The 1,110,454-nt window shown below is 37.8% G+C and overlaps 17 protein-coding genes, 2 long non-coding RNA genes and 2 other non-coding genes across 43 annotated transcripts; 10 read left to right on the plus strand and 11 right to left on the minus strand.

The window, feature by feature from the left end:
• The first annotated feature begins 28,085 nt into the window (after nucleotides 1-28,085).
• Nucleotides 28,086-35,973, plus strand: Gcat (Glycine C-acetyltransferase). The gene is made up of 5 exons (XM_067778172.1): nucleotides 28,086-28,242; nucleotides 31,196-31,440; nucleotides 34,640-34,949; nucleotides 35,026-35,577; nucleotides 35,632-35,973. The coding sequence occupies exons 1-5, from the start codon at nucleotides 28,209-28,211 to the stop codon at nucleotides 35,787-35,789; spliced, it is 1,299 nt and encodes a 432-aa protein (XP_067634273.1). The 5' UTR covers nucleotides 28,086-28,208; the 3' UTR covers nucleotides 35,790-35,973.
• Nucleotides 35,974-45,045: 9,072 nt separating this feature from the next.
• On the plus strand, nucleotides 45,046-47,363 carry LOC137247101 (serine protease inhibitor 42Dd-like). Its single transcript, XM_067778173.1, has 4 exons — nucleotides 45,046-45,239; nucleotides 45,319-46,202; nucleotides 46,888-47,032; nucleotides 47,102-47,363. Exons 1-4 carry the CDS (start codon nucleotides 45,224-45,226, stop codon nucleotides 47,224-47,226), a joined length of 1,170 nt encoding a protein of 389 aa, XP_067634274.1. The 5' UTR covers nucleotides 45,046-45,223; the 3' UTR covers nucleotides 47,227-47,363.
• A 12,081-nt stretch (nucleotides 47,364-59,444) lies between these two features.
• On the plus strand, nucleotides 59,445-660,939 carry pk (prickle). Of its 10 annotated transcripts, XM_067776087.1 has the most exons (8): nucleotides 392,628-392,691; nucleotides 397,150-397,742; nucleotides 485,425-487,312; nucleotides 604,177-604,954; nucleotides 627,022-627,135; nucleotides 642,868-642,996; nucleotides 653,365-653,568; nucleotides 657,465-660,939. In XM_067776087.1, the coding sequence occupies exons 3-8, from the start codon at nucleotides 486,009-486,011 to the stop codon at nucleotides 659,388-659,390; spliced, it is 4,455 nt and encodes a 1,484-aa protein (XP_067632188.1). In that variant the 5' UTR covers nucleotides 392,628-392,691; nucleotides 397,150-397,742; nucleotides 485,425-486,008; the 3' UTR covers nucleotides 659,391-660,939. The 10 variants fall into 10 exon arrangements, with proteins under 10 accessions (XP_067632189.1, XP_067632191.1, XP_067632192.1 ...); XM_067776088.1 differs by lacking the exons at nucleotides 392,628-392,691; nucleotides 397,150-397,742; nucleotides 485,425-487,312 and adding exons at nucleotides 59,445-60,283; nucleotides 67,606-68,997; XM_067776090.1 differs by lacking the exons at nucleotides 392,628-392,691; nucleotides 397,150-397,742; nucleotides 485,425-487,312 and adding exons at nucleotides 59,445-60,202; nucleotides 67,606-68,997.
• On the minus strand, nucleotides 80,437-82,055 carry Spn43Ab (Serpin 43Ab). Its single transcript, XM_067776085.1, has 4 exons — nucleotides 81,957-82,055; nucleotides 80,969-81,897; nucleotides 80,748-80,892; nucleotides 80,437-80,681 (listed from the first exon to the last, which is right to left on the minus strand). Exons 1-4 carry the CDS (start codon nucleotides 81,970-81,972, stop codon nucleotides 80,557-80,559), a joined length of 1,215 nt encoding a protein of 404 aa, XP_067632186.1. The 5' UTR covers nucleotides 81,973-82,055; the 3' UTR covers nucleotides 80,437-80,556.
• Nucleotides 95,728-97,554, minus strand: Spn43Ad (Serpin 43Ad). Its single transcript, XM_067776086.1, has 4 exons — nucleotides 97,239-97,554; nucleotides 96,210-97,120; nucleotides 95,968-96,121; nucleotides 95,728-95,890 (listed from the first exon to the last, which is right to left on the minus strand). Exons 1-4 carry the CDS (start codon nucleotides 97,252-97,254, stop codon nucleotides 95,778-95,780), a joined length of 1,194 nt encoding a protein of 397 aa, XP_067632187.1. The 5' UTR covers nucleotides 97,255-97,554; the 3' UTR covers nucleotides 95,728-95,777.
• Nucleotides 99,254-110,489, minus strand: LOC137245427 (serine protease inhibitor 42Dd-like). Of its 9 annotated transcripts, none has more exons than XM_067776080.1 (5): nucleotides 110,137-110,489; nucleotides 107,200-107,277; nucleotides 105,878-107,094; nucleotides 103,516-103,654; nucleotides 99,254-103,432 (listed from the first exon to the last, which is right to left on the minus strand). In XM_067776080.1, exons 3-5 carry the CDS (start codon nucleotides 107,036-107,038, stop codon nucleotides 103,302-103,304), a joined length of 1,431 nt encoding a protein of 476 aa, XP_067632181.1. In that variant the 5' UTR covers nucleotides 107,039-107,094; nucleotides 107,200-107,277; nucleotides 110,137-110,489; the 3' UTR covers nucleotides 99,254-103,301. The 9 variants fall into 9 exon arrangements, with proteins under 9 accessions (XP_067632181.1, XP_067632178.1, XP_067632184.1 ...); XM_067776077.1 differs by having other exon boundaries at nucleotides 105,878-107,097; XM_067776083.1 differs by having other exon boundaries at nucleotides 110,324-110,488.
• On the minus strand, nucleotides 348,898-351,642 carry LOC137243700 (uncharacterized). Its single transcript, XM_067771669.1, has 4 exons — nucleotides 351,562-351,642; nucleotides 351,336-351,491; nucleotides 349,141-349,308; nucleotides 348,898-349,050 (listed from the first exon to the last, which is right to left on the minus strand). Exons 1-4 carry the CDS (start codon nucleotides 351,640-351,642, stop codon nucleotides 348,898-348,900), a joined length of 558 nt encoding a protein of 185 aa, XP_067627770.1.
• Nucleotides 660,940-775,387: 114,448 nt separating the features above from the next.
• Nucleotides 775,388-795,478, plus strand: Or43a (Odorant receptor 43a). The gene is made up of 8 exons (XM_067778174.1): nucleotides 775,388-775,461; nucleotides 782,293-782,627; nucleotides 782,772-782,910; nucleotides 788,012-788,288; nucleotides 788,351-788,450; nucleotides 791,729-791,830; nucleotides 791,889-791,996; nucleotides 795,374-795,478. Exons 2-8 carry the CDS (start codon nucleotides 782,325-782,327, stop codon nucleotides 795,476-795,478), a joined length of 1,134 nt encoding a protein of 377 aa, XP_067634275.1. The 5' UTR covers nucleotides 775,388-775,461; nucleotides 782,293-782,324.
• An 11,336-nt stretch (nucleotides 795,479-806,814) lies between these two features.
• Adk3 (Adenosine kinase 3) lies at nucleotides 806,815-825,461 on the minus strand. Of its 2 annotated transcripts, none has more exons than XM_067776100.1 (4): nucleotides 825,321-825,461; nucleotides 824,699-824,860; nucleotides 823,415-823,570; nucleotides 806,815-813,309 (listed from the first exon to the last, which is right to left on the minus strand). In XM_067776100.1, the coding sequence occupies exons 1-4, from the start codon at nucleotides 825,401-825,403 to the stop codon at nucleotides 812,592-812,594; spliced, it is 1,119 nt and encodes a 372-aa protein (XP_067632201.1). In that variant the 5' UTR covers nucleotides 825,404-825,461; the 3' UTR covers nucleotides 806,815-812,591. The 2 variants fall into 2 exon arrangements, with proteins under 2 accessions (XP_067632201.1, XP_067632199.1); XM_067776098.1 differs by lacking the exon at nucleotides 825,321-825,461 and adding an exon at nucleotides 824,973-825,223.
• A 1,468-nt stretch (nucleotides 825,462-826,929) lies between these two features.
• Nucleotides 826,930-890,422, minus strand: LOC137247105 (uncharacterized). Of its 2 annotated transcripts, XM_067778179.1 has the most exons (5): nucleotides 890,346-890,394; nucleotides 853,309-853,381; nucleotides 829,572-829,796; nucleotides 829,348-829,510; nucleotides 826,930-829,187 (listed from the first exon to the last, which is right to left on the minus strand). In XM_067778179.1, exons 3-5 carry the CDS (start codon nucleotides 829,723-829,725, stop codon nucleotides 828,761-828,763), a joined length of 744 nt encoding a protein of 247 aa, XP_067634280.1. In that variant the 5' UTR covers nucleotides 829,726-829,796; nucleotides 853,309-853,381; nucleotides 890,346-890,394; the 3' UTR covers nucleotides 826,930-828,760. The 2 variants fall into 2 exon arrangements, with proteins under 2 accessions (XP_067634280.1, XP_067634278.1); XM_067778177.1 differs by lacking the exon at nucleotides 853,309-853,381 and having other exon boundaries at nucleotides 829,572-829,970; nucleotides 890,346-890,422.
• LOC137247104 (electron transfer flavoprotein beta subunit lysine methyltransferase-like) lies at nucleotides 827,192-1,001,882 on the plus strand. Of its 2 annotated transcripts, none has more exons than XM_067778175.1 (5): nucleotides 827,192-827,374; nucleotides 945,304-945,452; nucleotides 999,488-999,691; nucleotides 1,001,095-1,001,225; nucleotides 1,001,468-1,001,882. In XM_067778175.1, exons 2-5 carry the CDS (start codon nucleotides 945,331-945,333, stop codon nucleotides 1,001,827-1,001,829), a joined length of 819 nt encoding a protein of 272 aa, XP_067634276.1. In that variant the 5' UTR covers nucleotides 827,192-827,374; nucleotides 945,304-945,330; the 3' UTR covers nucleotides 1,001,830-1,001,882. The 2 variants fall into 2 exon arrangements, with proteins under 2 accessions (XP_067634276.1, XP_067634277.1); XM_067778176.1 differs by having other exon boundaries at nucleotides 827,200-827,298.
• LOC137246133 (uncharacterized) lies at nucleotides 861,988-863,816 on the plus strand. The gene is made up of 2 exons (XM_067777224.1): nucleotides 861,988-862,924; nucleotides 863,016-863,816. The coding sequence occupies exons 1-2, from the start codon at nucleotides 862,082-862,084 to the stop codon at nucleotides 863,814-863,816; spliced, it is 1,644 nt and encodes a 547-aa protein (XP_067633325.1). The 5' UTR covers nucleotides 861,988-862,081.
• Nucleotides 873,867-876,832, plus strand: Gadd45 (Growth arrest and DNA damage-inducible 45). The gene has a single exon (XM_067776101.1). It carries the CDS (start codon nucleotides 874,519-874,521, stop codon nucleotides 875,065-875,067), a length of 549 nt encoding a protein of 182 aa, XP_067632202.1. The 5' UTR covers nucleotides 873,867-874,518; the 3' UTR covers nucleotides 875,068-876,832.
• Nucleotides 960,895-963,920, minus strand: LOC137243704 (uncharacterized abhydrolase domain-containing protein DDB_G0269086). Its single transcript, XM_067771677.1, has 2 exons — nucleotides 963,025-963,920; nucleotides 960,895-962,352 (listed from the first exon to the last, which is right to left on the minus strand). Exons 1-2 carry the CDS (start codon nucleotides 963,808-963,810, stop codon nucleotides 960,895-960,897), a joined length of 2,244 nt encoding a protein of 747 aa, XP_067627778.1. The 5' UTR covers nucleotides 963,811-963,920.
• On the minus strand, nucleotides 1,001,287-1,001,358 carry TRNAA-UGC (transfer RNA alanine (anticodon UGC)). Its single transcript has one exon. It is a non-coding gene; the product is annotated as a tRNA-Ala (tRNA).
• A 146-nt stretch (nucleotides 1,001,883-1,002,028) lies between the features above and the next one.
• TRNAA-UGC (transfer RNA alanine (anticodon UGC)) lies at nucleotides 1,002,029-1,002,100 on the minus strand. Its single transcript has one exon. It is a non-coding gene; the product is annotated as a tRNA-Ala (tRNA).
• A 10,999-nt stretch (nucleotides 1,002,101-1,013,099) lies between these two features.
• Br140 (bromodomain-containing protein 140) lies at nucleotides 1,013,100-1,034,248 on the minus strand. Of its 2 annotated transcripts, none has more exons than XM_067776103.1 (5): nucleotides 1,033,016-1,034,248; nucleotides 1,031,922-1,032,446; nucleotides 1,026,492-1,027,216; nucleotides 1,026,091-1,026,413; nucleotides 1,013,100-1,019,115 (listed from the first exon to the last, which is right to left on the minus strand). In XM_067776103.1, exons 1-5 carry the CDS (start codon nucleotides 1,034,100-1,034,102, stop codon nucleotides 1,017,267-1,017,269), a joined length of 4,509 nt encoding a protein of 1,502 aa, XP_067632204.1. In that variant the 5' UTR covers nucleotides 1,034,103-1,034,248; the 3' UTR covers nucleotides 1,013,100-1,017,266. The 2 variants fall into 2 exon arrangements, with proteins under 2 accessions (XP_067632204.1, XP_067632203.1); XM_067776102.1 differs by having other exon boundaries at nucleotides 1,031,913-1,032,446.
• Nucleotides 1,034,249-1,039,157: 4,909 nt separating this feature from the next.
• On the minus strand, nucleotides 1,039,158-1,043,751 carry Sec6 (Exocyst complex component Sec6). Its single transcript, XM_067776104.1, has 3 exons — nucleotides 1,042,659-1,043,751; nucleotides 1,041,210-1,041,974; nucleotides 1,039,158-1,039,693 (listed from the first exon to the last, which is right to left on the minus strand). Exons 1-3 carry the CDS (start codon nucleotides 1,043,628-1,043,630, stop codon nucleotides 1,039,214-1,039,216), a joined length of 2,217 nt encoding a protein of 738 aa, XP_067632205.1. The 5' UTR covers nucleotides 1,043,631-1,043,751; the 3' UTR covers nucleotides 1,039,158-1,039,213.
• Nucleotides 1,043,752-1,044,305: 554 nt separating this feature from the next.
• On the plus strand, nucleotides 1,044,306-1,045,969 carry LOC137245435 (uncharacterized). The gene is made up of 2 exons (XR_010951325.1): nucleotides 1,044,306-1,045,229; nucleotides 1,045,289-1,045,969. It is a non-coding gene; the product is annotated as an uncharacterized lncRNA (long non-coding RNA).
• Nucleotides 1,045,970-1,054,482: 8,513 nt separating this feature from the next.
• On the plus strand, nucleotides 1,054,483-1,057,597 carry LOC137245436 (uncharacterized). Its single transcript, XR_010951326.1, has 2 exons — nucleotides 1,054,483-1,055,653; nucleotides 1,055,719-1,057,597. It is a non-coding gene; the product is annotated as an uncharacterized lncRNA (long non-coding RNA).
• A 4,844-nt stretch (nucleotides 1,057,598-1,062,441) lies between these two features.
• Nucleotides 1,062,442-1,104,686, plus strand: LOC137245437 (SET and MYND domain-containing protein 4-like). 2 transcript variants are annotated; one of them, XM_067776106.1, is made up of 6 exons: nucleotides 1,062,442-1,063,302; nucleotides 1,063,411-1,063,858; nucleotides 1,063,931-1,064,000; nucleotides 1,096,551-1,096,996; nucleotides 1,102,287-1,102,623; nucleotides 1,104,237-1,104,686. In XM_067776106.1, exons 1-6 carry the CDS (start codon nucleotides 1,062,617-1,062,619, stop codon nucleotides 1,104,500-1,104,502), a joined length of 2,253 nt encoding a protein of 750 aa, XP_067632207.1. In that variant the 5' UTR covers nucleotides 1,062,442-1,062,616; the 3' UTR covers nucleotides 1,104,503-1,104,686. The 2 variants fall into 2 exon arrangements, with proteins under 2 accessions (XP_067632207.1, XP_067632206.1); XM_067776105.1 differs by having other exon boundaries at nucleotides 1,063,411-1,064,000.
• Nucleotides 1,104,687-1,110,454: the final 5,768 nt, after the last annotated feature.

Genomic DNA, 1,110,454 nt, shown 5'->3' on the forward strand with positions numbered 1-1,110,454 from the left:
GTAATAACTTAATCAGCGTAGTGAGTACAGAACAAGTAGAAAAGGGAATTTTAAATGAGACCCGTTTTCTACGGAGCTCAATAAGCTCATAGCACATAAGTTCTTTTTTATAAAAGTCACCTACTGATTATTTATTCGTAGTTATCTCAAATTTACATATATGCAAATACATAATATTGAAAACAAGTGTAATACAATTTATTGCTGTTATTTTTACAAATTTATATATTAATTGCTGTCCAAGTTGTCTAATTGGCATGGCGAGTCAGTAATGTAAAACTTTGTGGGCGTTGCAGTCGACTAAAATTGAAATTCATATAATCAAACATAAATTTCTATAAACTTAAGGCGTGGACAGGCGACAACATTTAATCCTGATTAACTAAGCATGTAATCCGTTCCGAATTTTATGAATATAAAATAAAAAATGTTGGAAAAACCTAAAGTAAGTTTAATACTGCTTATGTATTTTAGTGTTCTACATGTCAATTCGAAGTCTGTCTGGGTTCAAACTCGGATGATACCTACAGAGTGGATATGGGAAGCGCTCTTTATTAGCGTTACATAAAACCTTTTAAATTTTTTGTCTGTTTACATAATTTTTTAACGCAAAGTACAGAGAATTAGCAAATAATTCGTGCTGCAACTGCTTTCAATACATTTTACAAACCAATAACTACATAGTTAAAAGAAAATAATGAAAATAAAACCCAAAACAAGAAATCTAAGAAAACTGAAATATTTAAAAACATAATTAAAAAAAAACAATGTTTCTAATTCTTCTGCTACACATATAGTTCATTATGGGATTATAATAAAAAAATTGTTAGTAAATTTTTCATAACTTCTTCACAACATTCAGTTTCCCTGACGTGTGGAAGGTTGCAGTCCGTGTGGCAAAAAAAATATGTGTGTATAAACCAACTATTTGAGAAGGCTGTTCGTGAAATTTCTAGAGTCTAGTAGAAATAGGCGAACGAGGCAATTGAGCGCGAGCGTAAAAGCAGAGCAAGCTGAGGAAAATACAATCAGTGTGATATTAACACGCAATACATGAAGTACGCGAGTCAATTTTGCTATGCTGAATATTTGAGTTATTTATTCGACAGTTCAGCGGTTCGAACTATAACAGAAGGTGCAGAATAATCAGAGTTTCCTAAAATTCGTAACAATACATACACATATATAAATTAAAGCTCAGATTTGCTCCTTAAATTCTTTTTATACTAAAAGCAATATGGACTTAACTTATGTATACTTTCAAATGTTATTCTTTTTATGTTCATGAACGTTAATTTATTAAGTTTCTTTATCATTTCTTTATTTTTTTACCTGACATTTCTTTTTTAGCAAATTGTACTGGTTTGTTTTCTGGTTAAATGTTGTGCTATAAAAAACATAATAAGGGAATTCAGAATTTTGTGCATTTGACGTTGGAAACGTTGATATAGCAATTATAAGCTACTGTAGCATTATCCATTATACTCTTCTATGCCAATGCATATATAAATATCGACCTCGCACATTCATATTACAATATCGACCCACATAAATTATGTTCACCCCAACACAGCGGAATTTCAACATCACATACAAATGCCTACAGCAAGACCCATATCTGGTTACGTTTAACTGGCACATTGACCAATTCGTTAATAGCGTGACTGAACGTCAATAACAGTTTGTCAATATGCCTGCTAAATTATTTACATAATAACAAATATCTAAAATTAGGTCAAACTAATATGCTGACACAGAATGTATGTATTAGGAATGTAGATACCCTTAGTGTGTAAGCATTAGTGTAATTACGTATGTGTAAAATAGGAAATTTTTTATAAAAAGGAAGGCATTTCTTCAATAACGACAATCAAATACTCATCAGCGTTCCTCTTTCATTTATTTCAAGATTTACACTACGAATCGTGTGCAACTTTTTCATTTTAAACTTTTTCTTTCTATTTTTTGTTTTGTTTTGACAGTAGATGATTTGCTATTCAATATTGAAAAAATAAACTACGGTTTTTGATGTTGCGTTTTTGCCATGACGTAGCAAATGCATAGCCGTATAATTTTTTGGCGTTTTGTGTAAAAATACTACACCCAGTTTGCAAATACAATGATGTTAGACCATTTGCACAAAATTCTGTGTAAACTAATTTATTAATACTCAGTGCATATCCTGCTTGGTAATTGAGCTATATGCGTGTGTATGTGTGAGTAACAACTTCGGCTGATGACAACATGTGTGTATGTGAGATATATCTTGTACATGAGTGTTGCTAGCTTGTAATGTACATGTACATAACAGTGGCTGCTTCATATTTTTGTTGTTGTGTGATTATTTACTAACAGCATAGTCATGTCAACATTTGCCACACTATGTTAAATAAGTATGAAATATTTACGATCGTCTTTCCTTCTGTTCCTTTATACCATTGCAAGCCTCGTCTTACGTTTAAAAATAATACACCATGTAAAAAATTCAGAACCAGTATCTAATTATAAATTAACGTGCCATCTGTCAAGGCTATATTATATCATAGACATTTGCGTAATATATCCAATAATTTATGTTTGATGTAAGATTTTGTAGAATATAAAACTTAAACCACCTTGAAGTGTCCTAGGAAAATTTATCGCATAACAGAGCTGTGAAATAATTCGAATTAGAGTAATAACTGCCATGTAAAGCAATTAAAATCAGTTTATTATGAGCATTAATGTTAGCCTTATTTATATTTTACTGTGAGAAATTAGCTATGTGCCTTATAACCAAAAGATCTGAAAAATTAAGGCGTACGAAATTCGCGGATAAGTTTTTTTAGTGTTCATTCCTTGGTTTACCTTGAGAATAAAGAGGTAGTTTCTATAATACGGGGACTGCTAAAAAGTTTACAGTTGTTTAGTCTCCATAAGTTTAGTCCAAGTACGTTTGTCTCTCTGGGTAGCTTACGTAACTCATCTTTAGTGCCCGTGTGTTTTGATTTATGCGAGTTATTAAATACTAGTTAGCTAGAAGGAAAAAATTGTGGAAACGCGAGTAATGTGGCGAAGAGAAAATCGATGATGTCGGCGATATAGACACCCGTGTCTTTGACTTTGTTTTAGCTTTCACTTAACCGAGAGCCATGCTGGTTTTAAACAGTAATTCATTCAATCTATAGCCGTAACCCTAACACTGACTCCGATCTAGGGCTTTGGATTGTTTATTGATTGCAGTGGTGATTAGCTTTAATTGTATCTTGGGGATAAGGGAAAAATAGTTCTTATTTAACTTTTTGGACGATATTCTGCGCTTTCTTGAGATAAGTCTGTGATAAAATTTTTTTTTAAGGGAAAGTGATCTGATCTCTTGCCCACAAGTGCTTCTTTGGAGTTAGTAGGTAATTGATAAATAAAATCCTCCCTCTACGAACAAAAATCACGCGCTAGAAGTTGCCCATCATACCTGTCCTAATTTTTGGCTCGGAATCATGGACGATGTAGAAAGAATATGAGGTGGCTCTTGGAGTGTTAGAGAGAAAAGTTCTTCGGAAGCTCTCCCGTCCGTGATGCCGACGGCGCTTATCGAAGGAGGTATAATTATGAGCTGTATGAGCTGAAAGGCTTCGCTGGCGTGGTCATTAAGGGGGAGACCTCCACTGAGTTGGGAGAGTCAGGTAGAGGAAGACTTGAACTGCTTTGGTGCTCCTAATTCGCGTCAGCTATCGCGAAACAGAGATAGATGACCTTTTTCCGTAAGTATCGATGAAGAAGCGACTATCGAGTTGTGCCCAAGTAGCATAAATTAAGTTAGATTGGCTGGCTTAAGCCTGTTTAGCTTTGGCCCCTTTGTAAGCGCACGTGCAATGTGTCTTATTCCGTTCATTTCTCTGTCCAGAAGAATAAGAACGAGTGTCTGCCGTGGGCTTCGTGACGGGGACATAAGCTTGTTAAATACGGGCATTTCTACATTTTGACCGAGTACAATTTCAATCCTGAAACAATAGATTACTGTTCATTCACCCTTTATCTACCCTCAAAGGAGAAATGCAGCAAGCAATTTATATGGGACGGGAGTCTAGTGAACAAGCATATGGTTCTCGGCGGAGCGGGAGGTTTGGGGGTGATGTATTCTGCCATGCGCGCGTTGGTATCCGGAAAGTAAGGCTGTCCGATCACTGCAGTCTTTTACGCAGAGGTCATCACTGTCAAGAGTGCTCTGTAGATGGGATGCTATCCGCCGTTATAACTTTTGTGAATTTAACATTTAGTCTCATAGTCTGGCGACTACCAAAGTGCTCAGCTCTGTCACGGTGAGGTTGGGCATGTGAGGGATTGATTGAGCTCCCTTGTGGCGGCATCTAAATCCTTTTTGATACAAATTATCCGGGTGCCAAGACATAAAGATATCCTCGCATATGTTAGCCTTTTTTTTGGCCTGGATTAGCATTGGAGAACTGAGTGTGTTTGACAGTAGAAGCTTAAGAAATTCGCGGATCCCTTGCTCTCTGCTTATGCACAGGTGGGCCTTGCACCAGGTAAGCAAACGTTGTGCTGATAACACCAATACGAACGCGCGGCTACCAAGGTTTACTAAAGCTTATCTTACCATGGTTATTGGATGATTTAACAGTGCGCAGCGCAATGGGAGTCCCTGATGTGCGCCTTAATATACTTAAATCTAGTAACATAAGGGAATTTAAACACAAATTGTACAATTACTGTAGAACACTGTGTAAGGTGGGCAAATTTTCGAATCACCAATAGCATTGCAAACATCCCGAGTACTCTAGCTCATACTGTAATGCATCACTCAACATAATAAGTTCATCGCCGTTCAGATGTTGCCTTCGCACTTTAAATACGTTAACAGCGTCAGATACAACTGGTACAATCCTTGCGTTGGTGTCATTCGTCTGCTACCTATCTCTCCCTCCATTCGGGCAGTCAATAGAATCATATAAATAACTTAAATTAGATTATATATTTGCTATATGCAGGTATAAGCTAGGCTTAGTATAAGCTGTAAGAAGAAATAAATAAATAAATCTTCCCAGATGTATTAGCTGTATGGAGGACGACGAGGAGGAATTATCCAGACACTTAATACTAAGCAGCCCACCCTTCGCGACGACGATGCTAAAATATCTCGGCCGGGGCGTGCTTTCAGTAAGAAATTTCGAAGAACGATATGTGTCTTGTTTGTAGATTTATCATTGCCACGCGGCCATTCGCTAAATAACTATAACATACCCTACAGCGAATTAGAGACAGTCATGCAATGCACCAGTTTAAAACTACAGGTTTAATGACTGCCACCGAACTGTTGCTAATCGGATGAGGGGCCATATCAAAATGTAAAAATGCCAGTTAAAAGCACTGCAAGGGGGCACAGTTAGCACTATTGCCGGCTTTTAATGAGGTGGTTCTGCGTCAGTTCAGAACCAGTATGATTCGCTACAGGGCAGTTTCAACGTAAGGATATGTGGTAGCACAATGGACCAACATAAAAGTGTACAAGTGAGCTGTTGCTTAAATAGACAGCTTCCAGCAAACCTTGCCTAAACTATTTCCTAAAAGAAGCTTAAAAAAGTGCACCAATGTCCGTTGTACTTTAGCCCGTGCTAGCGATTAGACCACAGTCGTCGGTCGGACAGTGTAAAATGCTCCCTTAAAGGAAGATAATCAGCTTGGGATTCTTACTATCGGCCAAATACTTTGCTTCGTCAGGAAGGTGAACGTTTTTCTTTAATTGCATAAAACTTATTGACATGTTAAAATATAGCTCTCATCTGTTTCTTCATATTTTTTCTACTGTGCAATTTAATATTTTTCTCAACACCTCTTTAGCGGTAATAACTTTTATTTATGTGCATTGGAGCGCATGTGCCACCGTGACGCCTATTCCCAGGTTAAGAGCGCTGCGCTGCGAGGCGGTGCACAAAACCTGTCATCACTGCCTAGAGCAACTTTACTTGTCATTTTTGTTTTTAAATGCCTTGTCGTCTCTTTTCAACTATGCAAATGCAGACAGGTTGTTACAGTTCGCTTTAATCATGATTGTAATTATTTAAAGGAGCCGGGGTGGGACCGTGTGTAGAAGTCCACGAAAGTGGGGAAAGCTTCTGACCGTCATTCACCTGGGAATGGTCAGAGCGATTCTTTTGCATGCGGTTCAAGCAGCTCACTACTGCCGGTCGCGTGCGGCCAAGTATCCTCTGGGTAGCCGCAAAACACCCGTTTAGCGGTGAGCTAATGTGAGAAGGCGACAACCTGGCTAGGCCACTCTGACATAATCGGTTTAAGGGCTAGCCGGGGGAGATTTCATCGGCAGCGTCTGTACACCTCTAGGTGCGACTGCAAGCGGGCGTCTGTATTGGAGCAAGCGGCTCGCTATATAAACGTGCCAAGTAATATTTTCACCCCCGCTGAGCGGGTTGTGCGCTGGGCTTGGGACCTGCCACGTAAAACCATACTCCAATGGAATATAACAACAAGCCTCGGATAAATACACTCTCTATTGATGACGACCATGGCAAACGTTTGAAGGACAATGAATTGAGGGCATGCACCTGGAACGTCCGCTCCCTGAATGGGATTGGTGCAGATGCCCGGCTGGTTGATGTCCTCGTCAAAGCAAAATCTGACATCACCGCCATCCAAGAAATGCGTTGGACGAAGCAAGGAAGAAAGAAGATCAAAAATTGTGACATATATTGGAGTGGCCATGCGAATAAGCGCAGTTTCGGCGTCGGATTCGTGGTGGGAGAGAGACTTTGTCGCCAAGTGCTGGCGTTCACGCCTGTGGACGAGCGTCTCGCCGCTATTCGAATAAAAGCAAAATTTTTTAATATATCATTCATCTGCGCCCATACGCCGACAGAGGAGAAAGACGATGAGGTGAAAGACACTTTTTATGAACAATTAGAACGCACATACGAGCGCTGCCCCCGTCATGATATAAAAGTCGTGCTTGGCGACTTTAACGCCAGGGTGGGCAAAGAAAGTGTTTTTGGCCCTACAGTCGGAAAGTTCAGCCTACACAATGAACCTTCTCCTAACGGACTGAGGCTGATTGACTTTGCGGGTGCTCGAAACATGGTCATATCAAGCACGAGGTTCATGCATATAAAGATACATCAAGCTACATGGCTGTCTCCTGATCGAAATACTCGCAATCAGATCGATCACGTTGTGATAGACGGACGGCATGCCTCCAGTGTTTTAGATGTGCGAACGATCCGAGGACCTAACATCGATTCGGACCATTATCTCGTTGCAGCCAAAATACGCACCCGCCTCAACGCGGCTAAAAACAAGGAACAAAAAACACAAGGAAAGCTAGACGTCGAAAAGCTTCAATCACAACAGACTGCCAATGATTTCGCAACTCGACTCTCACACCTGCTCTCTGAGGGCACAACTGAAGGAATACACGAGCAGTGGGAGCATATTATAGTGTTAACTACTTTGTACTCTTTACTTTAATTTTTAAAATAATTTTAATTGAGTTTTCGTGTTAACTTAAAATTTTGAATAACTTCAAAAAAAGAAAATTCTAATTAGTTAGAAAATATCTAAACTCAAAAATAATATTATATACTTCAAATAAATAACATAATATTTTTAAAAATATATATTTAAATATTTGGTTAACCACCAGATATACATATCTCCAAAGTACTTCATACTGCCGCCGAGGAAAAAATTGGTTACCGGCGGCCACGAAAAAACAACTGGTATGATGAAGAATGCCGCGTTGCAACCGAAAGAAAAGACGCTGCCTACAGGGCTACGTTAAAAGCGAGCGCGACAAGAGGAGTGTGTGAACGCTATCGTGAGTTGAAAAGGGAAGCGAGACGCCTTTTCAGGAAGAAAAAAGCAGAAGCAGAAAGGCGTGAGTGCGAGGAGCTTGAGCTGCTAGCCACCAGGAATAACGCCCGAAAATTCTACCAAAAAATACGGCGACAGACGGAAGGTTTTAAGACCGGGGCAAACTCCTGTAGGAATGAAAACGGCGACCTTGTAACTGATGTCCATAGAGTGCTTAGATTATGGAGGGAACACTTCTCTGCTCTCCTAAATGGAGGCAGCAATTCACCGCGCAGAGATGAAGAACCCGATCCCGCAATCGATGATGATGGAATATATGTCCCCCCGCCCGATTATGATGAAGTTAGAATAGCAATAACCAGATTGAAAAACAACAAGGCCGTGGGCGCTGATGGATTGCCTGCGGAGCTATTCAAGTTCGGCGGCGAGGAGTTGGTAAGGCGCATGCAGCAGCTTCTTTGCAAAATATGGGCGGACGAAAGCATGCCCGATGGTTGGAATCTAAGTGTTCTTTGCCCAGTCCACAAGAAGGGGGATACTGCAAAATGCACCAACTATCGTGGAATCAGCCTTCTTAATATCGCATATATGGTCCTTTCAAGTGTATTGTGCGAAAGATTGAAGCCCACCGTGAACCGGCTGATTGGACCTTATCAGTGCGGCTTCAGACCTGGTAAATCTACCATCGACCAGATTTTCAGAATGCGCCAAATCTTGGAAAAAACCCGTGAAAAGAGAATCGACACACATCACCTCTTCGTCGACTTTAAAGCCGCCTTCGACAGCACGAAAAGGAGCTGCCTATATGCCGCTATGTCTGAATTTGGTTTCCCCGCAAAACTTATACGGCTGTGCAAAATGACGTTGAGCAACACCATCAGCTCAGTCAGAATTGGGAAGGACCTCTCCGAGCCGTTCGAAACTAAACGAGGTTTCAAACAGGGTGACCCCCTATCGTGCTATTTCTTTAATTTGATGCTGGAGAAAATTATACTAGCTGCAGAACTTAACCGCACTGGAACAATATACTATAAAAGCGTGCAATTACTGGCATATGCTGATGACATTGATATCATCGGCCTAAACACCCGCGCTGTTAGTTCTGCTTACTCCAAGCTGGAAAAAGAAGCGGTAAAGATGGGTTTGATGGTGAATGAGGACAAAACGAAGTACCTGCTGTAATCGAGCAAAGAGTCAGCGCATATGCGCCTTGGCAACCACGCTACTGTTGGCAGCCATAATTTCGAAATAGTAAAAGACTTCGTTTATTTGGGAACCAGCATCAACACTAGCAACAACATCAGCACTGAAATCCAGCGAAGAATCAATCTTGCCAATAAATGCTACTTTGGACTAGGTAGGCAATTGAAAAGTAAAGTCCTCTCTCGGCGAACGAAAATCATACTCTACAAGTCACTTATCGTACCCGTCCTGCTATATGGGGCAGAAGCATGGGCCATGACAACAGCAGATGAAGCGGTTTTGGGAGTGTTCGAGAGAAAAGTTCTTCGAAAGATTTATGGACCTCTACGCGTTGGCGATGGCGAGTACCGAAGAAGATTTAATGATGAGCTGTACGAGCTATATGCAGACATCAACATAGTCCAGCGAATTAAAACGCAGCGGCTGCGCTGGCTAGGCCATGTTATGCGAATGAAAGATGATGCTCCGGCCAAGAAAGTGTTTCTATCGGAACCCGCCTATGGAAGCAGAGGTAGAGGGCGGCCCCTACTCCGTTGGAATGACCAGATGGAAAACGATTTAAACTCCCTTGGTGTGACCAATTGGCGCCGGTTGGCGGAGCGAAGGAGCGACTGGCGCGCTTTGTTGGACGGCCATAACCGTTTAGACGGTTAAGCGCCAATTAAGTAAGTAAGTAAGTAAGTAATTATTTAAATGGCTTTGCGATTTGTTATCATTCACTCAGCGTGACTACTATTGTAAAATTTTTGTTGGTGTAATTTTATTTGTAATTGTACACAAGGGTATAATAACTTTGATTGGACAATGGTTTTCCGAACCCGCCTACGGAAGCAAAGGAAGAGGGCGGCCCCACTCCGCTGGAAGTACCAGATAAAGGATTTAAGTTCCATTGGTGTTACTAATTGGCTCCAGTTAGGCCAACGAAGAAACGACTGGCGCAAGTTGTTGGCTGGCCAAGACCGTTGAAACGGTTAAGCGTCAATATCTCAATATATCTATACACATAACGTAATGAAACTTGATACATTGCGTCGAGTTTATGACAAAACCTGAAATTCGGTAAAAATTTGAAAAATGGGCGTGTCATCGCCCACATTGTAAAGAAGACAAATTTAAAGTTTTGGAAGCCATCAGTCAATAGAACATATCATGCTGAAATTCGACATGGCGTATGTCCTTGTTGACGATGAGTAACACCATCAGATCAGTCAGAATTGGGAAGCACCTCTCCGAGCAGTTGCCCCCTGTCATGCGATTTTTATACTCAGCTGAGCAGAGCGCACAGAGTGTATTAACTTTGTTCGCATTACGGTAATCCGTAACGGCATAAATTAATCGAGATAGATATAGACTTATATATATATATAATGATCTAGGCGAACAAAAATTCATTTAGCCATGACCTTACGGACGGACGATAACTTGAGTAAATTTTGAGGTATCTTGATGAAATTTGGTACGTAGGTTCCTGGGCGCTCATCTCAGGTCGCTATTTAAAATGAACGAAATCGGACAACAACCACGCCCACTTTTCGATATCGAAAATTTCGAAAAACCGGAAAAGTGCGATAATTCATTACCAAAGACGGATAAAGCAGTGAAACTTGGTATGACGCAAAATAGAAAAGGTAAGAGAAAGAAGGTAAAGGTAACGAAAGAAGGTAATTTAAAAGTTTTGCAAGCTTTGATTTGGCACTCGTTGAAGATATCATGATGAAATTTGGCAGGCACGTTACTACTATTACTATATATGCGCTAAATAAAAATAAGCAAAATCGGATGACGAACACGCCTTCTTTAAAAAAAAAAAAATTTAAGTCAAATTTTAACAAAAAATTTAATATTTTTACAGTATATAAGTAAATTATGTCAACATTTAACTCCAGTAATGATATGGTGCAACAAAATACAAAAAAAAGAAAATTTCAAAATGGGCGTGGCTCCGCCCTTTTTCATTCAATTCGTCTAGAATACTTTTAATGCCATAAGTCGACCAAAAATTTACCAATCCTTGTGAAATTTGGTGGGGACATAGATTCTATGACGATAACTTTTTTCTGTGAAAATGGGCGAAATCGGTTGAAGCCATGCCCAGTTTTTATACACAGTCGACCGTCTGTCCTTCCACTCGGCCTTTAACACGATAACTTGAGCAAAAATCGATATATCTTTACTAAACTTAGTTCACGTACTTATCTGAACTCGCTTTATCTTGGTATAAAAAATGGCCGAAATCCGACTATGACCACGCCCACTTTTCCGATATCGAAAATTACGAAAAATGAAAAAAATTCCATAATTCTATACCAAATATGAAAAATGAAATGAAACATGGTAATTGGATACGTTTGTTGACGCAAAATATAACTTTAGAAAAAACTTTGTGAAATGGGTGTTACACCTACCATATTAAGTAGAAGGAAATGAAAAAGTTCTGCAGGGCGAAATCAAAAGCCCTTGGAATCTTGGCCGGAATACTGTTCGTGGTATTATACATATAAATAAATTAGCGGTATCCAACAGATGATGTTCTGGGTCACCCTGGTCCACATTTTCATCGATATCTCGAAAACGCCTTCACATATACAACTAAGGGCCACTCCCTTTTAAAACCCTCATTAACACCTTTCATTTGATACCCATATCGAACAAACAAATTGTAGAGTCACCCTTGGTCCACCTTTATGGCGATATCTCGAAAAGGCGTCCACCTATAGAACTATGGCCCACTCTCTTTTAAAATACTCTTTAATACCTTCCATTTGAAACCCATGTCATACAAACACATTCCAGGGTTACCCTAGGTTCATTTTGCTAAATGGTGATTTTCCATTATTTTGTCTCCAAAGCTCTCAGCTGAGTATGTAATTTTCGGCTACACCCGAACTTATCCTTCCTTACTTGTTTACTTTGATGTTTGAGAAAATTATACAAGCTGCAGAAATTAACCGCTCTGGAACAATACTCGTATTCTAAAATAAATAAGGGAAAATCACCACGTAGGAAAATGAAGCTAGGGTAACCCTGGAATGTGTTTGTATGACATGGGTATCAAATGGAAGGTATTAAAGGATATTTTAAAAGGGAGTGGGCCATAGTTCTATAGGTGGACGCCTTTTCGAGATATCGGCATACATGTGGACCAGGGGCGACTCTAGAATGTGTTTGTACGACATGGGTATCAAATTAAAGGTATTAATGAGCGTTTTAAAAGTGACTGGCCCTTAGTTGTATATGTGAAGGCGTTTTCGAGATATCGACCAAAATGTGGACCAGGGTGACCCAGAACATCATCTGTTTGATACCGCTAATTTATTTATATATGTAATACCCCGAACAGTATTCCTACCAAGATTCACACCCATTTACCAAAGTTTTTTCTAAAGTTATATTTTGCGTCAATAAACCAATCAAATTACCATGTTTCATGTTTTTTCTTATTTGGTATAGAATTATGGCATTTTTTTCATTTTTCGTAATTTTCGATATCAAAAAAGTGAGCGGGGTTATAGCGGATTTCGGCCATTTTTTATACCAAGGTAAAGATAGTTCAGATAAATACGTGGACTAAGTTTATTAAACATATATCGGTTTTTCCTCAAGTTATCGTGTTAACGGCCGAGCGAAAGGACAGACGGTCGACTGTGTATAAAAACTAGGCGTGGCTTCAACCGATTTCGCCCATTTTCACAGTTACCGTCTTAGAATCTATGCCGCTACCAAATTTCACAAGGATTGGTAAATTTTCGTTCGACTTATGGCATTAAAAGTATTCTAGACAAATTAAATGAAAAAGTTCGGAGCCGCGCCCATTTTGAAATTTTCTTTTACTTTTTATTTTGTTGCACCATATCATTACTGGAGTTAAATGTTGACATAATTTACTTATATACTCTAAAAATATTCAATTTTTTGTTAAAATTTGACTTAAAAATTTTTTTTTTAAAAGTGGGCGTTATCTTCATCCGATTTTGCTAAGTTTTATTTAGCACATATCAGGGTTGAGTCATTTTGAAATGAAACAAATCAAAATAAAAAATAGAAAATTATTCATCATTTTAAATTTTCTAATTGATGAATAAAAAGTTATTTTTAATTTTTTGATTTTGGGGAGTATTCGCTGGTTTTTTGGGGACCGTTTGGGGGTAATTTCTGGGACACCCTGGGGATCCTCCCGGGGTCTATTGGGGTCCATTCCAGGGGCTCCCTCGCGATCCTTCTAGGGTTTTGGGGTCATTTCGGGATGACTTTTGCGACTCCCTCGGGGTCTTTTGGAGGTCATTCCGTGACATTTTTGGGACTCCCTCGGGGTCATTTGGGGGTCATTCCGGGATGGTTTTGGGGACTCGCTCGGGGTCATTTCGGGGTCATTTGGGGGTCATTTCGGGATGGTTTTGGGGACTCCCTCGGGGTCCCATATTTTGTAAATAATGAATAATAACTCAACTCTTTATTCAAAATTTGCAAAAATAAGAATGGGCGTGTATCATCAATTAGAATATTTTGAATAACGAGAAAATGTTATTCATTATTCAAGAAATACTTGAATAAAAAATAACATGTTATTCATCACTCAAGTTTTCTTGAATAATGAATAAAATTTATTTTTTATTTTTTCGTCAATGGTTATTCAAATTTGTTGATAACGCCCATCCTTCCACATATATAGTAATAGTAGTAACGTTCCTGCCAAATTTCATCGTGATATCTTCAACGAGTGCCAAATTACAGCTTGCAAAACTTTTAAATTACCTTATTTTAAAAGTGGGCGGTGCCACGCCCATTGTCCAACATTTTACTAATTTTCTATTCTGCGTCATAAGGTCAACCCACCTACCAAGTTTCATCGCTTTATCCGTCTTTGGCAATGAACTATCGCATTTTTTCGGCTTTTCGAAATTTTCGATATCGAATCAGTGGACGTGCTTATAGTCCGATATCGTTCATTTTAAATAGCGATCTGAGATGAGCGCCCAGGAATCTACATACCAAATTTCATCAAGATACCTCAAAATTTACTCAAGTTATCGTGTTAACGGAAAGACGGACAGGCGGACAGGCGGACGGGCATGGCTCAATCAAATTTTTTTTTTCGATACTGATGATTTTGATATATGGAAGTCTATATCTATCTCGATTCCTTTATACCTGTACAACCAACCGTTATCCAATCAAAGTTAATATACTCTGTACTAAAAGCACGCTGAGTATAAAAATCGGCAAAGATTGGTTTAATGGTGAATGAGGACAAAACGAACTACCTGCTGTCATCGAGCAAAGAGTCAGCTCATATGCGCCTTGGCAACCAGGCTACTGTTGGCAGCCATAATTTCGAAATAGTAAAAGGCTTCGTTTATTTGGGAAACAGCATTAACTCTAAAAACTACTTCAGCCGTACCGTACCGAAGAAAATTTAATGATGAGCTGTGTGAGCTATACGCATACATCAACATAGTCCAGAGAATTAAAACTCACCGGCTGCGGTGGCTAGGCCATATTATGGGAATGAAAGGCGACGCTCCGGCTAAGAAAGTTTTTTTTTGTCATAAGCCTATGGAAGCAGAGGAAGAGGACGGCCCCCACACCGCTATAACGACCAAGGGGAAACGATTTAAACTCCCTTTGTGTGACCAATTGGCGCCAGTTGGCAGAGCGGAGAAGCGACTGGTGCGCACCTTGTTAGACGATCATAACCGTTTAAACGGTTAAGCGCCCATTAAGTAAGTAAGTATGTTTGTCCTTGTATATATTCTGTGAAAATTTAACAAAATGGGTTAACACCTACGCCGACTTAAAAAATTTTGTTTCAAAGTAAAAAAAAAAATTTATTTTTGATGGTAACTATATAAGATTATACTGATATTTCACCTGAGTAGTGGTATAGTGTAGCAAAGTACGACAGTATAAAACAGTTGTAAAAGCGGCGCGGATCAGCCCCTTTTCGGGTAATATCTTTTTAATATTATTAATTCATGCCATAAATTGATCAATAATAACGAAATTTCGTATAACGATAGTTTTTGAACAAGAATCATTATAGAAATTTGGTTTATATTTTGGTAAATGTAAATTTTGAATATAGTTAAATTTTTTAAAACGGGTGTGGCAACCTTCAAATTTAGAAGAAACAAGTAAGGAAGGTTAAGTTCGGGTGTAACCGAACATTACATACTCAGTTGAGAGCTATGGTGACAACATAAGGGAAAATAACCATGTAGGAAAATGAACCGAGGGAAACCCTGAAATGTGTTTGTATGACATGCGTATCAAATGAAAGGCATTAAAGAGTATTTTATGAGGGAGTGAGCCCTAGTTCTACAGGTGGACGCCATTTAGGGATATAGCCATAAAGGTGGATCAGGGTTGACTCTAGAATGCGTTTGAACGATATGGGTATCAAATGAAAGGTGTTAATGAGTATTTTAAAAGGGAGTAAACCTTAGTTCCATAGGTGGACGCCGTTTCGAGATATCGCCATAAAGGTGGACCAGGGGTGACCCTAGAATTTGTTTGTACAATATGGGCATCAAACGAAAGGTGTTAATGAATATTTTAAAAGGGAGTAATCCTTAGTTCCATAGGTGGACGCCGTTTCGAGATATCGCCATAAAGGTGGGCCAGGGATGACCCTAGAATTTGTTTGTACAATATGGGCATCAAACGAATGGTGTTAATGAGTATCTTAAAAGGGAGTGGGCCTTAGTTCTATAGGTGGATGCCGTTTCGAAATATCGCCATAAAAGTGGACCAGGGGTGACTCTAGAATGTGTTTGTACGATACCGGTATCAAATTAAAGGTATTAATGAGGGTTTTAAAAGGGAGCGGTGGTTGTTGTATAGGTGGTCACCTTTTCGAAATATCGCCATAAAGGTGGACCAAGGGTGACTCTAGAATTTGTTTGTACGATATGGGTATCAAATGAAAGGTGTTAATGAGTATTTTAAAAGGGAGTAATCCTTAGTTCCATAGGTGGACGCCGTTTCGAGATATCGCCATAAAGGTGGACCAGGGGTGACCCTAGAATTTGTTTGTACAATATGGGTATCAAAAGAAAGGTGTTAATGAGTATTTTAAAAGGGAGTAATCCTTAGTTCCATAGGTGGACGCCGTTTCGAGATATCGCCATAAAGGTGGACCAGGGGTGACCCTAGAATTTGTTTGTACAATATGGGTATCAAAAGAAAGGTGTTAATGAGTATTTTAAAAGGGAGTAATCCTTAGTTCCATAGGTGGACGCCGTTTCGTGATATCGCCATAAAGGTGGGCCAGGGGTCACTCTAGAATTCGTTTGTGCAATATGGGTATCAAACGAAAGGAGTTAATGAGTATTTTAAAAGGGAGTGGGCCTTAGTTCTATAGGTGGACGCCTTTTCGAGGTATCGCAATAAAGGTGGACCAAGGGTGATTCTAGACTTTGTTTGTGCGATATGGGTATCAAATGAAAGGTGTCAATGAGTATTTTTAAAAGGGAGTGGGCCTTCGTTCTATAGGTGTTCGCCTTTTCGAGATATTGCCATAAAGGTGGACCAGGGGTGACTTTAGAATATGTTTGTACGATATGGGTATCAAATGAAAGGTGTTAATGAGTATTTTAAAAGGGCGTGGGGCTTAGTTCTATAGGTGGACGCCTTTTCGAGATATCGCCATAAAGGTGGACCAGGGGTGACTCTAGAATGAGTTTGTACGATATGGGTATCAAATTAAAGGTATTAATGGGAGTTTTAAAAGGGAGTGGTGGTAGTTGTATATGTGAAGGCGTTTTCCAGATATCGACCAAAATGTGGACCAGGGTGACCCAGAACATTATCTGTTGGATACCGCTAATTTATTTATATATGTAATACCTGCCAAGATTTTAAGGATTTTTTATTTCGCCCTGCAGAACTTTTTCATTTTCTTCTACTTAATATGGTAGGAGTTCAAGTAAGCACGTGAACTAAGTTCATTAAAGATATGTCGATTTTTGCTGAAGTTATCGTGTTAAAGGCCATGCGGAAGGACAGACGGACGACTGTGTATAAAAACTGGGCTTGGCATCAACCGATTCCGCCCATTTTCACAGAAAGCAGTTAGGGTCATAAAGTCTATGACCCTACCAAATTTCAAAAGGATTGGTTAATTTTTGTTCGACTTATGGCATTAAAAGTATCCTAGACAAATTAAATGAAAAAGGGCGGAGCCACGCCCATTTTGGAATTTTCTTTTATTTTTGTATTTTGTTGCACCACATCATTACTGGAGTTGAATGTTGACATAATTTACTTATATACTGTAAAGATATTAAATTTTTTGTTAAAATTTTACTTTAAAAAAATTTTTTTTTAAAAGTGGGCGTGTTCCTTCTCCGATTTTGCTAATTTTTATTAAGCGTACATATAGTAATATGAGTAACGTTCCTGCCAAATTTCATTGTGCTATCTTCAACGACTGCCAAATTAGAGCATGCAAAATTTTAAATGACCTTCTTTTAAAAGTGGGCGGTGCCACGCCCATTGTCCAAAATTTTACTAATTTTCTATTTTGCGTCATAAGTTCAACTCATCTACAAAGTTTCGTCGCTTTATCTGTCTTTTGTAATGAATTATCGCACTTTTTCGGTTTTTCGAAATTTCCGATATCGAAAAAGTGGGCGTGGTTATAGTCCGATTTCGTTCATTTTCAATAGCAATCTGAGATGAGTGCTCAGGAACCTACATACCAAATTTCATCAAGATACCTCAAAATTTACTCAAGTTATCGTGTTAACGGACGGACGGACGGACGGACGGACGGACATGGCTCAATCAAATTTTTTTTCGATCCTGATTATTTTGATATATGGAAGTCTATATCTATCTCGATTCCTTTATATATGTACAACCAGCCGTTATCCAATCAAACTTAATATACACTGTGAGCTCTGCTCAACTGAGTATAAAAATTTGAATGTTTTGCAAACCGTAAATCAGAACCTGTTAGTACCACTGTGCAATTTTGCAGAATTTCTGTTCTTGGTACTATATAGTGATCTAAAGAAAAATCTTTAATGAATACACCCACTTTTTTTGTTTTAAACTAGCTTAAAGTTTTTCCCTCTACAAAATTGGCAATATATTAATGGTACGCACCTACATTGCCATTATAGTTTTGTTAATACATAAAATAAATAATTGTAAGGCGCGATAACCTTCGAAGATATTTAAGGCCGAGCTTCTCTTCCAATTTGCGTCCTGACTCTTTTTATTTTTTCCTACAAATTGGCGGGACGCGACCTACTGAACGGCATCTGCAAGGCAGAAGAATTTTAACTGATACTTTTCATTGCAGAAATACATTCGGAGTGCTTGCCAAACACCAGGGGCGACTCCGCTTAGTAACATTTTCTTCTGATTGAAAAAAACATATTTCTAAAATTTTGATGTTGCTTTTCCCGGGGCGTAATCCCGGGATCTTCGGTATGGTAGGAGGAGCACCCTACCATCAGACCACGGCGGTCGCCAAGGTAAAATCCAAACAGCTCCTGCCTTGCGCGTCCTGATGTGACGCTAATTAAACTTTTCCCAAATTGTTTAAAAAAATAAACCGATGCTACAAATTTTAACGGTAGTTAGTTATGTATTAGTAGTATATTTCCGCTTTCATATAATTTAATGTTCGTGACATTTCTCTTTAAATGTACCATTAATATAAATATGAGAGAGCTATTTATCAGTACAAGTTCAACTCAGTTTGTCAGTTAAACTACGCTTAAACTTATTCTGCAGTTTTTCACTCTACTTTAAATGAAATTTAAGCCGATCTAGCAGGGTTAAACTCTAGTAAACCTATCGGTGATTTGCGTACGTTCGAAATGGCGTCGTATATACCCAAAAATCATCTGGGCTTGAGTACCATTAGAGCTCATGGTGATAACTAGTATACCTTTATAATCTCAAGAGTTGATAGAAAAAGTGGCTCAACTTGAGAATCATAGTGTACTCAGCAAAAGAAGGAATTTTTTATAGAACGAAAAATGCTATGACTTAAGTTGAAAAATGATAGTTCCCAACTTGTGGTTCTTTGACTAGACTCAAGTGTAAGATTCCAGTACTACAGTATTTTCACGAAAATAAAATAAACAAGTAAGGAAGGCTAAGATCGGATGTAACCGTATATTACATACTCAGCTGAGAGCTTAGCTGCGTTGGTTTCGTAGGGTTTAGTAGATGGTTTATAAGGGGTTTTTAATTCCATATATCATATATACCATATCACATACCTTTGGGAAATATCGACCAAATTGTAGACCAAGGGTGACGTTTTTTGTAACGATTTTCCTTCATCATTTGTCAAATAAGGGAAACCACCATGTAGGGAAATGAACCTAGGGTACCCCTGGAATGTGATTGTATGAAATGGGTATCATATCAAAGGTGTTAATGATTATTTTAAAAGGGAATGGGCCTTAGTTCTATAGGTGGACGCCTTTTCGAGATATCGCCATAAAGATGGACCAGGGGTGACTCTATAATATGCTTGTGCGATATGGGTATCAAATTAAAGGTATTAATGAGGGTTTTAAAAGGGAGTGGCCCTTAGTTGTATTTGTGAAGGCATTTTCGAGATATCGACCAAAGTGTGAACCAGGGTAACCCAGAACATCATCTGTCGGGTACCGCTAATTTATTTATATATGTAATACCACGAACCGTGTTCTTGCCATTTTTCCAAGGGCTTTTGATTACGCCCTGCAGAACTTTTTCTTTTTCTTCTACTAAATGTGGTAGATGTCACACCCATTTTAGAAAATTTCTTCTAAAGTTATATTTTGCGTCAAAAACCAATCCAATCGCCATTTTTCATCCGTTTTTTCGTATTTCGTATAGAATTATTGAATTTTTTAATTTTTCGAAATTTTCGATATCGAAAAAGTGGGCGCATTTCGGCCATTTTTAATACGAAGATAAGTACGTAAACTAAGTTTAGTAAAGATATATCGATTTTGCTCAAGTTATCGTGTTAACGGCCGAGCGGCAGGACAGACGGTCGACTGTGTATAAAAACTGGTCGTGGCTTCAACCGATTTCGCCCAGAAATCATTTATCGCCATAGAAGCTATGCCCTTACCAAATTTCACAAGGATTGGTAAAGTTTTGTTCGACTAATGGCATTAAAAGGTATTCAATTAATTGAAAAAGGGAGGAGCCACGCCCGTTTTGGAATTTTCTTTTATTTTTGTATTTTGTTGCACCATATTATTACTGGAGTTGAATGTTGACATAATTTACTTATATACTGTAAAGACTTCAATTTTTTGTTAAAATTTTACATAAAATTTTTTTTTCAAGTGTGCGTGTTCGTCATCCGATTGCTCGTGATATCTTCAACGAGTGCCAAATTACAGATTGCAAAACTTTAAATTACTTTTTTTTTTAAAGTGGGCGGACTGGAGAAACGTGTTAAAAATATTCATTTGACAACTGTACATTTCTCAAAACAACCAAAGGTTGGATAATAATTTGAAACTGCTAATGACGTTGGAGATCAACTCGAGAACTCTACATTTGGTGTTTAAATTTGACTAAAGTTTAAGCAAACTTAGTTTACGCTTAGCTTAACTAGCCAGATACTGAAAACCCGGCCCTTATTGGACACGCCCACTTTTTCGATATCAAAAATTTCGAAAAATGAAAAAATTCAATAATTCTATACCAAATACGAAAAAACGGATGAAAACTGGCGATTGGATTGGATTTGTCCTACTGGGTAAGCACTTTATCCAAAACGTGACTTATGTACAAAGTATATATGGGGTATTCCATCCCATTTCGACCAATTTGAACCCGACCCCTTTAGAATTGGCTGAAAGTTTTTCTTCTTTTTCTAGCTTACGAAAGACGTGTTTCAGAAGTTTTTCAAATTTTTTCATCCAACTCAAAAAAAGATATGAATTTAAAAAAAAAACACCGTTTTTGTTTTCAAAATGCTATAACTTTTTCAAAAATTCACAGTTTGGGATCTTTTTTTCTTTACAAAATTTGTTTTTAAATGTACTTTTCGGAAAAAATTCAAAAAAATAAAAAAAAATTTTTTTTTTAATTTTTCAGTTTTTCGAGATTTTTCGAATTTCGCCCTTGTTTTTCTCATAAAAAACTTCAATCAGATCTGAAATCATCCCCACTAATCCCGGAGTGGGCCGAGAAATTTTTTTTTTTTTAAATGATCCCAAACGGTACATTTTTGAAAAAGTTATAGCATTTTGAAAAAAACACCGTTTTCCAACTCAAAATAAAATTTAAATATTTTGAAAAAACGGTGTTTTCTTCAAAATGCTATAACTTTTTCAAAAATTTACCGTTTAGGATCATTTTTTTTTTAAATATGTTTTTAAATGTACTTTCCGGAAAAAATACAAAAAAAATTTTAAAGTTTTTTTTTAAATTAAATAACAAAAAAAAAAAAAACAAAAATTCTCGGTCCACTCCGGGATTAGTGGGGTTGGGTGCAGAATTGATTGAAGTTTTTTATGAGAAAAAAAGGGCGGAATTCGAAAAATCTCAAAAAACTGAAAAAGTACAAAAAAAAAACTTTAAATTTTTTTTGAATTTTTTCCGAAAAGTACATTTAAAAACAAATTTTCTTAAAGAAAAAAGATCCCAAATGGTCAATTTTTGAAAGAGTTATAGCATTTTGAAAACAAAAAAGGTGTTTTTTTAAAAATTCATAACTTTTTTTGAGTTGGATGAAAAAATTTGAAAAACGTCTTTCGTAAGCTAGAAAAAGAAGAAAAACTTTCAGCCAATTCTAAAGGGGTCGGGTTCAAAATTGGTCGAAATGGGATGGAATACCCCATATGTATAATAGTGCAACATATAAATTGACATTCATATAAAATTCGCTTTCGTCCGCGCATTTGTATATAGATAAATTAATATTGTTTCGGCAGCTGTGCGGTAGTAGAAGACACAACGTTTATTAAATAAATTAAAAGCGGACAGAGAGGCCTGCGAATAATAGAGTTGCTCTACATGATTTTTGTATAATAAACAGCCGCACTACTGTATGTTTTCGGTATAATATTACAAACTTTTGGAGACTATTTCCAGACCATGTTGAGATCAAATTGTAGGATTTTATTTTATATTTCAATTTTGTATTATCGTCCATACGATTCCCAGGTTAAGACCCACATTTAAAATATATAAATACATACAGTTGATTCTTGCCGACTATTAGCTATCTGCAGGCCAAATTTTATCTAATTTTGTTATCCAAACTTTAATGCTACATATAGATTTTCGTCTAAACAACTTGGGAAAAGTAGACAGTTTTCGGGATATGGTAATTAACATCCAGCTCAACGACATTCAATGTTCTTAGTTGAATCCCCACCAAACTGTTTATCTAGATTTTCCAAAACTTTGCAAAAAAGCTAAAAAAAAAATTAAGAAAACGCCCAAAAAAACTTTAAAGCTAAATCGCTGTTTTTCAAGCTAAACGGAGAAAAAAGCTAAATCTAGCTTGAAAAAAGCTAAAATGGCAACACTGGTCTTGAGGCCTGCATCCAATTGTATACGTATGGCTGCACTTACAGTGGTACCACATTTTTTCGCTTGATCATTGTGTGACAATCCTACATTTTTATACTCAGTTAAGCACAGCTCACAGAGTATATTAACTTTGATTGGATAACGGTTGGTTGTACAGGTATAAAGGAGTCGAAATAGATATAGAGTTCCATATATCAAAATCATCAGTATCGAAAAAAAAAATTGATTGAGCCATATCCGTCCGTCCGTCTGTCCGTTAACACGATAACTTAAGTAAATTTTGAGGTATCTTGATGAAATTTGGTATGTAGGTTCCTGTGCACTCATCTCAGATCGCTATGTAAAATGAACGAAATCGGACTACAACCACGCAACCACACAATGGGCGTGGCACCGCCCACTTTTAAAAGAAGGTAATTTAAAAGTTTTGCAAGCTGTAATTTGGCAGTCGTTGAAGATATCATGATGAAATTTTGCAGGAATGTTACTCCTATTACTATATGTGACCTAAATAAAAATTAGCAAAATTGGATGACGAACACGCCCACTTTTTAAAAAAAAATGTTTTCAAGTCAAATTTTAACAAAAAATTTAATATCTTTACAGTATATAAGTAAATTATGTTAACATTCAACTCCAGTAATGATATGGTGCAACAAAATACAAAAATAAAAGAAAATTTCAAAATGGGCGTGGCTCCGAACTTTTTCATTTAATATGTCTAGAATACTTTTAATGCCATAAGTGGAACAAAAATTTACCACTCCTCGTGAAATTTGGTAGGGACATAGATTCTGTGACGATAACTGTTTTCTGTGAAAATGGGCGAAATCGGTTGAAGCCACGCCCAGTTCTTATACAGGCAGGAATACTGTTCGTGGTAGTACATATGTATATAAATAAATTAGCGGTACCCGACAGATGATGTTCTTGGTCACCCTGGTCCACATTTTGGTCGATATCTCGAAAACGCCTTCACATTTACAACTAAGGGCCACTCCCTTTTAAAACCCTTATTAATACCTTTAATTTGATACCCATATCGTACACACGCATTCTAGACTCACTCCTGGTCCACCTTTATGGCGATATCCCGAAATGGCGTCCACCTATAGAACTATGGCCCAATCCCTTTTAAAATACTCTTTAATACCTTCAATTTGATACCCATGTCATACAAACACATTCCAGGGTTACCCTATGTTAATTTTCCTACTGGGTGATTTTCCCTTATTTTGTCTCCAAAGCTCTCAGCTGAGTATGTAATGTTCGGTTACACCCGAACTTAGCCTTCCTTACTTGTTCTTAATGGAGATGAGTATTTTCTTCAATTGTTCTCGGTCCCGATTCTTCTACGCTTATTGTTCTTTTGTAATGCTTTATCACACTACATACCTACTATTGTTATGGATGATTTCAAGGTTTTTGCGATTTTTGAACGCGACCAAGTAGGGTATACTACAAATTTGTTCAGATATAATTAACTATTTTCGTATTCCATTGCTAGTCCAAACTCTAACTGATGAGCAATCAAACTGAAAACCGGAACTCATAACTTTGATCAACTCCGAAGCCATGGGTACTACGTTCATTGGGAACTTTTTACTAGTAGCTGTATAACGGCCCATGCAGTGTGTACAAATTTAGAGTGAACGATGCTTTATAAAGTCAATCAGCTGTTGATATCAAGGCATAGGTCTGTATTCACATATACATAGGTATGTACATTAGACAGGGTCGAAAAAAAAAAGTTTCTAATGTCCGCCCCTAAATTTGAAGATTATGTTGAGAGGGTTTCGGAAAATTTTTTTTTTAATTTTTTTGATCCTTCGAAATACAGCCGAAACGGGTTTATCGTTGTAACTTGGTTATTTGGCGTCCGATTTTTAAAATTGATATGTCATTATTTTGGACTTGAGAAGCTTCACATTTCCGTTTAATGCCCTTTTAAGCTATGCAGTTGTTTTCACATGATTAGGTCAGCTAACAAAATTTTACCCCCTTAATGTAAGTACTTAAAAATTCAAGAAAATGTTGCTTTGAAACCATATTACTAAAATAATAAACAAAGAAGTTATAGCACTTTCAATATTTATTGCAACTGTTATTTTACCTGATTCTTATTATACTTAGGCCTGAAACTCATTATAATTTTGGAGGAAAAATTGCAGGGTTTGCATTGAAAAGTTAATAAAGATATGCCAAATATCATGAATAGGGGAAGTCAAAATAAATGAGTTAAACCTGTTGTTTCGTATTTATAATAATAACACTATGCGACAAAATCAACTTTTTTCTGGGTATTGGACAAAACCCACTTTTTCGTAGAGATTGAGTCTGAGAATTGAGACTTCTGAATACAGTCAGACTCTGACTTTCACCTCGTATAACAGCTGTTATACTAAATTTCTCAAAAAAAGAATCCAGCCCTTCTAATAAGGGAAAAGAGCGGACAACGCCCACATTTTTACTTTTTCAATTTGCTGAACGCGTTAACAAAAAAATAAAATAAAATTTCGAAATGTACACTCAGAGAAAAAATCGTTCTAAAACGAACGAAACAAGTTCAAAATTAAGAACCTTCGTTGACAAAAGTCTGTTTATTACGTTTTTTCTTAATTCGTGACCGATGGGCTTGTTTTAAGACCAGTTTTCCAAGCACACCGTTCGTATTTTATGACTAATTTGGGTATTGATGTGTGAACCTTCTGTGCTCATTTCAAGCACTATTTGTGCTTATAATAAGATTTTTCGTTCTCACGCTTCGAGAACGACTTGTGGTCGATTTAACAGTTTTCGTTCTCAATTCAAGAACGGTTTGGGCTTGATCATTGATAGGAGGGGAAAGTATTTGTTTCAAAAGGTACCCATTTATGTTTTTATTAATAATATTTTTCTCGTCATATGTAAATAAAAAATATTTATAACAAAAAAATGTTTATTATAGTCCCAAAATTTTAGAAAAAATGCATAATATGCATTTTTTTCTATGTTTCTCTTATTGAGAAATTATTCTTATTTAAAGATGTATACTTAAGACATTTCATAACAAGTTTGAGAATTATCTGTACATAAGTGAATGGAAAAAAAACACAGGCCGACAAAATGAGACCGATTTTTTTGACCATAAACCAGACCATACTTTCCTAAAGGTTTTCGATGCGCTGAATTCAAATCTGGACGCAGAACCTAAATGTGCAAAAAACACCGTTTTTGCATATTTTTGAGGTTATATATAAACGACAGATTTTTTTTTTTTAAAGCACACATAGCATCTTAAAGAAGAAGTCTTTCTCTTACGAATGGCGTTGAGTTTGCTCAAATATCTTTTTTTCGCTAAGATACAGCAATTTAAAGTTTATAAATTTGCTAATTTTCCTATAGCTGAAAAGCCACTGAATTCACGTAGGTATGATGCAGTAGAACACATACCTCTTACGATAAGTCTACAAATTTCAAGCTTACACATCTTAAGTCCAAATAACTCGACCCACAAACCCCAAGCTCACAGACGCCAATCCCAAATACTCCAAACCCAAAAACCTCTAACCGGCAATTTTAAATCTATAAACCTAATGCTTAAACACCACAAGCCCACAAAACACAATCCAACAAACTATTAGCACATAAACCCCAAGCCCGCAAACCCCAATGCCAAAACCCCAAGCCCAAAAACCGTAATGCCCGAAACCCCAAGCTTATATACCCGTAGCCCACAAAGCCAAGCCTTCACCTCAAGTTCACAAACCTCGAAGAATTTTTTTTTTCTTTGTCTTTTATATTTTTGATTGTATTTGAACTTTTTGTGGTTTATTGATGATTTTAGGTGATGACTGCATGTTTTTTTTTGTTTTTGTTTTTTTTTTGTTTTTTTTTTTTTTGTGTTTTTTGTGTTCTACTGCATCATACCTACGTTAATTGAGTGGTATTTCAGCTATAGGAAAATTAGCAAATTTATAAATTTTAAATTGCTCTATCTTAGCGAAAAAAAAGATATTTGAGCAAACTGAACGCCATTCGTAAGAGAAAGACTTCTTCTTTAAGATGATATGTGTGCTTTTTAAAAAAAAAAATCTGTCGTTTATATATAGCGTCACAAATATGCAAAAACGATTTTTTTTGCACATTTAGGTTAGGATATCTCAAAATCCTGACGTGATAGAGGAATTCTGCGTCCAGATTTGAATTCAGCGCATCGAAAACCTTTAGGAAAGTATGGTCTGGTTTATGGTCAAATTTCTTGTTGGCCTGTGTAATTGAACGAAAAATAAAGGTTAAAACATTGCTTTAAAAAATTTTATAGTTTGACCGTGATCAAACTCGCGCCACGCGATCGCAATCACAACATCATAACCGCTGGGCCACTACGACTGCTTGATAGCTTGCGCCAAATGTTGTATTTAACATTGTAGTACACACGAATTTTACCGTTTCTTTTTACTTGAACTTAATTTAAGAACATTGTTCTTAATTTAAGAACATTGTTCTCATTAATAGAACATTTGTTCATATTTTAGACCAGCCGTTCTCTTTTCAAGAAAATGGTTGTCAGTTCGAGAACAAGGTTGTTGTTTTGAGAACAGGTCGGTCGTGTTTCAAGAACAAAAAAGTAAGAACATGAAAATCTTGAATTGAGTCCGGTGGTGCTGGATTTTAGAACGGCGTGTTTCTCTGAGTGTAGAATTTCGAACTTCGAACTTCGTAAGCCTATATCTATTTTTTGGAGGCTATGTTCGAAAAACGGAGATAGTACTTTGTTTACTTAAGCCTCCATCTCTACGAAAAAGTGGGTTTTGTCCAATACCCAGAAAAAAAGTTGATTTTGTCGCATAGTGTTATTATTATAAATACGAAACAACAGGTTTGACTCACTTATTTACTTTGACTTCCCCTATTCATGATATTTGGCATGTCTTTATTAACTTTTCAATGCAAACCCTGCAATTTTTTCCTCCAAAAATATCATGAGTTTCAGGTCTAAGTATAATAAGAATCAGGTAGAATAACAGTTGCAATAAATATTGAAAGTGCTATAACTTCTTTGTTTATTATTTTAGTAATATGCTTTCAAAGCAACATTTTCTTGAATTTTTAAGTACTTACATTAGGGAGGTAAAATTTTGTTAGCTGACCTAATCATGTGAAAACGACTTCATAGCTTAAATGGACATTAAACGGAAATGTGAAGCTTCTCAAGGCCAAAATAATGACATATCAATTTTAAAAATCGGACGTCAAATAACCAAGTTACAACGAAAAAGCCGTTTCGGCTGTATTTCGAGGGATCAAAAAAAATTTAAAAAAATTTTCCCGAAACCCTCTCAACATAATCTTCAAATTTAGGGGCGGACATTAGCAACTTTTTTTTTTTTGTATGGGGGCCAACCCAGGCTAATGTACATGATTTAAATGCATACATATGAAAATACCCTGTGTTTACTTGTATTGTTATTGAATAAGCGAGTGGACTGGTAAATTGCTTATTTTCACTTTTCCACCCCGCCATGGGCACCATCAGACTGAGACGTTTGTCGTCTGACACTATGGAATTGCTGCATTGCCAGTGCTTCAGTTGAGTAACGAAACTAGTCGTGGGTATGTCGCATAGAATTTTATTAAGAAAACAGAAAGAAAAACTTATATTTAATTTTCATTAATAGAAAGTGGAAACAGAGAAAATGCCACATTTCTCAAAATATGTGCTACTGAGAGGTGAGAATTTTATGTGATTTCTCATAAAACTCGAAGAAATTATATTTGTATTAAGTTCATAAGAAAAAATTTGTAAACGTACATAAGTTTGCTTGTAACATGTGTAAATGTGCATTAGTGTGGGTGGAGTGCTGCTTATAAAATGCAAATTAGTTTTTAAGTTTACTATCTGCGGGGGTCAATAATGTGCAATAAAATAAAATAAAAAAAAAAAACATCTACAAAACTTAGAATTGTGCTCCATTAAGCTCCTTCTGGGAAATAGTGTAGAACAGGGGTCGACTGCTAACACGCGTCCAAAAATATCGGGAGAGGTGTCAAACGACGCGCCCTGATATTAGTATAAATAATACGAAGGCAGAAAGAAAACTTTAACTCGTTCAGAAAAATCGTAAAAAAAATCCGAAGAATTACCCTGGGTTCCTCCGAAATCGCGGGTGGGATCCATAGCATTTTTACGCGGAACATTTTTCAGCGTTGGCGGCCTTCAGCGGCGATTATATAAAGTTACCCTGGTCGGTCCACCAATGGCATGGGATCAAAATTATATCCGTGCCAAATCTCTTTGTACACACAATTTTTTTCAGTGCGCAACAACATTACAACAACCACATGAAAATTGCGAACTTCAACTACAAATATCACCGGTTTTCGAAGTCATTGCGCGTCTTTCGACACCTCTCCCAATATTTTTTTACTCAAATTAGCAGTCGACTCCTGTTCTTGACTTTTACCTCCTTCTGTACCAGATTCTTTAAATCAGTACTATTCAAAGATCTTAGATGAGTAGAAATAGCCGATGTGTAAGGCCCCACATAAAAGTTAGTTCTACCAAACTAAAGGAATCTTTCAAGACGCAATACCTATGCTGTCAAATAACTCTGTCCTTTTAGCAAATAAAAAAAAGTTGGTGCGATCAATCTCGCCGGCGGGATCAGGGATAAGCTTATATTCCAATTTGCATCGTACTTTTGTTTAATTTTTCCTACCAATAGCCGGGACCCACGTTTTTTTATGCCAGCTCCGAACGGCAGCTTCAAGGCAGTTACGTTTTCACTAATAAGCTTTTCAACGGGCCGACAACGTTTGGAAAAACTTTTTTCAAAATTTTTCTCATTGCTTTACCAGGACTTGAACCCATGACCTACTCCATAGTAGGCGGAGCACGCTACCACTACACCACAGTAGCCGCCTTTTCGCAAATACAATAAGTTTTTAATGACTTCCTCTCCTTGCTGCTACTACATCAAAAAAATGTGCCACTCTACAGACCTTAAAACTACAAAAAAGGACTAAAATCGCCCCGAAAAAAATCCTCTTGGGATGATAACCGCCGCCAATCTAAAACGTTTGCGGGAACTGTCAAGTTTAATTAGGTATCGTTGGCTGTGTGGACACGACCCTAGAACCTTGGCATCAGCAAACAATATGTACATTCATTTATAGAAAAAAATTGTTTCTTGCTCATGTTCACCACCAGCTGCTTTGCTCTTAATCAGTGTAGCCCTTTGGGCTACGTACTTTTCTCTGATGGCGATTACGGTGGTTTGTAGTATAGAGAAATGTGCTCTTTTTGTTCGGTGACATCGTTAGCGTCTTTTTCATTAGGTCGACTATTGCTTTCAGTAAACAGAATTGGGAGCCGAATGGAGAAACCATGACCTATATTTTCCGTGAGCAGCTTTTCTTATATGAGAACGAAAATCAACACTGATGATGGCACAGCGCCAAAACCAGTTTTTCTCGAAACCAAATTTGACAAGAGAAGACGGAAAATCATTCCAATATACATCAATTATCCACCCTGTAGGAAAATCAACAAAACAAAATAAGCATTTCTTTCCTTGTGTCACTAATCCATGTTGTTCAAATTCTGTATTTCTATTTTGAAGCATAGGTTAAGATGAAGGTTATGTTGAAGAGCATAGCTTTGATGCAAATCACTGCGAGAGGAGCGTTTACAGGCGTTTATGGTATTACATAACTTGCAAAGTACCTAGACAACACTACGAATTCATAAAGTCTATTTTTGGCTTTCACGGACCGGCCAGTTTAACCTAAAGTACCTAGATAGCTCGTATTTTCCATAGCCCGCAAACAAGGACGTACGAGTCAGGATTAAGTAATGCCGCTCGATTCTCCAGTGATGTAAGGAGACCCCATAGCACACCTTTAAAGCTATTTACCTTCTCGAAACTCTGGCGATTTTTGTTATCAACTTTCCGACTACTATGGCAAAAGTTTATCAACGATGATGAGGCCTTTGTTGAGCGCTTTACTAATTATTTGAAAACAACTGAATCTGGATTAAAAATAATTTTATTCATTTTGAACAATACCTCCGAATTTCGTACTGGGTGTGTTTCTACACATGTTTGTATGTATGCATAAACACAAGTACTTCGCTTCCAAGTTAATTTTTATGGCTACACAGAAGCCCAACAATAAATTTGAATTGATTCCAACAACTGCTAACAAACAAAAGAAACGCTCTTGAAGCATAGAAATAGTAAATGCCAGGCGCGATAACCTGCGAAGAGATTTTAGGCCAAGGTTCTTTTCCATTACTATACCTACATGATTTACGCCGACTCCGAACGGCATCTGCAACGCAGAAGAGTTTTCACTGAGAAGCTTTAAATGACAGAAATACACTCGGAGTGCTTGCTGAGGGTGGCCCCGCTTAGAACAACTTTTTTCTAATTAAAAAAACTTGTTTTTAAATTTTTGGCGCTGCTTTGCCCGTGGCTTGAACCCAGGATATTCGGTGTGGTAGGCGGAGCACGCTACCACCACACCACGGCGGCCGTCATTAAAATTCGCATACATATATATTATATAGAATTTATTTATCATTATAAATATATGTATGTATGTATTTATGTAAATATGTACGTATTTCTCAACTTTTGTAAGCAATCAATTAATTTAAATGTCATCAATTGATTTTCAGCCGCTGATAGTATTCGGCGTCAGGGTCAACGTTTCTTCGCTTTGTCCAATGTCAAAGCCCCAACGTCAAGTCCTGCTCTTACTCAGTTCCGTGATATATTAAACACGCAGATAACGGGCATTAAAGATGCAGGGACATATAAAATGGAACGCATAATCACTTCGTCACAGAGCACCGAGATCACTGTGGAGGGTACACATAAAAGGATATTGAACTTTTGTGCTAACAATTATCTCGGTTTAGCGGTATGTGAAATGCTTATGTAGATGAAGAAGTAATCGTATTTATTATTTATAAATAGTAAATAAGACTTCTTAGATAACGGACGGGTTATTGGGTGGGATAGTTCAGGAAGATAAGAGTTGGTACAGTGGTACCCGAAAAACAAACTGAACAGTATTTTCAACCATTGTGGAGAAAGGCATACTTTCAAGGGAGACTCACTTAAGTCTGGCTTAAATTAGATTTTGACAGCTCAATAGGTTAAACTCTTACATTTCCAGTGTTGTTCCCGACAAACGTGGTGTATGTTCTACCTCAACCACCAACTTCTCTATGGTCCAATCCTGTTGAAACTGCTAGTTTCCTTCAACATCCGTTAGTGGATTTTGATGACAATTCAGAGTGGTCGTGGCCATTGAACGCTTGAAAGCAATGTTATATATACCCATTGAGCGGTTAAAGGTTGTGTTGGATATCATACCCCGAAAGGAGGAACCATTCAATAACATGTGCAGTGGAACAACACAATCAGTTACCTTGTACTCCATGATATGAAACCTAACGGTAAATACATTTTTTCTACAATTAGAAAGGGATGACTGTCAGTATGCCTGACTGGATTGACTCCCACTTATGCCTAATCAATAGCTTTAATGGCAAGCAGAAAGAACATTTGAACATTTGAACAGAGCTTTTGCATACCGCATTTAACCTCGCGAAAGATTCGTGACATGAAGCGACCTTACTGGGAATACTATTAAAACCAAAAGTGTTCTTTCACAAAATGGTCTGAAACCTTTTGAGTTTAAGTCTTTAAAATTGAGTTCAGCTCAAACTTTTAAAAAATAAATAAATGTAAGGCGCGATAACCTCCGAAGAGATCTAAGGCCGAGCTTCTCTTCCAATTTGCGTCGCGATCCTCTTGATTTTCCCTACAAATTGGCCGGAAGGGACCTACATGTTTTATGCCGACTCCGAAAGGCATCTGCAAGGCATATGAGTTTTCACTGAGAGCTTTCCATAGCAGAAATACACCCGGAGCGCTTGCCAAACACTGCTGAGGGGCGAACCCGCTTAGAAAAATTGTTTTCTTATTTAAAAACCTTATTTCTAAAATTTGGATGTTGCTTTGCCCGGGGTGCGAACCCAGGGCATACGGTGTAGTAGGCGGAGCACGCTACCATCACACCACGGTGGCCGCCAAATTTTTATCGAAGAATAAATACCTTGTCGTCAATTTAGATTGTAAAATCTCTGACTTCTTCTCTAGAAATCAAGTTATCCACGCATTCTATAGCGGGTGTCCACAATTCCATAGCACAATTGAGCTATCATTGCGTATGCGAAAGTACATTCACTTCCATTTTTTGGCCTTCCTTGGTCTATGACTATCTCCATGAAAAGCTCCAGCCTAGATGGAGAAGTGGGCACTGGAATATATATGAAAGTTATAGCACACTCTTTAAATATAAAACGACCCAGCTGTCATAGCTTCTTTCAGCTATAATGAGGAGAGCTCTTCAGTACAGAGTATTCCATCGAAAGGTAAAAATCGAATGCAGGCGATCACTAATAGAGTTTAACTCGTGGTGTAAGCGGTAAATCCGTTTATAGCGCTGCCGACAACGCATTGAAGAAGACCTATCAGACCGAGATGAATCAGCTAAGGTATTCAGATGACATCATGTTTTATATACCACAACGGCACGACCGAGTGTTGATATTTCAGTATAACGCTTTATAGCCTATCATGTCCCATCTATGAAGTGGCATGACGACCAAGTAGGGTGAAACATTGCTAAATAACCATCTCCTGCTACTTAGATATGTATTAGTACCGGTTTGGGAGTATTTAACCTGTGAGAACCACTCCCAGATGGGCGGTGGTTTCCACGTAACAGGCGTTCAGAGCTGAACCGTGCTTAAAGCAAGGTCATCTTGACCTACAGTAGACAAATGGAATGCTTCAACTTCTCGCACCTCTAAGGGACCAAATCTGATCGATTTTGTTTTGTAAGTTTTCTGCCAAGGTGAATAACCGATATATCTGTAGCTAAGAAGTAAACCGTCGTATGTCCATAAAAGAACATTTTGAGAAATTAGCAGAGCAAGTAAATTCTCTGCCTCAATGATATTTGGAGATAGAAAATTTTCAAATTTAAAAGTATAGGCAACCAACAAAATTTGAATTACGATCTTTTGAAGACAGAGTAAAGCTTTAAAATGATATCAACTTCGTTTGGGGAAAAACTGGAGTTACGACTATTTACCTCTCACCTACCGATATACGATTTCTTCTTCCCTTGTCAAATTTAGAGATAACCCGGTTTTATTCCAGTATGGGCAGGGTGGCCTTAGAATGCCTTCTATGTTAAGAAGTAGCCACGCTTACATAACCTAAGCTGTAATCTTCCTTCTAGAACTATAGCTCGGGGCTATCGAGGCTTAAATATCGACCGCCAGTATCGACAATAGGACAAACGCCTTCTTGAATAGGCTGGCTGTTCTTTGCAGAGACATCAACAAAAATATCGACTTTGATAACTCATTGTAAAGAGAGACCTGTGAACCTGGCTAGTCAAAAAAGCATTAATAGGTGTGAAGAGCTAGCTCAGGATGGATTGTTTTTGTTTTCACGGGAACGAGGCTTATTACAGATGCAGGTTATTGCGGCCTTATATAGTCATTGAGATTATATGGCTTTTATACTGAGCAAAACGATTTTCATAAAGTCTTAATAGGAATATTAAGGATAATTTTGGTTTAGTTATGGTACTCACCGACCACTGGATTATTAAGGCTCATGTGGTATAAGTGACTGAAAGATAACAATCATGTCGCTCGTGCTATCTTCGGGGCTTGGAGGAAACTGCAGGGAACCTACTGCAAGATTATCCAGCACATTTGCTAAGTGGTAAGAAACCCCTTTCTCGTATCTAAAACTTCCCATTCGACGGGATGGAAAAAGTGGGACAGGCCTTCCACTGGGTTTTTTAATAACCCATCGAAAGTCTATTTACTAAGTGGAACGACAGAACTCATCACATTAAGCAGCCTAGCTAAGAGGACATCATTTGGCACTCAGCTATTCTATCGGCCCTCGTAAATAGTTCAAACAAACGTATTTCCGTAGCTTTAACTCCGAAGAAACTTATTTGGAAGTTATTTTTATCCTAATATTTTAATCTTTTATTCAACTAAATATTTACCATTTGATTTTAGAACAATCCCGAAGTGGTTTGCTACAGCAAAGACATTTTGGAACAGTATGGTGCCGGTCTTAGCTCAGTACGCTTCATTTGCGGCACACAGTCGATACATAAAGAGCTCGAAAAAAAGATCGCACAATTTCATGGACGGGAGGATGCAATTCTCTATGCGTCCTGCTTCGATGCAAATGCCGGTATATTCGAATCAATACTCACACCAGATGATGCGGTCTTTTCGGATGAGTTGAATCATGCTTCCATCATTGATGGGATACGCTTGTGTAAGGCGCAAAAACAACGATACCTACATCGTGATATGATTGGTAAGAAGGTTGGATTGAACGAGTAAATAAAATTAAATTTTAATTCTTTTCTTCTTCTTCTGCATCCGCAATACAGACTTGGAGAAACAACTGCAATCATCGACGGCGCGTATTAAACTGATTGTTACCGATGGTGTTTTCTCTATGGATGGTAATATTGCGCCATTACCTAAAATTGTTGATCTGGCAGCAAAATACGACGCCTTAGTTTTTCTGGACGAATGTCATGCCACCGGATTTTTTGGCGCCACCGGGCGTGGTACTGAGGAATACTACGACCTAATGGGACGTGTTGATATTATAAATTCTACTTTGGGCAAAGCATTGGGTGGCGCTGCTGGCGGTTATACAACTGGTCCCAAAGAATTAATCAAACTTTTACGTCAAAAATCTCGTCCTTACCTCTTCTCGAACTCTTTGCCACCGCCAGTAGTTGCGACTGGCATTAAGGTATTGGACATACTAATGCACTCCGATCAGTTGTCACAACGCGTACAAAGCAATACAAAACGTTTTCGTGATGCAATGACAAAAGCTGGCTTCACCATTGGCGGTGAGAATCATCCGATTTGTCCGGTGATGTTGGGTGATGCTCGGCTTGCGTCGATATTTGCTGATCAAATGCTTTGTGAGTAGCCTTAAGTGGAAATATTGTGCAATTTTAATTTATTTCTTTTACCAGCTCGTGGCATTTATGTTATTGGCTTCAGTTATCCAGTGGTGCCCAAGGGCAAAGCTCGCATTCGTGTGCAAATATCAGCTGCTCATACAACGGACGATATTGATCATGCCGTGGCAGCCTTCATTGATGTTGGTAAATCGTTGAAGGTTATCAAATGAACACAAATAGACTATCTTTTGCTTGATAAGCAATAATTTGCATTTATTATATTCAGAAGGCAGACAGGATCGCAATTTTGTGTATTCCTGTAGATCTAGATAGAAATAAAACCGTGAAAAATATTTAAATATTATTTCATTTTAACAGTGACAGTAAATGACTACAACGTGATCCCAGCCAGCATTTTTTGAAAATTTTGATCAAAAAATATTTAAATATCATATCCCATGATGAAATTAATATTCAGGTGTTCTCATCCCGTTGACGTTTTCCCTTATTCTGACAAGTTCGGCATGCATAATTTAAAGGGTTGTCTATCATACAGAACTGCCTTTGAGTTCTACGATCTTAGTAGATTTTACTATACGTTTACAAATATTATAACTATATAAGCCGTTATTAGAATTGTTTAGCCAAAAAGATTAACGTAACTTTGTATTCTCTAACAGAATATAGAAAAAATTTTTCAGAAAACTTATTTATTTGAAGAATTTCTACGAAAAGTTAAGCAATCCAAATTTATTACTTTTGAAATGCACGAGCTGCCGAAAAAGTGAGGTTATGTTGTTGAAATCACCTTTATTATTACATCATGATCATACCCCAAGATGCTTAAAGACGTTCAAATTTAAAAGCATTTTCTGTTCGAAAATTAACGTATCGTCGGTAGAAAAATTTACCATAAATTTGTTTATTCTGGAATAATCATTTATGATTTATATTTCTAAATATTTTTTATTCATTTATGTTATCATATTTGATATCATTAGAGGATCGAACTGTAGGAACGAAAACGGCGACCTTGTAACTGATCTCCAGAGAGTGCTTAGATTATGGAGGGAACACTTCTCTGCCCTCCTAAATGGAGGCAGCAATTTACCGTGCAGAGATGAAGAACCCGATCCCGCAATCGATGATGATGGAATATATGTCCCCGCGCCCGATTATGGCGAAGTTAGAGTAGCAATAACCAGATTGAAAAACAACAAAGCCGTGGGCGCTGATGGATTGCCTGCGGAGGTATTCAAGTACGGAGGCGAAGAGTTGGTAAGGCGCATTCAGCAGCTTCTTAGCAAAATATGGGCGGACGAGTGCATGCCCGACGGTTGGAATCTAAGTGTTCTTTGCCCAGTCCACAAGAAGGGGATACTGCAAAATGCACCAACTATCGTCGAATCAGCCTTCTTAATATCGCATATAAACTCCTTTCAAATGTATTGTGCGAAAGATTGAAGCCCACCGTGAACCGGCGGATTGCACTTTATCAGTGCGGCTTCAGACCTAGTAAATCTACCATCGACCAGATTTTCACAATGCGCCAAATCTTGGAAAAAACCCGTGAAAAGAGAATCGACACATATCACCTCTTCGTCGACTTTAAAGCCGCCTTCGACAGCACGAAAAGGAGCTGCCTATATGCCGCTATGTCTGAATTTGGTTTCCTCGCAAAACTTATACGGCTATGCAAAATGACGTTGAGCAACACCATCAGCTCAGTGAGAATTGGGAAGGACCTCTCCGAGCCGTTCGAAACTAAACGAGGTTTCAGACAAGGTGACCCCCTATCGTGCGATTTCTTTAATTTGATGCTGGAGAAAATTATACTAACTGCAGAACTTAACCGCACTGGAACAATATACTATATAAGGTGCTATTACTGGCATATGCTGATGACATTGATATCATCGGCCTAAACACCCGCGCTGTTAGTTCTGCTTACTCCAAACTGGAAAAAGAAGCGGTAAAGATGGGTTTTATGGTGAATGAGGACAAAACGAAGTACCTGCTGTCATCGAGCAAAGAGTCAGCGCATATGCGCCTTGGCAACCACGCTACTGTTGGCAGCCATAATTTCGAAATAGTAAAAGACTTCGTTTATTTGGGAACCAGCATCAACACTAGCAACAACATCAGCACTGAAATCCAGCGAAGAATCAATCTTGCCAATAAATGCTACTTTGGACTAGGTAGGCAATTGGAAAGTAAAGTCCTCTCTCGGCGAACGAAAATCATACTCTACAAGTCACTTATCGTACCCGTCCTGCTATATGGGGCAGAAGCATGGACCATGACAACAGCAGATGAAGCGGCTTTGGGAGTGTTCGAGAGAAAAGTTCTTCGAAAGATTTATGGGCCTCTACGCGTTGGCGATGGCAGGTACCGAAGAAGATTTAATGATGAGCTGTACGAGCTATATGCAGACATCAACATAGTCCAGCGAATTAAAACGCAGCGGCTGCGCTGGCTAGGCCATGTTATGCGAATGAAAGATGATGCTCCGGCCAAGAAAGTGTTTCTATCGGAACCCGCCTATGGAAGCAGAGGCAGAGGGCGGCCTCCACTCCGTTGGAAGGACCAGGTGGAAAACGATTTAAACTCCCTTGGTGTGACCAATTGGCGCCGGTTGGCGGAGCGAAGCAGCGACTGGCGCGCCTTGTTGGACGGTCATAACCGTTTAGACGGTTAAGCGCCAATTAAGTAAGTAAGTAAGAGGATCGAACTTTCCTTTTTTGGAATTAACATTTGTTAAATTTTCACAAACATTTTCTGATCATATTTAATACTATATGATCATTATTCGTTTTTTTTTTTTTCATAAACACTTTTTAATTATTATTTTGATCACATTTGATATAATTTTATATTCCAAAGAATGAATTTTTATGATCAACTATTAATCTTTTTTCTACTAGTTTTTGTATTTTATTTCAATCATATTGGGTATCAATTTATAAATGCCGTAAACCAGTTGTAATGAAGATTTTTTGAATTATTCTAAGATACATTTGTATCTATTTTTCTGATCATATTTAGAATCATTTTATGGTCATCATATATGCCTTTTAATAGTAGAATTTTAAAATATATTCCGTGTTTTTTGATCATATTTGGTATTCCTTTGTGATTCCTATAATGGTTTCTCCTTATCCTTTTTAGAAGTAAAAACTCAAAATTTTTTGTTGTATGTAATTTAAAATGTTTAGTTATATTTATAAATATCAAAGTTATTTCTATACATTATATTTATATACTAATTCTATTTATTCATTTATAAATTCACAGAAAAATTAACAAATATTAATAATTAATATAAAATATTAGCAACAATTTAAAATGTATTGTGGTTTTGTCGATTTAAATTCCAATGAAGGATAATAATAAATGTATGTAAATATATTCAGTATTTATTTATTTATTTTATTTATTCTTTAAAACAAGTTTCTTTCCCCGTCTTTTCCTTTTCAATACACGCTCTTTTGCATGTGCAAAGTGCTTTTGCAGCACTCCGTTCATGTCCTTCTCATCCTTTTGAAATTTTAAATGGCAAATGCCTGTAAATAAAGACAAATATTTTGCATTTTATTAATTGAAGCCAGGGCAATTTCCCTGGGGCCCGGAAGGTTTTTGGGGGCCCGGCTGTACTCTATCAGTACTCTATAGGGTTTCATAGATACATACATATTTTGTTGCTATAAAAAATTGTTTTAAAAATGAAAATCACTAAACTAAAGTCATATGCAGCCAATCAAATACTATGGAGCATAGTCATAGTCGAACTAAAATGTGATTTTAAGTTAGATAAACGTTTTTGACACAATTTTATAAGCGCTATCTGTCCAAAATGATTCAACTAAAGCGCCAAATACACGACACGAACATTTCCGAGAACATTCCGCAATCTTGTTCGCAGCTTTGGCCATACACCATACAAACATTTGGCCGAACATTAGTTCTCTTTCAGACAGCGATGAATAGGGAGAACAATTGTGCTGCAGCAATATTTCTCGCTGTGGCAATTAAGCGTAAAAAAAGAGATAATCTTTGCTTTTTACTTGCCACAATGATGGCAAAGATTTATACATTTCAATAAATTCACTTAGAAATTGTTTATTGTCCATTTTACTTTTCCGCGCACGTCTGTTCCGTTCAGAAATTACTACGATTATGAGCTATTTCGCCATACACGCACGAACAGTTCGCGCAAATGTTCGCCAAAAATTAAAATATGTTGATTTTTGGCGAACATTTGCGCGAACTGGCAAACACCACCATACACGACAGAAAAGGTCGCAGAAACATGACATAACGGGAATATTCGCGGAAATGTTCGTGTCGTGTATTTGGCGCTTAACTTAAAATCACATTTTATTTCGACTATAACTACGCCCCTATCGGTTTGGTCGTATTGCTTTTTCATTTTTGTAAAGCCAGCGACATCTGTAAATACAGGCTGATAATAAACTAGAGCGTTAATTTGAAAAAATTAGTACACTTGACTTGTTTTGCGAAGCACAAATTTGTGCAAACATATGAGTATGCCGTGGATAAGCTTACATAGGTCAGTTTCGCGTTAACTGTTGCAAGCTTCGTATTTCTTTTGTCAGTGGTGCAATTATTGGTAAATTTTTTAATGTGCAGAAGTCATCAAATTTTTCGGTATTATGCAGAAATTGTATAATATCTTTAGCGCAAGCCCTCAGAGATGGGAAATTCTCAAGGAAAAACTAATTGCTCCTTGCACAGCATGTAACAAACACGATGGTCTGCTCGTGTGGATAGTGTGAAACCTTTCGCAATTCACATTCCCCAAATACTGAAAGCCATTGACGAAATCAAGCTTTTGAATCTGAGTTCAGAAACAGTAACGGATTTGAAAGGTATTGAAGCATATATGGAGAAATTTGACTGTATCCTCTTAGCCTCCATTTGGCTCAAAGCGTTGACGGTAATCAACCATCTAAATCTGGTACTGCAAGCTAGAAATGCCACTCTGGACGTGGAAACAGAAAATATACGTAGCCTGATTGATGAGTTGAAGAAGTTCAGGGATCAATGGTCGATCATACTTCAAGAATGTAAGGTTCTGGCAGGGAGTATAGGAGGTCTGAATACCTTCGCAGAGAAAGAAGGAAGATAAGAAAGCGCCAGTTCGATGAATTACCTGGCGAATCACCTAAGTGTGACTCCGAAACTCAATTCAAACAGCAAGTTTTTACGTTCTTTTGGACTGCTTGATTGGTAACATGACAAGACGTTTCGAAGCCGAAATGACATTGCGATTAAATGCACGATTTATGGCATCGATATTTCTACGGATATAATAGATGAAATCATTCATCTCAAAGCCATCCACTTAGCAAATTTGGGATGTGATTCGCTGCCACCATTTCAAATTCTGAAGAAATTTCATGACTTGAAGATGGAAGTATTATTTCCTAACATCTGCATGGCATTAAGAATATTTTGCACACTTCCAGTCAGTATGGCTGTAGGGGAGCGTCCTTTAGTCTATTGTCTCGCGTGAAACATTTTTTACGTTCTACTATGAGCCAAAATCGCTTGACAAGCCTTAGAACATTGGCGTTGGAGTCCAGCCTTGCTGGCAGCATTAGCTTTGAATCGGTAAATTCCATATTCACAGACCAAAAAGCACGGAAGATTTTCCTTGGCTGATTCAAGCTCTTAAAATGTACATATTTAGAAAAAGTTAATGTAAGCAAATCAAACAATGAAATCTAACATTTCATTTATGTAAGTGCTCCAGTAAATCTTATTTTATATGAAATAAAACTGACTATGTGAATTGAAAAATTTATGTATGTTATGTTATTTTTTTTACTGGATTGAGTTTATTTTTAAGGGGGCCCATAAACGCGAACTGTCCCAGGCGCCCGGCTCGGCTCTCTTTGGTCCTGACAAACTTACTTTTAATAATAGATATAATACGATAATTTTAATTGAACTTTAGGCCAGATTATTGAATAAAACTTCTTTTTTTAGTAGTATTCAAAATATATTTATTTGTTCGATATTTCGACTTCAACCTGAAGTCATCATAAAGAATCTACGAAAAGAAAACAATTAACATTTTTAAACATACATTTCAATAGCAAAAATACGACTTACACATATGGATATGTATGATCGACTAAACAGAAATTATGACAAGATAGTTGTAGTAGAAACAAAAGAGCGAAAAATATAAATAAAGATAAATCAAAAACTCCGGCGAATATAAACAATTTCATGTACCGCAAGTGTAAACAAAAGTCATATCAATCAACAAAAGTTAAAAAAAAATATGTATATATATATGTATGTATGTATGTACGTATTTAATGTATGTTATGCTCTCAGCATTGCTAGAGTTATTGTTCCAGCTTAAGTTTATTGAGTGTGCTTAACTGACAGCAGCGTGATGTTGTTGTTTTAAGACCAAATTTCTGTAGGTTTGTGAACAGTGGTCTACATCTGATTTAAAATTCATTTTTATATCATTAGGGGTGTTCAAAATGTGTAAGGTTTCCAAAATGAAGCGCTTATTATAATGTTTTTCATGTTCCAGAATGGTTACGTTTTCAAAATCTGGATAGTGTCCCGTGTGTTTGCAGTGCGCAGCCAATGCTGTCTTGTTTTCTGGATTGTTATATAAAACAACATATCCATATGTGTAAGTCGTATTTTTGCTACGGAAATGTATGTTTAACAAGTAAGGAAGGCTAAGTTCGGGTGTAACCGATAATTACATACTCAGTTGAGAGCTATGGGGACAAAATAAGGGAAAATCACCAGGTAGGAAAATGAACCTAGGATAACCCTGGTGTGTTTGTGTGACATGGTTATCAAATGGATGGTATTAAAGAGTATTTTAAGAGGGAGTGGGCCATAGTTCTATAGGTGGACGCCATTTGGGGATATCGCCATAGAGGTGGACCAGGGCTGACTCCAGAATTTGTTTGTACGATATGGGTATCAAATGTAAGGTGTTAATGAGTATTTTAAAAGGGAGTGGGCCTTAGTTCTATAGGTGGACGCCTTTTCGAGGTATCGCCATAAAGGTGGACCAGGGCTGACTCCAGAATATGTTTGTACGATATGGGTATCAAATGAAAGGTGTTAATGAGTATTTTAAAAGGGAGTGGGCCTTAGTTCTATGGGTGGACGCCTTTTCGAGATATCGCCATAAAGGTGGACCAGGGGTGACTCTAGAATTTGTTTGTACGATATGGGTATCAAATGAAAGGTGTTAATGAGTATTTTAAAAGGGAGTGGGCCTTAGTTCTATGGGTGGACGCCTTTTCGAGATATCGCCATAAAGGTGGACCAGGGGTGGCTCTAGAATTTGTGTGTACGATATGGGTATCAAATGAAAGGTGTTAATGAGTATTTTAAAAGGGAGTGGGCCTTAGTTCTATGGGTGGACGCCTTTTCGAGATATCGCCATAAAGGTGGACCAGTGGTGATTCTATAATGTGTTTGTACGATATGGGTATCAAATTAAAGGTATTAATGAGGGTTTCAAAAGAGAGTGGTGGTAGATGTATATGTGAAGGCGGTTTCGAGATATCGACCAAAATGTGGACCAGGGTGACCCAGAACATCTTCTGTCGGGTACCGCTAATTTATTTATATATATCATACCACGAACAGTATTCCTGCCAAGATTCCAAGGGCTTTTGATTTCGCCCTGCAGAACTTTTTCATTTTCTTCTACTTAAAATGTTAGGTGGCACACCCATTTTACAAAGTTTGTTTCTAAAGTTATATTTTGCGTCAATGAACCAATCCAATTACCATGTTTCATCTCTTTTTTCATATTTGGTACAGAATCATGGCATTTTTTTCATTTTTCGTAATTTCCGATATCGAAAAAGTGGGCGTGGTCATAGTCGGATTTCGGCCATTTTTTACACCAATACAAAGTGAGTTCAGATAAGTACGTGAACTGAGTTAAGTAAAGATATATCGATTTTTGCTCAAGTTATCGTGTTAAAGGCCGAGCGGAAGGACAGACGGTCGACTGTGTATAAAAACTGGGCGTGGCTTCAACCGATTTCGCCCTTTTTCACAGAAAACAGTTATCGTCCTAGAATCTAAGCCCTACCAAATTTTACAAGGATTGGTAAATTTTTGTTCGACTTATGGCATTAAAAGTATCCTAGACAAATTAAATGAAAAAGGGCGGAGCCACGCCAATTTTGAAATTTTCTTTCATTTTTGTATTTTATTGCACCATATCATGTCTGGAGTTGAAAGTTGACATAATTTACTTATATACTGTAAAGATATAAAATTTTTTGTTAAAATTTGACTTAAAAAAAAATTTTTTTTTTTAAGTGGGCGTGGTCGTTCTCCCATTTTGCTAATTTTTATTAAGCGTATATATAGTAATAGTAGTAACCTTCCTGCCTATTCCATCATAATATCTTCAACGCCTGCCAAATTACAGCTTGCAAAATTTTAAATTACCTTCTTTTAAAAGTGGGCGGTGCCACGCCCATTGCCCAAAATTTTACTAATTTTATATTCTGCGTCATAAGTTCAACTCACCTACCAAGTTTTATCGCTCTATCCGTCTTTGGTAATGAATTATCGCACTTTTTCTGTTTTTCGAAATTTTCGATATCAAAATTATTGGGCGTGGTTATAGTCCGATATCGTTCATTTTAAATAGCGATCTGAGATGAGTGCTCAGGAGCCTACATACCAAATTATATTAAGATACCTCAAAATTTACTCAAGTTATCGTGTTAACGGACGGACGGACGGACATGGCTCAATCAAATTTTTTTCGATACTGATGATTTTGATATATGGAAGTATATATCTATCTCGATTCCTTTATACCTGTAAAACCAACCGTTATCCAATCAAAGTTAATATACTCTGTGAGTTCTGCGCAACTGAGTTCAATATTGCGAAGCCTGTGAGAGACAGATGGATTTTGCTACTTTGTTATATCTTTTAACTGACGCGTAGCCTCTACTCTCTTGTAGCGACTAAACAAAATAGCGGTTATGTCAGAGTTGAATTGAAGATAACGTAATATAGTGGGAACAATTAGTTTCGCTTAGGCTCTCTTCGCTTTCTTATTGAGTGCCAGCTGTGCAATTTTCTTGATACTCTCACTCAACAACAAAAAAACTGTTCTTGCCTTTACAACGCTGCGCGTCCAAAGAAGATGGTTGATGATCAGTGAACGTGAGCTGCTCTTAACACCTGTTCGCCGTCCATACCTTTCTTGTAACTCTGCTACGCTTCCACATTGTTCTCGACTCACGTTTGTTGGTTACTCAATTTGTTGGTTGGCTTTGATTTGCCTCTTTTACAACTTTGTTCATTTTCTTTCTTTATGCTTTTGGCTATGATCACGTCTTTTGCGTTGCGGCTTGGGATTGTTTCTCTGTTACGCACACGTACACAGCCAACTATTATGCTAATCGGCTTTCTTTCGACGCTGTTCTTTAGGTCTTTATTTTATAGCTTTTGGTATTTTATTTGCCATCTTTATTACTTGCGCGTCTGCAAGGTGAATTTAGTATAAATTGAACGTATCCCGGCATTCCCAGTTTTAGTCTTACAGCGTATCTTGTTTTTGAAAGTACAAAAGTTGTATAGTTTCCGGCTTATATTGAAGTGTCGCACAGTCAGCATGAAGTGGTGCAGTGGTGGGTGAATAATAGTGTGCATATTTTTTTGTATTTTTATGTCGTATGGTAAAAACCTTTATTTGTTTTTCACTTGCAGTTCTACTATTTTCACTAAACACCTGTCTGTTTGGTAATGTCGCTGCTAATGCCATACAGGATCGCAATCTTTTTGCTACCGAACTATTTCAAACGATCGCCACCGATAAACAGAATGAGAATGTGATTATCTCGCCGGTGGCCATACAGACCGCGCTCGGTTTAGCTTACTATGGCGCCGATGGTAAAACGGCTAAAGAGCTACAACGTACTTTGCATGCACAGTCGCAAAGCCGCAATGGTATTGCCAAGAGTTATTACAAGCTATTGCATTCTTTTGTTAAGCCAAAGACTACGTTAGAGATCGCTAATAAGATTTATGCCAAAGATGCACTTGTGATTGAGCAAGAATTTCGTGATGCAGCACAAAAATATTTCGACTCCGATGCAGAGCAATTGGATTTCACAGATGAACCTAAAGCTGTGGAATTGATCAATAAATGGCTGGCCGAGAAGACTAATGGCAAGATTACAAATGTTTTGGATAACATAGAGCCCGATATAAATGTAGCACTTGTGAATGCTATCTATTTCAAAGCTAAATGGGCACGCCCTTTCATGGATGATGAGACATCGGATCGTGATTTTTGGATTAACGAAAATGTGACAGTTAAGGTGCCAACAATGTTCGCCGATAATTGGTACAACTATGCGGACTATGCAGATTTGGATGCGAAGGCCATAGAGTTGTTCTTTGAGAATACCGATTTGCGTATGTGGTTCATATTGCCGAATAAGCGTGGTGGTCTGCACGAGTTGGAGCAAAAATTGAAGAGTGTTGATTTTAATGCATTCGAAGATCGCTGGCAATGGAGTAGCGTAACTGTGAATTTACCGAAATTTAAATTCGAATTTGATACTGATTTGAAGCCGTATTTATTGAAGGTAAGGTTGGGGCTTAATAGGTCTATAAATGTATATAAAAATCGGGAGAGGGTGTGAGAGTGAGAGTGGGTGAGGGAGTGGTAGCAGAAGTGGGAGTGGTGGAGGTATGTTTGGGACTTTACTGATCTTTATATATAAAATGTGAAGGTGGGAGTGGCACTGGCAGGGGGAATGGTAGTAGGATTCCTTTTAATTGGGAATGGGAGTATGGTGGGAGAGCATCTGGGAGGGGGCGTTTAAGTGGGAATGAGTTTGGGGGTCGGAGTGGAAGTGGTAATGGTAGTGAGTGGGATTATGGTGGCAGAGGAACTGGGAGGGGAGAAAGAGTGAGAGCGGGAATGGGAATGAGTTTGGGAGTGGCAGTTGCAGTAGTAGTGGTTGTGGAGTTGGAGCGGTAGTGGTAGTATGTGTGGCAGAGGAACTGGGAAGGGGAGGGGGAGTGAGAGTCGGAATGGGTTTTAGAGTGGGAGGGAGATAACTGTAATATGGGATGGACAATAACAAGAAGACCATTGGAAGATAACGTCGAAGATAAGGCAATGAAAAGTGAAGAGGGGGAGAGTGGTTCGGTTGTTAAATGAAGGAAAATCAATTTTCGCGCTGGACAACATATGCCGGTTGGGCTAGTATTTGCATACATATTTATATAAACTCAAAAACATCGTATGCTTTTCATCCCCTCCAGCTCGGCATCAAGACAATGTTTACCGATGAAGCTGATTTTAGTAATATTTTCCATGAGTCGCCGATTAGCACGCGCGTCTCCCGTGTTCAACACAAAGCTTTTATTGATGTGAATGAAATTGGTTGTGAGGCAGCTGCTGCCAGTGGTAAGTGCGCGTGAGCTGTGTATCCTTTTTAGAAATTTTAGCTATTATTTTCTTTCATTTTCTCTACAGTTGCTGTGGGTGTTCCAATGTCCTTACCTTGGGATCCTAAAAGTTTCATTGCCGATCATCCATTCGTATTCGTCATAAGAGATCCACATGCTATATACTTTACTGGTCATATTGCCAAATTTTAAATTTGAGTTATTGGCGCTCATATATTTTATATCATATGACATACAATTATTATTATTAAGATAAAGTTATAAGTTAAACGTCAGATGTATGAATTGGTATTTGATTCCTCAATAAATTATTGTATTACTTTTTGAAATTATCATATTTTCACTCATCGCAAATATACTACCAGAATCAGAAAGATCACTGTTCTGGAAGGCACTCGAAATAGTAGGGCTCTTGTCTGGTTCGTCCTAACAAGTCCTGCCATTTCCATTCCTCCTTCATTTGAGACTCATTCCAATAGAGCGACCTCCTACGGGCAATCCTTGACTGTCTCCTCTACTTTTACTTTGTGTTAGGATAAACTGGAAGAAGTAATCATTCTACCACAACTCCTACCATGACGTATACTTCCGTTTCTGTGTAAAGTACGTAAACTAGTGAGGCCATAGTGTTATCGAAAATTGGTTAACGACCAAACTGGAAACCCCTAGTAATAAAATTACGTCGTCTTATTGGCAAATACTGTAAGCTTTTTAGAGCCTTTGCTACTTCTAGATCAGAACATGCTCAACCAGGAAACTCCAATCGGCACTTTATACGCATGCTATCGCTGACTAGGGTCAGAATACCCTTTACCTTTTCAATGATAATCGTAGCTTTGTTAATCTAAGGTTGTGGACATGAACTTTGACACTTTGGAGCCCAGCTTTCCTGCTTGGTTGATCATGTGCAAACCTCGTCATCTTTCATTCTCGTCCAATCGAAAACCTCCGGTAGATCCGCTACTACTAAGTGTGTGAATGCTACCGCGATTTGAAAAGGAAGAGGGACGTCTTTACAGGAAAAACAAAAACAGAGACAGAAAGGCGCAAGTTGGAGTAGCTTGAGCTATGTATGAGTTCCAGCCAAACCTCTCCGAGCCGTTCGAAACTAAACGAGGTCTCAGACAAGGCACCCCTATTGTGCGATTTCTTTATTTTAATGCTGGAGAAAATAATACCGGTTCATTTTCCAGTTTGGACCAGCCTTGGGCGAATCTATACAAAGTGATGGCAAAGGAAATTCAACTAATTCGCCGAGCAGAAGAATGTCAAGCAAGACGAATTTATACCAGGTGGTAGCAAAGCAAATTCAACCAATTCGCCGTTCAGACGGATGTCAAGTCAAAAGAAAATTTCGATTAACTGACATACTAAAGTACAAGGCGCTGTATGGAAAATAATCAAGAAGAAGCGATCAGCTGTTTGTATAACAACACCTTGTACTGAGTTCGCCTTGATGTCAAGTCACCTTAAAGCTGTGTTTTTTTTTAATGAATTTTTTTTAATTCGTTATTTATTCAATAATAGCAAGCGCGTGTTCAAATTACTGTAAGAGTAAATAATAAGTGTGACTTGAATGTAAATTAAAACGAGAGTGCCTTAAGTTTTAAAAAATAAAAATTATTGTTGTTTTCAACGACTGTTTTCAACCGAAACAGAACTGAATTTACCAAGAAAAGAAATTTTTTTTTATTTTTTTCCTTTTGGTTGACCCACAAATTATACAGTTTTGTTTTGACAGCTAAATTGTTTACGGATTTTTTACTTGTGTTTTCTTGTTTAACGTTTAAATGAGCAAATAAAAATCGATAAAATATTTAATACGTTGCACACCTGTCACAATGGCACGCATGCCTGTGCCGGCGCTTTTCACGCTTTACATAAAAAAAAAAAAACAAAAAACAACAGAAATTATAAATATAAAGAAATAAAAACCAACCAAAGAAATTCAAAAGTTACGAGTTGGAAATGGTAAACAAAAAAATTTATTCTTAGACATGTTTTTATGTTGAGAGTGCGCGCATGCGCTCTGTATACAAGTCTTTATAATTGAATCAACTCCAGAACTTCGCATCTACTCAATATGAAACTGTACCCATTATACGAGAACGTAAAAATTTATAACCACAAATGAGAAAGATAGCAAAATCATGTACGTACATATTTATATTTATACAGATATTGTATCTATATAGCTTTTGCTGGAGTGAATAATAAAAACCGGTATTTGTTCAAAGAACGTCTGAGATGTTCCATTTTTGTTCGCTCAGTAGTTCAATGTAAGTTAAACGATATACAACCAAGGTACTTCACAGAGGCAGGAAGTGGTAGCGGCTTTCTTACCAAGAGCTCGCTGCATGGTGAAGGGACTGCAACAACTGATCCTGTAACAATTCTAAAATGGCTTCGAAAAAGTTTCGAATTGATTCCAAAAAAGTCCCGAAATGATGCCAGAACTGACAAAAACTGTCCAGGAACAATTGTCAAGTATTTCGAAATTATTCCGGCAATAAACCCAAAGTGATCCTGTAACAGTCGTAAAGTGGTAAAGCAATATTCTCAAAATAATACAGACGTTGTCCGAAGTGTTGCCTAAAATATTGAAGAAGTGACCCTGAAACTGCTCCGAATCGGTCCCAAAATAGTCTCGAAATGATTGCGAAAATATTTCTGTAATGATCCTGCAACAGTTCTAAAATGACTAAGAAAAAGTCTCGAAGTGATTCCACAAGCAGTCCCGAAATGTTGCCAAAACGGAGCCGAAATTATTATGGAAGAAACCTGAAGTGATCCTGTAATAGTCCTAAATGCTTTAGCACGAGTTTCGAAACAATCCAAAAGTTGTCTAGACTGTTGCTTAAAAGAATGGCGAAGTGACTCTGAAACTTCTCTAAGTCGATCTCGAAATATTACCGATATGATTTCGAAAATAGTCCTACAGTGATCATGTGACGGTTCTAAAATGGTTTCGAAATAGTCAGGAAATAATGCAGAAGTTTTTCAAAAATGATGCAACGTTCCTAATTGGTTCCGAAATAGTTTCGAAATAATGCCAAAGCAATCCTCTAATACTCCCGAAATGGTTTCGAAAAGATAACGAATCGTTAAATCGTTCCCTAAATAGTGTCGATATGATTCCGAAAATAATCTAGAAGTGATCGTTAAGCTGCTCCAAAACTGCACTTAATTAGTTTCGAAAAAGTCGTGACGTGTTCCTGAATTCATCCCGAAATGATTTCGAAGCAGACCTGAAATGGTCGCAACAACTACATCCCCTTCAAAATTAATTACAAAGATGTACTTACCTTCATACTAGTTGATATGCATGTGCAGAGTTCCAAAAATAACGCTACCGAAGTGGTCCTAACATTGCCCAAAAACTGCTACCAAATAAATTCGAAGCTTTCCTGAAGTCAACCCGAAATTCTCACGAAAATGTCCCGAAATAGTCCCAAAACAGTCCGTTTGGCATGGACAAAGGTGGCACTTAGCTCCATAATAGTTGATATACATGTGCATCCTCCATTAATTGAATGATCTGGCATGTCTTCTCCTTATCGAAAAAAAAGATGAATCCCCTTTTAATGCAGGAATCGATATTTCCTCATTTTAGTTTTCAAAAAAATGCGATACGTCCCGTTTTCACTGACCTTTTTTTCTCATACCACACTTTTAAGGATATGTTTATAATTCTCGTTTTGTCCACTCTTAATGTTAATCCTGTTTTTATTGCCGACCGTTCAGAACTATGGTGTGGTGTGTTGTGATATGTCGTGGGTCTTTTCCAGGAAGACCTAGACGATAGTAGATTGACTAGGTTTATAGCCGCATCGATAACGTGTAATCACTTTGGCTAATACCGGCTTCAGTCTGTCATTATACTCTTGACGGAAAGCATTAGCAGACCGCTGATGATGTAGATGACACGGTTGAAAAGGTCGAGGTTTTTATAGCGTGGGCAGAGCCAACTCCATTCCTGTATGAAAGCAGGCAATATTCTGCATAAGCACCGACGAGTCCTTTATATCAATTCTGTACTTACATTTGTGAAAAGTTCGTAATTTCCCGGTGCTTCATTATTTCTCGCCATTCTCATTTCGTCATAGGCCAGCCATGACAATTTGTTATGTTCCCTCCACAAATAAAGTACGTTCCATATGACGAATTTTCACGCTCTCGCGTCTTCCTACTTCAAGTTTCTCTTTCTAACTACATATCTCTCTCCCATCTCTGCGTTGCGATGACGCTGTGTGTTACGTTTTCATGCGGCTTCTTATTTTTCATAAAAACCATCATTCCTTTCGGCAAGTGCAAAACCAGCTTCCACTGCTCGAATTGACCGAAGATCCCTCTAAAAGAGTGAGACAGAGGCCGATTAGAAAACTCATAAGCTATGTATTTCTCAACTGCAGATTTACTGCTATACTGGGAGAATCTTTTTCGTTGCACATGGGCGTGTGCGTATCATGGCTGACAATATATGACGATCGGAGTTAATACATTGAAAGATGCTACATTGTTAGGGCAGAATTTTCCGAATATAGTATTAAAGATTACTTCTTTGCCTGCTCTGGTGTTAAACTCGCCTACAACGATTTTGATGTCATGTCCAAGGTGGGATCATGGACAATTTTCTATGCACGTAGTTTTTCTTCTTCTCTTCAACTGCAGCGATTATAATGAAACTTGGTACATACATTTCAGCTAACCTAAAAAGTCATCAAGTAAAATTTCGTAGAGATCGAGCCTTAAACACGCCCACAAAGATAAAAATGTTTTGGGACAAAGTGGATAATGCAATCTTTTAAAACGAAGTCTCATTCACGTTCTTATTCGGCTTCAATATGCATGTTACTAACATTTATCCTGCCCTCGATTGCAAATAAAACATGAACTAGTAGATAATAATTTTTGTTTGTGGTTCTATTTAGAAATTAAACAATACCTTTAATATATTTAAATTCAATTTTGCCTTTTGTGACAAGCTTATACAAAATTAAAACATTTCATATTATCGCAACTTAGCGCACATTCTCACTAGTCTTAATTTTGAGCTAACATTACTTGTGACAATATATCCAAAAATTGTGATGGCGTTAGGATGAGTTTTTTTTTATTCTCTTCTAAACTTTTAACTTCGAATAAAAATTCACTTAATTTTTCCCACTTATAAAAAGTAACGGTATTCATCACCTGATCGATGAATAAATAAAAAAGGTAGGGTTGCCATATATGGAACACTTCCAAATATAATAAAAAACTCATTTGAGATATTTACATCTGAATTTAAGTTTGTTTCAGTGACCTTTTTCATAAAAAACCGTGGGCAAAATTATCAATTAACAAAATTCCAGGTTTAAAGAAATCCCGATAAAAGCGCGCAAGTATATTATTAAAAATTCGGTTATAGTCTAGTTGAGGGGTGGACTGTTAATACGCTACCAAAAATATCGAGAGAGGTTCGAAATGATTTAATGGATGTATTCCCCATCGTTTGTCAAAGTTTTATAAAAATATCGATGACATTTTTTGACTTTTGGCCGCTTCGCGACACTGTGCGCAGTGACCATGTTATGAGATTCCGCAATTCCTTATTGACCTCATACCTCAATCCGCACATCACATTTCCAGTGGATTGAGGTATCATCAACATCGAAGATCCGACTAGCAGTATATTCATCATTTTGATTTCGAATAAACGTTCAATGAATTCGCTAGCTAAGTATTCCTATCGACACCCGCCCGACCATGACATATAGGCTGATCACATTCAACACGGCTTCTACAGACCACAACAGCAATAAAGCAAGGCTTGACGACAATCGTAGCCAAGCATTCGCTTCTTGATTACTTTGAAAGCGGCAGCCACCAATATAAATTACAACAAACAGTAGCGAAAAATTTTGAAAAAAATATTAATTATGTTTTAAAAACGCCTAAAAGAATGATTTTCACTTTTATTATCTCTATTTTAGTTTTTATTGACAAAATAAAAAGGACGCCACTCACTGTCGCTTCCCAAAAGTAGAATTAGGTTTAAAGCCTTCCGCGATTTACAACCAGATTGACTGAATTTTTGTATGTGTGCGTGTCGGGTATTTGACGCTTGCCCCGCGACTATCAAATAAAAAGCCATCAATCAACATTTGCATTAAGATACCGTAGCGTTCGGACGTGAATATGATGACTTTTTTTTAATTGCAACTACAGCAGTTTTATTAAACAATAAAAAAATTAATAAAAATTTTATTGAATAATAATAAAAGCTTTACATTCCATAAAGCTGGTAAACATTGATAATTTTCAATAAATTTTAATATAAATTGCTGTTCTTCCGCGCACTTTTTCATTTTGAATGTCGACACAAACTAAATACAACACTGCGTTTTGTCAATCACACCCCGCGACTATCAAATAAGCTAGCGTCAAATGAAAAAATCAAAAATTTTTGATTTTCATCAACGTGTAGCCGACAACAAATATGTGTGTCACGAACCCACCCGACTGCACTAACACACACAAAATTCAGTCAATCTGGTTGTAAATCGCGGAAGGCTTTTAATCTGGCTACAACAGCTGTCGTGATTGATTGTCGTGATGCTCTGTCGCGCCGAAAATAGCGACGCTCACCGCCGTCGTGAATGTGATCAGCCCTATAAGCGAAAGGAGAGAATCCCTCTCAATTGAGAAAACAGCTGAAATATGACTTTTCAGCCATTGGCGGCAAAAGTCACTGATGGCCAGGCATGCTTAACGAACGAAACGATATCATTTCGTTACGATAATCAACGTTAATAAACGAAACGAAGTGGCGTTCTTAACGTTAATAAACGAAACGAAATGACTTCGTTTCGTTTATTAACGTTGATTATCGTAACGAAATGATATCGTTTCGTTCGTTAAGCATGCCTGCTGATGGCAAAAGTAGTCCAGACGGTTTAAGCGCGAATTAATGATGATATTAGTATCGAAATGACGTTATCTTATTTATTAATTCATAGACCTGTTCTTTTGTTATCTAATTACAATTAATATAAAAATACACGTATACGCACATTTGGACATATTACAAAAAATGTCTCTTAATCCAAACAACAGGTATAACAATCATTATCATTATAACTATCATAATCATTATCCCTGTCCTTGTCGCAAATAAAGCCCAAGCACGAACTTAATAAGCAGATTGCAGCGTCAACGTCTTCTTCTGGCTCTGCCATCTCAAAAATATTCCTAGTGATTGCCAACCCAATATTGGATTCGGTATTATTAATGGTATGACCCTGTTTCTCCTTATTGGGTTTCGACTGCTCATCGACTGAATTTTGATCCATTATATTTCGTAGTTCGAAACCAAATTTGTGTACGCACAGCATGGAATTCGAAATATTTCTGAGCAACACCCAACAAAAAGTTTGAGTGAGAGTAACGCATCTAACTCTCTCCAAAATAAAAAGAAGACGGAATATCGCTAAAACAGGAATTTTTCAAATTTGCATGAAAGCTTTAACAATAAGGGTCGTATAAAAAATGTTGACGCTCGGGCAATGTGATTTATGGGGCCGCCGCTGTGATATGGAGATACCATACCAGAGCCCTAGGATCAAGTCCGAATCTTAAATGCGGTCGGCTCGACTGCCACAACATTTTGAAAGGTTGAAATTATTAAAAATTTGTAAAGAGAGAGCGATCTGCGATTGAGCTTTTTTGTTTACAGTTTGGTTGGTTGTGTTGGGATTGGTCAGTCTGATATTTATGTAACCGAATTGGTTAAAATAACAATGAAATTAAATTCAAACGAATAACTAAAAAAAATGCGAATGCCCCTTACCGAGGCTAAAATTCTAGCACCCTGTTAGTTTGGGTTGAACTGACCCGTCAACGAAGACTTCACATAGATTGAATGTGTCTATAAAAAAAAAAATGTAAGGCGAGATATCCTCCGAAGAGATTTTAGGCCGAGCTTCTCTTCCAATTTGCGTCGTGCTCCTTTTTAATTTTTCCTACAAATTGGCGGGACGGGATCTACTGGTTTTATGCCGACTCCGAACGGCATCTGCGAAATAGATGAGTTTTCACTGAGAGCTTTTCATGGCAGAAATACACTCGGAGTGCTTGCCAAACACTGCCGAGGGGCGGCCCCGCTTAGAAAAATTTTCTTCTAATTGAAAAACCTTATTTCTAAAATTTTGATGTTGCTTTGCCCGGGGTGTGAACCCAGGCCATTCGGTGTGGTAGGTGGAGCACGCTACCATCACACCACGGTGACCGCCGAATGTGTCCATAGCGTTACTAAAATATGCTTGCCGACCAAACGCATAAACCCTAATTAGGCACCAGGATTTATTTCATGAATAACTCCTTCCTCTTAGTAAATACCCGGCTTAATTGTTGCCCCGAGACCTGGAAACTCTACCGCCGCTAGTAGCTGCCGCCATGACCTCGCAAGTGCAGCACACGAGCACAGAACTTGGGGTAAGGGGGCTTAGACTATACCCGCGATAGGTATGCCTGTCGTAAGAGGCGACTAAAATACCAAATTTATTCAAAGGGGTTGTGTAGTGCAACCCTTTCAAGGAATTGCCTACTTCTCCAGCCCAATTTTCAACCTCACCTACCCGTGGCGAATCCTTTCTTTAACAGGCTCTGGCGACCCAAAGTTCCTCATGGATTTAGGGGGTGGGATAGCGTTATGGCCTAGAAGGATTCATGTGGTCATACCAAATCGTTCCCGAGATGGTCGGGCTAGTACCTTAATGGTGCTTGTTATCGGAACTGTATCCGGCAAAGGACCTTCAACATCGATAACACTCCGCAGGGTCTTTGGGGAGTGTCTCTATCGCTACAACAACAACAACAACAGAGAATCCAAGGCGTTCATTCCACGCCGTAATTGAATAGATGATTGGTGTCATGTGGGGACACGATACAAGTATAACATACGTTTGGTATACCGGGGTTGGTTTTGGATAAGTAAGAAACTAACTACAGCATTCAGATCGAAGTTGAACTGGAGTAACGCCCGTCTCCCTGGAGAGGTGGCTTTCCGCAACTGCTAATTCAGGTTATTTATCTTTAAGAACGACGTTCACGGGGAAATCTCCAGCATAGTAGTCCGAGGATTTTTTGTGGATATCTCTGGGGCCTTTTAATGCTTCTTTTCTTCATACGAATGAATTCTTCAGTGCCGGATTTCTTCATATTGTTTACGGATATGACTTTCTAAGTTTCGGAGAGGTGAGACCTCTTCAATCAGATATATGTTGATTTTATTTGTCTCCTTTATAAGGAGTACTCTCGCTGCACTGTGAAGATGAAGTTATAGGTTACATAAGAGGACATCGCGTGGCAGTACTGAGCGCGGTTTTCTGGCAGTATCTTTTAGGCTTGGGACGCGTAGCATGCAAGCGGTCGGCCAATTGTTTTATAGTTGGTTATATAGGCTCAGTTGTGTTTATTTCAAGTGCTGCCGGCAAGAGACTTGAGGTACTTGAGAGGGAGCTTCGATAGGTGAAAATTAAACAAAAGTGGGAATATGGCACCACCTGTGGAATCCCTTGTTTAATTTTCCTGCAACCATGCCAACCGACCACACAGATAAGTTTCAGTGAACCTCTTAAGAGGGCTACAGTTAAAGTTGATGTTGTAGCGTTAAGCACACTGCCTGAAGGTTTTGGGGAGTGTTATCGATTTTGATGGTTCTTTTCCGGATATAGATTCGGTAGTTCCTCTAACAAGCATCATTTCTAGTTCCACGAGGAACTTTGCATCGTCAGAACCTCACCTGCTAAATATGTGTATGATACATGCATATTTGTAACAGTATTCGCCTTTCCTAGGAGAGCGTGACAACTTGAACCTAGAGTAACCCTGTTTGTATGACATGTGTATCAAACGGAAGGTATTAAAGAGTATTTTAAGACGGAGTGGGCCTTAGTTCTATAGGTGGACGCCTTTTCGAGATATTGCCATAAAGGTGGACCAAGGGTTACTCTAGAATTTGTTTGTACGATATGGGTATCAAATGAAAGGTGTTAATGAGTATTTTAAAAGGGCGTGGGGCTTAGTTCTATAGATGGATGCCTTTTTCAGATATCAACATAAAGGTGGGCCAGGGGTGATTCTAAAATGCGTTTGTACAATATGGATATCAAACGAAATGTGTTAATGAGTATTTTAAAAGGGAGTGGGCCTTGGTTCTATAGGTGGACGCCTTTTCGAGATATCGCCATAAAGGTGAACCAGGGGTGACTCTAGAATGCGTTTGTAAGATATGGGTATCAATTGGAAGGTGTTAATGAGTATTTTAAAAGGGCGTGGGCCTTAGTTCTATAGGTGGACGCCTTTTCTAGATATCGCCATAAAGGTGGACCAGGGGTGACTCTAGGATGCGTTTGTAAGATATGGGTATCAATTGGAAGGTGTTAATGAGTATTTTAAAAGGGAGTAATCCTTAGTTCCATAGGTGGACGCCGTTTCGAGATATCGTCATAAAGGTGGGCCAGGGGTGACTCTAGAATTCGTTTGAGCAATATGGGTATAAAACGAAAGGAGTAAATGAGTATTTTAAAAGGGAGTGGGCCTTAGTTGTATAGGTGGACGCCTTTTCGAGATATCGCCTTAAAGGTGGGTCAGGGGTGACTCTAGAATGAGTTTGTACGATATGGGTATCAAATTAAAGGTATTAATGAGAGTTTTAAAAGGGAGTGGTGGTAGTTGTACATGTGAAGGCGTTTTCCAGATATCGACCAAAATGTGGACCAGGGTGACCCAGAACATCATCTGTTGGATACCGCTAATTTATTTATATATGTAATACCTGCCAAGATTTTAAGGGTTTTTGATTTCGCCCTGCAGAACTTTTTCATTTTCTTCTACTTAATATGGTAGGTGTCACAACCATTTTATAAAGTTTTTTCTAAAGTTATATTTCGCTTCAATAAAACAATCCAATTACCTTACCATGTTTCATCCCTTTTTTCGTATTTGGTATAGAATTATGGCATTTTTTTCATTTTTCGTAATTTTCGATATCGAAAAAGTGGGCGTGGTCATAATCCGATTTCGTTCATTTTGCATACCAAGATAAAGTGTGTTCAAGTAAGCACGTGAACTAAGTTCATTAAAGATATGTCGATTTTTGCTCAAGTTATCGTGTTAACGGCCATGCGGAAGGACGGACGGACAACTGTGTATAAAAACTAGGCGTGGCATCAACCGATTTCGCCCATTTTCACAGAAAAGAGTTAACGTCATAAAATCTATGCTCCTACCAAATTTCAAAAGGATTGGTTAATTTTTGTTCGACTTATGGCGTTAAAAGTACCCTAGACAAATTAAATGAAAAAGGGCGGAGCCACGCCCATTTTGAAATTTTCTTTTATTTTTGTATTTTGTTGCACCATATCATTGCTGGAGTTGAATGTTGACATAATTTACTTTTATACTGTAAAGATATTAAATTTTTTGTTAAAATTTTACTTTAAAAAAATATTTTTTTTAAAAGTGGGCATGGTCCTTCCCCGATTTTGCTAATTTTTATTAAGCGTACACATAGTAATAGGAGTAACGTTCCTGCCAAATTTCATCATGATATCTTTAACCACTGCGAAATTACAGCGTGCAAAATTTTAAATTACCTTCTTTTAAAAGTGGGCGGTGCCACGCCGATTGTCCAAAATTTTACTAATTTTCTATTCTGCGTCATAAGCTCAACTCATCTACCAAGTTACGTCGCTTTATCTGTCTTTTGTAATGAATTATCGCACTTTTTCGGATTTTCGAAATTTTCGATATCGAAAAAGTGGGCGTGGTTATAGTCCGATATCGTTCATTTTAAATAGCGATCTGAGATGAGTGCTCAGGAACCTACATACCAAATTTCATCAAGATACCTCAAAATTTACTCAAGTTATCGTGTTAACGGACGGACGGACATGGCTCAATAAAATTTTTTCGATCCTGATTGTTTTGATATATGGAAGTCTATATCTATCTCTATTCCTTTATATATGTACAACCAACCGTTATCCAATCAAACTTAATATACTCTGTGAGCTCTGCTCAACTGAGTATAAAAATATGTTCTTGTAACCTTAGCGCCTTAAAAAAAACCATCTCGCAACACAAAAAAAAATAAAAACAAGCAAAACGATAGATACACAACATTAAATGTGCTCACGGCGCTCGTTGCAATTGCTGCTCTCGAATGAGCGCTGCTGCAAAATGTGGGGAAAAATATAAAATACAAAAAACCCTATCCCCATACCGGTTCAGTGATCAACAAAAAACTTTGCGCTCTCCACCAAACTAACACAAGCAAACGCGCTCATTTTTAAATTGGGTAAAAACGCCGCTCAGTTGCTCCACTTGCTCTATGCGGTTAACTCCACGAATGCTCCCAACTCAAATTGAATGTAATTCGTTTCTTTGTGTGCGCGAGTTGTGCTTTTGGTTAGTTTGTTGACGCGTTCATCGCGTGACGTAGACTTCATCGCAAATTCATTTCGATCATAGCTGCAACGACAATGAAGAACGACCACCTCATAGCAGCGCATCCAACAACAGTTCAAGAGTTGATGTTGCACATTAAACAACAACATCGCGTCAACGACGGTTGAGTTGCGCCGATTTTTTGTGAAAATATAAATTTTAATTTGAATTGTAACTTTTGTTCAACGGTTTTTCGTAAATTTTTGATTTTGATTGAAGTGCAGTTTGTACAAGTGGCACAACAGGTTTGGGTTGGTTTACTTATACACATACATACATTTAATCAAAAGTGCAAAATAGTTTGAAGCGCGCTCACGTGTATGCCGCCTGCAGCGAAGGTAGCAGAGCAAAGCGCAACGGTGAAGGTGTACTTCGGTCACGCGCAAGCAAAAATGTTGTCAACAACGCGCTCGTGTTTTTAGTTGGGCGCGGATTGTGAATGTTAGCTGTGAACAAAGTGGAGCATAATTTTGCATTGAAAATTTATGAATGAAATAAGAATATGCAAAACAAAGTCATCGATTAAATGTGAAAAGTGATTAAAAAATATGAAAATGTGAGGAATATAACAAAGTGGGACAAAGTGTAAGCGCACCTGTGTAATCTCTATCAAGCGTTGTGTTGTTGCCATCAGCCATTTCTTGTGAATTCAAAGAATAACCAAATTAACCTCCAGGTTGCTTCCTTTTTCTTTTATTATGGGTAAAAGTCTAGATCAGCTGTGTGGAGAGGTGTCAAAAGACGCGCCTTGACATCGGTAACTATAATCCGAAGGCAGCAAGGAATCATGGCGGGACCATACAAGGTGGCGGAGGTGCGAAACTAATTTTTTAATTCGTTGGACTAATATTTAGATCGTACTGCGTCGGAAGTTGAAGTGTCTAAATCATTTTAAAAATACCAATCACCTGATTTCCGGCCGTTATCTGTTTGGTTCCGCCAAATAAGAGGTATTTACAAGGATATGTTCATGTTTTTGAAATTGTCAAGATTTTGTTGTCCTACACAGAAAAAATGTATGAAAACAGGTTTTGCGCGAATATAATTATGATCTCCAAACTGGTGCTGACCCCACCTAGTGTAATTTTTCGAAAACGCACTCGAAGGCCGCCAATGCAGAAAAGTGTTCTGTGCAAAAACACGATGTATCGCGCCCCTGGGTTCAAAGCGGCTGGGCCATTTATTGATGTCTGTGAATATCTCTTGATAGAAGCAAAATTTGTTTATATTTCACCAATCCATATATTTTTGGGCGTTTATTAGCAGCCGATCGCTGTTCTAGACTAATACACGCCATGATTGTGACAATGCCTCGGCGCGCTGTTGACCAAACGAGATCTTTCGATTTGCCGCAGAAATCTATGAAAAGAGCTATATTTTATATATACAGGGTGACGCAAATATTTGCGATTTCATTTATGGGGCTAACTCGCGCTTGCCCAGCTCTTAAAGACCTTGGTCAGAGTTTCTGGCTCTTTTTATATGAATATCATCATTTAGTTTTGGTTGCAGCAGCATTAATCTTGATTTTACGATATCTTCCATACATAAAGCCGATATCTTTCATGGTCAGGCCAAGAAACATTTATTTAAGTTGAAGTTATGACATCGTCGGTCCAATACCCAAGTCACGAATGTGCATATTTGACGTTTTGAGAAAAACGCGTAAGACATTGTTAAAAATAGAGATTTAATTAATACAAACAAAACAAAATTTAATTAACACAAACAAACCACCGCTGTATAGCTAAATGGTTAGCGCAGCGTGCCTAAAGCGTACTGATGATGAAGGCTTAGCACCCTTCGAAATGGATCCATCTGCGCAGCTATGGCAGGTTGTCTGAAAAATTGTCTACTTACTATTCCAAACATAAAATACAATTTTTCAATTATAGCAAAATTAAAAAAACAATAATCATTAAAAAAAAATTATTGTTCTGGCCTTGAGCTCGTTTCGTACCTTGAATCCTTTATCAATAGGCCGATAAAACAAAAACGATTTAATTAATGGAGATTTAATTTTGGATTTTTCAACCACTATTGAAATGTTTACTTTTGTAAACCACTAAGTTATGTTAATTGAAAAATGATTTTTTAATTTTTTTTTCAAAAATATGCACATTTGTTGTTTTGGCTTTGCAAAATTTGACATATATAATATTTTGTTTAAACAAAAATGGCACATTTGTGACTTTGATATTGTACCGACGATATTGTAACCGCAGTCTTATGCGCAAATAGAGTTAATATTCCGCAAGAGCTGGTGAGTATGATTGGATGGTTGCTGTGCTGCCCGGCAGCAACAAGAAGCAACAGTCCTTCTCTATTCCTTGCAGCTGTGCTTGAAATATACTTCCCGAGTTTGGAAGACGGAATGAGGAGTGCGATATCTAGATTTCCGGAGAAGACCCCTGCACCAATGTCGCAGTCTGTATTTAAACCGTTAATCTGCAGTTTGTCAAAGTTCAATGTTGGCGAAAGATCTGTTGTAGAGTCTTCATCGGGTAGTGGCCATACTGCTTCCAGCAACTAGACCTCCGCTCTGTATACTCTAATACAGGAATTTTCTGATTATCTGAGCAAAGTTATCCCTGACTGAAGGTGCATGTCGGGAAGGTTTCCAGTGACAGCAGACATAGGCTATGAATCAAGTACACCCGGGCTTAACAATTTTTGAGTTGTTGTGTTTATTGAATAAGGTGAAGTACTGTTACAACAGAAGCAACATCAAAGGCTACATTGGCTATTGTACGATAAAGTGCAAAGTTTCTCATTCCCGGGTGCAAAACATTTTGCTTGGTAAGATTGCCGCCTATATGAAAGTTCGCTTTCATTATTTACTTCCAGTTAATCCAAAGACCAATCTTAGAAGCAATTAGCAAGCGAGTGGTGCTGTGGCTTGAGTTGTTGAACAAACCTGCCCTTGTAATGGACTAATTGCAGTGCACCCGTGAAATTTTAAGTTCCACCAAAGGATTATGTGTCGGTGTCTCAGAATAGTGTCGCACATGATTGATTATGATAAGCTGAAAGCTGTGCTAAGCGTAATACGACTGAGCACTTAATTGTGCAATTATCATCACCTTTTTGGAAATTTGGAGAAGCTTGCGTACAAAAGCGCATCGAGGCCTCAAAGTGGTATTCAAGCGGTTGTTAAACGCAATAAAAAGCTTTATAGCTACACAGCTTCCCCAAACCAATTGTTCACCTCACCTAACGAAGGCGGCGTGGCTCTGCCGACCCCTAGTTCCTTATCGATCTTGGTAGCGGTATAACCTAAAAGGTTCAATGTAGTCATATTAAATCGGTACCGTCATGTTACGTGCTTGTTACTGGAACATAGCCAATCAATAGCACGCAAAGGACCATCAATAATAATTGCACTCCGCAAAACTTTCGGGGAGTGTTTGAAGAAGAAAGCTTCAAAGTTGTTTTTTCATGCACGGTCTCTCTAAGTTGAGTTTGGAAATAAGTTTGCATTATTTGCCAAGGCTCGCTTTTGTGCACCACCCTTTTTATACACACAAATATCCTTCCTATGTATGCACGCTACTAAAGTTTGCGCTTGCGTGTTGCGCTCCTGCAACAAAATATTAAAAGGCAAAAATGCCACCGTTTTTGCGAAGTCTTAACTGCAAGCATTAAAACATTCAGCAGGCAGCGAAGTCTGCAACTGGCAAACTTCTATGAGGAACGATCAACCGTAGGGAGGTGCAAAGGAACGGCAACGCAAGCTACTTAAAAAGCAACAGCCTGCCTCATTATTAGCTTGAAGCGCTGAAGTGGCAAGATAAAAAATTTTAAGCAAGCAAAAACGAACAGCGAAAAGCTTAAAATAAAACAGAATTGTAGCGCTAAAAAGAAATGTTAAAAAAAAGGTCTAAAACAAAAGCAAGAAAATAAAGAATAATAAGACAAATTTTTTTCCTCTACTTCAAGTGCAGTTGCAACCTAACTTGGTCATGTTTTGTGTTGCGCTTTTAATTTTCGTAGAAACCAATGATGGAAAATGAGCAGCTAATTAAAATTGTACTTTGGGTAGAGATCGTTTCAACTTTTTTTTTTTGTTAACTTCATCTTATCTGAAGTATGCATGATTAGAGCTAAAACGGACTCCAGAGCTATTATTTATATTATCATGTTCGTCGTGTATCCTAACCTTGAGCTGTGTGTCCTTTCTGAGTGAGCAAAACCTATGTTTAGTTTGTATGTAGTAGTTAGTGGACAAGCTGCTCACATAGACTAGATATATTCGTAAAGTTACCAGAAGTTCAACGACCAAACTGAAACAATCACCAAGAACCAGGCTTTATATTATAAATCTACTTTGTCCTCTTGGCAAATATCAAAAAATTGTCTAGTACCTACAATAAGTGTTGCTGCACTGAAAGAAAAAAGCCGAACTACAGGCCAATTCAGCAAAATTTCTGTAAATTTTTATCTAACGCAAAAAGTTGTTGAACCAACTTCACACAAATTGATGATTCAGAGTTGACCCTTTCAACATTCAAATCATCAAGAAAATTTCATGATATCTGACCATGCCTCTGTTAGCTGAACAACTATTACTGTCACCAAAGGAACATCAATGAAAAATGTTAAAATAACAGATTTCGTTCAGCATTAGAGTAACAGTAGCCTTCACTAGCTTATGGCACAATGGCAATAAAAACAAACTAGTGAGCGCCGTGAGCGTAAGTTTCTCTTTACACTTAATTGATGCATCTGCATAATAATATTATTAATATAGACAGTTTTTCGCTGTTAAAATTACCAAAGGAGTCAGTTGATTCAACAGAAAGGGCAGTTAGATTGATTACAAATCTGTTGAAATGACTAAACAAATTGGTATCTTGAAAAAAGATCGGTTGAAATAAGCATAATGCGTTCAGATTTACCCCGAATGTTTGTAAACGCAAAAACAACAAACCCGATTTTTGGTTTTACTAGCATAATTTGTTTGGGTGTGCGAGATCTGTAAACTGTGCCATGCCTGACAACTATAGCCTGAATCCGTCGAACACAGGATATCAAGACAATTTATTATATGCCGACCCCAAACGAGAGATTGAAGAATATTCGCTGAAAAGCTTTTCATGGGTAGATATACACGCGGTGTGCTTGTCAAAAGTCTGTCGAGGGCGGGACCGCTCTAAAAAGCTGTTTCTAAAGTATTATGATTTTTTCCTGCTTTAAACACGGAACCCTCAGAGTTGGAGAGGAGCGTGCCACCATCGCACTACTACGGTCGTTTTATATGCCATTATTTGGGTAGTGTCGTCTACTAAACTGGTTTTAGCCCTTAAAGTATGCTTCTCATTTCAGCAAACCACGAAACAAAAGCTATATGAAAACGAATGCAGAGCTCAAAAGGACGATAGGGCAGTTGTAAAGAGTAGTTTCGACTTCCGATATCGACCCTGGATAAGTTCTTCGTAGGACCTAGTGAGCTGATACCGAATCCCTTCAGCCATCCACATTCGGTTCAGATGTACACATGCGAATTAGGAGCTCCGCGTGACAATTTCCAGGGATATTGCTATAGTTCGGGACTTTGATGACCTTAATCCTTAAATAGTTCGACACTAACGAGTGCAGGAATTCCCATAACAGCTTAAAACTCTGCACCGCAGCTGAACTTAGGTCTTTAATAGCCGTTTCGCTATCGGAGTAGATGGTGAATTCTTTAACTTTAGTAGCATGCATCTACCGCATCTTGAATAGCAGCAACTTTCGCTTGGAAGTCACTAGTGATCGGGAAACTTAGGCTAGTAGCTTACAACAAGCTGCTGACAGCAAACCTCTCCTCTAACCTTCCCATCCAAATTGGACCCATGCGTGTACCAGTTATCCAAATCACTACCGAACAACTATTACATTCCCAACTCTTCTCTCAAAGGTAAGGAAGTCCATAGCCCATGTCGCGAAGCCTTAACAGCGACCGAGGCGCAGCTCTCTTGCTCCAAATATCCACCGGATGTATATTCAGCATGATGTTTCATGAAAATATAGATGATTTTCAAAGAACGCCACTTATTGTCATCAATGTCCTTTTCCTGTTTCCACAGGGTTGGGCCAGAGATATAGGGTTGTTAGAGCTGTTGTTTCGACATTGCAATTGAAAAGATGGTTGGTGCCATTTGGAAACACATTTCAAGCAGGACTTACATTGCGTATATCAGGGTTGATTCTTCATAAGTAAGAGCTTAACCTATTAGAATATTCAGATCGAAGTTGAGCTTTTTTTTACGAGGAGGTAGCATCGAAAGCCTCAAACTAAGTATGGGACTTTAACCGCACTAAACTCCCAACCGTCTGAGGACCATTTACCGCCCTGTACTACCTTCAAGTATTCCGCCTATTGGTAGGTTGAGCACTAAGCTCTACGTCTGTCGATGTCACGCTGTTATACTTACGTCGTTATTTCTATGATTTGAAAGGCCTTCTGTCCAATCCGTAGGTGTGATATTACGTTTTCTTTCCTTATTTTGCGAGTGTATCTAAACTGCTTCTGATCACACGTTTGGGGAGGCCTTGTCTCCAACTTTCGACTGAATTGCTATTATCCTTCTTATATTCCAGCATTTTGCTATTTTATCATTCTGACGCCGCTAATTATTTGGAGGCATTGTATCCAGTACTTGCTCAGCTCAGTCTCCCCCACCTTTGTAGTTAGTTCTGCACACGCAAAACTGGACTATTGAATGCTGGCTGTTACTTAGGAACCTTTCGAGACTTCGACAACTTCATTGTTTCGGCTAGGTTTTCCTGGGGAGGTGGCTTTCCTCAACTGCTAGTTTAGGGTATTTGTATTCAAGAACGGAGTTCATCAGACGATCCCTGGTATAGTGGTCCGACGCCCTTTTATGGATATTTCTGAGGGCCTTGTTATGTTCCTCTCTTTCAAACGGCTGAGTTCTTAAGTGCAGGATTTTTTCATAGTGCTTGCGGTGATGAGTTCTTAAGTCCCTCGGGCCTTTTCAGTCATATGTTTGTTGGAATGCCTAGGTTTTTGGGTATTTAAATGGAATTGGATGTTAAGCATTTCATTTTTCTCCTTAATGGGAAGTATTCTCGCCTCTCTGTTTAGGTAATGTTCTGGGGACATAAAAAGACATCCCGTAGCAGTTCTGAGCGCGGTGTTTTTACAGGCCTGAAATTTCCTCCAGTGTGTTCTCCTGTATTTTTGGATGTAAGACAGTCGGTGGCGTAATGCCATCGACGTACACTGAAAGAAATGGTGCTAGTAAAATCAACAAATCGGTTCTGTTGTTCTTGACTTAACGGAGATTCGGTGAAATTGATCGAATTATGGTTAATTCGACCGAGTTCTTTGCCAAGCGAACAAATTAGTTTAGTTATTTCAACAGAAGAGAAATTGTCGGACTTAAGTTAACAAAATTCTGTAAAATTAACAGATTCCTAATCAATCTAACTGATTTTTTTGTTAGCACAACTGATCTCACTGGTCATTTCAACAGGGATCAACAGTTAATACATGATCAAATTTCAGCGAGAATTTTACGCTCACTGCGCTCTCTACTTTGTACTTACGTATGCTGTGTACTATATGTATGCACATATTTACGTATGTACATGGTGACCGCCGTGGTGTGATGGTAGCGTGCTCCGCCTACCATACCGAAGACCCTGAGTTCACACCACGGACAAAGCAATATAAAAATTTTAGAAATAAGGTTTTTCAATTAGAAGAAAATTTTCCTTAGCGGGGTCGCTCACCGGCACTGTTCGGCAAGCACTCCGAGTGTATTTCTGCCATGAAAATATCTCAGTGAAAACTCATCTGCCTTGCAAATGCCGTAACATAGGTACTTTCGTACAAAACTGTCGCAACAACCATATTTTTTCATTTCATTTGACTACTAAAACGGTTAATTACGAATCAACGATTTGTGCGCAGTTGATTCAACATCTTGTAGCGATGGATAAAAATTGACTGAAATTTCGGTTGAATTGACCCGTATTTCGGTTGATTTTACCAGTCTTTTTCTTTCAGTGTATATGTCCAATATGGTCGACGTTTGCTTTCAGTTTATTATTTATTCATTTTAAATTTAGATAACTTCGATGACATAAAACAGAGAAACAGCGAAGTCCTAAACCATAGTAAAAATGAAACGTACTAATAAAATTTAAAAGAAAAATTATGAAAAATTCAAATGTGAAAACCCAACTCAATGACTCCTAGAGTATGTAGATCAAAAACCTGTGTAACAGCAAATTTATTGCATGAAGTCAAACTTCTATTGCCAGAAGAGAGCATTTTAACAACAGTCAACAGTGTGTCACAAAACCACAACAAACTGCATGTGCATAAATAAAAAAAAAACGAAAATAATGATAATAAAAAATATTTATAACGCAAAGCAAAGTACCTACATTCAATAAAAAGTAACGGCAATCATAAATAACAAAGTTAGAAGTAAACAATTCGACACAGTTCGTCGACGGTCCGTGTCCTATTACCGTCATGCCAATAACGGCGAAGCTGGTCAAAATAAAATAATGCCGCTGCTGCTGCACCGACGGCAACTGAAGCTGTTGATGATGAGAAAGGTGATTGTGATTGCTGACTGGTGGGAACAATGTGCGTCGGTTTTAGCGCGCTGTGCGCATAATTTGTGATTTACGGCAGTTGATTATAGTCGACAATAAGCGCAAAAAACAATCATAAATTAGAAAAAGTTAATGTGAAAAAATCCTACCAATAAATTGCCGATTTTGTTTACACGAATGTGCAAAAAATAAAATGATTCAACTGGAGCAGCTAAATCTTAATTAGTGCAAAAAAACAAAAAAAAAAAAAAAAAAAAATGGTGTAAGAAAAAAAATTTTGTTAAAGAAAAATATACGAAATGATCAAAAATGTATACAAATATTTGATTGTGTGTAATGAAATGATTCAAGTGATTAATCGTTATAAATTCCGTGTTTGTGTCAAAAATAATAGTTATGGCTCACAAAATGACTACCTGCCTGCCCACAAAGGCAATTTCAAGTCACTGCTGCTGAAATTCATTAGTCTGGCTTATGGCGTTCATACATATATTTCAGTTATAAATATGTTAAAGTATATATGCATGTATGTGCACACAATTATGCTTTAAAAATATCGATTTTGTGACATAATTTTGCATATTAAATCTTATGAATTATCAAATTATGTAGATCAAAAGAATTTAAAGGCAAAAATTAATAAAAAAAAAAACTTAATATTTAGTGATTTCTTGTTAGTGTAGTGAACTAATTGAAGCACACTGTGGGAAATAAATTAAACCCGTTAAATAACTAAGCAGTTTGCGTTTTAAATACTAATGTGCTTAAAATTACATATAGTTAAGTGGCAAATTTTATGTACTCGTACTTATTTCAACAACAACACTCTTCTCGGAAATTAAAACGAATTCGGACAATGGAGAATAGACCACAACAAACTGTGGAGCTTGAAAGGTAAGTTATTTTTAATTATGACAAGTGAAGTGCTTAGAAGAAGTAATTAACAAAAAAAAAAAAAAAACAAATGAAAATTATGACACTTTTTTATATTCTTAAATTTATATGTTCGTTTTATTTGTTAAGGCTGAAATTCTCTGTAATAACACTAGCTGTCTTTTTTTACATCTATAGACGTTTACCCTTAAACTGAAATGGACTGCTAAGCGTCAAGCTTTATCTACTCTTCTGAAATTGCCGCGCATAAAATTAGTACTACTACAATACGCATTATACTCAGATTCAACTTAAATATGTGTCTATGTTTCACCTCTACACTAATTCTATGTATCAGCTCTTAAAATGGTGCGTGTCCACAATTCAAAGCAACTGATTCAGCAATATGTTATACACTATGGCCATCATAGGGTTGTGTCTCCGCTTTTCGGTACAACCTGTGCTGTAGCTAGTTATTTAACCACTGCCGCTCTATGGGTCTTATAAGCATTATCTAACGTTAAGAACAGAGTGGGCGCTGAAAGCCGAGCCGAGATTGTCAGTGCGATAAAGATTCTCAGTGCAATAGAACTGATTACGCACAAGTCAATACAAATAAGCTTGCGCATAACACAGTGAACGCCGACAAGAGCAGAGCGCAAAGCAGATGAGTGCGAGAAAATAGTTTCAAAGCATTTGCGCGCTTGTTTGCATTGTTGATGTTTGCTTTTTGGCGTGCAGTCGTGTTTTTTAATGGTTTAAAAATAAAAAAATGGATATCGATCAAATAATAAGTGAAATCGATCAAATAATAAGTGAAAGTTTTGTCTAGTGAAATTGGATTTTTCCAAATTCTTTTGTGTTAATAATTGCATTAATTTCACTAGGAGAAGCAAAATACTCTTCATCGGATGAATCCATTACCGTGTATAGCAATTTTAGAAACACAAATGAACAACAATACTAAATGACATAAAAGCAAAACACATGGAATAAACAGAACTTCAGCGCTGATTCCCGCATTCACTGTGTTATATACAAATTTTCTTCTCGCAGGAAAATAAGCTCGGCTCGGCTCCGTTCGGCATCAGCGCTCACTCTGTTCGTACCCTAAGCGAGGATAAGCGTTTTTTTACGCGCAAACGTAAACGTATACGCGTTAAAAACAAAAACACGGCTACTGTTTACCAGCAATTTTGCACACAAACTAATAGCGATAGTTTTCTTTTAATTTGCGTTTGAAGAACACACCGTTATATCAATTCATTAGCATATTAAACGAACGGCTGTTGATTCTCTACTCACACCATTGCACACCTTTCCATTACAGCTCTTAATTTGAATTCATTCGTAGCAATGCTGTAAAGCTTGCTTCTTGAATATTTCAGGATGAGCTAATTTTTATTTTAAGCAGCTATCCGTTTAGAGCATAATGTAAAAATTTTTTTTGAAAAATCTACATCCGAATCTGTTTGGTAGTGTTCAGCAAAAATGATCTGCACAATGAAAGAAATGAAGCAAGTAAAACCAGCAGTTATTCTGTAAAATCGATCGCATTATTGTTAGTTTAACTGATATTTTTGTCAAGAAAACAAGTTTGTATCGGTCATTTCAACAGAAGAGAAACTGTTGACCTCAAGTTAAAAATTTTCTGAAAAATTGAATTAATTCAATTAATCTAACTGATTTTTCTGTTGAAATTGAAATCCCTGTAATAAAATAACAGTGGATGTTTTACTTTAACAGTTGTAATTCGTATTTTTAGAGTGACATTTGTCGTCTTTCAGTGAGTTTTACAGCTCCAGATCACGCTCAATTCTCACGGGAATGCTCTGGGTCATTGAGAGAATTGAGAAGCAGATGTCGTGGCATTTTCGCACACGTGAAATGTGATAGGCAGATGTCGCCGCTGTTTTTCATTTAACTCATACGGCGAAAGGCTAAGCAGCGACATCTATTTTTGAAAAAGTAGGTATATTAAAGGCCGCGTTGCCAACCTAAAAAGAAGTAATTAACAAATTATCTGGCTCACTAATTGAAGCAGACTTCTATCTGGGTTTATCTGGCTCAAATCGTTGCTGTTGCATTTACATGCAAAATTATTTATCTGGCTCAGGATTTTGCTACCGAATGATAGCTATTGGGCGCTTTCAGCGAACATAATATTTGTTGGTACGTTGCAAACATGTTTCCGTCAGTTGAGTGATAGAAATTTGTTTTATGGACGGCGAATTGAGCGAATTAGAGCTGGATTCGATTCAATTTTTTTAAGAATCGATTTTTTCGATTCGATTCTTGAAAAAAATCGATTTAATCGGTTAAATCGAACCAAACAAAGTATATTCTTTGTAACAGTGTACTTGCTGACGTACTTAACCATTTACACGATTTTTCCCGACAAATAAAGCTGGACAGTTTCTCTCTCGTTTCGTTGCCTGCCGACAAAATTGGAAGCATCAAGGAATGCCACATAGGTCTTCACTTGATCCTTTCATCGGAGTGAGATAATTAGTATAGTCCTTACCGAAACATCATACTTTTTGAGGTTTTTTGAATCTTTTATTTCAAAATATAGCGAAATCAATCTTGGGAACATTAACCAAGTCACTTTCTTCTTTAATACTTACAATATGTATACTGCTCTCGCTTCGTCTACGGCATTAGAATCTATCTATGTTCAACGTCATATGAAAATGAAGTATTTATTACATACGTAAGGTAACATGTTCTCAGTATACGTTTTGCAGCTTTTTAATCAATGAGGTATGCGAAACTTTCAATTGACAACATACGGCAATTTGTGTCATGGTTTGCGTAGATTCAGTTAAAAACTTTATGGAAGTATTTTCTTAGCTTATTGAGAATAAAAAGGAATAAGGAATTTAATTGACGAAATTTCATAAAAATTGCCACTTCTGTTTTCGTGTTTGCTGCTGTCTATGTCATAAAAAGTATTGATTTTATATGGTGACGAATATTACCATCTCTAAGGTTATTAAATAAAGGCACAACAACAGAAACATTAACCGAGCTACAGAAACACATTAATCATCATTTACCCTCACTTATATATAAGGCACGAAGAGATATTACGCGCACACACGTGTTGTCATCAGCTGAAGAGTTGCTACACATACATACGCATATGATTAAGAGAAACGCATAAACTACAAATATACATGTATATAGCTAAGTAGGAGATATATACAGCAGTTCTAGCAGGCGAAACGTCTAGACTGTAGTAGAAATATGCGAATGAAACAACAGAGAGTATAAAAGAGCGCAAGCTGAGTAGTCAAAAATCAGTTTGATTTAAGCACGCTATCAGTTACGAAGTGAAGTTTAATTGCGATGTACTTTCAAAGTAGTATAATAAAGACCATTTTGTAATACAGAATATTGGAGTGTTTTATTCAACAGTTTAGCGATACGAACGGCAGAAGATTGCAAATAGGCGGAATTTCCCTAAATTCTTTACAATATATTTGTTAAAAGTGTGTTTCTTATTGTTACTCGTGAAGGCAAAACGTACCGAGGATGCAAGCATTGTGTAAAAGATCTGAATCCGTTATCTTCGACAATCCTAAAGGGTTGCATATATGTGGCAATCATTCTTATCAAAGCACAATCCAGTTGTTTTTTTCGCTCATCTACAGACTGAGACTTCCTTATTTTGTTGATATTAGGTTCAAAAAAAGATTCTATAAGAGCTGTTCATGAAGACATTTCCATCAACGTTGGATGTGGCCGCTTCAAGTGATTTAAGACATTGGTTGTATTTCTAACTGTCACTTTCAATTGGCTTACTAGAATCTAAAAATATGCTATTAATTAGTTTTCATTTCGTACTGAACACAATATCATACCATAAAATAGATAAACACATGTTCATTATATTGCTTGCCAGAAGTGCGAAGAAATTTCTTCATCTTTCTCTCGAAGCCACTAAAAAAATAAAGCTAAATTTATAAAAGCAAAAATAACAGAATATGTTTTTCCTCAAGCATCCGTAAAGTATATAGTGATGAAAACTTCGATGCCTAAGAATCGAACGATTTTTTTGAAAAAATCGATTCTACATTTCTAAAAAAAGATCGATTAAATCGATTAAGAATCGAATCGAAACCCAACTCTAGAGTCAATGATCATCCTTAAATTTTAAAGAAAAAAATACTTTAAGCATAAATGCTTAATATTCACTATATTAAGAAAAAAATTTGTATTCATACACTACACTTTGAAATGTCAAAGAACTGTTAGACAACCGAATAAATAAGTTGACCTAAAGTAGCGAGTGATGGTAGCGTGCTACGCCTACCATATCGAAAATCCTGGGATTAAGTGGAAAAAGTAACTTCAAAATCTTTGGAAAAAAGTTATATAATTTTATTTTAACAAAGTTTACATTTTATGAACGTTTTTTTGTTGATTTTAATGCTGAAACAGTTAATTTAGAACCAACAATTTGTGCGAAGTTGATGCAACAGCCATTTGCGATCGATACAAATTGACAGAAAAATCGGTTCAATTGACCCGTAATTCGGTTAATTTTACTAGTATTCTAAAAGCTGTGTCGCCTGTTCATTTCCTCTTCCAAACTCCCACGTCCCTTTTATATACGAAAAGTGTCATTTATTCACCTTCTAGGCGTTTTAATTTGAGTTCGACTTCCGTCACCACTCTTTTCACTGTAATTCACTGTCATGCTTTCCTCTAGCAATGATAACTGTGTTGTCTGCGTACCCCTGACAAGAATTTTTATGCTGGAACGTATTTGCAATGTTTCATTTGCACATGGCTCCACAAGGCTCCTAAATTGTGACAAGTGGTTTAAAAATCACACATAGAGAGCAAAATCTTCCTTGAGCGAAATAGAGCTTTCAGCAATTTTCGGGTAAGCGATGGCATCCGTTCTTTCAATTTTCGACTAACGCAATTGTAACAAGTAAGGAAGGCTAAGTTCGGGTGTAACCGAACATAACATACTCAGTTGAGAGCTATGGAGACAAAATAAGGAAAATCAATCTGGGGTAACCCTGGAATGTGGTTGTATAACATGTGTATCAAATGAAAGGTATTAAAGAGTATTTTAAGAGAGAATAGGCCATAGTTCTATGGATGAACGCCATTTAGGGATATCGCCATAAAGGTAGACCAGGGCTGACTCTAGAATTTGTTTGTACGATATGGGTATCAAATGAAAGGTGTTACTGAGCATTTTAAGAGGGAGTGGGCCTTAGGTCTATCGGTGGACGCCTTTTCGAGATGTCCCCATTAAGGTGGACCAGGGGTGATTCTATAATGTGTTTGTACGATATGGGTATCAAATGAAAGCTGTTAATGAGTATTTTGAAAAGGAGTGATCCTTAGTTCCATAGGTGGACGCCGTTTCGAGATATCGCCATAAAGGTGGACCAGGGGTGTCTCTAGAATGTGTTTGTACGATATGGGAATCAAATGAAAGGTGTTACTGAGCATTTTAAGAGGGAGTGGGCATTAGGTCTATAGGTGGACGCCTTTTCGAGATATCGCCATTAGGGTGGGCCAGGGGTGACTCTAGAATGTTTGTACGGTATGGGTATCAAACGAAAGGTGTTACTGAGCATTTTAAGAGGGAGTGGGCATGAGGTCTATAGGTGGACGCCTTTTCGAGATATCGTCATTAGGGTGGGCCAGGGGTGACTCTAGAATGTGTTTGTACGATATGTGCATCAAACAAAAGGTGTTACTGAGCATTTTAAGAGGGAGTGGGCATTAGGTCTATAGGTGGACGCCCTTTCGAGATATCGCCATTAGGGTGGGCCAGGGGTGACTCTAGAATGTTTGTACGATATGGGTATCAAACGAAAGGTGTTACTGAGCATTTTAAGAGGGAGTGGGCATTAGGTCTATAGGTGGACGCCTTTTCGAGATATCGCCATTAGGGTGGGCCAGGGGTGACTCTAGAATGTGTTTGTACGATATGGGTATCAAATGAAAGGTGGTAAGGAGTATTTTAAAAGGGAGTAATCCTTAGTTCTATAGGTGGACGCCTTTTCGAGATATCGCCATAAAGGTGGACCAAGGGTGACTCTAGAAAGTTTGTACGATATGGGTATCAAACGAAAGGTGTTACTGAGCATTTTAAGAGGGAGTGGGCATTAGGTCTATAGGTGGACGCCTTTTCGAGATATCGCCATTAGGGTGGGCCAGGGTGACTCTAGAATGTGTTTGTACGATATGGGTATCAAATGAAAGGTGGTAATGAGTATTTTAAAAGGGAGTAATCCTTAGTTCTATAGGTGGACGCCTTTTCGAGATGTCGCCATAAAGCTGGACCAAGGGTGACTCTAGAATGTTTGTACGGTATGGGTATCAAACGAAAGTTGTTACTGAGCATTTTAAGAGGGAGTGGGCATTAGGTCTATAGGTGGACGCCTTTTCGAGATATCGCCATTAGGGTGGACCAGGGTGACTCTAGAATGTGTTTGTACGATATGGGTATCAAATGAAAGGTGGTAATGAGTATTTTAAAAGGGAGTAATCCTTAGTTCTATAGGTGGACGCCTTTTCGAGATATCGCCATTAGGGTGGGCCAGGTGTGACTCTAGAATGTTTGTACGATATGGGTATCAAACGAAAGGTGTTACTGAGCATTTTAAGAGGGAGTGGGCATTAGGTCTATAGGTGGACGCCTTTTCGAGATATCGCCATTATGGTGGGACAGGGGTGACTCTAGAATGTTTGTACGATATGGGTATCAAACGAAAGGTGTTACTGAGCATTTTAAGAGGGAGTGTACATTAGGTCTATAGGTGGACGCCTTTTCGAGATATCGCCATTAGGGTGGGCCAGGGGTGACTCTAGAATGTTTGTACGATATGGGTATCAAACGAAAGGTGTTACTGAGCATTTTAAGAGGGAGTGGACATTAGGTCTATAGGTGGACGCCTTTTCGAGATATCGCCATTAGGGTGGGCCAGGGTGACTCTAGAATGTGTTTGTACGATATGGGTATCAAATGAAAGGTGGTAATGAGTATTTTAAAGTTCTATAGGTGGACGCCTTTTCGAAATATCGCCATTAGGGTGGGCCAGGTGTGACTCTAGAATGTTTGTACGATATGGGTATCAAACGAAAGCTGTTACTGAGCATTTTAAGAGGGAGTGGGCATTAGGTCTATAGGTGGACGCCTTTTCGAGATATTGCCATTAGGGTGGGCCAGGGGTGACTCTAGAATGTTTGTACGATATGGGTATCAAACGAAAGGTGTTACTGAGCATTTTAAGAGGGAGTGGACACTAGGTCTATAGGTGGACGCCTTTTCGAGATATCGCCATTAGGGTGGGCCAGGGGTGACTCTGGTATGTTTATGTACGATATGGATATCAAATTAAAGGTATTAATGAGGGTTTTAAAAGCGAGTGGCCCTTAGATGTATATGTGAAGGCGTTCTCGTGATATCCACCAAAATGTGGACCAGGTGATCCAGAAAATCATCTGTCGGGTACTGCTAATTTATTTATATATGCAATACCACTAACAGTATTCCTGCCAAGATTCCAAGGGCTGTTGATTTCGCCTTGTAGAACTTTTTCATTTTCTTCTACTTAATATGGTAGGTGTCACACCCATTTTACAAAGATTTTTCCAAAGTTATATTTTGCGTCAACAAACCAATCCAGTTACCATGTTTCATCCCTTTTTTCGTAGTTGGTATAGAATTATGGCATTTTTTTCATTTTTCGTAATTTTCGATATCGATAAAGTGGGCGTGGTTATGGTCAGATTTCGCCCATTTTTTATACCAAGAAAAAGTGAGCTCAGGTAAGTACGTGGGCTAAGTTTAGTAAAGATATATCGGATTTTGCTCAAGTTATTGTGTTAATGGCCGAGCGGAAGGACAGACGGTGGACTGTGTATAAAAACTGGGCGTGGCTTCCACCAATTTCGCCCATTTTCACAGAGAACAGTTACCGTCATAGAATCTATGCTCCTACCAAATTTGAGAAGGATTGGTAAATTTTTGTTCGACTTATGGCAATAAAAGTATTCTAGACATACTAAATGAAAATGGGCGGAGCCACGCCCATTTTGAAATTTTCTTTTATTTTTGTATTTTGTTGCATCATATCATTACTGGAGTTGAATTTTGACTTAATTTACTTATATACAGTAAAGATATTAAATTTTTTGTTAAAATTTTAATTTAAAAAAATTTTTTTTTAAAAAGTGGGCGTGTTCTTAATCCAATTTTGCTAATTTTTATTTAGCACATATAGAGTAATAGTAGTAACGTTCCTGCCAAATTTCATCATGATATCTTCAACGACTGCCAAATTACAGCTTGCAAAACTTTTAAATTACCTTCTTGTAAAAGTGGGCGGGGCCACGCCCATTGTCCAAAATCTTACTAATTTTCTATTCTGCGTCATAACGTCAACCTATCTACCAAGTTTCGTCGCTTTATCTGTCTTTTGTAATAAGTTATCGGACTTTTTCGGTTTTTCGAAATTTTCGATATCGAAAAAGTGGGCGTGGTTATAGTCCGATATCGTTCATTTTAAATAGCGATCTGAGATGAGCGCTCAGGAACCTACATACCAAATTTCATCAAGATACCTCAAAATTTACTCAAGTTATCGTGTTAACGGACGGACGGACGGACGGACGGACGGACGGACGGACGGACGGACGGACGGACATGGCTCAATCAAATTTTTTTTCGATCCTGATTATTTTGATATATGGAAGTCTATATCTATCTCGATTCCTTTATATATGTACAACCAACCGTTATCCAATCAAACTTAATATACTCTGTGAGCTCTGCTCAACTGAGTATAAAAATTGTCAAAAGCTTCCATTTTGTCAAAGGAGTCGAAAACTACTAACCTTCCGCATTTGAAAGAAATCTCATCTCTATGCTTAGATTTAAGGATCAGATCGATAATTATTTGATCGAATGCTCTATAATATTTCCTTTTGTTTTCAAAACAGTAGATGTTGAAGTACTAGTTCCTCGTTCTGTTTCAGAAATGCTTTATAAATGATACCTATTCCTGAATATTTGTACCACCCCAAGGAGAGTTTTATTGGGTTTACATGAAAAAAAAAACTGAAACGTAAAAGTTGTATTAGAATAGCAGTATACAAATTATTTTATAATCATTCAGTCAACTCTGACCCCCATCGTTCGGTGATCTCTGAAATAATCTAGTAATCCTTATCCGGACACTGAAAAATTTTCCCCTTACGTCGTCGGTGTAAAAGTCAGATCTTTAGCTCCATCATGTTGGGGGAAATATCTGATAAACGGGCGGCGTTTACAGTTTCTTTCCTTGTTTCTTAATTATTATTCCATCCTTGGTTGTGCTAAATGAAGAAGTGGATGCTATGCTCTCCCTGAAGGTTTAAAGCTTAAATTTTATGAAAACTGGATTAAATTCGTCTTCTTTTGCCTCCTCTTTTAAAACACAACGATGAATGCGGAGTGTCACATTTTCAAAACAAACAACGTTCGAATCCTCTTCTTATTGAATCATGGGTCCTTATGAAATACCATATGGCGATTTCTGCGCTAGGAAATTCCATACAAATTTACGAAGTTAAGGATAGCATTTAAATAAGCAGCTTTCAATCTATGGTGACTTTTTTTGAATAGAAAAAAGATAAATAGCGGAATAAAAGAACGGCAGTTGATTTTCCACTCACACCATTGCACATATTTCTATTACAGTACTGAGTGTGAATTAAAAAATAAATAAATACAAGGCCCGTTAACCTCCGAAGAAATTTTCAGGCCGAGCTTCGCTTCCAATTTGAGTCGTACAAATTGGCGGGATGGGACTAACATCTTTTGCGCCGACTTCGAACCGCATCTGCAAGACATTCGTTGATAGTGATGTTACAAGGCTTGCTTCTTAAATACTTCAGGAGATAATAAACTAATTTTCATTTCTACAAGCTATCCTCTTAGAGCTAAATATAAGAATCTATGTACGTACAAATCAGTCGTAAGATTCCCCCTTTGCTTATTATTATACAAATTTTCAAAATATTTCCAAATATCCCGACCCCTGCCACATCTAGTAGAAATTGTTTTTGTTAAGTATTGTATTTTCATAGAATTTACAAGGTTTAAGCTTGCCGGGAAGTTACTTTAAATTCGACTAAAAAATTCCCAAACTCGGACGACATGCTTGGGTTCCTTGGGACTTACCCACTCTTTCTTAGTGTTCCATCTATCCAATTATTGATACTTCTTCTTCATACGTCATTTTCTTTGAAGCTTTCCTGCAGAAAAATTGCCATTTCGTAGAACATCACTTTGCTGAATGGCATTTGATAGCACTGCGAGGTGCAATGTATGAACTAGTACTATATCTATATGACATAATTCTACGCAAGTTCGGAGTTAGTGCAACTCGATGCTGAGTTCTTTGTTGAAAAATACAAGACTGGACACACATTGGGAGTTGCTCGGCGCACTCACCGTCAGGAATAGTTTTTTAAATGTTTTTAGCTCCGAGTCTACTTATTTCACAGAAACAAATAATATTTGGGGGAAACAGCCTTTTATAACACAGAATCAATTTTACATATACCAAGGCCTTAGGCCCGTTTTCACCATCACTACTTAAGTTGAAATTTAACTGGAGGACAGCAATCATACCGATTCATTTGAGATTTTCGCTTTGACCCACACAGTGTGACCGGATGCTGGTTAAATCAATAGTTGTGAATATTTTGCAGGTTAGGGTGAACTGATCAGTCTCTGAGGACCTCACATAGACTGAATGAGTTCATAGTGTTACCAGAACTTCTCTCAACGATCACACTAAAACCCCACTCAGAAATTACTTCCTATGTTATATAATAACGCAGTCCTTTTGGCAAATTCGAGAAGCTTTCTAGACCTATACTACTTGCTGCTTCTAGGCAAAGTGCTCGATCGTTTCCCCCTTCCACCCGCACTTCCAACATCCGTTATCACAGACTATGCCTAACTTAAAAGGCATGCCCAGTCAGAATAAATATTATGAGCCTTCCCTCTTTTCAATGATAAGAGTAACTTTGTTAGTCTAAGGTTGTAAGTCCTGCATATGATCTTCGACATTTTGCAGTCCCACGCTTGGTTGCACGCATTTACTTATTGTTCTATCATGTGCAACTCTCGACTTCTTTTCACATCTTCCAATATAGTTGGGACGTCTACGATGCAGGCACAGGGCACATTCCCCGAATCCTAGCTACCTCATCCGCTTTTTCCTTTCCATCTATTCCCATAAAGATATTGTGTAGAACAAATCGAAAAAATCTATTGTGAATACACAGAATAACAAAACAGCTGACTTTTGTTTACACGTTTGACTTGTACTCTACTGACAGTCGATGCTTCAGTTAGCATGGTGAAATCGAGAATTTCGATAACTTATAGATAAGTCTAACTGAAAATGGTGGAAACGGAATTTGAAACTTATTGAAACCATTTTTTGTTGCAAATAAATTATATTAAGCAAACCAAATTACAAAGTGACAAAAGCTCAAAAATGTAAAATATCAGCATTCCAGTTGCCACCTGCCTCATATTAAACATCTTCATACATTAAATGTGACATGACCGAGGAAAATTATTGAGTGCTCATGTTTTATAGCAAACACAAATGGATGATCTACTTCAATCGATTTCGGACGAGAAAATGACAAAAGGCTCTTTAGACGACCTAAAAATAAAAGTTTTTTTTTTTTTTCAGCAGACTAACCATGACAGTTAATTTTATAAAACATACCTCCTGACTCCAGCGATGGCACTGAACCCTCTTCATTTACCTCCACATAAGCCTTGTGGTTAGCGCTATTTATATAATGGCTAACAAACATGCGATACATATTACCGAAATCGCCATGGCGTGTAAACATTGTTGTTATGCCGAGCTGGATGTAAGTAGAAATAAAATTGTAAGAAATCACTTCTTATTTGATATCTAAGTTAATATGTGTGCTTATTCACCTTACGGAAAGGCTGCTCCAAACTAACACCAAATTCAAAACCAAACTTCGGCAAACGCACCTCGATTTTCTGCGTGCTCAAATGGCTCTCTACCAGACCAACTAAATTCTTGCCCACCAAACGTTGTACCAAATTGGCTAAACCATTCATTTGATTCGGCAACAAAACCAACATTGCATATTCGCTATTTTGATAGGGCAACTCGATAACTTTTGCGTCCAATTCGCTCACTTCAGCGTATCTGAAATTATTCACAGTCCACATCATATCCACATTGACCGTCTGACGACCACCTGATGAAAATTCACGTTTTTCCGTTTTATCAACCTTGAATGCGTTCAACCAGGGGGCACTGTACGCAACACCAATCACCATTACACCCTCGGTTAGATCATTCAATTGTTGTGGTTGCAAAATGTTGGTGACTTTATTCAAAGTTTTTTGTTCGACTTCTTTGCTGATGCGATCAGCTGTACGTTTGTTGTAGGGTGGATGAAAATCAGCTGTTTCTAAATCCGAATCAAAACTACGCCGTGCGGCATCACGAAAATTAGCCTTGAATTCCAAATTCTCATTTATATAGATTTTATTGAATAAACGTAAGTTGTTGCTGCGTGTAAAAGCTGTTTGATAGGTGCTAAAACGGCGCACAACTTCGTCTGAATTGGCTGAGCCGAGACGTGCGCCCGCCTGGATTTCATTTGCTGTGCGACCTTTGGCACCAAAGAAAGCCAAGGCCATTGCGGTTTGTATCGCCGCTGGTGAGATTACTACATTCTCAGTTAAATGATCGACAGCTACGGCTTGATAGATATCGGCAGCAAAAAGATTATGTTCGGTAGCTTCACCTTGACCACCGCCAGCACCACCTACAGTGGCGGCAAGAGCTGGTAGGCCGGCGCTCATCAAAAGTAATGATGTAGTAAAAACTGTATAAGATTGATTATTTTATTTATGTTTTGTTTTGTTTTATTTCTTTTAGACTTACGTAATATCGCTCTCATTGTATGTGTGTGTGTGTTCCTAAGACCCGCTTCAGTGAGATCTGTACTGTTAAAAGGCCAAACAGCGACTAAATGGACAGCATATATTTTTTAATTTCCTAAAGAATTAGAGTGCCGTCGATTACGTTTTAGCATAAGAAATTTCTACACTGTAAAAAATTATGTAAGAGTTGTCTAGCTGGATGAAATAAAGATGATCTTCTTATGAAATAAGGAATAAAGCTTTTCACTCAATCTAGACAGCAGGGTCAGGTGGGATTCAATGGGTTGTTAGGCGCGATACAAAGCTTTGTAGCTTTACAGCTTCCGCAACCCAATTGTCAACCTCACTTAGCAGGCGATACTCTGGCGTCTCCAAAATCCGCATAGAACTAGAGGGTGGGGGGCTGGATGATCAAGAAGGTTCAGTGTGGTCTTATTGAATAGTATATAGGCTAGTACCTTAATGGATCTGATTGTATCTCCGGCTGAGAACCATCAATATTTATAAAACACCCCAAAAAATTTTGGGAAATGTCTTTATGGATACAAAAAGAATAAGAATAGAGTGAATGAGGTGAAAAATACCTAAACCCAATAAGTTTCCCTTATTGAACAAACCAGAAAGCCTAATGAAGCACAGCAGATCTTTAATTTGTTGTAAGCTCACTTTAACTATCTAGAAAGGGTCGATTAAAAAAAGCGCGCTATCCCCTTACCTTTGTTGTCGTTTTTTATGTAGCCACAAAAACACTGCCCCAGATTGGGAAGATTTTGAGGATGAGCAGATTTCTTTGCCGGATATTATTCTGGTACCAACATTTTTTGTTACTGGCCGCGACTGCCTCTGGAGTGATTTTTTTTACCCCTCTAGCGTCCGAGTGTGTGCATTTTAGCCGCCTCTTATGAAAGTTTTCTCTTCGCCTTTGCCGCTGTGAAGTAGAGGCCTAGAAGTTCTGGTACAAAACGCCCGGATTTAGTCCTCAACCCTTTTACTTCACACATTATGGCAAAGTGTTCAGCGAAACGGCCTTGTTTCTCTGACCATACATTTCTCGTGGAACAGCGGACGCTAAGAGCAGCATCAAACGAAAACTCATAGTCTCCATCTCAGTCACTTCGCCGGTATGTTTTTTATACAGTTCACCTTATTTCTATGTGATGGGTGGGCCCTTAATGCCCAGTTTTTAATTGACTAGCCATTTCGAATATGTTCAACACCGTCACTCCTGGCTTAAGTCAGCTGTTCCGGCATTTAATGTGCCAATCTAGGTGGATTGACTGCACATTTCCATCGCTGTCAACCACACGGTTTTAGTCAAGGAAGGTTGCGGTAGTTAGTTGCAGTTCTTTGGAAATCGCCCCTTCAAAGGAGAAAGACAAAGTTTCTATAATTACTTCATTTGCAACCGATGCCCTCCTGGCTACCCAAGGTTCTCAACGAAAGGACTGTTTGAATGACCTAGATGGTTCAGCGGTGTCGAAACGGATCGAAATCTGGCAAAGGACCACATACCCCCCAAAGAGAGTCGTCTTATACCTGAAAGAAGAAGAAGAAGAATCACATAACATGCTCTACCGTTTCCGCCTGCAATTAGCATGTGACGCGGGAAGGCAGTGACCAGTCAGAATACCCATCATTAGCCTTTAGTCCCCTATTTTTAGTGATACAAGTAACTTTGTTAGTCTAAGATCGTAGGACTTGCACATGCACCCCGAAACCCCATAATTAGTTTTACGCCTTACCTGCTTGGTCGATCATGCTGCTTGGCTGTCAATATAAAAGTTGACTCGGCTACAATTTAAGATGTTTCCCCCCACAGTTTCTATGCCTTTAGCCACGGTTATTTTTTCTGCCTGAAGGACACTACAGTTATATTCCAGCTTGTGGGATCAGCTAATTTCATTATAAGCACAGTACATTTTCTACCCCACCCATACCATAAGTTTGCTACCAACGGCGAACACTTGCTTCGCCTCGTTCAACACTTCTCCGCCATTGAGGCAACCTTCCGCTTCTATTGTTGCTCTAAGATACCTATTAAAGTCCAGGTTTGAGATTAGGTAGCTGCCCCAACACATTGCGTCACTTCGAATATGAAGGGAAATAATTTTCTCAAGGATATGATTGTACCTTATGAGCACCAACTTTTTTTGCCAGTGCAGTCACTCTCAGTGGTCACATGAATTTGTTTATTTACAAAATTAATTATCAACTTACCGAAGCGCAAAGAAGAGCTTACGTATGTATAGAAGGTATACATATATACAAATGGGGAACTCCATGCAAACTCATTCTGTTGATTGATTTTCCATCACTGATTTCGCTTAAGGTAGAACATCTTTTTTAACTTTATGGTATAGGGTTTCTATGACTATTTAAGACCTTTGTATTAGCTTCACTTGTATGCTTTTATGAAGGTATGCAAGCCCTGCAAAAATCGCGAGTACTCCATGCATGCATGTATGGAGTACTCGCTATGGACCAAGCGAGTGCTCCAAAATTAACCACAATTCATACAAAAAATATGGTCCAATTAACATTGCGATGTCCTAGGACTGGACCATATACTCCAGCTCCGAATTACATCAGAGTAATCCATGGAGTACCCACAGTCCAATAAACATCGTGTAGTGATTAAATAAAAAAAAAAAAAAAATGTAAGGCGCGATAACCTCCGAAGAGATCTAAGGCCGAGCTTCTCTTCCAATTTGTGTCGTGCTCCTCTTGATTTTCCCTACAAATTGGCCGGACGGGACCTACATGTTTTATGCCGACTCCGAACGGCATCTGCAATGCAGATGAGTTTTCACTGAGAGCTTTTCATGGCAGAAATACACCCGGAGCGCTTGCCAAACACTGCCGAGGGGCGACCCCGCTTAGAAAAATTTTCTTCTAAGTGATTACAATCGTTAAAAACGAGCAATGATCGGCTTACAATATGTTCGTGTAGAAACATGAGTTGGTCCATTGCTGCATTACTGTGGAGTATAAATGTAAGTACTCCAGTGGACCACATAATCCAACGATTTTTGGAGGGAGGTTACTCTTTTATACCAAATGATGAAAAATAATGTTACGTATACGCACAGGTGCTACGGATATGTCTGGATGTAAATGATGAGTTTTCACAAAACTATGCGCATATTTTGAATATTTTCTTCTTTTATTTTAATTTGCGGATTTACCTTTTCTTTTAAACAATGTTACTAAAGAAACAAGAAATTTAAAAAAAATCATAGATATCTTTTCGAAGGTATAAAAAAATATGTTCAATTTTGAACAAAGTCGGTGGTTCAACTTTCATTGTTAGGACGGGTTGACATGGAAAGCCCCATCTCAGTATATTCCGACTATAATGACGACGTGTCGGTACTTTGTCTATGATTAGTATGTTTTTCTCTAAAGGCATATGCAATAAAACCAATAAAATATTTTGCTTGTAAAGAAATCTATTCAACCGCCCTCTAGACCTATACAACGTACATACATACATTTTTATACAAGTAAAAGCGAATGTTAATTATTCTCATAAGTTCTAAAAAGACACTGAAAAATCCATATGTTAGTAATTCCACTGTGCTCTGAGTAAACTAAGCTGTGTGTAGCCTATTGACCTCATTTCTTATTAAGACTGATAAAACCTAAATATGAAGTGAGATGTATATTTTTACATTAGACTGCATCATATTTGTTTGAAAAACATTTTTTGTTGAATTATAAAGCAGGTCCGTCCATATTAATGGTCGCTTTAAAGATACTATTCCTTTACAGTTTGACCAAGTATTTCTAAAACTCTATAACAAATGGAAATTTTAACCCCCCTTATTCGTAACCATTGTGCTTTGCACACAGAGTATATGAACTTAGGTAACATAACGGTTCATCGTAACGGTATGAACGAATCGAGATAAATATAGACTTCCATTTATCAAAATTATCCGGATGAAAAAAGTATTGATTTAGCCATATTTTATTGAAATTTGGTATATGGATTCCTTGGAACTCATCTCCCATCGCTATTAAAAATGAGTGAAATCGGACAATAACCACGTCCACTTTTTATATATATGACATATTACAGTCGTTGATTAATAAAATAAGCTATATCTTTGCAAAAAAGAGCTTTATATCAATGACGTTTCATTCCCCAAGTGGATTTTTCTGTTTTTTTTTTTGTTTTTTTTTTTAGATATTTATTTATTTAACAACAAATAGCGGTTGTACATGTAAAGCAACAGTCTTTTAAAAGTTCATAAACTAACATTAATTAACATAATAAAATTAAATTAAATGCATTAAACTTAAATTTAATTGAACTTATATCTAAATATAAGGACATTATAAACGAATCGTTTGATAGTCGCATTGTTCCCAGCTGCTGGAAGATATCCACAATAATACCAGTGGCAAAAGTAAAAAATACAATGAAACCTGACGAGCTGCGTCCGATTAATACCCTACCTATTGATGAAAAAATTATGGAAACAGTGGTGAAAAAGCAACTAGTAACATACTTAGACGATCATAATATTATCATACCAGAGCTTCAGGAAAGGCCACTCATGCAAAACAGCATTGAACATGGTAATTGCAGAGTGGAAAGAGGCTGTTGCTGATAAAAAGGTAGTAGTATCTTGCTTCTTAGACTTAAAGAGGGCGTTTGAAAAAATCGATCGAAATGAATTGCTGAAGTTAATGGGTAAAATTGGGATCAAGGGAAAAGCTTTGGAATGGTTTCGTAGTTACCTGAGTAACAGAAAGCAGAGGACGGTAATTGGAGACGCAGGTTCATCGGTGTTGTTTTTAACATTGGGCTGCCACAAGGCTCAGTACTTGCTCCAATATTGTTTATAATTTACATCAATGATATAAAAATTTGTTTGAGAAATAAGTCTTTGTAAAATAAGTCTTTTTGCGGATGATGCATTAGTTAGCATTATTGACAAAAATGTAGATTGCGCTGTAATGAAAATACAAGAAGACTCAAATAATTTATATAAGTGGCTGTGCAGCAGAAAGCTAAAACTTAATATTGATAAAACTAAGTATATGATATTTCACAAGAACCATAATAACTTAATCCAATCTAGTCTGAAAATAACAACCAATGCAATTGAAAGAGTAGATCAAATGAAGTACCTAGGTGTAATAATTGATGAGAAACTAAGTTTCACAGAACATATGAATCATTTAGAGAAGAAAATTGCACAGAAACTAGGTTTTATGTATCGAACATGTAAGCATGTTAGCCAACATCACAAAATATTAGTTTATAGATCAATTGTAGAACCACATTTTATTTACTGCCCAAGAATACTACTAGTAACAAATGATACGTTAATTAATAAGCTCCAAATACAGCAAAACAGTTTGGTACTAAAATGCTCTTATAGAACATCAAAAAGTATTATGCTTCCTATGTTAAATTGGCTTAGTATTAAACAATTAATATGTTATTACTCTTTGAAGTTTATACATTACATAACACAGGGAATGTTACCAAATTATCTGAGTGATAGGATACAGTACAATCATGAGATCCATAACTATGGAACTAGGAGTAGCAGAAATTTAAGATTGCCCAAAGTAAGAACCGAGTTCGCAAAAAAGACCTTAGAATACGTAGGCTATAAAATCTATAATCAACTATCAGCAGAGATAAAAGACTGTGAAAACGTTGTTAAGTTTAAAGAAAAACTATTTCTATATTGTAAAAATTTAAATATGTAATACTGGCTAAACAATGAATTTACTCATTTCTTTTTAATGAAATAGTTTTAAGAAACAATTATAAATTTATAAATTCAACTATACAATGAATTAGGCTTTTCTGGCCGTAATAAATAAAATAATAGTAATAATAATAATAGAAAAATCAATGGAAAAGAGAAGAAAAAAAAAAAAACAAAAAGACGAAAAAGACAGAGTGTAGACCGATAGTAGGAAGTAGTTATATACAATCGCACTCATTAACTCGATTTAAAGTAGTTATATATAATTTCCTTGTAGCTATTCCTGTTCAGCACGGATTTAACAGACTCTGGGATGTTGTTCCAGAGCCTCAGAGCGTTGATGAGGAACAGTCTGGATGATGTCAGGTAGTTGTATTTCGGTATAACCAGATTATGAACCCTAACGGATTTTGTTGAATTTAACTTTTCATACAAATAGTTTGGGGACTTCCATTCTAGTAATTTGAATATGAACATACAGTTTCTAGCAGCAAAATAGTCATGAATACTGCAACCCAGAATATCGTTCCTCCATTGGGATATGTGATCGAATTTCTTTAGACCATAAATATAACGGGTAACATTAAATAGGACATTTTGTGAGCGGAAATTGAATCAAGCTTGCTGTAGACAAGTTCAGCATACGTTAGGTGGGGAATGATAAACTGTTTAGTTAATTTTTGCCTAGTTTCCAAAGGCGTGAACGACGCAGACATCTCAACCAATCCGACTAGCATATGCATGTACATTAACATATTTACAAACTGAGAACACATCATTCAAAAATAAACTAAACAAAAGAAGTCCTAGGACAGACCCTTGCGGAACGCCCGCTGACACACCCTTAAAACTGAAATACGACTCCATTGACTTCACCTTTTGTACCCTGCACTTAAGATAGCTCATCATAAGTTTCAAGGAATTGTTCGAAAATCCAAAATAATGCTTAAGCTTGGTGTGTAAAATATTATGATCACCATGTCAAAGGCTTTAGAAAAATCCAGGAGGCATAGAAGTGTTAAGGATCCATCATCAAAATGTATCCTTATATCATCAGTTACTTTCAACATGGCAGTAGAACAACTATGCTTTTGCTTAAAGTCAGATTGTAGAGGGGATAATAAATTGTAGCGCTGAACACGTGATGAAATTTGCGCAGTCATTAACGACTCGCATACCTCCGCCAATGTTGGTAATATACTTATGGGCCTATAGTCACTAGCAGTTGTAGGTGTACTTTTCTTAGCTACTGGTAGAATGACGGCTTTTTCCCACTCCTCTGGAAAGCAATGGTTTATTATGTGGAAAATAGTGCCCAGAATAAATGGCAGCACAAGCTTAACGAAATGCCATCGTCACCAACAGCGTCATATTTGATATTCAGTATTGCTTGTATGACATCAAAAATACACTCGGAGTGCTTGCCAAACACTGCCGAGGGGCAACCCTCCTTAGAAAAATTTTCTTCTAATTGAAAGGACGTGTTTCTAAAATTTTGATATTGCTTTATCCTGGGCGTGAACCGACTATGTGTGGTAGGTGGAGCACGCTACCATCACACCACGGCGGCTAGCGGTATTACGGTATCGGTTACAGACGACGCCCACTTTCATATAAAGCAAATTCTATATAGAAAAAAGAGTAATAAGATATATATTAACGAAAAATAGATTTGTATTAACAATATTTCACTTACCAAGTTTTACGGTAAGCGGAATTTAGGAGTCATTTTTTTAAATGGGCGGTGCCATACCTCTATTTCGATTAAGCATTACAAAACATTTCTAGAGCCTCAAAAAAATAGATCCATCGTAAGAAAATTGGAAAAAGGAATTTATCTGAAATGAACTGTACAATTGAAACTCATCATGAGTATATAATATTCGATTACACCCGAACTAAGAAACGCTTTCTTGTTTAAATTACGTCAGAAAAACTAATATTTTTAAGTCAACTAGAGGTCTCCCAAAGGTTGAACGTGAACTGTAAGACGTAACTGTACTATAAACAAATAAATTATTCTTCTTATCTGTAACAACCGATATCGATAAGTTATTGTTTCATGACTAGCTTATTATCACTAGCGAATTTTATTGACTTGTTATTGCCGAGTAATCGGCTTTTTACAGACGCGTCATCGATTTTATAATGAACCAGCTTATTCCCGTGGGTTCCACCCCACGTTTCTATAAAAATATGCAAAATAAATAACACAAATTTTAAAGTTATTTTAAGGGTGTTTATTTGCGAATTTAGGCACTGCCGAAACCATAGGATATACAATATTTTTTGTAAATTATTTGGAGTATAAATAAAAAGATTTTTTGATGAGCCAACTCTGGAGTAGGCTACCTATAATTGGCCATGGGTGAAACATGATTTGGTAAGATTGACTCCTACTACAGCTAATGACTGTCCTTGAGCTTTATTGATAGACATTGCGAAAGCCAACCTAATAGGAAATTTGAGGCGTTTGAAATATAAAGGCATATCTGTCGGTATTAATTGAATCCTTGGTATGAAAACTTTGTTGTTTTCGAAATTTCCCGATCAAATCATTGCTTCAATGACATTGGAAGTTTTGTGATGATAATCCTTGTCGCATTGCATAAGCGCGGAGGATCCAAATTACGAAACATAATATTATGGACCCTTTTTAAGGATCAATCGATGAGGAGGAATTCCTGGTGGCTCCAAGGAGTTAAGAAACTCAACTGGACAATGCACAGCTTGCGATTCTTCCACGACTGTGTCAATGGATTGATAAGTAGTATCGTTTGTTTGAATTTTATATAGATATAAAAGTTGTAGACAGACTGAAATTAACAAAAAAATTTAACGGCGGCAGATTACCAAAAGGAATAACAGCCAAACTCAAGTCTGTAGTTAAACTTTAGCTGTTAAAATTACCTAAGTTTGTACGGCAGCCATAGTTCTCAAAAATCCCATTTGTAGGGAAGTTGCCACGCCTGCTTTTCCATAATTCCACATTTTACTGGAGGTGTTAGGACTTAACGTCATATAGCTCCTTACCAATTTTTATTATCCTACCATTACTACATCCAGAGATATAAGGTATGATATATTCCATTTGTATGGGAGGTGCCACTCCCCCTTCTCCCTTACCTCACATTTTCTTGGTGGTGTGAGGAATTGACCTCATATAACTCCTTACTGAATTTCAATGTTCTAGCATGAATACCTTCGGAGCTATGCAGTATCAAAAATTCCATTTGTATGACAGGTGCCACGCCCCTTTTATATATCGAAATTATTTTTAGCCTATGACCATCCCTGGAAGGTTTCAAGTGGGTTGTGCAAATTTGGTTGTGATCGGTCGATCCGTTTAGGACGCAACCCGATCTATACCTACATACATAATTTGAATTTTATATATATAGATTTAAATCGGTATATGTTTCATAACAAATCGCTAACACACCGATAACAAATCGCCAACACTCCGAAAAGAAATCTATAACTTTTCGGCAACAAATTCTCGAATAATTTTGGATAACAAATTGACCACTTTTCTATAACAATAGATAAGACATCGATAATTTTTCAATAACATTTTAGTAACTGTTTGCTAGCAAATCGATAGCTTTTTGATAATAGATCGGTAATATTTCGATAACCTATCGTAAATAAATCGATAACTTTTCGATATTTAACTGATAATTTCTTGATAACATACCGATGGCTCTTAGATAACATATCGATAAAGGTTTAACATTAAATCGGTAGCTTTTCCATGACATATTGATTATAAATCAATAAATAAACTGTTTCAAAATTTGTTATCAATTGATACGTTTTCGATAACATGTCAAACACTGTTTCACAACAAATCGATATTAATACGTAAATTTTCTATAAAAACCCGATAACTCGTCAATCAATAACTCATCGAAAACATTTGGTTCCATATTTCAAAGATGGTTGATATAATGTTGGGATACGTTACACGCGGGACATACATTGAGTATGTCAAGGTTGAATCTACATAAATAAGAGTTTAACCCCTTACAATATCCAGATCACAGCTGAGTTAGCGTGACGCGCGTCTCCCTGGGTATTCTGATTTCGTCAACTTCGACTTTAGGGTATTTGTGTTGAAGAAAGGGGCTCACCGGGCGATCCCTGACATACTGGCGCATGTTTATGAGGGCCCTGTTATGTTCCTCTTTTTCAAACGGCTGAATTCTTAAGTGTCGGATTTCTTCATAGTGCTTACGGAGATGACTTCTTAAGTTCCTGGGAGGGCCTCTTCAATGAGATAACTCGCCTTTACCTACAATGGTTGTTGTTACCAATATTATGCTCCAAACTAAGAACACATTTTCCATGTTCCATTTATATAAACGAAGTGTTTAAATTTCTTTTACCATCTTTTTATTTCAAACATTTTCCTGTTTTTTTTTACCTTATGACCGACAGTGCTGTGATCTTTATCAAAACGGGGGAAAAAACTTCGAGTGCATAAGTAAATACTTTCATTCAGCTGAAATGCTTTCAACAAAATAAATAACACATGACTAATAATTCGACGTAAAATGTGTATTTGTAATGTTGATATATGTATACCAAATCCTTTATGCCGTTTCACACGCGCAGACATCTTTGCAGACAACTTATGTTTGTTAGACCAATTTAAGGTAAGGCAGAGACGAATAAGCGACGTTTTAGTATAATCATAATAACGTAGACTTTCTCAGCACTATTTACATAGGTAGGTCGAAGAGGTAGAGGATTGCCCAATTTTTAGAATGTTGGCAGCATGCCAATTTTCGGCTAGAACTGTCTGCTGTATTGGCTAGTTCCTGTTATATTTATTTGCCGGCAATATAGTAGATATACTGGCGCCATTGTGTTCAACGCATGGCGTGAAACCGCAGATTTGTATGCGAACACGGCAGTGTTTGCTGATTTTTATATAGAAGTAAATAAACTGCAGGAGTGTGCGGACACAAATTAAAAACACGGTTTGACGAAATATCATGGATCAACAAGCAAACGAAGCGCAGTCAAAGTCCGCTAACGAGAAGAAAAACCGCCCAATTAATAATACTGAATCAAGTTTTGTTTATGGAGTAACAACGGCTATGTGCGAAGTGGCAGAGGCAGAAGAGGACGTTGATGCTGCGATATGCTTATTTAGTTCGTGTTTGGGCTGCACTGGCACCAACGACAGTGATGATGATAATGATTGTTGTGCTGGCTGTTTTGATTAAGCAAATATTTATATACTTTGTAGATGTATTTTTAGATTTATGGTACTTAAATAAAAATATAAAGACTTTTAAAAATAAGAAAAGATGTTGCTCCTCCAAACTGTACGATATCTCGACATCCAATTATATTGGCCACACGACCTCAACTGTGCAAAGAGAAAACCCCAGGATGGGCTTCTCTCCCCACTATAGTGGGTTGTAGATCTGAAGGAGATACTACTCGAACTCGATAACAATTGAGTAGGTTATGCTAGGTTGACAGGGCGTGTATCGAAATTTCTACTATGAAAAATGTGTGTCCATTATGTATACCCTAAGTGAGTGCCGGGTGGCAGCTCATTCATCCAACCAGATAACTTCCTAGTAGTCCTCAACGAACAACTTAGTTATTCTAATGAACTTAAGTATGAGCGAAATATCCACTTTTCCCTACCTCTGCCAGATTTTCGAAAATCCGACCGAAATTGAGACCTCGTTATCAACCCGGTGTATCATAGAAAGTCCTTTGCCCTACGAAGCTGTCTTCATCTCTTATGTTCATTTCGAACATTCCTTGGCCATCCCATCTACAAATTCACTCCCTTCAATTGCGCTGAATCCATGAACCCAGAATAGAAAATTATTAAGATACCTTATGGACGTCAGCGAGGCTCGACACCTACGCACAAAATTCGACTTTAACAGGTTGGATTCTTATGCTGTAAGTTAAAGGAAGAAGTTTTGTTTTTTTGCGTGAGCAGGATAGGTTCCGTTTCTCTTGGACTTACCCGTTTTGCCCTGTCCATAGCGATATGCTGGAGTAGAGGTGATAGGATATGCAGAAGACGTTGTTATCGCAGTGATCACAGGAAGGTGGCAACAACTGGCCATTGAGGAGACAGGCAGAAAGAAGCGGCCTGAAGGCTGGCAAGAAGCGGCCTCTCACTACTTCTTCAAGCAGCAAGTAGTATAGGTTTTAGAAAGCTTCTGGTATTTGGAAAGACGATGGAGCTATTTTTTAACATGGGTTTTTGACACGGTTTTTCAGTTTGTTTGTTGAGTAAACTTCTGGTACGGTTCTCAGGGGCCAGCTAGCTCAACACAACCTAACTACCTCTGCAAGTGCTTAGGTCTGTATAAGACTCACAATGCTGTGCTTGTTTCAGGCACCTAAACTCAAGGGCGTATCAAATTGACAGTAAGTTTATTTCGCAAATCAAATAAAATGCTTCGCTATAGGGTAAGTGCTCATAAACGGTTACTCGAGCGCTATTTGACTCCCTACTTGTTGTTGTTATTGTGGCGATAAGGACACTCGCCCAAGGTTCTGGGTATTACTATCGAAGTTAATGGTCCATTGCTGGATATGGATCCCGCGCATTCCGGTAACAAAGCACCATTCAGGTACAAGCGCGACCAATTCGGAAACGATTTAGTATGACTACATTGTGTCGTCTATGCCATCTCGCCCCTCCTCCTAGTTCCATGAGAAACTCGGGATCGCCAGAGCCTGGCGTGTTAAATATACAGTATTCGCCACGGGTAGGCAATTGTGTTGGCAACCCCTTGAAAGGGTTAAAAAACCCCTTGAATCCCTGGTTCGCTCCTTCTAACTTGGCGGAACAGCACCCAACATGCAGGTTTGGATCCGTCAGTTATAATTTTAATTCCTCGTTCATCAATTTTCCCATAATCTCCTTGTAGTAAAGATATTCTCTATAGTTTTCACCGAGTTTCTGCTTTATTATAGGAGTTGGTGCTTGAAAGGACTTTGGCCAAGGGTGAGCTCTTTGCGATACCCTAAATGGTCTCTAACCCTTACGGTACCAGTTAAGTTGTGTCGACTCGTTTCATGGAACCAATAAAATGAGATATCTTCTTTGTTTCTAGTTTGAATATTGAAGAACGGCTGGCGGACAGAAGGTAACCGGTGAGAAAAATTACAAAGTGCGATAGCTTTGAGGTATTGAGTGTTAAAAGTGCGTTTGTGTATTCTTTATCATAGGAAGGAGTATTTTTATCTCGCATGTGAAGAGAGGTGATCAGAGTACATTTGCCATTGTTGTTGTTATTGTAGCAACACCCCCCGATGTTGATAGTCCTTTGCTGGATATTGATCTGGTACGTTCCGGTAAAAAGCAGCATTAAAGTACTAGCCCGGCCATATCGGGAACGATTTAATATTCGACATTGAATCCTTCCATTAGGATCTTGGGGTCGCCAGAGCTGCGCCTGCTAAATGTTATATTCATATTTGTAACAGAATTCGCCTCACGTAGGGGATGTTGACATTGGGGTTGCGAAAGCTGTGAATTGCGCTAATGAACCCATTGAATTCCAGCACATTTGCCCCGTTTGTAGTTTTTAAGCTTGCACTGAGCTTCAAAGAAGCCTCAGATGTGCATACCTACTGACACATTTTTTTAAATGGTATGGGCGATCTTACTCCTGCTGGCCTGCTCATCAGCCCTTCAATAAGGCTTATACTGAAGGGTCCTCTCACTGGGATAACTGCGGCATCAATTATTGACATGAGTCCAAGGCCCGTAATGCAGACTGAATGTCTGAGATAATAAATACTCGTGTCTCATATTAACGCTTAAGCTCCATGACTTATTGCATCTCGCATTGATAAGATTTCCGCTTGAAATACACTACGGCGGTCTGGAGAGCGGAAGGAGGTTTCTAATCCCGAGTGGGGTTAAATATAGCATACCTGTGAGCGCCTTCATTGGAGTGGAGACATGAGTGTCTCTAATTCAGTCCGTGCTTCGTTCTTCAGAATTCTCACGCGAAATTCCACAATGAAATGAAGATTAACTTGTGGTTTATTAGAGTCTCAGCTTTGTATTAAATTTATTTATTTATTAAATTCACTTAAACATTCACAATATGCCCAGCCAACAAAACCTCTACATCGGATTTGATCAAAAAATAAAATGGATGATTCACCACCAACTGCATGGGGTGTCTAAAAAGCCCACCGAAAGCTAAAAAAAAATGGAAGAAAAAACAAATAAATTAGCAGTCAAAAACTTTTGCTACAAATATGCCACACCAAACTTACAAAATTGATCTACGCTCGCACTACCGCCTGCTTCATGTACGCGCCAAAACGCCTTATGTGGCACATTTGTCACAGTTGGAGAGCGCGAATTGAAGAAGGAACTGAACATATGCGGGAATTTTGTTTCACCGTTGAATATGCGTGCGAAACCGAGCTATGTGTGAAGAGAAAAGAAATTAGAAAAAATAAATAAAATAAAGCTAAGTAAGAGGATTAGTGAAAATTTAAAATTGCAACCTTACCGCACTCAAGGCCTCTTTGAGATCCACGCTATATTGTGCACGAAATTTTGGCAACGTAAGCACCATTTTTTGTTCATTCAATAATTTTTCAAGCTCTAATAAATTTTCATGCTGCAATTTCGCTTCCATATTCAATAAACCATCCAACTCGTTGGGCAGTAATAGCCATAGTTTCAATGATGTATTATTCGCGTATGGCAACTCTACCAACTTCGCATCCAAATGCGTCAATTCGGCATAACGAAACTTATGTGTCACAAACATGCTCTCGACCAATTTATGATGCACGCGATCAGTAAAAAAATTCAATTTCTCTGTCTCCTTCACATTGAAACCCACCGCCCATGGCGCATGAAAAACTGCTGCAGTAGCTAAGACGAAGCGCTCTTGCAATGCAGCCAACTCGAGATTAAGCACTTCACCGCAAGTGTAATTGGATTCTTTTAGGAAATAATAATTTAATTCATCAATAGTTTTTCGTTTGAAATCCACCATTTCGACAGGGGTTTCAAAATGTTTAGCCATATCGAGAAATTCTTCATGAAATTTAAACATCATATGTTCCTGCACATAGATTCCGCTAAGCAGGTGCGCTCCGCGTTGAGCGCGCGCTTTTGCTGCGCTCAGCAATTGTGCCATATTCAATGTAGCGATTTGTTTACGCTCTGGTTGTGGCAAATAAAGCGCAGCGTGGAGTGTAGCAGCCTCCTCATCGTTGGCGCCATAGGAGAGCAATGTCAAAATGGCTTGCACTAGTAGAGGGGAAATTATTATGTTTTGCGCCGGTGATTGCACACCAAGCGCACTGGTGAGTGTCAAGGCAAAGCGCTCGCTCGCACTTTTGGCGCTAAGCACTGGCGCTTGAGCGGTGATCGTTTGGAGCCAGAAAATGCGGCTGAGCGCAACAAAAACTGTGGCGGTGTGGTGTTGCGGTTGAGAAGATGCATTCGCCGAGACGGTGATGCAGCGTGAGGGGGAAAAAGTAGAATTGTTTATAATATCTATTTAGCTATATGTTTATTTACGTACATGATCTGAAATTCATAGTTGTTTGCAGATTACTATCACTTGCCACTGCAGCTTTCGCGCACCCGTTTTCGGTAATGTGACTGCCTTATCAGCTCCTTTTCAACTGAACTGATTGTGAGAAAGCGCTATTTCGCTAAGCTTGAATTGCATCTATACAAATTTATGCGAGAAAATTGCGAATAATGAGTCGAGTATGTATTATGCTTTTATTTCCAAGTTCCCAAGCTCTTAATCCACGCTCGCTATATCCGTATACCTTCATCTGATAACAGACGTTCGGGCAGCCTCCGATTGAGTTACATTCATCACAAACGTTTTTCACAGGGGGGAAGTAGAACTAGACATAAAATGGTTGAGCTTTGTAGCATTCAGAAAAAGGTTGCAGCTAGATAGTATGAGTGAAGCTCGGCCTTTAATACGTCACACATGAATTTGCTCCAAATTGATAAGCATACAAAATCTTACTTATCGCGAATGGAAAAAAACCCATACTATGTTTGGCTTTAAAAAATAAAGTCAACTCAAGACAACACCCAAAATTTCTGGAAAAAGACAAACGGAAAAACCGCACGCTTAGTCAACGGCATTCGGGGCCGATAGAATTTATTCAAGTGTGTTCCACATAGCTTTGGCTTGTGAATAATACCTTGAAGCGATAAATCTCAACCGAATAGGTCAAGAGCAGTAAACTACCCAAGTTTCTGCGAAAACGTGGAGAGGTATTGCCTGCCCTCGAGGCTCAGGTTAACTTTCTCGAAGAACCCTCCTTCATTCGGGTACATGATAGATGTAAATAGAACGATTCGATGAACGGTGAAGAATCCCTTTCTAACGGCCACTCATTTTCCTGGTGTTCCAATTGCGCAGTAACCTACTTCGCTGGTGGCAATAGCCAGCCTAAGAAGCTTGCCGTCCATGCTTCTTGAAAAAAAAAAACAACTTGATTGAGTTATTAACTATTTAAAGTTGTACAATTCTCTGAACGCGATGGAATAATTCCTGAGCAACTTCAGAGATCTTTGGAGGCTTATCGCAGCTGACTGGCTCCCACTAACGCCAACTGTCTGTGGTCAGGCTATGTTCGCATGTTTTGGAATACAGTCAAACTCACCTTCATTACAAAAATGGAGAAAAACTCTCACTTCTTTCCGAAAGACTTTAAACCAATCAGCCTATACTTCCTTCTTTCAAAAACGCTGCAAGGGGAATGTTTCCTCGATAGTGATTTCGAGCAAGGGCAGTTCTGCGGAAACAGGTCTTCATAATATTGTCAAACTGATAGAGGCCCGGGCAGGCAAGGGCGAATTGAAGGTGCCTGTTTGGAGAATTTATTATTTACTTGCTTTCTGCTCCTGGACAGTTGGACCTCGAGCCAGCTTAGCAAACGCTGGGCTTACACCTCTTCCTGCTGTGTGTAGAGTTCTTTCTGGTCCGTTGTTAGCTCCACGCGATCGGTGGAGTTCTAAGGGTTTACAAAAGCTCATCTATTCATGGCCATTGGAGTGTTACAAGGCTTTTGCCAATGAGGGTCCATGCGGTACTCCTTACTATACGACCCAGCTGTGCTAGCTATATGGAGGACGCCGAGGTGTCCTTTTATGCTCAAATGTCCGGTTTTTGCTAGGACCAGCCATTACCATCTCGGTTGAGACTACTTCGATTCTCCGGAGGAAATTTCCACGTTCAATGTGTGCCTTATCCGTAGCTTTATCGTCGTGATTGCTAAATAACTGGAAGCCATTTTCATCGTTACAGTATGTGGGAACACAATATAAAAGTGTCCGGGTGAGCTGCAGTTAAAGTTGCCACACAACCTAACTCAAAAGATTTGTGGCGTGCTTCTTTTCAGTTTTTCCTTAAAATTGGTGGGACCAAGATGTTTAATGTCGACTCCGAAAAGCACATACTCAAAGCAAACGATAACTTTTGTGTAGAAAAATTGAATTAAGCCAAAATTCTTGAGTTGTGGAAGTTTTGAGACCAATTGTTTTGTATTCCGTAATATGAAAGGCAAATTATTTTATTTTCATAAAAATTTTATTTATTTGTAGCATCGATTTTTTCTCAGTTGAGTATTTCAATTTAACCTAAATTTTTCATTTAAAAAATTAATTAATGTCATATATTCCATTTTCACATTAACTTAAATAAAAAAGAGAGAAAAAACAAGTAAGGAAGGCTAAGTTCGGGAGTAACCGAACATTACATACTCAGCTGAGAACTTTGGAGACAAAATAAGGGAAAATCACCATCTAGGAGAATGAGCCTAGGGTAATCCTGGAATGTGTTTGTATGGCATGGGTATCAAATGAAAGGTGTTAGTGAGTATTTTAAACGGGAGTGGGCCTTAGTTCTATAGGTGGACGCCCTTTCGACATATCGCCATAAAGGTGGACCAGGGGTGACTCTAGAATGTGTTTGTACGATATGGGTATGAAATGAATGGTGTTAAGGAGTATTTTAAAAGGGAGTGGGCCTTAGTTCTATAGGTGGACGCCTTTTCCAGATATCGCCATAAAGGTGGACCAGGGGTGACTCTATAATGTGTTTGTACGATATGGGTATCAAATTAAAGATATTAATGAGAGTTTTAAAAGGAAGGGGCCCTTAGTTGCATATGTGAAGGCGTTTTCGAGATATCGACCAAGATGTGGACCAGGGTGACCCAGAACATCATCTGTCGGGTACCGCTAATTTATTTATATATGTAATACCACGCACAGTATTCCTGCAAAGATTCCAAAAGCTTTTGATTTCGCCCTGCAGAACTTTTTCATTTTCTTCTACTTAATATGGTAGGTGTCACACCTATTTTACAAAGTTTTTTCTAAAGTTATATTTTGGGTCAATAAACCAATCCAATTATCATGTTTCATCCCTTTTTTCGTATTTGGTATAGAATTACGGCATTTTTTCACTTTTCGCAATTTTCGATATCGAAAAAGTAGGCGTGGTCATAGTCACATAGCCATTTTTTATACCAATATATAGTTAGTTCAGATAAGTACGTGAACTAAGTTTAGTGAAGATATATCGATTTTTGCTCAAGTTATCGTGTTAACGGCCGAGCGGAAGGACAGATGGTCGACCGATTTCGCCCATTTTCACAGAAAACAGTTATCGTCATAGAATCTATGCTAGAGGTTTACGCCGATCACCTTAGCGGCGCGCCGGTCTACGCCGGCGTTTTTACTTTAAAAAGCTTAATTTGTCTATTTAAAAAAATAATATTCAAAAATTTTCAGGAGTACCTCCTTGCTGAGAGATTGTCCCTCGTTCGCTTACTCCAGAGAGGCTTCGAACCTAACTCCGGTCTTTGGAATTGGTACTGCTGCGTCTGCTGAAAAGAAATGAGATACATAAATATAGTCACACTTTTGTCTGTATTTCTCGTGCAAAGCGTAGTTTCACCTAGGGTTAACTCCTAATAATCGTCGCGAACACAATTCCTTTAAATCATTTGTGGCTCCTTGGCGGCCACGCACAAAGGCGACTTACGGTTGCTATTAATGGTGTTTTAATACTCATTACTCTCTTGGTACAGGGCGCCTCCAGTTGTTTCGGCTGTTTTTAAGAGCTATTCCCGATATGCGAACAGTAGCAATCTCGACCACCAGTCTCTACCACGCCTCCTGACCCTCACACCATATACCAGCACAGAAACTATAGGACTGCGACTTCGAACTCATACCTTCGTTGACGTCACTTTCCTAGAAGCTCTAGTTGTAGCTCCAAAGACTTTCCAACGGATGCTTTTGTCGCGCTATGCTGCCGAGCTACACCAGAGAAACACCTTGAAACGTTAGGGAGTGACTATTCAGCCAAAGATGCCGCCCTCGAAATCATAAGCAGTCTAAGTGGATGTCATTGCGTAATGGGTGAAAATCGTATAATCTTCGGTGCATCTACATAATTAAAATTTTACAAGGACCCTGGATAAAATTTTTAGAATGTAGACCAAAGTTTGCAGACGTTTGTGTTCAAAACATTGATTTCAATATTCTTCGTTAAATCAAAAAGATATTTTAGAATGAAAGTCGACCGATTTTAAGTTGAAAGGTGTTAACTTCTGTTTTCCGGCCTTATGATATAAGAGCTCATTATGAATGACCGCGTAGCTTCAGTTTTCAGACTAGTTCGACTGTACACTACGTTAGGGTAGTAGAACACGCGGTCCTTAGTTCGACTGTCTTGGGAAAGCTTTTCCTTCACCACTTTGCGTGTTCTTGCGAAGGACAAAGCCTCACCTGGTAAATATATGTGCCTACATATTCACAATTGTAAAAGGAGCCGTAACGTGTAGGTGATATTTAAACTTGGTTGATAGGCTATAATCAATGTCATTCACTCCAAGGGACTAGTTTTGGATAGGGCCGCCAAATTTAGGAAATCTTAAACCGGGAGACTTGGGTGTTGAAGGGCTAAGTGTGAAAATCAAAATTAACATTTCAGACGCTATTGTATAGTTTCGCAAATAAACAACAGATGTTTGAATGTAAGCCCAAGTGATTTTTCAAACCCTTATACGTACATATATCCTCAACTTAAGTATGAGGTAATAATCATTTCAAAGGAGTGTGTATGCCCCTAGAACCTACTAAAGGATTTTGCGTCACTGATTTCGCTTATTCTTTTAGCCAATCGCAATATAAATTTTTTTTTAAATCGGCACCTTTTTTGGTTAATTTGCTTTCTTTAACAACTTGGGGACAATTTGAAAGCATGTTCGCCTTGAGTCATTTTATTTGAATTCATTGTTCATTATTAATTTTTTGAAAAAAAAAATATTCAAAGTGAGCATACAAATTTATTAGACATATAACTTTTCTATTAGTGTTTTGTTTTAATAACTTGGTGAATTGGGTGAGGCAAAGTCCGTGTTAAGCTTACATCGAAAGCGCCAGTTTTTTTAAAATAACTTTTGAACAGTTAGAAAGAGTTAAATTTCGCAATTAGTTTGTTATAACTGGCAGTGATGCGCATCCGTTGACACCACTTTCGACCATATCCGACCAATTTTCGACACGAACAATAAATGGCGTAAACAGTCTTAAACTAGTAGAAAATACAGTAACGAGCCACACGCCGCCGCCGCGGCCGCCGCCGATATTTTTGACATTTGGCGGCGGCGTGCGAAAAACGACCCTAATCAGCGGCGGTGGCGGCGTTTATCGGCGGCGTATATCTCTAATCTATGCCCCTACCAAATTTCACAAGGATTTGTAAATTTTTGTTCGACTTATGGCATTAAAAGTTTTCTAGACAAATTAAATGGAAATGGTCGGAGCCACGCCCATTTTGAAATTTTCTTTTATTTTTGTATTTTGTTGCACCATATCATTACTGGAGTTGAATGTTGACATAACTTACTTTTATACTGTAAAGATATTAAATTTTTTGTTAAAATTTGACTTTTAATTTTTTTTTAAGTGGGCGTGTTCTTCATCCGATTTTGCTAATTTTTATTTAGCACATATACAGTAATAGTAGTAATTTTCCTGCCAAATTTCATCATGATATCTTCAACGAATGCCAAATTACAGCTTGCAAAACTTTTAAATTACCTTCTTTTAAAAGTGGGCGGTGCCACGCCCATTGTCCAAAGTTGTATTAATTTTGTATTCTGCGTCATAGGATCAACCCACCTACCAAGTTTCATCGCCGTACCCGCCTTGGGTAATGAATTATCGCATTTTTTCGGTTTTTAGAAATTTTCGATATCGAAAAAGTGGGCGTGGTTATAGTCCGATAGCGTTCATTTTAAATAGCGATCTGAGATGAGTGCCCAGGAACCTACATGCCAAATTTCATCAAGATACCTCAAAATTTACTCAAGTTATCGTGTTAACGGACGGCCGGACGGACGGACATGGCTCAATCAAATTTTTTTTCGATCTTGATGATTTTGATATATGGAAGTCTATATCTATCTCAATTCCTTTATACCTGTACAACCAACCGATATCCAATCAAAGTGAATATACTTTGTGTGCAAAGCACGCTGAGTATAATAATAAATTTAATTAAGTCTTAAAATCGTTCAAAAAAAATTAAATACATTTTTTATGATTGTATGTTAACGACATGTCCAATGAAGTACACGGCCTGCGGACTACGAATAGCGAAAACAAATGGATGATTTACCGTAAATTCAACGACTCTGCTGGGTAGAGAGAGCGGAATAAGTTGAATAACTGTTAAGAAAAATTTTAAAAGAATGAAATAATGATTAAGTAAGCTGCCCTCTCCGTTACTTGCTTCTGTGACAATCACTTACATGATGCAGCCGCCGCTTCCGAACCAGTTTCATTGACATCTATAAAAGCTTTGTGTTTCATTTGTGACACAGCAGCCGACTGTGAGCGAAAGAAACCTCGCAATTCAGCATGGTCAGTGAAGAGATCTGTGATGCCAAGCTTTAAGTGGAATAATAGAAATTCAAATAAGTACGTTTAATTTTGATGCAATTTTTTCAGCTTTCTTTTTTTGTTTTGAAAATAATCAGGAGAAACTCGCAAAGTCGCCGGCGTTGTATATGAAGGAATCTAAATTTATAATGCTTCTTTCTTCTCCTGCACTCCTTCCTTCCCATCATCCTCCTCGCTTATTTTATTCAAACGTTTTTATCTCTACCTTCACATCTCACACTTTGTTCACTCCCTTCATTACCTCCCTTTCTGACCATATCCCCATATAGTGATTTATATATCACATCTTATTGCTGTCCATATCTCCCACCCATTGCATTTCAACCGCATTTCTCTCTTGACGCTCCACCTCCCATCCAACTATTATTCTCTTAATCAGTTTCCTTCCCTTTTTCTGCATATTTTTTCGCCTTTGCTCTCTTCAGTTCGCCTCCTCTACTGTTTATGAGTATGAAAAGATATTCCGATACCGGATATATTATCAGTTCTTAGAGAATTCAACTAACGACGCCTTGCTAATTGTGCAGAATTACAAGCGGTTGATTCTCTCGGCCAGGTTATCTTGTCTTCGTCGTCTTTCTGGTCAATGGCACGTTACCCGCTCCTTTTTATTATACTGACGGAATCATCCATTCACCTTTAGCTCAGTTGTATAACAGGTCTGTGGAGAAAACCTCTAAAGATCCATGTATGCCCTATCGGTAGCTTCATATTAACCATGTGAAATTAGAAAAAAAAAAACTGGCTAGTTTCACTGCTAGCGTATGTAGTAGGACAAAGCACCAAATGAAAGTGTCCAAGTGAGCTGTCCTTTCATAGTACAGTTGCCATAGAGGCAAAAAGCGGATTGATTTGCTGACGTAGCGCGTAACGGGAGCGTTATCGGCATTTAATCGACGCGTTTATCGCTTGACCTAAGCAACCCCATTGTGCAACCTTTTCTATTACTCTCCTCTCAACTTAAAAAAGATTCTGATGCAACAGCGTCTAGTTTACAACAGACTGTTTTTTTGTTCGAGTATAAAAAAGGCTAAACTTAGGTAACGACGCATTTAACACACACAACTTCAGCACTACAAATTGTCATTTTTTCTAGCTACCACTACACACGCTCCCACTGTCCCACTGTAAACGCGTTTAGCAAGCGAAAGAAAGGCGGATGGGCAATGCAAGTGATCATTTGCAAGCATTTCATTCGTGACACATTCGCTTACCGTGAGGCCATTAACTTCTCAAATTGTTTATCCTACCTTAGATTTAAGTGCTAGGTTAGGTTAGGTTAAACTGGCCGGTCCATGAGGATTGCACATAAACTGAATGATTCCGTAGTATTACCATAAGTTTGCTTAACGATCAAACTGAAAAACACTATCAAAAGCCAGGACTTAAGGCCACATTATGTCAAAATGAAATGGAAACAAGCAAATGGCATCTAAAAATGCAAACGTCACTTAGAACTTACATAGAAAATCAAAATTCAACAGACTTCTAAGTCAAGTTAAGTTTTGCTAAGTTTTGAGTGATCAGTAACATGCAATGTTCATTTAACAGAAATGTACGTGACAGTTCTCAAGCCAAGTCAAGTCTATGCTAAGTATCAGTAATGGAGCCTTTATGTTATAAAATAACTCCGTCGTCTTGGAAAATACTACAAGCTTTCTAGGACCTATGCCACTGGCTGCTTCTAGATCTGACAGCGGTTTCACGATTAAAGGGCTTATATTGGCACTTAACAAGGGTCTCAAAAGAAGATGGAATCATCCCTTAATATGTCCACATTTAATCTTACACAACCCTTTGCTTTTAATAGTTTGGTTTGTGACTTTGGCTGCCAACTACTTTTAGTGTATACGGAGACTGGGTGTGAATAAATTTGTTTTATACCTTCATTATCTCCACCAAACTGGTATGCCTCTTGCCAAAGTACGTATGGTGAAAGTTTGTCGATTGTTCGATGGCTCTTTTGGGAAAATAACTGTTTCATTATAAGTGACGCCAATTTGCAGCATCAAGCGGGTTCAAGTCTTTATTTTGTTATCCCTCCCAACTGAGCAGGGGTTTCCCCCTTTCACTGCTTTCAAATACGAGTGTCTTTAGCAATAATTTCAGAGCCTGAGCCTCTTCTTTCATTCTCATAACATGCCCTCCCTACCCAAAGAAGCATTTTCCCTAAATATACTAAAATTCTTTACACTACTAAAAAATACTTACTTTTCCCAATGATTCACGCATATCCAACTCAAAATCTATATTAAATCTCGGCAAACGTAACTCTACCGACTCCATGTTCATGCGCGCCGTCAAACTTCCCAAGTCGACGCCTTGTAAACGTTCCTCCATCGCCGGCAAGCCGTTCCCTTTATTTGGCAACAATAACAACATTGAAATATTCGCATTCTCATATGGAATTTCCAAACCAGTAGCATCCAGCTCCGGAAATTCACCATAACGGTACATATCATCATTATACATCATACTGACATTCACAGCCCTCTGCGAGCTCACATAAAATTTTGTTTGTTCCGTATCAGATACAGAAAATTCTTTCTCCCACTTAGCCTTAAAATGTATAGCGCTGAGGAGGATGGCTTGAGTTTGCGCATCCAGTTGTTCAGGTGTCAACAATTCACGTATTATATTTTGCGTCTTTTTTGCAATCCAATCGTTAATCGTCGCTGTGGCATGACGGCGCCTATCAAAGTCGATTGCTTCAACTTCGCTATTAAAGTAGCGTGCGCTTCGTTCTATATCTGGTTGTACCGTTAGTTTGCGATTGTGATACATTTTATTTGCCATCACTAGATGTGTATGCGCGTTTTCTACGTTTGTTTTCAGTAAATTGGCGAAGAGATTTTCGGTTTCTAGGCGTGTGACGGGCAATGAGAGTGCGCGTTGTAATTGCAGCGCAGTTTGCCCGCTGGCGCCAATGTAAACAAATGCCAACAACAATTGCAAAGAGATTGGCGAGTAAACAATATTGCGTTGTGGCATTGCGCTGGTGATTGCTTGGAAGAGATCAGCGTTAAAGTTGTTATGGGAATTAGGTAGTACTGGAGCTCTCGCGGCGGTGGCTTTCGTATCATTGGTCTTAGGAATGGCAGGAGCAGCTTCTGCATCCAGCATCGTGTTGAACCTATCGTTGTTGATTGGCTTGCTTATATGCCATTTTGGTTTATTATCTGCATATGGTGTTTGTGTTGCTGAAGGATGTGGATACGCTTGCATTGAAACCGTTGAAAGTAGCGGTCTTACGGTTGGATCTACTAGAACGTCTCTGTAGCTTGGGTATATGTAGGCTGTCTCCTGTGGCTCCTCACTTCCTCGTTGGTGGGATGTATATGGCCTAAATTTTTCCCATTTCTGCTGATACATCACGTCCCTTTGTATGTCATGTATCTGATCTGCTGTCTCATGTCCAACTATAAAGGCTACTATAAATTATGGAATAGAAGTAGAGGATTTACAAAGGTGTTAGCTGAATGGTTTCCAAAATTAAAAACTTCAGGACTGGTAGTAATTTTTCGAAAACTAACCTCAACCAAGAATTTCAAAATAAATTCATGCTGCTCGCCTTAGATCTCCGCATAGTGAGAACTTAAAACGTCTTGGACCTACATTAAAATTATAAAAAAAAGACAACTTTTAAGGACTTCGCTTCAGGGCTTTTATCCATAAGCCACTTTCCATTCACTCCAAAAAATAAGGATTGGATCTACCACTGTTGAGAATCTTCAGTCAAGTAGCAACCAAATGTATAAACTGCAGAACAATGCGCTTGCAATTAACCTTCTATGGCCAGGACAACTTTGGAGTGCCTGAACAAGTACTACATTGACTCTTAATTCAGCCTAAGCTATGCTTAAATTGAGTACAGCAGGTGGTACTACATTAGACGGACGAGGGTTGAGCTCTGTCCTCCATACCACGGATCAATCGCCCTATATGTACCTCTCAGTAAAGATGAGGCACTTGTACGCGATCAAGAGTCACACACCTCACATCGACGCTTATGCGATTCTGATCGTCTCGCAGCAGTGTACGCCAATGAGTTCTTCCAAGTAATAACTTATGTCAATTAGGTGCGCAAAAGGAGATTAAGACTACTTCCAAGTGCTTCTGCCTACTCAGTGTAGGTATCGCCTTTTTTCTGCTGCTAAATTCGTAAGAAGTAAGGAATACTTTCTGGCCCGGCATGTCTTTATCAATTGACATAATATCACCTAGCCAGCGAAGACTTTTAACTGATGTTCGTTACACTCCATTCACTTCCTTCGACAGCAGAGCCGTGTTTTCCTCGAATACTCCAAAACCATCCTATCTTTTTCGACAACGTCTATAATTCCGAGACATATATCTGGACAGTGAGAGGAAGTTACTCGATCAGTGTTGTTTCTATTCGCCGAGAGACAACAATTAATGTACAAAGCTTTATATTAGGCCAAGATCTGTTATAACCTCAACATGAACAAAACTGTTTGGAAAGTCATTTTACATTGGTAAAACATCAACAAAGACCTCGTACGCATTCATATCTTTCATTATCATCATTAATTGGTGCTAAGCCACTTAAGCGATTTTGATCGCTTCATAATAAATCACGCCAACTGTACCTGTTTTGCGATAAATGACACCAATTGAGAACAGCAAGAGAGGTAGGGGCTTCCTTCAAATGCTTCTCCCAACTTGGTGAAGGTCTCCCTCTTCCTCTGCTTCGAAGCTTTGGTACAGACTGGACAAATTTTTGGCTGAAGCGCCTTCGTCCACTCGCATAACAATACCTAGTAAGTCAAGCATTTGGACTTTTATTCACGCAACTATCTTCATATCTGCGTAAAGCTCGTACAGTTCACCATTATACCTGCTTCGACACTCGCTGTCGGTATCCCGAACAGGAAAATTTATCTGCCGGAGAACTCTTCTCTCGAACTATCAAAGAGCAATCTCATCTTGTCTCGACACCTTCTTGATTCAGAGTCAAGAAAGGTCTGATGAGCGACATGCGTGGTATCTCTGCGGATAAAACTAAACACTTTACGCTTACAAAACGTTCTGAAATTCATGGACTTAGCAAAGTCAAATATAGTCATTAAGAACTTCATTAGTGTTTTAAAAGCATTTTTCTGTAGTCTGAAACTGAAGGATTGGACTTGAACCTTATTTGTTGTCAGCACAATGGTGGTACATGGATCGTCTACAATTTCGGCAATGCTAATGATCCACCTAAAAAATAAACAGCTACAGGTCTACCAAACATCGCTCTCAACCTAATGGGGAAACCCTGATCCTTGGAGTTAAATACCACATTGATATGCCATCTAGCAAATCCTTCTAGGCTGCGACCCTAGACAAATTATGATGCCAAAAACCTAGCAGATAGCACTTAGGCTTCGATCACGGAGCCGGTAGTGCTGAGCTTGATGGCCGATACCAAGATCGAATGTGCAGTGACGACTTTCCTTAAGTTTTATTTGCCAAGTCCAAAGTCAAATGTGGATGAAAAACTGTTCTCTACAACACCAGAGGCAGGTCGGTAGACATGGCCATGCATAGGGTGGCTATAAACATAGATAAATCCTTGTAATAAAATGAGTACGCCTTTGAAGTCTTCTTAGACATTGACCATTGATCATGGATGGTCTTAATTATATTGAAGTACATCAACCCTTAACCTGTTGGATCGGCTGCATACAAGAGGTGACGGAAATTCAAATATGACATGTCCTAGCTTACAATCCCATCTGTTACTCCTACCTCAGGAGGAAAGAAAAGCACACACTGAGGAAGCCATTAGTAATTGGGAAACAAAGAAGTTCGGTCAGCACTGGCTTGAATGTCCAGGGCGAAAACAGGCCAAATTGTTTATACTCTCTGCAACGAGAGTATCAGCTTATCTCATAACTCTAAGCGAAGAGGACCTACGAACTCTCACTGGGTACTATAGGGGACACAAAAGTCTACGATATCACCTAAGTAAATTAAATCCCTCCGAAACGAAAATCTCTTGTTTTTGTGAGCTGGACGTTGAAACGCCGGTTCACATTCTCTGCGAATGCGTGGCTCTGGCAGGGCAGCGACTCTCCCATCTAGGTAATGTAACCCTTAATACCCTCATGATATGGATTTTAAGGCTTGAAGAGGTTCCTGAATACATTCCACATATAGTAATAGGCTCAAAGGTCAAGCACAATAGAACTAAATAAAGGCCGCATTACATCGGGGCCTTCTACCACGTAGTAGTTAGTTTTCTGTCGTGTCGATTTGGGCTTTCTCTAACAGGAAAAATATATAAAAAACTAAGTAAAATCATAATACCCAAAAATCTGACTTTTGAATATCTGAAAACAAAGCACTAATTGAATCACCCTTTGGATGCTCTGGCACAAAAATCTGATGAATATGAATGGGTAAATTGCTTACGAAAAATCCCCAGCATTTGAATGATTGGAATTCTCTCCATTTTATATGCTCACAAGTTTTCTCTTTTCAAAACTTATATCCACTTTACGCATTGTTCGATTTGCCGCCTATACCACAATTGATCAGAACGAGTTTCGAAATCTTCGTTAGTAAATCTTGCCCGTATGGCTCGCGTATTCGAACTCTTACGCCGTAATTAATTACACAATCTTATTTAAACACATGCACGTAGGTATATACCTCTCTTAATTTCTTTTATTTAAATTTGCATTTTTATTTCCTTGAAATTAAGAATTTTTGCTAATTATAAGCGCACCAGATTTCATTTATTGTTGAAAGCAAATTTGTGCGCTTAACCCGATTTCGTTCCTTCGTTGCAACTACTTCTGTTGACAAAATCGCACTAACCGCTCTTCCATAAGCTCGTATTTATAAATATGTTTATTTACGTAGTTTTGCCTAGCTTTGCTTTGAAGTTCGCACAGAGAAATCGATGACGATCTAGCGCACAGTGGCGTATTTTGGAGGGTCTTGGCTGGAAATCTCATATTTTAGAATTTTTTTGTAAAGATACTTATTCTAGTGCTAGAATAGTCTTTAAAAATTGGGGTTCATGCTTTTGATGTGAGTTTAACCAACCATAAGACCAATACTTACTTGTACAGCTGCCACTCGATCTAATCCCATGTAATGGTTATGCAAAGACACTCAGAAATCCCAACAGGCCACTGTTTGACGTAGCTCCTACTCCCGTGTTAATGAGAGATGGTCTCTGAAATCACTATGATGAGATTCGCCACTATATAAAGCAGCCAATGGGTTGTAAGAAAACTTGTTTGTCACCCGACCCCGTTATACCCGATGTGTGTATGTCCTAAATGAGAGCTATCTCCATATAACACAAATCATCTTTTTTATTATTCAACCTTGTTTAAACGGCCAGTTTCCATGGAATTCCGATAGATGTTTCTGATGAAATTGCATTAAGTTGATTAGGACGAAGTATTTTCACTCAAAAAATAACAACAGAAATAAGACTAACTAGAAAATCGTTTGATGCTGCTGCAACTCCTAGCCAGCTAGCTCCGATATGATCATAAAAACAGTTCCGAGACCGTCCAATAAATAATCTTAAAAGAGTTTCAAAAAGATCCCGAACGCAACCAGTTGTAAAATATTGCCGATATAAACCAGAAATAAGCCGTAGAAAGATCCAAAATGATCGCAAAACATCCGAATAAACCGGTTATGGTCACAAAGATTTCCGTATATAATACAAAAATTACTCCAAAAATAGACGCGAAACACTAGGATTCTAAAAAATCCAAAGAAAGTTAAAAAACTATCTTGTAATTAATCCGAAAACCACCTACTCTTCGAAAATTGTTTACACGAAATGAAATATTAATATGTATAAATATATGTCTGGTTGTTTGCTTTTGTGGCTAAATTTCAAGTTTGTTTACAGATAGCGAATAGTCTGAATATGTATACATATATGCTATATAAAGGACAAGTTTTTTGGTGGGACCCAATTGTTCCTGGGAACACTTTTTTTACGGAACGATCCGTAACTGATCTTAAAGTAGTTGCGAAACCAATCTCAAAATGATCCGGCGATATTTGAAAAATATTCCGAAGCAATCTTTTCGATATGATTTTTAAACAGTTTTCGTTTTCGAAACAGTCCAAAGCAGTCTCAAAATGATCTCGAAAATAATGCGGAGATTATGTGGAGACAAACCCGAAATGGTCACGAAACAGGCTTGGTGATATTATTACAAAGCAATCAAGAAACTAATCCGAAACAAGTCCGAAATATCCCGATCACAAACGCTTAACGTTCCCGAAACAGTCTAAACATATATTTAAATAGCTTCGGTAAGGTCCCTTAAACATTGTCGAAACGGTCTTCAAATAGTGCTGAAAATATCGTGAAATAGTCACGAAATGACTTCCAACACCATTCCGAAATATTTCTGAAATATTCTAAAAATTATTCCGGGCAGATTACTGAAATAGCCCCAAAATTTACTCCGCATATTACCAAATAATAATAATCCCGTGAGCAATACCGAAATAGTCCTCAACCCAGTTTCGAAAATATCCCGAAATTGCCCGAAGAAAATTCCGAAATAGTAAAGAAATAGAACAATATCTGATTTGATCTCAAAATTTGTGGGCTTCGTATGGGCTAAAAGTAATCCTTAATTCAATTCAATTCTCTTTATTAAGTCTATGAATACATAAATCTTACAGACTAGTAATTATAATTTATTGTTTACAAAGAAATATATTCCAATATATTTATGAAGATTAAGTATAATATGATTCTACTTTAGTACCAAAACATGATCTCGTGAGTGCGAAGTCTAGATCAAGAGTAGAGAAAATCTTGTTAAACTCCGCGAGAGCTCTTGAAATAGGGTCATAATTAAAATAGTTGGCTCTGATTACTTTGACGTGAAATGGATATTGCGTACGAAGCGTTCTGCAGGGAACATTGAAGGTAATTTTCCCCAGAAGTTCCGGGCAGTCAACCAAACCACAAACTAAATCATAAATAAACATGAGGGATTGGCTAGACCGTCTAGACACAAGTGACTTCATGCTTATGAAGGCGCATCGAGCACTATACGAAGGTATAGGATCAGAAAAATTAAGGGATTGAAGAGCAAATCGAACGAATCTCTTCTGTACTCTTTCCAGTCTTAGTGAATGAACAGAATGAATTGGATTCCAAATAATATAGGCATATTCCAATTTTGAACGCACCAATGAATTATATAAAGTTTTTCTTGTGTATGGATCTGAAAATCTCTGCCATAGCGCCGTACGAAGGCCAGATTCGAATATGCCTTGGGCAAGATGTAGCTGATGTGATTAGCAAAAGTAAAGCCCGAATCGAACATTACACCAAGATCAAAAAATTCGCTTACGGTAGAAAGGCTATCACCAAAAAAGGGTGTACGTGGCCTCAATTGTATAAAGGTTCTTCGAAAGTGTCATATGAAAGCACTTCTTTATATTCAGTCGTAGGTTGTTTTTAATGCTCCAACTAGTTAGATTATTGAGATCGTTTTGTAAAAGAATTACGTCAGACACACTCGCAATGATTTTGAAAACTTTCAAGTCATCTGCGTAAAGCAGATACTGTGAGTTCCTGAAACAGGTACCTATATCATTAATAAAAAAAAAGAAAGAGAGTCGGTCCAAGAATACTTCCTTGTGGAACGCCAGACGTAGCTTCAAAGAACCAAGACTTGGCATTCTCAATTTCTACAAAAGAAATTCTATTAGAGAGATATGATCTAATTCAGCACAAAAATTTAGAATGGAAACCCATCAATTCTAGCTTACGCAATAATATATTATGAGAAACAGTGTCAAACGCTTTTGCGAAATCGGTGTAAACAACGTCTACTTGATTACCAATCTCAAATGCATTGACGCAAAATTGGGAGAATGAGACGAGGTTCGTAACAGTGGAGCGCCCACTGAGAAAACCATGTTGGTATTCATCAATGGTGCCCTTTATTGCAAAGGCAAGTTTTTCTTTAATGACTTTCTCAAAGAGTTTCGAGCAAGTAGACAGTTTAGAGATGGCGCTATAGTTTGTCACATCATTTTTATTGCCTGACTTAAATATTGGGGAAATGGAAGCTATTTTTCATTTGTCAATAAACTCACCACTTGATAGGGAAAGATTGAAAATATAGTTTAATGGAATACAGAGAGACGAACTGCATTTCTTTAAAATAAATGAGGACAGACCATCAATATCACTTTTTAAAGAAGATTGTAGAGCGGTGATACCTTTAATTACATCTAATTCAGTAATGAACAAAGATCCAAAGTCGTTTGGGCAATATCAGCGTGATTATAGCTACACGTAAAGCTAGTGTCAGTTAAAAAATTTGATTTGAAGTAATCAGCGAAAAGGTTAAGAAAATCCAACAAGCAATCCGAGGCTTTATGAAGAAACGACATACAAGTAGGAATATTTGAGCAACCTTTTTTCGAGCGTATATAAGTCCAAAAAGCTTTTGGGTTTACTTTCAACTCATCTTCATATCGAGTAATATACTCCTTATATAAAAATTTATCTAGCGTATTGAAGTTTGTCATATAATAAGTATATTTACCTTTATGAAAGCTATCTTTGGATGCCTTATACAATTTAAAATGTTTGTTCCTAAGATTTTTTAGCCTTTTTAAATTTTTTGTATACCATGGGAGTTTATGTATACGCGCTGGAAGTAAAGAAAGGTTATGAGAAAATATGTCATGCGTGCTATACAGAAAGGCATCATAGCACTCACCAACACTTTTTGAGCTAAAAATTGACACCCACTCCAACTTGGAAAATTGCGGTTTAGGGAGTCAAAGTCAGTTTCGCGAAAATTGAAACTCACATTGGAGCTGTCACTTGCACCAGGAATAAAATCAAGGAATTCTAGGGAAAGAGAAAGCGGAACATGATGTTTATAAGACTTTGAGATCGAGAAAGTGGATTCCGATATTTGAAATATTAAATTTTCAATTTTTGTTGTTATATCGGCCTACTGATTTGTAATATCGCGAGTTAATATCGAGCTCAAGGCCTAACAATAATTATTTTATCATTATTATTGTTATAATATATTTTTTCTTAATTGAAAAATTTTAAATTAGAATAGAAGAAAGAAAAAATTTAGACAACTGCCAAAGCTCGTTGTATAGATCCATTTCGGGAACTGCTAAATTCCTTCATCGGCAACGTTTATGCTCCGCTGCTATAACCATTCAGCCATCACAGCGGTTTTTTGTTTGTCTTCATTATTTCTACTTCAATTCTGGCTCGATATTAACTCGCGATATTACAAATCAGTAGGCCGATATAACAACAAAAATTGTTAATACATCCCAGAGCACGGGGAAAAAGTGTCAATAAAATATGACACTATGGCATCATCGCCATAAACAAAGTCCAATTTTCACAACTATTCTGTAACAGATGTCGCAGTGCTGTGAATATCAATTGGCAAGAACCATTCTAATTTAAAATTTTTTCAATTAAGAAAAAATATATTATAACATTAATAATGATAAAATAATTATTGTTAGGCCTTGAGCTCGATATTAACTCGCGATAATATTAAATTTTCGTCAACGAAAACAAGGTCTAAAATATTATGTAACTGATTAAAAAACGAATTGATTTGAATAAGATTAATACTAAAGAGGCTATCTATGAAGTTTATTTCATGGGAACTATTAACATTAGTTGGAGTTAGGATACCATTCTTTAGAAAATCTGACCACGTTATTTTACTCAAATTAAAGTCACCCAAGATACAAAAATGACACTCGTCATTGCTTTCATATAAATTGGTAATATTATTTATATGAGCAGCGTATATAGATTAAGGCTGGCAGGTGGTATGTAAGAAGCACAAACAAATAATTTGCTTAAATTTCCGTATATGCACACACCAATTTTTAAGTTAAATACATTCAGAGTTATGGCGATTTATAAAAAGTTCCTGGGGGCTTGGTGTGTTAGAGATAGGAGCGTGCCGTTATCCACATTTCCAAAAGTGCTCTTATCCGTATACCAAATATTATTAGTCTAGGACGAACTATTGTAGGGTTGTCACGATTTGTAAACACTTATAAAGGGGGTGGTGGTAAAAAAGAGTGTGAACAATTTAGTAGTTCTGTACTATAAAGTTGGAGCGGGGGGAGTCTCTGAATGCTTTGCCGAAATTGCTAGACCTCAATAAAGCCCGAAGACTTATATTATCAAAGTCAATATATTCAAAGTTATAACGCCTAAAAATAATTAATAAGATTCTGCCCCCCTTGGTGAAAGAATGACATCGGGCAGAACATATTTAAATGTTCCGCTGCTACTTTGGTGTTACATCTACAATAAGAACACGCTTGTGGTTGTGATATAAATAAATTTGAATTTTTTTTTCAATTTCCCACAAATCTGCGTTGCCAATATATTTAATATTGCGTAATGTTTTTTTCAAAATATCCGACTGTGCCACTTTGAGGTTTTTATTCTTGCATTGCACATTTGATGACATGCCTCCGGTCGTGCCGTTGTTTTCTCCAGTTCATTTGTATATTTTGTTTACTTTATTGTTGTGAGTCCCCAAGCCAATATCAATTACTATCGCAAATTTTGCTTATTAACTACATAGGTATTCTCATTATCCGTATTTCATAATAATGATGCATAAGATGTAGTTATTGTTTTTCAAATTTTTAGCTCTCTGGGATCTTATTCATATGCTATATATATCATGTCGCTGTAATAACTGAGTACTAGAAAGGCGGAATGCGAAAAGCTCATGATGTTACAGACTTCGCTAACGCCAAACCAGTTGACGAGGCGACGCGCACGGAAACATAGTCCCGTGGAGGAACATTGATTTTACCAAACTTCAGAAGAGGCTCTAAATATTTTAATACTTAAACTTTAATTTTGAATTGTATAATGAGTTTGATTCCATGTTTGTAAGTACCACAAGAAAAAAAAAATAGACCGAAATGATCGACGAGCTGATTCCATTTAGCCATGCCTACTGTCTGACTGTTGGAATGGAAACTACTATCTGTATAAAGCCTCGGCTTCTTTATCAGAGCCCCGTCGATTTCAAGATTCCAAATTTCACTTGAGTTTTTAATAGCTCGTATCGAACGTCACCTAGCTGAGTTTGTCCCGTCAAAATGAATTGTCGCCGAGTACTGACCTACTTATATTCTAAATTTCAAGTATTTGGCATGTTAACTAAAATCAGATCATACGATTTGAACGGTTTCGGAAGAATTTTCCAAATGGCGCGATGTGTGCGCAACCTAACGAGTTGTTTTTTTACCTCATTGTGTCGGTCCTTAATTAAGTTCTAAGTTACTTTAAACAATGCGTTTTTAACGCAATTTTAAGTATATTCATCACGACATCCGACTCTTTGGTAAGTTACGCAAAAATATAACTTAAGATTTCAAATTTCAATGGAGTTTCTTTAATATCTTGTGCCAACGCCATATACAGGAATTTTTTTCGTTAAGTTTCTTTATAAACGGATTCTGACCTACATACGATATGTTTTAGATCTCAAGCTCAAAGTAACTTCATAAAAATTTATTGGAAGAATCTCCACTTTTGTAAAGAAAGCTGGCGGGTACACTAGAAAAAGACCTACACAAAGGTTGTAATAACAAGTAAGAAAGTCTAAGTTCGGGTGAAACCGAATATTACCTAACCAGCAGTGCACTTGAAACGTTGTTGTTGTTTGCTTTGTGTGACAATAATACATATATGGACCTTCAGGAAAAGTGGGCGTGGTCTTTGACCGATTTTGATTAACTTCTCTCAGTCTATAAAATTTGGCAAGCGTAGTGTCTCTGCCAAATTTCCATGTAATATCTTTATTGGCTCTTGATTTACGGTTTGTTAAACTTCAAAATTGTCTACTTTTTAATGCGGGTGGTTCCACTCCCATATTCCAAATTTTGTTGGAGCTTATGTTTTGCATCATAAAACCAATCCACCTACCAAATTTCATTAGCTTAGCGGTGTTCCTTTGTGAATTATATAATTTGTTCGATTTCTCTAGATTTTCGAAATCGAAAAAGTGGGCGTCCGATTTCGCTCATTTTCAATACCAATCTATTCTGGATCCAGATAAGCCAGTATACCGAATTTGGTGAAGATATCTCAATATTTGCTCAAGTTATCGTGTTAACGGACGGACAGATGGACGAACAGACGGAGGACATGGCATAATCACATTTTTTTTCGATACTGATGATTTTGCTATATGCAAGTCTATTACTATTTTCACACAGACGGCTTATTGAATAATAAAGGCAGTTTTCTTCATTAAGACGCTTATTGAGCTTAATCTTCCCTACAAAATTCAAATCTATTATTATTTCATTAGTAGCTAATCGAATGCCTAATGAAGTCAAAAGCACAATGCAACTCTCTTGGCAGCGTTCCACTTCCGTTTCCGCTTCTTAGTTTTCAAATCAAATGTCATTGCTGCATGGCGGAACTATACAAGGTGGCCGCATCGAACAGCTGATTATAACCTTTTTTATTTGATTTGATACATCAACTACCGCCGCAGTACGATTTTGACATTTGTCCATCGAATTTACAAGTACATGGAATTTTTTTGTTTGTAGGTATGTCACCATGCTCCCACCTTGTATCGTTCCGCCATGATTGTCTGTCTCATCCTTCATACTAATCGAGCAGTTACTTCTGTGTGAAAGCAAAAAATTTACGATTTCATTAGCAGGTGAAATGAGATCATTAAGTTTCTGTGTGAAAACAGTATATATCTACCTCGATTTCTTTATACTTGTACAACCAACCGTTGTACAATCAAAGTTATAATACCCTGAGAAAAAGTACAGCTGCGTATTAAAAAAAAAAAAAAAAACCACTAAAATAGCAAAAGTTATTCGCGGCATCTCTGCATATTGAATCAGAAGCTAATTTATTGGTGCTTTTATTAAAATTTTCAGAATAAGACAAATTATGGTATTAACATACTTACATATATTAATATGCAAATAAAGCGAGTCAAGAGATAAGAAGAAATAAGAAACCTTTTCATCTCAAACAAATTATTATTATTATGTTTCTTGGAAGCTTATAATGCGAAAACAGTTCCAGGAATAATAAATTTCAAAAGTAACTTAATATTGATAATAATATAAATATTTAGCTACCTGCTGTTTTACTTGTACGAAAATATGTTGTTGTTGTTGTAGCGATTAAGACACTCCCCGAAGTTTTTGAGGAGTGGAATCGATGTTGATAGTCTTTTGCCGGATACACATCCGGTACGTTGAATCTTCTAGGCCATGCCGAGGGACGAGTGGCACAGGGTCAATGAGGTCAATGAAAGGCTCCGACGACAGTCCAAAAAAAAAATGTGAATAGAATTCGTTCGAATGGATCGGTCTGTGGTCCACTTCTTGGAGAGAATTTTTCTCTCCATAAGAGTCAACCTCGTACTTCAAGGAATATCCTAAAAAAAGAAATAGGTAAATCGGTCCAACCATTCTCGAGTTTTGCGCTTAGCAACGACTCATTTTACTACCTTTATATTAAGTCCCTTTCATGTTTGTCCCTTCATTCTCATACGAATTTTTGACCCAGGGAAAAGTCTTTTTCGGTAACTTCTCGTTGAGCTAGACACTTGATACTTAGAACATAGTTCAGATCTGGGGCACATTACAATGCAAGTGAAAAAAAAATCCGCTAGGATGCGCACGGATCGAGATATACAGAAAATTAATTTTAAAATGTAAATTTTGCGATCGACTTTTAACTTACTTCTCGGTGATCCAGAGACTTGAAACTTAGCACAAAGTTTGCGAGTCGATGGCACTACAATTCGTGGAAACAAAATGCCGCCAGGTGGGAGACGAATCGAGATAAACGAAAATCCCTGAAAAAACGCAGGGAATCTTGCGGTAGATTTTTAAGTAACTTCCCGGTGAGCTAGAGACTTGAAACTTGGGCCGTGAGTCAGAACCCGGTGATAATGCAATATTTGATCCAAAAAAATTCGCTAGGTGGTGCAAGTATCGAGATATTAGGAAAATTAATTTTAATTTGGGAATTTTTCAATCCATTTTTAACTAACTTTCCGGTTACATAGACACTTGTAACTTGGCACACAGTTCGAGGCTTGGTGACAATACAATTTACATAAAACAAAATTCCGCTAGGTGGCCCACTAAGTGAGATAACTATAAATCCTTGAAAACGAGGGGAATTTTGCAATCGATTTTTGAGTAACTTCCCGGTGAGCTGGAGATATGAAACTTGAGCCGTAAGTCAGAACCCGGTGACAATGCAATATTTTATCAAAAAATTCCGCTAGGTGGCGCATGGATCGAGATATTATGAAAATTAATTTTAATTTGGGAATCTTTCAATCCATTTTATCTAACTTCCCGGTTACCTAGAGACTTGTAACTTAGCACATAGTTCGACACCCGGCGACAATACAATTTGTAGCAAACAAAGTTCCGCTAGGTGGCGTGCTAATTGAGATAACTACAAGACCCTGAAAAACGAGGGGAATTTTACGATCGATTTTTGAGTAACTTGCCGGTGAGCTAGAGACTTGAAACTTGTGCCGTAAATCAGAACCCGGTGACAATGCAATATTTGATCCAAAAAAATTCGCTGGGTGGTGCATGTATCGAGATATTAGGAAAATTAATTTTAATTTGGGAATTTTTCAATCCATTTTTAACTAACTTCCCGGTTACGTAGAGACTTGAAACTTGGCACTTGGTTAGAGGCCTGGTGACAATACAACTTATAGAAAATAAAGTTCCGCTAGGTGGCACGCTAGTCAAGATAACTGCAAATCCTTTAAAAAGGGGTGAATCTTGCGATCTATTTTCGAGTAACTTCCCGATGAGCTAGAGACATGAAACTTGGGCCGTAAGTCTTAACCCGGCGACAATGAAATATTTTATCAAAAAAGTTCCGATAGGTGGCGCATGGATCGAGATATTGAGAAAACTAGTTTTAAATTGGGAGTCTCGCAATCTTTTAACTAACTTCCTTGATATCTAGAGACTTAAAAACTGAAATATATTTTAAAACTCGGTGACAGTGCAATGTTTGATCAAAAAATTTGAACTACGTAACGCACAAGTCGAACTATTTAGAAGATTAGGCCATACCTTCATGACTAGCCTCCTGAGTGCTGCAGGCGTTGTAGAATTCCATCTCGTTGAAGGCCCAACTCAATGCACGTCCTTGCATACTTTTCACTAGGAATTTCTTCAATTACTAATCAAAGTTGCAATTGCCTTTTTGTAGGCAGTACTAAAAAATTGAAAATAAAAAAAGACCTTTATATAAATGGACCAAAAAATATATAAAACAATTTTTCCTTTAATACAGAGAGAGTCTTGTTGAATTTTGACTAAATAACATTAATAATAGCTCTTGTAAAAGAATTTTGGGATTTAAAATTATAAAAGTAGAGCGCGTGTTTAAATTTTAAATAATCAATTAGTTCATCCCAAGTACAAGGTTTGCCTTAAATTGAAAGATTGCGCTCCACCTTTGTAGTTTTAAATCCCAAAATTCTTTTACAAGAGCTATTGTTAAAGTTTTTTAGTCAAAATTCAACAAGACTATGTCTGTAATAAAGGAAAAATTGCCTTCTACTTTTTTGGTCCATTTATATAAAGGTAGTCCTTAAAAATTTTTATCATATTTTTATTTATATTATGGACTAACAGACCCGGCAGACGTTGTTCTACTCTAACTTTGATCTATTTGCATAACTTTTAGGAAGATTTTATTCGTACTCTCCTTCCCCATCCCCCTCCAGTCTATCTATCTATCCCTATCTGTATATCAGACGTTGGCAAAATGAAAATGCATATGTGTTAATGACAGCGAACAACCGCACGCACTGCATATTTTGGTAAAAATGTTACTTTGCTTTAAACAATTTTGCTGATATAAGAAAGGAATCAAATATTTTATTTTTTATGCATAACGAAAGTAAATATCTCAAAGTTTTATTGCAAAAAAGAAATATTCCAATCGATCCATCCGTTTTGAATTTGCAGCCATGTAAATAAAAATTTTGATTTTTACCACAAAAGTGGAGTTTTAAGCTTTTTTTAGGCAATTTTTCTTTCCGTAAAAATAATCCTCGTAACTCAAAGAATATTCTAAAAAAAGAATTAGTGAAATCGGTACCACCCGTTCTCGAGATTCGCGTTTACAACGCAATACAGCGACTTATTTTTATATTATAGAACAAGATATCAGTGCGCCCACGTTAAACAAATTTTGGTTAGGTGGAACATAACAGCATGAACATTAGGGTGGTCTTTAGCTGAACAGAATAGAGAATACGCCAATAGCACAAGAATGAATATATATAAATTATTATGCCAATAAAAAAAGATTAAGAGTTTGCGCGAGCAGCTTGAAACGCTGAAAAAGGGCGACTATTATTATTTTATATTTCAAGTGTCCATATTCCTTAACCCTAGCATCTTTTACTTCTTTCCAATACAATTTAAATATCTTTATTTCCTTGCCTCTTTTAAAATGTGTACAATCGGTCTATTAATAACAGAGTTACAGACTAAAATATCTTCACACAATTTTCACAGTAGATACACCGCCCCAAATTCTAGCTCTCGCCACCGCTAAAAATCCATTGCCAAAAATACCTAAAACAGTATTAAGTGCGTAGAAAAAGCAAGCAACATATAGTTCATATGGTCGCCAGGAACAACAGCCTAACTCCTATACTTTTACATAGGACGATAAAAATTTGGTCGGGGGTGGTAGGGGGAGTGGAAGTGAAAGTGGGGGAAGAAGTGAGAATGGAAGAAGAGAAGTGGGAGTGGGACAAAAACTTAAAATAGTTATATCTCCGGAATTATTTGAAAGTATTATCTTGGTATTTAAAATCTACATAAGTATGAGGTAAGTGAGCTAAAAGGAGTGACAGTGGGTGTGAGAGTCGAAGTGGGAATGAGAATAGGTGTGGGAGTGAAAATACAATTTAAATTCGCTCAATAAAAAGCTTCGTCGGCTTCTTATCGGCAACAACCCATAACGAGAAGTCATTGTTTTATTATCAACTTATAATCGAAATTATCGTCATCGCCTTTTGTTGTTATCTTATCGGCTTGTTATCGACGGGTTACAGATGTGTCATCGATGTTTTACTGTATTAAAATGAAGTACTCATGTTGTTCTCTTTTATGTTCCCTTATTCAAAGGGCATTGAATGGTTTGAACGCAATATTTACATAGTAGATATATATCTATATGTATTTTATGTGTAGATATGTATGGCTTTGATCTAATTTAACTTTTTAATGCAGCTGCATTCACTTAAATATGTAAATTAGGGTGGTCCTTATAATTCAAATCATTGATTTCTTTCAGTCTCGCCCCTCCAGGTGATAATTAATACATAGGTAAAAAATATCACATATTATTATTATTATTATTTATTTATCTCAAAGTACATTAAGACTTGGAGTCTTTTCATATAAGTCTAAGTCCTGATTGGAGACGAATAAAGGTGTCGCACAGGGGTCGAAGTTAAAATGTTTCAAAAAACTTACATAAATTAAATTTTTTTATTTCCAATACGCATGCGGGACTATGTCAAATTTTTGATTTATGTGTTATTATCTGAAGGGATGAGAAGGGAAGCGAAAGTCATTCGATTGATTTAAAAGAACCAACCATTTTTCTTAGCCGTTTAACTCGTACAAGTACTTTTCTAGGAATCAAGTACCTGGACACAGTATCGAGGTATCGGTTTTTCCTTTCAACTTTACCCTCAATCATTGGTGACACCGCACGGCAAGTTTTTTGACACGATTGCGTATAAAAATATCAATCGCAATTTTTTTTAGCAAATTCCATCAATTATATTCTTCTTTTTTATTTTCGATAATTAAGAAAGAAATATTCTCGATTGTGTAATTGAAACTAGGCAAAGCAATCTCAAACAATTTCGAAAAAACTTCGAAATCCGAAAAGTTTTCAAGAAAATTTGGTTTTTTATTTATTTAGATTTTTCAAATATTTGTTGAGTATGTAGCTTTGAAGACCAATCAATTTTAGTCTAACAAAATACAAGTCATAAGTCACTGAAAATTTGCTTGAGCGCCCGAAAATTTACAACACTACCCAACTTAATTTGTGTTAATGCTTAACATATGGCTGCTTAATGGTAAATAAACTCTATGAACAACAGCTCCATGTACAACTAGGCTCATCAATTAAATTTGTTTACTTATGAATTTGCTCTCATTATCAAAGTTATAGCATGTTTGCCCCCAATTCTAGGAATGCTGTCTTTAAAAAAATTGAAAAATTTCTGGTTAATAGATTTATTAAAAAAAAGTCTCTGAATTGTGAAATTGCGTTCTCAATTCAAGCGCATACTTTTTTCGCTCTCCCTCAAACTAATTCTTTGATTACACAGTATTACAAAAAAATAAAAATTGAAAATATCTACCTGGAAAGTGAAAAAATTTTTATACTCAGCGGAGCAGAGCTCACAGAGTATATTAACTTTGTTCGCATAACGGTAATCCGTAACGGCATAAAATAATCGAGATAGATATACACTTCTATATATCAAAATGATCTGGGCGAAAAAAGAAATTCATTTAGCCATGTCCGTCCGTCCGTAAACACGATAACTTGAGTAAATTTTGAGATATCCTGATGAAATTTGGTAAGTATGTTCCTGGGCGCTCATCTCAGATCGCTATTTAAAATAAATGAAATCGGACTACAACCACGCACACTTTTTCGATATCGAAAATTTCGAAAAAACGAAAAAGTGCGATAATTCATTACCAAGGACGGATAAAACGATGAAACTTGGTAGGTGCGTTGAACTTATGACGCAAAATAGAAAACTAGTAAAATTTTGGGCAATAGGCGTGGCACCGCCCACTTTTAAAACAAGGTAATTTAAAAGTTTTGCAAGCTGTAAATTGGCAGTCTTTGAAGATATCATGATGAAATTTGGCAGGAACGTTACTCCTATTAATGTATGTGTGCTAAATAAAAATTAGCAATATCGGTTGACGAACACGCCCACTTTAAAAAAAAAATTTTTTTTAAGTCAAATTTGAACAAAAATTTAATATCTTTAAAGTATATAAGTAAATTATGTCAACATTCAACTCCAGTAATGATATGGTGTAATAAAATACAAAAATAAAAGAAAATTTCAAAATGGGCGTGGCTCCGCCCTTTTTTATTTAATTCGTCTAGAATACGATAATGCCATAAGTCGAACAAAAATTTACCAATCCTTTTAAAATTGCGTAAGGGCATAGCTTCTATGACGACAACTGTTTTCTGTGAAAATGGGCGAAATCGGTTAAAGTAGCGCCCAGTTTTTATACACAGTCGACCGTCTGTCCTTCCGCTCGGCCGTTGACACGATAACTTGAGCAAAAATCGATATATCTTTACTAAACTTAGTTCACGTACTTATCTGAACTCACTTTATCTTGGTATAAAAAATGGCCCTAATCCGACTGTGACCACGCCTACTTTTTCGATATCGAAAAATGAAAAAATGCCATAATTCTAAACCAAATATGGAAAAAGAGATAAAACATGGTAAATGGATTGGTTTATTGCCGCAAACTATAACTTTAGAAAAAACTTTGTAAAATGGGTGTGACACCTACCATATTAAGTAGAAGAAAATGATAAAGTTCTGCAGGGCGAAATCAAAAGCCCTTGGAATCTTGGCAGGAATACTGTTCGTGGTATTAGATATATAAACAAATTAGCGGTACCCAATAGATGATGTTCTGGGTCACCCTGGTCCACATTTTGTGCAATATCTCGAAAACGCCTTCACATATCCAACTAAGAGCCACTCCCTTTTAAAACCCTCATTAATACCTTTAGTTTGATACCCATATCGTACAAACACATTCTAGAGTCACACCTGGTCCACCTTTATGGCGATATCTCGAAAAGGCGTCCACCTATAGAGCTTAGGCCCACTCCCTTAAAATACTCATTAGCACCTTTCATTTGATACCCATATCGTACAAACACATTCTAGAGTCACCCCTGGTCCACTTTTATGGCGATATCTCGAAAAGGCGTCCACCTATAGAACTAAGGCCCACTCCCTTTTAAAAGACTCATTAACACCTTTCATTTGATACCCATATCGTACAAACACCTTCTAGAGTCACCCCTGGTCCACCTTTATGGCGATATCTCGAAAAGGCGTCCACCTATAGAACTAAGGCCCACTCCCTTTTAAAATACTCATTAACACCTTTCATTTGATATCCATAACGTACAAACACCTTCTAGAGTTACCCCTGGTCCACCTTTATGGCGATATCCCGAAATGGCGTCCACCTATAGAACTATGGCCCACTCCCTTTTAAAATACTCTTTAATACCTTCCATTTGAAGCCCATGTCATACAAACACATTCCAGGGTTACCCTAGGTTCATTTTGCTAAATGGGGATTTTCCCTTATTTTGTCTCCAAAGCTCTCAGCTGAGTATGTAATGTTCGGTTACACCCGAAGTTAGCCTTCCTTACTTGTTTTAGTAGGTCTTGAAGATCTAAGAAAGACTGCATATCATATTTTCCCCGAACACCACCACAAGTCTTGAGGAACGGGCAAAAAAACGATTTTGGTACCTTTGGACTCTTACGAGCCAATAGCTCCCCTAACTTTGTCCTAGCTGCATAACTTTTAAAAATTTTTGGCTTTAGCGCTCCCTCCCCTCTCTCACCCTTTTCGTTATCCTCTTACTCACTCCTCTCTCTGCGTCTCTTTCACCCTATCTATCTTTTACATTCCTTCTTTTCTCTTTAGCTCCCTCCCCTTCTCCCTCCCCCGATCCATCTATCCTTATCTCTCTATCTTCGTTCAACACTAACTCTATCTCTTTCTCAGTCTCCTTCCCTCGTTTTTATTGTATCTACTGCTTTGTACTTCTCCATCTCTTATTTCTAGTCCCAGTCCCAGTCCCAGTCTTAGTCTCAGTCTCAGACTCAGACTCAGTCTCAGTCTCAGTCCCAGTCCCAGTCCCAGTCTCAGCCCTAGTTCCAGACGGTTTTTAGTATTTTTGAATGCTGATTCATAAAAAAATAAAAACAAAAAATGTTTTCAAATAAAAATGCATGTGCCTTACCAAGTTCTCGCCGCCGTATTGGAATAGCTCCGCAGCTAATCCATCAGTTCCCTTGGCCTTGTTGTTTTTTAATCTGGTTAGTGCTTCTGAGCTCTAGCTCCTAGCATTGACGTCTTGCTGTCTCTGCTTTTCTTTGAAAGTCGAGCCGCGAAGCAAAGTTACTTAGTTGAAAATATCCTTTTGCGTATCTTGGCTCCCACAAGAACTGTGTGACAGGATAATGGTCCGATTTGATTTTTGGAAATAACAGTAAACGTTAACAATCAAATTGTGTCACTTTGACTTGCCAAGTTGTCATTAAATCATTGACTCAATCAGACCAACAAACTGTAAACAACTTTTTAGTTTGATCGATTGCACAAGATCGCATGCGAGAATGGCGTGCGATCGGTTGAGAGCGAGACAATCTTACCTACAAATATGAAGGATATGAATTTTTAATTTTTTGATTTCCTTTGATTTGTTTTTGTTCAAAATGTATGTTTTTTACCTTATGTTACCATAATATTTTGTAATATTTACTTGTTTCTATATCTGAATCAAATTTTTTCATTAACACATTTTAATTAAGTTAAACGTAAAAGCTCATTATGGCAATTAAATTACTTGTTTGTATAGCAACAAAAGGCCTTAGAAAAACCGGAATTATATTTGAAGAGTTGAGGGGTAGTCTCGAGCAAAATAAATATCATGACACAATTGTTTATTTGTTGTAAAATATCGCGGCGCCGTTGAAACATGAAAGGTGTTTCTTGTCGGTGCGTACGATTTACACAAGCAACGAATCGATCACCGCAAGCTCCCTCCCTGCATACCATATATGTGTATGTAGGTGAATATGTACACATGTTTCAATGTGTAGTTCGATCATTGATCGCAACATGAAAAACGCATTAAATGTGCAGCTTGTCGATAATTGTGGCAATAAATCATGAATTTGCAATTTAATATCAAAATATTTGCCTTTTCAATATCTACGAGCTCAGGAGTTGTATAGTTTTGTATTTGTTTTTCTAAGATCAATGCATTGCGTCAATTATTAGATAAGGCCAAATTTTAGGAGTAGTTTTGGACAAACCTTTTTTTTTTTTTAACTGAAAGGACAACGCCAATCAGCGACAAAAGAAAGCGTACATTGCATTTTATACGCGTAAGAGAGCATTGGCGAAAAATGGGGACTGACCACCAACATATGCAGATGGATTTTTACCGTGATTATCCGACTCATACTGCTGTACGGGATAGTCGTAGCAACGCCAGCCTTGAGCAACGCGTCAAACCTAAACTTGTTGGGAAAAATTCACAGATCCAGCACGATCAGCATAAGCGGTGTTTTAAAAACAACGCCTAGCGGGGGTCTTTAGGTCGTTCTTGACATCCCTTCATTCGATCTAGCTGGTTATCCAGCGGCGGCAACGTCAGCACTGCGCATAAGTTAGTTCTCGTGTTGGAACAATAAGACCACAGGATACTCTAGTATTCTAAACAAATATAGTTTTCTTCCTCCTAGCACGGATCGCTGTGCGATCACAATAGTTGCGGAAGCCAACTTTAAGATAAACGGTCCCAGTAGGGATGACTGGTAACAAGGCTAGAGTGTCCGCGGTCAGAAAGTCTATATCCCATATCACGAAGCCTGACCAACGACCTTGCCGCGGCCGCCTTTCCCGCAATATCTACTGGGTATATGTTCAGCATGACGTTCAGTGCCAAGGTAGGCGTTGTTCTGAGAGCGCCACTGATACCGATCAGCGCCGTCCGTTGCACTGACACTAACATTTTAGAGGTGCTCGCCGTGTCCAGTGCTTTCCACCAGACCAGCACCCCATATAGCAGAATCGGTTTGACCACCATCTCATAAAGCCAGTGTACTATTCTTGGCGAGAGTCCCCATCTCTTTCCGATAGCTCCTCTGCAGCAGTACAAGGCAATGGCGGCCTTCCTGGCCCGATCTTCCACATTGGGTCTCCAGGACAGTTTCTTGTCCAAAACAATCCCCAAATATTTAACCCTATCAGAAAGTACCAACGGTACCCCTCCAATCGAGGGAGTTCTGAATCGGGCACTGGACGGAGTCGCATAGGTGCCTTGCTATTGACAGCAGCATTTTCATATACACGGCCGGCTCCAAGCTAAACGGTATAGTTGGAGGTGGAGTATATTCAAGAAACCTTGACCTCCAGCTCTCCTTCAGACTACCCGACCACTGCAGTGTATTCCAGGCAGAAGTTTCAGCAATAGTGGAAGCCGCAGCTAGGATAAGGACACACAATTTCGGCAAAGAAATCTCTATTTTCAGCTACAGCCACGCTGTCATAAAATCTCTTGGCTCCTACTCGTTCAATCTTCTGAACTAGCACTAAACTTTCGCCGATCACTTCAAGAGATGGTCCAACAGAACATTGTATACCTCACATGGGTCCCTGGACGTAGGGAAACTGCATTGCAGATGAACTCGCTAGGCAGGGTACAACCATGCAGATTCTTCCCGGCCAAGAACGCTTAGACAGGGGCATAGTCCACATGCACGCTAAAAGAACAATACGCCGTCAAGCCGACGAAAGATGGCTACAAACACCGGGGTGTCGAATATCGAAGGAAACCTGGCCAAAATGGGATCCTAAAAGATCCCGTCACGTGTACAACCTAAGTAGGGAAAAAATGTCCACACTTGTGCGAGCACTAACAGGTCATTGCCTTATAGGTAGACATGCAGAAAGGTTGGGAGCGCCTTATCGTCGATGCTGCAGGTTGTCTAGAGGATGCGGAGGAGGAAACAGTGGTTCACCTCATCTGCAACTTCCCGGCACTAAGCGGAGCGCGGCAGCGCTTTCTGGGTGCTCCATTTCTAGATAATCTGATCAAGATTGTGGAGCATGACGTCAAGGACCTGGTAGCTTTTATCAGGTCCCCAAAATGGTTCGAAGAGGAAAGGTAGTGGTGTATTTTGGTGGTATCATAAAGGGCCTAATATTACTGGCCTAAGTGTGCCCTCGGGCAGTCACCTCAACTTAACCACCTAACCTTGCAGGACCATTTCAGAGGATTTGATAATTGACGTACAGACCTTTCTAACGCTCTTTCGTTTGTGGCCTCTTTGGAGGCTGCGTTATGTATGGTGTCGAACGCTTACGATTGCTCAGTCTCAGACGTGTCCCAAGTATCCAGAGATGTATGTTGTTGGCATGCTCTGTACTGTATTCACAGATGCAACGCAAGTTTGTTTACAGTTAAGTTTTAATTAAATGGCAAGCTCGGTGGGAAAATAGTAGTAAGGGTAAGGTCTCGTTTAAGTTCATTCGGGACGTTTCGTTTGTGGTGGACAAGTCAGACTTCAAATCTAATCTGAGTCTCCTAGTGCATTGTTGCAAAGATAACCCTGAGCGAAACAGGGCGTGTGAGTGTTCTAGGCGTTTTGCGAAGATCGGTTGCATGCGTTGTTTGTATGTCCGAAGTACTGGGAACTTGGGATGTAAATATTTGCAGAATATTTGCTAGAAATACAGTGTTTGATGTAGAGGTCACTCCATCAGCCAGTCCGTTAAATTGCTGAATTTGTATGTTTTTGTTGTGTTAAGACGATGGAGGCCGAATTTGGCTGCTGCAGAGTGGTTAGGGTGTTTGGTGTTTTAACTCCACCTTATTATATCTTTCATGAAAATGAAATGGTATATTAAGTTTGTTACGAATCTGAAAATTGTAAGTCCTTAAAAAGTAGAGATAGACCCACCAATAAGTATACCGAATTGATCAGGATGAAGTTTGTCTATCTGTCTATCTATCTGTTTAAACGCAAACTAGTCCCTCAATTTTTGAGATATCTTGATACAATTAAGTAAGCGAGTATGCTTGGGTGTCCGATTAGACATTTGTCGGAATCGGCCGGATCGGACCACTATAGGGATAAGGTTATTGTTCAGCCCCATTCATTAAAGGGATGAAGCTTCGGTACAGCCGAAGACAGTACCGTCCTTATTTGTTTTTCTTTTTATTTATTTTTTATTTTTTAAGTCCGCCGTTCGGGAGTAAGTGGATATTCAACCGACATTACCTACGGCAACGAAAATCTGACCAATGAATTTAAATTTGGTACCACTTGGAGCAGATAACTCCTTGGAGCTTGCTGCCATCGTTCCATGGCTCATAGATTTAAAGAGGTGCGAGATAGGCCTCCAGCCCCACGAAGGCATTGGAGTGTCTACTCTAATCATCAATTGGTACTAAGGTTACCGAGTCTTAGCCGCTGGCAAACATTGCTTTGACTCGTGTGCATTGGTGCATCGTGAGGTTAGATCGATGACGGCAGATACTTACGTTAAATCAATAATTATCATTATTTCCTCCATTGTACTTTTATTGCTAAATATCAGGGAAGATGACGATCTTAGCATACAGAAGTGAGACCGACAGAATTTCTACAAAACTGAATAACTTTTTAAGCACCCTGTAATGAAGCATATATCGTATGCAGAAATGAAGCGTTTTTATGCTGTACAATGTAATTTCCATAATTTTCTATGCTTAAATGGGGCGTTGGTGTTGTAAGCTCTGTATGATTATTGCATTTAATGGGCGTCACTTTCAAAATTGTTCATACTTAGGTAAATATGTTTCAGAAAAATACTTGCACATATTCAGGCTAAATTTGAAAGCGTGCAATATCTTTGCCAGTGATTTTTTCAGCAAGTAAAAGGGAAATTTTGTAGTTCAATAGAATATCGGTCACGTAAAATAAAGAAGTCTTTTCTACTTGCAGAAAGTAAAGTTTTTAAATAAGGAATGGGTTTTGGCAAGAGAAACGTTTTGCTTAAAACGATTGAGTACTTAGGAAAACAGTGGAAAACTTTATACCATAGCTGGGCATATTTTCACATACTTACTTACTTACTTAACTGGCGCTTTACCGCTTCTTCGCTCCTCTAACTGGCGCAGCACCAAGGAAATTTAAATATTATTCTACCTGGTCCACCAGCGGACTGGGGGCCGCCGTCTTCCTCTGTTTCCATAGGTGGGTTCCGACAAAAACACTTTCTAAGCTGGAGCATAGTCTTTCAATAGCATAACATGGCTTAGCCAGCGTAGCCGCTGCCTTTTAATTCGCTGGACTATGTTGGAATCTGCATAAAGCTCGTACAGCTCATCATTGATTCTTCTGCGCTTCTCTCCGTTGCCAACGCTTAGAGGTCCGTAAATATTTCGAATAACTTTTCTTACGAACACTCCCAGAGCTGACTCATTTGATGTTGTTATTGTTCATGCTTCTGCAACATAGAGAAGGACGGGTACGATAAGTGACTTGTAGAGCATGTTTGTCGTATGCCGAGAGAGGACTTTACTTTTCAATCGCCTAACTAATCCAAAGTAGCGTTTATTGGCAAGAGTGATTCTTCGCTGGATTTCAAAGCTGATATTGGTTTTTGTGTTAATGCTGGTTCCCAAGCTAACGAAGACTTTTACCATTTCGTAATTATGTCTGCCAACAGTGGCGTGGTTACCAAGTCGGAAATGCGCTGACTCTTTGCTTAATGATAACCAAGTACTTCTTGTTGTCCTCACTCACCATCGATCCCATCTCTTCCGCTTCTTTTTATACTCAGCTGAGCAGAGCTCACAGAGTATATTAATTTTGTACGCATAACGGTACCCTGTAAAGGCATACACTAATCTAGATAGATATAGACTACTACATATCAAAATGATCTGGGCGTAAAAAGAAATTCATTTAGTCATGTCCGTCCATCTGTCCGTAAACACGATAACTTGAGTAAATATTGAGGTATCTTGATGAAATTTGGTATGGTACTTTTTCGAGATATCGCCATAAAGGTTGACCAGGGGTGACTCTAGAATGTGTTTGTACGACACGGGTACCAGATGAAAGGTGTTAATGAGTATTTTAAAAGGGAGTGGGCCTTAGTTCTATAGGTGGACGCCTCTTAGAGATATCACCATAAAAGTGGACCAGGGGTGACTCTAGAATGTTTTCGTACGATATGGGTATCAAATTAAAGTTATTAATAAGGGTTTTAAAAGGGAGTAGCCCTCAGTTGTATATGTGAAGGCGTGACCCAGAACATCATCTGTCGGGTATCGCTAATTTATTTATATACTAGCTTTACCCGCGGCCCCGTCCGCAATGAGAATATAAAATATATGTGCTGTTCAAGTTAGCCTGCTTATCAAGTTATCTGTTTAAAATTTTTTTTGTCTAACGTATTTTATTTTTGTAATAGAGTAAAAAAAAGGAACTAAATGAGAAGATAAGCTGAAAGGCACGCTTTCATGAATAGTACAATATAATCTTTTCGAATTAAAAAAAAAATACATTTTGCTTTTAAATTAAATTAACTGATATGAGAGGGGTGAAAGAATTACTACTCATAGAACAATGGAGTGAAACTACAATTAGCTAATACCAAAGAGAATTTTTATACTCAGTTGAGCAGAGCTCACAGAGTATATTAACTTTGATTGGATAACGGTTGGTTGTACAGGTAAAAAGGAATCGAGATAGATATAGACTTCCATATATCTAAATCATCAGGATCGAAAAAAAATTTGATTGAGCCATGTCCGTCCGTCCGTCCGTACTTCCGTCCGTTAACACGATAACTTGAGTCAATTTTGAGGTATCTTGATGAAATTTGGTATGTAAGTTCCTCGGTACACATCTCAGATCGCTATTTAAAATGAACGAAATCGGACTATAACTACGCCCACTTTTTCGATATCGAAAATTTTGAAAAACCGAAAATGTGCGATAATTCATTACCAAAGACGGTTAATGCGATGAAACTTGGTAGGTGGGTTGACCTTGTGACGCAGAATAGAAAATTAGTAAAATTTTGGACAATGGGTGTGGCTCCTCCCACTTTTAAAACAAGGTAATTTAAAAGTTTTGCAAGCTGTAATTTGGCAGCTGAGTATGTAATGTTCGGTTACACCCGAACTTAGCCTTCCTTACTTATTTTTATCAGTTTGGAGTAAGCAGAACTTACAGCGCGGGTGTTGAGGCTGATGATATCAATGTCATCAGCATACGCCAGTAATTGAATGCTTTTATAGAATATTGTTCCAGAGCGGTTAAGTTCTGCAGCTTGTATTACTTTCTTCAGCATCAAATAGGGGGTCGCACCCCTGTCTAAAACCTCATTTAGTTTCGAACGGCTCGGAAAGGTCCTTTCCAATTCTGACTGATTTGATGGTTTTGCTCAACATCATTTTGCACGAACGTAATAGTTTTTTGGGGCTACCAAATTCAGACATAGCGGTATATAGGCAGCTCTATTTCGTGCTGTCGAAGGCGGCTTTAAAATCGACGGAGAGGTGCTGTGTGTCAGTTATTTTTTCACAGGTCTAATATTTGGAGCATAGTGAAAAACTGGTTGATGGTAGATTAACCCGATCTGAAGCCGTACTGATAAGGTCCAATCACGGCAGGCTTCATTCCTTCGCATAATACGCTTGAAAGGATCTTATATGTGTTACTAAGAAGGCTAATTCTGCGATAGTTGGCGCAGTTTGAGGAATCCGCCTTCTTGTAGATTGGACAAAGAACACTTAGATTCCAATCGTCTGGTACGCGATCTTCCGGCCATATTTTGCAAAAAAGCGTTTGCATGCGCCTTACCAACTCCTCGTCACCGTATTTAAATAACTCCGCAGATAATCCATCACCGCCCGCGGCCTTGCTGTTTTTTAACCTAGTTATTGCTATTCTGACTTAGTCGTAATCGGGTGGGGGCACGTTAATTCCATCATCATCGATTGCGTGTTCGGGCTCATCGTCCCTGTGCGGTATATCGCTGGCTTCATTTAGCAGAGCAGAGAAATGTTCCCTGCATAATCTAAGTTCTCTTTGGACATCGGTTGCAAGGTCGCCGTTTTCGTTCTTACAGGAGTTTGCCCCGGACTTAAAACCTTAAAAATTCGAAAACCTTATGTATTTTAGTACGAAGTTTCCAACCTATTTAACTCCTTAATATATCTGCTAGACATCTAAAAATGAAGAGATGAATCGACTTCATATGCACGTTTAATGGATTTTATTACATTCATTTAAATTTCATAGTAAATAAGTACCTGCGGCAACTTCAATGAAGTTGCCCTCCCTGAATACGTGCGGAGGCATCTGAATTTCGATCGCAGTCACGCTTAGAAATAATTGCAATCACAGTACCAATACCAGTTATTGTCACAGGGAAATCAATAACAATATAATAGCCATCATCCCGTCGCAAAGATCCTGAGCCAGATAAATAATTTTACATGTAAATGCAACAACAACGATAAAATAAACGAACTGTCGAGATAAATGCAGATAGATTTCTGGTTTAATTTGTGAGTCAGATAATTTGTTAATTTCTTGTCTTTAGTTTGGCAACGCTGCCTTTAATAAACCTACTTTTTCAAAAATAGACTTCGCTGCTCGATCTTTAGCCGGATGAGTTAAATGAAACACAGCGGCGACATCTGCCTGTGTTCAAAAGTATCACGAACTCTGCTTCTCAAGTCTCTCAATGATCCAGAGCATTCCCGTGAGAATTGAGCGCGATACGGAGCTAGAAAACTCACTGGATCATGGCTTATGTAGTGAAAGATAAATCAACCATTCACGAATTCTTTCATTCATTTGTCGCAGGCAAATGTTCTGCTGGGAGCCGAGCTGTTATTTTCTCTGTGATTGCAATGATTCTTAAGTTGCATTGTGAACTCCGACTTAGAAAATATTGATATTGTATTAATCTTTAGTCATAGCCACGGATAAAAAATCACTGTAACAGAGAAGTCACAGTCACACATAATGTTGTTCCTAAAAAATCGCGGGATCTATCACCTCTATATACAATTTTGTTAGTGGTGATGCGTTGAGACACATTCATGGAGTGTTCATTCTAAGCAGGCGTCGTTGAAGTTTAATTTATTTTATTAACTAATCTATTTATTTATCCACGCACAGCCTGGTTCTAGATATGAATTTCTTTTTTCTTCCATGAGGCCATATTTTAAGCTTAATTACATATATGACTTGTAGCACAACCCACCAGCTTTAATTGCTAATTGCCACTCACTTAATTTTTCAAAGTAGTAGAACAAATTTGTCTCACTTGCGACGATACTTCATTACTTCATCACTCAGTTGATTAATGAGCAACACTTTTCTGGTTTTCACACGAAACATTTTTGAAATCAACCGCTTATAGCGCGGAAAAGTGGTCTAGCGAGATGGCTACTGATAACAGTTTTTATCTGCAAGCATAAAAATGCATACACGCAACCCATTTGTGGGACGCTTGGGTTGAACAACAGGAAACCCAAGATACACTGAAAGGACGCAAGGTTTTAAAACAAATATTTGCTTCTATTTAAACTAGAATTATTTAAAGCTGTCTGAGTGTATAGAAGATAGTAAAAATGTATTTGAAAAAAGAAAGAAAGAAAGCACATGAAAGCTAGCCCCTGTGGCGCATGCGTGTCTACTTGCCTCTAGTGAAGATTATCACGCCTTAAGGCAAAACTGGTATTCTGTTGTTGTTCAGATTTAGCCTTCAAGATTCACATTGTATATGTGTGTATGAAAGTCTTAATGTAGACAAAAGCATTTAATCTACAACGGTACTTTGTTAACGCTAAGACAAATTAATAAACCCACTTTTCTGTTCAATTTAATGACTATGAGTGATGCAAACCGTGAAGGTGAAGATGTTGCTATATTTGTTGGTGTTATTTTGGTAATATATTTTATGGTAATAATCTGACGCTTATGTACTTCAAGATGCAATTACAAGCGCGGTGAGTTCGAGATGCATGTAAAATTAGAAAATCTTAGATATACAACGTTGGTTCAATAGCAGACCAACACATTACACTCATCGCGTGGAGGACTAACACATTTCAGACACTTCATGAAAGGCTAACATAAGCTTCATAGCTTCCGGTAGATATCTTGTTGTTGTGATTTGTCGAAATGCAGAGGCTCTTTGCTGTTGGCCATGCCATTAAAGAGCTTGTTTAGGATGCTAATATTCATCTCATTCGGTCCGTTGATGAATTTCTATTAGCCTCTTGATTTCTAATTTGATGTTCGTCATTCAAAGGTTACCGAATTTGTGCTTTCACTTCATCTAGAGTTTACTAAAATTAGTGTTATAGTGATTATGTCACAAAACTAGTGTTGTTTTTGTAGCAGTGTTTCGCCCTATCAAAAAGGTGCGAACACTCGGCAATTGTCACCAAAATCCTCCAATGGGAGTATGATGAAACTTGCAGTTTTAACAGGGTTGGTCCACAGAGATAAAGACAAACGGAATATTCGTGGGGTATGTCGGGGTTGATTAGTACGTTAGAGTTTAACCTATTACAGTATCCTGATCTAAGTTGAGCTAGAGAACTAAATGGGAGGGATGCAACAAACTAAATGGGGCTACACTGAAATGACAGTCCTTAGTCGGGAAAAAATCCCGAGTTGCACCGGAACATAGAACCGGCTGTCGTGGGAAGCGACTTCAGCAACTTATTTGTAATGTATTACCCGGAAAGATCGCAGAGATAGTTGACTACATGAATAATATCCGTATAGCCGCAATTTAAGAAACAAAGCTAACTGCCAGATCGGACCTCCGAACTTTCGATGGCTACAAAATTCATAGGAAAGATCGCACAAGGGGTAATGGTGGTGGCCTTGCCTTTATCACCCATCACACCGTGCAATATAATATATTTCAACCTAACATCAGTCGCAGGGATAATACCTAAAAAGTCAAGGCATAGCCATTCGGTCAGGCGATGTTGACCTAGAAATAATTTCCATATATATATATATATATATATATATATATTCCTGCAGCCACCTGTTGTCCAAGTGGCTATCGCCCTGATTCCAGTACGCTACTCTGTGGCGAAAATGGCCTTATCCTTGGCGATTTCAACGCTCACTAGAATATCTGGCATTCCAGCTTGCCAGTCGACAGCAGAGGTAGGCAGTTAGCAGAGCAAATAGACCATACGACTTTCTGCACGATAAACGGCGAGGCCTATACCAGAATTGTAAGGTAATTGTCACAGCTCTCCTGACATCTCAACCGTCAGTGCAGGGCTCATAAACTGCGTTGAATAGCAGACGATGCTAACGACCAGCCAATTTCATCACTTCTGAAAAGCGAACTCTTATTAATTTTAAAAAAGCTAACTGGGAAGGCTACACAACCTTCCCAAATCAAATTTTCGCTGCTCTCACCTTCCCGACTGATGTGCGGCAAGGCGAGCGTGTCTTCAGCAAGGTCATCGATTCAGCTTCTGCACGCTTTATTCCGGCCAGTAGAATACCTGAAATTATACCGCATTTCACGGCTGAAACTGCAAACTTAGCAAGAGAACATGACTTGCCGAGCCATCTCGACCCTAGAGACCCCCATATTAGTAGTCTCAGCTAGGATATTATGCAGATGGTAATTGAGCATAACGTACCAAATGGGAGGAGCATATAAGAGCTGCCACCTCTCTGCAAGTGTTGGTAATTTGTGGTCATCACCACCGCGCTAAATGCCGCTCAGTTTAATTACGGACAGAATTGGGAAAAAATCATCATGGTTCGGTGCTCGTGGCACTTGACCTGTTAAAAGTTTTAACACAGTCAACCACGGCACGTTACTCCAAGACATAAAAGGCACGCTCCTTCCCTTGGCCTAAAAAGATGGATCTCAAATATTCTGAAACGTCGGTTCAATTTAGAAGCGAAATCTCAAAACCTAGGAAAATTACACAAGGTGTGCCACAGGGTAGTCTCCTATCCCCGGTTCTGTTTAATGTCTACATATCAAAACTTTTCTCCATCATTGCTGCTTCTATTTATTCTGTGCTGTCCTGTGAAGCAATATTGCGAACTGCTATCTAGATCATATTGATCTTCGAAGAGTTCTCAGTCACAATCACCGATAAAAACCACTGCGGCTGCGAACACAGAGTCACAGGTCACGTTGTTTCTGAAATATCGCGGGACTTATCAGCTCTTCTTGATCGTGTTCTCTTTCTTATGCATCTGCTGTGACGGGGAAATATGGACCGACCTTTGATATTTTGTATACCGTAAAATTGAGCCGACTTGGGCTCGATATTCTTGCAAAACTCTGTATACATACCTAGGTATGGAATGTCGGGTTAACCACAAACGCAGAGAAGACAGATGTGGTCTTATTTACTAAGAGGTATAAGGTCTCGAATCAGGCTTTCCCAACGCTAAGAGGGATGACCCTGCAGTAGAAATGTTGTACAAAACAACTAAGAATCACTGAAAAGGAGAGCAGCTGGAACACAGAACATACGGCCATAGTAATAATACGGCATAAAGTTTTACACGAAGCGCTGGCATGGGATCAGATAGTCTATCCGGTTTGCCGGCCACTGCCAAGGGGCGACCTCTATTACAAACCGTTTCTCAGGCTTGCTCACACTAATAGTTCCAATTCGGTGTTGGACACATACAAGGTCGCATATGAGGCAAGAACACTATCTACTTCAATATCAGAAAGGCATTGAAGTCATTAGTATGGGCTTTATTAGACGCATACATAATAAATGTTATTGGCACTTAATAAGACATTTTTTTATTCTTCGTTCCCTTATATGAAAAATTATTTTTTAGTTTCACATTTGCATATTCAGCTCCATAGCGTAGAAAAATGTAATTAAGCACACATTTTGTGCAGTTTTTCTGTCATCGTGGCTTACAATCAAAGTTTAATTTTTATTGTTGTTCATATAGCACTTGCCAGCTCCGAGAGATCCATTAACGTCAATGGTCGCTTTGATCATTTTTTCAAATGCCACTGGCCAAGTGTGCACATAAAATCTCTGCAGGGTACATTTTCATTACATAAGAACTTGCAGTTACAAAATTTTTTGGTTACTGCTAATATGAAAGCAAAACGTATTAAATACTTAAAGTTGTAAGCATGTTGTAAACTTGGTGGTTATGTCTGCGATATTCTGAAGTAAATAAGTAATTAAAAATTGATTGAATTTTACAAAAATAAAAATTTTTTGAGGAATTGGTAAATATCATGAACCAATAAACAGATCCCGCATTAAAAAATGAGAGAGCAAAAAAATCATAGTTGGCTGGGAAATAAATTTTTCGGCGTGACGTCACGCTTTTGACAACATGTTTTATTGCTGACGCAGTGTTCAGACTTTATACAAATCGGAGTATTTTGCTCCGCTCTTACCTCCTACTACATTTTTTATCTTAAAGGTTTATTTGGGTCGAGTTGAAAGCTAAATAGTATTACTACCTAATATCTTTTGGTTGAAGTTTTCAATGCATATGTACGTATGAAAAGCCGATTGTTTACAAGTGACGATTGGACGAAATGATTGTTTGTGTCTTAAGACATGTTTGTTCACATTTTTCGTATGGAATCAGAATAGAAGGAGTAAAATGCAAGCAAAAAATGTGTCCGGACGCGATCTGTAAATCCTGCCTAAATTTAACATACTGGTCTTCTTGAAGTTTTATATAAAAATGAAGTACATTGAGTCAGTGAGGTCAGCTAACCCTGTTTTTCGATAACAGTCGCCAATTGGGAGCGCCAAGCGAGGTCAAAGCTTCCTCCAACTGTCTTTCCAAACTCAGTGAAGGTTTTCTCTTTCCTTTGTTTACAAACTGCCGGAGCGTATTCGTTCATCCGCATAACATGACCTAGCTAGCGAAGCTTTCTGTTTTTATTGGCTACACTATCGTCATATCTGCGAAAAGCTCACAAAGCCCATCATTATACCTCCTTCGATACTCGCTGTCCACATCACGGATAGGACTATAAATCCTCCGGAGAACTTTTCTCTCGAATACTCCAAGAGCCATCTCACTATCTCTCGACACATTCCATCATTCCGAGCCATGACTTATAGAGCGAGAATTTTGTTTGTCGAGACAGGACTTTACTTTTCAATTGCTTAAAGAAGCACTTGTTGGCAAGAGTTATTCTCCGTTTGATATCTAGGCCGACATTGTTTCTGCTTTTAATGCTGCTTCCCAAATAGACGAAATCCCTTCACAGTGGCTACAAATGCCACGATGACAGCAAGTACTTCGTCTTGTCCACATTTGCTGCAAGGCCGACTTTTTTTGCTTCTTTATCTTTTACCAGCTCTTCGCCTCCATGTTTGAACAGCCCGACGGGTATCCAGTCATTACTTGGCACCTTGTGATTTTTTAGCCGTAATATTGCCATTCCCACATTGCCAAAGTTGGATGCCGAAGCGTGTTTTTCATCATCGGCAATCGGGGTATCGGGTTCGTCTTCCCCCACACTCTGTACGTCAGTTACCAGGTCGCCATTATTATTCCTACAGAAATCTTCCCCGGTCTTGAAACCTTCTGTATGATAAACCAAAAATAATAATAATATTTTTCGCGATATATATTCGGGGAGATAGAGCCCACTTTTCTTCCAGAATGTTGTGTGCTAATGGGAGCATTATTTGGTAATCCTACACGTTTTAGGCCGACTCCATGTGCATTTGATAAGGCAGATAACTTTTTTGCTGAGAAACTTTTCATGCCAAGCCACCAAATCAATTTGATGTTAGTTGTTCGCCCGCTTTCAAAAAGGAAAAAAATATACTCCGAAAATTTTATTTTTACTCCGCTGTATTCGTTTACTCAGGTAACAGTTTTAAATACTCCGAACACTGGTAGCGAAATATGATAGAAATGTAATATATCGAAAAACTTCTAAAGCGCTACGTCATCAAACTTTTTCTTCAAACTCGATTACAAATACAACAATTCCGGAATACGGGATATTTGCTGATTTGTTTATGGGTAAATGTGGTAATATTTTTTTGAGGTTTTAAAACATCTGGTTTTTATTTTCGTAACTTATAAACTTAGATTTCAAACCGTAGCTATTTAATAGTTATACTTTGAAGAAGTGGGGATTATTATTAAAATTATACCCCGATACACTGCGACCTTCAGCTTTTTACCGTATGTGGAGGCTTTTAATGTGGAGCTGGCTTTTTGCTCCTTATCACGAAGGCACTAAGAGTTACGCCATCTAGGCGGCAGAGTGACTGCTCCGTACTCCGACCTTATTTCAGATCTCGCATTCGCAGTGAATATGAACCTGCGTTTCATCCTCCAGCTCACAAAAGTGACAGATTTGTGTGTCAGATAGATTTAACCTACTTAGGTGATATCGTAGAGCACAGTACCCAGTAAGAGTTCGTTGTTGTTGTTGTACCAGTGCTTCGCCTCATCCAATAGGTGTGAACACTCACAGATATCATCAATATCCCCTAACGGGAGTACAAGGAAACTTCCACTTTTAACAGTGTTGGACTAGAGTAAGAGTATTGCAATAAAAAAGATGGTCATGTGGGGACACGTTGCAAGCAGAACATACATTTTGCATGTCGGGGTTGTTTCTAGATAGATAAGAATCTAACCTGTTACAGTATACAGATCGAAGTTCAGCTAGAGACGCGCGTTTCCCTAGAGAGATTGTTTTCCTTTTCTGTGAGTTCAAGGTATTTAGGTAATCTTTGGTAAATTAATATGTTTGGCTGATATTCTTGTTCCTGGAAATATAAACAATTTGGCCTCTATTTGACCTAGGCATGGAGATTTCCATTCTCTCCGCTTGAGGTTCAAATGGCCTGTGCCTGGTAATAGTGGATGTGATCCTAAATATTTATTTCCTATACATAACCAGAGAATCTGTTCTTCTCTGGTTTTAGTCAGGCTTTCGTGCTTGGTGATTTTGCAGGTACCCGAAGAGTACCAATTGCGAATTGCAGTTTCTCTTGAGATTGTTAAGAATGTCACTTTTTATTGATGAAAGTGGCCGATGCACCATGACTACCTTTGAGTTATCTTACGATGCACCGGCCTTTGTCATTTCATGCGCGTCGTCATTGACTTCAATGTTCTTGTGGCCGACTACCAAAGTGAGCGTGAGAGGTGCAAGGTTTGCTACTTCGTGTAACGCCGTCTTATAGTTACCGGCGGCCCCTTTTGCCTAGCACGCGACTTTATTCCAGGACCTTCGATGTGGTGGGCGGAGCATGATACCACAGAACCAATGCGGCCGCCGTTAATGGAAATTAATGAAAATTTTGTTATCGATAACTAAGGTTGCTATCGAAAAGTTGTTTATTTGCTATCAATATGCAATCAAAAAGTTATCGAACAATTTCGATGTATTATGCATTTGTTATCGGCGCGTTATAGGTTTGTTGTCGAAAGGTTTTTGAAGTTTAATCGATTTTTTAACAAAAATTTTTGGGGCCGCCATAAGAAAGTTATCGTTTTGTTATCGAAGTGTTTCTAAATCGTTATCGGTAAGCCATCGATTTGTAATATACGGTACATCGGTTTGTTATGAAACCGATACCGATAAGACGTCAATACTACATATGTATGTCTATGAATATTTCGCTATTGATGATAAGTCGACAATAAAACAATAACTCTTCGGCCAAAGAAGCTCTTTTCATCGTAGGGGCGAGCTTTAGTGAATTTTAAAGCATAACTTTTCGACCCATATAGCGGCAAGTTTACACATCGAGCTTCACGAGCCCTTGGATCTACTTGAATTGGAAGCAACAGTTTAGGGTAGCACGAATGAGAATTTTTAAAACATAAACAAGTTTATAATAGTTCTTCTACAAAATACTGTTTGATGTCGTTTTTGTAGCGATAAGGACACTCCCCGAAGGTTTCGGGGAGTGTTGACGGTCCTTTGCCGGATAAAGATCCGATACATTCTGGTAACAAGCGCAATAAAGCTACTAGCCCGACCATCTCGGGAACGATTTTATATGACCACATTGAACCTTCTGGGCCATCCCGCCCCAGCTCCTGGTTCCCTAAGGAAACTGGGGCCGCCGTAGCCACACCTGCTAAATATGTGAATAAGACATGCATTTTAGTAACAGGTTTCGCCTCGCGTAGATGAGGTTGACAATTGGATTGCAGAAGCTGTGAATTGTTCTTATCAATCCCTTGAATCCCTCAAAATACTGGTAGTGGGGAACAGCTTAATTGCATTTGAGGGAGAGTTGAATGCGGTGCATTTCATTTCTGGCGGGATGTCAGTCGCCATTCTATTCTCGTCTCTTTCATTCATGTCAAATCAATTAATATTGTGTTCGTATCACAGTTCATTGATTAACTTGCTCAGCTTGCAATATTATTGAAGGCAATTTATCGCAATTGCTGATAGACAAGCAATTTTGTCGTGAGCAGGATAACATCAATAAGAAACAACAAGATGCAAATAAGTATATCAGCAACGATCAATTGCTCTAATAAATTTGGAAAATTTGTACCACCGCATCGCATTTATGCATTTACAATGGGAAAAAAGCTATGTGACGCACTTACAACTGACTGAGTGCTCAAAAAAGGCATTTGAATCGATGGCATGCAAAAACAAGGTATAGCAAGAAGTTCATTTCTGTACCACCCCAGTTCGCACGCCGAGGTTTGAGCGTTTTGTTTTCAGTTGCTACATAGGGTTGAAGTGTCTGCCGAAGAGGGACACATAGGCTAACGTCAAGACGCCTGTTGTACCACAAAAGGGCAACATTACCTCTGCACTTCGAACCACTTCGTGAAACTGATAAAGGTTATCAAATACTTGAATTCGTTCTCCACGACCTGGCATAGAGGTCTCTTAAGCTAGCCCAACCTTTTCAGCCCAGTCAAAAAACGAGACCGTACTAAATTGCACAACATTTATTACTAATTTAGTACCGGTTAATTAAATTTATTACCCTTGTATTTTAAAAAATATCGAGGGTTGGGCTAGCTTAAATTTAAGCCAGCCCAACCCATATGCACAATCAAAACACGAGACCGTACTATACTGCACAACTTAAGTTTAAGCCAACCCAACCCATATGCACAATCAAAAAACGTGACCGTACTAAACTGCGAAACATTTATTACTAATTTAGTACCGGTTAATGAAATTTATTACCCTTGTAGTTTAAAAATATCGAGGTTTGGGCTAACTTAAATTTAAGCCAACCAAACCCATATACAGAATCAAAAAACGAGACCGTACTAAACTGCAAAACATTTATTACTAATTTAGTACCGGTTAATGAAATTTATTACCCTTGTAGTTTTAAAAATATCGAGGGTTGGGCTAGTATAAGTTTAAGCCAGCCCAACCCATATGCAGAATCAAAAAACGAGACCGTACTAAACTGCAAAACATTTATTACTAATTTAGTACCGGTTAATGAAATTTATTACCCTTGTAGTTTAAAAAATATCGTGATTTGGGCTAACTTAAGTTTAAGCCAACCCAACCCACATGCACAATCAAAAAACGAGACCGTACTAAACTGCGAAACATTTATTAATAATTTAGTACCGGTTAATGAAATTTATTACCCTTGTAGTTTTAAAAATATCGAGGGTTGGGCTAGCTTAAGTTTAAGCCAGCCCAACCCATATGCAGAATCAAAAAACGAGACCGTACTAAACTGCAAAACATTTATTACTAATTTAGTACCGGTTAATGAAATTTATTACCCTTGTAGTTTAAAAAGTATCAAGGGTTGGGCTAACTTAAGTTTAAGCCAACCCAACCCATATGCACAATCAAAAAACGAGACCGTACTAAACTGCGAAGCATTTATTACTAATTTAGTACCGATTAATGAAATTTATTACCCTTGTAGTTTAAAAATATCGAGGTTTGGGCTAACTTAAATTTAAGCCAACCAAACCCATATGCAGAATCAAAAAACGAGACCGTACTAAACTGCAAAACATTTATTACTAATTTAGTACCGGTTAATGAAATTTATTACCCTTGTAGTTTAAAAAATATCGAGGTTTGGGCTAACTTAAGTTTAAGCCAACCCAACCCATATGCACAATCAAAAAACGAGACCGTACTAAACTGCGAAGCATTTATTACTAATTTAGTACCGGTTAATGAAATTTATTACCCTTGTAGTTTAAAAATATCGAGGTTTGGGCTAACTTAAATTTAAGCCAACCAAACCCATATGCAGAATCAAAAAACGAGACCGTACTAAACTGCAAAACATTTATTACTAATTTAGTACCGGTTAATGAAATTTATTACCCTTGTAGTTTAAAAAATATCGAGATTTGGGCTAACTTAAGTTTAAGCCAACCCAACCCATATGCACAATCAAAAAACGAGACCGTACTAAACTGCGAAACATTTATTACTAATTTAGTACCGGTTAATGAAATTTATTACCCTTGTAGTTTTAAAAATATCGAGGGTTGGGCTAGTATAAGTTTAAGCCAGCCCAACCCATATGCAGAATCAAAAAACGAGACCGTACTAAACTGCAAAACATTTATTACTAATTTAGTACCGGTTAATGAAATTTATTACCCTTGTAGTTTAAAAAATATCGAGGTTTGGGCTAACTTAAGTTTAAGCCAGCCCAACCCATATGCACAATCAAAAAACGAGACCGTACTAAACTGCGAAGCATTTATTACTAATTTAGTACCGGTTAAAGAAATTTATTACCCTTGTAGTTTTAAAAATATCGAGGGTTGGACTAGCTTAAGTTTAAGCCAGCCCAACCCATATGCATAATCAAAAAACGAGACCGTACTAAACTGCAAAACATTTATTACTAATTTAGTACCGGTTAATGAAATTTATTACCCTTGTAGTTTAAAAAATATCGAGATTTGGGCTAACTTAAGTTTAAGCCAACCCAACCCACATGCACAATCAAAAAACGAGACCGTACTAAACTGCGAAACATTTATTACTAATTTAGTACCGGTTAATGAAATTTATTACCCTTGTAGTTTTAAAAATATCGAGGGTTGGGCTAGTATAAGTTTAAGCCAGCCCAACCCATATGCAGAATCAAAAAACGAGACCGTACTAAACTGCAAAACATTTATTACTAATTTAGTACCGGTTAATGAAATTTATTACCCTTGTAGTTTTAAAAATATCGAGGGTTGGGCTAGTATAAGTTTAAGCCAGCCCAACCCATATGCAGAATCAAAAAACGAGACCGTACTAAACTGCAAAACATTTATTACTAATTTAGTACCGGTTAATGAAATTTATTACCCTTGTAGTTTTAAAAATATCGAGGGTTGGGCTAGTATAAGTTTAAGCCAGCCCAACCCATATGCAGAATCAAAAAACGAGACCGTACTAAACTGCGAAACATTTATTACTAATTTAGTACCGGTTAATGAAATTTATTACCCTTGTAGTTTTAAAAATATCGAGGGTTGGGCTAGTATAAGTTTAAGCCAGCCCAACCCATATGCAGAATCAAAAAACGAGACCGTACTAAACTGCGAAACATTTATTACTAATTTAGTACCGGTTAATGAAATTTATTACCCTTGTAGTTTTAAAAATATCGAGGGTTGGGCTAGTATAAGTTTAAGCCAGCCCAACCCATATGCAGAATAAAAAAACGAGACCGTACTAAACTGCAAAACATTTATTACTAATTTAGTACCGGTTAATGAAATTTATTACCCTTGTAGTTTTAAAAATATCGAGGGTTGGGCTAGTATAAGTTTAAGCCAGCCCAACCCATATGCAGAATCAAAAAACGAGACCGTACTAAACTGCAAAACATTTATTACTAATTTAGTACCGGTTAATGAAATTTATTACCCTTGCAGTTTAAAAAATATCGAGGTTTGGGCTAACTTAAGTTTAAGCCAGCCCAACCCATATGCACAATCAAAAAACGAGACCGTACTAAACTGCGAAGCATTTATTACTAATTTAGTACCGGTTAATGAAATTTATTACCCTTGTAGTTTTAAAAATATCGAGGGTTGGACTAGCTTAAGTTTAAGCCAGCCCAACCCATATGCATAATCAAAAAACGAGACCGTACTAAACTGCAAAACATTTATTACTAATTTAGTACCGGTTAATGAAATTTATTACCCTTGTAGTTTAAAAAATATCGAGATTTGGGCTAACTTAAGTTTAAGCCAACCCAACCCACATGCACAATCAAAAAACGAGACCGTACTAAACTGCGAAACATTTATTACTAATTTAGTACCGGTTAATGAAATTTATTACCCTTGTAGTTTTAAAAATATCGAGGGTTGGGCTAGTATAAGTTTAAGCCAGCCCAACCCATATGCAGAATCAAAAAACGAGACCGTACTAAACTGCAAAACATTTATTACTAATTTAGTACCGGTTAATGAAATTTATTACCCTTGTAGTTTAAAAAATATCGAGGTTTGAGCTAACTTAAGTTTAAGCCAGCCCAACCCATATGCACAATCAAAAAACGAGACCGTACTAAACTGCGAAGCATTTATTACTAATTTAGTACCGGTTAATGAAATTTATTACCCTTGTAGTTTAAAAAATATCGAGATTTGGGCTAACTTAAGTTTAAGCCAACCCAACCCACATGCACAATCAAAAAACGAGACCGTACTAAACTGCGAAACATTTATTACTAATTTAGTACCGGTTAATGAAATTTATTACCCTTGTAGTTTTAAAAATATCGAGGGTTGGACTAGCTTAAGTTTAAGCCAGCCCAACCCATATGCATAATCAAAAAACGAGACCGTACTAAACTGCAAAACATTTATTACTAATTTAGTACCGATTAATGAAATTTATTTAGTACGGTCTCGTTTTTTGATTGTGCATATGGGTTGGGTTGGCTTAAACTTAAGCTAGCACAACCCTCGATATTTTTTAAAATAAAAGAGTAATACATTTAATTAACCGGTACTAAATTAGTAATAAATGTTGTGCAGTTTAGTACGGTCTGGTTTTTTTATTCGGCTGAAAAGGTTAGGCTAGCTTAAGAGACCTCTGGCATAGATTATATCGAAAATTACCTCCCGGCAGTGCTTTCTGGCGCTACCAAACGGCGAGTAGTTGTACATAAGGTGTTCTACCGATTGATGTAAACGTCAGGAGATCTCTTAAGATCCCGTTCTGGGCCAGGTTCTCTTAGAGGTCCTACGTCCTAGGGTTTATAGCTATCCACCGTTGGTTTGACGAAAGATATACTGTTTTAGCATAAACTTGTATGTGGCAAAGGGTATATGTTTTTTGTCTGCTTAGCAAGTTCGCCTTCAATACAGTCCCTTCAGTCTTCCGAAACAAATGTGAGGTGTACAAGGTTCTCTTGAACCATCGCCTGTAGGGATTGACAACAATATTCTGTTTTCCTATCCAAACCGTGGCTTCCGGGATAAATGCCACCTCTGGCGAGAAGATACCACAATGATCACATAAGCTGAAAGCGATTTGGTGGTTTCGGCTTTTTGAATAAACCCCTGCTCCAGCCTTACCGTTAAACTTAGAACCGTCAATGTATATGGAAATCCCATCATCAGCAACAAAGCAGCAATACGACTCCAACTAATTAGCACGGCTGGGAATGTTTACAATAAAGTTGGTGTTCACAATTGTTGTAGTCGTTCGAGGAAGAAAATTATAATTGTTTAGTATGTTGGAGTGCCCTATGGTTTTAGTAACCCAACTGGACAAATCTCTTAAAAGCAAGGCTGGCGTTACCGCTGTTAACTGCTCTGCAACATCCAAGACTGAAATATCAAAAATTATGTGAAATGTTCGCATGGCGTTGTCCTTAGAGCACCATTTATGCTGATCATATTTGATCTGTGAACTTTTCCCCAGAAAATTTAGTTTTGACGCCTTCCTAAGGGCAGGCGTACATGGTTGGTTCCAGATAAGTACGATTTTAACAGTATTTAGATCGAAGTTGAGCTAGAGTGACGTGTCTCCCTGGGCAGGAAGTACCAGATTGCTTCATAGTGCTCATGCAGATGTCTTCTTAAGGTCCTAGGAGGCAAGGTCTCGTCAACAAGATGTCTGGTGTAATGCCAAGATATCTGGATATTTAGCAGGAAATGTTTGTTAAGTGTTTCATTTCTCTCTTTTATGGGAAGTATTTTCGCCACTGTTGTGGATGATGGTCTGAAGACATAAGAGGCCATCTCGCGTCAGTTCTAAGCTAGGTGTTTTGACAGACCTACAGTTTCCTCCAGTGTGTTTCGTTTAGGCTCGGCGGACGCGTAGCATACAAGCGGCCCATCACTTTTTAAATGATTACGAGCATTTTTTGTCCTTGCCCCAAGTGGTGGCGGCAAGATATTTGAGGATTTCGTTACGGCTATGGTTCTATTGCGGCTGCATGCTCGTCAAAATGTAAGTTATGATCGAACATCTCACCCAGTACTCTTGGGTTTATGACAGTCGTAAGACAAGCTTCATGGTATAAGACAAGCTTAAAGTTTTGATCATTTGTATAGCTTTTGTGTCACCCTGTATTTGTTATTAACTTGTGCACATATAAAAAAACAATAAAATCAAGTTGCATAACGCATGTGTCACATTACATAGCAGTCGAGAGTAGTGGACGAGAAGAAAAATTGTAAAGTACAGAGCTTGTGGTATGATCCATGATCCATGATGCATGTATTAGGAATATGACATGTTCACTTTCAACTGCACGTCCTAAGGCTTTTAATATGCTTTTTTGTTTGCAGTAATGCATTTGACTTAGATGAATGCAAAATTCAGTACAGTAATGGAAAATTTTTAGAAAAAAAAAAAATATTTCCTTTATGAAGCTGTGCTACACAGAATCAGGAAAAAAGTAGAATGGGTAAGCTGCGAACTACAAACATGCGCCTCGTTCTCGTTCTATGGCTTTAGTGCTAAACACAAACAGCGATGTGGGCACTCCTCACATAGACACACAGTCCATGTTCATATGTTTCATGGCCCAACCTAGCGCATGGGCGCCCAAATGTTATTGCGATAACTTGACCTCTGCCTCTTTTGTTTGTGTGAAGGTGCAATCAGCTTTTACTTGTAGCAATTTGTGCGCTGACGCACGTAGCATGACCACGTTGTATGTCAGAACGTTTATATGCTTACTATTTTGTTGTTGTTTTGGTTACATTAGATTTTAAGTTAAGTTCCTCGCTATGTATTGTTGTTGCTGTTAGTGCCCTTTTTGAGGGCATTGCCAGTTGAGATAAACACCAGATTTGCCAATCGTTTGGGCCATTATGGCGCCTAAAATGCAAGTTTAGGCAACGAAAAATTGAGGATCGTTTTAAACATAATAGGTACATGTGTATGTATGTATGTTTGAATGTTAGGGCTTGCATATTTTTTGATTTTCAATTGGCTTGCATACCCTACAAAAATGCGATCAGTCTAGTACAGGGATGGAGCTATTTTCGGCTCCTAAATCAGTTTCAGTGCCAGCGAGTGCATGGTGAAACGTTTGTGTGTTTTGGGGTGTTAGGGGATATAAAACTCTGGATTTTTACCCTATCGGTATATTCCACAGGTGCGTCCGCATTCGCTAAATGTGCCAACGTTTCACCATCCGACGCAAACTCCTGCAATGTTTCACCAGGCCTCTGGAAGCGGTTCAGTAACTCCATTTGGTATAACTGTCTCCTATGCTCAGTTCCGTATCGTCTCTCTAGAGCGCCCATCAATGCCTCATAATAGTTCGCCCTCTGGAATGGTTTGTAAAATCTCAGTTGCAGGCCCTTTCAATGCCATGAACAATGCAGCAACTTTATCTTCCGCATTCCAGTTGTTTACTGCTGACGTCTTCTCAAATTGAAGCTTAAATACCTGGAAAGAAACAGAGCTGTCAAAAGGTGGAGTTTTTACCTTCGGATTGTTTGCTGAAGCAGCCGGGCGATTAAGTTGAATTTCCTGTATACGACCTCTCAAAGCATCCAACTCTGCCTCGAATTTTTCTCCAAATTGCATTATTTTTGTATCTTGTGCCTCCAGCTTCGATGATACCCTTATCTCCTGCGCCTCCAGCTGCGAGGATATGCGAGCCTCTTGTGCTTTCAACCGTTAAGCCAACTGAGATGTCATATATGTCTTCTGTTCTTCCAGTTGAATTTCCATCTTTGAAGTTATGCGTGTCTCCTTCGATTCCAGTTGCGATGTTATATTTCTCTTTTGTTACTCGAACTGTGCTGACATATTCGTGATGACATTTTTGATATTTGTGCCGATATTGCAGCCAATATTGTGTTCAGGTCTGTGTTCGCCGTTGTCTGCGGTGCTTCATTTTTCTCCTCCAATTTTGTTGTCTCATCGCCATCAAGTTGAAAGACATACTCTTCCACGTTAATTCCTTCTAATTCCATTTCCCCTCGCAGTCGTGCCTGAAGTTCGAGTTTGCTGCCGGTTGTATTCAATCCACGGCTCTCCAACTCCTTCTTCAGTTGCTAGATCTTCAATTCACTCCACTTTGACATGTCCTTGTTGTATTGAAAATCTTCGGAATTTATTCAACAATTCCTCTTCTGACACCAATTGTAACGAATTTACTGCAACTCCTCTTATTTGCAACCTTCTTCTAACGTTCGAATCACTAAACTGTTGAATAAATAACTCCACTATTCAATAATGCAAAATGGCCTTTATTAAAGTACTTCACAATAACACTTCTACTTCTCAACAGATAGCGTGCCTAAATCAAACTGATTGCTGATTCTCAGCTTTACCTCCTTTAATACTCTGTGATTTCCTCATTCGCATACTTCTAGGCGTTTCTATTTCTAGAATTTACTACTCGTTTACCAGCTATAAATTTCTCAGCTATGACTACAGGTGCATGATGATTATAGCTTCTCGCATAGCCCATGCGCGTGTATATGTGAGTGATACTTCCACAGATGATTGCCTACTTTTGGGAGTATCTCAGATATAGCATGTGTTTGTGCTGTTCTCTCCGCTGCTTGTATGGACATATGTATACACATAATGATTAATTTGTTTACGTACATACAAGTGTAGCAGCTTGCTTTATTATTGTTGTGGCTTTATTTACTTATTTTAAGATTAGTGATGTGAGTATGCATCACTTATTGTCACTAATATTCGTCACACTATATTGAAAGAAAAATTGCTCAGAAAATAAGATTCATGTACAGAACATGTAAACATATTAGCCAATGTCATAAAATTTTGGTGTATCGTTCAATTATTGAACCACATTTTATCTACTGTCCTACAATCCTACTGTTAGCGAATGAAATGCAAACTAAACAAGTAAGGAAGGCTAAGTTCGGGTGTAACCGAACATTACATACTCAGTTGAGAGCTATGGAGACAAAATAAGGAAAATCACCATGTAGGAAAATGAACCTAGGGTAACCCTGGAATGTGGATGTATGACATGTGTATCAAATGGAAGGTATTAAAGAGTATTTTAAGAGAGAGTAGGCCATAGTTCCATGGATGAACGCCATTTAGGGATATCGCCATAAAGGTGGACCAGGGCTGACTCTAGAATTTGTTTGTACGATATGGGTATCAAATGAAAGGTGTTACTGAGTATTTTAAGAGGAAGTGGGCCTTAGGTCTATCGGTGGACGCCTTTTCGAGATATCGCCATTAAGGTGGACCAGGGGTGACTCTAGAATGTGTTTGTACGATATGGGTATCAAATGAAAGGTGGTAATGAGTATTTTAAAAGGGAACGGGCTTTAGTTCTATAGGTGAACGCCTTTTCGAGAAATCGCCATAAAGGTGGACCAGGGGTGACTCTATAATATGTTTGTACGATTTGGGTATCAAATGAAAGCTGTTAATGAGTATTTTGAAAAGGAGTGATCCGTTTCAAGATATCGCCATAAAGGTGGACCAGGGGTGTCTCTAGAATGTGTTTGTACGATATGGGAATCTAATAAAAGGTGTTACTGAGCATTTTAAGAGGGAGTGGGCATTAGGTCTATAGGTGGACGCCTTTTCGAGATATCGCCATTAGGGTGGGCCAGGGTGACTCTAGAATGTGTTTGTACGATATGGGTATCAAATGAAAGGTGGTAATGAGTATTTTAAAAGGGAGTAATCCTTAGTTCTATAGGTGGACGCCTTTTCGAGATATCGCCATAAAGGTGGACCAAGGGTGACTCTAGAATGTTTGTACGATATGGGTATCAAACGAAAGGTGTTACTGAGCATTTTAAGAGGGAGTGGGCATTAGGTCTATAAGTGGACGCCTTTTCGAGATATCGCCATTAGGGCGGGCCAGGGGTGACTCTAGAATGTTTGTACGATATGGGTATCAAACGAAAGGTGTTACTGAGCATTTTAAGAGGGAGTGGACATTAGGTATATAGGTGGACGCCTTTTCGAGATATCGCCATTAGGGTGGGCCACGGGTGACTCTAGAATGTTTGTACGATATGGGTATCAAACGAAAGGTGTTACTGAGCATTTTAAGAGGGAGTGGGCATTAGGTCTATAGGTGGACGCCTTTTCGAGATATCGCCATTAGGGTGGGCCAGGGGTAACTCTAGAATGTGTTTGTACGATATGGATATCAAATTAAAGGTATTAATGAGGGTTTTAAAAGCGAGTGGCCCTTAGACATATATGTGAAGGCGTTCTCGCGATATCGACCAAAATGTGGACCAGGTGATCCAGAAAATCATCTGTCGGGTACTGCTAATTTATTTATATATGCAATACCACTAACAGTATTCCTGCCAAGATTCCAAGGGCTATTGATTTCGCCTTGTAGCACTTTTTCATTTTCTTCTACTTAATATGGTAGGTGTCACACCCATTTTACAAAGTTGTTTCCAAAGTTATATTTTGCGTTAATAAACCAATCCAGTTACAATGTTTCATCCCTTTTTTCGTATTTGGTATAGAATTATGGCATTTTTTGCATTTTTTGCATTTTTCGTAATTTTCGATATCGATAAAAGTGCGCCATAACGTCAACCCATCTACCAAGTTTCATCGGTTTAAACGCCTTTGGCAATGAATTATCGCATTTTTTCGGTTTTTCGAAATTTTCGATATCGAATAAGTGGGCGTGGTTATGGTCGGATTTCGGCCATTTTTTATACCAAGATAAAGTGAGTTCAGATAAGTACGTGGGCTAAGTTTAGTAAAGATATATCGGTTTTTGCTCAAGTTATTGTGTTAACGGCCGAGCGGAAGGACAGACGGTGGACTGTGTATAAAAACTGGGCGTGGCTTCCACCGATTTCGCCCATTTTCACAGAGAACAGTTACCGTCATAGGATCTATGTCCCTACCAAATTTGAGAAGGATTGGTAAATTTTTGTTCGACTTATGGCATTAAAAGTATTCTAGACAAACTAAATGAAAATGGGCGGAGCTTTAACCGCCTTTGGCAATGAATTATCGCATTTTTCCGGTTTTTCGAAATTTTCGATATCGAATAAGTAGGCGTGGTTATAGTCCGATATCGTTCATTTTAAATAGCGATCTGAGATGAGTGCTCAGGAATCTACATACCAAGTTTCATCAAGATACCTCAAAATTTACTCAAGTTATCGTGTTAACGGACAGACGGACGGACGAACAGACGGACGGACGGACATGGCTCAATCAAATTTTTTTTCGATACTGATGATTTTGATATATGTAAGTCTATATCTATCTCGATTCCTTTATACCTGTACAACCAACCGTTATCCAATCAAAGTTAATATACTCTGTGAGCTCTGCTCAACTGAGTATAAAAACTGCAAATAGAATAACAAAATTTATAATGCTGAATATGTTGAATTGGCTCAGTATAAAACAGTCAATTACTTAGTATACTCAGCTGAGCAGAGCTCATAGAGTATATTAATTTTGTTCCTATAGCGGTACCCTGTAACGGCATAAACTAATCGAGATAGATATAGACTTCTGTATATCAAAATGATCTGGGCGAAAAAAGGAATTCATTTAGCCATGTCCGTCCGCCCGTAAACACGATAACTTGAGTAAATTTTGAGCTATCTTGATGAAATTTGGTATGTATGTTCCTGGGCACTCACCTCAGATCGCTATTTAAAATTAACGAAATCGGACAATAACCACGCCCACTTTTTCGATATCGAATATTTCGAAAAACCGAAAAACTGTGATAATTCATTACCAAGGACGGATAAAGCGATGAAACTTCGAAGGTGGGTTAACCTTATGACGCAGAATAGAAAATTAGTATAATTTTGGACAATGGGTGTGGCACCGCGCACTTTTAAAAGAAGGTAATTTAAAAGTTTTGCAAGCTGAAATTTTGCAGTTGTTGAAGATATCATGATGAAATTTGGCAGGAACGTTACTCATATTACTATATGTGTCCTAAAAAAAATTAGCAAAATCGGATTACCAACACGCCCACCTTTTAAAAAAAATTGTTTAAGTCAAATTTCAACAAAAAATGTAATATCTTTACAGTATATAAGTAAATTATGTCAACATTCAACTCCAGTAATGATGTGGTTCAACAAAATACAAATATAAAAGGAAATTCCAAAATGGGCGTGGCTTCGCCCTTTTTCATTTAATTTTTCTAGAATAATTTTAATGCCATAAGTCGAACAAAAATTTACCAATCCTTGTGAAATTTTGGTAAGGGCATAGCTTCTATGACGATAACAGTTTTCTGTGAAAATGGGCGAAATCGGTTTGAAGCCACGCCCAGTTTTTATACACAGTCGACTTTCTGTCCTTCCGCTCCGCCGTTAACACAATAACTTGAGCGAAAACTGATATATCTTTAATAAACTTAGCTCACGTACTTATATTAACTCAATTTATCTTGGTATTGAAAATGGGAGAAATTCCACTATGACCTCGCCTACTTTTTCGATATCGAAGTTTTCGAAAAATTTAAAAAATGCCATAACTCTATACCAAATACGAAAAAAGGGCTGAAACATGGTGATTGGATTGGTTTTTTTATTCAAAATATAACTTTAGAAAAAACTTGGAAAAATGGGTGTGGCACCTACCATATTAAGTAGAATAAAAAGAAAAAGTTCAGCAGGGCGAAATTAAAAGCCCTTGCAATCATGGCAGGAATATTGTTCGTGGTATTACATATATAAAAAAATTAGCGGTACCCGACAGATGATGATCTGGGTTACCCTGATCCACATTTTGGTCGATATCTCGAAAACGCCTTCACATATACAACTAAAGGCCAATCCCTTTTAAAACCCTCATTAATACATTTAATTTGATACCCATATCGTACACCGCTGGTCCACCTTTATTGCGATATCTCGAAAAGGCGTCCACCTATAGAACTAGGGCCCACTCCCTTTTAACATAATCATTAACACCTTTCATTTGATACCCATATCATTCAAACACATTCTAGAGTCACTCCTGGTCCACCTTTATGGCGATATCTCGAAAAGGCGTTCATCTATAGAACTAAGGCACACTCACTTTTAAAACACACTTTAATACCTTTCATTTGATACCCATATCGTACAAACACATTCTAGAGTCACCCCTGGTCCACCTTTATGGCGATATTTCGAAAAGGCGTCCACCTATAGAACTAAGACCCACTACGTTTTAAATAATCATTAACACCTTTCATTTGATACCCATGCCATAGAAAAACATTCCAGGGTTACCCTAGGCTCATTTTCCTACATTGTGATTTTCCCTTATTTTGTCTCCAAAGCTCTCAGCTGAGTATGTTATGTTCAGTTACACCCGAACTTAGCCTTCCTTACTTGTTTTACACTGAAGTTTATACACCATGCAAGATTGGGAATCTTACCGAGCTACCTTAGTAATAAACCAAAATATAATCATGAGACCCATAACTATGGAACTAGGTACTGCAAAAATATAAGACTGCCTAAAATAAGAACTGAGTTCGCAAAGAAGACCCTAGAATACATAGGGTATAAAATGTATAGTGAATTACCTACTGCGATAAAAGACTGTGAAAATATTGAGAAGTTTAAAGAAAAATTATTTATATATTGTAAAACACTTAACATGTAATGAAACAAATTTTATTGATATTAGAGAAAAATTGTAGGGTTTTTACAAACGGCGATGGTTAGTAGGGCATGTTTCTGAATTTCACTTCGTCATCAGCAAGCTTTTCGGGAACTGAGCATTGAACTCAAATCTGCAACATTCATACCAGTGCTAAGGCAGATGCCTTTAGCTGGAAAAACTTTACAACAACTAAGGCATGACGTAGCTGAATGCCTTTGTAACCATTTCAACTATCGTAGGAGTGCGGGTTCGAATCCCACTCCCGGGAGAAAAGGATTTGAAGAGATTTACAAGGTATAATCGAAACAGCTGTCGCCTTGTCCGTCCTGATGTCACGTTGTTTAAAATTTTCCCAAATTATTAAATAAATTATAAAAATAAAAATTGCTTGAAATAAATGTTTTCATACATTCAAAAAAGCAATAAGGGCAATCCCCGTTTAACTCATACATAACAGACAACATTTGGTTAATTCGTTGTAGTTCTATAAATAGAACAAAAATAGCGACAATACCAAGTTTCTCTGAAACCACCTTACAAACATGCATAACTTCAACACATAGCTACATACGAAGTATGTGATGTGTAGAAGATTAGTATATGCAAAAGAAGGTAGTTGGGACAACTTTACAACAACTAAGGCATGACGTAGCTGAATGCGTTTGTAACCATCTCAACTATCGTAGGAGTGCGTGTTCGAATCCCACTCCCGGGAGAAAAGGCTTTGAAGAGGGACATACAGTCCATTTGGCATTTTAGGATCGGTGTAGGTTTCCAAATTTTTCATTAAAAATTCGTTTCAATTCCCTTTCTTCAAAGTGGTTATAGGAGCTTCCAACTCACTAACCACATCTATACCCGAAAGAGACTAGAGGGGATCAATTATGCCCCAATGCAGACTAGAGACTTAGAGACTAATCGCATTATTTTTTTGGGAGATATGTGCAGGAAAAATGTATGTTCGGCATAGGAACGTTTATGTTGTTATTATTCGCATTGTAGATTTGGCATTGGTTTCCATTGTACTTTTTGGGTTTTGTATGTGGAATTTGCAAGATGATTACATCACGAGTAACAAATTTAGTCAGAAATTACCTGTACCACTATATCATTCATTCTACCTTAAACACGAACCGTAAGAGGTATAGTTTTAAATATATGAATGGTTGACCCGAAAAACGTTGTAAGCGTCAAAGTGAAAAGTTTTCAGATGGGAGGGAAAACGTTTCTAGCGACACCCTTAAGTAAATTTTATTACGTTTTTTGATAGATGTCAGAGTAGGATTATTGAACAAACATTTCGGTAAATTATCTTTATAAGTTAGGTAAGGTTGAGTTGGCCGGTAGGTGAGAGCCTCATATTGTTTGAAGACCAAACTGAAAAACACTGTCGAAAAAAGCGCCTATGTTATAACAAAACTCCGTCCTCTTGGCAAGTATTAGAAGGTTTCTAAGACCTATGCCACCTGCGGCTTCTTGATCTGATGGCTACATCACTTCTAGTAGCTGGAGTCTTAGCCTGGCGAGCGCAGGGCACGAGCTCAAAACCGCACTTCCTACATATGCTATCACTGACAGGTCCTAATTTAAAAGCATGTGTGAAGCCTGTGTCCAGTCAGAATACCCATCATGAGCCTACAGTCCACACTTTTCAATGATAAGAGTATCTTTGTTAGTCTTAGGTGGTAAGACCTGCACATGATTTTTGGCACTTTGCAGCCCGCGCTTGATCCCACGCCTTTCCTGCTTGGTTGATCATGTGCAACTATCGCTAGGTCATCCGTTTTTTAATTCCAATCAGTTCCCATATGCCCTACGATCCAATATAGATGTATACTTTTGCCTGTCTCGTTTCTTTCTAGGAACTGCTTACACTCTAAAACATATTTAGTTGTTATTCAATTAGAGATTAAGCCTTAATTACTGCTTGGATACCCATATAAAAGTTTGACGAATTTAACTCCTTTTACTGCATTTAGGTACAGCGATCTGTCAGCTGTGAGATATCTGTTTATTTTATTTCCCGACCGACACAGTATACCGCAGACCCTACTCCTTCCACTAATTTGGAACCGTCGGTGTACACGTGTATCGCCTCGTCCGCCATTTGGGCACCCTTGCGTCAACCAATCACCTCTATTATGTCTCTAACAGCCATAGTTAGTCTGTTCGCCCTCAGACGCTCGGCCTCGTTGCAGTTTATAACGCTATGTTCTTTGCCACCAGATCTAAAGGTGAATGACCTACTGTGCTAAGGTGTTAAACATTGTTAGCCTGCGGCTGTCCACCAGCAAGGAATCCATAGTATGGGATAAGCTTTACAATCGCTGTAATTACCCCATACATCCCAGAATTCTTTTAGAAGCATAAAGCGTCGTCGAGGCTTTCTACACTCTTTTTTCACGTTGAGCTTCCAGCAAAACTTACTGTCTAAAATGATTCCTAGTTATTTTGTGCAACATTACTCCGGCAGAGTCACCAGTTTGGGACCTTTTATCTCTTAGCAATCAAGAGCGTGTCTGTTTTCTCCACATTGGCGGTTAACGCGACTCTATCGCGAAGCGCCCGATCCATCAAAAAGCTTATTGTTGGACAACAATACATTTAAACATAAGAAGAAACATTTCCGCTAAGTGGCGGACAAGTCAAGATACATAATTAGGAAATTAAAAGGCTCTTCGGAATATTTCAAGTAAGTTTGCGATGAGCTACAGTTTTGAAATTTAAAACATGATCCATAGGTATATTGCAGTTTAACTCATTTGAGAAAAAATTTCGCTAGGTGTCGCACGGATCTAGATATTTAGAAAAATTTAAAGGTTAGGATGGCATAAATAGTTCAGAGGACCCGGGATAATGCAACAAAAGAAGAGAAAATTTAACTAATTTGCGCATTAGTCGATGTAATTAGGAAAAACATACGAGATTTAGAACATTTCGATCAATTTTTATGTAACTTCCTGGTAAATTAAAGTTTTGAAATTTAATACGAATAGGCCAGAGTACAATACATATCACAGAAAGTTCGGCTACAGGCCGCATGGAGTTATTTAGAAAATTCTTGCGGAAGGAGGGAATCTTGCGATCGTGCTGGGAGTGTCAGTGAGAGTGGTGGTGATGGTGGGAGTGGTAGTGGGTGAGAGAGCGGGAGTGGGAGGTGGGTGAGAGTGGTAATGGCTTCATGTATCACAGAAAGTTCCCCTAGAGGGCGCATGAAGTCATTTAGATAATTCGTGCGGAAGGAGGGAATCTTGCGTTTGTGTTGGGAGTGTGAGTGGGAGTGAAGGTGGGAGTTGGAGTAGTAGAGGGAGTATGAGTGGGTGTGAGAGTGGGAGTGGGAGGCGGGTGAGATTGGTAATGGCTTCATGTATCACAGAAAGTTCCGCTAAGGGCCGCATGAAGTCATTTAGAAAATTCGTGTGGAAGAAAAGAATCTTGCGATTGTATTGGGAGTGTGAGTGAGAGTGGGAATGGGTGTGAGAGTGGGAGGCTGTTGAGGGTGATAATAGCTTCATTTATTTTTTTATTCTTTGTTCAATGGGCTACAAGTTTTGGTGAAGATCGGATGTGCTGACAGTTCCTTATCTGAAATAAATCCCGTACGCCCGGCTACTCGACCAACTGTCTTGCGAAAAGTAAAGGCTGGTACTAGTTATAGAGTTGTACCCGCGAAATCACCTCTTCTTTCACCTTGCACAGTTATAGAGAACTTAGAGATTTACTTCTCTAAAGGCCGTGACACAATGACATTTTTCATAAAGATGCGCTTAACACAAGCTTATGCATTCCAATAACATCGCCCCAATCAACCAAGATATTGCGTTTGTAAATATGAAAGAACTTCAGACTTGGCAATTGCATGGTATTTCGCCTTGCCCATTCACATACAAAATTTCGCGAAGCACTCTTGTAAACATTCTCACTGTACAAGAAAAATACTTGCTAACATAGTTTGTGTCGCATTCGATTGTTATATTGCAGTTTTTACTTGCGGAAAATGTTAGAAAATTTACCAACCAGTGGGAAAAATAATTTCACTTGCAAAGTGCGCCACGCCTTAGCCAAAGCAAATGTCAAATTCTTCTTCTTATGATTTGCTTGGAACAAAATTGGGGAGTTGGCTAGTTTTCAATATCAGATGGCGCTAGTGTCGCTCATTTTAGCATTCTCCATAAAAATACAAGCAATCTACTCATAAGGCATAAGCATGTGTTAAACTCATCTATATGAAAAATTGCTTATGTGTCGGAGCTGTAACCTTTAGCAACTTTATTTACAAAATCATGTTATTGTATAGCTTGAAATTAATATACATACATATACATACATACCAATAATAATGATGAAGTGCAAAATTATACCAACACGTTACAATGTCCGTATGTATGTAAACATGATTAATTCAAAGAAAATTACAAAAGTGGCAGCCTAGAATTTAATTTGGAGCACAGCAAAATCATAGAAGCAAACGGCTCCAACCAACACCAACGCTCAATATATTAATATGTATTCTCCACCTAAAAAGCTCTGTAACTTCGCCTCCGCAAATGCCACACGCTTTAGCAACATTTGAGCCAAATAATTTCTTCTGCAAAAGCTGTGAGCGCAGCTTGGTCGTTTGCCTTGGTCTCGCTGGCCATGCTCCAAGTGACGCATCGACAACATGAAATTGTGCTTTGATGAAGATTTATTTAAATTGTACGTTTTTCAGCCGGTGCAGTCAATTGCAGGTAATGATTGGTGTGGTTTTTGTTATAGCAGGCAACTAAATATTGAAGGTTGTGTGTATGTTTGTATTTTGAAAGTTATGTTGCACGTTGATTGTAATAGATTGAATGAAACCCACATTAGCACACGCTGCATTCTGGCTTTGAACTTGAAGAAGGCTGCCAGTCAAACCAGCTTTAAACAATTCTCTAGCGCATACATTGGTTTATATGTATGTATGTTTATTTGTATGTAATGGCCTAGTCTAGTAGCTATTTGACAATTTCTACCGGCGTTCCTAGTTTTCATAATGCAATAAAATAATCTACAAGCGCAAACAACAATAATAATAATACTGCCAATAATAATCATGGTAATAAAATAAAGTTGCGCATGCGCATTGGCATTTCGGTTAGTTTCCAATTTTTATTACTGTTAGTCCCATTATAGGAGTAGCTGTTGCCGTTGTCGACTTATGCTGATGAGTTGCGTGTTCATTACGAAAAACGGCATTGGCTGTGGCATGCAACAGTTGCTACCTACCATACCCTTGCCAGAGCTTTATTGCTTTTGCTCACAGCTCTATTGCTTTCTTCTGCTCAAAAGCAATATATTGTAGTTGTATGTAAGTTCATATTTACAGCTATTTGGTAACATATTTTCATTCAATTTATACATACATATATGGGGCTATGAACATACTTGAGAACCTGTATAAACTAGAACCTGGTCGAAATCTGACATTTTGGCGGAAGGCGATTAACGAAGTCGAAACCGATAATTTTAACACAATTACTTCGTGCTCGCAAAAAACTTTCAGTTCATTCTTCCTTACAATTGTCAATGCCAATAATGAGTGTAATCAATTTGTTATCAAAGTATTAGCGGTATGTTATCGATGAGTTATCAGTTTCTTATAGGAATGTTAGGTTACAAAGAAGCTATTCCGAAGCTATGTAAAATAAACCTATTATAAAGTTACAGCTAAGAATAGGACAAAGCTCTTCCCAAAAGTCAGTCCCTCATACCAGCCCATGAGCTCCCGCCCGAAACGTTTAAGTGCCAATGAAGTAAGTGAAGGTGTCGATAAAAATACCTTCTAGGGACATTTAAAATACAATCGAAACCCAAACTGGCTCTGCCAAAAATGGAGGAGCAATCGAGCGACTAGAAAGAGGGCTCGCTGTGATCGCTGCGAAGAACCTGTAGCGCGACGGCAGCTCAATCGTCGGGGAATCATTCTGGTTGGAGTAGGCTAGGATGGTTTTGAGTAGCGCCAAAAAATTTGCAGAGCATTGTACCTCCGAGGCATTACAAATACAGAGAAGGCTAAAAGAGGCAAACATCTCGCGAGGGAGCACTAGCAAATTTTTAGCAAAATCGCTAGGCGTGCCAAGTCCATCACTCTGGGTTTTGGACAGAGTCATTGAAGAGAGGGACATCTCAGGAGAAGAATGACAGTGGATGTCATTCGAAATCCCTGCGGTACATATAGTGATAGAGTTGGGTCGTTTCGTTCTGAACTTGTTCAATTGACCGGATCTCTCAACTGAACAAGCGAACTAGATCTTCGATTTCGGTTCTATTTTTTCTTTTATTTCATTTGTTCTTTTAGTTCATTTTATCTAATGTTATTCTTTCTCTTTTCTCGTTCGCGAACATCGTAAATTCATACATACATATGCAGAAATTCACAGTGAGCACGAATGTCGATGATGCCACTTACACTAAAGATATGTGTGGTCATCTTTGTGTGTGGCACTGCTACAACAATATATGTATGGACTATTTATGAAAAACATGTTTTGTAAAAAACTAATTATTACATTTATTAAACTTGAAAAGTTCATATTTACAATTTGTGTCTGTACTCTTTCAATTTCCTGGATCTTCCGAAATTTGTAACTTTTTTTGAAGTTAATTATACATATATATATTAACTTATTTATTCATAACACACTTAAATATACCTGCACAAAGCATTGCTGCATACACACCCTCATCTATACTTGTTGGCTTTTTTCGCGGTAGCGAGGAGCAGTGAACAAATTTGCTTGAAAAAAAAAAAGAACAAATGAACAAAAAGAACAACTTGTTCGTTCATCAGAAAAAACGAAAAATTCGAATCTCTGAAATGAACGAAAAAGCACAATTCTATATAGTGACAATGAACGAGTTCCCTTTTTCTCCTTTCAGGAGAATTCACCGTTTGGTTAAGATTTGTTAGGGAAACTTTCTTCCCTTACTCTGCTTCCATAGGGGGGTGCCGAAAAGAATAGGACATGAAAAATTCAGATTTTTTTTTTCAATTTAAATAAAATTTTACTAAGCAAAATCGCGCATCGGTAGTGGTCTGGCGAACGTTCCAAATCTATTTCAGTCATAAAAATTTTCACAGTAAAAATTCATCTTTCGTTCCGCTGATTTGTAGCTTAAATGAAAAACTAGCACAACACAAATTGGAAGATAAGCTGGGCCATAAGCTCCTCGGACCTAAATCGCGTCAAGTATAAATTTTGTTATACGTTGATATTGGAACCTCATAGAGTCTCCAGAACGTTGTAAATATGCTTTAATTTAGTTAGGTTACTAGGTGGTTAGATTTTTGCTATAACTAGCTATATACGACCATTTCTGGTACTAGACAATTTGCAACTCTCTATTTTCCTCTCACCTTCCTCTCCCCCGCCAGCGCCCTCTTCCTCGCTTCCTATCTCTCCCTACCTTCCGCTCTTTCTTCCCCCCTAGTTCTACCTCTTCCCTCTTCTATTCCTCTAACATATCGTTTGTTTATTTTCTACAAGCAAAAACAATTGCATGGCAAGCGTTTAGATAATGCTTGGCCCTGATGTTAAGTTAAAAAACAATTAAACATGCACCTTTCAAAACTAATTTTGAAAAATACCCCTATGTAAATCTAAGATAGACATATATAATTATATGAATAGGAGCTCCTCAGTAGTGTAATTATGCAGCATATATGAATGCAGCTGCAGCTCCTCACCATGACTACAGCTCGCTCCCGTCCTTCCGTAAGTAAACGCCAAATCCGCGCGCGCTGAGTCCAGCAACATTTCCTCCCGATCAGAGCGACGGCTCCTAGATCAGCGCCACGTGAAACGAACCCTCCTCAAGGGTTAGGAAGAGTTCGCTCGATGCAACTTTACTGTCTTGGAGGTTTATGTGTAAGACTCGCCGCACCTTTGGGCTGTTTGACCCCCTCCGGCACCTTCTTCGTGGCGTTTTCGTCCTCCCCTTTCCCTTTTGGTTTAGAGTTTTCGCTGTCCCCTTCAGCCTCTCGTAAATCGGCCCAGTAGATCTGCTCTTTTGCTGTCAGCAAGTCAGGATCTTTAATTTTATATGCATATACTAAAGTTTAACGATAGAAGTAAAGCGAATCCGAAAGCTCGCTCGGTCGGTAATATTAAAAACTTCAATATTCCTATAAGCATTTTTAACGGTTGCCAACCGGCAAGCCTTTCCCCTCAGACGTTTAAGCATAAAATTTCAATTGATGCAACAGCTATTGTTGTTGCTAGTTTTATTGCGTCTTTAAAAAAAAAAAATAATTTAATTTTTATGTACTGAATTATTTATGTCATCATTTTCTTCATCGCCAGCTCGAGCAAGGTTAATGGGTCAACTAGTGTAGGCAATTTGTTGACAATACCTGCTGGTTTTTGGTTGCAAGTTCAATGAACGTTCGTCTTCTTGTTTCCAAGTCTGTAAAAGACCTATTTACATATATATGAACATAGCAATGTCACTGGGCTTGTAGTCAAACAGGTTAATGTTGCATTCATTAGAAATGTTTATAAGTGCCTTTTTGGTGTTTAGTTTCAAGATTAATACATAAATGTAAATAAAAAGACATTAGTGTAATAAAAAATCACACTTTAATGACAGCTGAGAATAAATTATTTCCCATTTGGTTTAAAATTGAGGTGTAGCGTCGTCAGAGATCTGCCTTTGAAAACTTAACAGTACTTCAGCATGTGTGAAGCTAATTAAATTAAAACAAATATGTTTTCTCTTTGGAACTGAATCTTATAGCTTATAGCTTCAGAAATCAACTTTCATAGTTACGAAGACGTTGTAAGTCTCCACTAAGTCGTACTCGGAAAATCACTACGGCTATTACCAGATCGTAAAATGCCTGATGAAGGCAAAGGTTAAGTTGTTTTCATTTATTACCAAAGAAAGCAGCTTCATGCCCATCAACATGATGCCATTATTTCTGAAAAGCCTGGAGGAACTGTTGAGCTTCGCATTTGAAAGAAGATATTAACATGTTTGTGTTAGTAGTACTTCACCAAATTCACCAAAGTTGCGTTTGACCATGCAAGAAAAGCTGACGAAAGCTTTCTAATGGAACACCAGATGCAACCAGATTCGATTAGGCCAGGTGAGGCTAGGTTTAACTGGCCGATCAATAAATACTTCGCATAAACTGAATGTTTCCATAGTGCTGCCGAATTTGTTTGGTGACCATACGAAGAAACCCAAATTAGGTATCAGGATTTATGGTATAGGATAACTCCATGCTTTTGGAAAATATAAGATTTTTCAACTGTATTTGAGAAAACGAAAAATGTATTTAAGAAAAGGCGAAAATATGTTGAAGAAATAGGCAAATGAATTTGAGAAGAGGGCTTATGTATTTACATTTGCCTATTTATCAAATATAGTTGTAAAGGGTGTATAAGTCTTCTAGAAAATATTGTAATGAATTTTGGGGAATTCCGCTTATTTGAAACTTGCTGCTAACGTTCGAATCGCTAAACTGTTGAACAAATCACTCCACTATATAGTATTGCAAACTGGTCTTTATTTAGATTCCTTCAAGAGTAGTACTTCATAATTATACTGCACAACCAACAGCGTGTTTAAATCAAAACTGATTACTGATTACTGAGCTTTCGCTGTTTTTATACTCTCTGTTGTCTCCTCCACCCATTTCTCCTAAGGTCTATTAACTTCGCGAATTTCATGCTTGGTTACCAGCCATATATGTACATCTATATTTGTATACACAGAGAAAAAACAATTGTAAATCGAAAAAAGTTCTCCCAAGGTCTAGTAATTTCATGCTTGGTTCCATGACCTCGCAAGCGCAGGATACGAATGCAGAACTTGCTCGACCTTTTCTTCTTGCATTCCGTACTTGCTACGTCTGATGTTACTGGCAAGGTCAAATTTAAAAGTATGTGACGCCAGAAAGCAGTGTCCTGTTAGTACGCCCATCATGAGCCTTAAGTCCCTCTTTTTAGAGATATAAGCAACTTTACGCAGCCCCGCGCTTCGAACTATACCTTGGCTGCTGGATTGATCATAAGCAACTCTTGTCTCCTTTAAATTTCTTCCAAACAGATTTGTACGTCTACTGCATATTCATCAAAGGCTGCATTCTCCCTTACAAACTCATTGTACTTTTGGTTACATTCTATACCCTTATGACCGGGAACCAAGTGTAGATGTATGGTCCGGTCTGACCGAAGTTTCTCTAATGCTTGTTTGCATTCCAGGACTCTTTTTGATGGAGTACTATGTGGGAAGCTCTCGGATTAAAGCATGCATATCGGGTTGAGACCCACATCAACGAAAAAACACTTAACATGCCTCGGATAAGCTCCCTATTTCCTATGACGTAAGCACACATTTTAAGAACTATAAGACTCCTGTACAAGAAGGTACAGCTGCCTAGTTTTTTTATATCCTGGCGAAGGGGAAGGTTGAAACCGCAGCCGTACAGGAGGAATGATGGAGGTGGCAAGACAAAAGAGCAGGAGGAACTTACGATGAATGTATCATACACATGTTTAGCAGGCGAGGCTCTGGCGACCCTAAGTTACTCATGGGACTAGGGGGTGAGGAGGGATGTCCTGGAAGGTTAAATGTGGTGATATTAATGGTTCCAGATGATCGGACAGTGCTTTTATGGTGCTTTGTTACCGGAAAGTACAGGCTCTGTATCCAGCAAAGCACCAACAACATCGAACAACAACAACAGGAACTTACGACTTAGCCATGTGCTGTTTTAGGGTGAGACACACTTCAACTCCAAGTACTGTCGTTCCATGAGGTCCCACGATGACTTCTACCTAAACATCAACATCATGCATGTCGCATTTAAAGCCTTTGGTTCTTTATTAAAAAAAGAATTCAGCCTTCCAACGTCTTGATGTCGATATAGACCAAATTGAGCACGACGTGACTGGCGGTACCTATGTATCACCAGTCTGATTGATCTGCGCACGCTATGAGGTCCAAATATCGGCTCAGACCACTATCTTGTGGCAGCCAAGCCACGAACTCTGTACAGCGAAAGCAAAGTTTGTTGCCACTTATGAAACAAAAAGCTGATTGTTACCTTACTGATACCAGTCTCCGGCCTGAAAATGTAAACGAGCGGAGGAAGCACACATCTTAGACAATGCGTACAGTAGCTTCGGACACCATAGGCTTCCAGCGAGAAGGGAAAAACAACTGACTCGACGAGAAATACCGCCATACTGCGTATGGGTGCAGCAACGCGCGTTGTATGGAAGCGTTAGTATGACGTGAAAACGAGAGACGGACGCCTTCATAGTAGAAGAACCACCGTGTTGTGTGAGTCGTGTGAGTGCTATAAGTTTCATATGCTGACTGCAGTGAAACTCTTCCAGAAAATGTGGCTAATAGCTGTGATTAAAAACAGAACAGCGGTTTAGATAGCCAGAACAGTAGGTTAGATTGGGGCGTTTACACACATTCTGAAAATTTAATTTATATTTATAAAAACCCTCAGCAAGCGCAGGATGAAAGCAGATATTTACCACATAGGCGCTATAAATAAAGCAATCTATCTGAGTGGGAGTAAGAGCCGAATCCAATCTTCCATTACCTAATACAGATTATCGAAAGAACAAACCTACAACAAATGTGAGTCGGTTCGCCTGCAGTTTCAAAAATCGACAACAGAAGTGATTAACAGACGCGCATTCCTTATTATCCATACAGCTCTAAAAGAGGTGACTTGATTGAATATGCCATTGTCGGATTATCGGTGAGATATCGCAGAGTCCGAGGGCGTCATCATTATACGTCGGATTAGAATAAAGGAAATACTAAGGGTTTTAAGTCGTTGAAGAGATCCGATTTAGGACTCAGTAAACTCTCGTATGAGACGAACATCGCTCGCAATGGAACATTATGCCCTTAGAATGGTAATCTGTAGCAGTTGTAAAATGAATTTACTTTAAAGTTCCCAGTCCATAAACAAAAGAGCTCCTACGCCACTCTGTCAGAATTTTCATATTCAATGTGTCAGCGCTGCAGCTGCGAGCGTAAACTTTGACATTTGAATTTCAAATGCAAAACTACAACTCATATTAAGCGAGTAATAATTTGAAAAGCAAAAATATTAAGCTCAAACCATTCATCGCCAAACAACGTCGCAAAAAAACAATTCCAAAATAACACAGCTGCCTACTTTAAGTTAGAGATGTGCAGAATTGAGGCACCGGATTTGTTAATTCATCGAGCGTAGCACTCCTTTTCAAACCAAACAAAGGCATGAGTACAAAGTACGTGAAGTTCGATGTGTAAACATGGATATAATTTTGGCTTCTTTGAGATGAGATTCGTCGGCTTCGTACCGGTGACGATTAGTTATTGTTTCATTATCGACTTATAACAGATAGCCATGTATTATCGTCGAGTTATCGGCTGGTTGTTGCTGAGACCTCAGCTGTTTATTGAATTCGTATGCGCTTGTTATCGAAGGGTTAAAAAATGTGTGCGATTTGATATTAACTTTTTATTTGCGTCTCAATCGATAAGTTTTCGATAATAATTGTTAGAACTGCCGTAGCAGATCGTAAACTTTTCGTAAGAAATTGATAATTCCTGATAGCATAGCTATAATTTTTAGATAAATATTCGTTAGCTGTTCGATAACATTCTGTTTAAGTGACTTAAACTATGAGCATGCTTCTTTCGTTTGTTTCGTTAGCAATTGAGTGGCTTGTAATTCTCAACTGGTTAGTGAAATATTCTAAAGACATAGTTTGAAATTTATATCCCAAAGCGGGGTTTTTCAAATCAAAATAAGGTGGCTCAACCCGCAGCCTATACCTTAGAGCCCCCAGTACTCGCCCCCAATGACTATATACAAGGTGTAACAGGTACATAGCGACCTCTCTCTCTAAAATAACACACAGTCAACTTAAATAACAAATAATCTAATATATAAAATTCTTCTGTCACGGTTTTAGAGGCTGAACTCCTCCGAAACGGCTGAACCGATTCTCATGAAATTTTGTGAGCATATTGGGTAGGTTTGAGAATCGGCCAACGTCTACCTTTTTTTCGCTACGTGCCTAGGGTCTTGAGATCAAAACGTGGACCCGGGTACCCCTAGAATGTGTTTATACAATATGGATATCAAATCAAAGCTGTTGATGAGCGCTATAGTACAGGATAATTTTCATACTCCTGGGTGACTAGGGTCTCGAGATATAGGCCAAAACGTGGACCCGGGTACCCCTAGAATGTGTTTATACAATATGGATATCAAATGAAAGCTGTTGATGAGTGCTATAGTACAGGATAATTTTCATACAAATGGGAGGCTAGGGTCTCGAGATATAGCCCAAAACGTGGACCCGGTTACCCCTAGAATGTGTTTATATAATATGGGTATCAAATGAAATCTGTTGATGAGTGCTATAGTACAGGATAATTTTCATGCAACTGGGATGCTAGGGTCTCGAGATATAGCCCAAAACGTGGACCCGGATACACCTAGAATGTGTTTTTATATTATGGGTATCAAATTGAAGCTGTTGATGTGTGCTATAATACAGAGTAAGTTTTATGCCGCTGGGTGACTAGGGTCTCGAGATATAGGCCAAAACATGGACTCGGATACACCCAGAATGTTTTTCTATATTATGGATATCAAATTGAAGCTGTTGATGTGTGCTATAATAGAGAGTAAGTTTTACGCCGCTGGGTGACTAGGGTCTCGAGATATAGGCCAAAACATGGACTCGGATACACCCAGAATGTTTTTCTATATTATGGGTATCAAATTGAAGCTGTTGATGTATGCTTTAGTACAGAGTAAGTTTTACACCGCTGGGTGACTACTGTCTCGAGATATAGGCCAAAACATGGACCCGGATACACCTAGAATATGTTTTTATATTATGGGTATCAAATTGAAGCTGTTGATGTGTGCTATAATACAGAGTAAGTTTTACGCCGCTGGGTGACTAGGGTCTCGAGATATAGGCCAAAACATGGACTCGGATACACCCAGAATGTTTTTCTATATTATGGGTATCAAATTGAAGCTGTTGATGTGTGCTATAATACATAGTCAGTTTTACGCCGCTACGTGACTAGGGTCTCGAGATATAGGCCAAACCAATATGGATATCAAATACCCCTAGAATGTGTGTGTATTATGGATATCAAATGAAAGCTGTTGCTGAGTGCTCTAAAGTTCATTGTGATATTCGATTTAGTCGCATCAACCAGGCAAAACTGATAAATATGCATGCGAAGCCGAAATAAAGACAAGAATTAATAATACCCACATACCTATTTACATACGTCTTATTCGATTTGCCTGAAATTTCTTATATAAATTTGCCTATATTAGTATTTACGATGCTTTTTTCCGGGAAGTATACCAGAGGCGGACTGGGACTGGGATTAGGACTAGGACTGGGACTGAGACTGAGACTCGGGGTGGGACTGGGACTGAGACTCGGAATGGGACTGGAACAAAATACATACCACCCTCTGGGACTCGCAATAAGAGATGAAGAAGAAGGAGAAAACCTTGAGAGAAGAGAAAAGAGAGAAGGAGACTGAAAAAGAGATAGAATGAGACGAAGATGGATATGACGGAGGGAGAAGTGAATAAAAAGATTAGGAAAAAGTGTAGAGGGGTCGGGCAGATAGGCCAAATTTAGGGCAGAACAACGTCTGCGGGTCTGCTAGTATAACTATAAAAAAAAGTATTCGCCCGTAGAATCACCAAAGCTTAGACATATTGGTTGATGACTTTTTGATAATAAGTCGATTACTTTTCAATAACAAATCGATAATTTTTCAATAAAAATTTGATATCAAGTCGGAAACTTGTTGACAACAAGTCGATAGATTTTCGATAGCAATTTGATAGCTGTTCGATAACATATCGATAATTTTTTGCAAACAAATCTAACTTAAAGGGCATTGCATATTTTATTAGCTCAACAGGAGCGGAGTTTAAGTGGTCGCCTATGCTGACGACATCTAGTCGAAGTCGAAGTGCTGATATTTGGTCTGAAATCTGGCGGGCTCATACAAGAAGGCGAAAAAGAGTAAGCTATGTAGATATATGGACGCCTTTAGGCTCAGCGTGAGTCCTTCGAAAACCAAACTAGCGATTTTGGCTGCTACGACTAAAGCCACAAGTATCAAGTTTTCCTCCTTTCATTATTTTAACTTAACGAGATTTATGGAGAACTCTATGCAATTTCCCCATTCATTCCCCTTACTTTTTTTTAAATTGAGTCACGAGTTGTGGTATCAAAACGGCGTACAAATCTACTAACCAATCGCTAAGGATCCTTTAGCATCGACCACAGCCTGTTTCGCTTCTATATTTCGCCTGCCTAACAAATCAAAACCATATCATGACTTACCTACCCGACAAATATTAGCATCACGTGGACGTAAAGAAAGAGCGGGACTTGGGAGAGGCTGAGTGATATTCCAACTTTTAATGACATCTATCAGGCAAGAAAACCAAGAATATTCACAATTTAACATTCATTGCGAAAAACTGAGTTTGACGCTATTGCAACTTAGTTTCAGTCACCTGCTACCTTCAAAACCCGACGATTTTTGCGAGTCTTGTCCATCTGCTTGCAGAACTGCAAAAAATTATCTGCCCGAAGGATATTCAGTAAAGTTATCGGTGTGACAGCCTTTTGCTGAATATGAATGCAGCACCTTCGGTTATTTGCTCATTCAGGTAGAGCTTATGATTACTTCTCAAACACAAGTGATAGTTTCGATACTCGAGAAATCGAGAACTCACCGATGCTCGCGAGGAATTTCTTGTCGAGCGAATTCGAAAAAGCGTGAGCTCTACATTCACATACTAGCACGACTATGAAGCGCCTATCCATCGATGAGATATGCTATAAAATCAATGGCTATCTCCCTAGTCTTTCCAGTTTTTTCACCTAACGAAATCTGGATATCTACGTCGATGGCATTACGCTACCGACTGTCTTACATCTAAAAATACATAGCTCGATGTTCGATCGGAATCTAAATTTTGACGAGCATGTAGCCGCAATTGTACCTAACGTCTAGAGCCACAATAAGGTCATCAGATCTAATGCCGGCAGCATTTGTGGCAAAGATAAAGAAACGCTCGTCACCGAGCGTTCCCAATATGGTCGCCGAGTCTTAAAGAAAAACCATGAAGGAAAATTCAGGCCTGTCCAAACACCGCGCTTAGAACTGTCACGGAAAGTCTCCTTAGCTACCCAGAACATCACCTACACAGTGAGGCGAGAGTACTCCCCATAAAGGAGATAAGTTAAATGCTGTATAAAGAGTTTCAGCTGAATACCAGGTTATCCCAACAGATATTTAATTGAAGAGGTCCCACATTCAGGAACTTAAGATATCATCTCCGTAATCACTGTGAAGCGATCCGGAACTTAACAATTCAGATTTATCATGAAAAGCAGTATGAGAAGGCTCTCAGAGACATCGACAAAAAATCTTGGGACTACTATACAGTTTTTAAAAGTAAAAACCTCAAATTTGCAGTTAAGGAAAGCAACCTCGCCAGGGAGACGCGTTTCACTCTAGCTCAACTTTGTATAAGTTAAAGTCTTATTTATCCAGAATCAACCCCGACATACCCAGCCATTTTTTCAATTGCAATGTAAAACTACCCCCCTAACACCCTTATCTCTCGGGTACAACCCTGTTTCCTGGGACTGCCGTTGAATGACATTGTTCACAATTATTGAATAGTCGCACCTGTTGGATGGGGCGAAGCACTGATACAACAACAGCAACAACAATTGTGGAGCATCTGATTTGATTGGAACACGTCAAACTTTCTAGACCATACCACCGGTTCTCGACGGCTCGACCGAATGGGTGCTTAGTGACTTCTCGCTCATCGCTACCTTAATATTTGCGCTGTTGCCTTTCGAATCTCATAAATTGGTCACCTAAAGCAAAACGAGTATAAGTACTACATACATATGTATCAAACCACCTCATAACTATGATACCAAGTTGCAATGGATGAACACACCTTAAAGAACTGCCAATCTTGAAATGAAATTAAGCGAACAATTTCAAAATCTCCAGTATGTCGAAAAAGTAAACAGCAAAAAATAAAACATTAAAGCAAAAGCAAAATGAGCATGTCAACAAAACTAAGCCACAAAATGCATTAGGCTACTGCAAGATCCACCCAATCAAGCTTTAATCGAGTTAGACGAGATCAGCAATGAACGTACAATACGAATACCAATATATAACAGTTAAAGTGGCAAAATAGCATAATAAAAAGCCAAAAAACTGTGCGAAGCTCATGCCGGACGACCGACTCATGCTTGGTTGGCTGAGAAGGTGGTGCCGTGCCTCAATGGCAGGCACACAAGTCCATTTGACATTTGCCGATATGAAAATTCAAACAAAAACAAAAACCAATTTAACTTAGCCTCAGCCAATTTAGAGCTTCAGGGATTGAAACTAAAGCATAACTGTATCAAAGCAGCTGTCAAAGAGGAACCGGAAGATGAGGAGTTGAAGGTGGCAGAGACGAAAAATGTGTAGTGGTGTTGCTTGCCGTAGCAGCAGCTGTTTTTAGATGGAGAGCAATTGACAAAACAATCGACGCTGCCAACGTTCAAGATGTGGCAATTGTTAGCTGAGTGCTCGTGTTTAGTGCTCGCTAGCCTCGTGTTGTTCACGTTTGTTAACTGTCTGCCGTCTACAATTTGTTAGCGAACGGGACCGCACCTAAATCTGTTAGATTCTCGCATTTAGTTGTGCGGCTGTGGGGTTTTGTGCTCCATTTCGTGTTTATCAAATAACTCACCGTGGTGTGATGGTAGCGTGCTCCGCCTACCACACCGGATGCCCTGGGTTCAAACCCCGGACAAAGCAACATCAAAATTTTTAGAAATAAGGTTTTTCAATTAGAAGAAAATTTTTCTAAGCGGGGTCGCCCCTCGGCAGTGTTTGGCAAGCGCTCCGGGTGTATTTCTGCATGAAAAGCTCTAGTGAAAACTCATCTGCCTTGCAGATGCCGTTCGGAGACGGAAAAAAATCATGTAGGTCCCATCCGGCCAATTTGTAGGGAAAATCAAGAGGAGCGCGACGCAAATTGGAAGAGAGGCTCGGCCTTAGATCTCTTCGGAGGTTATTGCGCCTTACATTTATTTATTATTTAAATAACTCAAAGCCTTAGAAGTAATATTTAGGAGTACACATGGGCTCAAAACTAACTTTTAAGGAGCATTTCATAGCGGTGGGAGTGAAATTTTCTAAAGATATATATGCGAAGGATGGATGCCCTACTTCGGTGGCCCAAGCGAAGCTATCCGTCAGTTATTGTCTGACGAATATTAGCAACACTAAGGGATACTATCATCTCTAAGCCTATGCTAAGCAGTGACTTGTATGCACATCAATATGTACGTACATACATACACGTGCATCTATAGTTATAATTATATAGCAGTAACTAAGTAAATTCTGGAAAAGCCTAGAAGTATGCAAACGAGAAATCACAAAGTATAAAAGGCAGCAACAGTAGAGGCACGACAATCAGTTTGATTTAAGACGCTATCTAGCGAGCAATAAAATAAATAAATAAAAATAAATAAAATCTAAACTAACCCAGCTACTAAAAATATACTACAACTACTGCTATCCCAGCAGGAAGTACATATCGGACGGTGTCCGACGACGCTATCTGTGACTTATCTTGGAAAATCGCAGTAGATTTTGTGTCAAGTGAGATCGCCGAACTGTATTTCATTGGAATCGTGCGACCATCTGAAGATGGCAAGAAAAGCGCAAGGTCGCGATCAACGGTTAAGTAGAAGGGACGGCGATGTGAATTCAGGAAAGACTGTTAGACCTTTACGCTAGTTCGGGATAAAGCAGAATGTTATGAGTGGAAGCATGTCAAACTAAATTACTACTTCACGCAGATATTGAGTGGCTACGGTGATTTGAAGGAGTATTTAAGTTAGCGTAACATAGAGGTGGATCTTTTCCATACACACTGTCCTGCAGAATTTGAAAACTCAGAACACTTAACGTTTCATTTCCCTCGTGTTTTCGGTGAAAGACTCAATGTACACAATCATGGGTCAGACCCAAACCATTTTCTCAAGACCTAGTCAAAAATTCTTCGAGCTGTCTATCACATTTGAGCTTGTAATGATTTCTCATGTATTACCCAAATTTTACAACTCCTAGCCCAGTGTACGCTGCTTATTCAAAATTTGTTTAGCGTAAGCTGTTTTTCGTGGATTTCTTATTGGAAATTGGCAATTGAGCTAAAATTACGCGCGCCATCGTGAAACTGCCCATAAGCCATTTCGCTATTCAACTGCTAATAAATGCAAGTCCATGCACCGTTCGAAGCCCTGTCGAAGCTAGTTCGATCGGCCAGCTAGCCTTACTCAATATGTTGGCTTTCTGATTCTGTGTACTATTTTACGTTATTGACTAATACAAACGGCGGTCATTGTGGTTAAAAAGGCATCCGCATAACCGTTAACAGATGCCAATAATTTAAGCCATTCACCGAAAAGTGTTTACTCCTTTTTTACAACAACAAAATCAACTTTTTTTTTTTTGCCTCAGTTACGTTTTCATGAACTCGTGCGCTTTTGGTATTTCGCCTCGTAGTGCATTTGCGGTGCTAATATTGCTGTATATGTATATGTGTTTGAGTGAATGTATGTAAACTTACCGGTGAATATTTGGCAAATTGACAGCTCCCGGGCGCATGCGCTACCGATTAACTTTTGTGAAATTGATGAATATCCACTGCAATCGCCACCGCCCACACATCAAACCGGCCTAAGCTAAGGCTAAGTTTTATGCATAAATTTTGTCTATGCAAATTGTAATTTATTCTAATCAGCGCTGAAAATGCCTATTGGAGGTGGAGGTGGGAGTGAATTGGAAAATGGTATTAGGATTACGTGATAGACAATCTGGCACATGTAGGTGCGATGGTATTTTTTAACTCGTTTGATCCTTAAGTTGTTTGGAGCTCTGATGCAGTGAAAGTGAAATGCTTTAAAGTTAATATATCCGAGACTCTAAGTTAGTATAAATGGACAAATATTTGATCCTCATCTATACTCTAAGGCATTTGTAAGTTTGGTTCATGGCTCCAACCAAAATAGCGATTTTGCAAAGTTATGTAAGAGACATGACAAGGATTCCAGGGGTTGATAACCGACTCACAGCCCAATTGTCAACTTCAATTACGCGAGGCGAATCCTGTACCAAATATGAATATACCATACACACATTTGACAGGCGAGGCAACCCGAACTTCCTCGTGGAATCGGGAGGTCGGGCGGGATGCCTTAGAATGTTCAATTTAGTCATATAAAATCATTTCCCAGATGGTCGGTGCTTGTGAGCGGAACGTACCGGGTCTACATCCGGCAAAGGACCATCAACATCGAAAACACTCCGCATAAATTCGGAGAGTGTCTTTATCGCTACAACAACAGATACACGTGAGATCGTTAGTTTTTGATAATACTTCCAGAGACATTATGATCTTAAGCCAATCACCAAAGGCATCATACACATACAAATAAGAGATGTATATTTAGGTGGCTTGAGTTAGGTTAGGTTAGGTTAGGTGATAGCTGCTCTGATAAGCTCCCTTGGACAACATGAAGGTCCGTTGTGATACCACATACAATAAAATAACGGTGACGTAGATATAGCTACTTAGATAATCGTTGGATAGCAACGATAAAGTTCCGAATGATACCGAACTTAACCTTGGATAAATGCTCGGGAGATCCAAGTGAGTCGCGACGGAAGTACTTTTCCCTAGTTCCGTCAAAAGCTGGGCAATCAAGCATAAAGTGATTTGATGATTCCACCTCATCATCCTCCATACAACAGCAGCATGATGGAGTTTCCAGTGGTGGCTTAGCTACGATCGGAATTTCTAGGCCGTTAATAACTAGAATGTGATTGACTGATATCGAAAGTGTTACTTTTTTCTCTTTAGGCTTAGATTCTATCCAGATATCACTTCTGCTATTGTGAGATGCCTATGAATCTGGCATCAGTGTAGGAACCATTTCTTTCCTGTATCCTTTAAGGAATTTCGATGAAATTCTTTCTGTAAGTTTAAGGAGATTTTAAAATGGATTGGATTTGGTCCATTTCTTTTATATATAAGTGAGCGAAGGATATGTACTGGAATTAATTGTAGGCATGGTTCGATAAGGAGAACAAGTATGTGGGACGGGGGGATTGAAGAGGAATATAGGGAGTTAGACGGGATATAGGGATAGTGAGAGGAAGGAAAAGGTAGATGTACATGGTTGGGAAGGATACATGGAAATTCATCAACAGAGGAGGAGACACAATAAAAGGCAAAGGCAGAAGGCGTCGCGTGAAGGGGGGGGGGGGGGGGGGGAATTGGAATTGACAAAGAGAAGTTCAGCGGAAGAAGAGAACTGATATATGAAATTAGTAGTTTATATGCGCTAGCAACACGCCAGAATATAGTTTAACACTCTGAACGTGATCCTTTAATCCGTTAATAAAACTTCGATTTGTACGACTGTTGGAGCTCAATTCTTCTTAAGTTGAGAAGATGTGATCAGGAGGTGGGCAATCTCAACTCATACCGACGTTTCCAAATTTACTGTATCGTATGTGCGAAGCTTTTTATCCGAGCAACTTAAGGTTTAGCCTCAAGTCCGTTTTCCTGACTGTAATAGTATTATCTTAGTGGAAGTACAGTTTAAAAAGAGGACTTGTGAACTCTTGCTTGGTCAAAGCGCAAGAGTACTCCTTATAACAACGATGACAAAAAACGACTGTTGCTGCTTTATTAACTTAAACGGCTGTCCAACAAGGCGCGCCAGTCTCTTCTTCGCTCCGCCAACTGGCGCCAATTGGTCACGACAAAGCCGTATAAATACTTTTTCTACCTTGTTTTTGAAGCCATCTTCCTCTGCTTTCATATAAAAATATTTTTTTGACCGGAGCGTCATCTTTCATTCGCATAACATGGCCTAGCCAGCGTAGCCGCTGACTGGTGCTACAGGTAACAATATTAGCAAGCACATCTTTGTTCCTCATTCCGGTAAAACTGAGGGCAAAGAGCACTTAGACGAGAAGTTAGACAAATTTGCAAAGATAGAGACATTGCTAGATTCCGGACATGATGTATCATTCTCTCGCATCAATCCAAGGACACATATGTAAGTAGCAATCTTCAGTTAAAGCCTCCTGAAAGATAAGCAAGCAAAGAAAGTCACGGTTCTAGGACACTGACCACTAAGTCCTATACGAGAGTTTGGTGCTGACGCCCGGGCTTTTCCCGGTACTCCCAAGGTATTCCCCAGGTATTCCATTCAAAATAGACGACTTTCGGTAATAAGTAATCAACTGCGTTTGCGTTTACAAGTACACTAATGTGTAGATATGTGCGCCTATATTTGGATGCGCATTTATGTTTCTATGAACATCTATATAAGTCTGTGCGAAGGTAAAACAATGACCCCTCTGCTCATTGGCTACAACAGCTTTGTTATATTTCAGTTACCTTCAATTGAAGTGTTGCTACTTAAGTAAGAAATAGATAATTTTAAGCTAGATCCGAACAATAAGCAAACAAAAGTAACAACAATAGCAAAACAACAACAACAACTAGATTATATCAGGTAGTAGCAGCTGGTGTTGGTAGGCAAAAGAAACGAAAAAAAGTCAACAATCAACGGGAAACATGACAACATGAAATGACAGACGGACGTATCGCCCAACTGACGTATGGCCAAAGTACGCCACTTGAAAGAATGAATAAAAAAAACCGAAGAGTTTTAGTTAAACTCTGTATATTGAACAAAAAATAAATAAAATGGCTACACAAAGTAGAAGAAAAGTTGTTATACACTATGAAAATATGACTAGAAACACAACAAAGGCAAGAAAACCAGTACCTACAACAACAACAAAATCAGCAAACGTCATGCTTAAATTACAATATTTTTTTGAGATAAGAAACAAACAAAACTCGAAAAAACGCCAGTATCAAAGAGGCAAAAAAACGGGTAATTTAAAAGGCAAACTTGCGCTTCAACCACCCGGCGTTTGTGGGCAACGCTCGAGCCTTCAACTACTCAAACATACTGCTAGTAAATCAAGTAACCAGCTATACATCTATCCATATAGCCATCCATCCATCTATCGCATCATTCTTCCATTCATTTTTATTCAGCTCATCCATCGTAGAGAAATTTTTTTCGACCAACATATAAACGGAGTGGTCATCAATCCATCCAACAGCTTCTATGACTATTCAGCATCTCAAGTAATGCTAAAACGCTGACATGCAAAGCCCACGCTTTCCAAGAAGCTCACTTGCACTCAAAGTACTGAATATTTACTTACGCACGAATACTCATACAAAAAATTTTTTGTTGATCTTTTCTACTTTTAAGATTATTCATTATTTGTTCAGCTGCCAGTATTATGTAGAGATGGACATTTGTGGTATTGGGATTAATGGTAGCAAAGTTGCGTAGGTAGGGTTTTTAAAGATATCCTGGTTTAGTTCTGTTCCTTGCTATTTAAGCTCATATACGCAACCTTCCAATAAAAACATGGCATTCGCATGCTCCCCGCAATTGATCGGATAGCCAACTACGTCACCGCGGAATTCAGCGAAGGTTAACATGATTGTCGATACTGCTTCACCGAATCTTCCAGCCGCGACAGCGTACATTTCGGAAGCCCTAAGTGCGAAAGTCAAGATATTGATATATCAAGATAAATGAGCGAAGCGAGAAACACCTTAATACCAGCAACTTATGTGCTGATGTCTGCAAGTAGCGTTAAAAGTCGAATCTTTTTAACTGAACGAAATATAATCAGAATGCATCAGTGGAACCCTCAATTAGGAACCAGGAGTTATGTTATAAAATAACTCCGTCCTCTAAGCAAATATAAGAAATTCTATAGGTACTTGTTTAACGGCTGCCTGGAGACCTGGCAACTCTGCTGCTCCCAGGAGCTGGAGCTTTGACTTCGCGAGCGCGAGACGCGAAGAAAGAACGTACTCAACCTCTTTTTCCTGCAACCCGCATTTCATAAATCTGCTGTTGCCGACAAAGCCTAATAGGCATGTGTTGGCAGTGTCCAGTTAGTACGCCTCTCATGAGCCTTAAGACTTCTCTGTGCAGTCAAATATGGTGAGATTTGTACATGTTCTTAAAAAAATTGTAACTAGTGGTTATCTCCATGCCTCACGCTTTAAGGATCCTATGCAACTCCTGTCTCCTTTTGATTTATCCCAATCGAATTGGGACTTATACCACATATTCATTGAGTGCTGCATCTCCTATTCCAACTCATCGGCCTTTCTTTACCGTCCATCCCTTTACGACCGGTTATCCAGTATAGATGTATAATGACCTGAGCGAAGTGTCTCCAACGCTTGTTTGCGTTACAGGACACTTCTTGATGAAGTGCTGTGAGAGATTAATGTATTAATCGCCGCCTGACTATTAAGAACGCTTCTTCCAGCGCTACTGCTACTTCTTCACGGCTACAATTTTTATCTCAAAGACACTATGATGAACTTACAGGCTGTAGGATCTATTTGTTTCTGTATCGACACAGTTAACAGGGCACCGATCCTTGCCACTAATTTCGAACCATCAGTATACACGTGTATAGTATGCTCGGCCAATGCCGCACCCTAGCGCTAATCCTCTGTCTCTATGTGTGTTCTAGTTCTGATTGGAAGCTCAGCCACGGCACCATATAGTTCTCAAGGTATCAATGCGAATATATTCCTTCCATTAATCAGCGCTTTACCAGATCATCCGTCATCCCGTTTCTCGATATCAGACGATGCTTCGGCTTTAACTTTAAGGGAACGCTATGTTGAGTCGCCAGTTTCATAGCCCACTCTCTGCAATGCCCAACCGTGAAAATATTGTTATTACCTGCACTATTCGTCAAGACTATGTCCCTCATTCATAAAAAGCAAGCATCTGCTCATACTCGCTTGATTTAGTTAAAGATCCGTAATTCGCAAAAACAAAGAAGCCACCGTTGGAGCTGTATAGATATGGGCATAATGAGGATTATTGCAGAGGTTCCGGTTTACTCAAAAGTAATTTTTGAATCCGTTTATTAAATGGTCGAGTCTCTAAGCGAGTATATTTAATCAAATAATTTGGATCGAATGCTGTCATAAGACCATTGTAGTTCACGCTCGTATGTTATATCCTTCCATTTGTTGCATACTACTTGCCCCTCACACCTGTGATCTCCACATTCATCACGTTGCACTAAGCTGAAAATGATATTTATGTATATGTATCTCACCTCAACTGCTCTCCCTCACCGTTTTTTAAAGCTATGCAATACATTTTCGTCCTAGTAGTGTAGAACTCTACTACCTCGTGTCTGTTACGGAATCCCCGCTAAGCACCAAGGTCTCCGACTTGCTTATTCAATTAAATGGCGCTTAACCGTTTAAGCGCTTATGACCGTCCACCAAAGCGCGTCAGTCGCTTCTTCGCCATGCTAACTGGCGGCAATTAGTAGCTCCACGGAAAATTCAAATCGTTTTCCGAGTGGTCCTTCCAGTGAAGTGGGGTCCGCGCTGTGCGGCCCTTTCAGGCGGTTTGCAATAAGAATTCTTTCTTAGCCAGAGCATCTTCTTGCATTCGCATAAAATAGCCCATCCAACGAAGCCCCTGTGCCCTAACTCGCTGGACTATGTTGATGTTATCCCAAAGCTCTTAAAGCCCCCGAATCCCAGAAATATACTTTTACATAGGGCTTAGGCGTTTAATCCTTATGACCATATGGTTCTAAATATTGCATAGTTTTCTGCGTACTTGATACTGTTTTAGAATTTTTGACGATGGAGTTTCAACGTTAGCGAATGTTGGAATTTGGGTGCAGCTCATAATTAAATCGTCTTCGGTATTTGCCGTCGCCAATGCGAAGAGTTACGAAAGTTCCCAGAGCGTGATATGTTATTAGTGTCCATGCTTCTGCACCATATATCAGGACGGGTACAATAAGTGACTTGTAGGTCTCCAACTATGTGAGTTTTGTTTCCGCGATGGACGGTTTCGGGACTTGAAAAACGATCGGTACAAAATCTCTAGTTTCAAGCGACCGACCGCTGCGTATATTTATTTCTAGCTCAAAAGGGCTTTGACTAACTGTTGCCATAGACGCGCAGCTGCTTTTGGCTCGTCGCGCAGTCGCTTTCATTACAGAAATCAATCAGTCAGTGACATGGCTGTAATGCAGCTTCGTCCCTTGCTGTGGTATGCAAATTCAAGTGGAGAAGGCTTTATATACGTATGTAAGTGAATAAATGTATAAAGACCCCCATACATTCTTATGTTTGTATGAACAATTGTACAATAAATAAATGAGAATTACAAATAAAATGAGCAGTTTGATTAAAACAAAATGAAGTTATGGCAGCAGACCTACAATGAATCTTGGAATTGCAAAAAGAACGGTGCTTTGATTGTGATGAATTTGCATTTTATGCTCAATCCAGTTATTGTTGTTGGTTTAGGAAGTAATTTCAGGAAACATGTGTACATACATAATTATCACAAAGTTGATTGAAATATGAAATTAACACGGCATTTCTCAATTGACTACAACTGTGCCTACCAATATGGATGTGGTTTCATGGTTATAAAAATCAGTTATGTTGAAGGTAGAAGGATTTACATATATGATTGATTGTTTGAACAGCGAGATCCCGTATGAGATGTTTACTGCTTGAAGCACAAGCTAAAACTGATTGACTGCTTTTTTACTGAATCTCTGTGTCTGCACCCTTCCGCTAAGCACATGCTCATAAGTGTACCCATCGAAAAAAATGGGTGCTCGTACTGTTCCAAACTTAACTAACTATTATAGCTTCAACGTCCCTTGCTCCAAAGCTTTTACTTAAGGTTCCCTGACTTAGAAAATGTATACCCGTCCGCTTTGCTAAGGGTACTTTTTTCCCGGGAACTGGACCAGGGACCGATCCTTTCGAACAATTTTGCCTGGTATACTAGGCGCTCTTTTCCTAGATTAGTAATTACCACACTTTTTCCGGGAAATGGTGCAGGGACCGACTGAGACTGGTACTGAGACTAGGAATGGAATAGGGACTTGAACTGGAATTTGAGCTTAAGTTGGGACAGTTACTGGAATTGGAACTGGGACTCGGAGTAAGGGATGAAGAAGAATAAGAAGAACTAGAAAAAAGAGGGAAGGAGAACGAGACCGAGAAAGAGATAGAGTTAGACGAAGATAAAAAGATAGGGATAGATGCAGCGGAAAAGGAGTGAGGGAAAACATGGAGAGGGAGAAACAGATGCAGAGAAAGAGAAAGGCAGAGAGAGGAGTGAATAAAAAAAGTTAATGCAGGGTCTGCTAGTTTTATTAATAAATTATTCGGTAAAATTTCCCTCGCTTCTAGTTTAAAACTCCCAACGGCGTGCTCAAATTTTTTATAACATTTACTCAAAAGAATTCTCCAACCACTAAAGAGATGAAAGGCAGATTTTGGAATATTCTTCTCCAATGTTTTGTTGGTATCTCTACTGGGAGTTGAATCTGGAATTTTTAATGTGGATTTCAGCATATCATCACAATACTACAGCGGCTCGAGGTCGGGATCAGGAGTTGATTGTACTAAATGAAGCTGATTGGCTGTGGCTGTTAGGGACGGGAGTTTCTAGCATTTTAGAGACGATATTCAAACAATTAATATTGATTGGTATTTTATGCTTCCAATTCAAGTCCACTTTTTTTTTGTAAAAACTTTAACTAAATTAAAAAAAATTTTTTTTTATTTTCAGGTAAGTTGTAATCAAATATGAAGGCGAGTCTCTACGATAGACGAAAATGCTTGGAATGTTACCCCCTAAAGAGGGTAGAGAAGGGAGGAACCTTTACAAACCCTTGATCAACAAACTGGACTAAATTCCAGAAACAGGTAGAAACGAAACTGGGACAACCGAAAGAGGTTGCTAATGTAGAGGAACTGGAGGAGTCGAATGAATTCCTAACAAGGACGCTTATGACTGCGTATAACAAAGCTTGCCCTCTAAGAAGATTCAGAGGAAAAGCAAAGCCGCCATGGTGGAGCAATGAGCTGAGTCTTGTAAGAAGACAGGTAAAAGAAATGTTTAAGCTAGCCAAGACCACGGAAAGCGAAGCGTGTCGGGACGAGTACAGGGATCTACTGAGGATCTACAAGCGTGAAATTTCCAGGGCGAAGAGAATTTCATGGAAGAGTTTCTGTACGGACATAGAGTGCTCCAGCGAAACAGCACGGTTGAGAAAAGTCCTAGCAAGGGGAAATATGGTCCAGGGATTAATAGAGAAAGAGAACGCATTTCCCATCGGGAGACGGTTTAGAAGAGCCAGCAGACATCACCCACACTTCGATCATGGAGCGGGTAGTGCCGGGAATGGTGACCGATACCAAGATCGAGTGGGCAGTGAAGACGTTTTCTAAGTTTAACTCGCCGGGCCCAGAAGGTGTATTCCCGGCCATGCTACAAGTTTCAAGTAGGGCGGTCGTGGAATGGCTTAAAATAATATTCGATGGATGCATAATACTGAATCATGTACTGCACTCTTGGTGAACTGCTCGTGTAGCTTTCCTACCAAAGGCGGGGAAGATTGGTCACATGTATCCCAAAGATTATAGACCCATTAGCTTAACATCATTTCAGCTCAAAACCTTTGAGAGGCTAATAGATGTGTACATAAAGTCCAACGTGGATGAAAAGCTGCTCTCCACAACACAACATGCGTACACCAAAGGCAAGTCGGTAGAAACCGCATTGCATAGAGTGGTAATAAGCGTAGAGCAAGCCCTAATTACATTAAAGTACATCCAGCCTTAACGAGATGAATCGGCTGCATGTTAAACTGCAGGAAGATTACATCACAATGATTGTACGAAGCCATGCTGGTCATCAACCAACTGCTCAGGCGATTTGATGAGGACCCGTAAAACTTACGGCTTACGCGGATGACGTTGCAATTGTCATAAGTGGAAAGTGCCTTCCAACGATTAGCTCTTTGTGGGATCTGGCGCTTCGGGATATTCATACCTGGGCATCAAATGTCGGGTTGAAAGTCAACGCGGATAAGACGGATATAGTCTTGTTTACAAAGATATACAAGGTCCCAAATTGGATCAGGCCCAAGTTAGGAGGGGTGAACCTACAGGAGAAACCTTACACAAAGTATCTAGGAATCATCCTAGACAGTAAGCTATCATGGAAGCTCAACGTGGAGGAGAGGGTGAAGAAGGCTTCAACGGCACTTTATGCATGTAAAATAATGTTGGGGCGTACGTGGGGCTTTTCTCATTGGGGTTTTACAGCGATTGTAAGCCCTATCTTATGCTATGGAGCTCTTGTTTGGTGGAAAGCCACACAAAAAGCAACCTACCTCAAAAAATTTGAGGGGTTATGTAGACTATCAATGCTTAGCATTACGGGAGCCCTGAAAACAATCCCGACAGCTGCACTGTATGCCATTATGCACATTCGACCTGTAGACCTGGTAGCAAAGAACATAGCGTTAACAACTGCAACCAGGCTCGGTGCCTCGGGGCAGCTTGAGCGCCGACCATACGGCCATAGTAGTATACCGTCATCAATCACAAGACAAACATACTATCTGATTCCCTACCTGCGCTTCGAGGGAGAACTTAAGGCCACAATAGAGGTGGACGGTTGGCGCAAGGGTGCTCAAATGGCGGACGAGGCGATACATGTGTACACAAATTGTTTCAAAGTAGTGGAAGGAGTAGGGTCTGCGGAATACTGTGCTGATCCGGAAATAAACAGTTCCTACAGGCTGCCGGATTACTGTAGCGTTTTCCAAGCGGAAATATTAGCCGTACCCAAAGCAGCAAAAACCCTGGAAGAAAATAGCCCAAGCTGCAATCATGTTAACTTTTATATTGACAGTCAAGCAGCAATTAAGGCAAAATTATCTCGCATAGCACACATCATCTAAATGCGTGTTAGAGTGTAAGCAGGCTCTGGAGAGAATCGGGACAGGGAGCAGCATACATCTATATTGGGTGCCAGGGCATATGGGAATAGATGACAATGAAAAAGCGGATGAACTAGCTAAAAAGGGCGCATCCCTTGAGGCTTGCTCCGTAGACGTCCCAACTAGAATGGGTGAAATTAAGCGAAAGCGAGAGGTGCACATGATCGACCAAGCAGGAAGGGGCCAGAACTGCAATTGTTTCTAAACCGGGCGCCCCTCTGCAATGATTTGGAAAAAACAATCTGAGAGCATTTCTGCCATGAAAAGCTTCTTAGTGAAAACTCATCTGCCTTGCAGATGCCGTTCGGAGTCGGCATAAAACATGTTGGTAACGTCCCGCAATTTGTAGAAAAAATTAAAAGAAGCACGACGCAAATTGGAAGAGAAGCTCGGCCTAAAATCTTTTCAGAGGTTACTAAATAATAGTGACTTGGCTTATGCATAGTGGTATAGCGTCATCAATTACGGAACGCACAGACTACTTGACTCCCTATCTGCGCTTCGTGGGATGGTTGGCACAAAGGTGCTCAAATGGCGGATGAGGCGATACATATGTACACAGATGGTTCCAAAGTAGTGGAAGGAGTAAAGACTGCGCTGGTTCGGAAATAAACACATTCTAAATGCTGCCAGATCACTTTAGTGTTTTCTAAATGGAAGTATTAGCAGTAACCAAAGCAGTAGAAATACTGGAAGAGAATAGCTTAAACTGCAACCGTGTTAACTTTTATATTGACAGCCAAGCAGAAATTAAGACAATAATCTCGCAAAGGACAGCATCTAAAAGTGCATCTAAAAGAGTGTAAGCAGTCTATGGAACGAGTCCTGACAGGGAGAAACATACATCCATATTGGGCCCCAGTGCATATGGGAATAGATGGGAATAGAAAAGCAGATGAACCATCAAAAAAGGGTGTATCCCCTGAAGCTTGCTCCTCAGACGTCCCAATTGGATTGGGTGGGATTAAGAGTAGGCGGGAGGTGCACGTGTTCGACCAAGCGGGAAAGGCGTGGGTTCAAGTGCGGAGCTGTAAAATGTCCAAGGTTATGTGTAGGTCTTACAACCTTAGACTAACAAATTTGCTTCTATCAGTAAAATTAAAGAAAAAAAAACTTTTTTAAAAATAAGCTTTTATTATTTTGGTTAATAAAATTAACTAAAAAGTAAACAATAAATTGACTCTAAAGAAATATAACACTTTATAAGTTCATTGTAAGCTTAAACGATAATTAGGCTTTTTCGTCTGCGACAAAAAAATTCTATATTGTACACAATTATATATTTTTAACATTAAAACTTTACACTTAAATTATTAAATCTTACATTTTATATCACAGTCCTAATTGTTCTAATTCTTGAGCTTAAGTTAGCTGTTATGCCAATATTTTTCAGCCAGCTTTTTTCAAATAGGTAATTTTTCCAAAAGCAAAATAAATTACAGAAAATATTACAGAGTTAAACAGCCTAAAATTCAGCTATGTTGGTTATACACAGAAATACAACAGAGGGTTGTGTCTCCGCTTTTCGTAAGCGTTGAGATTCACCACGCGTGACACGCGTGATTCACCACGTCCAAATATCACAATCCACGGATAGGTACCGGCGGGTTTGTATGGGACTTAGGCTGTTATGCCAAAGTAAATACAAATCTTTACCGATAACTGTGTTATCGATTAATTTATCGAATTCTAACAAAGTAATATGACATTGTCATCGGAGTTATACATGTGTGCACAATTTCAGCTCAATCAGACACCGGGAAGTGTATCAAATTTAACTTGCAAGATTCCATTACAGACAACAAAAGTGAAACTAAATAAAAGCTTATAATAAAAAGAGAGGACTGTAGACTCATTACGGGTATTCTGACTGGACACTGCATTCTGGCGTCACGTGCCTTTAAATTAGGCTTGGTCAGTGATAGCAGATGTAAGAAGTGCGGGTTGGAGGTGGAAACGATCGAGCACGATTTGTGCTCGTGTCCTGAGCTTGCCAGGCTAAGACTCCAGCTATTAAAAGTGATACAGCTCTCAGATATAGAAGCAGCAAGTGGCTTACGTCCTAGAAGGCTTCTAGTATTTGCCAAGAGGACGGAGTTATTTTATAACATAGGTCCTGGTTTTTGATAGGGTTTTTCAGTTTGGTCGTTAAAACAAACTTCTGGTAACACTATGGACTCATTCAGTCTATGTGAGGTCCTCATGGACCGGTAAGTTCAACCTAACCTAACCTGGCTTATGCTTGCACTCTGTATTCCCTCATACTTCCCGCACTTCGCGGGGTCCTCATGGACCGGTAAGTTCAACCTAACCTAACCTGGCTTATGCTTGCACTCTGTATTCCCTTATACTTCCCGCACTTCGCCTACATTTACATTCTTTATTTCCTTATATGGACTGCACCAACGCTCACATAACGCTTACGCATACATTCTGGATCCCCCATATATTTAACAAAGATACTTATACATCGAAAAGGCAAAAGCCCCGCTGAACTCAATCCACTTTTCTCAAATATACCAATCACGAAGTTAGAATTCTTCACAATCTCTATCATCAATCCTCTTACGTTGACTGTCCTTAAACGCATAGCTTAGTTATCTTTGTGAATAGTTTATCTTGCAATAATTTTGACGAGTGTCAAGCGCTTAGACACTCATGCAATCATCATTAAATCGCAGCAATAATTTTCTAAACCATTTAGATTGTCACACAATTTACAATCAACATTGACCCCGCACGCCGATGCCAATTTTGTAACCAACTTCTGTTGGTAGCAGCAACAACTTATGGCCAACAAATAAACAGAGAGAGAGAAAGACGTATGTCCGATGCACGCGTTAAGATTGCTTACAAAAAGCATTTGACAAGTGAGTGAGTGTGTGTGTATTTCTGCACAGTTAGTGAGCTCGCTATAACGCAACTCCTTTCCTGGTAGCACCGTCGTTGGTAATTCAGAAAATTTATGGCCGCCTAAAAATTATTTTCCTGTTCATTGCTTGCTGCACGTTTGTGTGCTTTTGCGCCATTGTACAAAAAAAAGTCTTGATTGCTCTGCTTTGCTCAGGATGTCAGCTCGGTTCTGGCTTAAAAGTGTCGCTTTCTATGGAGCTTAGCACTTGCAAAAATAACAACAATAATGACCATTTGAGCCCAACAACAAAGTTTCTTAACATTTCTTTTTGTCTTTTGCAGCACTTAAGCTTCATAGCGGCTTCTTTGCTCATCCATCTTTGTTGTTGTAGTGGCAGTTGTGTGCACATGCGCAATTGCTTCTCGTGATTTGAGCCAGTTTGAAGCCGCGACAAATTTAGGTACATAAAAGCAACTTTAAACTTGTTTTATTTATGCTGCAATGTCAATGGGCTCGGTTACCCACGTTTGAAATCATATAAAAGTGACAGCAAAGAAATTATGATATTTAATGGGGTGCCGTTAGTTAAGACTTAAAGTCAAAATTCTTATAGACTAAATTTGACAAGAATTTGTTTTAAAAAAGTGAGATTGAATTGATTATAGCAAAACTAGTTACCTATACAGAGGTCCTGCATTAGCATTGGCAACGATTGCGGATAGGGCAGACAGCGATCACTGACATTTTCTGCGCAGAGTTCGATACGACCAAACCGAAATCCTGCTTTTGGGAGCACAGCCGGGTGTAAAGTGACTGGATGCTTATATCTCGTCGTCCTTCATACAACAGTCACAGCTGGGGCTGTCCATGCCACTAAGATGCACCTCATAGACTACCAACGGATCGTGCGCTAGGAGTCATGAAGTAGCTTTGGTTCCGATGATTAATCATACTGTTCTCGGATTTGTTTCAGCAGAGAATTTGCTGAGTATTGCTGACTGCAGCCAAGAAGCATCGTTGTGGGTCATCCATACAACTTCTTTTCGTCTTGTTTGTATGACATGCGTATCGAATGGCAGGTATTAAAGAGTATTTTAAGAGGGAGTGGGCCATAGTTCTATAGGTGGACACCTTTTCGAGATATCGCCATAAAGGTGGACCAGGGCTGACTCTAGAATTTGTTTGTACGATATGGGTATCAAATGAAAGGTGTTAATGAGTATTTTAAAACGGAGTGGGCCTTAGGTATATCGTTATAAAGGTGGACATGGGGTGACTCTAGAATGCGTTTGTACAATAAGGGTATCAAACGAAAGGTGTTAATGAGTGTTTTAAAAGGGAGTGGGCCTTAGTTCTATGGGTTGACGCCTTTTCGAGATATTGCCATAAAGGTGGACTAGGGGTGACTCTAGAATTTGTTTGTACGATATGGGTATCAAACGAAAGGTGTTCATGAGTATTTTAAAAGGGAGTGGGCCTTAGTTCTATAGGTGGACGCCTTTTCGAGATATCGCCATAAAGGTGGACCAGGGGTGACTCTAGAATTAATTTGTACGATATGGGTATCAAATGAAAGGTGTTAATGAATATTTTAAAAGGGAGTGGGCTTTAGTTCTATAGGTGGACGCCTTTAAGGATATATCGCCATAAAGGAGGACCAGGGTTGACTCTAGAATGCGTTTATACATTATGGGTATCAAACGAAAGGCGATAATGAGTACTTTAAAAGGGAGTGGGCCTTAGTTCTATAGGTGGACGCTTTTTCGATATATCGCCATAAAGGTGGACCAGGGGTGACTCTATAATGTGTTTGTACAATATGGGTGTCAAATTAAAGGTATTAATAAGAATTTTAAAAGGGAGTGGTGGTAGTTGTATATGTGAAGGCGTTTTCAAGATATTGACCAAAATGTGGACCAGGGTGACCCAGAACATCATCTGTCGGGTACCGCTAATTTATTTATATATGTAATACCACGCACAGTAATCCTGCCATGATTCCGAGAGCTTTTGATTTCGCCCTGCAGAACTTTTTCATTTTCTTTTACTTAATATGGTAGGTGTCACACCTATTTTACAAAGTTTTTTCTAAAGTTATATTTTGCGTCAATAAACCAATCCAATTGCCATGTTTCAACCCTTTTTTCGTAGTTGGTATAGAATTATGGCACTTTTTTTATTTTTCGTAATATTCGATATCGAAAAAGTGGGCGTGGTCATAGTCAGATTTCGGCCATCTTTTATACCAATAGAAAGTGAGTTCAGGTAATTATGTGAACTGAGTTTAGTAAAGATATATCTATTTTTGCTCAAGTTATCGTGTTAATGGCCGAGCGGAAGGACAGGCGGTCGGCTGTGTATAAAAACTGGGCGTGGCTTCAACCGATTTCGCCCTTTTTCACAGAAAACAGTTATTGTCCTAGAATCTAAGCCGCTACCAAATTTCACAAGGATTGGTAAATTTTTGTTCGACTTATGGCATTAAATGTATCCTAGACAAATCAAATGAAAAAGGGCGGAGCCACGCCCATTTTGAAATTTTCTTTTATTTTTGTATTTTGTTGCACCATATCATTACTGGAGTTGAATGTTGACATAATTTACTTATATACTGTAAATATATTAAATTTTTTTTAAAAATTTCACTTAAAAAAAAATTTTTTTTAAAGTGGGCGTGGTAGTTCTCCGATTTTGCTAATTTTTTTTAAGCATACATATAGTAATAGGAGTAACGTTCCTGCCAAATTTCATCATTTTATCTTCAACGACTGCCAAATTACAGCTTGCAAAACTTCTAAATTACCTTCTTTTAAAAGTGGGCGGCGCCACGCCCATTGTCCAAAATTTTACTTATTTTCAATTCTGCATCATAAGTTCAACGCACGTACCAAGTTTTATTGCTCTATCCCTCTTTTGTAATGAATTATCGCAATTTTTCGATTTTTCGAAATTTTCGATATCGAAAAAGTGGGCGTGGTTATAGTCCGATATCGTTCATTTTAAATAGCGATCTGAGATGAGCGCCCAGGAATCTACAAACCAAATTTCGTCAAGGTATCTCAAAATTTACTCAAGTTATCGTGTTAATGGACGGACGGACGGACGGACATGGCTCAATCAAATTTTTTTTCGATCCTGATGATTTTGATATATGGAAGTCTATATCTATCTCGATTCCTTTATATCTGTACAACCAACCGTTATCCAATCAAAGTTAATATACTCTGTGAGCTCTGCTCAACTGAGTATAAAAATCATGTATGCTAACCAAGCAGCTATTTTATGACTTAGCACAATTTCCTCACTCAAAACAAATTTTTTCTCCTGACTTTGGACTTTTTACTCAATATGTTTCCCCATCACTCCTCCCCTTTAATGATTGAAATATAACACTAAAACTATATATTTCACAAAAAATACAATTTAGTTGTGAAGCTATTTCTAACTATTGGCGACCACCGTGGTGTGATGATAGCGTGCTTCGCCTACCACACCGAATGCTCTGGGTTCACCACCCGGGCAAAGAAACATCAAAATTTTAGAAATACGGTTTTTCAATTAGAAGAAAATTTTTCTAAGCGGGGTCGCACCTCGGCAGTGTTTGGCAAGCACTCCGAGTGTATTTCTGCGATGAAAAGCTCTCAGTGAAAACTCATCTGCCTCGCAGATGCCGTTCGGAGTCGGCATAAAACAAGTAGGTCCCGTCCCGCCAATTTGTAGGAGAAATTAAAAAAAAGGAGCACGACGTAAATTGGAAGAGAAGCTCGGCCTAAAATCTCTTCGGAGGTTATCGCGCCGTATATTTATTTATTTATTTTATTTCTAACGTTTCTCACAACGCAGGCAATAACTTATTTTTAAATTCAAACAAATGCTGTGTTGTGTCTTATTCCATTAAGACAACTTTATCTACAAATTAAATGCTAAATCTCTTAATCGCTGTCAAGAGAGTAAAGACTTGGTTGTAATTTTTGATTCCAAACTCTCTTTTTCTAGTCACATTGATTTCGTTGTTTCAAATTTTGTTGCAATTGTTGGGTTCAGTAGACGTAACACCAGTGACTTTAAGGACCCTATGACGTTGAAGGCACTTTATATATCCTTGATCAGAAGTGGTATTGAATATTGCTCAAAAATATGGAATCATTTCTATGAATCTAACTCCTATAAAATTGAGAAAGTTCAAAAATTTTTTACAAAAATTGCTTTACGTATGCTTCACTGGCCAGATGGCCTCCCATCACATATCAGCACTCACAACTTGCTTGGTCTTCAGGCTTTGCATGGCAAAAGAACTTTTATCTCACTCATGCTTGCCTATAATGTAATAAACTTTAGCACGAATTGCTCTGATTTATCTGATATGTTCATTTCACATATTCCGCTGCGTGATCTTCGGCATAAAAGATTATTTATCGAAATAACTCATAAAACGAATTTTGCTATGAATGAACCTATAGCTAGGACTATACATCTAGCAAATCGATTCAGTAGTGTTATTAATTTTAATAACAGCTTATATAAGTTTAAGCTTGAATTGTATATAAGAATTGAAGTAGATCATAGTCAGCGCAAAGCATTTATCATACACCAAAGGCATGTCTCAATTGGGTAAATCCAATTTCAAGGGGTTGCCAGCACAATATATAGCTTCTCCAACCCAGTTTTCAACTCACCTAACCGTGGCGAATCCTGCTTCATTGACAGCCGAGGCTCTGGCGACCCCAAGTTCCTCATGGAACTAGGGGGTGGGGTGGGTGGGATGGCCTGGAAGGTTTAATGTAGTCATATAAATCGTTCTCGAGATGGTGGAGCTAGTAGTACCTTTAAAGTGCTTTTTACCCGAACGGATCTATATCCGGCAAAGGGCCATCAACATCGGTAACACTCCCCAAAGCCTTCGGGGAGTGTCTTTATCGTTAATACAACAACAACAACAACAAATCATTTACTTTTAGACTGAATGAATTAAATAAATAAATAAAATGCGCGCAGAAAGAAATGACTAGTAATTCAGATTGATATCATTTACAGGTTGACTTAGCATATTTACACATCATTGCCCACAGCACGTAAACATGAAAAATTTAAATATTTTTTTTTTTTGTGATCGATGTCTTTTGAGTTTAGTTTTAAAACTGCATTAAAATACAATTTTTCAAAAAAAGTGACATAGCACATTTTCACATTAAGCTAACGATATTTCTTTTTCTTTTCGGTTACTACTTAGCTCGTAAGTCATGCCTTTTATGTCCACGCCGCCATGATAAAGACAGAGCAAAAGATTTGAATCAACTTCATCAAGTTTTTTTTTTAACTGGAAAGCTGAACCAATCTACTCTTCAGATTTACGTGAGCTCCTTCCCTATAGATTTCGTGAGCTACACAGTTGAATGGTCTTGCGGTAGGCTCAAAGTCAACAGTTCTCATCAATTGGAATCGCCAGATTCAGGGTGATCGCTCCATAACGGGCACCTTGCTCTACCTATTATTCTGCCATCAAATTTGTACAACCTAAGAGAGAAATCTGGTCCGACTGCCCGCTGCTATTACAGAGGACCATATTTCTATCTGGGGCAAACTTAATAATTTTGTTGCGAAATTTGATATCGTGAATGCACTATGACCCAAAACTACTTTTTGCCCGTCCTAGTGTTAAAGTCTCCAATCATGAATCTGCTGTCTGACTACGCCTTTTCACGTATTGTATACACGAGCACATAAACGAACCGGAAAGCGATGCTTTCACTTAAGAGAGAATTCGCACATTCCACGTGCATATCTTCTAAACAAAGTCTTTCATAAGATTGCCATGACCCCATGATCGTCATCACCACAGAAATTTCACTTCCGAAGAACTCATTATTTTTCATTGGAAATGATTTCTACGCGTCGGGTGCCAAGCGCAGCCAATAGCGACAGTCCTGCACTTCCCTGCAAAAATCGCGAGTACTCCAAAAATATGGTCCAATTAACATTGCGATGTCCTAGGGCTGGACCATATACTCCAGCTCCGCATTACATCAGAGTAATCCATGGAGTACCCACAGTCCAATAAACATCGTGTAGTGATTACAATCGTTAAAAACGAGCACTGATCGGCTTACAATATGATCGTGTAGAAACATGAGTTGGTCCATTGCTGCATTACAGTGGAGTATTATTGTAAGTACTCCAGTGGACCACATTATCCAACGATTTTAGCAGGGTTATACTTACTTACTTAATTGGCTCTTAACCGTTTAAATGGTTATGGCGGTCCAACAAGACGCGCCGGTCGCTCCTTCTCTCTGCCAACCGGCGCCAATTGGTCACACAAAGGAAGTTTAAATCGTTTTCCACCTGGTCCTTCCAGCGGAGAGTGGGGGCCGGAGCGTCATCTTTCATTCGCATAACATGGCCTAGCCAGCGCAGCCACTGCGTTTTACTTCACTGGACTATGTTGATGTCTGCGTAGAGCTCGTACAGCTCACCGTTGAATCTTCTTCGGTACTCGCCACTACCAAAGTTAAATAATAAATAAATGTAAGGCGCCTTACATTTATTTATTTTTTTTAAGGCGCGATAACCTCCGAAGAGATCTAAGGCCGAGCTTCTCTTCCAATTTGCATCGTGCTCCTCTTGATTTTCCCTACAAATCGGCCGGACGGGATCTACATGTTTTATGCCGATTCCGAACGGCATCTGCAAGGCAGATGAGTTTTCACTGAGAGCTTTTCATCGCAGAAATACACCCGGAGTGCTTGCCAAACACTGCCGAGGGGCGACCCCGCTCAGAAAAATTTTCTTCTAATTGAAAAACCTTATTTCTAAAATTTTGATGTTGCTTTGCCCAGGGTGTGAACCCAGGGCATACGGTGTGGTAGGCGGAGCACGCTACCATCACACCACGGTGGCCGCTAGCAAAGTTAGTGAGACCTAAAACCAAAGTGCCTGACCGAATTTCTAATGCACAACTCTATACCTGACGTTGCCTAGGGTGAAGAAATTATGATGCAAGACTCCAAGGTTAAATAATGCCGCGAGACTGAGTCTACTTGCCCACCCGTACAACCACTTAATATTCCGTCCTAACATTGGTTCACCTGCCATAAAACTTGAATGATTATGCAGAAGACGGGCCTTCCACTCCCTCCCACATTTATTTTTCCTAAACTTTTCCCTCTCTGTTTCACATTCCAGACAATGTTCCCTTTCTCGCTCTCTTTTCTCTTCCATGTTACCTGTACCGTTACCTTTAACATTAATTTTACCTTTATAACTTTACCGTTACCCTTAACTTTAACTTTACCTTTATACCTTTACCTTTACCTTTACCTTTACCTTTATCTTTACCTTTACCTTTACCTTTACCTTTACCTTTACCTTTACCTTTACCTTTACCTTTACCTTTACCTTTACCTTTACCTTTACCTTTACCTTTACCTTTACCTTTACCTTTACCTTTACCTTTACCTTTACCTTTACCTTTACCTTATCTTTACCTTTACCTTTACCTTTACCTTTACCTTTACATTTACCTTTACCTTTACCTTTACCTTAACCTTTACCTTTACCTTTACTTTTACCTTTACCTTTACCTTTACCTTTACCTTTACCTTTACCTTTACCTTTACCTTTACCTTTACCTTTACCTTTACCTTTACCTTTACCTTTACCTTTACCTTTACCTTTACCTTTACCTTTACCTTTACCTTTACCTTTACCTTTACCTTTACCTTTACCTTTACCTTTACCTTTACCTATACCTTTACCTTTACCTTTACCTTCACCTTTACCTTTACCTTTACCTTTACCTTTACCTTTACCTTTACCTTTACCTTTACCTTTACCTTTACCTTTACCTTTACCTTTACCTTTACCTTTACCTTTACCTTTACCTTTACCTTTACCTTTACCTTTACCTTTACCTTTACCTTTACCTTTACCTTTACCTTTACCTTTACCTTTACCTTTACCTTTACCTTTACCTTTACCTTTACCTTTACCTTTACCTTTACCTTTACCTTTACCTTTACCTTTACCTTTACCTTTACCTTTACCTTTACCTTTACCTTTACCTTTACCTTTACCTTTACCTTTACCTTTACCTTCACCTTTACCTTTACCTTTACCTTTACCTTTACCTTTAGCTTTAGCTTTATCTTTATCTTTACCTTTACCTTTACCTTTACCTTTACCTTTACCTTTACCTTTACCTTTACCTTTACCTTTACCTTTACCTTTACCTTCACCTTTACCTTTACCTTTACCTTTACCTTTACCTTTACCTTTACCTTAACTTTTACCTTTACTTTTACCTTTACCTTTACCTTTACCTTTACCTTTACCTTTACCTTTACCTTTACCTTTACCTTTATCTTTACCTTTACCTTTACCTTTACCTTTACCTTTACCTTTACCTTTACCTTTACCTTTACCTTAACCTTAACCTTTACCTTTACCTTTACCTTTACCTTAACTTTTACTTTTACTTTTACCTTTACTTTTACCTTTACCTTTAACTTTACCTTTACCTTTACCTTTACCTTTACCTTTACCTTTACCTTTACCTTTACCATTACCTTTACCTTTACCTTTATCTTTACCTTTACCTTCACCTTTACCTTAACTTTTACCTTTACTTTCACCTTTACCTTTACCTTTACCTTTATCTTTACCTTTACCTTTACCTTTACCTTTACTTTATCTTTACCTTTACCTTTGCCTTTACCTTTACCTTTACCTTTACCTTTACCTTTACTTTTACCCTTACCTTTACCTTTACCTTTACCTTTACCTTTACCTTGACCTTGACCTTTACCTTTACCATTACCTTTACCTTTACCTTTACCTTTACCTTTATCTTTACCTTTACCTTTACCTTTACCTTTACCTTGACATTTACTTTTACCTTTACCTTTACATTTACCTTCACCTTTACATTTACCTTTACCTTTACTTCTATCTTAAATTTGACCTTTATCTTTACTTTGGCCTTTAGATACTTTTATCTTAACCTCATTATCATATCTGTATTGCTTTAGGCATAAGTAATTTTAGGACAATTTCGGGATCAGCATTCGGTAGCATTATTTACATTTTGAGAATTGGATCCGAAACAATGCTAGAAAAGTTCCAAAACGGTCCCAAAATAAGTAGTCTCGAAATAATTTCAAAAATAGTTCCGTAGTTAGCGCGAAACGATGAAAAACTGTCCCGAAGCAATCTCGATATGATTTTGAAATTTTCCCGAAATGTTACCTAAAATAATTTGGGTTAGATCCTGTAACAGTGCAAAAGTGCTGTCGAAATAGCCTCAAAATGATCCTAATTTGTTACAAAAAAACTAGAAATAGTTCCTAAGTGATCCAGAAATGATCCTGAAATTGAAATGATTCTGAAACTAGTCCAGTAGTATTGCATAATTTGCCCCAAAATTGCACCGCAGTAGTCACGAAATGATCCCTAAAGCAATACTGTAGTGTTGCTGAAGTCATCCCGAAATCTTCACGAAGCAATACCGAAGTAGTACCACATTTAATTGAATGATCTGGTATGTCTTCTTATGAAAAAAAAAAAAAACGATAAATCCTATGTATGTTTATATGTTTCGAAGGGATGCTATAATTGACTCAAGATTGTACAGAAAGAGTTTGAATGATTCTGAAATTTTCTCAAAATCTTACCTAAAATAGTTCCGAAATAATTCTGTAATGGTTATAAAATGGTTTTTTTATAGTCTCGAAATGAACCTAAAATACTTAACCCATGCGAAGTAGTCCTAGAATTCATCCAAATTGGCTCCGAAAAAGTTTTTCATTAATTTCTAAGTGATCCTGAAATAATCCAGTAACTGTCACGAAATGTTTTCGAAATAGTCTCGCAATGATTATGGAGTTGTCCCGAAGTAATAGTCAAAATAGTCTCGAAGTGATCCCGAAATTATACCTAGATTTCTTTAAAATTGAGACAATAGAAGCACTTGAAAGAAGTGATGTACAGAAACACCCATCCATGCAGGTGAAATCATTAAAGTAGGCCGCAGAGGTGAAATCACTTTAAGCATGTTTTATTTGCAAGTTAAGTAAGTCTAGAATAGTTTATAAACTCTTTATCTACTTTTTCTTATTTGTTTCCATATGACACTATCCAACCGCATATCCTTCCAGCACCAACAGTTGGGTTGGGGAGAAACGTATATCGATCGACGCCACCGATCAACCAGTTTTATCATAACGTCTCATCTGGCAGCCAGCAAGCGTGCAAAATTGTACGATCACAAGATCTTATGGTGATCCCATGTGATTTACTATAAATAGATTGACAGTCCGGAGCGAGTGATTGTGAGGAAAACGAAGGCGTTCGTTCACCTTCATATTGTATCTACACAGTGGCAAGTTGGTTGCTTCCTTCACATATCCTGCACTTTTGGCGTATTGAGTTTCTTCTTACTTCATCTTGATCGCTTGTGCTGTATTAAATTTTTGTTGTTAAAAAAATTTTTTTTTTTATAATATAAAAACTTACAAAACGTGCAGTCGCCTCGTAAAATAAATAGCTGGAAACATAAAATTACTGGATGTTGGTGGTGATGATGCTGGAGCAAAGCCACTGCACATGTTGTTGCACTTGAAGCGGTGATGTTATGTACAACAACAACAAACATAAACATAACGAAACAAAGCAATGTGCTGGTTAATGTTTGATGGCTGATTGTCTGAAATGAACGTAAACAAATCGAGCAAATCGAGATGGATTGATGGGCAAATTGGCGATCGAAGTGCTGTTTTGAATGTATGCTTTTTGATGCATGTTTTGTTGTGGTTGTTTGTTACATTCAGTACGAGTAAGAGTAAGAATGCTCGAGCTGTTGATGATAATGATGCGAACGCATGAAAAAACGAATAAAAACCACAAATCGTTCGTTGGTTCGATGGCTGAGGCTGCGCAATTGAGATGGTTGGATGGATGTTTGGAACCAGCAAAAGACAGTGGTAGCTCGTTGTGCTTGGTGTCTTTGAGGTGTATCATAGCAGTAGGTAGGGTGTGCTGGGGTTGGCGCTGCGCTTATTTCGGCTAGTCAGTGGTAGACTGGGCGTGTGAGAGTCGCTTTGAGGCGTGCAGTCTACATGTTTCCACTAGCAGTATGTGGCTTGTTTTTTTCTTTTATGAGATTTCTTTCATTTTTATTTCTTCTTTTTATGGATGCTTTTTCTTCGTATGATCGTTTGTTTTTATCACATTTTTTGGTTTCGTATGCGATAACAGAATTACGACATGCTCTGGCATTGTGTTGCAATACTCAAAAACCGTAATTTTACTTAAATGACTTTAATGAACGCATATTTAATATAACAACAAAGAAATACAACAAAAACTGTATTAAAAGGAATAAGAATTTCATGTATTAACATGTTAGAAAGGTAGCAAAAGACTGATGGTACAGTATAAACGACTTAGAGTACGATTAACCCAGCGAACGAGTCAAATAAGCTGTTGAGCTACTTTTAGTCAAGTCTCACTATGAGATGTGTTAGCCTTGTAGAGCATTAAATTTTATAGGTTAGATTTGATTGCATTAGGGTGTTTCGTATTTTTCGGAATACATTTCTTAAGCTGTGCCATTGTACTTTCCGGTAAGCTTCTACACTGGACCATATCCGCTAGCGACTTTTTGGCCCTATTCGAGGAGAGGGAACAGCGTGATACAATCCGAAATGCTAAAGCCAGAAGCCCAAAGCTTCGACTGCTAAATAAGTAGCATTCGCCAGGGATGGGTGAGATTAACAACTGGGTTCGAGAAGCTATGAACTACGATGGAAACACCTGGAGGGAGTAGCGCTACACAACCCCTTGAATTCTGGGGTAGTCTGTCAGTCTGCCTCGAAACTTCATGCATCTTTCAGTATTTGGTTTCGCTGACTGGCAGCCATTTACGCGAATTCTTCCTACCTAGCTTATATACTGAAGAATTTGAAGTGCATGAATAGCATACGAATTTTGGTTCTCACAAGAAAAAAGGACTCGCTACGTTATACATAATTTGCCCCTAAATCTACGTTTATCACAAACGCAGGCAAAGGCTCTCACGTACTTTGTGTAGGCAAATGGATGATATCTGAACAAGGGACAACTGTGGTTGGTATGAGCTGTGCTTTTAACACAAAATGTAACTTTGCACTGAAGCCAAAAGGCTTTGATCCTGCAATCGAAAGCTTATTCGTGCACATGAAGAATTGAGGGCAGACGATAGACATGCGCCACTTCGTTTATGGATCCAAGTTTCAGTATAAGGTATAATACCAAGAAAAACTATCACATTGCTTTTTGCTGCAGATCTCAGAACTTTCCTCTCGTGGTCACTTAGCTGATTCCCAATCAACAACCACACCCACTTTTGATACAAATTAGGAGGATAGATGTAACCCAGTTATGTTAGTGTAGTTCGAATACACCGCAATTGAGGAAACAGAAAGAACTTGCCTTTTTAGAATAGAGGTAAATAAGAGCCAAAGGTGGTGGGTGAATGACGAACGATTTCCAAACCTTGGCGAGCTTCTCCTTCAACTTGCGTCGTGTTCTTTTTTATTTCTACTACAATTTTGAGGGATAAGGCCTACATGTTTTATGTCGACTCCGAAAGGTGTCTGCAAGCAGAAAGGCGTCTGACATTTCGTTTAGAAGGGTTGCGTGGTGGAAATACACTTGGGGTGTGTGCCAAACCACTGCTGAGGGGCGACTCCGCTCGGAAAATTTTGTTTCTTACTTAGCAAACCTTGTTTTAAAGATTTTTATATTGCTTTTCCGAAGCCTTGATCTCAATAAGTTCGGTGTGGTAGACGCGCACGCTATCTCCATGCGACAGTGGCCGCCACTTGGGCTATTAAAAAAATGGAAAACGGAATGCATCTGCTCTAATTCAAAAATTTATTCCAATTCTGTCCGAGATATTCCTAAAAACCTAAATTTCCTAATGTGACAAATTTATGTACATAAATATACGATAAAAGAGCTTGTGAGCACGGTTGCCACTTCAGTCCATACGGAGCAGATTTCCAACCCTATTTGGTCCGCTGGTCCATTTTTTTTTTTTTTTTAATTTTCGTCCTTTTTAGGTTGTAATCAAGATTTTGTTACGTTTGTTTTTAAACGTTTTTATTTAGCTTGACTTGATTGGTTGGTTGGATGGCTGGTTGGCTGGTTGGCACGAATTTTGTAATAGAAATTTAAGTAACTTGCCGATAAGCTACAAGGTTGAAACTTGGAATATTGTTCAGAACCCGATGACAATGCATTAACAAGAAAAAAATCGCCGCTAGGTGGCGCAAGGATCGAGATATTCACAAAAATCGTATTTGTGATCCGATTCGGCTCATATTTGGAACAAATAATAAATAGAAGAATAGAAAGCGACTAATGAAAAAAAATCGCCGCTAGGTGTCGCAAGGATCGAGATATTCACCAAATCCGTATTTGCGGTCCGATCTGGCTCATATTTGGAACACATAATACATACAAGAATAGAAAGCGACCTATGAAAAAAAATCACCGCTAGGTGGCGCAAGGATCGAGATATTCACAAAAATCGTATTTGTGGTCCGATTTGGCTCATATTTGGAACACATAATACATACATGAATAGAAATCGACACATGAAGAAAATCGCCGCTAGTTGTCGCAAGGATCGAGATATTCACCAAATCCTTATTTGCGGTCCGATCTGGCTCATATTTGGAACACGTAATACATACAGAAATAGAAAGCGACCTATAAAAAAACGCCGCTAGGTGGCGCAAGGATAGAGATATTCACAAAAATCGTATTTGTGGTCCGATTTGGCTCATATTTGGAACACATAATACATACAAGAATAGAATGCGCTGCTTAACATAAAGTCGACTTCAGTCTATGGTTATTCCGTTTTTCGTATTTCTTGCCAAAAACTGTATGTTTTTGTTTTCATATTATTGCAACGCAGTTTGGAAATTGGTTTTCGAGGTTGAGAGAGAATATTTTCTTTTCACAAACGTCTCATCTAGCACTCGCTGGCACTGAAACTGATTTAGGAGCCGAAAAAAGGCCCATCCCTGCCCTAGATTGATGAGGAATGTGATGACTAGTACCTAGGGCCTACCTAATTATTTTCTAGCTTTTAGTATTATTATTACTTCAGGTAAGTATTGTTTTCAATAAAACTGTTTAACCTAAACATTTTTTTTTTTAAATTATTTTAGTTTTTCACTACGGTAAAAATGTTCAACACTGAACACAAAATTTTCCACACCTTCATTAACCCTCATATAATTTTTAATTTAACTCAATGCCAATCCACCTAGCAGATAGTTTAGAAAAGTGTTGGATCTTGAAGCAAACCAATTTTCGTTAATTGTTGATGAAACAAGCGGCCAATCCGAAAATATTGTTTTGGGGCCTAGATATTTCGATAGGTTATCAAATATTTTTCGTCATAGATTTTTGTCACTTCTTGAGATTAAAAAGAAGTTGTTGCAAATGCACATTCACCTCAAAGAAATTTGACGGAGTTTGCCACTGACGAAGCCATTCTTAAATTGAAAACTAAATCAAAGCATGAAACTAATTTATTTTATATAGTGCAAGCATTTCGATAGGTATTGAGAGTTAGTGAAACAATACATATATTGACATGCCAAGAAAAAGTGACCCAAAAAAAATTTGTACAAAGAAATTATATGCAAAAATTTTGAAAGTGCTACTTTTCGGTTGGGATGTCGATATTTAAATTTTTCTTACACATCCCAAAACAAATTGATGAGTTTAAGAAATTCCAAGGCTATTGTGGAAAGTGGCTTTTTGCGCCCACCTCAAACTGCGATACGTCTATATTTTCTATATTTGTGTCTGGAAGTTAATGGCGTTTCTGCTATACACCTCTCATATTTAATATCACTCACAGCATTAAAAGTTTATATTTATTTCCGGCCTGCGCTAAAGACTTCAATCAGAAAAAGTTTGTCTGTCGATATTATACCATCAATATGAAGCACATTTAGAGTAATTTTAGGTACAATGATTATATCCAAGTAAGGAAGTAAGTAAGATTATATCCAAATTTGGATATTTAAAAAATTTCAGTGTACATAATTTAGAATACTAAGCATCTTAACCCAAGTAATGCTTTTATTGGAAGTTAGGCAGAAATATTTTTTGAAAGCGATAACTTTACAAATGCTCAACGTAGATCTGATATAAACGCTTTGTGCCAAATTATTCGCGTTAGATAGCAGAACTCCAGAAACTTAATAATAACATTGTTAACTAATTTTTCCGGCCACCGTGGTGTGATGGTAGCGTGCTCCGCCTACCACACCGGATGCCCTGGATTCAAACCCCGGGCAAAGCAACATCAAAATTTTTAGAAATAAGGTTTTTCAATTAGAAGAAAATTTTTCTAAGCGGGGTCGCCCCTCGGCAGTGTTTGGCAAGCGCTCCGGGTGTATTTCTGCCATGAAAAGTTCTCAGTGAAAACTCATCTGCCTTGCAGATGCCGTTCGGAGTCGGCATAAAATCATGTAGGCCCCATCCGGCCAATTTGTAGGGAAAATCAAGAGGAGCACGACGCAAATTGGAAGAGAAGCTCGGCCTTAGATCTCTTCGGAGGTTATCGCGCCTTACATTTATTTATTTAACTAATTTCTCATACCTAGAAAAATCTGATAAAAACTTCAATACTACACAGTTGACACTGTTAACACTTCTCAGTGGTTAATCGGAGGACTGTGGCAAGATTATATAAATGTGAGAAATGTATATTTTCCTCGAGCAAAAATTATATGGAATAAAGTGTACAATTCAAAACTCGCACTTACTGAATCTAAGCCATAGATGAGAAAACTGAAGCGCAAGGGTACATTGGTAAACGGCAGAGTAAACAATTGGATAAAAAAAAAAAAAAAATTGGAACACCCAGCCATTGGAAACAATTTTTTTTCTTAACTTTTAGGAGCGTTTTTATTATAAATTGATACAACCGCGCTCTGGAGAAATTTATTTTAAAAATACGATTTTTATGTAAATAAAACAGAACTTGTTCGGCTTGTGGCATGGGCTTTCCTCAAAATTTTTTCGTTAAAACATTTATTTATACTAGCCTTTACCCGCGGCCCGTCCGTAAATAGAAACTCAAATATATGGGCTGTTCACGCTAGCCTGCTTATCAAGTTATCTGTTTAAAAAATGTTTTCTGTCTAATATATTTTATTTTTACATACTTTCGAAAATACTTTGAAGTCGAAAGCTTACATTTTGGTATTATTAAGCGCTGTACGAAAATCAAAAGCAAACATTCAAGAAAAATCTTGCATTTTTCTTGAGCATGAAAATAGCAGTAGGCACAAAGTTTTGGCATTTCACGATGCATGGCAATTTATACATGAATACAGCTTTTATAAAAATAAAAAAAACCACAAGGAAACCAAAAAAGAAATGTTCACGTTATTGAAGAAAAATGATTTTCCCGAAAATCTTATAAAGACATTAATAAGAAATATAAATAACAGCAATCAACAAAACGGAACAAAAAAACCTACAAATTTCAAGTCTGCAACCTACGTTCCCAATCTTTCAGAGCGTTTAGCAAAGTCTGACTGCTACAATAACAAGTAAGGAAGGTTAAGTTCGGGTGTAACCGAACATTACATACTCAGTTGAGAGCTATGGTGACAACATAAGGGAAAATAACCATGTAGGAAAATGAACCGAGGGAAACCCTGGAATGTGTTTGTATGACATGTGTATCAAATGAAAGGCATTAAAGAGTATTTTATGAGGGAGTGGGCCATAGTTCTATAGGTGGACGCCATTTAGGGATATAGCCATAAAGGTGGATCAGGGTTGACCCTAGAATGCGTTTGTACGATATGGGTATCAAATGAAAGGTGTTAATGAGTATTTTAAAAGGGCGTGGACCTAAGTTCTATAGATGGACGCCTTTTCGAGATATCGCCGTAAAGATGGACCAGGGGTGACTCTAGAATGCGTGTGCACAATATGGGCATCAAACGAAAGGTGTTAATGAGTATTTTAAAAGGGAGTGGGCCTTAGTTCTATAGGTGGACGCCGTTTCGAGATATCGTCATAAAGGTGGACCAGGGGTGACTCTAGAATGCGTTTGTACGATATGGGTATCAAATGAAAGGTGTTAATGAGTATTTTAAAAGGGAGTAATCCTTGGTTCCATAGGTGGACGCCGTTTCGAGATATAGCCATAAAGGTGGACCAGGGGTGACCCTAGAATTTGTTTGTACAATATGGGCATCAAACGAATGGTGTTAATGAGTATTTTAAAAGGGAGTGGGCCTTAGTTCTATAGGTGGTCGCCTTTTCGAAATATCGCCATAAATGTGGACCAGGGGTGACTCTAGAATGCGTTTGTACGATATGGATATCAAATTAAAGGTATTAATGAGTATTTTAAAAGGGAGTAATCCTTAGTTCCATAGGTGGACGCCGTTTCGAGATATCGCCATAAAGGTGGACCAGGGGTGACCCTAGAATTTGTTTGTACGATATGGGTATCAAAAGAAAGGTGTTAATGAGTATTTTAAAAGGGAGTAATCCTTAGTTCCATAGGTGGACGCCTTTTCGAGATATCGCCGTAAAGATGGACCAGGGGTGACTCTAAAATATGTTTGTACGATATGAGTATCAAATGAAAGGTGTTAATTATTATTTTAAAAGGGAGTGGGCCTTAGTTCTATAGGTGGACGCCGTTTCGAGATATCGTCATAAAGGTGGACCAGGGGTGACTCTAGAATGCGTTTGTACGATATGGGTATCAAATGAAAGGTGTTAATGAGTATTTTAAAAGGGAGTAATCCTTAGTTCCATAGGTGGACTCCTTTTCGAGATATCGCCGTAAAGATGGACCAGGGGTGACTCTAGAATGCGTTTGCACAATATGGGCATCAAACGAAAGGTGTTAATGAGTATTTTAAAAGGGAGTGGGCCTTAGTTCTATAGGTGGACGCCGTTTCGAGATATCGTCATAAAGGTGGACCAGGGGTGACTCTAGAATGCGTTTGTACGATATGGGTATCAAATGAAAGGTGTTAATGAGTATTTTAAAAGGGAGTAATCCTTAGTTCCATAGGTGGACGCCGTTTCGAGATATCGCCATAAAGGTGGACCAAGTGTGACCCTAGAATTTGTTTGGACAATATGGGTATCAAAAGAAAGGTGTTAATGAGTATTTTAAAAGGGTGTGGGGCTTAGTTCTATAGGTGGACACCTTTTCGGAATATCGCCACAAAGGTGGACCAGGGGTGACTCTAGAATGTGTTTGTACGATATGGGTATCAAATTAAAGGTATTAATGAGGGTTTTAAAAGGGAGTGGTGGTTGTTGTATAGGTGGTCGCATTTTCGAGATATCGCCATAAAGGTGGACCAGGGGTGACCCTAGAATTTGTTTGTACAATATGGGCATCAAAAGAAAGGTGATAATGAGTATTTTAAAAGGGAGTATTCCTTAGTTCCATAGGTGGACGCCGTTTCGAGATATCGCCATAAAGGTGGAGCAGGGGTGACCCTAGAATTTGTTTGTACAATATGGGTATCAAAAGAAAGGTGTTAATGAGTATTTTAAAAGGGTGTGGGGCTTAGTTCTATAGGTGGACGCATTTTCGAGATATCGCCATAAAGGTGGACCAGGGGTGACTCTAGAATGAGTTTGTACGATTTGGGTATCAAATTAAGGTATTAATGAGAGTTTTAAAAGGGAGTGGTGGTAGTTGTATATGTGAAGGCGTTTTCCAGATATCGACCAAAATGTGGACTAGGGTGACCCAGAACATTATCGGTTGGATACCGTTAATTTATTTATATATGTAATACCTGGCAAGATTTTAAGGGTGTTTTATTTCGCCCTGCAGAACTTTTTCATTTTCTTCTACTTAATATGGTAGGTGTCACAACCATTTTATAAAGTTTTTTCTAAAGTTATATTTCGCGTCCATAAAACAATCCAATTACCTTACCATGTTTCATCCCTTTTTTCGTATTTGGTATAGAATTATGGCATTTTTTTCATTTTTCGCAATTTTCGATATCGAAAAAGTGGGCGTGGTCATAGTCGGATTTCGTTCATTTTTCATACCAAGGTAAAGTGGGTTCAGATAAGTACGCGAACTGAGTTTAGTAAAGATATATCGATTTTTGCTCAAGTTATCGTGTTAACGGCCATGCGGAAGGACAGAGGGACGACTGTGTATAAAAACTGGGCGTGGCATCAACCGATTTCGCCCATTTTCACAGAAAACAGTTAGCGCCATAAAATCTATGCCCCTACCAAATTTCAAAAGGATTGGTTAATTTTTGTTCGATTTATGGCATTAAAAGTATCCTAGACAAATTAAATGAAAAAGGGCGGAGCCACGCCCATTTTTAAATTTTCTTTTATTTTTGTATTTTGTTGCATCATATCATTACTGGAGTTGAATCTTGACATAATTTACTTATATACTGTAAAGATATTAAATTTTTTGTTAAAATTTTACTTTAAAAAAATTTTTTTTTTAAAAGTGGGCGTGGTCCTTCTCCGATTTTTATAATTTTTATTAAGCGTACATGCAGTAATAAGAGTAACGTTCCTGCCAAATTGCATCATGATATCTTCAACGACTGCCAAATTACAGCTTGCAAAATTTTAAATTACCTTCTTTAAAAAGTGGGCGGTGCCACGCCCATTGTCCAAAATTTTACTAATTTTATATTTTGCGTCATAAGTTCAACTCATCTACCAAGTTTCGTCGCTTTATCGGTCTTTTGTAATGAATTATCGCACTTTTTCGGTTTTTCGAAATTTTCGATATCGAAAAAGTGGGCGTGGTTATAGTCCGATATCGTTCATTTTAAATAGCGATCTGAGATGAGTGCTCAGGAACCTACATACCAAATTTCATCAAGATACCTCAAAATTTACTCAAGTTATCGTGTTAACGGACGGACGGACGGACGGACGGACGGACGGACGGACGGACGGACGGACGGACGGACGGACATGGCTCAATCAAATTTTTTTTCGATCCTGATTATTTTGATATATGGAAGTCTATATCTATCTCGATTCCTTTATATATGTACAACCAACCGTTATCCAATCAAACTTAATATACTCTGTGAGCTCTGCTCAACTGAGTATAAAAATACATATAAAATAGCTCATAAACCGAAAAATACATTAAAACATATTTTTAACAATACGAAAACTAAAATACCTCACACGGAAAAGAGCAATGTGGTGTATAAAATACCATGTAATGGCAAGGAAGGTGAATCATGTGATCGCGTCTACGTAGGGACGACGAAGTCAAAATTAAAAACAAGACTAGCACAGCACAAATCAGACTTTAAACAAAATCCACAGTCAAATACTTATAAAACAGCTTTAATGGCCCACTGTGCGAGTAGCGGCCACTCTCCCAATTTAAACAATGCAACTATTCTCCAGCAAGAGTCAAACTATAGCAAGCGCCTCACATTGGAAATGCTGCATATAATTAACACACCACCTAACATACGACTAAATTACAAAACAGATGTTGACGGCTCCGCCCACATATTTAGACATTTATTAACTAACAAATCGACAGTAGAAAGCTCCGCGTCAAACAGAACGGACGTGTAAAACAAAATGTATGTTATTATTTTATTGTCAATAGTTTAAGTTGATATTATATATAATGTTATATTTGTTATAGTTCCCTTGAAGATGATTACCGAAGGTTGTAATCGAAATATATCGGAACACAAAATTAAAACTTTGTTGTTTTTATAATAAAATCAACATTTGACCTCGAGCCGGTAAAACCATCTCTGAGTTAAAAAAAAATTTATGAAACTTTTTGATACCAGAGGTGGGCATTTCGTGCAATAAGAGTATGTTGTTTGCTTGCACCCTTTCATTTTACAACGAAATGCATTGCTTCGATGTCGTTTACTTGCATTTTGAGAACATTGAGGGTATGTGCATGATATTTTGAAAATAGTTTAAAACAATCTTTTTCTGAAAGCCAATAAATCCATTTGATTGAAGCAACAAAACCAAGTTTGTTTAATTTACAATTAAATTTCAGTGGAGGACCTCTGCTACTCAACAAAATCATAGGCATTCCACTTTTTTAGTATCTATATACTGCTTTATTCCCAGGCGCCCTTTAAATGGTATGATCTGTTCATCAACACAAAGGATTTCCTCCACCTCTTGCTCCAATAATCGTTTCCGAATAGAATCCATTATAGGTCTTACGCTATATAATTTATCTTGGGTTTGTGGGGGTTGACTAGTATCCACTAAATGCAAATGTGTTCACAGCCCATAAGAACGATTACGTGTCATATTGTTAGCAAATAATGGTAATCTGAACTTCCGAATTTTCTCTGAACTATTTGGTCGAAAGTTTGATTCTTTCTGCACACCATAAAGATTAGTGAAGTTGGATTCATCTTCAAAAAATTGAGTCGGCAAGTAGTTTTGGATATACTCGTACTCACTTTTGACTCTTTTAGGCATCTGCACAGGTGGGTAAAATTGAAATCAGCAATTCGGTCATTACTGCGGGAGTTCCTCCATTGAATGTCCCATTTCTGAGTTATATATGCCCAATCAAAATATTGATTTCCCGTTTCCGCTGCTACTTATTTTTCTAGTAGAAAACTGTAACTTAACGCAATACTCTCACGGAAAAATACTCATTTTGTGGAGTATTCCCTCCTCTCCTTATTGAGGATAGTGTCGAAAAAGATGATTTTCAAATGCTGGACTGAGCTCTCGTTCCATTTCACTTTCCTCACAACTCGTATCGTCACATCCCACCTCTTCAACTCCTTCATAACGTTTCCCAGTTAGCGCTGTGGAATCAATTTTATCATTATTCGAATCATTGTCGAAATTTGAGAAATTATTTAGAACGTCAAACATTTCGTTTTCTGTCAACACTTTGTGCCTAGTCATTATAACTTTTACCTACAAAGTAATATTATCTTCCCTTAACTCACAACTCTTGACAACTCATGTCCATTATAAAGGACATAAGGTTTTATCTCTCTAGAAAACTCACCTGAATTCCAATCATCTCCCACTTACAACCGTTCAAAGAGAAAATTTCGAGCTAAAAAATATCGCTGATACAAGTAAACATAAAAACTTTGTATGATGAAGAATTCAACAACAAAGATATCAAATATAATATTTCAACCTTCCTTCACAAAAGCCTGCACAATACCGACAAAATTTTAAAGCAATTAGCGGGAATATTATTTTTATACTCGCAATAAACCGCTAGGACCGTGTCCACCGAAAATAAGGCTTAAAAGTTTTAAATTCAAAATAACTGTCACTTCAAAGTCATGTCCACTGCAGTGGACATCAGTAGCGAAAGGGTTAATGCGAAAGTTTGGATGTTTAGATGTCCAGACGTTTTTCTTTGTGACTAAATCACACAAGAACGGCTTAACGGATTTAGATGAAATTTGGCACACATATAGCCAATGGTCTAGCAGGATATGCTATCTATATTTTTTTGAAAGGCGGGAGCTCCCCGCCTCCTAGGAACAATTATAATTTAATAATTGTATTTTTTCGTCTTTGTAATTGAATCATGCCAGAACGGCTACAGGGACTTTACGTTTACTGACCTTCACAAATATTACAAACACAATAGGTCAAATACAAATGATCAGTGATATCCCTCCCGAAAACCATCCAGAAATAATACCGGAAGGATCACCAAATAATCCCGGAATAGTCCCGCAAATAGCAATCCCGACGGGAGGCCGGACGAATCCCGAAAACCATCCAGAAATGATCCTGTAAAAGTCCCGAAATGACCCTGACTTAGTCCAGAAAAAGTCCCGAAATTACACTGACGGGATGGCGGACGGATCACGAAAACTACCCCGAAATGATCCCGGAAGGTCTCGATATGACTCCGACGGGATCCTTCCTGTACGGATCCCGAAAAACATACAGAATTGATCTCTGAAGGGTACGCAAATGATCCCGTAATAGTCCAGAAAAGTTCCCGAAATTGCCCCGACAGTCCCGGAATGACACTGACGGGATCCCGGCCGGATCCCGAAAACCATCCAGAAATGTGCCAAAAGGGTCCCCAAATGATCCCGAAATTCGCTTTTTAAGTATAAAGTACACCAAGATCGCTTTTGTGGACGCTCTTTATACATAATTGGCTCGTGTGAATGAGAAATAAATAAAAATTGATTCCAGGAATTTGAACATATTGCATTTTGATTAAACCAATTTAATCCCCAGTATACTTTCGGTTAGAAGTGCCTAATTAAAATTTCAATGCCCTTAATGATGAAAAATACAAAATATTTATTTATACAGCTTATTGAAATAACATTTCTATAGAAACTAAAATTTGATTGTAGCGACCTTTTTACTTTGACTTTATCAAATTGTGATTTTTGCCGGCTCAAGGTCCAATGTAATAAAACACTTTTTTAAATATTTCCCAATATATTTCAATCTCCTTCGGAGATCGTCTTCAGGGGCTATAACAATAACAAACAAATATTCACATATAAAACTGAATACAATTGGGATACAATTTTCCATACATACATACATTAATTATCTTGTCCGATACACGACACTTGTTAATTCGCCATGCAGTTTAGAACTAATTTATTTTTTTGTTCTTTTGTGAGTCAAGTAAGTGTCTATAAATATGTGAGCAATTTTCTGTGTCCGTTTTGTAATTTAGTCTCTTGCTTGGTGATGTATTTGCTATGTGTAGCATTTCTAACGTAAACCTTTTGCTATAATTTGTCTCCTGCTCTAGTATGCTCACCGCTTTAAAATCTGGTTGGTGTCCGTTCTCTGTACAGTGGGCCGTAAGTGCTGTTTTATGAATGTTGCCAGATGATCTACATTTAATTTCCGATCTGTGTCCTGCTATTCTTGTTTTTAATTTGTTCTTTGTTGTACCCACATATTCTTTTCCACAGTTATTATTTTCACTTCCCGCACATGTAATCTTATATATTACATTATGTTTGTCTGAATTTGTTATTTCTATAGAAATTTCTTATTATAGCTATATGTTTTTTCCGCAAGTAGAAAATAAATTATATGCGTTATTCACGTTAGCCTGCTTATCAAGTTATCTGTTTAAATATTATTTCTGTCTAGTGTATTTTATTTTTGTAATAGAGTAAAAAAATAATAAAAAAATTTTTTAAGTTAAACGGTTTTATTGAAAACAATACTTACGTCAAGTAATAATAATACTAAAAGGTAGGAAATAATTAGGGCCTAGGTACTAGTCATCACACTCCTCATCAGTCTAGGGCGTTAATCAGACAATTAAATAAAAGCGTTGAACGCGTCAAATTTCTATTGATAGTCATAAGTAAGACCAACTGAACCTTAATCAGCTTATGCTACGCCTAACATATTAGCAGTTCTAAAACAGATAGAACTAATTAAGTGTGCCTTTGTAATTTTCTCTATTTATTCATTAAAAATACAGTTATTGTGCACATATCACATAATCATTCTCAAATTAAAAAATCTATTCAATTGTTAATATGCTTACGTATTTAAAAATAAACAACTACCACGAAATTTTCTTTAGTTATTTTGATAGAACAAAAACTGTTTTGTTCAATTTTTATTATACTTGGAATTTTATCAAAAACTTCCTCAGCTGTGTACAAAGGGCCAACTGAATAAACAGTAATTAGCATTTACTTCAATTCATTTAACCTTGGTTAAAAGCCATTCTTATTCCGGCTTTTGTTTGTTTTTCATCCAGACAACAAAATTTTGTATAAATAGCGCCTAGAAAATTTAACATGCTCCACTTTAAACTTAACAATTAACGGAGAGTCTTAAATTAAAATGCATTTCCGCAGTTCTTTCGCGATCCTGATTTTCGTCCTTCTCTACATTTTGACTATTGCGAATTCGCAATATCGCATCGTTGGTGGCATTGATTCGAGTATACAGCGTAACCCACATTTGGTATCAATAAATGATACCTGCGGATATGCTTGTGTGGGCTCTTTAATAACTCTGCAGCTGGTAGTAACAGCTGCGCATTGCTTTAGTGGTTTAAGGGCTAATACTGTCATCCGTGTTGCAGCTGGTGTAACCGATATACGTGATTTACCAGCAAATGGACAAGTACGCGATGCACAGCATATATATGTTGCACCTGGTTTTAGTTACGCAACATTGCATATGGATATAGCTGTAATTAAAGTGCGTGAGCCCTTTTACGAGTGTAGTACAATAAAAACAATACCACTTTGCGAAGCTACATTAGACCCGTGCACAGAAATTGAGGTTAATGGATGGGGTTGCACAATTCCGGACAGTAGGAACTTATCGCCTATACTCCAATATACTCACATGTATATAATAGATGACAACGAATGTGCGGCTCTTTTACAGACGGAAAGGAAAGCTTTAACGGAATCAATGTATTGTGCTAGAAATGAGGTAACTGAAACGTGTCGGGGAGATTCTGGTGCCCCGGCCGTTGTGAATGGAAAACTTTGTGGTTTGGTATCAGGTGGGGTAGCCCGTAACCCATATTTTCCGACTACATTTACAAAAATAACTAATGCAAATGTTCACGCTTTTATAAATTCGGTGCTACGAAATAACTTGCAGGGTGTGCAGAATCGAAATGTTATCTTAAAATAAATGTTTATAATTGCGATTTAAAAAAAAAAAAAATTGGTTGTATTCAATTAAAGTGTGACGCATGCATAGCCTTAGGTTGTGAGATCAAACTTTAGTCTTAGCTTTCTAAAAATGTGAGGCGTATCATAAGCTGATTAAGGTTCAGTTGGTCTTACTTATGACTATCAGTAAAAATTTTACGCGTCCAACGCTTTTATTTAATTGTCTGATCAACACCCTAGATTGATGAGGAGTGTGATGACTAGTACCTAGGACCTACCTTATCATTTTCTAGTTTTAGTAGTATTATTACATCAGGTAAGCATTTTTTTCAATAAAATCGTTTAACTTAAAAGTTTTTTTTTTAATTACTTTATTTTCAAGTTTTTAGACTTATTTAATTGCCTGTTATTTCTCATTATATTTAGTTCATTTCGTTATTACAAGGACTCTTTCTTGACAATTTGTTGCAATTTGAGTCCTCAATGCATAATCCTTCCAAAGACTTCACTTGACTCTGCACCACGCATGCTTGTTCCCCCTTGAGCTCGATAATATTTTGATGTCACTTATACCGGACTGTATATAATATTTGTTCCAAATATGAGCCAAATCGGACATCATAGGTCGCTTTCTGTTCATGTATGTATTATGTGCTCCAAATATGGACCAAATCGGACCATAAGTAAGATTTTTTTAATATCTCGATCCTTGCGCCACCTAGCAGCGAGTTTTTTCATAGGTCGCTTTCTATTCATGTGTGTATTATGAGTTCCAAATATGAGCCAAATCGGACCACAAATACGATTTTTTTGAATATCTGGATCCTCTCAAAAAGGTTCCCGAAATGACACTGACGGATCCCGAAAACCATCCAGAAATTCTCCCGGCAAGGTCTCCAAAAGGTCCCGGAATAGTACCAAAAAAGTTCCGAAATGAGAACGATGCGATTCTATACTTATCCAGAGTACCACACAGAACTTATTAATGAAGGGTACCCAAAGGATTCCGAAAAAGTTCCGAGATAACCTGACATACTCCCGGACGGATCCAAAACACCATTCAGAATATATCCCGGAAGGTTCCCTGAATTATTCTGACATAGTCCAGAAAAAGTCCCGAAATTACCCAAACGGGATCCCGGACGGATCCGGAAAACCATCCAGAAATGATGCCTGATGAGCACCAAATGATCCCGGAATACCCCCGGAAAAAGTCCTGAAATAAACCGGGCGGGATCCCGGAATAGAGCCAAAAATGTTCCGAAATGACCCTGACGGGATCCCGGACGTATCCTGAAATGATCTCTGAAGGGTCCTGAAATGATCTTGAAATAGTCTAGGAAAAGTCACGAAATGACCGCGACGAGATCCCGGATGGATTCCGAAAACCGTCCAGAAATTATGCCTGATGAGCACCAATGATCCCGGAATACCCCCGGAAAAAGTCCTGAAATAACCCTGACGGGATCCCGGAACAGAGCCAAAAATGTTCCGAAATGACCCTGACGGGATCCCGGACGTATCCTGAAATGATCTCTGAAGGGTCCTGAAATGATCTTGAAATGGTCTAGGAAAAGTCACGAAATGACCGCGACGAGATCCCGGACGAATTCCGAAAACCATCCAGAAATTATCCCCAAAGGGTCCTTCCATCCATTATTAATGCCGGAAGGCTCCCCAAATGAAACCGAAATAATCTACAAAAAGTCACGAAATGACCCTGACGGAGTTCCGTCAACCGTCCAGAAAGGATCCCTGAGGGGTCCCCAAATGATCCCCATATTGGATGGATTCCGAAATCCATCCAGTAATGATCCCGGAAAGATACCCAAATGATCCCGAAATGGCGCTGACGGGATCCCGAAAGCCATCCAGAAATGATACCAGAAGGATGCCCAAAAAATCCCGGAATAGTCCCAAAAATAGCCCCAGATATTATCTCGTGCGGGTCCCAAAATGATCCCGAAATAAGCCCAAAAAGATCCCGACGAGATGCCGAACTAATCTCGAAAACCATCCAGAAATGATCGCGTAAAAGTCCCGAAATGGCCCGAAATAGTCCAGAATAATTCCCAAAATTACCCCGACAGGACCCCGGACGAAATGATCCTGACGGGATCCAGAAAACTATCCAGAAATGATCCCGGAAGGAGCCCCAAATGATCCCGGAATAGTCCCAAAATAACCCCGACGGGATCCCAGACGGATCCCGAAAACTATACAGAAATTATCCCGGAAGAGTCCCAAATTGATCCCGAAATAGTCCCCTACTCACTTTGTATTTGACCTTTTGACTTTGTAATATTGGTGAAGGTCCGTATACGTAAAGTTATAATGTGTAAAGATTATTAAAAAGTAGGATAGATCTACTAGCTATATATTTTTCAAAAGGGGGGAGGTCCCCGCCCCCTAGGCACAGTTATAATTTAATTATTATATATTTTCGTGTTTGTGACTGAATCACGCCAGAACGGCTACACGGATTTTGATGAAATTTGGGACACAGACAATAGTCTACTAGCGAAATTTTTTTCGAACAAGGAAAGGGGGGTGGGGTCACACGACCCCTTCAAAAAATTACTTTTTAATAATTTTTACACATTATAACTTTACCTTTAATGATCTTCACCAATATTACAACTCAATAGGTCAAATAGTTCGAGGGCTATACAATTTTCGAAAAACGTTCGGTGGTGCTCTCCGGCTCCTCCCACCATTCGCCCTCCTTCAATTGTTTTTATACTCAGTTGAGCAGAGCTCACAGAGTATATTAAATTTGATTGGATATCGGTTGGTTGTACAGGTATAAAGGACTCGAGATAGATATAGACTTCCATATATCAAAATCATCAGGATCGAAAAAAAATTTGATTGAGCCATGTCCGTCCGTGAGTCCGTCCGTTAACACGTTAACTTGAGTAAATTTTGAGATATGATGAAATTTGCTATGAAGTTCCTGAGCACTCATCTCAGATCGCTATTTAAAATGGACGATATCGGACTATAACCACGCCCACTTTTTCGATATCGAAAATTTCGAAAAACCGAAAAAGTGCGATAATTCATTACCAAAGACAGATAAAGCGATGAAACTTGGTAGGTGGGTTGAACTTATGACGCAAAATAGAAAATTAGTAAAACTTTGGACAATGGGCGTGGCGCCACCTACTTTTAAAAGAAGATAATTTAAAAGTTTTGCAAGCTGTAATTTGGCAGTCGTTGAAGATATCATGATAAAATTTGGCAGGAATGTTACTCCTATTACTGTATGTACGCCTAAGAAAAATTAGCAAAATCGGAGAAGGACAACGCCCACTTTTAAAAAAAAATTTTTTTAAAGTAAAATTTTAACAAAAAATTTAATATCTTTACAGTATATAAGTAAATTATATCAACATTCAACTCCAGTAATGATATGGTACAACAAAATACAAAAACAAAAGAAAATTTCAAAATGGGCGTGGTTCCGCCCTTTTTCATTTAATTTATCTAGGATACTTTTAATGCCATAAGTCGAACAAAAATTTACCAATCCTTTTGAAATTTGGTAGTGGCATAGATTTTATGACGCTAACTGTTTTCTGCGAGAATGGGCGAAATCGGTTGAAGCCACGCCCAGTTTTTATACACAGTCGTCCGTCTGTCCTTCCGCATGGCCCTTAACACGATAACTTGAGCAAAAATCGACATATCTTTACTGAACTTAGTTCACGTACTTATCTGAACTCACTTTATCTTGGTATAAAAAATGAACGAAATCCGACTATGACCACGCCCACTTTTTCGATATCGAAAATTACGAAAAATGAAAAAATGCCATAATTCTATAATAAATACTAAAAAAGGGATGAAACATGGTAATTGGATTGGTTTATTGACGAGAAATATAACCTTAGAAAAACTTTGTAAAATGGTTGTGACACCTACCATATTAAGTAGAAGAAAATGAAAAAGTTCTGCAGTGCGAAATAAAAAACCCTTGAAATCTTGGCAGGTATTACATATATAAATAAATTAGCGGTATCCAACAGACGATGTTCTGGGTCACCCTGGTCCACATTTTGGTCGATATCTGGAAAACGCCTTCACATATACAACTAAGGGCCACTCCTTTTTAAAACCCTCATAAATACCTTTAATTTGATACCCATATCGTACAAACTCATTCTAGAGTCACCCCTGGTCCACCTTTATGGCGATATCTCGAAAAGGCGTCCACCTATAAAACTAAGCCCCACGCCCTTTTAAAATACTCATTAACACCTTTCATTTGATACCCATATCGTACAAACATATTCTAGAGTCACCCCTGGTCCACCTTTATGGCGATATCTCGAAAAAGTGACCACCTATAGAACGAAGACCCACTCCCTTTTAAAAATACTCATTAACACCTTTCGTTTGATACCCACATCGTACAAAAAAAGTCTAAGTTGCGATACCTCGAAAAGGCGTCCACCTATAGAACGAAGACCCACTTCCTGTTAAAAATACTCATTAACACCTTTCGTTTGATACCCACATCGTACAAACAAAGTCTAAGTTGCGATATCTCGAAACGGCTTCCACCTATAGAACTAAGGCCCATTAGGTTTTAAAATACTCATTAACACCTTTCGTTTGATACCCATATTGTACAAACAAATTCTAGGGTCACCCCTGGTCCACCTTTATGGCGATATCTCGAAAAGGCGACCACCTATACCACTACCACCACTCCCTTTTAAAACCCTCATTAATACCCTTAATGTGATACCCATATCGTACAAACACATTCTAGAATCACCCCTCGTCCACCTTTATGGCGATATTTCGAAACGGCTTCCACCTATAGAACTAAGGCCCACTCCGTTTTAAAATACTCATTAACACCTTTCGTTTGATACCCATATTGTACAAACAAATTCTAGGGTCACCCCTGGTCCACCTTTATGGCGATATCTCGAAACGGCGTCCACCTATGGAACTAAGGATTACTCCCTTTTAAAATACTCATTAACACCTTTCATTTGATACCCATATCGTGCAAGCAAATTCTATAGTCAACCCTGATCCACCTTTATGGCGATATCCCTAAATCTCCCCTCACTCTCTCATAAAATACTCTTTAGTGCCTTTCATTTGAAACACATGTCATACAAACACATTCCAGGGTTTTCCTCGGTTCATTTTCCTACATGGTTATTTTCCCTTATGTTGTCACCATAGCTCTCAACTGAGTATGTAATGTTCGGTTACACCCGAACTTAACCTTCTTTACTTGTTATTAGCACGCTTTTTATAAGCTTTTATTTAGTTTCACTTTTGTTGTATGTAATTGAATCTTGCAAGTTAAATTTGATACACTTCCCGGTGTCCGATTGAGCTGAAATTTTGCACACATGTATAACTCCGATGAGAATGCAATATTACTTTGCGAGAATTCGATAAATTAATCGATACCACAGTTATCGGTAAAGATTTGTGTTTACTTTTGCATAACAGCCTAAGTCCCATACAAACCTGCCGGTACCTAACCGTGGATTTTGAGACTTAGACGTGGTGAATCACGCGTGTCACAAGTGGTGAATCTCACGCTTGCGAAAAGCGTAGACACAACCCTCTGTTATATATCTGTGTATAACCGACATAGTTGAATTTTTAACGCTGTTTAACTCTGTAATCTTGTCTGTAATTTATTTTGCTTTTGGAAAAATTACCTATTTGAAAAAAGCTGGCTGAAAAATATTGGCATAACAGCTTAAAGTTAAATCAAGAATGGAAAATCTTGGAAAATTTGAGCAGATGTGACAATTTCGCGCGTCCGTTGAACGAAATATTGACAATATATTGATCATCGCTAGGAAATTAGCGACATTCCATCAACTTAGCAGCACGTTAGCAATACTACTGTTATTATTTGGCCGCTCAAACACACCCATATTAATTGTGCATTAAATCTAAAATATACAACTCAAAAATGACTACGGTTGTTATGTCCGCAGCATTTATTTGGTGCATAAACACCATAATAATTTACACGGCCAAAGCCATAATAATTTGCACGGGTCATCACTTCTTTCTCTGATTCAAAAGCTGAACTACCAGCGCTACCGGCATCAGCTCAGTGTCATCATTGCCAGTAGCACCAATAACACCAAACTCGTGCCTGACACACAAAAGTCGTTTCACTCAATAGCGCAAGTGAAATGTACTACGTACTCACTACTAAGTACCGTCAAAAATTCGCTTGAAGTCATTTCGTCAATGAGCTACCATTGAGCTGGCCCCGCATTGGCGCTGGCGCCATGCAATTTACATCACTAAAATTGCGCGAATGCCCAGGCTCATGACTTCGTTAATCCAGATGTCATTTTCAAAGTGTAAAAATCTGTGATACAATGAACGCTAACGCGGTTAGGCTGTTATCGGTAAGCGTTGCATACTTTTATGCGCACTTGATTTTGTTTTACAGATTTTTGGCGATGGAATTGTAGCTAAGCGAAAGTTGGAATTTTATTTTAAAACAGATTTAAGCCACAGATCAGAGATCTGCAATAAGTAGTTGTAAACTGAACGCGACATAGGCTAAGTTAAGTTAGTTAACACTGTTTGACACAATTTTATATGTGCTCTCTGTCAAAAACGCTTCAACTAACTTAGTAACATTTTATTTCGATTATGAATATGCTCCAATATATTCGGATCATGATATAACAAGTAAGGAAGGCTAAGTTCGGGTGTAACCGAACATAACATACTCAGTTGAGAGCTATGGAGACAAAATAAGGAAAATCAATCTGGGGTAACCCTGGAATGTGGTTGTATAACATGTGTATCAAATGAAAGGTATTAAAGAGTATTTTAAGAGAGAGTAGGCCATAGTTCTATGGATGAACGCCATTTAGGGATATCGCCATAAAGGTAGACCAGGGCTGACTCTAGAATTTGTTTGTACGATATGGGTATCAAATGAAAGGTGTTACTGAGCATTTTAAGAGGGAGTGGGCCTTAGGTCTATCGGTGGACGCCTTTTCGAGATGTCCCCATTAAGGTGGACCAGGGGTGATTCTATAATGTGTTTGTACGATATGGGTATCAAATGAAAGCTGTTAATGACTATTTTGAAAAGGAGTGATCCTTAGTTCCATAGGGGGTGTTCCACCAGGGGTGTCTGTACGATATGTGCATCAAACGAAAGGTGTTACTGAGCATTTTAAGAGGGAGTGGGCATTAGGTCTATAGGTGGACGCCCTTTCGAGATATCGCCATTAGGGTGGGCCAGGGGTGACTCTAGAATGTTTGTACGATATGGGTATCAAACGAAAGGTGTTACTGAGCATTTTAAGAGGGAGTGGGCATTAGGTCTATAGGTGGACGCCTTTTCGAGATATCGCCATTAGGGTGGGCCAGGGGTGACTCTAGAATGTGTTTGTACGATATGGGTATCAAATGAAAGGTGGTAATGAGTATTTTAAAAGGGAGTAATCCTTAGTTCTATAGGTGGACGCCTTTTCGAGATATCGCCATAAAGCTGGACCAAGGGTGACTCTAGAATGTTTGTACGGTATGGGTATCAAACGAAAGGTGTTACTGAGCATTTTAAGAGGGAGTGGGCATTAGGTCTATAGGTGGACGCCTTTTCGAGATATCGCCATTAGGGTGGGCCAGGGTGACTCTAGAATGTGTTTGTACGATATGGGTATCAAATGAAAGGTGGTAATGAGTATTTTAAAAGGGAGTAATCCTTAGTTCTATAGGTGGACGCCTTTTCGAGATATCGCCATTAGGGTGGGCCAGGTGTGACTCTAGAATGTTTGTACGATATGGGTATCAAACGAAAGGTGTTACTGAGCATTTTAAGAGGGAGTGGGCATTAGGTCTATAGGTGGACGCCTTTTCGAGATATCGCCATTAGGGTGGGACAGGGGTGACTCTAGAATGTTTGTACGATATGGGTATCAAACGAAAGGTGTTACTGAGCATTTTAAGAGGGACTGGACATTAGGTCTATAGGTGGACGCCTTTTCGAGATATCGCCATTAGGGTGGGCCAGGGGTGACTCTAGAATGTTTGTACGATATGGGTATCAAACGAAAGGTGTTACTGAGCATTTTAAGAGGGAGTGGACATTAGGTCTATAGGTGGACGCCTTTTCGAGATATCGCCATTAGGGTGGGCCAGGGTGACTCTAGAATGTGTTTGTACGATATGGGTATCAAATGAAAGGTGGTAATGAGTATTTTAAAAGGGAGTAATCCTTAGTTCTATAGGTGGACGCCTTTTCGAAATATCGCCATTAGGGTGGGCCAGGTGTGACTCTAGAATGTTTGTACGATATGGGTATCAAACGAAAGCTGTTACTGAGCATTTTAAGAGGGAGTGGGCATTAGGTCTATAGGTGGACGCCTTTTCGAGATATCGCCATTAGGGTGGGCCAGGGGTGACTCTAGAATGTTTGTACGATATGGGTATCAAACGAAAGGTGTTACTGAGCATTTTAAGAGGGAGTGGACACTAGGTCTATAGGTGGACGCCTTTTCGAGATATCGCCATTAGGGTGGGCCAGGGGTGACTCTAGAATGTTTGTACGATATGGGTATCAAACGAAAGGTGTTACTGAGCATTTTAAGAGGGAGGGGGCATTAGGTCTATAGGTGGACGCCTTTTCGAGATATCGCCATTAGGGTGGGACAGGGGTGACTCTGGTATGTTTTTGTACGATATGGATATCAAATTAAAGGTATTAATGAGGGTTTTAAAAGCGAGTGGCCCTTAGATGTATATGTGAAGGCGTTCTCGCGATATCGACCAAAATGTGGACCAGGTGATCCAGAAAATCATCTGTCGGGTACTGCTAATTTATTTATATATGCAATACCACTAACAGTATTCCTGCCAAGATTCCAAGGGCTGTTGATTTCGCCTTGTAGAACTTTTTCATTTTCTTCTACTTAATATGGTAGGTGTCACACCCATTTTACAAAGGTTTTTCCAAAGTTATATTTTGCGTCAATAAACCAATCCAGTTACCATGTTTCATCCCTTTTTTCGTGTTTGGTATAGAATTATGGCATTTTTTTCATTTTTCGTAATTTTCGATATCGATAAAGTGGGCGTGGTTATGGTCAGATTTCGCCCATTTTTTATACCAAGAAAAAGTGAGCTCAGGTAAGTACGTGGGATAAGTTTAGTAAAGATATATCGGATTTTGCTCAAGTTATTGTGTTAATGGCCGAGCGGAAGGACAGACGGTGGACTGTGTATAAAAACTGGGCGTGGCTTCCACCGATTTCGCCCATTTTCACAGAGAACAGTTACCGTCATAGAATCTATGCTCCTACCAAATTTGAGAAGGATTGGTAAATTTTTGTTCGACTTATGGCAATAAAAGTATTCTAGACAAACTAAATGAAAATGGGCGGAGCCACGCCCATTTTGAAATTTTCTTTTATTTTTGTATTTTGTTGCATCATATCATTACTGGAGTTGAATTTTGACTTAATTTACTTATATACAGTAAAGATATTAAATTTTTTGTTAAAATTTGAATTTAAAAAAATTTTTTTTTAAAAAGTGGGCGTGTTCTTCATCCAATTTTGCTAATTTTTATTTAGCACATATAGAGTAATAGTAGTAACGTTCCTGCCAAATTTCATCATGGTATCTTCAACGACTGCCAAATTACAGCTTGCAAAACTTTTAAATTACCTTCTTGTAAAAGTGGGCGGTGCCACGCCCATTGTCCAAAATCTTACTAATTTTCTATTCTGCGTCATAAGTTCAACCCATCTACCAAGTTTCGTCGCTTTATCTGTCTTTTGTAATGAGTTATCGCACTTTTTCGGTTTTTCGAAATTTTCGATATCGAAAAAGTGGGCGTGGTTATAGTCCGATATCGTTCATTTTAAATAGCGATCTGAGATGAGTGCTCAGGAACCTACATACCAAATTTCATCAAGATACCTCAAAATTTACTCAAGTTATCGTGTTAACGGACGGACGGACGGACGGACGGACGGACGGACGGACGGACGGACGGACGGACGGACGGACATGGCTCAATCAAATTTTTTTTCGATCCTGATTATTTTGATATATGGAAGTCTATATCTATCTCGATTCCTTTATATATGTACAACCAACCGTTATCCAATCAAACTTAATATACTCTGTGAGCTCTGCTCAACTGAGTATAAAAAATCGTGTGCTCATACTCAGTCAGGGTTATTCAAACGTAGCGATCTCAACGTTTTTATCGATGGGTTGTTGACAGTTGGCTCAACGTATCGTTTGAAAAGCACAATTTCTTTCACTCAGCTGATAACTGATTAGCTGAGCTAGTAGCTGCGCTTTGAAATTCAATTAAAATTTCATACGAAAGACCAAACACGAGAATAGTTCGTGAGAGACCGATGTAGCTTGTATCCATCCAGCATCATAGATTATACTTGCACATCAATTTTTGTATGTAAACGAATAGATCAGGGTAGCTGTGCTTGGTTGCTTTATACGTACTCATACTCAAATTGCTGCGGATATATTAGAGTATCAAAAAGGTTACCTGATACCGATCTCTGCCACAGAGAAAATTTGTTGGTTATGAATGTGGATTTTTTCTGATTTATTATTAGTATTTATGACACAATGCCAAGGTGAGCACGTGCCGAAGGCTGAATGATATGAGGGTGTATTAAAATTTCATATCGCTAATTTTGCGCCTCAGGGTACCAGGGCGAACCTCGTTGTACTGAAGCCCTTATCCCTCTACAATGGACCTCTGGGGGATGGACCGTTTTTGTCCTACACTCGTGGGAACAAAATGAACAAAAATTAAATTAAAGAAAAAAAAACTTTTTTAAAAATAACCAATAATAATAAAATTAACTAAAAAGTAAGTTGATGCATTAAAAGAAATGGATAGAATGAGAAACGTTACATATAACTAAGTAAATATTACGTAACTAATTTGAACAATATTTTACTCTACTAAAAATTAAAAAAAATTCATATTTAAATTAAATTAAAGAAAAAGGCTTTTCTAAGAACAAGCTTATATTACTTGTTAATAAAGCGAACTGAAAATTTAAAAATAAAATTAAAGAAAAAAAACTTTTTTAAAAATAAGCTTTTATTATTGGTTAATAAAATTAATTAAAAAATAAACAATAAATTGACTCTAAAGAAATATAACACTTTATAAGTTCATTGTAAGCTTTAACGATAATTAGGTTTTTCGTCTGCGACAAAAAAATTCTATATTGTACATAATTATATATTTTTAACATTAAAACTTAACACCTAAATTATTAAAGCTTACAGTTTATATCACAGTCCTGATTCTTCGAATAAAAGCGTGTTACATTGCGATAGCAAGAAAATGAGATCCTAAATGTTCTTAATTATACCATCAAAATTTAACATGCTTTTATTAGAACAATTAGGACCGTGATATAAACTGTAAGCTTCAATAATTTAGGTGTCAAGTTTTAATGTTAAAAATATATAATTATGAGGGGATCATTTGAGGACCTTTCCGGCTTCATTTCTGGATAGTTTTCGGGATCTGTATGGGAACCCATCGGGGTAATTTCGGGACTTTTTCGGGACTATTTCGAGATCATTTGTGGTATTTTCCGGCATCATTTCTAGATGGTTTTCGGGATACGTCCGGGATCCCGTCAGGGTCGTTTCGGAACTATTAGGGCATTATTTGGGGACCTTTCCGGCATCATTTCTGGATAGTTTTCGGGATTCGTCCGTAATCCCGTCGGGGTCATTTCGGGATCATTTTGGGGTACCTTCCGACATCATTTCTAGATGGTTTTCGGGAGCCGTCCTGGATCCCGTCGGGGTCATTTCGGGACTTTTTCTCGACTGGTACGGGATCATTTGGGGACCCTTTTACCATCATTTCTGGATGGTTTTCGGGATCCGTCCGGGAACCCGTTAGGGTCTTTTCGGGACTATTAGGGGATCATTTGAGGACTTTTCCGGCATCATTTCTGGATAGTTTTCGGGATCTGTACGGGAACCCATCCTGGTGATTTCGGAACTTTTTCGCGACTATTTCGGGATCATTTGGGGTATTTTCCGGCATAATTTCTAGATGGTTTTCGGGATCTGTCTGGGATCCCATCAGGGTCATTTCGGGACTATTTTGGGATCATTTGGGGTACCTTCCGGCATCATTTCTAGATGGTTTTCGGGATCCTTCCGGGATCCCGTCGGGGTCATTTCGGGACTTTTTCTCGACTGATAGGGGATCATTTGGGAACTCTTTCGGCATCATTTCTGGATGGTTTTCGGGATCCGTCCGGGTTCCCGTCAGGGTCATTTCGGTACTATTAGGGGGGTCGTTTGAGGACCTTTCCCGCATCATTTCTGGATAGTTTTCGGGATCTGTACGGGAACCCATCGGGGTAATTTCGGGACTATTTCGTGATCATTTGGGGACCCTTTAGGGGTCATTTCATGACTTTTTCTGTATTATTTCGGGATCATTTGGGGACCCTTCCGGCATCATTTCATTCATGGTTTGCCGGATCCATCAGGGTCATTTCGGGTCCATTTTGGGATCATTTGGGGACCCTTCCGAGGTAATTTTTGGATGCGTCCGTGATGCCGTAGGAGTAATTTCAAGATCTTTTTGTTATTTTTTCGGGATAGTTTTGGGACCCTTCTGGGATCATTTCTGGCTCCTTGCGGGATCACATCGGGGTAATTTCCGGACAATATCGAGACCATTTTGGGACCCTTCTGGAATCATTTCTGTGTAGTTCTCTGGCTTAGTCTAGAATCGTGTCGTTGGCATTTCGGGTTTTGTGGGACTATTCCGGGAACTTTTGGAGACCCTCCCAGGGCATTTCTGGATGGTTTTCGGAATCCGTCTGCGATATCGTCGGGGTCGCTTCGTGGCTTTTAATGGATCATTTCGGGATCAATTGGGGATCCTATCAGGTTATCGGCTCATTTAAATTTTTTTTTTTACTCAATTACAAAGTAAAATGCATTAGGCAGAAAAATTTTTTTAAACAGATAGGTAACTTGATAAGAAGGCTAACGTGAATAGCCCATATATTTCATTTTCTTCTTGCGGACGGGGCCGCGGGTAAAGGCTAGTTGGCTATATGTGTGCCAAATTTCATCCAAATCCGTCCAGCCGTTCTTGCGTGATTGAGTTACAAAGACAAACGCTTGGACATCCAAACATCCAAACTTTCCCATTTATAAATTATCAAGATTAAGATTAAAATTAATATCAGGCTTTTTGATAAAATGAACGTGTATAGGACATTGTGTGATATTTACCACAACCTCAAATTAAAGATTTTACAACGAATTCGTCATATTTGTGAATTACCGAAGCCAATTAAAGAATACAAAAATTTGGTCTGTTTCTTTTAGATTTGGTCCTTTTTGCAATGAATTTTGGTTCCAAATGAAAACATGGTGTGGCAACCGTGCTTGTAAGTTATAAAAGAATCAGGGTTTTGTGGACCAAACAATATTTCCGTGCTTTGCACACAGAGTGCAGTAGTAGTAGTGATTTATTTATTTTCCTTCCACCAGTAAATACAAAAGTGAAGCAAAATGAATTAAAACTATAAATATATAAAAACAAATAAAGATTCCAGATAATAACAATAAATGTTGTGTGTCTTAATATCAATTATAACTAAACAACTCATTAAACAAAGAGTGAGTTATAGTTATAACCCTTAAGGATATTTACCACCTTCTGCAGATCTAAAACTTTCTCACCAAAACAATTAAACCGTATGTCTTTATATATAGGGCATATCCCAATGAAGTGATGGGTGTCTTCAGCTACACATAAATTGCACATAGAACAGTTTTTGGAATAAACATTTTTAAAACATCGAGCATTAAGATTTAGCAACCCACCCCTTGCTCGGAAAATCAGACTTATGGCGTACGCAGAATACTCATCGTTAAAATAGGTAGAGTACATAGGGAGCAAGTCGGAGTAAAGATCATGTGACGACTGAAAAGAACTATCGGTATAGTCTGCAAACTCTTTTTGAATCAATTTCTCTAGTAAAATTGGTATGCTCATATTAAGCGATGCAGAAGAAAAATCCGACAGGGGCACCATGTCGACACTTTCATAAACGTTTCTCCACTTTTTGACCCAGTACGACCCTCGTTTCACTGTCTCCTCTGCTACAAGTCGAGGTAGTCTTTTTGCTGCCAAACTCAAACAGCGCGCAATATAAAGCATGTGAATGCGTAAGGTGTGACTGAATAGCGACGATAAATCTGATTCAAGGTATAACATATAGTTTGGTGTATTAGCTGGTAAAAAAATTAACTTTTTTAAAAAGAAGCGAAGAAGTTTCTCTACGCATTCAAACTTATCAACACCTCAGACTTGCGAACCATAAAACATAATGGACCTACATGCTGCCTCGAAAATGTTCATCTTATTTGAGATACAAATACGAGGATACACAGAGTATATTAACTTTGATTAGATAACGGTTGGTTGTGCAGAAATAAAGGAATCCAGATAGATATAGACTTCTATATATCAAAATCATAACTATCGAAAAAAATTTTTTTTTACTTAAGTAAATATTGAGATATTTTCACCAAATTTGGAACACGAACTTATTTTGACCCAGAATAGATTGGTATTGAAAATGAGCGAAATCGGATGATAACCACGCCCACTTTTTATATATATAACATTTTGGAAAACACAAAAAAACTGATAATTGGCAATAATGCACCTAGAATGTTGATATTTGACATTTTTTTAAATGGGCGTGGCACCACCCGCTTGTGATAAAATCAGTTTTACAAATATTAGTAATCATAAATCAAAAATCCTTAAACCTATCGTAACAAAATTCGGCAGAGAGGTTGCCTTTACTATAAGGAATGCTTTGAAGAAGAATTGACGAAATCGATTAAGGATCACGCCCATTTTTATATAAAAGGTTTTTAAAAGGGTCGTGGACGAATAAAATTAGGTATATCTTTGCAAAAAAGAGCTTTATATCAATGGTATTTCATTTCCCAAGTGGATTTATAACAATAAATAGGAAAAACTTCAATTTTTAAAAAATTGGCGTGGCAACGCCCCTTTTATGACTAAGCAATTTTCTATGTTTCGGGAGCAATAACTCGAAGAAAAGTTATCGGATCGTAATAAAAGGGGGTACACAAATTTTCCCTATAGCAGGAAATATTTCTAGTAAAAATGGCCGGAATCGGTTAAAGACCACGGCAACTTAGATATAAAACAAGTTTAAAAGGGTCGTAGACTAGAATAGTTAGCTTAGAATAATAAGCAAAAAATTGTTTTGAATCAATGATATTTCACTTATCAAGTTGTATTGTAAGAGGAACTGGGGAGATATTTTTTTTTTAACGGGCGGTGCCACGTGTTATGTAGGAAAGTAATTTATCTGAAATGAAATGTACAATTGAAGCTCACGCTGAGTATATAATGTTCGGTTACACCCGAACTTAGACATCTTTACTTGTTTTATGTTATTCTAATTTGGTTTATTTCTTGGTATTAACAGTTGTAGGTACTTTTTAATATATTTTATTCTTTATATATTTTTATACTCAGCTGAGCAGAGCTCACAGAATATATTAATTTTGTTCGCATAACGGTAATTCGTAACGGCATAAACTAATGGAGATAGCTATAGACTTCTAAATATCAAAATGATCTGGGCGAAAAAAGAAATTCATTTAGCCATGTCCGTCAGTCTGTCCGTTAACATGATAACTTGAGTAAATTTTGAGGTATCTTAATGAAATTTGGTATGTAGGTTCCTGGACATAGACATGATAGAAATCGGATTATAACCACGCCCACTTACGAAAAACCGACAATGTGCGATAATTCATTACCAAAGTCGGATAAAGCGATGAAACTTGGTAGGTGTGTTGACCTTATGACGCAAAATAGAAAATTAGTAAAATTTTGGACCATGGGCGTGGCACCGCCCACTTTTGAAAGAAGGTAATTTAAAAGTTTTGCAAGCTGTAATTTGACAGTCGTTGAAGATATCATGATGAAATTCACAGAAACGTTACTGCTATTACTATATGTGTGCTTAATAAAAATTAGCAAAATCGACTATGATTATGCACCAATATCTTTACAGTATATAAGTAAATTATGTCAAAATTCAACTACGTTAATGATATAAAATAAAAAATAACCTCCGAAGAGATCTAAGGCCGAGCTTCTCTTCCAATTTGCGTCGTGCTCCTCTTGATTTTCCCTAGAAATCGGCCGGACGGGACCTACATGTTTTATGCCGACTCCGAACGGCATCTGCAAGGCAGATGAATTTTCACTGAGAGCTTTTCATCGCAGAAATACACCCGTAGCGCTTGCCAAACACTGCCGAGGGGCGACCCCGCTTAGAAAAATTTTCTTCTAATTGAAAAACCTTATTTCTAAAATTTTGATGTTGCTTTGCCCGGGGTGTGAACTCAGGGCATACGGTGTGGTAGGCGGAACACTACCATCACACCACGGTGGCCGCCGGTAATGATATGGTGCAACAAAATACAAAAAAAAAAAAAGAAAATTTCAAAATGGGCGTGGCTCCACCCTTTTTCATTTAATTTGTCTAGAATACTTTTAATGCCATAAGTCGAACAAAAATTCACCAATCCTTGTGAAATTTGGTAGGGTCATAGATTATTATATGACGATAACTGCAGAAAGGGGCGAAATCGGTTGAAGTCACGCCCAGTTTTTATACACAGTCGACCGTCTGTCCTTCCGTTCGGCCTTTAATACGATAACTTGAGCAAAAATCGATATATCTTTACTAAGCCTAGTTCGCGTACTTATCTGAACTCACTTTATCTTTTTATAAAAAATGGCCGAAATCCGACTATGACCACGCCCACTTTTTCGAAAAGCGAAAATGACGAGAAATAAAAAACATGCCACAATTCTATACCAAATATGAAAAAAGGGATGAAACATTGTAATTGGATTTGGTTTATTGCCGCAAAATATAACTTTAGAAAAAACTTTGTAAAATGGGTGTGACACCTACCATATTAAGTAGAAGAAAATGAAAAAGTTCTGAAGGCGCAATCAGAAGCCCCTGGAATCTTGGCAGGAATACTGTACGTGGTATTACATATATAAATAAATTAGCGATACTCGACAGATAATTTCTGGGTCACCCTGGTCCACATTTTGGTCGATATCTCGTAAAGGCGTCCACCTATAAAACTGAGGCCCACTTTCTTTTAAAATACACATTAACACCTTTCATCTGATACCCAAATCGTACAAACGCATTCTAGAGTCACCCCTGGTCCACCTTTATGGCGATATCCCGAAAAGGCGTCCACCTATAGAACTACGGCCCACTCCCTTTTAAAATACTCTTTAATACCTTCCATGGCGGCCACCGTGGTGTGATGGTAGCGTGCTCCGCCTACCACACCGTATGCCCTGGGTTCGAACCCCGGGCAAAGCAACATCAAAATTTTAGAAATAAGGTTTTCAAATTAGAAGAAAATTTTTCTAAGCGGGGTCGCCCCTCGGCAGTGTTTGGCAAGCGCTCCGGGTGTATTTCTGCCATGAAAAGCTCTCAGTGAAAACTCATCTGCCTTGCAGATGCCGTTCGGAGTCGGCATAAAATATGTAGGTCCCGTCCGGCCAATTTGTAGGGAAAATCAAGAGGGAGCACGACGCAAATTGGAAGAGAAGCTCGGCCTTAGATCTCTTCGGAGGTTATCGCGCCTTACATTTATTTATTTTTTTTTTTAATTCCTTCCATTTGATACCCGTGTCATACAAACACATTCCAGGGTTACCCTAGGTTCATTTTCCTACATGAATTTCCCTTATTTTGTCTCCAAAGCTCTCAGCTGAGTATGTAATGTTCGGTTACACCCGAACTTAGCCGTCCTTACTTGTTTGTTATTATAATAAATTTTTATTTTTATTATTTGTTAACACAAATCATACATTAACCTGCAACTAAGGTGTTGATCTTGTTTGTTGTTGCTCTTAAGTAAAGCTGGCAACCTGCTTGGCCTACGTATTCTGTCCAACTTTTTCAACTTGTTTATTTTTATTTGAATTTCGCTTTCAATAGCTACAACTCTTCAACTTTTTTCATATTTTTTCTGCGTTATTCAAGCTGTAATGTTTTTTCCATTCTCTTACAGATATGTTATTATTATTAACTTTTGCTACTTCCGCACGCAAACCTCTCTACAATTACTTTCATGTCTTCTGATTGCGAAGCAATCCTTGGCATTCTCAAAACGTGTCGAATTTGTTGCCATTAACGGCATATTGTCCGTAAGGCCTTGGAGTGATGTTGTAAGGGAGTCAGTGGAAATCATCGTGTAAAGAAAAGAAAAAAAACAAGATGAATCTGCTTGCGAAAATGCCAAAGAGTATGAAACTATGATGGCCAGGACTAACATGGTTTTTATACACAGCTCTACGCCTTTTCCAATTTAAGTTCAGAAATTTACAATTCAAGTTCAGAAATTCCAATTTAAATTCAGAAAAGTACAATTCCAGTTCAGAAAATTACAATTCAAGTTCAGAATTTTCATTTCGAGTTCATAAAATTACAATGCAATCTCAGAAAATTACATTTCAAGTTCGGAAAATTACAGTTCGAATTCAGAAATTTATAAGTAGGGTGTTAATTTTCAAAAGTTATTTTAATTAATTAATTTTATCCTTATATGTTACTTGCGGAAGCGTTGATGCTTCGTTGACCATGTTGCCAAAATGGTGGCTTGGGTATAGTGTACTCCAAGTTTTCTTCAAGCTGTGTACATCCCGAACCTTTAAATCAAATGGAGGATAATTCTTTCCAACAAGTGCGTAATGACGCTACGGCCAAGTAAGTACTTCAGTCGAAACAGCAGTTTGGAAGCAGTGGAAGGGAGAGACCTCCACAGAGTTGCGAAGGTGGAGGAAGACTTGGCCTCTCATGGTACTCCCAATCGCCGTCAGTTACCTCGAAACAGGGAAAGCTGGCATGATTTGTTATGAAACTACCAAATCGCGAGTAAGTGCCAATTCATGATGAGTGATGATGATGGCGTATAAGTTCAGATATTTTGACATATGGCGCCAGATCTATGCAGACAGTACCTATACGTTACTTCCGGGAGTGTGTACGCTCCGGTGACTGTTTAAGTGGTCATATCTTCGTCATCACTGCTTTCATACTCAGTGCAGATCAATGGTTGTGACGCTAAGAATATAGCTGGATGGCAATTCAATTGCTTCTTATGAGGGAGAGTTTTTTCTTTGCTATCTCGCAAAATTGATTTAAACGAGTTAAGATGTCCAATGCTTCCTTAACACATAGATACCATCTTACACACATTTATTTCAACGAATTGTAATTTTCTGAACTTGAGTTGCGACTTTCTGAATTTAAATTGTAATTTTCTGCACTTGAATTGGAAATTTCTGAATTTAAATTGTAATTTCTGAAATTGAATTGTAATTTTCTGAATTTGAATTTTAAATTTCTGAATTTAAATTGGAATTTCTGAACTTAAATTGTAATTTTCTGAACTTGAATTAAAAATTCTGAACTTGAGTTGTAAATTTCTGAACTTGAATTGTAAATTTCTGAATTTAAATTGGAAATTCTGAACTTGAATTGTAATTTTCTGAACTTAAACTGGAAAACGTGTACTTGTACACAGGGTATTATAACTTTGATTTGATATGTAGGTATAAATCGAGATACATGTATACTTCCACATATCAAAATCATAAGTATTGAAAACAATTGCGATTAGGCCATGTCCGCCCGACCGTCCGTTAACACGACAACTTGAGCAAATATTGAGATATCTTCACCAAATTCGTTATACGGGCTTATCTGGACGCCAAATGGATTTGCATCGAAATAGAGCGAAATTGGACGTAACCACAGCCAATTTCTCGATATCGAAAATTTAGAAAAAATTCAAAAACGAATACCCCTAAACTTAGGAGGATTGGCTTTATGACGCAAAACATAAATTCCAAGAAAATTTGGAAGTTTAACAAGCCGTACGTATTACATTGAAATTTGACAGATACACTATCCTTGCCATATATGTAATACTGTTTTCACACAGAAACTTAATGATCTCATTTCACCTTCTAATGAAATCGTAAATTTTTTGCTTTCACACAGAAGTTACTGCTCGATTAGTATGAAGGATGAAATGTCAAGCGAATAAAATGACAATGCTATATGACGGACAATCATGGCGGACCGATACAAGGTGGCAGCATGGTGACATACCTACAAACAAAAAAATGCCATGTACTTGTAAATTCGATGGACAAATGTCAAAATCGTACTGCGCCGGTAGTTGATGTATCAAATCAAATAAAAAAGGTTATAATCAGCTGTTCGATGCGGCCACCTTGTATCGTTCCGCCATGCAGACAATGACATTTACTTTGACAAATGATATTTTTAAGCACTGAACACACCAAAAACTAAGAAGCGGCACGCGGCCAACAGATTCGAATTTTGTAGGGAAGATTGAGCTCAATAAGTGTCTTAATGTAGAAAACTGCCTTTATTATTCAATAAGCCGTCTGTGTGAAAATAGTATAATACTCCTATATTGCTAATAGAAAATTCTCCCAATGTGTTTTGAATTCGAAATCAAAACAAGACAGCCTATAAAATTTTTGTGATTATAGCAGCATAAGTGTGACAAGAAAAAATATAAATTTAGGTACATTCGATTATTGAATACAAAAACAAAAACGTCTAAACAGCAATATATCGGCACTCTGATGTTTGGGAATGTACCTAGCCTTTTGTAGCAATATAGGAGTATTACATATGTGATCCTTGCCTCGCCTACTTTTTCTAAAGGTCTTATAACACTATTAACCACACAAAGCAAACAACAACAGCGTTTCAAGTGCACAACTGCCTTGATCGGCTTCACCCGATCTTATACTTTATAAGTTGTTATATTTCAGTATTGCTCTAGTTCACAAACGATTGTTCACTATACAAGATAACAATAGTTCGTAAACTAATATTCCCTAGAAGAGGTTTTCACTGAGCTCACACCTTACTGGGATTACTTTGTTACCCCACTAATGGGCCTAGTATAAGAAGGTATTAGTTTCGGTGCATAACTGATTTATATCTGAAGAATTGCTCACATTCGTAACAGTCCACTTCAACTTCGGCAAGAATTTGCTTTGCTGGAACAACAATGAAAATCGTAAAATAACTTACTTCTTACTTAATTGGGAACTGACCGTTTAAACTGTTATGGCCGTCCAACAAGTCGCACCAGTCGCTTCTGCGTTGGGCTAACTGGCGCCAATTGGTACGGCAAGGAAGTATACATCACTTTCCAATTTTCAATCAAGTATACATCAATGCCCTCTTCCTCTGCTTCCTTAGCTGGGTTCCGATAAGAACACTTTTTTGGTCACATCATCATCTATCATTCGCTTAACATGACCTGGCCAGATTAGCAGCTGCGTTTTAATTCTCTGGACTATGTTGGTGTCTGCATAAGGCTCGTAAAGCTCATAATTAAGTCTACTTAGAGGCTCACAAATTTTTCGAAGAATTTTTCTCTCGAACACTATAGCACTACAGCTATATAGAGCAGGACGGTTACGATAAGTGACTTGTAGAGCATGATTTTTAATTGCCGAGAGAGGACTTTTCAATTGCCGAGCTAGTCTAAAGTAGCATTTATTGGCAAGAATTATACTTCGCTGGATTTCAGAGCTGATTTTGTTGTTTGTGTTGATGCTTGTTACCAAATAAACGATTTCTTTGACTATTTCGAAATTATGGTTGTCGACAGTGGTGTGTTGCCAAGGGGCAAATGCACTAACTCTTTGCTCGATGATAGCAGGTACTTCGTTTTGTCCTCATTGATTTCAAACCCATCATTACCGCTTCTTTTTCCGGTTTGGAGTAAGCAGAATTAACGGCGTGGGTGTTCAGGCCGATGATATCAATGTCGTCAGCATACTCCAGTAATTGCACTCTCTTATAACTAGAATATTGTTTCAGAATGTTTAAGTTCTGCAGCTACTTAGTATTAATTTCTCCTGCGTAAAATTTATGAAATCGGACGATAGCGGATCACCCTGTCTGAAACCTCGTTTAGTTTCAAATGGTTCGGAGAGGTTCTTCCCAATTATGACTGAGCTGATGGCGTTGATCAATTTTGACAAGCCGTATAAGTTTTTTAGGGAAACCAAACATAGACATACCTACATATTGGCAGCTCCTTTACGTACTGTCGAAGGTGGCTTTAAAATCGACGAAGAAGTGTCGTGTTCGTTCTGTCTTCTTTGCTTCCTTAACAGATAGTAGGCCTTCATATCCTTGTATCAGATTATTAGCGCTAACATTTACCATCTTACATATTTTAGTTGCCATTGCATGAAAGAAAAAATTACTGACAAACTTTCTGAACTTGAATTGTAATTTTCTGAACTTCAATCGTAATTTTCTGAACTAGAAATGTGTTTTTCTGAACTTGAATTGTAATTTTCTGAACTTAAATTGGAATTTTTGAACTTGAGCTGCAACTTTCTGAATTTAAATTTTAAATTTCTGAATTTAGATTGGAATTTCTTAACTTGAATTGCTATTTTCTGAACTTGAGTTGGAATCTCTGAACTTGAATTGCAAATTTCTGAATTTAAATTGGAAATTCTGAACTTGAATTGTTTTTTCTGAACTTGAATTGTAATTTTCTGAACTTAAACTGGAAAAGGGTAGTGTTTTTTCTGTTTTTAAATCAGCTCCCGTGTGAACTATCCCTTGTATGTGTCCTAAATCTTCCTGAAAGTGAAGCGGGCAAAACTGAAGTGGTTTTTTTAAATAAATTTTAACCTCTTGATAGGTGGAGGAGGCACATACATAAACTGTTATCCAAAATTAGGGAAAACGTCACAAATATTGATAGAGCGTCCTCTCTTTGCGGAGATGATTATATTTTGCTCTAACTTATTATGAAATTAACCAAGTCTTCGGTATAGCACCTAACCAAGGTTATTGTCAAATGTGTCCGTTCTTAAACTAATCAGTTAACCCGTACTATTCTTACTGGGATAGTTAACGTGCATAACGCAAATGGGGGCACACGTGAATCAAGCTAATGCAACAGCGGCAACAGCCCAATGTAAAAATTGTTTGTCCTCACAAGGTGCATTGTGAGCAAAGATCGTAAGCAAATTCTTATACACTAGCAGCAATGCCAACGATGTTCCAATCAGTGCACGGACTTTACCACTTTATTGGTAGATCTACCAACTTTTTAGCCCATTTTCATTTTTTACCACTTCTATCACCAAAGCCCAGAAATCTACCAGCCTTTGCCTTTGTAAGGAATTTAAGAAACTATTCAATTTCGAAGACGAAAAGTTACACCTTTTGGAAAATTTTGATGAGGAAATATTCATGCTAGTCAAATGGCAACGATTGTTCCCTTACTTAAAGCTTTTTCATTTCACAAGACTTCCATGGAAATTCGTAACAACGAATGGCGATCAGTGATGTTATATGATAAGGAAATAATAGAAAAGATATTTTCCGACGATATTCTTAAAGGATGTATAAAATTGGGAGCTGGAAAGAGTCTTCTAGAAGAAATTTTTAGTGAATAAATGTGCTCCATAGCAATATTACCTCACAGTACTGCAGCCGCAGAAAGGTAGTTCTCTATAATGAACGACATAAGGACATAATGGATTAAAAATTTCAAGCATTTCCAATAAAATATTAATAAAAGAGTATTGTATCGGACGGACTTTATTTCAGCATCCAATTAAGTTAATAAGATTTTATAAAAAATTTTACTTTGTAGAAGGTGATTTTGTTCCTTGTATTTAATAACACCCAAATGGAGCTAGATTTTTCTTTTGTTTTTTTTCTGACAATTTTTTTGTTGTTGAAAATTCGTTTTGTGCACAAATTCAAACAAGGAATAAATTTGTTTATGAAAGAAATGTAGTAAATGAGCTCGCAAATATTTTCCTGCGATATTTTCATCAGTTTTTTATGAATAATTTTGAACGAAAATAAAAAAAGTTTTAAGTAAACGATAACATGCCAAATTCGGTTATCTTGTGGCAGAAAAATACTGGTACATTGGAAAATTGTCATAGTAATGAGAAATATCGGTAAAGTTTCCTCAGTATTTCAAACTCAAAATACAGGAAAAAGCAAGTATGATATAGGCATAAGCTATGTATGTATATACAAATTTACATGAATTTTTTGTTTTGTTTAGATGTTTTTTTAAGTGTTATTTCCGTGAAATGTGGTTTACTTGTTTTACAATAAAATATGAATTGTTTTGTACAAATATAAAATGTCGCTATTGTTTTCTTGAAAAAAAAAAAAAAAATCTACCAACTTCTACCACTATTTCAATTTTTCGTCTACCAACATTCTCTTTTTAAAAGTCCGTGTACTGGTTCCTATGAACCTTAACTCAACCGATACAACAACAATATGTATTACTATTGAGAATAGTAATATATACATGATGTGCAACAATTTATTTATTTTTAGCTACCGCAATGTTTTAAGTATCGTAGAGCAATGTCTGATCGCAATATGCAGCATGTGGCATGTGGCATGTGGCAAAGGTAAATCGTGAAGTACAATAAAGGTTGTATCATATTTGTACCCGTCATCAACAGCAGCAATTGCAACGGTAGTGAAAATGGCAGCAGCGATAAAAAAAAACTGTCTGATGATGGTCATAAACCAAACATTCGGAATGCACTTTTTAATTTTTTTTATTTACATAACTTCAATAAAACGGAAATAGAACAAATATACACAGACGAAATCTGACTCATTGAAAAGGGGAAAATGTTGAAGGAAGATGTACGAGTATGTACAAAACAATCGAACACAATGAATAAACAATAACAGGAAAACATATATGTATGTAGAACCGTAGTACCAACAACGAAGAAAACAAGAAAAATAGTTTTAAGTCTATTGAAATTTAACATTATATACCCACTCTCACATAGGTCACAAATTTTGTAATTAAATGGTACATATACATACATACATAGATCAATAGTTTTATAGCGATATTTTAAGGGATGGAGTATTCGAATCTTAGTATCATAGTGCCGAAATTTCTCTCAAGGCATACTGCTGCAGCACTCCTATCCTAAGTATTTACAAACCTTTACTACAAAACTTAAGATGTATGTACATCTTTGATATATGCCCACAGTATGGGAGAAATCCAGAAAGTAAGCGTAGTCTTAGTCTTTGGAAGAGATATGCCGAGGGAGGGAAACCAGAATGTAAGCGTAAGTGTAATCACTACACAGTAGGGTAAAGTGGGAACAATCAACCTGGAAGATTTGAAATGAGCGAAATCAGACGGAAAATTAAGGCAAGGCAAGGAAAGGAAAGGAATGGAACCTACTAGCTTCTAAAACCTGAAAACACGTCCTTATCTCAACAAACTGTTGTATGGGATATATGCCATATATGCAAGCATTTTGTGAAATTTGAAGCTTCTAAATCTTAAAATGCGGCAGAAATAACGACAGCCAGGTTGCATGGGATATCTCAATATATAAAAAACACGTGTCACAACATTTTTGGCCGCGATGGACTCCTAAACTACTGAACCGATTTTGAATTTGTTTTGCACCCCGTGTGTAGTTTGATCTAACTTCAGAGATAGGATACGTTATATCTCCGTTTATAGTCGCGATATTATTTTATTGCAAATGTTTTTATTTGTTTATACGTAATAATAAAATGTTGCGTATACGCAGTGGCACTCATATTTTCAGGTGGTGCGGATATACTTCCGTGTAATTTGTTGGTGTTTAATTAAACAACCTGCTTATCAAAAAAAAAATATTATAGCGAATGATATCAAGTATAACACATCACCAGGCCCGCCGAGAGGGTGGGGTGTTCTGAGGGGGCCCGTGATGTAGAGGTACTCTGACATTTTTTTTTAATTGAGGAGAGTCTTTAGTTGTGTAGAGGGTAATTTTCATACCTCTGGGTGACTAGGGTCACAGAGAACGATACGTGTCATAAATGAAAGCAACTGGTGATATTCGAAGCTTCTATCTGATAATTTGAGGAAGATATGACAAAAAGCCTATTTTCTAAAAAAATCGGTCGCTATATATGCTATAGTGGTCCGATCTGTTTGTTCCGAAAAATGTCTAATCGGAGACCAGAATGGTAGCGTGCTCCGCCTATTATACCGAAGATTCTGTGTTCACGCCCCGGGCATAGCAACATTAAAATTTTAGAAACCAGTTTTTTCAATTTGATGAATATTTTTCTAAGCGGGGTCGCCCATGGGGAGTGTTTGGCAAGCACTCTAAGTATAATTCTGCATTAAAAAGTTCTCAGTGAAAACTCATCTGCCGTTTGGAGTTGGCATTAAACAGGTGGGTCCTGAACCCGGCAATTTGTAGGAAAAATTAAAAGGAGCTCTACCCAAATTGGAAGAGAAGCACGGCCTAAAATCTCTTCGGAGCTTAACGCCTAAAATTTATTTTTTTTATCTCAAAAACTGAGGGACTAGTTTGCGTTCAAACAGACAGACAAGCAGCTATATAAACTCAGCTCGTCATTAAGATTCGCAGCAAACTAAGTATACCATTTCATTTTCATGAGAGATATTAATAGAAAATGAGCTGAGAGGAAAGGAAAGATTTTAAGTCAAAGCTCAAGCCGGCACCAAAACCGTAAGGCGTGTTATCAATTTGTTATCGAAGTATTGACGGTATGTCATCGGTTTTTTGATAAATTGTTATAAATTTTCTATCGATAAAAATATTATCAAAAATTTTCAGATTTCTTATCGTTTGCTATCGAAAACCTATAGGCATATTTTCAAAAACTTATCGATTTGTTATCGATTTCTTATAAAAAGATATCAATTTTTTGTCAAGAAGTTATCAATATTTTATCGATTTATTATAGAAAAGTTATAGATTTTTTAATCGAAAAGCCGAAATGTTATCAATTTCTAAAACGAGTGTTACTTATTTGTTATCGATTTGTTATCGAGTACTCATCGGTTTATTATGAAAGAGATATCGCTAAACCTTCAATATTAAATTAATGACAAACCTGTACCCCATCGATAATAAGCCGATAAGAAACCAATAAAAAGTCGATGACTCGCGATCACATGCCAATAGCTCGACGATAATAATTCGTTATCGGTGATAGGCCGATAATAAAACAATAACTTGACGGTAGCGGTTTTTACTAATAAGAAGTCGACGAAGCTCTTATCAAAAAGCGCCAAATTATTCGTTTCTGGTAAAGTAACCTCTGTTGTGGTTTAACTTCAACCACTGGTCGAGCTCTATTTAATCATTTTTTTTAAACCAGTTAACAAGCTCACTTGACTTAGCTTTGACTGAGAAGTATATGGGTAGATAAAAAAGTGATTTTCCAATTCAATTGGTGTTTATGACGAAACGAAAAATGGCACTGTAGACGGCACAGCGCCAAAACCGGTTTGGCTCCACATTAAAATCGACGTGGGATGATCGCAAATGATTCCAAGATAATTGGACGCTAAAGGCACGTTAACTAGAAAATTTGTATTTCCTGTATGTTTTTTTATATTCTGTTCTATTGATTGAGATCTCAAAACTGCGGGCTGGTCATCATATTATTGTTTTGTCGGCAACTGCAGGAAAGGAGAGGGATTTGAAACGGGAACGGAAAAGTTAAAAGTAAATGGAGGAACGTTTTTACAAGCCGTAAGAAATATAAAATAATGGGAGGAGTATCAATATCAAAAAAGAGGGGCAGAAATAGAGATGAAAAAGGAGTAGATGAGAAGTGGAAAGATAGCGAGGGATCAAAAGAGCTGAAAAGCGCCTGCGACTGTAGGGAAGGGGAATGATAGCTAACGGAAAGAAAAGGTCAAAATTAAATGGAGGAAAGGAGTGTAAAAACAAGCCGAAAGAGATATAAGGGATAGAAACAGAAAGGAAAAAAGAGCTGAAAAAGGAGTGAAGACCGCAGAGTAGAAGAAATAGGAAGATGGACACGATAAATATAGGGGAAAAAGGAAAACCCTATCCTCTGGAATGGTATTCGTGGGAAAAATTGAGTAAAGAGATACAGCAAGTGAGAAATAGGAGAATAGTCGAAGGTGGATAGCTGAATTCTGAGAGTAGACTGAAGAGAGACGGTCAGTAAAAAGGGAAATAAGAAGATAAGTACGAGGAAGAAAAGTTAAAGAAAAAGGAGTAGTAAAGATCAGAGGTAAGACCAGAGAAAATAAGCTGGCTGCTAAGGTGATTTATAACAGTAATGGGTCTTATTGCCATTCTAATGAGAACCTCTCCTCTTTGGAGAAAACCAGCTCGCATAAGAAACTAAGTATTTAAAGCCCTCCAGCCACGGATACTGGCTGAATGGCGATATTCTTATGCAACTTCTGGGATCTTTGGGGGTTTCCTGTATCTAGTTATGAAAGGGTGGTCTTCTAGCTCTAATCGTCTATGTAATGGATTGAGGGGACACACAAGACCAAAAATTTTCTATTGGGTGCCTTTCTTAACAACGAAAGAGTCTTTGGTAAAGTCATGCTAGCCGACCCTCTTTAGTTACAACGGGTTTAAGTTGACTCTAGAAAAATTCATTAATAGGCTGCTTATAAGCAGGGCGGTCACGGTGGGTTGGGGTGCTAACGGCTGCGAAGAGAGGTAAGTAAGGGTACAGGATGGTGCTCTTTATCTTATAATTTGGGTCGTGGTAGAGATTAACCTACTTTGGTACAAAGTGGGGCTAGCGACCTGGAAATCCTTGTCAGGGGAAAATATCAGAATACCCTGAGGGAGCTTTACACTGTTTATTGTGTGTTGGCTGGAGAGAGTACGGCTTATACTGTGTGACAGTGCTACGTACATTGGTATTATTCTTAATAGCAAACTGTCATGGAAGTTTTAGATAGAGTACATGGCTAAGAAGGCTTCGGTTTCTTTGCACGGTTCGTGAGGAGAAATTGGCAAACGCTATTCAGCCAGAAACTCGTCATAATATTACATTTACAATGTATATTCTATTATACATATATTTACTTATCTAGTCAGGCACCTATCTGCCACTCAGGATTCTCAAAGATTGCTTGACCGTGTACCGAGTGGCAATATACTTTTTAATAAAAAGTATCTGGGTACCAGATGTCATGGCCCAAGCAGACACCTCCGAACCGAAAGTGGCTGCCGTTATCACTAGAGAATTTTGCTGCTCACTTCCTTCCTTCGAGGCAGCTAGGTAAGTGCACACGGCGAAGCTATACGGATGTACCAAACATCATCTATCCATGACGAGTGGAGTGTTATCAGGCTACTGCCCCACCCATCATACAATGGTTAAGAATTCACTACATAATAACGTTATCATTGCGTACAACCGGGTATAAAGAAAAAAAAAAAAAATGAGATGAGAACGTGGTACGTGCGGCTAGCAAACAAACGTGCCACAACCGCCACACATGTGCCACAAGCAAACAATCAACCCAAACTTCAGCGGAACATCATTGCATAGCCGGCAGTTGGTGCCGACGAAAACAACAACAACATAAATTTTCAGCTACCTAAGCTTTCTATTGCCACTCGAAGGTGGCACATTTTCTTTGCCGACATTTTTTCATTGTTTTTTCTTTGATTTTCCACAAGTTGCTAAAACAATAAAATTTTGCTGTTCTGCATGGCGTGGAAATGCTGTAAACTTCAAATATAAAATTTGTGTCTGCATAAATGCAGCTGCCAATGCGCAGTGTGCAATAGTGCAATATTTCAATAGACAAACTTGTATGTATATATGCAGCTATCGGAAGGGTGGCTCATAATTTGGTTTGTCAGAAACCAATAACTTCTGGCTATTTAAGAAGAACTTCCACAGTTTTTTTATCAGAATCAACCGATACCGATAGGTTTTCGTTTCACTATTGGCTATTTCTATGTAGGAAGAGATAGTATCGTCGAGTTTTCGGTGTCATTGACTTGTTATTGATTTCGTATCCGCTTGTTATCGACGGGCTACAGATATGTCATCGACTTTATACTGAAGTTTTATTGATAGTTGTTTCATAACAAACCAATGAATAAAAGATCGAAAACATGCCGATAAGAAATTGGTGACACTCCAATAAAAAACTGATAACTTTCTGATAACAAATCTATAAATATTCGATAGCAAATCGATGATAATCCCATAGCAACACTATAACTTTTTAATAACGTATTCAATACTTTTAGATGAATAGTAGATAGAAAAACGATACTAAACCGATAAATTTTTGATAGTAAGTCGAGAAGTTTCCGATTAGAAATCGATAACACTCATAATGATTCGATCAGTGTTCTATGAGAAATTGATAACTTTTCGATAAAAATCTATAACTTTGGGTTAAAAAACAGATAACTTGTCGATAATAAATCTATTACAAGTTGACACCATTAATAAGGATTCAATAACAAACAAAAAGAGAACTTTCTGATAACATATCGATAACTTTTCCACTTTATTATCGGCATTGCTATTGTACTGCACTTCTTCTTCCTCCCTTTCTTCTGTTTCGCCGTCTTTACATTTACTACTTTTCCTTTGTCGTCTTACTTTCGCTTGGCTTCCTTAATTAACACTGACTTATTTCCTGTCTGATTTGGCTCATATCAACTTTACACTTACGCTTACATTCTGCATGCCATCATACATCACACCACTTCCAAAGCCCACGCTTACGCTTACATTCTGACATTCACCATACCGCGAGCAAAGATTAATTAAGGAGAGTGTAAGTGTAAATTTAAGCGAAATGCTGTATGGAAGAATACAGAATGGAACTCTGAGGTAATTGTGGACGTAAAGTGTGGAAGTGGCAGGAGGAAGGGTGAGGAAAGGAAAGCGGAGAGACCAAAACTGTCACCTAAGCCGAAACCGAATGGTGTGTTGTCGATTTGGTATGGTAATGCTAACGGTTTATTATTAATTATAACCGGTATCGCCGAGATACGGGTTTGCCATCCTTTTTTATTTTTTGATAGTTATCAGCGTGCTATCGTCGAGTCGTTGGAGAGTTATCGATTTGTTATCGATAACAAATATTATCGATGAGTGTCGCTTTTTAAACAAAAATTTATCGAAAACTATCGATTTTTAACAAAATTGATCGATTGCTTATAGAAAATGTAGCTGTGTGCTATTGATTTGTTAAAGAAAATGTATCGATTTGTTATCGAAACAATATTTGATTTGCTATCGAAACACTATCGATTTCTTTTGTGACTGTGACCGATTTTTTTTTCACGAGTTATCAGTTTGTTGTTGCAAAGCTTTGGACGTACGTCTGTATGTTTACGTATTGAATTTAAAGTGTACTTAATAATGGCGCTTTTTTTCAACATTCCAATTTTTATGAGCCACCCTGTAAAGGGTTTTCTTGACCACCTTCCTGCTTTCTTTTCCACAGCAATTATTGCTTATTTCTATTTCCACTGGCAGTGACTGTTGATATTTATGGCAGGAAGCAACTGTGCAAAGATGAAGTACCGCCTCAGTGAACGGAAATATTATTAAACAAGCATATTTCTCCCATTTCGATCCATATAGCTATACATACATACACATTAGACTGGGTTGATCCACATACAAAAAAAAAAAGTTGCTAATGTCCGCCCTTAAATTTGAAGATTATGTTGAGAGGGTTTCGGAAAAATTAAAAAAAATTTTTTTTTTTTATCCTTCGAAATACAGCCGAAAATGTTTTTTCGTTGTAACTTGGTTATTTGACGTCCGATTTTTAAAATTGATATGTCATTATTTTGGCCTTGGGAAGCTTCACATTTCCGTTTAATGTCCTTTTAAGCTATGAAGTCGTTTTCACATGATTACGTCAGCTAACAAAATTTTACCCCTCTAATGTATGTTTATTTCCTTACCAAACGAAAGTACTTAAAAACTCAAGAAAATGTTGCTTTGAAACCATATTACTAAAATAATAAACAAAGAAGTTATAGCACTTTCAATATTTATTGCAACTGTTATTTTACCTGATTCTTATTATACTTAGACCTGAAACTCATTATAATTTTGGAGGAAAAATTGCAGGGTTTGCATTGAAAAGTTAATAAAGATATACCAGATATCATGAATAGGGGAAGTCAAAGTAAATAAGTGAGTCAAACCTGTTGTTTCGTATTTATTATAATAACGCTATGCGACAAAATCAAATTTTTTTCTGGGTATTGGACAAAACCCACTTTTTTGTAGAGATTGAGGCTTAAGTAAACAAAGTACTCTCTCCGTTTTTCGAACTTAGCCTCCCAAAAATAGATATCGGCTTACAAAGTTCGAAGTTCGAAATTCTACATTTTGAAATTTTATTTTTTGTTAACGCGTTCAGCTAGTTTTAAATATCGGACGTCAAATAACCAAGTTCCAACGAAAAAACATTTTCGGCTATATTTCGAAGGATCAAAAAAAAAATTAAAAAAATTTTTTCCGAAACCACCTCATCATAATCTTCAAATTTAGGGGTGGACATTGGCAACTTTTTTTTCGACCCAGTCTAATACACATTAAGCTATGAGTATAAAAATCTCCACTTTCATGGTAAAATGCCACTAACCCTGTCTGGACTGGATGCATAAGGATGTGGAAAGAATTTCAAGAAAATATAAAAATTATTTCTTGACATTTTTTTCTACACATCCATGATTTAAATTTGGTGCAATTAAGTAAACTGGATTTCCAAAACCCCCATCTGTGGTGCTTAAATGGTCAAGAGATGATGTCATCTTTTACCAAAGCTACACCTGCACTTGCTTATATTCAAACTTTGCGGCATAAGAGACTCTCCCGTCTTATGTCACATTTCCCCTCACTAGGGTGGGCCCCTTATCATTGGTTTGAGGGCTACGCTGAACTCCATAGCGCCCCACTATGAGGTGGATCGGTTTAGGACTGGCATCTACGCCGTTTCGCCTCATAGGAAGGCGGCGGAATGTCGGTGAACTGCCAACTCCATACTCCAGGGTGTTATGCGGACCGTGCCTATTGAACGATATTCGCTGTATTCGAGTGGAGTCTTCTCGATACCGGGCCAACTCGGGAAGTATTGATGGCCTTACCACAGTAAGGGGCGCTGCTTTGGCGTACGGTTCTTTCCCCTTATATAATACTGGACCGCTGTGGCCGCCATTTCGGGCCTACGACCAAGATCAACGACTCAATACCTAATTTTAATAGGGACGATGATAAGGGGAGGACAGAGTCGCAAGCCAAGGACGACAAAAACGCATTAAGCGATGTGGCGGACTCGGTGAGCGAGAGTAGTGCTGATTCTATGAACTTCGTGTTGGAGAAGCATACAAATGAATACGGAGTAGTAGAATGGAGAAGGGTGCGTAGCAGAGGAAGTAATAGAGCTCTGTCGCAGTACCATGCGGCACTAAAAATTGGAATGGGTTCATGCGGTGGTAGAAGTAGGTAGAAGGCAGTTCAAAAGGTTTGCTACGAGAAACCCTCGGTACTGCAACCGGTACTGGGATGAAGAAGCGTCGATTGGCAGAATAAAGAGGCAACGTTCGGCAGAAGACGATAAGCCGCATATATATAGTTTTGTGAATATGATACCGTGCGACAAATACGCGAGATTGTGGTGGCTGGAAGAAGTGGTTCCAAACCTCTAAAGGCAAGGCAGGAATGCGCGATGAGGTGGTGGATAACCGAAAATCCTCCCAGTAGCAAAAGTTTAAGTATGGATGCCATGCGTGATGAAGTCGGAGGATACGCTGCGACTTTTGCAGATTCACAATCCGAATATACCGACACAGGATTGGAAGGTACTTACTGTATCTCGGCCTACGGAGGAAGGTCAGTTCTACATCTTCCAAATAAACAAGCAGGCGGAGCATATATAGTACACCCAGCTTGGAAAAATGTACTGGGGTACAACCAAAATTTACATGCGACTCAGGAAAAGAAGTCCCGAGGATAAAAATCCTAACACGCTAGAAGTGGGCGACGTCGAAAGGGCCTCAAAAGCCTTACCGAAAAGGGACAGGTGGAGGACGCAGACGTCACCACGAAGGTGTTAGAGGGGGACCAACAGCCAAATGTTACTGCGAGTCGCACACAGGACCACCCAGCACAACATCTACCACCCGGGAAAAGAAGTCCCGAGGATAACAATAGTAATTTACAAGAAGTGGAAGAGGCTGAAGAGAGCCGCGAAAGCCTTAAATAAAAAGGTCTAGGGGAGGGCGAAGACGTCACTACAATGGTGCTGGAGGGAGACAAACAGCTCAATGGTGCTGCGAGTCTGACAGGTAAACCTCAAACACAATAAAGTGGCGTCGAGCGAACTCCTAACACTTGAGGAGCGTTCGTTTTTTGATATCGTCGACCCAAAACCGGTACAGAAATCCAGCGATGAATCACTCTTGCCCATAAATTCTAATTTAAACTAGGTCGGCATTCAAGTTTTCTAGCGGCAAAGAAAAATTTTTTGAAAGACTGCATGCACGTACGACTGTACGAGTTTACGCAGGCATCATCATAGCCCAGCGAATTAAAACACAGCAGCGACGATGGCTAGGCAATGTTATGCGAATGAAAGATGACATTCAGGCTAAGAAAGTATCTTTACCGGAACCCGCCTACGGAAACAGGGGAAGAAGTACCAGGTGGAAAACGATTTAAGTTCCCGCGGTGTGATCAATAGGCGTCGGTTAACCCAGTGCTATAAGCGTTTAATCGTAAAATAGGCATGCCTGTCGTAATATGTGATCTACAGACTCGAAGATTCGAGGGACCATAAACAATAGTTCGCTAGGCACTTGACTTTTATTCGACTTTGACTTAACTTCGACTCGAATTATCTTTGACATAAACTTAACTTTCTCTCAACTTTGAATTGAATTAGACTTAATTTTGAATCGACTTTGCCGTGACGTTGACTTAACTTTGACTGGACTTTGATTAACATTTCCTTGTTTTTGTCTTGCCATTGATTTGACTTTGCCTTGACTTTGACTTAACTTTTACTCGACTTTTGCTTGACCTAGACTTAACCTTCTTTTAACTTTGACTTGAATTAGACTTAATTTTGAATCGACTTTGCCGAGACGTTGACTTAACTTTGACTGGACTTCGACTAGACATTTTCTTGCTTTTGCCTCGTGTTTGATTTGACTTTGCCTTACTTTGATTCGACTTTGATTTGACTTTGACTTAACTTTGATCTTTCTTTGACCTAACTTTTACTCAACTTTGATTTAACTTTGCCTTGAATTTGACTAGACTTGCATACAGGCTTGACTTAAGATCTACTGTGACTCTACGTTGAACTGACTTTGACTTGACTTTGACTTAACTTTGACGTGGTTTTAACTTGACTTTGACTTCACTTTCAATTGATATTGACGTGACTTTGACTTATCTTTGACCTGGCTTTGATTAAACTTTGATTTGACTCTGACTCGACCTTGACTTCGCTTTGGCTTAGCTTTTACTCAACACTCACTTTATCATTACCAAAATTTAACTCGATTTTGCTTTGACTTTAACTTAAGTTTGACTCGACTTTGAATTAATGTGGCCTTGACTTTGATTTGAATAGACGCTTTTGTTTACACTACGCTTCCGCTTAAATTCTTGATTCCACATACCGTGCACAAAGAAGTTTACACATCAGTAACATTTAACTCTACACATGGCCTTAAAACCATTTAAAGATGTTCGTTTGCACATGTTTTGGCCCCACATATTCTAGGTCTTTGCTTTTTTTTTGCTTGGCGTTCTGATTGGGTCCCTACACAATGCAGCCTTGTAGATTGTTTTCATTCGCTCTGAAGTTACGCAGTATTCCTCATTGTTACTGTTATTTTTCCGATCTAAATGGTCTTATTTTATATCTTGAACGGTATTACATAACAAATTATAGATATATTCACTACACACTGAAGTTTCTCATCATTCTTGTTCCGCTTTTCGTTGGAGGAACATTTTATCTATTCTAAATATTTACTTTTTCAAGCGACACCTATCTATCATTTAATTAATTGCGGTAAAAATAATAGAACTCTGGAAAACTGGGCCAAATGCACTCACACGCTAATAAATATGGAATACAAACAATGAAATAATGTAATTAAATACCTAGAAATATTAAATTAAGTGCATCGCTATCACAAAGACAATGGGACAGACTAATGAGCACCACACATTTCCCCTTCACCGGCATCAAACTTGCTAACGACATGATTCCACATGTAAGAGCGCGTTCTTAAAACAAGAAGAGGAAATTAAAAAAAGTTCATTCACAAATAAAGAAATTCATTACTCGGATTGATGGTAAATTGGTAAATTGAGGCGCTTACAACGAGAACTCAACAAACCACAACTTCGAATCATTGCGCATGCACCAAACGAGTTGAATGACAACTCGCGCAATTTGACTTCACACCTGACAACAAAACACAAACCGCTGACACTTGTAACTACAACAAACACATTAAGTGGTGCCAAAGTTGACAATGCGGAAAAAATTATGTTGATTATGGTAAAGAAAATGTTGATAAAAAACGAAGCAAAAGACAGAAAACTATTATTGAATTAAATAAATTACCCACAACGGCTGAGAAAAAAAAGGTTTGGAGAGTTAATGAGAGGTAGATTGAAGAAATTATTAACTTAGTCAATTGAGAGCAGAGTTGGGCATAGTGCATCAAAGTTTTAGTGCGGAACATATTTTCAAAGTGTTTGTTTAGAAAAAGGAAGTACTCCCCATTAGGGAGAGGAAAAAAATGCTAAACAAACAGTTTTTGTTGAATATCCAGAAGCCTGGGCATCCCAACAGGCATCTGATAGGTAAGGCTACACCTCCCAGTGGCTTAAGGGGTCATCTCCGCAAGCATTATGAGGAAATACAGCACCTGAGAACACATTCGTATGAAGCAAGAAAGCACAAGTAGGTCCTCAGTGATATCCACAAACACGCGTCGGACCTCTATGCCAGGAATTTCCCGGCGAATCCAGTACTTGGTACCCAGAACTAGCAGAAGAGGAACACACTCTGCCTAGAGAAATGCGCGTCACTCTAGCTCAACTTCGACCTGGGTAGTGTAACAGGTTAAACTTTTACCTATCCAGAATCAACCCCTACATACAAAATGTATGTCCTGCTTGCAATGTGTTTCCACATGACACCAATCATCTCTTTAATTGTAATGTGAAACCAACACCTCTAACACCCCTCTCGGTATAGTCCACCCCTGCTGAAACAGCAAGTTTCCTTGGACTCCTGCTAGAAAACATTGATGACAATTTGTGACTGGTCACACCTTCTTGATGGGGCGAAGCACTGCTACAACAACAACAACAACGGGAAGTTCGAGAAAAGTTTTAACATAAAGCAATACATTTCGGCCCATGTATTTCTGAGACCAACACGAATAAAAATTCAGTTTCATTAAGTTTCAAGCAACTTTTTCCAATTTTTTGTCACGTATCACAGATCGGTGGATATATATATATATGTAAGGCGCGATAACCTCCGAAGAGATCTAAGGCCGAGCTTCTCTTCCAATTTGCATCGTGCTCCTCTTGATTTTTCCCTACAAATTGGCCGGACGGGACCTACATGTTTTATGCCGACTCTGAACGGCATCTGCAAGGCAGATGAGTTTTCACTGAGAGCTTTTCATGGCAGAAATACAATCGGAGCGCTTGCCAGACACTGCCGAGGGGCGACCCCGCTTAGAAAAATTTTCTTCTAATTGAAAAATCTTATTTCTAAAATTTTGATGTTGCTTTGCCCGGGAGTTGAACCCAGGGCATACGGTGTGATAGGCGGAGCACGCTACCATCACACCACGGTGGCCACAATCGGTGGATAGCGAAAGTATTTTTCATAGTAGAAACATTAGGTATGGTATATTGGAAAGTTATGGACTTCCCGTTTCTTTCTGATGCTACAAGTAATCGCCATGACTACAAAAAAAATTCCAAAAATTCGAAAAAATTGTCGACGAAAAGTTACCCAGGCGTTATCGATATGTTTTTGAAAAAATATCGGTTTATCATTGAAAATTTATCGATTTATTTTCCAAAAGTTACCGAAAAAAATTTTTTGTTATTGAAAAGTTGTGTGTACATTTTCGACAGCCAATCGATAGCTTTTCGAAAATAAATCGTTGGCTTTTCGGTAAAATATTGATTATTATTCGATAAAAAGCTGATAATATTTCGACAACTTTTCGAAAAGAAATCGATAACTTTTCGATAATACTTTATTATTTTCGATAACTCTTCGATAACAAATCGATGTTATTTCGATAACAAATCGATTAATTTTGAAGGAAATATTTTTATTTCTATCTATATTCTATCATGTCGTCGGTTGCACCTATCTCATGGGCCGTTTCTGCTAGATTCGCTGCCTCTCCGGGGATGGTCGGAAAATGAGAACCTATAACGATGTTCGCTTATACATCCTTAAATACTCGTTGCTTAAAAAGCTGACATTGCTTTCACTGTTAATGCTGCATTTCAGATGAACGAAGTCTTTCACAGTCTCGAATGTATGCCCATCAACAGCGATGTAGCTAGCCGCGTGGCACGAGTTTGTCGAATCCCTTTTGGTTGACAACAAGTACGTCGTCTTGTTCTCATTTTCTGCATGACTGATTTTGTTGCTCTTTGTCTAGGTCAAGTTAAAGAAGTCGCCTCGACAGAGAGCCGCCTTGTGAAAAGCTCTCCAACGAACCCAGAACTCGTGATGTTGCTCAGCGTAATTTGACAAAGTCCTATAAGCTTTGCATGGAACTCAAACTAAGACATAGCAGTATACAAGCAACTTCTATGGTGGCGTGTTGCGAAGACCTGGTCGATAGTACATTGGAACTCGCACTGAGAAGTTTCAATAACTATGTTTACTATGGGCTTCAGCCTTTGCACAGTAGTTTTTGTGATTGTCTTTCTTGTTAATTGGACGAAGCACACCTAAATTCGTGTCGCGAAACATGCGCTCGTTCGACCATATATAGAATAGGAGTTGTTACACGCTTTTTGCCAGCTCTTAGCTTTCGCGTTTGAATAGCTCGGCGGATAGTTCTGTGTTACTCAGCGTCTTAGTCGGGATAAGTTACAGCAGTAACCAGGTCTTCGTAATCATTACTCTAAGTATCTGCCCCAGTCTTGAAACATTCCGTCATCCGCCAAATTTTTTTTATAGAGTTTTCGGGCACTATGCTAAAACAGCCAGTATCTGAAGCTTCGCACTCTCGCCGTTCTACCTCAGGTTTTCTTTATTTCTAGTTAGTCGTCTCTTCTCGTTCTTCGCATCACGGTATTTCCGTATTACACCGATCGTTGCTGCGTTCGTTCTACGCGTGGCCCTATAAGCAATATCTTTTCTCTCTGACGCCGCTCGACTTTCTCCGTCATACCTGTTGATTTATCGGGTACAACGAGGCTCGCGCACACCCTTAAACGATAGAATTTGGTGCCTAAGTCTCTTTTCAACCACAAAACCAAGAAATTGGCTCTTTGTTGTGCGTCTGCGTGATTTGGGGTTTTTGACAGCAGCGATACTCACCGCGGATATATTTTAAGCCCCCAGCTTGCAGGGGTCTTTTTTCTACAGCACCTATTACAAACTATCCTCTCGATTAGATTCGAAATGTTTGTTTTGGATTTCTATTCGGCGTGATTTATCGCATTCCCCCAATCTATATCAAAACGGGTCCAACGATGTACAGACAGGGAGACATTTTTCGACATTTCCAAGTTCTTTGCTAAAAAACCCTGGGCATCAGTCGCTATTTTGCTACTAACGAGTATACAAATAGTATATGCTAAAGAGAGACTTTTCATACACTAAAATATATCACCGATCCCACATAGAGTCATCCTCTTTTCTCCTGGCGGGCCAGTGGAGAGGTGCGTGTCGATCGGGAGCCATGCACGTCGAGAAAATAGCAGCAGAGTCGTAAGTACTGCTATCAGGTGCAAAGAGTATTCCTAACAAAGATATAAGCTCTAATTTTATCTTCTCGATGTTTAACACAGGTTATATCTTCTGGTCCCTAAGCTGTTTCTGCTGGAAAATTTTACTTTGGCCTCGCTGACGTTGAACCCTAACATATTTCCCTTTTGCAAGAGTGCCCTCAGTGACTCATTACACATCAGCAAATGCGCGTATTGCCTGGTCCCTTGGTGTTCCTCGATCTCAACTGTACATATATTCGTCCCCAGTGGAGCTTCACATTGCCCGAACTTGCATTCCTTTATTATTCCCAGCATATACAAAGGCAACCTGATCTCTGCCCTTCTCGCTAAAGCACTGCTTTGCCAATGCTTGACCACTCTTGGAAGGGTCCTGATTCTGCTTGCTGCTATCCTTCTTGGCATTGCGTTCATTGGCGCGATAAGTCCGATTCCGTTTTTTCGACTGCTGTGGTCGTGGCTGTGTTACGCTTGTAAGCAAGGACGGTATCTCCTTAAATACGTAGGCCACACCAGTCTTATCTTTGTTGGACATATTTTAAGAGATAGCTTGTAACGTAGCGTTACAATAACATCACCCCCCTGTATTTCCTTATTCACTTAAACCTGAACCTCCCTGTATTATTTTCTATAGCATAGCCAACAATGGTAAATAACCATACGCTACCAACGACTGATAGCAAACCAATGGTGTGTTCCGTCAACACAAGAAAATCACAACCAGTTTGCGGCACCACCCATATAAACAACGAATTTGCATTTTTGCAATTCAGTCCTCGCAGATGAGCCAGCAGGAAGTGTTGTCTTTTTAAAGACAAAATTGCCAATCCGGCTAGCTAGCTGAGTGGAAGGGGGCGCTGTCATGGTGCGGGTCACCCTCCACCAGAGCTGGACGACGCGAGTGGTGTCTTCGGACTATCCTTCCCTCCGTCGCCCACCCTGGTGTTGAGCGGCCCGCCGCCTCAATGACCAAATACCCCCTTCCCCGCGGCTCGGACTGAGCGGAAGGGGGCGCTGTCATGGCGCGAGTCACCCTTCACCTGGGCTGGACGACGCGAGTGGTGTCTTCGGACTATCCTTCCGTCCGTCGCCCAGCTCGGTGTTGAGCGGCCCGCTGCCTTAATGACCAAATAACCCCCCTCCCCATCAGCTCTGGTTTTAGTAGGCTGGCCGTAGCGGAGGGACCACTCCCTCTAGTTAGCTGGGGAGAAGAGGGTGCAGCCGTGGCGCGAGTCACCCCCTGCTGCACCAAAACGACGCGAGTGGTGTCTTCGGACTACCCTTCCCTCCGTCGTCCTGGTCTGGTAAGGAATGACTCGCCGCCCGAACGACCGCACGACCCCCTCTCCTCAGCTCTGGTTTCGCCCGTGAGCCGATGCGTGCGCACAAGGGGATACCGCTGTGCCGTTAAGGTGCACTTCCCCTCCGCCACGGGTCGACCCGTCTCGGCTGGTACAACCCGCCCCCCTTACGCACCTTCTACTAGTGTGCAAGTAGGGAGGCGGGGGTGTTCAGCGGTAAAACCAGCACTAACCCGAGTCCTCGCAGTCTCCTCCCCATGTGACCGACCCCGCTGACTACCGATCCTGCCGAAGAATACCGATCAATCCGACCCCGCCCGGAACGAGCCGCCGCTGTCCAGGTAAACACCATCTCCAGACTACTTCCCCTCTATTGCTACGGCCCTGGTACGCGCTCCGCCGCTGCGTCGCATCGTCGCCCCTCTCCACACTACCGCCGTGCCCATCCCGCCTCGCTGGTGCCTCCGCTGCCACACCAGCCACTGGTCGCTTGCCATCCTACCGCCGTTAAGCCTCTGCATCCGTCATGCCGCTGCTACGAAGACCGTTGGCGACCGCCATTAAACCGCTGCATCCGTCCCGCCGCTGCTACGACGACCGTTGGCCGTCCGCCATGCTACTGCCGTTAAGCCGCTGCTTTTATCCCGCCGCTGCTTCCGTACCGCCGTACCAATCCATCCGTTACCCGACCGTGCAACCGCCCTACCGAACCTCCTCTACTCCAACGATCGTTAGCCGCCGCTCCGCCCCCTCGCCATCTTGCGACGGAAAGCTGCTGCCCGTCTAATATCAACAGCCGTGTGTGCATGTGTTCGTAACACATAAATATTGTGTATTTATTCAGTAGGGGTTTGTGGGACCTTTACTCGACTCTGGATTGACTGAGCGTTACCCCAGCCTTAGACAAAACCCACCTCATAAGCTTAGGTACCTACATTTATGTAGGGCTCCTTCGAGTTTTGTTGTGAGCGCCAATATGACTCCTGCACTTACTCGAGTATTGTGTATCGATTGGCCTTGAAGGGCAGAGTTACCATGCTGATAATAATCCTTTGACTTGAGGTTCTGGTTTTCAGGGTATAAGAGACATTCTTTGCAAAAAAAAGATAGTTATTTTCATTTTACGTAGTATTGTAAAGGATGTAACTTTTGAACGGATTGAAGCAGTTCCCTATGTGGCTGAGTTCGAGTAGGAATAACTTCAACAGCTGTGAAAATCCCGTGACAGTCTTGAGAAGGCTGGTCTGAAAGAACAGCTTTGACTTTGCGCACTGCGACTTTGTTTTAATCCTGGTTTACTTATGGCCTGTCTAGTCAAACAGAGTATCCCTATATCTCCTCGAGTAATGCCGGCGAGGGACTTTAGGATTTTGTTACTACTCAATATATCCACTTACGGTAAAAAAGACTGATTTGTATTATTTATATTATTTAAGAGAAAGGCTCGACCATGCATTTTAGTAATGTTAGCTTCGTGATTAATTACACCAACAACAAGCGAAAAGTATAAACCCACTCTAACTCTTGGCAATACGACTGATAAACAAGAGAAACAAGGGAAAGAAATGAAAGAAAGACATTTTTTATGTATGTATGTATGTATGTAGTATATATGTATCGGACGTAGATAATTGCCATAATTGGACAAATGCCAGCAAAACAAGGAGAATGTGCAAATGCAGCATAAGAAACAAGTAAGGAAGGTTAAGTTCGGGTGTAACCGAACATTACATACTCAGCTGAGAGCTTTGGAGACAAAATAAGGGGAAATCACGATTTATCAAAATGAACCTAGGGTAACCCTGGAATGTGTTTGTATGACATGGGTTTCAAATGGTATTAAAGAGTAAAAAGCGAGTGCGCCATAGTTCTATAGGTGGACGCAATTTCAGGACATCGCCATAAAGGTAGACCACGGGTGACTCTGGAATGTGTGTTGTACGATATCGGTATAAAATTAAAGGTATTAATGAGGAGTTTAAAAGGAAGTGGGCCTTAGTTGTACATAAAGCGTTTTCGAGATATCGACCATGGACCAGGGTGACCCAGAACATCTTCTGTCGGGTACCGCTAATTTATTTATATATGTCATACCACGAACAGTATTCCTGCCAAGATTCCAAGGGCTTTTGATTTCGCCCTGCAGAACTTTTTCATTTTCTTCGACTTAATATGGTAGGTGTCACACCCATTTTACAAAGTTTTTTTCTAAAGTTATATTTCGCGTCAATAAACCAATCCAATTATCATGTTTCATCCCTTTTTTCGCATTTGGTATAGAATTATGGCATTTTTTTCATTTTTCGTCATTTTCGATATCGAAAAAGTGGGCGTGGTCATAGTCGGATTTCGGCCATTTTTTATACCAAGATAAAGTGAGTTCAGACAAATAAGTACGTGAACTAAGTTTAGTAAAGATATATCGATTTTTGCTCAAGTTATCTTGTTAACGGCCGAGCGGAAGGACAGACGGTCGACTGTGTATGAAAACTGGGCGTGGCTTCAACCGATTTCACCCATTTTCACAGAAAACAGTTATCGTCATAGAAGCTATCTACCTACCAAATTTCACAAGGATTGGTAAATTTTTGTTTGACTTATGGTATTAAAAGTATTCTAGAGAAATAAAATGAAAAAGGGCGGAGTCACGCCCATTTTGAAATTTTGTTTTATTTTTGTATTTTGTTGTACCATATCATTACTGGAGTTGAATGTTGACATAATTTACTTATATACTGTAAAGATATTAAATTTTTTGTTATAATTTGACTTAACAAAAAAAAAAATTTTTTAAAGTGGGCGTGTTCGTCATCCGATTTTGCAAATTTTTATTTAGCACACATATAGTAATAGGAGTAACGTGCCTGCTAAATTTCATCATGATATCTTCAACGACTGCGAAATTACAGCTTGCAAAACTTTTAAATTACCTTCTTTTAAAAGTGGGCGGTGCCACGCCCATTGTCCCAAAATTTTACTAATTTTCTATTTTGCGTCATACGGTCAACGCACCTACCAAATTTCATCGCTTTATCCGTCTTTGTTAATGAATTATCGCACTTTTTCGGTTTTTCGAAATTTTCGATATCAAAAAAGTGGGCGTGGTTGTAGTCCGATTTCGTTCATTTTATATAGCGATGTGAGATGAGGAACCTACATACCAAATTTATCAAAAAAATAAAAAAATCAAGATACCTCAAAATTTACTCAAGTTATCGTGTTTACGGACGGACGGACATGGCTAAATGAATTTCTTTTTTCGCCCAGATCATTTTGATATATGGAAGTCTATATCTATCTCGATTAGTTTTTGCCGTTACAGATTACCGTTATGCGAACAAAGTTAATATACTCTGTGAGCTCTGCTCAGCTGAGTATAAAAATAATAAGAAGGCGCAAAAAAGCAGAAAAGCTAAAAACGTGCCGCCAACTCTCAAAGGTTGTAACAACGTCATTGCCACCTTTTCAGCAACGACCACTAGTGATACTAGAATCGGGGAAAAGAACGCGAAAACCCGTATGCACAAAAGAGATGCGCGTCACTGTGGCTGAAATTCGATCTGGATACTGTAATAGATTAAAATCCTACTTACCCCGAATGAAGCGCGACATACCCAATGTATGTTCCGCTTGTAATATTTCGCCACATGACACCAATCAGCTTTTCAATTGCAATGTGGAACCAACGTCTCTAACACACTTATCTCTCGTTCCAACCCTGTTGAAATTGTAAGTTTCCTCCGACTCCCCTTAGAGGATATCGATGACAATTAGTTGTAGCACTTATTGGATGGGGCGACGCACTGCTACAACAACAATAACAGGGTGAGCCCACAGAAGTTTATTCCTACGTTCCTGATCTCTGTTGAGCACTCCAACATGCATCAGACCTGACTTCTTGATGTATGGTCTTTGGACTATTTGAGAGAAAAGTCACCCGGAAGATACCTGTTCCTTGCAGCGATGCCAATGGTGTTTTACGAATAATTTAATAATAAGCGGAGACTGTGGAATAAGGCATAAGAGGAAGAGGTGGGTCCCCACTGATTTGGTAGTAACAATTGGAGAACATTTCTACTTCTTCCTAAGGTACCAGCCCAACCATCTCGGGAATTATTTAATATAACCACATTGAAACTTATAGGTCTTGCTGCCACCATCCCCAGAGCCCCTAGTTCCATGAGAAACTTGGAGTCGCCAGAGCACCGCCTGTTAAATACATGAATGATATATTCATATTTGTAAGAGGATTCGCCTCGGGTAGTTGAGGTTGAGCACTGGGTTGGGGAAGCGGTGAAGCTAAAAACTTTGTATTGCCCTGAACAACCCCGTCGTATCCTGAGAAGATTTTTTCTCCCTTGGTGGTTTTAATTGGTGACCGTTTACGCTAGGACCCAATGAGTGACGTTGTAGCCTAATGAGCAGCTCACTTGAAATCTTTTACGCATTGACAAAAGTCAGCACTGACTTCCATCTGAAATCACTAAGTGAACCCTAAAAATTTCACCGGGCGCTTGAGAGCAGAAAATACACGCCCGAAATCATGTTAATTGTCCTGTTACTAGAACCTGGTCAAATTCCATGGCGTCCATAATTGGTGTTATCGCTATGAAGAGGCATGCAAGACAATAGTGGTTACGGAAAGTGCAGATAAAATCTGGCAACTCTTGGGGATCTCGGGTCAGCTATAAAAACTATAAACATGGTTAGGTATTGTAGGGAGTGGACCATCCACTTGGTAAGCCGCCAAATCCTTTCTTTAGTTTTGGCACCGGTACATCGTAATGTTCAGACAAAGAAGATGGCTCGGTGTGGACAAGTGAAAGTAAAGATTGAAGATCCCCAAAAACCTACTGGGAACGCAACTGGGGTATCCGTTTGGTAACCGGAAAAGTTAAAATGGCAGCTCCGCTTATGGAGAGGTAGCATTTATCTATGCCTTAGCCAATAAACTAAGTTGTTGTTATTGTGTGAACAGTGTTTCGTCAATACAAAGGGTTGGACCACTCACAAATTGTCATCGAAATCCTCTAACGAGAGTCCAAGGAAATAAGGAATTTCGACAGGTGTATATTGGAACGATTTTCCGTCATCCCTTGTCAAATTGGGTTTCGAGACAACCCGGTTTCGGCGCTGTGCCATCATCGGTGTCGAATTTCGTTCTACAAGGGTAGACCGAAGTAAGTTTCTATTAGAAGTGTAGGTTGCACATCACAATTGAAAAGATGGGTGTCATCTCATTAAAATTAAGCATGTCGGGCCTGATTCTGAACAAGCAAGTGTTTAACTTGTTACAGCATCCATAACGAAGTTGGGCCAGGGTGGCTCGTGTCTCCGTTAGTAGTATGCTTTCTTCTTCTGCAAGGGTAAGATAGTGTATAGTGGTAACGGGGTTATCTATATCAAACGGCTGTGTAGGCATGTGCCGGATATCATCATAGTGCTTACAGAAATGTTTCCTTATTGAAGGCGGGGCTAGATCAAGTAGTTGTTTGTAAGGGTGTCCTGGTGTCTTTTACCTCACTATGTGGTTAATGTTCAGGGAGCATTAGAAGACATTCCATGGTAGTTTTGAGTGCAGCAGGCCTGCAACTTTTTCCACTGCAACTTCCTGCAACTTTTTCCACTGCGTTTTAAAAGCCAGGCGACCAAACTTGTTATGGGTAGGACATGAGTTGCCGGCCAATTGCTTTGTTCGTAGCTAGAAGCGTTTATTTATCTTTTGCCCATGTGCTGCCGGAAAGCTTCTTTTGGATTTTGTTGCCTCTTTGTACTTAAGATACAATTTCAGCGTCATGCGCCTTCAAGGTGAGAGTATTATCGAACGTTACCCCTAAGATCTTTGTGTGACTGATTGCCGCTAGCTTTGAAACATCGACGTGAAATTCTAATATTTGCGTAATCTGTTCTTTCCACGTCGCAAGCTGAGTGGCCGCGGCCACCACACTGTGGTACCCCCTGCTTAATTCTCCTGTGTTTTAAGGTTTCATTATTAAAGTGAACCGACCATTCAAATAAATTACAGTCCATTCTTTTAGATAAGGGGGAAAGGTTCACCCCTTCTATGTCTTGGAGTAGCGTGTGGCTAATCGAAGATTCGCAGTGAAATGAGGTAGCAGGATGGTTTCCAGTGTCTGCGCTACTGACGAAAGAAGTGATATCGGTCGATATAACTCGCCTTCGTTAGCCGGTTTCCTAGGGCTTAGTAGTGGAACTATCCTTGCCATTTTCTATTAATAGGGAGCCACAAAGGACTGCAACGAAAAGTTGAAAACGTGCGTCAGGCAGCTTTCACCCCCATCGTAAAGGTGTTTTAAGCATTTAAATGGCTATACCGTCTGGGCCTATCGATTAAGAAACCTTGGCTTTTCTAATGATTTCTTCAGCCCCTGTGGGTGGTGATAATGGGTGACATTCCTGTTTGCATTTATGCGCTCGTCTTTTTGCACGAAGTCTGGTCGCACATTTCTTCGATTCAGTCAAAGTTTTATCACCAAATGCAATGGATAATTGAACATTGTGTTTTGTCAAGCAAGACAAAAATTTAACGGTTGACCACAATTTCCCGACACTTGCAGAGGGGTTGCAGTTCTTTAGATATTCTTCCCTTGCTATGCTTGCAACTTCAGACGGGAAATGAGGTATGATTTCAGGTATTCGACCGGCTAAAATAAAACGTGTCGAAGCTGAAGCGATGACTTTGCGGAAGGGCCACATCCGTACAACGGGGGAAACTCTGCAGTACCGATTCCTAAAATACTCGGAACCGCACATCACTATAAGCCATTGAGATGAATAACAAAAAGCGCTTCTAAAAAACTGTAAGACTTTTGTTTTGCTTTTGTTGGAAATTTTGTCTTTTTCCAATTCTTAGCTGGTAGTAGATGCTGCAATTGTCGTAATTGGCGATCACGACGCATATTGATGGCGGCAAAAGCTAAAAAGGAAAGGAAGTAAACCAACAACAAGTAATGCAGGGAATATCATGGTCCGAATGAAAGATGGAGCGAAGCCAAAAAAAAAGTTAATACATTTAAGTAAATGACAGAAAAGCCGCCAATATTACATAACAAACAACAAGCCGAGGCAAATGTAGAAGGCGCGAAAGTCAAGCAACACCGCGAAATACATCAACAGCAACAACACATATGCATTCATACAAAAATTCTCCTTTCCAATGCAATTTTTCATTGTTGCTTATTACCACCTCTCTAGGCTTCCCTTAGCTCAGCTGGCCTCAACGCACAGATATGGTTAGTCCACAAATCAATCGTGCGACTTCGATGTGTGGTAATTATGCCGTTACTTCTCGACAACTGACATTTTACTGACAATTGGCAACACGTTGTTGTCTGTTTAACTGTCTGTTTGAATGTCTGATTAGCCATTAAATACTTATGTAGCTGACCCAACCAGTTCAGTGAAATATGTTACGTATTTACACACGAATACTCAGCTTAAATTGTGAAAGTAGTGAGAAAAGATGCTTCATAAGGAACTAATTAAATGTATATAATTTTCGTATTTTATATGTCGGTATATTACACACTTGTAAATACTTACATATAAAGGCTCATCTGCTTATTTGAGCAATTACATATCTTGGAAACGGCAATTTACGAAGTGCGAATTGTTAACAACTGTGGATTCCTTCTATCAGAGCTTAGATCAAGCTTACCATAGCTACCAAGATATCACGACATTAATATCAATTCTATGCGACATTACGGTAACCAGTTGCGATTGGCCGCACCATAAATTATTAAGGCCCAGTTTTTTAGTTGTTGATTAAGCTAAGCTTAAACTGACTTTGCTTAAACTCTAGTCAAATTTAAACGACAACAGCTGGATTTTGCTTACCCAAAAAAATATTTAAAAGGTATTTCTCCAGCGAAATATATATCTAGTTCCGGAGGTGATATCCAACATCACTATCTAGTTATTGCTAAAGCAGATAGTTCTCAAGTTGATATACAACCTCATTCTCTAATCAATATCCAACCTTTGAGAAATTTTGTTAAATTTATGGTTCTCGAGTTGATCTCCAACGTCATTAGCATTTTCAAATTATTATCCAACCTTTGAGAGATTTTGAGAAATGTACAATTCTCAAATGAATATTCAACACATTTCTCCAGTTGATATTATACATTGGATATCCAGTGGAGGTGAAGTTGAAAAATATTCTCTAAGGTGGTACCACCAAAACCAACAGCTGCTTATTGTGAGAAATAAACACCTTGTTGATAGCAGTAATGAAGCGTAATTAATCAAAAACAAGTAAGAACGGGGCTGTGCCGAAGACTTCATACCTTTCATGAATGGGGCTGAACAATAATCTTATCCCGTTCGTAATATCCGAATAATCGGATGTATAAGATAAGAAATATATAGTGAACAGATCTACATACCTAAACGATTTTTAAGATAAATATAAAATGAAAAACAGGTATGTACTTTGTGTGAGGATGCAAAGTTTCAGGTTTTTTGTGGTCTGCGTGTAAACACTATGACTACGAATCACGTATTTCAACAATATATGACGTAAACGTAACTATTTGATGAAATTTGATGAATTTTGAAGCTTCTAGCCGTAAAAAAGGGTCAAAAATGACAGTTTGTATGAAGTGTATAATATATATACCACCGATCTCTATAATTTTTTCAGACAACAATATATCCTATACACGTAAGCATTTGGTGAAATTTGAAGCTTCTAGCTGTTAAAATGGGGCAGAGATTGCGCAAAGTTTATTATCTGAACAATCGGTTGTATGAGATATATACTATATATACCTCCAATCTCAATGATTTTTTCAGACAACAATATATGCTATATACGTAAGTATTTTATGAAATTTGAAGCTTCTAGCTGTTAAAATGGGGCCGAAATCGCAAAAAAAAAAATATATATACTATATATATATTATATATACCATCATATATATATTATATATATCACCGATCTCTATGATTTTTTGACACAACAATGTATACTATATACGTAAGCAATCGGTGAAATTTGAAGCTTATAGCTGTTAAAATGGGATAGAAATTGCGAAAAGTTTCTTATCTGAACAATCGGTTGTATGAGATATATACTATATATACAACCGATCTCTATGATTTTTTTAGACAACAATATATGCTATATACGTAAGAATTCGGTGAAATTTGAAGCTTCTAGCTGTTACAATGGGGCTAAAATTGCGAAAATATGTGTATATACTATATATATATACTATATATACCACCATATATATACTATATATACCACCGATCTTTATGATTTTTCAGACAACAATATATGCTATATACGTAAGCATTCGTTGAAATTTGAAGCCTCTAGCTCTTAAAATAGGGCAGTAATTACGAAAAGTTTCTTATCTGAACAATCGGTTGTGGGGGATATATATTATATATACGACCGATCTCATCAATTTCTTCAGGCAACAATATGTGCAATATACGAAATTATATGATGAAGTTTGAAGCTTCAATCTGTTAAATTGACTAAGATATGACAAAAATCCTAACCACAAATTAGGAATTATATGTTTTTAATTCAAGTAATAGCATTTTATGCTTTATAGAAAAATCCCTCTTTTGCTGAGTACGCTGTGGTTTTCGAGTTGAGCGACTGTTTCGAAACAACTCTTGATATTTCAGATGTATGCCTACTTATCAACATGAGCTCTAATGGTTGGTACTCAAGCCCAAATGCTTGTTGGGTATATTCGACGCCATTTCGAACGAATGCAAATAACTGAGAGGTTAACTTGAGTTTAATCCTGCTAGATCGTCCGTTTAAGCTCAACTTAAACTTCAGTTAAGGTATACTGAAAATCTGCAGAATAAGTTTAAGCGTAGTCTAATTGGCAAACTGAGTTGAACTTATACTGAAAAACCGGGCCTGATACAAACTTTGCAACATATAGGATATTAGCCTTTACTCGCGGTCCATTCCGCACGAAGCCTAGGTTGAAATGGCTGGTGAGTGAAAAGCTCACATAGACTAAATAAGTCCATAGCATCGCAAGAAGTTTGCTTAATGACCAAACTGAAAAATCCTATCAGAAATCATGACTTATGTTATAAAATACTAAATACTCTCTAGAACCTATACTACTTGCTTCTAATTCTGATAGCTGTGCCACTTCTAATAGCTGGTGTCTTAGCCTTGCGAATGCAGTGCACGAGCACAAGACGTGCTCGATTGTTTTCCTCCTGCAACCCGCATTTCTTATATCTGCTGTCACTGGCAAGGCCTTATTTAAAAGCATAAGACGCCAGAAGGCAGTGTCTACGCAGAATTTGCTACTCTCGCCTTATTTTAATCTCGCGCAATCTGATTGCAACGTCTACGTTAAAAATTTAGAGCGATGCTTCATTTCTATCTATTCCCATATGCCCATGTACCCAATTTAGATGTATATTTCTCCCCATACCTTTTGTGCTTTATGGAGTGCTTACACTCTAACACACTTTTCGATGTTTTGCTATGAGAGATTAGAGATTGAGCCCTAATTTCTGCGCCCTAATTTGACGCGTCTGCAGTTTAAGCTTTTTTCCTCCAGTGTTTCTACTGCTTTAGTTACGTCTGCTACTTCCGCATAAAAAAACTCTGCAGTTTTCTAGCAGCTTCTGGGATCTGTTTATTTCCGGATCAGCACAGTAAACCACAGACGCTACTCCTTTTCTTACTTTTGAACCATCGGTGTCACCTAGTCTTCGATTTTAGCGTCCTTGCGCTAACCTTTCACTTCTATCGTGGCTCTAAGGGACCTATCGAAGAGCAGGTAGGGAGCTGCGTAGGCTCTCCGTCCAATATTTGTTGACGCTATACAACTATGGCCCTATGGTTTGCGCTCAAGCTGCTCCGAGGCATTGAGTGTCGTTGCAGTTGTTAACGTTATGTTCTCCGTCACCAGTTTTGTAGGTGGAATAAGTAGAATGGCATACAGTGTAGCAGCCGGGGTTATTTCCAAAGCTCCCGTTATTCTTGCGTTGATAGCCTACATACCTCCCGTAATTCCTTGAGGTATGGCGTGGCTATATAGTAAAGGGTTAGCTTTACAATTGCTGTAAATATCTAATGAGAGATGGACCTCACATTCACTTCAGCATCCTTTTTCATGCATAAAGTGCCGTCGAGGCCTTCTTCACTCTCTCCTCCACGTTGAGCTTCCAGATATAAGGTTTCTCCTGCAGGGTCATACCTCCGAGCTTAGACCAAGACCAATCCGGGACCTTAAACCGCCTAGTAGACAAGATCATATCTGTCTTCTCCGCATTTGCGCCTAGCCCGACATTAGATGCCCGGCTGTGTACATATATCCCGAAGCGCCCTATCCATCAAAGAGCAAATTGTTGGAAGGCACTTTCCACTTATCACAACCGCAACGTCGTTTGCGTACGCCGAAAGTTTGACGGGTCCCACATCGAACTGAACATTAAAGAATCTCCCCTGTGTTATCACTCTAATAATCTCTTCGCATTTCATACTACGAATAAAGAAAAAAAAGAAGCTCGCATCTAGAGAATGAGTCTCCAAAAATTTAAAGTGATACCCCCTTAGGACGTAGGGTCCAACCCCTAGATAAAATGCTGCATTTTTCTATACTGGGTTCCCGGTCATAAAGGGATAGAAGGTAACGAAAAGGCCGATGTGTTGGCAAAGGAAGGTGCAACACACGCTGAAACGACGATAGATGTCCAATCAATTTGAGAGAAATCAAAAGGAGACAGGAGCTGCGAAAGGTCTAAGACCATGTGCTTACGAGTTAGACCTTGTCAGTAGCAGCAGGCGGAGGAAGTGCGAGCTGTATGAAGAAACGGCTGAGAATATTTCGTGTTCGTGTCCTGCCCTCGCCAGGTCGAGGCTCCAGCTATTAGGGGCGGCAGAGTTGCTGGATCTCGAGGCAGCAATTAAGCTAGGTCCTAGAAAACTTTTAGTATTTGCAAAGAGGACGGAGTTATTCCATAAAATTAGTCGCAGCACCTGACTGGTGTTCGTCCGTTTGGTCACCGAACAAATTTTGGTAACACTATGTACACATTTGGTCTATTTGAGGTCTTTATGGACCAGCCAGTTCAACTTAACCTAACCCCTTTGACATACGCAATGAGCGTACAATTGTACAATGGAATGCGGACCCCTTATCTTGAGCTGCATCAGACTTTGCAAAGAAAGCTCCTAGCAAAGCACTAACCAGTCATTTTTTGAAGACTGGCAGCTAACTTCCAGCGCTGGTGGAAGTCTGCTAGCTATCTCAGGTCTTTATAGCATGTCAGTTTGCTTGACAACAAAAAATTTATTAATTTAATTGCTTGAATTTGAAACGAAGGTTGATGTTCCCATACATTTCCTAGTAAATTCATTTATAATCTTAAAGCTCTATCAAACCCAACATTCTGAATTAAGTTTACTCTTCACAAACAGACCCATTCAAAATTTTTGTGTATCCTTTACAAATATTTATGAAAGCCTTAGGCTGTACTTAGTTATGTCTAAACACTGAAATACAACAACCAAACCGTAAGCCAGGGCTCACAAGCCATCAACTCCCCCACCATCAAAAGAAACAAAAATACAAATCACTAAGATTATTAAAAATAACTTAACAATAGCCGAGAGCAAAGAGCCAATGCAAATAGAACATAAAAGGAGTCGAGTAACATAAGAACAAAATTTCAATCACAATATAAATTACAAATACAAAAACAATGGCAGAAAAGCCTATAAATGAATATTTTAAAATGCAGTTAAAATTAGATGACTGGAATGATGCAACACTGGCAAAGTGTATACAAAATGTAAAAACGTATTAGCACCCACTTTTGCTTGGCTCATGGGAATCGAAGGTAAGGTAGAATGACAATGTTTGTGCAGGCCTGCGCATACTAGTGAGTGTTTATTGTTAGAAATAAGGACATTTCAAACCACTAGCAATTGATTTCCCTTACAATTTTTCCAGGCTTTGATGCTCATGGGTATGCCAAGTTGTCCGAGAGCATTGATATGAGGATGCAAGTGTCTCACTAACCATTGAGTGATAAACAGCAGTCGGTATATACGTAAAGCGCGATAACCTCCGAGGAGATCTAAGGCCGAGCTTTTCTTCCAATTTGCGTCGTGCTCCTCTTGATTTTTCCCTACAAATTGGCCGGACGGGACCTACATGTTTTATGCCGACTCCGAACGGCATCTGCAAGGCAGATGAGTTTTCACTGAGAGCTTTTCATGGCAGAAATACAATCGGAGCGCTTGCCAGACACTGCCGAGGGGCGACCCCGCTTAGAAAAATTTTCTTCTAATTGAAAAATCTTATTTCTAAAATTTTGATGTTGCTTTGCCCGGGAGTTGAACCCAGGGCATACGGTGTGATAGGCGGAGCACGATACCATCGCACCACGGTGGCCGCCGCTCGGTATATACAGCGGACATTAAAAATGGGAACAAATGTCTCAAGACGCAAATTTATCTAACCACAAACATGACCTAACTTTAAGAATTTAGTAACTAGAACTATTAGAATTCCAGCACAATAACGGCCACAGGCCCAGGCCCAAAGGTCGATGAGCTATGCAATAAAATAAACGGCTACCTCCCTGACCTCTCCAGTTTTTTCGCCTCGCGAAACCTGTCATTATCACCGACTAAATCTTCTGTGACCTTATTTACAACATGGACGTCCCAAATGTCGACCATTTTGAACATCCACGTCGATGGCACTACGCTACCGACTGTCCTACACCCCAAAATCTTGGGTGTGACGTTTGATCAGGGTCTACATTTTGGTGAGCACGCAGCCGCAATTGTTCCGAGAATTCAGAGCCGTAACAAAATCCTCAAATCTTTCGCTGGCAGTACCTGTGGAAAAGATAAAGAAACGGTCATGACTACATACAAAGCAATTAGCCAGCCGATTACGTGCTACGCGTCACCCATATGGGCGCCAAGCCTAAAAATTACCCACTGGAAGAAGCTACAGGCCTGCCAAAATACTGCTCTCAGAATTGCCACGGGCTGTCTTCTTATGTCCCCAGAACACCATCTGCATAATGAGGCGAGAATACTCCCCATCAGGGATAGAAATGAGATGCTGACCAAACAGTTCCTGTTGAATACCCAGAAACCTGGGCATCCCAACAGACATCTGATTGATGAACCAGCACCGCCTAGGGGCTTAAGGAGTCATCTCCGTAAGCATTTTGAGAAAATACGGCACCTGAGAACCCAGCCGTATGAAGTGAAAAAACACAAGCAGGTCCTTGGTGAATTCCATAAACAGGCGTCGGACTTTTATGCCGGGAATTGCCCGGTGAATCCAGTACTTAACGAAAATTATCCAAAACTTGCGGAAGAGGAACGCATACTCCCCAGGGAAACGCGTGTCACTCTTGCTCAACTTCGTTCTGGATACTGTAACAGGTTAAACTCTTACCTATCCAGAATCAACCCCGACATACCAAATGTATGCCCCGCCTGCAATGTGTCCCCACATGACACCAACCATCTCTTTAATTGTAATGTGGAACCAACGCCTCTAACACCCCTTTCCTTATGGTACACCCCTGTTGAAACAGCAAGTTTCCTTGGACTCCCGTTAGAGGGTATTGATGACAATTTGTGATCGGTCGCGGCTGTTAGGTGGGGCGAAGCATTGCTACAACAACAAATTTGGAATTCTAGCCGCCAAATTCCAAACTTCGCTAACGCTTAAACTCCATCGTCAAAAATACCTAAAACAGTATAAAATGCGCAGAAAAGTATGCAACATTTAATAACATATCTTACGACCTGGAATTTGGGCGCTGTATCGCAACAAATATTCCACCACCGCTTTCCCATATACTTACAATTGTTCCTTCTGGTAACAGGACACCCCCAAAAGAGATTTAATTTTAAATTCGACAAAACTGTCAGCTCTTCGCTATTTCTTATTGCATACATTTAGGCGTGCGGCATAATTTCTTATGACAATGCAATGACAATTTGTGAAGGTGTATAATTTGTAAATACCTATAGAGTTTGGTAAATAATCACTAATGCATGAGGGTTGCACTGCATGCCGGCAAAGCTTGCAGGCAATATGCAAATTTACAAAATTGACTTGAATTTCAGCTTGATTTGATTTTATTCAATTTGCCCGTGATTGTTGGGTGAAGGCGGAGAATGCCAGAGGATTATAGAGATCTTTTATATGCGACGCATAAATTTAATAAAAACAATACGTTTATGCAAGTTGAAGGAAGAGGCCAGCATTCTTGATGTATGTAGAAATGACAGCTAACGAGTGAAGTGAATAATTCGTTAAGAGCAAGAATGACAGCTGTTATGGGTATGAATGAGATTGCTTAGATATATGCGCGCAACATTTTATGTGTTTAGCAACATGTTGCTACAGAGTTATGTAGAGAGGAAAGTTATTTTTTTGATGTAAGATAAACCAATCTATAGTCGAAAATGATTTCACTTATCCCAGTTGAAATAGCTTGAGCTATCTACATGTTGATAATTAATCTAATTTTGTTTCGGGTGCTTACTTTGTTCGTAACGATAACCTGCAGTCCATTACAGCAGAAATATTCTTCTTACCCAGTCATGAACAAACGCTTGAGTGTCTTTTCAGATACATGGTGGGAATATTTAAGCTCCCACCACTAAATTTTATTCTGCTATAGAGATGTTTTTCGAGAGTAAGCCAAACATATTATATTTTAGTTTTCCCTTGCGCTCAGTCGTCCAAAAGCAACGATGTTATGTACTCGGGCTTTCACATAATTTGTCTGTTTGACCATATTTAAATTCTAGTTCTTTTGAGTGCACAGGCAAGCGTGGATGCCACCCGTTAGCAGCGCACTCAGGCCTATTGGAAAAAGCAGCTAGAAAGACGAATGTTACGCTGTAAACCCTTGACGCCAGTATTTGTAAGCAGACCTAACCATTCTAGAAGTAGAGCATTAAACTTGAAGTTCTGTGCTTTTCGTCGACTTTTAAACTTCTAAAGTGTTGCCGGGTTCTTTCCGTGTGCCTTTCTGTGTGCTTCTTCCAAGGCGGAGCCCAGTTGAAAGCAGTACAATGGTAGATACTTCGTTCCTCATTACGATCCTAGGTCGGCTAAACTGAGTTGACATTTAGAAGATTTGGCTTCTTCGTACCTTGCTTTGTCAATTAATTTGCCATACAGTCTACCGATAACCCAGAAGAGATGATGTTTCTTATCTTAACAACCGCTTGTGTGAGATATACATATACTATATATACCACCGATCTATACAATTTTTTCAGACAACAATTAATGCTATATATGTACCTAAGCATTCGGTGAAATTTGAAGCCTCTAGCAGCAATTACGAAAAGTTCCTTATCTGAACATTCGGTTGTGGGGGATATATGCTGTATTATCCATTTTTTACACAATAATATTTACAATATATGAAAGCACATGGTGAAGTTTGAAGCTTCAGTCTGATAAATTGAGGACGATATGGGGGATATATGCTATAGTAGTCCGATCCGGCCGGTTCCGACAAATGTCTAATCGAACACCTAAATATACCCGCTCACCAAATTTTATCAAGATATCTCAAAAATTGAGGGACTAGTATGCATGCAAACAGACATAGGGCTAAATGAACTCAGCTCTTCATCCTGATCATTTCGGCATACTTATTGGTGGGTTCTGTTCTCCTTTAAGGACTTACAATTTTGAGATTCATCTCGAAGTTAATATACCATTTGATTTTCATGAAAGGTATAAAAAATAAACCCTCGAGAAATCGCGGAGTTTTTTGGCGGGTCATTTGCGGGTAATTTATCGGATACCTTGGGGATACTTCCGGGGTCCTTTGGGATAAATTTTTGTGGTTTTTCGCGATCCTCCTGGGGTTTTTCGGGGTCATTTCTGGATGGTTTTTGAGACTCCCTCGGGGTCCTCCCGGGGTCATTTGGTGGTCATTTCGGGATGGTTTTGGGGACTCATTCGTGGTCATTTGGGGGTCATTCCGGGATGGTTTTGTGAACTCCCTCTGGGTCCTTCCATGGTCATTTGGGGTCGTTCCGGTATATTTTTGGATACTCTCTCGGACTCACTTGGGGGCATTCCAGGATGGCTTTGGGGACTCCCATGGGGTCCTCCCGGGGCATTTGGGCGTCATTCCGGGATGGTTTTCATTTCGTGATAATTTAGGGACTCCCCCATAATCATTTTGGGATAATTTCGGGATCTGCTCGGAACCCTTACGGGATCCTGGAACCCACGCGAAATTTCTATGGACCCTTTAGGAGATCGTCAAGATGTATATTTCGAAAACTCAGAAAAGGAGAGACCGCGGTGATGGGCCCTTAACTTCTTACGTTCTTCGTTTTTTTTTTTTTTAATTTTAGAAACCAATTTTTTCTCAGAAAAGCCTTATATGTATGTATTTATAAATGGGATCTATAATTCATGTATTATTTAAAAAAAATTTATGTACAGATACTAACGGTTTACTATATCGGTGGCGTCGGCAGCGCGCCGGTTTATGCCGGTGTTCTTACTTTAAAAACCTTGATTTTTCTATTTAAAAAAATTATATTTAGGAAAGATCTTGTTTGTATGAATGAGAAGAAATCAACGTTTTGGCCATTTCGGAAAGATGCGGGGTTTTTGCCTCAAAGTATCGAGGACCGTTCAAAAATTGCAAGGGAAGCTCTTTGCGGAGGGACTGTCCTGCATTCACTTAATCCAGGAAGGCTTCGAACCTATTCGAGGTTAACTGGTACTTCTGCGTCTGCCTTAAAAAAATTTAATACTTAAAATGGTTAAGGTTTAGTTTTTATGTCTCGCACAAAGCGTAGTTTCGCAGAAGGAGATGTTCTGGTATAACTCTTAATACTCGGTGTAGACACGATTTCTCTAAATTATTTGTGGCCCCTTGCTGGTCACACACAAAGCTTTGACACTTACGTTTGCTATTAATGGCGGTTTAATACTCATGGCTCACAGTTTTAACGACTAAAACCAACTCTGGCCTATTGTTGATCGCGGCAAAAGGCGTCTTTAGTTTTTTCGGGTGTTTTAAGAGCTATGATTCCCGATTTGCGAACAGTAGTAATCCTGTCCACAACCAGTCACTACCACGCCTCCTTGCCCTCACACCACATGCCTGCTCAGAAGCTGTAGGACTGCCACTCCGAACTCATACCTTCGTGGACGTCACTTTCCTATAAGCACTAGGCGTAACTCCGAAGGCTTTCTGATTGATTTTTTTTTGTCGCCCTTTATGGGAATAAGTTCAAACCATTTTTACAAGAAATTGGGCGCCCTATTTATTATTACCCGTTTACCCCTGTGACCCTGGGAAGGAGCCCGAGTGAGTCCCCAAAAACATCCAGGAATGACCACGGGAGCATTTCGAGGGTGTCCTCAAAACCATCCAGGAATGACTCCAAAATTACCCCGAAGGAGTCCCCAAAATCATTCAGGAATGAAACCAAAATGACCCCGAGGGAGTCCAAAAAAATCCAGGACCCCACATAACTTCGGGAGGACAGCGAGGAATCCTCAAAACCATCCCGGAATGACCCCCAAAAGACGCTGAGAGAGCCCCAAAAACTTCCCGGAATGACCCCCAAATGACCCCGAAGGAGGCCCCTAAATCTTCCAGTAATGACCCCAAGTGCCCCGTGGGTGTCCTAAAAAGATCCCAGAACGAACCCCAAGTGACCCCGGCGGACTCCGAGATAGTCCCCAAATTAGCCCGCGGGAGTACCCAAAAAGATCTCGGAACGACCCCCAAATGACCCTGAGGGAGTCCCAAAAAAGATCCCGAAAGGACCCCCAAATGACCCCGGTAGGACCCAGAGAGAGCCCCCAAAACCATCCCGTAATGAACCCCAATTGACCCCGAGAACCACAAGAACCACAGGAGGATCGCTAAGGGGCCCCTGGAATGGACCTCAAAAGAACCCGGGAGGATCCCCAGGGTGTCCCAGAAACTACCTCCAAATGATTTCCAAAAAGCCCCACGAATACTACCCAAAATTATATCAATATTACCCTCCGAAGCTACAGAGCTACACGGGTACTGGTTACGCATATGGGTATATTTTCAGGGCATCTCGAGGGTTTATTTTTGTTTTTTTTTTTTTGAATAATTAAATAAAAATTCAAATTTTATTAGTATTCCATATTTTTTAAATAATGAATAGTAACTCAACTCTTTATTCAAAATTTACAAAAATAAGAATGACCGATTATCATCACTCAGAATATTTTAAATAATGATAAAATGTTATTCATTATTCAAGAAATGCTTGAATAAAAGATAATTTGTTATCATCATTCAAGTTTTCTTGAATCGTCTATCGTTATTCAAATTTGTTGATAACGCCCATCCCTGTTTGGGACACATATTACATACATGAATAGAAAGCGACATATGAAAAATCGCCGCCAGGTGGCGCAAAGATCGAGATATTATAAATACTCGTTGTTTAAGCGACTTAAACTATGAACATTTTTCGTTCGTTTGTTTCAGTAGCCATTGAGTGTGCTTGTAATTCTCAACTGGTTAGTGAAATATTCTAAAGACATAGTTTGAGTTTTTTAATTAAAATCGAGGTTCTTCGGATGGTGTGCTAATACATCAGAGCCCAGTGCTCGCCTCCATATCACACTTTGAACGGGTTCTTCAAATAGAAGATGAGGTGGCTCATTAGAGCGAAACCTCAGAGTGCCCAACGCTCGCCCCAAATTAAATAAATAGAGGTTTTTCTTGTAGAAAATGGGGTGCCAATACCTCAGAGCCGTCCCGTGCTCGCCTCCATATCACATTTTAAAGGGTTCTTCAAATAGAGGATGAGGTGGCTCAGTAGAGCGAAGCCTCAGAGCCCCCAGTGCTCGCCCCCAAATTAAATAAATAAAAGGTGTACTGATGCTATGCATCCTCCCATGACTTAAACACACCAATAACATTAAAACTACCCAACTTAATAAACTGAATCCCTTAAAATAAACACAAATAAATAAATAAAGGTGTACTGATGCTATGCATCCTCCCATGACTTAAATACACCAATAACACTAAAACTACCCAACTCAATAAATGGAATACATTAAATCAAAAACCCCATAAACTCAATACAGTCCATTAATAATAATAATTTATAAATTAAAAAAAAGGAATGCTTGGTGGGAGTTGAACCCGCAACCCCGGGCGTTTGGTCGGGTACGTCAGCCACTGTGCCACGACTCATACGCTTACAAGCACATAAAATTACTCATTTATAATTCTTATTAAACTGCTTGCCCTCAATTGCCCAAAGCTTAGACACTCGTATTTGTGGTCCGATTTGGAACAAATATTACATACAGTCCGGTAGAAGTGACATCAAAATACTTTGGAGTTTGAGGATGTACAAGCATACGTGGCGCTGGGTCGAGTAAAGTCTTTGGAAGGATTATGTATTGAGGACTTCGATTGTAACAAATTTTCAGGAAAGAGTCCTTGTAATAATGATTCACTAAATGAACTAAATCCAATGAAAAACAAGTAAGGAAGGCTAAGTTCGGGTGTAACCGAACATTTTATACACAGATGAGAGCTTTGGAGACAAAATAAGGGAAAATCACCATTTAGCAAAATGAACCTAGGGTAACCCTGGAATGTGTTTGTATGACATGTGTATCAAATGAAAGGTGTTAATGATTATTTAAAACGTAGTGGGCCTTAGTTCTATAGGTGGACGCCTTTTCGAGATATCGCAATAAGGGTGGCCTAGGGGTGGCTCTAGAATGTGTTTGTACGATATGGGTATCAAATTAAAAGTATTAATGAGGGTTTTAAAAGGGAGTAGCCCTTAGTTGTATATGTGAAGGCGTTTTCGAGATATCGACCAAAATGTGGACCAGGGTGACCCAGAACATCTTCTGTCGGGTACCGCTAATTTATTTATATATTTCATACCTCGAAGAGTATTCCTGCCAAGATTCCAACGGCTTTTGATTTCGCTCTGCAGAACTTTTTCATTGTCTTCTACTCAATATTGTCACGGATATTAGCATCACTAAGCTATACCATAACTAAGGCGATGCTAAGGCCATGGTAAGCGGTATTTACGTCAATAATCAAATCATGTATACACACATATAAGCAGCCGAGAGATGTCACACACCGATGCATTTACTTATACGCCTATGTGTGTGCGAGAGACTGTAAACTACAAACTCACATACATCTGAGAGACGATGAAAAGTAGAAAATTGTAAACAAGTAGAAACTATATGAGAACTATAAACACTCGAAATAGTTGGTAAGTTCTGGAAATAGAAGAGCCTAGATGTATGCAGCGTAAACTATAAAAGTGGCGCAAGCGAGTAAAAAGTAATTCAGTTTGAGCTATCAATCAGTTTGATTAAGCACGCGATCTGGCGGCAAATAGTAGATTTTCATTTGAGTTATCAGTCAGTTTGGTTATTAAGCCAGCGAGTAGCAAAGTATAAGTGTTATTGTGAAGTACTTTAATAAAGGCCATTTTTCTATTATTCAATATTGGAGTTATTTATTCAACAGTTTAGTGATTCGAACTTAGCAGAGGATTGCAAATAGGAGGATTTGCAAGTAAATTCTTTACAATATGGTAGGTGTCACACCCATTTTACAAAGTTTTTTCTAAAGTTATATTTTGCGTCAATAAACCAATCCAATTACCATGTTTCATCTCGTTTTTCATATTTGGTATATAACTATGGCATTTCATAGTCGGATTTCGGCCATTTTTCACACCAATACAAAGTGAGTTCAGATAAGTACGTGAACTGAGTTTAGTAAAGGACAGACGGTCGACCGTGTATAAAAACAGGGCGTGGCTTCAACCGATTTCGCCCTTTTTCATAGAAATAAGTTACCGTCCTAGAATCTAAACCCCTACCAAATTTCACAAGGATTGGTAAATTTTTGTTCGACTTATGGCATTAAAAGTATCCTAGACAAATTAAATGAAAAAGGGCGGAGCCACGTCCATTTTTAAAAATTTTCTTTTATTTTTGTATTTTGTTGCACCATATCATTACTGGAGTCGAATGTTGACATAATTTACTTTTATACTGTAAAGATATTAAATTTTTTGTTAAAATTTGACTTAAAAAAAAATTTTTTTAAAAGTGGGCGTGTTCGTCAACCGATATTGCTAATTTTTATTTAGCACACATACAGTAATAGGAGTAACGTGCCTACCAAATTTCATCATGATATCTACAACAACTGCCAAATTACAGCTTGCAAAACTTTTAAATTACCTTCTTTTAAAAGTGGGCGGTGCCACGCCCATTGTCCAAAATTTTTCTAATTTTCTATTTTGCGTCATAAGGTCAACGCACCTACCAAGTTTCATCGCTTTATCCATCTTTGGTAATGAATTATTGCACTTTTTCGGTTTTTAGAAATTTTCGATATCGAAAAAGTGGGCGTGGTTGTAGTCCGATTTCGTTCATTTTAAATGGCGATCTGAGGGGAGCACCCAGGCAATACATACCAAATTTCATCAAGATACCTCAAAATTTACTCAAGTTATCGTGTTAACAGACGGACGGACGGACGGACATGGCTAAATGAATTTCTTTTTTCACCCAGATCATTTTGATATATAGAAGTCTATATCTATATCGATTAGTATATGCCGTTACACGGATTACCGTTATGCGAATAAAGTTTATATACTCTGTGAGATCTGCCCAGCTGAGTATAATAATAGGGAATTAAATAAAGACTTAAAACTTGAAAATAAAATAATTAACAAAAAAAATTTATGTTGAACAGTTTTATTGAAAACAATACTTACATCAAGTAATAATAATACTAATAAGGCAGGTCTATCGCGTTGATCAGACAATTAAATAAAAGCGTTCAACGCGTCAAATATCTATAGATAGTCATAAGTAAGACCAACTGAACCTTAATCAGCTTATGCTACGCCTTACATTTTTAGAAAGCTATGATTTAAGTTTGATCTCACAGCCTAAGGCATATGCATGCGTCACACTTTAATTGAATACAACAAATTTTTTTTTTTAAATCGCAATTATAAACATTTATTTATAGATAACATTTCAATTCTGGGGCATTGAATTTCGTAGCACTAAATTTATAAAAGCGCGAACATTTGCATTAGTTATTTTTGTAAATGTAGTCGGAAAATAGGGGTAACGGGCTACCCCACCTGATACCACACCACAAAGTTTTCCATTCACAACAGCCGGGGCACCAGAATCTCCCCGACACGTATCAGCTTCCTCATTTCTAGCACAATACATTGATTCTGTTAAATCATGCCCTTCCGTCTGTAAAAGAGCCGCACATTCGTTGTCTTCTATTATATACATGACAGTAGATTGGAGTATAGGCGAAATGTCGCTGCTGTCCGGAATTGTGCAACCCCATCCACTAACTTCAATTTCTGTGCGCGGGTCTAATGTAGCTTCGAAAATTGGTATTGTTTTTATTGTACTACGCTCGTAAAAGGGCTCACACACTTTAATGACAGCTAAATCGTTATGCAATGTTTCGTAACTAAAACCAGGTGCAACATATATATCCTCTCCAACGCGTACTTGTCCAGTTTCTTGTGCATCACGTATATCGGTTACTCCAGCTGCAACACGGAGGAGATCAGCCCTTAAACCACTAAAGGAATGCGCAGCTGTTACGACCAGCTGCAGAGTGATTAAAGAACCCATGCAAGCATATCCGAAGGTATCATTTATTGATACCAAATGTGGGTTACGCTGTATACTCGAATCAATGCCACCAACGATGCGATACTGCGAATTCGCAATAGTCAAAATGTAGAGAAGGACGAAAATCAAGATAGCGAAAGAACTGCGGAAATACATTTCAGTTTAAGACTCCGTCAATTGTTAAGTTTAAAGTGAAGCATGTTAAATTTTCTAGGCGCTATTTATACAAAATTTTGTTGTCTGAATAAAAAACCAACAAAAGCCGGAATAAGAACAGTTTTTAATCAAGGTTAAATGAATTGAAGTAAATGCTAATTAGTTTATTCCGTTGGCCATTTGTGCACAGCTGAGAAAGTTTTTGATAAAATTTCAAGTATAATAAAAATAGAACAAACAGCTTTTGTTCTATCAAACTAACTAAAGAAAATTTCGTGGTAGTTGTTGATTTTTAAATACGTAAGCATATTAACAATTGAATAGATTTATTAATTGAGAACGATTATGCGATATGTGTACAATAACTGTATTTTTAATGAATAAATAAAGAAAAGTACAAAGGCACACTTAATTAGTTCTGTTTTCAAACTGCTAATACGTTAGGCGTAGCATAACCTTATTAAGGTTCAGTTGGTCTTACTTATGACCAGGGCCGTAGAGAGAAAATCCGGGGCCGGCACTAAACAATTTACGGACCCCCTATAAAAAATCCACTAATACATTTGATTAACTTGAATTAATGACGTCTCATTCGTGAATTATTATTGATGGATTACTTCAAACAAATTTTTGCCACATCAACTATATAATTTTTGGACTGTATTTGTATGACGTGGGTTTCAAATGGAAGGTATTAAAGAATATTTTAAAAGGGAGTGCGCCCTAGTTCTATACGTGGACGCCATTTCGGGATATCGCCATAAATGTGGAACAGGAGTGACTCTAGAATTTGTTTGTACGATATGGAATTCAAATGAAAGGTGTTAATGATTATTTGAAATGGGAGTCGAGATATCGACCATAATGTGGACCAGGCTGACCCAGAACATCATCTGTCGGGTACCGCTAATTTATTTATATATGCCATACCACGAACAGTATTCCTGCCAAGATTCCAAGAGCTTTTGATTTAGCCCTGCAGAACTTTTTCATTTTCTTCTACTTAATATGGTAGGTGTCACACCCATTTTCCAAAGTATTTTCTAAAGTTATATTTTGCGTCAATAAACCAATCCAATTACATTGTTTCATCCCTTTTTTCATATTTGGTATAGAATTATGGCATTTTTTTTTTCATTTTTCGTAATTTTCGATATCGAAAAGTGGTCGTGGTCATAGTCGGATTTCGGCCATTTTTTATACCAATATAAAGTGAGTACAGATAAGTACGTGAACTAAGTTTAGTAAAGATATATCGAGTTTTGCTCAAGTTATCGTGTTAACGGCAGAGCGGAAGGACAGACCGTCGACTGTGTATGAAAACTGGGCGTGGCTTCAACCGGATTTCATTTTATCGTCATAGAGCCTATCTGCCTACCAAATTTCACAACGATTGGTAAATTTTTGTTCGACTTATGGCATTAAAAATATCCTACACAAATTAAATGAAAAAGGGCGGAACCACGCCCATTTAGAAATTTTCTTTTATTTTTGTATTTTGTTGCACCATGTCATTACTGGAGTTGAATGTTGACATAATTTACTTATATGCTGTAAAGATATTAAATATTTTGTTAAAATTTGACTTTTTAAAAAAATTTTTTTTTAAAAGTGGGCGTGTTCGTCATGCGATTTTGCTAATTTTTATTTGGCACACATATAGTAATAGGAGTAACGTGCCTGCCACAATTCATCATGATATCTTCAACAACTGCCAAATTACAGCTTGAAAAACTTTTAAATTTCCTGATTTTAAAAGTGGGCGTTTCCACGCCCATTGTCCAAAATTTTACTAATTTTCTATTTTGCGTCATAAGGTCAACGCAACTACCAAGTTTCATCGCTTTATTCTTTTTTCGCCCAGATCATTTTGATATATAGAAGTCTATATCTATCTCGATTAGTTTATGCCGTTACGGATTACTGTTATGCGAACAAAGTGAATATACTCTGTGAGCTCTGCTCAGCTGAGTACAATTAACACAGAATATTTACTATTTATACTGTTTTATTGTAACGTAGAAATAAAATTCTCTTTTAACAGCCACATATTGTTCCAAATAATCTTTTCTAGTAATTTGGTAACATTTTAATACATTTCTGATAAATATAATGATGATTATAAATTTCAATTATTCCATATAGAAGGTTCGGATATCAAAGAGTGGCTTTTCTTGCTTTTTTCCAAAATTTGTATAATAATATCAAAATTTAACTGTCTTGCCAAAACGAATTAAACACAAGGCTTGGCAAGTCCTAAAACTCGCTCTTGAGATGAACACGATCTATGAAAGGTTTTGGTTCTTGCAAGGACGCTGAAGGAACGTTGTGCACTAGCTCCAGTGACAGGTATAGTGCAAAATATACGTAAAACAACACAAATGTTGGGGAAAATTGTATACAGATTTTGAACATAGATGGCATTTAGCAATTCCAACGGTGGCAGACCTTTATCAAAATTTGCTTCGTAAATTTGTTTCAAGTGAATTATTTCGCATTCTAAGCGTTGAGAAATATCCGACTTGTATTTTTCGACAAATTTTGCTGCGCTCGCCCGAACCGTAGTTTCATCCATGTCTTCAAATTGCCACAAAAAGGAAAACGTCTCGCTCAAATTTCTCATAGCTGCAAATCGTTCAGTAATGCCAGTGATTGCCGAATCACGATCACCAGGAATGTATTGTTTTTCAAAACAGACTGTGAATCATCCATAATTATCGCATTTAAATTATCTTCAGAACGTCTTTTGGGTTTTCTCTTTCGAATGTATGGAAACTTTGGCGAGATGTTCAACTGAATAGCAACTGTTTTGCATTCGTTTCAAATTCTTTCCCATTGGTTCCTGATTAAATTCAAATCAGCTAATAAGGCATCTGGATGTCAGACCTGAATATCTATGGTGGCGTTTCTAGCTTGGAGCACCATGTTTCTTTCATTAATGGTAGTCAGTATTTTGAACCAAATTGAGGACAGCAAGATACATTCGAACTTGTTGATGTACTTGAGAATGCCGCTAGCATCTCCGTATGCTTGCGCAGTCAAATTTGGCTTTTGTCTGAAACCCTATGAAGAGAGCTCGGTACATTTTTTTGAGGATGTCCCATCGTTGTGAAGTGCTGCTGGAAATAGTAAAAGATTTTTGTACAACTCCAAAGAAAGTAATTACAGCCGTACAACATTCTGCAGCATCAACACCACATAAACTGAGACTGTGGGTTGCACAAGGCGAGTAATCAGCATTCGAGTTTTTGTCGAGAATGTGACGTTGTGCTCCGCTGTAAGCTCCTTTCATATTGGCGTCGTTATCGTACCCTTGTGCACGACAACCTTTTAATGGGATTTCGTGTTTACCTAGAGTATGGCAAATTAGATCAGCGATTTTCTGAGCAGTTTTTGGTTACAATTCACGAAAGCCAAAAACCGTTCTTGAATTGTAAAATTTGTTGCTTTCGAATTGAGATGGAGTTAGCGCAAAATGAACATAGTTAACGTGACTAGCATCAGGCATAGCATCAACGATAATAGCAAAATACTTGGCTTTGTTTCCTTGATCTATTATAGTTTCCCTCAAGTGCTTTGCACAAATTTCTATAAATTCGTTCCGAATGTCTGGGGAAAGATAGTGAACTTGTAAACGGTTGTGCTGCTGTTGTGAAATCCTAACTTTCTCCAAATGATCTCTAAGTATCGGATCATAATGGCTTATGAGATTTTAGATGCCCAAAAAATTTCCATTGTTTCGTTCACCAAGATATATACTTTCGCCGTTAAAAGCTAGGCCTCTTTCACCCAAAAATAAAATAGTGTCCAAAATTCTATATAAAATTTCTTTCCATTTTTGAGTTTCAGTGATTAGCTGTTCATTGATAACTGTATCAATTGCAGCCTCCTTTTGAATTAACTTTTGTAAAGATCGCCATTGAATATAACATTTAATGTGATCTTGAGTATTTTCGTGTGATGGCAGTTTATCGTATAGCTTCTTCCATACCTGGAATTTCGAATATCCGGCAGGACAACAAATTCTAGGTCGATTTAAAGTATTGGTGCTTAACAGACGACATGGTAAGCAATAAAAAGCATTGCTAATGGCACCATACACCAACCAGTCACGCTTCACTTTCTCTCCATTTGGCAAGATTCTGTTTAATAACGAGGCAGGAAATGCCTCCTCATGACAATCACGTGTAAAAATACCAGGACTCTTGATAACCTAGACAAATTATTTCGTTGATTTCTTCAGATCGCAAAAACTCATTATTCACGGTACCAATATCGAAGTCGTTTAAATAATCAGGACTTTGATACAGAGTTGGTGGTATTGTTGGAAGACTTTTTGTCTCGTTCGCATACTTCTAGGCGTTTCTATCTTCTAGAATTTACTACTTCTTTACCTTAACTCATCAGCTATAACTACAGATGCACGTTTATAGCTTCTCGCATAGCCATATGCGCGTGTATATGTGAGTGATACTTCCACCGATGATTGCCTACTTTTGGGAGTATCTCAGATATATGCATGTATTTGTGCGTTTCTCTCCGCTGCTTGTATGGACATATGTGTAGACATAATGATCAATTTATTTACGTACATACAAGTGTGGCAGCTTCCTTTATTGTTGTTGTTGCTTTATTTACCTAGTATCAGAGTAGTGATGTGAGTATCACTTAGTGTCACTAATATTCGTCACAGTATTATTATTACTTAATGTAAGCAGATATTATTTTCAATAAAACTGTTTAACTAAAAAAATTTTAAATGATCTTATTAAACGGTTTTATTTAGCTTGACTTGACGGGCCGGCCGTTGTGAACGAAATTTGTAATTAAAATTTAAGTAACTTTACGATAAGCTACAAGCTTAACGCTTGGAATATAGTTCAGAACCCGATGACAATGCACTGCGCATGGATCGAAATATTTCATAAAATCGTATTTATGGTCCGATTTCGAACACATATTACATATATGAATAGAGAGCGACATATGACAAAAATCGCCGCCAGGTGGCGCAAGGATCGAGATATTAAAAAAAATCGTAATTGTGGTCCGATTTGGCTCAGATTTGGAACAAATATTACATATAGTCCGGTAGAAGTGACATCAAAATACTTAGGAGTTCGGGGATGGCAAGCATACGTGGCACTGAGTCGAGTAAAGTCTTTGGAAGGATTATGTATTGAAGAGTTAGATTGTAACAAATTGTCAGGAAATAGTCCTAGTAATAACGAATCACTATATGAACTAAATAGAATGAGAAATGGTAGGAAATTAAATAAAGACTTAAAACTTGAAAATAAAGTAATTTAAAAAAATTTAAATTGAACGGTTTTATTGAAAACAATACTTATATCAAGTAATAATAATACTAAAAGGTAGAAAATAATTAGGTAGGTACTAGTCATCACTTACTTACTTACTTAATGGGCGCTTAACCATCTAAACGGTTATGGCCGTCCAACAAGGCGCGCCAGTCGCTCCTTCTCTCCGCCAACTGGCGCCAATTAGTCACACCAAGGGAGTTTAAATCGTTTTCCACCTGCTCCTTCCAACGGAGTGGGGACCGCCATCTACCCCTGCTTCCATAGACGGGTTCCGATAGAAACACTTTCTTGGCCGGAGCATCATCTAGTAATCACACTCCTCATCAATCTAGGGTGTTGATCAGACAATAAATTAAAAACTTTGGGCGCGTGTATAAAAACAAACAAAAGTCGTTTCCTCTAAATCTGAGGTATAAGAATAGATTTTAATCAAGGTTAAATGAATTGAAGTAAATGCTAATTAGTTTATTCCGTTGGCCATTTGTGCACAGCTGAGAAAGTTTTTGATAAAATTTCAAGTATAATAAAAATTGAACAAACAGCTTTTGTTCTATCAAACTAACTAAAGAAAATTTCGTGGTAGTTGTTTATTTTTAAATACGTAAGCATTTTACAATTGAATAGATTCATTAATTTGAGAACGATTATGCAATATGTGTACAATAACTGTATTTTTAATGAATAAATAGAGAAAATTACAAAGGCACACTTAATTAGTTCTATCTGTTTTCAAAGTGCTAATATGTGAGGCGTTGCATAACCTGATTAAGGTTCAGTTGGTCTTACTTAGGACTATCAATAGAAATTTGTCGCGTTCAACGCTTTTATTTAATGGTCTGATCAACGCCCTAGACTGATGAGGAGTGTGATGACTAGTACCTAGGACCTACCTTATTATTTTGTAGCTTTGGTATTATTATTACTTGATGTAAGTATTGTTTTCAATAAATCCGTTAACTTAAGATTTTCTTTTTTAATTACTTTATTGTACATCGCACTTTACGAGTACTTGGTACTCACGCCAAAAATTCCTTCAACTTATAACGAACATCTTCCTCTCCACCTATTATCGGACAAATGCTAACGAGTATCTCTTACCAACCGCACTTTATTTCCGTTGATTGTAACCCATGCGACTTGTTACCATTAACAAGATATCTCTTTAAGGCCAGACGAATTTCATGTTTCCCCCCCAATTGTAGTAATGAAATACTAAAATAAATCCAATAAATTACAATACACACGTCAAAAATGTAATAAACCCACACACACGCTAAAAACGCCATGCCGAATCCAAATATTCAACCCTCTCAAATGATACATTCAATACCATAAAAATATTAACCCAAAAAACTCTAATCGTAAAACACAGAGATGGAGATATTCGGCTCAAACAGAAACAACCCACCGATTTAGAAGATATCGTCAACACATTTTTGGCAAAAATAGAATTAGGTATTCCTACAAATATGCAACAAATCGAGTTAAAGCTATACATTAGAGAAGTGCGGGCAGGTCGAGTGTAGCTACATAGCTTTTTATTTCAAAAGCAATTGGGGAGTCAGCTTTAGAGGAAAGCTTGATGCACAACCACGTACTTGCTTCGACAGGTAATTAGGGATGATGCGAATGTTCGCACTCGTATTCACAATAATTAAAGCGGAACTTTGTGAAGTTACAGCATTCGGTGAACTTTTCACTCTTACCTCTATCGTAAAAAACGACAGTGGGGTATACATTTAAGGATGAACGGAAGAAGAATAAACTGTGCGGAATGTGACCCCACCCAGAGCATTCACAATGAAATGTAAATCGCTGCATATAATAAATGTACAGATTAACCAGATTACTTCCTAGTGGAACGAACCATATGTGCTTTCTGATGAAGCTGAGTATGATTGAAAGATCCAATTTCTCAACCTCTGTCGAAAAATCGCCAGACCAGAAATCTGATTCGTCTTGTTTGCAGTCATGGACATCGGCAGACAAAGTTGTGAATCGAGACATCTTCCCTCCTCATCCTGAGAACTTATGCAGCGGGAGCTTCTTGGTGTGCGCCAGCATTGGAGCATTGGTGCCATAGCGCAATGCGCTATGATAACACCACTGTTTATTCTCACTGCAGATTTGTTTAGCTTTCGAAGGAAGCTAGTTCTTCTCTAAAGATAAATAAACGGAAAATGCGCTTCACATCCTTGTTTCTTAAAAGAAATATCCTCGATCGAAAAGGATTGCTGTCTTGTGGCCCTCATAGACATTGAAGGAGCGTTGAGCAATATGAGCCCAGACGCCAATAACAACTCGCTAACGAATCTGGGTGTAAACAAGTTCCCAGAGGGACTGATTTATCAACCACTCAAAGGAAAGAAAAAAATGTCATTTTTGGGGAAGTCTGATAAAAAGTCAGAAGGGGTATAGCTCAGTGAAGTCTAGCTGCTGTAGAAATTGTAAAAGAAGATGAAGGGGACGAATTATTGGATCATTTCATTTGCAGCTGCACGGCGTTAAGTAGTGCCAGGCAGCTGAGATCTTCCTTTTTGTATAATCTAAGCCAGGTCGTAGAGTATGCGATAAAGGATTTCTATCCACCAGGTCCTCGAAATGGATAGAAAATGAGAGGTAATGGTGTATTTTTATGATAACACAATGGGCCGCCAGACAGTAGCCCGCGTTACTTATAAGATTGGTAGTCAAATACAATTTCGAGTGCATAATATCAGACCACAACCCATAGAAAAGCAATGACTATTATTTCAGAAATTAAATGGATCACGCCTAGTGAGAGCTCTTTGTATTATCTGCCAGGACCTGAATCCAAACCGAACTACACACCCACAACTACTACCGAAGCGTTAGTTTGATATCCGGCTCGGAATCTGCCGGTGCAAGTTATCACACATTCGCATTCGTTGATGTCTAATATTTCCCATTCGTAATATCCCAACTAGTTATTTAGGCAAGTTGCATGCGATGTTGTTGTTTTCCAATAATCGTTGCTTTCATTGTTTTGACAGTCTACAAGGACGTTTGCTTATTTAATTGTTGTTGTTTTTCGAGTGTCTGGTTGTTTGGAAACTGTGCGGTTTCCCTGCTTTTCCGGCTGTTTAGTGAATTTTACAAATGAAATTTTCTGCCTTCGATTTACCCCACGAGTGCAAAAACAAACAATCAAATTTCGGCAAGGGTGGAATTCGTTTTGAAATTTCACGTAATTATTTTATGCTGTTTGTGTCGATTTGGTTTTTATTCTATATACATATATATATATATATATATATATATATATATATATTTTTTTTTTTTTGAAGAACCTTTACATGTGTTTGCTATTTTGAGTGGGTGGTTGTTTTTTTTTATAATTTTGCATCTGCTGGGCTCTGTATTTATTTAAGTCGCTCTCAATTTGAGGGTGGATTTTTTTGGGCTCTAGATATGTATCTGAAAAGTGAAAGCCCGACACCTTAAAGACGCATTAAACTGCTACAAATAGCGCAAATTTTCTTTGGAAAAGAATATTTAAAATTTTTTATTGTTAAGTGATACTTTAGTAACGGGGAAATAGAGATGCCGGGTCTCTTGCGCCGCCAATTTCATTATAAAAAGAGATTTCTGCTTCGCCAAAAAAATACGGTAATGCAACGAGGTCAGACCAAAGAGTATGAACACACAACTCAGCGAACAGTCAAAGTAACGAACATAACTAATCATTAAATAGTTTGCCAGATCCCTGCAAAAATTGTTGGACCATGTGGTCCACTGGAGTACTTACCATTCTGCTCCACTGTAATGCAGCGATGGATCAACTCATGTTTCTACACGAACATGTTGTAAGCCGATTATTGCTCGTTTTTAACGATTGTAATCACTACACGATGTTTATTGGACTGTGGGTACTCCATGGATTACTCTGATGTAATGCGGAGCTTGAGTATATGGTCTGGTCCTAGGACATCGCAATGTTAATTGGACCATATTTTTTGTATGAATTGTGGTTAATTTTGGAGCACTCGCTTGGTCCATAGCGAGTACTCCATACATGCATGCATGGAGTACTCGCGATTTTTGCAGGGGATGTCATAATGTCATCTGAAAGCATCTCTGGGCCAAAAAAGGGGGAACAGTCTGAAACTTCACTTTCTGGGATCATCAAATTCGTAGTAGTGCTTAAGGCAGACAGAAGCAAATTCACTCGAATATGTCGAGATTGCTGCTATCGACACACACGCACATATCTGCTTGAAAATCTAGGCCGCAAAGTTCTTTTAAGTGTGCTAACGCTGTCATTGTGTGAGTTATCTCAAGAGAGAAGAGACTTGAGGCAAGGTACTGTTGTCTTAGTTGTGTTGGCAGTGCTTGGCCCCATTCACTCATCAAAGTTCTCTAGCGGAAGTCCATGAAACTAACAGTTTCAACAGGGTTGGACCTTAGGAATGTTGCTGTTAGGGGCGTAAGTTCAAAATTACATCTGAAAACATGTTTTGTGTCATGTACGGACACATAGCATTAAGGGCATATATTACGTATATCCGGATTGATTCTATACAAGTAAGAGTTTAACCTATTATAGTATGTAGACCGAAGTTGTGCCAGAGTGACTTGTGTCTCCTTTGGTAGTCTGCTTTCTTCTTCTGCAAAGGTTGGATACTGTATAATGATAAATGGGTTTAGCGGAAGCGACCTATCAAAAGTGTTTATCGATTCTGTGAGGTTTAGGCCCTTATGCGTATATGGATCAAATGGCGGGTTTCGCGTATTTTTGTTGTTGTTGTAGCGATAAGGAAACCCCTTAAAAGGGTTGCCCAAACAACCCGTTGAATCAATTTGGTATTGTAGTCGCCTCTTACACCAGGCACAGCTGCCGCGGATATATCTTAAGTCCCTTAACCTGTTGGGTGAGCTGGTGCCGGATCTTATCATGGTGTTTACGGAGATGTTTCTGTATCCCTTTTGGAGGCGTGGATAGATCAAGCAATTGTTTACTAGGGTGTCTATATTTGTTAAAGTTTAGCGAAAACTCTCTGTTCAGCATTCGTTTATGCTCTTTTATGTCGAGCTCTTTTGCCTCACTATGTAGATGATGTTCAGGGGACAGAAAACTACATCCCGTGGCAGTTTTGAGTGAAGATTTCTGGCTGACCTGCAGCCTTTTCCAGTGTGTGTTTTTTATACCAAGCTACCAGACTAGTGACGCGTGGCATACAAGCGACCTTTGTAAGTGGTTGGCAATACTTGTTTATGTTTTCCCCAAGTGCTGCAAATTACTTGAGGTTTTATTTTTGTGGTTTTGTACTTTAGATACAATTTTAGAGGCATGCGCTTGCAGATAAGAGTGTTAACGAACGTTACCTCTAAGATCTTTGGGTGACTGGCAGTCGGTAGCTTAGTGTCATTGACGTAAATGTCCAATATTTTCGTAATCTGTTCCTTCCACATTGTAAACAGAGTGGCCTTGCATTTTGTCGGTGATAGTGAACCAAAAAGAATGAGGATATATCTATTTATTTTAAAAACTGACTCGTCTATTTAAGGTTCAGTTCCTGTTGCCACAAAACATTCGACGGTACACGAAATAACAGTAACTTCTTTTGGTGGGGAAGGCAGCTTTGATATGTAGGAATTAAACAGAAGTGGGGATAAGCACACGGTGTTAAATTTTCGTAGCTTTTGTGCTTTCGTTCCGCGCGGTGGTAATGGATGGGTGGCTAGGCAAACATTAGCAATAAAATGAGGGAGCAAGGCGGATTCAAATGTCTTTCGTGTGCTGCCCTCGTGATATCAAGGCTCCGGCCACTTACGGCAGCAGAGTTGACATGTGTGGAGGCAAAAATTAAGCGGGATCCTAAGAATTTTCTGCTGATGTTTAACAAAATAATTTAGGTAAGACCTTGTACTGAACTGAGATTTTCCATTTGCTCGTTAAACAAATTGAGGTTCTTTTTTTTTACCGAAGAGTTCAACATAACCTTCCATACTTTGTGGCAAGGACAAACTATTGACGAAGCAAAGCAATTCGAATTAAACGGGATAGCACAGAATACCTAGAAACCATGGCATCCCAACAGACATCTGATTGAAGATGTCCGACTCGACATGAACTTAAAAAGTCATCTCCGTAAGCCCAATGAAGAAATTCGGCACTCAAGAAATCAGTCGTATTAAGAAAAGGAGCACAAAACGGGCCTTAAGGGACATCCCTGAAGAGACGTTGGATTACTTTGCTGTCAATTTCACAGTGAACGCCTTTCTCATAGGCAAATACTCTGAATTCGCAGTGGAGGAAAGCAACCTCCCCGGGGTGACGTGCGTAACTGTAGCTCAACTTAGAATTGCATACTGTAATAGGTTAAAGTCTTACTTATACAATATGAACCCCGATATTCACAATGCAAAACTTTAAATTTACTTGGTCTTTCGTTAGAGGATATCGATGACTATTTGTGAGTGAACACACCAATTGGATAGGGCGAGGCACTGCTACAAGATTTAGAAGAAGAAGAGCAAAGTAATGGAAAGGAATGAGAAACGGGGCAGAAGGCCCCACCTTCTGTTCAATTTGGCTTTCTCAGCTGAGTTTATTCGTCTGTTGACCATACCACTGTGAACGTGGGATTCTTATGTGTCAAGTTTAACGTTAGTCAAGTTTGATATTGCCGCTTGCTCTTGGATAAGTGTTTTATTATTTAAATGGAACTGCAAATTTACAAAATTGAATGAAATTTCACTAGAAAAATAAAAAATGACTTGTCGAAATTGACAGTTGTCGAAAACTGACAGGTGTCACAAGTGACAAATAAAAATTGACAGTTCCTAGTAAAAATTCCAACACACCCTGTGATAATGGGTGGTTGAATAGAATAGAAATTGAAGTTTAGTTAAAGGTCAAACTACCGCTGATTTGCCTACTTCTCCCTTATCCGACATATCCGATTTACTCCTACCTACTCCATTAACCCTTTGCCAGAAAGAGTCCATTAAAGCAACAATTTCACCAGTAACCTCACAACACATTCGCTTTTTAATCTCTATTTACCTCCCACCTTGACTTAACATATTTATGCAAATGAACAATAAATGCATACAAAAGCTTTTCAGCACCCCTTTTCGAAATGGAAATTTATTTAATGTTACACATACGAAAACGATTAAAACACTCCAATCGAAATAAAAATTAAAACAAAAACATGTATTAAAACGAATTCCCAAAAGAAGGGGGACCAATACAAAACAACTCAAACTCTGCTACAACACTCGAGATTTCCGTTTACATTGCAATCGAGTGCAGTGGCAGTCATCAAGTGGCAACTACCACAGCAGAGAGTTTATGGAGCGCAGAGGAGTAGTGTACAAGTAACGGTGTTACGCGAACTCATTAAATGTGTCTAACGCATATACAAGTAGTGAAATACTCACGGATGTCCTGTCGAATGCTGTTGATGTTGTGGTCCTTCAAGTAAGCAGCCTCCAAACGCCAACGGCATCACTCAACGCTACAACAACAGTTATTAAAGCAATGTCATACCAATGAGTCTCTTCCTTTAGCTACGCTCCATCACTCAGCGAAGCATAAAGGTACAGGGTTGATTTGCAAAAATATTGCAATGCGCAATTTGTTTCGTGTAATGTGCAGAACACGTGTTATGTTACGATAACATACATACACACAAGCAAATATCTGCCTACTTACCGGCTTTTAGGTGTATTGGTTTGAATTTGAATTTGTTTGTGATCCAACAATGTGCAAAGAAAGTTAAAGCTTCAGCACCATGTGGCGCCATTTAATCGGCAAACAAATTTCATTTTACATTCGAAGGTCGTCTACAACCTTTTTGTGGCGCTACCCGAGTTGTGTGTACCCCCAAAGGTCTCGTAAGCGTTGTTAACATTTACCGACAGCGTTAAAGTATTGAATGAACGCTTTGGGGGTTGTTTGACTTTTAGAAAACATTCATACGTTTGTTGTTGTTAGGGTTGAAATTTGCTGCTGATGTTATTGGAATGTTTACAGATACATGTTGCAAGGGATTTGATAACAAATCGCTTATTCAACCGTAGCCTTCCTTCTTTCGTAAGTGGCATGCTCCTAAGAAAGGTGAAGAAAAATAGAGGGTATCGCAACATGATATGAAGCGAACATTAGTTCGCTCTATGATGTGTATCTAAGCCCGAATGAGACTGCGGAGTTCTTAGTCGGGAGGTCTCCATTTATCAATTTCCAAGCACTAAGGTGACTTCAGCACTATCTGTTTCGTTCATAGAAATCATGTTCAGAAGCTTATAGCTAAAACCGAGTCTGCAGGCTGTATGTTCGTCCAATTTAATGTGACGAAAAACATTCCCTGTATTAATGGATATGAGGCAGTGCATCTTCAACGAGACAGTGTACCCAAGATTTGTAGAGAGACGACGATTTGAGCAGGGTTCGCGAACATTTAAACAGGACTTCACAACGATAGTTTTGGGAATGGTTGATCAGAATCTCGATTTCCAAGACTTTATAATAATAAAACTTTGGGGCGTCATATCTGCGAGGATCTTTAGCACGAACTTCGTCTTAAATTTACTATGTAATAAATAAAATAAATAAATGTAAGGCGCGATAACCTCCGAGGAGATCTAAGGCCGAGCTTCTCTTCCAATTTGCGTCGTGCTCCTCTTGATTTTCCCTACAATTTGGCCGTTTTATGCCGACTCCGAACGGCATCTGCAAGGCAGATGAGTTTTCACCCGGAGCGCTTGCCAAACACTGCCAAGGGGCGACCCCGCTTAGAAAAAATTTCTTCTAATTTAAAAACCTTATTTCTAAGATTTTTGATGTTGCTTTGCCCGGGGTGCGAACCCAGGGCATACGGTGTTGTAGGCGGAGCACGCTACAATCACACCACGGTGGCCGCCACATTTACTATGTAATACTTTTTTTTTCCTACACAAAATTTGTGGATCTAAAGTTTGCATGCCGATTCCGAAACTCTTGTACCAGAGCAGATGTTTTGTAATACAGAAATATAAATAAAGTTTAGGCTAACTTACTGTCAAGCTGACTCCGTTTTGAACATTTTTTTTTAACAATTTCATATTTTACTGGTCCCATAATACGAGGCTGGCAGCTTCGGTATGGATGGTTTGGAAATGCAAGCACATATTTCTGGATTGCCAAGGCTACCCTTTTGAATTCCACAATGATAAGAACAATCTAACAATAAGAACTTAAGACGTCTGTTGACCTCTTTAAGTCTAATCGCTGGCTTAGGTCAGCTAGGTAAGCTTTAGGGCGGAATCAACTTTTTCCAAGCGGACAGATATTTCTGGTAAAATACTCAGGCCAAGTGCCCTTTGGCTGAACAACCTTAGTCCATTAACACTAAACATAAGAGTACATAAATGAATGTTTATGGTACCCAGGGGAGACTTTCTTCATCAGCATATTCTTACTCAACCTAGGTTGAGATAGATGCTATGTGAGCTCTAACTTCGATCTTATCGACAATTAAAGCAATGGTTTGTGCCTTTCCATAGGCTCTACCACTTTCTATGGAAAATTATCAAACCAGAGGTCATATGTCATCCCTCCATAGAAATTATTGCACTATAACCTATATCTAAGTGCTCTTTGCAGATGCCACTTTTAGTTGTCCTTGATTTTATATGACGGAGACAACGCCCCTTTTTGCCGCATTTGCCTTATTGGTCTGCAAAGAGCTTTTAAATCTACCGAGCAGCTTGATTAGTGTAGGTTGAACTGGCCGGTCAGTAAAGACATAGACTGAGTGTGTCCATAGTGTTACCAGAATTTGTTTGACGACCAAACGGAAGAACCCTAGTCAGGTGTCAGAACTTATGTTATAGAATAACTCCATCCTCTTGGCAAATACTAGAAATTTTCTAGGACCTAGCTTAATTGCTGCCTCGATACTTGTAAACTCTGCCGCCCCTAATAGCTGGAGCCTTGACCTGGCAGAGGACACGAACACAGCACGTGCTCAACCGTTTCTTCCTGCAGATCGCACTTGCTACACCTGCTGTTACTGGCGCGGCCTAACTTGTAACCATGTGGCGTCAGATACCAGTGTCCAGTTAGTATGCCTATCGTGAGCCTTAAATCTTCTCTTCAGAGATATGAGCCAGTCTAATATCGTAGGCTTTGCACATGATCTTAGAAAGTTTGCAGCCCCGCGCTTTTGTCCACGGTTTTCCTGTTTGATGGATGAAACTCCTGTCTCCTTTTGGTTTCTCCTAAATGGATTGGGACGTCTATTGTTGTTTCAGCGAGTGTTGCACCCTCCATTGCCAACACATCGGCATTTGACCGGGAATCCAGAATAGATGTATGGTTCGGCTTGATTAAAATTCCCAGAAAGTCAACTGTTATTTGATCGCGAACTCAAAGAGGAACATTTGCAAACCAATTGGTTAAATTAACACTGACTGTTCGCAAATCGAGGATGGATCTAAGATGGGTTGAAGGATGAATGGAGGCGATTTGATGCTAGCAACACAACTTTAACTTTACCTTTTGGTTTCAGGATAACTTTAGTGACTTTCCATAGTACATGTCGGCCTTGGTAGAAAATTTCGTCGGAACGTCGCTGTTGCTACAGTGACCAACGCTTTCGTCGGACTTTAAGGTGGACCTAGAACCTTTGGCGTTGTCAAAGCGTCAGAGAGAAGCAGCTTGGCGAAAGCGGTTATGTAATTCCGCCTTTAGTAAGGATGATGTTAGTTTTTTGATAAGTCATGCGAAAATGTAGCTTTTATTGTTGGGGGCTTAGAGGCGGGTCCCTCGAATAAGCTCAGGTTTCTTTATTGCAATATTTGGTGATTGAGCTTCTATTGCCGAACGGAAATTTAAATTTCAACTAGCAGATCTCTCAAAGTGTTTAACTAAGGCAAAGGTTCTTATTCATTTGTTGGTAGGTTGGTTCCTGTTCTATAGTTTTAGTACACATTCTCTGTAATCAACCTTTGTGACGCTCTTATTCCTTGACCAACGTCAAGTTCAAACCATTTGGTTTGGACAATGGACAATGAACGTGTTGGCCTATCAGTAAAAAATTTGTGCTGAAAAAAGCTTGCTTATTCTTTGTTCTATGCCTATCGTTGTTGCGACATATGTCTCTTGTAACTGGTCTTAAGTTCTCATTTGCATGTTTTGACTTGACCTCGTGACTATTTCAGTAGAACCCAACGCAGCCCCAGCCCTTGCATTATGGGATTCCTCGTTATGCTAAACACCTCTGTGGCCAAAAATCCTTAAGAGTTTGATAGCGGGCTAACCTCAAATGTTGGAGCGACGTAGGATATTCCTAGAATAGGCCTGCCTCTCTAGTAAAAATAATCGCTCGGGAGGCAGTTGGGCTTCCAGAACCATTTCGGTATTATTTTCGTATTGTTTTGGTATCTTAAGTATCTTGTTTGGATAATTTCAAGACTGTTTCGTGTACAATTCGTTACTACTCCAAGATCATTTTAAAATAATTTTGGGAGTAGTTTCGAAGTCTTTTATTAACTATGTCGGGGTTGGTCATTATGCATTCAATCATTTCATGACTTATGTGGGATAATTTTTTAGCATAGTTCCAGCATTATTTCCGTAGAATTTTTCGGTATTGTTTTCAGATTATTTTCGGCATATTTAAGGGTCTATTTGGGTAAGCTTGACGGTATTTTCGAAGTAGTAATTGCTGAGCTACTTTGGATCATATCGGCATTGTATTAATGATTGTTTCGGTATCTTCTAGGGATAACTTCAAAGCTTTATCGAGAAAAGTTTGGGATTATTCGAGGATATTTTAATTTTTTCTATTTCAATTATTTTCAGGTGCAGTTGTGTCCTGTTCCAGGACATTTTCGGAATCAGTTCATCATTACGAGACTGCTTCGGAATTGTATTTGCAGCCATATAAGCAAGATTTGTATATAGTTTCGGTATTTGTTTTGGGGCAAGTTTGGGACTATTTCGGGAAGCTTAACAGAGTTCTACCGTACCTTTTATTTTACCACAACTTTTATAATGTAAATGAAATAAGTTTTTAAGTTTCTTAGACAAATTTTATACATTTAAACAATTCACAAAAGTGTCGTATTTGTCGTAAAGTCTTAAAATTTTAGTTGTTTGAAAGGTTCTTAATAAAAAATTTGAATAAAACCTAGTTCGTTTGACCTAATAGAAGGCCTTTTAAACTTCCTTATTTTAAGCTGGGACCCTTTTTAGCGGTTGCACTTTTCACCATTCGCCCATGTCCAACCAATGACAACTTGTAAAGCATCTGTTGGACAGAACGAAAATGCTCTTGTTATGGCCTGGCTGCACGTTCAACTTAATTAAGTTTTGTAATGATATGTTGCTTGCCCAGGGCAGGCTTCCAAGTCATCGTCCAGTACGATAGTTAGGATCTACCCGTTGTTGTTGTTGTTGTTGTTGTAGCAATGCTCGCCCCACCTAAATAGCCGCGACCGATCACAAATTGTCATCAATATCCTCTAACGGGAGTCCAAGGAAACTTGCCGTTTCAACAGGGGTGGACCATAAGGAAAGGGGTGTTAGAGGCGTTGGTTCCACATTACAATTAAAGAGATGGTTGGTGTCATGTGGGGACACATTGCAAGCAGGGCATACATTTTGTATCTCGGGGTTGATTCTGGATAGGTAAGAGTTTAACCTGTTACAGTATCCAGAACGAAGTTGAGCAAGAGTGACACGCGTTTCCCTGGGGAGTATGCGTTCCTCTTCTGCGAGTTCTGGATATTTTTCTTCAAGTACTGGATTCACCGGGCAATTCCCGACATAAAGGTCCGACGCCTGTCTATGGAGTTCACCAAGGACCTGCTTGTGTTTTTCCGCTTCATACGGCTGGGTTCTCAGGTGCCGTATTTCCTCAAAATGCTTACGGAGATGACTCCTTAGGCCCCTAGGCGGTGCTGGTTCGTCAATCAGATGTCTGTTGGGATGCCCAGGTTTCTGGGTATTCAACAGAAACTGTTTGGTCAGCATCTCATTTCTCTCCCTGATGGGGAGTATTCTCGCCTCATTATGCAGATGGTGTTCTGGGGACATAAGAAGACAGCCCGTGGCGATTCTGAGAGCAGTATTTTGGCAGGCCTGTAGTTTCTTCCAGTGGGTGGTTTTTAGGCTTGGCGACCATATGGGTGACGCGTAGCACGTAATCGGCTGGCTAATTGCTTTGTATGTGGTCAAGAGCGTTTCTTTATCTTTTCCCCAGGTACTGCCAGCAAGGGATTTGAGGATTTTATTACGGCTCTGAATTCTTGGAACAATTGCGGTTGCGTGCGCACCAAAATGTAGATCCTGATCAAACGTCACACCCAAGATTTTGGGGTGTAGGACAGTCGGTAGCGTAGTGCCATCGACGTGGATGTTCAATATGGTCGACATTTGGGGCGTCCATGTTGTAAATAAGGTCGCGGAAGATTTAGTCGGTGACAATGCCAGGTTTCGCGAGGCGAAAAAACTGGAGAGATCAGGGAGATAGCCGTTTATTTTATTGCATAGCTCATCGATCTTTGGGCCTGGGCCTGTGGCCATTATTGTGCAGTCATCGGCGTAGGAAACGATTGTGACTCCTTCCGGTGGTGAAGGTAGCTTAGATATGTAGAAATTAAACAAAAGCGGGGATAGGACACCACCCTGTGGCACCCCTTGTTTAATTCTCCTTTGTTTTGATGTTTCGTTTCTGAATTGCACCGATGCCTGCCGACCACCCAGATAATTTGCGGTCCACCTTTTAAGACATGGGGGAAGGGTGGACCCTTCTAGGTCTTGCAGTAACGAGCCATGGTTGACCGTATCAAAAGCTTTTGATAGGTCTAACGCTACGAGTACTGTTCTATGGTGGGGATATTGATTCAAACCGCAATTTATCTGTGTGCTAATGACATTTAGCGCGGAGGTAGTGCTATGGAGTTTTCTGAAGTCATGCTGATGAGGGGCTAGCTGCAAATGTGCTTGGAAATAAGGGAGCAAAATGGCTTCAAGCGTCTTTGCCACTGGCGATAGGAGAGATATCGGACGATATGACTCACCTACATTAGCTGGTTTCCCAGGCTTTAGTAGCGGGACCACCTTGGCCATTTTCCATTTCTCGGGTATGACAAAGGTGGAAAGAGACAGGTTGAAGACATGCGCTAAATATTTGAAACCCTCTTTCCCAAGGTTTTTAAGCATCGGCATGGCTATGCCGTCTGGGCCCACTGCTTTGGATGGTTTAGCGCGACCAATGGCGTCCTCAAGCTCTCTAGCGGTGATGGTAATTGGTGACGCGCTGAGTTTGTGTTTATGTGCGTGTCTATTGGCTCTCCGTCTATCTTTGTCGACCGTAGGATGCATTATATATTGTCGGCAGAAAGCGCTCGCGCATTTTTTCGCATCCGACAGCACCTTATCGCCAAAGGCGATGGAAACTTTGTCTTTGTGCTTAGTTGGATTCGATAGGGACTTTACGGTGGACCAAAGTTTACCCACACCGGTAGAGAGGTTACAACCTCTTAGGTACTCTTCCCATTTCGCCCGCTTGTGTTCGTCCACAAGCAATCTGATGCGTTGGTTTATATCCCTTATTTGGGGGTCGCCTGGATCAAGCTGTCTTATAAGGTCGCGTTCCCTCGCTAAGCTCGCGGCCTCCGCCGGGAAGTGGGCCGGATTTCGGGAATTCTCCCGGCGGGAATGAAATGTGCCGAGGCGGATTCAATGACCTTACGGAAGGCACGCTCCCCTTGGCGGGCATCAGTCGGGATAGGGAGGGCAGCAAAGCTGCTGTCTGTTGCAGATTTATATTCTTCCCACTTTCCTTTTTTGAAGTTTATGAAAGTGCGTTTTTCGGTGATCTACCCGTCTTTCAATGCTGTATCAATCAAGTATGCCTTGCTCCCAGGATACTACACTTTGGCGGAAAGCCAGATGTTAGTGCCACTGAGAAAGGACTGTAGGCAACGCGTTCTATTGGATTTGTTACCTTATGCTCCTGCTTTTATATCGAGTCGGCCACATGTTGCTAAATTTGTAGCAACATGTCATATTTTGTATCTTAAGCTAACATATGTACATACGTACATTTATAGGTATGTAAGAATATTTTCTGTTTTTGATAGATTGCTGTTCCTCATTTGTATTTTCATTTGTATTTTCAACCCCAATATTAATTTACATTTTCTATCCGAAAACAAATCCAAATATACACATTTATAGTCAAATCCAAGTAATGCGTAGGTACAGATCCCTTCACGAGATATGTAGAAAGTCATAAAATTTAACGATCACAAAAGCTCAACAGAATACGCACAAAACAACAAATCATACACAAACAAACAACCAAAGCAAAGCCGGTCAAACTATATTCAATATTTACCACCTTTAACATCACTTCTACCACGACCAGGACCACCACCACCTATTCCACCTTCTAACGTCGTCACGTTAATGTTCTCGAACCACCCTCTTTTTGCAGCGCTTACTTTGCCTGTGCTCTCGTGCCAATGCACTGTCATCTACGACGCTACCCACACTCCCGCCATATGCATTCCCTTCATACCCAACCTAATTTGTATCCTGCAGACGCATTTTTATGGCTACAGTAACGAAACGTGTTCTCGCTAAAGTCGTAGCTCGCTCAAACGCATACCTCAAGAGCGCGCTCTCTTCAAGTTGAACTGTAAATGCAATGCAAAAACTTTTTATTTTACGCATTACAACAACAGTAGCAAAAATGCGAAAGAAAAGCGAAACTGACAGCAAAGGATATTCTATTTTGTAAAAGTGTCTTTGTGTGCGAGTCTGTTTGCCTGTGTACGTACCTCTGCTGCACGTGGTTAAATTACCGTGAAGCAGATTAGGGATGAAAGTACATATTTCGCTCGGCATACCGTTAACACTTTGAACTGAGTGAATTAAGTCTCGCGCACAACCGTACCAGGACTACACAAAATCTAGAGATAAATTTTTGTTTGGCATATGACAGCAAAAAAAAAAAAAAATAACAGTAGGGAAATAAATGCATATTATAAATCCCGCAGATACTCGCTTTAGCGTACATATCATGCAGGGTAGCACCAAACTATTACATAACCAGAATTTTCTGACGGATTTCATGCTCGTCCGAAAATGATCGAACTTCTGCGACAAACCCTAAGTGGAAGCTTAAAAACTCTTATTATAGCTTTTACGGCTATAAAGCAACATCGGCGCGATAACCTTCCGTGGAGTATTTTTCTACTATGGCCTGCAAGAATTGCATTATCTTCACTAATTATCAATAAACTAGGGCTCAAATAAATTTTGAAATTAGCCCATAGTTTGATTTTTGGTAAAGAGACTGCTAGTTGAATAGTTTTATCGTGAATCCATACTGAGGTAGTTTACAACTACTTTGTTTGATCGCTGGGTACATACACTCCTATAAATAAATGGGTAATCGACAGTGTACTCTCTTACATATGGGTATAATGACACTACAGAAAACTTCGAATAATGCACAGTGGGCTAATATGGTTAAAACTTTGCTTTGAGAATGCATGCCCTGCCAAACCCAAATCATGATAATCAAGCCACACCACTTGTTGGCGAGAATGATTCTCCGTTGCTTTCTAAGTTCACATTGCCTGCTGGTTCGCAGGTAGAGGAAATTTCTCATAGGCTCGTACTTATGTCCATCATCAGCAGCGTGGCTATCAAGGCACGAATACGCCGACATTTTCTTTGCCTTGCCCTCATTCACCACTTTATTTGCTTTTTCATAGAATCCAAGGAATGCAGAACTAACGGCGCGTTTGTTAAGGTCAATGATATGAAAATTATTAAATCATCAAGGATAAATGAGCTTCATTGTACAGAGTGCGGTCGAATGAGCTCCTATCAGTCCATTCTGGCTAGAAAGTTTTCGTCATTCAGCAAGGAATAGTCTAAGCCCACCGTTCGTCAATTTGACTGAAAGCCAAACATTTCCGGTGCAGAAGTGCAAATGGGGATGTTTCTTGGGATCCGCTTAATATAGAGAGCTTGGTAAGATGATCTTAGACCTAGCTGTTGAGCTCACAGTCCTAACTGCTATTTAGATATGTGAGCAAATACCGAATTCCCATGAGTGCCCATGGTCCACTATCCTTTAGCCCACCAAGCCAAATTAGACCCACGCAGTGTTCGTTTCGCCTCTAATGTGCGCAGGATATATCTTTATTACAAACAAAGGAAACGGCTTTTCATTCGGTTGTCCAACTGATAGAGGGCTTCTTCGAGATCAGAGAATAAATGTTGATTAATAAAAATGGGGCCTTCAACGGGGGACCTTTCTTCGACACCTACACTAGTACTAAACGCAATGCTGAATCTGTACCCGACTGACATTGTAGGAAAAATCGCCGCTGACCGCGTCAGAATATAGCTTTGTGATGCGGAATAAGTGAAATACGCTCCTGTTGTCACATCCACCACTCATATTTTCTCAAGGGAGGAATGGAGTGGGAAATTAATATGAGTCGGGATGGATGCAGGCTGGACGAGAGGGCTGGGGTGGAGTGTTTTGACATGAGTTTGGTGTCAGCCAGAAATTTAGACTGCCCATTCCCTGAAGCGTCTTTCAGGCAGAGGTCGCCGCTGTAAAAGATATGGTTAGATGGGTACCCATCATCCACCTTAACTATTTGAAAATTTAACATCTAGGTACTCAGATAGTCAGCGCCGTAAGGTCGGCAACTGTACGGAACTGACAGTGAAGACTTTGGGATTCCTCTGGCTAATTAATATATGCTCCTGGACTGGTGGGTCTTGAGCCAGTTAAGCAAACGCTGGGATGACACCAAGTCTTGCCGTAGTTCGAGATCTTTCTGGCCCTTTGTTGTCTTTAAGGGCTTGGCTACGCTATCAGCTTACAAAATCTCATATATCTATGTTTGTTGTAATTATAACAGGGTGCGAGACTTGTTGAACTCTATGGAAAAAATTTCCAAGGCCGATGTATATCTTAGTTGTAGCTTAGTCCTTGCCACAAAGCCATTCGCTAAATAACTAGAAGCCAGTTTCACTGTTAAAGTTAATGGGAGCACAATGGGCCAAAATAAAATTCTCGAGGTGTTCCTTAATTGGACAGCTGCCAGCCAACGTCACCTACAACCAATATTAAGGGGACTGATTTTCTGAGAAGTTCGCTGATTCTAAACATACGTTTCCATTATGTAAATTCCAACATTTTAACAGTGCGAGCCATATTCAGGCCATGCTACCAGACAAAATCTCCCATAAACTCGTTTAAGTTTTATCAGAATTTCTCACAGTCATTTAACAACTCTTTGCTAGAGCCCTCAGCTCTTTCTGATAACCTATCTGCAGCAGTATAAACTTTTCTACCCTTTTCATCCAAATAATGCTCTTAGGATTCTATTCATTAAACCAACACCAATTCCCAAATCTAGGACAGCAAAAAGGAATATTCCCATTTTTGTAAGGTTTTTTTGCCAGTCTGGATGACTTCTGGATGACCCTAAAACTGGTTTTGTAGTATAAAGGCTAAGCAGCGCGAGGTACTGTTACAATGACAACAACTCTCTCCACCCAGCTAACCCCCGAAAGGCGATTTCAAATGCGATATATTGTAGCAAGAGTTATACCTGTAACAAAAAAAGTTAAGTCATCTTCGCAGCCAAAGAATACGCATCCACTGGTTGCGATACCGCGATAAGCTCGCTAAGCACACAAAATATAGGCGAAACTTGTCGAGTGCACTTTGAAAATTAAGGAATACGAGCCGAACTGGTACGCATATTGTGCGACAAACATAAAAGCGTCATATCACATAACAACAGAAATCAGCTGTTCTATCAATCAAATATCTATACCCATACATGCGCTTGCGCTGCCATCTGGCGAATGTTAGCAACTGCCGGTAATGCAGTGTTAGTTCTGATCAAATATTCACAATAGTGCCATAGTACAAAGAGATTTCTTTGTGTGCTCACAATCGTTTATTTTTAACAAATTATTTTAATAAAATATAGCTAAACAAAACTATTACGACTAATAATGCCCAAAGCTCGCTAATAGCACGAATCCCTATCTTTACAACCAAAACTATATTTATAGATTTGGGTTCCAAATAACAGCGAAAAAGGGGCCCGTACATAAAAACAGCAATTAGAAATAATATATAAGATTTATATGGGGCCTCATTTCAAAGGGACTAAAAATTAGAATAACAATGAAAAATGTCTTTATTTATATTTTCGAAAGCTTTTCAAATCAGTTCTACTGTGCAATTCGGTTGAAAAAATATGTTTATCGGCAAACCTGAAAATATGTACTAAGTTAATCACCGGCAGTGTGTTACTGTATGCGAAAATGAAGCAACATAATTTCAACAATATGCGAGTGATGTGTAACAACAACGAAAACAACAATGAAGATTATACTCGCAAAGTTAACAGTGAATGAACCCCAAAAAATAGCAGACGGAAAAACATTAAATTTCGAACCCTTATTTAACACATTAAAAAACATACAAACGTCACAATTATATATGTATGTATTAGGGCGGGTCGATTTAAAAATCGCTCATTGCTCTGTGAAAATCGTATTCTAGGGATCAAAATAAGAAACTTTGCCGAAGGAACCATACCCCTAAAACGACCTTTGGGTCGAACTTTTGGGTAGGGGCAATTTCAATTCTACCTGCTGTGTCTTGTGGTGGCTTAAAAAAAACAACACAAGCAATTTTACGATCTGCAATTGTGTCACGGTTTTTAAAACGGTTGAATAAAAAACCCACACAACTATGTTTACGACATGCAAATGCATCACAGTGATGCCTTGGTCTTAAAAGGGGGTTGTAAAAACGCTAATTTCTAATAATTTTTTTTAATTTCTTTTCTATTACTAACTTAAATTCATTTTTTCATTTACATATGTTCTGACTAAATAAATTTCTAAAGAGAAAAATAAACTCCAAAAAGAAAAAACATAGACATTTCAAAGTGGGATTTTTCAAAATTTGCAAGTTCGACCCAAAGGGGGGGGACAACAGAATTCGTTTTAGATATATGGTTCCTTCTGCAAAGTTTCTTATTTCCCTAGAATATGATTTTCACAGAGCAATGGGCGATTTTTTTGCCTCCCCACAAATCGACCCGGCCTAGTATGTATGTATGTGAATAACATGCACACACATTAACAACTACAAATGCAGTATGTGGCCATTGAATAAACAACAAACAAAGGATCAGCAGGAGCATGCCGTCAGGACTAACCACGGACAATGAACGCGCGTCGTGACGCTTCGCTGGACGCTCTTTGTTGTTTTTTTTTTTTTTTGCTGGGTGTTTTGTTGCTGATGGGGTGGTGGTAAGAGCCGTATCCCATAAGAGCAGAGCATAACCGGCAATTTACCCTCTCGCAATCAGGCGCCTAGCTGTCCTCATTTATATGAGTTTATGTGTGTGTGTGTGTGTGTATGTGCACACACGTGCTTGTGAGGTGTGCACTGCATTGGCAAATGTAATTTACTTTGCTTTCGGTTTGCTGTGCTTTGACTTTGCTTGATTTTGCTGCTGCGTCTGAGAAGCCAAAACAAATGCCATGAAAATTTTCTGTGATTAGATACAATTCAATTGTAAACGCGCGCGAGCGAGCGAGTGTACTACGTACAGCAAGGATATATGTACAGGGATTCACAGGATACTGCGTGTGTTCGTCATTAACGAATTGTTATTGTGTTTTGTGAAGATTTCGAAAAAATTATTAAATTTTTAATCAAAAATATCAGCAAAAGTGGAAGTGCAAATATTTAATGAAAGAAGAATGAAAAAAAAGTGCAAGTGATTATGTAAAATTTCTATTAAAAGAAAAAGTCATTGTGAAACGTGCCATATCAAGCAGCGTGTTGTTGTTGTTTACTACTGCCTCTAGCAGCTAATAGCCCAGTGCGCAGCTTCTTTGTTTACCAATGCCTTTGTGTTAGTCTGCTTCTTCGTCAATCGAAGTCTTCTTCCTACATTCTAGCTCAAGTTTTTTTAGTGTTTTTCTGTTTGTGTGTGCGTATTACGCTCTTTCCTCTTTTCCTTTTGTGCTGGCGTCATTGCTGTCAAACAAATGTTAAATTCTATAAAAAAAAATCGTTTCAAAATAAACGCAATCATAATTGCGCGTAAAATCGCCAACGCTTCCCATAAACCATCACGAAAGCCATGGATGAACAGGATGACAATTTAAATTTAGCCGCAGGCAACGCATCAAACAATAGTCATAACAATAACAATGGCGATGAGTCAGATGAGGAAGTTATTGAGGGCATGGAATTGCTTGAGGGCAACTATCAGGTATTGCGTCAATGGGTACCACCAGCACCAAATTATTGGGATGCACCACCAAAAGCGATCATTAAGTCGGCGGAAGTGAGGTGAGTTATAGAAAGTTTTTGGAGGAGGGGTATTATGAGTTAAAAATAAAAATGGAATGTGAAAGAAGTAGCCGCCGAAACTAGTTTACTTCTATTTTGAATCAAATTATACCTAAAGGGTCCAACTCTTTATGGCTGCAAGCCTTCTAGGATCTTCATATTTGTTTCAAATGGTTCTCGCCACATCGACTTTGACTGTAAAAACCTACAGCTTTTTAGAATCTCAGTTTCTGATACTTGACATTAAATTTACACTAAAGATTGTTAACAGCTTAGACAACTGTCTATATTTAAATCTCCAGAGCAGGGTGGAGTTCCCCAGTAAAACCCCAACGTAACTTTTTGTATCGAAGGCAAGCGTCCCTTATGTATATTATCAATTGGCAGGGCTTGTCTTGATGCAGGCTTCCATGACGGAATACCCGCCGAGCTGTTCATACATGTAGGCGAAAAGTTGGTAAAGAGCACGCATCAACTCCTATGCAGAATATGTTCGTATGAGCGCATGCCTTCAGTTTGGAACTTAAGGGTACTCTGTCCACAACAAAGACCCGAAGGACAAAGATCCCGAAAAACGCGCCAATAGTCGCGGAGTCAGCCTGATTAATATCAAATAGAAGGTTCAACCTATCCTACTGTACTTTATGAAAGACTGTGGCCATAGTCAACAAACTGATGGAACCTTACCAGTGCGGCTTTAAAACTCATTAATATACTATCAACCATATGTACACGATGCGCCATATCCTGGAGAAGACTCCCGATAGGAGAATCAACACTCACCATCTTTTCGTCGACTTTAAAGTAGCAATTTGAAGCGCGAAAAGAAGATGCTTGTATGCTGCTTAGTCTGAATTTAAATTCTCTGCAAAGTTAATAAGGCTCTGGAAAATGACATTGCGTAAAACCACCAGCTCCGAAGGGATTGGCAAAGACCTCTCCGAGCCATACGAAACCAAACGAAGCTTCCCTTTTGTGCGATTTCTTCACGATAACGCTGGAGAAGATAACTCTAGCAGCAGAACTAAACCGCGATGATACAATCTATTATAAGAGCGCACAATTACTGGCGTATGCTCATGATATTGATATTATTGGCCTGAACAAACGCTTCGTGAATTATGCCTTCATAGTTGCTTCAATCATTAAAAAGAGAAGACTTTAGACTCATGACGGATATTCTGACTGGCCTTCTGGCGTCACATGCCTTTAAATTAGGCTTGGTCAGTGATAGCGGTAACCAAAGCAGTAGAAACCCTGGAAGATAATAGCTTAAGCTGCAACCGTGTTAACTTTTATATTGACAGTCAAGCAGTAATTAAGGCAATAATCTCGCATAGCACAGCATCTAAATGAGTGTTAGAGTGTAATCAATCTCTGGAGAGAATCGGGACAGGGAGAAGCATACATCTATATTGAGTCCCAGGGCATATGGGAATATATGGGAATGAAAGAGCGGACGAACTAGCTAAAAAGGGCGTATTCCTTGAAGCTTGCTCCTTCCCAATTAGACTGGGCGAGAGGTGCACATGATTGGCCAAGCGGGAAAGGCGTGGGTTCAAGCACGGTGTTGTAAAGTGTCGAAGATTATGTGTAGGTCTTACAACCTTAGACTAGCAAAGTTGCTTCTATCATTAAAAAGAGAGGACTGTAGACTCAAGACGGGTATTCTGACTGGCCTTCTGCCGTTACATGCCTTTAAATTAGGCTTGGTCAGTGATAGCAGATCTAGGAAGTGCGGGTTGGAGGAGGAAACGATCGGGCACGTTCTGTGCTTGTGCCCTGCACTTGCCAGGCTAAGGCTCCAGCTATTAAGAGTGATACAGCTGTCAGATCTAGAAGCAGCAAGTGGCTTAAGTCCTAGGTAGCTTCTAGTATTTGCCAAGAGGACCGAGTTATTTTATAACATAGGTCCTGGTTTTTGATAAGGTTTTTCAGTTTGGTCGTTAAAACAAACTTCTGGTAACACTTCGGGCTCAATCAGTCTATGTAAGGTCCTCACGGACCGGCCAGTTCAACCTAACCTAACCTTCTACTTGCGGACGGGGCCGTTGGTGAAGGCTAGAAAAAACATATAGCTAATATAATAAGAAATTTCTATAGAAATGTCATTTCAAAAAGCTGTATATGTAAATATTTTGTACTTTTCATTATTCAAGGCATTGAAATTTTAATTAGGCACTTCTAACCAAAAACTTAATGAAGGTTAAATTGGTTTAATCAAAATGGAAATTGTTCAAATTCCCGGAATCTATTTTTATTTATTTTTCATTCACACGAGCCAACTATGTATAAATAGGGTCAAAAAAATTGATGTTGGTGTACTTTATACCTAAAAAGAGAATTTCGGGATCATTTGGGCACCCTTTTGGCAACAATTCTGGATGGTTTTCGGGATCTGTCCGGGATCCCGTCAGGGTCATTCCCGGACTGTTTCGGAATCAATTGGGGATCCTTCAGGGATCATTTCCGGATGGTTTTCGTGATCCCATCGGGGTCATTTCGCAACTTTTTATGGAATATTTCGGAATAATTTGGAGATACTTCCGGCATCATTTCTGGATGGTTTTCGGTTACCGTCCGGGATCCCATCAGTGTCATTTCAGGAATTTTTCGGGATCATTTGGGGACCCTTCAGGGATAATTTCGGGATGGTTTCCGGGAGTCATTTTTGGTGTAATTTTTGGTGTCGTCTCGTGACTTTTTCTGGATTATTGGGAACCATTTGAAAACCCTTCCTAGATCATTTCACCTCATTGCTTTTTCTGGATAATTTCGGGATAATTTGGGAGTCCTTTCAGGTTATCAGCCATTTATTTCTTTTTTTTTACTCTATTACAAAAGTAAAATACATTTGACAGAAGTAATTTTTAAACAGATAACTTGATAAACAGGCTAACGTGAACAGCCCATATTTTTTATTTTCTACTTGTGGACGGGCCGCTGGTAAAGGCTAGAAAAAACATATAACTATAATAAGACATTTCTATAGAAATGTCATTTTAAAAAGCTGTATAAATATTTTGTATTTTTCATCATTAACGGCATTGAAATTTTAATTAGGCACTTCTAACAAAAAGTATGCTGAGGGTTAAATTGGTTTAATCAAAATTCAAATAGTTCAAATTCCTGGAATCTATTTTTATTTATTTCTCATTCACACGTGCCAATTATGTATAAATAAGGTCGACAAAATTGATCTTGGTGTACTTTATACTTAAAAAGCGAATTTCGGGATCATTTGGGGACCCTTTCGGTATCAATTCTGGATGGCTTCCGGGATCCGTCCGGGATCCCATCAGGGTCATTCCGGGACCATTCCGGGATCATTTGGGGACTTTTAAGGAATAATTTCTGGAAGGTTTCCGGGATCCTTCGCGATCCCGTCGGGATAATTTCGTGACTTTTTCTGGATTTTTTTTCGGGATCATTTGGGGACCCTTCCGGCATCATACCGATCCGTCCGGGATCCCATTAGGATCATTTCGGGACTTTCCGGATCCATTTGACGACCCTTCATGGGTCATTTCGGGAACCATCTGTGGTCCCATTGGGGTCATTTCGTAACTTTTGATGGATTATTCCGGGACAATTTGGAAAGCCTTCCGGGAACATTTCTAGATGGTTTTCGGGATCCGCCAGGATTGCGTTGGGGTCATTTCGCGTTTTTTTTTGGTTAAATTCGGGATCATTTGGGGACCATATCAGGTTATCAGCTCATTTATTTCTTTATTTTACTCTATTACAAAAATAAAATATATTAGACAGAAATAATATTTAAACAGATAACTTGATAAGCAGGCTAGCGTGAATAGCCCATATATTTTATTTTCTACTTGCGGACAGGGCTGCGGGTGAGGGCTAGAAAAAACATGTAGCTAATATAATAAGAAATACCTATAGAAATATCATTTTAAAAAGCTGTATATTTAAATATTTTGTATTTTTCATCATTAAAGGCATTGAAATTTTAATTAGGTTTTTCTAACCAAAATTTTACTCAAGGTGTTAAATGGATTTAATGAGAAAAAACATTTCGTTTCTATAAACAGCTTTAATTCAAATCTAGAAGTGTTTTTATTGTTCAAATTCCTGGAATCTGTTTTTATTTATTTTTCATTCGCACGAGCCAATTATGTATAAATAGCGTCGACAAAATTGATCTTGGTGTACTTTATACTTAAAAAGCGAATTTCGGAATCATTTGCGGACCCTTTCGGCATCCTTTCTGGATGGTTTCCGGGATCCCGTCGGGGTAATTTCGTGACTTTTTATGGATTATTTCGCGATAATTTGAAGATCCTTCAGGCATCATTTCTGGATGGTTTTCGGTATCCGTCCAAGGTCACATCAGGGTCATTTCAGGACTTTTTCGGAACCATTTCGGGATCATTTGGGGACCTTTCAGGGATAATTTCTGGATGGTTGTCGGGTTCCCGTCGGGATCATTTCGTGATTATCTCGAGAACGGATAGAAAGATTGCCATGAAATTTTTAGGATAACTTAGTAGGAGCCCGGAGAGTGTTTGTGAAAAGTTTTTTTCCGGGAAGTGGACCAGGAACCGATTTATTCTAAACTATCGTATATATGGCTCGATTTGCCTGAAATTTGGTATGTAGGTAGCGTTTCATGTAGAATAAAATGTAGGATAATTTTTCTTCCGGGAAGTGGATCAAGGACCGATTTATTCTAAACTATCGTATATATCGCTCGATTTGCTTGAAATTTGATATGTAAGTAGCGTTATGCCTGGATTAAAATAACAATAATTTTTCTTCCGGGAACTGGACCGAGACCGGGACCGACCTATTCTAAACAATAATTATACCCTTCATGAAAATGAAATGGTATATTAATTTCGTCACGAAACCGAAAATTGTAAGTCCTTAAAGGAAAATAGATAGACCCACCATTAAGTATACCGAAATAATCAGGTTGAAAAGCTGAGTTGATTTAGCCATGTCCGTCTGTCTGTTTGTATGCAAACTAGTCCCTCAATTTTTGAGATATCTTGATAAAATTTGGTGAGCGGGTGTATTTGGGTGTCCGATTAGACATTTGTCGGAACCGACCGGATCGGACCACTATAGCATATATCCTCCAGACAACCGATTTTTCAGAAAAAGAGGATTTTTGTTATATCTTACCCAATTTAACAGATTGAAGCTTCAAACTTCACCATATACTTTCGTATATTGCACATATTGTTGCCTGAAAAAATTGATGAGATCGGTCGTATATATAGTATATATCCCCCACAACCGATTGTTCAGATAAGGAACTTTTCGTAATTACTGCCCTATTTTAATAGCTAGAGACTTCAAATTTCAACGAATGCTTACGTATATAGCATATATTGTTGTCTGAAAAAATCATAGAGATCGGTTGCATATATAGTATATATCTCATACAACCGATTGTTCAGATAAGAAACTTTTAGCAATTTCTACCCCATTTCAACAGCTATAAGCTTAAAATTTCACCAATTGCTTACGTAATAGCATATATTGTTGTCTGAAAAAATCATAGAGATCGGTTGTATATATAGTATATATCTCATACAACCGATTGTTCAGATAAGAAACTTTTCGCAATTTCTACCCCATTTTAACAGCTATAAGCTTCAAATTTCACCGATTGCTTACGTATATAGCATATATTGTTGTCTGAAAAAATCATAGAGATCAGTTGTATATATAGTATATATCTCATACAACCGATTGTTCAGATAAGAAACTTTTCGCAATTTCTACCCCATTTTAACAGCTATAAGCTTCAAATTTCACCAATTGCTTACGTATAGAGCATATATTGTTGTCTGAAAAAATCATAGAGATCGGTTGTATATATAGTATATATCTCATACAACCGATTGTTCAGATAAGAAACTTTTCGCAATTTCTACCCCATTTTAACAGCTATAAGCTTCAAATTTCACCGATTGCTTACGTATATAGCATATACTGTTGTCTGAAAAAATCATAGAGATCGGTTGTATATATAGTATATATCTCATACAACCGATTGTTCAGATAAGAAACTTTTCGCAATTTCTACCCCATTTTAACAGCTATAAGCTTCAAATTTCACCGATTGCTTACGTATATAGCATATATTGTTGTCTGAAAAAATCATAGAGATCAATTGTATATATAGTATATATGTCATACAACCGATTGTTCAGATAAGAAACTTTTCGCAATTTCTACCCCATTTTAACAGCTATAAGCTTCAAATTTCACCGATTTCTTACGTATATAGTATGTATTGTTGTATCAAAAAATCATAGAGATCGGTGATATATATAATATATATATGATGGTATATATAGTATATATATATAGTATATATATATATTTATACCTTTCATGAAAATGAAATGGTATATTAATTTCGTCAAGAAAACGAAAATTGTAAGTACTTAAAGGAAAATAGATAGACCCACCATTAAGTATACCGAAATAATCAGGTTGAAGAGCTGAGTTGATTTAGCCATGTCCGTCTGTCCGTCTGTCCGTCTGTCTGTTTGTATGCAAACTAGTCCCTCAATTTTTGAGCTATCTTGATAAAATTTGGTGAGCGGGTGTATTTGGGTGTCCGATTAGACATTTGTCGGAACCGACCGGATCGGACCACTATAGCATATATCCTCCATACAACCGATTTTTCAGAAAAAGAGGATTTTTGTAATATCTTACCCAATTTAAGAGATTGAAGCTTCAAACTTCACCATATACTTTCGTATATTGCACATATTGTTGCCTGAAAAAATTTATGAGATCGGTCGTATATATAGTATATATCCCCCACAACCGATTGTTCAGATAAGGAACTTTTCGTAATTACTGCCCTATTTTAAGAGCTAGAGGCTTCAAATTTCAACGAATGCTTACGTATATAGCATGTATTGTTGTCTGAAAAAATCATAAAGATCGGTGGTATATATAGTATATATATGGTGGTATATATATATTTTCGCAAATTTTAGCCTCATTTTAACAGCTATAAGCTTCAAATTTCACCGAATACTTACGTATATAGCATATATTGTTTTCTGAAAAAATCATAGAGATCGGTTGTATATATAGTATATATCTCATGCAACCGATTGTTCAGATAAGAAACTTTTCGCAATTTCTACCCCATTTTAATAGCTATAAGCTTCAAATTTCACCGATTGCTTACGTATATAGCATATATTATTGTCTGAAAAAATCATAGAGATCGGTTGTATATATAGTATATATCTCATACAACGGATTGTGCAGATAAGAAACTTTTCGCAATTTCTACCCCATTTTAACAGCTATAAGCTTCAAATTTCATCGATTGCTTACGTATATAGCATATATTGTTGTCTGAAAAAATCATAGAGAACGGTTGTATATATAGTATATATCTCATACAACGGATTGTTCAGATAAGAAACTTTTCGCAATTTCTACCCCATTTTAACAGCTATAAGCTTCAAATTTCACCGATTGCTTACGTATATAGCATATATTGTTGTCTGAAAAAATCATAGAGAACGGTTGTATATATAGTATATATCTCATACAACAGATTCTTCAGATAAGAAACTTTTCGCAATTTCTACCCCATTTTAATAGCTATAATCTTCAAATTTCAGCGATTGCTTACGTATATAGTATGTATTGTTGTGTCAAAAAATCATAGAGATCGGTGATATATATAATATATATATGATGGTATATATAGTATATATATATTTTTTTTGCGACTTTGGCCCCATTTTAACAGCTAGAAGCTTCAAATTTCACCAAATGCTTACGTATATAGCATATATTGTCTGAAAAATCATAGAGATCGGTGGTATATATATTATATACTTCATATAAACTGTCATTTTTGCCCCTTTTTTACGGCTAGAAGCTTCAAAATTCATCAAATTTCATCAAATAGTTACGTTTACGTCATATTTTTTGAAATACGTGATTCGTAGTCATAGTTTTTGCATGCAGACCACAAAAAACGTGAAGCTTTGCAACCTCACACAAAGAACCTACCTATTTTTTATTTTATATTTATCTTAAAAATCGTTTAGGTATGTAGATCTGTTCACTATATATTTCTTATCTTATACTTTCGATTATTCGGAGATTACGAACGGGATAAGATTATTGTTCAGCCCCATTCATGAAAGGTATGAAGTCTTCGGCACAGCCGAAGACAGTCCCGTCCTTACTTGTTTTTCTTCTGGGAAGTGAACCAAAAACCGGTTTATTCTAAAATATAATATTCGTAATGCGATTTAGTTGAGTTTTGTAAATTAGTAGCATTTTGTCTTAATTAAAATATAGCATAATTTTTATAGAATAGAGGTCCTAACAAATGTATACTAACTATTGTTTTTCGCACATATACCTATGCCTGTAGTTTTTACTCCAGAATGCATAATTTGCTTCTCCTATCTTCTATATATATAAAAAGAAGTGTACATTTTGATTGTCACTCCATAACTCGAGAACGGCTCGAAAGATTGCCTTGAAATTTTTAGGAAAGATACAGGAAGGAGAGATGATGGTTATTCAAGACACATTGCCAGGTGCAGTGACATCATATAAATCTGTTGATAGCGCAATGAATGCAGATCATGTAGTGAATTATCCAATTGAATTTTTGAATTCATTGGAACCACCTGGTATGCCATCGCATTATTTGAATTTAAAGGTTGGCTCATCAATTATTTTACTGCGGAATTTAAATGCACCAAAACTGTGCAATGGCACAAGATTAGTAGTAAAAAAATTGATGGCGAATTTAATTGAAGCGACAATATTGACCGGAACAGCGAAAAATGAAATTGTACTCATACCACATATTCCACTGATTCGAGCAGACATGACATTTGAATTTAAGCGTTTGCAATTCCCAGTGCGTCTATCATTTGTCATGTCCATCAATAAGGCACAAGGACAAACGTTTCAAATATGCGGATCAAATTTGGAGGATCCGTGCTTTTCACATGGACAGCTATACGTGGCCTGCTCAAGAGTTGGAACTGCAAATTATTTGTTTGTGCTCGCTTCCAATGGGCAAACTAAAACTATTGTATATCCAAATGTTTTGGATTGACATTAATAATTTTGAAATAAAATACATTCATTTCATAAAAAATATATATAATCTTTCATTTCTTTTTTTGGTTGGTTGCTATATATATATAATGTATTTTTATATTTTTAAACGATCCTTATTGTTACCATCATACCTAATTCAAAATAATATTTTTCCTTTTCAGGTACGTTGCAAAAAAATCTTGGATGGCTCAGCGTTGACTATGTATGTATGATGTATAATCTGGTGCTAATCTTAGCTTATTAATGTGTAAGAATGCCAAAGAAAATGCTATGGAATGTAAGTAGTCTGACTGCCATATTTTCTACAAATATCTCACTTCATGGCAACAAGTATGTCACATGGTACCTTTTTATTATCCAGCAGCGCTCAATACGTTAGAATCACCAAAAACGTTCTCCAAAACCGTTGCTAAATGTTATGCGTATCAGCAAACATTAGACCTATCAGACTCACTTGTATATACGGTAACAAAAACATTGACAGCAGTTAAAAAGCGGATGAACTGTCAAAGGCCGGTGCATCGTTGAACACCTCTGAGGCAATAACGATGCGCTGACCACTTCCATCAATTAAGAGTTTCTTTCTTACTACTCTGAAGGAGCTCACACGCCGTCATTGGTACTCGTCATATATTTGCAAAAGCACAGAGCAAACATGGCTTGACTTTAACCAGATAATAATAGGGTTTCTTCTCAAGGGGTTCGTGGAAGAGATCACATTCACTATTACAGGCCACTGGCCATTGGCCTACACGCGGGAAGAAGCGGAAATATTACCTCCATCGACATATTCAGGAGCTGTAGTAGGACAGTTGTAAGGAGACAGTCACCATTTCGCTTTCAAGTGGCCACCTTAGCGAAAATGAGATTCCGAAATCAAAGCAGTTTTGTGCTGCCCGAACCACGGACGTTGTCGAAATGCTCCTTAAAGGAATCAATACGTTTATTTATCTAACTAAATGGTTTGAGTAAGCACACAGTTTCCTGGAAAATGTGCATCAAAATAGCGCAGAGAGTGTCACTTGGGATCTTGGCTGGGTATCACAGCAAACAACCAACCCAACGTTGACACGGAAGCCAAAACTTTGCCGTCTAGTAAATGTAGAAAGGGACTATTCATCTTTTACTTTGCAACGTTTGACAACAATAAGTGACACCAAATCAAGCTCTATTGATAATGATGAATTATGATGATGCCCTACCTATCCTACAGCTAGTTGGCATAACGTCGAAATCCATAGATCTTTCGGAGAACTTTTTTCTCTTAGACTTTGGAAGTCTGTCACCCCCCAATTGAAATAGTTGGCCATATCTGATGTATATTGTGCCGATCCAAATAATCAGATCCTGCAACCACCCAAATTACTGTAGTCTCTTTCAGGGCCGAATTGTAAACACGACAAAGGAACACTTGGATATACTTACCTCCGAGAAGACTAAGGCCAAGTTTCGCTTCCACATGTCATCATGCTCTAAATATATTTCTCGAACAAATTGGCGGGAAGGGACCTACATCTTTTACGCCGAGAAGCTTTTCGTAGCCGAAATACACTCAGAGTGTTTGCCAAACCACTGCCGAGGGACGATACCACTTAGAAAAACTTGGTCTTTTAGAATTTTTTGAATTAAAAATTTAGAAAAAGATGTTTCAATAAGAAAAAAGTTTTCCAAGAACTTCGTTGAGTTAGGCGCAGCACCCTACAATTACACCACGGCGTCCGCTTAGCAACAGAAAAACTAGAAAAAGTGCGCTTACTGGACGGAGGTTAACGTGAAGTCCATGAGTTGCCAAAGAGGCTCAGCACTCGCTACTTACATGGTAGACGTCCCAATATGTTTGGTAGCTACAAGGAGGTTTCATAATTTGCATATAATTAATGAAGCATAAATGGTGTGGGTTTAAGGGAGGCGGCTTCTAATTTCTACTATCATGTGAAAGTCTTACGATATTAACTCATTAAATTGCTCAACCCTCAAAAGAGAGAACAGTAAGCTTCGTCAGCAACAGCAGATATCGGAAGTACTGGTCGCAGAAGGAAACGGTTTGATCACGTTTTATATGTCTTGCGCTCGCGTGCTCAAGGATCCGCATATAGGAGCGGCTGTATTATCTAATATATAAAATTCTTATGTCACGGTGTTAGAGGCTTAACTGCTCCGAAACGGCTGAACCGATTCTCATGAAATTTTGTGAACATATTGCGTAGGTCTCATAATCGGCCAACGTCTACCTTTTTTTCGCTACGTGCCTAGGGTCTTGAGATCAAAACGTGGACCCGGGTACCCCTAGAATATGTTTATACAATATGGTTATCAAATGAAAGCTGTTGATGAGTGCTATAGTACAGAATAATTTTCATACCCCTGGGAGGCTAGGGTCTCGATATATAGCCCAAAACGTGGACCTGGGTACCCCCAGAAAGTGTCTGTACAATATGGATAACAAATAAAAGCTGTTCATGAGTGCTTTAGTACAGGGTAGTTTTCATACAACTGGGAGGCTAGGGTCTCGAGATATAGGCTAAAACGTGGACCAGGATACACCTAGAATATGTTTTTACATTATGGGTATCAAATTGAAGCTGTTGATGTATGCTTTAGTACAGAGGAAGTTTTACACCGCTGGGTGACTACGGTCTCGAGATATAGGGCAAAACATGGACCCGGATACCCCTAGAATGTGTGTGTATTATGGATATCAAATGAAAGCTGTTGCTGAAAGCTCTAAAGTTCATTGTGATATTCGATTTAGTCCCATCAACCAGGCAAACATGATAAATATGCATGCGAAGCCGAAATAAAGACAAGAATTAATAATACCCACATACCTATTTACATACGTCCTTTTCGATTTGCCTAAAATTTCGTATATAAATTTGCCTATATTAGTATTTACGATGCGTTTTTTCGGGAAGTATACCAGAGACGGACTGGGACTGGGGTTAGGACTAGGACTGGGACTGAGACTGAGACTCGGAATGGGACTTGAACAAAATACATACCACCCTCTGGGACTGGCAGTAAGAGATGAAGAAGAATGAGAAAAAATTGGGAGAAGAGAAAAGAGAGAAGGAGACCCTTAAAGAGATAGAATAAGACGAAGATGGAGTAGATGAAGCGAAAAAGACGGAGGGAGGAGTGAATAAAAAGATTAGGAAAAAGTGTAGAGGGGTAGGGCAGAGTTAGACGGAAAAAGCTTATTAAAATGTATGCAGATAGACCAAATTTAGGGCTGAACAACGTCTGCCGGGTCTGCTAGTCATATCTAAATGAAGCAGATTTGTTTGGTACAATGAAATAAATTGTAATGAAATAAAATTTAAAAAAATAAATAATAAAATAATATAAAAAAAAACATAATAAAATAAAAAAAAGAAACACAATAAAATGAAAAAAAAGAATCAATTAACTCTAAATTACAAAAACAAATACAAAAACAAAAAATTTAATTAGACTAACGTAAATTAATTAAAAATTAATTATATAAAATAACAAGTAAGGAAGGTTAAGTTCGGGTGTAACCGAACATTACATACTCAGTTGAGAGCTATGGTGACAACATAAGGGAAAATAACCATGTAGGAAAATGAACCGAGGGAAACCCTGGAATGTGTTTGTATGACATGTGTATCAAATGAAAGGCATTAAAGAGTATTTTATGAGGGAGTGCGCCATAGTTCTATAGGTGGACGCCATTTAGGGATATAGCCATAAAGGTGGGTCAGGGTTGACCCTAGAATTTGTTTGTACAATATGGGCATCAAACGAGTGGTGTTAATGAGTATTTTAAAAGGGAGTGGGCCTTAGTTCTATAGGTGGTCGCCTTTTCGAAATATCGCCATAAATGTGGACCAGGGGTGACTCTAGAATGCGTTTGTACGATATGGGTATCAAATGAAAGGTGTTAATGAGTATTTTAAAAGGGAGTAATCCTTAGTTCCATAGGTGGACGCCGTTTCGAGATATCGCCATAAAGGTGGACCAGGGGTGACCCTAGAATTTGTTTGTACAATATGGGCATCAAACGAGTGGTGTTAATGAGTATTTTAAAAGGGAGTGGGCCTTAGTTCTATAGGTGGTCGCCTTTTCGAAATATCGCCATAAATGTGGACCAGGGGTGACTCTAGAATGCGTTTGTACGATATGGATATCAAATTAAAGGTATTAATGAGTATTTTAAAAGGGAGTAATCCTTAGTTCCATAGGTGGACGCCGTTTCGAGATATCGCCATAAAGGTGGACCAGGGGTGACCCTAGAATTTTTTTGTACAATATGGGTATCAAAAGAAAGTTGTTAATGAGTATTTTAAAAGGGTGTGGGGCTTAGTTCTATAGGTGGACACCTTTTCGGAATATCGCCACAAAGGTGGACCAGGGGTGACTCTAGAATGTGTTTGTACGATATTGTTATCAAATTAAAGGTATTAATGAGGGTTTTAAAAGGGAGTGGTGGTTGTTGTATAGGTGGTCGCATTTTCGAGATATCGCCATAAAGGTGGACCAGGGGTGACCCTAGAATTTGTTTGTACAATATGGACATCAAAAGAAAGGTGATAATGAGTATTTTAAAAGGGTGTGGGGCTTAGTTCTATAGGTGGACGCCTTTTCGAGATATCGCCATAAAGGTGGACCAGGGGTGACTCTAGAATGAGTTTGTACGATATGGGTATCAAATTAAAGGTATTAATGAGAGTTTTAAAAGGGAGTGGTGGTAGTTGTATATGTGAAGGCGTTTTCCAGATATCGACCAAAATGTGGACTAGGGTGACCCAGAACATTATCGGTTGGATACCGCTAATTTATTTATATATGTAATACCTGGCAAGATTTTAAGGGTGTTTTATTTCGCCCTGCAGAACTTTTTCATTTTCTTCTACTTAATATGGTAGGTGTCACAACCATTTTATAAAGTTTTTTCTAAAGTTATATTTCGCGTCAATAAAACAATCCAATTACCTTACCATGTTTCATCCCTTTTTTCGTATTTGGTATAGAATTATGGCATTTTTTTCATTTTTCGCAATTTTCGATATCGAAAAAGTGGGCGTGGTCATAGTCGGATTTCGTTCATTTTTCATACCAAGGTAAGGTGGGTTCAGATAAGTACGTGAACTGAGTTTAGTAAAGATATATCGATTTTTGCTCAAGTTATCGTGTTAACGGCCATGCGGAAGGACAGACGGACGACTGTGTATAAAAACTGGGCGTGGCATCAACCGATTTCGCCCATTTTCACAGAAAACAGTTATCGCCATAAAATCTATGCCCCTACCAAATTTCAAAAGGATTGGTTAATTTTTGTTCGATTTATGGCATTAAAAGTATCCTAGACAAATTAAATGAAAAAGGGCGGAGCCACGCCCATTTTTAAATTTTCTTTTATTTTTGTATTTTGTTGCACCATGTCATTACTGGAGTTGAATCTTGACATAATTTACTTATATACTGTAAAGATATTAAATTTTTTGTTAAAATTTTACTTTAAAAATTTTTTTTTTTTTAAAGTGGGCGTGGTCCTTCTCCGATTTTGCAAATTTTTATTAAGCGTACATGCAGTAATAAGAGTAACGTTCCTGCCAAATTTCATCATGATATCTTCAACGACTGCCAAATTACAGCTTGCAAAAGTTTTAAATTACCTTCTTTAAAAAGTGGGCGGTGCCACGCCCATTGTCCAAAATTTTACTAATTTTATATTTTGCGTCATAAGTTCAACTCATCTACCAAGTTTCGTCGCTTTATCGGTCTTTTGTAATGAATTATCGCACTTTTTCGGTTTTTCGAAATTTTCGATATCGAAAAAGTGGGCGTGGTTATAGTCCGATATCGTTCATTTTAAATAGCGATCTGAGATGAGTGCTCAGGAACCTACATACCAAATTTCATCAAGATACCTCAAAATTTACTCAAGTTATCGTGTTAACGGACGGACGGACGGACGGACATGGCTCAATCAAATTTTTTTTCGATCCTGATTATTTTGATATATGGAAGTCTATATCTATCTCGATTCCTTTATATATGTACAACCAACCGTTATCCAATCAAACTTAATATACTCTGTGAGGTCTGCTCAACTGAGTATAAAAAAAGTCTATGTTCACATCGTTTCTGCAACAGAAGTCGCAGCGCTGTGAAAATCAATTGGCAAGGCACAGAATAGAAATAGAAATAATGAAGACAAACAACCGCTGTGATTGCTGAATAGTTATAGCAGCTGCGCCTATGAAGGAATTTAGCAGTTCCCGAAATGGATCTATACAACGAGCTATCGCAGCTGTGTAACATTTTTCTTCTATACTTATTTATAAAAAATTTTAAATTAAGAAAAAAATCATCGTAACAATAATATTGATAAAACAATTATTGTTAGGCCTTAAGCACGGTCGAACCCGCAATCCTAAAATAAAATAAATTAAACAAATTTAATTATATATAATTTAATTTAAAATAAATTTAATTATAGAAAACTTAAATAATAATATACACTTTAATTTAATTAAATTAAATTTATTTTTAATTTTTTTTTTATTTTATTTTATACTTAACTTGAAATGATTCTATTTTATTTTATTGTATTTAATTTTATTTTGTCTTATTTTATTTTATCTTATTTTATTTTATTTTACATTACTTTATTATATTTTATTTATTTTAAATATTATTATGTTTTACATTTTATTTTATTTTGCTTTATTTTATTTTGTTTTGATATATTTTATTTTATTTTTCTTAATTTTCTTTTTTAAAAAAATTATTGTTAGGCCTTAAGCACGGTCGAACCCGCAATCCTAAAATAAAATAAATTAAACAAATTTAATTATATAAAATTTAATTTAAAATAAATTTAATTATAGAAAACTTAAATAATAATATACACTTTAATTTAATTAAATTAAATTTATTTTTAATTTTTTTTTATTTTATTTTATACTTAACTTGAAATGATTCTATTTTATTTTATTGTATTTAATTTTATTTTGTATTATTTTATTTTATCTTATTTTATTTTATTTTACATTACTTTATTATATTTTATTTATTTTAAATTTTATTATGTTTTACATTTTATTTTATTTTGCTTTATTTTATTTTGTTTTGATTTATTTTATTTTATTTTTCTTTATTTTATTTTATTTTATTTTTATTAAGTTTTTTTATTTTTTCTTTTATTTATTTTATTTTATTCAATTTTTTTATTTATTTTATTTTATTTTATTTTGGTCTATTTTATTTTTATTTCTTTTACTTTTTTCTGTTTGTTTTTTAACTTTATTTTATTTTATTTTGTTTTGTTTTAATTTATTTTATTTTATTTTATTTTATTTTATTTTATTTTATTTTAAATTTTATTATGTTTTATATTTTATTTTTTTTTTGTTTTTTAAACTTTATTTTATTTTGTTTTATTTTATTTTATTTCACTAATTTATTTGAATTTTAAGTTTGTTTAAATTTATTTTATTTTGCTTCTATTTATTTTATATTATTTTATTTTATTTTACTTTGTTTTATTTTATTTTATTTTATTTTATTTCTTTTTAATATTTTAATTTTTTTAATTTCTATAATTTAATATTATTAAGGTTATTTGTATTTATTTAAATTTAATTTAATTTTTTTCTTTTCCTTTAATTTTATTCTATTTTATTTTGTTTTTGTTTTTTTAACTCTATTTTTTTATAATATGTTATTTTATCTTACATTATTTAATTTAATTAAATTTTATTTTGTTTTATTTCTTTGTATAATTTTGTCAAATTTGTTTGTCATAATATTGTCATACTAAAATGAACAAAAACCTAAGAACATAAACCTGAATACTTTATCACGTGCTTTGTTGTTTATCAGCAAAAAAATAGACATTTGATGTTTGCTACCTCTGCCTCCATATTTCCTTCAAACTGCGAACATGCTCTTACCAACACAGCGTCATGGCGTATGCATATTGGTAAAAATGTTAAATATATTTGTATTTTGTTAATAGCCTTATAAGTGTATGTTAACTGTTTGGCTAATTATTGAGCTCAAGGCCGCAAGGTGTGGTATTATAATTATATAATTGTTTGATATTTCGGTTTCAATCTGAAACCATCCTCAGGAACAAATGAATGATCGATCCTGAGGATGGTTTCAGATTGACACCGAAATATCGAACAATTATATAATTATAATTTCACAAAATATATGGTGTTTTATTTATACGGCCTTGAGCTCAATAATTAACCAAAAAGTTAAAATTTTGAATACATACATATGCTCATGGCGACAAAATTTTATAAACTAGACAACACCTTATGATTAACTTAAGTGACAGTTGCATTCGATGACATCCATAATTTTTACTCATTAAATGCACTTAATATGTCAACACATTTGGAAAACCGCAATACAAATATAGAATTATGAGGAACATTGTAACTGTATTATTAAAACCAACAATAACAGCAATAAACAATTGCCGAGATCGAGGCTTACACATTTTTCCAATAAATCATCACATTTGGGATTATTCCGTGCGGAGTTGTTATTTTTGCACTTAATTGCCGGCAAACAAGCTACTGAGTTTTGTTATTAGACGCACGACTGCAATGTGAAAACGTTAAAAAGTGCGCATGTGCAAACGCTCTTTGCCGTACTTGTACATACATAGTACTTTGTTAGAATTTTCTTTCTAAGGCCAATTTATTACCTTGAAAAAGTGTGGAATTTGAATAAATAATTACTTAGATGTAGGCCGACGCTTAGCTGTTGAGTTCATGTGAGCTTTGTTTGGAGAGTTTGTGTTTTTTTTTTGTTTTGTTCTGTTGTGACTGCAGTTTTAATTATACACATGTAATACGAAGCCATATTTGTGCGTTAAATGAATTCACTTTTATTGGCAACAAAAACAGACTTAATGAATGACCAAATGTGGTTGGCTGCCGTCGCTGCAGATAATGCAACAATTGTTTTGAATTGTTTTTAGTGCAATAATTGTTGCAACAATGCAAGTGAATTCATTAGACGGCAGGATACAGTTGCATTCAGGTGCGCCTGAGTTTTGTTGTGACGGATGTGCGGCTGGTTGATTAAAAAGAACAGTTGTGGAAGGGAAAGAAGAATTAATGCTCAGTGTTTTTTGTTACAAACCAATAACGAAATAGCAAATGTACACTGCCAAGTAATATGAAACAAGTGTACAATCATGGTATAAGAATATGAGGTAAAATGACTCTTTTACGTAGGCAGCCATCTTAACCATTTGACTTTAGCGGGAATAATGACATTTCATGCCACCAGAGTGAATATCAATATCAATTCATTTTGGTTCGGAAACAAATGCTCGTGGCAGAAAAAAAAAAAATAATTATTGTTAAATTTAATTCAAACAAAAATGTATTTTTCAAGTTTCCCACAATCCCTTTTACGGGCAGTCGGTGATTAAAAGCTTGCGAAAAATGAGGACGGCTTCAAGTGTGTTGGCCACTGGTTTCCCAGGCTCTAGTGGCGGTACGACGCATCCCATTATCCATTTTACAGGGATCCTAAAGATATACAGGGATAATTTGAAAACAAGAGCTAAGTAACTGCGTACCTCATTGCCCAGTTTTTTTTTAGCATCGGCAAGGCAGTCCCTTCCGAAAGTATTGATTTTAATGGCTAAGCGTGAATTTCTTTATCGGGATGGTACTAGGAAACGCGCCGTGTTTATGTGTATTAGCCATCCATCTAGATTTTGCAACCGTATTGTCGGTAGAAGGCACACTCGCATTTGTTGCCATTCGACAGCACATTATAATCAAAGACGATAGATATTGTAAGAGGCGACTAAAATACCAGATTCAAGGGGCTGTGTAGCGCAACCCCTCAGGTTGCCAGCGCAATATACAGTTTCTCCAAAACCAATTTTCAACCTCACCTATCTGCGGCGAATCCTGTTTCACTAACAGACGAGGCTTTGGCGACCCCAAGCTCCTCATGGAACTTGGTGGTGGGGAGGGAGGGATGGCCTGAAGGTTTAATGTGGCCATATAAATCGTTACCGAGATGGTCGGGCTAGCACCTTAATGGTGTTGTGTTACCGGAGCGTACCGAATCTGTATCCGGCAAAGGACCATCACATCGATAACACTCCCCAAAGCCTTCGGGGAGCGACTTTATCGCTACAACAACAACAACAACGATAGATATTTTATAACTGTGCTTCGTCGGGTTTGAGGGGTACTTTACTTACCAACATCGGTAGAGAGGTTACAGTTCTTTAGATGGTCCTCCCATTTTCCGGTCTGTGTTTTTCCAGAGGTTTTCCGGTGCGCGACATCAATTTCTCTCGCCAACATTTGCAGCATTCGGATGGATGAAATCGGCCTACCGTTCCAGTAAGAGGATTATAGTAAGACAGCTGTCAACTGGTGCACTTGGGTCCTTCGCTGAATTTTCGAATATCTGTCTAGCTATAACAATTTCCTTCCGCTCACTGTGCGGACCGTCCTGCCGTCTATTAGTTCTGGCAAAATTTCTTCCCTGCTGTGATCTTGCAGGCTGGAATGCCGCATTTTATGATCTGCATTTAAAACGCCTAAACTAATGCGGTTTTGGTTATGAGTAGAGAAGGGAGCGAGCCACCGGAACGGCAAGTAACAAGGGGCTGTAGTTTTTTATTATTTCAAAATATGCATCACCCCATCGGGGGATTATAGTCCAGAACATCGAGGAAAGTAGCATCGCCCGAGACAGGGAAGATTGCGCAAACCTTTATATTCTGCATTGGCAACGGTGCACATAGTGACCTGTCCTCGTGTACTGGTGCCGGAAAGAGGAGAGGGAGAAGGGGCTGGTGCGTGGCATAACCTTCGTAGATAGTAGTGATGGGGGCGGCCGTGTGAGGTAGAAACGGATTCTATAGATGCTGTGGTATAGCTCAGAACATCCCTTTCGATGCATTCATTCATTTTGCACTTGACACACTGACCGTCTTAAATGTATTATTTTACGGCAAACTCAACAAAATCACTTCTCTTAGCTGCCGTATTTGGCTTATTTATCAAACAACCCATTTAATAAAATAATTTAAAAAAATTTTAAGTAAAACAGTTTTATTGAAAACAATACTTACATGAAGTTATAATAATACTAAAAGCTAGAAAATAATTAGGTAGGTCGTAGGTACTAGTCATCACACTACTCATCAATCTAGGGCGTTGATCAGACAATTAAACAAAAGCATTGGGCGCGTGAAATTTTAAAAAATGCGAGGCGTAGCATAACCTTATTAAGGTTCAGTTGGTCTTACATATGACTATCAATAGAAAATTTGATGCGTCCAACGCTTTTATTTAATTGTCTGATCAACGCCCTAGATTGATGAGTAGTGTGATGACTAGTACCTACGACCTACCTAATTATTTTCTAGCTTTTAGTATTATTATAACTTCATGTAAGTATTGTTTTCAATAAAACCGTTTAACTTAAAAATATTTTTTAATTATATTATTTTCAAGTTTGTAGTTTTTATTTAATTGCCTATTATTTCTCATTCTATTTAGTTCATGTAGTGACTCATTATTACAAGGACTCATTCCTCACAATTTGTTACGATCTAAGTCCTCAATACATAGTCCTTCCAAAGTCTTTACTCGACTCTGCGCCACGTATGATTGTCCCTCCTCGAACTCCAAAATATTTTGATGTCACTTCTACTGGACTGTATGCAATATTTGTTCCAAATGTTAGCCAAATCGGACATCATAGGTCGCTTTCTATTCATGTATGTATTATGTGTTCCAAATATGGACCAAATCGGACCACAAATACGATTTTTTGAATATCTCGATCCTTGCGCCACCTGGCGGCGATTTTGTTTCATATGTCGCTTTCTATTCATGTACGTAATATGTGTTCCAAATATGAGCCTAATCGGAAGACAAAATACGATTTTTTTAAATATTTCGATCCATGCGCCACCTGGCGGCGATTTTTTTATATTCCTGTATGTATTATATGTTCCAAATATGTACCAAATCGGATCACAGAATAAAATTTTGTTAGTATTTCGATCCATGCGCCACCTGGCGGCGATTTTTTTTCATATGTCGCTTTCTACTCATGTACGTAAAATGTGTTCCAAATATGAGCCAAATCGGACCACAAATACGATTTTTTGAAATATTTCGATCCATGAGCCACCTATCGGAGTTTTCATGTTATTGCATTGTCATCGGGTTCTGAACTATATTCCAAGTTTCAAGTTTGTAGCTTATCGGGGAGTTACTTAAACTTTAATTACCAAATTCGTTCACAACGGCCGTGCAGCCGGCCTGTCAAGTCAAGATTATAATCGTGGGTTAACGGTGTGTTATCGGCTTGTTATACCCCCATCATCGGCTTATTACTAGTTTCTTATTGACCTGTTATCGCAGAGTCACAATTGTGTTATCGTTTACCGTCTTATCGTTACCTATTTCATAACGAACCTATGAGTCATCGCTAAGAAATCGATAATATGTCGATAACAATTTAGTAACGATTCGTTAATAAATCCATAACTTCGATATTAAATCGATAATTTATCAATAAAAAGTCGATAACTTTTCCATATATACTATATCATTTTGGATAAATAATGGACAACTTTTAAATCTTTAACTTTTTTGTACATTTGCAAAAAAATCTTTTACTTTTCGATATGAAACCGATAACTCCTCGATTTAATTCGGTCTCCTATTTACAACCTTTATAATCGATATAAAATTTATAACACTTCGATAATAAATCGATAATATCGTGCTACAATAAAGTGACGCCTACACCCTGCATTTCCCTAGACGGCATACCGCTTCCCAAGGTGTGCATTATAATGATTGTGCACATTTGAATTAGTTTCATAATATACCTCCGAAATATATTTCTTTCAAACGCATAGGAAAAAGAGAGACAGTTGACCGACAAGTTGGCTTGGGATTAAAGAGTTAGCTCCTAAATAGTTGGTTTGACTGCATATTAGCTACACACACAGCGGTGGACATTGGCAGAGAAAGTGGTAGGTCGCCTCCTCTTCCTCCTCATCCTGAAAGCTTCTGCAGAGGGAGTTTGTTGGTATTCGCCACCGTCGGAGCATTGGTGCATTAGCACAATGACCTGTGATGACACCCGCAATTTCCTTCACCGCATATTTGTTTAGTTCGAGAAGGAAAGGTGTCTTTCCTATCCAAGCATGGAAGTAAGGACCTTGAGACTTCGCAGTTAACCCTTTTGTTCCATTGCAAGTCCGTTGCCCTATTCTAATATTCATTGATTCTCCCCTGGAGATAACTCAGCGGAGGTCGGACGGAGCTGTCCACCTCATTTATGTGCAAATCGGAACCTTTCCTAGCCATATCATTTGCGAGTTCATTCCTTTCAATACCACTGTGCCGAGGGACCCATCAAAGGGAGACATTGAGATGACTTATAAAAGGCAGAGAGGCTCTACACCTCCGCACGATATCCGATTTTGTCATGTTGGACTCTAATGCTCTTAAGGCGGCTTGGCTGTCAACAAATATTGTTACTTAGGTGTCGGAGACCATACTATCTTGAAGCAGCTTTGCTTCTCTGTCTATGGCATAGACCTCGGCCTGGAATACACTGCATGCGTCAGGAAGTCGAAATGATTGGATTAACTGTAGATGTGTTGAGTACATCCCAGCTCCAGTTCTTTTTCCAGCCGTCGATGTAGATTGTAAAGCCCCTGCCACTGTCTACGCCTTCCTCCCATTCCTCCCTTGAAGGATATCTGAACCTGGAGGTCCAAAACTGCTGTGATGTGGTCGGTTTTCGATGTTAGGTCGGTTATTATTCCGTTTAATTGTCCCTACGTCATATAGTCCGGAATCGTCGCGTGTCCGTGCTTAGCTCATTTCCACATGTTGGATTCTTTTAGTCCTCTTGCGGCTAATCCCTGCACGAACCCTCGGGATAATTCGCCATGTATATTTTCTATCGTCCTTGGATGCTGAGCGAAGGTTTTGCATTATATGCAGGTCTGGTGTTCAACCTTACCTATCATGTTGAGATCTTTACAGAAGTAACCATGTCTGGTAAAAAAAAATTGGGTGAAGTAAAATTCGACCTCTCAATGTGGTCGCTTCAGCCAAGGGTTAAATTCAGGGACTAGTTCCCTGACACTCAACTTTTGTTGCCACTGTCGGATCAATTTTTCTCGCGCCTGTATGGCAAAAGCATCTCTCATCACTTTTGCTCGGCTGTCGAATATTGCGCTTCTTTCTTCAGCGAGAAGATATATCGGTATGGTTCCTGCAACGACCAGGACAGCGTCTGCCGAGATCGTGCGGTAAACCGAAGCTACTCGCAAAAGCGCTCAGAATTGGCCCGAGTTGAGGGCGATTCGGTACTTCCTGTGTTTCGTTGCGTACGCCCAGATTTCTGCGCCGTATAAGAGTACAGAATCCCAGGCTCATGCCGGCGGCTTCTTTGAACATGGGTTTATAAATCCTGTGAATGCCATTAATCGACTCAGGTTCGATATTGTGTGCGCAGCTTTTTCGCAGGCTCCTCGGTTATGCTCTGAGAAGGTAATCTTACTGATTAGCTGCATTGCCAGATATTTTGTTTAAGTGCATGTTTCTATTTGCTTGCCCCTGACCGACATGTTAATGATAGTGAGGATCCATCTTTTCGTAAGGATGACGATCTCCCTTTATCTGCTGCCGTTTGTAGACCGTGATCAGTCATTCATCTATTCACGCTGCGCATGATCTGGTTTAGTATAAGCTGTACCACTTCCTGGCCTCGTGATGCTGGGTATCCTGAAATAACGCAAACTATCTTTTCAAATGCAATGTAGACCCAACTCTGACACCAACTGATTTTTAGCTCAACCGTGTTGAAACTGTTTTTTTTTAGTTTAGAGGACATTTATGGAAATTTCCTGCAAGAAGCCTCCTCATATGCTTCATTGTAACAAATATTTTTTGGAGTTGTGGTAGTAAAATTACTTCATCGGTGTCTCTCATATATTCCACTGGTTTTAATTACGTTGTTTGAGAGAAGGTGTGCAAAGTTGCTAGGTCATTGGCTATCGGTAGCTGTTTGGCATCTGGCTTTCTATGTTGTTTTGAAAGAAAGCTTTATGAGGCAGTGAGTATTGACTTCTATGAGATGATGGTTCGAAGTGGAAGTTTGGAAGCATGTCGTCCCATTATCGCAAAGAGTTCAATACGGTTGTACATACATTGCTTTATATCTAAACTTTATATCTAAACCTGGCGCTGAAAGGTAAGACTCGTCATGGAGGCTAAACTTATCAATTATGGGACCAGGAGTACCTCTGTTATCCACCCCGATGTTGAAATAGTCATTTAGTTCTTCTATTTCATGGCGAGAACAGTGCGTTGCGCGAAACTTGCGATGGTGTTCAAAAGCTGCCTATAAAATCACCCAGCAAACTCTTGAACTGATTATGATGGAGAGGATACTTAGACCTGATATATCACTTCTTCGGCCAATACGTAGAAATCTATGAAATGCGTAATTGATATTTGGTGCAGAAGAGATATTTAAAAAAGAACATTTGAAGGATCCTGTTAGCAATTAAACATTAAAGTACCTTAGCACTGTATGCGATGAAACCTACGAGAAAGATTGGCGAGATAATGCACTTGGCGACAACCGCCATCACCAATTGGACAAATCTTGGGTATTAAAATAGAGCTGCTAAACGATTTCAAACTCTTTCAAGTCATGTATGCTATCAGCCGATGCTGTAAAGCATCGGTTTTTAAGGTTTGGTAAAGTTCTGGTTCTTTTGAAACTAAGTCCCAGATGGCTTGTAGCAATGTCAAAAATCATAGCAAAACTCAAAGATATCAACAAAGGCTGCGCAAGTATTTCCCATTTTTATTATTCGCGTTTTATCCCTCCATTGCGTTTTATCCCTCCATTAACATTATCTTCAACATTTCATACTCTTCCTTTTTGTGCTTCTTATTTTGTTATATCCGTTTTTGTTATCTACAATTTGGTTGCATACAAATGGTGCAACTAGCGTGCTGAATGGGAATTGCAACGCAAGTTTTGGGGGTGTTCAACAAAAGGGAGAAATATGTTTTCAACTAAAGTTAAATTTTTTTGTTAATAATTTCATGTTCCTGCTAATTGTCTTGTTCTTTTTCATCTTCTGCAACATATGCACTCCCTACCTCATTCCCTTTGTTGGTATTTAGGTCATCTAAGATGTTCGGGTGATTAAAATGTTTTGCATATTCTCTGGATGAGGCATGCGACAGTCGATAAGTGCTTACAGGAGTCCCTGTCTTCGTAGACCTACCTCCGGTGTAAAACACAGATCAATGTCCGTTGATCTTCGGCCCAACAAGTTGGTACCAATCGGTGAGCTGGGGTGTTCAAGTCAACCAGCCTTGGTTTGGCCGAGGAGGACTATCCATCCTCCCCTTCCATTTTCGGGTAATGGCACCCGGTTGCACAGCAACTCCACCGCGAGTTCCGTGCTTGTCTCAGTGTCCCTCTTTCATTGATTTTGATATCTCTATTGAGATATTGTGTTTTGTCGCAATTTAGGAATGTGACCAACCTTTTCTGTCCTGCAGTGTTACAACAATGTATAATACATTGTTGACGACGGAGCTGGTTTTGCTTAGATATTGCTTAAGGGCCGCACTACGTTGACAAACAGAGTGACCTTGGCACCCATTATGCTCCGTATTAAACTCCATCACAATTAATATCAAGGGATGTGACCAACCTTTTCCGCACACAGACCTGTGAGTGCCGAGTGCCCGCCTCAGCAATGTCTCTCGACATCGCTTAAGACCACACTCGTTGACAAACATTGCGCGCCATATTGTGCTACATTTGGCTTCCATATTTGCTACTATTATTTCATTCCAATTTCCACTCAATTACGCAACAATTATGCTCCATTTTACACTCCAAACTACACTCCTACCACAATTAAAGGGATGTGTCCAACCTTTTCGTCGGCCACACTGCAGTGATTTGACAACATCAAATCTTGCCACATTTTTGGATGTGGCCATCCATTCCGCGAACGCCTCCTATTCGCTACGCAGTCTAAGGCAGCCTCAAACATCTCAAAAGACGAGATGAGCACCGGTCCACTCGTACAATTATCGATTGTTTTTCGGCTGGCAATAGACATTCGTTTCTTCTTCACCATCTTTCATCCGTGTATCAGCATGTATTACCGGTATCTCCGGTTGCCACAATTATGGGATGTGGCCAACCTTTCATCTGCCCCTCAGGGTCAGCTTCTTAATGAATTTGGGTATACTGTGACAAGCAAGAGACCGAATTCCCTTGGTTTTGCACGCCCCAAAGGAAAACAAGTCTACCCAGAGCATGTCATAAAGTGAACTCTTATTTGAAACCACAACCACCGCGATGCTCCCACAAGGGGGCCATCCCAGGACAGGAGGTGAGACCTGAATACAAAGCATCGTTCGATGCAGTGCATCAGATCACACTGGCTTCTCCTGCTCCCGCGGTAGCAGTATTTATAAAGACCTTGCCTAGGGTCCCACAGGGTGGGTACCACCCTGCTACCTTTCGAGTAAAACACCTTACTCATGGTATTATGGTCGCCTTTTTCGACCGGTATACCTACCGTGGGCATATTCTAACCCCTAACCCACAGGGGGATGAGGCATGCGACAATGGGACTAAAATCTACACAACCGAAATCGCTAGGGCTAAGAAAGAAATGTGGCAGTCGGGCTAGTAGTCGGGTGGGAGCGAGCGCCGGATAAATATCCAGTTGCAACAATGGAAATAATAGGATCGTCGTACAATTAAATAAAATAAAAATAAAAAAAAAAATAAATGTAAGGCGCAATAACCTCCGAAGAGATCTAAGGCCGAGCTTCTCTTCCAATTTGCGTCGTGCTCCTCTTGATTTTCCCTACAAATTGGCCGGACGGGACCTACATGTTTTATGCCGACTCCGAACGGCATCTGCAAGGCAGATGAGTTTTCACTGAGAGCTTTTCATGGCAGAAATACACCCGCAGCGCTTGCCAAACACTGCCGAGGGGCGACCCCGCTTAGAAAAATTTTCTTATAATTGAAAAACATTATTTCTAAAATTTTGATGTTGCTTTGCCCGGGAGTTGAACCCAGGGCATACGGTGTGATAGGCGGAGCACGCTACCATCACACCACGGTGGTACAATTAAATGCTTGGAGCTCTATTGGGACCTTCATCTAGGAAACGTTTGCAAAGTCGAGTTGATTTCAAGTAGTTAAATGAGAAGAAAGTAATATTTTTTGCTCGAAGCTTGAATAATTGATCAAGGCTACCCAAAAATTGATCTATTTGCTCTCTATGGCTCACAACAAGAACACTTTGGCTCCCAACAACAAATAAGTCGATTTCAACAGAATAACTCATAGTAACAAATCATGCTTTATGCACCCTTGCTATATATAATTATACTTGAGGTTTGTTGTTCTCTATAAATCTCACTCATCTGATATATTTTACGCGACTTTTATGGCAGCACTGAGGACAGCACTTGCACCCATGTTTGTTTTCCTTATGATGCTACAACATTTTAGTTTTCCTATTTATTTTTAATTTCATGTCATGTAAAGCGTTGACTTCAACGCGCAATGAGGTCATCATTGGATTGTTTGTAGATCTGGTAGAACTTAGATTCAACCTGCTATCCAATCGGGCTTTCTAGAGGAACTGGGAACTGTCTTAGCATATCATCTATGGTATGTACAACAAAGTAATTCCACCGATACTAATGTATTGAGCTCCTGTCTGGTGGAAGCCGCTAGACAAAAAGAGCAGTCAACAGAGAGCTGAGATAGCACGTCTGGTTTTCTAAGGCGTAGTGAACATCACACTTCAGGAAGAGGTAAATGTAGTTTTTACTTGGTATATCTACAAGTATTCACACAACATGTATAAATCAACTAAATAAAAGACGATATAAGATGACGAGGCATGGGGACAACTAAACGGGATCATAACTGACCAAACATTCCACAAGGACCGAATCACGGTCGTTGCAGACTTCCATGTGCAGAACATATGATATCCTTCGAGACAGAAATGACAGGATGGCTTAGACTGTAATAGGGGTAGGTGACGGTTTAAGAGTAGAAAAGGAAACTGGAGCTAGACTGTACTCAAGACATCCACAGGTAATCCATCTAATCGACTTTCTGACTCTTACAGTGTCCTCTAAGCGTAGATCTACGCTATATAAAGAGCAACTAGACTGTTCAAAGACAGCACGTTCTCAGTCATCAATACAACTATCTTTGTCGACAGCAAAACCGCACTAAAGGCGTTATATTCCAAGTTGCTAAAATGAGATATCGTGCGGAGGTATAGCATTGCCTGGTCCTCGAGCAATGCAATACTGAACAAATGAATTTGTAGTTGAGGAGGCGAGGAAAAGTACGGTTGAGTTCTTTCCTGAAAAATCGAGGAATATAAGATTTGACCAACGGACTTGCTGCGGTTCAAACGGGATGATTTCGAAATATCAAGGTCATAATGACCATGGTACCAGCTTCCTGCCCAAGCTTAACAAATTTGCAGCGAGAGTACCTAAGGATGCAGTAACAGGTCATTGCACTATTGCACCGATGGTCTGACGGTGGGGCATACCAATAACCGTTCTCTGCAGAAGCTCTGCCAATATACTGGACTTCAGACAAGACGACTCAGATTTCTGGGCGCACAGTTTCTCGACAGACTGGCAGAAGTTGAGAAGGTAGATTTGTTGATTTTACTTATTTTCATCAGAGAAAGCAACGGCTTGGTAAAGAACTACTTTCTTAGTCATCTGATTGTACGAGTGTGCCGCTATTGGCACTCACCTGTGGCACGCCATCTCAACCTAACCCAACTTTTTATAAATAAATAACTTTTTATAGCTAGCCGTTTTTTTTAGGACAACTCGCGCTTTCTAACCAACAGATGTACCTTAAGCTCAATATGTAGTATCGACTCTGAAGACTACTATTTTTCTGCCAAGTTCGATGCTTTAACTCGCTTGGGTTACCGTATCACGTCTTGGGTTGATGACGGTATAAGGAATGCACGAAAACAGACCTTTAAGTCCAAGTTATTCACGTTTACTTTTCGAAATACATATAGTAAATCCCACCCACTATGCGAACTTCCATAAACTGCCCTCTTTTTGTAACGTATGTAGGAATATTTGCTGTGGCTCTTCTGCAAAAACAACAAAGTATTGACTAGCAGTTTGAGCGCCTTTGATGCGACATTTTTTAACGATTTACAGCAGAAATTGTGCGTGCAAGACCATCCAAACATATTTGCAATCACACACTGACATACCCTTAACCACCGATCTGTCGGCACATAAGAGTTGTCAACATACTTGTCAAGTACGACGGGCGACTGTCAAAGGCATTCAACAAGAACATAGTTCTTGGCTCCTTTCAGGTAGTGTTCTTACTAAATACGTGTTGTTATTGTAGTTCTTGCAAATAGAATTTTCTGCCATTGTTGCACGTGATGTTGCTTTGATTATTGTTGCTGCTTTTATTGCTATTTTTATTAACGTGTACACAGTCCAAGTGTCTTCACTTCTTTCGTATCCTCTACTCGTCCCAGTATGCGGCTCCTGCAATATCCAATTCACCATTTGCGATTCAAAAATTCTTGAGAAATCAAAAAAAAAACAACAAACAATTTTTTCCTATAACCATAAAAATGCAAAAACTTTCACTAAACGCTGCTGTCGTGACTCCTTTTTTGTGCACTTTTCTAAGGAATGTTGTATGACAATCTTAGAAAAATTCAAGATAAGATTAGAATGTAAAGATCGAGAGAATGCGAAGTGTAGCGGTATAGTCGGTCATAGACGAACGGATGAAACTTGTATAGGTACTAAACTGGGATTGCACGCAAAAAAATCTGAAATGGGTATATCTCTTTGTAATGTTCATTGACTACTGCAAGAAATATTAAAATTTAGCTTTTGTTTTCAAATCCATGTGGACTGAGCAGCGATTCATGTTGACATAGAGAACACCTGCTATGTTTGATGAGCTTGCTCACAGAGCTAACTAAAGGGCAGTCGCAAACCGATCTTCTGTTAAGCACGCAGATGACTGTATAATATGTGCAATTTATATCGTAACGAATTGTGGTAAATTTCTGATAATTACGCACCTTCTGTTAACGTGCGAATCGCTGAACTGTAGAATAAATAACTCCAATATTCAGTATTGCTAAATGGTCTTTATTTAGACTACTTAGAGAGTAGTACAATTATACTTCAATATCACGTACTTCACAAAAGCGTGTTTTAATCAAACGGAGTACAGATTCCTCAGCTTACGCTGCTTTTATACTCTCGGTTCTCTCGTTCACCCATTCTCCTAAGGTCCAGTCGTTTCACGATCATGTGATCTAGAATAGCTGCACCTCATGCTTGGTTACCCAGCTATATATATGTATATATATTGGTAGTTTATGCTTTTCTTCTAGCCATATGCATGTGTATGTATGAGTAACTACTTCTTCTCTGAGCTAAGGCTACATATGTGTATGTGAGGTATTCTTCGTCGCCTTCTATGCACGCAAGTGTTGCTTGCCTTAATGTGCACATGTACATACATAAGAGTGGTTGCTTGCTGTATTTGTTGCTGTAATTATTTACTAACAGCATAGTGATGCTAATATTCGCCACAATATGTTCCTACCTCAGAGCTTGACTTGGATTAGAGTTCCAAGTCGGAGACTTAAATTAGAATGGTATTGCAACTTGCCATGGAGTTGTCGTTTAACCAGATGTCATTATTCATAACATGGAAAAGGGTTTAGATAGAGTTTGTATCTTACCAAGGTAAGACCTTTTAATTGTTCACCCAATCACAAGCTAATTTACTACCAACGATTGTTGGAGCTTTTCGTTGGGTTGCTTATAACGCAAGTTAAATTCGTAACACCGTGAGTTTGAGCTATCTGGCTTGCCTATTCTAAGCACTAAATTATCCCTTTGTAATTTTTTAACCTATTGATTCACATATTATCAGCTTTAATGAATTCAATTCCCTCAACAGGTTCGAAATTTTAAAAGTTTAAAAATTCTTTATGGTACTATGTTTCCATCAAATCCAAACTCTTTGTTGGCAAATGTCTCCTGATAGAGAAAATATTTTTTATTTTTTTCGTTTACCTACTGGTGCAGAGTTAAAAATGTGTTTTTGATGCCTCTGACGACATTCTAGGGCGTGTTTAAATGTGATATATTCAAATCAAATACTTTGTGGACTATTTAGGCAATTGAAAATTTAAGTCCTCTCGAAAAACGAAAATCACGCTTTACAAGTCACTTATCGTACCCTTCATGCTATATTGTTTAGAAGCATGGACCATGACAACATCACATGAAGCGGCTCTGGAAGTGTTCGAGAGAAATTTACGAACCTCTACGCGTTGGCGACGGCGAGTACCGAAGAACATTTAATGATGAGCTGTGCGATCTTTATACAGACATTAACATAGTCCAGCGAATTAAAACGCAGCTGCTACGCTGCCTAGGCCTTATTATGCGAATGAAAGATAACGCTCCGGCTAATAAAGTTTTTTATCGGAACCCGCCTATAGAAACAGAGGAAGCGGGCGGCCCCCACTTCTCTGAAAGAAGCAGGTGGAAAACTTAAATTCCCTTGGTGTGAACAACTGGCGCCAGTTCGCTGAGCGTAGAAGTGATTGACACATCCTGTTGAACGCCCATAACCGCTTAAACCGTTAAGCGCCAATTAAGTAAGTAACTATCCCTCCAGCCGAAGAAGAATGATTTTGTTCCTAGCGCGGCAGTGAAAAGATATGACAGCAAGGTAAAAGCCGTACGTTGCTCAATACGATCTAGGGGGGTAATCATTTCCAAATAGAAGCACGTTCCACTCTTTATGTAAAATAAAATTTCTGCCGTTCCAAGTTGTCTCAAACGCCGTCTGTAGGGCTTAGTTCTGTTATTCAACCAAAACTTCAAGTGTGTCTAGCAGGTTCGTGTATTTTACAATAAAATTTTCATAACAGCTCAGCATGCACCAATCGTACTCTCATAGTCAGTTGAGTGTGAAAACAATTCAATTTCGAGCACAAACTTTGTTGCACCTGAACCAGAAAAACCGTTGCAATCACAAATCCCCACACTTCGCAACAACTATTTCAGTTATTATTTTTATTCTTAAGTGTTTTTTTTTTATTTGTATTTTAAATGCATTTGAGGTTCCTGCATTTGCTACTTTTTTGTTGTCATTGCTTGTTAACTGTCATCATTTTCTTGCATTTTTATATTTTTACAGTTTTTTAGCTAAAATTGTTATTTTTCAACACGTCTGCCACTTAAGATGCTCGTAAACACGTTTTACACTCTCGGCAGTGTCACGGTTCACCAAAACTTTTGTTGCATTTTTTTTTCACATCCAATTTCAACTGTCACTTGTGATTTTCCCTCATGCAGTCTAATAGAAAACACTTTGTTCGAAAGAAATACTAAAACTGTATATGTTGCGGAATTTTTCACCGAAGATTTAAAAATTCGTCCCATTCGCGTTGCAAGTTGATTGGTTACAAATGTTCTATTTTTGATTGACGGTAATAAAAATCATAATTGACTTTTGAAAATGTAAGACTCTGGTGGCATTGATGTGGCATGTAATGTGTGATGGGCACAGCGGGTTTGAGTAGTAAATTCCATAACAATGTCGTAACAGCTTGCTACAGAGGTGAAGCTCTATTCGAGAAAATGTAACTTTCAATTTTACATATCAGTGTCCTAAAAGTATTCACCAGTCATATAAATAACTGTTCTACTAAATCTCATTTAGATTGAAAGTAGAGTTCAACTCGAGCCTAGGAGAATTTGCGAACATGTAATCATCATATTATCACGCTATGGTCCCTAAACTAAGAATCTCACGAAATTTTGAGAAACCTATTGCCGAAAAAACACTTTCGGAAACGGAAAATGCATGTACTGGCCCTCAATCAGGGATCTGGTTCACGGATATCTATGAGCCGAACTTCAAGAAATCGATACTAATACAAATACGATGCTGCCCACTATTTTTCAGGCAAAATTCCATGAAATAGAAGTTTTCGTTCGAGAACGTCCAGGGATAGGCTTACTCTCGAGTAGTATCCTTATTATGTCAGAAAGCCAGGAGCCTTGCGTGTCCTACAGTCTTACACAACTACTTTTAGCTAGTTGATGATTGCATTGGAGTTATAAATGAACTGGGCACCAAAGATAAGATTTTATTAAGATGGCTTCCCGGGCACCAAGGACATGAAGGTAATAACCAGGCAGATTACCTAGCCATGTAGGGTACTAAAGCAGCATCAATTGTTCAGAGCACTTCTGTAGACTCACTAAGACACACACTAGGGAAACCACTAGTAACTGGAAAAGGAATCAGTGCAGACAACACTGAATTGAATGCTCAGACCAGAGAGGACCTGCGAACTATAACTGGGTACTATACGGGACACTATAGTAAGTTAAATCTACCCTAAATAAATATGCCGCGCTTGTGAGCTTCAGAATGAGGGCAGAATAAAATAAATAAATATTTAGAGCGACTGACTTCAGAGTAGATTTAAGCAGAGCTTCGTCGAGCTTCTTTTAAGTTTTAAATACGAATTGGCGACGGAACCTACGTGCAAGTAGGGTAGGTTCTAGAACTCGCCAAGAGCACGTAGTTATTTTATAGCATAATTTCTGCTTTTTGATAGGGTGTTTCGGTTCACATAGACTTCTGGTAACACTACAGACAAAGTCAGCCCACGGGAGGTCCTTACGGATCGACAAATTCAACCTATGATCTACGGCTTAGCAGGTATTCATATCGGCTTTCGAATTATGAGACCTCCTCTCATCAGATTAAGGGGCTTAGAATAAGTAAACCTGTCGTAAGAGGCAACTCAAATACCCAAATGATTTAACGGGTTGTGTAACGCAACCCTTTCAAGGGGTTGCGCAATTTGTAGTTTCTCCAACCCAATTGTCAACCTTACCAACGACCCCAAGTTCTTCATGGAAGTAGGAGGTGGGACACGTGATGAGCTATAAGGTTCAATGTGGTCATAATGAATCATTCTCAAGATGATCGGGCTGTTACCTAAATGGTAGTTCTTGCCAGAACGTACGGGATCTATATCCGGTAAAGTACCATCAACATCTAGCACCCCCCGAATAAAGGAAAGGAAAAAGGGGAAGGAAAGGAAATGAAAGAAAGGAAAAGAAAAGAAAAGGAAAGAAAAGAAAAGGAAAGGGAAGGAAAGGGAAGGAATGGAAAGGAAAGGAAAAGAAAGGAAAGAAAAGGAAATGAAAGAAAAGAAAAGAAAAGATTTTTATCAAAAAATATCTATTTTTTATCGCTTTTATTATAAATATTTTTCGAAATTCTATCAAAATGCGACCCATTTGCAACCGAGTAGTTATCTATTTGTTATCGGACTGTTGCCAGTTTTATAGAGAGGTGTTATCGAAATGCCATCTATTTGTTAATGAAAATTTATCGATTTATTCTCGAAAAGTTACCGATTTTTTATTGATAATGATAAGTAATCCTTTTGCTATGAAACAGAAATCAATAAAAGTTCAATATAAATTTGATGACACATCTGTAACCCGTCCAGGGATGCACCTTAACGTTAAGCTAATCGTTTATCAAAAAATTTCCACCGATTCCGTTGAAACACTTCGAAATATTATCGATAAAGAAATTATCAAGATATATTGTATCTCGTTTTTAACCGAAACGAAAAGCTTTCGTTAGCGTTAAAAACGTTAACAAAAACGTGATACTTTATGTTTGAATTGTGCTGGCAATGCTATAGCCATGGTGAAGCCGTAAGATGGTAACAGCGAGCGGACATACACTCAAACTTCATGTAATTTGTTTGTGTAATTCGTTGGTGGTAATGTCAAAAATACTCTGAGAAATGTTCGTACTGTCAATATTCATGACCAAAGTTGCAATCAGCTTGCCTAATGCTTTCACCTTTAATGACTCCGCCATCAATTAGCTTTGCCAGCATAGTTTGAAATTAATAATCAACATAAACGATTTGATTTCGTTTTGATATGGCAGAAAACGAAACAAAATCATTTCGTTAATTTGACGTTCTTAACGTTAATAAACGAAAGGAAATGACTTTGTTTCGTTCATTAACGTTAATTATCGTAACGAAGTGATATCGGTTCGTTGGTTAAGCATGCCTGAACCCGTCAATAAAAAGCCGATAAGAAACGAATAAGAATCCGATTGTTCGGCGATAACATGCCGATCATGAAACAATTACTTATTGAAATCGGTTGTTACCCACCTGTATGTTTACACGTCGAACCTCTCGAGTACGTGGTACTCATGCCTTTTTAATTTACTGTCAGTAATCGCTTGCAAATATTCTCCAACACTTCAGAGTGCAACCAATTTTTGCTGCCATGTCAAGTTCGTATATATGTATGTGAAGACTGTCTTCAAGTTGTATACTGCATCTAAAATGAACGTATTATGTTATACACCGTCATTAGCGTAGACTGTTTTAATTACATATGTACATGTCATAAAATTGATATGAAAAAGTTGATTTTTGGTAAACCGCTAATGTGGGAAACAACAACACAATTTTTGTACTTACTAACATGGCTATATTGATACATGAATTTTACTACCCCTGGTCACCTCAAAAATGCATTTGTTGCGAAAAAACAAAATTAGCTGCCACCAGTTAAATGCCTAACGCCTAACGACAAACTAAATGCCGTTGATTGCAATCACTGAATAGCAAAAGCTCATAAATGCACAGGCGCACACCTACAAGCACACTTACATACTTACGTTACGTTATGTACGTTATGTAGGTGCATAACATGACAAACATGCTATTGCTATTTCGATTAATTAGTTTTGCACTTGTTGCATTTAATTCGTTGCTACACACCCGAAATGGTTAAATCAGTAATAAAATATTGTACTCTATGATCAGATGGAAATGGATATTTAAATGGATATTTATGTCCGAAATAATGTACATAACTTAACTTGAGGCAAACTTTGGTGTGTGTGCTTCTGTGGATGAGTGTTGCATATACGGGAGCTGTCTCCAAGATGTTGCATGGAACCGTTTTTGGAAGAATTATATACAAAAATTGGAAAACTATAAAGAACGCATATCCCCTTTGATTCCCTTTATATGTTGTTGTAGCAACAGTACTGCGCTCTAAGAGTTTGAGAGCCATGTCGAAACTTCTAGGCTAGTGTTATGAAGTATTTGAAAGGTTTGGTATGCTGAGTCAATTCAGAGTCGGGTGTATGTCTCACTTTCCCCAACAGATAAGTAAACAGCAAATTAATGTATTGATTTTTTTACTCACAGAACACGGCTCTCTAACCAGAATCCCCACAACCTTAAGTCCAGAAGCGAGAGCGAGAAAGGGAAAGGGAAAGAGGGAAAGAGAAGGAGGGTGGCTTGTCGTAGGTAATTTTACCGAGTATGTAACGATCCAAGAACGGTTACTGTTCTCTACGAGGAGTGACCTAGTACTAGAAAACGGCGGCTTTCACTAGATGGTGATAATGGCAGTATGCATTGGTAATGGTCACGCTCCTATATTAACGTTGTGAAGGCCCCTTCACCAGAAAGTGACTACGGTGGAATTAGTACGGGTGGCGATCGGAGAGGGCGCTAACGGCATAAACTCTCACCAGAAAGTGATGATGACGGAATTGGTAACGGCGAGGATGCTAACAGCGTAAGCTCTATCTAAAGAGTAACGACGAAGGAAGTAGTAGCGGTAGATGCAGATCCGGTACGTTCCGGTACCAAGCCCGACGACCTCGGGAACGATTTGATATGACCACGTGAAACCTTCTAGGCCATCACGCCCTCCCACCCCCTAGATCCATCAGGAGTTCGGCGTCGCCAGAACCTCGGCTGTTAATGGAACAGGATTCGCAATAGGAGGACCGGTCTTTTGCCAATGGCGGCTTGCTAAACAGTCCCTCTTCCTGTGCGGAACGCTTGCGCTTTCGTCTCTTCGAAACAACAGGGGAAACTGGTTGTCCGAATCAGTTTGGTAAACAGCCCGCTCACACATGCATTGCGGCGTGTGCCTTCCACATCCGAGCAAAATGCACGTGCATTACCTGCCTTCTGAGTAGTAGGGGAGGCAAATACCTTCTTACTCAGAAGAAATGTGGACAAAAGTAGAGTTTCCCTATGGTAAGCAAGGAAGACCTGTCTGACAGAGCAGACGTGTTAAACAACCAATCTCTGACCCAAAATAATGCCTTGCTAGTCATCACAGCAGCTGGGAGATATATTGCTCAGCTACGAGGAGGTGTCCCCATTGCGTGAATGAAATTTCAGACCTGTTCCTTGTGCATGATTGCCATAATGCACAGCGGATGCACGGTGGTTGTTGTAGGTGGATATGTGTATATATATCTATACATATGTGTGTCGGTATGTATGCACGGCGGTTAGTAGTCAATGCATACATATGTATGTAAATCAGACATCGGCAAAATGAAAATGGAACTGTGTTAGTGAGAGTGCAATGGTCGCGCAAATCACTTGATGCACATTTTGTGTTGTTCATTCGCTAAGGGATGGGTATGTGAATATTGTCGCATAGCATTCGTTACGTCGGAGCATTTAAAACAAAATAACTTTTAAATAAACACTTTTTGACATTTGTAACCATTGTAAGTCAAAATCAAATCAATCAAATAGTTCTATATTCCCATTTATATACATAAATTCGTGCAAATCATCGAAATATGAATTGTTTGACACAAACACGTCAACTCAAAAGTAATACGTCTGACAAATAACACACGCGAAAAGGCAATAATAAAGAAAACCACAAAGCCAAATAAGTCAAATAAGCCATTAACAACATTCATAACTCAGCAGTGCCAAGTTTACTTTTTGAAAAAATAATGACGACTTGTCACACAATGCTCAAAAACGTAAATATCAAAGAGCCCACGCACTAAATTGTATTACAGGCATCCATATAGGAGGAACACTAAAATAATATGGTAACTCTGAATTCTGTCAATAATTATCTGGGCTCCAAATTAACAATAATAATAACAACAGTTTGGCACCAAATGCCTTCGAAGAAATTAAGGTCTAGGATCTCTTCCATTCTTCCATTTTGAAGATACCCTGCTTTTTATTTTTTCTAAAAACTATCTGAGTTACTATCCAAACTGTATTTGCTAATGTAGCTAAGTTTTTCTGCTCGGTGGTTGGCTCCTTGCAATCGTCCTCACTACAGCTCTTACGCCTTAACATCTCTTTATGAAAAGTCGGTCCTTTTCTGTTTGATGTCAGGCCAAGTTTGCTTGGTAATTTAAATGGTGTCCATACAAATTGCGAACTGTGGTTTTCTTAAGATTGATAACAATGTTACTCTTTACTGATGCCTTAGAGATGTCTAACGATGATTTTTAGAGTATTTGCTTTTTCATTGCCATCAATGTTAATGTCCCGCGCACACGATTGTGTTGGGCGCAAACTTTGCAGCTTGGCCTAGCGCCCTCTTACATTTATCGAAGGCCTTGGAAAACGTGCATGATGAACCTGTCACTTTGAGTGCTGCTTGGCTGTCCGAGTATATGCATATCTCACCGCCGCACACATGATTACAGGCCCTCTACAATACCTAGTAGCTCAGATTGGAAGTAGCGGCTGAGTTTGGAAGGCGGATGGATATTGCAACTTTCAGCTGTTCGGAGAAATTCAGCGTACTAACACGAGCCCATTTAGGACTAGTCAGTGCAGAATGATCAATGCCACGGCTGACCAACTCGTTCTTGGGGGAAACCTAACGTTGAAATTCCTATAATGGTTCAATGTTCTCGAAATTATTGCGAAAATAATTAAGAAGTGATCCCAAAATTGCTCTATATATGATGTCAAATTTCACCGAATTAGTTCCAAAATGATCCTTAAAATAATTCTGAAGTTTTCCGGAAGTCATCTGAAATGTTCGCGTAATATTCTTAAAATGGTCCAGGATTACCGATTCAATTGCATCAGCTTCCAAAATTGATCTAAGTGCGTAAATTCGCTACGCATGGACACTTAGCGCCATGTAAGTCAGTCGATATGCACACGCATACCCCTCCGCTTTACTAAACGTCTTGATGAATTTGCCCTTAATTGAAAGATTTGGCATGTCCTCTTCTTATGTAAAAGAACGATGGATGCCTCATTTGTTGTATCACCAATGTTTCCCAGTTTTAAGGGTAATAAAGGAGAATTCCCATTTTTACCACTGACAGTTCGTATAAAAACTGCTTACTCGAAATGTCGAACACACCCTCAGAACCTTTACTAGTTAGGGTGCCGAAAATCCCTGATTTGACAGGGCTCCTCCGATCGTAGTATGAGAGGCACCATGAAACAAAAGTGCTCTCTCTGTATGTAACTGCACACATATCTGCATATTAGGGTGGTACTTTTAAAAAACAGAAAGGACTTGGCGCGATCTACCTCCAACAAGGAAGAAGACACTCTTTAGCCTTTGCCAGTCGGGAGCAAAATTTACATGTGATGATTTTGGCTAAGGTACTACCGTTTGAAGGGGTGACACTGGATTAAATCGTTTATATGATTTACGAGGACCACCCTAATATACATACGAAGGAAAAACGATTTTTTTAAGTATTTTCCAGAGTTGTAAAGGAATGCATTCCATTTGAAATAATTATTCTGTAATTGCAACTGCAGAGGATTGCAGTACTTTTCCTGAAATAACAAATTTTAGTTATTATTCGCTTTTGAATTCTGGAGTAATTATTCCTTTTTTTATTCCATGGATTGCATTCATTGGACGGCAATACTAGGAAGAATACATTCCACAATCTTTTGCATTCCTTTTGCTTTCAATTTGTACTCTTGCGGAATGCTTTTGAATTTTGTTATTTCACATGAGAAATACAACAAAAAAATTAATTAGTTCGGACTCACAAAAAGGAATAATGACTAAAAAAATGTCATGAATTATTGCAAAAAAGAAATAAAGGCTGCAATCCAAAAATGTTAGGCCAGGAATGGGAATGTATGTATTGCACTCCGAGGTGATTGCAATAATATCCGCATGTTGTTGTTGTTGTTGTAGCGATAAGGACACTACCCGAAGGCCTTGGGGAGTGTTATCGATATTGATGGTCCTTTTTCGGATGCAGATCCGCTACGTTCCGGTAACAAGCACCATAAAGGTACTAGCCCGACCATCTCGGAAACGATTTGGTATGACCACATGAAACCTTCTAGGCCATATCACCCTCGCACCCCCTAGATCCATCAGGAGTTCGGGGTCGCCAGAGCCTAGGTTGTTAATGAAACAGGATTCGCCACGGGTAGGTGAGGTTGACAGTTGCGTTGAAGAAGCTATATATTGCGGTGGAAACCCTTTGAGAGGGTTGCGCTACACAACCCCTTGAATCAGTTTGGTATATTAGTCGCCTCTTACGACAGGCATACCTACCGCGGGTATATTCTAAGCCCCCTAACCCGCTGGGGAATAATATTTCTTTTATATATCGCAATATGAAAATATTTTTAATCAAATTCTTTCGCCATTTTTTACATATCAATTGAACTTTTGCACGAAGCATTAACACGAGTCCATAATTGTCCGTTCACACGCCAAACGGTGTCTAGAGCATATTCTCCAATGGGAAAGGGTAGTTTAACTAAATCTTTGGTAAGGTGAAATTTGTTCACAATCAAGTCTTGCTGGAATAAAAAAGTTTTATTGCATATTCATACATATACATATATATATATTCTATGTATCCAAATTATTATAAACTTTTTTCTACTCACATTATATGGACAAGTGTGATTTATATTGCTGAACTCTTTCAATATGCTGTAGAAAAATGAGACCACTGAGTTGGCTTTGGGATTTCTCATAAATTTACATCCATCAATATTCACATTATATAAAAATGGTTTCCAACCATTTGCGCGCCTCAGTAATCGAATGGATATCTAAAAATTCAAATTAACGTAAGAGTTAAAAAAATATTTAATCATATACTTCAGTTTTTGAGTTATCGTCTTTGAAAACCGATAAAAAGCCTACATAATCAGAAAACTGTTCCAGGCATATTTTCAAAAACTACATGCAGGTTCATTATCGACAGTCGCCTAAATACAAAATACCGTAGTCTTGTCTACTGAATGGAATGAGAATGGCCGACCTTCAGCTTTTCGTTAGAATTCTTTCAAGTTCGGCCCATCGTCATAAAGAGCCCAACTTCGGTCGCACATTTCTAGGGTTATAAAGTGTCTATAAGAAGGCACAAATTAATTTCTTTCCTTTCCTTTGGTTAGCTAGAGGAGTTGGGCAATAACCATATTTTTAGATAGCAAGATAACTTTTCGAGACTACAGGTCTTAATTGAAGATGGCTAGAGTGGTAATAGTCATGCTTAGGAGAGATATTTCCAATTCAGGAGTAAATGCACACAATTCTAGTGTGAATTTCATCCCAAAGAAGTGATAAAAAAGCCATTCTAAACATAGAGTTTAAATTATAATAACAAAAAATAAGATAATTAAAAAAAATTATTAAGTTAAACGGTTTTACTGAAAACAATACTTACATGAAGTAACATAATACTAAAAGTTAGAAAATATTTCTAGGTACTTGTCATCACACTCCTCATCAATCTAGGGCGTTGATCAGACAATTAAATAAAAGCGTTGGATGCGTCAAATGTCTATTGATAGTCATATATAAGACCAACTGAACCCTAATCACATTTTTAGAAATTTCAGGTGTCCAACGCTTTTATTTAATTGTGTGATCAACGCCCTAGATTGATAAGGAGTGCGATGGCCAGTACCTAGGACCTACCTAATTATTTTCTAGCTTTTAGTATTATTATAATTTCATTTAAGTATTGTTTTCAATAAAACCGTTTAACTTAAAATTTTTTTTAATTATTTTATATTTACATAAAAATCTTATTAACAATTTTTGTTGTTATATCGGCCTACTGATTTGTAAGATCGCGGGTTTGAATCGAGCTTAAGGCCTAACAATAATTATTTTAGCATTATTATTGTTATGATATATTTTTTCTTAATTGAAAATTTTTAAGTTAGAATAGAAAATTTTTTTTTTTTTTTAAATTAAGAAAAAGTGTATCATACCAATAATAATGATAAAATAATTATTGTTAGGCCCTGAGCTCGATTCAAACTCGCGATCTTAAAAATCTTGTTTTTAAACAAAATTTCTTCAGAGCTCGGTTTATCAATTTTATCATAAAATCAGTCATAAAAGTTAAACAAAATAATAGTTTCCAATAGCTGGGTGTTCCAATTTTTTTTTAAATTTAATTCTTTACTCTTCCGTTTACCAGTGCACGCTTAAATTGTGCCATCTCCAAACTCCGTAAAATTTCTTTTATATATAATAGGGCACCATGCATAATTCTACAGTGCACATCCATTTGCAACAACTTTTTTTAAGCTCAAATAGTGAAAAAATTCTATCACAAAAAGTGTTTCATAACCGATCGAAATATCTATCATCAACAATTAACGAAAATTGGTTTGCTTCAAGATCCAACACTTTACTAAACTATCTGCTATGTGAAGTGCCATTTTATTTATATATTAATGACAGCAATTTTTTCATTAGTGTTAAAAATTTTTTCTGCAGTGAAAAAAGAGTACCTAAATGTTGGGTACAGCCTAAAAAGAACCAAAATTGAAAAAATGGACCAGTGGATCAAATGTGGTTGGAAAGAACCATTTTGGCCCAAATGGACCATAGATTGTTTGAGAATTTGTAATTTTTACAAAATATTTTTAACTTGAAACCAACAGTTTTTCTGCTGTTGAAATAAATGAAAAAATTTGTTTTATAGACAAAAAACTTAGTTGTATTTACCTTAATGCAACCAATTTTACTGAACCTGCATTTCTTTCGGTGTAAGCTATAAACCTACTCTGGGTTTTCATGCAGCATTGAATAAAATAAATAATAGTAGATACAAGCTTACATTTGCTTCTCTTGCTTCTTCCCTCATAACCGCATGAATCGTGGCATAACCATCTTCACCACGTTCCGGTATTAAGTGACAGGCCTTGTAAAATATTTTCGTTTCGTCGTAGGAGTGACACCTTATGTTTGTAAATTTGCAAAATGAATCACAATTCTACAAAAGAGACAAGAAAAAGTAAGATAACAACACAATCTTATCAAAACTCAGTACATCCAAAGCTCACAGTATAGCCCCGAAATAGAATTAACGTTAATGTTATGCAACTCCAAATCTGCATAGAGCTTAGCAATCTTGTGTGTGTCATTGTGGCACGCACATACAGCAATGAGTTAATTTTTCATCAAATTATTTTATGCACCGCTAATTCCGTCTGCAAGTTTTATTCACTTCAATTGCCAATTAAAAAATGATAAACTGACTTAGCAATTGATTTGAATGGCTCGTATTTGCCACTAGCATAATGAGTTTTTAATCACTTCATAGTTAGTAACAAATTTTTGTTTAATTATGTACATACATATTCAAAATTAGCTATTTCTAATTTAATAATTGCATTGCTTGATGTTTTTTTTTTTACTTTTTGGATTATGATTGATTTGCGAAATCAAAATGTGCAATCAAAAGCGTTGAAATGCGGCACGTGCTCTAGGCTCTTATACTATTTTCATACACACGGCTTATTGAATAATAAAGGCAGTTTTCTACATTAAGGCGCTTATTGAGCTCAAGCTTCCCTACAAAATTCGAAACTATAATTATTTCATTAGTGCCTAATCGAATGCCTAATGAAATCAAAAGCCCAATGCAACTCTGTTGGCCGCGTTCAGTTTCTTAGTTTTTGGTGTGTTCAGTGCTTAAAAATGTCATTTGTCAAAGTAAATGTCATTGTCTGTCATATAGCATTGTCATTTTAGTCGCATTTCATCCTTCATACTAATCGAGCAACTACTTCTGTGTGAAAGCAAAAAATTTACGATTTCATTAGAAGGTGAAATGAGATCATTAAGTTTCTGTGTGAAAACAGTATTACGTTAGGCTAGATTGAACTAGTCGGTCAATAAAGACATCACATAGACTGAATGTATTCATAGCGTTACCAGAATTTGTTTGACGGTCAAACGGAAAATCAGGTACTTATGTTAAAAAAGAACTCCGCCCATTTGGCAAATACTAGAAGTTTTCTACATTCTTTTCAACTCAGAAAGTTGCGATTGAAGTTCAGAAAGCTATAATTGAAGTTCAGAAAGCTACACTGAAAGAAAAAGACTGGAAAAATCAGCCGAAATACAGGTCAATTCAACCGAAATTTCTGTAAATTTTTATCCATCGCAACAAGATGTTGAATCAACTACGCACAAATCGTTGATTCATAATTGACCGTTTTAGTAGTCAAATGAACAAAAAACGTGGTTGCGACAGGTTTGTATGAAAGTACCTATGTTCCCATATAAATAAACAAATGTAAGGCGCGATAACCTCCGAAGAGATTTTAGGTCGAACTTCTCTTCCAATTTGCGTCGTGCTCCTTTTTAATTTTTCTTACAAAATGGACGGGACGCGACCTACTTGTTTTATGCCGACTCCGAACGGCATTTTCAAGGCATACGAGTTTTCACTGAGAGCATTTCATCGCAGAAATACACTCGGAGTGCTTGCCGAACACTAATTGAAAAAGCTTGTTTCTAAAATGTTGATGTTGCTTTTCCCAGGGTGTGAACCCATGGTCTTCGGTGTGGTAGGCGGAGGACGCTATAGTCACACCACGGCGGCCGCCATATAATTACGTAAATATGGGAATACATAAATACGCATGCTTGCTACATATACATACATATGAATATAGAAATGAAAATAGTAGTCACAAAACTGATTCTCAATTCTTTCAGTTGCATCTCAGCTCATTCTCAATTTCTTCTCTCGCATGTAGTTGCCACACTTGATTGTTTCGAACAAAACATGTAGTATAAATGTTTGACGTTTGACATTTTAAAAAAAAGAACTTGTGAGTTATAGAAAAGTAAAGAATCAAATCGCAGGAAGGTAATTCACCACTGAAGTAACTTTACATGTAATTCGTCAAGTTTAATTTTCGTAACACTTTAAGTTGAAACGACTCCAAAACAACTCAAACTTTTATGTTGTCGGAAACATCAACATTAAAAGAGGATGTTTTTTATTATCTTATTAAATTCGTTCGCGTGGGTGAAAATTCGTAAAAACTTGAACAAAATGTTGCTAACTTTGGAAAAATCCTGTTCATCCAAGCAAAACTTTTGCAACAAGAGGGCGCAATTTTGCATTTCGCTTGGACGAGAAGTTGCAAAATTGTACCCGATAAATAGGTGTCCCGGTATCTCATAATTTTTTGTACAGTAAATTCAAAAAAGGGTTTTTTCGTTTTGTATTGATAACTGAAAAACTAGTTTTTTATTGTTTTCCCATTCTGTGTGTTTTTTCGATTTGATGGTTTTCTTATTTTGGTGTTTTTTTTAACAAGTGGCACCATCGTCATAAGTACAAAGCAGAGAGCGCAGTGAGCGTAAATTTTCTTTGAAATTTGCTCATGTATTGACAGTTAATCGCCGTTGAAATGACCTGTAAGATCAGTTGTGTTAACAGAAAATCAGTTAGGTTGATTAGGAATCTGTCAATTTTACAAAATTTTGTTAACTTGAGAGCGACAATTTCTCTTCTGTTGAAATGACTAAACTAATTTGTTCGCTTGACAAAGAACTCGGTCGAATTAACCATAATTCGATCAATTGCACCGAATCTCCGTTAAGTCAAGAACAACAGAACCGATTTGTTTATTTTACTAGCACCATTTCTTTCAGTGTATAATTGAAATTCAGAAAGCTACTAGTTTTCTTTTCTTCTTCTATCTGGACTTCAATTGCAATTTTCTGAACTACAAATTGAAATTCTGAACTTCATTGTAAATTTCTGAACTTAAATTGAAAATTCTGAGCTTCAATTGTAACTTTCTCAAACTTCGATTGCAACTTTCTGAACTAAACCTCAAAAAGGTGTAGAAGCTTAATTTCTGCCTTAAAATTTGGCAACCCTGCTAGCTGGAGCTTTGACCTCGCGTGAGCAGGACATGATCACAGAACGTGCTCAACAGCTTCTTCCAGCAGCTTGACTTCAAATGAAATAGGACGTCTATCGTCGATTCATCGAACCGTTAGACAGTAATTAGAGGTGGCTTCCTGTCCGGAGACTTCAATTGAGCTAGGTCCTCGAAACTTCTATACAAGTTGTAAATGGGAAAATGTGACTTGAAAATAAGAATACGCAATTGTAAATCAGAAACCGTCATACCGAAATGAGAAGAGCTACTAATAAATGAGAAAGCGTGAGCTGTAAATGAGATTATTAAATTGTAAGTTAGAAAGCGTCAAATTTATGGACCTGCATCGCTTATGCTGGTGAGGTATGGTTCACTGGTAAGGCTCCAGATTAAGCCCACCCTGTTCCGATTTTCTCCAGAGACTGCTTACACTCTAACATGCATTTAGATGCTGTGCTATGCGAGATTATTGCCTTAATTGCTGCTTGACTGTCAATATAAAAGTTAACACGGTTGTAGCTTAAGCTATTCTCTTCCAGGGTTTCTACTGCTTTGGTTACGGCTAATATTTCCGCTTGGAAAACGCTACAGTAATCCGGCAGCCTATAGGATCTGTTTATTTCCCGATCAGCGCAGTATACAGCAGACCCTACTCCTTCCACTACTTTGGAACCATAGGTGTACACATTTATCGCCTCGTACGCCATTTGCGCACCCTTGCGCCAACCATCCACCTCTATTGTGGCCTTAAAATCTCCCTCGAAGCGCAGATAGGGAATCATGTAGTCTGTTCGTCTTGTGATTGATGACGCTATACTACTATGGCCATATGGTCGGCGCTCAAGCTGCCCGAAGCACCGAGCCTGGTTGCGGTTGTTAACGCTTTGTTCTTTGCTACCAGGTCTACAGGTGGAATGTGCAGAATGGCATACAGTGCAGCCGTCCGGGTTGTTTTCAGGGCTCCCGTAATGCCAAGCATCGATAGTCTGCATACCACCTCTAATTTTTTGAGGTATGTTGTTTTTTGTGTGACTTTCCACCAAACAAGAACTCCATAGTATAGAATAGGGCTTACAATCGCTGTAAAAACCCAATGAGAAAGAGAGGGCGATAGGACCCACGTACACCCCAGCATTCTTTTACATATATAGAGTGCCGTTGAGGCCTTCTTGACCCTCTCCTCCACTTTGAGCTTCCATGACAGCTTACTGTCTAGGATGATTCCTAGATATTTTGTGCAAGGTTTCTCTAGTAAGGTCACCCCTCCTAACTTAGGCCTGGTCCAGTTTGGGACCTCGTACCTCTTTGTAACCAAGACGATATCCGTCTTCTCCGCATTGACTTTCAACCCGACATTAGATGCCCAGGTATGAATATCCCGAAGCACCCGATCCATCAAAGAACTAATCGTTGGAAGGCACTTTCCACTTATGACAATTGCAACGTCATCTGCGTAAGCCGTAAGTTTTACGGGTCCCTCACCGAATTGCCTGAGCAGTTGGTTGATGACCAGCGTCCACAGGAGAGGTGATAGTACCTCTCCCTGCGGCGTGCCCCTGTCCACTTATTTCGTGGCCTCGTAAAATCCCCATTGTGATGTAATCTTTCTGCAATTTAACATACAGCCCATCCATCTGATAAAGGCAGGATGTACTTTAATGTAATTAAGACCATCCATAATCGCCCATTTTGCAACATTATTGAAAGCCCCGGCAATGTCAAAGAAGACTCCTAGAGCATACTCCTTATATTCCAGGGATTTCTCTATGCTTATTACCACCCTATGCAATGCGACTTGCCTTTGGTGTACGCATGCTGTGTTGTGGAGAGCAGATTTTCATCCACATTGGACTTTATGTACACATCTGTCAGCCTCTCGAAGGTTTTGAGCAGAAATGATGTTAAGCTAAAGGGTCTATAGTCTTTGTGATACACGTGACCGATCTTTCCCGCCTTTGGTAGAAAAGCTACACGAGCAGTTCTCCAAGAGTGCGGTACATGATGCAGTCTTATGCACCCATCGAATATTATTTTAAGCCATTCCACGACCGCCCTACTTGAGACTTGTAGCATGGCCGGGAATATACCATCTGGGCCCGGCGATTTAAACTTAGAAAACGTCTTCACTGCCCACTCGATCTTGGTATCGGTCACCAAGCCCGGCACTACTATCTCCGTGATCGAAGTGTGAGTGATGTCTGCTGGCTCTGCTAAACCGTCTCCCGATGGGAAATGTGTATCGAGAAGCACCTCAAGGGATTCCTCACTCTTACGTGACCATTCCCCGTTCTCTTTCTTTATTAGTCCCTGGGCTATGTTTCCCTTTGGCGGCCACCGTGGTGTGATGGTAGCGTGCTCCGCCTACCACACCGTATGCCCTGGATTCACACCCCGGGCAAAGCAACATCAAAATTTTAGAAATAAGGTTTTTCAATTAGAAGAAAGTGTTTCTAAGCGGGGTCGCCCCTCGGCAGTGTTTGGCAAGCGCTCCGAGTGCATTTCTGCCATGAAAAGCTCTCAGTGAAAACTCATCTGCCTTGCAGATGCCGTTCGGAGTCGGCATAAAACATGTAGGTCCCGTCCGGCCAATTTGTAGCGAAAGTCAAGAGGAGCACGACGCAAATTGGAAGAGAAGCTCTGCCTTAGATCTCTTCGAAGGTTTTCGCGCCTAACATTTTTTTTTTATTTATTTATGTTTCCATTTGCTAGGACTTTTCTCAACCGTGCTGTTTCGCTGGAGCACTCTATGTCCGTACAGAAACTTTTCCATGACCTTCTCTTCGCCCTGGTAATTTTACGCTTGTAGATCCTCAGTAGATCCCTGTACTCGTCTCGACACGCTTCGCTGTCTTTGCGAGCTTAAACATTTATTTTGGCTGTCTTCTTAGAAGACTCAGCTCATTGCTCCACCATGGCGGCTTTGCTTTTCCTCTGAATCTTCCTAGAGGGCAAGCTTTGTTATACGCAGTCATAAGCGTCCTTGTTAGGAATTCATTCGACTCCTCCAGTTCTTCTACATTAGCAATATGCTCTTGTAAATTCTACAGGACTTCAAACGCTTCCACATACTGTTAGCCCAGATACGCTGGCTGCTGATGAGCTGTACGAGCTATACGCAGACAGCCACATAGTCGAGGGAAATAAAGCGCAGCGGCTGCACTAGCTAGGCCATGTTATGCGAATGAAAGATGATGCTCCGGCCAAGAAAGTGTTTCTATCGGAACCCGCCTATGGATGCAGATGTAGAGGGCGGCCCCCACTCCGTTGGAAGGACCAGGTGGAAAACGATTTAAACTCCCTTGGTGTGACCAATTGGCGGTAGTTGGCGGAGCGAAGGAGCGACTGGCGCGCCTTGTTGAACGGTCACAACCGTTTAGACGGTTAAGCGCCAATTAAGGAAGTAAATAAGATATGCTGGCTAATACATTTGTAGATGAGCGGTGCTGAGCCTACGGTGCAGATCCATGACCCACTCCCAACACTGATCAACCGGACTTGATGTTATCGTTACTGAGCTCTACAAGATGCCTACCGTGTTACTTATACTATTTTACTGTTTGTGTCTAGTAAAGTTTTACTTGCCTTCTGGATAACGGAAATCTCGGATCTCGTTGTGTCCGTAAGTGTTGCAAAGACTTCTGCTCCCACTCCGCAAGCCATTTTGAATACGTCCGTAAAATCTCAAATGTCGAATATTTAACTGAGCTCCCAATCTTTCTAATACTTTCTTATAGAAAAGAGGATCGCATAGTTTGTAACGCAGACCAGTGCTTCGTACCTTAGGATCGGTTCAGTAACCGCCTTGTACAGCCACACTGTGGGTTTGGCCTCAGGCTCTTCTTTTTGCCTAGCATTATTTTGCGGTCTTTTTTATGTAGTTTTATTTAGTGTTACATATGCCGCTTAAAGTTGTTGGTATTGTATTGGCCAGAAAGGTCTCCTGGTAGGATAAAGTTGCCCTGTTGTTGTTGTTATAGCGATAAGGTTGCTCCCTGAAGGCTTTAGGGAGTGTTATCGATATGATTGTCCTTTGCCGGATACATACCCGGTAAGCTCCGGTAACACAGCACCATTAAGGTGCTAGCCCGACCATCTCGGGAACGATTTATATGGCCACATTAAACCTTCAGGCCATCCCTCCCTCCCCACCACCAAGTTCCATGAAGAGCTTGGGGTCGCCAGAGCCTCGTCTGTTGGTGAAACAGGATTCGCCGCGGATAGGTGAGGTAGACAATTGGGTTTAGAGAAGCTGTATATTGTGCTGGGAACCTGAAGGGTTGCGCTACACAGCACCTTGAATCTGCTATTTTAGTCACCTCCTACGACAGGCATACCTACCAATAAAGTTGCCCTCGCCAAGGGTTGTAAACTATTCCAGCGGAAAACGCCGAATCCAATGCAAGACAGATAAGTATACAATGTCAAATCCAGAGGCACGAAATAATATTCCTATGAGTACAAGAAGTTCACTTGAAGCTGAGAACAGGAACATATAATTGCAGTATCATGCTTTACTGAGAAGCTCGCGATTAACTTCACCCGTATTTAAAAGCATAGGAAGTTCAAGACCTTCACTGAACTTCGAGAGAAAGATGGAGGAATACTTTATCTCCATAGCTGTTCCCAATCAGCGCCAGTACTCGCAAAACAGGTATATCGGGAAGGACTAGTTTCGAAACTGTCAAAATCGAGCAGGTGATTGAGCGCCATTGGAGTTGTTATACTCGACTTGGCTGTTTTCGGTAATGTTAAGTTCCTCATCTGCGTTAATGAAATAAAGCTCGCAATTTTCTAAATTGTTTTTCTATGAATAATTTCTTAGAACATTTTACTTTTTCATAAAAACTGATTGTTTGAGAGTTAAGCATTTACATAGATGTCACACTCAGACTTAAAATGGATGCACTAGGACCTGTATATTGCATATATGGCTCAATTCAATGTGAGATACAAATGGAAATGGAAATCATTTATAGAATCTCAGTAAAAAGCCAATTAGAACTCCAATCAATCCTTTGGTATAATTATTCAGCCATTAATAAGGACATCTTAGGCTAGAAAGCAAAAGTGATGGAAATAGGCCTTCCTACTTTCATACTTAATGCCGGAGTTAAGATTCGTTGAAATTCTTGTTCAAGTAATTTCTTCTGGTTGCAGTAAAAGTTGGGTTTACTACAAATTAAAAAGGGGCTGAAAACAAAGAAGCTACGAATCGTATTAAGTACACTCATGAATGCCAAGGACCCTTAACGAAGGCATGTTGTTTTGCTTGAATAGGGATTTATGTTGAATTATTTTTACAAAAACATGCCAATGGAAACCTACATTCCCTTTTGTAAATAAACACATCTCTTTGGTACAGCTAAAAAAGAGTATTTGGCCATATGAAGTATCTTTATACTCGTATATAGAAAATCCATGCGAACTGTGCGAATCAGGGTTCCAGAATAATACTTTAAGCAACACAAGTAAAACAATTTTGATATCTCCCTGGAAGAAAGTCTTATTCTCCTTAACAAAATTTATTGGAAATATTTACTGGAGATATTAGTCGTGTTTTTTTACACGTATAAACGTCTACGTTTGCGGGTAAAAAAAAAGCGCTTATCCTCACTTAGATAATCAGCCCTATTCTGCATTTCGAATTGGATTGGAATTTTTTCGATTTGGCAATTTTGGTATTCTGTGTTCCAATCTCTTTCGATCCAACTTCGAATCGTTCGATTTTTTGTATTCTGCATTTCGATCGTAGTTCCGTTTTTCTAAGTTGCGAATTAGTTTGCGGAAAAATATTTTCTTTTTATTTTTTGTTAATTTATAACAGAATTTTAACAAAAATGTAAGTAAAACTTTTTAAGAAACGTAGAAGGCTTGATGATGATTGTTTTTTTTATATGTTTCCAGGTCAAAAACAACTGTCGATGTCGAAGTCCTTGGACGTATTTGCCCAGCAAAAGTATCTCACATATACTTGTAAGCATCCTTGTTAAGTCGAAAATTCTTTTTGAACCTAAATAAGAAAATAAGTCATTAAACTTTACCACTTTTAAGTTCAATTTCTTACAATTCGTCACTCATTTCAAATGGATTACACAAATCTCGCAATATTTGCCTTTCCATTGTCGCCTGGGAATTTTCGTATGCGTTGCTTTCCAACTCCATAAATAATGCCGCGGCTATTGATTCCATTATAATTGGCAGTATAATTTGTGTCTGTTCGTTGGGTCCAGTTATTTGCCAAAGCAATCTGCCGGCGTAGAGGAAGGTAAAGCGAAAACGTAAACAATCCTTGCGGAATGAATAAATAAACCTTTATAAAGTATTTTAGGCCAGTGCAATGAAATTACCATCCTTAAAATTCAGAAAATGTGAACTATATTCGTGCAGGAATCCGTTTTAACAAAACTTGGTGGCCACGGCAGGGAATTGGCCAAAAGAACGACAAAAACACACACAATTATGAAAGCACTTCACTCAAAAAAATATAACACTGCGGCAATATATTCTATTGCTTTTTTTTTGTACAAAATGTCGTGGATAATAAAATATAAACGTTTTTCAGTGTTTTTTACAAATTTTCTTTAATTTATTTTGTTCCAATGTTCACACATTCCGTACCAACAGCTGATTTCGAAAAATCATTTGATCTTCGTCTTCTCTTTACGATTCCGTCGTAATGCAGAATACCAAACTTCGATTGAAGCGGAGCGTAGAACGGGAACGTAATCGAAATGCAGAATAGGGGTGAATGTTTAGGAGACTCATCTAGCGGCAGTGGTTAAACAACTAGATACAGAACATGTTGTAGCGAAAAGCGGAGACACACACCTCTGCTGGTCATAGTGTATAACCTATAGCTGAGTCGGTTGCTGTGAATAGAGGACACACACCATTTGTAGAGGTAATACATAGAGGTCGGGTAGAGGTAAAACATAGACACACATTTCAGTTTCATCTGAGTATAATGCGTATTGAAATTTAAGAAAACTAATTTTCTGCGCAGCAATTTTAGAAGAGTAGATAAAGCTTAACGCTTAGTAGTCCACATAAAGTTTAAGCGCATATGTACATAGATGTAAAAAAACGCAGCTATTGTGTGAGTCAACACATTAATCTCTTGAATAAATCTGCGTACTGATATACTTATTAAGAAATACACAGGTTTGAATCTCAGTTTATGGCATATAGTATAAAACAACTATGAACTTTCTCAGTCTACTAGCTGTATGAAATGGTGGCCGATACAAATAATACAATAAAAGAGAGTGACATAATTTTACTTATCGCAACTAATTAGCGCCTAATCCGCACCAAATACCAGCTAAGTTGCATTGCGAGCAGTTAAACGCAAGTTGGGGAAAAAAACCACTTAGAAAAGCAGGACAAGTTTTTTCTCCTCGCAGCTAATTAGCGAACAATTTCCGACAAAATACCGACCTAATAATTTTGAAACCTCCAAGGTGCTTCGCTAACTTCACGACCAAAAAATAGGGACCCAAATCTCACAGTGATGTCAATACTAAAACGGTGCTAAGATAATATTTTTTGATAAGATTACCGCAGTGGGGGTAGCTATTAGGCTTCGAGATGTGTGCAGGAATTTTGTTATAAACTTGAGAACCAAATAAACGACAATGTTCCCGCAAGCCCCCGCTTCATTTCCATGAAAATAATCCGCCCTATACTGCCTTATTTACTGCATTTATAAGTTGAGGGGGAAGAGAGGGCTGCAAAACAATCAGGAACAGTGTTTACAAATAGCTAGTGCCTGATCGGTTTATATCAAGTTCATCATTCTTTGGAACTTAGCCGCCCAGCTAAATCGGGCAAGTCGAAGTAGGACACTCATCCCTTTTAGAAATTACTGATACGCCAATTTCAACTTCACAACTTAGTGACCGTAACCCCACCTAAGCTGCCTAAATGGTGTGTAGATAAGATTACCTTTGTGTCTGCACCATTAATAATACGATCTTTTCAGCGAAACCATTGGATTCTTATTTTCTCTATTAATATCATATCTCAGGCCTTTGGTATCATAGGAAGGCCACAGATATTTTTATTGTTGTAGCTGCAGAATATACTCTCCGAATGATATGAGTCCGGTACTCTTCGGTGTTAGCACCATGTAGTACTAGCCCGACTATGGCTGAAACGAGTTGATTACTCGAACTTTCGGTATGTCGAACGATTTTGTTGAGCGCTCGTACTCTCGGTCTGTGGATATGAGTCGCTTTTTTCGAAAGGCCTGCCTTTCCGTGTGAATATTTTAAGTTTCTTACTCCGCCGGCCGCGGCCAGTGTGGTGTGGTTGCAACGCGATCTGCCTACCAAACCGCAGATCCTGACAAAGCAACATCAAAATTTGAGAAACAAATTTTTTCAATTAGAAAAAAAATGTTTCTAAGCGGGGCCGAACCTCGGTAATGATTTGGCAAGCACTTCTGCCTTGAATAGCTTCTCAATGAAAACTCATCTGCTTTGAAGATGCCGTTCGGTATCGACATTAAACACCTAGGCCCCGTTGCGCCAATTTGTGGGAAAAATGAAGAGGAGCACGACGCAAATTGGAAGAAAAGCTCGGCCTTAAACCTATTCGGAGGTAATCGCGCTTTTATTGACTCCTCCAAGGAAAGGAGCGCACGGGAAAAACATTTTTCATTTGAATAATGTAAGAGCACGTGCGAATCGAGCTTGGCTGTATCCCGACTGTAGAATTTCGTTGGTCACTCTTAGAACCCGGGTCATTTGAAAGGATACTGGGCCAGATGCGGATATATTTCTGGCTAACTTATGGTTTTAGTGTTGACAAGGCATTGGCTTATGAGATTTCATGCTATACAGCTAAATTTTTTGGGCATTCCCAATTAATCAGGATATAATAAGATCTTCGGAGGACACATTTGAAAGCTACAGGTACCACAGTGTTTATCCATGTAGTTGCTACTTAACGAACTAACCTCTTTTAAGACTATGGGTTTTTTATTGCATTTTTCTTAAAGTTGATTTATTTTTGATCACTTCATCACAATCCTTTTTCGCCGAGAGTAAAATGTTAACACTTGGTTTGTGACCAAAATGTACATAAGTCTGTCTTTAATTGTGTTAATAATCAATTGATTAAGTGTTATTCGTGAGCGCAGCGTGTTTGGAATATACTAGAAACATTTTTTAATCAAAGCACAATCCCCCAATTATACTTATGTGTAGAAAGAATTCTCACACTTCCTTGACAATTCTTAAAAATGAGAAAAATGTTCGCCTCATTCTTTGTTTATTAAAATGTTGCTAAAACGACTGATATTATACGTACTACCTCAGCATCATATTGAGCTACCAACCGCTCATCATTTCTTTTTTGTTTTCCTCATAGCCAACACCACAATTTCCATAAACATTTACACACATCGTCATTGTCAACACCAAACAATCAACCAACCAACCAGCAAACCCTGAAACCGAACAACTATATTAGCAATGACGACACCAGCGCACAGCATCAACAACAACAGCATTGCAATCATTGTCCTCATCATCATCATCAACATTTATGAGTAATCGTCAGTGCTGTTGGCATGTTGCTAACGCTCCGCGATATGCAGGAAACCTTTACAAAGCAACCCCCAATTAAAATTGTAACATAAATTAAAAAAAAAAACAAGTAAGCAAGGCTAAGTTCGGGTGTAACCGAACATTACATACTCAGCTGAGAGCTTTGAAGACAAAATAAGGGAAAATCACCATTTAGCAAAATGAACCTAGGGTAACCGTGGAATGTGTTTGTATGACATGGGTATCAAATAGAAGGTATTAAAGAGTATTTTTGAAGGGTGTGGGCCTTAGTTCTATATGTGGAAGCCATTTCGAAATATCGCCATAAAGGTGGACCTGGGTGACCCAGAACATCATTTGCCGGGTACAGCTAATTTATTTATATATGTAATACCACGAACAGTATTCCTGCCAAGATTCCAAGGGCTTTTGATTTCGGCTTTTCACTTTCTTCTACTTAATATGGTAGGTGTCACACCCATTTTACAAAGCTTTTTCTAAAGTTATATTTTGCGTCAATAAACCAATCCAATTACCATGTTTCATCCCTTTTTTCGTATTTGGTACAGAATTATGGCATTTTTTTCATTGTTCGTAATTTTCGATATCGCAAAAGTGGGCGTGGTCATAGTTGGATTTCGGCCATATTTTATACAAAGATAAAGTGAGTTCAGATAAGTAAGTGAACTAAGTTGAGTAAAGCTATATCAGTTTTTGTCAAGTTCTCGTGTTAACGGCCGAGCGAAAGGACAGACGGTCGACTGTGTATAAAAACTGGGCATGGCTTCAACCGATTTCGCCCATTTTCGCAGAAAACAGTTATCGTCATAGAATCTATGCCCCCCACGAAATTTCACATGGATTGGTAAATTTTTGTTCGACTTATGGCATTAAAAGTATTCTAGACAAATTAAATGAAAAAGGGCGAAGCCACGCCCCTTTTGAAATTTTCTTTTATTTTTGTTTTTTTGTTACTGGAGTTGAATGTTGACATAATTTACTCATATACTGTAAAGATATTCAATTTTTTGTTAAAACTTGACTTTTAAAAAGTTTTTTTTTACAAAGTGGGCGTGTTCGTCATCCGATTTTGCTAATTTTTATGTGTTACACATATAGTAATAGGAGTAATGTTGCTGCCATATTTCATCATGATATCCTTAACGACTGCCAAATTACAGCATGCAAAACTTTTAAATTAACTTCTTTTAAAGTGGGCGGTGCCACTCCCATTGTGCAAAATTTTACTAACTTTCTATTCTGCGTCATAAGGTCAACCCACCTACGAAGTTTGATCGCTCTATCCATTTTTGATTATCGCACTTTTTCGGTTTTTCGAAATTTTCGATATCGAAAAAGTGGGCGTGGATATAGTCCGATTTCGTTCATTTTAAATAGCGATCTGACATGAGTGCCCGGGAACCTACATACCAAATTTTATCAAGATACCTCAAAATTTACTCAAGTTATCGTGTTAACGGACAGACGGACGGACGGACGGACATGGCTAAATGAATTTCTTTTTTCGCCCAGATCATTTTGATATATAGAAGTCTATATCTATCTCGATTAGTTTATTTCGTTACGGATTGCCGTTATGCGACCAAAATTAATATACTCTGTGAACTCTGCTCAGCTGAGTATAAAAAGAAAAATACACGCATGCGTTTATTTTTATTGTTATACGATGCCGCTTGTATTGTTGTTGTTGTTGTTGTTGTTGTATCGTCATTGCGTTTGGTTTAATTAAAAATCCTCTATACGACACATCATCTTCCATATCTTTGCTGTTGCTATTTCCCGCCTTCTTTCAAAAGCTGTTGCCCTTCTACCACATATTTACTGCGCAGCGTCTCTTCAATGACATATCCGAAGTCCCCACCTCCCATTTATCTTATAAAGCAGCGTCCTTTATTTAACCAGGGGTTGTTACATTCAAATTTTTTTAGCGGCTCAGCTGATGAAAACTTCAGTTGTTTGGTATTTATATTTTCTAACGAGTTTTATTTTAACCAAAAGGGGATAACTTCGAATGTCCTTGTATTACTGAACTTCCAGCTTATAAGTAAATTATGATTAAACCAAAGTTGGTTATTGCATTATATTACTATTTTAAACATCACTGGTTAATTTGAATCGATTTTGGGGTGATCGACGCTATGAGAATGTGAAGAGTAGCGACACCGCTTCTGCAAAATCTAATCCGCCTGCGTTAGTTGATTTGGGATGTAAGGTAAATAATATAATCGTCCGAGCACTTGGGGAGTGGTTCGGCTATGGGCAGTGGCTTGATTCGGTACTACCACCTTCGGGAATCAGCTCGACTGCTTCATGAACGATGTTTCTGAGCCCTTGAGTTTTCGCATGTGCGGAATTTAGTTGCCTCTTACTACGAACATGCCTCACTGCGAATATATTGAAACCCCCTAAATCCGATTGGGCGAATATTCGTCTTCGATGGGCCAGCGTTGCATAAAGCACGAAAGAGTGAGATCTTGTTCTTTCAAATCGCTTGATATCAGCTAGAGGGAAAAGTACTTACATAGAAAGCAGATGTGTAAAGACACGCCACAAGGTATGGTACTCTCACCTCTGCTGTGGCTCATTACTATAAATGATATCCTAGTGAATCTCAGCACAAGTGGAGTAAAGCTTGGGTGTCTTTTTTGCCCACGTGTGAATCTAAGTAGGTGGGTGCAGGAAAATACTAGCAATTATCACCATCCTCCTACATTGCAGCTTAAGCGCCTATTATATTTTGTCCGTTGTGTAAAAAGTCATCCCAATTATCTTCGTTTTATTACTCCTCTACTCAAAGAGACCTTTCATCGACACCGTCCATGATTTCTGAGAAGTATGAGGAGAACTACATTGAGCGTAATTTTTATTCACCGGGAGAGGATGTTACTTTTCAATTGCGTCCTACCTAGTCCAAAGCCGCACTTTTTGCAAACGCAAAGGATATTCGATCTGCGCCTAGAGTTATGTTCTGCAGTATCAGGTTAAAGAAATTGGACGGTAGGGAAGAGGCTAAGAATATAGGTCGGTCAATAAAGATCTCGCATATATTGAATTGGTTTAACGACCAAAAGGAAGAACACCAATTAGGTGCTAGGGTGGTGAAAAACCCCGTCCTCTTGAAAAATATTAGAAGTTTTATAGAACCTAGCCCGGTTTCTGCCTCGAGATTTGGCAACTCTTCCGCCCCTAATAGCTGGAGCCTTGACCCGGAGAGTGCAGGACACGAAGACAAAACGTAGTCAATCTTTTCTTCATGCAGCTCGCACTTTCTCCATCTGCTCTTGCTGACGGAAGGCGGTGTGCAGTTAGTATGCTCATCGTAAGCTCTAAGTCCTCTTTCTTCAGATATAACAGAAACTTTGGGAGTCTCTTATCGTATGATTTTCACATGTTCTTATAAATTTTGCAGCCCAGTGTTTCTGTCCTTGCGTTTACTTCTTGATTGATCATATGCAATTCCTGTGTCCTTTTGTTTTCTCTGAAATTAATTGGGACGCCTGCCGCCGGTTGAGCGAATGCTGCACCATCCTTTGTCAACTCATCGGCCTTTTCGTTACCTTCTATACCGTTAGAACCTAGAACCCTGTATAGATGTATGGTCCGGCCTGAGTTAAGTTTTTCCAATACTTGTTTGCATTACATTATACCTCTTGATGAAGTACTGTGTAAGATTATTGCCTTAATCGCAGCCTGACTAACAATATATAAATTGACGCGACTGCAGCTTAAGCACGCTTCCTGCAGAACTTCTGCTGCTTATAATTTCCGCCTGAAAAACGCTGCAGTAATTTGGCAGCCTGTAGCCAACCCTCCGGCTCTATTATGGGCCAATGATCTCTTTCGAAGATCAAGTGCGGAATCATGTAGTCCATTCCCCCTATATTTAATGGCGCTATAGTGTTGCCGATGCTTGACCTTCTCGAACATTTGTTGAAGGCCCCGGAAATATAAAGATAAACACCTAGAACATATTCCTGGTATTCCAGCGCTTTCTCCACCCTTATGACCACTCTATACAATCAGTATCAACTCACTTGCCTTTGGTGTAAGCATGTTGTGCTGAAGAGAATTATGCTTCATTCATATTCGATTTTATGTATACATCTAACAATCTCTCTAGGGTTTTGAGCAGAAAAGATGTCAAGCTAACTGGGCTGTTGTCCTGCGTGTACGGATGACTGCTTCTTCTCGCTTTCGGTATGAAGACTACCAAAGCAGTTTTCCACTATTGCTGGACGTGGCTCTGCTTTATAAAACTCTCAAAGATTGTTCCAAGCTATTTTATAATCGTTTCAACTGCTATCTGCAACATAGCAGGGTTTATCCCATCTGGACCTAGTGATTTGAACTAGGCAAAAGTTTTTGTCGCCAATTCAATCCTGGTACCTCTCGCTCCATATTAGGAGTGCAGACTTTCTAACATAATTCTTCAGCATCATCCCCGGATGGGAAGTGCTTACTAAGTAGCGCCTCAAGGGACTCTTAACTACTGCGTGAGCATTCCCGTTTTCTTTTTTTCATCAGTCCCTGAACTGTATCTCCCATATATAGAACTTTCCTCAGTTTTGCCATTTCGCTGGGGCATTCTATATCCACACAGAAAGTTTTCCATGAAGCCCTTTTTGACCTGCTGATTTCATGTTTATATATCCTCAGCAGATCTCTGTATTCATCCCAGCACTTTTCGCTTTACGCAACTTTGCCAGCTTAAAAACAACCTTTACCTGCCCTCGAAAAATTCAACTCTTTACTTCATAATTCGTAGTACCTACTTTCATTAAAAATTATTGTAACTGACTAACAAAAAAAATGTATCACCCAGCTTGAGAGACTAAGCGCTTTCAGCAAACACAATCATTGGTCAGTTGTTCCTGTACGCACCGTTGAGTGCTTCTTAACCGCTTAACGTTTGGGATTTGACGTCAAATTACTGAGCATAATTTTTATACTCAGCTGAGCAGAGCTCAAAGAGTATATTAACTTTGTTCGCATAACGGTAATCCATAACGGCATAAACTAATCGATATAGATATAGACTTCTATATATCAAAATGATCTGGGTGAAAAAAGAAATTCATTTAGCCATGTCCGTCCGTCCGTCTGTCCGTCCATCTTTAAACACGATAATTTTAGTAAATTTTGAGGTATCTTGATGAAATTTGGTATGTAGGTTCCTGGGCGCTCATCTCAGATCGCTATTTAAAATGAACGAAATCGGACTACAACCACGCCCACTTTTTCGATATCGAAATTTCGAAAAACCGAAAAAGTGCGATAATACATTACCAAAGACGGATAAAGCGATGAAACTTGGTAGGTGCGTTGATCTTATGACGCAAAATAGAAAATTAGAAAAATGTTGGACAATGGGCGTGGCACCGACCACTTTTAAAAGAAGGTAATTTAAAAGTTTTGCAAGCTGTAATTTGGCAGTCGTTGAAGATATCATGATGAAGTTTGGTAGTCACGTTACTCCTATTACTATATGTGTGCTAAATAAAAATTAGCGAAATCGGATGACGAACACGCCCACATTAAAAAAATTTTTTTTTTTTTAAGTCAAATTTTTTATATCTTTACAGTATAAAAGTAATATCTTTACAGTATAAAAGTAAATTATGTCAAAATTCGACTCCAGTAATGATATGGTGCAACAAAATGCAAAGATAAAAGAAAATTTCAAAATGGGCGTAACTCCGCCCCTTTTCATTTAATTCGTCAAGAATACTTTTAACATAAGTCGAACAAAAATTTACCAATCCTTGTGAAATTTTGTAGGGACATAGATTCTATGACGATAACTGTTTTCTGTGAAAATGGGCGAAATCGGTTGAAGCCACGCCCAGTTTTTATACACAGTCTACCTTCTGTCCTTCCGCTCGGCCGTTAACACGATAACTTGCGCAAAAAACGATATATCTTAACTAAACTAAGTTCACGTACTTTTCTGAAGTCACTTTATCTTTGTATAAAATATGGCCGAAATCCGACTATGACCACGCCCACTTTTTTGCTATCGAAAATTACGAAAAATGAAAAAAAAAAATGCCATTATTCTGTACCAAATATGAAAAAAGAGATGAAACATGGTAATTGGATTGGTTTATTGACGCAAAATATATCTTTAGAAAAAACTTTGTAAAATGGGTGTTACACCTACCATATTAAGTAGAAGGAAATGAAAAAGTTTTGCAGGACGAAATCAAAAGCCCTTGGAATCTTGGCAGGAATACTCTTCGTGGTATGACATATATAAATAAATTAGCGGTACCCGACAGAAGATGTTCTGGGTCACTCTTGTCCACATTTTGGTCGATATCTCGAAAACGCATTCACATATACAACTAAGGGCTACTCCCTTTTAAAACCCTCATTAATACTTTTAATTTGATACCCATATCGTACAAACACATTCTAGAGTCACCCCTGGTCCACCCTTATTGCGATATCTCGAAAAGGCGTCCACCTATAGAACTAAGGCCCACTCCGTTTTAAAATACTCCCTCATTTGATATCCATATCGTACAAAAACATTCTAAAGTCGCCCCTGGTCCACCTTTATGGCGATATCTCCACCTATAGAACTAAGGCCCACATGTTCATTAACACCTTTCATTTGATACCCATATCGTACAAACACATTCTATAGTGACCTCTGGTCCACCTTTATGGCGATATCCCGAAATGGCGTCCACCTATAGAACTATGGTCACTCCCTTTTAAAATACTCTTTAATACTTTCCATTTGAAACCCATGTCATACAAACACATTCCAGGGTTACCCTAGGTTCATTTTGCTAAATGGTGATTTTTCCTTATTTTGTCTCCAAAGCTCTCAGCTGAGTATATAATGTTCGGTTACACCCGAACTTAGCCTTCCTTACTTGTTTTTGCTAGATTCACTCAACGTGCTTATTCGGTAGTCTGGCAGTCCTTTGACATTACAAAGTGTTGGCTATGAATAAAATTTTGCCTTTTTAAATTACAGTGGACCCTCGGTTAATGAACGCCCCGCATAACGAACATTTCGCATAACGAATACATTTTTTTGGGAAAAAAGTTTCGCTTTACGAACGAAGTCTCGCATAACAACCTAAACAGGGGAAACCCCGAATTCACATTATTGGGCTGTCTGCGTTTAGCTTTTGCTTCATAGTTCAGAATTTTGTTTTATTTTAGTGCAGAATTGTTCGTAAAATTAACAAGACGTGTTGAAACATACAAATTTTTTATTTTTAATTTTGCTTTTATAAAAATTGCAAAATAACTAACATAAAATGCCCTCAAAAAAAAATTCGGAAAAGGAGAAAAATACAAGGACCAAAATAACTATTGAAATGAAACTCAAGATCATTCAAAAACATAAAGGAGGTTTGGGTGTGGCTGATTTAGGACGTGCGTTCAACTTGTCGAAATCAACGATTTCTACTATCCTCAAGAATCAGGACAAGCTTGAGGTGCTAAACGCTTCAAAGGGAGTATCAAGAGTTTCTTCGCAACGACCACAAATTCTCGATGATGTTGAAAGATTGCTTTTGATATGGATTAACGAAAAGCAAATGCAAGCTGACGCAATTTCGCAGAATATAATTTGTGAGAAGGCTAAAACGATATTCACTACTCTGATTGAAAAGTCGCCAGGAACATCAACAGCAAGAAGGGAAGACTTCAAAGCAAGTAAGGGGTGGTTCGAGAATTTCAAAAAACGTACTGGTATTCATAGCGTTATAAGGCATGGTGAAGCAGCAAGCTCAGACGCTAAGGCTGCCGAGAGTTATGTAGGCGAATTCAAGAAGCTTGTGGATACTGAGGGTTACTTGCCCCAGCAGGTGTTTAATTGCGACGAAACGGGTCTTTTTTGGAAAAAGATGCCCAAGCGAACTTACATAACAGTAGAGGAGAAAGCAATGCCCGGCCATAAGCCAATGAAAGACCGCCTTACTCTGCTTTTTTGTTCCAATGCAAGTGGCGACTTGAAAATAAAACCGCTACTTGTCTATCATTCAGAGAATCCACGTGCCTTCAAAAAGCATAATGTTAACAAGAGTAAGCTAAATGTCATGTGGAAGTCGAACAGTAAAGCTTGGGTGACACGTGTTCTTTTTACTGAGTGGATCAATAATGTTTTTGGCCCCTCTGTGCTGAAATATTTGATTGAGATCGATTTGCCTCTTCGTGTCCTACTTATTATGGATAACGCTCCTTCACATCCACCAAGTTTACAAGATGAACTCATTGAAGAGTTTAAATTCATCAAAATTCACTTTTTGCCACCTAATACAACCCCATTGCTTCAGCCCATGGATCAGCAAGTGATTTCTAACTTCAAGAAGCTTTACACAAAAGAACTTTTCCAGCATTGCTTTGACGTGACTGAAAAAACAAATCTTACTCTAAAAGAGTTTTGGAAAGATCACTTCCACATTGTTGCCTGTCTCAAAATTATTGATAAGGCATGGAAAGGCGTTACTAAGAGAACACTCGAATCTTCCTGGAAAAATCTTTGGCCCGACCGCTTTGCCGAATGCACATTTGAAGGACTCGACGCAGTATCTACGGATCCAATAACCAACGAAATAATATTTTTGGCTGACCGTATTGGGCTAGATGTGGATGGAAATGACATCGCTGAACTTGTGGCAGAGCACAGTGAAGATCTGACTACCGACGAGCTTATAGAATTGCAATGTGATTTACAACAAGATGTTAAGAAGCAAACTTTATCAGACGAGGAGATAACCGAAGAACAGCAACCGTCTAGTGCAATCAGAGAAATGCTCAAAGCATGGGAGTTTGTGGCATCATACGTTAAAAAGCATCACCCCAGTCAGACAGCGGCAGTACGTGCAACAGAATTATTCAACGATAATGCTGTGTCCCATTTTGAACAAATTTTGAAGGGACGTCAGAAACAAACGACTCTAGACAGTTTTTTGCTTAATGTAGATTAATAATGCTAGGTACTAGGTTTCTTTCAATAAAAATTCAAATTGAAACATATAAGACTGTATTTTTTTCGACCTGGAACGCATTATTTTAGTTTACATTGATTCTTATAGGAATAATGGTTTTGCTTAACGAACGTTTTGCATAACGAGCAAGATGCTAGAACCAATTGTGTACGTTAACCGAGGGTCCACTGTAAAGTGAAATGTGAAAAAAAAACTGAAGAAGTCTTTTTCCTTCAAATTTAAAAATAATTATTTCATTTGGCAGTTGACTTAACTTATCTTTCATAAAACACAATTTCCAACGCTCAAATGCCGGAAACATTTTTGCAACGTATCAATAAAAAATTGTGTTCACTAAAAGCGACCGATGTCATCATAAACAAACAAGCAGACTATGAATGTGTTATACTATTTTTATTTGTGTATCTATTGTGAATTGTGGATGCGGCACATTAGCAAAGTTTCTCACCAAAATCCACTTTAATTCGAATCTATTACATTTTGTAGAATGAGCGCGCCTGCGCATATGCAATGATGATTTCTATAACAGTTCGGAGATTTCTATGTTAACAATTTTAAGAAATGTTAAGTAACAGATGCAACAACAGAGCCTAACGAACTATTCCAGTTTACAGAATTGCATTTAAATTTATTCACATTCGAAATGCTAGCAGCAGTTTGGCCAATTCAGCAGCCAAGAAGACACTACGTACCTACCTGTTAAATACTAAAATGCCTACACGTGTATATTTTATTTGAATCTGTGCAAGTAGTGGTTTTGTTATTTTTATAATATTATCCGACCTTTGAAACTTATTTACAGTTTATGCGTTTCTTTGGAATATCTCAGTTCCTTTTGTTTAAGATTTTTGGCCTAAAATAAGACTTCTAATTTTTTCATTCAAACTTATGTGAAATTTCTAAAATCTTAGAAGACTTCAATATATGTATACATGTAGGTGTACGTCTGGAAAATGTCCCTGCAAAAAATGCGACTAGTTTAAGATGTATCCGGAGTGATTCGCAAAGGAGTGTGCGACTATAGCCAGTTCTGTCTTTTGTTTGAGCATGTCCTATGGAGATACCAATTGTACTTGTTTATGCCTAACGGGTAGTGTCGGACTGGTCCTCTTTATACCCCTACGGGTACTGTAGGACAGATCATTTCTGTAGTGTTCGACACTTCCTCTTTGTACCCCTTTGTATCCGTACGGGTAGTGTCTGACGTACTATCTTCTCACTCACTTCCTCTGCTTCCATAGGCGGGTTCCGATAACAATACGTCTTAGCCGGAGCATCATATTTCATCGCATAACATTACATAACCAGCAAAGCTGCTGCTTCTTAATTCGCTGAATTATGTAAAGCTCGTACAGCTCATTATTAAATTTTCTTCGGTATTCACCGTCTCCGTTTCGAAGAACTTTTCCCTGGAACTCTCCCAGAGGCGCCTTATTTGATGTTGTCATGTTCCATGCTTCTGCACCCGATAGCAGGGTACGATAAACTTGTCTTGTAGGGCATGAGTATCGTTTGCTGAGAGAGGGCTTTACTTTTCAATTTCCTGCATAGTATCAAGTAGTATTTATTGACCCTCCGAGGTAACTTTACAAGAAACAAATAATTTTTGATTTTTGGAAAGAGCTTCGTCCGCTAATTTTCGGCAATGATCGAAACCGAAAAGATATTGTTTTATTATCGGCATATTGTATATAGAATTTAGATGAGTCACCGATAATACGCCAATAGCAAATTGGTAACACTCCGATAAGAAGCGGATAACTTTTCGATATCAAACCTACATATATGTAACTGTGTGGTAACAAAACGATAACACACCGATAAGAAATTGGTAAAACTTCAAACAAGTCGATTATCTTTCGATAACAAACCGATATTCTTTTGATAACATATTGTTAAGTTTTCGATAAATAATAAATCTATAGCTTTTCGGTGGTTGTGCTTTTACTATAACAAGTCGGCAACTTTTTGATAATAAACCGAGAAAAAATCTATTACTCTTGCAATATTACTCAAGCTGAGGCAACAGTAATAAGTTCAATTTAAACACGGTATTAATTGTGAAGTGAAGTAAAATTGTGGAGTACTACTCCCAAAGTAGTCTAATAAAGACCATTTTATAATACTGAATATTGCAGTTATTTATTCGACAGTTCAGAGAATTTAGCAGAAGGTGTAAAAAAAGCTGAACATTTTACATATGTTTACTTTATTTTCTTTTAATCCAAATTGTTTGGAATATTTACAGGAGGGCTTCAACAGCGTAATAGCTTTGGATTTTTAGCAGTGCCTTATGATAATGGATTCCCACATACTGTGGGCAAAGATTTTTACACATCGAACACTTAAGATGTTGCCATTTTCCGACAGTTGAACCCAGGACATTTAGTGTGTGGTTGACTAGAAAATCCGGGAAATCTGCAGCAGACAACAGACTTCCAAAACTCCTCCTCTGACATCCATTATTCCTATGTCTTCCCCTTATGTGATTATGTAACACATCATTGAATCTAGTTCATCTCAAACTTCGCCAAAAAAAGCGTCTTTCTAACGACTTCAAATCAATTTTCATTGGCCGCAAAAGTGCCGCAACTGCAATTTTAATTTATCAGAAAATCAATTTGGCTAATTGCGAACATTATGGGATCGTTTACCAACGCATTGGCAACAATCACTTACATCGCACACACATACACACATGCATGAGTGCGACGCTCATTATTAACGGTGGCATGTGGCAAGCAAATTTTGTGGCACGCATTTAGGGCGCTGGACTTCTAGCAACCAGCAGCAACCGAACAAGCGAGTGGGACGATGGGCAGCGCAGTCAACCTGTACACGAATACGAGGACAAATTCACACATTCAAACATGCAAAAAGGCAGTCAAGCGCTCCATCAACTATTTATTCAGTCATTCAATAGTGTCGTCAAATCAATGCCGAGAAAATATAAAAGTCCAAATGGCCGAAAACAATGCGATCGAAAGCTAAAAGCAAACAAATGAAAACAAAATAAATTACTATATAAATACCAAAGGGGTCAAAAACAAAAACAAAAAGCTCTAAAAAATTGAAAAAATATATATATATTTGTAGTTATATGCATGTGGAGAAAGGGAAATAACTAAAAGCAAATGGCCAACAAACTAGAAATCGTTATAATCACAAGTTACCCACTTTGTAGCTGCTGCCCAAAGGTCTTCGTGTCGCTTAAATGATCTAATAAAATTTTATTTCCTGCCCAAATGGACAATTTACCTATTTGTATGCTTATTTTGTCCCTTTTGGCGTGAAAATTATATTGAAATGCGACTAAATGGCCAACTGATGGCCATTTGGAACTTAGCAGTTGATGCTTCGTATTAAACTTTCAGTTTTGTTCATTTTTCCACTTATTTTGAGTCTTAGTTTATATATTTATTTAACTTTTTTTCTACAGAAATTATGCACCAAAGTTGCAGGTGTGGTTATTGGCACAAATTTATTTACTTTTTCTGGTTGTTTTTCTTTTTTTATTAGAATAACAGATATATTTTTTGTTGAATTTTGTTTACCTATACCAAATCGATAGTGAATATTTTAACTTCTTTTACATAGTCGATATGGTCTTGTTTACTAGGAAGTATAAGTCCCCGAATTGATCTAGGTCTAAACTAGCAGTGTGAATCTGCAGACGAAGGCCGCCGTGCTGTGATGGTAGCGTGCTCCGCCAACCACACTGAAGATCCTGGGTTTACGCCCCGGAAAAAGCAACATCAAAACTTTAGAAACAAGTTTTTTCAATTAGAAGAAAGTTTTTCTAAGCGTGGTTGCCCCTCGGCAGTGTTTGGCAAGCACTCCGAATGTATTTCTGCCATGAAAAGCTCTCAGTGAAAACTAATCTGAAGCTCGGCTTAAAATCTTTTCGGAGGTTATCGCGCCTTACATTTATTTATTTATTTAAGCTGTCGTGGAAGCTCGACGTAAAGAAAAGATTTGAATAGGTCTTGACTGCACTTTAAGTATTTAAAAATATGCTGGGGTGTAAGTGGGGCACCCTCCCCTCTCTCTCAATGTATATTTACAGTAATTACAAAACTTATATTATACTATGAAGTAATTGTTTGGTAGGCAGCCACACAAAAAAGGACGTACCTAAAAAAATAAGAGCATGCACTGTATGACATTCTGCACATCCCACTTGCAGACCTGATGGCGAAGAAAATAGCTGTAAATACGAGACACAGCGACTCCATCGGATTTAGCGCGACTAAAAGAAGGCGAGAGATGCGCACGCAGGAGAGGCGTAAAACCAAGCGCAGGGCTGTGAAGTGTGGAAGATCATATGCAGGTCTTTTAAACTTCGATTAACAAAGTTACTCTTATCATTGAAAATAGGAGACTGTAGGCTAATGACGGGTATTCTAACTGGGCACTGTCTTCTGCCGTCACATATTTTTATACTCAGCTGAGCAAAGCTCCCAGAGTATATTAATTTTGTTCGCGTAACAGTAACCCCTAACCGCATAAAGTAATCGAGATTCATATAGACTTCTATATATCAAAATGATCTGGGCGAAAAAAGAAATTCATTTAGCTATGTCCGCCCGTCCGTCCGTCTGTCCTTAAGCACGATAACTTGATTAAATTTTGAGTTATTTTAATGAAATTTGGTATGCTGGTTCCTGGACACTCATCTCAGATCGCTATTTAAAATGAACAAAATCGGACTATAACCACGCCCACTTTTTCGATATCGTAAATTTCGAAAAACCGAAAAAGTGCGAAAACTCATTTGCAACGACGGATAAAGAGATGCAACTTGGTAGGTGGGTTGACCTTATGACGCAGAATAGAAAATTAGTAAAATTTTGCACAACGGGCGTGGCACCACCCACTTTCAAAAGAAGGTAATTTAAAAGTTTTGCAAGCTGTAATTTGGCAGGTGAGTATGCAATGTTCGGTTACCCCCGAACTTAGCGTTAGTGTTTGTGTTTTCTTAATATTTACTTCTTTTTGTTTGTCGTTTCACTTTTTTTGTTTAGATGTCATCGACTCGCTTTTCTGCATTTTTTTAATTTCCATTAAGTGATTTGTTGTTGTAACTGCTTCATATTTTTTAGTGTAAATTTGTTTTTGGTTTCGGGTTTACAGTCCAATGAATTATAAAAACGGCTTTTTTATTTTTCGCCAACATTTCGACCTTTTATTTTGGTCTTCTACAGGGCCTAATGACAAAAAAACATAAAACTTAGTATATAAGGCCTTGCATTACAATAGGGGGTTAATAATAATTACATATACAAACAAAAGTACATATATAATACAATTATTGAAATCACAGATTCTTACTCAAAATTACTGCGTTCTTCCTTGTCAGTTGTTTTGTATAAATAATATGTTTTCTGCATTGTGCAGAAATGGTCATATATAAAAATTTTAAATTATATGTCTTTGGGATTAGTTTTTTAGATTTGAATGAAATTGAAAAAGAAATAAGTAATAAGATGAACTATATACATATATACGTATTTGGCGTTTGTTGATACTCAGCCGGTTCGTGCTTGATGGACTATGTAGAGCAGCTGATGATTGTTGACATCGTTAGAAAATACAAGTTTAGATGTCGCTGATGTTTTTAGCTTTTACGCTTCTTTCACTAACGCAGTTTTTTGGGCCGTTCCATTGGTTTATCGAGCTCTGGCTCTGGCTCAAATCTCATCGGAACGATCTGGATCAACTTTATGAGAGCTGGCAGCACTAATATAAAACATCTGTTTTGTAGAAAATAAGAAGAAACGTAAAAAAATTTTTAAGATACTGATAGAATTATTAACATTTAAATAGTTTCGCACGTAAGCAAACTATTTATTTTCCTTACATCGTCTTCAAGTTGTTTACTCTTTCACTGTTTTTGCTTTTAAACATGGCGAGATCTTTTATGTATACATAAATGTACACGTATTTAGTTCAGTGCTACAATGGCTCAACTATATGGTTGGCTCATCTCACCAGCTGATTTTATTTTTTTCATTTCACTGGTGTAGGGATTGTCAGAAGGAGATGGCAAACTTAAAAAGAAACCAACGAATTTTCTTACTACTTACAAATTCTGCTAAGTTTTATGTTTTCATTCCATTCCATTCGTCTAACACCAACACGCTAATTTTGGCAATGTGAACAAAGGTATGTTATTGCTGTAGAGATGAGCCAACCATATAGTTGATCTATGAGTGCTACCAACTCAAAAGTGGTTAGCTGTCAAAAAATCTACTACAGAAAACGAAACGAACAGAACTGCTATACGGATCAGAAATTGAACCAGATAAATATCAGGATCACAACGTTGTTGTTGCATTTGCATGTTAAATTTCTATCCGTCTCTCGCTCAAGTCTCAATGGAACGTAACTTTTATCAGCTTTAATAAATATTTCTTCTAATTATTTTTCCCCAACTTTCTCTCTGGCTAATACTTTGGTTCCTTCGAAATCAAATCTATGTCCAAAGGTAATATTGTAATGCAAGGCCTTATATACTAAGTGTTATGTTTTTTTGTAATTAGGCCCTGAAAAAAATAAAAAAGGCGTTTTTCTAATTTATTGCATTGCAAACACGAAACCAAAAACAAATTTGCAATAAATACAGAAAAAAGTCGGTAGTACAAAAAAAAAAAACCAATTTTTAGTGTTTTATTTTTCGCTTCTTTTGAGACTTTGGAAAAAAGGGTATAAGTGGGAGCAAGTTAGCTTTCGCCTTTTTGAAGTCATGGGTCCTTAGGAAATTAAGCTCAAGAAAAGTGAGATCGTATTATAATTGCTTTGAGCACAATGTTGTATTTGTTACTACATAGATTATACTTATTTCAGATATATAAACAATATGTTTTATTTATTTCATTCCAGGTGAGTTTTCCACATCATTTAATACAATAAGCAAAAACTAGAAAAACGTAAGTCATTAAAATTAAAACGATTTTAGTTACTAGAAAAAAAGTACATTAAATTTTTAAATTTGTGCAATATTGTGTGTCTAGTCCTAAGTAATTTGCACAGCTAAAAAAGCATCTTAATTACCAACAAAAGCGCCATAACACACATTGCAATAAATAATCTGCAGATGCAAGTATACACGGTAAAGTTGTACCACAATGAAATATTGCTTGCAGCCAACCCGTAGCAACTTGGCTAGATGAGTGACAACAACTAAGAAACTATGTTGTCAAAGCTGCACCTGCAATTGACCTTGAACTTCAGACACTTTGCTAGCGGTCAATATATTAACATCATCACACAGACCTACATGAAACAAGTAAGTAAGGCTAAGTTCGGGTGTAACCGAACATTACATACTCAGCTGCCAAATTACAGCTTGCAAAACTTTTAAATTACATTCTCTTAAAAGTGGGCGGTGCCACGCCCATTGTCCAAAATTTTACTAACTTTCTATTCTGTGTCTTAAGATCAATCCACCTACCAAATTTCATCGCCTTATCCGTATTTGGTAATGAATTGTCGCACTTTTTCGGTTTTTCGAAAAAGTGGGCGTGGCCGATTTCGTTCATTTTAAATACTGATCTGATATGAGTGACTAGGATCTTACATACGAAATTTCATTAAGATACCCCAAAATTTACTCAATTTATAGTGTTTACAGACAGACGGACGGACTGACATGGCTAAATAAATTTATTTTTTCGACCAGATCATTTTGATATATAGAAATCTATATCTATCTCGATTAGTTTATGCCGTTACGGCGTACCTTTATAATAATAATAATAAACCCAACGGATAAATACCCTCCAAAGCCCGCCCAACCGACACGAGGGGCGCATCCGCATGACGCACGGATTTTCTTTTTGCCGAGTTGTTGATAGGCGGAGGTTTGTTAAGTGTTGAGGTCTAAAACTGCTCAGCTACAGAATAAATATCTTCAGCTGAGTATTATACAAAGCAGTTGAAAATAATACATATACTACATAGTTAAATAAGTGAACATTTTATATAAAGATTTATTTTTATTATTTTTATTATTTGTTACGAGTTAAGACAGGATAGGACAGTTTTCTTTATAGTAAAAAGTGAATCTGTTATACAAACGAGTTCGAATAAGAGTTAAAATCATAACACAGACACCGAAAAGTTTCTTTTAATTCGAAGTTAGTTCTGCACTGCCTCAAAAGAAGAGGTTTGTAATGTCTTGATGCTCGTGATGAGACATTGAAGTTTACTTCGTTCAAAATAAAGGGGCTAGAAATCAGTCCATTCAGTAGTTTAGCCATGAATAAACACCTAGCATTTCTCTACGACTTGCGAGATTTGGAAGATTGATAAGCTTTAACCGACTAGTATAAGGTGGAAGATTACACCCAGAGTCCCAATGAAAATTCCTTAAAGAAAAAAGTAAAAATTGCTTGTGTATTGACTCTAGTCTATCTGCATGATCTTGATATCGCGGATTCCAGACTATTGATCCGTATTCTAGTATCGGTCTAACTAATGTGGTAAAAAGGGCTTTGGTTACATAAGGGTCACTAAATTGTTTAGACCATCGTTTCACGAATGATAGCACACCTCTAGCCTTATTGACAGTAGTCATAATATGAGGGGAAACTAAGTTTAGCATCCATGGTGACTCCTAAGTCAACAAAATAATTTATTAATGCAAGACAAAAAATATTAATTACGTAAGAGGCTGCTGGCAAAGACCTTCGAGAGAGGCACATGAATTTACATTTATTGAGATTCAGCGGCATTGAGTTTGCGTTGCACCAAGCAACTAAGCAGTTTAAATCCGCTTTAAGCAAGGGACGTTCATCATAGCATAGGAACTAAAAAGTTTTACATCATCAGCTGCATTAAAATTTTGGAATATTTTATAGTGGTACAGATATCATTAATAAATAGCAAGAACAGAATTGGAACGAGATGACTACCCTGTTGGACGCCAGAGGTAATATTAATAACATTTGAAAGAGTATTTTTAAAAATTACTTTTTGCGTTCTACCGCAGAGATACGAAGAGATCCACTGCGTGAGACCAGGTTGGAAGCCAAGTCGATCAAACTTGTGGATAAGCAAGGAGTGGGAGACTTTATTAAATGCTTTACTGAAATCAGTGTATATAACATCGGTGTAAAGATTTTCTCTAAATCCATTAGAAACATGAGTTGTGTATTCAAGTAGATTAGTAATGGTAGATTTGCCTTTACAGAACACGTGTTGTGAATCTGCAATCAACGTAGAAATGCAAACAAAATTAATATATTATGTAAGCTCTGCTCAGCTGAGTATAAAAATACAAGCAAGAACTAAGTTACATACTTAAATAGCAAACACAACAATGTTGGTGCATATGGTTTGAGTCATTATACTCGGCAGCTAAGCAGATTAACGCTGCAACATTTTGCTTTTGTTGTTAGCTGGCTACAGATTGTAGGTTTATATATTGTTGCACATTCAATTGCAGACGCATTAGCTGTCACTCGTATGGTTGATGTCTGTTGAATTTTAGTTTTTTTATACCCAGCTGTACTTATACACAGGGTGTTAAACCTTTGATTGGATAACGGTTGGTTGTACAGGTATAAAGGAATCGAGATAGGTATAAACTTCCATATATCAAAATCATCAGTATCTGTCCGTTAGCACGATAACTTGAGTAAATATCTTCACCAAATTTGGTACACGAGGTTACACAGAATAGATTGGTAATGAAAATGAGCGAAATCGGGATGATAACCACGCCCACTTTTTATATATCTAACATTTTGGAAAACACAAAAAACCTGATTATTTAGTAAATAATACACCTAAAATGTTGAAATTTGACATGTGGAATGACACTGAGACTCTTGATAAAAATATGAAAAAAAATTTTAAATGGGCGCGGCACCGCCCACTTGTGATAAAATCAATTTTACAAATATTATTAATCATAAATCAAAAAGCGTTAAACCTATTGTAACAAAACTCGGCAGAAAGCTTGCCTGTACTATAAGGAATGCTTTGAAGAAAAATTAACAAAATCGGTTAAGGACCACGCCCACTTTTATTTAAAGGATTTTTAAAAGGGTCGTGGACGAATAAAATAAGCTATATCTTAGCGAAAAAGAGCTTTATATCAATGGTATTTCATTTCCCAAGTGGTTTTAAACAATAAATAGGAAAAACTTCAAATTTTAAAAAATGGGCGTGGTACCGCCCCTTTTATGACTAAGCAATTCTCTATGTCTCGGGAGCCATAACTCGAAGAAAAACTAACGGATCGTAATAAAATTGGGTACACAAATTTTCCCTAAAGCAGGAAATATTTCTAGAAAAAATGGACAAGATCGGTTAAAGACCACGCCCACTTTTATATAAAAGATATTTAAAAGGGTCGTAGACGAAAATAATAAGCTATATCTTAGCGAAAAAGAGCTTTGTATCAATAGAATTTTACTTTCTAAATTGAATTATAACACTAAATTGGTAGACAATAAAATTTTAAAAAATGGGGGTGGCACCGCCCCTTTTTTGTCTAAGCAATTTTCAATGTTTTGGGAGCCATAGCTCGAAGAAAAATTAGTTCATAATAGAATCATATGTATATGTATTATTGCGCAGCCTTATAACACTATTAAGCATACAAAACAAACAACAGCTGGGTACGTAATGTTCGTTTTCACCCGAACTTAAACTTCCTTACTTGTTTGGCTTATTTTTAAATTTTTTTCTGCTTTTTTCCATTGGTGCTTAAAACCTTTATGCTTTCTAAGCGCGTTTATCATTTTGAAATGACACAACTTTGCTAAACCTTATGTAGGTAGGTACTTGGGCATGCAGGTATCATGCCTGGTATAAGGGCTCAGCAAACGGAAACGAAATAGTGTAATGTAGTTGTTTTTATTTGTATCAAAGTTCTTTACATATTTTATGGTAATATAGGTGATAATGTGTCAGCATTAGAATGATTAATTTGAACTTTAATACCAATTCTTCAGTGGCGGGAGAACACATCAAAGTACTTGTATGCATCTTTTATATAATAGACATGTTGAAGTTTTTGCGCCCCTTTTAGGGCCAAACTACAGGTCTATGTGGTATATAGCTGTTCTATTGAAAGTATAGCTTAGGATCAGCAAGTATGAGTAAATGTGCGATTTTCATTGCTGATTTTCAAAGTGTTTACAAAATCAAACGAGAATACTCAAGTTGTTGTTGTTATCGCTACAACAACAAAAACAGGAGAATATTCAAATTGGAGTATTTATTTTTTTTGTTGTTGGAAACAATGTTGTGTTCTATATAAAGTAAAATAAAGTAAAATAAAATAAAATAAAATAAAATAAAATGAAATGAAATAAAGTAAAATACAAGAAAATAAAATAAAATAAAATAAAATAAAATAAAAGAAAATAAAATAAAATAAAATAAAATAAAACAAAATAAAATAAAATAAAACAAAATAAAATAAAATTAATTAAATTAAAAAAATAAAAAAAATAAATTAAATAAAACGAAATAGATAAAATGAAATTAAGGTTAAAAAATAAGAAGAATTCATTTCAATGAAATGAAAAATTTAAATAAATAAATATAAAAAAAGTAAAATAAAATAAAACAAAACTCACTGAAATGAGACGAAATAATAAAATAAATAAAGGAAAGGAAAGGAAGGACAAAAGGAAAATGGGGAAAGGGAAGGAAAAGAAATACTAACTCTAGTTATGTAAAAAGCATTATGTTCTTATATCGTATAATATTTAATTTGTTTTGTCTTCGTATACACCGGGATACCATTGGATAAGCCAGATCATAGGGACTTCCATTCGTTTGGCGTGTACTCCCAACAGACCCAATGCCCAGTCCTTATCTCTATTGTAGACCTAAGTAGAGGCAATTAGGACAAGAATGTCTGAGCACATTACATGTGCACGCAGCTAGACGAGGAGTAACGACACTTAGCTGCTTTAAATTGGGCTGTTCAGTAGTTTTTGTTGCTGATGCAGTTTTAACAGGGGGGAACCAGGGAGAAAGGGCTGTTTGAGGCGTTGGTTCCACATTGCAATTGAAGAGATGACTGGTGCCGTCTGCGGGCACGCTAAAAGTAGCACTTACATTATGTTTGGTGGGATTTGTTATGGAAAGGTAAGAGTTTAACCTGTTACAGTTTATAGATCGCAGTTGAGCTAGATTGACGCGCGTCTCACTGGGGAGGTTGCTTTTCTCTACTGCGATTTCAGAGTATTTGATTTTAAGAACAGGTTTCACCGGAATTTTCCTGGCATAGATGTCCTACGACTTTTTGTGCATATCACGCTTTATAATGCTTTTCTTCAACATACGGCTGATCTCTAAAGTGCCATATTTCCTCATAATGCTGGCGGAGATGACTCCTAAGGTCCCTCTTTCTTCAGATGTCTGTTTGGCTTCCGGGTATTCAACAGAAACTGCTTGTTCAGCATTTCATTTCTCTTCCTTATGAGGAATACTCTGCACACTATGTGTTCTGGGGACATAAAAAGATGTTTGTCAGTGACCTTCCTCGCCAGTTCGTAGGCAGCGCAGTTCCCAGGTGCACATAGAGACCAGTTCGTTTAGCGAACGCCTGTAGTCAATTGTGACCTTCGATGATGGGTTTATGCCTATGGACGGCTTCGAAAGATACTATAAGAGCTCAACATCCATATACTAAAATAAAGTGAAAAATCTTCTTTTTGTATTCCACTGGACAGTCTGCCAATAAGCTTTCAAGCTATCCGTAAAGACGACCGTGTACTGATGGCCTTAAGTAGAGATATCATCCCATGCCTCCCGGCGGTTCTAATGTAGGACTTTTTGTCTTTAATGAGACTCAGTGTAGCATAATCTAGTTAAGATATGCTTTAGCCCGGAGTGTTCTTGGAGAAAGTTGCTTGGAAGATTTGTGATCATGTCCGTGATGTCGACGGCGAGCATGGAAATAGGTCTAACGATGATCTGCATTGGGCTTACGCAGATATGAATATAGAACAACTAGTTAAGTTCAAAGGCTTCGCTGGGTAGGTTATCATATACGAATGGACTTAAAGAAACCCCCGGGAAGATACTTTCATCGACACCCGTATTTGGAGGTAAAAAAAAGACGGAGATCTTCAAAGAGTAAGAAGAGGCGTTGGCAAAAAACTTGGTCTCGCTTGAAGCTCCAAATCGGCCTCAATTACACCGAAACAGGTATTACCAGCTTAACTTGTCATGCAACGTCTAAATTGGTATAGGCTGTTAAGCGCCAATTAATGACGATGATACTTAAATTCCACATTTAATAAACGGTGCTATAGAAGTGTAGACAACAGTTACTCCAACAATGGCCGCCTAGCCGCAAAGAAAGTGAAGGGTCGATTACGGCTAGCGAATAAACGTTGCTCAAAGAATACCTATGTCAAGTAAGACTACTGTAGTCAAACCCATGAAGGTGATATCCTACTACTTCTTCTTAAAGCGATAAGGAGGCTTGCCGAAGGTTTTGGGGAATTTAATCGTTGATGATGTTCCTTTGCCGGATATTGCTCAGGTCCGTTGCAGAAAAGAGCATGATTATGATACAAGCCCGAACATCCAGGGAATGATTTTGATACAACCAAGTTGAACTCTCTAGGCTATCAAGCCTCGTCCTTCCCTTAAGAACTTGATGTCGCCAAAGACTCGCTTGCAACTCGATACGTTTCCTTAAACTTTTACAAATATGTAAGTTAGATATAGTCAAATCATAATTCTTAAAGCGTTTAACCAGGTCGTCATCAAAAGAGAGAGAGAGAGTTCTCTTTGCATTGGATGCATTGGAAGAAAATGTTAATAAACAGCGCTGACAATATTGACCACCACTAGAAGTAATTAACAAACTCGAAACCACTTCATCTTCATAATAAAGGACTTAGGACCAAAATACAAATAAAAGAAAAATATTTTGTTAAACAAAGTTCTGCGCACACCTTCATCAATAAGTCATTGAGGTGGCGTAAGAATGGCTGCATTCTATAGCTAAAACAATAAGTTGCCAACTTCTTTAACTTGGCCAAGCAAGGAGCAGTAGAAGGCGAAACGCAATTACTTAATTACATACAAGTCAAAAGTGCACGTGTTGTTGTGGTGTAACCAAATGGCGCAAGGCACTCACGAGTACAATTAAGACGAATACACACTCACCTCCACCGCACCGAAAAGATAAATAGAGAAATGAGTTTTAAATAATAATTTGCTATGAACTAAATAGATGAAAAGAAAACAAAATCGCCAAGCTAAAGCCAAAAGCAGCCCAACAAACAAATTGCCTTCAATCATAATTTTCAGCAAATAACAACAACCAATGAATGTAAACAGCAAAATATGTAAGCGAAACAAAGTGGATAGTTTGAAGGTTAAACAAGTAAGGAAAGCTAAGTTCGGGTGTATCTGAACATTACATACTCGCTGAGAGCTTTGGAGATAAAATAAGGGAAAATCACCATTTAGCAAAATGAACCTAGGGTAACCGTGGAATGTGTTTGTATGACATGGGTTTCAAATGGAAGGTGTTAAAGAGTATTTTAAAAGGGAGTGGGCCTTAGTTCTATAGGTGGTCACCTTTTCGAGATATCGCCATTAAGGTGGACTAGGGGTGACTCTAGAATATGTTTGTACGATATGAGTATCAAACGAAAGGTGTTAATATGAGGGTTTTAAAAGGGAGTGGTGGTAGTTGTATACGTGAAGGCGTTTTCCAGATATCGACTAAAATCTGGACCAGGGTGACCCAGAACATCTTCTGTCGGGTACCGCTGATTTATTTATATATGCCATACCACGAACAGTATCCCTGCCAAGATTCCAAGGGCTTTTGATTTCGCCCTGCAGAACTTTTTCATTTTCTTCTACTTCATATGGTAGGTGTAAATTTTTTTTCTAAAGTTATATTTTGCGTCAATAAACCAATCCAATTACCATGTTTCATCCATTTTTTCATATTTGGTATAGAATTATGGCATTTTTTTCATTTTTCGTAATATTCGTTACCGGAAAAGTGGGCGTGGTCATAGTCGGATTTCAGCCATATTTTATACCAAGATAAAGTGAGTTCAGATAAGTACATGAACTAAGTTTAGTTAAGATATGTCGATTTTTGCTCAAGTTATCGTGTTAAAAGCCGAGCCGTAGGACAGACGGTCGACTGTGTATAAAAACTGGGCGTGGCTTCAACCGATTTCGCCCATTTTCACAGAAAACGTTATCGTCATAGAATCTATGCACCTACCAAATTTCACAAGGATTGGTAAATTTTTGTTCGACTTATGGCCTTCAAAGTATTAAACGAATTAAATGAAAAAGGGCGGAGCCACGCCCATTTTGAATTTTCTTTTATTTTTGTATTTTGTTGCACCATATCGTTACTGGAGTTGAATGTTGGCATAATTTACTTATATACTGTAAAGATTTTAAATTTTTTGTTCCAATTTGACTTTAAAAAAAAATTTTTTAAAGTGGGGGTGTTCGTCATCCGATTTTGCTAATTTTTCCTTAGCACACATATATTAATAGGAGTAACGTGCCTGCCAAATTGCATCATGATATCTTCAACGACTGCGAAATTACAGCTTTGCAAAACTTTTAAATTACCTTCTTTTAAAGATGGGCGGTGCCACGCCCATTGTGCAAAAATTACTTATTTTCTATTTTGCGCCATAAGGTCAACGCGCCTACCAAGTTTCATCGCTTTATCCGTCTTTGGTAATGAATTATCGCACTTTTTCGGTTTTTCGAAATTTTCGATATCGAAAAAGTGGGCGTGGTTGTAGTCCGATTTCGTTCATTCTAAATAGCGATCTGAGATGAGCGCCCAAGAACTTACATACAGGATTTCATTAAGATACCTCAAAATTTACTCAAGTTATCGTGTTTACGGACGGACGGACAGACGGACGGACGGACATGGCTAAATGAATTTCTTTTTTCACCCAGATCATTTTGATATATAGCAGTCTATATCTATCTCGATTAGTTTATACCGTTACGGGCTACCGTTATGCGAACAAAGTTAATATACTCTGTGAGCTCTGCTCAGCTGAGTATAAAAAAGTGTAACCCAGACTCAAAATTAAGCAAATCATTAATGTAACGTTGATCATGGCAAGTCTGAGTTACAAATCTTTAGTTTGAGCCATACAAGCTTGGTTGCAAACGAAGCGAGCAGAGTTGCCATTTCTTGGTGTAGGATGAGTAGTTCTAATATTGGTAATTTTTTTCAAAGTCTAAATATCGACTGCCGAGTTTGGCATCAGAAGAAAAAGTTGGCCTTCTATAAGTTGAAAAAAGCAGGTGTAGGAAGTCTTGATTTTTCCTGATGTTCTCAACGAGCGACAGCCAACGCTAAAATGAAATAAGTTACATAATTTGCTGGAGCCCACGAGCCGCACAAGTAGCGCTCTAGCCGAAATTTTTATAGGAAGCGAGACGTCTATGGAATCAGAGGAAGAGGGTGGATCCCTAGAAGGACCAGGTGGAAAACGATTTTAATTCCCTTGGTGTAACCAATTGGCACCAGGCAACCCAGATAAGAAGCAACTGGCACGCCTTGTTGGACGGTCATAAATGTTTAAAAGCTTAAGCGACAGTTAAGTAAGTAAGCATACTAAGCTTGCTTTTACTCGAACAATTTGGTTAGATCAATAAACCGTTTGGTGTTACCTATAGAGCATTTGAATGCCGCTTTTTGATTGGACATCATGAAACCCCCTAGAGTTCGATATCTGATATTCGCCAGGGCTGGACATTGTCAGAGGATATGGGTGACCCTTTCATACGAAACTCTTTTGCAACTCCTACAGTTATCCCAGTTTTTCTTTGCCTGACAGTTTTAGTACATCTTCTGTTCTTTTTTGATTGTAATCTCGCCAAATTGGTTTGGTGATCATACCTGACTGCCTCACTGATGTCTTCCAATGCCTTTGTAAGATCATCTGATTTTTCATTGCCCTCAATATTCTTGTGACACAGTACTAAGGTGAGTGTATTGGCTGCTTAGTTCGCTGCATCGCGCAGTACCTTCTTGCACTAATCAACGGCCTTGGGGGACACAAATAGCAAATCCAACGCCATGAGCACTGCTTGGCCGTTGGAGTACATCATACCTCCCGACTACTAAAAGATTTCTCCAACAGAAAGCTACACGCTCCCTATTTTCCCAGTAGATCTGCTTGAATGATAATATCTGAGTTTGAAAAGCGCATATAGAGTTCTACTTCTAGCTGTTTGCAGAAGACCCCTGCACTAACGATGCAGTCCATTTTAGTCCGGCCAATATAGAGGTCGTCGTAGCAGAGGAGGTATCGGCAGGACGGTTGAACGGTGGTCGGGTAACGGATGGATTGGTACGGCGGTATGTAAGCAGCGGCCTAACGGCGGTAGGATGGCGAACGGCCAACGGTCGTCGTACCAGCGGCTTAACGGTGGTAGGATGGCGAATGGCCAACTGTCGTCGTAGCAGCGGCGGCTGAATGGCGATAGGATGGCGAACGGCCAGTGGTTGGTGTTGCAGCGGCGGCAACAGCACATGGTAGTATGGCGGACGGCCATCGGTCGGTGTAGCACCGGCGGAATGGAAGCAGCTGCGGCACCAGAGGGGCGACGATGGGCTACGGAGCGCGTACCAGGGCCGTGGTGAGGGGGGAAGTAGACTGGCGTTGGTGTTTATCTGGAAAGCGGCGGCTCTTTCCGTGCGGGGTCGGTTGACGGTATCGACGGGATGGGATTGATCGGTGCGAGGACTCATTAGTGCCGGCTTCACCGCTGGACACCCCCGCCTCCCTACTTGCACGCTAGATAGAAGGTGCTTAAAGGGGCGTAGCTGTACCAGCTGGGACACCGCGGATCTATCCGTGGGCGGAGGGGAAGTGCACCTTAACGGCACAGCGGTAGCCCCTTGGGCGCACGCATCGGTCCACGGCCGAAGCCAGAGCTGAGGGGGAGGGTGATATTGTCATTAAGGCGTCGGGCCACGGGTGGCAATAGGACAAAGGCATCCGCCCCGCTCGTCTCTACCTGAGTCAAGGGTGACCCGCGCCATGACAGAGCCCCTTCCACTCAGCTGGCTAGCAGGAGTGGCAATTTTGTCTTTAAAAAACAAGCACCCCCGCTGCCTCACCTGCGAGGACTGAATTGCAAAATACAAATTCTCTGTTTTTATACGAGTGGTGCCGCAAACTGCTTGAGAAATTAATACACCACTATTGTGATTGTCTCGTGTGATGATCTTGTTGACGAAACACACCATTGGTTTGCCATAAGTTGTTGGTAGCGTTTGGTTATTTACCATGTTGTTGTTGTTGTTGTTGTAGCGATTAGGTTACTCCCCGAAGGCTTTGGGGAGTATTATCGATGTGATGGTCCTTTGTCGGATACAGATCCGATACGCTCCGGTAACACAACACCATTAAGGTGCTGGCCCGACCATCTCGGGAACGATTTATATGGCCACATTGAACCTTCAGGCCATCCCTCCCTCCCCACCCCCAAGTTCCATGAGGAGCTTGGGGTCGCCAGAGCCTCGTCTGTTAGTGAAACGGGATTCGCCGCTCGAAGGTGAGGTTGACAATTGGGTTGGAGAAGCTATATATTGCGCTACACAACCCCTTGAATCCCGGTTATTTACCATAGTGGTTGTTGGCTATGCTATAGAAAAAATAAGTACAGGGGGGTTCTGCTATAGAAAAAGAAGTACAGGGAGTTCAGGCTTAAGTGAAGAAAAGGAAGTACAGGGGGGTTATGTTATTATAACGCTACGCGTTACAAAGCGCTAAATTCAAGTATACAAGTGCTCTGTCGAAATGAAAGCTCCGTAGCGTTGAGGTGAATAATTAGAGCTGGAACCGAATTTGCTCAGTAAGTACTTCGTTCAACAGTGCCAAAATACCAGGATGTTAAGCACCCATTTAAAGAAGGCAAATAAAAATAAAGAGTAATATTTTTAATAGGGATCTAATTTTTTTACAGAGTCCTTTTTATTTGCAGCAGATGATCGAAAAAGCCCTTATGGATAATTATATATTTGTAATATGTTCCAACAGTTTTTCGATAGAAGCGATTACTATCTATGTTACTCCATTGAATTAGGGTAGTATCCTTTTCAACCAACCGTCCAGCTCAAAAGCAGTTCAGATATAATTTAGCATTATTAGAAATTATTCGTAACGGCGTGAAATGGAGAAAAAATACAAAAGAGAGTTTATTCGATACTTTAACTTAATCTCTACGAAGGAGTGTGCCCCTTACACCACCCGTTTTTTCCATAAAGCAAAAACACTATACAAAAATGCCATATTTACTACAAAAAAATTGTTCATTTGTTACACTTAAAATACAAATTTTCACATTCAACGGCAACCTTAATCTGACTTACATTCAAATCAAGAGGAATGCGTTGGTAAACGAAACGGATATCAAACAAGAAAGCGCCAAAGTTGCTTATAAACTTTGGAGTGGCAAAAGAAGAAAATTGTGCAAGGTGAGAGAACGTGCGCAATACGAATGAGTTTAGTGTCGTTCGAACAAGATCGCTGTTAAACCGGAGCCGGCTTTAAGCTGCTTAACTTTATTCATACTTTGCTTTGGTTGCTTGCTTTGGCTCTCAAACACCAGTTGAACGCCACTCTGCTTTAGTTTGAGTAAAAACGTGCCGGCGTGAAGTAGCACCTGTCGGTTTGTAACGCTTAAAAGGTTAAAATTTGTTTTAAAGTGCGATTGGACTCGGAAAGCGACTTAAAAATGTATGTTAGTCAATACGTAAATAAAGCACAATTCAGAAGGGTCAATGTCAGGTGGACATTAGTATGGCTTTTTCTCAATATGAAATTAATCGTTCTACTAATAAGTGGATAAAAAGTGCGTGAACAAAGAATAAAAAACATAATGTGAAACTGGAAACGGTTTGCAATCGATTTTTTAAGTCTGTGTTTCAAAATAAATTAATAAAAAACATGAAGTAATACGTTCGAGGATCAATACCTATCTAAAAAAGGTTACTTATTAAATAAGGTGTACATATTTGTTTGTGTGACGACTTTGTGCCTTGATAATAAAACAAAAAAAATTAAATTGTGAAACTAGTGGTTACGATATAACCCGTCCAGCCTGAAAGCTTTAATCTTTTACCATAATTCAACGTTTTGCGCTTCCTATAAACATAGTCCTTTGGAGGGCATGGTTTCCCAGCGCTACCGGAGAGCAACTATTTAATCTAATGCGGTAGGGTCTAAGCACTAGAACGACTTGCTCTCATAGACTTAAAATAATTGTCACCGGAATAGTGCTGAAATCCAGCCGCCGTAAGCGATAGAGTGTCGACGCGGTATTCATTTCTTTGATTTGAATGAAATGTAAACCTTTATGAAGCTGTAAGAGCTGCTGATCTATAGCTAGGCAGCCTGAATTCGCAGAGGTTTTCGACTGTTTCAATCAAAACAAGTAAGAAAGGTTAAGTTCGGGTGTAACCGAACATTACATACTCAGTTGAGAGCTATGGTGACAACATAAGGGAAAATAACCATGGAGGAAAATGAACCGAGGGAAACCCTGGAATGTGTTTGTATGACATGTCTATCAAATGAAAGGCACTAAAGAGTATTTTATGAGGGAGTGGGCCATAGTTCTATAGGTGGACGCCATTTAGGGATATCGCCATAAAGGTGGATCAGGGGTGACTCTAGAATGCGTTTGTACAATATGGGTATCAAAAGAAAGTTGTTAATGAGTATTTTAAAAGGGAGTGGGCCTTAGTTCTATAGGTGGACGCCTTTTCGAGATATCGCCATAAAGGTGGACCAGGGGCGACTCTAGAATGTGTTTGTATGATATTGGTATCAAATTAAATGTATTAATGAGAGTTTTAAAAGGGATTGGTGGTAGCTGTATATGTGAAGGCGTTTTCCATATGTCGACCAAAATGTGGACCAGGTTGACCCAGAACATCATCTGTTGGATACCGCTAATTTATTTATATATTTAATACCTGCCAAGATTTCAAGGGTTTTTTATTTCGCACCGCAGAAGTTTTTCATTTTCTTCTACTTAATATGGTAGGTGCCACAACCATTTTAAAAGTTTTTTCTAAAGTTATATTTCGCGTCAATAAAACAATCCAATTATCACATTTCATCCCTTTTTTCGTATTTGGTATAGAATTATGGCATTTTTTTCATTTTTCGTAATTTTCGATATCGAAAAAGTGGGCGTGGTCATAGTGGGATATCGTTCATTTTAAATAGCGATCTGAGATGAGTGCTCAGGAACCTACATACCAAATTTCATCAAGATACCTCAAAATTTACTCAAGTTATCGTGTTATCGGACGGACGGACGGACGAACGGACGGACATGGTTCCATCAAATTTTCTTTCGATCCTGATGATTTTGATATATGGAAGTCTATATCTATCTCGATTCCTTTATATCTATACAACCAACCGTTATCCAATCAAACTTAATATACTCTGTGTGCTCTGCTCAACTGATTATAAAAATCGCCGCTAACTGACGCAAGGATCGAGATATTCCAAAAAAATCGTATTTGTGGTCCGATTTGGTTTCTATTGATAGTCATAAGTCAGACCAACTGAACCTTAAATAAGGTTATGCTGCGCCTCACATTTTTAGATATTTCACGCGCCCAACGCTTTTATTTAATTGTCTGATCAACGCCCTAGATTGATGAGGAGTGTGATGTTTAGTACCTAAAATCTACCTAATTACTGTCTACCTTTTAGTGTTATTATTACTTAGTGTAAGTATTGTTTTCAATAAAACCGTTTAACTCGCACATTTTTTTTTTAATTATTTTATTTACTTTGTTGTTGTTGTGGCTATACAATCCGTGTAATCTATGCAATCCGTGCATGGTTTGCAAAACAACGCGAATCCCTCTATAATGTAATTAACTCAAAGCAGTGAAGTGGTCGCGCCTCTCTTTCCCGCGCTACTCTGGTTGGTTTACACCGCAACTGCGACCGCGTATGTTATTCACACGTCAATTTTAAAATGCAATATGAACATCAGTGATTAAACACAAATCTATAGTCGATTATTGACCTCTTTCATATAACTAACACCATTCACAATATTAAAGCGCTGTTAAGTGTGAAAGGTCATTTCAATTTAATGGATACACTACATGCATTGTCGGCGTGAGCATTTTTTTGTGAAATTCGTCCATCAAGAATTATAACAACGAAAATACGATTCTTATAAAAAATAACTTTCTTCAGAGTTCATATATAAAGCTCGTACAAACGCAAATATTTCATAGTGCAATCCATATTACGTTCAAATCTATCGTGCGTCTAGCATATTTTTCACTTGCTAAATGATAAAATGAGATACAAACAAGTAAAGGTGTCTAAGTTCGGGTGTAACCGAACATTATATACTCAGCGTGAGCTTCAGTTGCACATTTCATTTCAGATAAATTACTTTTCTACATAACACGTGACACCGCCCGTTTGTCTCCCTTTTTTCTCTTACAATAAAACTTGATAAGTGAAATATCATTGATTCAAAACAATTTTTTGCTAAGTTGTAGCTTATTATTCTAGTCTACGCCCCTTTAAAACTTGTTTTATATCTAAGTTGCCGTGGTCTTTTTTATCAGAAATATTTTCTACTATAGGGACAATTTTGTACCCAATTTTAATACGATCCATTCATTTTTCTGCGAGTTATGGCTCCCGAAACATAGAAAATTGCATAATCATAAAAGGGACGGTGCCACGCCCATTTTTTAAAATTTGAAATTTTTCCTATTTATGGTTATAAATCCACTTGGGAAATGAAATACCATTGATTCAAAGCTCTTTTTTGCTTAAAGTAAAGTCAACCTTTCTGCCGAATTTTTTTACGATAGGTTTAACGATTTTTGATTTATGATTAATAACATTTGTAAAATTGATTTTATCACAAGTGGGCTGTGCCACGCCCATTTAAACAATTTTTTCGAATTTTTATCAAAAGTCTCAATATCAGTCCACACGTCAAATTGCAACATTATAGGTTTATTGTTTACTAAATAATCAGTTTTTTTTATTTTCAAAAATATTTTATATATAAAATGTGGGCGTGGTTATCATCCGATTTCGCTCATTTTCAATACCAACCTATTCTGGGTCCAGATAAGCTCGTGTACTAAATTTGTTGAATATATTTCAATATTTACTGAAGTTTTCGTGTCAACGGGCAGACGGACGGATGGACGGACGGACGGACGGACATGGCTCAATCAAATTTTTTTTCGATACTGATGATTTTGATATATGGAAGTCTATGTCTATCTCGATTCCTTTATACCTGTACAACAAACCGTTATCCAATCAAAGTTAATATATTCTGTGTGCAAAGCACGCTGAGTATAAAAATCGTAAAGAAAAGTAGCACAAATAGTTTCGATCTTTAGGAAGTTTTTCTCTTATATATTAACAAAAGTTTGCGTTGTGATGTTAAAATTAATATGAGAACACTAAAAATGGTGAATGGAGTAAACTGGACGGCATTATTGACAATGCTTAATTGGAAAAGAATCTTATATCCCAAGTTTACTTTGTAGGAAACCGAAATAGTACTCATCAACACCTAGGGGCTTAATGACAAAGTCAAGTAACCGCTAGTAATTCTCTAGAATGACAGTATGGCATACGAGCAAAAGAGGCAAGAACTTCGCGAGTTTCTTCGAAAGGAGCACTTTGTGTAAGTAAGTCAAGTAACCGCTAGTAATTCTCTAGAATGACAGTATGGCATACGAGCAAAAGAGACAAGAACTTCGCGAGTTTCTTCGAAAGGAGCACTTTGTGTAACTCTAAGCTTATCTCTCAAAGCAGTATACTGGACCTATGTAGTCATTGTACGCCCTACTTAAAACCTTAGAGCTTTGGTTTGGTGTATAGGTCATTTGCAAAAATTCGAAGGAAATCAGCAAAACGCCTTACGATATAACGCCTACCACCGTTTGAATTGCTAACGAAGGTAGCAGCCTGGTTAACTGATCTGCGAATTAGAGTAATTGATGTTTCGATGCTCAGGACGACCATAAACATGTTTACTATACCATGTAGCTTAATCAGTGTCTGGGAAGGGCAATTTTACCCGTCTGGTTTATTGCATCATGGGGATTTATAATCGTATCGAAATAAGGAAAAAAAGTAGAAATGAGTTCCAAAAAAATAATAATACGATGCATCAAGGTAAAAAAACCTCATTTACTGGTCGAGTAAAAATCTGTTAAGCTTCCACTGTGCCACGAGTACCAAAATAAGAAAGTGAAAAACAACAAAAGGGTGAAAATTCTGCCAAATGTTTTACCAGCAACAAACAACCAACGCTAAAAATTCCCCAATATGAATTTCGGATTATCTGTAAAGGATTAAGACAATTGCAACTTATAAAAGGCATAATAACAACAGAGTGGGACAACATACAACAATACGGAAACAAAAAACATCGTTAGTGTAAAGAGCCTTCGGTTATTGCTAGAAAAACGCAGCAAGCAGGAAAACTAAGAACTAAAAGCTAAAAATAAAAATGTGACAAAAAAAATAAATCAAAGCGAAACGCATTGAAAATAACAAAAAAAAAAGAAAGTTGTCGACACTTCATAGCCGCATTTGTCTTAAGCATTACATTGTTGTTGTCATTTGTGTTGTAGCAGCATGTCTGCAGCATTCCCCATTTTGGTTAAAAGTGTTAAAGGTGCGTGTATCAAAGTGTTGCTGTGCAACATAAACACAAGACATGCCATATACACATAAATACAAATCAGCAGCGCATATTGTTCAAAGTAAGTATCTGTAAATATATTTATACATTGCTTATATGCATATTTACCGTGAATTGTTGTCACATTATAGAGTTTTGGTTGCTGCTTCTACACAGAAAAAAAAAAATAATTCTCTGATTTTTATCGCGCCACAACACAAAAACGTTTGCTTCAATTGAATTTTATTTATCAACGCAATACAGCGGTAAAAGGCATGAATTATTATGCAAAAGAAAATTCTTGTAAATAAATAAATTTTTTTACAAAACATAAAACACCAAAAGAAGAAAAAAATTTGTTGAAAATAAAAAAAAAAAATATATATAAAATTATGCATAAAAATATATTTATATTGTATATTGAGGAAAATGCATTGCTAAGCTCGGCTTAGCTTGGCTTAAGTTGTCTCTAAGGTTTGCATAGCTTCCATAGCTCACAACAAGAGTTCGATGCATTTGCCATGCTGGCTGACTGCTTTAAAAATGCCTTCATTTGGTATTCCGTTTGTCGACGCACGCTTACAATTTCTGTAATTTTTTATAGGCTTTTAATTTTTTCTGCTATTTTTCTGTTTATATTTTTCCAGTGATTTGTAGCATGATTTTATGCGTATTATTTGTGTTCTTTGTTGTTGTTTTTAGTTTTTTTTTTTTTTGTGTTTAACATATTAACATTAAAATGCATAAGGTGTCATCATATAAGAGCCTTGACGCGCATGCAATTGAGTAAAATATATTGTTGCAGTTTTTTTTTTTAATATTTACTTATTGTCGTTGTTGTTATAGCAGTTCCTCGCCCACTCCAATTGGTGCGACCACTAATTGTTATCAATGTCCTCTAACGAGAGTCCAAGGAAACTTTCAGTTTAAACAGGGTTGGACCAAAAAGATAATGGTGTTTCAGGCGTTGGCTCCACATTGTAATTGAAAAGATGCCTGGCGTTATGTGAGAACACATTAAAAGCCCGATATATATACATTGAGTATCCCTTAGTAGATTCTAGATAAATAAGAGTTCAACCTATAACAGTATCTAGATCGCAGTTGAGCTAAGGTGACGCGCGTCTCCCTGGGGTGGTTGCTTTCTTCAGCTGCGAGCGATGAATATTTGTTTTTAAGAACAGGGTTCACCGGGAAATCCTTGACGTAATAGTCCGATGCCTTTTAATACCAAATTTTTAAAGCGCCTTTTCCTGCTCCTCTTTTTCCTACGGCTAAGCTTCAAGTCTCGGAACTAACAGAGAAATCTAATCGATTTTTTTGTTTTTTTGATTAGTTTTGATTAGATATGCTAATCGTCACTAATCGCGATTAGATATTTGATTAGTTCTAATCTAATCAATAAGTAATCGATTTGTATAGCCAACTAATCCTAATTAATCAATTATTCTGCAAAATAAAAGTTTCTAATCCGATTACTAATCATTAGGATTACTAATCATTATTCCCCAGCTATGCTTACAAGTACTTATGTGTAGCCCATGTAGATAGAGGAAATTTATTGGGATTTGGAAGCACATTTTCCATTCCCCTTTTTATGTTATTATTCAGAAAATTCGTATTAATTGTTGTGCAATTAGCAGAGTTTTAAAATGATTGCAATCACTAAGTAAAATAAATAGTGCACTCGCAATCGATTTTTATCATCTATGATTGTCCTTTTAATGATTGTAAAAAATCTACAATCATTTCTGCGTATTTTATTGCAATCATGTTTTGATTCCAATCGTTGATTGCACAATAGGGCGGGTCGATTTGTGGGGAGGCAAAAAAATCGCCCATTGCTCTGTGAAAATCATATTCTAGGGATCAAAATAAGAAACTTTGCCGAAGGAACCATACCTCTAAAACGAATTCTGATGTCTGAGCGATTTTTAAATCAACCCGCCCTATTGCACGATCATCGTTTTATGGTCTACAATCATTTGCCTGTATGTGATAACAGTCACGTGTCTGTTTGAACCGTTGATTGTATAAAAATTGTGTTGAAACCAATCTAAAAGAAAAAAATAATTTTTATTTATTCTTGTTAAATTTATTTTAATGAACACTGTACCAGAATGGTAGTTAGCTATCCCTTGATATCCACGATGTCTTTACTTTCGGGATAAGCACTGACACTCTACTTGCCTCGTTTACAGCCTCATTCCTTTACTACTCTATAGAAATAGCTTCGTCTATCGTAATTAACAATGAGATATACTCTTGGAAGTATAAATTTCTTAATCGTAAGTATTGTAACGAACTTTGGGAATTTTCGATTATTCTGCACCTTCTGTTATAGTTCGAGTCTCTCAAATTTCGAATAAATAGTTCAAATATTCATTATAGAAAAATGTTCTTTATATACAAAACCACTATAGTAGTAGCTCTTCATACTTAATTTACTCACGTACTTCACTTATGTCGCATTAAAATCAAACTGATTGACTTTTCCTCAGCTTGCGCTGCTTTTATGCTCTCAGTTGCCATGTTCGCCTTTTTCTCCTAGGGTCTAGACTTTTCTCCTGTATCTTATATTCACATTTCTCCTCTAGTTATATGCGTGTATATGTGTGAGTAATATCTTCTGATCATAGGTGCTGATGACGTGATATGTGAATCTTTACGTTTCTTCTTCGCTCTAAGCTGCTGACTACTTGTACATGCATATGCGAAATATTCTCTTCGCTCTTAGCTTCGCTGTTTACATGTGTGTGTGGCTGCTTGGTTGCTGTTGTTGTGCACTTACTTACCAGTAGCGTAGTGATGTCTCGCAATGCTAATCTTTGCCACAGCATGCATATACGTACAAACTCAGAGGTGCAAATGATGTATCCAAGTTCAGAATGATTGCAAAAAGAATTTTAGTCGAGTTGATTGCAAACAAAGATTGTATTTTTAACAGTTATTAGATTGTAAATTAATAGGAGATTATAAATATTACAGTCACAAAAGTGACGATCAAATTTGATTATAATCAAATAAGAAGAGCAAATTTTACAGATCTAACAATTATTAACTATACTGTTGAAATGGACGTGATTTCGAATAAAAACCAATTATGGTTGCGTCGCATGAGAGGTTGGGAAAATCGTGTTTCTAAATCACCCATCTAAAAAGCTCATTAGTAAACAATGAAAATCAAATAGAATCTTGCGGCGCAACAGACTCAACGTTCATAGAGCATGATAGGCAGTCCTTAAGGATCACCTCTTGTGTTGATAACTTGAGCAAAAAAGTGCTTAAGCGTCTTTGGAATTTTACAGTCCTTACAACTACGCTAATCTTTAATTCCAGACAATAAAGTCTATTTGGTTACACAATGAATCCTTGTAGTCCAAAATCACACCCAAGTCATTGATTTTATATGGCTTACTTACTTAATTGGCGGTTAACCCTTTGTACAGATTTGGCCGTCCGACACCAGTTGCTAACACCAATGGCATTTAAATCGTTTTTCAACTGGTCCTACCAGCGGAGTGGGGGAACACTCTCGTGCCCTATTTCTGCTTGCGGTTTCTGATAAGTATACCTTCTTGGCCGAAGCAGCATTTTTCACTATCATAACATGGCGGCCACCGTGGTGTGATGGTAGCGTGCTCCGCCTACCACACCGTATGCCCTGGGTTCACACCCCGGGCAAACCAACATCAAAATTTTAGAAATAAGGTTTTTCAATTAGAAGAAAATTTTTCTAAGCGGGGTCGCCCCTCGGCAGTGTTTGGCAAGCACTCCGAGTGTATTTCTGCCATGAAAAGCTCTCAGTGAAAACTCATCTGCCTCGCAGATGCCGTTCTGAGTCGGCATAAAACATGTAGGTCCCATGCGGCCAATTTGTAGGGAAAATCAAGAGGAGCACGACGAAAATTGGAAGAAAAGCTCGACCTTAGATCTCTTCGGAGGTTATCGCGCCTTACATTTATTTATTTTTTAACATGGCTTAGGCAGCGTAGCAGCTGTGTTTTAATAAGTTGGACTATGTTGATGTCTGCATTAACCTTGTACAGCTCATCAATGTAGTTTTTTTTCGTATTGTATAAGGGGCTTTAAAGTCGACGAAGATGTCGTGTGCGTCAATTATTTTTTCACGGGTTTTTTCAAGATTTGACGCATATTGAACAATGCGAATGCCAGGACCTTATAAGCAATATCAAAAAGGCTTGTTCCGCGATAGTTGATGCAGTTTGCACCAACTCGCCGACATATTTGATTAACTCGGCAAGCAATCCATCAGCATTCGCGGCATATATTTAGCTATATAAAAACCTTCAAAAAAGTTCCAGGTTCAAGTCACGGGACAAATCACATAAAAAACATTTTACAAATTTTTTTGAGGAGAAACTCGGCCTTTACATTATTTAAAATGAGTAAATTTAAAAATTATTATATAAGCACAGAAACACATAAGACTTTATACTTCAATATGGCACTCTATATCTGTCTACATATGCATCAGCAAATTACGCCCACCAAGTTCGTGTCTTAAGTCTTTTGTCTCATTACTGTCTGGCTGCGCTTGGGTGTGTGAAGCACTTAATTTTTAAGTAATCCAAACAAATAACTGGTTTATGAGATATTGTATTTTGACACGAAACTGCGTTAAGTCAAAACAACAATAACAATAATAATAAAAAATGCAACAAAGATAAAACATTAAAAATGAGGTTACACCTAAAAAATTAATAATCATAAAAAATTAAGTGTTGGTTAGTAGATTGTTGCATTGAATTTGGAATGCAAAGAGAAACAGGAAGAAAAAACTAAAATAAAACAAAGTGTGCATGCAAAATTTTGCATATTTTGTTATTTTTAAATGGTACTTGCTTTGATGACGCTACATTAAAAAAAAAAATGCATATGCTAGTCTTAGATCTAATAACATAATCTAGTCATATGCAATTTCAACATAACTGAACCTGAGCAATATGTTTGTTTTCTTTTTTGTGGTTTGGGAGGGAAAATGCTTATAGCACAATAATTACTAACGTCGCAGCAACCGCGTGTCCCTAGACTAAAAACCACCCCATATGTAACTGTCGCCCACGCCGGGACCGCTTTCGTATCTTAAGACCCTTCTGTTGTTCCCGTGTCGACGTCCCGCTTTTTTGCTCTGAGTGTGGTTTCTACAAAGTAACTTATTTGTTGTCGTTCTTCTGCGTCACTCAGTATTTTTGCTGTTGTATTATCGACAGAGATTTGGTGGACTCTTTCCTCTGGTATTTTTCAGTTCTGGCTCCATTGCGAGTATTCTAATAAAGTGTGCTTATCATCGTTTTCGTCATCGTTTCAGCCTTGATTGCATTTGGATATAGTAGTAATTTACCTCGCCGAAGCTTCTGGGACTACATGCTCCAACATCTGCTATTAGTTTCGCTGTACATCTGACTCGCTGTTCATTATCCCAATCTAAAGGTTTGTTTCCTGCTCCCTTTGCTAGTAAGTCCCATGAGGTTTTAATCCGTTTGCTTTTTTGTTTCCCATGCCTTTCTTCTTCCTAGCGCTAATAGGTCGATGGGAATAGTTGCGCTTATCTCTTGTACGACTGGAGGCTATTCTAATAGCTGATGTTCACTGTACAGCTGCTGGAAGCCTACAACGATTTCGCATTTTGAATTTGCGCTAAATATGTTGGGCGGGAGTCTAACCTTACTCCTAAATAGTTGTCTACCTTCTTTGATGTGATATTTCCTAAGAAGGTTTTAAAGCTAACACCTTGTTGTTGTATATTCTTTTTTTGTTTTTTTTTTTTTTTTTGTTAGCAATATTTCTCCACTTTTTTCCACTGCCAACTGGAGTGCGCGAGTCTAGCCACTGCTTTGTGCGTATCATGATAGTAACTCAGCCTGTTTTTTCTTTGTTTTGGGTTGTAGGGAGTGCCAAGCAACGTCATGTGCGTATCAAATTAGAAATGAATCATCAGGCATTTCATGAACGAAATTTTTATCGTAACTGGCGTTCCACAACTCAGAACCAAGATATGATACCTGTGCTGCTCCGCATGTGACTTTGTTGATACGTGTAGCATATGAGGTTTGATATATAAAGCTCACTGAGATAGCTTCTGATGAGGGGCTGAAGCTAGTAAAGTATTTGGAATCGCTGCTCTAATGCGTTCAGTAAGTCCACGCATCTCGCGTCTTCGAAAGCCTCTCCTCGCTTCGATTCAGAATCAACTCGCTCTGCTACTTCTACGATTGTAAAGACGTCTGCAAATGCGCCTAATGTGCATTTTCTGGCCCCCAAGTCATGCTGCCTTGGTGATAGTTCTTGTTGTTGTTGTTGTTGTAGCGATAAGGTTGCTCCCCGAAGGCTTTGGGTAGTGTTATAGATGTGATGGTCCTTTGCCGGATACAGATACGGTACGCTCCGGTACCATATCACCATTAAGGTGCTAGCCCGACCATCTCGGGAACGATTTATGTGGCCACATTAAACCTTCATGCCATTCCCTCCCTCCCCAGAACCTCGTCCGTTAGTGAAACAGGATTCGCCGCCGATAGGTGAGGTTGACAATTGGGTTTGGAGAAGCTATATATTGCGCTGGCAACCTGACGGGTTGCGCTACACAGCCCCTTGAATCTGGTATTTTAGTCGCCTCTTACGACAGGCATACCTACCGCTGGTATATTCTGATCCCCTAACCCACTGGGTTGTGATAGTTCTTCTGATTGGTCTATGGCGCCTGCGATACGTGGTTTTAGAAGCCTTTCAAAAAGTTATCCGTCTGTGTTGAGCATGCATAACAGCCGGTATGCTGATAGTGAATTCGGTTCTCTCTTGCCTGTACCACATAATCAAAGCTGCTTCTTTTACAATGCTCGTGGAACAATCCGTCCTTTTAGTCATGCTGTTAAATATGTTTACACCTCAAATCTTTTTTTTTTGTATATCAAATAGCTAATTTTTTTTCTAATTTTTTCTGAAAGCCAACTTATCTCAAACGACAATTTAACACCTGTTAGTGATAATTTTGATAACGAAAACGCATTTCATTAATACAAATGTAAAATGAAACGGGCATTCAACCAGCCAACCTTTAAATATGTAAAACTCAAATTTTTGCTGCAGCACCATTTGGCAAAATTCGAAAATTTATTTGCATGACACCATACAGAAAAAAAAATAATGAAAAATCACCAAAACATGTTTACAAATCGTCGCACACTTATCAGCAGCGCATAAGCATATAAATAAAATACAAATTAGATTTGTTTATTTCTGCATATTTTTTCAGTAACACGATTTGTGTGCTTTTGTCTGACTCTTAAGCTTATCCATATTTGATTGCAGCTGACTTTCGTACCACCACCATACGCGCTGTCTCGGGTATTTTTTTAGGTTTATTTGTTTTTCTTTTTTTACAAACCTTTTTATTTGAGAAATAAATTGTCAACTGGTTTTGTTGGTTTTAATCTATGGTTTAACATCGACAATCGCTTAATTGACTAATGTTCAGTTGATGCAAATATGAGAGTTGGAAAAAAAAATGTTTAATAGCTTTGTTTAAACGTTTAAATGCAGCTTAAGCGATGATTGCCAGTACGACGGGTGGTAATTCCAGTAGCTTAAATTAATTTTGTATAGATTGTAGTGATTACTAAATGCTAACAAGATTGTGTTAAGGGGGAGGATATACGTCTTTTGACTATGGAAGGCTTGCCTTTTTATTGCTAAAAAAAGAAGCGTAAGTACCATATGCTCGTGAAGTTTGGGGTATGCCTAGAAAGTAATGTATTTAAATTTTCTAGAGCTCGGCAAAGCATTGATGCTTAACAACAACAGAAACAGCTTTGCTATAAACAAATAGTTGCGTGCTTTATGAGAAAAACTTGGTAGCCTTCTTATCGTTAACAAGCGATATCACCAATTTATTGTTCTACTATCGGCTTATTGTTTACAGCGAACTATTATTATCGACTTATCGGTTTGTTATCGGCTTGTTATCGCCAAGTCATCGTTTTCTAGTCCTTTCATAGTTGGGGTCGAATTTATAGTTGCTTTTTATCGTTCCACATTTCATAACAAGCCGATGAATCATCGATACTGGGCCGGTAACAAATTGATTACACTTTCCATATCAAATATATAACTTTTTGTTAAAAAGTCGATAACACGCCCATAACGAATTGGTAACACTCCAAAAAAATCGATAAGTTTTCGAAAAATAATAAATCGATAACTTTAACAATAACAAATCGGTAACTTTTTGTTAATAAACCCAGAAAAAATCGTACATTTTCGATAACAAGTCGATAACACGCCGCCACCTGAAAAAAGAACGCTGTCTACAGTGATACATATGTATGTGAGCGTTGTTGTGTATCGGAAGTGTGAGGAGAGAAGCAAATTGCAACGTAAAAAAAAAATAAAGATTACCAGCGTGAGGGCGAAATGTTCAGAGCCTGAATAAGAGGAGTAATGGTCAAAAAATCTGCCAGAAAATTCGGCGAATGTCAGGGAGTTTCAAAACCTGAACAAAACCTTGAAGAACCGACAGTAGCAATCTTGTAACAAACATACAAGAAATACTTGAGTTATGATGATGAACGCCTCTACTCATTGGTATATAGAAAGAAGATGATAAACTCAATATCACAATCCCCGACTACAGAATATATATTCCGACATCCAATTATGATAAAGTGAGAAAGAAATATCATAGCTAAAATATGACAAGGTGCTGGTTAACGACGGACCACCCGCCGAGCTATTGAAATACAGAGGCGAAGAGCTGGTAAGGTGAAACATTCCTATGTAAAATATGGTCTCAAGAGCGTATTCCTCTGCTCAAGACACAAGAAAGTCAATCCCGTAATCGACGGTAATTTTCGCGCAGTCAGTCTGTTTCATAACGCATATAAGGTTCTATTTGGCAGCTGGGGCGAAAGGCAAAAGTCAATGAGCTGATTGGTTCCTGTGCGACCTATGTAAATTACTACAGACCGATTCTTTACGATACGCCAAATCCTGGAGACGATTAATGTTGAGACAACTGTTGACTTCAAGTGCAGGACCTCTCTAAGCAATTCGAAATTCAACCAAGCTTCAAACAAGACGCTCTTTCGTGCGAGTTTCTTTAGAATGTCACAATAAATATGTTGTTGCAGAAAATCTATTTAATTCCATGTCCATAATGGCTCCATAAATTTCCAAGTTTTTGTGTATAATTAGTTCATCTGGTATCTTAACTATCATACCCTATCCTTCAGAATCAGCAGCCGGCTTTAAGTGTACGCTATTTGATCTATGCAGAAATGCATACTATGTAAATGATCAATCCAGTTTAGAAAGATGCAGACTTTGTTTGTACTTAACTTGTAACCACTTTTTATATAACATACTTTTCTAATCCAATCACGTAATAAAGTATATTTACGCCAATTATAATATTTTTCCCCCATATTGCCATATTATTTATATAAATTTTATAAATATTCATTGAATATCTTGTTAGTCAAGTGAGAGTGCGAAATATTTTGTCGTAAGCGTCCATTTAACGCGCAAAATCAATAACAACCAAACCAATGACCAACGGGAGCATTGCGGTTCAAGAAAAAGCAATCAGATGCGTCTTAACTCATCCGACACGCCACCGCAGCAACAGCAAGTAATTTCTAATTGCCTCGAAGCGCACAACAAGTCAAATATAGTTTTGTTGCTATACAAGTCATTCTTTTTGTTTCTTGTAATTACACATTTTTTTCTTACTATCTTTTTAATTAAATTTCCAGTTACAAGTAAGGCAACGACTGATGTTGTAGTTGTGTTTTGTTGCAGCTCCAGTTTTTTGTCTGTTTGCTTGCTCTTCATAGGCAACCGTTTTGTTTATTACAGGCGCTGTAACTCCATATTTCCCCCTCTTTTATATAAAACCAGGTTAATTGCGAGCTTCCAGTAAAGCATGGCACAACGGCCTAACTAAAAGTACATAAATAGTTGCTATATCTAACACCGTTGCCGTGAATCATTTCAGAGGTATGTGGTATGTGTAGGTGAAATTAAAGCAACAACAACGAATGTTTCATCTACTTACGGCGACTCTTTCACTTTATATGTGTGTTGTATGCATGAAGATATAATCATATATGAACAAGTACACATTAGGCAGGGGCGTATGTACATTAGGGTGTACTTTATTTTACAATTTAGGCTACCGAAGTACGCCTTAATCTACGAATAGTCGTTTGGCTACTTAAAGCCTAGTATTGAGCTTTCAGCTAAAGTCGCTGAGAAAAGCAACATTCAACTAACTATCATTGACTTTGAGTTATTATGCAATTTATAAATTTTCGGCGTAAAAGTTTTCCTCCTCCCAATGAGGAAGACCCCAATGCATATCGAAATCTATATTGCTTTTGGCTTGAAAAATACACAAAATATTTTCATATTTTAGGAGTCAATTTCTCTTCCTCGTAGTTACAAGAATACTAGCAAAACGAAGAACAGTAAGGAAAAACAGAAAACCGAGCTGATATGATCAAAAGAGAAAGATGGTAACTAAAGAGAAAAGGAAACACGAAAAAGTACAAAAGAAGGACAAGAAAAATATGAAAACGGACGACGAAATAAAAGAGAATGATAAAAGTAAAGATACGGATAATAGAAAAGATAGAGACAAAAATAAGAACAAAGATAGAGAGCAGAATCAAAGCAAGAGAAAATGCAAGTGGAAATTAATGAACAAAACAAAGGAAAATCAACATAAAGAAAAGAAGAACGGGGAGTAAAAAGTAAAAATGAGAGAAAAAAGTGGATACAAAGTGTTAAAATAATAGGAAGAGAAAGAGAAAGCGAGAGCTAAGTTGAAAGAGAAGAGTAAGCTAAAATTAAAGATAAAGAGAAACAGAAAAAGAAACAGATTGATTATGAGAAAGATAATGACACAAACTAGGATTTAGGGAAGCAGGAATAGAACGAAAATAAGAGAAAAAAAGAAGATATGGAGAGGATGATGGAGAGAAAAATAGGAGAAAGAACAGAAACAGAAAAAAAGAGGCGAAAAGCATAGGGAAAAAACAAGAGAAATGAGAAATGAGAAAAAAAAACTTAAAAAAATAGAATGAGAAGAAAAGGAAGAAGAGTTTTTTTTATCTTAAAGGGAAATCAAGGAAAAGATAAAGAGAAATTAAAAAAGGGAAAATACACATATGAAATGGAAATGCAAACGAAAGGGTTTTAAAAGAAAGAGACAAATTTAAATAGAGAAAAAGAAATGGAAATCAAAGGAAAACTGAAATAGAGAGCGAAAGCGAAGGAAAATGTACAAAAAATAAACGTATAGGGAAGAAAAAGCAGAATACAAGGAAGGTAGTGGCAATTGACAACGATGACTATCAAGCCAACCTAATAAAACCGCACTGCGTTTTTTAGCGCTCGCAAACAACCAGCGTTTTTTGCTCTAAGCGAAATAAGTATGCGTTACGATAATGTAAAGCATGTATGCAAACGTCAAATCTAAATGTCACGCAGAACAAAAATTGTAAATCGAGTTAGGTTTTCACGCAGCAAATTCAATTTCGGTTTCTATCATACAAGTTGTATGTGCATGAGACATTTTTGACAGAAAATGACTTGCGCGCGTTTATATTAGGTTGGCATGTATGATAGACTGGATCGATTTATTAACCTATATCGCGCCATCGATTTTTCGATAGGATTTGGACTCAGGAAAAAAAGTTCCACTACGCATACCCAAAAAAATAATTTTCGAGCCTGCAAAAAAAAAATGGCGAAAGGGTAAATTTTTCGACCAAAACCCAAAAAATATTTTTTTTCTCCAAAAAGCTGTTATCGCCAACGTTTTTACAACAGTTTTTGAAACAAAAAAAAATAAATATTTTTTGGGTTTTGGGGAGTGTTTTGGTCGAAAAATTTACCCTTTCGCCATTTTCTTTTTGCAGGCTCGAAAATTATTTTTTTGGGTATGCGTAGTGGAACTTTTTTTCCTGAGCCCAAATCCTATCGAAAAATCGATGGCGCGATATAGGTTAACTTTCGTCAATACAAATCGACCCAGGTTAATGTATGATAATGATGATGGTTATGAGATAATGTTAATGATGGTGGAACAGCTAACTCACATTAAATCGAAATTGTGTGGATTGTTATTGAGATATCGATTAAATGCAGAATATTATTCAAATGCTTTGATTTACAGCTTGCAAAGTATTTCAATTTTCTTCTTTCAACCTTCCTATACTCGCGCCAATTATTGTAACATCTATACTAGTGTACATTCTCACAGACCGATAGTTCATAGCCCCTACAATATATTTCTTTACATACCTTTTTTTTAAATATTATAATTATTTAAAAATGTAGGGTATAGTGAAACAAAATAGTGTGCATAGTACTTCATTTATTAATTTTTTTACAGACTTTCTGTCTATCACAAATCTGTCTTCAAAAATAAAATCTGAACTTCTTCTTAAAAACAAAATTAACTTCTTAATAATAATAAAAAGATGATAAAAAAATTTTTAAGGACTACCTTTATATAAATGGACCAAAAAATAGAAGGCAATTTTTCCTTTAATACAGACATATTCTTGTTGAATTTTGACTAAAAAACTTTAACAATAGCTCTTGTAAGAATTTTCGGATTTAAAACTATAAAGGTGGAGCGCAATCTTTCAATTTAAGGCAAACCATGTACTTGGGATTAACTAATTGATTATTTAAAATTTAAACACGCGCTCTACCTTTTTAATTTTAAATCCAAAAATTCTTTTAAAAGAGCTATTGTTAAAGTTGTTTAGTCAAAACTCAACAAAACTAGGACTATCTACTAAGATTGTCTGTATTAAAGGAAAAATTGTCTTCTATTTTTTGGTCTATTTATATAAAGGTAGTCCTTAAAATTTATTTTATCATCTTTTTATTTTCAAATTTTAGTACTGCCTACAAAAAGGCAATTGCAATTTTCATTATTAATTTAAGTAATTCCTAAGTGAACATTCTTATCTTTATTTATTTGTTCAAAATAGCTACCCGTTCTTTGGCGTTACTCGGACGTACTACGTCTATATCTATATTCGGCTTAGGTGACTCTAGAAAGATGTATGTGTGCTACATATAAATCGGTGAATTATTATAGCTGTTCGATGTTCTTGATATAAGTGGAGCGGGTGATTCGCACAAAGAGGATGAATGTGCTGAATGATTCTTGTTGGCGATTATTCTCATAATTGGCGAAGCTGGATAGTGCAACGAGGTGGAATTCTACAATGCCTGCAACACTCAGCAGGCTAGCCATGAAGTTATGGCCTAATCTTCTAAGTAGATCGACTTATGCGTTACGCAGCTCAAAGTTTTTGGTCAAACATTGCACTGTCACAGAGTTTTAAACTATATTTCAGGTTTCAAGTCTCTAGATATCCAGGAATTTAGTTAAAAATCGATTTCAAACTTCCCAATTTAAAGCTTGTTTTCTCTGACTTACGGCCCAAGTTTCATGTCTCTAGCTCATCGGGAAGTTACTCGAAAGCCGATCGCAAGATTCCCCCCGTTTCTAAAGGATTTGCAGTTATATTGACTAGCGCGCCGCCTAGCGGAACTTTGTTTTCGATAAGTTGTATTGTCACCGGGCCTTTAACTAAGTGCAAGTTTCAAGTCTCTAGGTAACCGCGAAGTTAGTTAAAAATGGATTGAAAATTCCCAAATTAAAATTTGTTTTCTTACTATCTTGATACGCGTGCCACCTAGCGAATTTTTTTTGATCGAATGTTGCATTGTCACCGGATTCTGACCCACGGCCTAAGTTTCAAGTCTCTAGCTCACCGGCAAGTTACTCAAAATCGATAGCAAGATTCCCCTCGTTTTTCAGGGATTTGTAGTTATCTCAATTAGAACGCCACCTAGCGGAACTTTGTTTTCTATAAATTGTATTGTCACCGGGTCTCGAACTATGTGCTTAGTTGCAAGTCCATAGGTAACCGGGAAGTTGGTTAAAAATGGATTGAAAGATTCCCAAATTAAAATTAATTTTCCTAATATCTCGATCCATGCGCCACCTAGTGGAATTTTTTTGATAAAATACGGCATTGTCACCGGGTTCTGACTTACGGCTCAAGTTTCATATCTTCAGCCACCGAGAAGTTACTCAAAAATCGATTGCAAGATTCACCTTGTTTCTTATTTCACTTAGCGCGCCACCTAGCGGACTTTTTTTTTTGTAAACTGTATTCTCACCAAGCCTCGAACTGTGTGCCAAGTTTCAAGTCTCTAGGTCACCGGGAAGTTAGTTAAAAATGGATTGAAAGATTCCCAAATAAAAAATAATTTTCTAATATCTCAATCTATGTGCTACCTAGTGAAATTTCTTGGATTAAATATTTCATTGTCACCGTGTTCTGACTTACGGCTCAAGTTTCATATCTCCGGGAAGTTACTCAAAAATCGATTGCAAGATTCCACTCGTTTTTCAAGGATTTGTAGTTATCTCAATTAGCACTTCACCTAGCGGAATTTTGTTTTCTGTAAATTGTATCGCCACCAAGCCTCGAATCAAGTGCCAAGTTTCAAGTCTCTATGTCACCGGGAAGTTAGTTAAAAATGGATTAAAATATTTCGAAATTAAAATTTGTTTCCTTACAATCTCGATCCGGGTGCCACCTAGCAAATTTTTTTTTGATCAAGTGTTGCATTGTCGCCGGGTTCTGATCCACTGCCCAAGTTTCAAGTCTCTACCTCACCGCCAAGTTACTCAAAATTCGATCGCAAGATTCCCCTCCATTTTCAGGGATACTCGATCCATGCGCCACCTAGCGGAATTTTTTTGATAAAATATTGAATTGTCACCGGCTTCTGACTTACGGCTCAATTTTCATATCTCCAGCTCACCGGGAAGTTACTCAAAAATCGATCGCAAGATTTGTAGTTATCTCACTTAGCGCGCCACCTACCGGAATTGTGTTTTTTTGTAAATTGCATTGGCACCAAGCCTCGAACTGTGCGCCAAGTTTCAAGTCTCTAGGTCACCGGGAAGTTTAGAAATGGATTGACAGATTCCCAAATAAAAACTAATTTTCTTAATATCTCGATCCATGCGCCACCTAGCGAATTTTTTTTGATGAAATATTGCATTGTCACCGGGTCTGACTCATGGCTCAAGTTTCACGTCTCTAGTTCACCGGGAAGTAACTTAAAAATCGATTGCAAGATTCCCTGCGTTTTTTCAGAGATTTTCGTTTATCTCGATTCGTCTACCACTTGGCGGCATTTTGTGTTCCACGAATTGTAGTGCCATCGACTCGCAGAATATGTGCTAAGTTTCAAGTCTCTGGATCGCCGAGAAGTTAGTTAAAAGTCGATCACAAAATTTCCATTTTAAAATTAATTTTCTATATTTCTCGATCCGTGCGCCACTTAGCGAATTTTTTTTCTTTACTTGCATTGTAATGTCTCCCATATCAGAACTACGTTCTAAGTATCAAGTGTCTAGCTCAGCGGGAAGTTACCGAAAAAGACTTTTCCGTGGGTCAAAAATTCGTATGGAAATGAGGTGACAAACATGAAAGGGACTTAATATAAAGGTATAAAAAAATACATATCAAAGTATATATTTATCTATGTTTGGCTTAGTTTTGAGCATCACCATAACAACCAGGGCATACTCGCGTCGGTCTCACGGACCGATTGGCGCCGAATGCTACAACACCTACGCTTCGCACGAACGCACAGCATGCACTAAAACGAAGTAAGCCACAAGGCCGACAGCTATCATAGAGCACTGCTTCTCCAGAATTTGGTGCGTAAAAATTATTACGAAAATGTGTTTCGTAGATCTCAGAGACAAATGCGCGAGTATAAGAAGGTTAAATCTGTGTGATGCCACGCGCATTTGCCAAAATTTAATAAATTTCTTAAATCAACCCACGAAGAGCATGTACATTATGTCGGACAGTCAGGCGGCCTTACATGCGTGCCTTACAATTCTACACAGTTACATCTAAGCTAGTGGATGACTGCATTGATATTCTTAATTTCCTGGGAGCCAAAAACAAGGTGTTGTTGGGATGAGTTCCCGGACATCAGGGACATGAAAATACTATAGCAGCATTTTATGGTCCAGAGGCCTTTTGTGGACTCACAACCATAAGTAACGGGGAAACAAAACAATTCAGACGTCCCTGGATTGACTGCGCAGGGCAAAGACAAGCCGAGCTGTTTATACTTCCGGCAACGAAAGTATCAGCCAAACTCATTAATCTAAGCAGGGAGGACCTAGCAACTCCCACTGGGTAACTGCGGTATGTGATATCACCTCAGTAAGTTAAATATATCTGATACTAACATTTGTCGTTTCACACTCTCTTCGAATGCCTCGCTCTGGTAAGGCAGAAACTCTCCCATCTAGGTAGTGTGACTCTTAATTCCTATGCGATATGGAGTAAAAATCCTGAAGAGGTACTCAAATACATCAAAAGCATTCACATACAAAATTAGGCTGAAAGGTCATGCACAATAGATCTTCACAAAGGTTGCAGTGCTTCCAGGCCTAATAATAATAATAAATCAACCTACTCATCAAGTTCATCATTTCATTAGTATACGGCAATGAATTACCGCATTTTTCCAATTTTTCGAAATTTTCGATATCCTATTTTTCAATACCAATCTATTCTGCATCCAGACAAGCCAGTATTCTAAATGTCGTAATAGTATCTTAATTTTAATAAAATGTTTCGTATTGATGAAGGGACAAACGCATATGGATCAAGCAGAACCCCTTTCAATGCTGATAATTTTTATATAAGGAAGTCCACATCCATCTTGTTTATCCAACCAAAGTTATGTACCCAGCCTTTGTAAAATAAGAGTAAGAGTAGCAGTAGGAGTAAGAGTAGGAGTTAGAAATAGAGAAAGTGCAAGAATAAAACTAATAGTGAGAGTAAAAGAACGAGAAAGCTAAAATATGAGAAAGTTAAATGAAAAAGAAAGAAAAAAGAAATGGGAAGGGGAAGGAAAACATTGAAAGAGAAAGCGAAAAAAAACAATGAAAAGCAAGAAAAATATAAAGGGAAAGGAAAAATAAATAAAGAATTTTAAAAAGAAAAAGGAAAAAATAATAAAAGCAAAATAAAAAGAAACATAAAGTAAAAGAAAGAGGTATGAAAAGTGAACAAGATAATAATAATAGTAGGATAAAGAAAAGGAACTGAATAGAAATAGAAGGGAAAATCCCAAATAAAGGCGAATATAAAAAGAAAATTGAGAGCAAAGCGAAAAAATACACACCAGCAATACCTAAAAACAGTGAACTTTATTTATCACTTACTATAGCAACACAATTGTAACACTTAACTGTACTTCACAGCACATTATTTACAACGGAATAATATCAAACTTACCATCATGTGTTGGTGTAACGCCTCTTATGTCGCGCCGGAGTGTACTAAAGTTTCACATTTGCCCGCTTCTCCGAGTATCGCATATCGCGCTATCGAATACTTCTCTGGTGCATCAGGCGCTCCCATTTTACTTCTGGTTATTGCCCCCATAACCGGAAGACTTACATTTTCTGCGTATATTTTTGAACGTAGCTAACTTTGTCGTTATTGTTGTAGCAACTTTCGCGTTACTTGACAACGTTTGTCAAAGTTTTTACCTTTTTTTTTCAAATATTTATTGACAATTTTTTTTATTTGGTCACAACAATCTTTGTTACGTTATACACGCGCGGGGCACGAGCACAGAACGAGCTCGATCGTTTCCTCCTCCAACCGCACTTCCTACATCTGCTATCACTGACCAAGCCTAATTTAAAGCATGCGACGCCAGAAGGCAGTGTCTAGTCAGAATACCTGTCATGAGTCTACAGTCCTCTCTTTTTAATGACTAGAAGCAACTTTGTTAGTCTAAGGTTGTAAGACGTGCACATAATCTTCGACACTTTACAGCCCCGCGCTTGAACCCACGCCTTTCCTGCTTGGTCGATCATGTGCACCTCTCGCCTTCGTTTAATCTCGCCCAATCTAATTGGGACGTCTACGAAGCAAGCTTCAAGGGATGTGCCCTTTTTAGCTAGTTCATCCGCTTTTTCATTCCCATCTATTCCCATATGCCTTGGGACCCAATATAGATGTATGCTTCTCCCTGTCCCGATTCACTCCAGGGACTGCTTACACTCCAATACGCATTTAGATGCTGTGGTATGTGAGATTGTTGCCTTAATTGCTGCTTGACTGTCAATATAAAAGCTAGCATGATTGCAGCTTGGGCTATTTTCTTCCAGGGTTTCTACTGCTTTGGTTACGGCTACTATTTCCGCTTGGAAAACGCTACAGTAATCCGACAGCCTGTAGGATCTGTTTATTTCTGGATCAGCACAGTATACCGTAGACCCTACTCCTTCCACTACTTTGGAACCATCTGTGTACACATGTATCGCCACGTTCGCCATTTGAGCACCCTTCCGCCAACCGTCCACCTCTATTGTGGCCTTAAGATCGCCCTCGAAGCGCAGATAGGGAATCAGGTAGCTTAGACTAAGTTTGCTTAAACTCTAGTCAAATTTAAACTCAAGTTAAACTACTGAGCAGTTTCATAGCCACAGTTAAGACCGCCTTTTGGGGTAGGCTTTGTTGTGCGGCAACATTGGTTTTTTATTATACATTGAAAAAAAATTCTCCAGCGAAATATATATCTAATTCCGGAGGTGATATCCAACATCATTATTTAATTCTTTTTCAACCGAATAGTTCTCGAGTTGATAGCCAACTTCATTCTCCAATCACTATCCAACCATTGAGAAATTTTGTAAAATTTAGAGTTCTCGAGTTGATCTCCAACGCTATTATCATTATTATCCAACCTTTGAGAGCTTTTGGGAAATTTACAGTTCTCAAATTAATATCCAACCCATTTCTCCAGTTGATACATTGGATATAGAGTTGAGGTGGAGTCGAAAAAAAATTTCCAAGGTGTTACCACCAAAACCAACAGCTGTTATTATGAGAAACAAACACTAGATTGTTGGCAGTAATGATACGTAATTAATCAAAAATAAATTATACATATTTTATTTTATTTTAGTGAAAATACTGTAGTATGGAATTTTACATTTGAGTCCAGTTAGAGAACCACAAGTGGTTAATTAAATTTTTTCAACTTAAGTAATAGCATTTTTTGCTTTATAAAACATTCCCTCTTTTGCTGAGTAGGCTATGATTTTCGAGTTGAGCCACTGTTTCGAAACAACTCTTGAGATTTTAGAAGAATGCCTAGTTGTTAACATGAGCTCTAATGATACTCAAACGCAAATGCTTTTAAGGTATGTTCGACGCCATTTCGAACGCACGCAAATAACTGATAGGTTAACTAGAGTTTAACCCTGCAGGATCGGCCGCTTAACCTCAGCTTAAACTTCAGTTAAAGTAGACTGAAAAATGCATAATAAGTTTAGTTTAATAGACAAACTGAAATGAACTTGTACTGAAAAACCGGGCCTAAGTTTTTTGTTTAAAATATTTTTTCTTTGGTTTAAATTTTTTATATATTTTTTTGTTCACATTTTGTATGTAAAACCTGTTCCGCGATTAGACTTTATTTGCGCCATCATCGAATAATTTCATTTAACCAATTTGTGGTAAACACAATATTCATAGCGATGGCCACTAATTGGCGGCAAATGGCGAGAGAGAAAAATGCCAAAGTAGTTTAATAGTTTTATTTTGCTATTGTTGTAGTTGTTTGTAAGTAGCAGCAAGCTGCAGCATCATTGTAGGAAGTATTTAGTAGCTGTAGCTTGCTGCGATATCCTTTAATGACTGTTTAGTATATTTCGCTTTTTCTGTTAACTTCTACCCGCCCTGCAACTTAATTTTGCATTCTTAAGCGCGCTAAATGCGTGCATGTAAAAAATTTACATTTTAATTATCTTATCAGTTTGACTAATTTATTGGTCAAGTGGGCTTGCGGGTTATGCGCGTTTAGTCTTTACGTTCGATGGCTTCCAAATGGCTTAGGGAAAGACATGAATGCATTAAGTGTTTTAAGCGTGCACTTGCGTGCGCCTACGTATTAATGGTGTAAATCTTAAGAATGTTTGTTAAAAATAAAAACTTTTTTGCTTTCCAAATAAATCGCAGAAAAAGAATGCTTACACACATTTTGCATTTTAATTAGCTTTTCTTTGCACACACATGCACACACACACACTTGCAACAAAATTGCACACCAGCTTGCACAGATTAGCACCTTTCTTTTCTGCTTTCATATGTTTTCTTCCTTTTGTTATTTACTAAGCTTTGTGAAAAAGATGCTGCTGATGTTGCTAAGTAAAAAAATGCATTGCTTCAAGTGCTATTAAAGCGCTAATTGATATTTTAAACGGCTATTCACACTTAAGCTTTTTGCGTTACACTCCAAAAGCTATTTTAAAACTAGTGGTCGCTGTCGCATAATCTGCATGCATACACAGACTTCACCGACACCATATTTAGTTGACTATTGTTGTGTTATTGTTATTGTTGTTCTTTTTTTCATTCATGTTTATGTTTGTGGGTCAATAACCGTTTTGTGCTAATATTATGTGATGTTGCTGATGTTATTTTTATTGCTTGTTGGTGTTATTTTAGTCACACTATGTTGCATGTCTAAATCCATTGTTTCAAGTTGGTTAACTTTTGACTCACAAGGATTGAGGTGAGAGTGCGTATATGTGACACATTTGTTTCCCCGTTTTTGCACAATTTTATTGTTGAAAATACTTCACACTTATCATATCCTTTTTTAACTGAGTTTTAAAAAATATGTATCATGCCATGAAATTTCTTCTAAAGTCTCAAATAATTATTAAAAAAAAATTATTTCGAAAACGCCCCACCTCAGAATTCGGTTTATGTCAAAATGCAATCACGGTGGCCGTAGTGTGGTGGTAGCGTGCTCTGCCTACCACGCCGTAGATCGTGGGTTTAACGTGGCTCAAAGCAACATCGAAAACTTAGAAACAAAAATTTTTCAAAAAAAAAAAAAAAAAAAGAACATTCTAAGCCGGTTGCCCCTCTGTAGGGATTTGGTAAACAGTCCAAGTGTATTTCTGACATGAAAAGCTTCTCAGTGAAAATTCATCTGCCTTGCAGATGCCGTTCGGAGTCGGCATAAACATTTTGGTCCCGTCCCGCCAATTTTGGGAAAAATTAAAAAGGAGCACGACGAAATTCGAAGTTAAGCTCGACCAAAATTTTTTTCGGAGGTTACTACGCCTTACACATATTTTGATTTTTTTCAAGGCCGCCTGAGCAGCAAGCATCACACCGACAGTCAACTTTCAACCGCTTGTTCTAATCAATTTGTCTCGGTGTTGCGCAAATTCGTAAGCTTTTAAAAGGTGAGCATTTGCTGCTAGCTCTGTTTTCGTAAGAATTGATTGTCTTATTATTTTGCTGTAAGGAGGGAACGGGTGTTCAGTCATTTTCCATCTGATCAAGTGGTGGAAGGGATATGATATACATGTGGTGGCAATCGGCTACTTAAATAAACCCTCCAACCTCTTGCCCCCGCGATACTTTCTGCTGTTACTACGCACTTCATCCACCACTTAATAAACAGCCTTTAGGTGCTGTCTATACAATACGGTCCCGATCCTCACTGCTGCTTACTGCGGACTGTGGTTTCTCTAACCTTTTTCTACAACCAATCATCCGACCATGGGCGCTATTTCCAACACCTTCCGCCCTCATTTATTTTATTCTCATTTTCTCGATTTCCATCCTTTGGTACGGAAATTTGTTGCCTTACAACGCAGCCGACGTGTGCATGTTCGATCTAAGCACGTTGACTTTTTGGACTTCTACCAGCCTCTGATACCTAATTTTTGGCAAAGCTCAGGTCATAAATTATATACCAGGTAAAAATACCACCGTGGTGTGATGGCAGCGTGCTCCGCCTACCACACAGTATGCCCTGGGTTCGCACCCCGGGTAAAGCAACATCAAAATTTTAAAAATTAGGTTATTCAATTAGAAGAAAATTTTTGTAAGCGGGGTCGCCTCGGCAGTGTTTGGCAAACGCTCCGAGTGTATTTCTGTCATGGAAAGCTCTCAGTGAAAACTCATCTGCCTTGCAGATGCCGTTCGAAGTCGGCATAAAACATGTAGGTCCCGTCCGGCCAATTTGTAGGGAAAATCAAGGGGAGCACGACGCAAATTGGAAGAGAAGCTCGGCCTTAGATCTCTTCGGAGGTTATCGCGCCTTACATTTATTTATTTTTTTTTTTAAATACCAATTTATCTTATGCAGTTACATTAATAATATGAAACTTATGAAGACAGAGGCATGCTAGAAAGTTCGGAGCTACTTTCTAGATATTCCGAGATTGCGATTAAAAAAAAAAACATTGAAATAAAGCGGGCAGTTTAAAGGAAAAAATTTATAAACTGATTCAGGAAATTTTTATTTTTTTTTCATCTTAATTATGAAAAGCAATAACAGAATTTCTTTATTCAAATCAGTATTTTGGCAACGTTTCACTGGAATCAAGATCTAGTCTTAAAGATAAAGATCTAGTATTAAAATTTGAATAAAATTGCGTAAAAAGTTGCATAAAATTAAAATTTTATAATAATGCTTTTTGCATAAATAGTTTTTGAAAATTTCGTAGCCATTGTCTAGCTACTGAAATGCTGTTTATTATAACTTAAGCGGATATTTGCATAAAAATTAACTCATCAAAAAGCCCAATGAATTGTTTCGTATTATAAGTTAACTATACAAAAACGACCAAAGTAGCACAAAATTGCATAAAATTCCAATGAAAATAAGCTTATTGCCAAAAATACTTATAAATCGACTAAACCAAATCGACAAACAATAAAAATAATTACGGGAATTTCTTTTAAAATATACTACATCAGCATATCATCATTAACATATTTGCCATAAATGTGTTTGAATTAGTAAACATTTCTTTTTAACCTCTCACTGTTCGCTTAATCTTGTTTTTTTGTTTTTATAAATAAAGCATATTTTAAGATATTTATTGCGCCACTTATCTGCATTCTTTTGTTTTGCTATACAACAAAAAAGTGCGCTTCAAATACCGTTACGCAGCTGGCGATTAACAATTAACACTTCAAGTTAAAGCGTTGAGTGTTGTACAAAAGACTTAAGACACAAACTTGCACGCTATGGTAGACCATTAAAATGAGTGATGATTTTGTATGTTGCTTATAGGCGAAAAATCTGAAAAAGCCGAAGAGAAAGTGAGTATCTAAATATAGGAAAACGATTTTCTTTTGTTTAATTGAAATTGAAAATCATAGATATCTCTATAACTTTAAGCGGTACTCATAGAAAAACTTTTAATTGAATCTAAAATAAAGTCAGTTACACCTATATAGAAGAACTAACAACAGAATAAATTAATGAATATGTAAAATGTCACACACTACATTGATTTATTATATCACTTGTTTTTAGAAGCGCTAACCATTAAATAATGTTACAACAAAAAAGAGTTAAACGTGCCGTCATGAAAAAGCGTTTTCAGACTCACCAAAAAACTGTATCCGACACATTTTCTAAATATCTTTGTTGTACACGAGTTCAGTTTCATCTTATCCTCTTATTCAGAGTAGCTGTCGTCGCCTAAAGCTATTCCGCTTGCGCATTATGCTAAAAGTTGAATTAATACACCGGAAAGATTAGCATCAAAATTGCGCAAGAAAACTTTTCAAAAATTTAGTAAACTCTCCCAGTTTACATCGCCAATAAGAATACTTTCAATGAAATTGTCCGACCTGATTTCGGCATAAAAATTGTATATATCATCAAAACGCCAAGGATAAAAGTAGCATATCGCGAATTGATAAAGAAATTCGGCCCAAAATATAATTTTTCCTTCTAATAAAGGGCGTCATTGTTTTATTCGCGTTTGTCCCTCCAATGTAGTGAGCAAACCAACACCCTTTAATTCTGTGGGTAATGTCGTAGGCGTCCATCAATAATAGCATGGTCTTATTTAATATTAATATTAGGTTATTTACTCCACATTAAAGCGAAATAAACTGGTAGGTAATCCTGTGTAAGGCCGTGTTAAGATAAGGTTGAACTAGCTGGTCAATAAAGACCTCACACAGACGCAACGTGTCCATAGCGTTACCAAAATTTGTTAGACGACCAAACGTAATAACCCCATTTAGATACCAGGATTTATGTTATAGAATACCTCCGTCATCTTGGCATATACAACAAGTTTTATAGGACTTATGTTATAGAATACCTCCGTCATCTTGGCATATACAATAAGTTTTATAGGACCCAGCTAAATTGCTGCCTCGAGACCTGGCAACTCAACTTATGCAGCTCGCACCTCCTACATCTGCTGTTACTGACGAGGCCAAACTTACAAGCATATGACGCTAGAAGGTGGTGTCCTGCTGGTATGCCCATCTTCAGCCTTATGCCTTCACTCATCTGAGATACGAGAGTTCTATCCATTTATGACTGGCAACCCAGTAAAGATGTATGGTCCGGCGGGAGCAAAGTTTTTCCAAGGCTTATTTGCATTTTAATATGCTCTTTGCCTTAATCGCCGCCTGACTATGTATATATATACTATATATATTGACGCGACTATAGCTCAAGCACGCTTCCTCCAGAATTTCTGCTGCCTTCTTTAGGCAGCCTGTATAATCTACTTATTTCTGGATAGACACAAAAAAGCAGACCCGTATGTTCTGCCATTTCTGCAGCCTAGCGTCGACCCCCATTTTAATTGTTGCCCCAAGATCTCTGTCGAAGCTCAGGCAAGGGACCATATACTCCGTTTGCCCGATATTTTATGGCACTATACTGATACGGCCATACGGCCTGTACTTAAGTTGCCCGAGGTCTTAAGTTTTGTTTCGGTAGTTCACGCGATAGTTTTGGCCGTAAATACCCAATGAGAGAGTTTGGGCTCCACGTACAAACTAGCGTTCTCTTACATGCATGTAGTGCTGCGGAGGCTTTCTTCGCTCTCCCGTCCATATGAAGCTTTCACAAGTTACTACTGAGTATAACTTCTATATATTTTGTGCTATATTTTCATATAGGATTACCCCTCGAAGCCTGGGCTTAGTCCAATTAGGACCTTATTTATGTCCTAAAAAATTATACCAGCTCCGTTTTTTCCGCGTAGGCACTCAGCACGACTCGAGATGCTATATTGTGTTATATTTGTATATAGGATTACCCCTCCAGGCTTGGGATTAGTCCAATTAGGACCTTATTTATGTCCTAAAAAATTATACCAGCTCCGTTTTTCCGCTAAGGCGCTCAGCACGACTCGAGATGCCCAGGCAAGCACATCCTGAAGCACCTGAAAGCTGATTATTGCTAGGTGTCTGCCACTTGCGATGACTTAAAAGTCATCTGCATATGCCATACATTTGACTACTCCTTCGTCGAACCACTTAAGTAATTTATTGACCACTAGCGTCTTCAGTAGGCAAATAAAACCCTAGTCTGGGGCGTTTCTCTGTTTACAGGTTTTGTTGCCTCGCATAGATCTCATAGCGACGTGATCATTCTGCAGGCTTACATGGAGCCAATCCAATTTCTTAAGACCTTAAGAACTTTAGTCGAGTTGATGCTGTCCCTGATTGCGAGACACTGTTAAAAGCCCCGTCAACATTCAGAAAAACATCTATGACATATTCCTGCTGTTCCAAGGCTTTATCTATACTCATGACCACCCTATGCAATGCAGCATCGACTGAATTGCCTTGGTGTAAGCAAGTTTTGTTGTTTGTACTCGAGATCAAAGTTTAGCACCCGTAAAGCAGGTGAAGAAGTGAAATGTAGAAACTTGTCCTAGTAACTATTGCTGTATCCTAAATTTGAATTTGCTCTAACATCAATAACAAAAACATCACCAAATCGTGCTGCCGGCTATGGTTTATAGTATGATTTGCAACCCAGTTATACAAAATCCTTAGCACTGGCAGTATGTTATATTCTAGTATCTCTAATTACTACAGAGTTGTCACTGTAGTTAGCACAAGCTTTGACAGAAGGAATCCTTTTCTCAATATCATGATTTTATTGGTATTCCACGGAGGCGATTTGCTATTGCTTTCTGATTTGGTTTTTAGCTATACTACAAGCCTGTAATTTTTTCAAACGTTTTGACATACCATATTAGCCATCCCATTAAGCTCTGCCATTAACAAATAAAGGTTTTCCCATAAAATTAATTTGCATACAGTGCACATTTAATATGATAACTGCGATGTCACAAACAAATACAGAACGAATTAAAAGCGGGTACAACCAAACATCCCGAGAAAAAAAAATTAAAAAAAAAAACAAAACTGAACAAGTGACAGCTGACCGCTGCGCACAAACATAGCAATTTAATGAAATGCTAACGAGGTCAAACATAATATCTCTTGCTCTTCTTGCGATGAGAAAGACTTGTCGTGAGAATGCCGATTCTGTGTTGTTAGCATTCAGCATCACACAATTACCATTTAACTAATTGACTCACTGACCCAGCGCATTTAACTAAAATGCTGCTTAGTAGCGTACTTAGTTAAAGAAAACTTCATAATTAAAGAAACAAACAACAAAGCGATTCCCAACGCTTTACTGCTGCTGTCACGCATCTTTGACAAAGGACTGGGGCTTACAAAAATCTAATTTTACACTTAACATCAATAAAGGCGCTGACTTTTTTGTTCACCTAAATATGCTTAACTGATCAGAAATGGTGCTAGTAAAATCAACAAATCGGTGCTGTTGTTCTTGACTTAACGGAGATTCGGTGAAATTGATCGAATTATGGTAATTTTATTTTTTTTTTATGGTTAATTCGACAGAGTTCTTTGTCAAGCGAACAAATTAGTTTAGTTATTTCAACATCAATCAATCTAACTGATTTTTCTGTTAGACAAATGATCTTACAGGTCATTTCAACGGCGATCAACTGCCAATACATGAGCAAATTTCAAAGAGAATTTTACGCTCACTGCGCTCTCTTCTTTGTACTTATGACGATGGTGCCACTTGTTAAAAAAAAAAAACGCTAAAATAAGAAATCCATCAAATCGAAAAAACACACAAAATGAGAAAACAATAAAAAACTAGTTTTTCAGTTATCAATACAAAACGAAAAACCCTTTTTTGAATTTACTGTGCAAAAAATTATGAGATACCGGGACACCTATTTATCGCGTACAATTTTGCAACTTCTCGTCCAAGCTAAATGCAAAATTGCGCCCTCTTGCTGCAAAGGTTTTGCTTGAACGAACAGGATTTTTCCAAAGTTGGTAACATTTTGTTCAAGGTTTTATGAATTTTCACTCACGAGAACGAATCTAATAAGATAATAAAAACATCCTTTTTTTAATGGTGATGTTTCCGACAAAATAAAAGTTTGAGTTGTTTTGGAATCGTTTCAACTTAAAGTCTTACGAAAATTTAACTTGCCGAATTACATGTGAAGTTACTGCAGTGATGAATTACCGTCCTGCGATTAGATTCTTTACTTTTCTATAACTTACAAGTTCTCTTTTTTAAATGTTACGTCAAACATTTATACTACAAGTTTTGTTCGAAACAATCAAGTGTGGCAACTACATGCGAGAGAAGAAATTGAGAATGAGCTGAGATGCAACTGAAAGAATTGAGAATCAGTTTTGTGACTACTATTTTCATTTCTATATTCATACGTATGTATATGTAGCAAGCATGCGTATTTATGTATTCACATATTTACGTATTCATATGGTGGCAGCCGTGGTGTGATGGTAGCGTGCTCCGCCTACCACACCGAAGATCCTGGGTTCACACCCCGGGAAAAACAACATCAAAATTTTAGAAACAAGCTTTTCAATTAGAAGAAAAATTTTCTAAGCGGAGTCGCCCCTAGGCAGTGTTCGGCAAGCACTCGAGCGGATTTCTACCATGAAATGCTCTCAGTGAAAACTCATATGCATTGCAGATGCAGTTCGGAGTCGGCATAAAACAAGCAGGTCGCGTCCCGCCAATTTGTAAGAAAAATTAAAAAGGAGCACGACGCAAATTGGAAGAGAAGTTCGGCCTAAAATCTCTTCGGAAGTTATTGCACTATATTATACATTTATTATTTATATGGCAACATAGGTACTTTCATACAAAGCTGTCGCAACAACTTTTTTTGTTCATTTTACTACTAAAACGGTCAATTACGAATTAACGATTTGTGCGCAGTTGATTCAACATCTTGTTGCGATGGATAAAAATTGGCAGAAATTTCGGTTAAATTGACCCGTATTTCGGTTGATTTTACCAGTTTTTTTTCTTTCAGTGTATACGCTAATTGAACCTACATACGAAAGTTACAACTCTGCAAAAAATGCCACTAGTCTAAGATGAATCCGGGACGAGTCGCAAAGGAGTATGCGACCAACGCCAGTTTTGATCTCTTTGTATGAGTTGAACGGTTCCCTTTGGTTTGAGCATGTCCTATGAAGAGACTAATTGTACCCATTTATACTCGAAACGAATCGATAGGACCCATCCCCTTTGTACCCATATTGGAACGTATGAGGCATAGTCCCTTTTCGGTTCAATAAGAGCTCAAATATTGAACAGTCGCATTTTTCATGGCAAAAACACAATCGAAGGGTTTGCAAAGCCACCAAATCTATTTGATGTAAGTGGTTTGCACGCTTTTAAAAAAGGAATAGAAAATATTCTCCGAAAACTTAATCCTAACTTGGGCGAAGTCGTTCAGTCCTAGTAATTTAGGTTCGGTATAGGGCTCCGCACTTTTCTTAACTAATTCGATTCAATCACCTGTATTCTTTTTATTTTACTCATTTCGTTGCCGTTTTTATACCCAGCTGTACTTGTTCACAGGGTATTATAACTTTGATTGGATAACGGTTGGTTGTACAGGTATAAAGGAATCGAGATAGATATAGACTTCCATATATCAAAATCATCAGTATCGAAAAAAAATTTGATTGAGCCATGTACGTCCGTCTGTCCGTTAACACGATAATTTGAGTAAATATTGATATGTCTTCACCAAATCTGGTACACGAGCTTATCTGGACCCAGAATAGATTGGTATTGAAAATGAGCGAAATCGGATGATAACCACGCCCACTTTTTATCTATATAACATTTTATAAAACACAAAAAACCTGATTATTGAGTAAATAATATACCTAGAATGTTGAAATTTGACGTGTGGATTGATATTGAGACCCTTGATAAAAATTTGAAAAAAAAATATTAAAATGGGCATGGTACCGCCCACTTGTAATAAAATCAATTTTACATATATTATTAATCATAAATCAAAAATAGTTAAACCTATCGTAACAAAATTCGGCAGAGGGGTTGCTTTACCATAAGGAATGCTTTGAAGAAAAATTAACGAAATCGGTTAAGGACCACGCCCACTTTTATATAAAAGATTTTTAAAAGGGTCGTTGACGTATAAAATAAGCTGCATCTTTGCAAAAAAGAGCTTTATATCAATGGTATTTCATTTCCCAATTGGATTTATAGCAATAAATAGGAAAACCTTCAAATTTAAAAAAATGGGCGTGGCACCGCCCCTTTTATGACTAAGCTATTTTCTATGTTTCTGGAGCCATAACTCGAAGAAAAATTTGTTCAGAATAGAACTATTTGTATAGTATTATTGCGCAGCCTTGTAGCACTATTCAGCATACAAAACAAATAACAATATCATTTCAAGTGTACAGCTGGGTATGTAATGTTCGGTTTGACCCTAACTTAAACTTCCTTACTTGTTTTTTAATATTTCTTAAAATGGGCTACATAGATTCCAAACTGACTAATCCCAACTGGACCCGAAAGGGCTAAAGGGGATCAATTATGCCCAAATATAGACAAAAGAGATGAATCTGAGACCAATCTCTTTAGGGATTAATCGCAGGATTTTTTACAGGGAAGTGTCAATATGTTTTTGTATATGTGTGTGCGTGTGGGAAAAATTTCATATTTATATATGCGCTTTTTATTATACTCAGCTGAGCAGAGCTCACAGAGTATATTAACTTTGATTGGATAACGGTTGGTTGTACAGGTATAAAGATAGATATAGACTTCCATATATCAAAATCATCAGTATCGAAAAAAAATTTGATTGAGCCATGTCCGTCCGTCCGTCCGTCCGTCCGTTAACACGATAACTTGAGTAAATTTAGAGGTATCTTGACGAAATTTGGTATGTAGGTTCCTGGTCACTCATCTCAGATCGCTATTTAAAATTAACGATATCGGACTATAACCACGCCCACTTTTTCGATATCGAAAATTTCGAAAAATCGAAAAAGTGCGATAATTCATTACCAAAGACGGATAAAGCGATGAAACTTGGTAGGTGGGTTGAACTTATGACGCAGAATATAAAATAAGTTACATTTTGGACAATGGGCGTGGCGCCGCCCACTTTTAAAAGAAGGTAATTTAGAAGGTTTGCACGCTGTAATTTGGCAGTCGTTGAAGATATCATGATGAAATTTGGCAGGAAAGTTACTTATATTACTATATGTATGCTTAATAAAAATTAGCAAAATCGGAGAACGACCACGCCCACTTTAAAAAAAATTTTTTTATAGTGAAATTTTTACAAAAAATTTAATATCTTTACAGTATATAAGTAAATTATGTCAACATTCAACTCCAGTAATGATATGGCGCTATAAAATACAAAAACAAAATAAAATTTCAAAATGGGCGTGGCTCCGCCCTTTTTCATTTGATTTGTCTAGGATACATTTAATGCCATAAGTCGCACAAATATTTACCAATCCTTGTGAAATTTGAAATTAGGCGCTTAGATTCTAGGATGATAACTGTTTTCTGTGAAAAAGGGCGAAATCGGTTGAAGCCACGCCCAGTTTTTATACACAGTAGATCGTCTGTCCTTCCGCTCGGCCGTTAACACGATTAACTTGAGCAAAAATCGATATATCATTACTAAACTCAGTTCACATAATTATCTGAATATACTTTGTACTGGTATAAAAAATGGCCGAAATCCGACTATGACCACGCCCACTTTTTCGATTTCGAAATTTACGAAAAATGAAAAAAATGCCATAATTCTATACCAAATACGAAAAAAGGGATGAAACATGGTAATTGCATTGATTTATTGACGCAAAATATAACTTTAGAAAAAAACTTTTTAAAATGGGTGTGACGGCTACCATATTAAGTAGAAGAAAATGAAAAAGTTCTGCAGGGCGAAATCGAAAGCTCTTGGAATCATGGCAGGAATACTGTTCGTGGTATTACATATATAAATAAATTAGCGGTATACGACCGATGATATTCTGGGTCACCCTGGTCCACATTTTGGTCGAAATCTCGAAAACGCCTTCAGATATACAACTACCACAACTCCCTTTTAAAATTCTTATTAATACCTTTAATTTGACACCCATATTGTACAAACAAATTCTAGAGTCACCGCTGGTCCACCTTTATGGCGATATCTCGAAAAGGCGTCCACCTATAGAACTAAGGCCCACTCCATTTTAGAATATTCATTAACACATTTCATTTGATACCCATATCGTACAAACAACACATGCCAGGGTTACCCTAGGTTCATTTTCTTACATGGTGATTTTCCCTTATTTTGTATCCATAGCTCTCAACTGAGTATGTAATGTTCGGTTACACCCGAACTTAGCCTTCCTTACTTGTTTTATGATTTATTAATAGCACATTTTGCAAATTATCCAAACAGGTAAGGCAAAACATCAAAAATTTTGTTGTTGTGTTGTTAGTCTTTGTGGTAACATCAAAACAGTTAGCTAATTTCAATGTGAAATTTTTGTTGCATATCTACCATTGTTGTAAGTTAAGTAAGCGTGAAAGCTTGAGATAAATTGTTAGTAAGTAGTTGGCATGAAGCTAATCAACGTAAGGGGGAATACTTCTTTTCCGCTTGTGTGTAAAAAATTATAATAACGGTGGGTTGAGTTATGCTCGTCGAAGTTAAGCTTGCTTATTAATAGTTAATTTTCAGGTGAACTGCAATATTTATTACAAGCACTAAAAGTTTAACTGCAAAGTAAAAATTCGAATTGTATAATGATTGTTTTTATTTAATTGTGGGAAATATTAAAGGAAACATCCTCCGAAGAAAGGTTTTTCGAACTCTCCATACTAATTTCTTTTGATGCTCGCAAACGCTTATGGTGCTCTGTCTTTTATTGGGAAGAACAACCTGGCAGAACATTCACTAGTGACACCATTCACCATTTATCACAATCTTGATTCATCATTAGTTGACGCTTAACCGCCTATGCAATTTTGCCATTTCGTCGTGCAAGCTATTCCTGTTTTGCGATACCTGACGCCAATTGGAAGCACCAGCGGAAATCGAGTCTTCTTGTACCTGCTTCTTTCATCTCAATGAAATACTACCCTTCCTCTGCTCCCAAACTATGGTGTCAACTGAAATACTTGCTTGGCCGAAGCGTCTGCGTCCATTCGAATAACATGACCTAGTCAGCGAAGCCTTTGGGTTTTTATGCTCTACGATATCGAAACATCTGCGTAAAGCTCATCATTATACCTCCTTCGGAATCACGGACAAGTCCATAAGTCTTCCGGGGAACTTTCCTCTCGCACACTCCAAGAGCCATGTCATCTTCTCTCGACAAAGTTCATGACTGCGAGTCATATACGAGTATCAAGGCAGAAATGATGAGAGCCCTTTAGAGCGTAATTTTTGTTCGCGTGAAAGAAATTTACTTCTTAATTGTCTACTCAATCCAAGTAGCACTTGTTGGCAAGAGTTAAGCATACGCCAGTAATTGTACGCTCTTATTATAGATTGCACCTTCATGGTTTAGTTCTGCAGCTGGAGCAATCTTCCGCAGCATTGAGTTAAGGAAATCGAACGAAAGTCACCTTGCCTCAGGCCTCTTTTGGCTTCGAATGGTTCGGATAGGTCCGTAATAATCCCAGTCCTAACAGAGCTGGTGGTGTTGCTCAACTTTATTTGGCAGAGCCTTATTAACTTTGCAGGGAACTTAAATTCAGACAGCAGCTTACAAGCAACTTCCTTTTGCGCTGTCAAATGCTGCTTTGAAGTCGGCGAAAAAATGGTGAGTGTCGACTTTCTTATCGTGGGTCTTTTCCAAGGTCTGGAGCATCGTGAAGATCTGGTCGATAGGAGATTTACCAGGCCTGAAGCCGCATGGGCAAAGTCCAATCAGTTTGTAGCTTTAGCATTTCGCACAAAACGCTAGATGGAACCATACAATCGGTAAAAAGTTGAGGATTATCATCATAGGTAGTACACTACCGATTTTGTCTCACTGAACATACATTTATTCGATATTGCTGGTAAGACGGATTTCGCTTTTATTTCACAATATTTTGCAAAGTATGAAATTTGTTTGAAACGAAATATAGCGAAACTGGTAACACTTGGTTCCTATCAAACAAGATTCTTCATTATCCAAGAAAAATGTATTTTATGTAGACCGCTTTTAAAATTGTGTTCGCTAATACAGTTAAATTTTCATAAAAATTGTTTAAAACAGAAAAATTTGGAAATCAATGTTTTACAGTGTTTGTATAGTAAAGTAAAAAGTTCTTTATTAAGATTACTTTGGGAGTAATACTTCAGAATTATTGCGTACTTCACTAATAGCGTATTTAAATCAAACTAATTTCTAAATCCTCAGCTTGCGCTGCTTTTATACTCTCGATTGGCCTCGTTCGCCCATTTCTGCTAAGTCCTAGACAATTCACGAACATGCCTTGTAGAACCGATGAAATGCTTTGGCAATACTGCTCGTCACTGCTGCTGAAATACGCGTTCAAAAGTTCATTTAGACCGAAGCAAAATCAGAGCAGAAGACATTTTCAAAAGAGAAAATAAATAAATCCAATGCTCGACTTTTGTACCTTCAACTTCATTAAGTCTGATCACAAAGTTGATCATCATATCGGTTCTCTACGTATTTCACATAATTACGTAGTTCAAAGCATGCTTCAAGCAAATTAAACTTAGTTGATTTTAAGTGCACACATACATATGTGCTTACATATGTATTTATTACGCCTGTGTGGTATGATTTTATATAAATTTTATCATTTCTTTTACTTCCCTATAATAATCTGCAGTTGCTTTTTGCTCAGCTTACAATTTATCTAGCTCATAAAAAGTTAACTGCCTTGTTTATGTCAAACATAAATTGCTTTAGCACTACTCTACACTTCTATGTATGTGCAGTAGCATACAAACATAATTATCCGCAACTGCGAGTTCTGTTATTATAACACACGTACATTCTGCGTTGCCAGAGAAAATAGTCAAGTCTTAATTTTTTTAAGAAAAAGATCTTTATTAATATGGTTAGATAATTAAGAAGTATAAATTAAATAAATACAAGGCGTGAGGCAATTAAGGCCAGACTTCTCATACAATTATTAAATCCTGAACGGTGCTCGTCTTTAAAGAGTGGTTGTGCCTACTTTTTAATTTTAACAATCTAAGTATCATTAGCTCTTTCTTCACGACAGCATCGAATTCGATCTCATCCTCGCAAAACCGACAGATTCTAAATATTAGGTCATGTGCCTAGTTTTTGCATGTGGGTTTCTGCCTACAGCGATCTGTGAGTATGTCTGTTAAAATATTAAGGCTGAGGAGTAGGATGCAAATTGGAAGCGAAGCTCGGCCCAAAATCTCTTCGGAGGTTATCGCGCCTTACATTTATTTATTTATTTTTATTCATGGCTTAATGTCTCTTTGTGTTGTACTCTCCTATTAGATCCTTCGAAAGGTATCCTGTGCATTCAGAAAGCGAGCTGAGTGGAATCTGATTGGTTTTATATCATGTACTCGACCACTTCATTTTTGTTGTCGACTGTAAATAAATAAAGAAATAAATAACAAGTGCGGAAGTCTAAGTTCGGGTGAAATGCTGTTGTTGTTTGTTTTGTGTGCTGAATAGTTTTACAAGGCTGCGCAATAATACATATACACAAGGTTCTATTCTGAACTTATTTTTGTTCGAGTTATGGCTCCCGAAAACTTAAAAATTGCTTAGCCATAAACGGGCGGTGCCACACCCATTATTTTAAATTTGAAGTTTTTCCTATTTATTGTTATAAATCCACATGTGAAGTGAGACACCATTGATATAAAGCTCTTTTTTGCAAAGATAAAGCTTATTTTTTCGTCCACGACCCTTTTTAAAATCTTTTATATAAAAGTGGGCGTGGTCCTTAACCGATTTCGTTAAAGACACTCTCTGCCGCATTTCGTTACGATAGGTTTAACGATTTTTGATTTATAATTAATAATATTTGTAAAATTGATCTTATCACAAGTAGGCCACGCCCATTTTAAAATTTCAATATGAGTTCACACGTCAAATTTCAACATTCTAGGTGTATTAGTTACTAAGTAATCAATTTCGCTTCTTTTCAATACCACTCTATTCTGGGTCCAGATAAGCTCGTGTACAAAATTTGGTGAAGAATATTTACTCAAGTTATCGTGTTAAGGGACAGACGTACGGACGGACAGACGGACGGACGTACGAACGGACGGACGGACGAACGGACGAACATGGCTCAATCAAATGTTTTTTCGATACTGATGATTTTAATATATGGAAGCTATATCTATCTCGATTCCTTTATACCTATCCAATCAAAGTTATAATACCCTGTGTACAAGTACAGCTGGGTATAAAAAAAAAATTTCAAATGAGAATCTGTCAAAGTGGCTTATAGCGACATCCTGACAACGATCGTATACTCTGCGATTGGTACGTAATTTTGGTTCTGGAGCCGAAGATCCCCTCCTCGATGCCCTCTGGTGTCATCAAACCATCGGTTTACGGTATGACAGTGTGAACATGGTGGAGCGCTCCTAGTCTGAAAATGTCACACTTGCCTTTGTTTCCAGTTCTATTCCAAATCGCTTTTCTAAATTTAATCAGCTTCCTGGTGCTATACATGGGAAACTTTGTTTCTTTTAGTGTCTTCATATTTCGAGACTGAATCACTTTTCCTTTGCTAAAGTCTTCCTTACCAATGTTCACCAACGGGCTGATGGTGCAGTACCACCATGGCCGCCGTAGGGCATTTGCGCATGTCTTCCACAATGCAGATACACGCCAAACCTTGGATCCTTATACATATATCTATCATATAAAATTTAGAGCCAATAGTGTTGAAATGAGAGTGGGAATAGTATTGAGAGACGGCAAAATGTAGACAAGGAAATTGAAGTTGAGAATGAGAGGCGATCGACAAAGAAAAAGAAAAGGAACTATGAGGGTAAAGGTAAGGGTAGAAAGAGGTGAATAAGGATAGTTAATAGTAATAATGTATATAAAAGGTAAAGTTCGGCAAGAGAAAATTCTGCCAAATCCGCTACAAAAGGGACAGCCAACTAGTTTTTGCCTAAATTGCTCACAAATAATTCTAAATTTGAACAAATTTAGGGGTAAATTAGTAACTTGAAAATTGTTACGATAAAATTTAAAACTTTGGTGTCTAGAAATGGACGACAAATTGATTTCTCCGGAATTTCTTTGAGCTCAAAAGCGCATACTGATATATTGTACGGTAATCTTTGAAGAAAGAAATCGATCCAAAGAAACCTTCATCTATGGCAACACTGTGTACGGCAAAAATTCGAAAAAATTTTACGAAAATTTCAAACTTTATTTTGGAGTTGCCTGAATTTTTTGGGTATGCTTGCAGATTTCTAGCTTAATAAATTTTTTCTTCTACAAAGTACAGGTTATAGATCTTTTAAAACTCGCATTTATTTTTGAATATATTTTTTCTGGAGGTGCTAAAGATTTTCCTCTATACAAAGTTTTAAACAATTTTTGAAATGGAGAAAATCTGAAACGCACTGGGAAAAAATGCCAAGAATCAATGCAAATTTTGGTAAACCTACAACTTGTACTAGACTAAAGTTGGGTAGACTACAAAACTGCATGCTTGAAAAAACTCAGACAACTTCAAATAAAAAACTCGAAATTTATGGAAAATTTTCTAAAACACTCGATTTTTTCGAAAATCTGATATATTATTTCTAATTGCTGTTCTTATGTGCAGATCACTTTTTCGCTCTTATTTGGAATCCAAATCTATAAAAAAAATGTTTGGTTGTAAAGATAGAGATTGGTGCTATTAGCGAGCTTTGCGCATTATTGGACGTAGTGCTTTTGTTTAGCTATATTTTAAGAAAATAATTTGTTAAAAATAAACTATTGTGAGCACACAAAGAAATCTATTTGTACTATGGCACTATTGTGAATATTTGACTAGAACTAACACTGCCACTTTGCTGTTCGCTGCTCTACTTATCTACTTTTGTATTTATTTCTTTCACAATATTTAATGCGCCAGCGCATGCGCAACAACCATTCGAATCACAACTTTAACTTATGCCACACAAATTGAGTCACTTCATTCTACATTATTTCTAAAATTTTTCCTGATGACTGCCTGCTTCAATGGTTGATTGTCTGGCCTAGTAAAAAAGAAAATAATTGCGCTAGGTTATACTCAGCTGAGCAGAGCACACAGAGTATATTAACTTTGTTCGCATAACGGCAATCCGTAACGGAATAAACTAATGGAGATAGATATAGACTTCTATATATCAAAATGATCTGGGCGAAAAAAGAAATTCAGTTATGTCCGTCCGTCCGTTCGTCCGTCCGTCCATCCGTAACCACGATAACTTGAGTAAATTTTGAGGTATCTTGATGAAATTTTGTATGTGTGTTCCTGGGCTCTCATCTGAGATCGCTGTTTAAAATGAACGAAATCGGACGGCAACAACGCCCACTTTTTCGATATCGAAAATTTCGAAAAACAGAAAAAGTGCAGTAATTCATTACCAAAGACGTATAAAGCGATGAAACTTGGTAGGTGGGTTGACCTTATGACGCAGAATAGAAAATTAGTAAAATTTTGGACAACGGGCGTGGCACCGCCCAATTATAAAATAAGGTAATTTAAAGGTTTTGCAAGCTGTAATTTGGCAGTCGTTGAAGATATCAAGATGAAATTTGGCAGAAACGTTACTCATATTACTGTTTGTGTGCTAAATAAAAATTAGCAAAATCGGATGGCGAACACGCCCACTTTTAGAAAAATAATTTTTTTTTTAATCAAATTTTAACAAAAAATTTAATATCTTTACAGTATATAAGTAAATTATGCCAACATTCAACTCCAGTAATGATATGGTGCAACAAAATACAAAAATAAAAGAAAACTTCAAAATGGGCGTGGCTCCGTCCTTTCTCATTTAATTTGTCTAGGATACTTTGAATGCCATAAGTCGAACAAAATTTTACCAATCCTTGTGATATTTGGTAGGGGCACATATTCTATGACATTAGCTGTTTTCTGTGAAAATGGGCGAAATCGGTTGAAGCCACGCCCAGTTTTTATACACAGTCGACCGTCTGTCCTTCCGCTCGGCCTTTAACACGATAACTTGAGCAAAAATCGATATATCTTTACTAAACTTAGTTCACGTACTTATCTGAACTGACTTTGTGTTGGTGTAAAAAATGGCTGAAATCCGACTATGACCACGTTCACTTTTTCGATATCGAAAATTTCGAAAAATCGAAAAAGTGCGATAATTCATTACCAAATACGGATTAAGCGATGAAACTTGGTAAGTTAGTTGAACTTATGACGCAGATTAGAAAAATAGTAAAATTTTGGACAATGGACGTGGCACCGCCCACTTTTAAAAGAAGGTAATTTAGAAGTTTTGCAAGCTGTTATTTGGCAGTCGTTGAAGATATCATGATGTAATTTGGCAGTAATGTTACCCTTATTACTATATGTCTGCTTACTAAAAATTAGCAAAATCGGAGAACGACCACGCCAACTTTTTTAAAAAAAAATTTTTTTTAATTCAAATTTTAAAAGAAAAGTTAATATCTTTACAGTATATAAGTAAATTATGCCAACATTCAACTCCAGTAATGATATGGTGCAACAAAATACAAAAATAAAAGAAAATTTCAAAATGGGCGTGGCTCCGCCCTTTTTCATTTAATTTGTCTAGGATACTTTTAATGCCATAAGTCGAACAAAAATTTACCAATCCTTGTGAAATTTGGTAGAGGCTTAGATTCTAGGACGATAACTGTTTTCTGTGAAAAAGGGCGAAATCGGTTGTAGCCGCGCCCAGTTTTTATACACAGTCGACCGTCTGTCTTTCCGCTCGGCCTTTAACACGATAACTTGAGCAAAAATCGATATATCTTTACTAAACTCAGTTCACGTACTTATCTGAATCACTTTGTATTGGTGTAAAAAATGGCCGAAATCCGACTATGACCACGTTCACTTTTTCGATATCGAAAATTACGAAAAATGAAAAAAATGCCATAATTATATACCAAATACGAAAAAAGGGATGAAACATGGTAATTGGATTGGTTTATTGACGCAAAAATTAACTTTAGAAAAAAACTTGCTAAAATGGGTATTAAGTAGAAGAAAATGAAAAAGTTTTGCAGGGCGAAATCAAAATCCCTTGGAATCTTGGAAAGAATACTGTTCGTGGTATTACATATATAAATAAATTAGCGGTACCCGACAGATGAAGTTCTGATCACCCTGGTCCACATTTTGGTCGATATCTCGAAAACGCTTTCACATATACAACTAAGGGCCACTCCCTTTTAAAACCCTCATTAGTACCTTTAATTTGATACCCATATTGTACAAAAAAATTCTAGAGTCACCCCCTGGTCCACCTTTATGGCGATATCTCGAAAAGATATCCACCTATGGAACTAAGGCCCACTCCCTTTTAAAAGACTCATTAACACCTTTCATTTGATACCCATATCGTACAAACAAATTCTAGAGTCACCCCTGGTCCACCTTTATGGCGATATCTCGAAAAGGCGTCCACCTATAGAACTAAGGCCCACGCCCTTTTAAAATACTCATTAACACCTTTCATTTGATACCCATATAGTTCAAACAAATTCTAGAGTCACCCCTGGTCCACCTTTATGGCGATATCCCGAAAATGCGTCCACCTATAGAACTAAGGCCCACGCCCTTTTAAAATACTCATTAACACCTTTCATTTGATACCCATATAGTACCATAGAGTCACCCCTGGTCCACGTTTATGGCGATATCCCGAAAAGGCGTCCACCCATAGAACTAAGGCCCACTCCCTTTAAAACACTTATTAACACCTTTCGTTTGATACCCACTCCCTTTAAAACACTTATTAACACCTTTCGTTTGATACCCATACTTTACAAACGCATTCTAGCGTCAACCCTGGTCCACTTTTATAATGATATTCCGAAAAGACGTCCACCTATAAAACTAAGGCCCACTCCCTTTTAAAACACTCATTAACACCTTTCATTTGATACCCATATAGTACAAACATATTCCAGAGTCACCCCTGGTCCACCTTTATGGCGATATCTCGAAAAGGCGTCCACATATAGAACTAAGGCCCACGCCCTCTTAAAATACTCTTTATTACCTTTCGTTTTACACCCATATTGTACAAACGCATTCTAGAGTCACCCCTGGTCCCCTTTGTGGCGATATCACGAAACGGCGTCCACCTATGGAAATAAGGATCACTCCCTTTTAAAATACTCATTAACACCTTTAATTTGAAACCCATATCGTACAAACAAATTCTAGAGTCAACCCTGATCCAACTTTATGGCGATATCCCCAAATGGCGTCCACCTATATAACTATGGCCCACTCCCTTTTAAAAATGCTCATTAACACCTTTCATTTGATACCCACATCGTACAAACAAAGTCTAAGTTGCGATACCTCGAAAAGGCGTCCACCTCTAGAACTAAGGCCCACTCCCTTTTAAAATACTCATTAACACCTTTCTTTTGATACCCATATTGTACAAATGCATTCTAGAGTCACCCCTGATCCACCTTTATGGCAATATCCCTAAATGGCGTCCACCTATAGAACTATGGCCCACTCCCTCATGAAACACTCTTTAGTGCCTTTCATTGATAGACATGTCATACAAACACATTCCAGGGTTACCCTCGGTTTCCTACATGGTTATTTTCCCTTATGTTACCACCATAGCTTTCAACTGAGTATGTAATGTTCGGTTACACCCGAACTTAACCTTCCTTACTTGTTTGTTATTTGACTTCCTTTGGTTATCTAAATGATTAGTTGAGTGTTGCTTCGATTGTTTATTTGATTATTTGCTTGAGTGCTAAAATTATCCGCTGGCTGGTTGGTAATTTTGCTAGCTAACTGCACTACTGCAGCTTTGTTATTTGTTTATATTTACGAGCATGAAAAACTTTAAACTCTCAATTACATATGTAACTGTAGTCCAAGCAGAAAATCACAACCAATGAAAAAAAAAAAACTTGAAAAAGTCAAAGCGAATGCAGCTGCACGCTTTAATCAATGTAAGCATAAGCGTGGGCTTTTCATGTGTTCAACTGCTTCTTTTATGTTGGTATGTATAGAAAACCAAAAAAGGAAATTAAAAAAGAAAAATTTTTTATAGAAAATGATTACAAAAAAATAGAAACGCCAACAAAAATATATCAATAAAATCACACCTCCGACCGCTGTGCTTTATTCAGTCACAGCAGTTCCAATGGTTTCGTATTGCTCGCCAAAGTGGTTTGCTGGCTTTATGCTCTTTTATATATATTTGTATGTAAAAAAACTAAAATAAACTTTCCCAGCATGTTTTCCCTTATAAGTAGCAATGCTTGAAGTTTATTTGTTATGTCTACCATTTAAATTCGTATAAATCATTTGTTGACAATTGCGGTGGGCGCCAAAAGTATGAGCCTTCAATCGGCATTCCCTGTTTGGCGTGCTAGCATTACCAGTTTTAATCGTTTATTGACAGTTAGGAAATTAAATGACAAACTAGTTGTCACTATACCCAATTTAGAAACCATGACAAATTAATATTATTTTAATTGCTTACCACACATTTAAGCTTTATGGAGATAATCATTGATTTAGTCGACAGACTTTAGAATAATAAATCAGGCAATATTTTTTAAAAGTCTTTCGGTGTATTGAATCTGAATCTGTTGTAAAATAATTTAAGATGGTTATGACTTTTGAAATATACGCACATACAATTTATGCGTTTTTCGTTTACATTTCCTATTTATTTGTCTCGTAAATTTTTCGTCATTTCAAAGACCCATCCCTTAGTTTGATTTTTCTTAAAAAAGATAAAGATGATGTGATATCAAGTGATTACTTTTCCAAAATTACAAGTTGAACTCTGAGCGGCACCTAAGCTAGACAAAGGATGCAAAATACCCAGGAATTTCTCTGGGGAGAACGCTCATGTGAAACGATCATCTAGAGGCTACCATTAACAAAGCAACAAGGGCTTTCCTCGCTTTCTTTAGGCCATTTAGCAAAATATAGGTTATATCTTCTGGAAAGATGTACAGTTGTTGTATACGAATTGGCATCAAAGTCCTTTAATAGAATTACATGAAATCCAGCAGTTTCAATAGGGTAGGACCATAGGGATGTTGGTGTTAAAATAAAGGCGTAGGTTCCACATTATAACTAAAACAAGTAAGGAAGGTTAAGTTCGGGTGTAACCGAACATTACATACTCAGTTGAAAGCTATGGTGACAGCATAAGGGAAAATAACCATGTAGGAAAATAAACCGAGGGAAACCCTGGAATGTGCTTGTATGACATGTGTATCAAATGAAAGGCATTAAAGAGTATTTTATGAGGGAGTGGGCCATTGTTCTATAGGTGGACGCCATTTAGGGATATAGCCACAAAGGTGGATCAGGGTTGACTCTAGAATGCGTTTGTACGATATGGGTATCAAATTAAAGATATTAATGAGGGTTTTAAAGGGGAGTGGTGGTTGTTTTATAGGTGGTCGCCTTTTCGAGATATCGCCATAAAGGTGGACCAGGGGTGACTCTAGCATGCGTTTGTACGATATGGGTATCAAATGAAAGGTGTTAATGAGTATTTTAAAAGGGCGTAATCCTTAGTTCCATAGGTGGACGCCGTTTCGAGATATCGCCACAAAGGTGGACCAGGGGCGACCCTAGAATTTGTTTGTACAATATGGGCATCAAACGAATGGTGTTAATGAGCATTTTAAAAGGGAGTGGGCCTTAGTTCTATAAGTGGATGCCGTTTCGAAATATCGCCATAAAGGTGGACCAGGGGTGACTCTATAATGTGTTTGTACGATATGGGTATCAAATTAAAGGTATTAATGAGGGTTTTAAAAGGGAGTGGTGGATGTTGTATAGGTGGTCGCCTTTTCGAGATATCGCCATAAAGGTGGACCAGGGGTGACTCTAGCATGCGTTTGTACGATATGGGTATCAAATGAAAGGTGTTAATGAGTATTTTAAAAGGCAGTAATCCTTAGTTCCATAGGTGGACGCCGTTTCGAGATATCGCCATAAAGGTGGACCAGGGGTGACCCTAGAATTTGTTTGTACAATATGGGTATCAAAAGAAAGGTGTTAATGAGCATTTTAAAAGGGAGTAATCCTTAGTTCCATAGGTGGACGCCGTTTCGAGATATCGCCATAAAGGTGGACCAGGGGTGACCCTAGAATTTGTTTGTACAATATGGGTATCAAAAGAAAGGTGTTAATGAGCATTTTAAAAGGGAGTAATCCTTAGTTCCATAGGTGGACGCCGTTTCGAGATATCGCCATTAAGGTGGACCAGGGGTGACCCTAGAATTTGTTTGTACAATATGGGTATCAAAAGAAAGGTGTTAATGAGTATTTTAAAAGGGAGTGGGCCTTAGTTCTATAAGTGGACGCCGTTTCGAAATATCGCCATAAAGGTGGACCAGGGGTGACTCTAGAATGTGTTTGTACGATATGGGTATCAAATGAAAGGTGTTAGTGAGTATTTTAAAAGGCAGTAATCCTTAGTTCCATAGGTGGACGCCGTTTCGAGATATCGCCATAAAGGTGGGCCAGGGGTAACTCTAGAATTCGTTTGTGCAATACGGGTATCAAACGAAAGGAGTTAATGAGTATTTTAAAAGGAGTGGGCCTTAGTTCTATAGGTGGACGCCTTTTCGAGGTATCGCAATAAAGGTGGACCAGGGGTGACTCTAGAATGAGTTTGTACGATATGGGTATCAAATTAAAGGTATTAATGGGAGTTTTAACAGGGAGTGGTGGTAGTTGTATATGTGAAGGCGTTTTCCAGATATCGACCAAAATGTGGACCAGGGTGACCCAGAACATCATCTGCTGGATACCGCTAATTTATTTATATATGTAATACTTGCCAAGATTTTAAGTGTTTTTTATTTCGCCCTGCAGAACTTTTTCATTTTCTTCTACTTAATATGGTAGGTGTCACAACCATTTTATAAAGTTTTTTCTAAAGTTATATTTCGCGTCAATAAAACAATCCAATTACCATGTTCGCCCCTTTTTTCGTATTTGGTATATCATTATGGCATTTTTTTCATTGTTAGTAATTTTCGATATCGAAAAAGTGCGCGTGGTCATAGTCGGATTACGTTCATTTTTCATACCAAGATAAAGTGAGTTCAAGTAAGCGCGTGAACTAAGTTCATTAAAGATATGTCGATTTTTGCTCAAGTTATCATGTTAACGGCCATGCGGAAGGACAGACGGACGACTGTGTATAAAAACGGGGCGTGGCATCAACCGATTTCGCCCATTTTCACAAAAAACAGTTAACGTCATAAAATCTATGCCCCTACCAAATTTCAAAAGGATTGGTTAATTTTTGTTCGACTTATGGCGTTAAAAGTATCCTAGACAAATTAAATGGAAAAGGGCGGAGCCACGCCCATTTTGAAATTTTCTTTTATTTTTGTATTTTGTTGCACCTTATCATTACTGGAGTTGAATGTTGACATAATTTACTTATATACTGTAAAGATATTAAATTTTTTGTTAAAATTTTACTTTAAAAGAAATTTTTTTTTAAAAGTGGGCGTGGTCCTTCTCCGATTTTGCTAATTTTTATTAAGCGTACATATGGTAATAGGAGTAACGTTCCTGCCAAATTTCATAATGATATCTTCAACGACTGCCAAATTACAGCTTGCAAAATTTTAAATTACCTTCTTTTAAAAGTTTAACTTTCTATTCTGCGTCATAAGTTCAACTCATCTACCTAGTTTCGTCGCTGTATCGGTCTTTTGTAATGAATTATCGCACTTTTTCGGTTTTTCGATATTTTCGATATCGAAAAAGTGGGCGTGGTTATAGTCCGATATCGTTCATTTTAAATAGCGATCTGAGATGAGTGCTCAGGAACCTACATACCAAATTTCATCAAGATACCTCAAAATGTACTCAAGTTATCGTGTTAACGGTCGGACGGACGGACGGACATGGCTCAATCAAATTTTTTTTCGATCCTGATTATTTTGATATATGGAAGTCTATATCTATCTCGATTCCTTTATATATGTACAACCAACCGTTATCCAATCAAACTTAATATACTCGGTGAGCTCTGCTCAACTGAGTATAAAATGGTTGGATTTATATAGGGCACATTGCATGCAGGACATACATTAAGTATTTCGGGGTTGATTCTGGACAATTAGGAGTTAAAAAGTGGACATCTGCTATTGATAACGGGACTCACAGGAGACGACATAGCAAAGGTGTTTACCGACTCTGTTGTGGATCAAACGGCAGCTGTTGCTTGCTGGTGGCTCCAGGTTTGTGACAATTTAGCAAGAACTGTCTGTTCAGAATTTCATTATGCTCTTTTATGTTGAGCTCTTTTGCCTCACTATGCAGATGATGTTTATGGCACATAAGAAGGCATCCAGTGACAATTCTGAGTGCAGCATTTTGGCATGATATTTTTGTATTGAGAAAACCATCATTCCTCATACAAACGAACTCAGATTTGATATTACGAGCAAATTAACGAAGATTGTGCATAGTTGTTTTGTTGAAAGTGTAGCCCGAGAGTCAGCAAATATGAGTAAATGTGTAACTTCCTTTGCTAACATTCAAATAAATAATAAAAACTGCAAAGGCATATTGCCATCTGTAGTGGTCGAATTTTAACCACAGAGCGAGGTTTTTTTTTTGCAACGTTGGGGTAGCGCACTAGCCTCAAGTAGCTCAACGAAAACAAGGCTAATCCTGTTCATGTGCCTTTAGGCAAAACGGCACAAGGGGGAAAGGCGATTTTCTTGCCACTACTTCGCATGCGTATTTCTCTGCGCTCCCTTTCAGCATGCATCAATTGCGTCATAACTATAAAAGCCATCTTGCTCACAGCAGCCCAAAAATCTATTTGTCTGTACATTCGGGGAACTAAATTCCTAGTAGAGTAGGCTCCTCTCCAAAAACTCTGTGTACAGAGAGTATTTCGCCGTGAAAACGAGGGCAGTGTAACACCGCATGTTCGGCGCTTTTTTTAGCATCTTCAAATGGTCAGCTGATTCCATTGCCATACAGATCGGCAATTTTACCTAAGAGTAGATCTACTGGGATTTTTCTGGATAAAACATGGATCGCGTCGTCGGACACAGTCCGATAAGCACATACTATTCGTATAGTAGTAATACGGTAGGCTGCTAGTATATCTTTTGGGCGGACCATTTTAGATCCGTGCCATACTCCACGGTGCTGCATATAATATTGGTTAAGTTATATATGGCGACCACCGTGGTGTGATGGTAGCTTGCTCCGCCTACCACACCGTATGCCCTGGGTTCACACCCCGGGCAAAGCAACATCAAAAATTTTAGAAATAAAGCTTTTAAATTAGAAGAAAATTTGTCAAAGCGGGGTCGCCCCTCGGCAGTGTTTGGCAAGCGCTCCGGGTGTATTTCTGCTATTAAAAAGCTCTCAGTGAAAACTCATCTGCCTTGCAGATGCCGTTCGGAGTTGGCATAAAATATGTAGGTCCCGTCCGGCCAATTTGTAGGGAAAATCAAGAGGAGCACGACGCAAATTGGAAGAGAAGCTCGGCTTTAGATCTCTTCGGAGGTTATCGCGCCTTACATTTATTTTTTTTTTTTAAGCTTTTATACGGTTAAGTTACATAATAGCTGACGGGTGACTTCGCCTGAGCCGCCGCTGTTTGGCATTATGCGCGTTCTGACTCCATTAACTCTAGAAACTTTCTCCCACACGACCCTGAAGTGGTCCCAAAAAAATAGTTTTGAATCAATGTTTACTGCTAGATATTTCAAGAAAGGCTTTAAATTTTATTTGATAACTCATCCGTAGTCCGTTTTGAGCTCACCAAAACTACTTCTGCCTTATTGCCAGCCTTCTACAGCCCCATGTTCGTCAGCCATTCTTTTATTCGTCCCACGGCGTCATTACATATTGCTTGAAGCAAATCAAGTTCCTTGACCCCTGCTACTACGACAATATCATATGCATAGCCAACAATTTCCGTGCCTCCGGGAAGGACGATTTGTAGCACACCGTCATACATCGCATTCCATAGTGTTGGACCTAGAACAGATCGTGCTGTAGTCATAATTAAAGGGCTATTCTATGCTCTATATTCAGGCTCTCCCAAATCAGTGCGTCGTCCTGAACATTTCGGTACACTTATTGGTGGATCCTTCTCTTCTATTCAAAGGACTCGTAAGTAAAAATAAATGCACTAAACGTAATGTCGTTAGCTTAATCCATAGAGGCCCAGACAGTTTTTATTGGTAAACTGCGTTTTTCTCAGATTTTGATATATTATTATATTAAAATAGATTCTCACTAAATATTTGGAAATCTTAGTACCAATAACAATGACGGTACTTTTAAAACGCTGTATCCGCATGAAGTTGAAAATATAATGCTATAAAATAATGCTAGATAATTTTCTTTAAATATGTAAAGATTTTATAACAGCTATGTTGTCAAATGGCTTTCTTTATGTAAGAACAATACATATAGTCTTAAAAAAATGTTTTCTACTAAGTTAAAGAAATCGTCTTAATTTATGTATCAGCGCACAAACCTACTTCGTGTGAAGAAGAAAATCTTTTCAACTGTTTTATTTATTTATTAGTCACTTTAGTTCACCAACTCAAGTTAATCGCATTTTAATGGAAAATATGTCACTTTTCATATGCCGACACAATATAATAATGGCAATTAGAAAGCTATGAATAATTCATTAATTTACTTTAATTCAATGATAACTTATAATTTATGAATGAAGACATTGGATTCTCAAGCAGATAAGATAGAAGTATTATACGTAATATGTATGTGGGAAAATGCCTCAAAGCGGTTCTCGCAACCAACTCTGACTGTACTTAAACAAATATACAGAAGTATGTAGAATAAAAAGTAGGCTAAGCTTTTAATGAAAGAAAATATATATATGTAATACATTCATATTTGATTTTCATTATCTTAATATATAAAAAACACGAGTCACAACATTTTTGGCCGCGATGGACTCCTAAACTACTGAGCCGATGTTTAATTTGTTTTGCACCCCGTGTGTAGTTTGATCTAACTTGAGAGATACGATAAGTATAGCACATCACTAGGCCCGCCGAGAGGGGGGAGGGGTTTCTGAGGGGGCTCGCGATTTAGAGGTACAATGACATTTTTTTAATTCAGGAGAGTCTTTGGTTGTGTAGAGGGTAATTTTCATACCCCTGGGTGACTAGAGTCTCGAGATATAGGCCAAAACGTGGGCCAGTGAATGCCTAGACAGTGTTTATACAATATGGATATCAAATGACAGCTGTTGATGAGTGCTTTAGTAGAGAGTAATATATTATCCAGAGACGGACTGGGACTGGGATTAGGATTAGGACTGGTACTGAGTCTCGGAGTGGGACTGGGACTGGGATTGGAATAAAATACATACCACCCTCTGGGACAGGCAATAAGGGATGCAGAAGAATGAGAAGAATTTGAGATAAGAGAAAAGAGGGAAGGAGAAGGAGACTGAGAAAAAGATAGACTGAGACGAAGATAGAGATAGATGAAGCGAAAAAGACGGAGGGAGGAGTGAATAAAAGGATTAGGAAAAAGTGAAGAGGGGGGGGGGGGGAGGGCAGAGTCAGACGGAAAAAGCTTATTAAAATGTATGCAGATACGCCAAATTTAGGAGAGGACAACGCCTGCCGGGTCTTCTATTAGTTTATAAATATGTCTTTTTTTTTAATTTCTGCGGTTGTTATTGCTTTGTTCATAAACAGCGGGCAGTGAGGTTTTTAAAATAACTTTTTGTTTACTTTGTGTGTGTGTGTTTGTCTGTTCCCTATTGAAACGTATTTCCCACACTTCAATCATCATCAAAATTTGGCTATAGGTTCCTTCGATCAAGACGAAGGTTTCTCATACTTCAGAACTAAGAATTTTAAATTTTAAAATTTTTATTTATTTTTTTTTTCAATTTCACGTGCGCCACTGGGTGGTGCGACGAACTTTGTATGTCAGGAAAAGTTACTCATACGCCATGTACATACTTAAGTGCAGAACTTTTGTTTGATCATAGCCTTGAATTCACAAAACTTTAATGCGATTGCATTGAGTGATTTAAAAGCTTTTATGAAATTTAAGCATTCCATAGTAAAAATAGCTTTCTATATGAGGTGATAGACAAAAATTGTGCAGCTATTTTATTATGATTAAGTAATGAGATTTTAAGTATGAATTATGTGTGACAAAATAAATTTTGAAAAATAATGTAAAGAATGATAAATTAGAGGAATGAGGGAACTAAGAAAAAGAAAGAGAGAGGTAGAGGGTTGTAAAAAAGAAGAGGGAGAGATAAGGAAATTATAAAGGGTAAGAATGAGAAAAATTGGAGGATACATTTTGAAGAAGATCAATAAAATCTCATATACTGATTGTTTGACTTTGAGTATCGGGAAGGAATGCATTAAAATACATCTTATTTAGATTAGTACCTGCCCAACCCGGCCAACGCCGAGTACCTTGCTAGTTTCCTATAAACGGTATAAAAAGGTGAACTTATTAAATTAAATAATTGAACCAAAAGCTTTTTGCTATATATAATTGCTTGAAACCCTAATAAAAAAGCCTTCGCAATTTTTTGACTTCTACCTTTCCTATTATTCTAAACATTGTTACTTTCTTACTTAATCCACGCTTAACCGTTCAAACGGGGTTTGCCGTCCTGCAAGGCGCGCCAGTCCCTTCTCCCTTGCTCACACCCAGGGAATATAAATCAAATTCCATCTGATACTTCGAGCAGAGTGAGCGTCGCCCTTTTCCTCTGCTTCCGTAGGCGGTTTCCGGTAAAAACACTTTCTTAGCATGAGCATCATCTTTCATTCGCATAACATGGCCTAGCAAGCTAGCTGCTGTATTTTAATTCGCTGGACTATGTTGATGTCAGGTCATCAATAAATCTTCTTCGGAACTCGCCATCGCCAACGCGTTGAGGTCCATAAATGTTTCGAAGAACTTTTTTCTCGAACACACCTGATATTGCCATGGTTCTTGCATCTGCACCATGGACGGGTATGATAACTGACTTATAGAGCAAGAGAACTTTACTTTTCAATTGTGGACCTAGTCCAAAGTAACATCTAGTGTCCGAAAAACGGTAAACCGCCTCAGGAAGAAAAGTGCGTAATGTCGTAAATGGAGCATAGATATTTGAAATGAGGCAGAGCATCATTTCACAGAATTTACCGGAAAGCTAAAAAAGAGCTGCAATTGCTTTTCGATATCGCGAAAGAACTTGTATCAAATTATAGACGCATCGTATCGAGAGTTCGGGGCAAACAATGTTCGACAGCAAATTATCATTGAACTGCCCATATGTAAATTACCTTTTTTATTGATTTTCTTTACAACAGCTAGTTCTTATCAAAGTAAGCGTAGTTCTTTTCTGAACGGTGACATCGCACAGATACTTTATTCTGAACAAACTTAAACTCCAGTTGGTATCAGTGTTCAGGCTTTGGTTCCTTATAAGCTAAAAAATAATTAGGTAGCTCTTAGGTACAACTCATCACACTCCTCATCAATCTAGCGGTTGACTATCCAATTTCTATTGATAGTCAACCGCTCATATCTTTATAAATGATATTATCATATACTAGCATAGTACCCGACGTCGTTCGGGTATAAATAAAAGCAGTGCTATATAGACTAATATATTAGACTAATCACAACCCCATTTGTATGGGATATGCCACGCCCCTTTTTTGCTATCCCCAATTTTTCCCGGGGGTACGGATTAGTCTTATATCCCACCTCACCTAATTTCAATCGTCTAGCTTTAATACTTTCAGATATATTGACAACGAAAAATTCCAGTTGTATGGGAAGTGCCACATGCCCTTTTTCCTTATACCCAGTTTTTCTGGAGGGGTAGGGATTGGTCTCATATAACCACTCACCTAATTTCAGTCGTATAGCCTTAATACTTTCAGATATATTGACTACGAAAAATTCCAGTTGTATGGGAGGTGCCACGCCCCTTATCGAAAACTTTTGTTATATAGCCTACCATAGATTGACGCACTCACGGTATGTCATGGCAAAATTTCGTTCGATTCCATTCTGCGGTTTAGGCTGCAAGTCCAAACATACATACAGACATACTTTCCCAAATATATAGTAGATGTTTAAGTAAGAGCAACTGAATTTTTACGCCTCACGTTTTTAGAAATTTAATTCTTAGAACTTCCTTTCACGCTCTCTCATGAAAAAATGTGCCCCAAAAGGATGATAAAGTTCAGCTCGCTGCGAAGCTTCTCAGCTGCACTACATCCAACACCAATTCGGGACACCAAAGGTGGTCTACTCTTCTACGTGCGTCTGTAGGTAAACGTTACATTCCGCCTGGTTTCAGATACGGGTATCGATAAAAATACTTTCTTGGCGGGAGCGTTTTCAGACATCCGCACAACGTGACCTAATGTACATGCTAAGGAAAAAATGTGCAAATATTAAACAGAAATAATACAGAATGGTCATAGTAGGAATGTAACTAATCTGGGTTAGTTTCTTTATAATACTCAAAAACTATATATATAAATAAGATATTATTCGATGAGTAGATAAACAACTCAATCAACTGAAATAATTATATAACTAAAAATTGTGATTAAACCAACACAAAATTCACTATATGAAAGGCAAAGATTAGGCACCTAATGACTCGTACTAAAAGGCAAAAAAAAGTAAAACCAAAATCAAGAAGCAAACAAAGTGTCACACATTTCTACCCGGCCACATCAAGATGATATTTTATAGCCAAGACATCCAAGCCAGCAGCAAAATACTAGACATTGACTAAAAAGCATGGACGAAGAAGCACACAGGCAACTACAAACCGGCTTGTGGATGTTGGCTGGAAAGCAAACATTATTGAGGTGCGTATTAGAAAAGTAGCAACAGGTTAATATTTTATTCATTTAAGAACTACAACTTTACTAACGAAAAAAGTGCCAGCCAGTTTACACTTCAACTTGCAGAGACGATGACCGACAAAAGAGCTAAGTCAATGGTAGCGGATTGACATGTTAAGATTTTTATTTGCTTGCTTCTGATAATGTTTGACAACACGATAAAGTGCCGCTAGATATGCTTACATATATGTATGTATATTAGGGCGGGTCGATTTAAAAATCGCTCATTGCTCTGTCAAAATCGTATTCTAGGGATCAAAATAAGAAACTTTGCCGAAGGAAACATACCTCTAAAACGAACTCTGATGCCCCCCCCCCCCCTTTGGGTCGAACTTTTGGGTAGGGGCAATTTCAATTCTACCTGCTGTGTCTTGTGGTGGCTTAAAAAAAAACAACACAAGCAATTTTACGATCTGCAATTGTGTCACAGTGATACCTTCATTTTTTAAAACGGTTGAAAAAAAACCCACACAACTATGTTTACGACATGCAAATGCATCACAGTGATGCCTTGGTTTTAAAAGGGGGTTGTGAAAACACTTATTTCTAATATTTTTTTTTTAATTTCTTTTCTATTACTAAGTTAAATTCATTTTTTCATTTACATATGTTCTGACTAAATAAATTTCTAAAGAGAAAAATAAAATCCAAAAAGAAAAAACATAGGCATTTCAAAGTGGGATTTTTCAAAATTTGCCCCTACGACCCAAAGGGGGGGACACCAGAATTCGTTTTAGAGGTATGATTCCTTCGGCAAAGTTTCTTATTTTAATCCCTAGAATATGATTTTCACAGAGCAATGGGCGATTTTTTTGCCTCCCCCCAAATCGACCCGGCCTAATGTATATATTCTAATTTGTGAATGCATGAGCATTTGGTATATACTCTTACATATTTGGTATGTATAGCGCATAGGCCTCATAAAAATACGCAAATTATGACAGTAACAAAATTTGTGGTCATTTATGGAACCAGTTACCCTCAAATACGTGCGGAAAAGACAACAAGAAGCTTAAAATTTCTAGGATAAAACATTTGTTCAGTAATTCGATCTTTTAATTATTTGAAACACGCAACTGCAATGGGAGCGCAGTAACTGGAAGAAATCTAAGCTAATTCGACTTTGAATGCATTCAGAAAAGGCTAAGCTTTTGTATAACATTCACTTGTAGTAAATAGTGTTACTGCACATTAGAAAATTAAAAAAAAATCGAGAGTACCAAGTACTCTAGCAGCTCGATGTGTAAACCTACAAGTGTGGATATAGAAAATGTATGCTTTTAAACTCACTAAAGCTTATCCAGGGGTTGATGTTAAGCCACAACAGAGTTAACTTTACCAGAAACAAACAACTTCGGGCTATATGATAATAGTATAGTCGGTATCTTATCGGTAAGAACCAACACTGCCAAGTTATTGTTTTATTATCTGCTTATTATCGAAAAAGAAATTATCATCGAGTTATGGGTTTGGTATTGGCTTGTTATCGCCGAGTCATCTGCAGCTTATTTGTTGGTTATCCACTTGTTATTGACGAATTAGATATTTCTTATCGATTTTGTATTGAAGTTATATCGGTATATGTTTCAAAAGAAACCGATCAGTCGTCGAAAAAAATTGGTAATAAATCTATACCCTTCCGAAAATAAATTGATAGCTTTTCGAAAACAATACGATAGCTTTTCGATATTAAATTGATAGCGTTTTGGAATCATATCGACATCTTTACGATAAAAATCGATAGATACTCCAAATAAATCGGAAAATATACGACAACAAATCGCAACTCTTTCTGGTAGTAGATCGACAATTTTTCAATAAAAAAATCGACCCAGCCAAAGCAAAGTTATAATGCTTCGATAACAAATCGATAACTCCTCTACACCTCGTCGATAACATAACGAAAACGCGTCGATAAGAAATTGGTACAATAACAATACGATACGATAACAAACCCATAACTCATAATATGACTCACGCATGGCGTACGCTTTCGGCTCGGTCTTCTGTTCGAACTTTGATTCTAGCTTCGGTTTTGACTTCATAACTTTCCATTTCTCGCTAAATATATACCGCCTCCAGCACACCCTAGAGAGTGAATTCGTATGAATCGAAGCAAATTCTAGCAGTAGTCATCATTTCGGCCTGGTATTTGATGTTCTGAGCGTACATAAGCACATCTCCTGGATAGCAAGGAAGATGAAAAACTACATACCTCACACTTAATGATGATTCGGCTTTGACGAAGTAAGAATGGCACTCCCTAGGCTTAGAAACAAGAAAAGGCTGGAAAGCGACGGCTTCTCGGCAGAGTATTTCAAACGCGGAAGCTAAATTTGAAAACTAGCGTGCATTAACTTCTGTGCAAATGTCAAAAAGCGCATGCCTGCAGATTTAATTTTAGGGAACTCCAACTAAACCACAAGAAAACCCATTCAGAAAACCGAGCTCGCTACCGTGGTGTGCATAATTTCGCAAACAAGGTTTTACCTAGCGTATTATGCGCAACGCTGAAGTCCGAAGGCCACGATTTGATTGAATCTTAGTTACCAGTGCAACTTCAGACTTGAGAAATCTATTATCGTATAGATTTTCAATCTACATCCACTTCTGTTGACAGTGTGGAAAGAAGTAGCCTATATATTTCTATGTCTGAATTTCACCGCAAAGTCCGTACGGGTTTATCAAAATATGTAGAGCAACACCATCAACTCTTTATACATTCCGAGGTGGTCAAATATAGTTTAAGCTAAATTAAACCGGAATGCTGATAATATTGGTATGAGTTGTAGTATTTTATGTCTTCAGGGAAAAGATAGGCTTATTTCCATCATACAGTGACGTCACTGTGTACGAATATAAATACGAAGTTTTGAAGGACCCCGTCTTCCCAATAATAAGCGTTTATAGCAACATTAACATGGAAATGCAATGAAGAATTGGTCCTGCCAAAAAATGCAGTTTTAGACTGAGTCGACTGTTCAAAAGTATAAACCGCTCTCGGGAAAAAAAACAAAATAAATACGCTCTATATGTGTCTTATTATACCTGTACTGATGTGATTGAAATAATCAGCGGTGTCGATACAAGATGGGATACCGCTTATAGTATTCGAGAGAAAATTGCTACTGAAGATTTATGGTGGTTACCTTGATGCCAACGGCGTCTAACGAAAGAATTTCAATTATGAGTTGTATGAGCTTTGCTACGATTTTTAGATTACAACGTAGTCCAGTCAATAAGAGAAGAAAATCCTCGCTGACAAGACGCGGAGGCCTCGGCCTAGAAGGTATTTCTTCCACCACCTGCGTTTGGGAAGAGAGATACGTCCCATAAGCTAAAATAGACAGGCGAAGTAGGACTTGATCTCCACTGGTTCTCCCAAAAGACGTCAGTTAACGCAAAATCGAAAAGATATTGTGTAATTGGATACCCAACGACCAACAGCGCCTAGGAAACCGAAAGCAGAAACTCTGTTGCGTTTGATATACTTACTCCGTTATAGCAATTTTATAGAAGCAGTTTCATGCTTTTTCAGAGCTTGAGTAAGCCATGGTAGGTGTTTTTTGTGATCCTCGTAACATGAAGCTGCTGTTTCCTTATTCTTACAAACGTTTTATGCGAATAACGACTTCCTTTACTTGAACGACTCTGGGCGAGTTAGTCGTTTTGGCCCGCGTTATTTGGAACTGCTGTACAAGTTTTGCTATATAGAGTTCGTTTATTCAATGCGAAAAAAAATTTTACTTATATTGGAAAAAACCTTCGTACATACATAAGAATTTCTATGGGTGCGCGTTTACATTTTTTCTGCGTTTCTTAAGCTTCTACCTTCAATCCACATTTTTTGCTGAGTCATTATTTTGACATAAAGTTGGAAAGAAGAAAATATATCACTTTACCACTAGCGCTAATAAACAGCAAAGAATTTGCTTAAAACAACAATAACGATCACTACAACTGACTTGCAAAAATAACAACAACAATATCGGCAACTAATTGCAGCGGCAACGCCTCAATCCAAATTACAATTTAGTTGCAACTTGCAACAAACTGAAGTTTTGCCACAACCGCAACATGACTTCTTTGCTATGAAGCAAAAGGTGAGTTGATTGCAAGTCATGAGAATATGCAACAATTGCAATGCATAAATATTTGTTGTTGTATTTGTGCACACTTTTATATGCACCAGCTAAGCTCAACTACATATTTATTCCACTAAAGTGTTTTGATGAAGACATTATTATCAGAGACAAGGGCATCGCTATGGCAATTTGGCTATGGTGAGTGCAACATTGTTGTTGTTTTAGTTGATTGAAGTATGTACGTATATTGAGTGTATATATGTAAACGATATCATATGTACATACATATATGCAGGCTGCATAACAGCGAAAATATTCAAGCTAACTTATGAGCTTATTAGAGTGAACGCAGTAGCTTTACAGTAAGTAGCATATTGTTGTACATATGTAGATAAGCATACGTGTATGAGGCCATGCTAAGATATAAATATGCAACAAGATTGCACATTAACTTTTTTACATTTCGCCCGCAGTTTTGTAAGAGGCAGCAATGGAGTTCTAATATGGTGTAAATTGCTTGGCCACATGAAGTTAAGCTGGCACCAGCACTTAAGCCACGGTTGCAACCATGCGAAGACTACCATTATGTGAAATGGCTTAAGTAGTAGTAAATGCGTACATTTTGCTATTTTGTATTGTTACCCAAATTATTAGCATAACATAACTGCAATATCCTTTGGTGATGTTTTGGTTTCTAGAGTTAGGTGAGTTTTTTTGAATGTGATATCATAACTTATAACCCCCTCCACCTCCACTATTTGAAGAAAACCGAAGATAAATAAGCAACGCTATGTTAACGACCCTCAGCATGGTTGGGAAGCAACCTTAACCTTCTGGCTCATTGTGGTACAATTCCTATGAGCTGAATGGAGTGCCAAACATAGTCCCTAAATCAGCGATAAGGTCTACAACATCAGTATTTACGGATTTCTCCAAACGCCTGTATCCAAGGATGCGTCTTCTCCTCTCATGGAAACGTCAAATACTGGTCCGTTTGCTGAAACCTGGCAAAATGCCCGACCAGCCATCCTCATACAGGCTACTTTGTATGTTGGATACGTTAGCTAAGATTCTCGAACGTATTCTTAGTGAGCGTCTACAGCACACCCTGGAAATCCCAGGTGGCTTGTCAAATAGTCAGTTTGGATTTCGGAAATTAAGGTGCACGATAGATCTCAAAACCGGAGGCTAAAATAAACGGTGTACTGATTATTTTGGGTATTAGAAATACTTTCAACACCGCCAACTGGATGCAGGTAAATCTAAAATATAAGGTCCCTAATTGGACTAAGACTAAGCTTGGAGGAGTAACCCTACAAGAAACAAGTAAGGAAGGTTAAGTTCGGATGTAACCGAACATTACATACTCAGTTGAGAGCTATGGTGACAACATAAGGGAAAATAACCATGTAGGAAAATGAACCGAGGGAAACCCTGGAATGTGTTTGTATGACATGTGTATCAAATGAAAGGCACTAAAGAGTATTTTATGAGGGAATAGGCCATAGTTCTATAGGTGGACGCCATTTAGGGATATAGCCATCAAGGTGGATCAGGGTTGACTCTAGAATGCGTTTGTACGATATGGGCATCAAATGAAAGGTGTTAATGATTATTTTAAAACGGAGTGGGCCTTAGTTCCATAGGTGGACGCCGTTTCGAGATATCGCCATAAAGGTGGACCAGGGGTGACTCTAGAATTCGTTTGTACGATATGGGTATCAAATGAAAGGTGTTAATGAGTATTTTAAAACGGTGTAATCCTTAGTTCCATAGGTGGACACCGTTTGAGGTATCGCCATAAAGGTGGACCAGGGGTGACCCTAGAATTTGTTTGTACAATATGGGTATCAAAAGAAAGGTGTGAATGAATATTTTAAAAGGGAGTAATCCTTAGTTCCATAGGTGGACGCCGTTTCGAGATATCGCCACAAAGGTGGACCAGGGGTGACCCTAGAATTTGTTTGTACAATATGGGTATCAAAAGGAAGGTGTTAATGAGTATTTTAAAAGGGAGTGATGCTTAGTTCCACAGGTGGACGCCGTTTCGAGATATCGCCATAAAGGTGGACCAGGTGTGACCCTAGAATGCGTTTGTACAATATGGGTATCAAACGAAAGATGTTAATGAGTATTTTAAAAGGGAGTAATCCTTAGTTCCATAGGTGGACGCAGTTTCGAGATATCGCCATAAAGGTGGACCAGGGTTGACCCTAGAATTTGTTTGTACAATATGGGTATCAAAAGGAAGGTGTTAATGAGTATTTTAAAAGGGAGTGATGCTTAGTTCCACAGGTGGACGCCGTTTCGAGATATCGCCATAAAGGTGGACCAGGGGTGACTCTAGAATTCGTTTGTACGATATGGGTATCAAAAGGAAGGTGTTAATGAGTATTTTAAAAGGGAGTGATGCTTAGTTCCACAGGTCGACGCCGTTTCGAGATATCGCCATAAAGGTGGACCAGGTGTGACCCTAGAATGCGTTTGTACAATATGGGTATCAAACGAAAGATGTTAATGAATATTTTAAAAGGGAGTAATCCTTAGTTCCATAGGTGGACGCCGTTTCGAGATATCGCCACAAAGGTGGACCAGGGGTGACCCTAGAATTTGTTTGTACAATATGGGTATCAAAAGGAAGGTGTTAATGAGTATTTTAAAAGGGAGTGATGCTTAGTTCCACAGGTGGACGCCGTTTCGAGATATCGCCATAAAGGTGGACCAGGTGTGACTCTAGAATTCGTTTGTACGATATGGGTATCAAATGAAAGGTGTTAATGAGTATTTTAAAACGGTGTAATCCTTAGTTCCATAGGTGGACACCGTTTGAGGTATCGCCATAAAGGTGGACCAGGGGTGACCCTAGAATTTGTTTGTACAATATGGGTATCAAAAGAAAGGTGTGAATGAATATTTTAAAAGGGAGTAATCCTTAGTTCCATAGGTGGACGCCGTTTCGAGATATCGCCACAAAGGTGGACCAGGGGTGACCCTAGAATTTGTTTGTACAATATGGGTATCAAAAGGAAGGTGTTAATGAGTATTTTAAAAGGGAGTGATGCTTAGTTCCACAGGTGGACGCCGTTTCGAGATATCGCCATAAAGGTGGACCAGGGGTGACTCTAGAATTCGTTTGTACGATATGGGTATCAAAAGGAAGGTGTTAATGAGTATTTTAAAAGGGAGTGATGCTTAGTTCCACAGGTCGACGCCGTTTCGAGATATCGCCATAAAGGTGGACCAGGTGTGACCCTAGGATGCGTTTGTACAATATGGGTATCAAACGAAAGATGTTAATGAATATTTTAAAAGGGAGTAATCCTTAGTTCCATAGGTGGACGCCGTTTCGAGATATCGCCACAAAGGTGGACCAGGGGTGACCCTAGAATTTGTTTGTACAATATGGGTATCAAAAGGAAGGTGTTAATGAGTATTTTAAAAGGGAGTGATGCTTAGTTCCACAGGTGGACGCCGTTTCGAGATATCGCCATAAAGGTGGACCAGGTGTGACCCTAGAATGCGTTTGTACAATATGGGTATCAAACGAAAGATGTTAATGAATATTTTAAAAGGGAGTAATCCTTAGTTCCATAGGTGGACGCCGTTTCGAGATATCGCCACAAAGGTGGACCAGGGGTGACCCTAGAATTTGTTTGTACAATATGGGTATCAAAAGAAAGGTGCTAATGAGTATTTTAAAAGGGAGTGATGTTTAGTTCCACAGGTGGACGCCGTTTCGAGATATCGCCATAAAGGTGGACCAGGTGTGACCCTAGAATGCGTTTGTAGAATATGGGTATCAAACGAAAGATGTTAATGAGTATTTTAAAAGGGAGTAATCCTTAGTTCCATAGGTGGACGCAGTTTCGAGATATCGCCATAAAGGTGGACCAGGGTTGACCCTAGAATTTGTTTGTACAATATGGGTATCAAAAGGAAGGTGTTAATGAGTATTTTAAAAGGGAGTGATGCTTAGTTCCACAGGCGGACGCCGTTTCGAGACATCGCCATAAAGGTGGACCAGGGGTGACTCTAGAATGCGTTTGTACGATATGGGTATCAAATGAAAGGTGTTAATGAGTATTTTAAAAGGGAGTAATCCTTAGTTTCATAGGTGGACGCAGTTTCGAGATATCGCCATAGAGGTGGACCAGGGGTGACCCTAGAATTTGTTTGTACAGTATTGGTATCAAAAGAAAGGTGTTAATGAGTATTTTAAAAGGGAGTAATCCTTAGTTCCATAGGTGAACGCCGTTTCGGGATATCGCCACAAAGGTGGACCAGGGGTGACCCTAGAATTTGTTTGTACAATATGGGCATCAAACGAATGGTGTTAATGGGTATTTTAAAAGGGAGTGGGCCTTAGTTATATAGGTGGACGCCGTTTCGAAATATCGCCATAAAGGTGGATCAGGGGTGACTCTAGAATGTGTTTGTACGATATGGGTATCAAATTAAAAGTATTAATGAGGGTTTTAAAAGGGAGTGGTGGTTGTTGTATAGGTGGTCGCCTTTTCGAGATATCGCCATAAAGGTGGATCAGGGGTGTCTCTAAAAGGGAGTAATCCTTAGTTCCATAGGTGGACGCCGTTTCAGGATATCGCCACAAAGGTGGACCAGGGGTGACCCTAGAATTTGTTTGTACAATATGGGTATCAAAAGGAAGGTACTAATGAGCATTTTAAAAGGGAGTTATCCTTAGTTCCATAGGTGGACGCCGTTTCGAGATATCGCCATAAAGGTGGACCAGGGGTGACCCTAGAATTTGTTTGTACAATATGGGCATCAAACGAAAGGTGTTAATGAGTATTTTAAAAGGGAGTGGGCCTTAGTTCTATAGGTGGACGCCGTTTCGAAATATCGCCATAAAGGTGGACCAGGGTGACTCTAGAATGTGTTTGTACGATATCGGTATCAAATTAAAGGTATTAATGAGAGTTTTAAAAGGGAGTGGTGGTAGTTGTATATGTGAAGGCGTTTTCCAGATATCGACCAAAATGTGGACCAGGGTGACCCAGAACATCATCTGTTGGATACCGCTAATTTATTTATATATGTAATACCTGCCAAGGTTTTAAGGGTTTTTTATTTCGCCCTGCAGAACTTTTTCATTTTCTTCTACTTAATATGGTAGGCGTCACAACCATTTTATAAAGTTTTTTCTAAAGTTATATTTCGCGTCAATAAACCAATCCAATTACCTCACCATGTTTCATCCCTTTTTTCGTATTTGGAATAGAATTATGGCATTTTTTTAATTTTTCGTAATTTTCGATATCGAAAAAGTGGGCGTGGTCATTGTCGGATTCCGTTCATTTTTCATACCAAGATAAAGTGAGTTCAAGTAAGTACGTGAACTAATTTCATTAAAGATATGTCGATTTTTGCTCAAGTTATCGTGTTAACGGTCATGCGGAAGGAAACACGAACGACTGCGTATAAAAACTGGGCGTGGCATCAACCGATTTCGCCCGGTTTGACAGAAAACAGTTACCGTATATAGAATCTATGCACCTACCAAATTTCACAAGGGTTGGTAAATTTTTGTTCGACTTATGGCCTTGAAAGTATTCTAGAGGAATTAAATGAAAAAGGGCGGAGCCACGCCCATTTTGAAATTTTCTTTTATTTTTGTATTTTGTTGCACCATATCATTACTGGATTTGAATGTCGGCATAATTTACTTATATACTGTAAAGATATAAAATTGTTTGTTAAAATTGTACTTAAAAAAAAAAATTTTTTAAAAGTGGGCGTGGTCCTTCTCCGATTTTGCTAATTTTTATTAGGCGTACATATAGTAATAGGAGTAACGTCCCTGCCAAATTTCATCATGATATATTCAACGACTGACAAATTACAGCTTGCAAAAGTTTTAAATTACCTTCTTTTAAAAGTGGGCGGTGCCACGCCCATTGTCCAAGATTTTACCAATTTTCTATTCTTCGTCATAAATTCAACTCATTTACTAAGTTTCGTCGCTTTATCTGTCTTTGGTAATGAATTACCGCACTTTTTCGGTTTTTCGAAATTTTCGATATCGAAAAAGTGGGTGTGGTTATAGTCCGATATCGTTCATTTTAAATAGCGATCTGAGATGAGTGCTCAGGAATCTACATACCAAATTTCATCAAGATACCTCAAAATTTACTCAAGTTATCGTGTTAACGGACGGACGGACGGACATGGCTAAATCAAATTTTTTTTTCGATCCTGATTATTTTGATATATGGAAGTCTATATCTATCTCGATTCCTTTATATATGTACAACCAACCGTTATCCAATCAAACTTAATATACTCTGTGAGCTCTGCTCAACTGAGTATAAAAATATATAGGAGTTTTACTAGATAGTAAATTGTCGTGGAAATTGCATATGGGAGAGAGAACGCAGAAAGCATCCGCGGTAATGTACGCATGTAAGAGGATTCTAGGATGTAGGTGGAAAACGTCACCTATCATTAGTTATTTCCGGTAATCTTTAAATCCATACTTTACTATGGGGTCCTTGTTCGGTCAACAGCTACAGAAAAAAGTACTTATACCCAAAAAACTGGAAGGGTATGCAGAGCATCTACGATTAGTAAAACGGGATGCCTAAAAACTACCCCGAGAGCAGCATTCCATGCCATTCTACACATCCCAACTGCAGACCCAATTGCCAAAAATTTAGCGTTAGCAACTGGAACAAGCTTGAGTGCAGGCCTTATGGGCATAGCAGAATGTTGCTATCGGGCAAAGGAAATAAATTGTCCCGCGCCTGAGATTCGAAAGATATCTTGGGGCAATATTTGAGGCTGAGGGTTGGTGCCAGGGTGCAAAAATGGAAAAACATACCACAAATGTATTGAGATGGTTCCAAATAAATGGAAGGGGTCGGCTCTGCTGTCGATCCAGAAATAAATAGATCCTACAGGCTGTCAGATTAATGTAGCCTCTTTCAGGCGGAAATTATAGCCGTGAAGAAAGCAGCAAAAATTCTGGAGGAAGCGTGCTTAACCTGCAGTCGCGTCAATAAACATATTGATATCCAGGCGAAAACTAAGGCAATAACCACACATAGTACTACACAAATAAGTGCTCTGGCATGCAAGGAAGCATTGGAAAAACTTCGCTCAGGCCGGACCATACGTATATACTGCGTCACCACTTCCATAGAGATAGAGGGTAACGAAAATCACGATGAGTTGGCACTCGCTGAATCGACGATAGGTGTCCCTGTCCGCTTAGGAGAAATCAAAAGGAGACAGGAGTTGCATATGATGCAACATGCTGGAAGGGCGTGTACTAAATCGTGGGGCTGCAAAATTTCTAAGATCATGTGCAAGGCTGACGATATTAGACTCACAAAGTGGTTCATATCTCTGAAGTGATAGGCCTCGTCAGTATCAGCAGGTGTAGGAAGTGCGAGCTGCAGGAATAAACGATTGAGCACGTTCTGTTTTCGTATACTGCGCTGGCCGGATCAAGGTTCCATCTATTAGGAACAGCAGAGTTTCCAAGTCTCGAGTAGCAGTTGTGCTAGGTAATTGAATATTTCTAGTATTTGCCAAGAGGACGGAGTTATTCTAAAATATAGGTCCTGGCACCTGATTGGAGTTGTTCCATTTGGTCGTTAAACAAATTCTGGTAATACTATGGACACATTCAATCTATGTGAGGTTTTTATATACAAACCAGATCAACCTAACCTAACTTTATACTCGTCTTTCGGAGGTATAAATATTTGGGTACTGACCAATTTTTACTAAATTTTTTCACTCTACCAGGTATTTACCATTTTCTTGTCTCTATGAATAACTCAAGTTAAACTAGACGTGTGTAAACATACTTTGAATGTTTTGGTTTTGGCACAAAAACCTCAACTTTTTGAGCAAAAATTATGAAAATTTATCTGAATATGTAGAAGCAATGATAAAATCATGGACGACTTGAGAATTTGCTTTGACAAAGGTGAATTATCTCTCTTATGTTTGCTCGATTTTTCAAAAGCATTTGACTCAGTTGACCATCCTCTGCTTTTCTCTAAGCTAAAATCTTATTTCGGGTTTGGTGAATCAGTTTAGTGTTTTTAAAGGACTATTTATCTGGTCGTTTTCAAAAGGTAAAAATCGGATCAGTAGCCTCGCAACTTAAACCCCTTAAGTGTGGTGTTCCTCAGGGTTCTATTTTGGGTCCCTTGTTATTTAGTATATTTGTTAACCCTCCGATTAGCGGTGAATAAATTCAACACATCTTAGCGTTGTCGTCTGGCCAGACGAAATTTTACACTTTGAACTTTATCCACAAATATTTGAATTTTTATTGAAATTTTGAAGAAAACTCATCGCACACTGCGATAAATTTGAATTTTTATTGATGAATTTTGAAATGAATTCGATCTGTGAGGTTTTATAGGCTTAAAAATATGTTCGTCTAGCCAGGCGAGAACGTTAAAATGTGACATAATCAACTTTGGTACAAAAAAACAGATAAAATAAAAAGAAAAAAATATCAATATCGGAATTATTATAAAGACCGCCTCTAAACTTAAAAAGTCAGTAAAGGATTTCATGATAGGGTGGGTAGCAGTAAAGTTATTCACGAAAATAAAGCCTTCTCGTCTGGCCAGACGCCACAATCTATCGGAGGGTTAGTGACATATTTTTAACGTGCTACCATGCACGCTTATACTGACGATATTCAGCTGCATCTTTCAGGTCCCCTTGTTAAAGGTAATGTTGTTGTTTAAAATCTAAACAAAGATATAGCCTACATTTCTCGCTGAGCTACTCAGAACTATCTTAGCCGAAACGCAGCAAAATCATATGTCCTGCGCATACATAGTCGGGAAGTGATGGTCGAAGACATTGCAGCTGTTTTTCTGAACAATTATACACTAAAGCTGCTCAGTAAAGTCACCAACTTGGGATTCGTAATCAACTCTTCTCTTAGCTGCATAGATCATATGACCTCGACTATGCGCAAAGTTTATGCCATTCTGAGGAACCTGAGACAGACTGCACATTTGACCACGCTTACTGTTAGGCGTAATCTGGTGCTACAATTGCTTTTTCCTATTATCACATACTCTGAGTTAGTATACAGTAGACTTGATTCTAGTTCTTCTCATAAAATAGGCGTTCTATTTAACCAGGTTTCCCGATATGTTTATGGATTGCGTAAATTTGACCATATTTCTGCGTAGAGAACCTCCCTTCTGGGATGTGAGATTTCCGAATATATGATTTCCAGAAACTGTATTTTCTTATATCGGCTTGTTCACAGATCGGAGCGCTCCTTGGAGTTAATACTTCCCACATTTAAATTTAAATATTCGGAAAGGCTGTTTGTCATTAATTGGAATTCAATTCCTTATTCCGTAAAAAGCCAGTTTAACAAAGGCAACTTCAAAAAACTGATCTACAGTCATTTATTTGCTAATCATTGAATCATTATATTGTGACTAATATTAGTGACACTAATAGCGTCTTCTTTTCTGGCTAATTGTTACGCTTTTCGTACGCCGCGCAAGGGTTGTTGTTGTTGCAGCGGAGAGAAAACGCACAAACACATGCATATATCTTATGTGAAATGCGCTCAAAAGTAGGCAATAATTTGTGCAAGTAGCACTCACATATACACGCGCATATGATAAGCTATAAACGTAGTTGTAGTTGGTAATTTTATAGCTGCTAACTAACTAGTAAATTCTAGAATAGAACCGCCTAGAAATATGTCAACGAGGAAACCAAACACTATAAAAGCAGCAACATTTGAAGCACGAAAGTCAGTTTGATTTAAGCATGCTATCTGTCGAGCAATAGAAGCGTTATTTTGAAAGTAGTCTAACAAAGACCATTTTGCATTATTGAATAGTGGAGTTATTTCCTCAACAGTTTAGTGATTCGAACGTTAGTAGAAGGTTGCAAGTAAGCAGAATTGCGGTAAATTCGTTATACTGTTTTCACACAGAAACTTAATGATCACATTTCACCTTCTAATGAAATCTTAAATTTTTTGCTTTCACACAGAAGTAACTGCTCGATTAGTATGAAGGATGAAATGTCAAGCGAATAAAATGACAATGCTATATGACAGACAATCATGGCGGAACGATACAAGGTGGCAGCATGGTGACATACCTACAAACATAAAAAAAATTCCATGTACTTGTATATTCGACGGACAAATGTCAAAATCGTACTGCGCCGGTAGTTGATGTATCAAATCAAATAAAAAAGGTTATAATCAGCTGTTCGATGCGGCCAACTTGTATCGTTCCGCCATGCAGACAATGACATTTACTTTGACAAATGACATTTTTAAGCACTGAACACACCAAAAACTAAGAAGCGGAAGGCTGCCAACAGAGTTGCATTGTGCTTTTGACTTCATTAGGCATTCGCTTAGCTACTAATGAAATAATTATAGATTTGAATTTTGTAGGGATGATTGAGCTCAATAAGCGTCTTAATGTAGAAAACTGCCTTTATTATTCAATAAGCCGTCTGTGTGAAAACAGTATTACAGTATTTTTAAGAGTGGCTTAATTTCAAGCTGTATGTAAGGTCTGTCCTACACGTTTTAATTTTAACATAATTATTCTAACAATTTTTGTTGTTATATCGGCCTACTGATTTGTAAGATCGTGGGTTCGAATCGAGCTCAAGGCCTAACAATAATTTTTTATCATTATTATTGTTATGATAAATTTTTTCTTAATTGAAACATTTTTTCTTTCTTCTATTCTAATTTAAAAATTTTTTCAATTAAGAAAAAATTGATCAACAATAATAATGATAAAAAATTATTGTTAGGCCTTGAGCTCGATTCGAACCCGCTATCATAATTATTTTATTTTGTAAAGTTTTATTTTTTTTTAATTATTTATTTTATCGGCCCTAGCAAGCCAAGATAGCTGGGTTTTTAATTACTTATTTGCATTGCTTTTAAAATATGATGTATCTGATATCTATATTTTATTGTTTCCCCACGCATTTATATTTTTGATAATTTTACTGTTGCGCTATAAAAACTAGGTCTTAAGGTACTAATTTTTAATTACTAATTAAATACAAATAAAAAACAATGCTCCTATAACCAAATTATGGCTTAACTTGACTTTGACTGTTATTACTTGCTGACACATATTTAAATTCATACATACAGCAACATTTGCTAAGTAGGAGGAAAATATTACCACACCAACAAATCATATTACCATCCCATTGGACGGCTTATTAAATGTTGTTCCACTTATGAGTTGAAAACGGCATAATAAATTGTTAAAGTTGTCGGCAATTGTGAAAATGATTGATTGCATAGCCGTTGGCCGACAAAACTAACTACTAATCCTACTAGTTGTTGTTGAGATTATATAGCAATGGTAAAAGAGCAAAACAGCTAACCAAATTATTGTTGCAAATTTTACAAGCAGCACCATGACGACCTCTTAACTAAGGCCCGATTTTTCAGTACAAGTTCAACTCATTTTAACTCCGATTAAATTTATTCTGCAGTTTTTCAGTCTATTTTAACTGAAGTTTAAGCTAAGCTTAAGCGACCGATCTGGCAGGGTTAAATTCTCGGTAGCCTATCAGTTATTTGCGTTCGTTCGAAATGGCGTCGAATATACCCAACAAGCATTTGGGCTTGAGTAGCAGCTCATGTTGATAACTAGGCATACTTATAAACTCTCAAGCGTTGTTTTGAAACAGTGGCTCAACTCAAGAATCATAGCTTACTCAGCGAAAGAGGGGATTTTTTATAAAGCAAAAAATGATATTACTTAAGTTGAAAAAAATTTAATTAACAACTTGTGTTTCTCTAACTGGACTCAAATGTAAGATTCCATACTACAGTATTTTCATAAAAAATAAAATAAAATATATATAATTTATTTTTGATTAATTACTCACTTCACTTCATTACTGCTATCAATCAGGGTATTTTACTCACAATAAACAGCTGTTGGTTTTGGTGGTACCACCTTGGACATTTTTTTTCAACTCCACCTCAACTCGATATCCAGTGTAGGATATCAACTGGAGAAATCTGCTGGATATTAATTGGCGAACTGTACATTTCTTAAAATCTCTCGAAAATTGGATAATAATTGGAAAATATTGTGACAAGTATTAGCAACACTAAGGGATACTATAATCTCTAAGCCGATACTGAGCAGTGACTTGTATCTACATAAATGAATCAACCATTATGTCTACACATATGTACGTACACGCAGCGGAGAGAAACGCACAAACACATGCATATATCTTATGTGAGATGCTCACAAAATAGGCAATCATTTGTGCAAGTATTACTCACATATACATGCGCATATGAGAATCTATAAACGTAGTTGGAGTTGGCAATTTTATAGCTAACTAAGTTAAATTCAAGAAACGCCTAGAAGTATGCGAATGAGACAACAGACAGTATAAAAGGAGCGAAAGCTGAGTAAGAGTCAGTCAATTTGATATAAGCACGCTATCTGTTGATAAGTAGAAGTGTTATTATAGTCTATTAAATACCATTTTGCACTATTGAATATTGGAGTTATTTATTGAACAGTTTATTGATTCGAACGTTAGCAGAAGGTTGCAAATATGAGGAATTGCACTAAATTCGTTACAATATTAATGACGTTGGGGATCAACTCGAAAACTCTTAATTTTACAAAATTTCTCAAAGGTTGGATAGTGATTGGAGAATGAAGTTGGACATCAACTCTAGAACTATCTGGTTTAAGAATAATTAAATAATGATGATTGATATCCCCTTCGGAACTAGATATATATTTCGCTGGAGAAATATTTTTTCCATGTTTGTTGGGTAAATAAGATCCAGATGTTGCCGTATCTACAAATTATCTAGATAATAAAAAATATTGTTGCCGTACAAAAAAGTCTACCTCAAAGGCGGCCTTAAACTGTGACTGAAAAACGGCTTAATAGTTTAACTGGAGTTTAAATTTGGCTAGAGTTTAAGCAAACTTAGATTAGGCTTAGCTTAATCAACTACTTAAAAACCGGGCCTAACAGTGCCAGCAAATAAAAAAAATTCTAAACTTGCATGCAAATGTTGTAATAAAAAAAAATAATAAAAAAATAAAAACAAAATACAAGAGAATCACATCATAAAATAGAACAATAAATTGCTTTGCCTTTAGCGCCATCTCAGCTGGCAAAAGTTGTTTGCAAACAAATTTTTTCCAGCAGTCGAACTTATTTTTTGTATCGCCATGCTTATCTTTGTTGTAATTGCTTATTTGTCAACTTGAAATAGTTGTATGTAGTTGCCAGTGTTTTCAAACTGCAATAGTTCTTATGCAATGAAGAAGTCAAGCACTAACCAAGTCCAAGTATTCAGTTTGATATTTGGCGCTTGGCGCATGGCAATCACAAAATGTTGCGAGTGACTCGATTGGGTTGCATGTCCAGCGATCATTAAACCTAAGTTGGCGTGAAAACAATTGGCAATGAGTCGGAAGTCACAGATTGAGCTACTGCTTTAGTTTTATATGTATTTATTTGTATTTCTATTTAATATGTATATATACATATGTATATGTATCGTTACTATGTATGGGTGTATGTCACTGAACTCTTAAACGGAGGGAGGCGGAATGCTTTATACTCTGACCGAGATATTTAAAGCTTTTCTGCGAGATGCTCCGTGTGTGGCACTCTCTGCAATCTTAGAAGCGTTACCCACTTTGAACCTTACCTCCCACGGTCCGCGCAATTCCGTGTACCTGGTGCGGCATTTTTCATTACTTCGGGTATGGTTTCGCGTTACTTGAGGCCTATGTATACATCTAAGTAAACAAGCCCCAGTAAAAGACGTTTTCCACATAAAATTAGCTCCAGCAAGTTTCCGGCTAAACCATTTCTTAGTAACACAGTAATTAGAGCTTGAAGTATCGCTTACTATGAAAATCAAATAAACAACACACCATAATCCCGCTTTAAGGTATATTTTCCGTCATAGCATTATTACTACTACAGTAACAAAGTGTAATGGCTCAGCAACACTAACACGCAATCTTCAAAAACTACAAAAAAACAAAGCGGCGCTATAATAGAGCCACTCATGCCACACACACATACGCACTCAAGCAGTGATACGACTAACCAAAGGAAATAGTGATATAAAATAGAAATTAAAGCTGTATAGATAATTTTCATAAATCAAAGAAAATAACGCTTAAATGCACTAATTTCAAATGCCACCAAATGCGCATGCGCAACGCATTTTATTGCCGCGCTAACAGTTTTATGTGTACAATGTACATATGTAACTCATACCCAATCAATTTACTGGTATTTAATTAAAATGATATTAAAAGTATATAAAAACATATTAAAAGAAAGGCAGACAAAGGTAATAAAAAGAGTGCGTCATTTGATACTCACATTTTAAGTTCAGAAAAAAAAAATTTTAAATAAAGAAATTAAGTAGCAGTAGAAATCAGTAGAGGAATATGTTTCGGATATGTACGTCCATGACTACCAATTTGTAGCAATTGTTGTTAATTTTTAACCATAGACTTCCGCCGGAGATGAAATATCAAATAACTGTCTCACGTACATGTACTTACATACATAGGTTCATAAAATACTGATTCATTTAAAAGCCATGCAGTGAAATACCAAATCACTCATATACGTGTTTCTTTGCAACTGTTTTTATACTCAGCGTGCTTTGCACACAGAGTATATTACCTTTGCTTGGATAACCGTTCGTTGTACAAGTATAAAGGAATTGAGATAGATATAGGTTTTCATATATCAAAATCATCAGTGTCGAAAAAAATTTAACTGAGCCATGTCCGCCCGTCCGTCTGTCCGTATGCCATTTAACACGATAACTGGACTAAATATTGAGATATCTTCACCAAATTTGGTGCACTAGCTTATCTGGACCCAGAATAGATTAGTGTTGAAAATGAGCGAAATCGGATGATAACCACGCCCACTTTTTATATATATAACATTTTGGAAAACACAAAAAGCCTGATTATTTAGTAAATAATACACCTAGAATGTTGAAATTTAACGTGTCGACTGATATTGAGACTCTTGATAAAAATGTTAAAAATTTTTTATAATGAGCGTGGTGCCGCCCACTTGTAATAAAATCAATTTTACAAATATTATTAAAAGGAAAAACTTCAAATTTAAAAAAATGGGCGTGGCGCCGCCCCTTTTCTTACTAAGCAATTTTCTATGTTTCGGGAGCCATAACTCGAAGAAAAATTAACGGATCGTAATAAAATTGGGTACACAGATTTTCCTTATATTATTAGAAAATATTTCTAGTAAAAATGGACGGGATCGGTTAAAGACCACGGCAACTTAGATATAAAACAAGCTTAAAAGGTGTAAAAGAGTTGTAGACTAGAATAATAAGCTATAACTTAGCAAAAAATAGTTTTGACTCAATAATATTTCACTTATCAAGTTTTATTGTAAGAGGAAATGGGGAGAATTTTTTTTTTAAAACGGGCGGTGCCACGTGTTATGTAGAAAAGTACTTTATCTGATATGAAATGTGCAATTGAAGCTCACGCTGAGTATATAATGTTCGGTTACACCCGAACTTAGACATCTTTACTTGTTAGAACTAACAGCAACAATTTCATAATTGTGGCAAAAGTTATGCACTTAGCAGTCCATATAATGTTTAAGTGCATATGTATACTAATGCAAAAAAAAACACAGCTAATATCAACAAGTTTAACTTTGTGAGAAACATTGTTCGTATGATTATACCTTTCATGAACATGAAATGGTATATTAACTTTGGTTCGATGTTTGTAACGTTGAGAAATATAGAAGATAGACTCATCATTAAGTATACCGAATTGATCAGGGCGACGAACTGAGTTGATATAGCCATGTCCGTCTGTCCGTCCGTCTGTCTGTTTGAACGCAAGCTAGTCCCTCAAATTTTGAGATATCTCAATGTAATTTGGTACAAGGATGTATTTTTGTATTATATTAGACATTTGTCGGATCCGGTAGGATCGGACCACTATAACATATATCTTCCATACAACCGATCGTTCAGATAAGACGACTTTGATCATTGCTGTCGCAATTTAGAAAGTACAATCGTGAAACTCGGTGATATATATTCTAATATATCATAAAAGATTTTCTGAAAAAATCACTTTGATCGGAGCTATATATAGTATATATCCCATACCACCGATATTTCAGATAGAAAGGTTTTTGGCAATTTCTCCCTTAATTTCCAATATAAAAACGTTAAACGTGGTGATATTTATTCTAATGTATAATAGAAGATTTCATGAAAAAATTATTTCGATCGGAGCTATATATAATACACATCCCATACAACCGATCGTTCAGATAGGAAGGTTTTTGGCCATTTCTCCCTTAATTTAGAAACTATAAGCGTGAAACACGGTGATACATATTTTAATATATCATAGAAGATTTTCTGAAAAAATCACTTTGATCGGAGCTATATATAGTATATATCCCTTACAACCGATCGTTCAGATAAGGGGGTTTTTTGTCATTTTTTTATTTTATATTTACCTTAAAAATCATTTAGTTATGTAGATCTGTTCACTATATATTTCTTATTTTATACAACCGATTATTTGGAGATTACGAACGGGATAAGATTATTGTACAGCCCCATTCATGAAAGATATGAAGTCTTCGGCACAGCCGAAGACAGTCCCATCCTTACTTGTTTTTTATTAAATTTTTATCGTTCGACTTAATCGAGCAAGCGGAAAATTTTCTGGTATCTAACAACATCTTTTCCACATAAAAGCAAAAATGTGTTAATAGAGTAGGAAAATGCAAACGTAATTGTTAATGATTGCTCTTCGCTGATAAAACATCAACTCAATACAAAGATGAGCATAGAATTAATGGAGGTGTTGGATTCGTAACGCAATCGCTGGCAGTCGCCGGCAAGTAAATGTGTAACACATGACCATGACACACCGATCATCTGGCATTCGATAAAATGTAGAAATTTATTTAGACAACTTGCATCTGACATCTTGTTATCTTAGATTGCATTGAGTGAGTGTGCAAATTGGGTCAGAAATAGAACCAAGTTTTGTAAATTATATATTATGTACATATACTTGAGAATTTATTTCCTGTTGATCTACAAATGACACTTGCTAAATGTTTCTTATTAAGCGTAAATGTGCTAAAATTCTTTGACAGAACATAAGTTTGCGAGATTTGATTTATGAAATTATGATACTGTGTCATAATTATCAGATCACACTAGCGACTGATCTGGGTTAGATTTAAAATTGTTGTATGATGTGTGAACCATTTACAATCTTTCACAGTCAGAGGTATTACAGCAGTACTGCCATTGATTGAAATGCGAGTTAGAATATAAAGGAACTCGGTTGACAGGCAAGGATCTAAAAACACTTGCATTACTGCACCATATATTTTTTTAGGCCACATCAACTAATGCTTCTTCCTACTATACCAAGACTGATTTACATAATTCACATGTTCGCGGTGTTCCTTGTTGAAATTCAAGCGAGACTCTTCAACAGAACGGGCATCTGCATCTGCGCGCCAACAGAGGTTACAATAGACGTGGGAAAGGACTCGTTTTGTGATCGACTTTAGCTGGAGAGTGGGAAAAAAAGGGAGTGCATGATACTATGCTCTAATAATTTAGCGTTTTTCGATAGAACATCTCCCAACCAGCGCGATTAATAGACTTCATAGCGGCTCGAAATATGGTTAGTGTACATAAAATCATAAGTACAAGATATCGTAATATGAATGACAGTCATACTAGTATGTGTTTGAGAAAAATATAGCTGTATTGCTTTCCACATGCGAGTAATCAAAGTTGAATTAGCTTTCAATGATAAAATACGCTCTAACACTCTTTTGACCCTGAATAAGTCATGGCTATCGTCTCTGGTAAGGATTCTCAGTGGTCACTGTTTTATAGATACTCCGCCGCTTGGATGGGCATCGTATATTGTGATTACTGTCGCAGCTGCAGATGTATTTCGAAGCGTAGCTGTTTTTGTGGCACCGTCAGGCACTAAGCAGAATGAGGTTGGCTGCTCTAGGTGAACCGCTTTTAAATAATCCTGCAGACGTTTCCAAGCTCGAAATTAGGGCGATAGTTTAATTTATTGGCTCCACGAAGAGGGTCGACACGAAGTAGATGGTACAGTGAGGGTTGCTTATCGCTTGGTTATTCACAATGGGCCCAAGTTGCGGCCCTAACCATGGTTACCTGGCAACAACTGCCGCCGATGTCAGCGATATCAGCTAACTTGGCAGTGCCTGTTTTTGTTATACACATGTCCTTACATATTTTTTGCTTAAATTTCAATATGACTGTTGAGGAAAAACATATATCATTACCACATAGTCGCTATGCCTTTGAAAATAAGAACGCTGTCTATAGCACCTGTCTCCGTAAGAGCGCAATAAAGCGCGGTTTATTTGAGTGTTAGCGTTATGCGAACAGAGAAGACAGAGCGTGCTTAAGGCAACACTTCGCTCCGTTGCTAGATAGCGTGAGATGACGTTCCCAGTAATATGTCGGTTTGAACTAAAACCCAAGAAACCGCCGGAAACTACTGACAACCAGCAGAGTTATGAAGAATTTACAAAGAAAACTCATAAACTCTTAATTTAAGTGTATTCCTGCGAGGCCATGTTTCCAGATTGGTATTCAAATTTGGACCACCCCGGGCATATCGCTCTCCCTGGTCGGCTTTGTATTGCTCCCACTCCACGCTCTTTCATACCAATAGCCATTTAAATATGTCATTGCTTTACCCCATGCTCAGTCGAAGAGACAAAGTATCCTATCCCAATACCGATTTCCTACTTATTCGTGTATCGAATCTGTCCGAATTTCCTTACAATCCACACGTGGTCTTTTTTACATCTGACATTTTATAAAAATATATTTGTAACTTTTTTCTTACCAGCTGAGGTGCGGGATGCCGGAACAAAAAAAAATTAAGTCTGGAATATTTTTTGGAGTTGTGACTTATGAGTCACGTCATTCGTAAGATATGAACATAGAACGTGCTTCACCTTTCTTTCTGCATTCCGCATCCATTACACCTACTGCCATTAATAAGGGTTTCTATGTTTGGTGACTCAACAAATTCTGGTAACGCTTCGTTCAAAATCAGTTTTTGAAATTTTTTTATGAACCAACCAGTTCACCTTTTTATAGCCCAACAAAGTTCCAAGTAGATCAAAAGTTTACAAATTCTGTCTGGTCAAAGTTGAATATACCCACAGCAGCGAAAAGAAAAATAGCAACGACAACTTTTTTTTCAAATTTCATCAATATAACGCTTGCCTTTTATTTGCGGTATTTTTAGAAAAATTCTATAAGAATTCTACAACTAAAATTTTGCAAACCGGTTTCAAAATCGTTTTCGAAAAAATACGAACATTGAAGACAATTTGGCGAAAATTTCGTACTTTTTATTTGGAGCGCTTTGCATTTATTTTTTCGGAAATGTTTTTCAGGTTTTGAGTGTGATGTATTTTAGCCCAATCAACTTTGTTCTAAGGAAGTTCAAGTAATATGTCTGTCAAAATGTTCATTGATTTCTTACAACTTTTTTCCTGAAGGGTGTTTCAGATATTCTTCCATATAAAAAAAAAAATGTTCACACATTGTATGTAGTTAAACCTTTAACACCCTTCAGGAAAAAAATTGTAAAAAATCAATCCGAATTTTGAAAGACCTATAGCTTGTACTTTGTGAAACTTAAATTGACTGTGCTTAAAAACTGCATACTAAAAAAAGTTAGACACCCTAAAAAAAGGTTCGAAATTCGAAAACATTTTTGAGATTGGTTTTGCAAAATTTAATTTTCGAAATTTGATAAAAATTACCTGGGCTATTTTTCTGTTCGCTGCTGTGCATATGGACCAATCAAACAGCGTATAATTTAAGTAATTCTCGTATCAAACAGCGCTTTCGTTTTAGCAAGATTACGAAGTGATGGCTACTATTTGAAGAGTTATCTTCTAAACACAGTGAGCTGCTATTGCAATCATTTCTTCAGTATGTCAGTCAAGCAGTCAGGTCATCCGTAAAGTCAGTCTGGTTATTTACTGACAATGCTACATAATTATAAAGTTGCCCTCCTTTTGCTTGGCGCACAAATTGGGCTCATTATGCACACCACCAGCTAATATAATAATTTTTACATTTTTCAGTAGTTTTTTATACTCAGCTGAGCAGAGCTCACAGAGTATATTAATTTTGTTGGCATAACTGTACCCCGTAACGGCATAAACTAATCGAGATAGATATAGACTCTATATATCAAAATGATCTGGATGAAAAAGAAATTAATTTATCCATGTCCGTTCGTCTGTCCGTCTGTCTGTGGTGGCTGTGGTTGATATCCGAATGCGGTAAGAGTTGGTCAGCTCGAATGTGGAGTTGCATTGCAACCGTGTGCCATGACCCATAGAATGGAAGAGGTGTTAGATAGGCCTCCAACCCCACCAAGGTGATGATGTGTCCACTCACATTATCGATTGGTACCAAGGTAAGCGAACCTTGGGGGCTGGTCAGACCTGCTTTGACCCGTGTACTTGGTGCATACGTGAGGTTAGGTCTTCGAAGACAGGTACTCACGGTAAACCTACACTCGCTGTCCGTCTGTTTGTCCGTAAACACGATAACTTGAGTAAATGTTGAGGTATTTTAATGCAATTTGGTATGTAAGTACCTGGGCACTCATTACAGATCGCTATTTAAAACGAACGAAATCGGACTATAACCACGCCCATTTCTTCGATATCGAAAATTTCGAAAAACCGAAAAAGTGCGATAATTCATTACCAAAGACCGATAAAGCGATGAAACTTGGTAGGTAGGTTGATCTTATGACGCAAAATAGAAAATTAGTAAAATTTTGGGCTATGGACGTGGCACCGGCCTTTTTTAAAAGAATGTAATTTAAAAGTTTTGCAAGCTGAAATTTGACAGCTGAGTATGTAATGTTCGGTTACACCCGAACTTAACCTTCCTTACTTATTTTAAGTTTACCTTTCTTCGTCTTTGCTCTTTAAATGTATCTTGCTTGTTAAATGCGTCATGCAATGCACTTGGTAAGATGCGCATGCGCAACTTAATGCGAGGTTTATGAATATACATTTTAAAGTTATATACACATACTTACGATAGAATTTGTTCCTACAATATGCAATTACACTGATAGTACGTATTTTATTATTATTTTTTTTTTTCGTTCATTAGACGCTTTGCTGTTAGCCTTTTCAATGGTTTGTGTGTCTATTTCTTTACAATACGAGTGATAAGTGATTGTATCATCATCAGTGATCGTAAGCGCGTTCCATCAATGTATAGATTTCGAATTCGATTGAAGTATAATTGGTACATATGTACGTATTATGTATGTATGTACATAAGTACTAACTTCACAAACGGTGATCATTCGACGATGCTGCATCATTCCATTCGGTGGCATTATCAATTCAATCGAGCGTTGGTATTCCACACTCTTAACTGCTTTCAATCTGCTATATTTCGCTTCTCTATTCTGCTATTTTTCGCTTCTGTCAACTATTGCGCTTACATAAGTACCTGCCATGTCGCCTAATGGAAATGTACTTTAATGGCGAATTGGCAAAAAAAATTAGCAACAAAAGCCACTAAAATCTTAGGTGCAAATGCTGATTATTAACACACATTTAGCCAACAAGATATCGCCTTCTTATATCAGCCATCACTTAAAATTTATAGAAAGCTCTTTGCTATTTGCCATTAGCAGCATATTTACGATCAATATGCCATAAAATTGGTTATTGAATTTAATTTAAAATTATCATTTAAAACCTATTTATAGTAAATTTTCTTTAAGTTTGGAGAAAAATACTTGGATGGAAATCAACAGGGGAGGTTAAAAATTTATGGAAGAATGTATGACACTTATATTATTATATAGTATTTACAGCAGCGCACCGAAAAATAGCAGCGGAAATTGTTTTAAAATTTCGTAAATTAAATTCACTTGTTTTAATTTTCGAGGTTTTAGGAAAAACCGTGAATGAGTTTTATGGTTGCAACTATACAAGGTTAAGTTTGGTTGGACTGACTGGTCAATAAGGTCTTATACAGAAAGAACGTGCCCATAGTATTACCAAAGTTTGTTTTACAACCAAACAGAAGTTTCCCAATCAGGTAGCAGGACTTCCGTCCTCTTGGCAAATAAAAGAAGTTTTCTAGGACCTAGCTTAATTATTGCCTCGAGATCTGGCAACTATGCTGCCCCTAATAGCTGGAGCCTTGATTTGGCGAGCGCAGGACATGAACGCATAGAACGGGCTCAACCGTTTCTTCCTGCACTTGCACTTCCTACACCTGCTGCCAGAAGGCAGTGTCCAGTTAGTATTCCCATAGTGAGCCTTAAGTATTCTTTTATCAGAGATATGAGCCACTTTGTGAGTCTAACACCGTAGGCTTTGCACATGATCTTAGAAATTTTGCAGCCCCGTGCTTTTGTCCACGCCTTTACTGCTTGATGGATCTTATGCAGCTCCTGTCTCCTTTTAATTTATCTCAGATTGACGCTATCGACGTTTCAGCGAGTGTTGCACCCTCCTTTGAAAACTCATCGGCCTTTGCGTTACCTTCTATCTCTTTATGACCGGGAACACAGTAAAGATGTATGGTCTGGCCTGAGCGAAGTTTTTCCAATGCTTCGTTGCATTTCAGAACACTTCTTACTAGTATTGTGTGGGATTATTGCCTTAACCCCTCGCCTGACTATCAATATATACATATTGGCGCAACTGCAGCTTAATCACGCTTTCTCCAGAATTTCCGCCGCTTTCTGCACGGCTATAATTTCCGCCTAAAAGACGCTGCAGTAATCTGGCAGCCTGTAGGATCTACTTATTTCTAGATCGACGCAGTAAAAAACAGACCGACCCCTTCCTTTAATATCGAACCATCCGTATACATATGTACAGTATGTCCTGCCATTTCTGTACCTTGGCACCAACCCTCCGGTTCAATTGTGGCCCCAAGATCTCTTTCGAAGCTCAGGCATAGGACCATATATTCCGTTTTCGAAAAAAAATTGACGAAAATTTCGAACCTTTAAAAAAACTTTCGGAAAAAATGTTTCCAAAAATCAGTACGAATTTTGAGAGAGCTAGAACTTGTACCACAAATCGAAAAACATGATGCGTTGTTTTTGCTCTACTTTTACACTCTTTATCCCTGTGTCTGGCTAAAGAAATCTTACAGTACAGTCACTTTGTTCAAAGCCTCGTTCAGGTTAGACTTGCTGGGAGGGTTTCTTCTCAATCCCTACTTAGCTGTTATTGTAAAAACTTTGAAGGAAAATCTAACATAGGCATAGTAAAGGGGATAAGTCTGAGTCATCGTGTAGCGCATACAGTTTTCGGTTCAATTACGACAGACAAGAAGAGCATAGCTTCGTGGTGCGTTAAATAGCTTAGTAAGTAAAAGTTAGGTTTCATGAAGACAAGCATTTTCCTGATGCAATTTAATAAAACCATAAGCTTTACCAGCAATGTTCCGACTCCTTTGATGCTACGAAGAGTTCAGCAAGGGTTGGCAAGATTATTGTAAGAAATTAATCAAATAACGCCTTTTTGAAGCACAATGATGAAATATGGAGTACCAGCAGCGGAGACTCTTGGCGTCGTTATTAATGGTCATTTTCTGAACGGCCTCTCAGGGAAGCGCAGAGAGGCCATGTGACATCTTAATAGACAACTTGTTGATATCAATCTTTGCTCACGTTATGGGGTAATCAGGAATGTAAGCCTAAATGCAATGTAATCGTAAACGCAGTCTTTTGGCGTGATATGTTATGTGGAGGAACACAAAACGTAAACGTTAGTGTTTTCACTGCACCATGGCATAATGTGGAAAAATGTATGTAATAGTGTTGATATGAGCGAAATCAGACAGCAAATTTAGGTAGGGCAAGGAAAGGAAAGAAAAGGACGGCAGAGAAAAAAGGAGACGAAACCGATTTTTTATGGAAATGCTATTGGTTTGCTTTTAATTGTTGTAAACTGAGCTATCGATTTATCATCAGTAATTTATTGATTATTGGCCGAAAAGTTATCGATATGTAGTCAAAAAATTTTAAATTCATTATCGATTCAGAAAAGAAGTTTTCGATTATTTACCGAAAAGTTATTGATTTCTTAAAAAAAAGTTTTCGATTTTCTATCGCAATCTTACTAATTGAATATTGGCATATTATCGATTTTTTAAATGATATTGTGGCAGCGCGCTGCCCTCAAGTGGCCCAATGAAACCAGGCTAATCCTGTTCACGCGATCGATTTATATATATATAATAACTTTTAATAACTTTTTTTGTTTCTGTTTTTGTTTTTGCCGAGTCTTTGATGGGCAGCGGTTTGTCGCAGCGTCGCGATCTGAGACTGCTCAGCTACAGAAGAGATTTCGTCAGCCAAGCGTAATACTTAAAGAGAACAGAAGCAAACGTATTATAAATTAATTATTAAGAGAGGTGAGAACAATCTTTTTTAAAGAAAAAAAGGAGTCCGAGCTATCAAGTGTGTTTGAGTGAGAGTTATAATCTTGACATAAACGCCGAAAAGGTTCATTTTGTTCGAAATTCGTTCTACATTATTTCAGCAGAAGAGGTTTGAAGTGTCTCGATGTCCGAGAGGGAACGCAAAAGTTCACTTGATTCAGAAGGAATGGGCTCGAAATTGATCCATTTAAAAATTTTGTCATAAATATTTCACCAAGCAGTTCCCTTCGACTAGCAAGAGTTGGAAGATTGATAGGCTTTAATCGATTAGTATAAGGTGGAAGATTAGTTAGAGAGTCCCATTGAAAATTTCTTAAGGCAAGTAGTAAAAATTGTTTTTGTATTGATTCGAGACTGTCTGCATGGACTTGATAACGCCTAACTAATGTTGTAAAAAGTGCTTTAATTATGAAAGGGTCGTTAAATTCTTTTGACCACCGTTTAGCAAATGCAAAAACACCTTTGCCTTTATTCACTGAAGCCTTAATATGAAGATTGAAACTAAGTTTGGAATCCATCATGACTCCCAAATCAATAAAATTATTTACAGTTTCTAAACTATAGTTGTTAATTGTATATGAAGCTTGTGGTGAAATTCTCCGAGAAAAATACATGAATTTACATTTGCTGAGATTGAGCGGCATATAATTTACATTGCACCAGGTAACCAAGTGATTTAAATCATTTGAAGCAAGGAATGTTCCTCAACCGAGGCACATGATTTGAAAAGTTTTTCATCGTCTGCGTACATCAAGATTTTTGAGTATTTAATTGTATTAGATATATCGTTTATGAACAACAAGAACAGAATCGGACCAAGATGGCTGCCCTGAGGAACACCAGAAGAAACTTTGATGACCGCCGAAAGTGTACTTTTAAAGATTACTTTTTGCGTACGATTACCAAGATACGAAGAAATTCAACATATAAGATGGGGTTGAATACCGAGTTGACCGAGCTTATGAATAAGTGTGATACTTTGTCGAAAGCATTCCTGACTTTTTGCTATTTTTTTGCTATTTAAGCTATCGATTTATTATGAAGATTTATTATGATGATTCTGATGCTGTTAATGTTCCTGCTATTCAACCCAATTTTGGTAATGATTTGACTGCTGTAACAACAACTGCACTCGCAGCCCTAATCACAGCCCCTACTTCTGAATCGGTTGCTTTAGAACCTGGTGCTCCTAGGGAGGTGACTGCTGTTCCCCCCGTAGGTCCATTTTTGTGTCACGGCTCCACGCATCGCTGGCGGAAGCTGATATATGTAACTACGTATGCTCCAAGCTTGGTGTTGAACTTAACAGCAATATTAATGTTTATAAGTTTAATTTTAAGTCTGAGAGAGAGATCTCTTCTTTCAGAATCTTAGTTCCTGCCAAATTTTTTGATAGGGTACTCGATTCTACTTTCTGGCCGAAACACTTTGTGGTGCATTTGTTTACTAAAAAGTCGAACCGTGACCGCGCTACTTTAAATGCATCAAAAAACTTGACAGGCAACACTCCAGAAGTGGTACAAACTTAAATTATGTTTTATCAAACGTAAATAATATCTCACTTAGTATATTTTATCAGAACGTTAGGGGGTTGAATACCAAATTAACGGAAGTTTTTCTACTTAGTCATGAGAGTCCTTATGATGTACTCGTTTTTACTGAGACTTGGCTAAAACCAACAGTTTTTAACGCTGAAGTTTTATCGAGTTAGTTTCAAGTGTTTAGAAAGGACTGACTGGCCAGAGCTGGTGGAGGTGTGTTAATTGGCGTTCACACTAGGTTTACCGTGGAGGAACTACATTTTCCTGACTTTGAGGGTGCTGAGCTTCTTTGTGTGAGAGTAAAACTTTCCTCAACCTACAAATATTTTATAGCCAACTACATTCCCCCACAATATGGCATTTCCTTATATTTGAATCATTCCTCAATAGTGAAATCTTTGTGCTGCACTGCCAGGGCCTGTGATTCTGTCACTGTACTTGGCGATTTTAATCTGCCATGTGTGTCATAGAGTCTTATCGACTGGAAGCTAGTCCCTACTTCTTCTCGCGCTATCGACTATGGTTTCCTAAATGAGTTTGCAGATGTTGGACTATTTCAAATTAACAACATTCAGAATAAATTCGGCAAATGCTTGGATTTAATTTTCTCAGACGATTCAAATTGTTTTGTAAATCGATGCGATCCCCTTGCCCTGCCTGAAGATGTGTATCATCCTGCTCATAATTTATCTGAGCGTTCCTCCAACGTAGTGCTAAAGACCCCTCACCGGTTTCTGTTTAGAAAAGCCAATTGGTCTGAAGTAATACTCGAAGTATCGAGAATAAATTGGCCTGGGTACGATGAGGATATTGATGAGAGTATATCCCATTTTAATAATGTATTATACGGAATATTTAAAAAATTCATACCTACGTCCGAAACCACTGCTATATCATCATCGGCTTGGAGCACTAAAGAATTGAAACGCCTGAAAAATCAGAAGGCGCGTTCATTCAAACGCTCCATACTTTCTGGATCAATGACTGACTATGCCGCCTGCTCAATTTTACGTCACAAATATAACAAATTGACCAGAATTTGTTATAGGAACTATATCAGTAGGATTAAAAGCCAAATTTTTGTCAATCCTAAGTCGTTTTACAGCTTTGTGAATTCAAAAAGGAAGATAGAAGAGTTTCCTTCTACAATTAAGCTAAATGATCAGATTTCCAACGATAGCTTCGAAATTGCTAACATGTTTGCGGATTTCTTCGAGTCTACTTATTCAAACACCTATGATTACCCGCCATCGAATTATCCTTTCAGATTGTCTCCTCTGGATTCCCAGGCAGTCCCATATATATGTACTGATGATGTTTTAACTCATCTGGAAAATCTAAAAATTTCTTACTCTAGTGGTCCGGATCAAATTCCGTCGGTAGTGCTGAAATCTTGTGCTCGGTACTTATATCGACCTCTAGCCTGCATAAAAATGGAAGCAGAACGTGTGTTATAAATTATAGAGCAATAGCCAAACTCAACACTATTCCTAAGCTATTTGAATTGATTATCACAAAACAGATTGCTTTTGGAGTATCTTCATCAATTGACTTTTCACAACATGGCTTTTGCAAGGGTAAATCAACGGTGTCCAACTAGCACGAGTTTACATCCTATGTATCCAACAGTTTTAAGACTAAAGTTGATGTTATTTATACTGATTTTAGTAAGGCATTTGATAAAGTTTCTCATTCTATACTTTTACTCAAACTTGATCGGTTAGGATTTCCTCCTTTGTTTCTATCTTGGGTCTCTTCTTATGTGAAGGAAAGAAAACAAACAGTTATATTTAATAATTGTCGGTCTTGGTTCATAAACGTAACTTCTGGTGTTCCTCAAGGCAGCCATCTTGGTCCGGTTTTGTTCCTGTTGTTCATTAATGACCTTCCTAGTGTTTTGAAGAGCTGCAAGCCGTTGATGTACGCTGATTATGTCAAACTTGTAATGCCTATCCGCTCACCCGTGGATAGGGCATGTCTTCAGGCTGATCTGAATAGTCTTGATGACTGGTGTAATGTAAACGCCATGTCACTAAACCTACCTAAACGTAAGCTCATGTGTTTTACAAGGAAGTCCTTCCAATCCCATGATTATGTTATTGGCGACTATGTAATCAAGCAAGTCACTAAGTTTATTAATTTAGGCGTTACTATGGACCCAAAACTCGATTTTAAACTTCATATTGAATCTTGCGTGAATAGCGCTAAAAGTACTTTGGCTTTTGTTAAACGTTGGTCTAAAGAATTTAATGAACCATACGTTACAAAAACTCTTTTTACATCATTGGGCAGACCTACTTTGGAATATGCTTCAATAATTTGGAATCCGCGTTAGCAGGTTCATTCTGACAAGCTGGAATCGGTCCAGAAACAATTTTTGCTTTCCGCTTTAAAACACTTACCATGGGATCCTTCTAAAAATCTTCCTCTCTCCGCCCCCCCCCCCCCCCCCCCCCTATTGCAGCCGGTTAAAACTAATACAGCTGCCCACATTGTAGAGCCGGAGGGAGATGCTTGGAGTCTTATTTATTGTTAAATTAATAAGAGGGTCAATAAATAGTCGATTTTTGCTTGGCGAAATTAAGTTTAACGTTCCTATTAGGCCATCTAGACATTTTCAATCAATTTTTGTAGCTAAATGCAGGTCGAATTATGAAATGAATGAACGGCTTCACTGTTTATGTCGTGGTTTTAATAAATACTGTAAAATTTTAGACGTCTGCGAGTCGTTTCTTGGTATTAAAAAATACCTTTTAATTAATTCGAATTGAAGCGAAGAACCTAAACCGTGATATACTATTCAACCCTCTGTTTCAAATTTGAAGTACCAGTTACTTGAAACTTGTTTGCAAAATTGCGTTGTGATCATTATTTTTATATGTTTGTAATGAAATTCTGTATAAATTCTATTCTGTATATATTTTATCTACTATTAATTTGCTTTATTGTCAATTTCATAAATTATTATTTACTAGCTCCTTCATGAGTACATTTTAACACATTTACAACATTTTATCTTTTGCTTACTTCTATTTCTTTAATTGAAATTTTCAAGCGTTTGGTCAATACTGTTTAAATATTACATTGAAATTGATGACTGCTTATGTTGTTTATATCATGTACTACATCTGAGATTTAAGTGTCGGTATATTTGGTCTGTATAATTGTTTAATTTGTAGACTGATAAATAAATAAATAAATAAATAAATAAAATATGGGAATCATCGGTTTTTATACAATTGAAATGATGACGCATCTAGAACCCGTTTATCGCAACCCGATAAGAAACCAGTAAGAAGTCAATAATTCCGCTATAACGAGCCCATAAAGATATTAAGAACTCAATGACAAAAGTTTTCTGTCAATAAGAAGCCGATAATAAAGCATAATAAAGCAATAACTTGTCGGTATAGGCTGTTACTAATAAGAAGCCGACAAAGTTCTTCCCAAGAAACCCAAAATTATTTGTACTTCGTAAATTGACCTCTATTGTGTTTAACTGTATCTTCTAGTCGGGGCTTTCTAAACATAAAAACGCTAGGTTTCCCATTTGTTTTCACATCAAACTTTACAAAGACTTCGTTCTGTTTTAATCTTTTAGCTCATTAGCAACGACTTGTCTCTACACTCAAAAAAATTTTATTTTGGGAACTTATATCGTGAAGTATCTTCGGCTACTATTTTGTCTATTACACGTCTTTATACTTCCTGTCACGCCAGGGCTGGCCGCCAAGCATCTGTTCCACCAGCACGCGTTACAAATGTCTTATTTATTACATTCTTACCAAGATTTTGTTTTCACAATGCTTTCTGTTTCATCAAGTAAGTGCTATACTCTTAAAATTCACTCCTTGAGTAGCAGTCGTTGAAAATATTTCTGAGCTTAGGCTTTAGGTCACTTAGGTTTATATAACATTAAGGTTTTTATTCCACCACAAAGGGAGAGGTGGTCCTCGAGACTAGACTCAGAATTTTGTACGCTACCCTAAAACTTTTTCCACATACCTAATTCTGTAGTCTATGTATGCTGTCAATGCTCCATCGTCGGTCGTGTGTTTATGTACCTCAAAGAGCTGACGTTGGCGAAGCTGCCTAGCACTGGTCTAGATTATCTGGAGATTGAATAGGTGCCTTGTTTTAACAAAACCTATCACTGAATAACCTTTCATATAGACTTCAAGAAAAAATTAGAGAGCCATGTGAAAAATATCTCTGTTGGTCAAATGCAGAGATATTCGGAAACATATATACAAAAAAATTAGGAATTTGCAAAAAAGTTGTAGTCTTCCAAAAATATTGAAAAATTTCTTCTTTATTAAACTATTTTGTTGACAAATAAAATTGGAAAAGTTACCTATACATATACAAATGTATAACTGTGCGTTAGTCTTGCTAAAACTAAAAAACGGCCTTAGCGATTACGAAATTTTTTTAGATTAGTACGTTATAATTCAAAGTTGGTTTAAAAAATATTTGTTTGGAAAGTAGGCGGCTCAACGAGCTTTTTCAGGAAAAATTTAAATTCACTTTACTCCGCAAATATTTGAAGAAGGTAACCAAAATTTCATAAAGAGTTTCCATATATGAGTGGCGGTGCAATGGAAGTGGGAGCGGAAGTGAGAGTTGGAGTAGGGCTGGAGTGGAAGTGAGAATGAATTGGGGGTTATGATGCAGGTGAGAGTGATAGTGAGAGTTGGAGTGAGAGTGAAAGTAGTAGGGAGATAAATGGAATGGGCCATCGACAAGAATAAAAAGAAAACGGCGTATAAAGTAGATGAGAATTGTATAGATAGGGTAGAGGAGAAGCGAGGCTCTCTTTATGAATGAAGGCAAATCAATCTTCTAGCAAAGTCTGCCAGGTACCTACACTAATCACTTATAAATCACTATATACTAATTTCAATATACAAAGAATTTAGTTGAAAGCTTTTGATCCGCTTATACATACACATGTATATGGAACTATGAGAATAAGTCTTCTTGAATTTAGCTAATTATTTGATAAACTCCAATGACATAATTTAAAACGACAAGATAAGGAAAAACAATTTTTTTTTGTAGCAGCAAAGGCATGTGACAACAAATCACGGTGACAAACAAATTTTTTGTTTGCATTACAACATTAACTTAACCATAATTTATTTAGGCGCCATATATGCTGTACAATAAACCGAAGATATCGGTATTGATAGTGTTAATAAACAGCAGCATAAGGACAAAGGAACATAAATTTAATGGAATAATTAAACAGAACCAAAAAGAACTGGTAGGAACAAGGCAACCTAAAGGAACAAGTACAAGCAACAAAAGTAAAGTGGAGCGCAATTATATTGGCCAACTAAAAGTTGATAAAAACAGAAATTGGTATGTGAAAACAAAGCATGTAAGAGCAACAAAATATAGACTGCAACAGCAAAACGATAACAAAAGAAAATAATAAGGCAACGTAACGCTGAACTTTGCACAGAGCAAAAAAAAAAATAAAAAAAAGAACTACATAAAACTACGTGCAGCAGTAATTGCTACTGAACTTGCAAACAAAGCAAACAGCAGCTAACAACAAAGCAATAACAATAAAAAAAAGCAGCTAGAAATATAAAATAATTGCATTACTTGCAATAACAACTTGAACAAGCGACTACATACATACAAACGTGCTCCCTTTACTTAACAATCGCAACCAAAAAAACAAAAAACAAAAACACCACCAGCAGCAGAACAACCAACAAGATGGAGAGCATGGCATCATCAATTGAACCGGTGCCAATAATGCCGCGCACCGCCAATTTGCTGGCCTGCAAACAATGGTGGCGCGTCTGTTTCTTATATGGCGATCAACAAAAATATTATCGTCAAGTTTACAGTAAAGCGGCTGCGCAACGTCTGGCGCACTCAATTGGCGGCACACCAATACCGAATGGTTTTCAAGCGGACAACAACAACGAAAATGACAATAACAACGACATTGAAAATGAGACGCCAAGTGGCAAGGACAGCGGTTGTAGTGGTAGCATGCAGAATGCTGACTATGATACAGTAGCTAACGATTTTATCGAAATGCAATTAGATGAAACAGATGCCAATGCTACTACAACAATGCAAACAAGATCAACAACAACAACAATTGATGTAATCAATATCAACGATATGGATAAAAACCATAATCAAGATGTAATAGGCAAACATTTCAAAAATAAGAAAAAACAAAAATTTAAAGAAGGTGATGAACCAGCGCCACCAGTGCCACTATTTCCCGCGACATCAACAACAACAACGAGTAGAGGTAAAAAACTATTTCGTTCATTGCGCGGTCATGTCAGCAAAAGTGCTGAAAAGTCAGCTAGAAAGTCGTCTAAAGAACGCGATAAAAATGGAGCACATAACCTGCTGAACCCCCCAACCGCCAACGAACCGACCAAATTAAATGCGCGCGTCACTGTTCTAGATGATCCCTTTCTCTTTGGTATCGATGCTGATCATTTGGGCGATTTGGTTGTGCGTGGTAAACATTATGCCCCCAATACCACTGAGCAAATATCCAAATACTACAATACATATTTAGAGCAAGCACAATTATCGGTTGATACGCAGTGCGTTACAAAAATGGTGGATTTTGATCAAAATTTGTCTACGGCGTTGTCAACTCCAGACCAATATAGCGCGTCTGTACCTTGTAAGGCTAATGGGGTTGAGGAGGCAAAACCTGCGTTGCCACCTAAGAAAAAACGACAAAGTAATTATGCAGCTTTGGGGAATATAATAAATGGTAGCATTAGCAGTAGTGGCGCAGATGGTATCACACCGGACCTTCAAATAAATGCGCAAGATTTACAGTTTTTAAATTTGAGTATGCGTAATCGTAGTTTGCCACGTAGCATGAAACCATTTAAGGATGTGCCGACCGACATAAGTTTTACGTTTTCGGAAACGGAGGCTGCTGATACGTCATCTTCATCGCATCCAGTGTCGTTGCAGAAGAGCGCCACCTATGATGGTGATTTGGCCACGCATTTGAAGCAAGCAGTAAACAATGAGTAAGTTGTTACGCTTAGAATTTATTTTTATTGTTTTATTTGATTGCTTTATATTTTTAATTGATGAAAACAACTACAAATTTGGTTGTTGGCTTCTAGCTGAAAACTTTTGAAGTTTTGGCTTTTATAATAAAATTTTAATATTAAGATGGCCACCATACTGAAGGTCATGAGCTAAAATCCCGAAGCAAGCAACATCCCTTTGAAAAAGTTTTTTCTAATGGTGAGGCAAACGCTTTGGCCTAAACTAAAGACGGAAACTGGTGCGTACATGTCACATTTTTATGCTCAGCACACAGATCATATTACCTTTGATTGGATAACCGTTGGATGTACAGGTATGAAGAAATCGTAATAGATATGGACTTCCCTATATCAAAATCAGAAGTACCGAAAAAAAAGATTGATTAAGCCATGTCCGTCCATCTGTCCGTCCAATAACACGATAACTTGACCAAATATTGAGACGTCTTCACCAAATTCGGTATACGGGCATATCTGGACCCGGAATAGATTGGTATTGAAAACAAGTAAGAAAGGCTAAGATCAGGTGTAACCGATAACTACATACTCAGCTGCTTTTCTCGGACAGTCTGGTTGCCATAAAATCCCTGCAATGCAGCAACACCTCGTCACTAGTGGCGTTGAAGTGCAGAGAAACCCTCAACAAGCTAGCTGAAAAATGCAACCTGAGCATTATATGGGTTCCTGGCCACTGTGACATTTCAGGAAACTGCGCTGCGAACGAGCTAGCCGGGGAAGGCACCAATCTGCAAACAAAAACCTCCGCTGGTTGGGCCAGCCCTCCTCTAAACACCTGCAAGCCACTGTCTCATGGGCACTCATGGTGCCTATATGGGCCTACAAACAAATGACTTCTGCCGCAGCTGTAGGGGCGAGAAGGAGATAGAAAGCGTAGAGCACTATCTGTGCCACTGTCACGCACCGTCAGAAACCAGGTACCGATGCCACCACAGACACTCCCTCGACGGTCTTGCGGAGCTTGAATCTGCACACACAAACGTCATCTTGCGTTTCATCAGGCAAACGCACTGGTTTAGCCTCACTGGGGTCTAAACATTTTTCGGAAGTAGGGAAATAGGTAATAGGGCCCCCCCCCCCCCCCCCCCCACCGCGTGGTAGCAAAACTGGCCACATCGGCCTACGTGAGTCTCCGCTTGAACAGCGGAGACAGCCACTTCAACCTAACCTACATACTCAGCTGCCAAATTACAGCTTGCAAAAATTTTAAATTACCTACCTCGATTAGTTTATGCTGTGAGGTCTGCTCAGCTGAGTATAATAAGCGAAATCAGACTATAGCCACGCCCATTTTTTCGATATCGAAAATTTAGAAACATGGAAAAAATCAGATAATTCAAATACAAGTACTGAAATTGGTTTTATGATGCAAAACATAAATTCCAAAAAATTCAGGAATATGGGCGTGGCACCACCCACATTTAAAAGAAGAAAGTTCGGAAGTTAAAAATGTAACATTGAGATTTGGCAGAGACACTATCCTTGCCCAATTATATGGAATGAGTGATGATAATCAAAATCGGTTTAGAACCACACCCACTTTTATAGATTTTTAAAAGGGTCATCATGAATGAAATAAGGGCTTAATATCAATGATAATTCATTTCCCAAGTGGAATTGTAACAATGAAAAGCGAAAAATGAAAAGTTTTGAAAATGGGCGCGGCACCGCTCCTTTTTTTTACCAAGCAATTTTCTGTTTGGGAGCCATAACTCGAAGAAAAATTACCGGATCGTAACAAGTTTGGGTGCACATATTTTCCTTGTAGCAGGAAATATTTATAGTAAAAATGGACAAGATCGGTTAAAGACCACGCCCACTTTTATATCTAAAGGATGTTTGAAAGGGACTAGAATAATAAGATATATCCTAGCGAAAATTAGTTTTGTATCAATGATATTTCACTTAACGAGTTTTATTAAGAGGAAACTGGAGACATTTTGTTTAATGGGCGGTGCCACGCCCCTATTCTGTTCAAGCATTACACAAGATTTCTAGAGCCTCCAAAAATGTATCTCTTGTAACAATATTCGAAAAGGTAATTTATCTGAAATGAACTTTACAATTGAAACTCATGCTGAGTATAATATGTAATATTTAATTTATTAATATAATGTTCGGTTGCTCCAGAACTTAGACAATCTTGCTTGTTTTTTTTTTTTTAACTATTTGGTAGAAAATATTTTTTTTTTTTTTTTTTTCAATTTTACGTGCGCCACTGGGTGGTGCGACAAATTCTGTATGTCAGCAAAAGTTACTCATACCCCACGTACGCACTTAAGTGCAGAACCTTTGTTTGGTCATAGCACTGAATTCACAAAAAGTTAAAGCGATTGCATAGAGTGATTTAAAAGTTTTTATTAAATTTAAGCATTTCATTGGAAAAATAGCTGTATATATGACATGTTAGACACAAATTGTGCAGCTAAAATATTTTGATTAAGTTATGAGATTTTGAGTATGAATTGTGTGTGACAAAATAAATTCTTAAAAATAATGCAAAGAATGATAAATTAGGGGAATGTGTGATCTAAGAAAAAAAGTAGACATGTATAGGGTGGTAAAAAAGAAGAGCGAGAGATAGGGAAATTATAAAGGGTATGAATGAGAAAAATTGGGAGATACATTTTGAAGAAGATCAATAAAATCGTATATACTGATTGCTTGAATTTCAGTAACGGGAAGGAATGCGTTAAAATACACCTTCTTATTTAGATTAGTATCTGCCCAACCGAGCAACGCGGGGTACCCTGCTAGTACTAGATGCAAGTGAAGCTAATATAAGCGTGCTAAAAATTTATAACTGATTATCACTTTATTTCGACAACGGAAATAGGAAACAGCGCGTTCTACTGGTAATATGTCTCTTATGCAAATGTCGTTACATGGAGTTTACTGCACTATCGTTTGTGCCTTAGCGCTGTTACTCATTCCTATGGGGGTTGGGCGCGAAAAACTAATACCTAAATTCTCATGCGTGAAGAGTCAACATATACAACAAGAGCATAACAAATTAGGTCATAATGAGAAATCATAGGTATTTCAAAATAGTGAAGTAAACTGAGACTAGAATTTAATTTAATTTAATTTATTTATTACTAGCCTTTACCCGCGGCCCCGTCCGCAAGGAGAAAATGAATTTTTATTTTATTTATATTATTTATTTATTTATATTATTTTTGTCTAATGTATTTTATTTTTGTAATTTAGTAAAAAAAAGATCTAAATGTGCTGATAACCTGAGAGGGTCCCCAAATGATCACGAAATTTTCCAGAAAAAGCCACGAAATGACCCCGACGATATCGCGGACGGATCCCGAAAACCGTCCAGAAATGCAGCGGAAGGGTCTCCACAAGTTTCCGGAATAGTCCCAAAAAACCCGAAATGACGACGACACAATTCTAGACTTATCCAGAGAACCACACAGAAATGATCCGTGAAGGGTACCAAAATGATCCCGAAATAGTCCCGAAAAGTTCCGAAATGACCCTGACGGGCTCCCGGACGGATCTAAAAAACCATCCAGAAAATATCCAGGAAGGGTTCCTAAATTATCCTGACGTACTCCAGAAAAGTTCCGAAATGACCCCGAGGGGATCCACGACGGATCGCGAAAACCATACAGAAATGATCCCGGAAGGGTCCCACAACTATCCCGAAAAAGCAACAAAAATATCTCGAAAATACTCCTACGGCATCACGGAAGTATCCAGAATTGACCTCGACAGGGTTCCCAAATGATCCCAAAATTGTCCCGAAATGACCCTGATGGACCCGGCAAACCATCAAGAAATGATGCCGGAAGGGTCCCTAAATGATCCCGAAATAATACAGAAAGAGTCTTGAAATGACCCCTAAAGGGTTCTCAAATGATCACGAAATAGTCCCGAAAAAGTTCCGAAATTACCCCAATGGGTTCCCGTACAGATCCCGAAAACTATCCAGAATGATGCCGGAAAGGTCCTCAAATAATCAGATGATCGCCTAATAGTCCCGAAATGACCCTGATGGGATCCCGGACGGATCCCTAAAGCTATCCAGAAATTATGCCCTGAAATTACCCCGACGGTATCCCGAAAACCATCCAGAAATGATGCCGGGAGGGACCCCAAAAAATCCCGAAAAAGTCCCGAAATGACCCCGAAGGGATCCCGGACGGATACCGAAAGCCATCCAGAAATGATGCCGGGAGGGACCCCAAAAAATCCCGAAAAAGTCCCGAAATGACCCCGACGGGATCCCGGACGGATACCGAAAACCATCCAGATAGGATGCCGGAAAGGTCCTCAAATGATCCCCTAATAGTCCCGAAATTACCCTCACGGGATCCCGGACGGATCCCGAAAACCATCCAAAAATGATGCCGGAAGGGACACCAAATGATCCCGAAAAAGTCCCGAAATGACCCCGACGGGATCCCGGACGGATACCGAAAACCATCCAGATAGGATGCCGGAAAGGTCTACAAATGATCCTCTAATAGTCCCGAAATTACCCTCACGGGATCCCGGACGGATCCCGAAAACCATCCAAAAATGATGCCGTAAGGGAACCCAAATGATCCCGAAAAAGTCCCAAAATGACCCTGGACGGATCCCAAAAACCATCCAGAAATGATGCCGGTAGGTACCCCAAATGATATCATCGAAAAAGTCCCAAAATAAACCCGACGCGATCCCGGACGAATCCCGAAAACCATCCAGAAATGATGCCGGAAGGGAACCCAAATGATCCCGAAAAAGTCCCGCAATTATTCCGACGGGATCCTGAACGGATACCGAAAACCATGCAGAAGTGATGCCGGAAAGGTCCTCAAATGATCACCTAATAGTCCCAAAATGACCCTGACGGCATCCCAGACAGATCCCGAAATCCATCCAGAAATGATCTTGGGAAGGTCCCAAAATGATCCCGAAATAGTCCCGAAATGACCGTGACGGGATCCAGAAAGGATTCCGAAAACTATCCAGAAATGATGCCGGAAAGGTCCTCAAATGATCCCCTAATAGTCCCGAAATGACCGTGACGGGATCCCGAACGGATCCCGACAACTATCCAGAAATGATGCCGAAAGGGTCCGCAAATGATCCCGTATTAGTCGAGAAAAAGTCCCGAAATGACCTCGACGGGATCCCGGACGACTCCCAAAAACCATCCAGAAATGATGCCGGTAGGTATCCCAAATGATCCCGAAATAGTCCCGAAATGACCTCGTCGGCATCCCGGACGGATCCCGAAAATTATCCAGGAATGATGCCGGAAAGGTCCCCAAATGATCCCCTAATAGTCCCGATATTACCCTGATGGGATCCCGGACGGATCCCGAAAACCATGCCGAAAGGGTTCCCAAATGATCCCGTATTAGTCGCGAAAAAGTCTCGAAATGACCCCGACGGGATCCCGGACGGATCCCGAAAACCATCCAGAAATGATGCCGAAAGGGTTCCCAAATGATCCCGTATTAGTCGCCAAAAAGTCCCGAAATTACCCCGACGGGATCCCGGATGGATCCCGAAAACCATCCAGAAATGATGCCGGAAGAGCCCCCAAATGATCCCGAAAAAGTCCCCAAATGACTCCGACGAGATTCCGGACGGATCCCGAAAACCATCCAGAAATGATGCCGGAAGAGCCCCCAAATGATCCCGAAAAAGTCCCCAAATTACCCCGACGAGATCCCGGACGGATCCCGAAAACCACCCAGAAATGATGCCGAAAGGGTCCCCAAATGATCCCGTATTAGTCGCGAAAAAGTTCCGAAATGACCCCGACGGGATGCTGGACGAATCCCGAAGACCATCCAGAAATGATGCCTAAAGGGACCCAAAATAACCCCGAAAAAGTCCCGTAATGATCCAGGCAACCATCAAGAATTTATCTCTCGAAGGTACGCAAATGATCCCGAAAGTACCCCGACGGGATCCCGGACGGATCCCGAAAACTATACAGAAATGATCCCGGAAGGGTTCCAAAATGATCCCGAAATAGTCCCGAAAAAGTCCCGAAATTACCCCGGCGGGATCCCGGACCGATCCCGAAAACCATCCAGAAATGATTCCGGAAGGGTCTCCATATGGGGTGAAGCTAATTATAAAACCATGTTAATAAGGCAGTAGGCGCAGGAGCGAATGAAATGTTACATAGAAACGTACAGGTAAAGTTAATAAAAGCGTGCTAATAAAAACAATTGAAGGAGGGCGGATGGCGGGGGTAAAAGGAGAGGACCACTGATCGTTCCTCCAAAATTGTCTAGATCTCGATCTGTATGTGCCAGATACCAAAAACTATTGATTTAGGAGAAAATTTATATTGAGTTATAACAATTTTTAGATTTTACACCAGAGTGGGTGATAAAGGGGGGAAGGTGCGGAGGGTGTCACTGCTTACTTTGTATGCCCTCGACTTATTTGACCCCTTGAGTCTGTGATATTGGTGAAGGCCAGTATACGTAAAGTTATAATGTGTAAAAATTATTAAAAAGTAATTGCTCGAAGAGGTCGTGGGACCCCCACCCCTCTTTCCATGCTCGAAAAAAATTTGGCTAGTAGACTACTGTCTGTGTCCCAAATTTCATCAAAATCCGTGTAGCCATTCTGGCGTGATGCAGTCGCAAAGACGAAAAAATATAATAATTAAATTATAACTGTTCCTAGGGGGCGGGGACCACGCCCCTTTTCAAAAATATATAGCTAGTAGATCCTTCTAGACTATTGGCTATATGTGTGCAAAATTTCATCCAAATCGGTCCAGCCGTTCTTGCGTGATTGAGTCACAAAGACAAACGTCTGGACAAACATCCAAACATCCAAACATCTTCACATCCAAACTTTGCCATTTATAATATACTAGCCTTTACCCGCGGCCCCGTCCGCAAGGAGAAAATGAAATATGTGGGCTATTCACGTTAGCCTGCTTATAAAGTTATCTGTTTAAAATTTTTTTTCTGTCTAATGCATTTTATTTTTGTAATTGAGTAAAAAAAAGAACTTTATGAGCTGATAACCTGATAGGATCCCAAAATGATAACGAAATTATCCAGAAAAATCCACGAAATGACCCCGACGCTGTCGCGGACGGATCCCGAAAACCATCCAGAAACGCCCCGGAAGTGTTTCCAAAAGTTCCCGAAGTAGTCCCAAAAAAACCCGAAATGACAACGACACGATTCTAGACTTATCCAGATAACCACACAGAAATGATGCCTGAAGGGTACCAAATTGATCCCGAAATAGTCCCGAAAAAGTTCCGAAATTACCCTGACGGGCTCCCGGACGGATCTCAGAAACCATCCAGAAAATATCCAGGAAGGGTCCCTAAATTATCCCGACTAACTCCAGAAAAAGTTCCGAAATGGCTCCGAGGGGATCCACGATGGATCGCGAAAACCATACAGAAATGATTCCGGAAGGATTCCATAATGATCCCGAAATAGTCCGGAATTGACCCAGATGGGATCCCGCACAGATCCAGAAATGATCCCGGAAGGGTGCAAAGACTATCCCGGAAAAGTAACAAAAAATCCCGAAATGGCTACTACGGCATCCCGGACGGATCCAGAAATGATCTCGGAAGGGTCCCCAAATGATCCCAAAATGGTCCCGAAATGACCCTGATGGATCCGGCAAACCATCCAGAAATTATGCCGAAAGGGTCCCAAAATGATCCCGAAATAATACAGAAAAAGTCACGAAACGACCCCTAGAGGATCCCCAAATGATCCCGTATTAGCCCCGAAAAGGTCCCGAAATAACCCCGACGGGATCCCGAACAAATCCCGAAAACCATTCAGAAATGATGCCGGAAGGAATCCCAAATGATTCCGTAAAAGTCCCGCATTGATTCCGACGGGATCCCGAACGGATACCGAAAATCATCCAGAAGTGACGCCGGAAAGGTCCTCAAATGATCACCTAATAGTCCCGAAATGACCCTTAATGGGTCATGGACGGATCCCATAAACCATCCAGAAATTATCCCGATATATTCCCGAAGAAGTCCCGAAATGACCCTGACGGGATCTCGAACGCACCCCTAAATGACCCTGACGGGATCCCGGACAGATCCCGAAATCCATCCAGAAATGATCTTGGGAGGGACCCCAAATGATCCCGAAAAAGTCCCGCAATGATTCCGAGGAGATCCTGATCGGATACCGATAACCATCCAGAAGTGATGCCGGAAAGGTCCTCAAATGATCACCTAATACCAAAATGACCCTGACGGCATCCCGGACTGATCCCAAAATCCATCCAGAAATGATCTTGGGAAGGTCCCAAAATTATCCCGAAATAGTCTCGGAAAAGTTCAGAAATTACCCTGACGGGTTCCCGGACGAATCCTGAAAGCCATCTTTAAATGATCCCGAAAAAGTCCCGAAATGACCCTGACTGGACCCCGAAAGGATCCCGAAAACTATCCAGAAATGATGCCGGAAATGTCCTCAAATGATCACTTAATCGTTCCGAAGAGACCCTGACGGGATCCCGAACGGATCCCGACAACTATCTAGAAATGATGCCGAAAGGGCCCGCAAATGATCCCGTATTAGTCGAGAAAAAGTCGTGATGCCGAAAAGGTCCTCAAATGATCACCTAATAGTCCCAAAATGACCATGACGGCATCCCGGACAGATCCCGAAATCCATCCAGAAATGATCTTGGGAGGGTCCCAAAATTATCCCGAAATAGTCTGGGAAAAGTCCAGAAATTACCCTGACGGATACCGGACGAATCCTGAAAACCAATCTTAAATGATGCCGAAAGAGTCCCGAAATGACCCTGATGGGACCCGGAAAGGATCCCGATAACTAACCAGAAATGATGCCGGAAAGGTCCTCAAATGATCTCCCAATAGTTCCGAAAAGACCCTGACGGGATCCCGAACGGATCCCGACAACTATCCACAAATGATACCGAAAGGGCCCGCAAATGATCCCGTATTAGTCGAGAAAAAGTCCGGAAATGACCCCGACGGGATGCCGGACGAATCCCAAAAACCATCCAGAAATGATTTTGGAAGGGAACCCAATGATCCCGAAAAAGTCCCGCAATTATTCCGACGGGAATCTGAACGGATACCGAAAACCATCCAGAAGTGATGCCGGAACGGTCCTCAAATGCTCACCTAATAATCCCAAAATGACCCTGAGGGCATCCCGGACAAATCCCGAAATCCATCCAGAAATGATCTTGGGAAGGTCCCAAAATGATCCCGAAATAGTCTCGGAAAAGTCCAGAAATTACCCTGACGGGTTCCCGGACGAATCCTGAAAGCCATCCTTAAATGATCCCGAAAAAGCACCGAAATGACCCTGACGGGATCCCGAAAGGATTCCAAAAACTATCCAGAAATGCTGCCGGAAAGGTCCTCAAATGATCCCCTAATAGTTCCGAAATGACCGTGACGGGATCCCGAACGGATCCCGACAACTATCCAGAAATTATGCCGAAAGGGTCCGCAAATGATCCCGTATTAGTCGAGAAAAATTCCCGAAATGACCCCGACGGGATCCCGGACGAATCCCAAAAACCATCCAGAAATGATGCCGGTAGGTATCCCAAATGATCCCGAAATAATCCCGAAATGACCTCGTCGGCATCCCGAACGGATACCGAAAATTATCCAGAAATGATGCCGGAAAGGTCCACAAATGATCCCCTAATAGTCCCGAAATTACCCTGATGGGATCCCGGACGGATCCCGAAAACCATCCAGAAATGATGCCAGAAGAGCCCCCAAATGATCCCGAAAAAGTCCCCAAATGACCCCGACGATATCCCGGACGGATCCCGAAAACCATCCAGAAATGATGCCGGAAGAGCCCCCAAATTATCCCGAAAAAGTCCCCAAATGACCCCGACGAGATCCCGCACGGATCCCGAAAACCATTCAGAAATGATGCCGGAAGAGCCCCAAATGATCCCGAAAAAGTCCCCAAATGACCCCGACATACTCCAGAAAAGGTTCCGAAATGGCTCCGAGGGAATCAACGACGGATCGCGAAAACCATACAGAAATGATTCCGGAAGGATCCCAAAATGATCCCGAAATAGTCCGGAAATGACCCAGATGGGATCCCGCACAGATCCAGAAATGATCCCGGAAGGGTCCAAAAACTATCCCGGAAAAGTAACAAAAAATCCCGAAATGGCTCCTACGGCATCCCGGACGGATCCAGAAATGATCTCGGAAGGGTCCCCAAATGATCCCAAAATGGTCCCGAAATGGCCCTGATGGATCCGGCAAACCATCAAGAAATTATGCCGGAAGGGTCCCCAAATGATCCCGAAATAAAACAGAAAAAGTCACGAAACGACCCCTAGAGGATCCCCAAATGATTCCGTATTAGCCCCAAAAAAGTCCCAAAATGACACTGACGGGATCACGAAAGGATTCCGAAAACAATACAGAAATGATGCCGGAAAGGTCCTCAAATGATCCCCTAATAGTCCCGAAATGACCGTGACGGGATCCCGACAACTATCCAGAAATGATGCCGAAAGGGTTCCCAAATGATCCCGTATTAGTCGCGAAAAAGTCCCGAAATGACCCCGACAGGATCCCGGACGGATCCCGAAAACCATCCAGAAATGATGCCGAAAGGGTTCCCAAATGATCCCGTATTAGTCGCGAAAAAGTCCCGAAATGACCCCGACGGGATCCCGGACGGATCCCGAAAACCATCCAGAAATGATGCCGGATGAGCCCCAAAATGATCCGGAAAAAGTCCCCAAATGACCCCGACGAGATCCCGGACGGATCCCGAAAACCATCCAGAAGAGCCCACAAATGATCCCGAAAAAGTCCCCATATGACCCCGACGAGATCCCGCACGGATCCCGAAAACCATCCAGAAATGATGCCGGAAGGGTCCCCAAATGATCGCGAAATAGTCCCGAAATGATTCCGGAATAGTCCCGAAAATGTTCCAAAATAACCCCGACGGGATCCCGGACGGATCCCGTAAACTATACAGAAATGATCCCGGAAGGGTCCCAAAATGATCCCGAAATAGTCCCGAAAAAGTCCCGAAATTACCCCGGCGTAATCCCGGACCGATCCCGAAAACCATCCAGAAATGATCCCGGAAGGGTCTCGATATGACCCTTACGGGATCACAAATAAGGTGAAGCTAATTATAAAACCATGTTAATAAGGCAGCAGGCGCATTGGAGCGAATAAAAAGTTTGATAGAAACATACAGGTAAAGCTAATAAAAGCGTGCTAATAAAAACAATTGATGGAGGGCGGATGGCGGGAGTAGAGGAGAGGACCACTGATCGTTCCTCCAAAATTGTCTAGATCTCGATCTGTATGTACCAGATACCAAAAACTATTGATTTAGGAGACAATTTAGATTGAGTTATAACAATTTATGGATTTTACACCAGAGGGGGAGATAAAGGGGGGCGGGCGGAGGGTGTCACTGCTTACTTTGTAAGCCCTCGACTTATTTGACCCCTTGAGTCTGTGATATTGGTGAAGGCCAGTATACGTAAAGTTATAATGTGTAAAAATTATGAAAAATAATTTCTCGAAGGGTCGTGGGACCGCCACCCCTCTTTCCATGTTCGAAAAAAATTTCGCTAGTAGACTACTGTCTGTGTCCCAAATTTCATCAAAATCCGTGTAGCCATTCTGGCGTGATTCAGTCGCAAAGACGAAAAAATATAATAATTAAATTATAACTGTTCCTAGGGGGCGGGGACCACGCCCCTTTTGAAAAATATATAGCTAGTAGATCCTTCTAGACTATTGGCTATATGTGTGCAAAATTTCATCCAAATCGGTCCAGCCGTTCTTGCGTTATTGAGTCACAAAGACAAACGTCTGGACAAACATCCAAACATCCAAACATCCAAACATCCAAACATCCAAACATCCAAACATCTAAACATCCAAACATCCAAACATCCAAACATCTTAACATCCAAACTTTCCCATTTATAATATATATTAGATATTAGATTACGGCTGTTTAGGCCTAAAACTTAAAGTACTAAGTACAATTCATTATTATATCATTTATTTCTATTGAATATGCTGTTGGAATTCCATGTGATTCCGATCAGCATATTTACTGGCGTGACAAACGGATGATTCTGGGAGCCTGTCATTTAAGGAAGGCTGGAAAGGACGCGTTTCCAATCCTCCAGGGCTCCCAGCTTAAGGCAACAAAATTTGGAACTTATATTTTTCAAATATATTTTTATTATAAGCTGGCGGAATGTATTGGTCTCCGATCAACACAGCTAAACATGTCTTTGGATGTTGGAAATTGAAGTGTACCCAATCACCCCTCAACTTTGTTTAGTAAAGACGCTGTCGGAACGCATGAAGATTCCGGTCAGCACAGCTTAAAATATATTGGGAGGTTGAAAAGGACGTGTTTCCAATCCCCCCTGCTCCAACTTTTGTTTGACCTTATTTTGGTTACACATCATATAATTTTATTGTTATATTAATGCTGTCGGAATGCGAGTGATTCCGATCAGCAACAGTAAATATAGGCTGAAAATACCGAATTCCAGCGAAATTTGTTGTTGGAGCTGTCTGGAGTTACAGGTGGCGACTGATTTTCTTTTCCTTAGGGCCGGTTGCATTGTATTTTGCTGCTACCAGTATTACCATTCCCTTTTCGCGCTCCAGTATCGGTATGTCATGTAAAAAATAAAATTAAAAAAAACTTTATCTTATTGGAAGGGTTTTACAATGCTCCAATAAACTTTTTTTAAATGTATTGAAGTTATTACTACTTTTTATGTGATTAGGAAGTTCATTGATATATTTCAGGCCCTTATAAAATATATTTTGCTTCTTCACTTCTGTTTTGAAAAGAGGTAATCTAAAATTATTGTTTTCTCTGATTACGTATGAATGTGCATCATTTACATATCTAAGCTTTTCGCTGAGGTATGTTGGTAATTTACCGTGCGTAATATTAAATACAAATTTTATACTGTGGTAGAATATGAGCTGTTTTATACTCAACCAGTTTAGTGCTTCTATCATGTTATTGATGGGAGTAACATACCTCATGTTTAATATAAATCTCATAGCTTTATTTTACATAACTTGTAGCTTGTCTACCTGAGTTACATTGGCCATAAAGAATATTGTGGGACAATATATGAAATGCGGCTCTTTGATGGATTTATACACTTTCAGTTTGTATCTTCTACTGATAAATTTGCATGACCTTTTCCAAAAACCAATTTTCTTGCCTATTTTGGCAACTATATAATCAATATGATCATTAAATTTTAATTTGTTACCAATCTGAACCCCTAAGTACTTGAAAGTTTTAACTTCGTTAATGTTTGAGTTCATTATTTTTAGCTCGATATTACAAGATTCCTTTTTCATCGCTCTAGATATGACCATAAAATGGGTTTTATTAACATTAAGTTTAAGCTTATTGTTACAAAGCCACCTGTATAGGGTGTTCAAGTCTTCCTGCATTTTGCTCCTAGCTAACATGATATCAAGTTCACTTACTTCGAGCAGTGCGTCATCCGCAAACAGCCTTATTTTACTATGTTTTAGCGCCGAAGATATATCATTTATATATATGTTAAATAGGACCGGTGCCAAAACCGATCCTTGTGGCAATCCAATTCCTGTCAATACCTCTTCCGAGACAACCGACTCAATGGCTGTTTTTTGTCTTCGGTTACCTAAAAAGCTCTGAAACCACTGCAGCTCGTTGCCCCTAATTCCAATTTTTTCCAATTTTTTAAACATTATATTTCTGTCTATAGTTTCAAATGCTCTCTTTAAGTCGATAAAAACCGCAAGTATACTTTTCTTTTGATTTAGTTCTTCTTTCCAACTCGATATTACATAATTTAAAGCCGTTTCACAAGAGTGGCCTTCTCTGAAACCGGATTGTTCTTTAATTAGTATTTTATTTATTTCCAAGTAACTTATGGGCTGATCTTTTACTACTGTTTCTAAAATTTTTTCGATATTAGGCAACGTGTTGATCGGTCTCAGATCTTCTGCCTTTAATGAATTTTTTACCTTCTTTATTGGCACTATTGTTGATATTTTCCATGCGTCGGGCACTGTTCCCTCTACTAATGATTTATTTATGATATCCGCATAGAAATGTCCCATGTATGACACCGAATCCTTAATTACTCCTTCTGATAGTAAATTTTTTCCTCCGATTTTATTTTTTAACCTTTTAGCTACCAATATGACATCATCAACCGTAACTTCTTGGAATTTCAGACATGTGCTAACCGTGTATTGCACACTGTCGCCACTATCCAAAGTTTCGATTTCTCGATTTATGTCACCAATACTATCAACAAAGAAGGAATTCAATGCTTGAGCTATATCCTCGGGTGTTTCATATCTTATACCATTTACAATCACTGTCAGGATATTGTCACGCACCTCAGTTAAGTTTACTGCTTGCTTGAGGTGTTTTCACATTAATTTCCTATCAGAAGAATTTAAGGCGATATTTTTCTTCATATACTTAATCTTTTTAATTTTGATTAGTTTCTTATAATACTTCGCAACCGTATTATATTCCGAAAATTCACCAGATCTTCTGGCTTGTGAGTGCAATTGGATTTTTAATTTGTTAATTTCGGTCAGTTCATGATCTTGTCTTGTTCTGATGTTAATAAACCCATGCAGTGTGATAAGCAGGTATTTATATATTCAACCGAGTCATTGAGATGCATATTTTTTAATACGCTGAAATCATAGTTTCTTAATAAGTAAATGAGGTTATCAGCAGAATAATTCTTCCAACACATTGTGGGTATCATTCTCCGCAGAGGATTTGAATTACACACTTTGTTCTCATATCTACTTGGTATTCACGTGCTGACCACAGACATTTCCACATTAGTAACTTAACTCAAATGTCAAATGTTAACGATGCACGAGAAATTTTCTCAACAGATGGCGGTTTTCTTCTTAAATGCCATTAATTAACTTGCACACGTCAACAACTTAATTTATGATGGGTGGACCTACTTCTGCAATATAATATTTTTGTCTTTTTTACATTTCAAGATCACTATTAGCTCTTTACCATAACCACAAAAAATCTTGTACTAACCAAAGAGAATCTCATGAATTTCAAAAATATCTCACTTATTTGTCAAAAGCAATTTCACGCGACGCGATGTCAATTTGAATTATTCAACACAATGCAGATCACCTAAACACCTGCACACTTGCATATACATATGTATATCTAAAGAAAGACGTATGTAAGTTGAAGTAATCAGTAAAAAAAACCAATCTAAAGACGAACAATCAATAAGCCTGGAAACTCGTAGAGCAAGTGAATGATGATCGACGTCGGATGCTTGAATGGTGACCACATTTGCAAAATTAACCAAATGAAGATGAGAAGTGGGGTGACGAAAGCCGCATAAAATGTAAAAACGAGTTCAAAACTTTAGAAGAAACAAGGTGCATACCATAATATGTAGAATAATGTGAACAAAAAAAAAAAACAACAACAGAAACCGCAAAGTGAAAAAAGAGTAACAAAAATTAATGAAGAAACAATTTTTAGGCAAAACAAAATAAAAAACAAGTAAAGGTATCTAAATTCGGGTGTAACCGAACATTATATACTCAGCGTGATCTTAAATTGCACATTCCATTTCAGATAAATTACTATTCTACATAACACGTGGCACCGCCCGTTTAAAAGAAAAAATTATCCCCATTTCCTCTTACAATAAAACTTGATAAGTGAAATATCATTGATTCAAAACAATTTTTTGGTAAGTCATAGCTTATTATTCTAGTCCACGACCCTTTTAAACTTGTTTTATATCTAAGTTGCCGTGGTCTTTATCCGATATCATCCATTTTTACTCGAAATATTTTCTACTAATATAAGGAAAATCTGTGTACCCAATTTTATTACGATCCATGAATTTGGCTTCGAGTTATGGCTCCCGAAACATAGAAAATTGCTTAGTCATAAAAGGGGCGGTGCCACTCCAATTTTTTCAAATTTGAAGTTTTTCCAATTTATTGTTATAAATCCACTTGGGAAATAAAATACCTTGATGTAAAGCTATTTTTGCGAAGATATAGCTTATTTGATTCGTCCGCGACCCTTTTAGAAATCTTTTATGTAAAAGTTGGCGTGGTCCTTAACCGATTTCGTTAATTTTTCTTCAAAGCATTCCTTGTTGCAAAGGCAACCTCTCTGCTGAATTTTGTTACGATAGGTTTAACGATTTTTTATTTAATATTAATAATATTTGTAAAATTGATTTTATGACATGTGGGCGGTGCCACGCCCATTTAAAAAAATTTTATATTTATCAAGAATCTCAGTATCAGTCGACACGTCAAATTTCAACATTCTAGGTATATTATTTACTAAATAATCAGGTTTTTTGTGTTTCCAAAATGTTATACATATAAAAAGTGGGCGTGGTTATCATCCGATTACGCTCATTTTCAATACCAATCTATTTGGGGTCCAGATAAGCTCGTGCACCAAATTTGGTGAAGATATCTATCAATATTTACTCAAGTTATCGTGTTAACGGACAGACGGATGAACGGATGGACATGGCTCAATCAAATTTTTGATATTGTGAATTTTGATATATGGATGTTTATATCTAACACGATTCCTTTATACATGTACAACGAACCGTTATCCAATCAAAGTTCATATACTCTGTGTGCAAAGCACGCTGAGTATAACAAAAAAAAAAAAAAAACACACGTAAAAAGTATTGCAAAGCAACAAAATAATGATTGATTACCTTTCAGTGCGAAAAAGCGACCGCAAAGACTTGCATACATAAATATGTATGTATTTATGTAGGTTTGGATATTGAGGCGGGCAAAGGCGACACCGAAAGGTAGCAAAAGTCAACGTACACTGTTTGAGTTGGATATGAACGTCAGCGCCGTGCTTGGTACGCTGGGGAGCATTGGGTTTCAATTGCAAAATTGAAACCGCAAAATAGTGTTGCGGAAAGTAAACAACAAAAAGTGCTTGGAGAGGTCGAGGCTCAGATGGAACTCAAAAATATATACCCTAAAGGCAGCAATATGCAACCAGAAGAGCCCAAGAGCATATGTCCTCGTAAGAAAGGGGAGGGTTTGAACGTCACTTAGCAGGGAGTGAAAAAAAAAATATTATTTCACAAGTTTGCTTTCAACTATCTTTCACTTTGTAGCGAACTAAAATAAGAATAAGATTACCTAACAAAGAAATTCCAAGAAAATTCGTTTAGAGAACGCAGGATGTGTTAAGAGCTTAGCTTATTTTATGGGGAAATCAGCGCCTAAAATACATGAGCAAGAGTCAAGGAGTAGTCAACAGAATCGGAAAGTCTGAATGAAAACGAAAAGGGTAGTTTAAGGAAAAATAAATTGTAACTTAAAAGTTGAGGAAATAGGGGGAAGGAACCAGAAAAAGAAAGCGAATAGGAACAAAGGGAAAAGGAGCAACGAAAAGAAAAGGAAGAGAAGTGTAATGGAATGAAAATTGGAAATGGCAACCGAGGGGAAAAGGAAAATGAAACTCAAACCCTCAGAAAATATAGGGAAGGGCCAGATAAAAGATAGCGAATAGAATGAAAGCGAAAGGAGTAAGGAAAAAAAGAAAAGAATAAGGAACAGAAAACTGAAAATTGAAAACCAAATGAAAATGCAAATGAAGGAGTAGAGTAAGAAGAAATGAAATGGCTTGAACACGTAAAAGGAAAACGAAAATAAAATTAAAATAAAAACAAGTAAGGAAGGCTAAGTTCGGGTGTAAGCGAACATTACAGCTGCCAAATTACAGCTAGCAGAACTTTTAAATTACCTTTAAAAGTGGGCGGTGCCACTCGCATTGTCCAAAATTTTACCAATTTCTATTCTGCGTCATAAGGTCAATCCACCTAACAAGTTTCATAGCTTTAACCGTCTTTGGTAATGAACTATCGCACTTTTTCGGTTTTTCGAAATTTTCGATATCGAAAAAATGGGCATGGTTATAGTCCGATTTCGTTTATTTTAAATAGCGATCTGAGATGAGTGCCCAGACACTTACATAATAAAATTTCATTAAGATACCTCAAAATTTACTCAAGTTATCGTATTTACGGGCAGACGGACGGAGGAACGGACATGGCTAAATGAATTTCTATTTTCGCCCGGATCATTTTGATATACAGAAGTCTATATTATCGATTAGTTTATGCCGTTACGGGGTACTGCTATGCGAACAAAATTAATATACTTTGTGAGCTCTGCTCAGCTGAGTATAATAATAAAAAATATGATAAAAAAAAATTTAAGTACTACCTTTATATAAATGGACCAAAAAATAGAAGGCAAATTTTTCTTTAATACAGACCTAGTCTTGTTGAATTTTGACTAAAAAACTATAACAATTGCTCTTGTTAGAATTTTGGGATTTAAAACTATAAAGGTGGATCGCAATCTTTCAATTTAAGGCAAACCATGTATGTACTTGGGATTAACTAAATGATTATTTAAAATTTAAACACGCGCTCTTCCTTTATAATTTTAAATCCCAAAATTCTTTGACGGGAGCTATTGTTAAAGTTGTTTAGTCAAAATTCAACAAGACTAAGACTGTCTGCTAAGATTGTCTGTATTAAAGGAAAAATTGCCTCCTATTTTTTTGTCTATTTATATAAAGGTAGTCCTTAATATTTATTTTATCATCTTTTTATTTTAAATTTTTTAGTACTGCCTACAAAAAGGCAATTGTGTACTTTGATTAGTGATTTAAGTAATTCCTAAGTGAAAATACTTAGAATAGTTCGACTTGTGCGTTACGTAGCTCAAATTTTTTGATCAAACATTGCACTGTCACCGAGTTTGGAACTATATTTCAGATTTCTAGTCTCTAGATATCCAGGAAGTTAGTAAAAATCTATTGCAAGATTCCCAATTTAAAACTAGTTTTCTCAATATCTCGATCCATGCGCCACGTAGCGAAATTTTTTGATAAAATATTGCAATGTCACCGGGTTCTGACTTACGGCCCAAGTTTCATGTCTCTAGCTCATCGGGAAGTTACTCGAAAATCGATCGCAAGATTCCCCCCGTTTTTAAAGGATTTGCAGATATCTTGACTATCGCGCCACCTAGCGGAACCTTGTTTTCTATAAGTTGTATTGTCACCAGGCCAATAACTAAGTGCTAAGTTTCAAGTCTCTAGGTAACCGAGAAGTTAGTTAAAAATGGATTGAAAGATTCCCAAATTAAAATCTTCTTACTATCTCGAGCCGCGTGCCTCCTAGCGACTTTTTTTTATCAAATGTTGCATTGTCACAGGGTTCTAAACCACGGCCCAAATTTCAAGGCTCTAGCTCACCGGCAAGTTACTCACAAATCGATCGCAAGATTCCCCTCGTTTTTCAAGGATTTGGAGTTATCTCAATTAACACGCCACTTAGCCGAACTTTGTTTGCTATAAATTGTATTGTCACCGGGTATCGAGCTATGTGCTAAGCTACAAGTCTCTAGGTAACCGGGAAGTTAGTTAAAAATGGATTGAAAAATTCCCAAATTAAAATAAATTTTCCTAATATCTCGATCCATGCGCCACCTAGCGGAATTTTTTGGATAAAATATTGCATTGTCACCGGGTTCTGACTTACGGCTCAAGTTTCATATCTCCAGCTCACCGGAAAGTAATTCAAAAATCGATTGCAAGATTCCCTACGTTTTTTCAGAGATTTTTGTTTATCTCGATTCGTCTGCCACCCGGCGGCATTTTATTTTCCACGAGATGCAGTGCTATCTACTCGCAAACTATGTGCTAAGTTTCAAGTCTCTGGATCACCGAGAAGTTAGTTAAAAGTCGATCGCAAAATTTCCATTTTAAAATTAATTTTCTGTATATCTCGATCCGTGCGACACCTAGCGGATTTTTTTTCACTTGCATTGTAATGCCTCTCAGAGCTCAATTATGTTCTAAGAATCAAGTGTCTAACTCAACAGGAAGTTACCGAAAAAGACTTTTCTGGGGGTCAAAAATTCATATGGAAATGAGGGAACAAACATGAAAGCGACATAATATAAAGGTAAAAATAAAAAAAGGAAAACAGTTAAAGGGGAAAGAAGTGGAAGTGGAAGAAGAAAAGAAAAAAGGAACGAAAATAAAAGTTTTAAGTGACGAGGTAAAAGAAAACGATCGGGAAAATTTGGTGGCGATGGTGATGAGCGGGTTAAAGGGCTTAGAATATAACCGCGCAGGCATCCCTGTCCAAAAAACTCCCGGAAGTTTTGTTGCGATTAGAAGAACAACAATAACAGTAACGATAGTGAAGAGAAGAAGTAAATAAAAAACAACCGAATGCGTGGAAACAAAGTCGAAAACGAAATATTTAACAATTTTCCCTCATCACAGTTATAATCACGATAACTTTTGTAGTAAATGTTATCGCTGGCGGTTACTATATCCGATGCAGCAAGCATTTCGGTTTCAGTTACGGTCTTCGCTACGTTAACGATTAAGGTAACGGTTGCGGTTACATTCAGGGCTACACTTAAAATTATCGTTACGGTTAAACTTACGGTTTTATGTACGATTACGGTTGCACTTACATGTGTAGATGCGATTATGGATATACCTACAGAAAGAGCTTACCGGAAGGATATGGCTTCGTTAATGGTTACTTTTACAGCCCCTGTTACACTTATACCTACCCAGTACTAAAACCCCAGTTTACACAACAAACTTGAAGTGTATTTCCCTTGATGATGAGTGTGCGTCAGCCCAGCTGTCAGGTGTATGTGTGTAACCATAGGCTCAATGTCGAATGAGCGTTAATGGGAGCTAGACTTTGTATTCAATTTGTGGCGACAGAGGAACTCTTTCCACCGTCCATATTCACAATTCTTTCACAAATATGCACTCCACAAATACATTACAACTTTCCCAACCAACGCCATCTATATTCTGACGAAATCAAGGCACCAGCGAGAGCACACATTGACTGCTGAGGTTAGTTGACTTTTAAGGTGTTTCAATTTCGTCATATAAAATAACCGGCGTAGACATGCAAATATAAGCCGGATGAACGACTCGCAAGAGGGGGACATCTATGCCGGCTGATCTACTGAGAAACTGTTTGCGTACAAATTCTGGCGTATACTAATGATCGAATGCGGTTTTTCGATCAGCGCCTACCACATGCCGCAGAAATAGCAGAGGTACATATTAGCGGGGTGCCATAAAAACCCAAATAAAATGATTAGGCTTTGCTTCTATGCGTAAGAAATCACTTCTGGGTATAACAAAAGCTTAAAAAACATCAAAGAAAATAAGGAAGCAATGGTCATTGGAGCAAGCAACAAAACAAATGGACAGGCATACAAGACAAGTGGTTGCTCTCAGTAGGCATAGAATCCGACAGCCGCCCAATGGATAGGGCCCACACAAGCGTCAAAAACGTATCAGATGCACATAAAGCACGCATTCTCTATACTGCGAACTGCGCAAGCGCGAATGCAATTGCGTAAATTGAATTTATATAGGAGAATTCATATGCGTGTGCGTGTACGTAAAAGTGCATGTTTGCTTACCACTCGGCGCTGTGAGTTGACTTGAAATTGAAACTTGCTTTTGTTTACACACAAAAACGACATGCCACAAGGTGGAAAATAACAATGAGGAGATGGTGAACGAAGCACAATAAACGAAAGCTTGGTCGGCAATTGTTATGCATGCGCTTTTGAATGCAGTCAAGCATAATGGGTGCGCAATGGCCACATCCTGCAGAATGAAGCCGTTTTGTTAGAACTTCATTATTTACTTTTTTTTCAACTTTTTGCAGCTTTTTTTTCAATTCTTTCTCTTGATTCATATTGTTACGCATGCTCAGCTCATGTTACTCGATTTCGTAACTGATCGCACACTTTGCTGTTTCTTGTCGAACTTCTCGTCAAGCTACTTTGCTTTTTGTTTGTTTCAGTGGCAGCTAAGTGATTTAGATGCATTTTTTTACCTCAACATACTTTTCGGTTATTTTTTTCATAGGTTACCCCTTTTGTTGTTGTAAATTATTTTCACACAAGTATTTCTTCATTTTGCACTTTTGTGCTTTGACAAGCATCAGCTAACAGCGCCAACCAGTGAAATATGAGTGCGCGCATTAAGGCCAACAAATATATGTGAATGCATGTGTGTGTGTTTATGTTATCTACATACAGTATAGTGTGAAATTTTAACAGCCCACTTTGTAATTTGTTTTTTTTATGTGATGGGGTCAGGAACTCAATATAAAACTAGCAATGTGGGAGATAATTTATGATTCAATTAAACAAAGGAGTCGCTTTTTCTAAGACAGTTGAAGCCATAAGATAAGGAGAGGTTTTAAATTATTTAAGAAGAGTACGATAAAGCTTAATCTGATTTTTCTATGTACCCGAGGCTAAATCTAAGTTATGGGATCATGCTCTTCCTAATTTGTTCTTAATGGGCGACTTTATGACAACGAAGATCAGAACGCGCACAATATCAGCTTCCTAAGAGTTATCGATTTGTTATTGAAGTGAAACACATTTGTTATCGATAACAAATGTTATGGATGATTTGTTGTTATTGATGCGTTATCGATACTCTGGGTATGTAATATTCGGTCTCACCCGAACTTATACTTTCTTACATGTTAAATTGAAATAAATTGTATATTGTTATAATGCCACATAATAATTTAAATAGCAATGTACGCATACACGATTAACTACTTTAACCTGTGTTTTTTATATTTTTTTTTTTAATTTAACTGTTTTTATGAATGGAAATGTTTTCTTTATCTTTCTAGGTAAGTCTTAAAGAAATCTGTTAAAACAAACATAATGGTGTAAGCATCTATAGATATATATTGTACTTGAACAACTTTCAGTAAGTAGATTTCTTATAATTTATAAATTATTTTCCATGACGAAATCATTGTTAGGTTATAGCGAATAATCTTCCTTGAATAACACCTAACTCATGGCATATCTAGTTACAAATAACCACAAACTCATTAAACACAATTCTTACGCAACGATATCATAGTAAGCAGCTTTTTGTTTTAGGTTTGTAATATTTCTTTACGATACAAGCAAAAAAAGTGCATTATTTTCTGCAAGACTGTATTAGCAGCTATGTATATATGTAACTATATATGGACTTATACCACAATCGGGTAATGGTGTTGCCAACACCACAACGTGTCGACATTCTTAACTCAATCAGTTTATTGTTTGCGCATTTTGTGGCAAGTAATGGAGACGAGCTAATTTTGCTTTATTTAATTAATATATGTATTTAAATTACATTTTTTTTAAATATCCCTTTAGCTGCACAGTACCTCTGAGTTTATATGACACTTCCTTTTACCAGTTTATACTCAGCTGAGCAGAGCTCACAGAGTATATTAACTTTGATTGGATAAAGGTTGGTTGTACATGTATAAAGGAATCGAGATAGGTATAGACTTCCATATATCAAAATCATCAGTATCATAAAAAAATTTGATTGAGGCATGTCCGTCCGTCCGCCCGTCTGTCCGTTAACACGATAACTTGAGTAAATTTTGAGGTAACTTGATGAAATTTGGTATGTAGGTTCATCTCAGATCGCTATTTAAAATGAACGATATCGGACTATAACCACACCCACTTTTTCGATATCGAATATTTCGAAAAACCGAAAAAGTGCGATAATTCATTACCAAAGACGGATAAAGCGATGAAACTTGGTAGGTGAGTTGAACTTATGACGCAGAATAGAAAATTAGTAAAATTTTGGACAATGGGCGTGGCACCGCCCACTTTTAAAAGAGAGTAATTTAAAAGTTTTGCAAGCTGTAATTTGGCAGTCCTTGAAGATATCTTGATGAAATTTGGCAGGAACGTTACCCCTATTACTATTTATACGGTTAATAAAAATTAGCAAAATCGGAGAACGACCACGCCCACTTTAAAAAAAATTTTGTTTAAGTCAAATTTTAATAAAAAAATTAATATCTTTACAGTATAAAAGTAAATTATGTCAACATTCAACTCCAGTAATGATATGGTGCAACAAAATACAAAAAAAAAAGAAAATTTCAAAATGGGCGTGGCTCCGCCCTTTTTCATTTAATTTGTCTAGAATACTGTTAATGCCATAAGTCGAAGAAAAATTTACCAATCCTTGTGAAATTTGGTAGGGGCATAGATTCTTTGACGATAACTGTTTTCTGTGAAAATGGGCGAAATTGGTTGAAGCCACGCCCAGCTTTTATACATAGTCGACCGTATGTCCTTCCGCTCGGCCCTTAACACGATAACTTGACCAAAGATCAATATATCTTTACTAAACTTAGTTCACGTACTTATTTGAACTCACTTTATTTTGGTATTAAAGATGGGCGAAATCCGACTATGACCACTCCCACTTTTTAGATATAGAAAATTTCGAAAAATGAGAATAAATTCCATAATCATATACCAAATACGAAAAAAGGGATGCAAAATGATGAATGGATTGGTTTATTGCCGCAAAATATAATTTTAGAAAAAACTTTGTAAAATGGGTGTTACACCTACCATAAGTAAAGTAGAAGAAAATGAAAAAGTTCTGTAGGGCCAAATCTAAAGTCCTTGGAATCATGACAGGAATACAATTCGTGGTATTACATATATAAATAAATTAGCGGTACCCGATGGATGATGTTCTGGTTCACCCTGTCCGATATCTCGAAAACGCCTTCACATATACAACTAAGGTTCACTCCCTTTTAAAACCCTCATTAATACATTTAATTTGATACCCATATCGTACAAACACATTCTAGAAACACCCCTGGTCCACCTTTATGGCGATTTCTCGAAAAGGCGTCCACCTATGGAACTATGGCCCACTCTCTTTTAAAATACTCCTTATTACCTTCCATTCGATACCAATGTCATACGAACACATTCCAGGGTTACCCTAGGTTTATTTTCCTACATGGTGATGTTCTCTTATTTTGTCTCCAAAGCTCTCAGCTGAGTATGTAATGTTTGGTTACACCCGAACTTAGCCTTCCTTACCTGTTTTTATTTTGCTTGTATATGTCTTTCGTTTAACTCAAATGCAACTTTGTCATATCTGTATGACTAAGGCTGGGATTTTCAGTAGTTGGTTAAGCTAAGCTTAAACTAAGTTTGCTAAAACTGTAGTCAAATTTAAACTCAAATTAAACTACTGAGCAGTTTTTCAGTCACAGTTTAAGGTCACCTTTGGGGTATGTTTTTGTGCGGCAACATTGGCTTTTTATTATCTACATAATCTACAGATACGGCAACGGCTAGATTTTGTTTACTCAGCAAACATGGAAAAAACTTCTCCAGCGAAATATATTTCTAGTTCGGGAAGTGATATCCATCATTATTATTTAATTATTCTTAAAGCAGGTAGTTCTCGAGTTGATATCCAACTTAATTCTCCAATCACTATCCAACCTCTGAAAAATTTTGTAAAATTTAAAATTTTCGTTTTGTTTATTATGAGAAATAAACACTTGGTTGATAGCAGTAATGAAGCGTAATTAATCAAAAATAAATTATATAGGCCGAGATTCTGGGTTCACGTCCCGGACAAAGCAACATCAAAATTTTAGGAACAATGTTTTTCAATTAGTATAAAATTTTTCTATGCTATGTCGCCCCTCGGCATTATTTGGCAAGCACTCCGAGTGTATTTCTGCCGTGGACAGCTCTCAGTGAAAATTTATCTGCCTTGCAAATGCCGTTCAGAGTCGGCATAAAACAAGTAGATCCCGCCCGCCGATTTGTAGGCCAATTTTTAGGAAAAATTAGAAAGACCCCGACGCAAATTGGAAGAGAAGCTCGGCCTAAAATCTCCTAGCGCGTCGTATTTATTTATTTTTTAAATTATATATATTTCATTTTCATAAAAATTTTGTAGTATGGAATATTACATTTGAGTCCAGTTAGAGAACCAAAAGTTGTTAATTAAATTTTTTCAACTTAAGCAATAGCATTTTTTGCTTTATAAAACATTCCCTCTTTTGCTGAGTAGGCTATGATTTTCAAGTTCAGCCACTGTTTCGAAACAACTCTTGAGATTTTAGAAGTATGCTTAGTTATCAATATGAGATCTAATGGTACTCAAGCCCAAATGGTTGTTGAGTATATTCGACGCCATTTCGTACGAACGCAAATCACCGATAGGTTAAACCCTGCCAGATCGGCGGCTTAAGCTCAGCTTAAACTTCAGTTAAAGTAGACTGAAAAACTGCAGAATAAGTTTATGTTTATGTACTGAAAAACCGGGCCTAAAACTGACCTTCTCCCTTTACATTGTATTCGCAATACCCATTGTGGCCTAGCCATTTGCTGTGCTTTACTTTGTAGTGCTCTGCCATCAGAGGCCGCGGCACAATGAAATTGTTCATATAACACTGGCTTATGCATTCCAGCAACAACGCCATAGTCAAACAATATGTTGCGTTTATAAATATGAAGGAACTTCAGATTTGGCAATTGGAGTTTATTTCGCCTTGCCCATTCACATACAAAAGCACATACGAAGCATTGTTATAAACATTCTCCCTATACAAAAAAAATACTTGCTAACATATTTTGTGTCGTATTCATTTGTTATATTGCAGTTGTTAATTGCCAGCATGCTTTGCCAAAGCAAATGTCAAAATCTTCTTATGCCTTGATTGCAATAAAAGTTTGCAAGTTGGCTACTTTTTCATATCAGATGGCGCCAGTATCGCTCAATCTACTGTTCTCCATCAAAATGCATAAGATTGAGTAAAACGCATCTATAGGAAAAACAGCTTATGTGACGGAGCTTTAATAAGACTAGTCTGTTTTACAAATACGCTAATGCAGTCTATCTGCTCATCTTTCTTGGCGTTCGTATGCGGTTTTTGCCAACTTAAATTGCATTTCAAATGAATGGTTTTGTACATGATTTTGCATAATGCAAAAATGCAAATTCTGAGTGTAAATCGTTCGACTTTGACAGCATTGGCCAGCGTTGTGAATGGTCTGATTTTATTAATACAGCAGTAGAAATATATGGTAGGATACAAATCAAAAAATTTAGTAAGATGAAAATCAGCTAAAGGAGAAAGAACTTCGCTTATCCTTAGAAGTAGAAAATGTTTGTACTATCGCAGATGAATAAAGAAGCCACGCTAGTTGAATTTGCGTTACCCTTACCCCGGAACCGATGCTGTTTCTAATAATTTGTTTCTACCTCTGTTTTCTCATACTATTGGATTTTCCTGTATCTCTTATTTTTTGATGTGACTGAACTATACAACGTAATTGCCTCAGTGATATCCAATTATGCCTCGAGAAGGACGATATTTTCATTTCCATCAATATTACCGCGGCCAAGTTCCTAAATGAGTAAAATGATTTGCTGAGTTTGATGCTTCGTGTACAACTTTCTTACAGTTATCGACCTTAGTGTACCTAATGGTGACTCCAACGCCTCAGGCGCGATCTTGTCCTCACGCTGATTTACAGATGTTTTAGTAAGTAACAGAACTTTTTATTCGTTGTACCCCTACTTGAAAGATCTACGAATTTGGGAAACATAGAGTGCGTTCCTAAGTTGTTTCATTTAAACAAACAAAAAATGCAAGCGCGGTAACCTCCGAAGAGATTTAAGGCCAAGCTTCTTACGGCCTCTGCATTTTCACACAATCATCAGTTTTAAATGTAATTACTGTTATTATAGGCAACTTTTTGGTTCTGCTGTTAGCGTGGCTCGAGATCAGTATACTAGCAGGGTGGAAAGAACAAGTTTCCAAGCCCCAACTTTTTCTAGCTTTTCTCTTGTGGGATATAATGCAATTCTTACTATTTAACCATATGCTGGGGGCTTCTTCGGTGTTGTAGCGCAGTCGGCAAGGACGAAATTGCTAGTAACAGAATTTTTGAGTTTACTTTTTTGAAAAGAATAGCCCGCCAACGTTTTTACACTTATATATTGCGACTTGTATGCAAACTTGATGTGTATATGAGCCTAATTTTATTTTAGTATTTAATCTTTTTTTAAGTATTATTGATAGTGCTGTCGGAAAGCACTAGTTTCCGAGCAGCATTCAGCGCCTTCATGCGTTTTGTATAAAATTGTTATAAGTTTGTTAATTTATGCATGTTATTTGTGTTGATAATGCTGTTTTAGAATATGCCACTTAAAACGATTTGAAAAGCAGTAATGACCTGCAGTGGTAAAGTAGAAGTCGCGGGAAAGAGATGCCTAGGCAAACATCGCTGTATACTTTGAGCTTACTTTGTGCAGTAACAGTACGCCCTCCCTACGAACTAGATAACCTGGCTAGCCTATTCGCTGGGGAAAGCACAACTTAAAGTTCATTCAAAAATTCACAAATGGTATGGAACACAAAAAAAAAATGTAAGGCGCGATAACCTCCAAAGAGATCTAAGACCGAGCTTCTCTTCCAATTTGCGTCGTGCTCCTCTTGATTTTCCCTACAAATTGGCCGGATGGTACCTACATGTTTTATGCCGACTGCGAACGGCATCTGCAAAGTAGATGAGTTTTCACTGAGAGCTTTTCATGGCAGAAATACACCCGGAGCGCTTGCCAAACACTACCGAGGAGCGACCCCGCTTAGAAAAATTTTCTTCTAATTGAAAAACCTTAATTCTAAATTTTTGATGTTGCTTTGCCCGGGGTGTGAACCCAGGGCATACGGTGTGGTAGGCGGAGCACGCTACCATCACATCGCGGTGGCCGCGGACTTTATACGTGAAACAAAAGAAAACAATTTTCCAACATTTTTTAAAACACTTTTCTAAATAAGAGCTCCTCTATGAATGCAATAAAACCCCATATCATTTGTTATCATAGTTCACCAATTTCCTTTGTCTTCTTTCTCTTCTTCCTCTCCGTATTACTTTCCCTCTTCCCCTCTCACACTAGCTCTACCTCTTCCTCTTCCACTATCGCCCCATCCCTCTACCGTGTTTTGTGATCATTTCACAGGATGCAAATTTTTTTCTCATTCTCATCATCTGCGGTCAAATTTTTTTGTGCCTTCTCCAACGACATCGACTTTTCGTCGTCCCTTGTCAAATATGGGCCACCATGGTGTGATGGTAGCATTCTTCGCCTACTACACCGAACAAAAGAACGTCAAAAATTTAGAAACAAGTTTTTTCAATTAAGGAAAGGTGGCATCTCGACAGTGATTTGACAAGCACTCGGAGATTATTTCTGGCATGAAAAGCTTCTCATTAAGAACTCATCTGTTTTGCAGAAGTCGTTCCGAGTCTGCGTAAAACTTGTAGGCCCTGCCCCGCCAAATTGTAGGAAATATTAAAATAGGCATCCCGCAAATTAGAAGAGATGCACGGCCTGAATCTCTTCGAAGGTATATGGCGCCTTGTATTTTTTTTTTCTCAAATATGGAAACAAAACGGTTTCGGTATTGTGCTATCTTCAGCGCCTCTATTGAAACAAATTGCTTATAAAATTTTGTTAGCACTCTCAGAAACTGCTTAGAAAGAAACTTTCATTATTTCCATTTCCTATTATTACCATTCTCGTGTCATATTTATATCAGCTTCATTGTATGATGATCAGCATTTGCTGCTCTATTTCCAACATATGTACATATATAGTAATGATATTTAAATCAGTGCAAAATGCGAGCTTTTGAAAGTTATCCAAACTGTAAGCAGTAAACAATAGCTCATCAGCCATATTTGGACAAAATAATGCTAGAATATCTTTTAGGTAAATGGCTAGGCTATTGAAGTGAATTGATATTAAGTTATATGAATTATGATTATGCAGATACTTTCCTTTCATTTTTCATGACTGTTGACTGCATGCAAATATTTGTAAAAATTTAAGGAACAGAATAATTTTTAGTGACTAGAGAGACATAACATCAATAATTTATTCAAAGACTCTCAAATAAAAAATGTAGAAATAAAAAAATAAATCCATCTTTGAATATACTAAATTTTGTATGGTGTGGTTTCTTTTGCTGAAGCCGTATGTTCAAACAGAAAGGTGGTGAACAACTCCATTAAACTTAAGTAAGCTGAAGCTATAGAAAAGCCCTGTTATCACCGATTTTGAATGTTAAAAAAAAATGTCGTCAATATACCATTTTTGCTTGATCTAAATAAATGAAGTAAAAAACCTTAGTTTAGATGGAACCGAGCCATATACACTAACCTGGGTCGATTTGTATGGATGAAAGTTAACCGATATCGCGCCACCGCTGTTGTAAAAACTTTGGCGATAACAGTTTTTTGAAAAAAAAAAAAATATTTTTTGGGTTTCGGGGAGTGTTTTGGTCGAAAAATTTACCCTTTCGACATTTTTTTTTTCGCAGGCTCGAAAATTATTTTTTTGGGTATGTGTAGTGAAACTTTTTTGCTGAGCCCAAATCCTATCGAAAAATCGATGCCGCGATATCGGCTAATAAATCGACCCAGTCTAATAACACCCAGCTATATATCCAAGAGTTATTATAGACGTTTCATATCGGAGTGGGAGTGAAGATGAGAGTACAAGGGGGAGTGAGATTAGAAGTGGGAGTGGGAGTAGGAGTTGGTGTAGGATTGGGACTGGAAGGGAGAGTGCGAGTGAGATGGGAAGCGTGAGTTGGAGTTGGAGTGGGAGTGGGAATGCGAGTCGGAGTGATAAAGATAAATGGAATAAACTAAGTGGAGGATATAGAAGACGGGAATGGTATAGAGAGGAAAGAACGGAAACGACGCTCACTTTTTGAATGTAAGCAAACCAATTTTTGGGCAGGACAAATTCAGCTGGGTACACTAGTACATTCCCAAATTTACAATTATTTCTAGTAACAAAGAAAATATAAAACTTAGTCGGAAATATAAAACATTTCGCTCAGTAAGCTCAATCGTAGAACTTGAAGGACAGTATAGAGGTTTCGAAAAATACCACTCTGTGAGCCAAGACCGAAACACTTTCACCTAAATCCGGCAAAAGCTGGATAGTCGAACAAGAAGCGATGCGACTATTCTAACTCGTCCTCCATACAGCAGAAGCAAAGCGGTGTTTCAATTACATTAAAATATTCATCAGGGGCTCTCATTGGAGTCGACTACATCCCTCTACATCCAGGTGTAATGTTGCCATGCGTTCTGAGAAATTCGAGTCACTGTTACCCAGAGTATTGCAATGCCGTACAATCTTAATCTTAATATAAAAGGTAGCAGTCGAGAGACGAAAAACTCCCAAAGCATTTTCGTTCAGGCCACAGATGAGATTAATGTTCAAATACCGCTTAGCTGTCCACATCTTCTAAGTAGTAGTAGTGGATTGCATTCCATTTACAAATCTTTCATCCCTGAAGCTTTCAGTTAAAAACGGTACAGGGATCTTGTAACTGCAACTTACAGCTTACATCGATTCCCTGGCAGAAAACTCCTCTAATAACTCCCCCTATTTACTTGGACCCTTCCGTGAACCAGCTAACTAACCTTTCCACTAACATTCCTGCACATAGGAATTTTCCGGCACAGAATAGTCAGTTCGTCTTTCGTAAGTTGGAAAGCATTCAAAAATACCCGGAGTCAGAAAGCCCAAATACTTTATACCACAAGTATTTGTCAATGACCGAATAGAGGTTCTTGCAGGGTTCCACTAATACCAGCCAGCGCTGCCCATTGTACTAACAGCACAATTTTTGTAAGGTTGCCGTGACAAGTGCTAGACTAGCACTTAGTAAAGCAGAATCGACTTCGCTTTAATCTCATCAAGCCAAACTACAATACTTGTCTAAAACCTGCAGCTCCTACTGATAGCTCCTCTGCAGCAGTGCAAGACAACAGAGGCCACACTTGCCCTATTCCACATTGGGCCTTCCGGCATTAGTCTTGCCCCGCCTACCACACTAAGTAACATCAAAAGTTAAGAAAACGTTTTTTTAAATTAGAAAAAAATTGATTAATCGGGTTCGCCCCTCGGAAGTGATTTTGCAAATACTCCGAGTGTATTTCTGCCATGAAAAGCTCCTAAGTTAAAATGCATCTACGTTGCAGATGCCGTTCGGAGTCGGCATAAAATATGTAGGTCCCCTCCTAATTTGTATGCAAAATTAAAAGGAGCATGGCTCAAATTGGAAGAGAAGCTCGGCCTTAATCTACTCGCAGATAATTTTGCGCCAAGTATTTTTTTGTTGTTAAAGTGGGGATTTTATATCAACTTGCGAAAACAACTAGTAAAGCTTAACTTAGGGGTTTGCAGAGTATTGCGCAAAATATTTAGTAAATCACCCTTGACCATGATTAATTGATTATCTGCGTAGGCAATTACTCGGCGTCGACTGCCTTCGAGCTCTACCAAAAGCTCGTTTGCTTCCGCAACCCAGTGTGGCGCTAGTGCCAAACTTTCTCCCCATTACAGTAGCATAGAAAAGAGCTTTGAAGTTGTTTAGGAGTAATACCAACCAATCTAGTTATCTCTTATGGCTTAAGAAAATCAGTAGTCCACACAAGTTGTATTGCAAAGCGATTCGCAGATAGCCAAGGTATGTTTGGATGGTCCTTGCTAAACAACAGTTCTGGAAGCATGCGTTTATTAGCTTCAACATTCCCCAAAAGAGGGTAGAGAAGGGAAGAATCTTCTAGAAACATGTAAAACCAAAATGGAGGATTGTACGCTCATGATAGACTCTGCCTTCTGTCATCAAATACTTTTAAATTGGGCTTCGTTAGTGATAGCGGTTGTAGACAGTGCGGTTTTAATAAGGAGTCATTCAGTCCATATTGGGTATTCACGGATTGGCCAGCTCAATCTTAACTAACCATTCGCAAATGAACTCTTGCTTATCAGGCCATCTTTGCAGGAAATTTCTTGGAAGCCACTGGATTTAAGCTTTACAAGACACTCGCTTACTAACTCAACGTAGAGAGAGACTACACCCTTGTTTCTCTTAACGCCTTTCTGTCGATTCTGGTCCCACCTTAAGAAGTTTAAATTATCGAATAACGCAATTTGCCCTTGGAGTGTTGTAAAAATTAAAAAACTGATAGATCACACAAGCTGTATGTTTGGCAGAAATGAAGAACAGCCTAATGTTAATCAAAATTATAAACGTTCTCCTTTAATAATAATTGTTACTTTCTCATAAAACAATTTCGTTGCCCGTAGTTACGCACGCACTTCAGCTCCACATTCGCAATGCACGAAAACGCACACAAATTGCAGTTTCTAACCGATCATTAACGATTTGTTTTGCTGGTTCAGTTATTTCGAACAAGAGCATTCGCACACCATCTATCGGTAGCTGTAATTATTCTTTATTATGCTTTGTTGCCTTAATTCAAATAAAAAGTTAAATATATATTCGACTTATTTTTGCTAGCGGCTAAATCTTAAAGCTACGCATATTTTTGCGTACGTTTATCAATATTTCCTCAAGGTACAATTTGGCTGCTTGAAAAAAAATATATATATTCACTAAAACAAAAGAGGAATGGGAGTGGTGTTGGAGACTCTTTTTTCGTAACAAAAGTAAACTAGTCACATTAAGCTTTTGTGTCTGTGAAACAGTAGCAGCTCATTAAACACAAAATTGATTTCTACGAAGGTACACTGAGAGAAATGAAACTAATGAAATCAACAAATCAGGTTTGTTGTGCTTGAATTAACAGTTATTCATTAAAATTCACCACATTATAGGTAATTCAACATCAACGGAGTTTGTTATCAAGAGAACAATTTTCTGCAATCATTTCTGCAGAAGAAAAACCATCAAGTTAACATAGTTCTGTAAAAATGACTGATACTCAACCAATTTAAATGAGTTTTCTGTAAGGTTAGGTTAAATTGGCCGGTCAATAAATACCTCACATATACTAACAGTGTCCATAGTGTTACCAGAATTTGTTTGACGATCAAACGGAAAAGCCCAATTAGGTGCCAGGACTTATGTTGTAGAAGAAGTTCGCCCTCTTGGCAATTACTAGGACTTTTCTAAGACCTAGCGTAGTTGCTGTTTCGAGATCTGGCAACTCTGCCGCCCCTAATAACTGTGGCAGGACACGAATAGAGAACGTGTCCAACAGCCGGATTTTTAAGATAAATATAAAACAAAACAAGTAAGGAAAGCTAAGTTCGGGTGTAACCGAACATTACGTACTCATCTGAGAACTTTGGAGACAAAATAAGTTCCCTTATCATCACCATTTAGTAAAATAAACCTAGGGAAACCCTGGAAAGGCCGTATGACATGTGTGTCAAATGAAAGGTGTTAATGATTATTTAAAACGTAGTGGGCCTTAGTTCTATAGGTGGACGCCTTTTCGAGATATCGGAATAAGGGTGGACCAGGGGTGACTCTAGAATGAGTTTGTACGATATGGGTATCAAATTAAAAGTATTAATGAGGGTTTTAAAAGGGAGTAGCCCTTAGTTGTATATGTGAAGGCGTTATCGAGTTATCGACCAAAATGTGGACCAGGGTGACCCAGAATATCTTCTGTCGGGTACCGCTAATTTATTTATATATGTCATACCACGAACAGTATTCCTTAATTTCGCCCTGCAAAACTTTTTCATTTTCTTCTACTTAATATGGTAGGTGTCACACCCATTTTACATAGTTTTTTTCTAAAGTTATATTTTGCGTCAAAAAACTATTCCAATTACCATGTTTCATCTCTTTTTTCATATTTGGTACAGAATTATGGCATTTTTTTAATTTTTCGTAATTTTTGATATCGGAAAAATGGGCGTAGTCATAGCCGGATTTCGGCCATATTTAATACCAAAGTGACTTCAGATAATTAAGTGAACTAAGTGTAGTAAAGATATATCGATTTTTGCTCAAGTTATAGTGTTAAGGGCCGATTGGAAGGACAGTCGGTCGGCTGTGTATAAAAACTGGCTTCAACCGATTTTCACAGAAAACAGTTATCGTCGAAGAATCTATGTCCATACCAAATTTCACAAGGATTGGTACATTTTTTTTCGACTTAGGGCATTAAAAGTATTCTAGACAAATTAAATGAAAAAGGGCGGAGTTACGCCCATTTTGAAATTTTCTTTTATCTTTGTATTTTGTTGCACCATATCATTACTGGAGTTAAATCTTGTCATAATTTACTTTTATACTGTAAAGATATAAAATTGTTTGTTAAAATTTGACTTTAAAAAAAATTTGTTTAAAAGTGGGCGTGTTCGTCATCCGATTTCGCTGATTTTTGTTTAGCCCACATACCAAATTTCATCATGATATTGTCAAACGACTGCCAAATTACAGCGTGCAAAACTTTTAAATTACCTTATTTTAAAAGTGGGCGGTGCCACGCCTATTGTCCATAATTTTTCTAATTTTCCATTTGGCGTCGTAAGGTCAACGGACCTATCAAGTTTCATCGCTTTATCCGTCTTTCGTAAAGAATTATCTCACTTTTTCGGTTTTTCGAAATTTTCGATATCGAAAAAGTGGGCGTGGTTGTAGTCCGATTTCGTTCATTTTAAATAGTGATCTGAGATGAGCGCCCAGGAACCTACATACCAAATTTCATTAAGATACCTCAAAATTTACTCAAGTTATCATGTTTATAGACGGACGGACAGACTGACGGACGGACGGACGGACATGTCTAAATGAATTTCTTTTTTCACCCAGATAATTTTGATATATAGAAGTCTATATCTATCTCGATTAGTTTATGCCGTTACGGATCACCGTTATGCTCTGCTCAGCTGAGTATAAAAATAGGTAGGTAGTTTGTGTGAGGATGCAAAGTTTCACGGTTCTTGTGGTCTGCATGTGAAAAATATATGCGTAAGCGTAAGCATTCGGTGAAATTTGAAGACTCTAGCTGTTAAAATGGGGAAGTAATTACGAAAGGCTTCTTATCCGAACCATCGGTTTCGGGGGATATTTGCTATATACGACCGATCTCATCCATTTTTTTTTTCAGACAATAATATTTGTAATATACGAAAGCATATGGTGAAGTTTGAAACATCAATCTGATAAATTGAGGAAGGGGATATATGGGGGATATATGCTATAGTGGTCTGATCCGGCCGGTTCCGTCAAATATCTAATCGGACACCCAAATATACCCGCTCACAGAATTTTATCAGGATATCTAAAAAATTGAGGGACTAGTTTGCATACTACCAGACAGATGGACAGACGGACATGACTAAATCAACTCAGCTCTTCATCCTGATAATTTCGGTATACTTGTTGGTGGGCCTATCTATTTTCCTTTAAGGGCTTATAATTTTGACATTCGTGACAAAGTTAATATACCTTTTCATTTTCATGAAAGGTATAAAAAACAAATACTTGGCGTGGTTTACTTTCGACGATATTTAGGCCCATCTTCTAATCCAATATGCGTTAATTTTTCATATAAATTGGCTGGTGCTATGCCTACCACACCGAAGATCATCGGATTAAGGTCTGAAAAAGCAACATCCAAAATCTTAAAAAAAAAAAAGTTTTTTTATTTTGAATTAATCCGGGATTGCCCGTATTGCTTTTAAATGTATGAACATTTATTTCAAGCAATTTTTAATTTTATAATTTATTTAAAATTTGGGAAAAATTTAAACAACGTGACATCAGGACGGACAAGGCGACAGCTGTTTCGATTATATCTTGTAAATCTCTTCAAAGCCTTTTCTCCCGGGAGTGGGAGTCGAACCCGAACTCCTACGATAGTTGAAATGGTTGTAAACGCATTCAGCTACGTCATGTCTTAGTTGTTGCAAAGTTTTTCCCAATTGCCTTTTTTCGCATATATTATCTTCACACATCACATAATTCGTATGTATTTATGTATTGAAGTTATGCAGTTTGTAAGGCGGTTTCATAGAATTTTAAATAAAAAAAAGTTTTTTTATTTGTATTAATTAATTTATTTATTTTTTTCCAAAAAAGCTGTGGTTTATTTATCATGAACAGTCTTTTTGGTTGAATTGACTGTGAAAACGGTTAATTCAGATTTAAACATTTTTCCGAAGTCAATTCAAGAGCTATTTGCTGGTTAAATTGACCCGTGTTTCGGTTGAAGTTACCAATTTTTTTTTTTTTCAGTGTACTAACACTTTAATATGCTGAATTTACAAACTTAATTTGGTTTGTTTATCTCACTTTTACTTTAAAAATAATTTATGCCTGCATATCAAGGCCTCAACTGATCTCAATCGATTTGAAATATTACTTGTTTAAGTTTCTTTGACATTTAACAAGCTTTAAGTTTTCTTTTGAAAAAAAGTTTTTAATTGAAGACGATTTAGTAAAAGGCTCGATTTAACTTAAATTTGTGCTTTTTTTAAAAACATATTTTTGGATATAGGTATTTATGTAAATTTTATGTAATTTTGCTTATTTATGATGGTAGCTGTCAGTCGGCATCTTTATACTAAAGCTTTATGCTTGATTTGATTAATTCGTATAATTAAATTTACAAGGCATTGAATCGCGATTAATTTTTTGCTGAAAACCCACCAAATACTTAAAACCTTGTTGTTTTTATTAGTAAAAAAAAAGATTATTCAAATAAAGGTAGGGTTAGGTTAAGAGGGCGTACATCTTCCCACACTTTTACTCGGAGACATTTTTGTGCATTGTGAATGCCCTCAGTGAGTGCCGGGTGGCAGCATATTCGTTCAACCAGATTCCTCCAACCATTTGATTTCTCTGATGGCCTGGTTTGTCACCCGTAATTACTCCCACTACATATTTGTTTAGCTTGAGAAGTAAGCTAGTTCCTTTCATACCAAACATGTCCATACCGACCTTGAGACCTCGCAGTCATTCTGGTTGGTCTAGAAGTTATCCGTTGGCCTAATACTATATTCCTCGAAACTTTTCTCAGCAATCTCTTCTGCATCGTTGGAGCATCGGTTCAAAAGCGCAATGACCTCTGATGACTCTCGGAAGTATTCCCACCTCAGATTTGGTTAGCCTGTGAAGGAAGCAAGTTACAGTTATGGCCAATAGTACCTTTAGAATTCGCAATTATCCCTGTTGGTCCAGAGCAAGTCCATTGCCCTTATATCATATATATATTTGATTGTACTCAGGAGATAACCCAGCTGTGGTCATGCTGTGCTGTCAGCCTCGCATACATCCATTTTATTCCCTTCATTATTGCCGTACCCAGGGACCCAGCAAAGGGGGGTATTTAAATGCATTATGAACGTGAGCGAATCTCGACACCTTCGCTTGATATCCAACCTTATTATAATGGTTTCTAATGCTTTTAAAGCCTGTCAATAACGATCGTTACATCGGTATCTTAGATCTTACGGTCCTGGAACAGTCTTGCTGCTCTCTTTATAGCCTGGAAGATACTGTACGATCCAGAAAGTCGGTACGAATTATTTACCTACAGATGCTTGAGTACAGTCCGGCTTCAGCTCCGATCTCGTGTAGCAAACACAAAGTGCAGGACCATCAAGTGAACCCTCCCCAGTAGCTGGGAGTAGCTCGCTCGACGCCACTTTAGTTAGCCTTCTTCTATTCGCATAACAAGACCTGGCGAACGATATCTTTGGGCTTTTATTCATTTGCAATATCTCTTTTTTTCTGCTTCCTAAAAGCAGTATTGTCGCCATATGCGGCTCGCAGCCTCTTTATTTAGTGTGAAGTTTCATCCTCCTCATACGAGTTGCAGTAGCAAGGGTTTTTCGCAACAAAGTTTTTGTCAACTAGTTCTATTTCGTCTGTTTGTTTGTCTTGCGGTCTAAGCCAAGCGCTTGATGCAAGACAATCTTAATACATATAAGTACTATGGGAGAGTTCTATACACTCTCTTTGTTTCGTACCTTTCTTCTCTCTTTCTGTCTGGTCTTACTTGCATATCGCTTCCTCTTCGAGCTCTTTGAGCCTACATTCGCTCTCTACATTTCAAACACCGTTTTTAATGATATCATCTTTCATGGTTAACGTCGCTATTCTCACTCATTTTTTTACTCGAGAAGACTCAAGTCAATATGCACTGTCTGTCTCTATTAGCAGAGTTTTCGGAGGACAGGTGCTCTCTGCCAACTTTTCTGAACTATCACCTATGACAATGGTATAGCGAGAAGCACCTTAGGAAACTATTTCGTTATTCATGACAACTCAGTGGGTTAAAGGGTTTAGGATACTCACGCGGTAATCATGCCTGTCTTGAGAGGTATCTGAAATCCACAGACCTAAATGGTTAGCCGTGGCCATATCAAATCGTTTCCAAGATGGTTGGGCAAGTACCTTAAAGGTGTGGATTTCCAAAATTACTTTAAAAATATCCGGCAAAGAATGTTAAAATAATACTAATTACCATGGGAGAATTACCTACGAGGAGATTTAGGGCGAGCTTTTCTTTCATTTTGTGTCCTGCTCCTTTTAAATTTTTTCCTTAAAATTGGCGGAAACGGGCCTGGGACATGTTTTATGCGGATGCATTTTTACTGAGAAGTTTTTCATGGCAGAAATACACGCGGAGTGTTTGTCAAACTACTGCCAAGGGGCGACTCCACTTAGAAAAACTTTTTTATTCTTTTTTTTTTTTATGTCCGGGACATGAACACAGGATCTTTGGTGTGGTAGCCGGAACACGCTACCACAACACCGCGGCGGCCATCACACCTTCGTCATCGATAATACTCCCCAAAATCTTCGTAGAGTGTCTTTATCGCTACAAGAAGAAGAAGAACTCAGTTTTGTCCGTCTCTATCAGACGCTGGATAAATTACCCTCGCCCAGATAGTTAACTACGCTGTTTCGATACAGGGTTTCCTGACCGCACAGCAATTTTTTAACAAGTCTCTTTTGGCTTAGAAAATTTTGGACTGTTAAAACATCTTACACAGTATTTTTGTTTTTTTCTTTTTTTGGCTTTTCTGTAATTTATTCCAATCCCTCTCGCCTTGTTACGAAAGGCTTTAGCCCTCTTATCGCCTTTAACCCTACGATAGTTTGTTTCATCTGGCCAGGCGAGAAGGCGTTATTTTCGTGAATAACTTTACTGGTACCCATCCGATCATGAAAAGCTTTAGTGACTTTTTAAGTTTAGAGGCGGTCTTTATAATAATTCCGAAATCGATAATTTTTTCTTTTTATTTTATGTTTTTTTGTCCCAAAGTTGATTATGTCACATTTTAGCGTTGTCGTCTGGCTAGACGAACATAGCCAATAAGACCTCATAGTTCGTATTAATTTCAAAATTTATCAATAAAAATTCAAACTTATCTCTGGGTAGTCACAGTGTGCGACGAGTTTCTTCAAAATTTTGGTAAAAATTCTGATATTTGCGGATTTTGTTTTATCTTTATTTGTACCAAATTGGATTATGTTACTTTTTGGTGTTATCGTCTAGCCAGACACGAACATATTTTTAAGCCTATAAAACTTCATAGATCGAATTAATTTCAAAATGTATCAATAAAAATTCAAACTTATCACAGTGTTCGACGAGTTTTCTTCAAAATTTAAATAAAAATTCAAATATTTGTGGATATTCACCCCTAATCGGATGGTTAAGATGATTGTCAAGCTGATAGCTGCATGATCTGAAGAGATGACTAAGGAAATACCACATTACTTGATGTACATAAGTCCCAACATATATAGGTTGCTCCTTTCTGCGTTCCATAAACACTACCTTGAAATACAACCCCGACTATCATGGCATACTTCTCTTTGGTGTTGGCACTTTGCTTCGGCTCATAAGCTTTTTGGAATGTATAATCACTCGCTTAAAAAAATACTTGCATATAAATAAATACAACGAAAGACTTAAGACACGAACTTTCGGTAGCTTTTAACGTCCACTTTCATCATAAACTCGCACATATGTACGAGTATGTCATTTAAATATTATTTCATTGTCAACTAAGCGTTGAAAAAAGTCGACAAGCGACATAAATTGATGTTCGCTCAAAACAAAAAGCTAAGTACATAAGCCGCGCGTTACAGACTGACTGTCGCGCATGCAAAGCAGTTAACAAACTTTGCTTTGTTTTTAAGTAGACAGATAACCAAAGCAAATTTAATGGAATGTAAGTAAGCAAATACAAAGTATAACAACAAATAATTTGAAAATAACATAAAATAAATAGAAAGTCATAACTACGCTTTAAAACACGTGCTATTACGTAAATGCGCTAAGAAAAAAAGCTTAGCGATAAAGAGATTTCAAATGCTCTTTGGCAAGAAATTAAGCAGCTTAGCTGAGTGGTGTGCAAGCACTTATACGCATTCCAATTTTATTTGTTAGAAACCAATTTAAATGCTATTTTTAATTTAATTTATTTTTATGTTGGCGAAGGTACTTCTGCTATTTTCTTTATAATATTTGATTTTTGCATACATACGTTTTAACATAAAATTTTTGATGACATCCAGGTTGAGTGTTTGTGATTTCGCTTATAGGCAGTTTTTTACGCAATTTACAACGACTCATTTGTAAAGAAATTTTTGCTCCATATAACGAAGGCGTTAAGAGTCACATCACCTAGATGGGAGAGTCTCTGCTAGACTAGAGGATATCGTAGACTACAGTGTCCCATTTAGTACCCAGTAAGAGTTCGTTAGGACCTCTTTGCTTAGATTAATCAAGCTGATACTGTGGTTGCTGGGAATATAAACAATTTCTCCTGTCTTTTCCCTGGACACACAATGCAGTGTTGTCTGAACTGCTTTGCATCCGAGTTACCTCTGGTGTCCCTAAGAATATCTATCTGCTGCTAAAACAACCTGCTTGGCTAGGTAGTTGGTATGTTCATTACATTCACGTCTCTGATGCCAGGGAACCAATCCCAAGAAAACCTTTTTTTTTGTTTGCTCCCAGGGAATTAAAGACTCCTATACATTCACCCACTAGCTTAGAAGTAATTGTATAAGGCTGCCTTGCCAACTGATATAACGGGGATACTCCTCGAGGATAAGCCCCCTCGTAGATATGCGATATCGCAAAATTCTATGGCGTGCATCCCACTGGTATCGATTTCTTGCAGTTCGGCCTAGGGATGCCAGGTCCGGTTTTCCGTCCTCAGTATTTGATCCATCCGTTAACTAGACCTCTGAGTCAAGGTCAGTATAAGATTTCCTCTTTTTAAAGGAGCTCTGTCCAAAATGGACACCTCAAAGTTACATGAGATTCTGAGCGTGAGGCCATTGCTTTATGTGCTCTATCATGTTTCTGCTCTTTGGCTCAGAGATAGTTTGGAGGCTTAGTACAGTAAATGTTGCCTGCTTCTTTATGAGAATAGTAAAAGGGAGGTATTCCCACTAAGTCAATAATGGCATCAGCAGGGGACTTCCTCATCGCTCCATTTATGCTATTACAAATTAGTAGATGCAGTTTTCGCTTTTGCGGTTCTTTGTGTGGTATACGGCCACCGAAATAAGGAAGCATAGTTGATTATTGGCTTCACAACAACTTTAAATGTACAGTATATCCAGTATATCATTTTGGGAGATAGCACCCAAGCTTTCCGATCCGAGTTCAAGCGAAGACATCCATTGTTGCTTTGTTTAAGATGGCATCCATATGAGCATTTCACGCGAGGGCTCTGTGCAGTGTAAGCCTTTGATATTTTTCTTCCATTTAAAATGCGTCTCCGTGAGTTTTCCTGACTGATAGCCAGATTGATTCCTACATAAAAGGAATTTATTTAAGTTTACCTGCCTAAAGTGCTGTTTCAAAATTGTCTCCATACCCTTTAAAAGAAACAAAATGAGGATCATGCTTTTTGAGTTATGGAACCATTGGAATTTCATGTGCGACTTCGTACATTAGTAGCTTCTTGCCTAGATAAAAAGGTACTTAGGACACTATTTTTCCGGATAATATATTAGAGACCGATCGGTGTGAAAAATTATAATTCAATTTTTATTTGCTTTAATATTTCGCATTCTTTTTTTTCCAAGCGAACAGCTAGAAACTCATAAAGAAAAATGAAACAAGTAAGGAAGGCTAAGTTCGGGTGTAACCGAACATAACATACTCAGTTGAGAGCTATGGAGACAAAATAAGGAAAATCAATCTGGGGTAACCCTGGAATGTGGTTGTATAACATGTGTATCAAATGAAAGGTATTAAAGAGTATTTTAAGAGAGAATAGGCCATAGTTCTATGGATGAACGCCATTTAGGGATATCGCCATAAAGGTAGACCATGGCTGACTCTAGAATTTGTTTGTACGATATGGGTATCAAATGAAAGGTGTTACTGAGCATTTTAAGAGGGAGTGGGCCTTAGGTCTATCGGTGGACGCCTTTTCGAGATGTCCCCATTAAGGTGGACCAGGGGTGATTCTATAATGTGTTTGTACGATATGGGTATCAAATGAAAGCTGTTAATGAGTATTTTGAAAAGGAGTGATCCTTAGTTCCATAGGTGGACGCCGTTTCGAGATATCGCCATAAAGGTGGACCAGGGGTGTCTCTAGAATGTGTTTGTACGATATGGGAATCAAATGAAAGGTGTTACTGAGCATTTTAAGAGAGAGTGGGCATTAGGTCTATAGGTGGACGCCTTTTCGAGATATCGCCATTAGGGTGGGCCAGGGGTGACTCTAGAATGTTTGTACGGTATGGGTATCAAACGAAAGGTGTTACTGAGCATTTTAAGAGGGAGTGGGCATGAGGTCTATAGGTGGACGCCTTTTCGAGATATCGTCATAAGGGTGGGCCAGGGGTGACTCTAGAATGTGTTTGTACGATATGTGCATCAAACGAAAGGTGTTACTGAGCATTTTAAGAGGGAGTGGGCATTAGGTCTATAGGTGGACGCCCTTTCGAGATATCGCCATTAGGGTGGGCCAGGGGTGACTCTAGAATGTTTGTACGATATGGGTATCAAACGAAAGGTGTTACTGAGCATTTTAAGAGGGAGTGGGCATTAGGTCTATAGGTGGACGCCTTTTCGAGATATCGCCATTAGGGTGGGCCAGGGGTGACTCTAGAATGTTTGTACGGTATGGGTATCAAACGAAAGGTGTTACTGAGCATTTTAAGAGGGAGTGGGCATGAGGTCTATAGGTGGACGCCTTTTCGAGATATCGTCATAAGGGTGGGCCAGGGGTGACTCTAGAATGTGTTTGTACGATATGTGCATCAAACGAAAGGTGTTACTGAGCATTTTAAGAGGGAGTGGGCATTAGGTCTATAGGTGGACGCCCTTTCGAGATATCGCCATTAGGGTGGGCCAGGGGTGACTCTAGAATGTTTGTACGATATGGGTATCAAACGAAAGGTGTTACTGAGCATTTTAAGAGGGAGTGGGCATTAGGTCTATAGGTGGACGCCTTTTCGAGATATCGCCATTAGGGTGGGCCAGGGGTGACTCTAGAATGTGTTTGTACGATATGGGTATCAAATGAAAGGTGGTAAGGAGTATTTTAAAAGGGAGTAATCCTTAGTTCTATAGGTGGACGCCTTTTCGAGATATCGCCATAAAGGTGGACCAAGGGTGACTCTAGAATGTTTGTACGATATGGGTATGAAACGAAAGGTGTTACTGAGCATTTTAAGAGGGAGTGGGCATTAGGTCTATAGGTGGACGCCTTTTCGAGATATCGCCATTAGGGTGGGCCAGGGTGACTCTAGAATGTGTTTGTACGATATGGGTATCAAATGAAAGGTGGTAATGAGTATTTTAAAAGGGAGTAATCCTTAGTTCTATAGGTGGACGCCTTTTCGAGATATCGCCATAAAGCTGGACCAAGGGTGACTCTAGAATGTTTGTACGGTATGGGTATCAAACGAAAGGTGTTACTGAGCACTTTAAGAGGGAGTGGGCATTAGGTCTATAGGTGGACGCCTTTTCGAGATATCGCCATTAGGGTGGGCCAGGGTGACTCTAGAATGTGTTTGTACGATATGGGTATCAAATGAAAGGTGGTAATGAGTATTTTAAAAGGGAGTAATCCTTAGTTCTATAGGTGGACGCCTTTTCGAGATATCGCCATTAGGGTGGGCCAGGTGTGACTCTAGAATGTTTGTACGATATGGGTATCAAACGAAAGGTGTTACTGAGCATTTTAAGAGGGAGTGGGCATTAGGTCTATAGGTGGACGCCTTTTCGAGATATCGCCATTAGGGTGGGACACGGGTGACTCTAGAATGTTTGTATGATATGGGTATCAAACGAAAGGTGTTACTGAGCATTTTAAGAGGGAGTGTACATTAGGTCTATAGGTGGACGCCTTTTCGAGATATCGCCATTAGGGTGGGCCAGGGGTGACTCTAGAATGTTTGTACGATATGGGTATCAAACGAAAGGTGTTACTGAGCATTTTAAGAGGGAGTGGACATTAGGTCTATAGGTGGACGCCTTTTCGAGATATCGCCATTAGGGTGGGCCAGGGTGACTCTAGAATGTGTTTGTACGATATGGGTATCAAATGAAAGGTGGTAATGAGTATTTTAAAAGGGAGTAATCCTTAGTTCTATAGGTGGACGCCTTTTCGAAATATCGCCATTAGGGTGAGCCAGGGGTGACTCTAGAATGTTTGTACGGTATGGGTATCAAACGAAAGCTGTTACTGAGCATTTTAAGAGGGAGTGGGCATTAGGTCTATAGGTGGACGCCTTTTCGAGATATTGCCATTAGGGTGGGCCAGGGGTGACTCTAGAATGTTTGTACGATATGGGTATCAAACGAAAGGTGTTGCTGAGCATTTTAAGAGGGAGTGGACACTAGGTCTATAGGTGGACGCCTTTTCGAGATATCGCCATTAGGGTGGGCCAGGGGTTACTCTAGAATGTTTGTACGATATGGGTATCAAACGAAAGGTGTTACTGAGCATTTTAAGAGAGAGGGGGCATTAGTTCTATAGGTGGACGCCTTTTCGAGATATCGCCATTAGGGTGGGACAGGAGTGACTCTGGTATGTTTTGTACGATATGGATATCAAATTAAAGGTATTAATAAGGGTTTTAAAAGCGAGTGGCCCTTAGATGTATATGTGAAGGCGTTCTCGTGATATCCACCAAAATGTGGACCAGGTGATCCAGAAAATCATCTGTCGGGTACTGCTAATTTATTTATATATGCAATACCACTAACAGTATTCCTGCCAAGATTCCAAGGGCTGTTGATTTCGCCTTGTAGAACTTTTTCATTTTCTTCTACTTAATATGGTAGGTGTCACACCCATTTTACAAAGATTTTTCCAAAGTTATATTTTGCGTCAACAAACCAATCCAGTTACCATGTTTCATCCCTTTTTTCGTATTTGGTATAGAATTATGGCATTTTTTTCATTTTTCGTAATTTTCGATATCGATAAAGTGGGCGTGGTTATGGTCAGATTTCGCCCATTTTTTATACCAAGAAAAAGTGAGCTCAGGTAAGTACGTGGGCTAAGTTTAGTAAAGATATATCGGATTTTGCTCAAGTTATTGTGTTAATGGCCGAGCGGAAGGACAGACGGTGGACTGTGTATAAAAACTGGGCGTGGCTTCCACAGATTTCGCCCATTTTCACAGAGAACAGTTACCGTCATAGAATCTATGCTCCTACCAAATTTGAGAAGGATTGGTAAATTTTTGTTCGACTTATGGCAATAAAAGTATTCTAGACAAACTAAATGAAAATGGGCGGAGCCACGCCTATTTTGAAATTTTCTTTTATTTTTGTATTTTGTTGCATCATATCATTACTGGAGTTGAATTTTGACTTAATTTACTTATATACAGTAAAGATATTAAATTTTTTGTTAAAATTTGAATTTAAAAAAATTTTTTTTTAAAAAGTGGGCGTGTTCTTAATCCAATTTTGCTAATTTTTATTTAGCACATATAGAGTAATAGTAGTAACGTTCCTGCCGAATTTCATCATGATATCTTCAACGACTGCCAAATTACAGCTTGCAAAACTTTTAAATTACCTTCTTGTAAAAGTGGGCGGGGCCACGCCCATTGTCCAAAATCTTACTAATTTTCTATTCTGCGTCATAACGTCAACCCATCTACCAAGTTTCGTCGCTTTATCTGTCTTTTGTAATGAGTTATCGCACTTTTTCGGTTTTTCGAAATTTTCGATATCGAAAAAGTGGGCGTGGTTATAGTCCGATATCGTTCATTTTAAATAGCGATCTGAGATGAGTGCTCAGGAACCTACATACCAAATTTCATCAAGATACCTCAAAATTTACTCAAGTTATCGTGTTAACGGACGGACGGACGGACGGACGGACGGACGGACATGGCTCAATCAAATTTTTTTTCGATCCTGATTATTTTGATATATGGAAGTCTATATCTATCTCGATTCCTTTATATATGTACAACCAACCGTTATCCAATCAAACTTAATATACTCTGTGAGCTCTGCTCAACTGAGTATAAAAAGAGGGTCGAATGAAGCGATAAATTTAGACAAAAATTTATAGATAGAGGAAATAATCGAGAGAGATGGAAACAGAGAAGGAGAGAAAGAGAGTAAAAAATACGGAACAGGAGAGGGAGACACTGAGAGAGAGAAAGGCTGAGGTAGAATTCAGGGCAAAAAGAGGAACATGGAGGATTAGGGGCAGGGAGGGGTCGGGAAATTGGGTGAGAGAGAGAGAGAGGAGAGAGAAAGAGCAAGAGAAAGAGAAAAAGATTGAAATTAATGCAGAAACACTCAAGTTTGAGCAGAATAACTTCAGCTGGGTCTGCTAGTTTTTCATAACGAAATAATCGCTCGTTGGTAACATTTATTGAGTCCAGATTAGTTAGACCGTTTAAGCGGGTTAACGGTTAAGCGCCAATTAAGTAAAGTAAGTAAGAAGATTAGTTAGATTGATTTGCACTGTTGCGAATTGTAGAAAAATTCTCGTTAAATCTGCGCCTTCTGATATCGCTCGAGACACTGAAGTGTAGAAGGCATACGCTCAAATGTACTGTGTATGAAATGTTCTGTATTAACAGCGCAAATCTTGTAACAGAACTTCACAATGTTTTCGCGTACTTCACTTATGACGTGTTAAAATCAAAACTGCCTTAATTACATTTGGACTGCGCCCCTTTTATACTCTCAGTTGAATCGTTTGTAAATATCAAGGCTCAGACTTTCTACGAAAAGCCGCCCTGAAGTAATGCTTACTTATTTACTTCTGCCACCTGAGCGGCATCTCATATTCGCTCTTGTCTTCTGTGCATATATGTGAGTTATGTTATCTGCGCTCATTTTTGCTGTACACCAGAGTATATGTAGTGTCGCCCACTCTCTTAGCTGCTGTGTACATGTGTGCGTAGTTATTTGTTGTCCCATTTGTTTACGTTGCTGTTGTGGTGGTGCATTTTTTATTAACTAGCGGCAAAGTGACGCGCCATTCGCCTCAATACTTTAGAAGTCTCCATCGGTCTAGCTTGAGCTGAGTTGTTAAAGTTTTCCACAAACCTTTTGTTTACTTTTTCTTTGGAAGCAATATAGCTTCTCTTGTTTTATTTTTTTTTTTTTTTTAAGAGCGAGGCTTGATGTAGTTTTTTGCTGTTATTATTGCAAATGTCCTATAACGCACGGGTCTTGAAGCATTAGGTTTTATCTTTTAAGTCCACAGTTATTTTGCTTCATTATTATGCATAGAAATATTTGAATAGAAACTTTGATAGTTTTGAAATTAGCAGGAGCGGCTGCTGTTGTGTGTTGGTAGCGTGCTCCGTCTACCACACCGAAGAACCTGGGTTCGCGCTCCTGACAAATTTTAGAAATAACTTTTTCAATTAGAACAAAAATTTTTATAAGCGGAGTCGCCCTTTGGCAGTGATTGGCAAGCACGCCGAGAGCATTTCTGACATGAAAATCTTCTCAGTGAAAACTCATCTACCGTGCAGATGCCGTTCGAAGTCAGAATAAAACAAGTAGGTCCGGTCATGCTAATTTGCAGGAAAAATTAAAAGGAGCACGACGAAAATTGGAAGAGAAGTATTGGCCTAAAATCTCTTCGGAAGTTATCGCGCTTTACCTTTTTTATCTTAAACCAAAAAAAAAAAAACACAAGACAAGAAAAAACAAAGCTGAGCCTACGATGAAGTTTATTCTAGCTATAAGAACATGGTCATACATGCAAATAAATAAACATCAACAACAATGGAATTAAGTGCCAATAAAAAGTATAGAAAACAATTAAAATTCCAAAGGGTAGACATGACCAACACAATAACACATATATATGCATAGACAAATATGTATCTATGCTTTGGCAAACCTACGACTTCCAACAGCAAAATGTTATTGACTCAAGCTAATATAGGCAACTTTGAGTTCTTTTGCTTCACTATCAAGAATTAATTTCGTAAAATTTGCCCATGGCGTAGAAAAAAGGCAGCATTGTTCGACAAATAAAAAGGGGAAAGGCCGCAACTTTGATAATTAGGCATTACAAGCGCGTATGTTGTACTTGCGAGCACAAATGGCAGCAATGAAGTACTTGAAGGTATATAAAAACCACAACATAAAATAAAGAAGTTCACATATGTCTGTTGCTCGTTGAAGTTAAGCCAGAAAATAAACGAGAAACAACAAAAAAATCTGGTACGCTTCAACATAAATTCAAAATGACATTAATGTACATCTAGCTCAAGTTATTCACTTGCATTTTGTTGTTGCTACTTATGCGCATGCGCTTAGTGCTTACTTGCATTTGCATATATGCGTTCATTGTACATGTATCGTAAAGGTATTAACACATGTAAAAGTTATTAAAAACAAAATGCCAACGCAGACATGTTTGTCAGCCCAGTGCGCCTCAAACGCCTAAGCACGGATCTGTGGAATGTTTGCTTAGGATATGTTAGGTCTTCATTAGCAAATTTGTATACCCTTCAAGAAATCATGGAGGGAATGAAGGAAAAAGGGAAAAAACATGAAAGGAAAAGAAAAGGAAGTAAGTAAGGGAAAAGATGGAGAACGAAAGGAAAAGAAAAGAAAGGAAAGTAGGAAACAAAGTAGGGAGAAGAAGTGGGAAAAAGAAAAACCTAACGAAGTTTGTATCGATTTTTTATTACCGTGTTATGGTCATTTTACCCATACCTTATCGACGAGTTATCGGTTTGTCATGAGTGTGTCATCAACGAGACATGGACGAGTAATCGATTTGTTATCGAAGTGTCATAAATTTGTTATTCATATGAAAGGTTTTTTATCAACGTGTTATAGGTGTGTTATCAAAACTCAATCGATTTATTATCGCCAAGTTAATAAATATTCATCAAACAATTATCGAAAGCATGCAAAAAAATATCCACTCTTAATCGGAAAATTATTAATTTGGTATCTTAGTTTTAACAATTCGTTGTAGGCGTGTTATCGATTTGTTATGGAAAATTTTTCAAAGTGATATCCAAAATTTAATGATTTGTATCGACATATTATCGATCTGTTATCGAAAAGTATCAGTTTGTTTGTTGTCGATATGTTATCGAAAATGTATAGATTATCTATCGAAGAATTATCTATTTGCTATGAAAAAGTCATCAATTTATTATCGGAGTGTTACCGATTTATCATCGGCTTTTTTTCAAATATTTATGAAATAGTTACTGTTCTAAAGAAGCTAACGATATGTTAAAAAAAAGTTATCTGTTTGATATGGAAAATTTATCTATTTCAAATCGTTGCGCTCTCGGCGTTTTATCGGTTTATTACTCATCGACTCATCGGTTTGTTATGAAACAGATACCTATAAAACTTCAATATAAAATCGATGACATATCTGCAACCCGTCGATAAGAAACCAAGAAGAAACTAATAAGGAGCAGATGATTCGGCGATAAAAACCAATTTTTCAAATAAATACATACATACACTTGTCCGTATCGGTTGTTGGTGAAAGACGAAGAAGCCTACGAAGCTTTTCGCAAAAAGCCCGAAGCTGTTTGCTTGTTTTATAGTTACCACTGTTGCGGTTTGAATTCAACATCTGGGCGCGCTCTGGTTAGCTTAAAAACATGCTGATGTTCCCATTTGCTTTAGCTTACGCGTTACATGTTCGCAGTGGTTCTTGAGATGAGTGAGGGCAGGGCTATATCCTAACGACCACCTAATAATTTTTGTAGACCAAATTTAAAATATACAGTGTTTTTATATGTATCGAGTTTGATTTTGATTGTGAACCCCGATGCTTTTAGTCTCGGTTAAAATTTTAGTTCAGGTTTTGATGCCACTCCTGCTTAAACTTTTGATCCTATTTCGGTTTCCTGTTCAGGTTTCATTCATTTTGCAGCTTAGTTGTTGATTCTTGTTGTGCTTTTGGTTTTAATTCTAACTTAGTTTAGCTGGATTAAGTCCTAGAAAGCGTGCAATTTTTGATAGGGGTTTAGAGTTTGGTCGTTAAAATAAACTTCTGGTGATACTACGGACTCATTCAGTCTATGTGAGGTGCTCATGGACCGGCCAGTTCAACCTAACCTAACCTAACCTCGGCTTTAGTAATGTTTCCGGTTTCGCTGTCGATTCCGGTTTTAGTTGTGACTTTCTTTCCTGTTTCTGTTTTGATTCCGATATCATGCATTGATAAATGTTGAAAATTTGGTTTTTTGCTGGCAAAATTTTCATGTCGAAACTCGTTTACTAACTTATTCGAGAGCGGTATGAAATCTTCATTGTAAACGAAGGTCGTACTGGATTTGCTATTATCAACTTATCCTCCTTAAAAAGCATAAAATTGCATTCAAAAGGCACATAATTGCTATTTTAGTTATAGCTCAATTTTGACTTACATACAAGTGCATAGATTTTATAACACACATAAAATAGTTAACGTCCCGTTTTCTTAGATCAATGCGTACATACATATTATTTGCAAATGCGTTAGCAGCTTCAATGCTTTATATGCCTTTTAGAATTTTTTGACGTGCCACAAAAACAACAATCATTAGCTATAAATTTGCAAAGTTCCAAAGGCTGACAAGCCTAAAAAAAACAGAAAATAATTTATGTAGCATAATAGACTTCTTAATAAAAACGTGGCGCCCTTGAACAACCTTAGACAGCTCATCGTACGGTCTAAGTAGTATGTAAACTTACTAAATTGCATTGAGTACTGCATACACCTACAGGTTATAGGCAATATTTCAATAATTTTTTTAGTTGCATTAATTAAGTCTTGTACGCTCACAAAGTTAGCTGCAAAAAATAAAAGAATAAGCAAGTAAGACGGGACTGTTTTTGGCTCAGCTGTAGACCTCATACCTTTCATGAATGGCGCTGAACAATAATGTGTTAAAATTTAGAAAAATCATGAAGTCTGAACAATCGCTTCTATTGGATATATATCATTATATAACTGATCTTCACAATTTTTTCGGACAATTACGTATCATATATGTGTAAGGGTCGTAGGAAGTTTTAAGCTTCTAGCTGTAGAAATGAGGAAGAAATTACCTGAAACCTCTTATCTGAAGGATCGGTTGTATGGGATATATATTTTATATTTAACCAATATTCACGATTTTTTTCAGATAACAAAGTGTGATATATATGTAAGGATCATGGGAGATTTTAAGCTGAAAGATGTTAAAATGAGAAGGAAATTACCTGAAACCTCTTATCTGAAAGAACGGTTGTACGGTATATATATTTTATATTTGACCCATCTTCACGATTTTTTTAGTCAATAACGTATTATATATGTGTAAGGGTCGTGTGAAGTTTTAAGCTTCTATCTGTAAAAATGAAGAAACTACCTGAAATCTCTTATCTGCGGGATTGGTTATATGTGATATATATTTTATATATGACCGATCTTCACAATTTTTTCGGACAATTATGTATCATATATGTGTAAGGGTCGTAGGAAATTTTAAGCTTCTAGCTGTAAAAATGAGGAAGAAATTACCTGAAACCTCTTATCTGAAGGATCGGTCGTGTGGAATTTATATTTTATATTCAACCAATCTTCACGATTTTTTCAGACAATAACGTATGATATATGTGTAAGGATATTGTGAAAATTTAAGCTGAAAGCTGTTAAAACGAGAAGGAAATTATCTGAAACCTCTTATCTGAACAATCGGTTGTATGGGATATATATTTGATATTTGACCAATATTCACGATTTTGTCAGACAATAAAGTATGATATATGTGTAAGGATCGTGTGAGATTTTAAGCTAAAAGCTGTTAAAACGAGAAGGAAATTACCTGAAACCTCTTATCTGAACAATCGGTTGTATGGGATATATATTTTATATTTGACCAATCTTCACGATTTTTTCAGACAATAACTTATGATATATGTGTAAGGATCGTGTAAAATTTCAATATTCTAGTTGTAAAATGAGGAAGAAATAGCACGAAGCCTCTTATATGAACAGTAGACTGGGTTGGCCCCCATACAAAAAAAAAAAGTTGCTAATGTCCGCCCCTAAATTTGAAGATTATATTGAGAGGGTTTCGGAAAAATTATTTGAAATTTTTTTGATTCTTCGAAATACAGCCGAAACGGGTTTTTCGTTGTAACTTGTTATTTGACATCCGATTTTTAAAATTGATAAGTCATTATTTTGGCCTTGAGAAGCTTCACATTTCCGTCTAATGTCCTTTTAAGCTAAGTTCGAAAACGGAGATAGTACTTTGTTTACTTAAGTCTCAGTGTCTACGAAAAAGTGGGTTTAGTCCAATACCCAGAAAAATTTTGTTAGCTGACCTAATGAGTTGAAAACGACTTCATAGCTTAAAAGGACATCAAACGGAAATGTGAAGCTTCTCACGGCCAAAATAATGACATATCAATTTTAAAAATCGGACGTCAAATAACCAGGTTACAACGAAAAACCCATATCGGCTGTATTTCGAAGGATCAAAAAAATTTAAAAAATTTAAAAAAAAAATTTTCGAAACCATCTCAACATAATCTTCAAATTTGGGGGCGGACATTAGCAATTTTTTTTTTCGACCCAGTCTAATGAACAGTCGGTTGTTTGGGATATATACTATATATATTACCTTACAGGTGAATATCCTGTGATATTTCAGCCTTCTAGCTGTTCAAATGGATATAAAATGTAAAAAGCCTCTTTTTCGAAAACCCGGTAGTATAGGAGGATATATGCTATAGTGTCCGAACCGGTCGGTTCCGACAAGTGAATTGTCGTACACCCAAATATACCAGCTCATCAAATTTCATCAAAATATCTCAAAAATTTAGGAACTAGTTTGCGTAATACAAACAGACAGACGGACATGGCTAAATCAATTCAGCTCGTCATTCTCATGATTTCGGTACATTTATTGGTGTGGATATACCTCTTCCCCATTGTGCACTTACAATTTCGAAGCTCGTGCCAAACTTAATACACCATTTTATTTTCATGAAAGGTATAAAAATGACTTGAATATGTTAGTGCCAGTTTCGCGATGTTAGCATTTGGTATTGCAGACTTTTATTACCTTGCGGACGCACCCTTTTCTTAGCAACCAAGGCATCGTGCCATCAAATATCTTCTATTTCTTTGTGTACGTTTTTATTTTTCTACTTTACTTTTTAATTTCCATTTCTACGTAGGTTTACAGTTGCCTCAACCGTTTCTTTTGCTGCAAATATTTGCGCTTTACGATTTATGTATCCTTTTATGTGTCCACATACTAACAAATTGTTTTTGTTATTTTAATTAACACACGCGCACGTGCGCCATCAAATGAAAAAAATGTAGTCATCGTGTAAATTTTTTTATGTACTTACAAATACAAATATTAGTTTACAATATTGATTTTAAATACAGAAAATCAATGTCATCAATGCAGCTTAGCACTTCTTTGCACTTTAAGAGCTAAATGCGAATAGGGTGAAGAGAGAGGGAGGGACTTGACAAATTAAATGGAAAATGGCGAGGGTGATACTATTACTAAAGCATGGAAAACCAGCTGACGTAAGAGACTCATATCGTCCGATATCTTCCCTATCGAGAGCAGCTACAGGGTGGTGTCCTATCTCCACTTTTGCTTAACTTTTACACATCGAAACTCACTTCCCCACCAGAAAGAGTTACCATTGTATCCTACGCCGATGACGTCGATGGAATTTTCTTGCGGACTGTCTCACGTCTAAGAATACTGGGCGTGGAGCTCGACCAGGAGCTACATTTTAGCCAGCATGCATACGCAATTGTACCGTGAGATCAGAGCTGTGACAAAATCCCTAAGTGTCTTGCAAACAGCACTTAGGGAAGAGGTTAAATCATGCCTATAACCACTTATAAAGCTTTTAGCCGGGCGTTTGTATATTACGTGTCTAAAAAAACACACTAAAGAAAACTGCAGGCCTGTGAAAACACCGCTATCAGTACTGTAAAGGAATGTATTCTTGTGTCTCCAGAGCATCATCCTCACCGTGAGGCGGAAATACTACCCATACGGAAGAGAATTGACATGCTGAACGAAAAGTTTCTCTAGCTCAACTTAGTAACAGGTTAAACTCCCACTAAATCAGAATCAACTCCGACATATCCCATCTATGTGATGCCTGCAACGTGTCACCACATGGCACCAACCACCTTTTCAATTGAAATGAGAAACAAACGCCTCTTACACCCTTGACTCTCTGGTAGAAACTGCCGATTTCCTCGGACTCCCGACAAAGGAAATTGATTAGGTTAAACTGACCGGTTGATGAGGATCTCGTATAGACTGAATGAGCCGTAGTGCTACCAGAGGTTTGTTTAACGACCAAACTAGAAAGTTCTTTTAAAGACCAAGACCTGTGGTATAAAATAACTCCGTCCTATTTGCTAATACTTGAATCTTTCTAAGACCTATATGCTACTTGCCACTTCTAGATCCGACAGCTGTTTCATTACTTATAGCTGAAGTCTAGCTTGGCAAGCGCAGGGCATGAGCACAAAACGTGCTCGATCATTTCTCCCTCCAACCCGCACTTTCTAAATCTGCTATCACTGGACAAGCCTAATTTTTAGGCATTTGACACCAAAAGGCAGTGTGCAGTCAGAATACCCACCATAAGTCTACATTCCTCTCTTTTTAATGATAGGATTAACTTCGTTAGTCTTAGGTTGCAAAACCTACACAGCGCTTGGATCCTTGCCTTTTCCGCTTGGTCCATCATGTGCACCTCTCGCCTTCTCTTAATATCGCCCAATCTAATTGGGACGTCTAAGTAGTAAGCTTCGAGGGGCGCGGCCTTTATTAGCTAGCTCATCCGCTCTTTCGTATATATGCCCCGGTATCCAATATAGATGCATGCTTCTCCTTGTTCCAATTCTTCCCAGGGATTGCTTACACTCTAACACACTTTAAGATGCTGTGCTATGTGAAATATCAAAAATGTATCTATTTATTGTCGAAAATCTGCAATATATTTACGAAAAGTTATTGAAAACTATCGAAAAGTATCAAAAATGTATCGATCTGTTATCATAAAATTTTTATTTATATTTTGAAAAATGATCGACATTTTACTAAAAACTTAATGGCTTCTTATTGAAAAAATATCGATTTCCTATTGAAAAGTTTGCAATTTGTAATCAAGATTTATCGATTTGTTATGAAAAATGTATCGAGGTGTCATCGAAAAATTATCAATTTCTTATGGGAGTCTAACGATTTGTAATCGACGACTCATCGGTTTGTTATCCAACATACACCGTTAAAACTTCAATATAAAATCGATGGTAAATCTGCAACCCATCGATAACAAACCGATAAGGAGTTAGTACGAAGCCGATGACTCGGCGGTTAAAAGTCAATAAAAAACCAATAATTCGACGATAATTATTCCGTATCTAAAATAAGCCGATGATAGTTTTTAAAAGTACAATACGATGGCAAATCGAATCACCTGCGGAGGGCTTTAGTACTTCTGCCATGGCTATTTGTTTCCTTTATTTGTAACGCTTCAGATACTCGTTCATGTTTAGTAGATTTTGTTATGATGCTATGTAGAGAAGTATCATGGTGTAATATAGCAGTAGTTTATTACTCAATACACATCGTGCGATGTCTCATATGTCACACCATTCACAATTACCATTAGAAACTTGTCTTGTGCTTCAGTTTAATGTACTTCTTGATTAAGCCGGGCTATATTCATTTACCATCTGTGCTATTTAAATCAATACAGTACTCCATAGATCTAATCTTTTTATTTCAATTACCTTTTGCTAAATACTTTGCAGAAGCTCTATTACGTACTATGAAAATCATAACAATAATAATAATAACAATAATAATAATAACAATTATAACAATAATAATGATAAAAAATTATTGTTAGGCCTTGAGCTCGATTCGAACCCGCGGTACTATGAAAAAGTTAGGCAAAAACTAGAAAATCCTAACGCTCATATGTGCGAGCAGTCAGTTCTTTTTAAGATGATCCCTTTTTGGTTCTAGGTATGCGATATTCTTATATGAAGTGATTATCTTATAAGTACCTGTGGCATGCCTTTTATCAGCTTCGGCTACCCATCTTCCAATAAGATTTTCTTGAATGAAATAATTTTTTATTTTTCTATGAACCAAATAAAGAAAGGTGACAATCCCCTATAATTTTTTCTTCTATTTCTGAATAACCGTTCTTGAAAAACTAGTAATCACAACAGTTACACACAACAATATTTCCTTTTATGGAAATTCAAGTACAAACTTATAAACTGGCCATTGCTGCTCAGGCTAATTTATATTTCAAAACAGACTCAGGTGTTTGTTGCGTTTAATAGCTGAGAATAACAACTTAGTTAGCTAATTACAAGTTTAGCCACTTGATTAGCCTAGAATCTATCAATGGTTTGCTATTAATTGTTCCTTGCTGAACATAAGCAAAGAGTTTCAGAGAGGTAGAATTATATAGCTAGTAATATCTCCACAATTATCAGTATTTTGGAGACACTTTTTAATTACGGATTGGCAGGTGTGTATTACACCACTCTGCTACCAATTCAATGAATATCATAACGGGAGTCCTAAATCTACCCCGACAGCAGCATTGCATGCCATTTTATACATCCCGCCTGCCGACCTAATGGCCAAAAATAACGCGTTAGCCACTGCAACAATGCTTAAGACCTCTGGGCAGCTTGAGACCATATGGTGACAGCAGTATAGCGCCATCTATCGCCATCTTGGGTCTAAAATTGAACACGTGTATACCGACGGTTCTAAATTAACGCAAGGAGTCGGGTCTGCCGTATCGATCATGAATTAAGTTAATCCTACAGGCTGCCAGTTTACTGCAGTGTCTTTCAAGCAGCAATTATAGGCCAGACCATACAACTGTACTAGGTTCCCGGTCACAAAGTGATAGAAGGTCACTAAAATGCCGATGAGTTGGCAAAGGAGGTTGCAGCACTTGCTGAAACTACGGTAGGCGCCCCAATCCGTTCGGAACAAATTAAGAACTTGCATATAATGCATCAAGTAGAAAAGGTGTGGACAGAATGGAACGGGGCTGCAAAATTTCTAAGATCATGTGCAAATGCTACGATATTAGACTCACAAAGTGACACATATCTCTGAAAAGAGAAGACTTCAGGCATACTAACTGGACACTGCCATCTAATGTCACATGCATACGCTACGTCAGTAACTGCAGATGTAGGAAGAAATAGTTGAGCATTTTTTGTGTTCGTGTGCTGCGCTCGCCACGTCAAAGTTCCAGCTATTAGGGGCGGCAGAGTTGCCCGATCTCGAGGCAGGAATTAACTCGAAATATGATTGTTAGTCAATCAATGTTTATGAAGCTCCTCGTTGATACCTTTGCAAAACAATCCATCGACCAACTCCGAAACCGTCTACTGACGGCATTTCAATTTTACAGGAGAGGAGAAATACTTATTTTACACAGTTTTTCTTTAGACATTCTTTCCATGAAAATAATTTTATACTCAAAAATTCTCCTGCTTTTCCTCGGTTAGGAGTTCTATAGAAATAGCAGCAGACCCGGCAGACGTTGTTGTGCCCTAAATTTGGCCTATCTGAATACATTCTAATAAGCTTTTTCCGACTAACTCTGCCGTACCCCTCTGCACTTTTTCCTAATCATTTTATTCACTCCTCCCTCCGTCTTTTTCCCTTCATCTCCATCTTCGTCTCATTCTATCTCTTTCTCAGTCTCCTTCTCTCTTTTCTCTTCACTCAAGGTTTTTACTTCTTCTTCATCTCTTATTGCCAGTCCCAGAGGGTGGAATATATTTTGTTCCAGTCCCATTCCGAGTCTCAGTCCCAGTCCCACTCCAAGTCTCAGTCTCAGTCCCAGTCCTAGTCCTAATGCCAGTCCCAGTCCCTCTCTGGTATACTTCCCGGAAAAAAGCATCGTTAATACTAATATAGGCAAATTTATATACGAAATTTCAGGCAAATCGAATAGGACGTATGTAAATAGGTATATGGGTATTATTAATTCTTGTCTTTATTTCGGCTTCGCATGCATATTTATCAGTTTTGGCAGGTTGATGCGACTAAATCGAATCATCAATCACAATGAACCTTAGAGCTCTCAGCAACAGCTTTCATTTGATATCCATAATACACACACATTCTAGGGGTATCCGGGTCCATGTTTTGGCCTATATCTTGAGACGCTAGTCACTCAGCGGTGCAAAACTTACTCTGTATTATAGCACACATCAACAGCTTCAATTTGATACCCATAATGTAAAAACATATTCTAGGTGTATCCGGGTCCAAGTTTTGGGCTATATCTCGAGACCCTAGCCTCCCAGTTGTATGAAAATTATCCTGTACTATAGCACTCACCAACGGCTTTCATTTGATATCCATATTGTATAAACACATTATAGGGGTACCCGGGTCCACGTTTTGATCTCAAGACCCTCGGCACGTAGCGAAAAAAAGGTAGACGTTGGCCGATTCTCAAACCTACTCACAAAATTTCATGAGAATCGGTTCAGTCGTTTCGGAGGAGTTAAGCCTCTAACACCGTGACAGAAGAATTTTATATATTAGAAAAGAGCTTAAATGCAATTTTGGAGTCCAAATTCAATTTAACCGTTATTTTACAAAATTGATATTCAAATATGAAAGCTATGATTTTTTTGGATGGAGCTGGATGCACTGAGCTCATGGCTAAGAAATCTCAAGTTTGCCACTCGGTGGTGGAAAAACATCATCAGAGCATACTTAGTTCTGAAAATTATACTTTAGGTGTAGTTCAGAAAGTTAAAATTTAAGCTCAGAAAGTTGCAATTGAAATTGAGAATTTTCAATTGACCGTCAATTATTATTTTCTGAACTTGTAATTTTCTGAACGTCGATTTAAATTTATGCACTTTAATTGCAATTTTCTGAACTACAAATAGAAATTCTGAACTTCAATTTTAATTTTATTAACTTCAATTATTACAATTTTCCTAACTTTATTCTTAATTGTCTGAGATATAAATTCTGAACTTCAATTTCAATTTACTGAATTTCAATTTTAATTTTCTGAACTTCAGTTCTAATACTCTGAACATAATTTGTAATTTTCTGAACTACAAAGAGAAATTCTGAGCTTCAGTTAAAATTTTCTGAACTACAAATAGTAATTCTGAACTTTAATTTAAATTTTCTGAACTTCAATTGTAATATTCGTTACTTTATTTTTAATTCTCTGAGCTAGGAATTCTGAACTTAAATTTTCTTAACTTTAATTAAAATTTTTTGAGCTACAAATAAAAATTTTGAACTTAAATTTGAATTTTCTGAACTTTAATTAAAATTTTTTGCACTTCGGTTGCCATTTTCTGAACTACAAATAAAAATTCTCAACTTCAATTATAATTTTTTGAACTTTAATACTCAAATGTTTCAGAATAACTTTTATTGGTCTGCTCTTATTGCTCTTTTCAGTCGAGCAAACAAAAAGATGCCGAAAATAATAAAATATAACTGCAAGTTCATGAGGTGTTAACATTTTGATAGGTGAAAACAAAATTTGTAACCTTATGGCCACTTAAGAAAATATGAGTTCACTTTATGGCCATTTCATAAAATCCGTGGGGTCATAATGTCAATACCGTTGATATTGTTACCTTTTGTAATTTATTTTAAATTTCAACTTATCCAATAGCCATTTGAAGTGGTCATAAAGTCAATTGACATTACGATCGTTAATCTTGTATCACCCCTCGTCAGTTTTTACATCGCTAAATGACTTGCAATCTTACCGTTGCGGGAGGAAAATACTCCTCGCGTATCTGCTGGCCATATCCCATCGCTCAATTCCGTAGATCATCCCACGGATAATACTACCCTGGGATAGATTTTTTGATGTTACTTACGCACTTCTTCGTTTCAGTGCAAGGTTATCGTATTTGAAAAAGGTGTGGGATAAGTCGTCGCTAACAATGGCTTCTGCTAGGAAATATGCCCTTTGGCCTAGTTACCTTCAACAATGCAGCTCTATTGCTGTTTCCAGCGACTGATAGATTCACACCCCCGCCTGCGCGGCAGCAACATCTCTGCCTACTTTTGAGTGGAGGTGACAACTGTATCTTCGTGTCTAGAAGAAAAATAAAATTCAATCCTTTCAATTATCGGCAGTGTTTGGAAAGCACTCCGAGTGTACTCCTACCATGAAAAGCTCTCAGTGAAAAGTCATCTGTCTTGCAGATGCCGTTCGGAGTCGGCATAAAACAAGTAGGTCCCGTCCCGCCACCAACGATATCATAAGCGTCTGGCACCGGACATTTCAGGGCGGTTGTTGACTTCCAGGTGCAGAATATAAGATATATTTCAAGGGAGGAAGGCCTAAGTGGTAGAGGCACTACAATATATGAAGACGGCTCGAAAATTAAAAAGTTAGCTTGAGCTTAAATGGACTTAAAGCATTCGCAGATAAATAAATCGTACCGACCTCCTGACTCATGCAGTGTCTTCCTGGCGGATTTCTGTGCCATAGAGCCAGACTGGTTCAAGAGATTACGTTCCCAGACATTAACGTAACGATGTTTGTCGACAGCCAGGCCGCCATAAGGTCATTAAAATAAACCAAAAATTTAGTCAGCCAAAATGGTTACTCGCTTTTTTCTCGCGCTTAACAAATTTGCTGTGGGAGTACTTGTGGATGACATCACAGGTCATTGCGCAATTGCACCGATGATTTGGCGGTGATGCATACCAGTAAGTTCTCTCAGCAGAAGCTGCCGGGATGAGAAACAAGATGCATCAGAGTGCCCCAAACACAATGGCCTTGCTTGGAGACACGCTGTTTCAGAATTTTTAACATTGGCTATGGTAATGTGCATAGGGTAAAAATTTGAGAAAATAGTAAAAGTTGCGCCACAAAGACTCGACATTAAAAGACAACGTTCATGAATGCTTCTTAGCTTCAACCAAAAAGTTGCTGGTGAAAACCAAGATCGGATACTTTCATATGCTGAAAGTGTCGAGTGAAACTTGCCAGACGTGCGTTTACGCAACAACCCGCCTCTATTTATTTTATTTTTTTTTTATTATTATCTTCTAAAGAATTATTCTACACAGTTTGTGTGCCTTCAGCTCAGGCAGCATGAACTCGGTTTAGGTAGTCAGCTACTTCTTACTGCTTGGAATGTTTTTTTTTTTTTTTTTGCATGCGGTCGTCAGTTTAATTTTTATCACTGCCTTGCTTGCGGTACAACCAAGTTAGTTTGCTTCTGTGCAACTGTTAATTAGCATATGAATTGCAGACTAACAAAACAACCCTTTTGATGCTTACGTAAAAGCAAAAATGACAAGGTGGCTGCTGCAGGTTATTAAAAAATATATGTATGCGAGTGACTAGAGTTACAAGAAGAGAGTGAAGAAAGGAAAGGAAGGAAGTTTAATTGCTGTAGAAAGTAAATTTAGAGAAAAGGGTGAGTGTACTGAGAAGGATCGAGCGCAACTATATAATAATTAAAACGTAACAATATATTTATTTATAAACAAAAGCACATTTATTGCTATCAAAATGAAATGCTAATAGCCTGACTCCAACGAAAGACTTAAGACACGAACTTGTATACGTGTACTATTCATCTATATCTTATATAGATATTTCTTCTGCCCGTGTGTTTGCCACTGAACTCCTCCTAAACGACTGAATCGATTTTGAAGAAATTTCGTGTGTATGTTCAAGGAGGTTTGTAGATTCGCTATTTGTGGCGGAAAGTGGACCACGGACTGACCTATTCCAAATAATCTTATATATGGTGTGATTCTCTTGAAATTCAGTACAGGGGTACCTCTTTGACAAATATAATATTTGGGAAACTTTTCATTCCGGGAAATGGACCAAGGGTCGACCTATTCTATATAAAATAGTTTATAGTGTGATTTGCTTGAAACTTGGTATAGGGGTATTTCCATAACTAGCTTATTATTTGATAAACTTACCTTTCCGAAAAGTGAACCAGGTTTCTACCAGAAATTTTAAATATGGTGAGATTCGCTTGGAATTCAGTACAGAGTTACCTCTTTGAAAGATATAATATTTGAGGTACTTTTCACTCCGAAAATTGGACCAGGGGACGACCTTTTCCAAATCATATAGTGTGTTGTGCGATTTGCTTGAACTTTGGGGCTCAATCTATTATAATAATTCGAATCCATGTTATGATTTGCTTAATATTGGGTACAGGAGTACCTTTTGTCGAGCTTAATATTTGCAAAACTTTTCCTACCGGGAACTAGACCAGTGACCGACCTGTTTGAAGAAATCTTATTTTGGTGTGATTGGCTTGAAATTTAGTACAGTAATTCCTCTTCCACAAGAAAGTGTGAGTTGAAAAATGAGATAAAAATGAAGAAAATCCGAGAGGAGGATGGGAAGTAGAGGAGCATGTGAAAGGAAGGAGATATAAGAGGAGGTTGAGATAAGGAGATAAGAATAGAAGAAAGTTGCGGGAGAGGAAAGAAAGTGGGAGTAGAAGAGACAAAAATCGAGAATGTAAAAGGAAGAAGATACGCAGAAGAAGCATCAAATATGAAGAGAAGATGGAAGAGGAAAGAAGTAATTTTTTTTTTTTTTTTTTTAGAAGTTACAATATAAAAAATGCCATTGTTTTCTCGTAGCTTGAGAGCATCACAGGGCGGTATATTATCGGGCCGGAGAGTGGGTCAATTATACATGTTATAATTATATTATTTTTAAAAATTAGAGCAATTTTAAAAATTGCCTTAGTTTCGTATAGCTTCGTGAAGTTTTATACTAGCGAGGATATTGAAATCGGTCGGCCAGTTGAAGAAGGTATTCGATAATTGGTATAGATAGTTAGAGGGCGAGGGAATGGTATTGGGAGAGGAAGTCGTAGTGGGAGGTGGACTAGAACTGGAATTGGAAATGGGAATGTGAAATTTAGCGAAAGTAGGACTGGGTGTGGAATTAGGAATAGGATTGGGAGTGAAGGTGGGATTTGGGAGTAGAGTAGGAGTGGGAGGGAAAGGAGCAGACAAGTGGAATAAGGGATGGACAAAAATTATAAAAAAATGGAAGATAGGGTAGAAAATAATGGGATGGAAAGTGAAGAGGGGAAGCGAATCCCAATCTTTCGTATCAATTTTCGGGCAGTACAAAGTCTGCGAGGCACTATAGTGAATCTTATAAAATAAAGTCGCCAATAACTTCACACAAAACGCTCCGAATTTACTTTTCTTTGCATTCGAAAGCTTAAGTACGTGATATGAACATTTACAATATAATTTGCCAAAATGCAGTAAAAAATCATAAAATTTGTGTTCACACTGTTATAAATCAGAGGGTGTGAACAGAAATATTTTTCTTTGCAGAAAAACTTTGAAATGATTTTCAGCCCATCACATTACGCGTCACATACAAACATGTTGAATTAGATCGAATGGTGGAAAAAGCCAGTATGCACAAACGTTATTTAACTTCGCGTGTACATGAATAGTTTTGTGTGGATGTATGTATATATTTTCATTTCACATCAGCTTGATATATGTATGTACATATTTATGTATGCGTGCTGCCCAGATAATGCAACATAAATTGTTAAGGATGTCCAAATCTCTTGAAAAATACCCTTTAATTCAAAATTTTAAGCATTTGGTATGTTTTTATTTATTTGCTAATGGTTTTGCCTTAAAGAGATTTAATCTTCTTCTTCTATATGTTGTAGGACGTATGTTTGTACGAAGCTTACAGACTCCGAAACCACTTAGCCGGTGCTATTCAATTTTGTTGTTTGCAGCAACACTCGCCGTTCCTGTGAAGTTTCTTTCCGATAAGTGAACCAGGGACCCGATCTATTCGAACACATTCAACAGTTCGTTTTGCCTGAAATTTGGTATGTACATAGGTAGCCCTCTGCCTAAGTTAGTATTTACGACACCTTTTTTTTGAGGGAAATGTACCAGGGACCGATTGGAACTGGGACTGGGACTAGAACTGGGACTGGGACTAAGACTAGGTATTTTACTTGGGCTGGTACTGAAACTCGGACTGTGTAATAAGGAATGGAACAAAATTAGAAGAACTAGAGAGAAGGGGAAAAAGGAAAGATAAAAACACAGAAAAATATAGAGTTGGATGAAAATAGAGATATACGGATAGATGGCGCCGAAGAGAAGTGAGGAAAAAGTCAAGAAGGGAGGCTGAGCAAGACATGAATAGAATGATAAGAAAAAGGGGAAGGAAAATAAGAGGTACAAGCTTCTTAAAATGTATGCAGACAGACCAAAGTTAGGGCAGAAGAATATCTGGCGGGTTCACTCGTTATACTTATAATTGCACAACAATTAAAACAATAAAATACATCTGCATTTAACAGCATTCCTCGAATTAGGAAATACATTGCCCATCACTTTATAAACTATAAAATTTTATTGATTTTGCGCATTTTCGCGGGCCTCGGTAGTCTAACTAAATCAATGCAAAGCATTTTTGTTCTGCACTCTGTTTAAAGAAAAAAGCATATTTTCAAAAAAAAAAAAAAAAAACTAAATATTGAATTATAACAAGCAAGCACACACATTTCTAATTGCTTCTGGCATAATGATGGCATTTCAAGACTTCCTCTTAGCGCGTCCGCTAACTTACCAGCAGCAAAAGCATTCCACGTTGTTTGTTGGTGTGCGTCTTCGTGTTCCCTCAAGTTTCCTCAAGGGTTCTATAGCGCCACACGCTGTGCGATCCGTTTATTTTGCATTATTTTTCTTTATTTTTATTTTTTTCCTTATAGAGAGCATATTACGCTAATTGTTTTTGTATCATTCTGGGTTTTTGCTCTTTTTATTGCTAACAACTATTTGAAGAAAAAAATATTTAGTAGTTATTTAGTGGCTGCAGGCATTTAGCAATGCATTTACAACAACTTCAATTAAAATTGGAAACAAGACGTGCATTTTATTATTTTAACTCAATTGGTACACTGGTATGTAAATATGTTTGAAATTGCATTGTTAAATTTTTGTTTATTCAAGCATATCCTTTTTTAAAAAACATGAAACGTATTACTGAAGAAATCCATGATATCCAAGCTATTACTCCAAATCTTGCAGAATTCTTCCACTCTTTATAAATCCTGTTGGTGACTGCGATTACCAACTATTTTTGGTTTGTCCAGGTACGTGTAGCCAGTTCTAGCCAATAACTCTAAAACACTCATAATTTCAATGCATTAGGATTTAACTATTCCACTGTGCGACATCAGATCGGCATCCATCAGTTTACTGGCGGTTGATGCGTCAGTGGCTGATCGATCGGTTTCTGGATATCAGCTGATCGGCCATCGAGCCATTGTTTGGCTGACATAGGCTTGGCAGCCATAGATCAAATGGTTTTTGAACATCGACTCACCAGGTATGCGGCAAAAGATACACACTTGACTTACTGCATTTTTTTTTTTTTTTTTTTGCCTCAGTCGCCCACACACCGATTCGCTGATTCCACTGCTGACCTTGCTAAAAGCCATTCACTGCTTCACCTATTTCACTGGCCATCTTTGGATTACGCTATACGTTTGCGACTTAATCAGCAACCACTCATCTCCTCATGGTTATATTTAGTTACAACTCACCCCAAGGTTTTTTTAGTGAAGGGAGCATCGAAAGCACCAAATTCAGTGTGGCACTGTAGCCCAAATTTATGGGTGATGATGAAAACTTTATCAAAATTTTGTTAACTTGAATTCGCAAAGTTTAGATAGCGGTCGACTGCTAATACTAGAAAAAAAAAATTCGGGAAGGATGTAAAAGGCCCGTCTTAACCTCGGTAACAATAATCCAAAGATGTAAAAAGAGAGGTTCGACGCTGTTGAGAGATATTGTCAAGAAAACTTGAAGGTTTTCATGTGGTTGTGTTAATTTTTATGATTTTGCTGTACTCAGAAAAAAATTGTGTGAGAAGGTGTTTTGCATATATATAATTTTGATCTCCAAAGCTGTATTGGACCGACCCAGCGTAATTTTTTGTAAGCGCGGCTGAACCCGCCAATGTAGAAATGCGGTTCGGCGTCACTTTTCGGGGTTCTGTGAATAGCCGCTGTTGTTCATTATTACGTTTGAAATATATTTCCATACATGTCTACTTAGACATACGGTGAGTGCTATCATAGATAGTTATCGCTTTAGTGTTTAAGGTTGGAAAAGATATCCGAAAAAACTTACCGCGTCGTTTAAGAAGCATCTTTTTAGGAGTGTTCCCGAGCGACTAAAATGATTCCCGAACTCCTGCCATATATTTCTTACTAACTTAAAACGCACAACGCTTTTGGTATTTTCAGTATGCGCATCACTCCAATATCCATATTTCAGCCATTGAGGATGCCTTATTTCCCTTCTGTATCTATACCTTGACGGTTTGTTTCGCTCTTTACCGCTGGGTGTTTGGAAAGGCTCGTAGTACTATTTTTCTTTATATAGCCTAGCTGCCGCTAGCCCTCTCGGTTTCCTTGATAACTTCTCTATGTCACGTCGCACGCTTCTGTGTCTTCAACTATAGCTACTGGCCCTCGGGTACTCCACGCAGATATCCTCTACCGCTTCGTCTCCACTGCGTTCGCCGATGTTGTTTTCTTCATGTTTTAACCTTTGTAGAGTTTTTGCGTTTCAGCCAGCAGAACTGTCTATTGATTTCTTCGGCTTCGCATTGCACATTTTACTTCTAAGTAGTTTATTTTATTTTATAATATATCGAAAGTATCAGGCGCATATCATACCACTGATTCATCTAAGGCAAATATTCACTTGTCTTCTTTCAAACAGAGCACCAGTACGATTCATCCGCAAACCAAACCGTGTTAGGCATTTTGAGACGTAGTACAACGTTATACGTAATGTTCTAGAACCGCTGACCAAGCACAACCCCTAATTTAGTCGCCACTGCTTCGTATGCGCATTTCTCTGTGCTCCCTTTCAGCATGCATCAGCTTCGTCACAACTATCAAGGCCATCTTGCTCACAGCAGTCCAACAATATATTTGTCCGCACATTCGGGGAACTATATTCCTAATGGAAGGCTCCTCTCCAAAAACTCTGTGTAGAGATAGTCTTTCGCCGTAAAACATTATATGTTCCGCGCTTTCCAATTCGAAGGGACAGCGTGGACAGAAAGGATCCTCCTCTATCTCACGCTTATGGAGATATTGCTTGTAGCCGCCGTGCCGCTCAATATCTTTGTGAGGTGGTAATTTAGTTCACCATGTTTTCGCTCATACCATTCCACTATATTCCGAACTAGCATGAATGTCCAGCGCCCTTTTCTCGAATCTTCCCACCGTTCTTGTCACCTAAACATTTTTCGTTACCTTGCGCGTTTCTTGCCATCTTCAGATGGTTGGTTGATTCCAATGCCATACAGATCGGCCATCTCACCTGAGAGTAGATCCACTTTTCGTGGATAACACATGGATCGCGTCGTCGAACGCCGTCCGAAACGCACTTGCTATTCGTATAGCAATAATACGATAGGCTGCTAGTATATCTTTTGGGTGGACCATTTTAGATCTGTTCTGCATATAATATTATCGAGCTGGTAACATTGGATAATAGCTGACCTGTAGCTTCGTCTGGGCCGCCGATGTTGTGCATTATTGGCGTTAGGGCTCCACTAACTCTAGTAACATTCTCCCCACCCCCTGAAGTGCTCCTTAGAAGTTAGTTTTGAGTCAATGATTACTCCTATCTATTTCAAAAGCTTTGAATTTATTTGATAATCTCCAATGGATTGGATTAACTCATCCGCAGTCCGCTTTGAGAACACCAAAACCACTTCGGTCTTATTGCTAGCCATATCCAGTCCCACGTTCGTCAGCCGTTCCTTTATTCTTCCAGCGGCGTCACTACGCAATGCTTGGAGCAGATCAGGTTTCTTGGTCATTGATCGTGCCTCCGGAAATGTCGATTTGTAGCACATCGTTAAGTAGCTTACAACTACTGCTCACATCGTTCCTTAGTAAATTTCCTCTACGTCAACATTTCGCTAACCACCAAAATAAAGCGCCATAAAACTCATAACGTCAATAAACGCTCATTGTCAAAGTCAATTGCAATGTACACATTCATAGAAAAGACATATATATGTATTAGGCCGGGTCAATTTGTGAGGAGGCAAAAAAATCGCCCATTGCTCTGTGAAAATCGTATTCTAGTGATCAAAATAAGAAACTTTGACGAAGGAACCATACCTCTAAAACGAATTCTGATGTCCCGTCCCCCCTTTGGGTCGTAGGGGAAAATTTTGGAAAATCCCACTTTGAAATGCCTATGTTTTTTTCTTTTTGGAGTTTATTTTTCTCTTTAGAAATTTATTTAGTCAGAACATATTTAAATGAAAAAATGAATTTAACTTAGTAATAGAAAATAAATTTAAAAAAATTATTAGAAATTAGCGTTTTTACAACCACCTTTTAAAACCAAGGCGTCACTGTGATGCATTTGCATGCCGTAAACATAGTTGTGTGTGTTTTTTATTCAACCGTTTTAAAAAATGAAGGTATCACTGTGACACAATTGCAGATCGTAAAACTGCTTGTGTTGTTTTTTTAAGCCACCACAAGACACAGCAGGTAGAATTGAAATTGCCCCTACCCAAAAGTTCGACCCAAAGGGGGGGACATCAGAATTCGTTTTAGAGGTATGGTTCCTTCGGCAAAGTTTCTTATTTTGATCCCTAGAATACGATTTTCACAGAGCAATGAGCGATTTTTAAATCGACCCGCCCTAATATGCATGCTCTGTCATATACTACATATGTATGTATGAAAGGAGCCTTCATTGCGCCATTTCAAAGTCTATGCAATTGACATTGAGAGGTATTTATTGCTGATTTGTTGCTGCTTCTTCTTGTTGCTGTCGCTGCTGATACATGAGAATTGATGTATTTAAGCAAACAAAACAACCTACAATGTTTTAATGCTTTCATGCTGGTTTGGCAATAATTTTATGGTTACAATGACTCTGCATAACTCCACACGATATTACAACAAGTTTGACGCTGTTTTGCGAATTCCATTTACTGTCAATATTAGCATGTTTTTGGGATGTTAGAAAAGAAAAATTACAAAAACAAAACAACTAACAAGTTGGCAGATTGTAATGATAAACAATTTATTGCTAGCAACCAAATTGTTAATCAATGAAAGCAACTCGTTTTTGTATCATTTTATGAAGCAAGAAAAAAAAACAAACAAAAAAAGTACAAGCAAGTGGGCCCAACAAAGCCATGAATTCACCATTGAATTTTTGGGTTGCGATTTTATGTTTGGTGTTTGTTTTTGTAATTAACATTACACTGACTTCGGTGATTGGAAATTGATTTGCTATTTGATTTTTGTTTGATAAAAAAAACGAAGAAGGTAAATACACGGGAAGCTTTCATCGGAGCGAATTCAGTACCGCGCGCTGTTGTTCCATCCTCCATGCTTCTTCTAGATATTTTCCATACAAAACAAGAATATGTCAGTTAATAGAAACCAATGCCAATTTCCTTTTGACTTGACATTCTTCAACACGGCGAACTGGGTTGAATTCGCGGTACCATCACCTTGTATAAGTTCGCCTTGGCTTTCCTATATGTTCCCTCACTGGGGTAGGCACCTTATCGTTGGTGTGAGGACTTAGCCGAACTCTATAGCGTCCGACTATGAGGCGGAGTTGTTTAGGACTGGCATCTAAGCCATTTCGACTCATAGGAGGGCGGCGGTATGTCGGTGACCAAGAACTGCCAACCTCCTAATCCAGGATGTTATGCAGACCGTGCCTATGTATTGACGGCCTTACCACGGTAAGAGGCGCTGTTGTGCGGGACGGTTATTTCCCCGTATATAGTACTGGACCGCTGATCCCGCATTGTAGGGCAGGTGGTCGTACGACCAAGATGAACGACTCAATACCTAATTGTAATAAGGAGATGAAAAGCTCTCAGTGAAAACTCATCTGCCTTGCAGATGCCGTTCGGAGTCGGCATAAAACATGTAGGTCCCGTCCGGCCAATTTGTAGGGAAAATCAAGAGGAGCACGACGCAAATTGGAAGAGAAGCTCGGCCTTAGATCTCTTCGGAGGTAATCGCGCCTTACATTTAATAAGGATGATGATAAGAGGAGGACTGAGTCGCACTCCGTGTTGGAAAAGCGTACAAATGAAAACGGAGTAGTAGAGTGGAGAAGAGTACTTTTTGACTGTTAGTTTTTGGGTCGGTTTTGAGGACTAAGATTGTCATTATCATTGGCGTTTTCGGTGTTGGTATTTTATTTGAGGCAATTTTGATGACAGCGTGCTCCGCCTACCACACCGAAGATCCTGGATTCACGTCCCGTGCAAAGCAACATCAAAATTTCAGAAACAAATTATTTTAAATTAGAAGAAAGTTTTTCTAAGGGGGGTCGCCCCTCGGCAGTGATTTGGCAAGCACTCCGAGTGTATTTCTGCCATGAAAAGCCTCTCAGTGAAAACTAATCTGCCTTGCAGACGCCTTTCGGACTCGGCATAAAACATGTGGGTATAGTCCTTCCAATTTGTAGGAAAAATTTAAACGGAGCACGACATAAATTGAATGAGAAGCTCGGCCTAAAATCAGAGGTTGTCAATTGATTTAAGTTCAGTTTTTTAAACGGTTTTATTTAGCTTCTCTTGAGCGGCCGGCCGAACAGAGTTTTGTAACTGAAATTTAAGTAGCGTCCCGATAAGCTACAAGCTTGAAACTTGGAATATAGTTCACAGCCCGCCAAAATTGTAATAATAAGAAAAAACTCCGATAGGTGGCGCATAGATCGAATTATTTAAAAAAATCGTATTTGTGATCCGATTTGGTTCATATTTGTAACACATATTACATACATGAATAGAAAGCGACCTATGAAAAAATCGCCGCTAGGGGGCGCAAGGATCGATATATTAAAGAGTCATATTTATGGTCCGATTAGGCACATATTTGGAACAAATATTACATACAGTCCGCTAGAAGTGACATCAACATACCTTGGAGTTCGTGGAGGGACAAACATACATGGCGCCGTGTCAAGTAAAGTCTTGGGATAGACCGTGTATTGAGGACTTAGATTGTAACAAATTGTCAGGAAAGAGTCCTCGTAATATTGAGTCACTAACTGAACTAAATAGAATGAGGAATAATAGGCAATTTAATAAAGACTAAAAGCTTGAAAATAAAATAATTTAAAAAAAATTGTCTATTGATAATCATAATTAAGACCAACTGAACCCTAAACAGCTTATGTTTCGCCTTACATTTTTTGAAATTTCACAAGCCCAACGCTTTTATTTAATTGTCTGATCAACGCTACAACTTTATGTGTAAATGCCCGGCTCTAGCTAGAGCCCGACTAAGGTTCCTTGGAACCCCGTTTCTAGAAGACCTCAGAGGTTTATATGTGATAGCAATCCCGAATATTCTTAATTTTATCAACAACTCTGGCTGGTTATAGTACATTGACCATAACATTCCGCAGGTTTTAGATGAGTTACGTGGCATCAAAACGGCATTAAATAGCTACTTGTGCGACCAGGGTCGCAGCCATTTCACCTATCTACCTACTACCTGATCAACGCCCTAGATTGATGAGGAGTGCAATGATTGGTACCTGGGACCTACCTAATTATTTACTAGCTTTTAATATTATTATTACTTAATGTAAGTATTGTTTTCAATAAAACCGTTTAACTCCAAAATTTTTTTTATTATTTTATTTGTACTTAGATGCTGTTTAAGTAGTTGTGGCTGTTTAGTTTCACATCTTCAAGTTTTTTTTTCATTTTTTACGTCGTTGTCGTTTGTTTATGTTGTTGTTATTTTTATTGTTTTTATATTCTCATTTCAACTTTGATCTTGATTTCTTTCCTTTTTAATGGTTGTTATTATAACAAGTTTTATCATCATATTTGTTTTTTGTGAATATTTTTGTTGTAGCTCCTGTTAACGTTGTTTTAGTTTTCTTCTTGGTTTTGGTGTAGCTGTTTTTCTTGCTGTATTTGTCGTTTTTGTTCTTCTTGTAGTTATCATGTACCTTTTGTTGGGTAACTTGCTTTTTATACCTTTCATGAACATGAAATGGTATATTAAATTTAGTCCGATGTCTGTAACGTTGAGAAATATAGAAGATAGACACACCATACCGAATTGATCAGGGCGACGAACTGAGTTGATGTAGCCATGTCCGTCTGTCAGTCCGTCCGCCTGTCTGTTTGAACGCAAACTAGTCCCTCAAATTTTGAGATATCTCAATGAAATTTGGCACAAGGATGTATTTTTGTATTATATTAGGCATTTGTCGGATCCGGTAGGATCAGACCACTATAACGTATATCTCCCATACAAACGATCGTTCAGATAATACGACTTTGGTCATTCCTGCCGCAATTTAGAAAGTATAAACGTGAAACTCGGTGATATATATTTTAATATATCATAGAAAATTTTCTGAAAAAATCACTTTGATCGGAGCTATATATAGTTATATCCCATACAACCGATCGTTCAGATAAGGGGGTTTTTTGCCATTTTCTATTTTATATTTATCATAAAAATCATTTAGGTATGTACATCTGTTCACTATATATTTCTTATCTTACACATCCGATTATTTGGAGATTACAAACGGGATATTTTGTTCATCCCCACTCATGAAAGGTATGAAGTCGTCGGCACAGCCGAAGACAGTCCCGTCCTTACTTGTTTGTATATGTTTTCAATTTTAGTGTTGTGATATTTTTGTTAGTTATGATTTGACCTCTGGTATTCAACATTTTTAATTGGCGCTTAACCGCCTAAGCGATTTTGGCCGTTTCGTAACAAGTCACGCCAGCTATCCCTGGAGGAATTTTCCTCCTTCCACGGCTGGACTGGAATACTTTCATGACCTATCCAGGGAAACCTTTAACTTTTTATCCGCTGCACTATTACCATATCATCATAATACCTTCTTCGATACTCGCCATCGACATCACCGGCATGACCATAAATCTTCCGCAGAACTCTTCTCCCGAACACTCCAAGAGCCATTCTCCCGACACTGTTAATAATTCCAAGCCATACATTACGACCGCTATGATGAGAATTTTCAATTGCTTACTGAGTCGAAAGTAGCACTTGTTGGCAAGGGGTTTTGATTTCTAATCTGACATTGTTCTTGCTGTTAATGGTGGTTCCTTAGTACAAGAAATCCTTCACAGTCTCGAATTTATAGAGGAGCTGATGGTGTTGCTCAACGTAATTTGGCTGAGCCTTATTAGCTTCGTAGTGAACTTAAATTCAGATGTAGCAACATATAAGCAGCTTCTTTACGCGTTGTCAAATGATGCTTTGAAGTCGACGAAAAGATGTTGTGTGTCGATTCTCTTATCATGAGTCTTGGTCTGGTGGATAATAGATTTTTCAGGTCTGAAGCCGATCTAAAGGTCTAATCAGTTTGTTGACCCAACAAGCAGGCTGATCTTGCAGTAATTGGCGTAAACCACGGACATAGTACACTTAAGTTCCAATCTGGAGGCATGTTCTTATCCGACCATTTGGCATAGGAGTTGATAAATGCTATTTCCCAACTCTTCGCGTCCGTGTTTGAGCAGCACTGACATGTTGGGCATAGTAATGGGTTTATGCTAATAACGTTATTATCGATAACAAAAGGATGACACTCGTCGAAAAGAGAAAAAAAGACTGCTAAATAGCATTCAACTTTTAAGTTGAATTATGAAATTAAAACAATAAAAACAAACTTTAAAAAGCCTTCAAAGAAAAAACGTGAAATCAATCAGCATCAGTTTGCTGTTAGGTTTCCTAAATGATCGCACAAATTACAAATCGCACTAGAGTAACTACAAAACTCGTTGTTATACAACAAAAAATATATCAAACAACATCATACCATCAATTTCGGGGAACTATCAATCATCGCTGAGCAACAAAAAACATCAACGAATGAAACCAAATTTGGCCACTTCAGCCTCATCACTCATAGCGCGATTTAAAACAATTCAATGAAGTGGTGCGCTTGAAGATTTTTTTCTTTAAGATTAAGCTGGCTTACAAGCACTTAGTACATCAATTAAACGGCAAAACAAAAACGCGTACAAAATTTCAATTTTCAAAGCAGCTAAACAATGCCAGAGCAAATATACAATATGTTATATGCTATTTTTTTGCTTTTTAAAACGCGAGCAGTCATATACTGATATCACTGGCAGTGGTGTGATGGCAGCATGCTCCGCCTACCACACCGAATGCTCTGGGTTCACACCCCGGGCAAAGCAACATAAAAATTTTAGAAATAAGGCTATTCAATTAGAAGAAAATTTTCTAAGTGGGTTCACCTCTCGGCAGTGTTTGGCAAGCGCTCCGATTGTATTTCTGCCACGAAAAGCTCTCAGTGAAAAATCATCTGCCTCGCAGATGCCGTTCGAAGTCGGCAAAAAACAAGTAGTTCCCGTCCGGCCAATTTGTAGGAAAAATTAAAAAGGAGCACGACGGAAATTGGAAGAGCCGCTCGGCCTAAAATCTCTTCGGAGGTTATCGTGCCGGGTCGATTGGCAAAAAATCGCCCATTGCTCTGTGAAAATCATATTCTAGGGATCAAAATAAGAAACTTTGCCGAAGGAACCATACCTCTAAAACGAATTCTGATGTCCCCCTTTGGGTCGTAGGGGCAAATTTTGAAAAATCCCACTTTGAAATGCCTATGTTTTTTCTTTTTGGAGTTTATTTTTCTTTTTAGAAATTTATTTAGTTAGAACATATGTAAACGAAAAAATGAATTTAACTTAGTAATAGAAAAGAAATTAAAAAAAATTATTAAAAATTAGCGTTTTTACAACCCCCTTTTAAAACCAAGGCATCACTGTGATGCATTTGCATGTCGTAAACATAGTTGTGTGGGTTTTTTATTCAACCGTTTTAAAAAATGAAGGTATCACTGTGACACAACTGCAGATCGTAAAATTGTTTGTGTTGTTTTTTTAAGCCACCACAAGACACAGCAGATAGAATTGAAATTGCCCCTACCCAAAAGTTCGACCCAAAGGGGGGGACATCAGAATTCGTTTTAGAGGTATGGTTCCTTCGGCATCTTATTTTGATCCCTAGAATACAATTTTCACAGATCAATGAGCGATTTTTAAATCGACCCGCCCTAATATATAATATATATATATATATAGAACAGAGTAAACAGAGTACCTCTCCCTTTTTCTTATCTTTGAAGAAAATCTGCGGAGTGTTTTCAGCGTCTAAAAGCTATATACAAACATATGTACATCCTCATTTACACATATATATAGAGATAGATAAATTAAACATCCTTAGTGCACAAACATTAGCATTAGGATACAAACACATCACAAAATAGAACTTTTGTTTGAAGAATTTTAACGAAATATTTCAAACTTTTAACAAGAAATATATGCATTCTTAACCATTTGTTTTGCACTAACTTGGCAACACGAATACATAAGTATGTAAGCCTAGCTAATATGCAATGAAATTACATACATACTTCCTTCCATATATACCTATAAATATACTCCCGAAGTTAAATAAAGTTGCACTGAAAGAAATGGTGCTAGTAAAATCAGCAAATCGGTTCTGTTGTTCTTAACTTAACGGAGATTAGGGTAAATTGATCGAATTATGGTTAATTCGACCGAGTTCTTTGTCAAGCGAACAAATTAGTTTAGTTATTTCAACAGAAGAGAAATTGTCGCTCTTAAGTTAACAAAATTCTGTAAAATTGACAGATTCCCAATCAATCTTACTGATTTTTTTGTTAACACAACTGATTTCACTGGTAATTTCAACGCTGAAAATGCACCAACTATTGTGGAATCAGCCTTCTTAATATCGCATATAAGGTCCTTTCAAGTGTATTGTGCGAAAGATTGAAGCCCACCGTAAACCGGCTGATTGGACCTTATCAGTGCGCCTTCAGACCTGGTAAATCTACCATCAACCAGATTTTCACAGTGCACCAAATCTTGGAAAAAACCCGTGAAAAGAGAATCGACACACATCACCTCTTCGTCGACTTTAAAGCCGCCTTCGACAGCACGAAAAGGAGCTGCCTATATGCCGCTATGTCTGAATTTGGTTTCCCCGCAAAACTTATACGGCTGTGCAAAATGACGTTGAGCAACACCATCAGCTCAGTCAGAATTGGGAAGGACCTCTCCGAGCCGTTCGAAACTAAACGAGGTTTCATACAGGGTGACCCCCTATCGTGCGATTTCTTTAATTTGATGCTGGAGAAAATTATACTAGCTGCAGAACTTAACCGCACTGGAACAATATATTATAAAAGCGTGCAATTACTGGCATATGCTGATGCCATTGATATCATCGGCCTAAACACCCGCGCTGTTAGTTCTGCTTACTCCAAACTGGAAAAAGAAGCGGTAAAGATGGGTTTGATGGTGAATGAGGACAAAACGAAGTACCTGCTGTCATCGAGCAAAGAGTCAGCGCATATGCGCCTTGGTCACCACGCTACTGTTGGCAGCCATAATTTCGAAATAGTAAAAGACTTCGTTTATTTGGGAACCAGGATCAACACTAGCAACAACATCAGCACTGAAATCCAGCGAAGAATCAGTCTTGCCAATAAGATTTAATGATGAGCTGTACGAGCTCTACGCTCAACATAGTCCAGCGAATTAAAACGCAGCGGCTGCGCTGGCTAGGCCATGTTATGCGAATGAAAGATGATGCTCCGGCCAAGAAAGTGTTTCTATCGGAACCCGCCTATGGAAGCAGAGGTAGAGGGCGGCCCCCACTCCGTTGGAAGGACCAGGTGGAAAACGATTTAAACTCACTTGGTGTGACCAATTGGCGCCGGTTGGCGGAGCGAAGGAGCGACTGGCGCGCCTTGTTGGACGGCCATAACCGTTTAAACGGTTAAGCGCCAATTAAGTAAGTAAGCAATCGTGTCAACTTTTATATTAACAGTCAAGCAGCAATTAAGGCAATAATCTCGCATACCACAGCATCTAAATGCGTATTAGACTGTAAGCAGTCCCTGGACAGAATCGGGACAGGGAGAAGCATACATCTATATTGGGTCGCAGGGTATATGGGAAAAGATGGGAATGGAAAAGCGGATGAATTAGCTAAAAAGGGCGCATCCATTGAAGCTTGCTCCGTAGACGTCCCAATTAGACTGGGCGAAATTAAGCGAGAGCGAAAGGTGTACATGATCGACCAAGTAGGAAAGGCGTGGGTTCAAGCGGGTGGCCGTAAAGTGTCGAAGATTATGTGCAGGTCTTACAACCTTAGACTAACAGAGTTGACTCTATCATAAAAAAATGAGGACTGTAGACTCATGACGGGTATTCTGACTGGACACTGCCTTCTGGCATCACATGCCTTTAAATTAGGCTTGGTCAGTGATAGCAGATGTAGGAAGTGCGGGCTGTAGGAGGAAATGATCGAGCACGTTCCGTGCTCTTGCCCTGCGCTTGCCAGGCTAAGACTCCAGCTATTAGGAGTGATACAGCTGTTAGATCTAGAAAAAGCATGTGGCTTAAATCCTAGGAAGCTTATAGTATTTGCCAAGAGGATGGAGTTACTTTATAACATAGGTCCTGGTTTTTGAAAGGGTTTTCAGTTTGGTCGTTAAAACAAACTTCTGGTAACACTACGGACTTATCAGTCTATATGAGGTCAGTTCAACCTAACCTAAACCATTGTGAGCACACAAAGAAATCTATTTTTACTATTACACTATTGTGAATATTTGATTAGAACTAACACTGCATTGCCGGCATTTGCTAACATTCGCCAGATGGCAGTGCAATCGCATGTAAGTTTTTATTAATAAATGACTGGTTGATAGAACAGCTGATTTCGGTTGATATTTGATACAAGAATTTTGTATTTTGTTGCGCAAGATGCGCACGGGTCTGGCTAGTAATATGCATATACTGCAAAAAGTATTAAAAATATCCATCTCTCGCTAAGTTTTCAAGTGCAAAAACCCGTTTTAATATCGGAGCATTCTGTTTGATGTTATGGACGTTCAACGGCATTTAACGATTTTATTTTACAAGACTTATTTTAAGATATAAATATATACTCATATGCCCCAATTATTCAAGCCGACAGTAAGATTTTTCAATTAACGCCCAGGCAGCTATCTTCGTTATCAGTCGATATAGCTAGTTGCGAAATTAGTTGACTTGATTTTTTTTTTTTTTTAATATTTTGTAAATCATTCACTCAAACTCTTGCGCTTGTAAGGTAATACTTCACGCTGTGATAAACGAATTCATAGTGTAATTGTATGTGTTGCATATATTCAAATAGAACAGAGTAAACAGAGCAACGTATGTATAAGAAAGAAGAAGGAGAGGACAAAATTAATTTGTACAACTTTCAGTGAATTTAATAATATGCATTATAAAATAACAGTCGCTACATTAGTTCAAGATCTGGTCACAAAAAGAAGTTGCACAACAACAAATATTAGTCAAGAATGCGTAATAATAAGCTATACTTCCACACACTGAAATACGCCAAACAATGTTGCAAATAAATTGATACTTGTTTCCATTCTAATTAATTCACTGGAAATCTATTATTTTTTTGTTACATGCTCATGTGCATGTATGTGTTGGTTAAAGTATAATTGTACACGACTTCCATGTCAATGTCTACTTAAATCAATTAACAGTTCATGGCAGCCTTGTATGACATGTAAAGAGAAAAATTTTAAATATCTCTCATTTGGAGCCGGAAGTATTGGTTCAGCATTCTTCACGATGCAGCATAACAATTGAAAGACTTAAGATGCGAACTTGCTTATATAAAAAGTTACATCTTGTGTTAACTTCAAAGGTTTTGATCTGTGAACATTAAACTGGGTCGAAATAAAAATGCAGAGCGTATGCATAAGGGTAAGCGTTGCCTTTGATAGTGGTATGCTGTATGGGGGAATGCAGAATGTAAGCGTAAGTATAGTCACTACTAACTACTAGCATGATGTGTGAATAATACGCGTGGTAAATTTGATGTGAGATAACCGATTTGAAGTATGGACGAGTTATAGATTTGGATAACAAAGTTTGTTGATTAGATATCGTTTTTTTATGGACAAGTTTTCGGGTTTTTATCCAAAAGTTATTGAATTTTTTCCTTGAAGTTATCGAATTGTTATCAGAGTGTTACCAATTTGGTATCGGTTTATAATCGAAACGCTACCGATTTTCGAAGGTCGTCATTGTGTTGAAATTTATTGATATTATCATCGAAAAGTCATCAATTTGCTATCAAAAACTTATTGACATGTAATCGAAAATTTAATGATTTGTTATCGATAATTTATAGATTAGTCATAGAAAATTTATCGCTATGTTATCAAAAACTACGAACTAGTTAAAAGCTATCAATTTGTTATCGCGATGTTACCTATTTTTTTTTTGGAATGTTGCCGATTTTTTATCGAAAATTTATCGACTTGCTATCGAAAAATCATAGAGAAGTTATCGATTTTTTATTGGATTTTTACCATTTCGTTATCGGCATGTTACCGACTTGTGAATGATGATTCGTCATTTTTTTACCTATAAAACTTCAATATAAAATCGTTGACACATCCATAACCCGTCAATAACAAGTCTATAAGAGACCAATAATAAGTCGATGAGCAAATAGATAACTCGACGATTATAAATTGCTTTCGATAGTAAGCCAATGATAACATAATAACTTGTCGGTGTCGGTTCTTACTGATAAGAAGCCGATGAAACTACACAAAAAGCGCAAAGTAATTTGCTTCTGGTCAAGTGACCTTCACTGGTTCTGCTCTTGTTAAGTTATAAAGATTATTTGACGTAAACCTCTATTTTTTCATATCGCTCTTTACAGCTACTAGGTATTCACGCGTTTTTTTTCGAACCCATTCTTCTCAGGAAGAATTGTTCAATCTTAATATCAAAAGCTTTGCCACCGCAAGCGTGTATCGCTTTTTTAACCTGTTGCGCTTATCACTAGGACTTCGAAGAAACTTTTTCCTAAAACAACAGCCCAGTAGTCTAAGTATAAGGAGCCCTCTGGATAATGATGTCAAAATGTTGGCCTTTTACGCAAAAAAAAACATTTTTGGAAAGGGTCTATGGAAAAAGCTCTGTTAGCCTTGAGGATCGATGGTGTTTTTTTTTTTTGCTTTGTTGTTGTACCTTATGTAAGTGGGCAGGTGTAAAAATGGCAGCTTAAAGCTGTTACCGGATCAATGTTAGAGTGAAATTCTTAGGCAAGCTGTGTGATATTCTGCACGACTACCAAGATATGATGACTAGGATGCCCTTATCTTGCATACTGGCTTCCACGACTGCTGAGTCCAACGCACCCTATTTGGGGAAGTACTTTGTAATGGTGTTAGATAGGAAAGAAAAGTTCAAAGAAAATTTTCTGTAGAGGACTTATCTAATAGTTACGACCTTTTCTGCTTTCTTTCACCATTCACACACATGGCAGTGTTGTGACCGTATGTACCGGTTTTTGAGTTACTGGTCCGATGGAGTGCATTAAACACAGGTAGAAGTACCCAATTTGAATTCCTCAAGTTAGAATCGTCGAATTTTTGTACTCAGCATTCTCATCCACTTCCAAATAATCCTTGGGATATTATTGTACGCTGCTTACGCCCCATATACCAGCTAAATCATCAACGGAGTAGTATGGCGATGGTGTTGGATTTTAGACTTTTTTTAGTGTACATATATCAAAGCTATATACAGGAGCGATAAGTGGGGTATAAATAATTTGTATCAAGTGGAATCACAGTTTAAGATGGACGGATCACGGATGTTATCAAAGCCGTATCTTGGATGTAATTTTAGCCATTGTTATCAGACTTAGCTAATTTCATTTTGAATGAGGTCAGTTTTCTAAGTTCAAAACTCTGCAGTGAAGTAGTCGAGATTATTCTGCGAATTTCTGCCTATTTCAAGATGAAAATTGTCTTGATCTCAAGCTACAACAGCATTCATTTCATGTGTATTTCTGGGTAGCATAAGTGATCTTAGCAAATGCTGTCCGTATAGCTCTTGTTGTGTGGTACTCCCTATCATGTCCATAGCTCATTTTGTAGTACTTGTTGGAAGGCTTATGAGCTGGGGGTGACCTAGCCTCTTACGCTTAGCAACCCTAATTTTACAAGAAAAATGTGGAAATGACGTTTAGTGGATGTCACCGCATCTCCATGGGGCATAAGTATTAAAAAGTGAGGTATTGTAAAGAGGTATATACAATGAACAAAAAAGTAAAAATCGCAAAGGTAAATATTGTGCATGGTCAGCGTCAATTAACACCGATACAAAAAAAACCGCAATTTTGCGCATGCCTTTTGTGTATAAGACTTTAAGCATATACTAAAACAGTGGTGAGCAAAACAAAAGAAAATAACTTAGTGCTCAAGATCATTAATTGATTAATTGGCGCTCTATTTCGTAGTCATGAAGCAGACCGTGTAAATCCCTGAGGATGAAAGGAGGAATGCTATCGCTGTTTATAATACTTTGCCGGATTTTAATTCAGCATGATGCTGAAAAAAGCATCATTGAAATATTAGCCCAACTATTTCGGTAATGATTTGATATGATCACGTCGAAACTTCTAGGTAATCATACCCTTTCCTCCATGTAATACTTGAATGGGGGGTTCGACAGAGCGTCGGCTGGTAAAAATAGGAACAGAATACGCTAAGGTCATGTTAACTTTTGGGTTGTACAAACTATTCATTGCACTGCACAACCCTTTGAACTTAAATTTATCATCTTGACTACTTTTGATAACTTTCGCGACTCCAAGGCCGAATCTACACCTGTGAACAATGAAAGAGTACTTCATGTTGTCCTTTTAAGGTATGACTCATTTTTTTCTTCTTTATCTGGGCCAGAGAGGGCAGAACTTAATGCGCAACTGGTAATGTCAATTTTAAAGAGATCACCAGCATATTCCAGGAATCGCCAGTTTCTGTATAGATGGTGGGTAAAAAGTTTAGCTTAGCAGCTCGAATTTTGCTCTTACCCGATGTGATCTTTAAGGCAGCGTCCTTCACCACCAAGCTAAATTTCTCCTTGCACGAATTAATCGTTCGAGGTGACTGATACCAGGGACCAGGAATTGTCAGTAGTGGAGATACGAAGTGAGCTATAAATATTGTCTCGGCTACGCCATACGATCAAATGGCATTTTCATCGACTAAATGGGAGAGCCCAATGAAAAAATTGTATGCCGTTTGGTATATGAGCAGCTATTGGATGTATAAACTACTTGCGTTACCATGCTCATTTCTCATTGGCTGTCAAATGTTGGAGGTACGGATTGATATAGTAAATTAATAGAATGTTCAGTTCAAGGAAGTCTCGTCTGCCGCCACATACAAGTAGTTTGGAGGCTCTTTTTATGTCAATCGATCGCACGCCCGTTCGAAAATGCAACATGATCGAACATTGAACTAAGGCCTCCTTCTTTTGTGGCCCCGTACGTCGAAACGAGAGACGAAACTGCAATTGTCATTTTAGCAGTTTTCTTTCGAGATCTCCGGCTACTTATAGCGTCTACAGCCCTGCTGGGCAGGAATATGTTTCCCACTTTGTGACTTTATCATTCATTTTCATGTAACGGCCAATTCGTTGCTTTTATTCGTTGCAACATTGTATATGTAAATATAAGAAGGTACATATTTACATACAAATTAATATGTGAGTACAGTTGCTATTGCATATAAAATAAAAATATTTGTGTGGGCTTTAGAACAAGTGAACTTGCCGGAGCGCTCACGCGAGATGTTAAGCAAACAAACAGAAATGCCGCTCTGCGCAGCACTTGACGCGCAGCAAATGTTGTAAAGCGCGGTGTGCACAACACAGCTTAGTATTCAATGACTGGCGGCGCGCATCAATGGCGCAGGTATGAATGTAAATTCTAGGCAAATTGTTGGAAATGCTCTTAATTCGCATTCTTCTCACGATACTCCAACATTTACTCTGACTTACATATGTACATACAAAACAGTCCATTTCATATATATACGAATACTTTATTAGAAGCAATTTAGATTTAGAATTTATTTATGTTACGAGATATGCAAACAAACAATTTACACTGGTGCAGGTTTGTTCTCTGTATGTATGTATATGCAGTGGTATGCAATGTTGGTGAAATTAATAAAGTTAAATTCATTAGTCTATAAGTGTTAGTTTATAAATGTACCCGGTAGACTTTTTTCCTGCCCAGAAATTGATTTGCTTTCATTCAAAACGTGAGCCGCGCTTGCCTCCTTAATTATTGTCTATCTCCCATTCCATTTGACTCCCTCTCACTCCCAGACCCACTTTTTTCCAACTTTCACTCTACTTCCCCCTCTTACCCGCCCACGCCCACTCGCACTGCAACTCCAACTCTCACTACCACTTATAATACCACTCTAATTTCACTATACCTCGACCTTTCACTCGCTCCCACTCTTACTCCAACTCCCACTCCCAGTCCCATTCCAACTCTCTTTCCAACTCTCACTTCACCTCCACTTAAACATACATATATATATATATATATATATATATATATATATATATATGGGATCTCTATAATAAACTTCAGATACCTTCTGCAAATAATTGGGGAGTTAAAGCGAATATTTTCTAAAAGGCGGCATGGTTCCGCCTACTTTTCCAAATATTATTTCTGAACCATCTTTGATCCATAGCGAACAAAACGAAAAACGAGTTTTCAAAATCGTTCGAGCGGTTTTTGAATTTCAGCGAGAAGTACAAATATAGCCGTGCCGAATATTTTGCAGCTCCTAAGCAATCATTTGGTTTTTACGAAAGCTCCTCAAAAAACATGTGAGTCACAACTCATATTCCGAACATTGCACACACTGAGTAATATGTTCAAAAAAGAAAGCTTAACAGAACAGAACTGCCACTAAGAAGCGGCGGCATTCATGATGTGTGGGTCAATTCACTTGCCGAAGTCATCGAACAAGGTCAAAATTTCCTTTCTTTCCGGTGGGAGCTCTTACGAATCATCTAAGGACTTCAGACCAAGCAGTAGCCGCTAAGTTTTCCAAAAAACTTTGGAGCACCTGATCGATATGTATGGGCATCGCAGCATTCGACTTTTAAGCACTTTTACTTGATTCGATTTAATACTCCCGGTGCTTTTATATAAATCGAAGTGGCCTTTTACCAAATCCTAACGTTACCGCTTTTTTTACTAAGAAATATAAGACTCCAGCTTTCAAGACTTACCCTATTAGGGTATACTGCTGAAACTTGCTGATATGGCTAAATAGCTAGGGATTATTTATGATTTGGAGAGAGGCTCAAAGTAAGGCACAAGTTTCAGTTGCTCGATCAATGAAACGTCTTTCAAGCGGATGAGATACTAGACAGTGCTGCCATGATTAGAAGATCTAACATATCTGTGGTCATAAGCATTAATCGTCTAGCTCCCATGTAAAAGGATAGAACAAAAGCGATTATTGTTTGATACCATAGATATATAGTCTAATAGCCAAGGAATTAGTTAAGCTGTGAGTTCAATTTTGGTTCAATCGATGCTGGTCTATCAGTGTCTAACCTTCGTTGCGATTTCAGCGAGGTATTTAGTATTAGGATAATGTAGGTACTGTGCTATAACTACGCTCAAGTGATTTCAAATTACACCTAGATATCTGTAGTTTCCCTCTGAAGTAGCTCTTGAAGGATGGCGAGATCTTTGCTGGCTGAAAGAGGGTGGCCTTAAATTAAATTTTAATTTTCACCAAGGCTCAACCTAAATAGTGAATAGCTTTGGAGTGTCACTGTCAAAAGGTAAAAGCCGACGTGCTGCGGCTCTATGGAGGTTGACTGTTGATCCAAGAGTATATGTAGCGCAACACTTTCCAGTGGTTGTCAGCACAATTTATAGATTCTCCAACCCAATTGTCAACCTCACCTACCCGTGGCGTATCCTGTTTCTTTATCAAACGATACTCTAGCCCCCATAAGTTCCTCATGGAACCATGTGCTGGAAGGAGGGAGAGGGGTGTACGACGCAGAAAGTTCACTTTGGTCATATTAAAACGTTCTCGAGATGGTGCTTGTTACTAAAACGTCCCTGACCTTTATCGGGAAAATTACCATGAACATTGATAACAGTCTCCAAAACCTTCGGAAAGTAACTTTACCGGTGGTCGCACCAAGGGAATTTGAATAATTTTCCACCTGGTCCTTCCAGCTGAGTGTAGGTTGCCCTCTTCCTCTGCTTCCATAGGCGAGCTCCGATAAAAATACACTCTTAGCCGGAGCGTTATGTGTCATTCGTATAACAAGCCCTAGACGGCGTAGCCGCTGCGTTTTGATTTGCTACGTAAAGCTCGTACAGCTCATCATTAAATCTTCTTCGGTACTCGCCGTCGCCAACGCGTCATGGTTCATGTTTCTGCACCATGTAGCAGGAAGTTTACGATAAGTGACTTGTAGAGCATGATATTCGTTTCCGGATATAACATGGTATTATAAGATATATTATCGTGATTTTAATATAGACCCACTGTATTTCGATGCATCTGTAGATAGGCAATATTGTAAAGTGTTGGCAAATTTTTGAAATTGTACACTAGCATAACAACAACAAAAAAACAAGTAAGGAAGGCTAAGTTCGGATGTAACCGAATATTACATACTCAGCTGAGAGCTATGGAGACAAAATAAGGGAAAATCACCATGTCGGAAATTGAACCTAGGGTAACCGTGGAATGTGTTTGTATGGAATGCGTATCAAATGAAAGGTGTTAATGAGTATTTTAAAAGAGGGTGGGCCTTAGTTCTATAGGTGGACGCCTTTTCGAGATATCACCATAAAGGCGGACCAGGGGTGGCTCTATAATGAGTTTGTACAATATGGGTATCAAATGAAGGTGTTAATGAGTATTTTAAAAGAGGGTGGGCCTTAGTTCTATAGGTGGACGCCTTTTCGAGATATCACCATAAAGGCGGACCAGGGGTGGCTCTATAATGAGTTTGTACAATATGGGTATCAAATGAAGGTGTTAATGAGTATTTTAAAAGAGGGTGGGCCTTAGTTCTATAGGTGGACGCCTTTTCGAGATATCACCATAAAGGCGGACCAGGGGTGGCTCTATAATGAGTTTGTACAATATGGGTATCAAACGAAAGGTGATAATGAGTATTTTAAAAGGGAGTGGGCCTTAGTTCTATAGGTGGACGCCTTTTCGAGATATCGCCATAAAGGTGGACAAGGGGTGACTCTAGAATTTGTTTGTATAATATGGGTATCAAATGAAGGTGTTAATGAATATTTTAAAAGAGGGTGGGCCTTAGTTCTATAGGTGGACGCCTTTTCGAGATATCACCATAAACGCGGACCAGGGGTGGCTCTATAATGAGTTTGTACAATATGGGTATCAAACGAAAGGTGATAATGAGTATTTTAAAAGGGAGTAAGCCTTAGTTCTATAGGTGGACGCCTTTTCGAGGTATCGCCATAAAGGTGGGCCAAGGGTGACTCTGTAATGTGTTTGTACGATATGGGTATCAAATAAAGGTATTAATGAGGCTTATAAAAGGGAGTGGTTGTAGTTGTATATGTGAAGGCGTTTTCGAGATATCGACCAAAATGTTGTCCAGGGTGACCCAGAACATCATCTGTCGGGTACCGCTAATTTATTTATATATGTAATACCACGAACAATATTCCTGCCAAGATTTCAAGGGCTTTTGATTTCGCTCTGAAGAACTTTTTCATTTTCTTCTACTTAATATGGTAGGTGTCACACCTATTTTACAAAGTTTTTTTAAAGTTATATTTTGCGTCAATAAACCAATCCAATTACCATGTTTCATCCCTTTTTTCGTATTTGGTATAGAATTATGGCATTTTTTCATATTTCGTAATTTTCGATATCGAAAAAGTGGGGTGGTCATAGTCGAATTTCGGCGATTTTTTATACCAATACAAAGTGAGTTCAGATAAGTACGTGAACTAAGTTTAGTAAAGATATATCGATTTTTGCTCAAGTTATCGCGCTAAGGGCCGAGCGGAAGGACTGTGTATAAAAACTGGGCGTGGCTTCAACCGATTTCGCCCTTTTTCAAAGAAAACAGTTACCGTTCTAGAATCTAAGCCCCTACCAAATTTCACAAGGATTGCTAAATTTTTGTTCGACTTATGGCATTAAAAGTATCCTAGAGAAATTAAATGAAAAAGGGCGGGCCACGCCCATTTTGAAATTTTCTTTTATTTTTGTATTTTGTTGCACCATATCATTACTGGAGTTGAATGTTGACATAATTGACTTATATACTGTAAAGATATAAAAATTTTTGTTAAAATTTGACTTAAAAAAAAAATTGTTTCAAGTGGGCGGGATCGTTCTCCGATTTTGCTAATTTTTATCAAGCATACATACAGTAGCAGGAGTAACGTTCCTGCCAAATTTCATCATGATATCTTCAACGACTGCCAAATTACAGCTTGCAAAACTTTTAAATTACCTTCTTTTAAAAGTGGGCGGTGCCACGCCCATTGTCCAAAATTTTACTAATTTTCTATTTTACGTCATATGTTCAACTCACCTACCAAGTTTCATCGCTTTATCCATCTTTGGTAATCAATTATCGCGCTTTTTCGGTTTTTCGAAATTTTCGATATCGAAAAAGTGGGCGTGGTTATAGTCCGATATCGTTCATTTTAAATAGCGATCTGAGATGAGTGCCCAGGAATCTACATACCAATAATACATAATTTCGTCAAGATACCTCTAAATTTACTCAAGTTATCGTGTTAACGGAAAGACGGACGGACATGGCTCAATCAAATTTTTTTTCGATACTGATGATTTCGATATATGGAAGTCTATATCTATCTCGATTCCTTTATACCTGTACAACCAACCGTTATCCAATCAAAGTTAATATACTCTGTGAGCTCTGCTCAACTGAGTATAATAATAATAGTAACACTATCTAACTGATATTGGCTTGCTTGAGTTCACACAACATCGCACTACATATTATTGTTGTTATTCTGTCATGGTCACGTCATTCGTCCGTTACAAATTGTTTCACTAACCCACACACCCAGTGCAAATGGCCCAAGCTGGCAAATGGAAATATGAATGTGTGGCATCGCTAGCACGCCGCTGCAAGCAACGGTAAAGAAATGTTAGGTTACTAACGCAAGAAGCACTTTCTTACTTAAATACTAAATGCCTTTGTTCGTGTGGCTCTGTTGGTGTAAAAATGTGCAGATAAACGCTTATACAAGTCATGTCATTTAATTGTTGCTACAAATTTTATTCGCCCCTCTAAATTTTTTGTGTTAGTTTACCTGGTAATGTAACATAACTTTTGTTTGTTATAAATATTATCAGATATTCTTAAAGCTTCCTAGATTTGTGTAAGGAATGAAAGTACTCGTATATTTGTTGTTGTTGTCTATCTGTTTTCATCGTGCTACCTCTCTTTGTTTTCATGCTGGCATGCGAAAACATCCGCCACATTAATTGCTTCAAATTCTTGCCAAATGATAACAACAAAGTTATTTGCAGTTGACCGATTTATTGTTGGGAATAATTGGTGTTAGCTTGTTTGCCGTGAGCTAGAAATATTTATTTTCATAAATAGAATAAAAAATTCCTGAGTACCAAGTACTCGTGAAGATCGATATGTAAACATACCGATGGATATCTCAAAAGCTTATGTTTTTAAGTAAACAGGGGTAACATAAACGGAAATATGGAATTTAGGGTTCTTGTGAAGAACTTCATCGGCTTTTTATGGGTAACAACCAACGCCGACAAGATGTTACTTGATTATCGGCTTATTATCGAAATGAAGCGACTTACATTTATTTATTACTTTTGTTATCGATACCGAAAGCTAAAACCCCACGCGCTCAGACTCTATGGAGGTTGACTGTTGATTCAAGGGGATATGTAGCGCAACTCGTTCAAGTGGTTACCAGCGCAATTTATAGCTTCTCCAATCCAATTGTCAACCTCACCTACCCGTGGCGTACTTGTTTATTTATCAGACGAGGCTCCAGCCCCGCTAAGTTCCTCATGGAACCATGTGTTGGAAGGTGGAGAGGGGTGGCATGACCCAGAAAGTTCAATTTGGTCATATTAAATCTTTCTCGGGATTGTGCTTGTTGCCAAAACGTCCTTAACCTTAATCCGGTAAATAACCATCAACATTGATAACACTCTCCAAAGCCTTCGGAAAATAACTTTAGCGGTGGTCGCACCAAGGGAATTTGAATCATCTGCTCCTTCCAGCGGAGTGTAATGCTCCGATAAAAATACTTTCTTATCCGAAGGGTCATGTTTTATTCATATAACATGGCCTATACGGCGTAGCCGCTAGGTTTTTATTCGCATAACATGGCCTAGATAGCGTTTAGGGTTCTTGTGAAGAACTTTGTCGGCTTCTTATGGGTAGCAACCAAGACATATTGTTGTTTAATTCTGGGCTTATTATCGAAGAAGCTCGTCCCAAAATCTCTTAAAATTGACGCGCCTTACATTTACTTATTAATTTTATTATCAATACCGAATCATTGTCGGCGAGTTATCGGTTTGTTATCGACTTCTTATTGGTTTCATATCGGCTTGTTATTGAAGGTAACAGATGTGTCATCGATTTTATGTCGAAGTTTTATCAGTATCTTTTTCATAAGAAACTGATGAGTCATAAAAAATTGATAGAACACGTACAATAACCCAATGACTAATCGATAACACACCAAAAAAAATTGGTTTTGCTTCTATAACAATTCGATAACTATTATAAAAATTAAATAAATGCAAGGCGCGAAATCCTCCGACGAAATTTTAGACCGAGCTTCTTCTCTTCCTATTTGCGTCGTGGTCCTTTTAAATTTTTACCAACAAGTTGGCAGGACGGGACCTACATGTTCTATGTCGACTTCGAACGGCATTTGCAAGACAAATGCATTTTCACTGTGCATCTTTTCATGGCCGAAATGCACACGGAGTGTTTGCAAAATCACTGCCGAGGACCGACGCCGCTAAAAAAAACTTTTTTCTATTTGAAAAAACCTTTTTTTCTAAATGTTCGATTATGCCGGTGTGAGAGGCGGGGCACGTTATCACCACACCACGGCATCCACCATAACTGTTATTGACCGATAGCTTTTCGATGATAAAATATTGATAAAATCTATAATTTTTTTTTTATAACAAACCAATAAATCTTCGATAACACGCCAAATTGGTAACATTGCCATATTCGTAACACTTCTTTCATTATTGATAACTTTTTATAACACATCAAAAAATAATTGACTACTTTTCGGTAACAAATCAATAATTGTGCTATAAAAAACAATAACACATCGATAAAACTGGATAACCTATCAACAGCATTGAGTATCGATAGCAAATTTATAACACTTCGATAACGGAACGATACCTCGTGTATAGCTCACCGATAATACACATATAACAAACCTTTCCTTGCCTTACCTTACACATTTTAGAATCTTACTGACGGCCCAAAAACGGTGGGGTATTTATTGAATTGTGCTGAGCTTCGCTTTACTCTTGAATTTTCGCTAACCTCAAGATCACGGAATATGTGTTAGAAAATAGATGGAGAAGCAGATGAATATTCGTCGCAGTGATAGCCAAACTGCACTAAGGGCATTTGGTAGCCCTTCAACTGATTCTAAACGGTTCAGGGAGTTATGTTGGCAAAAACATAACACTCTTACTTTACTCTAGGTGCCAGAACACCCGTGGGTCCCTGAGAAGGAGACGGTTGACGTTCTGCACATATTTCACTCCCACCTTCAGCCATTAAAACCACGGTTAGAAACTTTGTGTATATTTCGCAAAGTCGAGACTGTAAGGAATCGAGGGGCTACAGTTTAATGAAACCCATGAAGCCTCCAATCTCTGAAGATCTGGCTAGGCATACATGACAATCCAAACTGCCATTCTTGCCTTGAGGAGGATGAGATGACAACACTTCAAGAGCTATTTCATCTGCTTTCGAAACCGTCCATGATTCCGTGCCATACAGCAGGACAGGTATGTTGAATGAATTAAAGAGCATTATTTTTGTTCGCCGAGAGAGGACTTTACTTTTCAATTTCCTACTCAAATCAAAGTACATACAACGTCTAGAAATTAATGTTTTTAAATTAACTAGAGCTCGCTCAGGCGTTGAAGTTAAACCGCAACAAAGTGAAGTCTACCAGAAAGAATAGTTTCGTGTTTTTTGAGAAATTTTTAATGGGTATCTGTTTCATAACAAACCGATGAGTTATCGATAATACTCTGATAGCTTATCGAAAACTTTTCTATAACAAATCAACAACTTTTTGTTAACATATTGTGGCGAATGTTGACATCACTACTAGAAGTAAATAATCGCAACAACAAAAACAGCAAGCAGCCACACTTATGTTCAAGGCAACGAAGAATATTCCACACATATAACCAGCAGCTCGAGGTGAGAAGAGATATCTCTCATACACAAACGTAGTAATCAGCTAAGAGCAGAAGCTTTTACTCACATATACACACGCATATAGCTAAATATCAAAGTATGATGTTCCATGTTCGTGAAAAGTCCAGACCCTAGGAGAAATATACGAACGAGATAACAGAGAGTATAAAAGCATCGCAAGCTGGGGAATAACTAATCAGTTTGATTTAAATACGCTTTTGTGAAGTATGTAATAGTGAAGTATAATTGTACTACTCCGAAAGTAGTCTAAATAAATACCATTTTGCAAAAATTAATATTGGAATTATTTATTCGACAGTTCAGCGGTTAGAAAGCTGGCAGAAAGTGCATAAGCATAATAATCAGGAACTCCCAAAAATTCCTTACAATATCGATTATTTTCCGATATTTAATCCGTAACTTTTCGATAGTAAATTGATAACTATAATGGTTAGTACGGCGATAAAAAATTGATAACAAATGGAAAATTTCTCGATAACATAGTTAGTGCAATCTGCCCAATATACTAAAAGTCTGTGCAATAATACACTAAATCTATTAGGCAATGGTTGTGAAGCCGTAGCGGCTACTATGGCACTTCTAACGACATCAGATAAAATACATACATATTTATGAGTTATTATTTTTAATTTCTCCACAATTATTTCAACATTAACGGAATCATTAAAAATTATTGTGAAACACACCCACCAATAATAGGTTAAAATTACACACCAACAAAGCATATGGGAATTATGAAAACCAATAGCTGAGTATGATATGTTTGCACTTAAGATAACTACATGTGACTATGTGTTTTTCATATAACTGTAAATGCATGCAGCGATCATCGGGGCCAGACATTGCTATGTGGGTGTTCAATGGAATTTAATAACATTTGTAAACGCTTTTGTTTGACATTTAAGTATATTGTTGTTTATATTTTTTACTTCTTTTTTCTCTTTTTGTTAATCATGGACTTCTAGCTACGAGCGAGATATCATATTTATTTACTTTCGACATGATTTTCAAAAATCATTTACGACATTCGTGTCAACGTTTACTCCCGTTCATTGTTGTTAACTTTATGTATGCAATCATGTTTATGTTTGCAGTCGTGTTAGGTGCTTTTGGGCTTCCTTCCAAAAGCATATGTACATACATATGCACAAGTTGTAAAACAATAAAGAGCTTAAGTTGCACATACGACTGACAAACTTTTGCTACCACAAGACACTTTTGGGGCTATAGTGATAGAATTTAAAAAAAAAAGTATCGATACCGGTACTCATATCAAATACTCGGATCAAAGTATCGATGCTAGTACTTATACTCAGTAAAAAGTATTGAGTATACTCGATCCAAGTGAGTACTTCGAAAGTTTTATTAAAAGTGAAGCAACTTTTAAATGAGATCTTATGTTTTGAATTTAATAGAAAACAAGTAAGGAATCTAAAGTTTGGACGAAACCGAGCACTATATACCTATTTCTGTGCTCTTACATATATTTTAAGGAAACGTCACGAATTTAAATGATTTGAAAGATTTTTTATTGACTTATGGCATTTAAAAAAAAAAACTTTTTTTTAAGTCAGAAAAAAGTTTTTTTTAGACGGGGTTTCTTTAAGATTAAATCTTTAAGCCCCTTTTTTCAAAGTAGGCGTGGTCCTTATTCGCTTATGATCGCATTTATATATAATACCAAGGACCGAATTCCGTCAATTTGCAAAAATGTATCAATAGATTTTTATTTACGGATTGCAAAAGTTTTAAATTTTCTTCTGCTTAATGGGAGCGACACCATTCCCATGTTACAAAATTGTAATAAACTTATATTGTAACTCGTAACGTTTTTTATCCATTCGTCAAGCTCCCCCAATTCATCAGCATTTGTTAAAGCATTGCTCCTTTTTTCCATTTCCCAAGGTAGGCTTGGATATAATCTGATTTCGACCATTTTCAATACCAATATATCGCCAACGATGCTGTAAACAGCTGCTAACTCCATCCACTAAAGTTTTATTGAAGAACGAAAAAGCTCTATTGCATGACATGTATAAATTTATTGAAAAGAAGCTTTTCATTTTTTTTTTTGGGTAATGATTCTGGACAATAAAATCGTACTTTCCTTTTATATGCAGAAATCGTGTCCCATTCAACCGTTACCAAAAATTCGGTTTCAATTAAGTGCGGAGCCTTTACCGCATCGTCTACGATCTAATTTTACGCTCAAGTGTTGGTGGTGTTGGTGTCCATGGTGTTAATGGACTGAACCCTGTTGGTCATATACATGTAGACCATCGGCACTTGGTAAAGTATCGGGGAAAAGTATCGAGCTAAAGTATCGATACTTTACTCAGTACTTGGAAAAAAGTATCGAGTACGAAACTGGGTACGCAGCTAACTTATTTACAGATATATCTTAATGCAATACAAGTGAACTTTTAGGGAAGTCAAAAATCAAGCTTTCAAAAATTTTATACCCATGAGTAGTTATAACAGTTTTATAAAAATATTCGATATAAACATACCGCATATCTTTTATTCCCGAAGCTATCTAAAATGGCGGCCATCGTGGTGTGATGGTAGCGTGATACGCCTATCACACCGTTTGCCCTGGGTTCGCACCCCGGGCAAAGCAACATCAAAATTTTATAAATAAGGTTTTTCAATTAGTAGAAAATTTTTCTAAGCGGGGTCGCCCCTCGGCAGTGTTTGGCAAGCGCTCCGGGTGTATTTCTGCCATGAATAGCTCTCAGTGAAAACTCATCTGCCTTGCAGATGCCGTTCGGAGTCGGCATAAAACATGTAGGTCTCGTCCGGCCAATTTGTAGGGAAAATCAAGGGGAGCACGACGCAAATTGGAAGAGAAGCTCGGCCTTAGATCTCTTCGGAGGTTATCGCGCCTTACATTATTTATCTAAAATAGTAATTGGACCTACTGCAGAGCATAAGTTAGGTCCTATAACTTTACTACCTCTCATACGACGGCGCACTGGATGTCTATACTACTCTCATAGTGAATATGCATCTCATTGTCAGAAGATTGGGCATTTTAAATATAGCTAAAATATGTGGTATACCATTAGGCCATTATTAACTCTACTTATCTTGCCGACAAGTTTTGGCATCCTAATTTGGGTTCAAAAATTGCAATTGGTACCTCACTTCAACTCACACTACTCCAACCATGACCTCTTTCCTCTAACGGTTTCTTCTGATTAAAGTGATGTAGGCCGTCTTATACGAGAAAATGCCCAGGGCATCATCCAAACCTAACTTTCATATTGTAACGAATTTACTGCAATTCCCCTTATTTCAAATCTTCTACTAAGGTTCGAATCACTAAACTGTTGAATAAATAACTCCAATATTGAATAATGGAAAAATGGCCTTTATTAGACTACTTTCAAAATAAATAACACTACTATTGCTCGCCAGGTAGCGTCTTAATCAAAAACTGATTATTGCGCCTCTACTGGTGTCGCCTTTTATACTGTTTGGTTTACTCGTTGACATTTCTAGGCGGTTCTGTTCTAGAATCTACTAGTTGGTTATCTGCTATAAGTTTCTCAGCTATAACTAACAGGTGCACAATTTTTATAGCTTCTCTCACAGCTCATACGCGCGTGTGTTTGTGAGCGACACTACCACAATTATTTTGTATATCTTAGATAAGATATCTGCATGTGTTTGTGCGTTGCTTTTCCCTGCTTGTACGTACATATGTGTAGACATAATGATTGAATTATTGATGTTTATCAAGTCACTGCTTAGCATCGGCTTAGAGATGGTAGTACCCTTTAGTGTTGCTAATATTCGTAACAATATATTCAAATATCGTAGTTTATTACAGTATGACTTTTTCAACTTAAGCTGTGCATTTAATAATGGCCATGATGTAAACGGAACTGCTTACGATTTCTTGGTATAATCCAGCCATCTATTTCATATAAGTGTTTCAAGGGGATGACAAAAACATTTGGTTTTTGCAGCCACCACAAAATATTGCGGACTATGGTTTCAATGCTGATTTTGTGCTTTCCGGAATGCTGGTGCTTCAGTTTTCGGGTTTGAGAAAAAAAAATCGTTTTTTTTTTAGATAGTTAGGCATTTTAATACTTGTGTGCTGGTTGTATTTGTGTTATTTCATCCTTACGCTAATACATCTATTGCTGTATGCCGTCACCAATTAGAAAAAGGTTTGTATCTTATCGCCAGACCATATCAGGTTTGCTCCCGGGATCATTTAGTGAACATTTCGGTATTGTTTTAAGAACCTTGTCACATGATTTGCAGATTTTTTTCTGGATAATTTCCGAATTATTTCCAAATCTTTTCGGTACATCATTTTGGGAATACTTCTGGTACTTTTAGGACAAGAGATTATTGAGCTCGAAGAATAAGCCATTATTTTGGGACTATATTTGAAACATTTCAGAGCTATACCTAAGTTAATTCTTGATTAACCGTGAAACACTTCTTGGTTGTTTTCGGAATAATTTCGGAATTATTATGGGATTATTTCAGAAATTTCTTGAAATCATTACGAGACAAATCCGGAAGTTTTACGGATTAGTTCGGGACTCTCTGTGCCATTTCTTTGTTATCCTTAAAACATTAAGGGATTTTTTCTAGGGCTGTCTTAAAATCGGTCTAGATTTTTTCGGGTATTTTCGAAACTATTTTGGAATATTTTTCGAAACCCGTAATTGCTTCAAAAACGCCCTATCTCAGAATTCAGTTCAAGAACGCCCAATCCTAGAATTTGTTATATGAATTCCCCGACTAAAGTTGAATTGTATAGATTTTTAGCGCAGATGTGAGGTTTTTGAAACAACTTTTGAAATTGGGTGTTATTCAAAAGTTTTATGTGATAGGACTTTTCCGGTACGGCAGACGAGATAGGGCGTTTTTCCTCTCAGCAGTCGATATATATTGTTTTAGCAAATATTCTACTTTCAATAATCTCTGAGGAGAATTTCAATATCGTATACAATAACTTAAGGCGACCTATGTATGTCCTGGATTTTTTTTAACACACCCTAATGATAGCATGATTTTCTCTATATGAAACGTCACCTGACACAGTTGTAGTAGCAGAAGACCCTAAAAGTCATAAAATTGCAGCAATAATTGCACAGAGAATTGTTTCGTTCATGCAGTAAAGAAAAGAATATTAAGCAACTAAACACGTAATATTAATAAGAAACAAGTAAAGGTGTCTAAGTTCGGGTGTAACCGAACATTATATACTCAGCGCGAGCTTCACTTGCACATTCCATTTCAGATAAATTTATTTTCTATATAACACGTGGCACCTCCCTCTAAAAAAAATGTCTCCCCATTTCCTCTTACAATAAAACTTGATAAGTGAAATATCATTGATTCAAAACTATTTATTGCTAAGTTATAGGTTATTATTCTAGTCTACGACCCTTTTAAACCTTTTAAACTTGTTTTATATCTAAGTTGCCGTGGTCTTTAACCGATCCCGTCCATTTTTACTAGAAATATTTTCTGCTATAAGGAAAATACGTGCACCCAATTTTGTTACGACATGTAAATTTTTCTTCGAGTTATGGCTCCCGAAACATTGAAAATTGCTTAGACAAAAAAGGGTCGGTGCCACACGCATTTTTAAACGGTTTCATTTAGCTTGACTTGACAGGCAGGCCGCACGGCCTTTGTGAACGAATTTTGTAATTGAAATTTAAGTAACTTCCCGATAAGCTACAAGCTTGAAACTTGGAATATAGTTCAGAACCCGATGACAATGCAATAATAAGAAAAAAATCGCCGCTAGGTGGCGAAAGGATAGAGATATTCACAAAAATCGTATTTGCGGTCCGATTTGGCTCATATTGGGAACACATATTACATACAGAAATAGAAATCTCTTTATGAAGTTAAAGGGTTTTATTGAAAACAACACTTACATTAAGTAATAATAATACTAAAAGCTAGAAAATAATTAGGTAGGTCCTAGGTACTAGTCATTTAAACTCCTCATCAATCTAGGGCGTTAATCAGACAATTAAATTAAAGCGTTGGATGCGTCAAATTTCTATTGATAATCATATATAAGACCGACTGAACCTTAATCAGGTTATGCTACGCCTCACATTTTTAGAAGTTTCACTCGCCCAACGCTTTTATTTGTCTGATCAATGCCCTAGATTGGTGAGAAGTGTGATGACTAGTACCTAGGACCTATCTACTTATTTTCTAGCCTTTAGTATTATGATTACTTCATGTAAGTATCGTTTTCAATAAAACCGTTTAACTTAAAAATTTTTTTTAATTATTTTATTTCAAATTTAAATTTTTTCAGATTTAATGTTGTAATTCAATTTAGAAAATAAAATTCTGTTGATACAAAGCTCTTTTTAGCTAAGATATAGCTTATTATTTTCGTCTACGACCCTTTTAAAAATCTTTTATATAAAAGTGGGCGTGGTCTTTAACCGATGTTGTCCATTTTTTCTGGAAATATTTCTTGCTATAGGGAAAATTCGTGTACCCAATTTTATTAAAATCCGTTAATTTTTCTTCGAGTTATGGCCCGAAACATTGAAAATTGCTTAATCATAAAAGGGGCGGTGTCCCGCCCATTTTTTAAAATTTGAAGTTTTTCCTATTTATTGTTATAAATTCACTTGGAAAATGAAATACCATTGTTACAAAGTTCTTTTTGCAAAGGTATAGCTTATTTTATTCGTCCACGACCCTTTTAAAAATCGTTTATATAAAAGTGGGCGTGGTCCTTAACCGATTTCGTTAATTTTTCTTCAAAGCATTCTCTATGGTAAAGGCAACCTTTCTGCCGAATTTTTTTACGATAGGTTTAACAAATTTTTGTTTTATGATTAATAACATTTGTAAGATTGATTTTATCACAATTGGGCGGTGCCACGCCCATTTAAAATTTTTTTTTTTCATATTTTTATCAAGAGTATCAATATCAGTCCACATGTCAAATTTAGCTTTCTAGGTGTATTATTTAATAAATAATCAGGTTTTTTGTGTTTTCCAAAATTTTATATATATAAAAAGTGGGCGTGGTTATCATCCGATTTCGCTTATTTTCAATAACAATCTATTCTGTATCCAGATAAGCTCATGTACCAAATTTGGTGAAGATAAAAAAAAATGTAAGGCGCGATAACCTCCGAAGAGATCTAAGGCCGAGCTTCTCTTCCAATTTGCGTCATGCTCCTCTTGATTTTCCCTACAAATTGGCCGGACGGGACCTATATGTTTTAGCCGACTCCGAACGGCATCTGCAAGGCAGATGAGTTTTCACTGAGGGACAGAAATACACCCGGAGCTCTTGCCAAACACTGCCGAGGGGCGACCCCGCTTAGAAAAATTTTCTTCTAATTGAAAAACCTTATTTCTAAAATTTTGATGTTGCTTTGCCCGGTGTGTCAACCCAGGGCATATGGTGTGGTAGGCGGAGCGCGCTACCATCACATCACGGTGGCCGAAAATATCTCAATATTTACTCAAGTTATCGTGTTAACGGACAGACGAATGGACATGGCTCAATCAATTTTTTTTTCCATACTGATGATTTTGATATATGGAAGTCTATATCTATCTCGATTCCTTTATACCTGTACAACCAACCGTTATCCAATCAAAGTTAATATACTCTGTGTGCAATGCACGCTGAGTATAAAAAAAAATGCAAAAGCTATAAAAAGGAACGGAAGTGCAATAATACACATGTTTAGCTGGTACACACTTCCACACGTACAATCTGCAGGTTTTATAGGAAGTATAAAAGAGTCTACATAAATACTACAGAAAGAAGCAGATGTTACTGACATACATTATACGTACATACATACATACAAACAAGGTACGCCGTCAAAACAAAACAAAATAAGTCTCGGTGGTAAAATTCCGAGACAACATTTTATGAGCCACCTGTCGTCTGCAAAAAAATATAGATGAAGCGATGACATTGTGTAGACAATAACAATTTGTGTAACTGTAATAGTGACATAGGTACTAGTAGATATGTATAGCCACCAAAACGAATATGCACTTTAAATGTGTTGTGCGGTCCTTGCAAGTTAGTCAAAAAAAGCATTATTGAAAAGACAGGTCATTGCTAGTGCCATTAACACCAATACCTACCTCACCAATACCTAACTCATATAAATTTAGAAGCTAGGTGACGACCAAGCATTGCTGGATGTTATTAAATGTTTGCCTTTAGCTCATATTTTCCTTGAGCTTTGCATTAAGGGCCAACTTTGGCCCGTGCCTTCGTACACTTTTAATTTCCCAGCTGGGAATGACATACCAAAAGCAAGTAAGAAAGTCTAAGTTCGGGCGAAACCGAACATTATATACCCAGCTTTGCATTTGAAACGCTATTGTTGTATGCTCTGTGTGGTTTATAAAGTTATAAGGCTGCGCAATCTACTATATATTTGTGAAAGTATGTCTGTATGTATGTTTGGACTTGCAGCCTAAACCGCAGAATTGAATCGAACGAAATTTTGCCATGACATACCCTGAGTGCGTCAATCTGTGGTAGGCTATATAAAAAAAGTTTTAGACAAGGGGGCGTGGCATCTCCCATACAACTGGAATTTTTCGTAGTCCATATATCTGAAAATATTAAGGCTAGAAGACTGAAATTAGGTGAGTGGTTATATGATACCAATCCCTAACCACCCACCCCCCCCCCCAAAAAAAAACTGGGTATAACGAAAAAGGGGGCGTGGCACCTCCGATACAACTGGAGTTTTTCGTAGTCAATATATCTGAAAGTATTAAGGCTAGAAGACTGAAATTAGGTGAGTGCTTATATGAGACCAATCCCTACCTCCTCCAGAAAAACTGGGTATAACGAAAAAGAGGCGTGGCATCTCCCATACAAATGGTGTTTGGGATTAGTCTAATATAATAGTCTATATAGTACTGCTTTTATTTATACCCGAACGACGTCAGGTACTCTGCAGTAATACATAGATGGTTATATTCTGATCTCTTTTCGATCAAAAGGAGCAAAAAGGATACAATGGCGACCACTAATGAACTTGAGCGGGTAAAAATACTGTTTAACAGTTATACATAAGAAAAAAATGTTTATGCCAAACTTCAGTTGGATAGGCAGATTCGACTTATGTTATTAAAAGTATTTTGGAAAGAGTAACAAAATAATATAAATATAGTTTAAAAAAACTAAAAAATATGCATCTATCTACAATCAACTTAGATATTTGATGTTAATAGCACCACCATAGAACAGAGGTTCGTGTCTCCGCTATTAAGCACTACTCGTTTTGTAGCGAGTTATTTAACCACTTCAATAATTGCCGCTAGATGGGTCTAACTCTCCTTTGCGCGCCAACCTAGAGAGTTACCAAAAAGCACACATACAAGTGAAGCTAATATAAGAGTGTTAAAGGGGGCAAATCACGCCCATTTTCAAAATTTGTTTAAGTTTTTTTCTTAGCTCAATCATACCACGACTGAGGTAGAATATCAGGCAAATGTAGTTAAATGCCATAGAGTTATTGCAAACTTTGTTAAGGTTAGACCTTTAGAAAAATTGGGCATGGTCTTCCACCAATTTTGATTATCTTCACTCAATCTTCATAATTTGGCAAGGATAGTGTCTGCCAAATTTCAATGTAATATCTTTAACGTGTGGTTCGACGATAACAATGTACATTAAGTTAGGAAAAACTTGAATCCACCCAAAGTGAAAGAGTTGCAGCCAATTGAGCTACTTGTCAAAAAAGGAAACCAACAAAAACCGTTACAGAAATAAGAAGAATGTGGCGAACAGTATCGCTGAAAGTGAACAAAACCATTGTTCAAATCTTTATGCGGGTCTCTTCAAAAAATTCAGTCATACAGACAGCAACGAATAAATTGATGAAAATCGTTTACCTGTCATTGATGTAAATACGTATTTCGATGCCAATAAAACGAAATGTAAAAACAAAGTTACTGTTGGAACTTTATGATCATTGTTTTTATTTGCAGAACTTTTTGTACCAGTTCTTATACCACAACTTACTTAGACTAGCTTTCTTATTTTGTTATGACAATACTAATTTGTGATAATTGGAGCACAATGTTGCATAATGCAAAAATTTTACGCTGAAACCCAATTTAACAAACAATTGTTTTCCAAAAAATAAATACATATCTGTACGTAGGAAGTTGCATATAAAACCAATTACCTCATACTTTTAAATCAAGAAACTCAATACATTATCGTTTGAAAGCAGAAACTTAATCCTAGCTCAATGTAACTTTACGATTAGATAAAGTAGTTAACTGCAAACTTATACAAAGCTGATTGAAAAAACAAAAGCAACACAGCAACGAATTTAGAAGCAAGTAAAGATAAAATTACCGTGAAATGTAACTAATAGTCAAACTCAAACATTGTAATAATGGTCAGCTAACAGAATTCGGGCGTTGAAATATGTATGAAATATCCAGAAGTGAGTCAATGCACTGGACGATACAACTCAATTTATTTCAACCTGTGAAAACTCGGTTAAGATTATTAGCTGCAAAGTAAATGAAAAAGAAACAAGTAAGGAAGGCTAAGTTCGGGTGTAACCGAACATTACATACTCAGTTGAGAGCTGTGGAGAAAAAGTAAGGGAAAATCACCATGTTGTAAAAAGAACCTAGGGTAACCCTGGAATGTGTTTGTATGACATGTATCAAATGGAAGGTATTAAAGAGTATTTTATGAGGAAGTGGGCCATAGTTCTATAGATGGACGCCATTTAGGGATATCGACATAAAGGTGGACCAGGCTTGACTCTAGAATTTGTTTGTACGATATGGGTATCAAATGAAATGTGTTAATGATAATTTTAAAAGGGAGTGGGCTTAAGTTCTATAGGTGGACGCCTTTTCGAGATATAGCCATAAAGGTGGACCAGGGGTGACTCTAGAATTTATTTTGTACGATATGGGTATCAAATGAAAGGTATTAATGAGTATTTTAAAAGGGCTTGGGCCTAAGTTCTATAGATGGACGCCGTTTCGAGATATCGCCATAAAGATGGACCAAGGTTGACTGTAGAATGCGTTTGTACAATATGGGTATCAAACGAAAGGTGTTAATAAGTGTTTTAAAAGGGAATGGGCCTTAGTTCTATAGGTGGACGCCTTTTCGAAATATCGCCATTAAGGTGGTGACTCTAGAATTTGTTTGTACGATATGGGTATCAAATGAAAGGTGTTAATGATTATTTTAAAAGGGCGTGGGCCTTAGTTCTATAGGTTGACGCCTTTTCGAGATATCGCCATAAATGTGGACTAGGGGTGACTCTAGAATTTGTTTGTACGATATGGTTATTAAATGAAAGGTGTTAATGAGTATTTTAAAAAGGAGTGGGCCTTAGTTCTATATGTGGACGCCTTTTCGAGATATCGCCATAAACGTGGACCAGGGGTGACTCTAGAATGTGGTTGTACGATATGGGTATCAAATTAAAGGTATTAATGAGGGTTTTAAAAGGGAGAGGCCCTTAGTTGTATATGTGAAGGCGTTTTCGATATATCGACCAAAATGTGGACCAGGGTGATCCAGAACATCATCTATCGGTTACTGCTGATTTATTTATATATGTACAGTATTCCTTCCAAGATTCCAAGGGCTGTTGATTTCGCCTTGTAGAACTTTTTCATTTTCTTCTACTTAATATGGTAGGTGTCACACCCATTGTACCAAGTTTTTTTCTAAAGTTATATTTTGCGTCAATAGACCAATACAATTACCATGTTTCATCCCTTTTTTCGTATTTGGTATATAATTATGGCATTTTTTTCATTTTTCGTAATTTTCTATATCGAAAAAGTGGGCGTGGTCATAGTCGGATTTCGGCCATTTTTTACACCAATACAAAGTGAGTTCAGATAATTACGTGAACTGAGTTTCGTAAAGATATATCGATTTTTGCTTATGTTATCGTGTTAACGGCCGAGCGGAAGGACAGACGGTCGACTGTGTATAAAAACTGGGCGCGGCTTCAACCGATTTCGCCCTTTTTCACAGAAATAGCATATAAGCCTCTACCAAATTTCACAAGGATTGGTAAATTTTTGTTCGACTTATGGCATTAAAAGTTTCATCGCTTAATCCATATTTGGTAATGAATTATCGCACTTTTTCGATTTTTCGAAATTTTCGATATCGAAAAAGTGGGCGTGGTTATTGTCCGATATCGTTCATTTTAAATAGCGATCTGAGATGAGTGCCGGGGAACCTACATACCAAATTTTATCAAGATACCTCAAAATTTACTCAAGTTATCGTGTTAACGGACAGACGGACGGACGGACATGGCTCAATCGAATTTTTTTTCGATACTGATGATTTTGATATATGGAAGTCTATATCTATCTCGATTCCGTTATACCTGTACAACCAACCGTTATCCAATCAAAGTTAATATACTATGTGAGCTCTGCTCAACTGAGTATAAAAATGCAGCGAGACATATTTGCGTGAATAATTTTGTGGGTGTACGAAATTATTCCAATTTATAACTTTTTATTTCTTTTTGGCATTCTTCAGGAAATCAAAACAGCATGCAATTACAGTTACATTCATTCTTTGTAGTTGCATACAATACCAAATTGGCGTGAACTTTACGGAATAATCAGCATGACAGAACAAAAAATTAGCTAAGACGAGAGTAAAAAAACACTTATTATTGGTCGAAATTTGCTACCAAAACAGATTATGGCGTTATCAAAAAGAGCAAGCCTAGATATCTTTAATTCCGAGGAATAACTTCGCTCTGCGTCAAATCATGGTAAAAATTGTATACCATGGGAAGAGTTCTTTATGATGTTAAACACAAGTCTAGCTTTATATGGATTAAATAATTTGAATTACTACGGTAGCCGCTTACTCATTGTACACAAAAACTACGACAACTGTCAAAAGGAAATTGACAAGTCTTACCTTTAAAGCCCCAGAACAATTTATTATTGTGTCAGTCCGAAGCAATTCCACATTGTTATTGTAAAGTTTGTACAACTATATAAGAAGTGGGGATGTGAATAAAATCTTTAGGAGTGTTAAAGCAACCCTGCTGAAACTCAGATTGTGTCAAATAAGTGAGCTCTAGGGAATCTGACGAATTTGTTTTCCGTGATGTATTTGCTTTTCCTGTTCGTTGCGTTTAATTACGACGGTGTTAGGGTCGCACAAGTGATACACCGCGTTCACATTGATTGATTGATTGAGTAATATACCACTCTGGGCTTAAGTAAGCCATGGAATTATATTCCGGTTTTAAGACCGATATGACCTACCGCGATATTATCGGTAATTTCCCGCAAGCCTTAGGCATGGTTTGCTGCCACTGTTCTCACTGTCCCATCCACCTTACATGCTGAAACAAAAATATTGAAAAAAAAGTAGATTTTGATCATAAATTCCGTTGGAACAATCGAATTCAATCAACATTCCATAAACCTAACAAGTGCATACTTTATTAATTAAAAAGGCATGCGCGAAATGTGCTCAACCAATTAAAAACTAAATCCATTGACACCCTGCAAAAATCAGAAAACAACAACAATTACACAATGTTATATTAAAATCATAACCACAACATATTTTTGGACTCTCATATAGAAACTAAAAAAACTTGAAAAGATTACGCAATTAATTGACAGACAGCCACAAAACACAAAGCACAAAACAACTCTGAATGTAACGAGACCATAAAATCGAAAAGCTGTAAAGATAGAATTAACAAAAAACGCCTACAGCGATATTGACACATCAAACTGTGACCAATAAAAAAACAAATATATTTTTGTGTGAGTTTTTTTTAAATCTTTTGAAAAATAGAAACAGAAAGAAGGATAAATAAATGAGAGTACAGAAGGAAACACTGAAACTGAAAATGTTAAAGACATCAGCACAAAAAATGAGGAAGTATTGGGAGCAGTGTTGTCATGTTTCCTTTTTTCTTTAAAAATTGCGATTTAGCTTTAAGTTTTTGTCTTACTTGCTTTTAGGAATTTCTTAGCTGTTTTTTGCTTTTTCCAAAATTTTAGAAAATCTAGTTAAAAAGTTTACGTAAATTCAATTTTAACAACATTCAATGACTTTGGGCTGAATGTTGAAAATTTAGAGAGATTAAAGACCACAATAACGCAAGCTTTATGGTGCACGGTTATAAATTTGAGCCTAAATTTCATTCATCGGTGTAAGCAACTTTCGTAACCTTTTTGTGCTAAATTGGAAACCTCTAAATTTGCTCCTCTGTTTTATAATTTAACTAGCGGACCCCGTTGCATTCGTAGCAACCAACCAAAAAAAGAAATGAAAAATTATACCTTTGTTTTATGAAATGAATGCATTGTATTTCAAAAGTATTAATGTCAATCCAAAACATTTGGATATACAATATTTTTAGTTTGCCCATTGGAAGCGAGCACAAACAAACAATTTGGAGTTCCAACTCTTGAGCAGGCCGCGTATAGCTGTCCATGTGAAAAGCACGGCTCCTCCAAATTTAATCCGCATATTTGAAGCGTTTGTCCTTGTGCCTTATTGATGGACATGACAAATGATAGACGCACTGGGAATTGCAAACGCTTAAATTCAAATGGCATGTCTGTTGGAATCAGTGGAATACGTGGTATGAGTACAATTTCATTTTTCGCTGTTCCGGTCAATATTGTTGCTTCAATTAAATTCGGCATCAATTTTTTTACTACTAATCTTGTGCCATTGCACAGTTTTGGTGCATATAAATCCCGCAGTAAAATAACTGATGAGCCAACCTTTAAATTCAAATAATGCGGTGGCATACCAGGTGGTTCCAATGAATTCAAAAATTCAATTGGATAATTCACTGCATCTTCTGCATTCATTGCGCTATCAACAGATTTATAGGATGTCACTGCACCTGGCAATTTTTCTTGAATCTGATAATTGATTGCATTGACGTTTAAATTTTTTGGTGCCAGTATTGCGCGTTCTCTCAACCAATTGTGATTCCTGTAATTTTGAACAATATTTGGAAACACACTTTCAATCAACTCTTCTGTTGATTAGAGAATTGTTCGGCAATGTAATCAATCCATTTGTATTATCGACTCGAACTTTTCCCTTGCCAATCTCTAACAATTGCTTCGAGAACCGATCTGCAGATTGGTCGTTGTGGAATTGAACGCGCATATTTATGTTCAATGTCAATTTTTGCACATGTCGCCACAGAAGACAAGACTTTAAACATGCGTTGATCTCATCCACCGGTGTTGATCGTGGAACCACAGGCAATATTTGTCGAAAATCCCCTGAGAATAATATTAATGCACCACCAAAAATTTCTTGATTCTGACGTAGATCTGGCATTGTACGGTGTAATGCTTCCAGCGATTTTTTATGCATCATTGTACATTCATCCAATAGAATAATTGCTGCTTGTTGCAAAACTTTTGCGATCGCAGAATTTCTTGAAATATTGCACGTGGGATGTTCAATCACCTGTTAATTTGAAAATAATTACATTTTAATTAATATCGATTAAATTTTAAAGTCATCAATCAATAAGTATAAGCATACCTGCATATTCAACGGCAATTTTAATGCAGAGTGCACTTTTCGTCCACCATCCAATAGAGTAGCAGCGATTCCCGACGAAGCAAGTGCCAATGCAATTTTTCGTTGCGATCGAATGGCTGCCAAAATGAGTGATATCACAAATGATTTTCCCGTACCACCAGGCGCATCCAAAAAATATAATCCACCGACTTCATTTTGTACCGCTTGGATGATGGTATCATAGACATGTTTTTGATGGTCATTTAATTTAGGAACATTCAAATTCACAAATGTTTGCAATTCATTGGGATCATACTGTTGTTCACGTTGCAATTCTCGATCAAATAAAATATGCATTGGACGATTGGGTGGTGACAAACCTAATTGCCAAATCAGTGTTTCTGTTGTACAACAAAAGCATGAATGCGTGCGATGGGTGGGAGTGTCCGTTTATATGTATGCAAATTATTAACTTAACGAAGATATGTTGGAAAGGCAGGCGTGAACAGTAGTTACCATCAGAAGAAAGTGATTGATAAACATTTGCATTTGGACAGGTTCATCTGTTTAACGTTTGTACGCTGTCAATGAAATTAACTTGTAATAGGTTGGATCGATTTTTTTCGTTAGGTCGGACCGAAATGTAAACTTTTTATACTCAGTTGAGCAGAGCTCACAGAGTATATTAAGTTTGATTGGATAACGATTGGTTGTACATATATAAAGGAATCGAGATAGATATAGACTTCCATATATCAAAATAATCAGGATTGAAAAAAAAATTTGATTGAGCCATGTCCGTCCGTCCGTCCGTCCGTTAACACGATAACTTGAGTAAATTTTGAGGTATCTTGATGAAATTTGGTATGTAGGTTCCTGAGCACTCATCTCAGATCGCTATTTAAAATGAACGATATCGGACTATAACCACGCCCACTTTTTCGATATCGAAAATTTCGAAAAACCGAAAAAGTGCGATAATTCATTACAAAAGACAGCTAACGCGACGAAACTTGGTAGGTGAGTTGAAGTTATGACGCGGAATAGAAAATTAGTAAAATTTTGGACAATGGGCGTGGCACCGCCCACTTTTAAAAGAAGGTAATTTAAAAATTTTGCAAGCTGTAATTTGGCAGTCGTTGAAGATATCATGATGAAATTTGGCAAGAACGTTACTCCTATTACTATATGTACGCTTAATAAAAATTAGAAAAATCGGAGAAGGACCACGCCCACTTTTAAAAAAAAAAATTTTTTAAAGTAAAATTTTAACAAAAAATTTAATATCTTTACAGTATATAAGTAAATTATGTCAAAATTCAACTCCAGCAATAATATGGTGCAACAAAATACAAAAATAAAAGAAAATTTCAAAATGGGCGTGGCTCCGCCCTTTTTCATTTAATTTGTCTAGGATATTTTTAACGCCATATGTCGAACAAAAATTAACCAATCCTTTTGAAATTTGGTAGGGGCATAGATTTTATGACAATAACTGTTTTCTGTGAAAATGGGCGAAATCGGTTGATGCCACGCCCAGTTTTTATACACAGTCGTCCGTCTGTCCTTCCGCATGGCCGCTAACACGATAACTTGAGCAAAAATCGACATATCTTTAATGAACTTAGTTCACGTGCTTACTTGAACTCACTTTATCTTGGTATGAAATATGAACGAAATCCGAAAAAAGGGATGAAACATGGTAAGGTAATTGGATTGTTTTATTGACGCGAAATATAACTTTAGAAAAAACATTATAAAATTGTTGTGACACCTACCATATTAAGTAGAAGAAAATGAAAAAGTTCTGCAGGGCGAAATAAAAAACCCTTAAAATCTTGGCAGGTATTACATATATAAATAAATTAGCGGTACAACATATAATGTTCTGGGTCACCCTGGTCCACATTTTGGTCGATATCTGGAAAACGCCTTCACACCACTCCCTTTTAAAACTCTCATTAATACCTTTCATTTGATACCCATATCGTACAAACGCATTCTAGAGTCAACCCTAATCCACCTTTATGGATATATCCCTAAATGGCGTCCACCTATAGAACTATGGCCCACTCCCTCATAAAATACTCTTTAATGCCTTTCATTTGATACACATGTCATACAAACACATTCCAGGGTTTCCCTCGGTTCATTTTCCTACATGGTTATTTTCCCTTATGTTGTCACCATAGCTCTCAACTGAGTATGTAATGTTCGGTTACACCCGAACTTAACCTTCCTTACTTATTTTTTTCAAATTTAGAATTTTTTCTAAAAAAAAATCATAACTCAAGAATGGCTAAACCGACTTGGGATTTCAAAATCAACTAACCATCATCTGTCCTTCCTGTATCCTTCCTAAAAATTTCATGGCAATCTGTGAAGCCGTTCTCGAGTTATGGAGTGACAATCAAAATGTACACTTCTCTTTATATATATAGATTTACTTTCAGTTTAAAACTTTTTTGAATAAAATAAAAAAGACCCGGAGTGTTTAAACTTGGTGCAGAAAATTCAAAAAAAAATATTTCATCTGTGAAAATTGCTGTAAGTCGTAGATTCTTTTTTGAAACATTCCTAGAGAGATTTTATAGCTCAGTGGGTTGAGCAAGCTACTATAATCCGTGGCACGTCGGTTGGAAACCAGGCCAAGTGTTTCTAGTTTCAAATTGAAACGCAGTTCTTTGCACTCATTTTCAGTAAAACAGGTATGATCCATTTGAATTGGTTATATATTTAGTACAAAAAAGTCTCACATATAGGCACAAACTCTTTACGGTGTAGACAGAAATCGAGGGATAGCAACTTTATTATTAAAGCAAGATGAACCTAATATTGTTTTCGTTTCGTGTATTTTCCATTCGATTCGATTGGCTGTTTCATATGCCTCGAAACTATGTTTTTCCGAGCGTTATTGAATTTTTTATCTCAGAAACATATAACTGGTTTTCTAGACAACTACATCTACACGACTGGGATAATGTAGGTTTTGCAGTTGAATTTTTGGGACTGGTTCGAGAGCAGAACTCTAACTAGTTGGGATTTTTGGCAAACTAGTATTCTTCTAGTATACAACTAATTGGTTTGACTGCAGGGGTTATACTTTTGCAAGCGTTGAAATAGTTAAAGTAGTAGTAGTAATAGAAGAGTGGTCAAATGTTTGACTTTAAAAAAAATTTTATAAAACACAGATTGCATCTGTAAATAATTTCATTTATTTCTGGCAACAGTGCCTGATATAATCAATAAATCAAAACTACTAAAATTTGCTAACAGCATTAAACTGTGATTTCGCGCATTGCTTTCTATTAAATGGAATATTTAAATTTTTAGATTTATTTTTTAATTTACCATCAATAGCAAGTTAGCAACATTGTTGCATTCCCCCAGCAACAAATATGTTATCAGGAAAGTTCAACAAATACGTTTTCTATAAACGCCAGCCACATATGGAAGCATGAAACAAAATACAATAAAATATGAATTGAATGCTGCAGTTTTTGGACAAATATAAAAAAACAAAACTGTAATAATGCTTCCTGCATTTTTATGAATTTTTATACGAACAAAAATATCTGCAAGCTCATATATAATCCATAAATACATATGTACATATGTCTGAATTTTTTATACATATGTTATTATGTTACTTTTACATACCTTTGACAGCTGTCAATGCATGTTGGCGAATATATTTGGCGGGTTCATGACGCGTGTTCACCGCTTCATTGTGAACAACGGCGCGTAAATGCAATATTTTTTTTTCTTTTCGAGTTTTAATATCAACGCCTTGCTTGTTTGTAAAAAAAAGTAAGCAACAATAATGCCGAAATCCACGAGTGCACCAAATTTCAAGCATTTTCACGTACTTTTTGTATAAACTTTATTTGGTTGCAAATATTTTCATTGGTGTCAATATTTTGCACATTGTTATTGTTGCATTGCACATGATACATTTACGGTTGTAATATTTTGTACAGTTGATAGGGGAGCTTAAGTGTCAAATGTTTATTCGTTCAGCTGAAAAAGGAGAAAAAAATTGGACTATAAGTGCCTGTAGGGAACATTGCATTTCTTAATACGAACGAAACGATGATGGACGGGATTATGGAAGGACTATTATATCAGTAAGCAGAGCGCTATGACCTGGAAAGAATGAGTTTCTTTCTGCAATATTAAAAACTTTAATGAATATACGGTTATTTTGCAGTCTTATAGGTCCAACAGATAAGATTTTTGATGCAGCATCGTGTCGCTCCTCATGCAAATACATGCAATCTTCTCATCTGTTAGCGCATGATGCTGCATTAAAAATCGTATGCGTCGGGCCTATTAACTTTTAACCGTTCGTCGGGTTTAGCAATTGTTCAAACTTATTTGTTCTAAACTAGAAACTTCTCAATTAATAACTGCCTTTTCTTAAGTTTTTATTCGTTTGAATTTGAAACTTCACCGATGATTGTGTTTGCCCAGTAAGTGAAGCGCACAATTTTGATCCAGAGCACTTCGAAAAACTTGTCTCCTTATTTTAAGAAATTACCACTATTTTGGATTTAAATTGAAACAAATTTCTGCGGACTCACTTAAGAAAACCGGTATAGACTAAGTTTTAAACCAAATTCGATGTGGCCAAATATTTACAGCAGCGAACACGAACACCGCATTAGCGATTTTTATCAGATTTCGACAAATAAAATATTATTATACCTTTTGTGAAAATTAAGTGGTATATCAAATTTGTCACGCATCTGAACATTGTAAGCTTTATAACAATGTATCGAAATGATTAGGATGACGAACTGAGTTGATTTAGTCCGTCTGTTTGTCTGTTTTCTACCTTTCATGAACATGAAATGGTATATTAACTTTGGTCCGATGTTTGTAACGTTGGGATATATAGAAGATAGACTCACCATTAAGTATACCGAATTGATCAGGGTACGAACTGAGTTTATATAGCCATGTCCGTCTGTCCGTCCGTCCGTCTGTCTGTTTGAACGCAAACTAGTCCCTCAAATTTTGAGATATCTCAATGAAATTTGGCACAAGGATGTATTTTTGTATTATATTAGACATTTGTCGGATCCGGTAGGATCGGACCACTATGACATATAGCTCCCATAGAACCGATCGTTCAGATAAGACGATTTTGGTTATTCCTGCCGCAATTTAGAAAGTATAAATGTAAAACTCGTTGATATATATTCTAATATATCATAGAAGATATCCTGAAAAAATCATTTCGATCGGAGCTATATATAATATATATCGCATAGAACCGATCATTCAGATAAGGGAGTTTTTTGCCATTTTTTATTTTATATTTATCTTAAAAATCGTTTATGTATGTACAACTGTTCACTATATATTTCTCATCTTATACATCCGATTATTTGGAGATTAGGAACGGGATAAGATTATTGTTCAGCCCCATTCATGAAAGGTATGAAGTCTTCGGATCATTCTAGCATTTATCCCACATACAAATGATTTTTCGGAAATGAAATTTGTTTGTCCTATCTGCCTAAATTTAGCAGATAAAAGCTCTAAATTTGATGAGAAGAAAATCTGAAACACCCTCCGAAAAAACTGTAACAAAAATCAATACGAGCTTTGAGTGTCCTATAACTTGCACTTTGATGGACTAAAATTGATTAGGCTACAAAACCGCACAAAAGTTCGAAAATTTCGTACATTTTTTAGATTTTTGATGAATTTCCAATTTTTTTCGAAAACGATTTTGAGATTGGTTTAAAATACATTATTTGGTGCTACCCATTTTGGATTTTTGTCGTGACTTATTTTGTGACAATGTCTCAACTTCGGAATCATTTCAGAACTATTTTGGTATGACTTCAGTATTTTTATGGAACCATTTCCAGATGGTTTTAGTATCGTTTTGTGGTAATTTCAGGACTATTCAATGACCATTTCGGGATCGATTTGAGACAGCTTCTGGATCACTTTGGGATTGTTTTCGGGATCAATTCTAGCCTATTTTATTTCAGAACCTTTTCGGGATTGTTTTCGCGATCTATTTAGGGATCTATTCAGGACAAACTCAAGTACATTTCGGAATAAATTTGAGAAAATTTTCTGACTATTTCGGCATCACTTCTGTACCATTTTGGAACTATCCCAAGAACATTTTGGGAGTATTTCCGTATCAATTCAGAACTATTTCCACATTATGTCGTCTACTTCCACTCACTAACAAAAAACATTGAGGCGAAACACTTAAACTCACATGAAGGAGTAGCATTTTTATTTTCCCATTCCGATATAGTTCGAACGAACGCTTTGTATCAGAATCAGGCTAGAAATACATCTACACCTGATAAGATATGGCCTAGCGATAAATTTCTCTTCTCGAGACCCAACTGTCCAAAAGGGGAACTAGTGCGCGGTGCGCGTTTACGCTAACAAATTCTCGCGGCAGCTATTAGCGATGTCATTATGCCCTGACAATCGGTAAATTTTTATAAAAAAGTTATTCGATTCTGTCATCCAATCTCTGATAACCTGCGACGTCAAGTTGGCAGAGCTTGGCGCATTGATAGGCTCTTTTTTATACGACTTAATATTAAACTTCCTAATATTTGGAACTATAGACTATACTATGCTGGTCTGGTTATACGAATGGTTGAAGATGATCCCGTATCCGTATTTGAAGTAAAGGAGAGGGGAGATCTAGACTGAGTCAGGAGTAGCAGGTGGTTTAAGTTTTGCTCTCTTTGGTGCATCCGATTGGCGTCAATTATCGCGAAACAAATAATGCTGACGTGACATGCTACGCAACAGCTAAAACGACTGGACGTTCAAACGCGCATTTTTTATGATAAATCATGAATACCCTCCAAAAAATCGTGCCGTATATCCCTAAAGAGAGCGGTTTGCGATTGAACTCTTTTGTCCACATCGGGTTGTAATTGATCCCCTATAGTCCCTTTGGTTATATTTGGCATCAGTCAGTTTGAAATTTATGTAGCCAATTGAAAAAAATAAAAATAAAATGAAAAACAAACAGCAACGAAATGAATAAAATAAAAAGGTTAAATGTGATTGAATAGCATTATTTAAGAAAAATGGAAAAATGGAAAAAAGGACTTGTCCGACAGTACTCATAGGCGAACAAAAGAGACTTGTGTGATTCTGGCTGTAGAGGTACGAAGATAATATGTCCGATACCACCCGTATTGATATAAAGAGGGCCTGTCGGACATTTCCCACAGAGGAACAAAGTGGAAGTGTCAAACAGTAGGGAAAGGATCTGTTCGACAGTACTCGTAGGGGAAAAAGAGGGCGTGTTGAATAGTATCCAAAGGGGTACAAAGGAAGTGTCGAACATTACAAAAAGGATCTGTCCGATAGTACCTGTAAGTGTATAAAGAGGACTAGTCCGACACAACCCGTTCAGGCATAAACAGGTACAATTGGTCTCTCCATACGACATGCTTAAACAAAAGGGACCACTCCAACCCATATAAAGAGATCAGAACTGGCTATAGTCGCATACTCCTTTGCGACTCATACCGGATTCATCCTAGACTAGTCGCAATTTTTGCAGGGTGTTTAAAGCGGCATATAGCATTTCATCCACACCATCCTTAATAGACGATGAAGCGACTTCCTTCTAAAGCTTTTGCGCAATCTACAATACTAGGAGCGTAATCTCATCAAAACCGATCATAATGCTGGAATGCCCACGATTCGTAAGCTAGTATTCCACTTTATTGCAGGTCACCTAGTACTTTTACTGTCTGTTGAGGGTTTTGCGAAAGACTTCGCTTTTTTCAACCAGCGCCAATAGCTGCACCGCGTTCGTCTTCTTAACCTACACGTATTGAAGTTCTATATTATCAACGCTCAAATAAGATTCCCACCCAGTTTTGTTTTACCTCGAAAAACCTAATTTTTTATATTTCACCATTAACAATGAGTGAATAAAGGTCATCTATAATTACCGCAACAAAGTAATACTTAAAGCTATACAAAATGTAGGTAGAAATATTGCGCCCTAATTTTCTTGGAAACTTTCAACTTCACCTCTTGGCATACGACCACGCAGAAAGAGCGCCCCTTTACAATTTAATTAACTTTCAATTTGTTATGCTGCATGCCGCACAGTTGGTTGAATATTGCAGTAAGCTCGAATATAAAGCGAATGCTGCTAAATAAAAATTACGAAAAAGAAATTATAAAAAATAGGCAAAACAGATGGATGCAGTTAGTTAGTGGAAAATAAAATTGGAAAAAGATTGATTATCACGGCGCGTTTATGGCGCATCAATAGCAATGCGACGCGCCAATACAAATGCTATGCGCGTGATACACCGCACACCACCAAGTTCAATTAATTTTTACTTCATTTTTCTACTTCCCATTTTATAATTTGCTCTATACGCATTGCTTTAGCATTCTTTTTCTTTTTTATCTTTTTTGCAGGCCCCTCAGTCGCACGCCATTAACACAAGTATCATATTTACAAAAAATACCAACATTACCGCGTCATTTCTCACCAAGTGCAGCAGCAGCTGCGGCGGCAGCAGCTGGTAGCAGTGGCATTGGCACGCCAGGTGCAACATCATCGCTACTCGCTAGCGGAATTTTACCCAGCAGCTCTTCGGCAAGCGCTTTGTATAATGCAAATGCGTCGGGACTGCCAACATCACCATTACCACTACAACGTCAATATCATCACCCACCTACGTTGCCACAACATCAGCAGCACCAACAACAACCACCATTGTTACCGCCACATCTTCAGCATGCTTCCCATCATCAATTGCATCCACAACAATATTTGCCGCCACATCATCAATTGCCACCGCTAGCGCCGCCGCATTCATCTGCTTCGTCGATTGGTTTGCTGGCACATCATGCACCCCAACAGTATTCACCAGCGCATTCTTCATCATCCAAATATTCGACTTCATCGCTGAAACATCAGCATCATCAACAACAACAACAGCAACATGGAATGCAGCAGCAACATGGCTTACCGCAACACTCACAGCAACAACATGCGCCCCACCAATTATCGCCTGCGATATCATCACCTTCACCACCATCGCTACTACAACATCCATCGTCAGCGCATGCGCCGTTCGCATTGGTCGGTCATCAGCAACTCGATATGCAACGACAATCGCATTCAGACGATGACAGCGGTTGCGCGTTAGAGGAATATACATGGGTGCCGCCCGGTCTGAGGCCCGATCAGGTGAGTAAAGTAAACTTAAGGTTAAAGTAAAACATCTTGGCTATATTCCAATTACCATCGCACCTCGCGTAGTTTTGAATTGGCTAAGCTATGGCGCGTGAAATTATGCCACAACTATTTTGATTAACTTATGAGAGGCGGCACAGATAGAGGCTGGATATTGCAATCAAAACGAATTAGCAATGTTTCAAAGATTGTAATTTTACGCGATGAGAATCATTCTATATTGGCAACGGAAAGCATTGAAAGTTTATATTAGAATAGAAAAGACTCGTAAGGTTGTTTGAGTTTGTTTGGTAGCGAATTTGATATACCCACCAAGTAATTAATGCAGGCAAAAAATAATTTCATTAATCAGTCTTTGTTTGAGAAATATACTTAATTTAGCTATAGCTAATACTCTTTCCTCCCCCTTATTCTCCACTTCCTTTTCCCTTCGGTTTTTCTCCAACGCTTTCTCTTTTTCCTACACTATTCTAATATATCTACCCCTTCATCCACCTAACCAAAAGCTGCATATTTTCCAAAATTCAAGAGAAAGGTCGGCCTGGTCCACTTTCCGCAAAGAAAAGTACCCCAAACATTCATCTATTCAAACGGCTACCTTAGTAGCACATCTCAAACAAATCGCACCATAAAAACGATTTACGAAGTTTCTCAAGATAGCCGCGTACCAAGCAAATTGAATCATAAACAAGGTTTTTAGGATAGTTTGGCCCCTGGTCCACTTGACGGAAGGAATATTAAGCTAGTCGAAAAGGAGTCTCTGTATCGAATTTCAAGCAAATCGCGCTGTAAATATGATTCTTTTTAGAATACGTCACCTTCCCGTAAATAAAAGTTCCTCAAATACTAACCTGTTCAAACAGGTACCCTTCTAACAATTTTCAGCAAATCGAATATGATATAAGATTATTTATAAAAGGTCGGGCCCTGGTTTAGTTCTCAGAAAGAAATAAGTATTAAGCTAGGCAAAAAGGAGTCTCTGTAGCGAATTTCAAGCAAATCGCGCTGTAAATATGATTCTTTTTAGAATACGTCACCTTCCCGTAAATAAAAGTTCCTCAAATACTAACCTGTTCAAACAGGTACCCTTCTAACAATTTTCAGCAAATCGAATATGATATAAGATTATTTATAAAAGGTCGGGCCCTGGTTTAGTTCTCAGAAAGAAATAAGTATTAAGCTAGGCAAAAAGGAGTCTCTGTAGCGAATTTCAAGCAAATTGCATCATAGAAAAGTTTTTTTTGGGATAAGGTGGTGCCTGGTCCCCTTCCCAGAAAAAAACTGCAGAGAAACACTCTCCAGATATACTTTGCAGCAAAACTTTCCTGAAAGTTTCATCAAAATCGGCGCAGTGGTTTTGTAACCGATAAGTTTGCTTACATATCCAGAAGGTAAGGAAAACTTTGTCCTAACTTTGAATTCCCTACATAATTTGAAGCAACTTTCAGAAAGTTTTGTCTTACTTTTTTCTCCTCTTAATATCAATATTTTCCCTCCCACACTGCTTCCCTCCCTTCTCGCACCATTAGCAACTTTCTGGAGTTCTGGTAAAATCTTGAAAAAGATTTTTTCAAGAAATTTCATTCTGCTTCGAGCCTGCGCCGGACAGTCGCACTGTTGGTACTCCACAGTTTCCTTCGCCGCTGGAAAATTGCGGCTTCGACATGAAGTCATTTGCTGCAGTCCCATCCGTGCATGAAGCCCAATTGTCCAGTCGCCGGTGAGTTTCCTTTTATACATTTTTAGAACTACAAAAGATTATTTTTGTTGAATGATGGCTACAAACTCTTAGAAACTCTAAAGAGCTGCCACCAATATTTTAGGCTCTCTGAGCCATCACTGGAAGTTCTAACCCTTGGAGAGTACTGGTAGCGCAAGCATCTCCTTCGCTCCTACGATGGCAGACTAGGCAGATGTATGGCCCTCTGCGTATACTGAAAAGCCCAAACTTAATGTTATCGCCAATGCGCCGAAAGTCCTAAGAGACACCTGGCTATCGCATAAGATGAGTATCCTGCTAGCGCTACTATTTTCATACGTAGTACATGCCCCTTGAATATCGAAAAAATTGAATTGTAGCACTCTTGCTGAGTTCGAAAGTTGCTTAGATATGGGCACCGTTGGAAGTTTTGCAAAAACTCAAGCTCCCACTACTCAAGCTATTTAAGCACCTTCGATGAAAACTGAGATACCGAATCTCTGGCAGATCTCTTTGCACTTTTTTCAGAAACTCAAATTCCGAAGGCTAAGAAAACCTGAAAGGCTTGATCTTATCGCTCAATGATCGTCCCACAGACGAATCGTTGAACACTTCTTATACTGCTATTAATTTAGTTCACATGGAAGGTACTTTGAGAGCAAGAATAACATGCCTCATCATGCCACCTATAAGGAGTGCGGCGACGTTCGGCATATCTTGACCTCTTGACAGAATATATCACCTCCAATCATCCGCTTTCTCAGATCTTCTACATCTTAGGTTAAGTTAGGTTGGACTGGCCGGTCTAAGAGGACCTCACATAGACTGAATGAGTCGTTAGTGTTACAAGAAGTTTGTTTTAACGACCAAACTGAAAAATCCCCGTTCTACATTTTACTACGCCTTAAAGCTGAAGTTTGCCAGTGGGTCGATAACCATCACATAGTAAGCTATATGGGGATGAAATCAACGGTACTGGAGTGCTCACAACTCAAGCTTTATGTATCTTATCGCACCTTCACAGCCCGGGCTTCGACCGGGTACATGTTTATCATTATATTCTCTTGATAAACATAAGTATCGGATTGACTTCCCTATTATACACTCTGTGTAAGCCCTATCGCATACTAATTGCCTCTCGGAAGCAGTGCAAACAACCGAGGCTTTTTCGTCCAAACACAGGTTTTTCTTTGTCGTCGTTGTAACTTCTCGAAGATTTTGGTGAGTATTACGAATATCGGCAGCCGTATACCTTTTATTGGTCTGGTACCAACCCAACTGCCGCTGAAGCTGTTTTTTAAGTGAGAGTCGTCTTAAAGCAAATCAGCCATTCATTCACTCTTTTAATCGTCAAAGATCTTCTAAGCTGTTTTAAAAAGAACCGAATTCATTTTAACTGGATCACGTTCTGTGCTGTAGAATTATCCAGAATGTGGAAATCAATTGTGCATTTCAGTTTCAGTAGTTATCTTTTGCCAACTAGTACTATTGAGTATCGTAAAAAACAACATTCATTCATATCGAGTAAACAAATCTTGCTATATACTGCACCAGATTGCAAGTGTTATCCTCTGCGCATGCGTATCAAGTACAACTGCGCATATGAGTTACCAACCTGGCAGTATTTTTCCAACCACTGAATTTCATTCATACTAAGCTATAATCTAAGCTAGCTTATGTGGTCTAACCGACAATCAACACCTCGTAGCCAACCATGCGTTAAATCTTTTTTGAGCGGCATTCATTTTATGGTGATAAATACAAGATGACATCATTGCTGCCAACCGCATCGTAGCCACATTAACTTTTGTGGACTTTCCTTTTATTGGTAGTGTTAGCTTTCGCAATGTGTCTCGGTCGGTACCACAAAGATTTGTTGTTGTACCATTGGTACTACTCGCTTGCTCGCCAACTGTTAAGTAATAACCCAAAAAAGACTCAGTTTACTCGTGTAAGTTGCTAGCGCTTTCGTGTTTATCATTTTATTACGTGGCAACTGTTGACAGGGTTTTCTGAGCAACGTGCGACTTCGGCTAGATGAACCCATACATTGTGTAAGTACATATAGATATTCGAGCACAAACCCCGTCAATACACTTTTTTATGGATATAGAATGTCTTGTTGTTTCGCAATTAATCTGCAGTAAAGATCTTTAGTCATGCTGCTTCGAAACGCACTGAAAGAAAATAATCCTCGAAACTTGAAAAATATATGGAACCAGTGGGGTTGCTCGCATTTATATACCCAACCTATTATATCTGTCAGAAGTGGAGCCATGCCACACTTACGCTACAAAAAACCTTCCTCCATAACAAATTTTAGGAACTGTTTATTCGTTTAGTGTTCTTACCGTGAAGTAGTTCGTATTCTCCAAAATAAAATGATGTTGTTGTTGTTGTTGTTGTAGCGATAAGGATATTCCTTGAAGGCCTTGGAGAGTGCTATCGATGTTGATGGTCCTTTTCCGGATGCAGATCCGTTACGTTCCGGTAACAAGCACCCTTAAAGTACTAGCCCGACCATCTCTGGAACGACCATCTCTTGGTATGACCACATAAAAACTTCTAGGCCATACCGCCCTCCCTCCCCATAGATCCATGAGGAACTTTGGGTCGCCATAGCCTCGCTATTAAAGAAACAGGATTCGCCACGGATAGGTGAAGTTGACAATTGAGATGGAGAAGCTATATATTGCGCTGGCAACCCATTTAAAGGGTTGCGCTACACAACCCGTTGCATCAATTTGGTATTTTAATCGCCTCCTACGACATTCATACCTGCCGCGGGTTTATTCTAAGCCCGATAACCCGCTGGGGGTGTTATTGTGCGCTCTCAGCAAGCATAACTGTTGACAACTTTTTAGTGATCATTTTCGAAACGCAAAGTTTAGTCTTTTCGATTTTAAGTTGGGATTTTATGTCAAAAATCAGAGCATGTTTTACGCTACATTCAATCAGCGCGTGCTGTTGGAGGCCACAAATTTGGTGGACAGGGGCAGGCCGCAGGGCGGTATATTGTCATCTGTCCTGTGGACACTGGTCATCAACCAACTGTCGGATCGATGTGAAACCCGTCAGACCTACGGCGTACGTAGATGACAATACTGTTGTCATAAGTGGAAAGTGTTTTTCAAGAACTAACTTTTTGATGAATCAGGCGCTTCCGGATAGACATACCTGGGCATTTAATGTCGGGTTAAGCACCAAGGCGGAGAAGGCGGATATATTCTTGTTTACTTGTAAGTATAGGGTCCCAAATTGGTCTAGGCCTAAGCTAGGAGTTGTGACCCTGCAGGTGAAACCTGATACCAAAAATCTAGGAATCATTCAATTTCAATTTATTTAAAAAAGTGGTTGTGACTGTAAGACAGAGTCTTTTATAGCACATCAGCGATTATGCATTGCAAAATAATTAACAATTAAGCCTATTATTTTTAACGAATAGAAAGTTTTGTTGGTAAAAGAAAGAAAGGTGGAAATACAAGGAAGGGTATGAAGTTTTATCACAGAACGAAAATCGACACTGATGATGGCACAACGCCGAAACCGGTTTGTCTCAAAACCAAAATGGAGGCGGGGTGTAAGTCGAGTCTGTCGGCCCTCTCTCTTATTAGATATTGCCAGAAATTTTAAAGCCCATGCTATACTATGGAGTCCCTCTTTTGTGAACGGCCAATTAAAAAAGAGCATACCTCAAACAATTAGAGGGAGTATAGAAGCCCTGAAAACAACCCCGATATCGGTACTGTATGCCACTCCACCTAGAAGATACCTTAAACTGCAGCCACGTCAATGTTTATATTGACAGCGAAGCATCTAATAATCTCACGTAGAACAACATCTAAAAGTGTGTTAAAATGTAAGCGATTCTTGGAAAGAATCATGACAGGGAGAAGCATACATCTAAGATAAATAAATGTAAGGCACAATAACCTCCGAAGGGATCTAAGGCCGAGCTTCTCTTCCATTTTGCGTCGTGCTCCTCTTGATCTTCCCTACAAATTGGTCGGACGGGACCTACATGTTTTATGCTAACTCCGAACGGCATCTGGAAGGCAGAAATACACCCGAAGTGCTTGCCAAACACTGCCGAGGGGCGACCCCGCTTAAAAAAATTTTCTTCTAATTGAAAAACCTTATTTCTAAAATTTTGATGTTGCTTTGCCCGGGGTGTGAACCCAGGGCATACGGCGTGGCAGGAGGAGCACGCTACCATCACACCACAGTGGCCGCCGAAGCATACATCTGCATATACATATTTGGCCTCAGTGGATGTGGGAATAGGGGGAATGAAAAAGCGGATGAGCTAGCTAAAAAGGGTGCATACCTCGAAGCTTGCTACGTAGACGTCCCACGCAGATTGGGCGATATTAAGAGAAGGCGAGGATCCAAGCGTTGTGTAGAGAGAGGCCTGTAGACTTATGACGGGTATTCTCACTGGACACTTCCTTCTGTTGTCATATGTCTTAAAATTAGGCTTGGCCAGTGATAGCAGATTTAGGGCGTGCGAGTTGGAGCACTCTAGCTATAGGTTCCAGAAAGCTTTTCGTTTTTACCAAGAGGCCAGAGTTCTTTTATAATATAGGTCCTGGTTTTTTATAGGGTTTTTCATTTTGGTCGTAAAACAAACTTCTGGTGATTCTACGAACTCATTCAGTTTACGTGAGGTCTTCATGGACCGGTGAGTTCAAACTAACCTAATCTTGACGTATTTGTATACAAAGCGAAACAAATTTTTTGCAGTGCATTTAACATCAATAAAATATAAAATGTACTTTTTATATGAATATAAACTAGTTTATGTAGTGGATGCGGTGGAGGTCATAAATATGTCATGTGCAGTTTTGATAAACCAAGAGTTATTGCTCGTGTATAAAAGATGAAAAACTTAAAAAAAGTGCACAATAAAAGCTGTACTTAAAAGTAATAAAAGTAGTTTTGTAGTAGGAGCCATTACAATTTGCTGCACTGATTGAAGTAGCAATAAAAATAGAAATTAAAAGAAGCCTGACAAAAGGGGTAAAAAATCATTTGTTTCTAGATTGAAACACATATGTACATTTGTGTACATATATACACAGTTACGTCTCTTTGACTTCACTTTTGCACTATTCAGCTACATACATATATATATCACAACGTCATTCAATTCATAAAATTTTCCAATTTTCCACTTGCACCAACTGTGCGATACATTCAAATGCCGCCAATTGACACTTTACAACTTGTTTAATGCACTAAAAAGTGACCGAACGCCACAAATCGCCACATCACACCGTTGGACGGCCGCACCACATGGAATCCTCTCGACTTTATCAATTATGTCAGCCATTCATTTACTTTTTAAGCTGCGGACCCAGAAATAAAATGAAAACACAAAATGATATATACACAAGTAAGGAAGGCTAAGCTCGGGTGTAACCGAAAATTACATACTCAGTTGAGAGCTATGGAGACAAAATAAGGGAAAATCACCATGTAGGAAAATGAACCTAGGGTAACCCTGGAATGTGTTTGTATGACATATGTATCAAATTGAAGGTATTAAAGAGTATTTTAAGAGGGAGTGGGCGAAAGTTCTATAGGTGGACGCCATTTAGGGATATCGCCATAAAGGTGGACCAGGGGTGACTCTAGAATTTGTTTGTACGATATGGATATCAAATGAAAGGTGTTAATGAGTATTTTCAAAGGTGGTAGTTGTATATGTGAAGGCGTTTTCGAGATATTGACCAAAATGTGGACCAGGGTGACCCAGAACATCATCTGTCGGGTACCGCTAATTTATTTATATATGTAATACCACGGACAGTATTCCTGCCAAGATTTCAAGGGCTTTTGATTTCGCCCTCCAGAACTTTTTCATTTTCTTCTACTTAATATGGTAGTTGTCGCAACCATTTTACAAAGTTTTTTCTAAAGTTACATTTTGCGTCAATAAACCAATCCAATTACCATGTTTCATCTCTTTTTTCATATTTGGTATAGAATTATGGCATTTTTTCATTTTTCGTAGTTTCCGATATCGAAAAAGTGGGCGTGATCAAAGTCGGATTTCGGCCATTTTTTACACCAATACAAAGTGAGTTCAGATAAGTACGTGAACTGAGTTTAGTAAAGATATATCGATTTTTGCTCAATTTGTCGTGTTAACGGCCGAGCGGAAGGCCAGACGGCCGTCTGTGTATAAAAACTGGGCGTGGCTTCAACCGATTTCGCCCTTTTTCACAGAAAACAGTTAGCGTCCTATAATCTAAGCCCCTACCAAATTTCATTTTATGTCATTAAACGTATTCTAGACAAATTAAATGAAAAAGGGCGGAGCCACGCCCATTTTGAAATTTTCTTTTATTTTTGTATTATGTTGCATCATATCATTACTGGAGTTGAATGTTGACATAATTTACTTATATACTGTAAAGATATAAATTTTTTTTTTAAATTTGACTTTAAAAAAAAAATTTTTTTAAGTGGGAGTGGTCGTTCTCCGATTTTGCTAATTTTTATTAGGCATACATATAGTAATAGGAGTAACGTTCCTGCCAAATTTCATCATGATATCTTCAACGACTCCCAAATTACAGCTCTCAAAACTTCTAAATTACCTTCTTTTAAAAGTGGGCGGTGCCACGCCCATTGTCCACAATTTTACTAATTTTCTATTCTGCGGTATAAGTTGAACTCACATACCAAGCTTCATCGCTTTATCCGTCTTTGGTAATGAATTATCGCACTTTTTCGATTTTTCGAACTTTTCGATATCGAAAAAGTGGGTGTTGTAATAGTCCGATATCGTTCATTTTAAGTAGTGATCTGAGATGAGTGCCCAGGAACCTACATACCAAATTTCATCAAGATACCTCAAAATTAACTCATGTTATCGTGTTAACGATGCAGATGATTTTGATATATGGAAGTCTATATCTATCTCGATTCCTTTATACCTGTACAACCAACCGTTATCCAATCACAGTTAATATACTCTGTGAGCTCTGCTCAACTGAGTATAAAAATATTTTGTTAAGCGTGAAAACAAAAAATGTAAAAACCTGCTGCCACCTCACGCCTCGTCATCAACAAGCATACAAAATGAATGTCCATGCCGCGACAATTGCGCCTTATCCGTATGTGGCAGGCACTGCTGAATACCACTGGCTAAAACACATAAATTATTACCACAAAATATCCGTTGCTGCTCTGCCTAGTGTAACGATTTACAATATAAATCTTTGTGAAACTAAATTTTATGAAAGGAACGCAGACATCAACATAGTCCAGCATATAAAAGCGCAGCGGCTGCGTTGGCTAGGACATATTATGCAAATGAAAAACGAGGCTCCGGCCAAGAAAGTGTTTCTGTCGGAACCCGGCTATGGAAGCAGAGGTTGAGAGCGACCCCCACTCCTCTGGAAGGACCAAGTGGAAAACCATTTAAACTCACTTGGTGTGACCAATTGTCGCCGGTTGGCAGAGAGAAGAAGTGACTTGTTGCACGGCCATAACCGTTTAAACGGTTAAACGCCAATTAAGTAAGTAAATATTTATGTGAAAATACATATAAATGTTCCGAAACTAAATGTTTGGGAAATCAAAGAACCTAGAAAGACTATTCACATCCGAGGCGTTCTATCATACAAATAAGGAAGATATCTTAGGCAAGTTCGGGCGGCTTCGTTTTTGCGAGGCGAATCTTTTTACAAATATGCATTTATCATACACATATTAAGCAGACAAGGTAATGTCGACCAAAAGTTCTTCGTAGAAGTAGTTGGTGGCGGCAGAATGGCCTAGATGGTTCAATGTTGCCGTATTTAATGGTTACCGAGATGGTCGGGCTAGCACCTGATAGGTGCTTGTTACCGGATCGGACTTTATCTATATACGGCAAACACCATCAACGTCAATAATACTCCCCAAAACCTTCGGGGAGTGTCCTTATTGCTACAACAAAAACAACAGGTTCGTGCATCCCTTTGTCGCATGAAGAGCCACATTTCTAAGCAATTTTGATTTCCTGTTATTCTTAAAAGGTACAGTAGAGATATATCTACGTTGACTGCGGTTTTATGCTACTATTGGACTATTTCTTTCTGAAAATTGCTCGAAATACTACTCACTATATACTCACTATCTTCCAGCATGCAATGACCAACATGCTCCTGAAATATATTTCTAGAGATCTCAGATATTTATATATTTCCGCATTGGATTTGAAATATTCGCCTTAATATATGTTTTATTTGCTGTGATATACCGCAAAAAACACTCCCGAGACTGTAACAAAGTCCATGCGTGCTATCACCTCCAGTTCGCAGGTGCAAGCTCGTCAAGTTTCCAGAGATGATGCTATGCGCAGTTGTCTAAATAACCATCATATAAAAGTAACACGCTACTACCGGAGCAATTTCATGTATCTGTCGCCTTCGCTTGTCCGCACATTTCTTAAGCTCAGCGCTTTTATATACGCCTGACTGTGCAAATAGATGTTAAACACTCTAACATAATCATCACTGGATAGCATCCTGTGGATTGCAACCTTGATAACCGCGGCTTGCGCTGAGAAGACAACACAATAAGCGAACAACCTAAACTTCCGCCTGAGTCCGACTTCGTGATAGAATACGCCTCTCCAAACTTCATATCCAGCTTGGAACCATCCACAAATATGTTTGTCAGACCCTTGCCTCAAATGAGTTCCTCTCCCCACTCCTCCCTAGAAGGTATATAAGTGGAAGTAAATAGCCGCGTATCTGTGTTTCGATCATTCAAGTCGAAGCTGGTAAGAATGCTGAAGTACCCATTGTGACCAAGTCGAAATCCCACGTCTCGAAACCTAAGCATAGCACGGCCTACGATAGCCCATCCAACAATGCCCACCGCGTATACATTTATGAATGGCTTAAATGCCACAGTCGGTGTTGTGTGAAGGTCCCCGCTGATTCCGATAAATGCATCCGTTGCGCGATTTATAGTCGTTTAAATTGTACTGAGTGCCTAGCACGATCAAACAGATCAACACTTCATAAAAGAGAATCCGCTCTATCACCATGTCATGCAGCCATTGGACCCAAGGAAAGAGCTTCGATTAGAGAATACCAGTGACACTCCGCCAATGGAGGTCGTCTGAATGCAGGAACCTGGATGGTTTTCGGGATCCGTGGGGGTAATTTCGGGACTATTTCGGGATAATTTTGGGACTCATCCGGGATCAATTCTGTACAGTTTTCGTAATCCGTTCGGGATCCCTTCGGGGTTATTTTAGACTTTTTCGGGACTATATCAGGATCATTTTGGAATCCTTCCGGGATCCCTCCGGAATCATTTCTGGAGTCGGGGTTATTTCGGGACATTCTCGTTTTCCTTCCGGGATCATTTCTAGATGCCGTCAGGGTCATTTCGAGACTATTTCGGGATAGTATTTGCTAAAATCTTCTATTACAATTAACTTGGTCTGGAGCACTTTTTAATTTTTCAACTTTTGTCTCCAGTTTCCAAATTTTTTTGGTCTCGCTATTTTAATATTTCGCATTTATTTAGTGCGCTCTTACTTTCACGTGCAATATTATTCTGGCTTTGTCTTTAGTCTACGTGGCTTCTGTCAAACAGACATGACCAGCGCTGTGATGGGGACAACCAAAAAACAAGAACAAAATGGTAACACTGTTATCATTTAAATAAATAAAACATTGTTTGCGGCAGCGCATTTTCATTTTATTTTATTTCTTTACACTTTGCTTGTCCATCAAAGTGATATACGGAAGTACTAGATTGAACAGGTTTATATGCTCTTGGACACATGAGCCTGTCTCAAATTGTCGTGCAGTGAATATAAAACAAAGCCGGGGAACTTGCAGCACCTTTGAAATGCGCAACATCTCAACGCATACCAAATTTTCTCATTTACACCCAACGATTCACCATCACTGGCTTTTTTCGTTTTTTCTCTCAAAACTGTAGATATCCTGTCGCTTAGCTGAAAGCTCATAAAATATTCTGTTGGTTCAAACTCGTGCCAAAAAGTCGTCTTTTTCTCTAAACACATCAGTGAAAATGTTTTTGCATGCCTTTAATTAGTTGAAAGCATAGCCCATGCCCTCGTTTAGCTTCCGTGATTTTCGTTTAAATCCTGTGGGCTTCTTATTTATGCACTCACTTGCCCGTTTTGTGTTTGAGTGAGAATTTTAAATTTGCATCAAATGTGTTTTTTCTATGGTTTAACCGCTAATAAATTGAGCTATTTATCATTCGTTTTTTCAAACGTAGGCTCCAGTATTCGTATCATACCTTGGACATTGGATTACTTCAAGCGTTATTGTTTCTCGATTCTTACATACATAGATATTTGTACAAGTGTCGGGTTTTTCGTTCCTGTACCTAGTAGTTGTTGTGTTAACAGTGCTTCGCCTCATTCAATGTGCACGACCACTCACAAATTGTCAACAAAGTTCTCTAACGGTAGTACAAGCAAACCGGCTGTTTCACCAGGGGCAGACCATAGAGAGATTGGTACGCCTTTAACGCCAATCTTCCATTTTACAATTGAAAAGATCATTGGTGTCATGTGGGGACACAAAGCATGCAGAAAATACATTATATCGGGGTAGATTATGGACAAGTAAGATTTTAACCTGTTACAGTATCCAGAGCGAAGGATATTGCATATTACGAACAGGGTTCACTGGGCACGTCCTGACAAAAGCGTTTACCGATTATGTGTGGATTTGACTTAGCGCCTGGTTATGCTTGTCTGGATCAAGCGGCTGTGTCGGCAGGTGCCGTATCTCGTCATAGTGCTTATTGAGATGTTCCCTCAACCCCCGTGATGGCGTGTATAGATCAAATAGTTGTTTGCTAGGATGTCCTGGTTTAGGTAGGACAGTTTAGCAAAATCTGCCTGTTCAGCGTTTCGTTGTGGTCTTTATATAAAGAGAACGCGTCAAATGCTTTTATTTAATTGTCTGATCAACGCCCTAGATTGATGAGGAGTCTGACGACTAGTACTTGGGACCTACATAATTATTTTCTAGCTTTTAGTATTATTATTAGGTTAGGTTGAACTGGCCGGTCCATGAGGACCTTACATAGACTGAATAAGTCCGTAGAGTTACCAGAAGTTTGCTTTAACGACCGAACTGAAAACCCCTATCAAAAACCAGGCCCTATGTTATAAAATAACTCCATCCTCTTGGCAATTACTAGAAGCTTCCTAGGATTTAAGCCACTTGCTACTTCTAGATCTGACATCTGTATCACTCCTAATAGCTGGAGTCTTAGCCTGACAAGCACAGGGCAAGAGCACAGAATATGCTCGATCGTTTCCTCCTCCAATCCGCACTTCCTACATCTGCTATCACTCACCAAGCCTAATTTAAAGGCATGCGACGCCAGAAGGCAGTGTCCAGTCAGAATACCCGTCATGAGTCTACAGTCCTTTCTTTTTACTGATAGAAGCAACTTTGTTAGTGTAAGGTTGTAAGACCTACACATAATCTTCAACACATTTCAGACCCGCGCTTGAACCCACGCCTTTCCCGCTTGGTCGATCATGTGCACCTCTCGCCTTCGCTTAATCTCGCCCAGTCTAATTGGGACCTCCACGGAGCAAGCTTCAATGGATGCGCCCTTTTTAGCTAGTTCGTCCGCTTTTTCATTCCCATCTATTCCCATATGCCTTGGGACCCAATACAGATGTATACTTCTCCCTGTCCCGATTCTCTCCTGAGACTGCTTACACTCTAACACGCATTTAGATGCTGTGCTATGCGAGATTATTGCCTTAATTGCTGCTTGACTGTTAATATAAAAGTTAACACGATTGCAGCTTGGGCTATTTTCTTTCAGGGTTTCTACTGCTTTGGTTACGGCTACTATTTCCGCTTGGAAAATGCTACAGTAATCCGGCAGCCTGTAGGATCTGTTTATTTTCGGATCAGCACAGTATACCGCAGACCCTACTCCCTCCTCTAGTTTGGAACCATCTGTGTACACATGTATCGCCTCTTCCGCCATTTGAGCACCCTTGCGCCAACCGTCCACCTCTATAGGGAATCAGGTAGTCTGTTCGTCTTGTGATTGATGACGCTATACTATTATGGCCGTATGGTCGGCGCTCAAGCTGGTCCGAGGCACCGAGCCTGGTTGCAGTTGTTAACGCTATGTTCTTTGCTACCAGGTCTACAGGTGGAATGTGCAGAAAGGCATACAGTGCAGCTGTCGGGGTTGTTTTCGGGCTCCCTTAATGCTAAGCATTGATAGTCTGCTTACTCCATCAAATTTTTTGAGATAGGTTGCTTTTTGTGTGGCTTTCCACCAAACAAGAACTCCATAGTATAGGATAGGGCTTACAATCGCTGTAAAAACCCAATGAGAAAGAGAGGGCGATAAGCCCCACGTACACCCGAGCATTCTTTTACATGCATAAAGTGCCGTTGAATCCTTCTCCGCCCTCTGCTCCACGTTTAGCTTACATGACAGCTTACTGTCTATGATGATTCCTAGATACTTTGTGCAAGGTTTCTCCTGTAGGGTCACGCCTCCTAACTTAGGCCTGATCCAATTTAGGACCTTGTACCTCTTTGTAAGTATTATTATTACTTAATGTAAGTACTGTTTTCAATAAAGCCGTTTAACTTCATAAAGCAATTTCTATTTCTGTATGTAATATAAGTTCCCAATATGAGCCAAATCGGACCACAAAAATGTTTTTTTTAATATCTCGATCCTTGCGCCACCTGGCAGCGATTTTTCACATATCGCTTTCTATTCATTTATGTATTGTGTGTTCCCAATATGAGCCGAATCGGACCACAAATACGATTTTTGTGAATATTTCGATCCTTGCGAGACCTATGGTAGTTTTTTTTTTTTATTATTACGTTGTCATCGGGTTCTGAACTATATTCCAAGCTTCAAGCTTGTAACTTATCGGGACGTTACTTAAATTTTAATTACAAGATTCGTTCACAAGAGTCAGGCTAAATAAAATCGTTTAAAAGGCGAGCTTCCCTGAATTGGGATAAACAGGTACGTAAATTTTCGCGAAACAGGAAAAATTTACACAACTTGCTGCATTATTGATAATTGTAATAATGATGACGATACGTCCCTTATTTTAGCGGCGAAAGGTTTGCAGAATAAGTTGAAAATTTTACATAATTAGTAGCTAATTAAATGCAAATTAAGTGCGAGAAAAAAAATGTATAGCTTTACAATTTTTTTTTTACGACATTCTGCGCTAAAATAAGACTGAAGATAGCGAAACCATTTGGCGAAAGGTTGGCGGAATAAGTTGAAAATTTTACATAATGAGTACCTAATTTAGTGCAAATTAACTGCGAGAAAAAAAAATGTATATCTTTACAAATTTTTTTTTATGACATTCTGCGCTAAAATAAGACTGAAGTTAGCGAAACCGTTTGGCGAAAGGTTGGCGGAATATATTGAACATTTTACATAATGAATACCTAATTTAATGCAAATTAACTGCGAGGAAAAAAATTATAGCTTTACAAATTTTTTTTATGACATTCTGCGCTAAAATAAGACTGAAGTTAACGAAACCAATCGGAATGTCATAAAAAAAAATGTGTAAAGCTATACATTTTTTTCTCGCAGTTAATTTGCAATAAATTAGGTACTCATTATGTAAAATTTTCAACTTCTTCCGCCAACATTTCGCCGATTGGTTTCGCTAACTTCAGTCTTATTTTAGCGCAGAATGTCATAAAAAAAAATTTGTAAAGCTATAAATTTTTTTTTCTCGCACTTAATTTGCATTAATTAGCTACTAATTATGTAAATTTTTCAACTTATTCCGCCAACCTTTCGCCGCTAAAATAAGGGACGTGGTGACGATGGTGATGATGATTATGATATCAGAGCTTGTCCAGCTCGGTCATTTCAGTTCACGCTACCTTCAAACATTCTTTTTCTGATAATGCAATTAAAACAAAACTGCTAGACTTCCTACGAGCTTTGATTTTTTTCCATGCATACAGGAATCTTGTTGATCTTAAGTGAAAGCTTCAAACGTGCTCGTCTCCCATGGCACCGACGTTGTGCTCCCTTATTTCTCTGTTTCTCTCTTTACTTCTTTTCGTCTGCCGTCTGCTTCTTGCCCACGGTCCTTTCTCCCCCTGCCTTCTTTGGTAATGTAGAAAGGCACAATTGAGTCTATTGACTCATTGTGGTACTACTTTGATACATTTACAAATTGAGTTTAGCAATATTTAGAATTTTACTATTACCAAAACTTTTGACCAGCTGGCCTCAAGTCAAATAAACAAATAAATTTCTAACTTCATTAATCACCACCCAACGTAGGTGAATGTGTCAACTTTTTGCTTATAAGTTCACCATCACTTGCTAACTTATCACGTGCAGCACTGCAGGCGCACGGCACGATTTTCAAAACAATCACCGCCACTCTCCAAAGAAACTGTGCCTCTTTCACAGCAGTGCTCCAAATGCTCGCTAAAGCGGGAGGCGATCATCATCGGCCGCGGCATCATCAACCAATGAACAGATGCAAACCACCACACATAGCCACATGCAACCCAATGCAAAAACTGACGACTATGAAAAGTGACCGTAAATGCTTATCAAACTGTGAATATGTACCGCATCGATGCGATGAGTAAGTGCCGGCTATCATTGGAATCATAACGATCGTTTCTAAACGCAACGCAGCGGGTCGGCGTATGATTTGTTGCTTTTTTTGCCACTCTCACAAGCAGACGAGTACACAATTTTTGTGCCAACACTCACACAGCTGGTCGTTGACATCGTTTGGCATAAATTTATATTTTATGCCATTTTAATAGCGCCACAGTTGAAGTCATTCCAACGCCTTGCCCTTGGCGGCTAATGTTTGTTGGCTGGTGGCCCAATGGAGGATATTGGTTTGGTGAATGGTTGGCAATAGTCATGGCTTGGCGGTTGATCGGATTGATATTGAAATCGATAAAATTAAAGCAGAATATTGTTTGGCATTTATTGGGTAATTCACGGTATATTTAAAAATCCATTCGAAAAGTAGACAATGCATTGAAAGTGTAAGAAGAAGAGCGCGGTTTTGGTAATGCAGGCTGCCTATGGTAAACCTTATAAGAAGAGGTGAAACGTCATCAACTTAACACATTACCATAAACTGCATCATCATTGTCAACCACAGCTGTAACTACAATTGTCAGCATTCCAATGCAGTAACAAAGGCGCGAGTATGAGTACGAGTATGAGTAGTCCTTAAAACTTTTAGCCAAATGTGCATTTTTATGGCACATGACAATTGCAAATGAATTGGGTTATTCAATACGAAAATAAAAGGTGCTATTTATGTGTGTAATTTGCTTTCATATGTTTGAGGATTTATGCAGGTATGAAAATTTTTTTGTATAAGCCAATATTTCGCGCTATTGGAAATCTATTAAAAATTGGAAAATTGATGTTAAATTGCTAATAAATATAAAGTTAAAAGACCTGAAAGTCGTTGTCGGTGATCATGTAGCTGGTTTTTGAATTAAAGAAATTTTATACTATCAAAGAGTGTTATGCACAAATTCTCTTTACATTTATGACTTTTAATATTTCTCTAGATTTGTCTTTAGTGTAAGTAGATCAGATATTGGTGTGAATCACATTTAAGCCAGCCAATATCATGACAAATCAAAATTTTTAATAATATTTAAAAAATTCGTAAATTTAATGAGTTTGAGACGTATTCACAATTATTTCTCTTATTGAATTATTGTAATTTTTATCACAGTGGATGACTGCATTGTAATCCATTAAGACCTGGGAGCCAAAAACAATGTCTTGTTAGGATGGGTTTCCGGACATTAGGGACATGTCGATAACCTAGCAAAGCAGGGTGCTACATCAGCATTCTAAGGTCCAGAGCCCGTGTGTGAACTCACAAAAGCACACACCAGGGAAACCATAAGTAACTGGGAAATAAAACAATTCAGAAGTACTTGCTTGACTGCCCATTGCAAATATAGGCTAAGTTGTTTATACTTCCGGCAACGAAAGTATCAGCCAAACTCATTAATCTAAGTAGTGAGAATCTACGAACTCTCACTGGATAATTACGGGACATTGGCATCTACGCTATCACCTAAGTAAGTTAAATCTATCTGATACTCAAATTTGGGATTTCGGCTGAAGGATGAAACGCCCGGTTCATATTATCTGCGAATGCGTCGCTCTGGTAAGGCAGAGACTCTCCCATATCGGTGGTGTGACTCTTAACCCTATGTGATATGAAGTAAAAAGCCTGAAGAAGTATTTAGATACATCAAAAGCCTCCACATACAAATTTAATGCACAATAGATCTACGCAAAGGTCGCAGTGCTTCTGGGCCTAATAATAAGAAAATCATGATAACATAGCTTTTTCGACCCTGCCAAAGACTTCTTCAGATATCTTTATATTTTTTCATTAGAAATTCGGTTGTAATTCGCTAGTCTCGCGAAAATTCAAAAAGAGGTTGGCCTATTTCGAAATTTTTTTTTATTCATTCGTTATGGTTCAAGGCCACCACTGCCAGATCACTGTAGCATTTTCCAAGCGGAAGTATTAGCCTTAACCAAGGCAGTAGAAACGCTGGAGAGGAATAGCTTAAACTGCAGTCTTGTTAGCTTGACAACCCAGCAGCAATTAAGGCAATAATCTCTCATATCACAGCATCTAAAAGTGTATTAGAGTGTAAGCAATGCCTGGAAATAATCGGAACGGGGAAAAGCATACATTTATACTTTGTCCCAGGGCATACACGAATAGATTGGAATGAAAAAGCGGATGAACTCGCTAAAAAAAGGCGTATCCCTTGAAGCTTGCTCCGTAGACGTCTCTATGAGATTGGGCGAGAATAAGAAAGGGCGAGAGGTGCACATGATCGACCAAGAGGGATAGGCGTGAGTTCAAGCGCGGGGCTGTAAAGTTTCGAAACTTATGTATATCTTACAACCTTAGAATAACAAAGTTGCTTCTATCATTAAAAAGAGAAGACTGTAGACTCATGACGGATATTCTAACTAGACACTGTCTGGTGTCACATGCCTTTAAATTAGGCTTGGTCAGTTATAGCAGATGTAGGAAGTGCGGGTTGGAGGAGGAAACGATCGAGCACGTTTTGTGCTTGTGCCCTGCGCTTGCCAGGCTAAGACTGCAGCAATAAGCCTCACCTATGGTTCAAGGTTGGTTTAGTAAAAGATTTTAAAATAATGAAGTAAGGGTGTCTAAACTCGGGTGTAACCGAACATATAAATATTCAGCTGAGTTCTAGTTTATTGGGCTTCAGTTTTTTGACACTAAGTAGGTTCAAACGTGGACGTGTTTATTAATCGATTTTGCCCACTTTTATAAACCATTCAATTTATAAAGGAAATAAATGTACCAAGTTTTTTCACGATATGTTATTTCCGCTAATTTACTTGTTATAAACTCACCATAGAAGAAAATGATATTGATATAAAGTTTTTTTCTCAAAGTTATAGCCTTTTATATTCGTCACAGTCCTCTTAAACCTATTTTATGAAAAAGTGGGCGTGGTCCTTACCCGATTCCGCTCATTTTTGCAGAACTGTTTAATTTTTTAAGAGAAATACTTGTACGAAGTAAATTAACTGACCTTCGAGTTATGGCTACCAAACGTGAGGAAATTCTCAGGCAAAGACGGGGCGATGCCACGCCCATTCTCAAACTTATTTTATTTATCAATTTTCTTGTTATAAATCTATTTTGGAAGTAAACAAAAATATTGATATGTGATTTCTGCCTTCGATGGTTAATAAAACAGCAGAAACGTCCGGATTAATTATCTTAATACTTTATTCTTCAGTCGTCAATCAAATAATGAACCGGAAGTCCACCATTTCCTCTTTTCTTCCTGTACAGTGATGTATTTTTGCTTATTCTATTAATTAGTTGACATGGTTGCATTTATGATCTTACAACTCGGCCAGCCTGAACCTGACCTCGATACATTATCTTAATTTCTATTTTTACTGTCATACATTTCTTAATCTGATACAATTCGCTATTTGTTTTCAGAGTTACAGCTCGCACTGTATCGACCTCGATACAGTATAACTTAATTTCTAACAAATATTAGTCTGGTTCTACTGTGAAATATTTTCTTTGAAAACGGCTCACTAATATCTTCAACTCATCAAGCGTTTTGGCCGGTAACAGTAGATGTGCATTTGGCACTACATTGCCTATGCCGTCTATTATGAACTCGATGATTTCTGTTTCGCATATGTTTGCCCGTTTTCCTATTGCCTGCATCAATAGAACGTAACAATGTAATGACTCGCTCTGTTTGTCCCATTTGCGTTTTGCTAACATCTTATAAACTTCGTTCCTCTGTATCGGCACGTCAAATTCCGTCGTAATGGCCTTTTTTAACTCGGCATAGCTTAATGATTTGGTGGTGGTAAGGAAAATTTTGGCTGTTCCCACCAGGCAGTGATGAAAAGCCAGCCATTTAAATCGTTCGTCTACTCTTGACGACTCCAAATCTTGAAGAAAATGTCCCACCGTCACTGATATATCATCACCACTGAACTTGGGCATAGCATGCTCTATATCGGCAAAATCCAGTCTACGTTGCTCTTGTACCCCAGTACTAGCTCTTAGCTCGTCGATTTCTTTCATTAATTTTAACATTTTCATACGTTTTCGTAGCGTCACCAGTTCGTCATCCACACTTATGATCGTGGCTCTTGCGTCAATTGGGGCAGAGTTTGATGGGGCGGCAGCAAAAACATCGTGAACAGCAGGTGTTGAATTGAATTCAACCAAAACATCGGTAGTAGAGCCAGTTGGAACGGCAGTGGTGGCAGTATGAACGGCGATGACGGCAGTGGTGGCAGAGCATTCGGTAGCGGCAGCAGAATAGACAGCAGTGGCGGCAGTATGAACTGCAGTGACGTCAGAGCAGGCGGTAGCGGCGGCAGAATAGACGGCAGTGGCGGCAGTAAAAAATTCGTTAACGGCAGGTGTTGAATTGAATTCAACCAAAACATCGGTAATAGAGGCACTATGAATGGCGGTGACGGCAGTGATGGCAGAGCAGACAGTAGCGGAAGCAGAATAGACGTCGGTGGCGGCAGTATTAACGGCGGTAACGGCAATGGCGGCAGAGGACTCAATAGAAACGGCAGCGTTTATCTCAATCATATCGTCCGGAATGTTCTCCAATATATTTGTGTTCGGAGTGGTATTCATCGTATTTGCGGAGCTATTATCTCCCACGCCAACTATATTTTGCAGTAATCTGCGTATTTGTATAATGTTGGCAGTAGGAGGGAAATCCACATTATTTTCAGTTAAAACCTTGACAATGTTCTCTCGAGCATCCATTTTACAAAATAGTTGTTTATAATAGTGCGCGAGGTTCGCTAACACACCTGAGATGTAATTTCTACCTTCGATGGTTAATAAAACAGCAGAAACGTCCGGATTAATTATCTTAATACTTTATTCTTCAGTCGTCAATCCAATAATGAACCGGAAGTCCACCATCTTCTCTTTTCTTCCTTTACAGTGATGTATTTTTGCTTATTCTATTAATTAGTTGACATGGTTGCATTTATGATCTTACATATAAAAAGTGGATTTTCGCAAATGCCTATTACTTTCGCCTAGATACCTTTTAAAACTGTTTATATAAAAGTGGCCGATTTCATACTTTTTCCTCAGACACATTCCTTTTGGCAAGAGTAATCAGGTTATGGAGTCTTTTGATGACAGCTTTAACCATTGGTGACTTATTACGAATAATATTTGATAATTTTATTTTGTAAGGAGTGACAGAGGTATGTGCTTTTTGAATATTTAAAAAAAAAAATTCAATTAGAGGTTAGCATTTCATTCCATACATGATATTTCATTACTATAGTTGCTTTAGTTACTGAATAATGACATTTTTGGAGTTTTCCAAACTTTAGATATATCAAAAAAATTTCGTTCGATATATAAGACTGTAAAAAAATGTAGCCTAATATCAAACTATGTATTTCAACTTAATCACATTCTAAATAAGTTTCCGAAAGGTTGGGCCTGGGTGCATTGCCCGGAAAAGAATAGCTGGGAAATCGCACCGCTTCCCGAAGGAACTTACCTATGTAAGTGTCACTGGATTCACTCGATCATGACTAATATCGGATACATATGTAGATAAGTCCCTTCCCTTCCCTTAGTAAAATAAGATATATTTTTATTTCTTAGTACTACTAGTTATAATAAAAGGAATTCCAAGCCGCTTTTTTCTTTGACTTGTGTTTTTGTACTGATTGATTGATGATCGACGTTCTTTTTGAATTGCTTGATCACCAACATATGCTTATTTTCTTCCAGGTACGCTTGTATTTCTCACAAATACCCGACGATAAAGTGCCATATGTGAATAGTCCGGGTGAACAGTACCGTGTACGGCAATTACTACATCAACTTCCGCCACATGACAATGAGGTAAGCTTCAATGTACTTATACATATTTGAACATTAGAATGTTGAAACTTGTTCCTAAATCATGATAGGTACAATATGTTCTTTTATCACATTGATGTCTAGGACGAAGAACAGCCTATCTCGGCTGGCATTTCGAAGAAACTTTTTGGAAAATGTCCCATTTCTGAAGTTGTTGGACGAACGCTCTATCTTAAAATTTGTTGTGAAAAAACCCTGTACAGTGTTCTTCAACGCAAAAGTCCTGAGTGAAAATATTTGGAAATATATTATAAGATAGGTTATTTTCGAACTGACAGCCCAAATAGAGTAAGGTTCCACACATCAGTCGGCATATTTTTTAAGAAGGACTGAAGAATGCTCTATTTAAATATATTCTAAACCATAAACACACACATTTTTTTAAGTCGACCTTTGAAATATATTGTATATTTTTGCAAATCGCTGCCATATTTGCACAGCTTCAAAATTTGTATGCTAATATTGTGGCTAATGTTAGCAATTTCGGTGCGCCACTGTGCTGCTAGTAAATAAATGCACAACAAGAGCAAAGTAAGCAACCACACATCACAGCAAAGCTAATAGCGAATATATTACTCACACATACACATGCATATAATCAGAAGACAAATGTAAATACCGGATATATAAAAGAGAAATAAATAAGCAATTGTTCTTGAATGCTATTCGTGAAAAGTCTAGACCCTAGGAGAAGTATGCGTACGAGGCGACAGAGGGTATAAAAGGAGCGCAAGCTGAGGAAGAGTCAATCAGTTGGATTTTAACACGCTAAACGTACTCGATCGTTTCCTCCTCCAAACCGCACTTCCCACATCTGCTATAACTAACCTAACTTAATTTCAAAGCAAATGCCATAACAAACCGACAATGAATGGATAACAACCCATAATACGTCCATTTCGGTTGCTATCGGTTACAAGCCGTTAGCACTTTCATAAAACACCTGTAACACCCATACAGATTCTGATCCGGTTTGGTGATTCTCCGCTGTAGCTTAAACACGCTTCCTGCAGAGTTTCTGCTGCTTTCTTCACGGCTACAATTTCCGCCTGAAAGACGCTGCAGTAATCTGGCTTATTTCTAGATTGATAGAGTAAACAGCAGACGCGACCCATTCCATTAATTTGGAACCATCCGGTGTTACATGGAATGCAAAAATAAGAATAATCAGCTTTACAATTAGTACTTCGTCAAAAAGTATTCCCATTTCGCATACCCAAATATGGCACCAATCCACCCACTGCGGATATACGAAAGCCAATTAGTCTGTCGGTCTCTTAGCGTTTTTATTTAAATTGGAACATTTATATCTGATTAAAACAGTCAAGCGCATAAACGATATAATTGAATCGGAAGTGAAGTCAATTGCGTATGGCAAACTAACAAATGGCTTCAAAATAACAATGGATTAAAACATAAGTAGGCCAATATGGTGAACAATGGAAGTAAGACCTTGTTAAGATGCTTGACATACATTATATTTCTAAGCAATTAAAAAAATAAAATCTGACACAGAGTCTTCACCCACACACTTCATTCCTTCATATCAAAAATAGCATATCTAAGACAAAGTTTTCATACAAAATTTGCATTCCCATCCAAGTTCCGCATTTAGCACGACTCAACTTTTTCTACGTAGTAACGTTAACCCAAACTTTACACATATACATATGTAGAACATGTCCATATGTTATTTACCATCTTCAAACCTCAATAAGTTTTTAACGTTGAAAATTGCTCCAATTTCTTACTGTCTAGCTTAACTGGTCCTCTAAAGTCCACTTTAGCAGGATCAACATGCGGTTTCGTTTAATAAATTCATATGATTTTCTACATAACATTTGTACCGTTGAACGCAGCACAGCTACATATGTACATACATATGTACCTACATGAATTGTGGACATTATAACTAGAGGTTTGCCATTTGTGTCTAACGAGTTTTCACGCACTTCCCACTGTGTTTCAATTGCTTGCAAGTTCATCGCGAAAAGCTCTTTTATGCATTCATATCCATCGAAAATATCTGATAGATATGCTGATTGGCAGCGACGTAGCTGGTTAACAACGCCGCAAACTTGCATGAACTCATGTACAAAGTATGGAAATGGATGCGAAAACAGCGGGAGCTGGTTAGAAGCAAAGTTCTAATGAGCTACAATAAATTTTAGATACAAATTTTGAAAGGAATGGAAAAATTATTGAATTTAAATCTTTTCATACTCAAATGTAAGTGTGTACTCGTATTGTAAGCAGGTTACCATTGTGGATTTCTTTTTAGAAAAAAAAAAACCAAAAACAAGCGTGAGTACCAAGTACACATAAGCTTCGACGTATAATAGTGCAGGTGTACTTTTAGAAAGTTAATTTTTTTGAGTTAAGTAGAGTTCGCCTAAGGCTGGACGTTAGATCACTGGTAGCTATACCAGAGTGAAAAAATTTTGAGCTTTTCATGAAGACATTTGCTGGCTTCGACGGGAACAACGGATACCGACAAGTTCTTGTTTTATTATCGGCTTCGAAGCAATGTCGAAATATTATCGTCGAGTTATCGTATTGTTATCGCCGAGTCTTTTTGTTGAGCTTAGATCAGCATGACTTTGACGGGTTACAGATGTATGTATCTTCGATTTTATATTAATATTTTTCGGAATCTGTTTTATAACAAACCGATGATTCATCGATAACACGCCGATAATAAGTCCGATAAGAAATCTATAAAATTTCGATAACAACTCGATAACCTTTTGATAACAAATAGATAACTTTTTGACAAACCGCCGATGACAAATTGATAATACATATCTATAATTTTTCAATAAAAATCGATACTTTTTTTAAAACAAATGACTAATTTTTTGATAACAAATCGATAACTATTCTATATCAAATCGATCACATGCCGATAAGAAATTGGTAATACTCTGGTAACAAATCGAATAAAAAACGATAATTTATTAAAAACATGTCAGTAACATTTCCATAAATAATCGTAACCTTAACACACTAAGTCGATAACTTTTCGGAAACTCATCAATAAAAACGGATAATAAAAACGATAACAAATTGATAACACTCCAATATAAAATCTATATTTTTTCTACGCCAAACCGATAAACTTTTGAAAAAAATAGATAACTTTTTGATAATGCGCCGGTAACAAATTGATAATACTCCGAAAAAAATTGATAATTGTTGGACAACATATAGGGAACATTCGAAAACTCGATTAATTTTCATTACTTTTTAGTAAAAAAATTGATACTCTATAACAAATGCATAAATTTTTGATAACAAATCAATAACTATTAAATATTAAATCGAAAACACGCCGATAACAAATTGGCAACTCTCTCCAATCGAATACAAATCGATAACCCTTTTAAAAAATATCAATAATATTTCAAATATAAGTAACTGGTAATCTCTCGAAAATAAATCGATAACTTTTTTCTAACTCGTTACCTTGTTATCGACAGCAAATTTATAAAAATTCGATAACGAATCGCTAACTCCTGTATACCTCGTCGATAGCATACAGTTACCACTTCGACAAGTTGATTACACGCCGTCCGGTTTTGGCTTCGATTAAGTTTTATCGGATAACGGTTGGTTGTACAGGTATAAAGGATCGAAAAAAAATTTGATTGAGCCATATCCGTCCGTCCGTCCGTCCGTCTGCCCGTTAACACGATAACTTGAGTAAATTTTGAGATATCTTGATGAAATTTGGTATGTAGGTTCCTTGGCACTCATCTCAGATCGCTATTTAAAATGAACGATATCGGACTATTACAACGCCCACTTTTTCGATATCGAAAATTTCGAAAAACCGAAAAAGTGCAATAATTCATTAACAAAGACAGATAAAGCGATGAAACTAAGTAGGTGAGTTGAACTTATGACGCAGAATAGAAAATTAGTAAAATTTTGGACAATGGGCGTGGCACCGCCCACTTTTAAAAGAAGGTAATTTAAAAGTTTTGCAAGCTGTAATTTGGGAGTCGTTGAAGATATCATGATGAAATTCGGCAGGAACGTTACTCCTGTTACTATATACATGCTTAATAAAAATTAGCAAAATCGGAGAACGACCACGCCCACTTAAAAAAAAATTTGTTTAAGTCAAATCTTTACAGTATATATGTAAATTATGTCAACATTCGACTCCAGTAATGATATGGTGCAATAAAATACAAAAATAAAAGAAAATTTCAAAATGGGCGTGGCTCCGCCCTTTTTCATTTAATTTGTCTAGGATACTTTTAATGCCATAAGTCGAACAAACATTTACCAATCCTTGTGAAATTTGGTAGGGGCTTAGATTCTAGGACGATAACTCTTTTTTGTAAAAAAGGGCGAAATCGGTTCAAGCCACGCCCAGTTTTTATACACAGTCGACCGTATGTCCCTCCGCTCGGCCGTTAACACGATAACTTGAGCAAAAATCGATATATCTTTACTAAACTCAGTTCACGTACTTATTTAAACTCACTTTATCTTGGTATTAAAGATGGGAGAAATCCGACTATGACCACTCCCAATTTTTCGATATCGAAAATTACGAAAAATGAGAAAAATGAGAAAAATGCCATAATTCTATACCAAATACGAAAAAAGGGATGAAACATGGTAATTGGATTGGTTTACTTACTTACTTAATTGGCGCTTAACCGTCTAAACGGTTATGGCCGTCCAACAAGGCCCGCCATTCGCTCCTTCACTCCGCCAACCGGCGCCAATTGGTCACACCAAGGGAGTTTAAATCGTTTTCCACCTGGCCCTTCCAACGGAGTGGGGGCCGCCCTCTACCTCTGCTTCCATAGGCGGGTTCCGATAGAAACACTTTCTTGGCCGGAGCATCATCATTCATTCGCATAACATGGCCTAGCCAGCGCAGCCACTGCGTTTTAATTCGCTGGACTATGTTGATGTCTGCGTATAGCTCGTACAGCTCATCATTAAATCTTCTCCAGTACTCGCCATCGCCAACGCGTAGAGGTCCATAAATCTTTCGAAGAACTTTTCTCTCGAACACTCCCAAAGCCGCTTCATCTGCTGTTGTCATGGTCCATGCTTCTGCCCCATATAGCAGGACGGGTACGATAAGTGACTTGTAGAGCATGATTTTCGTTCGCCGAGAGAGGACTTTACTTTTCAATTGCCTACCTAGTCCAAAGTGGAATTTATTGGCAAGATTGATTCTTCGCTGGATTTCAGTGCTGATGTTGTTGCTAGTGTTGATGCTGGTTCCCAAATAAACAAAGTCTTTTACTATTTCGAAATTTTGGCTGCCAACAGTAGCGTGGTTGCCAAGGCGCGCATGCGCTGATTTTTTGCTCGATGACAGGAGGTACATCGTTTTGTCCTCATTCACCATCAAAACCATCTTTACCGCTTCTTTTTCCAGTTTGGAGTAAGCAGAACGAACAGCGCGGGTGTTTAGGCCGATGATATCAATGTCATCAGCATATGCCAGTAATTGCACGCTTTTATAGTATATTGTTCCAGTGCGGTTAAGTTCTGCAGGTAGTATAATTTTCTCCAGCATCAAATTAAAGAAATCGCACAATAGGGGGTCACCCTGCCTGAAACCTCGTTTAGTTTCGAACGGCTCGGAGAGGTCCTTCCCAATTCTGACTGAGCTGATGGCGTTGCCTAACGTCATTTTGCGTCATTGGATTAGTTTATTTACGCAAAATATAACTTTAGAAAAAAACTTTGCAAAATGGGTGTAGTAGAAGAAAATGAAATAGTTCTGCAGGGCGAAATCAAAAGCCCTTGGAATCTCTGCAGGAATATTGTTCGTCATACTACATGTACAAATAAATTAGCGGTACCCGACAGATGATGTTCTGGGTTGCCTGGTCCACATTTTGGTCAATATTTCGAAAACGCCTTCACATATACAACTACCACCACTCCCTTTGAAAATACTCATTAACACCTTTCATTTGATACCCATATCGTACAAACAAATTCTAGGGTCACCCCTGATCCACTTTTATGGCGATATCTGGAAAAGGAGTCCACCTATAGAACTAAGCCCACTCCATTTTAAAATACTCTTTAATACCTTCCCTTTGATATCCATGTCATACAAGCACATTCCAGGGTTACGCTAGGTTCATTTTCCTACATGGTGATTTTCCCTTGTTTTGTCTCAGTAGCTCTCAGCTGAGTATGTAATGTTCGGTTACACCCGAACTTAGCCTTCCTCACTTGTTTATACTACTTTTATGCACAGTCTTTTTTGAAACTTTTCACAAAGATATGGAAATAATAATATTCGGTTGGCGACCACACCCACTTTAAAATAAATCGATATTGAAATTTCGAAAAATAGTAAAAAATGCGATAGTTCAGTACCAAAGATAGATAAAACTTGATATTTGGGTTCCCTTTATGACGAAAAATAAAAATTAGGTAAAATTTTAAAAAATGGGCGTAGCACCGCCTACATTATGAAGAGGAAAATTTCGTGTGCAAGCCTTAAAACAAAATATATATATGAGAGCACACAGCTGGGTATATAATGTGTGGTTTCGCCAGAACTTGGACTTTCTTACTTGTTCTGAAAACATGCATTCCTCAGAGTCCAATTGGCAATTTTTTATAAGTTTGTTATTTCAGTTCTCAAAATTACCGGGGATATAATTCAACACAGATCTCAGGATTACAAGTTTCATATAGGTTAGGTTAGGATGAATTGGCCGGTCCATGAGGACTTCACATAGACTGATTGAGTCCGTAGTGTTGCCAGAAGTTTGTTGTAACGACCATACTGAAAAACCTTATCAAAAACCAGGACCTATGTTATAAAATAACTCCGTCCTCTTGGCAAATACTAGAAGCTTCCTAGGACTTAAGCCACTTGCTGCTTCTAGATCTGACAGCAGTATCACTCCTAATAGCTGGAGTCTTAGCCTGGCATGTGCAGGGCACGACCACAGAACGTGCTCGATCGTTTCCCCCTCCAACTCGTACATCCTACATCTGCTATCACTGACCAAGCCTAATTTAAAGGCATGTGATGCCAGAAGGCAGTATCCAGTCAGAATACCCGTCATGAGTCTACAGTCCTCTCTTTTTAATGATAGAAGGAACTTTGTTAGTCTAAGGTCTAAGACCTACACATAATCTGCGACACATTACAGCCCCGCGCTTGAACCCACGCCTTTCCCGCTTGGTCGATCACGTGCACCTCTCGTCTTCGTTTAATCTCGCCCAGTCTAATTGAGACGTCGACGGAGCAAGCTTCAAGGGATGCGCCCTTTTTAGCTAGTTCGTCCGCTTTTTCATTCCCATCTATTCCCATATGCCTTGGGACCCAATACAGATGTATGCTTCTCCCTGTCCCGATTCTCTCCTGAGACTGCTTACACTCTAACACGCATTTAGATGCTGTGCTATGCGAGATTATTGCCTTAATTGCTACTTGACTGTCAATATAAAAGTTAACACGGTTGCAGCTTAAGTTATTCTCTTCCAGGGTTTCTACTACTTTGGATACGGCCAATATTTCCGCTTGGAAAACGCTACAGTAATCCGGCAGCCTGTAGGATCTGCTTATTTCCAGTTTCACATAAATTTTCTAATAATTTCAATCTGTGTGCCATCTAGCAAACCTTGTCCAGCCCTTTTATTGCATTAGGCCACATGCATAAAAAGCAGGGAATGCTCAGACTCGATTTTCTGAGTAACAGTTGTCTTGTTCCTTTTTGCTATAGAAACATAATACCCAGCTTTTACTTCCAAACTCTAGTCTGAGCAAATACTGGGTTTTAATGCATGAGGCCTATTGTATCGCTGCTCTGAACTTTGTGTGAGAATTCACATATGTGACTCAATGGGAAGTTTATTAGAGCTTGATACAAAACTCCTCCGTTTGATGCGGAGTATATGAATATCTCACTTCAAGCGCTACCTATTGTTTTTTTCCTTTTTTCATGCATTGTCATCGGCTTCTTATCCATGTGTCGAGCCTTTAACTTGTGGCTCAATTGAATGGCTCTATAGATTTTCTAAAGAGCTCTAATTTTCTATATCCCTAACCCATTTAGTAGAACTTTTTTTTCGTAAAAAATACAAGTCGGGAAAACCTCCGAAGAGATTTTAGGCCGAGTTTCTCTCCCAATTTACGTCGTGCTCCTTTTAATTTTTCCTAGAAATCATTGAACAACTTTACCGCATCTAAATCGAATTCCATCAACTGATTTGTCGCATAAATCACTCACAAAAGCACGCCTGTCTCGGGGAGTGATTCAAAGTACCGTTATATCTACGTGGAAATAAACTCTTTGTTGCAGTGTGAAGATGACATTTGCAGCCGAATTGTCGATTTGAGGTATTCAGCCGATGAAATGCACAAATTACATTTAAAACATTTGCATAAAAGAATGTGTGATTGTACGAGTGATTGTAGAATATGCCTGAATTGCATACACCAAGGCACCTAACTGTGAAACAAACAACAACATGGCCCGCAGCACCCACATCAAATATATTATAATTGACTAAATTCGAGCATCCAACTTTGTATATGAGATGCAACAACAAATAATGCTTAGTTAGATGTGTGCATACCTAAACAAAAATATGTATGCGTATGTTAAGATTAGAACGTGGCATGTGTCCACACTTCGTCATCAATGTTTTGACAAACCAGGCAGTCGGTTTTACCTGATTCTGCTTTGCACTGCTAATCCAACTCGCCTAATATACCCTGTTGTAGTTATATTTCATACCATTGGACTATTCCAAAGCGACAGGTTGATCCTCTAAGCTGTAGAGAAGTAATGTTGTCGGTGTGTGTAGACTGTTAGGTTTTAAACGAGCTGAAACCCCCATAAAATCTTCCTTTTTCAAAAAGGGGAACCTTTCGTTTCCAAGCTGATGACTTTAGTGTAGTTCAAACAAAACCTCAGAAGTAGTCCTCGTCCCCAAATGTTGAGACTACTAATTTCTTATGAGTATGAATATTATATACGGCATCTAAAGAATTGTGTAGCGCGGCGCTATAAAGGGAGTGGCTGCGCAATCTTGCTATCTTCGCCAGCTCAATTGTCAGCCTCACTCACCCATGGCGAGTCCGTTAATTTAGCTGGCGAAGTTCTGACAGACCAAGATCCTCACGAAAGAAGGGGTAACATGACTTAAAAGGTTTAGTTTTGTCACATTAAATCGCTTCCGTAATGGTCGGGCTATTACCCTAGTAACGGATCAATATGCGGCAAAGGACCATCAATATCGGTAGAACTCTCAAAACCTTATCGTTATAAAAATATATTATACCCATCTGATTTGTTAATGGATTCCGGGTGACTGCAAAAAGATTTGAGGACTCTTATGGTTTTAGTTTAAGCTGTTATAGCAAACTGTTGATTTCTTGGACTCCTTTGACTCGTTTAAAACTTGGACTGCCATTTCCATTTTTGATTCCTCTCACAACTACTCTAAGGGAAGGGGTTAACCCTAAAGAATTGACTTAATAGAGCATAACTGTGTTATTATTTTTCTTCTATAAACAGAATTAAGCTGGGCGAAGTATTGCTACAACAACAACAACTAACACCTTCGTGTTATCGGAGCGCACCATAGGTAAGGTTAGGTGAGACTAAGCGGTAGCCATCCCGTCAGGACAAGCTCACTTGCACAACATGAAGGTCAGTTGTGATACGACATAAATTAACGGGGACGTAAGCTGAAGCCACTTAGAGAACCGTTGCGTAGCAACGATGTATTTTCGAATAACACCGATCTAAACCTTGTATAAGTTCTTCGGGTATCTTAGTGACCCGATACCGAAACACTTTCGCCTAGTGCCAGAAAAAGCAGGACAGTCCAGCATAAAGTTTCTCGATGATTTCACTTTGCCATCCTTCATGCAGCGGCAGCCAGAAGGGGTTTCCAGTATGCTGACATTTACCACATGAACTCCCATTGGACAATATACCGGCAAAAAATCAAACTACCATTGATAGATGAGCATAAGGAAATCCAACAATTTCAGGGAACCGCCGTTTCCGTTGACGAGCCTCTACAATAGACATGCTGCAATGTCGACTGTAGCCTCTGAGGAATCCTATCCCGTATGCATCAATAATACGCTTAAAAGTTTTTAGCGGATACGGCGAGAGACTGATTGGTTTGAAGCCTTTCTAAGACCTCGGTATGTATGGCAATTACAGCCAACGATGGCCAACCAGTGGCAAGAAAAAATCAAGGAGAAAAATTGGGATCGGAACTTATTTCCTCCGATTCCAAATTCAAAATCATACACCAACTTATTTTGTAAAGCTGCCAGACCAGCAGTTGCTTAGTCAACATTTTCCTCTTAAATAGGCTCATATTACCCGGTCTTAAGTTTTTAGTCCATTCCTTCATTTGTGATTCACTCCTATGGTTTAGAAAAACAAAATGCCGTTCTGCACGTATGATTGAAATGGTCGACCACACCATCGGTTGCGACCTCAAATAAAATTTCTCCTCTACAAAGAAGTAAGTTCTGGTGTCAGCCTAAATATTCAAGACGGGCAAAACCGCTTGAACGGAAGAACGGAAAGTTACTCACTTTTGCCATCAAATTCGAAGTGCCTAAACCTCTTCGGAGGTAACTCGTGCCAAGTCTTTATTAATTTATTTATTTAAGTATTATGGTGGATATTGCGACCAACTTCGATTTATCCCAGCAATTTGTACCACCTCTGGCTCATACACATAAGGCACATAGACATCATTGTGAATGATGACAAAGTGTGTTATCTTATCTGTCAAATGCCTGACAGGCTGTTCAATATGGCTACTTTTCAGCGTTTTGACAGGCTGTTCAATATGGCGGCGCCTATCTTCAGCGGGTGATAGAAAGAGATACAGAATGAGACAGCGATACTCAATTACAAATCAGGTGATCCAATCACTTTGGAATTTTGACGTTTATGTAGAAGATATCACACTTAGTCATCATTCACAATGATAGACATGCCGACCATCTCATATCAGTACCGCCTTAAGCAGACCAATCCATATTATTTTGTTCATTTCTTTGTGAGGCAATGCAACTGGTTATAAAATCTCTGATTCCACTCAAACTTTGATTTAAGTTTTGTTTTTGCATAAAATTTGCATATAACAAACAAACAGAAAGAAGTTGGAACGCAAAAACGCAGTTAGTCATTTAGACGAGCACTCAAGCAAATACACAGAGATGTAGACGGCGATCACTCAGCCGAATAGTAAACTATTGGTGTTGCACTCTTCTGCAGTCTATGTGGCAGCTGCTTTTGCTACTGGTACTGCTACTTCTGCTGCAATTCACCAAGTTACGCGAAATAAAATGATTACCATTATTCAAAAGCACGTCGTCAGCACCATGGTACATGCCACAAATGCCATACGAATGACTTACCACCATCTGAGACACATGAAATGTTCACAGCATCAATGACTGGCGTGTGTAATAATGAAAGTGGGCGCAGAACGCATTTTCATTGCTCTATAAAAATTGAGCATCAACAGCCAAATGCATCATTTCATGCCACACACACTAACAAAATACTTTTGAATTCTCGAAGTCAGTAAGATGACATTGTACCTACAGTATGAGTAGTTGACTGTCATTGATCTCAACCCTCCGTGACTACACCTATTTCCCAGAAACAATTTTCAATGCAAGTGAACAAAGAATTTCAAGTTTTCAAATAAATACTTGACAACCGACCACCAAATTATTTAACTCACCACTTTTTTTACGTGCATGTAATATATACAGAAGAATGGGGAATAATAAAAGTTCGAAAAGTATAAAAAAAATTGTATTCAAAGATTGTGTTTTTTTTAGAGCTTACGATTTCTCAACTTGTTCGAGAAGAGATTTCTCGCGACTCTCACCTTCCCCCGAGATTCTCGAATAACTCGTAAGGCTCGCGAGCTTCTCGACAATCAATTTAATCAATTCATTGGCTGTTTTATATAGAGCTTACGATTTCTTCTGGAGCACAAGCGAAAATTTCCACAAAACCACAACCAAAATCACCGAAATTTATAGAGTACTGCCAATGCAGTGACTGAATTGAAAGTCGAGAAGCTCGCGAGTATTACGAGTATTTCGAGATTCGAGAATCTCGCGAGAATGGAAAGTCGAGAAGCCGTGTTCTCGATGTCTCGTTAAAAAAAGTGAAATATTGTGAGCAAAATTATATGTATAATAAACATGTTTTGAGTTAAATGTTATTTGAAAGCAATATAATCAAAAAAAAATTCACAAGTAAAAAAAACCAAGTGTATAAATACTGTTCATACAGCAATTAAATGTATGTCGAGAAGCTCACAAGATTTACGAGTACTTCGAGACACGGGAATCCTGCGAGAAGTCGAGTTTTCGATTTCCAGGTCTCGAAAATCTCGCTTGTGTTCGAGAAGAAAACGTAAGCTCTAGTTTTTATTGATTTGCTCCAAAAATTATATTTTTAAAATCTAAGATAGGTGTTTAACAATGCACTTATACGCGTTTCTGACATACAGGGCTGCATGTGTTAACGTCTAGTGGTGGACTCTAGCTTCGAAAAGAAATTTTGCAGCTTTCGCATAAATAATTTTTCGTGCCAAACATTAGCTTGCGGAAAAAATATCGAAATTTGCAGTTTCTTATTCTTCTGTCTGCATTTGGCCACCAATAGTGATAGAACTTTAAAAAACAAAAACGTATAGCTACCGGTACTCGGATCAAAGTATCAATGCTAGTACTCAAAACTCAGTAAAAGGTATCGACTATACTCGATCCAAAGGAGTACTTCGGGTATATTATATACCTAGCTGTGTTCGCTCATATATGAGACTTTTCACGTGAAGTGTTCCCACTCGAAAAACTTGATATATCCAAAATCCATCATTAGTTGGTGTAAATATTGTCAGTAAATGCACCCTTCCTATGCAAAATAAGTGACCGAAATATGAACGGATTATACAATGTGTCGAAAGTAATTTTTTTTTCTTACGTTTTTTTTTTCAAAAAATATTAAGGGCATCAAATTTTAATGCACAAGAAAAGTTTAGATGATTTATAGCATTTTTTCCGAACTTTAAAAAAAAAATCAAAAAAATATGTGTTAAGTTTTTGCAATAGTTTTAGCAGCTTTTTTGTAGAAAATTTTAGTGATTCTGGATAAAAAATAGTGACTATGGACAATAAACACATACTTTTCTTTTACCACCATGTGCAGAAAACGTCTCCACCATTTAAAAAAAGTCGTTTTAAGTGAAAGGTGGATTAGTAGCTTCGTGTGCATCATCCACGATATTTTGAATTCAATTTTTTTCCCAAGTTATCGTGCTAATGAACTGTACTTTGTTGAACTTAAACTTTTAGATTATTAATACTGTAAAATATCGCCGAAAAGTATGGAGGTAAAATGTCTATACATTAGATACCTTACAGATACTATTCACTCGGTACACGCTTTGTTCTACCACTAGCCACCACCAACCTTCTTCCTTAGTGACTTTAAGCTTTACTCCTCAACTAGCCTATCGAGCATTCTAGACATTGTTTTCAATTATTTCATTTCGATAGCTGAAAACGAGATGAAAGTCGTGCATGCGGAAAAGTTTCACAGGATACTCATAGAGTTCTACTTGTTATTGGTTAGAAAGTTGTTAAGACATAAAAATGACATTTCGAAACCTTAAACCGCAATCCTTTAAAACGAGAGACGCACATTATTTTTTACTAACTTTAAGAGACGTTTCCTACGATGAACTATTGATTTCACTCCAATTGGCGAAAGCCGTCTAAATGAAGTTGTAGACGAATTTAAATAAAAATCATGTTAAAGTTAATAATATAACTGCAAAAGAAATTTGGAAATCACAACTCAGCCTCTTTCGGGATGTGTAAGCATCATATTGTCGATTTTTAAGATAAATAAAAATAAAAGATATGTAGGTGATTTGTGTGAGGATGCAGTTTCACGTTTTTTGTGGTCTGCATATAAAAACTATGATCACTAATCACTTATTTCAACAATATATGACGTAAGCGTAAATATTTGATGAAATTTGATGCTTCTAGCCATAAAAAAGGGGCCAGAAAAGACAGTTTATATTGGGTATATACTATATATACGACCTCTCTATAATTTTTTCAGACAACAATATATGCTATATACGAAAGCATTTGGTGAAATTTGAAGCCTCTAGCTGTTAAAATGGGGCAGAAATTGCGAAAAGTTTCTTATCTGAATAGTGGTCCGATCCGACCGCTTCCAACAAACTTATAATTGGACACCTAAATATACCCGCTCACCAAATTTTATAAAGATATCTCAAAAATCAAGGGACTGAGTTTGCATAAAAACAGACAGACGGACATGCCTTAACAACTCATGGCAACTCAGCTCTTCATTCTGATAATTTCGTTATACTTAATGGTGGGTCTATCTATTTTCCTTTAAGGACTTACAATTTTGAGATTCGTGACGAAGTTAATATACCATTTCATTTTCATGAAAGGTATAAAAAGCAACCGACTAATTATAAGAGCAGATGTATTTCTTAGCACAGAAAACTAGGCATGAATGCTTACAAAGCCATATAGAAACTCATTGAACGTTTTATATTCCGGTCAGAACTAGATATGCAATGGAGTTGTTATGCAGGGCAGACGTTTTCACAATATGTGAACGTTATGACTCCAAATAGTGTGCGAAATAAGTTATTTCTCAACCAACTTCGGGCAAAACTCTATGTCTTTTGTTATTGACTTTATCAGTCAACTTTTGATCAAAATCAAATCAAAAAATTTCAGATCCAATATTTTTGAAAGTATAATACTAAATGAAAATTGAGCGATTATTCACCAGAATTCTTCGACCAGCTTTGAAAGCTGTGCTGCGTAGATGTTACGAATAACTCGCAAGATAGTGTAATATACAGGGGGACGGAAAATAATAATTATTTTTTTCGGAGTCGAAAAAGTCTTGGTCAAAAAATTGTCCTAGGTGAAAATGTTTGAGTTCCCAGGTATCCCTAAAGCAATATCATCTCGAATCATGCATCCCTTTTATTTTTCGAACTTTTCCCATAAAAGTCCATATATGTATAAAAGTAAAATCTGTATTTTTAGTTTTGGAGTCCGATAGAACTAGTTAAACTCGGATTTTTAAAAACAAAAGTCCGGAAATAAAAGTTAAATCCAGACTTTTATTTTTTAAGGCCAAAATAAAAGTCCGGCTTGATAACAAAGAAACGGCTTATCCGAATTAAGCAAAAAATAAAAGTCTGGATTTAACTTTTATTTCCGGACTTTTATTTTTAAAAATCCGAGTTTAACTAGTTCTATCGGACTCAACAAATAAAAATTCGAAAATAATTTTTATCTTGATCCAAACTAAATGGCCAAAATTAATAGTTTTGCAAGGAATTATATTATTAAAGGAATAACAGTTTCCGTCCCTGGTAACATACCGTAGTGAATTTAGGTTTTAATGTCAGTAACAATGTTTTTTAATTTCAGTAACAATTAATGCTTTGAAAATAGAAAACTCAAGGAATATCTATTATGGGCATATGCAGATATTCGAAAATTTTGTTTATTCATTCATTTAATTTGTCGAACTTTTATAAGTCCACTCCTCTCACCACTCTCAACAAAACTTAACACATCATGATGAGTATTTAATTTTTTTTTTTTTATTGTTATTTATCGTTTATTTGTAGGTTCGTTACTGTCACTCATTGACGGATGAGGAACGCAAGGAGCTTCGCCTATTCTCAACACAACGTAAACGTGATGCTCTCGGACGTGGTAATGTCAGACAGTTGATGAGCGCTCGCCCATGTGATGGCGTAAGTATTACTTTTCATCAGAATCGTTTTAAATTAAAAAATACAAGTAGCTACATACAAACAATTGTAATAAAATATATTTTAAAGAAGAATAACATGTGCAAAGCTGCTCTGGTTAGGTTGCGTCAGGCTATCACACCGTTTGATCTCTTAGCTCAAGCTATTCAAGCAGCTTTAAGTGTAATTTGTTTAAGACAAGTTTGTTTGATGGAAGTAACTTACTTGACATTCAGAAAAAGATATCAAATAGAAGTGATGTAATATGTAATTTTTATATAGTGCATACTTGCTATACTCAGCGTGCTTTGTACACGAAGTATATTAACTTTGATTGGATAACGGTTGGTTGTACAGGTGTAAAGGAATCGAGATAGATATAGACTTCCATATATCAAAATCATCATATATCCGTTACACGATTACTTTAGTAAATATTGAGATATCTTCACCAAATTCCGTATAAAGCCTCATCTGGCTTATCCAAAATAGATTGGTATTGAAAATGAGCGAAATCGGACTATAACCACGCCCATTTTTTAAATATATAATATTTTGGAAAATACAAAAAACCTGATTATTAAGTAAATATAAAGTTCTATTGTAACTTGGAAGTTTGATGGTTGGACTAATATTGAGATTCTTGATAAGAATTTTAAAAACTTTTTGAAAATGGGCGTGGCACCACCCACTTGTGATAAAATCAATTTCACAAATAGTATTAATTGTAATTAAAAAACCGTTAAACCTATCATATCAAAATTCGGCAAAGAGGTTGCGCTTACTATAAAGAATGCTTCTAAGAAAAATTTACGAAATATAAAAGATTTTTAAAAGTGTCGTGGCTGAATAAAATAAGCTATATCTTTGCAAAATCGATTTTTTATCAATGGTGTTTCAGTTCCCAGGTGGAATTACAGCAACAAAAAGCAAAAAAATTTAAATTTTTGAAAATGAGAGTCACCACCCCTTTTTTACCAAGCAATTTTCTATGTTTCGGGAGCCATAAATCAAAGAAAAATAAACGGATCGTAATAAGATTGGGTGCACTTATTTTCCTTCTGGCAGGAAATATTTCTAGTAAAAATTTACGGGATGGGTTAAAGACCACGCCCACTATTATATATATAGGATTTCTAAAAGGGTCGTAGACTTAACGAAAAAAAATTTTGTATCAAAGATATTTCACTTACCAAGTTTTATTGTAAGACGAAATTGGGAGACATTTTTTTTTAAATGCACGATGTTACGCCCCTATTCCGATCAAGCATTACACAACATTTATAGAGCCTCGGAAAATATAAATTCCTTGTAACAAAATTTGAAAAAGTAATTTATCTGAAATGAACTGTACAATTGAAACTCACGCTGAGTATATAATGTTTACATGTTACACCCGAACTTAGACACCCTTACTTGTTGTTCTAAGCAAGAGATTACAGTTAGGTGATTGAATTAACTCGAGTTATATGTGTTTTCATTAATTGTGTAGTCTTGTATTTTGATTAATTACCGAATCTGATGTTGGTCGTAGCTAATTCACCTACGAACTCTATGAAGGCAGTCGAAACTCGTTTGTTAAATCGATTGAAAGATCATAATGTGACATGCCATGATTCGCAGGGCTCCTAGTCAATAACCTCCTTACTATTGTTAGTTTTGTATATACATACAAAATCTTAAAATAATTTTTAAATATAGTTTTGGATTAAGTTTTAGATACAATCTATGGAATTGACCTTGATTTGACAAACAATCGAAAAAGTACTTTGGCTAATCTTAGATATAAGACAGTAATTGACGGAAGGTATGTTTTTAGGTGAAGTATCAACGCCAGCATGACCGTTGTTGTTGTTGTTGTTGTAGCTATAAAGATACTCCCCGAAAGCCTTGGGGAGTGTTATCGATGTTGATAGTCATATATGGGTATATTCTAAGCACCCTAACCCGCTGGGAGGAATATGCGTCACCATCATTCGTTTTTGCGCATATTCATTCAGATACCTAATATAAAACATAATTCTTAGTGCAATTTACCATGGATAAGTTTGAGGTCGATCTTCTCTTCCAATTTGCGTCGTACTCCTTTTCATTTTTCCTACAAATTGCCGGGACGGGACCTTAAAGTTTTATACCGTCGCCGAACGGCACCTGCAAGGTAGATAAATTTTAACTGAGAAGGTTTGCATGGCAGAAATACACTCGGAGTGTTTGCCAAATTACTTCCGAGGGCCGACCTCGCTTAGAAAATTTTTTCTCCAATTGCCAAAACTTTTTTCTAAATTTTCGATGTTGCTTTACCCCTGGCTTGAACCCAGGATCTTTGATGTAGTAGGCGGAGCACGATACTACCATACCACGGCGGCCGCCACATCATGCATCAGCTCCTATTCTAAATGCGTTCCGACGAGCGCATGGCTCCAGATAAGAATTTATGTTGGCTCCACCTAATATACAACAAAGGTGACCCTGCTTGTGCGTGATGGCCTAGATGTTACCTTAATAGTGCTTGTTACCGGAATTAAAAAAAAAAATAAAAAAAATGAAAGGCGCGATAACCTACGAAGAGATCTAAGGCCGAGCTTCTCTTACAATTTGCGTCGTGCTGAAGCTTTTACTGATCTGTAAAAATTATACCGCTAAGGCATCTAACATTGTCTTTACTCTTATATCAGTAAGAGATATTGTATCAGCTGTTACGTACAATTTGATATTACATTCTCCTTTCTTTTGGAAGATAAATCTTCTCTAGATTCCAATTCAAAAGCACCATGGCTAGGTGAATTCGCCCGTATAATACGGTTCCGCATGAATCTTAAAAGTCTCCTCACTTTATGAATATAAGGCAGACGTCCCATTCCGCTTGAAAGAGATAAAACGTAGACAGGAGTTGCATATGATCAATCAGGTAGAAAAGGTGTGGAAGCGTGGGGTGTAATTTTTCTAAAATCAAGTGCAAATCCTACGATATTGGACTTTCGAAATTGCTCGCATCTCTAAAAAGAGAAAATTGAAGCCTTATGATGGGCATAGCCACTGAACATTGCCTTCTGGCGTCAGATACAAATTGGGCATCATCAGAAAGAGAGATATGAAAAAACGGTTGATCAAGTTGTGTGTTCGTATTCTGCTCTCGGGAGGACAAGCCTACAACTAAAATACTTCTCGTATTTGCCAAGAGAGCGGAGTTATATATATAACATAAATCCATGTATCTAATGCGGTTTTCCGTTTGGTTTTCAAAAATATTTTGTTAGCAACTTGGATACATTCATTCATTGTTTTCGTGTATTGAAATCTTGTGTGTGGAAGAAAGTTTGTTCGAAAACGCTTTCTATCTGCTCTATAATTCTCTGTTTCATGTCATATAGAAGTCTGGCTACTCAAATTTAAAAATATTTAATGCCATGAAAAGACTTGCTTCCATTAAAGCTAAGGTATCTTTAATGGTAAACACTTTTACGCCTCATCAGTCACGAAAAGTGAATGCCTTCATATCGCTGCTTCACTTCTTACGTTAGCCTTTTTACAACAACATACCAAACGCAATTAGCCAAATTCAATAAGTCAATGCATTCGGTGAACTTAAGTGCGTACACATCAGTAAAGTCGAATTTCACATGCTTATAAAATGCACGTAACTGCAACAACAATTTAGTTATTTATCTATTTGACTGTCATTGACATTGGCATTGACACAGGACAACGCGTAGCAATGCCTTGTCACTGTCACTTAACTTGCGACAACAAAACGTGTTAAAGACAAACTAAGTAAATAAGAAACTTAACTCAATGGCACTTACACGTCAATATATAAATAACGGTGTATATATATACAAAACACAACAGTGTGCCTTTTGGATTGCATAAACAAACTTAAGCCTTAATACGATTTGCATTGCCTTTGTTTTTGTTTAAGTGTTAAGTAACGCTAAACAAAGAAATCTTGTGTAACTTTAAGTCTTGGAGTATTACTCAAAGGTATCAAAACCCTGCAGTCACACCAACTAGAATACAAGTTGTCAAAAATCCCAACTAGTATGAGTTCTATAATTTTCCCATATAAGCAACTGGTATTTTTAACACGGCGAAATATCAATTGTCAGTCTCTGCATCAGCATCATACCAACGAACATATTAGTCAGCTTTTGCGCCGGCATTTTACCAGATGGCATACTAGTTATTATATACATCAATATCATACCAACTGACATACTAGTTAGTGTATTCAACATCAACATACCAGTTGGCATACTACTCAGTCTGTGCATCATTGTAATACCAGTTGACATACTAGTCGATATTTCAATCAGCATCCTACTAGTGCATATACTAGTTCTAGTCAGGTTGAACAATTACTTGAAAATTGATAAATTAGATAAAATTCATTTTATTCATTATATTTCACATATATATAAAAGTATGTCTATATATAGATACATATATCACTTTAAAATTTATCACTTCAATACATTATACTTTGGAATAAATTTGAATAAAAATACGTACATATGTATATATAACAAGTAAGGAAGATTAAGTTCGGGTGTAACCGAACATTACATACTCAGCTGAGAGCTTTGGAAACAAAATAAGGGAAAATCACCATTTAGCAAAATGAACCTAGGGTAACCCTGGAATGTGTTTGTATGACATGGGTTTCAAATGGAAGGTATTAAAAAGTATTTTAAAAGGGAGTGCGCCATAGTTCTATAGGTGGACGGAATTTCAGGATATCGCCATAAAGGTGGACCAGGGGTGACTCTGGAATGTGTGTTGTACGATATGGGTATCAAATGAAAGGTGTTAATGAGTATTTTAAAAGGGAGTGGGCCTTAGTTCTATAGGTGGATGCCTTTTCGAGATATTGCAATAAGGGTGGACGAGGGGTGACTCTAGAACGTGTGTTGTACGATATGGGTATCAAATGAAAGGTGTTAATGAGTGTTTGAAAATTGAGTGGGCCTTAGTTGTATATGTGAAGGCGTTTTCGAGATATCGACCAAAAATTTGGACCAGGGTAACCCAGAACATCATCTGTCGCGTACCGCTGATTTATTTATATATGTCATACCGCGAACAGTATTCCTGCCAAGATTTAAAGGGCTTTTGATTTCGCCCTGCAGAACTTTTTCACACCCATTTTATAAAGTTTTCTCTAAAGTTCTATTTTGCGTCAATAAACCAACCCAATCACCATGTTTCATTCCTTTTTTCGTATTTGGTATAGAATTATGGCACTTCTTTCATTTTTCTTAATTTTCGATATCGAAAAGTGGGCGTGGTCATATTCGCATTTAGGCCATTTTTCATACCAAGATAAAATGAGCTCAGATAAGTACATGAACTGAGTTTAGTAAAGATATATCGATTTTTGCTCAAGTTTTCATGTTAACGGCCGAGCGGAAGGACAGACGGTCGACTGTGTATAAAAGCTGGGCGTGGCTTCAACCGATTTCGCCCATTTTCACAGAAAACAGTTACCGTCATAGAGTCTATACACCTACCAAATTTCACAAGGATTGGTAAATTTTTGTTTGACTTATGGCCTTAAAAGTATTCTAGATGATATAAATGAAAAAGGGCGGAACCACGCCCATTTTAAAATTTTCTTTTATTTTTGTATTTTGTTGCATCATATCATTACTGGAGTTGAATGTTGACTTAATTTACTTATATACTGTAAAGATATTAAATTTTTGGTTAAAATTTGCTTTTAAAAAAAATTTTTTTTAAGTGGGCATGCTCGTCATCCGATTTTGCTAATTTTTATTTAGTACACATATAGTAATAGGAGGAACGTGCCTGCCAAATTTCATCATGATATCTTCAGCGACTGCGAAATTACAGCTTGCAAAACTTTCAAATTACCTTCTTTTAAAAGTGGGCGGTGACACGCCCATTGTCCAAAATTTTACTAATTTTCTATTTTGCGTCATAAGGTCAAGGCATCTACCAAGCTGCATCGCTTTATCCGTTTTTGGTAATGAATTATCGCACTTTTTCGGTTTTTCGAAATTTTCGATATTGGAAAAGTGGGCGTGGTTGTAGTCCGATTTCGTTCATTTTAAATAGCGATCTGAGATGAGCGCCTAGGAACCTACATACCAAGCTTCATCAAGATACCTCAAAATTTACTCAAGTTATCGTGTTTACGGACGGACGGGCGGACGGACCGACTTGGCTAAATGAATTTCTTTTTTCGCCCATATCATTTTGATATATAGAAGTCTATATCTATCTCGATTGGTTTATGCCGTTACATATCTATCTCGATTAGTTTATGCCGTTACGGATTACCGTTATGCGAACAAAGTTAATATACACTGTGAGCTCTGCTCAGCTGAGTATAAAAACTAAACACTAACGGAATAACACATGCCGATTTTGTAATCGATCAGCGGAGATGGCGGACGATATCCTCCTGGAATACGACGCAAACTCGAGACGCAGGGCTAAGTTTATGGGCTCACCATGGCCAGAATATTCCCACATTACATCCCTCAAGTCAAGACAACTGCCAGGGTTCATCAAGGAAGTCGGTTTGGCTGAGGTGCTGTGAAGGAGGTGAGGGCACAATAGACCAATGGTCGCAGTGCAATATTCAATAAATTATCCAGCTATCTATCGGAAAAGGAACGAACCAATTGTGGTTGACTGTGTCAAAACAGGCCAAGCTGAAGTAGCACCACCCTATAATGAGTGTTAAGGGAGTTCAGAACTGTGGTAGTGATATGCACTTTACGGAAGTTATGCTGATGGATGGATAACCGAAGAATTTCGTTTAAATGAGGGAATCATAACGGCTTTAAACATTTTCGTTAATGACTAAAGGGGTAATATCGGTAGATACTGGCTGGGTTTCTGGTCTTTGGTAGTGGGTTTATCCTTGCTCGTCATTCTCCGTTATTTTAGAATGGCAAAAGCTTTTAACGATAAGTATAAAAATATGATAGGCTGCTAATGCCCAAGGCCAAGGTGTTTTGGCATCGGCATAGGTTTTCGGTATAGGACTATTGATATGGAAGGCTTGGGCATTTCAATAGCTTCTTTAACCTCTATTGAGGTAACGGTGAGGGTCGACTCGTCATGCTTGTGTTTATGTGCCACTTGATTTGGGCTATATCTAGCATCGTCAACTGAAGTATGCATTGCAAATTGGCTACAGAAATCATTCGCACATTTCCCCGAGTCTGACAGACGATATTTTAGTCGAATAAATTATTCAAATACTAACTAGTATGAATAACACCACAAAGTTATAATCAATGGACCATTCTAAAACTGACTAGTATGTTAATACCAGAACGTTATAATCAATGAACTACTCAAAAGCTGACGATGTGCATATATACATATCTAACAAAAAAAATTTAATGGGGTGTTATTAAGTAATTTCAAATTATAAACGTTTTTATCACTTTCGAGTTGTCAATAGATAACCCCTCGAGCTCTGCCGGAATTAGGAACGACTCTTCGGGTTGTTCGAAAGCAATGAAGGAGACTTTTTAACTTAATGCGGGGCAACTAATTGCTGAAACATATCTTTGTGCTTTAGTTGGGTTTGTCAAACGCACCACGAGTTCAATCTTATCTGCATTGGGTAGAGGCAAAAAAGTGAGTCTTGCGATTAATGAGGACACGAGAAAGTACCCGTTGTCACCATAGAAGCAATCGGCGCATTGGCTCCTTGAAAGCCATGTTATTATTCAAGGATTAGAATTTGAGACTGCGCAGAACTTCTTCGAATTGGGAATCAGCACTATGAAAAAAATCTCAAAAAAAAGAATTTAAAATACCTTTATAGTGGAGACCTTCACTTGGAAGACGCTGCACAGATCAGGCAATCAAAATGTCCGCCTAACACCGGACTCCACACATTAAGACAGAATACCCTATTTCAACAAAAAAAAAAATACAAGGCTCTTTATACCTCTGAGATGATTTGGGCGAAGCTGTTCTTCGAATTAGCGTAGTGCTACTTTTTAATTTTTCCAACAAATTGGTTGAACTGCCCAACATGTATTATGTCTACTCCTAACAAGATCTCCAAGGCAGATAATTTTAATGATAGAAATACGCTCAAATTGTTTGCCAAACTACGGCCGATAGGCTTAGAAAAACATTTTCTAAAGTATTTTAATGTTGCTTTTCAAGAGATTTAAGTCTAGGACTTTAAATGTGGTATGCAGCCCAAAAAGTCAGTGCTGATTTGAAAACAACAGGCGATTTAATCTCCCTGGATGCTGCCATTGATCATCGTTGAAAAAAAAAACATATCCAGACGTATTGTATTCAATACGCCTTCCACATAGGAAACAGTTCATTTGAAAATATGGGGCATTCCATGCCAAGTCAAGCAAAAAATGGATTTTGATTCAAGGATTTCGCTGAAATTTGTGCACCTCGAGGGAGGTTTTTTGATTTTCTTTCATAAATATTTTTCTTACAATCGCAAAATATGAACTTTTGAAAATTTCGGAATTTTTTTAATAAAATATTTATTTTAAAATTGTTTGTGTTCATAAACTAATAGAAAAAGAAATTTAAATCCTTGTCTTATATTTCACCTTATAATGATTGCTAACATTTTTTTAGAATTAGTTATCTTATTAGACAATTTCCAACACTTTTTAAAATTTATTAAAAAAAAAGAAAGTGTACTCTCTCTTAAACGGACACCTAAGAGACTGCCAAATTTGTACGCTTATGAGAGGTGTCCGCTTATGAGAAAAGTATTATTGATGAATGTTTAAACAGTTTTATTTCCAAAACAAGAATATTAGTACATACAAATAAGACGGAGTTAGGAGGTTCATAAAGCTCTGTTCATAAATTAAAGAATAAAGTTTTGTGTACAAAACTTTCAAAATAATTTAAAAAAGTCAGAAATTTTCGCTTGACTAGTTTTTCCTTTAATTTCAATATCTTGAAGATGTAGTTGAATGACAGTTAGCAGTTCAACACCCCTAAGGTCGCTGTAATTTAAAGAAAAATCCTTTAGTTTTTTGTTTCGAACCTTTCCATCCAGCCGGATGATGCACTTAAATCGCCGTAATTGAGTCTCACTGCAATTTTTTTAGCTTTGCTCCTTACAAGTGTGCCTGACAGAGGAATGCTCTTATTTCGAGCCTTCACAAACCATTCGTAGCACAATTTATCAATATTAAAGCCTTTGGGCTTCAGCAGACTCCCTTTTCTCTCCTTAAAATTTTATCTTTGTTTTTGATAATGCTAGCAGCTTGCGTTTTGCTGATCTTACATTTCTTTGCCAACTCTCGTACACTTAGTTTTTCTTTCTTATGAATTTCAATGACATTCCCTGCAAAAATTGTTGGATTACGTGTTCCATTTTCTTCATGTTGGAGTACTCTAACAATACTCCTTTGCAATGCGTTTGCGGACCACCATCATCCGATCATTGCTCGTTTTTTAACGACAGTGATCACGACACGATGACGATCGAACAGAGTTGCCAAAAATAAACTATTGCATGCAAATAACTAATAATAAAATTTTACTTTGGCAACTATGGAAAGTACTCTCACGTATGTAATCTATGGAATACTCACAAACAAAGCGAGAGTGGGATCACCTACTCCTCTCCTAGGACATCGCAATGTTAATTGGAGCACATTTTTTTATGAATACAAATTAGATTTGGAGCAGTCCTATACTCCCAAAGGAGTATTCCTTACATTATTTATAGAGTACTCTCGTTTTTGAAGGGTTAACTTTGTCTTTAATACTCAGTACTACTTTAGGCATTGCGATTCACATACGTACACACACAAGAAGATACTAACTACGTGTATGCAATAGGTACATACATTTTTATGTTTTTTACTGTATTGAAAACAGTTTCTTCGTATTTAGGGGATTCCCCTACATCCATGCACGTATTAGTAAATAAGCAACAGATGTACGAATATGGTAAAGGGTAAATGAAAAAAACGTGTTGTAAGCTGTCCGGTTATGGGAAATTAAAAAACCTTTTGGGGCAAAAAGCAAGTGTCCGCGTCCTGTTATGGGAGGGTTGTCCGCTCAAAAGGGAAAAACTTAAAAAATGCTTAAGGATTTTTTTGGTACTGAAAAAATTGTCCGTTTATGAGAGGTGTCTGTTAGGAGAGAGCACTCTGTATTCAAAAAAAAACAAAAATTTTAAAAAAATTCAGAGCTGCTTATAGATTGGATGAAAACATTACAGACCCTTTTTCGAGTGGAACAAAATATGTCCCAATATCATTGAAATCGAAAATGCAAACGTAGGAATTTGTTGACATGGAATAACCCATGCACATACACTAAAACTTTCCATTTCCTCTCAATAATCTAATTTTTTGTATTTTCTTCTTGTTTGCTTAATTTCAGTGCGACGAATTGATTTCCACCGGCGATATTGCTGTATTTGCCACACGTTTGGGTCCAAATACGTCTTGGCATCCGGGTTGCTTTATTTGTTGTATTTGCCATGAATTGCTAGTCGATCTCATTTATTTTCATCGTGATGGTCGTCTCTATTGTGGACGTCATCATGCGGAGACATTGAAGCCGCGCTGTTCTGCATGCGATGAGGTAAGCTTGAAGATGATGATTGATTGGTTTGAAGAATTTCACTGTTATTAGGTTGTGGCTAAGGAGGGAAGTGATAAGAAAAGAAAAAATGTGATGGAGTATGATGCATATTATAAAATAAGATAGAATTATTTTTGGATGTTGATATTTGCGGCAGGATAAATATTGATTTTTTTAGCAATATATTTATATTTAAATAATACTAAAAGTGATGGATGCATTCCCGTAAAAGATTAGTTTCTAAACCAAAAAAGCGAAGAGACTATAGTTGTAAGCCACAAAGGATATCGATTCATTTATATTGTCGTCTCTAAAAATCCATCTATTTCGTAAAATTTTTAGGAAAAACTGCAGTCGAACTATCGAGGGAAACCATTTCTTTCTGTAGGGGCGAAAAACCCATACTCACTTCCTTAAATGTTTCTAAGAAGTCACTCTACGGAATGAAGATATACCTTTCTCTGTAATGCGATCCAAACAAACGTCACCTTAGTATGTAATATTGCATTATGTCTCAGAAATATTTTTTACCGTTGACGTACCTTTACATTTCCAAAGATACACTCCTTTCTTTCTTCCGTCACCGTTCTCACTGATTTTTTATTTGTATCAAAAATCTACCGATATCTTATCAAAAAATTATCGATTTACTATCGAAAAGAATTCGATTATTTCTCGAAAAGTTATCCATAGTTTATCAAAATGTGATCGATGTAATCGAAAACATATCGCTTATTCACCGAAAAGATATAAATTTATTATCGAAAGATACCAATTATCAGTTTAGTGTCAGAAAGATATCAATTTGTTACCAAAGTTTGTTAAAATAATTAACTGAAAAATTATAAACTTACCATGGTAAAGCTTTCGCTTGTTTTAAATATTATCGATTTATTATCAAAAAGTTATTAATTTGTTAAATAAATTGTTTCGTCTTGTTATCAAAAATGTCCATTATTTCATCTAGAAAAGTTCTGAATTTCTTATTAGTGCTACCAATTTGTTATCGGAGTGTTATCGATAACTTATCGGTTTGATATTTAACTGTACATATGTAACTCGACGATAACACAACCTTAACCCGCTGGGGAATGTGCAAATAGTCTGATGAAGCTGTTAACAAACTTCATCATATTATATAACTAGCAGACCCGTCAGACGTTGTTCTGCCCTAAATTTGGTCTATCTCCATACATTTTAATAAGCTTTTTCCGTCTAACTCTATCCCCCCCCTCCTCACTTTTTCTTAATCCTTTTATTCACTCCTCCCTCCGTATTTTCGCTACATCTATCTCTATTTTCGTCTCACTCTATCTCTTTCTCAGCCTCCTTCTTTTTTTTCTCTTCTCTAAAGTTTTTCCCATTCTTCTTCATCCCCTATTGCCAGGCAAATCGAATAGGACGTATGTAAATAGTTATGTGGGTATTATTAATTCATGTCTTTATTTTGGCTTCGCATGCACATTTATCAGTTTTGCCAGGTTAATGCAACTAAATCGAATATCACAATGAAAATTACTTTAAAGCTCTCAGCAACAACTTTCATTTGATATCCATATTACACACACATTCTAGGGGTATCCGGGACCAGGTTTTGCCTATATCCTGAGACCCTAGTCACCCAGCGGTATAAAATTACTCTGTACTAAAGCGCTCATCAACAGCTTCAATTTGATACCCATAATGTAAAAACAAATCCTAGTGTTACCCTGATGCACGTTTTGGCCTATATCTCGAGACCCTTAACAAATAGGTATGAGAACTACCCTGTACTAAAGCACTCATCAACAGATTTCATTTATTATCCATATTGTATAAACACTTTGTAGGGGTACCCGCGTCCACGTTTTTGCTTATATCTCGAGACCCTAGTTACCCGCGGGTACGAAAAATACCCCGTATCAAAGTACTCATTCAATACCCATATTGTACAAACATATCCCAGGATTACCCACGTCCACGTTTTGATCTCAAGACCCTATCCAGAACGGGATAAAAATTAGCCTATGCCTGCCTCCTGGTTCTAAGCTACCGCTCCACCAATTTTCAGCCAAATATGTTCATTTTGAAGGTTTAAGCATTCAAAGGGACATAGGGACAGAAAAAGCGACTTTGTTTTATACTATGTAGTGATGTACATCCATACATACCTATAAACCTACGCCCGAAGTTAAATAACGCAGCGAATGCTATATATGTACGTATGTATGTGTCGCTACATGCCTCACTCAAAAGCAATTAGCGCGCACAGTTCACAGCGAACAAACACACATACGCATTTTTTGATAAAAATGTTACTTTTGTTTAAACAATTTGGCTGATATAAGAAAGGAATCAAGTATTTTTTATTTTTTTTGATGCAGATCGAAGGTAAATATTTCAAAGTTTTACTGAAAAGTAGAATTTTTGAAATCCATCCATCCGTTTATGAGTTATAGCTGTGTAAACAAAAATTTTATGATTTTTTGCTACATTTTGGCAATTTGCCACGCCCCTATAATATATATCTTCAAATTATTTTAACTGTACCATCTCACGTAGCTAAGCTTTCAAATGCAAAAAACCGTTTTAAAATCGGAGTATTCTGTGTGAAGTTATGTGCTTACATGGCATTTAGCGACTTTATTTTATAAGATTTATAGATTTATTAGCGTTGATCAAAAGAAGTAAAATGAGAAAGTTGCTGGTCTACAATCGATTACTGTTTAGACCATTGTTTACGCCATCACCGCGTGCAATTGTCATCGATACAAATTAATTCGTTTATTTTACCTCACAGCTACGTCCCATTGAAGTTACTATAAATGAGAACTGCCTATATTTTTACTGGCATACCCGACAGGCATTGTCTTTCCCGAACTTTTTTACCATCGCAATTGAAAAATATTTCAATTAGTCTCTATCCCTCGGTCTTTTCCTCTTATATCCTTTCTCGTATTTCAATTGCTCCCCCTTTTTAGACCCACTTTCTCTCACTATATCCTCTATCTGTTTTACTCACCCTCCCTATCATATTTATCTTCCGTTTTTTCCAAGCGTTTCTTATCTCACTACTTCCCCTTTTTCCCTCAGCTTCTCTCTAGCAGCCTTCTACTTTCTCACTATTCTTGTATCCCTCCCCTCGTTCTCTCGCTTGTCTACCGTCTCAGTACCGTTCTTACTCTTGCTTGCTTCCTCCTCTTTCATAAGCCCTAAATATGCATTTTCGAACATATCGGTTGCTGGCTCATTTCGCATACGGGAGTATCGTATCATGAAAGTAACAGCACCCTTTGCATCGCATGTGAAAGAAATGACTTCTCGTCAGCTAGCGATGGTAAGAAATTCTTTTCCTAGGTCTTGCTTTCAAATTATTAACATTCGTAAGAAAGTCCCCTTTAATGTGTTCTTAGCTTAAATTCCTATAGCAAGCTATATAATATTTGTGTGATGGACTCTCTCAACGTTGCATTTGCCGTCTAAGCTTCTTAGTACAAATCCAACTTACTTCGAATACAATTTTCAAGTGTAAAGCCACAAGAGGCAAAAGTTTTGCAAAAGCGTGTGAACCGCAAACAGAACCAAGAACAAACACCTTCGCTAATTTTTAACTAACCACTCCAGACCAAAAGTCTCCAACACGTCCGCTCATACAGACGAACATATGTTTGCGCATACGTGCGTTCGCAGGAGACAGACGTAGCGAATACTTCTATTAAAACTTTTAGCAAAACTTTTCCAACCGCACACAATCTACCATCCTTAGATGCTTTCACTTTTTCCTTCTTAGCTGCTACGCGTGCAATGTGTCGTCTTAATGTCTGCTTATTGCTCACTTTTCAACTTTTAAATTTATTTATAAGTTTTTTGCTCATTTTTAATTTTCACTCTTTTTTCTACTCTTCCTTTTTACGCAGATAATTCTCGCTGATGAATGCACCGAAGCAGAAGGACGTGCTTGGCATATGAACCATTTCGCTTGTCAGGAGTGCGAAAAGCAGCTTGGCGGTCAACGTTATATAATGCGCGAGGGGAAACCTTATTGCTTGCTCTGCTTCGATGCCATGTTCGCCGAGTACTGTGACTATTGCGGCGAATCGATTGGTGTGGATCAGGGACAAATGAGTCACGATGGTCAGCATTGGCATGCCACAGACGAATGTTTCGCCTGTAACACATGTCGTTGTTCGTTGTTGGGGCGCGCCTTTTTGCCGCGCCGCGGTTGCATTTACTGTTCGATTGCATGCAGTAAAGGTGAGCCACCCACGCCATCGGATAGTTCAGGCACTGGAATGTATACGACAACAACACCGCCAACACAGCGAGTACAACCGCAGACGCGTATACCCAGCAGTCATGGATCAAGTTCACCGCCAATGTCACCAATGCAACAGCAACAACATCAGCAAAGCTTCGATCAAGCAATGTATCAGTTACAAAGCCAACAAATAGCAGCAGGCATAGGTAGCGGCGTGGTTGGGGATACTGGTAGTGGTAAAGTTGCATTGACTAGCGGCACACTTGATTGCATGCCAGCTGGTATGAGCGCTGCCACAATGAACAAAACAGGTGAAATGACGCCTATTGATGCAGCCAAACAGAGTTACCCTACCTCTGAATCTGATGGCGGTGTTGTCAAAGATATGGAGCGCGCGAGCGGTAGTCATGGTACAGGCGACTTTACAGACCATTCAGGTGGAGCGCCATCAACATCCTCACATAATTTATCACCTCTAAACTCACCCATAGATTATACGCAACTCATGCCCAAACCAATGGAATTGAAAACTGAAGCGGCGTATAATTTCAATGAAATGTCACTGAATTTGGATGCTGCTTGGCCTGCCAAACCACCCATTACAGGCGCGCATACATATAATCTACCGCGCCATATGCAACATTTATCAAAAATGGAGAACGCGTTGGCTTCAAGCATGCCCGAGTTAACGAGAAGGCAAGCAGGGCAAGCGCCGCATACTGGAGCAGGCGGCGCGCATACCGCGTCGCAACAATTCGCACAAGGTTACGCTGATGTAATCAACTCACCGCTACCTTCTGATATTGGTGAACTACCCACACCCAGCTTATCGCTAGCTTCAACTGCGCTATCGCCTGAGCTAATGTGTTCACCCACCACTTCAGGTGGTGAGCTCTCGATAACAACGCCACAGTCAACACAATCTGGACAAGCGCCCACACATCCCGTTTCTATACTAAGCGGCGCATCATCATCATCGCCAATGAGTGGCGCTACCGGTGAGGTAAAAAAGAAAGGTGTACGTTTTGAGGGTCTACCGCCGGAAACAATACCACGCTCACGCAGTTACTCAGGTAATGGCGCAGGCACAGGACGTGACGCAGAGTGTAGTCGCAGTAGAGATTGTTGCAGCGCTGAACGCTCTTCAAGTAATAGCGGGCAATCGTCGCGGCGCAGACGTAGACGTAAATCGTCTGGTCATCGCAGTAATGGTTATCGTTCACACTCCACCACGCGCGCTGATACCTATGTCACCACACAACCGCTTTCGTCTTCCTATCAGGGTTCACCTTCCACATTGCAAGGCGCATCATCATCATCACATTGTAGCAGAGATCGTGCCGCATCAGTACCAAGAACATCTACGCACAGTCGTGGTGAAGAATCGGATGATGCTTCAAGCGTATGCTCTACATGTTCCTCGTCATCATCATCCTCTGAGGATTATATGATGTATCAACTGCCGCAACGGCGTCATTATGGTGGTGTGCGTGTTAGTTATGTGCCCAATGATGCGTTAGCATACGATCGCAAACGTAAGTCATCGGATATGAGTGACAAAGACAAGAATTGTATTATTTCGTGATGCGCCGGTATTAAGATCGCTGAGAATGAGCATCGCGTGCGTTTTTGTTTGGCGGCAGCAGCAATCATTAATTGCGTTCAGTCGCACGCGTAACAGAAATGGGCGTTTTGTGCTGCAGGCCATAACGCGTCGTTGAAGTTGAGGGAAAAAGTACAACAAGAGAATTTTGTATATTTAAAAATAATTAAGAAAAATAGAGGCAAAAATCATTAAGTTTTATAATAATGTACTGGCAGTTATGTATATTTATATGTAGTAAATATGTATATTATTTTGTAGAAAACTTCAAAGGCATAGAACTACATGACAGCGACGAGTTTTAAAAAACTTGAAAATGTAAGAAATTAATAAGCTATTAATTGGCGTATTGAAGTGTTTATCTTGTGAAAACTGCTAAAGGGCTCGTATTACTAGGCTGGGAACAAATTCGGTTGTTAAGCTATATGGAATCAAATTCCTTAAAAGCTGAAAATCATATTTCTTTGTAACGCAAGACAAAGTAAAGCAAGAAGAGAATTCCACCAGTGATGGAAAATGCTATCTTACTCCGGATTCTTTTTTTTTTGCTATTGCCCCGGCTCTGAATACGAACAGAGCATAGAGCAGAGCCGTCGTAGGATAAAAAAAAAGTGATAGCATTTATTTTGCTCTGTACGAGCTACGTCATATTTTAGAGCAGAGCAAATCAAACGCTATTTGTAGTAGAGCGGGAGCAAAAAAGAAAGTGCATGATTTTTGCTCCATTGAGCGTTTTTATGCAGAATTTTGTCATTCCTCGCATTACTACTCATCTACAACAACCTGCAATGTAACGTATGTACAGAGGTGGGGCTCCCGATGAAACAACAATAGCATCAAGCTACAACAGCCCTTAAAGATGGACGAATGAGTCCACAGGTACAACAACAACAATATCACAACGCTACATCAGCTCCAACAGCAGAAAGAAGAAAAAATATGAAGTAGTACATAACAATGCCTAACAGAGAAAATAGCATAATTTTTTTTTTTTTTTTGTTCCCGCTCTATACAAATACCACTTCGTTTGAAGTTTTTATTCTGCTCTGTGCTCGTCGCAGAGCATAAGAAATGCGATCACTTTTTTATGCAACGGCTCTACCCTATGCTCTGTTCTTGGTAAAAATAACCTCATCTTATAAAGTAATACAATTTTGAATGAAGAAAAATATATGCATAAAATCTTTACATATAGGTTTTATGACTTTTTATATAAAGTAATATTAACTTAAGATTATAAACTAATAACATTTCTTTTAAACCTAGAAATAATTAAGTCTTCAATGGGTAAACATAAGTATATATAATATATTTACTACTTTAGATATATATAATTTAAATTAAAAAAATATTTATTATCGTTCAATTACTACAAATACCTAAACAAAAACACTGAAGCAATACAAATAAATTTATATTTTGTAAATTGTATTTTCTTAGAACTTATACTATATATCTATCATTATTGTATATTTATTTTAAGTTAAAATAAATGAAAGTAAAATTAAAACCACTTAAGTTAAAATATAAATTTTGTCGTGTCTTATTTCAAATGATGGCTAGTTGAGTACATTTATGGTTACGTAAGTTGATATGATGAATTCCGTGTTTGAACAGGACACACACGATTGAGCTCTTAGAGTTTTCGCCCTTACGGAATGCATCCCACAACTTTATCAAGCAAAGTATATATGTCATATTGCAAGGCTGATATCAATTCTTTTGAAATATTCGTATATGATATATAAGCCCACCACCAACCCACCCCCCCCCCCACCCTGTTTAGAACTTTATATCAAATTGTGGATTAATCTACAAGTATGTAGGTATCTATCTATATATGAATAATGGTTAAGGCAATACGCGCATTAATCGTTTTATCGATAACTACTGCCGATTTGTGTATATCTCATGAACCAAGCCAAATGACAAAGTTTTTGTTTTTGCAATATGTAGGTACCGCATATTTTATCCACATAGGCCAAACGGTGCGTCAAAAAAGGAGTAGATAGTCGTGTTTACTTCTTATTTGCAGTCGACTTAATAACACTGGATGACAAATTCCAATTTTTGTTCTGCACCAGAGACGCCATTATGAAATTGCTATGTAAAATCACCCCCTGATTCCGAAAATCAAGGTTATTTTTAATTCTATCGTAACGTTTTTGAGATACTTACGAATTACCGTTTCTTCAAAAAAAAAAAAAAAATGCGTCCACTTAATCATAAATATCTCAAGAATGAATTGAGCAATTCTAAAAAGGTTTGAAGTCTCTAAAAGGTAATAAAATTTGCTATAAAATGTGCATACAACACTTTTTGCTAGGCCCTGCAGATTCAAAGATAACGAGCAATTTTTACGGCTTTTTTCAATTTTTTTTGTAAAAAAAATAAAAAATTTTGTACTTTGCGAGGAAGGATCTCGAAAACTTTTTATTTTTTTGCAGAGTTTTTTTTCTCTCTAAGCTCTGTTTTATTACAAAAAAAAAAAAGCTCCCATTCAACAAAATCGATGGACTAATACAAAAGTTATAAGCATTCAAGTAAATATATCCATTTAATACTTTAGTACCCTACTGCTACATATGTGTTATTATTCGTATATCAGTTAGTTAGCAAGTAGATTTTCGAAGGGTTATTAGATACAAAAAACTGTTAGTGTCGTTTTCTCAAAACCAGGTACATTTCAAGCAAGAGCATATTTTTAAGGTAGGTAGTGTATTCTTTGTAGAACTAGGGAACCTTTTTGTCTAGGTAGGCTTTAATTTTTACTTGATCTAATGCCCCTATTACGGTATACAACTCAACTTAGTTGGGTTGTAATTAAAATAACTCAACTTTCAGACAACTCAACTCCTGTTTGGTATTACGAATTACAACTTATTTCAATTGAAGTTGAATTGGTGCTGCCAACTTCAGAAAGTGATAATTTGACAGATAAGTGAACAGCTGATCAATTTGTGGCGAAAATTTAAGCATTTGCAAAAGTGATTTTGTTAATACAAGATAATATATGATATGAAATCTATTTTATAATGGCGAAAATGTTGGTGATTAACATGTCGCGAATACGGAAAACATTCTCGTGGTCATTCCAATCCATTGGAACTACCAAGCACCAAGTAAGAAAATGTTTAAGTGACAAATGATGAGCTTCAAATGAAGTTATTTTGCAGATTTCAAAGGAAGCATGTTACTCATTACTAAACAAAATTAACGACCATTTCCGCAAACCATTTCGAGGGAAGGCTGTACCCCTATTTAAAAATTATGCGCCACATTCAGATTCCTTGCTGATGGCAGCTATCAAAAATGCTGTGGACATGATTTTGGTGTTGGACTGGTTTTAGATATTATTGAGGAGTATATTTGTGCAAAGTGGATTAAAACCCAAACAGCAAAAATTGTATTTTACTCTAAAACAAGATGCCCAGGAGTAGTGATTAGTACAAATGGGACTCACGTTCGCATAATTTGACCTAGTTTGGCTGCATCCGTACTGCGGCCAGCCTCGTCCAACTTCGGAATGTTGCTCCATAAAGTCAAAAAGTTATTCAATGTAATCCTTCATTTAAACGTTGTTTTTTCTATAAATGTGCACAAAATTTTTGATTATTGTTTGATTAAAAAATGTTTAACTACCGGCTTTAAATTTTTTGTTTTTGTAACGTTTTATGAGCCCGTGCACCATCTAACTCTTATCAAAGGTGGTATCAAAAGACGCGTTTCGATCTCCGTTTTTAGGATTCGAAAGCGGAAATTAAAAATTTTATTTCTGTCGCAAAATATTTACAAAAACCCACAAAATGCCCGAGGGTCCGAAATATGAGGCCCGATCCACGATTTTTTTTTTTTGTACAGAAGATCTTTTTGTGTTGGCGGCCTTTGGCCGCGATTTGTAACAATAGCCCTGGGTAAGTCCAACGACTTTCTGCATTAATGTGTACAAAAAATTTGGCAAAATATAACCACATGAAAATTTTAACCGAAATGATATTATAGAAATTAAATTTTTAATTTTTGTTTTCGGATTCTTAAATCGGAGGTTGAAACGCGTTTTTTGATACCAACTTTGAAAATTTTTCTTAAAAATTAGGTGGTGAACCGTCTTCTCAAACGTAACATTTTTTCAAAACAACTGCAAAATTGTATGAGACAACTGCTAGTAATCAGTTGTAAGATTTTGACGTCTTTGACAACTACACTAACAAAACGTTGTAAACTGTAATGCCACAAAAAGTTGTTAGACTAGACAACTCTACCGACATTTTTTTTGACAGGTTGAGTTGTAATCTGTAATACCAAATTGCGAAATTTCAACCCAACCAGAGTTGAGTTGTAAACGGTAATAGGGGCATAAGTATAAATAATAGTACATACGCCTTGTTCCTTCATAATATCTGCAAGGCTCGCCAGATACTGATCAGTTTAAAATTGCAGTTTATAACCCATCATTCACTTAAAAATATAATATGAATAAAAGGGCGCGAGAGTTTGAGTGTACAAATGATCCAGATATGTTATGTTTCATCTGCGGTCAATTTATCGTTAAAAGGATGCGACGTGTGTTTTCAAATCCTTTGAAAGTTACATAATATAAATATTTCTGAATTGAGCCTAAAAACAATGAAAAACCATGGACACCGAATACTGTGGGCACCACATGTCGAGTCGAATTGATTTTATCGGAAACCGGCACAAAAAGTGCGTTGTAAAAATTAGGAATTTGCTCCCTTTTAATGCACTGCTGACTAAAAATAGAAACTATCTATTTAGGCGACATATGAAATTTATTACACCAATGAAGTGGAAGGAACCAACTTGCTATTCAACGGACTTCTATATTTGTACTACAAAAGTACTTGGGGTTGGAAAGTCAAGAAAAGTAACCCATGCGAGCATATCTACAGTGTCATTACCAGAATTAAGTTCAACGGAAGCTACATTGCCAGAATCAAATTTAACTTTAGTTCCACTCCAGTTTCATTGTCAACAGCAGTACCTGATTACGCGGCATCATGTTGTACTGGATTTCAAACGGAAAACGAAAGAAGCACAAGCACAACTCAATGATATGGATAAGGAATTTGGAATTCTCAAAGGAAAAGGCCGAACTACACGCCTCTCGTATGCAACAATTTAAATTTGTTTCATCCGATGTTAAGGTAACATATTATAGAACTCGTCACGAGCAATTTTCCAAGTACTATACGAAGGAGGACAGAGTTTGTTACTGCAAAGACATCGCTGGTCTATTCAAATAGTTTGGTGAACCATATGATTCAAAAGATTGTTCATAGACGGCAATAAATTAAGTTTTTTAATACGGCCTTATTGCATATTGGCAACCAAAAGCCATTTATCCCGATCGCGTATGCAATAAATACGAGGAAACGCATGAGATAATGCAAAAATTGCTCAAATTAGTCAAATACGAAGAACGTAATTGGAAAATAGGTGGTCTCCAAAGTGGATACACAAAATACTGTTGCTTTCTATGCAAATGGGGTAGCCGAGCTCATCAAGACGACTACATCATAAAGGATTGGCCAGAACGAATCGAGTTTCAAGTTGGGGTGGATAACATAAAATACTCCCCAGTTGCAAAGAAGGAAAAAATAATTCTACCTTCGCTCCACATCAAGCTCGGCTTTATCAAAAACTTTGTCAAGGCTTTGGACAAAGAATGTAAGCTTTTCATCATTTGAAGACAATTTTTCCAGAGATATCAGAAGCAAAAATAAAGGAAGGGATTTTTGTGGGACCGCAAATAAGGAAGATAATGACCAATAACCATTTCAAAGAACTATTGTCACCAGTGGAGGCAGCAGCGTGGGATTCTTTTGAAAAGGTCGTTACTTCTTTTTTAGGCAAACACAAAAGTCCTAACTACGAGATGATAGTGAACGGCTTAATCAAAAACTATGCGGAAATGGGTAATTAAAAAAACATAGTTAAGACCTTTTTCTCAATTAACTTTAAAACCTATCTGCCCGATAAACAAAAAAGTTGTATGAAAATTTTTAAATTTACATGATAATATATAGCCCTAAAGCTGAATTCCTCGTCCAGTTCCGAACAAACAAGAACGAGAAAAATGTAAACAAAAAATTTGTTCTGAATTGAAAGATAAATCCAGCCTAAGAAAATTATATACTAATGTGCCACTTATGTATTTATCTAATATTCTGTTTTATTTTCTGCACTACCATTTAAATTTTTTCCCGCAAAATCTTGGCGACGAAAGTGACGAGCATGACGAAAGGTTTCATGAGCAAATGGAAATGATTGAAAGTCGGTATCAAGGATTCTGGGATGTAGCTATTATGGGTGACTACTGTTGGTTTCTCATAAGAGAAACCGATCCTAATCTAAATAAGCGTCAAAACAAGACACATAACTTTTTCAATTATAAAATAAGATCATAAAGTTAAGACAGAATCATATGTACATATGCTATTATTTGTAGGGTACTTAAGTTTTACTATATGGATATATTTATTTGAATTCTTATGACTTACGTACTTGTTCATCGATTTTGTTGAATGAAAGCTTCTTTTTTTTGTAATAAAACAGAGCTTAGAGAGAAAAAACAAAATCTGCAAAAAACTAAAAAGTTTTCGAGATGCTTCCTCGCAAAGTACAAATTTTTTTATTTTTTTACAAAAAAAAATTGAAAAAATCCGTAATGATTCTTCGTTATCTTTGAATCTGCCTAGCAAAAAGTGTTGTATGCACAGTTGATAGCAAATTTTATTAACTTTTAAAAGCTTCAATCCGTTTTGGAATTGCTCAATTCGTTCTTGAGATATATATGATTAACCGTCCTGTGCATAGATGGGTACCCGGGTACCTTTTGCATATTCGAAAGCCTTTTTTAAATAATCTACAAATAGAAACGAGTTAAAATTTTGTGGCGTCGTATGGGAATAAGTTTTCTACATAAAGGAGAGACAATATTTTCAAATATAATTTCATAAAGGTGATTTTTTTAATAAATTAATTTTTTATTACTAGTTCTCATGGCTGGGATACCCAGGTACGACTAGTAGTTCTCACGTATAAACTGCCTTTTGGTACCCAGCCATGCGAACTAAGAAGAAAAATTATTCATGAACAGGAAGTGGACCCAATTTTTTTTTTTTTTTTTTTTTTTTTTTTTTTTTTTTTTTTTGAAAAACGGTTATTCGTAAATATCTCGAAAACGTTACCATAGAATTAAAAATAACATTGATTTTCGGAATCAGATAGTGATTTTACATAGGAATTTCATAATGGCGTCTCTGGTGCGTTTTGGCTGTAAACCAGTGTAATAAAAGGTATGGCTTGGAATTGGATCTTTCATCTTGAATTATTAAAGAGTGGTTTCAAATTCCAAATCAGTGATATTGAAGCCCCCTAAGGTGAAAGTTCTGTATAAATATATGGAAAATTAACGCAGATATACATTTTTTCCCTCTTCTCACTACAAACTAAACCACTGTGTGTAGTCGCATCCATCGATAGCCGTGAATTGGTTACTCATACGCCATGGCGAACGGCCGCCTTATGAAGCAAAGGATATCGAATTTTTGTAGAAGGTGTTCTGAGGATGAGAACGACACAATATGGTGTAAATTGATAGATCTTTTCTCAAAATCAAATTTCTTAGCCACGTAAGGCTGGAGAAATCAAACGAAATACGCTTAGAATGCCAATTTTATGCCGATATAAGAAAAATCCGACATCGGTAAAAATTTCAAATTTAAATATAGAAAACGTTTGTGAAAAGTAATAATTTTTCATTTTTTTAACCTTTTTACTGCCTTTATATTAGGTCGGTTGAATGTTTGTCCGCTTTTCATACAAATCTTGCAATCCATTTTTAATTAACTTCTCCTTGAGCTACAAGCTTCAAACTTGGAATATAGTTCAGAACCCGATGACAATGCAATAATAAGAAAAAAATCCGATAGGTAGCGCATGGATCGAAATATTTCAAAAAATCGTATTTTTGGCTCGAACGCATAATGCATACAGGAATAGAAAGTGACTCGTGAAAAAAATCGCCGCTCGGTGGCGCAAGGATCAAGATATTCAACAAAATCGTATTTGTGGTCCGATTTGAAATAGAAACGCCCTAGATTAATGAGGAGTGTGATGACTAGTACCTAGGACCTACCAAATTATTTTCATTTTAGTATTATTATTATTTTATTTAAATTTTGTTTTCAATAAAACCGTTTAACTTAAAATTGTTTTTAATTTTTTTATTTTATTATAAAAGAAGTACTGAATATAACTATTCAAATCCTACTGAGGCAAATTTTAAACGCAAACTATTTCCAAAAGAGTAAGAGAGTCTAAGTTCAGGCTGCTGTTTGTTTTACATATTTATTTGCACATCTGCATTTTACAGAAACATACATACCTAAAACTTGAAGCTTTCTATATGTTTCAATATTATTAGCTTTGGCAACATAACGGTTGATCATAAAGGCATAAACGAATCGAAATAAATATAGGCTTTCATATAACTTAATGCTCAGAATGCAAAAAGAAATTGATTTAGCCATATATAAAAACGTGTTTGAAAGCGTAAATTGGCTTTTTTATATGAAATGGTATATTAAGTTTATCACGGATTTCAATATTGTAAGTCCTTAAAGAGGTAGAGATAGACTCGCCAATAAGTATACAAAAATGATAGGATGAAGAGCTGAGTTGATTTAGCCATGCCCCTCTGTCTGTTTGAACGCAAACTAGTACTTCAATTTTTGAGTTATCTTGACGAAATTCGGTTAGCGGGTATATCTTTGTGTCCGCAATACATTTGCAGGAACCAACCGAATCGGGCCACTTTAGCATATATCCTCCATAAAACCGATTTTTCAGAAAAGAGGATTTTTGTCATATCTTCTGCAATTTATCAGACTGAAGCTTCAAATTTCACCACAAGCTTTTGTATATGGCAATTATTGTCTGAAAAAATCGTAGAGATCGGTCGCATAACCCCTCTAGATTGTTTACATAAGGAGCTTTTCGTCAGTGCTGCCCTATTTTAACAGATAGAAGCTTCAAATCATACGCGCATTGGCAACCACACTACTGTTGGCAGCCATAATTTCGAAATAGTAAAAGACTTCGTTTATTTGGGAACCAGCAACAACATCAGCACTGAAACCCAGCGAAGAATCAATCTTGCCAATAAATGCCACTAGGTAGGCAATTGAAAAGTAAAGTCCTCTCTCGGCGAACGAAAATCATACTCTACAAGTCACTTATCGTACCCGTCCTGCTATATGGGGCAGCATCATGGACCATGACAACAGCAGATGAAGCGGCTTTGGGAGTGTTCGAGAGAAAGGTTCTTCGAAAGATTTATGGACCTCTACGCGTTGGCGATGGCGAGTACCGAAGAAGATTTAATGATGAGCTGTACGAGCTATACGCAGACATCAACATAGTCCAGCGAATTAAAACGCAGCGGCTGCGCTGGCTAGGCCATGCTATGAGAATGAAAGATTGTGCTCCGGCCAAGAAAGTGTTTCTATCGAAACCGGCCTATGGAAGCAGAGGTAGAAGGCGGCCCCCACTCCGTTGGAAGGACCAGGTGGAAAACGATTTAAACTCCCTTGATGTGACCAATTAGCGCCGGTTGGCGGAGCGAAGGAGCGACTGGCGCGCCTTGTTGGACGGCTATAACCATTTAGACGTTAGGTAAGTAAGTAAGAAGCTTCAACTTTCAGAAAATAAATACGCATACGTCAAATATAGTTCAGATAAGTGATTCTTGGTGATAGCTATTTCTTGCAAGACAAACAGAAACGTTAAACTTAGTTTAAGGGTTACCGATATATTTTTATATATCTTATTACACATCGTATGTAGCTGATTATTTGGATATAGCGAATAGGATAAGATTATTTCTAAGCTTCATTCATGAGAGGTATACAATTTTCGGCACAACAGTAGACAGTGCCATCCTTACTTGTTTTGGCAGTCTTTAATTGTATAATAAAAACCAAAGATACTTTTTTTAATTCTAAATTAGATTTTTTTAAGGTTTTTATATACTTTCCTTTACACATTTGAGTTCAGCAACTCAAAATCTATGGCAGAATTTTTTTTTAAGGACTTAAGGTTCGATTCAAGCTCAAGGCCAGAACAATAATTTTTCTAATGATAATTATTGTTATTTTTTAATTTTTCTATAATTGAAAAATTGTATTTTGTTTTTGGAATAGCAAGTAGAAAATTTTTCAGACAACCTGCCATAGCTGCGCAAATAGATCCATTTCGAAGGGTGCTAAGCCTTCATCATCAGTACGTTTTAGGCACGTTGCGCTAACCATTTAGCTATAGAGCGGTGGTTTGTTTGACTGACAAATTGCTACTTCTATCCCTTCTTACCAGCTATATTTATTTAGTGTTGCGCCATCTGTTGCAAATCACTGATAATGCTAGACTTGTTTGTTGTCACTAACTTTGTTTAACATTCCCATGTGCTCTTGGTTTATTAACAATTGTTGTTTTATCGGCCTATTGATAATGCATGATATTTTTTTTAACATTTTTCAATGCTTAGTTTTCGAATTTTTTTCAGCATCTGATTTCACTCATATCGGCGAAAAATTGGCCATTCAAGCGTTTTTTGTTCGATAATAATAATCTCAACCGTTGCTGATAAATTTGATTTTGAGACAAATTTTTCCAATACACCCCATAGTGCAACATTCACTAAATTGTTTAAGATATTCAAAATTAGTTAGTTCCATCTTATCATCCAGTCATTTTTATACTCAGACACACAGAGTATAATAACTTTGATTGGATAACGGTTGGTTGTACAGGTATAAAGGAATCGAGATTGATATAGACTTCCATATATAAAAATCATCAGTATCGAAAAAAAATTTGATTGAGCCATGTCCGCCCGTTAGCACGATAACTTGAGTAAATATTGAGATATCTTCATCAAATTTGGTACACTAGCTTATCTGGACCCATAATAGATTGGTATTGAAAATAAGTGAAATCGGATGATAACCACGCCCACTTTTTATATATATCAAATTTTGGAAACACAAAAAATCTGATTACTTAGTAAATAATACTCCCAGAATGTTGAAATTTGACATATGGGCTGATATTGAGACTCTTGATAAAAATTTGGAAACATTTTTTAAAATGGGCGTGGCACCGCCCACTTGTGATAAAATCAATTTTACAGATATTATTAATCATAAATTAAAAATCGCTAAACCTATCGTGACAAAATTCGGCAGAGAGGTTGCCTTTTCTATAAGGAATGCTTTGAAGAAAACTTAACGAAATCGGTTAAGGATCACGCCCACTTTTATATAAAAGATTTTTAAAAGAGTCGTAGACGAAAATAATAAGCTATATCTTAGCGAAAAAGAGCTTTGTATCAATAGAATTTTACTTTTTAAATTGAATTATAACATTAAATTGGAAAATACTAACATTTTTTAAATTGGGTGCGGCACCACCCCTTTTACAACTAAGCAATTTTCTATGTTTCGGTAGCCATAACTCGAAGAAGAAATAACATGTCGTAATGAAATTGTGCACACATATTTTCCATATAGCAGAAATATTTCTAGTAAAAGTGGACGGGATCTGTTAAAGACCACGGCAACTTAGATACAAAACAAGTTTAAAAGGGTCTTAGACTAGAATAATAAGCTATAACTTAGCAAAAAATAGTTTTGAATCAATGATATTTCACTTATCAAGTTTTATTGTAAGAGGAAATAGGGCGACATTTTTTTTTTTAAACGGGCGGTGCCACGTGTTATGTAGAAAAGTAATTTATCTGAAATGAAATGTACAATTGAAGCTCACGCTGAGTATATAATGTTCGGTTACACCCGAACTTAGACACCTTTACTTGTTATTTTTATTCTTTAAATAATTTTCATTTTGGACAACATTTTGTAAATTCGTTTACTGATTTTCCAAACAAAGAGTATAAGAACACAGCCAAGGTCTTCATGGATGAACAATTTAATGCAAATCACTGCAAATATTCAGCAAATGAAAAGCCATTCAATCGAGCACAATGCGTTGTATTACTAATTTCGCACACAATTTAAATGAGCCAATAACACGGCCGCCAATGTGGTTGGCAAATGCCATTATAAATAGAATTTTCCCCAAATGCAAACATACACACACACATACGTATGGTGATTTTATATATACATAAGTAGATAGTAACGACTATAGCTTCAGACATAAATGAGTGTCCAAATGCATAAACACAACTGCATTTGACTATAATAACAGTCAAAGCTGTTGGTCAAACGTTCGGGGAGCACACACACATGTATGGAGAATACGTACTTTACAAGCCGGAAAATGATAATACTTTAAACATAGCTATGCAACAACACGAAAAACAGTACTGAACTCCTACACAACTCCACTCAAAAACTCTTCAAACTGAGGAGGTAAAAGCCTAGCGGAAAGGATGCATATAAATCGTATTTTATCTGATGCTGTTAGTTCGACGTCTGCTAGCGGCTGGTATCATTCCCTACACACATACATGCATAACTTCATATGCGTCGACTTTTTTGTACAGTTTTTGTTATTATTGTTGCTTTAAATTTGGTAGGTGAAATTGTTGAACGCATTTCTGGTTAAATGCTTGGTTAGTTACAATGCTTTATTTGTTAAGCGAACGTGCGTATGTATGTGTATATATGTAAGTCTGTATGTATGCATGTGAAATGCGCTCAACTTAAGCTCATAGTGGACATGTTTGTTTTAATAAAGGCATCTGTTGGTATTGTGTGGGTGTGCATTTATTAATATTACTATCAGCCGGAGCGGATACAGGAAACGGAAATGACATGTAATAAAACATGCACATGCAAAACTTGGAATATTGGGACGAGTAGGAAAATAGCGCGGACGAGCCTTTGAAATGCAAAATAAATGTATGGAAATGTCCCTTTAATGAATTAAGCAGTTAACTGAAAAATATATTTAATTTGTAAATGAATATTTATCTTACCAAAATATTAAAAGTTCAAAAATTATATTTAAATAGTTTTTTCTTTTTCAATTATTTTATTAAACCTTATTTTCGTTCTTCTTTTTAAAATGAGAAATAGAGCAATTCACTCTTTGTCATAATCGAGTAATAGCAATTTATAGCTTCTCCAACTCAATTGTCAACCTCATCTACCCGTGGCGAATCATGTTACTTTAGCAGCCGAGGCTCAGGCAACCCCGCGTTCCTCATGGATCTAGGGGTTGTCTGGGCGAGATGGCCTAGAAGGTTTCATGTGGTCATACTAAATCGTTCCCGAGATGGTCGGTTTAGTGCTTCAATGGTGCTTGTTACCGGAACTTACCGTATCTATATCCGGCAAAAGACCATCAACATCGATAACACTGCCCAAAACCTTCGGTGAGTATCCGTATCGCTACAACAACAACAAGTTGAAAGGTCTGAAATGGATGCACATTTTATCTACGATTTTAGACAAGTTATCGATCTGTTATCGAAGTTTTGTAAAATTGCTATCGATAAGTTGTCAATGAGCTATCAATTTTTTATCGCCGAGCTATCGGGCTTTGATTGAAAAGTTATGGATTTTGTATCAGAAATTCATCGATGTTTTCTTATAATGTTATCGGTTTGCTATCGATAAGCTAGCAAAAAGTTATCGATTTGTCATCTTAGTGCTGGCAATGTGTTATCGGCTGTTTACGTTTTGTTATCGAAAAGTCGCTGATTTTCTTTCGACTTTTTATAGAATATTTATCGATTTGTTATAAAAAGTTATCAAAAAGATATCCATTTCTTATTTTTAGCGCTGCCAGTTATCTGGAACAACGATATTGAACTTTGATCCAAGTCTATTGAAACTGAAAGTTTGCTTAGACTTTCAATATAACATATCAATGCAAATTTTCAACGGTCCCTGTTGGGGCCTAAGCTACAAGGGGAGATGGCCTAGAAGGTTCAATGTGGCTATATTCAATCGTTCCCGAGATGGTCAGCCTAGTACTTTAATGGTGCTTGTTACCCAAAACCTTCGGGGAGTGTCTTTATCGCTACAACAACCACAACAACAACAGCAGTATATTTCCTTCCTTTTTGTTTAACACCTTTTTGTACGATAAGATATTATCTCAATTATTTCTGTACCTGCTTTTTTTTCTTAAAACCATCAGGCTTAATGCTGAACTCATTTTGCATAACAATAAAATAAAGAAAAACATTAGCTGCGCCTTTGTCAACAGAACACAACTCTATTACAATCAATATTTTCAATTTAAATTTCCATTTCAATTGCAGTTGCAATTTCATTTTCGATTTTAATTTTAATTCCGTTTGAAAGTCCAACGCAATCTAGAAAATGCAATCTATTCACTTTTGTGTGTAACGCTGCACTAGGATGCAACACAAATACTACTGAACACATACATACATACGTGTATTCACAAATGTATTATTCAATTGTTGGCATTGTTGTATTATCCATACAACAACAAGCTAAATATTTGTTGCTATTTTAGCTATCGCTTTTGTTAAGCACCATTGTTATTGCTGTTGTAGCTTATCAGTGCCAGACATGTTATCGCAGCAACAGTGCATAGTCCCTCTTCCCTGCGTTATATTAGCCTCTTTTAAGCCTTACGTGAACTGTGGTCTGTCCATGGAATGCAGAAAAACAACATCAATATACCCTCGCTACCCTTCCTCTACTATTACTGCTACTACCACTACTACTACTTTTGCTGTTTTTTTGCATATTTTTTTTTTTTTATGCATTTTACTAGTTGTCAATGTTTTCGTTATTGTTGTTTTGTTTTGTGTTGTTGTTTTTGTTGTACGTATTGTTATATTTAATCTTGCTACAAATGCAAGCCTGTTCAATGTTTTTCTACATTGAAATATGCAAAATACTGGCTGCAGCTCATGATGGCTGGCAAAACAACTACAACAATGATAACAGCAGCAAGAACAACAAAATACATGAATGCCAACAACTCTTTGTCGTCTCAGCTAAAACCAAAAGCAATTTCATCACTGTCTTGACTTTATTATTACACATCCATCTCAACTTTCGTTCGATCTTGATTTCCTTACTACTTTTCTATTAAAAGTACAATAGCCCCAATAGCAGCGAGCCTGAGGACTTTTGTATTGTCTTTGCCAGCATCGACGCGTGGAGCTTCATATTTTATCATCACTTGTAGGACAACTCTTTTCTCAATACAGATCATGTTCACTGACAACTTTTAAGCTTTTATCATACATCGAAATGAATGTTTACAGGGTGTGACGTAGTTACAGCAATGGACGGACGTTTCCTGAAATATAATAAAGTAGTATCAAGATGTGGCCTTAATAGAAACTAAATCCATTTCATCGTACCCTTCCCAAATCATTAAGTTTTCATTCCACTGCACTATGGATGTTTGATATAAGTAGATTTAAATTAGGGACTCGTTTTTTTTGCGCAACGACCAAATTGAAAACCCCCATCAAGAACCAGGACCTATGTTATAAAGTAACTCCGTCCTCTTGCCAAATACTAGAAGCTTTCTAGGATCTACATCACTTGCTGCTGTTTATATATCTCACAGCTTTATCACTCCTGATAGCTGCAGTCTTAGCCAGGCTTAAAAAGCGCTCGACTGTTTCCTTCTTCAAACCGCAATTCGTACATCTGCTATCACTGACAAAACCTAATTTAAAGGCATATGATGCCAGAGGGAAGCGGCCAGTCAACATACGCATCATGAGTCTACAGTCCTCTCTTTTTAATGATAGGAGGAACTTTGTTAGTCTACGGTTTTAAGACATACACATGATCTTCGACAGCGGATTAGGAGGCTTAGAATATACCCGCGGTAGGTATGTCTGTCGTAAGAGGCGACTAAAATACCAAACTGATTCAAGGGGTTGTGTAGCACACCCCTTTCAAAGCGTTGGCAGCGCAATATATAGCTTTTCCAACCCAATTGTCAACCTCACCTACCCGTGGCGAAACCTGTTTCTTTAACAGCGGCTCTGGCGCCCCAAGTTCCTCATGGATCTAGGGGTTGCGAGGACGGGATGGCCTTGAAGGCCTCAAGTGGTGATACTAAATCGTTCTCGAGATGATCGGGCTAGTACTTTAATAGTGCATGCTACCAGAACGTATAGATAACACTCCCCAAGGGCTTTGGGGAGTATCCTTATCGCTACAACAACAACAATATTTTCGAAATTTGACAGCCCGGTGCTTGGGTCCAAGCCTTTTCGGTTTAGTCGGTAATGTGCAACTCTCACCTTTTCTTAATTTCATGCAATCTACTTGGCACAACACGGGGCGCAAATTTCGAGAGATGCGTCCTTTTAAACTAGTTCATCCGCTTTTTTATTCTTATCCATTCCCATATGCCCTGATAAGCATTACAGATGTGTCCTTCTCTCTGTCTCTATTCTTTCCAGGAATTGCTAGCACTCTAATTAATTTTTATATGCTGTGCGAGATTACTGCTTTAATTGCTGCTTGGATGTCAATACAAAAGTTGACGCGGCTGCAGTTTTAGTTATTTTCATCCAGTATTTCTACTGCTTTGGTTACAGCTACTACTTCCGCGTGAAAATTTGAGGCACAAGTGCATAAATCAGAAATGTAGAATTATCTGCATCTGGTTATGAAAGGAAGTCAACTATGAACAACAACTCACCTTCAACTTGAGCATTTTTTTAATCAAAATATCAAAGCGTATCTTACCAAAGTATTTTTTCAGCAATACCACTTTCTATTTACTTCCGACCTAGTGGGCCTCGAGCCAGTTTGGCAAAAGTTGGGCTAACACTACCTCTCACGGTGTGTCCAGCTGTTTCTGGCCCGAAGCCCATGGAGTCAGTATCATTTATCAGCAAATGAACGGCAAAGTCTGAATACGTCAGTATTTGGGTTAGGTACATTGCGGTGCTTTTGAGGAAATAAAAGTATTGTAACGAATTTTGATGGTCTCTGATTATTATACACCTTTTGCTAACGTTCGAACCGCTGAGCTGTCAAATAAATAACTGCAATATTCAGTATTGTAAAATGGTCTTTATTAGTCTACTTTTGGAGTAGTACTTCACAACTACAATTATACTGTAATAATGTCGTGTTTAAATCAAACTAATTCTGATTCCCCAGCTTGCACTGCTTTTATACTCTCCGTTCCCTCGTTCACTCATTTTCCTAAGGTCTAGACGTTTCAAGAACATTCCTTCTTGAACAGTTGTATCTCATGCTTGGTTATTTAGCTGTATACATATATATCTGTAGTTTATGTTTTTCTCTTAGCCATTTGCATGTTTATGTGTGAGTAGCAACTTGTGCTCATAACTGCCGCCTACATATGTATATGTATGTGAAATAATCTCTCGTCTTCAATCTTCTGGTAATGTGAATGGAATATGCTTCGTTGCCTTTTACATAAGTGCTGCTTGCTTTAATGTGTACATGTACATAAGTCTGACTGGTAGCTGTTTTTGTGGTTGGGACTATTTACTAACAGCATAGTGATGCTAACATTCGCCAGTTATTAGGTGCATGAGCAACCAGAAATTGTTTACTCATAGCATAGCGGCGAAGACTTTGGAGCTTAGCTTTCTTATATGGGACGCCATCACAGGGTCAACGCGGAAATTCCATGGTTCCCTATGGCCAGGATATATATGGATACATACAAACCATTAACTCAAAGATAATAATGAAGTTCCTGAGCGTGGAGGGCTTGGGTGTGGTGATTTGCGCCTTATGCGGCACACTAGGTCTGTTTCGGAGTGCGATCCTCCACTTGCTTGATATTAATTCCTGCAAAAATGTTAAGCTAATACTTTTGACAAACGCTGTATCCTTTTACTTTTGTAAGCATATACGATTCATGTTAATCTACGATTTTCCAATGATATGATTTAATGTTGCACATTTACTTGAGCTATAATTACCCAGCCATTAGATCGATAATAAGTCCCCATGTGAAGTGTTTTGTGTTGTGTAAAGTCCACTGTCGGATATCCAAATGGCCGGTTGGTTAGCCTTGCTGCTGCACTTATTTGTTAAATACCTCGCAAACACACATACACACAAACATATTTAGGCATCCTCATTTAACTACAAGTTGTAGTTATTAGCGAAAGTACCTCTTCAGCTCTTTGAGCACAAGTGCAGTAGCTCTTTGACTTTGTCTATAGAAACTGGTAGCAAGTGATTTAATAGCAATAACAAGTTTCAATACTCAGAAGACTTCAATCATTTAGTCACTCATTTCGATTATTCATTCACCTTCAAAGGCTTTTGGAATTACCATCCTTGCAAGTTTGGCTTGCATTTGCATGGAAGTTAGGTTTATATCTGTATATATGTGTGTGTGTGACTTTATGTATGACTGTATGTAATATTGGTGGTTTTAGGCACCTGCCGCTGCATTAATTAGCTAGTTGTGGTTGATAATATTAGGCTGCAGGCTCGTTTCGGTTAGCTGCTTTGTTCGCATTGGAAACATGGAAATTAATTACAGTGTTGGTCAAACTTAATATGTTTAAATACGAAGGAAGGGTATTGTTTTGTAAAAAGGAAAACAAGAGTAGAGATATGGAAGGATGCCTTTTTAATAAGAAACAAGTAAGGAAGGCAAGTTCGGGTGTAACCGAATACTACATACTCAGCTGCCAAATTACAGCTTGCAAAACTTTTTAATTACCTTCTTTTAAAAGTGGGCGGTGCCACGCCCATTCTCCAAAACTTTACTAATTTTTTATTCTGCCTCATAAGGTTAACCAAGTTTCATGGCTTTATCCGTATTTGGTAATGAATTATTGCACTTTTGCAATTTTTCGAAATTTTCGATATAGAAAAGTGGACGTGATTATAGTTCGATTTCGTTCATTTTAAATAGCGATGAGTGCCCAGGAACTTACATACCAAATTTCATTACGATACCTCTAGATTTACTCAAGTTATCGTATTTACGGACAGATGGACGGACAGCTGAGTGTAAAAAGTAACAGTACTTACACTTAAGCAGTGGGTCCGAAAAACTGTAGAAGAATTCATCACACACTATGTTTAATGATTTGCTGTGCTCCTTGAACTGATCAAAAGTCAGCGAAATGCATGCAAAAAATACTTTAAAGATCTTTAAGGCTTTGCGATGGCTGTGGAAAGGCCAAGGGAGAGGTGCCGGAGATGATCTCTTATTCATTGGCGAGCATATCATTCCGAGTTCGGCCTGAGGTACAAGCAAATTGATTGATATCTTCTCTGTGCTAATAGCTAAGTAGCTTAAAAATGTGCTCTCCCTTTAGGTTAGTTTAGGTCATAGAAGCGTTCCAGTTAAGGATACCTCACTTCGACACATAAACAGTCTGTTATATTGCCACATTATTTTAAATTGTGATTATCCTAAAATTATTTAAAAAATCGCTACAAAGCAACGTTACAGCAACAAATAGGGCAGATATCCTTATCAGACCTCGAAGTAATATCAGTCCACCCTTTGTATACCTGACTTAAGGTTCAGCTGCCCATTAGTTGAGAGCAAATGTCCATAGACATTTTAAAGCGTTTATTGGCAGCATTATGCCCTGGCACCCACATAATTTTTATCGTGCATAAATTCGATACAACTTCAAGTGAGTTGAAACAATTTTTATTTGAGCAGAAGCTATTCTGTAGCCCAAGGCAGACCCATACGTTAGGTGTCCCATGCCCTCCTTTATCGAATATGGTGGGCTTAGAGAGGACAACTCGATAAAAGCCGTCATACTAAGTGTTTTCCAAACCGTGCTCTTGGGCTTAATGGCACTACGCTTGTGTGTCTTATTACGGAGGCCTCCAGATACATGGCGCCTGGCTGCAATAAGTTTTACTGGAATATTGGGGCCTATGTCTGAACTCACTTCCTTTCCACTCTAAATTCAAATTCGAATACCAATATTTTAGGTGAACAACGCTCACAAGGTAAATAATTCCAACCTTTCGGTGCAGCCGAAACATCTGTCGCCACAAGCATGCCAGGACCGAATAGTCTCCATCACTGTGTAAATATGGCTGATGTAAAGAATCACAGGATATTTCGAATGGATACTTAATCACAAATCTCATCTGAGGTGAACAGAGGCTTCTCGCCTTTCCAATTAGGCCTGATCAGCCTAGCCAAGCTGCAGAACATGATCGGCTAAGTAGTGCGGCTCGTAAGCGCCTCCGTCTAAGGGCATCAGGTATGACGATGCCAAAGAGCTCATCAAGGAATATATGCTGTAGTTGTCCGATCCAGTCAGTTCTGACAAATGTCTATTTGGACACCAGAATATACCCGATCACTAAATTTCATCAATTTTATTTTCATGAACGGTACAAAAAAAGATCTTCGATTTGGTTCCCGAATCAAATAAAAAGTATTTTTGATTTGGCTGAGAAGCAAACCACAAATAAATTTAATTAGTCATTTAAAGATGGATTTAAACTAAAAAAAAAAAAAATTGAATAACACAGAACAGCTTTAAAGTTCACGAAAAGATACGTAGGTGGCGTTTTTTTTATCGTGAGCTTTCTCCAGAATTTGAAAGTCGGTTTGCCAGGTCTAAAGCCACACTTATAAATTTAAATCAACGCGGTGACTTTGAGCTTCAGCCTTCGTTACCTCTTCATTATCTCGTCTTAATTCGTTAACTGGGACTTAAGCAAACTCTGTGCGTTAGTAACCAGATACTATTTCTGCATCGACCATCCGCCGCGTTTTTTTTTTGTAGAAATTTCGGCCATTAATCTTATCACCTAGCATCTGAAGTTCCTCGCAGTGACGATGTTATGTCTCATATGACGCTTGATACTTTGTTACCTTTTTATCTAAACTTTAACAAAGCTAATACCACCCACTTTTCAAGCTCTATCAGTCTTTTTGCTCGGTCACTGCCTCTGAACCAGTGTCCGTTTATAAATTCAACCAATGTACCGAGCCAATATTCTTATCAAACAGAAAACAAGATGTGAACAAAAACACATAAATTACAGCAAAATTACCAACAGCAAAATAAAGTGAACAACAAAAATCAACGAAATAGTTTAATTAATTTTTGGTCTGTACTTACATACGTGGAAGCATAATTATACCGTTCATGAAAAAGAAATGGGATATTAACTTCGTCACGAATATAAAAATTGTGAGTCTTAAAGGAAAATAGATAAACCCACCATTAAGTATACCGAAATAATCAGCTTGAAGAGCTGAGTTGATTTAGCCATGTCCGTCTGTCCGTCTGTCTGTTTGTATGCAAACTAGTCCCTCAATTTTTGAGATATCTTGATAAAATTTGGTGAGCGGGTATATTTATTTGTCCGATTAGATATTTGTCGGAACCAGCCAGATCGGACCACTACAACATATATCCCCCATACAGCCGATTTTTCAGAAAGACGATTTTTGGCATATCTTCCTGAATTTATCAGATTGAAGCTTCAAACTGCAACATATGCTTTCGTATACTGCACATATTATTTTCTGAAAAAGTTTTATAGTTCGGGGGATATAAAAAATAAATGTAAGGCGCGATAACCTCCGAAGGGATTTTAGGCCGAGCTTCTCTTCCAGAGCAGAGACGTTTGGAGGATATAAATACTATATATCTCATACAACCGATTGTTAAGATAAGAAACTTTTCGTTATTTTTGCCCCATTTTCACAGCTAGAAGCTTCAAATTTCATCAAATACTTACGCTTTCGTCATATATTGTTGAAATAAGTGATTCATGGTCATAGTTTTTACATGCAGACCACAAACAATGTGACACTTTGCATGCTCAAACAATCTACCTACCTAGTTTTATACTCAGCTGAGCAGAGCTCACAGAGTATATTAATTTTATTTGAATAACGGTACCCAGTAACGGCATGAACTAATCGAGATAGATATAGACTTCTATATATCAAAATGATCTGCCCGTTAACACGATAACTTGAGTAAATTTTGAGGTGTCTTAATGAAATTTGGTATGTAAGTTCCAGGGCACTCATCTTAAATCGCTATCTAAAATGGACGAAATCGGACTATAACCACGCCAACTTTTTCGATATCGAAAATATCGAAAAACCAAAAAAGTGCGATAATTTATTACCAAAGACGGATAAAGCGATGAAACTTGGTAGTTGGGCTAACCTTATCACGCAGAAAAGAAAATTTGTAAAATTTTGAAAAAAGGACGTGGCACCGCCCACTTTTAAAAAAAAGTTTAATGTCAAATTTTAACAAAAAATTTTATATATTTACAGTATATAAGTAAATTATGTGGCGGCCACCGTGGTGTGATGGTAGGGTGCTCCGATTAGAAGAAAATTTTTCTAAGCGGGGTCGCCCCTCGGCAGTATTTGGCAAGCGCTTCGAGTGTATTTCTGTCATGAAAAGCTTTCAGTGCCGTTCGGAGTCGGCATAAAATATGTAGGTCCCGTCCGGCCAAGTTGTAGGGAAAATCAAGAGGAGTACGACGCAAATTTTAAGACAAGCTCGGCCTTAGATCTCTTCGGAGGTTACCGCGCCTTACATTTTTTTTTTTTTTTTTTTTTTTTTTTAAGTAAATTACGTCAACATTCAACTCCAGTAATTATATGGTGAAACAAATTGTTTCATTTAATTTTTTTGGAATACTTTTAATGCCACAACTCGAACAAAAATTACCAATCATTTTGAAATTCGGTAGGGCCATATCTTCTATGATGTTAACGGTTTTCTGTAAAAATGGGCGAAATCGGTTGTAGCCAAGCGCAGTTTTTATACACAGACTAGCCTTCCGCTCGACCGTTACTACGATAACTTGAGCAAAAACCGATATATCTTTACTAAACTTAATTAACGTACTTATCCGAACTCACTTTATCTGGGTATAAAAAATGTGCGTAATCTGACTATGATCACGCCCACTTTTTCGATATCGAAAATTTCGAAAAATGAAAAAAATGCAATAATTCTATATCAAATGCGAAAAAAGGGATGAAACATGGTGATTGGATTGGTTTTTCGCCGCAAAATATAACTTTAGAGAAAACTTTGTAATATGGGTGTGACACCTACCATATTAAGTAGAATAAAATGAAAAAGTTCTGCAGGGCGAAATCAAAAGTTCTTGGAATCATGGCAGGAATACTGTTCGTGGTATTACATATACAAATAAATTAGCGGTACCCGACAGATATCGTTCTGGGTCACCCTGGTCCACATTTTGGTCGATATCTCGAAAACGCCTTCACATATAGAACTAAGTGCCACTCCCTTTTAAAACCCTCATTATACCTTTAATTTGAAACCCATATCATACAAACACATTCCAGGGTGGCTTGTCGAACTTTATGGCGATATGTCGAAAAGGCGTCCACCTATAGAAGTAAGGCCCACTCCCTTTAAAAATACTCTTAAATACCTTTCATTTGATACCCATGTCATACATACACATTCCAGGGTTACCCTAGGTTCATTTTCCTACATGGTGATTTTCCCTTATTTGACAAAGGATAAAGGAAAATCGTTCCAAAAAACGTTACCCTTGGTCTACAATTTGGTCGATATTTCCCAAATGTATGTGGTATGGAATTAGAAACTGCTTGTAAACCATCTACGAAACCCTACAACACCAACGCAGCTATAATTATTATGTATCCATGAAAAAGACAATTGTGTCTCCAAAGCTCTTAGCTGAGTATGTAATGTTCAGTTACACCCGAACTTAACCTTCCTTACTTGTTTATTTTATATTTATTTATTTATTTAACAATCATTATTAGTACATTAACACAACGAGTCTTTTATTGTACAACAAACCGAGTAACAATTTATGTGAATTATATGTTTTAATTTATGACGAAGCTAGACGTTTTAACGGAACAAATAACTTAAATAACAAAATTGAAAAGAAAAGGGAAAGAAGAAGGGTTAGGGTTATACAGCAAATAGTGAGTTAAGGTTGCAGAACATTTGGTGGTAAGTTTAAATATTATGACTGTAAAGAAAACTTTTAAGAATTTTGCTATAGTTGTTTTGCTTAAGAGAGTTTCGTACTGAAGTGGGAATTGAAAAACAGCGGAGTAGAGGCCATATGGTTAAAGCGGGGCAGCATTCGAGTGCATGAACGAGTTAACCTATTGAGTACAAGTTTTTCATGCAAATACGACTTTGAAGAGAGTAGGCGAAAGAGAAACATCCAACTTCTAGCCCTTTGATACTCAAGAAGGTTACAACCTAAGAATCGTTACCTCCAGGGAGATATGTGGTCGAATTTGCGCAAGCCATAGACATAACGAGTAACGTAATTGAATGCAACCTCCATTTTGTGAGCGGTTACTGAATCTAGATTATTGTATACCAACTTCGAGTATGTTTTGATTGGCATAATAAGTTTTAGAGCGAGTTTTCTACGAGTATCAAGGGGAGTGTAGAGCGCTGATTGTCTCAAATTACGCAGAGTGCCATACACCTTACCCACAACAGCATTAACGTGCTCAATGCAGGTCAGACTATAATTTATTACAACACCAAGGTTTTTTACCTTATTTACTGACTGCACGATAGAGTTACCTATGAGTACACCGGGGAATATAAGCCTCGAAGTATCTTTCTTTGCAATAGGCAACAAATACGATTTTGAGGCGTTAAGACTTAGACCATTATCCTTCGAGCAACATAATATAGACGACAAGTCAGTATTTATTTGCCGACATAAGTCACGAACATCACTAAACCCGCTAGATAGATACAACTGAATATCATCAGCATAAGCGTGCATATTTACAAATTTGCATATATTAAAAACATCATTTACAAAAAAACTAAATAACAAATTACCAAGTATTGACCCCTGAGGTACGCCCGACATTATTTCTTTTGGCTCTGATAAATCAGCGCCGTTGCAGACAAACTGAGATCTATCAGATAAATAAATATCCACCAACTGGCGAGCACTATTACCGAAACCAAAGTGTTTTTGTAACTCTTAGCATAACAGCGAATGATTCACTGAGTCGAAAGCCTTTGAAAAGTCAAGTAGATATAGGAGCGTAAGTTGGCCTTGGTCAAAAGGCACGCGTACGTCATCAAGGATTTTTATTAAGGCAGTTATCTTAAAAATCGTTTAGGTATGTATTTTGTTCACTACATCTGTTCACTATATATTTCATATCTTATACAGCCGATTATTTGGATATTACGAATGGGATAAGATTATTGTCCAGCCACATTCATGAAAGGTATAAAGTCTTCGGCACAGCCGAAGACCGTTACGTCCTTAGTTGTTATATCGTACATAGCACGACATGTAAGCTTAAGTACATTCAACACAAAAACAAACTTGCTTTCATTTCGATGATAATAAACATTGCATTCACGTATACTCTGGTGTATTTAGCTATGTATCTTTGAAAGTGTATTTAAGTATGAAAAATTATTATTAGATATTATATATGATTTTTAGACCACATTGCAGACCAAACAATAATATTAAAGCCAACAATAACAAAAATAGACAACGTCGTACATCAAAACTAATAATGAGCTGTGCAACGCTGCCGTATTAGCTAACAAATCTGCAGGAGGCAGTTGGCGCAACAACAACAACAACAACAGCCAGCCAAACTATTAATGGTTAACAATTGACGGCTATTGCTGAGGGCGATATTGAATGTTGTTAATGCTGCTGGGGGGCTATGCAGACAACGGCATTTAGTACATCAATGGGGCGGCTTTGTATGTATGTATGTATGTACCTTAATTAGTGAGACGTGCAACATTAATGTTAAACAAGTATTTTAGCTTACGATCACAGCGTAAAGTGTGAGAAATTATTTTCGATTGATTAATGTGTTTCAAGTGTGGCAAAAATTTAATTAGCAAACAACAATAAAGTAACATTAGCTATGTGCTCTATATATATAAAAATTGTTTGTGTAAATGAATAAACATTTTATTAAAATTTATGATTTAATGCACAGCCATTTGCTTTGGTACTTAGAAACTGTCATAAAATATATTAGCACATTATTATAGGGCAAACAATATTGAATAGCGAAAGTGGCGGCTATTTATCATATTTTTATGGGGGAATGTGATATGCATTTGAAGTGTTGTAGTAACATGCTTTAAGTAACACATTTTTTTATACTCAGTTGAGCAGAGCTCACAGAGTATATTAACTTTGATTGGATAACGGTTGGTTGTACAGGTATAAAGGAATCGAGATAGATATAGACTTCCATATATCAAAATCATCAGTATCGAAAAAAAATTCGATTGAGCCATGTCCGTCCGTCCGTCCGTTAACACGATAACTTGAGTAAATTTTGAGGTATCTTGACGAAATTTGGTATGTAGGTTCCTGGGCACTCATCTCAGATCGCTATTTAAAATAAACGATATCGGACTATAACCACGCCCACTTTTTCGATATCGAAAAATCGAAAAAGTGCGACAATTCATTACCAAATACGGATAAAGCGATGAAACTTGGTAGGTTGGTTTAAATAAGTAAAATTTTGGACAACGGGCGTGGTACCGCCCACTTTTAAAAGAAGGTAATTTAGAAGTTTTGCAAGCTGTAATTTGGCAGTCGTTGAAGATATCATAATGAAATTTGGCAGGAACGTTACCTGTATTACTATATGTATGCTTTATAAAACTTAGCGAAATCGGAGAACGACCAAGCCCACTTTAAAAAAAAATTTTTTTAAAGTGAAATTTTTACAAAAAACTTAATATCTTTACAGTATATAAGTAAATTATGTCAACATTCAACTCCAGTAATGATATGGTGCAACAAAATACAAAAACAAAAGAAAATTTCAAAATGGGCGTGGCTCCGCCCTTTTTCATTTGATTTGTCTAGGATACATTTAATGCCACAAGTCCAACAAATATTTACCAATCCTTGTGAAATTTGGTAGGCGCTTAGACCCTAGGACGATAACTGTTTTCTGTGAAAAAGGACGAAATCGGTTGAAGCCACGCCCAGTTTTTATACACAGTAGATCGTCTGTCCTCCCGTTCGGCCGTTAACATGATAAGTTGAGCAAAAATCGATATATCTTTACTAAACTCAGTTCACATAATTATCTGAACACACTTTGTATTGGTATAAAAAATAGCCAAAATCCGACTATGACCACGCCCACTTTTTTGATTTCGAAAATTACGAAAAATGAAAAAAATGCCATAATTCTATACCAAATATGAAAAAAGGGATGAAACATGGTAATTTCATTGGTTTATTGACGCAAAATATAACTTTAGAAAAACTTTGTAAAATGGGTGTGACACCTACCATATTAAGTAGAAGAAAATGAAAAAGTTCTACATGGCGAAATCGAAAGCCATTGGAATCATGGCAGGAATACTGTTCGTGGTATTACATATATAAATAAATTAGCGGTACCCGACAAATGATGTTGTGGGTCACCCTGGTCCACATTTTGGTCGAAATCTCGAAAATGCTTTCACATATACAACTACCAACACTCCCTTTTAAAATTGTTATTAATACCTTTTATTTGACACCCATATTGTACAAACACATTATAGAGTCACCACTGGTCCACCTTTATGGCAATATATCGAAAAGGCGTCCACCTATAGAACTAAGGCCCACTCCCTTTTAAAATACTCATAAACACCTTTCATTTGATACTCATAATGTACAAACGCATTCTAGAGTCAACCCTGGTCCACCTTTATAACGATATCCCGAAAAGGCATCCACCTATAAAACTAAGGCCCACTCCCTTTTAAAATACTCATTAACACCTTTCATTTGATACCCATATCGTACAAACAACACATTCCAGGGTTACCCTAGGTTCAATTTCCGACATGGTGATTTTCCCTTATTTTGTCTCCATAGCTCTCAACTGAGTATGTAATGTTCGGTTACACCCGAACTTAGCCTTCCCTACTTGTTTTATCAACGGTTTCTATGCGGGTAATATAAAAATGAAGAAAATTTTTGTGTGCAACTTCGAAATTGATATAAAGTCAATTAAAGTGAATCCGCTTAGAGCGAGTGAGCTTATGGCAATCTGGCAGAGCTTTCATATAAACATTTTACAGCTCGTGTGAGCAACTTAATTCCTTCTCTATGAAAAAATTGTACGTATAGCAGCGAGCAGGAAAACAGCAGCGTCCCAAATTTTATAAAATTTTGTCAATTAAATTCTTCTTTTTTATTAACGAAATTTTGAGACAAAACTTCTATAAAGTTTGCAAATTAAACTATGCAAATGATTCTAAAGACATTTCGAGCTGCCTGTACTGTGAGAAAATAGACGATGTACGCCACACCTTCTTCGAATGCAGGCAATCAGCGAAGGTGGGCAGAAAGGATACTTGGCGACCTATCCGCGGACAGTGTCATCAATTACATCACCGGCCGAAGTGACAGATGGGATATGGTCAGAACATATTTGAGGCATATACTTACGAGTAAACAGGAAGACGAATGCCTAGCCCATTAGCGTGAGAGTAGCCATGGAGCTTACGTAGCACGCACCCGTACCCGAAGTAATGGTAAACGCAGTCCCAGGTACGGAGACTTGCGTGGGCCGTTGTAGGCTAGGTTTTAGTAGGAAGCTCTTAATGGTAGAATATAGTTCTACACTAGGAAAGTCGCGCAATGAGACTTATACCATTTTCACACAGAAACTTAATCGAATCACAATTCCATTTAATGGAATAAATAAGTTTCCCTTTTCATACAGGGCCTTGTGCTTCATTAAGCGAGCATTTGTTAGCAGCCCCAAAAAAAATTTTTATTTTTTACAAAAAAAAAGTTAAAATGGAAATCTGCCGTTGCCTTCTTAATTATAAATACACTCAAAATAAAATCCATGCGCAACTACCCATAGATGTTGTACCTAACCAAATATGTGCCTATTTTCGAAGAAGCCATATTATCTTTGGCAGCGAATGCAGCGAAATTAAATTTTAAATTTTTTCGTGTTTTTCTATTTTTCGTAAATTATTGAAAATAATTTAGTTTTGATATTCATTTCTTACGTTGACAATAAAGTTCGAAGCACCAAGCAAAACCGATCGGATTTTTTACTCGATTAGGCATTCAGTAAAGCAATAATGAGACAATTAAGAATTTGTATTTTGTATGGAAGATTGAGTTCAATTAGGGCTTTAATGTAGAAAACTTGACTAATTATTTCATTAAGCCTCTGTGTGAAATTGGCATTAAATATCTACGTTTTCGAAAATCCGAGAAAAATTTCGAACTCTTTATTTAAGATTCATTGAATTTTTTTTGTGTAAGCAGTTCAGTAGCCAATCAATTTTAGGTCAACAAAGTACAAGGGAGTTCGGATTTTCTTTCAAAGAAAAAAGTCACACCTTATATGGACAAAAATCTAAAACAGCTTTCACAAAAAAGTTTTCAAAAATCAATACAAACTTGAAGAGATCTACATCCTATACTTTGTAACACTAAAGTGGATTGGGTTACAACAATGCACACTAAAAGAATTTCAAGGAACTTCAAATAAAAAGTTCCAAAACTTCGTAAAATGTTCGCGAATATTTGGAAAATATTTTTGAAATTGGTTTGCATATTAAGGTAAAGCAAAGCTCATAGAAAAAAGTATTTGCTTCAAATATCGAAAATAAAAAGAAAGAAGTATTTAATTACGAGTTTTGATAAAAATTGCCACTTCTTTTTTTTGTTCTGTTCGCTGCTGTACACATAGTGCCCTACTGCGCTCTTCTGTCCCTTTAATTGTCCCCCCAGTTATAGATAATGACCAGCTTCCCAGTAGCAATGGTATACTCACAAATTTTACTAACTCAACTTCAGCCTCACTAGCCGCAATAATAACCTCAAATAATCGTAAAAGTAATGCCTTGCCAGTCGTTAGTGATGTTACTGTGAAAGTGTGGCAAACTTGCGGGCGCACAGTGGGTAATTTTTATTTTATTACGAAGTTGTTTGCAGATATCTAGACATTAACCACTGTAGACTATCATGACCCAGGAAAGGTTAAAAAGGGCGAGACAAAGAGAATGTTAGAAAACAGTTTTTGTAACACTCTAAAAGCCCATCAGCTTTCACCAACAGCTGCTCCGCTTCAAGTGTTCATATGGCCTAAGATCCATTATTGTAATACATAATTATACTCAGTTGAGCAGAGCTCACAGAGTATATTAACTTTGATTGGATAACGGTTGGTTGTACAGGTATAAAGGAATCGAATTAGATATAGACTTCCATATATCAAAATCATCAGGATCGAAAAAAAATTTGATTGAGCCATGTCCGTCCGTCCGTCCGTTAACACGATAACTTGAGTAAATTTTGAGGTATCTTGATGAAATTTGGTAGGTGAGTTAAACTTATGACGCAGAATAGAAAATTAGTAAAATTTTAGACAATGGGCGTAGCACCGCCCACTTTTAAAAGAATGTAATTTAAAACTTTTGCAAGCTGTATTTTGGCAGTCGTTGAAGATATCATGATGCAATTTGCAGGAACGTTACTCCTATTACTATATGTACGCTTAATAAAAATTAGCAAAATCGGAGAAGGACCACGCTCACTTTAAAAAAAAATTTTTTTTTAATTCAAATTTTAACAAAAAATTTAATATCTTTACAGTATATAAGTAAATTATGTCAACATTCAACTCCAGTAATGACATGCTGCAAAAAAAATACAAAAATAAAAGAAAATTTCAAAATGGGTGTGGCTCCGCCCTTTTTCATTTAATTTGTCTAGGATACTTTTAATGCCATAAGTCGAACAAAAATTTACCAATCCTTTTGGTAGGGGCATAGATTTTATGACGCTAACTGTTTTCTGTGAAAATGGGCGAAGTCGGTTGAAGCCACGCCCAGTTTTTATACACAGTCCTCCGTCTGTCCTTCCGCATGGCCGTTAACATGATAACTTGAGAAAAAATCGACATATCTTTACTGAACTTAGTTCACGCACTTATCTGAACGTACTTTAATTTGGTATAAAAAATGAACGAAATCCGACTATGACCACGCCCACTTTTTCGATATCGAAAATTACGAAAAATGAAAAAAATGCCATAATTCTATAACAAATACGAAAAAAGGGATGAAACATGGTAATTAGATTGGTTTATTGACGCGAGATATAACTTTAGAAAAAACTTTGTAAAATGGTTGTGACACCTACCATATTAAGTAGAAGAAAATGAAAAAGTTCTGCAGGGCGAAATAAAAAACCCTTGAAATCTTGGCAGGAATACTGTTCGTGGTATTGCATATATAAATAAATTAGCAGTACCCGACAGATGATTTTCTGGATCACCTGGTCCACATTTTGGTCGATATTTGGAAAACGCCTTCACATATACAACTACCACCACTCCCTTTTTAAACTCTCATTAATACCTTTAATTTGATACCCATATCGTACAAACACATTCTAGAGTCACCCCTGGTTCACCTTTATGGCGATAACTCGAAAAGCGTCCACCTATAGAACTAAGTCCCACGCCCTTTTAAAATACTCACTAACACCTTTCATTTGATACCCATATCATACAAAAATATTCTAGAGTCACCCCTGGTCCACATTTATGGCGATATCTCGAAAAGGCGACCACCTATAGAACGAAGGCCCACTCCCTTTTAAAAATACTCATTAACACCTTTCATTTGATACCCATATCGCACAAACAAAGTCTAGAGTCACCCCTGGGCCACCTTTATTGCGATACCTCGAAAAGGAGTCCACCTATAGAACTAAGGCCCACTCCCTTTTAAAATACTCATTAACACCTTTCGTTTGATACCCATAATGTACAAACGTATTCTAGAGTCACCCCTGGTCCACCTTTATGGCGATATCTCGAAAAGGCGACCACCTATACAACTACCACCACTCCCTTTTAAAACCCTCATTAATACCTTTAATTTGATACCCATATCGTACAAACACATTCTAGAGTCGCCCCTGGTCCACCTTTATGGCGATATTTCGAAACGGCGTCCACTTATAGAACTAAGGATTACTCCCTTTTAAAATTACTTCCCTTTTAAATACTCATTAACACCTACATTCTAGAGTCACCCATGTTCCACCTCTATGGCGATATCTCGAAAAGGTGACCACCTATACAACTACCACCACTCCCTTTTAAAACCCTCATTAATACCTTTAATTTGATACCCATATTGTACAAACGCACTCTAGAGTCCACCTTTATGGCGATATCTCGGAACGGCGTCCACTTATAGAACTAAGGATTACTCCCTTTTAAAATTACTTCCCTTTTAAATACTCATTAACACCTACATTCTAGAGTCACCCATGTTCCACCTCTATGGCGATATCTCGAAAAGGTGACCACCTATACAACTACCACCACTCCCTTTTAAAACCCTCATTAATACCTTTAATTTGATACCCATATTGTACAAACGCACTCTAGAGTCCACCTTTATGGCGATATCTCGGAACGGCGTCCACTTATAGAACTAAGGATTACTCCCTTTTAAAATTACTTCCCTTTTAAATACTCATTAACACCTACATTCTAGAGTCACCCATGTTCCACCTCTATGGCGATATCTCGAAAAGGTGACCACCTATACAACTACCACCACTCCCTTTTAAAACCCTCATTAATACCTTTAATTTGATACCCATATTGTACAAACGCACTCTAGAGTCCACCTTTATGGCGATATCTCGGAACGGCGTCCACTTATAGAACTAAGGATTACTCCCTTTTAAAATTACTTCCCTTTTAAATACTCATTAACACCTACATTCTAGAGTCACCCATGTTCCACCTCTATGGCGATATCTCGAAAAGGTGACCACCTATACAACTACCACCACTCCCTTTTAAAACCCTCATTAATACCTTTAATTTGATACCCATATTGTACAAACGCACTCTAGAGTCACCCCTGGTCCACCTTTATGGCGATATCTCGAAAAGGTGACCACCTATACAACTACCACCACTCTCTTTTAAAACCCTCATTAATACCTTTAATTTGATACCCATATTGTACAAACGCACTCTAGAGTCACCCCTGGTTCACCTTTATGGCGATAACTCGAAAAGCGTCCACCTATAGAACTAAGTCCCACGCCCTTTTAAAATACTCACTAACACCTTTCATTTGATACCCATATCATACAAAAATATTCTAGAGTCACCCCTGGTCCACATTTATGGCGATATCTCGAAAAGGCGACCACCTATAGAACGAAGGCCCACTCCCTTTTAAAAATACTCATTAACACCTTTCATTTGATACCCATATCGCACAAACAAAGTCTAGAGTCACCCCTGGGCCACCTTTATTGCGATACCTCGAAAAGGAGTCCACCTATAGAACTAAGGCCCACTCCCTTTTAAAATGCTCATTAACACCTTTCGGATGATACCCATAATGTACAAACGTATTCTAGAGTCACCCCTGGTCCACCTTTATGGCGATATCTCGAAAAGGCGACCACCTATACAACTACCACCACTCCCTTTTAAAACCCTCATTAATACCTTTAATTTGATACCCATATCGTACAAACACATTCTAGAGTCGCCCCTGGTCCACCTTTATGGCGATATTTCGAAACGGCGTCCACTTATAGAACTAAGGATTACTCCCTTTTAAAATTACTTCCCTTTTAAATACTCATTAACACCTACATTCTAGAGTCACCCATGTTCCACCTCTATGGCGATATCTCGAAAAGGTGACCACCTATACAACTACCACCACTCCCTTTTAAAACCCTCATTAATACCTTTAATTTGATACCCATATTGTACAAACGCACTCTAGAGTCACCCCTGGTCCACCTTTATGGCGATATCTCGAAAAGGTGACCACCTATACAACTACCACCACTCCCTTTTAAAACCCTCATTAATACCTTTAATTTGATACCCATATTGTACAAACGCACTCTAGAGTCACCCCTGGTCCACCTTTATGGCGATATCTCGAAAAGGTGACCACCTATACAACTACCACCACTCCCTTTTAAAACCCTCATTAATACCTTTAATTTGATACCCATATTGTACAAACGCACTCTAGAGTCCACCTTTATGGCGATATCTCGGAACGGCGTCCACTTATAGAACTAAGGATTACTCCCTTTTAAAATTACTTCCCTTTTAAATACTCATTAACACCTACATTCTAGAGTCACCCATGTTCCACCTCTATGGCGATATCTCGAAAAGGTGACCACCTATACAACTACCACCACTCCCTTTTAAAACCCTCATTAATACCTTTAATTTGATACCCATATTGTACAAACGCACTCTAGAGTCCACCTTTATGGCGATATCTCGGAACGGCGTCCACTTATAGAACTAAGGATTACTCCCTTTTAAAATTACTTCCCTTTTAAATACTCATTAACACCTACATTCTAGAGTCACCCATGTTCCACCTCTATGGCGATATCTCGAAAAGGTGACCACCTATACAACTACCACCACTCCCTTTTAAAACCCTCATTAATACCTTTAATTTGATACCCATATTGTACAAACGCACTCTAGAGTCACCCCTGGTCCACCTTTATGGCGATATCTCGAAAAGGTGACCACCTATACAACTACCACCACTCCCTTTTAAAACCCTCATTAACACCTTTCATTTGATACCCATATCGTACAAACAAATTCTAGAGTCAACCCTGATCCACCTTTATGGCGATATCCCTAAATGGCGTCCGCCTATAGAACTATGGCCCACTCCCTCATAAAATACTCTTTAATGCCTTTCATTTGATACGCATGTCATACAAACACATTCCAGGGTTTCCCTCGGTTCATTTTCCTACATGGTTATTTTCCCTTATGTTGTCACCATAGCTCTCAACTGAGTATGTAATGTTCGGTTACACCCGAACTTAACCTTCCTTACTTGTTTTTATTTCAAACAGTCCTAAGATCCATCATTGTAATACATAATTTTTATTTCAAACAGTCTAGGGTGTGGGGACGATATTTTCGCGCAGGCTCTTTATTTGACTTCGCATTGTACTTAATCCTTGAAGCCGCTCCATGGTAAATATGTAGGTTCAGATCTAGTGCGAAAGGCGGAATTTGACGAACTTGAGATACTGACTGATATGAAAAATGCTTGAAACCACAGCGGATCAAGGTGCTAAGAACGCTCCCGTGGTAGAAATGCCTATGGTAAAGTACAACCACAATCCAGACTTCGGTCCGTTAAGCGAAAAAAATTGTTCCCGAGGTATTCGAACTGGTACAAAAAATGGATAAGGATTGCACATATCTATTACTATCCCTTAGCCTTGCATTAAAATAACAACAATAATACCGCTCGAAAATTCCATTCACAAAACCGACGGACGTTAAAAGACCTTAGAGGCCGCAACAGATTTCTCTCCGAAATAATGTTGCAATGGTGCTAAGTCACACAACATGCGAAATCTACCGAGCGAACACTTAAACTCATTGCTGAATACCGAAAAAGATGGCCAATAACCCATCCCTCACAACACGTTCCTTGTCAGCCTTGTCACTGTTAACAACTATAAATTTGAAACTTTCAAGAACTTCAACTACCTCGGCACCACCGTTGGCAATGAAATCAATGTCAGTTCAAATCCAATGAACCCCTACTATTACCAACAAGTGGTACTTTGCAATTTTTCTTTACGATCTTATTATAAGATTTATATATTTATCATCATGTCTGGCCTGATGTAAGACGCGCAATCATAGACGATGCCGAAAGAAGTTGAAAAGTCTTTGGAGTGTTTGAGAAAAATGTTGTCCGGAAAATGTATGCTCCTTCCCTTGATGCCTACTTACGCACATACGATCATAGTTCACACAAGGCTTCACTGCCCAGATCATGTTAGGTTATTGTTTGAAAACGCTCCGACCCAGAAATATTTCTATTGACAACCGAATGTGGTTGCCGTGGAAGAGACACTCCTCTCACCATTAAGAGAATTGTCGCTAAGATCAAATGACTGGCTTACTATGCTGCTAAACGGTGCGTATATACGCTCAGATAAAGAAGCAGAGGCCGCCATGGTATAGATGTAATCCTACCATACCGAATTATCTATCAACAAAAGTAAAGTTTTCCTGAACGCGTTCGCCTTTCCGCTACGATCTTTATCTATGTTAGCAGTTTCCGCCAATATGAAGAAAAATGTATTGTGACGAGTATGAGTGACACTAAGTGATACTCACATCCCTAGTCTGATGCTAAGTAAATGAAGTCACAACAACAATAAGGCAGACAGTCACTTGTATCTATATAAACGAATCAATCATTATGTCTACACATATGTACGTATACGCAGCTGAGAAGCAACGCACAACCACATGCATATATCTGAAATACTCCCGAAAGTATGCAATGAGAGAAGCTATAAAATCGTGCATCTCTAGTTACAGCTGAGAAATTTGATAGCTGATGGCCAACTAGTAGATTCTGGAAATGGAAGCGCCTAGAAGATGCGAACGAGGAAATCAGAGAGTATAAAAGGCAACAATGGTAGAGGCGCAATAATTCAGTTTTGATTAAGACGCTATCTGGAGAGCAATAGCAATATTATTTATTGTGAAGTAATTTAATAAAGGCCATTTTTCCATTATTCATAATTGGAGTTATTTATTCAACAGTTTAGTGATTCGAACTTAGTAGATGACTGCAAATAAAGGGAATTGCAAGCAAATTCGTTACAGTATTATTCTGGTGAGATTATACTCAACTCTATACATTTTTGGGATAGAATGGCGAAAACTTCTGCGGAAAAAAATATTTAGAATGGGACTGATTAGCAGTTATTGATATATGCGACGCTCCGCGAGAGAGGTGCTTAACTCTAATGCCATTGATTTTACACGTCAGGCGAGCAGGTATAGTGGGTTGCTGTTGTTGTTGCTGTAGCAATAAGGACACTCCCCAAAGGCCTTTGGGAGTGTTATCGATATACTTTTCCGGATCCGGTACGTTCCGGTAACAGGCACCATTAAGGTAGTAGCCCGACCATCTCGCGAACGATTTAGTATGACCACACGGAACCTTCTCGGCTAAAGCGCCCATTTGAACGCTACTTCAAATTGAAAAGGGACGAATAAATACAAATAAATAAATAAATAAAATTTTTCCTACAAATTGGCGATACGGGACCTACATGTTATATGACGACTCCGAACGGTATCTGCAAGGGAGATGAGTTTACACTGAAAAGCTTTTCAGGGAAGAAATACACGCGAAATACTTGCCAAATCACTACCGATGGGCACCCGCTTAGAAAAACTTGCTTCTGATTGAAAAAAACTTGTTTCTAAAATTTTGATGTTGCTTTGCCCGGGGCGTGAACCCATGATCTTCGGTATGTTTGGCGGAGCATCACCACACCACGGCGTATCCCCCGCCCTTACAAGCAGATGTAGGAACGCAAGATTGCCAGGAGCTTTTAAGTCTGGGGCAAACTCCTGTGAGAATGAAACGGCGACCTGCTAACCGATATTCAGATAGTACTTAGAACACTTCTCTGTTCTCCCAAATGAAACTTACGACATGTACCATACACGGACGATGAACCCGATCACGCAATCGGTGATTATGAATTTAATGTCCCACCAACCGATTATGGCAAAATCAGAATAGCATTAGCCAAACGAAATAACAACGAGGGCAGGAGGGCTGATGAGAGGAAGTTTAAAGAAGTGTTTTAACCACAAAAACGAGGCACCTTTTTATTAAAAAATGTTAATACCCCAACATTGGCGCAAACGGTCTATATTACTTACTGTATCTTAGAAAGATTATTGATTTGGTACTTGTTTCCAAAGGCGTTGCACTTCGAAACTTTAATGTTTAGATTACTTTCACAAATAGAACACATTGCACCACCCACACACTCAAATAATATTTAGACACTAAGGCAATTAAAACATTGGCCACTACCAAACCATAAAGTCAAAACCACAACTAGCCAGTAGGGAGTAACGGCAGCCAATAAAATCTTTCTACTGCCGAATACTGAAGAGACTTCCTGTGGTAATTTTCAACGAAATCGTCACGGTGTGGGTGTAATAGATGCGACGAGTTTATTTATGATGCCAGCTTGCAATGGTGCAAAAGATTTTAGTGCAACTACTCGTACGTCCTCAGCGCCAATTCAAAGCGACAAGCATTATGTACGTGTGTTACACACATATACACACAAATAGCTGGAGGGGACAAGGCAAGTTCATATATGTATATGCGCACATGCCCCGAGTTGTGTTCCCTTTATTGGACTATCATATTTTATTATGGATTTATGATAGTTCCTCAGAATAGTAGCCACAAGAGCAAGAAGAGAACAACTAGCAAAGTACGTACACACAAAGTATGAAAAACAAGTTCTACTGAATATGAATATGCTTTATTTAATAGTGAAAGTTTGAATTTAAATGTTGAAAGCGAGAGCTTTAACATGTTTTCTAAATTATTTTCCATGAGACAGTAGGATGAGTTCCTCGGTGGCGAGGTATCGTATTGGAGCATATATGCTAAGATCAGATCGATTATTTTGCTGGATGTAACCTTGAAGGCAACCGCGTGGTTCTTCTGCAAGGAGGTAGTTAGTATTAGGTGGTTTTAGTCGGTTTATTTCTCTAAAGAGAAGGATTGATCCATGCAGCTATAGTTTTGTATGTTATTCTGGGTTATTGGCCTACACCTACCAAATTAGCCAACCTAAAAGGTTATTAAAATGTTAACAGGTTTTCCGAGCTCTGCATTAGAAACTTTCTTGCATTCACTCATGGAGGCAACTACTACCACTCGGTAAAGAAAACCTTCCTGCTACCTTTACCCTCTACATTTTCTGTGTGCATTTCTAGATTCTCTTTGGGGTTTTCTTTCCTCCGTCTCTAGCTATTTATATTACCATTTTTATTCTTCTTCGTGTTCATTCACATTTTCCAATTCCTATGAGTATTGCCTTCTAGAGCCTTAACAAGAGGGCGCATATTCTTCTTAAAGAAATAATTTCGGGTTCTTCGGGAATTGCTTAGCCGGTTTCCTGTAGGTAACAACCGATACCGAAAAGTGGTTTTTTAATGATAACTTTTCGACAAATATTCGATAATTTTTCGAAAATAAATCGATAGCAAACCGTTTACTAATCGGTACAAAGTTGTTTAGTTTTCCATAGTAGATTTATGTATAATACGTCGATAACAAACCGTAATCAAACCGATAGTACAACAATAAATGATCTACAACTATTCGATAATAATTCGGTTACAGGCCTATACCAAATCGATAACTTTTCGATAACAAATCGGTTATTGTTTGCATAGATATCGATAACTTTTCGACGATTATTCGATAAATGTCCGATAATTAATAGATAACAAACCACTTTTGCATCGTAAATAGATAACACGTCGATAACAAACTATAATCAAACCGATAATATGATAGTAAAAGATCTAAAACTTTTCGATAATAATTCGGTTACAGGCCTTTAACAAATCGATAACTTTTCTATAACAAATCAATATTTTATTACTTACATATTGATAACTTTTCGATAATTTTCCGATTATAAAACGATGAAAAACCGAAAATTCGTCTACAAAATTTCTTAGCTTTTTGATAGTAAATCGATAACTCGTCTATATCTTGTCGATAACACATCGATAACAAACAGTAACCAAACCTCTCTTGCCTTTTGTATATATTTTACCACGCTGATTGTTCCCACATCACACTAATGGGTCGTGACTTCACTCACTCTTACTTCCTTTATGGTATTGTTACCGGAACGTACCCGATTTATGTATATACGCCAAAGGACAGGCAACATCAATGGATCTATGTATAACACGTCGATAAGAAACCGCAATAAAACCGATAGTACAATAATAAAAGATATATAACCATTCGATAATAATTCGATTACAGGCCTATAGCAAATCGATAACAAATCGATAACTGTTTTCATACATATCGATAACTTTCGAAAAATATTCAAGAATTTGTACAAAGTAAATGGATAACAAACCGTTAACTAGTCGGTACAAATGTTTTAACTTTACACGTCGTTAACAAACTACATATAATCAAACCGACAATACGATAGTAAAAGATCTAAAACTTTTCAATAACAATTCGGTTACAGACAGAAAATCAATATTTGCTTGCTCGATAGCAAATCGAAAACTCATCGATAAAATTGTTTAACTTTTTAATAGCAAATCGATAACTCGTCTATATCTTGTCCATATTTTACCACGCTCATTGTTCCCACGTCACACTTAAGGGTAGTGACTGCATTTCGCTTACTTCCTTTATGGTGGTGTTAGTGCAACGTACCCGATTTATATCCGCCAAAAGACAAGCAACATCTGTAACAACCCCAAAACCTGCGGGGAGCGTCCTTATCGCTACAACAACAACAACTACGCTTTTTCTATTACTTAACTCTTGCTTACATCGTGAAATCCAGTGAGAAAATATGTTTTCACATTAAAATTTACTATGGAAAAAATTATCTACATATGTAGCAGTTAACGCTCATTTTCAAAATTTCACGTAAACAATTTTCCCAGCAATATTTTTTCCATTAAATTTAATAAATTTTATGCAATTGGTCATAACAAACAATCACCCATTTCTCGAAACAAGTAATTACATATACCAAACTTTTTTCTAAATTTCACTTTATCGTTAAACAAACATGAAAAACTTTGTTGATTGGAACTAGACTTTAATTCTTTTCGATGCTCAATTTTTCTCTGTTTTCTTTTTGCTAAATACTTAGCTTTGTTTATATCTGGCAATTTCATAGCTCGTCAAGCAATGTTTCACTTACTTGCTTTTTGCGAAATTGATATGAAAAAGCGCTTCAAGTTAAATCAATACTGACATCAAGTTGTTTACTTTAGAGAAGCGAATGTTGTTGTAGAGAGATGACATTCGTTGACAATAAGGACCCAACTAACTACACATACAGCAAAAAGGCGTCTGGGCCAATGTGAAATAAAATAAAAAATAAAAAGGCGATCAAAACAAACAGAAATCAAACAAACGTTGCCAAATGTCTGCTCGAATAACTATTTTCAGATTTCATTTGTTTTTTTGTTTTTTTATTTAGTCATGCATATGCAATGATAGAAGGTTTGAATGTTAGTATTGATGTCTTCTTTTGATGACCGGTTTGTTTTAATTACTGTTGCAAAAGCAAATTGGATGCGGGTGACTAACGATACGAAAAGTTTAAAATGGTATAAAAAGTTGATTGCCACAAATCAGGAAGGATATGCAAGGATACTTTTATGTAAATATATTTATATGTATGGAGGCGGAATTGAGCAAAAATTAAATAAACAAATGTAAGGCGCGATAACCTCCGAAGAGATTTTAGGCCGAGCTTCTCTTGCAATGTGCGTCGTGCTCCTTTTTCAGTTTTAACTACAAATTGGCGGCACGTGACCTACTTCTTTACTGCCGACTTCGAACGGCATCTGCAAGGCAGATGAGTTTTCACTGAAAAGCTTTCCATAACAGAAATACACTGGACGTGCTTGCCAAACACTGCCTAGGGGTGACCCCGCTTAGAAACACTTTCTTCTAATTGAAAAAAATTTGTTTCTAAAATTTTGATGTTGCTTTACCCGGGGCGTGAACCCAGGATCTCCGGTGTGGTAGGCGGGGCACGCTTTAGCGGTCGCGGAATTTAGCCTTAGATGGGCTTTTATTAAATTGAAGACAAATCTAACTTATTCCATCTAAGGACGTTTTCGCTGGATCCCCAAAATGAGGTTTTAAATCAGATATATCCTAGCGATCTTGCCGCAGGTATATGAGAATGAAAATCAAAAGAAACATACAGGAAGCTTACGAAAAGCAAGTGGGTTATGAAACTACAAAAGTAATCCTATAATAAGCCTTACAAAAAACATTTACCGTAAGAATTTGGCTTCAGAACCAACTTCGTAAAACCCCAGAACTTAATACTAACATAGGAATTGCAAAATCAGCATGCTACGGAAATGTCCAGCAGCTCTCTTTTTTGAGCAAGCTTATTTCAAGCCCACAAGATACAACGGAAAACAAACGTAAACTTAAGGTCCGATCTGAACCCACAACGTTTGTGCTTTAAAAGAGCAGCTTCGCATCAGAACCCTCCGTTCAGAAGATAACAATAACAATCATATCATCTCCCTTTTATGATACCTAAACTAAATCCTCGATAACCCTAGAAAGGGGCGAGGTAGCACCCATCGTCATTACTAATCAGCACGTTATGGTGTAGGTGTGTCTTTAATAGTCAAGCAGTTAAGTCTCAACTCAGTGGCGGTCTCCCCTATCCTCTGCCACCAGATACGAGTGCTGGCATGAGTGGTTTGCTCCACTAGCATGACAAGACTTAGCTCACATATAATTTGAACTTAATTCGTCTTACTATGTTCTCTTCTGCGTATATTTCATACAACTCATCATTAAAATTCCTTCGATACCCTCAGTCGGCATCATCGTTTGGCCATATATCTTTCGGAGAATTTTCCCCTCTAACACTCCAAGGACCATCCCATTGTATCTCTATGCCGTGCATGATTCCAAGCGATGCGTCACGACAGACATGATGCTATATTTCGTCAAGTGAGGACCTTACTTTTCAATTGCCTAGTCAGTCCAAAGTATCGATTGTTAGCAAAAGTTATTACTTTCGTTATTATCTTCTTCAGTTTTAAGCTAAACAAATAACCTGAAAAGTAGTAACCTTGTCTGAAGCCGTGTTTGGTTCCGAATCACTGGGGAAGTTCAGCTGCTCGTCTGCTGCAGACACCTTTTTATTGATTAGGCCTTTCTCACTTCATCATAATCGGATGCCGTAATAAAGTACCGGGTTTTTCTCGCTATTTCAGAATGAGGAGAAATGCTCCCTCGACAACTTAAGCACCTTATTTTATTAGTTAAAATGTCGCTATTATCATTCATTCAGAAATCTTTCGGTCTTGGTTAGTGCTATTATGCCAAATACTTTTTAAGTTGAACGAATTTGGTGAACCAGATATTAGTTTGATTTTATTAACTAATCACTATGTAAAAGGTTAGGGTTTAAGCTGTTTTTGGTTGCGACTTTAGGCATTATGATGTCGCTGATGACTGCGGTCGCCGTGGTTTGGTCGGTATGCAGGTTTGGCCATAAGCGAATGGCAGACAATGCTTCGGCTAAGAAAGCATTTTTACCGGAACCCACCTACGGAATCAGAGGAAGAAGTCGGCTCCCATTCTGCTGGAAGGACAACGTGGAAAAGGATTTAAATACCCTCGGTGTTACCAATTGGCACCAGTAAGAGAAGCAACTTGCTGGACCGCCATAACCGTAAAAACAGCTAAGCGCCAATTAAGTAATTAAGTACGTGACTGCAACTTTTACCTACCTATCTTTAGCTAATGATGTGTTTAATATCCATAGCTTTAAGATATTTAAAATTTAACCAGAACATTCCACTGTTCTAGGGAAATCTGACTAAAGAACATCTTCAAGTCCGAAAACTGAACGCCATAAATTTTATTCCAAAGTTTCGTTAATTTTTTTTATTTTATTATCTACTCAGCAAATCAAACTCAAAATTTTTCTAATTAATATTTTTCTGTAGTCACTAGACTACACAGGATCTGTTACATGGGATTTTATGCATGATTCAGGAGCAATACTCTGAATGCTCCAGGAGTAATCAGGTTACACATGCGCGTTCCTGTGTTTTTGATATCGTTCTTCCATAGTGCGGAGATTCCGGTCAAAAGACTCGCCCTGTTCTTCACTGAGACCGTCTAAATTTTCAGGAAAATGGTCCAGGTGTCTATGGAGAAAGTACAGCTTAATAGTCATGTTCACACCCAGTTCAACATCTGGTGTAGCATCAGTTGGTCTAAACGCTCAGTGAGGTTAGGTAACTGCCTATTTCCTTAAAATGTGTCCCATGCAGATTTTTCAAGTACTTTCATGCGGCTAGTGAAATATGGATCACAAATTGGTTTTCTAGTCTGTGGACTTGTGAAAATCCCAGTTTTCAATTTTTCAGAACTCAGTTTTGGAAATGATTGAGAAGTGTATTTGAAACATTCACCACTTTTGTCTGAGGCCTTTACGTATTGTTACATTACTTTACATTTTGTTTATATGCAGAGGAGGCAATATTATACGCTAGCAATTGGTAGGTTGGGATAGTTCGCTAAAACCCCAAATTAGTGAGAAACAAAGGAAAAACTCCATACAACAAACATTTTGTCCACCAGTGTAATTAATGTCACGTATACGCACCTGCCCCAAAAAAAAATTCCTAAGAGTTTTCAAAGAAATACCATAAGGGAGTGCAGAATTTTGTGTATTTGCTCTTGGAAGCGTTGCTATAGCAAGTGAAAACTACGGATCGTGAACAACTTTTTTCATTTCCAATATTTTCTTTGCATATTTTGTTTTCTTTTGACAGTTGTAGATTTGCTATTCAATATTGAAGAAACACACTAGGGGAGTTCAGGATTTTGTGTATTTGGTGTTGGAAATGCATAGCCGTATAATTTTTTGGCGTTTTGTGTAAAAATACTACACCAGTTTGCAAATACAATGATGCTAGACCATTTGCACCAAATCTTGAACTCCCCTACTATCATTTTTATACTCAGGTGGGCAGAGCTCAAAGAGTATATTAACTTTGTTCGCATAACGGTAATCCGTAACGGCATAAACTAATCGAGATAGATATAGACTTCTATATATCAAAATGATCTGGGTGAAAAAAGAAATTCATTTAGCCATGTCCGTCCGTCCGTCCGTCTGTCCGTCCGACTCTAAACACGATAACTTGAGTAACTTTTGAGGTATCTTGATGAAATTTGGTATGTAGGTTCCCGGGCGCCCATCTCAGATGTCTTTATAAAATTAACGAAATCGGACTACAACCACGCCCACTTTTTCGATATCGAAAATTTCGAAAATCGGAAAAAGTGCGATAATTCATTACCAAAGACGGATAAAGCGATGAAACTTGGTAGGAGCGTTGACTTTATGACGCAAAATAGAAAATTAGAAAAATTTTGAACAATGGGTGTGGCGCCGCCCACTTTTAAAAGAAGGTAATTTAAAAGTTTTGCAAGCTGTAATTTAGCAGTCGTTGAAGATATCATGATGAAATTTGGTAGGCACGTTACTCCTATTACTATATGTGTGCTAAATACTTAAAAAAAAAAATTTTAAGTCAAATTTTAACAAAAAATTGATTATGTTTACAGTATATAGCTAAATTATGTCAACACTCAACCCCAATAATGATATGGTGCAACAAAATACAAAAATAAAAGAAAATTTCAAAATGGGCGTGGCTCCGCCCTTTTTCATTTCGTCTAGAATACTTCTAATGCCATAAGTCGAACAAAAATTTACCAATCCTTGTGAAACTTGGTAGGGACATAGATTCTATGACGATAACTATTTTCTGTGAAAATGGGCGAAATCAGTTGAAGCCACGCCTAGTTTTTATACACAGTCGACCGTCTATCCTTCCGCTCGCCCGTTAACACGATAACTTGCGCAAAAAACGATATATCTTAACTAAACTTAGTTCATGTACTTATCTGAAGTCACTTTATCTTGGTATAAAATATGGCCGAAATCCGAATACGACCACGCCCACTTTTCCGATATCGAAAATTACGAAAAATGAAAAAACTTACATAATTCTATACCAAATACGAAAAAAAGGATGAAACATTGTAATTGGATTGGTTTTTTGACGCAAAATGTAACTTTAGAAAAAACTTTGTAAAATGGGTGTGACACCTATCATATTAAGTAGAAGAAAATGAAAAAGTTCTGCAGGGCGAAATCAAAAGCCCTTGGAATCTTGGCAGGAATACTGTTCGAGGTATGAAATATATAAATAAATTAGCGGTACCCGACAGAAGATGTTCTGGGTCACCCTGGTCCACATTTTGGTCGATATCTGGAAAAAACCTTCACATATAAAACTAAGGGCTACTCCCTTTTTAAACCCTCATTCATACTTTTAATTTGATACCCATATCATACAAACACATTCTAGAGTCACCCCTGGTCAACCCTTATTGCGATATCTCGAAAAGGCGTCCACCTATAGAACTAAGGCCCACTACGTTTTAAATAATCATTAACACCTTTCTTTTGATACCCATCTCATACAAACACATTCCAGGGTTACCCTAGGTTCATTTTTCTAAATGGTGATTTTCCCTTATTTTGTCTTCAAAGCTCTCAGCTGAGTATGTAATGTTCGGTTAAACCCGAACTTAACTTTCCTTACTTGTTTAATTTGCGTATTTGCCATACGAAGCAAATGCGTAGCCGTGTATTTTGTTAGTGTATTGTACAAAAAATTTTGCCACACAAGTTTGCAATGCAATGATGCTAGACCATTTGCACAAAATCTTGAACTCCCTTCATATTTTTATATTTAATGAAATCTGGTTCTTACTAAAATCACTTTTTCGTTCATCAAACTTTATGCACATTTTTATTATGAAACTTATATTTATAACGAAAAATTCGAAGAAAGTAACTTCCCTTCTAAGCTGATATTAAAATAAATGAACTAAATGCTAAATTAAATGCAACTTAATAACGATATAAAAAGTAAAAAGACAACAACGACAAAAAATTTAATAGAAACAAAAGCGTAGAAGCCAAGTGCATGAAAATTCGAATAAAATCTGCAACTAAGTAACACTAACAAAAATAAGTTGAGTTAATAAACGAGCAGCAATAAAAACGACTTGTTTGTAGTTGAAGAAGTTTTTGCCAACTTCTATGTTGCAACAACAAAGTGCATGTTAATGTATGCATGTATTAGTGTAGCTTGTTGCAACTTTAAATTGAGCATTCAATAGATTTCTTAAGCTTGAAAATTACGACGGAAAATTTAACAAACATTTTATGAAGTCAACGTTTGGCAACAAAACGAGGAGAGGGGCAACGGGATTTCATGGCTTGTGAATTGAAAGCATTTTAAGCTAAATGTTAAATCCTTGTTATGAATGCACATACAAGTATTAAACAATTTTGTTACGATCGAAGTAACAAACGCTGACGGAGATATTTTGGTTCTTAACCCGTGTCATGTAGTCCTACTAGATTATTCTAGCGTCACCCGATGTGTAATGCTTTCTGGCTAGCTTTACCTTCACTTTTAAAAATTTTACAAATGCTTCTTTATTTCCTTATTTCAATCCGTAACTGTTCAGTGCCTTACCGAATAAGATACTGAAATGTTCAAAAAACATTCCCAGAATTGTCCGGAACCTATCGCAAAATTAACCCGAAATGCTCCAGAAAAGGTTCAAAATAATCCCAATATGCAGCCGGAAATAGTTCCGAAACAGTCAATTTTTCTGAAACTTTTCCGAAAAAAATATCGAAGTAAGCCGGATATTAGCGCAAAGCTAAATGATCTCGAAAGAGTAAAGTAGTGCAAAATAAAACCTAAAAAAACATGAAAGCAATAACGAAATTGTTCCAAAATAAAAAAAGATAAAACAAATAAAAAGTGCGAGAGCCGTCGGAGAGATGTTAGGCTGAGCCTTTCTTCCAAATTTCGTCGTGCTTCTTTCCAATTTTTCCTACAGATTGGCGGAATGAGACCTATATGTTAAACGCCGATTTCAAACGGCATCATTCCCGATGTTCAACTCCGCTTGGAAAAATTTTTTTCATTAAAAAAAAACTTGTTTCTTAATTTGTGATGTTGCTTTGCCCGGAAATTGAACACAGGACGTTCGGTATAGTAGGCGCAGCACGCTACCACCACACCACGGCGGCCGTGCTTCCGAAATAGTACTCAAATTATAGCGAAATGAATCGAAATATTTCCAACGTTTACGAAATCATTCCTAAGTGATCCCAAGCGATTTTCGTATATATCTCACGAGCTCATCAAAGAAAAAAGGAAAAGGGATAAACGGAAAGGAAAGGAAAGAAAAGGAAAGGAAACTGAAGGGAAGGAAAGGAAAAGAAAAGCAAGGAAAGGAAAGAACGAAGAGCGGAGGAAAGTAAAGCAAATGTAAGGAAAGGAAAGGAATGGAAAGGAAAGGAAAGGAAAGGAAAGGAAAGGAAAGGAAAGGAAAAGAAAAGAAAAGAAAAGAAAAGAAAAGAAAAGAAAAGAAAAGAAAAGAAAAGAAAAGAAAAGAAAAGAAAAGAAAAGAAAGGAAAAGAAAAGAAAAGAAAAGAAAGGAAAGGAAAGGAAACGAAAGGAAAAGCAAAAGGAAGAAAGAAGAGCGGAGGAAAAATAAAGCAAATGTAAGGAAGGTAAAAAAAGTTAAGAAAGACTTGAAGTCATAACTGAAGTTGAAACCGAAATTGGCTAATCCGATGTTGTCCGTGTTTTCGGTTTTTTCTACTCGTTATTAGCGCAATATTCATTTCCTGTCGAAGAGTTGTCGATTTGTAATACGTACGTATGTGTTATCGGCGAGGTTAAGTTTGGTTATTAATTTTTTATCGAAGTTTTATAAATTTCCTATATTACTAACAAAAGTTAGCAATGAGTAGACGAGTGATCTGTTTTTATAAATTTTTTTTTTTTTTTTTTTTTTTTTTTTTTGAAATGCTCAAAAAGCCCGATATTATTTGTTTTTGGTAAGACCACGTTTATGGTTTAACTTCAACCTCTGTCGCGAGCTTTAGTTAACTTGAAAGCAGGATATAGTTTTCTAGACGTACACCTGAATGTTCACAAACCTAACTTAAAGAATGCTTGGTACTCACACTTTTTTTCTAAATTATAAAATTACTTTAGCAGTTTAAGGTAGAAACAACTCATCTTCAGTTATTCAGACATTTAAGCAAAATTATATCATTTCACTGCCATGAATAATTTAAATAAATCAGCTTCAGTGCAACCTCAATGTTGGAACCAAAAGTAAGAGAGAATCGCATATACTTAATTTGGTATTCAAATGTTAGTGTATTGTATTCAACTGTATCTGTTGTTGTTTTAGCAGCGGATTAAGTCTAACGAAATTTACATATTTTAATAATTTAGATTGTTTTAACAACGCATGGCGAGCTCCACTCTACCGCGCTCAACATCCAATCCAACATCATTCTATTACACTAAACCCTTTAAAGTCTTTCCAACAATAACAGCCGGAAGCACGCCAGACATTGCAACCATTGGCATTTGACTGAAATTGTGAACCTTTTACCTACACACGCACACACATATACATGTACAAAATAAAGTAGTAAAAGAACTCATTTTTTGTGTAAATGCTAAAACTCAATTAAACAAGCAACTCTTTGCAGGTGTAAATTTTCCAAATTTCCTAAGTACACATAGCACAAATATACACGCATACACATGTGTTAGTGTGCTGAGGCAATGAAAGCATTGAGTAAAAATTAAATATTGTTAGTTATAGGAAATTGATATTCTGTCAGTGCACGTGGCTGTGTATGCATAAGGAAATTGTTATTTTTTACTCTAATGCAAACACATCTCCTCAACTGTACTTATAATTTTCTTATATTTTTTCTTTCGGTTTCGTACCTTTCAACGCTTAATGGCAAAGACATGTTTGTGAAGTGGCGCATTTCCTTACATTTCCACACATTTCATTCATCTTACAATTTTTTTTGTTTTTTTTTTTTTTTTTTTGTCAGAATTTGCATGCATGTTATAAGAAATATTCAGCCAATTCACACGACTCCCATGCTGTAGGAGCACTGCATAATAGCTTTTACCAGCGCCTGCAATTGAGCTATTTCTTACAACTGCTTTTTTCCCCTTTCGCCATTTCTACAACTGCGAATACGTCCGTCCCATGCATTTCCTTTGAATCCTTTTTTTTGCGCCGACAGTCATTGGAAAAATTTGCTTATGGCTTGTCGCTGAAAAGTGTAAATTATCGCCAGTGTGTGTGTATGTGTGTGCCATAGTCTATGCACTCAAGCAATTCAGATCACTCATACGCACCGTTGTACCTGCATTGAAATTGTTTCTATGCATTTCTGACGTGCAGAAAATTTTTCATCAGGCAATTATTCTTATCTTGTTTTGTGTTTTATATGCAAATACATCATGCAATTATGCAGCTGCGATGATTTTTAAGTACAGTTTCAATAGCAACGTGTTTGCCGGACAGACGAGAGTGAAATAATGAATTAAAAGCAAGTTATGGATATGGTGAGTTGGCGATGACTTTCAAGAAATTTTCCACAAAAAACCTTCCTAAGGTGTGATTTCTTTGCAGCTTAAAGAATTTGACAAAAACCAATATAATCAGCTCAATAATTTGAAAAAAAAGAAAAGAAAAAAGTAAGACAATGAACTTAACAGAACGGAAAGAAAAGAAAATCAAAGTAAGAAGTCTAAACCGAACGCCGGACGTCGTGGTATCAATTTGCATGAGAAGTGCTAACGGTTTTTTACCAATGAGCTATCGGTATGCCATCGAAAAATTATGGGCGTGTTATTTATTTCTTATCGACAAGTTATCAGTTTGATACATATGTATATATAAGTTATCGACGAGGTTCGATTTGTTATCGAACTGTTTTTAATTTTCTACTGCTATTCAATATTATCCATAAGTTTCAGCTTTTTTAACGATAAGTTTTTGCTTTGTTAAAGAAAATGTTGCGATTTGCTATCCAAAAGTAGGGAAAAAGTTGAATCGACCAAATTGGACATCCACGTTGATGGCATTACGCCACCAAACGCTACGCTTACATCCAAAAATAATAGGTGTGACGTTCGATGAGGATCTACAATTTAGGGAGCATGCATTCGCAAATCCAGAGCCGTACAAAAATCCTCAAATCCTCTTGTCGGTAGCACTTGGGTTAGAGCTTTAGAAACACTCATAACCATTTACAAAATAACAACAGAGCAATTGGCCGGCCGCTTGCCAGCTACGCGATATGTTCACCGAACCTAACTGGAAGAAACTGCAGGCCTGTATAAACACCGCTCTAAGAACTGATACGGGTTGTCTTCTTTTTTCATCACAACACCATCATCTACACAGTTATGCGAGAGTACACCCCCATCAGGAGAGAAATGAAATATTGAACAAACAGATTCTGTTGAATACCCAGAAACCTGGGCAACTCAACAGACATCTAATTGAAGAGACCCCGCCTATCTCAGAGAGTCATCCCTGCAAGCATTTTGTGGAAATAGAGCACATGAAAGCTCAGCCATATGTAGAAGAAAGACACAAAGAGGTTCTCATTGACATCCACAAAAAGCTGTCGGATTTCTATGCCAGAAATTTCCCGGCGAACCCCGTTCTTAAAAGTGAAATACTCTGAACTCGCAGTAGAAGAAAGGAACCTCCCCAGGGAGACGCACGTCACTCTAGCCCAACTTCTATTTGCATACCGTACCAGGTTAAACTCTTACCTATCCAGAATCAATCCCCACATACATGACGTAGGTCCTGCTTGCATGGCATCAACCATCTTTTCATGTGCAATGTGGAACCAACGCTTCTAACACCCATTTCTCTTTGCTCCACCGCTACTGAAACTGAAACTTAGAGGATATTGATGACAATTTCAGTGGTCGCACCTCTTGGATAAGGCGAAGCACGGCTACAACCACAACAGGGGATAGGTTATCGATTTATTCTAAAATAGTTATCTAGTTGTTTTAAAAACAGTTTTCTATACGTTATCGAAAAGTTTACGATTATTTAAGGAAAACTTTTGACTATTTCTTGAAAAGTTGTAGATTTGTTATCGAAAAAGTATCGATTTGTTATAAAAGTGTTTCCACTTACTTTCTTGCCGTTTTATCGGCTCGTAGTAGAAAATGTATCGATGGTTTATCGAATAGTAGTCGATTCGTTATCGAGAAGTTACCGATTTTTATCAAATATTATACATTTGATATTTAAAAGCTATCGAATTCTTATTTTAGTATGACAAATTAGCTATCGGCATATAGTCGATTTACTATCGACGACCCATCGACTTTTAATGAAATTTTAATATAAAATCCATAAAATAGCTGCAACCTGCCCATAGCAAGCCAATAAGAAACGATGATTTGGCGATAACAACCCGATAACTCGACCATAATAATTCGCCATTGATAATAAGCTGATAATAAAACAACTTGTTGATTGTTATAGTTGGAAGCCGAAAAAGCTTTCCAAAAAGCCCGAAAAGCTGCACAGCAAAACCATTGAGCACAAGTAATTGGCGTTCGATGTGACTTGCTGAAACCTGAGCTGTCAGTCATTGAAGTTATGCTACTAAGGTGATGATATTTGAAGATGTTGGTGGCCTTCGTTTGTGCTTAGGCGGCGCTTAAAACGAGGCAACCTTAAGTGTGACTAGTCAAGCAAGTCCCATTATACATAAGGATCTATGGGCATATGAATAGTTTAGTCTTGCAAAAAAGTTGCACATTTTCAAATTGATTGTCTTTTTGAAACGAACCACAACGACTTAAATGGGATACACTGAAATAATGTTTTTGGAAGGTATTTTCTGTGGTATTCAGTTACTAGGAACCGGTTTTCTTAGGAATGTTTTGGTTTTCCTATAAGGTTTGCTTTGATTATCGCATTTGTTCAGCGCCGAAACAGGAACCTTGTCGCTGGGGCGAGGAACTAGCTGAACATCGTAGTACCCGAAGTTTTGACTGAGATATGTAGCTATAATGTTCCGCAACAAAGAAGGGTGGCGGGAGGTCGATGACGAAGCTTTTCTCATCGTCTAGTCAAAAGGGTTATTAGATAATTTACATCACGGGAGCCTAAGCGGCTGTAGTTTAACGAAATCTACCAACACCAAGCCATATTGAAAAATTACGGTGGTTTAGGACGCAGCAATGACTGCGAAAGGATACAGTCGCAGGGTTGCGAGGTATTCTATAGCTGAAAAAACATAGCGAGGGTAACGCGCGATATCCAGGATCGAGAGCTGCAAATATAAAAAAAACGAATGAAGTGGTTAGTAAGCTAAGGGAGGTCAATAAGACATCCCATTCGTTCGGTGAACTTTAAAGGAGCTATTGCAGTGGCTTGGTCCTCTTTTAGAATATGGGCTATGTGACTAAACAGTTTCAAAGTGGCACTAACAGATTAAAGCAATTTTATGGCGCTACCTTCATAAAAACGATCGTGCTCAAGATGATGGGGACAAACCAAATAAACCGCTACAATCTTTTGATTCAAAGGGATACTGCAATGTTGTTAATTTGATAAGGTGCAACAATAAGGAGACCTAGAGATCTTCAAAAGTAGTTAAACCGCCAAAAGGCAAACCAGAAGTGCATGGATAATGTGGTGGATAGAGCGCTGATCTATATTTTTCCAAATTCCAAGACATAGAATATACGGCTAGATACAAGAACACTCTATCCCGAATGGTCGTGCCCATTGAATGGGGCGAAGCACTGTTAATACAAAAACAACAACAACACTCTATCCCTGTAGCAGCATCAGACAACGAATGTACCGCTTTTTGATTGGAAGGAACCATGCGTGTGTCGGTCACCTTCGAATGAAGCAAAAAGGCTTCTAAGGATGGGAAGTACTAACCCAACAATTAAAATCATGCTAAAATGATTTGAACTAGAAAAGATTTCCAGGACTACACCTTTTCCAGTTTAAGTTTAGAAAATTACAATTCAAGTTCAGAATTTCCAATTTAAATTCAGAAATTTTCAAATCAAGTTCAGGGTTTCCAATTCAAGTTCATAAAATTACATTTCAAGTTCAGAAATTCCAACTTAAGTTCAGAAATATATAATTCAAGTTCAGAAAATTGCGACTCAAGATGGGAAAATTACAATTCATGTTCGGAAAGTTCATGCAATGGAAATAAAAGTGTGTAAGATGGTAAATGTTAGCGCTAATAATTTGATACATGGATATGAAGGCCTACTATCTGTTAAGGAAGCATTGGACTTCTTAACTCACTTAAATCAATTTTGCTAATATGAAGGATATAGCGAAGAAAAAACTATTTCTTATCTCCTCTCATAAGAGGTCAGTTACAAGGACATCCAGCTATTGATCTGCATTGAGAATGACAGCAGTGATGCCGAAAAGATATGACCACTAACACAGTCAATGGAGCGTCCGCAATCCCGCAAGTAACGTATACGTACTGTGTGCATAGATCAAGTCTTCCTCCACCTGCCTCTCGCAACTCTGTGGAGTTTTCCCCCTTCAACTGCTTCCAAACTGCGGTGTCGACTAAGTACTTTCATGGCCAAAGCGTATTCATGCACTTGTTGCAAAGAGTTTTCCTAAGCTCGGGATGTACCCGCCTTGGAAAAAACTTGGGGTACAGTATATCAAAGCCACCATTGTTAACAAAGCATCAACACTTCCCCAAATAACATATGTGTATTAAATTAAGTATATAGTGTGAATTGGAATAACTTTTGAAAAATAGCACCCTACTTATAAATTGCGGAATTTAAATTACATAGAATTTTCTGAACTTGAATTGCAGTTTTCTGAACTTGAATTTCAAATTTCTGAACTTAAATTATAATTTTCTGAACTTGAAATGAAACTTCTGAACTTGAGTTGTAATTTTCTGAACTTGAATATGTAGTAATTTTCTGAATTTAAATTGGAATTTCTGAACGTGAATTTGAATTTTCTGACCTTGAATTGGATATTCTGAATTTGAATTTTGATTTGCTGAACTTGAATTAGATATTCTGAATTTGAATTTTGATTTTCTGAACTTGAGTTGAAAATTTCTGAACTTAAGCTGGAAAAGGTGTAGTTGGGAGGTGACAAATAGCTTCAGCTCTATGATGATGCAAGTCCTACAAATATACCTTTAATACAATAATTGGTGCCGTACTTCTGTGCACCGTTGATCCAGAAGCCATGGCTCTCATCTGGAAGAAAGATTTTTGGTGTCTTGGTGTGATACGGATTATCATGCCGTTCGGCGAATGCAGCGATTACCAAGCAAAATAGGAGGAAATCTCTGCTCATGAGGGCAAAGCTATTACGCAGGCAATAGGCAAAAAGATGAAGCTTGTGAAAGACACGTTTGCTAAATGGCGAAACTTGTGTGCAGGTTTTGTAATATTCACTAACAAAGTAAGTCATGGTTGCAGCCATTAGGAATGCAGTTTTCAAATCTTTAATAAGCAAATAGGATGGGCCATAAAAAAATTGTAGTATTTGAGAATAGATTTCTTAAATCGAATAAATTCTGGCTGTTGATGTACACATTTTCCAGTTTGAGTTCAGAAATTTATAATTCAAGTTCAGAAAATTGCTATTCTGTTCAGAATATCCAATTCAAGTTCAGAAGATTACAACTAAAGTTCAGAAAATTACAATTCATGATCAGAATTTCCAATTCAAGTTCAGAAAATTCCAATTCAATTTCAGAAATTCCAATTTAAATTCAGAAAATTACAATTCAAGTTCACAAAATTACGATTCAAGTTCAGAAAATTACAATTCAAGTTGAATTTGAATTGTAAATTTCTTAACTTGAAATGTATTTTTCTGAACTTGAATTGCAATTTTGAACTTAAATTGGAATTTCTGATCTTGAATTGTAATTTTCTGAACTTGAGTTGGAAACTCTGAACTAGGATTGTAAATTTCTGAACTTGAGTTGTAAATTTCTGAATTTAAATTGGAAATTCTGAACTCGAATTGTAATTTTCTAAACTTGAATTTTAATTTTCTGAATTTAAACTGGAATTTCTGTACTTGAATTGTAAATTTCTGAACTTGAAATGTATTTTTCTGAACTTGAATTGCAATTTTGAACTTACATTGGAATTTCTGATCTTGAATTGTAATTTTCTGAACTTGAGTTGGAAATTCTGAACTAGGATTGTAAATTTCTGAACTTGAGTTGTAAATTTCTGAATTTAAATTGGAAATTCTGAACTTGAATTGTAATTTTCTGAACTTGAATTTTAATTTTCTGAATTTAAAGAGCAATTTCTGAACTTGTATTTGTAATTTTCTGAACTTAAATTGGAATTTCTGAACTTGAATTGAAATTTTCTGAACTTGAATTGGAAACTCTGAACTTGAATTGTAACTTTCTGAATTTGAATTGTAAATTTCTGAATTTAAATTGGAATTTCTGAACTTGAATTGTAATTTTCTGAACTTGAATTGGAAACTCTGAAATTGAATTGTAAATTTCTGAACTTCAATTGTATTTTTCTGAATTTAAACTGGAAAAGGTATAGTGTTTAAGTGTCGTCGTCGAACAAACTTTTTGTATACATTTAGTGTATAGATCCTTGCGGTTCATCCACTTCATCCTTAACTAACAGTCATACATGTACTCGTTTCTAAACTCGCTTTCTTTACTTACTTCATCTCATCATCCTCATCCAAACATCACTCAAATTCTTACAGCAATATCATTTCAAATGCCATAATTTATATTAACAAATTTTTAACTACAGTCACATACATGTGAAAAATTCCTGTTAACTGAGAATTCCTTAAATTTCATTTAGAGCAACCCCAACACAGCACAAACTTAAAACCCTTTACCTCATACCAAAGTGGAAGCAAGTGAAAATTGTTGTCTGTCTGCGAGCCACACCGCCAATTCCGAGCATTTGAGTTTTCCTATAGCCGCCAGCTTTTGTTGCTTACGCCGAAAAAGCATTACGAATACGCCAGCGTGTCTAAAATAAGCACAAAGAACTAAACGAGTTTATTAGTGTGCAAGTGTGGGTGTATGTGTGTATGTGTATAAGTAACTGTGGATAAAGCGGAAATACGTAATTTTGAAGCAAAGCATATGTCTGCCTCGAAGGTTGAATTTATACGCAAACACACATACACATCCACACATGCATTTCAAATTCACCAATTTACTGAGCACAAAAGAGAAGGTGGAGGGAGAGTGCAGGAGAGCAGCTGTTTGGCATCCAGCTGTTTTGAAGCGAAGCATACACGTAGAGATTGCCTATCGCTAGAAAATGATAGAAGCAAAACAGTGGTTCAAGCTTTTTTAGCCCCCCAAATGCAAACACCTATACATGCACACGTCCTTTTACATGAACAAACGCACACACATACCTGTAATGCTCTCACCAAAACATTCGTCTGTGTATAGCATGTGCACGCACTTGAAAATATTTTAACTCCTCGAGTGTTTGGCACTGATTTTATGCTTTATAACTTCAATATCTGAATAGCAAATAAACAGCGGCTTCTGGCATGAGTGAGCGATAAAATTTCAAATGTGGTAGGTGGGGCACTTGAGTACGATGCTTGTAAGCTCTCGGTGCGCTATCGGCCTTATAGCAACATAGTAGCTGTTGCTGTTGTTTTATACACGACATTGGCGGCAAAGTGTTGCTTGCCGACCTGAGGGGCTTTTTTTGAATTTTAACGTTTTTCGTGTTGCCTTTACTTATATGTAAGGATCCATGTATGTATGCGTGCACTCGACAATAATTTTGAATTGAGTTTTGTTGTTAGCGACTTGAACATTTATGGTGTTTCAATATTTAAATGTTTGGCCGCAAGCTTTATTTAGTGGAATGAGATAGAAGGTGTGTAGGAAACTGTTATTAAACTCATCCAGATGTCACGAGAAAAGTTCGCAATTGAAACATGGGTTCTGGGCTGCGATATGCTCAGATTTATGTGGCTGTCCACAATATATACTCATTCTTCATTATTTGCATTTTAACGACCCGGTTCTTGTGCTAAACTTCGTAGTTAGATCGACGATAGCTACGAAGAAATTTAGTCCCAAGCCATCTACATTATTTTTTGACCTCTGAAACGGGTAAGCAAGTGAAAAGACCTTAGACTACCATTGTGAAAGAATCGGTTCACTTACCAATTTTAGGGTAAATGTCTTATTATGGTCCTCCGCCAGAGTTTGCCCCGGTTGATGCTGCCATAAAATACTGTGCTCATTTTCCTCAACATAAGAACCTAATTGAATAGTTGTGACTATAAGAAAACGTACAGAAATTGAACAAGGCCAACGAAAAAAAACAACTTGGTCTAGTATGGTTAGTTTTCTGGTTTAAGAGATGCAACCACCATAAGCATTTCGATTGGCTTCTTGTACAAAGATCTTTAACTCTCCTGTTATGTTGTAAGAACACTTACAAGTCCTAAGGTCCCTCTCGTAGTTCATACCTTTATGTGCTTTAGCCCTTTGCTAAACCTATCCGCTTCGATCTCTAAAATTGAATTTTTTATGTATTTTGAACTTACTGATTAGCAAGGACTGCTGCTACAGCAAAAACTAGTTTGTCTCAACCAAAGCCTTCTCATGACAAAACACCTGTTAAAGGCATTGACTTAATCGTGGAAGCTTTAGGTTAGGTTAGGTTACGTGGTAGGTGCTCACTTGTACAACACGAAGGTCCTTACCACATACAACAAAAATAACGGTGACGTAGATCTAGCTACTTAGAGAATCGTTGGGTAGCAACGATAAAGTTCCGATTGATGCCGATCGCAACCTTGGATATACCACCGGGAGATCCAAGTTAGTCGCGACCGAAGTACTTCGCCTAGTTCTGGAAAAAGCTGGACAATCAAGCATTAAGTGATTTGGTGATTCCACCTCATCATCCTCAATACAGCTACAACAGGATGGAGTTTCCAGTATATTGAGACGTACCGCATGGATACCCATGTGACCGTGCCCTGTCAAAACCCCAGTGACCACTGATAGGTGAGCCTTAGTGAACCCAATTATTTCGGCAGACCTCCTGCCATCCACTTTCGGACAGAAAGATTTCGCTACCCTGCAAGAGGTGGTGCCCGCCCAACGTTTTCTGAGCTGATTCGAGGCCCAGCTATGGAGGAGCAAACCACAGGTGTTCAGCGGAATCCCGAAATCCCTACAGCCATCTTAATCCGTTTCAGTTGTACCGCTGCGGGCTAAGAGATCCGCTTGACAGTTACCCTGGATATCACTATGGCCTGGGACCCAGATGATCTTAATTATAAAATAGTTCGATGCAATCGCAAGCGAGGTCAGGCACTCCCAGACCACCCTCGATCGCACTGTAGTTGAACTCAAGATCTTGATAGTCGCTTGGCTATCAGAGTAGATGTTAAATTCCCTAACAGTAAAAGCACTGGAAAGCATTTCATGCACCGCATCCTTGGTCGCAGCAACTTCCGCTTGGAATACACTGCAGTGATCAGCCAACTTAAACTTGTGACTTATATTTAGCTCTTGACAAAGACCCCCACCAACCTTTCCGTCCCACTTCGACCCATCCGTGAACAAGTTAACCGGTCCCCTGCCCCAGATAATTCCTCTTACCCACTCCTCTCTCGGGGGAATGACTGTGGTGAAGGTTGTATAGCGAGCAGTTATCGGCATACAATAGTCCGTCCTGTCCAGGATAAAGTCGAAAATGGTAAGAAGGCTGGAGTGTCCGAAGTCAGAATGCCCATAGCCCATATCACCAAGCTTGACCAACGACCGGGCCGCGGCTGCCGCGGCTGAAAGCTTTGATTTAGACCATAAAAATGGTTGGTGAATCAACTGAGATAAGGACGAGCAAGTGCTCGTATGAGTCATTTATATCGTTTATCAGACGACCTATACTGACAGTGACACTACCACAAGATTCTCACTGTGAGCAAAACAAATAGGCTAAGATGACTGAACAGAGGCAATACTGCACTGCACTGTGGATGATATATCTGACACAGCTACCTCTCTCACGGCCCTTATGTGGGGCGTTGAAACTCGAGCAACTCAAGTGACCTCGGTTCGTGTTAATCTTTGATTCTGTGTATGCAGACAGTCGTGAATCATCTTTTCTTGCACGCACCTTACACAATAAAACAAAAAGATTAAAATTGTTGTAAAAAAGTCATAATAATAAGGGACGGAAGGTAGGTGCAACCTTTTGTTTGTTAGTTATTATAGCAATGACGGAGTGCGTAGAAAAAGACTGTAGGGAGGCGATTGACGAATGACGATTAGTGCTTGGCACAATAAAACCTCGTTTTCAACCCGAAGCAGATTTAGTAGTTCCACTATCCCTTAGTTGATTGTCGGGAGTAAAAATATTGCTTGGAGGAGCTGCTGAATTACTTACAAAAAAATATTTTCCCCGGGCGCAAGAAAACCTCACTACGCCACTGATATTGGCATCGCTTATAGGTGTATGAACCTATAAAATGTCATAACTTCATAAAATAGAATATACGAGAAATTTCAAAACGAAAAATGCAATCCCCAAAATGTGAGTAAATTCGTCAACGCAAAAATTTATAGATTATGGATATGGCATCGCTATGACTAAGGCGTTATTCAATGGCTTCAATATCAAATTAGATTGACTTCCATAGAATTCGACAATGCTGTTGGATCAGCTGTTTTACACAGAGTTTGCCATTGCCCCAAAGTAGTTATTCCGCAATTTTATTTTCATCTCATGATATATTCATACACAAGGGCACTTCAAAGTTGTGATCAAAGTTCGGTCTCACAACTTAAGTTATTTACATACGTCACACTTTCATTGCATGCAATAAACAATATTTATTTACTCACAATCATAATAATTTATTTGAACATACATGATACAAGAAAAAAATATCATAATTCCGACTTCTGAGCGGAATATCACCATATCTCAACTGCTGTTTCGAAAACGCCCTATCTCAAAATGTTTTGAAATTCAGCGCTCAGTCGAGTTAGGGTGATATTTCAATCAACAGTAAATTTATAATAACATCGTGGTTGTTATAAAGTCTCGAATTCTTTCATTAGTTACATCTATATATATATTCGGAAAGTCGTTGATTCGACACTTACTTTGTGCCACCGCACAAAGTCGTCTATCTAGAACGCCTGCTGCTCCAGAATCTCCAAACCACATATCTTCTCTACTACGTCCAGCATACAAGGTTGTTTCTGCTAAATATTTCGGTATTGGTATATTCATATCTACATTCCTACATTGTTTTATTTGCACAAACTCAGTTTTGAGATTTGGAGAAACAGTTATACTGTTTACATCTGATGGACCCCATCCACTAATTTGCATCGTCATGCCCGGCACTAATTCAACATCGCAAAGTAATATTATTTGTACTGCATCATTCAATTGAAAGGGTGTATCCACTTTAACCATAGCTATATCCATAAATGTTGTTTCTGGATTATAATCACAATCAAAATATATACTCTCCACATTGCGTCGTTGCCCACTTCCTCTGTATATGTTGGTTGCACCAGCTACAACGGCGAGATACCGCAGATTTTTATTTGTTACGCAATGCGCCACTGTAACCACCGATTTAGGACTGACTAAAGAACCAACGCAAAAATAGTAGCTTCTATAAAATATTGCTATTGAATGTGGGCTTTGCTCTATTGTTATATCCTGACCACCTATAATGCGAAATTGCGCATTCGTATAGGTCAAAAAACAGCAAAGTAGGACAAACAGTAGCACGAAATAATTGCGAAGGTTCATTTTAGTTGAAAACTTGTTCTATCACTTTTTAAGTATAAAGTACACCGAGATTATTTTTGCGGGCGATATTTATACCTAATTGAGTCACGGGAATAAAAAATAAACAAGCAACTATTTATATAGCAACTATTTATATAGTAGAACAAGTTTTCTTGAATAATCAAGATTCCAGGAATTTGATATAACAAAAGTACATCTAAATTTAAATTGAAGCTATTCAAGGTAGTTTGTTATACTCAGCGTGCTTTGCACACAGAGTGCCAAACGGGCAGTACCATAACGTGCAAAAACGAATCGAGATAAATATAGACTACCATATATTAAAATGCTGAGGATGAAAAAAGGAATTGATTTAGTTATGTTCGTCCATCCGTCCGTCGATCTGCTGGCGCACACGATAACTTGAGTAAATATTGAGAATAAAATATTGAAATTTGGTATATGGGTTCCTTGGCGCTCATCTGCCATCGCTATTAAAAATGATGGAAATCGTTGGGTAACAACGCCCAATTTTTACATATATAACATTACATATAAAAATCACGTGTCACTATGTTTGTTCCCGATGGACTCCTAAACTACTTAACCGATTTTGAATTTGTTTTGCACCCCTTATTTAGTTTGATCCAACTCGAAATATAGAAGAGGTTATATCTCAGTTTATATTCGCAATATTATTTTATTGCAATTTTTTTTAAATATTTATACGTAATAATAAAATGTTACGTATACGCAGCGGCACTCATAATTTGTGGTGGTGCGGATATACTTCCGTGTAAGTGCTTGGTGTTCTATTAAACAACTTGCTTATCAATAAAAAATATTATAGCGAGTGATATGAAGTATAGCACATCACCAGGCCCGTTCAGGGGGGAGGTGGAGGGGAGGGCGATGGTGGAAACCCGGGGTTTCTAAGGGGGCCCGCGATATAGAAGTACTAAGACATTTTTTTTTAATTCAGGATAGTCTTTAGTTGTTCCATGTGCAATTTTTAAGCCGAATTTCAAAAGCAATGAATATCTGCATTTCGTTTTAATATTATAGTGAAGTGTGAAAAATAAAAATCTGTATATATAAAAGGAAATGCTAAAATGTGTCTTAGTAGGTTGCCGATGTTTGAAGAGTTGAGTAAGTCGATTTTGTTCAAACGTGGACCAGGGTACCCCTAGAATGTGTTTATAGAGTAAGGATATCAAATGAAAGCTGTTGCTGAGAGCTCTAAAGTAATTTTCATTGTGATATTCGATTTAGTCGCATCAACCTGGCAAATCTGATAAATATGCATGCGAAGCCGAAATAGAGACATGAATTAATAATACCCACATACCTATTTACATACGTCCTATTCGATTTGCCTGAAATTTGGTATATAAATTTGCCTATATTAGTGTTTACGATCCTTTTTTCCGACCAGAGGCGGACTGGGCCTGGGATTAGGACTAGGACTGGGACTGAGACTCGGAGTGGGACTGGGACTGGGACTGAAACAAAAGAGATAGACTGAGAGAGAGATAGAATGAGACGAATATGGAGATAGATGAAGCGAAAAAGATGGAGGGAGGAGTGAATAAAAGGATTAGGAAAAAGTGAAGAGGGGGAGGGCAGAGTTAGGCGGGAAAAGTTTTTTAAAATGTATGCAGGTAGGCCAAATTTAGGGTAGAACAACCTCTGCGGGACTGCTAGTTTACTAAATAATTCATCTAGAATGTTAAAATTTTATGTGTGAACTGATATTAAGACTTATGATTTTTTTTTGACAATGGGTGTGGGACCGCCCACTTGTGATAAAATCAATTTTACAAATATTATTAATTATAAATCAAAAACCGTTAAACTTATCATATATAAAATTCGACGATGTCTTTACTATCAAGCATGTATTGAAGAAAAGTGAGCTTTATATCAATGGTGTTTTAGTCCCCAAGTGAAACTATATCAAGAGAAAGGAAAATATTTTAATTTTTGAAAATGGGCGTGACACCGCCCCTTTTATGACCAAACAATTTTCACAAAAAGAAAAAAACAAAAACTAAAGAATTACAATAAGATTGTGTACACATATTTTCCTTGTGGCAGGAAATATTTTTAGGAAAAATTGACGGGATCGGTTAAAGACCACGCTCACTTTTATATAAAAGATGTTTAAAAGGGCCGTAGACTAGAATAATAAGCTAAACCTTAGCGAAAAATTGTTTTGTATCAGTGATATTTCACTTACTAAGTTTTATTGTAAGAGGAAATTAGAAGACATTTTTTTTAATTGGCGGTGCCACGCCCCTATTCCGATCAAACATTACATAACATTTCTAGAGACTACAAAAAAAAATGAATCTCTCGTAAGAAAACTCGGAAATTAATTTATCTAAAATGAACTGTACAAAGCAAACTAACGTTGAGTATATAATATTCGGTTATAACCAAACTTAGACACCCTTACTTGTTTTTGTTTTTATTTTTTTTTTTAATCAGCTGAACAAACAGATTTTGCTCCATCAAAATAACAAATTAAAATGTCGTCGCCCGGAAAAATTGATATCGTATGTGAAATTTGGGCCGAATTGAGTTAATAATGCAGTTATACTAAACTAATCAAGATCTTTCGAATGACGTCATCCGTTTTTCGCTATCTCTTTTAGTTTCAGAGATATTGAGCAGTATTTTGTCGTATGTGCAAGGTCACAAGCGATTTCGTCTAATTTTGTCGCATGTGACAACTAATTTTCACGTACGACAATTCTCCATATATACTTTGTCTTTGAATACTCGGTAAAATATTGTCGTAATCACCAATTAAACCAACACATATGACAAACTTTTTCAGAAGAGTGGAAACATTTTGTCTTATGTGTCATACAAAACCGCATGATCGCACAGGAATCGTATAACTGCGACTGCTTTGCTACAATTCTTACACGATCATCCGCATATTATAGAAATTAAGCAAAATTTCAGTGAGCCAGGGCTTACAACTGGTTGATTGTGTTCAAAACGTAATTGAGAAATACTTACAAAACGTCGAGATTCCTAGTCAACTTACATTATTAAGACTGCTTAAAAATACAAAGTTTCCAAATACAAAACTCCGTTTGTTACGAATGACTGATAATGACTTTAAGTGCTATTCTATAAAATCGGAAAATATGAATTTTAAAGATGTCCAATTTTTAAATGCAAATCTCTACTATATTCTGGAAATGATTTGTTCAAAATTGGAACGAAAATTTCATTAGAATATGCGAATTATTCGTTTACAAATATTCAAAAAAAATAGATTTTCAAAATCCATAACCATTTGGGAGAAACCCTTTTGTCCTGTGCCGAAAAAAGCACTTGATGAAAATAAAAAGAAAGACTTAACAAGTGCAATTTCATTCCTGTAAAACCAGGAAGACAAAGACTTTTATCAAGCTTTACTTAAATTTTAAGCTACTTATCGCTTTGTTTATTATAATTTATTTATTTGTTTAATTGTTTGTTTACTTTATTTCTGTTTAAAAACTGAATTGTTATGTTTATTTATTAGTTTAAGTTGTTTGTTTATGATACTCGTACACTTAGGTTTTTTTTAAAACAAAATTTAACTTTTTTTTGGAAAGGTGTTCATTCTACTGTGCTTTTACTTGATGTGAATTAATTTATTTACTTTAATGAGAAATAAAATACAATATTTAACTAATTTAAAAACTCTTTTCAATCTTTTTCAATTAAGAAAAAATGTATCATAACAATAATAATGATAAAAAATTATTGTTAAGCCTTGAGATCGATTCGAACCCGCGATCTTAAAAAACCTTTAATTTGGTTGAAATTGAGAGCATATTTTGTCGCACGTTATACACATTGCTGCAAGGCTGTTGCTAAATATAACGTACGACAAAATTTTACTGAAGAAAATCCTTTATAAATTTCAAAATAATTACAATGTATAACAGAACTAAAACAATTTAAGAATTTTGTGGCCTAGTAGTATTCTCCCAGACTTTGGCGAAAATGAGGCGTTTTGGAGACATACAATTCCAAACTTCAAACCTGTTTTCCCAAAAGTCTTTTAATGCAACATACGACATCAATTTTTTCCGGGCGACGATGTATTGATGATATTCTAGCGAAATTAAATTAACGTCGCTTTGACAAAATAGAGAGAGAGAAATATTACAAAATATGAGGATTTGCATCTCTTTTTAAACGGTTTTATTTAGTTTGACTCTGTGTAGCGAGCGAACAGAATTTTGCAATTCAAATTTAAGTAACTTCCGGATAAGTTACAAGCTGGACACTTGAAATATAGTTCAGAACCCGATGACAATGCAGTAATAAGAAGAAAAAACTCCGATAGGTGGCGCAAGGATCGAAATATTTCCAAAAATCGTATTTGTGCTCCGCGTAGGCTCATATTTGGAACACGTATTACATACATGCATAGAAAGCGACATATCACAAATAACATATCATAACAAAATCGCCGCCAGGTGGCGCAAGGATCGATATATTAAAAATACGCGTATTTGTGATCCGATTTGGCTCATATTTGGAACAAATATTGAATACAGTCCGGTAGAAGTGACATCAAAATATTTTGGAGTTGGAGGAGGGACAAGCATACGTGGCGCTGAGTCGAGTAAAGCCTTTGGAAGGATTATGTATTGAGGACTTAGATTGTAACAAATTGTCAGGAAAGAGTCTTTGTAATAATGGGTCACTAAATGAACCAAATAGAATGAGAAATAGTAGGCAATTAAATAAAGACTAAAAACTTGAAAATAAAATAATAATAAAACAAGTAAGGAAGGCTAAGTTCGGGTGTAACAGAACATTACATACTCAGCTGAGAGCTTTGGAGACAAAACAAGGGAAAATAACCATTTAGCAAAATGAACCTGGGGTAACCCTGGAATGTGTTTGTATGACATGCGTTTCAAATGGAAGGTATTAAAGAGAATTTTAAAAGGGAGTGCGCCATAGTTCTACAGGTGGATACAATTTCAGTATATCGCTATAAAGGTGGACCAGGGGTGACTCTAGAATGTGTTTGGACAATACGGGTATCAAATGAAAGGTGTTAATGAGAGTTTTAAAAGGGAGTGGCCCTTAGTTGTATATGTGAAGGTGTTTTCGAGATATTGACCGAAATGTGGATCAGGGTGACCCCGAACATCATCTATCGGGTACCGTTAATATATTTATATATGTAATACCACGAACAGTATTCCTGCCAAATTTCCAAGGGCTTTTGATTTCGCCCTGCAGAACTTTTTCATTTTCTTCTACTTAATATGGTAGTTGTCACACCCATTTTACACAGTATTTTCTAAACTTATATTTTGCGTCAATAAACCAATCCAATTACCATGTTTCATCTCTTTTTTCATATTTAGTATAGAATTATGGCATTTTTTTCATTTTTCGTAATTTTCGATATCGCAAAAGTGGGCGTGGTCATAGTCGGATTTCGGCCATATTTTATACGAAGATAAAGTGAATTCAGATAAGTACATGAACTAAGTTTAGTTAAGATATATCGATTTTTTGCTCAAGTTATCGTGTTAACGGCCGAGCGGAAGGACAGACGGTCGACTGTGTATAAAAACTGGGCGTGGCTTCAACCGATTTCGCCCATTTTCACAGAAAACAGTTATAGTCATAGGATCTATGCACCTACCAAATTTCACAAGGACTGGTAAATTTTTGTTCGACTTATGGCCTTAGAAGTATTCTAGACGAATTAAATCAAAAAGGGCGGAGCCACGCCCATTTTGAAATTTTCTTTTATTTTTGTATTTGGCTGCACCATATCATTACTGGAGTTGAATCTTGGCATAATTTACTTATATACTGTAAAGATTTTACATTTTTTGTTAAAATTTGACTTTAAAAAATTTTTTTTTAAAGTGGGCGTGTTCGACATCGGATTTTGCTAATTTTTATTTAGCGCACATATAGTAAAATGGGCAACGTGCCTGCCAAATTTCATCATGATGTCTTCAACGACTGCGAAATTACAGCTTGCAAAATTTTAAATTACCTTCTTTTAAAAGTGGGCGGTGCCACTCCCATTGTCCAAAATTTTACTAATTTTCTATTATGCGTCATAAGTTCAACGCACCTACCAAGTTTCATCGCTTTATCCGTATTTGGTAATGAATTATCGCACTTTTTCGGTTTCTCGAAATTTTCGATATCGAAAAAGTGGGCGTGGCTGTAGTCCGATTTCGTTCATTTTAAATAGCGATCTGAGATGAGCGCCCAGGAATCTACATACCTAATTTCATCAAGATACCTCAAAATTTACTCAAGTTATCGTGTTTACGGACGGACGGACGGACGGACATGTCTAAATGAATTTCTTTTTTCACCCAGATCATTTTGATATATAGAAGTCTATATCTATCTCGATTAGTTTATGCCGTTACGGATTACCGTTATGCGAACAAAGTTAATATACTCTGCTCATCTGAGTATACACATTTTTAAGTTAACCGGTTTTATTGAAAACAGTACTTACATTAAGTAATAATAATACTAAATGCTAGAAAATAATTAGGTAGGTCCTAGGTTCTAGTCATCATACTCCCCATCAATCTAGGGCATTGGATCTTTATTTCACCATCTGTCTCTCATTTTATTAATGTAAATTCTCCCCTTGGCTCCGTTAAGTTTTGCATACTTTCAGAAGCATTAAGAAATTACTTCGGACGCGACAAAAAATTATCATCCGAACTTCATCTATACGGTCATATATATTGTTACGAATATTAGCAAAACTAAGGAGTGCTGCCAGCTCTAAGCCGATCTAAGCAGTGACGTGAATGCACATCAATAATTCAATCATTATGTATCTACATAAACGAATCAAAAATTGCGTCTACACATATGTACACATTCCGACGAGCAACATTTACATACAAGGCAGCGAGAGATGAGATGTCAGACACCGATGAATTTACTTATACGCTTATGTGTGTGCGGGAGACTGTAAACTACAAACACATGCATATACCTTATCTGAGTTGTCACAAGAGAGAGCAATAATTTGTGCACGTAGTTGTGGCTGGCAATTTTGTAGCCGAAACAACTAGTAACTTCTGGAAATCGAAGAGCCTAGAAGTATGCAGCGTAAACTATAAAAGCGATGCAGGCGAGTAAGAAGTTTTCAGTTTGATTTGAATTGTCAAGCAGTTACGAGTAAGACGATATCTAGCGAGCAATAGCACTATTATTTTGAAAGTCAGTCTCCTTTAAGATATCAGGTTGGTTATTAAGCTATTCGTTGCACAGTTTGAGTGTTATTGTGAAGTACTTAATAAAGGCCATTTTTCCATCATTCAATATTGGAGTTATTTATTCAACAGTTTAGTGATTCGAACTTAGCAGAGGATTGCAAATAAGAGGATTTGCAAATAAATTCGTTACAATTGGTGTCAGAAGAGGAATTGTTGAATAAATTCTAGAGGACAACAAGGACATGGCAAAGTTAAGTGAATTGAAGATCCCGCAACTGAAGAAGGAGTTGGAGAGCCGTGGATTGAATACAAGCGGCGTTAAACTCGAACTTCAGGCACGGCTACGAGAAGCAATGGAAGCAGAAGGAATTGATGTGGAAGAGCATGTCTTTCATCTTGATGGCGAGGAGACAACAAAAATTGAAGAGAAGAACGAAACATCGCAGACGGTTACCAGTACAGACTTGAACATGATTTTAGCTGCAATATCTGCTCAAACATCGACAGTGTCATCTCAACTGGCAGAACAGCAGACATATATGGCATCACAACTAGAATCGCAGGAGACACGCATAACATCGAAGATTGAAGCACAAGAAACGCGTATGTCAGAAATGTCGACACAGATTACATCCAAGATGGAAACTCAACTGGAAGAGCAAAAGACATATATGACATCTCAGTTCGCTGAGCAGTTGAAAGCACAGGAGGCCCGCATATCCTCGCAGCTGGAGGCACAGGAGATAAGGGTAACATCAAAGCTGGAAGCACAGGATACAAAAATTGTCCAGCTCGAGGACAAAATTGATGCCGAGATAGAAGCTTTGAGAGGTCGTATACAGGAGTTGCAAATGAATCGCCCAGCAGTTTCAGCGAGTAATCCAAAGGTAAAAACACCATCCTTTGACGGTTCTGTTCCTTTCCAGGTCTTCAAGCTTCAGTTTGAGAAAACCGCAGCAGTGAACAACTGGAATGTGGTAGATAAAGTTGCTGCACTATTCATGGCGTTGAAAGGGCCTGCAGCTGAGATTTTACAAACCATTCCAGAGAGTGAACGGAACTGTTATGAAGCATTGATGGGCGCTCTAGAGAGGCGATACGGAACTGAGCATAGGAGACAGATATACCAAATGGAGTTGCTGAACCGCTTCCAGAAGCCTGGTGAAACATTGCAAGAGTTTGCGTCGGATATTGAAAGGCTAGCACATTTAGCGAATGCAGACGCACCCGTGGAATACACTGAAAGGGTAAAAATCCAGAGCTTCATAAATGGCATACGAGATGTGGAAACGAAGCGGGCTACATACGCAAACCCAAAGCCAACATTCGCAGAAACGGTGTCACAAGCCCTGATTCAAGAAACAGCGTCGCTTCTGTGTAAGCCAGTTTTCAAAGCACGCCGTGTGGAAGTAGAAAGGCCAGAGTGGGTAGACGCAATATTGGAGGCGCTGAAAGGATCGCAAAAGCGGAGTGAAAAAGTTATCAAATGCTTCAAATGCGGGAACTCCGGTCACATTGCACGTCATTGCGATCTTGGCCTTAATAGTTCCAACAATGTGGGTGGGCGTAAACGCAAAGCTGGAGGAGATGAGCAAAAGCGAGTAAGAGGTAGAGAGCTAGATCCGGCTATTGAATGCCCTGTGATATCTGTGTCGCAAATTGGTAGAAAATCGAACAGTCTTACCGTCAGAGGGAATGTGGATGGCAACGAACGAATACTGACTGTAGATACGGGCGCATCTCATTCCTTGATCCGATCTGACTTGGTCAACAGGAGAGTAAAACCGTTACCTGGAGCAAAGTTGCGTACGGTCACTGGCGAGTATAACCAAGTTCAGGGAGAAGTGATATGTGAAGTATTGATTGGGAAGGAAATGGTTCTACACAAATTTGTTGTGGCGGAGATTGTTGATGAAGTTATATTGGGAGTGGATTTCTTGGTTGACCATGACATCAAGATCGATATGCAGAGAAGGGTGATGCATTATGAGAACCAAGATGTGCCACTTAACTTCAGTTTGGAAAAAGGGTTCAGCAGTAAGCGAGTGCTGGTGGAGGAGATTCGACAGAGACCACGAAAGTCAAGGAAAGTAGATCGAGCAAAGGTTGATGGGTCGAATGTGCCAAATAAAGCGAAATTAAAAGTACCTGCGAGGAAAAGAACGGCATCAACAAACCCTAATGGACGCACTAAAATGACTGAAAGAATTTTTCAGAAAGAATGCAAGGATGGTTTCAAGCCAGCGCGCACTTTTGTTGGGAAACGTCGGAATGATACTGAGTATGTGAAGCCAATCCGTCAAGAACAAGCTCTACAAAGTAGTTCTTCATTGGCCAAGCAACAGAGTGCGAGAGAACGATCCAGAATAATGAGTAGTAAGATGGAACACAGGTACGACAGGGAAAATAATTCGGAAGGTTTCCGGAATGGAGATTTGGTACTGTTAAACAACCCTCACCGGCGGAAAGGTGTTCCAGCCCAATTTCGGTGCAGTTGGGAAGGCCCGTACAAAGTTGTGAAGAAGATCAGTGATACCATCTACCGCATACAAACCACTGGAAAACCACGGATTAGAAGGGTGGTACATTTGGAGATGCTAGCGGCGTTTAGATTGGGAGATTTGTCTGATCGGGACGATCAGACTTAGGTGGAGGGCAGTGTTACGAATATTAGCAAAACTAAGGAGTGCTGCCAGCTCTAAGCCGATCTAAGCAGTGACGTGAATGCACATCAATAATTCAATCATTATGTATCTACATAAACGAATCAATAATTGCGTCTACACATATGTATAGTGTTAACTACTTTGTACTCTTTACTTTAATTTTTAAAATAATTTTAATTGAGTTTTCGTGTTAACTTAAAATTTTGAATAACTTCAAAAAAAAGAAAATTCTAATTAGTTGGAAAATATCTAAACTCAAAAATAAACAAAAATAGATTTTTATATTTAAAATCAAAATAAAAGTTTTTTAAAATATCAACTTGAATGTTGATATATTGGCGATCCTACCAACGATCCTGCGCAAATATTTTATTTCATTAATGACTGTAATGATTACGAAAATTTCCATTCGCTAATTTTTAATTAAAATGCATTTATTATCTAAATCTATATCTGTCCGTGCTTGTATATATAATACCTCGTGCTTGTGATAAATGATTTTTGAATAAAAAATTTCGCAATTTTAAAGTAACTACTTCGTCATATTTACAACGATTTAAATAGTTGTGCGAAACAGACTAAACGAACAGCCATCAGTTTGTTTACTTAAAATCCAATTTGGAAATACATTCGCCATCAACAAAAAATTATGAATTTAGTGATTATAATACGAAGCTATAATTAACTTTAAAAATATTTCGTTTTGAAAGTGCTTAAAACATTTACTATTGTGAAAATAAGTGAAAGTCGATAGACATTCGTAGATGGACTGTGTGGAAACACCCGAAAACGGAAATCAAATTTTAGCAGATTTGATGAACAAAATAGTTTAACCAATTGTTAAAACTTTTAAAGAAACAATAAAAAATTAAAAGTTAAATCATAGTACCATAATTGTAAATCGCACATAGATTTAAAAAAAAAATGAAACTTAAATATATGTACTTCAATTAATAAACAATATTTTGTGCAAATTGCATATAACAGTCGCTGTAAATTCTATATACGAAATAAAAACAAAAAATAAGTGCGGACAATCAAATAAAACATAAAGTACTTATAGCAGAAATTTACTAGTAGACATGCTATAAATTTTATGCAACATAAATAAAAATAAAATTTTTCTACGAATCGTTAATTAATAAAGAACTCTAAAAAACAATATACTACGCTTAAAACAATAGTTAAGTTTTCCACTTCACTACAACAAGAGCTATTACAACAATTTTACGCAAAATACACACAAGAACGGATTTAAAGTATAAGACATCACGATGAAAATGATGAGATTCATAAAGAAAACAACAAAGCCATTGCATAAACAGCAACAACAATGAATTTAATTGTTATCACGCCCAAAAAACGCCATTTATTCCCTCAAAATCTCTACAATCATCAATCAAATACTTATTAATTTGAATATTTTTTTACTAATTTAATTTTATGTAAGTATAATTTTTATTCTAATATTAAATTTAAAATTTTTCAATTATAATTTAAATTAAAATTTTAAACCTTTTAACTTTCAAATTTATTTTAAGATTATTTTTATATTTTAACAATTATTTAAATTTACTTATTTTTTATATAAAATTAAATATTTTATTTAAATTGTTAACTCCCTTTCCAAAAAAAATCTTAAATATTTCCTAATTTTCAAATTTTTCATTTTATTTTATTTTTTTTTTTTTTTTTTCATATGGTTCTACGTTCACCAATACGAACTCGTAAATTTACAAATGCAGAAAATCAAAATATCAACCATACAAATAACATCATGACTCACAATACAACTCAAAATTCTAACATTTTACCATTCATTCTACTTGGTTTACGAACTTCTATTAAAGAAGATTTAAAATGTTCATCTGCTGAACTTGTTTATGGCCAAACACTTAGAATACCTGGTGAATTAATTATTTCAAATAGTAATAAAGAACATGATTTTTCTAATGACGCTCTTCATAAAATAAGAGAATATTTTTCACTTGTTCGTTCTAAAGTTTTTCATCATAACAAAGAAAATGTTTTCGTTCCTAAACAATTAGAAAATTGTGAGTATGTTTTTGTTAAAGTTCTTCGTAAATCTAATTTAGAATCACCTTATGAAGGACCTTTTAAAGTTATATCTAAGAAACATAAAACATTTACAATTCAATACAATAATACTATTAAAAATATTTCAATTGATTTACTTAAACCAGCAAACATACTTATTAACACTAATTTAAATACAAATACATTAAGCAACAAAAAACAAAAAAAGGTTACATTTAATATTAATTAATAATTTGTTTGTTTCAAATTTTCTTGGAGGGGGAGTAAATATAGTGTTAACTACTTTGTACTCTTTACTTTAATTTTTAAAATAATTTTAATTGAGTTTTCGTGTTAACTTAAAATTTTGAATAACTTCAAAAAAAAGAAAATTCTAATTAGTTGGAAAATATCTAAACTCAAAAATAAACAAAAATAGATTTTTATATTTAAAATCAAAATAAAAGTTTTTTAAAATATCAACTTGAATGTTGATAATATGTACACATTCCGACGAGCAACATTTACATACAAGGCAGCGAGAGATGAGATGTCAGACACCGATGAATTTACTTATACGCTTATGTGTGTGCGGGAGACTGTAAACTACAAACACATGCATATACCTTATCTGAGTTGTCACAAGAGAGAGCAATAATTTGTGCACGTAGTTGTGGCTGGCGATTTTGTAGCCGAAACAACTAGTAACTTCTGGAAATCGAAGAGCCTAGAAGTATGCAGCGTAAACTATAAAAGCGATGCAGGCGAGTAAGAAGTTTTCAGTTTGATTTGAATTGTCAAGCAGTTACGAGTAAGACGATATCTAGCGAGCAATAGCACTATTATTTTGAAAGTCAGTTTCCTTTAAGATATCAGGTTGGTTATTAAGCTATTCGTTGCACAGTTTGAGTGTTATTGTGAAGTACTTAATAAAGGCCATTTTTCCATCATTCAATATTGGAGTTATTTATTCAACAGTTTAGTGATTCGAACTTAGCAGAGGATTGCAAATAAGAGGATTTGCAAATAAATTCGTTACAATATGTATTTATATTTTTGTAGTACCCACAATTGTTGCTTCAATTATTGTAAAATCCGCTCAGTCCGCTGCTTATGTTTTCTTTTATCCATGTTGAAATATGAGGGAGTGTCGCGCCCCTTACCATGGACTTTCCATTTATTTGCAAAGTTGAATTGTGTTATTAAGTTGACAAGTGTTGTACAATGAATGTATTTTTAATGAATAGAACAATGGGTGCACTTAACTAGTTTTATCTGTTTCTAAGCTGGTAATATTTCATCGTACATTGCTGCAAAACCAGAGGTGGGAGCAGTGCACTAAATTATGAGCAACAACACACACAACTTAAGTGGCCTGACCTAATCAAGATCCTGCCTTAAGTATTAATGAGACGTTAATTTGTTATGTATTTAAACGTTTGTTCACCTTTCACATATTCGTAAAACTGGCCAATACCCGCGGGCCAGTCCGTACGAAGAAGATAAAATATAAATCTAATGCGATATACCAACATATGATCTTGAAAACAGTACCGAGACCGTTCAGTAAATAATCTTGGAATAGCCCCAACAAATCACGAAATCTTTGTAGTCGCGGAGGAAACCATACAGTGATAATTAGAAAGAATGATATGCTGGATTTCTTAAAAAGGTAGACTGCAATGCTCCCCTGAAATACTTTTTACACGATCTTGAAATAGTTCCATTAATACTCATACTATTTATTTGTTAATTTAAAGACCGGAGCATTAAGATTAAATTGTGTAAAAGACATAACACTGCATTGACATGGGTTAGGTTAGGTTGGGATATGCCCATTTCAGATAAAGCATTAGTTTTTTTATTCCCATCTATTACCTTATGTCCTGGGACCGAATATAGTTGTACTCTTTCTGTTAGTTAGCAGCGAACGAGGTTAGCAGCGAACGCAGAGACAAGAAGTGAGAGAGTTGAGTTGTACTTTTGCCGACACATTGTATCTCTTTTCTAACATTTAGATTTATTAGAAATCAACAAATGCTGTCTCTCAGCATACAGACCAAGCGGCCGGCATCTCGTGATTGTGTTAGTGATTCTAAACATTTCTTTTTTGACCTATGTAGTAGGTCGTATTGCTGGCATATGCTGATGACATTGATATCATCGGGCTGAAAACAAGCGCCGTTAGTTCTACTTAATCCAAACTGGAAAAAGAAGCGGTAAAGATTGGTTTGATGGTGAATGGGAACGAAGTATCTGCTGTCATCGAGCAAAGAGTCAGCTCATATGTGCCTTCTCAACCACGTTACTATTGGCAGCCATAATCCTGCGAAGAATAACTCTTGCTAATAAATGCTACTTTGGACCAGGTAGGTAATTGAAAAGTAAAGCCCTCTCTCGGCAAACGAAAATCATGCTCTACAAGTCACTTATCGTACCCGTCCTGCTATATGGCGCAGAAACATGGACCAGATGAAACGGCTTTGCGCGTGTTCGAGAGAAAATTTCTTCGAAAGATTTATGGACCTTAACGCGTTGGTGAGTACAGAATTAAATTTAATGATAACCTGCACGAGCTTTAGGCAGACATCAACATAGTCCAGCGAATTAAAATGCAGCGGCTACGCTGGCTAGGCCATGTTATGCGAATGAAAGATGACGATCCGGCTAATAAAGTGTTTCTATCGGAACCCGCATATGGAAGCAGAGGAAGAGAGCGGCCCCAACTCCACTGGAAGGACCAGGTGTAAAAGTGATTTAATCTGCCTTGGTGTAACCAATTGGTGCCAGTTGGCAAAATGAACAAGCGAGTGGCGCGCCTTGTTGGACGTCCATAACCGTTTCAACGGTTAAGCGCCAATTAAGTAAGTAAGTAGGTCGTCTGTTCTCCTACTATTGTAATTCGGCCAGGTTCTCTTAGTTATCTTGCAGTTGTCTGAGGAGTATCAATTGAAGACTGTTTACTCCTTGAATCTGCTATGTATGTGTGTTTTGATTGATGTAAGTAAATGATGCATCTTGACCGATTTCAGGCACTGCCCCTGCCCTTGCAAGTTCATCTGTCTTCTCGTTGTCCTCAACATTCCTGTGATCAGGGGTATGTTTGTGAAGTTAGCTGTAACCGCTTACAGCTACTGACGGCCTTATACCAAGTGAATTGAGAAGACGGACTGACAGCGACACAGAAGACACCTGTTCCCATTCATATGGAAGTTTTTGATTTTCATATGTAAGTGCAAAGCAAAAGCACTTTCATATGATGAACGAGCACTTCGGTATAAAAAAAAAATTACATTAACAAATTGACAACTAAAAACTATTCAAAAATATTATGGCACTGGAAAGAATTTATATTCAAAATTGATTCATTAATAAAATTAAAATTACTTCAACCATTTAAGGGTATGGTCTTTTTGACAAGATTGATTTTGGAAGAAAATCTGAAACGTGATTCGAAAAAGAATTGTCAAAAATAATAACTTGGACCTTGTTAGACAAAAATGTATAGAGCTACAATTTGAATCACAATTAAACGTCTGTGCCATGTAGAATCAACGCAACAATAGAGAATTTAACATTTTATTTCCTACTGGATATTTTTGCTTTTTATTGGCCACGTGAGCGCTATTCATTTCGTTTACTGTTTAAAGTCATGAATTTTGAGTTTTTACAACATAATAAAAACGCTGTGGAGGTGTTTATTTGTTTTCTTCAAAAAGTATTTGTATGTATGTACATTAGACTGGGTTGGTAGCCATACAAAAAAAAAAGATGCTAATGTCCGCCCCTAAATTTGAAGATTATGTTGAGAGGGTTTCGGAAAATTGTTTTTTAATTTTTGTTGATCCTTCGAAGTACAGCCAAAAATGTTTTTTCTTTGTAACTTGGTTATTTGATGTCCGATTTTTAAAATTGATATGTCATTATTTTGGCTTTGAGAGGCTTCACATTTTCGCTTAATGTCCTTTTAAGCTGTGAAGTCGTTTTCACATGATTAGGTCAGCTAACAAAATTTTACCCCCTCCCCCCAATGTATGTTTTTTTCCTTACCAAACGAAAGTACCTGAAAATTCAAGAAAATGTTGCTTTGAAACCATATTACTAAAATAATAAACAAAGAAGTTATAGAACTTTCAATATCTATTGCAACTGTTATTTTACCTGATTCTTATTATACTTAGACCTGAAAGTCATAATATTTTTGGAGAAAAATTGCAGGGTTTGCATTGAACAGTTAATAAAGATATGCCAAATATCATGAATAGGGGAAGTCAAAGTAAATAAGTGAGTCAAACCTGTTGTTTCGTATTTATTATAATAACACTATGCGACAAAATCAACTTTTTTTCTGGGTATTGGACAAACCCACATTTCCGTAGAGATTGAGGCTTAAGTAAACAAAGTACTATCTCCGTTTTTCGGACTTAGCCTCCAAAAAATAGATATCGGCTTACGACGTTTGAAGTTCGAAATTCGATATTTCGAAATAATATTTTATTTTTTTGTTAACGCGTTCAGCAAATTGAACAAATGGAAAGGTGGGCGTGGTCCGCCCTTTTACCTTATTAGAAGGGCTGAATTCTGTTTTTGAGAAATTTAGTATAACAGCTGTTATACGAGGTGAAAAGTCAGAAGTCAGAGTCTGACTGTATTCAGGAGCCAGAGTCTGACTTTTCACCTCGTATAACAGCTGTTATACTAAATTTCTCAAAAACAGAATTCAGCCCTTCTAATAAGGGAAAAGGGCGGACCACGCCCACATTTTTACTTCTTCAATTTGCTGAACGCGTTAACAAAAAAATAAAAAAAAATTTCGAAATGTCGAATTTCGAACTTCAGATTTCATAAGCTGATATCTATTTTTTGGAGGCTAAATTCGAAAAACGGAGATAGTACTTTGTTTACTTAAGCCTCAATCTCTACGAAAAAGTGGCTTTTGTCCAATACCCAAAAAAAAGTTGATTTTGTCGCATAGTGTTATTATTATAAATACGAAACAACAGGTTTGACTCACTTATTTACTTTGGCGTCTCCTTTTCATGATATTATTTTGTTAGATGACCTAATCATGTGAAAAATACTTCATAGCTTAAAAGGACATTAAGCGGAAATGTGAAGCTTCTCAAGGCCAAAATAATGACATATCAATTTTAAAAATCAGACGTCAAATAACCAAGTTACAACGAAAAAACATTTTTGGCTGTATTTCGAAGGATCAAAAAAAATTAAAAAAATTTTTCCGAAACCCTCTCAACATAATCTTCAAATTTAGGGGCGGACATTAGCAACTTTTTTTTTCGACGCAGTCTAATATACATTCATCATTTATCCTTAAATCTGTTTGTCAAAACTCGTCAAGAAGAGATTTTCGTTTTGAAATATGCATAAACAATTTAAAAAGTGCTCAGGTTTGCGCAAATGATAGGGGGAAAATAAAAAGCAAATACTTTAGTTGAATGTATTTGCGCACTTTGTTTGTGTATGCATATATGTGTCTGTGCTTAACCTTATTCAGATAAATGCGTAAGCGCATAAAAAAAAGATATAACAAAATTATTTAAATACAAAATCCTTTAGCAATGCCACAGATTGCAAATAACTTCGCTTTCCTTTAGCGCTACAATTTGTGTATCTGCACCTGATTTGCGCATATCTTATCCTAGCAGACTGTGTTCCCCCATGTGTTTGTATTGTTGTATGTTTACACATCCTTTCCCTTTGAATTTCATTTCATTCTATCGCTTACTTTAATGTCAAAGAAGATAAATGATTTCGTAATAAAATTATGTGCATATATTACCTTTAGGGCCGCCCTTCTTGAAACCAAGTTGGATACATTCACACACACACACACACTTGGCTACACCCTGCAAAAAATGTGATTAGTCTAGGATGAATCCGGGATGAGACGCAAAGGAGTATGCGAGCATTGCCAGTTTTGATCTCTCCGAAAGGGTTCGATAGGACCAAACCCCTTTTTACCCATATTGGAACATATGAAGACTAGTCCCTTTTCGATTCAATTGCGAGACAAACAGGGTTCAGTCACATTTTTAATCCCAATGGTAGTAGAATGATACTTACCGATGTTAGGTTAGGTTAGGTTGAACTGGCTGGTCCATGAGGACCTCACATAGACTGAATAAGTCTGTAGTGTAACCAGATGTTTGTTTTAATAACCAAACTGAAAACCCTATCAAAAACCAGGATCGATGTTATAAAATAACTCCGTCCTCTTGGCAAATACTAGAAGCTACCTAGGATTTAAGCCATTTGCTGCTCCTAGATCTGACAGCTGTATCACACCTAATAGCTGGAGTCTTAGCCTGGCAAGCGCAGGGCAAGAGCACAGAACGTGCTCGATCGTTACCTCCTCCAGCCCGCACTTCCTATATCTGCTATTACTGACCAAGCCTAATTTAAAGGCATGTGACGCCAGAAGGCAGTGTCCAGTCAGAATATCCGTCATGAGTCTACAGTCCTCTCTTTTTAATGATAGAAATAACTTTGTTATTCTAAGGTTGTAAGACCTGCACATAATCTTCGACACTTTACAGCCCCGCGCTTGAACCCACGCCTTTCCAGCTTGGTCGATCATGTGCACCTCTCGCCTTCGCTTAATTTCGCCCAGTCTAATTGGGACGTCTACGGAGCAAGCTTCAAGGGATGCGCCCTTTTTAGCTAGTTAATCCGCTTTTTCATTCCCATCTATTCCCGTATGCCCTGGGACCCAATATAGATGTGTGCTTCTCTCTGTCCCGATTCTCTCCAGGGACTGCTTACACTCTAACATGCATTTAGATGCTGTGTTATGCGAGATTATTGCCTTAATTGCTGCTTGACTGTCAATATAAAAGTTAACACGATTGCAGCTTGGGCTATTTTCTTCCAGGGTTTCTACGGCTACTATTTCCGCTTGGAAAACGCTACAGTAATTCGGCAGCCTGTAGGATCTGTTTATTTCCGGATTAGCACAGTATACCGCAGACCCTACTCCTTCCCTCTACATTGGAACCATCTGTGTATACATGTATCGCCTCGTCCGCCATTTGAGCACCCTTGCGCCAACCGTCCACCTCGATTGTGGTCTTAAGATCGCCCTCGAAGCGCAGATAGGGAATCAGGTAGTCTGTTCGCCTTGTGATTGATGACGCTATACTACTATGGCCGTATGTTCGGCGCTCAAGCTGCCCCGAGGCACCGAGCCTAGTTGCAGTTGTTAACGCTATGTTCTTTGCTACCAGGTCTACAGGTGGAATTTGCAGAATGGCATACATTGCAGCTGTCTGCGTTGTTTTCAGGGCTCTTGTAATACTAAGCATTGATAGTCTGCATATCCCCTCTAATTTTTTGAGGTAAATTGCTTTTTGTGTGGCTTTCCGCCAAACAAGAACTCCATAGTATAGGATATGGCTTACAATCGCTGTAAAAACCCAATGAGAAAGAGAGGGCGATAAGCCCCACGCACACCCCAGCATTCTTTTATATGCATAAAGTGCAGTTGAAGCCTTCTTCACGCTTTCCTCCACGTTGAGCTTCCATAACAGCTTACTCTCTAGGATGATTCCTACATACTTTGTGCAAGGCTTCTCCTGTAGAGTCACCCCTCTTACCGATGTAATTCATATTAAAATAAAACAATAATTAAAATTATTTCAGTATCATTTCCCGTTTATATTGAAATAAGCAAGTTGAAAAATTCAGTCTTTTATAATTTGTATTTTACACTCAGCTGAGCAGAGCTCAGAGTATATGTATTAATTTTGTTCGCATAACGGTACTCCGTAACGGCATAAACTAATCATAGTAGATATAGGCTTATATATATCAAAGTGATCTGGGCGAAAAAAGAAATTCATTTAGCCATATCCGTTCGTCAGTCCGTCCGTCCGTCCGTAAACACGATAACTTGAGTAAATTTTGAGGTATTTTAATAAAATTTGGTATGTAAGTTCCTGGGTATTCATCTCAGATCGCTATTTAAAATGAACGAAATTGGACTATAACCGCGCCCACTTTTTCGATATCGAAAATTTCGAAGAACCGAAAAAATTCGATAATTCACTACCAAAGGCAAATAAACCGATAAAACTTGGTAGGTGGGTTGACCTTATGACACAGAATAGAAAATTTGTAAAATTTTGGACAATGAGCGTGGCATCGCCCACTTTTAAAAGAATGTAATTTAAAAGTCTTTCAAGCTGTAATTTGGCAGCTGAGTATGTAATGTTCGGTTTCACCCGAACTTAGACATCCTTACTTGTTCTTAAATAATTCGATTCACATTTATTCTTTTTATTTTACTCATTTCGTTGCCGTTTTTTTCATATTTCTTAAAATTGGCCACATAGATTTCACACTGACTATACCCAACTGTGCCCGAAAAAGACTAGAGGGGAGCAATTATGCCCATATGTAGACAAAAGATATCAATCGGATATCAATCTCTTTAGAGATTAATCGCACGATTTTTTCAGGGCATGTTTTCATTTCAGCATCTACCTTAAAATATGTACACACAAACGCAGATATAGATATAACATTTTAAGTTTACCTTAGCTTATGTAAGACTATAACATTGTAATGGTTTGTAATATATATACCGTTATGATATCATTTGCAAAATGGAGAGATACAAAAATCGACAGAAACAAATATTTTATAAAGTTCTTTTCAACTTATGAGTTATTTGATGTATTTGCTTATGTATGTGCGTGTGTGTGTGGAAGTTAAATGCCAGTAAAACAATTTTTGTGAAAGAATGTGATTTGATCAAATTCCTGATAGCTTAATATTGTAAACTCTTTGATAGGTATGTCGGTAGAAAACGCTTCTACCGTAAATCGAAAGAAAAACGTGAGCTATAGTTTTACGGAATACAGGGGCGGGTCCAGGAAGGAAAATTTTTCGAATGTGTGGGGTCACGATTTGAAATCTCCAATAGAACATTCACAACAAAAATTGAAAGATAATAATAATAATCCTTAATGTTGTCAGCAAAGTATTTGTAGAACCCCACCGGTTAGGTCAACAACAGGGGCAAAACAAAAAAAGCCGCCGCGAAAGAGGTGTTTTTCCACAGTGGTTTGGACGTATTGAACTGCAATTGTGAATTGCTCGCTTCCACTAACATTATATATATAATACAATAAATATGACTAAAATATGATCATGCACATTTGTGCAAACATGCATATAATTATCAATTCATGGTTAAAGAACTCATGAAACTTTCATTGAGGTAACTGGTGATCTGATGAAAGTGTTCTTGTAGGGAATATCAACTGTTCGAAATGTTGCTTTGCTCATTGCATTTCCAATGCAAATTTAGTAATACTTGACAGGTACGTATGCGTTTAGTTTGTCTAGTTATTATAATGGTTTGCAATGGAAATATGCTATGCAACGATGCAAGACGAATTGCAGCTGATCGTGAGCTGTCCTATAGAATTTTTACTGTTTTCTAACTTACTTCCATATTAGTATGGTCTTCGTCTGCACAACTGATTCCACTGTTTGTTCTGAATTTGTGATTTTTGGCTTGAAAAATTATGTTATTTTGACAGATGCTTTGTCTATGTTAATTCCGGAATACGGTTTTAAGTTGTACACATTATATTCCCATTCGTGAATGTGAATGCGGAATAAATTTTTAAATATTCACGTTCGTGTGTAAACTAAGATTGAATTAGGTACATACATAAAATTTCCATGGTTTTTTCATTTATTATCATCATCATCATCATCTTCCTCAACTCCTATTGGAGCACATAGCCTCGACCACTGACTTAAATCTTATTCTGTTAGGTGCAGTTCTTGTGATGTCATTCCACGTGTATCCTGCGGCTTCGAGTTCTTTATCCACCGTTCTGCGCCAAGTTTTCGCAGGTGCACCAAGTCGTCGGCTTCCTTGTGGATTCCATCGCAATGCTTGTCTGGCTATATTTACTGGAGGTCTTCTGAGAGTGTGACCAATCCACGACCATTTACGCTTGGTTATTTCTGTGACATCCTTAGGTTGATTTGTTCTAGACCATAAGTCGTCATTTGAAATTCTTTCCGGCCATCGAATTTTCAGGATTCGGCGCAGACATTTATCTATAAAAAATTGTAGACTCATTTGTATTATCTCATAAACAGTGAGTTTTGCTAGCACATTACTGCCTACCCTACAAGAACACTGAATGAAAATATTCACAAATTATGTCCGTCTATTGCAAATTTCGGGGATGATAATCATTTTATAGTTCATTTTATAATTCATATGACGGTCATTACCGATGGAGTTGGTTAGGATACCCTGGAACCCACACTACCCCCCTCTGAATCCGCCCCTGACGGAATACACAAAATATTTTAAGTAAATAGCACATAGACTGGGCTCTAAGATATGAATCAAATATACAAAAATTTCAAAATCATAAATTCTATGCTGAAGTATGTATACGATTAATGATGAAAGGTTATTTACAGCAGCGAACAGAAAACTAGAAGTGGCCATTTTCTTAAATTTCGTCAGTTAATTTATTATTTTTGAAACTGTGATATTTTAAGAAAAAAATCTATAAATTTTGTAAGTGAAGTTCAGGATTGGTAGAACTGGTGTCCATAGTGTTACCACAGTTGGTGTGACGATCAAACGGAACCCGCCAATCAACTACCAGCACTTATGTTAAGAATAACTCCGTCCTATTGGCAACATCTAGAACTTTTCTAGCATCAAGCTTCATTGCTGCCTCGAGATCTGGAGACTCCGCCGCCCCTAGCGGCTGGAGCCTAAAACTCACGAGAGCAGCACATGAAAACAAAATGTGCTCAATTGTTTATTTCTGCAGTTCGCACTTCCTGCATATACTATTGCAGACTAAGCCTAATTTATAAGCATGTGACGCCAGAAGACAGTGTCCAGTTGTCTGTTTAGAGACATGAGTATCTTTTAGAAATTTTTTCAGCGCTTCCGTGCACGCCTTTCTTGCTTGATGGCTCATATCCAACTCCTGTCTCTTTTTGATTTTTACCAAATGAATTTGGATGTCTTTATCGACTGTTGTATGTTCGTTTGCCAACTTATCGGCTTTTTCATTACCTTCTATCCCTTTATGAGCGAGAACCAGGTATAGATGTGTGGTTCGGCCACGATACTTCGTGATGAAGTACTGCTTGCTTGGATTGGGACATCTACCGTCGATTCATCGGCTGCTGCACCTTCACTTGCCAACTTATCTACCTTTTCCTCATCTTCTATCCCTTTATGACCGGGAACTTTTCTTGATGAAGTAATGTTTGAAATTATTGCCTTGACCGCCGCCTGACTATCAATATATACATTGACGTGACTTCAGATTAAGCAGGCTACCTACAGAGTTTCTGGTGTTTTTTTTACGGGTACAAATTTCGCCTGAAGTGATCTGGCAACCCGTTTCTATTTATTTCTGGATCGGCACAGCAAACAGCAGGATCGACCTCTTCCCTTCATTTTTAACAATCAGTATTCACGTGCATAGTATGATCTACTATTTCCGTAGACCCGACGTCAACCGTCCGTCTCTATTGTGGCACTAAGATCTCTTTCTAAGCTCTGGCACGGGACTATGTAGTCCACTCGCCCTTTATATAATAGCGCTATACTGCTATGGCCGTACCGCCTGTACTCAAACCGCCCCAAGTTCTGAAGCCTTCTTGCTGTTTCTATCGCTATATTTTGGACATTAGTTCTGCAGAGGGACGTGCAGAACAGCAGGCAAATGATGCTAATCGTTGATAATCTGTATAACCCCTCAAGTTTTTACATATACGTACTTTTTTTAGCAAAATAAGGGCTTGACTATTGCCACAAATACACAATGAGAGAGTTTAGACGATAGACCCTACGTGCCTCCCATCATCCACTTGCACGCATAAAGTGCCACGGAGGTTTTCTTCACTCTCACGGCCATATGGTGTTTCCACGACAACTTACCATCTAGTAGACACTACGAAAACTTATCTCAAAAGCGTTTTCGAATATTTAACGTAAATTTCGAACTTTTTAATTGGAGTTCCCTGATTTTTTTTTTTTTTTTTTTTTTTTTTTTTTTTTTTGATAAAAACGCGTTATAAGTCTCTCAAAATTCGAAATGACTTTTACCAATTATTTTTCCTCAAAGAGTCCATCTTTCTTAACTCCTTTGGACATCTGATGTCGTTTACATATAGTTGTATCTGGTAAACGTCCCAAGATACTCACATATCGGATTTGCCCAAGTTATAAAGATTGATTCATAAATGACGCACAGCATTGAAGACAGAAGGAAGACGGATATGGATTTGCCAATTTCGCTTTTCTCCTTACTACGTTGATATAGGAAAATCCGCAAATATATCTCGGACCTTGTCGGTCGAAGGTATACTAAAAAAAATCGTAAGAAGCAAGTATTCCTCAAGCTTGATGTCTAAATAGATTATTTTATGGGTAGCCGAAGATGTCATCTTAGCCCTAACTGTTAACATTGTTTTGACTATAGTCGCAGCAGTAACCTCAAAAATAACGTTATCTAAGTTTTAGTAACCGTAGTTTCTAACAAGGGCGTGTAAAATTGTAGAATCTTCAGTCTGTGACACTAACTGTAAAAGTGCTTATATGCTTCATTTTCCTCTTCTTCTCTTCACTACGATCCTCACTACCGCCAACCTCATCACTACCAATGACAACAATATCCGCATCATTAAAATCGTCATGATTATCATCGTTACTATTGTGACGAATATTAGCAACACAAAGGGATACTATCATCTCTAAGCTGATGCTAAGCAGTGACTTGTATGCACATCAATAAATCAATCATTATGTACGTACACGCAGCGGAGAAGAGACGCACAAACACATGCAGATATCTTATCTGAGATGCTCCCAAAAGTAGGCAATTATAATTGTGGAAGTGTCGCTCACAACTATACGCGCATATGAGAAGCTATACACGTGCATCTGTAGTTATAATTTTAAAGCAGTAACTAAGTAAATTCTGGAAGCGCGTGGAAGTATGCGAACGAGAAATCAGAGAGTATAAAAGGCAGCAACAGTAGAGGCGCGACAATCAGTTTAATTTAAGACGCTATCTGGCGAGCAATAGTAGTGTTATTTTGAAAGTAGTCTAATAAAGGCCATTTTGCATTATTGAATAGTGGAGTTATTTATTCAACAGCTTAGCGATTCGAACGTTAGCAGAAGGTTGCAAATAAGAGGATTTGCAGTAAATTCGTTACACTATCTTTATTTTTCTACCTGGTCGCCCCTTAACATTTGTATATTTTATTTTACATTTTCGTTTTGTTTCTTATTTTCCGTTCTTTTTTCTAATTCTAATTCTTCCTCTTCCGCTATCCCTTTCCTTTTATCTTATTACCCAACTATATTATTCTGCTCCAACTTATGTCCAATCTCTGAATCTTTTTCTTGGAGTCTAGTTGCGCAAATGCTATGTAGTGGCAATTTTGATGATTTTTACCTAAGTTATATATAAAAAGTGGGCGTTGTTATCATCCGATTTCACTCATTTTCAATACCAATCTATTCTGGGTCCAGTCAAGCCCATATACTGGTAAAGATATCTTAATATTTTCTCAAGCTATCGTGTTAACGGACGAAAGGACGGACGAAAATCAGGGACGGAAAATAATTATAATTTTTTTTTTTTTTTAATCGAAAAAGTCCAGGTCAAAAATTGTCCTGGGTGAAAATGTTTGAGTTCCCAGGTATCCCTATAGCAATATCAGGTCGAATCATGCATCCTTTTTATTTTTCGAACTTTTTCCATAAAAGTCCACATATATAAGTAAAATCTGTATTTTTATTTTTTGAGTCGGATAAGCCGTTTCTTAGTTATCAAGCGGGACTTTTATTTTGGCCTTAAAAAATAAAAGTTCGGATTTAACTTTTATTTCCGGACTTTTATTTTTAAAAGTCCGAGTTTAACTAGTTCTATCGGACTTAAAAAATAAAATTTCGAAAATAATTTTTATCTTGATCCAAATATATTTAAAGTCCAAAATTAAGAGTTTTGCAAGGAATTATATTATAAAAGGAATTACAGTTTCAGCCCCTGAAGAAAATGGCTTAATCAATTTTTTTTGTATACCTTTCATGAAAATGAAATGGTATATTAATTTCGTCACGAAACCCAAAATTGTAAGTCCTTAAAGGAAAATAGATAGACCCACCATTAAGTATACCGAAATAATCAGGATGAAGAGCTCAGTTGATTTAGTCATGTCCGTCTGTCCATCTGTCTGTTTGTATGCAAACTAGTCCCTCAATTGAGATATCTTGATAAAATTTGGCGAGCGCGTGTATTTGGGTGTCCGATTAGACTTTTGTTGGAACCGACCGGATGGACCGCTATAGCATATATCCTCCATACAATCGATTTTTCAGAAAAAGAGGATTTTTGTCACATCTTCCTCAATTTATCAGATTGAAGCTTCAAACTTCACCATATACTTTCGTATATTGCACATATAGTTGTCTGAAAAAATTGATGAGATCGGTCGTATATATAGTATATATCCCCACAACCGATTGTTCAATAAGAAACTTTTCGTAATTACTGCCCTATTTTAAGAGCTAGAGACTTCAAATTTCAACGAATGCTTACGTATATAGCAAATACTGTTGTCTGAAAAAATCATAGAGATCGGTGATATATATAGTATATATCTCATACAACCGATTGTTCAGATAAGAAACTTTGCGCAATTTCTATCCCATTTTAACAGCTAGAAGCTTAAATTTTCACAGGCGAAGACATTTGCGCCCTTACTTATTTTTTGTTACTGATGATTTTGATATATGGTAGTTTATATCAATCTCGATTCCTTTATACCTGTACAACAAACCGTTATGTTACCAAAGGTAATATACTCTGTGTGCAAAACACGCTGAGTATAAAGGTTGTAGAAGAGAGGGCAAATGCTTTACTTTAAAAAATTTTTGTAAAACACAGATTGCATGTGTAAATTCTTTCAATTATTTTTTATGAGATTGGAGAACAAATTCATTTTTAATTTTTTAATATATATGTATGAAATATAATTAAATTTTGTTTATGAATAAAATGAACAAAACGCTTGAAAATTTACTTTTAATTTTTAGCTCTTTTTTTTGGCACATCTAGTTTTGGTAACACTGGTTAGTAGGAACTAGCTGAATATATATTTGTATATGGTAAGCCACAGCTTCGTAGTTCAAAATGTGAAACATACTTATATTTGCCTATTACCACTACATAGTTGTCTAGCACTTTAGTTGCTCTATATGTGTACATACCTAGATACTTATTTATATCCTTTTTAGTAGTTATAACAATTGTTCGTTTCTTACCGTTCCTTACCGCATTATTTGCATTTTCATTTTTGATTTATGTCTATCAAAGTGTGAATTGTATGCGCCAACACAATTCGACAAAAGACAAATCACAAAGGACTTTTGAATGTATAGTTTTCATACTATTTGAATATGTTTACCAATACTCACATACATAATGCTTCCTTCTTGTTACATATGAAAACGTAATTTCTTCTGTTGAAATCTAAATCACTAACAACAATACTAACGAGCATTTGAACATATGTCTTACATACCAGTGCAAAGGAGTTGAGTGTTGAAAGGATCTTTTCTTTCCCATAAAATTATTTGGGGTTTAATATTACACTGTTAAATACTTAAGTTAAACCACTAACTGAAAACCGAAAGAACTATGAATTCTCTTCTTCACCAGCTTAAAATGCTTACTGCACTTTTATAAGGACCAGCTCTTTATTGCAAAGCTAAACTTTTTGTTAAAATGTTTTTGGATTGATTAGTTTTGTTTTGTTTGACAAGGGATGACGGAAAATCTTTCCGATACACATTTGTCATTAGATTTCTACAGTCTCTGTACATTGCCAACCTCCCTGGATTGTTCAACATTAATTTCTATAACCCTCCAGTCATACCTATATATATCGTCTTCAATTCACAAAATGTGGTGCGCATTTGCATTCGCGCCTAGGACTATCCGTGCTTTGTACCCCTCTTGAAAGACTTAAATCTTTTGTTGCGGCTTCATTGTGAACAATGTAGCAGGATTCTAGAATAACCGTCCTTTTTTCGCCTCTCTGTCGTTACCACTGCTGGTTCTTTAAGTGCTAAAATGCGTATTCGCTAAGTAAAATCTTCAGTTTACTCGCCATGTATGTGTCTTTTGCAAGAATAAGTCAGGAGGAGTTCGCTCGGCGCCAATTCACTGTGCTGCAATTTTATCTGTAAAACTCCCAGCAACATTAGCATGTTTATCACTCTCCAACATCTTTGCCATCGCTCCAAGGCCTGTCCTGCTTCGAGCGTAATAAGATTATTATCTCTGGGACTACCTGAGCGGAAGATGGTCTCAGTACATTTTCCCAAGCTATAGGTGCGACATATACCACACCTTTTTCTTTATTTGGAGGATTTAGTGCTAACACCCTCTTTTGTGGGTCGAGAGGTCCGTAGTACCTTTCACCCCGTGTCGGTTGATTCGAGCTCTAACGCTGCAACAGGTTTAGTGCAGCTTCCGACTTCACCACCCATTGGATCCATGTCTTGGCCTCGTGAAATTGTAACATACAGTAACGTACGGTCTGAAACAACTTCAAAGTTATGTTGTTTTTGCACCTGATCCGCTCGCTGAGTCGAAAGACGGGGGCTATGTATTTGGTTCGTCATAGCGATCATCGCAATAATTTCGGTAGACGTCTGTAGATAGCTACGGTATATTTGCGCCACAGTCGGGGTTCATAACTTGTTTCACCGAAATTTCCTGTATAGTCTGCGAGTAAGCTAGAGTCTCCTCGTAACCTTTCTTTAATTAATCAATTATATCAGTGTAAGTAAGGTTTTACCATTCTCCTTACGCCACTTAAAAGCAGTATTTCCCCATTTAGCTAGAGACTGCCTCTTCTTACTCTTACACCATTACTAAACTAAAGTTGTTTCCAGTACTGTCTGCGACTTGCTGCGGTGAGGAATGGGCAACGTCATATATCAAATGCCTGATCTCAAGATCAGTTGAGTCGACTTTGACTCCCAAGCGCGGATTAATTCTGAATGCGACACGGCATTGTAACAAGGATTTCCTTTATTTCTGCCTCGTTTTGCTTTCAACTCTATTTTCTTAACTATGTAGATCACCTACTGCATACTTACCTGACTATCTAGGTCCAAATCGTATTTTCTTCTTACCCTGCTTGTAACGGCATTATTCTTTTTTTTTAATTTTTTTTGTTGAGTTTATTTAAGTGGGCTCAGCAGTCTACTATTAAATATGAGGGAAAAGTCATCCCCAAAGCGAAGCTAGTAGTTAGGCCGCTGTTCCTTCCCAACGCAGCACGTTATCAAGGAAGCTCCATTCAAGTACAGCCGAATATATTTCAAGGCCGAAAATCATCCTTAATGCACAGCCATCATGTCACCCATGATTAGAAAAGTTGGCAGTTCTTGGTCAACGACAACGCACACCATTGTCAAGGTGCCTACACTAATGAGGATAGCATACAAATTAAACTTCTCACTAATTATTTCGATCAAAGCTATGGAGATGAGGAAGAACTCGAAGTGTCCTCAAAAAATATTTCTTTAAGATTTCAAGCCGGTAGCACCCGTCAGAAGCCTTGACCTGGCCACGGAACGAAAGCTTTCAGCTCTCTAACGAAAGCTCTTATGCAAAAAGCTTAATTTACAAAAAGTGCGTGCTACTAGCAGTGAAATGTAATAATAATATTGGTAAAAGAAACGTTTCCTTTAATAGAAAATTACCTCATTAAAATGACTATCCTCACAATAATATCTCCAACATTTACGCCATCAAAAGCTCATATGCAATTAAGCTGCTAGGGACTGTCGTCAATAACAGCGTAATAACGGTAGATTCAAAAAGTTATGAGTTAAATTCAAACAAAAGTCATTCCAGCAACTATAAGCGGCTTAAATACATACAATAAACCAGAACTAGGACCAGAACGCACAACACAAAGAAAACACACTAATGACAACTAGAGATGTCATAGCAAATACAATAACAAATGACAAAGAAAAGCACCAAATGGGTATTTGCTGGCAGCACTGACGAAATAATGAGCCAAGCGTGGGCTTTCAACAGTGGGCATAATGATAAAAACCGTTTCAATAAACACAAAAAATACAGCAAGAATAACAACTGCCAGTGAGGACGGCACCAATAACAGCAACAACAAAGTAACAAAAACTTGAATGCTGCCAATGACAAACATAAGTAAGATAATTACATAGGACCAACAGACCATGGCAGGACATTATAGAGGATGCGCTTATTATTTTGTATGGCGGTAAAATGTTTGTAGGTTTGAATGTAGTTTGTTCAGCTGGGCAATTGTCGCATTGGTAAACCACAAGCGGTGAAATTAGAAAATAAAAACCACAAGCGGAAAATTAAACAAAATCGGTGGCTGGAAAAAACACAAGCGAGCAAGACGACAAACATGCTAGCGGAAATTTTTTTGAAAAAAAGACCTTCGTTAAAAGTTTGCTAAATATATGGGTAGACTGAGATTTATATACCCAGTTGTGAGCCCTCACTACAAAAAAAAAAAAAGAATTGAAACGTGTGTGTGGCATCTGCTATTTCAGCCGGACACGCAATCACCGTAGCCGAGAGCTGTAACTAGTCTGTATAACTCGAGCGGACGAAAGCGTTTAAAAAATTCCCACGGAAGACCCGCCAGTCATAAGAGGTGTCTAAAATCCACAGACACTGAAGGTCCGAGTCTTTGGCGATACACAGAACAGAGAGAAAATGTGTCGGAATGATGGGGAAATGTATAAGCGGTAGATGGCAAAGTAGTCATGACAAAGGTAACAGCAGAAGCGGGTGGTTAACGGAAAAGCCATTGAAAGGTAGAAACGGAGAACGGTGAATCAGTAATCAATTGGCTGATGTCAATTCCAAGAGGTGTAATGAAGAGGTTGACAGATACCCTAAGCTATCAGTGAATCGGTGAGTGATTGGGTAGTGGCTATAGCGATCAGTAAAGTTGGGGCATGGTAATCATTCGGATTGTAGGTGGTGAATGATGAACCATTGTTTAGTGGAAAGGCTAGTGGTTAACTGATGCTAAACTTACCAATAGACGTAAGCCGAAGCCGGAAAATGATACACAGGGGATCGATCATTATGAGTATTGGATGATGAAAAGTGGCTGGTGTAGAGTTCGTCGGTGGATGGTGGAACGGGTAGTGGTTGATTGGTGACAACATTACCTATGAAGATAGATGGGTGACTGAAGAACCGGGGTCCGAAACAACCGGTGTATCGGTGAGTGAGCCTATGTCAATAAAGTGGGTGGGCTGCAGTGTGTTGGCGAGCAGTTTGAATACTTGCAATGTAAATAAAAAAAAAAGCTTAGCCTGTTTTTACCTCTAAAGTACTCCCTTGATACTTAGGGGTTTTTTACGGCATTCCTCTGCCTCATATTCGCGAAAAAGGTGTGATACTCTACTAACATCATCTGTTACTAGACCGACTGCCACGAGAGCGAATTATTTTACCTCTTCAGTATCATGTCACTCAGGGGTGCGATGTAAGGGGCGTAGTTTTCGCTTGTTGTATATTAATTATCTTTGCAGCACATGACAGATTATCGAATGTATCGCCTATAAAATTGTTCCTTTAAATGTGCTATTTTGTTCACTTTAAAATACTCCTAGCTCGAGTCACGGGGTTGATGAAAAAGTTAAGCAAAGTGATCTAACCTTCTGACCTCAAATGATTCCGCCGATACACATTTCGGTCTAAGATACCGTACGGAAAAGGCCCTGTCGTGCTATAACTCGGTGAGCTATCCTAATTGGTTTAAATTTCTTGCTAACTCTTGCATAGCTTTGTTTATACTTTAGACATCATGAATGACCACGTGATCCGATAAGGACTAAACAGCTATGACGAGGAAAGCAGCTACGAGCGCTAACCTGTTTTAGCTTAGAACAGAAAACTTACTCAAACAGCTACCCAGGAGCTGATCCCCCATTCCCGTACCTACCAGAAGATGACTGCTGCTTCGCGAGATATTTTACCTCAACTACATCCATTTCCACATTTTATTGGTTTTGTTTAGCAATTACTAAGCGGAAAGGTCATCAATAAAATCCAGAGCGTTGGTACCGTAAAAGGTAGTGACGTCCAAATACTGACATACAGATACTGCACCTTTCAACAGCAACTTTCTGGCAGTAGGAATAAACAAAGGGATTCCAGTTGCGATAAACCTCCTCAAAAGACCCAGAAAGTATTATTGTCGCCAAAAATAACAACAACTATTTATAAAGTGGCAATACCCCATGTGATTCTTTCCATCACGATGCTGCGGACAAGGCATACAGTGCCTTAAACCCTCATAAATACTTTTGGTTCATTCAGAGTTGTTCAAGCTAGCTCGGCATCTAGGTCATAGAATAACGAAATAACCTCAAAAGCCACATGTCTCTTAGGAAGATGATTATCCTACTACCAGCCTATTGTACTCTGCTTGTATATTGAAAACTTTTGATTGAAACACACTAGCTGGACCCGAAATCCACATAAATATGGGACTTCCTAGATGTGGTACAAAAATTCCCAATCCCAATTCACAGGTTATCCTGTATCCTTTCCAATTGTCAACCTCAGCTACGCGAGGGGAATCCTGTTACAAATATGAATGTATCATACACATGATTAGCAAGCGATGCTCTGGCGACCCCAGTTTCCTCATGGAACGAGATGGTCGGGTTAATAGCTTTATGATGCTTTTTTACCGAACGTACCGGATCTGTATCCGGCAAAGGACCATCAACATCGATAGCACACCCCAAACTTTCGGAGAGTATTTTTATCGTTAATACAACAACAACAACAGCGTTTTCACGATGTGGTACAAAAATTCGTGGTGGCATTCACAGTTCTATTTGTAAATGTTTGCGAGCTATCCCATTTTTCTTCCCAATACATCATTATAGGAAAAGGCGAAACTGGTCGGAGCGCGGTTTTGTTAAGGTTTGTTGGGTATAATAAATAGCTTTTAAAGTTTCTATTGTGGTTTTATGCGCACATATGTCAAGGAGAATTCCGCATATACTTAAATCGATCACAGGTATATCAACATCCCCAAATTCCTTTATTCCTATAACAACAACTACAACGACAGAAGCGCTATACCTGTGTAAAAATCCAATTCCTTTAGCCGAAGGGCACCCTGTACGTATATTTTCTTTGATAAAACAAACCAGAGAATGCAGAGCTTCTCAAAGCACATTGCAATCACGGGTTGATCGCAATTCTAGCAGTTTGTTGAGGTTAAGCCTGATTTTTATGTTGGTCCTTTAGAGCGTTTTGCACGAAACCAATATTCCGAAGGTTAAGATCGACCGAATTACCGATTTGTATATCCATGATATGAGTTTTAGACTCAGACTCCTCGTTCTGACCAATATTGTGTTATACAATTGAAAATACTCAGCGATATTTCTCACTATAAGAAAGACTCTCTTCTGACCGCTAAGTTGAGCCTAGATCCAGTTAAATATGTGAGTAATGTGTGCTATGTGCAACTGGGTATACAATTAGAAATTTTAAAAACACTGAATACTTAAAAGTAAAGTAAAGAAGTGGAAAACATACAAAAAGGACCTAAAAGGAGAGTATTATAAGCGAGTCTGGGTGAAACTGCGCAGGCAATTTTGTGTTGGTTTTTCATTATCATTGCTCTTTCGCTATTAAAGCAAATAAAAGGATGCACACATTTGTTTATTTTTAAATGTTCATATCTATTTGTGATAGGACATAGAAAGCTTCACCGCCGTTTATGTGCTTAAATAAACAAACAAACAAACAGTTGAACAATTATTTGTATGTAAAAGTTTTTCGCTCTGCCTTTATTTAGGCATCACTCAAAGCTCAACAATCACAACAACAAAAAAGTCACTGCAAAAATAGCAGTGAAAAGCAAAGAAGCACCGTCATTTAAAGTGCTCGTAAAAGTGAATCCTGCGGCGCTATTGAAATGAAAATGCAAATGGAAATGGAAATGAAATGAAAATGAAACTTTTCCCATCGCCACCTCACCCTGAGCGCTACTCAACCTCTGCATTAGGCAACTCGTATATATTTCCCCGCTACCCTGTGTACGCAAAAATACAACAAAAATAAAGGTTGATGAAGCATAGCTTGGAACAAAGCCGGCCGTGGGGAGCGGGGAAGCTAGCCGCTTGTATCCTCGTCGAAATGACATTTTTATGCAAATTCAGTCGCTTTTGAGTGTACACTTTTGCATATTTCAATTTCAAGTACGTTAAAGTCTCAACTTTGATTTATGTTTGCATTTATTGGTGCGCCTTAAAGCATGCAACGGAAATATTTGAGCACGGTGCAGCAATAAGAGTTTACTGTTATTTTTGTTAAGTTGAGAAAGGATTTTGATTTAAATGAATTTTTATATTTTGTTAAATATAAAATGACTTAGCAAAGATATATGCGATGAAATCTTTGTTAGTAAAATAAATGGAAAAATATTATAAATGCAGAGACTTTAAAGGGATACATTTTAAATAAATCTAAATAGGTAAGAGATAACACACTTGTCTAAAAGCAGGTGCAATTGTTTCCTCTGCTTAAGTAAGTATCCCAGGCCTGAGAGAGAGATAGTTGAAATAATGATCCTCCTCCAGTCATATATGAAATATACTTTAATTACTTGAAAAGTTCTTTCCACGTAACCTTCATTGATCCAGTAGTTCAGCTGATACATTCTTCTGGGTTTTGTTAACCATACTTTTTAAGAGGCATTCCGACTTGAAAATTAACTAGCTTGAATTGTTATCAGGCCAAGATGAACAGAAAGACGAAGAGGAACAAAGTAACAAGGAGAACATGCTCTTAAATTTTGCAGGTAATACGACCAGTAAAATGTCCTTGAAGTTTGCTTAACAAGCCACATTTGCCGGAACAGCTGGCATACCAATATTTTTTAACTTAAAAAAAAATACTTTGGCTGCAGTGCATTATCAGGAAAAAGAGTTTTTCATATGCTGTCCATTCTACCAAGCTCCTATTTTAGTAGTATTAGCCAAGTTGGTATAAAGTAGAGCTTACGATTTCTCGAACAAGTTCGAGAAGAGATTTCTCGCGAGTCTCGCCTTCTCGCGAGATTCTCGAATCTCGAATTACTCGTAAGGCTCGCGAGCTTCTCAACATTCAACTTAATCGATTCATTGGCTGTTTTATATTGAGCTTACGATTTCTTCTGGGGCACAAGCCAAAATGTCCGCAAAACCACAAGTAAAAAACCTCGAAATGTATAGAATATTGCCAATGCAGCGACTGAATTGAAAGTCGAGAAGATCGCGAGTATTACGAGTAATTCGAGATTCGAGAACCTCGCGAGAAGCCGTGTTCTTGATGACTCGTTGAAAAATAAAATATTGCGAACAAAATTATATGTATAATAAATATGTTTTGAGTTAAATGCCATTGGAAGCAATATAATCAACAAAAAAGTCACAATAAAAAAAAACCAAGTGTATACTGTCCATACAGCAATTAAGTAAGAATAGCGAGAAGCTCGCGAGATTTTTGAGTACTTCGAGACACGAGAATCTCTCGAGAAGTCGAGTTCTCGATTTCCGAGTCCAAAAAATCTCGCTTGTGTTCGAGAAAAAATCGTAAGCTCTAGTATAGAGTGTAAATTTTAAAGAATAAAACCCGTTCCGGCAAGGTTTCAAAAAAGTTACCAGCTGGGAAGTAGTCGAATTTTTTAAAAAAGTTTATAAGTTATCAATTTTTGTTGTTATATCGGCCTACTGATTTTAAGATCGCGGGTTCGAATCGAGCTCAAGGCCTAATTAAGAAAAAATTTATCATAACAATAATAATGATAAAAAATTATTGTTAGGCCTTGAGCTTGATTCGAACCCGCGGTTTATAAGTTGTTCCAAAAAAATAACCGTTTCCGAAAAAAGTAACCGGCTCCAAAAAGTAAACGGTTCCGAACAAATAACCGCTACCAACAAGTTCAAGTTTTCAAAAATTTACTAATTCCAGAACCTAACCGCCTTCAAAAAAGTAAACGGTTTTAAGTATGTAAAGGGTTCCAAGAAAGCTAAATTGATATAAAGTCTAGATTTTAAAGAATAAAACTCGTTCCAGAAAGGTTTCAAAAAAGTCAACAGCTGGGAAGAAGTCGAAGTTTTTAAGAAAGTTTATAAAGAATTCCAAAAAAATAACCGCTTCCGAAAAAGTAACCGCTTCCGAAAAAAGTAACCGGCTCCAAAAAGTAACCGCTTCCGAACAAGTAACCGCTACCAACAATTCCAGGTTTTCTAAAATATACTAATTGCAGAACCTAAGTGACCGGTTCCTAAAAAGTGACCGAATTGGAAAAAGTAAGTGGTTACACCGTGGTGTGATAGTAGCGGGCTCCGCCTAACATGCCCCGAGCAAAGCAACATTAAAATTTTAGAAAATAGTTTTTTCAATTAAAAGAAAATTTTTCTAGGTGGATTCACCCCACGGCAGTGTTTGGCAAGAACTCCGAGTGTATTTCTGCCATGAAAAGCTGCTCGGTGAAAATTCGTCTGCCTTGCAGATGCCGTTCGGAGTGGGCATAAAACAAGTAGGTCCCGTCCCGCCAATTTGTAGGAAAAATTAAAGACGAGCTCGTCGCAGATTGGAAGAGAAGCTCGGCCCAAAATCCCTTTGTAGGCTATTGATATCTCGGTTTCGCGATAACTGACGCCAATTTGGAGGGAAGGGGGGGAAGTCTTTCTCCACCTGTCTCTACCAACTCAGTGGAGGTCTCGCCCTTATTGTACTTTCTATATTTTCTTGGCAGAAGCGTCTTCGTCCATTCACATAACATGAACTAGGCAGCGAAACCTTTGGGTTTTTATTCGCTGCACTAACGTCATATCTGCTTAAAACTCATACAGCTCATCATTATGCCTCGCTGTCGGCATCACGAATACAACCATAAATATTCGGCACAAGTTTTCTCTAGGACAGTTCAAGAGCCATCTCATCTACTCCGACACCGTTCATGATTCCGAGCCGCACATCAAGACAGCAATCATGAGCGCATTGTATAGCCTGATTTTTGTTCATCGAGAAAGGACTTTACTTTTCAATTGCCTACTCCAATCGCCTAGTCCAAAGTAGCACTTGTTGCAAGAGTTATTTTTCGTTTGATTTCTAAGCTGACATTGCTTTTTGTGGTAATGTTGATTCCCAAATAGACGAAATCCTTCATAGTCTCGAATTTATATCCGTAAACATGGCGTCCAAGGCGCAAATGCACAAATTCTTTCTTGGATGACAGGAAGTACTTCGTACTGAAATTCAACAGAAAGCGCATAGGCGTGAAACAAAATAATTGACCTTATGGCCACTTGATAAAGAAATGTTTGGCTTTATGACCTTTCGGAAAGCAGTATGGTCATAATGTCAATATCGCTGTGATTGTAACCATTTTAAATTTAACGTGGGCATTTTATATGGTCATAACTTCAATTCATTATGTGGCCATTTGAAGTGGTCATAAGGCCAGTTAGCTTGAAGGCACTTGGGTGTGTTTTAAATAAAAAATAAATGTAAGGCGCCAAAAACGCCGAAGAGATTTAAGGCCGAGCTTCTCTTCCAATTCGCGGCGTGCTCCTTTTAACTTTTTCTACAAATTAGCGGGGCGGGACCTACATGCTTATGCCGACAGAATCTGCAAGGCAGATGAATTTTCACTGAGAAGCGTTTCATGGCGGAAATACACTCGGAGTGCTCGCAAAATACTGTCTAGGGGCGACCCCGTTTAGAAAAATTTTCTTCTAATTGATAAAACTTCTTAAATTTTTATGTTGCTTTGCCCAGGGCGTGAACTCAGAATATTTGGTGTGGTAGGCGAAGCACCATCACACCACGGCAGCCGCTGTATTTAGCGTTTTATAAAACGCATAACGGTTGGAGTCTTTTATATTTACCAATTTAATTTTTTATATTTACCAATTTTATTATCAAAATATTTAATTACCATTAATTCAATGAGGGGAGCACCGTGGTGTGATGGTAGCGTGCTCCGCCTACCACACCGTATGCCCTGGGATCACAACCCGGGCAAAGCAACATCAAAATTTTAGAAATAAGGTTTTTCAATTAGAAGAAAATTTTTCTAAGCGGGGTCGTCCCTCGGCAGTGTCTGGCAAGTGCTCCGAGTGTATTTTTGCCATGAAAAGCCGTCAGTGAAAACTCATCTGTCTTGCAGATGCCGTTCGGAGTCGGCATAAAACATGTAGGTCCCGTCCGACCAATTTGTAGGGAAAATCAAGAGGAGCACGACGCAAATTGGAAGAGAAGCTCGGCCTTAGATCTCTTCGGAGGTTTTCGCGCCTTACATTTATTTTTTTTTTTTTATTTTAATTTAATGAATTTTGCAATTTTTAAAAATTAAATTCCATAACAGCAACAAATTGTCACCGCAAATGTCAACACTCCCTGTCTTACACATCAGCGCACATTTGAAATTACTCTCCTTCCTTCCACCTACTTCTCCCACTCCCTTACAATTGTCACAAGCGTTAACGGCTCCCCTTCATTTGGCTCATTATAACAATTTATGTAAAATGTTAAAACCACAATTGAAAATCTATTTAAATTAACCACCGCAAAATACTTGCACGTCAACCCATACATAGACAAACACACTGCATACAAATATACATATGCACACACTTGTCAACAAACGAAAAGGGGGTCACCAAAGTTTTCATTTCCGGCCTACAGGTCGTATGCACGTTTCAGCTCTCATTACACCAACACCAACATAGGCTTCTCGTTAAATTTTGTAAAACCAACTGCGCCATTCATTGATGCATATGAATTCAATTATTTCAGCATCACCTTTGCCACTAATAATATAGTAGGCAGTATCCTGTAACAACAACAACAACAACAAAAATAACAACCAAAACATAACACAAAATAACTGAATTGTGTTTGGCTGACAAACAAGAGAAAACGAATAAATTTCGCTGGCTTAATGAAAATCAGCCAGTTTTCCAGTTGCAATACGCAAATGAGAAGCAACAATCTACCCCTCTCGAGCCGTCATGCAATTGTCCTTCGTCTGTCACCTTTCAGTCACTCATGAAACCGCTATTTACATATTAAGCTTCCCCGCACTGACGGCACTAACTTCGTTAATTTTATGCGGCGCACTTGCACTTTTTTTCCTTCTTGGCTTCCGTTTGCCAATAGCCGTACAAAACTGCGCCTTGCTGTCTGCTATGAATATCAGCCGGTTTTCGTTCACTTTGCTTTAATATTTGTTTGTTCTTTTATTTATTTTATGTTTGTGTTTTGCTGCCTTGCTGACGCGTTGGCTGCCGGTTTATGCGGTTGGCACTTTTTTCAATTCCCCGCCGGGGCTTCCACACTAACATTTCTATGCTTCCGACTAATTTGCATATTTTTATATGCATAAAAGCGTTGAAGAGGAAATCAAATTTTAGTTGGTGTCGGGCTTTTCAATGGCATTCACATACATTCTGGCATACAATCTGTGCTGTGTTGGTATTTTATATTGAAGGCTTCATATAAAAGGATGTTCTTTGAGTAAGACTTTGGATAAAGGCAATTTATTGACTGTGCGGAGTATGGTAAGTAGAATTTCAAGAAAATAAGATCGCTCGGCTCGTAAATTATGTTTACTTGACCTTAAAGGCCATAGACAACTCGGTTCCTGATTTTTTTTTTTAATAAATTCTTAAAAGTTCAACAATAATAGCAGATGTAGGAAGTGCAGGTTGGAGGTCGCGATCGAGCACTTTTTTGCTTGTGCCCTGCACTCGCGAGTCTAAGGCCCGGTTTTTCACTAGTACGTTAAGCTAAGATTAAACTAAGTTTGCTTAAACTCTAGTCAAATTTAAACTCCATTTAAACTACTGAGCAATTTCTCAGTCACAGTTTAAAGCCGCCTTTAGGGTATGCTTTTTTGTGCCGCAACAGGTTTGGTTTTTTTATTATCTAGATAATTTTCTCCAGCGAAATATATACCTATTTCCGGAAGTGATATTCAACATTATTATTTAATTAATCTTATACCAGGTAGTTCTCGAGTTGATATCCAACTTCATTCTCCAATCGCTATCCAGCCTTTGAGAAATTTTGTAAAATTAAAAGTTTTCTCGTTGATCTCCAACGTCATTAATATTTTCCAATTATTTTTCTAATTTCGAGAGATTTTGAGATGTCTACAGTTCTCAAATGAATATTCAACACATTTCTCCAGTTGATATCCTACATTGCATATCGAGTTGGAGTTCAAGTCTCCAAGGTGGTACCACCAAAACCAACAGCTGTTTATTGTGAGAAATAAACACCTAATTGATAGCATTAATGAAGCGTAATTAATCAAAAATAAATTATATAGATGGCCGCCGTAGTGTGGTGGTAGCGTGCTCCGCCTTCCTCACCGAAGATCCTGAGTTCACCCCCCGGGCAAAGAAACATTAAAATTTTAGAAACAAGGTTCTTCAATTATTAGAAAATTTTTCTAAGCGGACTCGAACTTCGGCAGTGTATATATATTTCATTTTATTTTCATGAAAATACTGTAGTATGTAATCTTACATTTGAGTCCGCTTAGAGAACCACAAATTGTTAATTAAATTGTTTCAACTTAAGTAATATCATTTTTTGATTTATAAAAAACTTCCTCTTTTGCTGAGTACGCTATGATTTTCGAGTTGAGCCACTGTTTCGCAACAACTCTTGAGATGTAAGAAGTATTCCTAGTTATCAATATGAGCTCTAATGGTACTCAAGCCCAAATGCTTGTTGGGTATATTCGACGCCATTTCGCACGAACGCAAATCACCGATAGGTTAACTAGAGCTTAACCCCGCCAAATCGGCCGCTTAAGCTCAACTTAAACTTCAGTTAAAATAGACCGAAAAACTGCAGAATAAATTTAAGCGTAGCTTAACTGACAAACTGAGTTTAGCTTGTACTGAAAAACCGGGCTTAAAAATCCAACTATTGGGAGTGAAACAACTACCTGATCTAGAAGCAGCAAGTAGCATAGGTCCTAGAAATCTTATATTATTTGCCAAGAGGACAGAGTTATTTTATATGTTAGGTCCTTGTCGTTCGATAAGACTATTCACTTTGGTCTCCTGGTAACACTATGGAATCTTCATTCTCTGTGAGGTCCTCACGGACGGGCCAGTTCAACCAAACTCAACCTAACAATTCTAAAATTGTTTCATCAGACATAGCAACTACTGTACCGCCAAAAAATTTGAAACGGATATCAAGTTAATGTAGTGACTTCTAGTGATTCTACAAAAACAGCTTTATAGGGCAAAAACCGAATTCGAACCTTTTGTAATCGATAAACACGGGCCGCGCGGTTCAGCAATGCTGCCTTTGGCATTGAAAGAATTCCTATCGACGACTGAATTCGTAATCTGCCATTGGTACTCACTTGTTTATATCTTACTTAACTTAAAGCACAGCCTTTCTCTGAAGGTTGCTGCGGTAATCCAAAGCTGTCTTAAAAAACTGGTCAAGAAGCTACTGCTACACCCACCAGAGAAATCACAGACTTCCACGCTAAGCACTTGTACAGAGAATTGATGTAGTCTAGGTGAGAGGCTGGGAAAATACACACATTTGGTTATTCCAATACAATGGCGGATTCCCGATTCCTCTGCTTACGAATTCATGCATCGGTTTTAATACAATCACAGCCGCAGCTTTTTATCCACTTTATTGGCTTACTCCGTTTGTCAACTTCACTTTTTTTATGCTACAAGGCGCATGCCATCTTCTGGAGACTTATCAATTAATTAGGACAGGTAAGCTGAGACTCTTATCGAGTTTGACATTTGTTCGTCGAGAGAGTACTTCAGTTTTCAATAGCCTACTATGTCCATAGTATTAGTTGTTACCAAAGTCATGATCCACCATTGAATGCACTGATGCTTCCTGAAAACCCGAAAGGTAGTAGATTTGCCAAATGTGAAGTCACACTGAAAAATTCGATCGTAGTAGATTTGCCAAATGTGAAGTCATACTGAGAAATTCGATCAGTTCTTCGAACTTTGACTTCAGTTTTTTTAAATAATACGCTAGATAGAGCCCTTTATATTATAATATAGCACACAATAATTCCAATTAGCAGGTAGGCGCTGGTCTTATCATATTTTGCATAGAAGTTTATGTATGCTCTTTATCAACTCTCTGCCTCGATATTTGAACAGCTCGATGGGTAGCCAGTCTGTTCGTCAGTAGGGTTGCCCCTTTGCAGTGATTTTACAACTCCAAGTGTATGAAAAGATTCTCAGCAAAAATTCGTCTGCTTACATACATATGCCATTCAAAGTCATCATAAAACATGTGGGTTCCATCCCGCCAACTAGTAGGAAAAACTTAAAAGCAGCAGGCCCAAATTGGATGAGAAGCTCGGCATAAATCTCCTCGGGGCTATATTGCGCCATATACTTAAATTTGGTTTACAATTCCAACGTCGAACTTATTGGGTGGCGGAGCCTTTATTGCGTCGTACTGTAAGAGGTGGTCACAACTTAGCTATTTAGAAATGAGAAGAAGAGAACTTATACACAACCTGAACATTGCTTATTCCAAAAAAAATCCGAATCTCTCAATCTTCCGTCATTCCTTAAGGTTTGTAGTACAATTTCCGGACAATATTCCAATCAGCCCCTTTCTGGGGCTCCTCCACTCACATCTTTCGGCTTTAAGTTCTTTTTAATAACTAGACATACCTCTTCCACCTTTACGTAATCCTAACGTGCCCGAACGCAGCGAGGCATAAAGAAGCCTTCACCCCTCATATTGTTGTTGTTGTTGTAGCTCCCTGAAGGGAGTGTTTTCGATGTTGATGGTGGTTTGCCGGATGCAGATCCACTACGTTCCGTTAACAAGCACCATAAAGTTACTAGCCCGACCATCTCGGGAACGATTTGCTTTGACCACATGAAACCTTCTACGCTACACAACCCCTTGAATCAATTTAGTATTTAAGTCGCCTCTTACGACAGGCATACCTAGCGCGGGTATATTCTAAGTCCCCTAACCCGCTGGGGTCTTGACTCCGCATCGTAACATTTGATTTTTCCGGATTTGGGGAACCCTATAATGTGCCCAGCGCAGGTATTGTGCTCCACTACCCGGTTACATCGCTAATTCGAAGATTGCTTTTAAAGAGCAGAGGCCCCAGGGGCCTTTTTATGTAACTCGATTGGAAAGAATATTCTTTTCTCTTCTCTTGAAAAATGTGTAAGTCATTTGACAGCTTTCGAATCGAAATACAGAATAAGGCCCCAGCTGCGATTGCCGAGTATCAAAGTGAAAATCAAAAAAATTTCCAAGTACGAAAGTTCACTACTTAAATTCTAAGATTTCGAACACATTCGTTACATATCTAGCCAAGCAAAATAACGAACTTAAGCTACTAAATTTGCAATGAAGTCAGTTATATCTCGAAAAAAGTGAAAGCCTACAGGAAATGAAATTTTTCAAAGTAAATGTCGCGAAATGTAGACATACAGACCGACAACAACACCAACAGCAATATTTTATAAATTTCCGCCGCCATTTCAAAGAATTCCATTTTCAATAGTTTTCAAGAGCTATTGCGGCCAATGTGATTGAGTGGCTATATAGTTCCTTTCCTTCTAAAGTGCTTTACAACCAAATCTAATGCAAATCTGAGAGCACACTTTATAGGCTCCATACCATTTATGGTAACTCATTCATTGCGCTCTATAAATGAATTTACTGTAAAATGAAGTTAAGTGGCGAATGAGTAAGAAAGGGAATGAAGTTTTGAAACACAATGAAGGAATTTCAACCACTTTTGTTTTGTTTTTGTACTTGTTATTGCATTTCTTTAAAAATATGCAAAAACAAAACCAGAAAACATGAATAACGTTTAAACACATCCACTTGACACCTGATAATGAAAAGTAGACTCTTCAGTAGCACCATGAGCACTCATTGTACTCCTCTACCACCTATGGACCTGCTTTGCAAATGAAAAACAAACGGGCAACAGGCATCCCACACGCCTTTACACCTCAGTCGACAGTTAGAAGGATTGCTGTTGTGCCTAGTTGCTCCTATGTATGTGTATAACTCAATTTTCAAAAGCTTTTGTTTTTCATTTGGTAAGTTTAAGTGCTGAGTTGAGCAGCAGGTGGCCCTAAGAAATTTGAAAATTTTATCTACTAGTTTTCCGGTGGCAGACAGCCTGTTATGCAATGAAAAATTCTCTTCCTTTTGAATGAAAGCTTAACCTTTGTTTGTTGATTCCGGTCGATGTAGAAGTATGATAGTCATTCTTTTGCTTTGTGCTTTGTTATGCAAAAATTTCAAATAATTAAATGTTGGTAATGAATACTGATGAGTAATGAGTAATACATTCTCAGTTGTTTGTTTTTTGAGGAAGAAACTGTGGATGGATGCTTTTGAACAGAAATTGAAGCCTTTTAGAGATAAATGATTCTGTGCGTTTTGATGTGATGGCAAAATATATAAAATTTTAAAGATAATGGTAAAACTTTAAACAATTTAATTAAGTGATAAGTTGGTAAGAAAATTACTACTGCGCAATATGGGCGTAACATACGGCAATCAATCTCTTTGATGCCTTGTGCGAAAACATAGAGATCTTCGGAGGATTCATTCTTTGAGAATACAGCCGAACGAAGCATCTATGTAAATACAGTGTACTCTATCTTAAACGGACACGTAAGAGACTGCCAAATTTTTCCGCTTATGAGAAAAGTATTATTGATGAATGTTTAAATAGTTTTATTTCCAAACCAAGAATATTAATACATACAAATAAGACTGAGTTAGGAGGTTCATAAAGCTTTGTTTATAAATTAAAGAATACAGTTTTGTGTACAAAATATTCAAAACAATTGTACTGAAAATTATGTTGTGACGTTTTTTGAACCTTTCCAGCCAGCCGGATGATGCACTAAAATCGTGGTAATTGAGTCTCACTGCAATTTCTTTAGCTTTTCTCCTTATAAGTGTGCCTGACAGAGGAATGCTCTTATGTCGAGCCTTCACAAACCATTCGTAGCACAATTTATCAATATTAAGGCCTTTGGGCTTCAGCAGACTCCTTTTTCTCTCCGGGTTGACGTCAGTGTCCCACAAATTAAAATTTGAACTTTGTTTTTGATAATGCTAGCAGCTTGCGTTTTGCTGATTTTACATTTCTTTGCCAACTCTCGTACACTTTGTTTTTCTTTCTTATGAATTTCAATGACATTAACTTTGTCTTTAATGCTCAACACTACTTTAGGCATTGCGATTCACGTACGTACACACACAAGATGATACTAACAACGTATATGCAATAGGTACATACATTTTTATGTTTTTTACTGTATTGAAAACAGGTTCTTCGTATTTAGGGGATTCCCCTACATCCATGCACGTATTAGTGAATAAGCAACAGCTGTACGAATATGGGCTGTCCGGTTATGGGAAATTAAAAAGCCCTTTTGGGGTAAAAAGCAAGTGTCCGCGTCCTATTATGGGAGGGTTTTCCGTTCAAAAGGGAAAAACTTAAAAAATGCTTAAGGATTTTTTTAGTACTGTACTTGTCCGTTTATGAGAGGTGTCCGCTTAAGAGAGGTGTCCGTTAGGAGAGAGTACACTGTATTTATAACCATTGCAGGATTTTAACCGCCCAAAACTTCCTACTGTCAGAGTACTTATTTCCCAGGTAGTGTCGCTGACTATTCCGTTGGGAGGTGGTATTACCACAGGACTTGACGTTGGTTTAATGCTACGCATTGTAGCCCATAATCTTTTCTTGACTGAGGGTCTATTTATTAAAATTGTTCTTCGACTGGGTCTCAACGCGGCGGGATAAACTCACCTTAATAATCTGAAAGTCGGTTGTGATACCACAAAGGATATCGGTAACGAAAACTAATGGGTGCTGCCTAGAAGACGGCGTTGCGTGCGGGCGCAGGAACCTCAGATGAATTAGAGCGATAACGTTAGGCGAAGAAGAAAGAATGAGAAACATAAAGTAAAACGGCGTGATTGCGAAAAGCTTCAAATGGTTTAGAAACTTTGCCAAAAGTTTCCACGGAAAATGTACGCAATGTGCTGAAGTTGTTGAGTGAGCATTTCTCTTCATATCGAAATTGAAAGGAAGAAGATGAACCCAATACTTCAAACCCTGACGACGGAATATACGTTCTGCCAGCCGACTATGAGGTATTTAGAAAGGCAATATCCCGGCTCATAAGCAAAACATGGCGCAGGGTAACGACAAAAAAAATATGCGCGTTCGCAGCTTGGTAGACACGTCATCGAAGAATGATAAGAAGGGCGAAATATTTCGCCAAGTAAGACATGTTATGCCATTGAGCAGGGACACTTCGGCCAAGCAATTACTCCTATCCTATCTACATCCGTATTTGGACGCACAGCAGCGTGAGACTTTAAATGACTTTGGAGAGATAGGTGGAGGAAGACTTGATCTATCGTGTGCTCCCCATTGGTGCCAGCTTTGGTGAAACATGAATATCTTGCGTGCCTTTTTATGCAACGACCGAAATTACTTAAGCGGTTAAGAGCGAATTAATGGTGCTGATGATGATAGTTCCAAATAAGACCGATAAGATTAGAACATAGATGCAACCTCCAGAACTCCTTGTGAGTTGAAAACGACATACTTTCGCCCAGTTATTGCAAAACCATTAGAGCCAGGTATGAAGTGACTCGATGATTCCACATTTCCTTCACCATTTTAGTTGCAACAGGAAGGGTTATTCAAAATATTAAAACGTACCACCCCAGCCACCATAGATAAATGGTTTCTCAATAAGCTCAGTAAATACGTAAGGCCACCATATATTTACTTCCGATCAGAACGATATCTCCACTCTGGACGAAGTAGTGTTCCTTCAGCGTTTGCAAAGCTCAATCATCTATAAGGGAGCATACCACAATTGGCCAATGGAATTTCGAACGTCCGGTTCAGTTGTACTCATGCAGAAATTAGAATCCACGTTATAGTTGCACGGTACCCAATGATCTTAATCTTAAATTAATTCGACACAATCGCAAGCGATGTCAGGTACTCCTAAAACCTTTGGGGAGTGTCCTTATCGCACACAGTTGAATTCGATGCTTCAATTGCTAACCAACTATGTAGATGTTAAATTCTGTAAGGGCAGTAGCACTGAGTAACACTTGGCATCATTGTGGCAACTTCGAAGACGCTGAAGTTATTGGGAAGCTTAAAAGTCTTACATAGAGCTTCTGTCGGAAAATCTCCTCGTCAAAATCGTGGTTTAACTACAGCCCACCTGTGGACTAATTTATCTAGTGAACAACCCCTACCACCTTTCTACAATCCTCTCTTGAGAAAATGACTAAGCTAATGTCAAAATCAGATTCAAAGCTGATCCGGCGAGGATTTCTTCGCAAAGAGGACTTCTTCAACCTAATTTTTAATGGACGATTTTTTATAAAAATGTAGCATATTTTCGTCTGCGGAGCTTTTGTGTGTTGCACTAGCATCGATACCGTAAAATGGTGGTTATGGCATTTTTAACCGAAATGGTCGTAAGGTCAAACCGAATTTTGCTAAACAGCCTTAAAATCCAATTTTAAAATCCCACAAAATAAATTGACCTTATGACCATTTGAAGTGATCATAAGGCCAATTGATATTATGGCTGCTGACCTTATGTCACCCCGCCTGCAATCCACATCATTTCAGCTGTAACCGGACGAGCATTAGTTAACGCGACTGAGAAGAAAGCTTGGGTTTCCCTTCCAAGGAGATTGATAGTAAAAATTCATCATATACATAGAACAGTCCCTGAGCTGCACGTCACTCTTCTTTTCGGCATCAAAGCCATATTAAATTTTACTACGATCGCCATCCTCAAAATCACCAACACCCGAAGACCTCCTGCAGTTACAGCAAAGCAAACAAAAAAATATATCATTTCTCGAAAGTTCTGAAAAAATCTACACTGAATTTAATGCAGCAAATTGCGTGTCAACCAAGACAAATTAGAAAATATCTAACAAAATACATACCTAAGCACATATTTAATTTAATATACTCATAATAATAAAGTAACGAGCTTTCCATCAAATCGACTCAATCAATGTTAGTCAAACAAGTTGAGCATATTTCCTTTGATTTTAATACTTGAATATGAAATATGCGCACTTGCCAAACCAACACCAAACATTCCTTTTAACTACGACCATTTTTTATGTTTTGCTCATTGATGCATGAAATATTTACGCTAAGTCAGCAAAATTTTTCAACTTGAATATTAAAATGAAAATATTTCTTTCGAACATTCTATTGTTATGGTGTGCAGCAGTATGCAGAAATACCCGCCAAAATATGTGCGCATTATATCAAGCACACTTTCTTTGTATGGAGTTTAGTTGTATGCAACACCAATTACACTAAACAACAAAAGCAGGTTTTTGTTTTCTTGTTGGCCCAAATATATACTTATATGTTTCGTTGATGGAGCTTTACGAACGAGAAATGAGAATGCAAATTGGAACTTTCCCCTTTTCTACCTACGCGTTTCGACGCTTTTACGTCTTCTTCAGGGACTCATATAATTTTATTTATATTTTTATCATTTATTATAAAATGATCGTACTCTTTGAGGAAAAATATAAGAGCGTCGAAACGCGTAGACGGAAAATGGAAAAATATATCATTGCCTTTTCAATTCTCGCCCATAAAGTTGCATTAAAGCAAACAGTTTCAATTTTTTCGGGGCATTAATTACACCAATTTTTTGAGAGAGTTTATAAAGTTCGAAATTGAACTTTTAAGACCTTGAAATTCAAAGCAAAATAGGAGAAATATGGAAGTGGTTCGCCTTTTTCTCATACCTATTAGGATCTACATACGGCGAGTCTAAGTCAAGAGGCAGTTTCGATGTTATAGTTAATATTTTTGATAATCAGTCTCACTCGCATGACTAAAGCTGACTCATGGAAATCAAAATTGGCTGCTGAGTGGAATATTCCCGCGTCTCTTAGAGAAAACACGTTGGCTTCAATGATCACCGAAGCATAAAATTCTTCCACTGCATTTCTTATTCCTTATTATCGTGTATGCAATATTTTGGTGGGTAGTAATATATATGTATGTTATATGTAGGTATGCTGGAAAAGTATATTTTACGTATCTTCAATATTCAGCTACACTGATTCACTGCCACTTCTATATTGATTTTTTATTACACTACACAAAGCATACTTTCTTGGAAGTTTATGATAGCTCAAGATTTAATTTTCTCAAAATGCTTATTGGCATAACAATATACCAAACCTTAAGCAACTAAAAATTTCCATTATTTTGCAAAATTGCAAAGTGAAACTAACGTCTTTGAGCAACTAAATTAGTTTTTTCAAAAGTTCCATTTCTTGTCACAAAGTCGAACTACATGTAAAATTGCATCACTTTCTCGGTTTTTGGTAATTAATTATCGCATTTTTTCCACTTTTCAAAATTTTCAATATCGAAAAATTGGGCGTGGTTGTCTTTCGATTTCAACCATTTTTAATGCCAATAAATTCCGGGTTCAAATAATCCAGTAATTTCGTAAAGATGTCTCAAATTTTGCTCAAGTTATCGTTACAACGGACTGACGGACGAACATGGCGCTATTAAAATCTTGTGCTATGCTGATAATTTCCATATAAGACTTCCTTATATGTAAATCCATTACATATTACCAATATCAAATCAAAGTTATAAACCCTATTGGACAAGTACCCGCTGGGTATAAAATATATGTATATCTCAACACATCCTTACTTTGGCAATCCAAATGCACTTGAAAACGTCTGAAGAAGCTCACTTTTCTTTGTATACACAATGAGATAGCCAAGCAAAAACTAATCCACACATGAAATATGGAATATTCTTCATGACATCCAAATCATATTTCAAAATAATTCGTAGGCAGAGTCCCCTTACATCTGTTTAGGGAGGAATTGTTGTTCCGTGAAGTGATATATTGACCAAAAATTTGCATTCATTTGAATAAATTTGTGTACGCTATTTTTCTCATTGAGTAACTTCACAAAACTCGAATTGCTCCCCAAGCCACTCAGTTATACAGAAATGGAATCACTACTTCACGACGATGATTAAACTATTTGGCATGAGTCTAAGATCCGAAATTATGTACCTGGAATAAACAGTCTCTTATTTGGGAAAATGCATTTGCCCATCTCTTTGATGTCTGCGCCAAATCGCATACCGGTAAGAAAAAGCCTCTTTCGTTCCCGAGATGATAGGGCTAGTATCTTAATGGTGCTTTGTTACCAGAACGCACCGCATCTATATCCGGCAAAGGACCATCAACATCGTTACACTACCCAAACCCTTCGGGAAGCCTCTTTATCATTAATACAACAATAACAACATAAAGCCGCTTTGGGAGAATTATATTAGGCAACCTTAACACCAGGGTGGACGATTGAGGTGCATTTGGTTCCAAAATCAAACGGATCAGCCTCCATCTAGACCATGGGTCAAAAAAATAGAAGTGATTGATGATGTACGCATACGCCATAATAGCACAATGTTGTTGTGGAACGCTTACCTCTTATGTCGATACCTCTCCTAATGAATTGATATTTCCAGCACATAGGTTAAAATATAAAAGGATCCATCTGCGCCATGGCTGTCCCTTGATTGAAAACAAAAAACGAAACCAAATCATTTATGATGGTATAGACGACTGGCATGCTTCCGGCACACACAATTCGAAAACCTTATGTCGTCTCTCATCAGTATCAAATCACAATCAACATTTACTTCTACCTCTACAAAAGGAATGAGAATGTGATCAATAATAAAGTGCTACGTTATACCAATTGGGCTTCGACGACCAAAAAACAGTCACTACTACGACAAGAAATGATGCACTCCACAGCGCCACCTTGAGATAAGATGCCTCAAGAAGAGTTTACCATTGCTAGCGTAAGCTAAGGAGGAAAGTAAGAGGTTTTTCAGAAGCTAAAAGAACAGTGGCATAAAGACGTCAGTACAAAGAGCTATTAGTTAACAATCCAGCCAGAAAATACTGCTTCATTTTAACATGCGCCTGACTAAATTTTCGCTTTTAATATTGTCTGCCTTCCAAGAAATGCATAGCAGTTCCATTGACACTTTGTTACTGTTTTTTACGGATGGCTACGTTCATCTAGATACTGAATAGTACTTTCCAGGATGACCCTACTCAGGAAAATATTAGTGCGTTCTTAATAGTTTTCAAGTTCTCTATTCCCTATATTTAGGGTCCTGTTAGCTATACCTTTTTAGGTATAATAACATTAAGAAAAAGTGAAGACTACAGTCGATAAGAGGCCCAAAATAGAATGCCATAATCTTCAATAAACGCGTCATGTTGTGAGGTATCAAGAGAGGAGCCCTTCGCTTTACTTCGTGTTTAAATTGTAATAGTTATACTCGACTACCATGGGTCACACACAAATATACTGCCTCTACGAAATTTTCTATCCATTCAGCGTGTATACAATTACCAAGGCAGCACCTAGAATAACGTAGTAAGCTCCAGGTGGGGCACATCTAATTTACTACAACTAGGACCAATTGGCAGCATTTAGAATCATCAGAAATCACTATACAAACCCCTCTTGGTAACTAGATAGTATATCCTATCCGGCCAAGATGTCTACTAATACTAGGAAAACTATTGAAGCTCGATGGTGTCCTATATCCGCTGAAAACATACAGAATATATGGGGTATTGCCATAATTAGGCAAATATATTGTGACGAATATTAGCAACACTAAGGCATACTATCATCTCTAAGCCGATACTAAGCAGTCACTTGTATCTAAATAAACAAATCAATCATTATGCCTACACATATGTACATATAAGGCGGAGAGATATGCACAAACGCATGCATATATCTGAGATACTCACAAAAGTATGCAATCATCTGTGGAAGTATCACTAACATATACAGGCGCATATGAGAAGCTATAAACGTGCATCTGTAGTTTATAGCTGATGAACAAGTAATAAATTCTATAAACGCCTAGATGTATGCGAACGACACAGCAGAGAGTAAAAAAGGAGCAAAAGCTGCGTAAGCAGAATCAGTTTGATTTAAGCATGCTACTGGTTGCGAAGTATAAGTGTTATTGTGAAATACTCTAATAAAGACCATTTTGCATTATTGAATATTGGAGTTATTTATTCAACAGTTTAGCGATACGAACGTTAGTAGAAGGTTGCAAATAACGGGAATTTCACTAAATTCGTTACGATACGTTTTTCACAGCAGTCGCCATGATGTGGTGACAACACCGAAGGTCTTGGGTTCAAGTCCCGGTAAAAGTAGCATCAAAAACCGTTACCCCTCGGAGAGATTTGGCAAACACTCAAGGTGTACTTCTGCCATTAAAAGCTTCTCAGTGAAAAGTCATCTACTTTGCAGATGCCGTTCGTAGTCCGCGTAAAACTTGTAGGTTCTGCCCTGCAAGTTTGTAGGATTGCCTAGGCACTAGACAGATCTATCTTTTATGGGGCAAAACTATACAGAGCCAAGGTTAGCCATAGATTTTTATACTCCGCTGAGCAGGATCACAGAATAATTAAATTTTGTTCACATAACGGTACCCGTAACGGCATTAACTAATCGAGATAGATATAGACTTCTAAATATCAAAATGATCTGGGCGAAAAAAGAAATCCATTTAGCCATGTACATCTGTCCGTAAACACGATAACTTGAGTCAATTTTGAGGTATCTTAATGAAATGTGGTATGTAATTTCCTGGGCACTCATCTCAGATCGCTATTTAAAATAAACGAAATCGGACTATAATCACGCCCACTTTTTCGATATCGAAAATTTCGAAAAACCGAAAAAGTGCGATAATTCATTACCAAAGACGGATAAAGCGTTGAAACTTGTTAGGTGGGTTGACCTTGACGCAGAATAGAAAATTAGTAAAATTTTGGACAATGGGCGTGGCACTGCCCACTTTTAAAAGAAGGTTATTTAAAAGTTTTGCAATCTATAATTTGGTAGCTGAGTATGTAGTGTTCGGTTACACCCGAACTTAGCCTTCCTTACTTGTGCTAGATTATTTTGTAGCCAGCCGAGTCATTCTTTAATATGTCATATAGTAGGTACCCTTTAATTAAATACTAATAATTTTGATTAATACTATAACACAACTACTAAATTTATTTAAGCATTGTGCATCAGGCTTTAATACTCGCAATGCGCCGCAAGTGACTGAAACAATTTCCTCTAAGGACTTATGCTAATTTCAAATATAATTTATGGGTTTTGCGGCATCCAAATAAATATGACGCGAGATTTTCACACGCTCCAAAATATTCACATGTTGTTATGCATATTTATTAGGGCGGGTCGAATTAAAAATCGTTCATTGCTCTGTAAAAATCGTATTCTAGGGATCAAAATAAGAAACTTTGCCGAAGGAACCATACCTCTAAAACGAATTCTGATGTCCCCCCCCCCCCCCTTTGGGTCGAACTTTTGGGTAGGGGCAATTTCAATTCTACCTGCTGTGTCTTGTGGTGGCTTAGAAAAAACAACACAAGCAATTTTACGATCTGCAATTGTGTCACAGTGATACCTTCATTTTTTAAAACGGTTGAATAAAAAACCCACACAACTATGTTTACGACATGCAAATGCATCACAGTAATGCCTTGGTTTTAAAAGGGGGTCGTAAAAACGCTAATTTCTAATAATTTTTTTTAATTTCTTTTCTATTACTAAGTTAAATTCATTTTTTCATTTACATATGTTCTGACTAAATAAATTTCTAAAGAGAAAAATAAACTCCAAAAAGAAAAACATAGGCATTTCAAAGTGGGATTTTTCAGAATTCGTTTTAGAGGTATGGTTCCTTCGGCAAAGTTTCTTATTTTGATCCCTAGAATATGATTTTCACAGAGCAATGGGTGATTTTTTTGCCTCCCCACAAATCGACCCGGCCTAATATTTATGTATCTATACATACAACATACATGTGTATATAGATTTGTATGTAAATCCATATTCAGCTGCATTTCCCAACCTCATACACAATTAAATTACCAAAGAAATTGTCACCAGCTGCGTCAATTGAAATGTAATTTAATAACTACCCTACAAACACGCCTTAAGGTGTGATTAATGCCGGCAATTACGTATACGACACGTATTACAATAATATCATAATTTGCATGCATTCCACCACGCCCACCAATTGCATTCTAAAAAGCGAAATTGAGATATAAAAGCTAATTTAATATTTACAAAAACATAACAAATCAATTCAATGGGTTCTCACACTGCACAAAGTATTTAAGTGGCATCAAATGACCAAAATTGTAGAAGTTTGATAAAATACTCGCGCAGCAGAGGAAATACGAGTAACCGGAAAGTGTATGAAATGGAAAGTGGCAAAGCAAATAAACCACAATATAAGCAATCAACCAATTGAAAACAAACAGAAAATCAAACGCCGAGAAGTGATAGATTGATAAATAGAGTGAGTCGTGGTAGGTGGTGAGGAAGTAAAGGAAAATACTTCATCAAATTAGATTGCAGCTTCTTTTGTTAGGGCATAGGAATCCTTACAGTCGCTCACATAAGAAATGAAACTGTTTAAAATTTACAAGCTTTTTAACATATAATGTACTACAGAATTAAATTCATCATTAAAGGTTTGTGTAAAACTTAGATTAATTTAAACAAGTAAGGAAGGCTAAGTTCGGGTGTAACCGAACATTACATTACTCAGCTGAGAGCTTAGCTGCGTTGGTTTCGTAGGGTTTGGTAGATGGTTTATAAGTGGTTTATAATTCCATATCACATACGTTTGGGAAATATCGACCAAATTGTAGACCAAGGGTGACGTTTTTTGGAACGATATTCCTTCATCTTTTGTCAAATAAGGAAAAATCATCATGTAGGAAAATGAACCTCGGGTAGGCCTGGAATATATTTGTATGATATGGGTATCAAATGAAGGGTATTGAAGAGTATTTTAAAAGGGAGTGGGCCTTAGTTCTATAGGTGGACACACTTTCGAGATATCGCCATAAAGGTGGACCAGGGGTGACTCTAGAATATGTTTGTACGATATGGGTATCAAATTAAATGTATCAAAGAGGGTTTTAAAAGGGAGTATATGTGAATGCGTTTTCGAGATATCGACCAAAATGTGGACCAGGGTGCCCCAGAAAATCATCTGTCGTGTACCGCTAATTTATTTATATATGTAATACCACGAACAGTATTCCTGCCATGATTTCTAAGGCTTTTGATTTCGCCCTGCAGAACTTTTTCATTTTCTTCTACTTAATATGGTAGGTACTATTTTACAAAGTTTTTTCTAGAGTTGTATTTTGCGTCAAAAACCGAATCCAATCACCATGTCTCATCCCTTTTTTCGTGTTTGGTATAGAATTATGGCATTTTTTTTCATTTTTCGGAATTTTCGATATCGAAAAAGTAGGTGTGGTCATAGTCGGATTTCGCTCATTTTTAATGAGTTCAGATAAGTACGTTAACTAAGTTTAGTAAAGATATATCGATTTTTGCTTAAGTTATAGTATTAACGGCCGAGCGGATGGACAGACGGTCGACTGTGTATAAAAACTGGGCGTGGCTTTAACCTATTTAGCCCTTTTTCGCAGAACAGTTATGGTCATAGAGGCTATGCTCTTACCAAATTTCACAAGGATATATACATTTGTGTTCGACTTATGGCATTAAAAGTATTCTAGGAAAATTAAATGAAAAAGGGCGGAGCCACGCCCATTTTGAAATTTTCTTTTACTTTTGTATTTTATTGCACCATGTCATTACTAGAGTTGAATGTTGACATAATTTACTTATATACTGTAAAGATATTCAATTTTTGGTTAAAATTTGACTAAATTTTTTTTTTTTAAGTGGGCGTGTTCGTCGTCCGATTTTTCGAATTTTTATTAAGAATACATATAGTAATAGGAGTAACGTACGTGCCAAATTTCATCATGATATCTTAAACGACTGCCGGATTACAGCTTGCAACACTTATAAATTAACTTCTTTGAAAGTGGGCGGTACCACGTCCATTGTCCAAAATTTTACTAATTTTATATTCTGCGTCATAAGGTCAACCCACCTACCAAGGTTTATCGCTTTATCCGTCTTTGGTAATGAATTACCACACTTTTTCTGTTTTTCGAAATTTTCGATATCGAAAAAGAACGCGCTTATAGTCCGATTTCGTTCATTTTAAGTAGCGATCTGAGATGAGTGCTCAGGAACTTAGATACCAAATTTCATTAAGATACCTCAAAATTTACTCAAGTTATCGTGTTAACGGACAGACGGACACAGCTAAATGGATTTATTTTTTCGCCCAGATCATTTTGATATATAGAAGTCTATATCTATCTCCATTAGTTTATGCCGTTACGGGGTACCGTTATGCGAACAAGATTAATATACTCTGTGAGCTCTGCTCAGCTGAGTAAAAAAATGTTTCATTGACAAAAAAAATGTGGATAGTCCAAAAACTTTTTTATTAGAAATTTTAGATTTTTTTACATTGGTATGACTTTATATTTACTTCTTTAAAAACCCTAAATGGGCTTGCAGCACAGTGATTTCTAATAAATTTAATAGTTTTTATTATATAGAAGAATAAAAGTTCCTTTTAAAAATTTTGAAAATTAATGTTATTAAATATTTTTCAAATTTATGAGAGAAAAGTAGGTATTATAAGGGAATGTTATAGTTAAAGAAAATTGATTTTTTTAGGAAAGAACACTTATTTGTACAAAATTGTGCTAAAATATCTACATTCTACCAGAATATCATTTATTTTAAGTCGACAAGTAATCATAAGCAACGCAAGAGCTCTTGGTATATTTGATGCAGCCATCCAGAAACTGCGCAAGGATTTTTTAAGAAGGCCTAAATAGATTTTGGCATATGACGAAAAATGAATTCAACTCGACTTGGCCTTCAGAAAACTGCTTTGCTGAATGGAAGCAAGCAACTCCATCGTGTTTGTCTTTGCCCGCCGGCTTCTTCTTTTTATGCTCCTCTGTTGATATTTCTGTGGCACAAATTCATTTCTCATTTCAGTGAATACCATATGAAATGCAATAATTTGCATTGTTTATACTTTATTTCTTTATTTCAAACAAATTCGCAACAATAATTAAACTTTTGTATTTTTTAAACAAAATAAGAAATGCGCAACGAAATTTCAATTGACAAAACAGCTGACTTCGAAAATTCGAAATTCTTATTCCCCAATTATTGTTCTCCCTAGGAGAAAAGAGCGGACCAATTTTTATACTCAGAAAGCTTTGCACACAGAGTATATTAACTTTGATTGAATAACGGTTGGTTGTACAGGTATAAAGGAATCGAGATAGATATAGACTTCCATATATCATCAGTATCGAAAAAAAATTTGATTGAGCGATGTCCGTCCATTCGCCCGTCTGTCAGTTAACACGATAACTTGAGTAAATATTGAGATATCTTCACCAAATTTGGTACACGAGCTTACCTGGGCCCATAATAGATTGGTATTGAAAATGAGCGAAATCGGATGATAACCACGCCCACTTTTTATATATATAACATTTTGGAAAACACAAAAAACCTGATTATTTAGTAAATAATACACCTAGAATGTTGAAATTTTACGCGTGGACTGATATTGAGACTGTTGATAAAAATTTGAAAAAATCGTTTAAAATGGGCGTGGCACGCCCCTTTTATGACTAAGCAATTTTCTATGTTTCGGGAGCTATAACTCGAAGAAAAATTAACGCAAATTGGTACGCAAATTTTCAATACAGCAGGAAATATTTCTAGAAAACATTGACGAGATCGGTTAAGGACCACACCCACTTTTATATAAAAGATTTTTAAAAGGGTCGTAGACGAAAATAATAAGCTATAACTTAGCAAAAAATTGTTTTGAATCAAGGATATTTCACTTATCAAGTTTTATTGTACGAGGAAATGGGGAGACATTTTTTTTAAACGGGCGGTGCCACGTGTTATGTGGGAAAGTAATTTATCTGAAATGAAATGTACAATTGAAGCTCACGTTGAGTATATAATGTTCGGTTACACCCGAACTTAGACACCTTTACTTTGTTTTTATTATTTATGTGCATTTACCATGTCTTTATACGTTTCATGGGAATGGTATATTAGTTTTGTTACGAATCTCAAAATTGTAAGTCCTGAGTGTCCCATTAGACATTTGTCAGAACCGGCCAGATCGGATCACTATAGAATATATCTCCCATACAACCGATTTTCCAAAAAGACGCTTTTTGTCATATTCCTCAATTTATGAGATTAAAGATTCAAACTTCACCATATTGTTTCGTATATTGCACATATCGTTGTCTGAAAAAATTAATGAGATCGGTCATATATATAGCATATATCCCCCACAACCGATTGTTCAGATAAGAAGCTTTTCGTAATTTCTGCCCCATTTTAACAGCTAGAAGGTCAAATTTCACCAAATGCTTACGTTTACGTCATATATTGTTGAGATAGGTGATTCATGGTCATAGCTATTTCATGCAGACCACAAAAAACGTGATGCTTTGATCCGCACACAAAATACCAACCTATTTTTATACCTTTCATGAACATGAAATGGTATATTAACTTTGGTCCGATTTTTATAACATTGAGAAATATAGAAGATAGACTCACCATTAAGTATACCGAATTGATCAGGGAGACGAACTAAGTTGATATAGCCATGTCCGTCCGTCCGTCTGTCTGTTTCAACGCAAACTAGTCCCTCAAATTTTGAGATAGTTCAATGAAATTTGGCACAAGGATGTATTTTTTTATATTATATTAGACATTTGACGGATTCGGTAGGATCGGACTACTATAACATATATCTCCCATACAACCGATCGTTCAAATAAGACGATTTTGGTCATTCCTGCCGGAATTTAGAAAGTATAAACGTGAAACTTGGTGATATATATTTTAATATATCAAAGAAAATTTCATGAAAAAATCATTTCGATCGGAGCTATATCTAATATACATATAAAATTCTTCTGTCACGGTTTTAGAGGCTTAACTCCTCCGAAACGGCTGAACCGATTCTCATGAAATTTTGTGAGCATATTGGGTAGGTCTGAGTATCGGCCAACGCCTACCTTTTTCTCGCTAAGTGCCTGGGGTCTTGAGATCAAAACGTGGACCCGGGCACCCCTAGAATGTGTTTATACAATATGGATATCAAATGAAAGCTGTTGATGTGTGCTATACTACAGGATAATTTTCATACCCCTGGGTGACTAGGGTCTCGAGATATAGGCCAAAACGTGGACCCGGGTACCCCTAGAATGTGTTTATAAAATATGGATATCAAATGAAAGCTGTTGATGAGTGATTTAGTAAAGGATAATTTTCATACCCCTAGGTGACTGGGGTCTGGAGATATAGGTCAAACGTGGGCCCGTGAACGCCCAGACATTATTTTTACATTGTGGGTATCAAATTGAAGCTGTTGATGTGTGCTTTAGTACAGAGTAAGTTTTAATGCCGCTGGGTGACTAAGGTCTCGAGATGTAGGCCAAAACATGGACCCGGATACACCAAGAATGTGTTTTTACATTATGGGTATCAAATTGAAGCTGTTGATGTGTGCTGTAATACAGAGTAAGTTTTACACCGCTTGGTGACTACGGTCTCGAGATATAGGCCAAAACATGGACCCGGATACACCTAGAATGTGTTTTTATATTATGGCTATCAAATTGAAGCTGGTGATGTGTGCTATAATACAGAGTAAGTTTTACACCGCTGAGTGACTAGGGTCTCGAGAAAACATGGGCCCGCATACACCTAGAATATGTGTGTATTATGGATATCAAATGAAAGCTGTTGCTGAGAGCTCTAAAGTTCATTGTGATATTCGATTTAGTCGCATCAAGCTGGCAAAACTAATAAATATGCATGCGAAGCCGAAATAAACATATGAATTACTAATACCAACATACCTATTTGCATACGTCCTATTCGATTTGCCTGAAATTTGGAATATAAATTTACCTATATTAGTATTTACGATGCTTTTTTCCGGGAAGTATACCAGAGACGGACTGGGACTAGGACTGGGACTGGGACTGAGACTCGGAATGGGACTCGAACAAAATACATACCACCCTCTGGGACTGACAATAAGAGATGAAGAAGAAGGAGAAAAACTTGAGAGAAGAGAAAAGAGAGAAGGAGACTGAGAAAGAGATAGAATGAGACGAAGCTGGAGATGAAGCGAAAAAGATGGAGGGAGGAGTGAATAAAAATATTAGGAAAAAGTGTAGAGAGGTAGGGCAGAGTTAGGCGGAAAAGCTTATTAAAATGTATGCATATAGGCCAAATTTAGGGCAGAACAACGTCTGCCGGGTCTGCTAGTATAATATATATCCCATACAACCGATGGTTCAGATAGAAAGATTTTTAGCCAAATTCTCCCTTAATTTCCAATATAAAAACGTTATACTTGGTGATGTTTATTCTAATGTATCATAGAAGATTTCCTGGAAAAAATCACTTTGATCGGAGCTATATGTATATAGTATATACCTATCCCATTGAACCGATCGTTCAGATAGAAAGATTTTTAGCCAAATTCTCCCTTAATTTCCAATATAAAAACGTTAAACTTGATGATGTTTATTCTAATATATCATAGAAGATTTCCTGGAAAAAATCACTTTGATCGGAGCTATATGTATATAGTATATACCTATCCCATAGAACCGATCGTTCAGATAGAAAGATTTTTAGCCAAATTCTCCCTTAGTTTCCAGTATAAAAACGTGAAACTTGATGATATTTATTCTAATATATCATAGAAGATTTTCTGTAAAAATTATTTCGATCGGAGCTATATATAATATATATCCCATACAACCGATGTTCAGATAAATGGGCGTTTTGCCATTTTTTATTTTATATTTATCTTAAAAATCGTTTAGGTATTTACATCTGTTCACTATATATTTCTTATCTTATGCAGCTGATTATTTGGATATTACGAATGGGATAAGATTATTTTTCAGCCCCATTCATGAAAGGTATGAAGTCAGTCCCAACCTTACTTCTTTTTATTTAAGTAATTAACAAATTTGCCAGTTGTTGTTCTATGCTGACAAGCAAACTGGGCAGTTAGTTCCCGAGTAGAAACAAATAGTGTTAGAAATATGTGTATAAAATAAACCAATTGTTCAGTTCCAATTTACCATTTTAACTGTGAGCGCCTGTACATATTAATTTCTTTCAAATATTCAAGCACTTTGTGAGTATTCCTTCGTAGCGAATCAGCTCAACTTCAGGCAATAAATAAATATGACGACCATTGAGAACAATCCTATACTATCTATAAATGTCAAAATTTGGAAATTTCTCTCCGTGATACTTGTGAGCGATTGGCGTCGTTGTTGCGCTTTTGTGATGCCAATCGCCTTGACAAATGTAATGCAATTCTTTTATTTATATCAACAATGGGGTGATTTGGCTAATTTTATATTGAATACTTTCTACGCGGTATCCATATTCAACGCTTTACTGCGAACGTGCCTTGTCATTAAAAATCGAGATAAATTTGAAGCGCTTATGAGGGAGTTGGTAACATTATATGAGGATATCCAAGTGAGTAGCCAAAGGTATTGTAAATATTTCAGATAAAGTTTAAAAATAGAAATTGAGAGTTATAAACTTCATATTTCTTACACGAAGTTTATTGTAATAATACGTAAATTTCCTGTCTTGTTTTTTATTCCAAATTCAAAATAGGCCACAGAAGATGCAGACGCTAAAGGTTTGCTGGCTGAAGCTACTCAAACGGCTCGTAATATATCAATATTTAATTTGACTGCTTCGTTTGTCGACTTAATTTTTGCAACAGCATATCCGCTATTTCAAAAGCAAAGAAGTAAGTTTTTTTGGATATATATTTTTTTATTTTAGTGGACGAAATCAGGGAAATTCCAGGAAATCAGGGATGTACCTTAACGTTAAGCTAATCGTTTATTAAAAATTTCCACCGTTTCCATTGAAACACTTCGAAATATTATCGATAAAGAAATTATCAAGATAAATTGTATTTCGTTTTTAACCGAAACGAAAAGCTTTCGTTAACGTTAAAAACGTTAACAAAAACGTGATACTTTATGTTTGAATTGTGCTGGCAATGCTATAGCCATGGTGAAGCCGTAAGGTGGTAACAGCGAGAGGACATACACACAAACTCTATGTAATTTGTTTCTGTAATTCGTTGGTGGTAATGTCAAAAATACTCTGAGAAATGTTTGTATTGTCAAAATTCGTGAGAAAAGTTGCAATCAGCTTGGCTAATGCTTTCAACTTTAATGACTCCGCCATCAATCAGCTTTGCCAGCATAATTTGAAATTAATAATCAACATAAACGATTTGATTTCGTTTTGATATGGCAGAAAACGAAACAAAATCATTTCGTTAATTTGACGTTCTTAACGTTAATAAACGAAACGAAATGACTTTGTTTCGTTTATTAACGTTAATTATCGTAACGAAATGATATCGGTTCGTTGGTAAAGCATGCCTGCAGAAAATAATTGACTCAGCGATGGTTGTTTGGAGCGAGTCTCCATTAGCTTGCTTTTCAAATACTGCGATGCCAACCTGAATACCTGCAGGCAGACTAGTTTAGTGGCTGGCTTCTCTCCGCTCAGTCATATGACAGTCCCACTATGCTTTGCGTAGTTCTTCCCGGACTGTCATTGTTTTTTTTTTTTTTTAACACCCCTTATCTACGGGTGTATACCGTCATTCCGACTTAAACAATCCCCAAATACAGAATCGCGAAATACATAATTTAGTCAGGGCCAAATCCCAACCAAAGACTACCAAAACTCCGATCAGTCACTACCAAGACCCCGCATGGCAAAATCCGAGCAAAAAATTCCGACTTAAAACGAACAATATGTTAAATAATGTCTTGCATCTTCTCCCTTCTGTATATCGTTAGCTTTATGTGAAAATGTGCTAAGTCACTTCTTTTGAAAAATTGTATTTTAATGCAGTTTTAAAACCGAATTCAAAATACATCGATCACAAAAAAAAATATTAAAATTTTTAATTTTTACGTGCTGGGGGCAATGATGTCTAAATGTGCTAAGTCAACCTGTCAATAATATCATTCTGAATTACTAGCCATTTCTTTGTGCGCGCATTTTATTTATTTATTTAATTTATTCAGTCTAAAAATACATGCTTTGTTGTTGTTGTTGTATTAACGATAAAGACACTCCCCGAAGGCTTTGAGGAGTGTTACCGATGTTGATGGCCCTTTGCCGGATATAGATCCGGTACGTTCCGGTAACAAAGCACTATTGAGGTACTACTAGCTCGACCATCTCGGTAACGATTTATATGATCACATTAAACCTTCTAGGTTATCCCACCCTCCCCACCCCCTAGTTCCATGGGGATCTTGGGGTCGCCAGAGCTTCGGCTGTCAATGAAACAGGATTCGCCACGGTTAGGTGAGTTGACAATTGGGTTGTAGTAGCTATATATTGCGCTGGAAACCCCTTGATAGAGTTGCGAACACAACCCCTTGAAATTGGATTTACCCAATTGAGACATGCCTTTGGTGTATGATAAATGCTTTGCGCTGACTATAATCTACTTCAATTCTTACATGTCGATAACTATATGCTTTCTTACAGGCTAGTAAAAAAGAAAACAAATCAAGCTTAAACTTATATAAGCTGTTATTAAAATTAATAACACTTCTGAATTGATTGGCTAGATGTATAGTCCTAGCTATAGGTTCATTCATAGCAAAATTCGTTTTATGAGTTATTTCGATAAATAATCTTTTATGCCGAAGATCACGCAGTGGAATATATGGAATGAACAAAGTAGATAAATCAGAGCAATTCGTGCTAAAGTTTATTACATTATAGGCAAGCATGAGTGAGATAAAAGTTCTTCTGTCATGCAAAGCCTGAAGACCAAGCAATTTTTGCCTGCTGGTATATGATGGGAGGCCGTCTGGCCAGTGAAGCATACTTAAAGCAATTTTTGTAACAAAATTTTGAACTCTCTCAATTTTATAGGAGTTAGATTCATAGAAAGGATTCCATATTTCATTTGATACCCATATCGTGCAAACAAATTCTAGAGTCAACCCTGATCCACCTTCATGGCGATATCCCTAAATGGCGTCCACCTATAGAACTATGGCCCACTCCCTCATAAAATATTCTTTAGTGCCTTTCATTTGATAGACATGTCATACAAACACATTCCAGAGTTACCCTCGGTTCATTTTCCTACATGGTTATTTTCCCTTATGTTGTCACCATAGCTCCCAACTGAGTATGTAATGTTCGGTTACACCCGAACTTAGCCTTCCTTACTTGTTATTTATATTTTTAAAACCTTCTGAACTCAAAAGTATTGCAACTAAGGTATCCTCATCCACAGTTTTGAAAAAAAAAGTTATTTCAAAAATTATTCAGTTTTTTTCGTCTCCTGTAAAATTCGTAAAAAGTGACTTAGCACATTTTCACATTAAGCTAACGATATGTTATATTATAAGAGAAATTTTGTCTGGCTTGTGTCTTATCGGTATTTGATTTTTCGAGTTATTTTATTGCCGCTGTATTTTATTTTTGTTGAGATGGTTTCTTACTGAATTCTTTGAAAATTGCCGCGATTATATCGTGTCATGATACTGAAAAACAAGATTATGAGGTGCTTCCATATTGTCTTTTGGGAATTTTGTTAAGTCCGGATTGTGTATTCTCGAGATTTTTCTCTCAAAGTCTGGACTTCGAAGTGCACCCATATTGTCTTACGGGGATTTGGTAAAGTCGGGGTTGTGCCTTGTGGGCAATTCTGGAAATCGCTGTGACTATAACTGTTCGATGTCGACCGCCGTGGTGTGGTGTTTGCATGCTCCGTCTACCACAGCGAAGATCCTGGATTCGATTCCCGGGAAAAGCAACATCAAAAATTTAGAACAAGTTTTTTTTCAATTAAAAGAAAACTTTTCCAAGCGGTGTCGCTCCTCGGCAGTGATTTGGCAAATGCTCCGATTGTATTTCTGCCATGAAAAGATTCTCAGTGAAAACTCATCTGTCTTGCAGATACCGTTCGTAGTCGATGTAAACATGTAAGTCTCGTCCCTCCAATTAGTAGGAAAAATTAAAAGGACGCAAATTGTAAGGGAAGCTCGGGCTAAAATCTCTTCGGAGGCTCTCGCGCCTTACATTTATTTCTTTTTTAGACAAAAGGTAAAAATCTTAGGCCATTTTCCTTACGGATTATTCGCATGATTTTTTGCCAGGAAGACGTAATACGCAAAATCTAGGGCGGATTTTCACATAAGTTAAGCTAAGTTAGGTTGAATGTACACTCCCAGAAGCACATATGAGCCAGGTTCAGGAATCCCGTGATGATACCACGAAAAAACCAACACCTCTTCACTTCAAACTATTTCCAGGGCTTGATAAAGGCCACTAAATCATTGATGCTCTACCCCTCGACCTGGCCTGGATTATCCAGGATTGGAGCTTCTAGGCAGAGCTGTCTGACAAGACTTAACGCTGGGCTGTTGCACCTGAGGCAATTCACTATTTCCTCCTCTTCGTCATCTTTACAACTCCTAAAGCATCAACGATAGGGCACTCCTAGTCCTTCTTCATGGCTAGCAGTAAGAGTGTCCGGTCAGTACTCCTATAAGGGTGGAAATGTTATCACTAGCCGGGGTGTAAACGTGACGGGATCTCTTTAAATCCACTCTGGCCAGGTTTGCTTAGCTATTTGATAACCATGGATAAAGATTTCCATATTTGAACTCATGATAGTTGATACTTCTTCCATGAAGACACTACAAGTATCAGAGAGTTGGAGTTATCATTCCATTAAATAGTCCCTACTCCAACCCAACCGATTAACTTAGAGCCGGCTCCACCCAATCATCTTTGCTGGAATGTTTACAATAAATTTGCTGTCCCCATATGTTGTGGTCGAACATCGCTATGTGCTTCGAGTAAGAAAACTAAAATTGTTTAGTACTCTAGATCATCCTATGGTTTTAGTACTCCAGTTCGACTACTCTCTTAAACGCTGATGCTACCGCTGCTCGGTATCCTTTTTACATTAATCAAAACTACTATGGTGAGGCAAAGATGTACTTAAGTAGCAGGCAGGTGAGGGAGGAGGTTATGAGTATTGCAAAAGGCGACCCCAAAAGAGAGGAGTTAAGCAAAAGGAGAACTAACAAAACCAGATTAGTACCATCAAAAAAATATATCAATTGTTCTCAACAGCGGGATAAGTAAAGGCTCATCTATCTTGCTTTCCTTGCAAGGAAATGCTTTTAACGAAAAAGAATCGAGCTTTAAAGCTGCATAGATACCCGAAAACTTGTGTAGGAGAACATATTGTAACGAATTTTGGGAATTTCTAATTACTATGCACCTTCTGTTAACGTTCGAATCGCTGAGCTGTCGAATAACTAACACCAATATTCAGCATTGCAAAATGGACTTTATTTAGACTACTTCGGGATTAGTACTTCTCAATTATACTTCACTACTAGCGTGTTTTAATCAAAACTGATTATTATTCCCCAGCTTGCGCTGCTTTTATACTCTCTGTTGCCTCGTTCGCATATTTCCCCTACGGTCTAGACGTTTCACAAACATGCCTCCTAGAACAGTTGGATCTCATGCTTGGTTATTTAGCTATATACATGTATATCTGTAGTTTATGTTTTCTTCTTCTAGCTATATGCGTATGTATATGTGAGCTTCTGTTCTTATCTGTGTTTGTGAAATAATCTCTTCGCTTCGAACTGCTGGTTATGAGTGTGGAATATTCTTCGTTGCCTTGTACATAAGTGTGGCTGCTTGCTTTTTTGTTGTTGTGATTATTTACTAACATCATTTTGATGCTAATATTCGCCACAATATTAAACTACCCTCAAAACATATTTATTTGTTTAAGTACCCGCACTTTATATTTTATATCCAAACAGGTCATCCATTCGGTGTTGCTTTACCAGGCATCGACGTAACGCGTTCGCCACTTTATGAAATGATCTACATAACTCAATTACCTTCACCCATCACATTGAGTTCCATGTATATGCCATATGTGAGTCTATTCGCCTCGTTTGCAATATTTGGGAAAGCAGCACTACGAATACTACAAAATAATCTACGAAAATTATGCGATAGTATGGAACATATAAGTGAAGAAGAACTTTATCAGACGCTCCGTAAGAATATAACTTATCATACGCGCATCTCTAGGTGAGTAAATTACTTACTTAAATTTCAAATAAAAAGTAATCAGATTAATACTTTTTTTAAAGATATGTGAACGATTTTAACGCCTTGGTCACTTATATGGTACTCATTGAATTTTTGCTCTTTAGCTGTGTGATTTGTTCACTACTTTTTTGCATAAATATTGTAAGTATGTAAAAAAATATTAAGGATCCTAATAGAGCTTTCCAATACCATTTCCACAAAAAGGCAAATGTACTTACTGTCTAAGCCTCAAATGAAATTCTTTGGACCATGGCGGAACCATACAAGGTGGCAGCACGGTGACATACTTACAAAAGTTCCATGTACTCCTAACTTTGTTTATATAAATCGATGGACTAATGTCAAAATCGTACTGCGCCGGAAGTTGGTGTATCAAATCATATTAAAAATGTACAAATCAGCTGTCACCGTGCTCCCACCTTGTATGGTTCCGCCATGCTTTGGACTTATCCTGGAACACAATTGGGGTATTCAAGTCTCCTCATTATTAACTTATCTGCTTAAATAGCACTTTTTCTCCGTTGCATGGAGTTTTTCTTTCCATTAACTTGGGGTCACTGATTTCAAATCTGCTCTCAAACTTCTTCTAGAAGCTCAAATTTTCGGAATACGGGTATCATACAACAAAGTACTTCTCAGTTAACATATTCCCATAATAGGTGTAGTAACTACTGTAATCTATTGCGTTATTTATTATGAGTTCGCGAACGTATCTAAACAAATCAAATAGTTTTTGTTTTATTTGTGGCGCGTCGTATATGTTCAATAAAATTCGTTTGAATCCGTTAGTCCAAGTGAAACGAGCTTATATGGACTGATTCGGTTCCTCATGTGAAACTAAAAACAAACTCTCGATTCCAAGTTTCGTATATAAAAGTTGTGTTGAGCAAATAAAAAATTACCTCATTTCAGGTACCAAAACTCGTGTGATATAGCGTTAACCGTGGGATCATCACAGTGACTGTTATTTCTGTGTGCTAAGCATACTTACTTACTTACTTAATTACCGCTTAACCGTTTAAATGGTAATGGTCGTCCAACAATGCGCGCCAGTCACTCCTTCTCTGTGCCAACCGGGGCCAATTGGTCACACCAAGGGAGTTTAAATCGTTTTCCACCTGGTCCTTCCAACGGAGTGGGGGCCGCCCGCTACCTTTGCTTCCATAGGCGGGTTCCTATAGAAACACTTTCTTGGCCGGAGCGTCATCTTTCATTCGCATAACATGTCCTAGCCAGCGCAGCCGCTGCGTTTTAATTCGCTGGACCATTTTGATGTCTGCATATAGCTCGTACAGCTCATCGTTAAATCTTCTTCGGTACTCGCCATCGCCAACGCGTAGAGGTCCGTAAATCTTTCGAAGTACTTTTCTCTCGAACACTCCCAGAGCCGTTTCATCTGATGTTGTCATGGTCCATGCTTCTGCACCATATAGCAAGACGGGTATGATAAGTGACTTGTAGAGTATGATTTTCGTTTGCCGAGAGAGGACTTTACTTTTCAATTGCCTACCTAGTTCAAAGTAGCATTTATTTGGCAAGAGAGTGTGGTAAGGATAACAGGATTAAAATGAAGAAATCACTCTAAATGGATTTATCCCAACCTACCGACTGCTACCGTGTAATATTACCTTCTCTGCACGTCTAATTGGGACTTATGAAACAAGATGTAAAATGTTTAGCTAAAAGTCGTGAATGTTTCAAATACATTTCTAAATCATTTCCAAAACTGAGTTCTGAAAAGATGAAAGCTGAAATTTTTGATGACTCAGAGATAAGAAAACTAATTTGTGATCTAGAGCTCAGTAGCCGCATGAAGGCACCTGAAAAATGTGTATGGTATGAGTTCGTTTGGGTTGTAAGAAAGGTTTTAGGAAACAAGAAATTACCTAAATTCTCTAAGACCAACTGAACCTACACTTCTAACATCTGAGTGTAAACATGAGTATCAAGATGTACTTTCTTCACAGCCATCTGGACCATTTTCTTGAAAATTTAGGCGATCTCACTGAAGAGCAATGCGAGTGTTTTCACCAGGACCTCCGCAATATGGAAGAACGATATCAAAGACACTGGAACGCGCATATGTTAGCTGATTACTGCTGGAGCATTCATAGTAGTGCTCCTGAAAAAACTCGTAAAATAAAATTTAACTAACTGTAATTGATAACAATTTTTTTTCTTTTTCTCTGAAGAACAGGCACAAATACAAATTCCCTCCTATATGCCCACATATAATAATCGGATTCCTATGAAATTGCTTGAATTTCATATGAAAATGCAAAGGAAAAGCACTTCCATATGAACAAATTGACAACAAAAAATGTTTCAAAACTATTTTAGCCCTGAAAAAATTTTTTATTCAAAATTTATTCATTAAGGGGAGCATCAACATTCTTTGGACATATAAAAATGTTTTTTTTTTGGATAAAAATAAAGTTTATTTATTAAAAAAAAAATAGTTTTTAGTAAAAACTTTAGAATGTATTAAATATTTCCGAAACTTGAGCCGCACAGGAAAAAACGGCTTCTACATTTTAAATTACGATAAAAAGTACTGATCATGCATAACATTCCAAAATAACAAATCCATGCGTCATGGGGATGCGCCGCTCGTGACGGTTGTGTGGGCTTTGGTGGGTAATATTATTATATAAGCAAAATTAATTACATTTGCGCTATTGTATTCTCCAAAAGTTCGTATATCTAAAAGTATTTAAACAAAACAAGCTATTTCTATATATTATATATATTAGGGCGGGTCGATTTAAAAATCGCTCATTGCTCTGTAAAAATCGTATTCTAGGGATCAAAATAAGAAACTTTGCCGAAGGAACCATACCTCTAAAACGAATTCTGATGTCCCCGCCCCCCCCCCCCCCCTTTGGGTCGAACTTTTGGGTAGGGCAATTTCAATTCTACCTGCTGTGTCTTGTGGTGGCTTAAAAAAAAACAACACAAGCAATTTTACGATCTGCAATTGTCTCACAGTGATACCTTCATTTTTTAAAACGGTTGAATAAAAAACCCACACAACGATGTTTACGACATGCAAATGCATCACAGTTATGCCTTGGTTTTAAAAGGGGGTTGTAAAAACGCTAATTTCTAATAATTTTTTTTAATTTCTTTTCTATTACTAAGTTAAATTCATTTTTTCATTCACATATGTTCTAACTAGATAAATTTCTAAAGAGAAAAATAAACTCCAAAAAGAAAGTCATAGGCATTTCAAGTACAATTGTCCCACCTGTGACGATGGAACATCCCTTTTGTAAACTGTTAAAAAAATATGACCACAAACGCAGTAAAGCTGATATCCAGGGTCGCGTGATCACCCTAAATTATCTTATATAGAACAATTTTGAGTTTGAGCTTGTATAGAATATAATTTATATAACTTTTCTCTTACTGCTTCTTAGACCAATTCTGTAGCCGAGAAAGTTTCCATTGTTATGTATATTAGCACTATGATGTATGTGCTTTTTACTTACTACTGGCAGGCAAATGGTATTTTGGAAATGGTAAATATTTAATCATAGGTTTTTTTTTTTTGCTATGATTTCGTCTTGTTCCTTTTAGAGCCTTCTGGTATCTGATGCTGCTTACGAAATGAAATGGTACAATTGCAGTTCACGTTTCAAACGAACTTTAATCATTTTTATTGCACGCACGCAAAAGCCATTGCAGGTATGAAGAACAGCCACTATTGAGAAAAATATTGTAACGAATTTTGGGGGATTCCGATTATTTTGCACCTTCTTCGAACGTTGGAATCGCTTAAATGTCGAATAAACAAATCCAACATTACGTTTCACAAAACGGTCTTTATTTAAACTACTTTGGGAATAGTACTTCACAATAATAATTATACTTCACTAATAGCGTGTTTAAATCAAACTGATTGATTATCGCTTGCACCGATCTGCTTTTATACTCTCTATTGCCTCTCGATACACATTTCTCATCGGGGGTTGGTTTAGAAGAGCCAGCAGACAGCACTCACACTCGACCACGGAGCGGGTAGTGCCGGACTTGGTGACCGGCATCAAGATCGAATGGGAAGTGAAGGCGTTTTCTAAGTTTAAATCGCCGGACCCAGATGGTATATATATGGCCGTGCTACAAGTTTCAAGTTGGGCGGTCGTCGAATGGCTTAAAATAATATTTGAATGGCGCATAAGACTGAATCATGTACCGCACTCTTGGAGAACTGCTCGTGTAGCTTTCCTACCAATGGCGGAGAAGATCGGTCACGTTTATTCCAAAGATTATAGACCCATTAGGTTAACATCATTTCTGCTCAAAACCTTTGAAAGGCTGCTAGATGTGTACATAAAGTCCAACGTGGATGAAAAGCTGCTCTCTACAAGAGAACATGCGTACACCAAAGGCAAGTCTGTAGACACCGCATTGCAAAGGGTGGTAACAAGCATAGAGAAAGCCCTGGAATATAAGGAATATGCTCTAGGAATCTTCTATCACCTCTGCTGTGGACGCTGGTCATCAACCAACTGCTCAGGCGATTTGATGAGGGACCCGTAAAACTTACGGCTTACGCGGATGACGTTGTAATTGTCATAAGTGGAAAGTGCCTTCCAACGATTAGGTCTTTGATGGATCGGGCGCTTCGGGATATTCATACCTGGGCATCAAATGTCGGGTTGAAAGTCAACGCGGATAATACAGATATGGTCTTGTTTACAAAGAGGTACAAGGTCCCAAATTTGATCAGGCCTAAGTTAGGAGGGGAGAAACCATGCACAAAGTATCTAGGAATCATCCTAGACAGTAAGCTGTCATGGAAGCTCAACATGGAGGAGAGGGTGAAGGAGGCCTCAACGGCACTTTATGCATGTAAAAGAATGCTGGGGTGTACGTGGGGCTTATCACCCTCTCTTTCTTATTGGGTTTTTACAGCGATTGTAAGCCCTATGCTATACTATGGAGTTCTTGTCTGGGGGAAAGCCACACTAAAACAACCTACCTCAAAAAATTACTATCAATGCTTATCATTACGGGAGCCCTGAAAACAACCCCGACAGCTGCACTGTATGCTATTCTGCACATTCCGCCTGTAGACCTGGTAGTAAAGAAGATAGCATTAACACCAACCAGGCCCGGTGCCTCGGGGCAGCTCGAGCGCCGACCATACGGCCATAGTAGTATAGAGTCATCAATCACAAGACGATTAGACTATCTGATTCCCTATCTGCGCTTCGAGGGCGATCTTAAGGACACAATAGAGGTGGACGGTTGGCGCAAGGGTGCTGTGCAAATGGCGAACGAGGCGATACATGTGTGCACAGATGGTTCCACAGTAGTGGAAGGAGTAGGATCTGTGGTATACTGTGCTGGTCCGGAAATAAACAGATCCTACAGGCTGCCGGATGACTGTAGCGTTTTCCAAGCGGAAGTAGTAGCCGTAACCAAAGCAGTAGAAAACCTGGAAGAAAATAGCCTAAGCTGCAATCGTGTTAACTTTTATATTGACAGTCAAGCAGCAATTAAGGCAATAATCTCGCATAACACTCCATCTAAATGCGTGTTAGAGTGTAAGCAGTCCCTGGAGAGAATCGGGACAGGGAGAAGCATACATCTATATTGAGTCCCAGGGGATATGGGAATAGATGGGAATGAAAAAGGGGATGAACTAGCTAAAAAGGGAGCATCCCTTGAAGCTTGCTCCGTAGACGTCCCAATTAGACTGGGCGAAATTAAGCGAAGGCGAGAGGTGCACATGGTCGACCAAGCAGGAAAGGCGTGGGTTCAAGCGCGGGAGTGTAAAGCGTCGAAGATTATGTGCAGGTCTTATAACCTTAGACTAACAAATAAGTTGCATCTATCATTAAAAAGAGAGGACTGTAGTCTCATGACTGGACACTGCCTTCTGTCGTTACATGGAAGTGCGGGCTGGAGGAAGAAACGATCGATAACGTTCTGTGCTCTTGCCCTGCGCTTGTCAGGCTAAGACTTTAGGTATTAGGAGTGATACAACTGTCAGATCTAGAAACAGCAAGTGGCTTAAATCCTAGGAAGCTTCTAGTATTTGCCAAGAGGACGGAGTTATTTTATAACACAGACCCTGGTTTTTGATAGGGTTTTTCAGTTTGGTCGTTAAAACAAACTTCTGGTAACACTACGGACTTTTTCAGTTTATGTTAGGTCCCCATGGACCGGCCAGTTCAACCTAACCTAACCTTGCCTCGTTCACATGTTTCTCCTAAGGTCCAGACTTTTCACGAACACGCTTTATGAAAGAGTTTTTGGTTATTTAGCTATATGCGTGTGCTCTTAGCTGATGATAAAGTGATGTATATGTGAAACTATCTCTTTGCTTCAAGCTGCTGGTAATGTGTATGTTTGGCTGCTTGCTTTAGTGTCTACATGTACATAAGTGTGACTGCTTGCTTTGTTGTTGCTGTACATTTATTTAGTAGCAGCATAGTGATGTATAAAACTGCTAATATTCGCCACAATATTTTAAGCATTTCAAAAATAATGTGACGAATATTAGCAACACTAAGGGATACTATCATCTCTAAGCCGATGCTAAGCAGCGACTTGAATGCACATCAATAAATCAATCATTATGCCTACACATATGTACGTACACGCAGCAGAGAAGAGACGCACAAACACATGCAGATATCTTATCTGAGATTCTCCCAAATGTATGGAATTATAATTGTGGAAGTGTCGCTCACAAATACACGCGCATATGAGAAGCTATACACGTGCATCTGTAGTTAAAATTATATAGCAGTAACTAAGCAAATTCTGGAGGAGCCTAGAACTATGCAAACGAGAAATCACAGAGTATAAAAGGCAGAAACATTAGAGGCACGACAACCAGTTTGATCTAAGACGCTATCTGGCGAGCAATAGTAGTGTTATTCTGAAGTAATCTAATAAAGACCATTTTGCATTATTGAATAGCATTATTGCATTATCGAACGTTAGCAGAAGATTGCAAATAAGGGGAATTGCAGTAAATTCGTTACAATAATTTTATATTTTTAATTTAATTAACTAAAAAAATCTCAAATTAAAAAATATTTTTGCAGATTCGTGTTGGGCAAATGCATGCCATGACAATGGAGGTTTTTCAATCACTCTTGAATACATCATACTCATATTTTACACTTCTGTATAATTTATATAACAATTAGCAAAAATATGCTATGTAAATGCATATGCACAAATAATATTTTAGTCGTTTTTAGAATTGGAAACTAACTAATTTATTGTGTGATTTGAACATAGCTTTAGTTCATGTGGCCAGATACCTCTTTTTACGCTTTTCTGGTTTTCTGCGGGTCTAAAGTTTTTGGGCGAAATGGTTTTGACGTGTGAATCAAACTTGTTGGTATACGCCACCGTGGAAGCATCGTAGTAGCTTTATTCAGTTTAAGAAGTAGTCTGGTTATTTTTCTATCCGAACAAGGTCGTAAGGTAGCGTGTGATGCTGCCATGCCCAGAAGTCGCGCAAAATTAAATCGGACTCCAGTATTTTGTGGAATGAGGAAATATCGGAGGAGCGTAGAAAATACCACAAGGCACGATGAAGGGCACAGAGGCATGCTCGTCGCCACGATATGATGAGCTGCACAATACCCACATAGCCCAAAGAACGGCGCTAAAAAATGCTATAAAGAGAGTAAAAAGAGCGTGTGTCAAGGGTGTCGATATTCATCCTTGTGGACTGGCTTACAAAACGGTGATGGCGAAAATTAAAGGGCGATACTAATGAGAAGAATCCTAGAAACTCTTTTTCCGACACAAGGTTGCTTAACCTATCAAAGTGAGGACCTCGAAGGTATGGAAATCCCAAAAATAAGAGAGTAGGAGCAACACGAAGAGTTGCGGATTGTTCTCCACGACCGAATGTAGTGCCAAATATAGTTCTTAATTCAGCGATAAGGTATAGAACATCGGTATTTACGGATCTCTTCAATGCCTGTATCCAAGAAGGCGTCTTCCCCCGCTCATTGAAACATCAAAGACTGGTTCTGTCCACACTGTCCCTCCAAATTTGAAAGCGCAGAACACACAATATTTCACAGCACTTGTTTTAACGGCGAAAGACTCTCTGTAAACTAAACAGAGTTTTTGGGGAGAAGCCTTCCATAGGAATTTAGTTCCCCGAATATGCAGACAAATAGATTGTTGGACTGCTGTGAGAGCAAACTTTAATGTAGTTATGACGCAATTGATGCATGCAGAAATGGAGCACAGAGAAATGAGCATGCGAAGTAGTGGCGGCTAAATCGCCTTCCGCCTAAGAGTGCCGGTAGGATCAGCTGGATAGTGCCAGTGCGGACCAGATATATATCCGGCACTATTAAATATGTACAGCGCCCGCAATCAAAGTTGCGTTCAATTACAGAGCCCGGAAACTCTGCAGGTTGTCTCCATTTCAACATAATTGAAGTCACCATCAATATGGAAGAAGCGGCGGTGGTCTTATTTTAGTCATTTCTTGTTGTTGTTGCTTTAACGATAAAAATATTCCCGAAGGCTTTTGGGAGTGTTATCGGCATTGATACGCCTTTGGCCTTTGCCGAATATAGTATGGTATGATCCGGTAACTAGCCCTGTTGAGGTAATTTCGACCATTTCGGGTATGCCCCGCCCCCCCCCCCCTCTTTGCCTGTGAGGTACTTTTGGACCCATTGCCTCGCCTGATTTATGCGTATATGATATATTCATATTTGTAACTGTATTCGCGTCGAGTGGCTGATAATTGGGTTGGAAAAGCTTTAAAGCTTCAAAGCTCTGTATTGCGCTGCCTATCCCTTCAACTAGAGATTTCTAGAATACGCTAATGGCTTCATTGGCAACCTTGTCAATTGATTATCCCTTTCGGCATTCGTTTTGGGCTGCATCAACCAACATCTCCATATTCTACGAGATAAAGAAGGAAAAGCATACTGCCATTGACCTGTAGTTTTTGCTTCTGAGTAGTTTGGTTTGAATGAAAACCAGCCCTACATTGGCCAGGCTTCTGGGCACTTAACTACCTCGAAGCCGCCTCTGTGTTTTTAATATGAACGACTGCCAAGGTTTGTTCACCTTGGCAATTAGAACCAAAAGAACTTCCATCGTATTCTTCCCACCCATAACGAAAAATGTTAATTAATAATTTTCTTTTCAATCCTTCTTCATTATTTTACTTCAAAATACAATAAACCTAAAAGTAGATTTAAAAAAAGTTCAATGCTTCTTAAACCAAATCATCTTTCGCGGTCCATGCACATATTTTACGCTTATAAAAACAATTTTTACGATCACTACACGCGTTTCGTGCCGTCAAAAGCGGTTAACTGATTTATGTATTCCTAATAAAGATTCTCTATAAAAGCCAGTAAGTAAAACCCACCCAGCAACCCACTAAAACGCCCAAAACATTAAACGAGCAAAATGAAGCAAAATACCAAAAGTACAGTTAGTTAGTAAGGTAAGTTGGTGCATTTGTCTAGCCGCTTTATGCTGATTATTTGCTAGTTTTATGTTCATCATTTTACGACGAAGTTATAATGATCCGGGGCAACTTTGTTGCATTCTACTGCTTTAGAATTTTTTTTATTGATTTGAGTATACGAATTTTCTTTATTCTATGCTTTGGCTTTGTTCTCTCTAAATTGATGAATGCAATTTTGTTGGCTATACATGAAAGAATGGAGTGAGGTTCAGCACAAAAATGATTGGCATTTTGTTAATGAGTTCAAATTTTGTAATGAAATGCAGTACTTACAGCAGCGAAGAGAAAAATAGCAATAGCAATTTTCATTAAATTTCGTCAATTAAGGGACAAATTATGTATAACGCAGCGAGCCATGGTTTCTTATGTGAAGCAAAATTCGTATTGTGGCGAATGTTAGTATCACTACCTATAACAATCACAACAACAAAAACAGCAAGCAGCCACAGTTATGTACATGTGCACATTAAAGCAAGCAGCCGCACTTACATATAAGGCGACGATGAATATTCCACACACATAACCAGCAGCTTAAAGCAAAGAGATTGAATCACATAGGCATATGTAGTCATCAGCTAAGAGCAAAAGTTGTTACTCACACATACACACGCATATAGCTAAATAACCAAGTATGCGATACAATTGTTCCATGTTCGTGAAAAGTCTAGACCTTAGGAGAAATATGCGACAGAGATTATAAAAGCAGCGCAAGCTGGGGAACAACTAATCAGTTTGATTTCAACACGCTATTAGTTGTGAAGTGAAGTATAATTTTACTACCCCCAAAGTAGTCTAAATAAAGACCATTTTGCAATACTGAATATTGAAGTTATTTATTCGACAGTTCAGCGATTCGAACGTTAGCAAAAGGTGCAAAATAATCGGAATCCCCCAGATCTCGTTACAGTATGATATAAGAGCATTTATTCACTTCAGTGAGTGATAGCAAACCTGAATGCCTTTGTGAAATTGTTGGCATTATATAGTGAGAATGTGAGTGACTTCGACGCAAAATGTCACGGCGTCATACATAATGTGGCCATAAATCTATTATTTTTTTATTTTCGATATTTTAAGAAAAATGTCTATGATTTTTTTAACTGAAACTATACAAACCAATCTCAAAAACCTTTTCAAAAAAGTTCGAAAATTCGAGAGAATTTCACGAGAATTTCAAACATTTTACTTCGACTTTTTTGTTTTGAATATACAGTATATAGTCCAATCAATTTTACTCTAACCAAATACAAGCTGTAAATCTCTCAAAATTCATATTGATTTGTGACAGTTTTTTTCCAAAGGGGTTTTTTAAATTTTCCTCAATACAAACTTAATGTGATACTTTTTTTTATGGAAGAAAATTTGAATTTTAGATCAATATTCAACGAACTTCAAATAAAAAGTTCGAAACTTCTAAACTTTTCGAATTTTTTCGAAAACTTTTTTCTAATTGGTTTGCATAGTTTCAGTTGCAAAACTCATTGAAATTTTTTCTTAAAATATTGAAAATAAAAATAGGAAGAATTCAACAGACGTAATTTGAAATACTTGCACTGCTATTTTTCAGTTCGCTGATGTAGATAGTTCAAACTAAAATGTTTACATTTAAAGATCGCAATTTTCTCTATGTAATATTTGAACTTGAATGAACAATGAAGCGAATCAAAATGCTTTTCTAACGTATTTGGAGTCTCGTTTTCGCTCTGCTTTCAAAGGCTGAGCCCTCAGCAGTGATTTGGCAAGCACTCCAAAAAACACAAAAACTTCACCACATGTAGGTCCCGTCCCACCAATTTGTAGGAAAAAATAAAAGAAGCGCGATGCGAATTGGAAAAGAAGCACGGCCTTAATCCCTTCCGAAGTGTATCGCGCCTTGCATAATTTTTATAATTTTTAGTTATCGTTCAAACAGATAGACCGTCAGTCGGGCAGGGCTAATCAACTCAGCTCGCCATCATGATGATTTCGGTATATTTATTGGTGGGTCTGCCGCTTCCCTTTCAAGTACTTACTTTTTTTTGAAAGTCAGACCAACCTTTTTATAAAATAAAATAAATTCAAGGCGCGATAACCTCCGAAGGATGATAGGCCGAGCTGATTTTCCAATTGTCGTCGTGCACTTTTTAATTTTTCCTACAAATTAGCGGAACGGGACCTACATGTTTTATGCCGACTCTGAACGGCATCTGCAAAGCAGATGAACTTTCACTGAGAAGCCTTTCGTGGAAGAAATACACTCGGAGTTCTTGCCAAATCTCTGCCGAGAGGCAGTGCTTCTAAATTTTCGATGTAGCTTTGACCGGGGTGTGAACCCAGGATTTTCGGTGTGGTAGGCGGAGCACGCTATCACCACACCACGGCGGCCGCCGCCAAAGTTAGGTTAGGTTGAACTGGCGGTCAATAAAGACCTCTGAATGTGTCCACAGTGTTCCCAGAATTTGTTTGACGACGAAACGGAAGAACCCCAATCAGGTGCCAGGGCATATGTTATAGAATAACTCAGTCCTCTTGGTAAATACTAGCAGTTTTCTAGGACCCAGCTTAATTGCTGCTTCGAGATCTGGCAACTCTGCCGCCCCCAATAGCTAGACCCTGGACCTGGCGAGAGTAGGACACGAACACAGAACGAACTCAACTGTTTCTTCCGGCACTTGCTGTTACTGACGAGACCTAACTTATAAGCACGTGACGCCAGAAGGCAGTGTCCAGTCAGTATGCCCATTGTGAGCCTTAAGTCTTCTCTCTTCAGAGATATAAGCCACTCTGTGAGTCTAATATCGTAGGCTTTGCACATGATCTTAGAAATTGTGCAGCCCTGCCTTTTTGTCCAAGCCTTTCCTGCTTGATGGATCATATGCAACTCCTTTCTCCTTTTGATTTCTCCCAGACGGATTGGGACGTCTAAATTCGACTCAGCGAGTGTTGCACCCTCCTTTGCCAACTCATAGGCCTTCTCGTTACCTTCTATCCCTTTATGACCGGGAACCCAGCAAAGATGTATGGTCCAGCCTCAGCTAAGTTTTTCCAATGCTTCTTTGCATTCCAGAACATCTTGAATAACGCGTTAGCGGAGATGCCTTTTAGTCCACAGACACACGGAGCCAACGATATCGACGTAGAGTCGAAAACTCGTTTGAAAGGCGAAAAGTATGGGAAATTCTTAGAGTCCCCTAGCCACCATCCATTTGCTTAAACAGTTTCTTTGTTCTCCCGATACGGACATGTCTAGGATTCAATCCACTGATAGTAATTGCAATCAATCGACGTATTTGACAATCGAAGCGCATTAAGCCCCAGAACAATTGTGTAAATACTAAATGAAATATTGGACAAACAAAAAAGGAGTATCCCATTCAGCCCCCCCCCCCCCCCCCCCGCCGATTGGAATGAGAAAATGTTCAAATGCGTGTATGGATGATAGGCATCAGCCGTAAACAATGACAGTAATTCGCACAATAATAATAACAATAACTTAGAGGGAAAGAAAAAAATTGCATTTCCAAAAACAAAATGTAGGACTTCTGTTAAGCTTGAAGTAAAAAAAAGCGGAAACGAAAGTGGACTTTTCATGTAATGGTGAAAGTGGACATGTGAACTTCCGCCGCATTTAATGCCACTTACTCGAGCGTTATACCGCAAAAAGCACAATGGCAAATAAAAGGAAAACGAACACATGCAAACATACGTATACAAATAAAGCAGATCTGAGGGTAGTGCGACTGGTCAGTCACATTTGGATAACAACAACGATGCAGGATAACAGGGTAACAGAAACCGGCAGGCAGCAGCAGTCAAGCGTCATACATACATACATAAATGGCACAACTCGACGATGGAAAAAACTCCAATAAAGTATTGAGAGTTGGAGGAGATGATATTTCTGCAAACATTTGCACAAAAATGGACGCAAAACCAAAAAACTGGCAAAAGGGCAAAAAGCAATGTACAAAGGGTGAAAGGCAATAACAACAGCCCTGATATGGCACACGTGAATGCACTGTAAACACAATTTACTTATACAAGGATATCTCCTCCAACACACACGAACTCGCACTCCTGCCTGCATACCAGCATACATTTGTAAGCCAGATATGAAATAAATAAAAAGTCAAACATAATGTCAACCGCAGATGGTCACAGCTTATGCTGGCCATTCTGGCTTTTGTTGATTCGCACAAATTTGACCACTCCATTGGAAGTTCATGCTTTTGGCTGTTCTGTCTGCCGTTTGTGTGATTTCGGCATTCAAGCGTAATAAATCATTTAGCAATTGGAAGTGCTAAATGGTGGACGGATTGGGAGATGGGTTTTCTGTGTACTTTGGTTGACGGCTTGGCGCTGCAGAGTTATGCCGAAAATGCAATTTTGAACATGCAACACATGGCTCGCAAAAAATATTTGATGTCACACAAATGAAAAATATTAGCAGAATACTCAACGTCTTTGGAGGGATGACCAAGTATTGCATTTGTTAATATAGCCCAGCTTCGTAACACCAGTACCTGAAATATGACAGCTTCAATGTTTTAGTGTTTTCATATGACGTGACTTCTATCTCAATGAAACGGGTGGGAGCATGCGACGGGTACTTAACGTTAAGCATATGATGCTAATTTAACAAAGAGTGATTTCGATCAAACACTTAAAATGTCTGGAGGTCTAAAATAAGGGTTGGAGCAGAGGGATTTAAGGAGTTGTGTAGCGCAAATTATATCATATCCAACCGAAATTTCAACCTTATTTATTCGTACTGTATCCTGTTTATTTAGCAGTCGAAACTCTGTCGACTTCAAGATCCTCACGGAAGGAGGGGGTTGGTTGACGTAGAAATTTCAATGTTGTGATTTCATATTGTTGCCCCGAAGGTCGGGCTAGTACCTCAATGGTGATATTTTCCCGAAATGGCCGGATTGATATCCGCAAAGGACCATCAACATCGGTAAAACTCCCCACAACCTTGGAAGAGTTTTCTTATCACTATAAGATGAAGAAGACAGAAAGCGTCATTGCGAAAAGTTTGGGCAACGAGCCATTACCCTTTTACCAAACTATACAACTGAACGAGAGGTACCTGCTGTCATTTAGCAAAGAGTTAGCGCATTTGAATTTTGACAACCATGCCATAATTTGGAAATAGTAAGAGATTTATTTCACTTATAAGGAAGAAGCATTAGCACAAACGTCAACCTTAAAATCCAAAGTAAAATTACTCTTGCCAATAAATGCTACTTTGGAGTAAGTAGGCTATTGAAAGTAAAGACCTCTCTCGGCAAATCATGCACTACAGAGGACGGCCCCTACTCCGCTGGAAGGACCAGGTGGAAAACGATTTAAACTCCCTTGGTTTGACCAATTGGCGCCGCTTGGCAGAGAGAAGGAGCGACTGGTGCACTTTGTTGGACGGCCATAACCGTTTAAACGGTTAAGCGCCAATTAAGTAAGTAAGTAAGTGGGCCCATCGGTGTAAGTGTGTTCACTATCATAGCTTAAGCTACCCTTGGAGAAAATACACGGCTAGAAATTTTAGCCTTATTTTTAACCATTCATCGGTTAAGCAATTTCTAAAACACTTTTGTACGTCATACATATACATACATATGGTTAAACCAAATTAGGTTTCAAATATAGGTTATACTGGTCTTCCTGAAAGTAAGTGCACAGAATTGGGTTTCAATTTGAAACTAAAGAGGTTTACACTTGCAGTTGTGACCTGCTTTCGAACCGATGTGCCACGGTTTGTAGTTTGCTCTACCTAATGATCTAATAATCTCTGTAAGAAATCATCATCGTTTGGAAAACGAATCTATAAGTCGAAGTTTATACACAAAAAGTTTTATTTCTGATTATTGGCAGCTTCTCTATTGTAGTCGCTTATCATATTTACAAACGGCGACTCTTTCGAAGCAAATATTTGACATTTTGCTTAAAATGTTACTAAAAATTTGTATTTAAAATCAACAAAAAGTTCTTCAAGTAGGTCATACAACCTTAGAATAAGAAAGTTGCTTCTATCATTAAAAAAGAGAGGGCTGTACTCATGACGTAGACTTCGGACTGGACACAGCCTTCTGACTTCACATGCCTTTAAATTAGGCTTGGCCAGTGATCGCAAATGTAGGAAGTACGGGTTGGAAGATCGAGCACGTATGTGCTCATGCCCTGCGCCTGCCAGGCTAAGATCCCAGCTATTTGGAGTGATGCAGCTCTCAGATCAAGAAATAGCAAGTTACATAAGTCCAAGAAAGCGTATAGTATTTGCCAAGAGGACAGAGTTATTTTATAACATAAGTAGGTAATGGTTTTTGATAGGTTTTGTCAGTTTGGTCGTTTAACAAGCCTCTGGTAATACTACGAACTCATTCAGTCTATGTGAGGTGCTTATGGAACGACCAGTTCAACCTAACCTAACCTAGCTTCTTTTCCTGCTAAAAAATGATTCCTTTTTTTTAGCTTGACTTGACAGGCTGGCTGGCTGGCTGGCTGGCTGGCTGGCACGAATTCTGTTATTGAAATTTAAGTAACATTCCCGATAAGCTACAAGCTTTAAACTTGGAATATAGTTCAAAACCCGATGGCAATGCAATAATAAGAAAAAAACTCCGATAGGTGGAGCATGGATCGAATTTGGTTAATATTTGGAACACATAATACATATATGAAGAGAAAGCGACCTATGAAATAAAAATCGTCTCTAGGTGGCGCAAGGATCGAGATATTCAAAAAATAGTATTTGTGGTCGGATTTGGCTCATATTTTGAACACATATTACATACATGAATAGAAAGCGACATATGAAAAAATCGCCGCTAGATGGCGCAAGGATCGAGATATTCAAAAAAATCGTGTTTGTAGTCCGATTCGGCTCATATTTGGAACACATATTAAATACATGAATAGAAAGCGACATATGAAAGAATCGCCGCCAGGTGGCGCAAGGATTGAGATATTAAAAATACTCGTATTTGTGGCCCGAGTTGAGGAAAGTCTATGGAAGGATTATGTATTGAGGACTTAGATTGTAACAAATTCTAAGGTTCATTGTAATAATGAGACACTAAATGAACTAAATAGAATGAGAAATAATAGGCCATTAAATCAAGACTAAAAACTTGAAAATAAAATAATTAAAAACAAGTAAAGGTGTCTAAGTTCGGGTGTAACCGAACATTATATACTCAGCGTGAGCTTCAATTGCACATTTCATTTCAGATAAATTACTTTTCTACATAAACCGGTGGCACCGCCCGTGTAAAAGAAAAATATCTCCCCATTTCCTCTTACAATGAAACTTGATAAGTGAAATATCATTGATTCAAAACAATTTTTTGCTAACTTATAGCTTATTATTCTAGTCTACGAACCTTTTAAACTTGTTTTATATCTAAGTTGCCGTGGTCTTTATCCGATCCCGTCCATTTTTACTAGAAATATTTTCTGCTATATGGAAAATATGTGTACAAAATTTCATTACGATATGTTAATTATTCTTCGAGTTATGGCGGTGCCACGCCCATTTTTTTAAATTTGAAGTTTTTCCTATTTATTGTGAGAAATCCACTTGGGAAATGAAATACCGTTGATATAAAGCTCTTTTTTGCAAAGATTTAGCTTATTTTATTCGTCCACGACCTTTTTAAAAATCAATTATATAAATTTGGGCGTGGTCCTTAACCGATTTTGTTAGTTTTTCTTCAAAGCATTCTTTATAGTAAAGGCCACCTATCTGTCGAATTTTGTTACGATAGGTTTAACGATTTTTGATTTATGATTAATAATACTTGTAAAATTTATTTTATAACAAGTGGGCGGTGCCACGCCCATTTAAAAAAAAATTTTAAACATTTATCAAGAGTCTCAACATCAGTCCACACGTCAAACTTCCACATTCTAGGTTTATTATTTACTAAATAATCAGGTTTTTCTGTTTTCCAAAATGTTATATATATAAAAAGTGGGCGTGGTTATCATCCTATATCGCTCATTTTCAATACCAATCTATTCTGGGTCGAGGTAAGCTCGGGTACCAAATTTGGTGAAGATATCTCAATATTTACTCAAGCTATCGTGTTAACGGACAGACGGACGGACGGACATGGCTCAATCAAAATTTTTTTCGATACTGATGATTTTGATATATGGAAGTCTATATCTATCTCGATTCCTTTATACCTGTACAACCAACCGTTATCCAATCAAAGTTAATATACTCTGTGTGCAAAGCACGCTGAGTATAAAAATGTTTAAGTTAAACGGTTTTATTGAAAACAATACTTAATAATAATAATACTAAAAGCTAGAAAATAATTGGGTAGATCCTAAGTACTAGTCATCACACTCCTCATCAATCTAGGGCCTTGATCAGACGATTAAATAAAAGTGTTGGGCGCGTGAAATGTCTAAAAATGTCAGGCGTAGCATAACCTGATAAGGTTCAGTTGGTCTTAATTATGGCTATCAATAGAAATTTGACGCGTCCAACGCTTTTATTTAGTTGTCTGATCAACGCCTTAGATTGATGAGGAGTGTGATGAGATTCAAGGGGTTGTGTAGCGCAATATATAACTTCTCCAACCCAATTGTCAACCTCACCTTCGAGCGGCGAATCCCGTTTCACTAACAGACGAGGCTCTGGCGACCCCAAGCTCCTCATGGAACTTGGGGGTGGGGAGGGAGGGATGGCCTGAAGGTTTAATGTGGCCATATAAATCGTTCCCGAGATGGTCGGGCCAGCACCTTAATGGTGCTGTGTTACCGGAGCGTATCGGATCTGTATCCGACAAAGGACCATCACATCGATAACACTCCCCAAAGCCTTCGGGGAGTAACCTAATCGCTACAACAACAACAACAACAACATGAGGAGTGTGATGACTAGTACTTAGGATCTATCTAATTATTTTCTAGCTCTTAGTATTATTATTATTATTAAGTATTGTTTTCAATAAAACCGTTTAACTTAAAACAATTTTTTTAATTATTTTATTTTGAAATTAACACAAAGGTTTTATAGCCAAGAACTATAAATTTTATTTTATTATTTTTGTAAGCTCCTCAAGATTTGTTTTTATTGTTTTTTACATAATTTTTTGGTAATCATCCTTGGACTTGTTTGAATATATTGCTTGGCGAAAACATTTACGAATACATTTATTGCTTGGCCGCTATTTTAAGGCACTTACAACCATTTTGTATAACTTATTTAAAGCCTTATGTAACAATTGTTTAAGTCAATTTATATAGTTATTTAGCAAAGTCATGAAAATCATACTTATTTATAATTATATATAATTTGTTGTTAAATATAATACGTATGTACAAAAAAAATGTAAATATTGAAACTTATAATTTTTAACTTAACAAAAGTGTATTTTTAAATAAAACAAAGTACTACCTACTACTGCGAAAGAGAAGGTTGTTTTGATACATTCGAAAGCGAGTTGAAGGGAGACAAAAATGGAGAAAATTTCTTTTTTTTTTTATTCTAATTAATAGATATTTATAAATATTTCTACAGGTGAGTGTACATTTGCCTATTGTATATGGTTGTTTTTGTTCTACCGGGACACTACAATTCAATGAAAAATATCTAAATAATTAAAAATAAAACATATTGCTCAGATAAGGTTTAAAAAGCTATGATGAATGTTGGACCCCAGCGGGTTAGGGGATCAGAATATACCCGCGGTAGGTATGCCTGTCGTAAGAGGCGACTAAAATACCAGATTCAAGGGGCTGTGTAGCGCAACCCTTCAGGTTGCCAGCGCAATATATAGCTTCTCCAAACCCAATTGTCAACCTCACCTATCCGCGGCGAATCCTGTTTCACTAACAGACGAGGCTCTGCCCCCCCCCCCCCCAAGCTCCTCATGGAACTTGGGGGTGGGGAGGGAGGGAATGGCCTGAAGGTTTAATGTGGCCACATAAGTCGTTCCCGAGATGGTCGGGCTAGCACCTTAATGGTGCTGTGGTACCGGAGCGTACCGGATCTGTATCCGGCAAAGGACCATCACATCGATAACACTCCCCAAAGCCTTCGGGGGAGCAACTTTATCGCTACAACAACAACAACATGATGAATGTTTGGATTCTGCTTTAATGAAGTACATACCTACATATATATTGCATCATTAGAAATACATACATACATATAAAGATGCTACAGTCGTGTTCATATAAACAGCCCATTTGTAATAAGTCGCTCTGAGAACCGATACATTTTCACATTGTATCTGCAAAGGCTGGGTAGCTGAGCATGAACTTAGTGAATGCGCGATTTTTGTCGATAACTTCCCAGATGGATCCCAACAACGGGCTGGATGTGGTGTCGCATTAGCTCTTACTTGGCTGAAGCGCACCTAGTCCGCAAGAAACTGAAAGAGACCAGCGAGATTAGGCCTCACTCACAACCACGTTGTTATTGTTGTTGTATTAACCATAAAGATACTCCCCGAAGTTTTTGTGATCCTTTGTTGATGGACGTGAAACTTTACGGAGAACAGTAATTTGTGTTGTGGGGAAGTGAGTACTTCAGCCTTGACTGAATCCAACTCGTTGCATGGATTCATATTTTTAATAGTACCGCTTTGTGGTAGCAATGTACTATAAAAGATCCCACGAAAGCAGTAAAAGCTTTTTCCCCGAGGTACTTTGGCTATATTGCACGCAGCCCTTTTCTCAAGGCCAAAGATTCTATACAATTGGTGCGACACCGCTGCCACTCAAAGAACTGCGAATAAATATAAGTAGGGTCGATTCGAAACTCAAGGCAATCTCATACTAATAAATGATATTATAACATTAATTTTTCCAATAAAGTATTATCTCAGTACAGGATCATGGGATTCAAGGAATCGATAACTGCAATTCACAGCATAGGCAACCCGATTGTCACCTCACCTACGCGAGGCGAAACCTGTTACAAATATGTATGTTTTATACACATTCCTCATGATATCAGGGGTGGAGGGGCGGGATAGCATAGAAGGTTCAATATGGTCATATTAAACCATTCCCGAGAGGGTCGGGATAGTACCTTAATGCTGCTTGGTACCTTGTTACCGGAACGTACCGGATATATGACCGGCAAAGGACCATCAACGTCGATAACACTACCTAAAACTTTCGAAAGTGTCTTTACCGCTACAGCAACTACAATACAGGATCATCCTAAGTTGGCTACAGATTAAAAAATATAGTAATAATAATCTAAAAATTTGCTTAAAAAATTCCCTACATTTAAATAAAAAACCGAGTTTTTTTCAAAAGCTCAGATATAGGGTGCTATTCAAAATTTCTCTGAGACAGAACGTTTTAGAATCAACAGCCGAGATAGAATGACGACACACTCAGTTGTCGACCTTGTATATATGGAACTTGCCTACTAAGCAAAGCAAGATATTATTAGGTGGCTAAAACCTCAATACTACGCTTTCAAAAACTCTTGTGCAGAATTAGCAGTCGAATATTTGAGTGACAGGACAAAAGGATGATAATATTTTATTGCAATAAATTTACCCGGCTTTACATACGTAAGTAGCATATTAATTAAGCGCGAAAGTATAATAGCATATCAATATACATAGATGTAATCAAGTCAATTTGTGCCTGAAATAACTTTAAATCTACATATATCTAAATAATGATTAAGTTTTTAAGATATTCTATTAATAACCTTTTCGATAACGACATAAATGAATATTAAAACTATTAAGGGCAGGAATGAGGAGATATGTAGGAATTTATGGGAGCTAAAATTGCGTTGTCAAATAGACGCCTGCGCATATACATGTATGTAAGCTTCCATATATACAAAAAAAAAACAAAAGTACATACCATGCATTTGTAGGAATTTATAAAAAAGCACGAGTTTGCATCAAAAAGCACTTGAGAAAACATTACGCATATATGCACCTACATTTGTGTATGCATGAGCGACTTAACAATAACACTTGAGTACATACATACATACATACAAACATATATCTTAAGTACTTTTATGAAACTATAATACATGATATATTATTGTATAATTAATAGCATTCATATTTGCTTTGATTTGTGCATATGAGATGAGTGGATGGAATGGAGAAATGAGGCTGTGAGTCAATGTTGAGGCATTTGCAACAATATGATGTATGTATGCACATGGCATGAAATGAGACCATTTCGCAAAAACCTTAATAAACTAATGTAACGTGACAATGACCATGTTTATGAATTAGTTTACAATACAAAGATAATTTGTTGTTAATTATGCATAAGTCATATTATTATAAGGGTAATTTGGGTTCGCTTAAACCAATTGGAAATTAGTCGCTTGTTAAATTTTGGTAAAAAGTTTTATATAACTTTATAAAAAGGTTCTGTGAAAGTTGTTTCCAAAAAACATAAATGATTACCACCGTCATTCGATGTTACAATTTTTCAAAGTTTTTCAAATTTATTTTGAAATATTCGTTATCAAAGCGAATCCAGTTGAAAGTGGCCAAATTTTATTTTGATTCAAAATTATATTCTTCATTCAAAAACTTGAGGTTTTTTGTGCCGAAACTTTAAATTTCTGAAACAAAATATAGCGCAGTCAGAAAATATGATTTATTAAGATTAATGAGTGGATCAGTTAAAAAATAAGTGGAAAAATATAACATTATTCACGCCCATTCTTATTTTCGAATGTATTTTTAATAAAAAATTTTGATTTAGCAACCCAAAAACATTTTTACAAATTTAATTCGTGAAATTTCCTCCGACCCGAAAACCAAAACAGAGTTGACTATCTAAATTTTTTGAGATTTTAAAATTCTCCTTCGATTGCTATTTTTTTTTTTCTAGTTTTGTAACTATGTACATGAAGTTATTTATAGTATTTATTTTGTAAATACTCGTTATCAAAGCGAATCCAGTTGAAAGTGATGTCCATTGTGAATCAAACTAAGTGTCATATCTTCTGCATAGACGTCAAAATTCCAAAGTGATTGGATCACCTGATTTGTAATTGACTATCGCTGTCTCATTCTGTATCTCTTTCTATCACGCGCTGAAGATAGCCGGCCCTATGCGCCGCCATATTGAACACGCTGTCAAAACCTAAAAAGTAGCCATATTGAACATCCTGTCAGGCAGTTGACAAATAAGATATCACACTTAGTTTGCTTCACAATGATTGTGGATCCACAATGGTGATGGCATAAGAACAGCTGATTACTTGTTCTTTCTAATAATTTAGAATGTCAGATTAAGGCTTCAATTAATTTTGCTGTCAACTTGTATAGAAATGTCTTAAATGGTCGGCAAAAGTTTTTTCTCAGGTCGAAAACTTAGTAGGCTCACAATGATAAAACTAAAATCAGTATTTAACAATTTTTCGAAATTCGAATTATTTCTAAAAGTGATGCCAATAATCATATTTTCGAACTTGAATAATTTACATTTGTTTTCGCGCTACTGGTCAATTAATTTTAATAATTTTTCAAAAAAAATACAAGTGGTGATATTCTCAACCTAATTCCATAAGGGATTTTGGCAAAACTAATTTTGTTGCAAAATATTTTTGATTTCAAATTGCAACGTTCGAAAAATATTGGCACCCTTGAAAAAATTGTATACAGCTACCAACAAAAGCCTACGGTTCGATTGCTTTCGATATTTAAAAAATTATGGAAAACATGATTTTGAAAAAATTCGAAACGAATAAAAATTGTCACCATTTTGAGATCTTTAAAATCGTAAAATTCTTAAGTTCTCTCTTTTAACTTTTTTTTTCTTTTTTAAATGAACGTTTAATTTTTTCAGTTTCGTTGCATGCTTCAAAAACTTTTATTACAATTTTTTTCAAAAATTCAATTTTTGAGCAAAAAATTGTATATAAAATATAATACTTATAATTTAAATTATAAATAATTTAAATTTCTCGAAAAGGCAAAATTTTATTTTGATTGAAAATTATATTCTCAATGCAAAACTTGAGTTTTTTGTGCCGATATTCAAAACTTTAAATTTCTGAAACAAAATATAGTGCAGTCAGAAGATATGATTTATTAAGATTAATGAGCGAATCAGTTAAAAAAGAGGTGGAAAAATATAGCATTATTCACGCCTATTCTTATTTTCGAATGGATTTGGAATCAAAAAATATCATTTAGCAACCCAAAAACATTTTTACAAATTTAATTCGTGAAAATCCCACCGACTCGAAAACCAAAACTGAGTTGACTATCGCATTTTTTTGAGATTTTAAATTTCTTCTGCGATTGCGATTTTTTTTTCCTAGTTTTTTAGCTAAGTACATGAAGTTATTTCTGCATTTGGCGTGAAATACTCAACTATACAAACTCACAAATTAAATTTTTTAAATATTGGATAAACTTCAAAAGCAATCTGCAAGTAAAAAAAGGAACTGTAAGTCTAAAGGTTGGATGCTTAAGAATGTTTTTGTAACTCTAGATTTTCAGTTATTTCGAAACTCTGATGGCAGAGTAACATTTTGTTTGAAAATAATGAAGAAAGAGAGCACTATTTCTCTATGAGAACCAAGAAAATATGTAATATGGAATTTGTCGAACATAAACCTCCTTTTAGCTTTGCAGCTCACAGACATAAGGATAAAAAAAAAATTTTTTATAAAACTACAAGCAAATCAGAAAATGATCGACTTCCACCATCAATAAACATGAGATGGAATTACTTATATGCATAATCTAAAAATTATTTATGAACTTTTTTTTTTACTTAAACTAATAGCTGAGTAGTTGTTTGTAGTCGACGAAAACTGAAGCAGCCCACTGTCGTATCACCTCACAGATTCACGGCAAATTACAACCCACAACAGTCACCACTTTGGCAGCCACATCACTCGCCACACGTATACATTCACTTAGCGAACGTTTCTCTAGCCATGCATGCAAGAAACCCGCAACGAATGCATCACCAGCTCCAGTTGTATCGACAACATCATCAACACGTGGCACATGGAAACTTTGAAATGTTATTGGTCCAGGTGGTGAATATTCATCTTGATAGTTTGTTATCAATTGTACACATTCATGACGATTTGTCACCACAATTATTTTGGGTGTGCTATTGCATTCCTCCATTAAATGTTTAGCTGCATCATCAATCGACTCATAACCCAGTTTTTTTGCGAAGGCCATATGTTCTTTACGATTACCAAAAATCAAAAAGGCTGCACTAGCCAATTCATACAAACTACCAAACTTCTTTTGCACAATATATTCAGCATTTAGATTGATAGCTAAACGGCGTCGTTGTTTTATATAATTTCGTACAATGTACGCGCACACCTCCTCTCGTTGCGGTATAAAGAAACCTTCGATGTAAATAATTTGTTTACGTTCTACGGGACGTAAGAGTGCTTGTGTCTCATCGTGTTCAATCTTGCGCACATGATCAACCTTCAGATGTGCAGATGCACCAATATTTGCGTATAATGCTTTCGTTTTGGTATCCAAATTCACAATGCAAATGCATTGACCAGTTGGTACATTGTCAACCGTGGCGAGTCTGTGGAATGTAGAATTTATTAAACAAATTTTTAATTTTTTTTTAATATATTAATTTATAAGTTGAGCAAATGTGTTTGTAATATTAAACAGAAATATACATAAATATGTTTTATGTAATAATAAATTGCTTTTATAAAATATATCTATTGTTTGTAATTTCTCACGCTTTCGTTAATTATTACGTTAAATACTAAAAAATATTTTATTAGTTGTAGGGGAAATTTAAGTGGTAAGCGAAATTATGACGTGCTCACCTCAATTAATTACATGATTATATATAGCACACGAAGATCTAAACAACTTAAACTTAATCAACTTAAAGAAGTAAGGACGGGACTGTCTTTGGCTGTGCCGAAGACTTCATACCTTTCAAGAATGGGGCTGAACAATAATCGTATCCCATTCGTAATCTCTAAATAATCGGATGTATAAGATAAGAAATATATAGTAAACAGATGTATGTACATAACTAAGCCATTTTTAAGATAAATAAAAAATAAAATATAGGTAGGTAGTTTGTGTGAGGATGCAAAGTTTCGCGTTTTTTTGTGGTCTGCATGAAATAGCTATGACAATGAATCACTTATCTTAACAATATATAACGCAAGGGTAAGTATTTGGTGAAATTTAAAGCTTCCAGCAGTTAAAAGTGGTACATAAATTACGAAAAGTTTCTTATCTGAACAATCGGTTGTATGGGATATATACTATACATACAACTGATCCATATACTTTTTTTCAGACAACAATTGATGCCCCATACGTAAGCATTCATTGAAATTTGTAGCCTCTAGCTGTTAAAATGGGACCGAAATTACGAGAAGCTTCTTATCTGAACAATCGGCTGTGGGGGATATAAGTTATATATACGGCCGACCTCGTAAATTTTTCAGAGAACCATATGCGCAATATACGAAAGCATATGGTGAAGTTTGAAGCTTCAATCTGATAAATTGAGGAAGATATGACAAAAATCCTGTTTTTTGAAAAATCGGTTGTATGGAGGATATATGCCATTGTGGTCCGATCCGGCCGGTTCCGACAAATGTCTAATCGGACACCCAAATACACCCGCTCACCAAATTTTATCAAGATATCTCAAAAATTGAGGGACTAGTTTGCATACAAACAGACAGACGGACAGAAGGACAGATGGACATAATTGGACGTTGTGGCAGCGCACTGCCTTCAAGTGGCCCAATGACACCAGGCTAATTTTGTTCATTATTTTAGTTTTTTTTATTTTATTTTTTTTTTTTATTTAAAAAAAAATTTTCAGCTCTTCATCCTGGATATTTAATGGTGGGTCTATTTATTTTCCTTTAAGGACTTACAATTTTGAGATTCGTGCCAAAGTTAATATACCATTTCATTTTCATGAAAGGTATAAAAACACGTTGCTGAGAGCTGACTGCCTCTCCCCCAAAATCCAGCGGAGTTTTCATTATTTACCAAATGATTCCGTAGATTGGTCGGTATTGATTTAATGAAACCCGTTATCTATACATTTATTAAAAAGGCTTAATTTTTGAGTTCGCTTGCTTTTTCGTACAATGTACTTCACACGGTGTAAATTGTAGTAATAAATACGCTATTCAAAAATGTACAAAAAATACTCAAAAAATTGTTGTGAGCTTTATTTTGAAGGGAAGAGCGAGTTGTTAGTGTGAGATAATTTAAACGCAATAACGGTAATGGTTTTGAATTTCGTTCAATTTTATCATCTCAGTTGGAGTTACGACTGTTCGGATACAGATTTGGCTTCGAGTTCGTGCTCCAATATTTATATTATTAAGAAACGTCTCTTCCCAAATAACAAAATATCTCAATAAGGTAACGCTATGGAGACCATAGAACTGGCCGGTCAATAAAGACCTCACTATTGTAAAAACGTTCACGATACACTTTTTTGAAAAAAAAAAATTTTTTTTTGGGTTTTGGGGAGTGTTTTTGTCGAAAAAGTGACCCTTTCAGCATTTTTTTTCGCAGGTTCGAAAATTATTTTTTTGGGTATGCGTAGTGGAACTTTTTTTCCTGAGCCAAAATCCTATCGAAAATCGTTGGCGCGATATCGGTTAATAAATCGACCCAGTCTAATATACATAGCTGAGTTTGTGAAAGGCGAAAATGTTCGAAATAGGATCGGAAACATATTAGACACTTATATTTACTAAAAAAAGATATATCATCTATTTTGGGCCATAAATATGACAGAACCCTGCATATTGGATCGTTACGAAAAATGATTACCCTTAGCTCTCGGGAGGTTTACGTAATCTTTTTTTTTTGCATAAATGATTCGTTTGCCAACTCAATATATTCGGGAAATATGCGGCCCGTCTTCTTAGTCTCGAGGAAAGTTTGATTTTAAGTATCAAATGTTCGTTACGCTCTTGGGAAAAGCTGAGATATCGGTCGGACCGAGATTAGGCTGATATAACTTGTCGCTGTTGACAGGTGGGGCAGGTCACTACTGGTTGACTGGAACCGAGTTGTTGTTGTAGCGATAAGGTTACTTCCTGAAGGCTTTGGGGAGTGTTATCGGTGTGATGGTCCTTTGCCGGATACAGATCCGGTACGCTCCGGTAACACAGCACCATTAAGGTGCTAGCCCGACCATCTCGGGAACGATTTGTGTGGCCACATTAAACCTTCAGGCCATCCCTCCCTCCCTACCCCAAGTTGCATGATGGATAGTTGTAAAGGTAGTCGCTAGCCTATGCTGACGAGAAAGAAAGTTGGAGTAGTTATTTACTACTCCCTATCTTGAAGTTCGTAGGTGGGAGGGATACAACAAATTTAATGAAGTTACAGTGAAATGACCGCCCTTGATCCGGAAAAATCCTGAGTCGCTAAGGTACATAGAACCGGCTGCCTTGGGAAGGCGTAATGAGGCGAGAGTACTCCCCATTAGGTAGAGAAATGAAATGCTGAACAAACAGTTTCTGTTGAATCTGGGCATCCCAACAACTATCTGATTGATGAGCCTACACCTCCCAGGGGTTTAAGGGGTCATCTCCGTGCGCATTAAAGGGAAATACGGCACCAGAGAACACAGCCGTATGATGCAAAAAAGCACAAGCAGTTCCTCAGTGATATCCACAAACAGGCGTCGGACCTCTATGTCATAAATTGTCCGGCGAATACAGTTCTTAAAGAAAAATACCCAGAACTTGCAGAACAGGAACGCACTCTCCCTAGGGAAACGCGTGTCACTCTTGCTCAACTTCGTTCTGGATACTGTTACAGGTTAAAATCTTACCTATCCATCATCAACCCCGACATAGAAAATGTATGTCCTGCTTGCAATGTGTCCCCACATGACACCAACCACCTCTTCAATTGTGATGTGGAAACAACGCCTCTAACACCCCTCTCACTATGGTCTACCCCTGTTGAAACTGCAAGTTTCCTTGGACTCCAGTAAGAGTTTATTGATGACAATTTGTGATCGGTCGCACCTATTGAATGTGGCGAAGCACTGCTACAACAACAACAACAAGTTCGTAGGTGTTGTTAACTTTCCCCTATCTCTCTCAGGCCCTCACAAACGTTGTACTAACCTATAAAGTTGATTATTTCTTAAACTCTTCTCGTTAACGGGGGCGTTAAGGCCACTTTCTGAGTCAAAGGCTGCTGCATATGCCTAAATAGAAACTAGGTGGGTCGTATTTTGTTTTGCTAAATGCGTATCAAAAACACGTAGTTCACCATACATCTCCAACAAAAAAATATTGAAGCTTACTCTAGGGATCACCTCTTTATAATTTTCAGCATATTTTCGACATTTTGAATGCGCTCATAAATTATGTCACGGATTGTTTTGTCTTATATTTTGATTTTCGATCAGCTTAACTATCTATTATGACAATAATGAAATTTAATAAATTTTTCTATAGTTGTTGTTGTTGTTGTAGCGATAAGGTTGCTCCTCGAAGGCTTTGGGGAGTGTCATCGATGTGATGGTCCTTTGCCGGATACAGATCCGGTACGCTCCGGTACCACAGCACCACTGAAGTGCTAGCCCGACCATCTCGGGAACGACTTATGTGGCCACATTAAACCTTCAGGCCATTCCCTCCCTCCCCACCCCCAAGTTCCATGAGGAGCTTGGGGTGGCCAGAGCCTCGTCTGTTAGTGAAACAGTATTCGCCGCGGATAGGTGAGGTTGACAATTGGGTTTGGAGAAGCTGTATATTGCGCTGGCAACCTGAAGGGTTGCGCTACACAGCCCCTTGAATATGGTACTTTAGTCGCCTCTTACGACAGGCATACCTACCGCGGGTATATTCTGATCCCCTAACCCGCTGGGGGAATTTTTCTATGGTCTCCAAACACTATGGACACATTCAGTCTATGTGAGATCTTCGATCGATGGTGCGATATCGGTTAACTTTGGTCCAAACAACTCGACTCAGGTTAATGTATATAAATGCTCTAGCTGACAGTATATTCTAAAAAGAGTGGAAGCAGACAACGTAGTAAATTTTGAACAAACTGCTAGGATATAAGGTGAATGTTTTGATATGACAGCTGTCGACTAATTGAACCTGGCTGTGATCAATCTATATTACTAATAGTCTAAGAGCCCGTGACTGCCAGAACTTCGCCATTTTACAAAAGTTGGTATATTATTAGGCTAAGTCATAGTGGCTTTAGCAGATATATGTCCTGCCAAACGTTTTTTAAAACACTAAACTGACATAGGTCTGGCAGTGACGGGCTGTAATTTGTTTTTTTTTTTCCTTCTGTGTAAATGTACATAGATCAAAAGATCAATACCTTGCAAGTGAATTAATTTCTATTCGGGAGGAAGAGTTGTCCATTGTATGAGAAATTCGCAAGAAAATGTGCGACAATTGTAGCTAGAAATAAACAAGAACTCTACAACTTATCACAATTAACGAGCAGCTAAAAATCGCATTCAAGCTTTATTTTTCCGAGAAAACATGCATGAAGAATTGTTGCAGACGTTTTTTCTTTTACGCTTTAAAATTAGCTGGCTTTTGATAATACACAAAGTAAAATTATTTTCATTCTAGAAGCATGACCTTAAGAAAAAAATAAGTTATTCAAATAATATGAGATAAAGTTGATTAACTTATATACCTTAAAAAAACATGTGAACGCAGAAACCGTTTCTATTTAATTAGACATGAGTTTCAGCAAAATTGCACAATAGCGCAAACATAAAAGCAAACAGTAGACCGTATCGACTACTGTTTTAGGAAATGTTTACCTCTTAATTCCCTCCCCTTTTCCGTCTCCTTTTATTCACTCCTCCCTTTGACTTTCTCTTTCTCTTCGTCTATTTCTCCCTTTCCGTCCTTTCCCTAACTTTTTTTCCACTCCTTCTATTCCTATTTTTATATCTTCGTCTTACTCTATCGCTTTATCAGTACCTTTGTTCTTCCCTCTTTTCTACTCTCTCAAGTTCTTCTTATTCTTCTCCATCCCTTATTCTCAGCCCCATTTGCTGTTGCAGTCCTAGCTAAAGCCCCAGACTCATTTAAGGCAAATCAAAACATGAATAGAAAAATGTTTAGAGTAGATCTTGACGGAAACACTCTCGGGGTTGGTGTGAAGCTATCCTCCAGATTTGAATAAAATCGACGGACTGGTTTCGGACTACATTGGCTGCTTACAAACATACATCCTTCTATCTATATATACATATATAGATTAGTATATCAAAAGCGACTGGCATATTAATATATATTTTTCAAAATTGTTGTGTCAGGATGAACAAATTAGTAAAATTTAAAATGGCCACCCAGCTTCTTACAGCACCCCTAGCTTTAAAATAAGTGAAAATAGGCCATCTCTTTTTATTCTCTTCAACGTAGCTTAGGCCGCTAAGGATTACAGATACCTCTACATCGAAGACCAAGACATACTCCTACTATAGAAAAGTGTAGTTCTGAAGAGAGAACTGTAAAGACCGCAAGTATAGAAATCGCCTTACCAAATTTTTGGATATAAGTCTACCATGGATGTTGTGACATTGAGAAGATCTCGTTATTTCAGGGACGAATAACATCTGATCTGTGAAATAGTAGCGGCAATCTTTACAACACCCCAGCCTTTCCAATCCCTATCTATTCGACTCCAGAATTCTGTAAACGTGTTTCAATCTCAAACCTTCGCTAACCCGGCAATATTTGAAAGATTTGACTTTCTACGGAAATTATCGGTAAAAGGGTAACCATCATCCGGGAAACTCAGGTAATGATGAAACTACAAGGTGTGGATGACGTTTCCTTTATTGTATTGTCGCTATTGACAGTGCTGTGCCGGATATACATGTATCCAGTGCACTGCAGTATCTACTGACTCGAGAAGAGATAGATAAGACCACGTCGAAACTTCAACGATAGGGTCAATCCTCTTCCGGTCGTGAAATTGGTACGCTCCGGCCCAGCGTCTTCTGATACCAGTCCTACAAGCGAGACAAACGTGTTTGAGCTAACAGTGCGGTATCTAAACGGCGCATCGATGCTGTTTTAGCTGCACATCACTCTGCTTAGTCTCGAAGTATTACTGAAATAGCATCCTATGGTCGGATAACACCCGAGTCTGTCGCGCAATATCTAAAAAAGGTAACTAGTATGAGGATCTTTGAGAAATTCCCAGCGGATTAGGGGGTTAGAATATACCCGCGGTAGGTATGTCATAAGAGGCGACTAAAATACCAGATTCAAGGGACTGTGTAGCGAAACCCTTCAGGTTGCCAGCGCAATATATAGCTTCTCCAACCCCAATTGTCAGCCTCACCTATCCGCGGCGAATCCTGTTTCACTAACAGACGACGCCCTGGCGACCCCAAGCTCCTCATGGAACTTGGGGTGGGCAGGGAGGGATGGCCTGAAGGTTTAATGTGGCCATATAAATAGTTCCCGAGCACCTTAATGGTGCTGTGTTACCGGAGCGTACCGGATCTGTATCCGGCAAAAGACCATCACATCGATAACACTCCACAAAGCCTTCGGGGAGTAACCTTTTCGCTAAAACAATAACAACAACATCTTTGAGAAATTGATTTTCACATAAGTATGCAGTTATACATAACGCTTGAAAACAAAATTGCAACTTCAAGACAAACCAATTGGTGTATAAAATTCTAGGATCTCACTACAATTACCAATAAGATATGATAAAAGATATAACCCCGAATTGAATTTTATTCTCGAACTTCACTTTTTTTGTGATACGGTCTAATGTGCACACTTATCTGTATACCTACACATATAAATTGCACTGGGTGGCTATTATAAAGAAATAAAACCCCAAAAGGCTCTACGAAGTCATGAGTCAATGACACAAATAATTTGATTTGAGAAGTACATGCATGCATAGGTATTTTGAAGCCATTCCTAACGCATGAAATAAAAGTTGTTAGCTGAAAAATGATAACGACACCACCAAACGTGCAGCTCGAAATGCTTAAATGGGACTCACGCTAGAAGGCGATCATGTGTAATAAAAACACCCGCATATTTACGAAATTAAAGCTTGGATAATATATTCAAGCGTTGTTCCCCCAATGCACCACTTTAAGAGAATGTACTATGTTGTATGTATGTATGTATGTATGTGCATATGCAAATGAACTTTTGGCCATAACTGCAGCAGCGATTTAAACAAAGAAGAGCGGAAGTTGTGAAGACATGTTGCGACCCTTTTTGTACAGCATTTAAACCAATTCAGTCAGGCGTGACTTAAATTATAGCTATTAACTGTTCAAATGCGGGAGCTTAGTATATATATATATATGTATTCCATGTTATGCCTACGTGCAGAGCAAACGCAACTAGAATATATCAAAACTCATTAAATTATGTTGTTAAAAAAGATTTCAACGTAAACTAGGCAATACAAACAGAGAGCTAGAAAGCTGTAAACGCATAGTAAAGTTAATTTAAAGGTATATTATTTTTATTACAGAGGTTGCACAAATACATAAAGGAGCGTATATATAGGTAGTCCGGGTCAAGTCAATGACCAACCATGGAGTCAGTAGGTTGTTGTTGGTGTGGAGTCAGTAAGTGTCTGTATTCTATTGGAAACATGGTGTTTTCTTTGTTGTCCTCAGGCTCACGTTTTATCAAGCTAGTTTTATAGTATATCTTGCCAAATAGGCTTGAGCAGGGTTCAACTCAGCTAAAACAATGTCTTATATAACATCACCTAAAGGAGGGAGCAATAATGTTCAATACACAAAGTGGAGTATATAAAAGACAGGTTGTGCTTGTTGTTGTTGTAGCAATAAAAATACTCCCAAAAGGCTTTCGGGAGTTCTATCGATGTTAATGGTCCTTTGCCGGATATAGATCCGGTACGTTCTGTTAACAAACGCCATTAAGGTCAAGCCCGACCATCTCGATGCCAGCGCAATTTATAACTTATCTAACCCAACTGTCAACCTCACCTGCCCATGGCGAATCCTGGTTCTTTAGCAGGCCATTCTCTGACGTCCCCAAGTTCCTCATGGAACTAGGGAGTGGTGGCGGAATGTCCTGGAAGTTTCAATAAATTTAAATCGTTTCTGAGATGGTCGGGCTTTTAACTTAATGCTGCTTGTTGCCGGAACGCATCGGATCTATGTATATCCGATAAATGACCATTACGTCGATAGCACTCCTCAAAACGTTCGGGGTGTCTTTTACGCTACAACAACAACAACAACATAGTCACGACTTTTTCATCACAGTGATATATACTATCGCGACTATATCGGAATTGATTTGATATTAACGCGTCGAACCTTCCAAGTAATTTCTCCTACTCTTCCCCTTCACTAATTCGATATGAAATTTCTGAAAAAATGGACGCAGGAGATGTCACCATTGTTACGAATTCTCATCAGTTTTCGGAAGTGAGAAAATCTTTCCTCCGAAGTGGACAGAAATCTCGGAAGCCATTTGTTAGGCAGAGAGAAACCGTAGCCAATGTCTTGCCAAAGCTGGGTTATCAGGAAACGACACTGTGAAGCCAAGAAATACAAAAATACGGGGGGATTCGTGCTCCATAACAACATTTGCGAAATAATGTTATTGCGAGATAACACAATACTAAAATATATTGAGTTTGAGCCAGCGTTTTAATGTAAGTTCGGGAAATAAAAAACACGGCGGCTGCCGTGGAGTGATGGTAGCGTGTTCCGCCTACCACACCGAAGATCCTGGGTTCACGCCCCGGGCAAAGCAACATCGAAATTTGTTAAACAATTTTTTTCAATTAGAAGAAAATTGTTATAAGCGGGTCGCCCCTCGGCAGTGTTGGGCAAGTACTCCGAGTGTATTTCTGCCATGAGAAGGTTCTCAGTGAAAGCTCATCTTAGTTGCAGACGGCGTTCGGAGTCGGCATAAAACAAGTAGGTCCCATCCCGCCAATTTGTAGGAGAAACTAAACGAGCTCGGCGCAAATTGGAAGAGAAGTTCGGCGTAAAATCTCTTCGAAGATTGTCGCGCCTTACATTTATTTATTTATTTAAAAAAAGTATTCTCTCTCTCTCTCTCTTGCCACCTATTGAACTAATATACAGACAAATGTATTTGAAATTAAGCTCTCGTCAGAAGTTGTTGTTGTTGTTGTTGTAGCGATAAGGTTACTCCCCGAAGGTTTTGGGGAGTGTTATCGATGTGATGGTCCTTTGCCGGATAGAGATCCGGTACGCTCCGGTAACACAGCACCATTATGGTACTAGCCCGACCATCTCGGGAACGATTTATATGACCACATTAAACCTGCAGGCCATCCCTCCCTCCCCACCACCAAGTTCCATGAGGAGCTTGGGGTCGCCAGAGCCACGTATGTTAGAGAAACGGGATTCGCCGCTCGAAGGTGAGGTTGACAATTGGATTGGAGAAGCTACATATATATTGCGCTACATATATGTATATTGCGCTACACATCTCGTCATGAGTCGTTCCATTTCATTCGAGATCTATCTATGGCGTTGGTAATAATCATTTTAATTTGTACACTACATATCTACTTACACGCAATACTAAACATAATAATCACTACCTGCGAGATTTATTCAAATCGCACTTAGTCATGCAACCTACAATTCCTCTGGGTAATTCCCTCACACAACTCACCTCGCTTCAATTTCACGTTCATGCAGAATCTGTTTTAATTTCTCCGCTGTTTTATCTTCGCCTACAGCGCCCATGAAAAGTGCATCCGTACCGAGTTGTTTGAGTATGCGTACCGTATTCAAAGCTGAACCACCGGGATTTATTTCAAATTTCGCGCTAAACACCAAGCAGTATGCAAAAAGAATAAAAACAACAAGTAAAGGTGTCTAAGTTCGGGTGTAATCGAACATTATATACTCAGCGTGTGCTTCAATTGTACATTTCATTTCAGATAAATTACTTTTCTACATAACACGCGGCACCGCCCGTTTAAAAAATTTGTCTCCCCATTTCCCCTTTCCATAAAACTTGATAAGTGAAATATCATTGATTCAAAGCTATTTTTTGCTAAGTTATAGCTTAATTTTTCTTCGAGTTATGACTACCGAAAAATAGAAAATTGCTTAGTCATAAAGGGGGCGGTGCACACCCATTTTTTAAAATTTGAAGTTTTTCCTATTTATTGTTATAAATCAAATTGGGAAATGAAATACCATTGATATAAAGCTATTTTTTGCAAATATATAGCTTATTTTATTCGTCCACAACCCTTTTAAAAATCTTTTATATAAAAGTGGGTGTGGTCCTTAACCGATTTCGTTAATTTTTCTTCAAAGCATTCCTTATTGTAAAGGCAAACTTTCTGCCGAATTTTGTTACGATAGGTTTAACGATTTTTAATTTGAGATTAATAATATTTGTAAAAGTTATTTTATCACAAATGGGCCGTGCTACGCCCATTTTAAAATTTTTTTTTCAAATTTTTATCAAGAGTCTCAATATCAGTCCACACGTCAAATTTCAACATTCTAGGTGTATTATTTACTAAGTGATCAGGTTTTTTGTGTTTTCCAAAATATTATATATATAAAAAGTGGGCGTGGTTATCATCCGATTTCGCTTATTTTCAATGCCAATCTATTCTGGGTTCAGGTAAGCTCGTGTACCAAATTTGGTGAAGATATCTTAATATTTACTCAAGTTTCGTGTTAACGGACGGACGGACGGACGGACATGGCTTAATAAAATTTTTTTCGATACTGATGATTTTGATGTATGGAAGTCTATATCTATCTCGATTAATTTATACCTGTACAACCAACCGTTACCAATCAAAGTTAATATACTCTGTGTGCAAAGCACGCTGAGTATAAAAAGTTTGATAGGCATTGCTCCTGTTTATTTCTTATCAGCATGTCAACTAATTGCCTGAACAGCTGATTGAATGTTTATAAATACACTTACCGCCCAGCTGTTTCAGCTTCCAATTTTGTTAAAGTTTCTACATCTAATTCTCCCTTTGACTCTGGCGGTATTTGATAATTTCGCAAGTACTCAGCTGCGGTATGTGGAAGCTGCGCTGTATGATCTAATAAGACATTGCCAAATGCTACTACTTTGCGTGGTCTAAAAGTGTGGAGGTGGCAAAAAGAAAAAAAAAGCACAAGAATAATTTATTACAACACACATTGCCTTAATTATGAAACTCTTTCAAAGTGAAAATCTTCAAGTTAATTACGTATTATAGTTACTATCGCCCATTCCATAACTTAAAACTTTCGTATAAAGATCTTGCAAGTATTCCATTGTGCGCTCGAAGAATAGCATTGGTACAATTGGAATAAAATCGCAACTGGCTCGTACACAAAACGCGTTTACTTATATTTGTTTAATCAATACTTAATTATGTGAAGGTTATTATTTAATTTAACTCCTAAACTGTACTTGCAAACGCGTCGGCAGTAATTTTTCGACTGATTCTGAAGCTGCCACTAGATTGAAGGTTAGCTCGCGCCGCCGCAATATGCCGACAGCCAGAGCGCTAGTGGAGCTAGCAATGTACAAACATTTATATATCCATACATACCCACATGTTTGTAATATGTACTCGTTTGCTTCTCTGTCATTCCATAGTATTTTGTTAATTACTCCACTACTTGCTATGTCCATAATTTGTTAAAATGTGAAATTACTTCTCTCCCAGCCCACGAAGTTACTTACAAATTTGCTCTGTTTGCTTTTTTTTGATTTTCAGGTACGAAAGCTTTTTTTTTTTATACGTTGTTTGTTTTGACTTTCAATTGTTGTTGGTATGGCAGTGCTGCCTACACAAAAGTCTAAGCGCCTCGCTGGAAGCATGATTATGGCCTATAAAGGGAAGAAAAATAACTCTGTAATAAAGAGATTTTCAGAGACAGTTAAAACTTAGTCATAAAACTTAACGGACTATCATTCCATGGAGCGATTCGCGGATTGGTATGCAGATATATATGTATGAAAGACAAGGATGGTGTGAAATCAGATGAGATGATTATTGGGATATTTGAGAAGAGTACTCTTGAGAACAGAGTTCCGTGATATTTAGAATAGAGTTTAAGGATGGGTCCATATAGGACGGCCCCATATAGGTGTTAATATAGGCCTAAAGGGCTAATTAAACTTCCTTAACCCTAACGCCATAGTCGTAACCATACCCATATCCATAACCATCTCCAAAGTAATCGAATAATGGTGCCTTAACCTAAAAGTAGTGAACATTTCATAAAAATGAAGAAAACATTAAAAATTACAAACATATTCCACGAAAAATTACTCTCTTAGTCATAACGTATCCAAACAATGAATAAAATCAACAAAAATTATTAAATTCACCAACTCAAATATTTTTGGTTATGGATATGGCGAGAAACCAAAAACCAATTGGTTGGCTATGGTATGGTTATGGCTTTAGCGTTATGATATGGCACCATTAATAGATTACATTGATTTCCATAAGGTAGGTTCGATGAGCTATTTTATCTGGTTATGATTTTATGGTTATAAGTCACCATTAATTGGCCTTTAACGGATTCGCCAGCGACGTTAGGATTTACGGCTCTGTGTTATAAGTTTTCGACAGAGTTTCGAATTTAAATGAAGAACACCATCCCCAAAGGTTTTGAGAACTTATGAGAACTTCGAACGTGAACTAGCACGTTGTGATACTAGATTTGATATAACTTGCTCTAATCGGATGAGCAGTGTGGGTCTTGGCCCACTTAAAATAAATACACTAATATTATTTGTATTTAATAGAAGAATTAACCACTATTTATTTTTGGTAAATAATTTTATTAAAGTATAAAATATTTTATAGCACTAAGATTTTTATAGGACTCAACGCCCAAATCTATGCTAGCGTAATTCTTTATTATAATTTCAAAATTAAAATATAAAAGCTAACAAGAACAATTCATTCAATTTCTTCAAAGTAGATTTATATAAAGTTGACTATAAATGCAACTAATATTAACATCGTAAATTAAAATAACATAACCCTACAAGCAGGACCATATGTGAGCCGGCCTAAGAAAAGGTGGCTTATCACTCAAAAAACAGCTGTTAACAGCTGTTTCTCGCAAAAAAAAAAACAACTGTTAACAGCTGTTTCTCGCACCTTCGTTTTTGAGTCATAAGCCACCTTTTCATAGGCAGGTCACATATAAGTAACACTTTATAAATCATGCGTCTAATATAAACTTTTGTCATGTTAATCTTCTTTTACAGGTCGATCTTTGGGTGCCCAACGATAACTTGTGCTGTAACTTTGGTTACCTTCAAACAATCGACCTTTTTAAAAAGGGTTAATTTTCCGTAAGCCAAAAATTGTTCCTCTCTTTTTAAAATTGATGCAGGCTGTTAGCATCATTGAACATCAATCAGCTGATACACAGCTGTATTTATTTACAATGAGCTTCAAACTTTTTGTTCATTGCAAACAAATTTTGATAACAAAAGCGAAGTCGGTTAAATTGAACGTTTTGCTTATACGACAAAATATTACGATTAAATAATTTTTATTAAGTGTAAGTGACAAATAAACAAAGAATCAACAATAGTGCAAAAACACCAACTGATATCACAGAGATCACATCTGCCACGGTTTGTACTGGAAGAGATTTTTGTTTTATGTTCACGTACTTTTTGCAATGAAAACCATCTCAATAGGATTGGGCACTAATGGATGTGCTATATATATATATTTCTAACTAAAACTACAAAACACTTATTAATTAAGATAACAACAGAGATTTAAGAAAATCATTTATAAAGAACAACTTGGTGCATATTCTAAATTTCAAACAATACTGTTTGTATATATTCCTCTGACCACAAAAATAGCTTTAGGAAACCAATTTTCGAATCGAAATTTTTTTTAAATGTCTATGTGCGTAAAGCACCTTCTTGCCTAGGCGGCCTTCGCCCGTTTCTAACCAACACTGCACTTCGGCTTAGAAAAATTTTTTACCTCAAACCCCAAGCCGATCCAACACCGGCAGCGCCATCCACAGTTACTCCTTTTTCTTTTCAAGGTAATATTGAATGCAGGTATCATTGCATTAAAACAAAATTGGTTTTCTAATAGAAAAACGCTGTCCGTTAAAAAAAATTTTACTTTGCCGGGCAGAATATAATAAGATATGGCGAATTTTTTCACAATCTAAATTATTAACAAATTAATGGTTATCAATTATTTTATATAAACTGCTACACTTTAAACGCATATGGTTTAAAAAAATTTGAAATGCAACGTGGCGGTTCTAAGAGTTTTTTAATTAGTGTGAGACTTAGAAAGCTTATTTTCAGACCATAATTTTAATATATTTCGCCCGGTAAACTAAATATTTGCAAAAAAAGAGTATATATGTGACCCGGCCTATGAAAAGGGCTTATGACTCAAAAAGAAATTGCGAGAAACAGCTGTTAAAGATAAACAATGCATTTCTTCAGTTTCTTAGTAATTTTCTTTCTTTTTTTTTACGCCATAAACCACCTTTTCATAGGCCGGGTTACATATAACGAACGTGTTAGGGCGCAGCTATTTTTGTGTTTACAGAAGTACCAAATTCTCTTATACTTGTAGTTGTTTGGACGTGTTGCATCCATGTCTGAGGTCCGTTTAGTTTGAAACCCCCAAAATTCCAAGTAAAATGCCAAATTGGAACTTAACAGAACGCAGATTCAGACTCCACCCGATCAAGAAATTTCGTTCAGTATATATAGTAAAATATACAAACAACTTATGCAACTATACTTATAAACTAGTATACATATATTTGACTGAATCTTTCATCGGCATGTATTCCGACTTGCTAAATACCTTTTACATCGAGCACCGCCGAGAAATTGCAATTATTAGCAATGGATAAGTTAAGCCAGGGTGAGTCAAACTGAACGAAAATCAATTTCTAATGCAGCGGCTCGAAATACATATAGCTATACGGCTCTACTCAAATATCCACTACTCTTTTTATTTTGTGCACCAATTTAATATAAATACGATGCGCGCAATCTGAAAACTTCTGCATACATATTCGCCTGAAAGCGATCCTTAATCTCTATTGGCAGTTCACGCATCAAAGTTGCTATATTCTTTGCAAATAATTCATCAATCATATTGTCAGCAATTACCATTTTTGGAGTATCACATGGAGCTGTTGTACTATTGATTACTGTTCTCTCAGACTCTCGACTGTTCAATGAGTGTGCTTCACTTAAACGTTCTACTTTTAATATTTGTAAATCGACGGCTGGTGACTTATTCTGATATTCGTAAATAAGCTTAGCCCTGTTGGTTACATCTGAATTTAAAGAACAAGTCTCTTCTTCTTCCGCCATGCTATTAACGTTGATGAATACTTCATTAATTGTTGGTTCATCCAAACTGGAACTCATTTCCTTTTCTTTGCATGAGCTACATAAGAAAACAAAGGTGTGATTATTATAACGGTAAGGCGAGTGTATTAAGTACTTGTGAAGTTTGAAATGTACTCATGCGTTTGTCCGATAACTATGAAACTAATTTTAATGAAATAAATATGAATGTAATCTCTGGTCTCAATATGCAAACTTACCGCCTTGGTACTATGGATTCTTTAAGAAACAGCATTTCCTTATAGTAATCCCATTTTTTTGTATCCGATGCATTAGTGGCCAGTAGCGAATAGGCACCCAAGCTTCTTATATGTTTGCAGAATCTTTCACGCAACAGCTTCCACCGTGCTTTACAATCAGAAGCTATAATCAAACATGTCACGTGAGTTTTAAATGTAATAAATTTCAGCTGGGATTTTCTTACCACTTCGATTGCATTCCGCCGCCACTTCTTGCCATGCTTCATCGCGTTTTTTTCTGTTATAATAGTTGAAATGTTTTTTCTCATACAAACATGGTCTGTCTTGTACCGATTTTATCAATTTGAAAAAGAACTCTTTGTCGTTGCTTGTTTCCATTTTTTTAAAATGTTTTTTTTTTTTTTTTTTTATAAGAATTTGTTGATGCAAACTGTCAAAATCAAATAGGGCTATGCAAACAGCTCAATAGCTTAAATGCGATGTTGTTGTGCCATAGAATTTGGTACCTTTACACAGTTTGTGGCGCACTGACCGTTTTGAATCCAGCGACTCTAAAAGCTCATTATGGTTTGTGTACGTGGAGTAGTTGACACATCACTGTGTAAAACAAAAAAATTCAGCAACTAATGGCGGTGCAGTGTTTGGCAAGATCGAAAGCGAATGAAAGAAAGAGAGAAAAAAAACAAGAGCTAAAGGAAAATGACGTAAAAATTGCTCATAAAATAATGTTTACATGCGCAATGCGCCATCATCTACAATTCCATCATGTATCGTACCTCTATGCCGTCTTTCAGTGAGTTTTACAGCTCCGGCTCACGCTCAATTCTCACGGGAATGCTCTGGATCATTGAGAGACTTGAAAAGCATATGTCGTGAAATTTTCGCACATATGAAATGTGATAGGCAGATGTCGCCGCTGTTTTTCATTTAACTCATACGACGAAAGGCTAAGCAGCGACATCTATTTTTGAAAAAGTAGGTATATTAAAGGCCGCGTTGCCAACCTAAAAAGAAGTAATTAACAAATTATCTGGCTCACAAATTGAACCAGACTTCTATCTGGATTTATCTGGCTCAAATCGTTGTTGTTGCATTTACATGCAAAATTATTTATCTGGCTCAGGATTTTGCCACCGGATGATAGCTCTACACAGTTTGTTGCGCACTGACAGTTTTCAACCCAGCGACTCTAAAAGCTCATTGTGGTTTGTGTACGTGGAGTAGTTGAAACATCACTGTGTAAAACAAAAAATAATTGTGGAACTAATGACGGGGGTCGGCAGTGTTTGGCAAGATCTCCGAGTGTATTTCTGCCATGAAAATCTCTCAGTGAAAAGTCATCTGTCAGCCTTGCAGATGCTGTTCGGAATCGTTATTTCCATTAAAAAATTTCGTTAGTGATTGTATGACTAATAAAAAAAAGCATTCAGATTGATAGTGCGAGAGCACTCCCACTCACGAGTGATTGCAAAATTTCTTGACTGCAATCACTAAGGGGACTCATGAAAGCATATAAACTTATTAGGTGTAAAATTATATCCATTTACACACGCTGTTATATGAACGCACCTAGTTATACTCTTGATAAACTTGATTGTTTATCGGCTGTATTATTGCCGAACAACATTTTTTTGATTGTTATACAAATTAAAAAATGCCACGATTAAGTGAAAAATCAAAACTAAAACGTCTTTACTAAGATATACTTGTAAATGACTTGCTAATGTTGGAGATTTCTGATGAAAATGCCTGCTGTAATGTCTGCAAGGTTGCATTCCTTTGAGTTTACCGCGTTTACACAATGAAATGTGCGCGTAAATTTATACAAATTGTGTAAATGATTTTTCATACAAAATTTGACAGCTCGTTTACGCACTAGATAAATTTATACGTTTACACACTTTATAAGGCATTTATACGGTTACATGAGTCCCCCTACTGTGTCATTCAGTTTCATTGAAATTTCCGTTTTCAGCCTTTGCCAGTTACATTTTATGACTAACGTACCTGTGATTAGTTTGAAGGTCTATTAAAAATGTGAGGCGTAGCCTGACCTTATTAAGGTTCAGTTGGTCTTATATATGACTATCAATAGAAATTTGACGCGTCCAACGCTTTTACTTAATTGTCTGATCAACGCCCTAGATTGATGAGGAGTGTGTTGACTAGTACCTAGGACCTACCTATTTTATAGCTTTTAGTATCGTTATTACTTCATGTAAGTATTGTTTTCAATAAAACCGTTTAACTTAAGAATTTTTTTTAAATTATTTTATTTTCAAGTTTTTAGTCTATATTTAATTGCCAATTATTTCTCATTCTATCATTTTACAAGGACTCTTTCCAGACAATTTATTACAATCTAAGTCCTCAATACATAATCCTTCCAAAGACTTTACTCGACTGTGCGCCACGTCCTTCCTCCAACTCCAAAATATTTTGATGTCACTTCTCGGACTGTATGTAGATAATATTTGTTCCAAATATGAGCCAAATCGGACATCATAGGTCGCTTTCTATTCATGTATGTATTATGTGTTCCAAATATGGACAAAATCGGAGCACAAATACGATTTTTTTGAATATCTCGATCTTTGCGCCACCTAGCGGCGATTTTTTATAGGTCTCTTTCTATTCTTGTATGAATTATGTGTTCCAAATATGAGCCAAATCGGACCAAAAAAACGATTTTTGTGAATATCTCTATCCTTGTGCGACCTAGCGGCGGTTTTTTTTTTTTTTTTCATACGTCACATTCTATTCTTGTGTGTATTATGTGTTCCAAATATGAGCCGAATCGGACCACAAATACGATTTTTTTGAATATCTCGATCCTTGCGCCACCTATGGTAGTTTTTTTCTTATTATTGCATTGTCATCAGGTTCTGAACTATATTCCAAGTTTCAAGCTTGTAGCTTATCGGAAGTTACTTGAATTTCAATTAAAAAATTCGTGCCATCAACACCAGCTAAATAAAACCGTTTAAAAACACGTGCATTGTACACATTTCAAATTAATAACACAATTCAACTCTGTGAATATAACAAAATAAACAAACAATTAGTAGGAAATTTTCTTTAGAAACATTAAGGCAAGTGCTTTTTTAAACCTGGGCTCATTTCATTTCACTGGAGTGTGCATGAATTTCTTGAATTTTTTATAAAAAAGTAGAGCAAAATCTGTTTGTTAAATTAATTAAAAAAACAAATAGGTTGTCTTTGTATAGCTTTAACTATAAGACCAATTAGGTATAAATAGCGGCCACAAAATTTATCACGTAGTACTTTATACTTAAAAAGTAATGCAAACGGTCTTAAACTATAATAATGAATACACGCATTCAATTCGCGATCCTGTATCTCGAGCTTATCTGCTATTTGACATATACGAATGCGCAATTTCGTATTATAAATGGTGTAGATATAGATATAACTGAGGCCCCACATACGGTAGCATTATTTTATAAAAACGAGTTTAAAAACGAGTTTGATTGCATGGGTTCCTTAGTCAATATGAATTCGGTGGTAACAGCTGCGCATTGCGTAGTAAAACGAGAGGAGAGGAAGTACACCCTTCTTGCTGGTGTAACCGATATAAGTGAAATAAACACAGGAAGAGGGCAAGAACGCAAAGTGAAGGAAATACATTATCCTCCTCAATATGATCGTAAGACAGCATATATGGATATAGCTGTGATGAAAGTGTATGAACCATTTAATCAGACTGATAGAGTAAAATCAATACCGCTTTGTCAGCATGCCATGCAAAGTGGCTTAGATCTGAAAATTAGTGGATGGGGTTCGATAGATAAAGATAGTACTACACCTAGTAATCGTCTCAAAACTGCTGAAATGCCTATAATAGACACGTGGTACTGCAAGCATCTTTATCAATATTTATCGAACCCGGAATATTTAGCGGACACCATCATGTGTGCTGGATGTACTGAACTTAATCCGTGTTATGGAGATTCTGGAGTAGCGGGCCTTTTCAGAGGACAACTTTGTGCGGTGTTAGAGGGTGGTTGTCACGACGCCAGAATTGCGAATACATTTACAGATGTATCACATCCAAAGGTTTATCAATTTATAACATCCAAGATGTGTATTTGAAGGCTGATGCTATAAACTGACCGTTGAGTGGAATATCGCCCTAACTCGACTGAACGCCGAATTTCGAAATATTTCGAGATAGGGCGTTTTCCAAACAGCTGTTGAGATATGGTGATATTCCACTCAGCTGTCGAAACAGCGATATTTTTTCTTGTATAATGTATAAATAAATTTATATAATATTTTTGATTTTATGCAATAAACGTACGATGTAAATATCTTTATTTGTGAGACCAAGTTTTGATCACGACTGTAAAGTTTAATCAGGTATGTATGAATAGATCATGAGATAAAAAGAAAGTTGCGAAATAACTACCAGCCTTATGGAAATTAATGTAATAGGTTATTAAAACCTTAGAATAACGCCTTTGTTATAACGATACCAGAGCCAACCAATCAGTTTATGGTCTCTTGCGTTAGAGAATTTCACGGTTGCCGCACCATGTTTTTATTTCGGTCCAAAATTTATCGAAAAAAGGACCCAATCTCAATTTTCACATTTCTAGGGTAAGTCTATATCGTTCACCAACCTAACGTTGTGAACCTAGTTTTGCTCACAAAGCTTTTAGTTCCAGCTTTATGTTATTGATTGCAATGAGTTAGGTTTTAGTAAAAAACGGCTCAAAAATTTGCGTTCTGGTGGTGCCGAACAACATATGTGAAAAACTCAGTAAAGCATAAATGAAACTAAGCAATTTTGTTAGTGCTATTTTTATAGTTGCTTACTTTTTCTCTTAACGTTTAAACTTTAAATCATAGCCTAGATTCAGTAAGTGTGAGTTTTGATGCCAGGCCTCAGGGGTTAATGGGGTTCTGCTAGCACCTACGTGGAAAATTTTACACAAAATATAAAAAGCTGAATATAAAAATAAAAATTTTTTAATCGCACTCGTTGTACATTTATAAAGTTATCGCCTTCAAGAAGTATTTCTGCCTTCCAGTTAAAATAATTTTTGTGTCAAGATACTTAGGTTTAAAGCACCTTGCGTAGCCTAACCCCACAAAAGTCCTGGAATTCCTTGAACTCAGTGCGCTGTGTGAGAAAGATTTAAATATCGACGTGACTTCACAAACTCTCAATATCTCTTGGTATGCTTGAATTAAGTGAGCGGCAAGTACACTTAATAAAAAACAAATTAGTTTCATTCTTTTACTTAGTTTTCAAATCATTAAACTTGACGCTTCATCAGTGGCAAGCCATGTCAAATTTCTTAGAGACACACGTGCATTTGAAATACATACGTTTAGCTCTACTACTGACAAAAATTTTAAATTAGTGTCTAATAACCGATCGAAATATCTAGTCATTATTATTATAATTATTATAAAACAAGAGTTTTTTTGTTTCATAGACAATTAGCGACAGTGTGTTTGCCAACACATTTCTTTTTAATGCCTCGCCTAAATCATTTCCTAGGTGAAATGCCACTGTGCTCGTACATTTTATTGACTGAGCAATTTTTTGTGGTGAGAAATCCATTAAAGTTAATTCAAAACAAGTAAGGAAGGCTAAGTTCGGGTGTAATGGAACATTATATACTCAGCTGAGAGCTTTGGAGACAAAATAAGGGAAAATCGCCATGTAGGAAAATGAACCTTGGATAACCCTGGTATGTGTTTGTATGACATGGGTATCAAATGGAAGGTGGTAATGAGTATTTTAAAAGGGAGTGGGCCATAGTTCTACAGGTGGACGCATTTTCGAGACATTACCATAAAGGTGGACCAGGGGTGACTCTAGAATGTGTTTGTACGATATGGGTAGCAAACGAAAGGTGATAATGAGTATTTTAAAACGGAGTGGCCCTTAATTGTATATGTGGAGGCGTTTTCGAGATATCGACCAAAATGTGGACCAGGGTGACTCAGAACATCATCTGTCGGGTACCGCTAATTTATTTGTATATGTAATACAACGAACAGTATTTCTGACATGATTCCAAGAACTTTTGATTTCGCCCTGCAGAACTTTTTCATTTTCTTCTACTTAATATGGTAGGTGTCACACCCATTTTACAAAGCCTTTTCTAAAGTTATATTTTACGTCAAAAAACCAATTCAATCAATTTTTTCATCCCTTTTTTCGTATTTGGTATAGAATTATGGCATTTTTTTTATACCCAGTTGAGCAGAGCTCACAGAGTATATTAACTTTGATTGGATAACGGTTGGTTGTACAGGTATAAAGGAATCGAGATAGATATAGACTTCCATATATCAAAATCATCAGTATCGAAAAAAAATTTGATTGAGCCATGTCCGTCCGTCCGTCCGTTAACACGATAACTTGAGTAAATTTTGAGGTGTCTTGACGAAATTTGGTGTGTAGGTTCCTGGGCACTCATCTCAGATCGCTATTTAAAATGAACGATATCGGACTATAACCACGGCCACTTTTTCGATACCGAAAATTTCGAAAAATCTAAAAAGTGCTATAGTTCATTACCAAAGACGGATAAAGCGATGAAACTTGGTAGGTGGGTTGAACTTATGACGCAGAATAGAAAATAAGTAAAATTTTGGACAATGGGCATAGCGCCGGCCACTTTTAAAAGAAGGTAATTTAAAAGTTTTGCAACCTGTAATTTGGCAGTCGTTGAAGAGATCATGATGAAATTTGGCAGGAACGTTACTCCTATTATTATATGTATGCTTAATAAAAATTAGCAAAATCGGAGAACGACCACGCCCACTTTTAAAAAATTTTTTTTTTTAAGTGAAATTTTTACAAAAAATTTAATATCTTTACAGTATACTAGCAGACCCGGCAGACGTTGTTCTGCCCTAAATTTGGCCTATCTGCATACATTTTAATAAGCTTTTTCCGCCTAACTCTGCCCTACCCCTCTACACTTTTTCCTAATCTTTTTATTCACTCCTCCCTCCGTCTTTTTCGCTTCATCTCCATCTTCGTCTCATTCTATCTGTTTCTCAGTCTCCTTCTCTCTTTTCTCTTCTCAAGTTTTTCTCCTTCTTCTTCATCTCTTATTGCCAGTCCCGGAGGATGGTATGTATTTTGTTCCAGTCCCATTCCGAGTCTCAGTCCCAGTCCCAGTCCGTCTCTGGTATACTTCCCGGAAAAAAGCATCGTAAATAATATAGGCAAATTTATATACGAAATTTCAGGCAAATCGAATAGGACGTATGTAAATAAGTATGTGGGTATTATCAATTCTTGTCTTTATTTCGGCTTCGCATGCATATTTATCAGTTTTGCCAGGTTGATGCGACTAAATCGAATATCACAATGAACTTTAGAGATCTCAGCAACAGCTTTCATTTGATATCCATAATACACACACATTCTAAGGGTATCCGGGTCCATGTTTTGGCCTATATCTCGAGATCCTAGTCACTCAGCGGTGTAAAACTTACTCTGTACTAAAGCATACATCAACAGCTTCAATTTGATAACCGAGACCCTAACCTCCCAGTTGTATGAAAATTATCCTGTACTATAGCACTTATCAACAGCTTTCATTTGATATCCATATTGTATAAACACATTCTAGGGGTACCCGGGTCCACGTTTTGGGCTATATCTCGAGACCCTAGCCTCCCAGTTGTATGAAAATTATCCTGTACTATAGCACTCATCAGCAGCTTTCATTTGATATCCATATTGTATAAACACATTCTAGGGGTACCCGGGTCCACGTTTTGGGCTATATCTCGAGACCCTAGCCTCCCAGTTGTATGAAAATTATTCTGTACTATAGCACTCATCAGCAGCTTTCATTTGATATCCATATTGTATAAACACATTCTAGGGGTACCCGGGTCCACGTTTTGGGCTATATCTCGAGACCCTAGCCTCCCAGTTGTATGAAAATTATCCTGTACTATAGCACTCATCAGCAGCTTTCATTTGATATCCATATTGTATAAACACATTCTAGGGGTACCCGGGTCCACGTTTTGGGCTATATCTCGAGACCCTAGCCTCCCAGTTGTATGAAAATTATCCTGTACTATAGCGCTCATCAACAGCTTTCATTTGATATCCATATTATATAAAAACATTCTAGGGGTACCCAGGTCCACGTTTTGATCTCAAGACCCTAGACACGTAGCGAAAAAAAGGTATACTTTGGCCGATTCTCAGACCTACCCAATATGCTCACAAAATTTCTAGAGAATCGGTTCAGCCGTTTCGGAGGAGTTCAGCCTCTAAAACCGTGACAGAAGAATTTTATATATTAGATAAGTAAATTATGTCAACATTCAACTCCAGTAATGATATGGTGTACCAAAATACAAAAATAAAAGAAAAATTCAAAATGGGCATGGCTCCGCCCTTTTTCATTTGATTTGTCTAGGATACATTTAATGCCATAAGTCGAACAAAAATTTACCATTCCTTGTGAAATTTGGTAGGGGCTTAGATTCTAGGACGGTAACTGTTTTCTGTGAAAAAGGGCGAAATCGGTTGAAGCCACGCCCAGTTTTTGTGCACTGTCGACCGTCAGTCGTTCCTCTCGGCCGTTAACACGATAACTTGAGCAAAAATCGATATATCTTTACTGAACTTAGTTCACGTAATTATCTGAACTCACTTTGTATTGGTATAAAAAATGGCGGAAATCTGACTATAACCACGCCCACTTTTTCATGTCACCTCCTTTTTGAACGTTTTGAATGTTTTACTAAGCGTAGTAGCCCTTTTAAAGCTCAAGTTTATGATGCCATTGCTCTTTGTCCGCCCCTGATGTGAGTGAGCTCTGTCTATTTTAACTGACTACGATTTCCACTTATTTCTAGTTAAGTGTTCACGGTCGCAGCCATAAAATAAAGGCATTCAACAATAATAAAGGAACAAAAATTAACATTTCATTAGATTCTCCTTTCTTGTGGCCAATGTTGCAAATTTGAAATTAATATTTGCTTTGACATTGTTATCATATGTGAATTTTTCATGATACGCAATTTTCTGCGTAGATTCATTCATAAGTATAGCCGAGTATGAAATTCATAGCTAAGGCATGAACACGTGGAAGGCTCGTGAATACCTGAGACCATTTAGTGGCTTCTTTTTTATACTCAGCGGGATTTGCATACAGAGTATATTTACTTTGGTAACATAACGATTGATCGTAATGGCATAAACGAATCGAGATAAATATAGACTTCTATATATCAAAATGCTCTGGATGAAAAAAGGTATTGATTTAGACATGTCCGTCTGTCTGTGGTCACAATAAATGAATTAATTTGGTATATGATAAATTTGATGTGTGGACTTATATTGACTTTTGATAAAAATAAAAAAAAAGTAAAATGGGCGTGGCACCGCCCTTTCTTACTTACTTAATTGGCGCTTACCTGTTTAAACGGTTATGGCCGTCCAACAAGGCGCGCCAGTCGCTTCTTCTCTATGCCAACCGGCGCCAATTGGTGACACCAAGGGAATTTAAATCGTTTTCCGTGGAACCTCCCACTTGTGATAAAATCAATTATGCAAATATTATTAATCAAAAACCTATCATAATAAAATTCGGCAGAGAAGTTGCACGTACTATAATTAATGCTTCGAAGAAAAATTTACGAAATCGGTTGAGGACCACGCCCACTTTTATGTGAAAGATTTTTAAAAGGGTCGGAGACGAATAAAATAAGCTATATCTTTGCAAAATTGAGCTTTATATCAATTTCTTTTCCCAAGTGGAATTATAACAAAAAATAGGAAAAATTCCAATATTTGAAAATGGGCGTGGCACCGCCCGATGTTTAAAAGGGTCGTAAGCTAGAATAACAATCTATATGTATATAGCGAAAAAAACTTGTGTATCAATGATATTTTACTTATCAAGTTTTATTGTAAGAGAAAATTTGGAGACATTTTTTTTAAATGGGCGGTGCCACGCCCCCAGTCCACAGTGGTCGGTTCCATAGGCCAAAAATAAAAAAATCAAAGTGAAAAGTTCGTCACCAAGTGTGTGGTTAGTGTCTCTTCTTATAAGCAGCCTTTTAAAAGGTAAATTTGTTTTTGTTGTATTCGAACTTGTACTCTTTAATAATAGCTTCAAAAATGAGGTTATGGTATTAGTTAGTTTTTGCAGTGTGAGCAAGTTAAAAATAAAGTGCAAGTTTAAGCTATTGAAAAAAACATAAAGCATCATTGTGTTGAAATAAATAAATATGAATATGAATATTGAAGTCAAAGGTATTTATTTCAAATGAAATAATTTTAGAGTCTTTAGCTTGTTGTGTTTTTTTTATACTCAGTTTAGCAGAGCTCACAGACTATATTAACTTTGATTGGATAACGGTTGGTTGTACAGGTATAAAGAAATCGAGATAGATATAGGCTTCCATATATCAAAATCATCAGTATCGAAAAAAAAATTTGATTGAGCCATGTCCATCCGCCTGTCCGTTAATACGATAACTTGAGTAAATTTTGAGGTATCTTGTTGAAATTTGGTATGTAGGTTCCTGGGAACTCATCTCAGATCGCTATTTAAAATGAACGATATCGGACTATAACCACGCCCACTTTTTCGATATCGAAAATTTCGAAAAACCGAAAAATTGCGATAATTCATTGCCAAAGACGGATAAAGCGATGAAACTTGGGAGGTGGGTTGACCTTATGACGCAGAATAGAAAATTAGTAAGATTTTGGACAATGGGCGTGGCACCGCTCACTTTTTAAAGAAGGTAATTTAAAAGTTTTGCAAGCTGTAATTTGGCAGTCGTTGAATATATCATGATGAAATTTGGCAGAATCGTTACTACTATTACTATATATGTGCTAAATAAAAATTAACAAAATCGGATGCAGAACACGCCCACTTTTTAAAAAAAATTTTTTTAAAAGTCAAATTTTAACAAAAAATTTAATATCTTTACTGTATATAATTAAATTATGTCAACATCCAACTCCAGTAATGACATGGTGCAACAAAATACAAAAATAAAAGAAAATTTCAAAATGGGCGTGGCTCCGCCCATTTTCATTTAGTTTGTCTAGAATACTTTTAATGCCATAAGTCGAAAAAAAATTTACCAATCCTTCTTAAATTTGGTAGAGGCATGGACTCTATGACGGTAACTGTTTTCTGTGAAAATGGGCGAAATCGGTTGAAGCCACGCCCAGTTTTTATACACAGTCCACCGTTTGACCTTCCGCTCGGCCGTTAACACGATAACTTGAGCAAAAACCCATATATATTTACTAAACTTAGTCCACGTACTTATCTGAAGTCACTTTATCTTGGTATAAAAAATGGCCGAAATCCGACTATAACCACGCCCACTTTTTCGATATCGAAAATTACGAAAAATGAAAAAAATGCCATAATTCTATACCAAATACGAAAAAAGGGATGAAACATGGTAATTTGATTGGTTTATTGACGCAAAATATAACTTTAGAAAAAACTTTGTAAAATGGGTGTGACACCTACCATATTAAGTAGAAAAAAATGAAAAAGTTTTGCAGGGCGAAATCAACAGCCCTTGGAATCTTGGCAGGAATACTGTTTGTAGTATTGCATATATAAATAAATTAGCAGTACCCGACAGATGATTTTCTGGATGACCCTGGCCCACATTTTGGTCGATATCGCAAAAACGCCTTCACATATACATCTAAGGGCCACTCGCTTTTAAAACCCTCATTAATACCTTTAATTTGATACCCATATCGTACAAACACATTCTAGAGTCACCCCTGGCCCACTTTAACGGCGATATCTCGAAAAGGCGTCCACCTATACACCGAAGGCCCACCCCCTTTTAAAATACTCATTAACACCTTTCATTTGATACCCATATCGTACAAACATATTCTAAAGTCACCCTGGTCCACCTTTATGGCGATATCTCGAAACGGCGTCCACCTATGGAACCAAGGATCACTCCCTTTTAAAATACTCATTACCACCTTTCATTTGATACCCATATCGTACAAACATATTCTAAAGTCACCCCTGGTCCACCTTTATGGCGATATCTCGAAAAGGCGTCCACCTAAAGAACTAAGGCCCATTTTCCTTTTAAAATACTCATTAGCACCTTTCATTTGATTCCCAAATCGTACAAGCACATTCTAGAGGCACCCCTGGCCCACCTTTATGGCGATATCTCGAAAAGGCGTCCACCTATAGAACTAAGGATCACTCCCTTTTAAAATACTCATTACCACATTTCACTTGATACCCATATCGTACAAATCCGTTCTAGAGTCACCCCTGGCCCACCTTTATGGCGATACCTCGAAAACGCCTTCACATATACAACAAAGGCACACTCCCTTTTAAAAAACTCATTAACACCTTTCATTTGATACCTATATCGTACAAACAAATTCTAGAGTCAGCCCTGGTCCACCTTTATGGCGATATCCCTAAATGGCGTCCATCCATAGAACTATGGCCTACTCTCTCTTAAAATTGTCTTTAATACCTTCCATTTGATACACATGTCATACAACCACATTCCAGGGATGGTGATTTTCCCTTATTTTGTCTCCATAGCTCTCAACTGAGTATGTGATGTTCGGTTACACCCGAACTTAGCTTTCCTTACTTGTTTTTTGTAATTTAAAATTTCACCAGTGCCTTTATTAGCGTTTATTTGCACAAATATTTAAATTTCAGGTAAAGGTTTAGTTGGGTTCCTCACCGATCCTCACGTTGGGACTTATATCTTATTATTAGTCAAAGTTTTCAAATTCTAAAATGTTAATATAAGCTGCCACTTTCCGCCACTAATTATATTTCGCGACAGTTTTCTGATAGCATCACACTGATAAATTATTGTCGTATGTTATATGTGCTTACATGTAACATACGACATTATTTTATCCAGTTGACGATATGCAGATGTAAACTTTTGTGTGTGATTGTTGTTTTGTTATTGATATGTATGCCAGATCTTTTAAAAACTTTAATTTCGTTATTTAATCCTATAAAACATTGTATTTGCGATAGACACATCTTACCACTTTTCCCCCCACATATACTTACTTTTTGTATGCATGCGGTGAAAGTGTGTGGTTGTGGGTCGGTATGAAGATATTACCCGCGCCAATTTTATGAAAAAATAATTCCCACATATTTGTAAAGTCGTGACCAAAGTTTCACGTTGATATCTCTACTGGAAGTATTTTTGGCCCCCAACTCAATATAAGGCCGACCAGTGTGCAGTCGATTAAACATTACACAACATTTCTAGAGCCTACAAAAAAATAAATCCCTCGTAACGAAATTCGATACGCACGTTAGGCTCATAACAAGAAATATTTATAGCATAAATGGCCTAGATCGGTTAAAGACCACGCCCACTTTTATTTGAGAGATTTTGAAAAAGTTGGTAGATGAATGTAATATGCAAAATGGTTTTATATCAGTAATATTTTACTTTCAATAGGTCATTACCTCAGTAGGATTCGAAAAGTAATTTATCTGAAATGAACTGTAGAATTGAAGCTCACGCTGAGTATATAATGTTCGGTTACACCCGAACTTAGACACCCTTACTTGTTTTATGATAATCAACGTTTAAATACATCAACGTTTTGGAATGTTTGAATCGTAGGAACTACTTTCAACATAATGGGAAACGAAAAAAATTGGATATTTGGACTTTTAATTAAATATCAAAACGAACTTAATTCGAGACAGATTATACATACATTTAGTTTAAAGTGCAAAAAAAGCTTTAAGGTGATAATGAATAAATCGGGTGTTTTATTGTGCTATTGTAAGCCAATAAAAAAAGAAGTGTTACTGCCAAATTTGTTACTTACGTATACGATTTTTCTTTTACATTTTTTTTTCGTGTGATAAAAGCTTATAGAGAGGAGAGAGGAATAGAGTGTAGACAAATGAAATGTGTGAATATATAAAACGAAGCACGCGTGAAGCTCTGGTGCACATGGGGATCATTATAATTGGGGGACAGGATCACGATTCTACTTATAGCGACTATTCAATTTCCAGCTCAAATTAGCAGATCGAATCTATGAAGCTTACTTTTTTCACTTAGCTTTTCAAGACTAGACATAATTTTTTAGGCTTCTAGACTATTGACAGTGTCTGAAATTTTTGCAGCTTGACCTCCACGCTACCGTCTGAGATTCTTGCAACTTGACCTCAAAACTACTAACCGTCTTTACAAATGTGAATTGATATTTATTTAGTTTTAATATGTACCGCAACTTGTGGCCACAGAAATATTACCTATCTATACTTACTACAGCTTGAACATTTGGCTACAATCCTTTAAAGAAGCATCACTTTAAGTCATTTACATGTCCACAAGGATACGGATGAGGGACCAAGAAAGTACAACGTTAAGGGCGACGTCCCTCAGGGATCTGTTATCGGGCCAACGCTATGGAATGCGATGTATGATGGTGTGCTACAAATCAACCTTCCCGGAAGCACGGAAATTGTCGGCTATGCGGATTATATTGTCGTAGTAGCAGTGGCCAAGAAACTGGATCTGCTCCGAGTATTACGTAATGACGCTGTAGAAAGAATATAGGAATGGCTGCCGAACATGGGGCTGAAGATGGCTAGCAATAAGACAGAATGGTTTTGGGTGAGTTCAAAGCAGATTGTCGATGAGTAAGTCCTAACCATAGGGGACTATCAAATTCAAAGCCTTACTTGAAATATTTAGTAGTAAAAATTGCCTCAAAACTAAATTTTAAGGAGTAAGGGCGTTGGGAGAGAACGTTTCTAAAGTTAGTGGAGCCCTAATACGAATAATTCCCTACATCGACGGGCCAGGTAAAACCACCCCTCATCTAGTGTCCAACGTAACAAGCTGCTTCAATGTGGCACTCATCTAAAATGACCCACCAAACGGTATACTTGCCGCCTACTGAATTACTGCTATACGAATGGAAAGTGCTTATCGGATGGTGTCCGACGAAGCGATCCTTGTTTTATCTCGAAAAATCCCAGTAGATCTGCTGTCAAGGAAAATTACCGGTCAGTATGACCGGAGTTCGGCGACCAACGGAACAATCCAAGAAAAGCGCAAGGTCACAAACACTAGCTAGGTGGCAAGAACGATAGCAAGCATCGACGAAAGGACCTCCCACGTTAGTTCGGAATATATAGGAATAGTATGAGGGAATCACGGCGACCTAAACTACCACCTCATGCAGATATTGAGTGAGCACGGCGATTTCAAGGAGTATTTACATAACCGTAGGTTAGAGGGCGAATCCTTCTGTTCACACTGTCCCACCGAATCGGAAGAAGCAGACGACATAATGTTTCATTGGCATCATTTTCTGGTCGAAATACTCTATATACACAGAGTTTTTGGAGAGGAACCTTCATAAGGAATTTAGTTCCCCTATTGTGCAGACAAATAGATTGTGAGCAATCTGAACTTTCCAGTTATGCGCATGCGAAGCAGGGGCGATTAAAAAAAGGGTATTATTACTTTGATTGGCTAACGTTAGAGCGTAATGGCATACATGAATCGAGATAGATGTAGACTTCCTTATATCAAAATTATCAGCGTCGAAAAAATGTTTCCGTCCGTCCATCCGTTAACACCATAACTTGAGTAAAAATTTAAATATTTTTACGAAATTTGCCAAACTAGTTTATCTCGGCCCAGAATTGATAGGTATTGATTGGTTTTCCAGGCGGAGGTCAATACCACAGAAAGAGCGGCTTTACTGATCCAGTACAAAATGGTCCCATACACCAAAGTAAAAATCTTTTTCGATCAACAAGCCGCCTCAAAAGCACTAGAATCTAACTTAATAGTGTCGGATAATAAGGCATCTCATTGAATATGCAGATAAGATGGACCGAAAAGGTTCCGGAATACACCAGATTCTAGAATATACACGAGACGGACAGCTCCATGCGATCACCGCTTGGTCATCTTCTGAAGAAAATCGAGGAATATTACTATAAGGAAGCGGACTTTTTGTTGACCAAACGGGATGATTGCGGGGTCTCAAGGATCTTATCGCCATATTTGGTTAGGAAAGGAACTAACTTCCTTCTCAAGCTTTTGCGTTGATACTCCGAAGGTGGCGCATACCAACAAACTCCTTTGGAAGGAGCTGTAAGGATGAGGAGTCGATTCATCACTTTCTTTGCCTATGTTCTCCATCTCTCTTTTCCTATTGTGCTTTCCTAATTCCCATTTTTTCCACGATCGTTTCTTCTTCCCCGTTCTCTCGTTTGACTTCTTCTTCCCATTAACTATCTCTCTCTCCAAATGTTTTCAAATGTAATCTTTATACTAGAGGCTGTTGTGTCCGAACTTTGATTTAACTACATAATTTTTGAAGGATTTTAATACAGTTTTATGTTGCACTCTCCTTTCCTCTCTGTTTTTTCTACATCCTACCCACTTCCTTATTCCATATTTGGTACTTTCTGATAGGGTTATATACTTGGGGATTGCTTTGTCCCTGTCCTGGAAACCCAATGTGGAAGATAGGGGCAGGAAGGCTGGGTTGGTAACAGCGGCGCTCTTAGAACAATACCTGCCTTGGAATTTAATGTCATGTTGATCATACATCCAGTAGATATTGTGGCAAAGGCGGCCGCGGGCTGGTTGTTGTTATTGTTGTAGCGATAAGAACACTCCTTCTTCTCCACCCCTAGATCCATGAGGAGTTCGGGGTCGCCAGAGCCTTGGGCTGTTAATGAAACAGGATTCGCCACGGATAGGTGAGGTTGAGAATTGGGTTGGAGAAGCTATATGTTGCGCTGGCCACCCCTTGAAATGGTTGCGCTACACAACCCCTTGAATCTATTTGGTATTTTAGTCGCCTCTCACGACAGACACCCCTACCGCGGGTATATTCTAACCCCTAACCCGCGGGCTGGTCGGGCTTCGTCATGCAGGCTTTCTGACTTTGGGCGGTCTAGCTTCTTATCAGGTTCGACTTTATCCCTGACAGGACGGAGTACTGTCTGGGTTCCGGGCCATAGTGATATCCAGGGAAACTGTCAAAGCTGCTCCCTTAACCCGCATCGGTACAATTGAATAGATTTGCTGAATTGCATAATTCTCAACTAGTGTAAAACCTTCAATTTAGATCTAGTTTCAATAGTAGATCCGTCTAGAAGGAAGAGTGATTAGTAAAGAAAACAAGAGCTCATTCCTACTTGGTACTGTGGCAATAATTAAGATATTTCTATCATTCGTGTTTTATTTCTTCTGCAGAGTAAATATGCATACAACTTGCATGTGCTTCCACCGTGAACTGGAACCCACCGCTCCACTCCCCACTCATATCACTTAACTACCATCTTCAATTGGTTTTTGCATGTAGGCAGTATATAACACTATCCGTAATTTGTAAATATGTATCGCAGTTCATTAAACTTTTGATCAAAATATTTTGAAATATCTGTGGCAATTTGAAAATTCAACCTAATTGGAGTTAGGATAATGGCGATACATAGACCTATATCTGAAAAGCTAGCCGCAATTCACCATTGTAACTTCCTATATTTTGTAGCAGCCATTTGGTGGTAGGACTATGAGTAAGTAACGCAGGGAGATCTGTAACGGATTTCTGTTATGAAGCCAGAATATCACATTTATCCTAAATCGAATTAAGTTGTTTTTCAAATTGCCACAGATATATTGGCGCGCAAAAGTAGCGTCCCAATATCTGCACTTTTAATTTTACTACGACGCTACTATTCGTAGTCGGGCTGGTCACATTCACGACGGCGGTGTAGCCGCCACATCTGTCATATTATTTTTACACATGTTCTTATGAGTGTCGTTATTTTCGGCGCGACAGAGCCGAACGACAATCAATCACGAAAGCCGTTGTAGACAGATTAAACCTAATTCTATTTTTGGGAAGCGACAGTGAGTGGCGTCCTTTTTATTTTGTCAATAAAAACTAAAATAGAAGTAAATTACTGGCAATAAAATCTAAAATCATTCTTTTGGGAGTTTTTTAAAGATAATTAATATTTTTATAAGCTTTTATTTAGTTTCACTTTTGTTGTCTGTAATGGAATCTTTTAAGTTAAATTTGATACACTTCCCGGTGTCCGATTGAGCTGAAATTTTGCACACATATATAGCTCCGATGACAATGCAATATTACTTTGTTAGAATTCAATAAATTAATCGATAACACAGTTACCGGTAAAGATTTGTATTTACTTTGGCATAACAGCCTAAGTCCCATACAAACCCGCCGGTACCTATCCGTGGATTGTGATATTTGGACATGGTGAATCACGCGAGTCACGCGTGGTGAATCTCAACGCTTGCGAAAAGCGGAGACACAACCTTCTGCTGTATTTCTGTGTATAACCAACATAGCTGAATTTTTAAGGCTGTTTAACTCTGTAATCTTTTCTGTAATTTGTTTTGCTTTTGGAAAAATTACCTATTTCAAAAAAGCTGGCTGAAAAATATTGGCATAACAGCTTGCTTAAGTTAAATCAAGAATGGAAAATCTTGGAAAATTTGAGCAGATGTGGCAATTTCGCGCGTCCGTCGAACGAAATATTGACAATCTGCTGATCATCGCTAGGAAATTAGCGACATTCCATCAACTAAGCACCACTTTAGCAATACTACTGTTATTATTTGGTCGCTCAAACACACACACATATTAATTGTGCATTAAATCTAAAATATACAAATACACCATAATAATTTACACGGCCAAAGCCATAATAATTTACCCTACTAAAAATAAAAAAAGAAATTTATATTAAAATTAAATTTAAGAAAAAGGCTTTTCTAAGAACAAGCTTCTATTACTTGTTAATAAAACGAACTAAAAAGTAAAAAATAAAATTAAAGAAAAAAAAACTTTTTTAAAAATAAGCTTTTATTATTTTGGTTAATAAAATTAACTAAAAAGTAAACAATAAATTGACTCTAAAGAAATATAACACTTTAAAAGTTCATTGTAAGCTTAAACGATAATTGGGCTTTTTCGTCTGCGACAAAAAAATTCTATATTGTACATAATTATATATTTTTAACATTAAAACATTACACCTAAATTATTAAAGCTTACAATTTATATCACAGTCCTAATTGTTCTAATAAAAGCGTGTTACATTGCGATAGCAAGAAAATGAGATCCTAAATGTTCTTAATTATACCATCAAAATTTAATACGCTTTTTATTGGAACAATTAGGGTTGTGATATAAACTGTAAGATTTAATAATTTAGGTGTATAGTTTTAATGTTAAAAATATATAATTATGTACAATATGGAATTTTTTTGTCGCAGACGAAGAAGCCTAATTATCGTTAAAGGTTACAATGAACTTATAGTGTTATATTTCTTTAGAGTCAATTTATTGTTTACTTTTTAGTTAATTTTATTAACCAAAATAATAAAAGCTTATTTTTAAAAAAGTTTTTTTTTTCTTTAATTTTATTTTCTAAAATTTTCGCCACTGTTTGCTGTAACTTATATTGGTGACTGCCGCTTCCAAAGTTATCAAGAAGCCAATGCCTGGCTACGATTGTCGTCAAGCTTTGCTTCATTGTGGTTGTGGTCTGTAGACGCCGTGTTGAATGTAGTCAGCCCTAGTTTGTTTATATTATTCTTACCCAAGGCTCATATTTCACATACTTTTCTTTAAACATACAAACTAACATAAATATACATATATGTACGCAAAGCACTGGCCATTGACAATCATACAGGAAGTATTCGAATATCAGCAAAAATTAATTCACTTAGGTCAGTTTAGCACGTATACGTCGATGGTACGTGGAAGACTGATTTACACAGTGATTCAGGCGGGGGGAAAGCTTTAAAATGCCTAATTGCAGTTCTCAGCAAAATACAAAAACATTTACATTTGTAGTACACATACATATGTGTACATACGAATATTTTACAACGCTTTTTTCTATATCATAAACATGCAGATACGTGAGAAAATTTGCTTGGGATAAACAGACATCGTTTTAGGCATGACTTTGGTCTTTTTTTTGTCGACTAAAAGGATATTTTCATTTATGAAATTTAATACGCATATTTTCATTTACAAAAAAAGTTTAATTTGGTGCAGTATATTGGATTAAAGTTGTTTACCGGTTGGGGGTACGTTCATTGAACTGATGAAATATTTGCAAAACTGCACTTCTTTTGACATGCACATAATTTTATTTTTATACCTTTCATGAACATGAAATGGTATATTAACTTTGGTCCAATGTTTGTTGAGAAATATAGAAGATAGACTCACCATTAAGTATACCGAATTGATCAGGGCGACGAACTGAGTTGATATAGTCATGTCCGTCTGTCCGTCCGTCTGTCTGTTTGAACGCAAACTAGTCCCTCAAATTTTGAGATATCTCAATGAAATTTGGCACAAGGATGTATTTTTGTATTATATTAGACATTTGTTGGATACGGTAGGATCGGACCACTATAACATATATCTCCCATACAACCGATCGGTTAGATATGACGATTTTGGTCATTCCTGCCGCAATTTAGAAAGTATACACGTGAAACTCAGTGATATATATTCTAATATATCATAGAAGATATCCTGAAAAAATCACTTTGATCGGAGCTATATATAGTATATCTCCCATACAACCGATCGGATAGATAAGACGATTTTGGTCATTCCTGCCGCAATTTAGAAAGTATACACGTGAAACTCGGTGATATATATTTTAATTTATCATAGAAGATTTTCTGAAAAAATCACTTTGATCGGAGCTATATATAGTATATATCCCATACAACCGATCGTTCAGATAGAAAGATTTTTGGCAATTTCTCCCTTAATTTCCAATATAAAAACGTTAAACTTGGTGATATTTATTCTAATATATCATAGAAGATTTCCTGTAAAAATCATTTCGACCGGAGCTATAAATAATATATATCCCATATATCCCATTTTTGCAATTTTTTATTTAATATTTATCTTAAAAATCGTTTAGGTATATACATTCATAAAAGGTATGAAGTCTTTGGCACAGCCGAAGACAGTCCCGTCCTTACTTGTTTAATTTGTATAATATTTTATATTCTTTAGTCACATTTAATAGTAGTGAATGGATAAAGTGAATGACCCATTTAAAAGAGGTTTCCAATAGAGAAGAGAAGAGAAGAGAAGAGAAGAGAAGAGAAGAGAAGAGAAGAGAAGAGAAGAGAAGAGAAGAGAAAGGAAGAGAAGAGAAGAGAAGAGAAGAGAAGAGAAGAGAACAGAAGAGAATAGAACAGAAGAGAAGAGAACAGAAGAGAAGAGAATAGAAGAGAAGAGAAGAGACGAAAAGAAAAGAGAAGAGCAGAGAGGAGAAGAGTGGGAGGAGGGGAGAGGAGGGGAGAGGAGAGGAGAGGAGAGAAAGGGAGAAGAGGAGAGGAGAGGAGAGGAGAGGAGAGGAGAGGAGTGGAGAGGAGAGGAGAGGAGAGGAGAGGAGAGGAGAGGAGAGGAGAGGAGAGGAGAGGAGAGGAGAGGAGAGGAGAGGAGAAGATAGTAGAGGAGAGGAAAGGATAGGAGAGGAGAGAGGGGATAGGAGAGGGGAAGAGAGGAGTGGAGAGGAGAGGAGAGGATAGGAGAGGAAAGGATAGGAGAGAGAGGATAAGAGAGGAGAGGAGAGGAGAGGAGAGGAGAGGAGAGGAGAGGAGAGGAAAGGAGAGGAGAGGAGAGGAGAGGAGAGGAGAGGAGAAGAGAGGAGAGGAGAGGAGAGGAGTGGAGAGGAGAGGAGAGGAGAGGAGAGGAGAGGAGAGGAGACGAGAGGAGACGAGAGGAGAGGAGAGGAGAGGAGAGGAGAGGAGAGGAGAGGAGAGAAGAATAAAGAAAAAGATGTAGATAAGGATGAAGATGACGATAGTGATAAAGATAGAAATGAAGATGACGATGAAGATAAAGATGGAGTTTAAGGTTTGACTGAAAATGAGGATGATGACGAAGAAGACAATAACAATAAATATAAAGAAAAAAGCAAGGATAAAAATGATAGTGGCTTTCCACGGCAGCCGGTTAAATACACTGTAATTCCATTTAATTCGTTGCGTCCCTCTCACAACTTATCATCCTCGGAGGTCCATAATGTTAAAGTAGATAAAAGCAGCGATAAAGATAACAACGAAAATGGGGTGAATAATGAGTGGAAAGGGGGAGTTGTTCCTCGTAGGCACTCGCTTGTCTTCTCGTTGAGTTATTTGTTGAACGGCAAAATAGAATATATAAAGTGAGTAGCTCACCTCTTGGCGGAGCGAAGGAGCGACTGGCGCGCCTTGTAGGACGGCCATAACCGTTTAGACGGTTAAGCGCCAATTAAGTAAGTAAGTAAGTAAGCTCACCTCCTCATTTCAAACCAGTTGACGTGATATCAACTTACGGCATACCTTCCTGGCATTCCTTGTTCACTTAAAGGCCTTGGTATGCTTATAAAGCAACTGGATAAAACATGAAATTTTAAAGACGGGTGGGAGATATGATTTTTCTAGAAATAGCAGGAAATTGATTACTCTCCAAGCAAAAAAAAAAAGTCCGTGCATATTACATATTATTTTTTATTTTTATATCTCCTTAAAAAGTGTATTATTTAAACCCAAATCTACAAGATTTCTGCTATTGAATATTAGCTGCCTTCGAATCCCATCTAACGATCTTAACAAGATGCATCATTCGACTTCAATGAAGAATTCACTGAAGTTCTGAATAAAATTGCTTTCGCTGAATACAAACAAACATAAATCTTATCTACATATGTGTGTACTTATGTACAATATTAATTTGAAAATTGGCAAACATTCTAATTAACTCCGCTTTATTACACGTGCGACACCCAGACAATATTTATTTTTATTTTCGTAAAAATTAAAAACGATTTTTAGGTAGAGAAAGTTCTATTTTTGTATTATTAATAGACATTAGTAAATAAGCGTAAATCTTAAAATAGCTATGAAGAAAGAATTTATAAGATTTATGTTTACATTCATAAATATTTATACGCTGACTTTTTTGTCAAAAAAGTACTGCGGAAAAAGTTAGAGATTCTGATATAAACATCAATCAATCAAACCAAATACGCTCGCGTCTCAACTAACGTCGTAAAAGAGGAAAGGTAACTCCGCATAGTCATATTCTTTTCCGCATTGATTTTTAGATCGGGCGGCAAAATAGCGAAAATTCATGAAACACCTACTTCGAGGGACAAGATCAATCGTTTCTTGTCATATGCACTTCGAGAATTCGATTAAAATCTTCAAGTCCATTGGCCCGATTGTGTATCATAGCTTATTCTAAAAAACATCTTCTCAAGTTTTCTTCTCAGCTTATCTTTATAAATGTATAGAAAAACAGACACAAAAAATAACGCAAGGCGCGACAACCCCCGAAGAGATTTAGGGCCGAGCTTATCTTCCAATTTACGTCGTGATCCTTTTAACTTTCCCTACAAATTGGCGGGGCGGGATCTACATGTTTTATGCCGACTCCGATGAGCTTCTGCAAGGCAGATGAATTTTCACTGAGAAGCTTTTCAGGGCAGAAATACACTTGGGGTGTTTGCCAAATCACTGCAGGGGGCGAACCCGCTTAGAAAAACGTTTTCCTAATTTCTTTGTTGCTTTGACCGGGACTTGAATCGACGATCTTCGGTGTATTAGGCGGAGCACGCTATAAGCACACCACGGTGGCCGCCATTTTTTTTTAGATTTCAAAATCAAAATTCATTAATATTATGTCGGTGTTTTAGAATATATTTGTCACTGTGTTTTGAACCATTATATAAAGGAAGTGTTTGAAAACTTTTTATCTTTTTTTTTATTTAATTTAATTTATTTCACTTTCAGTTTTACACGCAAGTTAATATTTTGACAGTTCAACTGAGTTCAGTTCACTTTAACTCAATTAACGTTTTGCTGTCCATTGTTTACCATCAAATCACTTCCACGTGTCCATTAGTGGGTCGTTGCACTATTGAACAACCCTTTGTTTGAAGAAATGGCTCTAAAGGTCGTTTGATATAACAAGAAATATGATTATCTCTCTATTGATAAGGGTACTTACAATCAAAGTACTATTTTCTATTGTAATAAAAAAAAAAATGTAAATTGAGAAATACACAAATCGACAAATGCAAACTTCAAAATGCAAAATTGTTTAATCACACCCCCATTTTTCTTATCTGAAAATAAAATGATATTCCCGTATTCAAGCGCGTTTACTGTCGATTTACCTGTTTTCAATTTTGACAGCCGCACTTAGTTGTATACGCAAATGCCGTGAAATGTGAAGAAATTAATTTGACAGTATCTCCATTTTCGCAAGCACTTGCTGACACTTAATCAACTTTCCTCAGGTTAGTTACGTGCGCATATTTGTATACAAATATGTTAATTTAAATACATAACCTACTGGTGGTCCTCGTGTCACTAGTCAGATGACGAAAAGTTTGATTACTTGTTTGTTTTTAAAACATGAAATTAAGTTTTTCTGAAAGAAGTATTTTTTACGCTTTTTGGATTATCTACCGATATTCGTTACTAGCTAATACCCGCTCAGTCTCCCGAGTCTCAAAATTGTAAGTCCTTAAATGAGATGAGATAGACCCACCAATAAGTATACCGAAATGATCAGGATGAAGAGCTGAGTTGATTTAGTCATGTCTGTCTGTTCGTCTGTCTGTTTATATGCAAACTAGTCCCTAAATTTTTGAGATATCTTGATAAAATTCTGTGAGCGGGTATATTTGGGTGTCCGATTAGATATTTGACGGAACCGGCAGGATCAGACCACTATAGCATACATCTCCCATACAACCGATTTTTCAGAAACAAGGTTTTTTGTCATATCTTCCTGAATTTATCAGATTGAAGCTTCAAACTATACCATATGCTTCCGTATATTGCACATATTGTTGTCTGAAAAAATGGATGAGATTGGCCGTATATATAGCATATATCCCCCACAACCGATTGTTCAGATAAGAAGCTTTTCGTAATTACTGCACCATTTTAAAAGCTAGGTGCTTCAAATTTCACCAAATGCTTACGAATACAGCATATATTGTTCTCTGAAAAAATCATAGAAATCGGTCGTATATATGGTATGTATCCCCCACAACCGATTGTTCAGATAAGAAGCTTTTCGTAATTTCTGCCCCATTTTAACAACTAGAAGCTTCAAGTTTTACCAAATGCTTACGTATATAGCATATATTGTTGTCGGAAAAAATCGTAGAGATCGGCCGTATATATAGTATATATCCCCCACAACCGGCTGTTCAGATAAGAGGCTTTGCGTAATTACTGCCCCCTTTTAACGGCTAGAAGCTTAAAATTTCATCAAATACTTACGTTTACGTTATATATTGTTAAGATAAGGGATTCATTGTCATAGCTATTTCATGTAGACCACAAAAAACGTTGCATTACCACACAAATTACCTACCCATTTTTATACTCAGCTGAGCAGAGCTCACAGAGTATATTAATTTTGTTCGCATAACGGTACCCTGTAACCGCATAAGCTAATCGAGATAGATATAGACTTATATATATCAAAATCATCTGGGCGAAAAAAGAAATTAATTTAGCCATGTCCTTCCGTCCGTCCGTCTGTCCGTAAACACGATAACTTGAGTAAGTTTTGAGGTATCTTAATGAAATTGGTATCGAAAATTTCGAAAAACCGAAAAAGTGCGATAATCCATTACCAAAGACGGATAAAGCGATGAAACTTGGTAGACCTGTTACAATTTTATTATATTGTCACGGATATTAGCATCACTAAGCTATACCATCACTAAGGCCATGCTAAGCAGTATTTACGTCAATAATCAAATCAAGTATACACATATATAAGGCAGCCCAGAGAGATGTCACACACAGATGCATTTACTTATACGCCTGTGTGTACTCGAGAGACTGTAAACTACAAACATTCACATCAATAATTCAATCATTATGTATCTACATAAACGAATAAATAATTGCGTCTACACATATGTACGTATACGAGCAGTGGAGCGGCAATGCACAAACACATGCATATATCTTATCTGAGTTGTCACAAGAGAGGGCAATAATTTGTGCACGTAGTTGTGGCTGGCGATTTTGTAGCCGAAACTAACTAGTAAGTTCTGGAATGGAAAAGCCTAGAAGTATGCAATTAGAAATCAAAAAGTATAAAAGGCGCGACAGTAAAGGCGAGGAGTTTGAGTTTGATTTGAGTTGTCAAGCAGTTTCGATTAAGACGATATTTAGCGAGCAATAGCAGTATTATTTTGAATAGTGGAGTTTCATTTGAGCTATCAGTTTGGTTATTAAGCTATTCGTTGCACAGTTTGAGTGTTATTGTGAAGTATTTTAATAAAGGCCATTTTTTCCATTATTCAATATTGGAGTTATATATTCAACAGTTTAGCGATACGAACCTAGCAAAAGGGCAAATAAGAGGAATTTGCAAGTAAAATCGTTACAATATGTATGCAGAGATTTAGTAAACGCCGCAACTATTTCACACAATAATTACTCATACGACGACATGTTGCTTTACTCAGTATAAGAGGATTCTCTTGATGTTGTCAATTACTAAGATTGGCTTTGAGGGATATCACATCGACAGTCATATGATCACTAGACGTGTCACTTGTTCTCTTATAGTTTGAACTCCCCTGCGCTTTAACCCACTCACAGTGATGTATGCGGTGAAATGAGCATCGAAAATCAAATAAATCAAGCGGAATTAGCAGCGAACTGGTTCTACAAGATACTTCGTTTAAAAATGGTTTTGTTTAAATCAAAAAACCGAAAGTGCAGTTTTGTAGCCGATTGAATTTTAGTCTCACAAAGTTTCAGCATTGGCCCGCTGAAAAATCGCGTTGGGTGTGGGTTATATGTGAGAATATTATGTTGTATAGGACTCTACAGAATGTAACTGTAAGCAGAATAAGTGGAAGTGGTAGAAAAGGAAAAGGACAAACCCAAACCCGAAACTAAAGCCTAAACTGAAACCGGACGTCGTGTTATCGATTTTTTTTTTTGGGTAATGTAACGGGCTTTTGTTAGCAAAACTATAAGGGAGTTCAGGATTTTGTACAAATGGCCTAGCATCATTGCATTTGCAAACTGGTGTAGTATTTTTACACAAAACGCCAAAAATTTATACGGCTATGCATTTGCTACGCCATGGCAAATACCCAACCTCAAAAGCCGTAGTTTATTTTTTCAATTTTGAATATTAGATGAACAACTGTCAAAACAAAACAAAATATGCAAAGAAAAAATTTAAAAGGAAAAAAAGTTGTTCACCATCGATAGCTTTCATTTCCTATAGCAACGTTTCCAACACCAAATACACAAAATTCTGAACAGCCTTTATATATTTTCGAAGAGTTATTGGTTTGTTTCCATGTATTACCGCTTTGTTACCAATTTGTTAAAGGTATAAGCGAATTATCGATTTATTAAAAATGTATCGGTTAGTAATCATAAAGTTTTCAATTTGTTTCCGGAAACTTATAAATCTTTTATCGAAAATTTATCGATTTATTATCGAAAACTTATTGAAGTACTAACAGTTATTGGCGCTTATTGTTATGTTGTCGACAAGTTATCGGCGTTTTATCGATAGCAAAGTTATCGTCCAATAACATATCAAAAAGAGATATGAAGGTTGTTGCCTGGACCTTCATAAAGGATCCCATATGAATCTGAAGATGAGCAATAAGTAATGCCGAAAACATGTAGTATTCATTATAAATCCGATAGGTGACACCCTTGGCCAGATTATTAGAATTTCGTACAAACCAAGGGAATTTTGTGATCAAGATTTCAGAAACTTGACCTACAAAATTGCAACTTCAACCATGAGTTGTTAGGACCAAGCAACGAAACATGAAGAGAATCAAATTTTGCTAGATGGCGATCGGGCGAGAAAATTAAAAAAAAAATTATACGAGAATTTTAATCTTTCGAAAGATATTGTTGCAACTTACAGGAAAGCTGGAGGCTGGAAACTTTAAACTAAATTTAAAGGCCAAAGGCACAGCAAAATCCCTTACAAAATGTACCACTAGGAGACGTACGGAATGAGGTATTTAGAAAAGTTGTGCGGAAAGGGAGCGAAAAGCTTGCGACCAACTTTTAAACGAGACTTGAAATCTCGCGTTCGATTTAAAGTATCTTCCCGGTAAGCTACAGACATAAAATTTTAAGTTCTTCCTCTGCATATAAGTTGGTCAAAACGCAGCGAAAAATTTGTCCTTAAACACAGAGATAATGTGGATGAATTTTAGTTTTGAAATTTTAACAATAGTCAATGTAAACAGCACAAACATATAAAATTAGTAATGTGCGCTTAGAAAATATTCCAAGTTTGGTAAAAAAAATTAATAAAACTGTTTGCGAAACTTTGTCTTGCAGTTAAATAAAATAAAAATAAACATGTAGAAATAGAAATTTACAATAAATCATTTTTGTTCTCGCTAGTTGTCTTTTTGTTTTTTATTTTTATGTTTCAAAGTAATGGCTGGCATTGCTCCAAATAAATAAAAGTAAAAAGTTTTCCAAAAACAAGTGGTAAATAATCGACCCCACAGTGAGCTATTTTGCTGTCAAACAAACCATTTAAATGAAAATCTATTCACACTTTTTCAATGAACTTAAATTTTCAGAAAACCAAAAATAAAATTAAGTTTAAAGAATATCTTCTTTGATGAAAGTGAAAGTTGACAAAGGTTTTCTTTACGTCAAACGTTTGATGGTTTCCTATGAGGCACGATACTAGGAAGATAAAATTGGATAATAAAATAAAGCAATGAAAACTTGACCCAACACTAAATTACACTATGCGACACAATTCTGCATCCTTACTTACTTTTGCAAGTTCTAAAAATAGGGTAAAAGAGATATATCGAATCCCTACTTTTCGTCAGCACAAGTCAAAATGTTACTCATACGCCCCGTTTATGCAAACATATTTTTCGAAACACTTTGAATGTTAAAGTTTTGTCAAAGCGTAGTGCTAAATTAAAAGAAAAAATTTTGATTGATTTGCAGCTTGCACTGTGATAGAGTACAGATTGTATGCGGAGGGTAAGTGTATGCGTAATGTGTGGAAGGGGTGGAAGAATATGAAAGGAGAAAAGAAAAAGGGGAAAACCGAGACACCAAAACCAAAACTGGATGGCGCGTTATCGAAATGCTAACGGTTTGTTATCGATAAAAATCGGTGAAATATAGACAAGCTATCGAGTTATCATCGACGTGTTATAAACTTTAGATTATCGATTTTATATTGAAGTGTTATCGTTGTCGGAAATTTGTAGAAAAAATATCGGTTTGTTACCGAGAAGTTGTTTATTTGTTATCGCAAAGTTATCGATATATTTATTGCTTTACTGCTTATTCAAATCGGGAACAGTGGAACAGTTTACAATTAATATCCGGTTGCTTACATCGAATATGGGAGAGTGCGGGTGTTAGAAAACTGATAGCTGTCCCAAGGGAAATAAAGGAATTAACGAATTACATAAAGGTCTAAGTCAAGTTCATATTATAATCACGAAGGCGTTTCAAAAAATTAAGCAGAGATTCTGTTGGGTTGGTTGCCGTCAGACGGTTATAGAGTGGATTGTCAACCGTGACGTTTGCGTCAAAACAAAAGCCCAAATCCCGGAGACATCAGCAGATGAAGAAAAATAACTCAGGTGCACCATTTGATATGATCGACATGGATGTCGCTGGTGCATCCTCAGTCCCAGTCAGTCAGTGCATCCTCAGTCCGATGGTATGGTGGAACGATTCAATAGAACCTTAGAATGGAACCTTAGGAAAGTAGTGGAGAGATTCCAAATTGGGATACTCACAAGCTCTCAAATTTGATAATCTATCGATCGTCTGTACATAAGGTAACGGGTCAGACTCCGGCAAAGTTAATTTTCAGCAAGGGCCGTCGACTGCCTAAAGGTGGTTTGAAGTTTGAGATAAATGTCGATGCGGGAAGATATACCATGAAATTCACTGTTCTTCTAGAGAAAGATATCAGAAATATATATGTATACACGATCTAGTCAACAACGTATCAGGATTATGAGTGACAAGATGAAAGTCAGGTACGACATAGCAATAACTTCGGGAGGTTTTCTGGAAAGCTATTTAGTGCTGTAATACAACCCACGAAGGCAAGAAATTTCAATGTAACTTAGAAGCTTGTACTAAGTTTTAAAACGGAACAACAATGTGGTCGTTCACCGCATACGAACCATTGACAATCAACGGAATAAAATGAATATGGTTTATTTTAAGAAGCTGGCAGCATTGGTATCAAAAAAGCTGTCTTACTGGGACGATCAGACTTAGGAACGAATATTAGCAAATTCGACACATAACTTTTCCTGCTAGTACGTAAATAACAACAACAACGCAAGCAGAGGAAATAACAATAACTATACACATATCCGCACCGTCGGGTATGTACATAATATATATTATATAGAATGAATGGGCGTAGGCAGCTTAAGTGCCATATTATTCATATATTCTCATGAGAACCTGAATTCGTTTGATATTAGAGCATTGATTTATCTCAATGAGTGACATAAAACCTGACTACCTTTGTAAAATGTTTGGTATTATATAGTGGTGAATGTGAATGCCCGTTACTGCGACGCAACGAGTCACGTCGTCATACATAGTCTTGCGCTAAGACTACAATATACTCGCACGCATGCATACTGCAACGGTGTGCATTTTGTTCTGCATGTATTAACCGAGAGCGAATATGAGAGGTAGAGTATAAGATAATAAGAGGTAAATAAGCTATTATTTGTGAAGGCGAAATTTCTAGCCGGTTAGCAATAATGGCGAGACACCTCAAGGATATATAGGCTTTGATTTTAATCAGTTTTAGTAAAGTACGCGAATACTTTGAATTATGAAGTTCTAGTGATATTTTGTTGTACAGCATATTTGAGTTTATTTATTTGACAGTTCAGTAAAACGAACTGGAAAATCTGGAAATCATTGGCAATTTCTAAAATTCGTAACAATATTTATCGTCAGCTGTATCAAATATTAACCTGCCTCGGTGGCCCTTTCGAAAATGCCTTTTACAAGGTTATGCTGAAATACTCTCTCTCTCTCTCTGAGTTCGTTTGAGAAACGCGCTGTCTATTGATTTATTTCTAAAACATCCCATCTTAATACGAAGTCAATTCATTTTGAGCTGATATATTGTGATTTGTGAGTGAGGTATTACTGAAATGAACTGGGGTGGAGCGTTTTAGAAATAAATGCTAAGAATGGACATATTCGAATCGGCAGCCCAGTGAAATTTGTCGACCACTTCACGCTCGATAAGTACTTTGCTTTCTCTGGCACACGGGAAGTATGCGTAATATTAGTTGCATAAGCATATTTTCGAATTTCCTTGCTCATGGATTCCAAAGATCGCAAGTTTTGTCGTATGGTGTAATATAAAAAGTACAAGATATATATTTAACAAGTTCATAAACAAGACATACATATTAGTGCAATCGACGTCGGCCTCACCACCAGCATTATCATCTGCAACATTCTTTTTGGCAGTTTGCCAATAAGGCAGACCGCGGCGCCTAGCAAGTGAACGTGCTGTTGCTCACAGCTGATGCTAAGGAAACCCGTGATCATATACGTACATACATATATACTGGGCCGGGTCGATTTGTGGGGAGCCAAAAAAAAAGCCCATTGCTCTGTGAAAATCATATTCTAGGGATCAAAATAAGAAACTTTGCCGAAGGAACCATACCTCTAAAACGAATTTTAGTGTCCCCCAATTTGGGTCGAACTTTTGTGTAGGGGAACATTTTGAAAAATCCCACTTTGACCCATTTAGAGTGCTCCAATCGAGTCCAAATGTGTGACCGACCCCCACTAACTTTGGAGGCCCGACCCACCGATGCCAGTGGCACACCCTCTGGAACCCCCCTGGGGGTTCACCATACATACATTTCAAAAAATCGCCAGTTTTGCACTTTACATGAAAAAATCAGCGAAATGCCTATGTTTTTTTCTTTTTGGAGTTTATTTTTCTCTTTAGAAATTTATTTAGTCAGAACATATGTAAATGAAAAAATGAATTTAACTTGGTAATAGAAAGGAGTTAAAAAAAATTATTAGAAATTAGCGTTTTAACAACCCTTTTAAAACCAGGGCATCACTGTGATGCATTTGCATGACGTAAACATAGTTGTGTGGGTTTTTTATTCAACCGTTTTAAAAATGAAGGTATCACTGTAACACAATTGCAGATCGTAAAATTGCTTGTGTTGTTTTTTTTAAGCCACCACAAGACACAGCAGGTAGAATTGAAATTACCATTTCATTCTTATTACCTCGTCTCGTAGACCATATATAACGCAACAGTTTTTGTGAATGCATTAAGTCGTTGTGAAGAACTCAAAGTGTGAAGTGCTAGTGAAGATAAGTTGATTGGAATTTGGGAAAAACTTGGTATGGAAATAATGCTGAAAAAAGTGTATTTAATAAATTGAATAAATTGCTTGACAAGTATCAAGTGCAAATCAAGAGAAGAAACAACACCCAACAATTTACAGAGTATGTAAAATCTCTGGAAAACATTTTTTACATTGGAGCATGTAAATGCGATTTGAAGGCAGCTCCATGTGCATGCGGCTGGGTTCCAGAACGCCTCAAAGAGTTCATGCACGATCAAAATAATCAGAGAAGACTAACAATGGATGTATTTATGACGGAAACTGAAGAGCAAGGAGCAACGTCTATGTCATCAATGCCAACATACCAAGATCCCCATGATTCAACATACGCACCGCCACCGGTTCAAGAAGATATGGATAGAAGCACAAGTTCACAATACACAGAGAGATACGATTGTTTTAACTTTGCCTTGGTATGTGACAGATTTGGTGTGCCTGACAGAGTAGCATCAGTATTGGGAACCGCTCTTTTGCAAGATTTTAAAATTAAAGATAAGCATGGGAAACCTCTCATCATGGATAAATCGAAAGTTCGCAGAGAAAAAGAGAAATGCAGACAAGAAGTGCTTCGCAAACGGTTAGATGATACCAATTTGTTAGCGTTTTCATTCGATGGCAGAAAAGATGATACTTTAACGATAGATAAAATTGATGAGAAGTATCATACTAGGATGGTAAAAGAACCTCATCTTGTTATTTTGAGAGAACCCAATTCTGAATTGATTGGTTACGTAAGACTGGAACATAAAACCGCTGAATACAAAACAACCAAATTAAATGGTTTTTTCAACGATAAAAATATATCACTGAATGCATTAATTGGAATATGCACTGACGGTGAGCCAACAAACACTGGCCCACACGGTGGAATTATACGACGATTCGAATTGCTGTTAAAAAGACCATTGCATTGGTTCGTTTGCCTTCTACACTTCAAGGAACTTCCGTTTCGGCATTTGTTTGAAGCTTTGGATAAATCAACCAGCACTGGACCAAGATGGGCAACTGGAAAACTGAGCCGTCAAATCGAAACTTGTGAAACTCCTCCGGTAAGTTATTGCTATCACTCATTTATTATAATTGTCAACCATTTTTAATTATTTTATTATTATATATTTTCATGTGGTGGACGGCTTCCAGAAAATTGAGTTGCAAAATATGCCCCCTGCTCCAGAAAAAATTGAATTTTCCACCGAATCGAAGTACTTATACGACATGGCCCATGCAATTTCTGGCGACGTGGTTCCGGTGGATCTGGCTAACATCAAACCAGGGAAAATTGTACATTCTCGGTGGCTCACCAAGGCCGCTAGATTATTGCGATTATATGTGACAACGGAAAATCCAGATGCAAATTTAAGGATTCTAGTTGAATTTATAATTAAATTTTATGTGCCAATGTACTTCAATATCAAGTATTACAGCTCTGTCGTGTACGGCAGTGCATTATTTTTCAAGTTCATTGGTTGGTCACGATTTCTAGAACCTCGTTTACGCAAAATTGTCAATCAAGTAATTAAAGATAATTCATATTATGCGCATTCGGAAAATATCTTGTTATCAATGTTGTTTGATGATAGCATAGAAAAGCGCGACTGTGCCATTAAGAAAATTCTACGCTATCGAACCGATGTTGACGAGCCAATGGAACTTAGAGTTTATAAAAAACCAGATATAAACTTTAATTGCACAAGTTATACGGAAATGATCAATTTGAATGATATAAATATCGTATTTGAACCACCATTCACGCGAAGCATTCCGTACGATACATTGAAAGAATATTTAAATCAAGATGATCCACCGTTTAATGATCCAAAAATTCCATCACACATACAAGGAACGGAACGACATGTTCAATTGCTAGCTAGCGTTTCCAAACGGGTTATACAGGAAAATGGCAACGACATCAGAGAGCCGTGCGAAATTGCCCAGACTTGAAAGTAAAAAAGACTTCAAACAATAATTTTTTTTAGTTTCTTTTCTATAACTCACTTAAATTAATTTTTTCATTTACATATGTTCTGACTAAATAAATTTCTTAAGAGAAAAAATCGATATTATTATAAATAAATAATAAATATTATTATAAATAAATAAGTAAAAATAAAGAAAAAAAAGCAATTTAGCTGATTTCGTAAAGTGCAAAACCGGCGATTTTTTGAAATGTTTGTATGGTGAACCCCCAGGGGAGTTCCAGGGGTTGTGCCACTGGCATCGGTGGGTCGGGCCTCCAAAGTTAGTGGGGGTCGGTCATACATTTGGACTCGATTGGAGCACTCTAAATGGGTCAAAGTGGGATTTTTCAAAATTTGCCCCTACCCAAATTGGGGGACACCAGAATTCGTTTTAGAGGTATGGTTCCTTTGGCAAAGTTTCTTATTTTGATACCTAGAATACGATCTTCACAGAGCAATGAGCGATTTTTAAATCGACCCGCCCTAATATATATATATATGTATAAGAAAATGAAAGTGAAAAAATAAATATATATTTAAACAAGTAAGGAAGGTTAAGTTCGGGTGTAACCGAACATTACATACTCAGTTGAGAGCTATGGTGACAACATAAGGGAAAATAACCAAGTAGGAAAATGAACCGAGAGAAACCCTGGCATTGTTTGTATGACATGTGTATCAAACGAAAAGCATTAAAGAGTATTTTATGAGGGAGTGGGCCATAGTTCTATAGGTGGACGCCATTTAGGGATATAGCCATAAAGGTGGATTAGGGTTGACTCTAGAATGCGTTTGTACGATATGGGTATCAAATGAAAGGTGTTAATGAGTATTTTTAAAAGGGAGTGGGCCTTCGTTTTATAGGTGTTCGCCTTTTCGAGATATCGCCATAAAGGTGGACCAGGGGTGACTTTAGAATTTGTTTGTATGATATTGGTATCAAATGAAAGGTGTCAATGATTATTTTAAAAGGGCGTGGGGCTTAGTTCTATAGGTGGACCCCTTTTCGAGATATCGCAATAAAGGTGGACCAGGGGTGACTCTAGAATTCGTTTGTGCAATATGGGTATCAAACGAAAGGAGTTAATGAGTATTTTAAGAGGGAGTGGGCCTTAGTTCTATAGGTGGACGCCTTTTCGAGATATCGCCATAAAGATGGACCAGGTGTGACTCTAGAATGCGTTTGTACGATATGGGTATCAAATGAAAGGTGTTAATGAGTATTTTAAAAGGGAGTAATCCTTAGTTCCATAGGTGGACGCCGTTTCGAGATATCGCCATAAAGGTGGACCAGGGGTGACTCTAGAATTCGTTTGTGCAATATGGGTATCAAACGAAATGAGTTAATGAGTATTTTAAGAGGGAGTGGGCCTTTCTGGACCAGGGGTGACTCTAAACTTTGTTTGTACGATATGGGTATCAAATGAAAGGTGTTAATGAGTATTTTTAAAAGGGAGTGGGCCTTCGTTCTATAGGTGTTCGCCTTTTCGAAATATCGCCATAAAGTTGGACCAGGGGTGACTCTAGAATGAGTTTGTACGATATGGGTATCAAATTAAAGGTATTAATGAGAGCTTTAAAAGGGAGTGGTGGTAGTTGTATATGTGAAGGCGTTTTCCAGATATCGGCCAAAATGTGGACCAGGGTGACCCAGAACATCATCTGTTGGATACCGCTAATTTATTTATATATGTAATACCTTCCAAGATTTTAAAGGTTTTTTATTTCGCCCTGCAGAACTTTTTCATTTTCTTCTACTTAATATGGTAGGTGTCACAACCATTTTATAAAGTTTTTTCTAAAGTTATATTTCGCGTCAATAAAACAATCCAATTACCTTACCATATTTCATCCCTTTTTTCGTATTTGGTATAGAATTATGGCATTTTTTTCATTTTTCGTAATTTTCGATATCGAAAAAGTGGGCGTGGTCATAGTCGGATTTCGTTCATTTTTCAAACCAAGATAAAGTGAGTTCAGATAAGTACATGAACTGAGGTTAGTAAAGATATATCGATTTTTGCTCAAGTTATCGTGTTAACGGCCATGCGGAACGACAGACGGACGACTGTGTATAAAAACTGGGCGTGACATCAACCGATTTCGCTCATTTTCACAGAAAACAGTTAACGCCATAAGATCTATGCCCCTACCAAATTTCAAAAGGATTGGTTAATTTTTGTTCGACTTATGGCGTTAAAAGTATCCTAGACAAATTAAATGAAAAAGGGCGGAGCCACGCCCATTTTTAAATTTTCTTTTATTTTTGTATTTTGTTGCACCATATCATTACTGGAGTTGAATCTTGACATAATTTACTTATATACTGTAAAGATATTAAATTTTTTGTTAAAATTTTACTTTAAAAAAATTTTTTTTTTAAAAGTGGGCGTGGTCCTTCTCCGATTTTTCTAATTTTTATTAAGCGTACATATAGTAATAAGAGTAACGTTCCCGCCAAATTTCATCATGATATCTTCAACGACTGCCAAATTACAGCTTGCAAAAGTTTTAAATTACCTTCTTTTAAAAGTGGGCGGTGCCACGCCCATTGTTCAAAATTTTACTAATTTTCTATTTTGCGTCATAAGTTCAACTCATCTACCAAGTTTCGTTGCTTTATCGGTCTTTTGTAATGAATTATCGCACTTTTTCGGTTTTTCGAAATTTTCGATATCGAAAAAGTGGGCGTGGTTATAGTCCGATATCGTTCATTTTAAATAGCGATCTGAGATGAGTGCTCAGGAACCTACGTACCAAATTTCATCAAGATACCTCAAAATTTACTCAAGTTATCGTGTTAACGGACGGACGGACGGACATGGCTCAATCAAATTTTTTTTCGATCCTGATTATTTTGATATATGGAAGTCTATATCTATCTCGATTCCTTTATATATGTACAACCAACCGTTATCCAATCAAACTTAATATACTCTGTGAGCTCTGCTCAACTGAGTATAAAAATAATATTCATCCCAGACCTCATTTTCCTAGTAACCTTTTTATGATCTCACTTATACGTTTAATTTATGTATGTGTCGATACATACATACATACATACAAAATTGTATAATTTTTGCAGTAAGTTATGCCACAATTTTCTGTTTAAATGTTCAAAAATAAATTAAGGAAAATTATACAAATTTATGTTCGCTTTTGTTGTTGCTTTTCCTGTGGATCATTGCAGACATTTCTTTTAATTTCCAATTTCTTAAGAATGAATGAAACAGACTTTTCTCCTGAAGATTTCCACTGATTTTTCACGTGTAAATGAGCTCAGCAATATTTCTGTGTAGAAAATATTTAAGTTTAATTTTTCAAACGTACTTAATGTGTAGGTGTTCCTAGGAACACATCGACAGCTGAGTGGAATATCACCCTATCTCGGCTGTCAGTTCGAAAACGTACGACGTTGTTTAAACGTTGTCTGAGATAAGGCGTTTTGGAACTGCCGGTAGAGATAAGGTGATATTCCGAGTCACTGCCTCTTGAAACACTTTTTCGGAAGCAGTTTCATGCTTAATATCAATTTTGCCAGAGAATATGTAATTCGGACCTTCGATTATTGTATACCTCTGCAACCCCAAAGTCTACTGTCGTAAATTGACTTACTAACCGAAGTCTTGAAACATGAGCGAATTCGCGTTCAAAGGATAGTAAAAGCTTTCACGTATCTCCTCAGTCCAATCACTACTTCTCCGTTTTCTCCTAAAAATGTTGGAGCGCCCGCTTTGTCTGTATTTTCGCAACGGGATTGGTGGGGGTTACCATCGAATCTCAACATACCTATTACAGGAGCAAGTCAACGAAAGTGGCTTTTCTTTCGACTGTGAGACAAAAAGAAAACTGTGAGCCGTTCTAGGGCGTTTAACAATATCTTGACTGAGGCTGGGTCGTTGAGGAGTCGAGGAGACTTTGGTTAGATGTGGTTCAACAAAATTTTCGCTTCTTTTGGTTGTAAGAGTAAAAGAGATTGTGGTAGACGTCGAAGCCAATGACTGCGGAGTAGTTGCCTACGCAGGTGACCCAGCTAACCTTACTAGTTGTAAATATCTGGATATCATGCACGATGCTCTACAGGGCTATCTGAACATGATTAATAGATGCGTAATCTGGATTGGTCGCAAAACGGAGCTAGTTCATTTTACGAGCTGTTATAAGGTCCTGGCCTCCCTCAACTGGGTTGTTGTTGTTGTAGCGATAAGAACATTTCCCAAAGGTTTTGGGGAGTGTTATCTATGTTGATGGTCCTTTGCCGGATACAGATCTGGTATGTTCCAGTACTAGCCCGACCATCTCGGAAACGAATTAAAATGGCCACATTTAATCTTTTAGGTCATCCCGCCCCCATGAGGAACTTGGGGTCGCCGGAGCCTCGTCTGCTAAATATGTGTATGATACATGCATATTTGTAACAGGATTCGCCTCGCGTATATGAGCTTGGCAATTGGGCTGCGAAAGCTATGAATTGGGCTGCGGAAGCTATGAATTGCGCTTATCAACCCTTTGAATTTCCCCTCAACTGGGTCAGTTCTGTTGGTGGTTTCTGATGGAGTTTTATATTTTGAAAATATACTGGAAGAGAAACTGACTTGGAAACTCAATATTTGCCTTTGTTATCTTGTGCTACTATATATAGTGCTGAACATACTTCCGGTGAGCATTGTGGGCAAGACGACTGCGGCCATTGATTCGTGATGTGGTATATTGGCTCTCTTACTTTGGGCACTCCAGCTTTCTTACCAACTTGAATGTTATCCTAAGCAGGAAAGATAACTGTATGCCAACAACTGCACTTTGTGCTGGCTCAAACACCTCTATTCCCTCTTAAAAGGATTGAGCAGAGGAAATTGCAGTGGGTGAGTTAAATGGCTCATAGTTAGATCGAAGGGAAACTGGTCTGTCAGGAGCCAGGAGCTCGCAGTAAGATGCAAGCTCAAGCTGCCAGATCACTACAGCGGCTTCTACTCAAAAATCACCGAGAGTAAAGCAGTGGTGGATACCTATCCCCAGTTCTACCAGAGTTAGGGAATTTGAGATTTAGTGGGGCAGGCAAGTGGCATTTAAAGGCTTGAGATCGACCTTGGTACGGGTGGTCTGGGAGTCCCGGGCCTAGCTTACTTTGAGACTATAATTCGACCGTAGTAATAACCCAACAAACTGTCAAACGGATCACTTACCCCAAATTGGTACAATTGAAGTGAGCATGATGACCCGTAAAGAATTCGGAGTTCAGCTATCCATCTGTAGTCTGCTGTTGTACAGATATACATCTTGTGTGTACTCAGCGAACGCTATGCAGACACAACCTCTGAGAGTAGCGATATCTTTCTGGTCAGAAAAGGATAGCAGGCGAGGGTTCACTAAAGCTCATTTATTCTTGGTGATTCTCGAATCACATGACATTTAGTACGTCTCAATATACTAGAGCATCGTACGTGGTGCGGTTGTAAGAAGGATGACGAGGTACATAATAGCTAGCCGGGTTGATAACCTGTATGTGACATTCCGAAAATGGAAGCTGAAAAGAATTGGCAAAATGTATAATAGAGCACCTTTTTTGAAAATGTCTGGTCCTCTATAGAATCGCAATTTACGTGATTTGCAGTTTATCTTCTTCAAGTGGAAGTAAAACGCCCTTCATAACTCTGTCCATTTAAGTGGTCAGCGTTCATGTTTCTACAGCCACTCCTACATACCTACATACGAGGTGTGTTCAAAAAGTATCGTGAATTTATTATTTATTTATTTATGAATATCTATTTTGTGACTTCAATGTAATCCCCATTAAATATTATAAACTTGTGCCAAAGGTTTTTCCAATCTTCGAAGCACTTCAAAAAATCATTATTTTTTTTTATATGTAGGTAATATAGCGAGAATTGCTCTTTTTTTTTTTTTTTGTCTTGTTCAGATCCTCCTTCGATGCCGTCTTTATCTCGTCAATCACAGCGTAGCTTCGTCCTTTCATGGGCCTCTTCAGTTTAGGGAACAAGAAAAAGTCACAAGGGGCCAGATCTGGGGAATACGGTGACTGCGGCATCGTTAGTGTGTTATTTTTGTCCAAAAAGTCGCGTCGAAATTGAACAATTTTGGTACGAACTTCGCGGTGACCCGTCTCATGCCCAAATCATTGATAAAAATCAATCGCTATGTCTATATCCTCAGCAACTTCTCTAACGGTGATTCGACATTGGCCAATACCATTTTCTTCACTTCATCAATTTTTTCGTTTGTTGTTGAAGTGCTCGGGCGTCCGGCACGCTCTTCGTCGTTCACATCTTCTCGGCCTTCTGAGAACATTTTGTTCCATCGTTAAACGTTGCTTCGGTCCAAGGTAGCTTCTCCGTATGCCATAGTCAACATTCGGAATGCATCCGCGCACTTAATTTCGTTTTTCACACAAAACTTTATACAGCTTTTTTGATCCATTTTATTTTGAATAGGTAGAAATCGGAGACGAGCCAAAACACGTGCAAGCAAAGCAGATATCAACAATTAAGTAAACATTCAAAATGGCCGAGCTTGTCGGCATAAGTGAGAGGCATAGTACCAACATAACATAAAAAAATCGAATTTCGAATATACGAGAGCCGCGAAAATTCAAAATTCGCGATACTTGTTGAACACACCTCGTATCTTTATATCAAGCGTCGACGAAAAACGTCTAGCCTACCTTTAATAAAAAAGCGTACGCCCCTTTTTACTCTTCCAAGCTAACGCAGTAAGGGGTTTGTAACGTTTTGGCGCCAAGTTCTCTTAAACTGCTAACACGCCATCTTATTTTTCTTATCATCCAAAAATTACTTAACGTTTTCACAACACATTAACACCTAATTAATGGCTATTTTTAACACAAGTCAGAGAGCATATGAGGAGAGAGTAAGTAACAGTTAAAACTTTATCTTAGTTGTTGTTGTTCCAGCAACCGGCTGCTGGTGGAATTTCAAAACAATAAAAACCGCATTCATATAAAAACCAATTACGGAAATTTTCTTTTTAAAAACAATGTAAATATTCACCGAAACACTCGAATAGTTAAAAACCCATAAAAGTTGTGAATGAATGAATGATTAAGCTAACGGTGTAATATGTAAGCACGTGAGTGGATGCTAAATTTACATTACATCATTCGCTAGAAAAAAAAAATAGCATGCAGATGTGAGGGAAAAGCTAAGCAATTTCCAGATGGCGAGAGATGACAAGATTTACTGAATCCGTTAAGGGGTTTTCTTCAAGAGATGAAAAAAAAAAAGTTATGAAATGAAAAGGTGGAGAGGGTAGGTAAGAAGTGCCGGTAATGGTTTTAACCAGGCATGCTTAACCAACGAACTGATATCATTTCGTTACGATAATTAACGTTAATAAACGAAAAGTCATTTCGTTTCGTTTATTAACGTTAAGAACGTCAAATTAACGAAATGATTTTGTTTCGTTTTCTGCCATATCAAAACGAAATCAAATCGTTTATGTTGATTATTAATTTCAAACTATGCTGGCAAAGCTGGTTGATGGCGGAGTCATTAAAGGTGAAAGCATTAGCCGAGCTGATTGCAACTTTTCTCATGAATTTTGACAGTACGAACATTTCTGAGTATTTTTGACATTACCACCAACGAATTACACAAACAAATTACATGGAGTTCGTGTCTATGTCCGCTGGCTGTTACCACCTTACGGCTTCACCATGGCTATAGCATTGCCAGCACAATTCAAACATAAAGTATCACGTTTTTGTTAACGTTTTTAACGTTAACGAAAGCTTTTCATTTCGGTTAAAAACGAAATACAATTTATCTTGATAATTTCTTTATTGATAATATTTCGAAGTGTTTCAACGGAAACGGTGGAAATTTTTTGATAAACGATTAGCTTAACGTTAAGGTGCATCCCTGGTTTTAACAACTAAAATTTGAAAAAAACAAATCTTGCTACAAAATAACAAAAAATAATTCAATAAAGTAGAGCAGGTTTTTACGCGTGATCATGCACGCAAAATTTAATATCAAATTTTGGATTTTCACCTTTTTCACGTTTAATTTTGCGAATTCTTGGAAATTTTATACGAATGAGCCCCACAATTACTATGAGAAGAGAAGCAAAAAAAAATATGCTCAAAAACAATGTGGAGCGTACGAAAAAACCCCAGCAACTACTGCTGCCAATTCAAAGAATACTAACAAGGCTGCCACGCTACTTTCAACAGGACCAAAATTATTTGTAGAAATACCCAGTAGGTACATAAAAGAGTGCTAAACGATTTTAAAATTTCCAGCAATGTAGAGAGAACTATCTTAAGTCACTGTCCATTTCTGATATCCAAAAATTGTGTATACTTAATCCTGGGCGCGAATTCAGTGTAATTCATAAAGTAGGGAATTTTGCTATTAAAAAGGCTAAGAACGGTTCAAAATATGCGAGGTCAGAGGTGGTATGAGCACTTTTCACTTATTCACAATCACAATATCGGTTAAGGGATAGAAGGAATTTGAAAACTGTAGAACCTTATCATTCATTATTTCAGGTGGAACAATCCGACCAATAAAGATCTTACATAAACTGAATATGTAAATAGCGTTACCAGAATTCGTTCGTCGACGAAACCTAATTAGATGCCAGAACCTGTGTTATAAAATAACTGTGCCCTATGTAGAAATCCAATATTTCTTTCTGAATTTGAATATCTGAACTTAAATTAGAAATTCTGAATTTGAATTGTAATCTGAATAAAAATTGTTACTTTCTGAACATAAACTGGAGGAAGTTTTCTAGGACTCGGCCAGCTAATTGCTGTCTAGAAACAACCATGCTCCCCTAGAAGCTGAAAACTTGACATCGCTAGTCAGGACATGAAGACAGAATGGTTTCCGAATAAGTTCTTTTCATTAATCATTAACTTTTTTGAGACCTTGAAATCGAACGTTACAGTTTGTCTCAAGTTTAGAAAGAACTTGAAATCTGGTAAAGAGGTGTAAGGTAATCGTACTGTGGCACTATCATACTTCACAGTTTTGAAAGTTGTTGACATTAGCACTTCGAGGGCGCCAAAATTATTTGGTACTCACAAAGGCAGTTTTCATTATGCTACCATGGATAAAACGCAGCTCCTGGATTTCCATTCCTTATCTTATAATATACTCGAAAATTGTATTCCAATGCAATCTGCCATGGAGTTTGTTTACGTCTTGGCTTAAAGACGAACCAGTTTCAGTATTGAGCCATCTTTCGGCCATTCTGATTAGTTTCCTTTTCCAAGTTATGAATCATTTATATGCTAGCTAGCCGATAGAATTAAAGCAAGAACAACATTTTTAAATTTTTCTCCTACGCTTTCCGATGCATTTTCACACCTTTTCGAAGAGTTTTTAATCCTAAGACAATTAAAAAGTTTAAGAGGGCATCAAATGTTTAATTTTGCATCAACAGCTGATGATAAACATTTTTTAAAGTCTGTAATATGATCCGTGAATGAAATCGGATGTTTGAACTAATAATGTAGATATCTTTCACAGAACCATCTCGCAAATCAAAGCACTTTTTACACAAGTTCAGTACTCGTTTCGGTAGAGAGAGACTTTTTCACTGTCAAATTTATTTTCTAAGCTTTCGAGAAAATATTGATTTCGTCCTAGATTGTTATAAAGACCGAGGTTTGACGAACTTTATCAAGCACAACAAATATTCAAGAATGAATTTCAGCTTCGTAAGTAACATAAACTGTAAGAAAGGCTCCAGCTGTTGAGCCGAATTAACCCCCTTTTTACCTTTCCCTTCTCGGTTTAGAATAATGTGAATATGACAAACAAAATGATAATTTCTGGTACAACTAATCCAAGGTGGCAGCAATGGCTGTGCGCGCCATTGAGAATGAAAGAGCGCGCACACAACCAAAAAGCACCGTATGCTTGGCGGCGAATGCGCCTATTCACCAACGTTGTTTGTGAGCGAAGGCGAGAGCGCCTATACGAGTAGCGGTAGTACAAAATGAGTTGGAAGCTATTCATATCCATTCTGATGAAATACAATGAAATCGCAAACGCTACCGAGAGAACAGGTATAAAAGCAACTGCACAAATGTTTCAGAGCATTCATTGTGAAATTAAAAATCAAAATTGAAGCAAGTGAAAAGAGCGCTTGAAGCGAAATAAATTGCATATCTTAATAAACGCGTAACTACAAAGTAAAACAAGAAGTAAGTTATCTATTACCAAGTGTAAAAAAACCAAAGGAAATTTGAGATAAAAAAAAAAACAGAATTTCATTACAAATTGTGCTAAAAGCAAGATAAGACAAATTGACACAGACATTTTAGTTAAAGCAAAGCTACAAATTAATAAAAAAAAAAGATACCCCATAAAAAAGACAAACAGAAAAACAAAAAAGAGAGTAATCAAAGAACACTTTACCACAGCTAGCAAAATCAAGTGTTGGCGAACTTTTATACAAAAAAAAAGTGGCAGCAAACGCTGCTAACAAGCAAAGTAAAAACGTTAACTAAATTGAAGTATCTGTCAAGGCGCGCGGCAAAACCGCAAGCAGCGTTACCAAGTGCCAGCAAGCTAAACGCGCACACCTCTAACGCCACCACCACCACCACCTCCGCTATTGAACTCTTAGGCGCTAGCGCCAACAAAAGCTTAAAAATTCCTCCATACGCGCAACAAACCATCTTTCCATACAAAATGGTTGTGAACGAGGCACACATTCAGCATTACCGCCAAAACCTCGAAGGTTTGAACCTAAAATTGGAGCAACATCTTGAAGATATACAAAATCTTAAGAATTCAACAAAACAAAAACAAATGGAATTCAGCAAAATTGGACGTATCATTAAATCAGCGCTGCTGAATGCACAAACGGAGTCACGTGTCATTGTGGGTCTAAGCGCCGCCATACAAGTGCTCTCCAAAAATCCAGAGGGTACACTTTTCTGTATAATGGCTGTGCCGAAAAATGGTGATGCCGCCACACACATGCAGGAAGTGCTGTTGGAAGCATTTTGTTATGAGCATGACATTTATGTCATCAAAGTGGATTGCCCCACGAAACTTAGCCGTATTTTGGGTAAAACCGAAATTGAAACTTGTTGTCTAGTGCAAAAGCCATGGTCCGGCGGTGATGATAGCAATGTTGAGGAGCTGCTGAATAAACAAGAATCTGTGCTAGTCGACTATTGTGAAGCATTTTGGGATGCGCCCAAACATCCTATTGTTGAGCTGCCAGTCGTGTGAAAGTCGGACGTTCTATTTAAGGAATATCAAATTGATTTATATTGAATACGAGAAGCATTCAACGCTTGTAAGCGATTTATGATTAAAAATAAAAAAAACTCTGATGGTAACATTTTTAATAAACATATTTTTGGCTTGAGCAAGAAAGTTGAAGATCGTGACTGATGTCTGGAACAATAAAGCCGGCATTGAAGCGTTCGTAATGAGATGAAAAATTGATGAAACAAAAAAGGTAAATGGGAAAAGAAAACTTTGAGAAACTGGTTAAGAAGCAACGGAAGGCAATAAGGATGACGTAAGTTAAAAAAAATAAGGTGGAGATGAGGATACAGCAACTGCTGATGCGCCTAGTCAATAAGTGAAGCGAAGCTCAAGTATCGAATACAATTTATTGTATAATCACGCTACTAGCAACGGAATCGATATCGTCTACCCGGCGCCATTGGAATAACACTCAAATTAATCATATCAACAATAAAAAGTATACAAAATTAATATCCAATAATTTCGTTAACAAACAAACACACTGTGCGTCAGCAACCAGGTAGCTGTCAAATGGTCAAACACTTCACCAGCAGATGCAACAACAAACACAAATGAGCGCAAACAACAACAAACCGCAAAAATTAAACGCACACAAACCCAACATTAGCAGCATCTCTCCCACCCAAACCTCTGACCTTGTTGTTGCCGCTGCCGTAGTAATTGTTAGCAACAACAAACAGCGAAGCGAAGCTTAGTCAATAATCAGCGCGAAAGTGTTGTGCGTAAAAGCGTGCGACAAGGAAGTCAGATTAAGATCAGCAACAACAAAACATCAACAACAAAGAAGGCGATTGTAGTAGCAACAACAACTGATGTAGACAGCTGTTCGGTTTATTGAATGCTATTTTATATTGACTGAAATATGTGCTTGTATGGATAGTATGTACGCTTGTTATATCACTACTGGTATGTAAACAAAAACAAATTGTAATTTCTATAATAACGCTTTATAGTCTATTAATTAAAATAGAAAAAATATGAGCGTAGTAGACATTTATGCAAACTCATAATTTTTAGCGAGCATTCGCTATTTCAGTCAGAACACTTGAAACATTTCAATATGAAAGATGTTTACCTTGATTTAAAAGCTGAAATTGAGTAATTGTTTTAAATTATTTGAAGCTTAAAAACGTTAAATGAAAAAATAGTGCTATATATTGTATTTATATAATACATATTTTTTTAATTTAAAATATAACAAACAATTTCGAAGAAAAGAAAATCTGAAAATAACAAAACTTTATTTCAATCGGAAAATTATACAGCAAACAAAAAAAAACAAATTTTAAAAAACATATTAAATATTCTAAAAAATACTAAAAACTTAAAAATGTTTGTTTAATAATTCTTATTTGTTATGTTAGCTTTTTTGTTTGTTTTTTTTTTTTTTTTGTTGCATGACAATTTAAATTTGTTAAAAATAAATAAAAAAAAAAAAATTGTGTAAATCAGCAAAGAGTACTAAGAATGAACAAAGCAGCATTTGTAGTTAATTTTAAACTAAAAGTATTAAAAAAATGTAGATTTAAATGTTAAAAACCATTAAATAATGGTATAAAACAAAAACCATTTGTATTTAGTTTTAAGACGAAACAATTTTGAAACAAAATTATACAAAGAATGAAAATAGAAAAAAAAAACAACAAAAAATTGTTTGCAAAATATTTATGAATTTCAAAAAAAAAAATAAAATAAAAACAAATTGCATTTAAACAAAAAACATATTTACTTTTAACTTGGTGGAACAAATGACTTAAGTGATTATTAACTAGCCACATTGCCCACTCTATTCTCGAACTACCCCCACCCCCTCGCACGGCGCTCTATTTATCTGCTCGTTGTTCGTTTAACAACCCCCAAATGTTTGAATGTCCGAAGTAAACAGTATCAAGCGAGATTCAAGTGATTGTAAGGCGTTATACAAAGCTTTAAAACTTCACAACTTCCTCCAACCCAATTGTCAACCTACATAAAGCGAATCTTCTTAAAAATATGAATGTATCATACACATACCGAAGGCCTTGGGGAGTGTTATCGATGTTGATGGTCCTTTGCCAGTTACAGATCCGGTACGTTCCGGCAACAGCACCATTAAAGGACTAGCTCGAACATCCCGCGAACGATTTGGTATGACCACCTGAAAGCTTACCGTACCGCCCTCCCACCCCCTAGGTCCCTGAGGAACTTTGGGTCACCAGAGCCTCGGCTGTTGAAGAAACAGTATTCGCTACGGATAGGTGAGGTTGACAATTGGGTTGGTGAAGCTATATATTGCGCTGGCAAACCCTTGACACGGTTGCGCTACACAATCCCTTGAATCAATTTGGTATTTTAGTCTCCTCTTACGACAGGCATACATGCCGCGGCTACATTGTAAGTCTCCTAACCCCTCAATATATGTCTCGTACCCCGTTGTTCTATTTCCACTATTGTTTAATTTTTCCAAATTGAAATTTCTTTCTTCTCCAATAGTAGCTATCACCTCATAGGCGGATAACTGCTGGATATTGGCAACAGTCAGCGTTTCATTGGTTTTATGTAAGTGCCTGCCATTTATGTAAGTGCCTGCATAATCTGCTTGGGGTGTCTTGAGACCTATCTGACTTTCTGCTGTTCCACGGCTTAATAGGTTGAGGCAAACTCTAAGGAAGACCCGATTTCGTGCGATACCAGCTTTAAACTTTCTAAGCAAACATCGCAGACGGAACTATCTCCTATTGAGCATCCACTAACTCCCGATTGGTGGCCCAAGGGTACGGGTGAGTGGTGTTGAAAAAGGCTAAATGGCACTTTCACATTACAGGATTGGTCATCTTCACCGACTTAAATCAAGCGCATAAATATTCCGTATATCCATACTCCGACTAGTGGAACTTATTCAGATCCCTAATGTCCGTGTACTCGGAAATGAGTAACCCACATGATTTTTTACTAAAGACACTCTCATGATCCGCACGAAATATTCGACCTGTGTCACATACCGGATGCTAACCCAATTTGTTCGTACAAGCGGTAAGCGATCCTACGCACACATTCTTCTTTCCAAAGAAATGTGCCGAGCCGATATTTGCGACCCGTAACGGGGGAATTGATTACGCGCTCTTTAACCACACTTAAGGAAAACTTCCTTAAACTCGTATGTCATTTCAGTTTATCTACAGCGATGTGATAGCCTGCGCATGTGTCACAGTTTTTCTTAGATTGTTGTCCACAGAAGCAAAGGAAAAAAGAAACAAAACATCCCCTGCTGGTTGTTTCTTATCTTTCCTCTCCTCTCGACGAAGAGAAGGCTGACTTACCTGTGAGGTTGTAAGAATTGATGCAAGCAAACATAGTCGCGATAATGACTGCAGTGGAGGGTCACAAAAAATCGCAAAACAATGTCAGTACCTGACAAAGACGATGCTGAGTATTCCTCAAAGTATAGTACGTCTTTCTTTATTACCAAAACAACTCACATTTAGATGTCCAAGTCTTGAAATTTTAACCCCACTTGTTTCATGCAGTGCATCTGCATTCACACAAAGGTATTATATGGGTACCTATCTTCTTTTGTATCTGTAAAGACACTTCTCGGAGGTTTTGAGGTTCATACCGTTAGCAAGCGACTTTAAGATACTAGCCCTACCACCTCGAAAATGCTTTAATATGATCACGTTGAACCTTCTAGATCACCCCGCACCACACCCCCAAGTTCATATTTATGACATGATTCGCCTCAAGTAGGTGAGATTGAACATTGGGGTGACGCAGCTGTGAAGTTATAAAGCATTGTATTACGCTTAACAACCTCTTGAATATCGTGTGCTCATAATCCAGAATAGCTTTTTCCCACTTCAAAATTCGATAAAGTATCTGGAGCCTTGAAGAAGACTAAAGTGCAGGAGAGTTTAGGTTAGAAGTGACCCAACAGCTGCATTAAGACCAGTTACCGCACTCCAAAATATGCTTAGACCATACGTGATCCCCTTTTTGCAAAAGCAATGGGAGTTCAATTGTGAACGTAGACCTCTGTCTTAGACTGTCTCAACTATACTGGCTTTGTTGCCTATCATACGGGAAATATGACACCTAATTATTTGGTGAGAATAAACTCTAGCCATATATCGCTTAGTACTTAAAGAGTGCAAAGTTTAGAGGTGGAGTTCTTCTCTCTCAATAACTCTAAATACCCGGAAACTTTCTTAATGTAATAGCAAATTACTTTAAAAAGCTTCAGACTCTTTTCCGTTTTTAATAAGTTTGGAACTTTCGGGAAATACGTTTTGAGAGACGATCTCCCAAACTATCCTGGAAATAGTACTGAACAGAAGTTTAGTAGAGAGTACGCTTTCTTTCGAACCAAAAATTAAACAATTCAAAAAATTGCTGGATGATGAATTCGTGGCGGTTTTCGAAATGGTACCATCGCAACATGCCCGGAAATATTTCTATCTTTCTTTTCAGTTTCTCTTAGAAAAAAATAATAATTGAATATTCAATTATTATGAGCCCGTGTTAAGCTCATCAATTCTTAATAATAAGCATAAATTGCACACCATTAAAACAAACAAACTAATTCAAAAAAAGTTAAAAGCAGTTCAGGTACTTTGTTAGGCGCGTGGTTTCGTGTACCTCTAGTGAAAACAGTTAAGGAAGGCTAAGTTCGGGTGTAACCGAACATTACATACTCAGCTGAGAGCTTTGGAGACAAAAAGGAGGTGGAGGGAAAATCACCATTTAGGAAAATGAACCTAGGGTAACCCTGGAATGTGTTTGTATGGCATGGGTATCAAACGGAAGGTATTAAAGAGTATTTTAAAATGGAGTGGTGGAAGCCTTTTCGAGATATCGCCATAAAGGTGGCCCAGGGGTGACTCTTGAATGTGTTTTTACGATATATGTATCAAATTAAAGGTATTAATGAGGGGTTTAAAAGAGAGTGGCCCTTAGTTGTATATGTGAAGGCGTTTTCGAGATATCGACCAAAATGTGGACCAGGGTGACCCAGAACATCATCTGTCGGGTATCGCTAATTTATTTATATATGTAATACCACGAACAGTATTCCTGCCATGATTGCAAGGGCTTTTGTTTCGCCCTGCAGAACTTTTCATTTTCTTCTACTTAGTATGGTAGGTGTCACACCCATTTTACAAAGTTTTTTCTAGAGTTATATTTTGCATCAAAAAACCAATCCAATCACCATGTTTCATCCCTTCTTTCGTATTTGGAATTATGGCATTTTTTTCATTTTTCGAAATTTTCGATATCGAAAAAGTGGGCGTGGTTATAGTCGCATTTCGCCCATTTTTAATACCAAGATAAAGTGAGTTCAGATAAGTACGTGATCTAAGTTTAGTAAAGATATATCGATTTTTGCTCAAGTTATCGTGTTAACGGCCGAGCGGAAGGACAGACGGTCGACTGTGTATAAACAGTTATCGTCATAGTAGCTATGCCCTTACCAAATTTCACAAGGATTGGTAAATTTTTGTTCGACTTATGACATTAAAAGTATTCTAGACAAATTAAATGAAAAAGGGTGGAGCCACTCCCATTTTGAAATTTTCTTTTCTTTTTGTATTTTGTTGCACCATATCATTACTGGCGTTGAATGTTGACATAATTTACTTATATACTGTAAAGATATTAAATTTTTGTTAAAATTTGACTTAAAAAAAAAATTTTTTTTTGGGCGTGTTCGTCATCCGATTTTGCTAATTCGTATTGAGAACACATAGAGTAATAGGGGTAACGTTCCTGCTAAATTTCATCATGATATCTTCAACGAGTGCCAAATTACAGCTTGCAAAACTTTTAAATTACTTTCTTTTAAAAATGGGCATTGCCACACCCATTGTCCAAACTTTTGCTAATTTTCTATTCTGCGTCATAAGGTCAACCCACCTACCAAGTTTCATCGTTTTATCCGTGAATTATTGCACTTTTTCGGTTTTTCGAAATTTTCGATATCGGAAAAGTGGGCGTGGTTATAGTCCGATTTCGTTCATTTTTAATATCGATCTGAGATGAGTGCCCAGGAACTTACATATCAAATTTCATTAAGATACCTCAAAATTTACTCAAGTTATCGTGTTTACGGACGGACGGACATGGCTAAATGAATTTCTTTTTTCGCCCAGATAATTTTGATATGTAGAAGTCTATATCTATCTCGATTAGTTTATGCCGTTACAGGGTACCGTTATGCGAACAAAACTAATATACTCTGTGAGCTCTGCTCAGCTGAGTATAAAAAGTGGGCACAAAAATTCTCATTCTGTTTTGACCATCAAATTTGCAACATCGGTTTTTCATTTTCGTAGAAATTACATTGTCAATTGCGAAAGAATGTGAACTTTTTTAATTCATTCCTTTACGATGTGAATTGAATTGGCAATGGTTCACCTTCTTACTCCAAATTATTCTAAACTGATGAAATCGTACTCCGATTCTGCTCCAGTGCCCTAATTCATCCGCCGATTTAATTCTATATATTTGCTATTCATTATTACATAAATGTAAATTTGTACTACTTTGGGTCAACATTCACGTGTTTGTATTATCTTATGTACATATATATTATAGACTCACATGTTTCCGTTCTGTGTTTTTGGGTTATGCGGGGTGGGCGGGCTATTGTGCATTTGCAATGAATGGATTGGCGGCTCTTGTAGTAAACGGCGCACGTAGGCGTTGATTTGATGAATTGTTGCGACACTCAAGTTTACATTTAAGGTTGACAGTTTTTTTATTATTTCTTTATTGACCTAATTCAGTTAAAATTGAAGGCTCAATCTGGTAATGCACGGCATTTTTTAATAAGATTTCAAAATTAGGTGGTCGTGCTGTGGAAGTAAGAATAAAAAACTTACACTGAAGATGGCTCAAATCGGTTTGTATTTTAGGTCAACGCATGACGGAAAAACCTTCCAAAATGCATTAACTTTCCATCTTGCTGGAAAGGTATCAAAGCCTATCAAATCGTACATAATTTCGAGGAGGAAACCTGCAAACTTTTGTGCTTAATTCTAACCCTCAGCCAGAGTGTCTTTTCATATGCACCGCAATCGCTGATTTCCTATTCAAGTTTACAACTTTGATGCAGAAACAAGGCACTTGATTTATGGCACCAGAGACATCGGAGCTCATCAAAGAAAAGCGAAGTGAGAGAAGTGATATGCTGCATGGGCGAATACAGAATGTAAGCGTAGTGTGTAGTCTAGGCGTAAGGAGAGGAACGGAACGGGAAAAAGAAAAGAAGGAGAGAGGAAAGGAAAGATTAGAAGTCAAAGCCGAAACCGGATGGCGTGTCTTAATTGGTTGTCAAAGTGCTTTGTTATCGATAAGTTTTCTGCTTGTAACCGATGAGGTTATGGGCATGTTGTCCATTCATCCACGGGTTATCTAAATGTTGTTCGTTCATCGTTTGTAATCAAAATTTTTTTAAACTATCATTGAAAAGTTATCGAATATTGATCGATATGTTATCAAAAATTTATCGATTTGTTTTAGTCATCTCAACCATCTGTTATAGAATTAATCGTTGGATTATTGAAAACTCATCGATTTTTTTATCAAAAAGTTTCCGAGTTTATATCGACGACTCATCGGTTTGTTATGAAACAGATACCGATAAATTTAAAATCTTTAACCCGACAATTTAAAATCTACAAGCCGATAAGAAATCAATAAAAAACCGATAACTCGACGATATCAAATCGTTCCCGATAATAAGAGCACTTGTTACTGACTCTCTTTTCTCTCAAGTGAGCTTAAAAGTAATCCAATTATCAGCTCCTCTTCACAGTGAAAGTAGTGAGTCGGCAGGTGCAGCATATCGATCTTGTTGGTATACGCCGCTGTCAGATCATAGCACAATGTCCAGTGATGGCACCTGCTAGTACACTTGTTTACTTGAGAAAAGAGGGAGAGCCCGTTCTTTTTCTCTCTAGATTTGGTAAATTGACAGAATGCCACATGTCGACTTCAAACGGCAGCTGCAAGGCACTTTCGAAGTGGAATAAAGTTACTTGCCCACACCCTGTTCTATTGCCTTCCAAAAAAAAATAAATGTAAGGCGCGATAACCTCCGAAGAGATTTTAGGCCGAGCTTCTCTTCCAATTTGCGTCGTGCTCCTTTTTAATTTTTCCTACAAATTGGCCGGACGGGACCTACTAGGTGTGATGGTAGCATGCTCCGCCTACCACACAGTAGGCCCTGGGTTCACAACCCGGGCAAAGTAACATCAAAATTTTAGAAATAAGATTTTTCAATTAGAAGAAAATTTTTCTAAGCGGGGTCGCCCCTCGGCAGTGTTTGGCAAGCGCTCCGGGTGTATTTCTGCCATGAAAAGCTCTCAGTGAAAACTCATCTGCCTTGCAGATGCCGCTCGGAGTCGGCATAAAATGTAGGTCCCGTCCGGCCAATTTGTAGGGAAAATCAAGAGGAGCACGACGCAAATTGGAAGAGAAGCTTGGCCTTAGATCTCTTCGGAGGCTATCGCGCCTTACATTTATTTCATTTAATAGGCACATGGCGTAATAGGATGAAAGTGCCATTGGGCTTTTATTTGTTAGATGTTCTTGCTGCCAATAAAACAGTCCTGTTCTGCAAGGCTTGAAGATTTTATGAACTTAATCTGGATATCCTGTGAAGTATAGTCATCAATTGAAGGACGAACAGACTACCTGATTCCCTATCTGCGCTTCGAGGGCGATCTTAAGGACACAATAGAGAAATGGCGAATGAGGCGATACATGTGTGCACAGATGGTTCGAAAGTAGTGGAAGGAGTAGGGTCTGCGGTATACTGTGCTGATCCGGAAATAAACAGATCCTACAAGCTATCAGATCACTGTAGCGTTTTCCAAGCGGAAGTATTAGCCTTCACCAAAGCAGCAGAAACACTGGAAGAGAATATCTTAAACTGCAACCGTGTTAACTTCTATATTGACAGCCCAGCACCAATTAAGGCAATAATCTCACATAGCTAGCACTAGCTGAAAAGGGCGCATCCTTTGAAGCTTGCTGCGTAGACGTCCAAATTAGATTGGGCGAAATTAAGAGAAGGCGAGAAGTGCACATGTTTGACCAAGCAGGAAAGGCGTGTGTTCATGTGCGGGGCTGTAAATTGTCGAAGATTATGTGTACGTCTTACTACCTTAGACGGATATTCTGACTGCACACTGCCTTCTGGTGTCACATGCCTTTAAATTAGACTTGGTCAGTGATAGCATATGTACGAAGTGCGGGTTGGAGGAGGAAACGATCGAGCAGGTGCCCTGCGCTTGCGAGGCTAAGACTCCAGCTATTAGGAGTAATACAGCTGTCAGATCTAGAAGCAGAAAGCGGCTTAAGTCCTAGAAGGCTTTTACTATTTGCCAAGAGGACGGAGTTATTTTATAACATAGATCCTGGCTTTTGATAGGGCTTTTCAGTTTGGTCGTTAAAATAAACTTCTGACAACAGTACGGACTAATGCAGTCTATGTGGTCCTCATGGACCGACCAGTTCAACCTAATCTGGACATACAGCAAAACAGTATCCAACTTATGATCCAGTACGTAGTGAAATCGAATGTCACACACAGATTTATTTACTTATACGCCTATGTGCGCGCGAGTGACTGTAAACTACAAACATTCACATCAATAATTCAATCTTTATGTATCTACATAAACGAATAAATAATTGCGTCTACACATATGTACGAATACGAGCAGCGGAGAGTCAATGCGCAAACACATGCATATATCTGAGAAGTTTGAGAGCTACTGGACTAGTAGATTCTGGAAGCGCCTAAAAGATGTATACAATTGTGCAATTTTAGTTATAGCTGAGAAGTTTGAGAGCTCATGGACAATGCTAGTACATTCTGGAAAAATGCGAATGAGGAAACCAAAGGGTATAAAAGGCAACAGATGTAGAGGCGCTGTAATTCAGTTTGAGTTGAGCTATCAATCAGTTTGATTAAGCACGCGATCTGGCGGCCAATAGTAGAGTTTCATTTGAGTTATCAATCAGTTTGGTTATTAAGCCAGCGAGTAGCAAAGTATAAGTGTTATTGTGAAGTACTTTAATAAAGGCCATTTTTCCATTGTTCAATATTGGAGTTATTTATTCAACAGTTTAGTGATTCGAACAGAGGATTGCAAATAAGAGGATTTGCAGCAAATTCGTTACAATATGTTATACATTTTTATGTTCGAACGCATTTTTATTATCATTAAATGTATACAAGCTGAGTGTATTTCCCCGGGCTAGCCGCAGTTCGTTTAAACTTTTTAACTTCACATCTCATAACTCGGGGTTTTGCCACAAAAAAAAACTTTTTAATCTTTTTTTTTTTTATATTGCCCATAGCAATTTTTTTTATCACGGTAGACTAAACGTGCGTCACATTGCTCAGCCGCCAGAAATGAGATGCAAAGCAGAACTTAACTAAAACCCAATTTTTTTTTTTTTTCAAACAACAAAAAACCAGAAAATCGTTATTGACAATTCCAAAAATATAAAAACAAACAATATCTAGCAAAAGTTTTAATAATTAAGTATGTTCATTTGTATATCGTGTTTGTCAATATTGTATTAAAAAAACCCGCCTCATTTTGAATTCCTATCAGCAAAACGGCCGATTTCTGAAAATTAAAAGCAAGAAAAAATCAAAAAGTAAATAATAAACTGAAATTAAGAATCTACATGCAAAAGCAAAAACAAATATAAATAAACGACATTATACAAATACATACATATGTACTTATAAGCTTTAAGCTAATGATTTAATTTGTTTTGTTGTTGTATGTGCATTATTACGACACAAAGTCACTGATTCATTCTGGCATCGGATCGGATTTGCTTAGCGGCAAAACATTTTGCAAAATACCTATCCATGTGTCTAAAGCGTGTATGACACCGTGCTACAAATATATATTTTTCTTTATGAGACGGTAAGGAAGCCAAAGAGAAATAAAAAGCCAAAAAGGGGGAATTATAAGCATGGGCATGCCCACGCCACTTCTAACCAGCGACTGCATTTAAAATCAAAAATTCCTTGCGAGTTTTTTCACTACACTGAACAATGTTCGAAAATACGAAAACCAGTGAATGGAGAAAAGTAGGTATTATGCATGCGATTGAAAGAGAGATTTCTTTGTGATTTTTTAGGAGTTTTTTCACTTGTTATATTAACGGTAAAGCATGAAAATAGTTTAAGTAAATTTTTTCTTTTACGAAAAAATACTAATTTGTACGAACTTGTGCTAAAACGCATTAATATTCTACCACAATACCCTTTACTTAAGTCGAAAAGTATATAAACAACGGAAGGCTCTTAGTAAATTTGATGCCGCCATCCACAAGGACTTTTTAAGAACGCTTACATAGATTTTGGCATATGACAAAAGAAGAATTCCGCTCGGCTTGGCGACCAGAAAATTGCTTTACTTTTTACTTTTACTATTGGTAGCAGACAAATTCATCGCAATCGCACCAATTCATTACTAAATTCAGTCAATACCATTGAAATGCAATAGCTGTGTTTTTTTTTTACATCTATATACATATACACTTAAACTTTGTGTGGACCGCTAAGCGTTAAACTTTATCTACACTTCTTGAATTTGCTGCGCAGAAAATTAGTACTCCCAAATTTCAATACGCATTATACTCAGATGCAAGTGAAATGTGTGTCTATGTTTTACCTCTCCAAATCATGTGTGTTCACTATTCACCGCAACCGATTCAGTTATAGGTTATACACTATGGCCAACAGAGGTGTGTGTCTCCGCTATTCGGTACAACCCGTTATGTAGCTAGTTATTTAACCACTGCCGCTAGATGGTCTTCTAAACATTATCTAAGTGATGATAAGCGTTTTTTTACCCGCAAACGTAGATGTATATACATGTAATATTGTGTATAGTTTATATTTTATTTCTAAATTTTAAACAAATAGCAAGCAATAATTAAACTTTTCAATTTCTTAAACAAAAATAGAAATGCGCAACAAAATTTCAATTCGCAAAACAGCTGACTTCGAAAATTCGAAATTCCTATTCCCCAATTATTGTTCTTCGGCGGCCACCGTGGTGTGATGGTAGCGTTCTCCGCCTACCACAGCGTATGCCCTGGGTTCACACTCCAGGCAAAGCAACATCAACATTTTAGAAATAAGGGTTTTCAATTAGAATACAATTTTTCCAAGCGGGGTTGCCCCTCAGCAGTGTTTGGCAAGCGCTCCCGGCGTATTTCTGCCATGAAAAGCTCTTAGTGAATACTCATCTGCCTTGCAGATGCCGTTCGGAATCGGTATAAAACATGTAGGTCCTGTCCGGCCAATTTGTAGGGAAAATCAAGAGGAGCACGACGCAAATTGGAAGAGAAGCTCGGCCTTAGATCTCTTCGGAGGTTATCGCGCCTTACATTTGTTTATTTATTTTGAATTATTGTTCTGCATAGGAGATGGGGCTGATTTTAAATACTTTGGTTGAAACAGGAATTTTGTTTAAATTGAAATTTAGTTTTTTAAATTAATCTGAGTTTTTATAAAATTAATCTGAGTTTTTATAAAATATATTAAAAATTTACTTATCAAAACTTACACGGTAGATAGGATGCCGTGGCGTATGAGTAACATATTTACTAGCGAAGCAAAAAAAAGGAAAAGTAGGCGTGGGTACAAAATACACGTGAATTTGGATGTGCAAACATAAAGGTATATGCCTAAAAAACTTACTTACTTATTTTATTGGCGCTAAACCGTTTAAACGGTTATGGCCGCCCAACAAGCCGCGCCAGTAGCTTCTTCCTTGTTCCAACTGACGCCAATTGGTCAGGCCAAAGCAGTATAAATCGTTTTCCATCTGGTCCTTCCAGCGAAATAGGGCCGCCCTCTTCTTCTGCTTCCATAGGCGGGCTTTGATAGAAATACTTCTTAGTCGAAGCATCATCTTTCATTCGCATAACATGGTCTAGCCAGCGTAGCCGCTGTGTTTCATTTCGCTGAACTATGTTGATGTCGAGCTCGTTCAGCTCATCATTAAATCTTCTTCGGTAACCGCCGTCGGGTGGAGGTCCGTAAATCTTTCGAATACTCCCAGAGCCGTTTCATCTGATGTTGGCATGGCTCATGCTTCTGCACCATATAGCAGGATACGACAACTGACTTGTAGAGCATGATTTTCGTTTGCCGAGAGAGGACTTTACCTTTCAATTGCCTACCTAGTCCAAAGTAGCGTTTATTGGCACAACTAGTATTGTTTTTTATGTTAATGCTGGTTTCCAAGGAAATGAAGTCTTACTATTTCGAAATTATGGCTGCCAACAGTGGCGTGGTTGCCAAGGCGCAAATGCGTTGACTCTTTGTATACTTCGTTTTGTCGCCACTGGCCAGCAATCCCATCTTCGCCCAGGGGGTTGAAGTTAAACCACAACAGAGGTAACTTTACCAGAAAAAATAATTTCGGCCTTTTTGTAAAAGCTTCGTCGACAAGTTATTGTTTATTGTCGGCCTTTTATCGAAGACGATTTACTATCGTGTAGTTATCAGTTTGTAAAATTATACCCTGACCCAAAATCTCTAATAACAAATCGATTACTGTCGGATTACTTATAGATGGTTTTTCGATAAAAAAGTGATATATTTTTGACAGATAATCAAAAATTTTCCGATAGTAAATTGATAACTTTTCGATAACAAACCCGCAACTGGGCCATAAAAATTAATAATTCATTCATTACCTTTGTTATCGACTCCAAATTTATAACATTTCGATAACAGATAGATAACTCCTCGATATGAAATGGATAATACGCTCGTATTTTGATAACCGATAGATAACTCCTCGATATTAAATGTATAGTACGCTCGTAACCCGCCGATAATAAACCGATAACTCATTGACAAAAACCCGTTATTACTTCGATAACAAATTTATAACACGCCATCCGGTTTTTCTTTTTTTAATAAAAACCATTTTATTTAAATGCAATAAAGAACGCATTGGTGTACTTCTTATTTATATAGGTGGCATTACCCCTTCCTAAAAATGAAATGGTATATTAAGCTTGACTCGAATCTCTAAAGTGTAAGTTCTTTAGGAAGAAGAGATATGCCCACCTAAAGTACACCGAAATGATCAGGATGACGATCTGAGTTTATTTAGCCATGTCCGTATATTCGTCTGTTTGAATGCAAACTAGTCCTTCGATTTTCAAGATATCTTGATAAAATTTGGTCATCGGGTATATTATGGTCTCCGAATAGAAATTTGTCGGAACCGATCGGATCGGACCATAAATCCCTGATACAACTCATCTTCCGGAAGAGGTTTTTTTGTCATATCTTCCACAATTTATCAGATAAAAAGCACAAATTTCACAATATGCTTTCATCTGAAAGAGTCGCAGAGATCGGTCGTATATATCGCATATATCCCATGCAATCAATTGCTCTGATAAGAAGCTTTTCGTAATTTCTGCCCCATTTAAGCAGCTTAATTCAAATTTCACCGAATGCATATGTATATTACATATATTGTTATCTAACTGAATTGTAGAGGTCGGTCGTATATATAGTATATAGCCCATACAAACTATCGTCCTTTTCAGAACCCAAATCCATGGTTGGTGGAAGGTGGAATATATTCATCGCCTTCTAAAGTCAGAGAATACCAGTAATTACATACCTAAATATTTTATGCAAAAAAACACAATCCAACGCACTATTTTCCTATAACAAAAAAAAATATATATTTGATTTTTGTCGAATGGTGTAATATGTGCGGATATACAGTTTTACACAATTATACATACTACCTCGGATCTACTTAAACCAGGGCAAATAAACATGATCCAATATGTGCTTAGCACTCCTAGGCAATGCTTTACACTCACACTCTTACAACACTTCACCTTATCTTAAAAAATGGTCGCAGCTTTTATATCGAATAGACTTCAGTTAGGTATTTTTGTCGCTTTTACAGCCATCGTATTGTAGGCCGTGGAACGGTTTCCAACAGCATGACTTGCAGATAACAAGCGACCATCCTAAATTTACATACACAAGTACTAAAATATGTAGATTCTCCAAAGATTATGTGATGATGACTAAACAAAATCTTTGATTTCACCGCATTCCTACAGCATTTCATTTTCAACAGCTGATTTCTCACTTTTTGCGCAAAATCATCTTCAAAACATAGCAGCATAGTCTAATAATAAAATAAAATTTAACTTTAACCAAAACCCACCTATCCACATTAATTTCTCTGCCTTCAACATTCAACATTTGCACTTATGTATTATTTCACCGGCTAGTTGACTAAATAAATATCGAGCACACGACAAACAGCTGACAGACAAATGTACAGTCAGCGTCAAAAGAAAGTGTACAAACGACTAATGCAACAATTACTCAGTTGCTTTAACATCTATATACATATACGCTTAAACCTTTTATGGACTGCTAAGCGTTAAACTTTAACTACACTTCTGAAGTTGCTGCGCAGAAAATTAGTACTCCTAAATTTCAATACGCATTCTACTCAGATGCAAGTGAAATGTGTGTCTATGTTTCATCTCTACACTACCTCTATGTATTACCTCTACAAATGGTATGTGTCAACTATGCACCACAACCGATTCGGCTATAGGTTATACACTATGACCAACAGCGGTGTGTATCTCCGCTTTTCGGCACAACCCTTTATGTAGCTAGTTATTTAACCACTGCCCCTAGATGGGTCTCCTAAACAACATCTAAGTGAGGATAAGCATTTTTTTTTACCCGCAAACGTAGATGTATATACGTGTAAAAAAACACTTCTAATATTAGCTCTACTTAAGGATTTTCCGGGCAACATCATGCAACATTATATTTTTTTGAAAATTATATGTAATTCTGCCCAGTTTAATGGAAAAAATAAAATCTCTTATAACAAAAAGGGTATGGACGAAAAACCGGAAAAACTTCATATGTTTACTGTCTAAAGTATATAAGTGTACAAATTGAGGCTCATGTGTTTGCAATGACAGAAACCGTTAAGCCCGTTACACAGACAAGAGTTTTGGATGGCAGGTGACTTAAATGAACTATTTAGTCCCAGTGAAAGACAATGCGTCGGGCATTATACGCAAACAGTCTACTTGGCAGGTTCCACTGAAAATGCTTTATATTGGGATATATAAACGAATAAAGAATATGAACACATCTATTTTGGAATGTATTTTTAACCATGTGCCAAAACGAAAGCAAATTTAAGTTGCCAGGGAAGAGAAAAGCCAGGAAAAATATGGAGAACAATATATAAGACACTTTTCGAAACGCAAAGTTATATTCACAGTGAAAAATGGAGCTGCCAAGTGATGGTGTGGGGGTGTTTGGGCTTAGGCGATGTTGCAAAATGTTTTAGCAGGACAATGAACCCGAACACACTGCGAAAGTTGTCAGAGAACGAATGTTCTATTACACCCCAAGCAGTTAGATCAACCTCCGCAGTAAATATACCTCAACCCATCAAGCATCTGTGGGAGAACCTAAACAGAAAGATGAGTTCATAGCCGCCATTTTGGTGGAATGGCAGAAAAGTGTATCAGAGGTAACAGCTTTGCACACAGAGTATATTAACTTTGATTGGATAACCGTTGGTTGCATAGGTATAAAGGAATCGAGATAGATATAGACTTCCATATATAAAAATCATCAGTATCAAAAATAAATTTGATTGAGCCATGTCCGTCCGTCCGTCCGTCTGTCCGTTAACACGATAACTTGAGTAAATTTTGAGGTATCTGGATGAAATTTGGTATGTAGGTTCCTGGGCACTCATCTCAGATCGCTATTTAAAATGAGCGATATCGGACTATAACCACGCCCACTTTTTCGATATCGAAAATTTCGAAAAACCGAAAAAATGCGATAATTCATTACCAAAGACGGATATAGCGATGAAGCTTGGTAGGTGGGTTGACCTTGTGACGCAGAATAGAAAATTAGTAAAATTTTGGACAATCGTCGTGGCACCACCCACTTTTAAAAGAAGGTAATTTAAAAGTTTCGCAAGCTGTAATTTGGCAGTCGTTGAAGATATCATGATAAAATTTGGCAAGAACGTTACTACTATTACTATATGTGTTCTTAATAAAAATTAGCAAAATCGGATGACGACACCGCCCACTTTAAAAAAAAAATTTAAAAGTCAAATTTTAACAAAAAATTTAATATCTTTACAGTATATAAGTAAATTATGTCAACATTCAACTCCGGTAATGATATGGTGCAACAAAATACAAAAATAAAAGAAAATTTCAAATTGGCGTGGCTCCGCCCTTTTTCATTTAATTTGTCTAGAATACTTTTAATGCCATAAGTCGAAAAAAAATTTACCTATACTTGTGAATTCTATGACGATAACTGTTTTCTATGAAAATGGGCGAAATCGGTTGAATCCACGCCCAGTTTTTATACACAGTCGCCCGTTAACACGATAACTTGGGCAAAAATCGATATATCTTTACTAAACTTAGTTCACGTATTTATCCGAACTCGCTTTATCTTGGTATAAAAAATGGCCGAAATCCGACTATGACCACGCCCACTTTTTCCATATCGAAAATTTCGAAAAATGAAAAAAAATGCCATAATTCTTTACCAAATACGAAAAAAGGGATGAAACATGGTAATTGGATTGGTTTATTGCCGGAAAATATAACTTTAGAAGAAACTTTGTAAAATTGGTGTGACACCTAACATATTAAGTAGAGGAAAATGAAAAAGTTCTGCAGGACGAAATCAAAAGGCCTTGGAATCTTTGCAGGAATACTGTTCGTGGTATTACATATATAAATAAATTAGCGGTACCCGACAGATGATGTTCTGGGTCACCCTGGTCCACATTTTGATCGATATCTCGAAAACGCCTTCACAACTGAGGGCGACTCCCTTTTAAAACCCCCATTAACACTATTCATTTTATACCCATATCGTAAAAACACATTCTAGAGTCAACCCTGGTCCACGTGTATGGCGATATCTCGAAAAGGCGTCCACCTATAGAACTAAGGCCCACTGCCTTTTAAATAATTATTGACACCTTTCATTTGATACCCATATCGTACAAACGCATTCTAGAGTCACCCCTGGTCCACCTTTATGACGATATCCCGAAATGGCGTCCACCCATAGAACTATGGCCCACTTCCTTTTAAAATACTCTTTAATGCCTTCCATTTGATATCCATGTCATACAAACACATTCCATGGTTACCCTAGGTTCATTTTCCTGCATGGTGATTTCCCCTTATTTTGTCTCCAAAGCTCAGCTAAGTATGTAATGTTCGGTTACACCCGTACTTAGCCTTCCTCACTTGTTTGTTGTAAGATTCATTTGTTTTTTCATTAAATAAGACAGTATCATTTAAAAAAAAATATACGATTATGTCACTCAGAAAACCCTAGCGGTAATATTGTTACTTTGCACATGTGTACACTTTCTTTTGACATTGACTGTATGTCATTTTGTATATAAATTTATTACTCATAGCTGGCGAGTCTCCCCTGAGCCACATGCATCGAACTTCGAACCTAACGTGGTGGTTGCTTGTATGTTGCTTCTAGCGTTGGACAGTGCCCATTGGCTTGCTGTGTGATTAGGCCATGTTTAGGTGTAAGGAAAGGCGTGTCAACCGTAAAAAATATGTCGAATGCGTGTAATTCACAACTCAACAAATTTTTAAATCACGTTTGCTTTATCATCATATTCGCAAAATATAAGCATGACAGAGCAACATTTAAACTTGAACTTTGATGATGTTTGAGAAAAAGTTTACTTCTAATTGCAAAATTCTAAGCCAAACATTGCAGTTTAATAGGCATTTTGTTAGACATTCGACTTTGAATGGGTCTAATTGAAGTTCGTGATTACAATGAAATGATAAGATGTATATCGATTGTTAAGTATTTGCTAATATATAAAGGCGCATAGCAACTATTTGAAAATCGACGTAATTAACTCAATAAACAATTAAATTTTGCACTTTGTTACCATTTGTTGTTTTTACTCTTATTGATGTAAAAGAGTGTCCACATTTTATTGAGGGTCGAAATAATTCACTATGCACTTTCGTAATTCATTCGCCATTTAATTTGGGAGCAGCATGCCATCAAATTCCTCTTTTATTTGCTGACCATGATGCAGCCCGTTCATAAGAGTGTTATCGATCCCTGGAGAGAATCGAAATAGAGAGAAGCAAACATCTGTATTGGGTCCCAGGGCATATGAGAACGTATGTTAATGAAAAAGCAGATGAGCTGGCTAAAAGGAGGGCATCCCTCGAAGCTTTCTCCGTGGTGACCCAGTTACATTGGGCGAGACAAGGAGAAGGCGAGAGTTGCATATGATAGACCAAGCGTGAAGAGCGTGGGCCCGAGCGCGGGGTAGTAAAGTGTCGAAGATCATGTGTAGATCTTACAATGTTAGAGTACTATATGCTCATGACGGATATTCGGACTGGACACTACCATCTGGCGTCACATGCCTGGTCAGTGAAGCTTTAGATAATGCAGGTTAGAGGAAAAAACAATCGAACATACGCCAAGACTCCGTCTATTATGAGTAATACAGCTATCAGATATAGGAGCAGCAAGTAAAATAGGCTCTAGAAAGATATGCGAAGACGACGGAATCATTTTATAACATCGGTTCTGGATTTTTATAGGGTTTTTCAGTTTGGTTGTGAAACAACCCTTTGGACTCATTCAGTCTATGTGAGGTCCTCACGCACCTGCCATTTCAGGCTAACCTAACCTGATGTAGCTCTGCACTTAGGTCAAAGCTTAGCAAAGAATGAGAGTTTTGGTGTGCCATTGCAATTCAATTAAATAAGAGGTGCCGTGTGGGCATCGTATAAGCGCACTTAGCTTGATTATAGACAATGATCGGCAAACCGTGATATCCCATAGAAACAGTTTGCCTGTTGTCGCCGGAAAGTGCCGGGAAGTCTACTTTCTGTAACTGTAATTGCTCAAAGCAAAGTTCAAGTTACGTTACATACAAAATATTAAAATTCAGTAGACAGACCGTTTTTGCTGTATGCAATGTGAAATTTGGATGGGGACTTGAAAAATAAAACTCACCATTGCAAGATAAAAAAAATCGTAGATTTGTTTTTGGAAAATATGGCAGGGTGTTAGGCTAAATTTTCCGGCGCTGATATCCAGAAGAGTATGAGCTTTACGCAGATATGAAGATAAAAAGTATTTCAGTCGACACCGCCGTTTAGATGGAGGAAGACTTGACCTCTTTGGATGCAGTTGGGGTCAGTTATTAGAAAACAGGTATAGATGTCATGTTTTGTTACGAAACGGCCAAAATGGCTTAGCTGCCAATTACTTATGATGGTGATACCAAGAAGCCTGAGCCATGCCCGCTTTAAACGCAATGTGTTAAGTCAAACGCCCTTAACGCCTTTATCGGGCCGCTCAAAATATGTTTGCGTAAAATAATGCTTAATAACAAATAAAAAAATTATAGAGTGGGATGAACAATAAGCGGAAGGACGAAAATAGCGAAAACGAAGATGGAGATAGGGAGGGAGATGGGTATAAGGAAAGCGGACGGGCAGGGAAAGGGACAAAGATAGGAATAGAGTAAGTAGGGAGGAACAGGGGAGGGAGAGAATGAGGGAGAGGCGGAAGGAAAGTAAGGTAAAGATTTCCACTTTATTAAAACCTCCACTAAAAACCAGTTTATGTAAATGACAAAAAACTAATTTGTTTTTTATTTCGCTCTTGCAATTTTATAGTATGAGGAAAGCAAGTAAGACTTGATCCGCAAGCGATTGATGCCTTCCCTCTTACGACGAGCAGCGTCACTGTTGACAAGTTTAAGCCGAATTAAACTAAGTACATGTAAATATGTATGTTTGCATGTATGTAAGGGCATGTAATTTACAAAATAGTAAGTCGTTTGCAGTGGAGTGTATAATATACTACGTTTGACCTTTGCCACAGAATACGACATACTACTTAGCTTATTACAACTGTTTGAATCGTAGTAGTAAGGATAGTGATAGACAGAGGGATAGGGATAGTGCGAAAGAAAGAGGGAGAGTCAGAGGTAGATGGAGATTGAGATGGGCTGGGGAGGAAGATGGAGATGGGGATGGAGATGCAGACGGATATTGAGATGTAGATGGGGATTGAGATGAAGATCGAGCTGGAGAGGATGAGTAAGGGATAGCGATAACGATATAGGTAATAATCCACATCTTAATCGCCGCCAATCAAGACCAAAACTTATAATGGAATGTTTTATCTTTGGCTGTGGGGTTACCATTCAAGGAGTGATACTAAACAAGTAATGAAGGTTAAGTTCGGGTGTAACCGAACATTACATACTCAGTTGAGAGCTATGGTGACAACATAAGGGAAAATCACCATATAGGAAAATGAACCGAGGGAAACCCTGGAATGTGTTTGTATGACATGTCTATCAAATGAAAGGCACTAAAGAGTATTTTGTGAGGGAGTGGGCCATAGTTTTATAGGTGGACGCCATTTAGGGATATCGCCATAAAGGTGGATCAGGGTTGACTCTAGAATGTGTTTGCACGATATGGGTATCAAAAGAAAGGTGTTAATGGGTATTTTAAAGGGAGTGATCCTTAGTTCCATAGGTGGACGCCGTTTCGAGATATCGCCATAAAGGTGGACCAGGGGTGTCCCTAGAATTTGTTTGTACGATATGGGTATCAAATTAAAGGTATTAATGAGAGTTTTAAAAGGGAGTGGTGGTAGTTGTATAGGTGGTCGCCTTTTCGAGATATCGCCATAAAGGTGGTCCAGGAGTGACTCTAGAATGCGTTTTTACAATATGGGTATCAAAAGAAATGTGTTAGTGAGTATTTTAAAAGGGAGTGGGCCTTAGTTCTATCGGTGGACGCCTTTTATATTTGTGGTTGGGGGGGGGGGGGGGGGGGGGTAAACGCTTATAGTTGGTTTTTCCTAAAAAATTTACTATTGATAAACATTCATTCATTCATACTTAATACGCAACTAATAAAGTTCTATAAACCCTTTGAACCTTTTCACAGACAATCAGATTTTAAAAAGCTGTACCGCTAATTGGGTGAGACGCGAAAATAAAACAAAACAAAATAAAATCCATTTATTCGATTCCGAAAATTAAGAGTAAACAATTAATTATTGTCTACATTGGATGCGGCAACTTTGAAAGATTTCCATTGCGCTTTATTAAAAATTCCATAGAATACCAGTTTGTGTAAAAACAAAATAAACAATAAAAAAATGTGTTTTTTAATTTTATATTGTGGGGAAAAACCACACGAGATCAGCACGCGATTGACGGCTACTCACTTACGACGCGACGCGCCAGACTTGGCCTTAGCTCGTGACTTAAGTGACGGTTGTAAGCCCAATTAAATTCAGCGTACACATGCAGAAACATATGTTTGTATGTAACAACATGTAATTTACAAAATAGTAAATCGTTTGCAGCGCAGTGTATAATATACTACGTTTGACCTCTGCCATAGGGTACGACCCCCTACTTTGTTTTTTACATCGGTTTGCTTCATAAAACAGGATTCTAGAAGTGCATTGGGTTTAATGAGTTTCTTACACTGAACTTTGATTCGTTCAATGCACTGGAATATTTTCCTAGATTCATATAAACGTATTATGCCAGAAACACAAATTCGCGAAACAAATCGTTCAATTGCCTTTGCTCAGCTTGTACGACTATTTGCATTGCTCTGGGAATATTTCCTAAACTGACTTCTTAAATTCTTATCATCGTTTTGTCATATGGCCCACTCATCTTGTAACTTTGTTTTGCTCGCTATTTTTATTTTGTTTTTCTTTTATTTGTGTTTTTATTAACCCGCTCTTTAGGAAGAAATTTATTCAGCTGATTTTTGTTTTGATATATTTTATTATTCTCGTCAGCGCAAATGCATATTTGTTATTATTTCTTTTCTCAGAGGTGTTTTGTTTTAAGCTTTAACTCAAAACAGGTGCGACTTTGTTTGCCAACTTATTTGGGTTATTTTCCAAGAGGTCTCGCTCTGTTCTGTTGAATTTAATTAGCGCCAGGGGCGTAGCTAGTGAAGCATACAATCTGCTATGCAAAAGAACATACAAAATATTTTTGAAAATATAAAGAATATAAAAACTTAGTTACTTACTTTATATAAATAGACCAGTAGCAACGAAAAATGTCTCTTTAAACAAAGTCAATCGAGATAGATATAGACTTCCATATATCAAAATCATCAGTATCGAAAAAAATTTGATTGAGCCATGTCGGTCCGTCCGTCCGTCTGTCCGTTAACACGATAACTTGAGTAAATATTGAGATATCTTCATCAAATTTGGTACACGAGCTTATCTGAACCCAGAATAGATTGGTATTGAAAATGAGCGAAATCGGATGACAACCACGCCCCCTTTTTATACTCAGTTGAGCAGAGCTCACAGAGTATATTAAGTTTGATTGGATAACGGTTGGTTGTACATATATAAAGGAATCGAGATAGATATAGACTTCCATATATCAAAATAATCAGGATCGAAAAAAAAATTGATTGAGCCATGTCCGTCCGTTAACACGATAACTTGAGTAAATTTTGAGGTAACTTGATGAAATTTGGTACGTAGGTTCCTGAGCACTCATCTCAGATCGCTATTTAAAATGAACGATATCGGACTATAACCACGCCCACTTTTTCGATATCGAAAATTTCGTAAAACCGAAAAAGTGCGATAATTCATTACCAAAGACAGATAAAGTGACGAAACTTGGTAGATGAGTTGAATTTATGACGCAGAATAGAAAATTAGTAAAATTTTGGACAATGGGCGTGGCACCGCCCACTTTTAAAAGAAGGTAATTTATAACTTTTGCAAGCTATAATTTGTCAGTCGTTGAAGATATCATGATGAAATTTGGCAGGGACGTTACTCCTATTACTATATGTACGCCTAATAAAAATTAGCAAAATCGGAGAAGGACCACGCCCACTTTTAAAAAAAAAATTTTTTTTAAGTAAAATTTTAACAAAAAATTTAATATCTTTACAGTATATAAGTAAATTATGTCAACATTCAACTTCAGTAATGACATGGTGCAACAAAATACAAAAATAAAAGAAAATTTCAAAATGGGCGTGGCTCCGCCCTTTTTCATTTAATTTGTCTAGGATACTTTTAACGCCATAAGTCGAACAAAAATTAACCAATCCTTTTGAAATTTGGTAGGGGCATAGATCTTATGATGATAACTGTTTTCTGTGAAAACGGGCGAAATCGGTTGATGCCACGCCCAGTTTTTATACACAGTCGTCCGTCTGTCCTTCCGCATGGCCGTTAACACGATAACTTGAGTAAATTTTGAGGTAACTTGATGAAATTTGGTATGTAGGTTCCTGAGCACTCATCTCAGATCGCTATTTAAAATGAACAATATCAGACTATAACCACGCCCACTTTTTCGATATCGAAAATTTCGTAAAACCGAAAAAGTGCGCTAATTCATTACCAAAGACAGATAAAGCGACGAAACTTGGTAGATGGGTTGAATTTATGACGCAGAATAGAAAATTAGTAAAATTTTGGACAATGGGCATAGCACCGCCCACTTTTAAAAGAAGGTAATTTAAAACTTTTGCAAGCTGTAATTTGTCAGTCGTTGAAGATATCATGATGAAATTTGGCAGGGACGTTACTCCTATTACTATATGTACGCCTAATAAAAATTAGCAAAATCGGAGAAAGACCACGGCCACTTTAAAAAAAAAATTTTTTTAAAGTAAAATTTTAACAAATATTTAATATCTTTACAGTATATAAGTAAATTATGTCAACATTCAACTCCAGTAATGACATGGTGCAACAAAATACAAAAATTAAAGAAAATTTAAAAATGGGCGTGGCTCCGCCCTTTTTCATTTAATTTGTCTAAGATACTTTTAACGCCCTAAGTCGAACAAAAATTAACCAATCCTTTTGAAATTTGGTAGGGGCATAGATTTTATGATGATAACTGTTTTCTGTGAAAACGGGCGAAATCGGTTTATGCCACGTCCAGTTTTTATACACAGTCATTCGTCTGTCCTTCCGCATTGCCGTTAACACGATAACTTGAGCAAAAATCGACATATCTTTAATGAACTTAGTTCACGAACTTACTTGAACTCACTTTATTTTGGTATGAAAAATTAACGAAATCCGACAATGACCACGCCCACTTTTTCGATATCGAAAATTACGAAAAATGAAAAAAAAGCCATAATTCTATACCAAATACGAAAAAAGGGATGAAACATGGTGAGGTAATTGGATTGGTTTATTGACACGAAATATAACTTTAGAAAAAACTTTATAAACTGGTTGTGACACCTACCATATTAAGTAGAAGAAAATGAAAAAGTTCCGCAGGGCGAAATAAAAAACCCTTAAAATCTTGGCAGGTATTACATATATAAATAAATTAGCGGTATCCAACAGATGATGTTCTGTGTCACCCTGGTCCACATTTTGGTCGCGATCTGGAAAACGCCTTCACATATATACCTACCACCACTCCCTTTTAAAACTCTCATTAATACCTTTAATTTGATAACCATATCGTACAAACACATTCTAGAGTCACCCTGGTCCACCTTTATGGCGATATTTCGAAACGGCGTCCACCTATAGAACTAAGGCCCACTCCCTTTTAAAATACTCATTAACACCTTTCTTTTGATAACAATATTGTACAAACAAATTCTAGGGTCACCCCTGGTCCACCTTAATGGCGATATCTCGAAACGGCGTCCACCTATGGATCTAAGGATTACTCCATTTAAAAATACTCATTAACACCTTTCTTTTGATACCCATATTGTACAAACAAATTCTAGGGTCACCCCTGGTCCACCTTTATGGCGGTATCTCGAAACGGCGTCCACCTATGGAACTAAGGATTACTCCCTTTTAAAATACTCATTAACACCTTTCATTTGATACCCATATCGTACAAACGCATTCTAGAGTCAACCCTGATCCACCTTTATGGCTATATCCCTAAATGGCGTCCACCTATAGAACTATGGCCCACTCCCTCATAAAATACTCTTTAACACCTTTAATTTGATACCCATATCGTACAAACGCATTCTAGAGTCACCCCTGGTCCACCTTTATGGCGATATCTTGAAAAGGCGACCACCTATACAACAACCACCACTCCCTTTTAAAACCCTCATTAATACCTTTAATTTGATACCCATATCGTACAAACACATTCTATAGTCACCCCTGGTCCACCTTTATGGCGATATTTCGAAACGGCGTCCACCTATAGAACTAAGGCCCACTCCCTTTTAAAATACTCATTAACACCATTCTTTTGATACCCATATTGTACAAACAAATTCTAGGGTCACCCCTGGTCCACCTTTGTGGCGATATCTCGAAACGGCGTCCACCTATGGAACTAAGGATTACTCCCTTTTAAAATACTCATTAACACCTTTCTTTTGATACCCATATTGTACAAACAAATTCTAGGGTCACCCCTGGTCCACCTTTGTGGCGATATCTCGAAACGGCGTCCACCTATGGAACTAAGGATTACTCCCTTTTAAAATACTCATTAACACCTTTCTTTTGATACCCATATTGTACAAACAAATTCTAGGGTCACTCCTGGACCACCTTTATGGCGATATCTCGAAAAGGCGACCACCTATATAACTACCTCCACTCCCATTTAAAACCCTCATTAGTACCTTTAATTTTATACCCATATCGTACAAACACATTCTAGAGTCACCCTGGTCCACCTTTATGGCGATATTTCGAAACGGCGTCCACCTATAGAACTAAGGCCCACTCCCTTTTAAAATACTCATTAACACCTTTCTTTTGATAACAATATTGTACAAACAAATTCTAGGGTCACCCCTGGTCCACCTTAATGGCGATATCTCGAAACGGCGTCCACCTATGGATCTAAGGATTACTCCATTTAAAAATACTCATTAACACCTTTCTTTTGATACCCATATTGTACAAACAAATTCTAGGGTCACCCCTGGTCCACCTTTATGGCGGTATCTCGAAACGGCGTCCACCTATGGAACTAAGGATTACTCCCTTTTAAAATACTCATTAACACCTTTCATTTGATACCCATATCGTACAAACGCATTCTAAAGTCAACCCTGATCCACCTTTATGGCTATATCCCTAAATGGCGTCCACCTATAGAACTATGGCCCACTCCCTCATAAAATACTCTTTAACACCTTTAATTTGATACCCATATCGTACAAACGCATTCTAGAGTCACCCCTGGTCCACCTTTATGGCGATATCTTGAAAAGGCGACCACCTATACAACAACCACCACTCCCTTTTAAAACCCTCATTAATACCTTTAATTTGATACCCATATCGTACAAACACATTCTATAGTCACCCCTGGTCCACCTTTATGGCGATATTTCGAAACGGCGTCCACCTATAGAACTAAGGCCCACTCCCTTTTAAAATACTCATTAACACCATTCTTTTGATACCCATATTGTACAAACAAATTCTAGGGTCACCCCTGGTCCACCTTTGTGGCGATATCTCGAAACGGCGTCCACCTATGGAACTAAGGATTACTCCCTTTTAAAATACTCATTAACACCTTTCTTTTGATACCCATATTGTACAAACAAATTCTAGGGTCACCCCTGGTCCACCTTTATGGCGATATCTCGAAACTGCGTCCACCTATGGAACTAAGGATAACTCCCTTTTAAAATACTCATTAACACCTTTCATTTGATACCCATATCGTACAAACGCATTCTAGAGTCACCCCTGGTCCACCTTTATGGCGATATCTCGAAAAGGCGGCCACCTATACAACTACCACCTCTCCCTTTTAAAACCCTCATTAATACCTTTAATTTGATACCCATATCGTACAAACAAATTCTAGGGTCACCCCTGGTCCACCTTTATGGCGATATCTCGAAACGGCGTCCACCTATGGAACTAAGGATTACTCCCTTTTAAAATACTCGTTAACACCTTTCTTTTGATACCCATATCGTACAAACGCATTCTAGAGTCAACCTGATCCACCTTTATGGCTATATCTCAAAAAGGCGACCACTTATACAACTACCACCACTCTCTTTTAAAACCCTCATTAATACCTTTAATTTGATACCCATATCGTACAAACAAATTCTAGGGTCACACCTGGTCCACCTTTATGGCGATATCTCGAAACGGCGTCCACCTATGGAACTAAGGGTTACTCCCTTTTAAAATACTCATTAACACCTTTCATTTGATACCCATATCGTACAAACGCATTCTAGAGTCAACCTGATCCACCTTTATGGCTATATCCCTAAATGGCGTCCACCTATAGAACTATGGCCCACTCCCTCATAAAATACTCTTTAATGCTTTTCATTTGATACACATGTCATACAAACACATTCCAGGGTTTCCCTCGGTTCATTTTCCTACATGGTTATTTTCCCTTATGTTGTCACCATAGCTCTCAACTGAGTATGTAATGTTCGGTTACACCCGAACTTAACCTTCCTTACTTGTTATATATATAACATTTTGGAAAACACAAAAAACCTGATTATTTAGTAAAAAATTTCCTATAATATTAACTCTTCATAAAATTTTAAAAAAATTTTAAAAAGAGCTTTATATCAAGGTAGGTAGGTTGAACTGGCCGGTCCATGAGGACCTCACATAGACTGATTGAGTCCGTAGTGTTACCAGAAGTTTGTTTTAACGACCAAACTGAAAAACCCTATCAAAAACCAGGACCTATGTTATAAAATAACTCCGTCCTCTTGGCAAATACTAGAAGCTTCCTAGGACTTAAGCCACTTGCTGCTTCTAGATCTGACAGCTGTATCACTCCTAATAGCTGGAGTCTTAGCCTGGCAAGTGCAGGGCACGAGCACAGAACGTACTCGATCGTTTCCTCCTCCAACTCGCACTTCCTACACCTGCTATCACTGACCAAGCCTAATTTAAAGGCATGTGACGCCAGAAGGCAGTGTCCAGTCAGAATACCCGTCATGAGTCTACAGTCCTCTCTTTTTAATGATAGAAGCAACTGTGTTAGTCTAAGGTTGTAAGACCTACACATAATCTTCGACACTTTACAGCCCCGCGCTTGAACCCACGCCTTTCCTGCTTGGTCGATCATGTTCACCTCTCGTCTTCGCTTAATCTCGCCCAATCTAATTGGGACGTCTACGGAGCAAGCTTCAAGGGATGCGCCCTTTTTAGCTAATTCGTCCGCTTTTTCATTCCCATATGCCCTGGGACCCAATATAGATGTATGCTTCTACCTGTCCCGATTCTCTCCAGAGACTGCTTACACTCTAACACGCATTTAGATGCTGTGCTATGCGAGATTATTGCCTTAATTGCTGCTTGACTGTCAATATAAAAGTTAACACGGTTGCAGCTTAAGCTATTCTCTTCCAGGGTTTCTACTGCTTTGGTTACGGCTAATATTTCCGCTTGGAAAACGCTACAGTAATCCGGCAGCCTGTAGGATCTGCTTAATTCCGGATCAGCGCAGTATACCGCAGACCCTACTCCTTCCACTATTTTGGAACCATCGGTGTACACATGTATCGCCTCGTCCGCCACTGCGCACCCTTGCGCCAACCGCCCACCTCTATTGTGGCCTTAAGATCTCCCTCAAAGTGCAGGTAGGGAATCATGTAGTCTGTTCGTCTTGTGACTGAGGACGCTATACTACTATGGCCATATGGTCGGCGCTCAAGCTGCCCCAAAGCATCGAGCCTGGTTGCGGTCGTTAACGCTTTGTTCTTTGCTACCAGGTCTACAGGTGGAATGTGCAGAATGGCATACAGTGCAGCCGTCGGGGTTGTTTTCAGGGCTCCCGTAATGCAAAGCATCGATAGTCTGCATACCCCCTCTAATTTTTTGAGGTATGTTGTTTTTTGTGTGGCTTTCCACCAAACATGAACTCCATAGTATAGAATAGGGCTTACAATCGCTGTAAAAACCCAATGAGAAAGAGAGGGCGATAGGCCCCACGTACACCCCAGCATTCTTTTACATGCATAGAGTGCCGTTGAGGCCTTCTTGACCCTCTCCTCCACGTTGAGCTTCCATGACAGCTTACTGTCTAGGATGATTCCTAGATATTTTGTGCAAGGTTTCTCCTGTAAGGTCACCGCTCCTAACTTAGGCCTGGTCCAATTTGGGACCTTGTACCTCTTTGTAAACAAGACCATATCCGTCTTCTCCGCATTGACTTTCAGCCCGACATTAGATGCCCAGGTATGAATATCCCGAAGCGCCCGATCCATCAAAGAACTAATCGTTGGAAGGCATTTTCCACTTATGACAATTGCAACGTCATCTGCGTAAGCCGTAAGTTTTACGGGTCCCTCGTCGAATTGCCTGAGCAGTTGGTTGATGACCAGTGTCCACAGCAGAGGTGATAGCACCCCTCCCTGCGGCGTGCCCCTGTCCACTGATTTCGTGGCCTCGTACAATCCCCATTGTGATGTAATCTTTCTGCAATTTAACATGCAGCCGATCCATCTGATTAAGGCAGGATGTACTTTAATGTAATTAAGACCATCCATAATCGCCCATTTTGCAACATTATTGAAAGCCCCGGCAATGTCCAAGAAGACTCCCAGAGCATACTCCTTATATTCCAGGGATTTCTCTATGCTTATTACCACCCTATGCAATGCGGTGTCTACCGAATTGCCTTTGGTGTACGCATGCTGTGTTGTGGAGAGCAGCTTTTCATCCACGTTGGACTTTATGTACACATCTATCAGCCTCTCAAAGGTTTTGAGCAGAAATGATGTTAAGCTAATGGGTCTATAGTCTTTGGGATACACGTGACCGATCTTCCCCGCCTTTGGTAGAAAAGCTACACGAGCAGTTCTCCAAGAGTGCGGTACATGATTCAGTCTTATGCACCCATCGAATATTATTTTAAGCCATTCCACGACCGCCCTACTTGAGACTTGTAGCATGGCCGGGAATATACCATCTGGGCCCGGCGATTTAAACTTAGAAAACGTCTTCACTGCCCGCTCGATCTTGGTATCGGTCACCAAGCCCGGCACCACTAGCTCCGTGATCGAAGTGTGAGTGATGTCTGCTGGTTCTTCTAAACCGTCTCCCGATGGGAAATGTGTATCGAGAAGCACCTCAAGGGATTCCTCACTATCACGTGACCATTCCCCGTTCTCTTTCTTTATTAGTCCCTGGACTATGTTTCCCTTTGCTAGGACTTTTTTCAACCGTGCTGTTTCACTGGAGCACTCTATGTCCGTACAGAAACTTTTCCATGAGTTTCTCTTCGCCCTGGTAATTTCACGCTTGTAGATCCTCAGTAGATCCCTGTACTCGTCCCGACACGCTTCGCTTTCCGCGGGCTTTGCGAGTTTAAACATTTCTTTTACCTGTCTTCTTAGAAGACTCAGCTCATTGCTCCACCATGGCGGCTTTGCTTTTCCTCTAAATCTTCTTAGAGGGCAAGCTTTGTTATACGCAGTCATAAGCGTCCTTGTTAGGAATTCATTCGACTCCTCCAGTTCCTCTACATTAGCAACCTCTTTGGGTTGTCCCAGTTTCGTTTCTACATGTTTCTGGAATTTAGTCCAATTCGTTGCCCTAGGGTTTCTAAAGGTTCCTCCCTTCTCTACCCTCTTTAGTGGGATGCTGAAGCTTATATACGTATGGTCGGAGAAGGATGGTCTATCGAGAACCATCCAATCATACCTTGATATATCACGCTCGGAGCTCAATGTAATATCCAGAACATTGCTGGATGTTGGACCAATGTATGTAGGAACATTTCCCCTGTTGGCTATCTGCAAATTGGTTTGCAGGATGTAACAAAATAGAGATTCGCCTCTCTCGTTCGTATCTGCTCCTCCCCACGCATTGTGGTGCGCATTTGCATCTGCGCCTATGACCAACCGCCCTTTGCGCCCTTCCTCCTGTACCAGCCTTTTTGCATATCAATGATATTTCATTTCCCAAGTTGATTTATAACAATAAATAGGAAAAACTTCAAATTTTAAAAAATGGGCGTGGCACCACCCCTTGTATGACTAAGCATGTTTCGCGAGCCATAACTCGAAGAAAAATTAGTTCAGAATAGAACCATATGTATATGTATTGTGACGAATATTAGTATCACTAAGCGATAATACTCATCATCCGGGGTGGGCGTGAGCTTAGCACCTGCTAGGCGACCATATATGTATACGATAAGCGAGAGCACAATGGCTACTTCGTCAAAATCAACGACAGCTCTCTTAGTTTGATTTCAATGGTCGTACAGTGAGGAAGTGTCGCACGCGCGCTTGGAACAGAGTACCAAAGAGTGCGTGTGACACGTGTTCACCGTTCAAGCATTGAAATCAAACTAAATAAATAATTGATTTTGCTTTCGTGCTCGCTACGCGTTCGTGTTTACTAACACATTCTCAATTTTGTAACCGTGTAAATATAGTGGTGCCCACCGCTGATCATCATCTACACACATTCATATAAGAAAACGGAGAGAAACTCATAAACACATGTAATCATCAGCCGAAGTAGTACTCACATATACACACGCACATGCCTGTGCGAGAGACTATAAACTACAAATACACACGCCTATAGCTAGTCATTGTGAATAAAACAAGTGTGATATCTTATCCGTCAACTGCCTGACAGGATGTTCAATGTGGCTATTTTTGAGCGTTTTGACAGAGTGTTCAATATGGCGGCGCATAGGATCGACTATCTTCAGCGAGTGATAGAAAGAGATACAGAATGAGACAGCGATAGTCAATTACACATCAGGTATCCATTCTATTTGTAATTTTAACGTCTATGCAGAAGTTATCACACTTTTCTTATCCACAATGTAGCGGTAACCAAGTAGAAGATTCTAGACTTAGAAACGTCTAGACATTTGGAGTAATATGCGAAGAAGGCAACAGAAAGTATAAAAGCAGAGCAAGTTGAACAGCAAACAGTTTGATTTAAACATGCAATTAGTTGTAAATTATAAGTGTTATTATGAAGCACACTCAAAGTAGTCTAATAAATACCATTTTGCATTATTGAATATTGGAGTTATTCATTCAACAGTTTAGCGATTCGAGCTTTAGCAGACGGTTGCAAATAAGCAGAATTTCCCAAAATTCGTTACAGTATTATTGCGCAGCCTTGTAACACTATTAAGTACACGAAACAAACAACAACAGCATTTGAAGTATACAGTTGGGTATGTAATGTTCGGTTTCACCCGAACTTAGACTTACTTGTTATTTTCTCCTCTTGTTGCAATAAAGCTTAAATCTTCGTTCATATATTCAGATCTCTGAGTTATCAGAAAGTTCCTTAAAACTTGAAATCAAAATTTCTAAATTTGGAAGATTTGTTGAATTTTCGCGATGCGTGGACCACCAAGCGAAAGTTTGTTTCCCTTTACTTAACGGTAAGTTACTCAAATAACATTCGCAAGATTCCACATTTTGTAGGTGGATTTTCTAATCTCTAAATCCTTCGATCCCTATCCCATCTAGTAAACTCTTTTATCCTAAATATTACAACCTAATAAATCTTTAAACTTCGTTCAAAGTTTAAGATCTTTGAGCTATGGGGAAGTTCCTTAAAACTCGAATGTAAAATTTTCAAGTTCGGACGACGTTTTTGAATTTTTACGATCCCTGATCCACCTAGCAAAGTTGTTTACCTCATGTTAAATTGTCATCGTGCTCCGATGTGCGTTACAAGTTGCAAGACTCTAGCTCTCCAGGAAGTTACTCAAAAATTGATGGCAAGTTTCTGCAATTTTGTATGGAAGTTGGCGGAAAAACATCAAACGAAAATAATATTAAGTAAAAAAAATGTATAAAACACTCTTTAGATTCTGACTTATACTTTTATATGTATTTCAACTTTAGTTTACAAGTCTGCTATACAGAGTTCGGTAAAGATTTTTAATTCATGTCCTACTGAGATACAAATCCGATTGCAGTCCTGGTTTGATGCAGTGTTCCGTCTTTTTCGATTGCAGCTCTCTGCTTTAATAAAGGGAAGTACTCGATACATACTAGTATCGTACTCATTAAAAAGTTTGGTAAAACTTATGAAAAATAATACCTCATCTTTAAAGCAACTCGAACAAACTCGCAATCGCCTCATGACCATGGAAACCTCGCAAACGAAACTATTCTTCATATACATAAGTTTGCGAGGCTTACACGGCTTAAGAGCCTTGTGAGCATTCATGAGTTGTCCTTTTATAAAAACATTGGAATATGGTGTCATTTACTCATAAGTTTTAAGCGGTCAAAATCGTTAGGTTTCGGAGTCTTTGATTACATCACCGAAAAAATTACCCCCAGGTTTATGAACGATACACCGAATCCTGAAGAAAAGTCAGAAATTAATCTAATCGGCACTCCTATGTGGAAGCAGACACCTTTTGGATTGTTTTTAAGCAACGGCTAAATATACGAGGCAGTTGAGCGCCAACTAATAATGGTAACTTCTTCTAAAAGTTCTAGGTGCCCGATTTTTTTTTGAAAACCAATTAATTCTCTTAGTCGGTATGTTATAAAACCAGTTTAAACTACGTTTTTCTCAACTTCTAAAACGCCATGCTTTGACTGCCATTTGTCTTTCTGCAAAACCTCACCACATCTTTTTATACTCAGCGTACTTTGCACACGAGTATATTAACTTTGATTGGATAACGGTTGGTTGTACAGGTACAAAGGAAACGAGATAGATATAGACTTCCATATATCATCAGTATCCAAAAAAAATTTGATTGAGCCATGTCCGTCCGTCTGTCCGTCTGTCCGTTAACACGATAAATTGAGTAAATATTGAGATATCTTCACCAAATTTGGTACACGAGCTTACCTGGACCCAGAATAGATTGGTATTGAAAATGAGCGTAATCGGATGATAACCACGCCCACTTTTTATATATATAACATTTTGGAAAACACAAAAGACCTGATTATTTAGTAAATAATAAACCTAGAATGTGGAAATTTGACGTGTGGACTGATATTGAGACTCTTGATAAAAATTTGAAAAAAATTTTAAAATGGGCGTGGCACCGCCCACTTGTGATAAAATCAATTTTACAAATATTATTCATCATAAATCAAAAATTGTTAAACCTATCGTAACTAAATTGGGCAGAGAGGTTTCCTTCACTATAGCGAATGCTTTGAAGAAAAATTAACGAAATCGGTTAAGGACTACACCCACTTTTATATAAACGATTTTTAAAAGGGTCGTGGTCGCGTAAAATAAGCTATATCTTTGCAAAAAACGCTTTATATCAATGGTATTTCATTTCCCAAGTGGATTTATAACAATAAATAGGAAAAAATTCAAATTTTAAAAAATGGGCCTGGCCCCTTTTATGACTAAGCAATTTTCTATGTTTCGGGAGCCATAACTCGAAGAAAAATTTACATATCGTAATAAAATTTGGTGCACATATTTGCATTATAGCAGCAAATCTATATATATATCTATATATATAAAAAGAAGTGTACATTTTGATTGTCACTCCATAACTCGAGAACGGATAGAAAGATTGCCATGAAATTTTTAGGAAAGATACAGGAAGGAGAGATGATGGTTAGTTGATTTTGAAATCCCAAATCGGTTTAGCCATTCTTGAGTTATGATTTTTTTTAGAAAAAATTCAAAATTTGAAAAAAAAATAAAAAGAATTGTACATTTTGATTGTCAGTCCATAACTCGAGAACGGATAGAAAGATTGCCATGAAATTTTTAAGAAAGATACAGGAAGGAGAGATGATGGTTAGTTGATTTTGAAATCCCAAATCGGTTTAGCCATTCTTGAGTTATGATTTTTTTTTTTTTTTTTAAATTCAAAATTTGAAAAAAAAAAAAAAAGAAGTGTACATTTTGAATTTCACTCCATAACCCGAGAACGGCTCGACTCAATTCCACAACGACCAATCTGCAGATCGGTTCTCGAAGCAATTGTTAGATATTGACAATGGAAAAGTTCGAGTCGATAATACAAATGGATTGATTACATTGCCGAACAATTTCTGTACCATTCTCCAATCAACAGAAGAGTTGAGTGTGTTTCCAAATATTGTTCAAAATTACAGGAATCACAATTGGTTGAGAGAACGCGCCATACTGGCACCAAAAAATTTACACGTCAATGCAATCAATTATCAGATTCAAGAAAAATTGCCAGGTGCAGTGACATCATATAAATCTGTTGATAGCGCAATGAATGCAGATGATGCAGTGAATTATCCAATTGAATTTTTGAATTCATTGGAACCACCTGGTATGCCACCGCATTATTTGAATTTAAAGGTTGGCTCATCAATTATTTTACTGCAGAATTTAAATGCACCAAAACTGTGCAATGGCACAAGATTAGTAGTAAAAAAATTGATGCCGAATTTAATTGAAGCGACAATATTGACCGGAACAGCGAAAAATGAAATTGTACTCATACCACGTATTCCACTGGTTCCAACAGACATGCCATTTGAATTTAAACGTTTGCAATTCCCAGTGCGTCTATCATTTGTCATGTCCATCAATAAGGCACAAGGACAAACGCTTCAAATATGCGGATTAAATTTGGAGGAGCCGTGCTTTTCACATGGACAGCTATACGTGGCCTGCTCAAGAGTTGGAACTCCAAATTGTTTGTTTGTGCTCGCTTCCAATGGGCAAACTAAAAATATTGTATATCCAAATGTTTTGGATTTACATTAATAATTTTGAAATACCATGCATTCATTTCATAAAAAAAATTTATAATCTTCCATTTCTTTTTTTTGGTTGGTTGCTACGAAGTGCAACGGGGTCCGCTAGTATTTCTAGTAAAAATGGACGGGATCGGTTAAAGGCCACTGCAACTTAGATATAAAACAAGTTTAAAAGGGTCGTAGACTAGAATAATAAGCTATAACTTAGCAAAAAATAGTTTTGAATCAATGATATTTCACTTATCACGTTTTATTGTAAGAGGGAATGAGGAGACATTTTTCTTTTAAACGGGCGGTGCCACGTGTTATGTAGAAAAGTAATTTATCTGAAATGAAATTCGGTTACACCCGAACTTAGACACCTTTACTTATTTAAAGTATCCTTAAGTAAAATAAATAAAAATGTAAGGCGCGATAACCTCCGAAGAGATCTAAGGCCGAGCTTCTCTTCCAATTTGCGTCGTGCTCCTCTTGATTTTCCCTACAAATTGGCCGGACGGCAGCTACATATTTTATGCCGACTCCGAACGGCATCTGCAAGGCAGATGAGTTTTCACTGAGAGCTTTTCATGGCAGAAATACACCCGGAGCGCTTGCCAAACACTGCCGAGGGGCGACCCCGCTTATAAAAATTTTGTTCTAATTGAAAAACCTTATTTCAAAAATTCTGATGTTGCTTGGCCCGGGGTGTGAACCCAGCGCATACGGTGTGGTAGGCGGAGCACGCTACCATCACACCACGGTGGCCGTCCAGTAGTATTCTTAACTACTGGACGTAAATATCCTAAACTTCGATTGCTTAATGCGCAACAGCTCCTTTCTTGCTACGCCCCTGATTTGTACAGTTTTATTGCTGTTATGTTTTGATCACAAATTGTATATTGACCACTCGTCTTCATACTTAATTAGGTTAAATCAATATTATAAGATATTCTGTTTTTGGAAATTTCCTACGAAACTTCTTATATCTATGTGAACTTATAAAGAGACCAGTGTTAATGTGCTTCTTTTTTTTTATGTTTCGTGGAAGGAGGAAATGCTTTATGCACTGATCGGGATATTTAAGCCTCACTGCGAGACTCTCCGAGTGTAGGACTCCCTCTCTCCCACAGCCCGCGCAAATCCCCGTACCAGGGAACGCGTGCGCGCTACGTGAGCGCAATGGCTACTCTCACGCTAATAGGCTAGGCATCCGTCTTCTCGTTTACTGATAAGTATATGCCTCACATATGTGCTGACCGTATCCCATCTGTCTCTTCCGCAGGTCATGTTATTGATGACACTGCCCGGGGGTAGGTCGCCAAGTTTCTCTTCCTCCTTCGTTGATCGAATAAGTGTACGCATTCGAAGAAGGTGTGGCGTACATCGTCCATTTTCCCACAGTACAGGCAGCTCGGATTATCAATGTTGCCCATCCTGTGCAGGTATTTGCGGAAGTAACCGTATCCGGTTAGAAACTGGGTCAGATAAAAGTCTACCTCTCCGTGTGGTCGCTTCAACCATGGATTCAGTTCAGGTATTAGTTCCCGAGTCCACTTTCCTACGATGCTGTCGGTCCACTGTTCTTACCAGCGTCGAATCGATTCTTCACCGCCTGCATGGCAACAGCAATTTTACTCGCTTGCGAGCCGTTGTCATTTATTGCTTTTCTTTCCTCAGCGAGAAGATATATCGGTATGATTCCCGATTCCGCCGAGACAATGCCGTAAACCGAAGCTATTCGCGGCGCACCTCTGCGTTGGATCGATGTGAGTGCGACTTAGTTCTTCCGGTATTTCATTGCGTTCGCCCAGTATAAGAGTTCTGCACCGTATAAGAGTATAGAATCCGAGGCTGATACAAGCAGCTTCCTTGTGCATGGCTTTGCACCACCTGTGTTTGCCATTAATCTACTCAAATCCGATATTGTGCGCGCAGCTCTTTCACAGGCTCCTCGTATGTGATCCGAGAAGGCGAGTTTGCTGTCTAACCTCACTCCCAGATATTTCATTGAAGTGAATGCTTATATTGGCTAGTCCCCAAGCATCATATTCTTGGTAGTGGGAAACCGTATCTTTGTAAGGGTGACGATCTCCGTTTTTGCTGTTGCTAGCTGGAGACCGTGGTCTAATTTTAGCTGTGCCAGCTCGCAGCTTGGTGCTGTTCACAGTTGCCACGTCGTTTGCAAAAGCAACGAGGAAGGTGCTTTCTGGTATGACCAGTCGAAGAAGACTGTCGTAAGTTATATTCCAGAGATCGGGACCACTGTTGGATATAGTAGTACATGCGAAGTTGCACATACATACATACCAAATGAACCTATTCAAGTTCAACCCGAAATATCAATTAATATTTGATACTAAAATCATTGTAGACAGGTAGATTGGAGCAAACGAAAAAAATGTATAGATATGTTGATACGTACATACATACATACATACATACATACATATGTATGTCACCCAACTGCAATCAGTTTCTCAATATTATGTTTAAGTTTTCAACTTATTTTAGTACAAACAATTCTATTGAAAACTAAGCTGGCAAGAAAACCCCCAACAAACAACAAACCATTTGACGTTTTTTATCAACTGAGACATTCATTAAAAAGCTTTGATGTGACAGTTTATTAAAAACAAATACAATTTTCTTTGACAATTTTAAAACTACGCTCAGTTAGCTCGAGCTTTTGTTTATGTAGATTTTTTCACGGCCTCCAAAGAGTGTCAAAGTATTCATGAGGAACAGGTGATATGAGTGCCATTGAGCAGCTGCGTACACACATGCATATGTAAATATCTATGAGAAGCTCTCTTACTCAATAAATGCTGTGGTTTGGAAAAAAGCATGCGTTGACACGTTTTTATTTGTTATTGATATTGTCATGTGTTCGTCCCAGTCGTGTCATTGTTTTTATACTCAGTTGAGCAGAGCTCACAGAGTATATTATTGTCGTTGTTTTTTTTTTCTCTTCGCTGCAACGTTGAGTATTTCGTAAGAACAGGTAGATAAGCACTGTAGGTGTTAAATTCTTTAACTGATGCTTTTATAGTGTTTGGGAATAGTTCCAGTAGGAACTTTTTCCTAATATAAGACCACAAACATGGAATTGAATCACACAACCTATTTTAAGTCAAATAAAACTTTTTCACGTCAAATAATACTATTTTCAAATAAAATAATACTTTTTCAAGAAAAATGAAACTTTCTCAAGATTAATGCAACTGTTTTCAAACAATATAACACTATTTTGAAATCAAATAAAATTTTTTCCAATCAAATTATTATTATTTTTTTTTTGTCAAGTAAAATTAAACTTTTTCAAATCAAGTTAAAGTTTCTTCAAATAAAAACAAAAACTATTTTCAAATCAAATGAAAATTTTTCAGATAAAATTCAACTTTTTCAAAAGAAATTAAACTTTTATGAGTTAACCGGGGATTGCCCGTATCGCTTTAAATGTATGAAAACATTTATTTCAAGCAATTTTTAATTTTATTATTTATTTAATAATTTGGGAAAAATTAAATAAAAAACTTTACAACAACTAAGGCATGACGTAGCTGAATGCGTTTATAACCATTTCAACTATCGTAGGAGTGCAGGTTCGACTCCCACTCCCGGGAGAAAAGGCTTTGAAGAGATTTACAAGGTATTATCGAAACAGCTGTCGCCTTGTCCGTCTTGATGTCACGATGTTTAAATTTTTCCCAAATTATTAAATAAATCATGAAATTAAACTTTTTTAAATCATATAAAACTTCTTGTAGTTAAAAAAAAACTTTTTGAAATCAAATGAAACTTTTTTCAAGTCCAATTAAACTTTTTTTCAAATCAAATTAAACTCTCCTCAGATCAATTGATACTTTTTCAAATTAAATGAACTTTTTTTACAATCAAACGATTTTTTTTTTTTTGTATTCATATTAAACTTTTTTCAATTCAAATGAAATTAAAAATTTTTCAAGTCAAATAAAAACGTTTCCAAATCAAATGAATTTTTTTAAAGCAATTGTTTTTTTTTATCAAATGAAAGTTTTTTTGGGATCAAACTTCTTTTTTCTTTTATTTAAAATTTGGGAAAAATTTAAACAACATTACATCAGCTGTTTCGATTATACCTTGTAAATCTCTTCAAAGCCTTTTCTTCCGGGAGTGGGATTGGAACCCGCACTCCTACGATGGTTGAAGTGTTCGAGCAAAGGAAACTTTTTCAAATCAAACGAGATTTTTTTCAAATCAAAAGAAATTTCTTTTAAATCAAATTAATTTTTTTTTAATCAAATGAAATTTTTTTAAAATCAAATGAAACTTTTTCAAAAAAAGGGAACAATCAAAACTATTTTCGGGGCAAATAAAAATTTTTCCAGTAAAAATAAACTTTTTTCAAATCAAATCAAATCAAATCATTTTTGTCCTTTGTAGCTCTACTAAAGAAACTGTCCGTGTAGTGTCTGCGGAGACAATAGTCGGTAGGACGGCTATAATAGTCCTTTTTTTGAAGGTCAATAAATATCTTTCCTACACGAAAAAAAAATCTGAAATTCTTTCAACCCTTGCAATTTTGTGATATTGAAAAGTGAGTCGTGATTTTGAAAATTGAGTGGTCCCAGGCGACGAGGAAGTGTGAAGAAAGGGAAGGTAATAGAGAGAATTTGCGGTGAATGAGAAAGCAGAATAAGAGGAATAGAAATACATAAAGGAAGAAGGTGAATATTAAAAGATAATGAAAGCGAAAGCAAAAGAAGAGAGAAGTGGATAGAGGAAAAGAGGAAAAGGGAATGAGAGGGAAACAAATGAAGAGAAAAATTAAGATCGAAATATTCACAGCTCAAACGTTATTCGCGTTATCGTTCTTGTTAAACCAGGTTCTATATTTTATGAAATTGAGAACATTTATGGTTAAAAGCGAGCATTCAAGAAAAAATGTGTCCATAGCCGAGTTGAGTATGCTTCGTGGGTCTTTGTGAGTATACAGATTGATATTAGCTAATGGATGATTATGGCTGGCAGGCTGTACAAGTTTAAAAGCACCTAAGTAAACTTAACGACTATGTCTGCAGTGCTCTGTCAGATCTGGTAGACTGTTTATATAAAAAGTAAAAGTAGTCTTTGTACTTAATTTCGCAACAATAAAGGTGTGAATGCCATATGTTCTGCTGTGGTATGCTGATGGCAATACGATCGCGCGCCCCCGTTTACCTAAAGGGTCACCTACAAAAGACTACCATTTAACTGACTGCGGTTTTTGCCGATTGCAAATAAATGAAACGTAACGTGATAAAATGCGCCATTATGGCGTTTCAATGACGACGCCATAAAGTCACTGATAAGCCTTTAGAGGCGTGTGTCTCCGCAGCGGACTTTATACGTAGGTAAACAAAAGGAATTTTATTGCTATGCGCATTCATATCTGTATTAAGGCGGGTAAATTTATTCTGGGACATCATTGCTAGCTGAAGATCGTAACGGGGTGTAATTTTTTTTAAATATATATAGTGATAACGTAAAAAACCAAGAAAATAAAAAAATTGTAAAAATCCGTTTTGTGATAAGAAACTACTATGTAGATTAGTATTATATATTTCATTACAGTCAATACAAAATAGAGATCCCCATTCGCATAACATGACCTAGCCAGCGTAGCCGCTGCGTTTTAATTCGCTGGACTATGTTGATGTTTGCGTATAGCTCGTACAGCTCATCATTAGTCATTGTTACAGACAAAAAATTTATAATACTTTCATAACAAATCATTATCTCGCCAATAACTTACCTATAACAAACCGATGACTTGTCGGTAAGGGATAAATCACACGACCATAACTCGTCGAAAACCAACCCATAACTCATGTGTAACAAACTGTTAACACTTCGATAAAAAATTGATCATACGCCGTCCCGTTCGATTTGGGCTTCGGTTTTGAATTGTAATTAGTGATCTTTTCTCTTCTCTTCTCTTCCCTTCTCTTCTCTTCTCTTATTTTCTCTTATCTTCTCTTCTCTTTTTTTTTCTTTTCTTCTCTTATTTTCTCCTTTTTTCTCTTCTCTTCTTTCCTCTTCTATTTTCTTCTCTTCCCTTTCCTTCTCTTCTCTTCTCTTCTCTTCTCTCCTCTTCTCTTCTCTTCTCTGTTCTGTTCTCTTCTCTTCTCTTCTCTTCTCTTCTCTTCTCTTCTCTTCTCTTCTCTTCTCTTCTCTTCTCTATTCTTCTCTTCTCTCCCCTCCTCTCATCTTCTCTTCTCTTCTCTCCTCTCCTCTCCTCTCCTCTCCTCTCCTCTCCTCTCCTCTCCTCTCCTCTCCTCTCCTCTCCTCTCCTCTCCTCTCCTCTCCTCTCCTCTCCTCTCCTCTCCTCTCCTCTCCTCTCCTCTCCCCTCCTCTTCTCTCCTCTCCTCCCCCCTCATCTCCTCTCCACTCCTCTAATCTACTATTCTGTCCTCTCCCCTCCTTTCTTTTCCTGATGTTTAACCATAAGCACCGCCAGCACCATCGTAGTATCGTCATCATAAATATGCTACTTTTGCTTCCTCCTATACAATATTCACTCTTCGACTTTGATTTTCTGATTTTATTCATTTCCATCAACTTATTACTTATTTGGTATTATTGCGCTCGAATTAACGTAAATATAAACATTGTTCCCACACTTACAATCTGGATTCCCATCAAAAGGTCCATCGGAACAAAGTGTAAACTTGCCGGTCCATAAAGACCTCACGTTTACTGAATGTATCCATAATATTGTATTGAACCATAGGTCTAAAGTGCTACACTCTTTAACTTTGGGGAATTGGGCAATTGGAACAAAGTTTATATGATGTGTCTTTAACCATGGTATTACTGTTTGTAGGCGTGGGGCTAATAGAATCGTTCACTTGGTTTTAAAGAACCACCCTTATAAGTATTGCGGCCACCGTGGTGTGATGGTAGCGTGCTCCGCCTACCACACCGTATGCCCTGGGTTCACACTCCGGGCAAAGCAACATCAAAATTTTAGAAATAAGGTTTTTCAATTAGAAGAAAACTTTTCTAAGCGGGGTCGCCCCTCGGCAGTGTTTGGCGAGATCTCCGGTTGTATTTCTGCCATGAAAAGCTCTCAGTGAAAGCTCATCTGCCTTGCAGATGCAGTTCGAAGTCGGCATAAAACATGTAGGTCCCGTCCGGCCAATTTGTAGGGAAAATCAAGAGGAGCACGACGCAAATTGGAAGAGAAGCTCGGCCTTAGATCTCTTCGGAGGTTATCGCGCCTTACATTTATTTTATTTTATAAGTATTGCACCATAAATCAAAGAAAGATATACATATATAGCTACATCTGCGCTTCATAATGTTTTAGCTTTTGTTTTTGTTAATTTTGTTTTGTACATACAACTTGATTTATTCAAGAACCGAAATAAACGGTTGGCTTATTAAATTCTTTTTTTTTACAAAATGTGCATTAATTCCAATTCTATCTCATATGAGCATCATAAATTTGTTTTTATTATTTTCATTACTTTTGTAAATAAAAATGTCCTGACGCAAATTCGGTCAAAACAATGCGCGAAGATACCGTTATATGCCGGACTTTGGCTTACTGTCATTTGTTTTAAGGGCTCAATTAAACATCATTTCATTGACCCCCTGACATTATTGTGGTTAATCAGGTTAAATAAATATTTATCATTACAAACATAAGATATCAAACACTTTTACTGTTTAAATTAATTTTAAGAATCAGGACGTTAGCGCCCCCAACAACATCATCAACACATCGTCAGCAATTAATCTGCTTTGTCCAGGGGCAAATAGGAGGCATGGCGGAACTACACAAGGTGGCAGCACGGTGACATACATACATATAAATGTAAATACAAATTCCATGTACTTTGTTTTTGTAAATTGTTGGACTAATGTCAAAATCGTACAGCGCTGGAAGTTGAAGTGTAAAATCCTATTAAAAATGCACCAATCTTCTTGATTCCGCCATTTGTGGTGGAAGCAATTTCGTATATGCGCATATTGTTATTGTTATTTAAACTTTATTTTTGTTTACGAAAAATATAAAAATAATATTCTACTAAAAACATCATAGAACCTTTTCAAAGAATATAAAGCCTTTATTTAATTTAAGTGTTTGCACTTCTCCCGTTTCACTTTCAATTGTTGAAGGTTAACACGCCTTACAGTCTACTTCAGTTGTTTTGCATATTTTATTATTTCAAGTACACAAACAAGCCCAAATATTCAGATGGCAGTTGTTTTAACTTTAAGTTGATCAGAATTGTCATTGGCGGACAATTTTTAACATCTTTTGTATTGCGTAAAAAATAAACATTTGTGGCTTTAAAAAAATATTTTTGTGAATTACCAATGTTTCATTCATAACATTTAATGTGAAAGAGTCGTTGTTTACCGCCATTCTCCCAGTCATGTGGTCGCAAACAATACAAAGAGACATACATATGTATAACTACCTAGACAATTTCGCAAAGAACCTTGTACTATTTTTGGAGACCATCAGGCTAAGATTATGTAACTGACTTGATTGAATTTTTTGCAAACAAGGAGTTTTATCCGGCTATGCTTGAACGAAACCTTCCCGATACCAAGCCGGAGCGGAAAGTGACATTGGCCTTACATTGGCAACGGGCGCTGCTGTTCCTTCCGATTCTCCTTCTAATTCCGGTCCTCTCTTTATTGTCTTTATCTCCACTCTCTTCTCCTTAAAATTCTCCCTCTCACTCCCAAGCTCATTCCCACTGCCTCTCTCATTCCCATTACCACTCTTATTCCCTCTTCCATTCTCTATCTCTCCCGTTTAAATTACTTCACATATGGAATCTATACTCCAAATATTGGATACCCGCTTTAAATAATTACGGAAATATTGCGAATTTACACATTTGTTCCACCCTCACTCCCATTGCCACTTCCACGGCCTCTACCTCTACCACCTAAATTACTCCATATATAGAATCGATTTATAGAATCTACATATATACTAAATATTGCATACCCCTTCATAGCATATAGCGAATTTAAATAGTTGTTTGACTCGCACTTTCATTCCCCCTAACACTCGCGCTTTCACTCCAAAGCCCTCTACCTCTTCCACCTGAACAACCTCATAGTTATATAGAATTTATATATAATATATTGTAAGCCCTCTTAAGATAATAACATAGATATAGGTTAGGTTAGGTTAGGTTAGGTGGTAGCAGCCCTGATAAGGGAAGTTCACTTGGACAACATGAAAGTCCTTTGTGATACCACATATAATAAAATAACGGTGACGTAGATATAGCTACTTAGAGAATCGTTGGGTAGCAATGATAAAATTGGATAAATCGACCGAAGTACCTTCGCCTAGTTCTGACAAAAGCTGGGCAACTAAACATAAAGTGATTTGGTTATTCCACCTCATTATCCTCCATACAGCTGCAGCAGGATGGAGTTTCAAGTATATTGAGACGTACCGCATGGATGCCCATGAGACAGTGCCCTGTCAAAATCCCAATGTCCATTGATAGGTGAGCCTTAGTGATAACATAGATATAGTGGTTCTAAATTTCGGCATCGACGTTTTTTAAGTGTATATACATATATAGCAAGAACAAACTGCGTGCCAAATTTCAACATGATAACTTCATGTACTTTTAAATTTTCTTCTTCTAAATGTGGGTAGCACCATGAATAATGAATAATCGACATTTTTTCATTTTTCGAAATTTTCGATATCGAACCGGTTGCAGTTCGATTCCGCCTATTTTCTATATCACTCTATTTTGAAGACAGATAAGCCAGTGTACTAAATTTCGCTCAGGTTCGATGCTGATAATTTTGTTGTAAGGTATTCTATATCTATCTCGATTCCTTTATGATATAATGAAAGTTATAATACCCATGGCGGCCGCCGTGGTGTGTGATGGTAGCGTGCTCCGCCTACCACACCCAAGATCCTTGGTTCACGCCCCAGGCAAAGCAACATCAAAAATTTTAGAAACCAGTGTTTCCAAATAGAAGAAAATTTTTCTAAATTGGGTCGCCCCTCGGCAGTGTTTGGCAAGCACTCCGAGTGTATTCTGCTTTGAAAAGCTTCTCAGTGAAAACTCATCTGCCTTGACTTAACACGTTTGCTCATGAAGCCATCGATTTCTTGGATAGAATTTGTAAATTTTTTTTTATTATTTTTCCTACTCAAGGCCTTAAATGCCCTCAATTCATTGAACTAAATGTGGGAGTATACTAAATTACATACATACTTACAAAAATACAAATGCCGTAGAGACGTGGTAATCAAGGAAATTCCCATTTTGCAAGTATACAGCAAATCATGAATGAGCTACTATTTATTTGATAAAATTATGAAATTTGCTGGGAAAATTAAACATTTACCAAAGAAAGTGCATCGAACGGGAAACAATAACGAGCATTAAATGAAAACTTTTAAAAACATACAAAAACATGTTTTGTAAACTTCACTGTTAATTGGTACAATATGAGCATTTTTACACTGAAAGAAATGGTGCTAGTTAAATCAACAAATCGGTTCTGTTGTTCTTGACTTAACGGAGATTCGGTGAAATTGATCGAATTATGGTTAATTCGACCGAGTTCGTTGTCAAGCGAACAAACTAGTTTATTCATTTCAACAGAAAGAAAATTGTCGCTCTTAAGTTAACAAAATTCTGTAAAATTGACAGATTCTAATCAATCTAACTGATTTTTTGTTAACACAACTGATCTCACTGGTCATTTCAACAGCGATCAACAGTCAATACATGAGCAAATTTCAAAGAGAATTTTACGCTCACTGCGCTCTCTACTTTGTACTTATGTATGCTGTGTACTATATGTATGCACATATTTACGTATGTATATGGCGGCCGCCGTGGTGTGCTGATAGCGTACTCCGCCTACCACACCGAAGACCCTGGGTTCACACCTCGGCAAAGCAATATAAAAATTTTAAAAATAAGGTTTTTCAATTAGAAGAAAATTTTCTTAAGCGGGGTCGCCCCTCGGCATTGTTCGGCAAGCACTCCGAGTGTATTTCTGCCATGAAAAGATCTCAGTGAAAACTCATCTGCCTTGCAAATGCCGCAACATAGGTACTTTCGTACAAAGCTGTCGCAACAACTTTTTTTGTTAATTTGACTACTGAAACGGTCAACTTGTTGCGATGGATAAAAATTTACAGAAATTTCGGTTGAATTGACCATATTTCGGTTGATTTTACCAGTATTTTTCTTTCAGTGTGTATCACTCAATAAACTTAATAAATATGTATCTACATAACTAAGGAATGTAAATAATTAATTAAATCTGAATTCGTTTTTATTATATTTAGCGTGCTTTGCAGAGTATATTAACTTTGATTGGATAACGGTTGGTTGTGCAGGTATAAAGGAATCGAGATAGATATAGACATCCATACATCATAATTATCAGTATCGAACAAAAATACGTCCGTTCGTCCTCGGTATATGGGCTTATCTGAACCCAGAATTGATTGGTATTGAAAATGAGCGATATTGGACGATAACCACGCCTACTTTTTCGATATCGAAAATTTAGAAAAGTGGAAAAAATGAGATAATTGAAAAACGAATACCGCTAAGCTAATGAAATTTGGTATGTGGATGGGTTTTATGGCGGAAAACATAAATGCAAAAAATTTAAGAATAAGGGCGTGGCACGCCCCACATACAGAAGAAGAAAATTTTAAAGTTTAACAAGCAGTAAATCAAAAGCCGTTAAAGATATACATTGAAATTTGGCAAAAACAGTATCCTTGTCAAATTATATAGACTGTGTGGAGATAATCAATATCGGTTAAACATCACGCCCACTTTTCTTAAAGGTCTAACCGTAACAAGGTTTGCAATAACTCTATGGTATTTAACTACATTTGACTGGGAAAACTGGTTGAGCTCAGAAAAAAATTTAAACAAAGTTTGAAAATGGGCGTGACCTGCGTCTTTTTTTGCTACGCTTTCCCAAATACTGTAAAGAATTCTGGGAAATTCCTGATAATTATACACCTTCTGCTAACGTTCGAATCGCTGAACTGTCGAATAAATAACTCCAATACTACTTTGGGAGTAGAACTTTACAATTTTACTTCACTTATAGCGTTTTTGAATCAAACTGATTTCTAATCCCTTAGCTTGCGCTGCTTTTATAATCTCGGTTACCTCGTTCGCCCATTTCCCATAAGGTCTAGACGTTTCACGTACATGCCTTCTAGAACAGTTGTATCTCATGCTTGGTTATTTTGCTTTATACATGTATGTCTGTAGTTCATGTTTTTCTTCTAGCCATATGTGTGAGTAACAACTTCTGCTCTTAGCTGCTGGCTACATATATGTATATATATGGTAATGTGTATGAAATATTCTCAGTTGCCTTGTACATAAGTGTGGCCGCTTTCTGTTTTTATACTCAGCGTGCTTTACACAAAGAGTATATTAACTTTGATTGGATAACGGTTGGTTGTACAGGTATATAGAAATCGAGATAGATATAGATAGATATAGTATCGAAAAAAAATTTGATTGAGCCATGTCCGTCCGTCCGTCCGTTATCACGATACCCACTTTTTATATATATAACATTTTGGAAAACACAAAAAACCTGATAATCTAGTAAATAATACACCTAGAATGTTGAAATTTTACGTGTGGACTTATATTGAGACTTTTGATACAAATTTGGAAAAATTTTAAAAAATGGGCGTGGCACCGCCCACTTGTGATAAAATCAATTTTACAAATATTATTAATCATAAATAAAAAAACGGTTAAACCGATCGTAACAAAATTCGGCAGAGAGGTTGCCTTTACTATAAGGAATAGGATAGGATAGGATAGGTTAGGTGGTAGCTTCCCTGATAAGGATAGCTCACTTGGACAACACGAAGGTCCGTTGTGATACCACATACACCAAAAATAACGGTGACCTAGATCCAGCTACTTAGAGAATCGTTGGGTAGCAACGATAAAGCTCCGAATGATACCGATCTCAACTTTGGATATATCCTCGGGAGATCCAAGTGAGTCGCGACCGAAGTACTTTCGCCTAATTCTGGCAAAAGCTGGACAATCAAGCATAAAGTGATTTGGTGATTCCACCTCATCATCCTCCATACAGCTGCAGCAGGATGGAGTTTCCAGTATATTGAGACGTACCGCATGGATACCCATGGGACAGTGCCCTGTCAAAACCCCAATGACCATTGATAGGTGAGCCTTAGTGAACCCAATTATTTCAGCAGACCTCCTGCCATCCACTTTCGGCCAGAAAGATCTTGCTACCCTGCAAGAAGTGGTATCCGCCCAACGTTTGCTGAGCTGATTCGAGGCCCAGCTATGGAGGAGCAATCCACAGGTGGCCAGCGGGATCCCGAAGTCCCTACAGCCATCTTCATCCGGTTCAGTTGTACCGATGCGGGCTAAGAGATCCGCTTGACAGTTACCCGGGATATCACTATGGCCCGGGACCCAGATAATCTATATAAGGAATGCTTTGAAGAAAAATTAACGGAATTCGTTAAGGACCACGCCCACTTTTATATAAAAGATTTTTAAAAGGGTCATGGACGAAGAAAATAAGCTATATCTTTGCAAAAAAGAGCTTTATATCAATAGTATTTCATTTCCCAAGTGGATTTATAACAATAAATAGGAAAAACTTCAAATTTAAAAAAATGGGCGTGGCACCGCCCCTTTTGTGACTAAGCAATTTTATATGTTTCTGGAGCCATAACTAGAAGAAAAATTAACGGATCGTAATAAAATTGGGTGCACAAATTTTCCCTATAGCAGGAAATATTTCTAGGAAAAATGGACGAGATCGGTTAAAGACCACGCCCACTTTTATATAAAAGATTTTTAAAAGCGTCGTAGACGAAAATAGTAAGCTATGTCTTAGCGAAAAAGAGCTTTGTGTCCTTTCTAAATTGAATTATAACATTAAATTGGAAAGCACTAAAATTTTTGAAAATGGGTGTGGCACCACCCCTTTTATGACTAAGCAATTTTCTGTTTCTGGAGCCATAACTAGAAGAAAAATTAACGGATCGTAATAAAATTGGGTACACACATTTTCCTTATAGCAGAACATATTTCTAGTAAAAATGGACGGATCGGTTAAGACCACGACAAATTAGATATAAAACAAGTTTAAAAGGGTCGTAGACTAGAATAATAAGCTATAACTTAGCAAGAAATAGTTTTGAATTAATGAAATTTCACTTATCAAGTTTTATTGTAAGAGGAAATGGGAAGAAAATTTTTTTTAAACGGGCGGTGCCACATGTTATGTAGAAAAGTAATTTATCTGAAATGAAATGTACAATTGAAGCTAACGCTGAGTATATAATGTTCGGTTACACCCAAACTTAGACACCTTTACTTGTTGTTATGGTGATTATTTACTAAGGGCATAGTGATGATAATATTCGCCACAATACTTTTAATGCCATAAGTCGAACAAAAAACTCCCAATCCGAGCAAAATTTGGCATAAACATTTTTTTCATAGCTACAAATGTTTCCCCTGAAAACGACCGAAATCGTCTGAAAGGCACTCCTACTTTTTTACAATAGCTCTGAAAATGTTCGTGTAAAATTCGAAAAACTATATTTTGCTAACGAAAAAAGCTACATAAATAAGATTTTTCACGAATATTAAGCAATCAAAACAAAATTCACCTACATAAATAGATTAAATATTCGTTGTTAGAGGGCCTCCCAATTTGGGATACATACACACTTTATGTTGTCTCTAGATGACGATTGCTCCCAAGTTTAAATAATAATTGTATTTAGGAATGGTAAGCGTACCATTGTGACATCAGAATATATTCGTGCCAAAAACTAAGCAAATCGATTGAAAAACACGCTCATTTTCACATATCTCCGAAACAAAGTGAGTTATTGAAAGTAAAGCACCCTATATTTATGTATATCCTCGCCAATGCTTTTCATTTGAAACCTTTATTCTAGGGACCAAAATAAGGTCAATACATCCAAACATGAGTGGATTTTTGAAATGATAAACCTCCCATATTGATACTCATATCGTCACCTTAATTGACAAAGGTCCTAACCAAGACTTTTTTATCTTCAGTGTGCTTTGCTCATAGAGTATATTAACTTTGGTAACATAACGGTTGATCGTAACGGCATAAATGAATCGTGATAAATATAGACTTGCATATATCAAAATGCTCAGGATGGAAAAAGGAATTGATTTAGCCATGTCCGTCCGTGCGTCTGTCTGTGCACACGATAACTTGAGTAAATATTGAGATGTCTTATTGCAACGAAATCGGTTGAAAACCACGCCCACTTTTTGCATCTATAACATTTTGGAAAACACAAAAACCCTGATTATTTAGTAATTATATACCTAGAATGTTGAAATTTGATGTGTGGTCTGATATTGAGACTCTTGACAAAACATTTGAAAATTTTTTTGAAAATGGGCGTGGCGACAGAGAAGTTGCCTTTACTATAAAGAGTTCTTCCAAGAAAAATTAACGAAATCGCTCAAGGACCACGACCACTTGTATATAAACGACGTAGATGAATGATATAAGCTATGTATGTGTTTTATTTCCCAAGCGGAATTATAATAATAAAAAGGAAAAAAATTAAAATTTTTGTAAAAGGGGCGCGGCACCGCCACCATAACTCCGGGAGCAATAACTCGAAGAAACATTAACGGATCGTAATAAGATTGGCTATTAGGCCGGGGGAGGCAAAAAAATCGCCCATTGCTCTGTGAAAATCATATTCTAGGGATCAAAATAAGAAACTTTGCCGAAGGAACCATACCTCTAAAACTAGTTCTGATGTCCCCCCCCCCCCCCCCTTGGGTCGTAGGGGCAAATTTTGAAAAATCCCACTTTGAAATGCCTATGTTTTTTCTTTTTGGAGTTTATTTTTCTCTTTAGAAATTTATTTAGTCAGAACATATGTAAATGAAAAAATGAATTTAACTTAGTAATAGAAAAGAAATTTAAAAGAATTATTAGAAATTAGCGTTTTTACAACCCCCTTTTAAAACCAAGGCATCACTGTGATGCATTTGCATGTCGTAAACATAATTGTGTGGGCTTTTTAAAAAATGAAGGCAACACTGTGACACAATTACATATCGTAAAATTGCTTGTGTTGTTTTTTTTAAGCCACCACAAGACACAGCAGGTAGAATTGAAATTGCCCCTACCCAAAAGTTCGACCCAAAAGGGGGGGACATCAGAATTCGTTTTAGAGGTATGGTTCCTTCGGCAAAGTTTCTTATTTTGATCCCTAGAATACGATTTTCACAGAGCAATGAGCGATTTTTAAATCGACCGGCCCTATTGGGTATACATACATATTTTCCTTATAGCAGGAAATTTTTCTAAAAAAATGGACGAGATCGGTTAAGAACCACATTTATATAAAAGACTTTCAAAAGGGTTGTAGACTAATATAATAAGCTACTCCTTTGCGAAAAAGAGCATAATATCAATGATGTTTTACATTCTAAAGAGAATTATAACAAAAAGTTTTAAAATATTTATATTTTTGAAAATGGGCGTGGCACTGACCCTTTTTTGACTAAGCGATTTTCGGGAACGATAACCCGAAGAAAAATTGACATAAAAAAAAACAATAAAATAAATGTAAGGCGCGATAACCTCCGAAGAGATCTAAGGCCGAGCTTCTCTTCCAATTTGCATCGTGCTCCTCTTGCTTTTCCCTACAAATTGGCCGGACCGGACCTACATGTTTTTATGCCGACTCCGAACGGCATCTGCAAGGTAGATGAGTTTTCGCTGAGAGCTTTTCATGGCAGAAATACACCCGGAGCGCTTGCCAAACACTGCCGAGGGGCGACCCCGCTTACAAAAATGTTCTTATAATTGAAAAACCTTATTTCTAAACTTTTGATGTTGCTTTGCCCGGGGTGTGAACCCAGGGCATACGGTGTGGTAGGTGGAGCACGCTACCATCACACCACGGTGGCCGCCAAAAATTAACATATCGTTCTAAAATTGGGAATACATACTTTCCTCATAGCAGGAAGCATTTCAAGTAAATATGGACGGGATCGTTTTGAAGACCACGCCCACTTTTATATAAAAGTTGTTTAAAAGGGTCGTAGACTAGAATAATAAGCTATTCCCCCTATTCCGATCGAGCATTACACAACATTTCTAGAGCCCAAAACAAAAAAAAAGCCCTTGTAACAAAATTCGAAAAAGTAATTTATCTGAAATGAACCGAACTTATACACCCTTACTTGTTATGTTTATAACTCTTTAAAGGCACATCAGCAATTATGAAAATAAAAAATATTTTGTATTTACATAAAATATTTCACATATATTTTAATAAATTACAAAACAAGCAAACTGTCACATGATTGGATTTCTATTTGTTCAATTAGCAAACATTCTGACGAAAATAAAAACAAAAGCTATAAATCACGTCAACGCCAACGAGGCAAGCGACATAAAACGTCATGCTACCGATCTCGTGTACTATTGAATAGGGGCGTGTGCTATGACGTTTATTGTCACACGACATTTTGTATTTGCAAAAAAAAAAAAAAACAAAATAAAAGAAAAAGTTTAGGTAAACAATTAAGAAGCGGACTGTCTTCGCTTGTGCTGATGAGTTTATATTTTGTTTGAATATGGTAATATTCAGTACCAGGTCCCATCAGAAAAAGATATAGCACGCTACTTGTTTGTTTCCTGTTCGAAGAATACAAAAACCAAAACGATCACATCGTGATCGACGACAAGCATTGTCCTAGTGTTCTGGACGTGCGCACTCTACGAGGTCCAAATATCGACTCGAACCACTATATTTTGATTGAAGATTCTAAAAGAGCATAGTTGTTCTCCTCTTGGCCCTCATACTTTTGCTGTTTAACTTCATTAGTCTTCATTCTGGCTGATACATTTTCCACAGCCCTAGTTATCGTAATTATCATCATTGATTGGCGCTTAACCACCTAGATGATTTTGATCACTGCGTAACAAGTGACGTCAGTCACTTCTTTTTTGACGACGCAGTCAAGTCTTTCTTTCCCCATTTGTCTCAACCTAATGGAGCTCCTGCCCCTCTCTGCTTCCAAATGCGTTTCGACAACTGTGGATTTCATTCATTGCACCATGCTCATTAGGGCGGGTCGATTTGTGGGGAGGCAAAAAAATCGCCCATTGCTCTGTGAAAATCATATTCTAGGGATCAAAATAAGAAACTTTGCCGAAGGAACCATACCTCTAAAACGAATTGCATCTGGCATAGGTGGGTCGGGCCTCCAAAGTTAGTGGGGGTCGGTCATACATTTGGACTCGATTGGAGCACTCTAAATGGGTCAAAGTGGGATTTTTCAAAATTTGCCCCTACCCAAAAGTTCGACCCAAATTGTGGGGGGGCATCAGATTTTGATCCCTAGAATACGATTTTCACAGAGCAATGAGCGATTTTTAAATCGACCCGCCTTAATGCTCATATATACGAAGAGCTCTCGAACACCTCAAAGGCCATCTTATCTTCTCTCGACGCTGTCAGTGGTTTCGAGCTATAAGCCTGGGCAGATATAATGTTAGTCTTATAGGCGTAATTTTTGTTAGTGAGAAGGAAACATTTGTATACCAGTTCAAAAAAGCACTTACTAACTAATATTGAATCGTAGGTGGTGAGCTTGGAAGCGGAATCATTACAGGTGGATAGGATATTTCATGGAAAAGCGCAAGCTTTGGTAGATCCAAAGTCCTAAGAAAAAATTACAAAATAAATCCTTGAATAAATGTTAAAAAAGTTATGCCCGTGAAATTTTTCAAACTTTCTTGTACCAAATTGAGAACCTCTGTACTTAATACTGCCTTTTTATTTTTTATTTTTTTATTTAATTCTTTTAAGAAACTTCATGGCTTAATGGTCATTAGTTTGTTGCAGATCTCTGATCAAGTCACTGATTCTATGTTGACATTTTTTATGTTCAATTATGATATTGTTTTGCCGTTCAATTTGCAAATTTTGCTTCATCAAAATGAAATACGTAAACTTCTTTAAAAAATCAACTCAAGTTCAGTTGCTGACGTATTTTGGTACAACACAGCCTTGTGGGAATTGACGTGATCATATTTTGTGTACGCCAATTAATTGTGATTTAATTTTCACACACATATTTTAATCTGAATACTTACTTCCTTTACACTTTGTGAATTAATCTTGTAATTGTTTTTTGTCAATAAAATATAAGTAAATATGAAAACAATGTGTGTATGTATTTCCTTAAACAAATATTTATTAAGTAAATGTAAAGCCATACATACATATGTATGTGTGTATTAGGCCGGGTCGATTTGTGTGGAGGCAAAAAAATCGCCCATTGCTCTGTGAAAATCATATTCTAGGGATCAAAATAAGAAACTTTGCCGAAGGAACCATACCTCTAAAACGAATTCTGATGTCCCCCCCCTTTGGGTCGTAAGGGCAAATTTTGAAAAATCCCACTTTGAAATGCCTACGTTTTTTTCTTTTTGGAGTTTATTTTTCTCTTTAGAAATTTATTTAGTCAGAACATATGTAAATGAAAAAATGAATTTAACTTGGTAATAGAAAGGAGTTAAAAAAAATTATTAGAAATTAGCGTTTTTACAACCCCCTTTTAAAACCAAGGGATCACTGTGATGTATTTGCATGTCGTAAACATAGTTGTGTGGGTTTTTTATTCAACCGTTTTAAAAAATGAAGGTATCACTGTGACATAATTGAAGATCGTAAAATTGCTTGTGTTGTTTTTTTAAGCCACCACAAGACACAGCAGGTAGAATTGAAATTGCCCCTACCCAAAAGTTCGACCCAAAGGGGGGGACATCAGAATTCGTTTTAGAGGTATGGTTCCTTCGGCAAAGTTTCTTATTTTGATCCCTAGAATACGATTTTCACAGAACAATGAGCGATTTTTAAATCAACCCGCCCTAGTGTGTATGCATGTTGTTTACATATGATAATTGATATTTCGTAATAATAGATGAGATGACCACTTAAAATTCTTTTCCTTTTTTGAGAGTGTTACTCAATATGTTTTCTGTACAAAATCTCTTATAGCCATTAATAAGGAGAGAGTTTCCTTCACCTCTAAAATTTGAAAAAAACCGAGTTTTGCCTTTTAACACTAAACAAAATTCCTATCTGTATTTAATTAGTGAGACTTGCTCAGATTGCTTTATTGCAATTGTTTTTTGTTATTAATATTAGAGAAAAATTAAAAAATATGTTCTAATGAAAAATTATAAAGCTTACAAATGGCGATGGTTACTATAAACCCAATGTTACTAAGCTCTTGGAGCGCACCTATAAGTATTCCACACAATTAGGATTAAAAAGCATATAGAATAAGTATGTTAAAGGCAACAATTAGGGACCAATTGCAAAGTGCGCAGCGGGGCGTTCAAAGGCTGAGTGGATAAAGGCATTTTTTAGTATAAAGTATGAATGTTGGAGATAAAAGAGTTCAATACTCAGCTCTCAAGAAGCAAGCTGTTGAAGAAGTGAAATTCAGAAACATGTCCTAGTAACCATAGCCGTTTGTAAACTTTGTAGTTATTCTCTAATATCAAAAACAAAATTCCTTTAAACAAGAAAAAGGACAAAAATTATTTCTGCCCTGAAAAGTTTTAAACTCTAATTGAATGTCAGAGGAAGGATGCAAGAGTTTTAAGCACGGTTTTTATGTGCAAGTTCACCTCAGCTTGTCATTAAACTACGCTTAAACTTATTCTGCAGCTTTTAGTCTACTTTAACTGACGTTTGAAATGCCGTCGAATATACCCAACAAGAATTTGGGCTCAGCCGAGGCTATGCAACCCCAAGTTCCTCATAGATCTAATCATTCCCGAGATGGTCGGAATAGTACCTTGTTACCGGAACGTACCGGACCTGCATACGGAAAAGGACATCAACATCGACAACGCTCTCTAAGGCCTTAGGGCAGTGTCATTATCGCTACAACAATAACAACAACAACCGAAAATTTTGAGCATAGTTCAGAACCCTATGACGTGCAAATATTTCCCCAAATTGCGCACGATTTGTTTTATTTGGAAAAAATAAAATCCGAACGGCGTTAGATACTTACAGCTTGAAGCATAGGATCAAACAAAGATTAACACATCTAAATGTTTTGAAATATAATACTTATAGTCCAAAGAGGAAAGTAAAGTGGCGTTTACCCCCATACAAACAAGGTACCACACAATTCAGAGCTCGCAAATCTCTAATTGGGAATCACTGCATATATTTTTTACAAACATATGTCATGCTAAAAATATGTAGATTAGGGTGGGTCGATTTGTATGGACGAAAGTTAACCGATATCGCCCCATCGATCTTTCGATAGGATTTGGGCTCAGGAAAAAAAGTTCCGCTACGCATACCCAAAAAAATAATTTTCGAGCCGGCAAAATTTCATTTTGACTTTTTTTCGACTTTGATTTTTAAGGTTTTTTTCATGACCTACTAAAAAAATGTTCATATGTATACACTGTCCGACCCAAAAATGTCCGCTAAAAACGTTGTCGATAACAGTTTTTTGAAAAAAAAAAAAAAATATATTTTAATAGGGTATACATGAAAATTTTACAATCAAATGAAAATTTTTTTTAGTAGGCCCTGAAAAAAACCTTAAAAATCGAAGTCGAAAAAAAGTAAAAAAATAAAATTTTGCAGGCTCGAAAATTATTTTTTTGGGTATGCGTAGTGGCACTTTTTTTTTCCTGAGCCCAAATCCTATCGAAAAATCGATGGCGCGATATCAGTTAATAATCGACCCAGTCTAATGTAGATGCTGTGTATATTGATATGTACGTATGTACGTGTTATAGAAACTATTTACTTGTTTTCTCATATAAGCACTGCTCTTCACATACAAATGCCACCCACATGGCATTCGCAAATTAGGGAGCTCGTATTCAACGACATTAGATTTATATATAGATGAGAATTCACACACCCCCTAGTGGATCATGTGAGTTGGAAAATTAGACAAAATGCTGTACATTGTACTGTGAAATATTCAAAATATTCAACGCAATAAGAGCCACGTTTGCTGTCAAGGGCTGTATTTTTAGCGAAAAGTTTATTTTTGTGGAAGGTACAAGAGCAGAATTTGGCATTTGCATGTACTCGTGATGCTCAAACGCAGTATGAAATATTCTTCCCAATATGAAATATTCTACAGATAGAGATTTCGTTTGAAAGCTAAAATATAAGATGAGGCCCTACTTACATAGGATGAGTAATTGCACTGCTAAAGCTTTAGAATTGCTCATATCGTTTCTGAATGATTGCGCCTGAGGAAAATTTCTAGCAATGGGCCATATCATATTTTTCTATCCACTCGTTTGAGTTATTGGTAAACTTGCGATGAGGAAAAAGTGGAGGTTACAGAAAACTTCGTTTCCAAAAGCCCTGCTCTGACCAAGAAACAAAAGGAATGTCGCAACAAGTACTTCATCGACTGTTCAGGAATATGTTGCTCTGCTAAAGGCTATGTCGGATGTCGTGCGCTACTTAAGATGGTTCAGGTTAGATGGAACCTCTGCAATGCTTATGGCGAGCTACCGGAACCTTACCTATGCCATTTGCACTACATAGCTGGGCATGTTAGTATGGATATTCGGCATCCAAACGAAGGTACTTCGGCTTTAGTTCGCGTTATTGCCGCTAGTGAAGGAGTCCACGAAAAATTACGTAGCCAAATATCCAGGTTTTGAACCACTAAGTTTATGGTAGGGTAAAAGCATGACAACCTGGTGTGAGAGCAGGATATCGGTTTCATAGCGATACGACAGCATTAAGCTCTTTAAGTTCTTCACTCGATCAACTTCTTTCTATAGCGATGGCTACACAGCCGTCAAAGTCTTCGATTCGAAAAATTATCTTTCTAGGCTAAACTTGAAAAATTTTGATTATTTCCCATGCAAATACTAAAAATTACTTCAATGTCTATCAAAATTGCAATCAAAAACAAATATTATTCAATCAGTCACGCAATACTACCAAAATGGTAAGCAATAGCCTACTTCAAAGAAAATTCAGATAAGAAAATCAGCCAAATAAATAACTTGAACAAAATATTTGTTTATTATTGATGGAATACTTGAGCCAATATTGTACCAATGTACTTCAATGGGTTGTAATTAAAAGTCACAAGGTATATAGTATGAATTCGTATGAATAAACTCAAAGTGATATCGAAGCGACTTCATGTTAGACGAAAAAAAATATTTCCTGTTGATAGCCACGTCCAAACTGTAATATGAAGCATTTCTTATTGCAGGTTGGCAACAAAACCTAGTTGTTTTTTAAACGGTTTTATTTAGCTTGACTTGACAGGATCTGGTTGGTTGGATGGCTGGTTGGCTGGCTGGCTGGTTGGCTGGCTGGCACGAATTTTGTCTTTGACATTTGAGTAACTTCCCGATAAGCTACAAGCTTGAAACTTGGAATATAGTTCAGAACCCGATGACAATGCAATAATAAGAAAAAAATCGCCGCTAGGTGGCGCAAGGATCGAGATATTCACAAAAATCGTATTTGTGGTCCGATTTGGCTCATATTTGGAACACATAATACATACAAGAATAGAAAGCGACCTATAAAAAACCGCCGCTAGGTGGCGCAAGGATCGAGGTATTCATAAAGATCGTATTTGTGGTCCGATTTGGCTCATATTTGGAACACATAATACATACAAGAATAGAAAGCGACCTATGAAAAAACCGCCGCTAGGTGGCGCAAGGATCGAGGTATTCATAAAAATCGTATTTGTGGTCCGATTTGGCTCATATTTGGAACACATAATATATACAAGAATAGAAAGCGACCTATGAAAAAACGCCGCTAGGTGGCGCAAGGATCGAAATATTCACAAAAATCGTATTTGTGGTCCGATTTGGCTCATATTTGGAACACACAATACATACATAAAGAGAAAGCGACATGAAAAAAATCGCCGCTAGGTGGCGCAAAGATCGAGATATTCAAAAAAATCGTATTTGTGGTCCGATTTGGTCCATATTTGGAACACATAATACATACATGAATAGAAAGCGACCTATGATGTCCGATGTGGCTCATATTTGGAACAAATATTACATACAGTCCGGTAGAAGTGACATCAAAATATTTTGGAGTTGGAGGAGGGACAATCATACGTGGCGCAGAGTCGAGTAAAGTCTTTGGAAGGATTATGTATTGAGGACTTAAATTGTAACAAATTGTCAGGAAAGAGTCCTTGTAATAATGAGTCACTAAATGAACTAAATAGAATGAGAAATACTAGGCAATTAAATAAAGACTAAAAACTTAAAAATAAAATAGTTAAAAAAATTTTAGTTTAACGGTTTTATTGAAAACAATATTTACATGAAGTAATAATAATACGAAAAGCTAGAAAATAATTAGTTAGGTCCTAGGTACTAGTCACCACACTCCTCATCAATCTAGGGCGTTGATCAGACAATTAAATAAAGGCCAACTGAACGTAAATCGGGTTATGCTACGCCTCACATTTTTAGAAATTTCACGCGCCTAACGCTTTTATTTAATTGTCTGATCAACGCCCTAGATTGATGTGGAGTGTGATGACTAGTACCTAGGACCTACCTAATTATTTTCTAGCTTTTCGTATTATTATTACTTCATGTAAGTATTGTTTTCAATAAAACCGCTTAACTTAAAAATTTTTTTAATTATTTTATTATCTGTAGAGCCCTAGTTGCTTCGTATTCCAAGAGGCTCTGTTACAAAATACCCTAAAGATAGCATGGGTGTAGTGTTCGAGAGAAAAGTTCTACGGAAGATTTATGGTCCCACCGTGTTGCCATCGGCGTGTATCAAAATAGGTTTAATGATCAGCTGTATGAAAAGCTTCAAATGAATTATTATGTCCCGGTTGTTGTTGTAGCGGTAAGGATACTCCCTGAAGGTTTCGAGGAGTGTTATCGATGTTGATGGTCCTTTACCGGATGCGGATTCGGTACGTTTCGGTAATAAGCACCATTAAGGTACTAGCCCGATAATCTCGGGAACGATTTAATTTGACCACATGAAACCTTCTAGGCCATAACGCTCTCCCATGGCTCCATAAGAATACATACAAAGAATATTTTGTCGCTACATGTCGCGTCGTATAATGTGCATGAACGTTTAAATTGAATTTTAATAAATAGAAAATAAAAGTTGTGTATTAAAATGCGCAGGAGCAGTGCTGCTCAGCTCCTATACATTTATAGCACTTTTGTTTTTGTGTTGCTCTGAATCATAGGCACAGATACAAATTTACGCTTCAAATATAAAAAAAAATGGTCAAAGCACTCCCGTATGCCCTCACATATAAAACAAGTAAGGAAGTCTAAGTTCGGGTGAAATCGAACATTACATACCCAGCTGTACACTTGAAATGCTGTTGTTGTTTATTTTGTGTGTTACAGGGCTGCGCAATAATACATATACATATGGCCTATTCTGAACTAATTTTCGTTTAAAAAAAGCAAAAAGTATACAGAGGCTAACACCAATGACCTTGAGCGGGTAATAATGCAGTTTTCCTTCAGATATGGGGATTTCCCTACGGTTTATTTTTAAATAAATATATAACAGAACAATAAACATAAACACACAAGTGCCATTATTGTACTAAAAAGCATTATTACCAAAAAAAAGGGCAGGGTTATTAACGAAATTTTCCAACTTTTACTAGAAAATGCTTATTACCTGCATCTACGCACTTTTACAAAAGCTTTTATATAAAAGAAGGCGATTTAACCGATTTAGCCCATTTTTACTGAAAATACTTCCTGTTAAACACCAAATTTTTCGTCGAGTTATGGCTCCAGAAACGTTGGGAAATGCATTGTAAGAAAGGGGTAGTGCCCCTCAAGATTCGAATTTTTTCCCATTTCTTGTTATAATGGCACAAAATACGATTCGTACAAAACTATTTTTCGCTAAAATATAGCTTATATTTTCGTCTACGACTCTTTTAAAAATCTTTTTGTATAAAAGTGGGCGTGATCTTTAACCGATCTCGTCCATTTTTCTAGAAATATTTCCTGCTATAGGGAAAATTTGTGTACCCAATTTTATTACGATCCGTTAATTTTTCTTCGAGTTATGGCTCCCGAAACATAGAAAATTGCTTAGTCATAAAAGCGGCGGTGTCACGCCCATTTTTTTAAGTTTGAACTTTTTTCTATTTATTGTTAGAAATCCACTTGGAAAATGAAATACCATTGATATAAAGCTATTTTTTGCAAAGATATAGCATATTTTATTCGTCCACGACCCTTTTAAAAATCTTTTATATAAAAGTGGGCGTGGTCCTTAACCGATTTCGTTAATTTTTCTTCAAAGCATTCCTTATAGTAAAGGCAACCTTTCTACGATAGGTTTAACGATGTTTGATTGATCAATAATATTTGTAAAATTGATTTTATCACAAGTGGGCGGTGCCACGTTTAAAATTTTTTCCAAATTTGTATCAAGAGTCTCAATATCAGTCCACGTGTCATTCTAGGTGTATTATTTACTTAATAATCAGGGTTTTTGTGTTTTCCAAAATATTATATATATAAAACTTGGGCGTGTTTATCATCCGATTTCGCTCATTTTCAATACCAATCTATTATTGGTCCAGATAAGCTCGTGTTCCAAATTTGGTGAAGATATCTCAATATTTACTCAATTTATCGTGTTAACGGACAGACGGACGGACATGGCTGAATCAAATTTTTATCGATACTGATGATTTTGATATATGGAAGTCTATATCTATCTCGATTCCTTTACACCTGTACAACCAACCATTATCCAATCAAAGTTATAATACCCTGTGTACAAGTACAGATGGGTATAAAAAAATTTCATTGTACGTACAATTTTGTACATGTATTGTTCAATTTATCCTTTACTTATAGTTTCTTTTGCCTATTTATTTTCTTTTGGGTTTGTTCAACTTTGCAATTATGTTGGATTGCTGTGTCAAAAAGTGCACCAATCAAAAGAAAATTTCCCGTGGTGATACCTATGTTTGTTGTTGGCTCTGTGATAATATGGCTCATGTTATCTGTGCCGGTTTCTCTCATATAGGTGGTCGGGTTGTTGACCTAATATCCAGCAAAATTGGACTGAACTGGACATGTCATGATTGTCGTTCCGTAGAAAATGACACGCGAGCTTTTATGAAGCAAACTCAGAAAGAGTTCAACAACATTTTTATTGGATTTCGTGACCTTAACGAAAGATTCAAAACGACGGAAGCTCACTTTAAAAATTTGAAAGTGATATCTGAATCCCCAAAACGTAAGAAATGTATGCCCAACAATGATTCCAACTTCTCTTCGAGTCAGGGGAAAAGCTGACCTCCTAAGAATGTCCCTTCAACCGCGTTGACCGATACGAACAGGCTTGCCAAAGACGTTATGAACAATGCAGATCAGGAATCTCCATAACGCTCTGTCGAGACTTCTAGCGAGACGATCTCTGGCAAATTAAATGATGCACCAACTAATAGTGGCACCTTTGCGGCTGTTTGTTCTACGTCTGGTGCGCTATCCGCTACTCCTTTCGGTGGCTATAGCGTAATTGTTTGCTGTTCGTACATACCCCCTCGTTCGGATATGGATGTTTATACTAGTCATAGCTCGGCCATCTGCAATTTGCATTCGCAGTTGGGAGATAACGATCGATTTGTTGTTGCTGGTGACTTTAACTTGCCAACAGTTAGTTGGGTTAATATAAGTGGTTCAAACTTTTTAACTCCCACTGCTCAACATGAGTTTCTCAATTGCTTGTTGGACTCATCTCTTTTACGGATTAACAATGTTCCAAATAGTGGAAATAAAATGCTGTATTTAGTATTTGTGGATAGCTCGGTGGGTACTGCCCTTATGCAAATCCCACCTTTATCCCTTCCAGAAGACCCTCTTCACCCTACGCTAGAGATATCACTTGATATCAGCCTACCCCTTAGGATTCAAGTACAGTCTCGTCCCCGATCTAGATGCTTCTACAAAGCGAATTTCATTATGCTCAATGATCTGTTGGCTTCCCATGATTGGTCGGATCTCTATGCCTGCACTGATGTCGATTCGGCAATCTCTATATTTTACAGTACGGTTGATGGCTTCTTCGATACCTGCATTCCTACTCGCTATACCCTATGTTCGAATAAGCCCCCGTGGTTTTCAAGTCAACTTATCAGACTTAATAACATTAAATCTAGGCTTTATAAGAGATTCAAGAAATCTCTGCAGACCTCTCTAAATATCTAATAGCTCGTTCTAAATTTCACCGTCTTAATCAGCTTTGTTATAAAAATTACTTAAGTTGTTGTAAAGACCAATTTTTTAAAAATCCAAAAAAGTTTTACAGTTTCGTAAATTCAAAGCGGAAAACTTCTGGGTATCCTTCCTCATTTACCTTTGGGTGTAAAAAAGCTTGCACTGATGACGATGTTGCAGAGCTATTTTCAGAGTTCTTTAGGTCCACCTATTCCTCCAGCGGTTTTCATTACGGTCAACACCAGTATCGCTTAGATAACTCGAATTCCATTATTAATCCTGCTATTGATAGTGAAATTGTTTTTCAGAGTCTTCAATCTTTGAGGCCCACCTTTTCTCCGGGACCAGACGGTATTCCTAGTTGCGTGCTTAGGTACTGCGCCGAAAACATATATGAGCCTTTTTCAAAATTATTTCAGATATCTCTGGGATCTGCGTCATTCCCGCCACTTTGGAAACAGTCTTTTATTATACCCCAGCATAAAAAAGGTAGTAGGTCAAAAGTTGAAAACTACAGGGGTATTGCTAAACTTTCAGCCATTCCTAAAGTCTTTGAACAGATTGTTACGAGTCAACTCCAATATCAGTGTTCTAGTCTTTTATCTCCATGCCAACACGGTTTCATTCGTCAAAGCTCAAACACTACAAATTTGCTTGTATTCACCTCTATAGTTATGGAAGGATTTTTAGCGAACAAGCAAACGGATTTTATCTACACGGACTTCAGCAAAGCATTTGATACCGTCAACCATTAGTTACTTATTCATAAGCTGGACTTACTGGGCTTTCCGTTTCACCTGTTAATGTGGCTGAAAAGCTATCTTTCTAAACGGACCCAAGAAGTCCTGTTCAAGTACAATCTGTCGGAATCGTTCGGAGTTTCCTCCGGTGTACCCCAGGGAAGTCATCTAGTCCCTTTGCTCTTTACCCTTTTCATTAATGACTTGCCACAGACAATATTATATTCCCACACTATAATGTATGCGGATGATGTAAAACTTTGCTACACTTACTGTCCTACCGATTTGAGTTCCTTGGATCTTCTTCAGGCCGACCTGAACTCGTTCCAATGTTGGTGCACAACAAGTTAACTAGCTTTAAATTGTTCTAAACAAGCGGCCGAGTGAAGCCAGCATTGAAACCTTATACAATAGATGGTACGCCTTTGGAGCGTATATCTATTGCAAATGATCTAGGTGTCCTTTTTGATCGGAAATTGCATTTTAACATGCATATTTCATCTATTGCCAACAAAGCGTTGGGTGTACTTGGATTTGTTTAAAGATGGCCTAAAGAGTTCGATGAACCTTAGTGAGGGTTTTTTACACATCGCTGGTTCGTCCAATACTCGAGTATTGCTCAAGCGTTTGGTGCCCTGTTTCCCTAAAGCATATAAAGCGTCTTGAGTCAGTTCAAAAGCAATTTTTGATATTCGCATTGCGCGGCCTTCCTCCATACAGAAGTAGACTTCTTCTTATCAACTTACCCACTCTGAAAAATCGGAGAATATTACTGGGGGTTCATCCATAAGCTCATTATTGGAGAAATTGATTCTGCGAACCTTCTCAGCCGCTTGTTTTTTGCGGTTCCCCCAGAGTATCCAGACACTACGTTCCTTTTTAGTTAGCCCTTTGTCGACGAAACTTTGCTAAAAATAATCCTCTTCTTATCTGGTGCGCGCACTACAATGAGTTGTATAGCTGTATCAGTCTTGAATGTACTTTTGTCACTATACGTAATAGATTTGCCTATCTAGTCTAAGAGATACAAGATAATTTAATTTGCCGACATTTATTTCTTCCGTAAAGAACAGGCACTATCTCGTATAAGGATGGAGGAACATTTATCAACATGTATCATTAAGAAGGTACAAGACAGTAATGTGTTGATTGGAATCTGGTGCATTCCAACAACGTTAAAGACATGTTTTTAATGAGTCACTGGCCGCAATCGTATGCATTCCGGCAGTATAATTTTATGGGTCAGGCATTGAGCTGATTGGAATCCAGTGCATTCCAACAACACAAGTCATGTTACTTTTTTATGCCTTGTGATGGCGTATCCTCATTACATTAGTCTTAGCACTGCCGGATTCCCATGACATGCTGATTGGAATCTGGTTGCATTCCAACAGCAAGATTGGAATCCACTGCATTCCGAAATCATACTGAGCGGAATCTGATGTATCCCGCCAGTATAAGATTCCGGTATAAAATCTTATTTCTGCTCATATTTCTTATTATTATATTATGAAATTAAACTGTAGGATAGGATAGGATAGGTTAGGTGGTAGCTGCCCTGATAAGGATAGCTCACTTGGACAACACGAAGGTCCGTTGTGATACCACATTAAACTGTAATGTTCAATAATATATTTTTGTTTGTAATATAACATTGTTGAAATCTCGATATATCTTAAATTTTAACTTTTGAGTTGTATATTTATATATCTTTTATACCATAGTTTGTCGTCGACTTTAAATAATAAATAAATAAATAAATTTACTACATTTCCTTCATAAACGAATGTATTTCTTGTTTGAATTTGTGCACAAATATTTCAAAATTGGTTAGTTTGGTTAGTGTCACCTCTTAATGATATTTGGGTGCGCTCGGCTAATAAATACTGTTACGAATATTAGCAACACTAAGGGATACTGCCATCTCTAAGCCGATGCTAAGCAGTGACGTGAATGCACATTAATAATTCAATCATTATCCCTACACATATGTACGTACACGCAGCAGAGAAGCAACGTACAAACACATGCAGATATCTTATCTGAGATATGCAATTATAATTGTGGAAGTGTCGCTCACAAACACACGCGCATATGAGAGCTATACACGTACATCTGTAGTTATAATTATAACAGATAACCAACTAGTAGATTCTAGACAGAAGCGCCTTGAAGATGCAACGAAGAAATCAAAGAGTATAAAAGGCCTCAACAATAGAGGCGCTACAATCAGTTTCGAGTAAGCACGCTATCTGTCGAGCAATAGTAGAGTTATTTATTGTGAAAACTTGAATAAAGGCCATTTTGCATTACTGAATAGTGGTGTTATTTATTCAACAGTTTAGTGATTCGAACCTTAGTCGAAGATTTGAAATAAGCGGTATTGCGGTAAATTCGTTACAATACGTTTACATAATGATCGCAGTTTTTGGTATCAATGCGAATATATTGAAATGTTGGTAGATTTTTGGGCTTTGGTGGTAGAAGTGGTAGAAAATTAAAATGGGTCAAAAAGTTGGTAGATCTACCAATAAAGTGGTAAAGTCCGTGCACTGACAGAGAGGCATATTATCGGGCATGGGAACGTCTCAATTATATATATATCCAGGTATTCCATATTCGATATAGGGATTCCATATATGAGAAAATTGGGGTGAGAGAGGTACAGGATGAGGGAGTGGGGTTGGGACTTCGTCTTAGCAGAAAAAACAATGTCAACTTAGAAATTAAAAGGAGAATAACTTCGGACTGAGTAGGCAATGGGAAAGTAAAGTCCTCTCCACGAAAAAAAAATAACCCTCTACAAATCGCTAATCATACCTGTCCCTATGTATGGCTCAATATCATTGTAACAAAATCGCTTAGGCGGTAAAGCACTAATTAATAAAGATGATGAAATGTCTCAGCAAAACAACAGATATTTAGGTGAATGTGTTTTAGCGGAGAGCGTAGTACGAAGCGGAACTACGGAAAAACCACAACGATGTAGAGAAAAACTGTCAAAGAAAACTCGTGCAAGTCGGTAACTGTGTCTAAGATCGCAAGAGGTATTGCGATTTACGGCTTCAAAATACATCTTTCCTGAGGCTTCATGGCGGCCTCGGTTTAAGAGGAAAGAGAAGTGATTCCTGAACAGCGATTACATGGTCGCTCTTTTCGTTACGACAAAAATTTGCTCCGAGCTTGAAATCTTTCGTGTTTTGATAAACATTTTAATAATTCCGATTGGCCCCTAGTTAAAGTATATTTTTTTTTTCTGAAAATACGCACTGATTTCCCCTTTCACTTGCAGTGGTATTCGCAAACTTTTTATGTTAAATTCTATCTTAATACGACTCAATTCATTTTTTTGTTGCAGTGCAGCATTCTTCATCGGATCAGAAGTTTTTCACAAATGCCGGTATCAAAATTTTCTCGCTGGCACCCACAGATCATGCATTCCGCCTGGTTGGCTTGTGCTTCCACAAAGCGGGGTTTGACTACGGCGAAATAGAAATCCGACTCGATGTTGGAACTTCGAATCGTGTGCACGTCTAATACAATGTAGGTTTACTGTCAATTTATTGCAACATGATCGATTTTGTGCCGTACTTTACGATCGGGTGACCTTGAGGAAGCCCGATGCATACACATATGTGACCTGGAATCATGAAACGACCCTATTGTGCGAAAACAAGTTTTCGAGAAAAACGCGTTTAAAGTTGTTGTTTAGCTTGACTGCGTAGCGGTTGGCCGTTGTGAAACGAATTTTGTAATTAAAATTTAATTAACTTCCCGATAAGCTACAAGCTTGAAACTTGGAATATAGTTCAGAACCCGATGACAATGCAATAATAAGAAAGAACTCCGATAGGTGGCGCATGGATCGAAATATTTCAAAAAATCGTATTTGTGGTCCGATTTTCCTTTAAATACGATTTATGAAAAAACTAAAAAGAAGATAACTGTGGTTTGTTCCATTGGAGAGAGCGTTAAATTTCCTATAAGAATCACTCAAAAAGTGAAGAACGGGTATTTCGCACAATAGGGTCGTTTCATGATTCCAGGTCATATATGTATATTGCTGCAAAGGTCTAAATCTGTTCCTAAAAGAAATTTAAATAAAATTTATATCCAACAAAGTTTAAGACTGCCTAGTGTCCGAATGTATGCAAGTCCAGTTTTTTGCCTGTAACTGAAGATTTTGGTGGTGTCTGGGAAAAAACTTGTATGCAGTCATTCTTAAGTCCCCTATTGTGTATTTTTGATCATGAGTTGCTTACAATTATTATACACATTTTTAAATAAGGTTGTTTTTTTTTTGATACAGCTAAATTTCCTGGGCAAACCTGCTGAAATGGTATTGCGACGCCTTCTTTGCACCTCTATCATTCTTCCAATAAAAAAACGGCTAACACATGTGAATACGACGCAGCGCAAACGTCATACTAGACATCAGGAGCCACGCCAAATAAGTGGGTGAGTAAACGCAAATGTAGTGTAACGAATTTAATGAAATTCCTCTCATTTGAAGCCTTCTGCTAACGTTCGTATCGGTAAACTGTTGAATAAATCACTCCAAAATTCAGTAATGCAAAATGGTATTTATTAGACTAATTTGAGAGTACATCACAATAACTCTTGCTTCACAACTAAATGCGTGTTTAAATCAAACTGATTACTGATTACTCAGCTTGCGCTGCTTTTATACTCTCCGCTGCTTCATTCGCATATTTCTACTAAAGTCTAGACGTTTCGCCTGCTATAACTGCTTCATCTCCTGCTTGGTAATTGAGCTAAATATATGCGTGTGTATGTGTGAGTAACAACTTCGGCTGATGACTACATCTGTGTGTGAGCTATCTCTTCGTTGCCTTTTATATAAGAGTGGCTGCTTTATTGTTGTTGTGCATTCATTTAGTAGCAGCTTAGTGATGCTAATACTGAAACTTTTATTCATCCATATTTAGGTACGAACATATGTATGTAAGTAAGAGATGTCATAAACAATTCTCGTTACTTCATCTCTTAGTCGAAAGTTTAATAAATATACTTGTAACCGAAAGACTACAGTCCTATTCGTTTGATATATTTTCCGCTCAAAACTCTAGAGAGATTAGTGGATATGTATATAAAATCAAATATGAATGAGGATTAGTGGATATGTATATAAAATCAAATATGAATGAGGGGTTATTCTTTTCAGCACAACATGCTTACACCAAAGACAAGTCAGTCGATACTGTATTGCATAGGCTGGCCATGAATATAGAGAAAGCCTTGGAACACCAGGAATGTGCCATAGCTATTTTTTGGTACGTTGCCGAAGTTTTCAACAGTGGCTCGAAACAAGCAATCACGGCCAGTCTCAACTCGATTGAAGTTCATCTGGCCTTAACAAATTGGATCGGCTCCATGTTAAGCTGCAGAATGATCACATCGCAATGGGGTCTATGCGAGGCAACACAATCTGTAAAAAAAGGACCGCCGAAGGGTGCGGTTTTATCACCGATGCTGTTGATGCTGGCTACCAATAAATTGCTTTGGCTGTTCGACGGAGGATCAGTCAAACTTACTGCATATGCAGATAACGTTTCAGTCATCATAAGCGGCAGATGTCTAACAACAATCAGCTCTCTAATGGGTCAGGCACTTCGTGATGTGAAAGCCTTGGCATCTGGAGTCGCGTTAGCCGCCAACGCAGAAAAACCGATCTAGTATTATTTACTAGGAAATATAAGGTTCCGAATTGGACTAAGCCTAAGCTTGGAGGCGTGACCCTACAAAAAAATAGCACAAAGTATCTAGGAATTATGCTTTAGTGTAGACCGTATGAGCATAGCAGTAGAGCGCCATCCTATATCGGGCAAACGGAGTATATGGTCCCGTTCCTGAGCTTACAAAGAGATCTTGGGGCCACCACTTAACCGTAGGGTTGGTTCCACGGTGCAGAAATGACAGAACATGCTGTAAACGTGTATACCTATGGCTCTCAATTAACACGGGGTCTGCTGCTTACTGTGTTGATCCAGAAATAAATAGTTCCTACAGGCTGCCAGATTACTGCAGCGTCTGTCAGGCGGAAATTATAGCCGTGAAAAAAGCAGCGGAAACTCCGAAGAAAACGTACTTAAGCTGCAGTCACGTTAACATATATATTGATAGTCAGTTGGCTAATAAGGCAATAATCTCACGCAGTATTGATGAACAAAAACTCACGTGGAATGCAAAGAAGCATTGGAAAAACTTCCCTCAGGCCAGAGCATACATCTGAACAAGGTTCCCGGTCATAAAACGATAGATAGGTAACGAAAGACCGTTCAGTTGGCAAAAGAGCCTGCAGCACTCGCTGAATCGGCGGTAGACGACCAAGTCCGTTTTGGGAAAGATCAAAAAGAGACAGGAGTTGCATATTATCCATTAAGCAGTGAAGGCGTGGACAGAAGACCATGTGTAAATCCTACGATATTAGACCCACAAAATGGCTCACATCTCGTAAAGAGAAAATACTTAAGGCTCACGATGGGCATACTAACAGGAAACTGCCTTCTCAGTGGCAGATATAGGAAGTGCATGAAGAAACGGTTGAGCACGTTCTGTGTTCGTGATCTGTGCTCACCAGGTCAATGCTCTAGCTGTTAGGGGTGGCAGAGTTGCCAGATCTCTAGGCAGCAATTAAACTTGGTCCTAGAAAACGTATATTATTAGTCCCAACACCTGATCGGGGCTCTTCCGTTTGGTCGTCGAACAAATTCTGGTAACACTATGGACACATTCAGTCTATGTGAGGTCTTTATTAACCGACCGGTTCAACCTAACAAGTAGGTTATGATGTATTCTAAAATTGTTTTATCTTCCGTGCATCTGTAAACCTTCCCAGTATACTTTGGCAGATGTCTTAAAATATAAAACATTTTTGTAGGTGTCATCAACTGCAACCAAAAAAAATGTTTCCATACAAGGTGAGGTAATCTAGTGTACAAATATTTATAGAAATATTTTTTATCTTCCAACGCCATGCTTCATTATCTCCAATGCTATTGACCTAGCCTCAGATGGGTGTAGACATCTGAAGTGCATGTAAACTGTCATTCATGAGTATTTGAATATATTAGTGTCAAACATATAAGTAAAACAGATTAATTAAGAGAATACGGTATAATAACAAGCAACCCATTTTGATAAGCTACGAGCCAACTATGCTCTAAGTTCTGAACAAATTCGAATGCAAATTTACATCAGCCATAAAATGTCACAGACATGGCGCACGCCTGACACTTAAATAATAATCAAATGTTAAGGAAATACAATTTAAGTTACAACGTAATTATCGGATAGTAACGACTGATAAGCAATATAAACTCAAAATCATGTCAATAAATAGGGCATTCCATGTCAACCCATCCTTCTGATGGATTTCGTATCACCGGAGTTATTGAGTTTCATGAATACATCAATATTTTTGCCTTCGCCAGCTCATCTTTTCGGCAGTTTGGACTAAACAGAGTTTACGGCGCGGATGTTTAGGCCAATGATATCAATGTCATAAGCATACGCCAGTAATTGCACGCTCTTATTGTTCCAGAGCGGTGAAGTTCTGCAGCTTGTATTATTTTCTCCAGCATCAAATTAATCACACGATAGAGGGGCACCCTGTCTGAATCCTCTGCTCGGAGAGGCCCCTCCCAATTCTGGCTGTGCTGATGGTGTGAGGTTGTTGAACTGGCCGGTCAATGAAGACCTCACATAGACTGAATGTGTCCATAGTGTGGCACTGTAACTTTAACTCTTCACACCTTATATAAATAAATTGTGAGTAAAACATATAAATATATTGCGTTATTTATAATGTCGAAAGCTACTACAATAGTGTTACCAGAATTTGTTTGACGACCAAACGGAAGAATCCCAATCAGGTGCTAGGACATGCGTTATTGAATAACTCCTTCCTCTCGGCAAATACTAGCGGTTTTCTGGCACCCAGCTTAATTGCTGCCTCGAGATCTGGCAACTCTGCTGCCCCTAATAGCTGGAGCCTTGACCTGGCGAGTGCAGGACATGAACACAGAACGTGCTCAACCGTTTCTTCCTGCAGCTCACACTTCCTACACTTGCTGTCACTGGCGAGGCCTAACTTATAAGCATGTGACGCCAGAAGGCAGTGTCCGTCAATATTCCCATCGTGAGCCTTAAGTCTTCTCTCTTCAGAGATATGAGCCACTTTGTGAGTCTAATATGGTAGGCTTTGCTCAGGATCTTAGAAATTTTGCGGCCACGTGCTTTTGTCCACGCCTTTCCTGCTTGATGGATCGTATACAACTCCTGTCTCCTTTTGATTTCTCCCAAACGGATTAAGACGTCTATCGTCGACTCAGCGAGTGTTGCACCCTCCTTTGCCAATTCATCGGCCTTTTCGTTACCTTCTATCCCTTTATGACCGAGAACCCAGTAAAGATGTATGGTTCGGCCTGAGCGAAGTTTTTCCAATGCTTCTTTGCACTCCAGAACACTTCTTGATGAAGTAATTATTGCCTTAATCGCAGCCTGACTATCAATATATAAATCGACGCGACTGCAGTTTAAGCACGCTTCCTCCAGAATTTCTGTTGCTTTCCTCACTGCTATAATTTCCGTTTGAAAAATGCTGCAGTAATCTGGGAGCCTGTAGGATCTACTGTAGGATCACAGTAAACAGCAGATCCAACCCCTTCCATTAATTTGGAACCATCCGTATACACGTGTATAGCATGTTCTTCCATTTCTGCACCCCGGCACCAACCCTCTGGCTCAATTGTGGCCCCAGTAGCTCTTTCGAAGCTCAGAACGGGACCATATATTCCGTTTGCCCGATATTAGATGGCGCTATACTGCTGTGACCATAAGGCCTGCACGCAAGCTGCCCGGAGGCCTTAAGCCTTGTTGCCGTTGCTAACGCGATGTTTTTGGCCGTTAGGTCTGCAGGCGGTATATGTAGAATGGCATGCAATGCTACTTTCGGGGTAGTTTTTGAGGCTCCCGTTGCGCTAATCATTGATACTCTGCATACCCTCTCAAGTTTTTGGTATACGTACTTGCTTTTGTGGCTGTCCACCAAACAAGAACCCCATAGTAAAGTATGGGTTTGACAATTGCGGTAAATACCCAATGAGAGAGTTTGGGTGATAGGCCCCACGTGCATCCTAATATCCTCTTGCATGCATAGAGTGCCGGGGAGGTTTTCTTCCCTCTCTCTTCCACATGGAGTTTCCACGACAACTTAATATCTAGAATAACTCCTAGATGCTTTGTGTTATATTTTTCTTGCAGGGTTATTCCTCCAAGCGTAGGCTTAATCCAATTAGGGACCTATACTTCCTAGTAAATCATACTACATCGGTTTTTTCCGCGTTGACGGTTAACCCGACTCCAGATGCCCAGGCATGTACGTCCCGAAGTGCCTGATCCATCAGAGAGCTGAGTGTAAATAAATAAAAAATGTTCAGAAAAACACCTAAGTCATATTCCTGGTGTTCCAAGGCCTTCTCTATATGCATAACCACCCTATGCAATGCAGTATCGACTGACTTGCCCTTGGTGTACGCATGCTGTGCTGAAGAGAATATTTCCTCGTTTGATTTTATATACACATCTATTAATCTCTCTAGGGTTTTGAGTAGAAAAGATATCAAACTAATAGGCCTGTAGTCTTTCGGGTGCAGATGACTGGCTTTTCCCGCTTTCGGTATGAAGACTACTCGAGCCGATATCCAATATTGCGGGACGTGATACAGTTTTATGCAACCCTCAAGAATTCTTGTTAGCCATTCTATAATCGTTCCACCGGCCATCTGCAGCATGGCAGGGAATATCCCATCTGGGCCTGGCGATTTGAACATAGCAATCGTTTTTATTGTCCATTCAATTTTGGTCTTTCTCACCTATCCTGGTACCTCTCGCTCAGTATTAGGACTGTAGACGTGGTTACATAACTCTTCCGCATCGTCTGCTGATGGGAAGTGTGTGTTAAGTAGCGCCTTAAGGGACTCTTCACTACTGTGTGACCATTCCCCGTCGTCGTTTTTTATCAGTCACTGGACTGCATCTCGTTTAGATAACACTTTACTCAGTCTCGCGGTTTCTCTGGAGCATTCTATGCTCCTTACTCCACTCTGGTGGCTTTGCTTTGCCCTTGAATCTTCTCAGAGGACAAGCTCTGTTGTATGCAGTTGTCAGCGCCTTTGATCAGAAGTTGTTGCACTCCTCCAACTCCTCTACCTCATGTTCAGAACTCAGTGGGATATCAAACACATTGCTTGATGTAGGACCAGCATATGTAGGCACTGCACCCCTGTTGGCCACCTATAGACTACTCTGTAGTATGTAACAAAAAAGGGCTCACCTCTGTCATTAATATCATCCCCTCCCCATACGCTATGATGCGCGAAGGAAGGTTCTTTCTTTCCCTCTATTGCGACTACCGCTAGGTCTTCGGTGCTATAGCATGCACGAGTATAGGCGTTTCCTTACCATGACTGCAGCTCTAACTCTGCGTTCCGTCTTTGGGTAATAAACGCTGAATCAGCGAGCGCTTTCCTCCAGATGAAAGCCATGGCACTTGTATGAGCGCCACATCAAACGTACCCCCCTCAAGAGCCAGGAAGAGCTCGCTCGATGCCACTTTACTGTGTTGGAGGTTTATCTGTAAGACTCGGAGCGCCATTGAGCTGTTTGTCTCCCTCCAAACTATCTGCCACTGCGCTCACGCAATGCATTTTTTCCTCTGTTTTCCGAGTCTTGAGCATTGTGAATGAAACTAAGTGTGATATCTTATCTGTCAACTACCTGACAGGATCTTCAATATGGCTACTTTTTATTTATAGCTTCTTCATTTTGTTTATAGAGTGAGTAGTACTTGCTACATTACATAATTCATACAAGTATTACACATAAGATCTGAAATATTTATTTATTTTTTTAAACCTTACATACATAAATATAATGCGGCAAAGATTAATCATTAAGATGTGCAGCAAGAACTTTCCGCATTAATAGCGATTTGAGCGCTTATAGTGGGGCTAAGAGCCAAAGAGCACAATCTAAAGACGCAACCAGGACATACCAGAAAACAGATACTTGATCTAACGCTGGCTCCCAAAGCAATAAGGAGCTAACTCCGCAAGCTTTATGACATCCAGCACTTACCAACTCAGCCGTTTGATCCAGATAAGCACTTGGAGCCCTATGCCTAATCAACACTGTGTCTGTAAATACCTTTCTCGTGTTCATGCTATCAACTCTTCTGCATCTCTTGCGTCACTCTGACATACTTAATGTATATTCTACATCCTATGTGACCCCACAGTTGTAATGTGGAACCAACGCGTCTAGCAGCAGAGTCTACATATATCGTCCAAACCTGGTGAAACTGCAAGTTTCCTTGGAATTTCGTCAAAAGAGGGCGAAGCATTGCCAATACAACAACAAAATTATTATTATTATATTAGTAGGCAACCTCAACAGACTTCTTCCGCCTGAACTTTGGCCTATCATACTCATCCATCCTCCTCCCCTCTCTGTCCTTCCGCCTCCACTCCACTTCCTTTCCTTTGCCCCTGCACTCTTTCACTTCCATGCCATTTCTTAGTAGAATAGACAATTGACCTTAGATCTGACAGTGCTCCATTAACACTTCTATCATCTTCGATAGATTTGCCTTAATAAACATTTAAAGTTGGACTGAGCGCTTGGCGGCAATAATTGCCCAGAGAACTTGTAGCGCGGCACCGAGGACCAACTTTCCAGAGGCAGATCACAAGCAACCCGTGGATTCTCAAAGTCCCTGCGATCGTCTCCGGCCAAGGGATTTCTGTGACAGTTACAGTTACAAATAGTTGATATGCCTTGGCGATTTTCATCTTATAGTAGTTCCATGCGATCGCGACTGGTTATTTGCTGACCATCTGGGATTGCACTGTGTGTATTAAAGAACTTTTGCAAGTTGCTTCGTTTGGTCGATTATTTTTCAAAGAGTAGAAATGAAAAACGTGCAGAACGCCATAAAAGAAAATCCCGCGTTGCGGAAATCCCCCAGCTTTTTCCAATTGCTCCTCGACCGCTATACAAGGCAACCGAAGCTTTCCTAGCCCTGTCCTCCATATCCATGACAGCTTAAGGTCTATAATAATCCCAATGTATTTAACCCTGTCAGACAGCACCTGCGGTATTCCGCCAATAGAGGGTGGTCTAAACTCCAAAATCTTGTACATCTGCATTATTCAGACCACCTGGTCACGATACCCAGGTAACCCTGTAAAACGTCCCCCGGTGTATTCAGAAATTTACCTCTGAAAAGAATTGCAAGGTCATCGGCATAAGCCCCTATCTACAATTTCCTTAAGCAGGCCGTTCATTACTGCTGCACAAAGCAAAAGAAAAATAACACCCCCCCTTTGGCGTGCCCCTTCTCACCTTTCTCTGAACCGTCGCTCCCCTGGGGCATCCATTAGAAACCCTCGGTGTACATTAGAAACCTTAGGAATTACTCACCGCTATTCTCCCAGGTGTGAATCCCTCGAGAAGATCCTCCTGAGTTCCGCGGACTCATTACACCCTTCCACGTTTTGCAGAAGCTTGTCCAGGAGTCTTGTTTGGGTTTCCCAATCTGTTATTTTAAATTACGAAACACCAACTTGTAGAGCTCCCAGTCTGAGGGTGGTTTAGTCCTCTCGGCCTTGTTGAAGAGCCTCCCACTGGAAGCTTTGAAATCTCCGTCAACCACGGAGGTTTACACCTACCCATATGAGTTTTAAGTTGGCAGAAATAACAAAAAGCACTATTAAAAGCCAGCGTGAACTTATCCACCACGGCTCCCACAGCAGTTTCGGATAACACTTTTTTTGCCGTAGGTGCTCCAGTCAGAAGTGCCTCCACCTAGCAACTATGCAGGTCGCTGGTAGTTCGTTTGTGATTCTTAAATGAAACTTTGGGATTCCTAAACTCGTCAAGAGAGAACTGTATAACCCGATGGTCAGAGAAGAAATGCTCTGAGGGAACATTTCAGCCCTTAACACGGCAGGCCAGATCTCTGGCGAAAATGCAGTAACAAATGTTGGGTCATCGCCCCTTTTACAGATACCTAGCGTTATTTCAGTAACACAGATACCTAAATCCTCGTTTAGAATAAAAACAAAAGGTGACCCACTCCGAGCGTTTGTATATGTGTGATGATGGGAATTAGCATCGGCTTCGATGATAATTCCTGCACCTCGTTGGTATGCTTCAGCGGAGATTTTGCTGGCCCCGAAGTATCACCCTATCGCGGTAATATTCTAAACCGCTTAGCCCGCTGGGGTAAAAGTTATTCGGAAATTTCAGTTGCATGCCCTCAAGTAAAAGTCCCTTGTATTGTGGTCATATTTTAAGTTATTCACTGGAGGCGAGCCCCAAATATAAAGCACAGTCCGATTTGAGTTCTATTGAGCAATATTTAAACTTACTAACAGCATATTATCCATCAAGCAGCACTACTTTTATGGTAATCTATGGCGCCATTCATGCATTTGTTATCTAATCATAATGCCAATTTACGCTATTTATACGTAACAGTAGTTATCGTAAATCGTAAATATTGCTGAGACATTTTTGCCGATAAAAATTGGAGCACTTGGAAACTGGCAAATGTTGAGTAGCTTGGTGAGCAAATCGGCTTGAGGTAGGTCTGCTATTTGTCCAAAATAAATAAAACAAATGTGGGGAACACGAATTGTGGATGTTATTATTGTTGTAGCAAACGTAATTCTAAAACTAATTTTGCAATTCCATTTCAAAAGATCTAGAAAAATGCAAATTTCACCTAAACGAAAACTGAAAATCAAATGAAAGCGAAATGAACATGGCAACAGCAATCGCAAGAAATCGCCATGCAGATTTGCCTTTATTATGAGGGCTGCAGTATTTATTTTCAGACCGATAGATATACTCGTATGTGCATATGTATCATACGTATGACGTATTATTTGAATGTCTCTGATGGGCGTCTAGAAAGGTGACTCAAGCGATACGCGGCATCGCAACAGCAATGAGTATGCGCAAACAGTTTGGCGTCTTTCGTTCGATTCAACCAACCTGTCGCAGGCTGTTTTCATATTTTCTTTAACTGTACTCAACATTTTACAGTTATGACTACAGTACTTGCGTACTCTATTTCCATTCCAATTTCGATTTCTTTGCTTGCGGTGCATACGCGTTGGTTGGCGCTATGCTAATAAATAACGGTAAATTAATCGTATGAAAATCATGCGATTTTGTTAAAATATTAAAATACCAACGCTCAGGTGTTTATTAATTATTTGTTCACACTTTGCGCATATTTGAATTTCAATATACATATCTCAACTATTTTGGTATGCCAACAAAAATTTACATTATTTCATTTTATATGCCTTTGAAAGTCGTTGATGAAATGAATCATTGAGTTGTAAAAGAAGGAATTTAAAAGTTTCTAACTGTTCAATTGAAACAAGTAAGGAAGGTTAAGTTCGGGTGTAACCGAACATTACATACTCAGCTGAGAGCTATGGAGACAAAATAAGGGAAAATCACCATATAGGAAAATGAACCTAGGGTAACCCTGGAATGTGTTTTTGTGACATGTGTATCAAATGGAAGGTGTTAATGGGTATTTTAAAAGGGCGTGGGCTTAGTTCTATAGGTGGACGCCTTTTCGAGATATCGCCATAAAGGTGGACCAGGGGTGACTCTAGAATGCGTTTGTACGATATGGGTATCAAATTAAAGGAATTAATGAGGGTTTTAAAAGGGAGTGACCCTTAGTTGTATATGTGATGGCGTTTTCGCGATATCGGCCAAAATGTGTTCCAGGGTGACCCAGAACATCATCTGTCGGGTACCGCTAATTTATTTATATATGTAATACAACGAACAGTATTCCTGCCAAGATTCCAAGGGCTTTTGATTTCGCCCTGCAGAACTTTTTCATTTTATTCTACTTAATATAGAAGTTGTCACACCCATTTTACAAAGTTTTCTCTAAAGTTATATTTTGCGTCATTAAACCAATCCAATTACAATGTTTCATATTTTTTCATATTTGGTATAGAATTATGGCATTTTTCGTAATTTTCGATATCGAAAAAGTGGGCGTGGTCATAGTCGGATTTCGGCCATTTTTTACACCAATACAAAGTGAGTTCAGATAAGTACGTGAACTAAGTTTTGTAAAGATATATCGATGTTTGCTCAAGTTATCGTGTTAGGGGCCGAGCGGAAGGCAGACGGTCGACTGTGTATAAAAACTGGGCGTGGCTTCAACCGATTTCGCCCATTTTCACAGAAAACAGTTATTGTCATAGAATCTATGCCCCTATCAAATGTCACAAGGATTGGTTAATTTTTGTTCGATTTATGGCATTAAAAGTACTCTAGACAAATTAAATGAAAAAGGGCGGAGCCACGCCCATTTTGAAATTTTCTTTTATTTTTGTATTTTGTTGCACCATATCATAACTGGAGTTGAATATTGACATAATTTACTTATATACTGTAAAGATGTTAAATTTTTTATTATAATTTGACTTAAAAAAAAATTTTTTTAAAGGTGGGAGTGTTCGTCATCCGATGTTGCTAATTTTTATTTAGCACACATATAGGAATAGCAGTAACGCCCTTTCCAAATTTCATTATGATATCTTCAACGACTGCCAAATTACGGCTTGCATAACTTTCAAATTACCTTCTTTCAAAAGTAGGAGGTGCCACGCCCATTGTCCAAACTTTTAATAATTTTCTATTCTGCGTCATAAGGTCAACACACCTACTAAGTTTCATCGCCTTATCCGTCTATGGTAATGAATTATCGCACTTTTTGGGGTTTTCGAAATTTTCAATATCGAAAAAGTGGGCGTGGTTATAGTTCGATTTCGTTCATTTTGAACAGCGATATGAGATGAGTGCCCAGGAACCTACATACCAAATTTCACCAAGATACCTCAAAATTTACTCAAGTTATCGTGTTTACGGACGGACGGACATAGCTAAATAAATTTCTTTTTTCGTCCAGATCATTTTGATATATAGAAGTCTATATCTATCTCGATTAGTTTATGCCGTTACGGATTACCGCTATGCGAACAAAGTTAATATACTCTGTGAGCTCTGCTCAGCTGAGTATAAAAATTTCATGGACACCTATATTTGAATTTGTTTTGAAAAATAAATGTACCGCTATTGCATCGCTTTAAGCAACGCAAATTTAATTTTTTGTTCTCTTCTTTTCATATTTCCTTGGCACGTTTATTCAAATGAATGAATGCGTTTTTAAACGGATCTTTACTATAGACAACTGTTCAATGTCAACAATATATAAATACATACATATGTATGTATATTTAGAAGGGTATCCGTTAGATTAGGTTGAAATGGCCGGTCAATAAAGACGACACATTCAGTCTTTCATAATGTTACCAGAATTTGTTTGACGACCAAACGTACGAACCCCAATCAGGTTTAAGGACTTATGTTATAGAATAACACTGTCCTCTTGGCAAATACAAGAAATTTTCTAGGACCTAGCGACTCCACCTATTTCGTTAATGTGGAATCATCGGTATACCTACATATCTATTGTGGCCACAAAGGATTTTCCCCTCCGCTCAATTAGTTTTAATTTTTATATCCTAATAATTAGTTTAAAAAATAGCTAACTCCTAAAGCTCCAATCAACCCACTCTTTCTTGCTCTCAAAGGCGAAATATTCTTTTACGTATACGCCAGCAAACCACCTCTAAACCATGGTTAATAGTTCCTTCTGCCATTTCTCTGCATCTGCCTTTTCCTTTTCTAGGCAGCTGTTTTCTTGCACCTACCCTGTTCGACAACGTTATCTTCTTCTTCTTTCTCTCTCTTTCCTTATCCCTCTACCTTGTTCTCCTGCAGTTGCTTCGGTCCTTACCCTTTTTCTCTTCTTCCATTCACTCCCTTTATCCATTTCACTATCCCTTTAACATATCCCTAAATTGAACACTTCTCTTCTGCTCTTCCTTCTTTTTACTTTTCTATTCGTTTCCCCTCCCATTCCCCTGAGTCGTAGGCTTTACGAATGTTTTTTGTTATCGACGTTCATGGTCCTTTGCGGCAAATAAATCCGGTACGTTACGGGAACAAGCACCATTAAGGTACTAGCCGGACCATCTCAGGAACGATTTAATATGACCACATTGAACCTTCTTGGTGACACCGCCCCACAACCCCTTCCCTTTAATTGCATGAGCAATTTTGGGTCACCATAGCCTTGCCTGCTAAACATGGATTCACCGCGAAAAGGTGAGGTGGAAAATTTGGCTACAAGCCTTCCATGCAGCGAATAGCACTAGTTACGAACTAGCGGAGAACTATCGCATTAAGGGATCGTACTGAATCTAATTCTGTCTCTTCGCAGTGCTTTCAACCGACACTTTTATGACTGTAATATCCTACGGCAGAGGCAATTTTCCACCTTTGCAGACCTTTTTAGCGCGTTCCTAACTGCTTTAGTCAAATGAGGTTCTGAAATATTCGCTGCCTTTGAGTAATTAATTTAAATCATATTGCTCAAACTTAAGCACTGTTGGTTTAAAAATTGCTGCCATCCGTCCCACTCATCGGGACCAGTTTAGAGGCAGTCATTAAAACTGTCTTGCGAGACTAGTTCTTTGCGTCCTTCCTTTCCGATTTGCCATCTGATTCCTCATCCTATTCCATTTTTTATCCTTCATCCTGCTCATGGTTAACCCCTTATCTCCTTTTTCGTTTTGCAGTCCACTCTCTATGGCGGCCACCGTCGTGTGATGGTAGCGTGCTCCACCTACCACACCGTATGACCTCAGTTCACACCCCGGGCAAACCAGCATCAAAATTTTAGAAATAAGGTTTCTCAATTAGAAGAAAATTGTTCTAAGCGGGGTCGCCGCTCGGCAGTGGCAAGCGCTCCGGGTGTATTTCTGCCATGAAAAGCTCTCAGTGAAAACTCATCTGCCTTGCAGATGCCGATCGGAGTCGGCATAAAACATGTAGGTCCCGTCCGGCCAATTTGTAGGGAAAATAAAGAGGAGCACGACGCAAATTGGAAGGGAACCTCGGCCTTAGATCTCTTCGGAGGTTATCGCGCCTTACATTTATTTTTTTTTAGTCCACTCTCTATCCGACTTCCATTCCTCTCTCTCTATTTGTCCTCCTTATCTTCTATTTCTTCTCCTCTTGTCATTGCTTTTCTCATTTCTTTTCCTTCTCCTTCGTTTTATTGTTGCTCTTCTGCAGCTAGCTGACTCCCATTGACGCCGTCTGTCTGAGGTTGATCTTAGGATATGTTCAAATACACATTCACGCTCAAGACTTAAGAGAAATCAACCCGTGCTCGCTTCTTTCATAAACGCTGGAACGCTTGATTGATCATTACGTAAGGCACGGTTTTCCGCATTTCAATACACCCATATTAAAGGAAGGTCTACGAAAATTGTTCTTCATTCGAATGTTAAACTGATAGACGAGATCACCAAGATAGGTGGCTTTCTCGGCACGGAAGTAGCCTTCAATATTGTTCTACCAGCGACCAGAGCCTTATTTGCTGATTGGTAGTGATGCGAGTTATCCCCTTTTTTTTGGGCTCTGGCTAAGAACGTCAAGTTACATTTCTGAGCGCAATGAGGGACATTTTAAAAGGGTACCCAGCTGTCGTGGCAGGGTTAAGTGGACTGTGGTTGTGGCATGCTCCACCTACCATACCGGAGGTCCTGGGTGCTAGTCCGGGGCAAAGTAACTATGACAATTTAGAAAAAAGTTGTTTCAATTAGAAACAAGGTTTTCTAAGCGGTGTCGCTCCTCAGAGGTGGTTTGCTAATACTCCAAGTATACCTCCAACATGAAAAGCTTATCATTGAAAATTCAACTGCGTTGAAGTCGGCATAAAACATGCCGGATCCTTCCCGCTAATTTAAAAGTAATCTAATAAATTAGCAAGACGCATATAGGAAGAGGAGCTCAGCCCAAATCTCCTGGGAGGAAAATCATGCCAAGTTCTAACTAACGCAGTTGGCAAACGCTGGTGGTTCTCTGCAGGGGTGGTGCATAGGGCTAGGGTTTCCTAAAGTTGCAGTGCTGCACAGGTTGTTTTTATGACTGCAACAAGTTGCGGACGCTGTTGAGCCTCTAAGCCTCGACAATGTTCCACTTCAGTAATCCTTATGGCAGTGTTCCGAAAAATGTCAACATCCATTACGAAGCCGTGTTCGTCATGTAAATTTGTGCTAGAGTGATCAATTTGCGGGGATGTGGCGAATTAAAAATGGATCGAGTAAAAACCGAGCCATTGCGTTGCATTTAACCGTCTTTCTGGGAAAAGTTTCTCTCTCCCCCGCCTATTGACTAAAATGAGTGCTTCTGCGATGTATAGATGGTTGGGCATTTCATCCGTAGGTATTTCGTACATAGAGCCCACATCGAATAGTCACGTTAATCGAATTTACCACGGTCTTGAAACTTTCCGTTTTTTCATGGAATTTTCGGCCATTATTCTTCCCAGCCAGCATCTACAGCTCCTCGAACACACAACGTTCTGCTGTGAGTTTCGATAGAACCACACCCCATTAGCCTCCCCCATACAAACCGAATATAGTTAAGCCAAATACATGGCTGACATTCGGCAAACTGACAATGTTTTCGAAAAATTTCAGAAAATTTTGGAATGATTTAATACACAACCGTTTGATCTATTGATATAAGATGTCGAGTACATTTTTTTATTGTTTTTCAATATTTGCTTCCGTATTAAATAAAATCTAAACCTACTTTTAATATATTACGACAACTAAATGAGAGCGACTCAATGGATGAGTATACCAACTTCTTCAAACAGGTAAATATATTTCGTGAATAACCAATCCTTTAACGCTTAGTAACAGTCCTTCAATGTAGGTTGTTTCTGATTAGACAAACGTAATTGTTCCAAAGCGATTTCATGTGCTCGAAAATGATCACGTGTCGCCTTTTCAAGAGCAGCCAAACCTGGATCGCTGCCATAGTCTATTTTCATGGCATTGGAGCTAGATGCAAACGGCGTAATGGAAGCTAAGGACGCTGATGGCGAAATCGCAGCGAAAGGTGCTATTGGAGCAGTAATCGGAGAGCGCACAGGGGCAAATAGAGCGGGTGCTGGTGCAATCGGAGCGCTGGCAGGAACGAATGCGGCAGAAGCAATTGGACCACTTGAAAATGGACTGGCGCCAGGTGCAATTGGAATTAATTGTGCTAAAGGCTTTTCAATTGGTTTCTCATAATTTTGTATCTGATTCAAGGCAGCTAAAGCCGAAGTGAGAGGTATAGCATCAGTAGGGGCATATGCATCCTTGCTACCGAGCTGCTGTTGATTTGGAATATATTGCAAAATGTAAGGTTTATCCACGTTTAAATAACCCTTAGTGACGTCACGTAAATAATAATAACCAGGATTGGCTGCGTAGTTTTTTAGCTGCGCTGATTGCTGCTGCTGCTGCGCTATGGGTTGCTGAGCGCCAACAAAGTAGGCTGTGGTTGGAATGGTTGAACCACCACCAACTTGATTACCGCCAAATCGCAACAATTGCGAATTAACATCAGCATCTAATTTCTCATTTCGCTCAGTTTGTATTGGCTTTTGACCCAATAACTCAAGCGTTTGCTTTGGTATCTCCTCGCCGGCTGGTAATTGTGGACGTTCAGCCAAGTGCTCATCATCTTTCTTCTTATCACCTATTTGGCCTAAGCGCGTTAGCTCTAAACGTTCTTGCTCTTGACGACGCTGTTCATCCAATTGCAAACGTTTCAGCTCCTCAGCTTGCAAGCGTGCTTCCTCTTTCAAACGTGCCTCTTCAGCTAAACGTTCCGCTTCATGCTGCTTCGCTTCCTCGATGCGTAAACGTGCTTCCTCTTCACTTTCTTTGTTGTTTAGCTGTTCAGCTAATTTGTCGGTTGCCTGCGTTACATAAAGTGCAGAACTCGCTTCGTTTGTACTCGCCGCGTTTGCCGCCTGATACTCGCTGGCCTTAGAGAATGCTTCTTTGAGCAACTTCAAATGCTCTTCACGTGCGCGTTGCACTTCAATTGTGTCTTGCACTGCCGCCACCGGAACGTTACCCTGTGATTGATGTTCAACGTCCGTCGCCGTCACCGTCCCTTGTGCCTGCTGGTGTCCAATTCCCGTTAGAGATTTTGTGGCGCTCTTCTCATTTGTTGTTATTGTTGGCGCATACTGAGGATGTTTGTATAGCGTGCTTTGCTGGATAGCTCCATCAGACGAGCTCTTACTGCTGTCTCTTAGTTTTTCAGCATTGAATTGTGCCTGCTTTTGTAATTCTTCCAATATACGCAAATGTTCCGCGCGTGCGCGTTGTACCTCTGGCGTGTCCTGCACGGGTGTGGGCAATTGGGGACTAGTAGCCGCAGCATTGTGTTCACTATGTAAGACTGAGGACTGCTGTTGATGCTGTCCATATAGTTTCTCTTGATATTTCTCATTACTCTGCGCGTCCGCAAAAATAGTGACCGTGTCGCTTCTGTCTTTTAGTTCCTTTCGCTTTTGTTCTTCAGCATATTGTATGCTGTCTGGCTGCATAAATGTAAAGCTTTGTTGTTGTGGCTGCTTTTCTTGACTCGTAAAACCGATCTGTTCTGGTTTGTGAACCATATTTTTGGTTTCAAGATGTCGCTCTGTGTGTTGATGTATGCCAGTCTCAGTTGATTGTGCTTTAGGCTCGTTTGGGTTGCTTTGCGCTTCTTTTTCGGCGCGCTGCTTAGCTTCTTGCCACAAGCGCAAATGTTCTGCTTTGGCTTGCTGCACTTCGGGTGTTTCTTGTATGTAACTAACATGTTCTGCCCCATGCTGCACTTGCTGTATTTGTTGCGCACGATGCTGCTGTTCTTCCGCGTGTGCTTCCAACTGTGCGCGCGCATCTTTTACTTGATGTAGGCCAGCGCTGCTGCTCTCTTCTGCTGCAGCTTTTGCAGCCTCCGCATGCGCTTGCTGTAAGCGCTGCAATTGCTCCTGATATATACGCAAATGCTCTTCACGCGCCTTCTTCTGCTCAGCTGTTTCGCCAACAATTTCGACATGCGCTGGAGCTTGCACCAACGCTGATGCCGCGTCGCTCTTAGTGTCGGCTTGCGCGCTTTGGAAACGTAAATGAATTGCTGGCGTTGCGCCTTCAATAGATGCGCCATCGGAATGTTGCTGCTTCAACATTTGTTCACTTCTCAGCAACGCTGCTTCCGCATTCCATAATCGTAAATGTTCGTCACGCACTTGTTTTATTTGTGCTGTCTCCTCAGTCGTCGCCCCATCGGTGCTCGACTCACCACGCCGCGTCGCTATAATAATATCTTCGAATGTTTTGACTTTTGTCAACAAATCTGCTGTAGGCTCTTGACCAGCTGCTTTTAAGCGTTCAATCTCTTGTCGGTATTGGTCATATTGATTCATAGACCATAAACGAAAATGTTCATCACGCGCCTTACTGCGCTCCGCTTCGTCCTTGTTAAGCGATAATTTAATCAATTGTTTCAAATACTCTTCATTGGTAATTCTTCTACTTTGTTGCACAGGTTCAGCTGGATATTTGTAGCCAATTATATGTTGTACACCTTGTGAATCGAGATAACGTACATAACCTTGTTGATGTGTTAATGTGTTGCCCACGACATTTTGAAATTCGCCACGCGCTGGACTATAGCCAAGCAATTCGGTGCGGTAAGGATGACCAACAACCGCAGCCGCATTCGTATACCTGCTTAACGCTAGCAAGCTGAGCAGCGTTGCGATTGTTGGTAATCGCATTGTTTTTGTAATTTGTAAAAGAAAACTTTACAGACTTTTCTAATTTCGAAGTCAAGCCAAAAGTCCTTTATCCTCTGGTATATTCCTCTGTTATTTGCATGTACAGCACAACTGCTACGCCCAACCTAGTGTTCTAGTGCTCTGCTGCCTGGATGTAGCCTTGTACGTACTTTGCGTTCTCTACTCGAAATAAAACTGTTGGCTCCCATCTCCTACTCCGGCCTATTTATACAAATTGCACGCGTCCTAAGCCTGTGTAGTTTGTTAGCCTTGCGTGTATAGTACAAGTTAATTCCTTTCGCCCTTTGCATGTTCTTAATGGATTCTAGTTTTTTTTTTTAACAGGAAATAATATCGACTTTAGTACAACTGAATCACTGAAATAGTGTTTGTGCTCTTCGTAGCCGTTGCTTCTTACTCACATTGCGGTTATGCTCTTGTACAAACCAGTCTCCTCATTCTATGCTTCCAGTTCTAGCGTGTCCTTGAATTACATTTTATATGCTTCATTTTGGCATTTTATTTTACCTGTAAACCGCTTATCAGCAGGCTATTTTTAGCTTTGGTTTGAGCTCAACTTAACACGTTCAGCCTTTTTTTTGGCTTAGCGCGATGGACCAGAAGGTAACACTTCTCATATTGCACAGTGTGCTAGACCTTTTAAAATCTTGTCATAAATTTTGCACTTAATACATTTTGTTTCTATTTTTGTAGTTCTATTGTCTACGTTTCCCTTTCTTCTGTGTGTTCTTCTCTTCTTTTATTTCTCTTTCTTCTCTTTATTCCTCCTCACTTACTGTGTATTCTCTCCGTTTTATCTTCCTTTCGTTTATGTCTTATATGTCTGCATTTCATCGGTTTCTTCTTCCTTCCCTATTCCTTATACTCAATTTCTTTTCTGTTTAAGTTTTGGTTCTGTCTTTCACCATCTCAATTTTTTCACCTTCTCCCTTCCCTTATCCTTGCCATCAAGTTTCTTGGCTCCTACTCGTTCAATTCTCTTCAAGAGATGACCCAACAGAACCGTGTACACCTCACATGGGTCCCGGGACATAGAGACATCGAGGGAAACTGCATTGCAGATTCTGCCTCGCCAAGAGAGCTTAGGCATGCACCGTGGCACATGCAAGGTAATGCTAAAAGATTACATCCACCTTCAAGCCGCCGAAAGGTGGCTACAAACAACGGGTGTCGGATATCGAAGGAAACCTTACTAAAATGCGATCCTTAAAGATCCCGTCACGTGTACAACCTAAGAAGGAACACAATTTCCACACTAGTATAGGCACTAACTGCGCATTGCCTTATTGGTAGGCATGCAAAAAGATTAGGAGCGCCTTATCGTCGATGCTGCAGGAGTTGTATAGAGGATGAACAGAAGGAAACGGTGGTGCACCTCATCTGCAACTGCGCGTCAATAAGTTCGGTAATGGTGTCTTTTCGTGATATCACAACAGGCCTAATATCACTGGCCTATGTATGCCCTCGGCCAGCCACTTTAACCCAACCTAACCTACTATATCCTTCTCGTTTTTTTGCCTTCCTAATTTTAATTCCTCATATTATCTTTCTTCACTTAATTTCCTTTCTTCAATTCATTCCCTTTCCCCTCGCGTTTTATTTGTCTCCCTGTTCATCGATTTTTTCTTTTCTTCCTTTATCCACGTCCACATTCATCTTCTATTTTAGTTGTGGCCCTCGCTCTCTACTTTCCCTTTTCTTTATCCTTTTTCTTCTCTTTCTACTTCTCATTTCCCTTTCTTTCGACATCCCTTTTCCATCTCTTCCTGCTTGTTTTTCTCTTTCTTCTTCTCCTCTCGCTTCTGGTAATATTTACTCTCGTACTCTCTCCCCGTCCGTTCTTTTTTCATTCTACTCTTTTTCCCTTTCTACTTCTCCTCCTTCTTTCTTTAATCTTTCCTCGCTTACTTTGTCTTATGTTTAAATTCAAATTCTCTCCGTCCGTGCTTTTTTTTGGCCTTATTCCTCGTTCTCATTTCGATTGCGTTTCAGTTTTGGCTCTCCTTTTCTCCTTCCAATTGTTCTAATTTTCTCTACGGAAAGCCTTAGTATGCTCTCATTTGTCCGTTCGCACTCTTGGCAGTGTTGGCACCCCATCTCAATATTTCTTTTCCTAGATGTTTCACCTGTTTCTTTTCCACTTTTTATTCTTTTAACTTCTCACTCTCCTTCTATTCTTTATGGTTTATGGAGTCCGCCTCCCCCTCCTACTTAACTAATTAGGCCAGCAACATTCTTACATTCCACACCCTCCTTCTCCTTTCTGAATCACTCTTTTTAAACCTCCTTTGCGGATTTCTCTTTTTATCTATTTTTCTTCTACTTCTTCGTCTGGTTGTATTGGCGTCCGCCATGGTGTAATAGTAGCGAACTCCGTCTACCTTAACGAAGTTTCTGGGTTCAATTCGCGGGCAAAGCAACATCAACAGCAATTTTGAAACCATTTTTTCTAAGCGGGTCGCTCCCCAGCAGTGATTTGGCAAACACTCCCAGTGTATTTCTGGGAAGAAAAGTTTCTCCGTGAAAATCCCGAGTTATATGTCATGATTGTGTCTGCCTTGTGCCAGATCAGGGAGGCACTGTAAGGTTAGCTGGTACGTCGTGCTTGATCACTTCACTTCCATACTCAAAGAAAACTTAACTATAACATTCATCGTTTTTGTTATAGATATAAGAGAAAAAAACTTACAAAGCTTACAAATGGCGATGGTTACTGCACATGTTTCTGAATTTCACTTCATCATCAGCTAGCTTTGCGGGAGCGGTGCATTGAGCTCGAAAGCTCCAACATACTTTATATTAGTGTAAAGGCAGATGCCTTTATCCACTCAGTCTAATGAATGCCCCGCTGCTCGCTTTGCAATTGGTCTCTAAGTATTGCCTTTTTCTTGGTATTCCTTTATACACGTTTAGCTACATACCAATTCTATATGTTTTTAATCCTAATTGTGTGGAATACTTATAGGCGCGCGCTATCGAACATTCATCTAAATTATACGCTACGCTAAGCAGTTTTTCATATAGAGTCGTTTAACTCAATCTTATGCATTATGAGTAGGTTGCATGTATTTTTATGTAGAACGACAGATCAAGCGACCCTGACGCCATCTGACACAAAAAAGTAGCCAACTCCCAACTTTCGTTGCAAGCAAAGCATAAGAAGAAGAATTTGACATTTGCTTTGGCTAAGGGTGCTTTCACACTTTGCCAGTGAAATTATTTCTCTCACTCGTTGAGAACTTTTCTAATATTTTTCACAGTTAAAACCGCATTATAACAAATGAGTAGGACACAAAATATGTTGGCAGGTATATATAATGTACAGTGAGAATGTCAATAACAGTGATTCGCAAAATTTTGTATGTGAATAGGCAAAGCGAAATAAACTTCAATTTCCTGAATAGATTGCACGTATTTTTATGGAGAACGGCAGATCAAGCGACACTGGCGCCATCTAATATAAAAAAATAGCCAACTCCCAAATTTTGATGCAAGCAAAGCATGAGAAGAAGAATTTGACATTTGCTTTGGCTAATGGTGCTTTCACACTTTGCAAGTGAAATTATTTTTCCCACTCGTTGGTAACTTTTCTAATATTTTTCACAGTTAAAACTGCAATATAACAAAGGAATAGGACACACGATATGTTTGCAAATGTATTTCTCGTACAGTGAGAATGTTTATAACAGTGATTAGCAAAATTTTGTATGTGAGTGGGCAAGGCGAGTTGAACGCATCTAGATGAAAAACTTCATTGTGTCTCAGCCATAACTTCTCTTCTTAATTGCTTGCTGTATCCGCTAGAATTTCCGATCAAGTAGTGCCGACAGCGAGCTGGACGGTGCCCAGATCTAGCGCAATCGAGTCTTTACAAAGTCGCCTCATCGTGGGCTTGCGACCAAAATATTGTCTTAATGTAGGATTTTTACAGGACTGAAAAGAATCACAGCCCTGCGCCCTCCACTCTGAACCAGTTTTTTTATTTTTAAACCACTGTGCAGGCAGTTAAATTGGTTTGATGCCCATAAACTTTTGCATTGCCCTCAGGTTATCGATATTATTTTCAGTTTACACTTGACACTTGCACGCTGCGTTTCGTCCCCAGAACACCATTTCACAGTTTTTTTTTACTTAAATTCTCGATGTTGTACATTTGTATGCTAAACTTTTTTCTGCTTATCTTATACGTTTGGTAAATAGTACATACATACAATTGACTTAATTGCAGTTCAACTGTAAATAGCGATATATGTCCGTTGACCGGTTCCCTATTCACGTATCGTCCTCATGCATGTTCATATTTATCCTCCCTTTATCTGTCCAGCTACTTTTATTTTATTTATTCTTTCGCAGATAAACGTTGTCATCCTGCATAGCTGTGATGGAGAGGAGTTTATATTTATCGTAGCAGTCAGTTCAAAACAGTCGCCAGGTTATTGATTTCCTTATTACTTCAAGGACGTTCTTAGCACTTTAGATTAATTGGTTCCTACAATGTTTTGTACATGTTTAATGGCTCAAAATTTAATTTATTGTAACTATAATTAAAACTGAAACTCCTTTTTAACATGCTTTTATTAGCTTGGCCTGTATGTAACGGAATCTTTGAGCTTAATTTTCAACGTTTTCTAGAAGTCTGATTAATTTGAAACTTCGCATACGTGTCAGGGACCGATGACAATGCATTAATGTGGTGGCGTGCTGACATAAGGTCAACGGCCATAAGGTCAATTGGCCTTATTACCACTTTGAATGGCCATAAGTTTGATTGAAACTTTGCACATGTATCAAGGCTCGATGACAATGCGTTAAAATGATGGTGCGATGACATAAGGTCAACGGCCATAAGGTCAATTGGCCTTATTGCCACCTTGAATGGCCATAAGTTTGATTGAAAATTTGCACACGTATCAAGGCTCGATGACAATGCATTAATGTGATGGTGTGGTGACATAAGGTCAACGGCCATAAGGTCAATTGGCCTTATTACCACTTTGAATGGCCATAAGTTTGATTGAAACTTTGCGCACGTATCAAGGCTCGATGACAATGCATTATTGTGATGGTGTGGTGACATAAGGTTAACGGACATAAGGTCAATTGAACTTATAACCACCCCAAATGACCATAGATTTGAAACCTTGCAGATAATGCGAAAAACGCATTCCTTTATTAATGATAGAAGTGGATGCATGGCACATCTACGAAAGAGCATACTGGATCCCTTTTTAACACGCTTTTATTAGCTTGGCCTGTATCTATCTATGTATCCATGTATGTATGTAACGGAATCTGGACTGGAGCCGATAGTCCCGGTAATGCAGAGCTCCGAACTCCGTTGCACCTTTTGAAGCATTTTAGCCCTTGGTCGTGAGGGGATATCACGCGCCTTCACTACCTTGTGGCGCAAGCCCGCATATACCACCCCTACCAGCGTGACGGCGGCCCTATAGAGGTTTATCGACCTGGCGTCGTCACAGGCAGGTAGCTTGATATTGCCCTGGAACCACCCTGCATCGGTGTAAGATGGCGGTGGACCAGGGTTGTCTTTCTTAACCTTAACGGCCACAGTAGCGAGCGCAGCCTCGATCCACTTCCACTGTTGTTTCGGGATCCTGTCATCTTCGCTGCTCTCGTCTATAATGCCAATGATCTGCCGACCCTTGGCAATTTCGGCGAAAGACCGCGTCCAGCCTCCCTGCGTCTTGGCCCTTTTCGGTGCCGTGGGGTTGGATTCATCCATGGACCACTGGCATTTCGAGGTTTCATCACTCTCGACTAAAACTTTTAAAATTACAAAATAACACGCTTTTATAGCAAACCGAACTAAAAAATAGAAAATAATTTTCAATTAAAAAGAGTTTATACAACAGTAATAGAAGGTCAAACAATCGTCTATAGTTAATCACCTCAAATTAAATTTTAATAAAATTTAAGTTATTAACTGAATAATTTAATTCACAGTAAAAAGCGTGGGGTGCTTGATATTGAATGTTACAATCATTCTATTGGCAACTATCTGAGAGGAAAGATATGAAATGTAGTCAAATGCACCCGCGCGATATCGGTTAATAAATCGACCCAGTCTAATGTGCGTACGTACTGTTCCTAAAGCAGTTAAGAAACTTATGAGCGAGAGGCATACGTGGGCTGGGATTTCCATGAAAGTTTTTAAATATTTTAATTCCCAAAATTTTCCCTTCTTATCTAGCTGTCCCTTCTATGCCCACTCTTTCTTCCCGTGCCTTTCTCTCTCTCTTTCTTGCGCTTTGTACTTCAACCTCTACCAACATATATCTCTACTGCCAACGGACCCTTTGGTCAGGGTAGGGTTAGGTTAAAAGGGCTGGGTTGAAAAATTATGATGTCCTTCGTGGAATCAATATTTTAGAAGCTGTTATTTTCGATACTGTTGGGACAGAATAATAGGCATCTGCATTTTAGTAACGAAAATTGACAAAGCAGTTGCTGACAACTTTTCTTCTCCTCCACCGAGGGCAGCTTAGACTCTGTCCAATGAGAACCTTGACAGTAACGACATGATCAGGGTCCAAGGTGCATTATTGCAGTTTTTATCACAAAGCTCACTAAGCTATCCTCGCACATGAAAAGATCTAACTAGAACATATTCGGCTTGTATATGGTATTCTTGTTATTCTTCTTTTAACTGCAAAACCTATCCATAAATATAAATTACTTTTACCGAAGAGTGCAGTCCTTTGTAGGGTCTAAATCCGATATGTTTCGATATTCCGATCTTCCGGATATCCTTTTTTTTACTCTTTAATCGACTCAGCTTAACTATCTGTTCTCTTAAAGATGATTGTAGTTAAGAAGGTGAACCTACTTGGAGGAAAGCAAAAGATTGATAGTAAACAGCCAAAATTTATAGCACTTTGATAACAAATCGATAACTCGTCGATCATACCTATAACCTCGTCTATAACACACCTTTCGCTTCCTTTCCTCTCGTTTCCTTTCCTTTCCTTTCCTTTCCTTTCCTTTCTTTTCCTTTCCGTTCCTTTCCATTGCTTTCTTTTCCTTTCCTTTTCTTTCCTTACCTCTCCTTTCCCTTCCTTTACTTTCCTCTCCTTTCCTTTTCTTTCTTTTCCCCTTCCCTTCGTTTCTTTTCCTTCCCTTTCCGTTACTTTCCTTTCCTGACCCTTTCTTTCCTTTGCTTGCCTTGATTTGCTGTATGATCTCGCTCATATCAGTCACTCAAGGCGATAGCTTAGCACTGATACTAATCGGATTAATAGCGGGGCAGTTGGTAGCCACACTTGTGCCAGCAGCGCTGAATCTGAGCTATATGTATTTAAACTAATTAAACATGGACTGCGACTATTTCAAAACCACCTACTTCTGACCCAGTTAAAAACGCGTTCAAAAAATATGCAAAGAGGACAATTGCCATTTCCCAGCACATGACAATGTTAAAAGTGTCAGTTGAAAGCTCTGAATCAAAACTAGTAGTGTCTCTTAACGCGTTATCTCTGCGCTATTTCTCCAATTTTTATCCTCTAGTTTTATTTATTCAACGAATTTTTCGGTTGTGAAAATGTAAATGTTTTACATTTTCGATTATTCAAAGTCGAACGCCGACTTTACGGTATGTGCTTAGTAACGGAAATTAAAAGGCATCTTGCGACTGTATGCATAACTTTCCAAAGTCCACCAGAACGTTTTTACTTCCGATCATATTGCTTGCTACATATATGATGTCTCAGCATATGTAGATCTCATATATGTATATGTATCTATCCAACCCCTCCCCCGCCCCCCCCCCGGGGGGGTATATATTGGGTAATAAAGTGACAAAGCCTTTCAGATAAGCACTCGTAATGTTCATTGCGCCAACGCGCCAACACCTACAACGCTTGGTCAACTCAAGTCAGTTATTTAAATTTCATTTCTGGTGACATCGAGACGCATAGTTAAACCTTGCGCAAACGCAATCGACATTATCTACATATCTACAATAATACATACAGAAGTGCATATAGATTGACCAGTTCCTACTTTCCACTCCATGAATATGCTAAGAATCCAATCAGTGGTCTTTTTTATTGTCTATGCCTAAAAAAGGGTTACATGTTTTCATTCTGCTTACTTCATGCTTTTTTTGCGGCAGCCGGCTTTATGAGCTAAGCAGATACAATCCGTCACCTTCATGACATACGCCATTTTCTATTGATAGCATGTACGTAAAGCTGCAGACATTGATGCTTTATCGGTAACCTTATAACAGCTGATTCGACCAACCTTATGGGAATCAATGCAATTGATTATTGGTGCCGCTAAGGTCGTAACCGTATCGTAGCCAACCAATTGGATTTTGGTTTACCGTCGTAACTATAAACAGCTGATTACGTTAGGGTACGACTACAGCAATACGACAAACGGCACCAATGACTCCACTTTAACGTAAAGTGAGGCATATAAACGTATAACGGCTGACAAATATTTTTATTTAGCATTTAAATTATAGATTTCATTATCAAAATAATAGTAGTTTATCAACTAATTGCCTTGCGTAATTATACACACCAAGTTCTTACAGACTACGCGTCTTTATATGGAAAAATAAAGTACAACATATGTAAATTGACTGACATAGGCCGAAAGTAGAAAATTGGCAAAGTATGGTGGATGCGCCGACTGATACGTTGCCTATCTGGCCTTTACCATTAAAGGGCCAATTAATGGTAACTTATCCATAACCAGATAAAACAGCTCATCGAACCAACATTATGGAAATCAATGTAATCGATTAATGGTGCCATGACATAACGTTAAAGCCATAACCATATCATAAGGGCCAATTAATGGTGACTTATAACCATAAAACCAGATAAAACAGCTGATCAAACCTACCTTATGGAAATCAATGTAATCGATAAATCGTGCCATACCATAACGCTAACGCCATAACCGTACCATAGCCAACCAATTGGCTTTTGGTTTCTCGCCATATCCATAACCTAAAAATATTTGAGTTGGTGAATTTAATAACTTTTTGTAGATTTTATTCATTGTTTTGTATACGTTATGACTAAGAGACTTATTTTTTGTGGAATATGTTTGTAATTTTTTGCGTTTTCTTCATGTTTATGAAATATTCACGATTTTTAAGTTAAGGCACCATTAATCGATCGCATTGGAGATGGTTATGGAAATGGGTATGATTACGACTATGACGTTAGGGTTAAGGAAGTTTATTTAGCCCTATAGCCAACCAATTGGTTTTTGGCCATATCCATAACCTAAAAATATTTGGCGGCCACCGTGGTGTGATTGTAGCGTGCTCCGCCTACCACACCGTATGCCCTGGGTTCACACCCCGGGCAAAGCAACATCAAAATTTTAGAAATAAGGTTTTAAATTAGAAGACAATTTTTCTAAGCGGGGTCGCCCCTCGGCAGTGTTTTGCAAGCTCTCCGGGTGTATTTCTGCCATGAAAAGCTCTCAGTGAAAACTCACATGCCTTGCAGATGCCGTTCGGAGTCGGCATAAAACATGTAGGTCCCGTCCGGCCAATTTTTAGGGAAAATCAAGAGGAGCACGACGCAAACTGGAAGAGAAGCTCGGCCCCAGATCTCTTCAGAGGTTATCGCGCCTTACATTTATTTTTTTATTTAAAATATTTGAGTTGGTGAATTTATTAACTTTTTGTGTATTTTATTTGTTGTTTTGGACTGTATTTTATTTGTTGTTTTGACTAAGAGACTTATTATTTGTGGAATATGTTTGTAATTTTTTGCGTTTTCCTCATTTTTATGAAAATGTAAGCTGTTTAAGGTTAAGGCACCATTAATCGATCACAATGGAGATGTTTATGGATATGGGTATGGTTACGACTATGGTGTTAGGGTTAAGGAAGTTTAACTGGCCCTTAAAACAGTGGTGCACAATTGCGGCAGAGCTTCGAATACAAACGCAATTTTTTTTGTGGTTGTATGTGTTTAGACGCAGTACGTTTGAGAATAGAACTCACGCATGAGTTGTTTACTACTCGACGTGCAAGCTAAAACTGTGCCCGTATCGTGTTATTCATTTTACAGATTCATGTTTATAATTTAAGTGAAATTGGTTTTCCATTCGTGATCGTAAAACACGATACGGACCCTGATTGACTGCTTTACTGAATCTCTGTCACTACGCTCACACGGCATGTAAATATATAGCTCTACGAAGTTCTCGAATGCACCACTGCTTTAAAATTAACCCAGACCATTGTAAAGGCTTACAAGTTAGACGTGTATCAGCTGTTCGTTCACGGCTGTTCTCACCTGACCTTATTCAACCTAGGCATAAAATAGTAGAGAAGCTGTAGTGTAATACTGTTTTTCGCGGGTAACTTTTAAACGGGTCGAACAACTTTACAGCCGTGCTTGCAATCGTAATGTCGATATAACTACTCGTTTTAGGATACCCCATTCTACGATTTTTGAAAAATTGTCGATAGGTCCAAAAAAGTTAACATCGCAGGAACCCATATCTGAAATTCCGCTTCTTTTCTCGTTAATTATTACATCCTTGTGTCGACTTCCATGGCAGCAACCCCTGTAATTTTAACACTTCTTTCAGTGTCAAACGGTCGCTCCACCATGTTCCACACTGTTGTGACACTTCGGTCGGTGTATTAGAAAGAGAAGGAAACAAACATATCCTACTTGTAAGCCAATGCAATGACCCAGCCAACTCAGCTGACAGTTTCTGACTTGCTCGCTAAGTACGTGACGTATTGTGTCTGTTTAAGCCATTAGCCGGTAGTGTTGCAATTTTGTTGATGATGTCGAAACAGGATTTTGCGCAAACCGGTTAGGATTTCTGTTTTGTTATTGTTCTGTTATTAAGAAATACCTAAATTGAATTAACTTAAATACATTTTAGGTAAATTGGCTGCAACGCCAATAAGTCGCCAGACGTCGCTTCGCATGCGCGTGAGTGAGATTTACGAAATGCAGTGTTCTTTTCCATTTAACAAAATATGCTAATGAAAGATACGTCAAAGTAAAATTTGTGGAAAGTTTTTATTTAAATACTACTTTTTGCATTTAATTTATTTTTCGAGTTGCTCAAATACAGCGTAAATGAGTTTAAGTTTTAATGCAAGTAAAAATGTAGTAGATAAGTATGGCTTAGATTTGAAGCTTGAAATATCTCACTTCATGCTTTCATAGAGCTTATTGAACTGGTCGTGGTATAGTCTAGAAATTTCAATATGTACAGAAGTACGTATTAGATCTCAGGGATGATAAATGGATTTTTTCATTTTGTACCAAACGATGAAAAAAAATGTACCAAATCATCCAAAAATGTACCAAAAGTTTTCGGATGCGAATTTGAACCAAACTAGAGTTATATTCTGCTTCTTTATCCAAAAGCTGTTTTTAGTCAGGCAATTCTTTGAGTTCTTTAAATACCTCAGTTGACAAAAAGCTTTTTTTCCTATCTATATTACAAGTACTGTTAGCTGATTTCATCGAGTCTTTAGTTTTTATTAAATTCTAAACTGTGTTTATTTGAAGTATATTTCTGCACTTAGTTATAGTCAGTTGAGCAGAGCTCACAGAGTATATTAAGTTTGATTGGATAACGGTTGGTTGTACATATATAAAGGAATCGAGATAGATATAGACTTCCATATATCAAAATAATCAGGATCGAAAAAAAATTTGATTGAGCCATGTCCGTCCGTCCGTCCGTCCGTTAACACGATAACTTGAGTAAATTTTGAGGTATCTTGATGAAATTTGGTATGTAGGTTCCTGAGCTCTAATCTCAGATCGCTATTTAAAATGAACGATATCGGACTATAACCACGCCCACTTTTTCGATATCGAAAATTTCGAAAAACCGAAAAAGTGCGATAATTCATTACCAAAGGCAGATAAAGCGACGAAACTTGGTAGATGAGTTGAATTTATGACGTAGAATAGAAAATTAGTAAAATTTTGTACAATGGGCGTGGCACCGCCCACTTTTAAAAGAAGGTAATTTAAAACTTTTGCAAGCTGTAATTTGTCAGTCGTTGAAGATATCATGATGAAATTTGGCAGGGACGTTACTTCTATTACTATATGTACGCCTAACAAAAATTAGCAAAATCGGAGAAGGACCACGCCCACTTTTAAAAAAAAAATTTTTTTTAAAGTAAAATTTTAACAAAAAATTTAATATCTTTACAGTATATAAGTAAATTATGTCAACATTCAACTCCAGTAATGATATGGTGCAACAAAATACAAAAATAAAAGAAAATTTCAAAATGGGCGTGGCTCCGCCCTTTTTCATTTAATTTGTCTAGGATACTTTTAACGCCATAAGTCGAACAAAAATTAACCAATCCTTTTGAAATTTGGTAGGAGCATAGATTTTATGATGTTAACTGTTTTCTGTGAAAACGGGCGAAATCGGTTGATGCCACCCCCAGTTTTTATACACAGTCGTTCGTCTGTCCTTCCGCATGGCCGTTAACACGATAACTTGAGCAAAAATCGACATATCTTTAATGAACTTAGTTCACGTACTTACTTGAAATCACTTTATCTTGGTATGAAAAATTAACGAAATCCGACAATGACCACGCCCACTTTTTCGATATCGAAAATTACGAAAAATGAAAAAAATGCCATAATTCTATACCAAATACGAAAAAAGGGATTAAACATGGTGAGGTAATTGGATTGGTTTATTGACGCGAAATATAACTTTAGAAAAAACTTTATAAAATGGTTGTGACACCTACCATATTAAGTAGAAGAAAATGAAAAAGTTCTGCAGGGCGAAATAAAAAACCCTTAAAATCTTGGCAGGTATTATATATATAAATAAATTAGCGGTATCCAACAGATGATGTTCTGGGTCACCCTGGTCCACATTTTGGTCGATATCTGGAAAACGCCTTCACATATACAACTACCACCACTCCCTTTTAAAACTCTCATTGATACCTTTAATTTGATACACACACATTCTAGAGTCACCCCTGGTCCACCTTTATGGCGATATTTCGAAACGGCGTCCACCTATAGAACTAAGGATTACTCGCTTTTAAAATACTCATTACACTTTTCATTTGATACCCATATCGTACAAACACATTCTAGAGTCACCCCTGGTCCACCTTTATGGCGATATTTCGAAACGGTGTGCACCTACAGAACTAAGGCCCACTCCCTTTTAAAATACTCATTAACACCATTCGTTTGATGCCCATATTATACAAACAAATTCTAGGGTCACCCCTGGTCCACCTGTGTGCCGATATCTCGAAACGGCGTCCACCTATGGAACTAAGGATTACTCCCTTTTAAAATACTCATTAACACCTTTCTTTTGATACCCATATCGTACAAACGTATTCTAGAGTCACCCCTGGTCCACCTTTATGGCGATATCTCGAAAAGGCGACCACCTATACAACTAGCACCACTTCCTTTTAAAACCCTCATTAATACCTTTAATTTGATACCCATATCGTACAAACAAATTCTAGGATCACACCTGGTCCACCTTTATAGCGATATCTCGAAACGGCGTCCACCTGTGGAACTAAGCATCACTCCCTTTTAAAATACTCATTAACACCTTTCTTTTGACCATATTGTACAAACAAATTCTAGGGTCACCCCTGGTCCACCTTTATGGCGATATCTCGAAACGACGTCCACCTATGGAACTAAGGATTACTCCCTTTTAAAATGCTCATTAACATCTTTCGTTTGATATCCATATTGTACAAACGCATTCTAGGGTCACACCTGGTCCACCTTTATGGCGATATCTCGAAACGGCGTCCACCTGTGGAACTAAGCATCACTCCCTTTTAAAATACTCATTAACACCTTTCTTTTGATACCCATATTGTAAAAACAAATTCTAGGGTCACCCCTGGTCCACCTTTGTGGCGATATCTCGAAACGGCGTCCACCTATGGAACTAAGAATTACTCCCATTTAAAATACTCATTAACACCTTTATTTTGATACCCATATTTTACAAACAAATTCTAGGGTCACCCCTGGTCCACCTTTATGGCGATATCTCGAAACGGCGTCCACCTATGGAACTAAGGATTACTCCGTTTTAAAATACTCATTAACACCTTTCATTTGATACCCATATCGTACAAACGTATTCTAGAGTCACCCCTGGTCCACCTTTATGGCGATATCTCGAAAAGGCGACCACCTATACAACTAGCACCACTTCCTTTTAAAACCCTCCTTAATACCTTTAATTTGATACCCATATCGTACAAACAAATTCTATGGTCACACCTGGTCCACCTTTATGGCGATATCTCGAAACGGCGTCCACCTATGGAACTAAGGATTGCTCCCTTTTAAGATACTCATTAACACCTTTCTTTTGATACCCATATCGTACAAACAAATTCTAGAGTCAACCCTGATCCACCTTTATGGCGATATCCCTAAATGGCGTCCACCTATAGAACTATGGCCCACTCCTTCATAAAATACTCTTTAATGCCTTTCATTTTCACATTCCAGGGTTTCCCTCGGTTCATTTTCCTACATGGTTATTTTCCCTTATGTTGTCACCATACCTCTCAACTGAGTATGTAATGTTCGGTTACACCCGAACTTAACCTTCCTTACTTGTTTTAATTAAATTTTGTTTAGAAAATATCCTTTCTACGTTTGTGGATGAATGTGGAATCGACAATACGCCTTTGAATTATTCTATATATATTGGAAAACATTTGCGCGTTTAATTCAGTTTTAACTGATCTTAATTCTGCCCAAAAGCTGCATATATTTCAATTCTTGAATTTTTTGAGGCTCTCATTCTCCACTAAAGCTATAAATTCGGAATTAATTTTCTCTATTTTATCAAATTCAGATTTCGAAAACAAGTCTATAACTAAAGGCACAATACTATTTGTTTCGCCGCTTGAAATACTTTCTGGTGAAAGCTTTGCAGCCCACAACAAAGTTCTATCATTCAAATTTACTTTCTTTAATAAAGGACTACAAAATTGTATATAAAATTGTTTAGCACAGCTCTTAAATATGTGTACGTCATCTTTTTCGAAAAGGTTGTTTGATAGAATAATATCCACATTAACACCGCAGTAATTAAGTGTACTGGACTGGAGTCAAAATAAGATTTTTCTATAAAATTTTTAATTTGGTAATAAGTAAATGTATGCAAATATCTTCAGACTGCATTTCTATATTCACATTATTTATTTCATTTAAAATATAAGAAAGAAATGTAAAATATTGTAACGAATTTACTGCAAATCCTCTTATTCGCAACCTTCTACTAACTTTCGTATCGCTAAACTGTTGAATAAATAACTCCAATATTTAATAATGCAAAATGGCCTTTATTAACATGCCAACCTAATAAAACCGCACTGCGTTTTTTTAGCGCACGCAAACAACCGGCGTTTTTTGCCCTAACCCAAATAAGCATGCGTTGCGACAATGTAAAGCATGTTTGCAAACGTAAAATCTAAATGTCACGCAAAACAAAAATTGGAAATCGAGTTAGGTTTTCACGCAGTAAATTCAATTTGGGTTGCTCTCATACAAGTTGTATGTGCATGAGACATTTTTTACAGAAAATTACTTGCGTGCGTTTATATTAGGTTGGCTTGTAAAGTACTTCACAATAACACTGATACTTAACAACCAATAGCTTGCTTAAATGAAACTGAAACTCGCGCCTCTACTGTTGCTTCTTTTATACTGTGTGATTTCTTCCTGATTGATCGAAGAGTAAAGATGTTGCAGGGACGAAAAATAGTGTGAAGCAAGCTTCACAAAACTCTAGTAGGTCACATTTACCACTTACCACAGCAGAATTTGTTAAACTACCACTGTCTGTATTTGTTATTTAACAATTATTTGTACATTTTTTATTCAGCTAATCTGTTTAGAATTTACATTTTTACACTCTAAAACTACAATCAGTGTATTTTGTGTGCTTAAATTATGTTAAAACTTGTGTTAAAGTTTGTGGTGTGGTGGAAGGGACCTACTAGAATTTTGTGAAGCTCCGCTGCTTTCCACTGAAGTTCGCGTATGCAACATCTTTACTCTTCGATCAATCTTTGGTGTTACGGAGGTATCCAAGGGAGAGGTATCATAATGCGCTCATCCGTAGACTAAGTATTGTGCTGAAAATACAATTTTGCTACCGAGCCCAACCCTTTCAACTAAACACACTCTTTCCATCAAAGCTTTTAAGATATTTTTGAGACTCTGAGATAGAGTGTCATGGATCTTTTAGCTCTATTTTGTATTTCCCTGGTATTATACAACTTAGGACTCTTGTCTCATATTTTAAGTTATCTATGAGGTACTTTTGGTTGAACGCTTTGCCGAGTTAGGGGAGTAGTACTCTACTATTAGCTATTATATCGTGCAACAGTAGGCGGGTGCTTTTAATGCAGACTTTCTTGCCAACACTCTGTTAATTTTGCGCTGTCAATAGCGAAAACTGCACTTCTAAAACTGTTTGAGTATTGGCCCCATGGAAGACTTGTCTTTTGTGAAGAATTCCTCTCGCATCTCCATATCTGGTGTCCCGATGTCGGGCTAGGAGTCGTGGACACTCTCAAAATCAGATTAAAGCACCCTTGAAGGATTCGAGAGAAAAGTGCTTCGAAGGCTTATGGTTATACTCGGTATAGCAACGTCGGACAACCTATAAAATTCTATTATAGGCTGTACGAACTTTCCTCAGACAAAAGAGGAAGGCGGATACTTCCGCTTAGTTGGGAAAAGCTGTCGCATTTAGAAGGTGGTGCTCTGGGCTTTGAAGAAAGCCTATTCAAAATCGCATAGAAGGATGATTCGTGAAGCACAATAGGGTATTAGCGTCCCCCAAAATCATAGTTTTGGTCATGGTTCACAGTTTTGGCAGCCGGAAATAGAGTTTTTTTAATATAAGCGATGAGAACCATCTGGCAACCTTGGTGCGTGTAAGGAAAATTTTCTGATCGATCTGCTATACTGCTGTTATATACCGCCTCGGTCGGATATGCATTTTTATAACAGCCATAGTTTAGCTATTCAGAGCTTGCAATCTCAAATGCGTGATAATGATCGAATTGTTGTTCTTGGTGACTTTAACTTACCCATAGTAAAATGGATTAGTTCTAGCGAGTCGATATTCTTGACTCCCACCGTTCAACATGATTTTGTTCATTCACTGCTTGATATGTCTCTCCTACAGATAAACAATGTCGTAAACTGTAACAACAAGTTGTTAGATTTAGTCCTGGTTGGCGCACCAAAGGGTATTTCCATAAGTCGGGTTTCCCCATTATCTCTTCCTGAGGATCCTCATCACCCTACACTTGGAATAGCATGTGACATTGTTCACCCTAAAATGCCTGCTAACGCTAGAAGAATGACTCGTATGCGCTCAAGGTGCTTTCATGAGGCCAATTACACTTTGCTAAATGAATTGATTGCTTCTCATGACTGGTCTGAGTTTTATGCGTGTAATAACATCGAGTCTGCAACGTCTATGTTCTACAAATCGCTTAACATCTTATTTACATACTGTATTCCTGTTCACTAGGCTAGCTTTGAAACTAATAAGCCATCTTGGTTCTCAAGGAATATTGTGAGACTAAAAAACATTAGATGTAGACTTTATAACCGTTTTAAGATATCTGGGGCATCGGAAAATTATACAAAATATTTAGTTGCTCGATCAAACTTTCACTTCCATTAAGAATAGAGCTGCAAGTGCTACTTAAATCGTTATAAAATTAATTTTTCCGTAATCCCAAACAATTTTATGGACTTGTTAATTCGAAACGAAAAACCTCTTGACTTCCATCTTCGATTATTATTATGGCTCGCAAGCTACCTCACAAACAGGACCCAAAACGTTTTGTATAAAAATATTGCATCTAAGATAATGAATGTAACATCTGGCGTACTTCAGGTTAGCCATCAGGTCCCATTGTTTTTTACCCTTTTCATAAATGACTTACCACTAATACTTAAGCACTCCCGGGTCTCATGTATGCGGATGATGTAAAACTTTGCCATACATACTTGCCCTCGGACTTGTTTAATCGGAACCGCCTTCAAGTTGATTTGCATTCATTTCAGAGCTGGTGCACAGCGAACCTACTCGTTTTAAACTGCTCAAAATGTAAGCTTATGACTTTTCAACGAGTAAAACGATTTTTGACACTATTTAATCTAAGTTCTACACCTCTGGAGCGATTATCTGCCGTTAATGATTTAGGTGTATTTTTCGACCCAAAACTATATTTGAATACGCATATTTCATCCATTGTAAATAAAGCAATGGGTACCTATACTTGGCTTTGTTAAACGTTGGGCCAAAGAGTTTAACGAGCCTTATCTCACGAGGATCCTATACACTTCCTTGGTCCGCCCAGTACTTGAATATTGCTCGTGTGTCTGGTGTCCTCAAACAATAATCATATAACGCGCATTGAGTCTGTGCAGAAACAATTTTTAATATTTGCACTTCGCGGTCTTAATTGGGATTCTGGCATTAATCTTTCACCTTACAGAAGTAGGCTTCTTCTCATATATCTGCCTACTCTTGAAAATCGTACAATTCTACTTGGGGTGTTGTTCATCCTTAAGTTGGTCAACGGTGAGATTTGACTCTTCTGAATTGCTAGCTCTGCTTAATATCGCTTAGGACGTCAAGACACTACGTGCCTTTTCTTTTACCGCTATGTCGCCTAAACTTCGCAAAAAGTGAACCTCTGCGGATTTGGTGTGCGCACTACAATGACCTGTATAAATGTACAAGTATCGAATGCTCGCTTCCTGCATTACTTTCTAATTTGACCTGATATTTTATAATTAGATATTCTCTCTGATTCAATTTGAATTGTTAAATGCATAAGTTTACTTTTATTTAATGTTAATCTTATAATTTATAAGTTATAATACTTTTTGTACAAATTTTATACTTTACCAGTCGACCGTTTTCGTTTTGTGTCGACTTTAAATAAAACAAGTAAGGAAGGCTAAGTTCGGGTGTAACCGCACATTACATATTCAGTTGAGAGCTATGGAGACAAAATAAGGGAAAATCAGCATGTAGAAAAATGAAACTAGGGTAACCCTGGAATGTGTTTGTATGACATGTGTATCAAATGGAAGGTATTAATGAGTATTTTAAAAGGGAGTGGGCCTTAGTACTATAGGTTAACGCCTTTTCGAGATATCGCCATAAAGGTGGACCAGGAGTGACTCTAGAATTTGTTTGTACGATATGGGTATCAAACGAAAGGTGTTGATGAGTATTTTAAAAGAGAATGGGCCTTAGTTCTATAGGTGGACGCCTTTTCGAGATATCGTCATAAAGGTGGACCAGGGGTGACTCTAGAATTTGTTTGTACGATATGGGTATCAAACGAAAGGTGTTGATGAGTATTTTAAAAGGTAGTGGGCCTTAGTTCTATAGGTGGACGCCTTTTCGAGATATCGCCATAAAAGTGGACCAGGGGTGACTCTATAATGTGTTTGTACGATATGGGTCTCAAATTAAAGGTATTAATGAGGGTTTTAAAAGGGAGTGTATATGTGAAGGCGTTTTCGAGATATCGACCAAAATGTGGACCAGGGTGACCCAGAACATCATCTGCCGCATACCGCTAATTTATTTATATATGTAATACCACGGACAGTATTCCTGCCAAGATTCCAAGGGATTTTGATTTCGCCCTGCAGAACTTTTTCATTTTCTTCTACTTAATTTGGTAGGTGTCACACCCATTTTACAAAGTTTTTTTCTACAGTTAAATTTTGCGTCAATAAACCAATCCAATTACCATGTTTCATCACTTTGTTCATATTTGGTATAGAATTATGGCATTTTTTTTATTTTTCGTAATTTTCGATATCGAAAAAGTGGGCGTGGTCATAGTCGGATTTCGGCCATTTTTTATACCAATACAAATTGAGTTCAGATAAGTGCGTGGACTGAGTTTAGTAAAGATATATCGATTTTTGCTCAATTTATCGTGTTAGTGGCGAGCGGAAGGACAGACGGTCAACTGTGTATAAACAATGGGCGTGGATTCAACCGATTTCGCCCATTTTCACAAAAAATAGTTATCGTCCTAGAATCTAAGCCCCTACCAAATTTCACAAGGATTGGTACATTTTTGTTCGACTTATGGCATTAAAAGTATCCTAGACAAATTAAATGAAAAATGACGGAGCCACGCCCTTATTGAAATTTTCTTTTATTTTTATATTTTGTTGCACCATATCATTACTAGAGTTAAATGTTGACATAATTTACTTATATACTGTAAAGATATTAACTTTTATTTTAAAATTTGAATTTAAAATTTTTTTTTTAAAGTGGGCGTGGTCGTTCTCCGATTTTGCTAATTTTTATTAAGCAGACATATAGTAATAAGAGTAACGTTCCTGCCAAATTTCATCATGATATCTTCAACGACTGGCAAATTACAGCTTGCAAAACTTCTAAATTACCTTCTTTTAAAAGTGGGCGGTGCCACACCCATTGTCCAAAATTTTACTTGTTTTATATTCTGCGTCATAAGTTCAACTTACCTTTTCATCGCTTTATCTGTCTTTGGTAATGAATTATCGCACTTTTTGTGTTTTTCGAAATTTTCGATATCGAAAAAGTGGGCGTGGTAATGGTCCGATTTCGTTCATTTTAAATAGCGATCTGAGATTAGTGCCCAGGAACCTACACACCAAATTTCATCAAGATACCTCCAAATTTACTCAAGTTATCGTGTTAACGGACGGACATGGCTCAATCAAATATTTTTTCGATACTGATGATTTTGATATATGGAACTCTATATCTATCTCGATTCCTTTATACCTGTACAACCAACCGTTATCCAATCAAAGTTAATATACTCTGTGAGCTCTGCTCAACTGAGTATAATAAATAATAACAATGGAGTTTCCAAAGAACTTGCTGGATCCAGCTTGATTTTCGTTGTCGGAAATCCTCCGAATTGTCAAATAAAAGTCTGCGCTTATCAAATTAGCCGTTAACATTCCACGCTGGTATTCATTGTAGAGTCCGTAGTTGCTAAGCAGTAAACTGGTTTGCCCCTTTTCAACTCATTGGTTACCACATTGTGCTACCCGTATATATCTGTATGGCATTGTTAACTTAATTATCACTGTCGCCAACGTTAATTTGCATACTTCGCCGTCACTCGTTCTCTTCCAACGGTCACGCAGTCATTCATGGCATCGACAAACGCGACGGGTGTCAAAGTCCGCTTATGACGCCGACTCCACCTGGCAAAGAGCATTTAGCACGTTATGCGGTTGAAATTAAATTCAAATTTGAATTTGATGACCAAGCATTTAAATTGTTTTCTCTTCATAAATTCGTGCACTGGTGTAGATGAGCCAGTTCACGTAGGTGATTTTTGGATACAAAAGGTTTTGTGCAATCATGCACGAATGCAATGCCTAACTCATTGGGCTACAAAGAAGAAATAATAACTTTTATTGAACACTATGGAATTAACCGGACCTTTCGCAAGAAGTCCCTCCGCCAAGTATTCTGGAATTGTTATTATTAATATAAAACAAGTAAAGGTGTCTAAGTTCGGGTGTAACCGAATATTATATACTCAGCGTGAGCTTCAATTGTACATTTCATTTCAGATAAATTACTTTTGTACATAACACGTGGCACCGCCCGTTTAAAAAAAAATGTCTCCCCATTTCCTCTTACAATAAAACTTGATAAGTGAAATATCATTGATTGAAAGCTCTTTTTTGCAAAGACATAGCTTATTTTGTTCACGCCCATTTTCAAATTTTTTTTTTTCAAATTTTTATCAAGAGTCTCAATATCAGTCCACATCTCAAATTTCAGCATTCTAGGTGTATTATTTACTAAATAATCAGGTTTTTGTGTTTTCCAAAATGTTATATATATTAAAAGTGGGCGTGGTTATCATCCGATTTCGCATCAATACCAATCTATTCCGGGTCCAGATAAGCTCGTGTACTAAATTTGGTGAAGATATCTCAATATTTACTCAAGTTATCGTGTTAACGGAAAGACGGACTGACGGACATAGCCCAATAAATTTTTTCTTTCAATACTGATGATTTTCATATATGGAAGTCTATATCTATTTCGATTCCTTTATACCTGTACAACCAACCTTTATCCAATCAAAGTTGATATACTCCGTGTGCAAAGCACGGTAGTCATATACCTCAGCTTAGAATACCAAGGACTAAAAATAAGATGAGATGCAACAAGGAAACCCAGTGAACGAAGAAATATGTCTGTGGGAAGACTGTTCTAAGGACTAGCGGATATCTCGTATTGTCACTAGAACGTCGCCTTCACATCGTGATGTTAGATTTTCAGAGCTATAAGGCTTTGTTATAGAGTTGGTTATCTGGTTTTGACTGATATTCAATGGGAGTACTACAATTTAAGAGATTAAAGGCTATCTATGCTTACTCTTCTTTCTTGCCTCGTAGAACATGGTAATGTCATCGACTAAGTAGACGTCCAACCTATAAATGACATGGGCGTTGGGATTGAAGTATTGTTAAGCGTATTTCATACTTTTATAGCTTTACAACATGGCCAACGTAATCGTCAACTTCAGCTACGCAACAGGAATCCTGTTGACCCGCGGCTCGGTCTGTTCAAAGTTATGGAAAAATTAAAAATTTAAATTTCATATATTGCCTACTTTTTCCACATTGCATGAGTCACAACCTGACGCGTATACAAAATATTCTTGGGCTGGGTCTAATAGACTCGGTTTTGCAATGGTTTAAAGATATCATTCTGAAAAAAGATTGTTGAAGCTATCCCGAAGTGGTCTTGACATTATCCCTATAACAGCTGCGAAACTATCCCAAAACTCTTCTGAAATAGTCCCGAAATTATCCCAATGACAATCTCGAAATGGTACCGAAATAGTCTCCCGAAAATCTTTCTGAAAGCAATCCCGACGTGATCCCGAAAAAGTGCAGAAATTAACAGGATATAACATCAATATGCTCCCGGAATGATTAGGAAATAGTCCAAACGATAATAAAAAGTATTCTGAAATTTTTTCGAAACTGTCTCGAAATTATTCCAATAACAATCCCGATATGATTCGAAAATAGTCTCCAAGTCATTTTAAAACGTGTTGAAAATATCCAAAAAATAGCCCCGAAATGATCGGGAAATGGATTGATCTGTATTCAGTATACCGAACCTCGCTCTTCGTTAAAAAAAATATATATCCAATAGTTCCTTCAACCTATTAGCTATGTATATGCCAAATTTCATCATGCTTCCAATATCCTTTCTGTCATCATAAAGTTAAACCTCAAAGAAATTCCCACATCCGGTAGTATTTAGCAGGCTAGTCTGTGGTGTTACCAAGTTTCTGACGAAGGGGAGATAGGGATTGCCTAGAATGTTTGAAGTTGAGCTAGTAGTTTAAGTTGCTATTTTCGGGATGCACCGGACCTATATAAACCAAACAAGTAAGGAAGTCTAAGTTCGGGTGAAACCGAACATTACATACCCAGCTGTACACTTGAAATGCTGTTGTTGTTTGTTTTGTGTGCTTAATAGTGTTAAAAGGCTGCGCAATAACCACTTGAGAAATGAAATACCATTGATAAAAAAGCTGTTTTTTGCAAAGATATATATATATTTTTTTAAGATATTTTATTCGTCCACGACCCTTTTAAAAATCTTTTATATAAAAGTGGGCTTGGTCCTTAAGCGATTTCGTTAATTTTTCTTCGAAGCATTCCTTATAGTAAAGACAACCTCTCTGCCGAATTTTGTTACGATAGGTTTAACGATTTTTGATTTTGGATTAATAATATTTGTAAAATTGATTTTATCACAAGTGGGCAGTGCCACGCCCATTTTCAAATTTTTTTTCAAATTTTTATCAAGAGTCTCAATATCAGTCCACATCTCAAATTTCAACATTCTAGGTGTATTATTTACTAAATAATCAGGTTTTTTGGGTTTTCCAAAATGTTATATATATAAAAAATGGGCTTGGTTATCATCCGATTTCGCCCATTTTCAATACCAGTCTATTCTGCACCCAGATAAGCTCGTGTACTTGGTGAAGATATCTCAATATTTACTGAAGTTATTCGGACGGACGAACGGACATGGCTCAATCCAATTTTTTTTTTTCTATACTGATGATTTTGATATATGGAAGTCTATATCTACCTCGACTCCTTTATACCTGTACAACCAACCGTTATCCAATCAAAGTTATAATACCCTGTGTACAAGTACAGCTGGGTATAAAAACAATCATCGATTACAAACCTCAGAGAAGGGTCTTTATCGCTAATGCGAAACCAAAGGGCGATAGCCACCAAAGAACAGAGTCGCACCAAAATGTTCAAGTCCTTTGTCGGCAATACTTGCTTAGAAATCATATCTTGGATCCATCTATCAACAACATAAGTACACAAGAGGTCGGATATTTCTTTCTTCAACTTCACCGGCGAATGAATTAATTGAATCCCGACACCACCTATTACACTGATACATTTTCGATCTGGATGGCTAAAATGAGTTAAACATCTGAGCAAACTAAATCGTGACGGAGCGGACTCGAGGAGCTCCCAACGACGTGGACTACCCCTTCAATGCTCCATGGATACAATACACAATGAAAACAGTTTTCCAAGAAGTGCTACTTTGAATTTGGAAGTAAAGTTCTCGCTCTATGAACAAGAATCGTGATCTTATGAAGATGTCCTATACGAGCCAATAATGCAATTCCGATAGCTGCAAAGACTGGTACTGTCTCTCTAAACTCTCTAGAGGCATAAACACAACCTCGAGCGAGCTAATCCCTTTCAAAATGTACACATTAACTGGAGAAATACAGGTTATCCCTTGCAGATTCTAAGATGTGGCAACTACCAATGAAGTGGTAGAAAGCTGTTCGATGCCGAAGATATGCCTTACTAAAATAAAACATCATAGGAAGCTCCTATTAGGAACATCTATTGAGCAATCAAACGCGTCGATAAAAGTTTAAAATTAGAAAAAGAATAACAAAACGAAAGTCACAAAATTGCCCTATAAACAGTATTTTGGACTTCCGAATAATTGAGGGCGATCTGGTGTTGGAACTCGAATGAATCACCCTTACTCATATGCAAAGACAATCGCAGACATACAAACTTAAATGAAATTGATATGTTGAAAATATTTGCTTAGTTTTGAGTTGTTGCTTATTGAAGACGTTCATATCGTCAGCATGATACCAATAACAGCCGGCTTAAAAGAAGTTGACCACAAAAGCGTGCACGCACTTGAACTTGCTGGCTTTGCTTACAAATGCTTCCCAAAGGCAAACAAATACGCATCTATAAATAGTCCGGTTCCGTCAGCTAAAAAGAGCAAAATGGCAAGTTCGTCTGATGTCGAACAATATATACATAACTGCGGCCTTTCAGGGGATTTAATGTCAATGCTAGCGATTTGAATTCCAAATTTTGGTTTTATATTATGACTAGCAAATCCATCCTAGCTTCGCTCCGGTTAAGTCAAACATAAGAAGAGTACAAAAGTAATCGAATCAATTATATTGTATTTCCCTCTGCCGACCTCTCTCCATCTGCATCTTGCCTTCCTTTATAGTTTACCTTTGCTCTTACTCTTCCGATTCTAGCTTAACCTTCTCTCGCCGTCTACTCCGTTAAGTCCCGCTGCTGTCTTTCTTTCCCTTATTCTTCTTTTATATCACCTCTATTTCCACCTTTCTGTATCTCTTTACCGTGCCTGCATCCTTTTACACTTCTCTTTCCTTTCTTCTCCATTTTCCTTCCCCTTTCCCGGCCTCTTCCCCTTGCATCTGTTTTCCGCCATTCCCGCGGCTTCCCTTCTGTTCCTCTTATTCTTTTAGTGATACAGACACTCTCCGAAGGTTTCGGGGAGTACTATGATCATGACGTTCTTTTTCCGGATATTGATCCGGTATGTTCCGGAAATTGCCACCATTAAGATACTAACCCACAATAACAAAATTAAGGAAACTGCATCGACTAGTTTGTATTGGCATAACGGGTGCGATGAGAATGTCCCTTTCTGATGCACTTAGTGCCTTAGGGGGATTTTTCTCTCTCCTTTTGTTTTTGAGAAGGAAGTAACACTTGGTAAGACTTCAAAACATTTTTAAGCTAATAATCGGAAACATGACAGAGAATATGATGATAGTGAAACAATTCATAGAAAATCCCATGTTGCAACAATGTAATTCACTGGTCCCTACGCTCAGAAGCCGACGGAACTTTGAGGTGTCCATATAATGACACTGACCCAGATAACTGGTTCACGCATTGATCGAAATTTGATGCCGAAAAAACGGGAGCTTGTATCTAACGCCCGAACTTCAAGAAAGCGATACCAATGGAATGCTACCCCACTGCTTTTCAAGCAGAAATCCATGCAATAGAAGTTTGCGGTAGAGAATGTCTACGAAGGGGCTTTTCCTGGAGGATTATCCTCACTATGTCAGACAGCCAGGCCGCTTTACGTGTCTTGTGGTCGTACATAACTACTTCTAAGCTATAGGAGGAATGCTTTGAAGTCCTAAAATATGTAGGAGCCAAAAAAGTGCCCAGGCATTAAGGACATAAAGGTAACGAAACGGCAGTCTATCTCTTCTAAGGTCTAGAGCCCTTCTGTGGACTCACATAGGCACACATACATTACCATAAGTAACTGGGAGACAAAGCAGCTCAGACATCATTGAATTGATTGCCCAGAGCAAATACAGGCCAAATTGTTATATTTCCAGCAACGAGAGTATCAGCCAGACTCATTAATCTAAACAAAAAGGATCTACGAATACTCACTGGCTACTATACAGGATACTGTTATCAAGTAAGTTCCTGGTAAGTAAGTTAAATCTATGCGCTACACAAATCCATCGCTTTTGTGAGCTGGTGGATGAAACTCCGATTCATATTCTCTGGCAAAGCTGAAGCTCTCCTATCTAGATGGTCTGACTTTTAATCCCCTCGTGATATAGAGTAAAAACCCTGAAGGGGTACTTATTTACATTGAAAGCCTCCACATACGGTAAAAGGCTGAAAGGTTAAGCACAATACAACTAAATAAAAGTTGCAGTGCATCGTACCAAATACTAATAATAGGATACTGGCTCAACCATCCCCTCTCCAAGCACTAATTAATTAAAATTATGATGAATCCCACTCATTTATCTCCCTCGTATAGACGCGTGCACAATTTAAGATATCTCATTGAAATGGTTATGGAGATTCGGTGATTTTTTTGTTTCTAGAACAAGGTGGTGCCCCGGCTACTTTTTCAAAATTTAACGAATTCAGGTCATCTCTTTCTGAGGTTGTGCCACCGCCCTTTTTGAACAATAATTGAGATAACAAGTAAGGAAGGCTAAGTTCTGGTGTAACCGAATATTACATACTCAGCTGCCAAATTACAGCTTGCAAAACTTTTAAATTACCTTCTTTCAAAAGTAGGCGGTGCCACGCCCATTGTCCAAAATTTTACTAATTTTCTATTCTGCGTCATAAGGTCAACCCACCTACCAAGTTTCATCGCTTTATCCGTCTTTGGTAATGAATTATCGCGCTTTTTCGCTTTTTCGAAATTTTCGATATGGAAAAAGTGGGCGTGGTTATAGTCCGATTTCGTTCATTTTAAATACCGATCTGAGATGAGGGCCCAGGAACTTACATACAAAATTTCACTATGATACCTCAAAATTTACTCAAGTTATCGTGCTTACGAACATATGGACGGACGGACATGGCTAAATAAATTTCTTTTTTCGCCCAGATCATTTTGATATATAGAAGTCTATATCTATCTCGATTAGTTTATGCCGTTACAGCGTACCATTATGTGACACAAAATTAATATACCCTGTGAGCTCTGCGCTCAGCTAGTATAAAAAGTAACTTGTATGTTAAGTTGGCTCAAATTAGAGGCTATTTCCGAGTTTCATAAAATCCGGTTAAACTTTCGGCTAAACACATCATGGTATACAAATTTCATTACTCCGTCAGGTACTTACTTTGAATGGCTTTTATGATGACGTTTCTCAAATCACGTGCACCGCGCGTTTAGCCTCGAACCAAATTAAAGCGCGTCTTTGGTCAGCATAGCAACATTCGGCCTCTTGGCTTGTATTCGACGGAAAAATCTATTGAAGGTGTTGCGTGAGCACGTAAACGTAGGTAACTACTACATACATACATATTTATAATGTGGTTTTTCATTAATTTAGCTGGCCAAACGTCGAATTTTCAAAATGTGCCAATAAAAAATTTTCTCACTGTCATTTCTTGATATTCTCCAGTACATTGAGACCATTCAAAAAGAAGTAAACCAAAAAATTTCTTTACATCTTTTTCACAATTTTTCCACCCTTCTCATGGTTTTTTTTTTGTCAACTTTTGAAGGCTCAATAGCTTTAATCGTTTTTATCCTTTTCACTTTGCATCAGTCAGTCAAAGAAACAAGTTTTTCTTGCATTTGAAATGCTTTGTAATTATAATTTTACTAGCAGACCCGTCAGACGTTGTTCTGCCCTAAATTTTATCTATCTGCATACATTTTAATAAGCTTTTTCCGTCTAACTCTGCCCTCTCCCTCTTCACTTTTTCTTTATCCTTTTATTCACTCCTCCCTCCGTCTTTTTCGCTTCATCTATCTCTATCTTCGTCTCGCTCTATCTCTTCTCTATCTAGTCTCTCTCTCCTTCCCTCTTTTTCCTTCTCTCAAGTTTTTCCCAATCTTCTTAATCTCTTATTGCCAGTCCCAGAGAGTGGTATGCATTTTATTCCAGTCCCATTCCGAGTCCCAGTCCCACTCCGAGTCTCAGTCCCAGTCCTAGTCCTAATCCCATTCCGAGCCCGTCTCTGGTCTACTTCCCGGAAAAAAGGATCGTAAATACTATATATAGTATAGGCAAATTTATATACCAAATTTCAGGCAAATCGAATAGGATGTATATATGTAAATAGGTATGTGGGTATTATTAATTCATGTCTTTATTTCGGCTTCGCATGCATATTTATCAGTTTTGCCAGGTTGATGCGACTAAATCGAATATCACAATGAAAATTACTTTAAAGCTCTCAGCAACAGCTTTCATTTGATATCCATATTACACACACATTCTAGGGGTATCCGGGTCCACGTTTTGGCCTATATCTCGAGACCCTAGTCACCCAGCGGTATAAAACTTACTCTGTACTAAAGCACACATCAACAGCTTCAATTTGATATCCATGTGTTGATATCCAAATGTAAAAACACATCCTATTGTTACCCTGGTCCACGTTTTGGCCTATATCTCGAGACCCTAGTCACCCAAGGGTACGAAAAATTCCCCGTATCAAAGTACTCATAAACAGCTTCCATTTGATACCCATATTGTAGAAACATATCCCGGGATTACCCAAGTGCACGTTTTGATCTCAAGACCCTAGCCAGAACGGGATAAAGGTTATCCTATGTCTGTCTCCTGGTTCTAAGCTACCCCTCCACCAATTTTCAGCCAAGTCTGTTCATCCGTGCTTGAGTTATAAAGAGTGTAACTAATACCACTTTCTTTTATATTTATACTTACATCACATTAGAAACTTCAAAAATAACAGTATTTCTCCACTATTTAATGGATGTTATTATACTTACAAACCTTCCTCTTCAATCACTCTATCTATTAAAAAAAGCGCATCAAAATCCGTTGCGTAGTTTTAAAGGTTTAAGCATTCAAAAGGATATAGGGACAGAAAAAGCGACTTTGTTTTATACTATGTACTGATAGTGATAGCGATAGTGATACATGCAAAAATACCAAAAAATTAAACTTTTGTTTAAGAATTTTAAGGAAATGTTCAATATTTTTAACGAAAGAGTATTTTTCAAGAGATGTATGTATGCATTCTTAACCATTTATGTTGCATTAACTTGGCAACAACGCATAAATATGTCAAGCTGATATGATATGAAAATACATACATACATCCATACATATAAATGTACTCCCGAAGTTAAATAACGCAGCGAATTCTATGTATGTACGTATGTGTCGCATCACGCCTCAATCAAAAGCAATTTGCTCGCACAGTTGACACCGAACAATCACACACACGAATTTTTTGTTAAAAATGTTACTTTTGTTTAAACAATTTGGTTGATATAAGAAAGGAATCAATTATTTTTTTTTATGCAGATCGAAGGTAAATATTTCAAAGTTTTCTGAGAAGTAGAATTTTTTAAATCCATCCATCCGTTAATGAGTTATAGCTGTGTAAACAAAAATTTTACGATTTTTACTACATTTTGGCAATTTGCCACGCCCCTATAATATATATCTTCAAATTATATTAGCTGTACCATCTCACGTAGCTAAGGTTTCAAATGCAAAAAACCGTTTTAAAATCGGAGCATTCTGTGTGAAGTTATGTGCATACATGGCATTTAGCGACTTTTTTTTACAAGATTTATAGATTTTTTATACCTTTCATGAAAATGAAATGCTATATTAACTTCGTCACGAATCACGAAATTGTAAGTCCTTAAAGGAAAATAGATAGACCCACCATGAAGTATACCGAAATGATCAGGATGAAGAGCTGAGTTGATTTAGCCATGTCCGCCTGAGCGGGTATATTTAGGTGTCCGATTAGACATTTGTCGGAACCGGCAGGATCGGACCACTGTAGCACATATCCCCCACAGAACCGCTTTTTCAGAAAAGAGGATTTTTATCATATCTTCCTCAATTTCTCAGATTGACGCTTCAAATTTCACCGTATGGTTTCGTATATTGCGCATATGGTTCTCTGAAAATATTTATGAGATTGGTCGTATATATAGCTTATATCCCCCACAACCGATTGTTCAGATAAGAAGCTTTTCGTAATTACTGCCCCATTTTAACAGCTAGAGACTTCAAATTTCACCAAATGCTTACGTACGGCATCAATTGTTATCTGAAAAAAATTATATAGATCAGCTGTATGTGTTGTATATATCCCATACAACCGATTGTTCACATAAGAAAGTTTTTGTAATTTATGCCGCATTTTAACTGCTATAAGCTTCAAATTGCACTAAATACTTACCCTTACGTCATATATTGTTTAAATAAGTGATTCATTGTCAAAGCTATTTCATGCAGACCGCAAAAAACGTGAAACTTTGCATCCTCATACAAACTACCTACCTATAATTTATTTTTTATTTATCTTAAAAATCGCTCAGGTATGTACATACATACATCTGTTCACTATATATTTGATATTGTATGCAGCCGATTATTTGGATATTACGATTGGGATAAGATTATTGTTCAGCCCCATTCATGAAAGGTATGAAGTCTTCGGCACAGCCGAACACAATCCCACTCTTACTTATTTTTTATAAACTTAACTACTAATTAACGTACAATAAAGTTTTGTGGTTATTTATGCGCTTGCGCATAGTTCACTGACGGGTTTCCCCAAAGACCTTAAATGGAATTTGAATGCTTTATTCGTGTAAGCTAAAAATAGAATTGTATTGAGATATTTTTAAATTGTGTTTGATTTAAAACGGATTTATAAGCACAGTCGGGCATTCAACATTTTAATCATAAAAAGACAATAGTATATATGTACATTAGGGTGGAGTGAATTTATTGTTTTCGAAATCGCTTTTGGCTGACCTCCAGAAAGTTGCCTTTCTAGACCAGAAATAAGGTTGAAAATTTTTATTGCACTCATCGTATGTTTAGAGGTGCCCCAACGCAACTAAACTTTGAATAAGACGGTAGGTACAAAAATTTTTTTTGTGGTTTTTTTCATTGATTTCCTTTCGCTTGTTGTTATTGTGCTCATTGATTTCAAAGCCAACTGATTTTCATGGCCTAGTATGTGTCAGTAAAACTTTTACTTACGCACTTGATTAGAAACATACTATTATCAACAAAAAACTGTAAAACAACATTTAAAATTTGTCGTTTTTAGTTATAATATGTAATTTTACTAAAGTTATGTATATTAAAAAGAAATAAAATAAATATGTAAATAATGAGCTTTGTAAAATGGCGATTATTTTGCTCAACTTCTTGGGGCTGGGGGCACCTCAAAACGCCATCCTACGAAAATAATATTTAGTGGTTTTGATTAACTCTTATAAAGACAACTTTCTATTGCTAGGCCATTATAAAAAAACACAAAAAAAAATTCCATAGGGTATCACTCCACCCTAATATACATACATACATTTTTAAATAAATATACATATATTACGAATTCGCTTTAAGCGTGTTACGTGTCGTACTTTTTTTATTTATAGAAAAAAAACTTTTCAGATACCATATAGAATTTCAACACATACATAGATTACTCTTATCGAAAGGCAAATATGCCAAATAATGCGGTTTGGGATCACGCCCACTTTTATACTGAGTATTTTAAAAAGAGTCGGCCTATCTTGCTTCTTACTTTATAATATAAATGCAAAAGCTTTTGAGTGTGTTTACAAGAGCATCACGATTAACCGCTAAACCAAATACCTGAAATTTTATAGCCTTAATTTTAGGGGCTTGGAAAATTACACTTTGTCCGTATTGCTACTAAGGCTATCTTTGACACGTTGCCACGATATTTGTCAATATGAATATTAAGGAAAAACTATTATTTTACTACTAGAAAAATTTTAAGCAGGGTTACCTTATTTTAATATATATATTAGGATGGGTCGATTTGTATGGACGAAAGTTAACCGATATCACGCCATCGATTTTTCGATAGGATTTGGGCTCAGGAAAGAAAAGTTCCACTACGCATTCCCAAAAAAATAATTTTCTTTCGAGCCTGCGAAATTTCATTTGTTTTATTTTCTTCGACTTTGATTTTTAAGGTTTTTTTCATGAAATACTAAAAAAATTTTCATTTTATTGTAAAATTTCCATGGTTGGGCTACCCTAAAAATGTCCGCTAAAAAAAATTTTTTTTTGGGTCGGACAGGGTATGCATGAAAATTTTACGATCAAATGAAAATTTTTTAGTAGGTCATGAAAAAAACCTTAAAAATCAATGTCGAAAAAAGTCAAAAAAATTTAATTTCGCAGACTCGAAAATAGTGAAAAAGTGATGGCCCATCTGATCACCCAGTTACTCAATTCCCTCAATAAAACTAATTTGCTTTAAAAATACGTAAAGGTCTAATGAGATAATCGCTTCTTTTTTTGAAAATAGTATTACCATATTGGTTCTTCTCCGTTCTGTGGTGGTTTTATGTCTTCTTTTCACAAAATACTTCCTTTTGAAACAAAAAAGAGGAACAATTACCTACAAATTTAGCCATTGTGTACAGCGCTAGGTGACCTCATTCAAAATAAAAAAATTCAGGAGTGCAACATGAGGTTAATCTACATCCGGGAAAGGTCTACCAACATCTGTAGCACTCCTTCAAACTTTAGGGCAGTGTCTTTATGCTTACTAAAATAGTGAAGTGTCGCCCACGTCACATTAAATCCGCATTTAGCCATAAAGCCGCATAAGCCGTATATACAGACACTTTAGCCAGAGCCGCGGTATCCAGAGGATTTAATCTCTGTGGGATTGCAGCGAAGCTCTTTTTTTAGCACAAATTCGAAACCTGGTTGGCACTCATGTGCACAGGCACTACGATAGCTTTTTCGAGGTGTCGTCAAGTAGTTGTTGGTAAGGTGCCGATGGCGGTCTAATCCAAGAATACGACGCGTTTCACCACTCTCGATCAATCTCTAACTTTTCCATTACGTTTATGTGGGTCTATTATACTCCAAATATCTATAATAATAACGGTTATACATAGGTTCCATGCCGTTCGTTTCATAGTCGGGCTAGTAAACTTACTTTTTTATTCCCGCTTCGCCGTTTAAACGGCTAAGGCCGAAAGAACAACAAAGCCTTGTTTAGTGAAAAAAAGTACTCTCATTATCCGAAGCTTAGAATTTTCATTGGAATGTGGTTTTAGGTGGCGGATCTCAAGATCGAGCTGCTTGATTCAAGACGTTGGTAATCATATGCTGCCGCTGAAACGACGAAACTATCCCTGGAATCGTTTATGCCAGATAACCCTAGCCAGGTTGTCGCCTTCCAACATTATCTTATCACCAAACTGAATTTCAGTGGCTACCCAGAGGATACTTGCCTGCGACTTCCGATCGCAGTAGTGAGTTGTGTGCAGCGCATGCAAACGAATCTCCCTGGCCATTGGTGAAGGCGTTCAGAAGCTTTCCTCACTAACATGGACTTCTACACGCGGCTCCCTCCTCTTGTAAATAAATATGCTAATACGTCTTAGTCATATCTGGCAAAAGACGGCCCTAGCATCTGATTAGTTGGGAAGTTCTTTAGCTGCTAACCCTAAAAACGTAGCCAAATAAGCCGGTCCTACTTCCTTTTCATGTATATTTCTTTTATTCTAGAGGTAATCATTAAAAGACCATGCATTATTGGATTATCTGTCATGGAAAGGGATTTTCCTCTTATAGGCGAGTACAACTCGCAATATTTGATAACGACATCTTAAAACCTGCTGAAAATTCGCGAGTTGCAGCCTCTCCTATTACTGTATCCATTGTAGCTTACAAATAAAGCCTTAAGCCATATAAATCGTAGTAGTCCTACTATGGATCCTACTTCAATGTATTTACACAAATATTTGTTCAATGAGAAAAACAAAACACTATTAATAATGTGACGAATATAACCATATCTAATGGTGATCTCTTTTCTACACGAAAATGTCGCCTTCACGCCAACTCTTCAATAAGTTGTGTTCTGTTGTACCTACCCCTAAAAATGGCCAAAAATGCAACATTACTTGCCCCTCGCTGCCATTGACGGCGCAGAGAACAGCACTGTCAATCAGCTGATGAATCACATTGACAAATAAACACAGTATACTAAAAAGAATTTTATTTGTATAAATATAATTTGCGAAAGTTTTTGTTTATTTGGTGCCAAGAAACAGCTGATAACGTGACAGGGTTACAATTTTTGTTCTTTTCAAGTCATGCAGGGTGTCACTGAACATTTTAAGTGGCTACAATTTCACAGGGCGCAGTGAGAATCCTAAAAATGTTTGCCCCTGAAAGTGGGGACATTTTCGTGTAGAAAAGAAATCACCATAAGGAAATTAAATAAAGGCACAGCAACATTTAAGCAGGCGACATAAACACATTAATCATCATGTACACACATACATACATACAAGCAGCAGAGAGTACTCACAAACGCATGTCATCATCCGCGAAGTAGTACTTACATATACCCACGCATATGGTTAGACACTACAAATACACGCGCGTATGGCTGGTGACCAGGTAGAGGATTCTAGAAGAAGAAACGTCTAGACATTTGGCAGAGAGTATGAAAGCAGCATAAGCTGAGTAGTCCGATACAGTTTGATTTAAGCACGATATTGGTTGCGTAGTAGAAGTGTTATTGTGAAGTACTTTCAAAGTAGTCTAATAAAGACCATTTTGCATTATTGAATATTGGAGTTATTTATTCAAGAATTTAGCGATACGAATGTTAGTAGAAGGTGTAAAATAAGCCCAGTTTCACTTAATTCGTTACAATAAGAAAATTATCCTTTTCTCTTCCAGCACTAATCTCAGAGATGCTGAACGCTTGATACTCCAAGAAACCAAAATTTCCCGTGATCATTTAACACCAGAAATAGCTTTACATCTCATAACACCGGAGTGTCGACTTTTCAACGAACCTGTACCCGCCTTTGACACTACAAAAGTTTTTAAATATGATCCTTTTTGGGCTTTCTATTGGCCTGGTGGGCAGGCAATCAGTCGGTAAGTTTTTGATTGGAAAAAGTTGTAGATTAGATAAAAGGTTAGATAAAATCACGGTGGACCAAGTTCACACTTACTAACTTACTTCTTTTGTATTTATACGTGCAAAACCCCGGGCAGGAAGTGGCTCCACCTATTCATTATGCAGTAATTTACCAAATAAAAGTTTCCGAGTGTACTTCTGCAATGAAAAGCTTCTCTGTGAAAACTCATCTGTCTTTTAGATGCCCTTCGTAGTCGGCGTAAAACATGTCCCGCTAATTTGTAGGGAAAATTAAAAGGAGAAAGACCAATTTGGAAGAAAAGTTCGGCCTAAATCTCTGCGCCTGCATTTATTTTTTTATTTCTACAGTTCGCTCTAATTTCAAAGCATCCGTAAACTGTCGCAGATTCATATTTATTCATCTTACCCAAAATCTCCAGAAAGAAGTGGAGATGGAGACGCCAGTATTTGGCATCGATGTCGGAACCTTCTAGATCAACCCCCCCTCTCCATCCATAAGTCAAGTCTTCTAAATATCTGGACGTATTTCTTATTTGTATTACGCTCAACAACTCTATGAATTTCATAAACCGGAAATATAGAACGTATCAAAGGAGAATGCGATGACCCTTAATGTGTTCCGAAGAAAAAATATTCGCTGGTTAGGTCTTATTATGCTTATGAAGAAGAGTTAACTGAGTTCCTTGTGACAGCTGAAGGAATACTTTGTGCTTTCAATCAGTTATGTTGCCGTAAAGAAGGAATGATTGGCGTAACTAACTACGAGACGAACAAAACCTCTTTGTTCCCATTCAATATTTGAAAGATTAATCAAAAGTCGAGTTGGACAGGTTTGTAGGATTAGATTATGTTAAGCCAGTTAGTCCTCTTATCAAATAATAAAAGCTGTTTAGGTCCAAGCTTAATTGCAGCCTCAGGGCTTTGATAACTCTGCACAAAACTCGTAACAAAAATGTGTTCCACCTTCTGTTTCTTCAGCCTACACTTCATGCTTCTGCTGTCAGTGACGAGACCTAATTTATAAGTTTGAGAAGCCAAAAGGCAGTGTCTCGTTAGTACGCTCATCACGGGGATATGCGCAGCTTTGTTAGGCTTCTATCGTTTGATTTTGACGTGACCTTAGGGATTTTATAGCCGCGAGTTTCAATCCACGCCTTCTCAGCTTTATTCATCATATACAAATCTTGGCTTCTATTCATCTATTTCTCCCAAACGGACTGGGACGTCTACCGTATATTCATTGTGTGCTACATCTCCCCATATCTCCAGAAACCCAGTATATATAGATGTAAGCTCCGTCCTGAATCGCAAGTGAATATTTCTGTTCTTTTGACTATCATACCGTATCTAATCCATCCTATTGTTTATTATTCTTCTCTTTATATTTATGCTATGCCAGTTACATACTTGACAATCCCTTTTTGGTGAATAACAAAGCAGTATTGGACTTCGGCAGTGGTTGTGGGGCCAGTTCCATAGCAGCTCTAATGCACAAGGCAAAATATGTTGTGGCGAACGATATTGATGCAGGTAAAATAAAATTTAAAAGACATTTTCTTTTAAATTAAATCAATTTAAAAAAAAATCGACTTGGAGATGCCGGGGATCGAACCCGGGGCCTTTCACATGCAAAGCGAACGCTCTACCACTGAGCTACATCCCCGCACATAAGTTGTATGTCTAAGTACACATTTCAGCTTTTGCATTAATTTATGAGTCTCTCTATCTCATTTTCCCTCACGCTCTCATTTGTTTGTTTGTTTATTTCTCAGTTGCCGGTTGTGCTGCCACTTTGAATGCTCAATTGAATGGTGTTGACTTGACATATTTACATATTTGTACGGAGAATTTATTAGTGACGTCAGCCGCAACTGCGACGTCAGAGCTAATAAAAGAAGACTTGATTTTGTTGGGAGATGTTTTTTATGATGAAGAATTTGCTTCCATATTACAGCCTTGGCTTAAATACTTACGTGCAGCTGGCAAACAAATAATTGTAGGTGATCCAGGACGTCATGGGTTGACAGCTGACCGAAGGCAGGATATGAAATTATTGGCTAAATATGAATTAACGGAAAGTGGATGTATTGAGAATAATGGTTTCCGTTTTGTTAGTGTTTGGGATCTGAAGTGAAAGGGAGAATTGTATAGTTTTGTTTAAATTAAATAAATAGAAACTTTTTTTGTTTAAATATTTTTCATTTTTTGTGCACAAATTAATATTTTGATGTAAGAAAAATAGGACATATTTAACAGAAAAGAAGTGCTTTTATTTTGGAAATTTGGTCAGTACTTCAGATAAAAAATTCCAATATAAAAATTTCCAAAAATTTTGGAGATGCCGGGGATCGAACCCGGGGCCTTTCACATGCAAAGCGAACGCTCTACCACTGAGCTACATCCCCTCATATTTGCCCGTTGTCAAATTGCCGTTTTGAGATTAAGCTGAAAAAATTCCAACAAAAAAGGTGTAAGACCCCAGCTAACAAAAACATTGAAACCTTGTAATACAGAGCAGAAAAATAAGCTATCTATAAAATCAATGCTGACCCTATTCAGTAACTGTGAGTTTTTTTAAAATGTACACTTTTTCTTCATATAATTTGTATGAACGAAAAATGTACATTTCAAAACTCATAGTTACTGAATAGGGCCCCTGCTAAAATTTTTTTATATTGAAGTGCAAACCATTTGCCCTCACTAGGGTAGGCACCTTGTCGTTGGTGTGAGGTCTTAGCCGAACTCCATAGCGCCCGACTATGAGGCGGGGCTGTTTAGGACTAACATCTACGCCGTTTCGCCTCATAGGATGGCGGCGGGATGTCGGTGACCAAACCCTGCCAACCCCTAATCCAGGGTGTTATGCGGACCGTGCCTATTGGACGATTTGCAGCCAGGGGATAAATTCGGCTGTATTCGAACGGAGCCTTCCCGATACCGAGCCACCTCTGGAAGTATTTATGGCCTTACCACAGTAAGGGGTGCTGCTGTGGCGGACGGTTCTTTCCCCGTATATAATACGGGACCGCTGAGCCCGCCTTGTCGGGCAGGTGGTCGTACGACCAAGATGAACGACTCATTACCTGATTGTAATAAGGACGATGTAAAGAGGAGGACTGAGTCGTAATCCAAGGACTACAAATACGAATTAAGCGATGCGTCGGACTCGGGGAGCGAGAGTAGTGCTGATTCAATGAACTCCGTGTTGGAGAAGCACACAAATGAAAACGGTGTAGAAGAGTGGAGAAGGGTACGGAGCAGAGGAAGTAAAAGAGCTCTCTCGCAGTACCGTGCAGCACTAAGAATTATACAACGCTTGGTAGCAGTGGTCAACCCAACTGAAGTGGAGATCGAGCGCTTGGAATGGGCCCATGAAGCGGTATAAGTAGGCGACAAGCCTGCTTTCAAGAGGCAGAAAGGACCCAGTTCTAGAGCTGCGAGGCAGGGCAGTCGCACAGACACGACAAGTAGGCCCAAAGCTGAAAGACAGATGGGCTCCAATAGCGAGGTAGCAACTACCTCCAAAGCTGCGAGTCAGAGGGAAGTTCCAACTACGGAAGTAGGAGATAAGCCAAAGGGAGATAAAGCTAAGACTCCGGCTTTCTCGGAGGCGTTAAAGGGAGTTAACGCTAAGACTCCGGCTTTCTCGGAGGTGCCAAAGGGAGATAACACTAAGACTCCTGCTTTTCCCGAGAAGATGAGTGATGTGGCAAAGCAGTCACTGACTGTGGCGCTGGTTGATCGTAGCAATCCTTTCGGACAAATGACTACTGAAAGGTGGAGATCTGTGGAAAGGGAGATTATTAGCTTAATGCTTAAGATGATGCGGGAACAACCAAGTAAGCCCCTTCCAACCTTTGATTCGGGGGGATGGTATAATGGTGTGAAGATGATAGCGTGCGACAACATCGCGAGCTTGCGGTGGCTGGAGGAAGTGGTTCCAAACCTCCAAAGGCAAGGCACGAACGCGCGGTTTGAGGTGGTGGATAAAGCGCAAATCCCCTCGGTACCAAAAGTTAAGGTATGGATACCATGCGTGATGAAGTCGGAGGATACACTGCGACTTCTGCAGAATCAGAATCCGAACATACCGACACAGGATTGGAAGGTACTTACTGTATATCGGCCTTCCGAGGATGGTCAGTTCTACATCTTCCAAATAAACAAGCAGGCGGAGGATATTTTGTACACGCAGCTTGGCAAAATGTCATTTGGCACTGGCAAAATTTACGTGCGACTCAGGAAAAGAAGTCCCGAAGATAAAAACCCTAACACGCTAGAGGTGGGCGAAGTCAAAAAGGACCTCAAAAGCTTAAGAGAAAAACAACAGGTGGAGGTCCCCAACGTCACCACGAACGTGCTAGAAGAGGACCAACCGCTAAATGGTGCTGTGACTCGCACAGAGGAACACCCGGCACAACAGTCACGAGAGGCTGAAGAGGGCCTCGAATACTCTAAACCAAAAGGGCAAGGGGAGGACGACGACGTCAAGACGAAGGTGCTGGAGGAGGACAAACAGCCCAATGGTGCTGCGAGTCCTACAGATAAACCTCCAACACAGTAAAGTGGCATCGCGCGAACTGCTCCTAACCTTTGAGGAGGGTTCGTTTGACGTGGCGTTGATCCAGGAGCCGTGGCTCTCATCGGGAGAAAAGGTTTCTGGACTCAGCGCGCGCGGGTTTGGCGTTTACTGCGCGCAAACGGAAGGACGAGTGCGAGCTGTAGTAATGGTAAGGAAAGAGCTGCATTATATATGCTGCCTAATTACACCACTGAGGATCTCGTAGCGGTGGCCGTTGAGCAAAAGAATAAGCAGGCATTTATCCTGGCGTCCTGCTACATGGCCCATGCTGCGGAGGTTCCACCGATGGAGTGCAAAAGGCTAGTTCAGGAGGAAGGGCGCAAAGGGCGGTTGATCATAGGCGCAGATGCAATGCGTGGGGAGGAGCAGATACGAACGAGAGAGGCGAATCTCTATTTTGTTACATCCTGCAAACCAATTTGCAGATAGCCAACAGGGGAAATGTCCCTACATACATTGGTCCAACATCCAACAATGTTCTGGATATTACATTGAGCTCCGAGCGTGATATATCAAGGTATGATTGGATGGTTCTTGATAGACCATCCTTCTCCGACCATGCGTATATCAGCTTCAACATCCCCCTAAAGAGGGTAGAGAAGGGAGGAACCTTTAGAAACCCTAGGTCAACGAACTGCACTAAATTCCAGAAACATGTAGAAACAAAACTGGGACAACCCAAAGTAGTTGCTAATGTAGGGAAACTAGAGGAGTCGAATGAATTCCTAAAAAGGACGCTTATAACTGCGTATAACAAAGCTTGCCCTCTAAGAAGATTCAGAGGAAAAGCAAAGCCGCCATGGTGGGGCAATGAGCTGAGTCTTCTAAGAAGGCAGGTAAAAGAAACGTTTAAGCTCACAAAGACCGGGGAAAGCGAAGCGTGTCGGGACGAGTACAGGGATCTACTGATGATCTACAAGCGTGAAATTACCAGGGCGAAGAGAAACTCATGGAAAAGTTCCTGTACGGACATAGAGTGCTCCAGGAAACAGCACGGTTTAAAAAAGTCCTAGCAAAGGGAAACATAGTCCAGGGACTAATAAAGAAAGAGAACGGGGAATGGTCACATAATAGTGAGGAATCCCTTGATGTGCTTCTCGATACACATTTCCCATCGAGAGACGGTTTAGAAGAGCCAGCAGACATCACTCACAATTCGATCACGGAGCTAGTAGTCCCGGGCTTGGTGAGCGATACCAAGATCGAGTGGGCAGTGAAGACGTTTTCTAAGTTTAAATCGCCGGGCCCAGATGGTATATTCCCGGCCATGCTACAAGTCTCAAGTAGGGAGATCGTGGAATGGTTTAAAATAATATTCGATGGGTGTAAAAGACTGAATCATGTACCACACCCTTGGAGAACTGCTCGTGTAGCTTTTCTACCAACGGCGAGGAAGATCGGCCACGTGTATCCCAAAGACTATAGACCCATTAGCTTAACATCATTTCTGCTCAAAACCTTTGAGAGGCTGATAGATGTGTACATAAAGTCCAACGTGGATGAAAAGCTGCTCTCAACAACACAGCATGCGTACACCAAAGTCAAGTCGGTAGACACCGCATTGCATAGGGTGGTAATAAGCATAGAGAAATCCCCGGAATATAAGGAGTATGCTCTAGGAGTCTTCTTGGACATTGCCAGGGCTTTCAATAATGTTGCAAAATGGCCGATTAATGCCTTAATCAGATGGATCGGCTGCATGTTAAATTGCAGAAAGATTACGTCACAATGGGGATTGTACGAGGCCACGAAATCAGTGGACAGGGGAACGCCGCAGGGAGGAGTTCTATCACCTCTGATGTGGACGCTGGTCATCAACCAACTGTTCAGGCAATTCGATGAGGGACCCGTAAAACTTACGGCTTACGCAGATGACGTTGCAATTGTCATAAGTGGAAAGTGCCTTCCGATTAGTTCTTTGATGGATCGGGCGCTTCAGGATATTCATACCTGGGCATCTAATGTCGGGTTGAAAGTCAATGCGGAGAAGACGGATATGGTCTTGTTTACAAAGAGGTACAAGGTCCCACATTGGACCAGGCCTAAGTTAGGAGGGGTGACCTTACAGGAGAAACCTTGCACAAAGTATCTAGAAATCATCCTAGACAGCAAGCTGTCATGGCAGCTCAACGTGGAGGAGAGGGTCAAGAAGGCCTCAACGGCACTCTATGCATGTAAAAGAATGCTGGGGTGTACGTGGGGCCTATCGCCCTCTATTTCTCATTGGGTTTTTACAGCGATTGTAAGCCCTATTCTGTACTATGGAGTTCTTGTTTGGTGGAAAGCCACACAAAAAACAACATACCTCAAAAAATTAGAGCGGGTATGCAGACTATCGATGCTTAGCATTACGGGAGCCCTGAAAACAACCCCGACGGCTGCACTGTATGCCATTCTGCATATTCCACCTGTAGACCTGGTAGCAAAGAACAAAGCATTAACGACCGCAACCAGGCTCGGTGCTTCGGGCAGCTTGAGCGCCGACCATATGGCCATAGTAGTAAAGCGGCATCAATCACAAGACGAGCATACTACCTGATTCCCTATCTGCGCTTCGAGGGAGATCTTAAGGTGCAAATGGCGGACGAGGCGATACATGTGTACACCGATGGTTCCAAAGTAGTGGAAGGAGTAGGCTCTGCGGTATACTGCGCTGATCCGGAAATAAGCAGATCCTACAGGCTGCCGGATTACTGTAGCGTTTTCCAAGCGGAAATATTAGCCGTAACCAAAGCAGTAGAAACCCTGGAAGAGAATAGCTTAAGCTGCAACCGTGTAACTTTTATATTGCCAGTCAAGCAGCAATTAAGGCAATAATCTCGCATAACACAGCATCTAAATGCGTGTTAGAGTGTAAGCAGTCCCTGGAGAGAATTGGGACAGGGAGAAGCATACATCTATATTAGGTCCCAGGGCATATGGGAATAGATGGGAATGAAAAAGCGGACGAACTAGCTAAAAAGGGCGCGTCCCTTGAAGCTTGCTCCGTAGACGTCCCAATTAGATTGGGCGAGATTAAGCGAAGGCGAGAGGTGCACATTATCGACCAAGCGGGAAAGGTTTGGATTCAAGCGCGTGGCTGTAAAGTGTCGAAAATTATGTGTAGGTCTTACAACTTTAGACTAACACAGTTGATTCTATCATTAAAAAGAGAGGACTGTAGACTCATGACGGGTATTCTGACTGGACACTGCCTTCTGGCATCACATGCCTTTAAATTAGGCTTGGTCAGTGATAGCAGATGTAGGAAGTGCGGGTTGGAGGAGGAAACGATCGAGCACGTTCTGTGCTCGTGCCCTGCAATTGCCAGGCTAAGACTCCAGCTATTAGGAGTGATACAGCTTTCAGATCTAGAAGCAGCAAGTGGCTTAAGTCCTAGGAAGCTTCTAGTATTTGCCAGGAGGACTAAGTTATTTTATAACATAGGTCCTGGTTTTTGATAGGGTTTTTCAGTTTGGTCGTTAAAACAAACTTCTGGTAACACTACGGACTCAATCAGTCTATGTGAGGTCCTCATGGACCGGCCAGTTCAACCTAACCTAACCTAAACCATTTGACATTTGTTTTTGTATTTAAAAAAAAAAAATAAATTTTTAAATATTAAAAAAGCTCAAAAGTTTTAATATATCGATTCCTTTAAACATTCGCTATATCCTCACAATACTAATTGCCTGATTTTTCAGTGCGAGTTTAAACTACAGTTAAAGTTGACTAGAGATTTTATACTAAAGGGTTAAAGGGCTAATTAAACTTCCTTAACCCTAACGCGATAGTCGCAACCATACCCATATCCATAACCATCTCCAATGTGATCGGTTAGTGATGCCTTAACCTAAAAATCGTGAAAATTTCATAAAAATGAAGAAAACGCAAAAAATTACAAACATATTCCACGAAAAATAAGTCTCTTAGTCATAACGTATCCAAAACAATGAATCAAATCTACAAAAAGTTATTAAATTCACCAACTCAAATATGTTTAGGTTATGGATATGGTGATAAACCAAAAAGCAATTGGTTGGCTATGATATCGTTATGGCGTTAGCTTTATGGTATTGCACCAATAATCGATTACATTGATTTCCATAAGGTATGTTTGATCATCTGTTTTATCTGGGTATGTTTTTATGGTTATAAGTCACCATTAATTGACCCTTAAGATGAGCAGAAAAATTTTATGTTATAGAACAAAGTGGCAAGTGAACTGTAACTGTAGTTTAAACTCGCACCGGGCATAAGAGAAAATAAATTTAATTCTCAAAATTCAGCACAGTAACTTCACTCAGACCGGTTGATATTTAGTTCAATTGTTATTGCATTTATATGGCATTCAGATCATCTCACACCAATTTTTTTACGATACGTGAATTATTACAGGAGTTACAGCTTTGAAATTGTGGTGAAAAACCGAGTCCAAAAAGGGCGGAGCCACGCACATTTCTTAAAATTTTGAATTGATTTTGCTGTCGACCAAAATGTAACTCAAAATACAATATTTGAACAAGTTTGCTTCATTAATAGTTAATCTATTGCGAGTCAAAGTTTCAGCAACTGCTAGAGCCTTAACTTAAGATAGTGGAGACCACGAAAAGTAACAAATTAAATGGTTTTTCTCCTCGCGAAACCTGGCATTATCACCGACTAAATCCTCTGCGACCTTATTTACAACATGGACGTCCCAAATGTCGACAATTTTGAACATCCACGTCGATGCCACTACGCTACCGACTGTCCTACACCCCAAAATCTTGGGTGTGACGTTTGATCAGGATCTACATTTTGGTGAGCATGCAGCCGCAATTGAAAATCCAGAGCCATAATAAAATCCTCAAATATCTTGCTGGCAGTACTTAGGGAAAAGATAAAGAAACACTCCTTACTACTTACAAAGCAAGTGGCCAGCCGATTGCATGCTGCGCGTCCCCTATATGGTCGCCAAGCTTAAAAACTACTCACTGGAAGAAGCCACAGGCCTACCAAAATGCTGCTCTCAGAACCGCCACGGGCTGTCTTCTTATGTCCCTAGAACAACATCCTTCATAAGGAGTCGAGAATACTCCCCATCAGGGAGAGAAATGAGATGCTAACCAAACAGTTCCTGTTGAATACCCAGAAACCTGGGCATCCCAACAGGCATCTGATTAATGAGCCAACACCGCCCAGGGGCTTAGGGAGTCATCTAAAAATAAAATAAATGTAAGGCGCGATAACCTCCGAAGAGATTTTAGGCCGAGCTTCTCTTCCGATTTGCGTCGTGCTCCTTTTTAATTTTTCCTACAAATTGGCCGGACGGGACCTACTTGTTTTATGCCGACTCCGAACGGCATTTGCGAGGCAGATGAGTTTCCACTGAGAGCTTTTCATGGCAGAAATACACTCAGAGTGCTTGCCAAACACTGCCGAGGGGCGACCACGCTTAGAAAACTTTTCTTCTAACTGAAAAACCTTATTTCTAAAATTTTGATGTTGCTTTGCACGGGGTGTGAACCCAGAGCATTCGGTGTGGTAGGCGGAGCACGCTACCATCACACCACGGTGGCCGCCGTCAGAGTCATCTCCGTAAGCATTATGAGGAAATACGGCACCTGAGAACTCAGCCGTACGAAGCCAAAAAACACAAGCAGGTTCTCAGTGAACTCCACAAACAGGCGTCGGACCTTTATGTCAGGAATTGCCCGGAGAATCCAGTACTCAAAGAAAAGTACCCAAAAGTTGTGGAAGAGGAACGCATACTCCCCAGGGAAACACGTGTCACTCTTGCTCAACTTCGTTCTGGATACTGTAACAGTCTAAACTCTTACCTATCCAGAATCAACCCCGACATACAAAATGTATGCCCCGCTTGCAATGTGTCCCCACATGACACCAACCATCTCTTTAATTGTAATGTGGAACCAACGCCTCTAACACTCCTCTCATTATGGTCCACCACTGTTGAAACATCAAGTTTCCTTGGACTTAGAGGACATTGAAGACAATTTGTGATCGGTCGAACCTATTGGATGGGAGAAGCACTGCTACAACAACAACCACGAAAAAGTAGATACTTCAGGCTGGCCCTTTGGAGAATTTCATGATGTTAAACTTCGAACTGAGCGCGAAACTCGAGCAAGAGATAGGCAGCAAGATATTTGCAAAGTACTAAATTTTGCTACGCCGTGTTCCGAACATCTCAAGACGCGCACATGCGACTTATCATGACTTTCAATACCATAGGGGTTGAATAGCTCTGTTAATAAAAGATAGTTTGAAAAAAACTAACTACTTTTGTATGATATTGGCCTAAAAGGTCACAGATGGTTGTTTTTGCATTACTTGTCAACTAACTACAAATCAAACGAAAAATACGTTAGCTTAAGTATTACCAACTATTCTTTGTATTCGCTATATAAAAGTAAAGGCTTGGTTTTCTCGGAAAACGGTGCCGCTATTAGCTTGTTTATATCGACACAATAATCGTGCTGTGTACAACCGACTTGAATCACATGTTCTTCTACGCTTAGGGCTTTATCCTTTATCGGTATCAAAGCTTCCATCTTTAATTAATTCAAAAAGAATTTTTCATTAAATTTAAATTAAAATTAAATGACAAAATATCTGCAAAAAAATGTATCCCGCTTTTTATTTTCCAAAGCAAATCAAATTTTAAAACCTATACGATATGAAGTGGGAAAATTGTGGCGATCATCTACATATTTTGACGAATATTAGCTAAACGGTTAATCGCCAAAGAAGTAAGTAAGGGCTTAACTGTGTGTGGAGGTTTTAACGCCTTCCGGCTTTTTACTCCATATCGCTAAGGGATTAAGAGCACGTGAGAGTCTCTGCCTTTACAGAGAATGTGAACCGGAGTTTCATTATGTTGTTGTTGTTGTTGTTGTATTAACAATAAAGACATTCCCCGAAGTTTTGGGGAGTGTTATCGATGTTTATAGTCATTTGCCGGTTATAGATCCGAGACGTTCCGGTAACAAAGCACCATTAAGGTACTATCCCGATCATCTCAGGAACGATTAATATGACCACATTAAACCTAGAGGGCCATCCCCCACCCACTGTTCCATGAGGAACTTGGGGTCGCCAGAGCCTCACCTGCTAATTATGTGTATGATAAATTCATATTTGTAACAGGATCCCCCTGGCGTGGGTAAGGTTAACACTAGGTTTGCGGATGATATGAAACTATAAAACTTTGTATATCGGATAGACTTACTTAGTTGGGTAATATCGTAAACTACAGTGTCCCATATAGTAGCCAGTGAGAAATCGTCTTTGCTAAGATAAATGACCTGTGTGGGTCATAGAGTGCTGCTAAAGCACCCTGCTTGGTTAGGTTGTCTGCCTTCTCATTACTTTCATGTCCCTGATTCACGTAAACCACCCTAACTAAACCTTGTTTTTGACTTCCATATGATTTAGGTCTCCAAAGAACTCATCTACTAGCTTAGAATTGTAATCGTAAGGCTGCCTGGCTGTCTGACATTATGAGGATACTCCTCGAGAATAACCCTCTTTGTAGACATTATCTACCGCAAACTTCTAGTACATGGATTTCTGCTTGAAAAATATGGCGGTAGCATCCCATTGGTATCGATTCTCGAAGCTCAGCCCGTAGATCATACTAAACCAGACCTCTGAGTCGGGTTAAGTATATAGATTTCCTGTTTCCACAATAAACACCTCAAAATACCGTGAGCTTCTGAGCGTAGGGGCCATTGAATAACGTAGTTGCAATACGGGATTTACTCTGAATTTTCTTATAACCTTCATGTCATGTCATGTTTCCGCTCTTTGACTCAGAGATATTTTAAAGTCTTAGTGCAGCAAAGAGCAACTCTTTCTGTATTAGAATAGGTCAGGGCCCGCATGTTTTGCCATAGATTCGAGTCCCGGCTTCACTACATAGTATAAAACAAAGTCGCCTTTTCTATCCCTGTCCCTTTGAATGCTTGAACCTTTAAAACTACGTAACGGATTTTGACGCGGTTTTTTTTAATAGATAGAGTGATTGAGGAGGACGGTTTCTATGTATAATAATATTAATATTCTAGCTAGGATCTTGAGATCAAAACGTGGACCTGGATAATCCTGGGATGTGTTTTTACATTATTGGTATCAAATCGAAGCTGTTGATGTGTGCTTCAGTACAGAGTATTTTGAATACCGCTGGGTGACTAGGGTATCGAGATATAGGCCAAAACGAAGACCCGGATACCCCTAGAATGTGTGTGTAATATGGATATGAAATGAAAGCTGTTGCTGAGAGCTTTAAAGTAATTTTCATTGTGATATTCGATTTAGTCGCATCAATCTGGCAAAATTGATAAATATGCATGCGAAGTCGAAATAAAGACCTGAATTAATAATACCCATATTAGTATTTACGATACTTTTTTCCGGGAAGCAGACCAGAGACGAACTTGGACTGGGTATATGACTAGGACTGTGACTGAGACTCGGAGTGGGACTGGGTCTGGGACTCGGAATGGGACTGGAATAAAATACATACCACCCTGGGCTGGCAATAAGGGATGAAGAATGAGAAGGACTTGAGAGAACAGAAAAGAGAGGACACTGAGAAAGAGATAGAATGAGGCGAAGATGGAGATAGATGAAGCGAAAAAGATGGAGAGGAGTGAATAAAAGGATTAGGAAAAAGTGAAGAGGGGGAGGGCAGAGTTAGACGGAAAAAGTTTATTAAAATGTATGCAGATAGACCAAATTTAGGACTTTAGAACAACGTCTACCGGGTCTGTTAATAAATCAAACGACGCTTTCTTTAATATTTTTTAACATTTATTTATATTGTTATATGCGTTGTATATTTGTGTTTGTGTGTGTTTTGATCTCTTTTCTCCATTAATGAATTTATTTTGTTTATTTATTTTTTCATCTCATTATAAGTTTTAAAAATTAAACAATTGAAGCTTTGTAATGCTCCTTTACATACAATAATGTTTTTCATTATTAAATATTGTAAATAACATGGATTGTAATAATATGGATAAAAAAAATAACTTCTTCGTATGTGTGTATGCAATATGTACCGAACTGTTTTTTTTTTTTTTTTAATTTTAATAAAATATACACAAACAAATACATGATGACCGCCTAAGTAAAATTATACTTATCGCAAACTCATGACCTATTTTTTTTTTATATATATATATATATTTTTTTTGGGAAGGATGCAAATCAATCAGTGAAAATTTTCTTTTGATTTGACATTCTACTGCACGGCGAATTGGTTGAATTTGCTTTGCAAATGGTATGGATTCGCCTTGAGTAATATGTCAGTTAATCGAAACCAAGGCGAATTCAGTACCAGGTGTTGTTATCCCAACAGCTGATTGCTTCTTCTTGATTATTTTCCATACAACGCTCTATACGTTAATATGTCAGTAAATCGAAATCAATGAAAATTTTCCTTTGACTTGAAATTCTTGTGCACGGCGAATTTGTTGAATTCGCTTTGCCAACCTGGTATGGATTCGCCTTGATCGAAACCAATTAAAATTTTCTTTTGACTTTTGACATTCTTCTGCACGGCGAATCGGTTCATTTTGCTTTGCCACCACCTGGTATGGATTCGCCTTGTGGAGGATGTTGACATTTTTTATTTACTATTTTAGTTTTTTTTATTTTAAGCTTTAGTTTTTACATTATTAAGCGCTTAAAACTAATTAATTTATGTCAGTAATTAAAACTTATCTTAGCTTATTTATAAGTATGTACGTGTGAAGTATTTATATTCATATAAACGCATTTAGCCACACACACACTTTGCCATTTTTTCTTTGTTTTTCAATGTGAAAGGTAAAAAGGGCAAAATTCATTTTTTAAACACGCTATACGCAATATTGCCATTTTTAGCGAAGAGTTACAAATACAAAATCAAAAATTCATAATAAAAAACATATTTTATGTTGCTTTGCTTTTACAACTAGTATTTTTTTTTTTACTTTTTTTCGTTTTTTGTATATCTGTATTTTAGTGTTCAGTGTTAATTTATTTTACAGTTGCTTTTTACAGTTTTCAATTTTTATTTATTATTATGACTACATTTATTTCTTTTTAAATACTTACGTATTTATTAAATTTATTGAAAATTGATTTCGTAATTAATGTTTTCATTTGGCATAACTTTGGCCGAAAAAAAACTTATGCCAGGTCTGCACAATAGGCCTGATTGCATTCACGACGGCGAGGTCCTGAAGGTTTATTGTGGCCATATAAATCGTTCCCGAGATGGTCGGGCTAGTACCTTAATGGGGCTGTATTACCGGAGCGTACCGGATCTGTATCCGACAAAGGACCATTACATCGATAACGCTCCCCAAAGCCTTCGGGGAGTAACTTTATCGCTACAAAAACAACAACAACCGATTTTAAACACTTTTCCAGACATCAATGTATGCCTTATATGTATGTAAGCATCGTGTGTAGTTTAAAGAAATGACGAAACCCCCTAGTTGAAAAAACGATTGTATGGGAAATATGTATATTATGTTATAGTGGTGCGAGCTGGTCGGTTCCGATAAATTAATAACATAAATAAATGTAAGGTGCGATAACCTCCGAAGAGATTTTAGGCCGAGCTTCTCTTCCAATTTGCTTCGTGGTTCTTTTTTTTTAATTTGTCCTACAAATTGACGGGACGGGGCCTACTTGTTTTATGCCGACTCCGAACGGCATCTGCAAGGCAGATGAGTTTTCACTGAGAGCTTTTCATGGCAGAAATACACTCGGGGTGCTTTCGAAACACTGGGGGCGAGCCAGCTTAGAAAAATTTTGAAAAACCTTATTTCTAAAATTTTGATGTTGCTTTGCCCCGGGCGTGAACCATTCAGGATCTTCTGTGTGCTAGGCAGAGCACGCTACCATTACATACTCAAGTTGAAGGACTAATTGCGTTCAGATAGACAGTCCAACGGACATAGCTCAATCAGCTCAACCCGTAAATGTATGTAGATACATATACATGTAAAAAAAACACGCTAATATTTCGTATAGATTTGACTTCACGCAACGCTGGTCGGAATTATGTTTATATGAACTTTTTTCCAAGAAAGTACACTATTTTTGTATATTGGAAACCAACTTCTAATTGCCTTATTTTCCTCCGGATTAGAGACCGAAATACTGGCGAAACTTGGCAGCCAAACATGACTTGACTCAATGATTCCACCTCACCATCCTACACGCAGCTGCACCAGTAAGGGGTTTCGAGTTAATACAATTTAACCGCCTAGACTGTGTTATTTGTAGTAAAACTTATTAGAGGGATGGAAAATAGCCCTTTTCTGATTGGTGAAATTCCCTTGTTCCCTTTAGACCATCTAGACATTTTCAACCGCTTCATATAAGCGCATGCAGATCGAATTTCGAAATGCACGAACCTCTTCGTTTTCTGTGTACTGACTTCAATAAGCACTGCAAAAACATTGATACGTGTCTCACTCCAAATAATAAAAAAATATAAATATATCACGTCCTTACCAACCTCCCACTCTTATCACCAGCTCCAGTAACTTTGGGCGGGTGGCTTGGAATTGCGTACTTTCCAACCTCCCACACATCGCAGCCCTACTTGTTGTGTGTCAAAAATACATCAACTGCTCGAAATCACGTCTTATCACCAGCTCCAGTAACTTTGGGCGGGTGGCTTGGAATCGCGTACTTGCCAACCTCCCACACATCGCAGCCCTACTTGTTGTGTGTCAAAAATACATCAGCTGCTCGAAATCACGTCCATTACGCCAGCACTAATAATCAGTTCCCGTTGTTCGGCATCACAGTCCATCCCGACAACTGATTTAATAATGTAGACATATGTGACCCGGTCTATGAAAAGGTGGCTTATGACTCAAAAAAGAAATTGCGAGAAACAGCTGTTGACAGCGTGCTCCGCCTACCACACCGTATGCCCTGGGTTCACACCCCGGGCAAAGCAACATCAAAATTTTAGAAATAATGAATGTTTTATTAATATCCTGTTATTTAATGTCTGTTGTACTATAAAAGATCATACATGATCTTATTGTACTAATATATATTTCTTTAATAAATGAAATGAAATGAAATAAGGTTTTTCAATTAGAATAAAATTTTTCTAAGGGGTTCGCCCCTCGGCAGTGTTTGGCAAGCGCTCCGGGTGTATTTCTTCCATGAAAAACTCTCAGTGAAAACTCATCTGCCTTACAGATGCCGTTCGGGGTCGGCATAAAACATGTAGGTCCCGTCCGGCCAATTTCTAGGGAAAATCAAGAAGAGCACGACGCAGAAGCTCCTTTTTTTATTTTTAAGGGATTTATAGGCTGGCCAGATTATCTTAGAAGGAGCTCGCTGCATTGAAAGAAGTAATGCCTGTCCTGTATTTGCTTAGCGAAGTCTATACCCATCTGCACAGGCCAAAATCATGCAAATGAAAACAAAATTACAAACGATTTGTATATATACAGATACTTACATATCAAGTTAATACAATTTTATATTATCCAAATAAATATATTGATGCAAATTGCAATAAAGGCAAAATTTTCAAGACTTAACTTCAAAAGCTTAATATTTTAATATATAAAATTATGTATGTTTAAAGCGTTTCAGCACACAACACATACATATACTTAGTTATTGTAGCATAGCTTAACATTTAAACAAATGTATAACTAAACAAAAAATAAAATAAGATAAAATACCAATTAGCAACTAAGCGACAAATGTATATTAACATACATGCATAACTGTCATTCTCAGAATTTTACATATGTATTTATATTTAAATATTTAGTTATGTTTATATTCATATATAAGTGCAGCTATGAGATTGGGCGCTATCAAGATCCATAAGCCAACACCCACGTATTCATATTTAATTATGCACTTCAACGTCATCCTCAACAACATAATCAAATTTCTCAGCATTCTTAACTATTCCTCTATCTATGACGCACTTTCTTCCTAACGCCAACCGTCATTGCACTACATTCTCACATTATCGGATCTGGCCCTTGACCCTCTAAATCGGACACTTGACTCTGGTAGTGCAACGCATCTTGGTATGCCTTTTTCACTGCTTTACGTTCGGTCGGTTTACGTGATTCTACCAATTTTTGTTGATCCAATCGCTTATCGATTCCCAATATTTCGAGCTTGTTGGCTGGCAGCCATTGCCAAGTGCGTTTCACATCAAAGAATAGCACCAAAAATACCACATCTTCAGTGTAGTTTTTACGCAGCGCTAAAACATCTTGGGGTGGTGCGGGTAGCGGTACACCATTGTAAACGAAACCCTTCGGTGTCTTGGGATCAAGTATTAGTGCTGGATACCAAGGATAGCCACGACATTTAGCCCACACTAGCTGTAGCGGTTCAAGTGGTGGTTTTAAGAGTGCTTGTGATGCTGTGTCAGCTTCCGCTTCTATTGCTTCCGCATCCATATCCTCATCATTAACACCCTCGTCGTCGCCAGGCGCTACATTCGCAAATATGGTCGATGAATGCGTGAAAGTCGCTGCTGCAGCACCGCGCGTATTATGCGTGTTGTTGTTGTACTTTAATTTATTATTAAGGCTCGCTGATTTGCGTCCTCCCTTTGCATTATTTGCAATGGGTGGAGTATTCGTTGCAATTACACTTTCATTCAAGTTGACGTTAGCGCTCGTTGTTGGTGTTGCCGAGCGCGTCCTCATTGTTTGTTTGTTAATCGAACGCGTTGTGGTTGTTGTTGTGGCGGTGGTTTTAGCAGCTGACGTTGTTTGCACTGCATTAGCGTTTGCGTTTTTTGTTAAATTATTTGTTGAATGCGTTTCATTTGCTATGTGTTTTTGTTTCGTGCGTGTAGCATTTCGTGGTCGCTTCTCTGAAGGTGTTGGTGTACGAGTTGCTACGCTTTTCGCTACCGCATCTATCCGCATATCAACCTTACCACGAATCACACAGTCGTTGCTCTCTTGGTCCGCCGTAACCCCCCCATCACTATCCCGTACTACACTGTCGGCATTAGCGCTAACCGTTTCGACATTGTTGCCCCGTGCAGTATCGCGACTTTCCCCATCAATATCACCTTCGCCAGCACTTGTTGTCTCATGCATTTCTATGTCACCACCTTCACCCCGGTCATCAACCTCTTCTTCATATTCACTCTCCTCATCGGCATCTCCTTCACCATCTCCTTCACCTTCATCCTCATTATCATCATCTTCTTCATCATCATCATCATCATCGCTACTGTCATATTCTGAACCAGATCCACTAACACTAAAGCCTGAACAACTACTACACGGACTACCTGACATGTCACTCAAATCATTGTCGTCACTTTCGCTGACGTCGCGTTCATTATTTGCCCGATACACGCGAAAACTATCGGGTATACGATCATAATTCGGCGTAGACGTAAGTGCTGCTACGTTGTGTGGCACATTTACAGTTGTGGGTGTGTTCGGCGTCAATGTGTTGTTTGTAGCGGCGGCATTTGGTGACTTTTTGGGTGACATCGAAGCACTATGTCGAACATCCGAGAGTCTTTTATGGCGCGCATTACGTTTCGGTGATTTTCCGGAAACACCACTTGATACCAAACCCGATTGAAGGCCTAAAGTCCCACTAAGTGTTGGTAAATGACTACCACTAAGTTTATTGCTTATTGTCATTGCGGATGAGGCGAGTGTGGCTGCTGCTACGGCTCCAGCACCACTCGACACCCCACCAGATGCGTTGTTATTGTTCGGAGTGGACGTTACAGCAAGGGCAGTAGCTTCATCCTTCACGGGGGTTGTTAGCTCCGAAGGCCGCTTCAGGGCTGCTTGTGCTTTGCGTGTAAATAGTACCGCAGTTCTTGATAAGCGTAAAATGAAAAGAAATAAAAAACAAAAACAATGTTTTGATGAGTGTGTGGTCAATGTTCTATTATTCATAAAAAGGATAAATATCGTTATTCCAGATGAAAATTTAATTTTACTTCGTAAGCTGGCAGGAGAAATTGGTGTAATCAATTACAGTCAATGGCAAAATCAATTTTTCCTCTGTATTGGTCTGAACCAATTTCGGCTTTCGGAATTCAAAATTTAACCATTCGTAGAAAATATATATTTTTCTTTTTAATTTCGAAGTGATGAGGACCTCCGGACTTCCCAGCTTACCGCGCTATAAACTCGATTTACTAATACCTCTGCTAATCGCCGTGGTAGCGTGCTCCACCTACTACACCGAGGGTCATGGGTTCAACTCCCGGGCTAAGTAACATCAACATTTGGAAACAATTTTTTCAATTTAAACAAAGTTTTTCTAATCGGGGCAGCCGACGGGAGTGATTTGGCAAGCACTCTGTGAAAATTCATCTGCCGTGCAGATGCCGTTCGGAGTCGGCATAACACCTGTAGGTCCCGTCCCGCCAATTTGTAGAGAAAATTCAAGGAGCAAGACGCAAATTGTAAGTCTTCTTTATTATAAATATTTTACCGGAATAATTCTTTTACGAATGGTTAAAAGGAATTAAACTAAATTGCATATCTCTTCTTCGACCTTATTAATCTTATAACTTTAAACAAGCAATTCTTGTATATTTGTATGTTTGTATAGCCGAACGATCTCGGGAACGGCTCAACCGACTTAAATGAAATTTGGCACAGAGTTAATGTATCACCTTCTAAGACTTTCTACCTAGGTGTTGCCACTCAGAATGTTTCACAAGGTTGCCACCTATTCGAAATTAAAAAAAATTACATGAGATAGTTATGCCGATATGGGTATCAAACGAAAGGTATTTCACTCCGCATTACAATAGGGGCATTTTTGAGTATGGTTGCCATTTAGGGTTGCCACCTATTCGAAATAAAAAAAAATGCATGAGATATGCCGGTGTGGGTATCAAACGAAAGGTATTTCACTCCGCATTACAATAGGGGCATTTTTGAGAAGGGTTGCCATTTATGGTTGCCACCTATTCGAAATTTAAAAAAAGAATTACATGAGATATGCCGATATGGGTATCAACCGAAAGGTGTTTCACTCCGCATTACAATAGGGACATTTTTGAATATGGTTTCCATTTAGGGTTGCCACCTATTCGAAATTAAAGAAAAAATTGCATGAGATATGCCGATATGGGTATCAAACGAAAGGTATTTCACTCCGCATTGCAATAGGGACATTTAGACGAAATAGTACTTTACTTACTCATATTCTATTAAAGCTTTAAAGGAGAACATTAAAGTTAAAAATCTTCGTTAAAAAATCTTACACATGATTCAACTTAATTTTCTTAATTTCACACACGCTTATAAAATTGAAATGCAACATCAAGGCAAATTCTAGCAAAATATATTTAAATGCATATTTTTGGCAAATATGAAATGAATAATTGCAATTTCTCACAGATTACTATTAGAAAGATTTCTCACCATAGCAAAAAGATATCTCAACATGGAAATTTGCTACCGTTGAACACTAGAGGCATATGTTCAATTTGAAAACGACATCTAACCATTTAACTACTTACCAACAGATGGCCCTTAGGGAAGTAAGTTGACATTAGATTAAACTAACTGATAGTTGTCATTCGTGAAATTTACAAGTTTTTGGAATGTAATAAAATTGTGAGACTTTAATACTGTATAACTAAACAAATGTTTGAAATTAATAATTCTATTTTTAAGGAAATATTGGTTAGTAAAAATATATAATATATGTACATATAAAAGAAGTAGAGTTTGATTAATGATGACATGTAGAACAAAGTATGTTATGCGGCATACTCGAAGATTGTCGAGCAAAGCACGGTCGCCCTTTCAATTAGGATGCAGATTCCACCAATTTGTACGAAAAATTTTAATTAAAATAATAATTACAACAAAATTCAAATCCATAGCAAGACTTAATTGGGGATTTTAACATTAACATGAATGTTAATACCGCAACGAGTTCTAAGCTCAATGAGATATTCTCACGTAGCGCGATGAGGCAAATGGTAAATTTCAATACAAGGATTGCTGAGAGGTCCCAAACGAGAATAGATCTATTATATGCAAATGCTGATGTACTGTCCTGTACTAATCTTGAAAATCACAGAATTTCTGATCACGAAACCATTTCATTTGCTTTCAAAATGTGTAATTCAAATCCTCTGCGGAGAATCATACACACAATGTGTTGGAAGACTTATTCTGCAGATAACCTCATTTACTTATTAAGAAACTATGATTTCAGCGTATTAAAAAATATGCATCTCAATAACTCGGTTGAATATATAAATACCTGCTTATCACACTGCATGGGTTTATTAACATCAGAACAAGACAGGATAGTGAGGTTGAGAAATAAGTGGTACGATCATGAACTGACCGAAATTAACAAATTAAAAATTCAATTGCACTCACAAGCCAGATCCTCTGGTGAATTTTCGGAATATAATACGGTTGCGAAGTATTATAAGAAACTAATCAAAATTATAAAGATTAAGTATATGGAGAAAAATATCGCCTTAAATTCCTCTGATAGGAAATTAATGTGGAAACACCTTAAGCAAGCAGTAAACTTAACTGAGGTGCGAAACAATATCCTGACAGTGATTGTAAATGGTATAACATATGAAACACCCGAAGATATAGCTCAAGCATTGAATTCCTTCTTTGTTGATAGTATTGTTGACATAAATCGAGAAATCGAAACTTTTGATAGTGGCGACAGTGTGCAATACACGCTTAGCACATGTCTGAAATTCCAAGAAGTTACGTTTGATGATGTCATATTGGTGGCTAAAAGGTTAAAAAATAAAATCGGAGGAACAAATTTACTATCAGAAGGAGTAATTAAGGATTCCGTGTCATACATCGGACATTTCTATGCGGACATCATAAATAAATCATTAGTAGAGGGAATAGTGCCCGACGCATAGAAAATATCAACAATAGTGCCAATAAAGAAGGTAAAGAATTCATTAAATGCAGAAGATCTTAGACCGATCAACTCTTTGCCGAATATCGAAAAAATTCTAGAAACAGTAGTAGAAAATCAGCTCATAAGTTACTTGGAAATAAATAAAATACTAATTAAAGAACAATCCGGTTTCAGAGAAGGTCACTCTTGTGAAACGGCTTTAAATTATGTAATATCGAGTTGGAAAGAAGAACTAAATCAAAAGAAAAGAAAAAAAAGAAAAGTATACTTGCTGTTTTTATCGACTTAAAGAGAGCATTTGAAACTATAGACAGAAATATAATGATTAGAAAATTAGAAAAAATTGGAATTAGGGGCAACGAGCTGCAGTGGTTTCAGAGCTTTTTAGGCAACCGAAGACAAAAAACAGCCATTGAGTCCCTATACGGGTGGCTTTGTAACAATCAGGCCTGTTCTGGATTCCGATTCCGATCAATTTTTTCGGCATCGAAATGGATTGGTGTTCTCAATTTCGATTCCGACCAAAAATTGTCGGTTTGAAAAGTATTGCCTCTGAGCAGTCGGAATGAAAATTAATTGGCAGATTATACACAAATGTTGCGATATTTGTCTTTCAAATAATTTTTTTTAAATTCTTCATTTTATTTGGAAGAGTTGTGTGTATTTTTTGTTTAAATTTGAGTTAAATTGGCATAATAAATCTTTCTTTAAAAACTTCTATCAAGAAATCTATTAGGCAAACAAATCGATGCTGATCGAAATGAAGTCGACCTGTTCTGAATTCCGATCCAGCGCATTTTTACGATTCGCACGCACAATATCACGTCTTCTTGCGTCTGCGCATCCAAAAACCATATCTGCAGGCATTTTTTAATTAAAATGAAATTTTATGATACTTAAAACAAAACACATAAACAAAAACAGCTGATTAAACTCGTAACCGAATCGGAATGAAAACGATTCGAAATCGACTTCGAATCGATTTTTTACAATCGGAATTGAGAACACCAAATAGAAACCGAGTCGAAATCAATGTCGTTTTACTTTTCATTCCGAGTCGGAATTCAGAACAGGCCTGAATAAGCTTAAACTTAATGTTAATAAAACCCATTTTATGGTCACATCTAGAGCGAGGAATAAGGAATCTTGTAATATCGAGCTAAAAATAATGAACTCAAACATTAACGAATTTAAAACTTTCGAGTACTTAGGGGTTCAGATTAATAATAAATTAAAATTTAATGATCATATTGATTATTTAGTTGCCAAAATAGGCAAGAAAATTTGTTTTTGGAAGAGGTCATGCAAATTTATCAGAAAATACAAACTGAAAGTGTATAAATCCATCATAGAGCCGCATTTCATATATTGTCCCACAATATTCTTTATGGCCAATGAAACACAGGTAGATAAGCTACAAGTTATGCAAAATAAAGCTATGAGATTTATATTAAACATGAGGTATGTTACTCCCATCAATAACATGATAGAAGCACTAAACTGGTTGAGTATAAAACAGCTTATATTCTATCACAGTATGAAATTTGTATTTAATATTAAGCACGGTAAATTACCAACATACCTCAGCGAAAAGCTTATATATGTAAATGATGCGCAATCACACGTAATCAGAGAAAACAATAATTTTAGATTACCTCTTTTCAAAACCGAAGTGGACAAGCAAAATATATTTTATAAGGGCCTGATATATTTCATTGAACTTCCTAATCACATTAAAAGTAGTAATAACTTCAATACTTTTAAAAAAAAGTTTATTGGAGCATTGTAAAACCCTTCCAATAAGATAAGATACAGTTTTTTTTATTTTTATATTTTTTTTTTATATGATATATCCGATACTGGAGCGCGAAAAGGGAATGGTAATATTGGTAGCAGCAAAATACAATGCACCCGGCCCTAAGGAAAAGATAATCAGTCGCCACCTGTAACTCCAGACAGTTCCAACAACTAATTTCGCTGGAATTGGGTTTTTTCAGCCTATATTTACTGTTGCCGATCGGAATCACTCGCATTCCGACAGCATTAATATAACAATAATATTATGTGATGTGTAACGAAAATAAGGTCAAACAAAAGTTGAAGTAGGGGGGATTGGAAACACGTCCTTTTCAACCTCCCATCTTCATGCATTCCACCAGCGTCTCTACTAAACAAAGTTGAGGGGTGATTGGGTACACGTCATTTTCAATTTCCAACATCCAAAGACATGTTTAGCTGTGTTGATCGGAGATTAATACATTCCGACAGCTTAAAATACAAATATAATTGAAAAAGAAATAAATAGAGAAATATAAGTTCCAAATTTTGTTGCCTTAAGCTGGGAGTACTGGAGGATTGGAAACGCGTCTTTTCCAACCTTCCTTAAATGAGTGGCTCCCAGACTCGTCCGTTTGTCACGCCAGTAAATATGCTGATCGGAATCACATGACATTCCAACAGCATATTCAATAGAAATAACTGATTATAATAATGAATTGTACTTAGTAGTTTAAGTTTTAGGCCTAAACAGCCGTAATAATAAATAAATTTAAATTAACATTAAAATTAAAATATATTTAAAAGGGGAATTTCCAATGGAGACAAAATTTCTATAACTAGACTAGAAGACCCGGCAGACGTTGTTCTGCCCTAAATTTGGCATATATGCATAAATTTTAATAAGCTTTTTCCGTCTGACTCTGCCCTCCCCACCTCTTCACTTTTTCTTAATCCTTTCATTCACTCCTCCCTCTGTCTTTTTCGCTTCATCTATCAACATCTTCGTCTCATTCTATCTCTTTCTCAATCGCCTTCTCTCTTTTCTCTTCTCTCAATTTCTTCTCATTCTTCTGCATCCCTTATTGCCTGTCCCAGAGGGTGGTATGTATTTTATTCCAGTCCCACTCCGAGTCTCAGTCCCAGTTCTAGTCCTAATCCCATTCCCAGTCCGTCTCTGGATAATATATTACTCTGTACTAAAGCACTCATCAACAGCTTTCATTTAATATCCATATTGTATAAACACTGTCTAGGCATTCACTGGCCCACGTTTTGGCCTATATCTCGAGACCCTAGTCACCCAGGGGTATGAAAATTACCCCCTACTAAAGCACTCAACAGCTTTCATTTGTTATCCATATTATATAAACACATTCTAGAGGTACTCGGGTCCACGCTTCGGCCTATATCTCGAGAACCTGTACGTCGATCGCAACCAAGCCTATGTAGTAACCACCGCGTGAGGTTTACGCAACTTGTGTGAAAGTTTGACAAAATCGACCGACGCATCTCTTCAAACACCGGCGACCAACTAACACACATTTTAGCCTTTCTTTTTATATATATAGATTTTTATTTTTCACACTTCACTATAATATTAAAACGAAATGCAGATTTTCGTTGCTTTTGAAATTCGGCTTAAAAATTGCACATGGAACAACTAAAGATGAATTTAAAAAAAATGTCATAGTACCTCTAAATCGCGGGCCCCCTCAGAAACTACGGGCCCGGGGCTAATCCCCCACCGTCTTGGCGGGCCTGGTGATGTGCTATACTTGATATCATTCGCTATAATATTTTTTATTGATAAGCACGTTGTTTAATTAAACACTAACCAATTACACGGAAGTATATCCGCACCAGCTGAAAATGTGAGTGCCGGTGCGTATACGTAACATTATATTATTACGTATAAACAAATAAAAAAATGTGCAATAAAATATTATTGCGACTATAAACTGAGATATAACCTATCCTATATTTCAAGTTGGATCGAACTACACACGGGGTGCAAAACAAATTCAAAATCGGTTCAGTAGTTTAGGAGTCCATCGGGAACAAACAGAGTGACACGTAATTTTTATATATTAAGTAGATATGAATTTAGTTTAAAAGCGACTAGTATTGCGTACATACCTGCGATTGACACCGACCGGCGAAGCGCTATTATTTAGATTCTTTATGGGGCTGCATGGTGGTGTTTGTACTGTTGTTGTAGCGGTTTCTTTAGACTCCTCAGCCATTGTATCATCATCATCAACTATAGACAATAAATGTGCTGGCACTTTACGTATTCGTTTAGGCAAACTATTTTGCAATTGTTGTTGCTGTTGATGCTGTAGTGCCGAATTGGATTGTTTAAATTTATCTGGTTTGCGATGTCTAATTTCATTACTGTGTCCATCACCATCATCTTCTTCATCATCGCTTTGTGAATTTGCGCTGATATTTGAATAACGCTTTAACACATAACATATACAATGACAAATTGCTGTTAATATTAAAAAAAAAAAAAAACTTATTTAATATACACTTACCGCAGCAACTTTCGCTTTTTGCATAGCTTTACGCATGCGTGTTATTTCTAAACGTATTTGCTTAATCTTTTTCGTACGATACACAGGATTCTTAAGGACTTGCGATTTATCAGCAAGTATGAGCAATTTTTGTACAATTTCTTCACATGGCTTGGCTTCCAACAATATTTTCAATTCATCTTCAACCTCTTGTTCGACATGATCTTGCTGCTCTGCACGTGTATTGTCTAACAATCCTTCACGTTCCAATTCTTTACGTACTTGGTGAAACAGTGGTGCAGCTTGATCGCGCATGCGAATACCAGCACGATAGAATACGGTATCCTTATTATTATAAGCCAAACAATTTTGTATCATTAAATCAAAATCAATTTCTAATTGTTCGAGTGATGTGTATTGACCCTGTTTCAATTTTGTACGCATTGTACCCAAATCCATTGGATGTTTTACAATATCCAAATAGTCAGGCACTTCAACGGTATCAACTGGTTCACGGAATATTTCACTGGTATCTTTAGCTTCGAGTGTGTCCAGAAGTTTTGTCATGGCAGCATCGAGTGGATTTACTTGCAACATTACAACTTGTTCACAAATTTTCACAAAAGCTGCTTTGAGTTTTTCACGTTTGCGTACCAACTCACAAAGCAAACGCGCACGCTCCAAGTCCTGACGTAGACATTGCCAATATTTCAGTTGCTTGTATAATTCTTTAGTATCGGGAGTGCCTAGGAATTAGAAAACAAAACTATGAGTTGTGCTTTAAGAATATGAAGGATATAAAAAGTAATGACGCAATCAATACCACTGTGCAACAAATAAAGACAATACAAAACAAGTAAGGAAGGCTAAGTTCGGGTGTAACCGAAGATTACATACTCAGTTGAGAGCTGTGGAGACAAAGTAAGGGAAACTCACCATGTTGTAAAAAGAACCTAGGGTAACCCTGGAATGTGTTTGTATGACATGTGTATCAAATGGAAGTGGGCCATAGTTCTATAGATGGACGCCATTTAGGGATATCGCTATAAAGGTGGACCAGGCCTGACTCTAGAATTTGTTTGTACGATATGGGTATCAAATGAAATGTGCTAATGATAATTTTAAAAGGGAGTGGGCCTAAGTTCTATAGGTCGACGCCTTTTCGAGATATCGCCATAAAGGTGGACCAAGGGTGACTCTAGAATTTGTTTGTACTATATGGGTATCAAATGAAAGGTGTTAATGAGTATTTTAAAAGGGAGTGGGCCTTAGTTCTATACGTGGACGCCTTTTCGAGATATCGCCATAAAGGTGGACCAGGGGTGACTCTAGAATTTGTTTGTACGATATGGTATCAAATGAAAGGTGTTAATGAGTATTTTAAAAGGACGTGGGCCTTAGTTCTAAAGGTGGACGCCTTTTTAGATATCGTCATAAAGGTGGGCCAGGGGTGACTCTAGAATTTGTTTGTACGATATGGGTATCAAATGAAAGGTGTTAATGAGTATTTTAAAAGGGAGTGGGCCTTAGTTCTATAGGTGGATGCCTTTTCGAGATATCGCCATAAAGGTGGGCCAGGGGTGACTCTAGAATTTTTTTGTACGATATGGGTATCAAATGAAAGGTGTTAATGAGTATTTTAAAAAGGAGTGGGCCTTAGTTCTATATGTGGACGCCTTTGCGAGATATCGCCATAAACGTGGACCAGTGGTCTCTAGAATGTGTTTGTACGATATGGGTATCAAATTAAAGGTATTAATGAGGGTTTTAAAAGAGAGTGGCCCTTAGTTGTATATGTGAAGGCGTTTTCGAGATATCGACCAAAATGTGGACCAGGGTGATCCAGAACACCATCTGTCGGGTACCGCTAATTTATTTATATATGTAATACCACGAACAGTATTCCTTCCAAGATTCCAAGGGCTTTTGATTTCGACCTGCAAAACTTTTTCATTTTCTTCTACTTAATATGGTAGGTGTCACACCCATTTTACCAAGTTTTTTTCTAAAGTTATATTTTGTGTCAATAGACCAATACAATTACCATGTTTCATCCTTTTTTTCGTATTTGGTATATAATTATGGCATTTTTTCATTTTTCGTAATTTTCGATATCGAAAAAATGGGCGTGGTCATAGTCGGATTTCGGCCATTTTTTACACCAATACAAAGTGAGTTCAGATAAGTACGTGAACTGAGTTTAGTAAAGATATATCGATTTTTGCTCAAGTTAACGTGTTAACGGCCGAGCAGAAGGACAGACGGTCGACTGTGTATAAAAACTGGGCGTGGCTTCAACCGATTTCGCCCTTTTTCACAGAAAACAGTTATCGTCCTAGAATCTAAGCCTCTACCAAATTTCACAAGGATTGGTAAATTTTTGTTCGACTTATGGCATTAAAAGTATCCTAGACAAATTAAATGAAAAAGGGCGGAGCCACGCCCATTTTGAAATTTTCTTTTAGTTTTGTATTTTGTTGCACCTGGAGTTGAATGTTGACATAATTTAATTATATACTGTAAAGATATTAACTTTTCTTTTAAAATTTTAATTTAAAAAAATTTTTTTTTAAAAAGTGGGCGTGGTCGTTCTCCGATTTTGTTAATTTTTATTAAGCAGACATATAGTAATAAGAGTAACGTTCCTGCCAAATTTCATCATGATATCTTCAACGCCTGCCAAATTACAGCTTGCAAAACTTCTAAATTACCTTCTTTTAAAAGTGGGCGGTGACACGCCCATTGTCCAAAATTTTACTAGTTTTCTATTCTGCGTCATAATTTCAACTCATGTACCAAGTTTCATCGCTTAATCCGTATTTGGTAATGAATTATTGAAATTTTCGATATCGAAAAAGTGGGCGTGGTTATTGTCCGATATCGATCATTTTAAATAGCGATCTGAAATGAGTGCCCAGGAACCTACATACCAAATTTCATCAAGATACCTCAAAATTTACTCAAGTTATCGTGTTAACGGACAGACGGACGGACGGACGGACATGGCTCAATCGAATTTTTTTTCGATACTGATGATTTTGATATATGGAAGTCTATATCTATCTCGATTCCTTTATACCTGTACAACCAACCGTTATCCAATCAAAGTTAATATACTCTGTGAGCTCTGCTCAACTGAGTATAAAGACGGCAATGTGGTCATATCAAATCGTTCCCGAGATGGTCGGGCTTGGTACCGGAACGTATCGGATCTGCATCCGACAAAGGACAATTAACCCTAACACTCCCCAAGGCCTTCGGGGAGTGTCCGTATCGCTACAACAACAACGGCAATGCGGTATGCCATTTTTGAAATTAGAGCATGCAAAGGCCTTGAATTTAATTCATTTCATATCTCTTCTATTGTTTTTAATTATAAGCGTTTAAGCAGGGTCCAGAAATACGACTTTGTTAATAATTAGCTGAAATAGGAACTTTTTAATTCATTAAAAAATGGTTAGGTGTTATATAGCAACTTGGCTATTCGTTCGGAATGAATAATAACAACAGAAAACGTTATAACAACAGAGCACCATCTACATAATGAGGCGAGAATACTCAGGGAGAGAAATGAGATGGTAACCAAACAGTTCCTGTTGAATACCCAGACACCTGGGCATCCCAACAGGTAGCTGACTGATGAGCTAACACCGCCCAGGGGCTTAAGGAGTCATCTCCATAAGCATTATGAGGAAATACGGCACTGAGAACTCAGCCGCATGAAGCCAAAAACACAAGCAGGTCCTCAGTGAACTCCACAAACAGGCGTCGGACCTTTATGCCGGGAATTGCCCGGTGAATCCAGTACTCAAAGAACAGTACCCACAACTTGCGGAAGAGGAACGCACGCTCCCGACGAGTCACTCTAGCTCAACTTCGATCTAGATACTGTAAAAGGTTAAACTCTTCCCTATCCAGAATCAACCACGACATACAATATGTATGCCCCGCTTGAAATGTGTCCCCACATGACACCAACCTTCAATTGTAATGTGGAACCAACACCTCTCTCATTATGGTCCACCCCTGTTGACACAGCAAGTTTCCTTGGACTCCCTTTAGAGGACATTGATGACAATTTGTGATCGGTCGCACCTATTGGGTGGGGCGAAGCACTGCTACAACAACAACAACTACTACAACAACAGCAAACGTTTTAGAAACGCTCAAACTGAGTTTTAGAAAAGTTCTCAGTGTACCTCAGATAAGTTCGATAACCCCAGCGGGTTAGGGGGTCAGAATATACCCGCGGTAGGTATGCCTGTCGTAGGAGGCGACTAAAATACCAGATTCAAGGGGGTGTGTAGCGCAACCCTTCAGGTTGCCAGCGCAATATATAGCTTCTCCAAACCCAATTGTCAACCTCACCTATCCGCGGCGAATACTGTTTCACTAACAGACGATGCTCTGGCGACCCCAAGCTCCTCATGGAACTTGGGGGTGGGGAGGGAGGGATGGCGTGAAGGTTTAATGTGGCCATATAAATCGTTTCCGAGATGGTCGGGCTAGCACCTTAATGGTGCTGTGTTACCGGAGCGTACCGAATCTGTATCCGGCAAAGGACCATTACATCGATACCACTCCCCAAAGCCTTCGGGGAGTAACCTTATCGCCACAACAACATAAGTTCGAAATATATTCCAGAAAAGCTCAAAGGAACAATAAATACAAACAAAGAAATGATAGACAAGTTTGCTTTATAGTAAAAAGTGAGTCCGTAATATCGAATGCGTAACATTGCCATTGAGGCACGGTTAAACTCTAGTCAACTTTAACTGTAGTTTAAACTTCCACTGAAAAACCCGGCCTAAGGAGTCTAAGTCCGCTTGAAGCAAGGAGCGTTCAACGACCGAAAGTATGGCATAAGGAGTTTAAATCGTCGTACATCAAGATTTTCGAATATTTTATTGTAGTAGAAATGACGTTAGGAATAGCAGGAACAGAATTGGTTCTAGATGGCTGCCCTGTGGAACACCAGAAGATACTTTTATGACATCGGATGATATATTTTTAAAAATTACTTTTTGTGTACGATTACACAGATGCATCCGGCAAAGGGCCATCAACATAGATAACACTCCTCAAGGTCTTCGGGGAGTGTCCTTATCGCTACAACAGCAAAAACAACAACATTGCTCTGGCAACCCCTTAAGAGGGTTGCGCTACACAACCCGTTTAGTCAATTTGGTATTTTAGTCGCCTCTTACGGCAGGCATACCTATCGCGGATATATTCTTTATATATACATATATAATCTACGCCCCCTAACTCGCTGGGACTACACTTTTTGTGTCACAGTGTTATTAATAGTCGTTAAAACCAAATAAATGCCTGTTAAAAAATTACGCTACCAAGGTCCCAGTTAGTTACTATTAACTATATACAGGTAGTAATTAGTTTAGTTTGGGATGGGATTTCAACTAAGCCAAACGAAATGCAAACCTTCAATACCATTTCGATGGATGACACCATGATTGTTGCCTTGACTCTGCAAACGTCGCAATAACGGCACACCATTGCGATATTGACGCTTTAAGGTCCAATAAGCTATAAGCCTATCCAAAAAATCCTTTTTCTTTTGCATGTGTACCATACTCGAGATCTCTTGCACACGATTCGGCGGTATTGTGGGTATAAGGACAACGGGCGCTGTTGAACGCTTTTTAGCCAATGCTTTACGTGCTTCCTTCATTTTCATACGTGTATCCTCCACCTCTTTTTGATTAGTTTTTAATTTCGCATCGGGTGGTGTATGCGCATGACAATAAGCATACTTTTGCACATGCACTGATGAATCGTTGTGACCATCTTTGACGGTGTCCATTGTCATGTATAGACCAGCTTGTTGTGCGCATGTTACATGGAAAGCAGCATAACAGCTATTGCGCTGACACTGTATGCACGCGCCCAAACCTTTTTCTTTACAAACATAACATGTGAGTCGCCAACGCGCCGCCGGAATGGTTTCGATGGAATCTATATGATTACAAAAAGAAAAGACCAAGAATAATTTAAATGAAAATTAAATTGAAGTATGTTATTAAATAAATTCATTAGAGTGCCTATCCTACCATGTCAGAGAAGAGGGGATTATAAAGAATAAAACATTTTCAACAACCTTTTAAAATATTTGTAATAAAGAAAAGTGATGGGCAGTAACATAATCCCAGCTTTGTGTTTTTTGCGCTGCTCTCTGTTACTTGCTAAGAGTTTTTACTTCACTAAGAGTCTTAAAACATACTCGGCTCAACCAAAAGTGGAAATCATTTTCAATGAAATATTTCTGAATAACCCTCCACTTACAGTAGACTTTCTTTCGACTATTAGTTTGGGTTTTTTTTTTTTATAATTTCTTGTAGTTCACCTTGGATGAGATGTTACTACATTTCTATAAAATTTATATTTTATTGTAGTAGCGATAAATACGTATATATTATAGTTTTATTTACAACAACAACAGAACACTTATATTTACTAATTCCAGCGAAAAAACAATTTCTTTTCTTGAGACACCCTAATGTGCATATCACACAAGTGCTACTCACCAATTGGTTCCAAAAATACCGTATTAGCAAATCGTACTTCGGGTATCCATAAAGCACATACCACATGTGCCCATTGACCACGGTCGGTCTGTTTGAAAGCACCTCCGGCATTTGGGCACAATACACAACTCACAGGGGTACTGGGCGATTGCAAACAGCGTCGGCACAACCACTGTCCTTCCGGAATGTACGGCACACCGTAACAATCCTGATGCACTGCCAGATTGCACATATCGCAAAACAGTATTACATTCGTATTCTGACATTCACCATCCATGCAAATGCAACACACAGCATCATCGTCAACTTCCACACCGGTAGGTGTACCATTAGCAGCAGCTTGAAAGTATGACTCTTTTTCCAACCGATCCATTAATAATTCCATTGTATCAATGCTAACTGCATTGATACCGGCCTTTTCACGTTGGTCGTTCATCCATTCTAGCCATGCTGAATCCTCTTCATCGACATCATATTCAATTTCACCATCTAATTCCTCTGCAGATTTTTCTATGAAACGATAGTATGCTAGTGGGCGGGGTGGTGCGTCAGGCACATGATAGTCTTCGATTTCATTGTAATGCGCCTCAGGCACTTTAACACGTGCCCATGACGCATTTTCTTCAAGTGGTGGTGCATCGGCATTTAAAATGCAGCCTCGCGCAACTAAATCAGCATATTCCATATCTTCGATAAATGGTAATGGTTCGTCTATGGCCAAACGTACACTTTTACCATCAATATTAAATTGTACTGTTTGTTCGGCTTCATTGAAACTAACTAATGATTCGGGATTTGTTATTTGTACAGGACCACCACCACAGCCATTGCCGCCGTTGTCGTCACCCGTTCCTTTTGGAGTTTTTGGTGTAGAGTGATGTGCCTTTCGAGCTTTCTTTCGATTTGAGGGTATAATTGGTGTGATTGGCTGGGGATTATCATGATCATAGTTAAGTAAATGATATTGTAAACCCACTACAGTTTTATAACTGCGGTCGCATTTGGCCACTGGACACGCGTACGGCGGTTGCGCTTGCTGCAACTTCACGTTCTTGCAATACTCGATTGCATCAAAATCAAGTCCCATTGTATGTATAGTCTAGTTTTTCTTTTGGAAATTAGTCCAGTGCTATTGCAAATATCGTTCGTTATATTTGCATTTTATTTTGCAAATAAATAAAATAGATTTTCACTTAATTTCGCTTCGTTTTGTTTCTCAAATTTACACGCAAATTCGCTGTCATACAAATGGCGCAAAGTGACAGCTGTTGCAGCTTGTCAAACTGGTACGAAAGCAAGCGCAAAGCGATTCGAAAAATGGTGCTGCCACACGGCGAGAAACTTTAACATTATTGCCTATGTAAATACAAGAGCTCTGTTATATCGCCTATGTAAATACAAGAGCTCTGTTGAAATAACATTAGACAATTGGTTTTCGAATTCGCAGCAGAGAGTCTGCCGTGCCGTACTAATGCAATTTCTACGAGGGTGGCTATGTTGTACTAAAAATTTGGTTTTTGTAAAACAAATCCTTTAAAATTTTTCCATCTGCTGCTGCAAGGTGCAAAGGCCCCGGCAAACTTGCTATTTTCTTCTTGGGTTTGGTGAAGACAAATATTTTAATGAAAAAGCATTGTAATACCTATATGACACTACTTTATTTCCGTGTATTTTTTCTTGTATTTTATCTTCCTCCTAATACGGCTTCAGTACTGGGGTGGTCAATTCACGTTCTATGAAGTGATGAAGTGAAAAAAAAAAAATTCATGCTCGCTGAGAAATAATTTTTTTCAATTTATCACATCACTTTTTCATATAAGCTATTCGTGTTCTTTGCAATACCTTGTGAAAATCTAATAACGAGCACTGTGTCAGTAAAAAAATGACATTTTCTGTCAAAAAAAAAAATAATGATAAATTAATGATAGTAAATATTTTCAACTTTTCAATAAGAAAATGCCCAATATTCGTATTATGATTTCTTTGACTTCTCAGCTCCCTCTCGCGACTGCATCGCATTCCATCGGATGTGTTTTGCAGTTTCATCTTCGCGGTCACAGAATCGACAGAGGCTACTAGACGATATACCTAGTTTATCCATGTGGCTATTTAGCCTGCAGTGACCTGTGAGTATGCCTGTTAAGACTGCTTTTTGGGAGCTTAATCATGGCTTTATATCGTTTATCCTCGTATCCTGGACTTTCGCGCCAGTGTTATTCTCTGAGGCACGCTTCTTTTTGCATGAACTCTTCCACTATCGGGTCCTATTGGCTTTTCCGCCGCCGCCAATCTGGCAAGCCCGTTACCATCCATTCCTCTGTGTCCAGTTACCCAGGCTAAACTGATGGTGTTATTGGCCCCTAGACTGCTTAACCTCTCTACGCACTCAAGGACTGTTGATGATTTAATCTCAACTGAAGATAGTTCCTTGAGCGCAACCTGACTGTTGCTGAGTATAGCGATTCCCTCGTTTGTATATCCCCGCTGCAAATTTATCTCTGCACACCGGCTCATGGCGAAAACTTCGGTTTGGAAGATGCTCGGATATTTTCCGATTGGTAGGGACATTTTGGTTCGGGGGCCGAAGATCTCCGCTCCAGTGCCCTCCGGTGTCTTCGAATCGGTGTACCATATTATAGTGTGTTCCTGGTGAAGCCCTTCAATTCTGGAGGTATCCTATGTACACTTGTTCCCCAGCTCTATTTTCTCTCTCAAACTTAATTAGCTTCCTCGTCTCATCACTGGGAAGTTGGGTGAATGGAATCTGCTCCTTCAGCTTCTCCATGTTCCGTGACTGTATCACTTTGCCTCTTCCGCATCCCTCTTTAGCTATGTTTACTAAAGTACTCCTGGCTGACTGCTCAATTATTATGTGTAGAGGTGTTAACTTAAGCAGCACCTCTATTTCCGCCGTCGGCCATGTTCGCATAGCTCCCGTAATGCAGGCACATGACAAGCGTTGAAGCTTCGTGAGTGACTTTTGTATGGTCACCATGGTAGTCCTTGATGCCCACGCAACTGCTTCATACACTATGATAAATCTCACTATAGTAGTGTACATCCATCTTAGGATCTTTGACATCTCTGACATCGGATTCCGGTCTCTGAGAGCCACTGTTGAAGTTCATCTACTACCAGGCTCCACAACAGGGGTGACAGGACGCCCTCTTGTGGACATCCCTTCGTTGTCTTGATCTCTACTGTACTGTCTTCACTCAAGGGTTCGGCAATCCTCGTATGCAGTAGGGCGTTTATCCACATACGGATTGGACGTTGTATCTCTCTTCTCTTGAGTTACCGATTCACATTCTCGTGGGCCGTGTTGTCGAATGGCCCCTCTATGTCCAAAAATGTGCATAGCGTAACCTCTCCGCATTCGAACGCACTTTGGATTTCTGACAGCTGATAAAATGCAGTTTCTGTCGACCTGCCTGTCATATATGCATGCTGATCTCGATGTAGTGGTATTCTATCGAGAGCTTTTGATCTAATCTCATGGTTTACATTCTTCTCCATTGCTTTCAGAGCAAAGGCAGTCAGATGCTGTAGTGACCAACCAACTTAAATTTGCGGCTTACATTTAGATCTTGACAAAAGGCCCCCATCCATATTCAACCCATCCGCGAACAAGAAAACCGGTCCCCTTCCCCGGATGAGCCCTCTTCCCCATTCCTCTCCCGGGGAATTACTGGGGTGAAGGTTGCACAGGGAGCAGTTATCGGCATACAATAGTCCGTCCTGTCAGGGATAAAGTCGAAGGCTGGAGTGTCCAAAGTCAGAAAGCCCATAGCCCATATCAGTGGATCTCCTAGTAAATAATAAACATCTTTTTAAAGAATTTTGGTAATTAGTGCGTCTTTCTTGGGCATTTAGAATCTCTTTAGCCTCATTCTTCTGGCTGTTCCTCTTTTCCAAGTCTTCATATCCCTCCCTCTCATCCTCCTTCCCCTCAGTGTCCCCCTCTCCCTACGCCTTTCCTCTCCTCTCCGTTTCTTTTCCCTATTCCTTCCCCCTTTCCGTTGCGTTTTTCTTCTCGTTTCCTTCCCCTTCTTTTCGTTTCCCTTTTCCTTCTTTCTTTCCTATATCCACGTTGATCCGCCAAGCACCATAATTTGTAACCACGCTTAATTGGTTTCATTGGGCAATATTAATTTATAGCACTTCTACCTTTGAAAAGAATCATAGATTCGTCAACTGATAGCTCCTTCGTTCCATGGTATACCTGAAGAAAACGTTGAACAGTCGATCCTTATTGTTTTCTGGAATTTTACAATTGTCATTTACGTGCAAAAAACTTAAGATTGAATCGAATCTGTTTCGGGACATGGTTTTTGATACTATGAGCACAGCCAGATCTTCGCTGGTACTCCAATAACGACGATAACTTGGCAGGTTATGATAGCCCATAAAAAAGTTTATGCCTATAAATGCCCAAAATTCACTTCTTGTAAATTCAAGGTTTTGTTTTTTTGTACCGCATATAAATTCGAATTAAATATAATTCCTTCCACAAAAGGCTCCATATATGATAGGAAAACTTGCGTTGGCGTTTCCATATCGTCAAAAAACCCAGTTCTGGTCTCTCTGCACAGTCAAATTGTGAAACCACGGTGGTTTTATCAATTTTTTTTCCATTTTCGCAATGGTTCTCCAAAAACTGTGCTTCTCACGTTTTCTGGCAATATGTTTGTCACTTCATTATTTTACTGAATTTGATTTAGGACTTCAATCAAAAACTGATCTTCCTCGTTCGGTAAAGTCATCATCTCTTCATCTTCATCTTCATCATCACTCTCGATATCCGTATCTTGCTTATTACCGATTGGAATTTCTTCCAAAATGCAAAAATCTTCGGTGAACTCCAGCCATTATCCACTAGTATCTGTAAAAAGCTGTATATAAAAATCAGAAAATACAAAGACAACAAAGCCCGACGGTACTTAAAAGTCTCCTTCGGAAAATCAAAGATCACTGGTAAACAAAAAAGTAAAGTTCTTTGTATCTTCAAAACTAAACAATATATTCACAAAACTTATACTTTCTTTTTTATTTAGTAGAGATATTTTAAGAATTTAGCAAGATATAATTAAAATAATATACCACTTCTAATTTGTGACCGCATTATGGAAAACACTTACTTGAAATGAGCATAGAAAGCAAAGAATCCACGAATTTTATTAAAAATCCCGTTATATATGTTCTTTGTTTGTACTTTAAAGTGCCGTTGGTCTGCATAATGTAAAAAACTTACTGATTGCTTTTAAGGTAGGAAAATCAGAAGTGTTACTGGAGAGTACCGTCAGACAACAAGGGGTCAAAGAAGCTATCGCGACCCCAGCGGGTTAGGGGATCAGAATATATCCGCGGTAGGTATGCCTGTCGTAAGAGGCGACTAAAATACCAGATTCAAGGGGCTGTGTAGCGCAACCCTTCAGGTTGCCAGCGCAATATATAGCTTCTCCAAACCCAATTGTCAACCTCACCTATCCGCGGCGAATCCTGTTTCACTAACAGACGAGGCTCTGGCGACCCCAAGCACCTCATGGAACTTGGGGGTAGGGAGGGAGGGAATGGCCTGAAGGTTTAATGTGGCCACATAAATCGTTCCCGAGATGGTCGGGCTAGTACCTTAATGGTGCTATGGTACCGGAGCGTACCGGATTTGTATCCGGCAAAGGACCATCACATCGATGACACTCCCCAAAGCCTTCGGGGAGCAACTTTATCGCTACAACAACAACAACAACAGAAGCTATCGCGACTGTTGGCAACCTGAGTGACTGTCGGCCTCCTCTTAAAGAGGTCTTGAGTAAAACAAGCTGTTCGACTGAAGTTTTCAAACCAATTAAGTTTATATGCTTATCATATTGAATTACTAATTCAAATGTTATTTGCTAAAACATCGTGTTTAAAGTAATCAGACGTATCGACAGTAACTTTGTTACACAGTGGGAAATTTAGTAATACATTTATCTCAAATTAAACCCTTTCACAAGTAGTTACGTACAACTAACTAACAATTGTTATCAGGCGATTATGGAGGATGAACTGCATGTGGATGATGAGGGTATTCACTGATGCATGGAGCACTCAATAATCGTTTTATTTTATATTTTGCGAAAGTCTAGTCCAAAAAACTTGATAATATACTTAATTCAATATATTTTTTATGTAATCCGCTTTTTGCCTATTCGCTCTTTACCACAATTTATCATTGAAAACAATTTCTTTAAATATACAATCTTGTTTGGCAATGCTAACCATTGATTTCTTGGATTTTGCAGCATCTTGCACCTTTTCTCTTACTTCACTAGCTTTTACATCGTTTCGTAAATAAAATAAGCGTACAATGTGATCTTCACTTAACGAGGGATAATTGCCCAAAAGTGTGTGTAGATCCAAGACCAATAATTCAATATCTCCAGATAATAAAGCTGATAAAGTTGGTATCAAATCCAATGGCGAATCGCTCATCACTGTAAGGTTGGGTGCAATTTTCTCGAAACATTGCTTAAAACGTTTTGCTTCCTGATTGATTTTAGTTGTGATTGCCTCGCATTCTGTGCGTGACTTTGATAGGCGTTTAGAGAGTAAAGCCCGTATATAACGTTTTGCCAGAATTTTTTGTGCTTCGCTAATTACCATTTCAAAATTGGCCGGACGTAAATGTTTATAATCCTATTTGAAAATAAGAAAAATATAATTAAAAAAAACAGACTTATACAAACTAAGTAACCGAAAAATACACATATTTCGATTTGGAAATTCATGTGGGTTTGCTTTTAGAAAAAGTGAAAGGGTCAAAAAGTATTAAATTGATATAAAGAGTGAAATATCAAGATACACGCAACACCAACCATCTCTTTAATTGTAATGTGGAACCCAGGCCTCAAACACCCCTCTCATTATGGTCCACCCCTGTTGAAACAGCAAGTTTCCTTGGACTCCCGTTAGAGGATATTGATGACAATTTGTGATCGGTCGCACCTATTGGATGGGGCGAAGCACTGCTACAACAACAACAACAACAACACGCTACTATTTTTAACAATAATTCCTTTGGGGTAGGATGTTCCAACGCTAATCCATACTGAATCCGCCTTGAGATGTCCCCTCTTAAAAATGTAACGGTCCGCGAGACAAAAACACTATCCCAAAAAAAAAAAGATTTTTTTAACGATTTATTAGAAACTGGTAGGTTAGGTTAGGTAGCGATGGCTGAGCTGGACAGTATGGTAACAGGCCACTATTTAGGCCACCAATGGGCCCATAAACATAAATATAAAAGAGGACCCCTACCCTGCCTAAAGCGGGTCGAACCACTTCGTGGAATTTATATATTTTGCTAGAGCCTTGACTTCATGACTAGAGACCTCAGCAAGGTCATGTAGAGAAGGTTTACCAAGGATGGCCAACCTACGCCTACTAAGCGGTGGACACTGACAGAGAAGGTGCTGGACACTCTCCTCGTCCTCTGCAACTGCGACAATAGTCGAAGGTCATTACCCCCATTCTGGCACCATGCGTGCTTATTAAACAATGACCTGTTATAACCCTTATCAGGGACGATAGAACTGACTTGCTTCTGACGGGGCCCGCGATTTAGAAGTAATATGACATTTTTTTTAATACAGGAGAGTCTTTAGTTGTTCCATGTGCAATTTTTAAGCCGAATTTCAAAAGCAACGAAAATCTGCATTTCGTTTTAATATTATAGTGAAGTGTGAAAAATAAAAATCTAAATATATAAAAAGAAAGGCTAAAATATGTGTTAGTTGGTCGCCGGTGTTTGAAGAGATGCGTCGGTCGATTTTGTTCAAACTTTCACACAAGTTGCGTAAACCTCACGCGGTAGTTACTACAGGTACAGGGTCTCGAGATATAGGCCAAAACGTGGGCCAGTGAATGCCTAGACAGTGTTTATACAATATGGATATCAAATGAAAGCTGTTGATGAGTGTTTTAGTACAGAGTAATATATTATCCAGAGACGGACTGGGACTGCGATTAGGACTAGGACTGGGACTGAGATTCGTAGTGGGACTGGGACTGGAATAAAATACATACCACCCTCTGGGACAGGCAATAAGGGATGCAGAAGAAGGAGGGCAGAGTCAGGCTGAAAAAGCTGGTTTTCATCTCAAATTGGATTCATTCCGCTCCCTAAAAGTAAACCCCAAATGCAAAAATATACCTGAAAATAATCCAACAAAGTTACACATATAGTATCGACTGATATTGTTGAGCCCAACCATTTTAAGGTGAACAAATCATTGAAGTGCCTTTCCATATCGAGAAAAGCTTCTTCGAGCAAATAGCTTGTAGCGTGTACACGAATACGTTGGAATGTATTTAATAATTTTTCAAAATCTTCATAATGTTCGGTGCGCGATTTAGGCCAGTACAATTGTTTCATTTGTTGTGCCAATTCGACCATTTGCTGACTATTATTAACAATAGTTATAATATAGTGTGTAAAATATTTTATTTGATCGCGATTTCGAAAATGGTGTTCTTTCAATTCAATAACATTTTTCAAATAGGATTGGCCGAAAACTTCCACTTGCTGTATGCTCATCACCAATGCTTTAAATGTTAGTTCAGAGTGTATAGTGTTTGTTACTTGTAAATGTTGATCGATCATTTGGAATATAATAACCGGCGCTGATGTGTGGTAATATTGTTCTTGTTCAGGTGGTTGATCCGAAAACCATTCTTGTTTTTCTGTTTCTGCTGTTTTAGTCATCCATTCCTGATAGTTTCGTTGCATATTACGTAGATAATCATCTTCTAGTGACTTTAAATGTTCCGGACGTAATAATGGCCCAACAATTTCTTGTATATTGACTCTTAGATCAGGATGTGACATAAGTTCCACGCCAGGATAGGTATTCATTACCCAAGATAACATTGAGACATATTCATTACCCTCAAGTCCAGATTTGGCAATGTTGTCGAGCTAAAAACAATATGGTTATCATGTTGAGGATTAAATAAAATTTAAGCAAAAAATAAAAAATTGATTACTTAATTTGGGAAAAATTTAACCAACGAGAAATCAGGACGGACAAGGTGATAGTTACAATAACTAATAGTAATTGGTTTATTGTTGTGCTTCTAAATATACCGCAATGCAATAACCTACTTTTCCTGAAGAACTTGCCAAAAACAAAAAAAAAAAAATGTCTTTGCTACACCAAACAGTGTTTAAAAAACTGTGTGAGCTGTCATGTTATTTGATTTTGTTTGTGCTTGCGCTTTTCAGAGAAACAACAGTCGGGTTCGCCAGAGCCTCGTCTGTGAAACAGGATTCGCCACGGATAGGTGAGGTTGACAATTGGGTTTGGAGAAGCTATATGATGCGCTGGCGACCTGAAAGGATTGCTCTATACAGCCCCTTGAATCTGGTATTTTAGTCGCCTCTTACGACAGGCATACCTACCGCGGGTATATTCTTACTCCCTAACCCGCTGGGGGCCTATTGCGTTCTAACGTCGCGTTGTTTAAATGCTTTCTAAATTACATATATAATGAATTAATAATTTAAAAATTGCTTAAAAATTGATTTCATACGTAAAGGAATTCGGTTACTCCCCGCCATATAACGACACAAAATTAATTTAAGCTACAGCTAAGAACTTACATATGAAGATAGACCTTCGTGATACATTTTAACATATTCGTTGAAGATGTTATAATGCGGCGGAAAACATGGTACACACAAGGATTTAACAACTCTTAAATCTTCCAATATAATTTGACGTAAAATTTCCAAATCACGCACAAGCCACATTTTATTATCCACACGTTCTTCTAATTTCGATCCTTCTATACGTGTTACAACTGCCTCTTTCAACATATTGAAGGCCATAGAGCGCCATTCTTTTGGTCGTCCAGGTGGTAGAAAGCCTGTTACTTTTTGTTGTTGTAAAGCAAATTGATCATTCTTTTCCTCGCGTTCGATTATACGTAGTGCTGTTACTATTACGGTAGGTTCCTTACGTACAGTATTTAATGTGCGGCTTAAAATGAGTCTCAATTTCTTTTCAAGTGCCTGTGATACAGTGTCTACTTTCTTGAAATGTGTTTTTAATGTAATTTTATCGGATGCATGTTGCTTTGGTTGTTTATGCAATTCGTATAATAAATCATCACGTGAATTTTCTAAGTCAGCCAAACATTGATGGGCATTCAACAATTTATCCTCGTCGATAAGTGTCATAGTCTTTTGTACGCTGGCTTCCACATTATATATATGTTTAAGATTTTCCATTGCTGTGGCGTATTGTGAATGTTTTGTATTCTCTTCGCGCACAACTTCCAGTGCGTCATACATTTCGGGCACACCTTGTAATAACCGATCTACCTCCTGCATACGTTTTCGAACTTCTCTTACATCTTGTAAACATGTCTCCAATTGCTTCAAGCCAACGCGTACTCCATCCAATTGATTCTGCATACCAGTTTTTAGTAACGCCTCCACTGAAGCCTTTTTTCGTGCAACACGATGACGAAATTGATCCACTTTCTCTAGCTGACCTGGCCGCTGTAGCATATTTTTTATATCTCTCAATGCTGCTTGTCGCGCCTCTTCTTCTAATTGCTGTAAATCCATACTACAGTAGTTCTCAAATTATTACAAGGGAGTTATTTATTATAAACCGAAACAGCAAAATTTTTTATCAAAATACTAGAGATTCTAGGCAACCGATTTCCTTTCGATCGTAGCGATAGTTTAGTATCGATAAATATGGAGGTTCTTTAATGGCCGAGCCACAATGTTGTTTTTCATATAAATGCCTTCAACGCAATCTTATGTATTCCAGTAATATCGCCACAATCAACCAAGGTCTTGCGTTTGTAAATATAATGGATCTTCAGACTTGGCAATTGAAGTTTATTTCGCCTTGCTTTTGCATCTATTGTTACGTCCCAATAAAGCGTGATCCAGATAAGGATAGAAATTTAACATGAAATGCAACAGCAAGTTGCATTTGCATGTTAAATCTCTATCCGTATCTAGATCACGTTTCATTGGAACACGGGGTATACGAAAATCTTCATTGTGGTTTGGCGGAAGATAATCAGTAACATCATGCATCATCAAATTTTGCAAAATTTTACTTATTTAAATCAAGATTTTTTACTTTTCGCATTTTATCGTCAGTGTGAAAAAATCCTTAATAATTATAAGACGGTAGAAAAGTATGTTGGAATTAAAATTTTTGACAGATATGAAAAAAAATTTCACCACAGTTAAAAGATATCTCACTATAACACTTTGATACTCTTTGACACATGCCTTAAAAACAGTTTAGTATTGTTTTGAGTTTGAGCAGCGTCAATCAGTAGCAATTTACTATATTGAGAAATCATTGTACTATGTTAAAAGTTTTCCCCATTGGCAATCTGCAAGTACGAGAACTTATACTCACCTCGTAGTTTTCAAAAATTTTCATTCCACGATACATTTATATCGATTGGCACATGTGCTTGGTAGAATTTATTGTGGTTTGGTACTTCACTTGCATTATTTTTGAAGGGGCTTTTTTACCCAAGCAATTTTTTTTGTCAATTTTATGACGTTCAACCATCAATTGCTTTTTTATTTGAGTGTTCAAGAAAAAGTTCTTCCAAAGATTTATGGACCTCTACGCGTTGGCGAGTACCGAAGAAGATTTAACTGTGCGCTGTACGAGCGTTACGCAGACATAGTCAAGCGAATTAAAATGCAGCGGCTTGGCTGGATAGGGTATGTTATGCGAATTACAGATGACGCTCCGGCTAAGAAAGTGTTTCTATCGGAAGCCGCCTATGGAAGCAGAGGTAGAGGGCGGCCCCAACTCCGCTAGAAGGACCAGGTGGAAAGCGATTTAAACAACCCAATTGACGCCGGTTCGCAGAGAAAATAAGCGACTGGTGCGCCGTGCTAGACGGACATAATCGCTTAAACGGTTAAGCGCCAATTAAGTAGGAAAGTAAGAATCAAAGAGGAACATAAAATGTAAAAAATTTACCAAAAAATGTATTCGGGTAAAATGGACATTACCTCCATGTCAAACCCGGTTACTTTTAAAGACTCTTGTATTACACGTATCTAAGTAAGAATTGACATCACTAAAATATATTGTGACAATTAGTGAAAATTATTTGCAGAAATTTGTGCGGAGCAACAAAAAATTTAAAAAAACTACTGCAGAAGTGGAGAAAACAGGCAAGTAAACTTATTTATGTTTTCTTTAATATTATGTTAATAACACTTCCAATTTACAGAAAATCGAGAAATCCTCCAAGAAAATACTTTATGTGCTGGAGAAAGCGGCTAATGAAAATATGAGTAGTTTGTTAATGAACCCCATTTAATTCTAGTTCAAAAACTTTCTTTATATATTTTTGTAGACGTATTTCAATAGAAAGGACGACCTGCCTTCGAAAAAACTTTAAGAAGATGTATAGGACTGAGCCACAACAGGTGGCGACAAAAGCAATTATTTCTTAGCCGAGCCGCTGCCAACGAGTGAGAAAATTTTTTCAAGCCTTTAGGTACTTTCGACTAATTTATTATTAATTAATTACTTGTTTAACTTTGTTATTTGTTTTAGTACTAGTATTACCTATTTCACTATTAATATCTTTAATAATGCATTGGTTTATTGAATGAATTAATTCATTTTTATAAAAAAAAATTTAAGTGTTATTTTTTTCGTTTTAAATGCGTTAGGAATATCAGATAAGTACAACAGCTAGATAATATGTTATTTTTGCCATAACGCTAACGCATAGCTTTTAACATTCGCTGCTGTATAAATCATGTTATATATGACATATGAATAGCATATTGAAAAGAGAAAAATATATGAAAGCTTAAAAGCAGGATTTAGTGAACATAAAAGAGATGGCTGCTCACATGTACAGAAAAATATACGTGAGGATTTGTCACTCTATCTTAAGAAACTGATGTAAACTTTTTGAATTTCTCACGCACAGTTTTTGTAGCACTACGGATAGTTTAATGCAATATATAACAAGTAGCGTTCTAACTGGGAAGCCAGTGTGGCCTTATTGCCATTTTCAAAACATGGTTGTTGTAATTTTATTAGGCTGTACCTAAAAACGCGCAAAAGAGTGCGTACCGTGGCATGTTTCCACGGTTCAGGCAACCACCCGGACTTGGCATGGCGTAGCCCAGGGGTATTTAAATAAGCGCAGCCGAAGGCCGCCAACTCGGAAAGCTGTTCTGCACATAAAGGAAACAAATACCAGGTGTTCTGCGCAGAATTACTGTTAATTTGCCCAAAATTAAGTTTTGGTATACCAGGAACAGGACAGTTGGTATTGCATTGATGGGACTAAGGATATTATATATAATTTTAAATGAAAGCTTAAATTATTTCCCATCTACCAAACTATATTTTCATATATTTAAAACAGCAATTAAATTAAAAAAAAATTAAGTTTTTAAGAATTTTGATATGTTTTTTAAAAAATTATATTATTTCAGGAAATTCTTTGCAGTTATATACTTAAGATATACATCACATGAAAGGTATTGGAAATACATATCCAACGACGTCAAAATTTTGAAAATCGGTTCAATACTTTAGAAGTAATTTAGATTAAAAAAAGCTTATTATGAACTTTGACCTTTAATAACTTTTGTTGTTGTTGTTTGCCCCACAAAAAAAATATACCGTTATGTTTATTTTATTAATACCTATCGATCTCAATTTTTGGTTTTTTTATATCAGCATTGTCCGTATACTGCACTTGTTCCAAAAATTTATTTAATTTCAGCAACTTTTATACCAATAAGGCAATTAATGATGATTAAAAAAGTTTCTGTGTTGCTGCTGCTGCTGGTCTGCTGCTTCGGTTGCTGTTTTGCTGCGCTTGCTGTTCTGCCATGAAAGGTTGGCTTTCCATGAAAGGTGTTTGCTGTTTTGTTGTTTTTTTTTGGCTTACGGTGGTTTGCCGCTATGCTGGTAGCGTGGCTAGGGCCGTTATCAGTGGCATGGCTAGTGCCGTTTTTTTTTCTTTACCAATTTTTGGTACAGTTTTTTTCAAAAGTATACTTGAGTGTTTTTGTTGTAATTAATATATTATCTCTGTTTTCCGTTAGTTTCATTATTATTAGTTAAAACAGTTTCTTATTAATTCCGTCTTTTAATTAGTTTTTGTATTATACGTGTCTATATGTTCTTTACATGTCTTTTAAATTATAATAATTTTCCACTAGCCACTGCCATACACCACCAACACTGCTTTTTCTTGAAAATTTTAGTAATTTTTCGTTGTTGATTTAAATGTTTGTATATTTTTTTTTGCAATTTTGATTTGGTACTTTTTTTGTAGATTTTTTTTTTTTTTTTAATATTTTGTAATTTTTTTGTAATGGTTTTTTTGAATTTTATAATTTTTTTTTTTGTAATTTTTAAATGTTTTTAATTTTTTTTTAATTTTCCCCATATTTGTAGGGTTTTTCTAAATTTTTGTAGATTTTATAGTTTTTAACATTTTTTTTGTAAGATTTTTGCATTTTTATATTTTTTTTTTTGTAGATTACAAAATTTTCATTCTTTCGCAAAATTTTTATTTGTTTAATTCATTTTCAATTAACTTGTTTTTAGGGTTTTAGCATTTTAAGATTTTTTTTAAATTTTTTTCAGTTTTTAAGAGGTCTGCCTCTTCGCCACTATGGCCACCATTGCAAGGCCTGGCGTCACGGTCGTCATATAAGGTGTCCATCGTGGACACTATGAAATATTGTTGTTCTGTGCACACACTGCTACCCACACACACGCAACTGTTATCGACACTTACTCTGCCTTTTGTTTCTTTAGTTAAATAAATGTTTGTTTACTCTTTTTTTTAATTTAATGGTTTTATGTAAACTTTGTTCTTTACACGTTTTAGGTCTTAGTTGTGCACTTAGTTTCTAGATTCTTCTTTTAACTTCTTCTTTTAATTTCTACTGTTAACTTAGACTTTCCAATTAATTCGCCTGTGTATAATTTGCCGGTTCTATCTCAACTGTAAAGCGGGAGTCATTGGTGTCGTATGTCGTATCGCTGTAGTCGTATCCCTAACGTAATCAGCTGTTTATCGTTACGACGGTAAACCAAAAACCAATTGGTTGGCTACGATACGGTTACGACCTTAGCGGCACCAATAATCGATTGCATTGATTCTCATAAGGTTGGTCGAATCAGCTGTTAAAGGGTTACAGATACGGTTACCGATAAAGCACCAATGTCTCCAGCTTTCCAGCTTAAAATGTACCCATGCTGCGTTGCCATTTTTTCATATTGATGAATGCAATTGCCACAGCTGAGTGCAAATGGCATCGCTGTCAGCTGTGGGAGTGTTTAGTGCGTAAAGGCGGGTAACGCAGTGCGCTTATAATACATTTGTCAAAAAAAAATTTGTATGAGTATCGGTAGTGGTGCTTATGTTGAGTTCAACCGTATCATTTTTTTTTTGGTGCAAATAATAACTATAGGGGTAATTCCACGTCAAAAGGTACTCAGAAGGGTATACTATGCAGAAGGACATCACTGTGGTGGTAGCCTTTGGCTAGGAAATGGCTTCAATTTTGCCGCCGAAAGGACGTAGTGAATCTCAAAACAGCATGCATATGTGAAGTGCATTTCACTCCACCCACCTTTAGGTGGTCTTGCAAGCTCAAAGTGATGTTCAAGCTCGTTGTCTGATATGCATACATCATTATCTTATCAGCATTCTGTCGCCCTTTACATTAGGTGGTCTTGCAAGCTCCAAGTGATGTTCAAGCTCGTTGTCTGATATGCATACATCATTATCTTATCAGCATCCTGTCGCCCTTTACATTAGGTGGTCTTGCAAGCTCCAAGTGCTGTTCAAGCTCGTTGTCTGATATGCATACATCATTGTTACATAGTAAATATTACATACGCAATGAAAATGCGGACAAAAAAAAACAACAACAAACAAAAACTTATTGAGCTCATTTGTATTCGGTGTTATGTATGCCTGTTTAAGAGCGCGTGAATCAACGCAAGGTTATCAAGTTCAGTTAAAGGTCCAAAAAGGGGACGGTCACATATTTCGTTAATTCAAAGTGAAGAGCTAACTGCAAGGCATTCGAGGACGGAATGGTAAGAGCATCTCATCGTAGTGGCTAATCATAGAGGCGCGCACCCACATTCGTGTTGATAGTTGTTTGTTATCTCGGTTGGAATGCTGAATACCGGTAAACGATTCCCTGCTCAAATGCCTTCGCTTCAGGCTTTTGTTTAAGCAAATTCGTTTAGATCAAGTATCCCTTTCCTAAACCACTATATTACACTACACGTATACACATACATTTGAATTTGTACATATTCGTTCTCAAACGCGAGATGAAGTAAGTTTGAGTTAAAGCACTGATGAAGGTGATCGGGTGTAGTAATAACTGAAGAATCGGAGAACTTAGCATAGGTCGATTTAGTTGTATAAAAGCACGGCTGATGCATGCCGCTCAATGTGCATTAGGAATATAAGCTATTAGGTGCGATGACACCTGTAAATATGAAATTTAACCTTGTCGTAGATATAAGCTATTACTAAATAAATAATGAATTGCTAAGGATGAAGATGTAGTGTGTGGTGAATGGGGGATGTCGGGGTGATCTGTTGGTAATGGACAGACGGACGTGAGGACAGGTATTTACTATGGGGCCAGCCAGTGGTGGCCATGGCGGGCAATGTTAGGGGGGAGTTGTGAAGGCAGATGGGCCTGCCTCGATTGTATGGAGGCGAACTGCAGGACGACGGCGACGAGGTACCATGGTTGAGGTCAGGTGAGTAAGGGGGTTATGTTAGTGGCAGCAAAGGGGTACGATTTTTTTTATTGTTTCTGCGGTTTACCTAAGCGGTTTTTGACACCTATGATGATTGCAAAACCCACCCCATCCGGCGAGCTAAGTCGATAATGCAAGCGTACCCAGCTGATCATCGTGCCCTATTTTCCTTTCGGGGGAACTTGATTGCGGCAACGTGGGTAACAATAGAAAATGGCGCCCAACGTGGTGGCCACGTGAAGTGGCTTCCACACATTTCGGAATTAGATGAGGACCAATACCGTGATATATCGCTCGTCTAGACAGGGACGTAAGTAGACAGGGGGAGCAACGTTGACAGCTTACTAGGCTGTGGTTGGTGCCTTGTAAATGTGTCAACGCTGTTACATAATTTTTCTTGTTATTTTCTTGAGGGAGGGTCGGCTACTAACTATCGGGTCATTGTTCGATTTTTATGAGGTAGATCCTCTGGCAGAGTGGGTGTTTAGATGGAGAGGTGGCTACTACCTATGGGCTTAGTAAGAGAGCGTTCGTATGAGGTAACTTCCCATGGACACGCACTGAGGGGACCTCGTGTCCAGCCCATTAGGATGAGGGTCAAGTCCTTTTGGTTGTGGACACTGGTTCTGGGGAGACGATATTTATAAAATTGGGGGGTAAGGCGACGGGACAGGACTGAGTAGTCAAGATAGGTCACCCTAAGCTAAGTTCATCACACACACACTATTGAGCGTAAATACGTGCTATTCAGAGGATATACATATCAGGGAATTAACACAATTCAAAAATTTTCTATATAACACTACTGCGCTAAAGCGTACATAAACACAAACAAACATTTAACTGGCATTTAACAAAATTTAATTATGCCTAAAAAGGGTAGAAAGAAAAGGGCCGTCACGAGAAGCCAAGTTGATGCTTCGAAGTCGGTGGAGGAGATTGAGTCGGAAGAGGGGGAGCAGTTATCCTCGAACAAGGTTAGTCCAGGGGCATCGGGCTCTGGAAATTCGACACAAAGAATGATCGCCGTTGGGGATGTTGCTACTCCGGAAGCTACTATACTAGATAAAGTGGGGGGCGAGCTTTTACAAAAGTTCGAATCATTATTCTTCCAATATCAGACGGAAGTTAATCGCACAACGGCTGAAGCTATAGGCGAGGCCATAAACGGGATGCGAAAGGAGCTCAAGTCACTGGGGGAACGAGTCTCGAAAGTCGAGAAGCCTTGCGAGGGCCCTCGGGCAGACGCGAATTGTGGTCTCCCGGAAACTGACGTTCTTTCCGCATCGGCGGGATGCGAAGAGACAAGGGGAGAAGGAGAGAGAGAGACAGTGGACCAGGTGGAGCTCACCGGCCGTCGGCTCTTTACTCCATCTCCGCAGAAAAGACATTCTTACTCGGTTAGTAACAAGAACAAGTTCAAAACCATCAGGGACTGGGGGTTGAAGTACGACGGTGGTGCCAAATCAATCCCTATAGAACGGTTTCTGTTTAGAGTGGAGACTCTAAAAAGACAACACGCAGTCTCGTCTGAGGATCTACATGCCAATTTTCACCTGCTGTTGAGCGGAGCTGCCCAAGAGTGGTTTTGGCTGTATATGGAGGAACACGCTGGTCTGGAAGGAGATGCTTTTGCTCACCTGCGTGAGGCGCTCGTTGAGCAGTTCCGCAAGGCGGACTGTGACGAGGAAATTCGTCAAGCGATGAACGAAAGGAAGCAGGATCATCGCGAATCATTTGACGAATTTTACGCGTGCGTGAGGGGCATGGCGTTGACCATGAAAACCCAGATGCCAGAACGGAGTTTGGTGAGTCTCATACGCAAGAACTTGAAGGCGAAGGTGAAGAATATCGTGTTTGGTTGTCACATAACAACGCTCGCGGAGTTGAAAGCGGAGTGCAGACGTGCAGAGAAACATTTCGCGGACCAGGAGCGAAAGTTTGAGACGAGAAGGGGCGTCGATGAAGTTGACCTAGTCCGGGAAGAGGTCGGCAAGGATGAGGATCGGCGAGTAGTAGAGGCACTGGAAAAACGAGGACGCGCGATGAATGCAAGGGAAAGCTCAGCAAGGCCATCAGACGCGGCCAGAAGGAAATATGATGAACAGGGATGTGACTCACACTTCCACGAACTGCGGTGTTACAAATGCGATAAGACAGGTGCTAGGCTAGTACCGTGCGAGAAGTGCGGGGAGGAAAACCGTCTTCCTGGCGGAAGCACCGGGTCGTCTCGCCAGGAAAAGAAGATCCCGGAGACCCAGCAGCAGTCAAATCCATTTTAAAAGCAGTTGCCTCAACACCTAAGGTGGAATGCAAACCGGCGGTGACACCATTCAAGACATTGGAGGAAAGGGAGAAACAGTACCGAGAAGCAAGAAAGAAGATATTTGGGACTGTGGGATATAGCGAGAAGACGTGGAGTACCGGAGCCACAGGGAGGAATACGAAAAAGATCAAGGCATTGCGTAAGAAGGACGAGGAACGAAAGCGGCTGAGAAAAGCGATGACGTCGACCATAATAAAAGACGAGGTGGACCGAAGACCGTATGCGGAGGTCATAGTGGGAGACATTCGGATGCGCGGACTGTTAGACAGCGGGGCTTCAGTCAGCTGTCTGGGAGGACCCGCCATCGGAAGATTGGACCTGGAGGGCGTCGTTGCTATGGATGAGCAGCTAAGAACAGCGGACGGAAAGGGACAGGCAGTTGTGGGAAAAGTGAGGCTGAAGATAAGCTGGCGTGGCAAGACAAAGTGTTTAGATGTGTACCTGGTGCCCAGCTTAAAGCAGGAATTATACCTAGGGATAGATTTTTGGGAGGCATTTGGATTATGGACGTCGGAAATAGCGGAAATTGACATTGATAGTTCAGGTATGGTGGAACTGACCCCAAAACAAAAGATGGAATTGCAGCGGGTAAAGTCATTATTTCCGTCATCGGCAGAGTTGGGATTGGGCAAAACACACTTAATGGAGCACATTATCGAGGCACATGACGAGACCACACCTATCAAGCAACGCTATTACCCGATGTCTCCGGTAAAGCAGAAACTGGCCTATCAGGAAATAGACAGAATGCTGGAGCTCGGAGTAATAGAAGAGAGTGATAGTGCTTGGAGCTCGCCTATAGTGCTTGTCCAAAAACCCGGAAAGAACCGACTTTGTGTAGATATGCGCAAGTTGAACGAATGCACGAAGAAGGACGCTTACCCGACCCAGCATGTCGAGGGCATCCTTAGTCGGCTACAGGATACCTACTTCATAACGGGGACCGATCTGAAGGATGCCTTTTGGCAGATCCCGTTAGCGAAGGCGGCACGCGAAAAGACGGCCTTCACAGTCCCCGGGCGTCCACTGTATCACTTCAAAGTAATGCCATTCGGGCTGTGTAATGCCAGTCAGCGACTTTGCCGATTGATGGATCGCGTCATTCCCTCAAGGCTACGAGAAAATGTATTTGTATATATTGATGATTTGCTGATATGCTCGCCGGACTTCGAGACGCATCTGCAACATCTCGCGGAGGTCGCGGAGTGTCTATCGAAGGCAGGGCTCACCATCAATCTGCTAAAGTCACATTTCTGCCAAAAGGAGATAAAGTACTTAGGTTTCATAGTAGGGCAAGGAAAGGTGAAGACGGATCCAATCAAAGTGCAGGCTATGTTAGATTTTCCGGTTCCGAGTACCACCAAGCAGCTGCGACGATTTTTGGGCTTGACAGGGTGGTACAGAAGATTCATCCCGAACTTTGCGACAAAGACCGCACCACTTACGGACTGCCTCAAGAAGAAGAAGGAGTTTGAGATGACGGCCGAGGCCGTAGAGGCTTTCGAACAACTCAAGCTGGAGCTGACTTCGCCAAAGGTGCTCATGAATCCAGACTTTGGGAAACGTTTTTATGTCCAGTGTGACGCATCCACCACGGGCGTAGGAGCAGTGCTATTTCAGTTGGACGAGGAAGGCAATGAGCGCCCTATTTCGTACATCTCGCAGAAGTTGAACGTGGCCCAGCGGAATTATACAATTACGGAGTTGGAATGTCTGGCTGCGGTCAACAGTGTGAAGAAATTTCGCCCCTATATCGACGGAACTCCATTCACTATCATCACAGACCACATGAGCCTGAAATGGCTCATGGGTCAAAAGGATCTGGCAGGTCGTCTGGCGCGCTGGAGTCTCAGGTTGCAAGCGTACGATTTTGACATCGTGCATCGCAAGGGCACCCAGAATGTGGTGCCGGACGCGCTCAGTAGAATGCACATGGGCGAAATCGATGTCAGAAGCCTTTCGACGGACATCTCACTAGAGGACGCCGAGTTCAAGTCAGACACCTATCGGGACTTGGTAAGAGTCACGAGTTCCAATGCAGAGAGACTGCCTGACGTGAAGGTCATACGCGGTATAATTTATAAGAGAGACGGGTTCAGGAGAGAAGAGGATGATGAGGAGGGCCTTTGGAAGATATGGGTACCGGAGGGTCTTCGCGAGACGCTGCTGAGGAAGATGCATGATGGACCGGCAGCCGGTCATGGAGGCATAGCCAAAACGCTCAGGCGCTTGAGGGCCAGATACTATTGGCCAGGAGTGGTGACCTCGGTCAAAAGCTTCGTAGGAAACTGCGACATTTGCAAACGCTGTAAGACCTCGAACACCACAAGCCGACCTCTCATGGGCGGACGGACAGTGACGGACAGAGCGTTCCAGCGTCTATACGTGGATTTTTGCGGACCTTATCCGCGATCTCGAGACGGAAACAGTTACGTGTTTGTGGTGCTGGATCACTTCTCCAAGTTTCTGTTCCTGAAGCCCATGAGGAGTGCCACGGCGAAGGAGGTGGTTCGTTACCTTGAGGCGAATGTATTCCATGTATTCGGAGTGCCCGAGGTTATCCATTCCGACAACGGGCGTCAGTTCGTATCGGAACTGTTTGCGAGCTTCCTGAATAGCTATGGCGTGAGACATGTTCGGACGGGGGTGTATTCCCCACAAGCGAATGCCTCAGAGAGGGTGAACAGATCGTTATTGGCGATAATCCGGTCATACATTGAAGAGGACGACCAGAGGTCTTGGGACAGTAAGGTGTCAAGGGCAGCTTTTGCACTGCGCAGCGCGGTGCATGAGGCGATTGGAGCGGAGCCATACAGGGTTGTTTTCGGGCAGACAATGGTCCAACATGCGGAAACTTATCCGATACTGCGAGCTTTGGGCGAGGCCGCTGACTCGGAGACTGTGATAGCTCCGAAGGATGTGAGGCTCAAGCTGCTAAGAGAAAAGGTAACCAAGAACCTGAGGCTGGCATACGAGAAGGGTCAAAGAGCCTACAACACACGAGCCAAGCCGAGATCGTTCCAGGTGGGTCAATTGGTCTACCGAAGGAACTTCCGCCAAAGTGAGGCAACACAGGGTTATAACGCGAAACTGGCGTCGAAGTTCATTAGAGCGTTGGTAACAAAACGCGTTGGCCAATGCTTGTACCAGTTATCTGACTTACAGGGGAGGTCCATAGGGGTCTTCCATGCCAAAGATCTTAAGATCTGACATAGGGACGTGGGTTCGAGCCCCATACGCGCGGACGTATAGCAAAACATCTTCCTGCTTTTCGAGCTCATCGAATCCCCGTAGCATCTTCGATTAACTCGCCCTGTTGCGAAAGATGTGTTTCGACCTTAGTGGTCAGTCAAAGAAAAGTTTTGAAGTACGATGCAACCTTGCGCGTGATTGTCCAATTCAGTGCAAATGGTTGCTGCGACCAACTTAACTCTGCCACTTCCGGCCTTTTCAACTCCAACCACCAAGCAGAACACACGGCGAAGAATAAACTAGGTAAGATTTGCAATCGAAATTAGAAAAGGGGAGCAGATTCTCATGAATGGCATCTCATTCGACAGATTTGATTCCATCGCCCTACGTAAATGGCAATTCACAAGAAAATACTGTAAAAGATCAACAACACACAGTGTCTCAGCAGCAAAGCCGGCAGAGGAGTCACAAAATTGCAGCCTCACACTGACAGGGCATCGAAGCACTAAGAAGCTTGGAATATTTCCACGGCAATTTGGTGTTGAATACGAACGTGCGCAAGCCAGCGCGAGAAAAGAATCGACGAAACACCAAGTAAGAGAGCAGAGCAGCGTGGACAGACTGTAGGCGCCGGCACAACAGTTCGATCATCACAGCGATTCAACGACAAGAACTCAGCACACGGGAGCAGTATATACAACCAGGTAGTTAGTTTTAAACCAAAAGTTCGGCTGGGGCCATGCGTTGCTAATTAGTTCGAATACACACTTGCTTCAAGCAAAAAACGCTAGTGCAGGCAGAAACGCTTGGTTGAGCGCGCAGCACGGAGTGCTCGCAAACAGTGGCCACTCGCCCGAGCAGCATAATAACACATATATGTGCATAGGGAGTGGGTGGCGGCGCGCTGATCAAAGGGGGTGATTTTTGTGAGAAGGAAAAAGACAAACGCGAATCTATTCGTCAAGAGCAACAGACGTGTCGGTATCCAGCACAAGGAAGCTGGATAGCCAAAGCAGTGGATGAACGGCAGAAAATAACGAGCGCCATATATAATTTTAATGATGCTGTTGTTGTTGTAAGCGGGTTTATTTAAGAGCGACTATTGTTGCGGGCATCGGCGAGGGTAACTATTGTTATAGCGGCAACCGTGAATCTCTTCATCAAAAGCAACTAAACGGTGGCTGGTCGAATTGCTTGTAGCCAGCGCATGGAAGCTAGGAGGTAGTTTAAGAGCGTGCACAATGGTGAAAATATTGTTGATTAATTATTGTGGTTGTTATCTAAGAGTTGTTTGTGAGTGACCACTGTCTTGAGCGTGGGACAGAGGGTGAGTGGTGCGCTTGATATAGAAACATAATAGTAAAGCGCAATGAGCGCTGTGTGCCCCGTTGCTAGTTACCAAAGGCGCCTTAGGGTAATCAGCTGGTGAGGTTTTGTTTGTTTTGCTTGGGTGTCTGTGCCAAGAGATTATGTCTCGCGGTTGTCGCCCCACTCAATCCCTGTCTGATTCCCTCTATTCATACTGACACTACTATTTGCGTGCGCTCACATATAATTCACACTGGCACATTTCACATTTTCATATTCCGGGTGACTCTTAAAACGAATGAATGAACGAAATATGCGGCCGTTGTGTTATGTATGCCTGTTTAAGAGCGCGTGAATCAACGCAAGGTTATCAAGTTCAGTTAAAGGTCCAAAAAGGGGACGGTCACATATTTCGTTAATTCAAAGTGAAGAGCTAACTGCAAGGCATTCGAGGACGGAATGGTAAGAGCATCTCATCGTAGTGGCTAATCATAGAGGCGCGCACCCACATTCGTGTTGATAGTTGTTTGTTATCTCGGTTGGAATGCTGAATACCGGTAAACGATTCCCTGCTCAAATGCCTTCGCTTCAGGCTTTTGTTTAAGCAAATTCGTTTAGATCAAGTATCCCTTTCCTAAACCACTATATTACACTACACGTATACACATACATTTGAATTTGTACATATTCGTTCTCAAACGCGAGATGAAGTAAGTTTGAGTTAAAGCACTGATGAAGGTGATCGGGTGTAGTAATAACTGAAGAATCGGAGAACTTAGCATAGGTCGATTTAGTTGTATAAAAGCACGGCTGATGCATGCCGCTCAATGTGCATTAGGAATATAAGCTATTAGGTGCGATGACACCTGTAAATATGAAATTTAACCTTGTCGTAGATATAAGCTATTACTAAATAAATAATGAATTGCTAAGGATGAAGATGTAGTGTGTGGTGAATGGGGGATGTCGGGGTGATCTGTTGGTAATGGACAGACGGACGTGAGGACAGGTATTTACTATGGGGCCAGCCAGTGGTGGCCATGGCGGGCAATGGTAGGGGGGAGTTGTGAAGGCAGATGGGCCTGCCTCGATTGTATGGAGGCGAACTGCAGGACGACGGCGACGAGGTACCATGGTTGAGGTCAGGTGAGTAAGGGGGTTATGTTAGTGGCAGCAAAGGGGTACGATTTTTTTTATTGTTTCTGCGGTTTACCTAAGCGGTTTTTGACACCTATGATGATTGCAAAACCCACCCCATCCGGCGAGCTAAGTCGATAATGCAAGCGTACCCAGCTGATCATCGTGCCCTATTTTCCTTTCGGGGGAACTTGATTGCAGCAACGTGGGTAACATCGGGGATGCTCGAAATTGTAAATCTAAGTGCAACATTCTATGTTAATGATAATTTTGTTGTGATTTGATGATTATTAATTGGTACATGTTATAATGATGACTATTAGAAAGCTGCTGCTGCTGTATACACCCACACACATTAAATATGTATATTTTTCGCTATGCGTTTTATTTAATATTTATTGCGCTGCGCTAGCAATTGCGTATCCGTTAAATATTTGATACTGTGCACTTTTGCTTCAGCCTTTTGTCGTACGCCCAAGGTATTTAGCATATCTATGTGTGTCGCCTGTAACTGTAATTACTAAACGTGAACTTATATTTATGGTATGATATTTAACAATAATTAAATAGTAAAAACAAAGTACACTTCTTTTTAAACTGTTAGTAAATTATAGAGCGAAATGAGTCCCAAATTCTTTTCTCAAATGTTGTTGTTGTAGCAGTGCTTCGCCCCACCTAATAGTTGCGACCGATCACAAATTGTCATAAATAGCCTCCAGCGGGAGTCAAAGGAAACTTGCTGTTTCAACAGGGGTGGACCATAATGAAAGGGGTGTTATAGGCGTTGGTTCCACATTACAATTAAAGAGAGGGTTGGTGTCATGTGGGGACACACTGCAAGTGGGGCATACATTTTGTATGTCGGGGTTGATTCTGGATAGGTAAGAGTTTAACCTGTTACAGTATCCAGAACGAAGCTCAGCTAGATTGACTCGCGTTTAGTAATTTAAGGTCGAGCTGAAGGTTTGAAAGGAAAGTTCTGGTAAAACTCTCCTAATATTCAGGGAGGGAAACACAGGATGAGGTTAACAACATAAGATTAAAAGTCGTAGAACTGTTATGGAAATGTTTTTTTTTTTTATTTCTATAGCAACACAACATAAATTTGAATGCAAGGTTAAAATCATGAAGTATTTTGTTCTACTAGTGGTTCTATCATACCTCATTTAACGTAAACTGGGAATCAAAAACTCTCAACGGAAGGACTTGTTTGGATGATCCTGCTTGAAATCGATCCCGAGATTATCGGGCTAGTATCTTAAAGGTAATATTTTGTTGAACGTACCGAATTTATGTATATTCGGCAAAGGATTAACAACACAGACCCCGGCGGGTTAGGGGGTCAGAATATACCCGCGGTGGGTATGCCTGTCGTAAGAGACGACTAAAATAACAGATTCAAGGGGTTGTGTAGCGCAACCCTTTCAGGTTACCAGCGCATAATATAGCTTCTCCAAACCCAATTGTCAACCCCACCTATCCGTGGCGAATCCTGTTTCATTAACAGCCGAGGCTCTGGCCACCCCGAACTCCTGATGGATCTAGGGGGTGGGAGGGCGGTATGGCCAAGAAGGTTGCATGTGGTCATAACAAATCGTTCCCGAGATGGTCGGGCTTGGTATCGGAACGTACCGGATCTGCATCCGGGAAACGACCATCAACATAGATAAAACGCCCCAGGGCCTTGGGGAGTGTCCTTATCGCTACAACAACATTAACAACACTGGGATTGAAAGAGTTGTTTATAAAGGGTCGCACATTTGACCTACTACCACAGCAAGGACAATGAAATATCTGTTTACGTATTGCCGAATCTGATCGCATTGCTCATGACAATGCCCCTTTTCAAAACCACGCTCAAATCCATGTATATATGCATTAACTTTTAAGTACTATGCAGTTTCACTTACGGCATTTGCTGCACAGAAACTTCAGTTGGTTATGACGCCTCAAGTGCAAATGATAAAATGATTTTAGTAAAGCGCGTCCACAGAGATTACAATCCATATACTCATCCTTTTGGTGAACTTGCCGTCTATGTAAACGTAAAGCATTTTTCGTAACAAATCTATTTTCACAAATATCACAGGGGAAATTTAGATTTTTATCTCCTAAAAAATGGAACAATTTAACAAAACTTTTGGCATATAGCGTAGAACTCCGTAAATACCTACCATGATCTAATTCATAGTGATGTAACAAGTCCCTCTGAAACTCGAATATAGATGTACATGTAGTTCCAATATTGAAATAAAAAAGGAACTATTTTTATGTAATAATTAATATATTTTTAATTGAATCGTTAGTACAAAAATTGAATTTTCACAAGAATGAAAATTTTTGAAGGAAGTAAATTCAAAATTGAAAACCAAAAATACATGAATATATTTAAAAATAATAACAAAATTACAAAGTAAAATATTGTAAAGTTAAAATTATAAACAAACCCTACAGTACAAAACTCGCATTTAAAATCAAAACAAGTTTTACGTGTACCACCAATACTTAGATCATCTGGTAAATTATCATCATAGCCAGCAACTCCTTTTGTCAGCCCATTCTCATCATTTGAAATACTATCCTCTTGCTCAATACAAATGATGTCGCCTACACTGACTAGTATATTGGCCGGTTTTATGTGGGTTGAGGCTTTCTACCACTAATTTCGTTAGCTTTTCGTTTGCGATTTCTAAATCATAATTATCGGTATCATTGATGTCAACGGGATCATCAACAATGTTTGCGTTTGATTCTTCGTATTCGAACTCCTTAAATTATATTTAGTTACATTTCCATTTTAATACACATATCCCCTATACTTACCTTGCTAATGAACTCCACTTCTGCGTCCTCGTTCCCGTCCTCTTTTACGGCTATCGAACATCCTGAATCTTTAAAATAGTCTTGATGAATTTGCGTATGCATATGATTCCTCCGCTGCGGTATCAAGTTGTGTGATGTTATAATTTCCCATTAATATTTGATTATTCAATGGACCTCGGTTTATGAATTGAAGTGATTGCTTTAGGTCTTGATAACAGCGACCATACAAATAGTGACATGGTGGATATCCTTTGACATCGAAATCATCAGGTTTAATTTGTAATTGTGCATATTTATTGAAAGCCTCTAATATATTGGAAGTAACATCACTTTGAGAAAGTGTAAATGACTCCATCAGATCTATATAGTCATTAAGTTCGTCCTGACTAGCAACGGATAGACACGAGCGACAGCAGCGCATATATTCCAATGAAACTTCCGTTCTTTGTGAGAAATCCATATTTGATTTAAAACCAAAAATGTTTTCACTCCATTTTACTGATGAAAAAAATTTATCTTTTGCCCAGCCAGCCGCTTGCCAAAAATCACACACACAAATTGCGCACAAGCGTTTCATGTTGCGGTGGATCTAAGTGTATTATATCATTTACACCAAGTGCTTTAAGCATAAGCACAGCATTCCCAAGATTTATGAGCCGTATCCCTGGTACAATATTATTTTCTGATTCTTGTTTGTAAGCCCAAGCGGTATAGAGGCGAAATCATTTGCCTGGTGCAGTGTGTTCAGCACGTCCTGCACGCTGATGCTTTAGAAATCGGTACAACCATTAATGATTCCATACCAGTACGAGAAATAAATTATTTTGCTTGACAATTGTGAGCGAAGTTTCGGCGATATTTGTTTAGATATGTTAAATTATAGTTGACCGCTAAGAACGATACATTTACGGTTAAAAACATTTTAGATAAACAATTAATTAAAATAGAATAAATTTACACAAAAACGTGCTCTTTTTTTTCAATAAAAACAGCATATCAGCTGTTCGCTCAAGCCAAATGTGACGTATATGCGCAGAACGAAGCAATTTTGAACTCGCCAAAGCGCAATCTGGGTCGTTATTTGTCCATTAAAGCGGAGTCATTGGTGCCGTTTATCGTATCGCTGTAGTCGTATCCCTAACGTAACCCTATACGATACATTGTGATCGATTAATGGTGCCGCCTTAAACTTAAAATCATGAAAATTTAATAAAAGTGAAGAAAACGCAAAAAATTACAAACATATTCCACAAAAAAAAGTCTACTAGTCATAACCTATCCAAAACAATGAATAGAATCTACAAAAAGTTATTAAATTCACAAACTCAAATATTTTTAGGTTATGGATATGGCGAAGAACCAAAAACCAAGCTACGATACGGTTACGCCCCTAGCGCTACGATATGGCATCAATAATCGATGACATTGATTCCCATATGGTTGGTCAAATCAGCTGTTATAAGGTTACCGACATTGTGAATGATAACTAAGTGTGATATCTTATCTGTCAACTGCCTGACAGGATGTTCAATATGTCTACTTTTTAGCGTTTTGACAGGGTGTTCAATATTGCGGCGCATATTTTCAGCGGGTGATAGAAAGAGATGCAGAATGAGATAGCGATAGTCAATTACAAATCAGGTGATCCAATCATTTTGGAATTTTGACGTCTATGCAGAAGATATCACATTTATTTATCATTCACAATGGTTACCGATACGGTTACCGATAACCCGATAACGCACCATTGTCTGCAGCTTTATTAGCGATTTTTCATTCACGGCGATGTAATCACCGATAGTGAAATATCGTCCATCATTAGTGCTACACATCCCTACAAACCCGCAATCGAAGTAGCCGTGCGCGCAAATTACAAATCTCATTTTTCAGCGTTTAAATGTAAGAAAAATATAAAATAAACTCCCGGTTAACTTAGCAAAATAAAAATATTAAAGCTCGTCGATACCAAACACTAGACAAGGCAGCAAATATATTACCATGAATGAAGCCTGTGTTAAGGAGTTAATGACATATCAATTGGCTTTTACGGAAGTGCCATTAAACTATGATGGTGAACTGGCAACTGTATTAGCTCATTACAATGACGGCAGCTTCACACTGCGACGACGAATGTCCAAAGATTGGTTGAAAGCTTTAGTAAAACACCATGAACGACGTTCTGAGCATACTGTGGCCGATATCAAGCTAGCAGTAACCTATCGGGAGGAAGGGAACGCATTATATAGGTCAAAAAGTGATACTAAACAAACGAATCTAATCAAGGCAGGCCAACGTTATTCTCAAGCCATATTCGCAGCCCCGGCAAAAACGGAAGCTTTGGCTTTGGCTTATGCAAATAGGGCTATGGTATTGCAGGAATTGCAATACTATCAGCAGGCGTATGATGATTGTTTTTGTGCGCTAGAAACAAGCAAATATCCACAACGGTTGTTGCAAAAAATTCAAGCTCGGCAGGCATTTTGTGCACTGAATTTAAAGGATACAGCAAAATTGACATCACATTTGGCAGAATTGGAGGGTAGTAGTTTAAATGAAAATTTTACCCAACGAGTAAAAGAATTGAAAACAGGTTTGGAGGGTTTGCTCAATGAAGAGAAAAGCAAAGTCAACAGAGCCGAAAAAGATAAGGAACTTGAATGGCCAAATACTGAAGCTACAGAAATGTGAGTATATAAGGGGTTCTTGGATAACGTATTTTATTAATTTTATTTTAACTACTAATAATACATAATAAAATTTATATATAACACGTATCTTATATTTCATTGTAGCATTGATTCGAACGATGCTAAACGTGGCCGGTATATGATAGCTGCTAGACCAATCAAATCTGGAGAAGTCATATTTAGCGAAACTCTTAGTAGTTTGATACCCGTAGCTGGCCATCGTATGTGTGAGCAATGCGGTTCAATGCTAATAATACCTTTACCCTGTAAGGGATGCAATGGTCGAGTTATTTATTGCTCATTGAAATGTCGCAAAGCAAACCTTAATGTTCATCAAACTGAATGTATAGGACATCGTATTGGAATTTGGAATCAGATTGGAATTTGTTTTTTGGCGTTACGGGTTATGCTGGAAGAGCTGCCTAGTATTTTGCCATTAATATCAAACCATACAGATATGAAAGAGCTTTGGCTTGATCTAATAACACCAACTCGCCCGTTTCATACTCAAAATAATATAAATTATTTAAAAACCTTACGCATGGTTACACACGTAAACACAATGCCTAAATCAGAAATTAGATGCTTTGCCTTACATTCCGATTTTTTACTTGTTTATCTTAAGGAATATACAACGTTTTTTGACTTTGTGAAGGACACAAAACTGAAGCCAATCGAATGGGAAAAAATAACAAGTAAGATGATTAGCCCTGTTTTTGTTTCTTAGTCTTCACTTCTGTTGCATGATAGCTCTTGCAAAAATGGAAATGAAAGAAAGCTAAAGTTTCTCTTTTGAACGCTATGAACATGTATATACATTTATATTGTTTTTTATTTTACTTTATTTTAAATTTATTCGTTTGATGTTGCTTTATTTCTTATTTAATAATTGGTGTTTTATTTCATTTTATTTTTTTTATTTGTTTTTTTTGTTTATACATTTGTTATATTTTATAATTTTGTATTATTTTGTATTATTTTAGTTTATTTTTTGTTACCAATGTGAGCATGGAAATGTTTATAAATGTTAATAGGGAGTAGGCGTTATTTCCTTTAAAAAGAAAACGCCGGCGGGATTTATCTCCCTTAAAGTTGGTAATAAAGCCCGCAGACGATATTTCCTTTTGTGCTGGCAAACGGTGCAAAAGGTGGTAGGGACTAAGAGTCTGTGTCCCTGACCTACACGATTTCTGCTGGGAAAGGGAGGGGGGGGGGGGGGGGGGGGGGGGGAAGACGGGCGGGGCCTGATGCTGAGCATTGCGACCCACTCTACTACGGGGATTGTAGTTAGGAGTGGGAGCGGAGTGGGAGCGGAGTGGGAGCGGTCGTATGAGCTTGTGGCGCGGTAGGGCGCGAGCAGCAGCGGGTACTTGTTGTGGCTTGCTGGAAGGTATTGCTGGCAAGGGGGGAGGGGGCGGTGGGGTTTTAGGCGTAGACTACGGGACGCCCTAGGGAGTGAACCGCAAGGAGCCACAAAATATTTATAAAAGTTGCGAACACGTCGGCTTTTGGGATTTGGCCAGAACAACCTATCCGATGCAACCATCCCTTCCACATAACACACTGACAAGAGTATGGCCGTCCTAAACATTTTCTTTTCCGGCAAACGCAGCAAAACCATTTCTCAGGACCGGGGCCAGGAGACGGACCCAGATTTGGTTCGATACCTTCCCGGAGCAGGCGGGAATGGCGCAGTCCCGCTGCAAGGAGCTGCTGGAAGGATGGCAATTTGTGGGAGTTACCCCAACAAATTAAGTGGGGTTACACTGAAATGACAGTCCTTGGTCGGGAAAAATCCCGAGTGGCTCCGGTATAGAGAACCGACTGCCTTGTGAAGCGATTTCCTTAAAGTCGCTAATAAAGAAAGTATTTAAGTGTTAATTGAGGAGATGTGTGAAGACATGGTATTATAATCATATATTTTTATATTAGGTAACCATAATTCGAGAAAAATTAATAATTAAGCCGGAGTTTTTCAGTGCGAATTTTTTCTACAATTAAAAGAAAAGTTAGCTTTACTCTGCCAGTTTGGCCGTTATTAGTTTATTTATTTATTTTGTTATTATTTGTTAAGTGCTCAAAAATATTCGGTTGCGCGATTCTATTTTACGTTTTTGTATTTCATTATTAAAAAAAGCAAAGGTAAAAGTAAAAAAATCTCACAAAACTTACATTAGAGTGTTCTGCCGTTCATAGCAAAAAGGCAGTCAAATGCACTTACCGCATTTTAGGAATTTTTATGCCAATAAATTTCAGCGATTACAATTAACTCATTATCTAAATAGATACTTATTTAAAATTCACAATGAAAGATGAAACAAAGACTTAATTTTGAAGTTTACTTGAAAAATTTAAAATTTCCCAAATAAAAATTCAGTTTTGTCCGATTTCACATTTTGTAATTCTCTGCCTTTTTGCTATGGATGGCAGTGTAGTTGTTGGTGCTATAGAATTTTTTGCCATCTCAGAAATGCAATAAATTGACTGCATTGCAGTAAAGTTCGAGCTTGGTGTCAGCGGTATATGGAAAGAATTTTAACCCGCGCCAAGTTACGAGTTGGTTTTTTATACTCAGCTGAGCAGAGCTCACAGAGTATATTAATTTTGTTCGCATAATGGTACCCTGTAACGGCATAAACTAATCGAGATAGATACAGACTTCTATATATCAAAATGATCTGAGCGAAAAAGAAATTCATTTAACCTCTCTGAAGTTGGCAAGACAACTTTTACGTGGAAAAAAATTACCTATTGGGAAAATTGCCGTGAATTTGCCGTAATTTATCCGTGAAAGAAAAAAATTTGCCGTGGCCATATTTTAGAAAATACAGGGTGGCACGCTAACTTCACGTGAAGTTGGCGGTGCACCATAAAAAAAATTTGAAATTTTTTTTTTCGAATTTATAAAATATGTCACTTATCTACGGCTAATTTACGGCAAATTCGTGTACAAGAATTATTTTCTTAGCTGGCCTCTAAGGTGGTTTTCTGAGGGTGGCACGCTAACTTCACGTGAAGTTGGCGGTGCACCATAAAAAAAAATTGAATTTTCTTTTTCGAATTTATAAAGTATGCCACTTATCTACGGCAAATTTACGGCAAATTCGTGTGCAAGAATTATTTTCCTAGCTGGCCTCTAAGGTGGTTTTCTGAGGGTGGCACGCTAACTTCACGTGAAGTTGGCGGTGCACCATAAAAAAAAAATTGAATTCTCTTTTTCGAATTTATAAAATATGCCACTTATCTACGGCAAATTTACGGCAAATTCGTGTGCAAGAATTATTTTCCTAGCTGGCCTCTAAGGTGGTTTTCTGAGGGTGGCACGCTAACTTCACGTGAAGTTGGCGGTGCACCATAAAAAAAAATTGAATTTTCTTTTTCGAATTTATAAACTATGCCACTTATCTACGGCAAATTTACGGCAAATTCGTGTGCAAGAATTATTTTCCTAGCTGGCCTCTAAGGTGGTTTTCTGAGGGTGGCACGCTAACTTCACGTGAAGTTGGCGGTGCACCATAAAAAAAAAATTGAATTCTCTTTTTCGAATTTATAAAATATGCCACTTATCTACGGCAAACTTACGGCAAATTCGTGTACAAGAACTATTTTCTTAGCTAGCCTTTAAGGTGGTTTTCTGAGGGTGGCACGCTAACTTCACGTGAAGTTGGCGGTGCACCATAAAAAAAATTTGAAATTTTTTTTTTTCGAATTTATAAAATATGTCACTTATCTACGGCTAATTTACGGCAAATTCGTGTACAAGAATTATTTTCTTAGCTGGCCTCTAAGGTGGTTTTCTGAGGGTGGCACGCTAACTTCACGTGAAGTTGGCGGTGCACCATAAAAAAAAATTTGAATTTTCTTTTTCGAATTTATATAATATGCCACTTATCAACGGCAAATTTACGGCAAATTCATGTGCAAGAATTATTTTCTTAGCTGGCCTCTAAGGTGGTTTTCTAAGGGTGGCACACGCACTTCACGTGAAGTTGGCGGTGCACCATAAAAAAATTTGAACATTTTTTTTTCGAATTTATAAACTATGCCACTTATCTACGGCAAATTTACGGCAAACTCGTGTGCAAGAATTATTTTCCTAGCTGGCTTCTAAGGTGGTTTTCTGAGGTTGGCACGCTAACTTCACGTGAAGTTGGCGGTGCACCATAAAAAAAAAATTGAATTTTCTTTTTCGAATTTATAAACTATGCCACTTATCTACGGCAAATTTACGGTAAATTCGTGTGCAAGAATTATTTTCCTAGCTGGCCTCTAAGGTGGTTTTCTGAGGGTGGCACGCTAACTTCGCGTGAAGTTGGCGGTGCACCATAAAAAAAAAATTGAATTTTCTTTTTCGAATTTATAAAATATGCCACTTATCTACGGCAAATTTACGGCAAATTCGTGTGCAAGAACTATTTTCTTAGCTAGCCTTTAAGGTGGTTTTCTGAGGGTGGCACGCTAACTTCACGTGAAGTTGGCGGTGCACCATAAAAAAAATTTGAAATTTTTTTTTTCGAATTTATAAAATATGCCCCTTATCTACGGCAAATTCGTGTGCAAAAATTATTTTTCTAGCTGGCCTCTAAGGTGGTTTTCTGAGGGTGGCACGCTAACTTCACGTGAAGTTGGCGTGCCACCCTGTATTTTCTAAAACATTTTTTTGTTTCACGGATAATTCACGGCAAATTTACGGCAAATTCACGTACAAGAATTATTTTCCTAACTGGTGTCTGAGGTGGTTTTCGAAAAGTGGCACGCTAACTTCACGTGAAGTTGGCGGTGCACCATAAAAAAAAGTTAAATTTTATTTTTTCGAAATTATATAATATGCCACTTATCTACGGCAATTTTACGGCAAATTCGTGTGCAAGAATTATTTTCCTAGCTGGTCTCTAAGGTGGTTTTCTGAGGGTGGCACGCTAACTTCACGTGAAGTTGGCGTGCCACCCTGTATTTTCTAAAATATGGCCACGGCAAATTTTTTTGTTTCACGGATAAATTACGACAAATTCACGGCAATTTTCCCAATAGGTAATTTTTTTCCACGTAAAAGTTGTCTTGCCAACTTCAGAGAGGTATTCATTTAGCCATGTCCATGTAAACTTGAGTAAATTGTGAGGTATCTTAATGAAATTTGGTATGTAGGTTCCTGGGCACTCATCTCAGATCGCTATTTATAATGAACGAAATCGGACTATAACCACGCCCACTTTTTCGATATCGAAAATTTCGAAAAACCGAAAAACTGCGATAATTCATTACCAAGGACGGATAAAGCGCGAAACTTGGTAGGTGGGTTGACTTTATGACGCAGAATAGAAAATTAGTAAAAACGCCCACTTTAAACAAAACAAATTTTAACATAAAATTTGATATCTCTACAGTATATGAGTATATTATGTCAACATTCAACTCCAGTAATGATATGGTGCAACAAAATACAAAAATAAAAGAAAATTTCAAAATGGGCGTGGCTTCGCCCTTTTTCATTTAATTTATCTAGAATTCTTTTAATGCCATAAGTCGAACAAAAATTTACGAATCCTTGTGAAATTTGACAAGGGCATCGCTTCTATGACTATAACTATTTTCTGTGAAAATGGCGGAAATCGCCCAGTTTTTATACGCAGTCGACCGTCTATCCTTCCGCTCGGCCGTTAACACGACAACTTGACCAAAAATCGGCAGGCATCGGTGCAATTCAGAAACGAAACATCAAAACCAAGGAGAATTAAACAAGGGGTGCCGCAGGGTGGTGTCCTATCCCCACTTTTGTTTAATTTCTACATATCCAAGCTACATTCACCACCGGAAGGAGTCACAATCGTTTCCTACGCCGATGACTGCACAATAATGGCCACAGGCCCAGGCCCAGAGATCGATGAGCTATGCAATAAAATAAACGGCTATCTCCCTGATCTCTCCAGTTTTTTCGCCTCGCGAAACCTGGCATTGTCACCGACTAAATCTTCCGCGACCTTATTTACAACATGGGCGCCCCAAATGTCGACCATATTGAACATCCACGTCGATGGCACTACGCTACCGACTGTCCTACACCCCAAAATCTTGTGTGTGACGTTTGATCAGGATCTATGTACATTTTGGTGCGCACGCAACCGCAATTGTTCCGAGAATTCAGAGCCGTAATAAAATCCTCAAATCCCTTGCTGGCAGTACCTGGGGAAAAGATAAAGAAACGCTCATGACCACATACAAAGCAATTAGCCAGCCGATTACGTGCTACGCGTCACCCATATGGTCGCCAAGCCTAAAAACTACCCACTGGAAGAAACTACAGGCCTGCCAAAATACTGCTCTCAGAATGGCCACGGGCTGTCTTCTTATGTCCCCAGAACACCATCTGCATAATGAGGCGAGAATACTCCCCATCAGGGAGAGAAATGAGATGCTGACCAAACAGTTTCTGTTGAATACCCAGAAACCTGGGCATCCCAACAGACATCTGATTGACGAACCAGCACCGCCTAGGGGCCTAAGGAGTCATCTCCGTAAGCATTTTGAGGAAATACGGCACCTGAGAACCCAGCCGTATGAAGCGGAAAAACACAAGCAGGTCCGGGATTCAAGGGGTTGTGTAGCGCAACATATAGCTTCTCCAACCCAATTGTCAACCTCACCTTCGAGCGGCGAATCCCGTTTCACTAACAGACGAGGCTCTGGCGACCCCAAGCTCCTCATGGAACTTGGCGGTGGGGAGGGAGGGATGGCCTGAAGGTTCAATGTGGCCATATAAATCGTTCCCGAGATGGTCGGGCCAGCACCTTAATGGTACTGTTACCGGAGCGTATCGGATCTGTATCCAACAAAGGACCATCACATCGATAACACTCCCCAAAGCCTTCGGGGAGTAACCTAATCGCTACAACAACAACAACAACAACAACAACAAGCAGGTCCTTGGTGAACTCCATAGACAGGCGTCGGACCTTTATGTCGGGAATTGCCCGGTGAATCCAGTACTTGAAGAAAAATATCCAGAACTCGCGGAAGAGGAACGCATACTCCCCAGGGAAACGCGTGTCACTCTTGCTCAACATCGTTCTGGATACTGTAACAGGTTAAACTCTTACCTATCCAGAATCAACCCCGACATACAAAATGTATGCCCCGCTTGCAATGTGTGTGTGTTGTAATGTGGAACCAACGCCTCTAACACCCCTTTCCTTATGGTCCACCCCTGTTGAAACGGCAAGTTTCCTTGGACTCCCGTTAGAGGATATTGATGACAATTTGTGATCGGTCGCGGATATTAGGTGGGGCGAGCATTGCTACAACAACAACAACCAAAAATCGATATATATTTACTAAACATAGTTCACGTACTTATGTTGTTGTTGTAGCAGTGCTTCGCCGACCTAACAGCCACGACCGATCACAAATTGTCATCAATATCCTCTAACGGGAGTCCAAGGAAACTTGCTGTTTCAACAGGGGTGGACCATAATGAAAGAGGTGTTAGAGGCGTTGGTTCCACATTACAATTAAAGAGATGGTTGGTGTAATGTGGGGACACATTGCAAGCGGGGCATACATTTTGTATGTCGGGGTTGATTCTGGATAGGTAAGAGTTTAACCTGTTACAGTATCCAGAACGAAGTTGAGCAAGAGTGACACGTGTTTCCCTGGGGAGTATGCGTTCCTCTTCCACAAGTTTTGGGTACTTTTCTTTGAGTACTGGATTCTCCTGGCAATTCCTGACATAAAGGTCCGACGCCTGTTTGTGGAGTTCACCAAGGACCTGCTTGTGTTTTTTTGCTTCATACGGCTGGGTTCTCAGGTGCCGTATTTCCTCAAAATGCTTACGGAGATGACTCCTTAAGCCCCTAGGCGGTGTTGGCTCATCAATCAGATGTCTGTTTGGATGCCAAGGTTTCTGGGTATTCAACAGGAACTGTTTGGTTAGCATCTCATTTCTCTCCCTGATGGGGAGTATTCTCGCCTCATTATGTAGATAATGTTCTGGGGACATAAGAAGGTAGCCCGTGGCGATTCTGAGAGCAGTATTTTGGCAGGCCTGTAGCTTCTTCCAGTGGGTAATTTTTAGGCTTTGCGACCATGTGGGTGACGCGTAGCACGTAAACGGCCGGCCAATTGCTTTGTATGTAGTAATGAGCGTTTCGTTATCTTTTCCCCAGGTACTGCCAGCAAGGGATTTGAGGATTTTATTACGGCTCTGAATTTTCGGAACAAATGCTGCTGGTGCTCACCAAAATGTAGATCCTGATCAAACGTCACACCCAAGATTTTGGGGTGTAGGACATTCGATAGCGTAGTGCCATCGACGTGGATGTTCAAAATGGGCGACATTTGGGACGTCCATGCTGTAAATAAGGTCGCGGAAGATTTAGTCGGTGATAATACCAGGTTTCGCGAGGCGAAAAAACTGGAGATATCAGGAAGGTAGCCGTTTATTCTGTTGCAGAGCTCATCGATCTGTGGGCCTGGGCCTGTGGCCATTATTGTGCAGTCATCGGCGTATGAAACGATAGTGACTCCTTCTGGTGGTGAAGGTAGCTTAGATATGTAGAAATTAAACAAAAGTGGGGATAGGACACCACCCTGTGGCACCCCTTGTTTAATTCTTCTTGGTTTTGATGTTTCGTTTCTAAATTGCACCGATGCCTGCCGACCACCCAGATAATTTGCGGTCCACCTTTTAAGACATGGGGGAAGGGTAGACCCTTCCAGGTCTTGCAGTAACGTGCCATGGTTGACCGTATCAATAGCTTTTGATAGGTTTAGCGCTACGAGTACTGTTCTATGTTGGGGGTTTTGATTTAAACCGCAATTTATCTGGGTGCTGATGGCATTTAGCGCGGTGGTGGTGCTATGGAGTTTTCTGAAGCCATGCTGATGACAGGCTGGCTGCAAATTTCCTTTGAAGTAGGGGAGCAAAATGGCTTCAAGCGACTTTGCTACTGGCGATAGGAGAGATATCGGGCGATACGACTCTCCTATGTTAGCTGGTTTCCCAGGCTTTAGTAGCGGGACCACCTTGGCCATTTTCCAATTTTCGGGTATGACAAAGGTGGAAAGAGATAGGTTGAAGACATGTGCTAAGTATTTGAAACCCACTTTCCCTAGGCTTTTAAGCATCGGCATGGCTATGCCGTCTGGGCCCACTGCTTTGGATGGTTTAGCGTGACCAATGGCATCTTCAACCTCTCTAGCGGTGATGGTAATTGGTGACGCGCTGAATTTATGTTTATGTGCGTGTCTGTTGGCCCTCCGTCTATCTTTGTCGACCGTAGAATGCATTACATATTGACGGCAGAAAGCGCTCGCGCATTTTTTCGAATCCGACAGCACTTTATAGCCGAAGGCGGTGGAAACCTTGTCATTGTGCTTAGACGGATTCGATGGGGACTTTACGATGGACCAAAGTTTACCCACACCGGCAGAGAGGTTACAACCTCTTAGGTGCTCCTCCCATTCCGCCCGCTTGTGTTCATCCACAAGCAATCTGATGCGTTGGTTTATATCCCTTATTTGGGGGTCGCCTGGGTCGAGCTGTCTTATAAGGTCACGTTCTCCCGCTAAATTTGCGGTCTCCGCCGGGAAGTGTGGCCGAATTTCGGGAATTCTCCCGGCGGGAATGAAACGTGCCGAGGCGGATTCAATGACCTTGCGGAAAGCACGCTCCCCTTGGCGGGCATCAGTCGGGATAGGGAGGGCAGCAAAGAGGTTGTCTGTAAAAGATATGTATTCCTCCCACTTTCCTTTTTTAAAGTTTATGAAAGTGCGTTTTTCTGTAACGATGAAGTCGGCGGTACGCTCGAACGATTGAGATATCCGGCGAACTGTGACAGCTTCCTACCATACGTGTGGGGCGTCTCCGTTTATTGTGCAGAACGTCGTTTCTTCTATTTGATCCGCCAACATCTCACCCCTACTGTCCGCCCGCAAGTTTGAATGCCATAGATCGTGATGGGCATTAAAGTCGCCTAAGGTAATGCGATTGTTGCCAGTGAAAAAGGCGCTAATATTAGGGCGGTATCCACTGGGGCAACAGGTGGCAGGAGGGATGTAGATGTTGATGATTTCTAGGTTTGCATCGCCTGACCGGACAGATAGGCCTTGACGTTCTAAGACATTGTCCCTGCGGTCGATGCCAGGATCAAATATATGATATTGCACAGAGTGGTGTATGATAAACGCGAGGCCGCCTCCATTTCCGCTCATGCGATCTTTTCTGTGGACATTATACCCAGAACAGGTTTGCAGTGCAGATCTTGCTGTGAGTTTAGTCTCTTGAATCGCAGCAATGCGGATGTTGTGCCGCTTCATGAAATCGACTATCTCCGTGATCTTCCCAGTTAGTCCATTACAATTTAACTGCAGAATTCTGAAGTGCATAGCGAGAGACGTCGCCACTCTGGGTGTAAGTGACGGGTGACTACGCCTGGGTTGAGGAAGGCCAGGACGCAACTGCTGTTGTGGCCCTGGGACTGGGAGTCCTTGGGTAAGCATTGGGGTATCCGGTAGATTGGGGTTTGCGACCTGGCAACATGGCTCAATGAAACCCGTGGGGGGTTGCCATCGCGGAGACCAGAACGTGGACGTAGGGTTTTGGGATCAAGCCCAGAACAACCTGTCAGATGCAAGCATCCCTTACACGAGACACACTGAACAAAGTATGACCGTCCTAAAAAGATTCTTTTCCGGCAGATGCAGCAAAACCATTTCTCAGGACCGGGGTCAGGAGACGGGCCCGGATTGGATTCGATACCTTCCCGGAGCAAGAGAATATGGAGCAGTCCCGCTGCAAGGAGCTGCTGGGAGGATGGAAATTTGTGGGAGGGACGCAACAAATTAACGTACTTATCTGAACTCACTTTATCTTGGTATTAAAAATGAGCAAAATCCGACTATGATCACGCCCACTTTTTCGATATCGAAAATTTCGAAAAATGAAAAAATGCCATAATTACACACCAAATATGGAAAAGGGATGAAATATAGTAATTGGATTGGTGTATTGACGCAAAATATAACTTTAGAAAAAACTTTGTAAAATGGTTGTGACACCTGCCATATTAAGTAGAAGAAAATGAAAAAGTTTTGCAGGGCGAAATCAAAAGCCCTTGGAATCTTGGCAGGAATAGTGTTCGTGGTATTACATATATAAATAAATTAGCGGTACCCGACAGATGATGTTCTGGGTCACCCTGGTCCGATAACTCGAAAACGCCTTCACATATAATAAATAAATAAATAAATATACCACTAAGGGACACTGCCTTTTAAAACCCTCATTAATACCTTTAATTTGATACCCATATGTTACAAAGACATTGTAGAGTCACCCCCGGTCCACCTTTATGGCGATATCTCGAAAATACGTCCACCTACAGAACTAAGGCCCACTCTTTTTTAAAACCCTCATTAATACCTTTCATTTGATACCCATATCGTACAATAACATGCCAGGGTTACCCTAGGTTCATTTTCCTACATGGTAATCTTCTCTTATTCTGTCGCCAAAGCTCTCAGCTGAGTATGTAATGTTCGGTTACACCCAAACTTAGCCTTCCTTACCTGTTTAAATTTGAAGTTTTTCTAATTAATAGTTATGTGAGGATAAAATCCCCCAAATTAACTTTTTAATAATCATCTGGCAACATCTCAACATTGTCGCTCACAATAATATTTAATTGTGAATGTTACAAACAAAATGAATACAACACAACACAATATGCCATGAGCATTGAAATATAGCGTGTAAGAGAGAGTAAGACATATGTGGGGTGAAACACGAAAAATGACTGGCAATGATGGCTCGGCATTTTTCATGTTTCACCGCCATCATTATAATTTTGCCAACTCAAAAGTGCAGACGCGTTCCGAGAAAGTTTTATTTAAATAAAGTGTAATTTAATTAATATAAAAATCTGAGTACACTTTATTAACCTCGATGCCTTATAAAGTTTGGCGACGGCGCCCACCGAAATTAATATAAAACCAATATTGGAAACATGGCAAGTATTTGGAGGCGGCGCCCTCCACGGCATAGCAGCTAACCTGGGTGAGTGGCGAACGGCTGGCGTAGCCATTATAACCTACGTAATATGGCGACCGTGACAGTTTCCAGCGGTGGTACAGCAGCGGCATGCGGCATTAATATAACGGCGGTGAGTGCGTGTGGTTTAAAGATAATATAAAGACTTAAAAATTTTCCAATAAAAACCTGTGCTTGTGACATAAAGGCAATTTTAATAACAAAAAGACTTAAAATTTTCAATAAAAACCAGTTTTAAAGCTAAATTAATTGAAATAATCAAATGCGGAGATAATAATCCAACAATAAGACAGTAAAATCTTTTTTCCTAACCAAATTCAATCAGCATCAAAAAATAATACTACGCAGTGATAATACAAATTTTTCTAACTCAAGGTTTCTACAACAACTCTAATAATTCTAATCAGATATAACAATAAAAATTGTTTCTAATTAATTGTGATTTTCTACAAGAACTCTAATAATACTATACGGAGATAATAAGTCTAAACAAACTTTTTAAAAGAAAAAGTAATAATAATATGCAGAGATAATACAAATTTTTTCTAACAAATGCGATTTTCCTACAAAATCTATTAATACTATGCGGAGATAATAATTTAATTAAAAACAATTTTCAAAAATCCAATAATACCATGCGGAGATAATAAATTTTTCTAACAATTTTCAAAAGTTATAACACGATGCAGAGATAATAAAGTTTTTTTAATTAAATACAATTTTTAATAAAGAGCGGAGATAAAAGATTTTTCGAAGCTACTAATACAACAATACAATGTGAAAAAAATAAAACTGTAATAAAACTAAATACTACGGAAATAATAAAAAGAACTAAAATTCGAAAATCTAAAAATTTATAAAATAATACAAATTACTACACTCATCAGTATTCATAACGGCATCCAAAAACCCACGCTACTCAGACAACGGGATCAGCAACTGTACCACCGCCAGCAGCAACATCAGCAGCAGAGAACCCAGCAGCAACATAAGCAGCAGAAACAACTCCGGCATTAGCAGCATTGGCGACGACAGCGGCAGCAGCATAACAAGTATAACATACATATACGTATTTAACATTTCTTTCGCCTACGGGTATTTTTTCTTTAAACTTATATATGTATGAATATTAAAAAAATTAAAATTTCGTATTAAATTTGGTGTCTTCGTATTCCAATTAAATTAATTTCGCATTCAATATAAATTTTGGATTTTTTTTGACAATACATACGGTGGGTTCCGTTAAAAACCAATTAAGATTTTTTTATTACATGCGGTGGTTCCGTGAAAAACCAATTCAATTTTTATTACATGCGGTGGTTCCGTGAAAAACCAAATTGAGATTTTTTTGAGTGTACATTTTAAGACTTTTACCAATTAAAACTTACATACTTTTGAGCCATTTTGAATTCAATTACTTTTTACAATTTTTTTATAAAAATTTACTGCAGTTTCAATTAATTCTTATAATAACTTGTTAAATATTTCTTTAAATTTTTCTTTCGCTCTTTTTCCTCAACAATTTAACTTCGAATATAAATTCAACATTCAAACAAGTGCTTTAGTAATTTCTTATGTACAACCTTAGAAGTGGTAGACAAGTGCAAAAAACTTCAGATTCAGAATCCGATTCAGATAAATCAGGCTCAAGCTACGAAAGTTTAGCTTCATCTTCGACCGAAAAAGTCACAAACCAGGAAACTAGATTCTCTTTATCAACAGATTTTCCAGGCTTCGAAAATTCTTCCATTAAAAATTCAACTTCTAATTTAGTTTCAAATCTCAACGATTCAAATAGTGAAATTTTAACTTCTACTCTAAAATCAGATCCTAACGATCCAAATAGTACAAACGTGGCCTCATCTTCTTCTAATTCAGCTCCAGATCTTAACGATCAAATCATGGCAACACCAGAGGATAAAAGAATTTGTATTAACACATGTGCTAATTCTATTAGAGAAAACTACAGTGGTGATCCACTAGCACTTAATTCTTTTATAGACAAGATTGCATTACTCGAACAATTCGCCACTGCAGATTTAACCGATACTTTTATAGCGTTCTGAAAATCAAAATTAGAGGGTAAAGCTCGTGAAGCAATACCAACATAAGTAACTTCAGTTAATGAAATTAAAACAGCTCTACGTAATAGGATCAAACCAGACAACTCGAAAGTTGTAGCAGGGAGAATTGCAGCGTTGCATGTTAGCGGTAACAATTATACAGACTGCAAAAAAAGTTGAAGATTTAGCTGACTCACTTGAGCGGTCTCTTATTATTGAAGGGATCGCTCAAACGAAAGCTCATGAAATGGCAGTCGAACAAACTGTTAACGTGTGTCGTTTAAACGCAAAATCCAATTTATTAAAAACCATTTTAGGCTCAACGGCATTTACTGATCCGAAAGACGTAGTAGCAAAATTAATTGTAGAACAAAACAACGAAGTAACTGAACGTCAGGTTTTAGCTTTTCGATCACGTGGTAACAACACATTTAGAAATTCACGTGGTAGTTATCGAGGTTTTTACCCAAACCGCGGCTATACTGGTTATAGAAACAATAATTCATTTTTATACAATAACAGCTATAACGGCAATAATAATCAAAGATATAGGAATTATAACGGAAATAGATACCAAAATAACAACAATAATAATACGCGTTCAAATACAAATCCTAATTCAAACAATAGTAACAATAGAGGTAACAATTCGAGATCAGCCAATGGTAGAAGTCGAAACGCAAACGTTCGCGCTTTAAACGCCAGCGCCCCTCAGGAGCGAACACTGAGGGAGGACGAACCAAACCAGTAAGCGAACTTCCCTCACCAATAGGCATCTATTGTTTAAATTTAAATTACTCAGATTTCATAGAATTACAACTAAACGAGTCACAAAATTTTTGTTCTTTCCTAGTAGACACTCAAGCCGACATTTCCTTAATAAAAATATCATGTCTAGACAGTGACATTTCATTAAATACGAACGACATTATTAACATTACCGGTGTCACTTCCAATTCAGTTTCCACTTTAGGTAAAATTACAGCGAATTTAATTTTTTCAAACTTTTCTATTAAACATACTTTACACGTAGTAAATGAAGACTTTAATATTCCATCCGATGGCATACTGGGTAAAGATTTTCTGAAAATTAACAAATGCATTATTAATTATGAAAGAAATAGTATTTCCTTTTGGGTAGGTAATGAAAAAGTCGCGATACCAATCCTGCACGGAACAGAAAGCGACAGTTGTATCATCACCAAGATGCGAAATATTCAGACTTTTTGATTTAGGAGATTCACCCGAGCCACTTTTCGTGGACTCGCAGGAAATCGAAAAAGGTTTTCACAGCTAGGTGCATTGTTATTTCCAGTAACCCAATTATTAAAGTTATAAATACCACGGATGATATAAAGTGTGTCAAAAGGAAAAGTATTCGAACAGAAAAACTTTCAAACTACAATGTTTATACAATTAACAAGACAGAAACAGAAGACAAACGTACGGAAAAACTAATTTCGATTTTAAAAAATCAAATACCTCAACATGCTCATAGTAAATTAATTGACCTTTGCATAGATTATGCCGACATTTTCGCTCTTGATACGGACAAAATGACTTTAAATAACTTTTACGAGCAAACACTAAGACTGACAGACAACGATCCGGTATATGTCAAAAATTATAGATTGCCATACTCTCAACGCGAAGAAATAAATCGCCAAGTAAATAAATTGTTAGACAACGATTTGATTAAACCAAGTTATTCGAATTACAATAGTCCTTTGATTGTAGTCCCAAAGAAAGATACTAAGGGTCAAAAAGCATATCGTATGTGCGTAGATTTTCGCGCGGTAAACAAAAAACGCATTGCTGATAAATTTCCACTAGCTAGAGTTGGCGGTATTTTAGACAACCTCGGTAGAGCAAAATATTTTTCCACATTAGATCTTTTTTCAGGATTTCACCAAATCCCCTTGCATCCTGACTCTCGTGACATTACGTCTTTCAGCACTGACCGTGGCGCATTTAGATGGAAAGTGCTTCCATTCGGCTTAAATATAGCACCAAATTCATTCTCACGAATGATGACCATAGCTTTTTCGGGTATACCACCCAATGTCGCATTTTTGTACGTCGACGATATTATCGTCATAGGATGTAGCGAAGCACACCACATTAAAAATCTTTCAAAAGTCTTCGATACTTGTAGATCTTTTAATCTCAAACTTAACACAAATAAATGCGACTTTTTACGACCAGAAGTTACATTTTTAGGTCATAAATGCTCAGCCAAAGGTTTGTTGCCAGACGACTCTAAGATAAACGCAATTAAAAAATATACAAAACCGACTGACAAAGACGCGGTACGACGATTCGTCGCGTTTGCAAACTATTACAGACGGTTTATGCCTAAATTTGCGTCTCTGGCAGCGCCTCTAAATCGATTAAGCAGAAAAAGAGTTGAATTTGTATGGGATGTAGAGTGCGAAAGAGCATTTTTATTTTTGAAAGCAGCGTTACTTTCACCAAAATTACTTCAATATCCAGATTTTACTAAACAATTCATTATTACAGTTGATGCTTCAACAACTGGATGTGGCGCTATTTTGAGTCAAGAACAACAAGGTAATGATTTACCAATTTGTTTCGCTTCTAAAGCATTTAATAAAGCTGAACAGAAAAAGCCCATTATAGAATTAGAGCTTTTAGCTATTTACTTTGCAATCAAGCAATTTCGACCATATGTGTATGGTACCCATTTCATTGTAAAATCAGACCACAGACCTCTAGTATACTTATTCAACATGAAAGACCCATCTTCAAAACTTTCAAGAATAAGACTGGAACTATCTGAATATAACTTTACTATTGTATATATAAAAGGTAAATCAAACGTTTGTGCTGATGCACTATCGTGTATAACAATCGATGAGATTAAAGAAGCTAATAAACAAATTTTGGCAGTACAGACAAGATCCATGACAAAAAAGGCAAACGACAAAAATTTACATAGAAAAACAGACAAAAACGACGAAAAACAACTTTACATGTCTACGACAAATTTTCATTTAATTTTTCGAAAAAAGTCCCACGAATAAGATCTGCAATTACGTACGATAAAAATAATAAAACAACAAATTTAAGAATTTTTGCGCATATTAAACATAAGAAACTCGAGTTACTTAGTTTTGAGCTTGTTAACGAAATAATGACTTTAGAGAAATTACTTTCGAGGCTTGAATCAGAAGCCGGCAAACGCAAAATTAAGCAGATTGAATGACCTAAAAACGATATTATGTTCGAACATTATACTATTACGAATTTCAAAAATATTGGAAATAAAATTTTAAAATCATTAGAAATTATACTGACAGATCCAGTGGAGACAGTAACAGATGAAGATACAAAATTAAAACTTATGAAAATTTACCATAATGATCCCATTTCCGGTGGACATTGCGGAATGAAAAGACTTTACGCAAAATTGCGAACAAAATTTTATTGGAAGGACATGACTCGTGATATATCGAAATATATCAAAAATTGTAAGGATTGTCTTTTAAACAAGGTTAAACCTAAAACAAAAGAAAAACTTGTTTTAACACCAACTCCTTGTAAACCATTTGATATATTAGTAATTGACACAATAGGACCCCTACCTGAGTCCAAATATGGTAACAAGTTCGCACTTACCATGATTTGCGACATGACTAAATACCTGGTAACAGTCGCTGTACCAGACAAATCGGCAAAAACAATCGCTTCAGCTATTTTTGAAGGATTCATTTTAACATACGGCACAATGAATGCCATAAAATCAGATTTAGGTACTGAATTTAAAAACGAATTATTTGAAGAATTAACTAAACTTTTAAATATCCAACATAATTTTTGAACTGCATACCATCATGAAATTGTTGGCACGATTGAACGTAATCATAGAGTTTTTAATGAATACTTACGTGAATATTTAAAAGACAATTTTTCTGATTGGGATATTTATTTAAAATACTTTACTTTCCTACACAATACTACGAGTAGCACAGTTTTCGACAACAAATTTTCGTCTTACGAGTTAGTCTTTGGGAAAAAGGCAACTTTGCCTAATGAATTAACAAAAGAAAAAATTTACCCAATTTATAACGTCGAAAACTATGCCAAAGAAATTAAGTTTAGGATGCAGAAAACGCACAAAATGGCACAAAACCTAATTAATAAAAATAAGTTACAAAGTAAAAATCTATATGATAAAACGGCACGACCTTTAATTGTAAAAATCGGAAATAAAGTACTTTTACAAAAAGAACCACATCATAAGCACGAAAATATTTACCAAGGTCCTTTTATTATAACTAAAATTAATGAACCTAACGTAACTATTTTCGATGAGGTTAAAAACAAAGAAAAAGTGGTAAACAAAAACCGCCTAAGTAAAGTAAATTAACATTACTCCAATTCGTTTACTTTAAATTTGATTAAAAAAAAAAACAAATCCGAAATTTACTTACTAGCATTTAAGCAGCCACGAAGGCTTAAAAACTGTTAAAACAAAAAAAAAAAAAGTAAAATAACACAAATTTTGTATATTCAAAAAAAACCTATTTCATGAAAATTGTTCGTATTTCTTAAGTTCAAACAAAAAAAAAAAACAAAACAGAAAAAAAGATATATTTCAAAAGCAGCAAAGATTAAAAATGTAAAACTTTAACAAATTCAATATATATTAAAATGTAAATATCTACAACAAAAAGAAGAACAAACAACATAATTTAATAAATTAAAATCAAATTCATTCATTTGTAATAATCAGTAATAAAAATGGTTTCAATTAAATCATTTAGTTTTCTTAGAATACTACGTCTATCAATTAGTTGAATATTCAATTTATTCCAAATTTCGACCCATTTATCAATTGGCGGCCACCGTGGTGTGATGGTAGCGTGCTCCGCCTGCCACACCGTATGCCCTGGGTTCGCACCCCGGGCAAAGCAACATCAAAATTTTAGAAATAAGTTTTTTCAATTAGAAGAAAATTTTTCTAAGCGGGGTCGCCCCTCGGCAGTGTTTGGCAAGCGCTCCGGGTGTATTCCTGCCATGAAAAGCTCTCAGTGAAAAGTCATCTGCTTGCAGATGCCGTTCGGAGTCGGCATAAAACATGTAGGTCCCATCCGGCCAATTTGTAGGGAAAATCAAGAGGAGCACGACGCAAATTGGAAGAGAAGCTCGGCCTTAGATCTCTTCGGAGGTTATCGCGCATTACAAGAAAGTGTATAACAGCCATGAAAATATTCTCTTTAAAAATTCATTTTCCAGATGCCGTTGAACTTGGCGCGGAACACTTAGCTCCCGCCAATGTGTAGGAAAGATAACAAATCTGCTCAGAATGCGAGAAATGTAGAATTTACAGTAGATTTCCTGAATGAAAGTAAGTTTTCAAATAAAAAATTATGGCGTTATTATAAGGCTTATGATGTACTAAATTTACCTTTACTATAACCGCTCATACGATTTTTGCTGGAGTGGTACTTACACACACAGCTACTTGTGTATGTTAGAGACAGGAGCAGCGGATAACAGCCCTTGCAAAGATCAATTATAGGGAATTGGCACACTTATGACATAATACTAGAACATCGCTTACTCCAAAGTTTTGGAAACAAGCTTTTTAAGATGCGAGCTGGTCTTTTCCGGCAACAGGATTTTCATAAAATCGTATCCATGCACATGGCGCCAACTAGGTTTCTTGGTATTGAACAGAGAAGTATTTCGTGTATGGCTAGCGGCTGGCAAAGGCAGGATGTGAGATCGACTGTAGCAAATAAATTATGTTCAATATTTAAAAATAAGATTGAATTTTGTATAATAATTTTTAGGTGACATTTGACTGAGAGTTAGAAATTTTTAACATTACTACGGTTATTAAATAAAGGCACAACAACAATAAATCAAGCTCACATACATACAAGGCAACGGAGAGATACGCGCAAACATATGTAATCATCAGCCGAAGTAGTACTCACATATACACACGCATATGGCTACAAACCACATATACATGTATATGGCTGGTAACCAACCATGAAGTTTGCGAAATTACTAGACCTTAGGAGAAATGGGTGAACGAGGAAACCGAGAGTATAAAAGCAGCGCAAGCTGAGGCATGACTAAGCAGCTTTGATTAAAGCACGCTATTGGTTGTGTTATTGTGAAGTACTCTCAAAGTAGTCTAATAAAGACCATTTTGTATTATTGAATATTGGAGTTATTTATTCAACAGTTTAACGATACGAACGTTAGTAGAAGGTTGCTGCAAGGAGCTGCTGGGAGGATGGAAATTTGTGGGAGGGACGCAACAAATTAACGTACTTATCTGAACTCACTTTATCTTGGTATTAAAAATGAGCAAAATCCGACTATGATCACGCCCACTTTTTCGATATCGAAAATTTCGAAAAATGAAAAAATGCCATAATTACACACCAAATATGGAAAAGGGATGAAATATAGTAATTGGATTGGTGTATTGACGCAAAATATAACTTTAGAAAAAACTTTGTAAAATGGTTGTGACACCTGCCATATTAAGTAGAAGAAAATGAAAAAGTTTTGCAGGGCGAAATCAAAAGCCCTTGGAATCTTGGCAGGAATAGTGTTCGTGGTATTACATATATAAATAAATTAGCGGTACCCGACAGATGATGTTCTGGGTCACCCTGGTCCGATAACTCGAAAACGCCTTCACATATAATAAATAAATAAATAAATATACCACTAAGGGACACTGCCTTTTAAAACCCTCATTAATACCTTTAATTTGATACCCATATGTTACAAAGACATTGTAGAGTCACCCCCGGTCCACCTTTATGGCGATATCTCGAAAATACGTCCACCTACAGAACTAAGGCCCACTCTTTTTTAAAACCCTCATTAATACCTTTCATTTGATACCCATATCGTACAATAACATGCCAGGGTTACCCTAGGTTCATTTTCCTACATGGTAATCTTCTCTTATTCTGTCGCCAAAGCTCTCAGCTGAGTATGTAATGTTCGGTTACACCCAAACTTAGCCTTCCTTACCTGTTTAAATTTGAAGTTTTTCTAATTAATAGTTATGTGAGGATAAAATCCCCCAAATTAACTTTTTAATAATCATCTGGCAACATCTCAACATTGTCGCTCACAATAATATTTAATTGTGAATGTTACAAACAAAATGAATACAACACAACACAATATGCCATGAGCATTGAAATATAGCGTGTAAGAGAGAGTAAGACATATGTGGGGTGAAACACGAAAAATGACTGGCAATGATGGCTCGGCATTTTTCATGTTTCACCGCCATCATTATAATTTTGCCAACTCAAAAGTGCAGACGCGTTCCGAGAAAGTTTTATTTAAATAAAGTGTAATTTAATTAATATAAAAATCTGAGTACACTTTATTAACCTCGATGCCTTATAAAGTTTGGCGACGGCGCCCACCGAAATTAATATAAAACCAATATTGGAAACATGGCAAGTATTTGGAGGCGGCGCCCTCCACGGCATAGCAGCTAACCTGGGTGAGTGGCGAACGGCTGGCGTAGCCATTATAACCTACGTAATATGGCGACCGTGACAGTTTCCAGCGGTGGTACAGCAGCGGCATGCGGCATTAATATAACGGCGGTGAGTGCGTGTGGTTTAAAGATAATATAAAGACTTAAAAATTTTCCAATAAAAACCTGTGCTTGTGACATAAAGGCAATTTTAATAACAAAAAGACTTAAAATTTTCAATAAAAACCAGTTTTAAAGCTAAATTAATTGAAATAATCAAATGCGGAGATAATAATCCAACAATAAGACAGTAAAATCTTTTTTCCTAACCAAATTCAATTAGCATCAAAAAATAATACTACGCAGTGATAATACAAATTTTTCTAACTCAAGGTTTCTACAACAACTCTAATAATTCTAATCAGATATAACAATAAAAATTGTTTCTAATTAATTGTGATTTTCTACAAGAACTCTAATAATACTATACGGAGATAATAAGTCTAAACAAACTTTTTAAAAGAAAAAGTAATAATAATATGCAGAGATAATACAAATTTTTTCTAACAAATGCGATTTTCCTACAAAATCTATTAATACTATGCGGAGATAATAATTTAATTAAAAACAATTTTCAAAAATCCAATAATACCATGCGGAGATAATAAATTTTTCTAACAATTTTCAAAAGTTATAACACGATGCAGAGATAATAAAGTTTTTTTAATTAAATACAATTTTTAATAAAGAGCGGAGATAAAAGATTTTTCGAAGCTACTAATACAACAATACAATGTGAAAAAAATAAAACTGTAATAAAACTAAATACTACGGAAATAATAAAAAGAACTAAAATTCGAAAATCTAAAAATTTATAAAATAATACAAATTACTACACTCATCAGTATTCATAACGGCATCCAAAAACCCACGCTACTCAGACAACGGGATCAGCAACTGTACCACCGCCAGCAGCAACATCAGCAGCAGAGAACCCAGCAGCAACATAAGCAGCAGAAACAACTCCGGCATTAGCAGCATTGGCGACGACAGCGGCAGCAGCATAACAAGTATAACATACATATACGTATTTAACATTTCTTTCGCCTACGGGTATTTTTTCTTTAAACTTATATATGTATGAATATTAAAAAAATTAAAATTTCGTATTAAATTTGGTGTCTTCGTATTCCAATTAAATTAATTTCGCATTCAATATAAATTTTGGATTTTTTTTGACAATACATACGGTGGGTTCCGTTAAAAACCAATTAAGATTTTTTTATTACATGCGGTGGTTCCGTGAAAAACCAAATTGAGATTTTTTTGAGTGTACATTTTAAGACTTTTACCAATTAAAACTTACATACTTTTGAGCCATTTTGAATTCAATTACTTTTTACAATTTTTTTATAAAAATTTACTGCAGTTTCAATTAATTCTTATAATAACTTGTTAAATATTTCTTTAAATTTTTCTTTCGCTCTTTTTCCTCAACAATTTAACTTCGAATATAAATTCAACATTCAAACAAGTGCTTTAGTAATTTCTTATGTACAACCTTAGAAGTGGTAGACAAGTGCAAAAAACTTCAGATTCAGAATCCGATTCAGATAAATCAGGCTCAAGCTACGAAAGTTTAGCTTCATCTTCGACCGAAAAAGTCACAAACCAGGAAACTAGATTCTCTTTATCAACAGATTTTCCAGGCTTCGAAAATTCTTCCATTAAAAATTCAACTTCTAATTTAGTTTCAAATCTCAACGATTCAAATAGTGAAATTTTAACTTCTACTCTAAAATCAGATCCTAACGATCCAAATAGTACAAACGTGGCCTCATCTTCTTCTAATTCAGCTCCAGATCTTAACGATCAAATCATGGCAACACCAGAGGATAAAAGAATTTGTATTAACACATGTGCTAATTCTATTAGAGAAAACTACAGTGGTGATCCACTAGCACTTAATTCTTTTATAGACAAGATTGCATTACTCGAACAATTCGCCACTGCAGATTTAACCGATACTTTTATAGCGTTCTGAAAATCAAAATTAGAGGGTAAAGCTCGTGAAGCAATACCAACATAAGTAACTTCAGTTAATGAAATTAAAACAGCTCTACGTAATAGGATCAAACCAGACAACTCGAAAGTTGTAGCAGGGAGAATTGCAGCGTTGCATGTTAGCGGTAACAATTATACAGACTGCAAAAAAAGTTGAAGATTTAGCTGACTCACTTGAGCGGTCTCTTATTATTGAAGGGATCGCTCAAACGAAAGCTCATGAAATGGCAGTCGAACAAACTGTTAACGTGTGTCGTTTAAACGCAAAATCCAATTTATTAAAAACCATTTTAGGCTCAACGGCATTTACTGATCCGAAAGACGTAGTAGCAAAATTAATTGTAGAACAAAACAACGAAGTAACTGAACGTCAGGTTTTAGCTTTTCGATCACGTGGTAACAACACATTTAGAAATTCACGTGGTAGTTATCGAGGTTTTTACCCAAACCGCGGCTATACTGGTTATAGAAACAATAATTCATTTTTATACAATAACAGCTATAACGGCAATAATAATCAAAGATATAGGAATTATAACGGAAATAGATACCAAAATAACAACAATAATAATACGCGTTCAAATACAAATCCTAATTCAAACAATAGTAACAATAGAGGTAACAATTCGAGATCAGCCAATGGTAGAAGTCGAAACGCAAACGTTCGCGCTTTAAACGCCAGCGCCCCTCAGGAGCGAACACTGAGGGAGGACGAACCAAACCAGTAAGCGAACTTCCCTCACCAATAGGCATCTATTGTTTAAATTTAAATTACTCAGATTTCATAGAATTACAACTAAACGAGTCACAAAATTTTTGTTCTTTCCTAGTAGACACTCAAGCCGACATTTCCTTAATAAAAATATCATGTCTAGACAGTGACATTTCATTAAATACGAACGACATTATTAACATTACCGGTGTCACTTCCAATTCAGTTTCCACTTTAGGTAAAATTACAGCGAATTTAATTTTTTCAAACTTTTCTATTAAACATACTTTACACGTAGTAAATGAAGACTTTAATATTCCATCCGATGGCATACTGGGTAAAGATTTTCTGAAAATTAACAAATGCATTATTAATTATGAAAGAAATAGTATTTCCTTTTGGGTAGGTAATGAAAAAGTCGCGATACCAATCCTGCACGGAACAGAAAGCGACAGTTGTATCATCACCAAGATGCGAAATATTCAGACTTTTTGATTTAGGAGATTCACCCGAGCCACTTTTCGTGGACTCGCAGGAAATCGAAAAAGGTTTTCACAGCTAGGTGCATTGTTAATTCCAGTAACCCAATTATTAAAGTTATAAATACCACGGATGATATAAAGTGTGTCAAAAGGAAAAGTATTCGAACAGAAAAACTTTCAAACTACAATGTTTATACAATTAACAAGACAGAAACAGAAGACAAACGTACGGAAAAACTAATTTCGATTTTAAAAAATCAAATACCTCAACATGCTCATAGTAAATTAATTGACCTTTGCATAGATTATGCCGACATTTTCGCTCTTGACACGGACAAAATGACTTTAAATAACTTTTACGAGCAAACACTAAGACTGACAGACAACGATCCGGTATATGTCAAAAATTATAGATTGCCATACTCTCAACGCGAAGAAATAAATCGCCAAGTAAATAAATTGTTAGACAACGATTTGATTGAACCAAGTTATTCGAATTACAATAGTCCTTTGATTGTAGTCCCAAAGAAAGATACTAAGGGTCAAAAAGCATATCGTATGTGCGTAGATTTTCGCGCGGTAAACAAAAAACGCATTGCTGATAAATTTCCACTAGCTAGAGTTGGCGATATTTTAGACAACCTCGGTAGAGCAAAATATTTTTCCACATTAGATCTTTTTTCAGGATTTCACCAAATCCCCTTGCATCCTGACTCTCGTGACATTACGTCTTTCAGCACTGACCGTGGCGCATTTAGATGGAAAGTGCTTCCATTCGGCTTAAATATAGCACCAAATTCATTCTCACGAATGATGACCATAGCTTTTTCGGGTATACCACCCAATGTCGCATTTTTGTACGTCGACGATATTATCGTCATAGGGTGTAGCGAAGCACACCACATTAAAAATCTTTCAAAAGTCTTCGATACTTGTAGATCTTTTAATCTCAAACTTAACACAAATAAATGCGACTTTTTACGACCAGAAGTTACATTTTTAGGTCATAAATGCTCAGCCAAAGGTTTGTTGCCAGACGACTCTAAGATAAACGCAATTAAAAAATATACAAAACCGACTGACAAAGACGCGGTACGACGATTCGTCGCGTTTGCAAACTATTACAGACGGTTTATGCCTAAATTTGCGTCTCTGGCAGCGCCTCTAAATCGATTAAGCAGAAAAAGAGTTGAATTTGTATGGGATGTAGAGTGCGAAAGAGCATTTTTATTTTTGAAAGCAGCGTTACTTTCACCAAAATTACTTCAATATCCAGATTTTACTAAACAATTCATTATTACAGTTGATGCTTCAACAACTGGATGTGGCGCTATTTTGAGTCAAGAACAACAAGGTAATGATTTACCAATTTGTTTCGCTTCTAAAGCATTTAATAAAGCTGAACAGAAAAAGCCCATTATAGAATTAGAGCTTTTAGCTATTTACTTTGCAATCAAGCAATTTCGACCATATGTGTATGGTACCCATTTCATTGTAAAATCAGACCACAGACCTCTAGTATACTTATTCAACATGAAAGACCCATCTTCAAAACTTTCAAGAATAAGACTGGAACTATCTGAATATAACTTTACTATTGTATATATAAAAGGTAAATCAAACGTTTGTGCTGATGCACTATCGTGTATAACAATCGATGAGATTAAAGAAGCTAATAAACAAATTTTGGCAGTACAGACAAGATCCATGACAAAAAAGGCAAACGACAAAAATTTACATAGAAAAACAGACAAAAACGACGAAAAACAACTTTACATGTCTACGACAAATTTTCATTTAATTTTTCGAAAAAAGTCCCACGAATAAGATCTGCAATTACGTACGATAAAAATAATAAAACAACAAATTTAAGAATTTTTGCGCATATTAAACATAAGAAACTCGAGTTACTTAGTTTTGAGCTTGTTAACGAAATAATGACTTTAGAGAAATTACTTTCGAGGCTTGAATCAGAAGCCGGCAAACGCAAAATTAAGCAGATTGAATGACCTAAAAACGATATTATGTTCGAACATTATACTATTACGAATTTCAAAAATATTGGAAATAAAATTTTAAAATCATTAGAAATTATACTGACAGATCCAGTGGAGACAGTAACAGATGAAGATACAAAATTAAAACTTATGAAAATTTACCATAATGATCCCATTTCCGGTGGACATTGCGGAATGAAAAGACTTTACGCAAAATTGCGAACAAAATTTTATTGGAAGGACATGACTCGTGATATATCGAAATATATCAAAAATTGTAAGGATTGTCTTTTAAACAAGGTTAAACCTAAAACAAAAGAAAAACTTGTTTTAACACCAACTCCTTGTAAACCATTTGATATATTAGTAATTGACACAATAGGACCCCTACCTGAGTCCAAATATGGTAACAAGTTCGCACTTACCATGATTTGCGACATGACTAAATACCTGGTAACAGTCGCTGTACCAGACAAATCGGCAAAAACAATCGCTTCAGCTATTTTTGAAGGATTCATTTTAACATACGGCACAATGAATGCCATAAAATCAGATTTAGGTACTGAATTTAAAAACGAATTATTTGAAGAATTAACTAAACTTTTAAATATCCAACATAATTTTTGAACTGCATACCATCATGAAATTGTTGGCACGATTGAACGTAATCATAGAGTTTTTAATGAATACTTACGTGAATATTTAAAAGACAATTTTTCTGATTGGGATATTTATTTAAAATACTTTACTTTCCTACACAATACTACGAGTAGCACAGTTTTCGACAACAAATTTTCGCCTTACGAGTTAGTCTTTGGGAAAAAGGCAACTTTGCCTAATGAATTAACAAAAGAAAAAATTTACCCAATTTATAACGTCGAAAACTATGCCAAAGAAATTAAGTTTAGGATGCAGAAAACGCACAAAATGGCACAAAACCTAATTAATAAAAATAAGTTACAAAGTAAAAATCTATATGATAAAACGGCACGACCTTTAATTGTAAAAATCGGAAATAAAGTACTTTTACAAAAAGAACCACATCATAAGCACGAAAATATTTACCAAGGTCCTTTTATTATAACTAAAATTAATGAACCTAACGTAACTATTTTCGATGAGGTTAAAAACAAAGAAAAAGTGGTAAACAAAAACCGCCTAAGTAAAGTAAATTAACATTACTCCAATTCGTTTACTTTAAATTTGATTAAAAAAAAAACAAATCCGAAATTTACTTACTAGCATTTAAGCAGCCACGAAGGCTTAAAAACTGTTAAAACAAAAAAAAAAAAAGTAAAATAACACAAATTTTGTATATTCAAAAAAAACCTATTTCATGAAAATTGTTCGTATTTCTTAAGTTCAAACAAAAAAAAAAACAAAACAGAAAAAAAGATATATTTCAAAAGCAGCAAAGATTAAAAATGTAAAACTTTAACAAATTCAATATATATTAAAATGTAAATATCTACAACAAAAAGAAGAACAAACAACATAATTTAATAAATTAAAATCAAATTCATTCATTTGTAATAATCAGTAATAAAAATGGTTTCAATTAAATCATTTAGTTTTCTTAGAATACTACGTCTATCAATTAGTTGAATATTCAATTTATTCCAAATTTCGACCCATTTATCAATTGGCGGCCACCGTGGTGTGATGGTAGCGTGCTCCGCCTGCCACACCGTATGCCCTGGGTTCGCACCCCGGGCAAAGCAACATCAAAATTTTAGAAATAAGTTTTTTCAATTAGAAGAAAATTTTTCTAAGCGGGGTCGCCCCTCGGCAGTGTTTGGCAAGCGCTCCGGGTGTATTCCTGCCATGAAAAGCTCTCAGTGAAAAGTCATCTGCTTGCAGATGCCGTTCGGAGTCGGCATAAAACATGTAGGTCCCATCCGGCCAATTTGTAGGGAAAATCAAGAGGAGCACGACGCAAATTGGAAGAGAAGCTCGGCCTTAGATCTCTTCGGAGGTTATCGCGCATTACAAGAAAGTGTATAACAGCCATGAAAATATTCTCTTTAAAAATTCATTTTCCAGATGCCGTTGAACTTGGCGCGGAACACTTAGCTCCCGCCAATGTGTAGGAAAGATAACAAATCTGCTCAGAATGCGAGAAATGTAGAATTTACAGTAGATTTCCTGAATGAAAGTAAGTTTTCAAATAAAAAATTATGGCGTTATTATAAGGCTTATGATGTACTAAATTTACCTTTACTATAACCGCTCATACGATTTTTGCTGGAGTGGTACTTACACACACAGCTACTTGTGTATGTTAGAGACAGGAGCAGCGGATAACAGCCCTTGCAAAGATCAATTATAGGGAATTGGCACACTTATGACATAATACTAGAACATCGCTTACTCCAAAGTTTTGGAAACAAGCTTTTTAAGATGCGAGCTGGTCTTTTCCGGCAACAGGATTTTCATAAAATCGTATCCATGCACATGGCGCCAACTAGGTTTCTTGGTATTGAACAGAGAAGTATTTCGTGTATGGCTAGCGGCTGGCAAAGGCAGGATGTGAGATCGACTCTAGCAAATAAATTATGTTCAATATTTAAAAATAAGATTGAATTTTGTATAATAATTTTTAGGTGACATTTGACTGAGAGTTAGAAATTTTTAACATTACTACGGTTATTAAATAAAGGCACAACAACAATAAATCAAGCTCACATACATACAAGGCAACGGAGAGATACGCGCAAACATATGTAATCATCAGCCGAAGTAGTACTCACATATACACACGCATATGGCTACAAACCACATATACATGTATATGGCTGGTAACCAACCATGAAGTTTGCGAAATTACTAGACCTTAGGAGAAATGGGTGAACGAGGAAACCGAGAGTATAAAAGCAGCGCAAGCTGAGGCATGACTAAGCAGCTTTGATTAAAGCACGCTATTGGTTGTGTTATTGTGAAGTACTCTCAAAGTAGTCTAATAAAGACCATTTTGTATTATTGAATATTGGAGTTATTTATTCAACAGTTTAACGATACGAACGTTAGTAGAAGGTTGCAAATAAGCGGAATTTTCATAAATTCGTTACAATACATACAAGTGAAGCTAATATATGCATGTCAAAATTGTGCAGGGCAAGCAAAAACTATTTGAATTTTTCATTGAATTGAACTCTTCATAAAGGTGATTTACTTTGCGTGTGGCCAATATTTGATGTCCCTGTTAGACCAGGTTGATGCATTAGTTCCTCCTCTATGAAACTGCATCAATAAGCCATTTTTTTAAGAAAAGGTTTCTTAGCAGGTTTCCACTCTAAGCCGATGATATTAGTAATTGTTATGTAGTTGGCATTATTGCTTCAGTATGATTTTTATACTCAGCGTGCTTTGCACACAGAGTATATTAACTTTGATTGGATAAAGGAATCGAGATAGATATAGACTTCCAAATATCAAAAACATCAGTATCGAAAAAATTTTGATTGAGCCATGTCCGTCCGTCTGTCCGTTAACACGATAACTTGAGTCAATATTGAGATATCTTAACCAAATTTGGTACACGAGCTTATCTAGATCCAGAATAGATTGGTATTGAAAATGAGCGAAATCGGATTATAACCACGCCCACTTTATATATATATATAACATTTTGGAAAACACAAAAAAACTGATTATTTAGTAAATAATACACCTAGAATGTTGAAATTTGACGTGTGAACTAGAGATATACGCCGCCGAAAGTCAAAAATATCGGTGCGGCGGCGGCGGCGGCGTCCGGCTGGTTACTATATTTTCTACTCGTTTAAGACTGTTTATGCCATTTATTGTTCATGTCGAAAATTGGTCGGATATGGTCGAAAGTGGTATCAACGGATGCGCATAACTGCCAGTTATAAGAAACTAATTGCGAAATTTAACTCGTTCTAAATGTTCAAAAGTTATTTAAAAAACAGGCGTTTTCGATGTCGGCTTAACACGGACTTTCTATCACCCAATTCACCAAGTTATTAAAACAAAACACTAAAAGAAAAGTTATATAATAAATGTATATGCTCACTTTGCATATTTTAAAAAAAAAATTAATAATGAACAATGAATTCAAATAAAATGACCCAAGGCGTTTCAAATTGTTTTCAAATTGTCCTCAAGTTGTAAAAAAAACCAAAATACCCAAAAAAGGTGCCGTTTTTTTTTTTAAAATATTATATTGCGATTGGCTGAAAGAATAATCGAAATCAGTGATGCAAAATCCTTTAGCAGGTTCTAGGGGCATAAACAGTCCATTGAATGATTCTTACCTCATACTTAAGTTGAGGATATATGTATGTATGAGAAGGGTTTGAAAAATCGCTTGGGCTTACATTCAAACATCTGTTGTTTATTTGCGAAATTATACAATAGCGTCTGAAATTTCAATTTTGATTTTCACACTTCATCCTTCAACACCCAAGTCTCCCGGTTTAACATTTCCTAAAGTTGGCGGTCCTATCCAAAACTAGTCCTTTGGAGTGAATTACATTGATTATAGCCTATCAACCAAGTTTAAATATCAACTACACGTTACGGCTCCTTTTACAAATGTGAATACGTAGGCACATATATTTACCAGGTGAGGCTTTGTTCTTCGCAAGAACACTCAAAGTGGTGAAGCAAAAGCTTTCCGAAGACAGTCGAACTAATGACCGTGTGTGCTACTACCCTAACGTAGTGGACATTCGAACTAGTCTGAAAACTGAAGCTACGCGGTCATTCATAATGAGCTGTTATATCATAAGGCCGGAAAACAGCAGTAAACATTTTCAACTTAAAATCGGTCGACTCTCATTCTAAAATAACGTTTTGATTTAAGGAAGACTATTGAAATCAATGTTGTGAACACATACGTCTGCAAACTTTAGTCTACATCTTAAAAATTTTATCCAGGGTCCTTATAAAATATTAATCATGCAGATGCGCCGATGATTATACGATTTTCACCCATTACGCAATGACTTCCACTTAGATTGCTTATGATTTCGAAGGCGGCATCCTTGGCCGAATAGTCACTCCCTAACGTTTCATGGCGTTTCTCTGGTGCCCGTTGGAAAGTCTTCGTGGCTACACCTAGAGCTTCTAGGAAAGTGAAGTCGAAGAAGGTATGAGTTCGAAGTCGCAGTCCTATAGCTTCTGTACTGGCATATGGTGTGAGGGTCAGGAGGCGTGGTAGCGACTGGTTGTAGGGATTGCTGCTGTTCGCACATCGGGAATTGTAGCTCTTAAAAACAGGCGAAAACACTGGAGGCGCCCTGTGCTACGAGAGTCATGAGTATTAATAGATCATCAATAGCAACCGTAAGTCGCCTTTGTGCGTGACCGCCAAGGAGCCACAAATGATTTAAAGAAATTGTGTTCGCGACGATTATTAGGAGTTAACCTTAGGTGAGACTACGCTTTGCACGAGATATGCAGACAAAAGTATGACTATTTTATGTATCTCTATTTCTTTTCAGCAGACGCAGCAGTACCAATTCCAAAGACCGCCGACCACGCCGCTGCCGCCGGTATATAATAGAGCCTACGCCGCTGCCGCCGATAAAGTGATCGGCGTAAACCTCTAGTGTGAACTGCGATTGAGACTCTTGATAAAAATTTGAAAAAAATTTGTAAAATGGGCGTGTCACCGCCCACTTGTGATAAAATCAATTTTACAAATATAATTAATCAAAAATCGTTAAACCTATCGTAATAAAATTCGGAAGAGAGATTGCCTTTACTATAAGGAACGCTTTGAGGAAAATCGGTTAAAGACCACGCCCACTTTTATATAAAAGATTTTTAAAAGGGTCGTGGACGAATAAAATAAGTTATATCTTTGCAAAAAAGAGCTTTTTATCAATGGTATTTAATTTCCCAAGTGGATTTATAACAATAAATAGGAAAAACTTCAAATTTTAAAAAATGGGCGTGGCACCGCCCACTTTTATGACTATGCAATTTTCTATTTTCGGGAGCCATAACTCGAAGAAAAATTAACGGATCGTAATAAAATTGGGCACACAAATTTTTGCAAGAAATATTTCTAGAAAAAATGGATGAGGTCTGTTAAAGACCACGCCCACTTTTATATAAAGAATTTTTAAAAGGGTCGTAGTCGAAAATAATAAATTATAACTTAGCAAAAAATAGTTTTGAATCAATGATATTTCACTTATCAAGTTTTATTTTAAGAGGAAATGGGGAGACATTTTTCTTTTAAACGGGCGGTGCCACGTGTTATGTAGAAAAGTAATTTATCTGAAATGAAATCTACAATTTAAGCTCACGCTGGGTATATAATGTTCGGTTACACCCGAACTTAGACACCTTTACTTGTTTTGTATAAATTTAAATTTGCAATTCCTGTTTTAATTGTATGTGTTAAATTTTAATTTTAGGTGCGCTGGTATTTCGACATATTGGACAATTTATAGTCAATGCACATACGTCTACTTCCATTATACCAACTTGCTACGATTTATTATCATCCTCAAGTAATTTCACAGGATTGCTCTTACTACCCGAATTATGGACAAAACCATTTCATCTACGACGTGGTTTTTTACACGTTTTTTGTGAAGTTTCAGAAGTTTGCGCTGTAAATGCGCCATATCTAAGCATTTGTAATCATGCATGTGCTCCAACGATGCGTCATAAATTTTCTGGAAGAAATTTTTATGCATCAGCTGAAAAGGATATTGAAAAAGGTGCTGAAATTTTTAACTGCTATACCACAACTTATCGTAACTCGGTGAGAGATGAACGCCGGAATCATTTAGAAAATACCTATAATTTCAAATGTACTTGTGTATACTGTCAACGAAAAGATCCTGATGCACATTATGTAAGATTTAGTTTATAATACAATTTATACTGGGAGAACAATGTTTTTCACTTTCACTGCATTCATATATCGATTTATAAAACTGGCATAACTCCGTTCTTAAAGGTATTAACAATTTCATTAGAATATGTGAAAAAAGTGTTGAAGGTTCAATGTGATAATATTTGAAACGTGTTCGAGATGGTCGGGGTGGTAACTTAATGGAGCTTGTCATCGGAACATACTACCCTTCGGCAGGGGCGGATCCAGCACAATTTGGGAGGGGGCGGGGGCGATTTAAGTCAACTTTTTAAGTAAGATAAAGTGACCTTAACATTTTTCATACAAACACACATGCATATCTACACTCATCTACAAAAGTCATCATCACTCAGATTTTTGCAGTTTTTGCTAAGTTTTGCTTCGACCTTCATTATTTTCGATATTTTTATAAAAATATGTATCTTATAACTTTCACCGAGCAATTCTTGTATATTTGTATATTTGTATGTTATAGCCGAACGATCTCGGGAACGGCTCAACCGATCATTAGAATGTTTCACAAGGTTGCCACCTATTCGAAATTTAAATAAATGCATGATATATGCCGACATGGGTATCAAACGAAAGGTATTTCACTCCCCATTACAATAGGGACATTTTTGAGTAGGTTTGCCATTTAGGGTTGGGGTAGTTAGATGAAATAGTACTCTACTTACTCATATTATGTTAAAGCTTTAAAGGAGAACATTAATGTTAAAAATCTTCGTAAAAAAATCTTACACATGATTCGACTTAATTTTCTTAATTTCACACACGATAATAAAATTGAAATGCAATTACAAGGCACCTTGGCAAATTCTAGCAAAATATATTTAAATGCATATTTTTGGCAAATATGAAATGAATTGCAATTTCTCACAGATTACTATTAGAAAGATTTCTCACCATGGTAATTTGCTACCGTTGAACACTAGAGGCATATGTATGTTCAATTTGAAAACGACATCTAACCATTTAGCTACTTACCAACAGATGGCGCTTAGGGAAGTAAGTTGACATTAAGTTAAACTAACTTATAGTTGTCATTCGTGAAATTTACAAGTTTTTGGAATGTAATAAAATTGTGAGGATCCACCACTGCCCTTCGGGGAGTATATTTATCGCTAAAACAACAAAACAATTTCATCCAACAAAAATGTATATTAAAAATTTCAAAATGTATTGACAATATTTGGCTATGGCAGCTTTTCGTTATTTTGTTTCGTTAGTTTTAAGCGATTCCGTATATCAAGCACACACCTTTCATTTGCAACCATTGGCAGGAATCGTGGCCCATTCCATCAGTACCAAAAACTCGTTTTGAGAGAAAGGTGGAGCTAGGAGGATTAAAGATTATACCTACTGCTGAGTGAAATATCCGCCCCTTTTGGGTGCCGTTTCGAAAACGTACTATTTAAGCAAATTTTTATAAAACGGATTATATTAGAGTTTGTTTGTTTGAAGAACGCCGCGGCGCGCCGTACAAAGATTTTTTTTTTTTTTCAAAAACGTCCTTTCGGAAATTTATTTACACATCTCAGTAGCCCATTCCACCTCATATTTGTAACGAAATTCGCCTCGGCTCACAATTAGATTGGATAAGCTATAAATTGTACAGGCAACCCCTCGAAGAGGTGGAGCTAAAAATCTCCTTAGATCATAGAAACTCATTCTTTTTTTCTTTAGTATAAGAATCTGGTACTAGTCCGACTCCCCGGGAACAATTTTTTTAAACCTTCGAATGCATGTGTATTTTAATCGTCTCATGTAACATACCTACAGCGGGAATTTCGTAAAATAAGATAAATAATAATTAAATTTCGTAAGCTTAGTTCACAAAGGCTCTAACCAACAATTTGAAATTGTACAAAAAAAGCGAAAACCACTAAGGAAGTTTAGAATTTTGTTTAGTTAACATTGGAAACCTTGCTATTGCAAATATACGTTTCAGATCGGTAGAAACATTTTCATTTTAAATTTTTTCGTTCCACATTAGGAGAGTTCAGGATTTTGTGCAAATGGTCTAGCATCGTTGCATTGCAAACGTCCATCGCATATTTTTACAGTACACTAACAAAATATACGGCTATGCATTTGCTAAGTCATTGCAAAAAACACAACATCGAACACCGTAGTTTATTAATATTATATAAATATTTAGGTTGACTTGACAGGCTGGACAACACTTTTTTGTAATTTTTTTATTTTTTTTTTTATTTTTATTTTTATTTTATTTAAGTAACTTCCCGATAAGCTACAAGTTTGAAACTTAGAATATAGTTCAGAACCCGATGACAATGCAATAATAAGAAAAAATCACCGCTATGTGGCGCAAGGATCGAGATATTCACAAAAATCGTATTTGTGGTCCGACTTGGCTCCTGTTTGGAACACATAATACATACATGAATAGAAAGCGACCTATAATGTCAGATTTGGCTCATATTTGGAACAAATATTACATACAGTCCGGTAGAAGTGACATCAAAATATTTTGGAGTTGGAGGAGGGACAAGCATACGTGGCGCAGAGTTGAGTAAAGTCCTTGGAAGGATTATGTATTGAGGACTTAAATTGTAACAAATTGTCAGGAAAGAGTCCTTGTAATAATGAATCACTAAATGAACTAAATAGAATGAAAAATAATAGGCAATTAAATAAAGACTAAAAACTTGAAAATCAAATAATTAAAAAAAATAATAATTTTAAGTTAAACGGTTTTATTGAAAACAATACTTACATGAAATAATAATAATACTATAAGCTAGAAAATAATTAGGTAGGTCCTAGGTACTAGTCCTCATCAATCTAGGGCGTTGATCAGACAATTAAATAAAAGCGTTGGACGCGTCAAATTTCTATTGATAGTCATAAGTAAGACCAACTGAACCTTATAAAGTTATGGTGCGCCTCACATTTTTAGAAATTTCACGCGCCCAACGCTTTTATTTAATTGTCTGATCAACGCCCTAGATTGATGAGGAGTGTGATGACTAGTACCCAGTGCTTTTAGTGTTATTAGTACTTCATGTAAGTATTTATTTATTTATTTATTACGGCTTTCCTAAGCCTAACTTAAATCTATTTTACATGTTTATAATTGTCTTCTGGACTATGCAATCTAGAATAGTTACATCTATGCCCTACCTTAGAGTACTATGGATGGGAGACTTCCAGATCATGCGAACAATGTGTTGTGCTAGTGTATTATGTAGGCATTTTACGCATGTTAGTAAAGCGCGAAGGCAACATCTGCACGGCGATGCACTGAGTTAATCGAGTGATGCGTTTCATGTGCTTCGGCAACCTTTTTTGTATGCGTACAAGAGCTTGAAAGTCTTGGCGCTACATAGCAGAATAGTTTCGTTGCACTTCTATCGATGCTATGGAATCCCGCCTGTCCAGCACTAAATTGGTATTGTTCTACAATAATTGTACAATTTTTGTTTAAATTTATTGGAATGACATGATTCAATATCATTCGGTAGTTCATTATAGGATTTAAGACCTTTATAATACAGATTACATTTATCTGCTTCAGTTTTGTAAGCCGGCAGATTAAAATCATTTTTATTACGAGTATTTACAGGGTGCATATCTTTTACATATTTTATATTAGTCCCCAAATACGCAGGCAAAGTTCCTTCTATTATGTTTTTAATAATATTCATGGTATAATAAAAAAGTTGCTGTCTAATGCTAAGCCAATTAAGAGAGCATAGCATGTCTCTGAGAGGTGTGTCATACCGTTTTTTGAGAATGAATCTTATAGCTCGGTTCTGTTAGTTTTGTAGCTTGTAGATCTGACTATCTCGCAAGATTAAAAATATAGTTGGGCAATAAAATGAGGTTCGATTATAGATCTGTAGAGGATAATTTTATACTTTCTATTTAAACATTTGCAGGTTTTTTGTGTAAAATATAACTTTCGCAATTTTTCCTACCGTACAATCCACGTGCTCGTTGAAATTCAGCTTATCATCTATTTTTATTCCCAAGTATTTTATGGTGCTGACTTTTTCAATTAGTTCGTGATTTGTATTTAAGTTTTGTAGCTCACTGTTTTGAAAATTGCGTCTAGATATAACCATAAATTTCGTTTTGTTGACATTCAGTTTCAGTCTGTTAACGCATAACCAACTATATACGCTGTTAAGATCTTCTTGCAGCTTAGCATATATTTCAGTAACATTGTTCCCACTTATCATCAGCAAAGTATCTTCCGCAAACAATTTTATTTCACAGTGCTTTATGGAGCTAGTTATATCATTAATATATATATTGAACAGTATGGGTGCCAGCACAGACCCTTGAGGTAGACCAACAGGTACCTCCCTTTTATCCGATACGGACGTTCCAATCACGGTTCTTTGGTATCTGTTAATTAGGAAGTCTTGAAACCATTTTAGTTCTATACCAGAAACGCCAATGTAAGAAAGCTTTTTCAGCATTAAGTTTTGGTCGATCGTCTCGAATGCACGTTTTATTGTATTGTTTTCAATAAAACCGTTTAACTAAAAAAATTTTTTTTTAATTATTTTATTTTTTCAATATTGAATAGCAAATCATCAACTGACAAAATAGAAGAAAAAGTGCAAAGGAAAAAATTTAAAATGAAAAAATTTGCTCATGATCCTCAGCTTAGCTATAGCAACGTTTCCAACCTCAAAATTCTGAACTCCCTCATTTTGTATTGACAGTAACTGATTTGCTATTCAATATTTAAAAAATTAACTACGGGTTTAAATGTTGCGTATTGTACAGTGACGTAGCAAATGTATAGCCGTGTATTTTGTTCGTATATTGAAAAAAAAAAAAATATTATTTGCAAGTTTGCAATGCAATGATACTTCTTGCACAATCCCGAGATGGTCGGGTTAATGGTTACCGGAATCTATAACCGGATCTATATCCGACAAAGGACCATCAACAGCGATAACACTCCACAAAACCCTCGGGGAGTGTCTTTATCGCTTTAGCAATAACAACAGCAACTATATGCACAAAATCCCGAAAATAAGGGATTGTTTTATTTTCACTTTCACTATATGCAGATATTGCTTTTTAAAAATGTCGTAACTCTGTTATTTTGGTTCCAAAATTTTTACTGGGCGTGTATTTTATTATATCATACCAAAATATGTGAAAAACATATTTTCGAAGAATCTGCTGGTTAGGGTCTTTGTGAATTAAACTAACGATTTGTATTTAAAAAAAAAATTCTTTACAAAAAAAGTTGATTAAAAAATATTTATTTTCTATCTTCTAGTTGAAACGTTATTTATATAAATGCCAAAATCCCAAATGCCGTAAAGAATTTGTGCCAAATGCTAATGGGAAAAAATCTTTGAACTGGTGGGTAAAGGATGATGAATGCGGCCATGTACCATTGAATGCAGTAACTTGCACGTATTGCACTAAAACTCAGAATTTTAAATGGTATAAAAAATTTAAATATTTACTAAAACACATAACTACTAGCACAGAAAAGCTGATCGAACTATTTCACATTTATGAAATGGTTGAAAATATCTTGTTGGGTCCGCATGCCCTGAAAAATGCAATGGGACTAGATTTGGCAAGTAGTTGTATTGACGCCTACGTAGGTAAGGAGAATTTAAAATTAATATATCACTCATCCTTACAAATCTTGGTAACGTTTTACAACGGTCACCACGTAATTTTTATCAAAAATTATCAAAGGTGGTATCAAAAGTTGCGTTTCCATTTTTAGAATCCGAAAGCGGAAATTAAAAATTTTATTTCTGTCGAAAGATTTACAAAACAAGTAAAGGTGTCTAAGTTCGGGTGTAACCGAACATTATATACTCAGCGTGAGCTTCAATTGCACATTTCATTTCAGATAAATTACTTTTCGACATAACACGTGACCGCGCGTTTAAAAGAAAAACGTCTCCCCATTTCCACTTACAATAAAACTTGATAAGTTAAATATCATTGATTCAGAACTTTTTTTTTTTAAGTTATAGCTCATTATTTTCGTCCACGACCCTTTTAAAGATCTTTTATGTAAAAGTAGACGGGGTCCTTAACCGATTTCGTCCATTTTTACTAGAAATATTTACTGCTATAGGGAAAACTTGTGTACCCAATTTTATTACGATAAGTTAATTTTTCTTCGAGTTATGGCTCCCGAAACATAGAAAATTGCTTTGTCATAAAAGGGGCGGTGCCACGCCCATTTTTTTAAATTTGAAGTTTTTCCTATTTATTGTTATAAATCCACTTGGGAAATGAAATACCATTGATATAAAGCTCTTTTTTGCAAAGGAATAGCATATTTTATTCGTCCACGACTTTTTTAGAAATCTTTTATATAAAAGTGGGCGTGGTCCTTAACCGATATCGTTAATTTTTCTTCAAAGCATTCCTTATAGTAAAGGCAACCTCTACGATTTTTGATTTATGACTAATAACATTTGTAAAATTGATATCACAAGTGGGCGGTGCCACGCCCATTTTAAAATTTTCAACATTCTAGGTGTATTATTTACTAATTAATCAGGTTTTTTGTGTTTTCCAAAATGTTATATATATAAAAAGTGTGCGTGGTTATCATCCGATTTCGCTCATTTTCAATACCAATCTATTATGGGCCCAGATAAGCTCGTGTACCAAATTTGGTGAAGATATCTCAATATCTAACGGACAGACGGACGGACGGACATGGCTCAATAAAATTTTGTTCAATACCACTGATTTTGATATATGGAAGTCTATATCTATCTTGATTCCTTTATACCTGTACAACAAACCGTTATCCAATCAAAGTTAATATACTCTGTGTGCAAAGCATGCGGAGTATAAAAACATAAAATCGCACCGAGAAGGTCAGAAACATAGGTCTCGATCCATAGTTTTTTTTTGTACACAGAACACTTTTCTGCTTTGGCGGCCTTCGGTTGGGTCCAACACCGAGTTGGGGATAAAAGTTAAATGCGCGAAAAACACCTTGTGTGTGTACAACAAATCTGGCAAAATACAACAACCTCATGAAAATTTCAACCGATTTTTTGCTTATATCTTTCGACAGAAATAAAAATTTTAATTATCGCTTTCGGATGCTAAAAACGGAGGTCGAAACGCGTCTTTTGATACCACCTCTGATTTTTGATAATAATTTGGTGGGCACCGTCTTGTAAAACGTTACGCAAATCTTAATCTAATGTATTCTCATGTCATACACATTCTCATTTAGGTGGCTGTAAATTTACTGATGGTCAACTAAATAAAATCGTGAAAATTCTAAAATTTTGTTTAAGCTTCACTGCCGCTGACTATACCTCACAATCTCTTGAATATGTCGCTATTCTAACTTTTCTGTGGGATGTAATTGCCATGAATAAATATAAACCAACACAAACCGAAACAACTGAAATGCTAAAGGCAATTTATATATTGCCAGATGAATATCAAACATTATTTTTGAATTATTATAAAGATTATATTGATCCTGATTACTAAACCCCTTTATGCGGTATGACCGTAAAAATGCATCCGTAAAAGTATATGAAATCACTAAATTTTTTTTTCAACCATTTTTATTGTTAAAATAAATTCGTTTTTGTTTCCTTTTTAATACATATACAATGTGCTTTTGAATGAATAAAATTTGCTAAAAGCGTTTGCGTTGAAATTGCATACATAATGTAGTTTTTCTGCTTTGTCTAGTTAAAAAGTAGTTATAAGTAGAGATGGGAAAGCGATAAATACCCAAATGGTAAATACCCGGTAAATTGGTTATATATGGTAAAAATGGGTAAATACTAGGGCTGGGACTATCTGCATATTCGAATATCCATACGGATATCCGTTTACACGGATAAAATCGGACGACATGGATATCCGGTTAATATTCGCTTGTGAAACTATCCGGATATATGAAGATCGGGCTAATAACCTTATTTTTGGATATCCAGTGAAAGCAAACAATTTATGTACCATATATGTTTATTTAACATTAATAACAATAAATTCGTTGGGCATTTAAATCAATTAACAGGGTTTTTTCACAATATAAACAAATGGCACTGTTCTTATTTTCACTTGTTTGTAAAATTGTAGCTTTTTAATTTTTGACGTTAATTTAATAATCAACATATTTTGTGAATAAGTTTTCGATGTTTGCTTCGTTCAATTCTGATATGCAGATATTCAACTTTTATATTCCAGTATTCGGACATACGGATATCCGGATTTCCCATTTATGAATCCGGATATCTGGATAGCCAGATTTTTTGCTTAGCTATCCGGTTATTCGAATATCCGGTTTATCGGGATGCAGTTCACAGCCCTAGTAAATACCCAAATATTTACCCAAAAGAAGGGTAAAAATAATCTTTTGGAAAATATGGGAAACAAACAAATTCAATTCAAAATGTGCCCAATTTGTCCTATATTGGTGGGTAGTTATCCATTACGCTATCGGTTGAATTAGTTTTAATCTGTAATCCAGCGTTTTGCAAAAATATTTAGCCAATAATGCATGCCGTTGCAAAAATTTAAGTTTACCCAGTAAACATTTTAAGTCAAAGAAGAGTCGGAAAAATATCTAAATTTGTGCGTTTGCAGTCGGTATGTGCTCATTTGGGTGGCCGAAACCAATGTATTTCCCTTCTTGCAATGTTCCTCCTATATGAGCCTATTAACGTATATCATTTGAGCCTAAATAAGAGTCCGATACAAGTCTTAGAGGCGTTTAAACAGCTCATATTATACTCTACTGGAACTCTCCGGCGTCATTTTTATACCTTTCATGAAAATGAAATGGTATATTAATTTCGTCACGAAACCGAAAATTGTATGTCCTTAAAGGAAAATAGATAGACCCACCATTAAGTATACCGAAATAATCAGGTTGAAGAGCTGAGTTGATTTAGCCATGTCCGTCTGTCCGTCTGTCTGTTTGTATGCAAACTAGTCCCTCAATTTTTGAGATATCTTGATAAAATTTGGTGAGCGGGTGTATTTGGGTGTCCGATTAGACATTTGTCGGAACCGACCGGATCGGACCACTATAGCATATATCCTCCATACAACCGATTTTTCAGAAAAAGAGGATTTTTGTAATATCTTACCCAATTTAACAGATTGAAGCTTCAAACTTCACCATATACTTTCGTATATTGCACATATTGTTGCCTGAAAAAATTTATGAGATCGGTCGTATATATAGTATATATCTCATACAACCGATTGTTCAGATAAGAAACTTCGCAATTTTTACCCCATTTTAACAGCTATAAGCTTCAAATTTCACCGATTGCTTACGTATATAGCATATATTGTTGTCTGAAAAAATCATAGAGATCGGTTGTATATATAGTATATATCTCATACAACCGATTGTTCAGATAAGAAACTTTTCGCAATTTCTACCCCATTTTAACAGCTATAAGCTTCAAATTTCACTGATTGCTTACGTATATAGCACATATGGTTGTCTGAAAAAATCATAGAGATCGGTGGTATATATATTATATACCCCATATAAACTCTAATTTTTGCCCCCTTTTTACGGCTAGAAGCTTCAAAATTCATCAAATTTCATCAAATAGTTACGTTTACGTCATATATTGTTGAAATACGTGATTCGTAGTCATAGTTTTTACACGCAGACCACAAAAAACCTGAAACTGCATCCTCACACAAAGTACCTACCTGTTTTTTATTTTATATTTATCTTAAAAATCGTTAAGGTATGTAGATCTGTTCACTATATATTTCTTATCTTATACATCCGATTATTCGGAGATTACGAACGGGATAAGATTATTGTTCAGCCCCATTCATGAAAGGTATGAAGTCTTCGGCACAGCCGAAGACAGTCCCGTTCTTACTTGTTAACTCTAATAAACTCTGATTATCTGACACCTACATGGCCTATTTATTAGGCATCGTCAGCGCTTATTGGGGTCATATATAGTTCGACACACCTGGACAGAGCGTGGCAGCTTTGCGGTCACATTAAAAATGTCGAGAAGCTTCCATGAGCGGAAAAACGTCGATGCTTATACAAAAAAAGAATAGCAAGGGTAATAATAATGTACAAATGTAATTCATTTTGTATGAAAATGAAAAATTGTCGTAACAAATTTTCAAAATTTGTTCCAAACTCGCTGTGACGAACATACATAAGTAGTTGATAAATGATTATTTTTGCATGATAGGTTAGGAGCTTTTAGGCCGTTAAATAAAAGACAAAAATTAAATTGTCTTTTACACTCCTACGCGTTTCGACCCTTTTCTGATTCCTACATTGCCCACTTATTTTGGACTCGTTTCGGATTCTTAAATTATGAGCGCGTGAGCATGTTTGATGGGTAGCTTTGTTTGTGTATATATGTATACCCTTTAAACATTCTCTTACAGTTCTGGAGTTCAATATGGGTCCGAAAAATATCAGCTTCAAAAATGCTATCACCTTAGAGTCTTTTACGAGTATGACTCCAATTTGATGGCGGCCACCGTGGTGTGATGGTAGCGTGCTCCGCCTATCACACCGGTTCAACTCCCGGGCAAAGCAACATCAAAATTTTAGAAATAAGATTTTTCAATTAGAAGAAAATTTTTCTAAGCGGGGTCGCCCCTCGGCAGTGTCTGGCAAGCGCTCCGATTGTATTTCTGCCATGAAAAGCTCTCAGTGAAAACTCATCTGCCTTGCAGATGCCGTTCGGAGTCGGCATAAAACATGTAGGTCCCGTCCGGCCAATTTGTAGGGAAAAATCAAGAGGAGCACGACGCAAATTGGAAGAGAAGCTCGGCCTTAGATCTCTTCGGAGGTTATCGCGCCTTACATTTATTTTTTTTTTTTTTTATGAACAAACGAAAAATATTAAATTCAGTAAACTAGGCAGCTTCGGAATAAAAACTCAGACATTTTTCATATTCATATTCATATTTATTGAGTCAATGGCAGAAACCTTACTGACTAGATTTACAAGATTGCAAATTAACTTAAAACTAAATAACTAAAATTAATTCAAGGATGAGATACATTTTCTCGATAGTAAGACTCAATCCGTAACTTAAACAAAGGCCTGGGCATTGCAAAGTCAAGATTTATCATTCTAGAAATTATATTAAGCTCTTCGATACATCTTGTGAGAGGGGCAAAGCTAAGGTAATTGGTTCTCAGAACTTCACCGTAGAATATATTATGAGAGCGTAGAGATCTACTAGGAACTAGAAAATTTAACTGCCCCAACAGAGTTGAGCAATCAATAGTACCAGAGATAATATCGTAAATAAACATTAAATGTTGTACTGAACGTCTGACATGCAGTGGCATAATATTTATAAGCGTGCATCTGTTTATATAAGGTGGTAGGGGATTAACAAAATGAAGGGGTAGGAGGGCAAATCGAATGAATTTACGTTGAACCCTTTCAATTCTACCAGAGTATGTGCTGTAAATGGGATTCCATATGATAGAGGCGTACTCTAATTTAGATCGCACTAATGAATTATACAATATACTCCTAGTGTATGGGTCCTTAAAATCCTTCGCATAACGCCGTAAAAAAGCTAAATTAGCATACGCTTTTGGCATAAGATAGTTAACATGGTTAACGAAAGTGAACGAAGAGTCGAAAATGACACCAAGATCACGAAATTCTTTGACCGGGGCAAGATATGTATTAGCGATATAGTATGTTGACGTAAGCGCACTCGTAGATCTAGAAAACGTGATATGCCAACATTTGCTACTGTTAAGTCTCAGATGAGTATTAAAAGTCCACACATTAAGACCATCCAAATCTCTCTGTAGGAGCAATGCATCAGATACAGAGGTGATTCGCCTAAACAGTTTTAAATCATCAGCATAAAGTAAATAATTTGAATGCTTTAAATATAAGCCGACGTAATTAATGAAGATAACAAATAAGATTGGACCGAGAATACTAACTTGTGGCACCCCAGACGTTGCCAAGAACTCATAGGACCTCATATTCTCGATTTCAACAAATAAAATTCGATTTGTCAGGTATGACTTTAACCATGACAGAAAGGCTGAATGGAAACCAATGTATTCAAGTTTCTGAAGAAGTATTTTGTGGGACACTGTATCAAACGCCTTAGAGAAATCTGTGTATATAGTATTAACTTGATACCCATCCTTAAAAGCAGAAACAGAGTATTGAGAAAAAACAGCTAAGTTTGTCACTGTTGAACGACACGCAACAAACCTATGCTGACATGGATCGATTATTCCTTTAATAGCAAAAGCCAACTTCTCCTTTACTACTTTCTCAAACAGTTTTGAACAGGTTGATAGTTTAGAGATTGGCCTGTAGTTTGCTAACTCGCTCTTATTTCCAGACTTGAAGATTGGAGTAATAGAAGCCAATTTCCATCGATCAATAAAAACGCCAGTGGACAATGACACATTAAAGATATGGCACAACGGCACGCATAGCGAACTACTACATTTTTTAACCAAAAAAGAAGACAGCCTATTAATATCTTTTTTTAAAGAAGATTGTAGGGACGAGATGCCAATAATAATATCTGATTCCGATACCAATAATGAGTTAAAGTCCAAGGATTTAGCTGTATCAGAACCAACCCTAACATCAGAAATATTAGAGTCAACAACAAAATTAGATTTGAAAAAATCAGCAAAAAGGTTCACTGTTTCCACTAAACTGTTTGAACTAATGCCATTAAAATTGACAGAAGTTGGAATATTGGAGGAACCTTTTTTTGGGAAAAAGTTCCAAAAGGCCTTGGGATATGTCTTTAACTTTAAATGAAAAGTTATTGGTTGCTTTGTACAACTTAAAATACCTATTTCTAAGATTTTTAAGCTTTTTTAACCTGGTATTGTACCAGGGTACAGGGTAGGTATGTCTGTCGTAAGAGGCGACTAAAATACCAGATTCAAGGGGATGTGTAGCGCAACCTTTCAGGTTGCCAGCGCAATATATAGCTTCTCCAAACCCAATTGTCAACCTCACCTATCCGCGGTGAATCCTGTTTCACTAACAGACGAGGCTCTGGCGACCCCAAGCTCCTCATGGAACTTGGGGGTAGGGAGGGAGGGAATGGCCTGAAGGTTTAATGTGGCCACATAAATCGTTCCCGAGATGGTCGGGCTAGCACCTTAATGGTGCTATGGTACCGGAGCGTACCGGATTTGTATCCGGCAAAGGCCCATCACATCGATAACACTCCCCAAAGCCTTCGGGGAGCAACCTTATCGCTACAACAACAACAACAACAACAACATGTATTTTGCTTCGAAGATGGGGGAGATTTCTACTAAATATATCTGCGACAATTATTTCTAAATAAATAATTAATTCAACTAATATTTATTTCATTTCTATATTATCCTCATGGGAGTTTTATCACAACAATTTTCTCCCCTATGTTTTCCGCTTCGGATATATGTCAAAAATTCTTCCCAAAAGC

Source organism: Eurosta solidaginis, chromosome 3 (assembly GCF_040869045.1).
Source record: "Eurosta solidaginis isolate ZX-2024a chromosome 3, ASM4086904v1, whole genome shotgun sequence".
NCBI classification, from domain to species: Eukaryota; Metazoa; Arthropoda; class Insecta; order Diptera; family Tephritidae; genus Eurosta; species Eurosta solidaginis.

Bases quoted from the DNA above. Each gene is read 5' to 3' on its own strand.
- Spn43Ad (XM_067776086.1), bottom strand. The intron at 96,122-96,209 runs GTAAGGTTGCAA...CTTCACACATAG, and splicing joins TCAAAGAGGCCTTGAGTGCG to CTCGGTTTCGCACGCATATT. The intron at 95,891-95,967 runs GTAAGTTTGGTG...ATTTTTTTTTAG, and splicing joins TGCGAGCGTAGATCAATTTT to CTTTCGGTGGGCTTTTTAGA.
- LOC137243704 (XM_067771677.1), bottom strand. From the start codon at position 963,810: ATGCGATTACCAACAATCGCAACGCTGCTCAGCTTGCTAGCGTTAAGC. The intron at 962,353-963,024 runs CAGGAGCAATTG...GCACGCGCGGAA, and splicing joins AAGAGCATTTGCGTATATAT to CATTTGCGTATATTGGAAGA.
- Spn43Ab (XM_067776085.1), bottom strand. The intron at 80,893-80,968 runs GTGAATAAGCAC...ACTTACATCCAG, and splicing joins TGGAGCAGCCTTTCCGTAAG to CTCGGCATAACAACAATGTT. The intron at 80,682-80,747 runs GTATGTTTTATA...TTTTATTTTTAG, and splicing joins GCCATCGCTGGAGTCAGGAG to GTCGTCTAAAGAGCCTTTTG.
- Or43a (XM_067778174.1), top strand. From the start codon at position 782,325: ATGACGACCATTGAGAACAATCCTATACTATCTATAAATGTCAAAATT. The intron at 782,911-788,011 runs GTAAGTTTTTTT...ATATCCAAACAG, and splicing joins GCTATTTCAAAAGCAAAGAA to GTCATCCATTCGGTGTTGCT. The intron at 791,831-791,888 runs GTAAATATTTAA...TGTTCCTTTTAG, and splicing joins CAAATGGTATTTTGGAAATG to AGCCTTCTGGTATCTGATGC.
- LOC137246133 (XM_067777224.1), top strand. From the start codon at position 862,082: ATGCACGATCAAAATAATCAGAGAAGACTAACAATGGATGTATTTATG. The intron at 862,925-863,015 runs GTAAGTTATTGC...GACGGCTTCCAG, and splicing joins AAACTTGTGAAACTCCTCCG to AAAATTGAGTTGCAAAATAT.
- LOC137245437 (XM_067776105.1), top strand. From the start codon at position 1,062,617: ATGAATGAAGCCTGTGTTAAGGAGTTAATGACATATCAATTGGCTTTT. The intron at 1,096,997-1,102,286 runs GTAAGATTTAGT...TCTATCTTCTAG, and splicing joins AAGATCCTGATGCACATTAT to TTGAAACGTTATTTATATAA. The intron at 1,102,624-1,104,236 runs GTAAGGAGAATT...ATTCTCATTTAG, and splicing joins TTGTATTGACGCCTACGTAG to GTGGCTGTAAATTTACTGAT.
- Br140 (XM_067776102.1), bottom strand. From the start codon at position 1,034,102: ATGGGACTTGATTTTGATGCAATCGAGTATTGCAAGAACGTGAAGTTG. The intron at 1,032,447-1,033,015 runs GTGAGTAGCACT...GTAATCATATAG, and splicing joins GGTATTTTTGGAACCAATTG to ATTCCATCGAAACCATTCCG. The intron at 1,019,116-1,026,090 runs GTATGTACGCAA...ACGCTTATCAAG, and splicing joins CCGGTCGGTGTCAATCGCAG to AACTGCGGTACTATTTACAC.
- Sec6 (XM_067776104.1), bottom strand. From the start codon at position 1,043,630: ATGGATTTACAGCAATTAGAAGAAGAGGCGCGACAAGCAGCATTGAGA. The intron at 1,041,975-1,042,658 runs GTAAGTTCTTAG...TATTGTTTTTAG, and splicing joins ACGAAGGTCTATCTTCATAT to CTCGACAACATTGCCAAATC. The intron at 1,039,694-1,041,209 runs GTATATTTTTGC...ATTTTCAAATAG, and splicing joins CTTTGTTGGATTATTTTCAG to GATTATAAACATTTACGTCC.
- Gadd45 (XM_067776101.1), top strand. From the start codon at position 874,519: ATGGTTGTGAACGAGGCACACATTCAGCATTACCGCCAAAACCTCGAA.
- Gcat (XM_067778172.1), top strand. From the start codon at position 28,209: ATGCCACATTTCTCAAAATATGTGCTACTGAGAG. The intron at 28,243-31,195 runs GTGAGAATTTTA...ATTGATTTTCAG, and splicing joins AAAATATGTGCTACTGAGAG to CCGCTGATAGTATTCGGCGT. The intron at 35,578-35,631 runs GTGAGTAGCCTT...TTCTTTTACCAG, and splicing joins ATTTGCTGATCAAATGCTTT to CTCGTGGCATTTATGTTATT.
- LOC137243700 (XM_067771669.1), bottom strand. From the start codon at position 351,642: ATGACACACACAAGATTGCTAAGCTCTATGCAGATTTGGAGTTGCATA. The intron at 351,492-351,561 runs GTGAGCTTTGGA...TCTCTTTTGTAG, and splicing joins TTCTATTTCGGGGCTATACT to AATTGTGATTCATTTTGCAA. The intron at 349,051-349,140 runs GTGAGTAGAAAA...TTTTTATTCCAG, and splicing joins ATCACACTTGTCCATATAAT to CAAGACTTGATTGTGAACAA.
- Adk3 (XM_067776098.1), bottom strand. From the start codon at position 825,061: ATGCTATTCTTCGAGCGCACAATGGAATACTTGCAAGATCTTTATACG. The intron at 824,861-824,972 runs GTAATTAACTTG...CCACACTTTTAG, and splicing joins GGCGATAGTAACTATAATAC to ACCACGCAAAGTAGTAGCAT. The intron at 823,571-824,698 runs GTAAGTGTATTT...CTTGGTGTTTAG, and splicing joins GAAGCTGAAACAGCTGGGCG to CGCGAAATTTGAAATAAATC.
- LOC137247104 (XM_067778175.1), top strand. From the start codon at position 945,331: ATGGTATTGCGACGCCTTCTTTGCACCTCTATCATTCTTCCAATAAAA. The intron at 999,692-1,001,094 runs GTAAGTTTTTGA...ATGCTATGCCAG, and splicing joins GGTGGGCAGGCAATCAGTCG to TTACATACTTGACAATCCCT. The intron at 1,001,226-1,001,467 runs GTAAAATAAAAT...TTTATTTCTCAG, and splicing joins GGCGAACGATATTGATGCAG to TTGCCGGTTGTGCTGCCACT.
- LOC137247105 (XM_067778177.1), bottom strand. From the start codon at position 829,725: ATGGAAACAAGCAACGACAAAGAGTTCTTTTTCAAATTGATAAAATCG. The intron at 829,511-829,571 runs GTAAGAAAATCC...GTTTGATTATAG, and splicing joins GGCGGAATGCAATCGAAGTG to CTTCTGATTGTAAAGCACGG. The intron at 829,188-829,347 runs GTAAGTTTGCAT...TTTCTTATGTAG, and splicing joins GAATCCATAGTACCAAGGCG to CTCATGCAAAGAAAAGGAAA.
- LOC137245427 (XM_067776075.1), bottom strand. From the start codon at position 110,123: ATGGAGAGAATTCCAATCATTCAAATGCTGGGGATTTTTC. The intron at 107,098-110,083 runs GTAAGCAATTTA...CATAATTTATAG, and splicing joins TCAAATGCTGGGGATTTTTC to TAGCCTTTATAGTTGGACAT. The intron at 103,433-103,515 runs GTAAGTGATTGT...TTTTCTTAACAG, and splicing joins GGAAGCGGCGGCTGCATCAT to TTATTCAACTTATTCCGCTC.
- LOC137247101 (XM_067778173.1), top strand. The intron at 46,203-46,887 runs GTAAGGTTGGGG...CATCCCCTCCAG, and splicing joins TGAAGCCGTATTTATTGAAG to CTCGGCATCAAGACAATGTT. The intron at 47,033-47,101 runs GTAAGTGCGCGT...TTTTCTCTACAG, and splicing joins TGAGGCAGCTGCTGCCAGTG to TTGCTGTGGGTGTTCCAATG.
- pk (XM_067776087.1), top strand. From the start codon at position 486,009: ATGGAGAGCATGGCATCATCAATTGAACCGGTGCCAATAATGCCGCGC. The intron at 487,313-604,176 runs GTAAGTTGTTAC...TCTTTTTTGCAG, and splicing joins AAGCAAGCAGTAAACAATGA to GCCCCTCAGTCGCACGCCAT. The intron at 642,997-653,364 runs GTAAGTATTACT...GCTTAATTTCAG, and splicing joins GCGCTCGCCCATGTGATGGC to TGCGACGAATTGATTTCCAC.